Source organism: Moschus berezovskii, chromosome 5, assembly GCF_049115385.1.
Source record: "Moschus berezovskii isolate FMDL1 chromosome 5, NW_MosBer_1.0, whole genome shotgun sequence".
Lineage (NCBI taxonomy): Eukaryota > Metazoa > Chordata > Mammalia > Artiodactyla > Moschidae > Moschus > Moschus berezovskii.
Window position 1 is genome coordinate 58,283,035 of NC_142464.1, and position 1,153,433 is coordinate 59,436,467.

The following is a 1,153,433-nucleotide window of genomic DNA, read 5'->3' on the forward strand; positions in this document are numbered from 1 at the left end:
TTCAATAAACTTAATCAACTTTGGGGCTCAAATTACAGTTATATCTGGGGATCCCACTGAATTTAAACAAGGCATCCTATACAGTCTTAAGGGAGTTACTGAACTTAAAACAAATGTGCTTCACTTTATCCAGAACTACACCTTGCCTAAATTCCCAATGGTCATAAACTTATTGCCCTAAAATATCCCATAAGGGTGACAGAACACTGATCTAATGAATAATGAATTAAAATTAAATCAAGAATTTAGTACTTAAAAGTTTATTTGACCAAATATAAACTTGATGGATCTGTCCCCTTCCCAACCTTGAAAATTTAAAATAGTTAAGTTGGGATGAAACTAAAGCCTATTATAGAGAGTGAAGTAAGCCAGAAAGAAAAACATCAATACAATATACTAACACATATATATGGAATTTAGAAAGATGCAAATGATAACCCTGTATACGAGACAGCAAAAGAGACACAGATGTATAAAACAGTCTTTGGGACTCTGTGGGAGAGGGTGAGGGTGAGATGGTTTGGGAGAATGGCACTGAAACATGTATATTATCATATGTGAAATGAATCACCAGTTCAGGGTCGATGCATGTTACAGGATGCTCAGGGCTGGTATGCGGGGATGACCCAGAGGGAGGATAAGGGGAGGAGGGAGGTGGAACGGGGCTTTGGGAGGGGGAACTCATGTACACCCGGGGCGGATTCATGTCAATGTATGGCAAAACCAACCAATATAATATTGTAAAATAATTAGCCTCCAATAAAAATTAAAAAAAAATAAAAATACATTGAAGCCTTTCAAAAAAAAAAAGAAATCAGTGGATGGAAAATTACTAGGAGGCAACATCAAGGGTAGGAAGAATCTAAATAAACTGACTTAAAACTCAAGAAAGTCCACATCACTCCTACAACACGTCGAAAGTGCCTCAGAATTCACACAATACCAACTTTCTCATGGTTCTGGTTAAATTACATATACCAGTTTATAACAAATGGCAAAATCTGTAACTCTGTTCAAAGTTTTAAAAGATTACTTAATAGTTTCTTGTATTTCTATGCCACCTTTATAGTTCTGGTTTCTCAATTCTTAATTAGTAAATCAAGTGAATGGTCTGTATCTCGTGCCTTTGTTGGTTTTCTGTGAGCTGTAGTTTCTGGGAAATGAGCAGCTCTCATTCCTGTAACTCTTGTAACTCAGTCATTCGTGTGCCTCCTTCATAAGGATTCAGTGAGACTGTGGTGCTGTTATCCCTCTGATAGGAACTCTAACTCAGTGTAAAGCCCTAAAGATCTGTTACTTATTTTTATTTTATATTGTACCATATTTTATTTACAGTGTTGTGTTTGTTTCAGGTGTATAGCAAAATGATACAGTTATATATATATATGAATTAACAAAAGCAGTTCCTGTCTTTTGATGGGGAGCTCGTGGTTTATAATATAAATGGCATTATTTTGAGAAAGGGATAACTTAGGTATGGCATTGGGTTTTTTTCTTTTTGCAGCCTGAGGCAGTTGTAAAATAATTAATGTAGATTTTTGCAACTGTGTATTCTATAGTATTTTTTTCATTTGGTGAAATTTTAACTGTTAATATTTATGGCATTGTGATTTGTACCATTTATTAAATAAAAATTACAAAAATAAATAAATAAAATAGTTAAGATGGCCCAATGGAATTTAAAACAGAGACTTTAAAAATTGAAACACATTATAAAAGACTTATTCAGAAAATGGGTTATTACCCCCATTGCTTCTCCATTTAACAGTGCAACTTAAAGTGTTCTTAAACTTGGAAAGCATGACATGCTGAAGTCAAGCCTCATGCTAAATTACTGCTACCTTAATGCCCCCATCTATTAAGGCCCCATGCTCAATTATTGAAATCACTGACTCCATCCAATCATGACCTGATAAATACTTCACTACTATAGACTTGGCTAATATGTTTTGTTCATCACCTACTTCAATAGTCTCTCAACTGTAGTTTGCCTTCACTTCTGAATGGAGATAATACACCTTTACCAGGCTGCCCATGGAACAACTCAAGAGAAAGGCATTGTACACAGTCTTTGCTGGCAAAACTTTAACCACATCTAACTTACCCCAAGAGTACAGGTATAACATTAATTTAGTGATATCTGCTCCAACAAAATTGATTTGACACACACAGAAGCAGAAGATACTAAGAAGAGGTGGCAAGAATACACAGAAAAACTGTACAAAAAAGATCTTCATGACGAAGATAATCACGATGGTATGATCACTCACCTGGAGCCAGACATCTTAGAATGTGAAGTCAAGTGGGCCTTAGAGAGTATCACTATGAACAAAACTAGTGGAGGGGATGGAATTCCAATTCAGCTATTTCAAATGCTGAGTATGATGCTGTGAAAGTGCTGCACTCAATATGCCAGCAATTTGGAAAACTCAGCAGTGGCCACAGGACTGGAAAAGGTCAGTCTTATTTCCAATCCCAAAGAAAGGCAATGCCAAAGAATGCTCAAACTACCGCACAATTGCACTCATCTCACACGATAGTAAAGTCATGCTCAAAATTCTCCAAGCCAGGCTTCAGCAATATGTGAACCATGAACTTCCAGATGTTCAATCAGGTTTTAGAAAACGCAGAGGCACCAGAGATCAAATTGCCAACATTTGCTGGATCATGGAGAAAGCAAGAGAGTTCCAGAAAAACATCTATTTCTATTTATTGACTATTTCAAAGCCTTTGACTGTGTAGATCACAATAAACTATGGAAAATTCTGAAAGAGATGGGAATACCAGACCACCTGACCTGCCTCTTGAGAAACCTGTATGCAGGTCAGGAAGCAACAGGTAGAACTGGACATGGAACAACAGACTGGTTCCAAATTGGAAAAGCAGTACGTCAAGGCTGTATATTGTCACCTTGCTTATTTAACTTATATGCAGAGTACATCATGAGGAACGCTGGGCTGGAAGAAGCACAAGCTGGAATCAAGATTGCTGGGAGAAATATCAATAACCTCAGATATGTAGTTGACACCACCCTTATGGCAGAAAGTGAAGAGGAACTAAAAAGCCTCTTGATGAAAGTGAAAGAGGAGAGTGAAAAAGTTGGCTTGAAGCTCAACATTCAGAGAACAAAGATCATGGCATCTGGTCCCATCACTTCATGGGAAATAGATGGGGAAACAGTGGAAACAGTGTCAGATTTTATTTTGGGGGGCTCCAAAACCACTGCGGATGCTGCTTGCAGCTATGAAATTAAAAGACGCTTGCTCCTTGGAAGGAAGGTTATGACCAATCTAGATAGCGTATTAATAAGCAGAGACATTACTTTGCCAACAAAGGTCCGTCTAGTCAAGGCTATGGTTTTTCCCATGGTCATGTATGGATGTGAGAGTTGCACTGTGAAGAAAGCTGATCACCAAAGAATTGATGCTTTTGAACTGTGGTGTTGGAGAAGACACTTGAGAGTCCCTTGGACTGCAAGGAGTTCTAACCAGTCCATTCTAAAGGAGATCTATCCTGGGTGTTCATTGGAAGGACTGATGCTAAAGCTGAAACTCCAATACTTGGGCCACCTCATGCAATGATTTGACTCACTGGAAAAGACTCTGATGCTGGGAGGGATTGGGGGCAAGTGGAGACAGGGACGACAGAGAATGAGATGGCTGGATGGCATCACCGACTCGATGGACATGAGTTTGAGTGAACTCCGGGAGTTGGTGATGGATAGGGAGGCCTGGTGTACTGTGATTCATGGGGTCGCAAAGAGTCGTAATATACAGTGCCACTCACTCATCTCAGCTTAAATCTCTCCTCCCCACTAACCTCTTATGTATTGACAAATCATGGGATACAAATTAGAATTTCTCTCTATCTCACCTGTACCTATCCTTTTGCTATTCATCTCAAAATAGTCCTATTCCTGTATAAGATCAAGGTCTTCCTTTAAAGTTGAAAATCTTGCTGGTTCCTAAAGTGTGGTCCAAGAATCAATAGCAATAATGTTACATGAGTTATAATTCCATTTTGGAAAGTTGGTTCATATCAGTCTCATATTAACATAATTAGTTTATTTTAAGCTACTACAAACCACCACGGGAATTTTGCAGAATAAAAATACAAGACCACTGTCTTTGAAGTTGCCAGGCTTATCCAAAAGTCTAAATGCAATAAATAAATAGAGGGTGTGGAGAAAAGGGAACCCTCTTACACTGTTGGTGGGAATGCAAACTAGTACAGCCACTATGGAGAACAGTGTGGAGATTCCTCAAAAAACTGGAAATAGAACTGCCATATGATCTAGCAATCACACTCCTGGGCATACACACCGAGGAAACCAGAATTGAAAGAGACACATGTACTCCAATGTTCATTGCAGCACTGTTTATAATAGCCAGGACATGGAAGCAACCTAGATATCCATCTGCAGATGAATGGATAAGAAAGCTTTGGTAAATATACACAATGGAGTATTTTTCAGCCATCAAAAAGAATGCATTTGAATCAGTTCTAATGAATGCAGAGTTCCAAAGAATAGCAAGGAGAGATAAGAAAGCCTTCCTCAATGATCAATGCAAAGAAATAGAGGAAAACAGAACAGGAAAAACAAGAGATCTCTTCAAGAAAATTAGAGATTCCAGGGGAACATTTCATGCAAAGATGGGCTCGATAAAGGACAGAAATGGTATGGACCTAACAGAAGCAGAAGATATTAAAAAGAGGTGGCAAGAATACACAGAAGAACTGTACAAAAAAGATCTTCACGAGCAGGATAGTCACGATAATGTGATCACTGACCTAGAGCCAGACATCTTGGAATGTGAAGTCAAGTGGGCCTTAGAAAGCATCACTACGAACAAAGCTAGTGGAGGTGATGGAATTCCAGTTGAGCTATTTCAAATCCTGAAAGATGATGCTGTGAAAGTGCTGCACTCAATATGCCAGCAAATTTGGAAAACTCAGCAGAGGCCACAGGACTGGAAAAGGTCAGTCTTCATTCCAATCCCAAAGAAAGGCAATGCCAAAGAATGCTCAAACTACTGCACAATTGCACTAATCTCACACACTAGTAAAGTCATGCTCAAAATTCTCCAAGCCAGGCTTCAGCAATATGTGAACCGAGAACTGCCAGATGCTCAAGCAGGTTTTAGAAAAGGCAGAGGCACCAGAGATCAAATTGCCAACATCCGCTGGATCATGGAGAAAGCAAGAGAGTTCCAGAAAAACATCTATTTCAGCTTCATTGACTATTTCAAAGCCTTTGACTGTGTGGATCTCAATAAACTGTGGAAAATTCTGAAAGAGATGGAAATACCAGACCACCTGACCTGCCTCTTGAGAAACCTGTATGCAGGTCAGGAAGCAACAGTCAGAACTGTACATGGAACTACAGACTAGTTCCAAATAGGAAAAGGAGTACATCAAGGCTGTATATTGTCACCCTGCTTATTTAACTTTTATGCAGAGTACATCATGAGGAATACTGGGCTGGAAGAAGCACAAGCTGGAATCAAGATTGCTGGGAGAAATATCAATAACCTCAGATATGCAGATGACACCACCCTTATGGCAGGAAGTGAAGAGGAACTCAAAAGCCTCTTGATGAAAGTGAAAGAGGAGAGTGAAAAGGTTGACTCGAAGCTCAACATTCAGAAAACAAAGATCATGGCATCTGGTCCCATCACTTCATGGGAAATAGATGGGGGAAACAGTGGAAACAGTGTCAGACTTTATTTTTTGGGCTCCAAAATCACAGCAGATGCTGATTGCAGCCATGAAATTAAAAGACGCTTGCTCCTTGGAAGGAAAGTTATGACCAACCTAGATATTAAAAAGCAGAGACATTACTTTGCCAACCAAGGTCCGTCTAGTCAAGGCTACGGTTTTTCCCGTGGTCATGTATGGATGTGAGAGTTGGACTGTGAAGAAAGCTGATTGCCGACAAATTGATGCTTTTGAATTGTGTTGTTGGAGAAGACTCTTGAGAGTCCCTTAGACTGCAAGGAGATCCAACCAGTCCATTCTAAAGGAGATACGTCTGGGTGTTCATTGAAAGGACTGATGCTAAAGCTGAAACTCCAATACTTTGGCCACCTCATGTGACGAGTTGACTCACTGGAAAAGATGCTGATGCTGGGAAGGATTGGGGGCGGGAAAAAAGGGGACAACAGAGAATGAGATGGCTGGATGGCATCACCAACTCGATGGACATGCGTTTGAGTGAACTCCGGGAGTTGGTGATGGACAGGGAGGCCTGGTGTGCTGTGATTCATGGGGTCGCAGAGAGTCAGACACGACTGAGCGAATGTACTGAACTGATACAGAGTGAAGTAAGCCAGAAAGAAAAACATCAATACAGTATACTAATGCATATATATGGAATTTAGAAAGATGGTAACCTTAACCCTGTATATGAGACTGCAAAAGAGACATAGGTATATAGAACAGTCTTTGGGACTCTGTGGGAGAGGTTGAAGGTGGGATGATTTGGGAGAATGGCAATGTAGCATGTATATTATCATATGTGAAATGAATCACCTGTCCAGGTTTGACACATGATACAGGATGCTTGGGGTTGGTGTACGGGGATGACCTGGAGGGAGGATATTGGGAAGAGGGAGGTGGGAGAGGGGTTCAAGAAAGGAACACATGTATACCCGTGGTGATTCGTGTCAATGTATGACAAAACCAACCAATATATTAATGTAAGGTAATTTGCCTCCAATAAAATAAAAATAAATAAATAAAACAAAAAAAGAATAAATAAAAATTAAAAACAAATTAAAAGAAAGCTTGCAACTAGTGATTTATGGCCTAGTTTCTTTGTATTTTAAACTACAAGATTTTATAGAATCATTTCTGATAGCATGGTCCTTTAGACTTTCCTGATCTGAAGTCCTGGAATGCTGAAAGACTAGAAATGTGGTACACAAAAGTTACTGATTTATGATGTAAGCTCCAGGAAGACAGGTACTTTTCTGTTTCATCTCTTGCTGTATTTACACCACCTAGAACACTGTCTTGTGCATTATTAGCATTATGCAGTTTCAAATGAAACTCTCTGAGAGATAGTTTCAATTAAAAAAAATGAAAAAAGTACCATTTTCTGTTGTATCTTTAGGTTAAGAAATAGGGTGTTGAGGGAGATCCCTTCTATTTATCCCCTTGTGTCTCTCCCTTAGTAAAGAGAGAATGAAAAATTTTCCAACATTTTGACCCACCTATATATTGCTAGGACACCAGTGGAGAAGTAATGATTTTTTTTTTCTAATTATTGTAAAACTAACATGGTCTTGACCCTCTTTCTCTACTCAGTTGGGTTTTGAGTAGAAGGTCAATAGTTGTGCACTGACAAGATGTATTGACTTCAGCTTTCTACTAATTCGTTTCTTGTTTTCACTGAACCTGCACAAGCCCAAAGGCTGTGAGTTCTTACAGTTCCTGCTTTCCAGTAAAAGGCATACTAGATAGGATTTCTTTCCACAGGCTAACCTTTTTCTGCTTCACATGGGTGGGTAAAATCAGGTTGACTCATATTCCTGAATGTATTCACTGTAGTGAAAGTAGGCTATGCAGTATTACTTCATCCAGAATATTTCAGAGAGCTCTGCATATTGACTGTTTACTCGATGCTATTAATTTTACACAAAGAGTTGGACACTACTGAATGACTAAACTTTCAAACTTTCATTAATTTTACAGATATTTCAATTTTTATTTGGCTTTGTATTTGAATCTCCCAAAAGTTAGAATCCAGAAGTGAAGAATTAGTGATGAATTACCGAAGCTTACAACAAGTTTTATTATATCTGAGGTCTCCTTTTAGGGTCATAGCCATGAGACAGATTCACTATATTTTTATGTATTAGTATACTGGCAATATTCAAGTTGCTATATGGATTTTCTTTCTAACTTAAAAAAGTAGAGATTTCTTCTCTTTAGATTGAGGAAGAGGACCATCACAAACACATTGCTCTTAAGGATGTTTTTTCCCTCACAAAGATTCCTATATTATGCCCTTCTCTGAAGTCATAGATCAAACAAAACTCTATGATCAATTATAGCATTAACTGGAGAGATGAAGTTATGTAACTGATTTCTGTTCTCAGCTACATTGCAATATTCTAATTTCATTGGCTTCACTGATAATGGTCATTGTAGGTTTTTACATTTAATAGGATTTTAAAATGAAGCAGAAAGAAATTAAGTGCTGGAAATAAAAAAAAACCGTGAAAGAAGCAAGTTAAAATCCAAGGCTAGTCTTTGTATTCTACAACATGAGTTCTAATAATCAGGAAATAATGTTTAAATAACATCCAGGAAATATTTACAGGCAGATGGAGAGTAGCTAGTTTTAGGTGGAATTAACAAATATAGACTATCCTTTCTATGTTAAGATTACAACAAACAAATCCTTCTTTAGATAAGAATCGCTAGTATCCTTTGCAATGGGTATATAAGAAAAAAAGGAATACCCTTAGGTTGTCTGTTAGTTTGAAGTGACAGAGTTGACAATACACAGTCTAGTGTTTCCCATATAGCTGTGTCATCAAGTAAGGACGAATTATTAGTCATGAATTTCCTGCAGCAGAGAGGAAAAATGCATAAATCAGAGACTGAATCAACCAAGTAAATCAAAGTAATGTTTCCTTTATATTATAAAGGTGTGTTGGACAATCCTAGAAACTTACACTTAAAAGTATGTATATATGAAGAGCTCCAACAAAATGAATAATGAAAATGGCCAGAAACAGGCTTAGTGATTAACAACAACTCAGTGACTTTAATAAACAAACCATGTAATTTCAAGTTTGTGACAATCAGTGAAGGTCTTGTGGTCCAACAAGCATATGCCCTGTGCAGGTTGACAGGATTTAAGATAGGCAAGGGAATAACTATAATAAAGCCTCATCACTTGGCATATAATCAAAGTAAACATGAAGCAACTTCATTAAAAATTCTCTACTCCCAATCTATACATAACAGAGAGCAAATGCCTGATCTAGAAATAGACAACTTGTTCTTACTGTGGATCAAAATAGGAAACTTAAACAAGCAATAATGAAGACACCAACAAAGGCTATAGCAAAGAAAAAAATGTGACAAGTGACATAAAAATAAGCATTAATAAAAAATCCATGATAGTAATAATAAGCATGGGCTTTGAGTTTTGAAATGGTAGCTGCCATCAAGTGAGGAAAAAGAGTTTCAGGGAGAAATAAATCACTTCAATAAAACATTACTCAGCTGATGAAACTTACTTTCCAAGTTGAAGAAGCATTAGTTATTTTGTGCAAAGCATCCATTCTTGCCTTTTCTCATTTTTCTTTTTTTAACCTTGGCTACATTTCTCAGCTTTATTGGGGGAACTATCTCTCTGTCAGTGTATATGATGTCGCTAAGACTGTGAATCAAAATACTCTTATACCTTAATCAAGGACTGGAAACCTGATGAAAGCTTGTTAGATATGCAGAATCTTAGGCCCCACTCTACCTTCATTGAATTAAAATCTACATTTTAACAAGATTCCTAGGTGATTCACATGTACATTAGAATTGAGAAACACTATTCTAAAATAGGTCAATAATACACCCTATTTCCTAAATTTTAAAACAAATTCTTCCCTCGTAGCTCAGTCAGTAAAGAATCTACCTGTAATACAGGAGACCCAGGTTTAATCCCTGAGTCAGGAAGATTCGCTGGAGAAGGAAATGGCTATCTGTTTCAGTATTCTTGCCTGGAGAATTCCATGGACAGAGGTGCCCAGCAGGCCACAGTCCATGTGGTCGTAAGAGTCAGACATAACTTAGTGACTAAACCACTACCACCAAAACAAATGCTAGGAAGTTCAGGCTGAGATTCACTCTTTATATTTAGAGCTGTGTGAGTTTGCTTCAACTTTAGTCTTTATCTGTCATCTATTTTTCTACCTACCTATCTGTTGTGACTATTGTCCAGAAGTGCTTCACCCAAAATTTTGCTCAGATTTTGAAATTCTTGATGCCACACATACATGCCAAGAGGATATGGAAAGATTATTAGTCACATGATAAAACTTTCCTGGAAGAGCAGGTCAGCTCCAAACCAAGTTTAAACATGGCTTGAGATCTTAGGGGAAAAAATAGTGGTTTGGGGATTTTATTGTGGTCAGTGGGTGGGATCAGAATGAGGGTTCCCATGCAAGCAAAGGGATTATTGTGGCTTGAACCTCTCATAAGGTCTAAAGAAGAGAGCATCAATGATTTTTTAAAATCAGATTTCTTATCATTGTTTTTCTTATCAGATGTGGAATGCAAGGGGAAATGTTAAGGTTGAGGCTTAAAAGCTCCATCAAAAAATGGAGTCAAGGATACTGCTGATTTTTAGTGACTGAAATTTTCCACTTTTCATTTAATCGAATTTGAAGTTCTTTAAGTAAAATTTGAGTGGTATGTATGAGGGCAGCCGCCTAAAGCTGGTAAGAGAGGTGAACATTCTGTCGACTATGTGGTACATCCCAGCATTGTGCAGTCTCATTCTGAGAAATGAAGTGGTTGCTTTGGTCACTGTCAATGATATCTAGGACTCTGGAATGGAGAAAGAGTGTCATGAGGAGGCCTTGTATTGTAGCTTTTGTGAATATAGAGTCATGTATAACCTTGATTTTATACTTTGGGTCCTGGTGAGGTTAGAGATTCCTAGAGTTTTTTTTTTTTTTTTTTAATCACAAAACACAACCTTAGAAAGGCAACGATCATTGCTGCTATTGGGTTGATCAAGCAGTCAGACCAATTGTAGTGGCTCAAGAGTTTGTAAAAAGGTACAAATGTGAAGATTGTGTGTGGGCCAGCGCTTCCAGAACTAAGGTGGCTGCCTTAAGTTCAGTCAGTTGTGCTGAACTTTGATTCCTGTCCTTCATCAGGGCATCCTAGATAAGGGATGGAAAGAAAAAACATTCCACTGAGCTCCAATACATCTGATGGTGGCCATTTTGTAAAGGGAGGGTTTTCAGAAGCCAAGGTGTCTGGGAGAGGAATAGTCTCCTCCAGTGCTGTGACATCTGACAAGTGACGGAGACAAGCCCTCTTGGAGGTGCGATATGCCAGAGTGTCTAAGTCTGGCTCTATCCTGTAGACATTCTTGGGTGTCTGTGGGTGTCAGGGTGTCAGGTGTTGGGTATCAAGCTTACAGGGTGCTGCTTCCATGACCCAAGGCATAATGAGCAACTGGGCATGGAGGGTCACAGGCTAGGACGTGTGAGAACTTCTGTTTCCTAGAGACCCAGCCAGCAATGTTTACTCTAATGGCACAGAATGCAGAGCTGAGGGGAGCCGTTTCATGTGTCAGAAACTTAAGAACCACTTATGGGCATCACAGATAGTCTGAAATTTCAGGAAGTATAAAAGGAGTTTGCTAAGACCTTTACAGTGAAACAGTCTCTTGGGGACACCTGTGGGAATGCTTGTTGGACAGCTTAGAGTATTTTATTAAAAAGAATAAATGAGCCAGAATGAGCCAGTTTGCAAAAACATTGTAAATGGACTAAAGTAAAATGTGTTAATGAGAAACAAATTGCATCTCGAAACTTAAAAGACTCTGTGGGAGCTGAGAGGATCAATAGCTATTTTGATAGTGTCAGGATTGTGGTGGCCCTCGGTTTACCAATAATTTTCAGAAAGTTAAGTGAGAGGGCATATAGCCTTGCACTATGGGTGGCAGTGGGAGAGTGTAATGGGTAACCTTTTTTGTGAATTCTTCTGTAAATATTTTATATCCTGGACAGTTCAGTTCAGTTCAGTCGCTCAGTCGTGTCCGACTCTTTGCGACCCCAAGAATCACAGCACACCAGGCCTCCCTGTCCATCACCAACTCCCGGAGTTCACTCAAAGTGAACTCAAAGTCCATCGAGTCGGTGATGCCATCCAGCCATCACATTCTCTGTCATCCCCTTCTCCTCCAGCCCCCAATCCCTCCCAGCAACAGAGTCTTTTCCAGTGAGTCAAATCATTGCATAAGGTGGCCAAGTATTGGAGTTTCAGCTTTAGTATCAGTCCTTCCAATGAATACCCAGGATTGATCTCCTTTAGGATGGACTGGTTGGATCCCTTGCAGTCCAAGGGATTCTCAAGAGTCTTTTCCAACACCACAGTTCAAAAGCATCAATTCTTCGGTGATCAGCCTTCTTCACAGTCCAACTCTCACATCCATACATGACCACGGGAAAAACCATAGCCTTAACTAGACGGACATTTGTTGGCAAAGTAATGTTTGCTTTTTAATATGCTATCTAGGTTGGTCATAACTTTCTTTCCAAGGAGTAAGTGTCTTTTAATTTCATGGCTGCAATCGGCATCCACAGTGATTTTGGAGCCCAAAAAAATAAAGTCTGACACTGTTTCCCCATCTATTTCCCATGAAGTGATGGGACCAGATGCCATGATCTTCGTTTTCTGAATGTTGAGCTTCAAGCCAACTTTTTCACTCTCTTCTTTCACTTTTATCAAGAGGCTTTTGAGTTCCTCTTCACTTTCTGCCATAAGGTTGGTGTCATCTGCATATCTGAGGTTATTGATATTTCTCCCAGCAATCTTGATTGCAGCTTGTGCTTCTTCCAGCCCAGCATTCCTCATCATACACTCTTCATATGAGTTAAATAAGCAGGGTGACAATATACAGCCTTGACGTACTCCTTTTCCTATTTGGAACCAGTCTGTTGTTCCATGTCTAGTACTAACTGTTGCTTCTTGACCTGCGTATAGGTTTTTCAAGAGGCAGGTCTGGTGGTCTGGTATTCCCATCTCTTTCAGAATTTTCCACACTTTATTGTGATCCACACAGTCAAAGGCTTAGGCATAGTCAACCCACCCGTCTTGGGTGGCCCCACATGGCATGGCTTAGTTTCATTGAGTTAGACAAGGTGTGGTCCATGCGATCAGATCGACCAGTTTTCTGTGATTATGATTTCAGTGTGTCTGCCCTCTGATGCCCTCTCGCAATAACTACCGTCTTACTTGGGTTTTCCTTTCCTTGGCTGTGGGGTGTCTCTTCATGGCTGCTCCAGCAAAGTGCAGCCGCTGCTCCTGACCTTGGATGAGGGCTATCTCCTCACGGCCGCCCCTCTTGACCTTGAACATGGAGTAGCTCCTCTCGTCCCTCTTTTGCCCATGCAGCTGCTGCCACTTGGACGTGGGTTTGCCCTCTCCTCTAGGTGTTTACTGATAAACAAATATTTGCTGAGCATTTAATCTTTGCCAGATACAATCCTTGTACCAGCATCATTCAGTTCTGTTCAGTCACTCAGTCATGTCTGAATTTTTGTGACCCCATGGACTCCAGCACGCCAGGTTTCCCTGTCCATCACCACCTCCCAGAGCTTGATCAAACCCATGTCCATCGAGTGAGTGATGTCATCCAACCATTTCATCCTCTGTCATCCCCTTCTCCTCCTTCTTCAGGGTATTTTCCAATGAGTCAGTTCTTCGCATCAGGTGGCCAAAGTATTGGAGTCTCAGCTTCATTATCAGTCCTTCCAAAGAATATTCAGGACTGATTTCCTTTAGGATTGACTAGTTTGATCTCTGTGAAGTCCAAGGGACTCTCAAGAGTCTCCTCCAACAGCACAGTTCAAAAGCATCAATTCTTCAGCACTCAGCTTTCTTTATAGTCCAACCCTCCTTACCTCCTTATATTTTCATGTGAAACAAAAACCCAGAGAATTTTAAATTTTGACTCAGTGTTCACATTTTATGTGGTTTTTATTATGTCATGCTATAGCCACTTAAGGACTACAACTATTTCTCTGGATATTAAAAGGATTTCTATAGCATGTAGTTCACATTTTATGCATTTTATGGCAATATTCTTTAAATATACATTATTTGAGAATTTGCATGTATGCGTTATTTTTCTGTGACAGAATGAAAGCAATAATATTAAAAAACTGTAAGCAAAGTGATAAAGTGGTCTTCTTCCTTCTTAATAACCCTTTAGCAATGTGCAACTTTCTCCATGTAGTCCTATTTGTCTTGTTCATACTCTTATTACAGTGCTCTCCTTCAGAGACTCTGCGGAGGGGAGGGAGTAAGAGCCAAGACAGTTTATTTGTATTTCAAAATTGCTAAGGGAGTAAACTCTGGGGAAAATAAAAAGGTCCAAAAGGGCCTCAGCAAAAATACTATTATTTCTTGAAAATGATATTTGTACCAGGACTCTGTTATCATATTATTCACAATGACAAAGAAAGGGAGAAAAAAATAAACAGCTACCAGAGTGTTCATTAACAAAGGATTGTTTGAATAAAAAGTATTATGTCCAAATAGGAAATATCATTTTAATTTTAAAATAATTAAGTAGGATTCTACATACTGCTATCATAATGCTATGGAATAACACCTCTGATGTGCCATTCTTTGGGGAAAAATGCATAAAACAATATGTATGATATGATCAAATATGTACACTGGCACAAGTATTAATAATATGTTGGGCAAAAAGTAAAAGAGAAAGCATTCTTAGGTTAGTCACTCTATTACTCAAGCAATAAACATTACTTTCTAATTGTCTGACACCCCTTTTGAAAATGCATACATTGTTATCAGTGAACAATTTAGACTAAAAATCAAAAAACAAATATATAAAAATACCTTCCCAACCTGTTCCTGTGAAACATATTAGGAATTTTATTTTATACATGATTGCATTATTTACAAATATTACTTATATGAATCACGTGACTGAAATGGTCTATATGATTTAAATGTGTCACACTGACCAGCCCTACTCACAGACACAGCTATATGCTTAAGTTGACAAAGGTGACAAAAGATAACTCATGCAAAGAATAAAGTTACTGAACTTCTCTTCATTTACTTGGATTGGAGTCTTAACTAATTCACAGAATAATTCCAGTATCACTTCAGACAATAATGTGTTTTTTCAAAGTGAAAAGTGAAAGTTGCTTAGTTGTGTCCGACTCTTTGTGACCCATGGACTGAATTCTTCAGGCCAGAATACTGGAGTGGGTAACCTTTCCCTTCTCCAGGGGATCTTCCCAACCCAGGGATCCAACGCAGGTCTCCCACATTGTAGGAGGATTATTTACCAGCTAAGCCACAAGGGAAGTCCAAGAATACTGAAGCGGGTAGCCATTCCCTTCTCCAGAGGATCTTCCCAACTCAACGCAGGGATCAAACCTGGATCTCCCGCATCGCAGGTAGATTCTTTACCAATCGAGCTCTCAAGGGAAGCCCCCATTTTTCTTTTCTTTTTTTTTTTTGAACAGAGGAAAATTTATGCGTCGAACCTGGACTGGTCACTTATGATAATATAGATGCTACAATTCCATTCTCTCCAATCATTCCACCTTCACCCTCTCCCACAGAGTCCCAAAGACTGTTCTAAATACCTATGTCTCTTTTGCAGTCTCTTATACAGGGTTCAGGTTACCATTTTTCTAAATTCCATATATATGCGTTAATATACAGTATTGATGTTCTTCTTTCTGGCTTACTTCACTCTGTATAATTGGCTCCAATTTCATCCACCTCATTAAAACTGATTCAAATCCATTCTTTTTGATGGCTGAGAAATACTCCATTGTGTATATGTACCAAAGCTTTCTTACCCATTTTTCTTTTAAAGCAACTTCATATTCATATTTTTAAACAACTTCATCCTAGCTGTCAAAGTGGCATGATTTGCACATTATAGAGACAGTAAGTTTTATTTATTTTTGGCTATACTGGGTTTTCATAGCTACATGGGCTTTTCTCTAATTGTGGCAAATGAGGGCTACTCCTTTACTGTGTCGCATGGGCTTCTAGTTGTGGTGACTTCTCTTGTTGCGGAGCACAGACTTTAGAGAATATGGACTCAATAGTTGTAGTATGTGCGCTCAGTAGTTGCAGCTCCTGGGTTCTAGAGCACAGGCTTAATAGTAGTGGCCCACAGGGTTAGCTGCTCCGAGGCATGTGGGATCTTCCCTGATCAGGGATCCAACCTGTTTCTCTGGCATTGGCAGGTGGATTCTTTACCACTGAGCCGCCAAGGAAGCCCTGTTTTATCATTAAGTCACATTTAGTTGATCTCAGAGAAATTTTAGTTTATAGACTTTGTTTCCTCAGATGAACACAAACATCCTGCACCTTGCAGTAAAAAAGGAATTTAAATAAAAAGGCCCACTGAAATATTTGCACTTTATCTCTTTCCCTCTTAAAAATATCTGCAGAAAAAGAAACACTTTCTTCAGTTATCAAGTCAAAACTGCTTAGTAAAATTTAATTAATATGCCATGCTTGGTGATTTAACTTTGATCTGCTACACTTCACTGATAACACAGCAGATACAGACATGTCAAAAGTTTAACTTGGTCAACTATTCAAGAAATTGGATATCAATTTTATTGTGATCAAATGGCAATTGATTTTCTAGGATATATGTGGGAGTGAGTTAAGTGTGTTTCATAGGGAAACAGATGGAATCATTTCAGAAGGTAGCATTTATTTTAAAATGTTTTTCTAGAATCTCTAACAAAATTTAATGCTTATCAAGTAAAACCTTATTTTGTAGATGTGGAAGAATTTGATATTTACAGGGAGTTTCACCCAGTAATAATTTCATGCTTCTCTTTGAGTGATTCAGAGCTCTGCATTTCAGTCAAGACATTATTTTACATCAGTGTAATGAAAAAAATCCTTTATTCTATTGATCAGAAAATGCTTACTTTAAAAGGGTGAAGGTTTATGATTAAAAAAGCACATTGACAAAATATAAAATGTTCATGTTTGAAATAAGGCTAAAATTTAAATGCAGACTCTATTCTAATGGTTATGTGACTTTAGTCATGCCATTTAATTAGTGTCAGCTTCAATTCCCTCATATGTAATTAAGACTAAAGTACATGAGACTAAATATATAACATATTTAGGAGGAAACCTAAAATAGAGTAATAAAATCATTAACAAGTATAGAATACTGACCTGTCTCAGAAAATGCTCCAAGGACTCTATATGTATTACCTCTGCTGCTGCTGCTGCTGCTGCTAAGTCGCTTCAGTCGTGTCCGACTCTGTGCGACCCCACAGACGGAAGCCCACCAGGCTCCCCCGTCCCTGGGATTCTCCAGGCAAGAACAGTGGAGTGGGTTGCCATTTCCTTCTCTTTATAATTATGACTCTAACTTTACATATGAGCAAACTCAGGAACAGAGAGGGTAAATAATAATTAGGCCAAGATGGGACACAGATAGGAAGTGAGAGAAACATATTTGACTTCTTAGAGCCAAGAATACTAAATCGTCTCTCTCTTTAGGAACTCAGTGATCACTAATGAGTTAATCATTGTCTTTATTAAACTATAAGATATCTTCTTATAAACTGATCACAGAGTTGTAATATTAGAGAAGCATTTCTGATTTATTTTATTGAATGACAGAGTTCTGAGTATATAGTTGCTAAATAAGGACTGTTTTCTTTCCCTAACACAGAAACCAAGACTTGGAAGTAATTTGTGAAATCTGTGCAACACAAGATGAGGGCAAAGAAAAAAAAAAAGGTAGATATTACTTCTTGAATACATCTTTGAATTTCTTTGTTTTATAAATCCTTCAAGTTCACCACCATCTTTTATTGATGGAACACTAACAACTAACATATTCATATCGTTCAAAATGTCATTTTAATTAACATAACTCACATAATTTTCTAATGAACACAAAGGACTGTTTTCCTAATTTGTGCTTAAACCCATAAAAGTCATTAATTAACAACCATGCAACCTTCTCTCTTTCAAAGTCTATAATTCCTCTTCTCTCCTTTTTTTCAATTTCTATTAAAAATGAATTTAATTAATTTCATACCATCTCTTTGATTTCTTTCCAGGTATTTTCCAGCTATCTTTATTGGTTGTGTCCCAGTCTAGACACTGAACAATGAAAAAGAATGCTCTTGACATAGCATCAAGAAGCAAATTTGACTGAATTATTAAAATGTAAAAGTCAAGATTGCTGGGAGAAATATCAATAACGTCAGATATGCAGATGACACCACCGTAATGGCAGAAAGTGAAGAGGAACTAAAAACCTCTTGATGAAAGTGAAAGAGGAGAGTGAAAAAGTTGGCTTGAAGCTCAACATTCAGAAAATGAAGATCATGGCATGCAGTCCCATCACTTCATGGCAAATAGATGGGGAAACAGTGGCTGACTTTATTTTTCTGGGCTCTAAAATCACTACAGATGGTGACTGCAGCCATGAAATTAAGACACTTTCTCCTTGAAAAGAAAGTTATGACCAACCTAGATAGCGTATTAAAAAGCAGACATTACTTTGCCAACAAAGGTCCATCTAGTCAAGGCTATGGTTTTTCCAGTGGTCATGTATGGATGTGAGAGTTGGACTATAAAGAAAGTTGAGCACTGAAGAATTGACGCTTTTGAACTGCGGTGTTGGAGAAGACTCTTGAGAGTCTCTTGGACTGCAAGGAGATACTACCAGTCCATCCTAAAGGAAGGACTGATGTTGAAGCTGAAACTCCAATACTTTGGCCACCTGATGCGAAGAGCTGACTCATTTGAAAAGACTCTCATGCTGGGAAAGATTGAGGGCAGGAGGAGAAGTGGGGGTCGACAGAGGATGAGAGGTTGGATGGCATCACCGACTCAATGGACATGGGTTTGGGTGGACTCTGGGAGTTGGTGATGGACAGGGAGGCCTGGCGTGCTGCGGTTCATAGGGTCGCAAAGAGTCGGACACGGCTGAACTGAACTGAAAAGGCTTTTATCAACTACAAACAACCTCATCTCCATCTGCCATCTCCACCTCTCCACCATAGTGTTTCTTGCTTCACAGTTTTGATATCCAAAGGATTTTTGCTCATACATTTATTTATTCACTTACACACTACTCAGAGCAGATAGAGAATATTTACCATGTATATAGCACTGTCTTGGATCTTAGGTGAAAAAGAAATAGCTAAAGTAGTTCTTGACCGTGAGAAACATAGAATACAGTGGAAGAAAAGATGGGTAAGAGACCATGTTGCTTGATTACATATACACCTCCATGCTCCCCATCTCTATCCCCCATGGAAATAAATATTACGTGTTCTCTAGTTGCAAATGCCCAATGCTAAATAAATTTAAAAAGTAGGTGATAAGCATCAACAACAAAAAAGGAAATAACATTGTCAAAGAAGTTAAGATAGAATTCATAAAGGTTCTTTCTGACACTCTCTTATTGAGTAGCTTTTAGTACTATTATTATTCTCTTCATAGAATGTGTATTATCTTGTTAAATTGAATTGGAAGGCTATTTTTTTTTTTACTATTTTACCCCTTTAATAGATTCTAGTTAACCAAATGAAATATTTATTTTCTATTACATGCTTTAGTACTTATAATAAATGGGTTCATGATATAAACTTTGAAATTCTGATAATATATGGAAAGCGTAGTAATTATTGTTTTGTTTTGGAATTATGAACTTGGTGAAAAAAGCATTTTGATTTATATAAATTTGCCAAATAAAAGTTTTAGAAATTAAAATTCCTGGACATGTAACAAAAAGAAATAGTTTTTTAGTTTGATTATAAGATTTTCTTATTTAAAATAGAGAAACCTAAATATAATATAAATTTAACCACATAAACTTATAAACATGGTATATAATCATACATTTTCATTAATAATTAAATGTTAGTAATAATATCAGTAAATAAAAATTTTGTTTTATGGTATTCTATTATATGGGAGTATATAATTTATTTAACCAATCTTTAATTGAGAGGCAATTACTCTGTTTTTGGAGATTTCCTATACATAAATAATATTGTGAGGAACATTTTCTTAAGGGGCAATAATATTGAAATATTATTCATATGGTTAAACTGTTTCTTAAACAGTTGTACCAATTTTTACTCCCGACTGCAAGTTTTCTATTATTCTTGTGTTTGACTGTGTGTGTGTGTTTGTGGCTTAGTAATGTCCAGCCCTTTGTGACCCTATGGACTGTAGCCTGCCAGACTCCTCTGTCCATGGGATTCTCCAGGAGAGAATACTGGAGTGAGTAGCCATTCCCTTCTCCAGAGGACCCTCCAAACTTAACCCAGGGATCAAACTCTGATCTCCCGCATCATAGGCAGACTCTTTACCATCTGAACCACCAGGGTAGCCCTGGTGGATATAGATTTAAAACTGCCACTTTTTTCTCTTTGATTCCAGGTCCTGCCTGCCTAATTGGCATTAGTCTCAGGTCCTTGTGGCCTGTATTCTCATTCTGTTTTTTTAGACCTTTGTAACACAAAGACAGTTGTTTCAATTTCCACAAACAGTTCTGTCACCTAAAGTTACTAAAATCAGTGACAAGATTTTTCATCAAACTGAAATTTATTTTACAAAGTCCTGTGTTCTATAACTTATCGCGTCTTTAAAGGATTGTATAAAGCATTTAGGAAAGGCCTTTCTGAGTTCATGAATTAGTAAGTATCAATATATATTTGTACATACACACACTTATTCAGTGACCCCTTATGCACATGTTATGAATTGTTAAACCTTCTAGCACAATAGTTAAAGGGTAAGATTTACTTTCTTTCTTGACTGGTAGTATAAAGATGCATTAGACAATAGGATCAAATGTACCAGGTACATGAAGTTATAAAAGCAAAATTGCACACTTCTTTTAGAAACCTTTTCTTTAATCGCTCAGTTGTGTCTGACTCTTTGCATCCCATAGATTGTAGCCCACCAGGCTCCTTTGTCCATGGGATTTACAAGGCAAGAATCCAGAAATGGATTGCCACTTCCTTCTCAAGGTGATCTTCCCAACTCAGGGATCAAACTCATGTCTCCTGCGTTGAAAGATGGATTCTTTCCCACTGAGCCATCAGGGAAGCCCTTAGAAACCATACTATCAACCTGAAATTTAAGAATAAATGTAAGTAAAATCTAACCCAATAGTCATTTTCTTTTTCTATCAAATAACATACAATAACTCTCTCTGTCTTTCGTCAGCTCCGATTTTAAAAAGTCTACTTGTTTTCCTTCAAGGGAAATGGAGATAAGTGTATCCATCATACATTTGTTTCTATTTACTCTAAAATATAGACTCTATTTCAAATCCCTCTTAATCCATATACTTCATGTTATCTATTCATGGCTGCAAGAACATGTACAAAGAGTGAGAAGGCCCTTGTAAACAAAAACAAATTCATTAAACTTACTGTTTCAGTGTAAGTGAGTACCATTGTTAGGACAACTAAACTTCTAAAAAATTCATGAAAGAAAAGGATATCACCTTAAGAAATGTTTTAAGTAGTCACAGCAACTACTATTTTAAAACCAAGTGTTAGCGCCCAATGTTTTCTTTCTTCCTCCTGACTTAAGATCTGTAAAACACAGTTGCCCTCTTTCCACAAGTTTTAAATATTTTTATATCATAAAAAATACAAATTTAGATGTGCCAGGCTGTCTCCAGTAGTTTTATTGGTAGCAGATAGATATCACCATCATGAGGATGGTGTTAATGGTATTATTTCCTTACAGATTTTACAAACATTAGGTTTCATATTTATTTGAAATTGAAAACATGCTTTGGAAACATTTGCTACAATAATAGAACTAGTAAATTATCTTAGAGAAGCTTAAGATTTTTAGTATATTTTGCTGTTTTTTGTAAAGCCAGGTTTATCTCTAATAATAATTTCAGCATTTGCTTTCCTGAAATTTAATTTTTAAAAATTTTTCCTTCATTTTTTTAGTTTGCCTGAAGTAAAATATTTTAGACCTTCTCTTAGGTTTATATTCTTAATCTTAAAACTATAACAATCTTCTGTTAGTTGTTACACACTGTATTCTGTCAAGGTGCAGCTCAATCCCCTTCAACATTCCTCACTCATTAAAACCCTTTGATAAATGAAGCTGAGGCCTAAAGATAGAGTTTCAATGCTCCAAAGTGAAAATTTTCTTGGGAGAGGCTAAAAGAACATTTAGAATTTTGTGATTTTTCTTTCTTTCTTCACTTCTGGTATCTTCTTTAGATTGCATTTCACTGACCTTATCTCTGGGCTTCCCACATAGCTCAGTCGGTAAAGCATCTGCCTGCAATGTGAGAGACTTGGGTTCAGTTCCTGGTTTGCGAAGTTCCCCTGGTGAAGGAAATGGCAACCCAATCCAGTATTCTTGCCTGGAGAATCCCATGGATAGAGGAACCTGATGGGCTACAGTTCATGGTGTCTTTAGGACCCTATTTCTTAAAATCCTGTTTCTTGAGTCTCAATCATTCTCAATAGGACTGTAAGGAACAAGGGGAGCTCTAGGGGAAAGAAGAAATAAACTGGATAAATTAGTGTAACTACCCTAGATTTTAAGGAGAACAACTTATCCATGCTTCTCTTTCCCAAGATTTGTCTCTCCACACTCCACTGTATGTGTCACAGGGTAAGTAACACCCAGTTGCTGATTCCTTTTCTTTCACAATTCCTTTTTTTGGCATGATGATGAAAGTATTGAAAAAGGAAGTGCAAGCCTAGGTATCTTAACGAATGTCAACAAAGTTTTAGGATATAAATTAGGCATTGCTTTTGTTAGAAAATCCCTGGAGGATGATGATGCCAGAGGAGGACAGTGTTGTGCAGTGCCCACTCGTGTGGTTACAGATGGTCTGAAACACTGGCTCAGGTCCTTTCCTGAGTGTTTCCTGAGGCGGGGGTGGGGCAGGAGGTGGGGGGTTGCTGCACTGACAGTCAAGACACTATATGGTCCTGTCTCCAACTCTTCAGTGTGGTGGCTGAGGTCTAAATACTTCATGTGGAGTCCAATCTATGATGGCATTTCAGGTTCTAGAAACTACCTCATTTCAGGTTCTGGAAAAATATTCTTTTTCCTCTATCTTTCCCAGGAAGCTGGTCTATCTAGTTTTCTCTAGGATTGGGGTAGTCTGAATCTTTATCTACAGTACTTTTAATTTCATTCTGTACCTCTGTTTTATTTGGGGCTTTGCTTTTATTCTTTTGGGGGTTTGCTTTGATTGTTTATTTTGAGTTTTTTATTTATTTGCTTTATAGCGTTTTCTTATTTTCACTGCAGAATTTGGTTTTCAAAATTTCTGTGTCTGGGGAGAATTTTAAGAGCATATTGTGGATGTCGTAAAGTATCCTTGTTTTTCAAGAAATAACACAGATCCTCATTCTGAATGGGGAAATGGTCACTAATGGAGAAATGAGCAAAGAATAAAAGAAGAAATTTAATCATTTAAAGAGCTTCTCAGGTGGCACTAGTGGTAAAGAACCTGCCTGCCTATGCAGGAGACAGAGAAGAGATATAGGTTCTTCCCTGGGTCAGGAAGATCCCGAAGAGGAGGGCATGGCAACCATCCCAGTATTCTTGCCTGGAGAATCACTATGGACAGAGGAGCCTGGAAGGCTACAGTCCAGAGATTCACAAAGAGTCGAAAACGACCGAAGTGACTTAGCATGCACAGAATCATTTAAAATATTATCTGCAAATTAGTTCCTGATGGGAAAGTAATCAAGAAGACTTTTGACTACAGGGGTAAATGAAATCCTTACAACTGACTTAATATAGCTCAATTCACTGAGATAGGAAACCACTAAGATCAAAGTCTTGGATTAATATTTTCTTAACCATTTGTGCCTTAGGACATTGCTGCTGTTTTCAAGTAAAAGAAAATAAAAAGGGAGAATGTTGTTCTGTGAAGCAACATCGTGGGGTCGGTAAGGGTCAGACACGACTGAGCAACTTCACTTTCACTCATTGGAGAATCCCAGGGACGGGGGAGCCTGGTGGGCTTCTGTCTATGGGGTCACACAGAGTCGGACATGACTGAAGTGACTTAGCAGCAGCAGCAGCAAACCAGGTTTAACAGATTCAAGTATCTAAAGGGAATTAAGCCTTTAAGTTACTTCAGTTCAGTTCAGTCCCTGAGTCATGTCAGACTCTTTGTGACCCCTTGAACCATAGCACACCAGGCCTCCCTGTCCATCACCAACTCTCAGAGTCCACCCAAACCCATGTCCATTGAGTCAGTGATGCCATCCAGCCATCTCATCCTCTGTCGTCCCCTTCTCCTCCTGCCCCCAATCCCTCCCAGCATCAGAGTCTTTTCCAGTGAGTCAACTCTTCGCATGAGGTGGCCAAAGTATTGGAGTTTCAGCTTCAACATCAATGCTTTCAATGAATACCTAGGACTGATCTCCTTTAGGATTGACTGGTTGGATCTGCTTGCAGTCCAAGGGACTCTCAAGAGTCTTCTCCAACACCACAGTTGAAAAGCATCAATTCTTCGGTGATCAGCTTTCTTTATAGTCCAACTCTCACATCCATACATGACCAATGGGAAAATCACAGCCTTGACTAGACAGAACTTGTTGGCAAAGTAATGTCTCTGCTTTTTAATATGCTGTCTAGGTTGGTCATAACTTTCCTTCCAAGGAGTGTCTTTTAATTTTATGGCTACAGTCACCATCTGCAGTGATTTTGGAGCCCCCAAAAATAAAGTCAGCCACTGTTTCCACTGTTTAACCATGTATTTGACATGAAGTGATGGAACCAGATGCCACGATCTTAGTTTTTCTGAATGTTGAGCTTTAAGCCAACTTTTTTCACTTTCATCAAGAGGCTCTTTAGTTCTTCTTCACTTTCTGCCATAAGGGTGTCATCTGCATATCTGAGGTTATTGATATTTCTCCCGGCAATCTTGATTCCAGCTTGTGCTTCCTCCAGCCCAGCGTTTCTCATGATGTACTCTGCATATAAGTTAAATAAGTAGGGTGATAATATACAGCCTTGATGTACTCTTTTTCCAATTTGGAGCCAGTCTGTTGTTCCATGTCCAGTTCTAACTGTTGCTTCCTGACCTGCATACAGGTTTCTCAAGAGGCAGGTCAGGTGGTCTGGTATTCCCATCTCTTTCAGAATGTTCCACAGTTTATTGTGATCCACATAGTCAAAGACTTTGGCAAAGTCAATGAAGCAGAAATTGATGTTTCTCTGGAACTCTTGCTTTTTCAATGACCCAGCAGATTTTGGCAATTTGAACTCTGTTTCCTCTGCCTTTTCTGAAACGAGCTTGAATATCTGGAAGTTCACCGTTCACGTATTGCTGAAGCTTGGTTTGGAGAATTTTGAGCATGACTTTACTAGCATGTGAGATGAGTGCAATTGTGATGTAAATTTCCATTTATGTTGTGGATTTAATGAATAAGGTTTCACAAAAGCGTTTCCCCAAAGAACTCTATGTTCAGGGTTTGTGCCTCTATCCCAGTCACCATTTACATCATGCTTACTTATGTGGAAGAAAGATTAAGATATTAAATAGATATAAAGTAGCAGTTGTCACATTGCAACACATTGTTATGAACTGAAAAACTATGGACAGTTTCCAGAACACCTTCCTCTGCAGGTCTTCCTCAGTAATTTGTATTCAAGATCTCTTGGTTAAAGGTACAGATGTGGAATTCTTGCTTCTCTTAATTATTCTTTGTACTCTACCATCATTTACTTAATGCTTATGTGGAAATAAAACATTAAATATTAAATAGATATGAAATTGCAACATTAATTTTAGTTGTTATATAATCTGAAAATCACATGAAAATTATATAAGATGTATGATTTTAGATTCTATCTTGATAAACTAAACCAAAATCTGTAAGATCTTATATAAAAACTACAAACTAAACTAAACAATATTTCATTCTATTATTAACCCTTTCAAGAAAAATGATCTTACTGTGTTTAGTAAGTAAATACCCTTCATTTTTAAGCATCCGTGTAAAATAGGTTTGCATTATAATTAATTATGGTATAAGTATTATGTCTATGGGCTTCCTAGGTAGTGCAGATGGAGACGGCAATGGCAAGCCACTCCAGTACTATTGCCTAGAAAATCCCATGGATGGAGGAGCCTGGTAGGCTGCAGTCCGTGGGGTCGCTAAGGGTCGGACATGACTGAGCGACTTCACTTTCACTTTTCACTTTCACAACTTGGAGAAGAAAATGGCAACCCACTCCAGTGTTCTTGCCTGGAGAATCCCAGGGATGGGGGAGCCTGGTGGGCTTCCGTCTATGGGGTCACACAGAGTCGGACACGACTGAAGTGACTTAGCAGCAGCAGCAGCAGGTAGTGCAGAGGTAAAGAATTTGACTGACAATTCAGGAGATGCATGTTTGATCCCTGGGTCAGGAAAATTCGCTGGAGAAGGAAGTGACACCCCATTCCAGTATTCTTGCCTGGGAAATCTCATGGACCAAGGAGCCTGGCAGGCTGTAGCCCATTGGATCGCAAAGAGTTTGATGACTTGGTGACTAAACAATAGCAGTTATGTCTATAAAATAATCTTAACAATGTATTAAAATGTTATTAAGAAATGCTGAATTGTTTTCCCACATGCACAGCATTGTTATATCACTTTATCCCTTATGAACCTTTCTAATTTTGCTAATAAATACTAGAAATCCAAAATAATATTGTTTTCTTTAATTCCATTGCTTTGATACTATCTGGATCATCTCAACACGCTTTTTAGCTTTTATATTTCCATCTTTGTAAATTGTCTGTTCATAACTTTTTCTATCTGTCCACTTGAAACTGATGTCTTTCTGACTTTTATTTGTAGAAATTGATTTCAGATAATTCTTCCTTGTTGCAAATACTGCAAGTATTTTTACCATTCTGTAATCTACCTATTATCTTTGTCTGCAGTATTTCTTATTTAGCAAAACTGATTAATCATATGAAATAGAATTTAACCATTTTTTGTCTGTGATTTTTGAATAGAAAATTTTAAAATACTTTCCACCCATAGGTCAAAGAAACATTTCTTCTATTAATTATACATTTTATTTTCCACAATTCTGTGTTTAATTCATCCCAGTTTCTATCTTTGTGTGAGATATTATGCAAGGATTAAAATGCATTTTTTTTTCATTTAACTGGCACTGAGATTCTTTTAGAAAGTGATATTTTCTAAGCACATTTTTCAATTCATTTACAGCCTTGAAACAGTGTACATAGAGCTATTGACACTCAGAAAAGAAATTTTAAAAGTCTTCTTCTCCAATTTGACAAAATTATTTTCATTAATTAATACATTAAACAAAAACAATAACTATTTCCTTGATTCATTCAATGAACAATTAACAACTTCCAAGGAGTAAATGTTTCAAAGTATTATTCATATTTAGTGAAATATTGCTTGCATGAACTACAGTTTGACTTATAAATGAAAATGCCACACCATCCATTTTGTACTGTTTCTCTAAGTTAAAATTTAAACACAAATAAAAAGTTCAAGTGCTCACACAGAAAGAACTGAAGTAACTAAAGTTCTGCTTCTTCATCATTATTTTGCTTGTGCTATTAGTATTTATCTTGAATTTACTGTTTAAACACAAAGATGTGAAGGAACACAGAGAGTACAGACAAGAATGATTCCAAAATGTTACTGAGTCTCAAAATACATGGGTGCACCTGAGTCCAAGGCTGTCATGATCCAACTATATAAATGGAGGTTCTTTGTATTAACGGACACGAATCATCCAATGTTAATTAAAGAGCAATAAAAAATAGACTAATTTGATATTTACATAAATATTAAAATTCACAATAACCACAGAACTTGTTAACAACTCAGCCTAGGAAAAATATTTTTAGGAGACATACTTTATCATTAATATTATTGAAGATCACTGGTGCATAGCGATGGAATGAAGCAGGACAACATTCAGAGAGTTCGACCGGAGTGTTTGAATTCTTCCAAACAATGCACCTATGCACTGGGAGCACTTGTAGATCATACCTTCTGCCATGCCTTTGGCAAGGCAGTGCTTGAGATTAGAATATGAGCTTCCAGTTCCAGGCCAAAGCATTATCCTATGTATGTTTGTATGATACCCAAGGCTTCTTCTGGTGGCTCAACAGTAAAGAATCCATCTGCAATGCAGGAGACCTAGGAGAAGCAGGCTCAATACCTGGGTTTGGAAGATCCGCTGGAGGAGGAAATGGCAACACACTCCAGTAGTCTTGCCTGGGAAATCTCATGGACAGAGGATCCCAGTCGGCTACAGTCCATGGGATCACAAAAGAGTTGAAAATGACTTAGTGACTAAGCAAAAACAACAAGTTTAACGACAAGTCGATTGTAGTTTTTGATCAGCAATGATTTCTATCTGTGATTCCAGTAGGATGACTTCCCCACCAAAAAGGAACTGTGACATCAGATGGGCTGTGTAGTTGGGAAGAGCCACGGAAATTAAGTATTTTCACTCACTTTCATCTGGAAAGTTGCACTGTGCACCACAACACAGGAGTGTCCTTTCGTTTATAATGATGTTACAGTCTATCCTGTGTGTATGTAAGTCACTCAGTCGTGTCTGATCCTTTGCAACCCATAGACTGTAGCCCACTCAGGCTACAGTAGCCTGTAGTAGCTACTGTAGCCCACGAGGCTCCTCTGTCCATGGGATTTTCCAGTCAAGAATACTGGAGTGGGTTGTCATTTCCTCATCCGGGCAGTCTGTCCATGCTGCCCAATAAACTAAAGCACCATGGACTCTATGGTAGAACTTCACAAATTAAAAAGCCACAGCACATCTGGGCCGGCTTGAGCATGAACAAGCAAAGGATCCCTGTCTAATGGAATGATTAAAAGTTTAAAAATGCTGTTTTAATCCAATCAATTAAAAGCATAAACAGCATGGGTTTGATTGAATCAATTTAAAGAATTACACAGCAGTCAATGTGCTCATCAGCAGGAGTGAAAAATTCACGTAACACCTACAAACAGCTTGAAATCAGTATCCTTCAATTAGATGTAACAAACAATCTTTTAGCACATTCCAGAAAGGTGACTCTTTTCCCAGAAGGAAAGAGTGGTGCTACACCAGAGGGATATGCTATTAGTTGTAACTAGTGCAGCTGTCATCCAGTTTGATATATTTAACAAAAATCATATCTTCATTATTAATAACTTTGTGTCTTCTGTACTCAAAATTTGATCCTAAACATGAAAATGTACTTCTCCTTTTATTTAAAATTTTTGAATTATCAAGATGCAGTCTTAAATACAGTAATGTGAAATAATACATTTACAGAGGCAGTGGTGGTTTAAGATAATCATGAACTAACAAGTAATTATTGTGTGTCTGCTTACTCTAACAAGAAGCTGCAAATATATATATATATATATATACATATTAATATTTACAGCTACAGCCAAATAAGGTTAATAGAGACAGATAAGCCTGACATCCCTAAAAAAGATAATAATACTCCAAATTTCTAATTCACTCTCCTTTTAATAATCCTGGAGTCTGACTATGATTAATAGAATTGTTTTGAGGGGAAGAGAATTTTAATACAATTTTCACCACTAAAACTGAGTCAAGACAATCATAGATTCAGTGGGAAAAACAGGGTAAATCAGTATGCATGAATTTTCAAGTAAAAAATAAAATAAATCACAATAATCTGAGCATTTCTATTTCACCAGCACAAAGCTTTATGCATTTTGATTTCTAGACTTGTAAAGGATATGCTCCCTTAATCATATCTGGTTTAAAAAGCTATAGAATTTAGATGCAAATAAAGAAATGTTAGATTCTTCTTTCCCAATGTCATCTAAACTGAGTCTATTCCAGTCTTTATCCTCATATATACTCAGTTTGTATGGAAACCATGATGCCATGAGCTGGATTGCCATGAGAAAACTCTGTCCTAGAGTAAGTGTTCAGTTAATGTTAGAATTAATATCTTTCAGATTTCATATCAAATTAATTTAGGATCATTAATTTCGTTATTGGTGTTGTTTAGTCACTAAGTTGTGTTCAACTCTCTCGTGACCCTATGGATAAAACCTATATCTCCTGAATTAGCAGGTGGATTCTTTACTAAGGTACCTGGGAAGCCCTATTTCATTATTACAAGCCTATAATAACTTATTCCAAACTCCTAGGGGCCATATATTCGTTATTTATTCCAAATAACAGGGAGTTGGATTACAGGAAATTTGGATTTCAGAAAGCCACTATAGTTTGTATGTGTATGTATGTATAAACATATATATTATAAATTATAGCACCTGCTTCATGTAGAGGTAGGAAGTAACATAATCAAATTTATTGACGCTTCTGGAAAAAGAACATATTAATAGTCACCCTACTCAGAATAAATAAATTAGTTTTTGTCACAAAATGAGTTAAAGTTTGTCTTTTATTTAAAAAATTTGAGAGCTCTTTGCATTCTCTCTATGTGAATCTATACTCATGGCAAAGTATAGATTGCCATGTTGGAGTGATTTTATACTTATGGGAAAAATGCGGAGACAGGCCTAGAGAGGTAAAGTAAAATCACATAGCTAAGTAGTAGTGGAGCCAGGATTCGAAACAAAGTCAACTGGTTCCAAAGCCCACATCTTTATGCCTTCTTTCTCCCTCCATTTCTGGTTGTGTACCACAATCATTTCACACTCTATAGTCACCAAAGAGCAGGTTTTCTAACTTTAAGGTAAGTAGGAAAGTAACAATCAACAGTTTACTGGTCATGTGTCCCGGGACAGAGCTTATCCTGATGGTGTTCCTGATGCATGTGTTCTAACAGGGTGTTAATTGATCTGTAGCCCTGATGTCCCAAATACTCTGCACCAAAACTTTGATTAGTTATCAATTAACAGATTAAATGTACTGTTTGTGCCAGAAATGAGTGTCATATTTGAAAAACCAGATGGCAGGTTAGCGTGTTCATGTCTCATTTACGTCAGTAACACTTGGCCTGCACTGACCTCAATGAGAAAACGCAGTCAAGTGCCACTGTGAGTGTCTGTCAACAGTCAGAGGCAGGTAGGCAAGCTCTGTAAGTGCAATGTCATTAAGATATGACTCTCCCAATCTGTAGGACCTGTGCACCAAAGCAGAGTAGTAGGAGCTGCGGCAAAAGATTATGACTGTAGATGATAAGAAACCAATTTGAATGTATACCAATGCTGAATCCTATTCTTTACTAAGTAGAAATTTTTAAAAAAAATGCATGTAAATTTTCAAGGAAATAGTGTCAGGTATAGGGGACTGGAATGCAAAAGTATGAAGTCAAGAAACACCTGGAGTAACAAGCAAATTTGGCCTGGGAGTATGGAATTAAGCAGGGAAAAGGCTAATAGAGTTTTGCAAAGAGAACGCACTGGTCTTAGCAAACACCCTCTTCCAACAACACAAGAGAAGACTCTACACATGTACATCACCAGATGGTCAACACCAAATTCAGATGGATTATATTCTTTGCAGCCAAAGATGGAGGAGCTCTATAAGTCTGCAAAAACAAGACCTGGAGCTGACTGTGGCTCAGATCAGGAACTCCTTATTGCAAAATTCAGACTTAAATTGAAGAAAGTAGGGAAAACCACTAGACCATTCAGATATGACCTAAATCAAATCCCTTATGATTATACAGTGGAAGTAAGAAATAGATTTAAGGGACTAGATCTGATAGATAGAGTGCCTGATGAACTATGGACCGAGGTTCATGACATTGTACAGGAGACAGGGACCAAGACCATCCCCATGGAAAAGAAATGCAAAAAAGCAAAATGGTTGTCTGAGGAGGCCTTACAAATAGCTGTGAAAAGAAGAGAAGTGAAAAGCAAAGGAGAAAAGGAAAGATAAGCATCTGAATGCAGAGTTCCAAAGAATAGCAAGGAGAGATAAGAAGGCCTTCCTCAGAGATCAATGCAAAGAAATAGAGGAAAACAACAGAATAGGAAAAACAAGAGATATCTTCAAGAAAATTAGAGATACAAAGGGAACATTTCATGCAAAGATGGGCTAAATAAAGGACAGGAATGGTATGGACCTAACAGAAGCAGAAGATATTAAGAAGAGGTGGCAAGAATACACAGAAGAACTGTACAAAAAAGATATTCACGTCCAAGATAATCACGATGGCGTGATCACTCACCTAGAGACAGACATCTTGGAATGTGAAGTCAAGTGGGCCTTAGAGAGCATCACTACGAACAAAGCTAGTAGAGGTGATGGAATTCCAATTGAGCTATTTCAAATCCTGAAAGATGAGGCTGTGAAAGTGCTGCACACAATATGACAGCAAATTTGGAAAACTCAGCAGTGGCCACAGGACTGGAAAAGGTCAGTCTTCATTCCAATCCCAAAGAAAGGCAATGCCAAAGAATGCTCAAACTACCACACAATTGCACTCATCTCACACGATAGTAAAGTCATGCTCAAAATTCTCCAAGCCAGGCTTCAGCAATATGTGAACCATGAACTTCCAGATGTTCAAGCAGGTTTTAGAAAAGGCAGAGGCACCAGAGATCAAATTGCCAACATCCGCTGGATCATGGAGAAAGCAAGAGAGTTCCAGAAAAACATCTATTTCTGCTTCAATGACTATGCCAAAGCTTTTGACTGTGTGGATCACAATAAACTGTGGAACATTCTGAAAGAGATGGGAATACCAGACCACCTGACCTGCCTCTTGAGGAACCTATATTCAGGTCAGGAAGCAACAGTTAGAACTGGACATGGAACAACAGACTGGTTCCAAGTAGGAAAAGGAGAGCGTCAAGTTTGTATATTGTCACCCTGCTTATTTAACTTATATGCAGAGTACATCATGAAAAATGCTGGGCTGGAGGAAGCACAAGCTGGAATCAAGATTTCCGGGAGAAATATCAATAAACTCAGATATGCAGATGACACCATCCTTATGGCAGAAAGTGAAGAGGAACTCAAAAGCCTCTTGATGAAAGTGAAAGAGGAGAGTGAAAAGGTTGGCTTGAAGCTCAACATTCAGAAAACAAAGATCATGGCATCTGGTCCCATCACTTCATGGGAAATAGATGGGGAAACAGTGGAAGCAGTGTCAGACTTTATTTTTGGGGGCTCTAAAATCACTGCAGATGCTGATTGCAGCCATGAAATTAAAAGACTCTTACTCCTTGGAAGGAAAGTTATGACCAACCTAGATGGCATATTAAAAAGCAGAGACATTACTTTGCCAACCAAGGTCCATCTAGTCAAGGCTATGGTTTTTCCAGTGGTCATGTATGGATGTGAGAGTTGGACTGTGAAGAAAGCTGATCACCGAAGAATCGATGCTTTTGAACTGTGGTGTTGGAGAAGACTCTTGAGAGTCCCTTGGACTGCAAGAGATCCAACCACTCCATTCTAAAGGAGATCAATCCTGGGTATTCATTGGAAGGACTGATGCTGAAGCTGAAACTCCAATACTTTGGTCACCTCATGCGATGAGTTGACTCACTGAAAAAGACTCTGATGCTGGGAGGGATTGGTGGCGGGAGGAGAAGGGGACGACAGAGAATGAGATGGCTGGATGGCATCACCGACTCAATGGACATGAGTTTGAGTGAACTCCGGGAGTTGGTGATGGACAGGGAGGCCTGGCGTGCTGTGATTCATGGGGTTGCAAAGAGTCAGATACGACTGAGCGACTTAACTGAACTGAACTGAACTTAGAAGTACTTCTCATTTTGTCACTCAGGATATGTTTTGAATTATAATATTACTCATTATAATTCCATATTATGAAGCCAGTGAAAACTTCTGTTTAAGCTAAATATCACTACACAAGCAAGTTATATAGGATACACATCATCACTGGAAAAAAATGTAAGTGTAAGTAATATTTTAAAAATAAAATGCAATCATTAATGAACACAACATAAATTTCTAGCAACACACTCCACCATAAACAGGCTATGAAACTGAATTTTGTGAGAAAGGAGCTACAAACAACATTAAAGATCTTGCTTCAAACATTTTGAAAACATGCTTCTCAAAAGCACTCTGACTTAGACTTTTGCCATTTTTATGTTCTAAACCTTTTCAACTTAAGAAGTATTCCTAATGTAAACTTGTCTTCTAGTTGTCAGAGAAGAATCTGCATATGTTTCAGTGAGAAACATGATCTCACATTGTGAAAAAAGATGTGATGGAAGATGATATCTTCAGTGTGTGAATACATGCTGTAAACAGTAACTTTTAATACCCTATCTTAAATGCTTTGCTCTAATTTCTGTGCACAAATATCTTTGTCTTTGCCAACTCAACAGTCATCATCATGAATAAATACCATCATTTTAGGAAACTCCTCACTTAGGCTTTAAGTGGCAATTTATTTGGTATTTCAAGATTCTTTCCACAAAATAACTTTATATTATCTGATGCCTATTAAAAGAGTATTAAAATGTGACAGACATAATGGATAAGAGCAAATTAAGAGTGAAACATTTAATTATTACCAGTAAATGGTTGTTTGAGTCCTTGACATTTTTTCTTATCAGAATCAACAAGGATTGTTTATACCTCATAAGACAGCATATATACATAAGAAGGATAAACCCAAATCAGGCTCTTAACATATCAGTTAAATTCATAAGAGTTATGAATTTATGAGTTATGGATAAAGCCATTGGTAAGGCAACTGGAGAATTAACAGAAGTGCCTAATCTATGTTACAAATTAAACAATAATATAGTAACATAGTTTCTAACAAAAAAGTAATTTCTAATAAAAATGGTTAGTCATTGGTTTCTTTCTAATTTGCTAAACTTGTTTTTTTTTTATTTCAATATTATTTAAAATTTCAAAATGGCCACAATATCATATGCACAATAAATTGTATATATTAAAGTACAGAATAAATTCAATTGCATAGTAAACTATGCATGAGATACCTAATCAGTAAAATAGAGATGCCAAGTCATAATTATATTTTTCCAAGAGACTTAAGATAATTTTATCCTCTGAGAGTATATCAACAAAAATAAATGTATAAATAGCATTAATTTATTTTTAAAATGCCTTTAATGATACTAAAATCTAGTAAGCTTTGGTCTTACACAGAGGTCAGACTTATCTTCATTTTATAAAATAAAATGTATTTCTATGATGTGATGAACAATTTTTCTAGAATAAATGTCTTCCAAAAGTAATGTATATTAATCTGTTATTTTTTCTCTGTTTAAAAATTTTACCAATCTATTTCAAAATTATAATTACCAGCTCTTACTTTGTGGCTTCTGAAGTTTTCCCAATTTGGGTTGTCTTTTTAAGAAAAAAAAAATAAAACTATTAATGCAATTACTTAAGAAAATATTCATGTAAGATAAAAAATAACACATTATGAGTTTTAAAACCTGGCTTTGTATTTTCAACTCGTGACATTACATAGCTTTTTTATTTCACTTTATATAGAGATACTGAAAGGTAATTCCATTTACCTTCTACATGGTTGGTAGAAATATTTCTGTTATTTTTCATATTAGTTTAGGAAATTTCAGATTTGTAAATGATTATTAAACATGAGGAATTTGAGGAAAAGTCTTTCAATTTTCATATATGGGCTGAAACTTTTGAAAGATTTTTTTGAAAGATGAACTTTTGGCTTCCCTGGTGGCTCAGAGGTTAAAGCATCTGCCTCCAATGCGGGAGACCCGGGTTTAATCCCTGGGTCGGGAAGATCCCCTGAAGAAGGAAATGGTAACCCACTCCAGTATTCTTGCCTGGTAGGCTACAGTCCACGGGGTCGCAAAGAGTCGGACACGACTAAGCGGTGGAACGAAACGGAGCTTTTGGCTCCATGGATTTCCAAACTTGATTCTCTTCTCTCACTCATGTATTTCCAGTTCAAAGAGCACTATGAGTTCAGACTATGCATCTCCATGTCCAGATACCAACTAACCTGACATAATGAGCTGCAGGACATTCCTGTGTGCCATTCTTTCACTCAAATGGGTAATAATAATTTAACAATATGCATGGTGTGAGTATGGAACTACATAAATATATAACTCACTAAGCCCAAATTAAATGTATGCATAACTTTTCATCACATGGTCTCAAAAATGCTGGGGTTGAAGAAGAAAAGCTGGTATGAAAACAGATTAGTTCAGTTCAGCTGCACAGTCGTGTCCGACTCTTTGCAACCCCATGAACCACAGCACACCGGACCTCCCCGTCCATCACCAACTCCCGGAGTCTACCCAAACCCACGTCCATTGAGTCAGTGATGCCATCCAACCATCTCATCTTCTGTCATCCCCTTCTCCTCCTGCCCTCAATCTTTCCCAGCATCAGGGTCTTTTCAAGTGAGTCAGCACTTCGCATCAGGTGGCCAAAGTATTGGCGCTTCAGCATCAGTGCTTCCGATGAACATCCAGGACTGATCTTCAGGATGGACTGGTTGGAGCTCCTTGCAGTCCAAGGGACTCTCAAGAGTCTTCTCCAGAACCACAGTTCAAAAGCATCAACTCTTCGGGGCTCACGCTTCTTTATAGTCCAACACTCACATCCATACATGACCACTGGAAAAACCATAGCCTTGACTAGACGGACCTTTGTTGACAAAGTAACGTCTCTGCTTTTTAATATGCTATCTAAGTTGGTCATAACTTTCCTTCCAAGGAGTGAGCATCTTTTAATTTCATGACTGCAATTACTATCTGCAGTGATTTTGGAGCCCCCCCAAAATAAAGTCACCCACTGTTTCCACTGTCTCCCCATCTTTTGCCATGAAACAGGACCAGATGGCATGATCCTAGTTTTCTGAATGTTGAGCTTTAAGCCAGCTTTTTCACTCTCCTCTTTCACTTTCATCAAGAGGCTCTTTAGTTCTTCTTCACTTGCTGCCATAAAGGTGGTGTCACCTGCATATCTGAGGTTACTGATATTTCTCCTGCCAGATCATAGTCATTCACATTGTAGTTAAAAATATCTTACTCTTCCAATTTGCACAAAAACATATGATCCTGTGAACACATTGCAAGTCTTCCTTCCAGGACCTTGGAAGAGGTGTAAAATTGAACATTTCACTTTAGGCTTCATAAGCTTCATCTCTTAGCTCATCATATTGATAAGACCTTTAAGGTTATAAAACAGTTCTTCATTAAAAAAAAATTAAGCTACCACTGTGCCTTTAAAACTCTGATGGGTTTAATCTGAATTTCAGCAAAAGTTGGAAATTTTACTATAAGGTAATATTGTTCCATGATAAGTTCATCCTCCCACATTGACTCATAGTGACTCTATGCTATTTTTCTTAAGAGAGTAACAATAAATTCCCTCAAACACTAAAATAGTACATAATGAAGCATTTGATGCCAAAATTTTCCAAAGAACACTGGTTACAATTATAAAAATGTGGTCACAATCCAAGTCTGTGAGCCAGAAAAAAATCAATAGGGATCAGTAGCACTTTCTGATCAAGCCCACTTGAATACTTTCCTAGGTTTGCTGTAAACCACTCACTATTGCTAAGATAATTTCTGAATAAAACTGCATGAGGCAAAAGAAGGGACACACATTAATAATTTACCACCACAATGCGTGTAATTAATACTCATCATTTAATTATTGAAGAATTATTAATTGAACACATACAATGCACCATGGTGCTCTTTCAGAAACTGGGGATATGATAATGAAATCCAATAAAACCTTTCGCTATGTTCAGTGAAGGATTATGTTATAAAAAATATAAGCATATATTTATATAGAATTTACCATATATATTATATTCTTCCTACTTTGTTTTGTTTTTTTTTTCTCTTTATATTATATTCTTCCTACTTTGAACTGTTACTGATAGCTTATAAAACTAACTTCTACAAAAACTTACGCCTCTTGAATACAAGTTTCTTTGTACAGGATGCTGCATACATTCAATAACTATCTGATGATTATAGAGATGACATATATCAGTTTTATATTTCAAACTATTCTATAAGCTTTTTATTGTACCATATATTTGGCATTTAATATACTTACTGGTTAACTGATTATTGAATGAGATTTTATGCTCAGTACAGGTGATCTTTCTATCAATAATCCCTCATAGCATTAAAGAATAGAAAGCTGGGCCATTCAAAGATAATCACTTCATATAAATTGAATACAATAGATATAATTACACATGGCACTATAAAATTTTTACACTATAGTGCAGACTGATTGATTGTGCTGAAGTGTTTTTCTACATAAGACATACTACAAAGGAGTCTTATTATCCATTTGGAAAATTATTCATTTTATCTTATAATCCAAGGAGATTGTCTCATACCATGATACTTTTGAGAGTCCAGAAGGTATACTTATTGACTATATTAATTAATTCATTATTCTAATTTTCTATTGTTACAAACTGATCTAATTCTATTTAGTTATGATAGCTCTTAAGTTTTCAGAGATAACTAATCATCAAAGATTTAGATGGTAAGAGTCACCTACCTATTTTCAATACCATATACAATAAAAGTACAATCAATATTTTTAAAACAATTAGCAAATCAGGTACAGAAAAGAGCACACAATTTGTTCTATGAAGTTTTAGTTCTCTGAACTTTTAAGTTCCAACTAGAAATACTGGGCAAAAATGACAAAATGCTGACAGAAATGTTCACACAAGGCAAACTGTCTAACATCCAAGAAGGAGTCTTCATTTCCTAGTCTGTATCACAGCAATTGAATTCTTCTAAATCAATAGCTGGACATGCATAGGGTTAAGTAATAAATTCTGGGTGACATCCCTAAGATTGAAGGCTTTTAGCCTTTTTTCATCCTTCTCATGAAAGATGAAGGAGGATTACTGAAGTAACTTTAGGCAATAAGAATCTACATTTGACATTTTTTTTTACTTAAAAAGTCATTAAGTAGAAAATGATAGGGCCCTTCTTGATATGACATCTACTGACAACTTCTTCACTGTTCTTTCTTAATGATGACACAGTTATAACTTAGTCTATGAAACACATGTAATTGTTTTACTGCATACATTGAAGTCACGCAAGGTAAACAATAGACATTGTAACTCCCATATGATATTCTCTTTAATGAAGCTTATAATGCACTTAAATGAGGAAGTACTTCAGAAATGAACGTGAATCTGCTGTGAATCTGTGAATCTGCTGTGAATCTCTGTGAATCTGCTGCCCAGCATATCAACCATAATTTGTGAAAAGTATAAAAATAACCATAGAAATATCTGGCAACTTTCCTAAGGGCATATAGCAGAGAAATGTTTATGCAAGAAATTTACTATATCTCTGTAAGAACAGAGACTTGACGGCTTTTGAGCCATGACCTACTCCCTACACCAGCCCCCACAACTCAGTGTGGTCAAAGTTTTACCGTGGGTAATGGAAGCTAGAAGATGGGGATCTTTTTCTCCCATTTCCATTGGACGGTGATAGTTTCTCCTAGAAAGGGCAAGCAACAGCATTCCCACTGCCCTCCAGCTTTATGCTGTAGAATCCCTTCCAGGCAAAGCATAGAGAGAGATCTGGGGCTTCTTCCTGCTACACAGTACCCACCTGTAGAGTGGAATCTCTCATCCAACCATGGCAGGGCAAGAATCCTGGGCCTTTGTATTCCTTACTCCAATTGTTCATAGCATGGATATTCTGTACTGGGAGACACCAGCCATGAAGACAAGAGGCTACCACCTCCACCAACCACCCTTTGTTAAAAGGAGAGTTGTCACTCCAAGAAAAGCAGGTCTTAGTCTAGGCCTATAACTCAGATGCACTGCCATAGAGATTCGGCCCAGGAAAAGATGCGAGTTGTAAGAACAGTGACTTCTCTATTTCTTCCCATGATAACTGATTTTTTTGGGGGGAGAACAAATTGTAGGAAGTTTCAGCATAACAGTTATTTCAAAAACAATGAAGATTTTCATGGTCAACAATTAAGAGGAGACATGTTCCATGTTAGCAAGAAATGAAACAGTCAACCAAATATATGTTTAATAAAGAAAATCAGGAAAGGAAACAATTAAAAAGGACAAGTCTGTAGTCAGAGAAAGCTTAAAGACTGGTTACAAAAACTATCCCTGTGAAGAATTTGGACTTTAATTGGTTTAGATTGTGGGGCATTTTATACTACAGGTCATTATTAGAAACAACAAAGCAATCGACTGCCACTTAGTGTATGCTAACAGCTTGGAGAGATATCAATAAAGGCTGGCCAGCCAGAGGCTTACCAGAGAAAGAGATAAAGAGAGCCCAGTTGAACTCTATCATCCACTGGGGTGAGAATTGGAAGGAAGAAGTGATTAGGATTATTGTGTTTATACCCAAAGCAGTGTCCTTTGAGAAATGATATCAGAGATTACACACTGAAGAGGAAACAGACTGCACCAAAATATTTAATGCAACACAAGCCAACACAAGCAAGCAAATGTATAACAAACTTAAGCCTCAAAGGGGAATTACCATCCAGAATTGAATAATACATGATCTCAAATGTCCAATATTAAACAAAAATCACAAGGCATATAGAAAAATAGGAAAGTGTGATGCATACACAAGAAAAAATTGGTTAAAGTTAATTTGTCTTGAGAGAGCCCTTTGACTTAAAGGACAAAGACTTCTAAACAGTCATTATAAATGCATTCAATTAAATAAAGAAAATAATGTTTTGAAAATTAAATAAAAATATAATAACGAGGTCTCATCAAGTACAGACTACCAATAAAAAGAAATACTATTTTGAAACGAAAAGTATAATAAACAGACTAAAAATTTCACTGGAGGGGCTCAATAGTATACTAAACTGGCAGATGGAAACATCAGCAAGTTTGAAAGTAAATGGATAGAAGTTATGCAATCTAGAGAACAAAGAGAAAGAAAGGGAGAAAAATGACCAAGCCTCAGAGGAATGTAAGGCACCATTAATTGGAAAAACATATATACACATATATATCTATATACTTGAAGAGTAGAATAAGAGAGAGAGGAAAGGACAGAAAATGTATTTTAAGAAATAATTGCAAAAATTTCCCAAATGTAATGAAAGATACTGGTTTACACATCCAAGCAGCATAATGAAAATAGATCCATACCCAATACATTATAGTCAAAATGTTGAAAGACAAAAAAGAAAATCTTTAAGGCAGGAAGAAGAAGTAGCTTGTCAACTACAGAGGAACTCAAGCAAAGTTAACAGCTGTCTTTTCATCAGAAACAGCTAAGATCAAAGGTAGAGAGATAATATATTCACAATGGTGAAAACAATTGTTAACAAAGAACCTCATGTCCAGAACCTTATGTCTTCATCTTTGAATATTGAAGGTGAAGTTAAGATTCCCACATAAACAATGAGAGAATTCATTACTAACAGACTGACTTTATAAGAAAAGCTTTTCTTAAAGGAAGTTTTTCAGGCTGAAAGCAAATGACACTATACAATAATCTAAAGTACAAACACACAAAAGAGAATTCACAAAAGTGATTATGAAGGTAATGGTAAAACTATACCACTATATATTTCTTATTCTTAACTGATTTAAAAGTGAGTATCATGAAACTATATGTATATAATTATATTGCTGGGCCTATAACAAACACATACAATACCTATGATAATTACAAGACAAAGGAGTCAGACAGAGCAAAACTGTATGGGATTAAGAAAATGACACCAGATGGTAACAGATGATAACTCAAATCTACAAGAACAAGTGAAGAAAATAAGAAATTGAAGTAATGAAGCAATATATATATGTAACACACATATATAGATATATGTATATGTATTTGGTCTCCTTTCTCAGTTTCTTTTGAGAATATATGTATATATTAATTATAAAAGTACATCTGGGGGGTTGTAACATACGTACAGGTAAAAGGTATTAAAATAGCACAAACACAAGAGGAGGTCATAGAGTACATAGGAGTTACATTTCTAAATCTCACTTAAAATTAAGCTAGGAAAAATCCTCATGGCTCAGATGGTAAAGAATCTGCCTGCAATGCAGGAGACCCAAGTTTGATTACTAGGTTGGGATGAATCTCTGGAGAGTGGAATGGCAACCCACTACAGCATTCTTGCCTGGAAAATTCCATGGACAGAGGACTCCTGTGGGCTAGAGCCCATGGGGTTGCAAAGAGTCAGACACAACTGAGCAACTAACATGCACAGATATTTGAAATAATTTCTGATATATTAACATGAACACTAAATCCTAGAGCAATCAATAAGAAAATCATTCAAAAAAGGTAGTGAAAAATATCGAAGGAATTAAAGTATTACATGAGAAAATTTACTTTTCTCTGGCAAAACACAGCAATTTAAAAAATGACAAATGGCAGGGAAAATTCAACCATATTAATAATAACATTACATCTGAATGAATTAAACAATATCATCAATAGGCAGAGATTGTTAGACTGGATGAGTAAACAATATATAATTATATGCTGCATGCAGGTGACACAATTTATCATTAAAGATTAAAATAACTGTTATTTAAAAGAAAGGTACATTCTATATAATACAAACAGTAACTATCAAGCTGGAATAAATATTCGGTTCAGTTCAGTTGCCCAGTCGTGTTCGACTCTGCGACCCCATGAATCACAGCACGCCAGGCCTCCCTGTCCATCACCAACTCCCAGAGTTCACTCAAACTCATGTCCATTGAGTCAGTGATGCCATCCAGCCATCTCATTCTCTGTCGTCCCCGTCTCCTCCTGCCCCCAATCCCTCCCAGCATCAGAGTCTTTTCCAATGAGTCAACTCTTTGCATGAGGTGGCCAAAGTATATTACACCAAAATAAAATTTAAAATAAACCATATTACTATAAAGGTGAAAGTGAAAGTCCCTCAGTTGTTTCTGACTCTTTGTGACCCCATGGATTATACAGGGAATTCCATCGAGTTCTCTAGGCCAGAATACTGAAGTGGGTAGCCTTTCCCTTCTCCAGGGGATCTTACCAATCCAGGGATCGAACACTAGTCTCCCACATTGTGCATGGATTATTTACCAGTTGAGCTATCAGGGAAGCCCAGGTAAACATTTATAATGATCATTTGCAATGATCATTAACTATCATTGATCTTAATGACATTAAGAATAGAAAAATAGGGAAATCAATAAATCAATAAATATAAAATATGTTACTTTGAAAACACCAACAAATTTTTTAAAAATAGCTAAGAAAAAAAAGCATTTCAAAGAAGGAAATGAAAGAGAGAACATCGTTAATGGTCACACAAGAATTACAAAATAATTTAAAATATTATAAGGGAACTATATAAGTATATGGATATCAATGAAGTATATAACTCAGATGAAATGGACACATTTCTAGAAAGACAAATTACTGAAACTGACTCAAGAAGAAAAAGAAAATCTGAAAGATTTATAAAAAGTAAAGTAGTTGAATTAGCAATTAAAAAAAACTACCTAAATAAATAAATAGCCCAGACTGCTGTTCCACCAGTGAATTGTACCAAATATTCATTAAATAATCAATACCATTCCTTCAGAATTTTTTCCAAAATATGTGATAGGAAGGAATACATTGCATCTAATTCTATGAGGTCAGTTTTACACTGACAACAAAACTATACAAAGATATCATAATAAAAGAAAAATTCAGGCCAATTTCCCTTAGAAATATAAATTTTAAAATCTTAAATAAAACGCTACCACACTTAATCCAGCACCATATAAAAAGTATTGTCACGAAGAAGAACAAACCTGACTCCATATTAGATCTATTTTTCTAGCACTAACCTTTGTGCCCTGTTGCCTGGGCTTACACATGAGGGCTCTGCACTTTTGTCTCCCCAGTCAGGAAAAGAATGTTGCCTATAGCCTGAAATATATTGCACATGAGAGTCCTTTCTCAAGGTTCTGCCTCCCAGGCTGGACATTTAAAGCCATATCACTTTTTGTTCACATAGAGATAAAAAAGTGTAGAACAGAAAATAACATTTGTCTTCTTGAAAGTTTATTGGAACGTCATGACCAGACCTATGTGGACAGCTGCAAGATCAAATGCTTATCACACCCTTTTCAGGGTCCGGCCAATAACAAGAAGTGTGTAACAACCAGACTCCCACCACTTCTTTTAGTATAAAAGAAGTCTGAATTCTTAAACTCTCGATTTATTGACCTGTCATGTAGCAAATAGTATGAGCTTGAATTCAGTAACATTATTATACACAATGATCTAATGGGATTTATCCCAACAGTACAAGTTTGGTTTAATATCTGAAAATGGATTAATATGTCATATAAATGAAATAATGATAAAAATTCAATGATAATCCCAAAGTACACAAAAAAGACATTTTACAAAATCCAACACATTTTAATGACAAAAAAAAAACTAAGTAGGAATAAACTATAATTTATCAAACTGATAAAGGACATGTATGTAAAACCCACAGCTAATACATTAGAGTATGTCATCACTTCTTGAGCTGCAGAAATAGTACTAGCTTATTATCCATCACAAGCAAATGAGGGTAGAAAAGCCAACCTTTATATCATACAGAGGTATTATTATTTTGCTTAATTTTTAATATCATGTTTAAAACTCTAGTATGGAAATGTTTAACCACACATAATACTATAAAATATTATATTATTTAACAGACTTCTTGAGCAGTTTTAAGCTTATGAAAAAAACTAAGTAGAAAATAAAAGATTTCCCATATACTACATTTCTTCCAGCAACCAGTTACTCCTATTACTAATATCATACATTATGATGATACATATGTTACCATTAATGAGCCAATATTGATATGTTATCAACTAGAGATCATAGTTTATATTAGGGCTTACTCTTTATGTTGTACATTCTATGGGTTTTGACAAACATACAATGACATGTATACACCATTCCAGTATCATACAAAATAGTTTTAATACCTTAAAAATCCCTTATTTTCCACCTACTCATCCCTCTAGTTCTTTTCATGACTGAAAATTCATTTTTTATGTCTGAATGATATTTCATTATATGGATATATGACAGTTTCTTTATCCATTTTTTCACTGAAGGACATCTTGATTGCTTCCAACTTTTGGCAATTATGAATAAATTGCCTATAAAGATTTGAGAATGAGTTTTTACATGGACATAAGTTTTCAGTTCATTTGGACATATACCAAAGAATGCAAAGGCTGAGGCATAAAGTAAAACTGTTTTTAGTTTTGAAAGGAACATCTCAACTGATGTTCAGACTGTCTGGACTATTGTGCATCCCCACTAGCAATGAGAGTTAGTGTTGCTTGCCTGTATTGTTAGTGTTTTAGACTTTGGACAGTCTAAGATGTCTGTCCACATTTTATCATTATTTGGTCTTTATATCTTATTTGGCAGACAATGCTAAAACCCTAGTGGGATTTTAGTAGGTACTAGTATTTTTTTATAAAAGTATTCTTCTCAGGTTCTGGCATAGACATTGAATAAATTTAAAAAAAGACTTTCAAGAACTTATCTAAAATTTCCCTGGTATTTCATTCTGGTCTTTAATAACTTTCATTATGAGAAAAAATATGTATATATAATAACCTTTAAAATTATCGTTTAAACCAATGTTTTCCTCTCATTGTTTTCTATATATTTTCTATTTTTAGGCCCATTGAATAGGGCTCATAATCTAACATTTGGATATACTCTATTCTTCTATGTTTGGGGGGTAGATTAATAAATGTAAATAACTCCATCTCTTCCATTAATATTTATATTTTTAGATATCTCTAGGACAAATTGCATGCCTTTCCAAAGGACTTTTCACAAAGTATGCAGATGTTAAGGGAAACCAGTCTACAACTGTAACTTGCCACTGATATACATGTAAGAAACACTGAGGATACATTATAGACACCTTCAAGCAAAACTTTCCTAAGTGTAGGGAATCTTAAAGTTTGAAACACTGAATCTTATTTCATATATTCCAAGATTTTCACCAAAAAATCATGGAACTCAAAGCAACCCATGGCCCATTTTGATATAATTCATTGTTCTACCCTACTTGTGAGCAAAAAATAATAATAATAATCTACATATATGTATATTATTCCATGAATTTTGTCAAAAGTTGCCCTTGACAACTATAAATTTCCATTAATATGGCATTTTTTAGTTTATGCTCAAGATAAAAGAAAATTGTAATTTATTATCTTGCTATTTGAACATCAATTTTGTGTTTTTCAAAGATTTTTTTCTTTTTTGATGTAGACAATTTTTTAAGTCTTTATTAAATTTATTCCAGTGTTGCTTCTGCTTTATGATTTGTTCTTTTTGGCTCCAAGGCATGTGAGATATTAGCTCCCCCAACAAGGGATTGATCCCACACCCCCACATGTTGCAGGTGCTGGAAGGCAACGTCTCAACCCACTGGACCACTAGGGAAGTCCCTTGATTTTGTACTTTTTTCTAATCAGTGATCACCACATAGCTATTTTCTAAATATGACAGGCTATTTCTTAGACTTGTACATTGAAGTGAGACTTTTTCTGGTATGCTTTTTAAGGCAAGCAGCTAGATACCAGATATTATGAATAATGCAAATATATTTTACTTTAAACTGGAGGTTATTTTTCATATATAGAATTTTATAAAAATTACATATATGCATATATACATCCATCCCTAATACATAAAGAAATGTATATAAGTACACATATAGACATTTATCAAAAACACTGTACATGTCAATATATAGATATTCTCTGATTTTTCAATTCTATGAAAACTTGATTATCTGTTTTTGTGAGTGGTTTTGTGCTTGAAGTGTCCACTTGACCTGTACAAATTTATAATGAGTTTATAGATCTTGCCCTGAAAACTGAGAAGTTTGAGTACAAATGAAGAAAAGATGGTCTCAAACTGACAAATTTAGTAAATTACTGAATTTTTAATACTCTATAGTAGAATGAAAACAAGTATGAGATACGTTTAAATCTTATAATCAAAGTGTTTAAGTTTTCAGTTAGACTTTAAAATAATAAACCAAACAACTTCATGCAGTACAGCCTATGGTGAGAAAATTGACTCCATTAGACAGTGGGAGCCACTTAAGATACCCAATTAGATATGGACAGGTGTGAGTATGTCATTCACCCAGATGGAGAAATTCAGACACAGGAGGATTAAGGAATTCATTTAGGAATCCACAGCTGTTCAAGTTAGTGCAGACATGATGGGAACCCAACGTGAATGGAACCTAATCCTGGGGTTTGTTTGCCTGATTGATCTGCCTTTTATTTAGTTGCTTTAGATTCATATTTTTGATTTCCTGTTAGTAGAGTGCTATTTATGTATCAAACAATTGGGCATAAAAACAAGTAGTATTCCAAATTAATGTCAAGTATCTGTAAAGTCAAGAACTCTGCCTATATTCAACTTTGTATTCATAAGAAACTAATTCATAATTAACTAAGGTACCAGATCAATGTGTTAATTAAGTTATAAATAGGGAGAATGCTTTTCTTCTTTATAAATAAATTTCCATTCCATTTCTCTAACCATATAACCAGTCTTGAAGTTGCTGTTTCCCTCCTCCTGTCAACCAGCTTCCAGGTGAGCACTGAGTGTTTCAGAAACAGGAGAAGCACATTTTTCTAATCCTGGCCCAGACCTCGGTCGATTATGGTTTAAAATGTACCACTACTTTCTGTTTCTCCTCCTCCTTCACCTCAGGTTATTGTAATTATAATTAATATAGTATAATTTGTTTAACATCTCTACTCTGTGCTAACAGATGGACAGGATTTGGGTCTGCAACTGGCACAATAGTGTTAGTTTGTATTAGTTGCTCAGTTGTATCCGACACTTTGAGACCCCACAGACTGTAGCCCAACAGGCTCCTCTGTCCATGGGATTCTCCATGCAAGAATACTGGAGTGAATTGCCATGTCCTTCTCCAGGGAATCTTCCTGAACCAGGTATGGAATCCAGGTCTCCTGCATTGCAGGCAGATTCTTTACCATCTGAGCCACCTCAGTTCAGTTCAGTTGCTCAGTCATGTCTGACTCTTTGCGACTACATGGACTGCAGTATGCCAGGCTTCCCTGTCCATCACAAACTCCTGGAGCTTACTCAAACTCATGTCCATTGCATTGGTGATGCCATCCAGCCACCTCATCCTCTGTCGTCCCTTTCTCCTCCCACTTCAATCTTTCCCAGCATCAGGATCTTTTCCAATTAGTTCATCACATCAGGTGGCAAAAGTATTGGAGTTTCATCTTCAGCATCAGTCCTTCCAATGAATATTCAGGACTGATTTCCTTTAGGATTGACTGGTTCAATCTCCTTTCAGGCCAAGGAATTCTCAAGAGTCTTCTCCAACACCACAGTTCAAAAGTATCAGTTCTTCAGTGCTCAGCTTTCTTTATAGTCCAACTCTAATACAGATACATGACTACAGGAAAAACCATAGCTTTGACTAGATGGACCTTTGTTGGTAAAATAATGTCTCTGTAGTATGAAAAGGCAAAATAGTATGACACTGAGCCACCTACTTGCCATTAAATAAATGAAACTTTATTAGCTAAGGTGACTGGAATTTTCTTAAATCACCATTTTCTGGTGTTCTTTTCCTTCCATTTAACCTCTTTTCAAGCTCAACTAGCATGGCTTACATTTTATTTTACTGCAGTGAGAGGGTAGTGTAATTAAGCTATGCTACGGGGGATTTATTCTGATAAACACAGGGTTATTTACCCACTAATCATGTTAGTCTAGCCAGATGCTTTCTGAGGAAAACATATATCTAGACAAAGCTCAATAGAATACTTTCTTTAAAAAACCTGAACATTCAAGGATGGCCTCTGATTACATTTTGAAACTAAACAAAGATGATTTTACTGTTTTTTCATTGTATAATGTACATTCCACTCACCTCTAGAAACAGTGCAGTGTTGACAGTTCCTTCCTTTGGACTTGAGAAAAGGCATTCAGAGGATTCGCTCCAAACTAATTTTGGCACTGATTAACTTCACTAGCATTTCTCTCCACCTGATTCAGGATACACATCATGTTGAGCTTAATCAAATAATGGTTTACAATTCCTCTGTGAATATGCCACAATGACTTTTGTAACCTTTATGTCACTGTGAAAATAAATTTACTGTTTTCATCATTGTTATTCTAAGAGTCCATTGAATCTCTTCCCTTAAAACTTGGTATCACTTTGAAAATACTCATGGACATCACTTAAATCTTTTTTTTTAATTTATTTATTTTAATTGGAGGCTAATTACTTTACATCATTGTATTGGTTTTGCCATACATTGACATGAATCTGTCCCGGGTGTACATGTGTTCCCCATCATGAGCCCCCCTCCCACCTCCCAACCCATCCCATCCCTCTGGTTCATCCCAGTACACCAGCCCCGAGCATCCTGTATTGAACCTGGACTGGCAATTTGTTTCACATATGATACTATACATGTTTCAATGCCATTCTCCCAAATCATCCCACCCTCGTCTACTCCCACAGAGTCCAAAAGACTGTTCTATACATCTGTATCTCTTTTGCTGTCTCGTATACAGGGTTATCACTATCATCTTTCTAAATTCCATATATATTTGTTAGTATACTGTGTTGCTATTTTTCATTCTGGCTTACTTCACTCTATAATAGGCTCCAGTATCAAAACAGAAAACATACAAAAGCATACCTGAGAAATAGCTAAGAAAATATATGAAAGACGTAAGCTTGATTATTGACTGTGGGTTTGGAAACAAACTGAGGACTGTGAGGAAGAGAGGTTTACATGTTGATGCTATTCATTGATATATAACATCCTTCAGTTCAGTTCAGTTCAGTCGCTCAGTCGTGTCCGACTCTTTGCAACCCCATGAATCTCAGCACGTCAGGCCTACCTGTCCATCACCAACTCCCGGAGTTCACTCAAACTCATGTCCATCGAGTCAGTGATGCTATCCAGCCATCTAATTCTCTGTCGTTCCCTTCTCCTCCTGCCCCAATCCCTCCCAGCATCAGAGTCTTTTCCAGTGAGTCAACTCGTCGCATGAGATGGCCAAAGTATTGGAGTTTCAGCTTTAGCATCAGTCCTTCCAATGAATACCCAGGATTGATCTCCTTTAGAATGGACTGGTTGGATCTCCTTGCAGTCCAAGGGACTCTCAAGAGTCTTCTCCAGCACCACAGTTCAAAAGCATCAATTCTTCAGCAATCAGCTTTCTTCACAGTCCAACTCTCACATCCATACATGACCACTGGAAAAACCATAGCCTTGACTAAATGGACCTTTGTTGGTAAAGGACTGTCTCTGATTTTTAATATGTTATCTAGGTTGGTCATAACTTTGCTTCCAAGGAGTAAGCATCTTTTAATTTCATGGCTGCAATCAGCATCCGCAGTGATTTTGGAACCCAGAAAAATAAAGTCTGACACTGTTTCCACTGTTTCCCCATCTATTTCCCATGAAGTGATGGGACCAGATGCCATGATCTTCGTTTTCTGAATGTTGACCTTCAAGCCAACCTTTTCACTCTCCTCTTTCACTTTCATCAAGAGGCTTTTGAGTTCCTCTTCACTTTCTGCCATAAGGGTGGTGTTATATCTGAGGTTACTGATATTTCTCCCGGCAATCTTGATTCTAGCTTGTGCTTCTTCCAGCCCAGAGTTCCTCAAAATGTACTCTGCATATAAGTTAAATAAGCAGGGTGACAATATACAGCCTTGACGTACTCCTTTTCCTATTTGGAACCAGTCTGTTTTTCCATGACCAGTTCAAACTGTTGCTTCCTGACCTGCATACAGGTTTCTCAATAGGCAGGTCGGTGGTCTGGTTAGAGAAATGCAAATCAGAAGTTAAATGAGATATCTCATTCCTGTTAGGATACAAACAAAACAAAACAAATGATAACAAGTGTTTACAAGCATTTAGATAAAAGGAAACCCTTGTGAACACATTGCAAATGTAAATTTTTAGCCACTGCATAAAACAGCAAGAAGGTGTCTCTAAAAAATAAAGTCGAACTAATTTATGATCCAACAATCTCGCTTTTAGGTATACAACAAAAAGGATTAAAATTCTGATGCCAAAGAGATATTTACAATTAGTTTGATTACACTATTGTTTACAATAGCTAAGTTGTGTACAGATGAATGGATAAAGAGAAGGTGGTATATACATAAAATAGAATATTACTTGCTCTTAAAAGAGAGAAATCCTACCCTTTTTAACAACATGGATGAACCTGGAAGCCATTATACTAGATAAAACAAGCCAGTGGCAGAAGAATATTACATGATTCCATTTATATGATGCATCTAAACTAGTAAAATTCATAGAAGTGGAGAATACAATAGAACTTGCCAGGGGATAAGGAATACAGAATATGAGGAATCGGGGATCAATGACTATAAAGTTGAAGTTATATAAAGATGATTAAATTTTAGAGATCTGCTCTACTATAGTTAACAAAATGGTATTGTACACTTCAAATTTTGTTAAGTTAAATCTCATCTACAGTGATCATACCACACACACACACACAAAATAAACCAAAAACAAGCAAAACTAAGAGAGTCACAGAAATGCAGAATGCTACCTATGCCTATTATTTTGATTCTCGTAATGGTATCACAGATATTGGCATATGGCTAAATTCATCAAATTGTACATGTTAAATAGGTGTAATTCTTTGTATATTAATTATAACTACATAAGGCAATGCCCTAGATTGCACAAACTACCGCACAATTGCACTCATTTCACACGCTAGTAAAGTCATGCTCAAAATTCTTCAAGCCAGGCTTCAGCAATATGTGAAACGTGAACTTCCAGATGTTCAAGCTTGTTGTAGAAAAGGCAGAGGAACCAGAGATTAAATTGCCAACATCCACTGGATCAACGAAAAAGCAAGAGAGTTCCAGAAACATCTGTTTCTGCTTCATTACTATGCCAAAGCCTTTGACTGTGAGGATCACAATAAACTATGGAAAATTCTGAAAAAGACGGGAATACCAGACCACCTGACCTGCCTCTTGAGAAACCTGTATGCAGGTCAGGAAGCAACAGTTAGAACTGGACATGGAACAACAGACTGGTTCCAAATAAGAAAAGGAGTCCATCAAGGCTGTATATTTTCACCCTGTTTATTTAACTTATGTGCAGAGTACATCATGAGAAACGCTGGGCTGGAAGAAGCACAAGCTGGAATCAAGATTACTGGGAGAAATATCAATAACCTCAGATATGCAGATGACACCACCCTTATGGCAGAAAGTAAAGAGGAACTCAAAAGCCTCTTGATGAAAGTGAAAGAGGAGAGTGAAAAGGTTGGTTTGAAGGTCAACATTCAGAAAACGAAGATCATGGCATCTGGTCCCATCACTTCATGGGAAATAGATGGGGAAACAATGGAAACAGTGTCAGACTTTATTTTTCTGGGTTCCAAAATCACTGCGGATGCTGATTGCAGCCATGAAATTAAAAGATGCTTACTCCTTGGAAGCAAAGTTATGACCAGCCTAGATAACATATTAAAAATCAGAGACATTCCTTTACCAACCAAGGTCCATCTAGTCATGGTTTTTCCAGTGGTCATGTATAGATGTGAGAGTTGGACTGTGAAGAAAGCTGATCACCGAAGAATTGATGCTTTTGAACAGTAGTGTTGGAGAAGACTCTTGAGAGTCCCTTGGACTGCAAGAAGATCCAACCAGTCCATCCTAAAGGAGATCAGTCCTGGGTGTTCTCTGGAAGGTCTAACGCTAAAGCTGAAACTCCAATACTTTGGCCACCTCATGCGAAGAGTTGTCTCATTGGAAAAGACTCTGATGCTGGGAGGGATTGGTGACAAGAGGAGAAGGGGATGACAGGAGGGTGAGATGGCTGGATGGCATCACCAACTCGATGGACATGAGTTTGAATAAACTCTGGGAGTTGGTGATGGACAGCGAGGCCTTACATGCTGCTATACATGGGGTTGCAAAGAGTTGGACATGACTGAGCGACTGAACTTAACTGAACTGAAAAGCTATTAAATAAAACTCTCAAAAAATCCTAGATATGCAGAGGCTGATTGCCGAAGAATTGATGCTTTTGAACTGTGGTGCTGGAGAAGACTCTTGCGAGTCCCTTGGACTGCAAGGAGATCCAATCAGTCCATTCTAAAGGAGATCAATCCTGGGTGTTCATTGGAAGGACTGATGCTAAAGCTGAAACTCCAATACTTTGGCCACCTCATGCGATGAGTTGACTCACTGGAAAAGAGTCTGATGCTGGGAAAGGTTGGGGGCGGGAGGAGAAGGGGACGACAGAGAATGAGATCGCTGGATGGCATTACCGACTCTGTGGACATGAGTTTGAGTGAACTCCGGGAATTGGTGATGGACAGGGAGGCCTGGCGTGCTATGATTCATGGGGTCGCGGAGAGTCAGACACGACTGAGTTACTGAACTGAACTGAACTGAATATATGCATCATACCCTCTCCCACCATGATTTTTACATTTGTACCTGACTACAGAACAAAAAACTTCACATCCTATTCCCCAACTTTGTGATTTGCATAATCATCATTTCTTATATTAACAGCCTTCAGTAATGTGACTTTTCCAAAGTTACATATTAGTAACTGAAGAATTATAGACTTCCAGATTCAAGTCTCTTTTTCTTACTGCTAGTATCTTTGTACACCTCCATAGCCAGAGTAGTTATAAGCTAAAAATGTTTAAAGAAATAAAGTTTTAAAATAGCAAATATAAAATAAGACTGGTATTTACAAAAACAGAGAATCAAAACACCCTATAGGCAGAGAGGAGGATGATGCCTCTTTTCATCAATGAGAAGGGACAATATTACACATGTGTCTTGGTGGTCTATGAGAACCACCCAGGAGTACTAAGGTGACAATTGTATCTTTATTCTTAGGCTGACAGATGATATTCTAGAGTAACCAGTACTTTAAGAGCTCGGGTCCTAACTTTTTTAATTCCTTTACCTATCAAAATTCCTACCACAGAGTCATTTCTAAAAGATGAAGAAGAAAGGACATTCATTTTGAAAACAAATCAGTCATCTCTAAAGGAAATCAACCTGGATGATTCATTGGAAGGACTGAAGCCGAAGTCCAATACTTTGGCCACCAGATGCAAAGAGCCAGCTCACTGAAAAAGACCCTGATGCTGGGAAAGAATGAAGGCAAAAGGAGAAAGGGGTGACAGAGTTCTCAATGATCAGATAGCATCACCTATTCAACAGACATGAATTTGACCAAACTCCAGGAGATAGTGAAGGACATGGGAGCTTGTTGTGGGCTCCAAAATTACTGTGGATGGTGACTGCAGTCATGAAATTAAAAGACACTTGCTGCTTGGAAGGAAAGCTATGACAAACCTAGACAGCATATTAAAAAGCAGAGACATTACTTTACCAACAAAGGTCCATCTAGTCAAGGCTATGGTTTTTCCAGTAGTCATGTATGGATGTGTGAGTTGAATGATAAAGAAAGCTGAGTGCGAAGTATTGATGTTTTTGAAGTGTGGTGTTGGAGAAGACTCTTAAGAGTCCCAAGGAGATCAAACCAGTCAATCCTAAAGTAAATCAGTCTTGAATATTTATTGGAAGGACTAATGTTGAAGCTGAAGCTCCAATACTTTGGCCACCTGATGTGAATAGTTGACTTATTGGAAAAGCCCCTGATGCTGGAAAAGACAGAAGGCAGGAGGAGAAGGGAAGACAGAGGATGAGATGATTGGATGGCATCACTAACTTGATGGATACGAGTTTGAGCTAGCTCCAAGAGATGGTGAGGGACACGGACACCTGTCGTGCTGCATTCCATAGGGTCTAAAAGGTCAGACATGACTTAGGGACTGAACAACAACAATACTAACTACCCAAGGATATACAGCTAATAAAAATCTAACTAATGCTGGACTTCAGAACCTTCAGTTTAAACTACCTCCATTCATTGAAGAATGCCCAAAGAGAGGCAGGCTATTCCTTTGAAGAAGATAATCAGCAGTCAGTGGCTTCAGGGATCCCTCTTGAAGCCCTGGCTCCTTCCCTCATGTTCCATTTGCACTTTCCCTCCATGTTAACCAACAATGAACCATATCTTTCCCACCCCCCATATTTCTTAAGGAAAAAGAAGTTAGAATGATAATCACCATTCTCAATAGTGCAAGGTTTGCTTTTTTTTTCCTCTGTTTTTCATTTTTCTTTTTTTTAATTTGCCCTCCAAACCAGGCCAGTTAAAGTGAATGATAAACTTTAAAGTTTATCCCTGAAATAGAGGAAAATCTCATCCAGATAAAATTATGAGTGCCAGAAGCAAACAAAATGCTGAAACTGCAAGATAGAAATCATTTTGCCTGATAAGAAATTGTTCAAAGTAAAGGTAAACATTATTTAGAGACGTCCTATACACATTTTAACAAGATATGTTTCTGACTGTGACTTAAGCAAACATTTTAGAAGACAATGGCAGTTTCCTCCTTGATACTGAACTCAAATAGTGTCAGATACACATCTAAGATTTTTTTTAATATTCTATTATCTTTTAACCTGCCCATATACATCTTATATGTTAGCATATTTTTAACAAAACCAGTAGGAGTTGAAAACACATTCAATTTAATTTCAAGTACATGAAGAAACATGAATTTACATAACAGAAGGCAGTGGCTGTTTTTGTAGGTAACCAGCAACAGCTCAAATCATGTGACTTTTACTACTGCTCAGGTTTTACTAATTGAATGAGACAGAGCTAATAGCATACATTTTCTTTTCTTTCTTTTACGTAGTCATAATTTTGCCAATCTATTTCATAAGTTTGTTCATCCAATAAGACATTTATGAAAATATTACAATAATTAGGATGTTTGTAAAGTATCATTTTTAAAATGGCAAGTAACTCTTCAATCACTGAAATAGCCTCTAGAGGAATTCACCTTGAACTTCATTCTGGGCAATTATTTGACAACATACATTACAAAATAGAATCTAAGCCTTGTTAAAAGAAAGTTAAATCATTTGTATGCTTGTCTTTTTCATACTTTAAGACACCTTGAACTCTTCAAGTATGAATCAGAACTTTGGGCTTGGTAAAAATATAATCAATTTACTGTTGAAAGGCAATATTTTTTACTCCATCTCTGATTTCCATGAGAAGAGATTCTACCCTCCCCCCACCCCCCTTAGCCTTTCTCTACCTACTTAATAGCTCTGCCTTTCTTCCTCTTGTTTCCTATAGAGAACACACATCCCCCTACCACCACTCATGCTGTGAGGAGCTGTCCCAGTTCAGCCTTACTTAGAATTGACTAAGCAAATTTACCTAGATCAGGCACTCACATAGTAGGTCAATCTACCTTTTCCCCTGATATAGACATCTTACCTAGCTTTGCCAGTAGTAAAGGTGATATTGAGGACTCCGATGACTCTCCTTACTCCTTGGAAGGAAAGTTATGACCAACCTAGATAGCATATTAAAAAGCAGAGACATTACTTTGCCAACCAAGGTCCATCTAGTCAAGGCTATGGTTTTACCCGTGGTCATGTATGGATGTGAGATTTGGACTGTGAAGAAAGCTGATCACTGAAGAATTGATGCTTTTAAACTGTGGTGTTGGAGAAGACTCTTGAGAGTCCCTTGGACTGCAAGGAGATCCAACCAGTCCATTCTAAAGGAGATCAATCCTGGGTGTTCATTGGAAGGACTGATGCTGAAGCTCAAACTCCAATACTTTGGCCACCTCATGCGACGAGTTGACTCACTGGAAAAAACTCTGATTCTGTGAGGGATTGGGGGCTGGAGGAGAAGGGGATGACAGAGAATGAGATGGCTCAATGGCATCACCAACTCGATGGACATGAGTTTGAGTGAACTCCAGGAGTTGCTGATGGACAGGGAACCTGGCGTCCTGTGATTCATGGGGTCGCAAAGAGTCAGACACGACTGAGCAACTGAACTGAACTGAACTGATAACTCTCCTTTGTTTATGTTATTTTTATTTTAAAAACAAAGTTTTGAAGACTGTTTAATAATATAACAAATTCTTAAGTTAATATCAATTATTAAAATTTAAATCAAAATATAAATGTAGCATAATCTTATTTTAAATATAAATATACTCATTAAAATAAGCATAGTAAATAATGGGAAAGAAATATATATAAATTTTACAAAAGATCATATTCCACAGAAAACTTATAGTGAATTTATTTTTTTTCTACATTTTAAAATATTTTCCAAAGCTTTGACGATAAGCATGTATTTGAAGAATAAATTCAAGTGAAAAAAAATAGAATGAAAAATTAGTATACTATGTGATCATAACTATATAGCAAAATACTGGAAATGTTAATAAAAATATTAATAATGATATTTTTTTTACTTTTCTGTAGTTAAATAAATAGGTCAACTTTATTTTCTTTAACTGATTGATCTATTATTTCTCCTAACATAGAAATACATTTATAATACATTGTTTTTCTTGTGGTATATTTGATTCACAATACTGTATTAGTTTCACTTGTATAATACAGTTATTTGAAATATTATAGATTTAAAACTTATAGTTATTGTAAAATATTGGCTATATTCCCTGTACTGTACATTATATCATCACAGCTTATTTTATACATAGTAGAATGTGTCCTTTAATCCCCTATCTCTTTGTTGCTCCTGCCCCTACCTCTCCCCACTGGTACCACTGGTTGGTTTTCTATCTATGAGACTGTTTCTGTTTTGTTGTATTCATTAATGTGCTTTATGTGTTAGATTCCCCACATAAGTAATAGCATATAGTTTTCATCTTTCTCTGATTTGTCTTCAGTTCACTTCAGTTCAGTTCAGTCGCTCAGTCATGTCCGACTCTTTGCGACCCCATGAACCACAGCACACCAGGCCTCCCTGTCCATCACCAACTCCAGGAGTTCACTCAAACTCATGTCCATCGAGTCCGTGATGCCATCCAGCCTTCTCATTCTCTGTCTTCCCCGAATCCTCCTACCCCCAATCCCTCCTAGCATCAGAGTCTTTTCCAGTGAGTCAACTCGTCGCATAAGGTGGCCAAAGTATTGCAGTTTCAGCTTTAGCATAAGTCCTTCCAATGAACACACAGCATTGATCTCCTTTAGAATGGACTGGTTGGATCTCCTTGCAGTCCAAGGGACTCTCAAGAGTCTTCTCCAGCACCACAGTTCAAAAGCATCAATTCTTCAGCAATCAGCTTTCTTCACAGTCCTACTCTCACATCCATACATGACCACGGGAAAAAACATAGCCTTGACTAGATGGACCTTGGTTGGCAAAGTAATGTCTCTGCTTTTTAATATGCTGTCTAGGCTGGTCATAACTTTCCTTCCAAGGAGTAAGTGTCTTTTAATTTCATGGCTGCAATCAGCATCTGCTGTGATTTTGGAGCCCAAAAAAAATAAAGTCTGACACTGTTTCCACTGTTTCCCCATCTATTTCCCATGAATTGATGAGACCAGATGCCATGATCTTCGTTTTCTGAATGTTGAGCTTTAAACCAACCTTTTCACTCTCCTCTTTTACTTTCATCAAGAGGCCTTTGAGTTCCTCTTCACTTTCTGCCATAAGGGTGGTGTCATCTGCATATCTGAGGTTATTGATATTTCTCCCGGCAATCTTGATTCCAGCTTGTGCTTCTTCCAGACCAGTGTTCCTCATGATGTACTCTGCATATAAGTTAAATAAGCAGGGTGACAATATGCAACCTTGACGTACTCCTTTTCCTATTTGGAACCAGTCTGTTGTTCCATGTCCACTTCTAACTGTTGCTTCCTGACCTGCATACAGGTTTCTCAAGAGGCAGGTCAGGTGGTCTGGGATTCCCATCTCTTTCAGAATGTTCCACAGTTTATTGTGATCCACACAGTCAAAGGCTTTGGCATAGTCAATGAAGCAGAAATAAATGTTTTTCTGGAACTCTCTTGCTTTCTCCATGATCCAGAGGATGTTGGCAATTTGATCTCTGGTGCCTCTGCCTTTTCTAAAACCTGCTTGAACATCTGGAAGTACACGATTCACATACTGCTGAAGCCTAGCTTGGAGAATTTTGAGCATGACTTTACTAGCATGTGAGATGAGTGCAATTGTGCGGTAGTTTGAGCATTCTTTGGCATTGCCTTTCTTTGGGATTGGAATGAAGACTGACCTTTTCCAGTCCTGTGGCCATTGCTGACTTTTCCAAATTTGCTGGCATATTGAGTGCAGCAGTTTCACAGCATCATCTTTCAGGATTTGAAATAGCTCAATTGGAATTCTGATTTGTCTTACTAAGCATAATGTCCTCCATCTACATTGTTGCAAATGGCAAAATTTCATTCTTTTTTATGTCTGAGTAACATTCCATTCTACATATGCGCTATGTCTTCTTTTTCCATTTATCTGTTGATGGGCACAGGCTATTTCCATATCTTCATAACTGTAAATAACATTGCTATAAACACTAGAGTATATGTATCTTTCAAATTAGTGTTGTTTTATTTTTCCCCCCAGGAAGACTGTCCTTTGATTTTGTTTGTTCTCATATTCCTCAGAACTGTATTGAAAAGAGATGCTATTTATTAGAGAGGCCCTGAGAAACTTAACTAATACCTTCAGTTCAGATAAGTTCAGTCACTCAGTTGTGTCCAACTCTCCGCGACCCCATGAATCACAGCACGCCAGGCCTCCCTGTCCATCAACAACTCCAGGAGTTCACTCAAACTCATGTCCACAGAGTCAGTGATGCCATCCAGCCATCTCCTTCTCTGTCGTCCCCTTCTCCTCCCACCCCCAACCTTTCCCAGCATCAGAATCTTTTCCAGTGAGTCAACTCGTCGCATGAGGTGGCTAAAGTATTGGAGTTTCAGCTTTAGCATCAGTCCTTCCAATGAACACCCAGGATTGATCTCCTTTAGAATGGACTGGTTGGATCTCCTTGCAGTATGAGGGACTTTCAAGAGTCTTCTCCTTAAGAGCAGGCAAAAGATTTTCTGATTTGTTTAAAGATTCAATTCCCCTTGCCAAATCTACTCAAATCTGATGGGCTGTAGTTAGAAGACTCCATAGACTTAGGGTTGCTTCTGAAGCAGAGGGTGAAGATGACTCTTACTATATGCTTCTAAGGTGAGTATGGCTGGCAGCTGATTCTTTGTGGATAATTCCACAGTGAACTCATAGGAAAATCTATTATGCATTATTTATCAGGAATTGCAATTTTAATACTTCTAGACAACATGTCCTGAGAAAATGACAAAATTAAAGGAACTCCACTTTTTGAGTTCTTAGAATATGATGGTTTCCCCAGTGGCTTAGAAAATAAAAGAGCCTGCCTGCAATGCAGAAGATCTGGGTTTGATCCCTGGATTAGGAAGACCCCCTGGAGAAGGGAATGGCAATGCACTCCAGTATTTTTGCTTGGAGAATTCCATGAACAGAGAAGCCTGGTGGAAAACAGTCCATGGGGTTGCAAAGAGCCAGAAATGACTGAGCAATTTTCACTTTCAGAACATGACAAGTCCTTTGCAAGAAAAATATCATTTGAGAGATGAGAAACTGAGCCTCAGGGGAGTTAAGTAAACTATGGAGAGAAACTATCAGGTAATTAATGGAATGAAGATTATAACTTAAAAATTTTGCTCCAAAATCTGTTCTCTTTTAATAGTACAAAATAACAATTGCATTCTGTAAAAAATTTACCCTAGTTGGAAAGATAAGATTTACATCTCTTTTAATTGTACAAAATAACATTTGCATTCTGTAAAAAATTTACCCTAGTTGGAAAGATAAGATTTACATCTCTTTTAATAGTACAAAATAATATTTGCATTCTGTAAAAAAATTTACCCTAGTTGGAAAGATAAGATTTACATTACCACAATAAACTGTGGAAAATTCTGAAAGAGATGGGAACACCAGACCACCTGACCTGCCTCTTGAGAAACCTGTATGCAGGTAAGGAAGCAACAGTTAGAACTGGACATGGAACAACACACTGGTTCCAAATAGGAAAAGGAGTACGTCAAGGCTGTATATTGTCACCCTGCTTTTTTAACTTATATACAGAGTACATTATGAGGAACTCTGGGCTGGAAGAAGCACAAGCTGGAATCAAGATTGCCGGGAGAAATATCAAAAACCTCAGATATGCAGATGACACCACCCTTATGGCAGAAAGTGAAGAGGAACTCAAAAGCCTCTTGGTGAAAGTGAAAGAGGAGAGTGAAAAGGTTGGCTTGAAGCTCAACATTCAGAAAACAAAGATCATGGCATCTGGTCCCATCACTTCATGGGAAATAGATGGGGAAACAGTGTCAGACTTTATTTTTCTGGGCTCCAAAATCACTGTGGATGCTGATTGCAGCCATGAAATTAAAAGATGCTTACTCCTTGGAAGGAAAGTTATGACCAACCTGGAAAGTGTATTAAAGAGCAGAGACATTACTTTGACAACAAAGGTCCATCTAGTCAAGGCTATGGTTCTTCCAGTGGTCATGTATGGATGTGAGAGTAGGACTGTGAAGAAGGCTGATCGCGGAAGAATTGATGCTTTTGAACTGTGGTGCTGGAGAAGACTCTTGAGAGTCCCTTGGACTGCAAGGAGATCCAACCAGTCCATTCTAAAGAGATCAATCCTGGGTGTTCATTGGAAGGACTGATGCTAAAGCTGAAACTCCAATACTCTGGCCACCTCATGAGATGAGTTGATTCACCGGAAAAGACTCTGATTCTGGGAAGGATTGGGGGTGGGAGGAGAAGTGCACAACTGAGAATGAGATGGCTGGATGGCATCACTGACTTGATGGACATGAGTTTGAGTGAACTCCTGGAGTTGGTGATGGACAGGGAGGCCTGGCGTGCTGTGATTCATGGGGTCGCAAAGAGTCAGACATGACTGAGCGACTGTACTGAACTGAATGTATAATATATATATACAATCTTTCCCACTAGCCAAGAAGATTTTTTTAATATTACTAATATATATATCACAATAGTGATAGTGTAAAGTTAATTGAACTGAACTGAAAGTTCATACTCAAAGGAATTCAGTTTCAGATAAAAAAATGAATAAGGCTAACCAGGAGTGAAAAAATGAAGAAAAATCATATACACCCATATATGTGAGTGTACATTTACATAACACAGTCCCTCCTCAATAGACAGACCTTCCATTAACTTCAGCAGGTAAATGCTTGAACTTCACCCATTATCTGCATAAATATATAATATCCCAAGTGTGCAATTATGTTATCCACAGTGAAGAATGACTTGGTTTCACAATCCATGTGCTGGGAACCTGACTGATTCTGAAATATTTGCATTTGAAAGCATAGAGACTATTCACATAAACTGTCAGTAGCTCAGTGCATCCTATTAGTGTGCATTTTATACTAGAGAAAGAATAGTTGGGCTGGGAATTCTCTCTTTCTTCCCAGACAGAGTGACATACTTTCCCTATCACAGTCTGTTGTGTCTGGGGTTAGTTGGCTCATTGCCTATTCCTTCAATGTAGAATATTCTCTCCATGCATACTTGGGCTTGTAACAGAAGATCCTATCTGAAACATAATATGGGCAGTCCATTTATTATTCAATCAATAATATCATGCACAGAACTAAATATACATGTTTACTATTTCATCACGACTGCATTATCATCATTAAAATATTCCACAATCTTCCTAAGTGCTTGACTAGACACAGTATGATCATATATCGCCTTAAGAAGTTAAAAATCTGAATAAAATTGCAGACCTTGTAGGAGTGGAGTATTACTCCATACAGAAGACAAATCTGCTTAATTTTAAATTTGATTAACATGTGTTTTTATATAATATTACCATTAATATTTCATTGCAAAATATATTTTTAATAAAAAGATAACTTATTAATGAAAGAATTACTACATTTAAATACGTACTGAATTCTGGTAAGCAAAATAAGTAATTTATTCAAGATACTACTGTAGCTATTATGCCCTAAATCAAATTCTTTTTTTAATTTATTTTTTAATTGAATGATCATTGTTTACAGAATTTTGTTGTTTTCTGTCAAACATCAAAAAGAATCAGCCATAGGTACACCGTCAACAAGAATCAACAAGAATCAGCCATAGGTACACTATTGTAGCTATTATGCCCTGAAACAAATTCTTATAATGTTGGAAACATAAGACACCTTTATATGTGAAAATTAACTAATAATATAAGACACTGCATAATAAACATTTTTTAAAGTGGCAGTTTGAACTAAAGGAATTCTAAGAAATAACTGATCATAGTAGATTGAATTAAACATGGAATATTACAAACCATCGGAGAAGGCAATGGCAACCCACTCCAGTACTCTGCCTGGAAATTGGAAGTTAAAGTAGTCCTTGAAGGCTAGATAATTCAAAATAAGATTTATTATTACTCCCATTTCTCCCTCCATATACTGCTCCTCCCCACCTTTCCACTGGTAACCACAGTTTGTTACAAGTTCTGAAGATGAAAATAACACGTGAAATCCCCAGACCCTAGAGGGAATAACTTATGAAGCAAAATAGACTTGAGGATATTACCAAATTGGCATCAAGAAGTAAAGACTTTGAAGTCACGTTGCACTGTGGTCTTTAGCATTCGCTGTGCTATGTCATACATCTCCTTGGGGCTAAAAAAACAATGTGTTAAGAGTGGATTGACTCTCAGATGTCAGGAGGGCATTTTACTAAACATAGCCAATTAGCTACAAGAGAAGGGAGCTTAGAATGCATTTGAATCAGTTTTAATGAGGTGGATGAAATTGGAGCCAATTATACAGAGTGAAGTAAGCCAGAAAGAAGAACATCAATACCGTATATTAACGCATATATATGGAATTTAGAAAAATGGTAACCTGAACCCTGTATAAGAGACTGCAAAAGAGACATAGGCATTTAGAACAGTCTTTGGGACTCTGTGGGAGAGGGTGAAGGTGGAATGATTGGAGAGAATGGAATTGTAGCATGTATATTATCATAAGTGACCAGTCTAGGTTCGGCGCATAAATTTTCCTCTGTTCATTTCTTTGCATTTGTGCTTTCTTAATAAAATTCTTTTTTAGATATAAAAATAAAAAAATAAAAAAAAAAAAAAAGAGAAGGGAGCTTAAGGAAATGGAAGCTAGGCAAAGGTACTGCTGCCACTGTGGACTTTCCATCAGATAAAGGTTTCAAGGAATATTTTTTAGGGTGAAATAAATTGGGGTTCCATAAAATTGTTATTCTACTTAGTTTGTGGGAACATTAGGCATTCACCAAAGATTCGTGAACAATCTACCATGCTTCATAGTCTGCAAGATACTGAGGAAATAAAGATAAGTGAAATCTAGTATTACTTTTTAGAATCTTCAAATTCTAACAGGAGATGATGGATGGATAGACAGACAGGAGAAATAGCAGCCTAATGGGTGATTTAATACGATAGAGGAAAGAAGGAGTAGGTGCATTATTCTGCCAGAGACATATAGAAATTGAATAAATTCAAAGTATTTGAAGTGCAAATCTCTAGGATCAATTCATATTCCAGCTAGTTGTTTTTCAGTTGATAAGTCATGTTAGAATTTTTCTGGACTCGTGGACTGCAGCACGTCAGGCTTCCCTGTCCTTTCACCATCTCCTGGAGGTTACTCAAACTCACGTCCTTTGAGTCGGTGATGCCATCCAACCATCTCATCCTCTGTCACCCCCATCTCCTCTTGCCCTAAATTTTCCCAGTTTCAGGGTCTTTTCCAGTGAGTCAGCTCTTTGCATCAGTTGGCCAAAGTATTGGAGCTTCAGCATCAGTCCTTCCAAAGATTATTCAGGGTTGATATCTTTCAGGATACTGGTTTGATCTCCTTGCAGTCCAAGGGATTCTCAAGAGTCTTTTCCAGCACCAGAGTTCGAATGGTCAATACCAAAATCAGATTGATTATATTCTTTGCAGCTGAAAATGGAGAAGCTCTATACAGTCAGCAAAAGCAAGACTGGGAGTGGACCGTGGTTCAGATGATGTGCTCCTTATTGAAAAATTCAAGCTAGGTTGTCTCCTATTATCTGTGCTTTGGGACTGCTGCTGCACAGACATCTGACCACCTTGGCCATCTTATACTTTGCCATCAGTTGTCAAGCTCTCCTTAGTTTTTGACACTCCAAAGTGTAGATACAAACTCTTTCCTTTCATTTTCTTGCTGTTGCTGCTGCTGTTTAGTCACTAAGTCATGTTCAACTCTTTGCAACGCCATGAACTGTACCTGCCAGGCTCCTCTGTTCATGGAATTCTCCAGGCAAGAATTCTGGAGTGGGTTTTCCATTTCCTTCTCCAAGGGATCTTCCAACCCTGGGATCAAACCCACATCTCCTGCTTGGCAGAATTCTTCACCACTGAGACAAAGAGTTAATACAAGACCATACTCATTTTCACTCTTTTTTAAAAGGCTTGAAAGTAGTAGAGGGAACTATAACACCAACAAAAACAAAAACACATGGAGCTGATGATTATCAGATTTCTTGTTTTTAGATCCCAGTGAATATGCCTCCTATTGGGCATATTTCTCTTTAGGTCCAACAGACATGCATTTTGCAGAAATGTACTTTTCCAGACAGAAATTAACTTATTTTTCTCTCGCTTTACTGCTACCAACCTATTTGTCTATATTACTAACCAGCAAGAGTGAAAGTTCATGACAATATGTCACTCTCTTCAAACTATAATCTGTGTTCACATGCTAATACCATATTTCCTAGATTTCCATCCTATTATTGTCATTTACCAGCTGTGTGATATTTACGAAATTACTTAACCTGTCTGTGCCTCAGTTTTATGAGTGTAATGGGGTTAATAATAATATTTTTCTCATTGGGTGGTTGTGAGAATAAATTATTATAATATTAATTATAAATTGCCTAGCAAATAATGTTCAGTAGGCATTAAAAATATCATTACTATTATTCAAAATAGATAAATGTATTCAACATCCTCATCTGATCTATATTTACTCAGATACCTTTCCCAAGTCAAGTCTTCAAAAACAATTGTTTAAAACCTATTTACATTTTCTTCCCTGTGGCTCAAATGGTAAGAATCTGCTTGCAATGCTGGAGACCCGGATTCCACCCCTGGGTTAGGAAGATCCCCTGGAGAAGGGAATGGCAACCTGCTCCAGTATTTGTGCCTGGGGAATTCCAGTGACAGAGGAGTCTGGCAGGCTACAGTCAATGGGGTTGCAAAGAGTTGGATGAGACTGAGCAACTAAAACACACACATTTGTTTAATTAAAAGATCTATCCTAGAATAATGGGTTTCTGCCTCAAATATATGTAACACCTTAACTCTTAACTTCAGTAACTGAAAAGGTTGGTAAATTACAACCAGACATTTACAATTTTGTTTTTATTTTTATTTTATATGGTCTCCATCAGGCTTTCCATACATTAGAAAAGTGGAGCAAGGCTATAATCTGAGAACATGCAGAAGACCATAATGTTGTAGTTTACATTAAGAACATAAGGACCCTTTTATTAAAGTAAAAATGTTCTCAGAACCTCATAAGGTAATCTTTCTCAGAATTTATTGACTGAAAAATGCATAATGACAACACACTACTTTGCAAAGCTTTTAAAGACTTTGTGTTTTATTCATTATAACTATGAATCTAAATTGGTTCAAAATTGGGAAAGCAGTATGTCAAGGCTGTATACTGTCACCCGGATTATTTACTTATATGCAGAGTACATCATAAAAAATTCTGGGCTGGATAAAGCACAAGCTGGAATCAAGATTGCCGGGAGAAATATCAATAACCTGAGATATGCAGATAACACCACCCTAATGGCAGAAAGTGAAGAGGAATTAAAGAACCTCTTGATGAAGGTGAAAGAGGAGAGTGAAAAAACTGGCTTAACACTCAACATTCAAGAAACGAAGATCATGGCATCTGGTCCCATCACTTCATGGCAAATAGATGGGGAAACAATGGAAACAGTGACAGACTTTATTTTCTTTGGCTCCAAAAATCACTGCAGATAGTGACTGCAGCAATGAAATTAAAAGACCCTCGCTCCTTGGAAGAAAAGCTATGACAAACCTAGAAAGCATATTAAAAAGCTGACACATTACTTTATTGACAAAGGTCCGTCTAGTTAAAGTTATGGTTTTTCCAGTAGTCATGTATAGATGTGAGAGTTGGACCATAAAGAAGGCTGAATGCCAAAGAATTGATGCTTTTGAGCTGTGGTGTTGGAGAAGACTCTTGAGAGTCCCTTGGACTGCAAGGATATCCAACCAGTCCATCCTAAAGGAGATCAGTCCTGAATATTCATTGGAAGGACTGATGCTGAAGCTGAAGCTCAATACTTTGGCGACCTGATGCGAAAAGCCGACACATTAGAAAAGACCCAATGCTGAGAAAGATTGAAGGCAGGAGCAGAAGGGGATGACAAAGGATGAGATGGTTGGATGGCATCACTGACTCAATGGACATGAGTTTGAATAAGCTACAGAAAATTGTGAAGGACAGGGGAGCCTGCTGTGCTGCAGTCAATGGGGTTGCAAAGAGTCAGAGATGACTGAGCACTGAACAACAGCAACAATGTATCTGAGGTCTGATTTTCTCTGCCTCTGGGACCAAGATGTCAAGGATGCCCAACCAGAATGGAATAAAGCAAGGCAGGCAGATTCACTGTTGACCATTGTCACCAGCTTCAAAGGTACACTCAACTCTAACCAGAACTGTATTTTCAATCTGAGAATATCTTAGTCTGCCATCTGTCTCACAAGTGTTTAAACTCTCTAAATCTGCCTCTCTACAGCTTCTTCTTCCACACACCCTTTCTGGCCTCAAATTCTTATTTCTGGAAGAAGCAGAAGCCATCAAACAGAAAATACTTCCTTTACTAATATGAAAAATATTTAATCCTACCTAGATTGACACCCATTTATCTTCAACACATATTATCTCTACTCACAATGTTGCACATTACCTCCCCAGGACTTATTTATGTTATATTTGGGCATTTGTAATCCTTCACCCATTTCATCCACCCCTTATTCCCTCACCTCTGGCAACCACCTATGTGTTCCCTATAAATTCACTTATGTTGCTTTTTGTTTGTTTCACATTCCACATGTGAGAATTTAAGTATTTGTCTGTCTGTGTCTGACTAATTCACTTAGCATGATGCCCTCAAGGTCCATCCATATTGTCATAATTGACAAGAGAGCCTTCTTTTTTATAGCTAAATAATATTCTCCCATGGCTTTTCAATATGCTCGTCTCTCCTAACATGAAAATCCTCTTTCAAACCTACTTCAAACTATTTCCTTCTCTCTCTTTCCTTTCTCAGGTAGTTTTGAAAAGTTTTTACTAGTATTTAATCTACTGATTTCCACCTTCTCCATTCAATCTTCCAGTCACATTAATATGGCTTATTTCTTACCATTTAAAATACAACCTTGCTAACACTTACTATATTTATTTTTCTTAAAGAGTTTGAATAGAAATGGAATTATCCATGACTTAATATTTTGTATAATTTCCTCCTAAAATCACTTGGAATTAATGATATTTACTGAACAGAATCAAAATTTTTAAATGATTCAGTTCAGTTCAGTTCAGTTTTTCAGTCGTGTCCGACTCTTGGCCACCCCATGAATCGCAGCATGCCAGGCCTCCCTGTCCATCACCAACTCCTGGAGTTCACTGCTGCTGCTGCTGCTGAGTCACTTCAGTCATGTCTGACTCTGTGTGACCCCATAGACAGAAGCCCACCAGGCTCCCCCGTCCCTGGGATTCTCCAGGCAAGAACACTGGAGTGGGTTGCCATTTCCTTCTCCAATGTGTGAAAGTGAAAAGTGAAAGTGAAGTCGCTCAGTCGTGTCCGACCCCTAGCGACCCCACGGACTGCAGCCTACCAGGCTCCTCCATCCATGAGATTTTCTAGGCAAGAGTACTGGAGTGGCTTGCCATTGCCTTCTCCGGCCGGAGTTCACTACAGGACTATTAATTTTTATTGTTTAATGACTCTTGGTAGTCTATATATATTTATCTTTTTTGCTTTCTTTGGGTTTATTTTCCTATTTTTCCTTAAGTTTTTAAGATGGATGCTTATCTCATTGATTTTCAGTCTTCCTTTTTTTCAGAAATAAGTATTTAACTCAGTTTTAAAATGGAGTCCTTGCACTATATTTTTTTATTCATGTTTAAATATTTTTTATCTTCTTTGGCCAATTAGCTATTTGGAAATGTAATATCTAATTTACAAATACATTTGGTATTTTTAAATTATCTTTTCATTATACTTCATTCTAATTCAATAACACTATAGTAATTTTATATAATTTCCTCGGTATTATCTGGAGTTTCATTAAATTTGCATTCCAGTTTATTTCATTGTCAGTTTTATGTGTATCTTATGTATTCTTGAAAATAATGATATGCTCTTTAATTTTGAGACTCAGGGTTCAATATATGGTATTGAGAATAAGACTATCAAAAGTGTTGTTTGTTCAAATCTTCTGTATCTTTACTAAGTTTGGGTTTTGGATCTCATAGTAGCAAGTTGAATGAAATCTCTCTGTATGATAGTAGATTTATTGCATTATGCCTGCCATCTGTTACTTCTTTTTATTTATAGCACATCTTTGACTATCTTATTCTGTGCAAAAAATGTAAAATTGCTCTATATTCCTCATATGAAATGAAAGCTTTTATCCCACATAATGATTTTTTGCCTTAGGGTCTATTTTGTCTGATATTAAAATAACTGTAACAGCTTTATCTTAGTAGGTGACTCTATGCTTTTTCTTTCAACCTCCTCGGGTCTTTAAACTTTTACATTAATCTCTTGTGAATTACATATAGATAAAATTTTAAAAATAAAATCTGATGATCTTTATAGCTGTTTCTCTCAATCCATTCTACTTTCCATTACTGCTCATTTACATTTTTCTCATTAATAAAACATGCCTTCTTTTATAGTGATATTTAATACTGATATTTTAATTGACAGACATTTCTCAATTTACCTCACATGCATTTTGATATTTAATAATTTAATTGTATATTTTAATGGTTGCATTTAAGTTTAAACACACTAAGTAAATTCTAAAGGAAGACAATATATGTTTCTCCTCCAAACAAACAATTTTCATATCTTAACTATGATTATAAAGTATTCAACACTGCTAACTTTCATGCTTTCTTCATCAAATATTTCAGTTCTATGTTACTGATATGTCCCTTTATTCTTTTCTTACTTATTTAACAAACAATTATAAAATTCTGCCCATGTTCACAGTACTACTTGAAACACTTAAATCTTTTTAATTCTCAAAATAATCTTATGATATTGTTCTTCAATTCAACATTTTTGTTTTCTCATTTCTGCATATGTTTATGCAGAACATTTTATGTTGTCATATATGTCTAGAGTAAGTCTTTTTCTCTATATTCAATTTATCTGTTCCTGAAATGTACTATTTAGAAGTTCTGCTACTGAGAATGCACTGTTGGTAAACTTTCTACAACTTATCTATAACATGATTTTATTTTGTGATTGTTCATAAATCACGGTTTACCTACATTAAAAAATCATGCATTATAATTATTTAAATTAATTAAATTTTCTGAATGATTTTCTAAATTCAGTTGGTACTCAAGATAACCCTCCTGTTGGTATCATAGCTTTTACTTTATGTGTAATTTTTGTTTCACGTTAGATATTTTTAAGATCTTCTCTTTATCTTTGAAATTTAAAACTTTACCAAAATTCTCTTAAATGTGGACTGCATTTGTTTAACGCATTTGTGTTTTATTGCACTTCCTAAATCTGAGCATTTCTGTCTTTCACCTATCCTAGAAAAGTGTAAAAAATTATCTCTTAAGATATTGCCTATCCAAAACCATCTGGATTTCTCCCTCTGGAATTCCCATTAAATATATCAAACTTTCTCTTATCTATCATATCTATAACTACTGCTCTTTAATTCTTTTTCTTCATATGTTTCATTATATATCTATTTCAGACTATTAAGCCATTCTCTTGAGTTATTAGCAATATAATTTTAATACTCCCACTGACTATGAAACTGAAATATATCTATTTTGCATTTCTGTAAGATATATTCCGTTCTTTTCTAAAGTTATCTGTATAATCTTGCTTTTCTATTATTATTTCTATTTTACACTTCTCACAAAATATTATATGAGAAGTGTGAGAGCCTTTTCAAAATCTGTTTCTCTTCAAAAAGCATTGGCATCGATTCTGTGGGGTCTCCCAAGGTGCTGCTAAGTCACTTCAGTTGTGTCCGACTTTGTGCAACCCCATAGACGGCAGCCCACCAGGCTCCCCCGTCTCTGGGATTCTCCAGGCAAGAACACTGGAGTGGGTTGCCATTTCCTTCTCCAATGCATGAAAGTGAAAAGTGAAAGGGAAGTCGCTCAGTCATATCCAACCCTTAGTGACCCCATGGACTGCAGCCTATGAGGCCCCTCTATCCATGGGATTTTCCAGGCAAGAGTACTGGAGTGGGGTGCCATTGCCTTCTCCGCCCAAGTTGCTTATGATCATATTAAACAAAATTTTTTGATTGGGGGTTTTCTAGACTCTAAAGTAAGTATTCAAACACCTTATATGGATGAGAGCTGAACTCTGGTTGTTGATTCTCAGCATAGAATACTTTCCAAACAAGATCAGAGCATAACGAGTATAAAATACCGTATTATCTCTCTTTTCTTGGGAGTAGGATTTTTATGTTTTTGTTTATTCTGTTTGCACTGGTAGTCATTTGAAGGTCTAGCCTTTATTATGGTATCTCAGTTCTAAGGCCTCATTTTGCATATACACAAAGCCCTATCTCCTACGCTTATCTTAACTGTTAAAATCCACAATTTTAAGTTCAAAGAAAAGATGTTCTCTCAAAAACTCCATCATTAATTTAGGTTTACCACTCAGGTTTTAAGCTTTTCACATTCTTGTGAAATGTGGCTACAGGCAGCAATTTTACTTCCTTCTGGACTCAGTTATATATTATTCTTTTTATCCAACAGCATTAGGATTTATTTTGGTGTGTGGTGTATGTGCATGTGTATGTGTGGTTTGTATAACAGATAATCATTTAACTTCCTCATGCTCAAATCAACAATGATCTCCATGTCTTTATGCCTAGGGCATAGTTGATAAATTCTTATAAAGTTCAATGAACCTCTTAGTAGCATTGAACACTGTAGACTCCCCTTTTAAGGTACTTCCTTCGTTGGTCTTCTACTATGTTACCACATTCCTATTTGTTCCCTGTCTCACTGTTTTTTCTTTCTGACTGGCTTAATATCTCATGCTCCTTTCAGTTCAGTTCAGTTGCTATGTCCGACTCTTTGTGACCCCATGAACCACAGCACACCAGGCCTCCCTGTCCATCACCAACTCCCAGAGTTTACTCAAACCCATGTCCATTGAGTTGGTAATGCCATCCAGCCATCTCATTCTCTGTCATCCCCTTCTCCTCCTGCCCTCAATCTTTCCCAGCATCAGGGACTTTTCAAATGAGTCAGCTCTTCTCAAAAGTACTGGAGTTTCAGCTTCACCATTAGTCCTTCCAATGATCACCCAGGACTGATCACATTTAGGATGGACTGGTTGGCTCTCCTTGCAGTCCAAGGGACTCTCAACAGTCTTCTCCAAAACCACAGTTCAAAAGCATCAGTTCTTCAGCACTCAGCTTTCTTTATAGTCCAACTCTCACATCCAATAACCACTGGAAAAACCATAGCCTTGACTAGACGGACATTTGTTGGCAAAGTAATGTCTCTACTTTTAATTATGCTGTCTAGGTTGGTCATAACTTTCCTTCTAAGGAGTAAATGTATTTTAATTTCATGACTGCAATCACCATCTGCAGTGATTTTGGAGCCCCCAGCCATTGTTTCCACTGTTTCCCCATCTATTTGCCATGAAGTGATGGGACCAGATGCCATGATTTTAGTTTTCAGAATGTTGAGCTTTAAGCCAACTTTTTCACTCTCCTCTTTCACTTTCATCAAGAGGCTCTTTGGTTCTTCTTCACTTTCTGCCATAAGGGTGGTGTAATCTTCATATCTGAGGTTATTGATATTTCTCCCAGCAATCTTTTTTTTTTCCTCCCAGCAATCTTTTTTTTTTTTTTCTCCCAGCAATCCTGATTCCAGCTTGTGCTTCTTCCAGCCCTACATTTCTCATGACGTACTCATGCTCCTTTCTGCTACTGCTAAGTTGCTTCAGTCGTGTCCGACTCTGTGCGACCCCATAGATGGCAGCCGACCAGGCTCCGCCATCCCTGGGATTCTCCAGGCAAGAACACTGGAGTGGGCTGCCATTTCCTTCTCCAATGTGTGAAAGTGAAAAGTGAAAGTGAAGTCGCTCAGTCATGTCCGACTAGTAGCAATCCCATGGACTGCAGCCCACCAGGCTCCTCTGTCCATGTGATTTTCTAGGCAAGAGTACTGGAGTGGCTTGCCATTGCCTTCTCTGCATTCTCCTTTAATAGACATTAAATAATAAAACTAAGCTTTATCCAACGTCCTCTCTTCTTCAACCATACTCTATGAGTGTTCCTGCCACATTCATTATAAATAATTACCAACAAAGATTGTTTTAAAACACAAATCTGATTATTTCACTACACTTCTTATATTTATTCAGTGATTTTCAATATTCTAAGAATAAGATGATGTTTATTAGCATGATCTACAAAGGTTTTAAGGAAGATCTCTCCCCACCTACATGCATCCCCAGGGCCATGCTTTCTCTCCTTCTCCCTTCATGTTGCCCCTCACCTTCTTTAGTTCTTCATATTCACTATTCTTATTCCTAATGCAGGGCTTTTATATAATATTTCCCTAGGCCTGACATATTCTTACATCTTCTTTCATCTAAATATTGCCTACACATTCTTTAGAACACAGAATTCAGCTATGTTAGAGTTGTCTTTATGAGTTGCTTTGAACATCTCAAATTTATCTTTAATTTACTCTCAGTTATTCATGGAATAAATAATTATTATGAACCTGCTGTGTGCCCAAAACTGCCCTATATGTTGGGCTATATTTAGCACTAAGTAAAATACATCAAATCTCCATCGAGATTGAGAGAGGCGATAGGGAAAAATGATATGGAAACATACATAGTATGCATAAAAATACATAGTATTCAGAAAGTATTTGCTAATTGAGAAACAGAGTCCGTAGACTTTCCCACAGATGCTATTTTATATTTATTTTATGATTATTTAAATTAATAATATATGTCTATGCTAATTTCTACTCATTACTTGACCCCCAATATTTTTCCATAATGCATGCTGTGCTCAGTTGCTGAGTTGTGTCTAACTCTTTGCGACCCCATGGACTGTAGCCTGCCAGTCTCCTCTGTCAATGGAATTTCATAATTCCTATCACACTGTAAATGTTCACTAAAAATTTATATTTGTAACATATTTATGTGCAACGAGACATTTTATGTCACATCCGCAGACATCTTGATACAATATCATTTTTTTTGTTCAGTTCAGTTCAGTTCAGTTGGCCACCTCATGTGACGAGTTGACTCACTGGAAAAGACTCTGATGCTGGGAAAGGTTGGGGGCGGGAGGAGAAGGGGACGACCGAGAATGAGATGGCTGGATGGCATCACCGACTCTGTGGACATGAGTTTGAGTGAACTCCAGGGGTTGGTGATGGACAGGGAGGCCTGGCGTGCTGTGATTCATGGGGTCACAGAGAGTCGGACACGACTTTTTGTTCAGTTCAGTTCAGTCGCTCAGTCGTGTCCGACTCTCCGCGACCCCATGAATCACAGCACGCCAGGCCTCCCTGTCCATCACCAACTCCCGGAGTACACTCAAACTCATGTCCACAGAGTCGGTGATGCCATCCAGCCATCTCATTCTCCGTCGTCCCCTTCTCCTCCCGCCCCCAACCTTTCCCAGCATCAGAGTCTTTTCCAGTGAGTCAACTCGTCTCATGAGGTGGCCAAAGTAGTTCGAGTATAATCTGTGTCCTGAACTATATACCATCTTGAGGTTAGTATTCTCTTGGGTACTGAAATGAAATAATAAACAGTTTAGTAAAAATAAAATGAATTCTTAAATCCATCATAATAATCTTATACCTTTTAATAAGGAGCCAACAATCATCAGCTGGAGAATATAAGTACTGTAATTTTAAACTCTCTCAAATTTATATCACCTCTATTATTCTCTGCATTAAAATTGAGTAGTCCACAGCCAAAGCTAGCACAGTATCTTTCCTACCATTTAAACAAGGTCATTTTGTACTACAGTATGTTATGCATAGCATAATGTATCTAAGGATAATCATATTTAAACAAAAAATATTATTCTAGGACTAAAATTCAGTTGCATAAGCAAAGTACCTAGCTCAGTGCATGATGCAAAGTATGTTTTCAAGCAATATTATTTTCCTCAGCCCAAGTACAAGAATATCTGAACAGATCCAACTTATCTCTATTTTTTTGTTGTTGTTCTTTGACAGGCTGTCAGGGATGGGGGGCATCAACTTAGAACATATTCCAATGCTTGTACAACTGAACATAGGAAGAGATAAGAATGATAAAATGAAACTTGGTAGCTGGGTACTAAAATAAAATTGAGTTAATTTCTAAAACTTTCCCATCTTCTGTTTTTTAGGATTGTTACTGTCCTCGTATTGATCCCTCTTGCCCAGGGGTTTCCAGTGGATATTTCATATGAGTTATCTGTGGAAGCTGGAATAAAAAGATATTTATTCTACTCCACAAATGAGAGCAATATAAATAAATACACAAAAAACTGTCAAACCAAGGAGATATACAGTGTATTAATGCAAAGTAATAAAAATATACTCTGAAATACAAGTGATGAAAAGATATTTTAGAATTCAACCAAGTGGTACCTTATGATCCTATATGCCTTTCCACAATGGAAAAGAGAGTCATTTGGAAAGACTTATCAACAACTCTTAAAGATAAAAAGGAGGAGTGGGAATGGAGGAGCAAAAGAAGGGAATGAAGAAGATAGGGGAGCAGAAACCAAGAAAAAGTGAACAGCCAACTGTTGTGGATCATGTCCACAAACATTGCAAGAGGATATAAAAATATGTGCATTTTATTTTTTCTCAACCACTTCCTAACTGTTGAGAGAAAAAAAGAAGGTAATTGAGTTAGAGCCAAGGCAGGAATCATTAATCTGGGAACATGACTTAGGGCAGCTGGCCAAAAGTAAGGCAAGAGAAATAAAAAGATGATCCATCAAAAAAGATCCCTTGATCCAAGACTCTTTACAGCTACCTAGACTCCTGTTGGGTGATATATATTACTCAACCTAAGCAAGGAAAATATATATCCATAAGACCCCTTTAACCTCCTTTCCTCTTGGGAAAAGGCTGGGATTCAACAGAGTGTCGGAGAAGGCAATGGCAAGCTACTCCAGTACTCTTGCCTAGAAAATCCCATGGATGGAGGAGCCTGGTAGGCTGCAGTCCGTGGGGTCGCTAAGGGTTGGACACGACTGAGCGACTTCACTTTTCACTTTCACACATTGGAGAAGGAAATGGCAACCCACTCCAGTGTTCTTGCCTGGAGAATCCCAGGGACGGGGGAGCCTGGTGGGCTTCCATCTATGGGGTCACACAGAGTCGGACACCACTGACGTGACTTAGCAGTAGCAGCAACAGAGTGTAGGGCAACTGCTGTCTGATTTACCCCTCTGGTTCTTCTGAAACACAGGATTAACTGTTAGTTCATAAATGAGAAACATGCAGCTTCCCAGCCTAAATGCTAAAACAATGATTTAAACATTGCCCAGATAAGCAGTTACAGTAGAATGGAGAGAGAAAAGAGAAAGCAGGAAAAAAATAAACTGACCTAATTCACTGTACGCTTCTATAATGAGAATCATTAAGGGGAGCAAGAAACAGAGAAGTGAAAACCACCTAACATGGGGACAATTTTCCTCCTGTATACTTTAAATAATCCCCAGATTATTTCCAATACCTAATGCAATCCATACGTTATATAAATAGTTGCAAATACAATATATTATGTAAATAGTTGTAGGCACAGGCAAACTCAAGTTTTGGTTTGGGGAAATTTTTGGAATTTGTCTTTTAATATTTTCAACCTGCAGTTGATTGAATCCGCAGGGTTAGAATCTGAAGATATGGAGGGCTAACTGTATATGTATTAATATGCATATATCCATATATAATAAGATTACATAATGAAAATATGCTATGATTCTAAATTAAAAAGGAGTAAGACACAATCTGGGTGATAAACATAAATTACATGCAGTCTTTAAGGTTGTGGGACAGGTTCATCATTCTAAGGCATAAATGTTTAGTGGGATACAAAGAGATTCCTGATTCAGAAAATGACCTTGTTAGAACAAAGGAACCTATGGAGCACAGAAGTCTTTCCTGGTGGCTCAGCTGGTAAAGAATCCACCTGCAATGTGGGAGACCTGGGTTCAATCCCTGGGTTCGAAGATCCCCTGGAGAATGGAAAAGCTACACACTCCAGTGTAGCCTGGAGAATTCCATGGACTGTACATTCCATGGGATCACAAAGAGTCAGACACACTGAGCAAATTTCACTTTCTTAGAGCACAGCAACCAGCATCAGACTGTACCTACATTAAATTCACTCAGAACGGCTACTGATAAACTATAAAAGGAGACAAAAGAGGGATGCAAGGGAAAGAGAGTGAGCTTCCCCAGTCATTGGAATTAGCCTCCCCTATGCCAAAGCCTTTGACTGTGTGGATCATAATCAACTGTGGAAAATTCTGAAAGAGATGGGAATACCAGACCACCTGACCTGCCTCTTGAGAAACCTGTATGCAGGTCAGGAAGCAACAGTTAGAACTGGACATGGAACAACAGACTGGTTCCAAATAGGAAAAGGAGTACGTCAAGGCTGTATATTGTCACCCTGCTTATTTAACTTATATGCAGAGTATATCATGAGGAACGCTGGGCTGGAAGAAGCACAAGCTGGAATCAAGATTGCCGGAGGAAATATCAATAAACTCAGATATGCAGATGACACCACCCTTATGGCAGAAAGTGAAGAGGAACTCAAAAGCCTCTTGATGAAAGTGAAAGAGGAGAGTGAAAAAGTTGGTTTGAAGCTCGACATTCAGAAAACGAAGATCATGGCATCTGGTCCCATCACTTCATGGCAAATTGGTGGGGAAACAGTGAAAACCGTGTCAGACTTTATTTTTCTGGGCTCCAAAATCACTGCAGATGCTGATTGAAGCCATGAAATTAAAAGACGCTTACTCCTTGGAAGGAGAAGGAAATGGCAACCCACTCCAGTGTTCTTGCCTGGAGAATCCCAGGGATGGGGGAGCCTGGTGGGCTTCCGTCTATGGGGTCACACAGAGTCGGACACGACTGAAGTGACTTAGCAGCAGCAGCAGCACTCCTTGGAAGGAAGCTATGACCAATGTAGATAGCATATTAAAAAGCAGAGACATTCCTTTGCCAACAAAGGTCCATCTAGTCAAGGCTATGGTTTTTCCAGTGGTCATGTATGGATGTGAGAGTTGGACTGTGAAAAAAGCTGATCGCCGAAGAATTGATGCCTTTGAACTGTGGTTCTGGAGAACACTCTTGAGAGTCCCTTGGACTGCAAGGAGATCCAACCAGTCCATTCTGAAGGAGATCAGTCCTGGGTGTTCATTGGAAGGACTGAAGCTAAAGCTGAAACTCCAATACTTTGGCCACCTCATGCGACGAGTTGACTCATTGGAAAAGACTCTGATGCTGGGAGGGAATTGGGGGCCGTAGGAGAAGGGAACAACAGAGAATGAGATGGCTGGATGGCATCACCGACTCAATGGACATGAGTTTGAGTGAACTCTGGGAGTTGGTGATGGACAGGGAGGCCTGACGTGCTGTGATTCATGGGGTTGCAAAGAGTCGGACATGACTGAGCAACTGAAATTAATTGAAGTTTAAATAAAATTATGATATATTTTTGTAACGAATCATTTAGTATTAAAACAGTCATGCCAAACTTCAATAAATGCAAGCAGAAAATTTATATAACATAATCAAAGACTTTATATTCTGTGAATCTAGAAGAAATTATCTAAACTCTTTAATTAATAAATTTGAGCATATTTATATCTATATCCATTATACACAACAGGAAAATGAGAATAAAACTTCTTTAAAATGAACTCATATATTAGTACATGAAAATCAACTGGATCCCAACAAAATTTGGTAAATGAGAAGAGAATCTTGAAATAGGATGTCCTGATCATTAATCCTGCTTTTTTTAAAACTGATTTTTTTGGAGTAATTTTAAGTGTACATTAAAACTGAGTGAAAACTATAGCAATTCCCCTATACTCCCTCAGGCCTATTTCCCAGTTTCTGCTATTATTAGCATCTTGAATTAGTGTAGTGCATTTGTTACAGTCGGTGAGCCAATATTGCTATATTATTATTACCTAAAGTTCATAATTTATACTAGGGTTCATTCTGTATTGTACATTTTATGGGTTTTGATGAATATCTGTCATTATAGTATCATACAGAATAGTGCCACCGATGTAAAATCTCTGCTGTGTTCTTTTTTTTTAAAATATAACTTTATTTATTTTAATTTGAGGCTAATTAACTTTACAATATTGTATTGGTTTTGCCATACATTGACATGAATCCACCACGGGTGTACCTGTGTTCCCCTTCCTGAACCTCCCTCTCACCTCCCTCCCCATCCCATCCCTCTGGGTCATCCCAGTGCACCAGCCCCAAGCATCCTGTATCATGCATCAAACTTGGACTGACGATTCATTTCACATATGATAATATACATGTTTCAATGCCATTCCCCTAAATCATCCCACTCTCAACTTTTCCCTCAGAGTCCAAAAGACTGTGCTATACATCGGTGTCTCTTTTGCTGTTTCACATACAGGGTTATCATTACCATTTTTCTAAATTTCATATATATGCATTAGTATACTGTATTGGGGTTTTTCTTTTTGGCTTACTTCACTCTGTATAATAGGCTCCAGTTCATCCACCTCATTAAAACTGATTCAAATGTATTCTTTTTAATGGCTGAGTAATTTTGTGTATAGGTACCAAAGCTTTCTTATCCATTCATCTGCACATGGACATCTAGGTTGCTTCCATGTCCTCGCTATTATAAACAGTGCTGCAATGAACATTGGAGTACATGTGTCTCTTTAAATTCTGCTTTCCTCTGTGTGTATGCCCCAAAGTGGGATTGCTGGGTGAAAGTTGGACTGTGAAGAAGGCTGATCGCCGAAGAATTGATGCTTTTGAACTGTGGTGTTGGAGAAGACTCTTGAGAGTCCCTTGGACTGCAAGGAGATCCAACCAGTCCATTCTAAAGGAGATCAATCCTGGGTGTTCATTGGAAGGACTGATGCTAAAGCTGAAACTCCAATACTTTGGCCACCTCACGCGACGAGTTGACTCACTGGAAAAGACTCTGATGCTAGGAAAGGTTATGGGTAGGAGGAGAAGGGGACAACAGAGAATGAGATGGCTGGATGGAATCACCGACTCTGTGGACATGAGTTTGGGTGAACTCTGGGAGTTGGTGATGGACAGGGAGGCCTGGCGTGCTGTGATTCATGGGGTCGCAGAGAGTCGGACACGACTGAGCGACTGAACTGAACTGAACTGATGGCAGTTTTTTTTTTTTTTCTACAGTTCATAACTTTTATAAATAAAATAAATTAAATGTACAGTGAATAAGTTCTCTGAAATATTTCAATATTTCTGCAGGTTTAGTAACATCGTAAAATACATTTCAACTAAAATTCACAAATCTAAAAACCTGTTAGGCATTTTTAGGCGTTTTAAGATGGAAATGAAGACCAATGTTACATCGTAACATGCCAATTACAAATAGTACTTCAAATAGCAAATACTACAGTTTGTCCCAAACTTTAAAAACTATTCATGAACTCAACACTGAACTATTGATGGCTATGAGAATTGTTTCCTAGCCTTTTTGAAAATTTCAACCCATTTACGTTTAAGGTAATTATTGATAAGTACGATCCCGTAGCCATTTTCTTTATTGCTTTGGGTTCGAGTTTATACACCCTTTCTGTGTATCCTGTCTATAGAAGATCCTTTAGCATTTGTTGGAGAGCTGGTTTGGTGATGCTGAATTCCCTCAGCTTTTGCTTGTCTGTAAAGCTTTTGATTTCTCCTTCATATTTGAATGAGATCCTTGCTGGGTATAGTAATCTGGGCTGTAGGGTATTTTCTTTCATCACTTTAAGTATGTCTTGCCACTCCCTTCTGGCCTGAAGAGTTTCTGTTGAAAGATCAGCTGTTATCCTTATGGGAATCCCCTTATGTGTTATTTGCTGCTTTTCCCTTGCTGCTTTTAATATTTGTTCTTTTTGTTTGATCTTTGTTAATTTGATTAATATGTGTCTTGGAGTATTTCGCCTTGGGTTTATCCTGTTGGGGACTCTCTGGGTTTCTTGGACTTGGGTGATTATTTCTTTCCCCATTTTAGGGAAGTTGTCAACTATTATCTCCTCAAGTATTCTCTCATGGTCTTTCTTTTTGTCTTCTTCTTCTGGGACTCCTATGATTCGAATGTTGGAGCGTTTAACATTGTCCCAGAGGTCTCTAATATTGTCCTCATTTCTTTTAATTCGTTTTTCTTTTTTCCTCTCTGTTTCATTTATTTCTACAATTCTATCTTCTAGTTCGCTTATCCTGTCTTCTGCCTCTGTTATTCTACTGTTTGTTCCCTCCAGAGCGTTTCTGATCTCATCTATTGCATTATTCATTGTATATTGACTCTTTTTTATTTCTTCTAAGTCCTTATTAAATCTTTCTTCCATCTTCTCAATCCTTTTCTCCAGGTTATTTATCTGTAACTCCATTTTGCTTTCAAGATTTTGAATCATTTTCACCATCAAAATTTGAAATTCTTTATCAGTTAAATTCCCTATATCTTCTTTTGTTTGTGTTGGTGGGCAATTATCTTGTTCCTTTACTTGCTGGGTATTTCTCTGCCTCTTCATCTTGCTTATATTGCTTTGCTTGGGGTGGCCTTTCCCTCTTCTTGCAGTTTGTGGAGTTCTCTTTATTATGTAGTTTCTTCGCTGTGTGTGGGGTTGGACGGGTGACTTGTCCGGGTTCCCTGGTTAGGGAAGCATGTGTCAGTGTTCTGGTGGGTGGAGCTGGATTTCTTCTCTCTCCTTTAGAAGACAATGGGCTGCTTTTCTGGGAGCCTGATGTCCTCTGCCAGTATTCAGAAGTTGTTTTGTGGACTTTACTCCGCGTTCAAATGTTCTTTTGATGAATTTGTGGGGGAGAAAGTGGTCTCGTCATCTTATCCCTCCGCCATCTTGTTCCTTCCTCCCCAGAACACTGGATTCTTATATTCCACTTGGTCGTGGAGTATCTCTTCCCAGCTGCTCCAGCAAGGCGCAGCCGCTGTACCTTACCTTGGACGAGGGGTATCTCCTCAAGGCCGCGCCTCCTGCTTTGAATGTAGATCAGCTCCTCTCGGCCCTCCGGTGCCCAAGCAGCCACCGCCTCCTGAACGTGGTACAGCTCCTCTCGGCCACCGCCCTAACCCTGGGCACAGGGTAGCTCATCTCAGCCACGAATCTGCACGTGGTCGGTTGCGCCAGAGCCGGGCGTCTCCCATGCCTGCGCCGCTGGAGCCGGGCGTCTCCCACGTCTATTTGCAGTTTTTAAAGGAATCTCCACACTGTTCTCCATAGTGGCTCTACTAGTTTGCATTCCCACCAACAGGGTAAGAGGGTTCCCTTTTCTCTACACCGTCTCCAGCATTTATTGCTTGTAGACTTTTGGATAGCAGTCATTCTGACTGGCATGAAATAGTACCTCATTGTGGTTTTGATTTGCATTTCTCTGATTATGAGTGACGTTGAGCATCTTTTCATGTGTTTGTTAGCCATTTGTATGTCTTCTTTGGAGAAATGTCTGTTTAGTTCTTTGGCCCATTTTTTGATTGGGTCATTTATTTTTCTGGAATTGAGCTGCAGGAGTTGCTTGTATATTTTTGAGATTAATTATTGTCAGTTGCTTCATTTGCTATTATTTTCTCCCATTCTGAAGGCTGTCTTTTCACCTTGCTTATAGTTTCCTTTGTTGTGCAAAAGATTTTTAAGTTTAATTAGGTCCCATTTGTTAATTTTTGCTTTTATTTCCAATATTCTGGGAGGGGGGTCATGGAGGATCCTGCTGTGATTTATGTCAGAGTGTTTGCCTATGTTTTCCTCTAGGAGTTTTATAGTTTTTGGTCTTACATTTAGGTCTTTAATCCATTTTGAGTTTATTTTTGTGTATGGTGTTAGAAAATGTTCTAGTTTCATTCTTTTACAAGTGGTTGACCAGTTTTCCAGCACTACTTGTTGAAGAGATTGTCTTTTCTCCATTGTATATTTTTGCTTCCTTGTCAAAGATAAGGTGTCCATAGGTGTGTGGATTTATCTCTGGGCTTTCTGTCTTGTTCCATTGATCTATATTTCTGTCTTTATGCCAGTACCATACTGTCTTGATGACTGTGGCTTTGTAGTACAGCCTGAAGTCAGACAGGTTGATTCCTCCTCCCCTGTGCTCAAGTCATCTTTTCCTCCCTCCCTCCCTACAAGCCCCTGGTAACTACTAATCTCTTTTACGGTCTCTAGAGTGTTGCTTCTTCCAGAATGTTATATAGTTGGAATCATAGTCTGTAGCCATTTAAGATGGGATTCTTTTATTCATTTACGTTCTCTCCATGTCTTTCATGGCTTGATAGCTCCTTTGTTTTTAACACTGAATAATATCCCATTGTCTGGTTGTACCAAAGTTTGTTTACTCATCCATCCACTGAAGGACACCTTGATTGCTCCCAAGTTTAGAAACTGAAGAATAAGAAAACAGTATAAACATAAATGTGTAAGTTTTTGGCTAGCTGCAAGCTTTCAATATATTTGGGTAAGTATCAAGGAATGCAACTGCTGAGTCATATATAAGAGTATATTTAATGTTATAGGAAACTGCCAAACCATCTTCCAAACATTCTGCAATCATTTTGCTTTCCCACTTGCAATGAATAAGAGTTTGTATTCCTCTGTCCTCAACAGCATTTGGTGTGGTCAATGCTGTGGATTTTGGCCATGCTAACAGTATGTAGTGATATCTCATGGCCATTCTCATTTTTAATTCCTTAATGACATATCTTTTCTTATGCTTATTTATATTTTATATATCTTCTTTGGTGAGGTATCTGTTCAGATATTTTGCCCATTTTTTAATTAGGCATTTGTTTTCTTATATACTGGACTTCTGTGCTATCTAACCAATTACCACACACTTGGCAACTTATTACAACTCACAATTTTTATCTCACAGGTTTCCTGGCTCAGAAGTTTGGATACAGCACAATGAGGCACCCTCCGCACAGAGCCTCAAATCTGGGAGGGGCTGTGATCTCATTTGGGGTTCTGGTTCCCAAGATGAACAGTGCCCAGGCTCACTGGTGGTGGGCTGGATTCAGTTCCTTGCAATTGCAGGAGTGAGGCCCTCAGCTACTGGAAGTTTCCCAGGGCTCCTTGCCATTTGGCCTTCAGAGTATAAAAGGAGTATTTGCTCCTACAATGTCAATAGGCTAGCTTCTGCTGCTTCTTCAAGTCTCTCTTAAAGGGTTTTGTCTGACAAGGTCAGGCCCCCCCCAGGATGATCTTTCTTTTAATTAAAGTCAATTGATGCAGACTTTCATAATATTTCCAAACCCTGACCTTTACTATCCCTGACCCCACTACCCAGATCCTTTGGCTATCTTAGTGTACAAAGTTCCTGGTGGACATGCTTTTATTCACCAATAGCCTGTGCTTGTGGGTATTCATCACTGGGCTTCCCTCAGGCTGACACAGGGAGCCCACACTACCTGCACACACAAGGATTCCTATTTCCCCATCCCAGTCCTTATGATTGACAGCTGAGCTCAGGACTCCAGCTCTCTTGCCTCTACATGGGACAACTATAGGGGTAAGTTTTGAGGCAGTATTGTATCTGTGCAATTTGACCTGATTGAGCACCCTTGCTTGGTCTCCTTCCCTTCTTCTTCTTACTCCCCTAATCATTTCCCCGGGAAAAAATTCTAATAAACATTGTTTATTCTCATTCATGTGAATCTCATTATTAGTTCTGCTTCTGGAAAACTGAGCACAAATCACCACATTCATTTCCGTTCAGTTCAGATCAGTCACTCAGTTTTGTCCGACTCTTTGCGACCCCATGAACCACAGCACGCCAGGCCTTTCTGTCTATCACCAACTCCCGTTGTCTACCCAAGCCCAAGTCCACTGAGTCAATGATGCCATCTAGCCATCTCATAATCTGTGGTCCCCTTCTCCTCCTGTCCTCAATCTTTCCCAGCATCAGGGCCTTTTCCAATGAGTCAGCTCTTCGCATCAGGTGGCCAAAGTATTGGAGCTTCAACTTAAGCATCAGTCCTTCCAATGAACACCCAGGACTGATCTCCTTCAGGGTGGACTGGTTGGATCCCCCTGCAGTCCAAGGCACCCTCAAGAGTCTTCTCCAACACCACAGTGCAAAGCATCAATTCTTCAGCAATCAGCTTCCTTTATAGTCCAACTCTCACATCCATACATGACCACTGGAAAAAACATAGCTTGAATAGACGGGCCTTTGTTGACAAAGTAATATCTCTGCTTTTTAATATGCTGTCTAATTTGGTCATAACTTTCCTTCCAAGGAGTAAGTATCTTTTAATTTCATGGCTAAAATCAGCATCTGCAGTCATTTTGGAGCCCAGAAAAATAAAGTCTGACACTGTTTCCACTGTTTCCCCATCTATTTCCCATGAAGTGATGGGACCAGATGCCATGATCTTTGTTTTCTGAATGTTGAGCTTCAAGCCAAGTTTTTCACTCTCCTCTTTCACTTTCATCAAGAGGCTCTTTAGTTCTTCTTCACTTTCTGCCATAAGGGTGGTGTCATCTGCATATCTGAGGTTATTGATATTTCTCCCGGCAATCTTGATTTCAGCTTGTGCTTCTTCCAGCCCAGCGTTCCTCATGATGTACTCTGCATATAAGTTAAATCAGCAGGGTGGCAATATACAGCCTTGACGTACTCCTTTTCCTATTTGGAACCAGTCTGTTGTTCCATGTCCAGTCCTAACTGTTGCTTCCTGACCTGCATACAAGTTTCTCAAGAGGCAGGTCAGGTGGTCTGGTATTCTCATCTCTTTCAGAATTTTCCACAGTTTACTGTGATCCACATAGTCAAAGGCTTTGGCATAGTCAATGAAACGGAAATAGATGTTTTTCTGGAACTCTCTTGCTTTTTCCATGATTCATCGGATGTTGGCAATTTGATCTCTGGTGCCTCTGCCTTTTCTAAAGCCAGCTTGAACATCTGGAAGTTCACGGTTCACGTATTGCTGAAGCCTGGCTTGGAGAATTTTAAGCATCACTTTACTAGCGTGATGTATTAAATATATTAAAGACATATTTAACTTTAAATTTAGTCATCTTTATACACTAAGTTCCCTACATACAAAAACCTTCAAGTTATAGACTTTCAAAGATGTGAATCTGTAGTTCATCAACATCAGGAGTGAATGAAACTGCACAGGTTGCCCTCTGTCCTGGTGATAATCCTACAGCTCTACATCTCCCATCTCCTCTCCCTTTTCCAGTCAGTAACTCTTCTTGCCAGTTCACTAGATGTCTCTCCTTCTATCCCTCTGTAGACTGTACTACTATACTTTTCAGGGTACTGTACTGTAAAATTTAAAAATGTTTTATTTTTTATATTTGTTTTTTATGTATTATTTGTGTGAAAAGTATTATAAACCTATTATAGTACAGTACTATATAGCTGGTTGTGTTAGTTGGGTACCTAGGCTAACTTTGTTGGGCTTATAAACAAACTGGAAAAGAAAGCAGAAATAGGAAAAAGAAAAAAAAAAACACATGAAGATTGGTTTTTAAGAGTCTTACAGGACAGAGCTGTCTTTACTCTTCTAATTATTTGGCCCTAATTCACATTAAGAGCCCTCTGACTGCCACTGCTTCAGGGCATTGCTGTTTCTATTTCATTAAAATCAATATCAGCTGAATTCTAAAGACCCTCTGCACTTTGGAGTTGCAAGTATGAAGACTATGGAAAAAAAACAGGAGAATCCTATTTCTGTTCCTTAGTGTAGTACCTAGCCTAGATAAGAATATCACTATAGATCAAAGATATATCTCCATAATTTCTCTTCATATTTTCTCATTATTAGTGTATAGGAATGCAAGGAATTTCTGGGTGTTGACTTTATATCCTGCAACTTTACTGTATTCATTGATTAGCTCTAGTAGTTTTCTGGTGGAGTCTTTAGGGTTTTCTGAGTAGAGGATCATGTCATCAGCGAACAGTGAAAGTTTTACTTCTTCTTTTCCAATTTGGATTTCCTTTATGTCTTTTTCTGCTCTGACTGCTGCGGTCAAAACATCCAGAACTATGTTGAATAGTAGTGGTGAGAGTGGGCACCCAAGGGGACACTAATAGGTGGAGAAATATACCATGTTCATGGATTGGAGGAATAAATATTGTGAAAATAAGTATACTACCCAAAGTAATTTATACATTCAATGCAATCCCTATCAAGCTACCAATGATATTTAATCTCACAATTTGTATGGAAATACAAAAAACCTCGAATAGCCAAAGCAATCTTGAGGAAGAAGAATGGAACTGGGGGAATCAACTTGCCGGACTTCAGGCTGTACTACAAAGCCACAGTCATCAAGACAGTATGGTACTGGCATAAAGACAGAAATATAGATCAATGGAACAAAATAGAAAGCCCAGAGATAAATCCATGCACCTATGGACACCTTATCTTTGACAAGGAAGCAAGAATATAAAATGGAGAAAAGATGGTCTCTTTAACAAGTGGTGCTGGGAAAACTGGTCAACCACTTGTAAAAGAATGAAACTAGAACACTTCCTAACACCATACACCAAAATAAACTCAAAATGGATTAAAGATCTAAATGTAAGACCAGAAACTATAAAACTCCTAGAGGGGAACATAGGAAAAACACTCTCTGACATAAATCACAGCAGGATCCTCTATGACCCACCTCCCAGAATATTGGAAATAAAAGCAAAAATAAACAAATGGGACCTAATTAAAAGCTTCTGCACAACAAAGGAAACTATAAGCAAGGTGAAAAGACAGCCTTCAGAATGGGAGAAAATAATAGCAAATGAAGCAACTGACAAAGAATTAATCTCCAAAATATACAAGCAGCTCCTGCAGCTCAATTCCAAAAAATAAACAACCCAATCAAAAAATGGGCCAAAGAACTAAACAGACATTTCTCCAAAGAAGACATACAGATGGCTAACAAACACATGAAAAGATGCTCAATATCCCTTATAATCAGAGAAATGCAAATCAAAACCACAATGAGATACCATTTCACACCAGTCAGAATGGCTGCTATCCAAAAATCTACATGCAATAAATGCTGGAGAGGGTGTGGAGAAAAGGGAACCCTCTTACACTGTTGGTGGGAATGCAAACTAGTGCAGCCACTATGGAGAACAGTGTGGAGATTCCTTAAAAAACTGGAAGTAGAACTGCCATATGATCCAGCAATCACACTCCTGGGCATACACACCGAGGAAACCAGAACTGAAAGAGACACATGTCCTCCAATGTTCATTGCAACACTGTTTATAATAGCCAGGACAGGGAAGCAACCTAGATGTCCATCTGCAGATGAACAGATAAGAAAGCTTTGGTACATATACACAATGGAGCATTACTCAGCCATTAAAAGGAATGCATCTGAATCCGTTCTAATGAGGTGGATGAAACTAGAGCCTATTACACAGAGTGAAGTAAGCCAGAAAGTAAAACATCGATACAGTATACTAACACATATATATGGAATTTAGAAAGAGGGTAAACTTAACCCTGTATACGAGACAGCAAAAGAGACATAGGCGTATAGAAGAGTCTTTGGGACTCTGTGGGAGAGGGTGAGGGTGGGATGATTTGGGAGAATGGCATTGAAACATGTATATTATCATATGTGAAACAAATCACCAGTCCAGGTTCAACGCATGATACATGATGCTTGGGGCTGGTGCACGGGGATGACCCAGAGGGAGGATATGGGGAGGAAGGAGGAGGGAGGGGGTTTCAAGAAGGGGAACACATGTACACCCATGGTGGATTCATGTCAATGTATGGCAAAACCAACCAATATAATATTGTAAAGTAATTAGCCTCCAATAAAAAAAAAGAATAAAAAATAAATTAAAAAAAAGATACATCTCCAAACAACCCAGATTTCTCCATCTGTACTGCTACCCCCACTCCCCCAAAGCAATACAGCAGCAATTTGAAATAGGCTCCTAACTGATCTTCCTGCTTTCTCTCTGGAAATATAGCACACCATTTTCTGTATATCAGTCAAGGTATGTTTCAGTCATAAATTACATCATATATTTTGCTGCTTAAAATCCCACTTTTTATTGCAATAAGAAAGTCCATTTTTTTAAACAATGGTCTGTAGGGCTCCATTCCAAGTCCTCTGCCCTCCAGTGCTAACCAGCTCAAGGAGTAATACTCCAGCCATACAGACCTCATTTCAGTCCCCTCATTTGTAACCCAGAGAGACTCTGCCTAGTGTTCAGTCACCCGTTCTCTACCTACCAGACTACTTCATATTCATTCTACTCTCATTTTAAATAAAGTGTACGCCACACCACCCTGTTTTATCATCTTTCAGTACATTTCACTATATGAAATCATCTCATTCAATTAGATGTTTGTTTGCTTATTGCCTGAGACCCTCCTATACACACACATGCATATACAAACACACACAGAGGATTATAAGAATAAAAACAGTGACCTTGATAGTCTTGTTCACTGCTACATCTCCTGCCTCTTGACAGTAACAAGGAATCTGCAAAGACTAAAAATTAAATTAATGAATGAAGGCACAAATGAAAAAATCAATGGATGGAATTTTTCATCTCTTCTCTTCTGTTAGTGGGAATTATACAATCTACATCCAAGTTCCTGTTATGGACTTTCTGACATTTTGACTTACAAGCAGCTTGTGTCATGATTTGATCAGGCTAAATCATGTTCAGATATAATTTTGTTCCAATGAATTGGCAAAGATAAAACAAACTCACATTACTAAGATGCAGGATGGGTCAAGAAAATAAGTGCTTTAAATACAACTAGTGAATAATAATTTGATTATGCATTTTAAAGTAATTTTTAAAAATATAATGGCAGAGCAATTCTATGTTTAGATATTTAGTCTAAGAAAATGATGTAAGTATTTGACAATACAAATTTCCACATTAAACCTTTGAGCTAAGAAGTACAGAGATGTACAAAGGGACAATATGGCAATACTTGTCTGGTAAATATATTGAAAGCAAATACTTATTAAAATGAAAGATACTCCAAATAGTATTGTTATATCAAAAACAGTATTATAGTAACTATGTAATACTTCTTTCCATCTATATAAGATATATGTGTGGGCAGGTATATACTCAACAAATAATCGGAAAAGACATATCAGATTCATCAATGGTGATTATCTCTAGATGGTAAAATTAGAGGTTATTTTTTAATTTCCCTCATTATTGAATTATATCTATACTTCATTGGTTTTATTTAAAAGTAAATATTTTGTATTTTTAAAAATGTAGTCACAGATACTATAATATTGAACTCTCTGCATGCAGACAGAATATACTCAGTTGTGTCTGACTTTTTGTGACCCCATGGACTGCAACCCATCAGGCTCCTCTGTTCACGGAATTATGCAGGCAGGAACACTGGAGTGGGCTGCCATTTCCTTCTCCAGGGTATCTTCCCAACCCAGGGATGGAAACCATGTGTCCTGCATTAGCAGGCAGATTCTCTACCACTGAGCAACCTGGGACTACTCTAGACAAAATAATGCCTCCCCCTCAAATATGTTCATATCCTGATCTCTAGAACCTGTGAAGATGTTACATTACAAGTCCAAGAGGACACGCAGATGTGATTAAGTTAAAAACTTTCAGATGAGAAGATTATTCTGGATTATCTTATTGGGGCCAATGTAATTGTTATTAGTAAGTGTCCTTATAAGAGGGAGCAATATGGGTCATAATAAAAGAAGGAAACGTGTCTCTTTCAATTCTGGTTTCCTCAGTGTGTATGCCCAGGAGTGGGATTGCTGGGTTGTATGGCAGTTCTATTTCCAGTTTTTTAAGGATGACCCAGAGGGATGATATGGGGAGGGAGGAAGAAGGGGGGTTCAAGATGGGGAACACATGTATACCCAGGGTGGATTCATGTCAATGTATGGCAAAACCAATACAATATTGCAAAGTAATTAGCCTCCAATTAAAATAAATGAATTTTAAAAAATTTTAAAAAAAGAAAGAAATGTGACTAAAAAAAAAAGAAAGCAGAGCTTGGGATACAAGCTAAGGAATGTGGGCAGTTCCGAGAAGCTGGAAAAGACAAGAAAACTGATTCTCCCCTAGAGCTGCCAGACAGAACATAGAGCCCTGATAATACAATCTAGACTTCCTACCTCCAGAAATGGAGTGAGATTTTTTTAAGTCACTAAGCTTGTGGTTATTAATTAGTACACCAGTAGGAAACTAATACCACCACACACCCCCTCCCTCTGCCACCCCTCTGCCATATAAAAATTAACACAAAGTAAGAGGATATTTGGGGCTTTCCCAGTGGCTCAGTGGTCAAAAAAAAACCACAAAAAACTCCCTGCAATACAGAAACAGCAGGAGATGTTGTTTTGATCCCTGGATTGGAAAGATTCTCTGGAGGAAGGCATGGCAACCCACTTTCTTGCCTGGAGAATCCAATGAACAGAGAAGCCTGGTGGGCTATAGTCCATAGGATCTCAAAACTCTTCAGACATGACTGAAGCTACTTAGCACGCACACACAAGAGGATATTTACAGAATAACAATATTCATAGTGACCTACATGGACAAGGGTATTAAAATCACATTTTTCTTAGATGAAGTGTTTTTTTTTTTAAATTTTTAGACCAACTGAACCTATCTAATATAAAATCCTTTAATATACAAACTGTGATCACAACAGCATCCACATAGCAGAGAGAGGATGGGGGTGTGGGAAGGAGCATGGCTGATGGAGGAGGGAGATTTCAGGTTATTGCTTCCCTGATCTGCACTGTGGCCTCTGGGAGCATGAGGTCTTAGCAAATGTCAAATCAAGGCAGCCAGAAGCAGAGGGTCCCTGATACCAATATTGAGACAGATCAAGGACAGAAGCCCCCTCCAACATGCCATCTTCTCACAGGGGCAGCCTACAGGGAAAGCCAGATGCAGTTGAGAGGAAAGAGTTTGAGATGTGCAAATACAAATTTTTGAGCCTGTTTGTTCAGGCATTCAATAATCATACCAAAATTTATACAAAGATATTCTGGAAGTAGTATTACAGCACCCAATGACAGTAACAAAAATTTTTATGCCACTTATACATATGGACACTCCAGAACATGCTCCATCACATCAGCAAAGTCGTCACCTTCCAATCTTTTCCTTTAAGTTTGCTTTACTAGCTGATTTTAATCATTATTTCTAGTTTGAATAAAAATGATAAGGGGAACAAATGAGTGTAATTTACTTCCAGACCTACCAAGTAGAAAATGCGGTCATTACCTGCTTTTTAAAAAACACAAAGGCATGAGTTTGTGATTTGGTAATATTTGTCTCTACCAAGATATGTAAATTCAACAGTAAGTGGAAATATTTTTAGCCTACTTCAGAAATGGTTGTTTTGAAGCATTCTTCTCCAAAACCTATGATCATGGAAAGCTTAGAGATTTTTTTTTTCTTTCTACTGCCAGCGTGCAGAAACAGCATGCCAACTTGTTGAAGTAGAAGAAAGTACATATTTTTCATATATTTTTTAAATCATTCAACTGATTACTCTGATAGTATAAAAGAAATTCTACTTTTGGGCTGAAGTCAAACATTTTAAATTTAACAGTATTAATTTTTGAGTCACTAAAAAGGTTTTGTATAAAGCGCTGTTTACTAATTAGCTAGTCTTTGGTGGCTGTTATTGCTTGCTTTTATTATATAATCTGCGCTGTCATTCTGGATTCAAAGTCGTGGCAGCTGATGGGGATGTGGTCCAAATATCTGAGTAATGCAAAGTGCCTTGAATGACTAAAAGGCAGCCTTGGACTAAATTATGAAATTGACAAATGTGTTTTGTTTTCTTCTTATGTCCCACCCCTTGATCTGGCTACCTCCAAGGAACCTAGCAACTGTAGCCCTCACACTGCCTTTGTGACTCTCCCAGGAACCACACTCTTGTGCCACAAGTGGTTTGTGTGCTTTTATCCACAGAAGAGAATGTGCCTTCTTCCTTTTCTACTTTGGATTTTGTCATGTAATTTGTCTAAAAATATTGCTGAAACTTCTAGTTAAGAAGGCTTTGTGAGCTCATACTTTGCTGTTCCCCTTCTACTTCAAACACTAAGGTACCTGAAGATTCAGCACTGTATAAATCAAAATAGTGTCTCTAGGGGTATACATATGAAGAGACATAGACACTAAGAGGAGCAAGCCAGAATGAAGGTTGTGGGACTACTGGATCTGGGTCCAGATTCGGGCAGAGACAGATGACAGTTTATTTCTGTCAAGTTTCCCCATTTGAGGTAAATAGTTCACCTGTACACATTTCATAAAAATAGCTGACATGGATTCAGTTCAGTTCAGTCACTCTGTCGTGTCCGACTCTTTGCAATCCCATGACATGGATTCAGTTCAGTTCAGTTCAGTTGCTCAGTCGTGTCCGACTCTCTGCGATCCCATGAATCACAGCACGCCAGGCCTCCCTGTCCATCACCAACTCCCGGAGTTCACTCAAATTCATGTCCATGGAGTCGGTGATGCCATCCAGCCATCTCATTCTCTGTCGTCCCCTTCTCCTCTTGCCCCCAACCTTTCCCAGCATTAGAGTCTTTTCCAGTGAGTCAGCTCGTCGCATGAGGTGGCCAAAGTATTGCAGTTTCAGCTTTAGCATCAGTCCTTCCAACGAACACCCAGGATTGATCTCCTTTAGAATGGACTGGTTGGATCTCCTTGCAGTACAAGGGACTCTCAAGAGTCTTCTCCAGCACCACAGTTCAAAAGCATCAATTCTTCAGCGATCAGCTTTCTTCACAGTCCAACTCTCACATCCATACATTACCACGGGAAAGACCATAGCCTTGACTAGACTGACCTTGGTTGGCAAAGTAATGTCTCTGCTTTTTAATATGCTATCAAGGTTGGTCATAACTTTCCTTCCAAGGAGTAAGTATCTTTTAATTTCCTGGCTGCAATAAGTATCTGCAGTGATTTTGGAGCCCCCAAAATAAAGTCTGACACTGTTTCCACTATTTTTCCATCTATTTCCCATGAAGTGATGGGACCAGATGCCATGATCTTTGTTTTCTGAATGTTGAGCTTCGAGCCAACCTTTTCACTCTCCTCTTTCACTTTCATCAAGAGGCTTTTGAGTTCCTCTTCACTTTCTGCCATAAGGGTGGTGTCATCTGCATATCTGAGGTTATTGATATTTCTCCCAGCAATTCAGTTGATTTTTGACAAAGCTTTTCAAGAAATTATACTACAACAATTGGATAAACACATGAAACAAGATTAACTTCATGCCTTAACTCACACCAAACACAAAAATTAATTTCCATGGGGTCATAGACCTGCATATGAAAACTAAAACTTTAAAATTTATGGATAAACATAATGAAATGATTTTCATTTTTACTGTTAAGTTAGTGATTTTGGTTTGGTTTTTTGTACTAAGGAATCTTACTTTATCCCATGATTATAAGGATTTTCTTTTATGTTTATCCATAAATTTTAAAGTTTTAGTTTTCATATGCAGGTCTATGATCCCAAGGAAATTAATTTTTGTGTTTGGTGTGAGTTAAGGCATGAAGTTAATCTTGTTTCATGTGTTTATCCAGTTTTTGTATCATAATTTCTTGAAAAGCTTTGTCAAAAATCAACTGAATTGCATACATGTGGCTCTATTTCTGGACTGTCCACTCAGATTTTATGACTTGTCTATCTTTACATAAATCCCACAATGTCTTGAAAAGTGGCTTTGTAAGTCTTAAAAGCAAATAGTATAAATCCTCAAATTTTATTCTTTTCATCAAAATGTTTAGGTTGTTCTAGATTTTGCATTTCCATATATATGTCAGAATTATTCATTTTATTAAAAATGTTTTTGGGATTTTTATTGCATTTTTAGAATTTATAGAGCAATTTGAGGAGAACTGATAACAATATTGAGACTTCCAATCCATGAGATGTATATATGCATTTACTTAGGTCCTTAACTTCAACAATAGCTTTTATTTTTGTAGTGAGGAAACTTTTTATGCTATTATAAATCATTTAGTTTATTTATATTTCTTCCAACTGTTGCTATCATAAAAATACAATTGAATTTTGTATACTGACTTTGTTTCTTACAGTCTTACCAAATTTACTTAATACTTCTAGCAATTTAGTCCTAGTACTGTAGATGATTACTTAAAATATTAACGCATCCACTATCTAAAAAAAAAAATCCTTAATTCTGTTTTGTTTGTTTTTTTCCTTTCCCTATTTTACTGGCTGGGTCTTTCGATCTCATGTTGAATCGAAATGATAAGAATTAACATCCTTGCCTCTGTTTTTAATTTTAGAGGGAAAATAACCATTATATCACCGTTTAGTATGAGCTTATTGTAGACTCTTATTAGATGCTGTATTAGTTGATTTGGGCTGCCATTACAAAGTACCACAGACTGGGTCGCTTAAACAGCAGATACTTATTTACTCACAGTTGTAGAGGCAGGCAGTCTATGATCAAGATGCAGCAGGCTTTGTTCCTGATGAAGACTTTTTCTTGGCTTAAACCTGGTACATTCTGTGTCCTCATATTGTCTTTCCTCTGTGTGTACACACACAAACAGACACACACACACAGAGGTCCCTCTATGTTGTAACAAGGACATCAATCCTATCTGATTAGGGCCCCACTTCAAGATCTCATTTAACTTAAATTATAATCTACAAGACTATCTTGAAATATAGCCACATTTGGGATGAAGACCTCAATATATGTATTTAGAGGGAAATATAATTCAATCCAAAATGTCTTTAATACATTCAGAAACATGTCATCAGTTTCTGGTTATCTAATTTATTTGATCATGAAATGGTATAGAATTTTATCAAGTAATATGTCTGCATATATTGAGATACAAATTAAGTTGGGATAGTAAATTACATTGTTTGATTTATTAATATAGAAAGAACTTTGCATTTCTGTAATAAGTCTTACTTGCTCATGAGATATATATATATATATATATGTTACTGAGTATTTTTGTAACTATGTGACTGAGCAACATTGGTTTGTAATTTTATTGTAATGTGCAGAAAAATCTTGTTGTTGTACAATATTAGGAATGGGTATCTTCACTGGGCTTTATAAAATAAATTAGAAAAAGTTTCTCCTTCTAAACTTTCTGAAAGACTTTTTATAAGGTTGATATTACTTATTCTAAACTTTTGATAGAATTTATCTGTGAAATTATCATGGCCTGGAGTTTTTCTTATAAGAAAGTTTTGTTAACAATTTCAATTAGATATGGGGCTTCAGATTTGGATACTAGGTATATTCATATTTTTAATTTCTTTTTGAATCAGCTTTAATAGAGAAAGACACTGCTAATAAAAACCTCAGAAAAAGTACACTCACAGAACCATAAAAAACGAATAAAACCGTATTCCAGGCAAAGGTTAAAAAAAGAACTAGTGTAACTATATTTGTACCAGGCAATAAGCTAGAATTAAAACAAATTAATAAAACTGAAAGTTTTAAATTAAGTAGAAAATATAATAAGTTTATAATTTTATGAACCTAGTAAGTCATTAAAATTTATAAAGCAAATAAATATTAATAGAACTTGCACAGTGAAACTGGCACATTTATCATCAGTTGATTTTTGGTACATCTCTTTAAGAAGCTGATTTATCAATTAAATAAGCAAGTAGAAAGAAGGTGAAGAGCAAACAAGCTTAACCTAATAAATCCATATGGTATTTGTTTCTAAATATATTACAGTAGAAAATGAGTTTCATCATATATTCCTCAAAGTCTTGCTTTAATACGCAGATCCTAAATAATGAAATACAGTTCTACAGTACCTTCGCCATAATACGCAACTTTTCAGTAGTCACTATTTTGTTTTCTCGGAGAAGGCAATGGTACCCCACTCCAGTACTCTTGCCTGGAAAATCCCATGGATGGAGGAACCTGGTAGGCTGCAGTCCATGGGGTCTCTAAGAGCTTGACACAACTGAGTGACTTCATTTTCAATTTTCACTTTCATGCATTGCAGAAGGAAATGGCAACCCACTCCAGTGTTCTTGCCTGGAGAATCCCAGAGACTGGGGAGCCTGGTAGGCTGCCATCTATGGGGTCACACAGAGTCAGACATAACTGAAGCTACTTAGCAGCAGCAGCATTTTGTTTTCTACTTCTTATAAAGCAATAAAAACACCATTGCTGAAAACTGTATGTAAATTTAACAGCATATTTATAAATGGAACATTAATGTAGAGAAAGAGTCCTCAGACATTAAATTTTCATATTTCATCTAGATTTTGATGAAGTTATTATCATCAAAATATATCTTCCTAAAAACCGAATAAAACTCTAATGCAGCTTAACAGCAGCATGTAAAAATGAAACTGGAATAGAGTATATGTCATTGCACTAGAGTTATTCAAATTTGCTTAAGAAAAAATCAATTTTTATTCTGTGATAATACTGACTTTGTTTGGAGAGAAAACAATTTAAAAAGCACCATAAGGAAGTACATTCCAGAATAAGATAGTGTATTTTTTTTAAAAACAATATGCAAAAATGTTAGAGAGCTACTGCTTTATACTGATGAATTATCTTGCTATTTTATAAATAGAAAATGCTTCCAGCAATGTCCTAAATGATGCACAAGACAGCATATTTATTGGTTGTAAAAGTATGTTCATGGTATTAACTTTATGACCTTAATGGAGCAATAATTTAGAGGCTGCTGAAACCTGAAAAATAACTCATGGTTTAAGCCAGATTAAAGCAACAATTGATATTGAGAACTTCTGGCAAATTTCCCAATCCATTACTGTTTGCATATATTGAATTGTTGTTGCCAATATTTGTTGTAAAGGAGATGCAAAAATATATGCAGCAGTATTAGCTTCATTTTTTGATGTTTGTTCATTGAACAAATGTTTGGAATAGGCGATTAATGTTCTTAACTAAGAAAAGTACATTAGCTTAGAGCTTGAGATTCAAGTAAGATTTAATTAAACAAAAATCATACTAACAAAGCCCTCATAATTTCTAATCATTACTCATTAACACTAGTTCCCATCATATAAGTAGTATAGAGTCCGTAGAGTTTATGTCTGTGAGTTACTGCTTTCCTTACCCATCAGGTTTATTCAAATTTCTAAGCTTTGTAGTGGGAAAATGATTAAACTTTAAAACAAAAAGCTGGCACTGCTTTACACACTGCCTCTACTTTATTTCCTCCAGGGCCTGAAGGATAAAATCTCTTTTCCACTTATTTCTGATTGGGAAAGACTGTGTCATATAACTAGCTCTAATGGGAAGAAAGGTAGGGAAATGTTTCTTTTTTTTTTTTAAAGCTCTGCACATAGCCATCCCAAACAATTTCTGTCAATGTAAAAACAAAACAAAAAAAAGAGCAAATGGATATTAATTAGGTATCTAGCAGTGTCTGCATTAATAATCATTACTCCTAGGCATATAGTTGAAGAAAACCATAATTCAAAAAGGTACATGCACCTCAATCTTTACTGCAGCACTATTTACAACCAAGACATGGGAAGCAGCCTTAATGCCCATCAATGAATGAATGTTTATCTATGATACAGATAAACAAAGGACTATTACTCAGCCATGAAAAAGAACAAAGCCATTTTCAGCAACATGAATGGACCTAGAGATTGTCATGCTGAGTGAAGTATATCAGAAAGACAAATAACATGATGCTGTTTATATGTGGAATCTAACAATGGTACAAGTGAACTTATTTACAAAACAGAAGTAGAGTCTCAGATCTAGAAAACACATGTTACCAAGGGGAACATAGGGAGGGAAGAATTGGGAGATTGGATTGACATAAACACACTACTATATATAGAGAGAGATAACTAATGAGAACAGGAACACTACTCAATACTTTGTAATGATCTGTATGGGAAAAGAATAAAAAAGAGTAGATTAGCTGTATATGTATAACTGATTCACACTGATGTACAGTAGAAACTAACACAACATTATAAATCAACTACACTCCAATAAAAATTAATTTTTATTAAAATCATTATCTAACAGTTAATGTTTGATTTATTACCTTCATGTTTCATAATAAAAATTCCCCCCAAAGACATCTACTCTTAAAAACCTGAAAAAAATTTTTTTTGAAAAGCCAAAGAGAGTTGTCAGCCAGAGGAAGAGAAGAATTTACCTTAAAATTCTCAAGAGCATCAATCCCAAATGCCTCCTTCTTTTCATGGATCCAAACAATTGGCAAGAGTAGTTTTATAATTTATATGTACATGACATGTCAATTATTTGAAGAACACTGTGAAATAGTTTGTGGTTTTCTCTGAATTTTTACAAAAATACAAAATAGAAACTAGTTTTATTATTAAGTCATTGTATTATAAAATTCAAACTCATAGCTTTACATTAGAACTTGATTCCTTATTAACAGGCAGGGGTTTACTGTTTATACATGATTTTCTGTTTGTTCTGTTGCTTTTAGACATTCTTTAAAAAAAAAAAAAAAGATTATAGCTAATATATTGCATTCTTTGTACTCTTTCCTGATTTCTCCTTTCCTGTCTATACATAGACACAAGCACAAATTTGGAACAATTCTAACAGTGAACTGTTTTTATTATTCAATCCCCAGGTTTGAAAAAATTTTCATGCTTGTGGAGTATCACGTTATATGTGCATGACTTATACAAATGTAGAAGTTTAAACTCACACAGTCTTCCTTGTCTCCTGGTTCTGTAGTCAGAAGCAATCCTGTTCGACTCGGGTTTGAAAGCATGATGAAACAGGTGTTGCAAGAAATCCATTCTGGAAAGGGTACTTAGCAAGATTCATCTTTCAGTGGCTACAGCAGAAGAGGCTCTAGCAAGAACATCTAATTTTCAGCTCCAGCAAGACAGAAACTTTTTCCCAGTGGTAGGGGCAGTGTGATTTTCAGAGCACCGTCCTATGTCCTAGTTGGAAATATAAGCTCTAGTACCAGCAGTCAAGTCTGGGCATTTTGACCTTTCAAATATTCATAAGTTTCCTAATCATCCAGATCAGGGTGCTTTTTGTTTTTGGGGGTTTCTTTTTTTGGTGAAACAGGCAAACACAGGTCTTATTCCAGGCAAATTGACATGAGGTCACCCTATACAGAAAGCAGTCATAAATAAAGTGAAGTAGAAAAGAAAGGTCAAAACAGAGAGATTTTAGAGGGTGGTTATAGTAATGTAATTAAATATTAGGGGTAGCTTTAAAAATTAAGAAAAATCACCAGTGACTAAGAATAAAAGAAAATATCAGGCTTTTCATTGTTAACTCTAGGTTTACAGACTCCCTTCTAGCCTGAAGTTTGAGGCTTAAAGAAGAAATTAAACATAAGTTAGGTTGAGAAAATTTTTCTACAAATAACACTGGGTTTGAGTACAAAGTTAACACCACCTCACACATGCCCTCATTTTCACTAGAGGCTAACCAAGGAAAAATGGATTTATCTTCTAAATAAACACATGATCTTGGAAAGGAATGATTGTAAATGACCCTTTGAAAAACATACAAACAAGATTATTATCCAAAAGTGCCAGTGAAACGATGACTACATACTTTACTGAGGGTGAAATCATAACCAGAGCTCAATTTATGTAGCAGCTTTTGTCTGCATTTTTCCCCCCCAGGAGAACAAGAAGTCTGGTCACTGTTCATCTGGACTGAATTCAATCCATCAGTCTACAAGCCAAGATTCAATTTAGTAGGTTGGTCCATCACTAACTAAAATATTAATTCCTTTGAAATATTAAATGACTTGGAACTACAGGCTTTGTGTGTTAGAAGAGGAAGAGCCAAGGGGTCTGAGGAATGAACTGAAGATAAAAAGCACAAGATAACGTCTGTTTAAGGTTTGTCACCTCACCCTCCCCATGTGACTCAAATACTCAAGTAGGGTAAGTAGGGGCCACCATTTCTCATAGCTTTAAAAGAGCTGACAAACACTTCTCACTGTCATTCTCCTTTCAAATAATAGATGTTTCACCTGTGAACCAGGATGAGTGTTTGGGGAATCAGATGTCCTGAAAAAAAACATCAGTATGACAAAGTGACATTTTCGTTAGTGGCCATTTCAGGGTTATTGAACAGAACCCTTCAAATTAAGCATTGCTGTAGGATTTTTATTTTCTTTTCAATTTCAAATGAGGGTATAGGGAAAAGAAGTTCATAATCTAACAAGGGAAGTAACAGCCAGGCTGTCAGGAGGAAGAATGGAAGATTGAGCTACTACTTGAAAACCAATAATAGGCACATAAAACAGGCTTGGATTTGATAATCTCCAAGTAACTTGAGACTGCCACTAACCTTTCGTAATAGCCAAAGTCTTGGAACATTGCCAAAGTTCAAGGTTATTTTCATCTATGCTAAAGCAAGAATGGGATATTCAATGCATTTCTTTCTCATGTGTTGACTGTGGCAGAGACCTCATTTCTTAAGGGTCCTATGATCAATGTCTGATCTAGAATCAGATGGCCCCTGAAACACTTGGTACATATTTGGAACTTCAAGTTTGTGCTCTAACAGATTGTGGAATAACTCAATCTAATCCTTGTACAGTACAAGTGGGTGAATTTTATTCACATCTTTTTTTCTACCCATGTCCAAGCATAAAATTTGTGAAAGGACATTGCCCTTAACTATGTATGTTCTATTATTTTGTCATAAATTTTCCTTTATTTATTACACCTAAGACATTTTGGTTGTTTCTTGAAATCTCTGCTTCCCGTCACATTTTAGGGCTTTAATGTTTCCATGGCCTAAAATAGTCTTCCCTTCTCTCACCCACCATCCCCTAAATCTCATGAGCCCCAAATCTCATTCACATGGTTGATATATAATCAACATTAAGGTTCTGACATAAAATTAGCCTAGTCTCTTTATTACAATTTCTCATAACATCCTGTATTTCTCCTCCAAATTACCTGCAATAATTATAGCTAGTAGTAAAAATACAGAATATTTTTGTTCAAAGACTGACTTCAGTAACATTTAAGATCTCTGAATATAGACAGTTGTTTATCATTATCTTCTGCACCTAAAGTGTACCAGACTAATACTAGGTATGCAGCAAAAATTCCTTGGGAGGATAAATGATATAAGAAATGCTTTCTTACAAAGCTAAATATTTGGTCTTCATTTTGTTGAGGTATACCCCCCATGTCCATTTTCTGGAAAGTGTTCTTATCATAAACAGATATTTAATTTTATTAAGAGCTTTTTCTGCATTTACTGAGATGATCGTATGGTTTTTATTCTTAACTTTGTTAATGTGGTGTATCACATTGATTGATTTGCAGATATTTAAAAAACACGTGCTTCCCTGGAATAAATCCCACTTGATCACAATGGACGATCCCTTGACTATATTATTGGAGTTGATTTGCTAGCATTTTACTGATGATTTTTATATCTATGTTTATCATGATATTGGCCTGTAATTTTCTTTTTTGTAATGTATTTGTCTGATTTTTGTATCAGGGTCATGCTAGCTTCATAGACTGAGATGCTAGCTTCATAGACTGAGTTCAGAAGTGTTCCTTCCTCTACAAATTTTTGGAATAGTTGCATAAGGATAGGTGTTAACTCTTCACTACATTTTTGGCAGAATTGACTTGTGACATCTCTAGTCCCGAATTTTTGTTTCTTGGGAGTTTTTTAACTACTTATTCAGTTTCAGTACCTGTGATTGGTCTGCTCACTTTTCCTATTTCTTCCTGGTTTAGTCTTGGCAGATTGTACCTTTCTAAGAATTTGTCCATTTCTTCCAGTTTGTCCATTTTATTTACCTCTAGGTGCCTATAGTATTCTGTTAGTATCATTTACATATTCTCATATCATTGTGGTTGCAAAAGATGCTTGCTTGCTATGATTTCAATTTTCTTAAATTTACCAAGGCTTAATTTGTGACCCAGCATGTGATCTATCCTGGAAAATGTTCCATGTGCACATGAAAATAATGTGTATTTTGCTGATTTAGGATAGAATGCTCTATAAATGTCAATTGAATTCATCCAGTGCTGGGAAGGGTTGGGGGCGGGAGGAGAAGGAGACGACCGAGAACGAGATGGCTGGATGGCATCACCGACTCTGTGGACATGGGTTTGAGTGTACTCCGGGAGTTGGTGATGGACAGGGAGGCCTGGCGTGCTGTGATTCATGGGGTCGCGGAGAGTCGGACACGACTGAGCGACTGAACTGAACTGAACTGAATGTGTCATTTAAGGCTTGTGTTTCCTTAATGATTTTTTGCCCATTGATGAAAGTGGGGGGTGTTAAATTCCCCCAAAATTATTATGCTACTGTCAAATTCTTCTTTTATGACTGTTAACATTTACCTTTCATATTGAGGTGCTTTTATGTTGGGTTAGTATATATTTGCAATTGTTACATTTTTTTTGGATTGAACCTTTAATCACTGTGTAGAGTCTTTCTTTGCCTCTTGTGACAGTCTTTATTTTATAGGCTATTTTTGTCTGATATAAATATAGATACTCTGCATTTGTTTTCATGGAATACCTTTACTCATCCCTCACTTTCAGTCTGTATGTATCTCTAGATCTCCAGGTAGCGCATTCAAACAACAATGGGAACAAAGGGAGAGAAATTAGACCACTTTGCAGTTCAGTAAGTAGGTCTGCTAAGTTTCTTGCTATCAAGTTCAGTTCAGTTCAGTCGCTCAGTCGTGTCCGACTCTTTGCGACCCCATGAACCACAGCACGCCAGGCCTCCCTGTCCAACACCAACTCCCGGAGTTCACTCAAACTCATGTCCATCGAGTCGGTGATGCCATCCAGCCATCTCATTCTCTGTCGTCACGGCTCCTCCCACACCCAATCCCTCCCAGCATCAGAGTCATTTCCAGTGAGTCAACTCGTTGCATGAGGTGGCCAAAGTATTGGAGTTTCAGCTTTAGCATAAGTCCTTCCGATGAACACCCAGGATTGATCGCCTTTAGAATGGACTGGTTAGATTTCCTTGCAGTCCAAGGGACTCTCAAGAGTCTTCTCCAACACCACAGTTCAAAAGCATCAATTCTTCGGCGATCAGCTTTCTTCACAGTCCAACTCTCACATCCATACATGACCACGGGAAAAACCATAGCCTTGACTAGACGGACCTTGGTTGGCATAGTAATGTCTCTGCTTTTTAATATGCTATCTAGGCTGGTCATAACTTTCCTTCCAAGGAGTAAGCGTCTTTTAATTTCCTGGCTGCAATCAGCATCCGCAGTGATTCTGGAGCCCCAAAAAAATAAAGTCTGACACTGTTTCCACTGTTTCCCCATCTACTTCCCATGAAGTGATGGGACCAGATGCCATGATCTTCATTTTCTGAATATTGAGCTTCAAGCCAATCTTTTCACTCTCCTCTTTCACTTTCATCAAGAGGCCTTTGAGTTCCTCTTCACTTTCTACCATAAGGGTGGTGTCATCTGCATATGTGAGGTTATTGATATTTCTCCCAGCAATCTTGATTCCAGCTGGTGCTTCTTCCAGCCCAGCGATCCTCATGATGTACTCTGCATATAAGTTAAATAAGCAGGGTAACAATATACAACCTTGACGTACTCCTTTTCCTATTTGGAACCAGTCTGTTGTTCCATGTCCACTTCTAACTGTTGCTTCCTGACCTGCATACAGGTTTCTCAAGAGGCAGGTCAGGTGGTCTGGTATTCCCATCTCTTTCAGAATTTTCAAAGCTTATTGTGATCCACACAGTCAAAGGCTTTGGCATAGTCAATGAAGGAGAAATAGATGTTTTTCTGGAACTCTCTTGCTTTCTCCATGATCCAGCAGATGTTGGCAATTTGATCTCTGGTTGCTCTGCCTTTTCTAAAACCTGCTTGAACATCTGGAAGTTCACAATTCACATATTGCTGAAGCCTAGCTTGGAGAATTTTGAGCATGAATTAACTAGCGTGTGAGATTAATGCTATTGTGTAGTAGTTTGAGCATTCTTTGGCATTGCCTTTCTTTGGGATTGGAATGAAGACTGACCTTTTCCAGTCCTGTGGCCATTGCTGACTTTTCCAAATTTGCTGGCATATTGAGTGCAGCACTTTCACAGCATCATCTTTCAGGATTTGAAAGAGCTCAATTGGAATTTTATCACCTCCACTAGCTTTGTTCGTCGTGATGCTCTCTAAGGCCCACTTGACTTCATATTCCAAGATGTCTGGTTCCAGGTGAGTGATCACACCATCGTGAATATCTGTGTCGTGAAGATCTTTATTGTACAGTTCTTCTGTGTATTCTTGCCACCTCTTCTTAATATCTTCTGCTTCTGTTAGGTCCATACCATTTCTGTCCTTTATCGAGCCCATCTTTGCATGAAATGTTCCCTTGATATCTCTAATTTTCTAGAAGAGATCTCTTATTTTTCCTATTCTGTTGTTTTCCTCTATTTCTTTGCATTGATCACTGAGGAAGGCTTTCTTATCTCTCCTTGCTATTCTTTGGAACTCTGCATTCAGATGCTTATATCTTTCATTTTCTCCTTTGCTTTTCGCTTCTCTTCTTTTCACAGCTATTTGTAAGGCCTCCTTAGACAGCCATTTTGCTTTTTTGCATTTCTTTTCCATGGGGATGGTCTTGGTCCCTGTCTCCTGTACAATGTCATGAACCTCCATCCAGAGTTCATCAGGCACTCTATCAGATCTAGTCCCTTAAATCTATTTCTTACTTCCACTGTATAAAGGATTTGATTTAGGTCAAATCTGAATGGTCTAATGGTTTTCCCTACTTTCTTCAATTTCAGTCTGAATTTTGCAATAAGGAGTTCATGATCTGAGCCACAGTCAGCTCCTGGTCTTGTTTTTGCTACCTGTATAGAGCTTCTCCATCTTTGGCTGCAAAGAATATAATCAATCTGATTTCGCTGTTGACCATCTGGTGATGTCCATGCGTAGAGTCTTCTCTTGTGTTGCTGGAAGAGGGTATTTGCTATGACCAGTGCGTTCTCTTGGTTAAACTCTATTAGCCTTTGCCCTGCTTCATTTCGTGCTCCAAGGCCAAATTTGCCTGTTACTCCAGGTGTTTCTTGACTTCCTACTTTTGCATTCCAGTCCCCTATAATGAAAAGGACATCTTTTTGGAGTGTTAGTTCTAAAAGGTCTTATAGGTCTTCATAGAACTATTCATCTTCGGCTTCTTCAGCATTACTGGTTGGGGCATAGGCCTGGATTACTGTAATACTGAATAGTTTGCCTTGGAAACAAACAGAAATCATTCTGTCGTTTTTAAGATTGCATCCAACTACTGCATTTCGGACTCTTTTGTTGACCATGATGGCTACTCCATTTCTTATAAGGGATTCCTGCCCACAGTAGTAGACATAATGGTCATCTGAGTTAAATTCACCCTTTCCAGTCCATTTTAGTTCACTGATTCCTAGAATGTCTATGTTCACTCTTGCCATCTCCTGTTTGACCTCTTCCAATTTGCCTTGATTCATGGACCTAACATTCCAGGTTCCTATGCAATATTGCTCTTTACAGCATCGGACCTTGCTTCTATCACCAGTCACATCCACAACTGGGTATTTGTTTCGCTTTGACTCCATCCCTTCATTCTTTCTGGAGTTATTTCTCCACTGATCTCCAGTAGCATACTGGGCAACTACCAACCTAAGGAATTCCTCATTCAGTATCCTACCATTTTGCCTTTTGATACTGTTCATGGGGTTCTCAAGGCAAGTATACTGAAGTGGTTTGCCATTCCCTTCTCCAATGGACCACATTCTGTTAGACCTCTCCACCATGACCCGTCTGTCTTGGGTGGCCCCACACGGCATGGCTTAGTTTCATTGAGTTAGACAGGGTTGTGGTCCATATGATCAGATCAACTAGTTTTCTGTGATTATGATTTCAGTGTGTCTGCCCTCTAATGCCCCCTCCCAATACCTACCATTTTATTGGGGTTTCACTTACCTTGGTCGTGGAATATCTCTTCACAGCTGCTCCAGCAAAGCACAGCTGCTGTACCTCACCTTGGACGAGGGGTATCTCCTCAAGGCCGCCCCTCCTGACCTTGAATGTGGAGTAGCTCCTCTCGGCCCTCCTGTGCCCGCGCAGCCACCGCCTCTTGGATGTGGGACAGCTCCTCTCGGCCACCGCCCTGACCTTGGGCATGGGGTAGCTCCTCTCGGCCGCGCTTCTGTGCGTGGTCGGTTGTGCCGAGCCAGCGTCTCTCGCGTCTGCACCGCCAGGGCCGGGGTCTCTGGCGTCTCTCGCGTCTGCGCCGCCAGGGGCGGCGTCTTAAATAAAACCTTTTATTTGAAATTGGTCAACAAATTAGTTTCAAACACTAAACTAAGAATAAGGAGACTTGAGTTTTAGCTCTTTTACCCAGGACTTTTATGATTTAGAACTTCTGCTAACCCCAACATTTTCCTCTGATATTTAGAGAAATCCTCAGTTAATACAATCACAGTTAACTCTAGAGGTTAATCACTGGGAAGGTCACTAATGTAAAACATACTACAAATGTGAAGAACTATTATTATGTCTGGTTTAATGCTAATAAATACATAATTAGAAGAAAGATATATGTACTTCTGACCTTTTGTAGTTTGATATGTACACAGAAACATATATGTTACATGCAGTATATACATACTATAGATTACAATATAGAGAAATTTTTATACTTATGTTTCATGTAAACTCATATACTTGTTCACAAACTACAAAGGAATTAAAATATTAATATCACGTCTGAAAAGAGGCCAGAGCCAGATTTATACCTGTCTCTCTGACAGTGTTTATAATAACTAGCTGTATCAATTTTACATATATTTAAAGTTTTCAAGCACAGTAATATATATGTAAAAATGATTCAGATATACTGCTTTAATCAAGTCAATTAAGGATAAAGTAAGGTTGTGCTGACTGAGACAGATACTCCTGTCAAAGGCCTTACTAGTACCTTCTGAAAATTTTTACAATTTATTATATCCACAAAAAAATGTGTTTTCAGGTGAAAATATTGCTGGATGAAAAAATATGCCAATTGCATTTTCTTGGTTCACTAGCTTTGAGGAGAAGATACTGGGAATATCTTATATAAGGGTACAGAAAGAAATATATATTTTGCTGAGTTAAATAAATCAAAATTAACATGTATTTTATATTTTATTTAATATGCCTTACATTGATAATTTTGAGTCTTATTACAGAAATTTAATGAAAATACACAAAATTATACTGCAAGTTCATAGGTGTGGGGCATTTTATTTATAAACAGAAAATAACATTTCTTTCTATGAATATTTTGCATGTGCTTGAATCATTATTCTATTGGAGTTATGGTGCATTTCTCACTGAATCACAAACACATTCCATTTATGAAAATATTAATTCTATATATGGTTTATTTAGGTAGATCTTTTTTCTGACCTTAGTTTTTGCATTTTATTTATTATGCATATTAACAAAATATTTCGGAGAAGGCAATGGCAAGCCATTCCAGTACTATTGCCTAGAAAATCCCATGGATGGAGGAGCCTGGTAGGCTGCAGTCCGTGGGGTCGCTAAGGGTCGGACACGACTGAGCGACTTCACTTTCACTTTTCACTTTCCACTTTCACACATTGGAGAAGGAAATGGCAACCCACTCCAGTGTTCTTGCCTGGAGAATCCCAGGGACGGGGGAGCCTGGTGGGCTTCCGTCTATGGGGTCACACAGAGTTGGACACGACTGAAGTGACTTAGCAGCAGCAGCAACAAAATATTTTTTAATTTTTAAATCAGATTCACTTCTTTTCTTGTGGGTTGTTTGTTGTTTTGGGTGTTTTCCTTCATTGCTGTTATGTATGGAAAGGACTCTCATATTGCAAGATGACAAGAGTCATCAGTTTTTAACTTAGAGTTTCTATATATCCAAATTTTATATTTAAATGTTAATGCCTCTGGAATTAAATCTACATGTATGAGGACATATAGAAATGACTTGATTTTTTTCCAAGTATTTATTATAATTCCAAGTATCAATTACTAACTAATCCCTTTTTCTCCACTGATTTTTTGACTAATTTCATTATATAATCAATGAAATATATATATATATATAAGGCTATGCTTATAAATTTTGTGTGTTTGAGAGGGATTTCATTAGTTCTTATTCTTTAAAGTTATTGTAACTTTCTGAATATATTTTAATGTTACTAACATGTGTCTAAACTAACATGTGTCTAAAACTAGTTACATTTCCAGAATAACCTTCCGTTCCCGTTCCGTTCTGTCGCTCAGTCGTGTCCGACTCTTTGCGACCCCGTGGACTGTAGCCTACCAGGCCTCTCCGCCCATGGGATTCTCCAGGCAAGAATACTGGAGTGGGTTACCATTTCCTTCTCCAGGGGATCTTCCCGACCCAGGGATCAAACCCGGTCTCCCGCATTGGAGGCAGATGCTTTAACCTCTGAGCCACCAGGGAATAACCTTAGTATGACTTAATGAAGTCACCACAAAATCATAAGGGGCCTGGAACTGGAAAATTCAGTTCTGTTCAGTTCAGTTCAGTCGCTCAGTCGTGTCCGACTCTTTGCGACCCCAAAATTATTAGATTATAAATGAATTCAAAAAGATTAGAAATCTTTATAGCAACAATATTTCCATCTAGGAGCTTTTAGTTCCTTAATAAGTTTTTAGATACATCTTTGAAAAAAATTATTTTTTCTTCTTATAAATCTCATAATATGTATTATTGCTAAATGATTGCATATAATTTTATATTTTGGAGCAATTGATAATTATATTTTCACTCTATAACTGTTCATGTAGTTTCTTAGTAAATCTATGAATGTTTATCTATTTGCTTAGTACCTGATCATCTTGTTGATATTTATTAAACTTTTATACTTATTCTTCTATGTTCCTTAAGTAAAGTTAATTTATGTTTCTTCTGATTTTAGTCCCCTACACAAGTCTAAGATTTCATTAAAATTCTCATATTAAATACTTCTTCCAGAAATTCTTCTACTAACTATAATACAAGTCAAGTGAGTTATATATTTTTGTTACATTAGCCAGGAGCTAATATATATCTAACAGCAGTATCTGTTAGCATAACTACAAGCTGATACATATCAGTCATCAAAGAATTTATATTAAAAGCTACCCAGTAAGCTCTCTAGCAATTACATATCTCTTGAGTTTTTCCAAAATAATGTCTTATTCTCATAGAAGAATTATACTTTTGGGTCTAAATTCTCAAGCCCTAGACATTGGATTTCATTAAACTTCTCTGATCAACAGAATTCAGTAGATAAATTTAGTGTGACAGGGATCTGACTCATCAGAACCAGACATAAGAGCAATCTTCCTTAATGCCCTTTTTCAACTTCTATTTCTCATTTTCTACTCTACATGAAATTTCCTCCCCACTAATTTCACTATTCATATATACAGCTTTTAGTTAAATGTCTCTTCTATGTTTGGGTGGGAAATGAATTCACATTCTGGGGTTTTCTTTCTGATCATTGGGTTGTATACTTCTCTAGGATTTGAAAGAGAACTGAAAGATTCTCTTTATTTCTCATATAGATATCTCATATACTTCTGGTTAGACTAGGCTACAACAAATAAATAGAAATAAACAGATATTTGAAAGAGAATATACGAAAATACTTTTATGCTTTTGAAGTGAAAGCTTGGGAGTTTCAATCTTTTACATGCTTTGAGAAGATAAGATTATGCAGATTAAAAATGCAGTTGAAAGTTACCAATAATAAGCTAAAATTTTCTATTAAAAAGAAACAAGTATTTCAGATCTTTAGCTTATTCAAATAACTATAATGTTATTAATATTATATGATCAATAGAATAATGATCTAATTGTGTGTGGGTTGAAACCCATTCTAAAGTATCTAATTCCTACCCAAGAAACATTTGGGCAGGGGATTAATTTCTGAAGCACTGGCTATCTATATATTTGGTGGAAAAAGTGTCCTAGGTCTATTAAAGAGCTATTAAATGATTCACTAAATTATTATCTACTGGCACTATTCAAAGTTAATTTTTTATTTAAAAAATACCACATATCTGCTATAGAAGATATGAACTAGTAATCAATGGAGAAGTGAATGTTGAGGATTCTTAGCTAACATTAATGGATCATACTGAATAAAATCAGATTCACACAAATCAGAAACCTTACTAAAGTAGCAAGCATTACCAGTAACTTCAAAGATACAAGCAATCAAGGAGTATAAGTAAATGAGAGACAGTGAAAATTTTGTATGACTATGTCCTTTCTGTAAACACAAGGCATTCACTCCCTGGCTCAGAGTTTTATAAGAAGTGTCCCATGAAGTTTATGGGATACCTTAAATTTGGAAAACTCAGCAGTGACCACAGGACTGGAAAAGGTCAGTCTTCATTCCAATCCCAAAGAAAGGCAATGCCAAAGAATGCTCAAACTACTGCACAACTGCATTCATTTCACACACTAGTAAAGTCATGCGCAAAATTCTCCAAGCCAGGTTTCAGCAATATGTGAACCGTGAACTTCCAGATGTTCAAGCAGGTTTTAGAAAAGGCAGAGGAACCAGAGATCAAATTGCTAACATCCGCTGGATCTTCGAAACAGCAAGAGAGTTCCAGAAAAACATCTATTTCTGCTTCATTGACTATGCCAACACCTTTGACTGTGTGGATCACAATAAACTGTGGAAAATTCTGAAAGAGTTGGGAATACCAGACCACCTGAACTGCCTCTTGAGAAACCTGAATGCAGGTCAGGAGCAACAGTTAGAAGTGGACATGGAACAACAGACTGGTTCCAAATAGGAAAAGGAGTACGTCAAGGTTGTATATTGTTACCCTGCTTATTTAACTTATAGGCAGAGTACATCATGAGGAACGCTAGCCTGAAAGAAGCACAAGCTGGAATCAAGATTGCTGGGAGAAATATCAATAACCTCAGATATGCAGATGACACCTCCCTTATGGCAGAAAGTGAAGAGGAACTCAAAAGCCTCTTGATGAAAGTGAAAGAGGAGAGTGAAAAGTTGGCTTGAAGCTCACCATTCAGAAAACTAAGATCATGGCATCTGGTCCCATCACTTCATGGGAAATAGATGGGGAAACAGTGGAAACAGTGTCAGACTTTATTTTTCTGGGCTCCAAAATGACTGCAGATGCTGATTGCAGCCATGAAATTAAAAGACGCTTACTCCTTTGAAGGAAAGTTATGACCAATCTAGATAACATATTAAAAAGCAGAGACATTACTTTGCCAACAAAGGTCCATCTAGTCAAGGCTATGGTTTTTCCAGTGGTCATGTATGGATGTGAGTTGGACTGTGAAGACAGCTGATCACCAAAGAATTCATGCTTTTGAACTGTGGTGTTGGAGAAGACTCTTGAGAGTCCCTTGGACTGCAAGGAGATTCAACCAGTCCATTCTAAAGGAGATCAGTCCTGGGTGTTCATTGGAGGGACTGATGCTAAAGCTGAAGCTCCAATACTTTGGCCACCTCATGCGAAGAGTTGACTCACTGAGAAAGACTCTGATTCTGGGAGGGATTGGGGGCAGGAAGAGAAGGGGACAGCAGAGAATGAGATGGCTTGATGGCATCACCGGTTCAATGGAGGTGAGTTTGAATGAACTCCGGGAATTGGTGATGGACAGGGAGGCCTGCGTGCTGTGATTAATGGGGTATCAAAGAGTCGGACACGACAGAGCGACTCAACTAAACTGAACTGAAAGAGTAAGACGAGTTTATATTATGAAACATATCCATTTTATACCCTCAGTTATGTGGCTTACATGACATTTTCTGGAAGCCATGTCTCATTACTTCCTACAATACTTTTGCTTATTGTAAACAACCCTAAAGTAGAAACATACTGCTAAAAGCATTTCATAGGTAAGTACTAGCCTCCTGGCAAGCACCATTTGTATCTTTTCTAGGAGGTCCACTTACCAAGATGTTTACAAGAAGATTATACCAAGTTACCTGCTTTCTTTCTTTCCCTAGTGGTGATCACAAGCCAACTTTTTAAACTGATTTTCTTTCAATTAATAACTTTGCATGTACCTAATAAAATGCCTATTGAAAATCACTACTAGTTTTGACATTGACTTCTGGATTTAAATATTTCAGAAATATCCCCTTAATTCTTTTTGATTTCAGAAAAACTAAATGTCAGAGGTAAGAAGAATTCACTGGAGACTTTTTGGAATATAGGTGTGTGAAGGTTGAAAAAGTCAAAGTGTTATCTTTTCAGTTGTGTCCAAATCTGTGACCCCATGAACTGTAATCTGCCAAGCTCCTTTGTCCTTGGAATTCACCAGGCAAGCATACTGGAGTGGGTAGCCAGCATCTTCATAACAAAAGGATTGAACCTGAGTCTCCTGCACTGCAAGCAGATTCTTTACTCTCTGAGCCAGTAGGGAAGCCCATGAAGGTTATATATAAAGCAATCAAGTATTTCTAAACTCAGTAATACCTGTTTATTGGTATGAAATATGTTTGGAAACCCTAGATAATAAAATACAAAATTAACTGAAGGCTGCCCATTTATATAGGCAAATTTTTCTGAGTAAAGAAACAAATACATAGGAATCTACATTTCTGAAATTGTTCTTCAAATATGCATAATATTAATGTCTGACTTTTGTGTTATGACTATATGTTCCCAGGATATGGGTTAATAGATATTCAACACATGACTTACCTAACACACAAATTTATTGTGCAGGGTATTCAACAAATGACTACCCACCACCACACTAATTTATTATGAAAAACAGAATCTTTAACTAAAGAACACAGTCTGTATAGATAAAATAATTACATTTCCAATGGTCCCAAGTTGCACAGCCCAAACACTAAAGATACATGGAATCAAAATTTCCCAGGAAGTTTGTAAACTTTTACTGTTTTTAAGTAATAATACTGCATTTATAAAGAGTCACAGCTCTTGATATATAAGACTCAAGTTAATCAAAACAGTTTAACAACTATTCTAAAGTTTTGGCTTTCTTGAGAAAAATGTCATTTTTGCATTCCCAAAGAGTCTGATGCTGGGAGGGATTGGGGGTAGGAGGAGACGGGGACAGCAGAGAATGAGATGGCTGGATGGCATCACCGACTCGATGGACGTGAGTTTGAGTGAACTCCGGGAGTTGGTGATGGACAAAGAGGCCTGGCGTGCTGTGGTACATGGGGTCGCAAGGAGTTGGACACGACTGAGCGACTGAACTGAACTGAACTGAACTGAACCTCAGTTCTCCCCTTTCATCCCACAAAGGCATATAGGTTTACACTGAGTTGTGTAATTAATGTATAATTGAGAAATGTAAGAATTTTTCAATCATCCTGTCATAAGGCATCACTAGTAAACAATTCTGCTACAGAAGTTGTATATTTATCCGACCTGCATTTCTTAAGCAAATATTCTCCAAATTTACAACTGTCAGTCAGTATACTCCCTGAGCTAACATTTCCTCTTTATTTTTGAAAGCTATAATTAGCAAGTGTTATCTTATAAAAAGTGATTTTTTTAAAAATCTGAGTGCTTCAGAATGTGAACATTTGAAATTGAATTGTGGTGAAAATGCAGTTTCCTCAATCTTTTCTATTGCTTCTGGTCTCTCTGCCGGGAAGCTCTACATGGCTTTCATTGAATTTAGATATATGATATTCCATCAGATTAAAGGCTAGGTTTTTCTTCTCTATCCAAGAATTTGAAGTCTCACTAGACACAAACTAAAAAAGTTTTTTTTTCCCCCATGGGAACTGAATTGGAGCTCAAATTCATAAGAAATATGAGTAAAAACATGTACAGGAAAGAAAATTCTTTGTTTCAGAAAGTCATCTTCAAGTAACATCAGCACATGCATTTTAAAAAAGTGACCAAATAAGTAAGGCAGAGTTAGTGAATCCTCTTTAAGGCAAATGTCACAATGATTTCTGGGCCATCGATATAAAGACTATTGTGAAGAAAGCTCAAGACCTATTACAGAGCAGCACATTGTCATTTCTGTGAGTCCAAACAAAGCCCTAAGGAAATTGGCGCATCCAGTACATTCCTCTCTGAAATATTAAATTACTTAGTTCTGAAGTGCTATTGTTGAGTCGCAAAGCTATTTCCCAGAAGCATTTCTCAATGTGTCACAGATTGCTTTAAAAAGAAGATGATGACAACAGGAAAAAAAACACACAATAACAATATCAGTGATAGTTTTAACAAATCCAGACTAAGAAATTCAGGGCTGGACGAAGAGCAGCTGTCTCACATAAATAAATGGCACTCAGCTACATATAAGAGCACATATGCATACAAGGAAATAAAAGATACTTTCTGCCTTCTCTTTGACTGGTTATAAAAGTGGTAATATTGTAGAATGGTTAAAGTGGAATCTCAATTCATACAGACCTGGTGTTGACTCTGAGTCTACAACTGTACAAGTTATTTAAGCCTCATCCAGTTACTTAATCTTGCAAATTCCAGTGATTTTATTTATAGATACTTAGCAAACACCCTTTTCCAACAACACAAGAGAAGACTCTACACATGGACATCACCAGATGGTCAACACCGAAATCAGATTGATTATATTCTTTGCAGTCAAAGATGGAGAAGCTCTATACAGTCAGCAAAAACAAGACCAGGAGCTGACTGTGGCTCAGATCATGAACTCCTTATTGCCAAAATCAGACTTAAAACGAAGAAAGTAGGGAAAACCACTAGACCATTCAGGTATGACCTAGATCAAATCCCTTATGATTACACAGTGGAAGTGAGAAATAGATTTAAGGGACAAGATCTGATAGACTGCCTGATGAACTATGGACCGAGGTTCATGACATTGTACAGGAGACAGTGACCAAGACTATCCCCATGGAAAAGAAATGCAAAAAAGCAAAATGGCTGTCTGAGGAGGCCTTACAAATAGCTGTGAAAAGAAGAGAAGCGAAAAGCAAAGGAGAAAAGGAAACATATAAGAATCTGAATGCAGAGTTCCAAAGAATAGCAAGGAGAGATAAGAAAGCCTTCCTCAGTGATCAATGCAAAGAAATAGAGGAAAACAACAGAATAGGAAAAACAAGAGATCTCTTCAGGAAAATTAGAGATATCAAGGGAACATTTCATGCAAAGATGGGCTCGATAAAGGACAGAAATGGCATGGACCTAACAGAAGTAGAAGATATTAAGAAGAGATGGCAAGTATACACAGAAGAACTGTACAAAAACGATAATCACGATGGAGTGATCACTCATCTGGAGCCAGACATCTTGGAATGTGAAGTCAAGTGGACCTTAGAGAGCATCACTATAAACAAAGCTAGTGGAGGGGATGGAATTCCAATTCAGCTATTTCAAATCCTGAAAGATAAGGCTGTGAAAGTGCTGCACTCAATATGCCAGCAAATTTGGAAAACTCAACAGTGGCCACAGGACTGGAAAAGGTCAGTCTTCATTCCAATCCCAAAGAAAGGCAATGCTAAAGAATGCTCAAACTACTGCACAATTGCACTCATCTCACACGCTAGTAAAGTCATGCTCAAAATTCTCCAAGACAGGCTGCAGCAATATGTGAACTGTGAACTTCCAGATGTTCAAGCAGGTTTTATAAAAGGCAGAGGCACCAGAGATCAAATTGCCAACATCTGCTGGATCATGGAGAAAGCAAGAGAGTTTAAGAAAAACATCTATTTCTGCTTCATTGACTATGCCAAAGCCTTTGACTGTGTGGATCACAATAAACTGTGGAAAATTCTGAAAGAGATGGGAATACCAGACCACCTGACCTGCCTCTTGAGAAACCTGTATGCAGGTCAGGAAGCAACGGTTAGAATTGGACATGGAACAACAGACTGGTTCCAAATAGGAAAAGGAGTGCGTCAAGGCTGTATATTGTTACCGTAATTATTTAACTTCTATGCAGAGTACATCATGAGAAATGCTGGGCTGGATGAAGCACAAGCTGGAATCAAAATTGCCAGGAGAAATATCAATAACCTCAGATATGAAGATGATACCACCCTTATGGCAGAAAGTGAAGAAGAACTAAAGAGCCTCTTGATGAAAGTGAAAGAGGAGAGTGAGAAAGCTGGCTTAAAGCTCAACATTCTGAAAACTAAGATCATGTCATCCAGTCCCATCATTTCATGGGAAATAGATGGGGAAACAGTGGAAACAGTGGCTTACTTTATTTTGGGGGGCTCCAAAATCAGTGCAGATGGTTATTGCAGCCATGTAATTAAAAGATGCTTACTCCTTGGAAGGAAAGTTATGACCAACGTAGACAGCATATTAAAAAGCAGAGACATTACTTTGCCAACAAATATCCATCTAGTCAAGGTTATGGTTTTTCCAGTGGTCATGTATGGATGTGAGAGTTGGACTATAAATAAAGCTGAGCACTGAAGAATTGATGCGTTTGAACTGTGGTGTTGGAAAAGACTCTTGAGAATCCCTTGGACTGCAAAGAGATCCAACCAGTCCATCCTAAAGGAGATCAACCCTAGGTGTTCATTGGAAGGACTGATGCTAAAGCTGAAACTCCAATACTTTGGCCACCTCATGCGACGAGTTGACTCACTGGAAAAGAGTCTGATGCTGGGAGGGTTTGGGGGTGGGAGGAGACGGGGACAACAGAGAATGAGATGGCTGGATGGCATCACCGACTCTATGGACATGAGTTTGAGTGAACTCCGGGAGTTGGTGATGGACAGGGAGGCCTGGCTTTATGTGATTCATGGGGTCGCAGAGAGTCGGACATGACTGAGCGGCTGAACTGAACTGAACTGAAAGGAGATCCGTCCTGGGTGTTCATTGGAAGGACTGATGTTGAAACTGAAACTCCAATACTTTGGCCACCTGCTGTGAAGAGTTGACTCATTGGAAAAGATCCTGATGCTGGGGAAGATTGAGGGCAGGAGGAGGAGGGGATGACAGAGGATGAGATGTTTGGATGGCATCACCAGCTCAATGGGCATAGGTTTGTGTGGACTCCGGGTGTTGATGATGGACATGGAGGCCCTGTGTGCAGCGGTTTTTGGGTTCGCAAAGATTCGGAAATAACTAAGCAACTGAACATCATAGCAGGAGGGAAAAGACATCTGACTGAAGTGGTTTTAGAGAGGATGGGAACAGTGAGTATAAATCGTTACTTATTTTGAGACATCAGTTTTCAAGTTTTGGCATGCAAGGAAACTGGGAATTATGAAAGAGTAAGAACCTGGTTTGGAAGCTGGCCAAAGTATAAGAGGATAAGGAGGGATTGCTCAAAGAGAAAGGGGCCTCTTTGTTTTGCATAGGTAATATCATGAGTGGATAAACGGAGAAGTTAGATGAGAAATGAGTCAAAGAACATTGCAGAGTAAAAGAAACATATTGGTTCAGACCCACTGTCCTCCAAGATAAGTATTCATTCCATTTTCAAAGTGAATCTTACAGACTGATAGAGTAAGTGGTAGTGTATATGGTGGGTGTGATTTGAATTGCATCCAAAAAAGAAGAAAGAGGGGTTCAAGCGCTAACCCCTCTTGTTGCCTGTGAATGTGAACTTATTTGGAAATAGGGTTACTGCAGATGTAATCGAGTTAACATAAAGTCATATTGGATTAGGGTGACTCTAAATCCAATAACTGGGATCCTTACCAAAAAAAAAAGTCATGTAAAGACTTTTTAAGTTCAGACAGAGAAGAGAAGGCTATGTGATGACGGGTAGAAAATAAAGTTCCACAGTTGCAAGCCATATTATGACAAGGATTGCCAGCAACCACCAGAAGCTAGGACAGGACAAGGAGGTTTGCTCCCTTAGAAACTGGACTTGTTGAGTTCCTTGGAATTCTGACTTTCAAACTGAGAGAATAAATTTTTCTTTTTTTAAGTTAGTCTGTTTATGGTACATTGTTACAACATCCCTAGGAATTTTATATGGTGGAATTATCCAAAGAATGCTCTAATTTTTTTGTTTGTTTTGAAAACTTCTGCTTCACAGGATTTCTAATGTTTAATAATCCAGAAGATGTGTTCAGTCAATAAGAGGACTGACAGGTAATTAGCATTTTCAAATAAATTCAAGATTATTGATTACATTTACCTTAGTTGAGCTGCATTTCAGGTTATTTCTTCTTAGTAGGATCTGATGGTACGAACGTCAAAAGTAACCTGAAATAGTAATGAAAACAACTCTGAAGTCACTAAAGATAAATCAGTATAATTCATAATAACCCCATGAAAGTCTGATGCATGAAGCAGGACACTCAAAGCCAGTGCTCTTGGACAACCCAGAGGGATGGGGTAGGGAGGGATGTGGGAGAGGGTTCAGAATGGGGGGAGGCACATATGCGCCTGTGGCTGATTTATGTTGATATGTGGCAGGGGCCACCACAGTGTTGTGAAATGATTATCTTCCAAATAAAATAAATAAACTAATTAAAAGAGAAAAAATCTCAGGCTGATTCTTCAACCACTTTAATTGCTCTAAGTTAGATGTATGCTTTGTACCAGCTCTACTGGGCCATACTAGGACCAAAGTGTGTCGTTGGTTTTACCAACTGTGTCCTGCAATACTCTCTGCAGTCTCTCAGAGGAGCTAGGGAATAGGGACTGAAATTTACCTCATCCTTTGCTCACCAATCTATACCCCTAGGTCATTGGGAATTGCTGGGTTTAATTCTCTAGTAATGTGTCATGCCTGCAATTGCTAATACAGAGATAAGAACAAGGTTCTGGAACTCTTCTTAGGAGATACCAAGAGAGATAGATAGTCTAGGTTCCTAGAGGAGTTACTCTTTAAATCAAAGCTCAAAACTGAGTAAGAATTAGTCACGTGAAGAAATGGAATAAAAGAAATATCACTTGGAGCAAAAAATCCTATGCAGAGTCCAAGTAGCCAGAAAGGGTATGCTTGTTCATAAGACTGAAAAATACTCGGTTTAACAAGACCATACAGTAAGTAGAGAAGACAGAGGATAAAACAGCTATAAGCAGAGACCAAACCATGAAAGTTCTTGAATGCATGTTAGAGAAAATAAATAGAGCCAAGCACACAATTACAAGCAAGAAAATTAATCAGATTAAATACTAGAATGATTACTAATAAATACTGGGAGAAATAGGATGGAAGGCAAGGCTGGAATTTATTGAAGTGAATATAAAATCCAGGATTAAATATGAGGGCTGAAGCATGAATTTAGAAGGAAAGAAGTGGATAAATGCAAGAAATAACAATGAATGCACATGACTGATTGCATCTGGAGGCAGAAAATAAAGAAATCAAGAAAGACTCTCAGGATTTTGGAAGACAAGATAGAGAATAAGGGAGGAAAATGAGGTGAAGTATAAGGAGTAGTTAGGTTTGGTTTTGGATGTTGGGTTTGATGTCCTCAAGGTGAGTTTTCGGTGGAAATATTTAACAGTACATTGTATTAATTGTAATTGTGTTACATTGTACTAATATATAAAAGCTCAGGAGTGAGAGTGAGCATCAAAATTTGTGTCATCATCTGCACATACCTGTTAGCCGAAGAAAAGCAGTGAGAGTAGCTGAGATCCACAGAGAAAATACATAGGAAAATAACAGAATAGGGCTTATAACAGCACCTCCAAGAACAACTAAATTGTATGGCACAGATGGAAAAGAGGAGGCCGTGAATGGAGTTTAGGTGTAGGCCAAAAATGTGTGCTGGCGTGTGGAAACTCATGGAGTGTTCCAAATAGAATGAGGTCACCTGTTTCAAACATTCAGAGGATTATGGTAGATGAAGACTGAAAATTATGATTTGGCCACAAAGAGAGAACTGTTTAGTGCAATTACTGGTCTAAAGAGTGACTAAATCTCTGAGCTGGTTCACATTTTAATGTTAAAATGTTTTAGTTAAGGATATAAGGTCACATAATATTAGTAAGTACTAATAAATAGTAGTTGATTGATCAATTAATCTTTCATTATCATAACCAATTAGGATTCTGTACATAAAATCTGTCCATTGGATATAAATCTAGAAACCCTGTCAACAATTGAAAGGGGCATTTTTACAATGCTGTAAATTGTCTCTTAATTAATTTTCTAGATATAACTGATACCACCCTTAGATTATATCCAGGGACCTGATTCTAAATAATTCATATTAATTTATTTTGTAAATATACCAGAAAACTGAGTATGGTTTAATGTTCTGAATAAATAATAATTCTGTACCCTGGAGAATTTTTTGGCAGCATACAGAGTTGAGATTCATCCTAGAAAAAAACTGTTTCCCATGGATGACTGCCCACAGAAAAATCATGAAATGAATGAATGAATATGTGGGTGAATGAAAAAAAGTACGTATGTGTAATGGGAAACAGATTGTGCTAGGCTAATGGGATTAACCCAGATTATCCCAAAAAGAGATTTTAGACCATGATTCATGAAGAAACAAACTTTCATGAAACACAGAAAAACTATAACATGCAGTTATCTTCTATAGGTGACATTTGTTTTATTTGCTCCTCCTCTGCTTTCAGCAACTTCCTTGCTAACAAATTTTTCACTAACAAATATCTCTTACTGTCATAATTCTGAAATTTACTCTATAACTGTACCCATGAATCAGTACCATTTTCTTCCATCTCTTAGCAGTCCAAGGGAATCTGTCCCTTGTTCTTGTCTAGTAGGCCAGATACTCAGAACTACTTAGAACTATGGGGAAAATATCCCAGCTCCCCTCAGAATATACATGTACTTAATAGGCAATTAATAGAACATTTTGCAGATGCTTTAAGTTTCCCCTTACACTTTAATCATGGAGATTTATTGTTAAACTTGTGCCAAGTAGAAATATTCCACTTTTTAAAATACTAATCATAAGCGAGTCCTTTATAATTTGATTTCACCACATTGTTCCGTTGATTCAAAACAAGGCTAAAGAGGAAAACAGTTAGCTGTCCATCAGCTTTTAAAGAACTATACTTACAATGTAGTCATACTGCTACTCAAAACATTTGTTTGTACTGCTGTAAAAGTTGAGTATACACACACAGACACACGCACACACACAGTGTCCTCAAATAAATAAGACACTACAAAATATCATGAACTCATTGGTGACATAGGTCCTACTTTATTTGAAAAGTAAAAGTCACCATATAATTATGGAATATTCAGATTCAGTAAGATATATTCTGCTAATTCCACTCACATACTTTGGTTCAGATCTTTAAAGAAAAAAAAAAAAAGGTAGGGGGAGATAAGTTAAAGAAAAATTATCTTTGTCTCTCTCTGTCTCTCTCAATCCATTTTTATGGTGACTATCCTATCAAAGGACATAAAAATCCTCAGGGATGATATTCTTCTTTCCTCCTAAATAGCCCTTCACAGTATTGCTTTATGCTAACTTTTCCAGGGCTTTTAACTTTCAAATATAACATTCTGAAGAGTTACTCTTGACAGCACAGCTACAAAAGTAGTCTTCTCACATTTAACAATTCTTTACATAAGTGCATTTCTCTTTTTGAGATACCTAGCACAGAATTTAAACACTATATACGTGTGTGTGTGTGTGTGTGTGTGTGTGTATAGTCTTGTAGTTGCTTTAGTCTTGTCTGACTCTCTGCTATGCTATGGATGGTAGCTTGCCAGCCTTCTCTGTCCATGGGATTCTCCAAGCAAGAATAATTGAGTGGGCTGATACTCTCTCCTCCAGGGGATCTTCTGAATCCAGGAATTGAACCCACATCTTTTATGTGTCCTGCATTGGCAGGCAGATTCTTTACCACCAGCACCACCTGGGAAGCTAGTAGTGCTATATATAGTTCAGTTCAGTTCAGTCACTCAGTCGTGTCTGACTCTTTACAACCCCATGAATCACAGCATGCCAGGCCTCCCTGTCCATCACCAACTCCTGGAGTTCACCCAAACCCATGTCCATCGAGTCAGTGATGCCATCCAACCATCTCATCCTCTGTCATCCCCTTCTCCTCCTGCTCTTGATCTTTCCCAGCATCAGGGTCTTTTCAAATGAGTCAGCTCTTTGCATCAGGTGGCCAAAGTATTGGAATTTCAGCTTCAGCATCAGTCCTTCCAATGAACACCCAGGACTGATCTCCTTTAGGAAGGACTGGTTGGATCTCCTTGCAGTCCAAGGGATTCTCAAGAGTCTTCTCCAACACCACAGTTCAAAAGCATCAATTCTTCAGCGCTCAGCTTTCTTCACAGTCCAACTCTCACATCCATACATGACCACTGGAAAAACCATAGCCTCAACTAGACGGACCTTTGTTGGCAAAGTAATGTCTCTGCTTTTTAATATGCTGTCTACGTTGGTCATAACTTTCCTTCCAAGGAGTAAGCGTCTTTTAATTTCATGGCTGCAATCACCATCTAGTGCTATTTATAAACGGTATATATATATATATATGCTGTTGCTGCAAAGTCACTTCAGTCGTGTCCAACTCTGTGTGACCCCATAGACGGCAGCCCACCAGGCTCCCCTGTCCCTGGGATTCTCCAGGCAAGAACACTGGAGTGGGTTGCCATTTCCTTCTCCAATGCGTGAAATTGAAAAGTGAAAGTGAAGTCGCTCAGTCGTGTCCGACTCTTCAAGACCCCATGGACTGCAGCCTACCAGGCTTCTCCATCCATGGGATTTCCCAGGCAAGAGTACTGGAATGGGGTGCTATTGCCTTCTCCATATATATATATGGCATTTAAATTGACTTTGAATCTGAAAATACATATAACATATGTATCTTTGAAACAAATATAATTTTGCTATGCTATATTTGAAATTTGACTTCATAACTCCTTTGTGAGCTTTTAAGTTTCCCCTTTACTTCTGGTAGGAAATGGCAACCCACTCCATTATTCTTGCCTGGAGAATCACATAGACAGAGGAGCCTGGCAGGTTACAGTCCATGGGGTCACAAGAGTCGGACAGACTTCGCAACTAAAGAGAGACAGAGAAAGAGAGATTATTTCTGGTGTTTTGCTTTCAATTGACACGACCCATTACATGTTATGAGCTTTCCTGATGGCTCAGATGGTAGAGAATCTGTTTGCAATGTGGGAGACCTGGGTTCAGTCCCTGGGTTGGGAAGATCCCCTGGAGGAAAGCATGGCAACCCACTCCAGTATTCTTACCTGGAGAATCACCATGGACAGACGAGCCTGGTAGGCTACAGCCCATGGGGTTGCAAAGAGTCAGACACCACTGAGTTTAGTCACAGCACAACACATTACGTGTTATATGCCGATGGTGTCCTATAGTATTGGTGATCCTAATGTAATGAATTTTTCTACATGTGTAAAATACTTCAATTAAATCTTCAAAAGGACTAAGTATTTGGGTAATACCCAAAATAAGTATCTGGGTTTCCACAGAACTCCAATAAAGGATATTTTAAGCTTTGTAAGTTTTCTAGCCCCTGAATCAAACTAGATAATAATAGACTACTCCATCCTTACCTAAGGTGAGCCCTAACTTCTAGACTGATCATCAATGCAACAAACTATTTGAAATATTAACTGAATTTAATTCAATCAGAATCTCAGTCCTGTCCAATTCTTTGTGACCCCAAGCACTGTAGCCTACCAGGCTCCTCTGTCCATGAGGATTCTCCAGGCAAGAATACTGAAGTGGGTAGCCACATAGCCATTCCCTACTCCAGGGATCTTCTTGAATCTTCTTGACCCAGGGATCAAACTCAGGTCTCCTGCATCACAGGAATATTTATATATATATAATTTGATCTGAAATGTCCAGGTAATTTTTTAATATTTATAGCAACATCACTCCTCCCAATCTACAAAGACCTAATCTTAGAAAGCCTTCAAAGTTAAAAAAAAAAAAGAACACTATAACTCTTTTGAAGTTTTATCTAATCTTCACTTAATATTTATATATAAAATCATATATTGTAAATATTTTAAATGGTAAAAATAAATAAAATAAACAAGAATAAGATCATACTGAAAACCTATCTAATCGCTATAACTACTTTAAAAAACAAAGACAGAAATATAGATCAATGGAACAAAATAGAAAGCCCAGAGATAAATCCACGCACCTATGGACACCTCATCTTTGACAAAGGAGGCAAGAATATAAAATGGACAAAAGTATATAAATTTTTAAAAAATCAATTAAACATTTAATTGAAGTATTTTAATAAAAATTCTTAACAGCTGCCCTTTGATCACAGAATCGAATCCAAAGCCAATTAAATGTCATACAGTGCTCTGTGAAAATTGATTCTTAATAAACTTCTAAATTTCATTCTTCACATTTACCTCTTTGCTCTCATTTGCCTTTGGGCCTTTTCACAGTTTTTTTCCCTAAATTTGGAACACTTTTCCCCCCAAGTTTCATGTATCACTCTTTACAACTCATTTGAGGCATAACTCCATGAAGCATTCTACCCCCAATCCCATTCTATTCCCTGATCTCCACACACATAGATCATTCTTACTGGGGTCCTCTCATGTGAAGTCACAGCATATGGGACTTCCTCCATCACAATCCTAATCACGTTATACTCTGGTTTCCTGTTTGAATTATTATCTTGGCGGGTAGGCACCATGTCTGTTATATTCAACATTTTAATCTCTAGTGCTTAGTCTAGTGATGAGTATATGATAGATAATACTATTACATATAGATTGATGAATTATTGAAGTTAGTGTAAGAATTAATGAAAATACACAGCATCAAAAATTTTAAAAACACATTTGTTTAAATAAGGGTGCTAAAACAAAAAGGCTTTCCTGAAAAGAAAGAAGAACACACAGCTGAAAAAGATATTTGTCCTGAAAGTTTGAATTAAGACTATTTTCTCCTGTTTCTGAAAAAATATTACAACAAAATAATTTTTTCTTGAAATAAATTACTTTAAAGGTACATGCATTTGACCATTCCAAAATTGTAACTTTCCCATTTGTTCTGCATTTAATTCCTTTTTATGTGGAGTAATGTGTGTTTTGGTCACTCTGCACATTACTGTTACAACTTATTCTATATTTATAAAATAAACCTATCTTTAACCAAGCTGTTCAAGTCACCAGGTTAAAAAGAAAAAAAATAAATTTACATTTGTAAAAAAGAGGTTCAAGACAGACTTGACCCTTTAGAATGTCATGAGTCCTTTTCCATTTCTCAATACCTTTAAAAATTCTTTTGATTTAAAAACGGATATTTTTCTACCAATTTTACAGTTTTAACAGAAACTCTATTCTACCTGTTAACATGAAAGTTTTTCTGAAAATTTTAAAAAATAGAACTCCATTTAAACTCCAGATATGTTTCCACCCATAATATTTATTTATATGCCTATGCATTTATTACTTATTATTATAAGATCACATGAAACCTCACAATATAAGAAATTAATCATTAATGTAGGGCTTCCCTGGTGTCTCAGCCCATAAAGAATCTGCCTACAATGCAGGAGACCCAGGTTCAATCTCTGAGTGAGGAAGATCCCCCGGAAAAGCAAATAGCTACCCATGTCAATATTCTTGCCTTGATATTTCCACTAACAGAGGAACCTGGCGGGCTACAGTCCATGTGGTTGCAAAGGGTTGAACATAACTGAGAGACTAAAAACACTACAATAATAATATTATAATCATTAATGTAAAATTCAGTTATTTATTGCTAAGCGTTTTATATGCAAGGTTTATTTTAATCACCACCAGCAATGGATATTATAAAAAATGTAAGTGTGCTTGAATGTGAATGTGAAAACCGCTCAGTCATGTCCACTATTTGTGACGCTATGGACTGTAGCTCACCAGGCTCTTCTGTCCATGGAATTCTCCAGGCCAGAATACTGGAGTGGGTTGCCATTTCCTTCTCCTGGCGATCTTCCCAACCCAGGGATCAAACCCAGGTCTCCCACATTGCAGGCAGACTTCTTTACCATCTGAGCTACCAGGGAAGCAAACATGTGCTTACTTAGGGCACAAGCAATTCTTGAATAACCCCCTTCCAAAAGAAGGGAAATTATTTAATATGTCATATTTTTTAAATGGTGTAAAATTTTACCATAGGGAAAATAAAAACTTTGTTGAACTCTCTTCATAAATCATAATTAATGGTTTAGAAATATTTTCATTTTTGAATTGCATATGAGGAAATTTAATAAACAAGTCAGTGTCTGAGGCCTCTAAACTTCTTAATTTGCCTGTTTCTTACAACAGTCCTGTGAGATAATTAATAGTCTCTAAAGTACTAATAAAGAAATGGAGATTTATACTACCAAAAGCCATTTATAAATTCAACATAATTCCTATCAAGATTTCAATGCCACCTTTTACAGCACTAGAAAAACACACTGTTAAAATTTATATGTAGCCACAAAAGACCTTGACTAGCCAAAGATACCCTGAGAAAGAACAACAAAGCAGAAGGCATCATACTTCCTGATTTCATACTGAACTATGAAGCTATGGTAATCAAATAAGGATGGTGCATGAAAACAGACAAATATACCAATGGAACAGAATTAACAGCCCAGAAAAAGCTCAAACACACACAATCAACTAATATTTGACAAAGAAACCAAGAATACTAAATGGAGGAAAAAAATATTCATTTCAATGAATAGTCTGGAATACATGGATATTTACATATAAAAGAATGGACTTGTATCTTACATCACTCACAAAATTGACTGTAAATAAATGCTTAAATGTAAGACCTCTTAGAAGAAGGAAACCACAAACCTCCTAAAAGAAAACATAGAAATAAAGCTCCTTGAGACTGGTCTTAGTAAGGATCTTTTGTATGTAATGCCTAAAAAACAAGTAACAAAATAAAAAATAAACAAGTGAAACTACATCAAATAAAAACCTTCTGAACAACAAAAGAAACCAGCAATAAGTAAAGAGACAATCTATGGAATATTAAGAAAATTTGCAAACCATACATCTGATAAACAGTTAAAATTCAAAATATATCAATATTTGAAACAACTCAATACCAAAAACAAAAAAAAAAGCCAAATAACTCAATTTAAAAAACGGGCAAAGGACCTGAATAGACAATAGAAATTTCTCCAGAGAAGATTTATAAAAGGTCAACAGGCCCACGAAAAGATACTCCTTAGGAAAATGCAAATTAAAATGACAACATATCACCCCATGCCTGTCGGAATGACCATCATGAAAAAGACAAGAAATCACAAATAGTGGCATGGATATGGAGAAAAGGGAACCCTTGTGCACTGTTGGTGGGATGGGAAACTGGTATGACAACTAGGGGAAATAGGAAGGGGTGTTCTCGAATAATAAAAACAGAACTATAATATGATCCAGAAATTTTACTATTGGGTATTTATCCAAAGGAAATAAAACCACTAAACTGAAGAAAAATCTGCAACCACATGTTCAAAGCATCATTAATTAACAATAGCTAAGATACAGAAACAAGAATCCATTGATGGATGATGAAAAAGTCAAGCTGTAGATAAAACAAGGAAATCCTACCATATATGACAACAAGGATAAACCTTGAAGGTATAATACCTATACTAAGTGAAGTAAGTCAGACAGACTAATGTGGAATCTAAAATTAAACCAAAAACAAGACACAGAAAGAGAGATTAGACTGTGTGCTTACTAGAGATTAAGAGTGGAAGTAGGAGAAACTGGAGGAAGGTGGTCAAAGGTACAAACCTCTAGTCACAAGATAAATAAATACTAGGGATGTAATGTAACATATAATACCTATAAATAGCACTTATGTATAAGTAATAGGAAAGTCATTGAGAGTAAATCCTAAGAGTTCTCATCACAAACGGAAATAATTTTTTCTTTATTCTTTAAAGAATAAAGAAATGTCCTCTTTGTTTCTTTTTTTATTATCGGTTATAAAATTTAGGCTTCCTTGATGGCTCAGCAGATAAAGAATCCACCTGCAATGCCAGAAACCCAGGAGACATGGGTTCAATCCCTGGATTGGGAAGATCCACTGCAGAAGAAAAATAGCAACACACTCTAGTATTCTCGCCTGAAAGTCACTATGCAGAGAGGAGCCTAGCATGGCTATAGTCCATGGGATCACAAATAGTGAGACATGACTGAGCAAGACTGAGAATATACAATTTAAGAGGATAGAATATACAATTTAAGGTAATATAGAAATTATTTCATAGATAAATTACAGTATGAATGAGATCACTTTTTGGACTAGTAAAGAGCAAAATGAGTATTTCAGGTGGAGAACAATATGAAAGAATTATTCAGGACCATGTTTGGTTTTGCTGTTAAAATAAGGAAACCAACACCTTGTGCAAAAAATGATGCATAAATAAATTTAAATAGCTTAAATATACTCTATTAAATATCAATATATTTAGATTCTTGGACACAAACTAAGAAATTGACTCAAGAGACAATAAAGAATAATTATTTCTCTTAAGCACAAAAGTGACCAAAGACAATTTAAGAAAAATAAAATTAGTAGTGAATGTATTTGAGATAGGTATTATTAGATTTAAGGAGATCACTTAATGGGCTTCCCTATTAGCTCAGTTGGTAAAGAATCCACCTGCAATGCAGGAGACCCTGGTACGATTCCTGGGTCAGGAAGATCTGCTGGAGGAGGGATAGGCTAATCCCTCCAGTATTCTTGGGTTTCCCTTGTGGCTAGCTGGTAAAGAGTCTACCTGCAATGCAGGAGACCTAGGTTCAATCCCTGGGTTGGGAAGATCCCCTGAAGAAGGGAAAAGCTACACACTCCAGTATTCTGGCCTGGAGAATTCCATGGACTATACAGTCCATGGGGTTGCAAAGAGTTGGACACGACTGAGCGACTTTCACTAAGCAATACCAAAGTAATACATGTAGGCCAAATCATGTATTTTGTAAGTTCAGTTCAGTTCAGTTCAGTCGCTCAGTTGTGTCCGACTCTCCGCGACTCCATGAATCACAGCACGCCAGGCCTCCCTGTCCATCACCAACTCCCAGAGTTCACTCAAACTCATGTCCACAGAGTCGGTGATGCCATCCAGCCATCTCATTCTCTGTCGTCCCCTTCTCCTCCCGCCCCCAACCTTTCCCATCATCAGAGTCTTTTCCAGTGAGTCAACTCGTCGCATGAGGTGGCCAAAGTATTGGAGTTTCAGCTTTAGCATCAGTCCTTCCAATGAACACCCAGGATTGATCTCCTTTAGAATGGACTGGTTGGATCTCCTTGCAGTACAAGGGACTCTCAAGAGTCTTCTCCAACACTGCAGTTCAAAAGTAGTGCTTCTTAAATAGCTCCAAGTTTTCAAGGCTGGTTATCTTAGATTGAAATGTTGGGAAAGATAACCAAAAGACATCTAGTATGTTGTAACAGCAGTTCAAAGAGGTAGTCCTAACTCACGTTGTGCTTATTTATTACCATAAGTTTCTTGGTTCTTCATATTTTCTCCTTCTATCTCTATATCTCTTTTCTTGCCCAAATTCTAGCTATTTTTACATTGAAGGACTATGAAAATCTTTCATGATCATTCAAGTCAATGATATTGTGATATTAGTCCTATTCACCAAATATCTACCAATCCAGAGTCCTTCCAGGCAAATAGCAGACATAAAAAAGGAAAACATATTCACTTCTCCCTGAAGTTAGTTATGGCTACATAGTTCGATTTGGACAATAAATTCTGTGTCACAAGAGGGTGGAGATTTTTAAGAGATAAAATTCAGTGCTGCATAACTTTCACTCTGACATTTTAGATTGGAATTTTCAATAGGCTGTGTTCCTAAAAAGGAGTACAATATATTTAAGAAACTAAATAAATAACCTGACCGGCCTCATGAGAAATCTGTATGCAGGTCAGGAAGCAACAGTTAGAACTGGACATGGAACAACAGATTGGATCCAAATTGGGAAAGGAGTATGTCAAGTCTGTATATTGCCACCCTGCTTATTTAACTTGTATGCTGAGTACAGCATGTGAAATGCTGGGCTGGATGAATCACAGGCTGGAATCAAGATTGCTGGGAGAAATATCAATAACCACTGATATGCAGATGATACCACCCTTATGGCAGTAAGCAAAGAAGAACTAAAGAGCCTCAGAAAACTAAATCATGGCATCTGATCCCATCACTTCATGGAAAACAGATGGGGAAACAATAAAAACAGTGGCTGACTTTAATTTGGGGGACTCCAAAATCACTGCAGATGGTGACTGCAGCCATGAAATTAAAAGACGCTTACTCCTTAGGAGGAAAGTTATGACCAACCTAGATAGCATTAAGCAGAGACATTACTTTGCCAACAAAGGTCCGTCTAGTCAAAACTATGGCTTTTCCAGTAGTCATGTATGGATGTGAGAGCTGGACTATAAAGAAAGCTGAGCACTGAAGAATTGATGCTTTGAACTGTGGTGTTGGAGAAGACTCTTGAAAATCCCTTGGACTGCATGGAGATCCAACCAGTGTATCCTAAAGGAAATCAGTCCTGAATATTCATTGGAAGGAATGATGCTGAAGCCGAAACTCCAATACTTTAACCACTTGATGCGAAGAACTGACTCATTTGAAAACACCCTGATGGTGGGAAAGATTGAGGGCAGGAGGAGAAGAGGACAACATGAGATGGTTGGATGGCATCACTGACTCAATGGACATGAGTTTGAGTAAACTCCAGGAGTTGGTGATGGACAAGGAGACCTGGCATGTTGCAGTCCATGGAGTCGCAAAGAGTCAGACACGAGTGAGTGACTGAGCTCGACTGAACTGAACTGAACTTTCTAAAAGAGAAAGCCCAAACCTTGGTGGGTTCACTGATTAATTCTACCAAACTCTTAAAGAAGAAATAAAATCAGTGGTGTGTATAAATCCCTCTTCTCCTTCCTCCAGTCCAACTTGCATGGCCATTTGCAACGACTCTCTTATCCCTTGAATTGTAACAGTATACAGCATCAGTTCAGTTGAGTTCAGTCACTCAGTCGTGTCTGACTCTTTGTGACCCCATGCGACAGCATGCCAGGCCTCCCTGTCCATCACCAACTCCCGGAGTTCACTCAAACTCATGTCCATCGAATCGGTGATGCCATCCAGCAATCTCATTCTCTGTCATCCCCTTCTCTTCCCACCCCCAATCCCTCCCAGCATCAGAGTCTTTTCCAGTGAGTCAACTCGTTGCATGAGGTAGCCAAAGTATTGGAGTTTCAGCTTTAGCATCAGTCTTTCCAATGAACACCCAGGACTGATCTCCTTTAGAATGGACTGGTTGGACCTCCTTGCAGTCCAAGGAACTCTCAAGAGTCTTCTCCAGTACCAACCCACACAAATAGTAAATGTTTAACAAAACTTTGTTTGTTTGTTTTCTTTTCTTGAGTGGCTAGGATATCCCATTAGCAGTTAAGAAATTGGAACCTGAGCTTGACAGGTGATTGGTACTAAGAATTTCTATTGTGATGTCACAAATATTAACTCTTATTTCACTATGTATTGAATTTTCTGGCATTATGCTAACCACAGCCCATAATTACAAACTACTTACCAAATGAATCAGTAAAAGTAATTTTTAATATTTTCATTAGGTAAAGGCTTGTTTCATTTTGAATCATTACCCTCAGGAACTAAGATAATGCTAGCCATGGGTTTATTTTTATTATTTATTTCAATGATGCCATTCATTTGGTTGAATTCATCAAGCATTTCTGTGCTCGTAGTATCAAGTGTGGGGAGAGACCACAAAGAGTAAGATATGAAGCAGTTATAGGTTTTCCATCCAAGGGGATTGAACGGTGTGACATAAGGGTAAAAGAAGGTCATATTAAATTGATAATGCTTGGAATTATATAATGAAGGTACTTGGGAAGTGTAGAGAACTGGGAATAGAATTTAACTAATAGGAAATGTTCAGCTTTTCAATAGACATCTTATAGAAATCTCTAAAAAGAATAAGACTTTACAGTAATCCAGATACCGACACTCAATTACAACCCAAAATGTACATGGCATTATCAAGGAAAGATGAGCACATATATTGTCTCTTTACATAATTCCCATTTCAGGCAAGCTGATCATCTCCATATGCCTGCAATTATCCAGAATAATTTCACATTTCATCTGATTATTTCTTCTGCCTCTCTACATACAAACACATAATGATATGGACCTCTCTTTCCTTGCACATTATTGTAATTATTGTTTCATTTTATATCATAATGTAATGAAAATGGAGCATTCAATCAAGGGATTATTGCTCCTACTTTGAAGAGAATATTATTAATTATGTAGTATCAAGACTGCTACTTCAGGGCCATGCAGAAGGTTGCCTAATTACCCAGTGATTTCAGGACAATTTACACTGTCAATCTGAGTAAAAAAATAAATAAGGCTGGGCTTTCTCTCCTCCCTCCCCCTCCCTCCCCCACGCTTTTTCCTCTACCTTCCTCATTGATATACTTGGTTTACAGATGCAAATAAATTCATTTGGTAATTCTATAAATTTGGCAGATCAGGCCTGGGTTTCATTCTACATTTTACAAAGTGTTTATTTTACACACTACCCTACCTCACTGTCTCCATAAAAGGTAATCCTATTCACTGGCCTCATTTCTCGAAAGACTAACCTGGAATAATGTTAAATGCTTTAATTTTCCAAAACTCTCCAAACACAATCTGTTACTTAAAATCTTTTATTTGCTAAAGCTAAAAGTTAAGGAAATAAAAAAAGTGCATTAATGCATTCTGAAAAAATGATAGGATGTAAAGCATATTGGAAACTTTGCTAATATGGGGCATCAAGGACCAGTTTCAGAGATTAGCACCATGTTTCCAATTCTAATTCCTATAAACTACTATGCAGTAAACAACCAGAGCTAAAATTCCCACACCTATGTAATCATTCTCACTCTTTATGGAATTAAAATTTTGCCAAAAGCAGCTGAGATAACCACTAGGGTAACAAATGTGTAGCTGACTAAAGGATTAAATTTGATGACAATTCAAAAATAACTGACATCAAGCTATATATATTAAACACAGTACCAGCATCGTCAGTTTCCAGTGTGAGTTTTAGTACTGGAAAATATTGGTGTGGATCAGCAAAGGATAAGAAAAGGAGAGTGTATTGTGGTGAAATTTATGAACCAGTTCTCCAGAAAAATGCGAATATATGCATACAAATAAAAGCTTTAGTAAACTTTACTTAAAACTTCAGTAAGCTTTAAGCTTTTCTTAAAACCTTTAAGTAAGGTTGGTGTATAATATTTTTCATTTACATGTTACTGTGGAATTAAATACAATGATACAATACTTGCTTTCTAAAAATTATTTATTTTTCCTCTTATCAACTCTGAAACTGTTTAAGTTGTTGTTCAGTCACTCAATCGCGTCCGACTCTTTGTGACCACATGGACTGCAGCACACCAGGCTTGTTTAAGTGCAAACAGGATTTTATATATCTGAAAGATCTGAGGGGGTTGACATGGAGGCACAGAGCTCTAATTTTCCTCCAGAATACTTGGTCAGTTTACTATTCCAGTATTTTTGGAGTTCACTCTTGCAATTATATTTGTTATAAAATATCTTATTTTCTCTAATTTTTCAGAGTTTAGAGCTTGGTTTGTTTTTTCATATATATCTTAATACCACCCTATTTTTTTTGTTTTTTTTTTTAACCCTGTAGAGTTTCTTTTCATTTTAATTTTTTAATTTCAAAATAATCACAATGTTACAGAAAAGTTGGAGGCATATTTTTCCTGATCCATTTGAGAGTAAATCACTGACTCATTGTTCTATCACTTCTGAATGCTACAGTGTACATTTCCTACAAAACAGGGATATTCTACTATACAACCATAATAAATGCATCAGTACAATAGATAAGGTATTCTGCTTAATGGATCTCATTTTTTCCCTCTTTCTTCCATTCCTTTGTTGTTTTGTTGGATAAACAGAAAGTAAGTCTTCCAAAGAGAATGACCGGATTTTTCTGAGTCTTGCATATCTAAAAATGTCCTTATTTTATTGGAACTCTTAATTGATAGTTTGGCTGAGCATTTACTTCTAAATTACAAATCACAGTTTTCTCAGATCTCAGCCTTCGAGTACGTGATGTCTCTGATGAGGAGCTGGTTCCCATTTATTAGAGGCAGTAAGTGGAGGGTTTGAGGATCTTCTCTTTACCTGAATCTCTGTCTAGATGTATTTTTTGTTCTTCATTCATGTCCTCTTCATTCTGTGTGCCATTTCAAGCTGAGGATGCATGTTTTTATATCTCAAAATATTTTTTCCCATTATCCCTCTGATATATTCCTTAAGATACTTTTTCTGAAAAGAGAGAAAATCCTTTTTCTTGAAGGACTGTAGTTCTCCTAGATAGATCCTCAAAGATTTTAAAGTCTTTTTCTATACAATCTTACAATCCTAATTTTTAGCCTAATTTCTAGATTTCCTCAGATTTTTATTTCAGCACTTCTTTTTAATTTTTCTTAATTTCAGATACTGTATTTTTATTTTTTTAATATTTCAATGTAATGTTTTTTTTTATTTTTTTAATTTTAATTGGAAGCTAATTACTTTATAATATTGTATTGGTCTTGTCATACATTGACATGAATCCACCCCGGGTGTACATGTGTTCCCCATCTTGAATCCCTCTCCCACCTCCGTCTCCATATCATCCCTCTGGGTCATCCCAGTGCACCAGCCCTGAGCATCCTGTATCATGCATCAAACCTGGACTAGCGATTCATTTCACATATAATAATATACATGTTTCAATGCCATTCCCCCAAATAATCCCAACCTCACCCTCTCCCACAGAGTCCCAAAGACTATTCTATACATCTGTGTCTCTTTTGCTGTCTCGTACACAGGGTTATCATTATCATCTTTCTAAATTCCATATATATGTGTTAGTATACTGTATTGGTGTTTTTCTTTCTGGCTTACTTCACTCTGTATAATAGGCTCCAGTTTCATCCACCTCATTAGAAATGATTCAAATGTATTCTTTTTAATGGCTTAGTAATACTCCGTTGTGTATATGTTTTTTCTTGATAGACTTAACTGTCTTTCATTTTCAAAGAAACAATGATATTTAAAATGTGATTGCTGTTTTTCAGTTCACTAACATTTGTTTTTATCTTCACTGTGCTCTTTCTTCAGGTTCCTTTGGTTTGTTTTGTTGATCATTTTTCTAACCATTTAAGATAATTAGATAATGTAATTAATTTTTTTTACTAATATAAATATTTCAGCTATAAAAATATCTCTCTGAAGCCTGTTTTACGCAATTTTCAAAGTGTTAATTATGACATGTCTATTATTATTTATAAAGTATATGCAATTTAGGATTGATTTTTCTTTCTTGCCACAAAATAATCATTAAGGACAGTTTGTGTTTTTTAATACTTATTTTTCTGATGTTCTTGTTTCCTAGGTTTCTATTAAAGATTCAGTTATTAACTTTTCGAATCCATTGCATGTTGGTCACTCAGTCATGTCCAACTCTTTGCAATCCCATGGACTGTAACCCACTAGGCTCCTCTGTCCATAGAATTTTCCAGGTAAGAATACTGGAGCAGATTGCCATTTCCTTCTCCAGGGGATGTTCCCAACCCAGGGATGGAACCTGGATCTCCTGCAATGTAGGCAGATTCTTTACCATCTGAGCCACCATTAAAGTTTTATAAGGTTCCATTAGCCCTTGAAAAGTAAGTTCACTTCTATTTTCAGGATATGAATTCAATTTATGTCTTTTGGAAATATTCTATCATTTATGTATTTTACAGTGCTTTTGTCTACTTTAACTCGGTTTCTGTCTCTATAAAACATTTTCACTATCATAATAAATAATTACCATGTAAATTACCATGAAAATAGAACCTTGTTAAGAATTACACCCTTATTATGAGAAACTTAAAACTAGTGATACTTTCTTTATCTTTCCTTCAGATTCATTTTACTTGTCCTTGGCTAGTACCGGGCATCCCCAGTTCCTTAGTTTACAGTCTTGTTCTGAATATTTTTTTCTGTGTTCAATCTTAGGGAATTTCCTCTTTTAAAATATAATGTTGAAAAATAAGGTAGAATTTCATATTATCTGACCACTGTGGGTTATCATAGAATGTTGTCTCTCCTTCAGTCACCAAGCTTTTACCAAGCCAGGCTAAGGCTATAGATAGGCAGCCCAATCTCCTAGGTGTTTCCCACTGAACATGAATTCAACAGGGATTCTGTCAGGAAAGGCAATCTCCTACATGTAGTTTTTGGATTTTTACTTGGCCACGTAAGAATGGGCCCTGGGACAGGAACACTTCTTTACCAAGGGACAAAGAGACCTCACAGCTTGTGTTAAATTTATCACATTATGTGGGAATAGCTTTCACAGTTCAGACTCAATGTGTACTTCTTTGTTGTTTAAGCATATGCCTCATATGGCACCTGCCCAACCCCACTACTATGTCCATTCTAAGCCAGGGGGAGACAGGATCCTTTTGCTGCAGGACAAGAAGGATTCCTCCAGGTTAACTGCCCTGTGTCCACTGCTGGGAGGGACCTGCTGGCCATGGTGGACCAATACCCACTAATGAAGCTAATCTTGCTCTGTCTCTTACCTGTGTGAGTAAATCATTGTTCCATCCCGTGCTTAACTGCCTTGTATTTTCTCTGGCACCTTCAATATCAAATGCAGTGGACAGAAGTGTTTAGACTTCTACTCCCAATAAGCCACAAATGCCACTTGCTTGACAAGTTCATGAACACTCATTACCTTAAAGTGCTGGTTCTGTTGACTTTCAGTCAACAGTCCCTTAACATGTACTAGATAAGCTAAAGTATTCACTGAACAGAAGAATATGTAAAGGAACACAGGAGGTAGAGATTTAAAAATGTACATGATTGAGGTTTTCTGCAAAGGGCAGTATTTATTAATTTTATGCTTGAAGAAAAATGTTTCATTAAAAATTTACTACAATTAAGTTAATAAATGTCATTCTTGAAAGTTATGTATTTATAATTGCAGTCACTTACTATAATTATGCACCACTTGCTTTGAGAAAGGACAAGAAGTTTTGAACTATGTGGCAAATGATACCTGATATAAGCAATTCAGAACTGGGCAACTCTTTAATAGTCTAAGAGCTATAATAAATACCTCAAGTAATATTTTATAAGTATGGAAATAATTGTCCAATTAGTAATGCAATACTACAAAATGACAAGTGTTTATAAAAAAGAATGTGCTTCACAATTTGTGGGATAAACTCTGGAGGTTAGAGGAAGGGAAAAGTGGTAATATTAATAAATAACCTCTACTAAATAATCCATTAAAATTGTTTCAAATACACTTTAAAGCCCTAAAATATGTGGTACTATTATTTTAAAATATTGATGAAAAATACATAGACTTGATTTTTAATTTAGTTGTAAAGATTACCACAAAATATGTATATAATCTCCTTTCATTACTTTTTCGGATGCACATACTTTCAAGCCAAAAGTGAGTAAATCAGAAAAAAGAGGAGCCAGCAATACAAAGATATGAATTAACAGAATTCCAAGCAAAAAAAAGAAAAAGCACTAACTTTGTAATTAACTCGGTGTGTACTATTTTTCCAGCATTTGTATTTGCCAAAGACAAATACAAAATTAACTGTATAACATGGTTCCCAAAAAAAAGGAAATTACATACAGCTTTATAAGGATATGGAGTACTATGTGAATAAAACAGTTCTTTTTTTAATTCACAGATATATGTGATATAATCTGAAGACTTTTATAATTATCATCTTAATAAAGTTCCCAACAGTTTCCTCTACTCCAAGTTTCCAACAGTTGCTTATGAATGAGTATTGAATTATATCAAACTATTTCTCTGAACATTTTGAAAGAATTATATCATATCATTATATTAATACATTGTACTGCATTGATAGATTTTCAAATAGTAAGCCATCAGCAATTCCTAAAATACTGCTTCCTTGATTCTTGATGTAACAGCCTCTTTAAATCATTGTTTTATTGGCAGATATTTGATTAGGATTTTTGCTTCTAAGTTTGTTAATGAGACTGTATTTTTATTATCATAGACTTGTCAAGTTCTGACATCAAAGCAATGCTGATTTCATAAAGAGTTGAGAAATATCATACTTTCAAGAATATTTGACCTTTTAATGATAGCTTCTCTGTTGAATAACCATGTGTTTGTCCTGGTCTGACCAATTTTTCAAAATTTATACCTATAGACATCAATTAATATTTATTAACTGAGTGACTATTTTTACTATCAAAACTTCCAGTATAAAAATAAATCATATTACCATCATTCCATATATCCATTTAACCTTTTATGGTTTTTATCTTTGTGTTTCTTTAAATCTCAGTCTTGATATTTTCTTTTGACCCATATCCCAGTTCCCAGACTTTCTCTCTTTACCTAAGTGGAACCTGCGGTTTAACTCAATGATTTAGTTCTTAAATTCAGTTACAGTATTTTTATTACATATTCATTAACAACTTATATTTATTTCTTAAAATATTTTATACTTATCAATCTCAATAACCTTTCTTATTATTTACTCTGAATATCTACATTTCTTGGATTATCTATAGGTCTCTTCTGTTGTCTGTTGTCTCCTTGCTTTTCAGTGATATGTCACTGTCTCCTGAAATTATGTTTAATAATTATTTTTAATTGCACACTAGAAAATTTGCATAAAATATTACAAAGCTAAATTAATATAGACTGATTTCTTTCAGAGAGAACTTATATCTGCCTCTGATAAGTGACTAAGCTAGGAAAACTGGCATGCTCAAAACACCTTAATTCCATCAGCCTGAGACAATTTGCATCTGAGTCAGTCTCATTGAAGTCCATCTATTTCTATTTATTCTCACTTCAAAAGGTTTAGTATTGTAGTATTTTGAACCAATGGCTGTTTACCAAAGCTATCCTCTCCTTGGAAAACTCTCAATACCAAATTTGTATTTCATGAAGATCCTTGAGTTTGCCTAGTTAATTGAGGAAAAAATTGGGGGAGGGGGATGTCTCAAGCTTGAAAATTTAACATGAAACTGTTTAAGAGGAATTTTCTTTTTCTTTCATAAAAAGTCCTAAATTCTCTACAATATACCTATTTTCACATTCTTATATTTCTACATGTAAAGTAGGTTAAAAATACATGTTTGGATATAAAGTGAATATTAATGACATTAGTTTGCACATATCATTTTAAAAGGTAAATTTACCTATTCTGTATAGTTGACCAAAGGCACTATAATGGTAATTAGGTCTAGTTGTAGGAAAATGATACTTTTAGAATTAATTTCTATCATGTCCTTCATAAGACTGCCAGCAACAAAATAACTTTAAGTATGTAATAACTTCCATAAAATAAAAATAAGCACACAAACATAAAAACCCCAAGCAGGGATTCTTATTTATTCTAGTTTCTTAAAAATAAAACCTTAAGGGCAAAAATACTATGTTAAGAAGCATAAATATTCAGTGATTTAAGACTTTTGTAGACTTGATTATTTTAATATTACCCACACAATCTCTTTTCATATCACTTACATATTCTGTGTGACCCATAAAATTATTACATATTCTCATGTGTTCTATAAGCAACCCTATCAGTGTAATTTGAAAGTAGATCTATGCTCACCAATAAGATATTCAGGCATTTCTTGGGTGATATATACACAATAATCACATATAGCTGATTTTGATTTCCCAATACACTGTTGTCAACGTATAGCTAGGGAAAAGCAAAACTGGTTATCAGGTCCAAATGAAGACACCTCAACTCCTCTGGTACATTTCATTATTTACACATTTCACTGGGCAGTTGCCACCCTTGACCAACCATGGAAGCTTCTTTCCATCAGAGGAAACTTTACAATTCTGCTAATATTGTGGAAAATCTGCTGCTGCTAGCTACTCAGATATCACAAGCAAGAGGAGCTTCAGTGGGACTTTCATGGCTATATATGAATTACTACAAGATTTACCAAAGCCTATATTCTTTGCCATTAATATTATCAAGTTGTAGTGGAGAAAGTCATTATCTTCTATACTATAGCTTAGATGATGGTGTTGATCTTTCAAGCCTAGAAAAATAGTACTTTTATAAATCAAGTATAGTCTAGAAATGACACCAACTATTGAATTATAGATGTTCAGTGCAGTTCAGCAGTCGCTCAGTCATGTTCAACTCTTTGTTAGCCCATGGACTGCAGCATGCCAGGCTTCCCTGTCCACCACCAACTCTTAGAGCCTATTCAAACGCATGTCCATTGAGTCGGTGATGCCATCCAACCATCTCATCCTCTGCCATCCCCTTCTCCTCTTGCCTTCAATCTTTCCCAGCATCAGGGTCTTTTCCAGTGAGACAGTTTTTCACATCAGGTGACCAAAATATTGGAGTTTCAGCTTTAGCATCAGTCCTTCCAATGAACACCCAGGACTGATCTCCTTTAGAATGGACTGGTTGGATCTCTTTGCAGTCCAAGGGACTCTCAAGAGTCTTCTCCAGCACCACAGTTCAAAAGCATCAATTCTTCAGTGATCAGCTTTCTTTATAGTCCAATACATCCATACATGACTACTGGAAAAACCATAGCTTTGACTAGATGGACCTTTGTTGGTAAAGTAATGTCTCTGCTTTTTAATAAACTGTCTAGGTTGGTCAAAGCTTTTCTTCCAAGGAGCAAGTGTCTTTTAATTTCATGGCTTCAATCACCATCTGCAGTGATTTTGGAGCCCCCAAAATAAAGTCTCTCTCTGTTTCCATTGTTTCACCATCTATTTTCCATGAAGTGATGGGACCTGATGCCATGATCTTAGTCTTCTGAACATTGAGTTTTAAGCCAACTCTCACTAGGATCAGAGAATAAAGTAAAGAGACCAGGAACCAATATGTTTGCACAGAGAATGGATATACCAGGCACCTTAATGAATTCTTATAACAACTGTGTAAAGTAGACATACTACCCATTTTATATATGAATATCCTGAGGCTTACAAGAGTTAAATGACATTACAGAAATTACAGGTAATTAGTGGCAAACCCAATATTTTAACTTAGGTTTGAATGACTCAAATCTGTGAAGGATTATGTTTCAAAGAGCTCTTTCACTGAATGATCTGTTTCAGCACTGATATAAATAATCCATGTATCACACATTTTCAAATTATTAGCATTCAGTAGAATATGAATATACTGATTACTCCAAATGCATACTGATAATTCAATAGGCAATTTAGGGTTTTAGGGAACCTCAGGTTCATCTTTTTAAACAGAAGTAATTAAGGCTTATACATACATGTAGGACAGTTGTGACAAAGCTTTGTAATTGGGCAGATTCTATTTAATAGGATTCTGCTTTACCTAGAAATGAATATCACTACAACCCTAATTTTGAACATTACAAAAGCTCCATGGTTATTGGTACAAAGCTTTGAGACAGTGACCTGTAGTCCAAAGAAGAAATGCCATTGAAACAATACAACTGATTGACCAGAAAATATTTGAAATTCCCTGTTATTTCCACAAGGGCCCAATCACACTGAAAACCAGTGGATGTGGAAAACTTTCTGGGCTTACAGCTTTGCACATGGGAATTATAGTCACACGTGTGGTTATTATTAAAACTCGCTGCAAATCAGCACTGATTCTAAAAATCTACACATTTTGTTCAATTTAAATTTAGACTGTTTTTTAATATTATTAATATTCCTAATTCTGTAATAATATATTATATATATGAATGAGAAAGAAAGAAAGATTTTAAAATATTTTCCTTTAAGTAACTTGACAAACTTGTATCTATTAAGCAACACAGTGGTCTTTTAGTGAGCCTGAAAAGCAGATCCTATATTCAGTTTACAATAGAGGAATACTGGTGTCTCTATTGGAGAAGGCAATGGCAACCCACTCCAGTACTCTTGCCTGAAAAATCCCATGGATGCAGGAGCCTGGTGGGCTGCAGACCATGGAGTCGCGAAGAGTGGGAAACGACTGAGTGACTTCACTTTCACTTTTCACTTTCATGCATTGGAGAAGAAAATGGCAACACACTCCAGTGTTCTTGCCTGGAGAATCCCAGGGATGGGGGATCCTGGTGGGCTGCCATCTATGGGGTCACACAGAGTCGGACACGACTGAACCGACTTAGTAGCAGCAGCAGTGTTTCTATGGATTGACCATGACTTTGGCCCATTTATATCAGCTCCTGCCTGACTAATATTGTCATTACCTCTTACAATGCTGGCTCTGTCCCTGATGTAATATTTAAGGGTGAAACTTCCAGCTTTTCTTCTACGGGTGTTTATATCTACTCATTCAATACTAAGAGTTCATTATATAGCATTCTGTGATGTGAGAACTGGAGGAAAATAAAATTAACAATCAGGACAAATTCCAAGTTAAATGACAGAAAAAAATTCACCCTGCCTTTTAAAAATTCAGTTAGTCCTATGGCTTATCTTCTTAGAAGCACACTTATATCCATTTACCTAGCACAAGTTTAGTCAGATATGCTTAGGCCACTGAACACATTTTACAAAAGAAAGAAATAGGGAAGGAAGGAAGGAGGAAGAGAGGGAAGGAGGAAAGAAAGGAGAGAGAGAAAGAGAGAAAAGGAGGGAGGGGAAGGAGGGAGGGAAAGAAGGAAGGAAATTTTATTGTAAACATAGTGAGTTCTGTAATAAAGCTTCATATATATGTTCACATAAATCATTGGCCTATGCAAAAATAAAGCCATAAAAGTCAACCATGGAGCTTATGAGGAAAGTGTGATTATGCCACAGCATTCAAAAATGTCATCAGTGATATATTAAAAAGAAAATAGAAACCAAAAAGCAATGGTGAAAATTTTACATGTTAAAGGATTAAGAAGTACATAAATACCACAATACAATTGATATGGCATTTTCTTTATAAAAAAGTCTGCATATCATGAATCATGGTAGAAGAAGGTGTAAGAAAGGTTACCTGAGATCAGATGGAGTTGTAAAGCAGATGTGGTTGAGTGTGACTCATGGAACACACACTGAGAACAGTATCTGATAGATCTTTGAGGTGTGCGCATATATGTGATTTGTATATCCTAAAAGGTTCGCTGCATACAGGGACAGTTTCTTATATCACTTAGTGTTTATCAGTGACAAAATTTCCATAAGTAAATGTGAAATTAATGGTGAAGTGACAAGTATGTGTAAATTTATTTTCATCTATACCCAATTGATAGTTACTAATCTAAAGATTTTCAGTAAGAAAGAGCTGTTCAAGAACAACTGCTTTTCATTTGAAATCAGTTCAGTTCAGTTCAGTCGCTTAGTCGTGTCCGACTCTTTGCAACCCCATGAACCACAGCACGCCAGCCCTCCCTGTCCATCACCAACTCCCGGAGTTCACTCAAACTCATGTCCATCGAGTCGGTGATGCCATCCAGCCACCTCATTCTCTGCCGTCCCTATCTCCTCATACCCCCAATCCCTCCTAGCATCAGACTCTTTTCCAGTGAGTCAACTCGTCGCGTGAGGTGGCCAAAGTATTGGAGTTTCAGCTTTAGCATAAGTCCTTCCAATGAACACCCAGGATTGATCTCCTCTAGAATGGACTGGTTAGATTTCCTTGCAGTCCAAGGGACTCTCAAGAGTCTTCTCCAGCACCACAGTTCAAAGGCATCAATTCTTCGGCGATCAGCTTTCTTCACAGTCCAACTTTCACATCCATACATGACCACGGGAAAAATCATAGCCTTGACTAGACGGACCTTTGTTGGCAAAGTAATGTCTCTGCTTTTTAATATGCTATCTAGGCTGGTCATAACTTTCCTTCCAAGGAGTAAGTGTCTTTTAATTTCCTGGCTGCAATCAGCATCCGAAGTGATTTTGGAGCCCAAAAAAAATAAAGTCTGACACTGTTTCCACTGTTTCCCCATCTATTTGCCATGAAGTGATGGGACCAGATGCCATGATCTTCGTTTTCTGAATGTTGAGCTTCAAGCCAACCTCTTCACTCTCCTCTTTCACTTTCATCAAAAGGCCTTTGAGTTCCTCTTCACTTTCTGCCATAAGGGTGGTGTCATCTGCATATCTGAGGTTATTGATATTTCTCCCAGCAATCTTGATTCCAGCTGGTGCTTCTTCCAGCCCAGCGTTCCTCATGAACGCTGCATATAAGTTAAATAAGCAGGGTGACAATATACAATCTTGATGTACTCCTTTTCCTATTTGGAACCAGTCTGTTGTTCCTTGTCCAGTTCTAACTGTTGCTTCCTGACCTGCATACAGGCTTCTCAAGAGGCAGGTCAGGTGGTCTGGGATTCCCATGTCTTTCAGAATGTTCCACAGTTTATTGTGATCGACACAGTCAAAGGCTTTGGCATAGTCAATGAAGCAGAAATAGATGTTTTTCTGGAACTCTCTTGCTTTCTCCATGATCCAGCGGATGTTGGCACCATACTTACATCCTAAACCAATATTTGGAGATGAACAATACCTTTATCACTGAACAAGCTCCCTATAGAAACTTTGCTGATTGACATAATAGGTATTAGAGATAGTGTTCTTTGGTAGAATGTGTGAAATAGCAAGAAGTATATAGAAACTTCCTTATGTGCATAAAGAAGGTAGAAGAAACAAACATGTTAAGTAGGCTGTTGCTGCTGCTGCTGCTAAGTCGCTTCAGTCGTGTCCAACTATGTGCGACCCCATAGACGGCAGCCCACCAGGCTCCGCCGTCCCTGGGATTCTTCAGGCAAGAACACTGGAGTGTGTTGCCATTTCCTTCTCCAAAGCATGAAAGTGAAAAGTGAAAGTAATGTCGCTCAGTCGTTTCCCACTCTTCATGACTCCATGGTCTGCAGCCCACCAGGCTCCTGCATCCATGGGATTTTCCAGGCAAGAGTACTGGAGTGGGGTGTCATTGCCTTCTCCCTGTTAAGTAGGCTAGACTGAAAGAAGTTTGCTAAGTTTAGTAGTCTGATAGATCCTGTGTCCAGAAATTTATAGGCAGATTTTATCACCTTTCTCATACACAAAATTTAGCTAGAATACTGTTGCATGTGTCTTGATGAGGCTTTAAAGAAACTGTCAAAAAGGACTAAAATAGTAGAAACCCAAGGCATCATATATATGTGTTTTCTAGCTATTTGTTGTATGAGGAAGGATGAATCTGAGACTTGCCTTCATCTTTATTTTGTAATAAGTTTGTTGAAGAGCAATCTAAAATTCCCACAATTTGTAACTATGGAAGATTTATTTATATCTATCAAAAATCATGCAATAATTGCAAATGACTGATGCTGAAACTGAAACTCCAATACTTTGGCCACCTTATGCGACGAGTTGACTCACTGGAAAAGACTCTGATGCTGGCAGGGATTGGGGGCGGGAGGAGACAGGGACAACAGAGAATGAGATGGCTGGATGGCGTCACCGACTGGATGGACATGAGTTTGAGTGAACTCTGGGAGTTGGTGATGGACAGGGAGGCCTGGCGTGCTGTGATTCATGGGGTCGCAAAGAGTCGGACATGACTGAGCGACTGAACGGAACTGAAACAGACCTGGTTAAGCTTGCGGCAATTATCATGATTCACTTGTTTTCTAACTACAGTACTTTTATTCTATACTCATTCACAGACATTTATCTATCTTATTTTTTTCATAATTGCTTAATAAATAAATCAGATAATATAAAATTCATATATACCATATATTTATCTGATATATATATGGATATATAGGTCAGTATAGATCGATTTTTCTACATATATTTATCTATACACAACCTGTATCTTCATAAACAGAAAATTTTATTCATAAGTGTTTTTGCAAAGGCTGTCATAGCCTTTCTAAACCTTTTTGTATCCATAATATAATTTTATCATTTTAGATACGCTTTGAGAGAGGAATCATTTTCTCCATTTTACACATGAGGAAATCAGGGAAGCATTGGAAGGTCAAAGGTCTTTCTTAACGTAACTTAATTAGCCTAAGCCAGAAGCAGCGCTATTCATTGCTCATAGTCTCCTGCCCCATCCACTTAGGACTCAGCCATAAATAACACTCATATGTCTCATGCAGTCTTAGAATTTGGGCTCACCCAGTAAATACTTTATTTCTAGATAGTGAGTTAGGGTTTGTGGGGTTTCAATTTTTGTTTTGGTATTATGTTGTGATTTTTTTTTGGTGGAGATCATGATCCATTATAATTACTTAAATGACCAAGAAGAATTAAGACCCATCCCCAAATGACCAACTCAGATCTGAAATACAAGGCAGATGATCCTATCATATAACCACATGATTCATTTTCTAAATCCTCTGGGGACTGTCTTAATGGAACCCTTCTTTTCATATTCTTACCACAATCCTTAGTCATTTAGCTGTGCTGTAGTAAAATGGACAACCGAATTTTCAGCCCTGATTGTGTCTCTCTTACACAGTCACACATTTATTCCCAGGGAATAATCTACCCCCTGAAAGGCTCCAGCTGCTTGTAAAGTGATTTTTCTCACACTGAGTTTTCTGTAAATCCAATACAAATCCTTAAGTTTATGTTAGTGTAAGAATACAAACAACACCTGTAGAACCACATTCCCTTCTTGAAATGTGTAGAAATTAACTGTTGTTAGTAAATTCAAAGTTATAACTGTCCAGGGCAGGTAAAAGATGAGAATGGGTAAAATGATATTTTTGCAACAGTGCCTTAAGGCTGAGTTGAAGACCCAATTGGGGATAAAGTTCTCACTCATTCATGCTCATACACAGTAAATCACCCTAGAAGTAAATTACAGCAAAGTGTTATACAATGGTAAAATTATTGATTTACTTTAGCTTTTATCCTGAGTTAGATGTGGAAGATCAATTGTTAATATTGTCTTGATCATTTCTAACTGTGCCCAGAGGCACATGAGCAATGACATGGTGTATAGACAGAAACATAAATAAAGGAAAACAAATACAGGAAGATGCTTCTCTTCCTAAATTTATTTTTTCTTTAGAATTTACCCTTTCTCCTCATGGAAGTGCTATGGACTTTCATTTGAACAGCAAAGACATTGTGCTAAATGAGAGCTCTCTTTCAAGAAATACTAAGTATTTTACAACTGTTTTTTTTTTTTTTTAAATATAACATTCTGAAAAGTCATCTTTTCCTACACCGTGATTTGAATAAAAACAAGACAGCCTACTAAAAGAGTTTCCCAAATGCTATACATTGCATACAAAAATTAGAATTAAATGTACCCAGAACCACCTCACTCATGCTCCTTTATCTGTTCCTCTCATTTCTTGTAATTAACTATTTGTGAAAACATTAGTGGGTGTACAATAAAGATTTATTTTTAGTTTTATCCATTTTACTATTTATCAATCCATTTTGATGGCAAATAGACTAATGTGAGAAAAAAATGGAAAAGTTAGAGATCACAAAACAAATATAAAAACAGACCCCTGAGAAAATGAGGGGGTCTGTTATTCTATTCTAGAATATTCCATATTCTATTCATGCAGTTGATTTGCCCATTCCCTACTTTGGAATCTTTTAAAAATCAACTGAAGACTTTTTGATGATGGCTAAACTGAGTGGTGTGAGATGGTATCTCATTGTAGTTCTGATTTGCATTTCTCTAATAATGAGCAATGTTGATATCTTTTCATGTGTTTGTAAGCCGTCGGTATGTCTTCTTTGGAGAAACGTCTGTTTAGGTCTTTTTCCCACTTTTTGATTGGATTGTTTGTTTTTCTGGCATTGACTAGTATGAGTTGCTTGTATATTTTGAAATTAATCCTTTGTCAGTTGTTTCATTTGCTATTATTTTCTCCCATTCTGAGGGTTGTCTTTTCACTTTGATTATAGTTTCCTTTATTTGCAAGGCAGCAATGGAGAAACAGACATAGAGAACAGACTCATGGACATGGGGAGGGGAGTGTGAGATGTATGAAGAGAGTAACATGGAAACTTATATTACCATATGTAAAATAGATAGCCAATGGGAACTTGCTGTATGACTCAGGGAACTGAAACAGGGGCTCTGTATCAATCTAGATGGGTAGGAGGGGGAGAAAGATGGGAGACAGGTGACATATGTATAACTATAGTTGATTCATGTTGATGTTTGACAAAACAACAAAATTCTGTAAAGCAATTGTCCTTGAATTAAAAATAAATTAATTAAAAGATTAAAAAAATCAACTATGATCACTCTACCTACGTCTCAGTGCGATATAAAATATGGAAGCTGCATACTTTGCTAAAGGGCAATGCCCATGGTAATTAATATATTCATTTATATATTCAAGAAAACATATTTATTGAGCATTTACTATTTATCAGATATCGCTTTCAGATGCTAGGTCAGCAATGAGTAAATAGACAAGGCCTCTGCCCTCATGGAAATTATATGCTAGCAGGTATATTAAAATACTGAAACTACGTTACAGACTTTTTTAAAAACAAAGGATATACAATCCTAAGGAGTAACTCGTGCTATGAAGATGAAATGGTTCAGGAGCCAAGGGTTAAGAATTGCTGTTTTACTTAGAGTCTTCAGGAGAGGCTCTCTTTGGATGGGATGTTTTAGCAGATAGCTAAATGAAATGATGAAGCAAGTCAAAATGATAGATCTATAAAGAGTTATTTAAAGATCTCTTCATTACTCCAAAAATAACATATGGGAAATTGGTCTACTATCCAAGAGCTAGCATTTGATTAGCTCACTAGGATTTGTACTACTCTGATGCTGAGAATGGGTCTTTCTTTTTGAAGCCAAAATATATAATTTTAATAAATTCCTGAAATTAAGCAGAACAATGGGCTGTTCCCACTCTTTGTCACTGGAACCAGCTCAATATCTTCCAAATAATTAAAATACAGACAAATCACACTCATCACAGTCACTTACATCCTTCAGGCATTTGTTAGAAGCTAAATGAATCCACATTAAATGAATTAGAGGTATCTGAAAAGTCACTGGTTTGATACAATCAAGAATATGGATTTTATAAGGTAGCAAGTGGCTTTATACTTAATGAACCTAATTGATTCCATTTATAATGATAGTAAACCAAACCTCTTCTCAATGAAGGAATACTTCTTTAGCTTAATTGGTAATAAAATGACAACTACATACATTTAAAGGTTATTAAATTATATTATTCCTTCTAATGAATATATTCATAACAGAAAAAGAGAACCCTGGAAATGTTCATTGCAAGATAAATCTGTTAACCTTTGAGTGTTTAACATTTTATTCCTTGTTATCTTATTACTAAATGGTTTAAATTTTGAACAACTGTAATCCACAAGCATCTTAATATTATTTCAAAATCAGAATGCAAAATTTCTGGTAGCACAATGATTTCCATGGTTACATTGAAATTTGTCATAAACACTGAAAGAAATAACAGTTTTAAAAGACAGTTGGATCCAAATGTAAAATTCTTCAGAAATTAGAAATAACAATCAAGAAAACTAAAGGAAACTGTGGAAAAAGCAAAAAGCCTTCTGTGGAAGCAAACCTATCTTTTATAATTTTATTTTGGCTTTATTTTGGTTTAAATACTTTATAGAAAATAAATTTGTATTAGTTCATGGCATCACAATCCTTAGGCAATGTTTCTTTAATACAGACTATCTTAAGAATAGGGAGTCTGAAGAACAGTGAATAAACAGACAACACCAATGGGAGCTGGATAAAACAAGATCACTTGCAAGTAGAATGCTTGTCCACAAGAGATAAGTAAATTATTCTTTAAAGAGATAAGAGAATTGAATATTTCAAAATTAATTATACTTGGGATTCTACTGCTAAGGAACATTTAATTCAATTCTATGGAATATTTTGATACTTTTATATTTTTCAATTAAATATAAACTTTGATTAGAAAATTCATTATTCCACAAAATATTTGCCTTAAAGTATGTTACCAATTTGCTCTTTCCTAATTATTGCTATTGATTTTAAGTTTCAGAGATTTTTCTTGGGTCCAGATATTTCTCAGACAACATTTTGCCTTTATTTTTTTATTTTTTTTTAATTTTTTTATTTATTTTTTTTTTTGGTAATTAATTTATTTTTTATTGGAGGCAAATTATTTTACAATATTATATTGGTTGGTTTTGCCATACATTGACATGAATTCGCCCTGGGTTTACATAAGTTCCCCCTCCTGAACCCCCCTCCCACCTCCCTCCTCCCTTTATCCTCCCTCTGGGTCATCCCCGCATGCCAGCCCCAAGCATCCTATAACATGCATTGACCCTGAACAAGTGATTCGTTTCACATATGACAACATACATGTTTCAATGCCATTCTCCCAAATCATCCCACCCTCACCCTCTCCCATGCCTTTATTTTTTTAGATGACATGTATATGAACCAGTCCATTCTAAAGGAGATCAATCCTAGGTGTTCATTGGAAGTACTGATGCTAAAGCTGAAACTCCAATACTTTGGCCACCTCATGCGACGAGTTGACTCACTGGAAAAGAGTCTGATGCTGGGAGGGGTTGGGGGCAGGAGGAGACGGGGACGACAGAGAATGAGATGGCTGGATGGCATCACCGACTCGATGGACATGAGTTTGAGTGAACTCTGGGAGTTGGTGATGGACAGGGAGGCCTGGCGTGCTATGATTCATGCGGTCGCAAAGAGTCGGATACGACTGAGCAACTGAACAGAACTGAATATGAACCTATTACTATCTATGGCAATAGTTCTGTTGATTACAACGGTTTTGTGGAGGGTGGAGGTAAGACATAACTTTTGGGTATTTTACAGGTAATGTAATTAGTTTAATAATTTTAGAATGATCCAGTTTTCACCTCATGTTTATGTTATGACCTTAAGAAAATCAGAAGTTTGCCAATTTTATCTTTACTTCCTAATGGATATTAGGTAGCCTAGTTTTAAAGCAGAATATATCACACAAGTGAAACGACTAATGGGATAAAATTGACATTAAGAGAAACATGACATCTAAGAGGCATACCTTACGGATGCAATTTATAACCAACCTCAAAACCACAAAGTATGTTCCTCTCAAATATGTAAGGGATGTACCTGATGTACAACTGTAGATGTCAAAATGACTAAAGATCTTCAAAATTAGCCTGTCATTGTTCTAATCCTCCACATCTTACAACCTTGCTATTCACAGTGTAGTTCAAGAACCAGCAGCAAAGAAAGACACATTGCCTGGGAACTGGCTCTTCTTGAAGAAGCTCAGCTCCCACTCAAGACTTTGATGTGGAATCCACATATTCACAGATCTTGAGGTGATTTTCAGGTATATTAAATTTTGAAAAGCACTAGACTTTCTTAGAATCTTTATTAGAAATAAGCAACATATATTGCTTACAGAGCCTATTCCCATGATCGCTTTCTCTATATTAAATGGGTCAAATAACAGAAACCAATGTTTCAAAGTCTATAAGTCGTCTGACTCTTAACTACTAGTACTTGAGGGCACTGAGTATGCAAAAGCATTTCTGTAACAGTCACTAGGTCTGATGCCTCTGATGATGGCATCAATAGATAGAATTATATGGGTAAGACATCTAGGCATTCTAACGAGAAAAGAACCAAAAATTTAGTAAATATATTGGATTATTTAAGCTTTTACAAAGCAACTACATTAAAGATAAATGTGTTTTATAATAAAAGCATAGTTAATACCAATATATTTGCATAATTTTGAAATATTGATAATTATAAATTTATTTAATACTTATCATGCACAGACAGTTGTAAGCACTTTTACATATATTAGTCAATTAATTTTTATAGGTATCTGATGATGAAGATATCATAATTGTTTCTTTATAATAAAAGAACGAAAGCTAAGAAAAATTAAGTGGCTTTTCGAAAGTGACACATGGACAAGGATTCAAACCAGTAACTTACCTCTAAGTCAGCATAATGTGAAATTTAAAGAATTTTAAAATTTTAGAAAAGTCATGTAACATGAAATTTCAATTTTACCTCATTCTGTAAATTAACTTTTGTGTGAGTTGCTCATTTGTATTCAGGAAGGTTTTAAAGGACAGGAGAAGTCCCTGTTCCAGACATAGAAAAGAAGCTATCAAGACCAACTTGTGTGGAGTGATACAGGTAAACTGAAGATAAAAAGCATTGGCTCAGTCACAACTGGATGGACTTGAGGGCAGAGGATGGGAGGAAGAAGACTACTAACCAGTGAGTATAAACATCCCTTCCCTCTTCCTGACCATTTTTTAAGAGGAGTTGATATCCAGCTTCCAGAATTCTTCCATTGCCTAATACTATACTTTATTAGAAGACATTAAGAATCAAGAAATTAACATTTATTAAATCCTTGCTATTAATATATGCCCAGTGCCAGATTAAGTCCTTTACATTCATGATTTGCAGCAATCATAGAACGTTATCCCTGTCTTACAGATGGCAAAATCAACTCTTAGATTAGTTAATGTCTTGGTGGTGGTGGTTTAGTCATTAAGTAAGACTATTTCAACCCCATGGACTATAGCCTGCCAGTCTCCTCTGTCTATGGGATTCTCCAGGAAAGAATACTGGAATGGGTTGCCATTTCCTTCTCCAGTGGATCTTCCCGACAAAGGAATCAAATCTGGGTCTCTTGCAGTGAAAGCAGAAGTAAGGTTAATGTCTTACCTCACTTCAAAGAAGAAAGGAGTAAAATCAAGAAATAAACTGAAGTCTGACTCCAAAGCTCTTTGCTGTTTCACCATACTATTCTACTTCCATACAATAGTATGAAATTCTCTCTTTTTCTTTTAGATGAAGACACCATCTTATGCCAGTCACTTTCCTTACCATCAATCCATTAACCACATAACATTATACACTTCAGAATACTAAATTTTTTCCCTCAAAAAAGCAACTCCACATACAGATCTTCAAGGAATTGCTTTTGTTTAATCCCTGAAAATTACAAAACATTTTTGGATTTCCACTTTCAAATAAAGTAGCAGGGAACCAATTTACCCTCCAAGCTGGAACAGCCAAACGCAAACAAACACAATATATAAAATAATAGTATTTAAGGCAGTGAACATCACTAATCAAAAGACAATGATCCTCAAAAGATGTAAGATGTGTTAGCTTCCTTTTGTAATAAATTACTGAAAATTTAATGCCTTAAAAGATTTAAAAGTTCTCTTGCAATTCTGGAGGTCAGTTTCACTGAACTGAAGTAAAGGTACCAGCAGGGCTAATTCTCCCTGGAAGTTCTGAGTGAAGAATCCATTTTCTCACCTTTTTGAGGTTCTAGGTTCCCCTGAGCTCATCTGCCTGTGCCCTCAACTGCACCTTCAAAGTGCAACACTCCCTTCTCTACTTCCAGTATCGCATAACCTCCTCCTCTGGCTTTGAAGTTTCTTTCATTCCTCCTCTAAAGAGCATAGTGATTACATTGGGCCCACCTGGATAGCAGGTCAAGTGCCCCACTACAAAACTAACTCTTAAATTAATTATACCTGCAAAGTTTCTTTTCCTATATAAGGTAACAGTCACATGTTCTGGAGGTCAGGAGGTAGACATCTTGGGGTGTGTTGGGGGGCTTTTATTCAGCCTACCACAGGAAACTAATAAGGTAAGCTCTATGATTGTCCAAGGCATTTATTTAAAGTCTAAAAGGGGGAGGACAAGATGTTGGCTTACAGTCTTCTTGAATTAAAAAATAGAGCTTTAAGTTCACAAAGACCAAGGAGCTAGAATTACAAAACAAACTCAGAAGTCAAGGTTTTATTTTGCTGTGGATTTTTGTTTGTTTTAGGGGGGAGGGTGAGTTGGAAAGAGATAGACATAGAACTATACTGTCTTCAGACTTATGTGCTAGTTGAGAAGTAGCATATCACTTGACAGTAGACTATGATGTTAAAAATATATACTAGAAATCCTGAAACAATCACTTAAATAAGTACAACAGTTATGCTAACATTTGATTTTTTTAAAAAATAACATTTCCACTAGTACCAAAAAACAACAAAATATGTGGGTCTAAAACTGACTAAAGATGTGCAAAAGTGATAAAATGAAAATGAGAAAGTGCTGTAGAGATAAAGACTCAAATGAAAGGCGAAATTTATTTCAGAAGATTTAATATTGTTAATATATCAATTTTCCCCAATGATCTGATATAGTCCAATCAAAACCACTGCTAGTTTTTATTTTTAATATATACTGACAAGCTAATTCTAATATCCACATCAAAATAGAGCCAAGAATAGCTAAAAGAACTAAGAGAAAAACCTGAAGAATTTTATGTGATTTCAATACTTAATTTAACTACAGTATTTAAGAAGCTGAGGTCTGAGTATTAAGATAGATTTAAAAAAAAAGAATAGAGCTGAAAAATAGACCCATATGTGTATGGACAATCGATTTTTTACAAAGTTGCAAAAGGCAATTTAGTGGAAAACAATAGTTTGTCTACATATTGGTTCTAGAACAATTTTAAATTGGATATCCACATACAAATCAAATCAAATCAGAGCTTTGATTCATATCTCATACTACATATAGAACTTAATTCACAATGGATCAAATGGATCATAGACCTAAATGTAAAACCTCAAACAGAGTTTCTACAAAACATAAGAAAATCTTTGTGAACTGGAATGAGGCGGAAATGTTTAGATATGATGCATAAAATTATTGAGGACAATAAAAATATTTACCTACTACCTTACAATTCTGTAAACATCAGGAGAAACGTCAAGGGTGGGCCAAAAACCTCAGTATAAGCTGTGAGTGCAATTTGGTAATATTTTCAAAACAAACAGGCGAAAAGTAGCCTCTTATAAGTAAAACCCATCCAATGTTGTCCAATGTGATCTTATGCCCTTTGACTCAAATCAATATCTCCTATTTATACTGATTGATTTATAGGACTAGATATGGAATCAAAAATGTTCTGATTGTGTTGGGAATGATAATTTATACAGCTTTAAACTAGAAAATCGGACTAACTCTTCAAGGAAATATATGAGTTGTGTAGAATACACACACACACACACACAAACATGGTTAAAAGAGAATACGTAAGCCTTCAAGTACCTGAGTATAATTCTCCATAATTCAAATTTCTCACTATGAGGAAAAAAAACAAAAACATTTCAAATAACAGATAAGGTTCTGCAGAGCTGCAATGGTCTCAATGGATATGTAAAGCTGGAAACAATTCTCTAATCTTTTAATCCACTGAGAATCTGGCTGTTTGTTACTACAGCATAACCTAGCTCATCCTGACTGATGGTGGTGAGGAACAAATAAAGACAACTCTGAATGCAGTCTTAGCCTTAGTACAAAGCGGCTAACAGGAGTGGGTAAAAATGTTCTTTTTGATCTGAGACCTTGTTACATGAGTCTGTTCATTTTTTTAAAATGTACTGATCTGTATTCTTATAATTTAATATATCTGTGTGTACAGATAAATACATACATATATACATAAAATCTACAATACTAAAAGGATTTTGTTTTGTCGTTGTTGTTTAGTGGGAGGTAGAAAGTTTGAACTCATTTACAATTTTGTGGAAGTTGGATAAATTCACAAAAGAAATACGCCTGATGGGATTAGAAGGCATTCCACATTATGTGAAAGACAAAACTATTTGGAGACAGAACAAATGGACACTAAGAAGCTAGTGAGAATGCTGCTACTGCTAAGTCACTTAAGTTGTGTCCGACACTGTGCGACCCCATAGACGGCAGCCCACCAGGCTCCGCCATCCCTAGGGTTCTCCAGACAAAAACACTGGAGTGGGTTGCCATTTCCTTCCCCAATGCATGAAAGTGAAAAGGGAAAGTGAAGTCGCTCAGTCATGTCCAACTCTTTGAGACCCCATGGACTGCAGCCTACCAGGCTTCTCTGGCCATGGGATTTTCCAGGCAAGAGTACTGGAGTGGCTTGACATTGCCTTCTCCGTAGTGAGAATGGGATTATGGCAAATGGTTTTGTTCTAATCAAAAGGGAGACTTTTTAGCTGGAAAAGAAGAGGATTTTGTGAATCCTAGAGAGCATGCTGACAATACAAGCCATTAAATGTAACATGAGAGAGGGGAATGAATGCATTTTGGTCCAAGATGATAGACCTTAAACAGTATTTAGATAGTCCTGAAGCACACAGTGAAGGAAAAGTGAGTCACAGAGTTCAGTTCAGTTCAGTTGCTCAGTCGTGTCCAACTCTTTGCGACCCCATGAATCACAGCACGCCAGGCCTCCCTGTCCATCACCAACTCCCGGAGTTCACTCAAACTCATGTCCATCGAGTCGGTGATGCCATCCAGCCATCTCATTCTCTGTCGTCCCCGGCTCCTCCCACCCTCAATCCCTCCCAGCATCAGAGTCTTTTCCAGTGAGTCAACTCGTCGCATGAGGTGGCCAAAGTATTGGAGTTTCAGCTTTAGCATCAGTCCTTCCAATGAACACCCAGGATTGATCTCCTCTAGAATGGACTGGTTGGATCTCCTTGCAGTACAAGGGACTCTCAAGAGTCTTCTCCAGCACCACAGTTCAAAAGCATCAATTCTTCGGCAATCAGCTTTCTTCACAGTCCAACTCTCACATCCACACATGACCACTGGATAAACCATTGCCTTGACTAGACGGACCTTTGTTGGCAAAGTAATGTCTCTGCTCTTTAATATGCTATCTAGGCTGGTCATAACTTTCCTTCCAAGGAGTAAGCGTCTTTTAATTTCCTGGCTGCAATCAGCATCTGCAGTGATTTTGGAGCCCAAAAAAAGTAAAGTCTAACACTGTTTCCACTGCTTTCCCATATATTTCCCATGAAGTGATGGGACCAGATGCCATGATCTTTGTTTTCTGAATGTTGAGCTTCAAGCCAAACTTTTCACTCTCCTCTTTCACTTTCATCAAGAGGCCTTTGAGTTCCTCTTCACTTTCTGCCATAAGGGTAGTGTCATCTGCATATCTGAGGTTATTGATATTTCTCCCGGCAATCTTGATTCCAGCTGGTGCTTCTTCCAGCCCAGCGTTCCTCATGATGTACTCTGCATATAAGTTAAATAAGCAGGGTAACAATATACAACCTTGACGTACTCCTTTTCCTATTTGGAACCAGTCTGTTCCATGTCCAGTTCTAACTGTTGCTTCCTGACCTGCATACAGGTTTCTCAAGAGGCAGGTCAGGTGGTCTGCAATTCCCATCTCTTTCAGAATGTTCCACAGTTTATTGTGATCGACACAGTCAAAGGCTTTGGCATAGTCAATGAAGCAGAAATAGATGTTTTTCTGAAATTCTCTTGCTTTCTCCATGATCCAGCGGATGTTGGCAATTTGATCTCTGGTGCCTCTGCCTTTTCTAAAACCTGCCTGAAAATCTGGAAATTTATGGTTCACATATTGCTGAAGCCTGGCTTGGAGAATTTTGAGCATGACTTTACTAGCATGCAAGATGAGTGCAATTGTGCAGTAGTTTAAGTTTTCTTTGACATTCCCATTCTATGGGATTGGAAAGAAGACTGACCTTTTCAAGTCCTGTGGCCACTGCTGAGTTTTTCAAATTTGCTGGCATATTGAGTCCAGCACTTTCACAGCATCATCTTTCAGGAATTGAAATAGCTCAATTGGAATTCCATCACCTCCACTAGCTTTGTTCATCGTGATGCTTTCTAAGGCCCACTTGACTTCACATTTCAAGATGTCTGGCTCCAGGTGAGTGATGACTCTATCGTGATTATCTTCATCGTGAAGATCTTATCTGTACAGTTCTTCTGTGTATTCTTGCCACCTCTTCTTAATATTTTCTGCTTCTGTTATGTCCATACCATTTCTGTCCTTTATTGAGCCCATCTTTGCATGAAATATTCCCTTGGTATCTCTAATTTTCTTGAAGAGATCTCTTGTCTTTCCCATTCTGTTGTTTTCCTCTATTTCTTTGCGTTGATCACTGAGGAAGGCTTTCTTTTCTCTCCTTGTTGTTCTTTGGAACTCTGCATTCAGATGCTTATATCTTCCCTTTTCTTCTCTGATTTCACTTCTCTTCTGTTCACAGCTATTTTTAAGGCCTCCTCAGACAGCCATTTTCCTTTTTTGCATTTCTTCTCCATGAGGATGGTCTTGATCTCTGTCTTCTGTACAATGTCATGAACCTCCGTCCATAGTTCATCAGGCACTCTGTCTATCAGATCTAGTGCCTTAAATCTATTTCTCACTTTCACTGTATAATCATAAGGGATTTGATCTAGGTCATACCTGAATGGTCCACTGATTTTCCCTACTTTCTTCAATTTAAGTCTGAATTTGGCAATAAGGAGTTCATGATCTGAGCCACAGTCAGCTCCTGGTCTTGTTTTTCCTACCTGCATAGAGCTTCTCCATCTTTGGCTGCAAAGAATATAATCAATCTGATTTCTGTGTTGACCATCTGGTGATGTCCATGTGTAGAGTCTTCTCTTGTGTTGTTGGAAGAGGGTGTTTGCTATGACCAGTGCGTTCTCTTGGCAAAACTCTATTAGCCTTTGCCCTGCTTCATTCCATGCTCCAAGGCCAAATGTGCCTGTTACTCCAGGTGTTTCTTGACTTCTTACTTTTGCATTCCAGTCCCCTATAATGAAAAGGACATTTTTTGTGGGTGTTAGTTCTAAAAGGTCGAGTCACAGAGTCGATTTCTACAAATAGGGCTCTCTCTTCATTGCAGACAGTTGGGCTATGCACATACATCCAAAACCAGAATCCTGAAGATAGGCATAATCCTGGGCCAGGAAAAGGACCAGGTAGCATAGACTTAAGGTTCATTTTATTTCTTTCACTTTCAAATAAAAGTCCTAACACCAAGTCTTTACTCTTTAAGTGCAGTTTTCTGAAGAACCTTAATTATATGTTTTCTAAAGTTCTGTGGATTTTGCTTTTGTCAAAACTTCCATTTCATATAATGAATTAATAATATCTGCTGCTCTTAATGGATTCTGAATAAAATGTCTAAAGGACCTGAAGTTACCACATTTTTTTAAGTTCAGTAATTTTGAAAATCAAACTCTTAATCATAAAAAACTAACCAAATATATTTGTAGGGGAGTAAGATACACAAGCCTTGCAAGTTCCTAATTAATCTGCACATTAAAAATTATACCCAAAATAATTGATTTTTTTATTATGAGTTGATCTATATTTATTCTGTCCTGGACAAAGTAAAAGATGAAACTAGTGCCTGCATGGCTTACCAGAATTGGACAATGAAGCCAAATCATAAAATGTCTGAGCAGGCAGAAACCACCAGAAAATCTCAGAGACAAACAATAAGTAGGCCATAGCTCAACAGGTACTGGGCACCATAAAGAAGAAAAGGAAGTACAAATCTTCAGAGACAGAGACTAATAACATGAGACATTATTGGCCTGAAGATAAGAGGAGCAGTGAACAAGAGAGAAGCCAAGTTACACAGAGGAAAGGAACCAGAAAAGCACTTGGGAATTACTTGAAATCCAACTACAGATTATAAATTTGGAGTTGTTAAACCATTCTCTACATAGAAAGAGGTGACTCCAAAACAGGAGGTAACACAGGAAGTCCTACAGATGGAAATCAAGTGATATAAACTGTTAGAGAAATAACTGCCGTAGCTGAGAATCACAATAGGACTGATAGCTGATTGATGATTTATGAAATCACTTCTGTCCCCATTTGAACACATAGGCAATATCAAAATAGAGTTGTTGATCCTTGAAAGACTACAAGACTTGCATCTACTCTCTTGTTCCCAGGGCTATTTAAAAGCATTCTGATGGCCTGCAAGGGCAGTGAGCCTCTAACTTTAATGTGCCTATGAATCACCTGAGAATCTTGGTAAAAGCCAGGTGCTGATTCAGTAGGTTTGGATGTAATCTCAGGTCTCTGTTTCTAAGACACTCCCATATATTTCCCTTGGTGCTGGTGCTTGACCTACCTTAGATAACAAGGTGCTAGGAAACCTTGAGGACTTTATGACAAAACTGAACAAAACAAAGCAAATAAACCTGAAAATTGAAGTATAGATATGGGGAAAACAAAATCTAACAATAAATTCTTGATTTTTTTCCTCTGATTTTTCAAGCTATCAGCTTTAAATTGAAATAAGAGGTACCTAACACAATAGATTTTAACCCTCTCTTGTGGTTGTGCTATTAAGAACTTTGTCAACCAGAGGTATCACCCAATGAGTCAGCAAAAGGGAATATGAGGATGTAGTCTAAGAAGCATCTATCTGTTAGACAAGTATCAGTTAAGTTCAGTTCAGTCGCTCAGTCATGTCCGACTCTTTGCAACCCCATGAATCACAGCACACCAGGCCTCCCTGTCCATCACCAATTCCCGGAGTTCACTCAAACTCATGTCCATAAAGTTGGTGATGCCATCCAGCCATCTCATTCTCTGTCATCCCCTTCACTTCCAGCCCCCAATCCTTCCCAGCATCAGAGTCTTTTCCAGTGAGTCAACTCGTCGCATGAGGTGGCCAAAGTATTGGAGTTTCAGCTTTAGCATCAGTCCTTCCAATGAACACCCAGGATTGATCTCCTTTAGAATGGACTGGTTGGATCTCCTTGCAGTACAAGGGACTCTCAAGAGTCTTCTCCAGCACCACAGTTCAAAAGCATCGATTCTTCGGCGATCAGCTTTCTTCACAGTCCAACTCTCACATCCATACATGACCACTGGAAAAACCATAGCTTTGACTAGACGGACCTTGGTTGGCAAAGTAATGTCTCTGCTTTTTAATATGCTATCTAGGTAGGTCAGCATCAGTTGTTCCAATGAACACCCAGGACTGATCTCCTTTAGAATGGACTGGTTGGACCTCCTTGCAGTCCAAGGGACTCTCAAGAGTCTTCTCCAACACCACAGTTCAAAAGCATCAATTCTTTGGTGATCAGCTTTCTTCACAGTCCAACTCTCACATCCATACATGACGACTGGAAAAATCATAGCCTTGACTAGACGGACCTTTGTTGGCAAAGTAATGTCTCTGCTTTTTAATATACTATCTAGATTGGTCATAACTTTCCTTCCAAGGAGTAAGCGTCTTTGAATTTCATGGCTGCAATCAGCATCCGCAGTGATTTTGGAGCTCAAAAAAGTATAGTACCATGGTTAATGAGTACAGTCTTGGACTATGCAATCCTTGCTCCAGTGCTCAATTTACCTCCCATCAACAGTGTGACTCTGGGAAAACTATTTACTTTCTGAGACTTGTGACTCTCATGGACAAAGGCAGATATTTCTTTCAAAACAGATTGTAAATTAGATAATATCAGGTATGTAAAATTGCTGCCATAACAAATGACAGCAATTTTGTTTTTCATATCCGCTGGCAATTGCTGAGCTTATCTTTATACACAGGAAAAACATGTTTTCACCTTGAAGGAAAGCCACATTTTTGACTAAGGTCTTCAATTTTATGTGAATACTTTCATCCCAAGAAGTCAGTTTCTCCATGACTTGGAAAGATAAAATATAATGAGAAAATTCAGAGTGACCTCCACAACCACACAAAATCCATGCAGTGCCAAGAAAATCAGAGGGGTTCTTTTCATTCAGGTATTTTAGTGTTTATCTCCACATTGATCAACTACTTATGGAAACAAATTCTGTTTACACCATCAGATTAAACTCTTAACCACAGCTATTGTCTTATCAATGTCAAATATTAATTATTACATCTATTTCTTGGGAACTAACTATGATAGTGGTATTATATTTAACCCTAAGACTTCCAAGACATTTCAGAGTCTCAAAATGTCTGTCATCCTGAGAAAATTCCATTGGATTTAGTGAATAAAATGAATGCAAATATATTTGATGGCATCTTATCCCATCACTTCATGGGAAATAGATGGGGAAACAGTGTCAGACTTTATTTTTTGGGCTCCAAAATCACTGCGGATGCTGATTACAGCCATGAAATTAAAAGACACTTATTCCTTGGAAGGAAAGTTATGACCAACTTAGATAGCATATTAAAAAGCAGAGACATTACTTTGCCAACAAATGTCCATCTAGTCAAGGCTATGGTTTTTCCAGTGGTCATGTATGGATGTGAGAGTTGGACTGTGAAGAAAGCTGAGCGCTGAAGAATTGATGCTTTTGAACTGTGGTGTTGGAGAAGACTCTTGAGAGTCCCTTGGACTGCAAGGAGATCCAACCAGTCCATCCTAAAGGAGATCAGTCCTGGGTGTTCATTGGAAGGACTGATGCTAAAGCTGAAACTCCAATACTTTGGCCACCTCATTCAAAGAGTTGACTCACTGGAAAAGACTCTGATGCTGGGAGGGATTGGGGGCAGGAAGAGACGGGGACGACAGAGAATGAGATGGCTGGATGGCTTCACCGACTCAATGGACATGAGTTTGAGTGAACTCCGGGAGTTGGTGATAGACAGGGAGGCCTGGCGTGCTATGATTCATGGGGTCGAAAAGAGTCGGACACAACTGAGCAACTGAACTGAACTGAATAGATTTAATTCCTGACAAATGTATAAAACTAATATATAATATCTAGCTCAAAACAATGCTAAATATTCAAAGACATTTCAGAAACATCTAGAAAGATGGATAATAGCTTATTCATTTCATAATTAGCTCTGAGGCTGCTATGAAAGTCTTTAGTCATTAAATATGTGAAATCTATTTAACATAATTGATATACGTGCATATGTAATACTTCTGATTGTAATCGATTCTATAAATAATGCATGCCACTTACAGCACACATCATTTTGATTTGTTTTCAATATTTATCTTAATATATATATATGGTTTTTATTTCTGTATCTGATTTCTGAAAGCCATAGATTAAATATTCAAAGAATTTGTTTGCTATTTAAACACTACTTGATTCCTATTTAAATATCAGTCCTCAAAGTATTCAAACTAGAGTTATCATTAATCATCAAAAATACATTAAAACTAACTTTAACTAAGCCTCCTTGTTTTTAGCATTATTTCAGTCCTAAGAAGCAGATGAATCTATCTTGCAAAAATGTAAGCAGCTTGACTGCTCATTCTAAAGGCCCACACAATGTAGATTCTCATTTTCCATTTTTATTTTATTTTAGAGTTGTCCTTTGTTTCTGTCTTTCTGTTCATCCAATTTCCTTACTATTACCTTTAAATCACTCTTACTAGTATGGTTTTGGCAGTGCTTTTTAAATGGACTTGAAAATCCCTCAGTAAATAAAGGGAAAAATAAAACATTGACTAGGGACATTTTAAAGTCAATATCCTTAGAATTAACTGTCTAAAGCTCTGAGATATATTTATCTATATTTTCTTCAACTTATCCAGGATTTTCACAAAAACAACAAATTGTTCATTAGTAACTCCGAAAATTCTTGCCAAGCTATACTCATTCCTTTCCGTTTCTGTGTTGTGTTTTATAACCCAGAAATTATTAGGAAAGTAATCCAAATTGAATTAGAAATATAATGAACCTAATTATTCATTGTTTCACCAAACTGGCTATGCCCTCTGCCCTGGCACTTTACTATATAATATAAACAAGATGGAGTCCCTATCATCAAAGTGTGCTATGCGGGCTTCCCAGGTGGCCCAATGGTAAAGAATCTGCCAGTTTGTGCAGGAGACTCAAGAGTCTGATCCTGAAGTGGGGAAGATCCTCTGGAGGAAGGCATGACAACCTGCTCCTGTATTCTTGCCTGGAAAATTCCATGGACAGAGAAGCCTGGCAGGCTACAGTCTGTGAGGTCCCAAAGGGTCGGACATGACTTTGTGGCTGAGTAAACACAGTTCCTAGTATCAAAGAACATAACATACACCAGAAGCTTTCCCAAACTGGTAAGGGCTATAATGGGGTAAAATATCCACCACCTAAGGCCTGATAGCCTACAGTGAACAACGTTAGATTTGTGATCTCTGAAGAAGATTTAGCTTCAGGGTCAGGGACCAGGCTTGATCACTCAGAATTGGTGTGGCAGAAATTTTATTGCATTAAAAATGGACACAGGAAGCTTCTGACATATACATCAGAAGAGTGCCCACTTGCTTGTCTTATCAAGGCCTGATCTACTTTTACCAGATCCACTCCCAAAACAAACATCATAATTAAAAGATTAGAACCAACAATAGAAAAGTCTTACCAGACCCACTCAAACAACTTAAGTCTTAAGATAACAAGATTAGTCAGAAGGTTCTTGTAAAAGAGAAAAATGCCATCAAGCAAAACACACTGTTGTTATATAATCATTAGAAAAGAGCTTAAGGAAAAACATCAGAGAAGGCAATGGCAAGCCACTCCAGTAATCTTGCCTGGAAAATCCCATGGATGGAGGAGCCTGGTAGGCTGCAGTCCGTGGGGTAGCTAAGGGTCGGACACGACTGAACGACTTCACTTTCACTTTTCACTTTCACACATTGGAGAAGGAAATGGCAACCCACTCCAATGTTCTTGCCTGGAGAATACCAGGGATGGGGGAGCCTGGTGGCCTTCCGTCTATGGGGTCACACAGAGTCAGATACGACTGAAGTGACATAACAGCAGCAGAGCAAGATGAGTTGTTCTGTTATGTAATCATTCAGTTCAGTTTAGTCACTCAATCATGCCCCACCCTGTGACCCCATGAGTCGCAGCAAGCCAGGCCTCCATGTCCATCACCAACTCCCGGAGTTAACGCAAACTCATGTCCATTGAGTCGGTGATGCCATCCAGTCATCTCATTCTCTGTCGTCCCCTTTCCTCCTGCCTCAATCCCTCCCAGCATCAGGGTCTTTTCAATGAGTCAACTCTCCATATGAGGTAGCCAAAGTATTGGAGTTTCAGCTTTAGCATCAGTCCTTCCAATGAACTCCCAGGACTGAGCTCCTTTGGAATGGACTGGTTGGATCTTCTTGCAGTATAAGGGACTCTCAAGAGTCTTCTCCAACACCACAGTTCAAAAGCATCAATTCTTCGGCGCTCAGCTTTCTTCACAGTCCAACTCTCACATCCATACATGACCACGGGAAAAACCATAGTCTTGACTAGACGGATCTTTGTTGGCAAAGGAATGTCTCTGCTTTTTAATATACTATCAAGGTTGATCATAACTTTCCTTCCAAGGAGTAAGCGTCTTTTAATTTCCTGGCTGCAATCAGCATCTGCAGTGATTCTGGAGCCCCCCAAAATAAAGTCTGACACTGTTTCCACTGTTTTCCCATCTATTTCCCATGAAGTGATGGGACCAGATGCCATGATCTTCGTTTTCTGAATGCTGAGCTTCAAGCCAACTTTTTCACTCTCCTCTTTCACTTTCATCAAGAGGCTTTTGAGTTCCTCTTCACTTCCTGCCATAAGGGTGGTGTCATCTGCATATCTGAGGTTATTGATATTTCTCCCAGCTATCTTGATTCCAGCTGGTGCTTCTTCCAGCCCAGCGTTCCTCATGATGTACTCTGCATATAAGTTAAATAAGCAGGGTGACAATATGCAGCCTTGATGTACTCCTTTTCCTATTTGGAACCAGTCTATTGTTCCATGTCCAGTTCTAACTATTGCTTCCTGACCTGCATACAGGTTTCTCAAGAGGCAGGTCAGGTGGTCTGGTATTCCCATCTCTTTCAGAATTTTCCACAGTTTATTGTGATCCACACAGTCAAAGGCTTTGGCATAGTCAATGAAGCAGAAATAGATGTTTTTTCTGGAACTCTCTTGCTGTTTCGAAGATTCAGTGGATGTTAGAAATTTGATCTCTGCCTTTTCTAAAAGGTTCCTCTGCCTTTTCTAAATCTAGCTTGAACATCTGGAAGTTCACATTTCACGTTTTGCTGAAGCTTGACTTAGAGTATTTTCAGCATGACTTAACTAGTGTGTGAGATGAGTGAAATTGTCCAGTAGTTTAAGCGTTCTTTGGCATTGGATTGAAGACTGACCTTTTCCAGTCCTGTAGCCAATGCTGAGTTTTCCAAATTTGCTGACATATTGAGGGCAGCACTTTTCAGAGCATCACTTCAGGATTTGAAATAGCTCAACTGGAATTCCATCATTTCCACTAGTTTTGTTCTTAGTGATACTTTCTAAGGCCCACTTGACTTCACATTCCAAGATGTCTGTCTCTAGGTGAGTGATCACACCATTGTGATTATCTGGGTCTTAAAGATCTTTTTTGTACAGTTCTTCTGTGTATTCTTGCTGTCGGGGAGTGTTTAACAGGAGGATTCCTACATTCTGTTTCTAAGAAATCCTTTCTTTCTTTTCAAGTGGAGTAGCACACTACTCTGGAACTGAGGTCATTGCGTGAGACAGGCTTGAATCTCCTTTAGTAAACATTCTCTTTAGGACAAAACTGCTTAGTCTCTACCCCCTTTCTTGAGATATGGATTGTCTTTTGACATTGTGACCATTATTATCCCTTGTTCCCTTGGTAACGTTTATTGTAAATTTGGTTTTCTGATCTTTATCATTGACGAAAGAAATTTCTTGTACTACAGCCTATATTTACTCACAGAAAGATCATTAAAGCAACTTTGCTCCACCAGAGCTTGGGTCCCCATGTCTTTCTTTCTTTCCTTCTTTCTTCTCTCTCTCTCCCTCCCTCTGGCTCTCTCTTTCACTTTCTTATCATTGCTTCTGGACAACCAGGTCCCAGTCATTAAAGGACTCCAACACTTGCCACCTCTTCTTAATATCTTCTGCTTCTGTTATGTCCATACCATTTCTGTCCTTTATCGAGCCCATCTTTGCATGAAATGTTCCCTTGGTATCTCTAATTTTCTTGAAGAGATCTCTAGTCTTTCCCATTCTGTTGTTTTCCTCTATTTCTTTGCGTTGATCACTGAGGAAGGCTTTCTTTTCTCTCCTTGTTGTTCTTTGGAACTCTGCATTCAGACGCTTATATCTTCCCTTTTCTTCTCTGATTTCACTTCTCTTCTTTTCACAGCTATTTGTAAGGCCTCCTCAGACAGCCATTTTGCTCTTTTGCATTTCTTCTCCATGGGGATGGTCTTGATCTCTGTCTCCTGTACAATGTCCATAGTTCATCAGGCACTCTGTCTATCAGATCTAGTCCCTTAAATCTTTTTCTCACTTTCACTGTATAATCATAAGGGATTTGATCTAGGTCATACCTGAATGGTCCACTGATTTTCCCTGCTTTCTTCAATTTAAGTCTGAATTTGGCAATAAGGAGTTCATGATCTGAGCCACAGTCAGTTCCCAGTCTTGTTTTTTCAGACTTATAGAGCTTCTCCCAGAGAAGGCAATGGCAAACCACTCCAGTACTCTTGCCTAGAAAATCCCATGGACAGAGGATCCTGGTAGGCTGCAGTCCATGGGGTCTCTACGAGTCAAACATGATTGAGCCACTTCACTTTTACTTTTCACTTTCACACATTGGAGAAGGAAATGGCAACCCACTCCAGTGTTCTTGCCTGGAGAATCCCAGGGATGGGGGAGTCTGGTGGGCTGCCGTCTATGGGGTCACACAGAGTCGGACACGACTGAAGTGACTTAGCAGCAGCAGCAGCAGCAGAGCTTCTCCATCTTTGGCTGCAAAGAATATAATCCATCTGAATTTGGTGTTGACCATCTGGTGATGTCCATGTGTAGAGTCTCCTCTTGCGTTGTTGGAAGAGGGTGTTTGCTATGACCAGTGTGTTCTCTTGGCAAAACTCTATTAGCCTTTGCCTTGCTTCATTCCATACTCCAAGGCCAAACTTGCCTGTTACTCCAGGTGTTTCTTGACTTCATACTTTTGCATTCCAGTCCCCTATAATGAAAAGGACATCTTTTTGGGTGTTAGTTCTAAAGGTCTTTTAGGTCTTCATAGAACCGTTCAACTTCAGCTTCTTCAGCGTTACGGGTTTGGGCATAGGCTTGGATTACTGTAACATTGAATGGGTTTGCCTTGGAAACGAACAGAGATCATTCTTTCATTTTTGAGATTGCATCCAAGTACTGCATTTCTGACTCTTTTGTTGACCATGATGGCTACTCCATTTCTTCTAAGGGATTCCTGCCCACAGTAGTAGATATAATGATCATCTGAGTTAAATTCACCCTTTCCAGTCCATTTTAGTTTACTGATTCCTAGAATGTCGACGTTCACTCTTGCCATCTCCTGTTTGACCACTTCCAATTTGCTTTGATTCATGGACCTAACATTCCAGGTTCCTATGCAATATTGCTCTTTACAACATCAGACCTTGCTTCTATCACCAGTCACATCCACAACCGGGTATTTGTTTCGCTTTGGCTTCCTCACTTCATTCTTTCTGGAGTTATTTCTCCACTGATATCCAGTAGCATGTTGGGCACCTACCGACCTGGGGAGTTGCTCTTTCAGTATCCTATCATTTTGCTTTTTCCTACTGTTTATGGGGTTCTCAATGCAAGAATACTGAAGTGTTTTCCCATTCCCTTATCCAGTGGACCACATTCTGTCAGACTTCTCCACCATGACCCGCCCGTCATGGGTGGCCCCACATGGCATGGTTTAGTTTCATTGAGTTAGACAAGGCTGTGGTCCGTGTGATCAGATTGGCTAGTTTTCTGTGATTATGGTTTCAATATGTCTGCCCTCTGATGCCCTCTCACAACACCTACCGTCTCACTTGGGTTTCTCTTACCTTGGACGTGGGGTATCTCTTCACGTCTACTCCAGCAAAGCGCAGCCTCTGCTCCTTACCTTGGATGAGGGGTATCTCCTCATGGTCACCCCTCCTGACCTTGAACGTGGAGTAGCTCTTCTTGGCCCTTCTGCACTTGTACAGCGGCCACTCCTTGGACGTGGGTTAAGTCCTCTCAGCAGCCTCCCCTGACTTCAGGCCTGTAGTAGGTCCTCCTTGCTTCTTTAGACTTTCCTTTTTAAAGGGGGAATGAGCTCTGGGCTTAAAGAAAGATAGTCTTAAAGACTGTTATCATAACAACTCCAGAGTTCAAGAAAAAAAACCTCTTATGTTACTAAGACAAAGCAATGTAGGAAAAGCATTTGTCCATTTTCTCCAACTTAAGAGCCCTGGACCTCTTTCTCCTCCTAAAGGACCCTTGACTCCTTATTAAACTACCAATTGGTGATGTACAGGGAGACCTGGCATGCTGTGATTCATGGGGTTGCATAGAGTCGAACATGACTGAATGATTGAACTGAACTGAACTGAAGAATTAACTCTCTCAAGTCCAAAGATGGGGTTCCCTTTCTAGTCACTGTGGGTTAAGGAGGTCTATCTAAAAAAAATATGATATGCAAAACCAGTTCTAAAAGATGATTGGAACCAAAGTGGAAGAAATTTAAAAAAGCATTATAGGCAAAGAGTAAAACGTAGGCCAAGGTTCAGAGGTGGAAAAGAACATAGTAGTCTCAGGGAATGCTGGGTCATTCTTGGTAGCCAGGTGATCTCCTCTTTCACTTTCATCAAGAGGCTTTTGAGTTCCTCTTCACTTTCTGCCATAAGGATGGTGTCATCTGCATATCTGAGGTTATGGATATTTCTCCCGGCAACCTTGATTCCAGCTTGTGCTTCTTCCAGCCCAGTGTTCCTCATGATGTACTCTGCATATAAGTTAAATAAGCAGGGTGACAGTATACAACCTTGACGTACTCCTTTTCCTATTTGGAACCAGTCTGTTGTTTCATGTCCAGTTCTAACTGTTGCTTCCTGACATGCATACAGGTTTCTCAAGGGTAGGTTTAGAGAGTGAGAATTCCTATAATCTTGGATAGGTAAGCACTAGGAAATGAAGTGAAAGTCTCTCAGTCATGTCCGACTCTTTGAAACCCCAGGGACTATAGCCTGCCAGACTCCTCTGTCCAGGGAATTGTTCAGGCAAGAATACTGGAGTGGGTAGTGATTCCCTTCTCCAGGGGAAACATTCAGTTCTGTTCAGTTTAGTTGCTCAGTCATGTCCAACTCTTTGCAACCCCATGGACTGCAGCATGCCAGGGCTCCCTATCCATCACCAACCCCTGGAGTTTACCCAAACTCCTCTCCATTGAGTTGGTGATGCCTTCCAACCATCTCATCCTCTGTCGTCCCCTTCTCCTCCTGCCTTCAATCTTTCCCAGAATCAGGGTCTTCTCAAATGAGTCAATTCTTTGCATCAGATGGCCAAAATATTGGAGCCTCAGCTTCAACATCAGTCCTTCCAATGAACACCCAGGACTGATCTTTAGGAAAAACTGGTTGGATCTCCATGCAGTCCAAGGGACTCTCGAGAGTGTTCTCCAACACCACTTCTCAAAAGCATCAATTCTTCAGCACTCAGCTTTCCTTATAGTCCAACTGTCACATCCAAACGTGACTACTGGAAAAATCATAGCCTTGACTAGACAGACCTTTGTTGGCAAAGTAATGTCTCTGTTTTTTAATATGCTATCTAGGTTGGTCACAACTTTTCTTCCAAGGAGTAAGTATTCTTTTAATTTCATGAGTTAATGTATATAAAACTCCTAGGTTGGTAAATCTGATTTAAAGAAAATATTTAGTAGATGTTGGCTATCATTATGCATGAGAAGATCCACTGGAAGAGGGCATGGCAACCCACTCCAGTATTCCTGCCTGGAGAATCCCCAATAATAGAGGAGACTTGTGGGCTACATTCCATGAGGTAGCACAGAATTGGACACAAATGAACAACTAAGCACAGCACATATCATTATGCATAGTAGTACTGCCTTATAAAATTGTAATTTTGATCACCTACTGTTATGTGCTAAGTGGTTATGTCTTCCACTCCCTAAATTCCTATATTGAAATCGTAAGCCCTCCACCCCCATGTGATAGTGTTAAGAGGTAGGGCCTTTGGAAGTGATTAAGTCATGAACTGAATTCAGTTCAGCTGCTCAGTCGTGTCTGACTCTTTGAGTCCCCATGGACTGCAGCATGCCAGTCTTTCCTGTCCATCACCAATTCCCAGAGTTTACTCAAACTCATGTCCATCGAGTAGGTGATGCCATCCAACCATCCCATCTTCTGTCGTCCCCTTCTCCTCCCACCTTTAATCTTTCCCGGCATCAGGGTCTTTTAAAATGAGTCAGCTCTTCACATCAGGTAGCCAAAGTATTGGAGTTTCAGCTTCAACATCAGTCCTTCCAATGAATATTCAAGACTGATTTCCTTTAGGATGGACTGGTTGGATCTCCTTGCAGTCCAAGGGACTCTCAAGAGTCTTCTCCAACACCACAGTTCAAAAGCATCAATTCGTCGGTGCTCAGCTTTCTTTATAGTCCAACTCGCACATCCATATGTGACTACTGGAAAAACCATAGTCTTGACTAGATGGACCTTTGTTGACAAAGTAATGTCTCTGCTTTTTAATATGCTGTCTAGGTTGGTCATATCTTTTCTTCCAAGGAGTATGCGTCTTTTCATTTCATGGTTGCAGTCACCATCTGGAGTGATTTTGGAGCCCCCAAAAATAAAGTCTGCCACCATTTCCCCTCTATTTTCCATGAAGTGAATTAGTGCCCTTATAAAAAACACCCCAAGAGCTCCCTAGCCCCTTCTGCCATGTGAGGACACAGAGTGAAGATTCCTGTCTATGAACCACGATGCAGGCCCACACCAGACACTAAATCTGCTGACACCTTCATTTTGGACTTCTCAGCCTGCAGAACTATGAGAAATACCAGCTACCTGGTATATGGTATTTTGTCATAGCAGCTCAGACATACTAAGACATCTACCTATTAAAAGAAACTAAGTAGAAGGAGGGATGAGGGTAACCTACACTTGGAGATACGTTAGTAAAGGCAGACATTATGCAATCATTTATCAAAATTTATGGAGATGAATAAATGCAAAGTTAGAATGTGGCCTTATTAATTAGGAACAGAGATAATGTGGCCTTTTTGAAGCCAACTTCCTATTACCTTAGGACCAGTTTATTACAATTATTGTTGATGAGTTTATTTTCTCTGCTCGTTTTAAAAAAAAAAACATGACTACAGTTATTTCATGAGTGAAATTGAGTTCAAAAGAGGTGATTTAATTTGATATTGCAACCACCAGGTGTTTAATTCAGTCATACCTCATTATAAAATGTTTCCCTATCACGAGAATCCAGCTTTACTGCAGGTTGAATCATGTTTTCCCATAGGTATTTTTGTTCTGTGCTTCTTTCTCACTGTTGTTGTATCAGAAGTAGAAAACATGATGGGGCAAAACTAATTTTTGTTTAAATGTTAATGTGTTTTGTTTATCTTCTAAGTATCACTTGTGTGATAGATGGCTCTAGCTCAATATAAAACACATGTGCACTTTTCCAGTAATTACATTTTTTAAGAGTATAAAAAGAGACAAAATATATATATGGGCCTTTAAAAATAAGTGGGAACTTGAAATCTTCCTCAGTTTGATGGAAAACAAAGCACTCAGATTCTATGAACAAAATCAGAGAGAAAATACCTCTGGCTGGATAAAATAAATATAAACATTCTTGTCACCTTTCAGAACATATGCTTCCTGTTGAAACGAAGCATCCCTGAACCTTGCCAGATAGCAGCAAATATTTCTTAAACAAAACTGGGTATATATGGCCAACTTTATCCAGAAGAAACCATAAAGCTCTTCAGAAAGAAAGTTCGTTCCCCAGAATTACTTTCAGTTCTGTGTATCTATAGTGATAGCTGATTTGATAAACTCTTACTTTTTAGCTTCTTAATAACAGATTTTTAAGAAACACAATTCATTGAGTAATTACTATATACATGTATCATGCCAAGTATCAGATGTATACTTTGTAAGGACTTCCTCATAACCCTACCCCTCCTGGGGCAATAATTCCCTAAGTTTTGAGTATCCAGTGCAAGAGTTTCTTTACTTTCTATCTACCTTGAGTCCAAAATTATTCCACTGTTGCTATACAGTTAAAATGATGCCACAGTCTTCACAGAATACATAACCCTTAAGCAAGCAGGGCAGTTGAGTGAAAGTATTATTTGCAAAAATAATTGATAAAAATAATTAATAACAAAGTGGCTGCTGGGAGTAAGCTGTGCACATGTTTCTTGTGGACCAGGATTTGTAGACGACCATGAAATAATGCCATGAAGTTATGTATGGTACGATAATATTTCATAATCTGTAATGTCATTAAAATGGGGCCAGTCTCCTGGTGTCACTTGTTAATTTAACTCGGTTATATCCCAGCTCATTCAAAGGTCCTAACTTATCCACTTCTAGGTTCTAGGTGTGTGTGTGTGTGTGTTTGTTTGTGTATATAATATATATATGGCTCTGTTAGAGAATTTTAAAAGATGGAGAAGTAGGAAAAAAGAAGCATTTCTTAATTCCTAGTATATGTCACACCTTATACTAGGTTCTTTCACATACAGTATTAATCCTGTTTTACAGTAGAGAAGAAAACATCTTAATAAATTTGCCTCAGGTCCTCGTGTCATATAAGCAGCAATGATAAGGATTAAAAGCAATTCTTCCAACTCTAAATTCAGAATCCTAAATTCATCATGGTCTTGAAGTGTGGTGTCTTTTTCTCTGTACAACAGAGTGGTGATTAAAAAAAACAACAACAACCAAACTCTGGAATCTCCAAGTCTTTTATTCAACAAAACATGGATGGGAGGGATGGGTGTTGTCTTTCTCTGCCAACAATGGAGTTTTAAGGAGGTACCACCTGTATTGGCTATCTAGTGTTGGAACAGACAAAAAATTATAAACTTCAAAGTGATACACTTTAGAAGTGCCTTGAGCACATTTATTATGTCACAGTTTCTGTATTCAGGGATCTGCTCATGGCCTAGTTGGGTTCTCCTCAAGGTTGCAATCAGTGTGTTGGCCAGGGCTGGGTTTTCATCTGGGGCTCCCGCAAGGAAGGATCTGCTTTCAAACTGTAGATGTTGGCAGCTTTCTATTTCTCAAGGTTGCCAAAATGAGATACCTCAGCTTCTCGCTTACTGCCAGGCTGAAGCTACATTCAGCTTCTTGTCACCCCCACCCCCAATATGGGTGCTCAAGACATGATAACTCACTTCTTTAAAGCTAGTAGAAGAAAGTTCCCTAATAAGATAGATGTTACCATCTTATGTAACAAAATTCAGTGCAGATCATCAATCATGTATGTCCCATCATTTTTGTCATAATGGATTGGTTAGGAGCAAATCATAGGTCCTACACACATTTAAGGGGTAGGGATCACAGGAGACTGAACATGGGGAGGTGGGGATCATGGGGCTACCCGAGAGACCATCCACTATACCACCTGTTAATGAGTTTTTAAATGAGTTTAATAATGAGTTATAAATGAGTTTAATACAATTTTCTCATTTATAAAACAGGAATATTAACTGTAATAGTTCCCCGAGCTGTATTAAGTACCACAAATAGAGTGGCTTAAATAATAGAAATTGACTTTTCTCAGGCCTCGAGGCTAAAAGTCCAAGATCAAGGTGAACAGGGCTATTTTTTTCTGGGGATGGGGAAGGAGATTCTGTTTCATGAATCTCCCGTAGCTGCAAATGGGTTGCTGGTATCTTTGGTGTCTTTTGGCTTATAGAAGCATCACCTTAATAGCTGCCTACATATTTACACACCTTCTCCCGGTGTTCCTGTCTGTTCAAATTCCACCTTTGCATAAGGAGCCTAATTATACTGGGGTTGTTATTGTTGTTCATGCTCTAAGTCCTGTCTGACTTTTTGTGACCCCACGGACTGCAGCATGCCAGGCTCCTCTGTCCTCTTCTATCTCCCAGAGTGTGCTGAAACTCATGTCCATTGAGTTGGGGATGCCATCCAACCATCTCAGCCTCTGTTGCCCCCTTCTCTATTGCCCTCAATCTGTCCCAACATCAGGGTCTTTTCCAATGAGTTGGCTCTTCATATCAGGTGGCCAAAGTGTTGGAGCTTCAACTGCAGCATCAGTCCTTCCGATGAATATTCAAGGTTGATTTCCTTTAGAATTAACTGGTTTGATATCCTTGCTGTCCAAGGGACTCTCAAGAGTCTTCCCCAGCACCAAAATAAAAAATCGTCAATTCTCCGGGGCTCAGCCTTCTTTATGGACCAACTCTCACATCTATACATGACTACTGGAAAAACCATAGCTCTGACTATATGAACCTTTGTTGGCAAAGTGATGTCTCTGTTCTTTAATGTGCTATCTAGGTTTGCAATAGCTTTTCTTCCAAGGAGTATGTGTCTTAATTTCATGACTGCAATCACCATCTGTATTGATTTGGGGGCCCAAGAAAAAATCTTTCATTGTTTCCACTTTTTCCCCTTCTATTTGCCATGAAGTGATGGAACTGGAGACCATTATCATAGTTTTTTGAGTTGAGTTTCAAGTCAGCTTTTTCACTCTCCTCTTTCACTCTCATCAAGAGGCTCTTTAGTTCCTCTGCACTTCTGCATTAGAGTGGTATCATCTGCATATCTGAGATTGTTGATATTTCTCCCAGCAATCTTGTTTCTAGCTTGTGATTCCTCCAGCCTGGTATTTCCTGTGATGTACACTGCATAGAAGTTAAATAAGCAGGGTGAAAATATTTACAGACTTGTCGTACTCTTTTCCCAGTTTTGAACCAGTCAGTTGTTCCATGTCCGATTCTAACTGTTGCTCCTTGACCCTGATACAGGTTTCTCAGGAGACAGGTAAGACAGTCTGATACTCTCATCTCTTCAGTAATTTTCTACAGTTTGTTGTGATCCACACAGTCAAAGATTTTAGCGCAGTCAATGAAGCAGAAATAGATGTTTTCCTGGAATTCCTTTGCTTTCTTCTTGATCCAGCAAATGTTGACAATTTGATCTCTGGTTCCTCTGCCTCTTCAAAACCCAGTTTGTACATCTGGAAGTTCTAGTTTCACATACTGCTAAAGCCTAAATCACTGGATTAAGACCCACCTTAGTAATCTTATTTTAATTTGATTTCCTAAGTAAATGTGCTATTGTCAGATAAGTCACATTCTGAGGTACTGTTATGGGTTAGGACTTAAACATATGAATTTTGGGAAGACACAATTCACCTAATATTACTGATACCCATCATCAGGCTGGTTGGGAAGATTAGTGATTTAAGTCTTAGTACATTGTGTTTCACATGATAACTTCTTAGTAAATATGCAGTTATGATTATAATTAATTTTGGGTCTCATATTTTAAGACTCATTTTTCAAAGAGATATAAGATGCCTTTACAGTATCAACTTCTAATCATGAGTCAAAGCTGCTGAGCTAAGAATAAAAGGTCATTATATCCCTCAATAAATTGAAAAAGCTTCCAGTCATCTCCCTACAAGGCTAGCTGAGAAATGCCCTTCCCACAAACACATCCTCACCATCCTCTGACCAAGAGAAGCCCCACTAGGATCCAGAGGGGTAAAAGAGTTTGCCTTTGAAAGAATGCAGTGTTTCTGAATATTGGAGAGGGATGTCTTTTTTCCCCAAAGCCAAAAGCATCTTTATGAATAAGGAACAAATATCATTTAATGTCTTAATCTGCTCAAGCTGGCAAAAAAAAATTACATAGGTAATTTAGGGTAGCTTAACAGAATTTTACTTGGGGAAGTTTAAGTTAATAGAATACAAGTTAAATTATCTGACTTTAGTTTGTGACTTTAATCCAGTCAAAGTATTGTTGTAGTTCTTCAGTTTTAAATGTAAGTTGTTTGAATAAGCGGAATTTATTTTCTCATAGTTCTGGAGGTGAGAAGTCTGAGATCAGGGTGCCATTATGGCTGGGTTCAGGTGAAGGCACTCTTGCTGGTTTTTAGAGGACTGCCTTCTCACTCCAGTGTTCTTGCCTGGAGAATCCCAGGGACGGGGGAGCCTGGTGGGCTGCCGTCTATGGGGTCACACAGAGTCGGACACGACTGAAGTGACTTAGCAGCAGCAGCAGCAGCCTTCTCACTGTGTGCTCATGTGGCCTTTCCAGAATGTCCTCAGTGCCTGCACTGGAGAGAATGTAAGAGCAAGCTCTCTGGTGTCTCTTTTTATGAGGGCATTAATCCCACCATGAGAACCACACGCTCATGACCTCATGTATTTCCCAAAGTCTCTGTCTCCAAATACCAACACTTTGGGGGTTATAAGTTCAACATATGAATTTTGCAGGGACACAAACATTCAGTTCCTAAGAGTTAGTTTTGCAGAGTGGGAGCCTTCAGCGGGCAAGGATTGAATTTCCCCTGATGACTTTGGCCCTTTCTTCTCCTCCTCATCTTCCAGTGCCAGTTGTCCACCATATTAATGAATGAGCCTCTTGTGAAAGAGTGTTCTAGACAAATGCTACTGAGGTGTGAATGAAAGGGACAGAATGAATCAAGTCTAAGCATTTTCTAAGGTGTTCATACCATCTGTGGAAGACTCCTGGAACTTTTCTTCAAAGCTTGGTAAAGCAGTAGCATTTTCCATGGGCTCCTCTAGCATTCTGCTGATTGCAATTATCAGTTGACATCAATCAACATCAACATCAATCCTACTACTGGTGGAGGAGTGACAGTTTTGAAAATGGTAACTATTAGTCAGTCCCTTGAAGTTCCCACCTTTAGCTTTGAAGTTAATCTCCTCAACACCCATGAGGTGAAGAAGGAAGGCAAAATCTTCCCTTGGGAACACTATACTTTTGCAACAGATGACCTTCCTCCCACACAGGCCACTACCTACAGTAACAGAAAAATAATTTAGTAGCATAGCATTTCTCCTGTTTGGTGCCTCTCACCAAGCTTAACAGTGACACGACACCAACAGCTGGTGTTTTATCTGACAATGTGTGGGATACTAAACAGATTTTGTTCCCAGATGTGGGCTTTACTCATCAAACCATACACTGGGCAATTAACACTACTCTGTAGTATGAATTAGTGACAAGAATAGAACAATGGCCTTAGCAAGCATCAAAACCACCTGGAGGGTCTTTTTATTCTATAGATCTCTGGGTCCTGCCCTCACGTTTCTGATTTAGTAAGTTTGAAAGGGGCCTGAGAGTTTGCCTTTTAAACAGATTCCTATGTAATGCTGTTGCTGCTGGTCCTGGGACCACTCTTTAAGAACCACCAGCATATTCTAACCCCAGTGCCTCATACATTCTCCCGTAATATGATAAATTTTCCTTCATGTTGGTTTATTAATATCCAACAAAATATTAAATCTTCACAAAAGTTAATATTTCAAGTCTAATTTACACTCGATTTTTAATGTCTTATACTTTTTTCTATTCTTCTATGCAGTGTTGTTTAAAATACATGTAGAGTTATTGACATAGCACTAGATTTAAGTGTAATAACCACACTTAATGTGTGCATTTCACAATTGCTTGCTGTTAGGTATACCAATGAAACAGATTGACATCTATTTTTATTTATAAGATTAAAATGCATTTAAATTATGTAAGATAACATTTCTGTTATCCATACCCAATATTATGTTTTACTTTTAATCTTAGTTTTATTGAATTGGTAGCGATTTTTTTTTTCTTTTAAATACTGCAGGTAAATCCTGAACTTAGAGGAAAGGCTATCAGAACTTTAGTTACAGCAGCAGGGGCAACAGAGCTCTATAATCTAGTGTGTTAATTATTTATTCACACCTGGTTCACCACTGATTAACAAAACCTATTAAGGCCTTCCCTTGAAGACCTTGCTGTTGACATGTATTTGCAGCTGTTGTTGATTTTTTTCCAAATTAGCACATTATATGTTTGGAAAACAGACAAAAAACAGCTGCAGTGTCTGAATGCATTTATTATGTACTTTTCTCAAAATGCTATTTAGGTTTACTATTAAATGATGAAGTCAGAGTGAAATGAACCATTAACTCTGTACTTCTAGTACTTATGGGTCTAGCAGAAACAGAATAGGAGGGAGTCACGTTAAAACTTCAGCCTTCAGTTTTGAAATGGATTCTACAAACTTCAGAAGCCAACTACTCAATAATATGAATTAAAAACAAGTGTCACTCCATAGCAGTTTCCCTTTCAGGTCAGCAAAGAGGTAATAATTTAAAATACAGATGGCTTTCAGTTCAGTTCAGTTCAGTCACGTCTGACTCTTTGCGACTCCATGAATCACAGCACGCCAGGCCTCCCTGTCCATCACCAACTCCTGGAGTTCACTCAAACTCATGTCCATCAAGTCGGTGATGCCATCCAGCCATCTCATCCTCTGTCGTCCCCGTCTCCTCCTGCCCCCAATTCCTCCCAGCATCAGAGTCTTTTCCAGTGAGTCAATTCTTCGCATGAGGTGGCCAAAGTGTTGGAGTTTCAGCTTTAGCATCAGTCCTTCCAATGAACACCCAGGACTGATCTCCTTTAGGATGGACTGGTTGGATCTCCTTGCAGTCCGAGGGACTCTCGAGTCTTCTCCAACACCACAGTTCAAAAGCATCAATTCTTCAGTGATCAGATGGCTTTAACTGGACTTTAATGTTTATTAAAATAGAATTACCTTGACTTTCATATTATGCTATGCTGAATGCTTTATTGGTTTTATGTTCTGTTCTGTTCTGTTCCATTGCTCAATCGTGTCTGACTCTTTGTGACCCAGTGGACTGTAGCCTACCAGGCTTCTCCGTCCATGGGATTCTCCAGGCAAGAATACTGGAGTGGGTTGCTGTTTCCTTCTCCAGGGGATCTTCCTGACCCAGGGATCGAACCCGGGTGTCCCGCATTGGAGGCAGACGCTTTAACCTCTGAGCCACCATTGGTCTTATAGTCCCTCCTAAAGCCATCTAGTTTCAAGCTGTAGTAATAAGATATAATTTTTAAAGGCTGAGTTAATAGCTGAAAAATGTTTTTTATATATAAGATCTTTATTGTTGATGCAATAAAGCAGCAACAAGCAAAGTATCTTTCTGAAGTAAACTATCTGGCATTAGCAGAGTTCAGAATCATTCCATCTCCAAAGAGGCAAATACACATAGGCAGAAGACAACTTTCTAAAAATCAAATGATTATTCTCTTTCATCCCCAGGTATTGTGCAGACTCATTCTTCTCACAGGGAAAGTAAACAGGACAAGGAGAGAAGTGAAGGAGTCTTGAATTAAATTTGATTGAATCCACTTTTGCTCCCTTATCCTATACTCCAAAATCATGAATAACTGATTATTCTTGCTGATCTTTCCTCTATTACAAGTTCCACTTTCCAGTAGAGAAGCTATGGCATGGAGGACAGATGGTGTAACAGGTGGGCCTTCTTCCATTATCATTGCAAGTCCTGACAATACCACTTTCTTCCAGTTCCTAATTCCATGAAGATGTACAAAGCTTTTTCAAATTGTAAGACTAAAAATATGCACATTCATCTTTATCAGAGACAGGTGTTGTCTAATTAGCATCCTCTGTTTACTTCATGGCTCTTGTCACAGATATGTTTACTAGATCAGACATAAACATCTGTTCATGTTATTAATTACACTGAAAAATACAAAATAATTTTAAAGTACCATAATACAGTGTAAGGATATAGCCCTCTGTTCATGGTGACTCCTTAACCTGAGACAAACTTCAAGTGGTTCTGTGCCTACATGATATTTGGTGTAGCGGTGGCTGTGTGGACACAGGAGGCAGGGAGTAGCTACTCCATGGTCAAGGTCAGGAGGGGCGGCCATGTGGAGATACCCCTCATCCAAGGTAAGGAGCAGCACCTGCACTTTGCTGGAACAGCCGTGAAGAGAAACGCCACATCCAAATAAAACGGTAGGTATTGCGAGAGGGCATCACAGGGCAGACACACGGAAACCATAATCACAGAAAACAAGTCAATCAGATTACATGGACCACAGCCTTGTCTAACTCAATGAAACTAAGCCATGCTGTGTGGGGCCATCCAAGACGGACGAGTCAAGGTGGAGAAGTCTGACAGAATGTGGTCCACTGGAGAAAGGAATGGCAAACCACTTCAGTATTCTTGCCTTGAGAAACCCATGAAGCATGAAAAGGCAAAATGATAGGATACTGAGAGAGGAACTCCCCAGGAAGGTAGGTGCCCAATATGCTACTGGAGATCAGTGGAGAAATAAATCCAGAAAGAATGAAGGAATGGAGCCAAAGTAAAAACGTGGAAGTGACTGGTTAGAAGCAAGGTCCAATGCTAAAAGAGCAGTATTTTGTAGGAACGTGTAATGTTAGGTCCATGAATCAAGGCAAATTGGAAGTGGTCAAACAGGAAATGGCAAGAGTGAATGTCGACACTCTAGGAATCAGCAAGCTAAACTGGACTGGAATGAGTGAATTTAACTCAGATGACCCTTATATCTACTACTGTGGGCAGGAATCCCTAAAAAGAAATGGAGTAGCCATCATGGTCAACAAGAGTCCAAAATGCAGTACTTGTATGCACTCTCAAAAACAACAGAAAGATCTCTGTTCATTTCCAAGGCAAACAATTCAATATTACAGTAATTCAAGCCTATACCCCAACCAGTAATGCTGAAGAAGCCAAAGTTGAACTGTTCTATGAAGACCTACAAGACCTTTAGAACTAACACCCAAAAAAGATGTCCTATTCATTATAGGGGACTGGAATGCAAAAGTAGGAAGTCAAGAAACACCTGAAGTAACAGGCAAATTTGGCCTTGGAGCACGAATGAAGCAGGGCAAAGGCTAATAGAGTTTTGCCAAAAGAATGCACTGGTCATAGCAAACACCCTCTTTCAACAACACAAGAGAAGACTCTACACATGGACATCACCAGGTGGTCAACATTGAAATCAGATTGATTTTATTCTTTGCAGCCAAAGATGGAGAAGCTGTATACAGTTAGCTAAAAAAAAGACTGGGAACAGACTGTGGATCAGATAATGAACCCCTTATTGCCAAATTTAGACTTAAATTGAAGAAAGTAGGGAAAACCACTAGACCATTCAGATATGACCGAAATCAAATCCCTTATGATTATACAGTGGACGTAAGAAATAGATTTAAGGGACTAGATCTGATAGATTGATTGATGAACTATGGACGGATGTTCGTGACATTGTACAGGAGACAAGGATCAATACCATCCCCATGGAAAAGAAATGAAATAAAGCAAAACGGCTGTCTGGGGAGGCCTTACAAATAGCTGTGAAAAAAAGAGAAGCAAAAAGCAAAGGAGAAAAGGGAAGATATAAGCATCTGAATGCAGAGTTCCAAATAATATCAAGGAGAGATAAGAGAGCCTTCCTCAGCAATCAATGCAAAGAAATAGAGGAAAACAATAGAATACGAAAGACTAGAGCTCTCTTCAAGAAAATTAGAGGTACCAAGGGAATATTTCATGCAAAGATGGGCTCGATAAAGGACAGAAATGCTATGGACCAAACAGAAGCAGAAGATATTAAGAAGAGGTGGCAAGAATACAAAGAACTGTACAAAAAAAAGATCTTCATGACCAAGATAATCACGATGGTGTGATCACTCACCTAGAGCCAGATATCTTGGAATGTGAATTCAAGTGGGCCTTAGAAAGCATCACCGTGAATAGAGCTAGTGGAGGTGATGGAATTCCAGTTGCGTTATTTCAAATCCTGAAAGATGATGCTGTGAAACTGCTGCACTCAATATGCCAATAAATTTGGAAAACTCAGCAGGGGCCACATGACTGGAAAAGGTCAGTCTTCATTCCAATCCCAAAGAAAGGCAATGCCAAAGAATGCTCAAACTACCGCACAATTGCACTCATCTCACACGCTAGTAAAGTCATGCTCAAAATTCTCCAAGCTAGGCTTCAGCAATACGTGAACCGTGAACTTCCAAATGTTCAAGCTGGTTTTAGAAAAGCAGAGGAACAAGAGATCAAATTGCCAACATGCACTGGATCCTGGAAAAAGCAAGAGATTTCCAGAAAAACATCTATTTCTGCTTCATTGACTATGCCAAAGCCTTTGACTGTGTGGATCACAATAAAGTGTGGAAAATTCTTAAAGAGATGGGAATACCAGACCACCTGACCTGCCTACCTGCCTCTTGAGAAAGCTATATGCAGGTCAGGAAACAACAGAACTGAACATGGAACAACAGACTGGTTCCAAATAGGAAAAGCTGTATGTCAAGGCTGCATATTGTCTCCCAGCTTATTTAACTTATATGCAGAGTACATCATGAGGAACGCTGGGCTGAAAGAAGTACAAGCTGGAATCAAGATTGCCGGGAGAAATATAAATAACCTCAGATATCAGATGACACCACCATTATGGCAGAAAGTGAAGAGGAACTCAAAATCCTCTTGATGAAAGTGAAAGAGGAGAGTGAAAAGGTTGGCTTGAAGCTCAACATTCAGAAAACAAAGATCTTGGCATCTGGTCCCATCACTTCATGGGAAATAGATGGGGAAACAGTGGAAACAGTGTCAGACTTTATTTTTCTGGGCTCCAAAATCACTGCAGATGCTGATTGCAGCCAGGAAATTAAAAGACGCTTACACCTTGGAAGGAAAGTTATGACCAACCTAGATAGCATATTAAAAAGCAGAGATATTACTTTGCCAACAAAGGTCTGTCTAGTCAAGGCTATGGTTTTTCCCATGATCATGTATGGATGTGAGAGTTGGACTGTGAAGAAAGCTGATCGCCGAAGAATTGATGCTTTTGAACTGTGGTGCTGGAGAAGACTCTTGAGAATCCCTTGGACTGCAAGGAGATCCAACCAGTCCATTCTAGAGGAGATCAATCCTGGGTGTTCATTGGAAGGACTGATGCTAAAACTGAAACTCCAATACTTTGGCCACCTCATGCAAGGAGTTTACTCACTGGAAAAGACTCTGATGCTGGGAGGGATTGGGGGTGGGAGGAGACGGGGACGACAGAGGATGAGATGGCTGGATGGCATCACCAACTCAATGGACATGAGTTTGAGTGAACTCTGGGAGTTGGTGATGGACAGGAAAGCCTGGCGTGCTATGATTCATGGGGTCGCAAAGAGTCAGACACGACTGAGTGACTGAAATGAACTGAACTGAACTGAAAGCTCAACATCCAGAAAACTAAGATCATGGCATCTGGTCCCATCACTCCATGGGAAATAGATGGGGAAACAGTGGAAACAGTGTCAGACTTTACTTTTTGGGCTCCAAAATCACTGTGGATGCTGATTGCAGCCATGAAATTAAAAGATGCTTACTCCTTGGAAGGAAAGTTATGACCAACCTAGATAGTATATTAAAACGCAGAGACATTACTTTGCCAACCAAGGTCCGTCTAATCAAGGCTATGGTTCTTCCAGTGGTCATGTATGGATGTGAAAGTTGGACTGTGAAGAAAGCTGATTGCCGAAGTAGTGATGCTTTTGAACTGTGGTGTTGGAGAAGACTCTTGAGAGTCCGTTGGAATGCTAGGAGATCCAACTAGTCCATCTTAAAGGAGATCGGTCCTAAATGTTCATTGGAATGACTGATGCTATAGCTGAAACTTCAATACTTTGGCCACCTCATGCGACGAGTTGACTCACTGGAAAAGACTCTGATGCTGGGAGGGACTGGGGGCAGTAGCAGAAGGGGACGACAGAGAATGAGATGGCTGGATGGCATCACCTATCTTATGGACATGAGTTTGAGTGAACTCTGGGAGCTGGTGATGGACAGTGAGGCCTGGCATGCTGTGATTCATGGGGTCACAAAGAGTCAGACACTACTGAGCGACTGAACTTAACTGAACTCCACTGAACTGAACCAAGTTGTTGAATGGAAGCTAAATGATAAACAGATGTTATCTATCTTAAGCAAAAAAAAAAATGTATTATTAGCCCACAGAGTTACTAGGAGAGTGGAAAACTAGAAACCAAGAAAAGCAAAGCAGATCTGGAGGGTCAAACAGCAAAGAATACATTGCCATATACCACCAGTGCAAAGAAATACATCTTTGCCCAATTTTCTCCATATGAAAAATTCTAAGTAGAAACTTTTGATAGACAAAATCATTCACTAGTGCACATCAGGCCAGTTGTCATGGAAACATATACCTTGGGAAGTAGGACATTTCTTCTTGCCAAAATATACACAATTGAGAATTCCCTAAATATTAAGCAGAAGGGTTACATATTCGTAGGGAAAAGAACAAGTACACTCCCCATTTTCAAAGCTCAGTTAAAGCCTCATGAAAAAGATGCTTCAGATTTCTAAGATAAATTTTCTTTGAGTGAAATGTTCACTCATAAAAGGGAAAATAAGAAAAGATGAGTGCTTATATTTAGGGATTCATGCTAGAAATGTACTAATCAAACTTAAACTTGTCTATCTTTTTCCCCTATGTCTTCCACTGGTCAAAACAGATAGATAGCATTACTTCCACTTCTTGTACATGTCATACTTCTTGTACTTCATAATAGCAGGTAAACAAATCTGACAACCTCCATCACCCAGAAAACAATTATCGCTAAGGAATTTGCAGAGTCAGACTTGACTTAGCCACTAAAAAAACAATGTTTCCTTTGGATGATTGGTAAGATCTTGTGGGCATATGGGATAAGAGAAAGAGCTAAAAAAAATTTTCAGATACTCATATAAAGTAGGCTGTGAACTGAAAATTTTAAGAAGTACTAGTCAAAAAATATGAAGGATATACCAGTTATTCTTTCTAGTTTTATTGAGATACTACTGACATATAATATTAGTTTAAGGTGTACATGATGACTTGATATGTGTATATATTGCAAAGTGATTTACCATAATAAGTTTAGTTAACTTCTATCACCTCACATAGTTATTTTCCTCTTATGAGAGAAATTTTAATATCTACTCTCTTGGCAACTTTCAAATATAGAATACATACTTGTAAGTTAAAGTCACAATGTTGTACATTACATCCCCAAAACTTATCTATCTTATAACTGAAAGTTTCACATCCTTTCACCACCATCACTCATTTCCCCCATGTCTACTCCCATCTCTGACAATCACCAACCATTTATCTCTTCTTTGTTCCTATGATTTTTTATTATTATTATTTGGATTTCAAACTATAATGAAATCATTTGGCTTTCTCTGTATGACTTATCTCATTTAGCATAATGTCTTCAAGATCCACCTGTTTCTTCAATGGTGAACTTCCTTCTTTTTATTGCTGAATAACATTTCATTAAATATATATATATATATATGTTATCATTCATTCATGAATGGACACAGCTTGTTTCCATGTCTTGGCTATAATAAATAATATGGCTATTAACATGAATGTGCAGATATTTCTTCATGATTTCTTTTTTTAGATTTTTTTCAGATATATACATAGAAGTAGAACCACTGGATCATATGGCAGGTCTATTTTACACTTGATCTTAGCCAAAAGGCCAAGAAGCGATGGCAGGTCTATTTTAAATTTTGGGCTGAACCTTCATACTGTTTTCCACAGTGGCTGTGCTGATATACACTTCTACTAACTAAGGATTCACTTTCACCACATCCTCAACAAAAATTGTTATCTCTTGTCTTTTTGATGGTGATCATACTAACAAGCATAAGATGATATCTTATTTTGCTTTGCACTTACTGATGATTAAATAATTAGTGATGTTGAGCACCTTATCATGTACTGATTGGCCATTTGAATGTCTTCTATGTAAAAAGGTCTATTCAAGTCCTTGGCCTATTTTTAATTAAATTATTTGTTTTTGTTCAATTGTTTTGGTATTAAGTTATGAGCTCCTTAAATATTGTGGATATTAACCCTTCTCATAGTTTTTTTTGAAATATTTTCCTCCATTATGCAAGTTGCCATTTTGTTGAACATTTCTTTTGCTCTGCAGAAGCTTTTCAGTTTGATATTGTCTCACTTGTTTGTTTTTGTTTTTGTTGCATGTACTGTTGGTGTCATATCCAAAAGGACACTGCCAAGACCAATATCCATATGTTCAAGTTGGATTTAGAAAAGGCAGAGGAACCAGAGATCAAATTGCCAACATCTGTTGGATCATCAAAAAAGCAAGAGTTCAACAACAACAAAAGAAAACATCTTTTTTGCTTTATTGACTATGCCAAAGCCTTTGACCATGTGGATCACAACAAACTGGAAATTCCTCAAGAGATGGGAACACCAGACCACCTTCCCTGCCTCCTGAGAAATATGTATGCAGGTCAAAAAGCAACAATTAGAACTGGACATGGAACAACAGACTGGTTCCAAATCGGGAAGGGAGTACATCCAGGCCACATATTGTCACTCTGCTTATTTAACTTTTATGCAGAGTACATCATGTGAACTGCCAGGCTGGATGAAGCACAAGCTGGAATCAAGATTGCTGGGAGAAATATTAGTAACCTCAGATATGCAGACAACACCACCCTTATGATAGAAAGCGAAGAAGAACTAAACAGCCTCTTGATGAAAATGAAAGAGGAGAGTGAAAAAGTTGGCTTGAAGCTCAACATTCAGAAAACAAAGATCATGGCATCTGGTCCCATCACTTCATGGCAAATAGACGAGAAAACAAAGGAAACAGTGACAGACTTTATTTTTGGGGGCCCCAAAATCACTGCAGATGGTGACTGCAGCCATGAAATTAAAAGACACTTGCTCCTAGGAAGAAAAGTTATGATCAAGATAGACAACATATTAAAAAGCAGAGGCATTACTTTGCCAACAAAGGTCCATCTAGTCAAAGTTATGGTTTTCCCAGTAGTCATGTAAGGATGTGAGAGCTGGACTATAAAGAAAGCTTAGCACCGAAGAATTGATGCTTTTGAACTGTGGTGTTGGAAAAGATTCTTGAAAGTCCCTTGGACTGCAAGGAGATCCAACCAGCCCATCCTAAAGGAAATCAGTCCTGAATATTCATTGGAAGGACTGGTGATGAATCTGAAACTCCAGTGCTTTGGCCACCTGATGCAAAGAACTGACTTCTTGGAAAAGACCCTGATGCTGGGAAAGATTGAAGGTGGGAGGAGAATGGCATAACAGCAAATGAGATGGTTGGATAGCATCACTGACTCTATGGAAATGAGTTTGAGTAAGCTCTGGGAGTTGGTGATGGACAGGGAAGCCTGGCCTGCTGTGGTCTATGGGGTCGCAATGAGTTGGACATTACTGAGCTACTGAACTGACTGACTGAAGACCAACGTCAAGAAGGTTTCTGTTTCTTCTAGGATTTTTATAGTTTCAGTTCTCACATTTGAGTCTTTAATCCACTTCAAGCTAATTTTTGTGAATGGTGTAAGGCAGGTGTCTAGTTTCAGTTTTTAAATGTGATATCCAATTTTCTCAGCACTGCTTATTAAAGAGACTCCACGACTATTCTTGGCTCCCTTGTTAAACATTAGTTGACTGTATAGGCATTGATTTGTTTTTAGGCTTTCAACTCTGTTCTAGATGCTTCTGCATATATTTTTATACCAATATCATACTATTTTGATTACCAAGGCTTTGTAAAATAGTTTGAAATTAGGAAGTGTGATGCCTCCATCTTTCTTTTTCTTGCTCAAAATTGTTCAGGTTATTTGGGGACTTTTGTGGCTCCAAAACAATTTTAAGATTATATTTTTCATTTCTGCAAAAAATGTCATTGGAATCTTGACAGAGATTACAACAAATCAATAGATGGCTTTGGGTAGTGTGATATTTTATCAGTATTATTTTTTTCAAGTCATGAATATGGGATAGCTTTCCATTTATTTGCATCTTCTTCCATTTCACAAATGTCATAATTTTAGTGTACAAATCTTTCACTTCCTTGGATAAATTTATTTCTAAGTATTTTATTGGTTTTGAGGTTATTATAAATGAGATTATTTACTTTTCAGATAACATTTTCAGTGAATAGAAATACAACTAACTGATACTTATACTTTGATTTTGTACCCTGAAACTTTACTGAATTTGTTGATTAGAGCAAACAGATTTTCAGTGATATTTAGGATTTTCTATACATAAAACCATGTTATCTTCAAGCAAATACAATTTTATTTCTTACTTTCCATGCCTGTTATTTATTTATTTATTTATTGTCCTTGCCTGATTCGTATGCAATTACTTCCAGTAATGTGCTGAATAGGATGGTAGTTCAATCGGTAAAGAAAATGCCTGCAGTGCAGGAGACCCAGGTTCAATCCCTGGGTTGGGAATATCCCCTGGAGAAGGAAATGGCAACCCACTCCAGTATTTTCACCTGGAAAATCCCATAGACAGAGGAACTTGGTGGGCTACAGTCCATGGGGTCCCAAGAGTAGAACATGACTTAGTGACTAAACCACCATAGAAGGCATCCTTGTCTTGTTCCTGATCTTAGAGGAAAAGCTTTCAATCTTTCACCACTGAATATAATATTAGCTGTGTGCTTGTCATAAATGGCCTTCATTATGTTGAAATATAATCATTCCAAATTCAAGTTGTTGCGAGCTTTTATCATAAATGGATGTTGAACTTTATAAATACTTGTTCTGCATCTATTGAGATGATCACATGATTTTCGTCTTTCATTCTATTAATGTGGTGTTTCACATTTATTGAGATGCAGATGGTAAGCCATTTTTTTCTATCGCAGGGATGAATTTAACTCGATCATGCTATGTGAAGAGCCAAATAAATAAAATTATAAATGAAGGGAGAGACATCACACCTGATACCACAGAAATACAAATGATCTCAAACTACAGTGAACAACTATATGCCAACATATTGTACAGCCTATAAAAAATGGATGCATTTCTATTTATATGCAACCCATCATGACTGAAAGTGCTTCCCTGATAGCTCAGTTGGTAAAGAATATGCCTGCAATGCAGGAGACCCCAGTTCATTTATTTGGTCAGGAAGATCTGCTGGAGAAGGGATAGGCTACCCACTCCAGGATTCTGGCCTGGAGAATTCCATGGACTGTACAGTCCATGAAGTCTCAAAGAGTTGGATACAACTAAGCAACTTTCACTACCATGACTGAATCATAAGGAATAGAAAATTAGAACAGATTAATAATAAGATTGACTCAGTAATCAAAGATTTCCCAACATAGAAAAGCATAAGCCAGATGGTTTCACTGAGTTTTACCAAATATTTAAAGAGGATTGAGTGGAAATCCTTATCAAACTCTTCAAAAATATTGATGAGGAAAGAATACTCTCAAACTCATTTTAGAAGGCCAGTAATACCCTCACACCAAGGTCAGATAAGGAAACTACAAGAAAATAAAACTACAAAACTACAGGCCAATATCCATAATGAATATAGGTGCAAAGATTCTTAAGAAAATACTGGTAAAGCAAACTCAACAGCACATTAAGAGGATCACACACCATGAGCAGCTAATTTTTATTCTGTATACAACTTTTGGTTTCCGCATTCTTACCTCTTATAATACAAGATTTTTTTTTTCCTGTAACTCATTTCATTATGGTTCAGTTCAGTTCAGTTCAGTTCAGTCGCTCAGTCGTGTCCAACTCTCCGCAACCCCATGAATCACAGCACGCCAGGCCTCCCTGTCCATCACCAACCCCCGGAGTTCACTCAAACTCATGTCCACAGAGTCGATGATGCCATCCAGGCATCTCATTCTGTGTCGTCCCCTTCTCCTCCCGCCCCCAACCTTTCCTAGCATCAGAGTCTTTTCCAGTGAGTCAACCATTCATTATGGTAGACATAAGTTAAAGACACCTTCTCAATATAAGCATATATGACATAATACAATGGATGTTTTTCTTCTAAATGATGTATAGAATGTTCTAGACTGAGTTCCATAAAAAAAAAAAAGTGAGCATAAAAATTAGTGAAATAGGGAAAGATGAGAAGCACTTTACTGGTCTCTTGATGAGCCATGAAACAATACAAGCAGTGACAGGCAGATGTGTCCATTCAGCCAAATGGTACATATCCAGGTACCCCAAATGGAGAGACTATATCTCAGATACACAGTCTTTGAGAGGGACAGAAGAGAGGCTACATTTACCCTGGTGCTTATTTCCATTAATCAAATTACTTCTGACAGTAGACTAATTCCATTGTATTTCCGATTGCTTCTGGCTAAGTGATCTCTCAAAATCTGGCTGCACGTTCCTGCTGATTATGGCATGTCATTCAAGTCTTGGAGGAGGACACAAAACCTCTGGATATGGGGCTGCCTATTGTAGGTGGAGGAGCCCCACAGATTAGAGCTGAGCTGCTTACTCAGCAAGCCAGAGTTTGAAGGTGCTAGAGGCAAATGCCATTGGAATCCAAGGCAATGTACAGAATGTACTGTAAGCTATCTCTAAATTAGGGTTACTTGAAATAAAGCAACACATTTTTTGGTTTCTACATGTATCAGCATCATCTATGGATTTTGGTTAAATGCCACATAAATGAACTAGATGATTCTGACTCTCCAGGGAGGGGAAATCACAATTTTAAAAATATTCAAGGTGGTCTTGAGATGTAATTTGTTATCTCCTAATGTACTCGTTTGAAAGGAAAATACATTAATTCTATTTTTTTAAAGGGAAAAACATCTTCATGTAAAACATCTAACGTCTTTACAAATATTTATGTGATTTTGTTTAGATCTTCAAAAAAAAGAATAATTCAAATGAAAACTGAATTTAAGTGAGTAGTATATACTCATCTATTTTGTACTCAAAACACAGACATACATAAATCTATACTATGTTAAACATGCACATATATATAGTTATTATTCTGAAAGTACTAGAAATATTTTTTGGATCAGAACTATTTTAATTTTAACCTCATCTAGCCACTGAAATCTAATTCAATTTCAAAAAAACTGAAATATCTGACAAATTTTCAAGTATATCCATTCTACATAAAAAAGTGTACCTGTGTATCATATATTTCAAAGTTTATTGGAAACTGATCCACTATTTTTTACTGACTCTCAAAGCAATCAGAGTGATTATTTGAATTCTAACCTATTGCTCAACATACCAATTAAAATTAGAACAACCATTTTATTTCTTTTGTTTCATAGAATGTAAACTGAATACTTTTTTTTAAAAAAAAGCAAATTTTCTCTTTTCAAAAGAACAAATATGTCACTGAATTTAATTGTACACTTAGATTTATAAAGATTATCATTTTTACTTCAAGTCTTTATTTCAAATCTCAACACTTTTGTGGGAAAATGTACTTTTTGTCTAAAACTCATAAATATATCCACAGCAAAACAATAAAGAAAAAGGCACTTTGATTTTTTAAAGTATGAATGTCAACTCTATATATAGGGAAACTTAATTGGTTCCAAATATTATTAGAGTCTCCAACGTTCAGTAGATAATTTAAAATCTATGTTAATTCTTTCATATAGGATTTATATATATATAAACTATTTTGAAAATTCAAAAATAACAAATTTAAACATTACACTTCTGATTATTGGAAACTGTTAAGCATTGATCAATAAATAAGCAGCTGTTCTAATGTCTCTAGAAATATAGAGTGCTCTTTTTTTAGCTTTTTTTCAATTTTAAAAATATTTTTATGGATTTACAGCATTTGATTCAGAATCATGAACCCAGTATCTATATATAAAAAAGCAACTGATGAAAATGATGATGATAATGATAATAATGATGATGTGTTCATGCTTTTAGTAGCTCTCATGTTCACATTTTTTTTGAGAAATTCTTAGTGTATAATATGTTGCTTTTTCTTTTAGTAAGAACCTTTTGCTATTTCCAAGATCCACATAGGCTATGAATCATTTACATATCCCACTCTGTATTTGTACTCTCGAATTTGGTTTCTAAATCTACACAGGAGAGTTATGCATTATTATCTTTTGATTTTAAAACATTATCTTTCAATTTTCATTGTAAAATAAGAAGTATTTGACTATTTTGGATCTACAAATGCATGGGATTCTTCTAAGCAACTGTGAATTATTTTTGTACTCTTCATTAGGCAAAAGCCAGTTGCTTATTTTTGAAAGAGAAAAAAAAATCACCCTTTACAAATATAAAATAACATCATATAGAATTTAACAACATTACAATGAGTTTTTTGAAACTTTGTAAAGTCATAGTAGGAACATCTCAGTTTCAAAGACAGATGTCAGGAGTATGGACTGCTTCAAATAAATACTACTTCTGCTGCATACACATTTTATACACATGTCTGACATCGAGCAGGTTATCTAGCTATCCTGCATTTCATTTTCTTCATGTATAAAGCAAAGATAATAGGGTTATTTTGAAAATAAAATTAATCAGTATGTGGAAAGCTGTTAGAAAAATATCTGGCAAATATCCAGTGATGTGTAAATGTAGGCTTATGTATTAGTTTATATTACATTTCACTGTCATTTTGTCTGAACATTTCTCATATTGACTCACATGAGTATTTGTTAGGAACATATGCCACACTATTAAGTAACAGAGAAGAAGAATGTCATACTATACATTTTATATTATACACACACACACATACACACACACACATATATTCCAGTTCTGCCTTTAAAATTTAATAAGACCAAGTTGAACCTGAAAAATTCAGCCAATGTTACTATTTATTTATTTAATGTTGCTTATCCACATGTTCTGAAGTTTAGATAAATGAATAAAAAAACAATCTTCTTTAATTGATACATTAATTATATTTAGAAAATAAAGTCATGTACTCAACCAACAGTACTAAACACTGGTTGTGTCAAGCATTGTGTTACGCTCAAGTAGTACATGGAAATTATCTAAAAGATATCTACCCATCTAAATATACATGGAAGGAAACAAATCATAATACAAATTAGGAAAGATCCTCTCTGTGAACACTAAGTGCTGGGAAGAATGGTTTTTGAGTAGGGGAATAGAAAGAAATCTTCACAGAAGGATATATATTAAAGGATATTTAGTAACAGAAATATATCTCATTCCCAATACTAGGTCAACAAAACTGATTTAGCTATTCTTCCAACTATGTCTTAAATTTTTCCTCTTCTAATCTTTTCTATCCCCCCCAACTCCACCCCGCCACTATTTACAAACTCATACTAACACTTACAATTAGTTTAAAAATCCTTAGCTGGCCTTTCCAATTTTTGTCCCAACCATGTCCAATTAATCATCCTATAAAACATTAACATCAATCTAAACTTCAAATGCTACACATATCACCTCCCTCCTCAAAGTCAAAACCCTTGTGTTTAGTAAATCAAATCTCAACTTTTCAGCTTCATTTCTAAAAAATCAATTACAATCTAATCCTACGTGGCTTTTGAATATATAATGCTCCTTATTGGCCAACATAGACCCTCCATTAAAGCTGGAATCAAAATTCCTCATGACCATGAAGGCAATTAGTGACAAATCTGGAAGAATCTTCCTTACTGTTGTTTTCCTGTGAATAATCCTCTTGTACCCATTCCTGTCCCTATGCAGTCACTCAACTGGAAATCCAACTTAAGTGCCAATTTCTGCCTAAAACGTCTTAATGACATCTTCTTTCACTTGCTTTCCCTATCTCTAAGTATTTTTAAACCATTGTACAGAATTTAGCATGTTTCTATGTGTCTGCTTCCTTGCTGTTTTTTTTAATAAGATTCACAATAAACAGATAGTACAAATACAAGATAGTAAATTCTCTGTTATCCCAGGTCTATGAATACCAAATTGGAATACAGTCTCCTATCATTCATGTCAAAGATGCACCAGAAATGAAAAATATATTTTTGTAGTGATTCTCAAATATGTTGGTCTCAGAACGCCTTTGCTTTCTTAATAACTGAAATTGAAAAAATATTTGTTTATATTTATTTCACTTCAGTTCAGTCACTCAGTCCTGTCTGACTATTTGGGACCCCACGAATCACAGCACACCAGGCCTCCCTGTCCATCACCAACTCCTGGAGTTTACTCAAACTCATGTCCATCGAGTCGGTGATGCCATCCAGCCATCTCATCCTCTGTTGTCCCCTTCTCCCCCTGTCCCCAATCCCTCCCAGGATCAGGGTCTTTTCCAATGAGTCAGCACTTCACAAGAGGTGGCCAAAGTATTGGAGTTTCAGCTTCAGCATCAGCCCTTCCAATGAACACCCAGGACTGATCTCCTTTAGAATGGACTGGTTGGACCTCCTTGCAGTCCAAGGGACTCTCAAGAGTCTTCTCCAACACCACAGTTCAAAAGCATCAATTCTTTGGTGATCAGCTTTCTTCACAGTCCAACTCTCACATCCATACATGACCACGGGAAAAACCATAGCCTTGACTAGACGGACCTTTGTTGGCAAAGTAATGTCTCTGCTATCTAGGTTGGTCATAACTTTCCTTCCAAGGGATAAGCGTCTTTGAATTTCATGGCTGCAGTCAGCATCTGCAGTGATTTTGGAGCCCAGAAAAATAAAGTCAGACACTGTTTCCACTGTTTCCCCATCTATTTGCCACGAAGTGATGGGACTGGATGCCATGATCTTAGTTTTCTGAATGTTGACATTTAAAATAGCATATTTTATATAAAATATATATTCCAAAAAATTAATTTGGTGAGAAAAGTTGCATCCAGTAATAGTAAATTTCTTTAATTTCACCTTAGTAAAATAAAATTGAATTTTCTTATCTGGTTCTAGATTTAATAACTTGAAACATTTTAATAGAAACACATGAAGGAAATCTGGCTTTGCACACATATGTAGTTGAAAATGAGAGGAGTGTTTGAAGGCTTTTCAGATAATTATGGATCTTACTCTTCAGTATAACACAAAAATACTCAACAAATCACAGTTTCTTAAGAGTTAATTTCAATAAGAATCTAAAATCATACCAATTAACTTTTTATAATTTGTTATCATTAAAACATTTCATCTATCCTGCATTTTAAATAGATATTTTTACTGAGGCATAATTACATAGTATCATGTATTGGTCATCTGGAAAACTGGTTTACTGAGTTATTCAGATTTTCCAGCTTTTGATATATTTTTTTTTTTTATTCAATGTTTTAAAATAACAACTGTTGACATCACAAGTCTTATCTGCAAAATCTCTAGGTATGGGGAGCTGTCAAGTTCACTATGGAAGATATTTATGAGTTTCAAAATTATTTTTACTTGAAACCATAATACAAATCATTGGTCATAAAAGTTGTGAAGCAACAGAATTTCTTCATTCATTTATTTTAAAAAATGTATGCTAAATACTCAATTTTAAATAAGCATAGATTTTCAGTAATTCATTCAAGTAAAAATGATATTTCTTTAAAAAGTGCTAATTCAGCCTGCAACTCTATTGCACAAGTACTTTTCCTGTATAACAATCATCATGCTTTTATATGTAGTGGAAGTGCATACTTCCCATTGTGTCACATAGAATATTGAAAAGATATGTACTCAAGGATCAAAGTTTAATAAAATTGATCATTTTTATACTTCATCAAGGACACTTTTAAGTGAAATTATCCTTTTTTTCCCCATTCTGGCCAAAAATATAATGAAAAATAGGATATCTAATAGTAGGTCAGTTTGAAACCACAGTGTTATCCATAACATTGCATTATCAGTGCAATTGTCAACAAGGTTAAAGGGCAATACCATTTCAATATTATTTTGAAAGTAGGTTTGCCCTCACCAATACTCTGAAAGAGATCTTAGGTATTCCTATATATCCAAGGATCATACTTCGAGCATCATTGTTTAATTGTGTTAAACTCTGAATTTTGGGCTTGCATGCTATTGCAGCATAATCTGTATATCTTTATCAATATAAATACACAGGAATTTTACAGACAAGAGAAGTAGTTTTAGTTAAAAGGATGCATTTGCAAAGGCACAGTTCAAGAAATATTTCCACCCAACACTAGAGTACCTAAATAAATAAAACAAATCATCAACAGATATGAAGGGAGAAATAGCAATACAAATAGGAGATTTCAATACCCTACTTTTAATAATGTATAGATCATCCAGAAAGAAATTCAATAGAGAAACAGGAAATTTGAACACTGATAAATACAAGTTAACTTAAAATATATAGACTGTTCCACCCAAAGCAGCAGAATACACATTTTTCTCAAGTACACGTGGTTCATTCTCCAGGATAGCTCATATGCTAGTTTACAAAAATGTCTTAAAAATTAAGAAGATTGAAATCATTCCAAGTATCCTTTCTAACCACATGGATTAAAGGTAGAAATCAATAATAAAGAAGCATAGAAAACTTCACATATATGTGGAAATTAAACAACACACTTTTGGACAACAATTGGGTCAAAAAAAATCAAAAGGAAAATTAGAAAATATCTTAAAGTAAGTGAAAATACAAACATAACACACCAAAACCTATTAGTACTAAGAAGTTTATAGCTACAAACATCTACATTTAAAAAGAAGAAATATCAAATATACAATATAACTTTATAACTCAAATAACTATAGAGAAAAAACTAAGCCCAAATTTAGCAGAAGGAAGGAAATAAGATTAGAGAAGAAATAAGTGAAATTGAGAATAGAAAGACATTTGAAAAAATTGACTATGAGATTTAAAAAAATAAGAAACAAAACAAACTTTAACTAGACTAACCAAGAAAAAGAGGGCGAGAGAGAAGACTAAAAAAAAAAAAAAAGTAGAAATGAAAGAAGATTTATTACAATGGATGTCACAGGAATTTAAGAGATCATTTAAAAAGTTACAAATACTTATATACCAAAAAATTGAACAATCTAAGACATGGATAAATTTCTATAAACATACAGCATGCCAAAACTGAATCAAGAAGTAAAAGAATGCCTGAACAGACCAAAAATAAATAAGGAGATTGAATCAGTAGTTAAAAACTTTCCAGCAAAGAAAAGCCCAGGACCGTGTGACTCATAGGTGAATTTTACCAAATATTTAAAGAAGAATTAATAGCAACTTTTCTTAAACCTTTCAAAAAACTTGAAGAGGGAACATTGTCAAGCCAATTACATGAGGCCAGTATTACCCTGATACCAAAACTAGACAAAGACAACACAGGAAAACTACAGGCAAATATCCTTGATGAACATGGATGCAAAAATCCTAAACAAAATTTTAGCAAACAAAATTCAACACCACATTAAAAAGATCATACACCATGACCAAATGAAATTTATCCCTAAGATGATACATTGTTTAGCAAAAGCAAAGCAATAAATGTGATAAACCACATTAACAGACTAAAGCATAAAATGTTATGATTGTCTCAATAGTTGTAGAAAAAATATTTGAAAAGTTTAACATCCTTTCATGATAAAAGTTCTCAACAAATTAGGCATAAAAGGAATGTACCTTAATAAGGACCATATTTTAAAAGTCCATAACTAATGTCATATTCAGTGGTGAAAAACTGAAAGTTCTTCCTCTAGGATCGTGAAGGAGGCAAAGATACATAGTCTCATCACTTTTGTTCAACATAGTACTTACTGGAATAATTATCCAGATCAGTTAGGCAAGAAAAAGAAACAAAATTTGACATCCAAATTTAAAAGGAAGAACCCAAATTATCTCTACAGAAGTCATGACAGAAAACCGTAAAGACCACACACACATGCACACACAAAGAACCAAAAATAAATTTAGTAAAGCTGCTGCTGCTGCTGCTAAGTCACTTCAGCCGTGTCTGACTCTGTGTGATCCCATAGACGGAAGCCCACCAGGCTCCCCCGTCCCTGGGATTCTCCAGGCAAGAACACTGGAGTGGGTTGCCGTTTCCTTCTCCAATGTGTGAAAGTGAAAAGTGAAAGTGAAGTCGCTCAGTCGTGTCCGACCCTTAGCGACCCCACCAACTGCAGCCTACCAGGCTCCTCCATCCATGGGATTTTCTAGGCAAGAGTACTGGAGTGGCTACAGGATACAAAAATCAACATACAAAAACCTATTGTATTTTTTACACCAACAAAAAACTATCCAATGAGGAAATTTAAAAAATTCCATTCACAATATCATAAAAATAATAAAATATTTAGGAATAAACTAAACCAAGTAGATAAATGACTTGAAAAACTGAAAATTAAAAATCAATTTTGAAAGAATTAAACCCAACACAAATAAGTGAAGATACACACTGTTCATGGATTGAAGAGAAAATATTTTTATTAAAATGTCCCTGCAACTCAAAACCATCAATGGATCTAATGCAATCCCTATTAAAATCCAAATGGAACTTTTTTACATGCATGGTAAACATAATCCTAAAATTTATTATAAAGCCACAAAAGATCCTAAATAGAGAAAGCAATTTTGAGCAAGATGAACAAAGCTCAAGTCATCACATTTCCTGATTTCAAAATACATCACAAAGCTATAGTAATCAAACAAGTATGTACTTGCAGAAAAACAGATAAATAAACCAACTGAACAAAATAGAGAACTCAGAAATAAAACAAGTATGATAAACTAATTTTTGACAAGATTGCCAATAATATATATATATATATATATAAGATAGTTTCTTCAATAAATAGTGTAAAAACTATTTATCCACACTCAAAAGAAATGAAAATCAGGGAAATACAAAGCAAAATCACAAAGAAATATCACTTATCACCTGTTAGAATGGCAATCATCACAAAAACAAAAGATAAGCAATGGCAAAGATGTGAAGAACAGAAATATATGGGAACTCTCTGTGGGAATGCAAACCGCTTCAGTCACTTTGGAAAACAGCATGGAGGGACCTCAAAATATTCAAAAATAGAGCTACTATTAAATCCAGCAATCCTCCTCCTCCTGGGAATATATTCAAAAGAGATAAAAACAGAATTTAAAAGAGATATCTTCATTCCTGTGTTCACTGAAGCACTACCCACAATAGCCAAGATATTGAAATAACCTAAATGTCCATCAACAGATGAATGGACAAAGATATGTCCAGGATATAGATATGATGGGATATTATTCAGCCTTAAAAAAAAGAAAAAGAAAATACTCTATTTGTGACAACACAGATGAACCCGAAGGACATTATACTATGTAAAACAGTCACAGACAAGCATTACATGCTATGACTTACATGAAGATTCAAAAATAGTCCAACTCAAAGAAACATATAGAGTAGAATTATGGTTGGCAGGGGCTAGAAGGAGGGAGAAATGGTATAAAAGTTGACTATGCAAATTGAGTAAAGCCTAGAGATCTACCATACTATATATTGCTTATGATTAATACCACTGTATCATATACTTTAAAATTTGTTATGAGGATACAATAATAAAAAATAAGAATAAGAGGAGAAAAAGAAGATAAGAGGGCAGGAAGAAACTTCTGGAGGTGATGGATATGTTGATGGCATAGATTGTGTTAATGACATGAAGAATTCACAGTTGTATACATATCTCCAAACTCATCAAACTGTATATATTAAATATGTATACCTTTTTGTGTGATGATCATACATCATTATAATACTTTAAATAAAAGAGGGAGAAAGAGAAGATGGTTAGAGTGCCTTTCTTACAAAGATGACACTTAAGCAAAGAGCTAGTTATCAAAGAGGAAGAAAATGGTCTTATCAATATCTGCAGGTAAAGCATTTCAGAGAGAGGGAATAGCCAGTGCAAAATACTGCATTACAATAACACAAGGCATGTGAGAAAAAAACAAGGAAGCTGGTGTGGTAACAGGGCACACTGAGGTGAGAAAATTCTAGGAGATGGAGTCAGAGAAGTAAATAGAGTATGCTTTCTGTAGGACATTTTGGATGCCTCTGTAAGAATTTTGCCTTTTCCCCTGAGTAAAAAGTTTGGGACTTTACACAGTTTTGAGAGATGCCTTAAAACAATTACTCTGGTTGACACCAAAGCTCTGTTCATAAGAAGAATAGGGAAAAAGGGATATAGAGTAAGCAACAATTTTTGTCACATCTAGTACTGGAAGAGGTCAGTCTTCATTCCAATCCCAAAGAAAGGCAATGCCAAAGAATGCTCAAACTACTGCACAATTGCACTCATCTCACATGCTAGTAAAGTCATGCTCAAAATTCTCCAAGCCAGGCTTCAGCAGTATGTAAACCGTGAACTCCCAGATGTTCAAGCAGGTTTTAGAAAAGGCAGAGGAACCAGAGATCAAATCGCCAACATCCGCTGGATCATGGAGAAAGCAAGAGAGTTTCAGAAAAACATCTATTTCTGCTTCATTGACTATGCCTTTGACTGTGTGGATCACAATAAACTATGGAACATTCTGAAAGAGATGGGAATCCCAGACCATCTGACCTGCCTCTTGAGAAACCTGTATGCAGGTCAGGAAGCAACAGTTAGAACTGGACATGGAACAACAGACTGGTTCCAAATAGGAAAAGGTGTACGTCAAGGTTGTATATTGTCACCTTGCTTATTTAACTTCTATGCAGAGTACATCATGAGGAACGCTGGGCTGGAAGAAGCACAAGCTGGAATCAAGATTGCCAGAAGAAATATCAATAACCTCAGATATGCAGATGACACTACCCTTATGGCAGAAAGTGAAGAGGAACTCAAAAGTCTCTTGATGAAAGTGAAAGAGGAGAGTGAAAAGGTTGGCTTGAAGCTCAACATTCAGAAAATGAAGATCATGGCATCTGGTCCCATCACTTCATGGGAAATAGATGGAAAAACAGTGGAAACAGTGTTAGACTTTACTTTTTTTGGGCTCCAAAATCACTGCAGATGCTGATTGCAGCCATGAAATTAAAAGACGCTTATCCCTTGGAAGGAAAGTTATGACCAACCTTGATAGTATATTAAAAAGCAGAGACATTACTTTGCCAACCAAGGTCCGTCTAGTCAAGGCAATGGTTTTTCCCGTGGTCATGTATGGATGTGAGAGTTGGACTGTGAAGAAGGCTGATCGCCGAAGAATCGATGCTTTTGAACTGTGGTGTTGGAGAAGACTCTTGAGAGTCCCTTATACTGCAAGGAGATCCAACCAGTCCATTCTAAGGGAGATCAATCCTGGATGTTCATTGGAGGGACTGATGCTAAAGCTGAAACTGCAATACTTTGGCCACCTCATGCGACGAGTTGACTCACTGGAAAAGACTCTGATGCTGGGAAAGGTTGGGGGCGGGAGGAGAAGGGGACGACGGAGAATGAGATGGCTGGATGGCATCACTGACTCTGTGGACATGAGTTTGGGTGAACTCCGGGAGTTGGTGATGGACAGGGAGGCCTGGCGTGCTGTGATTCATGGGGTCGCGGAGAGTCGGACACGACTGAGTGACTGAACAGTACCTATGGGGCAGAGAAGGCAATGGCAACCCACTCCGGTACTCTCGCCTGGAGAATCCCATGTACGGAGGAGCCTGGTAGGCTACAGTCCATGGGGTCGCTAAGAGTCGGACACGACTGAGCAACTTCACTTTCACTTTTCACTTTCATGCATTGGAGAAGGAAATGGCAACCCACTCCAGTGTTCTTGCCTGGAGAATCCCAGGGACAGAGGAGCCTGTTGGGCTGCCGTCTATGGGGTCGCACAAAGTTGGACACAACTGATGCGACTTAGCAGCAGCAGCAGCAGTACCTATTGGAAGCATATTATGGATACTCAGTATTGCCGGGAGCCAGCGAGGGAAATCCTACCCATGGCAAAGGTCAATTGGGGAAGAGGCCTGACGGGCAAAGGCTAATCAGGGCTCAAGGAACCCCCTGGACTTACCTGAGCAGCTACCCCAAAGAAAACTGGAGTCTGACTGCTTTACTATCTTACGCCTCTTACCAAGTCCTCTAATACTTACAGGGGCTTCCCCCCAACCACCTTTCTCTGAAAACATTAATTCAGAGCTGTAGTTTAAAAGTTCCCCTCGGCGTAATAGGAGTGTTAGGAGTGTTCCAATCCAAGCCCCTCTGATAGCTTTCTAACTTGCATGACAAGTTTGTCCGGGCTCTTACAACTGTGAGTGTGACTGTTTATAGCCTCCCAGCCATGCAAGGACAGAAAGCCTAATATTCTAAAATACAGGAATCTGTTGAAGAAGTTAAAATCATTAGAGTAGTACTAGAAAAGATTTCATTGTTGAATCAATGCTTGCTGCAGTTTCCTCTATCTATTGTATCCTTGGAAATATATTAATCCTTTGACTTAACCACATCAGATCTTAAGTTAATAAATTCCTTTCTTGCAGCTCACTACACCGGTGCCTTATAGGAATGTAACTTTGTTATGTGTCTAGCACCTGACTTGAGGAAAGTCACCTTAAAAGAATATAAGCCTTTTACTTGCTAACTAACCTATTGTCAGGAGAGAGGGCCATAAAACTGTTAGCAGGCCCCCTGGCCAGAAGATGATGTAAATCACCTAAAACTTTTATCACACAAAAATAAGCCCTGATCCTGATAAGGGTCAAGACTGCTGACCCCACGTGATTTTGGTGTGAATCTATACCTCCCTTTCTCTGTTTCTTATGCGCATAACTTAGGGTATAAAAGCAGCACTGGAAAATAAAGTTTTGGGCCTTGCTCACTGAAGCTTGGTCTCCCCGTGTCGTTCTTTCTCTTTTTCCATCCTTTTCTCTATTCTCCTTTTTCTGGTTGAGATCCTTGGAGCACTGGGCCCTCTGAGTTTACTTATCTGCCTGGGCTTCTAAGACTCACTCGAGGGGGTGCCCTGGTGGGGTGCCTGCAGTGATTCGAGAGGGCGCCTGCGGCCTACGTAAACAGAGCAAGCCCCGTGCTGGGGTTTTATTGGTTTCCAGCGTAAACCAAGGAATCATCAGCCCCTGTCTCTCTCTCTTTCTCTCTTTCTCTCTCTCTCTCTCTGACGCCGACGCCGTTCATCCCGAGGATACCCTGGGTCATATCGAGGCTGGACCCCGATACAGTATATTCTTATTGAGTGTGTAGTTACTGTCATTTTTCCATGCAAAAGTGTTTTTTTTCAATTATAAAGCAATCTCTAATCAAAATGTTCAACTAAATATATGTGAAGTATTATTTTAAAGCTTCTTATAGTATGGCAAAGGTGGGTTAATGTTTTTGTACTGAAATTTTAGTTACTTCAGATATGCTTCTAATACTGATCACTAACTTCCTGAACCCTCTCAAAGTTATTCAAAACACATTTATATAAGCTTTATGCAACTAAACAACAATTTGCTTATAATACGAGTTGTGATGGGAGAAGACATGAATATTTTAAAGAGTCTTGTTCAAAGACCCATATTTGCTTTTATATGCTATGAACTAAATATAGAAAAAACAAACTCATTGCAATGAGAAAATTTTCTGCAACAAAATGCACTTAAAAGAGAGTTTTCTGTTCAGCAGCATCTCCCTTGCACATGTACGATACTTTATAAATTTTGCATGACTTGACTTATCCGCCTCCATGTTGCTCTAGTGGTGAAAAAAGTTGCATCTATCTTGAAGGAGGAATCTTTGTGAATGAGATTGTATTTCTGCAGACTTGTAAATCCATTCAGTTCTTTCATATCACTTACCATTTGCATTAACACCACCATTCACATAATTCACTCATCAATTCCTCTCCTTCGTTCACAATTTCCAAGTCTACTGATTCTTTGAAAAAGCTAAGTACTTGTCTCTTTCTCTTTATCCTTGATATAATTACCACTGTATAGCTGTAAAAGTTACTTTGAATATTTCTCCAGTTGCAATCTATCTCCTATACAACTTTTTACCAGTACTTCTGAATTAGGATTCTCCAGAGAAAGAAAATCAATAGGATACGTATATAAATGTAAGATAGAAGAGGAGATTCTCTACAGTTGGTTCACACAGTTAAGAGAGCAAGAAGTCCCCCAAGTTGCTCCAAGTTCCTGCAAGTCTTTGCAAGCAGAAGAAGCAGAAAAGCTGGTAGTATAATTCAGTATGAGTCTAAAGGACTGAAAATCTTGGCTCTGACAAAATAGATAGTCTGAATCCAAAAGCCTGATGTTCACGGGCATCATGATGGATGCCTCAGCTTAAGCAGAGAGAGTTAATTTGCCTTTCTTTTTTTATTTTTATTTATTTATTTTTAAAATTTGCCTTTCTTTGACATTGTTCTATGTAAGCTCTCAACAGATTAGATGATGCCCACCCACATTTGTGAGTGTGATCTTTACTTGGTCTACAAAATCAAATGCTGATCTCTTTCAGAGACACCGTTACAAGTCACAGGCACACCCAGAAATAATATCTTCCCAGCCGAGCATCCCTTAACCCAGTCAAGCTGACACATAAAATTGATCATTATCGTCTTAAAGGAGAATCTAGCAAGCCATATAGATACAAGAAGGAAGATCCACTTATGGCTGATGGTAACTTGACTACCTCCCAAAAGGGAAGAGCAGTTAGTGCCATGATAACTTACCTCTCCTAGAGATATCTAAGAGGTTTCACTGATGTGTGAACTAAAAATTTTCCTTTGACTCCTCCAATTATTGATCAAGTTTCCCTCATTATATTATTGTTTATTCCTCTTTTATCTGCCAAGATTTTATATCCCTGGCCTTTTCTGTCTTGTTCCTCCCTGGCTATTCACCCATACTTAACACTCATCATCTTCTCTTTACCTAAATTTTCTTGTTTCAACGGCTGTTTGACAAAATGTCTGATAAGACTATCTAGGAATAATTCACCTTAGCACAAGTGACTTCCGCTCTCAACATTACCACTTGAATCTGAAACATCTAAAGCTATATTACACCAAGTCCTGTCTCTTCACAAACTCTCAGGAACATGGTTACTTTATTACAATTATGAAATAAAACTGGAAAAATCCTTTGATATTGTACAAAAGAGAAATATGAATACTTTCTATTGACTGTTAAATTGATTCTGTGAAGAAAAACTTGGGTTTCAAACCAATATCTTACATTAGGTATTTTTCCCATAAATTTTTATTATAATTAATATTTATCAAAGACATCATGAATCAAGCTTTAGATATGTTAATTCAATAAATCATCACAATAACCTTACAAATCAAAGTGTATAGTAGTCCTATTTTATAGAACAGACAACTGTTCCAAGTCATATATAAAGTTAATGTTGTGATTGACAGCTTAATCCCTAAACCAAGTGTATAGAAAATGATTCTCAGCCACAGTAATACTTAAAGATGAGCTCACTGACTGTTGTAGTCATTTCTCTAAGTAGATGTTTATGTTCTTCAGAGCTCGAGATACAGCTGACACAGTATTGACAATACCAACCATAGCCACTAGGATGAGCCTGGCCACCACCACCACACAATTCCTCACCCACATGTTCCTCAACTCAAGAAAGAACAACACTTTTCCCCTTACAGTGTAACCTATTCTTTCACAAGTTGACTCAAACCCAATTTCCATTTCTTTGGGTAATTCTTCAGCCTCCTTTTTTTTTTTTTCTCGTTTCATGGATAATCATTTAAAAGTTGAATCTGTGAAAACAGGTCTTAGACTTCAAAGTTCTATCCTAGTGAAGACTTAAAGGACATCTAAAGAATCTGGTGAAAAGTCAGATAGAGGACTGTCAGCAAATGTTCCCAGTTGAGTCAAATTGCTAGATTATCTTTTGTAGCAAAAGTGAGGGAGGTGATCAGAAAAGATTCAAGTAATAGAATAATAAAAAAAGGACCAGAAAAAGCAAGAAGCTTCACCCAGCAGAAGCTATTGATAGCAAATCCCAGTCACTGGGAAGTAAAGTGGCCAGAAGAATTCTATTACTGAAGAGACTTCATAGGGAGTCAGGTCACAGGAAGGGCAAAGAAAACAAGAAAGGATTACAGATACTAGGAGTGATGGATCCATAGAGGTTACCCATAGCTAATCAACTGAATTACCTCACAGAAAGACATATCATATGGAAAAGGACCCAAATCACCAAACGATTGGGAGAGTGGCATTCAAACTTCAAGCCAGGATACAAAAACATTTACTCAGTTCTCCTCTAGGAATCACTAACCAAGGGCAATATAGGTATAGGCCTGGGCATAGCATTAGTATCAAACCCTGGAGTAATATTAAAGCATTTATAGATACTGAGAAACATGAAACAGAGTTGTGAATTGACATCAGCATTCACCTTTCCAAAAGTTCTTAAACACCCCTCTGCATCTTGTTCAAAGAATAAGTGATGCTTAAGGCAGGAAATCCTTTTGTCCAGACAATCAAGAGAGTGGTTTTCTGATGTCACTTCCACTACCGACTACAACCTTAGGTAGGTCAGAAACTTTCCAAGTCAGGGCAGTTAGGCTAGCCACTACACAAGGCTCATTCAGTACAAACTCTCTGAAATTCTGAAACTAAGTAGAAATCTGTACCACAAGTATGATTTTTAGAATGTTTGGATCAATTTGAATGTTGGAATATTCTATGTAAATAGGTTATTTTATTCATTCCGCTGCTAAAAAGCAGCTCCTCTTTCTCTGATAGGGGCTTCATTTCACTTTTCTCTAAAAATAATTGTTATTATATTTCAAAATAAATGGATTTAAACTACAGCTAATCAGAAAGACAGAAAGGAGTAACTGTCTTGGTACTAAATTTTAAAATTAAATCAGATGACCCAACAATGAAAAATCTTGAACTTGAGATTTAATTGAATGAGAATAAAATGTATTGCCAGAAGACAAAACTACAATTATGTGTTTTAAACAATGACTGAATTGTACTATCCAGCTATTAAGTAGAAATTCTTAATTAAAAGATTCCTATGATATTACTACAGGCCCTTAAATTTATGAAGTACCCAATAAGTGCAGTTTGAATTTAATGAGACTTTGACTATTAAGTCAGTGAGCATTTACTATGTCCCTGGCACTGTAGGGCTTAAATACATAAATTCACTTAATCCTTATAGCAACCCTATGAAATAGATACATTTTACAAATGAAAAACAAAACAAACAAGCAAATAAATGATGGTACAGAGAAGTCAAGTAACTTGCCTAATTTCATACAGTTACCAAGTCCAGGCACTACTGGTATATTAGCTTTACACACCCTTGCTCTGCCTGTGTCCTCTGACCTATGTGTGCCAGACTAGACTGTAAAATTATATGCTCATACTTCATAAATAACTATTTGTAAGGCTGAATCAAATATAAATTAAATTTGCCATAATACTGTTATTAATGTTAATTAATATTTTTAAAGCATTTATATATGTGATGTTTTATGTGTGTGTGTGTGCTCAGTCATGTCTGACTCTTTGTGACCTCATGAACTATAGATTACCAGGCTTCTCTGACCATGGAATTTTCCAGGCAAGAATACTGGAATGGGTTGCCATTTCCTACTCAAAGGGATCTTCCCGACCCAGGGATCAAACTGCATCTCTTGCATCTCCTGAACTGCCAGGCAGATTCTTTACTGCTGTGCCACTTCGGAAGCTTTACAACTCAGGGTAATGTTGAAGAATATAATATTTATGCACCTGTTTCAAGAAAACAGACAAACAAAAAGGTCCTAGAGATTCAGCCGTTTACTCATTGTGATATTAACGTTGATCTTGTCTAGTGTTTAATGCTCTTAGCATCCTGGGGTCACAAGTGCTAAACTCACCAGAGCTTCTTTTTAACATTTATAGTATGAAATCTCTCGATAGATTTGCATAAGAAGCAAAGTGGTAAAAAGAAGAAGATGTTTGGCAAATACAAAGTAAGCAAAAGGATTGGAAAGGGAAAACAGGGGAAAGTAAGTGAAAGTAGCTCAGTGTGTCCAACTGTTTGCAAGCCCATGGACTATACAGTTCAAGGAATTCTCCCAGCTAGAATACTAAAGTGGGTAGCCTTTCCCTTCTCCAGGGAATCTTCCCAACCCAGGGATCGAACCCAGGTCTCCCACATTGAAGGCAGATTGTTTACCAGCTGAGCCACCAGGGAAGCCCAAGAATACTGGAGTGGGTAGCCAATCCCTTCTCCAGTGGATCTTTCTGAGCCAGGGATCAAACCAGGGTCTCCTGCATTGCAGGCAGATTCTTTACCAGCTGAGCTACCAGGGAAGGCCTATGGGCAGGTAAGATGATACTAAAAACTGTAGCAAGGTTTTTTGTGTCTGGTCAACATATCATAAAACCCTTTAATAATGCATCTTCATTTCCAAGTCACTCCTCTGGGTCTTTCATATACAATTATATAAAAACAAAACTCATATAATTTTGAGGAATTAGGAATGTTGCCAACATTTTACAAATACCTTGGACAAAGAACAATTCTAATAATACTTCCTATACCCATCAACAAATTTCTCCCTAGACCAATCTTGACTATATTTTTCTAGTTATATTCAATTACAGCTCAGAGAAATTGGGTAACTTGAGCAATGAGTAAAATCCAAAGTCTTTAGCTGAGTTCTGGCTATAAGGGTTGGATAAGGAAACAGCAACCACTCCAGTATTCTTGCCTGGAAAATTCCATGAACAGAGGACCTGGCAGGCTATACTCCATGGAGTCTCAAAGAGTTGGACACAACTGAGCAACTATGTACTGCTTGTAACGGTGGTGAGCAGAAGAAGCAGACATTATTTTTTTCAACTAGAGTCCTTGAGAAACCCAACAGGCAGTAATATCTTGGTATATAAGGTAAACAAGGAGTAGGAAAAACATGTAGGGCAAATCTCATTCCCACTCAAATATTTTTATATTGGGAAGAACTGGTTAAATATAGGAGGATTTGGTTAAACGTGATCATCAAGTTTATCACTGAAAAGAAAGCAAAAAACCTCCTAAATACTCAAGATACATATTATCATCACTGGAGAACTTCTCCCTTTTGACAAAACCCCTCAGAACTCCATGCTTTTCAAACCAACTATTCAGTGAACAAAGTAGTGACAAAGTGAATGGACCAAGACAATCAATCAGATTTGATTCCCTAGGGATGTCTTTATCCACAGTATGAAATGATTACATGGCAACAAACATAGCACGGGATGGGAATTTCCAGTTCTCATCAATTGTGCTGCTGCTGCTGCTTAGTCACTTCAGTCATGTCTGACTGTGCATCCCTATGGACTATAGCCCAGCAAGTTCCTTTCTCCCTGGAATTCTCCAGGCAAGAGTATTGGAGTGGGTTGCCATGTCCTCCTTCAGAGGATGGTCCCAACCCAGGGATCAAACCCAGGTCTCCTGCACTGGAAGGTGAGTTCTTTACCACTGATCCACGAGAGAAGCCCCACTACTCCTCCCACCCCGCCCTGCTTGATACTACAAGCATATTTGTTTTTGTTGTTCAGTTGCTAAGTCATGTCCGACTCTTTGTGACCCCATGTGCTGCAATACACCAGGTTCCTCTGTCATCCACTGTCTCCTGGAGTTTGCTCAAATTCATATCCACTGAGTCGGTGATGCTATCTAACTATCTCATCCTCTGCCACCCTCATCTCCTTTTGCCTTCAGTCTTTCCCAGCATCAGGGTCTTTTCCAATGAGAGGGTTCTTCCCATCAGGCAGCCAAAGTAATGGAGCTTCAGTTTCAGAACAGTCCTTCCAATGAATATTAGTGTTATAAAGATTAAAAAAAAAAAAACTGTGATCCAAATGTACTTTGCAAATATATATTTTGGGGGAATGAAAAATTGTATTTATCTTCAGGATGGTCCTACATTACCTCAAGCCTTTTCGTAGATGCTCAGGTACCTTTATGTCCATATATAAAACATTCTCTTTTTTAAGCTCCCAAATAAAATAATAAATAGCTCTTATTAAAACAGTTTTTTTCCTTGCAAACTATTCAATCATATTGCTCTTCTTAATGTATGCCTCATCTTCTCCAATTATAAAATAATACAATTTTAATTTTTTAAAAATGTCAGAAATGTATGTTTAAAAACAAACATAATATTACAAAACAGCAAAAAACATAACATTCCTGATCATCTCTTTTTCCAGCTGCTGCCTAAATAATTGTCAACCTAAATAAATGTCTGAAGCACCTGAAGTTTAGAGCCACCTGCTTAAGTGTATTTTACACTGCATATTTAATATGTTTTGTATCATTTTTCAGAAGGATTATAAAGCATAAAGACCATTTAATGTTTTTGAAAGTTAGATATTGTAAGTATAGCAAAAAGCTATACAGTGCATTCACATATAACATTTGTACAATCAAGGTCAGGTCTATTTGTTTATCCTCCTCCCGCCCCCGCAAATAAAAGGGCAAATCTATGCATGATTCATTGTATTGGGCTCTTTAATGCCCAATTCTGATCCCTGCCAAGGTCTGATTGATTGTTCTATTAATACATCCAAGGCAAAAATTGAAGAATAAATCAAGCAATCCAGGATCAACTTAGTCATGCTACAGAGACATGGTCTAAAAGCCAAAAAGCAAAATCCTTTGCAAAGCTTGGCTGAGTACCTATTGACTGCCTACTAAATCACTACTGTCTTCATGAATTAGGCTGGTTTGGGGGAGGAGAGGGAGGACCAGAAAGGGCAAAGTGTTGTTATGTATTAACGGTACCTGATGTATTATTTGTAGGTATTATACTACATGTTCCCAGTTGGCACTAGAGGTAAAGAATTCACCTGCCAATGCAGGAGACTAAAGAGATGTAGGTTCAGTCCCTGGGTTGGGAAGATCCCCTGGAGGAGGAAATAACAACCCACTCCAATATTATTGCCTGGAAAATTCCATGCATAGAGAAGCCCAGGGGCTACAGTCCATGGACTTGCAAAGGGTCAGACATGACTGAAGTGACTTAGCATGCATACTACATGTGACCTCTATTTTCTATCATGAGATGCTTCGCCTTTCAAGCTAAGTTATCGTCCTTCCATAAACGTCCTTTTTTAAAATCAAACTATATCAGAGAAAGGTGATATGTTAGCAAAAAGAATTTGTCAGTGACAAGCAAACCAGGAAACAGACAAAGATGAGCTCTTCTCCTTTGAACAGTGCATGTGCTTATCCTCAACCTCCTCACTTCCCATTAATTCCTGAGCCTTCTGGAATTTGGCTTTGGTTCCTAACACTCCAGCAGAGATACTTTTATGATCACCATTTACTTCCTAAATGCCAAATTAAACAAGCATATTTTATTGCTTACCTTGCTAAAACTCATAGCCACTTTTTAAATTTGTGAGTCATTTCACTGTTCTTGAAATCTGCTTTCCATTTTTCTTTGTCCACACTATCTCTTGATGGACCTTACACCTTGCATTTCCTCATTCCTAGGTAGCCTCCTCACACTCCATCCATTCCAGGATTTTGTTCTCAGAACTGTTCTCTTTCTACTCTATATGCTCAGGTTTTCAGCATGAAACACAATGTTAATTGTTCCTGAATCTATACCTCCAGCACAAAATTTGTTATGGTTCTAAAAGTCATATATCCAACAGTCTATTAAACTGAGTAATGTAGTCAACTGTTAACCATCCTTCTCTCATCCTCAGACCTCACCCATCACCAAGTAAGTCCTACTGGTTTTATTACTTTAAAAAGTGGCCTGCCCTTACCTCCTCTCTGCCTGTTCCCCACTCTTCTCTTTCCCAATTACAGCCATCTCTATAATTGATTCTTGCTTCTCTCAAAGGATGATAGAGCCTCCTGATTTGTTTCTAGGTTTGAGCTCTTCAAATTTATCTTCTTGAAATTTACTGTCTAGAGGAGGCAGACAATAACCACAATAAGTAAATATGCTAAAAGTGAAGTGAAAGTCACACAGTCATGTCCGACTCTTTGTGACCCTATGGACTGTCCATGGAATTCTCTAGGCCAGAATACTGGAGTGGGTAGCCTTTCCCTTCTCCAGGGGATCTTCCCAACCCAGGGATCAAACCCAGGTCTCCTGCATTGCAGACAGATTCTTTACCAGCTAAGCCACAAGGGAAGCCCAAATATGCTAAAAGGTGAGGGATAAATAGTATAATAGTAAAATATATTATATAATATATAATAGTATAAAAAATTCAGGATTGGAAACAAATGGTGGGTTAGAGCTTTGCTCACAAAATGCCCCATAGGCTGACTCCTCCCTGCCTCCCTGCCATTTTAACTTCACCCCCCGCCACAGTTTTAAAGTTTTACACCAAACTACCTGCTTTTTTTCCCTAGAATACACTATACTGTTTGCGACTCCTATGTCTCTGTTTATGACAGCCTTTCTGCCAGCAATATTCTTTTCCTCTTCACTGAAAAATTCATACTCATTTAAGTATTATTGGACATACACTAGGCAGGCACGATGTTTGGACTTTCTATTCCTGTATACCCTGTGTTTACATAACTATGCAGTTAAAGCTGTAGATTATTATTTTCAGCTTATTTTCTGTCTCTCACTAGGAGACAGAATAAGACAGGGATCAGATCTTGCTCACATTATATTCCCAACACATTCATTCAAATGAGCATTGCTTTATTTGCCCTGTGACTATTTTTCTATAATTTCATGATCATCCAACATCCACTTCTTTTCATACAGATGCAAGCTTTAGATACACTGTTTTTTTTTTTCTCTATAATTCAGGATACAATGCAGTGCTAAATCACTTCAGTTATGTCTGACTATGCAACCCTGTGGACTATAACCCGCAGGACTCCTCTGTCCATGGGATTCTTCAGGCAAGAATACTGGAATGGGTTGCCGTGCCCTCCTTTAGGGGATCCTTCCAGCCCAGGGATTGAACTCACGTCTGTCTCCCGCATTGGCAAGTTGGTTCTTTACCACTACTGCCACTTGGGAAGTCTATATAATCCAGGATAGTTTATTTTAAAGATCTTCTATATCTGTGATTTTCCTTTCTATGTATTGTAGTTAAATATTCAGAGTCTAATCTATCTAAAGACTGAAAAATCAATCTTGCAACCATTTCCAAATTGCTGGGTTAGGATGAGTTTGTGGGGGAGGTCATACAACTGCAGTCCCTAAATCCAAAGTGTGCAAAAAATTTGTGTGATTTTTAATAGAGAGAAATAAACTCTCTGGAAAATGGGAAATAGGCAGGGAAAAAAGGTATAGAGAAAAACACATGATATCTTTACTAATCATAGTCCCTATATTACAAGAAAACTGGACTATAAAAGTGGGTGGCCAAGGACACTGAAATTTGAATTTTTTTCTCCAGATTATTTAAATGGGTCTCCTCACCACAATTTTAAAGCAGTGCTCTGTTTATATTATTTTTAACTTAGGTTGTCTGATTTATTGCATCTTTTTCCACTTCATATATTTACATATTTATCACCTGCTTAAAAAGTACATATATATATGTACATACGTACGTTATTTTTATAAATGCTAAATATATATTTTAATATGTATGAATAATATACCTTGAGTTATAAAAATAATTTTGATAAAGGTAAACCTTTATTTTTAAAAATATTGTAAACTATATATATTCTCAACAAACATAGAGCAAAAACTTCCAGTAAGTAATTTATGTAAACCAACAGAAATTTTAGTTCATTGCTGGTTATTAAAATTAGTAATTAGAAAAGAAACAGCCAAAAGGTAAATGTGAACTAATTTACAGTATCTCATTAAAAATGCATTATCAAAAACAAGTCTCTTTCAAGTTAAAAGTAATTGGACCAATGAATTAGTCTACTTTTTAATTAAAACTTGAAAATTCAGTATAACTGTTACCTAATTTTATCAGCTAGAAAAATAAAGCACAATGTAAACTGATTTAATATTTATATTTATTAATGAAGAGATATCTGGAACATTATGTTTGATCTACATTTTGCAAATTAATTACAATTGAGGTACCTAAGAAGATGGATATTTGAAAAGAAATGTACATATCATGCACCATGTAATTTTGCTTCCCTGGTGGCTCAGAGGTTAAAGCGTCTGCCTCCAACGTGGGAGGCCCGGGTTCGATCCCTGGGTCGGGAAGATCCCCTGGAGAAGGAAACGGTAACCCACTCCAGTATTCTTGCCTGGAGAATCCCATGGACGGAGAAGCCTGGTAGGCTACAGTCCACGGGGTCACAAAGAATCGGACACGACTGAGCGACGGAACAGAACAGAACAGAATATTTTTTCAAATATCTGACCAAACTAAAATGGCTTGTAAAATGTTGACTTTTAATAGTCTGCACTACCCTGATACAAAATATACAATAAGCACAAATTCTAAAATGAACATTAATGCTTCAGCTCAGTCGCTCAGTCTTGTCTGACTCTTTGCAACCCTATGAATCACAGCATGCCAGGCCTCCCTGTCCATCACCAACTCCCGGAGTTCACCAAACTCATATGCATCGAGTCAGTGATGCCATCCGGCCATCTCATCCTCTGTCGTTCCCTTCTCCTCCTGCCCCCAATCCCTCCCAGCATCAGAGTCTTTTCCAATGAGTTAACTCTTCGCATGAGGTGGGCAAAGTATTGGAGTTTCAGCTTTAGCATTAATGCTTCAGTTCAGTTCAGTTGCTCAGTCATGTCCGACTCTTTGCGACTCCATGAATCACAGCGCGCCAGGCCTCCCTGTCCATCACCAACTACCGGAGTTCACTAAGACTCATGTCCATCGAGTTGGTGATGCCATCCAACCATCTCATTCTCTGTCGTCCCCTTCTCCTCCCTCCCCCAATACTTCCCAGCATCAGAGTCTTTTCCAGTGAGTCAACTCGTCGCATGAGGTGGCCAAAGTATTGGAGTTTCAGCTTTAGCACCAGTCCTTCCAATGAACACCCAGGACTGATCTCCTCTAGAATGGACTGGTTGGATCTCCTTGCAGTCCAAGGGACTCTCAAGAGTCTTCTCCAGCACCACAGTTCAAAAGCATCAATTCTTCGGCTATCAGTTTTCTTCACAGTCCAACTCTCACATCCATACATGACCACGGGGAAAACCATAGCCTTGACTAGCCACAGACTAAGGTTTAGCCATGGACTAGTTTAATACATAAGTGAGTAGATATATTTAAATAATCAAATAGCCTTCTATTTTCTAATATTTAATCTCATGTTAGAAACCAAGAATATTTGCTTTTGTAATTTTCTTATTTTCACACTGGCTTCTTGATATTTTTTGTATCCTTCCATATTTTCAAATTCATCATCACCTTTCTACCCTCAATTCTCTCTTACATTCCTCATTACTTTTATAAATGAAATTTGATGCTTCTAGAGTCTACATATTTTTCCTTAGCCAATGCTTGGTTATTGTTATTTCTGTATGTGACATCCTTCAGTGACTAACCATTGTCTACCAAAGGAATCCTGATTTCCTTTGAATGCCATTTGCATCATTTATGACTTAGTCTCAAACTGTTGTTCTGCATTCAGCTCTCACTATAACAAAACCCTGCAGTTAATCACGTTATTGCACAAATGTATACTTCTTCTTTTAAATTCTGAGTTCAGCCTGTACTGTTTCTTTACTGAATAAGCATTTAACCTCATCTCTCACTACCTTTTTGTCAGATCTCCCTATTTAAACTCTTACCCATCCTTCAAGCCCTGTTTCAAATTTCAACTCATCCATGAATCTTCCCCATATCACCTAAGAAGTAATTTTTTGTTCAACTCAATTCCTATTACAAGGCTGTATATGAATTACATTCCGGTGGACATTTGTATTTTAACACACCAAGACAGTTAGTACAAGGGATACTACAGTAAAGAAGAATACTGCAATAGAGATACTAGACGAGTATACAAATGATTGCAAATCAAAAAAGTGAGGACGTTTTACTAAGAAAAATACATAAAAATTCCGGGAGGATGTTGAAATCTACTATTGAGGAAAATTTCATTTGTGATGACAACCGAGATACATCTTGAACAAAACGCAGTAATTTTGGAAATCAGAGATAAGGTGCAGAATATTCCCAGTGAAATACGAATCAAGGTATGAAGATAAAAATATTCAGAGTATGCTCACAGTGTTACAGGCTGAACTCCTTTCCTTCAAAATTTATGTGTTGAAGACCTAACCTTCAGTATCTCAAAATATAGCTATATTTGGATAGGGCCTTTAAAAGAGGTGACTAAATTAAAATGAAGCTGATAGGGTGGTCCTAACTCAATCTGATTGGTGTCCTTACAAGAAGAGGAAGTTTGGACACACAGAGAGATACCAGCGATGCATGCACATAGAGAAAAGGTGACGAAAGGGCACAGTAAGAAGGGGGATATCTGCAAGCCAGGGAGAGAAACCAACCATGCTGACAGCCTGCCTCCCAAACTGTGAAAAAATAAATTTCTGTTGTTGAAGCCACCCAGTATACCTTTATGGCAGCCCTAACCAACTAATACAGATACCTCATTCAATTATGGAACATAAATATCAAGCAATGGAGATAAAGCTATGTATGTGGGTGTTATGGAGAAGGCAATGGCAACCCACTCCAGTACTCTTGCCCTGAAAATCCCATGGATGGAGGAGCCTGGAAGGCTGCAGTCCATGGGGTCACTAAGAGTCGGACATGGCTGAGTGACTTCACTTTCATTTTTTATTTTCATGCATTGGAGAAGGATATGGCAGCCCACTCCAGTGTTCTTGCCTAGAGAATCCCAGGGATGGGAGAGCCTGGGGGGCTGCCATCTTGGGGTCGCACAGAGTTGGACACAACTGAAGCAACTTAGCACACTTAGCAGCAGCAGCAGCATGTGGATGTTAACAATATAAATTAGTTAAGTGAACTGATAGATACAGTACATAAAAAAACACTTAGGACAGTATCTTGACTACTCAACCTACATTCTACTTCAGATAATGTATCTTAACCAATCATGGTAATTTGATGCCCCTTGCTTGCCAATGATCAACTCATGGACAGGCTGTCTTAAGTCATTTTTGACCAAGGAAACATGAGGAACTAGGGATCCTTTGGGGGACTATTTTATTACCAATAAGAGAACAAAGGCAGATTCTTCCTTCTTGTCTCTAAGTATTGGACCATAGCCTGAGAATGAAGAGATTCCTGACACAGAAGAGCAAGATGATGAGGATGTCACTGACCTACTACTTCAACCTATGCTGTCACTGTTCCACCTCTGACTCCCTATTAATTAAGATAGCAAGTTTTCCATTGATTTGTACAAACTGAGTTAAGTATAGTGTTCCTTGTAGCCAAAAGCAACTTAAACAAATACTAGGCTGAGTGGAGTAATATGCCCTATATTCAAAGGTTAGTCACTAAAGAACTGTATTTAGTACTAATATAGATAGTGACTATATAGTAACCATACTTTGAAGTAATATAGATGGGATTAGAGTGAAGATAGTCATGAAGTGGGAAGACCCAGTTAAAAGGCTAAATATCCTAGTGATGTTAGAGGTTTAAGCCTAGGAACATGACAGGCCTCTAGAGACGGTGGCAGTGGTAGTGGGAAAGGGTTCAGTTCAGTTCAGTTCAGTCGCTCAGTCGTGTCCAATTCTCCGCGACCCCATGAATCACAGCACGCCAAAGGGTTATGGGATTCTATTTCCAACTTCAGTGTCATTATTCAAATTCAAGCGCTCGTCCTTTCTTTCCCGAATTACCGTAGTAGTCCTCACTAACTTGTGTTCCTGTCTTTGGGTTTACTCCCTTACTCTCACCCTCTTTATCTGCCCTTCTAAAATTCATTTACCATATAGCGACTAGGGTTATTTTTATGAAAATATTAATTCCACTCGTGTAACTTAAAATCTTTTCATTGTCTTTCCATAACATTTTAGAATAAAACCCAAACTACTTAGCATTCTAGACAAGACTTCTCACAATCTGTCTGTGTAGGTCTCATCCTAACACACTGTTACAGTTGAATTTTGCTCTCTCCCTGCAAAATAAAGACATGCTTTATGTCCTAAGCCCCAAGGCCTCAGAACATGACTTTATATGGAAATAGGACTGTTGCATATAAAATTTGCAAGTCTCCTACAGTCTCCTGAGCTCTTCCTAATTCTCTGGCAACTCCTTCTTTTTTTTGTTCCTCTTCTTAAATGTAATATTATCCCAGTCTTCAGTCCTCACCATTATTCTCTTATTTGCCTGGATACCCTTGTCCATTGCCAAGGCTTTAAACATGTACTCTGATCTGTGACTCTGAAATGTATACCTATAGTCACCAGCCTCACTAAATTTGTATATCTATCTTTCTACCCAATATCTCCAAATTACTAATAAAGAGAAAAACCCTAAAACATTCAATGAGGCTCTAGACTGTCTCCCACCCAACTCATCCCCACAAATAATATTTCCTATCTCAGAACTTGTGAAAACTTTTGTGCTAGTTGTTTAGCTGTCACCTCTGCTTCTTATCTTATAATTTACATTTAATTCACTCAGTCCTCTCAGGTTTTCTGTCATAATCTATGTTAAATTTGATCACTTTTAATCTCTTCAAATATTAAACAACAAGAGCTCCTCTGACTTTAGAATGGACTTCCATGCTCTGTAGCCTCCTAAATGCCTTGTTTCCTATCTGGTTTCCTATGGTCTGTTTTCTACAAGTAACAAAGAGTGAGCACTGTTAAATATGAATAATTAATGAGTTGGACTGTGAAGAAAGCTGATTGCCGAAGAATTGATGCTTTTGAACTATAGTGTTGAAGAAGACTCTTGAGAGTCCCTTGGACTGCTTGGCATGCTGTGATTCATGGGGTCGCAAAGAGTCGGACACAACTGAGCGACTGAACTGAACACATTACATATATTAGGTCATTTGTTTTCACAATAGCCCCTTATTAAAAAAAGGTTGATATTTACTTTTCCGTTTCATAGATAAGAAAAACAAGTAACTTGCTCAAGATCATATCTGATAGTGACAAACTGGGTTTGAAACTGAGGCAGCCTGCTTTCTTAAACTCACAGTTATACACTCACACCTGTGCTTAAAACCATCTAATGGTCTTTCACTATCCATAGTGTTAAAGTAAAACACAAAGTAGAGACCAGACTTGAAAATTCTTTGAGCAGACAAAACCAATTAAGCCAGTGAGCAAAACTAAATCTAACTCTCTCATGAACCTAAGTGAAACTTAAGCTATTTCTTATAAATGCCTCTAATAATCAAAAGAAACTTAAGTCCTCTTCCTAAAAAATGATTTAAGATAACCACTTTTAACCAATCCCTGCCCCCTGGGGGAAGCTCCACTTTAATAATCAATCATTGTAAAGATTAAACAACTTCCTCATTTTCACTCTGTAAGATATCCTATAATATCAGGTCTCTGAGCTTCTTATGAGTCTTGAATTTTAAAGCTCTCAGTTCATGAACTGCTCTTATACGCATAATAAACTCTTACTAAATACTATTTTACTGATCTGGTAGGTTTTATTTTGCTATATCTGATTTTTTGATAATCAAACAAAATGTCCCATTCTTACCATGACTTAGGTCTACGTTAGTGTTCATGTGTTTGCCTCTGCCTACATCTCTGACTCATTGCAACCATTTCCCTCAGTCTTTATTGTTCCTCACGCACCATCAAGCTGTATCAATCTCGGAGCTTCTACACCTTGTGACACTGTGGTTTCCTCCTACCCTTCTCCCAGATCTTTGTATGACTCACTCTCTCAGTTATTTAAGTATCAACAGTCCCCAGGAAACATATCTGAAACAACCTTCTCTCCCAGGGTTTTCTCTCTCCCCACACTTCACTCTCCATCCCTTTAGATGGCTGCATTACCCTTATCACTGCCTGGAATTATTAAAATATATTTGCTTAGTGTTTAACTGCGTGATAGTGATACGTTTAGCATAATATTATTTTCTTTACAATTTTGAGATCTATGTTTTAAAATAAATTTACACATTAGAGTGTGTTTATATTTACTAATACAATCTTCAAAGAGGTGAGCCTACAAGAAAAAATCTATTTATCCATTCAAAGTGCCTACACAGTGTCATTCCTATTATATATTTGAAAAAGATATACTTAGAAAGTGAACACATGAACATTTAAAAATACATTTCAAAATGTCATTAACCTAAATAATGATTTTCATTTGGGATAAATGTTCTATGACAAATTTAAATTACCTACCTATGATTGAAAGCAATAAAAGATATTTCAGTAAAAATAAGAAATAATATAAATATCCCTAATTCTGTGTCCTTAACTTCTCTTGCCTCCAATTCAAATCCAACCATGGGACTACTAACAAAAGTGCCACTGCACTAGTATATCCATTCTTATTAGTCAGCACCACTTTTAAAAACAAGATAAATGTTTTACTTTAATGTGTTGGTACATCTCTTCAAGAGTTTTGAATTCCTTCATTTCTTGGAATAATAGATGAGAGCACAGTACTTATAAAGACAGAAAGTAACATGCAGAAGTTTGGAATAGCAGCAGGTATGTGAGGCATGCAAAAATAATGAGGCATATATATATCTGCTGATATGGACTTCAATAGCAGGCTGTTCTCCTGGGAAAGTGTTTTTACAGACACTTCAATCATTTATGCTACTAGCCTTTGCTTTACTGGTGGGTGTTGTTTTGTTTTTGTTTTCCTTAAGTGGGTCAAGAGCACATATGTTTTAAGCACAGAAAAAAATATGTTACAGTACTAAATAATAAGGCCTTGATTTAAAAAGTATAGCATTCACAAGGATGTAGTTTAAGACTTTAGTTATTCCCAGTGTGACCTCCTGGGCTTACTTGACTCTCAGCAGAAAACCATCTGCATTCTCTACGATGTATGCAAATACTACCAACTGTTATTGGAGAAACACATGTTAAGCACATGATGTGTCAGGTAAGGGAAAAAGGGGAGTTTTTCCTCTTAAATTTTAATGTCCATCCCTTTCTCATTTCTTGTTCTCTCTGCAGGAGTAAATCTGTGTAGTGTGGTGAGAAGGGTCAAGTCATTCAGGCCACTGGAGTCCCATCTAATGCCCCTATGTCCTTATGCTTCCAAAGACTCTCTCAACATCTCTCTCACTCCAGATTCCTGAACAAATTTATTACCTTCCTCTGTACGTGCTTACAAAATGGCCATTTCTTAGCATTCCAGAGAGACCCAGAATGAAAAATAAAATCACCATCCAAGGCTGAGATTTTTATGAGTTTACAAATTTGAAGAAATGACGAAAGTAAACATTAGAAGTCCTGACCAATGAAAATAGAAGACAAGGCAGAGTGAGAGAAAAGGCTAAGCTTGAGTCATGGATTTGTTGACAAATTGATCTTTTTGTCTAGGTATACAGGCCTTGCAATTCTCAAATATTTGGGCTTTAGAATTTCCTTTTTGGAAAAGTTGGTCTTTTCTTAATAGAACCCAAAGGCAAATGAATTGTCAGCTTGGTTATCTGGTATATGAATGATTGTTCAGAAAATTTTCAAATTTAGAAAAATATTTTCATGGAGTAGATTTGGCCCTACTTATATATCTGAATAGTTTTTCTTTTTTTTTTTTAATTCTAGAAAGCTATGATATGCTTCTATTCTTTCATTAACTGTCTAAAAAGTAAAAGCTACACTTACTGATGAAATAAATGTAAACCCTACATACCAGTTTGTTCACTTTTTTACAGTATTAAACTATCGATTTTCTTTAAAACTAAAAACATTCTTGTCATTCATGCTCAGCAGATGTTGTTAGGTTGGAGAATACACATTAAGTGTTTAAAAATATATTCGCTCTATGATAAATTTATTTGTTCATAAATGTCAGCTAGGCTTTTAATCCTGGAGGAAGCAATGCTTGTAAAACTTTAAATTTTTATAAACTTTTAACTTTAAATGTAGTCTGGAGGAATACAAATTAAGGCTGTTTTCTGTAAAAATGTACATTTTTTTTTTTCTTTCCTCCCTTAGAGGTACTTCACTGCAAACGTACTGTAAGTAACTCAAGTCATACAACCAGGCTATGTTTTACTACTTAGTTATGTGACAAGAGACTTAATCAGCCTGAAAAATGTTGACACCTCAAGATTGGTGTTAGAAAAAAAAACATAATGCCTGATCGTTGGAACCTGGGACTAAAAGCTCGCACTTTTCATTTAATAGAAAATCAGATAACTATACACAAGTAGGAATAGATGGTGCAGAAAAATTCAAATTAAATATGAAAGATGCAAATTGTCAAGCATTAGATTGTACGATTGCTGCTGCTGCTGCTGCTAAGTCACTTCAGTAGTGTCCGACTCTGTGTGACCCCATAGATGGAAGTCCACCAGGCTCCCCCGTCCCTGGGATTCTCCAGGCAAGAACACTGGAGTGGGTTGCCATTTCCTTCTCCAATGTGTGAAAGTGAAAAGTGAAAGTGAAGTCGCTCAGTCGTGTCTCACCCTTAGCGACCCCACGGACTGCAGCCTACCAGGCTCCTCCATCCATAGGATTTTCTAGGCAATAGTACTGGAGTGGCTTGCCATTAATGAACCCCAATGTCTAGAGAAAAACCTCTAACTTGTCAGGTTTTTCTCCATAAAATGAACATTTTTGCGGTACCACGTTGCTCTTTGCAAAGGTTTATTTCTAACATAGCCCAATTTCTACAAGGAAGCTATTGCGGAACATTTAACTGACAACAAGTTGAAGGGCATATGTAATAAGTATTTTGAATTCAATTATTTCTTAAGATACTTATTAAGGTATTAAAAGTGTTAAATTCTGCTGTTCTCAGACTAATGCAACTGGTTCAGAATCCCATTCATTTACTTCTTTGTTTACTAAATGGCAACCCACTCCAGTACTCTTGCCTGGAAAATCCCACAGACAGAGGAGCCTGGTAGGCTACAGTCCATGGGGTCGCAAAGAGTCAGACACAACTGAGTGACTTCACTTTCACTTTTCACTTTACTAAATAATAATTAAGTGGCTAGCACATGCTAGGCTCTTCTTGGATTTTCAAGGGTATTTGTTTCAATCTCTTATGGAAGGCCTTAGAGATGCTAGTAACTCTGGAGGTCAAATGAGCTTCTAAGACAATATTTTAATATCTTATATCTCCAGCGAGAAGATAAGGACAAATCATAACAGCATCTTACAGCATGAGTTCAAATTCTAACACAGTGGCTTAGTGGTTGTATGAACTAGGTTATTTGAATATCCTAACTCAGTTTTTTTCATCTGTGCAATGAAGACTATGATGGTACCTTCCCCATCATGTTGTGAGGGTTAAACATATGATAGAGGTAATAAGTTTAGAACAGTGCCAGCTACATAGAAAAACGTCCAATAAATATTGGTTAGTCCTGATAGTATTTGCAGTAGTATTCAAAAGCAACAGCAGTAGAGCTTGTACTTAGGCTATTGCATTTCAACATACTCTGTATATAGTTCACAGATATATATTTATTATACATAAATAGCTTATGTGAAAAATATTTTGTGAATTATTTTAATTCGGTTGGATTACAACCTTCCAAATAAATTTCTACATACACACATATATGCATATGTGTGTACATATATATGGACGTTCCTGGTAGCTCAGCTGGTAGAGAATCTGCCTGCAATGCAGGAGACCCCAGTTCGATTCCTGGGTTGGGAAGTTCCTCTGAAGAAGGGATAGGATAGACTATCAACTCCAGTATTCTTGGGCTTCCCTAGTGGCTCAGACAGTAAAGAATCCACCTGCAATACAGGAGACCTGGGTTCGATCCCTGGCTTGGGAAGATCCTCTGGAGGAGGGCATGGGAACCCACTCCAGTATTCTTGTGTGGAGAATCCTCATGAACAGAGGAGTCTGGCGCGCTGGGCTACAGTCCATAAGGTTGCAGAGTTGGACATAACTGAGTGACTAAGCACAGCATATATGCGTGTGTGTGTGTGCTTTGTGTAATATGTACGTGTGTGCATATATACAGGGAGAGAGAGGAGGAGAGAAATTCATAAGGAGAGCATCCAATGTCTGCCTCATTCTAAGATTTCATTCAAAGAAATGCATTATAGTTACATTATCTCACTAATTTTGACTGATGCTGATTAACCTAAATTAACAAATCTGAATTATAATACTCCTTTTAAAAATGTAACTTTGCTGCCTTCATTAAAATTAAAAGCAAGCTACCTATGTATTATTCAGTAATTATAAATTAAATATTAACTATTTTAATGTTTACAAATATTAAATCTTCAGCATAGACACCACTATCAAGCAATAAACTATTTTTTTGTTCACACTATGGGTAGATGAATTCTTACTGTCATCATCATCATTATAAAGGAATGTTCAACAACTTCTTTTTGTTTTAAAGATTCTCTATAAATAGGGATTCTATCCAAAATAGGGGGTATTAATATTATACAAATCTATAGAAAATGAAAGACTTATATATGCAACAGCAAACTAAGTTACAACTTATAATATTGTTACAGACACCATGGTGATGCAATCTGCATTAATGAAGTTTGGTTATGACAAGAGTGGCATGATATATTCTGCTTCCTCAAGAAAAACTAAAAAATGCAAATAAATTTTGTCCTGTCAATTTACTTAAATAGGCAATTTTAGTTAATAACCTCTATTACATTATCATGCAACACCATACAAGAGTCACACAAGGAATGTCAGATTTCTTTCCTTATTAATAACAAATAGTTGTTGGCATAAATATATTGCTTTTACTCATTTAATAATATTTAACTGCCTTTGACTGTGTGGATCACAATAAACTGTGGAAAATTCTGAAAGAGATGGGAATATCAGACCATCTGACCTGCCTCTTGAGAAACCTGTAGGAAGGTCAGGAAGCAACAGTTAGAACTGGACATGGAACAACAGACTGGTTCCAAACAGGAAAAGGAGTACGTCAAGACTGCATATTGTCACCCTGCTTATTTAACTTATATGCAGAGTGCATCATGAGAAATGCTGGGCTGGAAGAAGCACAAGCTGGAATCAAGATTGCTGGGAGAAATATCAATAACCTCAGATATGCAGATGACACCACCCTTATGGCAGAAAGTGAAGAGAAACTAAAAAGCCTATTGATGAAAGTGAAAGAGGAGAATAAAAAGTTGGCTTAAAGCTCAACATTCAGAAAACTAAGATCATGGCATCTGGTCCCATCACTTCATGGGAAATAGATGGGGAAACAGTGGAAACAGTGTCAGACTTTATTTTTTTGGTCTCCAAAATCACTGCAGATGGTGACTGTAGCCATGAAATTAAAAGATGCTTACTCCTTGGAAGGAAAGTTATGACCAACCTAGACAGCATATTAAAAAGCAGAGACATTACTTTGCCAACCAAGGTCCATCTAGTCAAGGCTATGGTTTTACCAGTGGTCATGTATGGATGTGAGAGTTGAACTGTGAAGAAAGCTGATCACCGAAGAATTGATGCTTTTGAACTGTGGTGTTGGAGAAGACTCTTGAGAGTCCCTTGGACCGCAAGGAGATCCAACCAGTTCATCCTAAAGGAGATCAGTCCTGGGTGTTCATTGGAGGGACTGATGTTGAAGCTGAAACTCCAATACTACCTCATGTGAAGAGTTGACTCCTTGGAAAAGACCCTGATGCTGGGAGGGATTGGGGGCAGGAGGAGAAGGGGACAAGAGAAGATGAGATGACTGGATGGTATCACCGACTCGATGGACATGAGTTTGGGTAAACTCTGGGAGTTGGTGATGGACAGAGAGGCCTGGCGTGCTGTGATTCATGGGGTTGCAAAGAGTTGGACATGACTGAATGACTGAAGTGAACTGAACTGAATCTATTTAATTCAATCAGCATATAGTGAGCTGTTATATATTCCATCATCACTTGAGGAAAATAAAAGTGAAAAGGTCTCAGCCTTCCTAAGTCTTGCAAACCAGCAAAAATAATGGCACTGTGATACAAAATAAAACAAATCATAAAAACAAATACAACATTGAAATAAAATAATCCTGACATTATCAAGAGATTATATAGTAAAGAAAGAGACAAATAACCAATTAAATTCTGAATGAGGGAAAGAATGGGGCGATCACATCTGTGTGAATTATCAAAACAGTTTCCCTCAGTTGAGTAGAAACTGAAAGGGGAGAAAATGCTGGAAAAGACAAAGCATATAGGACCTCTGAAATTGATAGGGGAAAATCCTCCCTTGCATCTTCTTAGCTTCTGCTAGTTTGCCAGCAATCCTTGGCTTATCTTGGTTTATAGTTTCATAATTCTGATCTCTGCCTTTGTCATCACATGATATTTTCCACACCTGTGTGTGTGTTTGTATGTCTTCACATGGCTGTCTTCTTATAAGAACATCGACCACATTGGATTAGGGTCCATTCTACTTCAGTATGATCTCATTTTGACTAATTATTCAATATTTTGCGTCAATTCTATTTCCAAATAATGTCCCATTCTGAGGTCCTGGAAATTAGGAATTCAAGATAGTATTCTTCAGTTCAGTTCAGTTCAGTTCAGTCGCTCAGTCGTGTCCGACACTCCGCGACCCCATGAATCACAGCACGCCAGGCCTCCCTGTCCATCACCAACTCCCGGAGTTTACTCAAACTCAAGTCCACAGAGTTGGTGATGCCATCCAGCCATCTCATCCTCGGTCGTCCCCTTCTCCTCCCGCCCCCAACCCTTCCCAGCATCAGAGTCTTTTCCAGTGTGTCCACTCTACGCATGAGGTGGCCAAAGTATTGCAGTTTCAGCTTTAGCATCAGTCCTTCCAATGAACACCCAGGATCGATCTCCCTTAGAATGGACTGGTTGGATCTCCTTGCGGTACAAGGGACTCTCAAGAGTCTTCTCCAACACCACAGTTCAAAAGCATCAATTCTTCGGTGATCAGCTTTCTTCACAGTCCAACTCTCACATCCATACATGACCACGGGAAAAACCATAGCCTTGACTAGATGGACCTTTGTTGGCAAAGTAATGTCTCTGCTTTTTAATGTATTATCAAGGTTGGTCATAACTTTCCTTCCAAGGAGTAAGCGTCTTTGAATTTCATGGCTGCAGTCAGCATCTGCAGTGATTTTGGAGCCCAAAAAAATAAAGTCTGACACTGTTTCCACTGTTTCCCCATCTATTTCCCATGAAGTGATGGGACCAGATGCCATGATCTTCATTTTCTGAATGTTGAGCTTCAAGCCAATCTTTTCACTCTCCTCTTTCACTTTCATCAAGAGGCTTTTGAGTTCCTCTTCACTTTCTGCCATAAGGGTAGTGTCATCAGCATATCTGAGATTATTGATATTTCTCCCAGCAATCTTGATTCCAGCTTGTGCTTCTTCCAGCCCAGCGTTCCTCATGATGTACTCTGCATATAAGTTAAATAAGCAAGGTGACAATATACAGCCTTGATGCACTCCTTTTCCTATTTGGAACCAGTCTGTTGTTCCATGTACAGTTCTTAGGGGGGATATAATTAATCCATGACTCTTAATATAAAAATTATCTACTCAGGCCAAAGGAAATTTAAAGAGAATTATGAAATTCCAATTGTTTGATTGATATATATTTTTTGTGGCATGGTGAACTGCACAATACCTTTGGAAAGTTATCAGACAGACTGCATTCAAAGTGACTGTAAGATGTTCATACATTTAGACCAAAGAAATAACCCTAAATATGGAAAAAGCATTTTATGCAGAGGCTTAGTGAAACTGCAAAATAAATAAATAAATAAAAGTTAAATACGTATAGAGAAATTAAATTTTAGTTATCCAAATCACAGAAAAATTAGACAAGAGATTAGATTTAGAAAAGTTCATTACATGGGAAATATTTCTATCAATTGAAATAGGCTATACACACACACACATACACACACATGTGTATGTGTATAACCAAAAATAGCTATCTAGGCTCCTCTACCCATGGAATTCTCCGGGCAAGAATGCTGGAGTGGGTAGCCATTCTGTTCTCCAGGGGATTTTCCCAACCCAAGGATCAAACCCACATCTCTTGCATCTCCAGCATTAGCAGATGTATTCTTTATCAGTGCATCACCTGGGAAGCCCTTAGCTATGTTATCCACCCCCAAGTTATCACAGTTTAGGAAAACTAGTGTGTATTCTCCAGGTTCATGTGATGACCTTTCTGGATTAGCTGTGGCACTGCTTCAAGTTGTTTCAAATCCCAACAGAGAGCCAGGCTTCATCTGGAGCATGCCATTCCCGTGTCAGAGAAAGAGAAAACAAACGAAGGAACAACAAAATGCCCTTAAATGTCATTCTTTTTGCAATGACCTTTCACCCGTATTCACTTTTAATTGTCCAAATCCACACCATTTGGTCAAACCTGATAGCTATGGATTAGGAATATTCAACTCACAGGAGTGTCAGGAATAATTATAAGCAATAATACCATCTTGTTCCCCTCTCCTCACATAAAATACACTCATCTCACCCACACAAAAGGGAACAACCTAACCATGCCATCGTATTCAAAGTCCATGATATGGTAGTCTTTAGATCAGGGCCAAATATGGCTTTTTATTGATCCAAACATACAAGAACTGAATAGTCAAGTTATCTGTCCAACAACACACACCACACACAGTGGTGGAATACAGACTGACCTAACGGAATATTTCCACTGAAATAGAATAAGAATGGAAAACAAACATCATTACTAACATGTAGCAACACTGAAACCTCATCAGGGAGAAACTGCAAAGGGCCCCCACCCTGAAGGAAGAGAATGTTCCTTAAATTAGGCCCTGCTTCCCTTCCCCTGAAGTAAATCCTAGTCCATTGTTCTTTTGGTAAGTGTTTCTCCCTCTGGGAGATCTTTCCTTTTCCATTAAGTCTCCTAAATTCTCATCTGAAGAGAATGCTGAAGAGAATATTTTGAACTCTACACAGCTTACTCATCTTTCTGTCTGTGGAAGGTAGGGGTCCAAGTCTCAGGGAGTAACAGTGTATTTTAAATCTAGACTAATGATTCCTTTGGCAGTAAAACTTTCAAAAGCAGAGTTTGCTTTCCAATTCATACATTAGTAGCTTACCCACAGATTATCCTTTATTGCACACTTAATTGCAGATACTGAAAAAGACAAGCCTTTATTCCTTTTTCCTTGAGCAATTTGTCTAACAAGGTTTTCACCAGGCTCCCCAGGTGGCGGTAGTGGTAAAGAATCCATGTGCCAATGCAGGAGCCACAGGAGATGGGGGTTCGATTCCTGGGTCTGGAAGATCTCCTGGAGGAGCAAATGGCAAACTACTCTAGCTTGCCTGGAAAACTCCATGGAGAAAAGAGCCTGGTGGACTATAGCCACAAAGAGTTGGACGTGACTGAGCACACAGTCAAGGTAGGCACTACCTTAATCAATTCGGAGATTTTAACAAAGGGTTTCATGACCATGATTCTAGTTTAATACTTTCAGAAGAGACTGAGCTTAAATTAGCCTTTGTTTTCAGAGACTACCTCAGTTTTATATTTTATCTGTCGGGAATGAGAAGCAGTGCCAGTTTCCATACCTGGAGACTGTGGGAAATTCTGAGCTTTATATATTCCCATTTATTTTTGCTTATGTGGTAGACAAATATTTACTAATTTAATGTCTTTCTTGTAGTGCCTGGCCAAGGCAGTCAATACCAACCAAGGCAGACTAGCAATATTCTCCTTCTTATTCACCCCTGTACAGCATTGTAATCATTTGTTGAGACTCCAATAACAGTTCCCTGGGTGCCATCAAAAGGAAAGTTAATGTGAAGGGTTATTGTGTTTGTTTAATCAAAACTCCAATGTTGGGTAATGATTGTTATGTTCACTTACATTAAGTATGATACAGTAACAAAATTCCCAATTTTCAGAAATCTCCAAAAACAAATATTTATTTCGCTCGTGTTACAAGCATCTCATGAATCAGCTATGTTTCTGCTCTCCATTGATTTGTAGCAGGGTCTATGCTGAAGGAGCAGCAGCCCCTATCTGGATCATGCAGATCTCATAGCAGAGAGAAGAGAGCCTACAACAGCTCTTACAGCTTCTGTTTTTTGGGAGAGGCATATATCACTCTGTTCATTTCATTAGCTAGATCAATCATACATCCCAATGGGGCAACAAAAACCTTCTTTTTAAAGCAGGGAATGTTTGGCAACCATAACAATCTGACATAGGGAGAGAGCAATGCAGACATCTGCAGAGAAATTTCAGGCATAATGAACAGCCTGTACAAAAAGTGGAAATATGTCTGGCATGTCCATGAAATTGCATGGAGGCCAGGTTGAATGGAGAGAAGTGTGCAAGCTAGAAACTTGTCCAGTGCAGAGATGGAGAAGGAATCCAATTTTGTAGGGCTTTGTAGGCTATTGTAATGACTTTGGCTTTTAGAGTAAAGCGAGAATTTTGAGCACAAAGTAATTGACCTAACTTTTATTTTATAAGAATCACAGTAGTTCCTGTGACTAGATGAAATAAACAAATGGTGTTAGCAGGGAGATAAGTTCGGATATTGCTATCAAAATGAGAAAGTGATGCTTCAGACCAGGGTAACAGAGATGGAGGTACCAAGACATGGTCAGAAGGATATTGGAGATAAGCTACAAGTTGTTTGAGAGCGTTTGATATGGGATGTGAGAGAAACAAAAGTCAAAGTTAGATTTAAGATCTAACTTCTAACTTGCAACTGGAAGTTGTCATCAACTGAAATGGGGAAGCCTGTGGATACAACAGGCTTAGGGAGAAGATTAGGAGTCCACTTAGTACACAAGTTTGAGATGGCAATTAGATATCCACGTGTAGATGTCAAGTTTGGGGGAAAGAAAGAAGAATTAAAAAAAATAATAGTTTGAGTCTATAATTTTATTTAAAACCATTAGACTGAATGAAATCACTGAAGGTGTGAGTTTAATTAGAAAAGATGACAAGGTAACTCTAATTTTAAGAGATCCAGGAGAAGTAAATGAAGGAAGCAAGATCTAGTTTACAGGAAGAAAACTAATAGTGTGTGATATGCTGAAAGCTAAGAAATTGATGTGTTCAAGGAGGCAGATGTGATCAAATGGATCAAATGATGCTGCTAGATTACTTAAAAAGAAACTGAGACTTTCCCACTGGCTTAGCAATGTAGAAGTTATTGTGACCTTGAAAAGAACAGTTATGTGAAGTGATGGGGGCAAAAATCTAACAAGAGTAATTTTAACAGTGAACAAAAGACATGAATGGGAACACTGAGTACAGATAATACCTAGGAGAGAATGGACTGGGCCAGGAATAACTTTCACAGTGGATTTCAACTTCATATAAAATGGTTTATTTTCGTATAAAATTGACAGTAACAATATTCTAACATTTGTTAATTTCTAGGAAAATGACACGCAGGTGTTTTCCAGGGTACTTTGTACTTTTTATTTAAAAGAGGCAAAAAAAGGTAGAACAAAAATGAGTCCTTTAGAAGAGATTTAAGAAATTAAAACTTTAGGAATTTGATAATCGCTGAGAAAATCACGTGAAGAGAGGAAATACAAGCTAATTTAGTGAAGAGTAATTTATTACGACTATCTCTTTTATTGTCAAAAAAATCTATAGGGGCTAATTATAGTTATGGTGAAAACTAAAGTACTGGGTTAACTTGAAAGATGGGTTCTGATTTGCAAAGGTGAGAGGCAGAAAAAAATCAAGCAAGACGGATGACACGCATATCCTTTATGAAGTCTGGGATCAAAGACCTATGGCAAAGTAAGTCAAATTATCTGTGAGTGTCAAGGAGATGAGATGCAAGATTAGAAACCAGAGTCAAACACAGGAACAGAGTCAAAAGCTGAAGGTAGTTCCAAACTGTGTGGGAGATGGAAAGGGGAATCGTAGGTAGAGAACACGTAGATGTGAATTTGGATAGATGAACAGTCCTAGACTGCTAAACTGCCCCTGAAGAAATGAACTCTCTACCCGTACTTCATAAAGAAAACCAAACTACCTCTGGAAAACACTGTGACCTTAAATTTTTCTCTGAGTTTTGTCAGACTGCTTCTTACCCCTTTCAAATACAGAGATAGAAAGAGAGAGAGAGAGAGATGTGCAAGGGTGCTCAGAGGCTTCAGTCTGATCTGACTCTTTGCAGCCCTGTGGTATGTAGCCTTGCCAGGCTCCTCTGTCCATGGGATTCTCCAGGCAAGAATACTGGGATGAGTTGCCATGCTCTCCTCCAGGGGATGTTCCCAGCCCAGGGACTGAGCCTGCCTCTCCTGCACTGCAGGAAGATTCATTACCCATTGAGCCACCTGGGAAGCCTTATATATGTATATATGCATGGCATTTATCGGGTATGTATGTATCATACCTGATATACTGAAAATAAATGTGTGTCTGATATATATATATATGTTACAGTTATGAACTTACAATAAGATATTTTATGGCAGTTACTTTGTTCTCTTATATGTATCCATCCCTCAATCTATGCTCAGAAAGTAGAAAGGATATATTATACACTATTCAGTGAACATTGATTCTTATAGTTAATGGATAAACTCTGAAAATAACTTCAGATATATATATGTATATATATACACACATATATACAAACACACATATGTATATGACATGTTAGTGAACTAAATCACATTTAAAGACAATCAAAGAAATTGCTTTTCCAAAGAGTATGCTGGATTTCTTTTTAAGAAGACTATCACCGACTCGATGGACATGAGTTTGAGTGAACTCCGGGAGATGGTGATGGACAGGGAGGCCTGGCGTGCTGTGATTCATGGGGTCGCAAAGAGTCGGTCATGACTGAGCGACTGAACTGAACTGATTTATGAAATAAAATTTTATCTATTAAGCTAAATTGTATGTGGACATTATTTGGATTACAGATTTCATTTAGTGTTTCAAAATTCAAATTATTAAATATTTGTCTGAAAAGAAGTGAAAAATACATGACAAAAGTGCCTTTGGGGTTCTCTAAAAGTTAAATGTAATCAGGAACAGAATGTAACAAAAATTACCACTCTATTGATAGATACTTTAATCACACAAATAAAACTGCTTAATACAATTGATTTTTCATTCCAATGCATCAGCTTAGATTTAATTCCAGTATATTAAATCAAGAGTTAATTGGAAAATGTTGTTAAAGGTAAATATAATAGGTTTTTCTGAGATTGAAGCAACTTTCTTTTAATAAACCCAAAGGTTACATTATATTTGAACAGGTTCCCCTTGAATATTTTGGAGTATTACTATGCAAAGATCAGCCTTTTAAGAGTTTTAAACTGCCACCAAGTATGATCTCATTTTATCTGATATTTCTGAAGAACTCTTAAAAGTAAATAAGATGAGCAAACCTTTAATTTGACATTTCTTGAATTTAAATATTCATAAGGTGATTGATATTTAAATATCATCTACTGAAGAGCTCAATTTCAATGAACCAATCAATGTATCAAATTCAGACATATTACTTTGGGATAATGAGGGAACAGTAAAAGAGAAAACCTTGTTTGTTTTTATTAGAAAATGGATTATATGGATATCTCTATATATGTATATATATCTACGTTCATCTCTGAAACCTGATTTTTAAAGACAAATCATATTTTCTATAACTAAAATTACTATTGTCCTCTGTACTGCAATATTTGCTATATATTATTTTATTACATTTTAATCGAAATATATTTTCCTGTAAAAATTAAATAGATATTTTAAAAGTGAATATTATAGGAAACAAAAAAATTATTGACCTTGCACATGAACTTTACATAATTTGTCCTTCATAAAAGTGTATATCTGGACACTGCGAAGATTGTACATTTGTTTTAAGACAACAAAAATTCAAGTAAGGACAGGAGTTAGAATATAAAATATAACTCAGGAAGTTAGATTTTTATAACCAATGGCAAAATGATCGTGTATTCAAGATCCTGTTGAATTTTCAAAATGATGGAGAAACTGTTACTAATATGTCAGAGATCTTTCATAATATTTTGTAGAAATTAAGAAATTTCAACTTCTGCCCTTTAATTAAAAACAAAGTATTTCACATATTTTTTATTGAATTAGAGAAAATATTTCAAATTCAGTGTTTTATTTCATTTAAGATAGAGAATTTTTAAATCAATAGGGAAAGGATGAACTTTCAAACAGAAAAGATGCCTAGATAACTGGTTTTGAAGGGTAATAATATCACTCTTTGTATACAATGTGAAATGGTAAAAAGTAAAATTACTTCATCACTGAAAGAATAGATTTTACATTTGTTTGCTTGGAAGAAAAGGAAAGTGTACCTAACCATTAATGCAAAGGGAGAAGCTATAATGTAAGATGGATTTTAATATCTAGGAAATGTGAAATATTTTAAGTCAAATATTCTCAGAAACAAACAAACAAAAAAAAATCGTTCGTGAAAAAAACGCTTGCTCTTATAGGACATAGACCTAATGTCATTACTATAAACTCTCACAAATCAACAAGAAAAAGCAGATAACGTAAAGAGGAAAATATCCTCACACAAAATATAGCACATGATTTAATTAGTGGTATAAGGGGCTAGGTAGGTAGTAGTAGTAGTAGGGAAAACAAATAACCTTACCAATAGTAAATACAGGAAAAAAGAAAATCATAATCGGGGGCCTGCCTGATGACTTGCAGCCTAGCGCTGCCCTACCAGAAATGGATTTTGCTCAAACTCTTTAACGTTTCTAATATGCATCAGTTTACCTTGAACAGTTCTGGTATCAAAAGAGGGAAACTAGGGGGACCCCTTACAGCCCCCAAGGAACAATGATTGAGCAGGTGATTGAGCCTGGAACCTCTGGAGCGGTGGGATCCTGGATCCTTTTAGTTCGGAGATTTCAGAATTTTTTCGACTCATTTCTTTTCCCGGGTTCGGTCCGGAAACCAGACAGAGTCAGAGGGGGTACACGATCTGACCGGATCCGACTGAGAAACCATACTAGATCCACTGTGAAGCCCAGGTGAGGAAAATTTTGTTTTAAGCCTGAATAGGCGTCAGAAGTCAAACACTGCACTGCCTAAAGCATGCAAAAACCATGAGTTCATTTCAAAGGTTCTGAGCTGCAAGCCGTCAAACTTAAGGGTAGGAAAGCAACGTGTTCTTGGTCGCTCATAGACCCGTGGCCTTTTATTGGGTAACTGCGAGGGTTATCTGCTTTTTTCAGTGGATAGGAGGCCTGGTGGTCTTTTTCCCTGTTTTAAGGATAGCTGAGTCAAGGCTCAAAGCAGTCTGCTGCTGCTGCTGCTGCTAAATCGCTTCAGTGTGTCCGACTCTGTGCGACCCCATAAACGGCAGCCCACCAGGCTCCCCCGTCCCTGGGATTCTCTCCAGGCAAGAACACTGGACTGGGTTGCCATTTCCTTCTCCAATGCATGAAAGTTAAAAGTGAAAGTGAAGTCGCTCAGTCGTGTCTGACCCTCAGCGACCCCATGGACTGCAGCCTACCAGGCTCCTCCATCCATGGGATTTTCCAGGCAAGAGTACTGGAGTGGGGTGCCATTGCCTTCGGAAAGCAGTCCAGAGACGGCTTAAACTGAATTGGCGTTTGGGGATTTGCTGGCGTCCTCTGCTGATTTCTAAGAAGAACTACAAATTTCTGCTACTTCTGGTAGGAAAGTTTTATTTTCTTAACTGCGCCTGTGTTGGCCACCTCCACTTTGTCCTCAGTGTAAGTGACTCCATTTTATTTTTGGTTCTACAGAGGTTAACCTTACCAAAGATAAAAGTAACTTACAGTAGCCACAGTACAGAACTTTTAACCTCTGAAATTGTTGGAGAGGAAGTTAGGCATGAGCAACTGAGGGGTGGACTAGTGAAAAAGATGTCAGCTTCTCTAAATCCCACCTCAGACACATCCCAGTGCAGCCCAGGAGAGCTCACAGATATGCTATTAATACAAAATTAATCACAGAGACTTTTCCACCTCTGGTATATGCACCCTTGATGCACATCTGTGTCCTCCAGTGACCTTAGGCAGCCGGGAGGGAGTCCCGTATGGGTTCATAAACATTCTGTACATACGTACATACATTTGATTATAACAGACTGAATTATCAGAAAGACATGTGCAGTAGAGGCTGTTGTTATGTAACTTGCAACTGTCAATCAAAACTATCAGTCCATGCCTGCCTAGATGAATATGTAAAAGCACTGTCTTAAAAACCTCATATCTCATCGTTCTGGTGCCAGTGCCTCTCTTGGCTTGGCCCAGCACTCCCTTGAGGTGTTCTTTCTGTTCTTTCATCAATAAACTTGTTTTTTGCCAGGGGTAAGACTTCAGATTCTTCCTTGTGTCCTTACCAAGAACCAAGGCTCAAGAGGAAGGGTCCTCTGCAACTCTCCTATCCAGTAACAAGATAAGCTTATCCATTTATGAAATGCCCTAGGAATAAAGAGGTCTCAGTCAGGCACTCACTCTAGAAGGTAAAAGGAAAATTATTTTTCTTACTCTGCAGCTTCTGGTGGCCAGAATGAGACTCACTGAGACATCCCACTGACTCTAGAGCCTGCAGATGGCATCCTGTCAAAACTGGCAGAGGGTAAGAATTCTTACCAAAGTTAGTGTTCCCAAACCTCTTATCTGTAGTGTCTGATCAAGTGAGAAAGGTAGAATTTCACACTTGCTCTTTCTTTCCAAGTTCAAATTGGCAGGAAGAAAACATGGTTACCGATCATTCCTTTCCCAGGGATAGCTATTGCCTTCTTGTTTGTCTGACAATTTGGCTTGGCTGCTGTTAGTGTGAAAGGCCCTCAAAACTATGGCTGGACAAAAATGTGGGTTGTCCACCATTTTGCAGGTAGGGGCCTACTGACTGTTGTAAGCTTCAGAAATAGTATCTAAGTCTTTTTTTCTCTCTCTTGGTTGTCTTTGGGAGTGGCTCTGAATCCTGGGACAATAATATCTTTTGCAACCTGTTGGGGACCCTTCTTTTGTGCATGGGGTTGTTCAGTACTACCAAGAATATTTGTTGTTTGTCCTGACTGAAACTTGACAAGGTAATTTAAAAGGATTTTTTAATGTCTCTATGATCAGAAGTTGGCCAAATTGGAAGCTGATACTCAAAACCTGACTCACTCCAATAAGCTTAAGTGAAACTGTGCACCCAAAGGGAAAGGAATATATTCTAAAGCCACTGTAGGATTTACTAAAACATTGCACAGACATGCAGCTCTAAATCTAAAACATAGGGATCTTTTAATTTCCATCTTAGTTGAAGATCTCCTTAAAAGAGGAGTTTGTACCATAACAAATATCTCCTGTACCTAGATCATCAGCACCTCTGGTATTTTGCTGCTGTTTAGTCACTAAGTCATGTCTGAGTCTTTGTGAACCCATGACTATAATCCACCAGGCTCCTCTGTCCATGGGATTTCCCAGGCAAGAACACTGGAGTCTGTTGCCATTCACTTCAACAGGGAATCTTCTCAACCCAGGGAAGAATCCTCATTTCCTATATACTGGACGTAATTCTTTACCACTGAGTCACCTGGGAAGCCCTCTGGTATTTTAGCAATTCCAAAACTTAACAAATAAGCCATTTGGCTAAAACAGTTCGATGACCCTTCACATATATTTCTTGACTTATTTAATATCTTGTTTGATTCACTAAAAAAAGTAAAATTGCAATGATGAGGTAATTATATTCAAATTGATATCCTTTTGGACATAACCCTATATCCAGTGTCAGTGAAATGAATGTGTAATACCAGGTTTGTAACACATATCAGAATATTAATATTTTGATTCAGAAATGAATGCTACAATGGAAACTTTAAGTTAGAAACTTATCCAAGATAAAAATAAAATAAATATACACATAATATGTATACACAAGAGTAGCTACTGAGGAATTATATGGGCAAAATTGGAAACAAATTCAATATATAAACAATGCAACTAATTAAATCTTCACATATTTATGAACTAGAATATTCTGCTAACATTGGAAACAATGTTTTATAAAAATACTTGATTCAAGGAATGTCATACTAACAATGAATTTTTAAATTTAAAAAGTATACTATAATAAGATAACTATGAGACTATTAAGAAAATGATAAATATGTAAAATATGTCTTATATATGTAAATAGATGTTTATATTTACTCCATGGTGGGAGGGATTTACTAACAAACCCTTCCTGATTATTGTATTATTTTCTGTATCTTTGATCTGATTTAGATAATTTGGGGAGATTACTTGGCTTGGAACATGCTTTTTAAAGTGGGATTTTTCAAACTTGCTTCATTTTTAAAACTCAGGAAAAGCTTTCCTACTTCCTTCTCGATGTCAAGTCTCAAACCTTTGTACTCACAGAATAATCAGACCAAGGGCATTAGAACAATTTGAGAGCTTCTCAGAAAACTCTTAGGTTCCACTCTAGATGAACTGCACTAGGTTCTATGTTGTAACATGCTCCAGGGATAATTTGTATGCATACTGAAGATTGAGAAGCACTTTTCTAAAACATTAAGAGGAAGTGAAAATACATACTAATCTCATAACAACTTTTCTGTTTTTTCCATTAACAGAATCACTTCAGAAAAAAATCAAAGTTTAAGATAACTTATGTGGTTGAAGTACTAATTAGTACAATTGTTTTGACAATTTGGAAATAGTATCAGAAATCTTAGAACGAATATACTTTCAGATCTGATAATATACTAATGGAAATGTATCCTAGTGAAAGAATCCAATGAAATGGTAAAAGCTTTTTATACAAAAATGTCCATTGTAGCCTTATCTAAAATAGCAAAAAATAATTAGAAGCAAACTTATTTATTCAACAATAGAAAAAAAATCTGGTAATCTACTAGGTAGAGTTTTATTCAACAATAAAAATTTTGTTTTAAAAAGTTTATATTTCAAATACTTCTTTATCCATTTTAATAATATTACTATTCATTTCAGTTCAGTTCAGTCGCTCAGTCGTGTCTGACTCTTTGCAACCCCATGAATCACAGCAGGCCAGGCCTCCCTGTCCATCACCAACTTCCAGAGTTCACTCAAACTCATGTCCATCGAGTCGGTGATGCCATCCAGCCATCTCGTTCTCTGTCATTCCCTTCTCCTCCTGCCCCCAATCCCTCCCAGCATCAGTCTTTTCCAGTGAGTCAGCTCTTCGCATGAGATGGCCAAAGTATTGGAGTTTCAGTTTTAGCATCAGTCCTTCCAATGAACACCCAGGACTGACCTCCTTTAGAATGGACTGGCTGGATCTCCTTGCAGTCCAAGGGACTCTCAAGAGTCTTCTCCAGAACCACAGTTCAAAAGCATCAATTCTTCAGCGATCAGCTTTCTTCACAGTCCAACTCTCACATCCATACATGACCACTGGAAAAACCAGAGCCTTGACTAGACGGACCTTTGTTCCTATTAGTTATCTTTTATATCTAATGTCATTGCTTCAGTAACTTGCTTTTTTAGATATCTCTGGTTATTTTTTCCCATCCTTTATTTTCAGCAATTCTGTGTCATTTTGTTATATATGTGTTTTTTGTAAGCAGTTAAATTTTTATTTATCCAATCTGAAATGGCTTTCAATAGGTAAACTTAACCTATGGGTCTGAAAACATCTTTTAAAAACAAACAAACAAAAGAAACCTGTTAACTCTCTGCCCATACAAAACAGGTTATGAACTTGCCAACACATGGGTCAAAGTTTAACCCTTTCAAATTAAGTAACTCTAGTTAACATTTACACAGAAGTTTCCACATGCTAGTCACTATCCTAAAAACCTTACATATAATAATTTAATAATCCTTAGTAAGAACTATTATCCCCATTATACAGATGAGGAAAGTGAGAGACAGAGACTTGTCCAAGTAGTGATGGAACTAGAATTTTATCCCAGGCCATCTAACTCCAGAATCTACAGCCTTGATCACCACAGTATAATATTTCAACTTATAGATTAAAGAGTAAAGCATGTATTTTATCATCTCCCTACCATCTTATTTCACATTTTCTTTTACAATTTATTAGTTCTGTATCAAGAAAGTTCAGTGTCACATCAATTATATGACTTGACAGTGTCAGCTTCCTGAAGATCTGGGAAGCTTGTGTTATGTACCCTGGATGAGAACTCTTCATTATATCACTTTCGTTGCTTGATACAATTAGACCCAAATAAGTGGTCTGGCTTTCCTCAAATCAGATCACTTCGGGGCACTTGTTGTTCAGTCTGTCAGTCATGTCCGACTCTCTGTGACCCCATGGACTGCAGTACACCAGGTTCCTCTGTCCTCCACTGTCTCCCAGAATGCACTCCAATTCATGTTCATTGAGTCAGTGATGCTGTCTAACCATCTCATCCTCTGCTGCCCTCTTCTCCTTTTACCTTCAATTTTTCCCTGTACCAGGGTTTTTTCCCAATGAGTCAGCTCTTCATCAAGTGCCCACTTGAAGGCAATTAATGAAAATATCTTGGTCAAAAGAATTGTAGGAACCTTTTATTAAAGTCACAGCTCTATTTCAGGGAGTTTGTGCTATAAAATCAGTTGCCACTATAAGCTTATTTATTTTCCTCATTCCCACTGAATTACTATATTCTCTTTCCTTAAAAAGTTCCTTTTTAAAATTATATGTTCAGTTTATGCTTATGATTTGGAAAAGAAAAGAATATTTTAAGCAGAAAGCATTTGTTTACTTTCAGTAAGTGATACTTTCTAGAATACTGAGAGCAATAAATATTCATGGGATGCACTAAAGCTTGGACAGGGGTTAGAGAAACATTGGGCTTCCCTGGTAGTTCAGCTGGTAAAGAATCCGTCTGCAATGCACGAGACCCTGGTTCCATTTCTGGGTCAGGAAGATCCCCTAGAGAAGGAATAGACTACCCACTCCAGTAGTACATTGGGCTACCCTGGTGGTTCAGATAGTAGAGATCCACCTGCATTGAGAGAGACCTGGATTAGATTTTTGGGTTGGGAAGATCTCTTGGAGGAGGGCATGGCAACCCACTTCAGTATTCTTGCTTGGAGAATCCCCACGGACAGAGAAGCCTGCGGGGCTATAGTCCACAGGGCTGAAGAGTCAGACATGACTGAGCGACTAAGCACAGCACAGTTCTATATCGCTACTATAACCAACTGCCATAAACTTCATGACTTAAAACAACACAAATTTATTATCTCACAGTTGCTTAGTGCAGAAATCCATTGGATACAGTTGTACCGTCTTCTTCAGGTTTTACAGGACTGACGTCAAGACTGGGTTGCATGTCTTTCTGAAGCTCCAAGGATAAACCCACTTCCACATTTACTCAGATTGTTGTCAGAATTGTTTCATGTAGTTATAGGACTAAGGTTTTTCTTTACCTTCTGGCCAGTAGTTGTGCTTAGCTTCTGGACGGTCCCTATGTTCCCTGGTCATGCCTCCTATCCCCTCCATCTTCAAAGTAATCAAGAATTGAGTCTTTTTCATGCTTCAGATCTCTCTTCCACTTCCTTTTCTGAAACCTCCACCCCTCTCTCTTCTGGCCTTCTCTTTAGCTTTTAAGGGCTCAAGTGATTACCTTAGATCCACCTTGATAATTTAGAGTAATCTTTCTATTTTAAGGTTAGTTGATTAGTGACCTTAGTTTAATCTGAAAACTCCCTTCACATCAGTACCTGGATTAGTGTTTGATTAGATAACCAGAGAACGGAAAGGGTATATCTTTGATTTCTGTTTCCTAGACTTACCTTTTCATTTTTCTTTACTTTCCCTCTCTGAATTTCCAGTTTGGAAATACAGTCTTTTAAAATATTTATTCTGCCTTTGATATTAAGTTAATTTTCCTGGCAAGAGAGTAACAGAAAACTCACTTCATCTCATTTGTGTTGCTTATCTTAATAAGTCCTTTTCCATCAGATCTTTAACTGCATTTTGAATGCACGTATTTTCATTTCCCATAGGTTTTTAAAATTTGCGGAAATATATTTTTAGTTTTATTCTGCTTACTTAGTCAGACCATTATATTAACTTTCCTTTTATTTGAACACACTGTATAATAACATTTTAAATAGGCAACACTATTTACTTATATTCATACTTCTGTCATATAACCGTTTTTGCATATTACTTAGCAATCCTGCATGTTTATATATTACATGACTACAATCACAAGTATATAATGCTTTCTCTTTTTTCCAGTTTTGAAACTGTAAATATAACTGATTATTTCATTCTTCTGTGAACTTTTCATTGCTTATGGAAGGTACATGAGAAAGTAATGTACAACCTTCAAAGTGTAGTTTAAAAAGTTACCGAGACCTGGATCCTGTCAACTTATCCTCCCCAAACATCACTTCTACTCGTTTGACCCTCATATATTACATTTCAGCATAATGTAAAATTTGCATTTCTCACCTTTGTCCACATGTCGTCTATCTGACTTCATTTTCTTCTGCTAACTCCTATTTGCCTTTCAAGACTAAACTGATGTGTCACCTGCCTTCAGAAAATTTTCCTCATCCAGTTTAAGTGACTCTTTTATGTGTACCCACAAAATCCTTTGCATATTTTTGTCAGAGAATTTTCCATATTCAATTATAACCATTTAATTATTTCTACAGCTCTCACGAGGACTTTAAAGTCCTTGTAAGCAAAGCCCATGCACTACCATTCTTTTTACTTGGAATGAGTTAGGTTTGGCTTCAGTTAACAAACAACTGTCAAATATCAGTGGATTAAGTCAACATAGGTTTTTGGTTTTTTGTTTGTTTGTTTTTAATTTTTACAATTAAAATTGTGTTGGTTTCTGCCATACAACACCAACACGTTTATTTCATCTTCACACCACACATGCTCAATGGAGCAGCTAGAGGCTCTCCTCCGTGCACTTTTGACTAATAAAGCAGCAGCATCTCTAGGATTACCAGCTGCCTAGGCAGAGGAAAAGAGAAAGCATGATGAAGTATATGATGCCTCCTAAAACATCTCCCTAAAATGACATGTTATGTCTGCTCACCTTTCTTTGCCAAAGAAAGCACATGACCATCCCTATCATCAAGAGGAAAGAAGGTGACTCTTGTAAATGCCAGAGGTAGAGAGAGAAATATTTGGTAAATAGCACTGCTGCTGCTGCTGCTAAGTCACTTCAGTCGTGTCCTACTCTGTGTGACCCCGTAGACAGCAGCCCACCAGGCTCTGCCCTCCCTGGGATTCTTCAGGCAAGAATACTGGAGTGGGTTGCCATTTCCTTCTCCAATGTATGAAAGTGAAAAGTGAAAGTGAAGTCCCTCAGTCATGTCCACTCTTCGAGACCCCATGGACTGCAGCCTACCAGGCTCTTCCGTCCATGGGATTTTCCAGGCAAGAGTACCGGAGTGGGTTGCCATTGCCTTCTCTGGTGAATAGCACTAATAGCAGTCAATAGCCACAATCAGTCTCTCTAACTATGTGGACTAGATTCCTAGCACGGTCATAGCAAACTACCACAGAGTTAGTGACTTAGACAGAAATTTATTGTCTTACAACTCTGTAGCCTAAAAGTCCAAAATAAAGGTGTCATTAGGGTTGGTTCCCTTCTGAGGGATATTAGGGGAGAATCTCTTCCAGGTCTCTTTCCTTGACTTGAGGATGATCATCTCCCTGTGTCTCTTTACATAATCTTCTCTTCATATCATATTGGATTATATGCTATAAGGACACCAGCCATATTGAATGAGGACCTACACTAATTATGAACTTATTTTAACTTGGCTACCTCTGTAAATCTGCAAATACCATCACATTCTGATGTACTAAAGGGTTAGACTTCAACATATGAATTTAGGAGGGACACAGTTCAATCCATAACAGCATACAACAATATCACTGACATGTGATAATATCTTAATTGCATCAGTGACTAATTCATGCTTGTTCTCATGTCCATGTAACCTTTATAACTATGATGATAATGGATATGATTTAATGGATATTTACTTTTCTAGGCAGAGTAAAATAATAGTTATCACTGTTTTCTGTCACAGGAAAACCACAATTAACACTTTCTTCTTAGAGTTTTTCTCCCAGTTGATATTTTGTTTGGATAAGGTTCCTACAATGGAATAACTGGTTATATATGGATTTATAAATTCAAATTGTAATACACATTCCAAAATACTCACTGGAGAAAAAAGTCTGCTGATTAAGAATGTCATTGGCAGTGATTAACACGGTAATTGTGGCCAAAATTTTATTGCCATCATTAACTATGCTGCTGCTGCTGCTAAGTCGCTTCAGTTGTGTCCGACTCTGTGCGACCCCATAGACAGCAGCCCACCAGGCTCCGCCGTCCCTGGGATTCTCCAGGCAAGAACATGAGTGGGTTACCATTTCCTTCTCCAATGCATGAAAGTGAAAAGTGAAAGTGAAGTCACTCAGTCGTGTCCAATTCTTCAGGACCCCATGGACTGCAGCCTACCAGGCTCCTCCGTCCATGGGATTCTCCAGGCAAGAGTACTGCAGTGCAGTGCCATTGCCTTCTCCATTAACTGTAATTCCATATTTACAAAATAATATCTTAAATTTACTTTTGAATGGATTTTATTACTACCTAGATGACATTTCCCTATGTATGTATGTATGTGTGTGTGTGTATATATATATATATTCACTCTTCAATTAATTTCTGACTCCACCATACTGTTCTACTCAATATTTTATGCCCAGTCCCTATTAAGATAGACAGTGTAGGCACTCATACAGTGGTTAGGAGAACAGACACATTGTGTAGGAATAAATGCTGACTCCACCACTTAAAAGTCAGTGAAATCTGAGTAGTTTTCTGTGCTTCCTTCCTATGCTTAGTTTCCTCATTTACAGAATAGGAATCATAATATTCTGTACCTCATTGGTTTCCTTTAAAGATTGAGTTAGTGAATATCCAGTATTTAAAGCAAAGCTTATAATAGTAAGCATCAGTAAATGTAGATTTTTATTAAAACTCTTGTCATTCTGTACAATTTAGATATTTGTGGGCTTTTCTATATTTGCATTACATATTTTCAGAGTCTAAAATGAAATACTTTCTGAAGGAGTCTTTTGGGCCTAGAAAAGAAAACAACAGTCTCAAAGGCCCTTGCTGAATCACCTAAGTTCCGAGAAAACAAAACAGAACTTTAGGTCCCGCCCTGATGCTCCAGGCCGGTTGCAACTATCTGGGACTTATCACCCCCTGTCCAGAAACCTTCCACTCCCTCAGTTCAGTTCAGTTGCTCAGTCGTGTCCGACTCTTTGCGACCCAATGAATCACAGCACGCCAGGCCTCCCTGTCCATCACCAACTCCTAGAGTTCACTCAAACTCATGTCCATCGAGTCGGTGATGCCATCCAGCCATCTCATTCTCTGTCGTCCCTGTCTCCTCCCACCCCCAATCCCTCCGAGCATCAGACTCTTTTCCAGTGAGTCAACTCGTCGCATGAGGTGGCCAAAGTATTGGTGTTTCAGCTTTAGCATCAGTCCTTTCAATGAATACCCAGGATTGATCTCCTTTAGAATGGACTGGTTGGATCTCCTTGCAGTCAAAGGGACTCTCAACAGTCTTCTCCAACACCACAGTTCAAAAGCATCAATTCTTCAGCGATCAGCTTTCTTTATAGTCCAACTCTCACATCCATACATGACCACAGGAAAAACCATAGCCTTGACTAGACGGACACCTCCTGCCCAACTACAAATGCCATCTCAACTAAAGAATACCCAAAACATCCCACCTGATAAACGTTCCCTTATCGCTTCCACAAACCTCCCTATAAATATGGAGCCTCCTGATCCCTCTCAGTGCTCAACCTGGTCGTTAGGCCAACTGTTGCCCCTCCTTGCCTGAATAAAGGTAACCTACTTCTGTTCAGATTGTCTTTCCTTTTTCTGCCTTGGCCCGAACTATACCTTACACTTTCATCTTCCAATTGTTGCTTGCCACTTCTGAGTGCTTTTAAAAATCAAATTTATCATGGTATGATATATAGACAAAAAACTGCATCAATTTTAATTGTATATTTTGATGGGTTTTGAAATTGTATATACCTATGTATGCTCAGTTGCTCAGTTGTGAATGACCCTTAGCAATCCCATGGACTGTAGCCCACCAGGCTCCTTTATCCATCGGATTTTTCAAACAAGAATGCTGAAGTGGGTTGCCATTTCCTTTTCTAGGGTATATTCCTGAACCAGGGATCGAACCTGCATCTCCTGTGTCTCCTACATTGTAGGTGAATTCTTAGCCACTGCGTAAGCCCATATACCCATGTAATCACCATCAAGCTAGAATCAAGATAGCCAGGAGAAATATCAACAATCTCTGATATGCAGTACCACTCCAATAGCAGAGAGCGAAAAGGCACTAAAGTGCCTCTTGATGAGGGTGAAAGAGGAGAGTGAAAAATCTGGCTTAAAACTCAACATTCAAAAACTAAGATCATGACATCTGGTCCCATCTCTCTGTGGCAAATAGATGGAGAGAAAGTGGAAATAGTGACAGATTTTATTTTCTGTGGCAAATAGATGGAGAGAAAGTGGAAATAGTGACAGATTTTATTTTCTTGGGCTCCAAGATCACTGCAGATGGTGACTGCAGCCATGAAATTAAAAGATCCTCGGAAAGAAAACTATGGCAAATCTAGGCAGCATATCAAAAAGCAGAGATATCACTTTGCCTATAAAGCTCCATATAGTCAAAGCTATAGTTTTTCCAGTAGTGATGTGATGTACAGAGGTGAGAGTTGGACCATAAAGAAGGCTGAGCATGAAAGAATTGATGCTTTTGAACTGTAGTGTTGAAGAAGACTCTTGAGAGTCCCTTGGACAGCAAGGAAATCAAACCAGTCAATACTGAAGGAAATCAATCCTGAATATTCACTGGAAGGACTAATGCTGAAGCTCTAAATACTTTGGCTACCTGATGCAAAGAGGTGACTCATTGGTAAAGACCCTGATGCCAGGAAAGATTGAAGGCAGGAAGAGAAGGGGGTGACAGGATGAGATGGTTGGATGGCATCACTAACTCAATGAACATGAGTTTGAGCAAACTCCAGGAGACAGGGAAGGACAGGGAAAATTGTCATGTTGTAGTCAATGGGGTCACAAAGAGTTGGACATGACTAGCAACTGAACAACAACAGCAATCATCATCAATATATTGAAATACACCATTGTTCAGGAATCGTTCTCTTGTGCTCCTTAGCAAACAATCAACATCCCATGCCTGGCCCCAGGCAACAACCAATGTGCTTTGTGGCTCCCTTCTTTCTAGAAATCTGCCCTGCAACTTGCAATGGCCTCAACTTCCCTGTACTTTGATCACCATCTACTCAATTCCATGAATCCACTGAAGTTTGGGATTCCTCCCCCTCATATTGTATTTGAAAAAGTACAATTAAGCAGAGATGAGCATATAATAGAACACCTCATTTTTTTCCCTTCTTTCAAGAACAACCCTGAAAATAGCAGTTACACGGATTTTGTCCTATTTCTCTAGTTACGATCAAGAGGTTAAGTCTAGTCCTTTAAACCACCATGGTCATAAATAGAGGTATATAATACTTATTTTAAAAGAATTCGTATTGTAGTTTATGATGTGCTTAAAAAACTAAAATACTGAGGTACATCCACAAGTACAAGAAAATTCAAAAGCACATCTCTAAACAACCAAACCACGTCACACCCTCACTCTGGAAACAGTTTCCTTAGTAATGTAAAAATACTCATTTCCCATGAAAACTGAATGAATTAAAATATTCTGTTCCCAGTCATTTCCCTTAATGAACATATTATGCCATCACTGGGTGCAGGGGGAGGGCTTGGACTTTTTTTGTAGCACGGGGCATTACTCTGGGCTGAGGACTGGGTGGGGCTAGGTGAGGGTGGGGGTTGGTGGTAAGGGGGTTGGAGGGGCTTGGCGGGGGAGGGTGGGTAGGCCAGTGAGGAGACACAGAGAGGAATGACTGGGTCAGGGAAGTAGGGGGCAGTGGTTGAATCCTGGGCTCATGGGAAGCACAAGATGGCAGAGTAGAAGGACATGCGCTCATCTTCTATGAGAACTCCAAAATTACAGCTCACTGCTGAACAACCATCGACAGGAGATTGTTGGATCTATTTCTGCCTTATTGACTACACCAAAGTCTCTGACTGTAGATCACAGCAAACTGTAGACAATTCTTCAAGTGATGGGAATACCAGACCACCTTACCTGCCACCTGAGAAATCTGTATGCAGGTCAAGAAGCAACAGTTAGAACTGGACATGGAACAACAGACTGGTTCCAAATTGGGAAAGGAGTATGTCAAGGCTGTATATTGTCACCCTGCTTATTTATATGCAGAGTACATCATGCAAAATGAGTCGGTGACGCCATAACCACCTCATCTTCTATCATCCCCTTCCCCTCCTGCCCTCTTATCTTTTCCAGCACCAGCATCTTTTCCAGTGAGTCTGCTCTTCACATCAGGTGGCCAAAGTATTGCAGTTTCAGCTTCAGCATCAGTCCTTCCAATGAACATTCAGTACTGATTTCCTTTAGGATTGACTGGTTGGATCTCCTTGCAGTCCAAGGGACTCTCAAGCATCTTCTCCAACACTGCAGTTCAAAAGCATCAATTCTTTGACGCTCAGCTTTCTTTATGATCCAACTCTCACATCCATACATGACTCCTGGAAAAAACGTAGCTTTGACTAGACAGAACTTTGTTGGCAAAGAAACCGTATCCCACCCAAAAACTTGCGATGTTTAAATACAAACACATTCAATTCAATTCCCTCAAAATCTACTCAAAACACATATACATTTGGTATACACTTTCCTATGTTTAGGTGTACTGGTAAAAGTATGCACTAAATACTTCTCAGTAAATTACTACTACAAGAAAGAGAAGATAGAAAGTAAAAATAGAAATATGCAAACTTACAAAATATATATACAGCAGTGTACTCCCATTATTATATAAGTGGAATAAAAATGTTTTGTTTTGTTCACAGTTTGGTTAACTGATTAGCAGCAATGATTCAAAAGCAAAAAAAAATGGCTAAAGTGCTGTCTTTTTAAATTGCGGTATTCATTTTGAAATAAAGAGTTTACAAATGCAGTTAATTCTATCCTTATTCCTTTGGTCCTTGAACAAATTTGATGGGCCCAATAACATATTTCCTTTGTTTTAATTATGCACAGTATGTATTTTTGATGTTGCCATTTTTCCTAAAGAAAGCAAATGTTGAATTTTATTCAATACCTTTGATTTTGTGCATTACATGCTAAATGTTTTATTCTTCCTATAGCAAGTATTAAACATGTTGACATCCACAATGTCCCAGCATGGCCATGCATCCCTTAGGATGTCATCACTAAGAAAAACTTAATTTTTGTGTTCACACTTTAAAAGTAAAATATAACTTGTCTTAAATATTAAAATGATGGTGGAAATCTATCTATGGCTGACATAAAAGTGTCTGTGCCTCTTTAAATCCTGTATTCTTTCTTCTCTCTCATTGTTTATTCAAATATGCATGTACGTGTGTATATGAGTGTCAGTGTGTCTGTGTTCATGTGTTGCTGTGTGTATATGTGTGTCACAAAGACATGCTGTTTATAATGACTCTAGGTATTCAAGACACCATTCTTACAGATGCACTATTCTGCCAAAGGCATGATGATATTGATATTTGTTCAAATAAATGAGCTGATATACTTATTCAATATATTGGTTTATACTCCTTCACACACACACACAAATGTAAAAGAAAACATTCTTCTTCCTCTCTATTCCTTTCTGTCTCACATATTCATTCTCAGACAAACTAGTGAATGTACACATAAAGCTAAACTATTCCATACTTTTATATACTTTTTCATGGTGTCTTCTGAATGATCATTTGTTACCTTTGCTTTCTGAATAATGGGAGCATTATATGAGCTACATGAAACCCACACAAAGTAGGTATATTTCAAACTAACTATGGTGACCCCTTTTTTTCAAGTAACATTAGGCATTGCTGAAAAACTCTAGACAAAGTTTTAAGTTCTCTCTTTAACTGAAACACTTCAACAGTCCTTCTAAAACACTATCTGTAAATGTCAGGGTCAGTTGGGTGAAAATATTTACAGATGGCTTTGTTTCATGGGGAAAGGAGTTAGGAGGAGGAAAAGGTAAGACCTTTACCCACGTTCTCAAAATGCATGCCAAGTTCAGGCAGAATCATAACTAAGTGCAAGCTGGCAGTGTGATTCAAACATAAAGTCAAATTAACAAGAAGGGAGGGTTGCACATAGAAGGATTTGGGCTATACAATGTGCCGTTAACATGTGATGGTAGATTGGATATACACACACACGGGCACACACACATACACATATACATAAACAAACTCAGAATTATACCCGTAGATAGATATGTAAATTTAATTACGTGTTCAGGGTTCAGGGAAGGCGGTACACTATTTTAACTAGTTTCCAGTTCCTGTTCCTAAGGCTGGTTGAGATGTAGAAGAAGCCTCACTAAGTGACTAATGGTTCACATACAACTAATAATAATTCAGTGGGTATATATATTTGCAAATGCTGAACTATTTATATTTTTTCTTTAATTGTTGCAATATTATAGTGAGGGATATACAACTTTTATCCTGATTGTGCAGATGATGTAACCCAAGTTGGAGAAGAAAAACTATCTTGCTCAACGTTTATAGCTACAAAGTCAATGACAAAGTCAGGATTTGAACTCAGGCCTCTCTAACTCTAGCCTCTGATGTCTCAACCACTAGACTTCTACTGTCAAATATGGTCCTCAGTAGTCACCTATGGCTATTTAAGTTTAGATTAATTAAAAGTCAGTAAAAATACTTTGCCAACAAAGGTCCATCTAGTCAAGGCTGTGGTTTTACCTGTGGTAATGTATGGATGTGAGAGCTGGACTGTGAAGAAAGCTGATCACCGAAGAATTGATGCTTTTGAACTGTGGTGTTGGAGAAGACTCTTGAGAGTCCCTTGGACTGCAAGGATATCCAACCAGTCCATTCTAAAGGAGATCAGTTCTGGGTGTTCCTTGGAAGGACTGATGCTAAAGCTGAAACTCCAATACTTTGGCCACCTCCTGCGAAGAGTTGACTCACTGGAAAAGACTCTGATGCTTGGGAGTGATTGGGGGAGGGAGGAGACGGGGATGACAGAGAATGAGATGGCTGGATGGCATCACCGACTCAATGGACATGGGTTTGAGTGAACTCTGGGAGTTGGTGATGGACAGTGAGGCCTGGCGTGCTGTGATTCATGGGGTCGCAAAGAGTCGGACACAACTGAGCGACTGAACTGAACTGAACTGAACTGAAAAATTAAAATTCAGTTCCTCAGCCTCACTAGTTACATTTCAAATGCTCAGTAGCAACATGGATTTAGAGACGACCACATTGGCCAAGACAGATATAGATTTCTGTTACAGCAGAAAGTCCCCTGAGACAGTGTTGCAATAGACTGCACTGTTTTAGCAGAAATTATTATTCTCTTACCTGATGCAACAGGCCTTATTTCAAAATCAAATAATTACCAGCCTTCTTCAAAGAGATCACAGTTCAGGCTGACAAATCCTCTTTCCCTATGCAAGGCTTCTCTGCTTCAGCACTATTGACATTTTGGCTTGAATGTTATGAGTGGCTGTCTTGTGCATCTTAAGGCATTTAGTAGCCACACTGGTGGCCTCTACTCATTGGATGCTAATAGCATCCTCTCCCAGTTGTAACAGTCAAACGTAGACATTGCCAGATGTCCTCTGGGGAACAGAATTATTCCACTTCATGATGTCACTCATAATCATATGTGAGGAAGGAAGCAAGTCAGTGAAGTCTGAGAAGACCTTTATTTTAAAAAATAACTTTTTATAAAATCTTTGCACTTCCTGCACCTGTAGCAGCAGGTAGCCAGAGCCAGTGAGGCCACCAGAAATCTTCCTTTCTTGCCAACCTTTGTATTAATAACATTCAGGGCTCCTCTTCTCTCAGCCAGCCTTGTGGGCTGTTGCTGGAGACCCTGAAGATCTCTGAAGTAATAACACACTGACCAACTAACTTCTGAAAATGAATCAGTGAATGAAATAACAAAGAAATGTACAAACGTTCCACATGCCAGGACCTGACATTCTATGACGTTTTCACAATGTTACATTCTCTCGGCCTTCATCTTAGTCTGATTTTACCCCCAAAGCAGACCTTGAAGCAAGCAGGATTTGGATACAAGCAGTTTATTCAGAAGGTTGTCCTAAGGAAAAACCAGAAGTAGAGTGAGTTGGTAAAATAGACAAGGGAACATGAGGAGAAAAGTGTGTAAGTGTGTATTCTCAATTCAGTTAGCCCAGTGGGTAACTGGAACTTAATTCCACTGAGAAATTCTGAGACTCAGTAAGGATGGTGTGTCTCAGAGTTAACCCACACAACAGAACTAGGATGTTCATAGACCAGCATGAACGAGTCATGGAATAAAGACTCGTAGGAGGTGGCAGGTGGTTTTTTCATTCCTCATCACTCTAGCCTGCTCTGGACAAACAGAACAATATTAAGCCAAAGAAAGCTCACTGACCATTGCGAGGCCCAATGTAACAGCTCTAGGAGATGGGGCAGGACTTAGTCTGCCAGAGCAACCAATAGTAAATACAATACATGGACATTAATAAGCCTACTTCTAAACCTCTATTTATATAGCTACCTTTGTACTTAGGTAATTAACCTAGAAGTCAGTATCTGTAATCATCAAACTATTAATAGATGCAAGTTTTTATTCCAGTGCACTCTCCTTGGTGCCTGGCATATGTCAAGTCCTCTCTAAGTCCTCATGTATCTCCCTTTCTAACTGTGAAGGGAGATATTCTCAAATAGGAAGGAATCAGCACAGATCATTATCTTCTGATCCTTCTACCTCATTCTCCTTCTACTCTGGCCAAGTTAGGTTCCATTTTTATTGTAAATGGCATTTAATTGTCACAATGTCTTGGATGCACATTCTTGAGGTAGTAATTTTACAGATGAGGAAGTTAAGGCAAAGGATGACATGTTAGAGATTATACCAGTTTTAAAAAGTGAAAAAATCCTGACCCCAGGAACCATGCTTTTAATGATTATGCTGTTTGACATATGACAGAAGAACAGATGGATACATATAGTGAATTGTGCTATTTCTATTAAGAAAATGACATTGGGCAAACCTGAAGTACAAAATAACCTGGACAAAAGAGGCAACACTGACAGAGAATGTTCATAATCGTCCCAGAAAAGAAAGATCTGGTTTCCATCTTTGGACAGAGAAACATATAGATGTATAATGGCTCTCAACATCTGGAAAATAGGAATGATTAAACTTAAGACGGAAGCTAAAAGTTAAGCAAAATTGCTTCACAAATATTTTAAAGCAAGTGACAAGAGGCAATCTTAAAAGCTTGCCTGAAGAGTCGGGAAGCTCTAGAACCCTCAAGATATGGAGGAAGAGTGTCTTGCACTCACAGATTTAGGGTACAGAGATTCAGGATATAAGAGTGGACAGTAGACCATCAGTTGAGAATTAAAGAGCCAGGAAATCAAGGGGACAATAGAGAGCCTGACCAGGAGAAACTATCACATTGGGACTGGAAGTGCTCATCCAAAACAATATAAGAATTCTAGGATTCAGCCCCATTTTATCCCCAGGAGCTGCTCTTTAATTCGTCCTCTTATGGAAAAGCACAGACTTTTCAACCTGGAAAGCACAGCAACCCCAGATTATATATATTTATATGCCCTGTCCTCTGATGTAGAACAGGCATGCCTGAAGCTCCAGAAACAGTTCCAGAATCCATGGTTATCCAAAGTATGCATGTAAATTAATGCTTAATAATGGCCCTTCACTGAATATTTAAATAACATTTGAATAGATGTAAATGGCTTTCAAAAATATGAACTGTTGGCTAAGAAACAGGAAGATCTTTAAGGATTTCTCAGAAATAATCAGTGTGTCCTTTTGAGCCACAATATTTTGGCAAAATGTCCAAAAAAAAGTCAAATTATACTTAAATATCCCCAGCCTCCTCACCCTTGGCCCCACAGGTGTCCACTTAACCACCTTTGCTTTTCCTGCTGGCGTATTGCCAGGGTTTTTGATTCTAGTTTTGTGAAACTCAGAGTCTCCAGGTAACTTAAGGACTATCAGATTCTCATAATGAGATTAATTTTAGTTCACTTCAATTTAAAAAGCAAATATATGTCAGACTGTACTTTTAGGAAGAGAAAATGACACCCTGAAATTAAAGGTCTTTGCCTCCTGGCAGGCTGACAGTTCTGACCTTGAGCAGAAGTAGATAATACTTTCTCTGGGGCATCTTTCCCACCTCATGCTAGAAAGGAGTCCACCTCTCAGGTGTCTTCTGCTATCTGTTAGCTTGCTCCTACTTGCAATGAAAAGGAACACAAACTGCATGCTAGTTCCTGTCCTGGGAAACTGGTAAATCACTGATCTACGTAGAAACCCTGCAAGTTAGCTATTGAACTCCTGCCTTACAGATTGGGAAAATCTTTCAGAGAAGTTAACTGTCTGGCTGAAATATCTTGAGTAATAAATGAATTGGCTTGGAATCAAAGATTTCTCTGGCTCCAAATCCCTTCTTACATGCTAATGAGGAGAGAAAAATTCCTTTTGTTGTTGTTTTTCTTTTCTCTTTAACCTTTGCCCCAAAGATGTTTAATTATATATTAGAATCCACCTCTAAAGCACTGCAAGGCAGTCTTTCTGGAAACACCAAACCAAGGCGATGATATAAAGATGTCAGGAACAATACAAACTGATTGGGTGAGGGTGGGGTTCCTTTATGGAAACTCCCATAAAGAGACACAGGGCAAATGCAGACCATGGAATTGAATAATCAATAACCTAAAGAGCTATTATCCAAATGGTCTTAATAAAAAATTTCATGATAGAATAGAAACAACAAAGTGGAAGAGCTCTAACTAGCAGAGTGAGAGGCAAGCCTGCTCAGAGAAAGTATCATTAGAAAGAAGAAAAATCAGGGGAAGCAAGCAAGCGTAACACCAGCTCTCAATTACTGACTCCTTATAATGAACCAAGCTCTAGGAACCACATTTCACATTCATCATTTCATATAACTATCAGTGAGTGAGCGAGAGTCACTCAGTTGTGTCCGACTCTTTGCAACCCCAGGGACTGTACAGGCCATGGAATTCTCCAGGCCAGAATACTGGAGTCAGTAGCTGGTTCCTTTTCCAGAAGATCTTCCCAACCCAGGGATCGAACCTAGGTTTCCCACATTGCAGGCAGATTCTTTACCAATTGAGCCACCAGGGTTATTAAAACACCCAAAGTTCTCCTGATAGAAGTTGAACCTAGATATATCTGATTCCAGGATATTTCATACCCCCTTGATTATTAGAAATGGAAGAATGTCCCCTAAATCAGATTTATGACTGGTAACATCAGGATTCAAATAACAATAGTAGTCAGTTCCCTCATCCTATGTAATCATGTTCACAATATTGGGGTCTATATTAAAAATTGTGTGTCATCAAGCAAAGTTTACACTTTGTTTAGCCATCTTCTCTTTGAAAAGCCAGGGGTTCATTTACTGTGTCTGTGAAGGTTTTCCATTTTGATTATTGTTTACTTAATATTGACACTTCTAAGAATAATCTTCAGTCTAGAGGATAAATTCAACATCAACATTTCTAATCTCACCTGTAGAGGATGCCCTTCATTGTGGCTGAGCAACATCACTCACAACCTACCTTCTTACTCTTGGTCCATTTTCTCACATTACAAATCCTCCAATTCTTTCCAAAGTACAAATCAGAAAATTCACATTTCAGCCTCTTCTGCAGCTAGATGCACACACATGACCTACTTCTGACAATTAGAAGAACCCATAGTGATGTGGATTTTCAAGTGAACAACACAAGAAAGGTGCCACACATGCCGCACAGACTCCTTCTCCCACAAAGACAGTGCCCCATATAACCAGTACTTAATCGCAGATATGTAGCAGCAGTAGCAGCAGACTTTTGCCTAATGAATCCCCCCACCTCTACTTGTCTTAATTCTCCAAACCCTTTTCCTTCTGTGGAAGAGTAACCTCCTAGCTTGGCTCCAGTCCTCCAGGAAATTCTAACCTGATGATCTCATGCTCAGTCATCTCAGTCATGTCCGGCTCTTTGCACCCCATGGACTGTAGCCCACCAGTCTCTTCTGTCCATGGGATTCTGCAGGCAAGAATGCTGGAGTGGGTTAACATTTCCTTCTCCAGGGGATCTTCCCAGTCTAGGGATTGAACCTGCATCTCCTGTGTCTCCTGTATTGCAGGCAGATTCTTTACCTGGGGAAGCCCTATAACCTGATATGTGCTGTGTGCTTAGTGCTGTGTGTTCAGTTGTGTCCAACTGTTTGCAACCCCATGCACTGTAGCCCACCAGGCTCCACTGTCCATGGGGATTCTCCAGGCAAAAATACTGGAGTTGGTTGCCATGCCCTCCTCCAGGGGATCTTCCCAACCCAGGGATTGAACCCAGGTCTCCCTCATGGCAGGCGGATTCTTTGCCATCTGAGCCACCAGAAGAAGCACAAGAATAACTGAATTGGGTAGCCTATCGCTTCTCCAGGGGAACTTCCCAACCCCCGAATTGAACCGGGGTCTCCTGCATTGCAGGTGGATTCTTTACCAGCTGAGTTCCCAGGGAAGCTCCTAACCTGATATAAACAAATGCAAGTTGTCAGGTCCCAACCCAGACCTACTTAATCAGTAACTCTGTGGTTATTACCCAGAAGAGAGAGAGAGAGAGCCTTATTGAAGTGTAACTGACAATAATAATAATAAAAATCAGCCATTCACTTTAACAAACAAACAACAAATATACTTGTGTGCTTGATCTAGCCAGAGTAGAGTCTGTGGTTTACAGAAAACAAAAACAATAACAAAATATCCTGACGACAACCAAAACCTAACACCTCCTCATAAGAGAGATGCTATAGAACTAGCTTTTGAAGCACTGCAATGTTAAAGGGTACAGGTTTAGTGAAAATATAAAATATTTCTGAATATATACATATTGAAGGAAAGTTTGACCTCAAGAGCTTAAACTCAGAAAGTTCGAGTTTCGGTGGAGTCAAATGATGGTCCTGGTTTGCTTGGTCGTATTCCAGTAAGGACCTTACAGAGTTGCAACATTAGCAAGCTGAACCCTTCTCTTTCAGTTGTTTCTATATTCATTATAAAAAAAGAGATGAGGAGAACATTTAGGTTAGATACAAGTTCTATTTATAGAGAGCTGCTCATTGTTTTCATGTATCAGTAGGTCATTACAACCCCAGGGATATGATGGCACCACCTCTTACCTTGATTGATAGGGAGAATTCTATTCTGTATCAAAGAGACCACATTGCATTGTGCTTAACAAATGGCTCAGGACCTCTATCAATAATTGATTATTTCCCCTTGAGCGTGCTATTACTTAGTCTTTTGTAAGACTTGGTATCTTTCCTTGTATTTTGGGACTAAAATATCACTTATAAGGATATTTATGAGTAGCAATTCATGTATAAAGTGCATATGCAGTAAGCACTTTACAAATGCCAGATATGCTATGCAAATATATAAATACATTTATAACAATCATTTACCTTCTTAAGTAGTTCTGATCTCACATTTCTTTCAGAACTTCTGGTTTCTGTGAGCTGCTGCCACAGCATCCAGTCCAATTCAAGCTAGATACAGTGAAAAGGCGGTCTCTAGCTTAGAATATATCCAGAATATTATGTCTTCAGCTGCCTTATTCCCAAGCAGAGGCTGAACTGCTAACTCTGTATCAGTTTAGTTCAGTTCAGTCACTCAGTTGTGTCCAACTCTGCGACCCCATGAATCACAGCACTCCAGGCCTCCCTGTCCATCACCAACTTCCAGAGTTCACTCAAACTCATAGTCCATCGAGTCAGTGATGCCATCCAGCCATCTCATTCTCTGTCGTCCCCTTCTCCTCCTGCCCCCAATCCTTCCCAGCATCAGAGTCTTTTCCAGTGAGTCAACTCTTCTCATGAGGTGGCCAAAGTATTGAAGTTTCAGCTTTAGCATCAGTCCTTCCAGTGAACACCCAGTACTGGTCTCCTTTAGGATGGACTGGTTGGATCTCCTTGCAGTCCAAGGGACTCTCAAGAGTCTTCTCCAGCACCACAGTTCAAAAGCATCAATTCTTCGGCGATCAGCCTTCTTTACAGTCCAACTCTCACATCCATACATGACCACAGGAAAAGCCATAGCCTTGACTAGACGGACCTTGGTTGGCAAAGTAATGTCTCTGCTTTTTAATATGGTATCTAGGTTGGTCATAACTTTCCTTTCAAGGAGCAAGCGTCTTTTAATTTCATGGCTGCAATCAGCATCTGTATAAGAAACTGCATATTTAGGGGTGAGAATGGAAGGGGTGTTTATGGAGGGGAAAGCAATGGCGATTTTAAAATATTACTCATAAAAATTAAAGATGTCAAAGCATTTAGACCCATTATATGGAAGACACCACATTGGAAATAAATCTTTAATGTGGCAACAAAAGTAAGTATCACAATACACAGCTTTTTAGCTCTACACAGCCAAAATTATCTAACTTTTGATATGGTTTCCCTGCATATCACACGTTGTTGTTCAGTTGCTCAGTCATGTCCAACTCTTTGTGACCCCATGGACTGCAGCACTCCAGGCTTCCCTGTCCTTCACTGTCTCCTGGAGTTTGCTCAAACTCAAGTCCATTGAGTCAATGATGCCAATCCAACCATCTCATCCTCTCTTGCCCCCTTCTCTACCTCCCTCAATCTTTTCCAGCATCAGGGACTTTTCCAATGAGTCGGCTCTTTTCATCAGGTGGCCAAAGTGTTGGAGCTTCAACTTCAGCATCAGTCCTTCCAATGAATATTCAGGGCTGATTTCCTTTAGGATTGACTGGTTTGACTCTATATAATCTTAAATGTTCTCTAATGTTTTCTCCCAGTCTATAGACTTCAACGTGAAGCCATGTTGACTCTGCCTTCTTATTCCAGTGCTTGCTTTATACCTTGCTGACTAAAGTATAGAAAAGAGTAGGTCAGCAAATTTACCAAAGGCAGGCCAATATTCTTCCCTTTACCTGTTTGTAAACTACCCTATTACTACAGAGAAATTGCACCAAACCTTTCACAGGTTATGCTGGACTATTCAAATTAGATGGACAATATCTTTTTCTGTCTAAGTTCATAGAGAATAAGATAATGCAGCTTCTCTTAATAAGATACTATGCTTAACAATTTGTATCACTAGCAAGTGGCTAGTATAAATCCCACAGGCAATTTATTAGCAACACTAATGAACTGAACTAGATGTCTAAAAGTTAGTTTGAATATATTTTAGTATTGGCAAAGTTCATTGTGTATATGTTTGTTATTCTTGTTGCCCACAACTCTAACCTGTGTATAAATTACAATTCTACTTGCTTGTGATTCGTTCTGAGATTTTTCTGGCATCATCGCTTACACTAATGAAATAATAATTTGGTTTGGAAAGGTCTTCCAAAGGCTGAACTTAGGACTGAATTTACAATCAACTTTTTTGACCCATGCCATGTGTCTTCGTTATATTTTAGAATGTGAGCTCTCCAATATTATAGTCACATGTAGATATTTACATTTACATTAATTAAAAATTAAATACCTTAGTTGTGCTGGCCACATTCATGTGCTCAACAGCTAGTGGTTAACAATTGAACAATATAGAGAGCATTCCTATCTGCAGGAGAAATTCTGTTTGCCACTGTTCTAAAAGAGATGTTAACAATTATGTTAACAATAAAGCAAAGTGATGGTAATAAATTAATTAAAAATACTAATTATTTGCTAGGCAGTTAAGAAGGGATTGGATACTACTATTATTCTTATTTTAGAATTTGAAGAGGCATGACTGGTGGGATATAATTACAAACAACTTAAATTGTGCCTCCCACTGTCTTTCAAACACACTCAATAGGACAAGTTTTCTTTTGACTCCCATGTGAAAATTTAGAGAGTGTGACACTTTTCTTCAGTCCAAATTTCTTCAATAACCTTTAGTCACAAAACATAATTTCAATTTGATAATTAGAATTCCTGATCCCATGTAATTATTAAAGTTGTGAAGCTGATTTAAAATTGAGACTTCTCTCCTCCTACAGTCTGGACCCATTGCTGGCAGAAAGATGTCATGTGACAAGGGAAGTTTAGTTGGCTTCTTTCATGTTTTTGTGCCTAGTACGTGTTTTCTTCCTCCATCAGCTTGAATATAACAGCTGGTTCTAGATAACATTTCTACTATGTTCTGATTATTCACAGAATGATCTCTGTTCGTTTCCAGGGCAAACCATTTAATGTTACAATAATGCAAGTGTATGTCCAACCACTAATGCTGAAGAAGCTGAAGTTGAACTATTCTATGAAGACCAAGCTGGCATCAAGATTGCCAGGAGAGATATCAATAACCCAGAATTCATATATTAAATCTTCATGTTCAATATGATTACAATAGGAGGCAGGACCTTTGGAAGGTGATTAGATCATGAAGATGGAACCCTCATGAATGAAATTTTGTTGTTGTTCAGTTGCTCAGCCCTGTCTGACTCTTTGCAACCCCATGGACTGCAGCACACCAGACTTCCCTGTCCTTCACCAACTCCCAGAGCTTGATTTAGCTCAGCATCAGTCCTTCCAATGAATATTCAGGACTGATTTCCTTTAAGATTGACTGGTTTGATCTCCTTTTTGTCCAAGGGACTCAAGTGTCTTCTCCAATACCACAGCTCAAAAGCATCAATTCTTCGGTGCTCAGCCTGCTTTATGGTCCAGCTCTCACATACATACATGACTATTGGAAAAACCATAGCTTTGACTAGACAGACCTTTGTTGGCAAAGTAATGTCTCTGCTTTTTAGTATGTTCTCTAGGTTTGTCATAGCTTTTCGTCCAAGGATCAGGCATCTTTTAATTTCATGGCTGCAGTCACCATCCGCAGTGATTTTGGAGCCAAAGAAAATAAAGTATCTCACTGTTTCCATTGTTTCCCAATCTGTTTGCCATAAAGTGATGGGACCGGATGCCATGATCTTAGTTTTTTGAATGTTGTGTTTTAAGCCAGCTTTTTCACTCTCTTCTTTCACCTTCATCAAGAGGCTCTTTAGTTCCTATTTGCTTTCTTGCCATAAGGATGGTGTCATCTGCATAGTCGAGGTTTTTGATATTTCTCCAGGTAATCTTGATTCCAGCTTGTGCTTCATCCAACCTGGCATTTCTCATGATGGTCTCTGCATATAAGTGGAATAAGCAGGGTGACAATAGACAGCCTTGACATACTCCTTTCCCAATTTGGAACCAGTCCATTGTTTCAAGTCTGGTTCTAACTGTTGTTTCTTGACCTGCATACAGGCTTCTCAGTACTTAGATGCAATCTCAAAAATGACAGAATGATCTCTGCTTGTTTCCAAGGCAAACCATTCAGTATTACAGTAATCCAAGTATATGCCCCAACCACTAATGCCAAAGAAGCTGAATGGTTCTATGAAGACCAAGCTGGAATCAAGATTGCCAAGAGAAATATCAATAACCTCAGACATGCAGACGACACCACCCTTATGGCAGAAAGTGAAGAGGAACTAAAGAGTCTCTGGTTTTGGTATCAATATAATGCATGATCTCATAGAATGATATTATAAGTATTTTCTCCTATGCTTTTTTTTAAAGTTTATAAAGGAGTTGCATTAATTGTTCTTTAAATTTTGATAGAGTTTACTAATGACAATTTTATGTGGGCCTGGATTTTTTGTGGGAAGTTTTTCAAATTACTAATTTAATCTCCTTGCTTTTTATAAATATATTCATATTTTTTATTTATTCATGAATTGATTTGGATAGTTTATGTATGTCTAGGAATTTGTTCATTTCATTAAAGCTATCTCATTTGTTGGCTTACGGATTTTATAATGTTCACTGATGTTGCTCTATGTTACTGAAAGATTGGCAGTGATATCCTCTATAATTCCTGATTTTAGTAATTTGAATCTTTTTTCTTCTTAGTCTGTGTTATAGTTTGTCAATTTGTTGATCTTTTCAAAGAAATAACTTTTCATTTATTTTCTCTGTTGTTTTTCTATTCTCTATTTTCATTTTCACTCTAGTCTTTATTATTTTTTTCCTTCATATTTAATTTTCTTTTTCCAATGCCATATGGTGGAAGCTTAGGTTATAATTTGAGATGCTTTTTTCACATAATTACTTATGGGTATAAATTTCTCTCAAGAGCACTGCCTTCATTGCATTTCTTAAATTTCATTAGATTGTGTTTTCATTTATCTCAGTACTTTCTGGTTTTTCTCGTGTTTTTTTTCATTGGTGTATTGGTCATTTAAAATTGTATTGTATAATTTTTACACATTTGTGATTTCCCTTTTTTTCTCTTATTGATTTCTAACATACTTATCTGATTTTATTCCATTTAAATTTATCTTGGCCATTTTTTTTCTTTTTTTGCATAGTGACTTTGAAAGATAATATTCTGCTGTTTCTAGGGAAGTAACATTTTATAGATACTCTATAGATGCCACTTGGGATTTCCCTGTAGCTCAGCTGGTAAAGAATCTGCCTGCAGTGCAGGAGACCCTGATTCAATTCCTGGATTGTGAAAATCCCCTGGAGAAGGGGTAGGCTACCCATTCCAGTATTCTTGGGCTTCCCTTGTGGCTTTGATGGTAGAGAATCTGCCTGCAATGCCAGAGACCTGGGTTTGATCCCTGGGTCACTTTACCCACAAAGGTCTGTATAGTCAATGCTATCTATATAGTGATGCTTTACATCACTTCATGCAAATAGATGGGAAAACAATGGAATCAGTGACAGACTTTATTTTGGGGGGCTCCAAAATAACTGCTGGAGAAGGCAATGGCAAGCCACTCCAGTGTTCTTGCGTGGAGAATCCCAGGGACGGCGGAGTCTGGTGGGCTGCCGTCTATGGGTCACACAGAGTCAGACATGACTGAAGCGACTTAGCAGCAGCAGCAGCAAAATAACTGCAGATGGTGACTTCAGTCATGAAATCAAAAGATGCTTGCTTCTTGGAAGAAAAGCTGTGAAAAACCTAGACTGCATATTAAATACAGAGACATTACTTTGCTAATAAAGGTCCATATAGTCAAAGCTGTGGTTTTTCCAGTAGTCATGTATGAATGTGAGAGTTGAACCATAAAGGCTAAGTGTCAAAGAATTGATGTTTTCGAATTGTGGTGCTGGAGAAGACTCTTGAGAGTCCTTTGGACTGCAAGGAGATCAAACCAGTCAGTCCTAAAGAAAATCAGTCCTGAATATTCATTGGAAGGACTGAAGCTGAAGGCCTTCTGAAGCTGAAACTCCAATAATTTGACCACCTGATGCAAAATGCTGACTCATTGGAAAAGACCCTGATGCTGGGAAAGATTGAAAGCAAAAGGAGAAAAGGGGTGGCAAAGACTGAGATGGTTAGATAGTATCATCGACTCCATGGACATGAATCTGATCTAACTCTGGGAGATAGTGAAAGACAGGGGAGCCTGGCATGCTGCTGTCCATGGGGTCACTAAGAGTCAGACATGACTTAACAACTGAACATTAACAACAAATATGTGTATGTGTGTGTATACATATATACAAACACAAGTTGTATGTTTGTATGAAATTAAGTAAAATGAGCAAAGCTATATCAGCAATGTTTTAAAATATGTTACCTAAAGGTGACACCTTTCAGGAAGGGAATATCATTACTTTTCACTTTGTACATTTGTATTGTTTGACTTATTGCAAGGAGCAAGTATTACATTTCTGATTTTTAAAATCCAGTATATATTTCAGAGATGTGCAAGAGAAACAGAATATGAGGGCAAAAGAAAAGAGAACAGCAAAAGAAGATGATAGAAGTATCAGAAGTAAGTCTGAAATAGAAGTAAAATCAGAACTTTGGGTCCATGAGGACCCTTGGATGAGGAAAAGGGAACACCTGGCAGTCTCATTTCTCCACTGTGGGAAGATTTCCTGACCATATTGGAAATCTTTCATTTTTAGTCTGCTCGTACTTGTCAAATAATACTTCTGCTTTCTGTGGCAAGTGCCATTCTGCATTTTCACTGCCCTTGAAGAGAGACACTCATAGTGTCAGAGACATCCAATTCCAATCAAGCTTCCTTCTGGAAATGAAACATGAGCATTTGGTTTTAAAATCAGTCTGGACGATTCCATCAGAGTGGACCATCACTGAAGCTAATTTGGTAGCTGGTCATAAAACCCAATCCCATTAGATAAGTTCATTGCATAGGTAGTATTTAATAATCATGCAATATTCTGTCTTTTTACATAAAAATGACAGTGGCAGTAAAGGAAAGAAACAGGGATAGCCTTAGAAAGCGTTCATTGTCTGTTAAACATCCCTATACCACCCACCAGTTGGCTTATTATTTATGAAAGCAACACACACACATAATGTCCACAAGGAGCAATCTAGAAAATATGCTTTTGCAGATTTGGAGTATAAACCATACTGTGTAATTATAATGTTAAGATTTAGAACCATCTTTATCTGGAAAGTGAGTTTAGATACTATACACAGCAAAGAAGACTTTTTCTTTATTATAAATATAAATGCCATCTTTTACAAATATCAACATCTTTAAATTTGTTAAAGATAATTTTTATTTTCTGCTTTTCCAAGAAAAAGTCCCCAGGAGTTTTTCCTTTAATATATTAAAAAAAATGTTGTTCTTACAGATTTTAAAATGCACAGATTGATTTGGACTCAAGAGGTCTGATGCAGGCTAGAAGATGCTGAAAAGCAATTCTAGCAAATTCTATTTGTTTATTGTATTACAATTCTCTGTATTTTAATTTACATATTTACCAAAGAGTCTTTATTAAATTCATTTTTTTAATTATTTTATTTTATTTTATTTTATTGGAGGCAAATTACTTTTACATTAATATATTGGTTGGTTTTGCCATACATTGACACGAATCCGCCCTGGGTGTACATGTGTTCCCCCTCTTGAACCCCCCTCCCCCCTCCGTCTTCCCCATATCCTCCCTCCAGGTCATCCCCGTGCACCAGCCCCAAGCATCCTGTATCATGCGTAGAACCTGGACTGGTGATTCATTTCACATATGATAATATACATGCTACCATGCCATTCTCCCAAATCATCCCACCTTCACCCTCTCCCACAGAGTCCCAAAGGCTGTTCTATACACCTATGTCTCTTTTGCTGTCTAATATCCAGGGTTAAGGTTGCCATCTTTCTAGATTCCATATATATGTGTTAGTATACTGTATTGATGTTTTTCCTTCAGGCTGACTTCACTCTGTAAAATAGGCTCCAATTTCATCCACCTCATTAGAACTGACTCAAATGCATTCTTCTTGATGGCTGAAAAATACTCCATTGTGTATATGTACCAAAGCTTTCTTATCCATTCATCTGCAGATGGACATCTAGGTTGCTTCCATGTCCTCACTATTATAAACAGTGCTGCAATGAACATTGGAGTACATTTGTTTCTTTCAATTCTGGTTTCCTCAGTGTGTACACCCAGGAGTGTGATTGCTGGATCATATGGCAGTTCTATTTCCAGTTTTTTGAGAAATCTCCACACTGTTCTCCATAGTGGCTGTACTAGTTTGCATTCCCACCAACAGTGTAAGAGGGTTCCCTTTTCTCCACACCCTCTCCAGCATTTATTGCATGTAGATTTTTGGATAGCAGCCATTCTGACTGGTGTGAAATGGTATCTCATTGTGGTTTTGATTTGCATTTCTCTGATTTGGGGGGATGTTGAACATTTTTTCATGTGTTTGTTAGCCATCTTTATGTCTTCTTTGGAGAAATATCTGTTTAGTTCTTTGGCCCATATTTTGATTGGGTCATTTATTTTTCTGGAATTGAGCTGCAGGAGCTGCTTGTATATTTTGCAGATTAATTCTTTGTCAGTTGTTTCATTTGCTATTAATTTCTCCCATTTTGAAGGCTGCCTTTTCACCTTGCTTATAGTTTCCTTTGCTGTGCAAAAGCTTTTGATTTTAATTAGGTCCCATTTGTTTATTTTTGCTTTTATTTCCAATATTCTGGGAGGTGGGTCTTGGAGGATCCTGCTGTGATTTATGTCGGAAAGTGTTTTGCCTACGTTCTCCTCTAGGAGTTATAGTTTCTGGTCTTACATTTAGCCCTCTAATCCATTTCGAGCTTATTTTGGTGTATGGTGTTAGGTAGTGTTCCAGTTTCATTCTTTTACAAGTGGCTGACCAGTTTCCCCAGCATCACTTTTTGTAGAGACTGTCTTTTCTCCATTTTATATTCTTGCCTCCTTTGTCAAAGATAAGGTGTCCATAGGTGCGTGGATTTATCTCTGGGCTTTCTATTTTGTTCCATTGATCTATATTTCTGTCTTTATGCCAGTACCATACTGTCTTGATGACTGTGGCTTTGTAGTAGAGCCTGAAGTCCGGCAGGTTAATTCCCCCAGTTCCATTCTTCTTCCTCAAGATTGCTTTGGCTATTTGAGGTTTTTTATATTTCCATACAAATTGTGAGATTATTTGTTCTAGTTCTGTGAAAAATATCGTTGGTAGCTTGATAGGGATTGCATTGAATGTATAAATTACTTTGGGTAGTATACTCATTTTTACAATATTTATTCTTCCAATCCACGAACACGGTATATTTCTCCATCTATTAGTGTCCTCTTTGATTACTTTCAGTAGTGTTTTATAGTTTTCTATGTACAAGTCTTTTGTTTCCTTAGGTAGATATATTCCTAAGTATTTAATTCTTTTCGTTGCAACAGTGAATGGAATAGTTTCCTTAATTTCTCTATTTTCTCATTATTAGTGTATAGGAATGCAAGGGATTTCTGTGTGTTGATTTTATATCCTGCAAGTTTACTGTATTCATTGATTAGCTCTAGTAGTTTTCTGGTAGAGTCTTTAGGGTTTTCTGTATAGAGGATCATGTCATCAGCGAACAGTGAAAGTTTTACTTCTTCTTTTCCAATTTGTATTCCTTTTATGTCTTTTTCTGCTCTGATTGCTGTAGCCAAAACTTCCAGAACTATGTTGAATAGTAGTGGTGAGAGTGGGCACCCTTGTCTTGTTCCTGACTTTAGGGGAAATGCTTTCAGTTTTTCACCATGTTTGCTGTGGGTTTGTCATATATAGCTTTTATTATGTTGAGGTATGTCCCTTCTATTCCCACTTTCTGGAGGGTTTTTATCGTAAGTGGATGTTGAATTTTGTCAAAGGCTTTCTCTGCATCTATTGAGATAATCATATGATTTTTATTTTTCAGTTTGTTAATGTGGTGTATTATATTGATTGATTTGCAGATATTGAAGAATCCTTGCATTCCTGGGATAAAACCCACTTGGTCATGATGTATGAAAGCAGCAATGGGAGTGTTTAGTGTTCCTCTAATTTTTTTATGTGTGCTTTAGTTTCTGAATCCAGTCATCATTATATATTTTAAGGTCTATCTTGTGTCTGTCTTTTACTCCAGGCACTCCTTGTCTGTCCTTCTCAGAGTATTGGTACTGTGATTAAGAGCCATTTCTGTTTGTGGTGGTATCTCTCAGATGATGCCCAAGAGCAACATTGACTGTTTCCACTCCATTCCTTATTCAAGATAGCATAAATCTGGATGTAATTTCCTCTAAATATATGCTATTTAATATTTTGACACTTCTCCATTTTTACTTAGATATAGTCACAAGTAAACATGTACATGTGTCTCTAAGTATAGCAAATTTAACAAAAGAGCTTTATTAAAATATTGATATTTATATAATTAGATGATGGACTTCCCTAGTGGCTCAGACAGTAAAGAATCTGCCTCCCAGTGCAAGAAACCTGGATTCAACCCGCGGGTCAGAAAGATCCCCTGGAGGAAGGAATGGTAACCCACTCCAGTATTCTTGCCTGAAGAATCCCATGGACAGAGGAGCAGGCTACAGTCCACAGGGTCACAAAGAGTTGGATACAACTGAGAAACTAATAGACAACAACAACATAATTAGGTGACAGATTACCTGTAAACTTCCATGCAAGAAGATTTCTAAATTAAGACAGCTGGCAAGTAATACAATTATATAGAAAAATATGATCTTCTCAAAGAGAAATCAGCACAAATCAAAATAAGTCAGAACCTCCTTGGCTATAACTTCTAGTTCATGATTGGTCCTTTTCTTTGCCCCATTATCCTGTGCATTTGTCTTCTGCTGGTGTATGTTATTATACATCATTAATACCACTGGTTCATATTTGTTTCATATGTTCAACTAAACACTTGAATGCTTGCTTAGTTCTCTGTCTTTTATTATTTGTGATATTAGTTGTGCTGCTTACTGTAATGAAAAGAGCCCTGGTGGCTCAGACAGTAAAGAATACACCTTCAATGCAGGAGACCCAGGTTCGATCCCTGGGTCAGAAGAATCCCCTGGAGAAGGCAAAGACAACACACTCCAGTATTCTTGCCTGGAGAATTCCATGGACAGAGGAGCCTGGGGGCTATAGTCCATTGGGTCTCAAAGAGTCAGACACAACATGGGCGACTAACACACACCACACACACTCTAATAAAGGAATGATAATAATAACATGTGTTGGGGACTATCCCTGGGCCAGCACACTTCTAAGCACTACATAGATTTTACTTTATCTTCTTTCCATAAGTAGCTTCTACTTTTAACATTTTCATCTTATAGAAAAGAAATCTGAGTTACATAGAGTTTGTACAGCTTGACCAAAGTCACAAAGTTAAGCAGCAGAAGACTTTAACTCCAAAGTGTCAATGGTTAATTAGTAACTGAGATCTACTAAATAGAGTAGACCTACTATATAGAGTTTGAAATGCAGAGAGTTGAAAATCACACGTATTAGATACCTATAACAAGACACCCTAAACCTAGTGGCCTAAATCAATGAAACGTATTATGTCACAGTTTCTCTGAGTCAGGAAATATGGTGTGGCTTAGTTGGTCCCTCTGAAAGTGAAAGTGCTAGTTGCTCAGTCATGTCTGACTTTTTATGACTCCATGGACTGTAGCCTGCCAGGTTCCTCTGTCCATGGGATTCTCCAGGCAAGAATACTGGAATGAGTAGCCAATTCCTTCTCCAGGGGATCCTCCCAACCCAGGGATCGAACCCATGGCTCCTGCACTGCAGGCAGATACTTTACTATCTGAGCCACCTGGGAAGCCTTAATACCAAGTTGTAAATCTAATGATAAAATTTGGGGAGTTCATGACTGCCAAGCAGATACACAAAACAGCACCACTTCCATCCAAATTGCTTCAGTACAGAGTATAGACAGAGTTAACAAAATAGAACACAATCTCAGTCAGTATCTCTATTATGTATATTTCCCTTCATATCTTCAAGTGAATCATGAAAAAATCACAGGATTGGCAGGAGAAACCTAAGAAGTATATTCAAGTAAAACGTGTTTTCATTAGTTCTGCTTCTGTGATTGGAATTTGTTTGATATTATTAATTAAAACATTGCCACTTACATCTGAGAAATCTGATCATTAACTTAGAATCCACATAGCTCCTTTAGCCAGCACATGCTCAGTCCTGTCCAAGTCTTCTGAGATGCCATCGACTGTAGCCTGCCAGACTCCTCTTTCTATCGAATTTTTAGGCAAGAATACTGGAGTGGGTTGCCATTTCCTACTCCAAGCCAGTCCCTCTGGTTCAGATCTAACACAACAGTGCCATCAAGTTGTCTGCTTGGTCTCAATTGAGAATATAGCTGGGAAGAATCCTCCTCTAAGCTCTCTCACATGGTGGTTGGCAGGTTTCAGAAGGTTCAAGCCCATCCAAGTGACTATTGGTGAGCTTAAAGTTCTTGATGAATGTTGGCCAGTAGTAATAGTTCCTGTCCATTTGGGTCTCTCACAACTAGCAGTAGGTTTCCTCAGAGACAGCAAAGAAGAGAACAAGAGACAGTCCAGGTGGAAGATACAGTCTCTCTTCAACCTAACATTGGAAATGAAGCTTTCACTTTCACCATAATCTGTTTATTAGGAGCGAGTCACTAGATGCAGCTCACCCAAGAGGAGAAGATTACATGAATACCAAAAAGCAAGGATAATTGGGTGCCATCTTAGATGTAGTCTTCCAATCGTGGGACCTTTATTTTGAATCTGGTATGAAACAGTTATGCTTTCAGAAAGTCACAGCCACTAATTTTCTCTTCAAGCTCATGATGTTAATAACCAGTCTGACCAAAGTTGTGGGGCTATTCAAGGAATAAAAGAAAAATTATAGATATGAAAAATTAAGAACTTGATATAAATATGACTATACTATATTATTTTTCAAAGACAAGGGATTATCACTATCTCATTTTGATTAGATCATATCTCTTCTCCATTTATTTTCTCATTACACTGCACATCAGTGCTAAATTTCATTTTCTTCTTATATCCACAGATAAGCAAGTAATCAGCAAAAGCTGTGAAATGACCAACAGAAAGCAAACTAATATTTGCGAAGCATGACTCATATGTTAATCTCTGTGCTGGGCACTTAATATGAATGATCTCATTTAAATCCTCACAATCGCTTTCTTAGGAGGTAGCCCATTTATTCCTTCTGCAGGATACTGATACTGACTCTTGAGGAAATACAGCTAATGATCAGATAGAGTGGCTCTGTTTTTCCTTTCACTTGTCCTCAAAGGTAAGTCCATAATAATATCTTTCATTTGGGCCCTTTCAGAGAGTTTTAGAGATGTAGAAATAGCTTTATTAATTTTGCTCATTATATTTTTACTTCCAGGAGATACCACAGCCCCCAAAATTCCATAAACACCCATCTATCATTTTATTTAAAATCTCCAGAGAGGGAAATCTCCTTGTTTAACATGTCACATCACATTGGTTCAGTGCCTGCAGTACAGTGGCTCAGGTTCCTTTATATGTTGCTTCACATATATACATATGTGTGTGTGTGTGTGAGTATGTCCTCAAGTTACATCAGAATTCTTTAAAAATAGAGATAACACTTTGTATAAAGCATAAAAGAATTAATCTCTCACTCTCAGAAATACACACATACTTGCACACAATATATGTAATGTGTATACTCATGCATTCACAAACAAATCAATCATTGGATGATTGGCCTCAGCATAGTCTATTTGAAAGCTACATGGATCAGTGAAATCTAACTTTGATTTTGACGTTTCTAAGGGACCCCTTTTTTATAATTGCCTTAGAGGCTACTTTTACACACCACAAAAGACACAAAATAAGAAATTCAACTTGCTATTTGAATAAATATAATATTGTCCAGATCTATCATGTATGTAGTTCACATGCAAAAGCTTTTAATGACCATTTCTAATAATCAATAGCACATTCAATGGACAAAATGGTCACAAAAATGCCTCAAGTACCCTGAAAAGGAAATCCAAGAATGTTCAGGGCACCTGCTGTATCTCGGGGTGTAGTCACACAATTTCTCAATGTGACAGATTTGAAGGTAGTTGCACTCATTAGATGCTAGACTCTGATTTGCTAGCTTTCTGAAATGCCTTTCATAATTTCACATTACATCATAGTCCTACCCTAGAGGACTGTTGTTCTCCACAAGAAATCAAGGCATGAATAGTTTCATACTAAACAAATTAAATGTGTCATTTATGTGTGATTATATTCTATGCTGTTTAAGATAAAATTAATGAAATTACTTGGATCACATCATATACTTCTGCATTTCCCATACTCCCTTGCTAATGGCTAGGTACAAAGTTGGTAAATAACATGAGTTTAGGTTTAATTTTTTGCATGAAACTGAGTACTGATGAGCTACTCTGGTATTTTCAAATGGTACAGTCCAAAAGGTGCCATAATGATCAATTAATTCCTAGATAAAAATCATTCCCAAATAAGGTATATATTTTAATGCTTTCTTTAAACAATTGCTGAGTTTAGGAGAGCATGAGACAATGTAATGGAAACAGATTACTGGGTAGATAATTTGAAAACCACAATTCTGGCCGCAGAATTTCATTTAATGCACTGAGTGCTTTGGTATAGTTGTTTTGCTTTCATATGATTGAGTTTTCCTATTTGAAATCGGGAAACCTAAAATCATAGAATTTAAGTTCTGTAAGTGACTTTAAAGATACCTAGTTAAAACCCCATGTTTTACAGATTGAGACTACATTCAAAATGGGCTACATTTTGCCACTGAAACAAATATTCCCTAAATCTCAGGAACATAAAATAGCAAGAGTTTCTGTCTCACTTTTGCAAAGATTACTCAAGCTTTGAGTGACTATCCTGGGAAACTGTATTAACTAATTTAATAAGGCTACAATTAATCAGGTACTACTAAAATGCCTCACTCCCATAACCAATTATTAGCTAGAACATTTATTACAGTAGACCTTACCAAGGATGACTAGGGGATGTTTGTATAGTCTGCATGTTGGCTAAACACTCCAGGCAGCTTTAATTTTATGATGCACATATATTAACATGCTGTAATGGTTAATTGTATGTGTCGATTTAATCAGACCGTACAGTGTCCAGATATTTAGTCAAACCTACTGGTGGGTTCATCAGGATGTTTTTAGATGAGGTTAACATTTGAATCAATAGACTGAGTGAAGAAGATTTCCCCTCTTAATGTGGGTGGCCCTCATCTAAACAATTGAAGACCGGAATACCTGCACAGAACAAAAAGACTGAGTAACAGGGTTCTCCTATCTTACCACTTGAGTTGGAACATTGATTTTTTTTTCCCCAGTCTTTGGACTCAGGCTGGAATGGTGGCTTTTCTTGAGTCCTGAATCTGTCAAGCACAGATCTTGGGCCTTTTTGGCTTCCAATATTACTTGATTCAGTTATTTAAAATCTTTCACTCTTTCTCTCTCTTTCACTAATATGTGAGATGTATGTACACATGTATATGCATGTATCCTATATCTCATGGTTTCTGGAGACTAATGTAATACAGATTTTGGTACCAAGAGTGCTACTAGAGGAACAGAAATTTAAGGGTGGGTTTTATGAATTGCTTCTGAGGTCTCTGGAATTGGCTTTCTAACCTGATTAGATGTAAAGAGAAAGTACTGATAGTCCATGGAGAGATCTGGCTCTAGAGGTCTGCCGAACCTCTGGATACTCCTAATCAGCCACAAAGGAGAAGCAAGGATCTTGATGATTCTCTATTAGATACTCTAACTAAGCTCTATTATGAGATTGACTAGTTACTCCTGGTTTTGCTGGAAGTTTTACTTTTGTTTCAGGTTTGAAGGATTCATTAAGAAAAGAAACCACTCATTACAAATAAAAAAAATTGTTAATATTTAATAGAGGATTATTTAACTTAATTTCAATATACAATTTTTAAAACAATAGAGAAGAGTAACAGCACATACATCACCAAACTGGGCTGACCAACACTTAAACAGATTTAAACAGTGTGCTGAAAGTGCCCAGTGGAAAAAGTCCCAGTTGGGAAAAGGTCCTGGGAAGTGTGTCTGCTCCATGGGTGAGACTTCAAGTTGCAGTTTCAGGGGTTCTTGCTTATAATCCCAGGCCACAGACTGATATTATCCATTTGCATGCAAAAATGCAGGTCTGGTTTTACTTTAACATTATTTACGATGCTGTTGTTTTATCTTGAGAGTCATAGGATTTCATTAAACCCTAGCCCTGTTCTCCAGGCTTCCAGGGGCTCAAGAATTCAAAGATGCACTCTCTTTATCTGAAGTGCTGCCTGAATAGTTGTGCTTGTGGGTAGGCATGGAATCCAGGCAGTGTCCAGGCAGGTCAGAAGTAAGATCCGAGCCCTGCTCTCCTGCTTCTGAATCCTGAACAAGACTTCCTCCATTTTAATTTCCCTAACACTCTTATTTTAGTTGGATAAAGTGGGAGAAATAAGGATGAGCTCAGAGATTTCAATTCCCAACTCAAGTATCATACTCATGGCCTGAAAGTTTCTATATATGTGACCTCAAGCAGATCCTTATCTTCTATAGTTACAGTGCTGAGATTGCTGGAAATTGAACCAAAAAATATCCTGTAGTTTGGTTAAATTACAATTAAAATTGAATTCCCAGCTTTTCACGGTATCTACTGTTAAAGTAAAGGCATTAACTGGGAAGAAATGATATGCTAATGTGACCTGAGCTGCCCATCATGAGCTGGGTTTCATTAAGTTGGACGTGCACAGCAGTGCTCCATTATCAAATGGATGTGGTTTATGCATATGATTAAACCCAAGCAGGCCCAGAAGGCACAAGTAAGTTACATTAGATGCTCGGGGCTGGTGTACTGGGATGAACCAGAGGGATGGGATGGGGAGGGAGGTGGGAGGGGGGTTCAAGATGGGGAACACACGTACACCCGGGGCAGATTCATGTCAATGTGTGGCAAAACCAATACAATAATGTAAAGTAAAAAATAAATAAATAAAAATTAAATTAAAAAAAAAAAAGAAGTGGTCCAAATGTTCACAGTCCCCACTCCTCCTACACTGCCTTTTCCATCCATCTGCATCTCTGACATCATAGGGAGTTTCCTGCAAGCGGTTGACAGAGGAAGAAAACAGTGTTTGTTTTACAAATGATTCTGCACAATATGCAGGCACTACCTTACATTCCTCTTTACGGTACATTGCTGAATGTCAATAGTGACAAGAAATCTTACTAGTGATCAGAACTTCAAGCAGTACAGCTGTCTTTCACTTGGCATAGAAGGAGAAATTGCCAGAGGCTTCGTTATAATGATTAATGGGCTATGACCAATGGGTTGGCTGGATGGATACAGACCTGGAAGGAAAATGACTTGAAATTGGTGATGAGAAAATTTGGGAAAGAGATAGGCCTCTCTGAAAAGGCAAAAAAATGGAAGTATGTCTGTCCTTGTTGTTTAGTCACTGAGTATTGGCTGACACTTCTGCAACCCATGGACTGTAGCCCACAGACTCCTCTGTCCATGAGATTTCCCAAGCAAAAATACTGGAGTGCATTGCCAGTTCCTTCTCCAGGAGATCTTCCTGACCCAGGGATCAAACCCACATCTCCTGCTTTGCAGGTGGATTATTTACTGATGAGCCATCCAGGAAGCCTGAGTGTCCTGTGTGAATTTTCACCAAAGGGTGACCTCAGCAGAAATGAAATGAAATGAAATGTTAGTTGCTTAGTCATGTCCGATTCTTTGTGACCTCATGGGCTACAGCATGACACGCTCCTCTTTCCATGGAATTCTCCAGGCAAGAAGACTGGAGTGGGTTGTCATTCCCTTCTCCAGGAGATCTTCCCCACCCAGAGATTGAACCTGGGTCTCCTGCATTGCAGGTAGATTCTTTACCATTTGAGCCACCAGGGAAGCCTAAACTCAACAGAGCCTAAATTCTCAACAGAGGAGAATTTTAATCATCAAGTTGTTAATGTTACCCATTCTGTAACGCCAGTCAATGTATTTCTTCAGCCACTCCTGTTATTGCTCAATGGACTCAAGAACAAAGTGTCTATGGTAAGAGGGATGAAGTTTATACATGGGCTCAGCAATGTGGATTTCCACTCACCAGGGCCACCTTGGCTTTAGTCATGGCTGAATGCCCAATCTGCCATCAGCAAGACCCGACACCATTCCTGAATGCGATCAACAAGCCACCTGGTGGCAGGTTGATTACACTGGACCACTTCCATCATGGAAAGGACAGTAGATAGATACTTAGTATGGATGGAGATTTACCTTTCCTGCAGTGCTTCTGCTAAAACTTTCATCCATCAACTTACAATACTTTATCCATCATCATGGTATTCCACTCAGCATTGCTTCTGATCAAGGGGTTTACTTCATGACAGAAATGTAGCAATGGGTTCATGGTCATTGAATTCACTGTTCTTATTGTGGCGCCTTTTGGAAAGGCAGCCTCATGTGTGCAGTCTTTCCAACCTTACTCTGTCATCTGAGAATGGGCCTTGGGCCTGGAACACTTCCTTACCAAGAGATAAAGTGCCCACACAGCCTATACTAGACTTATCAACTTGTGTGGGAATATTTTTCTCTGTTTCTATCTCATTAAGAGTAACTTTGTTCCGCTTGGGCATGTACATCAATTTGCCCTCAGGAAGAATCCCATCTTTTAGTTTTCCAGGTTCCATGGAGGAGGGGTCAAAGTCCTTCTAATGTGGCATGAGAGATATGCACCCAGACAAGTGACCCTTCTTTAGCTGCTTGTAGAAGCAGGATGAGGGAATGAGATGTAGCTTGCTAATCATCATGGATGGACCAATGCACACTCCTGAAGCTGATTTTGCTCCATCTCTTCTGTATGTAAGTAAAGCCCCATCCCATCCATGGCTTGACTGTATTTTTTTTACTTTCACAATTTTGATATCAAGATACAGGTATTTGGTCTTCTGGCAATGTGTGATGATCTTTGTTATTCCCCCTCATAATTTGAGTCCTTCTTTGGCACTGATTAAGCGTACAAGATGTTTTGCTGTACATTGTCCACCATCCTGAAGCAGCTGACGTGATAAAAGTGTGAAATAGCATTTTGAAGACTCAGTTACAGTGCCAGTTAGGTAGCTGTGTATTGAAGGGCTGGGGAAAGGTTCATTAGAAGACAGTATTTGCTATGAATCAATATTCAACATATGGTGCTCTTTCCATGATAACCAGAATCCACAGAAATCGAGACATCAGGAATCAAGGAATGGAAATTCAACTGGCAGTGCAATTACTCCTCAGTTCAGTTCAGTTCAGTTCAGTCACTCAGTCGTGTCCGACTCTGCGACTCTATGAATCACAGCACGCGAGGCCTACCTGTCCATCACCAACTCCCGGAGTTCACTCAAACTCATGTCCATCGAGTCGGTGATGCCATCCAGCCATCTCATTCTCTGTCATTCCCTTCTCCTCCTGCCCCCAACCTTTCCCAGCATCAGAGTCTTTTCCAGTGAGTCAACTCTTTGCATGAGGTGGCCAAAGTATTGCAGTTTCAGCTTCAGCATCAGTCCTGCCAATGAACACCCAGGACTGAACTCCTTTAGAATGGACTGGTTGGATTTCCTTGCAGTCCAAGGGACTCTCAAGAGTCTTCTCCAACACCACAGTTCAAAAGCATCAATTCTTCAGTGATCAGCATTCTTCACAGTCCAACTCTCACATCCATACATGGCCACGGGAAAAACCATAGCCTTGACTAGACGGATCTTTGTTGGCAAAGTAATGTCTCTGCTTTTTAATATGCTATTTAGGTTGGTCATAACTTTTCTTCCAAGGAGTAAGTGTCTTGTAATTTCATGGCTGCAATCAGCATCCGCAGTGATTTTGGAGCCCAAAAAATAAAGTCTGACACTGTTTCCACTGTTTTTCCATCTATTTCCCATGAAGTGATGGGACCGGATGCCATGATCTTTGTTTTCTGAATGTTGAGCTTCAAGCCAAGCTTTTCACTCTCCTCTTTCACTTTCATCAAGAGGCTTTTGAGTTCCTCTTCACTTTCTGCCATAAGGGTGGTGTCATCTGCATATCTGAGGTTATTGATATTTCTCCCAGCAATCTTGATTCCAGCTTGTGCTTCTTCCAGCCCAGCGTTCCTCATGATGTACTCTGCATATAAGTTAAATAAGCAAGGTGACAATATACAGCCTTGATATACTCCTTTTCCTAGTCTGTTGTTCCATGTCCAGTTCTAACTGTTGCTTCCTGACCTGCATACAGGTTTCTAAAGAAGTAGGTCAGGTGGTCTGGTATTCCCATCTCTTTCAGAATTTTTCACAGTTTATTGGCTATCACTCCTAGTGACACATAAAAACACATTTTCTTCTTGTTCCCGTAACCATTATTTTGGATTTCTCTATGAGGATGCTTTTGGTTGGGATTAATTGAGTGACTGAACTGAACTGAATATTTTAATCAGTTGACCGAGTGAAACAGATTGGCCTCCTTAATGTGAGTGATTCTCATCCAATCAGTTGATGGACCGAATAGAACAAAAAGACTGAGTATGAGGAAACTTCTCCTGACTGCTTGAGCTGTGACATTTTTTTTTTTCCTCTAGCCTTGGGACTCAGACTGAAACATCAGCTCTTTTTGGGTAGAGTGTGCTATTTTTTAGACTAGAATTTATGCCATGGCCTCTACTGGTTCTCTCTCACACGTATGTGCATGCAAGAGAGAACAGATGTCAGTTATATATATTCTGTTTCTCTGGAAAACCCTAATATAATGTTAAAGAATAAAAAATGACACAGTGTGTGCTGGCTCTTAAATGCATCCACCAGGAAGACACATATCATTTCTACTTATATGTCATTGACCAAAGCAATTCTTGTGGCCACCTTGACTTCTAGATATATGGAAGTATAGCCTTTCCTTTTCATACTGTTCATGGGGTTGGATGAGATGGTTGGATGGTATCACCAACTTGATGGGCATGAGTTTAAGCAAGCTTCAGGAGTTGGTGATGGACAGGGAATCCTGGCATGCTGCGGTTCATGGGGTCATAAAGAGTCGGACATGACTAAACTGAGCAATTGAACTGAACTGAACTGAAGTGACAGCCCTTCCTATACTTGAATGTAGTCAGGAATGCACTTTGGTGATTAATGAATAATTATTAGCACAGTAATTCAATCCATTTATGAAGAAACTCTTAATTTGTAGTAAAGTTCTTGTCACATTACTTGTCTATCCTTCAGGCATGTAATGAAGGTCAAAGCCATAATAGAAGATGGAGAATTAAGATAAGTTACCAAAAGCAGAAACATACATACAAATCTGAGGGATTTATGAATATTAATTCATTGGACTATTTATTAAATAATTTAACATATATGAAGAGCCTAGAATTGCCCCTAGTATACTGTAAGTTCTCAATTAATATTACCAAGCACTCTTATTATTGCTACAAAATAGTGCTCTACTGACAAAGTTAGATTATCAGTAACCCTCTTAAAGAGAGCCTCTTTTTGCAAATATCAAGATAATGATAATTCCTACCATACTGTGACTTATTGCCCTATAATACTCTTTTGTGGCGTGGATCACAAAGGTAACAAAAACATTACAGTGAAGCAGAAATGAAATCATGGAATTTTTTCCATAAATATTGATTGTGTGTCATCTTTGGAAATAAAACCCCTTGGACCAAGTATTTCCTTTAAAACATTCTGAATTCAATGAAGGGCCCTTGTAAGCTAGGAACAAATGACATACTTGCTTTGATCTGACATAAAGGAGATAGGTACATTTAAATACAGCCCTATTCTAAGTTTCAGTCCAGGAAACTCTGAGCAAACCGTCAGTTAAAATCAGCTACGCTGAAGACAGATTTTTACAAGAGAAAACCACATAAGATTAATTAAATGGAGTATACAAACAAGAAAGATGTTTGGAGCCTCTGCTTATGGGCTGCATAAACTAATTAAATCAGCCCTCCATTGTAATGTAAAGTATTATTTATAGTATATCAGAGCAAAGGTTTTCAAATATGAATGAACTAAATAAATCCCCCAGTCTCAGTCACTTAATAGCTGTGACATCTCTTCATTACTTAACCTCCTTAACCTTCTTAAGTTTCGGTGTCCTCATCTTACTATGGATAAAATAATCCTCATAATCTGATAACTTCATAAGGTTATTAGGAAACTTCCTTAAGTCTCAGTATCCTCTTCTGTGCTACACAGAAAATAATCTCTGTAATGTAGTAACTTTTTAGGAATATTATATTAAGCAATAATCTTTAGAGATTAAATGATAACCTTATTAAATGTGTTGAGAATGGTGTCTGGCAAACAGATGAGCACCGTATGATAACAATTATCATTATTAAATCTAGTACTGACATTCAGCATCTGTTAAATTTGCGAACAGAATACTCATGCTCCAACCACCTATTGCTGGGTAACAAACATCCTGAAACAAAGTGGTTTAAAATAATAAACTTTTATTACTATCTCACCCAAATTTTTTAAGTCAAGAATGTGTACCAGGCTCAGGTGGGTGATTCATTGGCTCCATATGGTGTCAACTGTGTTGTCAACCACTCAGTGGTATTCAGTTGTCAGATGAACTGTTCAAAAGGGTCTCAGATGGCTTGACTCCAGTGTCTCAGAGGATATGACTGAAAGTCAGGGCCTGGCTAAGACTGTCACCTACCATGCCTACATGCCATGAGGCCTCTCTAGCATGGTAGTCACAGGATAACGGGACTTCTTAAGCAGCAGTTTACAGTTTCCATGAAAATACTCCAAGAGACAGGAACTGGCATGATGCTACTCCCACTGTGTCCTACTGATAAAATCAGTCACAAAGTCTGTCCATATTCAAGGAGAGGAAACAAAGACTCACCCTCTCAGGAAGAGCAGTGACCATCTTTATAAGGTCACTATAATAACCATCATTACAAGGTAGAGTATGAGTTCTTTGTGTTGTAATGAAAGCAGCACATCACTATGCATATGGATTATGTAATGTGACATGGGTGTACTTGAGTTAGAGCTTTATGGATATGGAGTTTTACATATGGAGCTTAGCAACTAATGTTCCATCTGGGCACTTACATATTGCAGTAGCTCCTTTCTCACATGGAACGTGAAATACTCTATTTTTCAGTATCGTCACTATACTCATGAAATTGATATTCCAAAATAGACATTAGAAAGTGTTTTCTGTTAAGGGTCAGAGAGTAAATAGTTTAGGCTTTCCAGGCCATATGCTGTTTGCCTCTTCTTTTTCTTTTGTTTTTAACAACTCTTTCCTGCTGCTGCTGCTGCTAAGTCGCTTCAGTCGTGTCCAACTCTGTGCGACCCCATAGACGGCAGCTGACCAGGCTCCACTGTCCCTGGGATTCTCCAGGTAAGAACACTGGAGTGGGTCGCCATTTCCTTCTCCAATGAGTGAAAGTGAAAAGTGAAAGTGAAGTCGCTCAGTCATGTCTGACTAGCAGCGACCCCATGGACTGCAGCTCACCAGGCTCCTCTGTCCATGGGATTCTCCAGACAAGAGTATTGGAGTGGCTTGCCATTGCCTTCTCCAAACAACTCTAAACGGTGTAAAAAAGCAAAACAAAATATCCATGTCACAGAAGGCCACACAAAAACAAGCCAAGGGCCAGATTTGGTCTGAAGGCTATAGTCTGTTGACCCGGGAACAAATGAAGATCAATATAAGTATCAGTTCAGTTCAGTTCAGTTCAGTCGCTCAGTCGTGTCCGACTCTTTGCAACCCCATGAATCACAGCACGCCAGGCCTCCCTGTCCATCACCAACTCCCGGAGTTCACTCAAACTCATATCCATCGAGTCGGTGATGCCATACAGCCATCTCATTCACTGTCGTCCCCTTCTCCTCCTGCCCCCAATCCCTCCCAGCATCAGACTCTTTTCCAGTGAGTCAACTCTTCTGATGAGGTGGCCAAAGTATTGGAGTTTCAGCTTTAGCATCAGTCCTTCCAATGAACATCCAGGACTGAACTCCTCTAGAATGGACTGGTTCAATCTCCTTGCAGTCCAAGGGACTCTCAAGAGTCTTCTCAAACACCACAGTTCAAAAGCATCAATTCTTCGACGATCAGCTTTCTTCACAGTCCAACTCTCACATCCATACATGACCACGGGAAAAACCATAGCCTTGACTAGACGGACCTTTGTTGGCAAAGTAATGTCTCTGCTTTTTAATATACTATGTAGGTTGGTCATAACTTTCCTTCCAAGGAGTAAGTGTCCTTTAATTTCATGGCTGCAATCAGCATCCGCAGTGATTTTGGAGCCCCAAAAAATAAAGTCTGACACTGTTTCCCCTGTTTCCCCATCTATTTCCCATGAAGTGATGGGTCCAGATGCCATGATCTTTGTTTTCTGAATGTTGAGCTTCAAGCCAAGCTTTTCACTCTCCTCTTTCACTTTCATCAAGAGGCTTTTGAGTTCCTCTTCACTTTCTGCCATAAGGGTAGTGTCATCTGCATATCTGAGGTTATTGACATTTCTTCTGGCAATCTTGATTCCAGCTTGTGCTTCATCCAGCCCAGCGATCCTCATGATGTACTCTGCATATAAGTTAGATAAGCAGGGTGACAATATACAACCTTGATGTACTCCTTTTCCTATTTGGAACCAGTCTGTTGTTCCATGTCCAGTTCTAACTGTTGCTTCCTGACCTGCATACCGGTTTCTCAAGAAGCAGGTCAAGTGGTCTGGTATTCCCATCTCTTTTAGCATTTTCCACAGTTTGTTGTGATTCACACGGTCAAAGGCTTTGGCATAGTCAATAAAGCAGAAATAGATGTTTTTCTGGAACTCTATTGCTTTTTCAATGATCCAGCGGATGCTGGCAATTTGATCTCTGGTTCTTCTGCCTTTTCTAAATCCAACGTGAACATCTGAAAGTTCACAGTTCATGGAATGTTGAAACCTGGCTTGGAGAATTTTGAGCATGACTTTACCAGCATGTGAGATGAGTGCAATTGTGCAGTAGTTTGAGCATTCTTTGGCATTGCCTTTCTTTGGGATTGGAATGAAGACTGACATTTTCCAGTCCTGTGGCCACTGCTGAATTTCCAAATTTGCTGGCTACTGAGTGCAGCACTTTCACAGCATCATCTTTTAGAATTTGAAATAGCTCAACTGGAATTCCATCACCTGCACTAGCTTTGTTTATAATGATTCCTCCTCAGGCCCACTTGACTTCACATTCCAGGATGTCTGGCTCTAAGTGAGTGATCACACCATCATGATTATCTGGATTGTGAAGGTCTTTTTTTTGTTTAGTTCTGTGTATTCTTGCCTCCTCTTCTTAATATCTTTTGTTTCTGTTTGGTCCATACCATTTCTGTCCTTTATTGTGTTCCCTTTGCATGAAATTTTCCCTTGGTATCTCTGATTTTCTTGAAGAGATCTCTAGTCTTTCCCATTCTATTGTTTTCTCTATTTCTTTGCATTGATCACTGAGGAAGGCATTCTTGTCTCTCCTTGCTATTCTTTGGACATCTGCATTCAAATAGGTATATCTTTCCTTTTCTCCTTTGCCTTTTGCCTCTCTTCTTTTCAAAGCAATTGTAAGGCCACCTCAGACAACTCTTGTGCCTTTTCCCATTTCTTTTTCTTGGGGATGCTCTTGACCCCTGCCGCCTGTAAAATGTCATGAACCTCTGTCCATAGTTCTTCAGGCATTCTTTGTGTATCAGATTTAATCCCTCGAAACTATTTGTCACTTCCACTGTATAATTGTACGGGATTTGATTTAGGTAAAAACTGAATGGTCTAGTTGTTTTCCCTACTTTCTTCAATTTGTCTGAATTTGGCAATAAGGAATTCATGATCTGAGCCACAGTCAGTTCCCGGTCTTGTTTTTCCTGACTGTATACAGCTTCTCCATCTTTTCTGCATAGAATATAATCAATCTGATTCTGTGCTGACCATCTGGTGATGTCCATGTGTAGAGTCTTCTCTTGTGTTTTGGAAGAGGGTGTTTGCTATGACCAATGTGTTGGCAAAACCCTGTTAGCCTTTCCCCTGCTTCATTCTGTACTCCAAGGCCAAATTTGCCTGTTACTCCAGGTATTTCTTGATTTCCTACTTTTGTAGTCCAGTCTCCTGTAATGAAAAGGACATCTTTTTTGGGGGCGTTAGTTAAAAAGGTCTTGTAGGTCTTCACAGAACCGTTAACTTCAGCTTCCTCAGCATTACTGGTTAGGGCATAGATTTGGATTACCCTTTCCTCAGTCAGTCTCTCCCAACAGGAAGCTTCCATAAGTCTCTTATCCTTTCCATCAGAGGGCAGACAGACTGAAAACCACAATCACAGAAAACTAACCAATCTGATCACATGGACCACAGCCTTGTCTAACTCAATGAAACTATGAGCCATGCCGTGTAGGGCCACCCAAGATGGACGGGACATGGTGGAGAGTTCTGACAAAACGAGAAGGGAATGGCAAACCACTTCAGTATTCCTGCCTTGAGAACCCCATGAACAGTATGAAAAGGCAAAAAGATAGGACACTGAAAGATGATCTCTGCAGGTCGGTAAGTCCCCAATATGCTACTGGAGATCAGCAGAGAAATAACTCCAGAAAGAGTGAAGATACTGAGCCAAAGCAAAAATAGCACCCAGTTGTGGATGTGACTGCTGATGGAAGTAAAGTCCAATGCTGTAAAGAGCAATATTGCATAGGAAACTGGAATGCTAAATCCATCAATCAAGACAAATTGGAAATGGCCAAACAGGAGATGGCAAGACTGAACATCAACATTTTAGGAATCAGCTAACTAAAATGGACTGGAATGGTCCATTTGACCATTATAATGGTCCAGATGACCATTATATCCACTACTATGGACAAGAATTCCTTAGAAGAAATGGAGTAGCCATCATAGTCATTGGTTTATAGACCTTTGCAAAGCATGATTCTCTAGGGCAAGATAAAACAGAAACTGAGATGCTACCTTTGTTTCAGGTGCACCTTTTTTAATTGTATTTTTCTCTCATCCTCTCTCATATGTTTTAATTCTGTTTTACAAGAAAGAAGCAAACCTTCCAATTTGTTAGATGAAAAAGATAAGCTTTATATTAAATTTCATTGAAAAGACAAGGACAGGTATAATTTCTTTCCTCCAAATAGACAGACATGATCAGAAACAGAGAGATATAGTAAACCTCTCAGTGCTGAATTCAGATATATACTGTTGATGATATATACTCTTACTAACCCCAGCTGTTAGTTTAATAATTCATCAAAACACTTGATATTTTATTCATAGATTAGCCAAATCAAAAGCTTCTAATTACATCCATATAGTTTTTTTTTTTAATCTAGTCTTTTGGAGACACAATTTAAAATCAGTTACATAGTCAAAACAAGAATTAAAAAGAATAACCATAAATACAAAAATCTATGTTATCTTTCCATCTCATGGAATGTCAACAATACTTTATCACAGTCCTTATTTCACTTATTTCAAAGTGTTAAAATGCCACACTAGTCATTAGGAAAAAATAAACTACAGTGAAATCTGTCTGCTAATGTTGAAAATCACCAGGTACAAATTTATGTTGCTTTATGTATATAGCAAGTACTTGCCTTGCCATTGGAACTTGTATTTCCACCTGTGACTAAATAGAACAACTGCTGTTTTACAGGGATTATAGTTGAAATCCATATCATATATTTGGTAGGGCTTTTAACCCAGCTTCACTTCTATAATTCATTAAATAAGTTCTGAAATAGCCACTTAGAACATATTACTGCTTTCAAAGTCAATGTGGGTCTAAAATGTATTGACAGTTTCCAGGTATTGGTCCTAGGTCAGGTTAATAATCAGTATAACTGACAGAGCTGAATAGTGATTTCATTTTAGCCATCCCTGTTCCTTTTGGAGGTGAACTTTCACTTCCACTCATGGTTACCCAGACCTAGTCAATGGCATCATCTAGCCACAAGGGGGCTGAGAAGAGTAATCCTATCCTAGGTCCACAAGTTAGCAAGCAATATTGTATTTGGGGAAAGGTCCCAAGGATTACCATATAAGGATGAGCATATATCACTGAAAAATTCATTGCTGGTAAAGTAGTTAATCAAATTTACTATATTATCCATCCTAGAAACATTCTACATTTTGTATTTTCTAAATTTTAATGGGTTAAATTTGATTAATGTTTTATATTACCTGGTATTGGTAATTAACATAAGTGATCTAGTTAGCATAGGTCAACATAGGGAATAAAATTTATAAAGCTAATTCATAATTTTCAACAATACTTAGTACAAACAAGGTCATTTATTTGAGTATTATATTAATATAATCTATTATAATGAGATATTTTTTCCCCAAATCCTTAATATATTATCTAGGCTTAGAGGTCGTTAGTCACAGTAGCATTCGACATATCCTGCCATGGTAGTAAAGAAATGCCAAATGTCTCAGGTTCCTGGAAAGGGCATTGGAATGTTCAATTTTACCACAGATAAAGACAGGGGACAGCCTCAGATCATCAAAAATAATAGGATATACTGTTTTGACCTATCAAGGGTCTTTCTCCCAAAAACTCACCCAGATATTGCAAAATACTGTTTTCCTCTCAAGCTTAGATATTTGCAAATGTATAAAAATTACCATCAAGTTGGAAAAAAATCCATAAATTATCTTGTAAATAAAAAATGCGTTTGTCAGTTACAGTATCTGATTTAGATATATTTCACATAAATTTTAAATCTATGTTATATTGAATATATTTTGACATTTAAAACTCTAGAAAAACAATCCCACAATTTGTTCTGTGCTTAAAGTGAAATATTTCTATCAAGTGTCATTTTTAAACAGAAACACTACATTTAAATCAGCAAATCACACAGACTATAAACTAATATTTAAGTAAAATCTTAAAATTGTTTTCATGAATTTCTTTTTCTCTTAAGTTTTTGTACTAGACTTATGGAAATATTTAATAGTTATTCAAATAGGCAGTATGAATCAACTTAGTTTAGTTCTTAGCTTGTGTTCTTCTACTACTGATATATTGCATTATATGGCTTTGCATTACATGATCTCATGATTTAAACGGTACAACTTGTTCTATTTCTTGGCTGGAGACCAATTAAATAACCACTGATGCAAGCAGTTATTACCTGCTTAAAAGGAAATCTGTGGTTTCCTTATTTAAACTGCTGAGTTTTCATGTCCATCAAAAAGCCTGTTATTTCAATGAATAATTTAGCCATTTACGTATACTACACATTTTAGTACTACAAGCATGAATTTAAGACTGCAAAAGATTCCTGTAGTTTCTCGCAGTCCCAGGAATCAGAATCATATTTGTTGTAAGTTGAGTTATACTTACTACTTAAAATGACAGAGGTTTAAAGGACAGTCATTTTTTATTATTTAGAGAAAGAAAACTAAAGTATCAAGTTTACCAGAAGTAGCTGGAGAAATGATTGATCGTAAAGACCTCAAAAACGTGTTTGCACATACGTAAGTGGATACAGATGACCGGTTCGAAAAAGATAAAAGGTCAACAGATTTGAAGATGTAGGGGTGTCATTTCCTCAGTTTGTCCCTTGGTGGCGTTCTTGAGTCACTTTCTCCCTTCCCGTCAAACTGCTTTATATTTCTTTCCAGAACTGGCTATCATGTTTACTGTATTTAACCTTTTTTCTTGTATTATCGTAAATACGTCGTCTATAATGAATGAAAGCCCCCCAGAGATCACATCTCTGGCACCTACTTCTTTGTATTCATTCTAACCCATAAACTTTTGTTGTTTTTCCTCTTCCTGTCTTTTCTTAAGGCTTAAACTACAACACCGACCCTGGATGCTATTTTTCAGCTCAGTCATTGAATTTTTTTCTTTTTTTTTTTTAACTGCAAAGCAGTTTTAAGTAAGCAAGGTTAGTCGATAAATTTAAAAAGAAAAACCAAAAACTACCGTGCATTGTAAGATATTGGCATAGAAAAGAAATCGTTGGCCGAGCTTTTATTAAGTGTCTATTAGAATGGAGTGATATTTCTATAATAAAATTTCCTTTTTAACCTTCGTTTCAAAGCGACATTTCTTTTTATTGTCCTTAAAAAAAAAAAACAATATTTCAACATTCTCTCAGATACTTTGGTACAAGGGATGACGTTGTATCTGATCAAGGCGGGTTTTAGGACACTGATCTCGTTTCTCTAATTCTGGACGCCAAAGCAACAGCAGTGGCAGCGGGCTCTTTAATTTATTGCAGCCGGTTACACTTTCGATTCCATTTCCTTCTGAACCCTTTCCTCTCAGGTTGAGAAGATAAATGCAGCCTCGGATTTGAAGGGCCGGGCGGGGTTTGTGGGTGGGAGCGAACCCGGATATCATATTCCCTTGGTGAGGTCTCGTACCGCGGGGGATTTAGCCCCCCGGTTGCATTTAATGAAATTGCTGAGCACTTGTGACACTGGCTCTGAGACTGCGGAAATGGGGCGGGGGTGGGGGAATCGGCTTCTCGCCTCCATTCATCCTTCGCGCCGGCTGGAGGCTGGAGTTGGTGTCAGTCCCTAGACAGGGGGCGGAAGAGGACTGGAGCTCCGTCCGCGGCAAGGGCGCTCGGAGAGCTCTGCTCACCTCGCCCACAACCCTACCCCGCCCATCGCGTTCCTTTCCCCAGGAACCCAACGAACGACCAGGCAAATCTGCCAACACTCCTGGGCTGCTCTGGCGGAAAGGTCGGAGCCGGGGAACGTGGGGGAAGGGAGAAGCCAGACGGCTTCAAGGCCTCGGCAGTCTGGCCGCGCTATTCTCCATGCCCGGCACGTCGGACCCATTTCCCACGCCGGTTTGGCTGCGCGGCGGAGTTGGTAGGGACGAGAGTGGGGAGGGCGGGCTGGTGACTCGCAATGAGGAAACCACTCCACTGTGAAGGACGCCACCCCTCCTCCCCACTCCACTCCACCTCCTGGTCATCTGGAAGGAAATTTCAACGCTCTAGGGAAAAGCCGCCTACTCTTTTCGCCCCCCCACCCCGCCCCACTGGTGTGCGCCTAAAGATTGCGCGTCGGAGCGGTGGGCGCACGGGCTTGTTCAAGTTTACAGTCTGGCGAGGCAAAAGGGAATGTACAGTGTCTCTGCCTACGCGGCTGCCCGAAGTTTGCAAAATCTTAGGAAAGGCGGCGAGAGGACTGAGTGTACTGCACCATATTGCCGCGTATTGGAATGCGCGGGCTTCGGTCTTGGACCCTGGAAAAAACGGGACTGGGTGTCTCAGGGAGGCAGCGTTCTGATAAACCAGAGTTTGCTCAATATAAGGGGAATTTGGCTTTATTGACACTTAGCCTGCCGCTTCTGCGCTGCGGCGCCCGCCCCCGCCCCCCGGCTCTAGACTGCGGCGGTGCGCACTGAGTCTGCGCGCCGAGCAGTTCTCGCTGATGCTGCAGATATAGAGCAGAGAGGCTCCGGTGCCTGCGAGGGGTAGGAGGTGGAGGGACAGGGGGTGGGGAGGCGGGTGGAAAGGCCGGATTCCCGGCCTGGCCTCAGAGGAGGAGCCACTACCCCCAGAGTGCTGCTGTTTTAGCAGACTGGAAAATACTCGCCAGCTCCCTAGCACAAACCACGATTGCTCCATCCTCCGCACCTCTACGATCCCCCATAGGGAATGCTTGGAAATCTCTGCCGCCTCCCCCCCTCCCCATTCCTGCTGGCTGCGCCTGCCTAAATAACCGCGCTCTATGTCTGCTCAAAGACTTTATTGGTGTTTGTCTTTAAATCATTCCGCCGCCTCACATAGGTATCGTAAAGGCAGAGTACTCACTCTGAACGTATTTCTCTTTTCTTCTTTTCGCTTTAAATTTTCCTTTAAGTGGAGGACTTTTAATGCCTTTAAATTGACCAAACCGGCTGAGGACTAAGCAAAACCTAGTGGCAGCCCCCGTTCTTTTTTTGAGATGGTAAGAATTCCCTCCAAGTATTTCCTACCCACCTCAAACCAACCCCCAATCCTGGCTGGGCCCCCTTGTTTAACTGCCGCTGAAATAAATGAAGAGTAAATGTCTATAGTTCGGAAAACGCGACCAGAATTGAAATCCGATGAGGCGAGCTGCGGTGGCCGTGTCTGAAAAACTGGGGAAGCCTCGCGTGGGGGAACACCATCTACGTTCTAGTGGCACAAAGTCAAAAGGAGAGAAAAGGAGCTAGGGACAGTTTGGTACACAAAGTTGACATTAAAGTTTATTTCCCTTTTATCCAGATAGGTGACGCTACACTTTGCCAGTTACTAAAAGCTGCGGGTTTCTGCTCAGAAAATAATATCGAGGCTTCCAACATGTGTTTATTCCCCAGGCGCGCGCACACACGGTCTACCCCATAAGCAAGCACGGCGACAGGAATGCCAAGCATTTAAACAAAGACAGATCACCCTCCCCCTCCCCAAACCCCAGCCCTCCTAACTCTGCGCTCCCAAAACGGATCGCTTTCCCACTCTCAGGAGTTCGCTGTTGTCTCTTAACGACTGCAGCCCATCATGGTTTCTCAGAACACCAGCGTAGCTCCCTGGCCACACGCTGGGTCCCCGAAGCCACAGCTGACCAACCCTTAACCAAGAAGCTAATTCGCGAACCAGAGACGGTGGGGGGGGCAGATGAAGAACACACTTTGAGAAGGGGAAGGAAAACGTTTGCTGACACATGTTCGGCGCTCTCACACACGCTCTCAGCATTAGCCGGAGCGAGAAGGAAATTTACCAGCCCCAGGGAGGGAAAGCAAGTTCCCACAGAAGGCAGCGGCTGCACTCGCTGGGGAGGGAGAGGTACAAGCTTTGGCTTAAGGGGGACTTGTTAGGATTGCGCACACTCGGAGTGGCCCCCGGAGCTGAAACTGGGCTTTCCGGAGCGGGGCGGCTGGCTAGTGCTCCCTCCTGTCTCCCTCCCCCCACCCCGGTCCTCCTCCCTCCTTCTCTGAGTGTGTAGTTTCCACGGCTCCACTGCTACCGCCGCCGCAGTAGCGTCAGGGACAAGCTTGAGCCGCAAGCAAGGCAGAGAGCTCCCAGCAGCAACCATCACTTTGGGCAAACTTGCGGGTTTCCGGCTCGCGGCTGGCGAGCTGGAGCTTCCCGCTTGCCATTCAGTGTCTTAGAGCCGCGGCAGCCAAAGGGGCGGCGGGAGCGCAAGCACTAGACTCTCCCAGACACCAGAGGGGACGAGACAACTGCGGAATTCACCCGCCGTGCCAGGGCACTTCCGAGGCAACAACCGACTGGCACTTTTTCTCCCCTTGGCAAACTGTGTTCTTTTTTTTTTTTTTTTTTAAAGCTACTTGGCAGCTGTCTCTGACTCCACCTCCCCCCACCCCATGCCTTGTGCTTTTCTTCGGAAATCCGGACAGAATTGGGCATCTTTGTTAATTGCCGTTGGGGAGCCCGGCTGGGGTCTTTCGCCAGGACAGCGTCGCCTGCGCACCGAGCCTGGTGTGCTCACCTTTGAACTGCAAAGGGATCAAGTTCAGCTCTAGTTGCCTGTATTGGGACTGGGAGATAGAAGAGGGAGCGTGAGGGAGAGAGGAGTGGGAGAAGGGGAAAGGGGAAACGGGAGGAGGGAGGAGAGAGGAGGAGGAGAGAGGGAGGGGAGGGATCGAGAGAGAGAGAGAGCGGGGAGAGAGAGAGGCTGCAATCTCCTCCCTGAATCGCGCACAGCGCTGCAGATCCCAGTGCTCTGACATGCGGGCCGAATGCAGGTGAGGAAAGGCACGGACTCTGCGGCTGCGAACCCAAACTTGGGCACCGCGCGGTGCACACGGCTCAGCCCTCACCCCCGCGGGCGAACGGCTGCTGCGGTTTCAGGCGGCGGCTTCGAGACTAATGACCTTGCGCAGAGTTGTTAAGAAAAAAGAGAAACCCGAGCTCTCTGGGTGAGACGGGACCGACACTCAGGGCGTCTCTGAAGATGGCTCGGGCTGCTTTTCCGCTCACGGGGGGAACCCGGACGCGGACCGCTGTGTGACTCGAGTCGTCTCCACTGCACGTTGCCCGAAGCGACCTGCCGGGATTTTTCATTCTCGATCTGTTGACTGGCTCCCCCGCTGCCTGATCGGAGTCGGAGTTGAGACTGGCTTGTTGCTGGCCGTAGCACCTCTTGCATGAAGCGACTCACGTTTGCCTGGGCAGCCGGAGCAGAAGCTGGGTCTGGAGTGAGCGGCTGGAACGTGAATTGGACTCAACTCGAGTAGCAGCGAAGACAAGCGGGGTTGGCAGGCGGGGGAGGCAGCAGGCTCGCTCCCGGCCGCTTCCCGGCTCCACCGCCCGCCTGCCGGAGCGGTTCCAGCCCCATCTGACTGAGCGGTGACGGGAGCCCGGGTTCCTCTGCCGGTTGCGGGTATGACTCTGGGGGCGCGTCGAGCCCGCGGCGCGCAGTGTCCCGTGAACTGTGAGTACTGCGACTGAACGGCGGCTGGCTAGCGGGCGATTAGCACCCATTGCATAAATTATGAAATAATAACTTTCAGAAGAAGCAAGAGGAGGAAAAAAAAAAAAAGAAGGATCTATCGCTGGTTCCCCCTGGCTGACTCTGGACGCTGCTCTTGCCCCCTCCCTGCGTTCCCTCTTGCTTCTTCCCTTCTCGGAGAGGGGAGAGGACTGGGAGGAGGGCAGGCCACGGGCCCCAGAGGAGGGGGGCGCCAAGGGGCCGTAATTAGAAGGAGCAGTAGCAGCAGCAGCAGGAGAAGATGCTGAGGATGCGGACCATGGGATGGGCGCGCGCCTGGTGTCTGGGCTGCTGCCTCCTCTTGCCGCTCTCGCTCAGCCTAGCGGCCGCCAAGCAACTCCTCCGATACCGACTGGCCGAGGAGGGCCCAGCAGACGTCCGCATCGGCAACGTCGCCTCGGACTTGGGCATCGTGACCGGCTCCGGTGAGGTGACTTTCAGCCTCGAGTCGGGCTCAGAGTACCTGAAGATCGACAACCTCACCGGCGAGCTGAGTACGAGCGAGCGGCGCATCGACCGCGAGAAACTGCCCCAGTGTCAGATGATCTTCGACGAGAACGAGTGCTTCTTGGACTTCGAGGTGTCGGTGATCGGGCCCTCGCAGAGCTGGGTGGACCTGTTCGAGGGTCGGGTCATTGTGCTCGACATCAACGACAACACGCCCACCTTCCCGTCACCCGTGCTTACGCTCACGGTGGAGGAGAACCGGCCGGTGGGCACTCTCTACCTGCTGCCCACCGCCACCGACCGCGACTTCGGCCGCAACGGCATTGAGCGCTACGAGCTGCTACAGGAGCCCGGGGGCGGCGGCGGCGGCGGCGGCGAGGGCCGGCGCGCCGGGCCTGCCGACAGCGCCCCCTACCCCGGGGGCGGCGGGAACGGCGGGAGCGGCGGCGGCCCCGGGGGCTCCAAGAGGCGGCTGGACGCGCCAGAAGGCGGCGGCGGCGGGACCAGCCCCGGCGGACGCAGCAGCGTGTTCGAACTGCAGGTGGCCGACACCCCGGATGGCGAAAAGCAGCCGCAACTGATCGTGAAGGGGGCGCTGGACCGCGAACAGCGCGACTCCTACGAGCTGACCCTGAGGGTGCGCGACGGTGGCGACCCGCCTCGCTCCTCTCAGGCCATCCTGCGGGTGCTCATCACCGACGTGAACGACAACAGCCCCCGCTTCGAGAAGAGCGTGTACGAGGCTGACCTGGCCGAGAACAGTGCCCCGGGTACCCCCATCCTGCAGCTGCGTGCCGCCGACCTGGACGTGGGGGTCAACGGGCAGATCGAGTACGTGTTCGGGGCGGCTACCGAGTCCGTGCGGCGGCTGCTGCGCCTGGACGAGACGTCCGGCTGGCTCAGTGTCCTGCACCGTATCGACCGCGAGGAAGTGAACCAGCTGCGCTTTACGGTCATGGCCCGCGATCGCGGGCAGCCCCCCAAGACAGACAAAGCCACGGTGGTCCTTAATATCAAGGACGAGAACGACAATGTGCCGTCCATTGAAATCCGCAAGATCGGGCGCATCCCACTCAAGGACGGGGTGGCCAACGTGGCCGAGGACGTTCTGGTGGACACCCCCATCGCCCTGGTACAGGTGTCTGACCGAGATCAAGGCGAGAATGGAGTGGTCACCTGCACCGTGGTGGGCGACGTGCCCTTCCAGCTCAAGCCGGCCAGTGACACAGAGGGCGACCAGAACAAGAAAAAGTACTTCCTGCACACCTCGGCCCCTTTGGACTATGAGACCACCAGGGAGTTCAACGTGGTTATAGTAGCTGTGGACTCGGGCAGCCCCAGTCTCTCCAGCAACAACTCCCTGATTGTCAAGGTGGGAGACACCAACGACAACCCGCCTGTCTTTGGCCAGTCGGTGGTGGAGGTGTACTTTCCTGAGAACAACATCCCCGGAGAAAGGGTAGCCACGGTGCTGGCTACAGACGCAGACAGTGGGAAAAACGCTGAAATCGCCTACTCGCTGGACTCTTCCGTGATGGGGATCTTTGCCATAGATCCTGATTCTGGGGACATCCTTGTCAATACCGTGCTGGACCGCGAGCAGACTGACAGGTACGAGTTTAAAGTTAACGCCAGAGACAAAGGCGTCCCCGTCCTACAGGGCAGCACCACAGTGATTGTTCAGGTGGCTGACAAGAATGACAATGACCCTAAGTTCATGCAGGACGTCTTTACCTTTTATGTGAAAGAAAATTTACAGCCCAACAGCCCCGTGGGAATGGTCACAGTGATGGATGCTGACAAGGGGCGCAATGCAGAGATGAGCCTATACATAGAGGAGAACAGTAACATTTTTTCCATCGAAAATGACACAGGGACTATTTACTCCACGAGGTCTTTTGACAGAGAATATCAGACCACATACACTTTCAGAGTCAAAGCTGTGGACGGGGGAGATCCTCCCAGATCTGCAACAGCCACGGTCTCTCTCTTTGTGATGGATGAGAATGACAATGCTCCCACTATCACCCTTCCCAGAAATATTTCCTACACTTTACTGCCACCTTCAAGTAACGTCAGGACAGTAGTAGCTACAGTGTTGGCAACAGACAGTGATGATGGCATCAATGCAGACCTTAACTACAGCATTGTGGGAGGGAATCCCTTCAAGCTGTTTGAGATTGATTCCACCAGTGGTGTGGTTTCCTTAGTGGGAAAACTCACCCAAAAGCATTATGGCTTGCACAGATTGGTGGTGCAAGTGAATGACAGTGGGCAGCCTTCCCAGTCTACCACGACTCTGGTGCATGTGTTTGTCAATGAAAGTGTTTCTAATGCAACTGTGATTGACTCCCAGATAGCCAGAAGCTTGCACACCCCACTCACCCAGGATATAGCTGGTGACCCAAGCTATGAAATTAGCAAACAGAGACTCAGTATTGTCATTGGGGTGGTTGCTGGAATTATGACTGTGATACTAATCATCTTAATTGTAGTGATGGCAAGATATTGCCGTTCCAAAAATAAAAATGGCTATGAAGCCGGCAAAAAAGATCATGAAGACTTTTTTACACCCCAACAGCATGACAAATCTAAAAAGCCTAAAAAGGACAAGAAAAATAAAAAATCTAAGCAGCCACTCTACAGCAGCATTGTCACTGTAGAAGCTTCTAAACCAAATGGACAGAGGTATGATAGTGTCAATGAGAAGCTGTCAGACAGCCCAAGCATGGGCCGATACCGATCAGTTAATGGTGGGCCTGGCAGTCCTGACCTGGCCAGGCATTACAAATCTAGTTCCCCCTTGCCTACTGTCCAGCTTCACCCCCAATCACCAACTGCAGGAAAAAAACACCAGGCCGTACAAGATCTACCACCAGCTAATACATTTGTGGGAGCAGGAGACAACATTTCAATTGGATCAGATCACTGCTCTGAGTACAGCTGTCAAACCAATAACAAATACAGCAAACAGGTAAGATGCATCCCACATCTATTTAAATATCTAAGACAGCGCATCTTCTGCAAAGTCTTGTCTTCACTCTTAATATTAGATAAAATTTTAATAGCAGGAAATTAATGTTTGTGTAATTCTTATACCACTTATTTAGTAGAGGTCATTTACGAAAGGTACACCACTATAGTTTGCACCTTATACCAGAGTTTACTAAGCTACAGAAGAAAACACTGTAAGTGGCGTTTTACGCTTCTCTTAGTATTTGACAATTCTAATTCATGCTTCGTTTTTTGTTTCCAGATAAATTTGTGTGAATTCTTTGGATGGCTAGTTTTAACCTAAAATTATTTTCTTTTGTGCTGCTAAGTGGATAATTTTATCCAAAGACAAAATTTCTAAAGTTACTATTGCTGTCTATGCAAATTGGACACTAAAAAAGTTTTAGCTACATTATACATTATGCAGAATTTTACAGATAAGCAGATGCTGATTCATGCAAATGAAGTACCAAGTCTGAGATATTGAAATGCTGACTGACAAAAATGCTGACTTGAAAATATTTAATCTTATGTAAATGCCATGAAAAACTACATTTTAATATTTCAGTATCTATACAATTAGGCTTTTAAGAGGATATGCAGTTGGCATTTGTAGTATATGTATTTGGTATGAAAAGTTCATAAGCAAAAGTAAATTGCATGAATCATGCATTATTTAAACCAAGTAACAAAAATGTTCATGTTTGGTGTAGTTTGTGTGAGAATATTTTGGTATGCATTGTGATATATTAAGACTATAAAGGTTTTATGGAATATTTGACACAGTTGTTTCTCAGTGAAATGTGGAAACTAAAAAAAAGCAAAGTATATTCTGAGGTGCACTTCAGAAAATATATAATTTATTTTTGAAAGTTTTGTTTTGTGTAATGTGTATGTGAGTGTATAACTCACAAAGTTTACTTTTCTCACCCATCAACATTTGACACACAACAAATGAAAACCGTTTGGAAACTTCTGTATCTAAAGCTGTTGCAACTCTGCTAATAAAACGTCACATATTTCTTACTGCCAGAACATTTCAGGAAACATACTGATGTCTGTCAAGCAATATCCAATAGTGTTCTGTTAAATATGTTTTACATGTGGAATGTGTGATCTTAAAATAATTAAGGCAATGTAAAAAGTTTATTTTATAGCCTCACTGAAGATGTTATTGATGGGCTCATTAAAGGTATAGAAAAGAGATAAATATTAATTTCTTATTGTTTTCTATAGTTTTAAAAATAAGCTTTATAAAGAAATGTTTTTGATGTATAGTCCTTTATTGTAGCTATTTGGATAAGGAGAAATAGACACTATGCTTTTATATCCAGTTACCAAAGCAATCCAAGAAAACACAGGTTTGAACTACATTGAATTAAATGACTTTTAAAAAAGATGTCTTTTCAAGTATGTGAGTCTTATTTCCTTTACACTGAAATATGCCAGGTGGAAAGTATGTTTCTTACCGCTGTACCTAGAATTAGAGGCAGATTTCTATTTTGCTTTTGGTGCTTTTATCTGTTTTATAAACAAGGAAGATTCCAGTTAAAAGTAACAGCACTTTTATAACGTTAGGTATAGAACCCACAAATAGAGATTTGTAGAGATTTCTTTAGAAAATGATAATTTGTTAAGAGAAAGCATGTGAAAAAACTTTATGCAGAATGCGTACTTCACTGTCATCTTAAAAGAACGTTGTATCCTAACATTTGCATTCTAAATTGTGTAATCTTAAACTTTTGAGTGGACATATCAAGTGGCAGATTTATAGATATTTTATACAACTACCTCCTATGTTCTGTTCTGTCACTTAAGCTTTATTTGACTCATCAAATAGGGTTAGCTCTATATTCTTGAATATTTAAAACAGCCAATATCAAGAGTGTGGTGGCATCCTGTCTAAAAGGCAAAGTGATATGCTTATAAATAAACTAATGTACGGTGTTAGTCTCTTAACTGAATAAGGAAGTCCATATATCAGAAAAGAAAACCTACAGAGCCATTCAAATAAACCATGCAGTTTGCCAAAAGTAACTTTGGGAAACGTGTATATTGTTAAGCACTTGAAAGATGTATAAAGTTTTAACCACAATAAACAGCTGATCTAAATTGAAATAAAGGCAAATGAAATACATTCCCCCTTAATGTAATTAGTGATAGTAATTGATATGCTTCATCTAGTCAGTATTGCTGTCAGGAGACAAGAGATCCATTTACAAATTTACATTCTGTTTTGACATCTGGAATAATGAGATCTTGTTTGTTCTCATTTTTGTTTGTGCTGTAGATAGATGATTTTCTATTTTTATTAAAAAAAAATTTTTGCCTTTATAAACATAACCAAAATGTATTTTCTTTGATTAAACCTGAATTTTTTTAAATTCAGAGTTTTCTTATAATTTCTCCCCTTTAATGCTGAATTTATGTAAAGAAAATCTTGAGAGTTGCCGTTTTTAAATTTCATATGGTGGGGATTAATTAAAAAATAGAAGATTTTATCTGACATAAAGCCTTTTTTAATTTATAATTTTCCTGAATTGCCTTATTATAGTTCCTTATTTGTGATACAATGAAAATGATGTCTATTCCAGTGTTATTATCTTCATGAGAATAAGTGGTGCTACTAAGTTCTCTTAATGGTTAGGTTGTAATGAGTTAAACAGCTTTGTAGAAATGAAAGTCTGTAAAAACTGCCCCCTCCTCTTTTTTGTTTGTTCTAGAGACAGTCAAATCAATCTTCTATAGTTATTCTTGGGCAGAATCTGGGAGATAATGTGTTGCAGAGGTACTGGAATTATTTCAGAAATGTGCACATTTGATGATGTGGCCCAGGTTTTCATAGTTCAGGCCTTTGCAATTCAAACAAGAGCCCTTGTTTTCAACTAAATAAGGTGTCTAACTGAGAAAATGGGGATCATTGACAGCATTAAGTATCCACCTTTTCATTTCATTCTTCCTTTACTTGGTAAATCTGACCTCGGTGGTTGTTAAAGTTTTGTGACCTGGAAGTTCAACTGTGCTTTTGATTTGTAAACTGAAAGCAGAAGCATTCTGTTTTCTATTCATTTTACTATGTGTTAAGTATTTTTCAATTGTCTTAAAAATAATATAATTTCAAAAGATTAATAGACAATATAAAACTATAGTTCCTGCTTTGCATATTGTTTTCAACTCCTGTTGAACTTATCTTTGTCATGATGTTATTTAGATAATGCACTGGCAAGTAAAAATTTTATTTTATTTAGTAAATGGTAAGTAATATACTTTATTTTTGGCAAGCAGATAGAGGATACAGCTTGAATAAACATTAATTTAAAACTCTATTTGTAGCTGATCCTGAAATACTCAAGAAAATTTCATATTAACTGCAGTGACAGTTTTCTTTGCCCAAAAGAACTGCTGAATGTTGTCAGAATAATGTTTCCTTTAATTGATCAATTTGTGTTCAATATATCCATTGTATACTTTGTAAAGATATGGCAGAAATTATTTGTTTAATTACTTAGATTTTGGAAGCAAGAAATGACTTTCCATCATCTATTACAGTTCTAAGCACTAAGAAAACAGTATCGATTTATTTGTGAATGCATATTATACCATATGTATTATAGTGGAAATGCATTTGCATGGTGATGCCAACCACAGCTTTCTGCTTTAATTCCATAAGCATTAATTCTACAGTATGGTTCTGCTATCTATGACCAAGGACACTTTGAAGAGGCAGAATGAATCTGCATATGGTGGGATTTCTGTTACGTATGGCCTGAAATCATAGACAAGAGGCTAGTGACTGATGAAAGTTAGATAGTGTCTTTAGTCAAGAGCTATCAGCCAGACAGTTCTTGGCTTTCTGGATGTCTCTGAATCAAGGAAAGGGTCATTCACTGATTTGATCTGCAATGAACATACAGTTTTTTTGAAGTCCAGGTATGACCATTTGAACCTTATCTCAAACTTCTCCTAAGTCAGTTAATGACTTTGACCTAAGACCACAAAGACAATTTAATAATTGTAAGTAAATCATGCAGCTGGACAACTGTAACAAAAATATTCTTTCTTGTTATCTTTTATCTTTGAGTAAGTACATATCTCGTGTGGAAAAGCATGTTCCCATGATAAATACATATCATAATCCATCTCTCTCTCTCTCTTGCTCTCTCACACACACCCATACAGACACACACACAGATGTATTCATGTAAACTAATTATGGTGCCATTAGGCTTTTATTTACTGTGATATTCATACATTGATATGTAGAAAAGACTTAAAATTTAAACATGCACAAAACTGATATAAAATATATCATAATCAAATGTTTAACGTCAAAATTTCTAAAGATATCACCTTTTACAATTAAAAGATATTAACCAAACCAATCTCCTCACTTTGTAGAAGAAACTGGGGCTTAGTTTGAAAGTTAGTTTGACTGAGATCGTAAGATTATCAGGGATATAATGTAGACTAGAGTCCAACTCATGGAATGCAGAGTACAGTGTTCTTTTTTTTTAATCATTCTACCAGTAGGAAAAAAAATTAAATTTCTGTAATTTTTTCTGTACGTATTTCAATAGTGACAGAAATCTCTTGAGGTTTTCTTATGTAGGTATAACTATATATTTGGCTATCAAAACTGATGTTCTTTTACAGTAGTATATAATTCTTCTTTGGGTTCTAGTTTTTATCTGTAAAATTATTGGGGAAATTGTATTCCAAATTTTATAGATTTTTAACAAATTCAGTTTTCCCCCCTTATATAAATAGATAGCAATTGATGGCATTCATTAAAGTAACTTAACATGGTTTAGAATGTATATTCGACAAGTTGAGAGGATTTTTCATTTTAGCAGAACAATGACAGTAAACATAAGCTCCTATATAGCATTTAGTATATCCTCAATAAAAACGTATTTGTAATGGAAATGAATAAAGCTTTCTATACATTGTTTATGAAAAAAACTTTCCATGCATTCTAATTGGGATGATCTTTTACTTTTTCCATCAATAGTGATGATTCCTTTGGCTTCTACACTGTTTTTCATTTTGCCAAATTTGCAGATGCACTTTACTTGAATAGCCTCCTTAACACACAATTGTGAACTATTTTTTTCCTCTAATTTTTTAAAGAAAGTGCCCTTTTATTGTTTTTCAATTGAATTGCTTCCTTGGTAGGCAGTTTACCAATCTAGCTTTTTCCATTCTAAATTTAACCTATTGGTAAAATACAAATTGGTGAATTTGTTAATATCAAAAGTAAAACCCATACTGGTTTTAAAGCTAAATAAAATGTAATAAAACCATTGCTTTATTATAGCCACCAATGCTTTCAGATATTTTAACATTCCTTTTCCTAGAAGAGGATGGTAGTAGAGGTTATATATAGAAAATTTATTATGATAATTGTTTAAAGTTTTATGTTTAACTTGTATATAACCAAATTCTAGGCTATAGCAAAGCTCATCATCCATTTCTTTACATTTATGACTCTATAGAAATAGTAGAATCTTTGTGCATATATATATATACATATATGTGTGTGTGTGTGTATATATATATATATATATATACACACATACATAGAGAGTCAGCTTTGCTTTTCTATCTTATTTTAAAAGCCCTTAGAATCTTTTCTAAAGCAGCGACTCTGTTTCAGAACATTACACAGTGCTTTATTTAGCATTAGTGTTGTAGGAGAAATCACATTCCAAGAAGAATTGAGCTGAAACCACTAAAACTAATCTTAATTATCACTTCTGGTGAATTAATGTTCTAAAGGCAGATAAAGGGTTATTTTCAGGAATTTAGTGATGTTTGTATTGAACTCTAATGCTGTTTATAAACAACAACTTAAAACTATTACAGCTTCCAAGTAGGATTCATCCAAGTTGACTTTTTCCCACCTGAATGTATTTATTATTTACAAACACATAGTTTGCAAATAAAAATTCTCTGCTCCAAAACCTCCACCACAACATTCCAATTTTGGGCATAAGCCATCAGGGAAATTTCTTCATAGAGTGTTTTTTTTTTTTTTTTACCTGCATAAATCTTTATTTTCCTTCTTTCAGATGCATCTACATCCATATATTACTGTGTTTGGCTGAATTCCACTCAAATATGATGCTCCATTATGCACCATACTCTGATGACCTTGCTACTTCGAAACCTGCTGGAGCCTGCCCTTGGCCGTGGGGTGTCAGCCAATCACTGCTTGTTCCATTTGTTGTGCATTTGATTTTCAATTTTTTTTTCTCATTTAAAGAAAAATAGTATTGAAATAAATAAACTTATAAAAGAAACAGTATTAATAAAGAAATGTGCTATTAGTGGGTGTCAGTTACCAGGAACTACATTCTCAGAGAGGTAGTTAGCAGAATTCAATAATGAAGTCTTTAAAAAAAAATCTAAAAGTGTATTTCAACAATGATTCTAAGACTCTGGCTTTGTGTAAACCAAGGAAAATTAAGTCTATGAAGTCTCTGTCTATAGTATATTAAATAATGACAGTGAATAAAATCCTAAATTACTCAATAGTTTTAAGGTGTTACATATTCAAAGCCTTTTCCAGACCAGGGAGAAAGTTCTGTTAGAGTGAAGGATAGTGTCTCTTGTGCATTCTGTGTGTATATTTCTAAATGCCACTGTGTGTGTTTGTGTGTGCTCCCATAGGTTATATGAAAAGACTTTGAGCAACATTTATAAAAGGTATTTTTTCTAAGACAAATTTGAGAGATTTATTTTGTGCTTACCACAGGCACTGCCAGTGGATTGTTTTTTCCCCTAATCTTGAAATATTGACCAGAATATCTGTAGAATTTTCACGACTTTGTTGTTGTTGTTAAATTTCTTAAGAAAATTTAGAACCTTTGAGTTAGATTCACAGAAGTCACCGTGGTCACATTTAGGAGGAAGATGTAGCTCCCTATTTTTTTTTAGTTTTCGTTTATCGGAAGACTATTCTATTTGATGTCAGGTAACATAAGTTCAAGCAACTTCTGAGAATTCAGCATGTTATATATTTTTGAGAAAGCAAGTAGCTGAATTTTAGCTATACAAATGGTAATTTTCTAGGTAAGTCAAGAATTCTCTGTATGTTTCCTCTAACTCTGTTTGTATATTTATGTCTCTATTTGTTATGTTGTATGTATTTGTGTGCCTAAAATAAGTGTTCCATATATAAACTTTGATAATTTTGTAATATATTTATCATACCATCTGCCTTATTAAAGTTTTCTCCAAGTTTTGAGATACTGACCAAGAATTCCAGATTCTTGAGAATTTTTTGGTGAAATATTGTCAATATAAAATTGCCTTTTAAGAAAAAAAAATATTGGGACAACATAAATATACAGAGTGATAGGAAATGCTCACTAGCACTTGTAAATCACTAAAGTATGTATTTCAAGTTGTTTATTAGCTGTTTATTTAATTTTGCAAAAAGGAAATTTTCAGAAATATCACGGAGACTATAGTGAAATTCTTCAATAAAGCCTAATTATCATTAATCTCTCATTTTGTTTTTAGCACAGGACCAGTGTAAGAAACTGGTAAAAAACAAAAACTTCTTACCACTCTTGGCTTCTTGGAAATTTCTCATCCTAAAGTAGTAAACTTCCTTAGACGTATACTTAAACAGAATCCTGAACTGAATCACATCAACTCAAAGACAAGTTACAGACAAAAAAAGCAAACAGAAAAATATGTCCAGAATTTTGGGGTAAGCTAATGTGTAGCCACATTGAGGGGATATTTATGAATACCTTCACAAAGAACATTCTATGGCACAATTTTGCAAACTTGGATATATGAATCAATTTGTGAATTTCTACCACAATCTGAAAGAGGAAAGTGAAGCAGAAAAATTTCAAGTAGGCCATTCATACAGTGAGGCTAAATATTTTCTTGTGCAATCCTTATTTCAGTTGTGTTTGTATGCCTCCATTACTCCCTGCTTTTGGTTGCTATGTAAAACATTTGTCTTATTGTGGAAATAGCCCAAAAGGAATGAGAACCACCCCTTTAGATTGTTCCAAATGGGAAACAATGGCTATTTACTGTTATGATTAGAAAACATAATAAATCAAAACAGAAAAGTACTAACAATCCCATGGATTTTAGTGTGCTTAAAAGCTGAATCAGAATAATCAACAGCAGCAAGCTATGAGATGTCTATTATCATCCCTCTGGTGTTTTCTTGTTTTTCTTCTTTTTTCATCTTTGAACGTTTTGCAGTTGGTTTCTGTTCCTGTACAGACTTCCCCTCTGCCCTAATCCCCTGCTCCCAAATGTTCTCCACCTCAGATCTCCTGACCACTCTCCTTTTCAGTTACTGGAATTTACCATTTAGGGAGGTACCTATGGACAAGTGGAAATACACTCAGAGCAATCCACCACCTTATATCTTTTAGCATTTGGACATTTTCTTTTCAACGACAATGAAATACTTCATTCTCCATTATAAAAACTAAAGAGGAATATGAGGATGTTAGAGACTGATTTAAGTAAAGTTTATTTACTTTAACATCCAATATCAGCTGATAGCGAGTATGCAAAGAAAAATAAGATAAGTCTTTGTCTTCATGGAATTGATGTATTATAAAGATTACAGAGCAGAAAAATGATAGATTGTGTTTGCCTTATGCTTCTAAAGTTTCAAATCATTGAATGCATGTTTGCTCCTCAGAACAATCTTTGAGGAAAAGCACTATTATTATTTCTGAGGTAAGGAAACTGGAGTAACAAATAGCTTTTTCAGGACCCTGATGGAACTAGCAAAGAACTTCGTCAAGTCTTGGAGGAAATAACCAGTCAGAATTCAAAAGTACTGAAAGTATTTGGTGGAAGTGGTGAAGTTTGTGCTTTTGAATATAGTATATTTTTAGACTTACCTGGGTAAACTCTTCCCAAAAGAATTAGAACAAGCCCAGTTTTTCAAACTTTTTCTAGTCACAACCTACACTTTATACTATCAAAAAAAGTGTTGTGGGTATAATTTGAAGATCTAATCCATTACCCTGTTTTGTAAACAACAGCCCCATATGAGATTAAAAACAGACAAACCTCAAGAATTAGGTAAGCAACCAAGATTATCATTTATTTTTTAGGCTATCTCTAGAAAGACTGCCGATATCCTCCAGAAGTAATTCCACAGTTTGAAATGTCTCTGGGAATAATTTCTATCTGTAATTTTGCAAAACACTTATCTTGGTTGTGTATAACTTTTGTAATCCATTTATTTTGTAGAGAATAGGTTGATTTGCTTTCTCTTTTATACACTATTCAAGGCTTTGTCATTAAAATGATGGCTAAAACAAGATTCTTTAGTCCAAAAATAATATACTACTACTTAAGGCAAGGGATAGGTGAAGCTCAGAGAGACTACCCCCAAGTTTGTCTTGTTCATCAAGATATTCCCAGTGCCTGCTAGAGTGCTCAGCATACAGGAGATACCCCTAAATATTTGTGAAACAAAGGATCAAAGGGCCTGGGCTTTAGTGCTAAGCAGCCTGAAAATCCATCCACATCAGATCACTGAACTTTGGTATGGCCTCTTTTATTTCAAACTCTGAGAACATCCTAGTTGTTATTTTCTTTCCCTGCTGGGTGATGTCTCCAGGATAAAGGACTACCTGCCGGGTTGGCTAGAGTCCCTGCCTTCTCTGCAGGATGTGTGTCTCTTGTTTCTGTAGCAAATGAGCAATTTTCTGATTTCCCTCTCCTAGCTTCTTCTTAGTGGTGTTATAAACACCAAACCCTTCAAAAAGATTAAACTAAAGCAAATGTGGGAGGGAGGCACTGGTCACACGGTAGACTTCTGGTGTATTTTGAGGGGCTGTGAAGAGGTGGGTAGACATATGGGTTTTCAGGATTTTTTGGGAGATCCTCATCTGTGAGGAAATATAGATACATGCACACCCATGCACATGCATGGGTCTCTGTATTCATCAATTTATGTATCCCTGCAAGTATTATTCATTCACTGTGCCAACCTATGCTCACTGATAATGTATTATTTTTTTTCCATTTTCATTCTGACTCTCCCTGGGGAACAGTTGTTTTTAAAGATGAGAGTCTAGCATATCTGTAAAGAGAAACATGTACTTGATGTACTCAGGAAAGAAGTCTAGGAGAGGGGATATGTCCTTCCTGTGGACTGATGGGCAGTGAAGCTGAGAAATGCCTTACAACTCAAAAGCACTCCTTAGAAATCCCGAGATTCTAAGAAGTGCCTCTTTAAATTGCAAATAACCTCTGAAGGAGTTGATTCTGTCTTTGGCACACCTGGGTGTAAATTACTCTAAGCAGATAATGAGGTCAGCACCTCCCAAAGATCAATAGTTCTTAAGAAATGGGGATTTTGATGAGGACCCTGAGGAAGGGTGAACAGCCTTCCCTAGAAGGCTCAATTTAGAAGACTGAGAACTCTGTTAAGGCACCATGTGTCTCGGACTCCAGCTGGGAGTCAGGAGGTAAGGTAAGATTATGGCAGCAAAGGGTATTCAGTCCTGATAAAAGCAAATGTTTGTGTCCTTGATTTTGTGACCAGAGGGATGACACTAGATGTCTAGGCTTTATATGACTGCAAGACTGGTGTTAAAAAGTAGTCAGTGTTTACTTTCTCCCATTTCTACTAGCTGTTTGGTTTGGTTTCGGTTTTGGTTTTCAGCCTGCAGTATCAGTGCTCTCTATCTTCATTCATTTTCTACCCCTGTACTTTCGTGAGAAAAAGGAACAAAGAAGGAGAACAGAAGGGGGGGGAAATGCAACCACTGCATGACCATACACTCACCCTCTCCCTATTATTATTATTAGACTACTATAATCAAAATAGTTGCCATATCATTGCCATGTAGCTGTTTCTTATCCTAATTTAATTAAATTCTCAGAAATTGAGTGCTATTAGGTCTTTCCTGGGGTTTTTGCCTGGAGAATCCCCTGGACAGAGGAGCCTGGCAGGCTACAGTCCTTAGGGTGGCAAGGAGTTGGACACAACTGAGCAACTAACACTTTGACTTTCACTTCAGGTCTTTACTAAGGGCTTCTCAGGTGGCTCAGTGACAGAGAATCTGCCAGCCAAGCAGGAGACACAGGTTTGATCCCTGGGGAAGATCCCCTGGAGAAGGAAATGGCAACCCATTCCAGTATTCTTGTCTGGAGAATCCCATGGACAGAGGAGGAGTCTGGTGGGCTACAGTCCATGGGGTCTCAAAGAGTCGGACAGGACTTAAAAACTAAACAACAGTAACAAAGGTCTTTACTATAGATATCCCAGAAACCTGAATTTTTAACAATTCCCCCTTCTCAATTCTGACTGCTGAGGGTAGGTCAGGTTACAAAAGACTTGAAGTTTAGAGCCCCTGAAATTCCTAACTTCTGCTTACTGGTTTGGTTTTGGACAACCTCTGACAAAATAGAAAACTGAAGCCTGATAAGGTGATAGGAAAATCTGCCTTTTGCCCTGACTGTGTCACTGACTGGTCAGTGCACCCTTGTATAAGTCCTTTCAAGTCCTGAAGCCTCTCAAACTCATCTTCTGTCATTTTACATAATAACCCTTGCTCTGATTATATGACAGGGTTTATGAGGGTCGCATGAACTGTTTGGGACTTATAAAACACCACTGTAACTTGAGATAGTATTTGTCCATATCTACGAATTTCTCTAAGCCCTACTTAAAGTGCATTTGCACTTTTGGAGTATTTTCACTATCTGTAATATTATATGAAAAAATTTTTTGTTTGTTTCAGCTTCTTGGTGCTTTTTGTTTGTTTTGTCATGATCACTTTTTTGAAGCCTCTGATGTTCTCTTATCCTGGTTGATTTCTTTGAAGTAATGTTGATCAAGGTGTAACTAGGGTGTTTACCTTTCCATAGACCAGGAGACACGGGGTTTTGTCCAAAGTCATTACAGAGCCTATGACATCCAAATGGGAAAAGGGAAAAGAAATAGTTTATTGCTGCAAAGCAAGTAGCTCAGGAAAGACTCACAATAGTTTGTATCCATTTTGATACTTTTAAAATAAATTTACTACTTTTTAACAGTCCTTTCCTCTTCCATTTGGTATTTCCTGGAAATTTTTCTTCCATTTCCCATGTCCAGTCTCTAATATTGAATGATCGTTTATCGAGCTTTAGTTCTGTGTCAGTCACTCTGCAACGGTGTCTATACCACATTATAACACTGACTCCTCCTAACAGCTCCAGGCAGAGAAGGCAATGGCACCCCACTCCAGTACTCTTGATTGAAAATCCCATGGATGGAGGAGCCTGGTGGGCTGCAGTCCATGGGGTCGCTAAGAGTCAGACACGACTGATCGAATTCACTTTCACTCATTGGAGAAGGAAATAGCAACCCACTCCAGTGTTCTTGCCTGGAGAATCCCAGGGATGGGGGGGCCTAGTGGGCTGCCATCTATGGGGTCACACAGAGTCAGACACGACTGAAGCGACTTAGCAGCAGCAGCAGCAACAGCTCCAGGAGACAGGTTCCATTATTTGCTCCTTGCGACACATGTAACTGGGGAAAAGAAAACAGAACCTCATAGGTCCCATCCTCTCTATATAAATCAGGTGCATTCAGAGTTACTTGCAGTCAACTCTCCTCCAAAATAATTCTCTCTCCAAACCTGAGAGTTATCATTAGCACAGTATTCCTGATAGATTTTAATTTATGTGCTTCTGTATTTAGGCTTATGTGTGGGTTTTGTTCTAGTCCACAATACCTGCTGTGTATCCCCAGCAGTCTTACAAGACAGAGTCTGTGTTAGTCCACAAGGGCTGCCATAACAAAATTCCATACACTATTGCTTTAAACCACAGTAATTTGTTTTTTCACAGTTCCAGAGGCTAGAAGTCCCAGATCAAGGTGCCAGCAGATTCACAGAGAGAGTGCTCTAGTGTTCCTTTTTCTTCTTCTAAGGAAACCAGTTCTATCAGATTAGAGCCTTAACCCTTCTGATATCATTTAACCATAAATTAGCCTCAAAAAGATTCTAATTTGGGTAAATCACATTGGAGGTCAGGTCCTCAACATATGAATTTCAGGGGCACACAATTCACTCCGAAACACAGTGTATTCTTAAAGGCCGTGCACTTATCTTGTCCTTCTAGAACACCAGAATGTATTCTTGACTGGAGCAGAACACGTTGGACTGGACCATTGTTTCTTCGTGAGCTTGTCATTCACCACATATATTCTGTACTTTCATAGTAAAGAAGTTAAAAGAACCTTCCATTTAAAACCTTACCATTTTACAGGAACCTTTTTTTCCTATCAATTTCCAAAAGCAGCCCTATAGATATGTTCTTGGCATTGATGAAAAATTACTATAGCTTTTGTGAAAAAATATGAACGTGTAATGGGTGTGCATGTTCATAAAATTTGAAGTTCATTTTTTAGCTCATTATGTCTATCTAACTTTTTATGCACATCATTGAATGCTTTTTGCAGTTTTCAGTTTTACAGGGATTTGTAATATTAAATGGGGTGTTCCTGGTGACTCAGATGGTGATATTAAATACCATGTTAGTTATTTTAATTTTGCCAACTGATATAAGTTCATGCAGGTATAGTAATTATGTAAAATCAATATTTGTATAAAATAGTCCAAAAATTGTCCCACAAATGTAACAGAATTTTTTAAAATGATGATGTTAATATTTAGTCTAAAATATCTACTATATTATTAGCATTAAAGTTCAAATAAAAAATAATAGGCGTTAAGGGGTGGAGGGAGTCGGTTGAAACAGCAATAATATAGGCTTAATAATCCTTTTCAAGGACAGTCTCAGTGGATTTTCATGCATAGTGGCATAATTGATCTGACAAAGATCCAATGAGTCTGATTCCCCCTAGCATTTGGAAATTGCCAAACATGAAACCGAGGCTGATCCCACGCTCTGAGTGACTCTTCACAAACAATTATTATGTATGCATGCAACATGGTACATCAATACAAATCCATGGACACATCAAGTTCCCCGCCCCGCACTGTGCCTTTTCATTTTCTTAATAAAATTAAAAATTCATGTGATAAAATACATAATGAGTAGCCTGGGAACTATATATATATGTATATCCATTGGGCTGTAGGAAATGGTGATATTTTAGGTATAACACAGGATAAACCCATTAACATCAGAAAAAGGAAGCTCTTTTCTGTCCTTCAGTCAGAATTTCTAGGCAATGGAGCGTAACAGCTGAATAGATCTTTCCTAAGAAGTACAAACTTTCTCAGCTAACTTTACATTTGACCCCCAATATTAAAAATGGCAGGTTAAATAGCTGTTTCGTTCAGGGAAATGGCAATAAGTGTAGCCTAAATCTGAATTTATTTTAATCATGTCTAAATCTGCTTTTCAATGTATTTAACTGTTGAACACACGGGCCAGTTTTATATAGACAGATAGCATTTCTATAGGGCATTAGGGACAAAAAATGGTAATGCCTATTTTTTCCAAACCAGTGCCAATGCTATTACTTCATTACAAAAAAGTCTTATTTTTTTTTTTTTAGTATTTTACCTTTCATAAGAAACTACTGTGTGTATGTATGTATGTATGATATATATATGCATGAAAATGTACGTGCTAAGTCACTTCAGTCATGTCCTACTCTTTGTGACCCCATGGACTGCAGCCTGCCAGTCTCCTCTGTCCACGGGATTCTCCTGGCAAGAATACTGGGGTGGGTTGCCCTGCCCTCCTCCAGGGCATCTTCCCAACCTAGGGATCGAACCTGTGTCTCTTACATCTACTTGCATTGGCAGGCGAGTTCTTTACCCCTAGTGCCACCTGGGAAGTCCATTATATGCATATATACATATAAATATATCCTACACATAGAAAAGTAGTACAGTTAACATTGCAGAGAGAAAATACTTATCTTATGCCAATTAGGTGATTGTATACAAGTACTGTTTTAGGCACTGGAAAAACGGCACTAATAAACATAGACAAACATCCCTTCCCCCACGGAGATTCAATTACAGTGGGAAAATAAAAAAATAATAGCTAAACTTATTCAACATGCTGTGTTCTACACACTGGTCAACATATTTTACATATATTATCTCATTAAATAGGTGCAACAGCCCTACAAAGAACACCTGTAATTGTCTTCATTCTGTAGATGAGGAAAGTGATACACAGAGGGAGCTGAGTAACTTGCTCACTATCCCACAGTTCGCAAAGTATCCAAGCTGAGATTCAAGTGCAGACAGTCTGGCTGCAGAGGCCATACTGTCCACCGCTATGCATATGCCCAAGTGTAGGGAACACATCTATTTTATAGCCAACTAGTTCTGTGAGAATGAAATTGAATTCACCAACTTCTCTTAAAGGCTTCAATAATATTTCAACCTTCCTATTTCAACACCTTTTACTATGTTCTTGAAATTGGGTCACTCAGTCCAATTTTTTTTTTTAATAGTACTACCTTAAGCCTTAAAGTTCAAATCAAAAAATGGGAAGATAGATATTAGACTAGTCCACACTTCCCACTTTCTCCCTACCCATTCTGTTTGTTGGGGAACATCTCATAAATATATTTTCCCCTTTTTGTTATTTTGTTTTAATGTTCTTCATTTCATTAAGTAGTCACACATAGTCTGTTCTGTAAGCTATTAATACAACTAGAAAAAACAAATTTATTAATTTTTTGTGAATTGCCATTTGATTAGGATGGGAAATGCCTTTATATGAGAATAAAATTTTATTTAGAAAGAATTAAAAACCTACTTTGTGTTTGTTATTGTTGTTTAGACCCTTAGTCATGTCTGCCTCTTTTTGATCTTCGTTGACTGTAGCCCGCCAGGCTTCTCTGTACATGGGATTTTCCAGGCAAGAATACTGGAGTGGATTGCCATTTCCTTCTCCAAGGAATCTTCCTGACCCAGGGATGGAACTTATGTCTCCTGCTTGGCTGTCAAATTCTTTATCCCTGAGTCACCAGAGGAAGCCCTTTCTTTAAACTAGTGCTGATTGTTAACCATTCAATTAAAATATGACCTATGTCATTTTCAGTTTTTTCTCTTAAAATATTTTATCAGTCTATTTCCTTATTTAAACTTCATATATTTTTCTTTATGAGACACATTTTTTCTTTTAAATTTATTTTTTAATTGAAGGATAATTTCCTTACAGAATTGGAGACATTTTTAATCACCTAAAATTCAGAGGGGTATCATTGAAGCCCATCTGAAATTGCTTCTTTATGACAATAATGATATACCCTTTTCTGCTATGACAGTGTCTTCCTAATGTATTGATGATACTTTATTATAGGTTGCTTATTCAACAGGTAGATGTCTCAAAATATAAATCTTTGTAATATAACTCTGGATTCAGCTATATGTCTCTATACACTTGTGATCTGGATAGATCTTAGTATATGTTTTATATGATTTAAAGTTTTTAAGTTTCAGAAGTAGTGAATCAAATTTTTGAGGCTGTCATTTTCACACTCCACCTAATAATTCATAGAATTTTGTTTATTTAACAATAAGTATTACAGGTATTGCCATCCTTGCTGTTATTTCCTACTAATAAGAAGAAAATATGATTAACTGGTAAAGAACCTAATTAATAAGCCCAGCCAGACCTCACATGAATTCTTACAGAGCCCAGCAGATCACTTCTTTACCATGTGGTTAAAAGTTGAACTCCCACTTGGAAACAACTGATTTAAAGCCAAAGAACTTTGGAAATTAATCAGTGTTAGTCATTGGCCTGGGCTTCCCTGGTAGCTCAGCTGGTAAAGAATTCGCCTGCAATGCAGGAGACTTGGGTTCAACCCCTGGGTTGGGAAGATCCCCAGGAAGAGCGTATGCAACCCACTCCAGTATTCTTGTCTGGAGAATTCCCATGGACAGAGGAGCATGGCAGAATAGAGGAGTTCATGGGGTCAAAAAGATTCAGACACAACTGAGCAACTAAGCACAGCACAGCACAGACATTAGCCTTATAAGTGTGAGCATCATACATACATTTTAACATGAGTGTATCGTAAGAGTGTAAGCAAAGTAGAGGATGGAACGATTTGGTTTGAGTTGGAAAGGTCATTCAGATTTAGTGTATGAAGATGGATAATTAGTGATGAATCTGTAAACTTCAATGTAGATATTGGTGCACTTTCAGAAAAAGGAAAAGAGAAGAAAAGACAAAGAATGCCATGTGTTTGGCATTACCAAATTGTAAGGACCTGATGAAATCCACAATTCAGTCTGTATGTATTGTTGTCAATTTAGCAAAATGTTTCCTGAATACACCTTGTAGTTTGTGTCTTTTATTTTTTAATCCACTTAGGGAAGGGAATTGTTTTCAGTCCCCAGAAATAATAGTATGAATACCTACCTTTGACAGTAAGCAAGTAATAAAAATGCATGCTTATGTGTTCTTGAGAATTCATCTCTACTATTTTTGAACTTTTTGATTGTTCTTTTGTGAAACAGGAACAATTTTTTTCAGAGCACAGGGCAGAAACACATAATGGCAAGTAAGTTACAATTGTGTAACTGCTCTGTTTCACCCAAGAAGTGCTTCAGTGAAGAATTTACTGTGTGCTTATGTTTTCAAATATCTATCATATTGTTTACCCATCATTAGATAATGTGAACCTTGAGGGACTTAAAATGCTTGTTATCCCCACTATGTCACATTATAGTTAATGGGATGGCATATTCCTATTGTGAAGGAAGGACAGACATGGATTGTGAATATAAAATCAATTCATACACGGTACTTCTGTAATCTTTGTATGTCTGTGTACATTTCTCTACATCAGAAATGCTCATTTCTACATTTCAGGCTACAGAGGTGCCATGCGAAGAAAATGAGAGTGATTTGCATGAAGCCTAAACAAAGGAAATACAGCCATGCTTCTAGCCTTTAATTAACTGTGTCATACACTCTTGTGTAACTTATCTCATGTTCAGAGATGACCTGCATGCTGCTCTTTTGATCTCTAGTGTCAGTAAGGACTAAAAGAGGACTGCCACTTGAGCTGTGAATTTTGTTTTGATATTTAATAGTATCAGAAAGAAATTATTCATCACAATCTATTTCATATAAAAAGATGTTGAAATGCAGACAGATGCTCACATCTAAAAGCATGACTTTCCCATATAATATGCCTGCGCATTAGTGAGTACAATCCTGGCTGAGAGGCAGATGCAGCTTTTATAAGGTTTATTTTGGTCTTGATCTCTGAAGTTGAACAGATCACTCAGTTTTTCTTTATCTCATTTTCCCAAGGTATTCAAAACTCCATGGGAAATAAGAAACTATAAAAATCAAACAGTGAAACATTGGATATTGATGAATGTCATTTCTATGATAGTAAACAAGCTATCTTCAAGGAGGATGGAGGGAGATTAGGCAAGAATGAAGCAATGATGCCAAAGCTGAAGCTAAATATTTTCCTAGAAGAGTCAGTTTTGAAAAATAAAGAATTCCTTGTTACCAAAAATAGGTGTTGTCATTTTATTCCTAGCACTCATCTGTGGAGGAGAACTGAAGACGTATTATTTTGTCACTCTTAGTAAAAACAGAAATGTCTTATTGAAGAAAGCAGAAAAAAATATGCTTCAGAACCAGAGAGGAAAGTCTCAATTTACAAAAAACAAAAAAAAAAAAGCAGGATTTTGTTCAGAGGCCCCAAATTTGTTTGGCTTATTTCTTTTTTTTTTTTTTTTTTATAATTTAAGCTGGTTTCTTGCTGGGCCTTTTTACTGAATAATTGGAAAAGAAGAAAAACAAAGGATGGGGGAGGAACTTTTTCAGCAAAGGCAAAAGATAGTAAAAATAAAAGAACTAAGGGAATACAGATAGGAAGTTTTATCTTTCTGTACTTTCATGATTACCTACATTTTCCCGAGAACTTATAGTTGAAAAGGTCTGAAAAAATTATCAAGTCCCGAGCAAAGTGTTGGAGAATAAAACATAACATCCTATGCACCTTCTGCTTCCCATGTTCATGCTCATTTCTACACATACACTCTCTCTCTCACACACACACACACATACACATGTCGACACTCCCACAAACTCAAATGACATTAAGTTTTAACACAGTCATACATTTATCTTTGCAACCCCCCTCCCAAACAAATCAGTTTAGGGAGCATTGAAATTTGGGGGCATGCTGGCAATTTTGAATGCTGCTTTCAGAAAAATGATCATTAATCCTCTCAGTAGATTTCAAGTTCTGGAGGAAGATTGCTGGTATAATGGCTTCAGCAAAGTGGACATTCTGCACTTGGTAGTCTTCTGCAGGACATCAGACTGTAGGCAATCTGCGTTTCTCTGACTTGCAGCATTCTCTGCAGCAGAGTCAGTTTGTGATAGTCTGAGGTGCTGCTCTTTTTCTTCCCCTGTGGCATTCTGTAAGCTTTTACACTTGCTCTACCTTCATTTTTCCCACCAAGCAAGCTGAGTTTTCTCACTGTCTCAGAGGAAGTCAGATGTCAGTAAGTACCAAGCAGCCAAGTGATAAGAATATTTTAAACACCGAATGTTTTTGAAGTTTTCAGGATCCCAGCTGCACTGAGAAAGCTATGAAGGACTATCAAATTTGTGGTTTTCTCTTTTATCAGCAAGTTTCCAATATTCCTCAATCATATAACTAAAAAATAGTATAAAAATAAAGGTAGATCTTGAAGTTTGCCTAAGATGTTTCTCCATCAACCTAATTGAGGAGGGATGTTAAGTAAGATTGCCAGAAGTTACCTGTCCAAATGAGTGTTGTTTATTCATCTATCTAACCCCCAATTATTGATGTCTCATGGTAGTAGGCGTATAAAACAGGAGGTCACAGTCTCATGAAAGACAGTCTTGTAAAGATATCATTTTAATATAGTATGGTAAGCCTGGCATGCTCTGATCATGGGGTCGCAAAGAGTCGGACACGACTGAGCGACTGAACTGAACTGAACTGAACTGAATGAATGGCTATCATGGGAGTTACAGGTATTTTAGGAAGGACTTAGCTGATTCCTAGGAAGGTTGATACTAGTTCATGACTTCACACAAGTTATAATATGGCTTTAATTTCTTTCTTCTGCATCAATCTTGCATTGTTGTACATAGGCATTAACTGTTCTCATGAGAGCTGAATTGGAGCCTCATCCTCCTTTACATTTCAACAGGTGTTTGCTATTAATGCATTTCTAATGGGTTTTTTCTTTGATTGTTAACATTAGAACCAGTTCATGAGCAATTCAGTTAGCCTCATTGCTTTGTTATTATCTGTCACGTTGACAAAAAACTAAACTTGCTCACTGTAACTGTTTGCTCTGAATTCTCATATCAAACTTTAAGTGGGAACTATTACTCTCATTGAAGAGACTGAAAAAAAAGACACATGCTGAAAAGCGATTTCCAAGAGAGGAGTCCTATAGATGCTTTTAATCAACATTACTGGAATGTTTACACCCTCTTGAGGCAACTTCTCTGAAAAATAGAACAATTCATCTGAATCATAAATTGTGTTTTTTTAAAAACAGCCATGTAATCTTGTATTTTCATACCTTGTATTTATTTATGCTTTGATTATCAAAAGCGTTATAGCCTGGGAGACCTTAATAAAAACCTTAATGATTTTTTTTCTTAAATTTCTAATTATTATAGATGCTTTTCATTTCTTCTAGTGTTCTCTTTTTTAGCCAAGCACCTTTCATGTGTTCTATTAACACTGGTACTTGTTATCAACTGGCTTCCAGATAATCCTACTTAAGTGACTGGTTGATGACAGCTTTTAAAATATTGCCTCTCCAAGTTATATTTCTATTCATGGAGGATTCTGGAAGAACAAAAAGCCCTGATGTGAAGCTTTCTAACAAAGGGATTTATATAAGGCATTATCCAGTAAAGAGAGGAAAACATTTGGAGATTAAACGATCCTAGTTGATTTTTCTCCTATCATACTTGGTCCCTTGATCTCTTAATGGGGTCACTGCACAGTAGATCTTTAGTTTTTTATCCAGGTGGTTTTAGTCAGTAAGTCAGGTCTGATTCTTGCGACCCCATGGACTGTAGCCTGCCAGGCTTCTTTATCCATTGGATTCTCCAGGCAAGGATACTGGAGTGGGTTGCCATTTCCTTTTCCAGGGGATCTTCCTGACCCAGGAATCAAACCCAGGTCTCTTGCATTGCAGGCAGTTGATTTACTGACTATGAGGGAAGACCTATATTAGTATATATTTATGTATATATATATATGTATGTATGTATACGTAGGAGACATGGGTTTTATCCGTGTTCTTGCCTGGGAAATCCCATGGACAGAGGAGCGTGGCAGGCTACAGACCAAGTGGTCGCAAAGAGTTGAACACGACTTAGCGACTAAGCATATGTATATACAGTCAGTCAGTTCAGTTGCTCAGTCATGGCCAACTCTTTGCAACCCCATGGACTGCAGCATGCCAGGCTTCCTTGTCCATCACCAATTCCTGGAGCCTACTCAAATTCATGTCCATCGCATCTGTGATGCCATCCAACCATCTCACCCTCTGTCATCCCCTGTTCCTCCTGCCTTAATCTTTCCCAGCATCAGGGTCGTTTCCAATGAGTCAGTTCTTCACATCAGGAGGCCAAAATATTGGAGTTTCAGCATCAGCATCAGTGCTGAATATTCAGGACTGATTTCCTTTAGGATAGACAGGTTGGATTTCCTCACTGTCCAAGGGACTCTCAAGAGTCTCCTCTAACACCACAGCTCAAAAGCATCAATTCTTCAGCTATCAGCTTTCTTTATAGTCCAACTCTCACATCCCTACATGACTACCGGAAAAACCATAGATTCGACTAGATGGGCCTTTGTTGGCAAAGTAATGTCTCTGCATTTTAATATGCTATCTAGTTTGGTCATAGCTTTTCTTCCAAGGAACAAGCAACTTTTCATTTCATGGCTGCAGTCACCATCTACAGTGATTTTGGAGCCCCCCAAAATAAAGTCTCTCACTGTTTACATTGTTTCCCCATCTATTTGCCATGAAATGATGGGACCACATGCCATGATCTTAGTTTTCTGAATGTTGAGTTTTAAGCCAACGCTTTCACTATCTTCTTTCACTTTCATCAAGAGGACCTTTAGTTCTTCGCTTTCTGCCATAAGGGTGATGTCATGTGTGTACCTGAGGTTATTGACATTTCTCCTGGCAATCTTGATTCCAGCTTATACTTCATCCAGCCCGGCATTTCACATGATGTGCTCTGCATATAAGTTAAATAAGCAGGGTGACAATATACAGCCTTGACGTACTCCTTTCCCAATTTGAAATCAGACTGTTGTTCCATGTCCAGTTCTAATTGTTACTTTTTGACCTGCATACAGATTTCTGAGGAGGCAGGTCAGGTGGTTTTGTATTCCCATCTCTTTAAGAATTTTCTACAGATCGTGACCTCCTTATTGCCAAATTCAGACTTAAATTGAAGAAAGTAGGGAAAACCATAGACCATTCAGTTATGACCCAAATCAAATCCCTTACAATTATACAGTGGAAGTGACAAATAGATTCACGGGACTAGATCTGATAGACAGAATGCCTGAAGAACTATGCATAGATGGAGGTCTGTGACATTGTACAATAACATTGGACAGAGGCAGGAATCAAGACCATCCCCAAGAAAAAGAAATACAAAAAGGCAAAATGGTTGTCTGAGGAGGCCTTACAAATAGCTGAGAAAAGAAGACAAGTGAAAAGCAAAGGAGAAAAGGAAAGGTATACCCATTTGAAGGCAGAGTTCCAAAGAATAGCAAGGAGAGATAAGAAAGCCTTCCTTAGCGATCAATGCAATGAAATAGAAGAAAACAATAGAATGGGAAAGACTAGAGATCTCTTCAAGAAAATTAGAAATACCAAGGGAACATTTCATGCAAAGATGGGCTTAATAAAGGACAGAAATGGTGTGAACCTAACAGAAGCAAACTATATTAAGAAGAGGTGGCAAGAATACACAGAAGAACTGTACAAAAAGATCTCATGACCCAGATAACCACAATGGTGTGATCACTCACCTAGTATCAGACATACTGGAATGCGAAGTCCAGTGGGCCTTAGAAAGCATCACTACGAGCAAAACTAGTTCCAAAGGTGATGGAATTCCAGATGAGGTATTTCAAATCCTAAAAGATGATGCTGTGAAAGTGCTGTACTTGATATGCCAGCAAAAAAGATGATGCTGTGAAAGTGCTGTACTCAATATGCCAGCAAATCTGGAAAACTCAGCAGTGGCCACAGGATGAAAAAGGTCAGTTTTCATTCCAATCCCAAAGAAAGGCAATGCCAGAGAATGTTCAAACTACAGCACAATTGCACTCATCTCACACGCTAGCAAAGTAATGTAGATATAAAATACCATTATATTTTAAATTATAGGGTAAATTTTGGTCTGGAACTCTCTGATCCCCCAGAGATAACAGAAGCTTCAGTTCAGTTCGAAGCTAATAACTCTAATTTAGATGATAATTTTTTAAATTAGTAATTCTATTGGTACTTTTTTTGAAAAATATTAAAAAGAAGCAGCATGCAGAAAGGTCACGTATTTTAAATGCTCTTGTCAAGCCTTATGGTGTAAAAAAAAAGACTTGGAAAATGTTACTTTTTGGAAAAACAACTGAATTGATTTTCTGGAAACTGTTGTTCAGTCGCTCAGTTGTTTCTGATTCTTTGCAACCTCATGTACTGCACCATGCCAGGTATAAGGCCTGCAACATGAAGAGAGCAGAGGGCTAAATGTTCTGCAATGGGCTTCACTGTATTATTAGCCTTGGCTGCAATCTTCCTCTTCATATTTTGGCATCTCTGTTTCCTTGTTTTTGTGCTACCAACTTTTCCAGTCTCCTGAGGCCTTATTTTCAGGAACTATTCCTGAAATCCACCCCATTCACTTTCTACAGAATTTGCTGAATCTCTGTATGATTCTCTCAGGGCAACAGTTTAAGCCTATCCTTAGGTTGGGATATTCTATTGAAAGTATATTTACACTGGTGAATGTTAGTGGTTTGAAATGTTAATATCACTAGCACCTGTATGTAGGAATTAGAAATTAACTTAATGCTATAATATTCCAGCTAGCAATGGTTATTTCAACTATTTAAGTCTGGCTAATGTAAGAGAATTTACTTTATTTTTCTTTCATTCTTTTTTCTTTTCCTTTTGTTTTTCTTTTTCAATTTTTTTAAATTGAGTAGAGTCTAGTAAACCATAGATAGGTTTTTGTTGCAGTGGGCTTTTGAGCATTTAGTAAAAAAGTTTGCTTTTATCACTAGGTCTTTTATATCATTGGTATCATGGTGAATTATTTTGTGAATCAGAATAGAGCAGTATAATTAATCATTTGAACAAGATGTATGATGTGTCTTAACACTTTAAGCATTTTAATGCATTTTTGAATTATTCTCCATCATGACAGTTTATATCATGGTTTTTAAAAAGGTGTTGGCTAAAACCATTTGTATATGATAAAATGTTTTAATACACTTTATATAGTTAATGTTGAATCATATCTAAGAAAATGAAGGCATTGCCTACTATACAACCAGGAGACTTTAATTTATGTCCTATGGGATGTTGGTTAATGCAACTAATCACCATTTTCCCGGTATCTTCCAGGCCTTACTTTAGTCTTGAATTAGTTTTCTATTGCCTTTGTAACCAATTATCAATAACATAATAATTTAAACAACAATTATTTATTTCTTATATATCTGATGATCAGAAGTCAAAACTGGGTCTCCCTAGGCTATTATCAATGTATTGGCTGCTGTGTGTTTCTTTTTGAGAGATCAAGGGGGGAATCTATTTTCTTGCCTTTTCCAGTTTCTGAAAGCTGCCTGCATCTTTGTCTCTTGACTCTTGCCCATCTTCAAAGCCAGCAATGGCTGGTAAAGAGTCTTTTTCATATATCACCCTGGCTGTCTTCTGTTTCTCTCTTAATCATTTAAGGACATTATGATTACATTATACCCACTTGGGTGATACAGAAAAATATTCTTATTTTATGATCAATTGATCAGAAGCTAATTCCATCTGCATTTTTAATTCCTTGTGCTATGTAGGGTAACATATTCATAAATTCCTGGGATTAGGATGTGGATATCTTGGGGGTGAATCATTCTGTTCACTGTAGGTCTGATAGGCAAACATTCTAAAAACTTGATAAACACAGTTTATAAACCACAAAATATTATTTGGACAGTCTCCAGTCTGCCTTTTCCCCATGAAATCACCAAATAATTATTTCATTATTACTTCTGTATCTTACTTTTCCCTCAAAATAATTTTTTTTTGTATTTGAAAAAGCTTAAGGATAGAAAAGGCTGCAATGATTTTTTCTGTAAGATAAATTTTATGTATAAACTGTCAAATGTTTTGAGATGTAACATGACTTAGTGATTCACTCTTAGCTTTAATAACTGTTTCTGACTGCAGCAACTTTTCACACTGTTTATGTATTGAACTTACTTATTAAGTACTAAGTAAAATACTATGATCTTTGTTAGATAGGGTCTGACTGACTTGATCAACAAGAGGCAGTAGAGGTGAGATTAGCTTTGAAAAAGGGTAAATTTGATTTCTCTTTGAGTCTTCAATATCCTCATCTGTAGTTTGAGAATAACATTGTATGCCAAGTAGGGGTATTATGAGGGTTAATGGGATAATGCGGCACAGATCCTGGGACATAACAGAAACTCAACAAAAGATAGTGTCTTTATTCTCTAGGACTTGGCCTAACAGTGATGCAGCTAGAGGAATAACATGATGTCAGGGCTATCTTGAGGGCAGTAAAAGGTAATTATATCTGGCACTAGACATAATTCCTCTCTTTCTAACTGCTGTGGCTTATGATTTGTTTGATTGCAGGAGCCCATACTATGATTGGACTAGTAGTGATCAAAAGAGGAAAAGTTATGCTTTGGTTTAGAAAAGGCCATTCATTCATAGCTTACTGATATGCATTTGGTTTAGTCTCACATGTATTTCCACTGGAGACTATGGAATCAAAATAATGTCCCCCTGGGAAAGAAAAAATAAATGTAGACCCTGGAGAAAAGATGCAGTTTCATCAATTCTCATCAATTAATGTTCCCTGAGATCCTAGTGGAGACATTACCTGCGGCCTCTTTGATTTCTGAACTTTGCAGGACACATATATGCTGACATCTCTTGGTTCCTTAAAATCTGATATCAGTTTGTATCTCTTTGGCTGAATGAGCAAGTTTCAATAGGACTGGGTTTTCTATAAGAGGAGTGGAATGATAGAAGTAGTCCCTAGAAATCTGAAATGCATTAAACATCTTTCTTGCTTTAATGTAAAATGATCAAATACATAAGCATGCCTGGAATTACTCTATTTTTCTATTGTAATTCTGGTGGGCATTTTTGTAGAAGGGGTTCAGAATATAATATCTTTGAAGAGGATTTCAATTGTCAATACAACATACTTGCAACATTTTTCTTCTACGGGTAAGAAATATATATAATAGATGACTAACTATATCACTCACATTTAATATAACATCCAGAGAATTCCATCATGACTTTTTGCATTTCATAGAAACTCAATGGCCCTGGTGATGAAACTCTGTAATTTAGGCAAATGACAATATAAGGAAATCTAGTCAATATATGTTTACAGTATGAAATGAAATTATGACTTTGATATAAAAACATTTTGTACCTATTATTACACTCTGTAGGATTTTTCTCAGTACATGTTTTTTAGTTACTATGAATTTCATTTCCTCATCTGTAAAGGTAAGTGTTCTAATAATGTCTATTTGTAGACATATGTGGCTCAAGTGAGATTAAATAGGTGAAAGTAATCTATAAATTGTAGATTGCTCTAAAAAGATTATTTGTATCTATTGGATAGAGGCCAGGAATGTTGCTAAACATCATATAGGGCACAGGGAAGCTACTCATGACATGGAAATATGATGCTTAAAATGTCAGCAGTGACAAGGTAGAGAGACCCTGCCCACTGAGTCCCACCTCTACGCTGCAGTGGAAAAGGAGAGAGAGAAGTTAATAGAATATGGTAAATATTTAGACAGGGCTGCCCAAAGTGGCCTTGGAGACTAGAAGTCAGGGAATAAATACTCTGACCTTTATCTTCTCTCTCTTTTTAGTCTGAGTCAAGAATTTCCACTGACTAAACCTGGCTGTCGGAGAAGGCAATGGCAAGCCACTCCAGTACTCTTGCCTAGAAAATCCCATGGACAGAGGAGCCTGGTGGGCTACAGTCCATGGGTTCGCTACTAGTCGGACAAGACTGAGCGACTTCACTTTCACTTTTCACTTTCACACATTGGAGAAGGAAATGGCAACCCACTCCAGTGTTCTTGCCTGGAGAATCCCAGGGATGGCGGAGCCTGGTGGGCTGCCGTCTATGGGGTCGCACAGAGTTGGACACGACTAAAGCGACTTATCAGCAGCAGCAGCAGCAAACCTGGCTGTAAGCCAGAAAGAAAGGGATTCTGGGCATGTAATCTATACTGGGGTTTCAATCCCTGGGCTGGGAAGATCCTGTGGAAAAGGGAATGGCAGCCCACTCTAGTATTCTTGCCTGAAAATTCCATGGACAGAGGAGCCTGGAAGACTATAGTCCATGGGGTGACAAAGAGTCACAACTGAGTGACACAACTGAGTGACTAACACACAGTCTACACTGGTCAACATCTTGGGTGTAGAGTCTGATCATATGGATAAGGAAAATTCAGAAATGCATCTGTAAATTAATTCTTCCCCAGATAATTTGTGTTTGTTCATCATATTAAAACACATTAAAACATTTTCATGTGTGTTGTTCAATAATGTTGTCTATTTGTGCTCACTCAATGATTTAATTTACTAAGTTATTGAAATTATGTTGAGGGCTAGGTACTGATCCAAGTGCAGAAGACACAAAAAATGAACATAAAATGGTGCCCACTCTGGAAGCATCTTTGGATGTAGTAGGAGAGACAGCTATATAAACAAAGTACTAAAGCACTTGGCCTTAGGAAGCATCACTAAGAATAAAGCTAGTGGAAGTGATGGAATTCCAGTTGAGCTATTTCAAATCCTGAAAGATGATGCTGTGAAAGTGCTGCACTCAATATGCCAGCAAATCTGGAAAATGCAGCAGTGGCCACAGTATTGGAAAAGGTGAGTTTTCATTCCAATTCCAAAGAAAGGCAATGCCAAAGAATGCTCAAACTACTGCACAATTGCACTCAGCTCACATGCTAGCAAAGTAATGCTCAAAATTCTCCAAGCCAGGCTTCAACAGTATATGAACTGTGAAATTCCAGATGTTCAAGCTGGATTTAGAAAAGGCAGAGGAACCAGAGATCAAATTGCCAACATCCACTGGATCATCAAAAACGGAAAAGAATACAAAAAAAAAAAAAATCGACTTCTGCTTTATTGATTAGGCCAAAGTCTTTGACTGTGTAGATCACAACAAACTAGAAAATTCTTCAAGAGATGGGAATTACAGACCACCTGACCTCCTTCCTCAGAAATCTGTATGCAGATCAAGAAGCAAAAGTTAGAACAGGACGTGGAACAATAGAGTGATTCAAAATTGTGAAAGGAGTATATCAAGGCTGTATATTGTCACCCTGCTTATTTAACTTATACCCAGAATACATCATACGAAATGCCCGGCTGGATGAAGCACAAACTGGAATCAAAATTGCTGGGAGAAATACCAATAACCTCAGATACACAGATGACACCACACTTATGGCAAAAACGAAGAAGAATTAAAGAGCCTCTTAATGAAAGTGAAAGAGGAGAATGAAAAAGTTGGCTTAAAACTCAACATTCAAAAAACAAAGATCATGACATCTGGTCCCATCACCTCATGGCAAATAGATGGGTAAACAATGGAAACAGTGACAGAGTTTATTTTTGGGGACTCCATAATCACTGCAGGTGGTGACTGCAGCTATGAAATTAAGACACTTGCTCCTTGGAAAAAAAGCCATGCCCAACCTAGGCAGCATATTAAAAAGCAGACACATTACTTTGCCAACAAAGGTCCATCTAGTCAAGGCTATGGTTTTTCCAGTGGTCATGTATGGATGTGAGAGTTGGACTATAAAGAAAGCTGAGTGCTGAAGAATCGATGCTTTTAAACTGTGGAGTTGGAGAAAACTCTTGAGATTCCCTTGACTGCAAGGACATCCAACCAGTCAATCCTAAAGAAAGTCAACCCTAGATATTCATTGCAAAGACTTATGCTGAAGCTGAAACTCCAATATTTTGGCCACCTGATGTGAAGAACTGGCTGTTTGGAAAAGACCTGGATGCTGGAAAAGATTGAAGGTGGGAGGAGAAGGGTGATGAGATGCTTGGATGGCATTACCGATGCAATGGACATGAGTTTGAGCAAGCGCCAGGAGTTGGTGATGGACAGGGCAGCCTGCCATGCTGCAATCCTTGGGGTCACAAATAGTTGGACACAACTGAGCGACTGAACTGAACTGAAAGCACTTGAACTGCATATGTATGAAGTAGTATGGAAGAGAAGAAAGAAGCTAACTTTTCCTGGAACGTGGATAGTGACCTTCACAGAACCTTCAAGGTCAAGTAGTTGTTTTCTGGACAGGGAAATAGAAATACTTAGGGCAAGATGTAGAGGTATCCTTTGTCACAGAGTGGAAATGGTGAGTGATAAAATAAGTGGAGTTCCTAAGTATTTTGTGTGCCATACTAAGATATTGGAATCGGAACTACAAAGTAGTTGAGAATCACTAGCTGTATGGGTAATGCTAGTGCAAACTGACTTAATTTTTAAAAATTTTCTAACCTCTATGCCTTTGTATAGTATGAGCCAATCAGAATTTTGTCTTTAAAATCTTTTAAGATATATTAAACGTGATGTTGTACCAATTCAATTATTTCTGAGTGAGCTTAATATAGTGAAGATTTTACAGAGGCATTTGGATGTTCAAAAGTGGTAGTACTTAATAAATGTCCTTTGCTGAGTTATTCTGATTAAAGTGTTAGAGGATCAAAGATCTCAGAAACATTTTGAGAATAAGAGTCCCTCTTCTGCTTCTTAACTAAAAAATGTTTCTTAAATCCTCACATGCACACTACGAAGTATTTCTTATATCATTATCTTTTAGAAAGTTGTGAAATAATCATAGTTAGGGGATAGTTTTTTTTGCAAGTTTGTCAGCTACATAATTGAAACTCAAGTTTTATATTATGTAAAAGTGAGCGTGTCAGTTGCTCAGTTGTGTCCAACTTTCTGTGATCCTGTAGACTGTAGCCTGTGAGGTTCCTCTATCCATGGAATTCTCAGGCAAGAGTACTGAAGTGGGTTGCCATTTCCTCCTCCAGGGAGTCTTCCCAACTCAAGGGTTGAATCTGGGTCTCCTGTATTGCAGGTGGATTCTTTACCATCTGAGCCACCAGGGAACTCAGCCCTTACATTATGTGGATGCACTTAAATTTGATACTCTTTGATACTCTTTAAATGGGTTGGCAAAGACGACTAAGCACAGCAGAGCACAAATATAAATATATATTTTTTTCTTATCCTCTATAAAATTTATTACTCCTTTTCTTCTCACAACACATTTCCAAACCAAGAGAATAAATGCCAGGAGTAGTAGGATATCAGCAGCTACCTGCTGTCTCTTCTCTTTAGTTTTGAACCTGCAGTTTGAAGGAAAATTTCACTATAGTTGAGTACTTAGCCTCAATATTTCCACTTCTTAAAATAATGAATGTCCAAAGCTATCTTTTGGTCTGAATGTGAGCAATGTTAACAATTCAAGTAAATATTAGAAGATGCAAGCTCTTCTTCTGCTGACACTTTTTCAAACCTTCCTAAGTCCTTGTCTTTAGGTGAATCTTGGTGATTACTGGTGGCCACAGAAGCTGGTGATGGAACTTTGACCCGGATTCTTCTGCACACAGTCTCTTGTCTTTCTCTTCCCTTTAGCACTCTTGTTTTGGGGTGAAAATGCCTGAAAATAAATTGGACAACATTTGTGAATAAAGGTGTTTGACCCTGTTCATACACTGTTACTATTTAAATAAATGAAAATTCAATTTGCAATGGTGCTGGTAAATGACATGTTACTGTAACCCAGTTAAAAATACTAGGCTTCAAAATGGGAGCATTTGAACTTGGTGTCATGGATTTTGGGAAGTTCTGAAAGAAATAAGTGCTTAGATTCCAGGAATCTCTGATGAAATTATATTAACGAAAGCAGAAGAGTTCTTAGTGGGTTGGTATGGAAGATAAAATACTATAAATGTCAGCATCATGCCTGGGCAACTCTTTAAGTCACTATAAACAATCATGGGCACTATAAAAGACAATGTCAAAGCCTTTCTCTTAACTTTTTCACACCAAATCTTTTTGTTTCTGGTACGTATCTCATTTCCCTTCATGTATCTTTAACTGCAAAGAGAGATAACCTTTAGAACTCTTTTATTGATAAGAAACAGAATGAAAGTCTCTCAGTTTATGTGCAGTTGCTGTAATCTGTGAACAGCATATTTTCTGAGTGGTAATGTTGTTAAGTTAGCAGAAATCTCATAAGAAGTATATTTTCATATAAATTATAAATTTTTCTCAGTTGATGTATGAAGATATATTTTCAACAAACTTGAGACATTTCTTGAAGCAGGCCCTAAGGGAAGACTACCAAGAACTCACCATGTAAGGTGGCATTCCATGTGCCATGTAATCTATGGATTTTTGGCACAGGGCTCAGACTGAGTTTGAGCCTGGTTTCCATGGCAAGGACCTTTTTTAGGTTCTGTTAGAGAACAGATTGATTCTGTTATCATTCAGCAAATATTTATTAAACACCTACATTCTGTTGGGCTCTGTTGTTCTCATGTTGCTTACATTCTCATTTAAAATGAAGATATAAAAATTGTTATATATGTGATGAGTTTTTAAAAATTGCAAAGTAGCCCCTTCCAAGTATTCTTCTCAAAGGAGTAGTTACCAGTATCTTGTAACTTCATTGCACACAAAAATAAAGAAAATAAATAATTATAAATAAAATTTAAAATAAGGTTTGAATTATATTTGACTACTATGAAATTTACTGAATAAATCTTCATTTTATTCAAAGTGTTACTGACAATAGAAACCACTAAACATAATGGCACAACATTAAAAGACAATCCTTGGAAGAAAAGCTATGACAAAACTCTACAGCATATTAAAAAACAGAGACATCACTTTGTGGACAAAGGTCTGTCTAGTCAAAGATATGATTTTTCCAGTAGTCATATATACAGATGTGAGAGTTGGACCATAAAAGAAGGCTGAGTGCTGAAGAATTGATGCTTTCAAATTGTGGTGCTGGAGAAGACTTTTTAGAGTCTTTTGGATAGCAGTCAATCCTAAAGGAAATCAACCCCGAATATTCATTGTAAGGACAGATGCTGAAACTGAAGCTCCAATACTTTGGCAACCTGATGTGAAGAGCTGATTGATTGAAAAAGACTCTGATGCTGGGAAAGATAGAGGGCAGGAGGAGAAGAGGGTGGCAGAGGATGAGATGATTGGATTGCATCACTGACTCAATGGACATGCATTTGAGTATACTCTAGGAGGTAGTGAAGGACAGGGAAGCCTGGCATGCTTCATTTCATGGGGTTGCAAAGAGTCAGACATGACTTAGCAACTGAACAACAAAATATATTTGAGTGTGTTTCTGAAGCAGGTCCAACCTCTGGATCAGAAAGATCTCTTGGATAAGGGAATGGCAACCCACTCCTGTATTCTTGCCTGGTGAATCCTCATGGACAGAGGAGATATCCATAGGGTCACAAAGAGTCGAACATGACTGAAGCAACTTAGCATGCATGCATGTGCTTCTGAAATACATTTTTATAAGATACACTGAATTGCTATACACCCCCTTGTCAAATTGGGATTCCCTTGTGGCTCAACTGACAAAGAATCCACCTGCAATGCAGGAGACCTGGGTTTGATCCCTGGGTTGGGAAGATCCCCTGGAGAAGGGAAAAGCTACCTATTCCAGTATTCTGGCCTGGAGAATTTCATGGACTTTAGTACATGGGGTCACAAAGAGTTGGATACAACTGAGCAACTTTCACTCTACTTGTCAAATTGGGGTCAAGTTGGACTGTCAATAATAACTGAAGCCTCCTTTATCAGCACTGCCATTGTCTTATCTCCTCATCCATCAAGATATGCTGCAAACCCAGAGGGATGGGGTGGGGAGGGAGTTGGGGACACGTGTACACCTGTGGTTGACTCATGTCGATGCATGGTGAAAACCACCACGATATTGTAAAGTAATTAACCTCCAATTAAAATAAAGAAATTAATTTAACAACAACAACAAAAAGATATGCTGAAAACACTCTCTAGGTTTTTCTGGAAGGACCGGGCAGTAGTAGAATGGTTTACTCTTAGCCTCTCCCACGACTCATTAGAGAATGTCCTGAAATAAGTTCAGTTCCATATCAGGCAAGCAGCAAAGCATTCCAAGTCATTTATCAAGTGAAAAAGAAGGAGGTTGTCATATTCAAGCAGACCTAGTGATATGAGCAAAACTGTATCACTTTATTATTTTTCCTTTCTTCTTTAGAAAACATTATATATTGATTTATTTTAGATTGTTTGGGGTCTGAGGTGTTTCAGGTTTGCAAAGGTTATGAATTAAAGGTCTTAAGTTGTAGTGTTAATGGGAATGAAATTCACACCCAGTGCAGGAGGTATTAGTTAGAAACAATAAATCTTGTCAGGCTAAAGGTACTTTTACTGCTGTACAAAAATGAAGGTCACAAGATAATACTATTCAAGGAAGTATGTAAGACATTTAAAGAGATTCATCATTTATCATATGACATACAGATACCCTTTTAAAAGATTTCAGTATTTTATCTTCAATTTGATTTTGTATTTAAATATTTTAAGTGAACCCTTGAGAAGCCCATATATATTTTTTTGACATTATCTAATTGCATAGTTTAACAAGTGAATGGGTGGTCAAGACTTCTGATGAGTTTCTATAACTATTTGGTGGTGTTCAGATGGCTTCAACAATTATATTTATAAGGAGGCTTAAGGACATTCACGTTTCAGAGGATCTATTATATATCAGACACTGTGCAAGGTGTTTTAGGCTGATTAGTTCATTTCATTCTTACAGTGCTGAAGGATATTGTTTTTGTGTTGGTTTTCTCAGGTAAAGAAATTGAGGTTCAAGCTTGAACAACTTGCCCAAGATTGTATAAGGGATAGAGCTAGACTGAAACCCGAGGCTCTATGACTTCACAGATTCAACTCTCTAAGAGGTTGATTTAATAACACCAGGCTCACTTAACATCTCATATTTGTGCATTTCTGTAATACTAACCGGGGCAAAAACTCAAATGTGCTTTACCCTAGAAAGTAAAGAGAAGACTGATGAGCAGAGGAAAAAGTGTCTTAGCAAGTGAATTAATTAATCTGTACTTCTTGATTTATTCCCCAAGTACGCTTTGCTCTAGCCACACTAAACTATTTGCTCGTCGCTCGGTGGAACATTTGCTTCATCAGCTCCATGCTTTTTCTACACTCTTTTTCTTCAAAATTGTATGTGCATCTCTGTTTTAAAATAAATAAACTGCATGTAAAAATTCATTTTCTAAAATGGTAAAGCTACTGCTTTCTTCATCTCTTGCTGGTGGTTGTAAGTGATGCACAGTTCTGGTTCTCGTAACTGTTTATATCTAGAGAAGTTTACATGAAAGAAAGTGAAGTCTCCCAGTCATGTGTGACTCTTTGTAAACCTGTGGATTGTAGCCCGCCAGGCTCCTTCGTCCATGGGATTTTCCAGGCGAGAGTACTGGAGTGGGTTGCCATTTCCTTCTCCTGGGGATCATCCCAACCCAGAGATCAAACCTAGGTCTCCCGCATTGCAGACAGCCTCCTTACTGGCTGAGCCACCAGTGAAGTTTACAAACGAGTTTCTTGTTGGGCTCTGAAAACTACTTCTACCTCCATGTACTCCTTCCTCACTTCCTCACTCAAAACATCTTTGTCCTCCTGAGTTATTTTCTCAGCAAGTGAAGTCTTCAGTAGCTTCCCATAGGATAAAGAGAAGACTGATGAGCAGAGGAAAAAGTGTCTTAGCAAGTGAATTAATTAATCTGTACTTCTTGATTTATTTCCCAAATACGCGCTGCTCTAGCCACACTAAACTATTTGCTCGTTGCTCTGTGGAACATTTGCTTCATCAGCCCCATGCTTTCTGTACATTCTTTTTCTTTTGTCTGAAATGTCCTTTGATCCTTCTCCATTACTCAGCAACAGACATATATTTCATGACTTAGTGTCTCAGCTTAGCGTCACTTCCTATCCAGTGTTTTCTCTGCTGCTGCTGCTGATGCTAAGTCACTTCAGTCGTGTCCGACTCTGTGTGACCCCATAGACGGAAGCCCACCAGGCTCCCCCGTCCCTGGGATTCTCCAGGCAAGAACACTGGAGTGGGTTGCCATTTCCTTCTCCAGTGTGTGAAAGTGAAAAGTGAAAGTGAAGTCGCTCAGTCGTGTCCGACCCTTAGCGACCCCATGGACTGCAGCCTACCAGGCTCCTCCATCCATGGGATTTTCCAGGCAAGAGTACTGGAGTGGCTTGCCATTGCCTTCTCCGAGTGTTTTCTCTAGCTCCCATGTAAATGAGTTGTTCTCCTGCTTTTGGTCTTTATTCAACATACAGTAACCACGCTGTGTTCTAATTAACTTTTATATGCTTATTCCAACAAGATCATGGCATCTGGTCCCATCACTTCATGGGAAATAGATGGGGAAACAGTGGAAACAGTAGCTGACTTTATTTTTCTGGGCTCCAAAATCACTGCAGATGGTGATTTCAGCCATGAAATTAAAAGATGCTTACTCCTTGAGTTATGACCAAACTAGACAGCATATTAAAAAGCAGAGACATTACTTTGCCAACAAAGTTCCGTCTAGTCAAGGCTATGATTTTCCAGTGGTCATGTATGGATGTGAGAATTGGACTATAAAGCTGATCACCGAAAAATTGATGCTTTTGAACTGTGGTTTTGGAGAAGATTCTTGAGAGTCCCTTGGTCTGCAAGGAGATCCAACCCATCCATCCTAAAGCAGATTAGTCCTGGGTGTTCATTGGAAGGACTGATGTTGAAGTTGAAACTCCAATACTTTGGCCACCTGATGCGAAGAGCTGACTCATTGGAAAAGACCCTGATGCTGGGAAAGATTGAGGGCAGGAGGAGAAGGGGACAACAGAGGATGAGATAGTTGGATGCCATTACCAACTCAATGAACATGGGTTTGGGTGGACTCCGGGAGTTGGTGATGGACAGGGAGGCCTGGCGTGTTGCGGTTCATGGGGTTGCAAAGAGTCTGACATGACTGAGTGACTGAACTGAATTGAACTGAATTCCAACAACACAAGAGAAGACTCTACACATGGACATCACCAGATGGTCAATACTGAAATCAAACTGATTATATTCTTTGCAGCCAAGAAGCTCTATACAGTCAGCAAAAATAGGACCAGGAGCTGACTGTGGCTCAGATCATGAACTCCTTATTGCCAAATTCAAACCTGAATTCTAAGGAATTCTAGGTAAAACCACTAGATCATTCAGGTATGACCTAATTCAAATTCCTTATGACTATACAGTGGAAGTGACAAATAGATTCAAAGGATCAGATCTGATAGACAGAGTGCCTGAAGAACTATAGATGGAAGTTCATGACATTGTATAGGAGACAGGGATAAAGACCATTCCCAAGAAAAAGAAATGCAAAAAGGCAAAATGGTTATCTGAGGAGGCCTTACAAATAGCTATGAAAAGAAGAGAGGCAAAAGGCAAAGGAGAAAAGGAAAGGTAAATCCATTTGAATGCAGAGTTATAAAGAATAGCAAGGAGAGATAAGAAAGCCTTCTTCAGTTATCAATGCAAAGAATTAGAGGAAAGCAATAGAATGGGAAAGACTAGAGATCTCTTCAAGAAAATCAGAGATACCAAGGGAAATTTTCATGCAAAGACGAGCACAAGTGAGGACAGAAATGGTATGGACCTAATAGAAGCAGAAGATATTAAGAAAAGGTGTCAAGAATACACAGAAGAACTATACAAAAAGATCATGACCCAGATAATCACGATGGTGTGATCACTTACCTTGAGCCAGACATCCTGGAATGTGAAGTCAAGTGGGCCTTAGGAAGCACCACTACGAACAAAGATGCTGGAAGTGATGGAATTCCAGTTGAGCTATTTCAAATCCTGAAAGATGATGCTGTGAAAGTGCTGCACTCAATATGCCAGCAAATCAGGAAAATGCAGCAGTGGCCACAGGACTGGAAAAGGTCAGCTTTCATTTCAGTCCCAAAGAAAGGCAATGCCAAAGAATGGTCAAACTACTGCACAATTGCACTCATCTCACATGCTAGTAAAGTCATGCTCAAAATTCTCCAAGCCAGGCTTCAGCAATACATGAACTGTGAACTCCCAGATGTTCAAGCTGGTTTTACAAAAGGCAGAGGGACCAGAAGTCAAATTGCCAACATCCACTGGATTATTGAAAAAGGGAGAGTTCCAGAAAAACATCTACTCTGCTTTTTTGACCATGCCAAAGCCTTTGACTGTGTTGATCACAGTAAGCTGTGGAAAATTCTGAAAGAAATGGGAATACCAGACCACCTGACCTGCCTCCTGAGAAATCTGTATGCAGGTCAAGAAGCCACAGTTAGAACTGGACATGGAACAACAGACTGGTTCCAAATAGGAAAAGGAAATACGTCAAGGCTGTATATTGCCACTCTGCTTATTTAACTTATATGCAGAGTACATCGTGAAAAACACTGGGCTGATGAACTGCAAACTGGAATAAAGATTTCCAGGAGAAATATCTATGTGCAGATATGCAGATGACACCACCCTTATGGCAGAAAGCGAAGAAGAACTAAAGAGCCTCTTGATGAAAGTGAAAGAGGAGAGTGAAAAAGTTGGCTTAAAACTCAACGTTCAAAAAAACTAAGATCATGGCATCTGGTCCCATCACTTCATGGCAAATAGCTGTGGAAACAGTGACAGACTTTATTTTGGGGGGCTCCATAATCACTCTGAATGGTGACTGCAGCCATGAAATTAAAAGATGCTTGCTCTTTGGAAGAAAAGTTATGACCAACCTAAACAGCATATTAAAAGCAGACACATTACTTTGCCAACAAAAGCCTATCTAGTCAAAACTATGGCTTTTCCTGTAGTCATGTACAGATGTGAGAGCTGGACTATAAACAAAGCTAAATGCTGAAGAATTGATGCTTTTGAACTGTGGTGTTGGAGAAGACTATTGAGAGTCCCTTTGCCAGCAAGGAGATCCATTCAGTCCATCCTAAAGGAAATCAGTCCTGAATATTCATTGGAAGGACTTATGCTAAAGCTGAAACTCCAATATTTTGGTCACCTAATGTGAAGAACTGACTCATTGGAAAAGACCATGATGCTGGGAAAGATTGAAGGCAGGCGGAGAAGGGGATGACAGAGGATGAGGTGGTTTTATGGCTTCATCGACTCAATGGATATGAGTTTGAGTAAGCTCCAGGATTTGGTGATGGACAGGGAGGCCTGGTGTGCAGCAGTCCATGAGGTCGCAAAGTGACGAACACGACTGAGCTCCTGAACTGAACTGATTCCCACAATGATAGGACTTGCTCAGGAAATAGGATTATATCTGATTAATCACTGAATATCTGGTATCCTATACATAGTGGGCTCTGAATAAAAGCTTATAGAACAATTTCAGTGGTCAAATTAATGAATGTAAGCAACCAAATTTTATTTAGTACATATTTAATATGTTGTATGCCAGGCAGTGCTCCAGACATTGGGATATGGCAAAGAATAGTGTTGACAAAAATCACTGCTATCTCTGCTATCATATCTGCTGGAGGAATCAAACGGTAATTAATGATATAAATATGTAAAGTATTATGATTAGATGGTGGTAAGTGCTACAAAAATTATGCTGGGACAAGAGGTGTCAAGGATGCCATCCTTCTTCTTGGACTGATACAGCAATCACTCTATTTTCTATCCTGATTCCTTGTTGTTTTTATACTTTTTATGGTAAAACAGAGGAATTTGAGTTTCCTAGAATTAGTTGATCAGCTTTTAGAACATTCTGAAAGTAAAGGTTCTTTGATAGGCAAAAGAAACCTTATCAAAGGGCCAAGTTTTATGTTTAGCTGTGTTGTATAAAGAAAGAAAAAATTTCTATTTTCTAAAAAGAGTGAAAAAATGGAGATTGAATACTAAATTATTGGATGCCACAGGTTTATCATTATACAAAAATAAAATAAATTGTAGAAATATTTCATCTTAATTACAATTTTATTGAAATACAAATAAGTAGAATATATACATATATACTGTGTATATTTATATATATATGTGGCTTCCCTGGTGGCTCAGACAGTAAAGCATCTGCCTGCAATGAGAGAGACCTGGGTTTGATCCCTGGGTTAGGAAGATCCCCTGGAGGAGGTCATGGCAACCCACTCCATTATTCCTGCATGGAGAATCCCCATGGACTGAATAGCCTGACAGGCTACAGTCCATGGGCTCGCAGAGTCAGACAAAACTGAGCAACTAAGCACTCACTATGCTGCTGCTGCTGCTAAGTCACTTCAGTCGTGTCTGACTCTGTGTGACCCCATAAATGGAAGCCCACCAGGCTCCCCCGTCCCTGGGATTCTCCAGGCAAGAACACTGGAGTGGGTTGCCATTTCCTTCTCCAATGTGTGAAAGTGAAGTCGCTCAGTTGTGTCCGACCCCTAGCGACCCCATGGACTGCAGCCTACCAGGCTCCTCCATCCATGGGATTTTCCAGGCAAGAGTACTGGAGTGGCTTGCCATTGCCTTCTCCGAGCACTCACTATAAATATATATATATAGAATCAAAGGATTTTTCTACAATATTATGACCTAATTTAATTGAAATATTTTAAAATAAATTAAGAAATAAATGCTACTTTACATCAGAAAATACCATCATTTAATTTTCACACACAAATCGGCATTCTAAGTACAGATCTATCCTACATATTATTTAGTTAAAAGCAAATGTGGCTCAAAAGCTAGGGTTATATTTCTCTCATTTCTTTTCACTTGATTTCTACACTTTAGCCGCCTTCATCCCCAGTAATGAAACTTAGGCGTATCTTTTCATCAGACTGTTCCTTTAAAATATTGGCATTACCTCTGTAGATTGGAAATAGAGTGTTCATGTACACATGCATACAATTTTTATTACTGAAAAGAAAAATCAGATTTTAAAGTTCCCAGAAGAAGTATGAGAGTTAAGCTTCAAGTTCCATTATTTTTTCTCAAGGATGATATTCCCAGTGTTTCTGCTTGTTTGTGGGTATTCCCTTGTCAAAATTCCTCCCATGATACCTGTTTCCTAACTGTTACTGAAGATGTTAAAAGGGAAGAAGAGAGAAATGGGAGAAGAGGGTCTTCTATTGCTCCAAACACTCCTCAATTTTGGCTTCCTGCCAGCTCTCCTCCTCCCTCCTTTCTCCTCGCAGCCTCCTTGGAGTTATGAACTTGCTTTTTCCCCAAAATTCTTATTTCCATGTTCCAATTCTTCTCTCCCTTTCCAGGGCTCTGAGAAGTGTTTGCTACCATTAAGCTATATCACAGACAATCTACTGGTTTCGTCTCCTGATCAATGATTGTCTCTTCTTGTTGATGACTGATAGTTCTGTGATAGTATTTGGAAATTAGACTGAAATGTTCTATTTCTAAAGTGAATTATTATTATTTTTTAGTTATAGGAAAAAAAATCATGTATTTTTTTCTGTTTGGATTTTTTTGTATACATTTTGCTTCTATTTCTGCTGCCTGTTATCACTTCTTTGATAGTTCTGTCACATGACATAATAAAAATGTTCAAATTGAATAAACAACCAGAAAACATTTAGTATAACATTATCAGAAAAAAATGGGCCACTTTTTTGGGTACAGTTATGCTTGTTATATGATTTTATATTAAGCAAGTTTCATGTATTAATTTTTCTCAATATGAGCTGTCTTTATTCTAAATTTGATTGAATTTATTAAATTCTTCACTTTACCATGATATTCCTCAAAGTATAACTGACACTGATGAGCCCTCCTCAAAGTACATGTGAGAAGCACAACTCAGTAAGGCATCCCTTCGTTTTGACTCTTTCTCCGTCCTTCTCAGGCATCTCAACTTTGTGTCTTAGGGAGAGGTGTCCAAAAATGAATTACAGAAGAGGTCCTTCTTCCTCTTCATCTTCTATGTAACTCTGTCTGCACCCTACGTTAAGAAAGACCCACTTGCTTCAGCTCCACTTCTACTTCTAAAATCAGGTGTCTGCGAATTCCCCTTAATCCTGAGGTTGGCCATTTGGTTGAGTCAGCCTTCCTAAGGGAAACTGTTAATTACTCAGTCGTGTCCAACTCTTACAACCCCATGGACTGTAGCCCGCCAGGCTCCTCTGTCCATGGAATTCTCTAGGCAACGATACTGGAGTGGGTAGCCATTCCTTCTCCAGAGTATCTTCCTGATCCAGGGATCAAACCTGGGTCTCCTGCATTGCAGGCAGATTCTTTAGCATCTGAGCCACCAGGGAAGCCTTCCTAAAGTAACTGCTGGCTTGTTAATTGGCGTCTCTTACTTATGTCAAACTGTATTCTCACCAGACACTAAGTAGCAATAGTCAAATCTTTCAGGACTTTTAGATAGGACAGGATGAGGCTGGATGCTTGGCAGCACCTAATGTATGTAACCTAGGGAAATGGTTTTAAAATCTTTGCCTACAAAAGTTTCACCAGAGGAGCTTTTAGGAAGTACAGTTCTGCTTCTCTTCAACTCAGGCATGGGCAAGATACCTACATTTTTAAAAAGCACCCTGGGTTATTCTTGTGGAAAATACTCTATCACAGCAGTATCTAATAAACTATCAATAGAAGCCATGCATGTAATTCTACATTTTCTAGTCGGCAAAATAGCACAGTAAAAAAGAATCCTATAAAATTAATTTTAATTATATATTTTACTTAACTCCCTGTATCCAAAACATTTTAATTCAATAATCACTGTGTGTGTTCAGTCACATCAGTTGCTCAGTTGTGTCCAACTCTTTGCAGCCCCATGGACTACAGCCTGCTAGGCTCCTCTTCCCATGGGATATTCCAGGCAAGAATACTAGAATGGGTTGCCATTTCCTCCTCTAGGGGATTTAATCAATATATAATTATTAATGAGATATTTGCCATTCCTTTCATAAAAATTGTCTGCAGAATGTGGTGTATGTTTTACAATGACAGCACATCAACTCATTTTGGACTAACCTCACTGCAAGTACCCAATAACCATATAGAGCTAGTGACTACCATATCGGACAATACTGCTTTAGAGAACTGCTTTCAAATTGGTATATAAACTCTTGATGCTGAGTAAAAACATGCTTTCTGGTGTGCTTATCATGTGATTTGCACCAAGCTAAGTTCTTAAAATGCATCATATTAAATCCAAGCAATAATAATAGGAAGCAGGTATGCTATTTTGCCTACTTGCTAAGAAAAATTCCATGCTTATTTCTCAAACAATTAAATGAGACATGGCCTTTTTTCTAGTTTAAAGTCTTATACATGTTGAGGAATTGTGTCATATAAATATATCATAAAAGAGAATGCAGAGGTAACTTATTATATTTATATATCAATCCCTCATGCCACTTAACCTTCCAGAACTGGCATGAGATGCTTGGGAAGACTGGACATAAAAACTGTTTATTATAAAAATGCCAAAATATTATGGGTCACTTTTTAAAAACAATTTTATGCTTCCCTTTTGACTCAGAGAGTAAAGTGTCTGCCTGCAATTCGGGAGACCTGGGTTCGATCCCTGAGTTGGGAAGATCCCCTGGAGAAGGAAATGGCAACCCACTCCGGTACTCTTGCCTGGAAAATCCCATGAAAGGAGAAGCCTGGTAGGCTACAGTCCATAGTGTAGCAAAGAGTCTGACACAACTGAGCGGCTTCACTTTCACTTTCATATTTTCTTAAGATTAGTTTTTTCCTCCTCTGAGGCAATAGGAAACATTATAAACAATAACATAAAGATGCCATTTACTGATGACTATTAATTATCTTAAATATGAATGAATAAATAAATGCTGAAGCTGAAGCTCCAGTACTTTGGCCACCTGATGCAAAGAGTTGACTTATTGGAAAAAACTCTGATGCTGGGAAAGATTGAGGGCAAGGGGATAAGCGAGCAACAGAGGGTGAAATGGTTAGATACCATCACCAGTCAATGGATGTGAGTTTGAATAAACTCCAGCAGATATCCATGGGATCACAAAGAGTTGGACATGACTTAGTGACTGAACAGCAGCAAATAAAGAAAAGTGGGCCAATGTATAATAAAACTATAAAAGCTAGTTTTTCAAGGGTGAGACTCTCACCATGTCATCATTTGTTCAAAGAAGGTTATTTGTCAAAAGTTATTTACTCTTCTTTCCCCTTGCTTCCTGAGCACATGCTATGAACATCTTCATTTATTTTAGTTTTAAGTTGGTTGATTAAAGAAAAAGGACTCCCTTTGCTTTTAATATTGCTGAATATTTGAAGATCAATTGCAGCTATTAAATTAAAATAGTTTACCCCTCGAGGACTTTCAAAGACCAAGGAAAATATTATTTTAAATGGAAAACATTAATCTTCTATTGTTACTATCTCGGACTAGATTGCATTAGATCTTCACATTAAGGCACCAAGTGCTTTGAAGATGTAAAGCCAGTAGTACTGCGTAGAATGAAGCATAAAATCAAACAAGCATGTTATTTATCTTGGTCTTTGTAAGCAGAATCAACTTATTGGATTTGTTTTTATCTATCAATAGAATGAATCTACACACAGTCATAATGTTCTCAACTTGATTACTCAGTCGAATGAGAAGGGCATAGATAAATGGCAAATAGCAAGTTTATGTTATGTTTGGCCTAAAATGGGTATATAATTTTTAAATCTTTATTTTTCTGATCCTAAGTGTAAAGTGATATGTCAATGAGTAAGATTTTTTTAAAACATCCTGATATAAAGTTAAATTAGAGTTAAAAGTTTTGTGTAGATAGGTCACCATGGAGATCTCTCATGTGTAGACAATTCAGTGTAAATTATTTGAATATCAGCGGCTCTCTTGGAGACTTCCTGACGATACTTGATTTTGGGGGTGGGGGGGTCTTGTGTGCGCCTCCTCTCTCTCCAGCCAGGTTTCCCCGCGTGTCTTCCCACTAACTGCTCGCTCCTTTGGCAGGCTTTCTGGGCTCCGTTTTTTTCCTCCTCAGGAGGTATTGGTACTTATCCTCCCATTCCTTTGAGTGGGAGCGTAGGTCCCACCTTGCATCAATAAGTCACACCCAGCGGCCACCAGGGGTCAGTGACTTCTGGAGGTGTCCGTGCCGGAGGGCTGGCCCTCCAGCGGCACATGAGCACATACCTGCCCCGCTGCCTTCCGCATCGTGGCCCCCTCTTACAAAGGGAGGAGTAAAGATGGAGCCCCTCTTGCCTCCAACACAAGCCCGGATCATCCGTCCTTTTGCATTTTGCTTCTAGAACTTGTATTCCATCCAACACATGTTGCCTTATGGTGCAGGCAAACCCACTGGTCTCAGCTCTCTGCCCAGGAAGTCAGGTATAGCTAGAGAGAATGTGGAATGCAGGGAAATGTCACTTGAGAGCTTTCTTTACTCATTGTATCACCTCCTAAACACTGAAAATAGCCTTATTTTAGTAAGATTTGCACACAATGAACTCTGCCTATGCAAGCTGTTACTTTGGTCAACCCAATGACTCTGATCAACCCAAAGAACAAAGCATGGTATCTGATGCTTATGTAAGAAGACAAGCATTGTTATTTTTTTTAAGTGTTTTATGAAAAACTGATTCATTTGTGAAACTATCTCATGGTGGGTATTTTTGGGGAGTATGGAGTGGGGGAAAGGATAAACTAAATACAATCTTTCCAAAAAATATAGTTTTGTGTAGATGGGTCACCATGGAGATCTCTCATGTGTAGACAATTCAGTGTAAATTATTTGAATATCAATGGCTCTCTTGTTTATGTAAAATTATCAACCCATGTATAAGATAAACATGGAAGCATAGAAACTTCTCTTGATGTAGAGGCTACATTCATTACCAAGTGGGTAAATCACAGTGTTACATCAAGTACAGCTGTTACCTCATGGGTATAGCTGTCTAGTTACAAGTAGGAGATATAATCCCAGGGTGCTCTGTTAGCCTGGGATTTCAGGATCAGTTTTGTTTTTGATCCCACTATTTCTCAAATCCCTTTTCATTAATGATGAAATAGGGTCTCAATATCCTCAGCTGCCACTTGGAAGGAAAAAAGGAAGATTATGCTGCTCATATCCTAGTCATTTGGTATCTAAGTTTCTTTTTTGCTTTACTATAAATACTTACATACTTACTTGCATTTTGATAAATTTACACATTTTAAGCATAATTCTCTGAATAACCTTTTCTATTTGGAATAAAAATGAAACTTAGAAACAGTGAAAAAGAGCACCAAATAACTAAAAAAAGATGCTACCAAATGTACTTGGGAAACCTCACATAAGTCACTTCTAAGTCCCTACTCAGAACCTGCTGCTTCTCATTTATCCATGATTGTACCAATGTGCTTATTTGCCACTCCTAATTTAGTTAAAACAGCTAACTAGAATCTAAATGAAGAGTTATTAACACTACATATGTATTCTGATATCAGAGGTATCAAGAAATATTTCTCAAATGTGAAGGAAACATATGTATCTAAGAGAAAATCTTTTTCTGGATCCTTAAAGTTACACATACTTCACTGACTTCAGATGACACTACCTTAGGCAGCCTGATTAGTATTTATAATGATCTCAGTTTAACAATTCAGGTCACTATGGAGCATATTTTGAAAATTTTTCACCCCAAATGATTGAATGTGTATTTAATGGGTACACTATTATATAGATTTAATTTTCATGACCATAAGTAAACCATCTTTGTATCTAATTTTAAGTAATGACTCAAGAATTTAATATCATAAATTGATTATAGTTTATAATTGACCCTAACATGTTTATCTATGCAACAATGCCCAATCAATTCATAACTGCAGATTTTTTTAAAGACATCAAAGTAAATATTACTGTTAACTTTTTATATGACATTGAAAGAAATCAAGTATGCCAATGAAATGTGTTAAAATACTGGTCTTCAATTTCACCAAATTTTGTTGTTTTGTGAGAAGAAGATTGCAGTCCTAATTCTACTAAAATGCACACAGTTGACCTGATTAACTGTTTGGTCTCTTATCTGTATACTTACATACATGATCTGCTTGGGGAATTTCTTTAAATTAAGAGGCCAGTTAAGGGAAGGTGGAGTAGGTCTTCAGACACTTAGAATGGATTCAGGTACCTGAGTCTAAGTAAGATGGACAGTTAAGTGACAATTATGTATTCAGGTGTCTCATTTCCTGTACATTGTTCCTGAAAACTACCTGAATTATAAAGCCATGATATTAGATAGCCAACTTGAAAACCCTCCTACTTTGATATACAAATCCCATTTTGCAACCTTAAATCGAAGAGCAAGAAAGGTCTCTTTTCCATGATATCTGGTGGCTTCATATCTAATGATCATAACCTTCTAGCCTGGAATAGAGGCTATAAGTTATCCTCACAGAGATTTTTCTTTATCATTTTTAACACACTAATTTTTTTCTATGTTTTTACATTCTGGAATGTATCTTTAGGAATACATTGGTAGCTTTAGGTACCTTTAGAATTTCTTGTCCAAGGTTCCGCTTTTTCTGATTTTGCACTTTCATGAGCTTCTCGTTTACCTCTAATGGAAACATTGGCATGAACAGATGCTCTGTGGACCAAGGGGATAAGGTTTTCTTTATTTTCACTATTGTATTTTCTAGACTTTACAATTATTTAAGTTTTAGGATCTGATTGGTAAAACTAGGATGCCAAAAAAAGGAACTTAAATATGCATATGTGCACATACATATATATATATTTTTTTTTTTTTTGAAAATTCTATTTATTTTTAAATGCTTTGCTGTTTAAGGAGAATATGAAGTGTGCAGGTGCCATAGAGGGTGGGAGAGTTTAAAAGTTGGGAGAGTTAAAGAAGGTATCAAAGGATTTGAGTCAATAATGACTTCAGATATTCAAGTTGATTAATTAGTACTTCCTCTCCTACCTGTTGTTAGTGGTTTAGTAGGAGGCAGTCAGTTTTTTAGACAATGCGGCAGTCAAAAGGGTGGGTCAATTATCTAGCCTGCATATTTATAATTGGGAGGGAGTTGGGAGGAGCCAAACTCCCTTGAGACTGGAAGGGAACCCAGTGACGCCTGTTTAGAGACACTAGTGGGCTTAGAAAAGACGTCATAGGAAAGAGTGACTGGGGACTCCATACCAGTGGGATCTTTTCCTTTACGTGCAGGAAAAAAAAGAAAAGAAACTGAAAAGCCCCTCCTTAATTATTAAATGCTGTGTGTATTCTAAGTTTTGCAACTATCAGAAATTTTAGAGAATTTTATATGCACTTTTTAAAAGGGCAACTAAAATTCAAATTTTGGTTGCTGTTTTATTCTTTTGTAATATTTCACTTGCAAAGTGATTTGATCTGACAAGATTTGTGATGTGCTAAGTGATAACATTATGTGATTTGGAATTTAAGTTTTATGATAACTGCTTCATTGTGTCAAGGGAAAACACATGTTTTTAAATTTACTTAGCTGAGAAATGGCTGTTTTTATGGATATTATATACTAATGTGTTATTTGTTGAAATATTTATTATATAAAATCTCAAATATAGAGGGTCAATTATATATAAAATAGTAAAACAATGGCTCATTTAGGGGGAAAAAAACCCTCTCTTTTGTATTTTATTAATATTTTGTGGTAAAAAGTTACCAAAAAATGATTTTCTAGAATATTATATCTGATTCATTTTTATTATATTATTGCCATTTTCATTACATTCTCTTCAAATTGCAGTAGTTTGGAACTATTCAATCCTATTTTACTTCAGCTATAAACAGATGCATAAATATATATTAAGAAGCAATGGTGCACCAGGGGAAAAGAAATATGTATAAAAATATTTAATAATCTCAAATATTTCATTAAATTATTTTTCAATGTTTGTGGGTGAGTTTGATCTATAACACATTGTTATTGACATTAGCCTGCATCTGATACATTTTCATAATGTCATTTCAAGTTTTAAAATTAGTGACAGTGAAAGTCACTCAGCCCTCTCTGACTGTTTGTGACCCCATGGACTGTACAGTCCATGGAATTCTTCAGGCCAGAATACTGGCATGGGTAGCCTTTCCCTTCTCCAGGGGATCTTCCCAACCCAGGCATCGAACCCAGGTCTCCTGATTTGGAGGTGGATTCCTTACCAGCTGAGCCACCAGGGAAGCCCAAGAGTACTAGAGAGAGTAGCCTGTCCCTTCTCCAGCAGATCTTCCCAACCTAGGAACTGAACCGGGGTCTCCTGCATTGCAGGCAGGTTCTTTACCAACTGAGCTACTGCTGCTGCTGCTACTGCTAAGTCGCTTCAGTCATGTCCAACTCTATGCGACCCCATAGAGGGACGCCCACCAGGATCCCCCGTCCCTGGGATTCTCCAGGCAAGAACACTGGAGTGGGTCACCATTTCCTTCTCCAATGCATGAAAGTAAAAAGTAAAAGTGAAGTCACTCAGTCGTGTCCAACTCTTGGCGACCCCATGGACTGCAGCCTACCAGGCTTCTCCATCCGTGGGATTTTCCAGGCAAGAGTACTGGAGTGGTGTGCCATTGCCTTCTCTGAACTGAGCTACTAGGGAAGCCAAAATATAATTGATTGTAAATAACTTAGTCAGTACAAATCCCCACAATACTGGGAATAACATGTGGCTACTGAAATCTTATCAGTATCTCTTTCCGCAGCCAAACTTAGCATGATTTTACATTTAATGATACAATAGTCAGGTATGGATTTGTTAAAATGAAAAATAAGACATGTTTCCTGAATATGCTGTGTTTGTTCACTGTGTTGTCAGGTAAGAATTAGCAGTCTGCAGTCATCCACTTTATAAACTATGATCTAATCGGAACTCAAGAGCTAAATAAGAACATGGATGATTAGCCTTTAGTTAGTAGGAACCCCTAGGGAAGACTTCAGTGGGACAGGAGGTGGTTGCTGATGATTTATCAAGTGGTAATCTTGACTCTGAGAAAATACTGACCGGTTAACTTCACAGAACAGGGTAGTATCTGTTGGATATTCCAGCCAATTGGAGACCTTTTGCTAGCAGAAGTCTAAGGTACATTTATAGAGAGCACTAACCTATCCAGTTACCAGTGGTCAGCTCAAGGTGAAGGGATAAGAGCTGACTCTTTTATTTCTTTTATATGCTGTAGTTTCTTTTCCAAAATTTCTACAGTTTAACATTTGTAATGAGAAAAATAAAGATTCTTTTCAAAAAAAATAAAATAAAAGAGAAAGAGATCACAGTAAGAACTGTGAAAGTTTGATAGTAAAATAATCTTGGACTCATGAAAATCTTCCTTTCACTGGGTCTGTGAATCTTCAGGGCTTCCCAGGTGGTGCTAATGGTAAGGAATCAACCCACCATTTCAGAAGGCACAAGAAACACAGTTTCGATCCCTGGGTCAGGAAGATCCCCTGGAGTAGGGAATGGGAACCCACTCCAGTATTCTTGCCTGGAAAATTCCATGGATAGAGTAGCCTGGTAGGCTACAGTCCATGGGGCTGCAAAGAGTTGGACACAGCTGTATGCGCACACACACACACATGAATATTTAGTAGCTCAGCTAACAATCAGGAGTTCACGGTTCACATACGAGTTGACTCACTGGAAAAGACTCTGATGCTAGGAAGGATTGGGGGCGGGAAGAGAAGGGGAAGACAGAGAATGAGATGGCTGGATGGCATCACCGACTGGATGGACATGAGTTTGAGTGAACTCCGCGAGTTGGTGATGGACAGGGAGGCCTGGCGTGCTGTGATTCATGGGGTCGCAAGGAGTCGGACACGACTGAGCGACTGAACTGAACTGAACAATCAGGAAACCCATCATCTCCAAGAGGTACTGAGTAAAGAACAGTTTTAGAATTTAAAACAGCCGTGTCAAATCTTACTGGTAAGGTCGAATTTGGTATTTATCTTGCAACTTTGAACTGGAACCTTGAGAGAATTAAAGTTCTCAGAAAAACCTTTCTATTGCCCATTAATCCTTATTTCTTCTCACACTGAAATAAACAACAGCAGAAGGGAAAATTCAAGCCCTAGTACACTAAAACCATTAAAGTAGCTGGCAAAATTATAATCTAGGTAACTTACCTTCCATCCTGCTGCGGCTGCTGCATTGTTGTAATTTTATCAGTTGAAAATGATATCCACTTCATTGGAGAAGATTGTTTAACAAGCTTTTAATCATCATTGTACATTAACAATATGATACTGAGAATAATTTCTTAAAAATATTTTTTGTGCTATTTTTGGATAAAAGATTCTTAGTAGATATAAATATGTGTCTGCCATTGCAATAAATCTAATGGAACTTTTAAAGGTCTAGCAATTGTAACTTATTCAGTCTCTGAATTTATTAATTCCACAGTTGAATATATTTTTACTAGATACAGGATATTCTAAGTTGTATGTTTACATCTTCATCTTTCATTAGCTTAATGCTGGAAATCTCAGAACTTTAAAAAATAAATTATGTCATAAAGAGAAAGTCAGGTGAAGAGCTTCAGCTGTGAAACATTTGGTTCCTTTTCAGCTTCCCCAGGAAGCTCCACTTACAAAGGAGATGTGAACAGGAAGACCTCAGCCTGAATCGAGATTAACTCCCTGCAATTCAGTCATCCTAAAGCAGGAAATTGCACTCAATAAATATCATAATGGAGTGGAAGTTTTAGAGTAGGAAGTTTTCATGTAAGAGAAAAGTTCTTTGTGCAAACGATTTTGCTGTTTATGATGTCAGTAAATTTATTTAACCAAATGCCGATGGGTATATCATACATTTTCCATCGTACTTCTGACTTGATTTCCAATTTCTCTTATTCTGCTCTTTCCCATGTGTTTTTAAAATTAACTAGAAACCTCTCTTAGAAGGACTTGTGTTTAGCAACACAACTACGGGCAAACAGGTGATGATATTTGCTGTAAAAACAAATAGAAATAATGCATTATTTAAAAATAAATTTCTTAAATTAAGTTTATTTAAATCAGATTCTTAAATCAGATTTAGGAGATAACGATAGTTTCAGGTAACTTTCAAAAATGTAAATTTTTTACAACAAAATCAATCTAATATTGATTAGCAATGATTTTGTTTCCACTTTCATACATTATTTAAAATAATTGAATCTGGTGAGCAACATGGATCAGGGTCAGATAAATGTTTTCATAGCAATTATTGGCAGACTTTTCCCTTCTAATGTTTCCCCTGAATAGAAGTATAATTTGCATCTATGGGGTCGCACAGAGTCGGACACGACTGAAGCGACTTAGCAGCAGCACCAGCAAGTATTGATGAGTCCCCTAGTGAGTTTTGATTTTTACATATTTTTTGAGACCACATTCGCGGAGTTGCAGGCTTGTAGGGTCAGGACTTTGTGCACACTGCTCCCAGTGCCAAGCCACATCTGCCTAAGGCCCCTGCGGACTTGGCTAAGGCACAGCCCCCACAGGCCCTGCTGCCAGCTCAGGTGTGGAGATACTGCTGAGCTGTCACTCCGCATGGTTTCCTGCAAGTCAGCTATCTCGTTCCCATCTGTGTTGATATTCTTTCCTGGGTTTTTTTCACTGCTTGCCTGGCATGCATATATTTGTCTGATAAGCCTCAATTTGGCTTTAAGAGTTGCCTTCTCAGGTCGTGGCTCAAATGAAGTTTTTCCCTGGGTATGTTTTCCCTTTAGTTGCACTTCTTACTGTTACATAATTCTTAACTTTGAGATGTTTCTGTTTTAAGGTACACTTTGTTAAGCTTATTAGCGTCCTTTTACATGTTGCCCTCCCATTTTGAACGTCTTAATCCGTGAAGATCTCCAATAGTGTGAGTTTTGTTTGCTTTCAAGTTTAAATAACAGCAAAATGAGATTATTTAAATAATAATGGCATTTTTTTCCCTCTTCATTTTTATCTTACATAATTCTTCTTAGCCGAGAGGTTGGTTTTCAGCAGGAATTTATTTGGATAGCTTTGATTGTTAGTATTCAGGTAAGCCTCCCTGCAAAGTCAGGGATAGATTGCATAGTGGATATATTTAGTCCATAAAGGGCTTTTCTATATCCAAAGTTTGATTATTTGTGCTTTGCACCATTAATTGGCAATTTCGGCCATATTCTTGATTATGCAGCTAAAATTTACTCTGAAGTATTCAATCCTGTAGGCTTTGTATTTGTAAAACTCCAATGAATTTACTGAGAGTGGAGTACTCCTAATGGCCACTGGTGCAGACTTGGTGGGTATTCTAAATTGAAAATGGAAGGGCAGATAATTCGAGTACACCATGCTCTGATTAAAGGGCTATGAACAGCTTCCTCCACTTACAGATTAACATCATTTTATGCTTTGTTTTCAAACAAGGAATATCTGTTCTAAAAGTAGATCCCACAGATAACTGCTAATGCACCAAGTTCCAGTTGCCCTTGCTTGAAATAGCCCATCAGGTTTTCTTTCCCTTCAAGAAATAAATCATTATGGCTTTCATGTCTTTTGGCAGATTTCCTTCCTTATGGGACTGTGGTTTGAAATTGGTTTATGACTTCCTGCTTCTTAACAATAAAAAAATAGTGTTGAGTGTTTTAGCCCTGTTACCCAATGCGTTTGTTATGGAAACTGTTTCAGGTAAGGTAAATGGAAAGAGAAATATGAAACTCAGGTGGGAATAGAGTGCTTAGTTATAGCATATACTCTTCTTTTTTTATAGATTCATTCACCCTGTAAGTACTAATTGAGTGTCTACATCACGCTAACTTCTCTTACAGTGTAGAAGTTATAATTAAAGTTATAAACTGTGTTCCAGATAATTATAAATTAGAAGCCTGTCAAAATTCCGATTTAAAAAAGTAGGAATAAAATGCAGCTTCCTCACTGAAAAACTGGAAAACTGAATGAAAGCTTCATTTAATAATTATTAAAAAAAATCATTGTTTATTGTTGAAATTATACAATGAACAACATTGTGAGGGGGAAATATAAATTGTCTTTAATGTGTCTTTAAAAAATCAGTATATACTTCAATGTTTATTATTAAAGAAACTATGTATGCTATAAGCTTATAGACTTACTCTATATCACTATTATTTTTGCCACTGAATCCTACTAGTGAGCAGGTGGTTTGGATCTGAGCTGTGACAATTTAAAGTATCAGCACTCTAAATATGGGTCTTCTCTGTTCTGGAAAGGGTATGTCATTAAACTTCTCTCCATTGAAAGCTAAGATTTCACTGACAAAACCAGGTACCTGAGTATCTTAAACAGGACACATTTGATCTATTTATTACTACCAGATGGAAATATTTTCCTGTATTTCTCATAGCTAATCTATTCTTACTTTGAATAAATTCAAAATGTTATCCTAACTATATGGAGCTGACCATATTTGAACAGCCCTACATCTGAAAAATGACTATTGTTAAACCAGGATTATAGTGAAACCCAAGAGTTTTTCTTTATTGTCAACAAAACAAAACAAACTGTACACATAAGCTCTTGCATTCTGGGATTTCATCCAAAAGCATTTAGCAATTTGGTTGTACCCACCTTCAGAAAACCCATTCCAGGTTCTGGATCCCTGATATACTCAGAGGATCCCAGCATTCTCTGAACTGTTAGGGAGGGTTTAGAAGTTGTCAGTTCTATTTTTCTGGCACCTAAAATCTGCATTTTCTTATTCTGGCTGTTTGCTGCTCACAGGAGAGAGAAGTGGAAAGCTTCTTGTATACATAAATGTGATTTTTCTTTTGACTTTATTTTGCAAGAAGACACCCAGATTAAAAATTTCAAGAACATATTGTATAACCTTGAAACTTTAACTAGTTTCATATTTTCTTTAATGATTGCAGCTGTCAGGAATCATAAATAAATAGAAACTGTGTTTTAATTGTATAAAATTTCACTTTATAAAATTCTTCATGAAATTTTATCATAGAATCATAGAGCTAACATTAAATCATAGAAACAGAAGGGGATTATGTGTGACCTTTTCTTATACAGCTTTTATAGATTCATATTTTCTACAACTAACTTGGTAATATGTTTCAATGCTAAAACTAAAACAAATATATTTATTTAGTTAACACTCTTTGGTTGCCAGGGCTTCCCTTGTGGCTCAGACAGTAAAGAGTGTCTGCAATGCAGGAGACCTGGGTTCAATCCCTGGGTCTAGACAATCCCCCAGAGAAGGATGGCTACCCACTTCAGTATTCTTGGCTGGAGAATTCCATGGACAGAAGTGCCTGGTGGGCTACAGTCCCTGGACTGAACAACTGACACTGTCACTTTATTTGATTGTCAGTAAGAGAAACCAGCTTAAAATATATCATGTTAAAATAGAAGCACATGGATCTCAATCTTCATAAATGTATTCGAAGTTCAATACCACCAGCATCTGTGCTCACACTCTATCTCTCACCCTCTTCCTCTCTTCCCCTCTCTTCCTCCCTCCCTCTTTTCTTCCTTCCCTCTCTCCTTTTCTCTCTTTCTCCATCTGTCTTTTCTGTGCATCCACATGTCTCTTCTTACATTGGAGATGATCCTTTTATCTTTTTCTACTCTAGATGGTAAACCATGGCTGACAGTTCCATAGTTCTTTAATTTGCATGCTGTATGCCCACCTGCCACAAGACTAGTAACTTTTCTGGGTACCAATTTCAAATGTCTGCTAGAGAAACTCTGGCTGTGCCTAGCTTAAGATCTGACTTTTTCAGTCAGCCATGCCTGAGGGAGAAGATCATGAGCAAGATATTCCGGAGAAGATATGAATAGATTATATTAAATAATAACAATGATCATAATAAATAAGCACTTACTCTATGCCAGATCCTGTGTCTGTTTCACTTGTATCATCCCATGAAAATAGTTATTAGTAAAACTGTGCATTTAAAGTGTCTTTGCATGCATTATATTAATCCTAATGATCACTTCATCAATGAAATATTGTGATTTCCATTTTATACTAAAACACTATCACCAAAACTTGAATTATTATATGACAGAGTCAGAGTTCAAGCCCATCTCTTCTGATTCCTGCTCTAGAGGCTTTTAAACATAAAAGTTGCCTCCTTTTTACAGGGTGTCAGTGATATAAAATTTTGTGAAACATGGCAGTTGATCAGATGGAGTTGCAGACTCTTATAGCCTGTATTTGGTGTATAATCATAGGAGCCCTTATAGTCATAGCTTCTTTTTTATTTTTTCTTATCTCCCCACCCCTGCGTTTTTTTGGATAATCCTTCTCTCTGATTTTCCCTTTAGCAAATACATCACTTAAGAATGCATTTAGCTGCAAGTAATAAATTAATCATGGTTAAGTGAAGGGCTTATTTTCCTCTATAACAAGTTTCAGAAAGCCGAGGGTCAGCAAGTTTTACTGAGGAATCATGGTACGGCTGTTCACTTGCACCATCATCTCTTAGTTTTTATTTTACTTTTCATATTCCCCAGTTGATGGCTGTGTTTCCTGGCACTCTATCCCTGTTTCAGATTAGGAGAAGAAAGAGGGACAAAAAGAAAAAGGATAAAAGGATAACTTCCCTTGATTCCATTTCCTTTCTCTCCTAAGAATGAGTTCCTCCCCAAGGACTTTGTTCTGTATTTTACTGGCCAACATTTTGTCACATGGCTTCCCCTAGAAGAAAGCGAGATGGGAGTGAATATTTTTCTTTCTAGTTTTGATGGTGCAGGAAGACAAGAGAGTGAGCCAAACTACACCCTATGCTTTAAGGGACCAGAAAGCAGTAACTCAGTTCTGGGTGCCACATGCCTGTGAGTCCTCTCGTATTGGTCTACTTCAGTTGGGCATTTTCAGCATTTTCTTTGAGCAACTGAATGACTCCAGTTTCTTTTAACTTTCTTAATAGGATCACTTTCCTGCTTTGCTCTGACCTGTAGAGCCCCTTTCATTGATTTTTTTTTTTTTTTAAATCCATAGCTCTACAAATACCCACGAGTTTACATTCCTGCATATTCCCAGGAGGTCACCTGAGAATCATCCTGTTCTCCCTCTGTCCCTCTTTTACATTTTATAGATGAGACTCAGAAGCCTGGGAAGGCAAAGTTGCCTGGCAAGTGGGTGAACCTAAAATGCACTCCATGTCCCTGACTCTCAGGCCTGGCTTTTTCTAAGCATTTCTAAATAATATCTTTGTGTTTTATATGTTCAAATTTAGGGGACAAATAAAAATGCTGACATATAAAGTGTTTGTTACAGGAAAATGAAAATGATCCTGAAATGACGACTCTAAAATTTCAGTTAAAGTGCTAGAAATTGACCAGTAAAACAGGAGGCATTCTCTAGTCTTTCAAATCAGCAGATGTTTATTCAGTGCCTGTTAGGCCCTAAGCTGGAGAAGGCAATGGCACCCCACTCCAGTGCTCTTGTCTGGAAAATCCCATGGACGGAGGAGCCTGGTGGGCTGCAGACCATACGGTCGCTAAGAGTTGGACACGACTGAGCGACTTCACTTTCACTTTTCACTTCCATGCATTGGAGAAGGAAATGGCAACCCACTCCAGTGTTCTTGCCTGGAGAATCCTAAGGAGGGAGGAGCCTGGTGGGCTGCCATCTATGGGGTCGCACAGAGTCGGACACGACTGAAGCGAGTTAGCAGCAGCAGCAGCAGGCCCTAAGCACTACAGAGGCCAGGGATATGGCAGTGAACAAGAGAGAGGAAGTTTTGCCCTCAGTTAAGTTTATGTATCAGATTATATTTAATGTATGCATAGATTTTCATATTCTAATCAAATATTTACTAAGGGTTTACTCTGTGTCTTGGACTGTTCTCAATACGGGGTATAGAGTTTCTAACAAGAAAGACAAGTATTCTTACTGAGCCACTGAAGCCAAAAATTACCCTGTTTTCTAGGTAAACTCAAACCCCATCCATTCCCTCCTGCTTATTAACTAATGCAGTAAAAGAAACACATGTATACACACACACATTTAATTGATAGCATTTCTTAATGTAGGGAATGCAGTAAATTCTAAGCTTCTTTTAATTTCTGATACATATCTTTTGGCTGAGTATGCAATTTAGTTGGATTTAAAATGGATCTAAATTTAAGTGAAAATTTATTGGACTGAATTCTAACAACACTGACTCTCTCTACCTTTATTCCTTTGTTTTATTGAATTTAACTTGAATGAAATCTTTTTTATTTGTCTAAGTCTATTTCTGTCTAGTAAGGAAGTTGAAATTGATCATGCCTTGACTTTGTGGGCCATCAGAGAACCATGACATTCTAGGGTATTGATTTTGTGGTGTTAAAGGGTGACAGATCTAGTGTTAAAGTGCCGAGAGAGAATTGGGTTTCAGATTGTACACCATAAGCAGTCCTGGCTTTTGCTGAGGACTGGCTTTTTAAAGCAATGGAAAGAATTGTAAGTCTTATGTAATTTTTACTGTATAAACTTGGAAAGATTAATTAAGCCAGAAGTGTGTGATCACTCATCCAGGAGACAAAGGTCCACGTGTGATAAACATATACTCTGCATATCTATATATAGACAATTTAAAGTATGTATATATGTGTAAATAAAGGAAGTATACTCTGTGCTAAGAATATTGAGTAATATTCAAGTCAGTATGACTGAACCTTTTCGAAACGTTTCATCTCACATTTTGGAAGTCCCTTGCTGATAACAAAAGTTTTATTGTCTTTCACATCATTCTGATCATCATTATTTTGCATATTGTTACATTGTGCTTTCACATATTCAGATACTAGAGGAGGTGAGTTATGATGCTCACAATTCAGAGAGGCCAGAGATCTAACAAGTATAATGCTTGACAATTTTTTGTTAACTTCTGGGACGTGGAAGGTTGACAAGAACATTATAATAGCTTGATATAGACATGATCTGAGGAAGAGTAGCATCATCTTTCAATGTCCCATTTTCATCTGTATTTGTTCTTTTTCAGTTTAATGGCCTTTTGTGTACGCATTGAAAATTACATTTTCATTATATGGTTATTGTGTGGAAAAACTCTACTGAGTCCAGGTGTATCTCTAGAAACTAATCAGAGGTGCACCAGATTCATTGACTTTCACTAATCTATCATAGTCATCTTTTAATTTATTTTCACATTTTCTTCTAAGTTTGCATTCTTAAAGAAGACTTTGACCTGCAAAGAAGAATAGAATGTATTTTATAATGTATGTTTGTTCTGTTTTCTAACAGCATAAGTATTTTGCTTAAGCAGATTTTCTAGAAAGTGACAGCTTTGAAAAATTGGACACAGGAGCCGCTTGGAAGCATTTCAGTTCCAGACAATCTAAATAGTGCAGAAGGGGAAAATGAAATATCACTGTGTTTTAAAGATGACAGTTTTGTCAAAGATTCCCTTTCACTCTTTGGCTTAAAACAAATGGAGTAAATCAGGTATATCTGTTCAAAATATGCATGTACACTCTCTGAGGAAGCACTCCTTCCTAGCAATGTTCCTTTCGAGACAACCAATTAGAAAATTACTTTAAAAACATGTATCACATGGTGGGTAGACTATCATTTTCTTTGCTTCTTTCTTAGGCACATTTTGAGGTCATGGGATTTCACAAGTACATAGTGTGGCTTTATGAAGAAAGGAAAAAAGAAATATCCTGGCTTAACACCATCTGAGTATAACATTATGTACACCTATTGTATGTTCTTCAGAAATGTAATAGTAATTATTATTGTGTGTTTGTTTGCATGTCTGTGTGTGAGAGAGAGAGAGAGAGTTTTGATAAACCTAAAATCATATGCTAAACATTTTTTGGCTCTATTAAAAATGCAATAATACTCTACCTAAAAAAATGTTGTTGAGTATATTTGAAAAGGTATAGCAAATTTGATAAAACCTGCTTTTCAGAACAATTGTATCACTAGAGAGTCAGTAGAGAGTAGTCAGTTAAAAGCAGAGACACAAAGATGAGACTTCTTGGGTTTTAAATTCGAACACTGCCATTTTTAGAACTGTGTTTTAAGCAAGTTAATTTCTCTGTTTGAGTCCCTTATTTGTCAAGTGGGGTTAATAATATTATCTACTTCCTAGGGACTACATGCATTAGCCTGAGATCTCGTAAACACTCAATAGAGTGTTAGTTATTATTAACAATTGAAAACACTTACCATATTATGAAGCCAGGGATAGAAGCATATTTTTTTAAAAAAAGTAATTCAGAGGACAAATTAGAAACTCAAAATTTTTCAGGAAGTCCAAAATATATAGATTATGTTTCTTTAAAGACAATGGTAAATGAATAGTGATCACATTTTTTTTTCTAACAAAAGAAGCACTGCTGATTATCCTTTATATTTAACACATATTCTTTAACATACTTTAAGAATTATACTATAAGAAAGTCACTGGTAATTTCCATCTTTCAGATTTCATAAAATAGTTAACTGATTTCATGTTTATAGGTTATTCTGTTTTTTGTTTTGCTACTGTTACAGATAGTAGTCTTGTAAATGACTGTATATTTTAACTACAATTTGTTCCCACTCAACTATAGCAAGAGTGGTTATGTTAGTATGGTTACTCTCTGAAACAACTTTAATTTAATATGCCACATTTGTTAATTCTCTGTTCACGTACATGCTTAAATTGTCTCTTATCAAATAGGTACCTGATAATATGCTTTATCTGGATTATCACCTAAATCTGTCCCATGAAAAAGATTGATTCATTATAGCTTCCATAAAAAAATCTTATAACATGATCTATTTATACATTTTACTTCATTTTAGGGCCTATCAGCTTTTCATATTAATAGGATTGTCATTTTTATGTATGGAAGGATTCTTGGTACAGTTTGGCCCTGAGCCATAATATTACCTATCCTCTTAACTCGTTGAAAACATTGACTTATGTTCATTGCATTAGTGTAGGCTTAATTTTATTTCATGTCCAAGATGACAGAGGTCACTTCATTAGGCACCTCATTTAACTTTTCCTCCCTGTAATTTTCTGGTATCTTATACTAAGTATCATTTAAAAAAAAAAAAAAAAGAATGTTCTGCTCCCATTAAGAAAAAGTGAGATGAGAACAAAGCCAATTATTTGCAGCACATAAAATCCTTATGATAATTTGGTAGACTTTAATTAAACTAATACATCACACTGCACGTATAAGACAAAGGAGAGAAAAAGAAGCAAATAATCTTTTCTATGTTAAAAACACCATATTGCTTTTTGATTAAGTTCCTTAAGACTTGTGACCTATTTTAAAGTGTAAGATTTGCAGTCCTTTTCATACAAAGCATATTAAAAAATTCTATGCAATATTGATTGGAACCATCCCCAAAAAATTTGAAATGAAGCTATAAAGAAGCTTGACTTAAAGTAATTTTTATTAATTTCTTAAGTTTTTCAAATGTTTCAAAATAAAAAAAGATTCTTTAACTTAGCCCACACAGAAACATTTTTGTTACAAAGAATTTCATTTTTGTACTTATCATATAATTGCCATTGGTTGTTTTGATGAACCCACTGACATTATTAGTGCAAAGTCCACTGTAAATTAAAATTAAGTCTATCTAACTTGTATGTCTTCCCTGCATTTCACAACTGAACTGTCCTGAAATTAGAGCTACTTGGTCTTTAAATAATCTCATCTCCCAGTTTTATGTTTCTTTGAAATGTAATTCTCATAAATTAAGTGGAAATAAACTACTGATTTGGGAGCAAGAGCATTCAGTTTTAATCCTAAATTTGCAGTGTTATACTAAATGTCTTGTCATCCCCCTGGGACTCAGTGTTATCACTGGTAAAGTGAATAATTTGACAGAGGGTGGTTTCAGGTGAGTTCCTTATCTCTGAAATTGTATTTCTGTATTAGTTGCTGATATAATATCTTTTTATGTCCTAAAAGTCATTATGTTAATATACTCATGTCAGTCCTTAAATCAGCACCACTTAGTATTTCTGAAAGTATTTGTAAAAAACATTCCTAGAAATTTCTAATGATCAGAAAGCATAGATTTTTTAAAAGCTGATCCACCACAGATCACATTAAAAGAGAATTATGTTCAACTTAGAAAGCTCCAGGAGTTGGTGATGGACAGGAAAGCCTAGCATGCTGCAATCAATGGGGTCTCAAAGAGTCAGACCTGACTGAGCGACTGACTGAACTGAACTGAACTACAAACATATTCATGGTGCCAGTTCTTACACTTTTAACATTACCTTTCATGAGCAAGAAACTGGTTGGTTAGATTTTGTAATTTTGTCCTATCGCACATTTACTTTTTCAAGACAGTTAAAACTCATTGGACATTACCTTCACTTCCCTGGTAGTATATCAGACTCTTAGCAAGTTTATCAATCATCTAGAAACACTTTGGCTGCTTTCTACTCCCCTGTGTGAGTGTTTAAGGCTCGGAAAGTAGATCTCAATATTTGGGGCACACAGTTGCAATGTCAGTGGCATTTAAGAACAGCTGAGATTGCTATTTACTTCACCTTCTCGTTAACATCTAGGCTCTCTTTCTCCAGCAACTTATTGCTTTGGTACATGAATACTAGCCAGTTCTGCTTTTGTTTCCAAAGGTGGCCAGTACCATGGTCTGAGGAGGATAATGGTGACACCTTAAGTTAACATCATTTTACATTTTATTCTGAGCTTTAAGAATGGAGATGCATGAATGGTCAACTTTGACCACATGTAATTGGCACTGTAAAGCTGAGGTTCAGTCAGTTCAGTTCAGTTGCTCAGTCGTGTCTGACTGTTTGAAACCCCATGGCCTGCAGCACTCCAGGCCTCCCTATAGATCACCAACTCCTGGAGTTTACTCAAACTCATGTTCATTGAGTTGGTGATGCCATCCAACCATTTCAACTCTGTTCCCCTTTTCCTCCAGCCTTCAATCTTTCCCAGCATCAGGATCTTTTCCAGTGAGTCAGTTCTTCGCATCAGGTGGCCAAAGTATTGGAGTTTCAGCTTCAGCATCAGTCCTTCCAATGAATATGCAGGACTGGTTTCCTTCAGGATGGACTGGTAGGATCTCCTTGCTGTCCAAGGGACTCTCAAGAGTCTTCTCCAATACCACAGTTCAAAACCATCAATTCTTCAGCCCTCAGCTTTCTTTATAGTCCAACTCTCACATCCATACATGACTACAGGAAAACCAGAGCTTTGACTAAGCAGACCTTTGTTGGCAAAGCAGTGACTCTGCTTTTTAAGAAGCTGTCTAGATTTGTCATAACTTTTCTTCCAAGGAGCAAGCATCTTTTAATTTCATGGATGAAGTCACCATCTGCAGTGATTTTGGATCCTCAAAAAATAAAGTCTCTCACTATTCCCATTGTTTCCCCATTTATTTGCCATGAAGTGATGGGACTGTATGCCATGATCTTAGTTTTCTGAATGTTGAATTTTAAGCCAACTTTTTCACTCTCCTCTTTGACTTTCATCAAGAAGCTCTTTAGTTCTTCTTCACTTTCTGCCATAAGGGTGGTGTCATCTACTTATCTGAGGTTATTGATATTTCTCCCGGCAATGTTGATTCCAGCCTGTGCTTCATCCAGCCCAGCATTTCACATGATGTACTCTGCATATAAATTAAATAAGCAGGGTGACAATACGCAGCCTTGATGTACTCCTTTCCCAATTTGGAACCAGTCTTTTGTTCCATGTCCAGTTCTGTTACTTCCTGACCTACATACAGATTTCTCAAGAAGCAGGTCAGGTGGTCTGGTATTCCCATCTCTTGAAGAATTTTCCACAGTTTGTTGTGGTCCACACAGTCAAAGGCTTTGACATGGTCAATAAAGCAGAAGTAGATGTTTTTCTGGAACTCTCTTGCTTCTTTGATGATCCAACAGATGTTGGCAATTTGATCTCTGGTTCATCTACCATCTCTAAATACAGCTTGAACATCTGGAAGTTCACAGTTCATGTACTGTTGAAACCTGACTTGGAAAAATTTGAGCATTACTTTCCTAGCATGTGAGATAAGTGCAATTGTGCAATAGTTTGAACATTCATTGGCATTGCCTTTCTTTGGGATCAAAATGAAAACTGGTCTTTTCCAGTCCTGTGGCCACTGCTGAGTTTTCCAAATTTGCTGGCATATTGAGTGCAGCACTTTCACAGCTTCATCTTTCAGGATTTGAAATAGCTCAACTGGAATTCCATCACTTCCAGCAGCTTTGTTCGTAGTGGTGCTTCCTAAGGCCCACTTGACTTCACATTCCAGGATGTCTGGCTCTAGGTGAGTGATCACACCATCGTGATTATCTGGGTCATGAAGATCTTTTTTGTATAGTTCTTCTGTGTATTCTTGCTACCTCTTCTTAATACCTTCTGCTTTTGTTAGGTCCATAATATTCTGTCCGTTATTTGGCCCTTCTCTGCATGAACTGTTCCCTTGGTATCTCTAATTTTCTTGAAGAGATCTCTAGTCTTTCCCATTCTATTTCTTTCCTCTATTCCTTTGCATTGATCACTGAGGAAGGCTGTCTCATCGCTCCTTACTGTTCTTTGGAACTCTGCATTCAAATGGGTATATCTTTCCTTTTCTCTTTTGCCTTTCTCTTCTATTCTTTTCACAGCTATTTGTAAGCCCTCCTCAAACAACTATTTTGCCTTTTTGCATTTCTTTTTCTTGGGAATGGTCTTCATTCCTATCTCCTGTACAATGTCATGAACCTCCGTCCATAGTTCTTCAGGCACTCTATCAGATCTAAGTCCTTAAATCTATTTCTCACTTCCACTGTATGATTGTAAGGGATTTGATTTAGGTCATACCTGAATGATCTAGTGGTTTTCCCTGCTTTCTTCAATTTAAGTCTGAATTTGGCAATAAGGGGTTCACGTTCTGAGTCACAGTCAGCTCCTGGTCTTGTTTTTGCTGACTGTATAGAGCTTTTCCATCTTCAGCTGCAAAGAATATAACCAGTCTGATTTTGGTATTGACCATCTGGTGATGTCCATGTGTAGTCTTCTCTTGTTTTATTGGAAGAGGGTGTTTGCTATGACCAGTGCATTCTCTTGGCAAAACTCTATTAGCCTTTGCCCTGCTTCATTCTGTACTCCAAGGCCACATTTGCCTGTTACTCCATGTATTTCTTGACTTCCTACTTTTGTGTTCCAGTCCCCTGTAATGAAAAGGACATCTTTTTGGATGTTAGTTCTAGAGGATCTTGTAGGTCTTCATAGGACCATTCAACTTCAGCATTATTGGTCAGGGCATAGACTTGGATCACCTTGGTATTGAATGTTTTGCTTTGGAAACAAAAAGATCATTCTGTCATTTTTGAGATTGCATCCAAGTACTGCATTTCGGATTCTTTTGTTGAGTATGATGGCTACTCCATTTCTTCTAAAGGATTCTTGACCTCAGTAGTAGATTTAATGATCATCTGATTTAAATTCACTCATTTCAGTCCATTTTAATTCACTGATTCCTATAACTTCGATGTTCACTCTTGCCATCTCCTGTTTAACCATTTCCAATTTGTCTTGATTCATGGACCTAACATTCCAGGTTCCTATGCAATATTGCTCTTTACAGCATCAGACTTTACTTCCCTTACCCGTCACATCCACAACTGGGTGTTGCTTTTGCTTTGGCCCCGTCTCTTCATTCTTTCTGGAGTTATTTCTCCACTTATCTCCAGTAGCATATTGGGCACCTCCCAATGCATGGAGTTCATCTTTCAGTGTCCTATCTTTTTGCGTTTTCATACTGTTCATGATGTTCTCAAGGCAAGAATACTGAAGTGGTTTACCATTCCCTTCTGTGGTGGAGCACATTTTGTCAGTAGTCTGAAGCTGAGGTTCAGTCTAGTGTTTTTGCTTCCTTAATGCCTAACAGTCTGTTTGAGAGCTTCCCTGATAGCTCAGTTGGTAAAGAATCTGCCTGCAATGCAGGAGACACTGGTAAAATTCCTGGGTCAGGAAGATCAGCTGGAGAATGGATAGGCTACCCACTCCAGTATTCTTTGGCTTCCCTTGTGGCTCAGCTGTAAAGAATATGCCCACAGTGTGGGAGACCTGGGTTTGATCCCTGTGTTGGGAAGATCCCCTGAAGAAGGGAAGGCTACCTATTGCAGTGTTCTGTCCTGGAGAATCCTGGACTATACAGTCCATGGAGTCCCAAAGTGTTGAACAAGACTGAGCTACTTTTACTTTCAGTCTATTTGAATTGATCCCTGTCCCTCCCTTGTTTAGAAAAGGTGTTCCTTTCAAATGTCATTTAGAAGTAAAACAAGAAAAAATAAAATTGTAATTAAGATGTACACAATTTAACCTTTAGGAATAGGCGGTTCTAGAGCAGGAATCCTCAAATACTTGACTATGTTAGTTTTAACAAACAGTCAATTTTTGCTTTGACTTTTGACAGTTACTTTGTCTGTACTTCTAATTTAGGGTATTCAGGACAGCTTTGTTGTCATTGCTTTTAATTATTACATCACATCCTTTTATAAGTAGACTTGATCTAAGTAGAGAAAACAGCTTGGGGTGAGGTTGAATGGAATTACAGAAATCTCTGATGTAGGCAGGGAAATCCACTCACTGCCTCCTGACTTCACCACCCATCTTCCTCGCAGGTTTCTTCTTGGAATGCCATTTTCCCTCATTTCCGTAGATGTCAAGCTTATCTGGCTTTTAAGACCCAACTCAGGTTCAGTTAGTCCAGGAACCCTCTTTCTCCTCCCCTCACCACAGTCTCTTCTCACTCTTCAGAGCTCTCATAGTTTTACTTCCTGGGTTCTTGTCTTTTCCTCCTCAAGATTAATCATCTGTTTATATGTATATATTTGTACACATAAAAGTTTCCTCAGAGGTAGGGCTTTTGTTTCTTTGTATTTCCCCAATGCCTTCCACAATGTCTTTCACATGATTCGACTCTGTAACCTTTGGCATTCTTTCTAACACTGAGATTCCATGATTCTAACAGCCAGCCAGTCAATAAATATTGATTGCTTGGCTATCCAACCCAGGACATTCTTTTGTTAGGGCCCACATCATTCGTATTCTGTAGTGAGAGCAAATTACCTATGATGTGGAAGTGGTATGATGTTATCCAATCCCTTTCCTTCCATGGCCAATTCAGAGGTTGACTCATCATCTAAAAGCCCTCTTTTCCAAAGAATGTAGATTAAACAGTGCTAATGAATGGCCTTTGTGTGTGTGTGTGTGAGTGTGCACTCTTACACATGTAAATGGTTATAAATATCCCTTTCTTTGATTGGGTGGAATTTGTCTTATTTATTCCTTTCCTTTCTATGTTTTGTGTTTTTTTTGGTCAGTTTAGACAACCTCCAGATATGCTGAAGTTGCTTCTTATGTATTCAGAAATTTAAGTAATTATGATAGAATCCTGACTCCAATAAATACACAGGCTTCTAGAACTGAATTTCATAACACATTCATTTATAATAATATAGAAAGCTTGCATAGTTTTGCTTATTCCTGAAACAATGGCAAAAATAGAGACATTTTCGGTTATAACTTAGATGTATATTTTTAAAAGATTCAAAGTCAAATTTAAAAAACAGTTATCCAGAAACATAATGCTGAGGAAAAACAATCTTTGATTAATAACCAAAGTCTTGGTTTGAGGCCCTGATTCTCCCATTATCTATGTGATTTTTATATAAGAAGATTAAGCTCTCTGATCTTTAATTCCCTCATATGTAAAACGAGCAAACTTATAATTGCTGCTTCACAAGGACTTTGTGGGGAAAGTTAAATAATTAAGTTCAATCTTGTAATAAACATCTATGCAGATGATATAGTAATGAATAATTATAATTTATGAGTTTTGGTACCTCATTTATATGTCAAAATGGAGTAAAACATGATCATATCATTCAGAGTTATCCTCATATTCCTCCATTCACTAAATCCCATGTTAACCTTCTGTCCCACTTTATATTTCAAATGATTTTCCATTATTTTTTTAAATAATAAACTTTCAGTCTTGATGATGGCTGTCCCTTGACTTAGCTCTGATATTATGCATTTGCTCCAAAATATGAAAATCTACTTTCTGTTCCTAGATTGCAGAAACTACCATCAATTTCATTTTCTGTGACATGGAATAGACTCTACTTTTTATATGATGCTTTTTACTTTCACCTAGATCTTAACATTAGAGGAAAAGATAATGAATATTCATAGAATCCTTTTACATATTGCCAATTATATGCAAACACATTCAACAGACACTTGTACTTAATCTACACCAATTATGTAGGTGTGTGACTTAGTTTTGAAGCATGCCTAATAAAAATAAGTACAAAGTAGATACATGTTCCTTTCAAAATATATACATTTCCTTGTTTATGATTGGAATTTTTTCAGAATTATTAAGAGAGTATTTATTCCTTTGTATGAGTGTTCATTGTATTCTTGTACTTAAATCTGAATCTTATTCCTATTCTCCGCATAATTCAGCTTTCTTTTCCAAGCACTAGTCAGGGAGGAGGCCAGAGAAACCAGGAAAAGAAGAACAGAGCTTTTATCATTTAACTTTTTATTGATATTTTTTCAATTAATTTATTTATTTTAATTGGAGGATAATTGCTTTACAATTTTGTGATGTTTTTGATAATTAATTCCAAGTTTATTTCAGTCTCTTTGATTAGGAAATAAAAACTGAGTGAGATATAGAGGTGGCCTGGTAAAACATGCTCCAGGGATGGCTTGGTTTCATCTGTGTGTGTGTGTGTGTGTGTGTGGTTTGTTGCCTGGGTGATAGAAAAAATTGAAGAGAATGGCTGGAAGGGGAAGACAAAAGCTGCGTCTATACAACTTCAGCAGAATTGGACCTGACTGAAAGATTGGTTTGGTCTGATTTACTGGAGCCTATCTCCTCAGTGGCAGTGATCTGAAAATTGCTTCCAGGGCCATTTTAATTAGCTGATTCAAATCAAAACAAACCAATCCTGGTAACATCCATTTCTACCCTGACCCTCATCAATGACTGTTTGCAGAATGGTGATTCCTAAGTAGTTCTCCATGAGCTCAATAAGTGATTTGAGGTATGCATTTTTGTTTTTAAACATGAATCTTTAATGGTGAGGAAAGAATCCACTTTCTTGGCTTTAGTGACAGGTGAATATTAGTGCACAGCTGCATTTGTTCAGTGCATCAAAGCTTGAAACCATAAATGTGAAACCTGCTCTTCCATAGTTAATTTATGACATGAGAGAGCTCTATTCCTCAGTAATATTTTAATAAGAGGATTTCATTATGTTTCATGGCAATGTGGTAAATGCATTCTGTTTCTTGGGTGTGCTTTTAAAAGTATGTCAAATCTTGAAAATAGAAGATGAAACACTTTGATGCCTCTGATTTCCTATGTTTTTATTGTTTTACTTATTCACTTATTGAAAACCTTGCAGAACATTTTAAATAGAAATTCCCTTTAAGGAAAGAAAATAATGACTGTTATATGGAAAAGGTTAAAAAGAGAAAATTAATGATATTTTAAATGGACAGGCTAAGTTGAAAAAAATAGAAAAAGTGGGTAAAATAAAATAATAATAAAATGAAGAATGTTTACTACAGCTCAAAAATGTCTATTTCATAATCTATCATATGACAAATAATAGAAAGCCAAAAACATGATTTCAAAATATTAAAATTAGACAAAAGTAGTACTATGATGTGACCAGTATTGTGATTTGTTTCGATAGCTATTTCCAACAGGTATTCATTCATTAGAGCAGTTTTATTGAGAGACAACCATGTAACAAAACTGAGAATAAAGTAGTAAACAATGGAAATGAGGTTTGTTCTCCTAGACTACATTGTAGCCTTGACAGGATGAGACAGTTAAGTGAATAACTTCACAAAGATAATTATATATGTGTGTGTGTATGTATATATATATAGTGTTCCTGCTCAGTCGCTAAGTCGTGTTCGTCTCTTTGTGACCCCATGGACTATAGCCCGCCAGGCTCCACTGTCCACGGGATTCTCCAGGCAAAGATATGGACTTCCCAGGTTGCTCAGTGGTAAAGAAGCTGCCTGCCAATACAGGAGTCTCAGAGGATGTGGGTTTGATTTCTGGGTCTGGAAGATCCCCTGGAGGAGGAAATGGCAACCCACTTCAGGATTCTTGCCTGAAGAATCCCATGGACAGAGGAACCTGGTGGGCTACAGTCCATAGGATCGCAAAGAGTCAGACACGACTGAGCAACTTAGCACGACCATGATAGGTAGTACCTAACAGGATGTTCTAATGTAGTCTAGTTGTGCATTATGGCTACATCATTCTCATTGGTTTGGAAATAAAAAACAGTATCTGAAGCTTTTAAATATATAGTTTTCATTTTTGTATAAAGCAATTTTTAACTGACAAGTGTAGTGTATGGTTTGTGTTCTGATTAGATAATCTATGTTCATCTTAGGGCTTCCCAGACGGCACTAGTGGTAAAGAACCTGCCTGCCAATGTAGGAGACATAAGAGATGCAGGTTCAATGTCTGGGTGGGGAAGATCCTCTGGAGAAGGAAATGGCAACCCACTCCAGTATTCTTGCCTGGAAAATCCCATGGACAGAGGAGCCTGGTGAGTTACAGTCCATGGGGTTGCAAAGAGTGGGACATGACTGAAGCGACTTAGCACATGTTCATCTTAAACCTACAATTTAAATCATGAAAACTCACTTAGCATAGATTCCATGGTAAACTTGTCTTCCATGTGTTATTGGCCAGAATATCTTAAATTAAGTTTTACAACTTGCTACAGAAAGAAAATATACTCTTTTTATTTCTAGAAAAGATAAAATTTAACTTAATAAATTAAGGCATTTTAAAGCTGCTTAAATTTATACAGCTAATATGAATAATCTGCTGTCAGAACAATTTTTAAGCATCTTATGCTTTTGAATATAAGCAATTTTTAAATTAGACATTACTTTTTTGTTCCATTTACTTTCCAGTGTGAGTTAGTTGATTATTCAGTGAAAGAATTCATTTACTTCTTTTCTAACCTTGATTCTCATGTGCTGATGCATTGTGACATTGGAAATTAGGTGTAGTACTAATTTTTTTTTTAATTCTTAAAACATTCTAACTTTTGGTAGTGAACTGTAGCATTTTTATTTTATAGAAGTGATTAATTATGCTTTTTGAGAATGTTCGAACTCACTAAAGCTTTTACTGACATGATTAAACTGGAAACAATATTCTGTGCATTTTTTTGTCAGAGCAGAAATCAGACTATTGGTCAGGCTCAAATTCAAAGCAATAAATATTCAATACTATTTAAAACTCATATTGGCACCAAACATCTTAAAGGAATATTATCATTACTTTCATTTATAAAAAACAATACCTTTTTATGGTCATATTTTTGAAGGGGATAGTTTTCGTAATTCATCCTTAACTATAAATCAGTGAACCATTTGTTGATGATGTGTAAAATGCTCAGATTTCCATGATTGCATTTAGAGACTAGAGAGCTACTTTGAAGGGTGTGAAAGTTCAGATCAAGCTCACCTCCCAGAGATTTTAGGGACAGTAAATTGTAAAAGAACTGATAAGAAAATTACCATTTCATTCTTATTTGTATTTATAATATAAATAAAGCCAACAACACCTCCTTCCCTGACAGCCCCTCTCCTTTAAATACTCAAAGCCTGAAAAACAATAATTCAATGTTTCTTTTACCATGCAAATATCTCTTGTCAAAGATGGAATCCAAGAGATTAGCCAACAGCATTGATCTAGATGCCCTAGGGCTGTTCATTGTAGCTGGAACAGTTAAGTCTCTATGACTTCTAAAAGAGGTTATGGCCACTGCAAATACATCTTAAAGAAGGAAAGAATACTATCAGCCAAAATATGCATCCAAGTTTTGGATCTAGGCTAGCAAAACCCTACTCACATCCCTGTAAAGCAGACATATATTTTTGTATTTTTTATAGGTGGATACAGTGCAGACCACGAAACCCCCTGGCCACATTGAGGAATCGTGTAAAATGAATGTATGTGCTCGTAAGTGAAATCCATGGAACGTTCCAACTAAAGGTGTTGGATCCTAATAAACCTGGATTAGTCCTGTGTAAAAAGAAATCGATTCCCAAAAGGCAGGACCACTAGCTGAGTAAAATGAAGCTCTGATTTGGAAGAAAACAAAATGGCTTTAAAATAAATTCTCGGCAAAAAAGGAATCAAATTATAATTTGCAAACAGCTGAAAAAGAAAATTAAGCTCTCAGTATAGAATAAAGAAGGGATGTGAGAGAGGTTTTACAATCTTATCAATTACAATGGAGAAACTGAATCAAATATCATGACATTCAAGAGTATGAAAAGAACAGGAAATCCTTTTCCTCTGGTTTGCACTTGAAAGGACTCAAGCAAAGAGTGGAGAAACATATCCTCTTACTTACTGTTTATAGTTAATAAGATGGAAATTATTATAGATGTGATTTCATTTGCCTTGCTTGAACTAATTGGATGCATTATGGAGAATCACCTGAGCCTGTGCTAGATCAACAAAGAAAATGGAAACGTATACCTCAGGACTGAATTCTGAGAAAATTAGCTTGTTCCATACTATTTCACAAGGCTAAGAAGAAATACTACTGCCAATCAGGGAAAATGAGAAACTAATGGACATAAGAGAAAATAAAATTTAGGTCAATCTGATACTTGTTGAAACAGAGTTTATTATGGTATAAAAGCAGAAGATCACCATATATCTCACAGACATTTGATACAATTTCTGATTGAATTTAGGGTAAACCCTGTTAAGTGTTATAGGAATGTATGGCCATTATTTAATAGGAAACTGGCCTTTTACATTTGTGGTCCTATGCATTTAGGTATGCAGATGAGGACTTTTAAGATTTTATTAAAGGTGAAATTGCATGTGGGAAGTAACTCTTTGCATTATAGTTACTTACTCAACTGAAGATACTGTACAAAGTCTGATTTGTGAATGGGCGTGAGTGTATATGTACGCATTTGTGCGTGTGCCTGTATGTATCAGTGGGAGAAGGTAAAACTTAACGATTGACATTTGCACTTTGGTTTGTTACCTAGAATGTAAAGAGGTAGAGTGAACCGTCTTAAGCCATTTCCTATGTGTCATGATCATATTAAAGATTATTATTCACAAAAGAAGCAGTTTTGAAGATAGAATGACTACTGAAAAGGCTCTCCAATTAAGTATAATATTTAATGCAATTGAGCCATTTAAATTAAGATAGTACTGATGTCTGAAAATAATGAGAGTAGGCTCCTGTGAAATCAGTTTGAAGACAGTTGGAAAGTCCTACTATATTCCTTAAGATTTCTTTACTCAGTGACAGAGAATGTGAATCATGGATGCTCTTACAGATGAGACTGGGGAAATATTTGTGTTTTAAGTTTTAAATATGTCAATAAGTTACATGTGTTTTTTCCCCACTTTTTTTCAATCTGAATTATATAAGTGACCATGTATTAACATAGATAAGATAGTATTTCAAACAGATTGACGTATTTTTTGAGGTCACTATGTGCCATAATAATTTTGAAACTATTGTACTCTGGTATTTATGTTCATTTCTCTTTATATTACCGATTAACTTTAGAGTTGAAATTTTTACCTCTTCTTTCTATGTGACAATCAACTGAAGCTGGTACCCTATCTATACTATTACAGGGATTTTGGTTTTTATGCTATTATAATAAATTATAAGTCTACAAGCTGTATAATTCTATTGTATTGAATATTTTTCTGTGGCCAAAGTAATAAAGAAGTCTACTTTATAAAATGTCTGTATTTTTAATAGTCTCTTAAAACAAAATGAGATGTAAAGTGTATTCATGTTGCTGGTTTTAAACTATATTTTCTGCATCTTTACAATTTGAAAGTGAAGAGCTTAGCCACTTATGATAAAGAGAAAAGGTTTGACAGAGATATATTTGAGAATGTTTGGAGAATATTACCCTGAACAGGGTCAGGAGTCTTGATGCCAAATTTTACTCTGCTGCTAAATAGACAGACTTGAGGATACGTTTTTTGCATTACCCGGTGCTAAGCTCTCTCACCCATAAAGGATGGGTTTGGACTGAACTATCAACTTTAAAATCATTTGTATTCTTAACTCCTGATAAATTAACTTAATTTTTAGGTTTTGATATCTTAGAAATATTAACACCATGCAATAGAATAATAATCACTATTATTGATTATTATTATCATCACAATAATATTGATTATTATTATATCAATAATCAATAGTGATAATCCTTATTAAGAGAATCATATGCTGTTTTCCACTTAAATTGACCCAAATCTCAACCTATGCCTTAGAAGAAAGAAAAAATATGAATTTACAGTTGTTGCTGTTCCAGCCTTAGCTTGACTTAATAGAGATATGCACTGACATACAAATAATCACGTCTGGAATCAATAGCTCCCTCTACGTTAACTGAATCAAGCGGCGCCCAAGTACAAAATCACTCAATTTGTAATAGAGGAAACGTTTTTGTACTTCATTGAGTTGAATGCTTTCCCCGGCAGAATGTATTAAAGATCTAGAACCAGCTTTTCTTGCTCTTTACCGCTCAAGGATTGATCAACACATGAAGGTCTCTATAACTTCAAAGGCATTTCTGGACTTGGATCAGCCTGATTGGTTTCAGAAGAGAAAGAAACACTAGCCCCTGATGTTTATTGCCGTAGGCTCTTTCGTCTAATAGTAATTCTCTGCTTAGGAGAAGCAACAGGCAGAGAAGTCTTACAACTGTTCTGATTTCATGATTGTTTATTCACAAAGTGCTTCACACAGAAAAACAGTACTTTTATTTTAGTTTCCTGCTACTACTCCAACTGAGAAAGGTCAGAGAAACAGTGGGAAGCAAAATGAAAGCATATATATCTTGTGGATTTTTTTTTCATTGCAGCATACTGACTTGCAAAATAGTGTCACTTTCAATATCACAAAGTTGGAATGGATAATCTTCAGGAATCCTTATGCAGAGACTGGTCACTCTGAATTTTTTTTTTTTTCTTTTAGGTGAACTTCTGGCCATTTATGGAACTGATATTGATAATAAAATTTAATTTTGTCAATTTAGTCTTTATTTTGAAAGATTAAAAATTTAAATGGGACCTATCAAGCCTCTCCTAAGTCCTAGTATCTCTGCTTAAAACTTCTACACTTGTCCTTTGCCTCTATCCATTGGGAAAAAAAGAGAGGAGGGAGAGGAGACTAGACTTGGCTTGAGGGAAATGGCTGCACAGAGCAGTATAATTGTGAATGGGAATTCCATTTGAAAAATTATGTCCAGAATCCATCAAATTGAATACACATGGATAAAAAAAAATCATTGGGAATGAGAATTTGTTTTTAGTTATTCCTGTTTTGGGGGGCTGCTATTATTTTAGTTCACTGTTTTGGTATATATAGTCAAACAGATTTTCATATTTCTCTGATAATATTTTAAACTTAAGTTCCCAAGACCCTGCTCTGTGCAGATGATATAGTAATTGCTCTGTTTAATATTTATATCAACCTCATGAGGTTAGATACTATTATTGCATGAGACCCATTTTACAGATGAGGAAAATGAGGAACAGAGAGTTTTGGTAAATTTGCAAAGCTACAGAATTAGCAGGAGGTAGTGCTGAGCATTGAGCGCTGCCAGTTTAGTTTCAGAGGCCACGTTCAGTAGGTGGGCCAAAGCTTTCATGACAAACTATTATAGTTAGGAGTTCAAGATAGGTTCTGAAACTATTTGGGAGTACAGAGATAAATTTTGTGGTTCCCTCAATCACGCATCTATTAACCTGTGTGAGGCAGATTCAGAATGCATGACTTAGATGTGAAAGGTATTCAGATGTTCTAGTTCACTGAAATATTGGATAAAGATGGAATCTGTGATGAAAGGTCTGCTCTAAATACTGTATAAAGGGAAGAAGAGAAAAGCTTTTCTCTAACTTACTTGTTTTGCATGCTTAAAGTGTATTGATATAAATATGTGCTATTTGCTGCAGTTCAGTTCAGTTCAGTTCAGTTCAGTCGCTCAGTCGTGTCCGACTCTCCGCGACCCCATGAATCACAGCACGCCAGGCCTCCCTGTCCATCACCAACTCCCGGAGTTCACTCAAACTCATGTCCACAGAGTCGGTGATGCCATCCAGCCATCTCATTCTCCGTCGTCCCCTTCTCCTCCCGCCCTCAACCTTTCCCAGCATCAGAGTCTTTTCCAGTGAGTCAACTCGTCGCATGAGGTGGCCAACTTCTTTTTAAATAAAGACTTTGCTACTGGAATCTGAGTGGACTGAGGAATATGTCAGCTGCATTCTTTGAATAGGGAGAGCACTCATTCTAATGGGAATTCCAGCTGTGCAGGCTGAATGTTACAATGCCATGTGCTAAATGATGGGATATCACAGTGGTTAAGAGTTCAGGGTCTGGAATCCAGGCTGCCTGAGTTTGAAACATGGTTCATGCACAAAACTTGAGTGACTTTTGAACAAATTACCTCTCTCTGCCTCCATTGCTTTGTATGTAATACGGAGTTAAAACAGTATCTACTTCATGAATTAGTTGTGATGATTAAATGAGATTCGTCCAGGCAAAGTGAGTGTGACATAACAAGAACTCAATAAACAATGGTATTATTAATTTTCTTATTGTTTTTATAATTTGCATGAATAGAATGAGGTGATTGTTGGCTGAGATGTTCATGGGCCAAAATAAACTCAGTATCACTGGCAAAAGTGAAACAAAAGGCGCCTCACTGAAAAGTGTAATGCCAAGCCCTCACTAGTTTCTGTATGGTATGGTGTGAAACTCAGAAAAATTGTGCAAGTCCAAGTTCTCCAGGGGAATTCATCAGTTTCTGATTCACTACAGTTCAAATCTGGGAGTTCTGTGAGCTGTAATTTCTTCAGTCATAGACAAGTGAAAGGAAACTGTGAAAGCTGAAATCAAACCTGTGTTACATGATTAAAGTTTCCAAAAGGTTAAGAAACAATTTTTGGAGATCATTTTATCCACAATCTTAAGGGAATACAGTTCTCTCACATTATTAATAGTTTAAAAACTGTGAAACTTAAGAATGGGAAATATATCAGCTTATCATAAAAACTAAGGGTAATGCTGATTATGACAGCCAATCCATAAACAGGCAGTTGTTATTCTTTGAAAATATTTAGTATCTATTAAATATGATGAGGACTTTATTTTCAAAGTCCTTCATTAAGCAGAAAACATTTTTGGCTGATAAGATTGAATGTATGAAATATAAACTAAATACGTGCTGAATTGAATCGGATCATATTTAGTGTCGGTGAAGTCAGTGGCTTTCATTTTAAACATAGTAGTTTGTTAAGAAAGCATATTGGAGAGAAGAAAACAAATAAGCATTGAAAATGCTCAGTTTTGCCTATTTTAAACTCCTTTCTAGATGAAATATATTGAATAATTGTGACTTTGGAAAATGTAGGCCTCACAAGTGGCTCTGTGTTCTCGTAAACTCATAGAATTGCTAGTGAAAACAAGAGAAAGTTATATTTTAAGTTTATATCACAGTTTAGCAACTGAAAAGAAAAAAGTCAACTACAGATTTTTATTAGACTATGCATTATAATAATTTCTACAGTTTTTTATGAAAAAGCTGGCTAGTGTATATTTTTGTGGATGTTAATTCCCCTATAATAACCTATCTCATGCTGCTTTTTGTGAATTTCTAATGAGGAGTTGAGATTAATGTGATTAAAAATGAATATCTTTCTAGACTCAATCCTTAGATGTTGGAGGGAAAGTGAACGTTTCCTGTTTTAAGAGATTGGTGTTCTGAGATCAGGTACAGCTCAACCTTTTTTCTTAATTGCTACTTCCCAGTTGTGTCAGTGAAAATCTGTCTCAGTAGCAACTGAGGGGGACCTGGGTCTCTAATCTTTCTTCTTCTCTCTGTGTCTAGCAGTTAAAAGGTAGGTCAGCAAGGACTTTTTCTCCCCTATGTGTCAGGCTTATGAAAGCAGCAGACATTTGGTATATGCATTTCAGAAAGATCAGAAACCGGCTGCCTCTTGATAGTAGATTTCAAGTGGGTTTAGCGTAATCTAACTATTCTGCTGGTTGACTTTTTAAAACCCTTAATATTTATTAGTTACAAATCTGCCATTTATTTGAACCTCAAATTGAAACTTGGTTGATAAAGTCATATAATCTAAAAAAAAATTTGTTAAGGAAAATACTGATGATATTGATGAAGCAATTGATTATATGAGCCTTTTTAATAAAAATCCTGTGATAACTTATCAAACAGATGTCTCACTATTTAGATGAAGATGTTTGAGCAAATGTTTTTGAGGATATCGTTATTAGTACTGCATTAAAAGAGATTATATTCAAGTGAATACCAAGGATCTGTAAACAAAGCATCTTTTCATCTTTCAATAAACCATTTTTAGTACTGGGAAGAAATGCAGTACATGTCTTACATGGGAGCTCCTCAGCAATCATGTGTTACTGCCATCTGAGATTAACATTTGGATTAAAGAGCATGATTAGATGATTCTAAATTAGTGGTTACACAAAAGTTGAAACAAAGTAATACAGCAATCTGCTTCATGCAATATATTTCTTATACCAGTTAATTAGCAGATTAATTAGCATGATGTTTCATGTTGTGACCTAAGCCATTGTACTCCCAATGGGTCTAATGGAGACAAAGAAAAAAAAAGAAAGAGAGCTTTAGAATTGTTGATGGTTTTATAACATACATGGGGTCACAAAGAATCAGACATGACTGAGCAACTCACACTTTCACTTTTTTTTTCACTTTTCATATCACATGCTACCAGAATTAAAAATAATACTTCATTTTAAAAGAAGAGAACATACATACACTTTTTTATCTGAATCTAGAACAGATTTTTGAAGCACTTTTTTGGTATGAATCCTTCCACGAATTAAAAGTCTATCAAATAACTATATGTACAATAGTGTTAAATGAAGTACATTTTAAATTTCAAATGACCACAAGTGAATGCCTAAAGGATACACTTCAGTAAAAGAGAAGTTCTGCTTATGATTTCAAGAGAAAAAACATGAAAGATATTTATTAGGGCTATCATATTTTTGAATGTATAATTTCATTCATAAAATTCTATTAAGGGCCATTGAAATCACTTACAAAGGACTGCATTTTGGAAAGGCACAATGGAACTCTGCCTTTGGACAGCCTGAGGAAAAAAAAATGCATCTTAGAAATAATTTATAAAGTAAATGACATGAAAGGAGTCTCCCACCCCTCCATCCCTCCCCAGTGAGAATGTATTCAGATTGTGTATGTTTGTCTTTATTACACGAAATGGAAGTTTCTGCTGAGCCAAAGACAGTCACCTGCCAGATGATTGGTTCTGCCTTTTTACAACAGTATGAAGAATGGCTACAGTAGTTATGAATATAGAGGTATAAAATATAGAATCCTTCTGGAAGTACTTTTTACACTGCTGACAATTCAGAACTTGCAGAGAAATAAAATATTTTAAGGAACTGACTAATATGCCTAGATTTTGTCAAGCTTTCTTTCCCAGTCACTGAACTCTGCTGGCCACCTCCTCGTGGCTGTATCATTAGACTATCCATTTCCTTTGACTTTGCATACTATAGAAGGTCCAGAGGACTTTTTTTTCACTTTCAAAAATTATTATGCAGCTTTCTTTGGCACTTAATGTATGGATGCCATTTGGAACATAACTTTTATCATGTTGCTCACAGATACTTTATTGTATGCAGAACTGAGTATTTATGGAAATCTAAAGACAGTGTTAAGCAAAACATTATAAAGAGAAAAAAAAAACAATTTTTTTTCCCTTTGACGTTTATCTAACACATCAATTCGGATTGCTTCCCTATAATTTTTGGCAAATGGAATAGAAATATATAAAAATTATCAATTTTTAATTATAGTGCATAATCAATTGGAAGTTTTAGTTTCTAAGTAGGCAGCAGAGGATGAGATGTTTAGATAGCCTCACTTACCCAGCAGACGCGAATCTGAGCAAACTCCAGGAGATAATGAAGGACAGGGAAGCCTAGCATGCTGCAGCCCATGGGGTCATAAAGCGTCAGACACGACTTAGTGACTGAACAAAAACAGCAGTTTTCTAAAATAAGCATTAATTTGACCTTGTGGTAAAAAAAAATAATTCAGTAAACATTTTTGCTAGGATGAACATAAAGATAAGTTATTCTTAAGCTGCTTTCTTTTTCATGGTGTTATTATATCTTTAGATAATCAGAAAGTTGCAATTTAATTTATAATCTGTTACCTGATAATGATCTGATCTGTGAGTGATCTTTCAGTTTAAATACATTCACTAAACATTTGAATTGCTATATTTTGTCCTCCCTTGGAGTTCCTGTGAAAATATGACTTAAAGACATATATAATTCATGAATTAAAAATGTAGTGTTTAGAGCATTGATTATGGACCAGTCTTTGAGATTTGGAGCAAGTTATTTAACCTGTCATGTATTTAAATGAAGATAATAGTAGTCTTATGGTAGCATTAGCAAATGTGCATGCATTAATATGCTATATAAGTTGTATGTCATATAATGAGTAAGTATAAGTTGATATATAACACTTATGGCCATGACTGGCATAAAGTAAGAATGTATAAATAACAGCTATTATTAAAGAAAGGCTCAGAAATGTGACGCCAGTCATGTAGCCATTCACTAGGTGAGCTAAGATTCCAGAAGCAGTCTGAATGCAATTCACAATAGTGTCCACCATAACTATATGTGTGTCTGAGTACTATTAAAAACAAACATTTGTTTTACACCAAAACACTGGTCATGAGTTAGTTTGAGATTCAAACTTCAGATGTGCCTGACTTTAAACCGTGATTTCCTCAAACCCTTACATGAATTTAAACTTGATTTTGGAAGTATTTTTTGGTGTAGACTTCATAAACTTTATAAATAAGCTTGATATTCAGTATGTCTCAGAAAGGCATTTGGGGGATTGTTTAGATTATTTCTATGTTTAGCATATAAACATGCTTATAAAACATAGTTATATTTATAAAGGAGATTATAGTAAAACATGATCAATTATTAACACATAATTTTGAACTGTTTCCAGGAATATCTCATAGCATTTATAAACTACTTATTAAAACAAACACTGGTGAAATATCTAACAGATTTATTTATTTATTTCATGTTTACTTCAGGAGGGTAATTTGGTGAGCTCATATTCTTACCTCCACTTTCTTTGAATATTTGGAATTATATTAATCAAAATAAAGTGATTAGTTATGTTAATCACTGTCATGATTGTAGGGGGCACGTTTCACACTGTGGTATTTTCTTTTTGGCTATTGCTACATCATTTCTGTTGCCATTCAGTTTTGTTTAACTGTGAGGAATGCTTTATTCAGTTTTCTTGAAATAGTTTGCTGTAATTTTTCCAGTTAACTTGTTCTAAAATATATGTTACAGTTAGATCTTTAGATTGATTGCTTTTCACATAGATGTCTCTAGCATCATCCTTCAGTAGCCACCATTACTTTGTGTTTAGTTGAATTAGAAATTATATGCCCTGATAACTGTTATTGGAAGTTACTTCACTTACTGTGCCATCTAGCAATACAGGATCATAAAAATATGTGTTAAATAAGAAATGCTTTCTCCGTTTGCTACTGACAGCTGATCAAGACTGTAAGATAAAATAGATCATGGCTAGGTATGGAAAGCATGCTTGAACTGCTATTAAAGTTGTATACAAAATATGCATGATGTATTCAGATATTACACTGAAGGCTGAACTATCCCATACATTGCAAGGACAGAACAACTTGCTTCTTCTTGCCATGCTCAGGAACATTTAGCACCTGCTTGTTTCTAATCAATTTCCAGTTTCTTAATTTAGAATCTTCTTTCTCTGACTAATCTCCCTTTCACATTTTTACTTTTCATTCTTCTTTTAATGAACTCTGTGTTCCAGTTAAGCCTGGTAACTTTTGAGTGATTTTGCCTGCTTCACACTTTCTTACCAGTTACCTTAACCTTTACTTTCATCTCCTCCAGCAAATCTCTGTCTTCTAATTTTACATGAGTGAATCCTTCCTTCCTTGATTCTTCTTTTGTTAAGCTGTTTCTGATTACCAGATCGTGAGTGCTAATTTTAAGTCACTTTATCTGCATGGTTTTATGTTAGCTGGGGCTTCCTACCTTTAATGATGGAAACGTTTTTGTACATGTAGGTGAATATATTAAATTTTATTTTATTGTTCCATCATAATCTCTTCACAAGAATGACCCAAGTCTGATACATATTTGCCATCTCCCCTCAGTTGTGAGCAAAGTGCTTTGCTTATAGTAGGTTGAAGTGTGTGTGCTCAGTCATGTCCTACCATTTAAGACCCCATAGACTGTATTCCCCCAGGCTCCTCTGTCCATGGAATCCTCCAGGCAAAAATACTGCAGTAGGTTGCCATTTCCTTCTCCAAGGGATTTTCCCAACCCAGGGATCAACCTGTGTCTTTTGTGTCTCCTGAATTGGTAGGCAGCTTCTTAACCATTGTGCCACCTGGGAAGCCTGCCTATAGAAAGTTAATAAATTATAAGTTAGTAAATGCTTATTAAACAGTGATTTAATTCATTTGATGATATAGATGGGAATTTTATGTGATTCTAGGTCATTCATTGAAATGTTTCAGTAGTTCCTCAATAAATATTTGTTGCATTTCTACAATAGATTAGGTGTGAAGGATATAACATTCCTGTAAGGAATTAAATGTCATGGGGTCGCAGAGAGTCGGACACGACTGAGCGACTGAACTGAACTGAACTGAACAACATTCAGAAAACAAAGATCATGGCATCTGGTCCCATCACTTCATGGGAAATGGAAAAACAGTGGAAACAGTGTCAGACTTTATTTTTTTGGGCTCCAAAATCACTGCAGATGCTGATTGCAGCCATGAAATTAAAAGATGCTTACTCCTTGGAAGGAAAGTTATGACCAACCTTGATAGTATATTAAAAAGCAGAGACATTACTTTGCCAACAAAGGTCCGTCTAGTCAAGGCTATGGTTTTTCCCGTGGTCATGTATGGATGTGAGAGTTGGACTATGAAGAAAGCTGATTGCCGAAGAATTGATGCTTTTGAACTGTGGTTCTGGAGAAGACTCTTGAGAGTCCCTTGGACTGCAAGGAGATCCAACCAGTCCATTCTAAAGGAGATCAATCCTGGTGTTCATTGGAAGGACTGATGCTAAAGCTGAAACTGCAATACTTTGGCCACCTCATGTGACGAGTTGACTCACTGGAAAAGACTCTGGTGCTGGGAAAGGTTGGGGGCAGGAGTAGAAGGGGACGACAGAGAATGAGATGGCTGGATGGCATCACCGACTCTGTGGACATGAGTTTGAGTGTACTCCGGGAGTTGGTGATGGACAGGGAGGCCTGGCGTGCTGTGTGATTCATGGGGTTGCGGAGAGTCGGACACGACTGAGCGACTGAACTGAACTGAACAGTTAAGGTAATATGCACCTATTTAGATACATATCTATCATAAATCATATAAACTTTGTTAGAGCTTGTGTTCTGTATTACTCAGGATCTACTCTAGTGCAGAAATCCTATTATTACAAAGATAACTATGTTAACCAGATGTGATAACTACATGGTGCCAAAAGTAAGGGGTCTGGTGGAGTACAAGTAGATGCCAAAGCAGAACGGTCTAAAGGGAAACCAGGATATAGATCAAGATATAAACAACATTAGATTTCATGTTAAGGAGATTCAGCATGATTCTAAGAGAAATGGGAGTCAGATGGCAGAAGTCTTTAAGTATAGGGGAGTGAAGGCCTTGATTTGTTAGGGGAATAACTTTCAAAGCTTTATGAAGAAACAGAAGAAACAAATATCCTGAAAGGGATCTGGATTGTTCTTTAACAGAGGTATTTCTCTTAGACTTGGAATGCTGTGCTATTTTAGTGGCCACACTTTATGTGGAATAAGTAGTAGAGACAGTCTCTCTCTTTGGTCATTTCTTGGTACCAATACACTGCTCCTCTTTAGAGACTTATTTCCTTAGTAGAGGACTTAGTACAATAACAAAAGAAATGTTTCTAAAATCAATAGACTGGAAACTATTCTTTGAACATGGAGTTCAGTTCAACTTAAAATGTTTACGTGTGGTGCTATGGCAAATCTATATGATGTTTGCATATAGATAGAAAGCCTCATTTAAATATAAAAATTTTCTCGCTGAAATAATGACTGTCACAAAAGACTTCCCTTGATGTTAAGCTATGATCTCAGGTAAGTCATGCCTCAGAGGCTATCTTGATGCCCAAGGCTGAAGAATTGTCACTCATCAAATCGATGCCATCTCATTTCTACCCCTATCATTGTCTGAGCTCACTGTTCAAGCTATAAGCTGATTAGTATTTCACACTTACCCAAAAGTATTTTATTTTGACCTTGTAGCATATCATTAAAGTATTTTCAGTGATTTTTGCTTACTTTCTGTGTTTCATGGTTTAGAAAAAAAGAATTTATGCCACAGATAATGTGGATATGATTTTCACAGTCCTGACCCTTTTAAGACTTACTGTTTTCTTTTGGAAAAAAAAAAAAAACAATTCATAGGATTTCATTTGTAGTGAGACTGTTCTGACAGTTCTGTAGCAGTGGAATTTTTAAGGATCATCAATATTGAAGGCACAGCCTGCAAAGTTACTATTTTTTTCTCTTTCTTTTTTCATCTTTAATTCCAATTAAAAGATACATATTCTATTAGACTAGATGCCTTCTGCCTGGATGTTTTCTGTGTGATCTTTGACTTGCAACCAAGGAAATTCAGCTTCAATCTGTTAGAGCTGAAAGGGCCCACAGCATGCCACGGGCTATCCAGTGTTTCAAGAATTTAGAATCCCTGGTTTGTGAATAATGATTAATATGTGTTACTCATATTGTTAAATTTTCTAACAGAGATGGCCTATAAAGTCATTCTGTGTTGCTGATTGTTCTTAATATTCCATATAATGCAGATATTGCACATATCCTATGTATGCAAAATATTTAACTTGTTCTATAGACAAACACCCACATTCTCAATGGACAATTTTCAAAATGCCTGTTTTATATTTTAGCATAATATTTATGCAAAATCTTGTATAAATCATATTTTATATGCTTTTTAATGTAATTTTAAATCAAATGATTGTATTATTTGAAATTTATATTGAGTTTGATAGGTTTCAGAAGGAATACCATCTTTTCTTTAATGTTACTGTTATTCATGGAGTGACAATTTACCATATCTTCTCTAATTGAAAGAATTAAATTTTTACTTTTAAAAATTACTTAGACATAGAATTGTTTTACTAATATTATTATGAAAAGATACAATCTCTGATGTATCATATTTTTAGAATATCTTACCATTGGATATAATTTATAATTTTCTCAATCCTTGATTTGCCAATTCCAAATATAACTTTCCTTGATATCATAAGTTAAGTGTATCAGGAATACTAATGTCAGTGTTGAATCATATATTGACTGCTGAAGCATTAACCAATGGAGCATAAAAGTATAGAAATTCTGAATTTTTTTGGATGCACATACATGTTTCAATCTATAATAAATACTTTAAATATATATTTTCTCCTCATGTATGTATGTTTCACATATTCATATATATGTCCATATATATTATTAATTTATATTCATATATAAATTTAAGATTGTATATTTCTATTCTGAAGATCACTAGAGGGAAATAATTACTCAAAAATAATTATTGAATACCTGCTTTATCCCAGAAACTGCTTGAGTCTGGGAATATAAATATTATATTTATAAATAAAAGATATTATCTGTGCTTTCAAGGAACTCATTACCAAGAGTGTCAGATGTTTTACAAGTTCTATAGGACAACAGAGATAAAGAGAGAAAGACTTTTGGGAATAATACAGCTTTTGCCTTGAGCCTTATATTAAATGTACTTACACTAAGGAGGGAAGAAAAAGGCATTTTAACTGGAGAAGAAATCATAAGGAAAATAATGAAAGCATCAAAGTTTGTCATTTATTTGATAAAAGGCACATCATCCAGTGTGGTTAGAGTAGAGGGAACATGGGAAGAACGACCACATAGAATTTTAAGAAATGTAGAACTTAAAGTAAAATTATGTGTTTGAAAGCTGGAAAAAAATGGAAATCATTTCTGTCCATAGACATTCTAATAATAACAATACAAAAAAATAATAATAGCAAAAATTGACTTAACTTTTACTAGGAACTAGACTTTGCAATAAAAATATTATACAGAAGAGCTCATTTAATCCTAATCATAAAATTTATTCTCAAGCAGTAAAAACCAAGTTTGCACTTTAGTATTTTAAACTGAAGGTGGCTTTGGGAACCAAGAGGTGGAGATCAGCTCTTATGGAAGGTGAACATGCTCAGGAAGGAGAAAAATCCATTCCAGCTCCAGAGGGTGGAAGTCAATTCAGAGTTCAGTAGTGACTGGTAAACTATTCCTTTCAAGTTCATTGTTCAGACTCCAGAGAGGGAATGTTGAAATATCCTTTTGGGGTTGCCTGTCAGCTTTCTGGTTGACAAGAAGGGGACCACACTTTGAATAACAGTTTTGCCACACTAAATTCAGTGGGTGAAAGTAATTTGCTCAAAGAAACCTGTAGTAGTAATAGTAGTGTAAGTTGCTTCAGTCATGTCTGACTCATTGCAACCCTGGTGGACTATAGCCCACCAGACTACTCCGTCAGAATTCTCCAGGCAAGAATATTGGAGTAGGTTGACATTCCCCTCTCTATGGGATCTTCTTGACCCAGCGATAGAACACAGGTCTCCTGCATTGCAGGCAGAATCTTTACCGTCTGAACCACCAGGAAAACCCAAAAGAACCCAGAGTATCCTTAAAATTGACCCACGCATCTGCAACTGAAATATGAGGGAACTGGGGCTTCCCTGGTGGCTCAGAGGTTAAAGTGTTTGCCTCCAATGCGGGAGACCCAGGTTCGATCCCTGGGTCGGGAAGATCCCCTGGAGAAGGAAACGGTAACCCACTCCAGTATTCTTGCCTGGAGAATCCCATGGCCGGAGAAGCCTGGTAGGCTACAGTCCACGGGGTCGCAAAGAGTCGGACATGACTGAGCGACTGAACAGAACAGAACAGATCCTAGGTAATTTAAATGCCTTTCAAAAATGGGGGGAAAAAGTAAATAAATACATTTGTATTAAAGCCAAACTCTCAGCATTCAGGTCAAGAAAACTGAAGAGCAAGAAGAGCCTCTTTTCTATAGCATTTCTAATATTTTCATCAGCATGATGGCCAAGTAAGATTTCATCAGGTTGTATGGAATCAGTCTTAAGTAAAAAGACCTACTGGAACCAAGGTCCTTTGCCAAGAATTTTTGCAGGGAAGAAGAGAAAACAGTAATTTGATGGTGGAAAAGAGGAAAAAAGATCTTTTTTATTTTTTCCAAAATAGGGAACTTCAGGTAGGTTTGTGTGTTGAAAGAAGTTTAGGGACTGAACAGAAAATAGAAACCCCATTGATGAAACAAGGTCTTGGCAGAGTCAACTAGGAATGGAATGAAAAGGTCAGATGAACAAGAGAATAAGGATTCTTCTTCTCAGATGCAAAATAAAGTCCTTATGAGTAAAGATACTGATAAATTTGGAGACACAGAGGAGGGAAGCAGAGGGGAGTCACGCCTGATAGCCTCAGTGTTCTCAGCAGTAGGAGGTGAGATCATGTTTTGGGGTTTAGGTGAGGGTGGGAGTGGGAGATCTGAGGAGGGTGTGGTGGGAACAGCTGCTGTGCGGAATGGGAAGACCAGCCAAGTAGGAATGAGTAATAGAGCTGCTAAGCAGCTCTGAGAGTTCAGCTGACATCGGAAATCATAAATTTGTAGCAGAGTCAATCAGCGTGGTTATTCAATTTTCTCAGTAACTCTTGGCAGCCCAGGATGAGGAGGAGAGTGAACAGATGGTAGGATTGATTTGGTAGTGGGATTGGCAAGGCAGCTGTGAGAGAAGGTCAAAGAATGGAAGAATCAATTGCACCCATGAAAATGTGTTATCAGGGGGATCAAAATTAAGCAGAAATGACAGTCAAGCCAGAAGGATTGGAGACTGCTAAAATGTGAAGGACAAAGCAGTGGAAAGCATTAGCCTTTGATGCTGAAGAGGAATTTTGTGGGCATGAGTCGGATAGAGGATGAGAAAAGAGAATTTCATAATTCTAGATAGTATGGTAGAGTGCTTTTGTTTAGAAACAATCCATTTTGTGTCTATGGATGTGGATTGCCAAAGCTGTGTGGGAGTGAGTGTAGGTCACTGAATATAGGGGCAAAAGAATTTTGAAGCTAAATAGATGAATGAGTCATACAAACCATCTAAGATAGCAAAAAGCAACAGAAGAAAAAAACAAACAGGATAAAACAAGCTAACCGCCAAATTAGTCGAGTGAATTGATGAAGTACTTGTAGATGATAAGGTTTATAAAACAGTTTGATTGATTGGGCTTTGTAGACATCAGTTCACTTCAATTCAGTCGCTCAGTCGTGTCCAACTCTTTACGACCCCATGAATTACAGGGAGGCACGCCAGGCCTCCCTGTCCATCACCAACTCCCGGAGTTCACTCAAACTCATGTCCATCGAGTCGGTGATGCCATCCAGCCATCTCATTCTCTGTCGTCCCCTTCTCCTCCCACCCCCAATCTTTCCCAGCATCAGAGTCTTTTCCAGTGAGTCAACTCGACGCGTGAGATGGCCAAAGTATTGGAGCTTCAGCTTTAGCATCAGTCCTTCCAATGAACACCCAGGATTGATCTCCCTTAGAATAAACTGGTTAGATCTCCTTGCAGTCCAAGGGGCTTTCAAGAGTCTTCTCCAGCACCACAGTTCAAAAGCGTCAATTCTTCGGCGATCAGCTTTCTTCACAGTCCAACTCTCACATCCATACATGACCATGGGGAAAATCATAGCCTTGACTAGACGGACCTTTGTTGGCAAAGTAATGTCTCTGCTTTTTAATATGCTATCTAGGTTGGTCATAACTTTCCTTCCAAGGAGTAAGCGTCTTTTAATTTCCTGGTGACAATCATCATCTGCAGTGATTTTTGGAGCCCCCAAAAATAAAGTCTGACACTGTTTCCACTGTTTCCCCATCTATTTCCCATGAAGTGATGGGACCAGAAGCCATGATCTTTGTTTTCTGAATGTTGAGCTTCAAGCCAACCTTTTCACTCTCCTCTTTCACTTTCATCAAGAGGCTTTTGAGTTCCTCTTCACTTTCTGCCATAAGGGTGGTGTCATCTGCATATCTGAGGTTATTGATATTTCTTCTGGGAATCTTGATTCCAGCTTATGCTTCTTCTTGCCCAGCGTTCCTCATGATGTACTCTGCATAGAAGTTAAATAATTACGGTGACAAGATACAGCCTTGATGCACTCCTTCTCCTATTTGGAACCAGTCTGTTGTTCCATGTCCAGTTCTAACTGTTGCTTCCTGACCTGCATACAGGTTTCTCAAGAAGCAGGTCAGGTGGTCTGGGATTCCCATCTCTTTCAGAATGTTCCACAGTTTATTGTGATCCACACAGTCAAAGGCTTTGGCATAGTCAATGAAGCAGAAATAGATGTTTTTCTGGAACTCTCTTGCTTTCTCCATGATCCAGCGGATGTTGGCAATTTGATCTCTGGTTCCTCTGCCTTTTCTAAAACCTGCTTGAACATCTGGAAGTTCACAGTTCACATATTGCTGAAGCCTGGCTTGGAGAATTTTGAGCATGACTTTACTAGTGTGTGAGATGAGTGCAATTATGTGGTAGTTTGAGCATTCTTTGGCATTCCCTTTCTTTGGGATTGGAATGAAGACTGACCTTTTCCAGTCCTGTGGCCACTGCTGAGTTTTCCCAATTTGCTGGCATATTGACATAGGGCTTATTAAACTAAGAAGATAGAACAATGTCTCAGAATTGGGAGGGGAAGTTCAAGAGAATGTCCCTCTTCCTCTTTAACTTGAGATAGGAAGATGATTACTGTTTTTTACAGTGTTCTAGCATGTAGTGAAACCTATGTGAATAAAACTCATTGCAAGTAGTTCCCGTGCATGCATCTGTGCTCAGACATGTCTGACTCTTTGCGACCCCATGGACTATAGCCTGCCAGGCTCCTCTGTCCATGCGATTTTCTAGGTAAGAATACTGGAATAGGTTGCCATTTCCTCCTCCAGGAGATATTCCTGACCCTGGGATTAAACCCAAGTCTCCTTGTCTCCTGCATTGGCAGGCAGATTCTTTACCCACTAAGGCATCAGGGAAGCCCCCAGATCCTATGCATGGTAACTTAGTTTGTTTTTATTCTCAGATATGTTCTAGTGGGTGAATTTCTTTTTCTGTACTGCTGCTACTGCTAAGTCGCTTCAATCGTGTCCGACTCTGTGCGACCTCATAGATGGCAGCCCACCAGGCTTCCCCGTCCCTGGGATTCTCCAGGCAAGAACACTGGAGTGGGTTGCCATTTCCTTCTCCATTTTCTGTACTAGGTCATGCTAATTTTATAACATGTGGTGATATAACCTAACTTAAAGTTCCTAACTAACTACTAAAAAAAAAAAGAGAAAGTTCTGTCTTAGCTACCACCTCTAGTGATAGCACCAAGTTTCTGATCTTTACCAAAACCTGTCAATGTCCATATTGTCATTCACCACTTGGTTTCACCTTAAGCCCTTTTAATCCACTCCTATGGGTCTTTTGTCCTTTCCATTCCACTGATATGTCTCTATCAAAGTCACTAGAATTCCTTTTGCTGAATTCAGTGATCAATTCTGTCTCCTGGTCTGAATCTTGGCTGGTTGTTCACTCCCTCTCCCTGGAGCACTTCTGATCACTATATTTACTTGGTTTTCCTCCTCCGCTAATCACTACATCTTCTTAGTCACCTCTGTTGCTTCTACTAGATGTCTAAGGCATGTGGTGCACCAGAATTTTGTTTTTATGTATCACCATTCAGGCTTCTCACCTGGGCTCCATACTCAATACAATGACCCATTCAGCTTTTCCACAAGTAAAGGCAGTATTCCACAGTGGTCAATATTCCAACAAGTGGATAGTATTCCAATCTGGTCTGGTACCAGATTCTCCTTGACCCTAGTAGCTGGCTGACTAGGGCAAATCTCTCTGTACTTTAGTTTTCTTATTTCTAAAAGGAGGATGATAATAAGAACTACTTCATGGAATTCTTCGGAGGATTAAGTAAAAGATATAAATAAATAAAAATATGTAAGTGTTTAGAGGTATACTTGACACAGAGTAAGTGCTCAGTAATTTCTCCTTATTAATATTATCACAAACATAACAGAGCAAAAGTAGAACCATTGATTTTTTTTCCCTCATATACCTCAGTTGTCCTTCTTTGTAAACCTTGCTCATGTGAGTGAATAGTTCGGATGTCTACCCACTTTTTTTCAGAGGAAAAGCCCTGAGATCACCTTTTACTCTTTTGCTTTATAAGCCACCTTAATCAATCAGCAGTTTCTATTAGCTGTGCATCACAAATGTATACCAAATTTGACCATTTTTCATCACCTTCTCTTCTAAGTCTTAATCCAAGTCACCAACATCTGCTGTGTCTCTGATTCTCCTGTGCTCCCTACAATTTCCATGTAGTGATGTTTCTAAAGTGCAAGTGCAAACATGTCCTTTCCCTGTTTAAAATCTTCCAGTGTCCTTCCATTACAATGAGAATAATATCCAATTTTCTGAAATGGTCTACAAGCATGACCTGATTGGGTACCAGTTTGCCTCTGGGACCTCAATTCCTTTCAATCTCAGCATGATTCACTAAACCAAAGCCACTCTGATTCTTTTTTTCTATCATTGAAATATGCCAAAAGATTTCCTCCTTCAGAGCCTTTGAACTTATTATGCTTGGAACACCCTTTGTCCCCTCCAGTCTTTGTATACATGCCTCCTCTTCATCATTTAAATCTCACTTCAGATATCAAGTCCCCACTGTTTTCGTCATACTGTTTTATAATTTTTTGTAGCACTCATTGGAACTTCAATTTCTGCCCAAATCTTAGTTTGCCCAAATTGATCGCACTTAATCTGAAAAAATAAAAGAATCTATCATAGAGTTTTATTTGATTTACTTGATTGTTTACATTTTGATCACCAGAGTTATTAAGTTTTATTTTTTATATACTTGGTTATTTAAGTAAAGTGATTTTTAGACGGTACACTGGTATCTGCTGTGACTTAGGCATTTGGAATGTTGTAAGCATTTCTAGTTTTTCTTGTCACATTTGTAAAAGTTGATATGAATAGAATAGTATTTGTTTGGATCTGGAGTTCTCTTGGAGAATTACTATTTTTGGAAAATATGCTGTGATCCTTTTGATTTTTATGCAAAAGGTATAAATATATATATATAAAAGTTATAAATATATATATATAAACATATATATATATATATATATATGTTCTCAGGTGGCAGTAATGGTAAAGAACCTGCCTGCCTACCAATGCAGGAGAGTTAAGAGATAAAGGTTCGATCCTTGAGTCAGAAGGTCCCCTGGAGGAGGACATGGGAACCCACTCTAGTATTTAAGCCTTTGCTTGAAATTTAAATACTTTGCTTGAATCATTAGTTATTTTATTAATAGGGTTAACAGATCAGAAGTTTCTAATTGTTATATCAGTCTTTCTCCAAAGTGTAAACAAAGAAATACAAACAAAAGCAAGACATTGTCTTCCTTACATTCAGTTTCCTATTGAGGTAAGCAATGCAAAACATGCTTCTTATTATTTCGAGGCAAGAATACATATTTACTTGGGTATCCATGTGTTGTGATTATAAATATCACTTGGGACTGAGACATGCCCAGGAAGGCATGTTCGTGGATTACTGTTTTAAGGTAGCTCTATGAGGATGTCAGGCATGCATGAGCTGCAATCATGGGCTTTCCACTACAAAAATAGAACAGATTCTTATTCATCAAACATAATGCTATGTTTTGCAGTCCCAACTAACTCTTTATAATCACTTAAGATTTGAATATAAAATTAGGCTTTCTACAAGTAGTCTGAAACCACAAATATTATATTTCTGGATTCTGGTTGCATTTTTAAAGATAGATGCAGCAAGTGTTCTGAGTTAGTAACTAACTATTATTGCATTTCTAGGCCTAACCCAGCATGTATAGCAACAGTCATCATTTATTTGTAACAAAGAAAATATGGTGGTTACTGGCACACTTTGAAAATTCCAATTGATGAATGATGAGAGAGGCTTTCTGATGTTAAATATTTTGTAAATCTCAAAGCAAATGTTTAATTAGAGCATACATTTTTGTAGGCTCTCAAGAAAGAGAAGTTTCAATCCAGGTTCCTTTTTCCTGGAAGAGCCAAAGCATGTGCAGCCACTGTGGGTTCTCTGGGGGGTGCCTACAGTAACACAGGTGGCTTCTTTTCTTAGCTGGTGTAGGAGAGAGGTGGGCATGTAGGCATATCTCTGGTTGGTGTTTGCAGAGGATGAGATATTCAGACATGTACAAAGACTGTGGGATGATTAGAAGAGATGCCAGGAGTGGTTAAATGAATAAACATACTGAAAAGGGATTAAAAGCCATTACCAAGCATTTACTTTAGAGAGAGAATACAGCCAATAAACTTCAAATATCATAGAAAAGCTACTAAAAATTGCATTTCCTATGATAAAATACTTGGTAGTCTTTCTTATAGATTGATTAAGATGTTTGAATAATAATAATTGTTTTCTGCTTCTTTATTGGCAAGTAAAGCCAGAAAACTTTTTCAGGGCATCTTGTTGAAAATTCTCTCTCTTTTCTTATTCCCCCATCAGAATAACTTCAGTGCAATTCCTAAAAGAACACCATTTGGCCAATTTCCATCTGGCATGCTTCCCTTCTTATTTTCACTGAAAAGTGTAGAGTCTAGTTTTTAGTACTATCTCTGAATAAATTCAGCTTTCAACTCAACACCCATCCTCCCTCCTTGTTTTTTACATAAGCAGTTACCTCGTTTTGTGGGAAAAATAAATATAACTCTGAGCTCTGACTGGATAGAATCAGATAAAAACAAATCGTAGAAATATGGATTCACCAATTTCTAGTAATCTTTTGTAGGCTTTAGAGTACAAATGTGTCATGTGAAAAGTTCCGTCTCTGCAGGAGAATTGAGTATTTTACACTCAGATAATTAGAAAATTGTCAAGACATATGTTGCCTTTTACAAACGATTTTGTATTTATTGTTTTGCAGATGAAATACAAAATTATCATGGTGCTGAATTATGAAAAACCTCTCAACTTAGAGGTCTTCATCAGTGACTAATTGCTACTATTCGTAACCCACTTTAAAGCAAAGAAAGCACCCATCTGGTAATTCTATTAATGGTTTTTATATTAAAACAGCTATTGGTCCTCCAAAATAAAATATGTAATTATGAAATATTCATATTGGTGTAACTATTGAAAAGCTTACAAATGTATCTAGAAAAAATAGAGTTTATCATTCTTTTACTTGTTTTCTATTAAGCCTATAACCTCTTAAAAAAACCAAATTGGACTAATGATGTAGCAGCATATACTCAACAAAATGGAAAATTAAGCAGTTATCTAAATAAATAGAGGCAAAAAAGAAGCATTCATAATTAATAATTTACACAGCAGTATCAACTCTCCCTTGCCCCCAACCCTCTATGCTGTCCACTGGAGAATTTAGAGGACTTGAATAGCTTGGTCTCTCTGTTCAAAAGAGAGAAAGGGAAACACTAGTCCTTGTCTTGTTTTGAAAACCTTTGACCTGGAACAAAACTTTGAATGTCTCTGAGACTCCATTTCTGTGGTGGTTAAATGTGAGAAATGTCTCTGATACTCTTTAGTATTGTTATGGAGAATTAATGAAATAAAGGACGTGCAAATTTTTTGTTAAAGTATGTCCCTGTCAGGAGATGATAGAGCTATCATCATCTAAGCTCCTGAAATAGGGCAATCTTTGTTTATCGCTGAGGAAAAATGGTGCATAGAATTGCTCCAACACTGCTCCATTCTGATCTTCAACCTCTGAGAGTGTCGTGAATATTCACTCACCTTGCATCTCCTGCTGAATGGGGGCCATATACAGACCTAGAGGGAGACAACCATTTTCCTGCCTGTTTTCTGCCTTTGATGACTCCAGTGTCCCTCTCTAGTCTGGTTTACATTACATATATAACACAGATTGTGTCCCTGATCCCAGTGCTCTAGCACCTTTTCTGATTTCGTGATGCCATCTCACTCCTGTTTGCATTTGTTCATGCCTGAAATGCCAATTCTCTTTTCCTTCTGATTGCCTTTTCCTTGTTCTTCAATGTGTAGCTTAATTCTGTGTGGTATGATTATAGATGGGCTTCCCTGGTAGCTCAACTGGTAAAGAATCCGCCTGCAAGGCAGAAGACCCTGGTTCAATTCCTGGGTCTGGAAGATCCCCTGGAGAAGGGTTAGGCTACCCACTCCAATATTCTTGGGCTTCCCTGGTGGCTCAGCTGGAAAATAATCTGCCTGCAAAAATAGTTTGTTCTTTATAATTTATGTTTTTAGTTCTCTTTCATGACTTTTGCAATTGAAAATGCCATTTGAGGATTTCATGAACAAAAACCTGAAGCACCTCCATTGCAAACCGAATCAGAGTCAGTCACTCTGCTTACCTTTCGCTAGTACAAACGTTCACCTCTCCTGATAATTATATGAGTGGATAATATTTATAATGGACTGCTTATCTATCTTACTTGACTGAGATCTTCTGTCAACATATTTATATCTACTACATTAAAAGATGCTTGCTCCTTGGAAGGAAAGTTATGACCAACCTTGATAGCATATTAAAAAGCAAAGACATTACTTTGCCAACCAAGGTCCATCTAGTCAAGGCTATGGTTTTTCCCATGGTCATGTATGGATGTGAGAGTTGGACTGTGAAGAAAGCTGATCGCCGAAGAATCGATGCTTTTGAACTGTGGTGTTGGAGAAGACTCTTGAGAGTCCCTTATACTGCAAGGAGATCCAACCAGTCCATTCTAAAGGAGATCAATCCTGGATGTTCATTGGAGGGACTGATGCTAAAGCTGAAACTGCACTACTTTGGCCACCTCATGCAACGAGTTGACTCACTGGAAAAGACTCTGATGCTGGGAAAGGTTGGGGGCGGGAGGAGAAGGGGACGACGGAGAATGAGATGGCTGGATGGCATCACCGACTCTGTGGACATAAGTTTAAGTGAACTCCGGGAGTTGGTGATGGACAGGGAGGCCTGGCGTGCTGTGATTCATGGGGTTGCGGAGAGTTGGACACGATTGAGCTGAACTGAACTGAACAATGTCTATAATAGGCATTTATCACATATCAGTTGAATGGATGAACAAATAGTTTATGTATATACATTTTAATTTAGTAAATAGATGTTGAATGATATTAAACAGCTAATAATTAGATTTGCAGTTAATATGCTCCAAGTTCTTAGTTTTATTTTGTGCTTTTATACTCACTGGAAGTCAGTGTTGAAAGATAAGTTTTATTACAATAACAAATAAATCATAATAAGTAAATGAGGTACACTCTTGTAAACTATCATTTTTAAGGTTACTTCACATTCTTTCATTTCTTTTTTGTACTGCATAAAGTATTTTCATCTTGAGGTCTATGGCTAAACCTTAACAGTCAAAGAGAGGCATTATGCCAATATGAGATCACAGCTCATTACCATTATAAATGATTTCTAGCTATTTGTGTATTTCAGGTCAGAACTGAGGATCAGACAACTAGATACTTTTCAATGACAATCTAAGCTTCAAACATTCCTCTCATGTGGAAAGTTAGTCCTCTCTCTTGGAAGAATATTTTCTCCCAAGTGGCAGTCAGTGGCATCTGATGTGAGTTGGCACAGATAAGCACAATTTCATTCAATTTGATAGATATTTGCTGCTGCTGCTGCTAAGTCACTTCAGTCGTGTCCGACTCTGTGTGACCCCATAGACGGAAGCCCACCAGGCTCCCCCGTCCCTGGGATTCTCCAAGCAAGAACACTGGAGTGGGTTGCCATTTCCTTCTCCAATGTGTGAAAGTGAAAAGTGAAAGTGAAGTCGCTCAGTCGTGTCCAACCCTTAGCGACCCCACGGACTGCAGCCTACCAGGCTCCTCCATCCATGGGATTTTCTAGGCAAGAGTACTGGAGTGGCTTGCCATTGCCTTCTCTGCAATAGATATTTACTATATACCAAATAATTTATGATTCTCTGATATATAAAAGTGCATAAGGCTTTGGCCCTTTCTTTGAGGAACTCACAATAATTTTTAGGAAAGTAAAATGTAATCAGTAACTGATAAAGAAATGGTGAAATGTTAACTAGCAACATTAAACAAAATTTCTTAGTGGCTACTCTTTGCTTGGCACTGTGCTGGGTGTTAATAAATGCTATAGGAACAAGGTCATATAGAATCTTTAACTCTAGCATTGGAGAAGGATCCTGGAATAGAACTGACTGTTCATTGGGCACGATAGTTACAATGCTTTGGATCCACAGTACATTTTAATGTGGGGCCCATGACAATGTTTCAGTTTCCTTTAAAATCAGAAGAAAAACAAAGACCTTTTCAGTCAAATGAAATGTTTTAATGTATAATATTACTACATCCATCTTTATACCAACACATTCATTACATATAATGGGTAAGATTTTTTTTTTTTTTTCATGATGGACGTGTCTGTTAAGGCAGAGGAGACTAGGGTCCATGGAAGGTGTAAGGTGACCCTGACTGAGGGCAGATGGAAGCTAGAAAGCATCAGGAAAAGATTCAGAGCACTGAAATACTGTGCTGTGCTGTGTTCAGTCATGTCTGATTCCCGTATGGACTGTAGCCTGCCAGGCTCCTCTGTCCATGGGATTTTCCCAGAAAGAATACTGGAGTGGGTTGCCATTTTCTCCCCCAGGGAGTCTTTGCTACCCAGGGATCAAACTGTGTCTCAGATTCTCTTACTGCTGAGCCACAGGGAAGCCTTTTGTAATACTAGTACCATTTTACTAGGTAGAGAACAGAAAGGCCTTGTAGGGAGAAAGGTTAGTCAAAAGCAAGGCCCAGATTTGTGAAAGTATAGGGTGGAATGATTCAGAAGTACACAAGACGTGGTCTCTAAATTAAAGTTCAGTGAACGGAAACAAATGTATGCAGAATACAATTCCATAACAGAAAATATGTGCCTATTCCAAGACTGAGGGATAAGATACCTGCTTCTAAATCTTTAAAATTCCTAAAAAGTAAAGATTTACAACCAGACAGCTTAAATAAATAAAATTGATTAAATAAGTCTACCACTGTAGCATTCTCAATTTTCTGAGATGTGTAATATATTTGGGTGGTACTATGGTTTTGAGACTATCATTAAGCCCTAAGATCTTGACATATCAATAATTATGAATTTGTCACTATTTGTTTTATTATTCTCCATGTACATTTTAGAAATATTACTAGCAAGATAACATCTCCAAATTACATTAAAATTGACAGTCATTTTCTCCCTCAGAAATTCAGTTAGGGTTGAGTACACTAGTCAAATATGAATCCTTAAGTACATTTTGTACAAATGTTCACTGACAAAGCAGTAAACTTTCTTTCTAGGACAAATTCAAAATCCAGATTTGAGAAGTGAGTCATATTATAATCCATATTGATGAACTCTGTTAAACTACTTTTAAAATTTTAGAGGGTAAAGTAAAGCTTCATTTTAGTGTATACTATTTCTTTCATTCCACTCTACCTTCAATCAATTTCTTAAAGTATATGTTTTCTCCCTATTTTCTAAACACTATTCTCAGTACTATCTTCTTTTCATCCTCCCTCACACAATGAAAGGAAAACATTATTTATCTAATTTATTTTGAAAAAATAACATTAAGGCTACTTACATTTTTCTTGTTAGTATAATAGCTGTAGTGAAAAGTAGGTGAGCTGATGAATTTAATTTTTCAACTAACTAAACATGCACATATTAAATTCTCTAACTGTCATAAATATAATCAGGCCTTTAATTAGAAAATGAAGGAAACATAATTCTAAACATTATGAAGATATATTGAGCTTCTGGTGGTTAACGTGTTTAGGGAGATGAGGTAGCTCAATCAGAATGCTGTACTCTGGCTCTATTCTGAATTGAGCTTTTGCAAAATCTGTTACACTGAGCATACAGGAGAGCCACTGAAAATAAAAGGGTGTGCCTTTTTAAGGTAGGTCATAGCATCATCTTCAAACATAAGGGATACCAGCACCTCCTATAAATAAGTTGTTGCATTGTTGGATATCATAATCTATATTGTTCAATATAGAGGAAAACCTGGCCTTTAAAAGACATGTTTTCATTGTTGCCTATATATTTGCATCTCTGAAAATATTAAAGGGGAAGCAGACAAAGGCATTAGTAAACACTGAACTGTTCAATTTGGAGTGTGATACACTAGATGATTTTTGCAAGGATTCCATCAATGCCTGGATCCCTTCAAATAAATGCCATTTATTCATTCAAGAAACCATTGAGCTAGCAAAACATCATGCTAATAACAGGACTGTAGGACTGAAAGACACAGTCCCTGCATTCAAGAAGTTTATAGTCTAGTGGATGCAACAGAAACACGATGGAAGCACAGTACAGTCTTGCTAATACTGTACCCTGAAGTGTAGAGGAAGGGCAGGGAACTCAGCTCAGGGATCTGGGAAGCTGGCTTCACAAAGTAATTCAAAGTGATATACATAGATTTATCTGTATCTGAAATTATCACAAAATTTTAACCTCTTCTATATATTAATTTTAAATTTTGAATAAACAAATATATTTTTATGTCCCAATTTCATATTACCTGTTTCTACATATTTATATTACATATAAATAATTTATATATGGATATGAAAATATGTACTTTTTAGAAAATCCGTATATATATGAAAAAAGTGAATATCATTGTAAACATATTTTGGAAGTTTTTTTTATCATGCCTTTCTCAATTCTTTAGCTTTAATGTGGCTTTACAGAGCCATAGTAAAAATTTCATTCATCATATGAATATCTATTGTCGGCTACCTTACATGTGATTTTATTTTACTTTTTAACGAGTTATCTGAACTATGTGTAATGCTGCATCAACTCTATTTTATTTATTCTTTCCCCTCTAAACATTATTGTTGTTTATATTTTTCTTCTTGTCCTGGCCTAAAAACACATTTCCTTTAGCTACCTAATTTTGTTTTTATCTGAGGAAGCCCCTTAGTATTAGCAATCTCTGTTGACTTCTGTTTACCATTCATTTTACTGATGCTTAAGAGCTGGTTCAAAGATACATGGAAACAAATCACACAGTTTCCTTCCCCTTGTGGAAGATGGCTAAGGGTTGAAATATTGATATATATTTTACATAATTTGTTAAATAAATATATTCTTTAGCTTTGGGAATAAGTTAGTAGCTCTTTACATTTAATTCATAATAAAAGGATGTAAGAGTGGATTAGAGTCCATTTTTCCTATAAATTTATATTAAAGCAAATGTGTTAACTAAGAGTCATGAATTGAGCATCTGCTTCTTTATATTATGTTTGATGTGATGGAAATGTAAAAAGTATTATAAGATTCTATTCCTGTGCTGGGTGGGTTTAGAGAGTAAAGAGATAAACTGCACAAGCTTTGAGACAGATTAACAAGCAAAGTTAAATAGCATTGTATTAATAAAAAAGAAAATAAAACTAAAATGTAAGTTGTATGATGAAGACCATAAATGTATATGTTCATTTTTATTTGTGAGTATGGATTATGTATAAGTGTGGGTGTGTGTGTTCGCTCAGTGGTTCAGTTGGGTCTGATTCTGCAACCCCATGGACTGTATGTAGCCCACTAGACTCTTCTGTCCGTAGGATTCTCCAGGCAAGAGTACTGGAGTGGGTTGCCGTTTCCTATTCCAGGGGATCTTCCCCCACCCAGATATTGAACCTGTGCCTCTTGTGTCTACTGCATTGGCAGGCAAATTCTTTACAACTGTGCCACTTGGAGAGCCATGTACATATAAAATATGATTAAAAAATCAAAAGGAAGTATACCCAGTATCTCACTGCGATAGAAATTTGAGGAAAGGTATTTGAAACAGTGCAAGTGGATTCATTCAATAAATTGCTATATGGATCTAAAAATTATATAGGGATACTTATCTTGTGAGACTCTTGATCAATTATTAATTTAAAATATTTTGTAGATGAATCAGTGATTTTATTTATCATATTAAAATATAATTTTATCTTTTTGGTAAATTTGGAAAAATACATCTAGTTAAATTTGAACAAATTGGCTTTAAATGTATTTTAAAATATACTGCACACATTTAAAGAAATTAAATTGATGTCAGGTTTTCTCGAGTTTTTGTATAAAGCTGCTAGTAGAGTATTTTGATTTAAGATGTATTTTCAGTTCTAAAATCCCTGAAGTACTTCTCTCCTACAGTGATTGACTTTGTAGAGAAATGTTTAAAGAGGAATTTAAATTTAAAAGGTGCAATTTGAAACACATTTTCTTGTGTCAAGTTTTGACACTGACCTTTTAAAACATGTAAGCAGGGACTTTCCTCTTTAATTATGTTGCTTCTTTTAAATTAAATCTGTATTGTAATTCTTTACAAAATAAGGTAAAATTTTGGAAAAAGCTTTATTTTACTTCTCCTAGATTTCGGAAGTTGAAAGTACATTTTTTTTTTTTTTTTACCATAGGGATTCAGAATGATTTTTGAAACATCTTTCTATCTCTTCATTTAGGCATTGAAAAGCAAAACCTGTTCTCCACAAAGTGATTGTATATGATACAAAAACATATACTGGCATTTCAAAATAAGTTTTGTTAAGTGGATTTCAATCAAGGTTTCACTGTAAAGAGTTAGTGGAGGAAAAAGGTACTGATGGGCGGGGCAGTTATCAGGAAGAACTAGGGGAAAAGGACATTTTAGGAATCTTTTTATTAAAGACATTTTGCTTTCATTCAAATAAAGAAGGACATCAGAAGGATTTATCATGAGTTAGCATTGCACTCTATTCCTACATCACTTTGCAGAAATTCAGTGAACAACAAATAAAACACAGATCAGTCATATCAAGGCAAGTTATTGACAATATTGACCATTCTTTGATACTGACCACTATTTGATTATTTGTGTTCAATCTCTATTTGGAGGAATTGAGATAAAAGAAAATAGCATCTTGAATTAGACACCTGGATCCAAATTGATGCCTGCTATTTATTTGCTATGGACCTGGGATAGGTCATCTAACATCTTGAAGCCTCAGTTTTTTTTCATCTTCCTCTGTTTTATAGGATGTCTTGAGCTCAATGAAATATGGTTTCTGAGATTTTTACTCATCAGTTCAGTTCAGTTTAGTTGCTCAGTCATGTCTGACTCTTTGGTACCCCATGGACTGCAGTACGCCAGGCCTCCCTGTCCATCACCAACTCTCGGAGTTTACTCAAACTCATATTCATAGAGTCAGTGGTGCCATCCAACCATCTCATCCTCTGTCATCCCCTTCTCCTCTCTCCTTCAATCTTTCCCACCATCAGGGTCTTTTCTAGTGAGTCAGTTCTTCGCATCAGGTGACCAAAGTATTGGAGCTTCAGCATCAATCCTTCCAATGAATATTCAGGACTGATTTCTTTTAGGATAGACTGGTGGGATCTCCTTGCAGTCCAAGGGACTCTCAAGTCTTCTCCAACACCACAGTTCAAAGAAATCAATTCTTCGGCACTCAGCTTTCTTTATAGTCCAACTCTCACATCCATACATGACTACTGGAAAAACCATAGCTTTGATTAGATGGACCTTTGTTGGCAAAGTAATGTCTCTGCTTTTTAATATGCTATCTAAGGTGATCATAGCTTTTCTTCCAAGGAGCAAGAGTCTTTTCATTTCATGGCTGCAGTCACCATCTGCAGTGATTTTGGAGCCGCCCAAAACAAAGTCTTTCACTGTTTTCATTTTTTCCCCATCTATTTGCCATGGAGTGATTGTACCAGATGCCATGATCTTGGTTTTCTGAATGCTGAGTTTTAAAACAACTTTTTCACTCTCCTCATAGTGCTCAAAAGTTTTACATTTCTTTCTCTTGGTTTCAGTGTATTGAATTGTTATATTATCTTAATATTTTAAAATTTAGTTTTTAGGCCTAGTTTAATTACTAGTGTGTTGTAACATAAAAGAGGCTGCATTATATATTAAGTATTTGGATTTCAGTTTTTCCTTTTGTTTGCATATATCTGTTCCATAAATTTCATTAAGTAAGTAGGTATAGAAAAATGTCTGTAGGGATGATATAAAGCAAATGAAATATTAGGGATTTATGTAAATTGTTGAAGAACATGCATTTTTTTCATCCTCCTTGGCTTTTCCTGTCCAATATTTATATTCATATCTTGGAAAAATTAACTGGTCAGCAATTGCATTTTTTCAGGACATTGTGGACTTCTGTTTAAGGGCTTTTCTTTTATTGTTTTGTTTTGTTTTGCTTTTATACAGGGGCATGCATGCCTCAGTATTGTTTTGTTTAATTTTCTGCTATCTCTTCTGCATGGCAAAGTGTGTCTAAAAGACTCTTAATTAGTCTCTCTGCTTCTAACCCTGGCCCCTGCAGCAGTCTATTTTTAAAACTACAATCAGAGTAATTCTTGTAAAATATAATTCAAATTACTCCTCTGTTCAGAAGCCTCCAGTGTCTTCCCATCTCACAGAAAGTTAAAGCCAAAATCTTCAAGACGCTGCATAGTCTGATTTCCTCAGATCTCCAAAGACCTTTCTAACCATAATCCCTTCACTCCAGCCACACTCATCTCTTCTGTTCAAAGCGAGGTCCACTTCCAGCTCAGAATCTTTAAATCTGCCCTGCCTTCTGGAGCATTTCTTTCAGTCTCCACATAGCTCACATTTTTCCTCCTTCTGGTCATCTTAGCAATGAGAACTTCCTGACAATTCTATTTCAAATAGCATCTTCTTCTGAAAGCACTCCATGCTTTTTTCCCTTTGCCTCAATCCCGTTGAGATATGTATATAAATATGTATGCATGTATGTATGTATTGTGTGTGTATAACATTTACAGATTTATTTGGTTTATTTCTTTTTCACCAGTTAGAATGTAGTTTCGGTAATTTGGGGAATTTGTGTCTGTATGTTTTTCTACTGATGTATCCACTATATGTATTAGAGTGCCTAACCAAGAGAAGATACTCATTAATAAGCATTGTGTTGAATGGGGAAATTATTGTATTTAATGTTTCTGAGTCTCCATATATATTGTTGTTGCTAAATCACTTCAGTCATGTCCGACTCTGTGCGACCCCATAGACAGCAAGCAGCCCACCAGGCTCCCCTGTCCCTGCGATTCTCCATATACATACAGTCAGTAAAAAGAAGACTGAGAGCTGACTGTGGCACAGACCATGAACTCCTTATTGCCAAATTCAGACTTAAATTGGAGAAAGTAGGGAAAACCACTATACCATTCAGGTATGATATAAATCAAATCCCTTATGATTATACAGTGGAAGTGACAAATAGATTCAAAGGATTAGATCTGATAGAGTGTCTGAAGAACTATGGACAGAGATTTGTGATATTGTATAGGAAGCAGAGATCGAGATCAAGTTCATCCCCAAAAAAGAAATACAAAAAGGCAGAATGGTTGTGTGAGGAGGCCTTACAGATAGCTATGAAAAGAAGACAAGTGAAAGGCAAAGCAGACTAGGAAAGATATACCTATTTGAATGCAGAGTTCCAAAGAATAGCAAGGAGAGATGAGAAAGCCTTCCTCTGTGATCAATGCAAAGAAATAGAGGAAAGCAAAAGAATTGGAAAGACTAGAGATCTCTTCAAGACAATTAGAGATTCCAAAGGAACATTTCATGCAAAGATGGGCACAATACAGGGCAGAAATGGTATGGACCTAACAGAAGCAGAAGATATTAAGAAGAGGTGGCAAGAAACACAGAACTGTACAAAAAAGATCTTCAAGACCCAGATAATCATGATGGTGTGATCACTCACCTAGGGCCAGACATTCTGGAATGTGAAGTCAAGTGGGCCTTAGGAAGCATCACTACGAACAAAGCTAATGAAGGTGATGGAATTCCAGTTGAGCTATTTCAAATCCTAAAAGATGATGCTGTGAAAGTTCTGCACTCAATATGTCAGCAAGTTTAGAAAACTAAGCAGTGGCCACAGGACTGGAAAGGATCTGCTTTTATTCAAATCCCAAAGACAGGCAATGCCAAAGAATGGTCCAACTACTGCACAATTGCACTCATCTCACACACTAGCAAAGTAATACCCAAAATTCTACAAACCAGGCTTCAACAGTATGTGAACAATGAAGTTCCAGATGTTCAAGCTGGATTTAGAAAAGACAGAGGAATCAGAGATCAAATTGCCAACATCCATTAGATCATCAAAAAAGCAAGAGAGTTCTAGAAAAACATCTACTTCTGCTTTATTGACTATGCCAAAGCCTTTGATTGTGTGGACCACAACAAACTGTGGAAAATTCTTCAAGAGATGGGAATGCCAGACCACCTGACCTGCCTCTTGAGTAATCTGTGTGCAAGTCAGGAAGTAACAGAACTGGACATGGAACAACAGACTGGTTCCAAACAGGGAAAGGAGAATGTCAAGCCTGTATATTGTCACCCTGCTTATTTAACTTCTATGCAGAGTACATCACGAGAAACACTGGTCTGGAAGAAGCACAAGCTGAAATAAAGATTGCCAGGAGAAATATCAATAACCTCAGATATGCAGATGACACGACGCTTATGGCAGAAAACAAGGAAGAACTAAAGAGCCTCTTGATGAAATTGAAAGAGGGGAGTGAAAAAGTTGGCTTAAAACTCAACATTCAGAAAACTAAGATCATGGCATCTGGTCCCATCACTTCATGGCAAATAGTTGGGGAAACAGTGACAGACTTTTTTCACAGGGCTCCAAAATCACTGCAGATGGTGACTGTAGCCATGAAATGAAAAGACACTTGCTTCTTGGAAGAAAAGTTATGACCAACCTTGGCAGCATATTAAAAAGCAGAAATATTACTTTGCCAACAATGGTCTATCTAGTCAAAGCTGTGGTTTTTCCAGTAGTCATGTATGGATGTGAGAGTTGTACTAAAGCTGAGACCTGAAGAATTGATGCTTTTGAACTGTGGTGTTGGAGAAGACTCTTGAGATGCCCTTGGACTGCAAGGAGGTCCAACCAGTCCATCCTAAGGGAAATCAGTCCTGAGTATTCATTGAAGGGATTGATCCTGAAGCTGAAACTCCAATAATTTGGTCACCTGATGCGAAGAACTGACTCATTTGTAAAGACCTGATGCTGGGAAAGATTGAAGGCAGGAGGAGAAGGGGACAACACAGGATGAGATTGTTGGATGGCATCACTAACTCGATGGATATGAGTTTGAGCAAGCACCAGGAGTTGGTGGACAGTGAGACCTGGAGTGCTGCAGTCCATTGGGTCGCAAAGAGTTGGACACAACTGAGTGACTGAACAGAACTGAACTGAGTTTCCATATCTTCACTTTCCACATCACCTCAAAGGAAGCTTTGGGATCCACAAATAAGACTAATTTTTTCCCATAATATGGGCCTAGCTGTTGTTAACACCTAAATACCAGGTTATTTCTTTTTGCAATGGAAGAGCAGTCCTTTCCCTTTGCTTAGAGCCCAAGGATTCTAATCATTGTAATAATGTCCGTATGTATGTATATGTAACCAGATAACCATAGTAACCGAGAATTGCTCCACAGAACTGTAAAATCAGGACTTCTTTATTGATAAAGGCTTGAGGAAGCGTCTCTCTAATGCTCCTGTTTCAGACATACCCATTCTTCCTGGAAGAGTTTGAATTAAAATCTTTAACCCCAGGTTCCCAGGGCAATTTTCTTTTCAAAATATTCAGCGTAATGATCCTAGGAAACCAACCCTGAAGGAATAACATGCGTAACAAATAATCATGACAAGACCGGAAAATAAAGGATTATTTGCAGAAAAGATTTCAAAATAAAGCCCAACATTAAGATTCATAATCTTTTCTCTTTCTTCTATACCTGCAGTTCTAAAACTTAATTTTATTGATTTCACTGTAATTATTCCTATTTCTAACCATTTCTTGTTTCCATCTCCTATTGGGAAGGGTAGAGTAAGTCTTCCTGTGTCACAGGATGAGACAGAGGTGTCTTGAACTGTGGTCTACAGAACAGAACACTGATGAGTGTTTTTTCTTAAGGTAATGTTGTTCCTTGTCCTCTATTGAGGCTATAGGAGCCATGCCTATATGAGTCATGCCTATATGAGCTCGTTTAAAAATTTCCAATCTCTGTACTAAGACCAGCAATGTAAACTGTGTCTTCTAGGGGAGAAAATCAGTATCAACAGGATAAAAAGTTTCGATGGGAACTTATGCCTGGTTGTGCGCCACTCTTGAAATAAGAGATTTCACTAGTTGGGCAGAACAATGCTACTTTATCTAGAGCATTTAGATGTGCCCTGATTTAAATGTATTATGTGAAGACTCTATTTAATTCTACATATTTTAAAGTATATATATATATATTTACTCTTGGGATTTGATAATTTTTGGGTGGATTGTGTGATTAATTAACTGCAAATGGCTGTACGCTTGTACTGGAATTTACCTTGTTGGGGGAAATTGAATAAAGTAAAAATAGACTCTGTTGCCATTTTGCTAAGGACAAGTTAAATGATTCATCTTCAGATTGTCTATCCCTGCCATTAATTTGTTGAGGGTGTTATATTATGATAGTTTCTTGAATAATTAAGTTCAAGTTGGTTATGAAATCATTTGTTTGGAACATTTTGCTCTGATAATTTTCAATATGTAGAACTTTTCTCCAGCAAGCTATGATGAATAAATTCCTATAATCAGACTTGACCAAAGAGCTCATCTAATTTTTGGAAAGTAAATTCCCTAGAAAATTATTTTAAAAATTTCTGGAAGGGGTTGGGGTCGAATATAAGTAAAGGGGTGTCTTCTCTCTTGAAGAGAGCCTAGTGGTGATAGCTCCTCATAAACAAGTTCTGAATAAAGCCTGAATGAAGTCACATAGAGTAAATATGAAACATGCTCTGTCTTCTAAATGTGCTCCAAAAATGTTAATAGCATCTTTAATTTTCAAAACCAATGATCAGAATGATTAAGAGAGTAAAAGAGTTCTAATATAGATCAAGATTTAACATTTCAGTTAAAACCCTTGGACTTTCTTCAGTTAAACATTTTAGACAGCTGGATGATATGAAAATAGTTTTGCTTTTAAAAAAAAAATCACAGAATGCAGAAAAAGGGAGAAACTGATCTGAACACTTTTATAACAGGTCCAAAGTTGCAAAAGATATAATAAATTAAAGTTTTGTTTGTTTGTGAAGATGTCTCTGTGTACAAAAAGTCCCAGAAGAGTTGTGAGTCCCTAGTTTATCTTTGTTTTCACACCTTTGATACAGGAATTTAAAAAAATGAAAATAGTCCTTTTTGTACTCCCTAGGAATATGTAAAAAGTTTCATATTAATCTAAAGGGGTAGTATATTTGATCAGTATTTGCCTGAGAAAAACCATAGGGGCAGCAATGTGTAAAAGATGATAAATAATATTCAAATGGATTTAAAAATAGTAATATATTTTTCTGATAAGAAACTGAGCATATTATTGTACGGAGGAAAAAAACATACATTAATTAAACAACGCTAGCTGTTTTTTAAGGAATAAAGAAGTTCTGAGAATATGTAGGTTACAGCCAACACACCAAAACATCTTATATAAAAATGACTCTCAGAATATGAAATGCAGAGTTCATCTAGGAGTGAATGGGGTTGAGGGTAGTGACAGATTTTAATATGAACGTACCACGTTTCTTAAGCCCTTATCATAAGCCAAGCCATTGGTCTAAGGGCTTTGAATTACCACAATGACTTTGTGAGATAAGTGCTGTTGTTTAACCCATTTTACAGATGAAGAGGGCTTCTCAGATGGCGCTGGTGGTAAAGAACCCTCCTGCCAATGCAGGAGACATAAGAGATGCCAGTTCAATCCCTGGACCCAGAAGATCCCAGGAGGAGGGCATGGCAACCCACTCCAGTATTCTTACCTAGAGAATCCCATGAACAGAGGAGCCTGGAGGACCTCAGTCCATGGGGTCATGAAGAGGCGGATACACCTGAAGTGACTTAGCATACACATATGCACAAATGGAGAAACTGAGGCTTACAAAGAATAAATGACCCGCTGTGTGGTCTTGCAGCTAGTAAATGGTAGTGATGGATTCAAAGTTAGGTCAGTCTTTACTAACCTGTTTGTGTCACTTCTGCAGATGTATTCTTTGCCAAGTACTGGTGCAAAAAATGAGTTCCATTCATTTCTTGCATTTGAGGGCTTCCAGAAGAACTGATATCAAGCAGAGGAAAGAGGTCAGCCCCTTTCAGATATGGAGGAAAAGGGGATGTGAAGTTCCAGTGTCGACTTAAGTATATGTAGTGTGTCTCTAGCTTGGCACCATGTCCAGAAAATAAACATTTTCTGTCTAAACTAGTTCTGGGACAAAACAAGGGACTGTGGCCTTCTCAGGGTCTCAGATGCTGGGCCGAGATCGCCCTGTCCACTCAAGTTTTCCCACGACTTGGGCCAACCTGAAGTAGACATAAGGGATGTTCCTTTGCTGCAAATGCTCTTGTCTTCTTAAACTGAAACAGCGATACCTTTGTTCCTTCCTGGATTTCCTTCATAATCCCCAGTGACAAATGGCCCGTGTTCACAGAGGCCCAGGATCTCCCTGCATGGGTTCTGTCTGCATGTAGGAACTTCCAGCATTTGAAACTTTTAATTTAAACCCAGACCCATCCTTCTGCATACAATTGTATTGTGTCTAGGAATATTCAGCTGAAATGGCTTCTGCATACTGATGTAACCAGAATAGAAACAGTGGGAAGGATAAAATGTGTATCCCAGAGGCACTATTCAGAACCTTCTGAGCTATGTTCCCTGATGCTCAGTTTTTATTAACGGTTAAATTAAGAGGTAGATAAATTGAGTTAAGCCCCATCACAGAGCAGCACAGTAACCGGTGAGAGCAAAGGATCAGTATCTCAGATACTGGGTGATAATACAGATAAAGTTCTTACAGGACAGGCAGGAAACCCTAACATTCATTCCATCTCACAGCCCTGATTAATTAAACTCCTTGGTAGTGAGGTCATGGATGCACCCCCAGCCCACCTCCAAACTAAGCAAATAATTTCAAAGTGCACCTATTTTTATTTTCAAGAATCTTCTATTATTTCATTTCATTTTTACTCAAAATAATGAATGAACTTGAAGCCATACCTAATGGAGGGCTGGATGCTGTAAATGTTTTGCAGTTCAGGCCAGTGCGGGCTAGGTTTGGAATGTCACATGCCACATCCAAAAATGTTCTCTCATTGTTGCGTTGCGTTAAACAGCCATGACCTGGCCCAGACTAAGAGTGGGCTGTGTAAATGGTTAGGTGTTCTGTTTTCATCTTTTGTTTGTGTTATTTTCCTGGCTGATAAATGGTGCTATAAACCTTAAATAGCTACTTTGCATTCCTATGGGGATATTGTGTGCATCTTTATGCATCCATTTTGGTTTACTTATATTGTGATTCCACCTCTTTATATTAAAAATTTATATTTTTCTGTTAGATGGTTCAAGTATGTGGCTTTTAAGCATCAGTACCTCTTGTGGCCATTGTGCAAGGAGTGTCCTTCATTACAGAATGCAACTATGGGGAATGTTGGTGAGCAAAGGACAAGCTTCCTCAGGTTTTAGGACCCTGGCATTATTCCTGGTCTAGCTCCCAGTTTTCAAGAGAACCCATTTGACCTTCAGTCTTCCGGAGGTAACAGAAGCCTTTAGAAATCATGTGAAGAATTCATCCCCTTTAAAAAACAACAGGATCCTTTCCATGCATTATCTTTCCCTTCATTTGCAGAGTTCCGCATTTTATATTTGAGTAAGAAGAAAAGAGAACAGTGAGCATTAAATAGCAAAGATAAAAGCCTTAGAGCTTGGATGCAGTAGCAGATGACAATATAGGCATTGCTAAAGATAAAATGAGCTTTGGGCTGTTATTAATATAGTGATGAGTTTGGTTACAGTGTGTGATACTTATCATAAATTAAAACATGGAGATTGTCCGAGGCAAGCTTTTTGGCACACTTTTATTTCCTAGATTTGATAACATGGTTCACCTAACTTTCAGCTGATAAAATGTGGAGGCACAATCAGATATTCTGATTTATCTCTTTGTGTTGTTGTTGCTCCCTTCTTATCCCTTCCACTCCGGTGCTCCTGTCCTTTGGTATATTTCATAGCCTGACATGCAGCTGTAATGGTTCTATTAGCTGCCACAGATGTGCTGAGCTTGCTTTTTGAAGCAAGCATGTCGTCACCAGCACTTTTTTGCAGTTCCTTATTAGTATGTGCCCTTTACTGACTCTGCAGGAGCCATCACCTAGAATTAAACATTTTCTGCTAGACCTGTCCTTACTCTGTGCAGAATGATTATAGTCCGTTATGCCACCTTCTTGCTGACAACCAGACACTGCTGAGATTACAATGAAGTCCCTGCAAATTTAAAATAAGATGCTTCCTGGGTGTACGGGGCTTTGATAACAAGAACCATTTGACGAAATGCCTTCCAGAGAACAGAATGTGATAGAGGCTCCTTGAAATCATATTATGGAAACTCCTGGTTCTTATTAGACTGATAACATCAGGAGCTAGCATCTTGGTGTTTAGAGTAGTTGAAAATCTACCATCCTTAAATGATCTCAGAATGGGACAGGTTAACTCAGAGCAGGTCTGGGAGTGCTGCCTCTGCAGAATGAAAAACACCCAACCCAAAATGAGAATTTCCAGTTTCTCTAATTTTAGGGTTACAATTTACATCTCACTCTAAAAGTGCATTTTTCTCATTCTGCTCAGCAAAAGCAGTTTCCTTTTATTCTTCAGCAAATTTGAAGTCAGGAACCCAGAATCTCAAAAGAGGCCAGTAAGTCAGGAGGATTTAGAAAACTATCAGTCATAGAAAAGGCAGCACCTCTCCTGATGGCTATCTGTCTGATAGTGTGTAATTAAAACAAGATTTCTCTTTTATTTTTTCTTTTTTATACATGCTTCCTCCTCCACCATCTGAGAAATATTTGTCATTTATCTGTTCTTCATGATAGCTTTAGAAGTTTTCATTATCTTCTCTTTAAGTCATTGCCCATCAGGTATGACCCTTATGTACTGTACTCCATCCTAAAGAGTAGAAAAGATGACACTCCATGCTCTGAAATCTGATTTGGCAAACTTCAGATTTGTGATTGTGGTATTTTTCTGAGAGGACAGTGAAGACAATTTAAAGACATTTTCCTTAAAAAAATGAATAAACTAATATTGAACACCTTCCACATATGGATGGTATACCTTGACTTTGCAATTCAAAGATGAAGCTCCTACAATCTGTCATAGCCAGTTGATAGAGATATATGCCAGAAATTACTGAAGGACAGAGAAGTGAGATACTGCCTTGCCTTGCCTGGCATGAAGGGTCTGCTTCAGAGAAGAGTGGGTATTTGACCATGACTACGAGTAAAATTGTATTAGGCAGAGAAGGAAGAAACAACATAAGCAGAGTTTAAGAGCATGGAAATGGTTTTGAACTGTGAATATTCTGTTGTGGTTGAGGAAGCAGAAGCACAGGACTGAATATTACTACACAGGGAAAGATAACGAGGATGTGACAGGTAGACTGGAGCTAGCTGAGTACCATGAAAAGGTGTTCCAAATTTATCCTTTAGGAAATAGGAAGTCATCAGTAGTTTATAAAGAGTAATTATTTGATATTTGTATTATAGGAAAACAATTCTGGGAGCAGATAGATTGGGAAGACGAGTCTGTGGCAGAGTGACTAAAGAAGGGTCTAGGAGACAGATGATTAATAACTGAGCAAGTCAAGTGACATGGTAAAGGAAGGACAGGGAGAGGCACACAAGGCATATGTGAAGATGAATGGATACAGCTTGCTGAATAGGTGTGGATAGGCTGTGTTCATGAAGACGAGGCATAAAGATTATTTTGTGGTTCCTGTCTTATACAGTGGAGCAGATGGTGATGCCAATAAATGAGGGACCACGTAGAAAACTAGGTAATGTCATCAGTGTTACTGGTGACACCAAATATTATAGTGGTGACACATACTTTCCCCCTCTACAGCTTCAGCCTTGTTGATCCATGTCTTGGTTTATGGACAAAGTATGTTATGTCAATATTTCTCATAGTCAACCTTGAGAATCTGTGACAGGAATCAAAAGATTATCACTGATATTATGTTTGGGTGTAACACAGTACCATTTCTAATCTGCACTTTACAGAATGCGTTTATATAACTAAACTTTCATTTTCTTTTCCGTTGTTAGCTGTCTTTCCTTATTGTACTGCCCATGAACCTTTAAGAATCCTGAGATAGATCAATGCCACATTAAAATTTAAGGAACTACTTCATGAAAACCACATGCTTCATTTCCTGAGGATTGTCAGCAAGCCAAGGAATAGAAAACATGTCATCTCTGCATTGTTTTCGGTGCTTCTTGCTTAAATGCCGCTTTGCCATTATAGTGGTCCTTAGAAGCTGCTTCTTTGTAAAGGCACAAAGAATGCATGTGGCCAAGACAAGGAAAGTCTAAATTTCATTAGGGAGTTTTGAGAAAGAGCTGCCAAGGTTTAGGTGCTTAAGCCCTTGAATCGTTTTGAATATATCAGAAGATATTAATATGCTTTTGTATGGCTATTTTTCCCTTTTTAAAAATTCTAAAATGGAAGGTCAGACTAGGCCAAGCATTGACTGGCTTTTTAGATTAATGTTTAAAAAGATGGAGTGACTGCCAGTACCTTAAAAGAGTCAGGAACATGAGTTGGCTAGATGTAGAATTTTCTTGCAAATTTGGCTTTTGGTTTGCATCTGACTAGAAAAGTTATTATTTTTTTTCTTTCATCTTCCATCCTTTATTCTTTATACCCTCTCTCCCTCCCTTCTCCCTTTCTTCTTTCCTTCTTTTCCTTCAAGTATTAGTGTCTTCTTATTATTCATGCCTCAAAGAAGGTCTCTTAGCTGACCATTCTTTAAAACCTAATGGCAAATCTTAAGCTCTTCTCCATTTGAGAACCTCATTAAAGCCAGGGAAGCACTATAATGTATGTCTTTATTTATTTCGAAGACCTGTACTGAGTTTAGAATCATCAATATTCATTGCAGATTTTGTGGAAGGGAAGAATGACTGAAAGAATCAGTGTATTGTGTCTTATTGTGGTTAGGATTCTCTGGAACAAAGATGATATACATAAATAAAACAAATTCACTGAACATTGAGACAAACTTAGAACAGACCCTTGTAAGAGCAAACATATGCTTTTGAAAAATGAATAACAGAAATACAGTTTGTCAATAATCCATCATTATTGCAACAGCGCCTCTAGGGTATCTGGTATATTAAAAGCCATTCTGGGGCTTTTTCCCAGCATGCTCTACTTTAGGGAATGTTGACTTATAGTGTCACACTAGGAAATATGAACCAGGAAGTTTTGATTTTTGGACCTGTACCCAGAAAAGGATACACCTCACCCAAGAACATCTGGAGATTTCTAAATCACCAAATGTTGCAGACCATGACGCTTAGAAGAAGCTGTCATCTGAGAATTCTTAGAGATACTATTATTTGACTATTGATTATTTTCAGGAAACTTTAATTTTCAACTTAACTTCCCAGTGCTATTCTAGATTTTACTTTTACGTGCCCCACTTCTGATTGTCAATTTGTACACAAATTATATAAATACACTTCTACTTCAGGATTAGAAAGATAAAAATGCAAAAGAATATCCATGTATGGAACCCAAATAAAGTCAGGGCTAAACTTCATTTATATGCTTATCGGTCTTTAATTTTTACCTCACTTCCTTGGAGAAAGTCTGAAAAACAATTTTTACACTCACTATACTGTGCTTACTTTGTGCCCACTATTTTTTTTTTTTTAATGTAGTCCCATTTGAAAGCTAAGGCAACTGAGGCACATGGAGGTTAACTAACTTTTTCTAGACCTCATAGGTAGTACTATCCACAGTTGCAGAATTGGGGCACAAACCCAAAGCTGTAAAGACTAAATTTCTCATTTTTTTCAAGAGGTAAAAAATTATGTATTCAGGACTGTCAGGGCATTTTTTAAAGAATAGTTTTGGGAATGATAAGCACAGAAAGAGAGGTCATTGGACGTGTATCTGGGTGTCATCTACTCAGAAATAAAAAATGAAAGGATAATTAAACTGGATGGGTATTTGTGTCTTGAAGCATAAAATATTCAATGCATATCTGTTAAATTTTTAAAGTTAAAACGTTATCACTTACATTATCCTCACAAGGCCATTAATCTGTGTAGGCATCCACGCAGCTACTGCACATTTGCTGTGTGCACATCAGTGCAGAAGTGGCCTGCAAGAGAAGACTGGGAGACAGAATGTAGTGTGTATTTTCGAGAAGCCTGCAGTCTGGTGTGTGTAGAGATACAAATTCTGGAAAGTTCTTGGAGGAGTGTTAAGGATCAAGTTGTTGAAGGAACAATCTATGCACATTTTCTGTGAAGTGGCAGAGCCCTGCTATTAAGAACACAGGCTTTTGGATAGGTGGGAAGTTTGAAGGAGAATGGTCACATGAACAAGGCTGAGTCTCTTGACTGTTCACCAGAAACTGCCACAACATTGGTAGTCAGCTATACCCTAATACAAAATAAAAAATTTTTAAAAAGCGTAAATAAATAAATACAAGGGAAAAAAGAATGCAGGCTTTGATGTTAAACTGCTGGTATTTAAAGTCCAGCTCTGTCACTTATTAGCTCTTGATCTCTGGGAGCTCCTTAATCAACCTCTGCTTCTATTGCTTCATATGTAAAATGAGAATAACAAATACAACCTATTTCATGTGACTGTTTGGTAAAACACTAATGTAGCACTTTCTGTGTGCTGGGCACGGACCTAAACATTTTGGAAGTAGTAAATTATTGAATTCTCAGCAGAATTAGTTAGGTACTATTATTGCTGGTATTGAGAGAATAAAAGGATTTGGTACATACAAAGTATTTGGAGCAATGACTGGCACATAGTAAATATGTACGCAGCAAATGTAGCTTAATAAATATCCTGAGCAAAGAAGCAGGGAAATATATTGGAAGCAGGAAAATATGTGCATAATCTTTGGATGTAAGAGCAAATACATAATATATACTTGCTGAAGTCACAATCCTAAATTTGGTTCTGGTGATCAATAAACAGACATTCTCCAGTGGAAGGTGGCTCTACAAACTTCTTAATTTCCATTGTCAACTTATGAGATATGCCCAGTTATTCACATTTTAGTGGCTTAAAAGTAGCTCCAATTATTTCATTAATATTTTTCTCATTAGTTGAGTAGGCAGTCTGCATAGTAAGAATACATATATTTATCACAGTTTTATTACAGTGATATGATAAAACATAATGAAAAAAGTATGGTTCATAAAAAAGCATACCTTATTTGGTTTTTTTTTGTAATTGCCTCTTGTGAGGAAAAAAACAAAAACACAAAACTGGTGATCACAGCCCAGGACATGTTTCTCCGGTTACAGTGATTCACCTTTAAAGTCGTGGTTTGCTTTTATCTTCTCAATATGAACATTCATTATGGTGTGTGTGTAAAACTGTGGCTGCCCAGATGTTTTCTGGTTTGCCATTCTGTGGACTTTGTTAGCAGTGTACCTTTTCTTTGGACGTGAGTTTTGTTGCTGTTTTTTAAATGTAGATATTACTAATAACATTTAATCAGTACATTTCTTACTCATTCATAACAGTCATTTGACTGTTTTGTAAGTGCTTCTGATGGTCTCTAAGCCTGTGAGAGCACTTTCTGAATGTTGCTGCTGTGACTTGTTTTTCTTTAAGTAAATTAACCTGGACATGAAGGTAGATGCTTGGGTTTAATCTGGATTCTAGCTCATGTGCAGCTGCCATGTGTCTGTACTTTGTCACTTTTTTTTTGAGCTGGAGCGGTCCATCCAGATGTCATTGTGTTCTGTGTTTGGTCCCAGAGGGGAAGGAGATATTGAGGAACTGATATGGGGGTTTGTTTGTGATAAAACAGAGAGGGGTCTCTACCCAGGAATCCTGTGATAAGCAGGAAGAATGAATGGTTCTAGTTATATTATCCAGCACTTCATTCCACACACATAAATGTTATATGTAAATTGCATACATACAAATACAGAAAGATAGATAATTGTCCCTTTATTTTTCTAGTTACCTAACAGGAAAATCCATATGTGAACAATAATAAATTGAGAAAGCAAATTATATGGATTAACAGACAGGAAGTTGAGGGGCAGTTTTAGAAATTTCCCAAATTAGAATCAAACCTGGAGAGTAAAATCTCTATTAATAAATCAGATTTTGTGCTTCAGAAGCAAAATGGTTGGTGGATAGGATATCAATAAATCATTATTTAGAAGCAACAGCCTAAGTCCACCACTATAGTTCTATTTCTTGAAGCAATTGTCAGCAGTAACTAATTGATGTCCATAAAGTACTTCTGCAAATGCCAACTGTTAAAAAATATGCTCAGAACTCTCTTAACAGCAATAAAGGGAAATTCTTCTCCCACCAGGTGTCTAGATAGAAACCTTATCACATGTTACTGTTTTAAATACATAAGAATTTTGCAATGTAACCTATTCTGGATTTCAATAAACTGGTCCAGTGGGGAGAACCAAATAATTTGCATGGTGCATAATTTTTAGAAATATGGCTACTAAAATGTAGGAAGCTTCATCATCTTATTGCACACAGTTTGCTCTAAAATAGAAGGAAAATGGAAACACAGTGATGATATATTGTCATGTGGACCACTTTATGGCCTGCATTCTTTATGATACAACAGTTCCTCCATTGACACCAAGTTATTTATTGAATAGTAGGGCAAATAGATCAGTAAATCATGGTTTCATTTCTAGCCAATCAGAATCGCCCTAGTTTTGTGGAGTGCTAATTTTTTAAGCTTATTTATTCTGCTTACTTTCATTTTTCTCTTTATCAGTCTCTATTTTATAACAATCTTTTCTTTAATAGACTTTAATCTGGAGACATTTTAAAATGTACCACATGTCAAATCCAATTCAACTAAGATACTTAAAGGCTTACTACTTAAATTAAATATGAATGCTTTCAAAAACTTATACTTGGATCATAATTGCTTAAAACTGCATTTCCACATTGTATATGTTATAGATTTAAATCTTTTCAAGTATGCAAGAACCAAAGTTAGGTTAAAAAGAAACAGAAAATAAATTATTCACATCACATACATCTATACATCTGATAGTGTAATTAGCAATCAAAAGTACTCGGTATAGTGATGTAATAGAAACATTATAATTTTGTACATCCTGCTGTTGATGGATTTAGGTACCACATTTTGCACATTTTCTATTTCATTATTTTTGACTAAAAAAAGATAAAAATAAAATAACATGCTTTCTTTATTTTAGTCTAACCTTTTAAAATCATCCTTCACGCTTCTTTTGCTTTCCTTCCGTGTCTGGCCCTCACTTCCCCAGTTTAGATAGGACTTGTTTTTCTTCATTTATCTTTAGTCTTTCCTGCTCTGTAGTGCTAACACTAATAATAACAATAGAAATCTTGCATCTAAATCTGGGGGATTTTAGAGGTCATTGAGATTACTTCTCTGCTTTTAGTTAGCTTTCTAGCCATTCCAAAATAAAAATTATCTGTGCTCTTCTCAGTATCACCATAATAAATTTCTTGCATTTCTCAAATTACCTTTGGCATTATTTTTCTAAAAGTTTTATGTATCCTAACGTTGATAGTTATAGTTAAAATATTACCTCTCCTTATTTCCCCATAAGGGCTACACATTTTCACTACGTTCTTCTGTGAAGTTGCTCAGTCGTGTTGGAGTCTGTGACCCTGTGGACTGTAGCTTGCCGGTTCCTCTGTCTATGGGATTTTCCAGGCAAGAATACTGAAGTGGGTTGCCATTTCCTTCTCCAGGGGATCTTCTTCACCCAGGGATTGAACCTGGGTCTCCCACATTGCAGGCGGACTCCTTACCATCTATCTCAACATATTTCACTCTTTTTTTTTCTCTTTACTAACCTGTTCGACTGATCTCTGTTAGATATATCAAAAGTTTAATCACTCTTAGTAGAGTGAGAGTACTTTATCAAAATATTTTTCTGAGAGTGTGTATACTCAGGCATCTCACTATTTAGACATTTCTCACCAGTGACTTTATGTTAGTGTTTATACTTTTCTACATCCTCCTATGCACTTTAGCTAGCTCTCTCTTGCATTTGTCCTATTATCTGTGATATTTCAGCTTCCTCTCTAACTGACTAGATTGTATCCCTCATAATCTTCATTCATTTATGCCTGGGCAATTAAAAAGACAAAGACAATCATAATTGAATTTTATTCATATGAGGTATTTCTATTGTTTGTTAACATCTTGAGAACTACTCTAAAAAAGACAAAAGGTACGGATTTGATTAACTATGGAACTGGGCTCACACCTTGATACTGGCTTTGAGTAGGAATGGAACAGAAATCTCATTTGTAAAATGAGTATAAGAACTGTCCATAGATTAATACAAGTTTTAACCTGAATGAGACAACATTTGTAAAGTTCTTGGCACAATTTGCTAGTACCAATGATGAGGTCATGCATATGAGTATGCTAACAGATTAAATAAACACATTTTTTCTTCTATTATTTAAATATTTGATGAAATTTTTCTTAATTGATTGACTAAAACAGAAACAGAACTAAAAACAAATATAAAAGGAAGAAGGAACCCCTACTCATTTTGTGTGCTCTCCCCTCCCCCATCAACTGCTGCTGCTGCTGCTAAGTCACTTCAGTCGTGTCTGACTCTGTGTGACCCCATAGACGGAAGCCCACCAGGCTCCCCCGTCCCTGGGATTCTCCAGGCAAGAACACTGGAGTGGGTTGCCATTTCCTTCTCCAATGTGTGAAAGTGAAAAGTGAAAGTGAAGTCGCTCAGTCGTGTCTGACCCTTAGCGACCCCACAGACTGCAGCCCACCAGGCTCCTCCATCCATGGGATTTTCCAGGCAATAGTACTGGAGTGGCTTGCCATTGCCTTCTCCGCCCCCATCAACTACTGGTTCCAAACCAAGAAAAGATACATTGAAGGTGAACTTAGCTATAGTTCAACCAGTTGTGGAAGGCTTGTTTTTCTTCTTAGCCTTGGAAACAAAGTTACATCTGTAAAATGGACATTAACTACATTCTCATAAAGTTATTATTATTTCTGTGGATATAATCATCAATAGAACTTCCTTTCATGCTCTTCTAGGCAAGTGTTCTTTCTGCTAATAAATTCTGTTCCTAAAATTAAAATTATTATAGACGGTTCATATTTCAGATGTCTTATAATTTTCATGAATCTATATTTTTTAGTGCTTGCCCCTTCATTGAGATCTAGACACATATGAATCTCTCCTTCAGTGATTTGTCAGTTTTTAGTTTAAGGGTTTTTAGTAAACCCCTAAAAGTGGCAATTTAAAATAGCACAGTAACTCACACATGACTAAATGGGATTTGTTACATTTCTTTTGAAAAATGTACAGGTTTATTCACATCTAGACGTGAACTCCACATCACAAGCTGAAACAGAATGGTGAGCTTTTTCTTGCTGTGAGTGAATAAAACTGGGTTTCAGCTAGAAAAGATACAACCTATGATAACATAAAAATAGATTCTGTGACTCCACTATTGAAGAATTTTATCTCACCTATCCATCACATGTACAGGAATGGTGTCTTTTACGCTCGTGAAGAGTTTTTTAACTATCTTTTATGCTACTGGATATATTCTGTGAACTCTGAAATTACTTGTTAGTAATTCTTGGTTAATGTGGTTTTACAGTAACTGATGGGCCTCCCTGGTGACTCAGAGGTTAAAAGCGTCTGCCTCCAATGAGGAAGACCCGGGTTCGATCCCTGGGGAGGGAAGATCCCCTGGAGAAGGAAATGGTAACCCACTCCAGTATTCTTGCCTGGAGAATCCCATGGACGGAGAAGCCTGGTAGGCTACAGTCCACGGGGTCACAAAGAGTCGGACACGACTGAGCGACTGAACGGAACGGACAGTAACTGATAGCAATGAAACCTGTTGCTCTTTCATTGGTCAGCGTTTAAACTGGGATTAGAAAGCTGTAAGGATTCATAGTCACAAGTCTGGATTTCTGAAGCAGACCTTACTATCCATTTCTAACTATATCACTAAGTAATACAGTGCTTATCTCATAACATTGTTGCTAGAGTGAATAAAATAGAAGTATAAATTTACCCCAGTGTGTGTGTGTGTTTGTGTGTGTGCACATGTGCATGCTTAAAGAATTTTCTCATTCATTAATTTAAATCTTTGGTACATATACACAATGGAGTATTATTCAGCCATTAAAAAGAATACATTTGAATCAGTTCTAATGAGGTGGATGAAACTGGAGCCTATTATACAGAGTGAAGTAAGTCAGAAAGAAAAACACCAATACAGTATACTAACACATATATATGGAATTTAGAAAGATGGAAATGATAACCCTGTATACGAGACAGCAAAAGAGACACAGATGTATAGAACAGTCTTTGGGACTCTGTGGGAGAGGGTGAGGGTGGGATGATTTGGGAGAATGGCATTGAAACACGTATGTTGTCATATGTGAAATGAATCACTAGTTCAGGGTCGATGCATGTTATAGGATGCTCGGGGCTGGCATGCAGGGATGACTCAGAGGGAGGATAAAGGGAGGAGGGATGTGGGAGGGGGGTTCAGGAGGGGGAACTTATGTAAACCTGGGACGAATTCATGTCAATGTATGGCAAAACCAACCAATATAATATTGTAAAATAATTTGCCTCCAATAAAAAATAAATTAATTACCAAAAAAAAAAGAAAAATCAAGAAATATTGATGGATCTGCCATATGTCATGCACTGTCATGTCATGGATATGGAGATATGAATAAGGACACAGTCCCTGTCCTGCAGGCTGTCCCTGTCTAGTGAATAAGACTGGTAAGTATATTAACTATCAGCTAATGTAATCAACACAATAATAGAGGCGTAGATTCAGTGCAATGAAACACTGTGAAGGGCTGAAATTCTCAGTCTAAGTCAAAGAGGGCAGGCTCTTTGCATTTCTACCGAAATGTCTTTTTAGCCGAAGGTGGGAACTCCATTGTGTAGTGACATCAAGCAAGAATAGCCTGCCTTTGTGAGGGTTATTTACTCGACATTAAGAACAGCAATGTTCAAATGCTCAAAAGTATATCTGGAGTGAGTGTGTTTGAATGTGTGTGTGTATTCACACACACCGCCACACACACCACACATCTATATATAAATGTTTATTCTCCTATTGCTGCTGTAACAACCAAATTGAGTGTCTTAAATCATCACAAATTTGTTATCTTACAATTCTGGAGTTCAGAAGTCTGCAATGAGTCTCAGTGGGCTAAATCAAGGTGCCAACAAGGTTGTATACTGTTCTGGAGGCTCTTGGGGAGGATCTGTTTTTGCCTTTCCCAGCAGTAAGAGCCTGGTTAGATTTCTTGGCTCATAGTGCCATCTTCCATGTTCAAAGTCAGCAGTGACCAGTAGAGGAATTCACAAATGTGATTACATAGACCTACTTGGTTCATCTAGAATAATCTATTTTATCATCAGCTGATTGGCAAACATAATTCCATCTCCAACCTTAGTGTCACCCCCCCACCACTGCCAAGTGACGTGACACATTCATGGATTCCAGGGATTAGGATGGGAACATCTTTGAGGGGGGCCTTTGTTTTGGCACCACAGAAGTGTATATTTTTTCCAGTTAAGAATTGGATATTAGAGAGAAAATGTAAAAAGAAACAATAAACTAAAAGTCTTGTCTCATCTGCACATTGAAGAGAAGATCAGGACTTGAATCTTTTGTTAAAGAACTTTCCTGTTTCATATACTGTGTACCATATTGAGACAAAAACTATAGAGGTAAAGAAATGGAAATTACCATATGAATGCTATATATATATATATATATATAAAGGGTAGAACTCACATTTTGCATATTTTCTGTGAAAGAAAGGTGGAAGAATATGATCTCTGTAAAATGAAGAAGATGTGGTGCATTTTGATGTTTTTTAGTTATGAAGTCATGTCTGATTCTTTGCAACTCCAAAGACTGTAGCGCACCAGGCTTCTCTATCCATGGAATTCTCCAGGCAAGAATACAGGAGAGGGTTGCCATGACCTCCTCCAGGGGATCTTCCCAACCCAGGTACCAAACCTTTGTCTCTTGCAGTCTACCTGCATTGCAGGCAGATTCTACCCACTGAGCCACCAGGGAAGCCTGCATTTTGGTAATGGGACCCCAAATCCAGGGCAGATGAAAAGAACATTGTTACAAACTTGAGACTTCATTCAAAATTGAGATCTAGACAGCATCTAAAGAAACTGCCATTTTCCTTTATATTTCTTCCACATTAAATGAAACTGTAAACTCTATAATAATAATCAGTTCAGTTCAGTCGCTCAGTCATGTCTGACTTTGTGACCTCATGGACTGCAGCAAGCCAGCCTTCCCTGCCCATCACCAATTCCCAGAGCTTGCTCAAACTCATGTCCATTGATGCCATCCAACCATCTCATCCGCTGTCGTCCACTTCTCCTCCCTCCTTCAATCTTTCCCAGCATCAGGGTCTTTTCCAATGAGTCAGTTCTTCACATCAGGTGGCCAAAGTATTGGAGTTTCAGCTTCAGCATCACTCTTTTCCAGTGAATATTAAACTGATTTCCTTCAGGATGGACTGGTTGGATCTCCTTGCAGTACAAGGGACTCTCAAGAGTCTTCTCACCACAGGTCAAAAGCATCAATTCTTCAGCGCTCAGCTTCCTTTATAGTCCAACTTTCACATGTATACATGACTACTGGAAAAACCATAGCTTTGACTAGATGGGCCTTTGTTGGCAAAGTAATGTCTCTGCTTTTTAATACGCTGTCTAGGTTGGTCATAGCTTTTCTTTCAAGGAACAAGTGTCTTAATTTCATGGCTGCAGTCACCATCTGCAATGATTTTGGAGCCCAAGAAAATAAAGTCTGTCACTGTTTCCATTGTTTCCCCATCTATTTACCATGAAATGATGGGGCCAGATGCCATGATCTTCGTTTTTTGAATGTTGAGTTTTAAGCCAGCTTTTTCACTCTCCTCTTTCATTTTCATCAAGAGGCTCTTTAGTTCTTCTTTGCTTTCTGCCATAAGGGTGGTGTCATCTGCATATCTGAGGTTATTGATATTTCTCCCAGCAATCTTGATTCCAGCTTGTACTATAATAATAATAATAATAAACTAGCACTATTAATACATGACACCACTTACTATGTAATTACTTTATATATATTAATCATTTATTTATCACCAGGGCTGTCTTCTTGAGCATCAGTCAATCCACTTACACAGTCCCTAGTCTAACAAGTCCCTCCTGCACCCTCACCCCCACACCTGGTTTAATGCTGTGTAGTCGGTCTCTTGAAGTTTTTGACTGTTTTAAAATGAGTGGGGCCTACATTTGATGGTAGGCCCTGTAAACCTGTGGTTGGTTGTGCTCATCACACCAAAGCTATACACTAAATAAAATTATTACCAGCATTTTGTAGAAGAAAAACTGAGATAGAGAAGGGTTAACTTGCCAAGATCACCCTGATGACCTGAAGGAGAGCCAGGACTTGAACCTGAGGAGAATGAGCCCTGAGCCGTACCTGCCTCCAACTTCTTGGAAGGCAGAGATAATGTCTTCTTCCCAACTATGCTCCACTCTGCTACATGGTTAACTTTGCTAAGTTCTTGGTGAGCTAAATCATATGTGATGGTCTTAGGCAAAAATATTCACTTCATTTTTCAACAAAGAGAGATGAAATTAAAAAAAAATTCTGAATCTTTTCCAAGGCATTTGTTCAAACAGACCGAAATTGGCTTTTTCCCTTCACTAAGTCATATGCCTAAGGATATTTAGTTGAGTTGCTCAGTCATGCCCAACTCTTTGTGACCTTAGGGACTACAGCACACCAGGCTTCCCTGTCCTTCACTCTCTCCCAGAGTTTGCTCAGATTCATATCCACTGAGTTGGTGATGCTATGTAATCATCTCATCCTCTGCTGGCCTCTTCTTTTGCCTTCAGTTCTTCTCGGCATCAGAGTCTCTTCCAGTGAGTCAGTTCTTCACATCAGGTGGCCAAAGTATTGAAGCTTCAGCTTAAGCCTAGAGAGATTACCTTATTTAAAAGTCCATTATTTAGTATTTATTAGTTAGATGGATATTAGTTATTAGTTAATAACTAGTTCAGTTCAGTCGCTCAGTCGTGTCCGACTCTCCGCGACCCCATGAATCACAGCACACCAGGCCTCCCTGTCCATCACCAACTCCCGGAGTACACTCAAACTCATGTCAACAGAGTCGGTGATGCCATCCAGCCATCTCATTCTCCGTCGTCCCCTTCTCCTCCCGCCCCCAACCTTTCCCAGCATCAGAGTCTTTTCCAGTGAGTCAACTCGCCGCATGAGGTGGCCAAAGTATTGCAGTTTCAGCTTAAGCATCAGTCCCTCCAATGAACATCCAGGATTGATCTCCTTTAGAATGGACTGATTGGATCTCCTTGCAGTATAAGGGACTCTCAAGAGTCTTCTCCAAAACCACAGTTCAAAAGCATCGATTCTTCAGCGATCAGCCTTCTTCACAGTCCAACTCTCACATCCATACATGACCACGGGAAAAACCATTGCCTTGACTAGACAGACCTTGGTTGGCAAAGTAATGTCTCTGCTTTTTAATATACTATCAAGGTTGGTCATAACTTTCCTTCCAAGGAGTAAGCGTCTTTTAATTTCATGGCTGCAGTCACCATCTGCAGTGATTTTGGAGCCCAAAAAAACAAAGTCTGACACTGTTTCCACTGTTTTTCCATCTATTTCCCATGAAGTGATGGGACCAGATGCCATCATCTTTGTTTTCTGAATGTTGAGCTTCAAACCAACCTTTTCACTCTCCTCTTTCACTTTCATCAAGAGGCTTTTGAGTTCCTCTTCACTTTCTGCCATAAGGGTAGTGTCATCTGCATATCTGAGGTTATTGATATTTCTCCCAGCAATCTTGATTCCAGCTTGTGCTTCTTCCAGCCCAGCGTTCCTCATGATGTACTCTGCAAAGAAGTTAAATAAGCAAGGTGACAATATACAACCTTGACGTACACCTTTTCCTATTTGGAACCAGTCTGTTGTTCCATGTCCAGTTCTAACTGTTGCTTCCTGACCTGCATACAGGTTTCTCAAGAGGCAGGTCAGGTGGTCTGGGATTCTCATCTCTTTCAGAATGTTCCACAGTTTATTGTGATCATTAGGTTCATATTAGCAAAATATTCTGGAGAGATCTGATAAAACTATACAAAGCAATCTTATACCTTCACCCTAAATTATTCTTAAAAAACTTAAATTTTAGAAACAATGGTTTTATATATTTCCATTGATAAAATTACTCTAAGAAGTATAATTTCATGTAGAATGAGAATAGAAAAGCATGTATAATAATAAACCATTAGGGTGGGAAGAGCAGTTGAGAGGGCTTGTTGGCTATTAGGCTTCAAATTAATTTAATATGCATTTTCCTGGGTTTGCTATGTGCTAATGCTAGGCTGTATGAGGGAAATTTTAGTAATAATTATATTAATTAACAATAAAAAGTCATCCTCAGGGAGCCCAGAGTCCCACGGGCTGAGAGATCCAATTATTTGAGAGTCTTATTAGAAAAACTCTATGGCAAGTACTGGAAACGATGTATAGTAAGACCCTGAGGCCAGCATTTGGACATTTTAAAGTTTATTTTACCAACTGATATCTTGTGTAACTTTGGGCAGCTCACAGCGCAAATACATTCAGTATCTCCATTTCACCCTCTGAGGACTGGCACTAATATTATCTTTTCTACCTATTTCATGATGTGATGTAAGTACTAAGTGGATCCATGAATGTGAATACATCTTAATGTCTTTTTTTTAAAGGGAGGAGGAGGAGGAGGGAGGTATTGAACTAGGTGTTTTTCTTGCACTAAACAGTTTCAAATAAGACGTAGGCCATAAATCACAAATTATATAAAAAGAAACCTTATTTCATATTAAGTACAGCTATGTTACTTTAATCTCTATTTTACTACCTTACATTATCCATGTTCAGTTGACTTAGATGGTTATTGGACCAAAACAAAAAGATTGAAGATGTTAGCAGTGCTAATTTACTCTAATCCTTAATTTACAATCCTATATTTATAATTCATATTTGGTTGACTCAGTTAATAGAGAAGCCAAAACATGAAACTAACTTGTTTTATTCATTTAATCATGTTATTGGGCATTTATTATTTATAGGGTATTGTACACAATATAGTGGAGAAGGAAAGGGCAACCCACTCCAGTATTCTGGCCTGGAGAATCCCAGTGACAGAGGAGCCTGGTGGGCTGCCGTCTGTGGGGTCACACAGAGTCAGACATAACTGAAGCAACTTAGCAGCAGCAGCAGGAGCACATAATATAAAGATAAAGGAGCTAAATAAGATATAATCTGTACTTTCATGGAAAGCATGGTTTACTAGTGATAATAGGGATAAAATGCATGCATACAGGGCCAGATGCACGAGTGCTATGGGATGGCTGTGAAGATTCTCAGAAGGAAATGAGCTTATGAAATAGAAAACTATATAACTAACCACCTGGATTTATATGTATATATATTTTGTGTGTGTGTGTCTAAGAAAAAAACAGTTAAAATCAAGCAGTGTGTGAGAAGTAGGAAGTGTAGGGGAAGGTATTATTATTTGATTGAAAACCCCTGTTATTTTATAAGGACGAACCGAAGCTGCATGGGGGATTGTATGTGTCGGTGAAGTTTTTCATAGCAACTTTTATTGTGGCTTATGAAAATTTAAATTTCTGTCCTGAAAGGTTTATTGTGAGGGGTAATAGTTTTTCAAACATGATCAGTAGATCAGGGATAAATTAATATTATGATAAAACCTATAACCTGGAGGTTATGAAAATGGGGAGAAAAAATGTCTGGCTTTAACTGGTTAAGATCATTTCAAATGATGTTATTACAGTATCTGCAGGTTTCAAATACTAGAGGTAAAATCTCCTGAAGAATACACCCATTTTATGTGTATAATAATTTCCATTATTGTGACTTTGAATGGTTGTCACATTCACTCACTGTTGAACTTCACTGAGATAAGTGTCATAGAGTTCATTACAGCTACTCACTTTAAGCCAAACAGGCTAGCGCAGTAGGGCATTCCAGGCCCCTCCTTGAAACACAAGCAAAACATTTTACAACATGAAGCTAGCTTTTGGCTGTCACTGTTTTCAAAAATAAAGTAGCAAGTGACAGACGCACCAAGTCTAAAGTGGCTTGGAATATAAGAACTACTTTTTTTTAATGCTAGATCAGCAATTGTATGGTAAGTAGTCTAACAGGAATTTCAGGAACAAACATGCCCCAAAGCACTGGATTAGACCTGAGCAAAAATTATTAAGCTTACTCAGGGTCAAAGACTTTGTTCCTGCTGGACACCTGCAGTGTGTAGTAATGCCCTTTTAACGTTCTATCCAGGTCCCTGCCTGGACTGTCTGACTTGACATTGGACACTACTAAGAGGAGACAAGCATGCGGAGAGAGTGATTAATGTAAGCCCTTCTGCAACTAGCCAGAGGCCTAAGGAATTCTTTTCTGCAACATTCCAGAGATAATTGCCCACCATTTTATCTCGGAGAGTGTTAAGTCATTAAAAGAATATGGCATACTGTGACATGCAAGGGGGCGGTGTTACTCAAAAAATGAAATAAACAGCAAAATGGAAAATTGAGGCTAAAAAAGAAAAATGTGAGTGTGCAGAGTCTTTAAGGGAGGGTAGGGTTCATTTTACCAATGTATATCAGTTCTTTACATTGATAAACTCAAGAGGTTTTACAGTTTCTCCTTTGCAGTCTGATAAGCTTCATGACTTCCCTGAAAAGGTACTATTTTTATGTAGAATCAAATATACTTGCCAATTGAAAACTTACTTTCTCCAATTTCTATAAATTAATTCTCTATTGTTAATGACTCTATAGATGAAACTAAACAAAGTACATACTTTAAAAATAATTGATTAGAAATATGTATAACATTATTATGTTTGAATCCATTACTGTCTTATATGAGATCAATTCTGTTCCAATTTGGCATCCACAATCCACAAGGATATCTTCGGTTCCAAAATATTTTAGCCAAATATCCTCTTTATCATGCTGGGGCTAGGGGCTAGGGGAGATAATGGACTTCAGTTGTGTTCAGAACGCCCGTGCGCGCCATATGGCCTATTTTCCTTTGGCAAGTTAGTCCTTAAAATCTTCAGGGATTCCACAACATATGCATAAGTATTATAAATTAATGTTCTAATGTGCTTTGAGGCCCTTGCTGAATGAATGACAGGCTGAATAAAAAGAAAAAACATATTTTTTGAAAAAAGCATAGGTGCGTGGTTCTCCCCAGGCACTGGAATTAGGAGTTTGAAGAGAGTCAAGGATTTGATCCTTCCTTTTCTTGAATTAACTCCTGGAAGATATACAGAAATGAGGCAGTTTTTTGATACTTCAGCTTTCAGAGACGGCTGTAATCATTCCAGTCAAACTCCTTACATCATCTTAGCTTATTGCCATTTTTTAAACATATTTTAAAGGTCTCCTTTTCTTTGCAGTTTTAAATAAAACAGAAAGTGCATTTAGCCACATGGAAGTGATCAATCAGTACGTTCATTTGGAAAAAAGCCCTCATTTAATAAATGAGTCCCTGGCTTTGGTAAAGCAGTGCACAAATTCTCTCTTTTCTCTTTCCTTCCTTCCTGCATTCCTGTCTTCCCACCTTCCTTCCTTTTTTCTTTTAATGAAAATTCAAATTCCTTCTCTCTATATGCTTCCTGGAACTGTAAAGCACTGTGGACCTTATTTTCTGTTGCAGAACAGTGATTTACAGGAAAAATAATTCCACCAAGGATCACCAAATAAACAAAGTGTAGCACTCAGAATTTTACTTTCAAAGCAGGGACCAAACTTCTTGCAAATCAATTCACCACTCACACATTCAGAAATCTGATAGTAAGTTATGGACTGTGGGAACAGGGCATCACTGCCTTCTCTCTTTCGTTCCATTTTTCATCCTTCCTTTCTTTATGGTGTTTGTTTTCGATTAATAGGCTGATGGCTTCCCTGGTGGTTCAGATGGTAATGAGTCCGCTTGCAATGCAGAAGACCTGGGTTTGAGCCACACTGATAGACATAGACTGAATAAAATCAAGTAACAATGGAATGCTAGTGCTGAATGGCATCGAATTCACAATAATATATAACCAGTTAATAACTTTTATGTACATTTTATGTATATGTGTAATAACTACTGTGTATTATATAGTATGGGCTTCCCTGGTAGCTCAGTGGTAAAGAACCCACCTGCCATTGCAGGAGAGGCAGGTTCAACCCCTGGGTTAGGAAGATTCCCTGGGGAAGGAAATGGCAACCCACTCCAGTATTCTTGCCCAGGAAATTCAATCGACAGAGGATACTGGCAGGCTATAGTCCATAAGGTTGCAAAAGAGTCAGAGACAACTCAGTGACTGAACAATACCACCACCAAAATTATATAGTATTATAATTGCTATATATACAATATGACAAATTAATTGCTAAATATTTTAATTTTAATTATCATTGTTCATTAGCGGAGATCAGGTCATGTAAAGGAAAGAAAAGGGAAATTTTGGTCAAGTTGATGTAAGTTCAAGTCCTCTCACTTCTTGGGCCTCAATTCTTCTGTAAAGTGAAACTATTCATAGTTTATATGGCTATTGTATATATATATATATATATATACACATGGCTATTGTGTATATTAAAAGCCACAAAATATGCTATGTACCTAAAATAGTGTTTGGCACATGTACTTGCTTAATAAACGGCTGGCAATATTGTTTCATATTATGCAAGTTGAGTAATAATTTCTAGTCTCCTTGGACCATCCTTGGTGGGTGGAGAGGCAGCAGAGTAATTTTTATTTTCTGCCATAGAAACTACAATCAGGGAAATGTAACACTTACTCAAGGTCACCCAATAAGTCACTCTCTGTCATTAGGACTTAAGGGTTTTCAGCTTCGCTGTCTGATTTTAGTCCATTAGGCCACAAAGTCATCAAAACAAACCAGAAAAGAGCACCATCAAAAAGCAAAAGTAATAAAATCAAAGGATCCTGGAGGAGTATTGTACTAAAAGCCATCTGCTATCTAAGTCTACATTCTCAACCCTCTTGAAATGTTATTTGTAATGCTTTAAAAGGCTTGACTGGAAACCTTCATGTCTTTTTAAAGATACAGTATATCTATTGCTGACTCATGCATGCTGAATTGAGTTGTAATATAGATTTTTGAATATACATCAGAGAAATGCCAATACTTTTTACATTGCCAAAGCCCTTAGGCTTTGCTGTTGAGAAAGATTTGTGATTAGCTAAGCAAATGATTCTTGCTATAGCAGTAATGGTGAGACGAATTTATGTGTGTGTGTGTGTATTTGTGTATATATTATAAGCGTGTTTGGAGAATGGAGATAGTTTCAACATTTAAATGATAAATACTAGTATGCATGGCTCAGTGGCTAAGGAATCCACCTGCACTGTAGGAGACATGGGTTCAATCCCTGGGTCAGGAAGATCCCCTGGAGGAGGGCATGGTAACGCACTCCAGTATTCTTGCCTGGAGAATCTCATGGACAGAGGAGCCTGGTGGGCTACAGTCCATAGGGTCACAAAGATATGGACATGACTAAAGTGACTGAGCATGCACAATGCACTGTATGCATATTTTTTTAGTTATTTTTTTAATATCCAATATTCTCACCAGCCTACTAGAATTTCTGTGCCATAATCAGGTGGAAAGAAAAAAAATCTGTAACTGCTGTCTTAGTGTTTCCACTTGACTTTGGTGCCTTTTCTCCCTGCCTTGCTCTGTCAAATGCCCTTATTCTTCCCACTCCTTTTCTCATTTGGGCTTGGCAGGCACGCTTTCGCTCAGTGCCAGTGTGGTAACCTTAAACTTGCTTCCTTAAGTGGCTGATCTCATATCTTCCTTTATGTGGTTTGTGGGATTTTTCCCCACTCTTTGGCTTATTACTTCCTTCTACCATCTTGTAGATTCGCCTCTCTCATTGTACTTCTGTTACTGTGTTATCTTTTACAAATAAAACAATGAATATTTAAAACATAAAGCCTTTTTAATGTCAGTTGTAGAGGCAAATAATTTTATGTGAACAATAATGAGGAGGAAAAATGGATTTCTCCAAGCTTTATAAAGCCCCAACAAGGCAGAGAGCAAATTCTCAAGTTTCAGGATTTTACTTGTCCTATTTCTAAGGAGCAGAGCAAAAAAATTTTTTGCAGATATTTTAAGAGATGGCAAAACAAGGAATCAAACCAAAGTCATCACAAAAGGCTCCCAGTGTAGACCCAGCCATCTGCATATAGTTCACAGAACTCTTCTGTTTATTTATGAGTCGTGGAATGTGTAAAGCCAACTTCTAGCTGTAAAAGGACATACAGTTGCTCTCATATAATTTCTTTGGGCCTTTTTTTCTGCAAAATCAAGAGTTTGCTTTCTCATATACAGAGAAACACTGCCATGCATAAGGATCCAGTTTTTGGAAATTCAAATTCCTTTGCTAAAGCACTTAAAATGACAGCTAAAAAGTATATTTAAAACATAAGTGTATAATATTTAAATAAATGCAACTGATCTTGATATGTATACACTGAAGTTCTGTACCTGTCAAGAATACTTTAGAATACCTCTAATATACTCCAAAAAGGATAAAATTAAATTGGAGACAGAAACATTAATTTTCTGGATAAAATTTGGTTCTTTGCAAGATAATAATCTTCAATTGATAGGCACAAATGAAGACAATGAAAGAAGTCATATATTTTACCTTAAGACTTCACAAATTTCTTCATAGCAAGATTTTTTTTCCAGAGGCTTTATGTATGGAAAAATTATTTCTCAAATTTCATCATGATATAATGAGTTCAGAGAGCTAAATTGTTTATACATGAAAAAATTAAATGTCTCTGCCATTCTTGTTCTGCTGCTCTGGGCTCTATCTTCCTAGTTAAAAAGAACATTATGTTTTGCAGGCCAGCAACTTTCTTGATATGATGTTTTAGTTTAATTTATCCAAAACATTACCCTCCAGCCATTCTAACAAAGTTGCTTTCCTGACATGATGTGATTTTATGATCTTATTGAAACATCTTTAGCCTTAAGCATTAAATACAAATAAATGGAAATGGGTGAGAGCTTGAATGTTTGACCTCTAAATGTGTGTTTGGAGTTACCTCCTGAATAGGTGAAAATGTAAAATGATACATATACCCAGAAATATAAAAATATAAAACAAATTCCACACTAGACCAGGTCAGAGTTATCTAACTCTGGCTTCAGTGGATCTTGCCTAACATCTGGGGATAAATAGAGCACATACAATGAGATGTTACTACCCACAAAAAAGGATGCAACAAGTGTAAAATTCTCTAGAGTTTTCTATTGCCAGACAGAAAATCTTCCTATCTGTACATTTAAGACCTTTACCATAGAGGAGGTGTCAGCAAGTAAATGTCTTTTTTTTTTTAAGTATGCAAAGAAATACTTAAATACTTAAATTCTGAGAGCAGAATTTCATAAGCTTGGAGGGAAAAAGACAAAGGCCATTGGTCATATGAATTGGAGTGAGGATGAGTGGAGAGTTTGATGTGAAAAATAAACGACAACAATAAAAACTGAGGGTTTCTTTTTTTTTTTTGCCTCTGCTTTTGCAATAATCTCAGTTATCTAAAATAGGTTAGGAGGAGATATAGACCCATTGAAAATAATTCTTGTATCATTTGTAATTTTGTATGCATTTATGTTAAGTCCTTTTAATCATGTCCAACTCTGCAACCCTGTGGGCTGTGGCCCTCCAGGCTTCTCTGTCCATGGGATTCTCCAGACAAGAATCCCAGAGTGGGTTGCCATGCTCCCCTCCAGGGAATTTTCCTGACCCAGGATTCGAACCCATGTTTCTTATGTCTCCTGCATTGGCATGCAGGTGTTTTACAACTAGCGCCACTTGGAAAGCCAATATAGAGTGGAAACCCAGAAATAACCTGTCCTTGAGGAGTGAAGAAATTTATTGAACACATAAAAACACCTAATTAAAACATATAAAGATACATGCCAATAAATGCCCAATTGTCATTTCTTCTGAGGATTATATCCCTTTTTATTAATTCTGATGATATCACATTCTTCTCTTTTGAAACACTTTTCACATTTGCAATTGGTAGTTTCTTTGTGGGCTCTCTTTTCCATACCACAGTTTAGAGCTTATAAGGAAGGGGCCATGAATATTTATTTGTATCAACAGCACATACAGGCGTCCCAGTGATTATCTTCTTGAATGGGTGGATGTATGAATGGATAAGTGAAAGTGATGTACAATGTGACATGGTACACTTTGCACAGAATGTGAGGTTGGAAGCGGAACAGGTGAGGAAGACAGGTTTTGAGGATCTGAAATACCACAGATATTAGACTATGTCCTATAGGAAGCAATTAAAGAATTTTAGCAGGAATGTGACACAATAAAATTGATGATTTAGCAGATGATTGTGAAGGTTATGTGGAGGATGAATGATGAGAGAGAGGTCAGCATGGAGACATTGGAAGTATACCTGTAGTAATTACCATAGTACTTCATTTTTTTATTTTCACAGTACTCACTTCTCCCTGATAATTTGCTTACTTATACATTTATTATCTATCACATCCTGCTTACCCTTTTGTGAGAGAAGAGATGATGTCTGTCTCATTCAGTGGTATAGACCCGGCCATGTTAAATACTGGCATAAGTTAGGGATTCAATTAATGTTTACTGAATAAATAAGTGACAACATTTCATTATAAATATTATAAATGAATAGTTTTTTGTTTGTCTTTTAAGAACTTGAACATAGTTAGCAAACAGTTTGTAAATGTCTGCTTAGCTACATACTATATCTTATTTCTACCTACCCTTTTAAAAGTGAAAGTCTCTCAGTTGTTTTCAATGCTTTGCGAGTCTCCAGGCCAGAATACTGGAGTGGGTAGCCATTCCTTTCTCCAGGGGATCTTCCCAACCCAGGGACTGAATCCAGGTCTCCCATATTGCAGGCAGATTCTTTACTAACTGAGGCACGAGGGAACCCAAACCCACCATCCATTATGAGAGGGCTTGAGACTTTAAATAAACTAGACATACTTCTTCCAATTGAGGATGTAGCAGTTATTTTCAAAGACTGTCAGGCTTTCTGATTTGTATCTTCACTTTCTTCATCCTGTGTTCTGTTAGACATGAGGCAAACAAACAAAGGAAAACCTACTCAAGCTAATTTTAAAATATGATCTAAAGAGGCTTGCTTCTGCAGCCCCTTAGATTTTCTTCTTTAGAGATTTGTGGTTTATTTGGGCTGAAATTGCAATTTACCTTTTCATCAAGATTAGAATAGCCTCTTATCAGCACAAGAATCTATTTAAATAAGTTTACCACTGCACTTTCTTTTAGTGGAAAGAAAAAAAAAACTTCTCTGTGCCTAAGCATTTGAAATTCTTTCAAAACCTCAGGCAGAAATTCACAGTGACAATTTTCTTGCAGGTGTCTGTTATAAAAGAAATCATGGTGTCCACAAGCAAATAAATAACCTTGAAAACCAAATTCTATTTTCCACTAAAATATGGTTCTCTTGTCTTCAATGTCCAGGAATTTTCTCAGCTGGAAAGTTGGGAAAATCAGTTTATTTACATATGTGTTTCATTTTGAGTCTACGTTGTGGATGGTTCCCAAGCACTGGAGTTTTATACGTAGGATGTGAGCATGTTTATTCACTCTTACTAAATAAAAACATATCAATTAAGCATGAACAATATGTTCTGAAAAATTAACAATTTTTATAGAGTTTTCCAAAGTCTTCTAGTATTACCAAAAACTGAAAAACTCACCTTATCATTGCTAAATTGTTGCTGTGGGACTAAATAAAAAATATGATCAGCAGTTTAATTCTTTTCATATATCAGTTCAGTTCAATTCAGTCATTCAGTTATGTCCAGCTCTTTGTGACCCCATGAATCACAGCACGCCAGGCCTCCCTGTCCATCACCAACTCCCGGAGTTCACTCAAACTCACCTCCATCGAGTCGGTGATGCCATCCAGCCATCTCATTCTCTGTCGTCCCCTTCTCCTCCTGCCCCCAATCCCTCCCAGCATCAGAGTCTTTTCCAGTGAGTCAACTCTTCGAATGAGGTGGCCAAAGTATTGGAGTTTTATCTTTAGCATCAGTCCTTCCAATGAACACCCAGGACTGATCTCCTTTAGAATGGACTGGATGGGTCTCCTTGCAGTCCAAGGGACTCTCAAGAGTCTTCTCCAACACCAGCGTTCAAAAGCATCAATTCTTCAGCGATCAGCTTTCTTCACAGTCCAACTCTCACATCCATACATGACCATGGGAAAAACCATAGCCTTGACTAGACGGACTTTTGTTGGCAAAGTAATGTCTCTGCTTTCTAATATGCTATCTAGGTTGGTCATAACTTTCCTTCCAAGGAGTAAGCATCTTTTAATTTCATGGCTGCAATCAGCATCCACAGTGATTTTGGAGCCCCCCAAAATAAAGTCTGACACTGTTTCCACTGTTTCTCCATCTATTTCCCATGACGTGATGGGACCAGATGCCATGATCTTCGTTTTCTGAATGTTGAGCTTTAAGCCAACCTTTTCACTCTCCTCTTTCACTTTCATCAAGAGGTTTTTGAGTTCCTCTTCACTTTCTGCCATAAGGGTCATGTCATCTGCATATGTGAGTTATTGATATTTCTCCCGGCAATCTTGATTCCAGCTTGTGCTTATTCCAGCCCAGTGTTCCTCATGATGTACTCTGCATATAAGTTAAATAAGCAGGGTGACAATACACAGCCTTGACGTACTCCTTTTCCTATTTGGACCAATCTGCTGTTCCATGTCCAGTTCTAACTGTTGCTTCCTGACCTGCATATAGGTTTCTCAAGAGGCAGGTCAGGTGGTCTGGTATTCCCATCTCTTTCAGAATTTTCCAAAATGTATTGTGATCCACACAGTCAAAGGCTTTGGCATAGTCAAGAAAGCAGAAATAGATGTTTTTCTGGAACTCTCTTGCTTTTTCCATGATCCAGAGGATGTTGGCAATTTGATCTCTGGTTCCTCTGCCTTTTCTAAAACCAGCTTGAACATCTGGAAGTTCACGGTTCACGTATTGCTGAAGCCTGACTTGGAAAATTTTGAGCATGACTTTACTAGCGTGTGAGATGAGTGCAATTGTGTGGTAGTATGAGCATTCTTTGGCATTGCCTTTCTTTGGGATTGGAATGAAAACTGACCTTTTCCAGTTCTGTGGCCACTGCTGAGTTTTCCAAATTTGCTGGCATATTGAGTGTAGCACTTTTACAGCATCATCTTTCAGGATTTGAAATAGCTCAACTGGAATTCCATCACCTCCACTAACTTTGTTCGTAGTAATGCTTTCTAAGGCCCATTTGACTTCACATTCCAAGATGTCTGGCTTTATATGCTGCTGCTGCTGCTAAGTCACTTCAGTTGTGTCCGACTCTGTGTGACCCCATAGACGGAAGCCCACCAGGCTCCCCCGTCCCTGGGATTCTCCAGGCAAGAACACTGGAGTGGGTTGCCATTTCCTTCTCCAATGTGTGAAAGTGAAAGTGAAGTCGCTCAGTCGTGTCCGACCCTTAGCGACCCCACGGACTGCAGCCCACCAGGCTCCTCCATCCATGGGATTTTCTAGGCAATAGTACTGGAGTGGCTTGCCATTGCCTTCTCCGCTGGCTTTATATACTTAGCTATAAATATCAGAGTAATAAGCTTTTCAAATAGTTACATTCTAATCAACCATCTATGAACTCTTTAGGTTCAGATACGTAAGTGTCGACTTTAATGCCTCTTTTCTATTTCGTACTTGGCCTTTTCTAATATTTTTAGAGCCTTTCATAGTTGTTCTAAATAGATGTTGAATTAAAGTATTTGGAAAGAAAATCAAGTATTCACAGAAATCATATAATCTATAATATGTGTGTAAATATTGTTTCAAAACGAATTTGGGCACATGTCAATTTACATATTAACATAACAAGCAAACGTTCTGGGATGGTGGTGGGGAATATTGAAAGAAAAGTGTAAATTAATATAGTCATTCAAATTGTGTTGCATATAATTAAAGTCAGGTGGGACTAGTCAAGGCACCCTTTTTCCACACTTTGAGGGGAAAAACAGCAGATATCCTAAAATACATCTTAGGATGTGTAATATCCATGCCATACCCGCAACCATCTTTTCACCTACCATGGGCCTCAGTACGACTAATCTTCAGGGGAGTTTTGTAGATAGTCATTACTTTATCAGTGAAGTCCTTCTAAAGAGCTTAAATACTTAAGTGATTTCCCTTGGAACAGTAATAAAATTATGTGGTGCTCTAATTGTGCTATTAGTTTATCTAAGCTGAAATGCAATCTACTTAATTTGAGGGTTTTATTACACATTGGTCTCAAAAGGTGAAACACATTAAAAGCATATTGATTCTTTTAACAGGAGGTTAAGCCTTTTCAGATGGATAGAAATATTGTGTCTTACATTTACTTTGAATGTTAGTGTAAGATGTTTATTTTGATGCAGAAATGTAACTTCAAAAATTTGTAGGATGCTTGTTTAACGTTCATTAATTTGTTATCATTTGTGAAGTTGAAGTTACAGTTCTTTCAGTAAACCCTATTCTAGTCTCACAATGCATTGAATCAATATACAAATTCATTATGAAACTCTACCACTTTGTGATATGTTTAAAAGTTAAAAACACAGGAAATAATTACAAATAGGTAGAGCACAGAAGATTTTTAGTGCGAAACTAGTCTTTGTGATATTTTAATGATGAGTATGCTATTATACATTTGTACAAACGCATGGAATATATAACATCAAGAGTAAACACTAAGGTAACCTATTGATTCTAGGTAATGATGATGTGTTAATGTATGGTCATTGATTGTAACCACAGTACCACTTTGGTGGGGGATGTTGATAGTGGGGAGGTGTGTGTGAGTGTGTGTACACATGCATGTATGTACGTGTGTGTTTGTGTGTGGGACTCGAGGTACATGGAAAATCTCTGTAATTTATGTTGTTTTTTTTTCAATTTTTCTGTTCAGTGAACATAATACTGCTCTAAAAATCTATTTTTTAAAGGGAAAAACCAGTTCTGCATAAAGTTAAAGTGGACTGGGATGATTTACCATCTATTCTTATTTGAATACCATAAAATGGGCAATTGACTCAATGCTAAAAAAGTGCTTTAGAAATGCTGTATTTTTTAAAATGAATTTTCATCTTAGAATTATCTTTAATTAGCAGATATAACATTTATCAACAGTAAATTTTGACTTAAATAGTGATAGCTACATGTCTGTATGTATAGCTACATACATGGATGTGAGAGTTGGACTATAAGGGAAGCTGAGCGCCAAAGAATTGATGCTTTTGAACTTTGGTGTTGGAGAAGACTCTTGAGAGTCTCTTGGACTGAAAGGAGATCCAACCAGTCAATCCTGAAGGAAATCAGTCCTGAATATTCATTGGAAGGACTGATGCTTAAGCTGAAACTTCAATACTTTGGCCACCTGATGTGAAGAACTGACTCATTGGAAAAGACCCTGATGCTAGGAAAGATTGAAGGTGGGAGGAAAAGGGGATGTCAGAGGATGAGGTGGTTGGATGGCATCACCGACATGATGGACCTGAGTTAGAGTAGGCTCCAAGAGTTGATGATGGACTCCTGGAAGCCTGGCGTGCTGCAATCCATGGGGTCTCAAAGAGTCAGACACGACTGAGCAACTGACCTGAACTGAACTGAACTTGTCTGACTATATCTAGAACAGGGTTTTTTAGCCTCAGCACTGTTGGCATTTTGAACCAGATAATTCTTTTGTTTGCAGGTGACTGTCTTGTGCATTTAAGGATGTTTAGTAGCATCCTTGGTACACATCCATTAGATACCAATAGTACCACTCAAGTTGTGAAAATTAAAAATACTTCCAGATTTTGCCAAACATCACCTGACGGGAAATTGCCTTTCATCAAGAACTATTTTTTTTTTGGTAAGAAAATATGCACAAATCTATTTTATTGCTCAAAATATGTGGGATGAGTGTGTGTGCTTTTAACCTCCCAGTTCTATGTGTAATGATCAGTTTTTAAAAAGACAAGAATGCAGAAGAAAAATGAAAATTATTTAAGCTTGTTGATAATTTACACTGCTACTATCAGACTGTGCTTTTGCCTCCCTTTTCCAAGGGATAATTGGTAGATTGGAAAATGATATATATAGCATTTTACCCTCTTGCTCAAAGAACGAGCAGGAGTGAGATCCTGTTATCAGTACACTGAGCTCTCCTTTCTGCATTAGGGGCTGCTTCCAACTAGCTGTGCTGCAGGCCTCCCTGTGCTTCACACCAGAAGGCTTTAGAATAAACATTTGGCTGAAACGTCTTTATGGGATCCATCCAGCTGTCCTGTGAAGGAACTATTGCCCACACTCACGTGCATTAATGTATGACTTTCCAAAATGTTTGTTTGTCTGCACATAGACAAAGGCACAATGCAAATGTGAACAGTATGCTGTTAAATGATCACTTTTTTAGCCAACTCAGTGAACTTGGAATGTGTCCATATACATCGTAGATGGTTTCAGTTCAGTTCAATTCAGTTGAGTCGCTCAGTCATGTCTGAATCTTTGCGACCCCATGAATCACAGCACGCCAGGCCTCCCTGTCCATCACCAACTCCCGGAATTCACTCAAACCCACCTCCATCGAGTCGGTGATGCCATCCAGCCATCTCATTCTCTGTCGTCCCCTCCTCCTCCTGCCCCCAACCCCTCCCAGCATCAGAGTCTTTTCCAGTGAGTCAACTCCTCGCATGAGGTGGTCAAAGTATTGGAGCTTGATTGCCAGGAGAAATATCAATAACCTCATAGACAGTTTAGTGAACATTTTTTTAAAGTATGATGGAAATTATTTAGCTAAAATTTTAGATGAAAATAATTTAGAATTAGTATTTCTAATCATAATAATTAATATATTTTATTGTATATTATAATATATTCATTATATTGGAGTTCCAAGGTGGCGCAGGGATAAAGAATCCACTTGCCAATGCAGGAGACATAAGAGACATCGGTTCGATCCCTGGGTTGGCAAGATCTCCCAGAGCAAAAAATGGCAACCTGCTCCAGTTTTCTTCCCTGGAAAATCTCATGGACAGAAGACCCTAGTGGGCTACAGTCCGTGGAGTCGCAAAGAGTCAGACACGACTGAGCAACTGGGCACACATTCTCACAAACATTCATTATATTTATTATTTCATATAGCAATAGAAGAAATTATAATAATTATATAATACATAATAATAATATTAGAACTTACTAGATGGAAATAATTATTGCTGTGAATCATGATTCTAAGTTCCTTTTATTGTAGATTTTAATGCTACAGAGGAGTTTTGCAATTATGTATAGTACAATTTTTATTTCATTTTTGAGAATGACATTATACATTTTACAGTTTTTCCATTTTAACCCTGTCTCCTTCTTCAAATTTCTCTTCCACCTTTCCTGTATTACTTTGTTCATATTTTCTACTACTAAATTTTCTACTCTAAATTGAGTAATGTGTCAATGGGAGCATGAGATTCAGAGTCGACACCAATGAAAGTACCACATTAAAACAATTTTCAAGATAAAAATGCAACCCTCTTTCCATTTTGCTACCATTAATATGTATTTAATAAAGTACCTTGCCATATGCCTGCTCTGTCTTTAATGAGCAATATTATCTTCACTGCCATAAAATGTGCATCTAGTTAATTGTATAAAAATGGATTATATACATACACTGTAAACATGAACTTGTGCAATTGTGCCATCATATTACCTTCTCACATCAACTGCTTTCTAAAATAGTTTTAGTGAGAGTAGCAGCGGCAGTCTGAAATTTTACTTAAACATAAAACTTTGCAGGTAGCAGCTCTTAATATACTTTAAAATTTGAAGTGTTTTGTATAAACAACCATGTGATCCAAAAATACAGTATAGTACAAATACTATATCATCAGTAATTCTCTGCTTAATTATGTTTTTAATGTGCATTTATCATAGTTCTGGCATATTTAATGATGATTTTTAGGCATTTTGTAAGATTTCTGTAGCAAAATTCCTTCTTTTTTCATTTTGTTTTTCTTCTTTTCAGATGAGGATGGATGCAATGAGAACTGTATGCTTAAATGAATACTTGTATTCTTGACTAAATTAGTTTGGCATAAACACAGCACTGCTAGCTCTCAGTACAATTGAAAATAAGAGCTGTGGTTCAGAGGTCTTTCTTTTCAGAGTTATGCTAAATCATGCTTAAAGTTCAGTTTGTGTTCCAATAGTAGCATTTAAGACAGCATAGTTAAGAATCTCTTAACATTTCCATTTACAACTTCTCTCCATTCTAACATTTTCTTTATTGATTTTAGGATATTTCATGGTAACAGCTTATCAGTGGTTATACCCAATGACCTAAACATGCAATTAAAATTGTCCTATTTTAGCTAGGTGATAAACTGGCCCTCACTATGTTGTTTTGGGAATACTACTTTCTTTCCTCACGATTTCTTCTTATTACTAATTATAAAGTGGAAAAGCACATTGTTGAAATCAAACCCTTTGGAGAAATCATGTTAGGTTCTGTATAGATTCAAAAATGAAGCTGCTTAAACATCATTTTGCCTTGTCAATAATACTTACTGGGCTTTAGCATTAAAGTCCAACTGAAACCATTCATTTATTTATAGTTTGTGAATGCAGAAAAATAGCATGGGGATTCCTATGTTTTTATAATTAAGTGGTCACATGGAAAACTGCCATCCAAAAGAACATAGTGTTACATGAAACTTGGCCTTTTGGCAGTCATGTGTGTGTGTGTGTGTGCCCCTCTCTTCCCAACCAAGGGAAAAATCATAGGTTATTATAATGAAAACTCATTGTAGTTCAACTTGCTTATTTTAAAGATGAGACAATTTTCTTCAAATCACCTGGATAATGACATACCAGTCACAAAATGGGTTTCCTGACTCTCAGTATAGGTAGATGCAAATAATTTAGGGCTTTTGTCCATTTCATGTTACTTCCAGACTTCTTTTCTCTGATGACTCAAGGTATCATAAGCCAAATTCTTAGCAGTTTAGAGGGCTCTGTTTTACTAATGGTAATGACACACTTATTCTATAATGTGTGTGTGTGTGTATGTGTGTGCATGTGTGTTTTTGGATGGAGATCCAACCAGTCCATTCTAAAAGAGATCAGTCCTGGGTGTTCATTGGAAGGACTGATGCTAAAGCTGAAACTCCAATACTTTGGTTACCTCATGTGAAGAGTTGACTCACTGGAAAAGACTCTGTTGCTGAGAGGGATTGGGGGCAGGAGGAGAAGGGGATGACAGAGAATGAGATGGCTGGATGGCATCACCGACTCGATGAAGGTGAGTCTGAATGAACTCCGGGAGTTGGTGATGGACAGGGAGGCCTGGCGTGCTGTGATTCATGGGGTTGCAGAGTCAGACACGACTGAGTGACTGAGCTGAGCTGAACTGAACTGAGATACAGATAAGATTCAACTTCTGCTCATTCAAATGAACTAGCTACGTCATTTTCTTAACTTATTTTGCCTTTTAGGATTTCATTTTCTTTGTCTGTAAAATACTAATATACCCCTGCTGATGGTTTTGAGAGAGTTAATTCACTAAATTAAAAGCATTTATTGTTTTCTTTCACTCACCACCCTCTTCCACATTGGCCCCCTCTTCTTCAAGCTCCACATTCTTGGGGTCCCTGTTTTCCCTTTCTAGTTCTTCTTTAACCTCTGTTCCTTGAATCCCAAGCAGAAAAGTTTCTCCTTTTTCTGTGAACACCCATGTGTCTGTGTTAGTCTGAAACCTGGGTCTATACTTTGTTGTTTCATGTTAAATTTGTTCTATGGAAAGTTAAAATTCTATGAGGTGCCTAGACTTTGTAACACTACTCTTCTTGTAGCATAATCTCCTTTATTCTGCAAAAGAACCAGTCTCCTCTGCTTCCTTTGGCCTTCATCTGCCTTCCTAGATCCTTTATACTTTTCTTACCTTTGTCTTCATACAACTCCACAGTGTCTTTCTCCACAGACACAAGTTATTTTCTCTTCTACTGTCATCCTATGCTATTACAAATGCAATTAAATTACAATTTTTTGTGAAGACTTCAACTGAGAAGTTATTCTTGATAGATACATACACATATTATCTGTGGTTGGAGGGCCTGATTTTTCCGGATCTCCATGTATGTGCTCAGGCTTCATTGAAGAAATGGAAAGGGCTTTTAAACTACAATCTGATGGCTAAATATTGAGTCTACTTTGCTATTGATTTTCCCTTCACTCAATTGTCAATTTTCAGAACTACTCTTTTTATTCCTTTGACCAAGACATAGACTATTTGTGCTGGAAATAGCTTTGAGGTAATTTAGTCTCATCCCATAGTATATGTGAGAAAACTGAGATTCAAAGACCTGAATGATTTGTGCTGAATCCACCCAGTCAGGCCTAGAAACCAGGTTTCTGTGGTTTTGTTGCCAGACTATCTAGCTCTGCATCCTTGCTTTGTAACTAGTTGTTTAACCAAGTTGCTACCTTTGGTATCTAGGCTTCAGGCATGACTTTTCTCTTTCTAAGCTTCTGAGGGACTGAGAACCCATGTCATGGCCCTACCCCATGGCTAGGGCCCTACACCACCACTAGACACCAGACTAGCTTCATGCTTACTGTCTTCTTATCCCAAGTACCCAGCCTTTGCCTCCTTGATTGACTCATCGCTTGGTAATTCTGTTTGGGTTCCATGAGGCCATCTTGGTTTTCTTCTGATATCACCTGCCAACGTTCAAGTGCTTGTTTTCCTTAATTTTCTGCATTTTCTTCAGGTGTCTGCCTAACAGCAGCATTATGTTTGGTTGCTATTTTTGACTTATCATTAGTTCTGACTGATGGAGATATTGAAGGAAGCCAGTTTCCCTGTAAATTTTTATAAAGTGACCCAAAGATTACTTTTTGAAGTGTGAAGCCTTGTTTAGGGTGAGGAACATATTCTTCATGACTTTGCAGCTTTCCTTCAGTTGTTATGAAACAGAAAATAAATGTATATGTGCTTCTATTGAAGAACCACACAAGTGATAAAAAAACATGATGTGATTGGAGGGATTCCTTTGAAGAGATTGTTGCAATGGGTTAAGTTTGGTCCTGGGAATGAGATTCACCTCATTGAAGAACCCAGTTCTTCCAATTACTTGGAAAACAATTATATGTTAAGTGCCAGAGTTGGAATTCAAACACAGCTTTCAGTTCAGTTCAGTTCAGTTCAGTCGCTCAGTTGTGTCCGAATCTTTGTGACCCCATGAATCACAGCACGTCAGGCCTCCCTGTCCATCACCAACTCCCGAAGTTCACTCAAACTCACCTTCATCAAGTCGGTGATGCCATCCAGCCATCTCATTCTCTGTTATCCCCTTCTCCTTCCCCCAATCCCTCCCAGCAACAGAGTCTTTTCCAATGAGTCAACTCTTCGAATGAGGTGGCCAAAGTATTGGAGCTTCAGCTTTAGCATCAGTCCTTCCAATGAACACCCAGGACTGATCTCCTTTAGGATGGACTGGTTGGATCTCCTTGCAGTCCAAGGGACTCTCAAGAGTCTTCTCCAGCACCACAGTTCAAAAGCATCAATTCTTCGGCGATCAGCTTTCTTCACAGTCCAACTCTCACATCCATACATGACCACTGGAAAAACCATAGCCTTGACTAGATGGACCTTTGTTGGCAAAGTAATGTCTCTGCTTTCTAATATGCTATCTAGGTTGGTCATAACTTTCCTTCCAAGGAATAAGTGTCTTTTAATTTCACGGCTGCCCCCAAAATTTTTGGAGCCCAAAAAAATAAAGTCTGACACTGTTCCCACTGTTTCTCCATCTATTTCCCATGAAGTGATGGGACCAGATGCCATGATCTTAGTTTTCTGAATGTTGACTTCAAGCCAACTTTTTCACTCTCCCCATTTCACTTTCATCAAGAGGCTTTTTAGTTCCTCTTCACTTTCTGCCATAAGGATGGTGTCATCTGCATATCTGAGGTTATTGATATTTTTCCTGGCAATCTTGATTCCAGCCTGTGCTTCTTCCAGCCCGTGCTTCTTCCAGCCCAGCATTCCTCATGATGTACTCTGCATATAAGTTAAATAAGCAGGGTGACAATATATAACCTTGACGTACTCCTTTTCCTATTTGGAACCAGTCTGTTGTTCCATGTCCAGTTCTAACTGTTGCTTCCTGACTTGCATACAGGTTTCTCAAGAGGCAGGTCAGGTGGTCTGGTATTCCCACCTCTCAGAATTTTCCACAGTTTGTTGTGATACCAAGCTCTAAATACATATGTATTTCACACACCATGATATAAGACATACTCTGCTTAGGAACATTCATTTAACATAACTGAAGAAAAGACTACTCATGATTTTTTGCCTTTGTCATGAAGGGCAAATGGACTTCGACATGCTTAGTTGCTTCAGTTGTGTCCAATTGTTTGTGATACTATGGACTGTAGCCTGCTAGACTCCTCTGTCCATGGGATTCTCCAGGCAAGAATACTGGAGTGAATTGTCATTTCCTTTTCCAGGGGATATGCGCTATCCAGGGGTTAAACTGGCATCTCTTGTATCTCCTGCATTGGCGGGTGGGTTCTTTGCCAGTAGCACCATCTGAACAATTGGCCAAATTATTGAACATCTCTGAACCTCAGTTGCTTCAGTTTATTCAATTATTATTCTGCCTTCTCTCCATTCTAAGAAATTGAGTAGGGTACAGCTTTTCTTTTAAGTAATGATTATGACTTAGTCTGTTTGGGCTACTGTAACAAAATACCACAGACTAGATAACTTATAAACAGCAGAAATTTACTGATCACTGTTCTGGAAGCTGAAAGTCTGAGAACATGGTGTGAGCACAGTTCCATGAAGTCCCTCTTTCTGGGTCACAGACTTCTCATTGATCCTCACGTGGCACAAGGGGAAGGAAGCTCTCTGGGGTTTTATACACAAGAGCACTAATCCCATTCATGATGGTGCTACCCCTTGACTTAATCACTTTCCAAAGGCCCTGTCTCCTAATACCGTTATCTTGTGTGTTAGCATTCGAACAGGTGAATTTGGGGGGATGGGACACAAATATTCAGGCCATAGGAAACAATCATTAATTTGACTTTCAAGTGTATTGTTTAGACAGTAAATTTGATAGCCACTGTTGTCAAATACTTCACTACTGAGATAAATAGGAATGATAATTTCTGATAATTTACTCCTGAAAACTAATGCACACATCCACAAGAAAATCAGCTTGTATGTAATGGCTACATGAAAATGGTGAAATTTAGTGTTTTTCCCTAAGAGAAAACCTAAAATATAACCTAGGAGAAGAGATTTGTTGATGGAAAGTAATAGAAAAAATATACAAAAGTTGTCATTTGATACTCTGCTATTCTATGATGTTTACTTCAACAAAGCACCTAAGAATAGTGTTTTCCTATTTTAAAAAAAGTTGTGATGTAAGCATTTCTGTTTCTGGCTAGGGAGTTGAGTCGCTTTGTGCCATCTTAATATTTTATATCTAAGAGGCTATGTCAAAATATATAATACCATGTTAAGGCACTGGATTCCAAGTTACAAAGTCACATCAGATTCAATAAAGGCCATTTGTTTGTCTTCCCAGGTGGCTCAGTGGTAAAGAATCTGCCTACCAATGCAAGAGATGGAGGAGATGCATGTTCAGTCCCTGAGTTGGGATGATCCCCTGGAGGAGGAAATGGCAACCTACTCCAGTGCTCTTGCTTAGAAAATCCCAAGGACACAGGAGCCTGGTAGTCTATAGTTCATAGGGTCACAAAGAGTCAGATGCAATTCATGTAGCATACAATTTAGTAATTGCATCAGAGTCAGGTAAGCAGAGGAGAAGGCATGGATACAGGGGTGAAGGAGAATAGAGAATAGGGGACATAATTATTCTAGACCTAGGCGGTAGCCCAAGCTACTGAGGGTTTCAGATGTGTCAGAGAAGAATTTGTCCTTTAGCACTACTACTTCATCTAATCAGCCAGAATCCTAAACTATCTCTTGAGACTCCTTGAAGTAATCTCAAGTTATTAATATGTTAACCAAAATGATGGTAGAGTAGAAAACCTCTTGCTGATCAAATCAAATAGCACTACTTGACGATTTTTATTGAATCATAATAGTCCTTCTGAAAAATCCTTGAAGGAGGATAGACTTTAAAACTTTGCCCATGAAACTTAATAATATTGAGCCCTCCAAATTTCAATACTTTCATCCCAGAATTCAGGTGCTCTGGCCTAAGGTAGTGGGGGTAAGGTGGAGAAATTAATAGAAATTGATGTGAAACTATGAGAATCAGAATTTAAACTCAGGTGCACCAATATCGTATCTTTCCAGGTGGCTCAGAGTAAAGAATCTGCCTGCCAATGCCGGAGACACAGGAGAGGTAGGTTTGCTCCCTGGGTCAGGAAGATCCCCTGAAGGAAATAACAACTTATTCCAGCATTCTAGCCTCAAAAGCACCTTGCACGGAGGAGCCTGGCAGGCTACAGTCCCTGGGGTAGCAAAGAGTAGGACAGGACTGAGCGTCTGAGCATGCACACACGCATGCACCACCAATCTTAAGGGAAAATTTTCTGTTCAAAAATGTTGACTAACCTCACTGAACAGCAGCATTCTTCACTTGTGCTTTTAGTGTTTATCAAGGATGGCAAATGGGTTTCATTCAACCTGTTGCTTTATAAGAATTAATTGATAATGGCTTGCTGGAGTGCTACATTTAGAAGGACTTTATGGAAAATGAAAAGTGTTAGTTGCTCAGCTGTGTCCGACTCTTTGCTATCCCATGGACTGTAGCCTGCTAGGCTCCTCTGTCCATAGAATTCTTCAGGCAAGAATACTGGAGTGGCTTGCCATTCTTTTCTCAGGGAAACTTCCTAACCCAGGGATCGAACCCGGGACTTCTGCACTGCAGGCAGATTCTTTACCATCTGAGCCACCAGGGAAAGTGACATTATGGATCATAGAGATTTGCCTTGGAATGGGATGGAGAGGATTGTTGCCAATACTTACCATTTCTAGGCTGAAATAAAATGTCTAGGAGAGTGCTTAGTGAGAATTAAGTATTTAAGCAATGTTATTTATCTTCCATTTCTTATTAACCTTTTCTTCTAGGTGTAGCCAGAAAGAACTTTACAATGGGCTTAGTAATGCCCATCTGGAGAGTCCTAGAAGGCAGGGTGGCAAGATGAGCTGGGTATAGAAAGTAATTCTATGTAAGGCACCATGTTGGCTCCTAAGAAGAATCATTCAAGTTTTATATATTTATGTGTATTTAATGAAATACATTAGGGTACTCATAAAAGGTATGTAGCATATTTTCTGAGTAGGGGAAATAAGCTGAAGCTATATTTTCTCTTCTGTTTATCACCATTTTACAGTATGCCTAAGACATTCAAGAAGACAACCAGAGTAAATGAGGGTATATTTTACTCTTCTCTTAGCACCCCTTATTTTTTATATTTAAAGTTAAATGTGACTTTAATATAAGAGTATAACTATCACATCAGCCAGGAATTTTTTATACCATTGTGTACTCAAAAGCCTATTTTCTCTCCAAGTAACTATGGAAGAATGGGCTCCTGAGAGACTAGATTAATCAAATTTAAAAGCAAATGTAAATTTAAATCAACCATGGAACCCTGCTGTACAGCAATTAACATTTCAAGGTAAAATGAAATGTGATGATAGTAAATATCACTTGTATGCAGAATTGGAAGCATATTCTATTTCATGGTGTATTTGGGCAGAGAATGGAATTTGAAAGGAAAACCTTATTAATACCCTAGATTTGATATTTCAAGATATAATTTAGACTTGATTACAATTTCTATTAAAATTTTTTTCAATTTTCCTACCTCATAGTTCTAGATACGTTTCTCAGTCTTGGCATTTTAGACATTTTGGCCTGTATAATTCTTTCTTTAGGGACTGTGTTTTGTGTTGTAGGACATTAGCAGAACCCCTAGCTTCTGCATACTAGATGCCAGTGGCAACTTGCCCCTCCCATCCTTAGCAGTTGTGATACAAAAAATGTCTCAAGATGCTCAGCATCAGTTCAGTTCAGTTCAGTTCAGTCGCTCAGTCGTGTCCGACTCTCCGCGACCCCATGAATCACAGCACGCCAGGCCTCCCTGTCCATCACCAACTCCCGGAGTACACTCAAACTCATGTCCACAGAGTCGGTGATGCCATCCAGCCATCTCATTCTCCGTCGTCCCCTTCTCCTCCCGCCCCCAACCTTTCCCAGCATCAGAGTCTTTTCCAGTGAGTCAACTCGTCTCATGAGGTGGCCAAAGTATTGGAGTTTCAGCTTTAGCATCAGTCCCTCCAATGAACATCCAGGATTGATCTCCTTTAGAATGGACTGGTTGGATCTCCTTGCAGTATAAGGGACTCTCAAGAGTCTTCTCCAACACCACAGTTCAAAAGCATCGATTCTTCGGCATAGATTGGGGAATTAAGAGAACTGGGTTACCACTGACTAGCTCTCATACTCACTAACAATGTAACTTTGTGGTTCCGTATTCTCCCTAGACCAGATTTCATTTAAATAAATGAGGTTTTTGCATAGTCTTATTCAGTTCTAAAATACTTTAGTTTGTTCTTTCTATTATCTTCTTCAAGAAAAAAAAAAAAACAATGTTCCAGAGACAGAAAGTCCTTGAGGATGATCCTTGGGAATTAAGCTGAAAGGAATGTTAAGCATGGGTTAAATTTGGCACAGCAAAAGCAAAATTACTGAAGTCATGCATATGCTTTATGAATGTCACCCAGGAGTCTGAATTTTCATAGTTGTTCTTGGTTACCATGGAAATCTATGTGAAGGAATTGGGAGCCGTGGAAGGGAAGGCTGGAAGGCTGTTGGGGATAGGTGAGGGGCCATACATTTTAGAGGCATTTAAGAAGTAAACGATTATCTTTGACGTAATGTTTATAACTTTAAAAGCTATTTTCTGATAAAATGTATTATTATTTATATATTTCTGATTAATATCTCTGTGGTTCTAAGTGAGTCAACTAAAATCATGATCTAGTCATTACCCTGGTTCAAGAATCTTCTTTTATTTTGCTCAAGGAGTGGAGGTCAAGCATTCACCTTCTGAAGCCAGAAGGTTCATTGCTAATTTTTAATGTCCACAAAATCTGCTGTTGTGATATTTCAGGGTCTGCTGACAAGGACAGGAAGCTCCACATTGGTGACGTGCCTATGTATGGGCAGCACTACGGATGGAGAATGGAGATTCTAATTTAATCAGCCTGAGTAAACGAGAGCAACGTAAATTAAAGCTTTCTGAAGATATTTGGCTTGACATGCTTAAAACAAAACATCAAGGCACACCTGCTTCTTCCTTATTTATGGCTGTGCTTTGTTATATTTCTTAGCCCTTGTCCTTTCCTAAGACATTAGTGGGCTAACCTTGCCACCATAACTGCAGCGTGCACAGTTGGTGTGTGACTCTTTGGCTGGCCAGTAGGTATTGTTTCTCTTTGCATCAAATGTATCTTCCCCCTCTCCCTGCCCTCCCAATGAGAAATCACTTTTACTGGAAGTTATCCTTAATCACCAGTCAAATGAGCCTCTCTTGAAATCTGGCTTCACGTTAACCTGCTGCTACCACCTTACCGTACTGGCATCAAACAGAGTCATATATCAATGCAAGTTAATTTCTTAAAATCTGTTAGATAGGGTGATCTTTTGCTCTGTTGCATGAAGATTATGTTGGTAAACTTGGTAATACATGGGAGTTAACCTAGAAATTGTACAGTTCTTCTTTTTCTTGTTGCAGAGCCAGGGGACAGGCAATTTATTATACTCTTATTCACCCTGAATAGGTCAGAACCGTGAAATTTGAGAATCCTTCATTTGAGGCTATCAAGTCATTGGGGAGATTAAATCTACATTGTGCTTTAATCTGCAGGATGGCCACTGCCATCCGTAAAATGTCGAATCTGTCCACATTGTTAATGTAGGGGCACTGTCTGGGTGATCATCAGCTGAATGTGGTGACAAGTAATTTTATTGAAGGATCAAGTGAGAACTTAACCCTCTTGATTTTTTTCCCTTGAACCCATTTTCTTACTTTTTGATGGAATAAGGACATTTTTAGAAAATACTGTGACTTCTACAGTGGTTTTACACAAAATGTTTCTCACCATTACATCTAAATTTAGTTTATCTGAGAGGTTATGCCAAAAGGAATTAACATATTATCAAAAAATAAAGATAAAGAAAAATATAATTTTATATGAATTAAAGCACTCTATTTTTCTAGCTTGTGCTGTAACTATTTTATAGTAATCTTTTGGAGTATTTACTTTTCATTTTTTAATGGACAAGGTTTCTTCTCCCTCTCTGGATGTACAGGAATTGTATTAATGCTTAATATTGCTTGAACCTACTTTTCATATTAAAACATGTTCTCTTTCTCTTTTAGACTTAGAATTTAGGCAGGCAAAAGAAGACATATAGATTAACCTTGAAAGTGAAAGTGAAGTCATTCAGTCATGTCCGACTCTTTGCGACCCTGCTGACTGTAGGCTATCAGGCTCCTCCGTCCGTGGGATTCTCCAGGCAAGAGTACTGGAGTGGGTTGCCATTTCCTTCTCCAGGGATCTTCCCAACCCAGGGAGTTTCTTAAATAATTCAAGATTATAAGATGTTACTAAAGCTTAGAAGTCAGATAGTAAAAATAGAATCCATATTCTGCAGTTGTCATATACCAATATAAGCTTGATCACAGAGTTTTATATTTATAAAATAAGAAATAACAATTTTACACACATGTGTGTATATATCTTATTAATGCTTAGTGGAGTATATGTGCATGAGTGGCTTCAGTCATGTCCGATTCTTTGCCACCCAATGGACTGAAGCCTGCCAAGCTCCTCTGTCCATGGGATTTACATTGATTTATAATTTTATCACATATAAAATTAAAAAGAGGTGTATATATGTTACTTATTGAAAATATGAGTTCAATGACTTTCGAAATCCACATTTTACTGCAAAAAGGGTAAATGATTAGATTTACTTTCTGAAAACCAAATTCTGTAATATTTGACTGTGAAATTGTACATCTAACTCTTAGAATAATTTGGAAAGCTTTTTTTTTTTCTTTTTAATCTTCAAATGATTCCACTTTGTCAGATATTTCAGTTAAGGAACAGCGGTGGTGGTGGTGAGTCAACGTGAAGGTTGAAATAGAGAGGTAATAAAATACATCTGAAATTAGAAAACAAGGTTAATGGTGATGTTTGATGAAACCTTTTCAAACCCACTGTCAAAACACAACTTCTTTTCCCTCTTGTTTGACTCTCATGGCAACCTTGCTACCTTTTACAGCGACTTCCCTTCTGGGGTGTGTTTTCTGAATGCCTTTCATTTAATAGGCATATTTTAGAAATCTAATTTCACTGTCTGCTTCAGATCAGCGATGCTGTAGAAACCTAACCATTTTAGACTGTCTGGATGCTGTTTTCATCAAGTCATTAACATTATTATTGAGGGTGACAAGGAAGTTATCTCCCCTCACTCAGAGCATCTTATTTGTTAAAGAACACAACCCCTTAACCTTTTTAAAGGATGTGGTTTCACCAAGCTAACTTTTTATATAGAGCTGTTTTCCATTTTAATTTCAGTTTATATCTGTCTGCAGTGCTTCCTGCAAAACGTACAAGGCTTTTTCTTGTCAGTAAAGCGTGGCTGGGTTATGTATAGGTGTTCTCAGGATCTTAGTTTCTTAGCACATTAGAGTTGAGCCCAGACTCCTCATTTTCAAGATGAAGGAGCTGAAAACTCAGGTTGTCCTGCCGAGCAGCATCAACGTGATGAGCTCTATTATGATATTCTGACAATTCATCAAATGTGTTTTCCCTCTTCTACATCCTGCCCTTTTGCACCAGTCTTACATTTGTTAGAATATTTTGAGATCCTGAAAACCAAGTAATTTATATTAGCCTTTTTGTTCTGGATCATTTCTCCTTCATTTTTGTTAAACCACAGCGCAGATTTGAGTCTTTTGCTTAATGCCGTAATTTATTTGGGCCAAACTCTAACATGAACTGAAATGCAGTTTGTTATAAAAGGAGTATAATTTCTTTTATAAAAATACATACTTGTGCACAAATTTAAAATAATACTGGTGTAAATAAATAACATACTAAAAATAAACAGAAATTACAGGAGCCACTCAAACCCATGTTTAATATTTTGGCAAACATACTGACAATCATATATCTGTGCAAATATTTATTATTCATATATGTATGAAAATTTGCCTGCATTGATTCATACCATAATTCAGCACCAATAATGCCTGAGGCTGCCATTTCCTTTAACATGGCTAAGACAGATCATTGCCAATTTTTAAAATGTTTACCATTCTGAACACATGAAAAAAATTCTTTTATTTTTCTAGCTCAGATGAAGCCTTTAAATCACCTTTTCATGTATTTTGTTTTTATTTGTATGTATACAACCACATCCTTTTAGTTTAACTGATTTGTTAAATTTCTCTATTTGGCCATTTACTTTTTATATATGATATTTTGCAAATAGTTTTCTCAGTTTAAAAAAATGTTCCAACTTGTTATGTCTCTTTTGTTGTTTTTGTTTGTTTGTTGCTTTCTGATGTTTGCTACCATAAGTTTTCCTTCATAGTAAGGATACGTTTATTATTCTAAACCATGCAAGCAATTAATTACAAGAATCATAATCAGAGGTAGGCCTATAGATAAGCATGTTAATAGTTACTAACACCACAAATTATTTTATAACATCTTATGTGTAAGTAATGCTGATAACATCTCTGTGGCAAGGAGAGGGTCTTTTATTAGGCAAGAGTAACAAATGTCCAAGTATATGTAACGAAGCTAATTAGCTGTTTACTGATTTCCTACCATTGGGTTTGTATCCCTTGGGCCTTTAGTTCTTCATCTTGTTAGCGTCTTGACACTCCACATGAAACATGATATATGTATGTATTTACCTTTTGTATCTTGTGTGAGTAGTTTATAGTTGAATATATTAAATTTCTGCCTTGAATTTTTCCATATGCTATTTTCCCATTGACTATAGGAAATATATCATTTACTTGGAGGAATTCTGCGTTGTCTAAAGACTTGTTGCCACAGATCTATTTGGTCAACAGAGTTAATGATCTCTGTCTCTCATATTGGGCCTCACAGTTTATGATCTGACACTTGCTTTCTACAGATACTTATCTTCCTTCTATCCTTTTATTTTTATTCTTTCCTGTCGCTGCTTTTGCTGTCGTGAAGTTGCTCATTTTGTTTTTAATACAGTGCCTTCTCTTTTTTAGGATTTTCCATTTGCTTCTTCAAAGCTCTGTTGTTTTCTTCCTGGGCGCTTTCAGGCAAATGAAATCAAGTTGACTGCTAGGTAACAAAGACATGGTCCATGTGTAAGGACAAGTCAGTGTTTAACGATTTTAACTTTTGAGTTACAATTAGGAGATCACATTGACATCAAATAAAGCCTATCAGTCTCCCCTAATGCTTGTATACTGCCCTCTTTTCTGGAGAAGGAAATGGCAACCCACTCCAGTGTTCTTGCCTGGAGAATCCCAGGGACGGGGGAGCCTGGTGGGCTTCCGTCTATGGGGTCACACAGAGTCGGACACGACTGAAGTGACTTAGCAGCAGCAGCAGCAGCCCTCTTTTCATGCCATGTTTTTTTAAAACAAAAACTTAATTTTGTTCCCTTGTATATGCAGTGGCGAGGACTCTGTTATTTTTGCAGAGCAAAATCATTCCAGGTTAGAAAAGGAGAGAATTGAGGTATTAATAGCCACAAAGATTTTGCTTTTAGCAGTTATAGGAAAGTATAGACTGGGTAAATCTCACTGAGAAGTACAAGAAGTCTCTTAATGAGTTGATACTTGGAACAACTAGTTCAGAGGGAAAACAGTAAAAAGTAAACTTTTTAACTAGAATGTGACTGAATCTGGGAATCTCTTACATTTTGGGGGAGGGTAAATACTATAATTCAAGGCAAATTGGCAGTGGTCAAACAAGAGATGGTAAGAGTGAACGAAGACATTCTAAGAATCAGAGAACTAAGATGGACTGGAATGGGTGAATTTAACTCAGATGACCATTATATCTACTACTGTGGGCAGGAATCCCTTAGAAGAAATGGAGTAGCCATCATAGTCATCAAAACAGTGTGAAATGCAGTACTTGGATGCATTCTCAAAAACAACAGAATGATCTTTGTTCGTTTCCAAGGCAATCCATTTGATATCACGGTAATTCAAGTCTATGCCCTGAGCAGTAACGCTGAAGAAGCTGAAGTTGAACAGTTCTATGAAGACCTAGAGGACCTTTTAGAACTAATACCCCAAAAAGATGTCCTTTTCATTATGGGGGACTGCAATGCAAAGGTAGGAAGTCAAGAAACACCTGAACTAACAGGCAAATTTGGCCTTGGAGTACAGAATGAAGCAGGGCAAAGGATAATAGAGTTTTGCCAAGAAAACACACTGGTTATAGCAAACACAAGAGAAGACTCTACACATGGACATCACCAGATGGTCAACACTGAAATCAGATTGATTATATCCTTTGCAGCCAAAGATGGAGAGGCTCTATACAGTTAGCCAAACAAGACAGGGAGCTGACTGTGGCACAGATCATGAACTCCTTATTGCCAAATTCAGACTTAAATTGAAGAAAGTGGGGAAAACCACTAGACCATTCAGATATGAACTAAATCAAATCCCTTATGATTATACAGTGGAAGTGAGAAATAGATTTAAGGGACTAGATCTGATAGACAGAGTGCCTGATGAACTATGGACAGAGGTTTGTGACATTGTCAAGAGACAGGGATCAAGACCATCCCCAAGAAAAAGAAATGCAAAAAAGCAAAATGCCTGTCTAAGGAGGCCTTACAAATAGCTGTGAGAAGAAGAGAAGTGAAAAGCAATGGAAAAAAGGAAAGATATAAGCATCTGAATTCAGAGTTCCAAAGAATAGCAAGGAAAGATAAGAAAGCCTTCCTCAGCAATCAATGCAAAGAAATAGAGGAAAGCAATAGAATGGGAAAGACTAGAAATCTCTTCAAGACAATTAGAGATACCAAGGGAACATTTCACAGAAAGATGGGCTCAATAAAGGAGAAAGGGTATGGATCTAACGGAAGGAGAAGATATTAAGAAGAGGTGGCAAAAATACACGGAAGAACTGCATTAAAAAGATCTTAACGACCCAGATAATCACAGTAGTGTGATCACTCACCTAGAGCCAGACATCCTGGAATGAGAAGTCAAGTGGACCTTGGGAAGCATCAATAAGAACAAAGCTAGTGGAGGTGATGGAATTCCAGTTGAGCTATTTCAAATCCTGAAAGATGATGCTGTGAAAGTGCTACACTCAATATGCCAGCAAATTTGGAAAACTCAGCAGTGGCCACAGAACTGGAAAAGGTCAGTTTTTATTCCAATTCCAAAGAAAGGCAATGCCAAAGAATGCTCAAACTACCACACAATAGCACTCACCTCAATGCTCATAAAGTCATGCTCAAAATTCTCCAAGCCAGGCTTCAGCAATACGTGAACCGTGAACTTCCAGATGTTCAAGCTGGTTTTAGAAAAGACAAAGGAATGAGATTTCAAATTGACAACATCAGCTGGATCATGAAAGAAGCAAGAGAGTTCCAGAGAAACATGTATTTCTTCTTTATTGACTATGCCAAAGCCTTTGACTTTGTGGATCACAATACACTGTGGAACATTCTGAAAGAGATGGGAATCGCAGACCACCTGACCTGCCTCTTGAGAAACCTATATGCAGGTCAGGAAGCAACAGTTAAAACTGGACATTGAACAACAGACTGGTTCCAAATAGGGAAAGGAGGACATCAAGGTTGTATATTATCACCCTGCTTATTTAACTTATATGCAGAGTACATCATGAAAAACACTGGGCTGGATGAAGCACAAGCTGGAATCAAGATTGCTGGGAGAAATATCAATAACCTCAGATATGCAGATGACACCACCCTTATGGCAGAAAGTGAAGAAGAACTAAAGAGCCTCCTGATAAAAGTGAAAGAGGAGAGTGAAAATGTTGGCTTAAAGCTCAACATTCAGAAAATTAAGATCATGGCATCCGGTCCCATCACTTCATGGCAAATAGATGGGGAAACAGTTGAAATAGTGTCAGACTTTATTTTTGGGGGCTCCAAAATCACTGCAGATGGTGATTGAAGCCATGAAATTAAAAGACACTTACTCCTTAGGAGGAAAGTTATGACCAACTTAGCATACTAAAAAGCAGAGACATTACTTTACCAACAAAGGTCTGTCTAGTCAATGCTATGGTTTTTCCAGTAGTCATGTATGGATGTGAGAGTTGGACTGTAAGAAAGCTGATCACCGAAGAATTGATGCTTTTGAACTGTGGTGTTGGAGAAGACTCTTGAGCATCCCTTGGGCTCCAAGGAGATCCAATCCATCCATCCTAAAGGAGTTCATTCCTGGGTGTTCATTGAATGGACTGATATTGAAGCTGAAACTCCAATACTTTGGCTACCTGATATGAAGAACTGACTCATTTGAAAAGACCCTAATACTGGGAAAGATTGAGGGCAGAAGGAGAAGGGTATGACAGAGGATGAAATGGTTGTATGGCATCACCTACTCGATGGACATGAGTTTGGGTCTACTCTGGGAGTTGGAGATGGACAGGGAGACCTGGTGCGCTGTGGTTCATGGGGTCTCAAAGAGTCAGACATGACTGAGTGACTGAACAGAACTGATATACTAAAATTAGTGATCAAAATGAGAATTAGCATTTGTGCTTCACCTACTAACAGAGATCATTAAGGCATTGAATTCTCAGAGCTATAAAAGATGGCTCTCGATTATCTCATTTTACAGGTGGGAAAGCTGAAGTCAATACCCAGGTCAAAGAGGTCAAACAATGTGCCGTGTTTTTAGTTAATAGTTGAGCCCCCCCAAGCCTTTTTGGTTTCAATGGCATGATATTTCTGTCTCCACTGAGGGTCTTAGAAGAGAAATCTCCATGGAAACCATCTCTGGTTTGGTGAGAGTTTGGTGAACTCATATTGTCAAAAAACACACTATTGAGCAGGAAAAAAAATAATCTCTTTGTGCTACCCTGAAAAAGCATATTGGTAGGTATTAGAGGTATAAATGAATGGCTACCCAGTATTTTCTTGTTCATGTCTTTGTTTTAGTATCATCTATATTTTCAAGTTGGAAGATTTTAGGTTATATTCTCCTAATATGGCTTGTCTCAAATTGAGTCACTTAGTTGTGTCTGACTCTTTGTGACCCCATCGACTATACAGTCCATTGAATTCTCCAGGCCAGAATACTGGAGTGGGTAGCCTTTTCCCTCTCCAGAGGAATCTTCCGAACCTAGGGATTGAACCCAGGTCTTGCACATTGCAGGCAGATTACCAGCTGAGCCACAAGGGAAGCCCAAGAATACTGGAGTGGGTAGCCTATTCATTCTCCAACAGATCTTCCCAACCCAGGAATTGAATTGGGGTCTCCTGCATTGCATGCAGAATCTTTACCAACTGAGCTATCCGGGATTCCATGACTTGTCTATTTATTGTAATTTTCAGGTCATGCATCATTCCTTATACATGTTGGGAGTCTATGTGAACAAGCATGTACTGTTCTCAGCTGTTCTGTTTATCTGCTCAGAATCTTCTCAAGTGATTACCTTCCCACTCAATCTGCCGCAGGCCTCAACTAGTATTGTTTGTTCTTTTATAGTGTTCAAATTTTGAAGTTATTAAAACTATTTAAAATTTTATGCAAAAGTAAATATGAATATATGAAGATCCTTTTTTAATCTTTCAAAATATAACATGTGACTCTTTCACTGTACAAATGCAGGCTAATTTCAGTTTTGCTCATTAGAATCTAGGCTCATGAAGGAAATAAAACATTTCTTCACTTGTCTGAATCTAGCATCTAGTATGCATGTACCTGCTTTTGAATTCAATTGTTTTAATGTTGTTTAGCTAGAGCATTTTTCTGTATCAAAATCATTAAAAGGAAACATTGTGATCTACATATTTTCAGTTAGTTCAGTTCAGTCGCTCAGTCCTGTCTCTTTGTGACCCCATGGACTGTAGCACGCCAGGCTGCCCTGTCCATCACCAACTTCCGGAGCCTATTCAAACTCATGTCCATTGCATCATTATTGCATTCCAATGATCTCATCCTCTGTCGTCCCCTTCTCTTCCTGCCTTCAATCTTTCTCAGCATCAGGGTCTTTTCCAGTGAGTCGGATCTTTGAATCAAGTGGCCAAAGTATTGGAGTTTCAGCTTCAACATCACTCCTTCCAATGAATATTCAGAACTGATTTCCTTTAGGAAATCCTTTAGGTTGGATCTCTTTGCTGTCTAAGGGACTCTCAAGAGTCTTCTCCAACACCATAGTTCAAAAGCATCAATTCTTCAGTGCTCAGTTTTCTTTATGGTCCAACTCTCACATCCATACATGACTACTGGAAAAACCATAGCTTTGACTAGATGGACATTTGTTGGTAAAGTAATGTCTCCGCTTTTTAATATGCTGTCTAGGTTGGTCATAGCATTGCTTCCAAGGAGCAAGCATCTTTTAATTTCATGGATGCAGTCACTATCTGCAGTGATTTTGAGCCCCCCAAGATAAAGTCTGTCACTTTTTCCACTGTTTCCCCATCTATTCCCCATGGCAATGAAGTAATGGGACCAGATGCCATGATCTTAGTTTTCTGAATGTTGAGTTTTAAGCCAACTTTTTCACTCTCCTTCACTTTCATCAAGAGGCTGTATGGTTCTTCTTTGCTTTCTGCCTTAAGGGTGGTGTCATCTGTGTTTCTTAGGTTATTGATATTTTTTCTGGCAATCTTGATTTCAGCTTGTGCTTCATCCAGCCTGGAATTTTGCATGATGTTCTCTACATATAAGTTAAATAAGCAGGGTGACAATATACAGCCTTGACATACTCCTTTTCTGATTTGTAACCAGTCTGTTGTTCCATGTCCAGTTCTAACTGTTGCTTCTTGACCTGCATACAGATTTCTCAGGAGGAAAGTATGGTGGTCTGTTAGTCCCTTCTCTTTAAGAATTTTCCAGGTTTTTGTGATCCACACAGTCAAAGGCTTTGGCGTAGTCAATAAAGCAGAAGCAGATGTTTTTCTGGAACTCTCTTTCTTATGATGATCCAGTGCATGTTGGCAATTTGATCTCTGGTTCCTCTGCCTTTTCTAAATGCAGCGTGAACATCTAGAAGTTCATGATTCAGGTACTGTTGAAGCCTGGTTTGGAGAATTTTGAGTCTTACTTTGTAAGAGTGTGAGATGAATGCAATTGTGCGGTAGTTTGAATATTCTTTGGCATTCCCTTTCTTTGGGATTGGAGTGAAAATAGACCTTTTCCAGTTCTGTGGTCACTGCTGAATTTTCCAGGTTTTCTGGCATATTGAGTGCAGAAAGTGAATGTAGCACTTTCACAGCATCATCTTTTAGGATTTGAAATAGTTTAACTGGAATTCCATCACCTCCACTAGCTTTGTTTGTAGTGATGTTTCCAAAGGCCCACTTGACTTTCCATACCTGCATGTCTGTCTCGAGGTGAGTGATCACACCATCATGGTTATCTGGGTCATGAAGATCTTTTTTGTATAGTTCTTTTGTGTATTCTTGCCACCTCTTCTTAATATCTTCTGTTTCTTCTAGATCCATACCATGTCTGTCCTTTATTGTGTTCCTCTTTGCATTAAATGTACCCTTGGTATCTCTAATTTTCTTGAATGAGATCACTAGTTTTTCCCATTCTATTGTTTTCCTCTATTTCTTTGCTTTGATCACTGAGGAAGGCTTTCCTATCTTTCCTTGCTATTCTTTGGAACTCTGCATTCAGATGGGTATATCTTTTCCTTTCGCTTGTCTTCTTTTCTCAGCTATTTATAAGGCCTCCTCAGACAACCATTTTGCCTTTTTGCCTCTCTTTTTCTTGGGGATGGTCTTGATCACTGCCTCCTGTACAATGTCATGAACTTCCATCCATAGTTCTTCAGGCACTCTGTCTATCAAATATAATCCCTTGAATCTATTTCTCACTTCCATTGTATGATCATTAGGTATTTGATTTAGGTCATACCTGAATGGTCTAGTGGTTTTCCCCACTTTCTTCAATTTAAGTCTGAACTTGGCAATAAGGAGTTCATGATCTGAGCCACAGTCAGCTTCCGGTCTTCTTTTTGCTGACTCTATAGAGGTTCTCCATTTTTGGCTGCAATGAACATAATGAATGTGATTTTGGTATTGACCATCTGGTGATGTCCATGTGTAGAGTCTTCTCTTGTGTTGTTGGAAGAGGGTGTTTGCTATTACCATTGTGTTCTCTTGACTATCTTAAACATATTGGCTTTGGATAGACCTTTGGAGTTTGTGACTAGACCTTATTTCCTGATTGTCAAGTAAATGTGGTTGCAAAGCAGCAAAAGAGAGACAGAGAGAGATTCATGAGTTTTCTATGGAATCAGTTGTATTACAGCCCCATCTTATCCATTTAAAGTTCTGTTCTTTGAATATGAGGATGACGCCTCTAATGAGTCAACATCAGCATTACACGATCTTGAGTTGTTTTTCTGGTGGAGGTAATTACTGTTCTCTGATTCACCCCCACTCTCTTGATTCTGATTCCCTAGTGATAGACTGCTTGTACGTATAACATGACTGGCTAGGTGATTGTTAAATTATCTTAACAATGGTGTGAGCAATTGTGCATGTATTTTTTTGTGTCCACATGATGTTATAATAACCACTTGAGCAAAATAGCTATATATACACATTATGTTCATAAAGCAACAAAATGACAAAGTAGACAATGAAAAATATTTCTATTTTCTGCTGTGTAATCCTTATTTCATTTCCTGTCCACTGGAAGGATTTAGGTTAGATGATTTTTTGGCTATTCTGCAGTTCTGAAGACTTATGGTTCATAAATTCAATATAGTTAAACAAAACATCTTCATGCATTAATTCCTCACATGGTGCTATATTATTTAATCGTTTTAGGAACATTGTTTTCATTGCTTATATTTAGAAAATAAGCGAAGTGTTATTATTATCTTCAGATAGTGTACATGTCAAAATAACATTATGCAGATTATTTATATTTGGTATATCTTTACTGTATCAAGATAATAATCATTTTTTAGTCTGCTATGTGTTATGTCTAAGGAACATAGAAGTAGAGTATTTTGTGCAAATCAAAACCACAATGAGATACCATTTCACACCAGTCAGAATGGCTGCTATCCAAAAGTCTACATGCAATAAATGCTGGAGAGGGTGTGGAAAGAAGGGAACCCTCTTACACTGTTGGTGGGAATGCAAACTAGTACAGCCACTATGGGGAACAGTGTGGAGATTCCTCAAAAAACTGGAAATAGAATTGCCATATGATCCAGCAATCGCACTCTTGGGCATACACACCGAGGAAACCAGAATTGAAAGAGACACATGTACTCCAGTGTTCACTGCAGCACTGTTTATAATAGCCAGGGCATGGAAGCAACCTAGATGTTCATCTGCAGACGAATGGATAAGAAAGCTTTGGTACATATACACAATGGAGTATTATTCAGCCATTAAAAAGAATGCATTTGAATCAGTTCTAATGAGGTGGATGAAATTGGAGCTTATTATATAGAGTGAAGTAAGCCAGAAAGAAAAACATCAATACAGTATACTAATGCGTATATATGGAATTTAGAAAGATGGTAACCTTAACCCTGTATACGAGACTGCAAAAGAGACATAGGTATATAGAACAGTCTTTGGGACTCTGTGGGAGAGGGTGAAAGTGGGATGATTGGGGAGAATGGCATTGTAGCATGTATATTATCATATGTGAAATAAATCACCAGTACAGATTCGACGCATGATACAGGATGCTTGGGGCTGGTGCACGGGGATGACCTGGAGGGAGGATATGGGAAGAGGGAGGTGGGAGGGGGGTTCAAGAAAGGGAACACATGTACACCCGGGGCAGATTCGTGTCAATGTATGGAAAACCAACCAATATATTAATGTAAAGTAATTTGCCTCCAATAAAATAAATTAAAAAAAAAAAGAAGTAGAGTATTTTGGCTTTTTACATTTGACTTTTTTTTTCATAGTTAAACTTCTGATTCTCTTTAGTCCTATTAGTTTCAAATTATAAGCTATGTATAAATTCTAAGCATAGAAAAATATAATCCTATTAAGGGAACATAAAGGAGACTGGTGTATCTTGTAGGAAAACTGAAAATGTCCATAGAAATGACAGCTGGTAAGACCTTACTTTATGGTTGAAGAAACAGGTCAAAACAATGTTGTGCCTCTATTTAGCTTCCAGGGTTCCCTGAGTTTCTAATCCTTAGTTTTCCAGCTTATCCATGGTACATTCTTTAAACTGGAAAATATTTAGGAATAAGGTGATGGTGATTAGTGTATAAACCCAGTGGAAATTCCTAGAGGCGATTCAGACCAAAATTGGTCTGTGTTCTCCAGGAATTTCAGCGAGAATTGCCAGTGGTGTGAAATTCTCTGTAGCTTGGCATATTTCCTTTATAGGACCCAGAATTGTGAGACTCATGTTATTCTCTTCACAGAAAACTTTCTTGTCATTAGTAATCTGTACCTCACAATATATAAAATGCTGAGGAATTGGGTAACCCTTATTCATATGAGAATAGAAGAGATTTGCATCCTAATGCTTTGGCCGTTGTGAAACATAGAAATTAGTCAATGAAATAGTCCTTTTTGAAGTATACATATGGTGAGATGTCACAGAATTATGTTTCAGAATTGATAGTGTATTTTGCACAGTGTTTTTACCAAGATAATATCATATGCCAATTATAAATATCCTTCCAGTGTTTGATGTCTTTGCTGAGTCTTTAGTTAATGCAGGTTTAAAATAGATATACTGAGAAAAATCTTGCTTTTTATTCTTTTCTCAGTAGCTTTTCTCACCTAAATAGCAAAAGGGTCAGAAGTCAGATCAGGTGGTGATCACTTGATTTTAGTCTTTCTACTTGAAATGAAAATATTTGTTCTCATACATTCTGATGTCTGCACCACTACATTTTTAAAGTACCATGAGGTTGATTTAGTATAGTTCCAAAGTCCATGACTTTGAAAGCATAATTCTGATCATAAAAAATTATTGCCCAAAGTGAGTTAAAGAAATAAAAAAGTAAGTAAATAAATTATTTCTGTTCATATACAAGAGAGATACACCAAAGAAAATAAATTATTTCATGTTTATTAAGACCAGTTAAGGGAGATGTTTTGACTTGAAAGCTTTAACATTACCAATAAATATCTCCTTTTGCAATTTTTAAAGCTTTCTTCAGGTTCATTTGTGTTCTGGCATTCAATGCAACAGAGGGAAATTGGACTTTTGCCCCATGGTTCTGGAATAACTTTCCCCTGCTCCAAAATTTAATGGGACGAAGAAGATACTGCATTGATTTCTTTCCCAGAAAATGGTTCTTCATTCTGTGATTAAGCAGTTAGCTATTCTCCATTTTTGGTAACCCTGAACTTCCAGATATGTCTCTAATATGGTGGTTCTCAACCAGGGGTTATTTTGCCCCCAAAAGAACGTCTGGCATTGTCTGGAGACATTTTGGGTTGTCACAGCCCGGGTGGTACTCTTAGTATCAAGTGAGTAGAAGGCATGGACACTGCTAAACGGTCTGTAGCGCACAAGCCAGTTTCTTGCAGTAAAGAATGTCCCAGCTCCAAATGTCAGAAGGGCCCAAGCAGAGAACCCTGCTTAATGTTTATCACATTGTATCATCATCATTTGTTTACTTGTGTCTCACCTTTACTGGCTTATATGATTTTTGCTGGTCAAGGACTAGTCTTCTGCCTCCTAAAGTATTCTCAACATGAATGAGAATATTGAATGTTGAAAGACTCTCAAATATAAGTCTAATGGTGATTTCTAGCTATTAATAATTATACTTTCCCCATATATGCAATTGATGAGGTTCAGAAATCATTGCTTTTATTTTGCATTGACGTTTGGTACAAAAAAAATGTACAAACTTTAAATGCACTGGTCAGTAAGGCATCAGAAAATGAGCACATTAATATAACTACCTCATAGATTATCAAATAAATTTGGCCAGCCTGCAATAAACTGTGTGTTTCCCAAACATCATTTCCTACCACCATTTCAATATAACTGCCATCTTGACTTCCAATGTTTTCTTGTTTTAAAATTGTTTTCTGGTTCAAAATCACAGGACATTCAAGAGATTCATCCAAGTTGTGTATAGCTTTAAGTTGTCCATTTTTATTGTTTAATAGTATTTCATTGGACTAATATAGTATATTTTTATTCATTTAATTATTGTTGGATATTTTGATCATTTCCAGTGTCAAGCTATTATTGTTGATGTGACTATAAATGTTCTTATGCATGGATGTTGGTGTGTGTATACACATAGTTTTGTTTAGTATATACTAAAAATGAAATTAATGGATCATAGGGGAGTGTGTACGTTCAACTAGAAATATAAAAGACACAATCATAGGAAAGATAGGCAAAATAATTATTTTTCCTACTGCTGCATAGGTACAGTTTACAAGGAATTTGTTGATAGTTGTATTAAAAATAACCCTTAACATCAGTGGCTGAGACAGGAATTTAATTGCATGAGAGCCTTGAGTTTTTGTTTTATTATCTTCATTGTCTCCTACCATTTTAAGCATTTCTGATTCTACTATAATATAGGCTTAGTCACTGTGACTTGATTTTACAACAACGAGGCCTTTGACTGTGTGGATCACAATAAACTGTGGAAAATTCTGAAAGAGATGGGAATACCAGACCATGTGACCTGCCTCTTGAGAAACCTGTATGCAGGTCAGGAAGCAACAGTCAGAACTGTACATGGAACAGACTGGTTCCAAATAGGAAAAGGAGTATGTCAAGGTTGTATATTGTCACCTTGCTTATTTAACTTATATGCAGAGTACATTATGAGGAACGCTGGGCTGGAAGAAGCACAAGCTGGAATCAAGATTGCTGGGAGAAATATCAATAACCTCAGATATGCAGATGACACTACCCTTATGGCAGAAAGTGAAGAGGAACTCAAAAGCCTCTTGATGAAAGTGAAAGAGGAGAGTGAAAAGCTTGGCTTGAAGCTCAACATTCAGAAAACAAAGATCATGGCATCTGGTCCCATCACTTCATGGGAAATAGATGGAAAAACAGTGGAAATAGTGTCAGACTTTAATTTTTTGGGCTCCAAAATCACTTCAGATACTGATTGCAGCCATGAAATTAAAAGACGCTTACTCCTTGGAAGGAAAGTTATGACCAACCTTGATAGTATATTAAAAAGCAAAGACATTACTTTGCCAACCAAGGTCCGTCTAGTCAAGGCTATGGTTTTTCCCGTGGTCATGTATGGATGTGAGAGTTGGACTGTGAAGAAAGCTGATCAATGAAGAATTGATGCTTTTGAACTGTGGTGTTGGAGAAGACTCTTGAGAGTCCCTTGTACTGCAAGGAGATCCAACCAGTCCATTCTAGAGGAGATCAGTCCTGGGTGTTCATTGGAAGGACTGATGCTAAAGCTGAAACTGCAATACTTTGGCTACCTCTTGCGACGAGTTGACTCACTGGAAAAGACTCTGATGCTGGGAAAGATTGAGGGCGGGAGGAGAAGGGGACGACAGAGAATAAGATGGCTGGAAGGCATCACCGACTCGATGGACATGAGTTTGAGTGAACTCCGGGAGTTGGTGATGGACAGGGAGGCCTGGCGTGCTGTGATTCATGGGGTCGCAAAGAGTCGGACACGACTGAGCGACTGAACTGAACTGAAGTGTTAAATAAGGTATATTTATTATTTGACTTATGTCAACCACCGTCCCTACAATACACACATCTCCACTACGTTCCACTTACCTATTGACCCTTTATTTTGAACGTTTTGTCCACATGTGTATCTGCTGCATTTTTCCTCTTTTATTTTCCTTATCGTAGCATCTTTATTCCATTTCATAATGATAAATTTTCCTCCAATTGAACTCCATGCTTTTACAGCCATATATTAATCACATGTGATATCTATTTGGGCACTTTGAGAGGAATCATATTTAACATGCTGTGTGTAATTTCATAGTGATTACTTAAAAGATTAAAATCGTATAATGTGTTAAGCTTATAGTATTTTGAGCCTTTAAAAAACTTATGAATTATTTAGTACAAGACTCTAATTTTACTTTTGAAACTCATGGGAAAATTTAAACTGACTTGTTGAAAAAAAAATAGCTACTTGGTAGTAGGACTGGGGCTGCTCTGGGACTCTGGGATTTAGATTCATTGTCATAGGCTCCTTCCAGTAAAGAATTATGTGCTCAGTAAAAAGAGATGGAGATGGCATAAGGGAATTACTCAATTTTTTTTAGAGGACACTATAGATGACTACAATCTTTAGTAGGCAGAAAAAACTTGTAGGAAATTTGCCTTTTTCATACAGAAACATATAAATAGACATTCTTAACTGCTTTGAGCAACTATTGGTGCAAAATATATTCAAGTTTAAAGAACACTTGCACAATTTATTGGTACCAAAGAAATTCTAACAGAGAAATAGAAGTGATTTTTCTACTTTGGAAAGTGTTTGTGTGTGTGTGTGTGTGTGTGTGTGTGTGTGTGTGTGTGTGTGTGTGTGTGTGTAGGGGAATGGTAGTGGAGATGGTAAAGTATACTAGGATGATATAGTGAGAGATTTTTTTTTTTCAAATGAATGATGTTGACACATATCTATTCAAACAAATTAGAACCCCATTGTGATGAAGTCTCTCATGGAAACCATTAAAATCAAATTCAAATAGAAAAGTGGGAGGAAGCACAAAAAGGAGAGAAGTAGAAAACGCATTTACAAATTTCCCGTACTGTGAGTACTAGCATTTTTTTTTTTAAATAGCAGTTCCGCTAACAATTTAATGTTTGCTGCTTCTTATAGTCTAGAACAGAGTTAGAAAATAAGTTTATTCACCAATGCCAGCTTCCTTCACTTCATGGTTGCTACAGGGAACACTATTTTGGGAAGATTTCTGAGGCCAACTGCAGATTTATTAAGGAGCGAGAGCAAACATGCCAAGTATGTGCCATCTTGCTGGAGACTAAAAAGCTAGTGTTCCAGTTTCGTTCTTACCATCTCTGTGTGGATTTCTCATAGGCATCTCAAACTGAGCAGATTCATAAAGGAACCCCTGATCTTTTTTCCTAGGCTGCTTTGCCAAAATATTTTTCATTTCAGTATATGGAACCATTGTTAATACCAGTGACTGGGAGTCATCGCTGCCAGCTCTTCTTTTCTCATCTCACCTCTAAATAATCAAGTCCTATAGAGCCTACCTCTCAAAAGGATCCTGAAATCATCTCTTTCTCTACATGTTTTTCAGCACCAGCCTTCATTACTTCCAAGCTGCACTGCTATAGTGTCCAGCACAATTTTCTGTGGTTATATTTTCTTTCCCAATTCAATTCTTAATCCAAAAAATGAGCCTAAGTGATCTTAAAATACAAATCTGATTATATGTCTCTCTTGTGTAAAGCCCTCAGAAAGTTCCATTGTCCATAGGATAAAGGTGAAAATCTGTATTATGGTCTATAAAACTGTGCATAGCCTGATCTCCAGCTATTTTCCTAGCATTGCCTTAGGCCTATTCTTCATAAAATTGCTTTGCATCATCTACAGTGGCTGTTCAGGTTTTAAGCAATACCAGCTTTCCTCTCTCCTCAGATCATTCATACGTGCTATTTTCTGTTCCTACAAATCTCTTCCATTTTCATTTCACTTCATTTGAAATCTCTTCCTTCTCCGAAATCTCAGCTTAAATTTCAGGGAAACTGTTCCTGACACCCCAATTTAGGTAAGTTTTCACAAGTACATATGCATAACATTTTCTAAAAATCCTTATTCTATGTTATACAATTGCAATTAAAATCTAATCTGATTGGTTAATTTCTGAAGGTCTGTCTTAGTCTCCTATTGCTGCTATTAAAAAAAACTACTGCAAACATAATGACTCAGAGCAACACAGATTTATATTTTACACTTTCTAGAGCAGATATTCTACACATGTCTCATGGGGTTGAAATCAAGGTGCCAGGAAGGTCTACATTTCTTTCTGGAGACTCTAGGAGATAATCCACTTTATGCCTTTCCTACTTCTATAGGCTGCCTCCATTTTTTGTTTTGGCCCCCTCTTTCATCTCCAGAGCCAACGATGGCCAATCAATTCTTCCTCCTGATGCCATCTTTCTGGTTCTGATTCTTCTGCCACCTTCTTTCCCACATAACGACCCATATGATTACACTGGACTCACCTAGATAATCCAGGATCATCCGCCTCTATTGTCAGCTGATTAGTAATGTTACTTTCATATGAAACCTCAGTTCTTTTTTGACATGTGACATAACATAGTTACAGGTGTAATTAGGGTGTGGACATCTTTGTAGGGCATTCTTGCCTAATACAAGTTCTCTCTCAATAAATAAATTTTAATTTTCTTAAGGGCAGGAACCATATTAATGCTTGCCTGAAGCTTGATCTCCAAGGCCAGCTACATTGCCTAGTTCACTGTAGCATTTCATAAATATTTGTTAGATGAAAGAATGAATTCATAAAGCACAATTATTATCAGTTATCAATGGTAATAGAGGCAGGTAGCTAGTCTCAGGGAGGGGAATAGACTGCATACTAATTATGGCTCATCAAGCTATTGTGGAAAGATACAGGTCAATTATTTGAACCTCTTTATCTAAATCATCTCATCTACTTTGGGACTTAGAAAACAAACTTAACATTTTGTTTTGGAATGCTTGTTGGTTTTCTCCAACCCTCACCAGAATGAATTTCATAATTATGTATTCTGTACAAAAATATCAACATAAATGTTCTTTCCTGAAGCGTGCAGCTGCTATCACTGAAGCTGACTGTTACTCAGACATATGCTGGGTGGCAGCAGATAAGTTCAGAATTAGTTGTGATAGGTAATCCACAAAATAGCTAGACTGCATGCCAGTAATCAAGAATTCACTGTAATTACTTTAATCTGTAATCGGCTCAGCACAGTGCACAAAAGACTGGCAGACAAATTCTGCAACCAGGGAGAAAGTTTGGTTAATTATTCCAAGACCATCTCTTTGTTACCATATTGATTTTGAATTGTATGACCTTTTCATTCATTCATTAATATATTTATTCATTCAGTCGAATGTGTTAATTACATCAGGAGCATATTAATGACATTTGAAACAAAAACCAATAAAAATATGCCCCTCACTTCACAGGACATCCAGACTTATCGTGAGAGACAGACATGTAAATAAACTCATAAGTGCAATATTAACTCTTTTACTTCCTTATAAAAATAGGAAATTGTAGACTCAAAATTAGCAAGAAATTACTATGAGAAAGTCCTTTAAATTTTCTATTACAAAGATAAGTTATTGGAAAACATACACATACATAAGCATACATCATGTTATTTTCAAGGGAGCCAGTTTAGTTTACCAAGGGAAAAAAAATTTTTTTTTCATTCCTGAATCTGCAGGCTATAGATTCTATGTTATACTTAAATGGATGACAGATTGTTTATTGTACAATAAAGTAAGTCCATAAAAATTAGGTTCTTTTGTAGTCTCTTCATAACAGTCATCTTATACGGTGAATGAAAAAGTGTGTATGTTCAAAGTTCAGCTGAGGAAACTCCTGATGCTGTCTTACATTCCTGGTTACCAGGATACCGAGGCTCAGTCCAATGTGTAAACATCTCAAAGTGAACAAGTGCAGAAGGTTCCTACAGGCTGGATCATTCAGATAATACAAACTTTTTAAAAAGGTAATGTCAAATAAAGAATGAGGGGGATACACTTTGAGAGTAACATGTGTGAAAAAATCTTCAGGAAATGCATGTGATTGTAAGTTTAACATAAGATAGCACTGAGTGTAGCTCTTGCAACAAAATAAGCCCATGTGATTTTAGAGTGCTTGATTAAGATTATAGCATATGCGAAATAGGAGTGGAGAGGGTCCCACACTGAAAAAACCCTGCTAATTTTATTGTGGTTGGAGAAGGTCACGGAGAGGATAAGACTTCTGATTGCCCTGAAAGCTGGACCCAGCCAATCACAGGCTCCTCAGCCCCACCTTCATCCTTGAAATCTACTTTCTATCCACCATTTCCACAGCAGGCTTTATTTTCAAGAATGAAGTCTTGAGAGAGCAAGGTGTTGTTGAGACCATCTGGACAGCATATGTGCCTAAATCCAGTAAAGGTCTCTATACAGACTTCTAAGATTCTGGCAAGTGGCCATGGAGATGTACTCATAGGTAGAAACCTCATAGGTAAGTTCCCTTGCTTCTTAAACTTATCTCCTTCTAATCTAAGGTGAAATGATTTACCTCTTTATTCAGTCTCTCCTTGCCCTCTGTGTACGGAGTCCAGTTTCAGATTTTACCTGGAAAGCTCTGAAAATTTCAAACCAACAATTGTGCTTCTTTTAGGCATCTCAGGTGGGGACAAAAAGCACTAATAAAAAAACCTGGAATCATTTTTAAGAGGTAGGAAGTCAGGATGGTGAGAAGGTCATGCAAAGAAAGGTTGACAATAACATTTGACTTGGATGTTTATACAGCTTCATTTCAAAACTTAAAATATTTGCAGATTTGTCATGTTCAGGAGTAATTAAGATGTAGTAAAGTAAAGGACAGTAAAGAAAAGTTATAGACATAGTAGTTTCTGAACAGGATTAGAACATTCAAGTGGACGTGTCCAGAAATAAAATGAAAACCTGAAAAGCAGTGAGTGCCCCACCTTCTAGGACCCTAAACAGGGACATCATTTGGTAGATGCTTCTATGTGTTACAGGAGGGATCTGAGCAATGATTACTTTAACCATCTTAAACATCAACTTGTCATCTTGTAGCTGTGACAGTTAGGTCATGAGGCAATCACTGAAAGTAAACGATCATTTATACATATTCTTAGTGATTTATAGTGGCATATTTTGAGTTGAATGACCTTAGAAAACCTCATACAAAAGAATAGATAAAAGATGTACATACCTTGTATCTTTCCAGCACAGCCATTATTTTCTCTGGTGATGACTAATTGACTCTTCAGTTAGGTACCAGCCAAAGCAATTGGCCTACTAGTAGAATATGTTGTAGGAAAACTATGTGTTATTTGACCCTTGAATCACACTTGGCAGAGAAAGATCCTTACATGCTGAGATCCATTCCTATCATCTCACATCTGGGGGCATATGTTCATGGAGTGGAAAATTGGACACAATTTTGTACACAGTCTGGTCTCCCTCTGTTTTTTTTTCCCCTGGAGCTGAATAGTTAAATTCTCATTTGTTAAGGGAACATGATATGAGTCTATGCTTGCTTTTTTAAAGCTCTGCTATTCACTGATAATCTTGAGCTGTTTCTGCTCAGTGTCACACTGCTCCTTCCAGTTCCTTTTTTACCCTCATTGTTTTACTTCATAACATAAATGAAGCTGATATTTTCACACTAAAGTACTGTGTCAGGATGTTTAACTTAGTTATACACAGGTATTACAGGTGGCTAGAGAAGTTAACCTTCACTTATTACCTAACGAGTTCACTTTTGTACAACAAATCTACACAATTTCATTAAATTCTCTAAACTTCTCCAAGAAAGTATTATTATTGTTATTATCATTATACTATTACTGTTATTATTAACATTGTAATTGTAAAGGTCATAGACTGAAACTGAGAAAAAACTTGAGATCAGGTTGACCCCAAAATCCACTTGCTTTTCTGTCATACATTGCTGCCTTACTTATTTGACTCAGACATTTTAAATAGAGGCATTTTTAGGCCAGCAAACTATAATGTTAGATCAGATTTACTCCAATTTTTAACTTTTCTGTTCAATTTTTCAGGTTGCATTTCTGTGAAATGAAGCGAATGAATATTTTGTTTAAACAACTTTGCTGAGTAATCATTTGCTTTCTAGCTATGACCATAAATGGAAAATGCTTTCCACAAATAGTATCTTGGGCCAAAAAAAGTGTTGTTCTTTTTGATGAGTTTTTAACTCCTCTGAAATCCTTAGATGGTAAACTGGAATAAGACAATAGTTTATAGAGAAATAGGGCTTTAAAAGGAAAGAGGAAACCCTCCAACAGCTAATAAAGAAGTTTCTGTATGTGGCTCTCATTTGATAGGGCAGCAAACCTGCAATACTGTGTGTGTGTTTTTTCCCCACTCCAGAACATGGAGTAAGATAGAAAGGGGACCAGGAAATATAGCACTATCTTTAAGTGTTAAGTTAAAACTAAGATTCATGGGCTAGAAAGGGCAAATGTCTTTCTAACATCCTCACTTGCTGCTATCTTAGAGATTCTGTTTGCTTCGGGTGATGAGATCAAATAAATATGTCAGCCCAGGTTTTCTGTAAGGGTCCACAGATCAGAGCTCTCTGTGGCTTTTCAGAAACATGAACCACAGATTGAGAATTATTGCTTGTTTGAACTTTCAGTTATGATTTGATTTGGTTATTCCATGTAGAATTAGCTTCTGTGTGTAAAGGTAAGAGAAAGGTGGGGCTGGAGGTGAGGGGTTAATTTAGTAATTTCCCAAAGGCCCTCCCTCCAGGAAATTGTTTGATTTTTAAAGGATGTACTTCAAGCAGGGAGAAAATACATATGGTTTGTGATGTGCGTTGTTATAAGCTAGAACATTTGTCATGCACTTCAGGGCACTTAATAATAAAATAATTGATGAGCAAAAAGACAATGAAAATAACCTCTTTTGAGATGGGACATGACACACCCAATAACTTTTACATTCATATTTTCATGTTTTTCTCCTGTGCCTCGTCATCAAAGTCGTCAGCTTCTTGGAGAAAAGAAAAGGAAGGTTTTATACATCCAAGGATCCATCTGAGAGCCTGGCACAGTGCCTTTTACTTGGTAGCAGCCCACAGAAGTTTTGGTAATTCACTGACTTTGCCATTTTCCTTGTGAGAAAGGGGGAGACAGACTGCACGGGGTGATGTGGAATATGCCTGTTTTGCCCTGTCGCCCATATGGATCAACTGAGGGGAAAACAGCATTCATTATTCAGTCTGATGGTAGAGCTATTCAAAAGAACTGTTTGAATATTATCAGTAATGAAATTCTTTTTTGCGAAACTAACATACAGTGTCAGATTAAGATGCCCTCTAAAAATCTCATGGTATTTTTAATATATGTTAACACTTAGGTCTGTCAATCATGTTGGTATTTCTATAAGAGAATGCCACAAAACCTTTTCCTAAAAAAGGCCTAAATTTGAAGCCACATTAGTTATTATTAATAGTTATTATCCATCATTACATGTCTTGTATAATCCATCATTTTCACTACTTTACAGTAGTGCTGTCAGAAATGTATTCTGACAGAAATAAAAATTCATGCATGACAAACTAGGACTTCAGTTAATGATACCAACTGTTATGAATACTCACTTTTTCAAGATACCATTTCTGGCGAAATTCCTATATGCCAGGCATGGTGCTAAGTGTTTTACATACATCACCTCGTTTAATCCCTATTATAATGCTATTTTAAAGAGGAAGAAATGGTGATTTAGGTTCATTTGCATGCTAGGATCATATAAAATGGTACAGCTTGCAGAACTCCAATTTTAAGCATTGCACTGTTGACTTCAGTTCCTTGCTGAATTGTCTCTGCCTTTTTCTGAGCACTTGGGAACAGGCATTATATATTTTCTGATGTAGCTACTTTGTCAAGAAATCTTCAGTGCTTTCCATTTTATGATGTTTATCTAAAGACTTCTGTTTGTGTAACAGCAATTCCAAGTGCTTAATTTTTTTTTCTATTTTTTGTTCCCTGGGTGCCTTTATACCATATAACTAAATGATAAAGCCCCGATGGAGGAAAGAAAGATCTATGTTTATGTAAGTGTGACTGATGAAAGCCAGGATCTAGTATCGAAAATTCTTGATCCCTAGCATAGGCCTATTGTTTGAGAACCCAAGGAAACAAAAACAATTTGTTCTTTTACTCAAGAGCACACCCAATGCGAAGCTGTCAAACCCAAAAGTATTACGATGCATCTGCATCACCATATGTTGACAGATGTTTCTGTCTGTAACTCTAGCTTTCTGATGTACAGTGTGACTTGCACTCAAAGAGTTTTTACTTTACTTCATGAATTTTCATCTGCAGAAGTAGTTCACCCCTATGAAAAAGAATTAGTAAAATGAAAAAGAGTGAATTACAATATATAAAATCAAAAGGAAGCCAAAGATGTTACCAACCTTTATTTTTACCCCAGCTAGTGATAGAGAACAACAAGATAATTTTGAATTCCTTCTGTCAGATAGCACAGAAATATTACACAGGGGAGTATCAGTTCCAAGATGGTGGCATCGCCACCAATGGCACAGCAGTGTGCTGTTCCAGGAGGATAAACCTGCCCTCTCTTTAGGACTTATTGTAAAAAAGAGGTTTGCAATCACATGCAAGGGAGCTATTAATAAAAATCAATTAGCAAATCAAAGTTTAGCTTATGCAAATTCAGAAAAATAATCAAGTAAACAAAAAAAGAAAGGAGAAGTTAAAAAAAAGAAAGGAAAATCATATAGTGTATCATTTGGAAACTTTTGCATTTAATGGCTCATCTTCATTTACTCGGCAGATAAATGTTCTTTTGAGTCATAGACAGCCTCTATGGAGTTCATGTTTCAAGACCCATCTCTGACAAACACTGTTCTGTACATATGTTACCCCATTCAGAAAGTGCAAAAATAGCACAAATTGATTTGCTACTGTACCCACAGAAAGATCACATTGTGGCATCACTTGGAAACCATCGTTCACAGAAAGGAGAGTTTGTGGCTCATGTATTCTCACCTCTTGTCTCTTGTTTTGCTTCAAGCTTAGTCTTGGTATGTATCATACTGATTTTTGGGCTGTATTTCTTTCCTGGATATCCCCAACTAGGTCTTATTGCTAGCTTGTATACTTCATGGTACCCATAAACATCTTCTATGGCCAAAATTTTGAGAGTTTACTCCTTCTTTGTTCACCACGGAGCTGTAGTCTGGATGTTCTTTTGCTAAATATTTTATATGGCTCTCTGTGGGCTTTATTTTGATGCCAAGTGTTGCTTGAATTTGGGCTGATACGTCTTTGAACTTCACATTGGTGATGTCCTTCTCCATGTGGTTTTCAAATATTTATAGGGCCCTCATAATATAACACCTCTGAGGAGTTAAAATTCTTCAAGCCAGGCTTCAGCAATACGTGAACCGTGAACTTCCAGATGTTCAAGTTGGTTTTAGAAAAGGCAGAGGAACCAGAGATCAAATTGCCAACATCCACTGGATCATGGAAAAAGCAAGAGAGTTCCAGAAAACCATCTATTTCTGCTTCATTGACTATGCCAAAGCCTTTGACTGTGTGGATCACAATAAACTGTGGAAAATTCTGAAAGAGATGGGAATGCCAGACCACCTGACCTGCCTCTTGAGAAACCTGTATGCAGGTCAGGAAGCAACAGTGAGAACTGGACATGGAACAACGGACTGGTTCCAAATAGGAAAAGGAGTACGTCAAGGCTGTATATTGTCATCCTGCTTATTTAACTTATATGCAGAGTACATCATGAGGAACGCTGGGCTGGAAGAAGCACAGGCTAGAATCAAGATTGCTGGGAGAAATGTCAATAACCTCAGATATGCAGATGTCACCACCCTTATGGCAGAAAGTGAAGAGGAACTAAAAGCCTCTTGATGAAAATGAAAGAGGAGAGTGAAAAAGTTGGTTTGAAGCTCAACATTCAGAAAATGAAGATCATGGCATCTGGTCCCATCACTTCATCGATGGGGAAACAGTGGAAACAGTATCAGACTTCATTTTTTTGAGCTCCAAAATCACTGCAGATGCTGATTGCAGCCATGAAATTGAAAGACGCTTGCTCCTTGGAAGGAAAGTTATGACCAACCTAGATAGCAAATTAAAAAGCAGAGAATTACTTTGCCAACCAAGGTCCGTCTATTCAAGGCTATGGTTTTCCCCGTGGTCATGTATGGATGTGAGAGTTGGACTGTGAAGAAAGCTGATCAATGAAGAATTGATGCTTTTGAACTGTGGTGTTGGAGAAAACTCTTGAGAGTCCCTTGTACTGCAAGGAGATCCAACCAGTCCATTCTAAAGGAGATCAGTCCTGGGTGTTCATTGGAGGGACTGATGCTAAAGCTGAAACTCCAATTCTTTGGCCACCTCATTTGAAGAGTTGACTCACTGGAAAAGACTCTGATGCTGGGAGGGATTGGGGGCAGAAGGAGAAGGGAACAACAGAGAATTAAATGGCTGGATGGCATCACCGACTCTGTGGACATGAGTTTGAGTGAACTCCGGAGGTTGGTGATAGACAGGGAGGCCTGGCGTGCTGTGATTCATGGGGTCGCGGAGAGTCGGACACGACTGAGCGACTGAACTGAACTGAACTGAACTGAGGAGTTAAAATTCTAGATAAGTGAGAAACTTGATTTTGTGTTTAATAGTTCATGAAAGTCATGTAATATTAGCTGATATAACATATAAAAACATTCCAAGATTTCACCTAATACAGTTTTACATTTTGCTGACATAGGCATCAGTTGGGAGGGTTTTATTACATGCATATTTCCAGAGCCTGGGCCCCTTCCATCTTGGGGTTCCTCCACCCCTCAAGCTTTTGAGTCTCTGCATCCAGCTTTAAGAATGCAGACTGCTTCCTTAGTCACTTTGGTTATTACACTTCTGGTGACATTCTATTGATGAGTACAAGTTTCATGACCCTGACTAAAGTCAGTGAGGGCAGGGAAATATTTCCCTGACTGAATGGATACCTCCCAGTTATAAGTCTACTAAAGAAAGGAAATTGTTAATGGTCAGCTGATAACCTGTGATACACTATTCAAAGTCAGTAATTTCCTGCTACCGTGTGTCTCTGCATATCCTGAAGGGCACTATATTCATTTCCCATGGCTGCCATAAGGAAGTGCCACAAAAATGGCTGTACAAAGCAACAGAAATTTATTCCCTTATAGTTCAGGAGGCTGAAAGTCTGGAATCAATGTGTCAGCAGAGCCATGATCCCTTTCTGAGACTTTGCTTGCAATCTTGACCTGCCTTCCCCCTGGCTTCTGGTGGTAGCCACCGATCTTTGCCATCCTTTGGCTTGCATTTCTCTAGTCTCTCCCTTCATTGTCACGTGATGTTCTCTTTCCATGTCTCAGTCTTCCCTGGTGCTTTCCTCTTCTTATGAGGACATATGTCACATTGGATTGTGGTACATACTAACAACCTCATTTCAACTTGATTTCATCTGCACAGACCCTATCCTCCAGTGTCACATTCATGGTACCAGAGATCAAGACTTCCGTACATCTTCTTGGGAGAAACAGTTCAACCCATAACAGGAATTTGGGGTTCCTTTGTTTTTTTAAATGTCTTTAGCAATTTTTGCTTATTAGTAAGGTGGCAACTGTAACCATAACAAAGTTCTTTTAATTCTGCTAGGAATCTCAGCTAGGGACATCCTAGACCAGAGGTCAGCAAAACATTTTTTGTAAAGGCCCAGACAATGAATCATTTCTGCTTTGTGGGCCATATGGTCTCTGTCACGATTTCTCTGTTCTGCCCTATAGCAGAAAAGCAGCCCCAGTCAATAGCAAATGAATGATCAAGGCTCATATAAGCTCAAATAAAACTTTATTTACAAAAATTGGTAGCAGGCTGGATTTGGCCTGCAGACAGTAGTTTTCAAATGGTTGTGAAAGACTATGGCCCATTATAACCTGGATGTGAACACTGGAAAATGGACCCCAGCTGTGGATTCAGACACGCATAAATTCAAATTCCAGCCATGGATGAGTAGCAGTGACCTTGAACAGCTTAACCTTGCTAAGTGCTAGTCCCTCATCAACAGAATGATTTACATTTCACGTAAATCATCCACATAGTGCTTAGCTCATTGAAAGCATTCAAATGAGGCTTTCTATATATGTCTCTTTTGCAGAGGCAGTGTAGCAAAATGGGTCTAAGCAAAAATTATGAAGCCAAAATACCCCTTGCTAGTTTTTGATCTTGGGTAGGTTTTTTTGTTGATCAGTGTGCTTCACGTTTCTCGTCATTAAAATAGATACAATGATAGTCTGGCTTTTAGTTCGCTTATGAAGATTGAACGAATTAATACGTGTAAAGGAATTAGACAGTGCCTGGCACTTTTTAAGCACTCAGTAAGTGTATCCTTATTTGTATTGGTCATTATCGGGGACCAGCCTCGATATGGCCCAGGGTATCCTCAGGATGAACGGCGTCGGTGTCAGAGAGAGAGAGAGAGAAAGAGAGAGACAGGGGCTGATGATTCCTTGGTTTACGCTGGAAACCAATAAAACCCCAGCACGGGGTTTGCTCTGTTTACGTAGGCCACAGGCGCCCTCTCGAATCACTGGAGGCACCCCACCAGGGCACCCCCTCGAGTGGGTCTTAGAAGCCCAGGCAGATAAGTAAACTCAGAGGGCCCAGTGCTCCAAGGATCCCAACCAGAAAAAGGAGAATAGAGAAAAGGATGGAAAAAGAGAAAGAACGACACGGGGAGACCAAGCTTCAGTGAGCAAGGCCCAAAGCTTTATTTTCCAGTGCTGCTTTTATACCCTAAGTTGTGCACATAAAAAATAGAGAAAGAGAGGTACAGAGTCACGCCAAAATCACGCGGGGTCAGCAGTCTTGACCCTTATCAGGATCAGGGCTCATTTTTGTATGTCTCATGATATACAAAAGTTTTGGGTGGTTTACATCATCTTCTGGCCAGGTGGCCTGCTAACAGTTTATGGCCCTCTCTCCTAACAAAGGTTGCTGCTGCTAAGTCACTTCAGTCGTGTCCGACTCTGTGTGACCCCATAGACGGAAGCCCACCAGGCTCCCCCGTCCCTGGGATTCTCCAGGCAAGAACACTGGAGTGGGTTGCCATTTCCTTCTCCAATGTGTGAAAGTGAAAAGTGAAAGTGAAGTCGCTCAGTCGTGTCCGACCCTTAGCGACCCCATGGACAAGCAGCCTACCAGGCTCCTCCATCCATGGTATTTTCTAGGCAATAGTACTGGAGTGGCTTGCCATTGCCTTCTCCGTAACAAAGGTTAGTTAGCTAGAAAAAGTCTTATATTCTTTTAAGATGATTTTCCTAAAGTCAGGTGCTATACACATGACAAGGTTACATTCCTATAAGGCACAGGTGTAGTGAGCTACAAGAAAGGAATTTATTAACTTAAGATCTGATGTGGTTAAATCAAAGGCTACTACTTATATTCTCTATATGTGATTAATATATTTCCAAGGATACAATAGATAGAGGAAACTTTGCAGCAAGCATTGATTCAACAATGAAATCTTTTTTAGTACTATTCTATTGATTTTAACTTCTTCAACAGATTTCTGTATTTTAGAATATTAGGCTTTCTGTCCTTGCATGGCTGGGAGGCTATAAGCAGTCACACTCATAGTTGTAAGAGCCTGGACAAACTTGTCATGCAAGTTAGAAAGCTATCAGAGGGGCTTGGATTGGAACACTCCTATTAAGCCAAGGAGAACTTTTTAACTACAGCTCTGAATTAATGTTTTCAGAGAAAGGTGGTTGGGGGGAAGCCCCCGCAGGTATTAGAGGACTTGATAAGAGGTGTAAGATAGTAAAGCAGTCAGACTCCGGTTTTCTTTGGGGTAGATGCTCAGGTAAGTCCAGGGGGTTCCTCGAGCCCTGATTAGCCTTTGCCCGTCAGGCCTCTTCCCTAGTTGACCTTTGCCACGGGTAGGATTTCCCTCGCTGGCTCCCGGCAGGTCATCATTTTGTTACTCAACACAATAACATGCCTTATTGAATTTTATTTTTGCTGAATTTATGTCAACGAGAGAACTAAACAAATACCTGGTGATTATCCAGCTCTAAGTAATTTCTACTTTGAATTTATTGGTTATATTATATTAGGATGAAGGATGGTTTTTCTTTTACTCTCTATATTATTTCTGCTCAAGAAGGAATGACAAAACTACCACAGTGTTCAGACAACCACTCTGTCCTACAGTCTCACTACTCTTGAAGTTTTTCACACATGTTGCAATATGAATTTAAAGGAAATTGAAGTATAATAATTGGAATATTTCTTTAAAGCCAACTTCGGTATCAAATATTTTCTTATTACATCTGAGGATTAGAATCTTATTTAAAAATTCTTTCAACTGAGGAATATATAAAATTAGATGTTTTGCTAATGTAAAGTTGAGTTTTCTTAGATCCACAGCAGAGGAAAACTACACGGCTGATATATATTTTCTTGGTTATATTAACTTAATAGTTTTTCAGAAACTTGCCTTGTTCTATTGAAAACAAATAAGGATGATGATTTTTCAGAAGAAATATTGTATCAATATACAATTAGAATCAGAGTAGTGAAATAGAAAATTACAAACCAAAATACTTTTATTGCCATGCCTACTGGCTCATGGGAACTTAGTTCCCTGATGAGGGATTGAACAAATGTCCCCTGTAGTGGTAGCACAGATTCTTAACCACTGGACCACCAGGGAAGGCCCACAAATTAAAATACTTAAATTTTGTTAGTAGCTTAAACATGTAAATTTAATTCAGAAATGTGTATATCTAAATGAGAACTCCTTGTGGGGAACGTATAATGATGATCGTTTAGCTAGTTTCTCACTTTGCATAAGAAATATGGGTCATATTGTTCAATTCGTTGTTTAGCAGTATATTCATGGGGTCATGTGCTTCAGGTTAAAAATGCTATTTCTATTTCTAAATGTTCACATACTGTTGAAGCCTGGCTTAGAGAATTTTGAGCATTACTTTGCTAGCATGTGAGATGAATGCAATTGTGCAGTAGTTTGAACAATCTTTGGCATTACCTTTCTCTGGGATTCGAATGAAAACTGACCTTTTCCAGGCCCATGTCCACTGCTGAGTTTTCCAAATTTGCTGGCATGTTGAGTGCAACACTTTCACAGCATCATCTTTTAGGATTTTAGAAATAGCTTAACTGGAATTCCATCATCTCCACTAGCTCTGTTCGTAGTGATGCTTCCTAAGGCCCACTTGACTTCCCATTCCAGGATGTCTGGTTCTAGGTGAGTGATCACACCATAGTGGTTATCTGGATCATGAAGATCTTTTTTGTATAGCTCTTCTGTGTATTCTTGCCATCTCTTCTTAGTATCTTCTGTTAGGTAAGGTATCTGTTAGATATCTTAGTATCTTTCTGTTGCTGCTGCTGCTGCTAAGTCGTTTCAGTCGTGTCCAACTCTGTGCGACCCCATAGACAGCAGACCACCAGGCTTCCCTGTCCCTGGGATTCTCCGGGCAAGAACACTGGAGTGGGTTGCCATTTCCTTCTCCAAATCTTTCTGTTAGGTCTATATAATTTCTTTTATTGTGCCCATCTTTGCATGAAATGTTCCCTTGGTATCTCTAATTTTCTTGAAGAGATCTCTAGTCTTTCCCATTCTATTGTTTTCCTCTATTTCTTTTGATTGATCACTGAAGAAAGCTTCCTTATCTCGCCTTGCTAATCTTTGGAACTCTGCATTCAGATGGGTTTATCTTCCCTTTTCTCCTTTGTCTTTCACTTGTCTTCTTTTCTCAGCTATTTATAAGGCCTACTCAGACAACCATTTTGCCTTTTTGCCTCTCTTTTTCTTGGGGATGGTCTTGATCACTGCCTCCTGTACAATGTCACGAACCTCCGTCCATAGATCTTCAGGCACTCTGTCTATCAGATCTAGCCCATTTAATCTATTTCTTACTTCCACTGTATAATTCTAAGGAATTTGATTTGTCATACCTGAATGGTCTAGTGGTTTTCCCTACTTTCTTTAAGTCTGAATTTTGCAATACTCAAAATTCTCCAAACCAGGCTTCAAAAGTACATGAACCGTGAACTTCCAGATGTTCAAGCTGGATTTAGAAAAGGCAGAGAAACCAAAAATCAAATTGCCAGCATCTGTTGGATCATCAAAAAAGAAAGAGAGTTCCAGAAAACATCTGCTTTAATAAATACTCCAAAGCCTTTGACTATGTGGATCACAATAAACTGTAGAAAATTCTTAAAAAGATGGGAATACCAGACCACCTTACCTGCCTCCTGAAAAATCTATATGCAGGTCAAGAAACAAGAGTTAGAATTGGACATGGAAAAACAGACTGGTTCCAAAACGGGAAAAGAGTATGTTAAGGCTATATATTTTCACCCTGCTTATTTAACTTATATGCAGAGTGAAGTGAAGTTGCTCAGTCGTGTCTGACATCATGCAAAATGCTAGGCTGGATGAAGCACAAATTGGAATCAAGATTGCCGGGAGAAATATCAATAATCACAGATACACAGATGACACCACCCTTAAAAGAAAACAAAGAACTAAAGAGCCTCTTGATGAAATTGAAAGAGAAATGTGAAAAGTTTGGCTTAAAACTCAACATTCAGAAAACTAAGAACATGGCATCCTGTCCCATCACTTCATGGGAAATAGATGAGGAAACAATGGAAACAGTGACAGACTTTAATTTTTTGGACTCCAAAATCACTGCAGATGGTGACTGCAGTCATGAAATTAAAAGACGGTTGCTCCTTGGAAGAAAAGCCATGACCAACCTAGACAGCATGCTAAAAAGCAAAGACTTACTTTGCCAGCAAAAGTCTGTCCAGTCAAGGCTATGGTTTTTCCAGTAGTCATGTATGGATGTGAGATTTGTACTATAAAGAAAGCTGTGGGCTGAAGAATTGATGCTTTTGAACTATGGTGTTAGAGAAGATTCTTGAGAGTCCTTTGGACTGCAAGGAGATCAAACCAGTCAATCCTAAAGGAAATCAGTCCTGAATATTCATTGGAAGTACTGATGCTGAAGCTGAAACTCCAATACTTTGGCCAACTGATGCAAAAAACTAACTCGTTTGGAAAGACCCTGATGCTGGGAGAGATTAAAGGCAGGAGGAGAAGGGGACGACAGAGGATGAGATGATGGTTGGATGGCATCACTGACTCAATGGGCAAGAGTTTGAGCAAGCTCCAGGAATTCATGATGGACAGGAAAGCCTGGTGTGCTGCAATCCATGAGGTCACACAGAGTCAGACATGACTGAGGGACAACTGAACTAATTTCTGTATGTTGAATATGACATGTGATATGCTTCTATGTTCATACTGTAAATATCACATTACATTGATTTGGATAAATTCAAATCTATGGAAATATAGTTTTGTGTTTTTGTTATTTATATTTGGAGACTTTCTAAATTTTTAAGAATACAAATGGGAATCATTTTACTAGTATTTTGAAGCTTTTTAATTTAGTGGTTCAGAAAATTCTTATTTGTTTCAGTTGGACTGTATTAAACAGTGAACTTGTAAAAAAGATGCCATTGTTGTTTATGTTGTGTTAAGACATTGTGAATCTTTAGTCATATTCTCATATTGATTCTTCTGTGTCTCCCTTTCCATTTTCTACCATGTGCAAGTTGTTCAGTTTTGTCTGGCTCTTTACAGCCCCATGAACCATAGCCCACCAGGCTCCTTTGTCCATGGAATACTCTAGGCAAGAATATTGGAGTGGGTAGCCATTCCCTTCTCTAAGGAATTTTCCCAACCCAGGGATCCAGCCTGGGTCTCCAGAGCAGGCAGATCTTTTACCATCTGAGCCACCAGGGAAACCCTAGTTTCTACCAAAGCAGAGCCCATTTCTTGGCTACTTTGGCTTCATTAAAAGCATTTAGCATTTCCTATCGAGCTGTAGCCTTCAAAGATTTTTATAAATAATTATACTTTCTTCTTCTTTTTTAACCATATTTCCTGAATATATACTACTGCATTTGCTTGTTCTTAGACTTAGTATGGGCTTCCCTGGTGGCTTAGATGTGGAATCTGCCCACAATGCAGAAGACCCAGGTTGGATCATTATACAACCTAAACTACAGAAATGTATTCTGTCAAAGTTTAGGAGGCTAGAAGTCCACATTCAAGAGTTAGTTCCTTCTGAGGGCCATGAGTGGAGGACCTGTTCCAGGTCTTTCTCCTTGACTTGTACAGTCTTCTTCCTGTTCACATGGTAGTTTCCCTGCATGTATATATCTCTGTGTTCAAATTTCCCTTTTTTATATAAGGACACTATTCATACTGAATTAGGGTCTACCCTTACGTACTTCCTTTAACTTGATTACCCCTGTAAAGATCTTATCTCCAAATGCAGTCACTGGGGATTAGGACTTCAATATACAGATTTTAGGGAGAATTCAATTCATAACACAGGCTTTTAAGAGAAAGATTGGAGAAGCTAAGTGACTAGTCTAAGATTATCCAGTCTCTTTGTGGCAGAATCTCAATAATGATTCTAATTTCTCTTCTACTTTCCAGAGTGATCAGTTGCCCTTCTGTCTACACTGATGCATAACTCTCTTCTATGCAAATAGACTGAAAGTTTTTCAGCACTGGACTCGCTCAAGTTTTCTTTGAATTTATGTGGAAGTGATGGAGATTCACCTGAATCTATACATGTTTTGTTGGTTCTTTTATTAAGGTTTTTACTTAAAGATGAATTTGCTCATTAAATTTTCTATATATCTGGTACACATAGTTCTCATTTATTCATTCAGCAAATATTTATTAAGGAGACTTATAGTCCTGCAGCTGGCTAGACCTGAGACTTAATTTCAACAGGACCTGCGAATGTTCTCTTCTGTCCTGTGAGGGAGTGTGAAAATTAGTTTCCCTGCTTTTTAGAAGTATGCTGTCTAACAGTTATATAAGTAGTTTCTGAGGTTTATTGTTCTCCCAGGAGAATTTGTGACTTCTAACCAAGTATGTCTATAACATTCATGAGTACTGATGGTGCTCCCATGATGCCATTGAAGAGTATCAGTCCTAGAAAATTTCAATTACCTTCCTTCCACTTCACCTTGGTCCTCTCACACATGTACCAGCCAGTGAAGGTAATAGATTGCAGTATGCATTAACATCATCCTATAGTGTTAAGCGGAGAAGGCAATGGCAAGCCACTCCAGTACTCTTGCCTAGAAAATCCCATGGACAGCGGAGCCTGGTGGGCTGCAGTCCATGGGGTTGCTACGAGTCAGACATGACTGAGCGACTTCACTTTCACTTTTCACTTTCACACATTGGAGGAGGTAATGGCAACCCACTCCAGTGTTCTTGCCTGGAGAATCTCAGGGACGGGGGAGCCTGGTGGGCTGCCGTCTATGGGGTCGCACAGAGTCGGACACGACTGAAGTGACTTAGCAGCAGCAACATAGTGTTAAGAGTCTTATCTTTTTTTCATCCATGGAATAAGAAAGTACATCAGAGTGAAACATTTATAAGCAAAGTTGCAGTAAGCATATACCAAGTATGTGATATATTAAATTTATATTTATTTTGAGCTTATTGTGCATAGGATCTGAGAAGTTAAAACAACTGTTCTTATTATTACCTTTTTGTATTTAAGATCCAAAATGTTCTAAAGTAAAGCTTGTGTAGATCGGATTGTATATACACCCATTATGCTTAACACATTCTGTTATACTTTATTACAATACTGTATATTTGTATTGTCATATTCCAAATTTTGAGGTACATATGTTAAGAATTTTAGTTTAAAATTAAATTTTAGTTTAGACCCCACAAAGCATATATTTGCTTGAAAAACAAGTTATAAGTCTTTTACCTCTTACATATATTTTATAATACGTTGTACCCTTGCCCTGGCAGATATTAGCATTCCTTGTTTTCATCTTTTTTTTTTCTCCATCAAGTTTCCTAAGTAACAATTGAGGGGCATTATTAAAGTTTTAAGAAATGTTTTGTGAGGATAACAATGAATATTAGATTTAAAAAAAAAAGCCTACTTAGAATGAAAGCACAAAGTTAGACTAGGGAATGTTGTCTTTTGGGGAGGGTGATAGGAATAAAGCCCACCACAAAAGCTTGACAGGCCAGGGCTGAGCAAAAGAAGTTGGACCAAGGTGTAGAGAGCAAATGCCTGTTAGTGAGAACTAGAATGCTCTCTCTCTGGTGTCAAAATCAGAAAATAATTAGGGAAGAAATGTGAAAAGTGTCAGGAAGTGGTAAGAGTCTTATAAAAAGGAAATTACTCTGGCACCTCATTGTGTATTGATTAGTGAGAGATGAGTGGTAGGAAGAGGAAGTTGTAGCTATCAAAGAAGAACATGCCTAAGGCAAGACTGCTTGTGCTTAATAAAAATAAAATAAAATAAAAAAAAGATTGACCTGAAAGAAACTAGGCAGCAAGCCAATGATAAAGGCAAATCAGCCATCCCTCTGCCTTCTTCGGAGATTCGTCTCTCCCCCCATTCTAGCTCCCACACACAAATTACATCTCCAACATGTTGCTTTCAACTCTACCCTATTATCTTTTACATAATCTATTTTTCCTAATATTTCATTCTTATTTTTATTCTGCTTGCTACATGGTATTCAGTGGAAATTTTAGTACATCCAGTTTTAAGCATATTTCCGTTCTCAGACAATTTATGTTGGAATCAATAGATAGAAATGGAAAGATGTCACAGTCTATTCTTTCCTAGTTATGGAAATTTGGTTAGTTAGATTAATAAAAGTTTTGGAGACAATTATTTGTGATTTTTTTTTTTTTTGTAATGGGAACTCTAAATGTCTATGGTCCCTTCATTTATTTTGCTGTAACAAATAACCCAATATGAAAAGAACGTGGATGAAAGGAACTTACGTTTTATTGGAAGAAAAGTGGGAGGAAGAGCAGCAGGTATTGTATTAATGCAACAATTAGGATATAGGCTCAATTGCCATGACATAAATTTGTTTACATATCATTTACTTAAACCAAAGTAGAATGCTATTTCTCACATAAACCCGTTTACTGGTACAATGGCTCTCTGGTGTTAGGTATTTGCTCATGTGCCCAGTCTGTCCAACTCTTTGGGATCCGATAGACTGTAGCCTGCCAAGCTCCCCGGCCGTGGAATTTTCCAGACGAGAATAATGGAGTGAGTTGCCATTTCCTATTCCAGGGGATCTTCTCAACCCAGAGATTGAACCCACATCTCTTTTGTCTATTACATTGGCTGCTGCTGCTGCTAAGTCACCTCAGTCGTGTCCGACTCTGTGCGACCCCATAGACGGCAGCCCACCAGGCTCCCCCGTCCCTGGGATTCTCCAGGCAAGAACACTGGAGTGGGTTGCCATTTCCTTCTCCAATGCATGAAAATGAAAAGTGCAAGTGAAGTCGCTCAGTCGTGTCCGACTTTCAGCGACCCCATGGACTGTAGCCTACCAGGCTCCTCCGTCCATGGGATTTTCCAGGCAAGAGTACTGGAGTGGGGTGCCACTGCCTTCTTCTTTACCAGTGTGCTACCTGGGACACGTGGTATTAGGTATAGGCTTCTGTGTTTTCATCCTTCACCACCCTCATTGGATTGCTATGGCTCTCCAAGATATCTGGAAGAAAGTAAAAGACAAGGGAAGTCACTTCTGGTCCTTTAAAAGCATAATCCAAGTTTTGTATATCACTTTCGTGCACATGCCATTGCCCATAAATTAATCAAATAATCTTACCTACCTGCAAGATAGCTTGGGAAATGCGGTCTTTCTGACATTCCATGAGGTTCATGTAATGGGAAATAGAAGGCTAGAATGGATATTGAGGGGTAGCCAGAGGTCCAGAGCAAAACAGCTTTTGGATAGTGTGGCAAAACAAGAGGGAAGAAACTGGGCATCCCAGTAACCATCTGAAGAAGAGATACACTGCCAGCTTGGATCCCTTGCCTTTGGACTTTGATTTAAAAGAAACAGATTTCTGACATTTTAAGGTGCCCTGCTTTTTTGTTTTGCTTTTGATCTCTTTCAGCTGCCTATCTACCAGTCTCCTAACTAATGTAGCTAGTTGAGGGAAAATATCAAAATTAGATCCTTTAACAGTAATTGGTAAAATATATTTGAATATTATAAGATAATAAAGAAATGGAGTACAATTAAAGAAACTGAACTTAAAGGGAGATGCGAATTTCTCTGCAAATAAGCAGTTAGCGTAAAAAATACTCTTTCATCGTTATTTCCACCCTTCTCCCCTCCTTCCTTCTGTCTTGGTTGCTTTCTTCTTCAGTACATGACTTGAAACTGTGATCCGACCCTAATTTCTAGATATAAAAGCACCAAGAGTGATTATTTTCAAGGATTAACATAACTGAATGTCCATTAAGAGGAAAATCTTTATATAAAATAAATTTCAGAACTGTGATCACATAAGTCATTCTAGTGTATTTTTTCAACATTTTATACTTGAGCACTGAATTCTTACCATTTATTTGATGGTATTCTTGAAAGCTTATTAATTTACCTTTAATGTTCAGGTCTGTCTATACTGAGCTTAATTGTGATGTCATGGACATTGTTTCTTGCATTTAATTCTCATTTGGGTTATGCTTTCTGGCAGGAACTCTGACCACTGAACAATAAAACAATTATTACTGTGATATGCAATATTGAACAGATTATGTCATGGTTAACTTTGCATATTCATAACTGCCAACTACAGATGCTAACATTGCACTAAAGCTGGTTTTCAACAAAATAAATAGAAAATGGAAATTCTATGAACATTTACCCTCGATTTTGCCTTTAAAGATCAAAATCCCTCTGCTTACTCCTGCTTAATAATTTTTTTTTTTTTTTTTGCGTTGTAGATCTTTCCAAAAATATAGAAAAGGCTGGGATCTTTTCCCTGAGAAAAAATATGCTCAGATGTGTTTTTCTGAAATATTTTTCATACAACTTCAGTGGTCAACAGTTTTCCAAAAGCCTGTTTATAGTTTCTATTTCAGAACCTAATGTCTTGAACCCACACTCTTACTATATTAGATTGACTCATAAAATATTGAATGGAATATCCTTAAGCATATTATAGTTTAGGATAACTTTTAACTTCTTAGCAAGATGTAATACCTAGGAATAGTTGAAGAAATTTAAGAATTTTAACTAACTTCAGCAAAATAGCCAGTAAAGAAGAGATGGTATGTATTGTTTCCTGGGATGGTTTGTACTGTGGAAGTTGTCATCAACCACAGTTGTACAGAAAAACAACTACACAAGAAAGGGGAAGAGAATAAACTTTTAAGTTTTCTATAAAACGTTTACATTGGCAAAGGACTTTTCATATAAAGAGCTTAATTAAAATAGTCTCAATAACCAGATCTTCATGCAGTTTTAAAGCAATATGTAGAATATATGTAACTGTTACAGGACACAGGGGTATCATAGTTATGATTCATTGAAAAACAGTGAAATCACTATTAGAATAACTCAATAGAAACATCTCTGCATAGAATTTCTAACAAAGTTCTTTATCCACTGAGGTAGCATCTGCTTTGTGCCATACAAAAGAACAAAAAAACACAGGAACAGGAGTTTTATCTCCTTAAAAGTTTCTTTTTTCTTATTCATTTGAATATTTGTTTAATATATATTTTTAAATATTTTTAGGAAAAATAAATACTTCCCATTTATTTGAATTACCTAAAGCCTACCTCTTTCTCTCCTTTTTTTATTTTCTTAGCAAAGATGCAAGCAAATAGTTTCCTCTTTGAATAACAAAAAAAAATTGTATGAAATACCAATGATCAGAAGAGGGAAAAGTGAATTTGTGAAAAACAGAGAGTGCAAAATTGAAATGATTGACAAACTCAGCTGAAAGTCCAGAGGCATTGCCTTGCCAACAGTTATGACTGGGTCTGGGGATGCACATAATAACATCAAGATTTGGTTGCTTCTTTATATCTTTGCTCTCTTTTATGCTGACATCACTGTCCCTCTTCCATGGAGGTCTCCATAAACTCAGATTTACACCTTCTCAACTGCAAGACTGAGCTTACTAGGAGGCACTAGTGGTAAAAAGAACCCACCCACCAATGCAGCAGACATAGAGACACGGGTTCCATCCATAGGTTGAGAAGATCCCCTGGAGGAGGGCATGGCAACCCACTCCAGTATTCTTGACTGGAGAATCCTATGGACAGAGAAGCCTGGTGGGCTACAGGCCCTAGGGTCACAAAGAGTTGAACATCACTGAAGCAACTTAGTATGCACGCACAACCTCAAGACCATCAGATTAGCTCTCTGTGAACCAATTCAGATCACATAACTCTTCTGAATCAGTTTCTTTGAGCAGGATCAGTATAGATTAACCAGATATTCTTTCAAAGTGGACCAATCACTATGGTAAGATAGATGGAAGAAAAAGCTTGACCAGGTTCTACTACCCATCCTGGAGTATTTGGTGGGATCAGTAAAGCATGACCATTAATCCATGGATTAGGTAAAGAGTGAGTGCCCTCAGAAATGATAGTTCTTATCCCAGAAGAAGAAAGATAGATGTGTGCAAGTCAAAGGAACAACTACCCAACTATCCACATGTGCTCAAAAACAAGCATATGTGTTTACTACATCCAAAAATCATTGAAGGACTTAGCTTTCATACAACTTAGGAGACAATTTTGCTGAGTTCTAGTGTCTCCCACCACCATTTCTAGCTTGGTGACTAACGTAGGTCTCTGAACAGCTTTGGAAGGAGAGTTTTGTGTGCCTAGATGAGTCCTTTCATTTAAGAAATTACTTTGCCTAGAAAATTGAAAAGTGCTTTCAATAAGTCATACCATCTGCTGCTGTCATATTAACTTAAAACTGGCCAAAATTGAATCTTCATTAATGTGACTTGTAGGTTTCACCCTCACTTTTTTTTTTAAGCAGTGTTATTTGAAACTAACCCTTCAAAATAGTACTTACATGAATGGTATTAGGGTTTTGTGCATTATTTTGCCTATTTATCTATTATATTTTGGTACAAATATGGGTTATACATAAAGTAACAAATGCAAAACTTTTTAAACATTAGTAATATAACTGGCCAGAAAGCAGAGGGGCTTAGAAGCCACCACATGGGGACACACATATTATTCTGGATGCCACATTTTGAGCAACTCCGAGAATGCTTATTTTCTACTGCTTCAGAGGATGTTTGCTAGAAACCTTTTTTTTTCTTTGTAACAGTTGGTAAAATAAATAAAATATACAGTCAGTAAATCTACCATCTCTGAGCTTTGGTCATGCGGGGAAATAAATCTTTCATTGCGTGTCTTGCTCTTTGAAGAGCTGAAAGAAGATAAAAACAAAGTATAACTTTTGCTTATGGAAGTCACTGCCTTAGCAATAGTAGCAATTACTGAGGATTGAACCCATGCCAGAGGTTAGTAGGCAATGCTTCTTAGCTGGCACACCAAATATCTCTCTGTATCTGCAGAAACTACCTCATTGCTCAAACACTTCATACTTTCTATTTTATCACCCATTTTACTGTCCACAAACCCAGCGACGTGATAGGAAGAGCCTGTGATCTCAGAAGCCATGATTTCTTTTTCGTTGTGTCACATACTTGGCCTTGTTATCTCACACTTCGCCATTCTTTTTGTTAGCATGGGTTTCTTCCTATTAAGCAAACACACACATGCACACACATACTGTCACACAGAAGCACACCTTTCCCTCATCTAGTCTCTAAATCACTGCACTGAATTCTGCCTAAATATCTCAGAGTCCCACAGAGGTAATTCGAGAGAAGGAATTGTTATCTTCTTTTTTATAGAGCAAAAACCCAAGGAACATAAAATTTAATTGATGTATTAACCCACTCACTTGTTAGTGATGATATAACCATAAGCCAAATTCTCCTAGTACTCTCTGGAAATGTGAGACAGGGCAGAAACTGTACACTACTCTATCTATACGCATCTATGTGTGTGTGTATGTGTGTGTGTGGTATGTTTACATATTTTGATATTTTTTTCTTTTTCTTGAGATACTCTAAGAATATGTGTAGATCCAAGCAGTTATTGGAATAAGACTCTAGTAGTTTCAGTTCAGTTCAGTTCAGTCGCTCAGTCGTGTCCGACTCTCCGCGACCCCATGAATCACAGCACGCCAGGCCTCCCTGTCCATCACCAACTCCCGGAGTTCACTCAAACTCATGTCCACAGAGTCGGTGATGCCATCCAGCCATCTCATTCTCTGTCGTCCCCTTCTCCTCCCGCCCCCAACCTTTCCCAGCATCAGAGTCTTTTCCAGTGAGTCAACTCGTCGCATGAGGTGGCCAAAGTATTGCAGTTTCAGCTTTAGCATCAGTCCCTCCAATGAACATCCAGGATTGATCTCCTTTAGAATGGACTAGTAGTTTAAGTATCAATAAATATTAGGTTGGCCAGAAAGTTCCTTTGGATTTTTCCATACCATCTTACAGAAAATACAAAGGAACTTTTTGGCCAACCCAGTATTTGTTTGGCTATTACGCTAATATGAGGAATATTTCATGCTTCTGTGCATTTCTAAATTTTTTGACCATTCCAGGCATTAAGAAATATATTTCTACATCAACTCAGTAGACCTGTGGATATACACAGGCACATATAACTATAATACTTTCACCAAATAGTATTGGCTTTCACTCCATATGATGTACATTAATATTGCCTGGTCACAATCTACTAAAAATGTGTCACGACTCTTTAAACTCTATCATGACCTACAGTGAAAAGTACTGGTATAGTGGGAAAATGACATCAAGGAGTTATGGTTTCATATCTTCCTGATTTTGCTATAACAATAACACATTTATTGTGTTATTTTGAATAATCATGAAGACTCAGCTTTCATGACTGTAATATGGGAATAAGGACACTTTTCTTTTGATTTGAAGTGAATATTAGGTAAGGTAACTATGAGAGTAACAGATGCTCTTTAATCTTCCTTGACAAATTGATTTATTTTATCATTTTGTAGATTTTCATTTCTGTGGGAGACACAAGGAAAAATAGTTTCCTCTGATCATTTCATTATCTACTAATGGTAATATTATATTATTAGATATGGTGTATCCCCTTGTTCAGAACACAATCATTGCCTGTGTTTTGGGCATATAATGATAAAATAATAGCTAACATTTTGAGCATGTTACTACTTGCCAAACATTGTACATACCCATTTTCATGAATCCCTTTAGAATTCACATGAGGTGGGTACTATGAATCTTCACCTTTTACAGAGGAGGCATAAAGTATGTTGCACAGGGTCATGAACCAGAACCCAACCCAAGCAACTTGACTGCAGTCCGGGTAACACATTTAGCTGCTTCTCCCTTTTTCTCATCTACTTGTTTTCATTAAGAGGCAGTCGCCATACAGGTGACTACTGTGTAGTCACACAGCCCAGTGGGATTCTTGACGCTTATTAGTGTGACATCAGATGAGTTGCTGAAACTGTTTTCTCGGATATAGTCATTTGTATTATGAATTGTGTTGAGTCAGTTAAATGAGTTAATAGGTGCAAATAGCACATACCACATAAGAAGAAATATGCAAGTGTTAGTATTATTTCCTCAGTCCCTTTCAAAAATCCCTACCCTCTTTTAAGATAGCTTTCTGTGAATGTGTGTCTGTGTGTGTGTGTGATTTAAGATCTGTGAATAGGGTCAAAGTCTTAATCTTGGCAAATAAAGCAGTGTGATGCTAAGGCACCTATGTGTAAATAATTCTCTATTGATAGTAAAGATATCAGATTTCTTGAAATTATCCTTTTTTTCAACTTGAATTTTTAAAGCTGAGGTTGATATAAACATGCTTATATCATAATAAGATTATAGCATAAGCCATCTATGTGTATGTATCTCTCTTCCATATCATGCTGAATGATACCGAATACTTCTCAAGTCACCTTTCTATCCCTGGAGTCCAGAACACTAGAATACAGGGAATACTCAGTAAATGATTGTTCTGTTTTTAATACAGTGAACCACATTGTTAAGTGCCAAATGCATTTTAGGGCTATAGCAAAAGGTAAACTGCATCCACTATCTAAACACACATTCATTATCTAAAGTACACAAAGTTTAGGTATGTTTCAAATGAAACATGAAATTCAATCTTACTTGTGAAGGATTGTATGCTAGAACGTGTAGACGAATTAACTTGCAGTCAGTGAAATGTATAAGTTTGTATCCAAGATTTTCATAATAGAAGCAAGTGAGCCTTTTTTTTTTTTAATAAATGGATTCGTATAATGGATCCATCATAATTTTAAAATGCAAACATTGAAAATACTGTGGGGACCTTCTGTGAAGTAGTCTTATAAAACACAAACAGGATATGATAAGCCTATATATAACCATAGGATAGAAGTGACATGTTGAACTTGACCATGGGAATGGAGTCAGTAAAATCCAAACTGAGATAATGCAGTAGCCAATAAATAAATAAATATTCTCCTTGTCAACCAGTAAGTGGTAAGACAAAAACAGTGATACAGAATACCTATAGATTAAGAGAGGCATGGCTTCCTATGCGGTGCAGTGGTAAAGAATCCACCTGCCATTGCAAGAAATGCAAGAGACCCAGATTCAGTCCATGGGTCAGGAAAATCCTCTAGAGTAGGAAATAGCAACTAGCGCCAATATTCTTGCCAGGAAAATTCCACAGACAGAAGAACCTGGTGGACTACAGTCCATAGAGTTGCAAACTGTTGAACACGTCTGAGCACACACACACGTGCACACCCACACACACATGAAAGACAGCAATTTAATTACCATGCTATCATATATAGAAATTATTTCGATTCTACTTTAAAAACATAAAAATTTCAATTAGGCATGTAAACTCTCACTGGATATTTCATAGTATTAAGGTATTAATATTAATTATTTAAAGGTGATAATGGAGTAGTAACTTGGTTAAGATAGTCCATATTTTATAGATATAAGTACTAAAATATGGATGAGGAATTGTATCTGAAATTTTCTTACTAGCATTTGGAGAGGGAAGAAAGAAAACAGAAGAGTGGTTTGGGCAGTTGTGCTCTTGGAATGACAGTTGTAAGGACTGGTTGATTATATATGGCAACTTATATTATTTTGTTGAATTTTGTGTATGTTTGAAAGTATCCATAGTAAAACATGTTTGAGACTATTATAGATTTGCCTTAGTTCTATCCATTAAATTGGATTGAATTAATACATTTAAAAGAGGAGGTATTAATCAAACATTTATAAGGTATTTTAAACATAACCAAGTATTTGATAATATTAGAAATGATTTGCCATATATAAAAGCAATATATTTCACTACTGGCTTCTTTGCAAATCTACAGCAAATTGACCTTAGGCTATATAGCATAATATTTAGAGTCTAAAACACTGAGTGCTTTTGTAGTGATGTTCCATAGCATGAGATTGAAGATAATATTGTAATAAATTTCACAATGCTACAAAAGAAATGTTCTGTGCTCAACAACAGAGACATTTAGCCCTCACTAAATGAAAATTCTTAGTAGGCAGATAAATACATAAATATAGAATTGCAAAACAACAGAATAAATAGAGTACTAAAGGTGTGTATTGAACATGGAAAGATGGTGTTCAGTTCAGCTTGAGCATTAGCACGTGCATGCATGCGTGCTAAGTCGCTTCAGTTGTGTTGGGCATCAGTACTGACGTCAAAGAAAATGTAATTGTAGGTTTTTGTTATGTGATACGTGCTGCATTCCCTTGTGGTGATTTAAATTATAGACCAAGAAGATATTGTTTTCAGACTTTCAGGAATAAAACCTTTGGAGTAAAATTTGCCATTGACCAGTGTATTTAGGGATCTCTTTTAAAATAGAGAAAATGAAAATCACTGTCAGAGGATTATAATTTATATGCCAAGTGTGTCTGATTTTCATTTAATGCAATTCATATTTGTTTAAATTGAAGGATTCTGATGATAGTAAAAAATGTCTTACACACTTAGTATAGTTTCATTTTAATTGCATGTTTAATGTAAATACCTTAGACTAATACATTCACTTTGTTCAATGTGTCTGCTAAAAGATGGAATTGTATTACATTTCACTTATTTTTTGATCATTGTGTAGTCAATATCAACTGTTGAGTATTAAATTTTTTGAAAACTAGCATATCTAAATGTGTGTTCAACTTCTTTTTTATGCAGTTTGAGAATTTTTCCAAAGAGTTCTTCTATTTTGATGCATTATTAATGGGAGATCAAGCCACTAGTTTATCTTAATAGTTTTCAAGGTCAGAGGGAAAAATCAATGATCTGATAGATCTCTTGGGATAAAAGCATGCACTGTATACCTATGTAGAGGTGCACTGTACCAGTATTCTTTTGAAAAGAAATTATGTAATTTCTAATAGTATCTTATATGTACCTAGTGTAATAAATGATACCACTGATGTTTTAATAATATCCAAAGTGAACTAACATTACTCAAAAAGGCAATATTTTCTTTACAAGTAGTGTAGCAACTCAATTAAGTGGACTCTGTTATTAGTTATAGGGAAGCTACATGGACAGAAAGTTCCCCAAGGTTAGGCACAAGCTCACAGTAGGTGCTGCATAAATGCTTGATGAAACCTCAAAACTCTCATTATGGTCATGCAAGGTTTTGTTTCATACATTCTCTACCTGCATTTAAAAAAATCACATTCTCCAGGGACTTCCCTGGTGGTCCAGTGGTTAAGACTCCACCCTGTCAATGCAGGGGACATAAGTTCCACCCCTGGTCAGGAACCTGAGATCCCGTTATGCCATGAGGCATGGACAAAAAAAAAAAAAAATCATCTTTAACTCTGTTTAAATGAGGGAAAAGGTCTATAATTACCAACTGTCATTTTGAATCATCTGTTAACCCCTTTCCAGTCATTAAAATAGTTAATTGGGTTTCCAAGTTCATTTAGTCTCATGATACAGTGAACAATTATATCTGTCTTACACGCACACACACACACACACACACACACACACCCGTAAAGAATTCCTCTTCTTGCTGAGGAAATGATTACTCCCTGTGAGTGACTGTATTATTGTGTCTGATCCAAATCCATTCTTTTAAAACTTTAACCAAATACAATAGCAGCAGCAACAAATTCCATTAGAGAAGGAGGAAAGATGACCAAAAATCACTTATTGACTAATATAAAGCTCTTAATTGCGTGTTGCAACCAGCTAGTTTATTGTGTGTGTATATTTTTGTCTGTTTGGTTTTCTTCAGTTTTCAGTTGGCTATTTTATTCTATTCAGAGTTAAATTGCACTGCCCAGAGTTTGCAGTATATAAAGTACTTCAGAAAGCACTACAGTGACATCATTTTTCACTTATGTGACCCATCAGACATTCCACTGATTTTAAAGGGGAAGAATTTCCCAAGAATTTACACAAACATATTAATTTAACATAGGATAGTTAGGAAAAGAGGGATATTCTGTCAAAAATGTATGATTGAATGAAAGTAAGTGAATAGGTTTTTTTTATGGTATCACCCTAAATCTTTATTAGGTAAGATATGGAAGAAAATTGATACATATTATTATCTGTTAGTTATAAAGTATACTATGTGGAGAGATAGACTTTCTAAACAGCATATACCATATGCATATGAAAAGGGAAGAAAATTAACAAGAATGATTCCATATTCAGCTATTCCCAAATTAATTGAGAAGGTTTTAAAGCTCACTGGAATATTTCACAGTGAATTAAAAACTGAATCAAATAATACTAGCAGAGAAAAATGGTTATTCTAAACAGAATTCTAAATTGGAGGCTTTTAATATAATATATTGTGCTGCATAGATATGTGAGAATCATGTATGTTAAGTACATCAGGTGCTTTTTCTCTCATGGATTTAAATAGTGAATCATTGGTAAATGAAGATTCTTTTTTGTGAGATGAATAATCACATCCTAATACGTTATTCATATGACTTTTCTCTTTCTATATTGAATATAATGTATGTACATTATAAAATAACAAAGTAAGTGTGTGTATGTATGTATGTATTATTGTGTTCCATTTCCCAAAATGAAAATATATCTGATGAGCCTTTTTATGGACAATTGTCCATAAAGTACGATCTTGGACAATTGTCAAATAAGTAGTATTACTGACTTCTCCCACAAATTAATATTCCTGTTTACTTAGATCACTTTTCCTTGTCACAATTAAAAAGGCCATAATTCTTTCTACAGTGAATCCCTCTAAGCCATATGGTGGCTGCATCCTTATCATGTCTGACAAGTATATTGAAGTGTGATTACTATTTTTCAAAAATTTATGAGTATTGTAGAGCCATTTTTCTCAATAAATGTTTGTGTTCTTCATAAGAAATTACTGTCATACTCTGCATATTTTGTGTCACATACTGTATAATCTTAAAAATGGAAATTCCATAGATTGTTTTCCATGACAAAAGAAACAGAATAAGTTGTCTAAGTATTAACATGAAACTATTTTCAATAATTAAAATACCATTGTGATTATTTTTCATAGTCAGTGGTAACTTAATAAGAGTAGATTTAATTTTACTTTTTGAAACATATCTAGCCTAAATTAAATATCTATGAATTAGCGTTCCTCTTGAATTACTATTACATTTTAGAATACCATAAATGTAAGTATTCAGTGGACTGCAATGAAGGTAGCGAGTCTGTCTTCCTATTTCTGGACATACTTATGGTTATTTCTACTTTTGGATTTAAAGTCAGCAATTTAGCACATATTCAGGTTTGCAGAGATGTGAGCTAATAACTATGCAGAAGTGTGACTGTGATATATTTAATCTGGAAGGTTCATCTCCTGGTGATAAGGTTCACTTAGTTGAACATGAGTATCTGGCCAAAAACATTATCATGTTTTCAGAAACTACCATCCTACTTGTGAATTAAACCAGAGGTGAATTTCATTTGCAACAAAATTTACTGTTTATTCCACTAATTGCTCCTTAATACATTATTTCTCACTGAAGGACCAAATGCTTTTCATATGAAAAATGGTCTCCGCTGCTTACATACACATGCATGCATGTATCACCATGGTTGAGTATACCAGATTAAGTGTCTAGGGAGTGGTAAATTTCAGGTCATCACCACTAAGCAGCTGTGTAATAAATATGGTAGAAGGAGGCCACTAAAGATTGAAGTCAGTCATACTCTTCCAGGTGACAGTGAAGAGTACCAGACAGACACCTGTATACTTTCTGGGAAAATTGGATATAGAATCTTTCAATCTTGATAATGACCTATTCACTGCCTGGGCTATTTTATTTTGATTTTAAGAAATTATCCCTATAGGTAAATGAGCCTAACATTCTAGAGAATCAGCTTCAGAGAAAATTATGGGATCTCAGATGCTTAAGATTTGCTTTACACCCAGGCTTTCATTGCCATCAAACCAAACAGCACCCTAAAGTGAACCCTTGAACTTTTCCCCAAGAGCAAGTGTGCTGGATTAATGTCCTGTCAGGTGAGTTGTAAGGAGAACAAGCTTTTAGTGTCTGTGGCAAAGTATGCACTAGTGAATGAATGATGTTTTTCAGTCTCACTGGATATTTAGCTTCCCTTCCCTGACAAGCCCAGTTGATGAACATGTGGTATGGATGAGGCCAAAGCCATGATCTGGAGACCAGCTACCCTTGGGAAAAGAAGGATCTATGGTATACACAGACACATGGACACATATTATTGAAGTACAGTTGACTTGCAATATTATCCTTGCAGCTTATTTATTTTATACATAGTAGTTTGTGCCTGTGCATCTTAACCCCCTACCTCTATCATCCCGTTCTTTCCTCCCCTCAAGTTGTTTTCTGTATCTCGAGTCTTCTGTTGATTTTTATTCCTTCTTTTTCTATTATTTTTAGATTCCACATACAGTCATAACACACAGTATTTATCTTTCTCTGACTTATTTCACTAAGCATAATATCCTCCAGGTCCATTAATATTGTTGCAGATGGCAAAATTTCATTCCTCTTACTGCTGAATAATATTCCATTGTATATATATACCACATCTTCTTTATCTGTTCACCTGTTGATGGATACTTACATTGTTTCCATATCTTGTCTACTGTAAATAATGCTGCTATGAACCTTGGGTGCATGTATCTTTTCAAATTATTGCTTTGGGTTTTCTTTAGATATATACAGGAGTGAAACTGCTAGATCATATGGTATTCCTATTTTAGTATTTCAGGGAACGTCCATTCTGTTTTCCATAGTGTCTTCACCAGGTTGCATCCCCATCTATAGTGTACCAGGGCCCCTTTTCTCCACATTCCTGCCAACATTTGATATTTGTAGACATTTGATTACAAACTTTCTGACAGGTGTGAGGTGATATCTCACTGTGGTGTTGATTTACACTGATCTGCTGATTAGCTATATTGAGCATCTTTTCTTGTGCAGTCAGCCATCTGTATATTTTTTTGAAAAATGTCTATTCAGGTGTTCCACTCATTTTTAAACTGGGTTACGTGTTTTTTTTTTATATTGAGTTGTATGAGCTGTTCATATATATATATATATAGGATATTAACCCCTTATCAGTAATAGAATTAGTAAATATTTTCTCCCATTCTATAGGCTGTCTTTTTTATTTTATTGATGGTTTCCTTTGCTGTGCAAAAGCCTTTAAGGTTAATTGAGTCCCATTTGTTTATTTTTGCTTCTCTTTCCTTTGCCTTAGGAGGTAGATCCAAAAAAATATTGCTAGGATTTATGTCAAAAAGTGTTTTGCCAATGCTTTCTTCTAGAAGTTGTCTGGTTTTTCATCTTATATTTAGATCTTTGATCCATTTGAACCTATTTTTTATATGGTATGAAGATTCTGTGTTTTGAGGTCATAAATTTATTATTTTATCCAGTATATGATCTTGACAGTATAAGCATTGGTCGCAAGCAGTATCTAATGAAAAAATACAGATGTTGTATTATGGATCCTGCACAGCTATTAAAAAGCAACTTTATAAGCAGAGTTATCCCGACCCTGGCATTGCATTTTGGCTCTACCCCTTTGTGTTTGAGTGTTGGAAGGTTACTCAACCTCACTGAAACTCAGCTTCATTCTCTGTAAAATGGAAGTAATAATTCATATGCCATATGGTTTTTGTGAGAAATAAATGAAGCAACATATGTAAAACCTCTCGCGTTATACTTAGCAAGTTGGTAGGTGCTAAATAAATTATGCTTATTTTTATTACATTGTTATTTTATTTTTATTACAGTATTATGTCATGCATCAGTTTCATCTTTTTATACCAAGGATATATATAACCTTCCTCTTTACAGAGAATGTTAAATCAATATATAGTTTTATTTTTAAACAGTTACATTTTCAATATGAACATGACAATTTCAGCAAAAATAACAAGTACCCACTTTATACCATAGCTGTGAAAATGCAAAGAAAGATAAAATCTAGTGTCCTGGACAATCTTTCAGTCTATTTAGAAAGATGCAGTGCATAATTGAAATAGGAAAGGGCAGCCCATTCCAGTATTCTTGCCTGGAAAATCCCATGAAGAGAGGAGACTAACTGGCTACGGTCCATGGGATCGCAAAGAGTTGGACACCATTGAGCACCTGAATGTGTGAGCATGTGCACTGCATAATCCATACAGGTTTTAGTGTGTTTTACCATACCTTCATGCGTATAGTATTCTGCAGTATTCATCTACAGTGTTCATGACATCAGATATGTTGAGCAATAGGAAAACTTATGTATCCTATGTAAAATAACAAAATGCAAGTGATGTTTAAAAACTGAACACCTTACAAACATTTTGAGAACAGGAACATATATTTCTAATGTGAAGTAGCATATAGCTGTCTTACAATAGTGTCTATCTCACTCTTTTCCCCTGCTCTCCTACTATGAAAGTTATTTTCCTCTACTTATCTTACTCCCAAAAGGAGACAGAACAATAGTTCTCTTTTCAGATAACCAGTGGTAAAAGTTTGAGGAAGTCATTTCCTACTTTGCTACTAGCGGAGTATCCACGGTTATGGAAAATGCATCTCACTTCCAAAAAAAAAAAAATGTAAGAACACTGATGCCAGTTGCCCTGGAGGACTTGACTTTGTCCTGGTCTAGTGCCTGACAGACTTTTCATTTAATGTCATCTTACTCATCCTGAATTTATATGACAAATAAATCCAAATGACAGTAAACCCATACAAAGTGAAGCTCAGCACATGGAGAGATGGGCCATGGAGATATCTGCCTGGTGCAATAAACGTATCAATAATTCAAAACTCTTTATCGATGCCTGATTTTTTCCATTTCATCTAGTACACCAGACAGAGAACTCTGGTTCAATGTCAAGAGTATTCAAAGTGTTCCATGCACTCTTACAAACAAGAATGCTTTTCATTTACCTAAGTGATGATGTGTTGCAGAGGTTTTTGTTTCTTTCTGAACTTTGCAACATAACTAAATATTACACTGACATTTTTCTCCCCTACTTTTCTTTACGTCGTAAACAACTTCTGGCTCAGTCCAGTTATATTTGCATTTTGGACTGCAAATTTGATCTGTCTAAAGTGCATTTAATTTACAATTTAGTTATATGGATTTAAACAGGCACTAAATTCTTGCTGTGAAGTTGGCAATTAAACAAAATATAAAATGTTATGTGTTGAAATTTGTATTTATTCCAATGCAGCTTAATTGCTTTTGTGGATTTGGACAGTTATTCTGATTCTGAACTGATTCTCAATTGTTTGTTTCTATAAATGTTGCCCCTGACCCGGACTCTAACTCACCAAGATGATTAAAAACAATAAAACTCTGTTGTCATAAATGTTATGAACTATCTAATACTTTGAATATATAGCACAAACCTCATCACTGGATCAAGGAATTACTTTTTTTCCTTTTTAGTCTTACAGATGATCAGTGATTTAGACAGTAATTTAATGAATTAGGTACAGTAAAACTGCACTAATTCAGACTGTGTGGAAAATTTAATGAAGAAGTGAAAAATTTGATAAAGAAGTTTTAAATACAGGTTTATTTCTTCAAAATATTTACTATATCTTACACTAATAACTAATGTTACCATGACAGTGGCTTCATATACCACTTTTTGAAGTAGAAACATGTAAACTTTTTGCAGTTTATCCTTATCTTTGAACACACATCAGCATGCTTTTGAAACATTAGCCAAGCACTTCCCCGTTTTCCTCTGCCTTCTGTCAGTCTTTTTGTTTTTAACTCTAAATTGCCTTGTGCTAAGCTGTTTCAGTCATGTCCAACTCTCTGCAACCCTATGGATGGTGGTCCATTAGGTCCTCTGTCCATGGGATTTTCCAAGCAAGACTGGACTGGGTTGCCTTTTCCTTCTCCAGGAATTCCTTCTTAAGAGATAATGCAGATATCTAGAGGACTTGGAGATACACAATTTTAAAATAATTTCTTCCATTCATAACAATATTTCATAAATGTTATAGTCCATTAAATCATAACAGCAGTTCAATAACTTGAGATATTTTCTGTGTCCTGGCCAAAGTATTTGTGAAAATTTTTAAGGTTATTAGAAGGGAATTCCCAATGTAAAATATTTCTTAAGCTACATGGTTATCTCCTTTAATTATTAACATAAAATAAGTGATTAATATACATGTTTTAGTAAGATCATACAAAGTTATTTAATATGGATATTAGTTGGATGTATTTCAATTGATTACAGACTTTTAAAAGAGGGGTAGACTTCTGTTATTCTTAAATTCCATGACAGAAGCTATGTGAATTATTCATTTTGTTCTTGATGATAGAGAATAAATATAATGAGACATTGTAGACAGTTTCTTTACCATGTGAGTCACCAGGGAAGCCCATAATCAGGCTGACTAAGCTAATTAAAACACATATAGTTATTTATCTTCCTGAAATAAATCACATACTGTACACAAACAGAATGTGTTGTATTTACATAGTAATGATACCATATGACTGATAGCAAAATTGATTTTCATTTTATTGAGAAATCGTTTCAAATTTTATCCAATTAGTACAATATATAAGCTTCTTCCCAGGTGGCGCTAGTGATAAGGAACTTGTGTGCCATTGCAGGAGACCTAAGAGTTACAGGTTCGATCCCTGTATCAGCAAGATCCCCTGGAGGAGGGTATGACAACCCCTTTCAGTATTCTTACCTGGATAAATGCATGGACAGAAGAGTCTGGCAGACTACAGTCCATACATAGGGTCGCACAGAGTCAAATGTGACTGAAGTGACTTAGCACACACACATCACATTCTTAGGTAATAATAGAAAATATTTTTACAACTTGGTACAATCTGCTCTCAACCCTATAATGGTCTTTACTCATGTAATTCCGGAGTATATTATAAATGCTCTCTCTTCCTCCCAAAGGTGCATAAGTAGTTTAACACTAATAAGAAAATTGAAAAACTAAGTTTTCCAATTTGCAGTAAGATATTTATGCATTAAAAGTAGAGTTCAGTCAAATTGGTTTAATGTGTTCCTATTTTCTAACCACAAAAGTAGCCTCAAGGGGGAAAAACTCTGCATGACATAAACTGTAAATTGCATTTAAGTTTTTTGTTGTTTTGTTTTTTTGGTTCTTCTTGAGTTGAACTGTGAGAGCTATACAAAACATGAAAGGATTTAAAAGCCAGGAAGATCTGAAGATGGTTGTGAATTTATGTCTGGCATTTACCTTCTAGGGCCTCAGTTTATTCATCTTTTCTGTTTGGTTCTAGGCATGTAGTTGAGTCAGGTTTAATGTCAGCTTCAGTTCTGGAGTTTAGTAGAGGAGAAGCAGTCAGGAGCAGGAAGGTAGAAGGCATCAGGGAAGGTGAGATCAGCTATATCTGAAGGCAGTTTTAACTCTATAGATCACTATTTTGAGAGATTCCGTTCCGTTCCATCGCTCAGTCGTGTTCGACTCTTTGCGACCCCGTGGACTGTAGCCTACCAGGCTTCTCCATCCATGGGATTCTCCAGGCAAGAATACTGGAGTGGGTTACCGTTTCCTTCTCCAGGGGATCTTCCCGACCCATTTTGAGAGATTAGAATCACCCAAATTCCTGATGCCCACCCCTAGAACTATTAAATGCACATTTTGAGGTAAAGGTAGAACTATAATTTTCATTTTTAACAAATGCTTTTTTTTCTCATACTGTAATTAAAACCCAGTAGTGAGGCATAAAATTCACTGAGTGGATCTTAATGAACAGTTTTAAATTAAAGAAGAGAATGGAATGAGATGGAATATATATATATATATGTACATTTAAACTATATAAAATATGTATAATATATATCAAAATATGTTGCACACAGTGAAGAAAAGTGTTTTTTTATCATGTTTCCCTTTGTGTGTGTATATGTGTGTGTATGTTTACACATACATATGGAACAGGAATGCAAAATTATTTCTTACTATTGCTAGTAACTTAAGAAAAACAACTTTGAAGGTGACTACCCCGAAAACATCTTACTTGAAGGATATTAGTTGATAGATTGGAAATGACCAATAACCCTAACCCTATCTTACTTGATAGATTTGGAAAATGACTGTCTAGAACAATGCAAATTCTAAGATATTTCTATCCCATCCGATCTGTATATAGATAAACTCACTTTGTTAAGGAGAAGTCCTTGGAGTATAGTAGTATTTCAGATTCTAAAGGATAAAAATTGCCCCTACTTTGAATTTCCTAGTGTCAAATTTTGTTGCTTCTGTTTAAATAATCTCCCCTTGCCTAATTTTCCATGGCTTTCTTATCTCCAGTCCCTTAGGATCTCTCATCTGCTCTGCTCTCAGTTAGGTCTTCCAGCCAGTGGGGGAAGTAGTAGCATAACCGTCAGGACAGAACAGTCATCTGGTAGTTTCCAAGATGTTCTTTTTTTGGATTTCCCTCTTCTATTGCTTGCATCTTACAAAATGTCTCTTTAACCCTCCCTGGAATCTTTCTAGAATAGAACCTAATTGATTATGACTCTACCCTGCCATCTTTCAACAGTTCTTCACCACATGCACTGGCTTGTATATGAGGTTGGGGAAAGCAATGAATGACTGAAATTCTTGGTATTGATTCTTGTGGTTGTTCAGTCGCTAAGTATCTGACTCTTTGCAACCGCATGGACTACAGCTAGCCAGGCTCCTCTGTCTTCCACTATCTCCTGGAGTTTGCTCAAATTCACATCCATTGAGTTGGTGATGCTATCTAACCATCTCTGCCACCCTGCTTCTCCTTTTGCCTTCAATCTTTCTCAGCATCAGGCTCTTTTCCAATGAACTGGCTTTTCACATCAGGTGGCCAAAGTATTGGAGTTTAAGCTTCAGCATCAGTCCTTCCGATGAAAATTCAAGGTTGATTTCTAAATCTGATAACTGGTGGGTCTGACTGCTGCTTTATTGCCTGCTATAAGGAACATCACCATGTTAGCTGTTAAAATGATGAAAGTGGCAACAGTTGTAATATTAATAAAGGAAATAATGTGCCCAGGGTTTTACATGGTTTATACCAGCAATTCTCAAAATTTAGTGTGCATCACAATATTTTTTTTTTTTTTTTTTTGCTCAGCAAACATTTTCTGAATGTGGGGCTAGAGGGCTTTTGAGTACTGAGCAATTTTTCAGATAATTTCCATGCACTCTGAAGATTAGGATTCATGGATTGTGTAACCTAAATCCTAGTTATACTATATTGTAAAGCACTCACAGTTTCCCCCATATTAGAGATTAGGAAATTGAAGCTTATGGGAATTAACTGTTTTGCCTTAGTTCATAGAGTCTGTGAGTAGTAAAGCTCACGCGAGCAAAGTTAAGGATCCAAGAAATGTTTTTGAAGTGCTCTGATATGAGAAATCTTAGGTATCAACTTCAAGCCCCGTGTTTTTTCTAGCTGAAGGAAGAATGGGTAAAATACTTATGACTTTAGGAGTTTAATCTACTTCCTCAAATTTCTCTTAATCCTTTTGGTATGAAATTCTTAAAATTTACATCACTCATGGAAGATTTTCTTAAGACACCAAGTATTTTAATCAGTGTTACTATGTTATCTGAGGGAGCAACACATTGTCTAGAAGGCAAAACATAAAAACTCTGGCTATCGTTACCATGAATATCCATAAATCAATGCACAGAAGTCACAGGACAGAGCAAGATTATTTGTCATGGAAGGTTGATGCAATATTGTTAAGAGAATGACATATTTAGAAGAAAAAGAAAGTGAAAAAATACGGTGCAACAAATGTTAAAAGGAGGAAGTGATACTAAAGATGATTTTTTTAAAGGTGCCTGATAATGCTGTCATTAATGGCATTATATCTGAGAATTTCCTAATCTTGAAAAACTAGCAAACTATTGTATAGAAATAAAGTCATGAATAGCAGTACACATCTGTAACAATAAAAAATAGAGTAATCAGCAGTTATATAAAACTAATCATTAATTGAGGAGCAAAATAGGTCATACATGTCTTATGATGGGCATTAGATAACTTCATGGAGATGAATGTTCTAGTGTTTTTAATGACATGTTGATCATTCCCATGCCTATGCGGGCTAGGGGTGTGCTCAGTCACGTTCATCTCTTTGTGACCCCATGGACTGTAGCTTGCCAGGCTCCTCTATCCATGGAATTTTCTGGGCAAGAATACTGGAGTGGGTAGCCATTTCCTACCCCAGAGAATTGATCATTCCCATACTAATTAATAAATAAAACTCTCTTAGTCTTCTTTTTTATGAACAAAACCCCAAGTATGGCTGATTTTAATTACAAATTACTTTCTCTAGAATGTATTACAGCTTTTAGAAAAATAACACCCAAGTCATTTGTTTTCCCAAAGTAAAGTGAATGATAAGAAATGCTCATTTTAAGTTTTTCTGTAATCATCTTCAAAATGTAGGCCATCTGTTCCCAAAAGGATTTGGGATATTTTATGATAAAACAAATTTATAATCAGATATTAAAATAGAAATAATACCTCAAAAACCACATAAAAGAATAAGGAAATGCATCTACCCTGCTTGGGCTTATAAATAGATGATGATTGAGTGTTGAGATTCCTGGCAGCCAAAGCACATAGAAATTTAGAATGATTTTTCCATCTTATTTCGGATTAGAGTGTATTTTCAACCTTGCTGACATAGATGCTGAACTCTATCCCAAAATAATTTTAGGATATAGTCCAAGTATCAATACTCTTTAGGTGGGTGTAATTCAAATGTAAGCAGAGCAGAGAACAGCTGACTTGCATAAAACAAAGCTGAAAGGTTTGTTAGACTTTAAGAAAATTACTTAAGTACCACATGATAGAAAGTGAAGTATGTGCCTTTTCTTTTATACTTGGCTTAAGTGTAACAACAAACTACACATAATCTCCAGTAGAATTCAAATCTGAATGTCTGATTTTCAGCCTAAGGAACCCCCATCAGAAGTGGCTGAGATAATCAACTTTTTTCTCCTGAGCACTTGTTTTCTTGTGTAGTCCAGGTTCAATCATCCTTTTAAGTAGGCTGATCTGTCCTAGAATATGATTTCACTAAGCCAGTACTCTTGTGACTATATGAGCAAGCCTAAGTGTCTGTTTATCAATTTCTCAGGGTTTAATCAAGGCAAAGCTATTGCTTGGTGAGCAAGAGTCAAACTATGGATCATTTAGCCACTATGTGACTACAGGCAAGTTACTTCCATGGGTACTGGCTTCTGCATTTACCTCATAGTGCTATTGTGAAAATTAAATTAGCGTTGAATGGACACATGGTAAGCAATCAATGAGTGTTAGGGAATATCACTATGCATTTTAAATGCAGACATGTTATCAGCTATATCATTAAGGAGGCTTTGCCTTCTTCCAATGTGTTCTGGGAATGTCTGCTGCCAATTACTGATTGCCCCCTAGAAAGATTTCTCTTTGCATTGTACAGTTGCAATATGTAAGTTTCTTGCTCAGTAAAGTATCTCTGACTTACGTCAGGGCTCTCTGTCAAAATAGGTGAAGATAATACATGTTATCTCTAGTTAATTCACAATCTGCCAGTACGAGCAGTTGTTACAAAAACTGAGCTTAAATATTAAAAAAAAAAAAGTTTCCCTTAGAATACAAGAGGTAACTTAATTATGTGGTTTATTATTAGTTTTATTTTTTAATACACAGGATGTAATGAACTTCCCAAACTATGGGTGCCAGAGGGTTATAATTTTAGCACCTTTAAAGTGAAAATTAAGATATCAGGGAAGCAACGTGTACAAAATGTCAATGTATATGAAGTGTGAAAAAATAAAAATATCAGAGACTTGGTAAAGGTCATGAAGTAAAAGAAGAAAGGAATAAAATATTTATCTTTAGATATGGTACCCCATGTATCTTCTAAATATGAAATGTAAACAGACTTAGTCAAATAAGAATACTAGTTATAAAATATGATGGTCCTATGATGTTATGGCCTTGTGGACTTGTTTTTCCCTCATGCTTAAAAATGTGCATTTGCTAGAAGCTTAAGAATTTGACCATTTTTCTCAAGGAGGTGGTAATGGAAATAAATTGTTCTTGTGGCATTTAATATTGAAATAATATATGACAGATATTGGATAATATTAATTATATTTTCAAAATACGGCTGAAAATTAAACTCAAGTCAGTATTTCAGACTATCTGCCCTTCTGTATAATTATCACATTTTTTAAATATATTTTTTTAATTAAAGAAAAATTGCTTTACAATGTTGTGCTGGTTTCTGCCATGCAACAAGGCAAATCAGCCATAATTATACATATATCACAGTCTTCTTGAGTCTCTCCCCCTCAATCCTACACCTCTAGATCATCATAGAATGCCAGGCTGGGGCCCCTGTATTATACAGCAACTTGTCACCAGCTATCTGTTTTACACATGGTAGTGGAGAAGGAAATGGCAACCCACTCCAGTGTTTTTGCCTGGAGAATCCCAGGGACAGGGGAGCCTGGTGGGCTTCTGTCTATAGGGTCACACAGAGTTGGACACGACTGAAGTGACTTAGCAGCAGCAGCAGCAGTGCATATATGTCTATGCTACTTCTCCATTCATTCCACTCTCTCCTTCCCCCACTGTGTCTTTGAGTCCCCATGTTAGAGTCAAGTTACAAGTATCCTCTTTTCCCTAAGGAACCATGAAATACCAACATGCTTACTTATTATTTATTTTTTGAATTTATTTTCCGCTTTCCTTATGAAAAGTTAAAGATTTAATAGAAAAAATTCATCTTCCTAGAAAGTTTTTTCAATACACAAGTGTAAAACAAAGAAGAAAGTAGTAGACAACAGACAATATCTACAAATATGGTAACTCCAATTAGACACCATCAGTATTTATTATTAAATCTCTCCAGTGTAGATGAAGCTATTTTCAAAAATCAAGACATTCACTTTCTTTATGTTAGCATCAGTTCAGTTCAGTTCAGTCGCTCAGTCTTGTCCGACTCTTTGCGACCCCATGAATCACAGCACACCAGGCCTCCCTGTCCATCACCAACTCCCGGAGTTCACTCAAACTCATGTCCATCGAGTCGATGATGCCATCCAGCCATCTCACTCTCTGTCGTCCCCTTCTCCTCCTGCCCCCAATCTTTCCCAGCATCAGAGACTTTTCCAGTGAGTCAACTCGTCACATGAGGTGGCCAAAGAATTGGAGTTTCAGCTTTAGCATCAGTCCCTCCAATGAACACCCAGGATTGATCTCCTTTAAAATGAACTGGTTGGATCTCCTTGCAATCCAAGGGGCTCTCAAAGGTCTTCTCCAGCACCACAGTTCAAAAGCATCAATTCTTCAGCGCTAAGCTTTCTTCACAGTCCAACTCTCACATCCATACATGACCACAGGAAAAACCATTGCCTTGACTAGACGGACCTTTGTTGGCAAACTAATGTCTCTGCTTTTTAATATACTATCTAGGTTGGTCATAACTTTCCTTCCAAGGAGTAAGTGTCTTTTAATTTCATGGCTGCAATCAGCATCCACAGTGATTTTGGAGCCCCCCAAAATAAAGTCTGACACTGTTTCCACTGTTTCCCCATCTATTTCCCATGAAGTGATGGGACCAGATGCCAAAGTCTCTTTCTGACTTACTTCACTCTATAATAGGCTCCAGGTTCATCCACCTCGTTAGAACTGACTGAAATGCTTTCCTTTCTATGGCTGAGTAATGTTCCACTATGTGTATATGTATATATATATATATATATATATATATTACAACTTCTTTATCAGTGCTACAATGAACACTGGAGTACATGTGTATTTTTCAACTATGGTTCTCTCAGGATATATGCCCAGTAGTGAGATTAATGGGTCATACTATAGTTTTATTCCTAGTTTTTCAAGGAATCTCCATACTTTCATCCATAGTAGCTATATCAATTTACATTCCCAACAACAATGCAAGTAGGCTCCCTTTTTTTCACACCCTCTCCACCATTTGTTGTTTGTAAATTTGTAGGGCAGCAATGGAGAAACAAACGTACAGAACAGACTTATGGACACAGTGAGGGAAGGAGAGGGTGGGACAAATTGAGGGAGTAGCATGAAAACATTTATACTACCATATGTACATAGACAGTCAAAGGGAATTTGCTGTATGACTCAAGGAGCTCAAACCAGTACTCTGTGGCTACCTAGAGGGGTGGGGTGAGATGGGGTGGGAGGTGGGATGGAGGTTCAAGAGGGAGGGGGCATATGTATACCTATGGCTGATTTATGTTGATGTATGGTGGAAACCAATACAACATTATAAAATAATTACCCTTCAATTAAAAATGTGAAAGTGAAAGTTGCTCAGTTGTGTCCGACTCTTTTCGGCCCCATGAACTATACAGTCCATGGAATTCTCCAGGCCAGAATACTGGAGCGGGTAGCCTTTCTTTTCTCTAGGGGATCTTCCCAACCCAGGGATTGAACCCAGGTCTCTTGCATTGAAGGCAGATTCTTAACAACTAAGCCACAAGGTAAGCCCTCAATTAAAAATAAATAAATTTTTAAAAAAGAAATCTATGATTACATTGGGTCCACCTAGATAATCCAACATAATATCCCTATTTTAATATCGGTTGATTAGTGAACTTAATCTGTCTGCAATCTAAAATTCCCCTTTTGCGTGTAAGTTTACCAATTCACAGGTTCCAAGGATTAGGATGTATGTATCATCAGAGTCCACTTTTCTGCCTTCTAAGTCTACTTTTACTCATTTTTCTGGAGTTATTTGACTTCTATTAAGGAATGAAAACAAGCATATCTGGGCATTGAATACATTTTTCCTTAGGGACCCTTGTAACTTTTCTTTTAAACAAAGTACAGAGAAAATAAAACCGGTAAACCAGCAGAGATGGCAGAGGTATGGGTTCATGTGGGTAGCATGAGTTTCATGTGGGTAGCAAAAGATTCGGCTTGAGTTAGGTTTCAACTCAGTTCACTAATTAAATGCTTAAGTAAAACTTCAGAGCTTTATTCCATTTGTCTACCTTGATTTCTGTCAGACACTTTAATCCATTCCGACCGGGAAAAGCTACTTAAGGACACAGACCTTCATTCTGTAGAATATGAAAACATAATGTTTTTAAAATCTATGTAGCTTCCCAAACAAGTTTTACCAGGTGCAGTTTTGATGTAATGTCTAAGATAGAAAAGGAAAAAAAAGAGAAAAAAAATCTGGAGCATCTGTTTGAGTGGATCCTAAAATGCAAGTTTCATTTCATTCATTTCAGGATGAGAGAATTGATTCAGGTGTTTATGAGGCAGGCTCCTGTCTGTGCTTCTAAACTTCTATTTATTTTGTGTGCGTGACTGTTAAATCACTTCAGTTGTGTCCAGCTCTTTGTGACCTTATGAACTGTAACCCGCCAGTCTTCTCTGTCCATGGAATTCTCCAGGCAAAAATACTGGATTGGGTTGCCATGCCATCCTCCAGGGGAACTTCTCCACCCAGGGATTAAACCCACATCTCCTGCATCTCCTGAATTGCAGGTGGATTCTTTACCACTAGCGCCACCTGGAAAGTCCCTCTGTATTTTAGGAGGTAGCTTTTAAAAAAGGTTGTTTTTTTTTTCCTTGTTGCTGTTGTTTATTTGTTCAATGTTAGTATTTTAGTAGTCGGAAACCTGGACAGTTCTTTCGGAGTTCCAGTTGGTTCTTTAGCATTGCTCCCTTGAACTGCTGCAGTCTAACTCCAACTGTGTAGTTTAAGACACAGGTTTTTATCAACTGCATTCAGCACTTGTGGAACTCCATGGGTATGTAGAATAGTCATGCAAAGCAACTGAGAGGTTTGTGAACTGAGCTTTTGATGATTATCACAATAGCAAAAAGGAAAAAAGAAACCTTTGCTTGTATTCTGTGAGTGCTTCTGTATGATTATTCTACACTTGCCCAGCTGAGCTTAATGCCTAAATTTGCAGCATGTAGATTTTTCAGCGCAGTGGCAGGCACAAAGCAAGTGCTTAATAAGCTTTTGTTGAATTGAGTATCATTGCAAAGATAGTCTTTTTCTCATTAGCTGCCTGTCAATATTCTCTTTTCCTAAATAGGACTCCCTCTGCCTTCCAGTTTTTCTGTGCATGTAAACATAGAAACTTACAAGGAACTGTGTAGGGTCTCAAAGAAACTGGGAGGTGAAATCCAATCAACAGCCCAGCATGCTTTCACCACTCAATTTCATACCAACCTTGCTAACCTCTGCTATTCAAAGCATACTTTTAAGAGATAAATGTGATCTCACAGTCTCCAGCACACAGTAGGAACTCGAATGTATATATTTTTTCACTTGAACATTTTTTGGGGGGTGAATCAAAGAACTCACAGAAGAGGTGGTTTCAGAGGATAGGAAACATTTAGACAAGCTTATTTCATGGCACTGACATTCCAGAGAATGTCTTTACTTTTTAAAAACACCTTTCACAAAGATGTTGTCATTTTTGTAGCTTTTCATTAAGATAATTGACTAAAATGTTTTGTTATTATACATATGTTTGTTCACGATTCTCGCTTCATGAGTAAACACATTCCAAGCTGCTTTAATGTTTTGAAGACCATGCAGTGTACTAAGGAGTTTCTTAAAGGGTGAAAAAGAGTAGTTTAAAATCACGCATTTCATCAATTTATTGACTTTTTGAACGAACCTATCTTCTTATAGTTTCAGAGAATTAAGGAACTGGAAAAAATGTTAAATATCACTTGCTGAAACTCTTTCCTTTTAAAGTTGAAGATGCTAAAACGGAAAGATTAATCTTTCCAACAGATTTTTACACTTAGTATCAGAGGAAGTACTGGACTCCATGTCTGCTGATTCTCTACTTCAGAATTATATGCGAAAAAGATAATAAATATTTAAACAAGCTAACAAATGACAATTTAATATAAACTATTTTCAAGGCACTGTCATTGAAACAGATATAATTGATACACACTGTTTATGAGGACTTTACACACTGGTTGAAAAATAGAGAGTAATTTTTTAAATGTTAATACAGCAGAAAAGTTGTATTTTTTACATTTTAATATGATTAAAAATTTAAAACAGCATTTTATGAATCAGGAAAATTATATGAAATTCAATTTCCTGTTTTAATCAATCAAGTATTATTGGAACCTTATTCATTTATGTATCTTCAAAGGTTGTTTTTTCAGGACAATGTTAGAATAAGTAGTTGTGACAAAGACCCATGACCTACAAAGCCTAAAATTTTTATTTTCTGTCTCTTCATTGAAAGAGTTTGCCAAATTCTCAACCAGGCTTAATGGAAGCCAGCAAAAAGAGAGAAAAAAAAAAAAAATCAAACAATGTGTCCACAATACAAAGGACCCACAATTTGTGTTTTAGAGCACAGTGTCTTATTTAGAAGTTTTCAGAAAATAATATTTGCCTACATTACTAAAACTTTCAGGCTTTTGTCTCTTCTGTTTTCTGATATTTTTCACTAAAAATATGAGATAAACTTGTATTTTTATGAGACTGACGCGCTACCTACTGCGCTAACAAGGCACCTTAAACTTGTATTTTTAGATTAGAATAGTTCTTGCAGAGTTTGAATATTAAGTTCATTATTTTTTCATTTTCAAAATCAGAATATCCGTATGACCCATGCATGAGGAAAAGTGACAAGTGAAATGAATAGCTACTATTTTAATATTATCATTATTATTCTTTTGCATTATTGTGGAGAAGGAAATGGCAACCCACTCCAGTATTCTTCCCTGGAGAATCACATGGACAGAAGAACCTGGCAAGCCCCAGTCCATGATTTCGCAGAGTTGGACATGACTGAGCAAAAAACACTTTACACTTGTGATCTAGTGGACTAAGAACTATTAAGTATAACCTATATTCTTAGTTTCTGCAGAACAAATATATACAACAATGTCAAATATGTAACTGCATGCAAGTCAGAAGAAATACAATTATTTAACTTCTCCTTCCCCAAATGAGTGTTTTAATTAACCAATCCAAATGTCTCAACATGTTTCTTTTTACTACCCTTTCATCTGCTATTGACTTGAAAGAAAGGCGATTTGAAGTACAGAAGAAGCTTAAGATGTTAGCAAAGAAAGATGCCCCTAAAAAGTTAAAAGACCTCATTAAAGTTTGTTTGAAGATTCTGCCAGACATATTTCAACTAATGCACTATGGAATCTTAGATATGTTTGTTCAGTAGCCACTGACACTGGTTGAAAATGTTTGCAGATTAATCACGGACCTGTTCATTTGCAAGGAAAGATCTCACAGTTTTAGTTCCTTTTTAAAATAAAAAGCAAAAGCAGCACTCCTTTTAATTTAGCAATGTTCTGCTCCATGACTGTTTCAGTGCTTAATGACTGACAAAGAGAGTCATTAGAAGTCTGTTTGATGGACATAACTAAGTGAATTGGAAAAAATAGAAAAGCTTTTTCAGCCCATTCAGAAATAATTGATGTGATTGAGGCAGTTGTATGTGAGTTCCAGATAAGAAGACGATTTATGGAGAAACTATTGAAACTAAAAAGGAAGGTACAGATTTAAAGTTCCCAAGAAAGTTGTCTGTATTCAACAGGGAAAGAGATTTAACCTGTAGTTCTTTCTAGCGTCATTTTTTGGGTTCTATCCTCTTGCAAATAAAATCCCCAAAAAGGTCGTATCACTAGGTTGATGGACTCCAAGGGGCAAATTTCTCCATTGTTAACCTGATGCTGTGTTTTCTCTTTTACTGTAAGCAATATGTATAATAGGATATTCCTAAAGTTCAACTCTTTTCTTTCCCTTTTCAAAAATTAGCCACTGCCCTATTAGAGAATACAATCCATTATTATTGTGCAGATTGTATCTTAGAGGGTTTTGTTAATGCAAGTGTAAGGTCAATATTTTTAACTGTGTCTGATTATGAGACAATATTTATTTATGGTGTGATGGTTATGTTTTAAATAATTTAACAATTAAGAATGGATAAAAATAAAATTTTATTATTTTTATATTTTTGTGAATACGCATCTGGTCTTTATTGCTTTTCTTAGAAACTATAAATGAACTTTGTGACAAAGACTTTTTTTTTTAAATAGGTAGCACCTGGAGATGTAATGCCAATGACTGAATTCTGAAAACAGAATAACATATTGCTGTTAATTTCAGAATAAATTTCCTCAAAAGTGCATATTATTTATAGTGCATGCTATTATGTCAGTACTTTAAAAAAAGTAGGGCAGTTATATGGTTCTCTAAAATGAAAAAAAATAAAATGAATCTGCAAGATACAAAAATAAGACAGTTGGACAATTTGACATCAACTTTCTAGGCTTCCTTGGTGACTCAGATGGTAGAGAATCCACCTGTAGTGCATGAGACCCTGGTTCAATTTCTGGGTCTGGAAGATCTGCTAGAGAAGGGAATGGCTACCCTCTCCAGTATTCTTGCCTAGAGAATGCCATGGACAGAGGAGTCTTGTGGGCTACATTCTGTGGGGTCCCAAAGAGTTGGACACAACTGAGCGACTAACACTTTCACTTTCTAGATATTAAAAAAAAAAAAAAGCTTTTTAGAAAATTGTCCCAGTCCTCTAATGAATTTGAAATGTATGAACTTAACTTTCTGTGAACTCTCTGAATAAAGCACGATGAGATCTGGCTTCTACTTCATATGTGAAGTAAAGTGGGGACTGTGATAACTTCTTATGTGATCTCCAGAAACCTGCTGGATTGCCTAGGTTTACATTTGCTGTTTGCAATTTTGGAGATGAAATTTTACCAAAAGAAGAATGAATCAAATGTTCATTACCTTTTCCTGTCATGAATGCCTCACACCTTGCAATACTCTCATTAGAATGCAAGCCTTATTTCTGTCATCCACCCATATCCTAAATCCTCTCCTCATCTAAGCAAGGTGTCTTTTTTTGGATACCAAGTTTACCTATGTACCATTTTAACTACTGTTCATGTTTTCCAAATTTAAAAACATCCAAAATATTAATAGGCAAATGTATGTACTAAATATGTTACAATGTGTGTCCCCCCAGCACCCAACTTTATCCTTATTTGCTATTTTTGTCCCTTCAAGTTTATTTGTTGTTGTTCAGTCACTCAGTCCTGTTTGACTCTTTGCGATCCCGTGGACTGCAGCAAGCCAGGCTTCCCTGTCCATTAGCAACAGCAAGAGGTTGCTCAAACTCATGCCCATTGAGTCAGTGATGCCCCAACCATCTCGATCTCTGTTGTCCCCTTCTTCTCCTGCCTTCTATCTTTCCTAGCATCAGGGGCTTTTCTAGTGAGTTGGCTTTTCACATCAGATGGCCAATGTATTGGAGCTTCAGCTAGGTTAATTTTATTTGTGGAAATGATCATGGTAGTCACATGTCCCTCATCTTAGGTGTATCAGAATTCCCGCTGAGGAGAGGAGGGTAAGAAGAGACAGCCATACTTGCATACTCCACAGCATGAGGGCAAGGATAGAAGGGAAAGGACCTCTCCATTCATGCCTGTGTCCACTTGCCATGTGACCTAGAGATTTTGAAATAGCAAGTGAATAAAATTATATAAAGAATGGATAAGGATAATATGAAAAATAGACTGATTCCCAGTCTATAGTAGTTTAAAGCAAATTCAATTTTAATCCATTTCCATCAGTTGGGGCCTGGCATGAGTATCAAAGTACATCCCCTGCCCCAGGGATTGGATATTACCCAAAGTAACCTTTAAAAAAAAAGTTTATTTATTTATTTTTGGCTATGCTTGGTCTTTATTGCAGCTCAGGCTTTTTCTTTAGTTGTGACAAACAGGTACTACTCTCTAGTTTCCATGGGTGGGCTTCTCATCGGGGTGGCTTCTCTTGATGCAGAGCATGGGCCCTGGGACGTGCAAGCTTCAGGAGTTGTGGCTCTGTCCTCTAGAGTGTGGGCTCTATAGTTGTGGTGCCTCGGCTTAGCTGCTTTATGGCATGTGGCATCATCCTGTATCAGGGGCGAACCCATGTTTCTGCATTGGCAGTCAGATTCTTTACTACTAAGCCATCAGGGAAGCCCCAGTGTTACCTTTGAATATATATGTGTCTTCAAGTGAAAGTCTCCAGTGTGTCATAATGGAAACAAAAATTAATTCATGAATGTGACTCTTAAATAATTAAACTTATAGATATTCATGCTCAGTAAATGATTGGATTCATATATTATTTGAAAAATTTGGGTGTTATTTGTGTACCTATTTGTTTCACAGATAACCTGCATTTAGAAAAACGAAAATCAGTGCATGAATAGGAGACTTAGGTTTGAGATTTCACATGGATTTTTAAAATTATATTTAGAAACTTTGTAAATTATTGGACCAACTCTTTATTTTCTGGGGGAAAAAAAGAAAAACTTAAAACATAACAGGAGATAGTTCTCATTATATAGCTGTGGCCTGAGGTATAATACCTTTTATAGTATATGTCTTTGAGGGAGCTTAAGGCTCTTTGTAGAAGCTATCTCATTATTTCTCAGAGAATTTAAGTCAGTAAGAGATAGGTATTATTTTCTGCATTGTACAGACCCTGAGCCTAAGGCACAAGAGCCAGAGGTCAGCTAACTTTTCTGAGGTCAATAGGGAATCCATAAGGTTGCTTGGAATAGAATCTTTTTTAATTTTTCTGTTGTTTCTTATATATATATATATACATTTTTTTTTCTCATTAAACACACACACATGGACCATGCATGCAATTCCCCAACAAGTTTTACTCCTTGCCTTGCTTTTGTGATTTTAATTTTATTTCTCTATTAATTCTAGTTAGTTTACTTCTAGTCTCTGATTTCTTTCGTTTTGGACAACTTTATATTATTAGGCATATTTTTTGGTTGCCATTTTTACTGGCATCTTCAACTTCTTACCCTAAAGCATTTTTTTTTCAATAACAAGAAAGACAAAAAAATAGTTTTACATAAATCTTATTCCTTTTAACTGCCACCCAACATCTCTTTTATACCATACCATTTTAAAAATTAGAAGCCTACACCCACTTTCCCCATGTCTCCTTACATTTACAAGTGGGTCTTTTACTTCCTCTGGCTTAATCTCCTAGAATTGTTCCCCAGAGTATAGCGATTTTATAACAAAAATGACCTCCTAATGGATGAATCCAATGGACTTATAGTAGTCAATATTCTCACCATCTCTGATGCCTTTGATCACATAAGATTTTATTTGCTTTCCAGAAATTACCAGCTTCCTTGGTTTCTGAGTCTCAAAAGTGATTTGGTTTTCTTATTAGTCCTATATTTTCTTCTTTGCCCTTGTTTACAAATATGAAGTCTATAATCAGCCCTCAAATATATATTATCTATTAAAATTATTTTAGAGATCTCAACCCAGAAACCCCTTCTTTGCAATGTCTGCCTGAATTCATAAGCAAGTTTCATGGAATTTTGGGGTGGGGGGGAGTGCCTTTACGTTGTTGGAAACTTAATCATGTTATATTTTTGGTTGTTTTTGTATACCTATAAGATTTTGAGTTTCTTAAATCTATAGAATTATAGAACATCCTTGAAACCCTGAGCTACAATGGGACATAACAAATGTAGGTATAATGACTAGACCCAGTCAGCCACACAGGTTTGCTCTGTAATGGCCTTGCTGAGCATTCTTATTGCTGTTTTCCCATTCTTTCTTTCCTTCTTTTTAAAAATTTTTATTGGAGTATAGTTGCTTTACAATGTTTTGTTAGTTTCTGCTGTACATCAAAGTGAATCAGCTACACATGTACATATACCCCCTCTATTTTGGACTTCCTTTCCAATTAGGTCACCACAGAGGGACTTAATTAAACTTAAAAGCTTTCCCATAGCAAAAGAAATCGTAACCAAGACAAAAAGACAATCCCCTCTCTTTTTTAGCATAATCCTCTGCCTTCAACATTTCTTCCTCCTACTCTTTTGTAGGGAATGGTCAGACCATGTCTTTAATCTCACCCCTTTAATTAGGTCATTTATTTGCTAATAAAAATCTTTGATTTCCACCCCCTCTTGTTTATAATTCTCACACATATACCACTCACAATTTTTGGAAAAACTTTCTTGGAGACTTCATCTTTTATGATTTTTTTTTTTTTTAATGTGGACCATTTTTAAAGTCTTTATTGAATTTGTTACAATATTGCTTTTGTTTTATGTTCTGTTTTTTTGGCCATGAGGCATGTGGGATCTTAGCACCCTGACCAGGGATCAAACCCGCAGCCCCCGAGTTGGAAGGCAAAGTCTTAACCCCTGGTTAAGTCTCTTGGAGACTTCTTTCTTGCATTACATACTTAGTTTTCAAGCACATCTTCATTGTTTCAAAAAGCTGGGAAACTGACATGCTTCCTCAAGCTCTTCTGCTTTTTCCTGTTTTGCATAGAAAATGAGTTTGCCTTTGCAAGACATGTCATTTGTCACCCTAGCAGAAAAGTCGAAAGCTCAAACACCTCAGGTCACTAGATATCTTCATACCATACTTTTGCATCTCAAGATGTAACCATGCTTCTGTGACTTTCCAGGGAAATTCTATGAATACTTAAAGGGCCATCTGGCTTCCTGAAGCAGTTTGACTTTCTGACTAAATATTCAATTGTAGGATTTCACCTTCCTCTCTGTGTCTCTCACCACCCTGAGAAATATTAGAAATTACTGATACCCAGTTCAACACTGAATGTTGATTCATTGGGTTTAAGTTGAGGCCAGATATTGGCACTGTATTTTCTCACAAGTATCCTGGATGTTTCTAAGACACATCTAAGTTTCAGTTCAGTTCAGTTCAGTCGCTCAGTTGTGTCCGACTCTCCGCGACCCCATGAATCACAGCACGCCAGGCCTCCCTGTCCATCACCAACTCCCGGAGTTCATTCAAACTCATGTCCACAGAGTCGGTGATGCCATCCAACCATCTCATTCTCGGTCGTCCCCTTCTCCTCCCGCCCCCGGAGTCACCATTTAAGCCACTCTACTTCAGAGTATTAGTCATTACCAAATTCATTCTCTCTGTCACAGTTAACACAATCCTTACATTTCTGGTTTAGTCAATCTATCTCTGGTATGTAAATAATATGTATTCTGTGTCATAACTTCTACCATAAAGCCTATCTTCTCAATAGACCCAACTCATGGTGAAGGATGGTGTGTAAATACTTGTCTGTCTCCCTAACTGTCTGCCTATTTGTCTACTTTGTTATCTAAATCTGTAATACATGTCTGACTTATTGCTGGAATTAGAACTTAGTTCTTGCATTAAGTTCTCTTTCAGAATTCAGAATTCTGTACTAATTTGGTTCACATTACCAACTTAAACAGTTTGCTACAGATTTTTATTTATTCAAAATTATCAAAGTAGAATTTAAGAGATAGTAATGTAGTGTTTATATTGTATGTAGAACTCTATTGGAATTTTTTAAAATGCAGATAAAAATGATAGATAGGGCATTTTATGATCCATTGGGTAATATTTTTTATTTCAGATTTTATTATAAGTCATTTTTCCATTCATTTAGATATGATTTTAAATGAAAAAGCTTTTTATGCACAAAGGAAGTATTAATGGAGCTGAGCATTTTCTAGTGTATATATTGATCTTAGTATTTAAAAATTACATTTTCATTCTATCATTAACTTAATGTTTAACCTTCAGTAATTCATGGGGATTAAAATATTCACAATTAAAATACAGTACAGAATTTAGAAAATAAAATGCACAGATTCATAGCAGTTATTATATAATGCATGATAGAAAAAAGTTTTTTGACTTTTTTATTGTAAACATAGCATATCTCCTGTCTGTAATATTCTAGTATTACTTTTGGTAGAACCAGCATTTAAGGACAGATTATGAGATTAACACCTTCATTCAAACATCACTTTATTTCTTATATCAAAATGAAATGTTTTCTCTCATAATTTCTTATTGCTCTTTGTCAATCTATTAGCATATTTTACGTATTTCTGTATTCATTTTGAACTTTCTCCTTGCATTAGTGGACTGATTCTAAAAGATTTGAGAATCATTAAAATAGAATTAAAAAGCTTTTGACCCTCTTTTATTTTTAACATGATTTTCTTAATCCATTGCTGTGTCTTGAAGTGATATGTTTTCATGACCCATAGCATTATTTCCTAAATTCAACATTGTCATTAAAATTTTATTATTCAGTAATATTTGCTAAGTGGCTTCTATGTGCAAAGCAATGTGATTTTAGGGGACTGTCATTGATTCCATTTCTGAGGTGATACTGAACATAATTCACAGAGGGTTTGCAGTCAATTGGGAGTGATAAATGGGAAACTTTGGCCACCTGATGCAAAGAGCTGACTCATTTGAAAAGACCCTGATGCTGGGAAAGATTGAGGGCGGGATGAGAAGGGGATGACAGAGGATAAGATGGCTGGATGGCATCACCGACTCAGTGGACAGGGGTTTGGGTGGACTCCGGGAGTTGGTGATGGACAGGGAGGCCTGACGTGCTGCAGTTCATGGGGTCACAAAGAGTTGGACATGACTGAGCGACTGAACTGAACTGAAATAGGAAAAAAAGAAAGAAAAATATGCACACATAAGATAAAGCCTGGTAAATACAAATTGATTTCATATTTATTAAGAAATAAGGTAAAATATCACAATTATACTACTCTAAAGCAATGTGAGAATTAATAGTGAAATAAGGAAAATGTTTCTAGAGATTTTGTTGCTAGTAAATTTTGGCCCATGGTGTGTATGATGTTTATACTAGTAATATTTTGCAATTGTTTTAAAATACTGCAGTCCCGATTCAGGGAAACATTATAAAGAAGAGAACATGCTTTAAATGTTTCCAACAGAATTCAGAATTTCTTAAAGTTTGACTTTGAATTAAATGGAAAGGTAGATATTTTAAAGACTATACACTCTAATAAGTACATTGAAGGAAAGATATTTGTTTAGAAATATGAACAATAGACAATATTCCTGGCCAGTCTTCTATCTGAGACAAAATAAAGGGAAGTTCTGTGGAAGCATGTGTTTGTCTCTGGTAAGACCAATTTATAAATTTTGGGGTAAATGTCCCAGTTTTTCTTAGCTTTCCCATTAATAGCCTATGGTATGTAGATTAGACTTAACGTTTTAAAAATTCTACTGGTTCTAGTTGTGATGGGTGATTTGTACCACTAGTATGCAAATGTAAAAGTACAGTAAAGGTTCTTTACCTTTCTCACTATTCTGGCAATATTAACTTTATCTTTATATTAGAAAAAAACAATATGAATTATAGGTTCAAAAATCTGTACATTTATGCCACTTTTAAGTCATATAAGAAGTTAATGAATACAATGTTGCCAAGAATAATCTGAAAGAGATATTATAGAATCTTCTGTATTGGTTTTACCCCAAAATATTATGTGTACATATATCCCTGACAATGTATGGCATTAATTTGTTCCCTTAATGAACCTAAAATGTTTCTGTTTTATTATGTAGTTATGATAACCTTTAAATTCCATATATAGTAAGTATTCTGTTCAGCCAACATTAGTAGCATATTATATTTGATGTCCAATGGGTAATATTTGCGGTACCTTAAATACTACTTAAAGACGGTATATGATGTTACTTTTTTGAGCAAATTGTGAAGTAGTAAAAACACATAGAATTAAACTTTTTTAGTTTATTTTCAATTCCCTGGTTAATGAAACTCTTCTCTATTATTTCAATACTACCTTTACACTTTTAGGGTCAAGAGGTAATATTTTTAATATGAATGAAGTAAGAAATATATTCTAATCTGTTAGCACTTCATCTGAATTCTTATTTATCAGCTGTACCTTTAATAGTTGAAGTCAACTCCCAGAACACTTGATTATAAACCATCTGCTCTAAGGACAAAGTATTTAAAAATGGTCTACTTGCGATGGATTAGTTCTATATTTATTGCTTTCCAAAATCACTGACCCTTGTTTTTGTAAGGAATCTGTTTGTGAAAAATATGTTTGAAGTGAAGACTTCAGAATAGAAAAGTGGTGACTGTGTGGAAGTACCATATCAAATTTAAATGTTTGTTTCAGTAACATTGCTGTTTTCTTATCTCTGTTACAGAAAGGAATATTCAGTTTTTCCATAATAAAATCTAAGCTCTATGTATTGCCTCAGAAAACAGAGTTAAGCAAATAAATTTCAACATATCATATTGACTATTCTGTATTGAATTAGTTGTCAGTCGACCTTAATGTATGTAATTTATGTATTTTTTAAATAAGATCATTTGCAATCTTATACCTTAGTGACATTCAGAATCTTTTCTCTTACAGCCATTTCGTAGAGTGACGTTTTCTGTTGTGAGTCAGCCTCAGGACCCACATCAGGGGTCACTGCAGAGTTGCTATGACAGCGGGCTGGAGGAGTCAGAAACACCAAGCAGTAAGAGTTCATCAGGGCCAAGACTGGGTGCCCTTCCACTCCCAGAGGACAACTATGAAAGGACCACGCCGGATGGCAGTGTTGGTGAGGCAGAGCATATGGAAAATGGTAGGGGCAAACACAACATCCACACACATAATCACGCTAGTGAGCCGTAATAAGTAGACTCTTGAAGGTCAGTCTAAAATCAAAATAAAATAGCTGACACCAAACCTGTTTTCTTTGAAATAATCAATATTTGCTAAAGTATAGAAATGCCAAATAAAAGAACATAATTCTCTAGATTAAATTCACTGAACTTGCTCCATCATTTTAAACCAACCTGTCAGAAATAAACACCTTTACAAATAAATCAGAGTAGTACCTGTTATGGGAAAAACGAAACTAGTATAATACCTAAACTATAGCCACTGAGAAAGGTCTTGTGTCACTGTTTTCTTCTATTCATTTTTGTCATGCAACTATTTCTTCAATTGCAATTGTCCAGTCTTGGTAAAAGGAAATGACAATAAACATACCTGGCTCTGTTCTTTCGTCTCCTAGGTATTTAGAAAAGCATTTTCAAACCTCTCCTTTTCAAGCAATAACAGAAATGGAGTCAAAGGAGGAGAACAGTATCATATTATTCTCCAAAATATACTGTAAATGCTATTAGAACTCCCCTCTCATTTAATTATAAGGTTTTTTTTTTTCTCTCTCTCTCTTTTCTTTTTTTTTTTTTTTGCGAGGGAAAAGGAGGAAGGAAGATTATAGCACCCTATATTCTTATCCTGTTGTGAGATGGTTCTCATAATTACCACAATTGGCCTGTGTACACTTGCAAGTTACAGTGTTAGATTGCAAGTAGTGCTTATGAGACTTTTCACATTTGTTTCTGTTCCCAAAGGTTGTAAGTAAATGCCTGAAGAATAGATTTATGTCAAATAATGGAGTGGTGAAGTTCTTGCTAACTTTATTATTTCATATATAAGAAGAGATTTGGTTATTTGCAGAGAGAGGAAGAGGAATCACACACATTTTTATCTCTAGTGAAACCTTGAAGTGAATTTATGTCTTTCACCATTGCATCCCCCAAGTGAAATAAGAAATTTTAACTTTTTGTTATATACCAGTTTCTTGAGTGACAATATGTAAATAGAACCTATTACTGTGGGAGAAAGTCTTTTTTTCTGGAAGCTTAAGTATGAATATTAAAATCCAGCATTAGAGAGTAATGTATCATACATAACTCCAAATCAAATTATTGCTAAACTAAATCATGTAAAATAGTTATTTTTCCACATTGTTATCTGGCTAAGTAGATATGATATCAGGGTCTGCTGACTGAAATCCTTCTTGATTAATTATCCAGATATTTAATGGCATTTTGCCTTATGGCTATAAAGGCATGCTTATCTGTGTGTTTGGCAGTGTGTGCTTATGTGGATGGGAGTTTGATATGGTTTTTAAGAATTCATCTTTTTTTTTTTTTGATTTTTTAAAATGCAATTTTAAATACAATTTTGATATATATGAATTGCAATGCTGATGAATGTATATTTAAGGCAAATATGTTTGAAATCTTTGTACAAAGTAAAAATTAAAGTAAAAATGCCACAAAATGTTTTATATATACACACGCACATACAAACACACACTCTCTAGGAAGGCAGGATTCATTTACTTTAAGAGCTTTACTATATCTGTATTACCTTTTGATGATATCGTATAATTTATATGTATTTTAAAAAGTACTTTTCTCACAACATACAGTATAATTAAGTATTTTGGGGGTGTCAACTCTCATTGGCATTGCAATCATATTTTAATGTCATTTTCTCTTTTCTCAGTTTAAGGAATTCAGTGCCATTAAAATAAGAAAGAAATAATGAATAATAAACATATTATATATGACAAATACACAATGGTTACTTTTTGGGAAACATACATATCTTGGAAAACTTAAAAGATGAGCTTGTTAAGAGGCTAGCAAGTTGACTGAGAAACATTTCTCAAAGACTTTTAGTTATTATTTATAACTATGTTTTCAGTCTTGTCAACAGCCAAGAAACATAATCATGTAACTGATTTTTCCTGATTTTATGTGACTGACACTTGAAATTTGGAGTTTATATAACCATTTGTCATCTGCTCAGTGTGATTCATGTTAGCCCTGATCTATAGGTAATGACAGAGGAGATGTGATTCACTTTGGGTGATCCAAATGTAGCAGTTGACATTTAAGAGTTCCGTTGTGTTCGCTTTCAGACTATTATCTAGTCGTAAAGTGTAGTGCATTGCTTGAATTCTGGTAGTTTCATCTTCAATAATAATGGATCATTCTGACATAAATAGAATTGGAATTGAAACCTGTCAAATATTCATTTGTCACATTTAATTGGAATCCAGGTAATCTGCAGTGTTTTGCTTGGTTAGCTTTTAATCAGGATTTGTATTGGATTTTACATGAAAATACCATTTTGGATGCTGTCCTAGTTCCTGACTATTATTACCTCAAACATTTTGAATTTTGAATTTTACCCTATTAGAAGCAATGCTGTTATAACTAACTCCTTGGATTAACTTTCATTGTAAAGTTTAGGAGATAATTTCCAGTGCAGTAACTTTATAATAATCCAGTGTGATGATGGAAACTGGGTATAAGTTGGTATAGCTAATGATAAAAATAGTCACAGATGCTGTAGTAAGGAAATAACCAAAATACAGGAAAATTTCAGTACATGGATAGTGAAATGCACTCATGTTTTACAAAAGCTTTTATCTCTGCCTTCTATAACAAAACTTCATTAAGGGCTTATGGGTGAGTTCTCTTTTTAACAAGCTTTACACTATATTCCAAACCACATTAGTGCCAAATGATGATGAAGCTTTATTTTCTTATCAGTTTAGAAAATAATACAGTGTAAAAATAAACATAATTTCTTGAAACCAGAATTTATTCATTAAAATAAAACCCACCATTTTGATGATTTCAAACCTGGGGTACTTATATCTCATGAGTTTCTGGGAAGGAATAATGAAAGTTATACATAAAAATACTTTTAAGAAAACCATCATGAATTATACATTCATTAATGAAAAATATCACTAACATATTTTTCTTTAACTTAGTTAATATTATTATGATTATTTCATGCTGATCCTTTGATAAGATTGGAGAAATTGGTTGCTATTTCTTTAAAATACACTTAGTGGAATTACATATTTTAAAATATGGAATCCATGGTAGGAAGTTAAGTAACGATGAAGAACTTTGATAAAATAATTTAATAAGTTAAGTGAAAACCATATATTAGGCCTAAAAGCACGATCACATTCAAGGCAACCATTGATTATGCAAAGGTTTGCTGTTCTCTTAATTAGTAGTAGTCTTCAGACTTTCTCTTAGAATGGGGCTTATGAGTTTAAGTCTGCTATAAGTATTTATTTTGACCCCTGCCTTTGTGCCATGGTCTACTTATTCTTTCAAAAGTCCTCCTGAAACATATTTTCAAGGCAAGTTTGTTTTAACTATGTATCATGTGATCTCTTGATGAGTTTAACAACTCAAATATGGAAAACACTCAACTTAACCTCTAGTCATAATTTCCGTTAGGATTGGGTAGGTCATTTACTTCTTTAGGGTCTGTTTCTATCATCTATATGGCAAATAGCTAAATTAACTGTAAAACCATACACAGATACGATAAACTGCAATTATTTTCTTACATCTAATTTTTCTTAAGCATTTTATTCTCCTGAACAGAAAGAGAACTTTGGATCTCTTAGTGTGATGGTGAGTGAATTTGATAATATGTAGTATAATATGAGCCAATCAGAATTCTAGGGCCTTCCTCACAACCCATATAACACATGTGTATTGTAGTAGTAGATAATAAATGCATTACATAAATCAAATAAATGAAAAGGGTCAAATGGCATTATTTCTGGTCAGGTAGATGAAAAAGTTGGTCCAACAGTATGTCAATATGGGAGACAATTTTGGAGTCTCCCCAAATTGCACTATCCAAGAGGCATTTATAGGTCTGATCTGGCTCTGGGTACAGTGCCTTCAAAACCATTAATTATTACTAAGTGATCTCATAACAGAATAAACACATTTACTTTCTTACCTGACAGTGTAAACTTCAGCCCGAGTAAGAGTGAACAAAAGGTACAAAATAGTATGTGTTTTCCTCTAGCTAAACTTTCAGGTAGTATAACATAGAAATAAATCAAAGTAAGAAAATAGCTGTTGATCCATAAGGCAGATTTTTAAAAGTTAAATGGTCAGAAATTTGTCCATTCTAACTGCTTAATTAATTTTATGCCTCTTGATTTTCTCAAATATTTAAAAGTAATTTTGGTTTTTAATATATTAATTTTTTAAATTTCCCACTTCCATACTTTTTATAATCTATGCATAAGTTAGGCATACTTGTTTTATTCATTCTCCTCACTCCACATGCTTTAGTGTTTAGAGCACATTGTTCTTGAGGTTTGAAGCATTTCACTGTGAACCCTTCCTGTATCTGCCATGGACTTTCCACATTGATTTCAGAACTAAATAACAGTATATTTGAAATGTCATTTGGGAATGAAGCACCTTTTTTTTTTTTTTTAATGACCAAGGGCAATGAGAATAGACATTAAACTCATACCCTTGTGTGAGATAAAGGACCCTTTACTTTCTACTTTTCTTTTAGCTACCCAATTTTCAGAACTCATCTGTAAGATACTGTCCTCTAGAAATTGTTGATTTTTGCTGTTTTCATTTAGATTGAATTAACGACGCTGTCTCTTCCAGTCTCCCAAAAATGTTCATATTCTTGTTAATAACATATTCTTAATACCACAAAGCAAATGCCCTGCAATTTTTGTGTGTGTTTGGGAAAGAGACTAATATACCTTGGAAAGGATTCATTTTCTTGGTTTAGCATTTCACTCTGTCTAGTTACCAACGTCTATTTTTTACATTTCTAGCCATCAGCAAAATTCTGTACCTCCCAAGTATCCCCAAGTCCACACACCTTTCACTTCTCGACGGTCCTATTTACTCCTCCTTCTTCATAGTGATTAGGGAAAATGATAATAGAGATTATCTCTATGCAGTCTCAGCCAATCAAGATGTATGTTGCAGGAGCTTTCTAGCATTCCAGTAATGAACAACATAATCTAAAAGAATCTAAAGAAGACATTGTCCTATAGACAATGTCCTACGTTACATATGTAATGTAGTAGACAGAATGTACTGTCTTAAAAAACAGGCTTGAAATCTAGGGAAAATTAACAGTAACAATGTGAATTAAATGACATTGGTCTATTTGTTGTTGTTCAATCATTCAGTTGTGCCTGATTCTTTGCAGCCTGCCAGACTTCCCTGTCCTTCACTGTCTCTGGGGGTTTGCTGAAACTCCTGTTCATTGAGTTGATGATGCCATCTAACCATCTCATCCTCTGTCACCTCCTTTTCCTCCTGACCTCAATCTTTCCTAGCATCAGGGTCTTTTTCAATGAGTCAGATCTTTGCATCAGATGGCCAAAGTATTAGTCTAATTAACATTGGTTTAAATCCTGATTTCCCCTTTTACTAACAGTGTAGTTTTCTGACATCTCATAGCCCCACTTTCTCCAATAATAAATCATAGGGTAGTGGAAGACACTAAATGAGATAGTTGCACTGAATAATGTATAAATAAATAATGAGTACCATTAATTTTACTATATTAGTGACAGGACTGTTTAGTACTAGTATTTAAATAGTAATAATAAAATAATTATGATTATTATTAACTTTAGGTAGATTTGACATAACGCAAAGTTTTAATCATGAAGCATCAAAAATACTTAGTCTCACAAAGATAGCATTCTTAAATGACTGGTAAGAATGATATTCTCACCTTTAATAATTCCCAGTTAATTTCTAATTTTTGTGGGATACCAAGGGATGACATCCAGGAGCAGTAACATTTAAACATATCAAGGATCTTAAAAGAGGGGAGAGAAAAAGTCTATCCTTTGGTATCAAATCAATCCAATTTTTTTGTACTCTCTGTCAATCAAGGTGAGAAGCCATTATCTCCCTGTATTCTCTGATCTCTTTTTTAATGATTTTACATTTTGAATGTAAAACAGCCAGTTTTCCAGTTGAAGGCATTATTCTTCAGGTATATACTTCCTTTTTAACTGCTTCAAAATATTCAAATCGACAGAGAAAACGAACTGAAAAGTGTCGAATTAGTATGCTTACTGAACTTCAGCCCTTTCTTTTTAATCTCAGTATTAATAATTAACACTGATAAAATGTGTGACTATATTACCCTTTTTATTCTAATTTTGTCTTTTAAAACTAGATCACTCTGCTGAACCTTTATGACATTTGAGGAGGGAATGAGCTCTCATCAAATTTCAAAGTGACTTTGGAGGTCAGTTAGTGGGCTTGTTGCCTCCAGGCTCTCAAAGCATTTGCTTATCTGAATTTCAGCACACTTGTTAATAATGAATTCTGTGTTAAGTTCCTTATTAAGTTAAGCTATAACCCCATATTTCTTGTATTTGTCTTTGCTTATACATTGTATATATTTCTGTTTTTCTTATGAATTTTTCCCCTTGAATTATGTATAAAATACTTGATGTTGCTGAAATGTGATGACACTTTAGGCATCCTGCTGCTGCTGCTAAGTCGCTTCAGTCGTGTCCGACTCTGTGCGACCCCATAGACGGCGGCCCACCAGGCTTCCCCGTCCCTGGGATTCTCCAGGCAAGAACACTGGAGTGGGTTGCCATTTCCTTCTCCAATGTGTAAAAGTGAAAAGTGAAAGTGAAGTCGCTCAGTTATGTCTGACTAGTAGCGACCCCATGGACTGTAGCCCACCAGGCTCCTCTGTCCATGGGATTTTCTAGGCAAGAGTACTGGAGTGGCTTCCATTGCTATGTGTGATTAAAGGTACTCTGGAATCTGGCTCTTAAAGAGTAGCTAGTTCTCAACCTCGGAGGTCAGTCCACTTATTGAGACTTTGTTTCATCTCATATTCCTCTTTTAGGTTAAAGAAGTCACTATTGTTACTTCTATTTCAGGGTTTTTTTTTTTTTTTTTTTTTTTGTAAGAAAAGCATTCTCTTCTTAAGTAAAGCAAAACAGAGTAATATCCTCCTTGTCTCTTATTTAATGGATTAACTATATAGCAACCGAGAAGGCAATGGCAAGCCACTCCAGTACTCTTGCCTAGAAAATCCCATGGGTGGAGGAGCCTGGTAGGCTGCAGTCCGTGCGGTCGCTAAGGGTTGGACACGACTGAGCGACTTCACTTTCACTTTTCACTTTCACAATTGGAGAAGGAAATGGCAACCCCCTCCAGTGTTCTTGCCTGGAGAATCCCAGGGACGGGGAAGCCTGGTGGGCTTCCGTCTATGGGGTCACACAGAGTCGGACATGACTGAAGTGACTTAGCAGCAGCAGCATATAGTGACAAAGCTGTGGTTATTCATTCTGAGCCAACAGATATGTATAAAAAATAAAACATGGCCAAGACTTTCTGAGGCAGTAGAAGTGAATGAGAAAGAATTTTTGCTTTCCTGGCAGGCATCTTTAGGTTGGGGATATCCAGTACTCTTGCCTAGAAAATCCCATGGATGGAGGAGCATGGTAGGCTGCAGTCCATGGGGTCGCTAAGAGTCGGACACGACTGAGCGACTTCACTTTCACACATTGGAGAAGGAAATGGCAACCCACTCCAGTGTTCTTGCCTGGAGAATCCCAGGGACGGGGAAGCCTGGTGGGCTTCTGTCTATGGGGTCACACAGAGTCGGACACGACTGAAGTGACTTAGCAGCAGCAGCAGGATACAACCCTGATTTCAGTAGCTTCACTATGATGTGAAAAGGAGAAAGCTCAGAGAAGCTCAGAGTGGTATGAAGTACAGAGAATGAAGCAGAAAATTATTCAGATGAAACAGTTATAAATGCACTTACTGAAATTTTTACATTTTATAAATAATATCTTGGACTGGAAGAAGCCCAAAAGTTATTTGCATTGTATCCTCTCTTTTTACCTTCCTGTCTTCTACATAATTTAAAAATAAATTAAAAATAAATAAATAAATAAATAAATTGGCCTGGAAGCTTCATGTCAAACTACATGAAATTGAATTCTTCATAATTAGTTCTAAAACTCCAGAATTTATCATTGATAGAAATTATCAGCATATGGTAAATCTAGATTTCATCTACAGAACAAATTACTCTTATGTCTCTTTTCTTTCCCCACTCATAAATGTGGACAGTTACTAAAAATATGTGTGCTTTAAATAAGGCTTTTCAAACTTAATAAGATCCTGTAAATAATCTTTTGAAATTCTTGTGATTTTTTTTCAGAAAACAAATTGTATTACTCAAATCAAATGATTAGATTAGAGTAGACTGATTAGATTAGGCTTATTTTATTGAAAACCCAATTCATTCCTTGAGTTGTGGTTGCTATTTTTTGTGTAATTGCTATCTCAAGGTTCCAGTTAAGTTTTTGGTTATTTGTCTTTATGTCACATTCGCTTTCTATCTCAAATATAGATAACAGGCTGCCTTGTTTTAAAATCTTGCTTCTGATTTAATTTTACTTAATTTATGCAGATGTATATTTTTTGACATCAGTCTCATTATTTTGTATGCCTTCTGATCACTGATCCAGAAAGAAAAAGTTCACTACAAAGTGAAAAGAAAATGAAATACATGCACATTTAAATTTAAATCCTTTAAAATAGATAGCTGCTAAAATGTGATAATCACAACAGAAACTAAGTTTTGATATACTATATTTGAAACAAATATGCAAGGAATACAAAAAAATGTTTTGGTAATAAAAGAATAGAGCAGTATCCTATTGCTTGAAAATCATCTACTCATTCATTTTCATTGAGAAATATATCTTCTATGACTTTATTTCTGCTCTGAAATTCTCAGCATTTCCATTGACGAGGTCATTGACAGACCCACATATAATCTGACTGGTGTGCTTCTCCGAGGTAGCATTCCTGAGAGTCATAGCACCCTATACTGAATTATGCACATTGTTTCTATTCAGTATGAAGTTGCATTTCACCAACCCAGCCTTTGCAGTAAAAGATCATCATAGCCATAGCCGAAATTTTATACAATGAACAGGGGATTTGGAATATTATGAGAATTCAAGTTCAATAATTATTTCTATTCAAATTCCCATGAAGGATCCAAAGGTGAATGATACATTCTCTTTGCCTTCTACATGTCAAATATTGTGATGGAGAATGTATGTACAGAATTAGATTTTTAAAAGTAAAGTCATGAGAAGCTCTAGGTGAAAGGACTAAATGTTACCAGAATTAGAGGAGGATATGAAAAACTTTAGCCAAGCTTTAAAGGATGGGTGAGTAGGAATTTAATAAATGGAAATATGAGTAATGTTATAGGGAATAGTAAGTGACACCAAGGATATATCCTGAGATTGTGGGAAAACAGGGGTTCTATTTCCCAAGTTGGAAAAGTGGAAGGAATAGCACCTTTCCAGGAGGACAAGCTTAATTAATTAAGGTACCTTTGAAAAATTCAAATGATATCTATCAGCCTATTGAAAATGTACACCAGAAACTTGGGAGTAGAAATCAATACCTGAAATACAATTTTAAGAGTCATTGGTACCCTGATAATTATGAAACTTGGGGAATAGATGTGACCATCAAGTAATTGACACCAGAAAAGAGAGATCATACCCAACACAGAATCTGAAAAAATACTGAAATGTAAGAGAATAATAGAGAAATAAGTTTCAGTAAAGGTGACTGAGGATATTTTAAAATAAAAAAAGTAAACCAAACAAAGCATGGCAAGCTAAGGAGAAATTTAGAATTAGGGTAGTACATCTAGAATCCTAAACATAGATGTTTAAAAACTTTGTTGAATTTTGTTATATGGACTTGGAGCCCAGTGTTGCTGATAGAGATTCAACAGAAGTGAGACAACTGAGAAAGCCAAAGACCAGGAGATGCCATGTAAGAGCACATTTGACGGTTATTTCCCCCAGGTCAGTAAGCCCATTATAAAGTCTTTGTCAGAGACAGGGGCATGGTTGCATCCTTCTATATCAATCTTAATAAATTTCTAACGAACTTATAATTTACGCTATGTTCATTATTTTTGTTGATGTTTCTACAAAGTTTTCCGAAAGTACAACAGAGTCTGAAATGTCTGTAATAAAAGCTTTTGTTATCTTTCCTTGAGATATAATAATTACTCTTTTAAGTGAATTTTGGCCTCACATATAACTTCTATGCTTTATTTTATACTAGGTCACCATTTGTCCATCTCACTGGCTTGAAATTAAAATAATATCTAATTGCATTTTTGGTGAGATCCAATAATTGATATCAAACATTTTTAATCATCATCAAACATTTTTATTTTGTGATTATAGAATTCCTGACACTGTAATAGTGCTATCAATTGTTAGTGGCCTTACACAAATAGATAAGCTTCAAAACAGAAAATAATGAAATAGAATTTGCACAAGAAATAAATTCAAATTGTATAGTAAAGGATTGTTCAGTTCCAGTCACAGAAATTCCATGTCAAAAATGCTTACCGCAGCTAGTACACCATGCAAGGGAAGAACTGCCTTCAAATGTATTACTTGTGAAGACTTACTAACAGTGATTTGCTAGGCAGATGTCACTTTTGATGTTGTTTTTTGTCTAAGAAAGGACAACTATCAATGTCACATAAATGTATTCTCCCTTCTCTGTGTTCATCATTGCTTAGTAGGAATTATACATAGGGACTACATTAATAAAACTAGTCTTCCATCCCAAGATAATCTAAGTAATTGCTGCATAATAATTTCCCAATAAAAATTCAGCATCTATTTAATCATGCATACATTTATTTAGCTCATCAAAAACCTCTAGAAGTGTGCATTTGGGGGCCTGGGATATGTGCTCCCCATTGTCCTGGAGCATTGAATAGAATGTATGAAAGTGCAGTGTGCGTCAAGAGAAGACTACCTGTCTGGAGACTGAGTGGTCTCTACGTGGTACCTGGAAGATTTTTTCTAGATCCAAGTTTCAGTTTTATCAGTGTGCAGAACTGAACAGAGCCGAGGCAAATTCCAAACTTTATTACAATATCTTAATGTCAAACTGGCATATTAGTTTATTAAATTTTGAACAGGAAACTATCCCATTGAAGAAATTGGAAAGGCCCCACTTCGTCTCCAAGACAATATTCTTTATCTCTAAGGTGACCCAAGGAAAATCAGTGTACCTCTTAAAAGATTGCCTGGCGAGGATGGAATCAGAAGAGGAACTTTTTCATCCAGACCCAGTGAGGTGGATAAGGTGTGTTGTAACATGTCTGTGGTTGACTGAGATCTTCTCCTGAGAAAAAAATTGCTTTGGTGCCCTAGATTCAGGGGCTCTTTTATTTTTTATTTATTTTTAAATTTTTTTTCTATTCTTTTTCAAATTCGTTTCCTATTTAAGTTAGTACAGAATATTTAGCAGAATTCCCTGAGCTGTACAGTAAGTCCTTGTTGGTTATCTATATTGTAAAATAATTAGCCTCCAATAAAAATTTAAAAAAAAAGAATGATATAAACTATCCTATTCTCAGAAACAAACTCATAAACTTAAAGAATGTACTTAAGGTTACTCAGGGGCTCTTTTAGAATACAAGGCACTAACTACAATTCCGTGTCTCTCACTTGTAGTTGTTTTTGTTGTTTTTTTTTTTGTGTTTTCTCTTCTCTTTAGGGTCATTTCTTAGGGAAAAATTCTATTTAAAATATGCAAATGATTTTCTCAATATCAGCTATAGGCATGATTAAATGGCCAGACTTTGCTTCCCTCCTTGCTTCTGGCCCATTCTGTAAGATATCTTTGCATTATCTAAGCATTCAATTAATTATCCATCAATTTCATTGATGGATACTGGACAGAGTTACCTGCTGTTCTCTTTAAGTAATACCTGACTCAACGAACTGTGTCAGAAACATCTCACAGACTGATATGTAATTTTTGAAATCATTACTTATATAGTCACAATTTCTCAGATAATTCTCACCTAAAATAAACCCAATTTTCAATTATATGAGTATTTGAGAAAATTGAATTTAGGGCTCAATCTTTATTTTTTCCCTGCACTTTGGTCAAGGCAATGTTAATCATGCAGTATCTTTGAGCAAGTGATTAGAAAGCAACATGTTCACATAGAACCATGTATTATCAGAGTTTTTTTCTTTTCCTCTTAAGCTTACTACCCTTTATTCAGTGTGATCAGTTGTACTCAGCCTTTAAGAATTCAGTTTTAAGAGGCACTTCTAGTTTCCTGGACAACATTGGTTCATCTCTTTCCTAGAATAATGAAGATCTAAAATCTAATTCTTGCCTATCTCAGCCCCAGTCTGTTTTTATCCTCTTTTGTGAAATCAAACCCATATGTTTTTCCTTTGCAGCCCATGTCTGAGTATTATCTATGTCCCCAGAATCAAGTAGCTATTAAATTATCAATTGTCTATGGGTTTAGAGGTTCCCATGTGCGTTTTTCTCAAGTAACCACATTTTATTTCAGGGCACAAAGTACAAGACTTCTGACTTGATTACTTAGCCTCTGGTCTTTATGTTTTAAGTTTTTGAAAATAGCAGGGAAAATGCATTACTCTTCTTTACCCTAATGAAAAGTTCTGAGCTCCTCTGACAGTCATTTCATTTCTGAAGGAGGATTAGAGGACTGTCCCACAGACTGATTCTGAGATTTTAATATTTTTCTTTATTTTATCCTTCTAATAACCTTGCTCCTTTGCCTCTCCCAACCACATCATTCCACGCACACGTTCTCCCTCCTAATATCTTACCTGTGATATTTTTGAGGATCAAGTAATTAATTTTCTCTACCAAATGGCATCATTTGAGTCATTTCAGACTATCAAGTTTCTGTATTCTTTGGGGGATGCATTTTGGAAGCATCTGCTCTATAAATTTTCAGTTTTAAAATGTCCTTTTCAAACTTAATTCTGCTGTGTTGTGGTATGCAGTACAATAGGTACATTTGCAAGGAATTGTTGCCAGAAGTCTAGGTCCTAGTTCAGCCTCCATCACATTTTCAAGAAGGGAATCGAGATCAATTTACATAATATCTCCCTCCCTTATAAAATGGAAACAACAATTATAATAATTATGGCCCGATCTTAAAGAGTTATTGTACAGATATACATGAACATCTGTTTAGGCAGTTAGCATTTAATAAAATTTTATCAGATTACTGCTTCACTATGTTGATTTTTTAAAAAATACCTTAAATTTATTTCTAGTCCTATAGTTCTTTTTTTCCCCAAAATTAAATCAGATCCACAGTGTTTATATTTATTAAATACATGATTGTTTTCTTGTTTACAAAAGTGTTCACTGGCCTCACCGGTATTTTTCCATTAAGGCAAGTGGTTTCCTGGCCCCTCTTGAATTCCTTTTTCATTTCCAAGGCTAGGAACACATGTCTCTCTAGCCACTCTGAACAAATACCAGTGTTTATAACAAATAAAATTCTGTAAAAGTCATAGACAGAGAAAGCATATTAATAGTTTCACATTTATTTTCTGTGGCTACATGGCTTCTGTCTTTAAGAGACCTGCATATATTTTCCTGGATTTACTGTTAAGAAGAAGTAAATAACAGAAACCAGTAACTCACAGAAAAGTCATCAAATAATTATTAACGATCATTCAGTGCCCAGTAGCAAAGTGGGCTAGCAAAGACTGAGATTAGTCAATTCTCAAAAATTCATGGCAGTAAGAAAAGCCTTGTAAAAATGATTGCCAGTCACAGAATGTAGATAGACTGCCAATTAGGTAGCAATTCATAACACTCATTCACATATAATTTTAAGCTGCTAATTAAACCAAATACATTTATAAATGTTGAAATCAACTTTTATGGGTTTTTGGAGATAATTTTCAGATCACAGTATGAAACACCCCAGTTACAGTACAACTCAACATTAAGGGCTGAAGGGATTTTAAAGGGGCCAAGTCATCACAAAATATGTCTAATGTCAGAGACAAATGAATTATAGATTCATTCACTCCCTGTCACACTTACACACACAAAGAGAGAAGCACCAGAAAAGAGCAAATATAATGTAAAGAGGACAATCTATCCATCAAAAAGAATGATGGAATCATATCTTTATTAAGTATCTAAAAATAAATGATAATAAGGATGAAGAAAAATTGAAATAATAAATGAATGCTTTTGCAGTATATTAGTGATAACCTGAGGGTTCTCTATATTCATTTGCTTCATAGAGTTATCCTGAGGAAGGTAATATATGCATTTTATAAATGATGTAACTGAGATGTAAAATTACAGTTAATACCTGATAATACTAGGTGTTCAATATATAGTAACTGTTCTTATTTATTATTCTTGCTTTGTTACTATTATCCCCAAAGACTATATTTGTATTACTACATTCAAAGCTCAGGAAAACCTTTTGTAGCCATTATAATTATTTCTATTTTAAAACATATTTAAGAAAAATTTAGCTTTCATTTTATACATATATAAGCACTACTGTATTATGCATTTTTGACCAAATCACTGATCTTGTCTCATCTGAAGCAACCAATATTTCATGCACTACCTACTTTTCAGGGACATTAAGGGGATTCCCTTTTGTATTTACATGCATTATAAAAAACTGTACTTTTGTAATTATGTAAACACATTGCATAAAAGTAGTATTATATGCCATCTTCAAGAAATACTCTACATTATGGCTTGACATAAATGTTGATATCTAGGATCATAAGTGAAATAGTTGTGTTCATATCACAAAAATTAAGATGTTAATACATTTTTCCCTTCAAAATACTATGATAATAGATTCAATATAATGAGTTACTTAAATACAGTCTGCCCGAAATAGGGTGAGAATTAATACCAAGTGCTTTACTCACCGGGTAAACTAGATAGTTATATTCTTTATGCCTATAATTCGTTGGTAGTTCATTCTACACACACACACACACACACACACACTTGTCTTCATTGGATCCTTCTGCCTATTTAGAGAAGGTAAATTCACTGAGTAGAATAATGCATGTGTATAAGAAAATAGAGCAGTAAAAGTCTGCTTCTGGAGTTGGTCCCTTGACTCCCAAAGATTGTGGGAACCGAACAATTAACTTTTTAATTATGCACACCATTCAATAAAGTAAGCATTAAAAAGATACTTAAAGTTTATTTAATACTTTAATGTTGTCTCAGTAATGTTGGAATTTTCAAAATAAGCAAAAAGCAAGTTAAATTTGTAAATTCTTAAATTTTCTTTCAAACATTCTTCTTTGTAGGGTAAATGCAGGATAAACACTTATATGCCTATCTCACTACTTTCAGAACTACTAGACTGTGTTAATGGAGAAGGCAATGGCACCGCACTCCAGTACTCTTGCCTGGAAAATCCCATGGATGGAGGAGCCTGGTAGTCTACGATCCATGGGGTCTCGAAGAGTGGTACATGACTGAGTGACTTCACTTTCACTTTTCACTTTCACGTATTGGAGAAGGAAATGGCAACCCACTCCAGTATTCTTGCCTGGAGAATCCCAGGGACAGAGGAACCTGGTGGGCTGCCGTCTATGGGGTCGCACAGAGTCGGACATGACTGAAGCGACTTAGCAGGAGCAGCAGACTCTGTTAAATAATATAATTTTTATAGTACATAATTGAATTAGAAAATAGCTATTTCAGGACTGGGGCACACATATTTTTAACTGCAACTTAAACCCCTGCCTCTTTAGGGATATTTATTTTGATTATGCCATCAGCTGATCTAAATGATTGAATTTGCTCAAAGGTACTTAGGAATAAGAAGCTTCCTTAGATACAGTAGCAAATTAAAATAAATTGAAAAATAATTTCAAAACCACTGTCATAAATAAGTAAAAGGACATATATATCATCTGTAGAAAAGATTTTTCAAGTCCTTTATTCTCCAGTAGTATAGTTTATTAATTTTTTTTTAGTAGTCAGGAGAAGACATGCCTTACAAACATAGATTGATAACTCAATTGGTGCTAGCATTTAAGCTGTTGTAATTTGATTTTCATATTGAAAAAGAATATTGCTTTTTTATTTGACATATAGAATCACTTCATGTATTTAGGAAAATGCAGAAAAGATAATGCATATTTCAGTGTGGGATTAAGTGAAAATAATCTGTTTTCACTGAGAATCTGGCATGTTTAGTTTGCTAATAATTGACCTAGTCATAAAATAACTGAAAGCCCCCATCTGCCCCTGCTGCTCATTTGTATCTATTATATATATTTTAGCATCAGTGCTAGAGGCCTTCATTTCCTTTCCTGGGATGAAGGTAGGGCATTTCTGAAGTGGTTAAGGCAGTTCTCCTGCCTAAATAGGGAAGAAAAGAACAGAAAATGTAATATAGCTAAATGGAGAGATGCCTGCCTCTGAGCTCTTTTCCTTTTAGCGGCTTGAGAGATATTGGTACATGTTATTGCTCAGACACACATTCTTTCTAAACAAAGGTTACTGCCATTGATTCCAAAGAGCAAAAGAATCCATTATAATATTTTTTGCACTTCATTTAGCTAGTGTCCTTATTGATTGGACTTTATGAACTATCTACTTGTATACCTGATATGCCTTCCTAAACAATTTTGAGGACAGACATTTTATTTGGTGGCACAACATGTGGAGAATTTGACTTAGTTACTGTAACTTTTGGAAACTCATTCTGAAATTTATGAGCAAATTTTAAGAAGACTCAGCATTGCTCACCAAGGAAACAGACGTGCACACATACACACATGCATGACACACCATCCTTGATGGGCTGGGCTAAGAAGCCTAAAGCACTTCTTGGAAATAATTTGAGTAATAAACTATGCCTCCAGAAAGACTCTATTTTGGAACCGTTCTATTAAAGTCAATAGTTTCATCATTTGCAAATTTGACAGCCTCCTACAATATACAACTTTTATTATAAAAATAAGCAATACTCCTGTATTAAAGTAAGTTTATTAAATTGCAAATAGAAAATATGTAGATCAAATGCCTTTACAATTTGGAACATTTTCTCTCATTATTTAACATGAGAATTTGGAATTCAATATAATCCTTTAGGTACAAACCAACAAAAGACTATAAGGTTAATTTAAGGCTATAGATTTCTAATGCCTTCTACTGCCTCCCCCACCCCAATTACCCCCTTCCCCCCACCAAGAATAAGATGTATACTTGCTGCTGCTGCTGCTGCTAAGTTGCTTCAGTCGTGTCCAACTCTGTGCGACCACATAGACGGCAGGCCACCAGGGTCCCCCGTCCCTGGGATTCTCCAGGCAAGAATACTGGAGTGGGTTGCCATTTCCTTCTCCTATGCATGAAAGTGAAAGGTGAAAGTGAAGTCGCTCAGTCGTGTCCAACTCCTAGCGACCCGATGGACTGCAGCCTACCAGGCTCCTCCATCCATGGGATTTTCCAGGCAAGAGTACTGGAGTGGGGTGCCATTGCCTTCTCCAGATATATACTTGCGTTTTTATAATATACGCTTAGGGAATTGTGCTAAGTTAAAAGAGCTGTATTAAAAGTATTTTAAAGTTAGAGTGCTTTAGAGTTAGAGTATTTTAAAATATCACTTTAAAGTAATTTCGTTGGACCAGTCAAATATTTCATCATTTCAAAATATTCTTTACACCTTAAAGTCTAATTTTCCTTACAAGGAATTTTGTTTTGTAATATAAACATAAAAACCCTTTGGGAGCACTTAGGCCTGGCTCTGCTAGTGCACAACAGGTCTCAACAAGAAGCTCTGCACCCAGAGACTGATACTGACAGAGTTGGCATTTGACATTTCTGTTGAAAATGTATGATAATCCGATGTAAATGTACCAGTTATTTATAATAACAATTTCAGTATTGTGGTATATTAGACTTTTCAAACTCTTTCTCTCTTCACTGGAAACCAGACATAACTTTGTCCTTGGTTTCTGCAATGCTTGCTATAATAAAGTCCTTCTGATACTACTCATAATAAACCTTCATAGAGGCAATCCAAGATAGATCCTACTGATAACTGAATTCTCTTTAATAGTGAATTGTATTCTTGTGAGATTCCATTCCTTTAGAGTTAAGGATTTTTGTTGAAATAGTATTTATTTATTTATATCACTGAACAGTCTTACTGCTATGACTAAGAAAATTGCTCCATAAAATACTTGGTAATGTAAATGTGAGAATGAAAGTTATATATCTGGTGATTTATTAAATTTATGGCTTGTAGGAACATGACTGTGTCTATAAAGGAATCTAATATACACATTGCGGAATATTCTAGTAATGCCTTGTAAAAAAGGGATGGTGTTATAATTTGAAGTCTCAAAAGAATGAACCACTATAAAGGTTTGCCTTCAGCATTTGTAATCATACATGGCCTGGCTTTGCAAATCTAAATTTGACGTAGGAAAATTTAGAATACATAGTATCTTATTGATCTTACACATAATATAACTTTCCATGTACCTATCTACTCTCGATGTATTTCCTTACCTGTTTCTTTTACTGGCAAGAAACGGAAAGGTCCTTTAAGAGTAGGAAGTTTAAGTTCGTGTTAGAGGAAAATCAGATCAGGGTTGATAAGCACATACCTAGAGTTTGAGGCCAGTGTTTACCTCAGAATGAAGAATTCTGGTGTGCAGGCAAGAGGGACTCAGGATTATAACCAGTTCTCTGAATCTGCATTTAGCATATTAAAATATGTTCAAACTCTTTCTTCATCTCCCAGAAATTAAACTTAGTAGTTTTGGTCCATATTTTAAAAAGTAGATATTTCTTTTGTCTTGAACTTTCAGAAAACTTTTATCATTGTTTTTTCTGAACTGCTTTTGACTGAAACTCTATTGAGAAATTCAGTGTATTTTCTCAGTAAAACTTTAACTTAAAAATGGTGATTTCATTTTCTTCTTATAATGAACTTCTATTAATTGACTGAATATTTTAAAGACTTGAGAAATTTAAGCACACAATATAAAAATTTTAAAGATTTTATTTCTATAAATGGAAAAGTATGTGACATATTTTGTGCATTATGTACATCTAGAGAAGTTATACTAAGACAAAGATTTGAAAGATTTAGTTCTTTTTTTACACAATACTCTTAAAATAAACTTAGCCAGGAAATGTATCACTTAATTGAAAGATAAAAGAGCATATATGTGGCAGGGGAGAGAGAGAACAGGTTCTTCTCACACATTATCAGGTCCATATGCTGTTTATTAAATTTAATGCTGTGCAACTAATTCAGACAGCTGACTCAAATAAGAAGAAATCAGCAACTTTGTGGAAATGTGAAAACATGTGCACATGCACCATTCTAATGCAATTTTATCAGCTGTCAGATTTCTCAAGAAGATACCATATTTTATAGGCCTGAAATAAAACATTGTGAATTAATACATCCATAATGAAATAATATATATGCTTCGAGGGAATAGCATTGCCCAAAGTTGGCATTTCAGTTCATGTAATTTAAATGACAGTATTCACGGAATTCCAGCTTAGAGCATGCTGCCTGCCTCTCAGGTTGTACACAAGTATGCTGAGAAGAAAATAATACACACCAAAAAAAGTTTTACTAAGCATCTGAGATGTTTTATAGTCAAAGAACAACTTGTTTTTAAAAAATAAATTAAAATACATTAACTGCACAGTGGCAAAGTATTCCAAATGAAGGATAGGGTGAACAGACTGTTTTACTTTCCTTGTATTCCACAGATCTATGAATAATCATTCCTTGAGGTTTAAAATTATAAATAACAGTGCAGAATGGAGTTATTTCAACTTTAAAGAGGAAATCATCCCTTATGTTTTCATTTTCATTTAGGTAAACTCAAAATGCCTTAGCGTAGCTTCTGCTAAACTTATTCAAGACTGAATCATTCTTGATCAAGATAAAAAAGTTTCTCAATTGTGAGTAGGTAACTACATTTATATGGCTAAATTCACACAGAATTGACAACTGTTGTTTGACTTGACAAACTTAGAATATAGTAGTTGATACCAAGAGAGGGGAGGTAGTGAAAACAAAATGTAAAGAAAAGAGAAATTTCAATAAGAAACTATATGCAAACAGTGCTATAGGGGAGAATGGTTGAATAGGGATATTTTATAAGGGATATTTTATCCCAAAGTTATCACCATAAGTTAATTATGCTTATGTCCTGCCTTCACATACAGGCACATGAGGCCTGAAAATGAAGGTAAAAGTTTATCATGTATATTTAATTTCAGGCATTAGTACAGTCATTTGTAAGTCCTGAATGATGAGCAGTACATGGAGTTAGACACCTATCTTTTTGGACATAGAGCTTTACTATCCATATTTAAAAAGTCAGAATGTGAAAAGTTATGAAGTGAAGAGCTTGGTCTCATTTTTACAGTATATGTTTTTTACAACAAAATTCTGAAAATAATTTTTAAAATTATTTGTGTGTGCCTTGAGTGGAATAAAATGTACTCACTTATTTATAAAATATACTACCTACTTGTGCTTCCAGAGGATTGAGATCATGTTTTTATGTTCTTTTTATCTCAGGCTACTAAGGCAGTGCCTGACATAGACTCAGTAATTATTTAGTAATTCAGTAAATATTTGCTGAATTAATTAAAGAATAAATTAATATTGTCTGGGTCCAAGGTCTAACCATAATTACCATTATTACCTTGGTTTAATGCTTTATTTTCTTTGCTTTATCTTCTGATAAGTTAGGCTGGGTTTAATTGTGGTAGTGAAGAAATCAGACAAAATGATGGTTTGATGTAAAACATACTTTGTAAAAAAAAGAGTAGTCTAGTCCTAAACTCTTTATAGATTATTGCAAACATTCTCATCTAAAATTCACATTGTTCTTACCTGTCATTGGTGTATTACTACAGCCAGTGCCTGTACAATGAGCCAGGATATTTATTGTGTTTTATAAAATTCTAAACCTGGACCTTGATGAAGAGTTTATTCTACATTTTAAAACTGTGCTTCTCTATTAAGTATATTTTTTTCTTCTGTGCCATAATTGTCAGAACTAAGGTGCATCAGCAGAAAATATTTTGCTGTTGGGAAATAGTTTTTAACATTCTATCAAAGAAGTCTTGAAGATCAAAGATCGCATCTGGATGGTACAAACCAGCATGGGGAAAAGTCATAACGTTATCTATGTACCACACTCTTAATAAAAGTGTTTTCTAGATAAGTTGAAATCAATTCGTAGATTTTATGTCTCCTAATTTTCAGTTCCAAGTTGAGAACATCACAATTGTGAGTTCAGATTCTTAATACATTATTCATATGGCTTGAAATACACTTTTATATATATATTCACTCATTCATTCATTGCTAAGATTAATTAAAATCTAATTTCATAGAGACATGGAAGATTCAGGTCAACTAAACCACTGTAAGCGGCAAAGTGGTTGGTTAAATTTGTCTTAAGTTTTTTATCATCCATTTTATTTTTTACATATTCATTCTATATTTATGATGATACTGGAGTACTTAATTTTTCTAAAACCTGAGTTTGCTCATTTGTACGTAATCCTGAGAAAGGATAAGAGGGTACCAAGTGGAAATCGAGAGTTTCTATGAGTTTGCTAAGGCCTGAATGAGAAGTGATTCTCATGGGAGATTCCAAGGTAGTTCATTCATATACTGTGTTTCTGTCTTTTTTTAAGTCACTCATAACCACCTTTAACCTCCACACCAGCTCTTCTTTTCTGCTGTCCTTTTCACTCTTGTTTATAACTTCCATTCTCCCTGCTGCATTTCATGGTATTTTATGCTCTCAGCATGATAACCAATTCGTTGTCCTTAAATATGCAACAAAACACATTATATTACTGAGTTCCAATTAACTGCCCCACTGAAAATATTTTACACTTTTCATCTCAATTCTCGTGATGTTCTTAATCTGTAGGTTCACAAGAGAGCAAAAAGAGGCTCACAGACCGTAGGTGAATCACTCAAAGCCATACAACCAAAATAGCTGAGATGGAGTTTGAGGAAACTTTGTCAAACAAACAAACAAAAAAAATCTATGTTCTTTCTATTACAACATGCTTTGTTTAGCCATGCCCAGCTTTCACTAGAATGGTCTTAACCTCTTTCACCAATGTTTCCATCCAGCCAGTCAAGTCTTTCTTTAACGTTTACTTCAAGTATCACCTGTTCTGTGGAGCCCATACTGACCCTATCCAGCTTTGCTCTTTTCCTATCACAGTCTATATTAGAACATATCATAATGTCACTCTTCTAGCTTATTTTTGATTTTATAAAATATGGTAATCATTTTTCATATAAAATATTTTATTTTGAAAAGAAATGACTTTATTATGACTATTTTCAAATGCATTTACAATTAAGTTTTAAAATATCAATTTTATTTTTGAATATACTGACTACCAATGATGTATCTCACATAAAAACAAAAGCACTTTTGGGTCATTTACAGTTTTTAAGAGGCTAGTTCAGTACAGTTCAGTTCAGTCGCTCAGTCGTGTCTGACTCTTTGCGACCCCATGAATCACAGCACGCCAAGCCTCCCTGTCCAAGAGGCTAGAGGAGTCCTGAAATCTAAATGTTTAAGTACTACTGATTAAAGCGGTGTTCTAGCACAGATTGAACACTCTTTAAATATTTGATGAACAAACATAAATAATCAAATTGATATGACAACTTTTAGTTGCAGAGACTAAAAATGTTGTATGTGAGAATTTAAGATTTCTGTAATTTTATAAATTTACTCAAACAATTCTATGTCAAAAAAAAGAGCAAAATCCTCATTAAAACATATTTTGTAGGGAAAACTAAATTTAGAATATTAATTATATTGAGTGAATCATACATTAATTAAAATTCTAAGTGAACATTATTGATATCTTAGATACTAGGGTAGCTGATTTGTTAGTTTGTATGAAGGACACAATGGGTTATGCTATTATAGCTATAAACCAAGAACTTCTTAGCATGATTGATAAAACACTAGGAATTTGAAAATAATAAAATGGAATATTATCGATTTGCTAGAAGATTTATAAAATATTTTCTGTGCAACAAAATCTTGAATTTTAGTGAAATTGTCAGAAAAGTGGATTACAGGTACAGATTTGTATGGCAATACTCTAATTGTCATCATGAAAATTTATTGTTAGGATGTAGTGTGTAGTGTTTATTTCATTAAATAAAAATAATGAACATTTTCAGTTAAAGAGAAAAAAAGACAAAAAAAATTATGTTTTTATTGAGTTAAGAAATTTTAAAAATATGCTAGGTTACCAGCTGATTTCACCCTGCAGGAGCTAGCAGCAACAACCAAGCTGACCTCTTCATACTCCAGCCCTGCCTAGAAACACCATTGTTGTCAGTTGCTAAGTCATGTCCTACTCTTTTACAACTCCATGGATTGGAGCCTGCCAGGCTCCTCTGTCCATGGGATTCCTCAGGAAAGAATACTGGAGTGGGTTGCCATTTCCTTCTTCAGGGGATCTTCTGGATCTAGCGATCAAACCCACATCTCCTGCATTACTGACACATTCTTTACTACTGAGACTCGGGGGAAGCCCAGACACACCCAGCATTAAGATGAATAAAATTTCCTTTTGATAACTATCCAGCCACTCTTAGCAAGAAGGAGAATAAGAGAAATTTGAGCTCTTCATTGGAATATGGTAGACTGTTCCTGTTCAGGCTGCAGTTCATGGGGTCTCAAAGAATCGGACAGGATAGAAGTGACTTAGCACACATGAATATGAGACTCAGGGAAAATTTTAGGGTCAGAACCAGAGCTAAAATATCAATTTTCTAACTCTAAGAGAAGATGTATTTTTAAGATAGACCTCACAAATAGGGTGAGGATAACAATACTGTTACCAGGAATGTTTATGCCTTATGGTAATGGCCTTTTCTCATATATCCTTGTACCAGACAAGTGATTTTTTGATGAAGGTTTAAGGTCATCAGGCAGAAAACAGCAGTCTCATTGCCTAATTAAGCTCTCACTTTATATGTTGTTTGATGTGTCTCTTCTACTTATCAAGGTGTGTTGGTTCCCAACCCTATTATTTGGTCCCACCATATAATCTGTCTGGTTTGACTGACTTCTGACTTGCCAACAATAACCAACCTTCTTCTCACCACCTTGCATTAGACTGTGTCAGTTTCCTTTCCTACAAGCTGTTTCTTTCTTTTATCCTTTTTCCATATCCGACACAGTCTTGAAGAAGTAGCTCTGTGTCTCATTTCTCAAAGTTTATCCCTTTATTTCTTTGCTTTTAACTTCCAAACACTAAGAAATTTGACCTTATTTTTGTTCCCCATGAATTATTATATTTTTTGAGGATATGAAGCAAGTCTTGTGCCTTATTCTTGGGCCCTACAGCTTGACATTGTGTTCTGTGTGTCAATATGTTAGTATCCATATTTCTACTTTTATTATACATTTTTCTAAGAACAGAATCACAGAGGACTGACCATAGCGTTCTCTATGATATTCTCATTTTATCTACATGACCAAATTCTTGTCCTTTTGGAAAATCAATCTCTTTACAAATTCTTGATTGCCAATTCTACTCAGTAAGATCACAAATCATTTTTATATCTACTTTTTATTTTCATGTATCATATTGTACATTTTCCCTTTTCTAGCCAGGTAAAAATCTAGCTCATAAGATTGCCTATAAGCATATTTCTAACAAATACCCCATTAGTACCAGGGATGATTTTATTATCCTGGCTTCTACCTCTTAAACAGGAAAAAAATAGCTTTCATTTTTATTTTCCTTAATCCATGAAGCTCCCTTTTCCACTCTATGAATTTATGACTCAAAAAATTCTGTTTAATCTTTTTGATTACCATTCTAAGTTGTTTTAGTTATTTATAAACTCAGATATTTATAAAATCATTTTATATTACTTGTTACATCTTGATAAGTTGTACTGTGAGCATTCATCTGTGTTTTGTGTGTGTGTATATTTATTTTCCAAAGTTTCTCATAAATACACCTTTGGTTATTTTTGTATCTTTCACAGTGTGGTGCAAATTTCCAAATATATTGTCTCATGATGAACTACCCTTCCTAAGATCAAAGGAAGAATTTACTGTATATAAAATCCTTATGGTATTAAGGATTCATGTACAAAAACTGCTGTGTTTCATGCTAGACTCAAGTTTTCATGCTAGACTCAAGTTCTTTAAATTAAGAACATGTGAGCACCTTTTATTTTCTGGCTTGGAAGATTCACACACTTGATTCTTCCAGAAATAAAATTCTGATCCCCAAATAATCAATCAGGAATATTTAAATGTAGGTATAATTAATTATAACTTTGTTACTTTTATATTATTGGAATATGTGGCTTTTAATTTTGGAGAGGAGCTTAAATTTTAAAATATATGTGATGGCAATTAATATTTTTAAAATTAAATACAAAATTAAAATTTATAAGAAGAAAAGCGAAGCTATAAAAATTATGTTCAATCATATCAAATAAAATTTGTTTGCTACTTTGAGTTTATTTATTTTAATTCAACAGGCTTAGATAGTGCATGTCCCTTCAGAATTCTTTGATGCTAATCTATCTGATAACCAATTAGTTTCCAAATTTCTCAGTTCAAGGGCTGACTAATACTATTACCTAAGTATTAGATGGATATGTTATTTTAAACAGAGATGATGCCTAATAGTAAGCAGTGTGTCAGAGACCAAAAGAGTTGAGAAATGGAAAGTTTTGAGACATCCTGTTTAAATAGTATTAAGGCAAGACCAAAAGGATTATCATGCTCCAAACCTCAAAGATTTCTCTGATAGCTGCTTTCCTAAACATTTAGATTAATGGTCAGAATCGCATTCAGAAGCAAGAATGCAAACAGGTATTCACATAAATCCCTGTCTTTAGAGAAAAACTCAAGAATGTGCTTAAGGCTTTTTTTAGAACAGTTTTGGTTCACAAAAACACTGAGAGGATGGTACAGAAATTTCCCATATACTCCCTGCCTCTACACATGCATAAACATCTCCATTACTAATAACCCCAAGTGGATGACCTCTTCTTTTCTTAAAAAATGTACATTTTTTTAATAAGCTTATCTCCAGGGTGTATAAAAGCTTCCCTGAATCATGTAAAATGTCATTTTCACATGAAGTTTGTATTTCAATATAAACATGTAAAGGCAAAGATTTCTCTGAAAACAAATATCAAGAGCAAAATATGTAGCAGTATGTTTTTCAGGTGGTATTATCTTTTATATTGATTCACTAAACCAGTTGATCACTACTAAAATTCAAGGAGTTTAGTATTATCACCAATATTTTATTAAATTTTTCACTTATTTTCATATAAATCTATTTACTTTAAAAAATTACATATAGTTCAGATTAAACCATGTCTACAAAAATATAATTAAAACATGAATCGTTTTACAACTTTTATTAGTTTGGTCTCTTGCAGTGTATAGGGATTCTACTAAATTTAATTCTTTTTTGTTAAAATAACAAGTTGAAGTTGTTTTGATATCAAAACTACACACCCTTAGGAGAATGTAATACGGAAGATGTGTTGTGAGCATTTAGATGTATGGCAATTAGATGGAGGCAGAACAAGTAAATGGTAATAATCCTACTGTGTGTTGGGGAAAAATATACATACCCATTTGGTACTATTTATCCTGCAGCTTTTTTTTTTTTTTTCATAAATCTGCTGTAAAAAAGAAAAACAAAAAAAACAAAACACGGTACCCACATGTCAAAGTCCTACCTGGTCCTGCCTTAAGCTATCCTGTCTAGTCAAAAAGTGAGAATAAGATGGTAGTTCATGTGGGCTTCCCAAGTGGCTCAGATGGTAAAGTGTCTGCCTGCAATGTGGTAGATGCAGGTTCGATCCCTGGATTGAGAAGGTTCCCTGGAGAAGGAAATGGAAACCCACTCCAGTACTCTTGCCTGGAAAATTCCATGGATGAAGGAGCCTGGTAGGCTATAGTCCATGGGGTCGCAAAGAGTCAGACATGACTGAGCAACTTCACTTTCAACTTCACTTTCACTTTCATTACGTGTAGCAGCCCCCGTGTCCCAGACTCAGAAGAGGATAGTTGATAGTTGGAGAGTGATGAGATTAACGGCATTCAAAATACCTAATTTGTTTAAATTATCTTTGAAATTTATCTAGATTTTTTAAAAAGAAAGAAAACGAGTTCAGGGTTTTCGGAAATTATTTCATTGGCAAGACTATGGATGGACACCATGGTGTAGGGGCTGCTGATTTTCCCTTTACATATTTCCCCATCTCCCTTCCCCAGGTGTTGCTGCCATCACTACCTTTCCCTTCCTCCCCTTTCCTCATGGCAAGACGCATGGAAGAAGAGTGCTGTTAAGGCCTCTCCATTAATCAACAGGTATGGTGGTCCTCATGAAGCAGTACAGCTGTCCCTCTTCTGCATTCTCCGTTAATGGTCTATCTCTTTTATATCCAGAAAACTCATGCATTCACTACATAGAGTCTACTGATAGAGGGGAATTACACAACTTGAGTAAATCTCAATTTCAGCATGCTGTTTCAAAATTCCCTGCACAGTAGCAGATGATTTTTTAAATGTAAAGGATTACATAAGAACAACCTGTATCATTTTCAGAGAAAGGTGCTATGCAGTTTTCTCAACTGATTGTATAGAAAAAAAAAAGGACCTTGTATATATATATATATATATATATATATATATATACATACATGTCACTTTCAATGTTTTACAATGACTTTTTATATGACATATCTTTGGAAATTGTAAAATGAGAATATTTTGTGGGCTTTAACTCAAAATTCAATTATTTTAGTATTTGATCTTTCAAAGGCATCACACAAAACTGTACGTACTTTAATTATAATGCTTATTCATCTGGTTATAGAAAATTAGGTATGAGCCATTTCAATTAAATCTAAATACTCCACAAATCAAGGTCATCCAGATGTGGGAGCTGAGTGTACGCTAATGGCTTTTTTGCAAAGCTTTCTTTTGTCAGCTCAGCTGGTGGCATTTGAGGGAGGTGGGGAGGGCTTTGGTCCTCCAGCCAGCTCAAGTTTACCTCTTTCAGGTTGATAATTTTGAAAGGAGCTAAGCCCTCAGGGCTCAAACTCCAGCAGAGTCTTAACCTATAAAAACACAAACTGTAAGTCATTATGGGAAACGCCCACCTTCTTGATTTCCTTTTCCACCAGGAGAACTGGTTCTCCTTGCTCCTGCAGGGGCTTGTTTTGAGGGCGTGTTGGGCTTTGCACTACATCTTTGTGACTCTATTAGGATCTTTGAGGCAAGGAACTAGAATACTGCCTTTGGGCTGGGAAGATTATTGGTAAATGTCTTTAAAGAAAAACAGTGAGTGTGTCTATAGGTGTGCCTTTGTGTGGCAACATTATTTATGGTATTCCTTAGACTAGTAGCCAAAGTAAGACTTGTTTGTGTATATAAATGAAGCAAATTCTTTACAGGAATTTTCACTGATGTGACCATTGACAGTTAAAGACTGGACCTTAAATCTTCATTCACGAATTCAGAGTCTCTTATCCTTAAAAGCTCTGAAATCATTGGTTGGCCTTCGTGATCTCATTTCTACCTACATTTCTAGTCCTTACTTTATGCACTTACCCTGGATGTACACTGTTCTGGCCTGCCCCGTCTTTCCCAATGGCTATAATCTTCCTTGCCCACAGACCTTTGCATTGTTGGGTCCTTCCATCTGGAGAGCCTTTTCCCCAGGTCTGCTTGGAAAATTCACACCAAAAGCAGTAACAGAAAGTGTGCAGAGGGTTTTCTGTGTGTCCAGAACAGTGTAAGTAAGTTTAATAATCCCTATTTTCTTAAATCATTCCACATAAAGGAACACAGTTAAAAATTGTTAATATTCATATTTAAATGATAAACAGTGAGGCTTGGAGAAACCTAAAGTGACCAAGATTACTCAGAATTGACTAAAGTGCACTGTGTCTTTTGCAGAGTCTCCTGTTTCCTCCCCAGCATAGTTGGGATTCTCATTTATGTTCAACTCTTAAGTTTCTATGATTCCATCTTATCCTTTATGAACTCTTCTATGTCCACAGTGTTTGCTACTCACTGAATGTTGAACAGATGAATGAGTTTTTAGAACACAGTCATTCTTCTTTTCCCTCTTGTAGGGACCCTTCTCATCCACACTTCCCTCTACTCTCTTTATTTCCCTTCATTTGTAGCTCTTGACTGTTATTAGTTTCACAGATGACTTAATACATTTTATTATAAAAAATGTCATTTTTCTCCCTAATTAGGACTTGCAATTAAAAACCAAGTAAGTATGATTGAAAACATGGGGAAAAAATCATTTAAACTTTATAAAATTTATCAAATCTAGTAGTAAGAAAAGAAGCATAGATATCCTTATATCTCACATGGAAAGGAGATAATTCAGCCAGAATGTTTTGAAGTTTTGAGGAAAGGTTGTCAGAAAAACTTTTTTTGTTGTTGTTATTTTATAGATAAACAAAAGAAATACGCACCATACAGCTAGAGTCTTAACAGGTTACATACAAGAAAAGAAAGAAATGGGGGAGTAAAATTAGATGAAAAAAAGAAGGTAAACTGAAAAAGAAAAGAAAAAATCTTTGAGAATATGGAAACAAAAAGATATGGGGAAAGTGAATACATTGAAAAACAATAAAAAATTGAAGGAAACAGATCACTGAAAACCACAGACACTGAGAGGACTTTAAAAAAATATGAAAGAAAACTTGCAGGGAAAAAAAAGAATCAGTGCAAGTAGAGAAAAAGGACTTTATTTATGAGTTCATGTTTCCTTTATTCTTAGAAAAGCCTTTGAGGTAAAAATGGCTGAAAAGAGAAAGAAGAGTTATACATTGCTTTGTGTACACTGTATTTTTCTAGGATTTTTTCTGTGGAAATAGTGCTTTTGATAGCAAGATAAGGGCTTAAGCATTAACTTGGAGCTATGTACTTAGAACTAAAAACGTTATGCCTAGAGGGCACAATTGAGGCAGAAATTGATGGAAAATTAGGGTACAAGTCAAAATACCCTCTTTCCTAGACTTTCAATCAATAAGATCTTAGAATTATCCAATTCATTAGCTCTGTGAATATAAGGATCAGTTTATTTCTATTTTTATATGGAGTGCCTGGAGCATGGAATGAATGTTTGCTGAATTAATCATGGAATTTTAAGAGTTGGTAAAGAGATTATCATCAGCCAATCTGGTTTTAGACTATTCATGCATCCCTCAACACCATCATAAGAATAACTAATCTCTGCTTGAATGATCCTGGTGACAAAATACTAGAGGTAGCTCACTCTATTTGGGGACATCTTTAACTTAACTTTTCAGCTTTTTCTTATATTGAGCCAAAATTTGCCTTCCCAGAACTTGAATCCATTTATCCTGAATTTTTCCTTTGGGAAAACACAAAATTTAAGTACTATTCCTTCTTCAAATGTACTCCAAAAGTACTTCCAACAACTGAAATTCAGGTAGACACTTCATCATAATGACTAGCGATATAATGTCTCTAGTTCTCTTTTTTCTAGCTTATAGACCCAGTCTTTCAAATTGTTCTATTAGTTGGTTGTAAATCGTTTTAGCATTCTGGTTATTCTCATTTAGTGCAAAATATTTTGTAAAAAAAAAAAAAATGGAATTCAGGATGGGCTCCTTCAGTTTCAGTTCAGTTCAGTCGCTCAGTCGTGTCCGACTCTCTGCGACTCCATGAATCACAGCATGCCAGGCCTCCCTGTCCATCACCAACTCCCGGAGTTCACTCAAACTCATGTCCACAGAGTCGGTGATGCCATCCAGCCATCTCATTCTCTGTCGTCCCCTTCTCCTCCTGCCCCCAACCTTTCCCAGCATCAGAGTCTTTTCCAGTGAGTCAACTCATCTCATGAGGTGGCCAAAGTATTACATGTCTATATTTGTGCAGTATGAAGAACCCAAAAAATCTGTTTAAATAATTTCATGAAACAAAAGGAGTTACGGTTTAAAGCTGCATATATTAATACATTTTATCTGAAATAAATAGAATAAATGTATGATTTGGCTAGTAATATAATATAATATATAGATAAAATTAATACAAGCATGCATAAAATGAATGAAAAAATATAGAAAAAACGAAATAAAAAATAATATTTGATGAAACTAAAAGAATTTAAGTGTCTCCATGATAAAGAACCCCCCTGCCAATTCAGGAGATTTAGGAGATGTGTGTTCAATCCCTGAGCTGGGAAGATCCGCTGGAGAGGGCATGGCAGCATTCTTGTCTGGAGAATCCTGTGGACAGAGGAACCTGGCAGACTACAGTCCCTGAGGTCTCAAAGAGTCAGACATGACTGAAGCAACTAAGCACACATGCAGAAGTCTCTACTTTTTATTTCTTAATTGATTAAATATTTTGGTTTGAGTTGGTGCCTGAGATGAGTTTTCCCTTAAGATGCTCATTCATCATTCTAACATTTTTGACACTAAAAAATACATAGCTTTATATGGATAATATCAGTGGAAATAAAAGACAAACAGAAAAGCAGAAGAGAGCAAAAACTATTTTCTTAATGCAAATGATTTATTTTAATGACTAAATATGTGCTCACACATGGACATCAAACTAGAGCAAAATAAGTTTGAAAGATGTGTAAAGATGCCCTGTCAGATATGGATTTTCCTCTGTGAAAGCTAATGCAAAGTAAATTCTCCATGCATGTGAACTCTTTTAATGCCAAATTGCTGTCAGTGTCCTTTAGTGAGTCCTATTTATGAGTAGATTACAGCACTATCTCAGAAGCACTGTACATCTGCATTTCTATGAGTGTCTACACAGAATATATAGCCTTTTCAAGAACTGGGAGATTTAATTAATTTGCTGGCAGAGAATACTTTTCATGCTACATGACTTTTCCCTGACCCTACCCAAGATTTCAATTTCCAGTGTGGTTCATATATTATAAACCTATATATTCTTAATGAATGTCTTCCACATGGTAACTATAGTGCTTGACTTTATATTTTCAAAAACTCTAGTGCCTACAAAAATTCTTACTCTATCATGCTCAGTGTTGCTTTGTATGACCAAAGGAAGTTCTCAGAAAAGTTCTTCTTTTCTTAGATTCAATTCCCGAAATAATACCCTTTTGGTATTTGGTTATCTTAGGCAAAATTCTTAAAACAACCTTTGTTTTAAGGTTGCTCTGTCTGTCACTGCTATTGAAGATGTATGCTATGTGCATATATGTATTTTAATATTTTAAAATTTATTTTAATATTTTAGAAAGAGAGTAGTGAAACATAGCCTTTCAAGACCTCACTTATTTTACCAAAATAAGGAATTTAGCTAACTGATCTTTAAAGTATCTTTCAAATTTTTACAGAATATGGAAGACTAGGAATTTTAGAAATTGGTATTGGTATTGGTTTGACAGTTAACGATATTTAACCTCCCTGGGAGCATGGGTTTCCTCATCTGTAAAATATGAAAACCAAGGTAGTTGAGGGATGTAATCTTTAGTAACAGCATGTGTTGACATATTTTTCTTTCTGGAGCTTTCTCTTGAGAAGGATTCTGAGAATTTGCATTGACTCTGTGGCATGGTTGCTATTAAAATTAAAACTCATGTTACAGGCTTCTTAATTTCTAAGAAGGCTTTTAATTTTAAAATATTGTGATGATTGTTATCATTTAAGTTTTTATATTTTTTCCCTTTTGCATGTATATACAGGTACTTTTTATGCTTTTAAAAATATGTGAATCCAAGGATATGTTTGATGTGCTGAGGAAGACAAGTTGAGGAGAGGACAGTCGTTTAAAAGATATCTGAAGCACTTTAATGCAGAAGAGAGACAAAGGATTTAACTTATTCTTGGTGTTTCCTGAAGGCAAGAACAAATGCTAGTAGGTATAAATGGTAGAAAATTACTTCCTTCTAAGGGAGAAAATGTATTATCTTAAGAAATGTTCAACAAACTCTGTTTCATAGAATAGTCAGTATTCTGAAACCTTTGTCATTGAATGTATTAGAGCTAAGATTCCATGATCATTTCCCAAAATCATTATTAAAGGATTTCATTCATAAGATTACAAATTAGACAACACAGATTCCAACACTCATGCTCTATGATTCTATGATAATCATGAGATGTAATAACAATAATTCTGTGCTAGAATCTGGTAACATAATTCTCAAACATTTCATTGGATTAAGAATTTTTAACATAAGTCATCTAATTTTTAGCCAGGGCTACAGTGTTCATGCGACGAGTTGACTCACTGGAAAAGAGTCTGATGCTAGGAGGGATTGGGGGTGGGAAGAGACGGGAACGACAGAGAATGAGATGGCTGGATGGCATCACCGACTCGATGGGCATGAGTTTGAGTGAATTCTGGGAGTTGGTGATGGACAGGGAGGTCTGGCGTGCTGTGATTCATGGGGTCACCAAGAGTCGGACATGACTGAGCGACTGAACTGAACTGAATTGAACTGAACAGTGTTCTAGTGACACTCTTTTATCTTGTTAAAGCTACCCTTTTGAAGACAAAGTTACTAATTTTCATTTTGGAACCATCACTTCTTTTGCTTCTGGAGACATATGTCTGTCCTCATTTTGAATGCTGTTTATTATAGTGAAACTTACTATAATGGAGTTGTAATAACTTGCAAAAATAATTTAATGTTTGATAGTCTTCAACTTATTAAGGTGTGGAATATAAAGCATTCACATGAATCATAAATTATTTTCTCTAGAAGAAATTATTTTATCTGAAAATTCCTTGTTTTGAAATCTAGTTAATGAAGAAAAAAGTAATTTTTCAAGGTCATTAAGTTAGTGAGAGAGCTGTAATCCAGATTTTTTGAATCCCAGTTGGGGGTTACCAAATTTATTGAAGTATCTTGCTTAAAAGTAGAGATCTGGGTGAGTTGAAGTTGACACTTTCTTTTATGTCCTTGGATGCACTGTTTATCTGGAATCAGCAGGATGAAATAGGAAAGCAAACAATTTTATTCATAAGAAACAGAAAAACACTCGGTAGTGTAGCCTGCTGTGCTCTTGGAGAGGCACGGAAGTTGGCATCCTTTTGCAAAGCTTGACATTACAAACATTCTTTGTATTCAACTAATAGTTTTTGCCAGAAGTGAAACCAGTCAAAGATACACTCCAACTTAAAGCCAGGAGCTGCCTAATAGGAACCATTCACCACCATTTGTGGCTGGGGACACCACACTGTTCAACAGCCCTAGAGTTTGCAGCAAATAAAACAGAGCAAGTTACCGTAGATTCCAATCATAAGCCTTAACCAGACTTAAACATCATTATTTAAGCTTGCCTGTCCACTCTAATCAGGACAACAGGCATCAATTAAATAAATAGAATATCCTATTATAAAAATTGTTAACACAGGCACATTAACTGCTTGTAATAGGATATTAGCTAATTGACAGGGGGGAAACTGTCCTTAGACACCATAGTGCAAATTGCTCAGGATTTTAATTCTTTGTGATCTTTCTTGAGTATAATACCATGTTAAGCCAATGTGTTTAAGTAATGAAGAAAATGCAGGAAAATATTTTTAAAACAAAGAAATGTAGATTTAATTTAGAAGTTGTGCCACTTTTGTGAGGCTATTGGAAAACTTGGCCATAATGCTAAAGGTTTACTGATTTCTGAATTTATAATTCAGAATTAAAAAATGAGATTGGGAAGACTGGTAGTTTTCCAAAGGTGTGTTGAATCACCTATTTAAAAATTTTTTTTTTCTGATAAGCACCATACTATCAATGACATTTTTCTTATTTCTGAACTGCTTATCAATAAGACATTGTATATTATATGTCTTTAAATATGCGAATTAGATAGGTTTTGCATAGTAAGTATCTTTTAGTATATATCCTTAACACCTTATCTTTCAGGGAGCTAAATTTCTAATCTTATCATGAAAATCCATGGAAAGGTAACTTTCAGCTTATCCATTAATTTGCTTTACTGAAAACTCTGCTGGATCACATTAGGTTACGGGAAAACATCCAAATAGTTTACACTTCAATAGGAATGAGGAATCAAATCATTTGGTGATGTTTTGTCATGCTTGAACTTAAGAATTAAGTGTGGTTTTGACTCAGAGACTGAGAATATATGCTGAACCGTGATGAGTAGACAGTTGTTCTATGAGAAAGTAAACACAGGGAAGACAAAACTAGGCAGAGCAAAGTACATGTGCGTGGAAAGAATAAGTGAAGTAGGGGTTTATAGTTTTTTAAATATGTTTATCTTTCAGTTTGTTGTGTGACAAGACAAGCAGGTAGACTGGGAATGCAGGAAAGTAAGTGAGGGAGGAAGGAAATTCATAATATCCTGCCAGGTCTGCGCAAGAGGTTCCCTTCTTAGGTGTCTCATATGGTTAACTAGGGGCTTCGCTGGTGGCTCAGAGGTTAAGGCGTCTGCCTCCAATGCGGGAGACCCAGGTTTGATCCCTGGGTCGGGAAGATCCCCTGGAGAAGGAAACGGTTAACCCACTCCAGTATTCTTGTCTGGAGAATCCCATGGACGGAGAAGCCTGGTAGGCTACAGTCCACCGGGTCGCAAAGAGTCGGACACGACTGAGCGACGGAACGGAACGGATGGTTAACTGGGTCTATAATCTCTTCTTATATTTCCGGAATGTATGTCAGGGATATATAAGTGTTATGTAAGTAAAGCAACATATCAAAAAAAATATCAAAGAATACAGAATCTGTTTATGACCAATCAGGTTGCCTTAATAGTGCTATCAGGCTATTATATATCACAGAAGAATTACATCCTTGAATGAGTAAATTTGCAATTCATTGCTTTTGGATTTAAAGAATAATTTTAGAAAATGAAATAATTTTATGTAATAAGATTCTCCTTTTGACAAGCCTCTTTTAGTTTTAAAGAGTTTTGTGTAAGCTATGAGGAGAAAAATCTTTATGTATTTTTGTCCAAGCACTTTAAGTTAAAATTATAAATATTTATAATTTTAATGAGAGGTTCTTTAAATTCCTTAGTGCTTTGCAAGTTTCCAAAGTTCCACACACATGATTTCATATAATCCCATAATAACACTTTATTATTCTCCTACTCCTATATTTTTCCTTGTATTTTCTCCTGTAATTTGAGAGAATTTTAATATTTACCTAATTTAATCAATAAAAGTAGACCAATAATTTCATATAATAAAGCATTGGTATAATTAAAATAATGACTGGCAAAAGCCAAATTTCAGATCATCTCCTTACCAATTTTAAGAATAATTCTTTTAAGGAAAGAAAAAGTACATTGAACAGATAAACATAAAAGTATTTTACTAAGTATGTAATAATATATTTTTCCAAATGTGTATATTTGTTAGCTATTCTATTTTAATGTAACCAATAAATAAATCTACAGTAGTTAAAGAATATATCAATTGTTTAAATGTTTGCTGCACTTTATAATGGGAGCATGCTGCTTATTGTCTCAATAGTGTGAGACTCAAAGCACTAGATTAGCAAAATTAGATGGTTGAGAAAATTTAAGAAAGTAATGAATCATTTATGACTTTATATAAGCAACACTATCACTTTCCAAACATGTCATTTATTAGACATTGCAGTGATACTGTAGTATATGTTTAGCTTTTACCTCCAATTGTAGTTTATTTATGAGATTCAACAATGAGAATGACAGTGTTTTAAAATTTTGCTCATAAATTGAGAGACACTAAAAGCAGCATTTTAGCAATATAAAGGTTTTTTTTAAGCCAAGGATTTATTATAAATAACTGTGAGATTTCAGAGTAGTTTACTCTAAGGAAATTTGTTGTATAAAACACCATTACTAATTAAAATGATTAACTATTTTCAGGACTCTCATAAAGTCCAAATGTCAAAGATATAAATTATGGTCTTATTAGACAAGTCATATATTTTTAGGAAAAAATAGTATTAAACATCAAGTTGCTCCTTGCTGAAGATTTGGGGGGAAAGAAAAGCATAAATAATATTTATTAAATGTTGTGGACTATACTTTGGCCTGCTTATAGTTTATATGAAAGAATGTTTTTTGCAGTTGCATGAAAATTATATTTATAGTAAAATGCATATATTACATATTCTTCCAGAAGTCTTAAGACATTAAATCTGTTTTCAAGTGTTTGTAGGTTACTTGCCATGCCTAGTACCCTGGCAAATAAGGACTTTGTTGACAATGAAACTTTTAGATACTTAAAATGCAAATGCAAGATCCTTTTTTCTGAGATAGATTGCAGTGCAAAAAAAATGTATGCCTTCATCTACTTTAGTAAGTGGTACAGTGCAAAAGAGTATGTCTTCATCTATTTTCAGTTCAGTTCAGTTCAGTTGCTCAGTTATGTCCGACTCTTTGTGACCCCATGAATCACAGCACACCAGGCCTCCCTGTCCATCACCAACCCCCGGAGTTCACTCAAACTCATGTCCAGCGAGTCAGTGACGCCATCCAGCCATCTCATTCTCTGTCGTCCCCTTCTCCTCCCACCGTCAATCTTTCCCAGCATCAGAGACTTTTCCAGTGAGTCAACTCTTCGCATGAGGTGGCCAAAGTATTGGAGTTTCAGCTTTAGCATCAGTCTCTCCAGTGAACACCCAGGATTGATCTCCTTTGGAATGAACTGGTTGGATCTCCTTGCAGTCCAAGGGACTCTCAAGAGTCTTCTCCAACACCACAGTTCAAAAGCATCAATTCTTTGGCGATCAGCTTTCTTCACAGTCCAACTCTCACATCCATACATGACCACGGGAAAAACCATAGCCTTGACTAGAAGGACCTTTGTTGGCAAAATACTGTCTCTGCTTTTTAATATGCTATCTAGGCTGGTCATAACTTTCCTTCCAAGGAGTAAGTGTCTTTTAATTTCATGGCTGCAATCAGCATCCGCAGTGATTTTGGAGCCCCCCAAAATAAAGTCTGACACTGTTTCCTTTGTTTCCCCATCTATTTCCCATTCAGTTCAGTTCAGTTCCGTTCAGTCGCTCAGTCGTGTCCGACTCTTTGCAACCCCATGAATCACAGCACGCCAGGCCTCCCCGTCCATCACCAACTCCCAGAGTTCACTCAAACTCATGCCCATTGAGTCGGTGATGCCATCCAGCCATCTCATTCTTTGTCGTCCCCTTCTTCTCCCACCCCCAATCCTTCCCAGCATCAGAGTCTTTTCCAGTGAGTCAACTCGAACCATTAGTGAGTAGTGAGTTGTTAATATTTCTCACTTTTACTTTGAATCTATTTTAGTGAGTTGTTATTTACTTATTTCTCCCTTTTACTTTGAATCAGGAATTGAGAGCTTCCATTTTATTTAGCACAGTCCTAATTGACAGGGAACAGGGACTTAATGAGTGATTGACTAGTAGAGCAAAGTACTTACACTGAATTGTCATCTATTAAATTTTGATATTCAGTCTAACCGTTCTTTGTTCTATTTTCTCACCTGTAAGATAATAACATAGTAACATACATCAAGCTCTTAATAACTCAGTTCAGTTCAGTTCAGTCTCTCAGTTGTGTCCGACTCTTTGCAACCCCATGAACTGCAGTACACCAGGCCTCCCTGTCCATCACCAACTCCCAGAGTCCACCCAAACCCATGTCCATTGAGTTGGTGATGCCATCCAACCATCTCATCCTCTGTCGTCCCCTTCTCCTCCTGCTTTCAAACTCTCCCAGCATCAGGGTCTTTCAAATGAGACAGTTCTTTGTATCAGGTGGCCAAAATATTGGAGTTTCAACTTCAGCATCAGTCCTTCCAATGAATATTCAAGACTGATTTCTTTTAGAATGGACTTGTTGGATCTCCTTGCAGTCCAAGGGACTCTCAAGAGTCTTGTCCAATTCAAAAGCATCAGTTCTTTGGCACTCAGCTTTCTTTATAGTCCAAGTCTCACATTCACATGTGACCATTGGAAAAACCATAGCCTTGACTAGATGGACCTTTGTTGACAAAGTAATATCTCTGCTTTTTAATACGCTGTTTAGGTTGGTCATAACTTTCCTTCCAAGGAGTAAGCGTCTTTTAATTTCATGGCTGCAGAAACCATCTGCAGTGATTTTGGAGCCCAGAAAAATAAAGTCAGCCATTGTTGCCACAATAGCTCATGTAGGCATTATATCTACTGATGGTTTCAAACAGAAAGGGAGGTGTAAAGGAGGAAGGAAAGAAACATTTTCTACTGTCTTATAAAAGGGTCAGTAGCCCACTGCATGTGGAGATGCTGCATCCAAGCAGAGAGGGTATTAACATTGTTGTTGTTTAGTTGCTAAGTCGTGTCTGATTCTTTACAACCCCGTGGACTGTAGCCCACCAGGCTCTTCTGTTCATGGAATTTCCCAGGCAAGGATAGCGGAGTTAGTTGCCATTTCCTTCTCTAGGGATCTTCCCAAACCTGGGACTGAACCCTCATCTCCTGCTTGCCAGCAGATTCCTTACCACTGAGTCATCTGGGAAGCCCCAGAGAGACCATAGACTATGGATATAATATAGCACTTCACAGTAAAAAATGAATTTAAATGTCAGTAGACTTAAAGAAATGCTCTTAGGAATGAATTGGAAAATGAGAATTGGCTGCAGCTAAGAGATGAAGGACAGAAATGGTATGGACCTAACAGAAGCAGAAGATATTAAGAAGAGGTGGCAAGAATACACAGAAGAACTGTACAAAAAAGATCACTCACCTGGAACCAGACATCTTGGAATGTGAAGTCAAGTGGGCCTTAGAAAGCATCACTATGAACAAAGCTAGTGGAGGTGATGGAATTCCAATTGAGCTATTTCAAATCCTGAAAGATGATGCTGTGAAAGTGCTGCACTCAATATGCCAGCAGATTTGGAAAACTCAGCGCTGGCCACAGGACTGGAAAAGGTCAGTCTTCATTCTAATCCCAAAGAAAGGGAATGCCAAAGAATGCTCAAACTACCGCACAATTGCACTCATCTCCCACGCTAGTAAAGTCATGCTCAAAATTCTCCAAGCTAGGCTTCAGCAATATGTGAACTATGAACTTCCAGATGTTCAAGCAGGTTTTAGAAAAGGCAGAGGCACCAGAGATCAAATTGCCAACATCCGCTGGATCATGGAGAAAGAGAGAGAGTTCCAGAAAAACATCTATTTCTGCTTCATTGACTATGCCAAAGCCTTTGACTGTGTGGATCACAATAAACTGTGATAAATAAAATGTGGAACATTCGAAAGAGATGGGAATCCCAGACCACCTGACCTGCCTCTTGAGAAGCCTGTATGCAGGTCAGGAAGCAACAGTTAGAACTGGACATGGAACAACAGACTGGTTCCAAATGGGAATAGGAGTACGTCAAGGTTGTATATTGTCACCCTGCTTATTTAACTTCTATGCAGAGTACATCATGAGGAACGCTGGGCTAGAAGAAACACAAGCTGGAATCAAGATTGCCGGGAGAAATATCAATAACCTCAGATATGCAGATGACACCACCCTTATGGCAGAAAGTGAAGAGGAACTCAAAGGCCTTTTGATGAAAGTGAAAGAGGAGAGTGAAAAGGTTGGCTTGAAGCTCAACATTCAGAAAACGAAGATCATGGCATCTGGTCCCATCACTTCATGGGAAATAGATGGGGAAACAGTGGAAACAGTGTCAGACTTTATTTTGGGGGGCTCCAAAATCACTTCGGATGCTGATTGCAGCCATGAAATTAAAAGACGCTTGCTCCTTGGAAGGAAAGTTATGACCAGCCTAGATAGCCTATTAAAAAGCAGAGACATTATTTTGCCAACCAAGGTCCGTCTAGTCAAGGCTATGTTTTTTCCCGTGGTCATGTATGGATGTGAGAGTTGGACTGTGAAGAAAGCTGAGCACCGAAGAATTGATGCTTTTGAACTGTGGTGCTGGAGAAGACTCTTGAGAGTCCCTTGGACTGCAAGGAAATCCAACCAGTCCATTCTAGAGGAGATCAATCCTGGGTGTTCATTGGAAGGACTTATGCTAAAGCTGAAACTCCAATACTTTGGCCACCTCATGCAACGAGTTGACTCACTGGAAAAGAGTCTGATGCTGGGAGGGATTGGGGGTAGGAGGAGACGGGGACGGCAGAGAATGAGATGGCTGGATGGCATCACCGACTCGCTGGACATGAGTTTGAGTGAACTCTGGGAGTTGGTGATGGACAGGGAGGCCTGGCGTGCTGTGGTTCATGGGGTCTCCGAGAGTCGGACACGACTATGCGACTGAACTGAACTGAACTGAAGAGATGAAACAGGGAACTATGCAGACACTAGGAAGCCAGGCAGTTTATTAATGAGCAGAATGCTCCCTGTAGCACTATTTCCTACTGCTAACTGTAGGCAGATCTCCTTAGACATAGCCCTTTGTGCCATAATCTAGAAAATTCTTACATGGGTGGTCACAGTAAAAATATGGTGAAGAAATTTTAAGTTTCATGCCAAATGTTAGAGGAACAATCCTGGTACATATGATTGTTTATTGAAGGATAAAAGAAGATGAATCAAGTGTAGAAAAGGTTGGGCTACAAAAAATTTGCAAATAGAGATGAACAGACAAAATATAAACATGAGACTGAAAATTAGGTGAGAAGACTTCGTTCTGGTATAAGAGTTAATTAAAGTATCATTTATCTTTCTGTGCATTTTATTTTCTGTCCCAGAATTTTCTGGTTGTTGTTGTTGAAAATCAGTTTGGGATGTTAATGGGGCCTCCTTCATTTTTCATGTGAATTTCAGCTATAGTCACATGATTTTTACACAATGTAAAATGAGAAAATAGTAAGGGACCATATATGAGACCAAAAGTATCTCTACTGATTTGTAAAGGGAAAGAAAATTTATTTTTAAATGTTTTAATCTGAGTAAACTGAGTTAGATCTCATTTTGAATATGGAAAATTTTAATTAGAGTTGATTCCGTTAAAGAGTCTGCTGCTGCTGCTGCTGCTAAGTCACTTCAGTCATGTCCGACTCTGTGTGACCCCATAGACGGAAGCCCACCAGGCTCCCCCGTCCCTGGGATTCTCCAGGCAAGAACCATGGAGTGGGTTGCCATTTCCTTCTCCAATGTGTGAAAGTGAAAAGTGAAAGTGAAGTCGCTCAGTCGTGTCCGACCCATAGCGACCCCCAGACTGCAGCCTACCAGGCTCCTCCATCCATGGGATTTTCCAGGCAAGAGTACTGGAGTGGCTTGCCATTGCCTTCTCCGGTTAAAGAGTCTAGATGACTAAAATATATGAATTAAGAAAAGAAGAAGCCAGAATTGTTCTTTTACATTGAAATGAAAATATATAGGTTTATAGATGTTGTAGGTGGACTATTTTCTCTCAAAGGTCTTTGCTTACCATATGAATATAGTCATTTATCATTTCTTAGGAACATTTATAAAATATTTACTACGTTCTTAATAACACTTTTAAATTAATGCATTTGTAGTCATATTTTATCTTTCAAAAATGATTTAAAGTGGCTTGTAAAATGCATTATAAAGCCTTGACAACTTGTCATAGTTTTATTATGATCTTATTATGATTGAAACATATCTAAGTCTATCAAAACCACAGCTCCCTCCACCTCCTCCACTTATTGTTCTTGTTATTTGAAAATGTCATCTTGGTGACTGCTCATCTCACATGAGTGTTGTCAACTGGCCTGAACCATGCTGGCATAAAACTTATCTGTTGGTCTTTTGACCTGGTACCATCTCATTGTTTTTACTGCCATCCTCCTTCCACAAAGAGAACCAAACCAACTCATCTGTCTTGCAGATATGAAGAAGCTGTCTGCTGCTGCTTTTCTCAAACAGAACACGCCCATAGAGTGTTGTTATTTTGCTTTTCATTTTAATAACTTCAGAGCATTTCCTGTGACCTAACTAATCTCTCTCACTCACCTCTCTACCCACAGAGTAACAGTGGCAATCTACGTTTCCATTTTCTTAATCAATACTCCACATTTATTCAGTGCCCCTCTTCTGAACTTTATATTGAAAATGAAAGTGTCAGTTGCTCTATCGTGTCTGCCTCTATGACCTCATGGACTATAGCCTGCCAAGCTCCTCTTTCCATGTGATTTTTCCAGGCAAAAATTTTGGAGTGGGTTGCCATTCCCTTCTCCAGGGGATCTTCCTGACCCATGGATCAAACCTGGGTCTCCCACATTACAGGCAGATTCTTTACCATCTGGGCCACTCCTCTTCTGAGCTTTATATAATAGTTCAGTTGCTCAGTCATGCACACCAGACTTCCCTGTCCATCACCAATTTCCAGAGTTTACTCAAACTCATATCCATTGAGTCGGTGATGCCATCCAACCATCTCATCCTCTGTCATCCCATTCTCCTCCCACCTTCAAGCTTTCCTAGCATCAGGGTCTTTTCTAATGAGTCAGTTCTTCTCATCAGGTGGCCAAAGTATTGGAGTTTCAGTATCGGTCTTTCCAATGAATATTCAGGATTGATTTGTTTTGGGATTGACTGGTTGGATATCCTTGCAGTCCAAGGGACTCTCAAGAGTTTTCTACAACACCATAGTTCAAAACCATCAATTTTTTGTCACTCAGCCTTCTTTATGGTCCAGCTCTCACATCCATACATGACCAAACCATAGTTTGAACTATACAGACCTTTATCAGGAAAAGAATGACATAGTAATTTAGTAAATGATCAGTTCAGCTCAGTTCAGTCGCTCAGTCATGTCTGACTCTGCAAGCCCATGGACTTCAGCATGCCGGGCCTACCTGTCCATCAGCAACTCCTGGAGCTTACTCAAACTCATGTCCATTGAGTCAGTGATGCCATCCAACCATCTCATCCTCTTTTGTCCCCTTCTTCTCCTGTCTTCAATCTTTCCTAGCATCAGGGTCTTTTCCAGTGAGTTAGTTCTTCACATCAGGTGGCCAAAGTATTGGAGCTTCAGCTTCAGCATCAGTCCCTCCAATGAATATTCATGACTAATTTCCTTTAGCATTGATCGGTTTGAGCTTTATATTAAGAACAACAAAATACCATTGAACAAATGCACACTGTTTATGAACAAATGGAGTTGGTCTTGGAGGAAACAGACTATTTGAGGTAAATTCATTCTTATATATGAAAGATTATTAAGAAAACAGGATATTTGCATCTTTAAAAACATTTAATAAGCAGATGGATCTGTAATTGACTGAAATTCAGGATGTATGAAAAAACGTTGGGGAAATTTTCTGACATTGTAATAACAGAGTTATACAGCACCAAAGATATCAGCTACTCTTATTCATTATGTTCTTAAAATATTAACCCCCCCCAAATGTTAAAAAGCTGTAAGATGTGTGTACGTGTGTGTGTTTGTGTGTGTACATGTGTTTGTGTACTTATACATGTATGTTTCCAAATTAGGTAGAAAAGTGGTCAGTTAAGTGTAGTCATTATATGTAAGTCATTCATTCAAGAGCTGTGAGATTGCTGTAAGAATCTTGGCTTAATATTAGCATCTATCTCTGTAACTGACTTGTTCATTATTTCTGCTGAAGTGCTAACAGCTCAGCTGGGCTTCCACCATGAAAGTAATAAGCCTGCAGACCAAGCTGTATTATCATCTGTGTTCTAATCATCAAGGTACTCTCACCACTAACATTTCATGTGTTTCCTATTATAGGAAGCATTACAGCTATTGTCAGGGTGAGAAATGAAGAAGAGATATGCTTTGCTCCACTGTTGAAACTGTCATATGAAAAACAAACCTTGGCTAATGGTAGCTGTAATCAGGAAGATCTGATAAGGACTGACTCACTGATTTCTTTGGCTTTTGGCCTAAATCTAGTCAATCAAAAATAAGGTTTCCAAGTATAAAATAGCATGCCATATGTTGACTAAGCATATGTTTTGAGGTTTAAAAGTCATGGGAGATTTCATATTCTTTTCTAACTTTGTTAAGTTGCTTTTTCTGGATAATATTATTTTCTTGGTTTTTGTATATATGCTTCCTCGTTATTGGGGATCTCTAAACAATGAAATTTTCCCATTTCTTGGTGATTGCTTAAAGCCAAATAATACATTTGCACTCTTACAGTATAACAATATGTGCCTTTACAAAAATAGTGGCAATTATTTTCATCTAAGAAGAATAATATAGAATACCTTCTCTGTGCCCAATCCTGTTCTAGGTACTGTATTGAATTTATAGAATTTAATCTGTTACTTATTTTGTTTTACTCCCTTTTTTCTATTTCATTTTAAATAGAGTACTTAGGTATTTCTGCATTTTTCACACTTCACAGACAGTAAAGTGATGTATAAATATGCAGTGCTTTCTAGAATTTATGATACCTGGCAAATCTGAGTAGACTATCAGAAAGGAGAAAGACACCCAGTACAACCAAACAAGCCACTCCTTTTTCTCATCTCCAAAATAAATTTTTCAGATCTAGGGGAATTTTGACATGAGTTACAATGTTTCTCAACTTTGTGAACCAGGCTTCATCCAGATCACCCTGAGTCTTATGGATCATGATAGTATCAGAGGAGCCGTATATTTACATGGATAAATCATTCCAAGATAAATTCTATAGCATATTAGGTGCAAACATATTATCTTTCAATTTCAAACACTTATGTTTTATCTTGCTCCCTTGATGTATCTTTAATAAATGCATGCATTTTGGCTTTATAAGAAATACTCTATTTTGAACTAACGTTAAATTAACTGCACATTATCTTATCCCAATAATGTTATAAAACAGAGTCTACATTGTGCCTCGGAGGTCACTTTCTTTGGAGAACATCTCATTCACAGCTTTAGTTTGCCATAGGGGAAATGATAGGCTGTATTAAGCTCTTTTGGTGGCAATAGTTATATTTATTTGAGAACTTACTGCATTTCACTTTTTATATCTTTGCATATGAGAATCTCAAATATACTTCTTTTCCTAACTCCCTGGGTAGGCAGAAATAGCAGCAGAACACATGGACTTTCAGAGCTTTGGGCAACGCAGGGGCAGTACTGAGAGACCCAGCACATAGGAGACTAAAGTGAAATTGTTCTACATGCATTTTCTCTCAGGCAATTCATGCACAAACTAGAAAGTCTTTCCACTTTCCCACATTTTTGGATGAACTGCTTAGTTTTTATTTGTTTTTTAATGCTATTCCCAATTGTGAAGAGTAAAGGGATATCTTCCATCCTTTGCCTAAAATTCCCTTTCAAGGAACACGAGAGATATTTAGAGTTATTGCTATAAGTTTTGCTTGAGTGCTTATTTTTTAATTCATAATTATATGCTTTCACACAAAGGATTACAGACATTCCTTGGAGTTCATGAGAAATAATTTATGTTTCCTGAGCTTCCCAGGTGGTGTTAGTGGTAAAGATCCCACATGCCAATGCAGGAGACATAAGAGATGCAGGTTCAAATCCCTGGGTCAGGAAGATCCCGTGGAGGAGGGCATGGCAACCTACTCCAGTATTCTTGCCTGGAGAATCCCAAGAACTAAGGAGCCTGGTGGGCTACAGTCCATAGAGTTGCAAAGAGTTGGTCACAACTGAAGTGACTTAGCACACACACATATTAGCTTACATCCAGTTATTTTAAATTCAATAACTCTTAGTTTCAATAGGTTTGTATTGTAATGTGATTTGCAATAATTGTGTGGTATATATAGTAGATGGTCTTTAAGATGTAGTCATTTATAAATTTTAATTATATGTGAGTCTATGTAGAATAATAAAATATGATAGGTATTTTCTGCAATGTAAACTTACGTTTGATGATCCTGACTCACAACTGGGAAATGAAGCAATTTGGATCAGCCAATGCATTAAGATACATAAATTGTTAAATAGTCCATATTTCAATAATCTAATTTATAGAATGACATGTTTAAAATTATTGGCTAAGTTTGTTTGGAAAACATTAAATTTTTCAGCCTTTTAGTGTGCATTGAATCACTGTTATCAAAATAATTTTGCTTTAAATATATTTTACTAAAATATTTTACCAAACTTCTGTTTTTTTCTGAAACCATTCCCTCTATAGATCACATGATAATATATTAAATCACCTTTCACCAATCATGTAAAGCAGATCTTCAAAATTCTAGGCATTTATCCCTCATGAGAGATTTTACATCATGCTATTGAATCTTTCCATACAAATTAGGTTTATTCCTAGTTATACGTCAGCATTGAAAGAAATTAAAGAAAGTAAAAATCTTGCCAGCTGGAAATAGTTGTGTTAAATATTTTGCCCTTTTGTGTTCTTGTATCTGTATCCTTCCATCAAAAACAAAATAATCTTTTTGTGAAACTTCAACAAGAAAAAATTTTAAAGAAGAAAAAAAAGTTATGTTTCCCTAAATTTAGAAGCAGCTACAGCCAGATTATTATGGATAATTTTCATGCACTATCTAGACAGGATGACCATTTTCATCCAAAAGTATTTCTGTGCAGTGAAAGAACATTTTTTTCTTGAAATTTTTCAGGGTAATTAATTTTCAGTTCACACAGGTGATTTAGGTGGATAACCTGGCCCTGTTAAACATGTATGCTGTTTCTGACCATCAACATTATAACTCATCAGACTTTCTAAAGCAAGAGCTGTTTAAATCAAAGGATTTTCATTGCAGATCCCTGACTGCTGCTGGCTAGATGTCAGAGCTTGGAAGATATGCTCTAAGTAATTGTTAAGTACTGTTCTCCAATCAGCATACATTATTGCAGAGCAAGAACTACATCGTCAGAATTTCTACTGAAATTTTAACTCAGTCATTTGAACTTTGCGTCATATATACTTAAATATCTCTACTGGATTAAAGGCATGTTACCTTCTTCCCTTTACATAATGATGCTCAGGACAAAAATACACTCTTTTGAGTTCTCGAATTTTACACTGAGGATAACTGTCATGTTTTTGCAACAGGATTTAATATCCATAATGTGTTTCATGTTAGCTGAGTATATAACTCATGGGACACTGGAAATTGCGAAACTTTGGGTCTGAGCATAAAGGAAGAGGAATACATTTAGTAGTTTGGTTTGGTTTAGTCTTTTGTTTTTTATTATTTTTTTAGAAGAATGGGAGATAAATTAAGGGAGGTATGTATTAATACGTATACATTTTTGCCTCCAACTTTTAAGAGTAGATGTAGGAAATCACTTATAAAATCTATAACTTTTAGATAAAGTTTATGTAGGATTTGTAGCTATAAAAGAAGAAAAGGCTCTTGTGTTGAGATTTGGCTATGTTACAAATAGGGAGTAAAAGGTCTTCCAAGACTATGCATCATATTACTGTTAAGCTGAAATGAAAGTTGAGGTTATCAAAATTGCTTTTAAGGACAAAATTGTATTATTCTTGTGAGGGAACATATTTCAGTTTGAAAAGCATGAAGACCAAGAACTTTCATTTAAACACTCCTTGGGAAATAAACCAGACAATCTATTATCCTCTTTATCCCTTAATTTCCATTTTGTGCAATTATGGAATTGGGCTAAAGATTTTTAAAATTTCATCTGGTTTTGAATTTAAATTTTTCTATGTGCTGGATATTTTAAAATTAATAAAATATCAACACAAAATAAAATATAAATAACATATTTCAAGTAAAAACAGTTTATCATAATTATAACAATATTAAAATTTTGAAATTCATATAAAGTTTGTGTCTAAAGAAGAATGTTGAATTCAAGATGGGAAAGCTATGACTGACATTATTGAAAGAAAGCAATCTAAGTCATGAGGACAATTCATTTTTATCCTGTTGCTTTTTTGGTTTTTATTTGAATTGTACTTTTAAAATGCATCATAAAAGAGCCTAAAGATTAGCAATAGATATTTTCTAAAACTGGGCCAAATATAATATCCTGCACATTTGTAATCAAGCAATTTTTATAGATCACATTGTTCTCTTCAGTGGACAGTCTGCAGTATGATGTCTTTCTGACTTTTCTCTGTTAAAAATTAGAGTTTATGATTTTGCAAGAACACTACACAGTCTTTGATTGACAGAAAATATAGACAGTCATACAAACCAAGGTACACTAATGGGATCACTGACTCAATTGAGTTGAATGTTTGAGCAGATTCTGGGAGATAGTGAAGGACAGGGAAGCCTGCTGTGCTGCAGTTTATGGGGTTCCAAGGAGTCGGACATGACTGATCAACTGAACAACAGCAACACTTTAAACAGTAGAAACACCAAGTCGTATAGAAACTCCTAAGATCCGAGAGGTATTCTTATATATATATTTTTTCTCTCATGTGTATACATATATATGCAAATATATATGTGAGAGAGAAGAAAATATATAAGTATGTATTTATATAACATAGGCACTGATTGATTATACTTTTTCAAACTGAGCGATTTTACAATGACACTAAAAATAAATACATTAATAAATATTAGTTTTCAGAACCAAGTGCTTTGAATAGCATTTCCCAAAACACAAGAATCAAAGAATTTTAGAAATGAAGCATCCATGCCCTCTGAATCCAGAACTTTAGTTTCCATTCTATAGTCCTTTCCCCAGTGAAAGCCCGCAATTGAGACTTTTGTCCTGGAATCCAGTAAAGTGAACTGGCACAGCTGCATTTTACACAACTTCTGGCACAGCCCATATCACAGCACAGAGGAGCCTTAGGCTGGGCATCTGACTCTTGCACTAGACTGAACCCTATGGCAGTCCTGTGAGTAAAGGACAGTCACTGTGTTTGCTTCACTCACAACTTGGTGTCTCATAATTAGAAGGTCCAAATATATATTCGTAGAATAGAGGTAGTTCCTTGATTTTATCAAAATTTTCCCTTAGAAGCCAAATAACAGACGCAAGCACTCTATTCTCTCTAAATCTCCATTGTTCCTCTTTATTTATTTTGCAAGTATTTGTTGAGTGGACACTGTATTCCAAGTATCATTTAGCTTTCAGGAAGGAAGAAAGATTAGCCATTTGGAATCCTTGTCCTGTACAAATTCAGGATTCAGTGGAAAGAACATAAACATTGATAACAGAAAAAATGTGATCAAAAATGTGTAGGAAGAACTATGGCAGGGTGAAAAAAGGACAGGGCAACCTATTTTCCGGTCAGGGTTAGAGACTTTGATGGAGGAAACACATAAGCAGGATTTTTTTGCTTCTTTTCTGCTTTAGTCTCCTAAAACAACCCATAAACCCATGCTGCTCACACTTTACCTTCTGCTCACGTAATTGTGCAGGTGTTTTTTCACAACAATTTTTTTTTAAATGAGGGATTTTGAAAAGATAGTTGATTTTACTTGACAGTTACTTTGAATCCAACTTTAATAAAGAACTGCCTAACAAAGATTAGTTTTCATGCATGAACATGTATGTTACCTGAACATTAAAATAATTCTTATTAAATGTTGTAAAACTGAAAATGGCTCATAGTAGTTTATAGTGACACCAGACAATTCCAAGTTTCTCAAGCATGCTTGTGCCTGTATACTAGGTTTCCATTGCCTTATTACAGTTTTTCTCTCTTTTCTTCCTGGACAACTCTGATCCATGCATTAATGTTCACACAGATTACTTCTTTCCATGAATTTATGTCACAGCTTTAGGATCCTGCATGAAATGATCATCTCTCCTTCGCTTTATAACATTTGGTATGTATCTCGGTCAGAGAATATTTACTGAGAGCCTGTTTTGTTTAAAGCACTGTGCCGGGAACAAAGAGTCATTTCAGCTTCACAGACAGAGCTGTTTTAGGCCAGAATGCAGAGCATAGACTCACTGGTTATTTACGGCCACTGTCCATTCTGTAAGACTCAAGCCCTTGCTTTAGCAGTGGTTAAATATTTTGAATGTTGCTCCTATACAACACATAAAGAACCCCTGGGCATTTAAGATGTGCCATTTGTGTTTCTTTCCTGAGGCTCTACTGTTGTACCTATGTGGCAAATTCCTCAATAAGAAAGAAGTTTGGTTTTGTTTCACATTTTTCTCAGAGGTTCCCCAGGGGAGCGTTAATTCCTTTTCTATGAATCCTTCAGGAACTGAAGGACAACATCAGAAAAACAATTTAGGAAACATGTTGACAAACCCAAATGAAGCAGAGAGTTTTGTTCTTATACCTACAAGACCAAGAAAGTTAAAAAAAAAGAAATGATGGAGGAGGTTGTGCACATTTGCAAGCTATTTCTTAAACCTCATCTTTGAACATCTAAACACATGTGATTTTTGAGTCTCATAGATCCAAGACTGCTTGGGAAGAAAGAAAGGAAATTAGACTAAGAGAGGAGAAGAAATAAAAAGAGAGTGCCTGCAACTGAAAACTCAGATTGAAATACATGATTTTAAGGTATCTTATCTCTCATCAAAATGTGTAGAACGTTTGAAGCTTTATTCTCTGGTTTTCAGTAACAATAGTGATTAAAATTATGAATGTCAATGTCAAAATGGACTCATGTTCAGATCTCATCTTTACTTAGAAGTTGAGTATTGCAGACACTTTCATGACTTCACTGAAGATCTGCAGATCATTTTTGCATGAATTAAAGAGATAACCATTTTGGTTATCAATCACTTCTTGTGCACTAGACTTTTCTCTCTGAGTTGTGTTAATAGATTAAAAAATAACAACAATTCTATTGTTCTCATTTTACATATGAGGAAACTGAGGCATAGAGTTCGTTACTCATTTTTCCTCATTCACCCAGCAGATATGTTCACCCCAGTGATCAGACCTAAGGTCTGAACACCGTGAACTGTGCATACCTCTGTGTCTCTCCTGCTTCCTGCATGCCATGCCTGGCATGTAGTAAGTGCTATATAAATAGTGTTTTATTAATAACAATTTTGAAATAGACCTGTTATGCTCCCAGTATTTTACTATAAATTACTACAGCATAGAAGTGTGACAAAGTGGTAGTTTCTTTCTTTCTAGCACAAATAATATTTCATATGAGTTGAATGATACCTTTTAAATATCAGACTCCTTTTTTTCCCTCCTATTCATTTCTGGAAGACAGAAAAGGAAAACATTGTTTTCTTTACTTCATCTGTGTGACTCAGGCAATCAATACTGGTTTACAGAAGATATTGCTAACTATTAACTAGATTTGTCAGATGGAAGAGGGATTTCTTATATTTTCTGCAGCTGCAGAGCAATATGTAAAATGGTGTTATTGTAGTATAAAGTATTTAAGAGCCCAGGTTTTCAGAATCTGTTCTATGACTTGAAAGTCTCTTCATCTGCCTAAGCTTCAGGCTCCTCATATGTAAAGTGTAGTGTAAGTTCAGATACAAATGACACATAGCTCTAAGATCAATGATACTGTAATTTTGTAGCTAAAGTTCTAGGAAGGAATATTATATACACTTCAGTAGGATAATTCAGGTTATCCAAATATGGAATCATTTACCTTTTAAAGTAATCAGGTCCACATCATTAGAAATAGCAAAAGGATTCCCTGCCAGAGGTGATTTAGAAGTTACAAAACTGTTAGGTTCAGTTCAGTTCAGTTCAGTCGCTCAGTCGTGTCCTACTCCGCGACCCCATGAATCACAGCACGCCAGGCCTCCCTGTCCATCACCAACCCCTGGAGTTCACTCAAACTCATGTCCATCAAGTCGGTGATGCCACCCAGCCATCTCATTGTCTGTCGTCCCCTTCTCCTCCTGCCCCCAATCCCTCCCACCATCAGAGTCTTTTCCAGTGAGTCAACTCATTGCATGAGGTGGCCAAAGTATTGGAGTTTCAGCTTTAGCATCAGTCCTTCCAATGAACACCCAGGACTGATATCCTTTAGAATGGACTGGTTGGAATTTGTTTCTGACCCCAAGTTTCTTAACTTGATTGTATAAACTAAACATATGTATAGTTAGAGAAACCTTATGAAAGGGCTAACAGAGTTTATAATCAGGTTTTTTAATCTCCAGGAAAAACAGAACAGAACAAAACAACATCTCTAAGTAGACTGAAACCAGGGCTTCAATTACTCTCTGAATTCTGGCAGCAAAGCAATAAGAAAATAAACCCAAACACCTGCTGTGTGTTTATGTAAATCAAGTTTAGGCAGGATTATTTCTCTAAAATGTCCCAGGTAATTGTGGCTCAGTAATTCCAGCTTTATTGATAACTACTGTAAATTTGATCAGCATTTCTTAAAATGTAGTTTTCAACCCATCTGTATAAGAATCGCCCTATTAAAACTGCAGATCCCCAGGCCTCCCAAAATTTTGAATCAGGATTAGAATCTGTCTCTGTTTGTAAACAAGCTTTCTTGTCAGTGATTTTCAAACATTTTTGACCAAAGTGCATAATGAATGATATATTTTAAGTCACTGTTTCCTTCTAACAAAGTGCTTGTGTTAGTAGCTACACTAACCATAAAAGGTCATATGTGATTAAAGCAAAAGCTACAAAGATTATATGAACAACAACAACAACAAAATTTAAGATGATTCTATTTATAATTTACTTAACATTTATAGAAAATCTAAGAAGTTCCAGTCTTTGTGATAATGAATGTTAGTCATATCACTTTTTTAAGATGAAAAGGAAAATCTTTTTATAACTAAAATAATTCTCTCTTTAATTGTCAGAATTATTATTATGGAAATGAAAAGTGTTCCAATTTTCCTTAATCTGAACACCAATATTTCATTTGCAGTTGCTAAAATTTGTAGGCTATTATAGTAAATTAACACAATGTTTCTTTTGATATGAGTCAGTCAGCTGACTTGTTACATTACTTTGTGTGTGTGTGTGTGTAGATTATTTTTTTTCCCAGAGGTTATTTCAATTCCAAGTGGCCCTATATTAAGATGGAGATTATGAAAGGTAAATAGGGGAGGTTACTACCATATAGGAAATAAAGAACTTTAGTAACATGACCCACCAAAGTCCCTTCCAACTTGAAAATTCAGTCATTTTCTGAAGTAGGTGCATTCAACAGGTCTCACAATGAGTGCACCACTCTCACCAAGTGAGGTAATCAGGACCATTAAAATGCCCAACCTATTTTTTATGTAATTGTCCTCTACAGCACAAACAAATTATCTCCAAAACTCAATTACACTTCACAGATCTTATTTTGCTCTTGAAATCACTGGCCTCACCCATATCATCCCACATTCTAGGCGAAGATCATTCCACCTAAGATGACATAAAATTACTTATGTAAAATCAGGCCTGGTCCACCTGATCTCACCCCATAGAGACAGACTCACTTGACAACATAAACTTACATTCATCCTCAAATGAAAAATTTCTGAAAGATATTCCTCACCATCTTTTGTGTTATTATGTTTGTTTTCTTCTAGTTTAGACAGTTTAATTCTTACAAATATTTCTAGAAAACTTGCTAAATGAGAAATAAGTATTATTAAGGGATATGAAGAAATGATAGATTACTTTGCTGACCTCTGAAAAGATGACATGATTGTGAAATTAAGATATCCAGAAACAAATTCCCTAAAATATATGGGAGTGTGGTGTTGGGCACAGATTGAACTCATAATAAATTTGCTCTTAGGTTAAGGTACCCAGAAAAAGTGAGGATGCAGCATGAACAGGGATTGAGAAATGCCATGATATGTTTGGGGACAAGAGGGAAGATTGGTTTGGAGAAAATGAATTTGGGAAGATGAATTTGGGTAGACCAGTTAGACTTAAATTATGAAATCATGTTTACCAGATCAAGTGGTTTAATTTTGAGCGTGATAGTGTTAGTCGCTTCAGTCATATCCAAGCCTTTACAACCCCATGGAAAGTAACCCACCAGGCTCATCTGTCCATGAAATTTTTCAGGCAAGAATACTGGAGTGAGTGGCCATTCCCTTCTCCAGGGGATCTTCTCCATCCAGGGATTGAACCTGGTCTCACAGAATACAGGCAGATTCTTTACCACCTGAGCCACCAGGGATGCCCTTGAGTGTGATAAGGGACTCCCTATAGGTCTTGAACAACAAACTACATTACTGGAATTTAGGAAAGATGTTCTAGTAACATTTCAAAAGAAAAAGTGATAACTGAGGTCTTCCTGAGAAGGGGACTAAAGTCAAGCATTTCTGCCTGGTTGAAGGCATTAAATATTGGTGGAAATAGCAGAAGGATAGTGGGTGAAATGAGATGAATATGGAGGTAAAACTGCACTGGGCAAGATATGCCAGGATTGCTGTGCTGCTGCTGCTGCTGCTGCTAAGTCACTTCAGTCTGCTGCTGCTGCTAAGTCACTTCAGTCGTGTCCGACTCTGTGTGACCCCATAGACGGAAGCCCACCAGGCTCCCCCGTCCCTGGGATTCTCCAGGCAAGAACACTGGAGTGGGTTGCCATTTCCTTCTCCAATGTGTGAAAATGAAAGTGAAGTCACTCAGTCTTGTTCGACCCTTAGCGACCCCACGGACTGCAGCCCACCAGGCTCCTCCATCCATGGGATTTTCCAGGCAAGAGTACTGGGTTCAAATCACCAAAATTTTTATAGTTTAGTTCGGATTCCATTGTATCCAATTTGTCATTAAGGGCGGAAATTTTATTACTTTCTGTTGTAATAGCTCTCAAATTTCCCTTAACAAATTACTCAAATGGATTGAGTTAATTTACTTCTTAAAAAAGTATAACCTGAAATTTGCTAGAAAATGTTGTTTGTTGAATTCATGCAAATTTATTTTCTGTCACTGAGGAAAAGCAAGTCTTATTTAATTGCTAGCAAAACAGTAAAGGCAAGAAGGAAGATCTGCAAGAGTTGGAGCGTAGATTTGGGGCAGACACCCCTACATCTAGCCCAAGTGTCTTCTAGAATTCCACCAAAGAACAAATACTGCTAGAAACCTTCCTGTTTCTCAAGACAAGCCCTAAGTTCTGGTGTCAGTAGATTAATTCCAATCAGAGCAATTTTTTCCTCCCTTCCTTCCTTCTTCCCTTTGTTCCTTCCTTCCTTTCATTCTTAAATGTAATTTTCTGTCTTTGATTACTAGTTAAAATGGCTTGGGTGACCTATGGAGGAAAATAAAACAGAAATTCTTCACAAAGACTTAATGATTTCCTACTAAATATAAAAGTTCTTTTTTTTTTTTAATTCAAGCATCCTTCATTTCATAACCAAAAGTCAGATACTTAATGAACTAAATTGGCTAATAGAGACTTTCGCCGTGTAAGCCTCCCATTTTTCTTGATAATGATAATGATAAGAAATAGTGGAAGCTGTCTTGAGAGTTGACTAACTGGAAATTACCAGTTGTGTGTTGGCTACTTAAAAAGATTAATCTTTCCCTCAAGCTAATTTCTGATAATTAACCAAAATATCCAGGAGTGCCAAGATATATTAAGCATGTAAGGTAGTATTTTATAATCTCATTTGGAAAGGATAGCCCAGCTTAGGAGTACCTATTGTGTAGCCATATTTAATGGCCATGGTAGCCATTTAAAAAATGCTGGCATATCACTCTACTGTTTTTGTTGTTGACTCGCTAAGTCATGTCTGACTTTTTGTGACCTCATGGACTGTAGCTCTCCAGGCTTCCCTGTCCTGCACTATTTCCGGGAGTTTCCTCAAATTCAGGTCCATTGAGTCAGTGATGCTGTGTAACCATCACATCCTCAGCCACCCTCTTCTTTTGCCTTCTATTCACTCTATTTAAAGTATATTTTATGAGGTCTATTGTGAAGAAAAGAAAGTCGGATGGGGGATGGGAATTAGTAAAACTATAGAAGAAAGACACTCTTTAGTTGGCTTGTATTTCTCTTATTCTTTCTCACTCGTATTAGCCTAAGTTAAGCACACAGGTTATATCTCTTTGGAACTACCGTATGTAGTTCTCTGGCCGGTGACTGACTGATTTTGGAGCTGGCAGCAGACTGACTGCCAGCAGAGAGAGTCCAGGGAGCAGATAACCCCTTAGAAAAATAGAGCTAAAGCAGTACTTTACAGATCTACTCTGTTTCCCTTTCATTTCTCGTGTGTGTGTGTGTGTGTGTGTGTGTGTCTGCGTGTGCACATGTATGCTCGCGCATGTTGTGTTCTCCTACCAGGAACTGGGGAAAGTTGAAGTTTCACTGAACTTTGATTGACTCAAAATGCTCACAGGTTGGCTTATAAAACAGCCATGAAACAGATTTCCAAGGAAGACGTATCACTCTGGCATGTTCTAAAAATGTGTAATATCATATCTCCAAAATCGTTACAATTCTTTTTTTCTCCCTCGTTATTTATATAATACAGGATGTCCCTCACTCACACAGGGAAAATAATTATATAAGAATAGTTTCACTTACATAAAAACCCTGACATTCTTAGTGTTTTTTTTTAATATCCGAGGAAGACTACTAAATGTTCAAGCAACGGGCATTTTCCAGAGATAATATTACCTGTGCCCGTTTTATATTTTTAAAGTACTTCTACTTTTTAAAGCAAAATGATGTCAGTTTACCCAGCTTTACTTGTCACATTTATTTGTTTATTCATTCGTCTATTCATTTTTAGCTCCTGAACACTTTTCATACTCGGAAAGCATCATAGAATTGATTCACTTTTCATGTTGCTGCTGCTGCTAAGTCGCTTCAGTCGTGTCCGACTCTGTGCGACCCCATAGACGGCAGCCCACCAGGCTCCCCCGTCCCTGGGATTCTCCAGGCAAGAACACTGGAGTGGTTTTCCATTTCCTTCTCCAATGCATGAAAGTGAAAAGTGAAAGTGAAGTCGCTCAGTCGTGTCTGACTCTTCGCAACCCCCTGGACAGCAGCCTACCAGGCTCCTCCATCCATGGGATTTTCCAGGCAAGAGTACTGGAGTGGGTTGCCATTGCCTTCTCCTTTCATGTTACACTATTGAAAAATGCTCTTTGACCTGAAGTTATGATTATTTTAAAATTTATCAATGCCTATTATCTCTGAATGTTGAAGCTGGCCTCCCTCCCACAAAACTTTGCAAGTATTTAAACCAAACAGGAACTTGAGTGCTCCCCACGCAGTCCATCACCAAATCTGGGAGCTTGCTCAAACTCATGTCCATCGAGCTGGTGATGCCATCCAACCATCATATCCTCTGTTGTCCCCTTCTCCTCCTGTCTTCAATCTTTCCCAGCATCAGGGTCTTTTCCAGTGAGTCAGTTCTTTGAATCAGGTGGTCAAAGTATTGGAGCTTCAACTTCAGCATCAGTCCTTCCAATGAATATTCAGGACTGATTTCCTTTAGGATTGACTGATTGGATCTCCTTGCAGTCAACTCTCAAGAGTCTTCTCCAACACCACAGTTCAAAAGCAGCAATTCTTCCAGCACTCAGCTTTCTTTATGGTCCAACTCTCATATCAGTACTTGACTACTGGAAAAACCACAACTTTGACTAGATGGACCTTTGTCAACAAAGTAGTGTCTCTGCTTTTTAATATGCTTTCTAGGTTAGTCATAGCTTTTCTTCCAAGAACAAGTGTCTTTTCATTTCATGGCTTTCATTATTTGTGAATAGTTGCCGCCAATGAAAATATGTGGTTATTTTTTTAATCTGAATAACTTAATTTTAAAGACTTCAATCCATTTTAAACATGTAAAACTGATAAATAGACATTTAGATTATTATCCTTCAAAAGTTTTCTATGTACAGCAGATATGAAAAAAATAGTAATATTTAGATTAGTTTTCTTATTAGGAAGAGTTAGAACTATTATCTCGGTAGGTAGCACTGTGTTCTTTTCTCTGTGGCACCTTTCTATTTGTCCTCAATCTTCTCAGCCGTGTCATTTTTTTCTGTCCCTAACATTTTCCAGATAATTTGTCCCATTTCTGTTTATGAGGGCTCAATAAGGTGTTTTGTAGTGAAAGCAAGACCTGCTTTTTCCAATACTTTCTCTTGGAGTCAATATACGATTTTTCTTCTGCTCCCTCTTCTCTTTACCTTCTTTCTCTGGAGGACTTGTATGGAAGCAAAGTTTGCAATGTGGTAGAATGTTAAGAGATATCACCAAATGCAAATCTGCAAGCATGATTTTGTCCTCAGAAATTATCTGAATTGTGTTGCAGGATGCATATTACTTTTCCCACCTTTCCCTCATTACAGTCAGAGGCACGGAAATTTCACGTGGCTCATTATTGTGAGTGAAAATGTGAAAGTGTTAGTCATTTCACTCGTGTCCGATTCTTTGCCATCCCATAGACTGTAGCCTGCCAGGCTGCTCTGTCCATGGGGATTCTCCAGGCAAGAATACTGGAGTGAGTTGCCATGCTCTCCTCCAGGGGATCTTCCCAACCAGGTCTCCTGCTGTGCAGGCAGATTCTTTGCCATTCTGAGTCACGTATTACGAAGCCTAAATCTCAGGCTTCTTCTCTCCCCAGTCCTCTTCTCCTCTGGCCAGTCATGCCGTCTGAGCTACCAGGAAAGCCTAGTCATCTCTGATCTGGTGCTTTTAAATGTGTTAAGGACTCTGACAATTATCTTTTCCCTCTCAAACACCATTTTGAAATAAAAATTGTTTTGTACTTTAATAGCATAGTGGAGACTGTTGCACTTTTGTTGATGCATATATACTGATGTAAAGATGTACATGCCCTGTCTTCAAGTAAATCTAAAACTTTCCCACTGATTATTTTTTTCTTGCATACTCTGAATTTTCTTTGTTGTTTGGCCATGTTTCATGAATATAGTTCAAAAAGTCATTACAGTATTGCAATGAACCAGATATTATACATATATGTGGCCCAATCTAAGTTCATAGGGGACTGACTCTCTTATCCTATAGTTATTGATGCATAAGAAAATATTTTATACATTAATCAAGACTTATCAATATCCAAGAGAACTGGTTTTCAATCCTGACTCTGCCTCCAGCATGCTGTGTGACCTTGATTACCTTCTATCCCTAAGGTACAAAGCCTTGTACCTTTCTGATCCTTAATTTTCTTATCTGTAAAATAGAATGATTATATGTCACTAATTGTTTTTTAAGTGCTTTTTCCATGGTAAGAATTGCATTTAATGGTAAGAATTATTTCTGAGTCTCACCATTGGACTAGATTTTTCAATAGTGAATATATAGTCCTCATATATTACTTCCTATGTTACATTCAAGCAAGTTTTTATTCACAGAGGTCAGTTTGATGGTATTTATTTTCTTATACGCTGCTATGGCATCATGGCCTCCACTCTGAGAATACCTTAGAACATTGCTATTATAGAGAATTTCTGTCATAGTTATATTAAAGTCTCAACAACTGTACTTCTTGTTTCTTTTCCATTCTTTAAACTATTAGAACAACAATGTTGATAGTTTTGGGAAATAAAGGGCCTTTTGCTTTCTTTTCTTTTTTCTACTGTATAGAAGCTAAAGATGCTTCTGCTTTAAGATAATTAAAGAAAAAAAAAGTTAAAGGTAAAGGTGTGTGCATGCTCAGTTGTGTCTGACTCTTGATGACCCCACGGACTGTAACCCACCAGCCTCTTCTTTCCATGGAATTCTCCAGGCAATAGTGCTAGAGTGAGTTGCCGTTTCCTACTCCATGGGATCTTCCTGACCCTAGGATCAAATCTTCGCCTCTTGAGTCTCCTGCATTGGCAGGCAGATTCTTTACTACTAAGCCACCTGGGAAGCCTGTGGGGTATCAATATTCACTCTATATCTTACCAGTCTCACATAAAATAACATTGGGCTTAGAAGAAATCAAGAGAACTGTTTACATTATAGCTTTCTGGTAACAAAAACACACTTTTCCGTAAGTATCAGATTATTAATTCAGAGTCATAATAATCTGCAACTCACAAGATCATTATCTAACACTAAGATGTTACAACTATTTTTTTCCTCTGAAGAGCATATTTAACTACTAGCACAAGCATAGGACTTCCTTTTATACCTAGCAGAATTTAATCTTGCCCACAAAGTACTGACAGACAGAGTGAAGCCAAACATGAACATTAAGAACTTCACAATTCATATTTTTTTTCTCTAATGGGTTCTGAAGAGAAGAAAGCACAGGGCTTATAAAGAAATAAATGAATGGGATATCATGATCACTCAGAAACAGGTGATTCATTCATTATTGAACAAGGGGGAAAAACACTTCTCGTTAATTATAATTAAATCGCTTATTTTTAATTCTTAGAAGTTTCAAATTTTTCAATAATTCTTAAATTCTTAAAAATGGAATCAGGTTTGATTAATTTTGTGTAAACAAAATATAAAATTTATTAGGATATTTATTTACCTTTGGTTCTGTTTGCGTATTTACTTATGATCATGAAAGATTAAAAGAAAAGTATAGTTCCAATGATTGGGACACAGTAATCCCTCCCATACCTCATTTTCCTATTTGTATATTCTATTAATATCATTATCTAAAACCAAGATCAATAATTTATTTGTGAAGAATTTAAAAACCACCAGAAAGTGTTGTAGCATTTGAAGTCTTATTAAGTTAATATTGACAGTAGATTATTGTTGAGAAACACATTTCATTTTAGGATGCCTAGATTTATGACAGATTTAGTTACAAGGGACATGAATTTGATGTATAACACTGGAGTCTTTGAACTGCATGGGAAAATATCACAATTTTTCATTATATTAATGTCTTACATTGAGCTATCTGCTGCCTTGCTGCCCAAGGTTGAAGCAAATATTTTATTAGAAATCAAATCAATTTCAGACAATAAAAAGCCCATATTCCATCACTGAGTAAAGTACAAGCTCTTCAAAGTTGTTCTTTTAAATTAATAGAGTGTATCAGTTCATGCATTAGTATACAGCATCCAAGAATAATAAAGGATTAAGTTTTCACCCTTCTTCTTAACCTTGTTCTTTTATGTGGAGTCTTCTGATGCCAGTGTTGGCTGATATGAAAATGCTTTGAGCTCTATGTCACTGAGTTTTTTTCTTTTTTAATGTTGCTCTTATTCTTTCTTTCTTTTTTTTTTCCTCAATATATTTTCAGAATTCATATTTTTTACAGTTTAGAGTACTATTCACTCCCCTTTGTGGCCAGGTTCTGTTGTGTTTCTATTGCTGGTACATGGACTATTAGAATGGAGAATTGCAGTGGCAGAGCAGGGGAGGGCAGGAAGAAAGAGGGAACATTGGATACACATGTCATTCTCTAGTTCTTTCCCTTTTCACATGCCACTCTTCTTAGGAGTATTCATAAATCTTTCCAGTAAACTCTCCCATATCTGACTTCTTTCCCAGTTTTTATTACGTTTCTTCTACATCCCTGGGCTTCCCTAGTGGCTCAAATGGTAAAGAATCTGCCTGTAGTGTGGGAGATCCGGGTTCGAACCCTGTGATAGGAAGAGAATGGTTACTCAGTCCAGTGTTCTTGCCTGGAGAATTCCATGGACAGAGGAGCCTGACAGGCTATATTCCATGGGATCCCAAAGAGTCAGACGCAACTGAGCGATTAACACTTTCACTTTCTTTCTCCTCCACCCACTTTTCCTTGTGGATCTATCTATGCTCTGGCTTTTTCTTTCAAGATAATCTCCACTATTTTATCACCCACAGGAGATAAAATCATGGTGCCTTTCAAGCCTGACACCCACGTTTGATTTGATCTGCAGAACAAAGCTAGCCTCTCTACCCAAATTCCTAATTTTGGAATCCCTTTTCAAATATCCTCCTTTTAAAATTAATTAATAAAATAACCCTTAACCCTTTTCATATTATGTATGGACTACTACATTATGTGTTAAATGCCATTGAGGGTTCTTTTACTTTTCAGCTACTTCACTGATCTCCTTCATATTTAACAGTAACTTCTCTGTCCACCCTGTTTTTGAGTGTCATTTATTGTACTGTCCTTCATATCTACAAGATAGGAGGGGCACTTGAGTCTAGGTCTGATAGCACCTAGAACATTCCTGCAGAATTAAAGAGGAATTTAGAGATTTTCTGAATTATTGATTTTTGAGGAGTTAAAGATTAGAAGACAATTATTTCAGTGGTTTAAACATTAAACATTAATTTCAGTTGGGATCTGAAGACATACAACCTGTTCTCACAAAGCTCAATTTATCATTTATAGGAAAGCAATTAGCAACACGTCTCTACATTTGTCCAGACATCTCTTGCCTCTTCCTGAGATCAAGGAAGTAGTGCAGGGGGTCCCTTGTGTAGTTTTACTTTGCTCTCTGACTACATCTATACAAGAAATCAAGCTGGTATTACATTGGCCAAATAATTTGGAAAATATTGTTGTTATTATTCTAAAGGAGATCAGTCCTGGGTGTTCATTGGAAGGACTGATGCTAAAGCTGAAGCTCCAATACTTTGGCCACCTGATTCAAAGAACTGACTCATTGGAAAAGACCCTGATGCTGGGAGGGATTGGGGGCAGGAGGAGAAGGGGACGACAGAGAATGAGATGGCTGGATGGCATCACCGACTTGATGGATATGAGTTTGCGTGAACTCCAGGAGTTGGTGATGGACAGGGAGGCCTGGCGTGCTGTGATTCATGGGGTCGCAAAGAGTCGGACATGACTGAGCGACTGAACTGAACTGAACTGAACACATGCATCTATATTTATATGTATACATGTATCTTCATCTTTCTAATCTATACTGTAATTTTCTTTTTAATAGAAAACGGAAAATATATCAACTTTGTTTTAAGCCATTCTTAGTATGAATCAAAGGATTTCTGGTATTTATTGGACAAAGATGAAAATCAATCTCCCATAATTTAAGACAGAATGGTAATTTGTTTTAAAGTCAATACATGGGTTGCTGCTACTGCTGCTGCTGCTGCTGCTAAGTCACTTCAGCCGTGTCTGACTCTGTGCGACCCCATAGATGGCAGCTGACCAGGCTTCCCCGTCCCTGGGGTTCTCCAGGCAAGAACACTGGAGTGGGTTGCCATTTCCTTCTCCAATGTGTGAAAGTGAAAAGTGAAAGTGAAGTCGCTCAGTCGTGTCCAACCGTTAGCGACCCCACGGACTGCAGCCTACCAGGCTCCTCCATCCATGGGGTTTTCTAGGCAAAAGCACTGGAGTGGCTTGCCATTGTTACTAACTTTCAAATCAATGATGCTGTTTGTTTAACAGAGAGCTAACTTGAGAAGTCCAAAAAGCTGTCTGCTTTCTCTGATTATCCCAAAATTCTCACTGAATTTACATTTTCCAAAATAAAAACAAAGCAAACTTACTAGGATTGGATCATTTATATGCAACCGGAAATATTTCATACTCAGAAAAATACTATCATTATACATTTGCATCAGCATTGATAGTTTTGTTTTTCATCAGATTTTATTGCAAGCAGTGTAGGAGAGATTTCTTAACCCTAAAATGTTAACACATTTTGTTTCTAAATGTATGTGTCTTAGTATAAATCAAGTGGCCATAATCAGTATTCATTTCTTGTAGGATGGAAACATAAGTGACATTTTGAAATATTTTAATTGCATGTTCAGAAGTGCTAGTGGATATGCCAGAGTGAGAATACTATCCTGAAACTAATTAATGTGGCTTCATTTATCAAGAGCACTAGAGCTCTTATAAATACTAATAATAGCATTGTAACAGTGTATTTCCGTTTGTCTGTTGATACTCTGTGCTGTCACAGTGCCCCACACCATTGAGTCGAAGAAAGTCTTTGTGTGGATTTAACGAAAAGCATTCCACGTTGTTTCGTAGTAAATTCGTAAGACTGCCTACACTTCTAAGACTTCTTACACCAGGTAATGATCTTACACTAGTGTCTATAGTACTGAGATGATGGACTTGAAAAAAACAACTATTTCATTGTTTACAGAGCTGGAGAAATAAAGGAATCGGTAAAATACAATCTACATTCAAGTACATTAATTTTTAAAAATATATGAAATACAAAAAACAATCACATGGCTCATCTGTGCAGGAAGTAAAGGTGAGCTAGGGGAGGGATCAATATGGAGGGGTTAGTTTTAATATAAGATTTTGCTTCATAAATAGCACTACATTGAAACAGAAAATCTTTTTAAAATGGCACTCTTGGATAATGGTCAGCCTTCATTTCTCGTCATTAAACATCTAGGAATCTTTGCTAGGGGAGTGTTTGTCTATCACCGCTGTTGTGTTTGAATGGAAAGAGTACTGGATTAGGAATTCTAGATTTATTTTTTTTTAATCATAAGATTTTTTTTTTTAGTTGGAAGATTATTGTTTCAAAATGTGTTAAGTCTCTGCTGTACAATGTGAATCATTTGTAACTGTACATGTATCTCCTCCCTCTTGAGCCTCCCTTCCAACTCCTCCCATCACACCCCTCTAGGTCATAATAGAGCACCATGCTGAGCTTGTTACCTTATACAGCAGCTTCCCACTGTCTATCTGTTTTATACATGGTAGTGTATATATGTCAACAGTACTCTCTCAATTTGTCCCACCTTCTCCTTATGCCACTGTGTCCGTAAATCCTTTCTCTACATCTGCGTCACTATTCCTCACTTGCAAATAGGTTCATCAGTACTAGATGTGGTCTTGGATCTTCTCTCACTTGGAAACTTTTTTTCATCCAACTTCATTTCTCAGGTCTTCATTTTCTTCATACACAAACATAAGGAAGCTGAAGTCACAAATGTTTAAGGCCTTTTCAACAAATTCTAAAAGACTGTGATTTTGGAATCATTAATATAGGCTTCCCAAATAAAGAATACAGTGAAAGCAAAGTTAATAGAATTATATCCAAGAGAAAAATGCCTGCCAATGTATAATTCTAAAAAATTATTTGTGGGTCCTTTATAGTCACCTAGAGGCATCTGAAGGCAACCAGTTTACTCCTTTCTGTGGCAATGAAATTTACAAGTTAAGTACAGAGATTTCCATGGGCAATAAAATAATCCAAGTAAAATGTGGCAAAGGCATGTTAAATCCAAACAAAACTCTCATATTGTAAAAGAAAAAAAAAAAACAGCCATTAGGAAGCTAAATATGTATGAAAAGAAATTCCGCTCTAACTTGAACTACATTAGTCATTTGGGGCAAAGGCTAGGTTAGTAACAGCATTCAAGGAAAGTAAGGCCACATTTCTGCATTGTTTTGTATGTCCTCTTGCTAAAAAGTTTCATTTGTCTTTGTTTTGAGCCTCAAGTGCAGCTAAGTATTTATTGAATTTGTATTTGATTCCTCTTCAGGAAGCTTATAAATCATCACCCTCATTATTTCAACAAATATTATTCTACATTAGTTTGGTTATAGAACTGGCCTTCAGTTTTAGTTATTTTAATGTGCAAACTGGGATAGGAAAGAGGAACACTTTGGATTTTAGTGGTAACTATGCAATCAACTTACAAGCTCTGTGACCTTGGATAATTTACTTAGTCTCTCGGATATTCAGAATTCTCATTAAAAAAATTAATAAAATCCATAACCTTCTGAATTAGGGTGAGATGAAAAAAACGTATACGAAGCATGTATCATAGTGCCTATAACAGAGCAGGTCTTCATCAATTCTCTGTTGATCTTCCTTCGAATTACTCATTCTCATATTGAAATAAGCGCACTTCTTAATTTTTGAAATTTGTAAATCAGTGATTTGCTCCTGGCTTTGCTGCCAGTTGTGGGACCTTGCACAAACACGCAAGTGCGTGCAAGTGTCCTTTTGCACTCGTGTTCTTATCTGTAAAAGAAGATCTGAAATATATAATTTTAAATACTTCGCTACTCTTTCATTTAATTTTATTTCTTTTGGTTTTTGTAGTTTTAAATGAATGACAACAAAAAATAGATGAAATACCATTTCCTGATTATGCAATAAAGTATAATAGTTTCCTATGCAACATGTCATAATCCAAGAGTATATTATACTAATTACTGTAACTTGCTTAAATTATTCCTACCAGAAATAGCTAAGAGATTTGAAATAGGTATTTTTGATCTTTCTTAAAAACAACGAAAATTTAATCCACATGTTTCTTAAGTTGAAATTTTCCTCCTATTTAATAATTTCTATTGAGTCATAGATATCTAGGTTTAGGTTTCTTTAGGTCTGCAGATGATTTTGCCTTGTCTTCTAGATGACAGCTACTGATTACATTAATATTCAGATCTTTGTCCTGTCTTCCGAAAAGGTCACTTTTTTATCTTTTTAAAAAATTAAGTTCTTGTATTCCTGAGAAGAGAATTATTGTTTCCCATGAAAATAGATTTTAGTTAGAAGGGCCTTTCTAAACGCATGCAAACGAACAAAATACTGTATCCACATTAGATTATCAAATGATTCACTTTTATGTAGATGTTATATCAAATCTGCAAAGCAAAATCTGTGAGAAATGCATAGACAATCCCTATTTCACATGATCCCTGCCCCTCCCCCCCAAATGACTATAGTATCATTATGAAGAAATGGTTGAACAATGACAAAGGTGATCTTTGTACAACTCAATTTTTTTTTTACCTAAAATTTAAAAGTACTCTAATATATTCAGAATGTGTTTGACGATATCTTTGGACATAATATCCCATAGCATATTGTGATATGTCACACATACATGGAAATTATAATTTCATAGGTTATACATTACAAAGAATGACTTTTTCATCAGTCTATTCCTTTATGATGGGGAAGCTAGTTAATGTTACTCTCGTTCCATACTCCAAAATCTTCTGCTTTTCCAACTCACAGGGTAAAGCAAACAAAAAACAGTAGCAGCAAAACTTAATCCAAGTGCAAGGATTCTTTAATTAATAAGTAAATGCAAAACTTGTCATTTTGCCTTCTCAACTTTACCTGAATATCATGTAACTAACCACTTGAAATTTAGAAGTTAGGTGAAAGTAATAAACTATATCTATTTTGTCCCAAGTTTTCACTTTAAAATACTTTCTTTTTCTTGTTTACCTGTTCCTGATATGTCTTTTCTGTAAGGGCACCTGGCTAATAACTTAAAAGTTTCCAAGTATAGCTAGCTATCAGATTAGCTCCATGAAGCCCATTTAGTACTTGTAAAATGTTGTGGATACTACTTATAATATCTCTCGGAAATTTTGTCACTAGTATTTCTCAAATTATATCACATTGTTTAAAATCATGAGAATGGCTCATAAAACAGCATATAAGATAAAATAGTCTGAATACATTAAATTTTTCTATATTTTGGAAATATATGAAAGCATGGTAGTACCATAGAAACATGTTTTAGTTTAAACATTAGTTGGAATAGGAAACAAAAAATAAAATATCAGTGCAGAGTTACATACTAATGACCTAGGAAGCAGTTCTTATAACAGGCAGGTTGGGAGTTTGTTGCCAGGGAGGAAGGAACATAATACCCCAGGTACATTAGGGAATATTTAATGTTCAGGGAGTCCATTATATTGCAAACAGTGGTCATTCACTAGGTCTCTGTTAAGAGGAGACTGAGCTAAAGCAGAAATGTAAATTATTTTAAAGGCTTGACTTACTGCTTTGAAAACGTTATCGACCCCCACCCTTCCCTGAGAAGCATATACTTGTGGTTACATGAAAATACCCACTCATAAAAAAGTGTGTTTCTCCCAATTTGGCCATATGAATCACCACATGAGAAAGGACTATTAAAACATTAATCATTGTGATAAGCAGATGAAAACTTCATGATAATAACAGGTGATTAAAAAAAGGAATGTATTTCTTAGAAGTCACAGTATTTTGTCATGTTTATGCCCACAAGTGTATAAAAGCCACTACATTTTTTTACATGGTAAAATATTGGTAATAATTAGATTTAGAATGTTGTATTATGCTAGATGGATAGATAATAGATAGAATTTTCACCTACATACTCTGAATTGTAAACAGTTGTAAACACTACAGTCTGAATGAAATTTAAAAAGAATTCTCAGAATATGAGAAACCCAACATTTTCCATATGCACTGTCATATTCCATTCTTTTTCTAATATTCATATTTCATTAGCATTTAGTACACAGGCCTTGGGATTTTTAAAAAGAAATATAAATATATTCTAGTTTGGTATTTGTGAACTATTTATCATTTAATTTACCATCAAGGCCTACTTAATTTTGTTTAAGACACTAAATTAATTTAAATCCCACCTCTTTTACTTTTGATATGCAAATATTTTTACTTTGATGTTGTAGCAGTACAAATTGAATTTTGCAACATGAACTGCTAATGCTAATTTGATTACTTCTGTATTAGTGTTGAGTGCTGCTAAAATAGCAAGAGATTGTTTAAAAAATGAAACTGGGAATGGAAGAACTCTTTCTCTGCAGGCCCTCTGCAATGATGGTAGTATTAATGCATGTACATTAATGCTTGATGATTCTCATACGGCCATAAATATTAATTTTAAAGACAAACAATTTAGGATTTTTAAAAAAACCTGACAGCTTGATTTTTTAAAAAATTGAGTTCATCAAAAAGTCCTGACTGAACTTTTTAATAGCTCGGAGAGTTTGAATCCATTTAAGATATTTATTGCAGATGATTTAGACCATGATTTCTTTTTAGCAGTAAAGATGTTTATCAAATATAGTGAAGACAAGGTGACTAAATTATGAATTCAATACTTTTTGGATGGAAGTGAATCAGGCTTTTTTAAAAAAGAAAGAATGAACCTTTGTAAAAATATATATTTAATTGATTTGACAAAGTTGAGGAGATTTCTAATGACCTGTAACAAAAAGGATGACATAAACATCTGATTACAACTCAAGACAAGAATACCTGACAACTGTTGAAAAATGATTTTTTCTTTTTTTTAAATAGTACTTGAAAATAGTATCTCACACGAAAAAAAAAACAAAAACGCCTTTATACACATGATCTACAAGATCATCCAATGGTGGAGCTGCAGTAATATCTGCCACCTGTAGTGTGCCTGCAGCGTGCATGTTGCTTGTCTGTTTATCAATGAAATGTCTGTGTATGTCTGTCTGTAATTTGCATTATGCCTGAAAGTCTCTATGCTCATTAACCTTTTACAGGTGCCGCACCATTCCAAGGAACTGCAGGTACTAAAACAATGGGCAGTATTCTTGAAGGCACAGCACACTTTGAGCTCCACCTTCTCCTCCTGCCTACCCTCAGGCAATGTTTTGGAGGCCATTCAATGAGTTAGATATTTGTGGCCAAGCTAACAAAGTAAAAAAGGAGTAGCTAGTGACTGAATGAGGGCACTGTTTATTTTCCACATATTACCCATCATCTGACTATAAAAAGAAAGGTTTGATGTTAAAAAGAGATGGAGAGAGATTGAGAGAGATGGAACAATCATTACTTTATCAAATTATCAAGAGTTTTTCTTCAGGATGTGACTAGAAAAAATATTTTAGAATGTATTCATATACTGTCAGTTTTCTTAAAAGTTTCTCAATAGTGTATGTGGTATGTGAACATATAATACAGTGGTTAACTAGGTCAGAATGTTGATAAATAGAGATTACTAGGCTGATGATTATAAAATTAGTTATACTGAGGATGAATACTAAACACTAGTTGGTTGATTCTTTTTAAACCTAGCATTTTTTATGTAATGTAGTTTTAAATAAGATCAAGCATTCTGCTGTTCCATACCTTTGGACATTCACAACTTGTATACTTAGGGAGGAAAAAATATGGTTTTGCATAAATATTCTTAACCTCCACGTATGAAAGAAAAAGATTCTGATTCTTTCCAATCAATGCCTCTGAAAAATCAATTTTCTTTTCTCAAATTAGTCACAAATTTTTGTGAATGCGTTCTTTATATGCAATGCAAAGTTTCAAAAGAATTTAAGTCCATCTACCATGGGCAAAGCCTTATCAAATAGACATTAAATAGACAAGCAAACCACTAATAAATTCCAACAGTCTTATAAAAGTTGCTGAATGCTACTGTGATTGTGAAGATTATTAGTGCTATTAAAAATGATGATGCCATTGATACTAGTCTTTATCATTGAAACTATTTTCAAGGGCTAAAAATGGGGGAAAACATAAATTGAGCTCACTTCTTAATGAGTTCACAATTGAAATTACCATCTTGTTCAACCTCCCATTTTGAAAATGCAAACTCATTTATAAGTCACTTATGGAAACTGTTAAACATAATAGCCCATCTCCTTGTTTTCATAATGATTATAGAAAACTATCTAAAATTCTTTATATATATTTCTTTATATAATGAAAATAATCAGGTTTGACTATAGTAAGGACAGATGACAATTTACTTTCCTTACTTTAAAATGAGATTTTATTGATATAAATGTTCATTGCTTGTTCATCACTTCATCTCTTTCTCACTCACACTATTTCTTTCTGTTTAAATGTCATGCTTTTAAAACAAACAAACAAAAAAAAAAACCACAACTGTCTTTTAGAATACTTCCTCTTCCTGGTAGCACTCAAGTCATCAATGAAATGTGTCTTAAATTGTATCTCCTATATTATACCATTGGCTCATGCTAAAAGAAAACTGAGCTCTATTCCTCACCCTCAGGTCTTAATGTCAGTTCTTATTTTGCCAGTCTTCATTTTCATTTAAGCAGACAACTTGTCCAGTGGATCCTGTTAAAGATAATGTGAAAATCACAAACAGTTTGTCTCATTCAGAGTTCAGGGTTGTGAGAGGGAGAAAGAGAACAGTGACTACAAGAAGGGAAAGAATTAGTGTAGAACATCCTTGATAAAAGCATTGCTTAGTTCATCCTTAGTTCCATTTAGATTGGTACTCATGTGACAGGAACTAATTTTTTAAAATTGTATTCAATCTTTATTTAAATTTCAGTAGAGCCATTTGGCTAGTGGTTACCAGATTGCACAGTGCAGATTTAGATACTCATGTTCTCATTTCATTTTAAAAGGCAAAGACTAAATGCTTTCAATTTAGCCTTTGAAATATAGTCCAAAGAATACAAGTAGTCATCATTCTTTTGAAGATTCATTGCTCCTTTTGTTAATATCAGATGACTTATCTTAGTTTCTGTGTATTTAATCTCCTCCCTCATTGAATATAATTAAAATGTATCTTCCAAATTAGGATTACACAATGTATACATATGCATAAGCATGTATGTGTGTATATATATTATAAAATTTCAATAAACACATATAAAATTTTATGGATATTAGCCATAGAGTTGTCCTTAAAACTTCTCTACTGTGATTGTTAAGGTCTTGGCTTTGGAGTCAAATAGACATGGGATCAAATTCTAGTTCTGTGACTACCTGAGTGACCTTGAGAAATGACTAATCTTCTTAAGTCCTTATTTGCTTCTGTGGGAAGAAATAATAAAACTTCATATTGTACATTGTAGAATTCTAGTAAAGATTAAATGAGCCAGTACTACAAAGCATAGAGCATTGTACATCTCTCTAGTGTTCTGTAAATGTTAGCATGTCAGCCAGTCTCATTCTAAATGCTATGTAAGGGATCATTTGAGTACAGTGTATCCTCAGAAGGATTTGTATCCTCAAAAGGGTGGTTTTTTTTTTTTTTCTTTTCTTTTTCTGCTGCATGGCTAACAATGGATAATTCCCAACCCACATGAATATAGACAGGGTCCGTGGGTTTTAGCATTTTCTCCTCCACTAGCCACATAAAGGTATATGGTGATCTTACAGAGGGCCTCAGCATAGCAGCAATCTTACACAGTTTGGAGAAAATGATACTGTTTTCAAGTGCTTAAAGAATTGTCCCAAGGAAGGAGGAATAAATTCTATTCTTAAACTTCTAATTTTTGCTTTAGTAGTAAAACTGTGGAACAATGTACCTGGTGGCTGAGGGCCAATTCAGCTGGGGCCAATTTCCTTATTTCAGCCAAACTTAGGGAATAGTCTTTGTCATTTGAGAAGCTTTCAATCTGTGATCTTATAAATAACAACATCAGCTGAAAGAGAAAGAGCTGACATTACAAACTGGAATGGAAAAAATTGACTAGCATTAAAATACACATATCAATAGTAAGTTCTCTCAGTCCCCCAACTGCATCATTAATGTCAATATGCAATGAAGGCTATCTCCTACTCTTTTTGGCAAACAATTTCCAGGAATTGTCTGCCACTCAGACCTTCCTAAGATGTTCACTTCTTGTCTCTTCCGCAGTATGTAAAGATGGAGGAGCTGAGATGTGTGCCACCCTATGTTTCTTCTGAGTCTAGTTTCCACATTTTCCATTAGGAGGTCCTCCATGGGTAGCTACTGTGGTTGACAAGTTTTCTGGAGTAAATCTAAGAAGCAGGGTGTTCATATACTTTGAAATCAGGTTGTTGTGTTTTCCTTTTCCAAAGTGAGTCATGGTGCCTGTGGGGCTAATGCATCTACAACCTAGACTGAATTAAAATAGAAAGTGAAGGGACAGTTGGAGTGGGAAGATACTATGGAGACCGATAATGATGAATAACTTCATTCATAAAGTGTAAGGCTTTGCTAATTCCTAATATAAATATTAGACAATTGTCAAAAACAGCATACCCATATCTGGGCATCAGCTAGACTATATTAGGTTTTGTTACAGCCTTAGAGAAAAGGTAAATTAAAGCCAGGGAAGGTGGGGTAACAAGTGGGAGTTTTATTTTATAACATACAATAAAGAAAATATTTTAAGAGCTTTGAAGAACACCATCAATTTTTTTTTTTTTTGCCAAGTAGTGATGATTCTTTAAAAAAAATTCTCAAGTTGGAAGATTTAGCTCATTATAAATTAAACAGAAGATTGGGATAAAGTTAAAGTAAAACAACAACAACAACAACAAAAACCAAAACAACACAGCTACAATGCCCACCAAATATTCAGAAGAGGGTGTTTCTGCATGGACATATGTTCAGTTTATAACATCCCCTAAAGATATAAGTTAGGAAACTAGAAAGGGAAAAAAAAATATGCTAGGCTGATAGCTATTTAGATAGAATGTATATGAGGACAGTGAAAAGGACTGCATTGCCTTGTTGAGATTTTCAAATATCAGTATAGTTACTTAAAATGCTGGTTGAAGTACCAGCTCTATTTAGGAAAACAAGAATAATGGGGAAAAATCCTGCTACCTGCTTAAGTTGAAATAAAAACCTTCAGGATTATTGATTCCCATAATCTACAATTGCTTATCTTTCTGTGAAATGTCTATTTAAAATGCTTATTTAAATCATATTAAGAATAAACTATGAAGTTTATCTTTATATAGATTATCCCAAATTATAAGCAATTGGAATCCTGTAGAATTTAACAGGCGCTGGAAAAAGATCTTCTGATATACCTGTGTTTTCACCTGCAATACTTGGGCTATTTTAGCTTCCTATTTCTAAGCAGACACTATGACCCATGATAGCTTTGTGGCAGCTGTGCTGTGATATGAATAAGCAGCTATTCAGAGTAGATGTAAAGAAGCAAACTCATTTTATTTTAGTTTGTTTTGCACTAAACATTTGATGCCTTGCCTGTAAGAATAAAAATAGAATAGGTAGAAAGAAATTCAAATTGGAAAAATAGATGATAAAACCCAAATATATATGTGACTCAAAGATTAGCTTTCCAACATGCCCATCTAAATTTGTGAATGGCATTTAAATATTCTACTTACTTATTTTAAAAGAATTCATAGATTGAGATGGTTCTGTCAGCATCTACATTCTGTGTTTATGTTTAGTGTCTTGATCAAGTCAGTTTTTTTGCCCTGTAAAATGTATAAAGAAATCACTATTCTTTATTAAAAACAGATACAAATTCATATTATAGTTTTTTAACCACATAAATATATTCAAAGCTATCACCAAAATTGACTTTAGAATACTAAAATGTCTTAATATTTAGATTTGTATTGTCCAATACAGCAGCTACTAGCACTGTGATAATTGAGCAATTATTCTGTGATTAGTCCAAAGTGAGATGTGCTATAACACACACATCAGATTTAGAAGACTTGATGCCAATAAAAAGAATGTAAAATATCTCAATAATTGCGTGTTGATTACATATAGATATGATACATTCTTGTATATTTGAGGTTGAATAAAACATATTATTAGAATTAATGCCAGTTGTTTCTTTTTATTTTTTAAACAGAGACACAAGGAATCTTCACATTATGTTTATGATTCTTATGTGTGATTTGAATTATATTTGTGCATTTACGTGGATAGTGTTCTTTAAACACAAAAAAGAAATTCTCTAATTTAAAGATAAACAATGAGGCAAGTGTATGTACATGTATTTTTATTTCCTATTGTTGCTTGAACTAATTTTACCACAAACTTAGTGGTGTAAATCAACACAAATTTAGTATCTTACAGTTCTAGAGGTCAGAAGTCAATAGTGGATCTCACTGGACTAAAATCAAAGTATTAATATTAGGAAGACTGCATTCCTTTCATAGGTTCTAGGGTAGAATCCTTTTTCTTGCCTTTTTCAGCTTCTAGAGGCTACCATTTCACATTTTGCTAGTGACCCCTTTCTTCTGTCTTTAAAGCCTCACAGGGAAAGTACTTCTAAGGCTGTCATCCCTCCAATTCTCTCTCTGCCTCCCTCATTCTTCTACTTGTAAGGACCCTATGATTAGGTCCATCTGGATAATTCAGGATAGTCTCCCCATCTCAAAGTCAAATGATCTGCCACTTTAAGCCTTCCTTTGCCATTAATCTGAAAGGATCACAGGTTCCTGGGATTTGGACATAGACACCTTTGGGCTGCCATTCTGCCAACCACAATGTATATACATATATTTATATTTAACCTAGCAGATAAATATGGGGTTTCCCAGGTGGTGCCAGTGGTAAGGATCGACCTGCCAATGCAGGAGATGCCAGAGAGACAGGTTTGTTCCCTGGGTTGGGAAGACGCCCTGGAGGAGGAAATGGCAACCCGCCCCAATGTTGTTGAATGGGAAACCCCGTGGACAGAGGAGCCTGGCCAGCTACAGTTCATGGTGTTGCAATGAATCAGACATGACTGAACACAATAGATAACTATATAAAATCTTCCTTCTTTCCTCTTTCCCTTTCCCTCTCCTCTCCATTTCACACCATAAAAGGCTATATTTTCCTCAGATTTTTTTCCAGTGTTTTCCTTTTGGCACTACTTCTTATCATTTTAAGTCTCGGAAAAGCTTAGGATAATTTTTGTGTCACCCAAATACTCACAGCTAAAGACTAAGACATAAGGAACAACTGCGTTATTCCTTTTGGTGGTGCTAATTAGGGAGGAAGCTGGCAGAATGTGGAATTGTTTGCTACGCTCCTCAGGTAGAGTAGTAATTGACACAGCAGCCCTATGAGAAGGAAGGGAACGTGAATTCCAGCGGACAAGCCTATTTTTCAGCACGGAGAGATTGAGTAAAACTTTCATGAAAAAGAAAAGGCTTTGAAACAAAGCCAAATAAAGTAAAGAGACAAAGCACTTCTCTGTCTCTCTCAGAGACTTTGTTAGTTTAGCACACCTGCTCAGACCTTTTGAGCTTATCTTGGGACATGCTTCTGTGTATTGGCAAGTGGGTTCCTCAAGAAATTGTAGAAACATGGCAACGACTTAGTAACATCTCTTCACCTAGTCAGATAACTGGAAAAATTCAATCTTAAATTTTTAAGTATAATTGATTATAGACAGTTTTATCATGGCTTGTATAATATTGGGGGATAACAAAACTTACTTATAATTGATGAGAATATAGTCCTTAGAAGTCCTAATTTAGCCCCTGCCTTTTTTTTTTTACAAAATGATTCAAAGGCTTTCCAGTGGTGATAATCCATGGTTTTAAATGAAACCCACCTTTCAAGATATTATACTCCCTATTGCAATATTCAAATCGCTTTCTTATCAGTAATGAAAATGATTTAACTAGACTTAGAAAACTCTCAATTTATCCTGTCTATTCAACAAAGCTAAATTGGCCACTAATTGCCACAGAGTATAACAGTAAAATCAGTGAACTTTAAACATGATAATTTAAGCACATGCTGGACATTTTTATTGTTTTTGTTCATACCAGAGCAATTAAAATCAGTCAATCAATCAATCTGAAAGCTTTACATTATTTCCATGTAGGTAATTTTATGGGGAAATGTACCAGCTAAAGATAAACATGGTAAAATTAAGTGCTTGAGAACAAAATACATTTATTTTGGAATTCTGAAATTTATAACTTTGTCTTTTCCATTATATAACAAGTTATTTTTAAATTATATAATAATATTAATAATACGTTGTGTCATGGAAGGAAAGGATTTTGGCTGTATATTTAGTCCTTAATAATTTCAGTTAGTTTGGATGGAGCTTTTGTTGGGTTTTAAAATGCATTTAGTATAAGCAATAATGCTTTGATAGATTTAGAATTTAGACAATGTCTATATTTAGAAAGCATTAATGTGGAAGGTAGTAAATTTCAAATATTCATGACAGGTAAGATCCTTAAAACTGATGACGAAGACAGGCCAAATCCTCAGGCATTTATTAAGATAAAGTCTGTGTATATTTGAAGACAAAGACTTAAATCACACAAAAATAACTATTGATTTAGACATTTGTGTCTCAGAGACACATGCCTACACAAGTTGTTTTTCTCAATTCATGCAGATAATGTTGAACTCTTTCCTCAGTACGGCTCTGCATTAACATAGCATGTTGGAGGTGATAATATATGCTGAATGATATATTTGTAATCAAGTCATTTTAAAATAATACTTAATGAAGGAAAGTCAGCAGGCGAAACAAGTTGTCTGTTTCTCCTAATTTGTAATGGGGGATGGGAAACATTGAAGATATTTATTTATTTTTTTTAGTGGAGAATTTGTCTCATAAAAATAAACCTCCAAAAGGGATCAAAAGTGATAATTAAATACAATATAGTGAAAAATTAAATTGAGTTAGTACTAGGCACAATGTGAAATCACCATAGGATATTATGAACTTTGCTAGGAGGCATTTGGCTATATTTCACACAAAAAATCTGATCTTTGAAATAAACTTTGAAAGTTTAATCAAAGTTGGACAGATTGAGGTTAAGATGAGCATTTTGTGCAAGGGAGATATCCCGGAAAAACAGAAGAGTGTGGTAGGTGAAAACTGTAAGGTGAAAGTGATTACCTTGCTTTCTGGCCAGTGGAATACCATTGGAGAGATTCAAAAAATATTAGTTGGGTGATTTTTATCAGATTTGTGTTTTCAGTTATTAAAATTGTCCATGATAGACAGAGGATGGGGATGAGAAAGGCAATGGTTGATAATTTTTTTGTGGTTGTCTGGTCAAGATCTGAGGAGAACGTGGCACAAGGAGTTGACAAGAATGAAAGGATGCAGTAGACTAACGCCTTTCAAAATGTGGTCCTCTGATCAGATGCATTGACATCACCTGGAAATTTGCAAAGAATGCCAATTGTCTGGGGCTCCATCCAAGACCTATTGGATGAAAACCTCTGATGCAGGGTCCAGCAACCATTTTTGCTTTAATTAAGATACAATTCATATATCAAAAACTGCACGTTTAATGTATAGATCTTGCTAAGTTTGGACATACAGCATCACCACAACCAAGGTGGTAAGCATTTATGACTTCCAGCTACCTATGTTTTAACAAGTTCACCAGAGAATCTGAAGCACACTAATATTTGAAGACAACTTCCCTAAAGATAGATTTCTAGAGTTGAAATAGAATTGAGGAATTCTTTAGATTTGGGGTAAAGGAAGATGGAAGAATCAGGAAGAGCTAAAATTTATACTGTATGAACTAAGTAATAAGTGATGTCATTAAATGAGATAGGATATATGAGAGGAGAGTTAGGTTAGTTCAACAGGTACTTTCAGAAATATTTAATTGTTCATGAAGCTATCAAAACAAAAAAGCATAGCTCTATGGTCAAATATAAGGAATTGATTTTGATGAGATCAATCTTGGTCTTCATTGAACCAGAGAATGTTATTAATTTTGTTTACAGTTTCACTTTAGAGAGAAAAAGCCTGGCTAGGGGCAAGAACACCATTAGAATCTGTGGTATAGAGGAAAACATTTTGGACTTGGAACCAGAGGACCTGAAATATGGCCATGACCTGGAACATCTGTAACACTACCTGGCTGTGTTAACTTTACCTATGGAAAGTCACTTAACTTCTCAGAACTCTAGGTTTTTATTTGTTCGCTTGCTTCTATTTTTCATTTTTTCCCACCAGGAAATATTGCCTATATTTCATAAATACTGTGAAAAATAACGTGTGCAAGAAAGTGTTGTTAGTTGTTTAGTCGCTGTTGTGTTCCACTCTTTGTGTCCCCATGAACTGCAGCACACCAGGCTTCCCTGTCCTTCACCGTCTTCCAGACATCAAACTCATGTTCATCGAGTTGATGATGCCACACAACCATCTCATCCTTGGTCACCCCCTTCTCCTCCCATACTCACTTTTTCCCAGCACCAGGGTCTTTTCCAATGAGTTGGCTCTTCACATCAGGTGGCCAAAGTATTGGAGCTTCAGCTTCAGCATCAGTCCTTCTAATGAATTTCAGGGTTGATTTCTGTTAGGATTGGCAGGTTTGACCTCTTGCTGTCCAAGGGAATCTCAAGAGTCTTCTCCAGCACCACAGTTTGAAAACATCAATTCTTTGGCACTCAGCCTTCTTTATGGTCCAATTACCATATCCATACATGACTATTAAAAACTCATAGCTTTGACTCTACGAACTTCTTTTGGCAAGACATGACATAGAATAAATGGTAGATTCCTTATTTCCTTCTCAGCTTCTTACTGATTACATACTTTTTTTCTTTACAATACTCAAAAATATGACTGAGAATTAGTGAATTATGAGAAAGAAGATGGAAGAGAGAGAAAAATATTTCTCGGAGTATTCTGGAACATAAAGGAGACCAAATAGTCACCTGGAAATTTACTGCATCCCATATACAGTCTTGTATAGTTTCCTAGAGAAAATTCTTGAGCAATACATCTGAAAATATTTACTAAGGCATTGCAGAAAAATGGCTAAGTTTCCTTCAGAGAGACATGGGACTAAAAGACATATTACATTTTAAATATAAAATAGCAGTGCATTGTAATGTTTTGCTATCAGCTACACCAATTAATGCAGATGATGCTAATTAAAAGCAAATTTAGAGAGTGATTAGGTTCTTTCACCATTGTTAGGGAGAATTGATTCTTCTATAGATCTAATATGTTAAAGTAAGAAGTTAATGATATATTGATGTATTTTAAATCACCTAATTTAGATTATAATTCTGAGGAAAACATTTGTGTTAATACTGAATATTAAATGACAAACTCTTTCCCTTGGAAAAGAAATGGCACCATTTGTGTAACCCTAGAGCAAGGCACATGTTGATGTTTCAAATAAATTATTGTGTATGGCCATATAATCTCAATTTTAGTCTTATAAAACTTATAGTACAAGAATTCTGTTGCACATGTGCTCATTTATATGGCAGTATACAGCTGTGTGTGGCATAATAACTTTATTGAACAAAATTATGTGCTGTAGAACTTGCTGCAAAAATTTCATGGTCCCATCTGGACTAGCTTTGCAACAGAGTAGGCTGAAGTGGGCAAAGATTTTTACAGAATTACAGAAAACACTAGTAGCTTTCTGCTGTCAATTTTAACATTTAGAAAATAATGTCAGTAGGTGTTCAAACTAGGAGGGTATTTTTTTCAGACTCAAAAAGGGTTTTCAATTTGGAACAAAGGCACTCTCACTATCTGAAGGCCCTTATATAAAGATAGACATCTGGCTCATACCTAAATGTATTGGCCTTCACTTACAGTATTCTTAAAGTCTTATATCTTAAATGCAACAAACCTGTTGATTCTTGCCTGTCTTCCTTCCTTCATTGCAAACAAAACATGTGACAAAAAGAATCAAAGAGAAATAAAAGAAAAGAAGAAGTAGCAGCGCAAGGTTCATCTATATAAAACCTAGTAAAACTAAGTTTGGAACAAAAAAATGGTGTAGTCCAAAAAATTAGCTCTTATATCTAATAAAATGGTAACAAAATGGAGGTGCTATTATCATTGTATTCAGTGTTAACTAATGATAGTATATCTTATGTATTTTGGAGTCTATGTATGCACCATATACACACTTTTATAAAGATGGGGAAACTTCAGGAAATGCATTAATTAGATGGTGAAACTAGGACTGTGAGTGGAAGTACTGTAGATGAAAGCTAGTTGATGATAAAAATGCCCAATATAAGTTAAACCCAACATAAGTTTTTACTTTCAAAAATTATAGAGAAGACAAGAGGACTGGCTACTAAACCACCCTTAACACAAGACTGTGGGTAAATAAAAAGTCCATGAAATATCACACAGACTGTCTCCTATGTTCTCATTAAAACTAGGCAAAACCAGATAATATATTTTGTTTCTAAAAACAGAAAAAAATAAGACAAATATTGTCTATTTGTATATATGAGTTCAAAATTTTCTTTAGAATATATTTTAAAATTCATTTAAATGTTAGTTTCATAATACAATATTGATCACATGCTTTTACATATGTAGTAAATAAGATTAACAGAACATATTTTATGTTTGAGGGTATAGGAAGAGGGCACTGCAACGCACTCCACTATTCTTGCCTGGAGAATCCCATGGACAGAAGAACCTGGTGGGCTACAGTCCATGGAGTCGCAGAGCGACTAAGAATAGAACAGTGTATTATTTATAATCAATGAACAAATTACAGTCATATGAGGAGTACTTTCACTTAGTCAGATGTAAAATTTTGTTAATAATGTAATTGTTTTTATGTCTATAGTTATATATCTGATGTGTTTGATGATCATATACATATATATATATATTTCAAATATGTATGGACACACAAACTTCTATTCAATGAAACACAGTTTACACACACATTTACCAGAATGGATTTACATTTTAAAAGGAAATTAAAAAGTACACCTACTAACACAGCCATTAAATCATGAGGTGAAGGGTGAGCCGAAATCTGATTTTAGAGAAGCTGTTTGGACCAGTACCTTTCAGTGTTACTTTTTACTGTTGGGAGTAGTTACATAAATGAAAGGAAAAATCCAGTAATATGTTCATATTTGATGTTGAAAACAAAAACATTTACCCTTTCTTCTACAATTAGTACAATATTTTCTTAACAAGTATAATATTGAAGTCCAATTAAAGAATTGTATACAACAACCAAACAACAAAAGCATCATTTGGACTGTACTACTTTAATTACAAACTCTTGAGAAAAAAAAATCAGGGCTGCTGAGCCAATATTATAGAACATAGCTTCTTCTAATATGTAGAGAAAGCTGCTTTGCTTTTATAAACAACTGTAGCAAATAATACCTTCTCCACCCTTACAAATTCTGTTCATCTAGCTTTTTTCACTTTAATGGAGAATCACCAGCATGCTTATAAAGGCACATACTTGAAAAATATTAACTGAAAAATAGAGATTCTTTATTTAACTTATAGGGGCAAAGGAGGACAGGCATGATTAGAGTCAAGATTTAACTCTAGGGATATATTAGTGTCTCAGGGGAATAAAATGATAAGCATTCTGGCACCATGAGCATTTACCCCAGTACATGTTCACACAGTTCCAAATCAGACTATTGCTCTTTGAAGCAACATGCACTATTTAATACTATTAATAGCCCAGCAGTTTCACCACACCATTGAAAGTGCTCTGATATTTAATGTAGACTGTCTTGTTTAAAGTAAATTGGCATAAAAATAAACAAACAAACAAAAAATTTTCTAGAATTTTTAGGCTCTACTTAGATGGGTCTAGAGACTAGAGGCCAGGATTTTTGCAATGAGTCTAATAGAATTAGTTTCTGATCCATGATTTAAATAGGAATAGAGATATAATCTGAGAAAACTAAAAAATGCACTAGAAGTCAATAACAAAATGTCACTAAAGTAGAATGTTTCTTTAAATAAAACTGCTTTACTGATTAATGCAAATTTTACTGCAATTTTGACATGAAATAATTATTCTTTGAGGTATTCTCAGTTCAACTTAATAGAAAAATCAAAGAGGAGAATGATGCTTGTGTCTGTTATATTGATTCTGTCTATAGTTATAGCCCCAAATATTTTGACATGTGCATTCCTGTAATATCTGAAGCTCTGTTCCATTTATAATAATAATTCTCCTGCTGAGAGCATGGCTTGTGCTGATGCCAGCCTGTGCCTCTCTCCTTGAGGTCAGAAGAAACGTAATTTATATATTTTAATTAGTCTAAACTTTAGCTCTGAGTCGATGACTTTATCTTAAATTATAACACATCCATAGATAAATGCATCCCTTTGAGAAAAAATGCTGCTTCCATGTTATTATTCATTCACATGCAGCTTTTTGAAAAGGCACAGTTGGTTTGGAAAAAAATAAATCATGCTTGTTTAAAATTTCTTTTAAAATACTTACCAAGTGTTTATATGTTTAAGCCTCCTGATCACCTCACAACCTTCCTGCCAGAAGCAAACTTTCATTTAAACGTGTTTATTTTCGGTACTTTCTTCTTTACTGACTTTTCAACTGAAAGATTTTACATAAAGGACAATGAATATAAAAAAATGAATCTTAAGTAGTAGTAGAGGTAACTTACCAATATATATACATATATATATATATATATATATTTTTTTTTTCTGTCAGAAGCTTCCACACTATAAACATTTTACAGGGGAAAAAAAAAATGTTAAAGAAAATTTTCTTTAGAAATTGCAGCTGTCCTCAATGGGTTCCAACCTCCCCACCACCCCCCTGCTTTTTTTTTTCCCATTGCTCATGAAATATATTGAACAGGTTTCTTCACTTTGCTGCTGCTGCTAAGTCACTTCAGTCGTGTCCGATTCTGTGTGACCCCATAGATGGCAGCCCACCAGGCTCCTCCGCCCATGGGCTTTTCCAGGCAGGAGTACTGGAGTGGGTTGCCATTTCCTTCTCCAATGCATGAAAGTGAAAAGTGAAGTCGCCCAGTCGTGTCCAACTCTCAGTGACCCCATGGACTGCAGCCCACCAGACCCCTCCGTCCATGGGATTTTCCAGGCAAGAGTACTGGAGTCAGTTGCCATTTCCTTCTCCAAGCCTATATGCCACATTACACTAAGTTATGTAGGGGAGGGAGAGAGAGAGATAAATATGGGATAGAGAACTGGCCTGAAAAAAGATTGAAGGAAGAAGCCATACATGCATTCTATAACTAATTCCCAATGCAAGGGAGAATAGCCTTTGTTTACTAGACTATGAAGTATAGGCAATACTAAAATAAGGAGTAAGACTAATTCATAAAAATAATAAAGTAATGATAGTATACAATATTTATTGAACATTTACTATATATCAAGCACTGTTTGATATACTTTCCGTTATCTAAATCTTTTAAATAATTTCAAGAAGTCAGATCTATATCATTCCCATTTTAAAGATGGAAAAAAGTGATTAATTTTGCTAACATCACACAGTTAAGTGGCCAGAACCATACTAAAAACAGATATATGTCTTCAGAGCACATAGCATGACTTATTGTAAGGAGAGGGCAAAATGAGATTCCAAAAAGCAAAATAAAACAAACATCCCCCAAATCTTCATTGGTGACTTCACTATATGAAATAATTCTGTGAAAACTGGGCAAGTCAAATTTCTGAGTTTAGCCTTTTCTTTCAAAAGTGTGTGATTAATTGCATTTGGCCAAAGCTTGTAGGGTTTCTTGAATTTCAAATGGTTTATCTTGTAAAAGTACTTGGTAAAATTGCTCTGCAGATGTTAGTGTTTTTATCTGTTATTGAAGTTTCCTTTTCCTTTTTTTATCTTTTTTCCCAATGAGGAACTAAGTGCTGCTTGAAATATTTCTAATAGCAAATTTGGGGAAGCTGGGAGGCACCCTTCTTTGCATTTATTTTCTATGAGTCTGTTCTAATCACAGGGTTTAATACTGGAAGTGATATGAAAGAAGGAAATGCACATGAATGGAGGTGCTATGATCAGAGCCATTTCTGTAAGGAAGTCATAGCTGTCTACCCTGCCCTTATGAAGAAGCTTCCTTCATGACTGAATTGAATTGAATACAAATTCAGTATCACTGGCTTTTCTTCACAAAGGCATCAGCTTTGAAAGGGAAAAAACAAGTTAAATTAGGGAAGCAATGATTTACAAGGACTTTCTTCCTAGTAACATATTCTGTTAGGTTATCAGCGTAATATGATTTCAAAGATATAAGATTTTAAAAGAAAATATAAGATTTTCCTCACTGTGCTTATTAACATAATTTTGTTGAAAATATGATGAGAGACTCTAACCATTTTACATGTAGAAGCAGAAACATGCTCAATATATATATAAATATACATATATATAATTTCTATAAATATATATATATATTGAGCTTTTTATTTTGTATTGGGATATAGCTGACTAACCATGTTGTAATAGTTTCAGGTGAACGGTGAAGGGACTCAGCCATACATATACGTATACATAAAGGCCCAACATATATATTTTCACAAAATAAAACATTGCCAAGTATCAGGCAGTATAGCTGTCCTGTTCAACATGGTAACCACTAGCTCATATATGGCTATTATTTTAAATTACTTAAAATTAAAAATTCACTTCCTCAGTCACACTGCTGCTAAGTCACTTCAGTCGTATCCGACTCTGTGTGACCCCACAGACAGAAGCCCACCAGGCTCCCCCATCCCTGGGATTCTCCAGGCAAGAACACTGGAGTGGGTTGCCATTTCCTTCTCCAATGTGTGAAAGTGAAAAGTGAAAGTGAAGTCGCTCAGTCGTGTCTGACCCTTAGCGACACCATGGACTGCAGCCTACCAGGCTCCTCCATCCATGGGATTTTCTAGGCAAGAGTAGCCACTATTTTATAGCATACTTTATTACTAGAGAATGTTCTATTGATAATGCTAGTGTGCAGTTGTGGCTAACAGATCAAGCTGGACTGTAAATTCCTGTGTTTTAGTCTGGCTTCATTTGTTAGAAGCGTGAGCTTGGTCAAGTTTATGTTGAGCTTCATTCTTTATCTGCAAAATGAGAATGGTACAGTTGTCATGAGTACTAAGTGAGATAATATATGTAAAATATTTAGATCATTATTTTGTGCAAACAGAGGACTTAATAAATGCTGGCTATTATTATTAGGGGTTAGCCATTAAATTAAGTATCATTCATTGGTTAGAAAACAATTGATTGCACATTTCAAGATTAAAATCAATATGCTAATAGGCTCCTATCAAGTTTAAAAGTAACATTTTTCACTTCCATATATTCATATATTTTCAGAATGGATTTGAGGCTATTAACTAAATTTTTAAAGGACAAATACAATAGAACTGAAAATGACTAACCTAATTTTAGAAAGACAAATCCAAATTGATGATGAGCGTGGGATTTTGTAGAAGACCATGGAAACAGCTCCAAAATCACTGCGGATGCTGATTGCAGCCATGAAATTAAAAGACGCTTACTCCTTGGAAAGAAGGTTATGACCAACCTAGATAGTATATTAAAAAGCAGAGACATTACTTTGCCAACCAAGATCCGTCTAGTCAAGGTTATGGTTTTTCCAGTGGTCATGTATGGATGTGAGAGTTGGACTGTGAAGAAAGCTGATCGCCGAAGAACTGATGCTTCTGAACTGGGGTGTTGGAGAAGACTCTGGAGAGTCCCTTGGACTGCAAGGAGATCCAACCAGTCCATCCTAAAGGAGATCAATCCTGGGTGTTCATTGGAAGGACTGATGCTAAAGCTGAAACTGCAATACTTTGGTCACCTCATGAGAAGAGTTGACTCACCGAAAAAGACTCTGATGCTGGGAGGGATTGGGGGCAGGAGGAGAAGGCAATGGCAGAGAATGAGATGGCTGGATGGCATCACCGACTCGATGGACATGAGTCTGAGTGAACTCCAGGAGTTGGTGATGGACAAGGAGGCCTGGCGTACTGTGATTCATGGGGTCTCAAAGAGTCGGACACGACTGAGCGACTGAACTAACTAACTGAACTGTGGTTAAAGGAAGCTATTGCAATTGAACGATAGCAAATATTAGCTGAGTCACAGGCTTAGAATTTTTTTCTTAATTTAGATTAAATCCAAATAGGTATAAGAAATGTTTCAAAGTTGCATTCAGATACAATGTGAATCTAACTCAACCTCATAGAATTGGTAGAAAATGTCCTGTTGCATATATTTATTTTAATAGCCAACTATTGTTTGTAGATTTTTTTAAAAGATATAATCAATAGGCCCTGCTAATTATCTAGGAGAAAACTACCAGAAATTAGCTAAGCACATGTGAAATACCAGTTTAAAAGTAGAATACTGGTATAGCATAGTGGTTACAGCAAAGAAAGTAAAGTCTGACTGCTTGGACCTAGTCTCTCTCCTACATTACCAGCTGAATAACTTGGAAAACTACTTAATCCCCCTGTGTCTCATTTCCCATCTGTAAAATGGAGATGATAATTGTAACACTCTCATGGGTTTTTTTAAGACAATAAAATTGCTGGTGCTTATCAAGTAGACTGCCTGACACTTAGCGCATATACAATACAAGCAGTACTGAATGTTAGTCAGCAACATGGAATGGCTAACTGTGATTTTGGAGAATTCTCCTAATTCCCCTCTTCCTTCATTTGCCTCCTGAAAATCTGATACAGAAGCAGACTTGTCAATTGTATTGCAAAGATGATCTCAGTATAAAATAATGCATTATAAAATTTTAGTATAAAATATAATAAATTTAATTTTCATACTTTCCTAAAAAATGCTATTCAGTATTTTCATGTATTCTGATGCTTCTAGAGGGTATAGTTTTATGTCCTTTTTTGTTGTTATTATCGTCTTGTTTCTTTTTAAAAATATCTGGGCACTCTCTGGGGTAATTGTCTAAAGAGATTTTCAACTTTAGGGGAAAAATAAGAGCAAGAATATATGCTAATGGAAATTACTTAGAGAAACCTGAGTAAATCTAGTAATTGTGTGCCATCTGTGGTAAGGAAATTAAATAGTGCACTTAACATGATTCAATAATTAAATATGTATTTATCAAATCATTTGTAATAGCTTTAGTATATGACCTCAGGTCTCAAAGGCAACCACAGAGTGATTACCCTTGAAGCTTCACTGAAAAGTGAATTACAGAATCAGCTTTCTTTTCTTTTGCTGCCTGAACATGCTTTACCTTGAAATCTTATTGTAAAAAACTACTGGTTACTCACAACTTTTGTATAGGACCTCATCACTGCAGGACAATATGGAGTGGGAGTTGCAGGGGGAGAGGAGCAGAATGTCATGAAAAGTTGACAATATACAGAAACAGTCAGAAAATTACCTGTGGGAGATGGCAGATGATCAGAGATACTGAGACAGAAGGCAAGCACTCTGCACAGCAGCTGGAGGGGAGAAAAGGTGCATTAGTCAAATGGATTAGGAAAAAATGAAATCAAATTCAAGAGGTGCTGCCATTTTCTTAATCTTGTTAGGTTTTTTCAGACTTTGAGATATATTCTTTAGTTGTCCCTCTCCTTTTTCACCAATGCATTACTTAGGGAGAAATTTTTTAATTTTAGCATTTGGAGAATATAGAACTTAAATCATCAACTTAGGAAATGCCATGTTTCATGAAACATAAATGATTTGAACTTGGTGAACTTGATTGATTTACTTTTAAAAATCACATTTTCATAGATCATTTTCAAATTTGTTTTATAAATCCGTGAATTAAAACATTCAGAATGCATTTTCTTGCTTCTTAAACTAGATTTCCTGGGCAACATGGTGAAAATAAAAGTACTACAAAATTTTAAAATGCATGTTAATGTTCCTCTTCCTGATTTTCTCTTGCTAATTTACAAGATTTCCTGTTAAGGAATAACAGCTGTAAAATATCCTTTGAAACTCCAATTTAACCTCTTTGTCCTATTTCCTGAAACCATGTGAATGTTTTATGATTCTAACTCCTGCCCTCACAGATTGCCGTGCTATTTTATGCATCTTTATTTTTTACAGTTCAGTAAAGTTTGTATTAAGAGAAATCCTTTCAAAAAGTAATTTTGAGGAAAAAGTTTCCCTTAAGCTAACATAGTTCTTATTTCTTCTATTTCCAGCTTCAGCTCTTAACTCCGTTCCATGGTATTCTCAAATTTGCAGAGTTATGTAATTTTAGATAAGTCCTATGCCCATTACCTACTGTTGCCACACTTTACATTCCATCAAATAATGTACCAAATCACTTTGCACCTATGACACAGTTCAATCTGGGTGCTTTGATAATCAAAATAAAGAGAGATTTTGGAAAATCAGTGACATATAAGTGAGAGGCATTGAAAACAAATCCAATTTTTATAATACTCTGTGTAATTAAAATAGAAAATAATATTAACATTGAAATAGTGTGTCATTTCTAATAGCTTATAAATTTAAAATGACAGATTAGCTTTACTCAGGTAATCAATCGTGAAACTTCACTTTAACAGGATAACGCTTCTTTTAATACATTTCTCAACCTACTTCATGTTTTGGCACTGGAAAACCTCTGCATTTAATGGAAATAGTGAAGTAGCTGTTTGCACTGTCAGTAGAGAAGTATTTTTATTTTTTGTTGAAAGCAACTAACTGACTCATATGCAGATTGAAAGTGCACACACATGCATACACACACAGACACACTGTATACTTTTGTTGGTATCAAAACCCCACAGTTTCGGCAGAAAACCTGCTAAAGAGTCACAGGTGAAACCACTTTCAACGTGGGAGAAAGTTCTGGCATCTTTTAATTGAGCAAAATTGCAATCACTGAATTGGATATATTCTGAGAATTAGGGATTTGTCATTAATTTTCAGTTAATTATATGGTTATCAGAAAGTATATTCCTATTTCTGCATATAGTCACCATCCCTACCCCCACTCTGAACAGCAGTTTTGTACTGGGATATTTTCAGAAAATTAATTTGGGCCAATTTCCCTGTTAACTAGTCATAAAGATTTTCCCTATGTTGAAACAAACTTCATCTTTGGTTTTGCCTAAAGTATATTGCTGCAGGTGATAAAGACGGAATTGAATAGTTGATATTCATTGACTGCTGAGGTAAAGATGAATTTTCTGTTAAAAACTCCAGAGAGCCATTCTTTGGAGTTAAAACTTTTTTTTTTTTAACTGACATAGGGCCAAAGGTGAATGTTTGGGGGAGTTTAGATAAAACGAGCTTTGCCACTTTTGAATTATATGCTAGAAAGGAGGGAGAAAATGTGTTCCCTACTGGACCATAAGACTCCAACAGTTTCTTTTGCCTACAAAATTCAAAAATGCCTTGTGGTATAAACCTCAAACTCAGAATATTGTCCTCCTCATTGTATTGAGAAAAATGCATTGAGAGCAAAAGCAATCCACATTCACATTTATAAAGCTGAGAGAGTTTTGAAATCCATGCCTGGATAAGCATCATATAAGCATTTTTCTGGCTTCTCAAACTGACCTTTCCTTTCTACTGTTAGACTGTACTAAAAATTAGAAACTTAAGGGAAATCAAAGGCTTAAATGTAAAGAACATATTTGCTCAAACCCTCTTTTGTTTAGGCTTAACAGAGTTTTTAATTTGTTTGTTTGTTTTGTGCTTTTTGTAAACCTTTACCTTTTTCGTCTTTATTTTTTAAAGTTAAAATAGATCATTTAAAGCAACATTTTACTTAATGATTAGAGCAGGCCTAAATAAAATGGAAAATGTGAGATTAGTTGAGGAACATATAAGAAATCAATTTATCTTGATCTGATTCTCTACTGCTGGACACTGTGAATTAGAAGTCAAAATTACATTTTTAGAAGCGCTCTAACTCAGAGATTGTGCTTTTATATTAAAAACATATTTGCATTTCACCTAAAGTAAAAGCAAGAACATTTGGCCATATAATAACTTTCTATGTTTAATTCTTGTCACATAATTTAAATAGATATAGTAGTTTCCTAGAAAAGGCATCTAGATGAATGTTTAATCAGTCATGCATGTATAGGCTTCTCAGGTGGTGATAGTGGTAAAAAACCTGCCTGCCAACGTAGATGTAAGAGACTTGAGTTCGAACCCTGGAGGGCATGGAAACCCACTCCAGTATTCTTGCCTGTGGAACCCCATGGACAGAGGAGCCTGATGTGTTACATTCCATGGGGTTACAAAGAGTTGGACATGACTAAAGCAACTTAGGACACATACACACAAATACAGGAAGAAATAAGAAAAACTGTGGCAAAAGGAATTTGATAATTTTTGAGCCTTATTTTTCTCACCTGTATTTAAATAAGTAAAACAATTAGGATGATAATTCCAACCTTTAGAGCAGTTTGGACACAAACATATTACAGTATGGATATGATAGATAATAAATGTCAATCTCTTTCTCTTCTCCTGATAAATATGTTAATATATATATATTTTTCTCATCCAAATAGCTGGCCTCTACTTCTGGATCTACACAGAAAATCAAGCCCATTATCACTTTATGGGTTCTTATATCTCTCTTTTAATAATTGTGGTCAAAATAAGTCAAGGTAAATATCAGACAATAGGTTTCATTGACAAGGGCAACCATAAAGTCACAGTTTCGTAGAAGATGTGGAATGTATTGATAGATTATTCATCAAAGGAATCAAATAGGAAGATAAAAATGCATTAAGCCATTTTATAAGAAGGTATTAAAGAACTATGCTGCTATAAGAAAGTGGATCAAATTGCTTTTTTATTCAGTATGCCAATTGAAATATGGACGCTATTCTTGGAAATTGGTCTGTTTGTAAAATTCAACAGGAATCTTTATTTTTGATATTTGGCTCCTTTCCAAGCCTGTTAAGTGCCTGGGGAAGTATCTTAAATTACAAGCTAATAAATGATACTTTTAATACAGTTCTAGGCTTTGGGACCATCTCTTTTCCTCCTTCTCTTCTTTCCTTCTTTTCTCCCTTCCACATTTAATACACTTTATAATATTTGTATATATTTTATTTTGTTATTGAAATATAGTTGACATACAATATCATGTTAGTTTCAAGTGTGTAACTTAATGATCCTCCAATCAAATACATTATGAAAAGATCACATGTCCAGTAAACATCTGTCACCACACAAAGTTATTACAGTATTATTGACTATTTTCCTTATGCTGTGTATTACATTCCTGCATTATTGTATAGCTAGTATTTTGCACCTCTTATTTCCCTTCCCCCATTTCACTCTACTCTTTGCATCTATAAATTTGTCTCTGTTTTGGATTGTTGGTTTTGTATTTTAGATTCCACATATAACTGAAGTCAGTATTCATTTTTTATCAGAAACTAACTGAGGTGGGAATTATGATGTGATAACCACAAAGAGAACGGGGGTATAAATGGGTTATTTGATTTTTTTTAATACAATAATTAGTTACAATTTAGTCAACACCCAGTTTTATAATAGCTAGCTATCAAATAACTACCATGTTTCAAAATTTTAAACATAATATATTTACTTATAATGCTTGAGAGTACAGTAGTCAAAAAATTTACAAATCCATTGCAAAAATGGAATTAAAAAGATTTTGAAAACAGTAACCTTAGTATATAATGATTTCTTAAAATATTTTTCTCCAGACAATGTGATTTAAATTAATGCAAGCAAATATTATGTTTATTTTAACATTCTTGCTTTTCAGTCAAGTATTTTAATTATATACAAATTTATTAAAAATAACCTGTTATTTATTCATTCATGCATCAAGTGAATAAGCAAAATTTCAGTTATCACCAGACCATCTTCTTAGAAACAAATCAGTTCAGTTCAGTCGCTCAGTCGTGTCCGACTCTTTGCAAACCCATGAATCACAGCACGCCAGACCTCCCTGTCCATAACCAACTCCTGGAGTTCACTCAAACTCATGTCCATCAGGTCGGTGATGCCATCCAGCCATCTCATTCTCTGTCATCCCCTTCTCCTCCCACCCTCAATCTTTCCGAACATCAGAGTCTTTTCCAGTGAATCAACTCTTCGCATGAGGTGGCCAAAGTATTGGAGTTTCAGCTTTAGCATCAGTCCTTCCAATGAACACCCAGGATTGATCTCCTTTAGGATGGACTGGTTGGATCTCCTTGCAGTCCAAGGGACTCTCAAGAGTCTTCTCCAGCACCACAGTTCAAAAGCATCAATTCTTCAGCAATCAGCTTTCTTCACAGTCCAACTCTCACATCCATACATGACCACGGGAAAACCATAGCCTTGAATAGACGGACCTTGCTTGGCAAAGTAATGTCTCTGCTTTTTAATATGCTATCAAGGTTGGTCATAACTTTCCTTCCAAGGAGTGAGCATCTTTTAATTTCCTGGCTGCAATAGGCATCTGCAGTGATTTTGGAGCCCCCAAAAATAAAGTCTGACACTGTTTCCTTTGTTTCCCCATCTATTTCCCATGAAGTGATGGGACCAGATGCCATGATCTTAGTTTTCTGAATGTTGAGCTTCAAGCCAAACTTTTCACTCTCCTCTTTCACTTTCATCAAGAGGCCTTTGAGTTCCTCTTCATTTTCTGCCATAAGGGTGGTGTCATCTGCATATCTGAGGTTATTGATATTTCTCCCAGTAATCTTGATTCCAGCTTGTGCTTCTTCCAGCCCAGAGTACCTCAAGATGTACTCTGCATATAAGTTAAATAAGCAGGGTGACAATATACAACCTTGACGCATTCCTTTTCCTATTTGGAAACAGTCTGCTCCATGTTCAGTTCTAACTGTTGCTTCCTGACCTGCATACAGGTTTCTCAAGAGGCAGGTCAGGTGGTCTGGGATTCCCATCTCTTTCAGAATGTTCCACAGTTTATTGTGATCCACACAGTCAAAGGCTTTGGCATAGTCAATGAAGCAGAAATAGATGTTTTTCTGAAACTCTCTTGCTTTCTCCATGATCCAGCGGATGTTGGCAATTTGATCTCCGCTTCTACTGCCTTTTCTAAAACCCGCTTGAACATCTGGAAGTTCACGGTTCACATATTGCTGAATCCTAGCTTGCAGAATTTTGAGCATGACTTTACTAGCGTGTGAGATGAGTGCAATTGTGTGGTAGTGAGCATTCTTTGGCATTCCCTTTCTTTGGGATTGGGATGAAGACTGACCTTTTCCAGTCCTGTGGCCACTGCTGAGTTTTCGAAATTTGCTGGCATATTGAGTGCAGCACTTTCACAGCATCATCTTTCAGGATTTGAAATAGCTCAATTGGAATTCCATCACCTCCACTAGCTTTGTTCGTAGTGATGCTGTCTAAATCCCACTTGACTTCACATTCCAAGATGTCTGGCTCCAGGTGAGTGATCACACCATTGTGATTATCTTCGTCGTGAAGATCTTTTTTGTACAGTTCTTCTGTGTATTCTTGCCACCTCTTCTTAATATCTTCTGCTTCTGTTAGGGCCATACCATTTCTGTCCTTTATCGAGCCCATCTTTGCATGAAATGTTCCCTTGATATCTCTAATTTTCTTGAAAAGATCTCTTGTTTTACCTATTCTGTTGTTTCCCTCTATTTCTTTGCATTGATTGCTGAGGAAGGCTTTCTTATCTCTCCTTGCTATTCTTTGGAACTCTGCATTCAGATGCTTATTTCTTTCCTTTTCTCCTTTGCTTTTTGCCTCTCTTCTTTTCACAGCTCTTTGTAAGGCCTCCTCAGACAGCCATTTTGCTTTTTTGCATTTCTTTTCCATGGGGATGGTCTTGATCCCTGTCTCCTGTATAATGTCACGAACCTCCAGATACTGTTTAAATCTCAAAGTTTTCATTTAATGTTCTGGTAAATGGATTAAAAGATGAAAAACATAGTCTCAGGTCAGAGAGAATTTTTCTTTGTGATATATGTATATTGTTGTTGCTGTTTAGTTGCTACCTTGTGTCCAACTCTTGCAATCCTATGGACTGTAACTTTCCAGTCTCCTCTGTCCTTTGGATTTCCCAGGCAAGCATAGTGGAGTGGGTTGCCATTTCCTTCTCCAGGGGATCTTCCTGACACAGGGATCAAACCCACATCTCCTACATTGACAGGCAAATTATTTATCACTGAGCCACTTGGGAAGTCCCAAGTGGTCCCAAGTATATATATGTGTATATATATATGTATACAGTCATGCCATGCTCTTTCTCTGGAAAAAGAGACTGGCCCTAATATACATAGAGAGCTATTATGATTTATTTGTTATTTGTGACATAAATTCTATATGTTTACTGGGCTTCCTTGGTGGCTCAGATGGTAAAGAATCTGCCTGCAATGCAGGAGACCTGGGTTTGGTCCCTGGAGTGGGAAGATCCCCTGGAGGAGGGCATAGCAACGCACTCAAGGATTCTTGCTTGGAGAATCACATGGACAAAGGAGCCTGATGGGCTATAGTTCATGAAGCCACAAAGAGTCAAACACGACTGAGCTACTAAGCACACAGCACTCCTTAGTTCACATTTACATTCACCAGTGGTATACAATGGGCTTCCCTGTGGCTCAGCTGGTAAAGAATCCACCTGCAATGTGGGAGACCTGGGTTGGGAAGATCCCTGGAGATGGGAAAGGCCCTTAGATAATAAAGAAGGCCCTGTCTTGGAGAAAATGATTAAATAATTCTGGAATTTAATGATTTACATGGACAATAAGTAAGATGTCTTGCAATTTTGCTGTCACATAGAATTCCATTCTATACATTGACATTCATGTTATTTATCATCCCTTGTAAGTGGAATTTTTTTTTTTTTTCTGGCAGTTTCCAGTTAGGCTGCAATTTGCAAGTAATTATCTCAGGAGTTTGGGCTAATTTTCGTAAAGGGGTAACATAGCAAATAAAAATTTATAAAGACTTTCGAAAAAAGTATTTTTAATTATGATTTGGGTTATGGTAAGTTTGTTTTTAGTGTTTAAGCACGTAATGTAGTGTAAACTCATTTAAAATCTTGATTTACAAGAAGTGTACATTGCTATAGAAGAGAGGAAGTGGCCTATTTAAATTTTATAGCAAAATCTAGCCAGAGGTGAAGATAGAGGAAAATAAAACATAATTATAAAAATCTTTGAAGTGGTGCTATTATGGTGTAAAATATGTATAAATATACTTAACTTTAGAAATATAAAAATTGAGACATTTCATAATGTTATCTGCTGTATTCTTTTTCAGAAAGTTACCTAAAATCATCCCTGTACCACTTCCCAAAAAAGGCTTATATCAGTGCATTTTGGAATTATTTGTTTCTATAGCTAATGTATTACAAGTAGCTTGTATTACACATAGTGAGATTTCAGATAGAAAAATAAAAGAAATAGAAAAAATACACAAAAAATACAAAAGAGAGAAATAAAGAGAAAGGGGAAAAGGAGGAGTTGAAATGACTGACAAGAAAAGAAGGGATCAGAAATGGAAAGGTAATAGCACGTAAGCTAGTTGGAGACTCACACAATTCTTTTGCAATTCTACATTAATTTTATCTTAACAAGAAATGTTATGGCCAAAATATTAAATAAGAATACATTTATTTCACTTCCCAAAGATGCACAGAACATAAAACTTGAGACATATAATGAATTTCTTTCAGTTCAGTTCAGTCACTCAGTCATGTCCAACTCTTTGTGACCCCATGAACCACAGCATGCCAGGCCTCACTGTCCTTCACCAACTCCTGGAGTCCACCCAAACCCATGTCTATCGATTTGTTGATGCCATCCAACCATCTCATCCTCTGTCGTCCCCTTCTCCTCCTGCCCTCAATCTCCCAGCATCAGGGTTTTTTCAAATGAGAAAGGTCTTTTCTGCTCTTTGCATTAGGTGGCCAAAGTATTGGAGTTTCAGCTTCAACATCAGTACTTCCATTGAACACCCAGGACTGATCTCCTTTACGATGGACTGGTTGGGTCTCCTTGCAGTCCAAGGGACTCTCAAGAGTCTTCTCCTACATGACAGTTCAAAAACATCAACTCTTCAGCACTCAGTTTTCTTTATAGTTCAACTCTCACATCCATACATGACCACGGGAAAAACCACATCCTTGACTAGACGGACCTTTGTTGGCAAAGTAATGTCTCTGCTTTTTAATATACTATCTAGGTTGGTCATAACTTTCCTTCCAATGAGTAGGCATCTTTTAATTTCATGGCTGCAGTCACCATCTGCAGTGATTTTGAAGCCCAGAAAAATAAAGTCAGCCACTGTTTCCCCATCTATTTGCCATGAAGTGATGGGACCAGATGCCATGATCTTTTTTTTCTGAATGTTGAGCTTCAAGCCAACTTTTTCATTCTCCTCTTTCACTTTCATCAGGAAGCTCTTTAGTTCTTCTTCACTTTCTGCCGTAAGGGTGGTGTCATCTGCATATCTGAGGTTATTGATATTTCTCCCAGCAGTCTTGACTCCAGCTTGTGCTTCCTTCAGCCCAGCGTTCCTCCTGATGTACTCTGCATATAAGTTAAATAAGCAGGGTGACAATATACAGCCTTGACGTCCTCCTTTTCCTATTTGGAATCAGTCTGTTGTTCCATGTCCAGTTCTAACTGTTGCTTCCTGACCTGCATATAGGTTTCTCAAGAGGCAGGTCAGGTGGTCTGGTATTCCCATCTCTTTCAGAATTTTCCACAGTTTATTGTGATCCACACAGTCAGAGGCTTTGGCATGGTCAATGAAGCAGAAATAGATGTTTTTTCTGGAACTCTCTTGCTTTTTCGATGATCCAGTGGATGTTGGCAATTTGATATCTGGTTCCCCTGCCTTTTCTAAAACCAGCTTGAACATCTGGAAGTTCACGGTTCATGTACTGCTGAAGCCTGACTTAGAGAATTTTAAGCATTACTTTACTAGTGTGTGAGATGAGTGCAATTGTGTGGTAGTTTCAGCATTCTTTGGCATTGCCTTTCTTTGGGATTGGAATGCAAACTGACCTTTTCCAGTTCTGTGGCCACTGCTGACTTTTCCAAATTTGTTGGCATATTGTGGCGGCTGCGATGGTGCAGGAGCGCAGCCTAGAGGAGCTACCTCAGGCCGAGGGCAGAGGCGGTGGCCAAGAGGTGCTACCCTGCATCTGAGGTAAGGAGTAGCTGCTGCGCTTTGCTGGAGCAGCCGTGAAGAGACCCCACGTCCAAGGTAAGAGAAACCCACGTAAGACGGTAGGCACTGAGGGAGAGGATCAGAGGGCAGACAGACTGAAATTACAGTCACAGACAACTAGCCAATCTGATCACACGGGTCATGGCCTTGTCTAACTCAATGAATTTATTTAAAACTAGTAATATATTTTCCTTAAATGATATGACAGAAAAATTACCTGTTAGACCAGACTGGAATATCATTTAGTTTGCAGGTAAATGTCACTTTAAAGAAGACTCTTTGACCCCCTGTTCATTTTGTGTCTTGTCACACTAGTTTAATTTCCTGCACTGGATTTATCAGTACTTGATAAGTACTTGTTTGTTTATTTGTTTCTTTTGAGTGTCCTACTATTGCATGTAAACTAATGAGAATGGAGATTGTCTTGCCTGGACTATGGAAGACAATCAACATTTACTGAATGAATGAACAAAATAAATCAATGTATATTTTAAAATTTGACCAAGTCCTTTGTCAGTGAAAGTGTAATTTGCCATGGCACCCTATCTGTACTTGAATATGCATTGATGGCTGAACTTTCCAGAAGTGCAATAAGAAATTTCTTTTAGGTTTCATTATTCTTTGTCATAATGGCACCAGCTCCATTTCATGCCCTTTTTCTATCAGAAGATCAGAATGCATAAATTCAGCAAACTACCAATTTCTTTAGAGCACACAATTACAATTGGATATTATTGTTTCAAATCAGCACTTTATGGTGAAATGCCAAGTTCTTGACAATTGTATAATGCACCTTTACAAAGATGTACTGTGAATACTCAGGTAGTATTTTACAGATTGTTGACATAAGTGATATGTCTATCAAATGGAAAAAAGTAACACAAACCATACAATACTTTGTCACTATCAGTCAAGAATTGCCTTCCCAATATGTATTCAATAACATATTTTTCAAACATAACGTGGAAAATCCTTGTGCATTCATTAATTCTACATCTGCTATTAATTCTTCTTAAATCTTTCACTACCCAGAATCTAACTCTCAACTCACACACGTCTTTATTCATGTCTGCATTCTTTCACTTAACACATTCTTTTCTAATAGAGTAAAACTATTAGTGTGTGAGGATTCAATAAAGCTAGTCCTCTTTCCTACATTACAAATATTTAAAGGTAATGGCAGCATTTGTTTTATCTTTACCTTTCTCAAACTGCCCAGTATAATGCCTCATCCATAGGAAGATCTTTAGAAATAATTAATTGAATTATAGACGCATGTGTAAGAACAGACTTTAGTTAATACATAAAATGTCAAAATCTTACTTAAATTTATTTTAGAATCAAATATATCAATTACACTCATACATGCATTCATTCATTTTCACAGATTAATTTTGTGATGTGGTTACAGTTACCAAGATACATAGCTTCTGGCAACAAAGAGGATGGGCCTGGAATGGTGGGTGTAATACAATCCATTATATTTTATGCAATTAAACTACTCAAGACCAGCATTCCACCTGTCAAATGCAATGAACTGGTTTCTAAATGTCCAAGAATATTAAAGTATCATCTATTAAAGGCTGATGTTCAGTTTTTTTTTATTTTTTATAGTTTCTAGTTAATGTGCAAAACATGTTTAAATTCTCAAATGACCCAATGAAAATATATGCTTTGTGTAGCTGTAATTGGCAGTGAAATACTACACATTCACTGATATTAGATTACATGGTAATATGAGTATATAAAACCACTTTAAAGAGAGAATGCTTTGAGTAAGAAACAGGTCTGAAATAGTCTTTGAGGTTTTTTTTTTTTATATTATTATTTTTTTCTGAAAGTTGACTCTTGGTATTTTTGCAAACACATGATTTACTATAGAAGATTGCAAAGCAAGTAACTGGAAAGACAGATTTTGCTGACAAAAAAGCACTATTGGTTTTATTAGTCAGGAGAGGAGAAAAAGTAATCATTTAAACCTATGGCTCTGCTATGGCTTGTGCATTGAATAAACCCAAGGGTGCCATTCACATGAACTACAATGGACGTAGTGCCATTGGATCCATGCAATGTAAAGGCTTCGGTAGGGGGCAGCTATCATGAGTACTGTCATTGTAAGATGTGGAGGATTTGTTGAGGAAATTAGTATTTTGTGGTCTGTTTGTATAAAACTACCTTTTTAAAAATTGAAGTTTACATAGGATAATTTAGTTGATGAAACTCACATGAACTATCCTAATACAATATCTCATGGTGAATAGTTAATATAAGGGTTGTTTTGTAGTGTGTGGAGAGAGGTGTGTGTGTATTTGTCTGTGTTTAAGTTTTGTATTCCTTTTGTTTACAATCTTGTGGACCATGTATGCTTAATAATTTTATTTAGTTAATGTGAGAGTTCATTTAGAGAAATGTGGACATGTAGTGTGGAAGAGCAGGCCTAGTTGCTGAACAGACTGTAAAAGCTATCCAAGAAGGAGTTCTTCTATACCTGCTCCTTCTAGGTGTAGTCCGGATCCTGCCATCTTCCAAAATTCTACTTTTAATTCTGTCTTTTGGATTAAATTTGACATGAGAGATAATTTTTATGACTAATGAAAAATTGAATTAGCTGATAGTTATTATTTTTAAATGATTTAAATGCATTCTGATCACAGACTTGTAAGGGCTAAAATTTAAGCTCAGGGGTGGCAAGGACTTTGTTAGCTGTGTTCATTCCTATAGAGCAGGTAGCATATATATATGAAAACATATAAAAGGTTCCAAGCACATACTACATAATGGGCACTCACTTTCAATTATTAACTGAATGAAGATACAAGAGAATAAACGGGTAATCTTTACTTTCCTGAAACCTATGGTAAAAAGATTCATTTAGCATATATATATATTTATAATATACACACATGTACACATATATGTACCTGTGTATATATGTATATGTATGTCCATATAGATGGATACATGAATAGATAGGTAGGTAGATAGACTGATGGATAGACTCAGCCGTGGTGAAGTATGTCTATGTAAATGCATCTCAGCAGATACCCTAGTGTGAACTCATGCATACATACACACACATAAAGTTTATATAAATGTATTCATTAAAATTCAATATGATACACATGCACATCATCACCATCAACACCACCAAACAACAATAGGTGATGGTGATGTCGCTCAGTCGTGTCCGACTCTTTGCGACCCCGTGGACTGTAGCCTACCAGGCTTCTCCGTCCATGGGATTCTCCAGGCAAGAATACTGGAGTGGGTTACCGTTTCCTTCTCCAGGGGATCTTCCCGACCCAGGGATCGAACCCAGGTCTCCTGCATTGGAGGTAGACACTTTAACCTCTGAGCCACCAGGGAAGCCCCAAACAACAATAGCTATACAGTTATTCAAGGTTTCCCAGGTAGCTCAGTGGAAAAGAATCAGCCTGTCAATGCAGGAGATGCGGGTATGATCTCTGGGTTGGGTAGATCCCCTGGAGTAGGAAATGGCACCCCACTCCAGTATTCTTGCCTAGAAAATTCCATGGATAGAGGAGTGTGGCCAGCTATAATCCACGGGATGGCAAAGAGTAGGATATGACTGAGCAATTGAGCAAACACACACAATCAGTTAAAGCAGTGTGGTCTTTTTGATTAGTTGCTGTAGTTCAAGCAATATGGAGAAGAGAAAATTAAAATAGTGCTTAGTTGAAACTGGGAACAAATAAGGAACTCTTACAGAGTTGAGAATACTTTGATTTCATCCCTGAGTTTTGAAGAATGTATGACTTGCAATGATGACAGTACAAAGTGTAATTACTAACACAAGACACTTTTTATTTCTTACCTCAGATAAATACAATAACCCTTTTACCCAATAATATTACAGCAATACAACTTTCCATTTAACTTAGTAACTTAAAGTCAATTCCAACCTTCTTTTAATTAGAAATTAGACAGTTTTAATAATTCCCTGACTTATAACATCAAAGCATGGAAGTTTATTTTTTTTAAACCTTTGGCATTTATGAATATTTGGAAATCTTAATTAACTTGGTGAAAAGGCTGGATAAGAAGATTATCAGCATGTGATGACTGACAGGATAATGAAAATTTTCTTCTGCAAAATTCTGATATATTTAGCCTGACTTGAATTTCTTCTTATACCATCAGTTATCTCAGTTTTATTTTTAGTTTAGTTGAATGAATAAAAGTAAAATATTCATCAATGTAATTAAAAAAAAACTTTGGTAAGAAAACAAAGGTCACTGAACCTAGAAAGAATCACAAGTGTTAAGCAACTATGTTTGTCAAAGAAAACTGTGACAAACTCATGATTCTGTTCAACATTTTTTTCTCTCCTATACCAATGTTTTCTTCACTATCCATCAACTGCAGCTTCACTGTCATTCACCTTTCTCCATATAATGACACCATTGCAATTTTAAATTTAAAACCTAAATATGATATCTAGCCTTGCCTTTCCTTGTTTTCGTCCTTTACAGCTTCACAAATACAAGCAAAGCCTTGAGGTTGTGACACATTGTATTCTGCATTCCTATGAGATCTACTTAGAAGGAAAATTTGACCGACCTAGGCAGCATATTAAAAAGCAGAGACATTACTTTGCCAACAAAGGTCCGTCTAGTCAAGGCTATGGTTTTCCAATAGTCATAAATGGATGTGAGAGTTGGACTATAAAGAAAGCTGAGCACCAAAGAATTGATGCTTTTGAACTATGGTGTTGGAGAAGATGCTTGAGAGTCCCTTGTACTGCAAGGAGATCCAACCAGTCCATCATAAGGAGATCAGTCCTGAGTGTTCAGTGGAAAGACTGATGTTGAAGCTGAAACTCCAATATTTTGCCCATCTGATGCGAAGAACTGACTCATTGGAAAAGACCATGATGCTGGGAAAGATTGAAGGTGGGAGGAGAAGGGATGGTTGCATGGCATCACTTACTCTGTGGCCATGAGTTTGAGTAAGCTCCAGGAATTGGTGATGGACAGGGAATGTGTCATGCTGCAGTCCATGGGGTTGCAAAGATTCTTACACGACTGAACGACTGAACTGATTATATACAACCTTTAAAGTGATAGTTCAAAAATAAGTAACAGAGGTATTTATGACTAATGTCCCAATGTTCCAACTTGGGTTATTTATCCAAAGAAGGAGCTAAGTGCTCAAATGTATAGGTGCTTATTCATTTCAGTCGTGGCTAACTCCTTGGGACCCTATGGACTCTAGCCCACCATGCCTCTCTGTCCATGGGATTATCCAGGCAAGAATACTGGTGTGGGTTTCCATGCCCTCCTCCAGGGGATCTTCCCAACCCAGCCATCAAACCCTCCTCTCCTGCATCTTCTGCATTGCAGGTTGATTTTTTACCTCTGAGCCAACAGGGAAACCCCAAATATATATAGTACACTAGTATCCATTACACTTCTATGAGAAGCTGAAAAAAAGAGAGAAAAATGCCTGCATGGGAGCATTGTTAAAGAAATTGTACCCATAACATTAAATACATAATCTTAAATTTGGCTAGAGTTGTATTTATTGACAGAAGGTTTAAACAATTTTAAAAAACCATGATCACCTTTCATTTATGTAATCTATAAAAAATACTTATTGAATTATAATTTGTATGAAGCCATATGTTCCAAGCTAGAGGATAAATAGAGAATTCCTGCCTTCATGGAGTGCACAGTAAATGGAGGAAACATTTATTAAGCACACACACACATACACACTTACATAAGAGCAAAACTCTGGGGAGACCCTGGAAGAATAGTTCATAATGTGTGGTATGCTCTGCTGGGCGCCAAGAGCTAGAGGTCCCCATGAGAGAAGGAAAGAAGATGTGAATAGCAGGAGGAATTTTGGAAGGACATTCATCTAGATTTTAATAGTAACTCTCTCTGGGCAGTAGGATTTCTGGTAATTATCTCTCTTGAAAATATGTTCAGTAGTTTTAGGAATTTCTATCGTGAGTGCATATCATGTTTATTCAGTTTTTGCATATTATAGACATTTTGGCAAACAAAATGAAGTCACTTATTAATAAAGTCAGAAATAGCTGCAGCTGTGTGTTAATTTTTTTTAAAGAAAGAACCATTTTTACGTGTTCAGTTCAGTTGCTCAGTCGTGTCCGACTCTTTGCGACCCCATGAATAATAGCACGCCAGGCCTCCCTGTCCATCACCAACTCCCGGAGTTCATTCAACCTCATGTCCATCGAGTTAGTGATGCCATCCAGCCATCTCATACTCTGTCATCCCCTTCTCCTCCTGCCCCCATCCCTCTCAGCATGAGTCTTTTCCAGTCAGTCAGCTCTTCACATGAGGTGGCCAAAGTTTTGGAGTTTCAGCTTTAGCATCAGTCCTTCCAATGAATACCCAGGACTGATCTCCTTTAGAATGGACTGGTTGGATCTCCTTGCAGTCCAAGGGACTCTCAAGAGTCTTCTCCAGCACCACAGTTCAAAAGCATCAATTCTTCGGCAATCAGCTTTCTTCACAGTCCAACTCTCACATCCATACATGACCACGGGAAAAACCATAACCTTGACTAGACGGACCTTTGTTGGCAAAGTAATGTCTCTGCTTTTTAATATGCTATCTATGTTGGTCATAACTTTCCTTCCAAGGAGCAAGCATCTTTAAAACTATTTAGATTGTGCAAGCCCCATTGATTCAAGCAAAAATAACCTTATTTCTAATCTACATTTCCATTTCAACACTGTGAAAACTGACCAGAGATCATTGTGAACAATGTACAATCCTCAGAAGATCCAAACACAAGTTGAAATGAATGGAATCTCGTACTGAGGATTCTATCATGCAGTGACTGCAAATTTTTAAAAAATGGGGCATTTTTTTTTTTGCATTCCAAGATGGTTTTTTATAGAATGTCACAATAATAAATATTATCTTTGGGAAAATGTAGAAGGTTAATTCCAGAAAATCTTCCTAAAATAGGACATTTTTATTATTTGAATTCTGGTTCAACATGTGTGATTCTGTGTGTTTGTCTGATATGAATAGTTTAGAGACAGTAGATATTGAAGCAGCTTTCAACATACAATGGACAAATCAAGCTCCACTTTAGCAGTAAACCTGGAAATCACTGCAGTTTTTTAATAAGACCTCTTAAGCTCTTTCCAACATCCAGTGCTGTCTCTCAGAACAAGAGAAACAATGAAAAGACAGGAAAATACTCCACCATGGGTTGACAAAAAAGTTGTGGATTCAGAAGCTAAATTATTGACTCTAAAGTGGCATAAATTGTAACACCCAGCAGTTTTGGTTTAGTAAATTATCAGTAGGATACCGTCTGCTTCAATATAAACTCAGTCCAGGCCTCATTACAATTGTTCACAATAATACTAACCATTTGTTTGAGTAGTGTATTCCTGCTGTGAAATCTAGGTTTGACTAGGATTCACATTGATTTCTACCCACTGATTGTGTGCTGATTCTCATCCAAATTGATTGTTTTCCCCCCTCCTCTCTTTTTTATTTTGTGTTCTGGATGGTAGAACTCGAAGATATTTGCATTCTTTAGAAAACATTATTTTTCTAGACCATATTTCAAAGTAAAAGACCTGTTCAGAAAGTATTGTGAGGAGTGTTGGGAACAACAGATATTTCATCCATATTTAATCAGGCTATATGATAAAATAATGCATGATAAAAGAAAAAAATCTCTATGTAAATTGGCTAGTTTTGTTTGGCAAGTAATGGGTATGACTAAGGGACCTTCAATGGCAAAAGCCTAGGGAATTAGATGTATGACCTCTAATTCATTAAGACACTTTCAATTGTTTTCCTAAGTGAGCTCATGCAGCCCCTAGGGGCTGGCATAACTAACATGCCCTAGACCCATCACAACTCAGACAAAGACTTAATTTCCTTCTTTCAGATGGTCTTTGAGGGATCTCATCAAAATGGCTGTAAGAAAAACCTTAATCAAATTAAAAGAACTATATACTTGTAAAAGGGGTTTCCATGTGGGGGAGTGGTGAAGAATCCGCCTGCCAGTGCAGGAGATGCAAGAGACACGGCTTTGATCCCTGGGTTGGAAAGATCTCCTGGAGAAGGAAATGGCTACCTACTCCAGGATTCTTGCCCGGAAAATTCCATAGACAGAGGAGCCTGGTGAGCTATAGTCCATAAGATCATGAAGAGTTAGACATGACTGAGCACACACATATACTTTTGAAAAGGTATTTCTGAAGTTGTATTGGTTGGCATAGGCTAACTGTTGTAATAAACAATCCCAGAATTTTAATGATTTAACTCAATAGACCTTGATGTTTTGCTTATATAATAATTGATTGGCGATTTTCTGGTGGTGACTTTCCATTGGATTAAGAGACGCAGTTTCTTTCCATCTTGCAGTTCCAGTTTCCCCTAAGACCTTGGCATGCTTTCAATTCCTCAAGGAGGTAAGGAAAGGAAAATAAACAGCACTATTAAAAAATATGAATTAGTTCTGGAAATGGCAGGTATCTCTAGGCCTCACATCACATAAGCCAGATGGTCACATGCCTATGTTTAATTTCAAGGGAGGTGGGGAAGTGTGGTGTAGTCTGGAGACTTGGAAGAGGAAAAAAATGGTTGGATGAACATAATCAGCTTCTATCACTAAGAAACTTCATTGAGAAAGTTATCCATTTTCTTAACAAGCACAGAACAAAAACAAAACAGCACCTTTCATCTTTGTCAAATATATCCTCAGTTGTTTTGAAATGATAAAAATGCACGTGCCTTGGATTAGAAACTTACACATCTTATTTTGCATAATTGATGTTTAGGGGAGACTTATTTTCTTATAAAGATATAAATTACCTCTTTTGAAGTGAGTGTTTAAACTGCAAAGACTCCTTATTAGTTAATAGAAATGAGCCTTTTGATTTTCTGTAGTGACAGACTCTGCTTTCAGCTGATTGTGTGCTGGTGCCCTTTGTGTATTAATAATAATTTTTAAAAATCTCATGTGTTCCACATGGAAAACAATTCCTAGGTTTACTGATAAAGGTATTCTTGGCACTACAGAGATTTTTGTGATTTTGCATAGTTGATGTCTGATTATTTCTAATGGCAGAGTAGGTAATGTCTTTAAAAATTCACATTATAAGCTCTGAAATTCCTAGTGTTTAGTTTTATTGTACGTAATTTTGCTTACTCTATCATTAAATCTACTTAGGTAATGAGGCAAAACATTTTCTGAAGCATGGTGGGGAAGTAGAAGAATATATTAAGAATAATGCAAGATTGAATATTCTGTATGTTTCTTATTTATCTATTTAATAAAAAATATACTCTTGGATCTGGAGAAGACTCTTGACAGTCCCTTGTACTGCAAGGAGATCCAACCAGTCCATTCTAAAGGAGATCAATCCTGGGTGTTCATTGGAAGGACTGATGCTAAAGCTGAAACTCCAATACTTTGGCCACCTCGTGCAAGAAAAGACTCTGATGCTGGGAAGGATTGGGGGCATGAGGAGAAGGGGACGACAGAGTACGAGATGGCTGGATGGCATCACTAACTCGATGGACATGAGTTTGAGTGAACTCCGGGAGTTGGTGATGGACAGGGAGTCCTGGTGTGCTGTGATTCATAGGGTCGCAAAGAGTCGGACACGACTAAGCGACTGAACTGAACTGAACTGATACTTTTGGATCAAAGATATACTACTTAGATGTTTAAAGTGATTTCAACCTAGATATTTAAACTGTAAATTTTATTTATCATCTTTAGTGATAAGTGTAAATTAAAATTTTCTCTCATTCCTGGGAGTAGTTTTTCCGTGGAATGTAACATGTAAATACTTGATGTATCTCTATTTTGATGAGTACTGCTTACAAACTTATGTAAAAGCCATCGCTTTAGGCCCTGAGATAATGTGTAAAATCAAAATTGGACCATGCTTTTCAAAACTCTTACATGTAGCTATTGACATAATACTAATAAATGAGCACCATGTATATCATAGTACAGTTCAATGTAGATATGATCATAAGGAGAATGCTAAAAGTTCAGGAATTAAGATTAAGGAAAAGAATGGGGAAGATACAGGACAAGCATTCAAGAGTAAATGTTAGTTTGAGATGACAGAAATGGAAGTAAAGTCATCAGGAAAATGATATCAATTATCTTTGCTTAGAACAAGAGGCTTGAGTTAGTAAGGTAAAGCAAATGAGAAAAGGAAACTGGAAAACATTTTCAAAGATGTTGGAATGAGACTTAGGGAAATGTTAGCATGTCAGTTCTGACTTTAAGGAGGTGATGGGCTGGCAGGTGAGATCAAGGTCCAACAGCAGAGAATGAATTCACAAGGATGATATAGTTGGAAATAGTAGAGTCTTTGACTCCCACATTCAGAGTTGATTGTTGCCAAGACCAGAGCTGCTATTTGCCTGGAAGCAAACCACAGCCTGAAATGCGCTGAAGGCTGTAAAAGCAGACCCTGGAACTCCGATGAGGCTATGCACGTATTTTCTGTTTCATTTTCCCTATTCTTATTGTGACATCTAAGCCTCCCTCTTCTAGGAGAATTGGCAGGAGGAACAAGAGTTTTAGAGTCAGACCAGGATCAAATTCCAGCTCCATCACAAACTAGCAGTATAATTTCAACATTTCTTTGTTCTCAACCTGAAATTACTCTTAAATAAAACTGAGGATTCCTAATTTGCAAACCTATTGTTAGGAGTAAGTGAAATAATATATGTGTGTGCTGGTAAGAACCAAAAACAATATAAGCACAAAGGAGGTCCGGCATAATGACTCATTCCCTTGTTCTCTACTTTCATGGAAAGATCAATTTTTTCCTTCTTTTCTTTCTTCCTTCCTTTTATTTGAAATTACGGAAAAAGAGTTATGTATAAAATACATGCCACAGAATTCCTCTGCCTTACATTACAGTATAGCAAGAAAGACTGTAACAAAGCACCCAGGAATAGTATTTAGGATTTAGGAGGAGTTGTGCACAAAAGAATGCTCAGAGATAACAAAGAGAGAAATTTCTTAACCCAAGAAGGACAATGTCATAGAAATCAAGGTCAGGGAATTCAGTGAGGCATGGCTTAGGAGAACCATGGACAGAAGCTTTGCGACTTTGATATCCATTTGGGTGGAAGCATGAATTGATGCTTGTCAGGAAAAAGGGCATTAATACTTTGAAATCTTAATTTCTGCAGTGTAGATTGATGGCCATTTGATTGAAGAGTTCTGTGTTTCAGGAAAGATAATCTCCTGAAAAATGAGGTGAGGTGGAGAACTATGGAAAATGATATTTGAAGAGTATGCACTTTTTTTTTTCCAGAGCACTGTTCTTGTCATTGAATAAAACATGGTTTTCTTTAATATTTGAAAACACTTGCAAGGTAGATATTATTTATACTTTCATTTCCTTTTTACCCCTGAGCCTCAGTTTCTACATCTGTTAAAAACTAGGATAATGATACCTATGTAACAGGATTATTGGTGGAAAAAAAGGGAGTTGATGATACAGAACACCTATTCAGTGCCTGAAATATATTAGGTTCTCTTCCACAAAGGTAACTCTTACCATTATTCTTGCTATTGCTATTTAAGAAATACAAAAATCTGAGGATCAGGAGGATTTCTTAATCTAAGATCACGGCATAAATAAATATCAATCAGTATCAGAATTTAAATCTGTTTGAGTATATCTGTACACTTGCCATTTATTTTTCACTTTTCTCAAAGCATTTATTCCTTGAAACTATACACTATAGCTTTCCTGGTGGCTCAGAGAGTAAAGTGTCTGCCTGCAATGTGGGAGACCTGGATTTGTTCCCCGGGTCAGGAAGATCCCCTGGCAAAGGAAATGGCAACCCACTCCAGTACTCTTGCCTTGATAATTCCATGGATGGAGGAGCCTGGTAGGCTACAGTCAATGGGATTGTAGAGTCACCCATGACTGAGCAATTTCACTTCTCTCATACACTATAGCAATAATACTCAGAAAGAGAATTTTTACTTAATTCATAGTTATTTTAAGAAAATCTAATAATACATTAACTTTCTGTAATTTTATAACTCAGTTACATAATAAATAATTTTACTAAGAAATGTTAATTCTATTCATCACTGATAATTGTTCTTTTGGGGGCAGTTATTGAAATGCACAATTTTGTGTCATTTTTCTCCCAAGAGATGGCCAAGAAAGGAAAAGGTTAACAAAATTTCACAGATTTTCAGAGAAATTGCCTCACATATAGGACACATTGCATTTAACATCTTGCATAGCATCTGCCCTTAATTTTCAGCTATGAAAAGCTAAATGAAATGGCTATTAGTGTACAAACAGCATTAGGAGAGTGACTTGTTTCTTAATGCAGTTCTAATAAGAGTTGGAAGAAATCCCAACTCTGGCATAGAGTATAAGGATTTGGAAGAATTTTTGTTTGCTTGTCATTTGACTGAAATGTTTTGAACCCACTTAGCTAGGATTCACAGTGTTGTATTGTTCTTTAAGTACCAAGCAAATCTATGAGATTTGTTTTGAAGTGGATAATTTATTTCCTAATTATCGTAGGTAGTTGCAGATGAATGAAAGTAGAAATGTTTCTATTTGCCTATTATTTAATAGAAAATTTCTCTAAAATGCCTATTCATACAATATACAGCCCAACTATGTTTTAAGTTGTTCTTTCTCAAATGTGTCAAGGTCCAGTTTCTCCATTATTTCATAGATTCTAAGTCTAGTGAATTTTAATTAAGGTTGTTTTTGGAAGTTCAGTCTTTGCAAAGTTTTGTAAAGCTTAACAGAATATGCTTTATCACACCCATTGAAAATATCAGTATTACAAACACCTGTACTAACATCTTTGTGGAAAATGTTGGAAGTTTTCCAGACATACAGACTGAAAAAGTAATGATGTTTAGCAGGTGAGATACTAATATTTGTAGGACCCACTTATGAGGTAAACATGTTTGGAATTTCTTACAATGATCATTCCTATTACATATCAAGTGATTTATCAAGAACTGTTTTGTGGCATGTCTTCACTGCCATTAACTGAAATTACAAGCAGCACTGAAGATTCATTGACGTTGGAGTAACCACAATGCTTTTTAGGATTAGACTTGTATTAATGACTCATTAATCCCCTTGGACTTTCCCCCTTTGTGCCCAGTTATCTATGGGATTTTTCCTGAGTTCCCTCCAATTCTAGAAATATTTGAATTGTGTAAGTATAGTTTTATTTCCCTCTCCTTTTGTACCACACATTGTACCTTTGATATTTATGTTTAAACTTCTCGTTTTGATGTGGAAGTGAAGGAACACGAATTCCTGAGGCTATGATCTGAAAGACAACAGCCAGGCTAGCAGCAAAAGAAGGTGAGATAACAACAGTGGGCATACCAAAATGAGCATGCTGTGAAGACACGTGTTCCTAGTTTTATGAACATATTATGGAGCTCACAGATGCTATGATAAATTTGTATAAAGACATTGTCTGCAGCATAATTTTTATGTATTCCCTTTAAAGCTGTACTTGTGTGTGTCTGTGAGCAAATATGTATTAGCATACATGCCGTTCTGCCTGCCTCGTTTACTTTCTTTAGGATACAACATTCTGCCACCTTGGCATCCCACAGAATTAAAAGTTTCTACACATCACTGATATTTGTAACACCTCTTATTTTTGCCATAGAAAAAATATGTTGCATTGTTTGGCTTTCCTTTGGAGGAAAAATGTAAAACACACAAACATGCACACACACCTGTGTTTTTAGATCTTGGCCTAATGTTGAATGTCTACAACATTAAAATAAATATATTCGGTGATATCACAGAGTCGAATGGCTTAGTTGGTTTGTAATTTGATTAACTAATAAAAGTAATTTGTTTGATAGTCTTCTCAAAAGGGTTTCCAATGACTGCGTTTTAAATAAACATTAGAGTAAGCAGCTAACGACTATTTCTAAGCTTTCTTACAAAGCTAATCTAATGCAATTATTGCACGAGAATCTTCTGCCCAAGTCCCACAGAATGTTCGTGATTTGCCATAAGGAAACCCAGCCCAAGCTTTGCTGACTGTTAAGATAAATTTATCTTTACCATACTCCACTCAGTGCTTCTCTGCTAAGTCTTGATGAAGAAGCTAAATTAATCTCCCCAAAGACTCTTTAAATTGCCAGCTAAGCTTCCTTGGAACCTTCTCACAAACAGGCATTATGTTCTGTGTGAAGAAAATTGTTTTGCATTTGATCAAACACCTTAGTTGTTTGAGTGTTAATATATTACCCTACACTATTCTTTACTGTATTCTATTAGTATGCTATTCTTTTCAAAATTCTGAAAAAACCCTGGATTTACATTTATATATTTGTATGTGTATGTATTCATTTATATATGAATAATATTCACATATATGTATGTACGTAAGTATATATTTATTGAATTGTGTTACTAAGGGAAATATGGCTCGTGAACTCATTGAAATTGTAGTATGTAATCTTTTACAATGTAAGCAAACCTGCTTTGTATCATTCCTGCTTATTTTTTACTAGTATTTTATCAACTTGATTCAATTTAACTGCAGAAATGCTTGGATTTCCTGTGGAAATTAAATTAGCCAATTGAATTTTAGATTTAGCAACTTTTTATATATTAATAGCTATGATCATGCAATGCTTTTTATGACTTTTAGCTATAATTTAAATTTTTTTCTTTTAAAATATTAGAGAAGTTATCTAGGAAGTTTTCTTGGTAGAGAGAAATTATTTATTTAATATGATACTGACTTTGAGCAGCTAAATATTATCCCCCTAACATGGTTTTGAGATGAGTGCAATTGTGTGGTAGTTTGAGCATTCTTTGGCATTGCCTTTCTTTGGGATTGGGATGAAGACTGACCTTTTCCAGTCCTGTGGCCACTGCTGAGTTTTCCAAATTTGCTGGCATATTGAGTGCAGCAAAAAGTCGGTCACGACTGAGCAACTGAACTGAACTGAACTGAACAAGGTTTTAGTACACTAGGATATATTAAAAATTGATATGATATTAGTTTTATAAATGCAGGGATATTCTTAGAATAAAACTATTTAAATTTTATCTTTAATAACATCATTTGTTTCCTGTTTTGATGCTTATGCAATATACCTAACTCAAATTTGATTATTTTAATATGATAATCTTCTTTAAGACAGAAGAGAACAAGATAAACATGTCACTCTAAAGTTATCCAAAAATCAAGATTAATATTACAGTTATTTAACTAGGTGTTTTAATTTTAGCTTTACTTAAACTACAGTTATGATGGATAACATAGGAGATTAAAAGCATTGAACAATGTACTAATCTTGTAAAAAAAAAGTAAACATATTGTAGAATAATCTGAAGATTTGGGAAATGTAACAGGTATGGAAAAAGTTAAACAAATTCTTATGTTATGAACATAACTACGCCAGTAGTCATAAGCAACCCCAACTGACTGTGTGGTTTTGATTTATATTGATAGGTAACTATGCCCAGAACAGCTAATAAAGCAGGTCTAGAAATGTTGTCAATTGGTTCAAGTGGCAGTATTTTTTATAGATGATTACAAAATTTTATTTTCTATCCCCTGGAGGATAGCAAATATTAAGCATATCTTTGACTTTGGAGGGCTGGTTAATTCATCTTGCTGTAATCACTGGTGTGGTTATGTAACCAGAAAGGAAAAAAAAAACATACTAGAGCATATTAATGCATTATCAGAAAATTTATCCACATTTGAAGCATATAAATCTATTTTCTTGTGTGTGTAGAGATGTTATGCCTATTTTAATTAACGCAAGACTAACTATTCACCGAAGAATTGATGATTTTGAACTGTGGTGTTGAAGACTCTTGAGAGTCCCTTGTACCACAAGGAGATCCAACCAGTCCATTCTAAGGGAGATTGATCCTGGGTGTTCATTGGAAGGACTGATGCTAAAGCTGAAACTGCAATACTTTGGCCACCTCATGCGACGAGTTGACTCACTGGAAAAGACTCTGATGCTGGGAGGGATTGGGGGCTGGAGGAGAAGGGGACGACCGAGAATGAGATGGCTGGATGGCATCACCGACTCCGTGGACATGAGTTTGAGTGAACTCTGGGAGTTGGTGATGGACAGGGAGGCCTGGCGTGCTGTGATTCATGGGGTCGCAGAGAGTCGGACACGACTGAGCGACTGAACTGAACTGAACTGAACTATTCATGATGTGAAAATGGTAGCTGTCTTCTGAAGTTTGTGTGTCTTGAATATGAAAACAGAATCAGAAATGTCCTAGATATCCAGACATCTTGAGTAGGTCTCCACAGATGGTGACAATGGAATCTAGAACAATGTTTTTTGGGGTAGATCCTGAGTAAAGCATGAAGACATGATATCTGCAAGCATTGCTGAGAGCCTTAAGGGAATGTTCTCTAGCATTATTGGGGAAACCTGGGTGCAGCAAGCCTGGTCTCCTGGTTCTAGAATGGAAATTTATGGAGAATTTTGAATTCAGACATATGTGAGTTTGCAAGGTAGATCTGCCACTGTTAATTTTTACTATATCCCAGATGATGTGGTTCAGAAATCTAACAAGTGACTAGAATGCTGGGATGAGGAACCTGAGTAAAATGTGGAAACTCCAAGCAGGCAGATAGGCCTTGTCATGAAGGTCAGATATCAAATAATAGAACCCTAAGCTCTAGGGTGGTGTTCCAGTTTAAGAATTTAGTCCTTAAAGGTCATATATTAGTAGAGGCAGACCTTGGTGTCCAGGTAGTTTATGAGAATAAAGAAAGAGAAACAAACACTAATGCAAAAGTAGTTTTAAAATGAAACATACCAAAAACTTATTACACAGGGGGCTAGGTTCTACTGTCTTGAAAGAATGTCTGGTTGTCTAATGATGAATGAATCAGCTCCCTGAAGAACCCAATGCTGAGCTGCCACCTGTGAAGTCAACACCTCTGACTATGATTGAGAGGATAAGCTGTCTGGGTTGTGTGTGTGTCATGGGTGTTCAATGTTGCTGGTGTTATTTGATTGTCCTGTAGGTCCCAGTCTTGTCACATCATCACAGCCATCCTTCATGTATCCTCAGATTGCTCTGCCTTCCTTAAGGCCTCACCCTGGAGCTAGAGACCTGGGAGCACTCATCCTTCACTTGTGTCAATTTTAAGAGAAAGGGGCTAAAAGTATCTCTCTTCCAGTCCCACTTCACTTTTTTCAAAGACTTTCCTTACCATTGATTTTCCTCTTGATTCAAAATTTCATTCATTCTGTTTGTCTTCCCTTTTAGACTTTAATTAACAATCTAGTTCTGGGATGTAATGCTTCCTCACAAATAATAGAACAAGATGTGTAGTTATTTGCTCTCCTACGTATAATACGAACTTTTATAGTTAGGAATCCTATCCAAACACTAACCAGGCTTGACACAGACTTGGAAAGATAAAAGAGAGAAATAGAGAAAAAAAAAAAAGAAAAACATTGGAAGTTTGTTATTTTAATTATCTGTCTTCAAGCTGAGAAGCAAGTTACATTTTTAATTCATATATTTAAAAAAATCATAAGCAGCGTAATTTCATCTTATTTTAAATTGTTGATGCTTAGAAAAGAACAACTAGGAAAAAGTGACTGTGAAAGTTTCAGTGAATTTCAATTACTTAGGGCTTAGCAGCAGTAATTGAAAAGCTAATTTGTTTAGTAATGAACTTTATCTGCAGAGAGAAAAAACAAGACCGTTACTGAATTCAACAGCAAAGACTTACTCTCAAATTTTAAGCAATAAAAGGGAATGGAACATACCTGTATCATCCTTCAGATTTATTAATATTAATCATGTTTTGCTTTTTCAAAATATATAGTACATATAGAACAGTGATGTGGAGGCTAAGAACATGGTGATGATGGTAATAGTGACTGTTATATAACAAATTTTAGATACTATCTGAGCAAATAAAAGGTATATCTTGCGATAAAGCTCTCTTGGAGACACCAGGGAAGAAAATGCATGATCCCAGTGTTAAACTAGATTTCATAATGATGCAGGCAAGCATTGAGCACAAATACTTATAATAAGAAAGAGTGGGTTGTTTGAATATGATACAAATAACTATTAGTTATAGTAGTAGTATAAGGAGGCTACAAAGATTATATTTGATCTGTATCTGAAAGGTGAATGATGGTTAAGATTTAATCAAGTATGTGTGAAGAGATTAAACTGATTTTTAACATGAGGCAGTTTTAACTTACATCCCCTTCTCCCCACCCCCTGGAGATGTGCAGCAATGTCTGGAGACATTTTTGTTTATCGCAATTTGAAGAATAAAACTGGCACTTGGTGAGTAGAGTCAAGGATGCTGCTAAACATCCTATAATCCATAAAACCCATAAAAGAGGTACACTAAAAGGCTTCTGGAAGAGTGTAGTAGAAAGAACATATTCATTTTGCTATTTATTCATCAGCTATTTTCCCTGGATGAATAAAATTATGTTTTTGATAAATTGACGTTGTTTTCTAAAGTTGTTAATTTTTGTGGGAAGATGTTACCCCAATCTAAGCATGTGTGTTGTGTGTCCTTAGTCACTCAGTCATGTCTAACTCTTTGTTACCCTATGGGCTATATCCCGCCAGGCTCCTTTGTCCATGGGGATTCTCCAGACAAGACTACTGAAGTGAGTTGCCATGCCCTCTGGCAGGGAATCTTCCCAACCCAGGGATTGAACCCAGGTCTCCCACACTGCAGGCAGGATCTTTACCATCTGAACCACCAGGGAAGCCCAATCTAAGTATAAATAAGAAAAACTAAAGATATCTCTTTTAAATTAGAACTCTCAAGAATAAACTTTGCTAACGGAAAATGAAAAACAAAAAACTGACCATGATTCCAAAAACTAAGGGATAAAGAATTAAGAGAGAAAAAATCTGGATGAGTTAAGAGGGCAGACACAAGAAATTCAAAGGTTATGAGCTTGGGAGTGATAAGGTTATTTCTGCTGCCTTGTCTAAATGGATATAATTCTGAGTCACCCAGCCTTTCTGAATAGTTAGCAGCATTCTTGGATGACTCGAGAGAACCTAGAGAAGATGGACAAATTGCAGCCATTTTAGGACCTTAGAACAGGGAGAATTTATTACTTGCATTATTTTATTTTTAATAAATTGGTTTCTTGTATGCTTTTATGAATAAATGCTACACACACACACACACACATACACTGTTGTGTAATGCTGAATCCATACATGCTTTGTGTCAGAAACCTAATTACACATCCTGAAGCTGTTCCCAGAATCACTGGTGGCAATTCATGCCTGTTCAGTCAAATGGGATGAGCATAATCTAATAAGTATTTGAGGACTGGCCACAATCCTTAGAAAGTGATGGCCATATGGAATTCAGTTTCTTCTGGGGGGATCATTTTCTCTTTCTGCTTTTCCAGATATTAGAGTGGCTGCCACAGAGCTGAATTATTGTGTAATCCCCAGATGTGGCCCCTCATTGCCTGCTTAGTTCTCTATTTATTTTTCTCTCTGAGAAAATATGTGTGTATAGCTCATATTCTGCAATTAATACTTTATAGTTTTTTAGATTTCAAACTAAAAATACAGCTGAAGTGCGTTTAAAAATTTATACAAAAGAAATCTATTATAAGTACAATTATGAAAATAGAAATTGTTGTAGGAATAAAGAGGGGGGGAAAAAGACAGCCACAAAAATGATCCAGCCCAAACTGTCAATACTACCCAAGTTGAAAAACCTTGGAATAAAGAATATTCCAAGTAGAAGGATGAATACTCACAAAAGCAAGTCTTGGGACCTTTGATAAATTCTAATGGACTCGATTGCTTAAGGTATCATATAGATTGCATGAAGGAGTGTAAAACAAGTGAAGGCTGGAGAAAGTTTATGACAAACTCAATGCTGGTTAAAGCATTTCAATTTCTTAATTGGGTTTCCTGATATCTCCTAATAAAATATTTCACATCTGTTATCATAGAATGTAAGAATATCTTTGATTATTTAAATAATATTATTTCAAATATTCAATAGGCTTCATTCTTCTCAAAATATTTCTCCCTTCCTTAGTGTAAGGGCATTTGGAAGCAGTCAAATAACTCCTTGGAAAAATGTTCTTATTATGTGCCAGGTTCCTTCAAACTTATTTACAAAGAATAAAGGATAGTTTCCTGAGTTAAGTTCTAGAATTCTAATTTAAGCCTCATGATTCTGGCATTGCTTTCATCCATTACATATTTAATTATTTTCATGATTATTTTAATTACACATAAGTAGAGTATAATATCGGTACAGGGCTAACTAGTTTTGTTGCTCAACCTCAAGAATCAAGATAAAATGTGTAGTCACTTATTTCATTTTCAATTAACTTTTTAAAAAGCTTTACTATATCTGCTTCAGTAAAATTATTTGTTTATAATTACTTGTATATATCAAGTTATGTTAAAATACTTCTTAAGATTAGAGAAGTTTTTTATCAGATGATACACCCTTCTTAAAAGGTTTAGCCTCTAATTATAGAAATACGTACAAGTATATTATATTAACATCATATTTATATAAAGAACTCTCATATAACCTATTCCCTTTCAAAAACCAAGATAACCTTTCTAAAGATACAAATATGATTTGGTTTAGGAAAAATACACATAATTTTGAACATTTGATATTTACACATAATGTAAATCCAAAATAAATTATTTTAAAACTGAATTTCAAAATAATCCACTTTCATAAGAGGTTAAAATATCTGAATTTTGCCATAAAATGATGTTTTACTGTAATATCTGGTTAACGGATAGTAGCAAATCTCTAATAGATTTTATGAGATAGCTGTTTCTGTATCTGGTTTTTTTTTTTTTTTTAGTGGCATAATAGTTCTTGTCGCTTTCTTTTGTAATTCCTCTCTCCTGTCTTCCATTGAAGGTTACTTAGGAGTAGGTAGCCTGGTTAACTCAATGCCCAGTGAGGCATTCAGAAAATGTTTATAGAATGAGTAATTTTAAAGTAATCTGATATTTTTTCTCAAGAGACAGCTTCCCCAAAATACAAAGCATAAACATAAAATGCAAAATAGAAATATTTAAGTTTCATTAGTCCACTCTGTTATTTTTTTAATACCGTGTAAAGCCAATAGAAATGTGTTTCTATGAGTCCATTAGTGGTGGGCCTAACTGATGATAACTTGCAAAAACATACACCACTTAGATCCATCAGACTACCGGCAGGACTTGAGAAAACTAGAAAATACTTGGAATTATGTCCTTTCCAGTGTTGCTGAGGAAGAGATACTAAGACTGAGAATTCTTTACTCATTTAATAAAAGTAGTGTTTCAGCATATTTTGTGAAAACAAACAAACAAACGGAAATGTATCAAAAACGAATACGGATAAGGAGAGGCATCAGAGAGGATAATTTTTATTGTAGAATTTGCCTCTAGATTCTTCAATACCATCATGTTATACAGCTGGATTCTACATTGGCTTTAAAAATTCAAGAATTCAAATAAATTTTCTACATTTAAAAAAATTTAGACATAATCCCTTACTCATATTGCCAATTTAATACACACAGGAAATAATTTTCACTAGTTTTATATGTTTTCTACCCAATTGTTCCCACTTCCTCGGCTTCCCAAGATCCTGCCCACTTTTTAATATTCAATCTTCAGTTGTTAGCTTTTCTGTAGCTTTATATGTTGAAACTTTCTACATTAATCCAATAAGGTAAAAGCCCACCTGAACACTATCTTGCCCTCATTGTCCTCACCCTGATCAATTTCTCCTTCTCCAGACACTGACTGTTAAATCTGTTCTACATGTCAGTTGGGTTTTCAAGGCTCCTGCCTAGAATTTTGTGAATGTTCTTTCCTTTTTGGTAAGTGACACCTTCACAGTTTAAGGGAATACTTCTTTCTTTTTCATCAATTGTTCATTTACTATGACGATCTATCACCTTCCTTTTCTCCTATCTCTTCCCCTGAGACACACCAACTTGAACCTGGGCTCCAAAGGCATTACATTAAAACACTTCTGTTCACATAAAATTGCCTTGTCTCATTTAATTAAAAAAGAAAATAATTGTTCATTATTCAGAATACATGTGAACCATCATTATCATGTTAACAGCAATTGTATGAATTAAAATATTTAGGTATTTGATTTTCACATTTCATTGTACATATTAGCGTGAGTGATGCTGCCTATTTTAAAAATACATGTTAGAATGAAAACAACTGAAGCCTAGCTGCCCAGTGCCTTTTCAAAAATTTGTATAAACATCTAAATTTAGAAATTGCCGTTATCTGTCATTTACCTACAGGTAATGCAATTTCAGAACTTTTAGAGTTGTAAAAATCTATCATCATTTCCCTACCCACTGCTTCCACATTCATTCTATAATCTTGCCATCTGCTTCACTGAAATGGCAGACCCAGAGGGCAGGGATCATATCTTATCTGTGCAATGCTATATGTAAGTGTGGATTCTCTGTCAGCATTTAAGAAATAATAGAACTTCAAATAGGGTTGATTTAAGCCTCCCTAGTCAGCAGTTAGTTTTGGTGACATGAATCACTCTTTCAAATGGTAATTTGCACCTGTTACCTTCATCCACAGGTTGGAAAATGCTTACACCTTAATTAATTACACCTTTGCCATGTGGGAGATTGTATCCTAAACTCTGAGACAAGGGGACTGGGGCATAGAGAATCAACAGCTTTTCTGAAATTTCAAAGTAGATTTTGGAGAAGCAAATTAGAATTCAGGTCACTTTTCACTGAGTGACAGATGAAATTCTTTAGGAATCTGTGTCTCTTGTGGCATATAACATGGCGATGGCATGTAGTTGTTCTTAGCTTATTCTGCAGCATCCTTTCAGTATGACCTCAGAGAAGATCTGTGCTTCTTAATAGCACATTCCCTCTCTGCATTTGCAGTGGCTGATGTCATCCATGGAACCAACCAAGCAGGTGGCATGTAAATTACTTTTAGGAGAACATGGCATTAAAATATAATTCCCTAAATGGTGGTGCCACCATGTAATTAAACTATAGCTAAGAGAGGAATATCTGACATCAGATAATCATTTAATAGAGGAAAATGGGAGGCAGTTCATTATTTTAAAATGTGCTTTCTTTAAAGTTCCTTAAGGATGTGGAAGGATTTTCACGGCATTCAAGTGATCTTAAAATGTTTGTGTATAATTTTTGGCACATTTAGTAAAATATTTATGATAGTGATAAATGTTTTCCTGATATGTATCGTTCAATGTTCAAAAGAGTTGTAAGTTGACTTTCATCTTTGATTTCTCACTGTCAGCAAATATGATGTCTGGATTTATATGCTTTTTATTCCTTGAAATAATTAGGAAATACTAAGATAGACACTTGATAAGGTATCACAGATGCTTTTGGATAAATATGTGTGTGTGTTTTTATTACTTTAATTAATATAATTGTTTGTGTGTGTTAGTCACTCAGTCGTGCCCGACTCTTTGTGACCCCATGGACTGTAGCCCACCAGACTCCTCCGTCCATGTGATTTTCCTGGCAAGGATACTGGAGTGGGTTGCCATTTCCTTCTCCAGGGATCTTCCCAACCCAGGGATCGAACCCTGGTCTCCTGTACTGCAGGCAGACTCTTTACCGAGTGAGCTACTCAGTATTTAACCCAATATTATTTGATCTTTTTCACTGAAGATAGAAGCTAAGAATTTATAGTTTTGGATATGTAGCAATAATAGATTCCATCTCCAAAAAACTCTGAAACCAACGTTTTAACATATAGATGGCTCAATACTGTGAAATTGTGGACAAAATTAAGTTAGAGAGTAAACCATGTGGTAATTGTTCTCTCATAGAAAATCTTTCTTTATAATCTATTTATTACATGCAAGGCACTCTACAGAACTTCTGTTGCTGCTGCTGCTAAGTCACTTCGGTCGTGTCCGACTCTGTGTGCACTACTAACTCCAAATAAGTAAAACTAAAATTACAATACCTCATTACTACCTTTACCTCTCCATCATGCCCTTCATTTTTGAATTAACTTCATGTAATCCTTAATTTTATAACTTAATTTTCTTCATCATCACAACTCCATCTCTGCCTCATTCCAAGACCTATTCTCCATCATTGAAGACTCTTACCAGATCTGAATTTTGGTTCCTTCAGCTGGGTGTGGGACTAACAATGTAATCTAGCAATTGTTTGAGAATTAAATTGTACTTGGAAATAATTTCATTTAATTATTGGCAAATATGAGTTAAACAGTAATGATGTGTTAACTTTATTGCTAATGATTAATTTTATTCAATATTTAGCTTAGATATCACAAGCTCTCCTAGAATGGAGTTCCTCTGGTCCTGCTGTGCTGTGCTTATACTTCTGTTGCTATTTGAGGCAAGTTCTATACTTTTTCTCCTACAATAGTGAGCACATTGATGATATTGGCCATGTGTTCTTAATTTCTATATTTTTAATTGTTAAAACATTAAAGTGTCTCAAAACATCTGTCAACTAAATGATTGAAAAAATGTTCTGAAAAAATATACCTATAGAAGACATTGCTGCTTCTGCTGCTGCGTCACTTCAGTCATGTCCAACTCTGTGTGACCCCATAGACAGAAGCCCACCAGGGTCCCTCGTCCCTGGGATTCTCCAGGCAAGAACACTGGAGTGGGTTGCCATTTCCTTCTCCAATGTGTGAAAGTGAAAAGTGAAAGTGAAGTCAGTCAGTTGTGTCCGACCCTTAGGGACCCCACGGACTGCAGCCTACCAGGCTCCTCCATCCATGGGATTTTCTAGGCAAGAGTACTGGAGTGGCTTGCCATTGCCTTCTCTGAATATTTCACCTTCTCATGATGAATGCAATCATTTTTCCTACCTATTGCTTCTTTTATAGAAGACTGAAGGGTGCACTACAGAGAGTATTTAAGTGACTCTTATTTCATCCATCACTTTCCTGCTATGGGCCAGCATTTGCAGTATGGATTTTGCTTTAAATGGTGAAAACCAAATTATAATATCATGAAAGTGTGTTGATAGAAGAAGACAATGGCTCAATCAGACAACAGGTAGATGACAGGTGACATGTGTATTTCCTGGCAGCTGGTTAGAGTTCATCGACAAAGGAAGATGGCAACAAGCAATTTTCAGATTTAGGCAGGCAAGTAAATGGATTCAATAATGTCTGGCAGCAGATGGTTGGGGCTGAGGCCAAGACTTCTGAGAGCAAGGTTGACCTGCAATTATAGATGTATGGTCACAGCAGAGATCCACATGTAGAAAATAAATTTATATGGAAGAGTATTCTCAATGATATTCCCAACCTACTTGAGCCTGGGAAAAGTTTAAAGTAAACTGATATCTAGTTCAGTTTAGTTGCTGTCGTGTCCGACTCTTTGCGACCCCATGAATCACAGCATGCCAGGCCTCCATGTCCGTCACCAACTCCCAGAGTTCACCCAGAATCATATTCATTGAGTCAGTGATGCCATCCAGCCATCTCATCCTCTGTCGTCCCCTTCTCCTCCTGCCCCCAATCCCTCCCAGCATCAGGGTCTTTTCCAATGAGTCAACTCTTTGCATGAGGTGGCCAAAGTACTGGAGTTTCAGCTTCAGCATCAGTCCTTCCAATGAACACCCAGGACTGATCTCCTTTAGGATGGACTGGTTGGGTCTCCTTGCAGTCCAAGGGACTCTCAAGAGTCTTCTCAGTACCACAGTTCAAAAGCATCAATTCTTCGACGCTCGGCTTTCTTCACAGTCCAACTCTCACATCCATACATGACCACGGGAAAAACCATAGCCTTGACTAGATGGACCTTGGTTGGCAAAGTAGTGTCTCTGCTTTTTAATATGCTGTCTAGGTCGGTCATAACTTTCCTTCCAAGGAGTAAGTGTCTTTTAATTTCATGGCTGCAATCACCATCTGCAGTGATTTTGGAGCCCAAAAAAATAAAGTCTGACACTGTTTCCACTGTTTCCCTATCTATTTCCCATGAAGTGATAGGACCAGATGCCATGATCTTAGTTTTCTGAATGTTGAGCTTTAAGCCAACTTTTTCACTCTTCTCTTTCACTTTCGTCAATAGGCTTTTTAGTTCCTCTTCACTTTCTGCCATAAGGGTGGTGTCATCTGCATATCTGAGGTTATTGATACGTCTATCATATCCAAATCTGGCTTTGAATGACATTTATCAGTAGCAAAGAAACTTAGTACACATACTTTAAAACATTGTTCTATATGCTTAGGCCTAAACATTTTTAAAAGTATACTGTTATCATTTGCATCTTTCTTTGGGACTCTGTGGGAGTGGGTGAGGGTGGGATGGTTTGGGAGAATGGCCTTGAAACATGTATATTATCATATGTGAAACAAATCGCCAGTTCAAGGTCGATGCATGTTACAGGATGCTCGGGGCTGGTACGCGGGGATGACCCAGAGGGAGGATAAGGGGAGGAGGGAGGTGGGAGGGGGGTTCAGGAGGGGAAACTCATGTACACCCGGGGCGGATTCATGTCAATGTATGGCAAAACCAACCAATATAATATTGTAAAATAATTAGCCTCCAATAAAAATAAATAAAATAAAATATACTGTTAGAATAATAAGGTAGGAGATGAAAACAAATGTAATTTCTTCCTTAGTGGTAAAAAGCTTAAATATAAGCAAGTTATAAAAAGTAAAAGTAACTGGAGAACAATTTGAGAGAGAATAAGAAATTATAGAAAAGGAATGTTTTATTAATATTTATTTTCTTTATGATTTTAACAAACTGGTATGTATGCCCTCCCAAAACATGTTGCTTTATGTTTTCCATTTATGAGTTGTATATAAATATTGTGTGCATTTGCATGCATGTGTGTGTGTGCGCTCAATCATTCATTCATGTTTGACTTTTTGTGACCCCATGGACTGTAGCCTGCTAGGCTCCTTTGTCCATAGGATTCTCCAGGCAAGAATACTGGAATGGGTTGCCACACCCTCCTCCAGGGGATCTTCCTGACTCTGGGATTAAAACCATGTCTCATGTTTCCTGCATTGGCCAGCCGGTTCTTTACTAGTGCCACCTAGGAAGCCCATTCTATGGCATATGTATTTTAAAATCCAAGTGCCACTACAAATCTTCTGTTAAACTTGAGAAAGTTAGCTAATTTCTTGAGTTAGATATTCCTTATAAGCAATGTAGGAATGATCATACTAACTTACTATACAGAGTGTTTACAAAGAGAAAATATTAGATGATACATACCGTGTGTTTAGAAAAGCACCTGCCCATAAGTGCAAAGCAAATATGAACTATCATTATTAGTATCATCCCAAACCAGTGAAATCATTTCCATGTTGATTGTTGACCCTAAAGATCAGAAGATCCGAGCTTTCTTACTCCATAAAGTAAGAAGATCCACACTTTCTTCTAAAGTGTGGTTTGGAACATCAAAATCGTAGATTCAATTTGATATTTATCTGTAGTATTTTAGAATTCACTACATTTTTGTGAAGGTATGAGGATATTTACATGAGTCATATATTATATAGAATACAATATGTTGTATATAAATTTCCAGTAATAATGTTCATCACAACTTGCTCCACCATCATTTGTGAACATTGGAGCCACTAAGGCTGAAAGCCAACTGAAGGCACCTTCTCAAGAGGAGGGGGCATGTTTTGAAGTAGGATAGTCTGCTGTCTACAGTTTATGGTTTTGGAGTGTCTTTTTTATAGACCAAAATTTTCCTCCTAATGTTCTCTGTTTCTTGCCCTTTATTCTTATCTCTGGAATAACGTAAAAGCATCCCTTGAGTCTGTACATTTTAAATTTGTTAGAAGAGCAATTGAAAGGTTTGTTTTGTCCAAACGTATTTTTTGGTGTGTGTTTGTGTAAGCACACTTCGTAATTGAAAAAATTCAGCCACAGTTCCTTGTAAGCAAAGAGAATAAATTAGAATCAACAGCCTGACGATTATATACTCAAAGCAAGATAGACAGATTTCATTAAAGCCAAGCCAACAGACAGAACTGCTAGGGATTGCAGAATAAGGTCATGCTTCCCTAACCTAGAGTCTGCACTCAGTTAAAAAAAATCAGAAGCTAGATATAAGCAGAGCTTCTGAAAGGGATTCTAGATAATTTAGTGTTGTCTTCTTATATCAGAGGAGTAAATGACCAGGGCTGAATGTTCTTTTTTTAAATAAATTAGCTTTACTGAGATATACTTTGAATAATTAACATACAATGAAATGTCAGATTTTTTTTCAATGTATATTTCAGTGAGTTTTGACACTTATATACATGGGCAAATCATTCACCCCCTCAATAAAGATATGAAATATTCTTATCACCTCCAGAAATTTCTTTGTGCTTCTTTTCAGTCTCCTCTCTACTCCTCCCACAGCCTCTTGATCCATCTTAACAATCATTGTTGTGATTTGTATTACTGTCTATTTGTTGTACCTGTTCTAGAACTCCATGTAAATGGACACATACTGATGTAAACTTTTGTATCTGGTTATTTTTTTCCTCAACAATTTGGGTATGACAGTCATAAGAGGAAAGAATGCTTTTAATTTGGTTTTGCTATAAAATTATATTCACTTAAAATGTGTACATGTGTTGTGATTTAAATCACTTTAGTTCAGATCACTTTAGTATATTGAATTAGTTGCAATAAATGATGAAGGCATTCATTTGAGTTCATAGAGCATATCTATCATGAATCAGGAACTAGAAACTTTTCTTGCTTTTAGGTTATGTTAGCCAAACCAAGATGGGGAAAATTTTAGTCTTTGAGCAATTGGTTAGGTAGGTTTTTACTCATTGTATGCTCAACTGTCCTCAAAATTTAGTAATATTCTCATAATTTAAATCATTTGAGCTAAAACTGATGACATTCTTTACTGTCATTAAAGATTCAAATTGACCAGATAAATGGCCTCTTTTTTTTTTTTTTTTCTTCTTTTTGGTTTGGAAATTGAAAGGCAGGCTAAGAAAAACTAAGTCATGTGCCACTTGGTGATGAAGTGTTTTCTTCCCAAGTGTCTATTTACCTGACATGAGTGATGACAAAATATGTGGACTGGAAAAGCATTTGGGGGTATAGAGTTGGGAAGAGAGATTGAAACAATTTTCTCAACTTTCTGAGAAAGAGCGTGTTCAAGTGATTTTGATAGTACTGACTTCCATTTGACAAGGTTTGCATTGTAATACTCATTATTAATCTTAGAAAATTCTATAATGTTAAACAAATTTTGAACAACAACTCTTCAGAGATTCACACCTAGGATGAAATTCTACAACTGAGTAAGAAAAAAAGAGAGCAATATGCATTTTCTTCTGGAAAATGTTTCTTCACAAGGGAATTACCTAGTGTTTGGTTTCTACCTACTATTAACATTGTTTGTTAGCTTATTCTTCCAGGCATGCTTTATGAGATACAGAAATGGTTTAGTGGAGCACTGACTTACTGTTCAGATGCTGGTACTTTATTTTCTACCTCTCTTCCACTCGGTACATTTTAAAGAGCAAGCTCCTTGTTTAACACGTTGAAATCTGGTCACTGCTAATTATTACGCCTGCAGTTTCCAACTTCACAAGTGAAAATCAAATCATGGATCCTTGCATGCTAGATGCTATGCAATTCTGGGAAAAATCCCTGAAGGAGCACAGCATAGCATGCAAGTTAAAGTCCAGCCAGCACCGGCATTGAACAGTTCCAGAGATGGGAATTTCCCCCCAGCAGAGCAAGCTTCAGTTGGCATTGCTCTGCTAGTTATTTGCATTTTCATTAGGGTAGGGCAATTTCCCCTCAAACAAATTTTTCCCATTTGCTTATGTGCTTTTTTAGCCCAATCAATGTGCTTCTTCCTATTGAAGAAGATGTAGAAATGCCACTGATTTATTTTTTCAAAAGGTGATTTTGGTTTAAAAAGCACATTTTCATATTTCAAGGAAGAAATAAATGCTAAGGGACATAAAATAAACCAAGAATTTTAAAAAAGATTTCTGTTTATGGAACTGAGAATCTTTTTTTTCAAAAGAGTTGTGTGCAACAGGGGACAAGTAATAGAAATGGGAGTAGGAAAGTTAATCAAAAAGGTAATCATGTGAATCGAGGCAGCATTCCCTCTGAGACTAGACACCAGTGTTCCTGACTGACAGATTGCTCAGTGACTCAGGGCACTAAGGTTTCTATCAACTGAGTGTGCAGCCTCTCTCAGTGATGGGAAATGCAGAGCACTCAGTCATTCATATCATGTGAAAATGTGCAAATGTTTCAGGCTTGATTTCTATTCATATGTTTGTTTGAATGATTGTCATTTTCTTTCTACCTTTTTTTTTTAAAATAGGTAAGAATTTAATTTTGTAAATTTAAAATTTTATAAATTTAATTTTATAGGTAAGAATATAAATGAAAGTGAAAGCCACTTAATTGTCTCCGACTCTGCGAGACCCCGTGGACTATACAGTCCATGGAATTCTCCTGGCCAGGATACTGGAGTGGGTAGCTTTTCCCTTCTCCAGGGGATCCCAACCCAGGAATCAAACCCAGGTCTCCCATATTGCTGGCAGATTCTTTACCAGCTGAGCCACAAGAGAAACGCGGGAATACTGGAGTGGGTAGCCTAGCCCTTCTCCAGGGGATCTTCCTGATCCAGGAATCAAACCAGGGTCTCCTGCATTGCAGGCAAATTCTTTACCAACTGAGCTATCAGGGAAGCCACATAGGTAAGAAGAGAGAATAGCAAAGCCTAGCAATGCTTTCCTTGGTAATCAAGTCACTAAAAGCAATGTCATCTATTTTCTTCACAAAGACTCTTCTCTACAGGAGTTTCTCATCTCTTTCTGATCTTTGTATGTTGCATTGATGATTGTTAATTACAATGACATGGAAAATATTTGACTTTTTTGACAAATAGTAGGCTCAGAATCAGGAGAAGGCAATGGCAATCCACTCCAGTACTCTTGCCTTTAAAATCCCATGAACAGAGAAGCCTGGTAGGCTGCAATCCATGGGGTTGTGAAGAATCTGACATGACTGAGCGACTTCACTTTCACTTTCATGCATTGGAGAAGGAAATGGCAACCCACTCGTGTTCTTGCCTGGAGAATCCCAGGGATAGTGGAGTCTATTGGGCTGCCATCTATGGGGTTGCACAGAGTCAGACATGACTGAAGCGACTTAGCAGCAGCAGCAGGCTCAGAATCTGCCTACAATGCAGGAAACCCGGGTTTGATTCCCTGGAGGAGGGAATGACAACCCACTTCAATTTTCTTTACTGGAGAATTCCTTGGACAGAGGAGCCTTGTGGGCTACAGTCCGTGGGGTCACAAAGAGTCAGACACGACTGAGCGACTAACCCTTTCCACTTTGTTTCCATTGTAGTAATTCAGTAAAACCACCTTACGTATGTGTGTACGATGTTTATGAATAGTTTATGCAGGTTGTTTTAAGTAAACAGATTTATAAACTGACTCCTAGATTAGTTTCTTTGAAGCATTGTGACAAGCCCTGAGAAAGGAGTGTGTATGGATGTTGATTTTAAAGATTGTACTCTTTTGGGGGAGAAAACTACACAAGAATACATATAATGTTCAAAAAAGTGTAATAACTGCCATAAGAAAAATACAGTTAATATTCAGTGATTGATAAAAAAAAAGAGATTGCTTTCAGCAAAATAATACACACAAAGAACTTAGTGTAAATGTTTGACTTAAAGCAGTGTTAGTTCCTTGTATTGTCTTTATGGCAGAGGATTAAGCAGACATTTAGAGAGTAAGTGACATTCAGAGGGGAAAAAAGAAAGAATTTGGGTATGTGAACATTGAGAAAAGGCATCCCAATAAGCAAGAATAGCTTCAAAAGATGAACAAAAGTGAAAACACTAAACTTGTATCAATTAATATTACAATTGCATGATCATAGGGCACACAAAATATTTGAAAAGCAAAATGGGGCCAGATTATATAAGGATTTATATGCCAGTTTAAAAAAAAAAACAGATTTTAACTTATGTGCCAAGGCAGGTTATTGTACATTTTTCAGCTTTAGAAAGACTAATCTGACAGCAACAGACATTCTGTCTATTGTGAAGAAAGACAGGAAGAGGTAGGCTATTGAGAGGACTATTACAATATTTCCGTTAGAAATGCACAGAGTATGAAACAAGGTGGTAGTAGCAGAAGGTATATATCATAAACATAATAAAGAAAATGTATAAAACATGATAACAAGTTTGATGAGAAGACAAAACAAAGGGAGGTTTATAAGAAAATTCTTGGAGATTTGAAAGCCATTTAAAACATTTAAGGAGTAGAAAATAGAGAATAAAGAATTAGAATCTAAGACAAAGTTAGTGATATACAAACCATCTTTATGGTGGTAATGTTTTAAATCTATAGCATTGCTGAAACAGCTTTTATAGAGAGGAACAGAAAAATGTTACGGAGAACAATTAAGCTTAAGGAATACGTGGGGGTGGGCAGAGGTTAAAGTCTGACACAACAGGAGAATTCATAGAAGGGAAATCAAAGAAGTATGAAGTTACATAGGCCAAGGAGTGTTCACCTGGCTCAGTATTTTCAGATGATTAAGAGGCCTGTGCAGGCTATTGAGTTTGTAAAGTAGATCCTTGTAAACCTTTAAGAGAATAGCTTTGATGGGGTAAAGGCATAGGTCAAAGTGTGAGAAGCTTAAAATTGAATGGGAGATGAGAAAATGGAGATTGTTGGATGTAGTTTAGCTTTCTCTAAGGATATCTAATCATAAGAGAAAACTGAGAGGATGGAAGCTTCAAATGGAATGGAAGCTTCAAATGCTACTTTGCTGAAAGTAGCAACCTTCTCAACAGAATTTCTGTCAGTTTAAAGAAATAATTAGATAAGTTAATTAATAATAGTAGCACCTTCCATTAAGACAAAATAATGAGACGGTTAATGGAATATAACAGATTCCACATTTTAGCAAGTGGGAAGAAATCTGCAGTTTGTACAGAAGGCCAAGTGTTCTCAGCATTAACCAAGTGGATTCCAGAACTTTTGTTCAAGGTTGTACAGAGAAGAGCCAGACAGTATAATACTATTGGAACACATTTTAAAGCCATACCTTTTTTCTGCATCAATATATTGTAATTTTACATCCCATATTTTTATGATAATAGTGATTCTGACAAAAAATATATTAGGCTTCCTTTGCTCTTCTTCTTTTCTTTCTTAATTACCAAAGTATGTACACATAAAACAGACCAGCAAGACATGTCTTTGTATTTTGTTAATTGATAATTCTGTTTATTCATGCTTAAGGGCCAAAGATTCTGAAATTTATATATATTATATGAATTTTTAAAAGATAATGATCAATTACTATAGGATAATAAATTGCTACCATATTTGTAAACTACTAATTACTACTATTTATACTAAAGGGTGAAACAACAAAAATATATTAGTTATCTTAGTAATTAGGTTTTACCAAACAATTACAAAAAAATCTCCAAGTTAATTAATTGGTCATTTTCAATAAGCTTAGAGTAGTTTCTTGGGAAAATAAATATAAATTCCACTGTAGTTTCCTTTCTTTTTGTAAGATTAACTTCTTACATACATTTTTCAATTTTCCAGAGCTGAAACACAAATGAAGAAAGTAATTGCAATGGCATTTTTAACCCTCACTTCCTTGCCTCAGTGTTAATAATATCTAGCTACCAAGGTTTGGAAGTGTATCACCCTTGCGCATATAATTTTATTTTTTATTTTACTTCTTATCTTTCTTATGGCCTACATCAAATCTGAATAACCAGCTATATTTTTCAGAAAGTAAGGTAGTCTGTAAATGAATTACTTGTAATTTCCAAGTATTTTATGAATTTGTTCTAACACAGGTGACACATTAGAATTACTGTGATTTTAAGAAAGAAAATCCATTAATGCATTTGACTTTCTTCTCGCTTTCTTATTTTTCAATTAAGATTTTCAAATGGAATCCCTGAATACTGTCTTTCTGATTAAACTCAGACTGCTTTTCTTTTGGTTTTCTGTTTGGCGGTTTTTTAAGATTATGCTGAAGTTGTTTCATGAGTATTTGTATTTTGATGGCAAACCCTCTATGATGTTAAACTTAAGGAAGGAATGTATGTTGCATGTATGTGTGTGTGGGGGGCAGTGTATTGGTGTATCTGTGTGTATGCGTGTACAGGGGACAACATATAGAGTTGGAGGGCACTCTGCTTTCTAGGAGCATAAAGGTTCTAGATCAAAGAACTAAACCAAGATTACCATGAAACATTCGGACTATTGCATTCTTTCTGTTAGAAGTCATGGCATTATTATTTATTTATTTATTTATTTTAATTGGAGGCTAATTACTTTACAATATTGTGGTGGTTTTTGCCATACATTCACATGAATCAGCCATGGGTGTACATGTGTCCCCCATCCTGAACCTCCCTCCCACCTCCCTACCCTTCCCATCCCTCAGGGTCATCCCAGTGCACCAGCCCTGAGCGGTCATGGCATTATAAGCAGAATGGTAAGCTAACACAAATTTAGCGTACTTAGAATCTTCTGTTGAATACAATTCTAGATTTATTATAGTTTAGTATGGATACATATTCATAAAGCATTTTTTAGTTTAAATCCTCAGTACCAAACCATAAAGCTCTCCCTATATTCAACTATTGACATAGCTCTTTCCTATAGTTATGGAAACCTAAACTCTGCTAGTTCTGTATCATTGCATTCATTTTGATACTATTACAAAGGCTACCTTTTGAGGAAAAGTTTGAGGAATCAATGTGAACAGTTCTTTCATTGCATTGCATTTTCTTAAAATTATAAAAATAAAAGGCATTGACTCCAGGATATGGAAAAGATCAATTTACCTATAAAGTTCTTAGGTAACTGGTGTCAAATTTTAATAGCATCCTCAAGAGGGCACTGTCACCTGTTTTATATTTGTATAGTTTATAATTTGTGTCTTTTACTGATAAGAGTCCTTGCAATACTTGAAGGGTGATTTTGATCTATATTTATCTGAAATGCAATGTTACGTCCTTTATATCATACACAATCCTGCTGTTTATAGCAACCTCCAGCTGTCTATTGTTACATAGCTTGGGTTAACTCATGTGTCAATAAGTTAGCAACTTTTGACTGGCTTTACACCACTAAGTATGTTTACCATACCATGCATATGTCAGTAACATTTTATAGATTGTTCCACTTACCAAGATAATTAAGGCTATTTAAATCCTAGCTATCAATTAATAAAAAGTGATTTTTGAGTACCTCCTTGTGCTTGTTATTTGTGCAGTTGATACGTGTTGGTAAACTTTGGCTGAAATGAAATGTGAGGCTTGGCTGAGGTAATAATCCAGTCTAGACCTGCTTAATAAAGCACTTTGGAACATCTCCATTTAACATTGAGTCTTTCTACTTTTCTATTAAGTTATAGCTTATAAATGATTTTACTTTCTATAATATGTATACATACACCAAGCTTGAAACTGGAATTGGACTTGTTGAGTTTAAATAGCAGCTCTATTACTTAGAGAATGTGAATCTGGACAAATGACTTCTTCTTGGGTTGTTATGAAGGTAATATATCTATATAGGTAAATAGATAATATTAAGTTAATTTTATTAATATTGCCTATTTCCAAAGTTCTTCATTGCACTTGCCATGACTCAAATAATCTAATCTATAGCTTATGTAATGTGTTGGTCTCTGATGTTTCAAAATGTTTAATTAATTATTTGAAAGTGTATATAATGCTTTTAATTACTTAGGCAAAGAGTTAAAATATTTTCAAGTTTTAAGGACATTTTATACATAAACACATAGTTTTGTGGAAATTCTATTCTAAAGTAACTTAGATTGAATTATTCAAAGAGGTATGAATTAAGTATTCATACCTTAATTCAAATTCAAGAATTTTGAATTAAGTATTCCAAAAATGAATTAGTCATTTGAAATAAATTATTTTTGTTTGAATGGTACTTATGTCTATCATATTAAAGTATTTCCTTTTCAAATGTTGTATAAAAAGAAAAAATCTGACATGATTTTTAATTTTGCACAGAAATAGTTGTAAATTTATGTTATAAATCCAACACAAGAATTTGTAAGCACAGATATGAATTGTTTATTTCATAATTTACTTAAAGGGATGAAAGAGAATGAAAAGGCCACAGTTGCTACTATAACTTTCTATACACAATGGTGCTTATTTATGTTGAGTTTGACAGGATGTGGGTAGTTACATTTTGTTTCAAGTTAAATAAAATATAATTTTTTTAAAAAATAGACTTAATTTTGAAACTTTCTTTATCCTCTGGATATGCAAATACTTTATAACAGCAGTTTAAAAAACAGATAAGATGGACTCAGAATGTTCTTGAAGATTAAACTAATGAGTAACTTCATATGGATTTCTTCTCTATTCTTGAGGGCAAATATTTAAGAATAAATCCCCCTCCATTTGTACACCATTCTATAACATAACCTTCAAATTGCAAACCAATGCTCTCAAACTTTGTCATCCTTTTCATTTAAATTTTTTTTATTTTATATTAGAATATACTTTATTAGCAATATTGTTAGTTTCAAATATACAGCAAAGTGATTCCATTATGCATATACATGTATCTATTCTTTTTCAACTTATTTTCCCCTGTAAGTTATTACAGAATACTGAGAAGAGTTTATAGTGCTATACAATAGGTCCTTGTTGATTATCTATTTTAATATAACTATGTTAACACTTTTTTAATTACAAGATTGTAAGCAGTGGAGCATGTACAGCTGCATCTTTTGGACAAATGCTCACTGTAATAGAAGTCACTGCCTCTGCCTTTCCCTGATTATCTAATAACTATTACTCAATAAAAGTCAAACAATTGTCATGTCTCCCTTCTCAAAAAGTACTCCTCAAAATGTTTTGTATTGAGAAATATATCTGTATTGAAAGAGAAATACAGTAGGGGTGAAGAAAGAGACTGTTCAGTTAATTTATTGATTGATTGGATGGCTGATTGATTTCAGAGCTTCTTTTATGAGTTCATCATTTCTACATTTCAAAACCAATGATGCTCTATCAAGTTCTAATGACCTTACTTAATTAGATGTCTCTCATAATTGCAAAGGCAAATATGTCAGATGTCTTTACATATACTTCATTCATTTTGATCATTTCCTTCCTTGAGGCTAGTTTTAATTTCTGTTCTGAGAGCTAACTGGAGATATAGAAAAGTGGTTAAGTTCCTATCTATCTGATGGCAAATCTGTTTGATTTAATCTGTGTAGTGACTCAACACATTTTTTAAACTCTAATTTTTTAAAAAATACTTCACAGTTTTAATTCTGGTCCATATTTTTCGTTTCAACAATCAGTTACATGTTAGAAGAATATTATAAAGAAGGAGTGACATTACAATTGCATGTTTATTTTGCATTTTCTTCCAGGTGTTCTAAAATCTTAGGGCTACACAACACCTTGAAGGAAAGGAAAATAGACTTTGTCTTCTTCTGCTTCTAGACATTCTCCTTTGCTTATTTGAGTTTCTTACTGCTTATCTGATTAAAACTACTCCATCATACCTGATGTGATAGGAAACACCACTTATTTTTATCTCATTAAAAAGCATTCAGATGACCTCAATTCCCCTCCCAGGTCTATTGGGGTAAAATTGACAAAGTTGCATGACTTTTAAGCTATTTCAATTATCATTTTTAAAGGTCCACAGGCATACATAACTTGTGCCTTGGAATATATTTTAACAACAATTAATATATATTATAGTTGCATAGTATTTGCACTGCTCTCCCTGGTGGCTCAGAGGTTAAAGCGTCTGCGTCCAATGCGGGAGACCCGGGTTCGATCCCTGGGTCGGGAAGATCCCCTGGAGAAGGAAATGGTAACCCACTCCAGTATTCTTGCCTGGAGAATCCCATGGACAGAGAAGCCTGGTCGGCTACAGTCCACGGGGTCGCAAAGAGTCGGACACGACTGAGCGACTGAATGGAACGGAAACTTTAAGCAATTATTGTGCAAGTATTAGTAGAACATGAATTCCATAAGGAGAGGGATCTATTCTTCCTCTTTCACATAATTATGTTTCTACTATTCAGCTCAGGTTTAATGCAGTGATAGATACTCAAGAAACACTTTCTTGAATAAATCTATAACATAAAGCTACCACTAATACTAAAAATATTAAGTGACATGTACAGGATAAGAGGGCTTCTCTTCTAGCTCAGTCGGTTAAGGACCTGCCTGCAGTGCAGGACACCCGGGTTCGATCCCTGGGCTGGGAAGATCCCCTGGAGAAGGAAACGGCAACCCACTCCAGTATCCTTGCCTGGAAAATCTCTTGGACAGAGGAACCTGGTGGGCTGCAGTCGATGGTGTTGCAAATAGTCGGGCACGACTGAGCAACTAACACTAACACACAGGATAAGAACATCTCAAAAGTTTTGAAAACTGATGATTAATGGGAGATATTTCTTATGACTACGACTATAGTGTCTCCAGACAAGAAAGTGTATATATATATTTATATACATATATATCAAGTCCAAAATCATGTTAATAGTCAGAGTATCAAATTATTAGGTAAGTCATAGATATTTGATTTTGAATAAAGATTACATTTTACAAAGGAATATAAATGTTGACCCTTTCTGATCCATGGTAATATAATTATTGCTAGTCCTTAGGCTCAATGCCAGTTAGAATCTTTCCATGTCAGTAGAATCCAAGACTAATTTGCTCTGATTAGCAGAGAATTACTTTGCAGACTTTCTGTTCATTTATGCAAGGACAGTCCTATTAATTCCATCCCAGTGAATTTATATGGGATGCCCACAGAAGTCCTCAGAAGCCTCAAGCTTTTACTACAAATAGTTGATTTTTCCATATGCCAGATACTCAGTTTTTCAGAAGAAAGCATCCAAATGGTGCTATTAAAAAGAGAAGAAAGGGAAAGCTTAATTCCTTAAGTGAGGTTGCTGTTTTGACTCAACAAAGGAAATGCACTTAACCCAGTGCAGTGTAAGTTCTTTCTTCCAAAGGATCCAGTAAGAACATCACATCAGAATGTTATCCTAACAGGGCTCCACAATGTAAAAGGACAAATACCCTTGGAGAATAAAAGTACAAGTGAGGAAAAAGACAGCTATGATGATATGGTGTAATTGAACTATAACCCAGAAACAGGAAAGCATGCTGTGGGTATAATTTTTAAAAAGTATATTTTTATTTCCCACTTGAAAGGGGCTTAATAGTAGATAAAAGCTAAAATGAGAATAGAGTAACTATAAGCTTCAGGTCATAAAAGAGACTACTTAGTATGGATAAGCATAATACATCCCTTACAAAGTAAATCTCTGACAGTATGTGACTTAGAGATGAAGGGTATATAGGTTGGCACAAGCCAAGTATAGACATGTCAGAGAAATTCAGACCAGGAAGGGTAGCCAGGAAAGCAGTAAGCAGAAAATAAGATACACTTTTTTTCTTGCTAGTAGCAGGGAGAGGGCATAAATCGTTAATATTGATTGTATTTGTTAATTACATTGCAAGTGACAGGAAACTTGACCCAAATTAGCCTTAATCACAGAGAAGTTCATCAGCTTAGGGATCTGAAAATTTTGGACTCTGACCTGACATGACTATATACAAGGTCAAACATAGTCACTAAGGCCCTGTTTGACTTTCTCTACTTCTTGACCCACTTTCCCATCCTCAGATAAGTGTTCCCTCTTTGACTAGAATTTAGTCTGTTGGCCATTTCAATGTAGTCTCAGGTCTCCAAGGGCATCACATGGACATATCAAAACCAACCATGTGGATAGGACAAAGTGGTATTCTGATTGGTTTAGGTCTGTATCATGTGTCTACCTTAATACTAGAGATAGAACTAGCTTTACAGAAACAGCATGAGCCAAAAGGTGAAAGGGAATAGTTTTCAAAAGGAAATAGTGTATTTGCACTAACAATAGGGAAGTTGCATGCTGGTGTCAAAAACACAGCAAATGTCTACTACATTGGCCATTAAATCAGTAGTTTCAGAGGGATCCGTCTCTGACTGTGACAGCAGGTGCTCAACACTTCCTTGTGAAGTTTTCTGCCTTCAGTCTAGAATTTGACTTCAAATATGCTTCAGAAAGATGTAGGCTGAGAAGAATCCCCTCAAGCAGATGCTGCTGCTGCTACTAAGTTGCTTCAGTCGTGTCTGACTCTATGAGATCCCATAGATGGCAGCCCACCAGGCTTCTCTGTCCCTGGGATTCTCCATTCAAGAATACTGGAGTGGGTTGCCATTTCCTTCTCCAATGCATGCATGCATGCTAAGTCGCTTCAGTCGTGTTCGACTCTGTGCGACCCCAGACGGCAGACCACCAGGTTCCTCTGTCCACAGGATTCTCTAGGCAAGAATACTGGAGTGGTTTGCCATTTCCTTCTCCCCCTCAAGCAAATTCTTGCCAAATAATGGGTTTGTGTCAGATTCATTGCACGTCAGTTTTTAGAAATAGCTTATGCTGCTGCTAAGTCGCTTCAGCTGTGTCCAACTCTGTGTGACCCCATAGATGGAAGCCAAGCAGGCTCCCCCATCCCAGGGATTCTTCAGGCAAGAACACTGGAGTGGGTTGCCATTTCCTTCTCCAATGCGTGAAAGTGAAGTCGCTCAACGGTGTCTCTTAGAGACCCCGTGAGCTGCAGCCTACCAGGCCTCGCCATCCATGGGATTTTCCAGGCAAGAGTACTGGAGTGGGGAGCCATTGCCTTCTACGAAATTGCTTATGAGTGTATTCTTATTTTGGATTGGAAGTGCATTCTGTTGGATAGACTATGACACTATTATTTGTTATGCTGACTATATGTGGCTGTAGGTAAATATGAAAAATATATCCGCATCACATAATAATTGTACTTGCAATTGCATGAGCTCAGAAATAAAATAAAATTGGGGAGAAATTAATACATATATACTCTGAAATTGGAGGGACAATTGTTCAGGTGCTATTTGGTTGTAAATGACATCTCTTAAATATGATCTGTGCTTTATCATGGATGCCCTTGTTCAAGAGTTAATACGCTTCATAGGAATTAAAAACAATATATATTATGAAGAGACCTTACTGTATGTTCCTCATATTTTACTGAAATACAGTTTATATTAAAGAGAAATGTGAAGTTTGCTTCTTGGCCTTGCCATTTCTAAGAAGTATGTTTTTATAATTAAGTGACCTCTACTTCTACACTTACTGGACAACAGGTAAACAACATTTGTAAGATGCTTTAGAACATACAGAGCAGATTTATATAATTTCATAAACAATCCTTTGAATCTATTTAAAAAATCTATACTTTGAAGATTGAAATGGGGCTACATAAATTTTCCAGGGTTGCTTCACTGTCTTGCATTTAGGCCAGGCCCTCTGCTTCACATCATCTGTTCTCTGTTCCACTGATGTCTTTCCAGCTGAGGGTTATTTTTGAGTAGTACCTGAATCTTGTCACTTAGCTCATATAACTATTTATCATTTCCTTTCGTTGATTTCTACCAAACCTGCTTTGGAAACTCCAATTATTTCTTTAAAATATTGTTCACAAGCCATTTTCTGTTTAAGACCTTGAATCCCCAAGCAAATATGCCTTGTCTATCATCACAGTCCCATTGTACAGGCATCTGTTAGCACATCTCACTCAATTATAATGATCTGTTTACACAACTGTCTCTCCAACTGAACAGTGAGTTTTTTGAAGATGGAGATTATGTCTCATAGATCTGTGTGTCCCCAGTTATTAATGCTCCAAAAGCTTGGCATCTGAGTTAAGCAATCAATGTTTGATGAATGAATGAATGAACCATACATTCTGAAAACACAGCAGCTGCAGAGTTGTATGGATAGAATGCCTTGCTAGAACATGTTGAAGTTAGAGAGAAGTAATTTACTGCCATGGTGTAATATATCTGAATTTTATGTAGGCTTTTTTTTTCTTTTTTTTATCATGTAGTTAAGTTGCAATCTTAGAATTACAATAGAGTTTGATTCAACTTCTTAATCTATATATTAAAATACTTCAATAATGCCCTTTGTTTTAATAGTAGTTCTTAACAAGTACAATAAAACAGCACTAATTCACATGATTTTCATGGGTTGCAGCAGAACTTAAACCTTCCCAGAATAAAAATAGCAATCTTGAGTTGACACTTCACAGGTATGCAGTCTTCTGAAGAGAAATCTTACACTTTGTCTTAAATAGGAGCAGACTTGATCTTTTTAAATTTAGCTTATTTGTGTGCGTGTGTGTGTGTGTGTAGAGGGGGCAAGTGGTTCATGATATCTCAATCATTTCATATAGCTTCATCAGGAAATAGATGACCATTAGTTCTGTGATGTTGATATTTGAATTTTATGGCACTAATTTGCTATTCAGTGGCATTCTAATAAATTATTTTTTCTATTATTTCAGAAGAAAAAAATATTTAATTTGGCAATTATCTGAACTAAGTATTAAGATTATTTCTTTGTATACTAATAGAAGTTTATTGGAATTTTTTTGTGTCTTGGTACTGAATATAGCGGCTGGCTTTGTGTGTAAGATAGGTGTAGGGATGTGTTCAGGTGATGAGAAATGTGATCTTATGCCAACTGCCTATCAACCTTGGTTTAACCTGGAATGTCCTCTCTATATAATGATCTCAGGACCAATGTTTTGAGTTTTTATTGACCTAACATGGAATTTTATAAGTACTGTCTAAGTGGTAATATCCTCACCATTAAGCATTTTAAAACCACAGAAAAGATTTTATCATTGTTAACCTGAACATCAAGAACTTATAGACTCTTGGAGTTTACAATATGTTTGAAGATTTTTTTTTCTTTTTTTTTTTTTAATTTATTTTATTGGAGGCAAATTACCTGACATTAATATATTGGTTGGTTTTGCCATACATTGACATGAATCCGCCCCAGGTGTACATGTGTTCTCTTTCTTGAACCCCCCTCCCACCTCCCTCTTCCCCGTATCCTCCCTCCATGTCATTCCTGTGCACCAGCCCCAAGCATCCTGTATCATGCGTCGAACCTGGACTGGTCACTTATGATAATATACATGCTACAATGCCGTTCTCCCCAATCATCCCACCTTCACCCTCTCCCACAGAGTCCCAAAGACTGTTCTATATGCCTCTGTTTCTTTTGCAGTCTCGTATACAGGGTTCAGGTTACCATTTTTCTAAATTCCATATATATGCGTTAGTATACTGTATTGATGTTTTTCTTTCTGGCTTACTTCACTCTGTATAATTGGCTCCAATTTCATCCACCTCATTAAAACTGATTCAAATGCATTCTTTTTGATGGCTGAAAAATACTCCATTGTGTATATGTACCAAAGCTTTCTTATCCATTCATCTGCAGATGGACATCTAGGTTGCTTCCATGTCCTGACTATTATAAACAGTGCTGCAATGAACATTGGAGTACATGTGTCTCTTTCATTTCTGGTTTCCTTGGTGTGTATGCCCAGGAGTGTGATTGCTGGATTATATGGCAGTTCTATTTCCAGTTTTTTGAGGAATCTCCACACTGTTCTCCATAGTGACTGTACTAGTTTGCATTCCCACCAACAGTGTAAGAGGGTTCCCTTCTCTCCACACCCTCTCCAGCGTTTATTGCATGTAGACTTTTGGATAGCAGCCATTCTGACTGGTGTGAAATGGTATCTCATTGTGGTTTTGATTTGCATCTCTCTGATTATGAGGGATGTTGAACATTTTTTCATGTGTTTGTTAGCCATCTGTATGTCTTCTTTGGAGAAATGTCTGTTTAGTTCTTTGGCCCATTTTTTGATTGGGTCACTTAGTTTTCTGGAATTGAGCTGCAGGAGCTGCTTGTATATTTTGGAGATTAATCCTTTATCAGATGCTTCATTTGCTATTATTTTCTCCCATTCTGCAGGCTGTCTTTTCACCTTGCTTAGAGTTTCCTTTGCTGTGCAGAAGCTTTTGATTTCTGTTTGAAGATTTTTTATTCAATTTTATTGAGAGGTAGTAAGCAATAATGCAATGATTTCAATCCAAAGATCATTTTGTGAAGAAAAGATTTAAAATATATCTTTTCTCAAGGGACATTAGAGTTCCAGTTATCTCGAATTTGCCTTCAGGTCACTCTTTAGTAAGTAAAAATGTAGTAAGTGACCAGGAATCAACAAATTCTAACAAGCACGAGTGATTCTATTAAGTTTATCTGCATATGCAATTATGAAAGGACCTTTGTTTCTGACACACTGTAAACGTTGTTGAATATGATGCTGATGCTGCCAGCATCTAATCACATGGCTTATTTTAGTAATCGCTTATGTTAGATTGAATTTCAGATTCATCTAAGGAAAAGAACAAATGAAAATAATATAATCGAATCATATCCCTTCAGAATAAAGACAGATTTCGTAATTTTTTTTTTTACTTAGTGATTTTTCTCCTCCTCCCCCTCAACATTTTTTGCTTTTAAGTAGTTAAATGTTATATTGTGACTGCTATCTCTCCTTCAGGAACTGAATTACTTTTTTAGCAGAGCTTTGATGGCTTTTTTTGAGAAACCATTTTCCAGATCGCTCTCTTTACAACAGTTAGGATACCTTTTCTGTTGGCAGTTTATGTGTTTCTTATAGATGCTAAAAAGCAGATATGACTTATAAAAGCAAAAAGTGAGGCTATATACTCCCCTTTATTTTCATTCCCCTCATTGTTGACATGAACTCTGTCACTCTTCCCAGCTGTTCTCTCTGCTTCCCTGTCTTCTCATTTCCATAATTCAGCATACCTATCACCAGACTAAGCCTGTGAAAACACCGTTTCCATAATGTCACCACCCTCATTCAAAGTTCTTCACCCCCAGCACTACCCAAAATTCTAATCTCATTCAGACTTTTTTCAACCTATCTTTCCAAGCTTTACATCATGTCCCCCAAACAGAACAAATTTCTCTTGCTTCCATGCATTTGTCCTTGCTGTTTCCTCCGTCTACATCATCCTTCTCACAAGGCCACTAACTTGCTTCCTTTTCACATGTCACATGTCACCTTTTGATTTCTTAATCATTTGGTGAGTCTTCCCAGCTCTTCTCATGTTACTGTATTCTCTTTTTTGTTGTAACTTTATGACACTTGATACTTAACATTCTTCAAGAAAATTAGAGATTCCAAGGGAACTTTTCATGCAAAGATGGGCTCGATAAAGGACAGAAATGGTATGGACCTAACAGAAGCAGAAGATATTAAGAAGAGGTGGCAGGAATACACAGAAGAACTGTACAAAAAAGATCTTCACGACCAAGATAGTCACGATAATGTGATCACTGACCTAGAGCCAGACATCTTGGAATGTGAAGTCAAGTGGGCCTTAGAAAGCATCACTACGAACAAAGCTAGTGGTGGTGATGGAATTCCAGTTGAGCTATTTCAAGTCTTGAAAGATGATGCTGTGAAAGTGCTGCACTCAATATGCCAGCAGATTTGGAAAACTCAGCAGTGGCCACAGGACTGGAAGAGGTCAGTCTTCATTCCAATCCCAAAGAAAGGCAATGCCAAAGAATGCTCAAACTACCGCACAATTGCACTCATCTCACACGCTAGTAAAGTCATGCTCAAAATTCTCCAAGCCAGGCTTCAGCAGTATGTAAACCGTGAACTCCCAGATGTTCAAGCAGGTTTTAGAAAAGGCAGAGGCACCAGAGATCAAATTGCCAACATCCGCTGGATCATGGAGAAAGCAAGAGAGTTTCAGAAAAACATCTATTTCTGCTTCATTGACTATGCCAAAGCCTTTGACTGTGTGGATCACAATAAACTGTGGAACATTCTGAAAGAGATGGGAATCCCAGACCACCTGACCTGCCTCTTGAGAAACCTGTATGCAGGTCAGGAAGCAACAGTTAGAACCGGTCATGGAACAACAGACTGGTTCCAAATAGGAAAAGGAGTGCGTCAAGGTTGTATATTGTCACCTTGCTTATTTAACTTATATGCAGAGTACATCATGAGGAACGCTGGGCTGGAAGAAGCACAAGCTGGAATCAAGATTGCTGGGAGAAATATCAATAACCTCAGATATGCAGATGACACTACCCTTATGGCAGAAAGTGAAGAGGCACTCAAAAGCCTCTTGATGAAAGTGAAAGAGGAGAGTGAAAAGGTTGGTTTGAAGCTCAACATTCAGAAAACAAAGATCATGGCCTCTGGTCCCATCACTTCATGGGAAATAGATGGAAAAACAGTGGAAACAGTGTCAGACTTTGTTTTTTTGGGCTCCAAAATCACTGCAGATGCTGATTGCAGCCATGAAATTAAAAGGCGCTTGCTCCTTGGAAGGAAAGTTATGACCAACCTTGATAGTATATTAAAAAGCAGAGACATTACTTTGCCGACCAAGGTCCGTCTAGTCAAGGCAATGGTTTTTCCCGTGGTCATGTATGGATGTGAGAGTTGGACTGTGAAGAAAGCTGATCGCCGAAGAATCGATGCTTTTGAACTGTGGTGTTGGAGAAGACTCTTGAGAGTCCCTTATACTGCAAGGAGATCCAACCAGTCCATTCTAAAGGAGATCAATCCTGGATGTTCATTGGAGGGACTGATGCTAAAGCTGAAACTCCAATACTTTGGCCACCTCATGAGACGAGTTGACTCACTGGAAAAGACTCTGATGCTGGGAAAGGTTGAGGGCGGGAGGAGAAGGGGACGACAGAGAATGAGATGGCTGGATGGCATCACCGACTCTGTGGACATGAGTTTGAGTGTACTCCGGGAGTTGGTGATGGACAGGGAGGCCTGGCGTGCTGTGATTCATGGGGTCGCGGAGAGTCGGACACGACTGAGCGACTGAACTGAACTGAACTGAACTTAACATTCAATTGCTGTTTGTCACCGAAAACTGTTCCTATCAAGGATGCGCACTCTGTAAGGTCAGCTACATTTTACTTTGTAGGAGTTAGAGATATATTTTATAATTCTTTTGATTTTCCCATGCCATTAAACAAAATATATTTAAAAAACTGATCACTGAGGAAGGCTTTCTTAACTTTCCTTGCTATTATTTGGAACTCTGTATTCAAATGGGTATATCTTTCCTTTTCTTCTTTGCCTTTTGCGTCTTGTCTTTTCTCAGCTTTTTGTAAATCCTCCTCAGACAACCATTTTGCCTTTTTGCCTCTCTTTTTCTTGGGGATGGTCTTGATCCCTGCCTCTTGTACAATGTCAAAAACCTCCACCCATAGTTCTTCAGGCACTCTGTCTCAGATCTTATCCCATGAATCTACTTGTCACTTCCACCGTATAATAGTAAGGGTTTTCCTTTAGTTCATACTTGAATGGTCCAGTGGTATTCCCTACTTTCTTCAATTTAAGTCTGAATTTGGCAATAAGGAATTCATGATCTGAGCCACAGTCAGCCCCTAGTCTTGTTTATGCTGACTGTATAGAGCTTCTCCATCTTTGGCTGCAAAGAATATAATCAATCTGATTTCAGTATTGACCACCATGGTATCGACATTCCATGATGATATCCATGTGTAGAGTCTTCTCTTGTGTTGTTGGAAGAGGGTATTTGCTATGACCAGTGTGATTGCTTGGCAAAACTCTGTTAATATTTGACCTGCTTTATTTTGTAATCCAATGCCAAATTTGCCTATTATTCCAGGTATCTCTTGATTTCCATCATTTGTATTCCAGTCCCCTATAATGAAAAAGATATAGAATGGGAAAGACTAGAGATCTCTTCAAGAAAATTAGAGATACCAAGGGAATATTTCATGCAAAGATGGACACATTAAAGGACAGAAATGGTATGGACCTAACAGAAGCAGAAGATATTAAGAAGAGATGGTAAGAATACACAGAAGAACTATACAAAAAAGATCCTCATGACCCAGATAAGCACAATGGTGTGATCACTCAACTAGAGCCAGACATCCTGGGATGCAAAGTCAAGTGGGCCTCAGGAAGCATCCTTACAAACAAAGCTAATGGAGGTGATGGAATTCCAGTTGAGCTATTTCAAATCCTAAAAGATGATGCTGTGAATGTGCTGCACTCAATATGCCAGCAAATTTGGAAAACTCAGCAGTGGCCTCAGGACTGGAAAGGGTATGTTTTCATTCATTCCAAATAAAGGCAGTGCCAAAAAATGCTCAAACTACTGCACAGTTGCACTTATCTCACACACTAGCAAAGTAATGCTCAAAATTCTCCAAGTCAGGCTTCAACAGTACATAAAATGTGAACTTCTAGATGTTCAACCTAGATTTAGTAAAGGCAGAGGAATCAGATATCAAATTGCCAACATCTGCTGGATCATCAAAAAAGCATGAGAGCTTCAGAAAAGCATCTACTTCTGCTTTATTGACTATGCAAAAACCTTTGACTGTGTGGATCACAACAAACTGTGGAAAATTCTTTAAGAGATGGGAATACCAGACCACCTGACCTGCCTCCTAAGAAATCTGTATTCAGGTCAAGAAGCAACAGTTAGAACTGTACATGGAACAACAGACTGGTTCCAAATAGGGAAAGGAGTAAGTCAAGGCTGTATATTGTCACCCTGCTTATGTAACTTATATGCAGAGTACATCATGAGAAATGCTGGGCTGGATGAAGCACAAGCTGGAATCAAGATTGCTGGGAGAAATATCAATAACCTCAGATATGCAGATGATACCACACTTATTGCAGAAAGTGAAGAACTGAAAAGCCTCTTGATGAAAGAGGAGAGTGAAAAGTTGGCTTAAAACTCAACATTTAGAAAAGTAAGATCGTGGCATCTAGTCCCATCACTTCATGGCAAGTAGATGGGGAAACAATGGAAACAGTGAGAGACTTTATTTTTTTAGGCTCCAAAATCACTGCAGATGGTGACTTAAGCCATGAAATTAAAAGACGCTTGTTCCTTGGCATAAAAGTTATGACCTACCTAGACAGCATATTAGAAAGCAGAGACATTACTTTGCCAACAAACGTCCATCTAGTCAAGGCTATGGTTTTTCCAGTAGTCATGTATGGATGTGAGAGTTGGACTGTGAAGAAAGCTGATCACTGAAGAATTGATGCTTTTGAACTGTGGTGCTGGAGAAGATTCTTGAGAGTCCCTTGGACTGCAAGGAGATCCAACCAGTCCGTCCTAAAGGAGACCAGTCCTGGGTGTTCATTAGAAGGAGTGATGCTGAAGCTGAAACTCCAATACTTTGGGCAGCTGATGTGAAGAACTGACTCATTTGAAAAGACCCTGATGCTGGGAAAGATTAAAGGCAGGAGGAAAATGGGATGACAGAGGATGTGATTGTTGGATGGCATCACCGACTGGAGGGACATGAGTTTTAGTTAAATCTGGTAGTTGGTGATGGACAGAGAATCCTTGCATGCTACATTCCGTGTGATAGCAGTTTTGGACACGTTTGAGTGACTGAACTGAAGTGATTTGAAAAATTAATAGGTTACTCAATTAAAACTTCCTGTTTTTAAAAAATTATTTTCAGCAGTAATGATAATAAAATACTCACATCAAACAGGTACAAAGCTTGGACTCCGGCACAACTTTTGATCCAACCATCAAAGTAGAATTTCTTGAGAACAACATGTAAAATCAGAATAGCTATAGCATATTTCACATCAGTAAGAAATATTGAAGATTAATAACATGTCCAAGTGAAAGTGTCCATAAAGAGTTGATGATTATTAATCTTACAAATGGAGTTACAACAAGCAAGGAGATACAGACTGAGCTTTACAATAGTTAGGAATTTGAGTGAGTGATGTCTTGAGTTTAAACCACGCCAACTGTATAAGGAGCTGTCTTGAGTTATGTAGGACCTAATATATTTTAAAATTCTTTCAAAACCGACATTCTCTATAAGGAGATAAGGAATTGAATAGTTTAGCTTGACTCACTTAATGGAAGTAATCTGATTGCCATTAGATTAGCAAGACTAAGGAGTCTCGTTCCTCCTCATAGTGTGTGTGTGTGTGTGTGTGTGTGTGTGTGTGTGTGATTAGTCGTGCAGTTGTGTCTGGCCCAGTGAGAGACTTTGAACTGTGGCCCTCGAGGCTCCTCTGTTCATTGGATTATACAGGCAAGAAAATCACAGTAGGTTGCCATTTCCTTCTCCAGGGGATCTTCCTGACCCAGGATGGAAACCTTGTCTCCTGTGTTTCTTGCATCACAGGCAGATTTTGTACCTGCTGAACCATGGTAATCTGAATGCTGTTAGATCAGGGAGAATAAAGAATTTGGTTCCTCCACTTGGTGCTATTATGTGGGAAAGGCAAAATGGTTAAAAGTATCAGATAGGTGCATCTGGTCTGATATGTCCTTAGTGCCCTTTTGTTGATTCTAGTTAGGCTAATATAATCACAGATTTCTCTTTAGAAATGTTGATTATTTGAATTTTTCCTGATAATGATTTGTTAATTAATGTTTTGCTGTTTTTTAAGATGAAGTGTAGGATATTCATTAAATGTTTTGATGAACCTGCCATAATTTTAGTTTCATCCCATTTCGTGTTACTTTCTAACTGCTGTCAATGTCTTGTTTTTGCTTTCTTTTTTAATATTACTATGTGTTTTGTCCCTAGACATTATGGGAAGTATATGAAAAACAAAGCATTTATGTTTCATGATAGCAAGTATGGATTTGACATGGAAATCCACTTGTTTTAACTTTGCAGTTAATTACCTTTGCTCCTTTTCTCCTTAACTGATATTTTCATTTCTTTTATATGATTCATCTTCAAGTGAAATATTATGTTTTAATAATTTCCTCCCACCAAAATAAAAAAGGTTTAGTTATGTTTTGAGATTATATTTTTAAGTTTATAAAGCATTTTCTTTGTTAAAGTTTTTAAATTTCAGAGGAATTTAGTAGATCCTAACTTGCATAATACTTTAAGATTTATAAATGCTTGTTTTCGAGATTTCTCATGTAGTAGGTAAATATATCGGGGTCTACAAAAGCTTTGGATGATAATAGGCCTTTAAAAATCTAAAACTAGGCTTTAATGACTTTGGGTAGTAGCAGACTTTGAAAACTTCAAATGGAAACTATTTTATTCACGTCAGTAAGCATCTGGCATCATGTTAAGTTATTGAGTTGAGCCTTATAACATAATATAAACATAATCTCCTTAAAATATATTTACAGGATATGCCCCTCATCTTTGTCAAAGAAGAAGCACTAGATCAATGATTGGCACAGCATTACAATTAATTCTTAAATTTTATAACTAAATTATTTGTAGTTAGTAATGTTTTTCCTTGAGGCTAAGAATGTTTCCTAGCAGTGGACTAAAAAATAATGAGAGAGTCAAAAGAATGTGTTTAATCCGTTACAAATTTCACATTATACTGAAGGTATCTGAATCCAAGATAAAGAGAACATTAAATTCTTGCTTTGAATCTTGTTTATAAAGGAATGTTAGATGTTCACCTAATTGTTAATGTCATTAAACACTAGGACTCTAGTTGGAGATACTCACCCACCTGGAACATAGCTGTGTTCTAGTGTGAAAAGGAGATATCGTTTTTATGCACAGATTCTAGATGTCACTTTCATCTTTATAAACACTGGATATTTGTATTTTCTCTCTATGACATTGTCTTAAGTTTTCATACATTAATCAAACATCCAAATAAGTCAAATTTTATACATATGTATGATTGTTGATGAATATTTCAATTACATCATGTACATATTAATAATTTATTTTTAGAAAATTTCAATATTTTGAAAAAATGTTTTTATTTATTAACAAATTTGGTATTTGATTAACTCCATTCATAAAAGCACACCTAGATGTGCTTTATTTAAAATAAACATGTGAGACTTTTCCCATCTTACTCTCTGGTTTTGCCAACAAAAACATTTTGCTTTTCATAAGTAGAAGAGCTTACTCACATTATCTTGTTCTTCTGAACCTACCAGAAAAAATTGGTATTATTTTTCTGATTCTACTTAAATATTCATCTTGTCCCTGATTTTCTTTAAAGTAAAATCATTATGGAAAAAAAAAAATGAGAACTTGTTCCTAAAATACAATATTAGATAAACATTGTCACTTTTTACAGTTGTGATTCAGGTAGAAAACCCAGGCATTCAATAGTTAATTGTGTGAATTTCTACACATAAACATACATTTGCTTGCCTGTTCCAGTGATTAGAGAATAAACGAAATGTTGCTGTTTGTGCCTGTGAGTGAGCTGAACTCTAATGATACACCTGATAATGAAGATCACATGCTAATTGGCACATAGGAATCTGATGCTGTTACTGAATTCAACTGCCAAAGTAGCAGTATATGTGCTATGAAAGAGGACAAGGGCAATCGTTTAAAAAATACATCATTTGAAAATCTTACTTGATTAAAACAATTTTCTTTTTTTGTTAAAAATGTTCTTATCTGTAAAAGTCACATTTGTAACTCTAAATGCCTTAAGAAAGCATAATAGGAGTTGAAAAAAAAACTTCTACTAGGTATTCACAGAAGATTGTTAGGATTTAAATATCTAATTAGGTAAAAATGAACTTTGACAACTGAAAGCAGTGACATTCTGAACAAGAACCTGTTATGAAATAACAATTTACACACTGAAATATTTGTATTAGAAGCACTGGGGAAAATTTTGGCTTTCTATAACACAGTCAAAACACACACAGAGAAAATAAAAACATAAGTAGGAAATAATCCCAACCAGACATATATCTGTGCAAAGAATCAAGTGTCCCACATTTTCACTTAAAGAGTTACTACTGTATTCTTTCTTTCAATTTAGTTTGATTGGGTATTCTCAATGGTCAATTCCTTTGGAATCTGTCTAAATATTGTTGATGGTGTGTAAGCAATATTAACTGATTTCTTAAATATTCATTTACTTATGCCAGTCTGTCAAAGTTGATTTTAATCAAAAACCTGTAAAGCTAACTAATAGTAATCATCTAGTTATTCAGAGTGCATTTAGCTGAAATGTAAATGATATATATAACCTTTAGTTATAAAGATAGTTTTCTACATTTTTATTGCTTTTATTTTAATGAGCTTCCTGAGGACAATAAATATAATTTGACAAGTGATTTATTAAAGAGGTAAAAGACCTTCTTACAATCTAGGTAATATTTTTGGAAATTATTGAGTGAAAAAGTTAATTGCCTGGCAGTCTTTCACACAAACTGTGCTGGCAATCTAGTGGCAAACCTAATAAATAGTCTCTCATAGACAAATATGCTTCGGATAATAATAGAGTCTTTGAGTAGGGGATTCTAGATACTCATTCAAATGGGGAACAATAGAATAAGCAGAGCCAAGTTGAAGAATCAACAGAGGCAGTGATGCACAGAATTGTGAGGCTATTTACAGCTGACACTCACTGCCACATGTAACTGACTGTAGATCTAAAACCTATTGTTTCATTCTCATGTGGCAAAGACACAGGCCCTCATACAAGACTCAACAGAAATTGAAGCAAATTTCCCCTTTATTCAGAGAAACCCAATGATTCATAAACATTTCCAGTGTGTTTCTTAGAATTTACATTTGAAAATGGTGATAGTTATCTTGATTTTATTTATCATCATTATTCCTTTAGATCATGTTCACATTTGCTTGCTTTAAATTTTGCTTTAGAAGTTATGGCTATTTATATTTGAATTAACTTGAAATAACAACCAATTATGAAGCAAATCTCTGTCTGAAAAGAAACATTCTATGAGTCCTTCATGACAACTAGTATCTATATGACTTTCATAACTTCTTAAACAGGTATTTTAAGTATTCAAATAAAAATTGTTTTTACTTAATAACATTTCTAACTACATTGTGCAATTATTAATTTTTTAGTATAAATTTATTTAATTTTAATTGGAGGCTAATTACTTTACAATACTGTATTGGTTTTGCCATACATTGACTTCAGTCTGCCATGGGTGTACATCATTTCAGGTGTGGTCCTTCAGCTTTATTTTGACACTCGTTAAGAACATGATGGTATAAATGGTCATACTTATTCATAATATTCATTATAATTTACATAAGTATTTTTTCTAATTATTAAGCTCTATGTCATTTCAGTGTTATTTTATTTGCCCACCCAAATCATGCAAATTAGTTTTGACTATATAGCAAAGCAATATACTCCTTAAATTGAGTTAGGGAGCCATACATTGTCATTTTTACAATATTTTAAGGGTCTTCCTATAGCTCACTCAATAAAGAATCTGCCTGCAATGCAGGAGACCTGGGTTCAATTCCTGGGTCAGGAAGATCCTCTGGAGAAGGGAATGGCAACCCACTCCAGTATTCTTGCCCGGAGAATCCCACGGACAGAGGAGCCTGGTGGGTTACAGACCATGGGATTGCAAAGAGTTGTACAGGACTGTGCTACTAACTAAGGCAAACAGTAATTTATACTTAGGACAAGGAAGTTGAATTAAATATCTAAATTCAAATTTATGCTCTTAGTTCTTGCCTGGAGAATCCCGTGAATGGGGGAGCCTGGTGGGCTGCCATCTATGAGGTCGCACAGAGTCAGACACGACTGAAGTGACTTAGCAGCAGCAGCAGCAGCAGCAACCCAAAAGAATCATAATCAGAAACAGTATTTTCTTATTAATCTTTTATTATCTCATCTCCAATGATTTATATAGCTGAAATATTCTATATATATTTACCATAGAAGTATTTTTTTCTTGCATGTGTAAAATTGAGTTGAAAGTAACCTTAGAAATAATTTACTCTAGATTCCTTCTACAGGCTAAAGAGATTAAGCTGCTGCTGCTGCTGCTGCTAAGTCACTTCAGTCGTGTCCGACTCTGTGTGACCCCATAGACAGCAGCCCACCAGACTCCGCCGTCCATGGGATTCTCCAGGCAAGAACACTGGAGTGGGTTGCCACTTCCTTCTGCAATGTGTAATCGTGAAAAGTGAAAGTGAAGTCGCTCAGTCGTGTCCGACTAGTAGCGACCCCATGGACTGCAGCCCACCAGGCTCTGTCCATGCGATTTTCTAGGCAAGAGTACTGGAGAGGCTTGCCATTGCCTTCTCCGAAAGAGATTAAGCTACAGAGAGGCAAAAACGCTTGGAAAACTCCACAATTATTTGGGCATAATGAAAGCTGAAATCAGCCTGCCTTTTCGTGGTTGTAACAGCACATATACTTGGTCAGGCATATCAGACCAAAAAATGTAGAGATTGTGTTGTTTTCTATTAAAAGTTACCTTTATCTTTACATACAATTTTATACTAGTCTGGCTAAATTCTATGAAGAATAAATCAGTTGCATCTGGTAGTTAGTTCATTTTCCTTTGCTTATGTATACAGATAAAATACAGATGCTTTGTGGATACAAGGCACCCCGTCTTGGTTAAGGGGCTAAATACCTATCTATGGTAACAGATTACTTCCCAGAATGTTTAAATAGCTAAAAGCCCACCCAGTAAGAGTTAATTTATTTAAGGTTACTTAATTGCAATTTTCTAGAATTTAATTTCACAAAAAAGAGAGAGAGAGACTCCTAATTCTTATATCTCCAAAGAGCTTCCAGTACCATTAGATTCTTAAATGCTTTTGTCATGTGTATTGCCGTATTGTTTGGATGGCCCTTAGTGGCCAAACATTTCATTAAAGCCCCTTAAGGGGATAGTTTTTATTATTTGTTATTGGACATCCGCCAAAGCTCATTTTATCAAGCCTTTGCTGTCTTCTTGGGCTACTTCTGAGTATATTTTTAATACTGCCCATATGCCTTAAGTTTTAAATACTTCCCAAGAACAATAATTTCCTACCACCTCCAAAATCTAAAAATATTCAACTTCAGTGTATTTGAATGATAGTGTGCAATTTATTCTTGTAATTTGATTATAAATTTATAAATTGGTGATTTTTCATTATATTTTCCTTAGAAGAACAAGGAACCACCAGCCTATGGATGAAACTGTTGATTTAGCTAACTTACTTAACAGACAATACTGATATACTGATAATAGCTGTTTATTAAATGCTAATTTTCAATATTCTCTGTAGGAAGCACCTGGCACACATTATTTGGGTTAAATATCGTTACAAATTTAGGGAAATTTTTTCATTATTGTCAATAAAACAAGATTCAGGCTGTTAAGTAACTTGTGCAAGTTTATTTCACTTCTAAGAAGGAATCTTGGTTTCTATCCAGACCTCTCTGAATCCAGGTTGTAACCATTTCACAGTACAGTCTTCTCTTTGAAAGAACATGCCTGGGTTCTTCATGGACTTCTCTTTATTGTCATGTTGGTTTCTATGGACTATAAAATACTAGACCATGCATAGGTTTTAAGAAAGCTTTGAATTACAGTCTGTACTTTTTTTTTTTACCACTTTGTGTTTTGCACATTTTTGGTATCCCATGGACTGAATACTTGTAATTTTATTGTAAACTCTATTTCAGCAGAAGTTATCAGGTGATAATTGGTATGCTAGATTTTCTCCCAACACTGCATGGTTCATGAAACTTTTGTTTCTTTAATTTGCCTTTTTTTTTTTTTTTTGGTCATGTAATGTATAAGGTGTTCAGATAGTGATATGATGATGATGCAAAATCCAAAGATTATAATTTAATTGTTTTCTAGAGAGTGAATCTTTATTTTTCCTAGTCGTATCCAACTCTTTGGGACCCCATGGGCTGTAGCCAACCAGGCTCCTCTGTCCATGGAATTTTCCAGGCAAGAATACTGGAGTGGGTTGTGATTTCCTGCTCAAATGGATTGTCCCAACCCAGGGGTTGAACCTACGTCTCTTGTGTCTTCTGCATTAGCAGGCGGATCCTTTACCACTAGCATCACCTAAGAAGCCCTATTTTCTCTGCTGCTGCTGCTGCTAAGTTGCTTCAGTTGTGCCCGACTCTGTGCGACCCCATAGACGGCAGCCCACCAGGCTCGGCCGTCCCTGGGATTCTCCAGGCAAAAACACTGGAGTGGGTTGCCATTTCCTTCTCAGATCCTAATTTGTTCAGTCTCTGAGATTATAACTGTCAGAAAATATAAAATCATATTTGTTTTCCTTCATTATAAAATGTATCTACATTTTCTCAAAGAAAAACATGTCTACTTGAACTTAATTTCTTTCTTTTGTACTTAAAAGAATATCCTGAGGCAAGAAGGAGTAAAAAGAATATTAAAAAAAAAAAAAACCTAAATCTCAATAATTCTAAACTCAGTATTATATAGTTTTTTTTTCTGCAATAATTGCATCACCTATAATATTCAAAACATGCACATTGAAAGTGAATAGTCTACTGTGTGCTTTTTTTTTTTTTAATTGATTGCTAGTTTGGCTGAGCTGACCTTTGTTTTAAATCAGAATTTATTGACCAATTGAGTCAACATGGTTAAATTGGTTGTGCATATACACAGAGACTTTGTTTATTGAATTTAGGATATTCTGAGTAACATAATTTCCCTCTGCTTCTCTTCTGCTCCAGGAAACACTCTGCTTTTTGATTGCGTTTAATAATGTGTCAGAAAGCAAATGGAAATAGAACCGTACACAAGGGAGAGGAACAGTGGATTCAGTAACTGTTTAACATCCAAAGAAAGGATCCTTACAGATTCTTTCAGATTCACATAGTTTGTATATTACACATACTTGCTATTTTAAAGATGGTCTATGAAATTTGGCTTCTATAAAGACCAAAAGCCATTGACAGTATGATAACCATCTATTATAAATGTATAGTTTCCAACATTTAAAACAATTCAGAGAGCCTCCTGGAACAATGGGGTAACTCTGAATGCACTAAGGTTCTTGCATTCTGTCTGTTTCTAAGCTAAATTTTTACTGTTGTAACAGGTTAAACTTGTGTGCAAAAGAAATTAAATAATACATAGAAGCACCGATATAGAGTCTAAGATCTTGTTGGGGGATGTTCCTAAAAATAGTTTTCTTGTTCTTTTAAAATATCTGATTTCCTTTATTTTGTCCTGGTTTTTATCATTTGAACATCAGAAAAAGGTATGAAACTCAGAAATTAATAATCAGAAGGATATGAGAGGCAGCCTTCTGAAAGCTAAAGGTAGCCTGCCTCTCAGAGCCAAAATTACAACTGATTTCATAAATTTAGTTCCTGTGTTATGAACTGTAGTGCCAATGAAAATCAATAAAAACAATTTCCTTCTACATTCATGATCCACTTCTCATACTCTTTCTTCATATTCTTTTCAGGGCCATTTTGTCAAAATGCCACAGGGCCATACAAAATGTAATTTTGTGTTTCTGTGTGTATGTCCCATGAAACCTGATTTTTCATGTGTGCTTTTGATTGGTATGAAGTGCAACAGGGACTTTAGGCAAAGTAAAGTTGTTTCATGTTTTCATAGTTTGAAAAATATTGCAGGAAACATTAAGTTTGGTTGTTTTTGGCATACAATTTGACCCTGCATACAATTTATTAATATATACTATATATAGTATATTCATATAGAGAGCATATGTGTTTATGCAATTATATGTATGTATAATGTAATATATCCTGAGTTAATCCTTATTGGATGTCTGAAAAGATACTGAGAGAACTAAGATTAAAATGCAATTTTAAAAGGATTGTGCTGAACCCACACACAAATCTTTAAGATAGCTGAAAACTCAAATACCTCCAGACAGGTTACTATTGATTCATTAATCCCCTCACTCATTCATGTATTCATTTATTCAAAGCATTTATCAAAGCTGTGGGCCATGTGGATTGCCATAATGGCAGGGAGAATATACATGTATCTTTTCCTTCAAAAACTTATTTAAATAACCAGACGATTCTATAACTTTAATACAAAGTAACCAACACATCATTTCTAATTATTCTATTAGATGTATGTGGTCCACCTACATTTAATTCGTACAGCTTGATTCCTCAAAATAATTCATGGAGATTTTGCAAGGATTGCATATACTACTATGCACACGGTGTTTAATCCAGGGTCTGAACATCATAAGATTCAATAAATGATAATAGTTTTTATTATTATTATTATTTTTCTAAAACTATAGAAATGAAATATGTATTACTTTTTCCATTTCAAATTTGAACAAACTGATTTTTAGGTTAAGTAACTTTTAAAAGAGACTGCACAAATAAAGGGTTTCCCTGGTATCTCAGTTGGTTAAGAATCTGCCTGCAGTGCTGGAGACCTGGGTTCGATCCCCGTGTCAGGAAGATCCCCTGGAGAAGGAAATGTCAAATCACTCCAGTATTCTTGCCTGCAAAATCCCATGGCAGAGGATCCTGGCAGGCTACAGTCCATGGGTTGCAAGAGTCAGACATGACTTACCAACTAAACCACAAACAAGCACACAAAAAATGGTTGTGCTTACATTCAAAGCAATAGATATTTATTTTAAAGAATGTTATCTGCTTTATTCAAGGGGATAGATACTCACAGTAGTTCCTTCTTTAAATTGTCACAGAATGTAGGGTATAATATTGTTAAAAGTGAAAGTTGCTCAGTCATGTCCTACTCTTTGCAACCCTATGGATTATACACTCCATGGAATTCTCTAGGCCAGAATATTGGAGTGGGTAGCCTTTCCCTTCTCCAGGGGATCTTCCCAACCCAATGGATTGAATCCAGGTCTCCTACATTGCAGGCGGATTCTTTACGAACTGAGCTATCAGGGAAGCCCATAGTGTTATTAATACTATCTAATATTTAATGAGCATGCGTGTGCTAGACCTTGAGCTAAGCAATTCTCATATGTTAGCTCTTCAATATATTATGACATCTCAGGGAATGTAAATTTTTTATAAATATTGCCATTTTGTAGATGAAGAATCTGAGATTAAGAGAGATTTAGTAATCCGCCCCAAATTGTATAGCCAGTAATCTTTGGAGAAGAGATTTAATCCAGTTCCGACACGACCGAGTGACTTCACTTTCACTTTTCACTTTCATGCATTGGAGGAGGAAATGGCAACCCACTCCAGTGTTCTTGCCTGGAGAATCCCAGGGATGGGGCAGCCTGGTGGGCTGCCATCTATGGGGTCGCACAGAGTCGGACACAACTGAAGCGATTTAGCAGCAGCAGCAGCAACTGAAAAGTATGTACTAGTTATAAGTTTGATGTTGTACTGATGCAAAGTCTGTAAAAATGTGTTGAATGCTTAAGATGATTTGAACGTTCAGGACTTTTGTACATGTCTTTTAAAATGTTAAAGCAGGTCTTTTATGTATCAAAAAGCAGGTAACGGGACCCAGTATTATGTTTTGGGCCATATTTAACTCTCAGTACTGCTTTCAAAATAAAAGAATGTTGCTGCTGCTGCTGCTGCTGCTAAGTCACTTCAGTCGTGTCTGACTCTGTGTGACCCCACAGAGGGCAGCCCATCAGGCTCCCCCGTCCCTGGGATTCTCCAGGCAAGAACACTGGAGTGGGTTGCCATTTCCTTCTCCAATGTGTGAAAGTGAAAAGGGAAAGTGAAGTCGCTCAGTCATGTCTGACTCGTAGCGACCCCATGGACTGCAGCCTACCAGGCTCCTCCGTCCATGGGATTTTCTAGGCAAGAGTACTGGAGTGGCTTGCCATTGCCTTCTCCAAAAGAATATTAGGTACAAAAAAATTTAGATTACGAATAGAATAAAATCAGATAAAATTTTTGCTTCTGTCCACTTAGCCATGCTAGAGACAGGCCCTTGTGTGTTTATTACATACAACAGAATGACATATTTAATCTAGAAAGTTTGGAAACAACATGTACTTAGAGTCACATTCTCTCCTATCATCCAGAAATAACAACTTTTAAACACGTCCAGATATCCATGTAGTATTCTTATTTTGGTATATGTATGGGTGGAGAATGTTGGTAGGGTCGGGGGGTGGTGGCTTAAAACAGCAGAAATTTATTCTTTTGCAGATCTGGAGGATAAAAGCCCAGAATCAAGGTTTAACAGGGCCACAATTCCTCCATTGTCTCTACAGACTCGTTCCTTGCCTCTTTTTAACTTCTGGTGGTGGCAGCAATCCTTGACTTTCCCTTGGTTTACAGCTGCATTGCTCCAGCTCTATCTCTGTCACCATGTGACCGCTCATCATGTGTGTCTGTCTTCACATTGTCTTCCCTGTTCTTATAAGGATACCAGGCCTATTGAATTAAGGGTCCAGTGTGAGAACATCTTAACATAATTACATCCGCAAAGACTGGATTTCTGAATAAGTTCACATCCTATAATGGGAGGGGATAGTTTGAACTTCAGCATATCTTTTGGAGATACAATCAATTCCATAAGAAACATGATACTTATAAAATTAGAATTTTGTTTACGTATTATTTCAGAGTCTTTTAACTCACATGGTCATTAGTGAAGATAGTTACCTTTTGATGATTATAATTCTCAAGTTGACTTACTTTGATTTTGGATGTGGTTAAAGATCTTTAATTTAGAATTCCATTTCTCAGATAGTATAGTAATGTGTTTTATCACCTCTTAGGGCTTTTATGAGGAATTAAGACACTCCTTTGAGGGATGCTGTGTAAACCTGGCACATTATTATTTTCCTCTGGCAACACAGGGACACTAGACATTTTACTTGTTCTCATCCTTTTCCCTGCATATTGGCAATAAATATAAGATCCATGTGGCAGCTTCAGTCTAGTGTACTTGGCAATGAGTCATCTTAACAACCAGGAGAGCAATTCTTGGTGAGGTGGAATGAGCAGTGCTTTAATAGCAGTGCTTAGTTGGAAGGCTGTCTGAGAGGCAGAAAAGAGATTTTAAATTAAATGGACTTTACAGAAAATTGTCTTCATTTTGCAGTCTGGAGTCAGAGTTGCAATTTTCAACTTTCTTTTCCCTCACTTACCTGTTGCTAAGAGATCACATTCAAGATAAAATTAATGCTTCTCCAATTACAGAGCATATAGTCAGCAGTGGAGGAAGAAAGATAACATGTGGTTCGTGTATGGGTTAGGACTTTAGAAAAATACATGACCTTAGAGAAGGAGTCATGTGTACAGTAGACATTTAACAAATGATTATTAAATGAATCAGCAGACACTGAATTGCAAGTATTAAGGACCTGTCATTGTGACTGGATGGTTTTTGTCTTATCTTCTCTGATATTTTCTTTCTTCAGCTTTTTAACTCTTAAAAAAATTGAAAAGAGTTCTATCAAAGTAGAGTTGACAGCTGTTATTATCCATTAGAGTTCATTGTAATATTAACAGAATTGCCTATGGCTCTAGAATCTGTCAGAATCAGTGAAAAATTACTTTATATCAGGACACTTTTCATTGTATAATACAATTTCAGGGTTAAAAATTGAGTTCCATTTGTAATAGAGGTGAAACTGGAAGATACATGCTATAGTGTGATTAAGTCATAGACCTAGTTAGTGCTACCATATTTTCCATTAAGTATTCTTCAAAGCTCAAATCTCGTATGTATTCCTTGTAATACCCTCAGAAGCATCATGTGACCAGGATCACCCTCCAGTTCCACATCAGCCACATTGTTCTTTCAACAGATATTCACAACTAACTCAAGTAAAGCTTCTTTTGAGTTTATGTGACACTACAATGCAGTGCAAGATAAGACTTTTTTTTTTAAGATTCACTATCTAATTTAGGGGGTAATACCTGCAAATAATTAAAAGGAAATGCTCCATTTCTCCCATGTTAAATGAAGGGCTTAGGGTTAGTTCAACTTGAATATTGTTTTAATATAATGAGTTTTATAGTACTAATGGTCTATAACATAAGAATAAATGTACTCATAAACCAATCCCCCTTAAAAAGACATAGTCTGCTTTTCTCTGCCCAAACACTGAGAAGCTTTCAGAAAAATTATATACCTTTAATTTTTGTCTTCATATTTAATATAAGATTTTAAAAAGTGAGAATTCAAGTGGCAAGTTAGTTTAAGCGGCATTATTAGGCATTCTCACTCACCAAAGTCACATCTTCAACATGTAACAGTGTTTCAAACACCTTCTAATGGGTTTTATTAATCTGTTCTGTGCACCTTCCCCCTTTCACTATGGGATTTCTCTTTCAAAGGTGCTTTGACATGAAATTTGATTTTAAATGGAGTTTAATGTGCTCTGGTCAGGCCAGAGGCACAATACTTAACAACCCAAATATGCTTTCCCATATGGAGGGTACTATCATGGTATTAAATATTTTTTTTATAAAGATTCCATTGCTCCCTCTGTTTCCTTTAACCAAAATGATAATAGCATAGTGTTTCATGAGCATTTTTAGCAAATTTCTCTCAATAAATGCATTCATTACACTCAAAATTTTATAAAGAAAAATAACTAGAGATGTTACAGAATGCAAATTTTTGTGCCTGATGCATAATGAGGCCAAACAATACTGAAACGCCAATGTTTGGGTAGAGAAAGGTTTATGCAGGGCCATGCAACAGAAATGGCTGGCTTGTGCTCAAAAAGCCCCTGAACTTCCCCATGGATTTCAGAAAAGTATTTATAAAGACCAGGTGAGGAAGGATGTCCCAGTGTGTGTGATCGGCTAATGTGCAATTCTCTATTGGTTGATGGTGAGGTAACAGGCAGCTGACATTATCAATTCTTCAGTTCAGTTCAGTCGTTCAGTCTCATCCGATTCTTTGCGACCCCATGGACTGCAGCACGCCAGGCTTTCATGTCCATCCCCAGCTCCTGGCGCCTACTCAAATTCATGTCCACCGAGTTGGTGATGCCATCCAACCAACTGATCCTCTGTCGTCCCCTTTTCCTCCCACCTTCAATATTTCCAAGCATCAGGGTCTTTTCAAATGAGTTATTTCTTGGCATCAGGTGGCCAAAGTATTGGAGTTTCAACTTCAACATCAGTCCTTCCAATGAATATTCAAGACTGATTTCCTTTAGGATGCACTGGTTGGATCTCCTGCAGTCCAAGGGACTCTCAAGAGTCTTCTCAAACACCACAGTTCAAAAGGATCAATTCTTCGGCGCTCAGCTTTCTTTATAGGTGCCAGTAATTCTGGGGGCTATTTGCTCATGATCATCAAGTAGTTTATTTCTTCCATTTAGTGGTGGTTTTAGCATGTGAAAAACTCAGGAAACAGGCATAAGATACTATTATCCAGGTACTTCGAGAGGAGTTACAGGGAGTCTGTCCCCAGGAGGCACCATGGGTCCTGCTTAGTTACAGATAAAATAAAGACATAAAACAATAGTTATGCAGTCCTCATAAGAACTAGTTGCTGATCGTGGTAGGGTACAAAAAAGGATTGATGAAAGGAGAAGAAGCCTGGGCTTTATTCCTCTCATCACAAACTCAAGTCTCAGCTGTCTTCGTTTCTAAAATAAGAGATCTGGAAATGTTCCATGATTTCCAAACCCACTGCACAACATTCAGCTGTGAAGCGTGTTCAAAATACAAATACCTTAGCTCCACCCTAGTCCAGAAGAATCTAAATTTAGGACCAGTGCCCAGGAATCTGTGTTCTTTGCTCCACAGTTATTCTGAATCACAATGAGGTTTGGGAACCACTATTCCAGTAATCCCTAAGATCTATTTCCATTCATCTTGCATATGACCCTTGAAGACTAATTCAGAGAAATTTCACCCAAGAGCTATAATATGCTTAATTGGAATTAGAAAGGCCAGGATTAGACTCTGAGCTCTGCTGTTTATTTACCTCATAAGGCAAGACTTTAAATTGTTAAGACTCAATTTCTTTCTCTAAAAAATGAGAATTGTATTAGCTGCATTGCCCTGGACTATTACATGCATTACAGTACTTAGTATAGCGTCAGTAAATCTTGGCTGAAAGGTTAGAGGGAGTCAGAGAGAAAAGTGACCAGGTCACAAAATGAAACATTATCAAGCACCAGAAAGAAATATAAGTATATATGAAATGAGTGTGAAGTAAAATAATATTGATAAAGCTTCCATTTTGTCACCAACTAAATTCGTTTGTTAATGAGTTGACAACACATTTTAAAGTTTTTTCAGTGAATCAAATAGGCATCTTTATTTTAAGATCTGTGGGGAATATTGATAAGTTCATTAAAAGATATTGTAGAAGATTGTCCAGGGAAAGAAATATTATACATACAATGGAATAACAAGAACAGCAAAAATTCTTTCTCCCCCATTCTTGAAGAAAGTATATTTTAACCCTCACAATCTCTCTCATAGAGAAAGATACTTTTTCACTCTACCTATTCCTTAAGGATCAAATTGTTCTTGACTGTTTTTTTGTGTGTGCTTTTATTTTTTTAAATTAATTAATTTTAATTTGAGGATGCTTACTTTACAATATTGTGATGGTTTTTGCCATACATTGACATGAATCAGCCACAGGTGTACATGTGACTCCCATCCTGAAAACCCTCCCACCCCATCCCCACCCCATCCCTCTGGGTTGTCGCAGAGCACCGGCTTTGAATGCCCTGCTTCATGCGTTGAACTTGCATTGGTCAACTATTTTACATATGGTAATATACATGTTTCAGTGCTATTATCTCAAATTACCCCACACTCACTTTCTCCCACATAGCCCAAAGGCTGTTCTTTACATCTGGGTCTCTTGCATATACTGTCCTTGCATATACGGACTTTGCATATACGGTCATCATTACCATCTTTCTAAATTCTATATATATGTGTTAATATACTGCATTGGTGTTTCTCTTTCTGACTTACTTCACTATGTAAAATAGGCTCTAGTTTCATCCACTTCATAACTGTTTATAAATACATAGCTTCCTTCACCCATGGGCTTAATGCTTGATTTGATACAATACACACACACTTTTAGAGAAGATTGTACATGGAGACAAGACATTTCAAATGTACTGATAGTTTTGTGTCTTGTGGGAAAACGGGAGTTTAATATTTTTTTCTACTTTTTGAAAACATTCCAGTATATTTTATTAATGTAGTCTGCCTTTAGCTTCTTTTTATAAATTAATTTTTATTAGAGTGTAGTTGCTTTACAATGTTGTGTTAGTTTCTACTGTACAGCAAAGTTAATCAGCTATATGTATATGTACACCCCTCTTTTATTGGATCTTCCCCATTTAGGTCACCATACAGTGCTGAGTAGAGTTCTCTGTGCTATGCAATATGTTTTCATTAGTTATCTATTTTATACATAGCAGTGTATATACGTCAGTATCAATCTCCCAATTTATCCCACCCTCCCCTTCCCCTCTTGGTATTCATATGCTTGTTCGCTACATCTTTGTCTCTATTTCTGCTTTGCAAATAAGTCAATCCATATCATTTTTTCTACTTTTGAAATTGCAGTTCTCATAATTTTGGTCTTCTTTTTCTCATTTGATTTTGTTAACTCAAGAAAAAAATAGAAAAAATATCAATGGCATTTAACTAACACATTGTTGCTCTATAAAAATTTCCACACAGCAAGATGACTTGTAAGCTGAAGCTGGGTAGAATGTATAGGAACTGCATTTGGCTTGTAGGGTCCAGCATATACACTCTGGCACAAAGAGCATTTCAGCACAAAGAATTTAATAATCCGACACTTCTCTTGTGAAGTGCATTATTCTGCTGTAGAGAAAATTGCTATGGCCAAATTTGTCAGTAGGATTCAATTCTTTGTAATAGCCCAGCAAGGTCAGACCTCAAACAAAGCTGTGACCTTCCTTGCATGTCCCCTCATAACTACGGAGGACTTCCAGGGAGGTAGGAGGTCTCCCTAACCTGTCTGCTGTAATCCTTAAGTTTAGTTCAAGTTATAAGAAAGGAAGCTGTGGCCACTGAACTTCTCCTGACATCATTCTTTGTCATTGTATCCTTAACTTCTGAATATTTGTTCCAGGGCTAGAGTATAAATAGGATGAACAGTGCCTAGAGCAGCTTCTGTGACTCATATAAGCCATAATTACACTGGCCATGCAACTATTTCCAGAACAGACATAAGACCTATAATTCAGAGAATAACGTTTGTTTTAAAATATGATTCCAAATACTCCCCTTGACTTTGTCCTAGAAATGTTGGTTTAACGGAAAAGATGACCTCTTTGTTGGTACATGTAATTTCTTAATATGTGTGTATTTACACATTGAAATAGATGTTACGTCTGAGCTCAGTACTAAACTGATAGACAATATAAATGCTTTTAAAAAACTCTATGATTTCCTCCTCTGTGTCTTTATTTTTAGGGATAAAAGGAAGTTTTTAAAAGGGAGTTTACTTCCACCATAACGCAGCCTTCTGCCAACTGTTGCAAAAGAGGCCTTTCGACTTTCAGAAACATTAATCCATGGAGGACTTGCTTTATTCTGTTCAATCAGAACATCAAAAACGTCATCCAATTCATTCACTTTCCTGAAATAATGAAGTCTTCATGGTCCCTCCTGCCTCAAGTTTCCTTAGAAAATTTCTTTTCTTCTCAAGGAATTTAGGGCATTCTCTGTGATCATTTGAAGAATTTTATAACAACAACAAAAATATATCAGATAAATCCCATGGAGAAGAAATAGATTTCACTTTATATATTAAAAATAATGCTAAGGAAGGCAAAACTGAGATTGTAATACATTTTCTTCAAAATGGTACTTTAATGACTTGGATTCCTTTAGAATAAGCATTAGATTTTGTTTAAAGTTTGCAGAGCAATTGATAATACAAGTTGGATGTAATTATACCAAAGTTTTCTTAAAAATTGAAATCTTTCTACAAATAAAATGTGAGAAATTTTTCTTATTAGATCACCTGTCCACAGTATTCGGGATGTTATAAAGAATTCACTTCACCTGTAGTATGATATATCAATTGACCAACACACATGCTCATTCAGTGTTATAATTATTTAACATATTTCATTTAAACAAAATGACCGTAAATATTTAGATGGACATCTAATAATGAATACTTTTCAGACTGGTTGTGTAATGTTTTTAGCATCATTGATCCATCAAGATACAGTAATAAGATTGACTTTTTAATAGAATTCTTTCTCTCTCTAATGTTCCACTCCATTAGTAAAAAGAGAATTGTTCAAGTTCCATAGATGTGTTCTCAAGATTAATAAAATACAAACATCTGTGCCTGTATGTTGAATGTTTACAGGTAGACATTTGCTTAAACAAATCACTTTGTTGTATTAATTGAATGACCATTGTATTAAGCTTGTGTAGATGTAATCATATTTTTTAAATCAATGTAGGCTATAGAAAATGTTTCTCAAGGAATATAAAATCATTTTATCTTTAGGTTTCTATACAAAGACTATAAGAACATATGTAAAAATATCAAAATACATAATCAAAAGCTACTTTTACAGAGGAGATTTTTTTATTTTTTTCTCCTCCTGAACATCTGCACTTTAAAACTAAGTACATTAGACTCCTAGAGGTAAACAAATACTACTGTTTGTTAATGCACTGTTACAAGGTAGGGACTTAGACACAGCTTATATAGGGTCCTCCAAAAAAAGACATTATGTAGTATTTCGCTGAGTTTGTGTAAAATATTGCACCTGTCTCTAGGATGTCTTTCCCTTGTGGGAAAGAAGCTTAATTCTGCCAAGGGAAGAGTGCAGAACCCCTTCCTGCTCTTATTTGCTTTTAGAGACTCACACTGTCAGAATGATAAATGGACTTTGACAGAAGCGAGGGTAATTCAAGGCTCATTCACAGGTAGAATAGTCGTCAATAGATTTCTTAAGTATCTAGAAGAGAAAAAATATACATAGAAAATACATAGTATTAATTCACTGTGAGGCTGTTATTTTCCCAAATACCAAAAACACATCATCTCTCTGAAGCTGTTTGGCTTAAATTCATCTTAACACACTTATGTGTACATGTGTGCCTATTTATTTATAAACAAAGGCTGTTTATTTGTTATCCATATGAAAGAAAATCAGTTATTCACAAAGGAAAAAACTTGGTAGAAAATGAGTGCTTTGGAAGGTGATCTTTTATATGCTGAGTACTGTTAAATACATCTTTCACTAGATCACTCTAACAGAATGGTATTTTGGAATTACAGAAAAAGTTAAAGGTTTAGCAAATGTAGGCAAATTTTAGTTCTATTCTTTCTGCTTTTGATGTTTGACAAACGAATTCATTAGAGATGAAATAATGGGGTATGTCTGCAGAGAGAGCTCAATTCATTGCATTTATGCCACCCACCTTAGCTCATCTGCAGAGCTGGTGCTCTGGTTTTGTGAGACAATATTCCCATCATCCTCCCTGGTATAAACCTTCACCTTTCCTTTAGATTTGCGATATTAAGTAAGCCATTCCCTTTTTCTTTTTCTCTTTCAGCAATGCAGAAATATAGCATGTAGGTTCAGCATTTAGAAAGAACCTTTCCTGCAGTGTTAAGTGGATGCTGTAATTAATAGTAGATACCAACAATAGAATATCTGCATTCCTGTGTATTCTGAAGAGTGAGAACACTTTCTTAGTTGTTATTACTTTTAGATTAGCTCATATAAATAACTACTTTTAGTACTAAACTGGTGTCAGAGTTATGACTCATTTTTACTATCTTTGTTTTTCTAAGTATGGAAATGTAACAAAGCTAATTTTCTTTGGAAGACAGTATTGGAGCACCCTAAAACACACAACAGAAGCACATTAGCACATTTCTAAATAAAAACAAAGCTGGTATAAAACTCTAAAGAAATCCTTTGGATAAATGACAATGCCCAATTCAATGAAAGGTTCTGTTGGGTCTTATCATGTTTGGCAGAAATAATATATGATATCTATTTTAAAAAATGCAAGCAGGATAACACTTATAACTACCTCAGTTATTCTCCTGAGCATGGCAGTTACCTCGCACTAAAATATGTGCTCCTGTGCACAGCTGTAGTACCAAGAGTAGTACCAAGAAAACCATATATGATCAAATCTGAAGAGCTTGTAATTTGCATGCAAGCATAAAGGTTTGAGCACCAATAATTGTGATTTAATAGAAACAGACACAGTGTAGGGAAATGAGAAAAAGAGAACACTGACAATGTGTGAAAGAGTACAGAGGCAAGAGGGATGGCTATCGGACTCAGTTCAGTTCAGTTGCTCAGTCGTGTCCGACTCTTTGCTACCTCATGGACTGCAGCACGCCAGGCTTCCCTGTCCATCACCAACTCCCGCAGCTTGCTCAGACTCGTGTCGATTGAGTCGGTGATGCCATCCAACCATCTCATCCTCTCTTGTCCTAGGCTCTTGGATTAGGAGCAAGGAAAACTTTGTGGAGGAGTGACTATTTTAGATGGGTTTTGGAAGCTGTATAGGATCTCACAGTAGTGTCATTAGTGGACAGAGGCAGTTGTAAGACCAGGGAGCAGTGTGAGTGGAGACACAAAGTCCAGAAATCTGAAGGCATTTCCAAGAATCATGTTATCTCAATCACAATACACAGAGCATATCAGGGGAATGAATCAAGTATAAGGCGAGAATGACTGCTGTGCACAATAATTCACTCACTCATGCAGTCCTTGAGTTCCTGAAATGTTAGTCCCTGATATAAACTAGTGATAAATTCAGAAAAAAATGAATAAAATATAACACTAGTCCAGGAGGAAATAATTTTTTATTGTGGAGTGTGGAAGTAAAAACAGGTCTTATGAAAGGAAAAAGAGGGTAAATCCTAATTCCTTTAAACATAGATATTCAATTTTTGTTTAAAAATCCTCCAATCCATCTCTCTGAGAAAAATCTAAATTCCTTGCTGTGCCTTATAAATATATTCCAGTACTCTGAACCCTGCATAATCTTGACCTCATCTTCTGTCATCCTGTTCTGGGTCCTGGTTCAATAAACTGCTTTTCTGGAAATAAAACACAGGCATAAGTTAAATCTACATGGGAAATCAGGAAAAACTTAATGAAGAAATTGACATTTGAGCTGGATGCTGAAGTATGTGCAAATATGTGAGTGGATAGGGAAAGTATAAGATGAATTGTGAACACTACGAACAAAGCTAGTGGAGGTGATAGAATTCCAGTTGAGCTATTTCAAATCATAAAAGATGATGCTGTTAACAAGTTGCACTCAATATGCCAGCAAATTTGGAAAACTCCACAGTGGCCACAGGACTGGAAAAAGTCAATTTTCATTCCAGTCCCAAAGAAAGGCAATGTCAAAGAATGCTCAAACTAATTCACAGTTGCACTCATCTCACACACTAGCAAAAATGAAGTCCCTCAGTCAGTCCCTCTTTGTAACCCCATGGACTGTAGCCTACCAGGCTCCTCTATGTATGGGATTTTCTAGGCAAGAGTACTGGAGAGGGTTGCCATTTCCCTCTTCAAGGTATCTTCCTTATCCAGGGATCAAACACAGGTCTCTGACATTGCAGGCAGACGTTTTACCATCTGAGCCACCAGAGGAGCCCCAAAGTAATGCTCAAAATTCTCCAAGTCAGGCATCAACAGTATGTGAACTGTGAACTTTCAGATGTTCAAGCTGGATTTAGAAAACGCAGAGGAAGCGGAGATCAAATTGCCAACATCCACCGGATCACTGGCAAAGCAAGAAAGTTCCCCCAAAGCATCTATTTCTGCTTTATTGACTATGCCAAAGCCTTCAACTGTGTGGATCACAACGAACTGTGGAAAATCCTTAAACAGATGGGAATACCAAACCACCTGACCTGCCTCCTGAGAAACCTGTATGCAGGTCAGGCAGCAAAAGTTAGAACTGGACACGGGACAACAGACTGGTTCCAAATTGGGAAAGGAATATATCAAGGCTGTATATTGTGACCCTGCTTATTTAACTTATATGCAGAGTACATCAGGAGAAATGCTGGACTGGATGAAGCACAAACTGGAATCAAGATTGCCAGGAGAAATATAAATAACTTCAGATATGCAGATAACACCACACTTATGGCAGGAAGCAAAGGCGAACCAAAGAGTCTCTTAATGAAAGTGAAGAGGATAGTGAAAAACTTGGCTAAAAACTCAACATTCAGAAAACTAAGGTCACTGCATCTGGTCCCATCACTTCATGGCAAATAGGTGGGGAAACAGTGGAAACAGTGAGAGATTGTATTATCTTGGGCTTCAAAATAACTGCAGATGGTGACCTCAGTCATGAAATTAATAGATGCTGGCTCCTTGGAAGAAAAGTTATGACCAACCTAGAAAGCATATTAAAAAGCAGAGACATTACTTTGCCAACAAAGGTCCATCTAGTCAAGGCTGTGGTTTTTCCAGTAGTCATGTATGGGTGTGAGAGTTGGACTATAAAGAAAGCTGAGCACTGAAGAATTGATGCTTTTGAACTGTGTTGTTGGAGAAGACTCTTGAGAGTCCCTTGGACTGCAAGGAGATCCAACCAGTCCATCCTAAAGGAAATCAGTCCCAGATATTCACTAGAGGGATTGATGCTGAAGCTGAAACTCCAATAATTTGGCCACCTGATGCCAAGAACTGACTCGTTTGAAAAAATCCTGATGCTGGGAAAGATTAAAGGCTGGAGGAGAAGGGGACGGCAGAGGATGAGATGGTTGGATGGCATCACCGACTCAGTGGGCATGAGTTTGAGTAAACTCTTGAAATTGGTGATGGACAGGGAAGCCTGGCATGATGCATTTCATGGGGTCACAAAGAGTAGGACATGACTGAGCAACTGAAATGAATTGAACCGAAGATGAATTGTCACAACAGATGAAATAAATACTTGTAAATGAAGGCAGGTCGTTGTTGCTGTTGTTTAGTTGCTAAGTCCTGTCTAACTCTTTTACTACTCCATGGACTGTAGCCCTCCAGGCTCCTCTGTCCATGGGATTTTCCAGGCAAGAATACTGGAATGAACTGCCATTTCCTTCTCCAGGGTATCTTCCTGACTCAGCGATCGAACCTGCATCTCCTAAATTTTCAGGCAGATTTGTTTCCACTGAACACCTGGGAAGCCCAAAAGCAGGTATCAGTTCAGTTCAGTTCAGTCGCTCAGTCGTGTCTGACTCTTTGCGACCCCATGAATCACAGCACGCCAGGCCTCCCTGTCCATCACCAACTCCCGGAGTTCAAGCAGACTCATGCCCATCGAGTCGATGATGCCATCCAGCCATCTCATTCTCTGTCGTCCCCTTCTCCTCCTGCCCCCTATCCCTCCCAGCATCAGAGTCTTTTCTAGTGAGTCAACTCTTTGCATGAGGTGGCCAAAGTATTGGAGTTTCAGCTTTAACATCAGTTCTTCCAATGAACACCCAGGACTGATCTCCTTTAGAATGGACTGATATAGAAAGTCATAATTTTTCAGGAGCAATTGATTGAGTGCTCTGCTTAGGAGATAGGGTTTTATTCTTTCATCCTAGGGACTTTGCAATTATGTGAGTAAAGAAGTGAAAGAGCTGAATGTTAACACAAATCTTTGGGCCTTAATTTATATCCTGCTCAGACAAACAAAATGGGTAACAACACATTCAGCTCACTGATATCCAGTACCTTATAAATTACATTCAGATCTTGGACCAAGTAGAGTTTATACTTGGTCAATCATTAAGAATGAAAAGAAAAATCAATTTGATAAATGATTGCTTCATCCCAGTTTACTAATATTAATTTCTACATTTCAAGAAGAGCAGAGCAAATGAAGGGAAAATAACTCATTAAGTGTCATAACAAACTCAATGGCCAAATGAAAGATTTTAGAACAAGGCTATGGCTGTTTCTACATAAGACAAACAAATAGAATAAGTCTGAAAATAAACACATCTTCTATATGCCATATTAGTAAATTAGTTTCTCTGACCTCTGCCCTGCTTCATATGAAGACTCAATACGTCTTGGTGATATGTGATGGTTATATGGAAGGAGTGTCTCACTATGTTCATATATAATTATAGAACAAAATATCTTATTTAGGTAGGTAAATCATAATCCTTTTCAACATAGATATTCAATTTTTTGTTTAAAAATCCTCCAACTCATCTCTCTGAGAAAAATCTAAATTCCTTGGCATGCCTTATAAATATTCTAGTACTCTGAATCCTGCATAATCCTGACCTCATCTCTTGTCATCCTGTTCTGGGCTCATAGTCCAACAAGCTGCTTTTCTGTCTATTCCTCCAACACACCAAGCTTAATACTCCAGGGGCTTCGCACTTGCTCTTCGTACTCCACACATTCTTTTTTCCCAAGATGCAAACAGCTATTTTGTCTTTCAGATACTAGCTCAAATGTCACCACCCTGTCTGTTCTAAATTAGATAGACACATTCTCCAATCCCTAAGCCCCAATCCCACTCAAGCATAATACCCCTCTTATCTGAAATCATTCAATTTATCTCTTGGCTTACGTATTTGTTCTGATTCTCCCTCCCACCATTGTTCCCTAACACACACACACACACACACGATTGCAAAATATAATTAATTGCCCATTAAGGTCATGACTGTTTTCATGTGAGGCTAGGACAGTAGGTGTTCAGTTGAATGAACGAAAAAATGGTGCTCTCATATACTTATATTGTTATTTCCCAAGATAGTTCTTAACAATGAGTACAAATTATTTCTGGGTGTACTGAAAAGAACAATGTATAACACTTAGTCCTTTGTACACTAGGCAAAAAGGTTCTTGTTGCAGTTGAAAGTTTCATCTATTTGAGCAGCCTAGGCTGCCACTTTACATATAAGATTCATTCCTGCTGATACATTGCTCATCATTTGTACCAGGAAAATTAATAGGAATTAGGAGGAAATGTTAGTGGCCTTTCTTCTTCTCCTTCTACTCTAGCATATAATCAAGCATGTCCTTCTCATCTGCAGAGTACTTATTAAGGCTTTACTGAAAAAGGCTTTGAAAAGGAGCCTGCATAAATGAAATTACATGACTGTCTGGACCTCACCCTTTCTTACAAACAGAGACAGATGTGGATAAAAGTGAGGGTATCGTATTCGTTATGTGCATCCTTTGTAACAATATGTTACCTTACTCTCAACATTTTTTTTAATGTTGTTCTTGTTGTCTTATTTTGATTTATTCATCCCTGTTCTGTAATCATGCATATGACCTTTGAATTTGCCTGAAAGTGTTTCTTTTACATGATATGATACTAATCATAGTGATGATAGAGTGCTGTTTGTAGATTAGCAATGTACTCAGCCAGAGACTAAATAAAAATAAATAACAGGTCACAGGGCTAGTTCTGCTACCTGCCTAGCTCAGACCTCTGGCATGTATGTTTCTTAGTCTCCAGAGTCTACGTTTCTGCCCATAGGTATCTTCCCTCACAAGAAAAAGATCTGTAACCTAAAGATTCTGATTCTTTATGCCTGAGATATGTAGGCTTTTCTGAAGACTCACAGACAATTTACCTGTGGATCAGGTTTGAGAAATGGAAACCCACTCCAGTATTCTTGCCTGGAGAATCTCATGGACAGAGGAGCCTATGGGACTACAGTCTATGGGGTCACAAAGAATCAGACACAGCTAAGCAACTGAGTACATAGGGTTGAGAACCAGATGTCTGGATTATGATTTGAGAACCTCAAGGCAACTGTCCAACTTTCTTCCTGGCTAGTAATACTAGCTTTGTCACAATGGAAAGCAAAGGTCAATGTCTATCTGGATATGGGCCTTATTATGTCTCGTGGGTGGTGACATCTGTGACTACATTAAATTCAATGAGAAATATGAATTATTCATAGATTTTAAAACCAAAATTTCCTTCTTTCCTTCCTTCCATTATTCTTTGAATCAGCTTCATGATTTCACTTTCTCTACTAGAATTTTCTTCATTTTACCTCAGAAGGAAAGTTCAAGCAGTTTTAAATTCAAAGGTGTGCACACTACACAAGCAAGCCCTAACATAGCTCATGTAAGCATAAACAGGCATGTGTGTTCCAATGTGCATTTTGATCTCAGGATACTTGTATCTCTTTAATCTTCTTAAGGTTAAGTACCATGCAAATACTATTTGGCACATATATTTTATTCTAGTGAGACAGTTATTTTGCTTCCCCTGTGTTGTGTGAAGCCTGAAAGCATGCTGTTTTTAAAGCTCTTAGAATAGAATGAATGTTGACTGTTATGACACAGTATGTCCGAGGGACCAGCTCTGGCTTATTCATCATCAGGTTTATGTTACCAGCACTCTTAGTGTGTGTTAAATTATGTCAATCAAACATACATCCAGAATATAACATGTTCACCTTTTGTGGTAGCATATTTTATTTAAAAAAGGATCATTTTAATTCATACTTTAACTATCTTTTGAAGCCTGTTAGTATTTAAAAAAAACATTTAAAAATACATTTCTTTCATGTACAAATGTTCCAAAGGAAAATCTTAAAGATAGAAGCATTTCTTTCTACTTTCCTGAAACATAAATAAGACTTTGATTTAAAGTAGCTACTAAAATATACTGCCAATGTTGATGTTTTCTCATCTAAATTGCTTTTAAATCTTTATATTTATAAAGTTCTCTACATGGTATTCAAACAAATATTAAATAAGCTACATTTTACTCTTATTTTCTCAAATTATTCATATGCCAAAGGAAAAAGCCAAGATTGCACTTTTTCAGCATTTCAGCAAAGTTAATATGATTTATAGCTATTACTTTTAGGAAGATCTCAACAGAAAGTTATATCATATATGGAACATTATTGCACAGATGTAATTCACCACATTGAAAGATTAAACAAGGAAAAACTAATGGTCATTTGAACAAATGAATACCTTAGCAATCTTAGAATAAAAGGAATTTCCTCAAACCTCATGAACTGTGATAATTAGTGATGGAACACTGGAAGAATTCCTTTAAAAGTTGAAGCTAGTCAAAAATGCTTATTATTACTGTTTCAATATATCTTACTAGAAATCTTTAGTACAAAAGGCAGAAAAAGAAGAGAAGAAAATGTAATGACTGGAAATGCTGTCTATCTATAGCTATATACACATTAATATGATGATATGATATATATGTAAAAGTCTAATGAAGCATATGAAAAGCTTTTGCAAAAAGATGTTAAACTGGAAGTTTACAATGAATTGCAGAGACAACAGATATCAGATACCAAAGAGAATGATAGATACACAAATTGCAAATTTTCAAAGGAAACATTCAAAATAATTTATATCCAGTCTCAATATTCCTCATCATGACATGCTTATGAGAAAGATTTAAAAGGGGATTGCAGATAATTAAAGACCATGTAAGAGCCTGTTTTCATTAGACCTGAAAGTCTATGTGCTTCTAACCTACCCTCTAAAGTGGAACTGATAAAGACAGCACCTTCTATACATCAATATGCCCCAAAAGAAAGCCTTAAAGGACCCCACCTGGAAAAGTTGATATATGACCCTGATATGCAGAAAGGACATGGTCCACTGACTGAATCCTCAACAGAAATCTAGAGAATGACAGAGGAGAGGGGATAAACTACTTTGATGAAAGAATTAAAGTGAGCGGCAATGGCAAGCCACTCCAGTACTCTTGCCTAGAAAATTGCATGGACAGAGGAGCCTGGTAGGCTGCAGTCCATGGGGTCGCTACTAGTCGGACACGACTGAGCGACTTCACTTTCACTTTTCACTTTCGCATGGAAAGTGGAGAAGGAAATGGCAACCCACTCCAGTGTTCTTGCCTGGAGAATCCCAGGGATGGCGGAGCCTGGTTGGCTGCCGTCTATGGGGTCGCACAGAGTCGGACACAACTGAAGCGACTTAGCAGCAACAGCAGCAGCTTATTTAGGATCATCCTTATCCCCAAATTTATTAGGTTAAGAGCATAAATATTTCCCAAGAATTTTTACTTCCATCTACTAAGAGTCATTTGTGAAATTTAACAGTAAGAATCTGCAGCATCCTGGAAAACTAGGGGGACAAGGCCAGATGTAGAAGCTGGAAAAAATGGTGTGCCAGCCATATCATGGTAGTTGTAGAAGGACAGAAACCGGCAAAGGAGCTTTTGTGGAACTTATGAAAGATCCCACAATGAAGTCAACTTTGAACATCTACCATACTTAAATGTATTTTTCAGACAATTTTACAAGCTGATCTTGTAAAAAAAAAATTGATTCCCAAATTACTTTGGAATTAAAAGGTGCAAAAGTTAGCAAGATAAGTTTTAAGAACAAAACTGATGATAGAAACTTTCTGTACCTGACATTAAACCTTATTTTAAAGCCAGAGTAGTTAAGAGTATGGTCTTAGCATGGTGTTAAACAAAATAAACAAATGGAACAGAATTAGAAATTATAAAATAGATCCACATATATGTGGGTAATTAATTTACAAAAACTCTATTGGGAATCAGGGGAAAACAATGTTTTACAAACAAATGATCTTGGGATAATTTGAGGTTTGGAATGGATAGAATTCTACATCACAGAATACAAAAAAATAAATTATCTGCAAACATTAATTATGTGAATATTGGAGACCTAAAATTTAAGGATAGAAATGGAAAACTTATAGATTAAATATGAAAACTTTGTGGTTTCTGAGTGAGGACAGCTTTGGTTTATTTTTTCCCCAAACAAGAGACTAAAAATGCAAACTCCAAATAAAATATTTAATAAACTTGACTTTATTAACATTTGAAAGTTCAGTACAACAGAAGACCCTATAAATGAAAGTGAGAAAAAGAATGCCACATAGTGCAAAAAGACATTTAAATTCATTTTTAAAAATAGACAAAATAGCAGTTGATGTGAGAAGATATCCAAATGGCCAGTAAATATGAAAAGACGCTCAGTCTCACTAGTAATCAAGTAAAAGTTGGTTGAAATTACACTTAAATACAATTTCACAACTATCAGATTCCAAACAAGGCTAACATCTGGCAAAACCAAGAGCATTGTGAGAAGGCGAAGTGGAAATTCTCATATACTGTTTGACAAAACTTTGGAGTAAAGTTTTGTGGAATCACTTTAGGGCTAAATTTAATAATAACTAGTAAAGTTAAAGATTTCCACACCCTACAGCACATTAATTCTTCTTCTAGAACCTTGGAAAAGCCACGGTACAGGAACGCATTGTGATGTGCCCAGGAATGTGAAGTGCAGCTTTGGAAAGAGCACAGATGTCCATTATCAGACTTCTGGATTGACACAGTCGGGTGGATTCATGCAATGTAATATTCTACTGCAGTTAAAAGGAGTGAACCTAGAAATAGAGGAGAAAAAGGCGTATTTATAAAGGAAGATAAAGTGATGAGGGCAAAGAGACATAATACAAACCAAATGTCAGTAATAAGAGTAAACACTCAGTAAGAAGTGCCATGTCCTTTCTTAAGCTTCACATAATTTACCCCCTGATCTGTTACCACCTAAGTCCTTGTTTCAGACAGCATGAAAGTAAGGTCCTAGAATGTATATTTTAATTTAGCTACTAAATCCTTCAGAGTGCCCTCCATAAATCCTATAATTAGAAACATTTAAATATCAATGGTAAAGACTCCTCTACTCCTTGAAAAACACTAATAAAATATTTGGGTTATAAAATGTCACCTGACTGATTTTTCCTAAAAGTCTATAGATATTATTAACCTTACTTTGAAAGGTGTGTTTAAATAGGATACACATTCTTTGACTCAGACTTGATTGAATCATTTAACTTTTTAAAATAATATGTGCAATGAATATAATAAAAATGTCAAAATTTCTGGATTACTTAAAAATGACCTCATTTATATTTTTTGGCTGTCATGTATAGAAATTGATGTGGAAAAGTATTAGTGAGTTAACAAAGTGTTATTAAAACTGTAATATTTAACCATTTGATTTATTATAAACTACTGGGACTCACTATTAAGTAAATATCTAGTTAATGATAACTGGCATAAGATTGTTCTCAAGAAGAAAAGTAAAATTCTCTTCTTTGCACTTATCCCTGTTTTTAAAAGTCATCCACTGATAGCAAATTTTTCTTTGAAGAGGCAAAGCCACAAAAACCTATGTATTGTGTAAACTTACCCCCAGCCTTAGTAACAGTTCCAAGCTGAACTGTAATACATATATAACTTGTAGTATTTTGGAATAATAAAGAAAAACCTTAAAAGGATTTCTGGTGTTAAAATAGTTATTCATACTGTAGATTTCCAGAGTATAGAGCTGCTTTCAAATTCTATTACTAAATAATAAGCAACCTTTCTTATATTTAAGATTCTGAATAAAATTATTAAACTCTAATCAAGGAGATATCAAGCTACCTTTCATATTAAGCATGTATTTCTTAAACTGACCACATTGTATATTTCTTAGATATTTACCCAGTTAATTATGAATAACCATATGCATATTTTGATATTTTATATGCAATTTTATAGTGGAAATATGATTGATTTAGAAGCATTGTATAATATTTTCTCTTTATGGTACTTTGGTTACTTTTCCTTAGAACTTCACCAAAAGTCCCAGTGATATACACCTAGAATAACTCATATTTCTGTCTCTTTCAATATTGAAACATTGTTATTTTAGGTTCCTTTGTATGATTTTTGACCAAGATAGCTGAGATTACAGGAATTTATCTCAGGAATGTTACCAAAGTTCATTTATGTCATTCCACAACTTCTTGTTTAAAAATAAAAATGTCAAAACTATCAGATAGCCTTTTAAACCTCTTAAATATAAAGCAAACTTGTTTAAGAACTTTTCTTTTACTTTATTCTTATTTCTAATTGAAAATTAATTTATGAGAACTTGAAACAGACACAGAATAGTACATTAAACTAACTACCTTCGAAAGTCTTAAGACTATAGATAGAAATCTTAAATGACTCCATATAGCTTATAGGCTAAACTATCCAATTTCACAGCAGAATTCCTAAGCTAACAAACACAGACAAAATTGCAACAACTATAAAACTAGTGTAAATGGAGAACCATACATTAAATATGCATACAAAGCACTTTATATTTATTTTCCAACAACTATGAAACATAGGAACATTCGTGGTGCCTCAGATGGTAAAGAATCTGCCCACAATGTTGGAGACCTGAGATCCCTGGGTCAGGAAGATCCTCTGGTGAAGGGAATGGCAACCCATTCCAGTATTCTACAGTTCAGTCTCTCAGTTGTGCCCAACTCTTTGCAACCCCATGGACTGCAGCATGCCCGGCTTCCCTGTCCATCACCAATTCCAAGAGCTTACTCAAACTCATGTCCACTGAGTTGGTGATGCCATCCAACCATCTCATCCTCTGTTGTCTCCTTCTCCTCCTGCCTTTAATCTTTTCCAGCATCAGGGTCTTTTCAAATGAGTCAGTTCTTGGCATCAGGTGGCCAATATTGGAGTTTCAGCTTCAGCATCAGTCCTTCCAATGAATATTCAGGACTGATTTCCTTTAGGATGAACTGGTTGGATCTCCTTGTGGTCCAAGGGACTCTAAGTGTCTTCTCCAACACCACAGTTCAAAAGCATCATTTCTTCTGTGCTCAGCTTTTTTCATAGTCCAATCCTCACATCCATACATGACTACTGGAAAAACCATAGCCTTGACTAGGTGGACCTTTGTTGACAAAGTAATGTCTCTGCTTTATAATATGCTGTCTAGGCTGGTCATAACTTTTCTTCCAAGGAGTAAGTGTCTTTTAATTTCATGGCTGAGGTCACCATCAGCAGTGATTTTGGAGACAAAAAAATAAGAGTCTCTCACTGTTTCCACTGTTTCCCCATCTATTTGCTATGAAGGGATGGGACCGGATGCCATGATCTTAGTTTTCTGAATGTTGAGCTTTAAGTCAACTTTTTTACTCTCCTCTTTCACTTTCATAAAGAGGCTCTTTAGTTCTTCACTTTCTGTTATATGGGTGGTATCATATGCGTATATGAGGTTATTGATATTTCTCTCGGCAGTCTTGATACCAGCTTATGCTTCATTCAGCCCAGTGTTTCTCATGATGTACTCTGCATATAAGTTAAACAATAAGGGTGACAATATACAACCTTGACGTACTCCTTTTTCTATTTGGAACCAGTCTGTTGTTCCATGTCCAGTTTTAACTGTTGCTTCCTGGCCTGCATACAGATTTCTCAAGAGGCAGGTCAGGTGGTCTGGTATTCCCATCTCTTGAAAAATTTCACATAGTTTGTTGTGATCCACACAGTTGAAGGCTTTGGCATAGTCAATAAAGCAGAAGTAGATGTTTTTCTGGAACTCTTTTGCTTTTTCGATGATCCAACAGATATTGACAATTTGATCTCTGGTTTCTCTGCCTTTTCTAAAATCAGTTTGAACATCTGGAACTTCACAGTTCATGTATTCTTGAAGCCTGGCTTGGAGAATTTTGAGTATTACTTTACTAGTGTGTGAGATGAATGCAATTGTACAGTAGTTTGAATAATCTTTGGCATTGCCTTTCTTTGGGATTGGAATGAAAACTGACCTTTTCCATTCCTGTGGCCACTGCTGAGTTTCCCAAATTTTCTGGCATATTGAGTGTAGCACTTTCACAGCATCATCTTTTAGGATTTGAAATAGCTCAACTGAAATTTCATCACCTGCACTAGCTTTGTTCGTAGTGATGCTTCCTAAGCCCCACTTGACTTCACATTCCAGAATGTCTGGCTCTAGGTGAGTGATCTTGCCATGGGAATTTCATGGCCAGAGAAGCCTGGTGTGCTACAATCCATGGGTTCACAAAGAGTCAGACCTGCCTGATCAACTAACATGAAACCCATTTTATTCTGAATTGCATAAAATAAAGTATGATAAAATAAGGATTTATCCATCCACATAACACAATTCAGATATTTTCAAGTTTTTAAATGTAACTGCACTGAACTGAGAGTTTCAGTGTCTGAATGGTTAGTAGATATTGATGAGAAAGACCTTTTTAAAAAGTATGAAGGGGAAATTCCCTGGCAGTCCAGTGGTTAAGACTCCATGCTTCTACTGAGGAGGGCATGGGTTCCATCTCTGGTTGGAGAATTAAGATCCAGAAAGCCATGTGGTGGAGTGAAAAATAAAATAAATAATAATAAAGCTAAGCACTTCAATCACAAGGCGTAACAAATAGAAAGCAGCAAGTTTAAAATGAATCTTGAAATCAGAATTTTATTTTATTTTAATTTTCAGTAGTAATCAGAATATATTATTGGTGTTTAGAAATTATTCTCAATCTTGTGATATCTTTTGCACAATATAGATATAAGCTATAACTTGTCACAGTCAGTTTTAAGAAAGGATTTTAAAAGTCATTTCCTTTTTATCTTTATGACCCACTTGCTGAGTTGTTTTGTTTTCAAAATCATATTTTCCTGAAACTTACCTATAGAATATCTTTCTGCCATCCTTTTTAAAAGTGAAAAACCTAACTTCACTTTTGTGTATGTGTGAGACAAATTTTAAAGGATTACGTTCTTATTCTTAACATTCAAAGGAGACATCCCGTGATGTTGTAAATGTTCCAGCAGGATTAAGGAGAGAGACTGCAGTGTCTCTGAGAGCACTCCAATATGCTCATTTCTCAGTGGTGGGGCAGGGCGGAACAGAACTTCTAAGTCCTTGACCTCCTCAAAGAAGTCAGCTGTGTCAAAGTGTGACTACCTTTATTATGTAATGCCGAAGGAATTAATGCAGTAATTAATTTTTCCTTGTAACACTTTCCTCCCCAGCCCTATTCAGTGATGTTGAAATAATAAATAAAAAATGCCTAGCATCATAAATATTTTTAAGTGTAAATGAAAATTAAATTAAAAAACCTTTAATCATATATTATGTATAGGGTACTCTGGTCAATACTTGTTTTCCAAAGATTTATTTATTTGTATATTCTATTTTATTTTTGGCTGTGCTGGATCCTCATTGCTGTGCTTGCTCTTTCTTTAGCTGCAGTGAACAGGGGTTCCTTTTCGTTGCAGTGCCCAGCACCTTCTTGTTGCAGTGACTTCTCTTCTGGTGGAACACAGGCTTGAGGGCACAAAGGCTTCAATAGTTCAGCTTGTGGGCTCTGGGGCACTGGCTCAGTTGTTGTGGCACACGGGGTTAGTTGCTCTGTAGCATGTGGGATTATCCTAGAACAAGGATCTAACCCATGTCCCCTGAATTGCCAGGCAGATTCTTAGCCACTTGGACCACCAGGGAAACCCGTGGCCAATACTTTTGACATTTACTCTATTCATTATACTTATTATATTCAAAGAATAAATATTACCCAGGAATTCCATGCAGAGATTTGATATACAATTTTGATTCAGGTGATTAAGAAATGCCTGACAAAAATATATTAAGACTGAAACTAAGCGGTATAAATTATTGGTATTTAAATACTAACTGAAAAGTAAGGCTGCATTTGATTTCCAGTAAGGTGGCTGGATGGCATCATCGACTCGATGGACATGAGTTTGCGTGAACTCCGGGAGTTGGTGATGGACAGGGAGGCCTGGTGTGCTGTGATTCATGGGGTCACAAAGAGTCGGACACGACTGAGCGACTGAATTCTGAACTGAACTGAAGGTGGCTCAAGTGGTTTAAAAAATCTGCCTGCCAGTGCAGGAGTCACAGGAAAAAAGAGTTTGATCTCTGGGTTGGGAAGATCCCCTGGAGGAGGAAATGGCCACCCACTCCAGTATTCTTGCTTGGAAAATCCCATGGGCAGAGGAGCCTGATAAGCTACAGTCCATAAGGTCAAAAAGATTGGGACACGACTGAGCATTAGTGGGTAAATGGGGTTGGATGGGGAGGATGTATTATATAGACAGATTGCAGGGAAATATTTAAAGGTTGAGAAATATATGATAAGTTCATTTATAAGTATGGAAATTTAATTTCCTCGCATCAATAACCTGAGATGTGAACTTAGTTAAATGTATGCCTGTTGAGTCCTGTTATAGAGAAGTTAGCATTGTGGTTGAATTCAATCACATGTTTCATCTAAACAAGTGTAGGGTGTTTTTGTCAACTTTACTAATTCAGCAATTGATGGATAGAAGTGTTAAACAAGTATCTTGACTTGGAAACTTCTAAAATTGATCATAAAGTCCAAAACATTTTGTGACATCCTCCTTATCTATTCTTTTGTTAATCTTTTCCTCTTTACTCGATATAACAGGCTTATTTTTCTACAAATGATGTTGTAAAATCTGTTGATGGTAGATTTAATGCCTCAAGAAGACTCTCTTTAAAGAATATCAGAAAGTAAAAAAGTAAGTTGAAAAAGACAAAGAGTGATTTTTTTGCCAGCTAGGGAGGCATCAGGAAACTGAAGATTTTGAATCATTTAATCTAGTTCACTCTTGGTTTTGCTTTGTTTGGAAACATAGAGTCTTTTTCTTGTAGCCTTATAGAGGCTTGTTAGATGAGGCAGAAAAATGAATGAAAGTTATGTTCCTGTTCTCTGTGAAGCCTGTGAAATCCCTATTACTCTTTCCTGCCATTTGTCTTTTTGATGTCCTGACCTATGTAAAAAGAAAGTAGAGGAGAGTTGCTTTTATTAAGTAAATAAATTAAAATTGCTATAAAAAGCTTAATCCTTGATCTACAGTGTTCAAAAGACTTTTCAGATGATGGTCTCCTGCATGTATTTTTAGTCTGTTTTTGCATGCAATTTGAACATCTGCATCATGATCCCATCTCATTCCTATACAGATATATTATCTAAATACATGGGTATTTATATTCTAAAAAAGATTCTTAATTTTATATACCTTACCTTGAATAATAAACATCTTCTTTTGGTTTACAAAATTTGAAGACAGGTGTATATGTATACGATACACACAGAGAAATATAATATAGAGAAAATTACACTTTCTGAAAACAATCAGACCTTGTAGGAATAATCATATGTATATGTTTCTCTCTCTATTATTAAGAGGGTTATTTTATATTTATCTGTGCATATAAACATACAGTCTTCGGCATCTCTTTTAAGACAGAATCATACAATAACAAGCATGATATCTTTGTAGCTCATGCTAGATAGAGGTCAGAATTCCAAAAAGGTCAGAGCCAAAGCAAAAAGAATAATACATATTTGATCAAAATTCACTTGTAGGCTAGGAGATGATTGGTAGAGAACAAGCAATATTAAGCACCTAGCTCTTCTCAGAGAAACCACAGTGAATACATAGCCAAGAATACCATCTGTTGAATATGAAAATCTTGGATCAAGACATTATAGATACATTTCCCCAAACAGCAGGGACAGAGTCTTTCTGGAAACAAAATCACAATAGGGTTGCAGAGATGCCAAGTGAGATAGTGGCAAATAACTGTTCATTGCGTTATGCGGAGCAGACTTCATTGCTAGTGCAGGGTGTGATTAATTACATGGCATGGTGCATGATGCCAGTAGTAAATAAACGTAGTCACCCTGTTTGAATAATTTCTTAATCAGTATGTCAACTACCAGCTGTAGGTAGATCAAAATCATTTTATAATGTGTGGTGTCTGTTTATTCACTCTCAGAATTCATTGTACTCTCTGTCACTTACTACGTTTTATAAAGACAGTAGAATGATGGCTGTGTGATATTCAATGGGAGATTTAAAAAAAAATTAATGAATGATAATTGTCCCTAAAGTAAAACTTAGATGCAATTCTACACTTTATACTTGGATCTGGTGTTCTTACAAAAGGCGTGTTTTTCTATATAATAAAAATAATTGCCTTTACTAGAATGTGCCTCAGTTTGACTCTGCGTCCTTTTTAGGGAAGCAGTCTGATATCTAGGTAGACAACTCTTAATGTAAAAATGACCTCTGCTAATGAGAAAGGCATAGAACAGAAAGTAGGAAGAGCAATGAGCATGGTAATAGAAGTAATAATAGATGTACAATTTTTAATAAAACTATTCTGATTCCCTTAACTGAACTCATTGAAAAGAGTTGGAACCAATGTGAAGGGGACTAAAACGTTGATTGATTCAACGTCTGGTGATCTTTTTATTCATTCAAACTAACTATATGCAAATGTTTTATTTGGGTTTACCTTGGAAATCTGGAAATCTCTGTATTTTTATTCATTTTACTGGAACATCATACTTTGTTATTAGGACACGACTATTATTTTAACAAATAGTAGGTGTTCAATAATTAGTTAATGAAGGGATTAGAGTGATGACATAATAACATTTTTTAAGCAGTTTATATGTATTAATTTATTTAATCCTTAAAACAATTCTGAGTAGATGCAATTACGATCCCCAATTGTTTCCGTAAGAACACTTGAGGTAGAGATTTGAAGTGAAAGGCCAAATGTCACTCAGTAAACTGATTTAAATCCAACCCTCTTTTTCCACATGCTGTGCTTCTAACCACCTTGAAATATTATACATGAAAATAGTCAAGGTACCATTTGGATATAGATGTCTTTAGGCCCAGTGTATAGTATAAATACTGCTATGTATTTTTTTAATTAATTTATTTTAATTGGAGGCTACTTACTTTACAATATTGTATAGGTTTTGCCATACATTGACATGAATCCGCCCCGGGTGAACATGTGTTCCCCATCTTGAACCCCCCTCCCACCTCCCTCCCCATATCATCCCTCTAGGTCATCCCAGTGCACCAGTCCCAAGCATCCTGCATCATGCATCAAACCTGGACTGGCGATTCGTTTCACATATGATAATATACATGTTTCAGTGCCATTCTCCCAAATCGTCCCACCCTCGCCCTCTCCCACAGAGTCCAAAAGACTGCTATGTATTCATAATGAAGATGTTTGTCTCTTATACTTCAACAGATCATCCATTGGGACAGGGCTCTGATATTGTCCATGCAGAGGGACATAATAGAAAGGCTCATTTTCTTCTGATAATTTTGAGAAGTGCATGTGACTTAGGGAATTTCTATTAATACTTCTATAAACAGATTGCAAGTAAGGCAAACAGCAGCATGGTTATTTAGGTGAATGAAGACTTGTAAAATAAACACCTAAAGAAAGTTTAGTGACTTTCACTTGATTTTATCTGAGCCTGTCCTTATAACTTATACATGTCATACCTTTTGTGTTATAGGTGTATATGTCTCTTTCTAGTCTCCTTGAAGGCAAGAGTCATTATGTAATGGTGTTTATTACTGCAAATATTGCTAGTGAAAAAATACATGAGTCAAGGATATCTGTGATAATTCCCCAAGTTAGCAATGTAAAGAAATTTTTACATTGTAATTTGACTTAAAACATTACTGCTGAATCCTTTAAAGTGCATAAAAGATAGAGATATAAAAGTGCATCTGCTGTCTTAGAATCTTTGTACCAGGTCTGCAATTTTTTCAGTGTGATCAACTTATTACAAGAGTCAGCTTTTAGAAATAGGCTTTCATAATTATTTACACCTACCTGGTAGAGGGAACAATGGTATTACTAAAGTCTGGTTTTATGCTCCAAGGCTTATTTTAGTTCCATGATGTAGCATGTGTAACACCCAAAATATTTTACACTTTTAGGTATCCCGTTTTTACTTCCTAATATGGTGCACTTGCACTACATTTTTGAACTATTTCAGACACGTTATCTTGTAGTTCTGACTCAGTCAGAAAACAGCTAAGAGCACTACTTGTTTGCTTTAGATAAATGAGTTCCTGGTCATTCATCACCTCTCATGCTGAAAATGGCCACACTGCAGTGACATTGTGTTGTTGGCAAAGTTGGCAAAATTATACCTGTAAAAATAACTGGCCAATGTCTTCAAAACATTATTTCTGTAGTTTAAACTGTAAAATGTTATGGTTTCTAAGGCATATAAGATGATGTATCTCAGGAACTGAAAAAGAATTTGTAATAAATACAAAAAAAAATGCCTCTTAAAGGCCACCCTGCTATTTTAACAACTTAAGGATTTTTGGCTACTTCACCAAAACATAAAATGCCAAGAAAAATCTTTCTTATTTTTTTCATTTTCTTGGCATCCCTTATGTATGAAGTTGAGTAAGATTGTAAATACAGCTCTAGGCTGATAGGTGCTGTATTAAATACAGTGTGTAAAATATAAGGAATGGCTTGAATCATAATTGTGTTTTTACACTTTTCAACTCCCAGTTTAGAAATATTAAGGTTAAATTTAGAATAGTGACATATTTAGAGATGTTTTCTGACTTGAGAATCTCTTTAAAGCAATTTATAAAAGCTTCCTATAAAAGTTTTCATTTTCCCCCATAATTCTACTTAATGATGCTCTTTGAATAGCAATTTTAGCTAATGGAGAAGTAACATTATACTCAGAGAACCATCAACTATCAAAATCTTACAATAAGGAAAGATCCTACAAAATGGCCATGTTAATGAGCTCCACATTTTAGCTTTCATACATTTCTGTTGAGTAAAGTGAGCTAATTTTCCTTTTCAGATAACTTAGAAGGATTTTAGAGCTGATTGTCAAACAGTAATTTGACCTAATAATTACCCCTCAAGATGTGATTAAGAAACACCTGACTCAGATGTCCAGTACATATGCAAACCATGAGTCATCACTCCTTCCTCTCCTTTGATTTCAGTGGCTAATAGCCAAGTCAGCAGGCTGAGAAGTGGCCTTAGGAGTAACCTGTCAGTTTAGAGTTTATTCAGGTCATTGCACTTATACCAGACATACCTAACGAGAAGAGAATCCTCGATGTGCGCAAACATGAAATGTATGCATTGTTCTGAAAGACTTCATGGGGGAGAAAAGGAATTCCGCAATCTGTCTTTCATATAAATGCTAACAATTACTAAAACTGTAATTCAAACAGTAAGAATATTTGCAGTTACAGTAAACTAGATGTATACTACTGTAAGGGTGCCAAAAAAGATTTTTTCCTCTAGAACTGGACACCTACTTTACACATGAGAAGACTGTTTTTCAGTCTTTGAGATCTACAAATTGATGAGAAGTATGCTATTTTTATACTCATTCTTTACTATTTTCTGTTCTGAATTCACTGATCAGTGTTTAAAAAAAATGTCACCCCTGTTTCCTTACAGAATATCTATGGAAGGTGCTATCTAGATCCTTTGTCTTTTTTGCTTCCCCAAAACATTCCTTTAAATAAATATCAGAATGTTCATGAATACAAAACTTGTTCAGACAGAAAACTTTTGTAAAACAAACCTGACATGTAGCATTATTACAGATTATCTCTTAATATAATGAATATTTTTAATGATATTCTGATTAGTAATTTTCAACTTTCATTTCTAGTTTAATTTTTTTTAAACTCTTATTCTCCAGAAAAAAATTTCTAGACAGTCTATGTTATTACATTTTGTTACCAAAATTTGAAGGTAGTCTCCTGAGCTTACTGATATTTTAAAATCTGCTTTATATATGTTTATGGATTTCAATTATTTGTGGATTGCTACAACAAAATGTAAAAATGATTAAGGAAAATATTTTTAAATTTAGAAAGGGACTTGAATTATGAAATTAAGGATATGAAAATAGATGATTTTTTAAAAGTTATTCACTTTTTCTTATCCTATTTAACATGTGGATTCACACTGATTTTTCAAACTTTATTAGTCAGTAATTAACTTCTGTTCTATATTTTGAATAAAATCATAGTAGTAAATATTATCAAAGTGAAAAAGATAAAGTAAAAATGAGTCAGATAAAAAAGATAACTTCATTTCCTAGTTTAACATTCATTGGTTTTCACAATTATTGTAAGGAAGGTTTGCTCGACCAAAATATAATTATATGTAAAATATAATTCTGATTCCACGTACAAATTTGTGTATAAAGTTTTCACTCAACTCATGAGGAATTTCACAACTTTGAAACACAGAAAGTGAGATTCTTGATGTATATAATTAAAGAGTGGAGCTAAATGCTTGTGTGATTAAAGGAAATGAAAAATTACAAGCATTTATAATGGTTGAATTGTGAAATTATAATCAGGCTCAATTTGAAGTACTATGATTTCCATTCCGGTGGTCGCTTAGTAATCTCTCGCCTGATGGAGTTACTATTCTTTCCCCATGCACGTGTTCAAATTTCTGCATACTTAACACTATAAGAAACTGCCTAATTCCATGTTCTGAGAAGTGTTTGGTACAATGTTGATATGAAATAAGGTTTCTCTTTAAATAAGGAAAGTAATGTACAAATATTTTTTATAGATACATACTGTAAAATATACATATTTCTTTATCTCTAAGAAATGAGATTATCCTTTTCCAAATAAATATAAAAAGCAAATGCCAAATCTTTATCTGTGTTAGATATAAGGATTATATAATAAATGAAATTCAAAGAGTTTTATAGGGATAGACATTAAAGAAAGAAAAAGATGAATTAGAAAAAGCTACAAAAATGGTATGCTTTGGATCATACCTAATGATCCAAATAGGATCCAACCTAATAGGTTCTATCATCAGTGGTAACATTTCTGTTCACAAAAGAAGTTGGTTGCTTTCTACTGAATATTTGTTGTATTAAAATAATAACACATTATTATTGAAAGGGCCTTTGCACGTCAACTAGCCCAGTGGCTTTTAAATAACTTGTGTTTTAAGGTGCTTTGTAAATACAGTGATGGTTTAAGACCCTTTCAATGGAAGATTACACACTTGCCAGAAACAGTTTTGCACTCAATTCTGTGTAAATTTCCTAATCCAGGCAACCCTTAGACAAGATTTAAGAGCCTCTGATTATTCAAAGTTCACTACAGATCCAGAAAGAGAGGAAAAAAAAAAAAAACCAACACTCTTTAATTCTAATTCTACTGACCTTTTAATATCTCTCAAGTTGTCTAGCCATCTGCAGTGATAATGTTCCAAACAGACTCCCACTTAATGCTCATTTTTTCTATTTCTGTGACCAAAAGAAATGAAAATATGTGAAAGCAACTTCCACTTTCCATTAGAGACTAATCTAGCTTCACCACCTAATTTTTTCTTTATAGGTGGAAAAGGTGTTCTGTTCTTTCTCTTTTGTACGTGTGTGTGTGTGTATTTATGCATGTCCATCACCATTTCAATGCCTAAATTAGGTTGTCCCATCTTTCTTTCAAGTGTTTACTTCTTCATCTGTCCTCCAAAGAATAATGTAGGAAAGGGAATTTGTCATACAGTGGCAGGCACTTGGATGCAGTATTCTTATTTTTCACAGATATTACCTGATTTTCAAACAGGACAGGATGTTCTTCCGAGAAGGCAATGGCAAGCCACTCCAGTACTGTTGCCTAGAAAATCCCATGGATGGAGGAGCCTGGTAGGCTGCAGTCCATGGGGTTGCTAAGGGTCGGACACGACTGAAAGACTTCACTTTCACGCATTGGAGAAGGAAATGGCAGCCTGCTCTGGTGTTCTTGCCTGGAGAACCCCAGGGACGGGAGAGCCTGGTGGGCTTCCGTCTATGGGGTCACACAGAGTCGGACACGACTGAAGTAACTTAGCAGCAACAGCAGCAGGATGTTCTTTTGTTATAAACAATAAGGACTTATCTTGAACCTCATAGAGTAAGAGCTTTGCGATAACTAAAAAAATAGCAGCAGTCACTTTTACCATTTTCATTTAATTATAATTTAAGGGAATGTCAATGTCATCATCACTTGCTTTGAGTAATAATCAAAAGGTAAGTTCTATTTTTTGTATAACTCTTGTTACAAAGGATGTTTGGTGAAATTTGGTAAGCAGAAAATGACTTTTAGGTTTATTTCCACTCCTTAAAAATAGATATCTCTGAGCTTATCTCTTGAGATAGTTGAATATTGTTTGGAGCTGAGATTCTCTTGAGCAATGTGGGAAGTGTATTTTTCTTCTACCACTTCCTTTGGAAGTTATAGAAATGAAATCACAAAGTAGAGATACATTTCTGTCTATACATCAGTTGGAAGACAAATTGATAAAACTCAAGCATAAGTTTTTTTTCTTAAAGCATCACTGCAGATGCATCCACTACATTGTGACTCATCTTTGTTTACTCCTGTAAACAAGTTCCTCCTATAACTGTGGTCTTCTGAGACACTGAAAGGCAGCAACATGAGCCAGAGTTCCTTCTTTCCTTTATGGTTATTGTGAATATTAAATGAGATAATATATGGAAAATCTATTATAAACAAAATATTACAAGATTGTACAGAAACTATTGAGAAATCTTTATGTGTCATTTGAGTCTATCATCAATGAATAGCTAGAAGCTAAAATGATCTTCACATTCCAATTCTTCCTTTCCAGTTTACCGGGGGCACTTTGTTGGAAGATGTGAATTCAAGGTACTGGTCACTGTCTTTGGGGATATTCTGTAACTTCCTTTTGAACAATTTTCACATTCTCCAAATATTGATTATAATACCTACCTGTTGAGAGTCCTAAGAACTGAGTGAAATAATATAGGTGAAAACCATTTGCCAATTACCATTGCTAAAGAGAAAATGAGGTGACAGTTCCACCGTCTAGGAAATCTTTCAGTAACGTCATCAAAACTAATTCAATCTGCAGAACCAAATATTTGAATCTGTGCAATAATCTCTAGAACAGAAATATCCCTGGCTTCCTGATACAAAGCTGAACCAATCCATTTAGATTTTGTATTAAAAATAGAGATAGCTGCAGGACCGTTGCTTCACCCGCTATTATACAAGTACATGTTAAATCAATGAAAAGCTACAAAATGGGCAAAACGTGTCTTCAAGACTGAAAAACCTTCACAATGGATTGTAAGGAGAAACATGTATTTTCTTGGTAAGAAATGTTTTAGTTTATTCTGCAGAATCCCACATAGGTCATACTGAGATAAGAGAAGGTATTTCTGATAAACAGAAGTAAAGCAGCAAGCCACATCCAGCAGAGGTACTGGGAGCAGTTTCACAGCATCTGTTAGAGGCAAATGGAACTGGGGAGAGCATTAGAGAAAATCCTGCCCTGGGTCCAAACACCACTGATAGGGAACACATCAACAGCAACAATGAAACCTGGATGGTTCAGCCGAGGGCTGCTTCTCCAAACATTGCCTGTGGCCAATGCACATTTTCCTTTAAATCTTTAATACTTTCAAGTTCATTTTTATGATCAATATTACCAAAAAGTGTTGTGCCTTGGGGGCAGTTCTTCAGAGTTAGCATCAAATGTCAATTTGCCATATGATTCTTTTGTTATATGAAAAGACAAGTTCCTTGGCCTTAAATATTGATAGCCAAACTAGCCATCAAACTAGTAAAGGTGTAGCTATAGGTGAAAAATCAAATACAGTAGTGGAGTGTATAGTTTCAGAAACAAACAAATGAACAGAAATCTTTACCTGTATAAAAGCCAAAGATGTAATGGAGAGATGACTTGTAGATCTACTAGGCAGGGTATTTTTATGGTTGATACCTTAGCTTTAAATATCGCTGGTGCCATTTTCTTTCCTTTTATTTCAGGCTATTAATTGTGGTTGTAAGGATTGGTCCCCTGGTAGATTTTGTACCTAGTTTAAATTACATTTCTTTGGTCTAGTGAGTCCCTCTCTGCTACCCTCACCTTTACCCTGGAGTATTGAATCTGAGGATGATTAAGGATAGGGAACCATAGGCAGTGGAGCCGTTCAACGGGGGCACATGCAGGGGATTTTATAACTTTTCTATTCCTACTGAGAATCGACTAACTAAACCTAGAGCAGTTCTTTGTGTGCCCTACAAGGAAGCTTTGTTTCTTATCAGACACCTGTACTTGTTCTGTCTTCCAAAATAACTTCTGTTGGTATCTTTTGTCTGGGTCTCTGTTTGCAATGAAGGATTTTGAAAAATTATTCATATTTATTTTTCAAAAAATGATTTCAGTATTTCTTTTTTAATAAAAGAAAAGCTCCTTGTCCCAACAGAGCACCAAGTACTGGTAGACTGAGGCTTGGAAGTAAAGCAATCAATTGAAGTTTTCTGCATGGGAGATAATATGTTTTTGAAAAAAGATTTAAGAATCCCTGTGGACATGAGTTTGAGTGTACTTCGGGAGTTGGTGATGGACAGGGAGGCCTGGCGTGCTGTGATTCATGGGGTCGTGGAGAGTCGGACACGACTGAGCGACTGAACTGAACTGAACTGATACACTATTAATTTAGGAAATTTTCTGTTCATTTGTAACCTAGCTCCAGTGCTCAATTTAGCAGCACGTATACTAAAATTGTAACTTAGCTCTGTTTCTTCTGATAATTATTACAGAATAGTTGTTTCACTCTATAATATATAGATCTTTTATCAATGTATTGTTCCTTTATTAACATTAAGCAGGACATTATAAATTCTTACCTAATTAAAGCCTGAGGTAGTCTTGCCTTGGTGGTTGGCCCATCAGATGATTCATTTTCCTTAGAGCTACTGACCTAAGGTGGGTTTCCCAGATAGCTCAGCCTTAAAGAATCTGCCTGCCAACACAGCCGATGCAGGAAACACAGGTTCAATCCCTGGATTGGGAAGAGTCCCTGGAGAAGGAAATGGCAACCTACTCCAGTATTCTTGCCTGGGAAATCCCATGGACAGAGGAGCCAGGCAGGCTACAGTCCATGGGGTGGCAAAGAGTCAGTCACCACTGAGCAACTGAGCAGAGCACACTGTGATCTGGGGTAAATAGAAAATTGTTGTCTTGAAATAAATTGCCTAACATTTCAGGCACTTAATAAGTGCTGAAATATTATATAACATCACAATGAAAGCATATGATAGTCTAAAACATACCAAACCATGTGTGCAAAAGATATCCTCTAGGCCCCAAAGTATTCTCAGTTACTTGCATTATATAAAATTATTTGCTTGTTGTGAGAAATTTGGCAGAATTATTTCTAGTCTTTAGAATGTAAGAAAATCTATTTTATATTTTTTTTACAAAATTTGAGTTACCTTTCCAATATAAAAAGTATACAATTAAGCTTACATGAAAATAGAAAGTTGGATCACTGGATCTGGAAGGGGAAAAACTGGGAAGTATTTGAAGCATATAAAAAGCACTCAATGGACATGAGTTTGAGTTAGCTCCAGGAGTTGATGATGGACAGGGAAGGCTGGTGTGCTGCAGTCCATGGAGATGCAAAGAGTCAAACACGGCTGAGTGACTGAACTGAACTGATATAAAGGACCTAGAAAAGAACCTCCTTTTCACCTTGCTCCAAAATGCTGGGTAAAAGCAGACATTCTCAATTAAATTAAAGGGTAGCAAATTTAGAATTTCCTTTTGTAGCATATAATCAACCTGTGGGATATACAGCCTCAGGATGTTATGTTAAATTGATGTCTAGAGTTTAAAAACAAATAGATAATTTCATGGCTGTAAAAGTGATGGTGTAGGAATAATCAAATCTCATGCCCACAGGCACAAAGTGATATATGGACAAGGAAAACCTTTTCCCAAAGTAAAATATAACTGAGGACACGTTCAAACCTTGGACATTTATCAGTGTGAGGTAAAGAGCAATCCAGGTGGGTAGTGGATTCTGTCATCCTTGCTCTCTCGCTTACAAAATTTGTTATTGAGTTTGTGTCCTAGGAGAGATGAATAAACAAAAAAGAAAAATCCCAAAAGTATATTTTCTCTAAAATCTATAATTGATCACCTTGAGAATGATGATAAAAAATACATTCTTTTGAGTTTTTATGTGTTTACTGCCAATGGATTTTTCTTTCTATGTGTATATATGTGCTTTTCCATTAGGCTGTGTGTGTGGAGAAAAAGATAATTGTTCACCACTCTTATGTAACTTCTCTTTCAAATGAAATAAATTTTCCCGAGGTTGTCTCATCTAGACATCCACTAAACTATGACAAATGGATGGCATGTGCCTGTTATTTATTTAGAATATGGTGTGATAATATATTTCTATTTTTTTAAAAAAACCTTGTTTTCTCAAGTAACACACATGAACTGACTATTTACATGGGGCTATAGTTTTCCTCCAAAATAGGTAATGGATTTTTTTTTTTTTTCTGTAATTTCCCTAGGGAGACTTAATGACTTTATATTCAATTTGTTATTTAGCTGATAAATCCAACAAGTATCGTGAAAGTATAATGCAAAAAAGAGCTGGCCTACTTTAAAGGCAGGCTAGGCCTTTATATGTATATGTACATTTTTCCTTAGTCAGATGTTAATTATTAAGTACTTGTTTAGTCACTAGGTCCTGTCTGACTCTTTTGCAACTCCATGGACTGTAACCGGCCAGGCTCCTCTGTCCGTGGGATTTTCCAGGCAAGAATACTGAAGTAGGTTGCCATTTCCTTCTCCAGGGGATCTTCCTGACCCACAGTTTGAACCCGTGTCTCCTGCATTGCAGGTGGATTCTTTACTGCGAAGCCACTAGGGAAGTCCCATTAAGAACTTGCTCTTGTCTAAAAATACTTCTTTTAAATGAAAGCAAAGTTATCAAAGATGCTGAAATGTAGGCTGCTGCTATTTTATCCTCATGAGGAAATTTATATGTTTTAAGATGATTCTTAAATTAAATATGTAATTTTCTAGGAAAGATCTTTCAGGCCATGGATTATCCTAAATCAATATATTTGGGAGTATAATGGAATCAAAAATTCTTCATGTACTTCTATTTAGACAAATGTAGGCTTGTTTTTTCACCCAGAAAGAAGAAAAATGGACCAGAATCTTGGATTTATGTCCCACAGCTGCCAATTCCCCTACAAAGTGATGTCACTGCCCACATAGGCAGGCCAGGGACACCAGTTAGCTTTCCTGTTCCCATATTTAAACTGTATTATAATCTCTGAGGGCATTTTGGTTTCTAGTTCTTACAGCTGACCACTGGAATGACACAGGCTTAATCAAGGCTATTTTTATGAAAGCTATTTCTAGTACAATTTGAATTAGTGTTTAGCAAATACTATATGATAATAATTATCATATATTGAGCACCTGTGTTTACCAGTTTATATACAGCACTTCTGGTCTTCCTTATAACTTTGCAACGTAAATATTATTAAACTCCATTTGCAAGGACTCCAAGAGTCTGGCTAATTGTCACAGAGTCCCAAAATTAACCACTGCTGGAAACATAGGAAGAACAGTATTGAGGTTATAGCACAGGGTCTGCTACCAGACCATGTGGGTTCATGACAATTTGGTCATTTTAAGATCATTTCAAAGTCATTTAACTGGTAAATAGTGTGTGCATGCATGTTATGTTGCTTTAGTCGTGTACGGCTCTTTGAGACCCTATGGACTGTAGCCTGCCAAGTTCCTCTGTCCATGGGAATCCCCAGGCAAGAATACTAGAGTGGGCTGCATGCCCTCCTCCAGGGGATCATCCCGACCCAGGGATAGAACCCATGTCTCTTATGTCCCCTACTTTGGCAGGTGGGTTCTTTACCACTAGTACCACCTGGGAAGCTGGTAGATAGTAATAGCAAAGAGTACTGGGTGTTCATTGGAAGGACTGATGCTAAAGCTGAAACTGCAATACTTTGGCCACCTCATGTGATGAGTTGACTCACTGGAAAAGACTCTGATGCTGGGAAAGGTTGAGGGCAGGAGGAGAAGGGAACAACAGAGAATGAGATGGCTGGATGGCATCACCGACTCTGTGGACATGAGTTTGAGTGAACTCCGGGAGTTGATGATGGACAGGGAGGCCTGGCGTACTGTGATTCATGGGGTCGCGGAGAGTCGGACACGACTGAGCGACTGAACTGAACTGAAATATGAATATTGATTGTCTTCCTTGCTTCATTTATAAGAAAGTTAACTTTGTTTCTACTAGTTCCTGCTGCCTCTAGAACAGAATGCACTCTCTGGATTTACACTTGACCAGTATAGTAATGAGGGGTGTATTTGTTTGCTGGGACTGCTATAACAAAAACCTGTGAGTCTTAAACAATAAGCATTGGTTTCTCACAGTTCAGGAGACTGGAGGTCCAAGACCAAGAGGTTGAAATGTTTGGTTTTCCATGATACCTTCTCCTCTGGCTTGTGGATATCCTCCTTCTGACTGAGCTCTTGTATGGCCATTTCTCTTTGCATGCACACTCCTCATCTCTCTCTTCTTATAAGGATAACAGCCCTGTTGACTCATCTAACTTTAATTACCTCTTTAAAGGGCACGTTTCCAAATGTTGGGGCTTAGGGCTTCAACATCAGAATTAGAGGGTAATACAATTTGATCCATAACACAAGAGGAGAGAACATAATTTCATTTGTTATTGACAGAGCCTGGGAAACACTGGTGTACTTAACTACAGGCTGTGGATGTTGCATTAGTTCTGCAGCCCAAAAGGGAGCAAAGGTGGAGTGACTATTACCCTGTATTGTGGGTCTGAGTGTGGTTTAATCTGCTGTCTAAGTAATGTGGATTTCCTTTAAACAAGCAGCATGTGTCTGCAGAAGGAATCTGCCTAAAATTGTTTTGCTCTGATGGACAAATCATACACTCAGAAAAATGTTATGGAAACCTGGGCAGACGTATATTTCTTATAGTGTGTTTGAATTTACAAATGTTATCTGCTACATGCAAGATACACATTCAGTTCAGTTCAGTTCAGTTCAGTCGCTCAGTCGTGTCCGACTCTCCGCGACCCCATGAATCACAGCACGCCAGGCCTCCCTGTCCATCACCAATTCCCAGAGTTCACTCAAACTCATGTCCACAGAGTCGGTGATGCCATCCAGCCATCTCATTCTCCGTTGTCCCCTTCTTCTCCCGCCCCCAACCTTTCCCAGCATCAGAGTCTTTTCCAGTGAGTCAACTCGTCTCATGAGGTGGCCAAAGTATTGGAGTTTCAGCTTTAGCATCAGTCCTTCCAATGAACACCCAGGATTGATCTACTTTAGAATGGACTGGTTGGATCTCCTTGCAGTCCAAGGGACTCTCAAGAGTCTTCTCCAGCACCACAGTTCAAAAGCATCAATTCTTTGGCGATCAGCTTTCTTCACAGTCCAACTCTCACATCCATACATGACCACTGGAAAAACCATAGCCTTGACTAGACGAACCTTTGTTGGCAAAGTAATGAAGATACACATTAGGGAATGCTTTTGATAATGGATGAGAGGCTTTGTCTCAAGATACATACAATTGTGTTATATGCATACTGATATCTTTAAAAATAGATCATGTGCAGTTGCTTATTGCTATGTCAGGGACTGGGTTATGTATCTGCTTAATTCTTATTAAAAGAAGAAGAAGAAAATATTATTTTCCTCATTTCACACAAGGGAAAGTTAAGCCCCTGAGAAGATAAGAAATTTCTTGAAGACCAAACAGCTGGCAGGTGGAGTAGGTACGTCCCTTCCATTTCTCAGTCCATGCCTCTAAACCATACTGACCAACAAACCAAAATATGAAAAGATTACTTGACATGTGTTTCTATTAGCTTTTGTAGTAATGTCTTGTCTTTCATATCTACATGTTCCTGTCCCTTTTTGCAAGAAGGGGATTTGATTGTATCTTCCTTACATTGACAGTGTTTAGAACCATCCTGATGCCATGGTAAAGCCAATGTAAAGAGTGGACCAGGAAGGAAGGTGTGAAGGATGGAAGGGAGGTCTGAACACATACCTGAGTATGGTTCTCATTCTTGCTTCTCTGTCTTGGATGTGCCATAAAACTCCAACAAGCATAGTACACAAATGCATACAAATTCTTACAAACTGTAGCTTGACGCTTATTCAATTAATAGCTCCAGTTTCTTTAGTTCAGGAAAGATACCAAGAAGATAAAAATTGCAACTGAGGGTTCAAGGAGTGGTGGATATTGATAAGTAGATTAGTTAGAGAAGAGTTGATTAGCATGAAATGTTGTAAGGAGATTAATGGGGCTGAAAGGGGCTTGAAGAAAAATAATGGGGGTGATTGAAATCAGTGCCAAACAAAAGTGTAAATAAAAAGCTAAGTATTTCTGTAGGCAAAGACCTTTAGTAAGACTGAGTTGAGATAATCAGTCCCAGAAGAAATGTACTATCACATGATTTTTATTACATGAGGGTATGGTATGCTTGCTGTCGGTATCTGAAGTATAACAACTGGAGAAATTTTGATAGAAAACAGGTTAGGGAAGATACCTGTCCTTTTTCACATGGCTAGCATTGGAAGCCAGAAGCAGAACTTTTGAGTTTCTGGCTATTTTAGGGATCATCTAGTTTTATCCTTTCTTTTTAGAGAAGACTGATTTATAGAGAAATTAACCAGAACTAATTCAATCTGATGGAGCAGAAACAGAACTGGATTCCAGAACACCTGGTTCCCTCTTCAGTGCTTTTTTGACTCCAGTCCAATTTTCTTGGCCAGTTATCAGTGGATGAGTCGGGAAAATAGAACTGTGGTCTGATAGAAATTGTCCTTAAGGTTATAGAAAAATGCTCTTTTATCTAGATAGCTCTGCACATGCATTTACTAATATCTTTGGCATGTGGAAAATTGGTTTCATAATCTCCAGAGAAAAATTGTTAATTTTTGCCTGGAGCTTTCTCTCTGCTGATTTCTATCAGAACATTTGCGACTCAAAAATTAATTTTACCCTATTTACTATGTTGGTTGTAATGAATCATATTCAAAATCACCAAAAACTTATACAAAAGACTGCACAAGAGAAAAAAAAATACATTTGGTTTTCCCAAGCTGCTTCTCTGTTGATTATTACTAGGTAGCATTTTTTTTTCTCATTTCTTATTCTCATTTATATGAAAATCCAAATAGAAATGAAAGTAATGTATTAGCTGTTTTGAAAAAAAAGGTCGATTATACTCTTGCAAGATTTATAAAAACTAAAGTGAGTTTAAATTTAAATTGTCAAAGGAAATTTTATATGCATTAAGCACTCAGTAAGATCCATCATATGTATTTAATTATGTACTGGGTTTTGAACGGCTATTATCTAAAGTGGAATTTTTATTTTATTTTTATTTTTTTAAAGATGTTTTTAGAGAACTTTTTCTAGGCATCACTTGAAATTACACATGTAAATAATTCAGGTATTCATGCATTTAGGTGAGAAGATTTGGAGGTGGGGGAGACGGTGCATATAGGCGTGTATGTGTGATGTAACCAAACACAGATTTTTTTCTTCTTTACAGTAAGCATACTTTGGGAAAAAGCAATTAACAATTGTCAAGTCTGTCAAAGTTCAAGTGCTTTAAACCTTATATATATTCAAGTGCCCTGAAAAATCTATTCTTTGTTATCCTTTAGGTTCCTAACAATATATGTGTTGAAAGTCCTGCATGGTGGGGTGATATTTCTAACTATGAAATGTCTTATCTTAGCAGAGTAAGCATTGACCTTTAAATCTCCCCTTCAACTGAAATGTTAAAAAACTGAGCATATTACATAAATGCATTGAGCATACTTTTTATAAATGCAAGGCACCACAAAGCATATTGAATGATTCAAAGATATATGAGATGGTCCCTGTGTGTGTATGTTGCAATCTGTACAGTCTCACAGTAAAATATGGACGAACCAAGCATAATTCTATATTACAAATGAAAAGACATGGTAGGAATACTTTGCCATAACGAACTCATCTCTTTATGCATGAAAAACTTCACATAGCTCTGACCCTAATGACTTAAATATTACCCCTGTGGAGCATTTTTCAAGCCCTATTAATGTTTTCATATCTGCCAGTAGCAGAGAATTATTTAAAATGAAATAAGATATTGAGAATTCCAGCAGTAGGCAATCATTCTTAGAGTTGTTACTTTAAATGAAAACTGGTAGATAAGGTAGCCCCAAAATGTAGCCACTTTTGAAATGATAATTTTATCTTTTATTTTACTCTCTTCTTCCCCAAACAACATCCACAACCTGACGTATAATGTCACCTGGTATAAGTCTAAGCCAAGTCAAGTGAAAATGTAGAAATGAAATGTCTTATTTTGCTAGCCTCTCTAGGGCTATTGAGATTAACAGAAAGAGGCAGCGTTTCTGGGAGCATCAGTGTTTATAATGTTGAAGATTTCCTCTGAAAGTGGGACAATGAGGAAAAGTATTTGAAACAAAAGTGAAAAAGATCATGAAAGGGATGTCAAGATGACAGTCAAGGATCATGCTAGGGGATCCCTGTAAGTGTATCTGATAAGTAATAAAAACAATTGATTTTCACCTTTCCTGTGCCTTCATTGGATTGTATATATTATAAGTGGTAATAATAATCTACTTTTGGAGACCATAATTTAGAGTCACCATAAGATCTAGATTATTTACATTGGATAATTACTACCTTTTCCATGCTATCTTTCATAAAAATATATAAAGAAATATGATTTAATTGGTATAATGCATAATCACTGAAGGGTTATAAATGTTTGGATATAAGTTTTTTTAAATTAATGCTTTCATTACTATTCTCATGTGGCAGAGAGAAAGCAATAATGTCCATAATACTATCTTCATGCTTTAATATTTAGTATTAGCTATAATAAATTTCTCTTTAGAAACCATATTGTTAATTTTCAGACCAGAGTCCTTTAACACTTGAGGATTATATTGCTTGAGAGATATCAAATTATTTTATACATCTGTTTTCTTGTATTTCCTGGCAATGTTTCTATAATTAGAAATTTTAGATGATGTTGAAAGATATTTTACTAATTTATTTAATTTAGAGATAACTTTGTATAGTCCTTTCAACTCTGTATCAAATAAGCAGCAATAATATTTTACTATTCACTTACTTTTAAAAGCATATTTGATTTAGTTGTCTTTGATTCTTTATTCTACATTACTCCCTATGTTTCAAATTGCTGTCTTTAAAATGTTTCTCCAGTTTCTCTGCTCTTACCCAACTGTGTTGCTGGTGCTAGTTCACTGGGATTACCAGAATATCTTATCTTTCCAGTCCAATCTCTACAACGTAATAATCCTCCTCTCAAAATATATCTCATTAGTGTTGTTATTGTTCTGTTGCTAAGTCATGTCTGACTCATTTGCCATCCCATTGCCTGTCGCTCAACAGGATTGTACATAGGATTTCCCATGCAAGAATACTGGAGTGGGATGCCATATTCTTTTCCAGGGGATCTCCCTAACCCAGGGATCAAACCCATGTCTCCTGCATTGGCAGGTGGATTCTTTACCCGTGAGCCACCAGGGAAGCCATGTCTCATCATACCACATATTATTTAGAAACAAGTATTTGAGATAGGATTGGCATAGCACTAAATAATCTTTCAAACCTCCTTTTCTAACCTTATCCCCTCATATAATCTGGACTATCCATTCTGAATCAGTTTAGGAACCCGCAGTACGTGTTATCATGTCATGCCTCCAAGCATTCACTTTTGCTGTCCTGTCAATGGAGTGCTCTACTAACCCCTACACTATTCCTTGGTAGGCAAAAGTCAATCATTTCCCAATCTAGATTAAATGTCAATGTCTCAGGCAAATTTCTTCCCTCAGGTATAGGCTTCTATAGTACAAGACTTTGTGCATTTACAGTTTCTCAGTATTGTGTTATCTCATAAACTGTAAGTTCTTACACTGCAGACACCAAATTCTATTTATTTTTCTACCATTATAGCACCAAGAGTCTGTTCAAAGGGTTTCTACAAAACAAATTTGTGTGGTCCTAAGTAGATTCATTCATCTCTAATATTAACAAGTTATACTTCCCACCAAATACATCTATAACAAGTGAAAAAAAAAATCTACTTGTCTCATACTTACCCCTTCTGTCCTCCCCACCTCTGTGATTTAAATTGGGAAAAAATCAGTTTGCTTTTATAGGTGAATAATATGGTACTTTATTGAATCAATGCTCAGTGTTTCTTGCCAGAATGTTATCATTTGCTCTAGCAGTGGCCTTGTCCAAGAAAATGTTAGGTTTTGTGTATAAAAATACATAACCATGCACTCTGTCTTCCTAAACTATTTTGAACAACTTGTAATGATTTAATTTGCAGGACTGTGAGCCTAATAAGCTTTCTGTTTAAAATCCTAGCACTGAGCGTTCTTAGCTACGTGGTCTACATGTAAACTCTTTGCAAACAGCATCTGAATTGCAGGCAGAGACACACATTAGGAGCTGCCAGGATTGTGTTTGTTGTGGCTGCCTGGTTAGCTGCTGCTTGAACAGCTGAAGTATGAGCGTATTGATCGATTAGTGCCAGCTCAAACAAGGAGTACGCCAACCTAAAGGAAAGTCAGAGTTGTGTGTGAAGCTATGTTGGTGAAATTTGGAGGGAGGTTGGGACAAACTATTTAATATGAAAGCACAAGTATACCTTAAGAAATGCATGACAATTTGTATATGATATTTCAAAGATAGCAGTTTATTTTCAGTAAGTGGAAAAAAGATTCATTTTGACCCAGAGCATGGTACTTGCTTTCATACATAATAAAGGATGGGGAATGAAGTTGCTTGTGGAAAGAGTCCAGTCTAAAACTTAGTTTTGAATGGAACTATTTTTGCTCTAATTGCTGTAATTCACTTATTTCTTTGTGGCTCAGTTGATAAATAATCTGCCTGCAATGCGGGAGAACTGGGTTCTATCCCTGGGTTGGGAAGATCCCCTGGAGAAGGGAAAGGCTACCCACACCACTATTCTGGCCTGGAGAATTCCATGGACTGTATAGTGCATGGGGTTGCAAAGAGTCAGGCGTAACTGAGCGTCTTTCACTTTCTTTCACTTTTCATAAACAAAGGATGTTTTAAATATAAAGCTATTAACCCAGTTTCATACAATTACTTCATGAGTTTTACAACAAGAAAGTTAAATGTTAAATCTGGCTCATGAGAAACTATAATAATAGTATTATTTTAAACATAATGTATGTGGAGGATTCACAAAATCAAGGTTGTGTGTTAGGGACTCCCCTGGCAGTCCAGTGGTTAAGACTTCACCTTCCAATGCAGGGGATGAGGGTTCAATCCCTGGTCAGGGAGCTAAGATCTCACATGGCTCATGGCCAAAAAAACAGAATTTAAACAACAAAAGCAATATTGTAACAAAAAGACTTTAGAAATGGTCCACATGAACAAAAAGGTTTCTTGTCTGTGTTAGAGCTTCCCTAGTAGCTAAGCTGGTAAAGAATCTGTCTGTAATACAGGAGACCCTGGTTCAATTCCTGGGTCGAGAAGATCCACTGGAGAAGGGATAAGCTACCCACTCCAGTATTCTTGGGCTTCCCTGGTGGCCCAGCTGGGAAAGAATCTGCCTGCAATGCAGGAGATCTGGGTTTGATACCTAGGTTGGGAAAATCCCCTGGAGAGAGAAACTGGCTTATCACTCTAGTAGTCTGACCCGGAAAATTCCAAGGACTGTATAGTCCATGGGGTCGCAAAGAATCAGACATGACTTAAATTCTGCCTGGATATAAGTCAGTTCAGTTCACTTCAGTTCAGACGCTCAGTCATGACTGACTCTTTGCGACCCCATTAATCACAGCACGCCAGGCCTCCCTATCCGTCACCAGCTCCTGGAGTTCACTAAAACTCATGTCCATCGAGTCGGTGATGCCATCCAGCCATCTCATTCTCTGTCGTCCCCTTCTCCTCCTGCCCCCAATCCTTCCCAACATCAGAGTCTTTTCCAGTTAGTCAGCTTGTCGCATGAGGTGGCCAAAGTATTGGAGTTTCAGCTTTAGCATCAATCCTTCCAATGAACACCCAGGATTGATCTCCTTTAGGATGGACTGGTTGGATCTCCTTGCAGTCCAAGGGACTCTCAAGAGTCTTCTCCAGCACCACAGTTCAAAAGCATCAATTCTTCGGTGATCAGCTTTCTTCACAGTCCAACTCTCACATCCATACATGACCACTGGAAAAACCATAGCCTTGACTAGACGGACCATTGTTGGCAAAGTAACGTCTCTGATTTTTAATATACTATCTAGGTTGGTCATAACTTTCCTTCCAAGGAGTCAGCATCTTTTAATTTCATGGCTGCAATCACCATCTGCAGTGATTTTGGAGCCCCCAAAAATAAAGTCTGACACTGTTTCCACTGTTTCCTCATCTATTTCCTATGAAGTGATGGGACCAGATGCCATGATCTTTGTTTTCTGAATGTTGAGCTTCAAGCAAACCTTTTCACTCTCCTCCTTCACGTTCATCAAGAGGCTTTTGAGTTCCTCTTCACTTTCTGCCATAAGGATAGTGTCATCTGCATATCTGAGGTTATTGATATTTCTCCCAGCAATCTTGATTCCAGCTTGTGCTTCTTCCAGCCCAGCGTTCCTCATGATGTACTCTGCATATAAGTTAAATAAGCAGGGTGACAATATACAACCTTGACGTACTCCTTTTCCTATTTGGAACCAGCCTGTTGTTTCATGTCCAATTCTAACTGTTGCTTCCTGACCTACATACAGGTTTCTCAAGAGGCAGGTCAGGTGGTCTGGGATTCCCATCTCTTTCAGAATTGTCCACAGTTTATTGTGATCCACACAGTCAAAGCCTTTGGCATAGTCAATGGAGCAGAAATAGATGTTTTTCTGGAACTCTCTTGCTTTCTCCATGATCCAGCAGATGTTGGCAATTTGATCTCTGGTGCCTCTGCCTTTTCTAAAACCTGCTTTAACATCTGGAAGTTCACGGTTCACATATTGCTGAAGCCTGGTTTGGAGAATTTTGAGCATGACTTTACTAGTGTGTGAGATGAGTACAATTGTGCAGTAGTTTGAGCAATCTTTGGCATTACCTTTCTTTGGGACTGGAATGAAGACTGACCTTTTCTAGTCCTGTGGCCACTGCTGAGTTTTCCAAATTCGCTGGCATACTGAATGCAGCACTTTCACAGCATCACCTTTCAGGATTTGAAACAGCTCCACTGGAATTCCATCACCTCCACTAGCTTTGTTCGTAGTCATGCTCTCTAAGGCCCATTAGACTTCACATTCCAAGATGTCTGGCTCTAGGTCAGTGATCATGCCATCGTGATTATCTTGGTCATGAAGATCTTTTTTGTACAGTTCTTCTGTGTATTCTTGCCACCTCTTCTTAATATCTTCTGCTTCTGTTAGGTCCACACCATTTCTGTCCTTTATCGAGCCCATCTTTACATGAAATATTCCCTTAGTATCTCTAATTTTCTTGAAGAGATCTCTTGTCTTTCCTCATCTGTTGTTTTCATCTATTTCTTTGCATTGATCGCTAAGGAAGGCTTTCTTATTTCTCCTTGCTATTCTTTGGAACTCTGCATATATAAGTCAGGGAAACATCAAAAGAACATTTAGAAACCCATCAACTGTGTATTAAAATTTAAGTAAAGAGTGAGAAAACCCCTGACTGGAATATTCCTACTGGGGCTATATTCTCTGGTAATGCCTGTTCTAGAAACTTGTGCTGGTTACTCTGAGGAATAGGAACTTTACTGCAATGAAGAAGTAAGATTCACTAGTCCAGAATATTTTTGATAACACTGCCTGTAGGGTGTGTGTGTGTTTGTGTGACTGTGAGTGTGAGTGTGAGTGTGTGTGTTAAACTTGGAGCTGTCATATTACAAAAAATTGTAGAGCTCATTCTATGAATTTGAGCACAAACATGGAATGCATAATTTTTAAATTTTTAAATGTTATGTAGTAGGAGCATTATGTTAATTTTATGTTCTTTAAGATTGAAACTAGTTAAAACAAAAACTTAGCAGGGTATGTTTAAGGTAATCGTGTATGTTTCAGTGAAAATTTTATTCCCTTTTCTTTCTGAGGTTCTTCCAATTTCTTTTCTTTTTCCATCTTCCCTGACCTTGTGTCTATGCTGGGAAGTGGCTTTCTTGAGTTGATTCCTTAATGTTATTTGCAGAAATGTTCAAACTTTATACTGGTATTTGTACCAAAAAAAAAAATTAGAAGAAAGGAAAAAAAAAACCTCTGAATATACAGAATCTTTATATGTGCTTCTATGAAGAATTTGCTTTCCTTCCTTTGGTCTTTGCAGTGTGCTGGCCACCAGATACATGTCACGCATAGAACAGAGCTTCTCTTGCTATGTGCATGGCTTTCTCTGAGTTTGATGAAGTGAGATTTCCCTGTGTCCTCTGGAAATGAAAAGGAGGTTTAATACTCTGCTCTTTTAGATGGTCGAACCACTTCCTGATTGGATTCTGTGCTAAAAGTGGATCTGCCTTTGGGCTGAAACACAAATGCCATGATAGTTTCTATTTAACATTATTAACCATACTTCCTGGCCCCAGAAACCCAGTATTTGACCATTTATTTCACATCAGTTAGCATAAAATTATTTGCAATAGAAAAAAGATCATGGGTAAAATGGCCACACTTATTTTGAAAGGATCTTATGTAGACTTGTCCTTTCAAGTCAGAAATATGAGTCATTTAGAATAGTGTTAACTTTCTGGAAGTGGCATCCAGTGTGATTTATTAAAGAGCATGGTTTTCACCCTTGATATTAGTCAGTACATTAAAAAGTTTAATAAGGACGCCATTCTAGCTTCTCTTAGTAATCCAATATGGTTTTCTAAACACTAACCTTTTAACTTCTTCATCCAATTGATATTTGTAATCTCTACTAACTTTTGGGTAATTATTTGATTAAGATAATTATTCGTAGTATGAAAACCTAATATCCTTTACTTATTTTCTACATTTTCTTTTGTCATTTTTAGTTTCCAAATTGTTTTTCCATAATACCCCTTGTTGTAAAACTTAACCTTATCTGCAGTGTTCACACATTCCCAAAGCAGTGTGCATATATCCGATAAAATTACCCAGACAATTTTTGTTATAACTGAGCACTAAAGTATACAAGTAATGATGTGAATACATGGGTGATAGAATGTAAATTGAAGGCTAAATGGTAATAGAAATGCGTTTCACATTTGCATTTTTTTTATTTTCACAATGAAAAGGGGAAGGGTGATACAAATGTATGTGATAGAAGACCCATTAACTGGCATACAAAATCACTGAAGCACCACAGTTCAGTGGCGAGACCAGAGATGTGGAATGAGAGTGAGAAAGTAGTTTTGATAATTAGAATGAGTCAAAAGCAATCTCCTGCCTGCTTTAGTTTGACCGGGAAGGAAAATGTTCTTTTCTTCTGAGATAGAAGCAGGACATCAGTCAAAATGATAAGAGATGTCAGTATAATATTCCTTTGAGTCAGGTACCACTGAGCTAGGCGTCTGAGACTAGAGTTTCTAATCTTTTTCTTTACTTCAGTTTTATTTTGGGCTTTTTGGGAATAGATTCCATATCAATATATATCTAAAAATGTTAGCAGTTCTTAGTTGGGAGAAATAAGAGGAGTTTATAATCTAGTGGGGAAATACTGTTTGAAGTCTGAAAGTAAGGACTTCTAAATTTTTTTCCTATGTCAACTTGAATAAGGAATTTATGATCCTTATAATAGGTCCAAAATGACCTTTCTCACTGTAATTTTATAGACATTGATAATTAAATGTATGTAAAATGCCTTTGAATGAAAGAATATGATTAGCAGATATTTTTTTGTTTGTAGCTGTGATTAAATTCACTTACGAAATAAGCAAAAAGTAAGTAATTTTATGCCAGCAAAATGAACCAGAATGAGATGGCTGGATGGCATCACCGACTCGATGGACATGAGTTTGAGTGAACTCCGGGAGTTGGTGATGGACAGGGAAGCCTGGCGTGCTGTGATTCATGGGGTCGCAAAGAGTCGGACACGACTGAGCAACTGAATTGAACTGAATATACTTGCTTCTATTTAACTTGCTATATTTATAAAAAATTACAGAGTAAGACATGTGTATCACTGATGACAGCCTGAGCAAAAGCTTATCTTGAAATTACCTTAATCTCCAAAGCTAAAATAGACCGAGGCCATGTTGGCAATGGCAACCCACTCCGGTAGTCTTGCCTGGAAAATCCCATGGACAGAGGGGCCTGCTGCAGTCCATGGGGTCACGAAGAGTCAGACATGACTGGGCGACTTCACTTTCACTTTTCACTTTCATGCATTGGAGAAGGAAATGGCAACCCACTCCAGTGTTCTTGCCTGGAGAATCCCAGGGACGGTGGAGCCTGGTGGCTGCCGTCTATGGGATCGCACAGAGTTGGACACGACTGAAAGTGACTTAGCAGCATGTTTATAGTATGGAATTAATAAATGTTCACTCTATTTCTATGCTTCCCACTATTAAAACCTGAACTTTTCTCTTTTAAATATGAAATTTATGGCAGTAGAGACATCTGGGCTTCTCTGGTGGCTCAGGCAATAAAGAATCTGCCTGCAATGTGGGAGACATGGGTTCGATCCCTGGGTTGGGAAGATTCCCCTGGAGGAGGGCATGACAACCCACTCCAGTATTCTTGCCTGGAGAATCCCCATTGACAGAGGAACCTGGAGGGCTATAGTCCATGGAGTCACAAAGAGTCAGACATGACTGAGAGACTAAGCAAAACACAGCACAGAGACATCTGAAAAAGTTCCTAATCAGAAATTTGCAGAATTCAGCCACTATATACCAACAATCTAAAAATAGATCTAAGATTATTGTAAACTGTAACGTAAGGCATCCAGCAAAAAATGCATTAATTATATGAGAAAGAGAGGGGAAAAGGATTCAAATCAATTTAATTATCTTTTTAATTAAGTTAGCCACTAATTCAGTGATTCAGTATTTGTGACACATGGAAACCTGGACACCAATTCTCAGTGAGAATTCCACAAGAAGAGACAAAATCTGTTTTTGTGATTCTATAGGCACCTAGCTCACAACCAGAAAGTAAGGCTCACCACTGCTATTTTTATTGGTGAGGAAAAGAAGAGACAATTTATGTAAAATATTTGGAATACTCCTGGCACAAAGTAACTTGGAGATAAATTATAGATGTAATGTATTAGCAAATATTGATTGATTCATTCACTTTTCTCCCAATGAGAATTATATGCATTAGTCATATAATGAGAAAGAAAAAACTGTTCAGAGGAGACTCCAAGACTTAGTGATTTAAGACAATATACATTTATCAGTGGTTGGGTGCTTCTTCTCATCTGGACCATGGTGAATTCTTCTTGGTGGGGCTCTCTCTGCCCCTCCGGTCCACTGTGGGTTGTCTGGGTGTTGCTTTGCTTAGCTAGACTCTCTCACTTGTCTTATGCTAGAGCAACAGCATGATTCTACCTCAAAAGTTTATATTTTCTTGTGGCTAGGTCAAAAAAAAACAAAAGCCAGGAGTACCCAAACACAGGAAGTGTTGCAGTGTTGCTTCCACCTCATTCCACTGTCCAAAACAAGTCCCAAGGCCAGGCCTGATTTAGTCTGAGAAGGTACACTCTTCCACATGATGGGAGAAGCTGCAAAGTTAAATGGCAAAATAGGCAGGGAATGGGAAAGGGGAGAAAATTGTGAGCATTTAGGAAATTTCTATGAAAATCACACTAAAGAATCATTGATAACTCTAATTTTGGAGTATCTATAACAATTTTTACTACTGTGAAGCTTACATCCTGTCTTTTTCCATATAAAACATAGCACAAACAAACAAAAAGAAACCAAAACAATTGAGCCAAAAAACAAACTGATAGATATAATAGGACCAAATTTGTTGTTAAGTTGCTCCATGAGGGAGATTAATTTATTCAGAAGTTAAAATACCATAATGAACTTAGGCTGACTCTTATCTTCACATTTCAGTTCTGTTCAGTCGCTCAGTTGTGTCTAATTCTTTGTGACCCCATGGATTGCAGCATGCCAGGCCTCCCTGTCCATCACCAAATCCTGGAGTTTACTCAAACTCATGTTCATTGAATCAGTGATGCCATCCAACCATCTCATCCTCTGTCGTCCTCTTCTCCTGTCGCCCTCAATCTTTCCCAGCATCAGGGTCTTTTCTAATGAGTCAGTTCTTCGCATTAGGTGGCCAAAATATTGGACTTTGAACTTCAGCATCAGTCCTTCCAATGAATATTCAGGACTGATCTCCTTTAGGATGGACTGGTTTGATCTCCTTGCAGACCAAGAGACTCTCAAGAGTCTTCTCCAACACCACAGTTCAAAAGCATCAATTCTTCAGTGCTCAGCTTTCTTTATAGTCCAACTCTCACATCCATACATGACTATTGGAAAACCCGTAGCTTTGGCTAGACGGACTTTTGTTGGCAAAGCAATGTCTCTGCCTTTTAACATGCTGTCTAGGCTGGTCACAACTTTTCTTCTAAGGAGCAAGCATCTTTTAATTTCATGGCTGAGGTCACCATCTGCTGTGATTTTGGAGCCTAAAAAAATAAAATTTGACACTGTTTCTAGTGTTTCCATATCTATTTGCAATGAAGTGATGGGACCAGATGCTGTAATCTTAGTTTTCTGAAAGTTGAGTTTTAAGCCAAATTTTTTACTCTCCTCTCTCTCTTTCATCAGAGGCTCTTTAGTTCTTCTTCGCTTTCTGCCATAAGGGTGGTGTCACCTGCATATCTGAAGTTATTGATATCTCTCCCAGCAATCTTGATTCCAGCTTGTGCTTCATCCAGCCCAGCGTTTCTCCTGATGTACTCTGCATATAAGTTAATAAGCAGAGGGACAATATACAGCTTTGATGGACTCCTTTTCCTATTTGGAACCAGTCTGTTGTTCCATGTCCAGTTCTAACTGTTGCTTCCTGACCTGCATATAGGTTTCTCAAGAGGCAGGTCAGGTGGTCTGGGATTCCCATTGCTTTAAAAATTTTCCACAGTTTGTTGTGATCCTCACAAAGGCTTTGACATAGTCAATAAAGCAGAAATAGATTTTTTTCTGGAACTCTCTTGCTTTTTCCATGATCCAGCAGATGTTGGCAATTTGATCTCTGGTTCCTTTGCCTTTTTTAAAACCAGTTTGAACATCTGGAAGTTCATGTTTCACATACTGTTCATCTTCACGTTTATTTAAATTTTAATATACAGAGGATAGGACAAAAATATGCTCCTTGCCATGGGCTTCTCACAAGTATAACTGTTTCAAGGACTTATTTGAAATTTTAACCACACAGATAGTCTCCTGTTTGAAACTATAAAAGACATGGTTTGCTTTCCCAAAATTGTGTTACTGAATACCCAGTATGAGCACTCTGCCTTAGTTTGCCATCGATACAGGCCGTGTTTCACCTGATACTGATAATCTAAGTGATAGGTTCATAAATTATTCTTTCATTTTTCTATAAATTAGGCAGATTTCATAATCTTACCTTAGACTTATGACAGCTATCAGATATTTTTAGCTTTAGTGTGAACTGACTGGTGCAAAAAGGAGTACGTGGTGTAGCTGAAGGCTTAATGTTGTTCACCAGGAAATATAGATAGAACAATCACCATCAGAGCATTTACTGAATACTCAAAACATGCTTGCTTGCATGAGTCCCCTCTAAGTTTGCTTTGCGTATTATTCATTGCATTAAATATTCACAGCAACAATGCAAAATATGGGCTAAACTATTTTTAGCCTAGTTTGCAGCTAAGGAAACTCCGGCAAAGAGTATTAAAATTTTCCCAAGTTCATATATTTTATTGCTGGAGCTATGATTCCAATACAGACACTGGCTGCAAAGTTACAGCACTCACCATTCTTGATAATGGATGTGCCGCCTCATGCAAATAACCACCATGAAACCAATGATTTGTTATTGATTATATCGTATTTTCCTGCCAAGAAAATTGATTCCACATACTTAACATGTGGCCAAGATTAAGTTCAATTAGTGACTCTCTACTGACATTGAAGTTTACCATGCCTGAAAAATTGAATAAGAAATATAGACTGTTGTTCAGTCACTAAGTCAAGCCTGACTCTTTGCAACCTCATGTGCTGTAACACACCAGACTCTTCTGTCCTCCACTATCTCCTGTGGAGTTTGCTCAAATTTGTCCACTGAGTTGGTGATACTATCTAACCATCTCACCCTCTACCACCCCCTTCTCCTTTTGCCTTCGATCTTTCTCAGCATCAGGGTCTGTTCCAATGAGGTATAGAATATGTTTATTTGACTAAGTTGTTTAGTGAAAAGAGAAAAAAAACTAATCAAATGTCTGATACTTTCTTAAAATTTTGTATTATCTTAATGACTTGCTGGCAACCCTTATGTTTCGTTATTTTTTCCTGAAAATTATCTGGAAATATTTTATTTGTTCACTATGGAAACTTAAAGATGTGAAGTTCCATTAGACATAAAATGAGTTGTGCTGATTAAGCTGAAAGATTGAAAATGAGTCTGTCATCTCAGTTCAGATCAGTTCAGTTCAGTCGCTCAGTCATGTCCGACTCTTTGCTACCCCATGAATCACAGCACGCCGGCCTCCCTGTCCATCACCAACTCCCAGAGTTCACTCATACTCATGTCCATTGAGTCGGTGATGCTATCCAGGAATCTCATTCTCTGTTGTCCCCGTCTCCTCCCGCCCCCAATCCCTCCCAGCATCAGAGTCTTTTCCAGTGAGTCAACTCGTTGCATGAGGTGGCCAGAGTATTGGAGTTTCAGCTTTAGCATCAGTCCTTCCAATGAACGCCCAGGACTGATCTCCTTTAGAATGGACTGGTTGGATCTCCTTGCAGTCCAAGGGACTCTCAAGAGTCTTCTCCAGCACCACAGTTCAAAAGCATCAATTCTTTGGCGATCAGCTTTCTTCACAGTCCAACTCTCACATCCATACATGACCACTGGTAAAACCATAGCCTTGACTAGACGGACCTTGGTTGGCAAAGTAATGTCTCTGCTTTTTAATATACGATATTTCTGAGGGAAATCTGTTGTTTTCACCAAGTAGTTCATCACTTTGGATATCAGAGAACAAATCTTAAGACTTAGAACACCAAAAGCAATCTATATCATCTAAGGGTCAAGTTAATATTCATGTAGGAAATGTTGTCATGACCTGTTTAAAATTATTTAAGTCTGTTTTTATAAACAGAAATTCATATTGAGATTCACATTACAGATAGAATCTCTTTGAGCTGTACTCTATTTGAGATCAGGATATTTGTGATTTCATAAAGGTTTAATTCTAAAATATATGGTTCATACTTATTCTTGAAAACGGAATTATTCTCACAAGTTACAAATTTCTCCATGTCCCTTGTTGTTGTTCAGTCACTGTCATGTCTGACTCTTTGCCACCCCATGGACTGTAGCATGCCGGGCTTCCGTGTCCTTCACCATCTCCTGGAGTTTGCTCAAACTCATGTCCATAGAGTCAGTGATGCCATCCAACCATCTCATCCTCTGTTGTCCCCTTCTTGTATGTCCCTTATGTGTGGCCTAAAGCATATTTTGTCATTTGTAATAGAGAATAATATTTAAGAAGAAGTTAAATATTTTTAGTAATTTGCTACCTTAAATATAAATAATATGTACATTTATTCCCAACTTTCATATGTGGATGTCTCCATTCATGATAAAATAAACAAGAATAGCAGCAACTCCACTCAGAGGCACAGAAGTTCAGGTATCATATATTCTGATGGCAATAAGTGATTTTGTGTTGTGGACATCCTAAGAACAAGTAGTGGAAAATGAGGTATCTCCCAACCATAATGTGCCTTATAGTAATTAATTCAGAGTTTCCCCTGTGTTGAATCATTCCCATAAAGGGTTATAGTTTTTATATATTTTTCTTTTATACTCTAGCTTTTGGCTTCAACTTTACCCTTAGGATGCCATGGACTCGAGATATACTGAGTTCAAATTCAAATGAGGGCACTGACATGCACAGAGATGTGGATAAGTGACTTAACCTTTATGGGACTCATCAAAATTAGTATCAAAAAGTGAGGGAAAAAATTAAATGGGTTAATAAATAAGCATTTAGAGCCATGGCTGGCATATAATAGTGAAAGTGAAAGTTACTCAGTCACATCAGACTCTCTGCGTCCCCAAGGACTGTAGCTGCCAAGCTCCTCTGTCCATGGGATTCTCCAGGTATATAAGCATTTTATAAGCATTCTATAAATGTTATAAATTCTGGGAGTTTAGTGTGGGGACAGACGTTAGGTAACTGAGATGTCTATTTTTCTTGAAGTTTCTTTGAATCCCATTTGTCTGCCTTTATATTTACTAACCTGAAAAAGCAATGGAAACATTTTCTCAATTGACTAAACTGATCAGGTTCAGTGATTTTGTGTGTCATTCTTTAGGCAGATAAGGTTTAATTGCTAGAATGTGATACCAGAACCCTATAGACATGACATTATTCTAAAAATTAGATATATATAGCTTTGAAGTCTTGTGTCCAGAGAGGTCTTATCTAAATGTTTTTCTTGGACTTTATGTAGAACTGGTGTATTTGATTTGTACAATGATTTTCATCTACATAAATGTTATTACTAGGACAGCAAAGAAAATATAATATTTAGAATTACTATAAAGAATCAAAGCCACTTGAATCTCTACTTAACGCCTTTCATGAGGCAAAACATTTTGGAATGGGAATCTATCTTTATCAATAGTGTATGTTCAGTTGGCGTAACATGCTGTGAGTTCTCAGGATGAAGAGGAATCACAAATCCATGAAGCAAAGCCTCTTTGTTGTTTACAGTATTTAAAATAAATTGTTTCAGTTCTCTGTGGGGTTGTTTCCTGTTGAGAAGAACCTCATAATTAAAAACAGCAACTGGAATGGAATTATAATGCAGGTATTTTGACAATGAAGGCACCTGGTATATTGTCTTGAAATAAACTGACCTATGGTTATTATCGATAGTGTTCTTTCTAGGCAGGATTTGCATAACTACAGAGAATTAGTCCCTCTGCCCATCCTTTTGAAAAGAGCACAGAGTATTTAGTAGAGAGTAGATAATTATGCTATTTGGTATAATAGTTAGATTTACTGTCTAGGACTGCTATTCTTTACACTACATGAATTTCAGGATAATTATTCAGATCCTGTTTAGATGAAAGCTGATTCATTTTTTCAGGTTTTCCTTTACACTCCCTTTTTATCCTTATTGTTATTTTTTAAGCAAACAAGTCTAGCATTGCAAGCAAAAGTGCTATTTAATATTAAAATTGACCTTCTTTTGTCTGTACTTAGAATTCACCTATTGAAAATTTTGAATTGTCATAGATCAAATCTGTACAAATTATAACTGCTTTTTTTTGTTCAGTATTTTGCTAGAATATCTCTTGCCTAGCATTTATGAACTTCCTAAGGGCTTCCCAGGTGGTACTAGTGGTGAAGAACCCACCTGCTAATGCAAGAGACACAGGTTCAACCCCTGGGTACGGAAGACCCCCTGGAGGAGGGCAGGGCAACCCACTCCAGTATTCTTGCCTGGAGAATCTCTTGGGCAGAGAAGCCTGGTGAGCTACAGTCCATGGGGTCACAAAAAATCAGACATGACTGAAGTAGCTTAGCACAGCACAGCACATGGTAACTACCTATGCATGTATGTGTGTGTATATATATGTATGTAAAATCCTTCTTCAAATGGAATGAAATGTATATCAGCAAGGCCAAATGACAAGTTGAAGGAATCATTCATTTGACTTTCTATTGAGAGACATATGTGGAATAATTATATTATTAAATTTAAATATATTTTTTGTGTTTTAATATAATAAGCTATTTATAAAAACTTAACCAGAATAAATCCTATCTACAAGAACATATTGCATATTATTTCCTCCTCTTCTACACTGGTAAATTAACTCTGACTTTTGTGACATAGGAGAGCTAAAATTAAGCAATTTTATGGCTTGTTCTGTAAATTATCCATTTATAGTATCATACTTCATAAGCCAACCCAAGAGTTTACTTAAATACGATCATACAGTTACTTTATTCTGTGTAGTTTCAAGAATTATGTTTAACATGTTCCCAGAAATAAAACAGGATATTTTACAAATTGAATTTTGACCATGGGGTTATGAGAAATTTTGCAAATCACGAAATAACTCAGTGATAATTTGCCATACCATTTAAGCATTGTCAATTTATAGACAGTTCTATAAATTTAAAAGTTAAGCATTGTAAGTACATAAGCCTATCTTTAAATGGTTTTCATATCATTCTGTCTTTATTTTTAAGTTAAAAACTTGTCTAATGAAAGAAATCACCTCGTAATTACAGCTATACTACTACTTCTGACATTTAATTGATGGGTTATTACATATTTGTGTGGCATCTGTGGCTACATAATAAATGGATGAATTGATATTATTTGAAACATCCAGAATCCTTGAGATACTGCCTCCCAGGTAAAATGATCATAATCCTATTAGTCTTTCAAATCTGTATTCAAAATACTTTCCTTTTGTGAGAGAGGGAGAGATAGGGGGATAAAAGGGAGGGAGGGAGTGGGGAGAGAGAGACCTGGGCATGTACAACTGTTACAACAAGCAGAACTCCTGTTATTAAATCAGATCCTTTAAATAAAATATGTGAGAGCTGTCTTTCAAAGACTTCTCTTAAAGCATGATATTGTTATATGGCATCCTAATTTAGCCAGTCCACAAAGCTATCTGTGATGGCAGAAAAAGGTTCTTTCTTAAAATGGATGCTTCAGTCTTTTCCTCCCAGTAGCTATTCAACGTCCTTTGTCTATTTATATTCATTATTGCCACTGTAGGAACAGTGCGGGTTTTCATTACTTCATTGGCATGGGATGCACTGATTCAGTTTTGCTGTCAGTTCTGACCTCTTTCTTTCCCTCCCCCACTTTCACTTACTGAAAATCTACAAATAAAAGAAACAACTTACACAGTATAATATAGTACAAAGTAAATAGCACATCACAAATTAAGCTGTCATGTTTAGCTTGAATTTAACAGAATTGCATCTGTTGAACAAAGAACACAGAGAAGCTTATGAACAAACAGTATAATTTGATGATTTTTTGTATGCGATAATTTTTTGAAGGGTGCTCAGTATTATTATCATTCCTCTGAATTTTTGTTGTGTTATTACTGTGGATATTTTTTATTCCACTTAATATATTCAATTGGGAAAGAAAAATCAGTTTGGTAAGATGATTGATATGATAACTTCACAGTTTCCTTGTGAATTATTTGCAGCAATTTAGTATGAATTCTTTATTTTCAGCTCATTCGTTAATTTTCTGTGACTAGCATGATCATCTAACAAATTTTATTTTTAAAAGCTTATCATATGTGTATATTGTATATGCTATATTCATTCATTATACAGAAAGCTGTAGGACTCTGTTTTCCTTAAATTTTACTGTAATACTATCAATACAAGGTAATGAATTCTTTATCATAACTCACAAAACTGGAAAAGTATTCTTTAAAAATGCATATTCTACGCTTTCCTTCCTTCTAATAATCATGGACAGGAGAAAGTGATATTGAATTTTAAAGTAGTTTAAAAAAAGTAATTGGATCTCACACAACAGAAAATCACTTTAAAATATACATTTTGCCAGCTCAGAGAATTCAGTCTGTTATTGCTATTGAATTCACATATATTCTTTTCTTGCACAATGGATAAGAAAAACCTCCATTGTATCCAGATGCCTGAGGTATGGTTTAATGCTTCTCTCTTTTTCTCTCCCCCCAAATAATATTATTTACAAAGAACCTAGAAAAAAAGATAATGATGTGACAACTCTTCATTCTCTTATTCCTGGGAGCTATAAAATATATTTAAAAAATTCCTTCTCTGAATGTAGTTTTAAAAGATACCTACAAGATCAGGCCTGGTCAGAGAAGGGGAAAACAATTATCTTAAGAGGACTGAGCCTTCCTCCCTAAGAAAACACCTCTGACCCTGGAAAAGTCTGTCTTGTACTCAAAATATCTTGAAATGTCTTTTCATCTTTGTTGAGTCTCTACAAGCACCATAACATCTGATACCCTTAGAATAATAATTCTCTGGAAAAGCATGAGACATCTTTGGTTTAAAGTGAATTTGATTATGAAAAGGTCCATAAACACTGTTTACACACTTTTCTGACGGTTATAGACAGTAACCAAATGCTTTTTTTTAATGAGCATTTTGAGTTTAATACAAACTTGTAACCTCATGAAAGCCTACCAGCATTTGTCCAGGGCTTTACCTCCCTGTGCTGACATCAGGCTTGTCAGGTAGTGCTAGTGATAAAGAACCTGCCTGCCAATGCAAGAGATGCAAGAGACATAGGTTCGATCTCTGGTCGGGAAGAAACCCTGGAGGAGAGCATGGCAACCCACTCCAGTATTCTTGCCTGGAGGATCCCATGGTCAGAAGAGCCTGGAGAACTACAGTCCATAGGGTCACAGAGAGGCAGACACGACTGAAGTGACTCAGCACACAAGCACTGATACTATCAGTTCTCATCTGGGAGAACTGAGGTGGATAGAATTTGTGTCTTGACCTCTTATGAATAATAAAATATTCATTTTCAACAGTATTGACACTATGATTTGCACAAGTGGTTTATGGGGCTGCTTGAAAAACTCCATTTGGGTCATGATGACTTTGTCATCTGTAGAAAATTCTTGCCCCTTACTTTTTTCTGTCCATATAGTTTAAAATGCTAAATGAATAAAGGAGGCTATGTAGGATAAAAAAATAAAAGCAAAACAAAACAATTGTAGTGAGCCTTACTACAATTGCAAAATATGTAAATCAAGCTAAGTGTGAGCTCCAACGTTAACTGAATTAGAACATTCTCACTGAAAATCTGTGAATATTATTATCATGTTTTCTGGATTATGTTTTGCAATTTTAAGCAACAAAGGAAAAGTTAAGGCACTTTGGAACCTGTCTTGAGTAAGAGGTTAGTTAACCGATTTACCTAGGCTATCCTCTTCTTCCTACTACCATAGGTTCCAGCTCAAACCAGCGATGGGTGATGTATGTTAGAGTTGTTTATTTCCTTTAGTTCTGTTAAAGGCATTGAGCTTTTCAACAGGTAATACTCAAAACTCCTGTATATATTTGATGCATTCAACTGAGCAATAAGTATCATAATGCTGAGATGTAGTTAATATTTTATTATTCATTAATTCATTTATTCCACAATTATTCATCACGTATCTAAATGTGCCAAGTTATATTCTAGGAAGGATATTTCACAAACCAATATTTTTTCTTACTAGTATAGTAGCATCATTATGATACTGCTAAAAATGCAAGATTTCCAACTTGGATGAGGCTCTGTTTCCCTATAGAATAAAATGACAGATGGAGATAATTGGCTGAAATTTACATGAAAAAATATCTCTTTCACCATATTCAAGGGTGAAAAAATGGTTTTGTCTTTCATCCAATACTGAGTAATGATGTTTGGAAGGACTTGGAAGTAGAGGTTGGCCTTAGTGTTGGGTAGGCTGAGTGGAGATGCTATTAATAATGTGTGTTTTGAATGAGGGTGGGGACTATTGTGGACCCACCTAGACATTTTTAATGACAAGGTCAGTGAAAAAACTAAAATTTATTTATTAAAAAGAGGATTCCTTCAACTAGCCATTTGAATTTTCTGATATGCAATTGATTCACTCTGAAGAAGAAATTGATATCTATATACCCAGTGATTACCAAGCATTCTGTATAAAAGGGAATATATAGTTTATTTAGTTCCTAAATATTTAAGACAAGGCCAGACATGTTAGTGAAATACTAGACCCAAAACAGACAGTCATAATTGTAACAAATTTTGATCTATGATGATTCAAAAATTCCCAATAGATAGTTTCTAAATACAAAAAAGATCAACAGTTCACATAGTTTACTTCTCTTATGAAAGTCATTGCTTTCTAACTGGATTAACTTTCTTTATACACTGTCTTCCTTTCCTAGATTCTCTGGATCTTAAGACAGAATCCATGTTTAAATTAGTAGTATAATTCCCACAATGATTTGATAGGAGGAGGCAAGTAACTATTTCTGGAGTAAATCACTGAGTGTAAAGTTCTATACTTAAGTGAGACTACCTCTCCAAAGTCTTATAAAAAATTACCATTCCCTTTTAAATCCACATCCACCATGATAAGATAGTAGCAAAACTTGTGGAAATGTATGAAATTTCTGCCATCATTATAATGCTCAGATTTACTTTGAAAGGGAACTGAAATTAGCCACTGGGAACAGTCTAAAACCTCTACTAATTTTAGGTCATTAGCTGTTCTTCTTTAGGAACGTTAAACCATTCTCAAATAACACTTTTTTAAATGTTATTCTAAAATATATACCTCTGCCTAGCCAAGTTATTTGGAAGTTCTTCCTTTCTGAGAAGCTAATTCATCATATTTTCAGTTAAAAAAAAATTTAGTCCAAAACATGCTTAGTGTTTAGAAACTCCTAAAAAAAAAGAGAATGTTAACCTGACTAGTATCTAATTTAAAACCTGTTTTTGGATGTTCTGCCCTCAACGGAAAGCTGTAATTCAGGTACTGACCGTACAAATGAACAAAAGCTAAAAAGGGGCCACAGGAAGACCTTCTGACCAATAGTGATATTTTTTATTTAAAACACTTAAAACACTAAAGTTAGAAGAAGTTTAAAGTGCTTATGTTCTAACACAATAAAGAGACTAGTTAAGACATGCTGCAAATACTAGATGAGATTTGATACTTGAAAATCAAACTGAAAGAAATAAAAAGGAAAAATTGTAAATTTCATTATGTATTTAACAGCTCCTCTTGTCTTATCCCCTTTTTTAATCACTGGAGCACAGCTAAAAACCTTTTGAAATGATAGATAGATGCTGTAAAATGTGCAAGTTTTCTGTATCATGGATCTGTACTTTTTTTTCCTAATGCAGCTTTTTGTTTCTTACTTTGCCCATGGTATTTCATTAACTTGTCTACTATGTGCTGATTTTAGATTCATTTCAAATGCTTTTTAGATATTTTCTTTCTTTATGATAGGAAATGATTGATCAACTCACTCATTCTCTGTTATTTTTCATGCTGATGGGCTAATATCCTGTAGAGTCATTTTTTAAATTATGTTTTAGGCTTACATTACTGCCTTCCCATACACATAACAAAGAAGGGGACTACTAGCTACAACACAACTAGCTAATGGATTTAGCCTAGATTAAAGTCAAGGCTATGGTTTTTCCCGTGGTCATGTATGGATGTGAGAGTTGGACTGTGAAGAAAGCCGATCGCCGAAGAATTGATGCTTTTGAACTGTGGTGTTGGAGAAGACTCGTGAGAGTCCCTTGGACTGCAAGGAGATCCAACCAGTCCATTCTAAAGGAGATCGATCCTGGGTGTTCATTGGAAGGACTGATGCTAAAGCTGAAACTGCAATACTTTGGCCACCTCATGTGACGAGTTGACTCACTGGAAAAGTCTCTGATGCTGGGAAAGGTTGGGGGCGGGAGGAGAAGGGGACGACAGAGAATGAGATGGCTGGATGGCATCGCCGACTCTGTGGATGTGAGTTTGAGTGAACTCCGGGAGTTGGTGACGGACACGGAGGCCTGGCGTGCTGTGATTCATGGGGTTGCGGAGAGTCGGACACGACTGAGCGACTGAACTGAACTGAATCTATCATAAATCTGTAACCCTTGAGAGTCAATGTTTGTAATTAATATACACACTATATCTTAAAGCAAAGCTGAGAATCTATATAAAGTTAGTGATAAATATAAATTCTTCCACAGGTCACACAAGTTGAGAGACTCATTATCTTTCTCTATTTTGTTTTCCCTTTTTTTTTTTTTTTTGCTTTGTTTTAATTTCTTTCTTCCTTAATTTCCTCCTAATCTTTTCTCCTTTCCCTTTTTCTTTGTTGCCATCCTCTTTCCCCTGCCTTTTACTGTTTTTTCCTCCCTACTTTTCTCCTTCCCCCTATGTATTCTTTCATTTTTTTTCTTTTAATTCATCTTTCCTGACTTTCCCATTATTTTTTTAGCTAAATTTTCTTCTATTACTTTTCTTTCTTTGCATATTTTTCAATCTCTATATTATATTTACCACGTGTTCACTGACGACTAGGTAGGCATAATGGAAAAAAATAGATGATAAAATGAAGATCCTGGCCTGCTTCCTTATTCCCTTCATTTTGTTCTTTCTTAAACATGTTTATTAAAAACATGTTATGTGTACCTGTCTAGTAATGTGAGGTACAGAATTGTGTTTTTCTTCACAACATTCCTAGAAATGTTTAGGGAAGCAGTGGTTAAACAAAGTTAATTAGCTTGCAACAAGTTTATACAATGAGTGGTTGGATTAGAACAAGACCATCTACTACAGAATCCCCAGCTTAGCCAAATTCTTTATATCTTTTTCACTTTCTAGATTTCTTTTTTTAGGCAAATCACTTGGCAACTGTTTCATAATTTTAGCCCTCTGGGAAATGGGCACAACACTTGCCTCTTTATCTTCTCAGTAGAAAAGATGACCTAGTCTCTAGATGGTGATTATGATGATGATGCTTGCTTGCCCTTATATAGCTTTGTGTGTACCCAAAGCTCTCCTTATCACTTTATATTAATAAATTCAATCCATTCAGAGTCACAGTTTAGCTATTTATCTTAATGAACATTGCTGTGCTGAGTATAATTAGCACATGGTCACTATTCACAGGGCTTCCCAGGTGGCACAGTGGTAAATAATCCCCTTGCAATGCAGGAGATGCAGGTTCCATACCTGGGTCAGCAAGATCCTCTGGAGGAGGAAATGGCAACCCACTCCAGTATTCTTGCCTGGAAATTCTGTGGACAAAGGAGCCTATCAGGCTACAATCCATGGGGCTGCAAAGAGTCAGAAACACCTGAGCAACTGAGCATGTGCACTATTCCATGTTTAGACAAAAAGATGTCTCTGGGCTATTACAACTTGTGCAAATTGTGTCCGTATTTCCACGTCCAGGTGTTGCAAGGAAAAAAAAAAAGGACATTTTCAACCAAACTCAATTTAAGTTGAAAAGAATGTTGATTTAAGCCAAATTTGAGAAGAGGAAGCAATATATATGCATTTGCAGGCTATTTTTTTTTTTTTAATGTAACAGAAAAGCACAAGAAAGGAAGGAAAAGTTTTCTTTAGTGTAAAGGAACAAACCAGAAGGACTATCATGTAAATGATAACTTAAAAATTCAGGAATAATTAATTAAAGAGTAACTTATTTATTTAGTGCTGATATGCTAGGTTTGTACTAAACAGCATTGTAATATTCTGTGGATGCTTAGCTATTTAAGATATTTTATTTCTACAGACTTCTTATGTCCCTATATCTCTTGAGGTACAGTCAGGAAAACATGATTACTAGTTGAGAAATTGTAGTTGTTGTTAGTTTTCCGTATTGAGAAAAACATTTCCAAACTCCAAATAGGAACCACACCGAACATTTTAGAACAATTACCAGGTGAGGAGGTAAGACATAACACACACCAAAAATTATTTATTTTCAGTTACTTAAAACTTTTTATCATATGAAATAGTCAAATCTAGCATGATGATAGTGGCTTGGTGATCTTCTGTAGTTCCAATCAGTAGCAAAAGAAATGTGGATCTCTTCATTTATCCACAAGATAGCTGGTTTAATCATCTTTCCCAACAGGAATCATTTTATAGTGCTTCTTGGTTGGTAGAGTGTGTGTGTGTGTGTGTGTGTGTGTGTGTGTGTGTGTGTGTGTGTGTGTACTCAGTTGCTGAGTCATGTCCGACTCTTTGCAACACCATGAAGTATATAGCCCTTCAGGAATTTTCTGTCCATAGAATTTTCCGGGCAAGAATACTGGAGCAGATTGCCATTTCTTCTTCAGGTGATTGAACCGGTGTCTCTTGCATTGGCAGGCAGATTCAGTGGCAACCCGCTCCAGTATTCTTGCCTGGAGAATTCCACAGATAGAGGAACCTGGCAAACTACAGTCCATGGGGTCACAAAGGGTCGGACACGACTGAGCGACTAACACACACAGGGTTAAATATTCAACATCATCATTATTACATCTGAATCACTATTTACCCAGAAGTTTTTTAATGCAAAGAAGGAGAAGCAGGTCTGATGCTGACTATTTTGGAATATTTAGCCCTAACTATCTGGACACACCATAAGCACAAGCATGTTTTATTTTACTAGTTTCCCATATTCATGAATAATGTATAACTAGTCATACTTCTCAGATCATCTTAATTCTGAATCCTCAACCTGACTGCAATTCTTAAATGCATTTAATCATGCCAAATCCCCATGTGTTCTTTGGAAGCCATATAGGCATATCATGAGCAGATAATTAGTCCTTATTTTGACTGGACAACATTTTAAATAGTTAAACGACATTTCTTAATACAGCCTAAAGGAGAAATGAATCCCGTAAGTCACTGCTAGCTTTTATTCAGAGGCAAGTTCTCCTTGACAGTTACTTTAAAAGACAAGTCGTCTCAAGATATTTGTTTTCCCTTTTAAATTCTCTTGCTTTTGCACTTAAGCTCTGCATTATTTAGGCTAGTTAACATGCAGAACAGAAAGAGGTTTCTTAACTTTTTTCCCCTCTTTTGAAGATAATTTAATTCACATTAACTAAGATTCTGTACCTTTTATACTTTCTGATCTGTTTAAAGATTCTTTAAACTCTTCTTTTTTTCTTTTAAATGCTGATATACTTGTAAAGCCCACCCAAGTAATAATTTAAAGATTATACTGTGTTGAAGGCACATAATCGCTTTAACTTTCTCAATTTTGCCATCTTTTCATGGCCTCACATTTTTTTAAAGTAGCAAATTAGAATTTAGGCAGTAAAAAATGTGATTTTTAAAGTGAGAAAAATAATAATTATGTAAAAATTGTTTCTTTGGGAGAAATGAGAGATTATACCTAGTTAAGTAGATGACAGAGTACTAATTATTATTTACAACCTTTAATATTGTATTCTTGCAAGCAACAATAGACTGTTTCAATTAACATTGAAAAGCTGGTAATTATAAAATATAATGCTACTTGTCATAAAAATCGCTAACTTATGTACACGTAATCTTTGAAATTAAATTACTCTGTATTTTTTCTTCTCAGTTTCCTGTAATATGCATTTTTGACATTTATTGATTTAAATAATTTAAAAAGAAACTTAAAAGATGTCTTTTCACAAACTATTTTGGGGCTTTATTTAAAAGATATTTTATGGCAGTCTAACTGATAATACAAAAACATGAATTTGTAATCTTTCGTATGTGAAAGAGGGCTTCCTAGGTGGCGATATTGGTAAAGAACCTGCTTGCCAATGCAGAAGACATAAGAGATTAGGGTTTGGTCCCTTGGTCAGGAAGATCCTCTGGAGGTGGGCACAGCAAATCACTCCAGTATTCTTGCCTGGAGAATCACATGGACAGAGGATCCTGGCAGGCTCCAGTCTATAGGGTTATACAGAGTTGGACACGGCTGAAGCAACTTAACACACATATGTGAAATATTTTATATATTTCTGTATAATTAATTGGCAGATATTCTAAAAATGTAACCTTTTGACATCTTTAATTATACCAAGAAAAGAGGACATTATTAAAAATATATATTTTTGTTAATTTAGAGTCAGTATTCTCCCAATAATATATGTGTGGAAAAGACACATAGAAGTTAGAACAACAGTAATGATAGCAGTAGAAAAATATACAGTGTTTCTACATGTAGATCCTATGCAAAGAACTCAGCATGCTTGTCTCATTTAATCCTTAGAACAACCCATGAGATAGATGCCATTAAGAAACTTGCACGAGGTTCAGTTCAGTCCAGTCACTCAGTCGTGTCTGACTCTTTGTGACCCCATGAATGGCAGGCGCCAGGCCTCCATGTCCATCACCAACTCCCGGAGTTCACCCAAACTCATATGCATCGAATCGGTGATATCATCCAGCCATCTCATCCTCTGTCGTCCCCTTCTCCACCTGCCCTCAATCCCTCCAAGCATGAGTCCTTTCCAATGAGTCAACTCTTCTCATGATGTGGCAAAGTATTGGAGTTTCAGCTTTAGCATCAGTCTTTCCAATGAACACCCCGGACTGATCTCCTTTAGGATGGACTGGTTGGATTTCCTTGCAGTCCAAGGGACTCTCAAGAGTCTTCTCCAGCACCACAGTTCAAAAGCATCAATTCTTCGGCGATCAGCTTTCTTCACAGTCCAACTCTCACATCCATACATGACTACTGGAAAAACCATAGCTTTGACTAGATGGACCTTGTTGGCAAAGTAATGTCTCCGCTTTTTAATATGCTATCTAGGTTGGTCATAACTTTCCTTCCGAGGAGTAAGCATCTTTTAATTTCATGGCTGCACTCAGCATCTGCAGTGATTTTGGAACCCCCCAAAATAAAGTCTGACACTGTTTCCACTGTATCCCCGTCTATTTCCCATGAAGTGATGGGACCAGATGCCATGATCTTAGTTTTCTGAATGTTGAGCTTTAAGCCAATTATTCACTCTCCTCTTTCACTTTCATCAAGAGGCTTTTTAGTCCCTCTTCACTTTCTGCCATAAGGGTGGTGTCATCTGCATATCTGAGGTTACTGGTATTTCTCCCAGCAATCTTGATTCCAGCTTGTGCTTCTTCCAACCCAGCATTTCTCATGATGTATTCTGCCTATAAGTTAAATAAGCAGGGTGACAATATACAACCTTGACGTACTCCTTTTCCTATTTTTAACCAGTCTGTTGTTCCATGTCCAGTTCTAACTGTTGCTTCCTGACCTGCACACAGGTTTCTCAAGAGGCAGGTCAGGTGGTCTGGTATTCCCATCTCTTTCAGAATTTTCCACAGTTTATTGTGATCCACACAGTCAAAGACTTTGGCATAGTCAATAAAACAGAAATAGATGTTTTTCTGGAACTCTCTTTCTTTTTTGATGATGCAGCAGATGTTGGCAATTTGATCTCTGGTTCCTCTGCCTTTTCTAAATCCAACTTGAACATCTGGAAGTTCATGATTCACGCACTGTTGAAGCCTGGCTTGGTGAATTTTGAGCATGACTTTACTAGTGTGTGAGATGAGTGCCATTATGCGGTAGTTTGAGCATTCTTTGGCATTGCCTTTCTTTGGGATTGGAATGAAAACTGACCTTTTCCAGTCCAGTGGCCACTGATGAGTTTTCCAAATTTGCTGGCATATTGAGTGCAGCACTTTCACAGCATCAACTTTCAGGATTTGAAATAGCTCTACCGGAATTCCATCACCTCCACTAGCTTTGTTCGTAGTGATGCTTTCTAAGGCCCACTTGACTTCACATTCCAGGATGTCTGGCTCTAGGTGAGTGATCACACCATTGTGATTATCTGGGTCATGAAGATCTTTTTGTACAGTTCTTCTGTGTATTCTTGCCACCTCTTCTTAATATCTTCTGCTTCTGTTAGGTCCATACCATTTCTGCCCTTTATTGTGCCCATCTTTGCATGAAATATTCCCTTGGTATCTCTGATTTTCTTGAAGAGATTTCTAGTCTTTCCCATTCTGTTGTTTTCCACTGTTTCTTTGCATTGATCACTGAGGAAGGCTTTCTTATCTCTCCTTGCTATTCTTTGGAACTCTGCCTTCAGATGCTCATATCTTTCCTTTTTCCTTTGCTTTTCACTTCTCTTATTTTCACAGCCATTTGGAAGGCCTCCTCAGACAGCCATTTTGCTTTTTTGCATTTCTTTTCCATGGGGATGGTCTTGATCCTTGTCTCCTATACAATGTCAAGAATCTCTGTCCATAGTTCGTCAAGCACTCTATCAGATCTAGTCCCTTAAATCTATTTCTCACTTCCACTGTATAATCATAAGGGATTTGATTTCCTCAGTCAGCTCCCAGTCTTGTTTTTGCTGACTCTATAGAGCTTTTCCATCTTTGGCTGCAAAGAATATAATCAATCTGATTTCAGTGTTGACCATCTGGTGATGTCCATGTGTAGAGTCTTCTCTTGTGTTGTTGGAAGAGGGTGTTTTTTATGACCAGTGCGTTCTTTTGGCAGAACTCTATTAGCTTTTGCCCTGCTTCATTCTGTTCTCCAAGGCCAAATTTGCCTTAGTTCAGGTTTTTCTTGACTTCCTGCTTTTGCATCCCAGTCCCCTGTAATGAAAAGGACATCTTTTGGGGGTATTAATTCTGAAAGGTCTTGTAGGTCTTCATAGAACCATTCAACTTCAGCTTCTTCAGCATTACTGGTTGGGGCATAGGCTTGGATTACTGTAATATTGAATGGTTTGCCTTGGAAACGAACAGAATCATTCTGTCATTTTTGAGATTACATCCAAGTACTCTTTTCTTGATCATGATGGGTACTCCATTTCTTCTAAGGGATTCCTGCCCACAGTAGTAGATATAATGGTCATCTGAGTTAAATTCACTCATTCCAGTCCTTTTTAGTTCACTGATTCCTAGAATGTCAAAGTTCACTCTTGCCACCTCCTGTTTGACTACTTCCAATTTGCCTTGATTCATGGACCTAACATTCCAGGTTCCTATGCAATATTGCTCTTTGCAGCATCGGACCTTGCTTCTATCACCAGTCACATCCACAACTGGGTATTGGTTTTGCTTTGGCTCCATCCCTTCATTCTTTCTGGAGTTATTTCTCCACTGATCTCCAGTAGCATATTGGGCACCTACCGACCTGTGGAGTTCCTCTTTCAGTATCCTATCATTTTGCCTTTTCATACTGTTCATGGGGTTCTCAAGGCAAGAATACTGAAGTGGTTTGCCATTCCCTTCTCCAGTGGACCACATTCTGTCAGACCTCTCCACCATGATCCGTTGGTCTTGGGTGGCCCCACATGGCATGGCTTAGTTTCATTGGGATAAGCAAGGCTGTGGTCCGTGTGATCAGATTGGCCAGTTTTCTGTGATTATGGTGTCAGTGTGTCTGCCTTTGATGCCCTCTCGCAACGCCTACCATCTTACTAGTGTTTCTCTTACCTTGGCTGTGGCGTATCTCTTCACGGCTGCTCCAGCAAATCGCAGCCGCTGCTCCTTACCTTGGATGAGGAGTCTCTCTTCACGGCCTCCCCTCCTGACCTTGAACGTGGAGTAGCTCCTCTCGGCCCTCCTGCGCCCACCCAGCCACCAATCCTTGGAGTGGGGTAGCTCCTCTCAGCTGCCGCCCCTCACCTTGGGTGAGGGGTAGCTCCTCTCAGCCGTGCTTCTGCCTGAGGTTACTTTGCTGGTAAGTGGCAGAGTGTAGACTCAATCAGACTTCCTTTGCTTAGATCTCAGGATGTTAATCACACTGATTCATTGATTCCCACTAGTGTAGGAATGAAAGTAAAGATTTTCACACAGTGAAAATAAAAGTTTGCACTGTGCATGGTTCCTTGGTTTGGGCTCCAAGATACTGTTATGAAAATGTGTGACATGTATTAAGTATACTTGAAGGCACCACTTTTTCCTCATTCTTTTTTAATATACATACACTTTCCTCATCCCTGCAGGTTAAATCTCAGCCTCATGGATTGTACCTATATATTCTCAAGTCATATGTATGTCAATTACCTGATTAATACAGGGTTAAATAAGTGTGGCTCAAATATCTCTTTGTGTTTATTTTCTCTTCAGAAATCAGTCCAGTCAGGTTTTCTTTCCCAATTTAACCAACCCAATTGTGATTAGTATGTCCTACATAATCTCTTTGATGCTTTGTTTGCTAGAAATAACCATCATACTTCTTTCTTCTATTCTTAAAGCATTTATTTCCATTTCTCACATTCACCTCACCAAGGAGTGGCTTGGCATCTCCCATTCTAAGAAGTTCAGCCCAGCACACTATGGTTTCCAAACTTGGCTTTTCTGTCTCTGGGATGACAGTGATCCCAAACCTCATAATTGAGGTGTCTTTTTACCATGTAGAATTAAAAATAGACCAATATTGTGAAGATGCAACCTTTTCTTAGCTGAATATGGCTTTAATAATAGGAGAAGTTTGAGGCTTTTTACCAACATAGTAATTTAGACTCCTTATTTTGACTTAGATACAAAATTCTTCATCCATCCAGAGACCAACTGAGGGATAGCTGTGAGAGAAAGAGCCAAGAAAAACAGTCATTTCCCAATATCATTTTGGTCCTGGAACCTCTACGCACATGCTTCTTGAGTTTTCACCTTTTTGTCTGTCCAAACTAAAAATGTTCCCCTTATTTCAAGCTAAGTCTATTGAGATTCTTAGTATACCTGAAGATACTGTTTTTCCAGCTTTCTTCTCCTATGGATAGGAAAATGCTTTTCTGCTTTAATTCAGCTTAGAGACAGATAATTCTTTTCAAGCTTATGACACAAGTTTACAGTATATTCATGTGTTATTAATTGAAAGGGAGTATGTATAGCAGTAAACAGCACAACATTAAAGTCAGAATGTCTGTGTTTCCAACCTCATTATTTCATTCTCTAGATGCAAACTTGTGAAAAACTCATTTGACTTCTTTATTCATACTTTCCTCATCTGTAAAATGGGGTCAGTATACAACCTGTCTCACAAGATTGCTGTGAGAAATGAGTGAACTATGTTTTAGAATAGTGCTGATATATCAATATTTCCTGAATGAATGAATATACTTTTTCAGGTTCAGTTCAGTTCAGTCGCTCAGTCGTGTCCGACTCTTTGCGACCCCGGTTACCATAATAGTGCTATCTACCTTCCCTGAACCTGAAACCTTCATGCCAACTTTGTGAAGGAAAGTTTATCTCTTATTTTCTCTACATAGTGGAAATTCCTCTGAGTTCTCCTGTTCTGCCATTGCAAGTCCTGATTCCTCTAGTCCTTGGCTTATTTGCAGACAGTGAATATTGACAAATTAGCAACATTCTCACCAAATAATTCACTGAAGTACTCATGGGGTACAATCCAATGATTAATATAGTACACAAAAATTTTATGTCATGTAAAGGAAATTCCCAAAGCATATGCGTTAGTGATGATTTTCATTGCAATATTTGTAGTTTTATCCTTTTTTTGGTATAGGATCGACACATTTAAATTGTAGAAGACTCAGGGCAAAATACAAAGCTTGCTAAAGTTGATTCCATCCAACCAGTCTTCTTTGCCTAAGAGCCAGTGAAGCTAATTCATTGAACACATGGAAAAATTTGTTTATACCATGAAACCTCTTTTCCTATGCGATGCCTAGTACTGGCAAATTCTAAACTGAAAACATTGGCAGAAAATTAAAAAAAAAAAAAAACAAATAAAAAGCATGCATGGCAGATGGTAGAGATAAATAGTTGATCATCACTGTCTGCTAATCTCACTGTACTCTGCATTGTTGCATTACCATAATTTTGCAACGATTATCTGTGAAATTATGTTGACTGTTAAGCTCTGATTCATGCATTTCTCATGTCATCTGCAGAAGAGATGACATTCTAATTGCAGTCCTGAATTTTTTTTCACTCTGAGTTTGTTAAGCACAGACACATTTTACTTAAAAAAAAAAGAAGAAACCTAAATGTATGTAATTTGACATTGTGACAGATTAATACTTAGGCATTAGACTAGTGGTACAATTAGACAGCTTAAATGTGTCCTACATCTTAATGTCTACATGACTTTTAAGAAGTCACATTAAGTACTTCTTTTTTAAAGGGTCTGTTGCCATTTTGCTGATTGAAATAAAGTCTATCAGAGGATTTAACTGGATTATGAGAAGGCTCATCACAATTATATATAATTCTAGGAAATTGGAATCTAGGGAATTAACTGTAAATTCAGAATGTCTCAAAATAAGAGACTGTATTTACAGTAGACTTCCTGAAGTGATTATTGCGGATGTGACTAACTCATTCTTTAAGTTATCTGAATTCCTTTTTATAAGGATAGCACTGTAGTCTCTAAAGTACAATTCGAAATGACAGCTAAAAGTACAATTTAAAATTAACCTGACATTGTGTGCATATTAAAGTTATGTTTTGTGTTAAATATCACAGAATATATAACTTCCTCAGAAATCGCCAAAAATATACTGATTTCCATGTGGTATTATTTAAGTTATAGAATCAATGTAACCCAGAAAAAAAATTTCCACTTTATATGGGGACCAAGTACATATATATAAATATACATACCATTATTGAAAAATCTACAATAAAATATTTGCAAAATAATGTGAGCCAGTTTTAACCTCATAAGTAACTTCAGCCACCAACCAGGTGATCTTGATTCTCTGTTTGAAAAGCACTGATCTAAACTGCCCATGATCCTACTCACCTAAAATGTACCCATAAGGTTGCTATGAAAGGGCAAATAAAGTTTGTTGAACTGAAATAGGTTGGCACATTGCCTACAATAGTTCCTATTAAAATACACCCACATTATAAGAATGAGAGCAGAGAGCTTTCTTCTTTTCATTTTCCATTACATAGAATACCTTTCCTTCATGCTTTGAAATTTCTCTTCTATGATACAAGCTGTGTATAAGCCAAAAATAAATTTCATTTCCCAAGTTTATTATTGAAAGATTCATATAACTGCCACCAGAGGTCCCGAAAACATTAAAGTAACTAGAAAATAGTTACTTGTGAGCAAAGAAGCTTAACAAATTAGTTCCTATGTGTAGTCTTGTGACTACTAAGTATAAACTTTTCTCATTAGACTTTACTTTGCACCCACTACTGCTTCTAGTGACCCCACTAGCCTGCCCCAGGCTGAGGACTGCATTTTGTTCTGTAAAATATATCCATGGGCTATTTCGATCAATTGCATTGTTCTACTAGAAAATAAATCTCAGCTAGAGAAATTATAGGACAGTCTGTGAAAGGGGGTAAGGAGAGTGAGTGGGTAGAGAAGTTTATTCAGATCTGTATATAGCAAACAAACAAATAGAATCTACTTCACCTTCTGTGCTTGGCCAATTGCATTGTGTTTGTGATTGGCATATGTCCTTATCCTCCTTTTACCTCCTTTTACCTGTGGCCATTGTGGAGTTAGACCGAATCATCAGAGATGACATGCAATCTGTTTCTCCACCATGTTTTTCATCCATCATTCAAAAAGCACATATTGAGTATATTACCAGCTTGGTGCTAGCATCCCAAGTACACAGTAACTTGTGAAGTGAATTATAGCCACAGGGAGTAACATTTTACAGAAAAAGTCACATGAATGGGTAGCAGATTTCAGTGCAATATATTAAATGCTGTGGTAGAGAGAGACATGGGCTTCCCTGGTGGCTCAGCAATAAAGAATCTGTCTGCCAATGCAGGAGTCTTGGTTTTGATTCCTGGGTTGGGAGTTCCCCTGGAAAAGGAAACAACAACCCACTCCAGTATTTTTGCCTGGGAAATCCCATGGACAGAGAGAGAGGAACCTGACAGGCTACAGGGCATGAGGTCACAAAAGAGTGGGACACAACTTAACAACTACAAGGGAGAGACATATGATGAAGGCTAGAGAGGTAAAGAGAAGTCAGAATTAGACAGTCTGGTTAGGCGAAATCTCAAAGTTGACATGTTGAAACTAGATTTCAAAGGATTTGTGGGAGACAGATAGCCAAGGAATAGCAGAAGAGACAGCACATTAGTGCCATGAAGACATGGGACAGCAAGGGACTTTCTAGAAATGACAATTACAGTAGGTCTGTTGAAGTGGTAAAAGGGAACATGTGAGAGTTGGACTGTGAAGAAAGCTGATCGCCGAAGAATTGATGCTTTTGAACTGTGGTGCTGGAGAAGACTCTTGAGAGTCCCCTGGACTGCAAGGAGATCCAACCAGTCCATTCTAAAGGAGATCAGTCCTGGGTGTTCATTGGAAGGACTGATGCTAAAGCTGAAACTCCAATACTTTGACCACCTCACGCAAAGAGTTGACTCACTGGAAAAGACTCTGATGCTGGGAAGGATTGGGGCTGGGAGGAGAAGGGGATGACAGAAAATGAGATTCCTGGATGGCATCACCGACTCGATGGACATGAGTCTGAGTGAACTCCAGGAGTTGGTGATGGACAGGGAGGCCTGGTGTGCTGTGATTCATGGGGTCGCAAAGAGTTGGACACGACTGAGCGACTGAACTGAACTGAACTGAACTGAACTGAAGAATAGAAAGAGATCAGGGTTAAGAGTAGGCAGGATTCAGATCTTGAAGGAATTTCTATGTAGAAATACAAAGTTTGAAACTGATACTGAAATGTTTAGAAGAGAGTTTCAAGCTAGGGAGAGATTTTTTCTACTTACTGTGCTTAAAATAATCATAAAGGTGCTTTTTTATTAGTAGCTCTCCTGATAATTACTAAGAGGGAACAGGCTTAACAAAGAGACAACTATGACTCAAGTAATAAATATCAGGAAATCATAAAAGCATCATAATAATTTGACAGAGACCTCATTAAGATTGTACCCTGGTACCTGGTTCTCCTTCCTGTATTTTATTCCAAATTCTTTTTCTTTTCTCTTCTTGGGAATCCCACTACCCAAAGAGAGATAGCCTTAATAATCCCTGAGACAGCTCTCACTGAGGAACTAGGAAGAAAATGGTATCACTCAGAAACGTGAGCTGTTAGTACTTTGCTGGACTTTGCTGATTGGTCAGATACAAATTATTTGGACAATTAGATACTAAGGTATAGCAAAATTTTTAGAAGTATAAAAAAATTCCTGAACAGAGTAAATATGACTCAAAAATCAAAGTTTTTCTACTCCATTCCCTCCAATGGATAAGTATGGGTTCAGTTCAGTTCAGTTCAGTTGTCGCTCAGTCGTGGCCCACTCTTTGCGACCCCATGAATCACAGCACGCCAGGCCTCCCTGTCCATCACCAACTCCTGGAGTTCACTCAAACTCATGTCCATTGAGTCGGTGATGCCATCCAGCCATCTCATTCTCTGTCGTCCCCATCTCCTCCTGCCCCCAACCCCTCCCAGCATCAGAGTATGGGTAGAAAGGACCAAATGCTTCAAGTCTACCCTGATCTTCCCCTGATCTTCCTCTGAGAAGTGGTGGGAGTATGTATCTGTTGCCTATTGCAATTGTAATAAATTACCAAAAACATAGTGCCTTGAAACAACAAAAATGTATCCTCTTACAGTTCTGTACCTGAGAAGTCTGACCTGGGTCTCTGGGGGCTAAAATCAAAGTCTCTGCAGTGCTGCCTCCCCTTTCTGGAAGCTCAAAGAGACAGTCTGTTTCCTTACCTTTTTCAATTATTAGTGTGTGTTCACATCATTTGTTTTATAACTGGCCACCTTGTAATATCCCTATTTTAAGGACAGTTTATTAGGAAACTTAATACCTCCTGCCACCTTAATTCTCCTTTGTCCTGTCATCTAACAGACTCACAAATTCTGGGGACTCGGATGTAGATATTTTGGGAGGGAACCATCTTTCTGCCTACCATAGTAAGGTTGTGGGCGCATGATGGCATTTGCAGCATCACAGGGGGCGTTAGAAGTGCTTCTGAATTCATGTGGCATGGAAAGGTATAATGCAAGCATGAGAGGATCTCCAAAGCTTGCTCATCCTCCCATCACAGGCTCCAAGGGAGGATCAGCAGTGAGGCTTCGCCACTTTCTGAAGAAATCGGAAGTAAATAAAGGAAAACATTTCGATGAGCAGCAAAAATCAATGAAGCAAACTGATCCAGTGTTGCTTCATTGATTTCCCCCACTTGAGCTGCTCACTGAGTACTGTTTGCTAGTCATCAGAAATCATTACCTTTTTTTCCCTTTGATTTACCTGCTCTAAGTTCCCAAGCTCGTCAACACTCATTTCGTTCTAACTGTGATGGCCAATTTTGGTTTTAACTGATAAACTTATTGATGAGAGTAAGGAGCCAGCATTCCAATAGTTTTACTTTATTTTTTAATTTTCATTTTGGCCTTTAATTTTTTTTAAATTTATTTGTTTTAATTGGAGGCTAATTACTTTACATTATTGTATTGGTTTTGCCATACAAAACTGTCCTCATAAATGGTGTTTCAGCTCCTATTAAAAGCTTTCAAAACCTCACCTCTCAATAAGTACTTCTGAACTCAAGACTTTTGTGAAGCCTTCCTCAGTAAAGAGCACAAAGGAGGAACTCTTTGTCTTTCTCCTCAATTACAATAACTAATGGAATTCTGTTACTACTCAACTTGTTGTTACAGGAGTGTTTTCAATAGATAAGCCACTGTATGAGTATGATACATTTCAATAGGTAATTCCATGCAAATAACTTGAGAATGTATTTTTAAAATGGTCATATTGTTACAATAATTGTATAGTTCCGTAGGATCACTACATTAAAGGAGAAAATGAACAGGTATTGTGACTTTTGCCGCATATATACAATGGAGTATTACTCAGCTGTAAAAATTGAAATATTGATATCATATGTTATATGGAGAAGCAAAGATAAAATGGGCACTGCCTTTAAGACTACCATCCAAATATAATATTCTTACAGTTAATAGAAACTTTATATATTATTTTTAGAATAAATATACATTCCAAAATTAACATTTATTGTAGGATATATATTTTATAATTTTATAATCAATATTGAAGACATTAAAGATTTAAGGTCATTACTGGAAAGTGATTCTAGATAGATACTTTCAATTCTTTTAGAAGTACCCACTTTTCACTTTACCATAGAACTAATGTGCAGTGGCTAACACATTTTATTAATTAAAAAACTCATCTGGATCATTATTGTTTTGTATATAATTCCTGCATGACAAGAATTCATTAATTCATCGCCCTTCTCACGGTGAGTGAAGATCCAGCTGCTTACGATTCAAGACACTGGTGCAAATCTTGATGTAGGTTCTAGGAAAGAAAATACATTTCAAGTTGATCAGCAACCAGTAAAATCTCCCCACAAGTATTAATCTGCTATCAACACAAAGCTTTATAAATTATTGGGGGGTTTTAGATAGAGGCATTTAAATGACTTACCTGCAATATTAACATAACCAAACCTTAATTGTTTTCCTCACTTCTATACATGTGTTGCAGAATGTTTTTGTTTGTTTTAAATATTTCTGTCACTGAAGGCCAATTTATTTACCACATGTAAATTTCTAAATTTCAAGGATAGGTTATGATTTGTTAAATATTTCTTAATCATTTATTTAAACTCAAAGGAAAGCAGTATAAATGTAATAATTCCATCTATAAAGATGCTACAGCCCTAACTGGTATCTTGAACTCCACTCAAATTTTTATGCAAATTTTATGAGCATATATCTGAGTTTATGGAGGGAGGCAATGCTTCTACTTTTCATTAGATTGCTAGTCTATGACACCCAAAGAAAATAATTTCTAACTTAAAGAAACCCAAGAGACTAGAAAAAAAAGTCATGAAAACTTGGATTGTTGCAGTGGAAAAGCAAACATGAATGGCCTGAACGACCAGAATTCCATCTATTTTCAGTGGGATAATCAATTGTTAACTTGTGTAATAAATATCCTCAATCCTTTTTGGGTTTTATAAACTCTTCTGATCAATATTAGAGCATCTCCGAATTTTTTCAGCACTTCCTTCCTTTCCTTCACTCTCTTTGCTTAATAGTCCCTTCACCTCTACTGCTGCTGCTGCTGCTGTTAAGTCGCTTCAGTCGTGTCTGACTCTGTGCGACCCCATAGACGGCAGCCCACCAGGCTTCCCCATCCCTGGGATTCTCCAGGCAAGAACGCTGGAGTGGGTTGCCACTTCCTTCTCCAATGCATGAAAGTGAAAAGGGAAAGTTTATTCGCTCAGTCGTGTCTGACTCTTCGCGACCCCATGGACTGCAGCCCACCAGGCTCCTCCGTCCCTGGGATTCTCCAGGCAAGAACACCTCCACTATCTCACCTCAAATTTTGCATTTATAAAGAGTGAAATCAAAGTGAAGCCCCATCTTTGAAGTGCATAAATAGATCACTCTCCAGCAGTCACCATACATTTTTCTGCTGTAATGCAGTTTTCATGTGCCAACCAGCAGAATCATGTTTGAGTTGATTCAGCAGGACTGCTTGAAATCTGGCCTGCAGTCTCCACTGTATATGATAATACCACATTCAGAATGACATTGGTCTAAGCCGCAGGGCAGTAAATGCTTCTTGAGACACATTCAATTGCTATTTAACTGAGTTTAGCCTAAGGTCCAGAGAAAAGTTGCTGATGCTTTCAAACATGTTTAAACATTTTAATATTGTCTTGGCATGCCAGCCCAAACTAGAGCACTCTTAGGTGAAAAATCCAGTAATCACAGGACCAAAATTTCCAGATTTCTATGGGAGTCCTCTGCTTGAACTTCAAATTAAATGTGCTTACATCCTTGTAACTGTTTATTCTTTCCATAATATTGGTCAGTTTGTTGCCCATGATCAGAAGACATAAAAGTAGAATATATTGTTTCTATATCTCAAGCTGTTCTTTTTGTTTGTTTATCACAGATAATACAGTATGTCCATGATCATGACCTCAGAGATCTGTTGCTGCATCTAGGAATTCTCCTCACCCTCTAAACAAACAAAAACCAACATAAATTAGGAGCTTCAAATAACAAAGAATGATTACTTTCCATGTTTCTGTGGATTGACTATTGATTCTTCTGCAAGTTTTGTCTGGATCACTCATGGGGCTGCCATCATCCGGGGGGTTGACTTGGGGTAGGCTCTGCTGGGCCAACTGAAATAGCTGAGTCTCTCGCTCTCTCAAAGAGTCTTTCATCTTCAAAAAGGCTAGATCATGCTTTCTGTCAGGATGGAGATGACAGTCTTTCAAGGTCAAAAGCAGAAGCTGCGAGGACTCGTGAGACCTATCTTGAAAATTGTGCAGTGTCTCTCTAGTAGTCAAAGCTAGCCCAGCTTCAAGGGCTGCAGAAACAGAATCTTGACAGTAGTAGTGATAGCACATGCCAAAGGGCTGTGTATAGGAAGATGAGAGGAATTTCTGGCCTTATTTTGTGACTTAAAACAAGCATATACATACATCATAAAATCCACAAAACTTGAATGCTTTTGTTTCATAAATTTTGATCTCTGAAGGGTGCATTGAAGGTGAGGTATTTTCCCTGCTTTTTGTTGTCTTTTCTAGATTTTCAAGCTCTTAGTCTGAGGTTAGCTTATTACTAATTTTTAACATGTTAAAATGTTAAAATGAAACTCACTCTCTCTTTTTTATGTTGTGGTCCATGCAGGCAAAGCAAAATAGCAACCCAGTATCTCAGAGGCAAGTCTCTTTCAAATGAAAATGAGCAATTGTGGGGTTGATCTGTTTATGTTGTAAGGATAACTGCAACTAACATAACAGAGAATTTGCTGTTCAGTTTTGAACTACTATGACATACCCTGAATAAATTTTCTCCGGCCAAGTCTTAACAAAGAAGTGTTAAGGGGAATATCTGATACGGAGTAACACATGACCACTGTACTTTCCTCAGTAGGTGGCAGCTCTGGTATATTGCAGATACTATCAGCATAAATCCATGAGTCCTACTGAAAAAATAACTCCAAATACATGTCCTTTTGACTGATGATTGCTACTAGATCCATAGTAAGTTATCTGAAACCCTTGAGAACAAACATATCTTGAAAATAGGAATCATTTATACACTAGAAAAGGTAATATCATGCATCTATATTATTTGGGGGGCTTCCCTGGTAACACAGCTGGTAAAGAATCCACCTGCAATGCAGGAGACCCTGGTTCAGTCCCTAGGTTGGGAAGATCCCCTGGAGGAGGGCATGGCAACCCACTCCAGTATTCTTGCCTGGAGAATTCCATGGACACAGGAGCCTGGAAGGCTACAATCCATGGGGTCACAAAAAGTTGGACATAAAGGAACTTTCACTTTCCTATCATTTTGAAGATCTAAGAGTCTGAGATAGTGCCTTTAATTAAACACTATTTTTCCTTCAAAACATATATCACACTATGTGAGATAAAGATGAAAAATAACATTGTATTAAAAGTCAGGTTTATTGTAAATATATGGGGAATGAAAGTTTTTGGTTTTCAAAGCTATTTTGAGAACTGAATTGTGAATAAGGGATTGTGCACTTGAAATATCTAATATTTATTGAGGGCCCATTGTGTGTCAAGAATTCTTACTATTAACTTTACCTGTGTTAATACATTTAATCTTCATAATTTTCTTAAGAAGTTAATTCATTCTTATGTCTTTTATAAAGTTTAGGATATTTACATGAACCAAGTAACTTGTTTAAAGTTACATATGTACTAAGTGACAAAGTCAGGATTTGAATTCAAGGATCCTTGTTGTGGTGCCTATTCCCTTAACACCCATTTCATTCAGGAAAGACTGCAGAGAGAAAAAAAAAAGTCTATGTTTTTACATCTCTCCAGGGGCTGTGACCTACTATTTACCTAAAATATATATAGCATCAGACACCATATTATAAACTTAATATGCATTCACTCATTTATCCCCATAAAAATGGTGGAATAGGTATTATTACTTCACAAATGAGGAACCTGAGGCTCAGGGAAATTATATCCAAAGTCATACAGCTTACACATGATGGACCCAGAATGACACTCAAAACAGCCTCCTGTTTGTTTCATGAGTTCCATTGTCCCTTGAAGGAGGTACTCAGGAAAAGTATAGATGAGACTGAAGTAAGGGCTGGTTGGATTGACGACACTTATCTCTTCTTATAAGTCAATAGAATGAAGTGATTTCATGATAAATTAGAACAAAGTGTAGAAATTTTAACCACCTCGTAATAGATCTGGGTGACACTGCATAACAACAAATTTCCCCTTCTTACAGAAACTTCTGGAATATTCATAAGATCATCTACTGCTTGTCTGAGGCAACGGTTTCTACCTTCTCCATGATCTCTTAATGTGCTTCACCTTTCTAACCTTCCTAAATGCCCCAAACAGACAAAAGGCAAGGATCTTTAGTTGAGTGTACATGCTAAGTTGCTTCAGTCGTGGCTGACTATTTGTGATGCTATGGACTATAGCCCGCCAGACTCTTACATCCATGGGATTCTCCAGGCAAGAATACTGGAGTGGGTTGCCATGCCCTCCTGAAGGGGAATCTTCCTGATCCAAGGATAGAACCCTCATCTCTTATGTCACCTGCAATGGCAGAAGGGTTCTTTACCACTAACGCCACTTGGGAAGCCCTAATCTTTAGATCATTTATATAAAAAGCCAAGTCTAACTCAGTATGCACTTTTTTGATCTCATATCCTTATTCCTAAACTTCACTGACTATAATAATAATGTTCCAGTGAAAGGTTTATGTAGTTATTTGTTCCCAGATCTATTATATAAGGCAAGAGTAAATCATTTTCTGACAGCTATTTTAAAATAAAGTACTTAATTGAATCATTGGAATAAAAATGATACTTTCATTTGAATTAAAGAAAATAAAGTTAATATTAAAATATTAGTTGGAAAAGCAACAGAATTTATCTGCCTTTTTTGCTGTTGTTCATCTTTTTGTAAAACCTGTGCATGGTCCACCTAATTCCACCAGAATCAGGTATGTCTCTAGAAAAGGAAGTCTTCAGATAACAGGAGGTCAAGACATGGAACAGAACAATAAATCCTTAAAAAAGGAAAAAGGAAAATGTGCCTGTGTGTGCATTTTTTCTCCCCCAAAGAAAAGAATAGCGCAATCTTTTATTTGCAAAATTTTGTCAAGTAATGTTAAGAATGGACTAAGTGAATTGGAAGGTTGTGACTGTTTGAGACGTCTACATGTCCATTAACAATCCATTTATTTCATGCAGTCAAAGCATTAAGTGATTTGTATTTTTAACAAATAAGTGATGATGCATATAGCTTTAGGTATCTGGGTGTAAAACAAGACAAAGAAAAAACTCATTGGAAATGTTTAAAAACTAAATGCAACATTTTCATGACTCTTTTAGGAAATGGAAATATCTTTATATGTTCAGCCCTAAGACAAGGGCTTGGAACAGGAGTGGGTGACCAGGATTCTGGCAAAATGCATAATTGAGTCTATCCAAATCTTTACTGGTACAAAGTTGTCTTTAAAAACCTTAACAATTCCACTGCTCTCCTGTAATACTGATTCCTCTAAAAGTTTCTGAATTGCATAGGACAGCTTTTGGAAACATTAAATGCCTCCTTAAACTTGGACTTTCCTTTGTATTTCTGATGATGCTATATATTATCTGTCACTTCTTGCTGAGGTCATTGTGTAGCAATATTTTCTCACCACCTACTCATCTGCCCTGCCTAGTAAGATGAAGTACATTTCTTTGTAGAGAAGGAACTTGATTTCTTAAATAAGTTATAATTTCCTTCACATTAGGAAATGTATAGTCTTTAAAAAGGTTGAATTATTTTTAAAGTATTTTTAAATTTTTTGTCTTTGTGACATCTCTTTCCTGTGCTGTTCAGATTTTTTTTTTTTCTCTTTTTTAGGAGACTGTAACTTTTTCTCATGGCTATGGGTAGCAGTAATTGACCTCTAAATAACTCTGCTGTTACATTTTAAGAAGGAGCAATATGGTGTTATGGGAAACACTAAAGTGAAAGTCAAAACACTTGCTCTTTGGCTTCATCTCTCCCATAGTCTGAACCCTTCACTATCTCCATCCTCCTTGCTGTTGGGTTGAAGTGATAAGTAAGAGGGAAGAAGTTCAGGGAATTTTTGTGTGTGTTATACATTGTTTGATATTATGATAGCTGAAAACTCTGTACTTTTGAGGGGATAATTAACTTTATGTCTAAGAACAGATTTTAACCTTCCAAAGTTATTATATGTCATGTTTCTAGTAAACAGCATAGCTAGTTGAAAGTGGAAAACTCTGCAAATGATGCTAAAGCAACAAGACCTAATGAATACCAGTTCGACTTTCAGTCATCTCAAGATTTAATATGATTAAGTGCATGTGAAGGGGGGACCTCTAAGGAACTCACTTACTTATGGAAAATGCTGATAGAGAATACCATGTTTCAATACAGAATATTTTGCTTTTTTAATTAATTTACTCAGTACCATGTAAAAAGAGTCATGATTAACTATTTTCCATCTTCACTCAGGTCAAAATGAAAGAGAAGAGTGCTAAATTGAAGTGTGCAATAATGTTCTTAAATATAAGAAAACACCTCCTTCAGTGAAAGACTAAAGAGGATTACTATTTGTGGAAGATCTGCCTCTACAATCCCACAAAAAGAGGACAGTTTAGGAGTATATCTTTTAAGAAAATGGAAAAAAGTGTGTTTAATAATTCTGTAAAACCCTATATAACTCCTGTCTTTTAAATATATATATAATATCTACTTGCATAAATAAAATAAGGAAATACAGAAAAAATACTATTCTATTCATGCTTTCCCTTAATAAATTGCATCATAATATAAATTGCATTTGTTAATCATTGGCATTTCTTTTGAGGATTTGAGTCATCAAGATTAGAAGTTTTGATTGCTTGTGATGAATCTCTTATAGCCTTTCTTGATTATTTTCTAAATTTGATGACAAACACTGCAACATGTCTCAGCCAATTAGGCTTGTCAAACTTCCACTGTGGTCCTCAGTCAAGTGTTTGACTTTGGAAATGACAGGAGATCCTTATTAAAAGTCATCCTTCTGGGATAGAGATGTGGCAGCCCACATGTGGCTTATGGCAGAGAAGATAAGCTGCCCTTCCTTAAAAGCAAAAAGAGGAAATCAATTTTAGCAGGAAATAACCTGGACTATGAAGTAAAGACTGATGGGAATGAACTGAAGAGCATCTCAATTCTAGGTGACTGGAAATTGAGTCAATTTAAATGAATATAATTTTTTATGAGCTACAGGGAGTTCACGGTACACAAATTAAGTATAACAGGTAGGAAGAGGTGTTAGAGTGTTAAGATAATTTTGTGAGCTATCTCTAAGTGCATCACCAATAAAGGATACACAAGGTGCTATGAATTTCAGCCTGGAAACAAAAATTAATCCCCAAAAGCAGTGACCTATGTAAGTCATCGTCTAAGTAAATTGTCATCCTTAAGTAAACGCAGAGATGTTTAGAGACAATTCTGTATCATCTCTTCAGGGAATGACAAACACATTTATAAAGACCTTTTCCAACTTCTGTAGCTAAATTTCTGATTACTGTCTTGTGTCCTTGGCAGGCACTCTCATAAGAGATAAAGAAAAACTTGGACTTATTAAGGCAGTGAAGAAGAAAAGGAATGTTTAGAGTAAAAAGTAAATCTGATCTCACACTTTGCATTTTTATAAGATTTTTTTCCTGTTCAAAGCATTTAGGTCAGCTTCAAATAAAGTATCCCAAGATAGGAACTATTCCAAATAACTCAGTTTGCTCATTTAAACTAACCAGATTACAAAAACCACTCAAAAATTTTGTCAATACTTTTTTTTTAAATGCATCTAAAATTTGTATTTGAGAAACACAGAGGGAGTTTAGCACATGCACAAAAATAGGAATGTGCTTTCTCTTTTGATGATAAAATTAATAGGATCTGTCCACTTAAAATCAAAGAGCAGCATTTGCAACTGCAATAAATAGTTATCTTTGCATTTTGCCTTTGGAAAAGAGAAAAGTAATTCCGGATCCCATGAAGAACAATGGCATTTTCTTGCTGAACTCTGAGCACATAGCATAAAAATCTCAGGTCACAGTGGTTCAAAAATCATTAAGCTGACAAATATCAATATTTAAGTTAGCCACCCATTACTAAAGTGAAAAAAATGACATGCAATATTGGACTGACGTGATTTAGGAGTTTCAATGATGTGAAACTTCTAAAATAACCTAATACAAATGATAACCTAATACAGATGATAACCAAATGAGAATATCATTTTATACTACAGGAATTGATGTATGGAGACAAAAGCAGTAGGTTTAAATATATTGGGAATAAGTTAAATAACCCACTCTTTTATTTTAAACCAGTCTACCCAGGGTGCATATGCAAATATCACAGATTTCCTTTGTTGTGAATATATTTGCAGAGGTTAAAATTTGTCAGTCTTTTAAGTCCCAAGCCTTGTAATAAAATGATACCGAACGATATACATTGGAGCACAGTCATATTATGTTCTTTTGTTTGGCAGTAAAAGAAACTATCAAATATATTAAATAAAACCCTAGAGGTTGTTTTCTTAGAATCTGTTGAGGTGAAGCAGGTTTTTCTCTCTCTCACTCTCTTTCTCAAGCAAAAACAAATCTGTTAAAAAATCTTTGTAATAGTAAGAAAATATATAACTATTCTCCAAAGACAGACACATACAATGATATAACAGCTTTATAGAAATGGAAGATATTTCTTATGGCATTAGGCAACAATCTTTAATTAGGAATACGTGTCATTTCATCAAAACTTATAGGAGTTTGATTCAATTTACCCAGTACATTGCATTTCACATAGTATTTCCATTCAGCAAACACACTGACAGGTATATTTCTATGTGAACACTCACGGGACTATCCTACAGCACATTAACAAGGTCATTAACAAGGTGGGAGGCCGGGTAGGGTGTGGGCTCGGGTTGGGTAAGTGCTGATTCTACTAGTATGCTCATACTTGAACCCATGGGTACTTTGCTTTTTTTAACTTTTTAACCACACAGTGTGCTGTCAATTTAGGTTCTACTTCTGAGTCACCTTGATGTTTTATAATATATTTTAAATATAAGGTTTTGCATATTTGCATTCTATGAATAATGTACAAACAGGAAGCAAAGCAATTCAATTGGCAAAAGTACATGATTTCTGGGATAATTTATAAATACAGAAAATTATATTTTTGGATTTAATAACTTATAACTATGGAAAAATTTACTCCCATACAAACATACTTGCATACTTTATTTCAATGTGAGAATATGCACACGTACCTGTCCTGTAACAAATTCATATACCTGTTGTCTGTTCAACACACACTTAAATTTATCCATTTGTCCTCTACTCTCTTTCTATAATATTTGAAGTTTTTGCGAAACCTTATTTTTAATGGATATGAAATAAAAACAGTTCTTTGGAATAATGAACTGCAGAGTGTTGTAAAAGGTAATATGATAAAGGAAATTTATATGTAATATTATATATAACTAGCCCCCCCTCTCCCCCCCGCCGCCCCAGTTTCATACAGGTCGGAAAAGGCTATTGAGAAATGGCCTGCTTTAAAGCCTCCTTCTCCTTAAATTTCAGATTCAAGACCTCTTCCAGATGTAGCCCTGACTGGGAAATGTACCCGTGAGTGTGATGAGTACGGCCATTCCGACTCCTGCTGGATGCCTGTCCGCACTTCTCCAGAGAGGAAGAAGAGCCAGCCCAAACTCTCCACTTTCATGCCTGTTGATGAACGAGGAAGCCAGGAAAAGCTGGCTAATGGTGAGGCCGCCATCATGGGCGACCGCAACAGAAACCTCCTGAACAAAAAGTTGACCTCATCCTATGACACCTTCAGTGCGGCTAGTTTCAGCAAAAATGAGGATGCCAACACTGAGGATATTCCCCTAACAAAAACAGGGGAATACAAGCCATCTCCTGTCAATACTCTCACTAGAAGAGAAGTTTACCTGTAGGCTATACAGAAGCAACAGCAAAGTTCTTTTCATGTATGAGAAGGAGAATAAGGGGTGAAAAACCTTACAAAATGAAACCTTGTAATCAAAAAGAGGGGGCTACCAAAGAGACAAAGCTTTGCCTGCCACTTCTGCCTCCAGATCAGGCCTTTAGTGAGTGACACTGTTCAGCCTGATTGAAATGTACAATGTAGAAACCATCCTTGTTACTTGCATGTCTAACCCCCTCACTGATTCCCCAAACCCTCTTTCTCTCTTCCCCGCCCCACTCCAAAAACCAGAAAAACAAACAAACAAAAAAAGATGGTTGCAAGTTTCTTTCATGGTAACAAGCCTGATTAGCAGAACATACATACTCTCATTATCCCTAAGCTGAAACATGATTTTAGTCACTTTGATTCAGTTTGAATGTCATCCGGTTGATCAGAAAAAAGCAGATCAGGTGAAATGTATTTCAGACATATGATCAGAATATGATGAATAACCATGGAAGTCAATCCCGCAAACATGATAGAGTCCCTCTAATGGTACAGTCCTTATGGAGGGAAACTCCAGAAGAAGCATCTGGGGGAAGATAACAGCTTTAACATTCTAACAAAGCCTGAAAAAATAAATAATACCCAGTCAGAGACAGCAGTCCCAAATTGGCATAGGTTGTTTTTCTCAAGTCGGGAGCATTGTCAGTTCCATACATTTACTGAATATTCTTAGGATACATGCTACTTTGATCACATGAATTACACTAGTTATAACTTTTAAAAACTATATATGTTTTTGGAACGGCACCACTATTATCAACTAATGGGAACAATTGTATCATTAAAAGGCCAAAGATCATAAGGCAGATCAGGGAAATCATGGAGTAGATTTGGTCTTGATGTGGAAATCCATTAAGCAACAGAAGTCACTGAACCCAGGCACACAGAGGAAACCCTCAAAAGCCAGTTTATCTTACATTTTCTCTATACTCAGAAAGCATGAATTTTCTTTGAAAGTCCAGAAACTGAAAAGCCAGTGAGACATATGTTTAGTACTATAATAGGCAATTAGTTGAGGTTAAAGTTTAGTTTCGAAAATATTATCAGGGAAGATTCTACTTTTTAATATCATATCTATGGGTAGATAGGAAGAGAAAGATACATTGGCATAACAGTCTTAGTTAAGTTTACTATCATCATTTGAAAATCAGGTTGTACTTACTGGTCTCATCCACATTTGAAATAACCAAGTGCATTTTTTTTACATGTTCAGTGTACACTTCCAAGTAACAAAAGTGCATTAATTTTGCATTCTGTGCAATATAGCACTATCTCGAGACTCACAACTTTGAAACAAGGTGACACCCCTAATTGACTTTGTCACTAACGTGATTTTGAGCATTGTTTAACATATCTCTTTAACTAATCCAGACTGAACATGAAAGAAAGGAGTTCTGGGCAGTGACATGTCTCGTGGTATGCACATCTCAAAGTTCAAAAATATGCAGTCTTTTTTTTTTTTTTTCAGTGTAATATAAAGAAACAGAATATGCAGATTTTAGGGTCACTTCCTCTCCAGAGGAGAATTTAATACAATGGGAAACTAAACTGGGGCATTCAGATAAAGTGACAATCCAGGGACAGGCTAGGGGATAACAGGTGAAGAGAGCAAACATTCCCATTACTGAATGTTTGTAACCTAGTTAAGGCATAGCCTTGATGGCTCTTTAGCAAACTGTAGAAACAATGTAGCTCTGGGTAGTTTCATGCTTTGCAGTATTTCTTAGACTACAAAGTGAAGCAACCTGGTATACAGGTTGCTAATTCACTATAGGTCATCAAAATGCTTATCTTTGAAAATCACTTCTCTGTTTGGTGGGGTACTCTTTGGGGTCATTTCCTTATACTCTTTCTTAAATGGAGTTTTCATTTTGATGTTAGTTTATGTATAATAGGATGAAAGAAGATATGTAATTGAAGAAAAATCATTGGACTAAAATATCAATAATTGAAAATGTTTATGGTTGATTATTATTTACATTATGGAAAGATGCAATTCTAGTACCTTGTTAGGAAACTGCATTAAAGCAGTTCTACCTTGTATAATCTGTAAGTACCTATTAAGACAAAATACTTCTAAAGATACTTATGAAATGTATACATATTTTTTCTTGCACGTTACAAAGGAAATATTCAATTGCATAACACAGGTGTGCAACAGACTTATTTTAAAGCATTTTTTTCTTTCATGATACACTTGAAACATTAGATAGCTCATTTCACTCTATCTTAAAACCCTTCTGTTGTCTATAAAGCTAATACGGGTCATATGGGACCTTTGGATTAATTGGATCCACATTCCCCAATGACATTTGCACCACATACAAGATAGCCATGTCATCATCATTTAACTCGTGAGCCTCTTTAGAACTAAAATGGGTGTGAAAGAATAAAATTCAGTGTACTGTAAGTATTCGCAGTAATTCTAGTAGAATTAGCTCTCATAACATGTTTATTATTATAATGAGCTGGCATGACACAGAAATCTATTTTGTGTTTGTATGACTTTTATTTTGAATAGGTTAAATCTGGTGCCACTCCATATATAGAGTGCTTTTGAAAAAAATCTATAAAAAGAAACAAAAAAATAATAAATGAGTGAATGCAAAATAAGCAACTGTGCCTTTTATACCTGTTGTTATGGTAAAAAAACGGTTGTTGGGTTTGGACAATGAGGGGAAATGGGCTATTCCCAACTTTTTTGATCCTGTATATTTATCCATGCTTATTTTCTGAAAATAATAAATAATATATTAAAAATTTGCCTTCTGACAAACTCAGATAGTGGACCAGTCTTAAATATCATTCATTCATAAAGCAAAATTTATATGGGCTACTTAATTTGGTCTAGAAGGCTAATGCATTTATTGTAACAGTAATACAGAAAGAGATTATCAGGGATGAAATCAGTCCATTTTGCAAGGTAAAATACTAATTTACCATTTCTATTCTTTCTTCTTTTGTTGTTATTTTTCTTTTAGCTGCTGTTTCATTTTGGTTGTGCACTATATAAACCATATTTGTTTTCTGTACCCAAGAAGCTCAAGTGAACTTTGCATGCAATATACATTAGGACACATTTATAAATTGAGTAACTATATCAATTTATGTGTATTAAAACATCTTTAGCTTCAGTCTAAAATCTGAACCTCTGAGGTTCATTCTGAACCTCCAGATATCATTATGGTTTCTGACTGGCCTGCTGCCTGTGTTTCAGAAAACAAAAGAGGCACTATTTTTATGGGAAGAAAAACTAAGATGGTACTGAAGATGTCTGACTGAAAGGTTACCCTAGGAAGCTGTCTTATAGGAAAATAAAACAGAGAGACCAGAAGAAACTGCCAGAATCAAACAGCTATCCTAAAACAGACATGAGAAATCTGAAGACCTCAACAGTTTTAGGTATATCGTATCAGCAGTAAATATAAGATGAGTTCTTAAGGGGAAAAACAAAACAAAACAATGAAGATGATCATGAATATTGTAAAGTTGTTAGTTGTGACCTGGCAGAGGTATATATAACATCTGGAGGAAGGCATCATTTTTTCAGCTACCTAGGGTTTACTTTCAGACAATTTTTCCTACATTTTAAAGCACTTGCATTCAGTGTGGTACGATCCGTTTGTAATGTTGATCATTGACTATTGTTCTGCTACTTGGATGTTGATAGTGAAGCAGAGAACAATTTATCATCGTTTCTTATGAGTCACTATGCACGTAACTATGCTAAACATGGCGAAATGTATTAAACACTCGTCCAACTATTTATGAAATACTTTACATAATTTAATTTGCTTTTGTACAGTTTTATGTAAATAAATTGCTTGTCTTTTTTGTCTCTGCAAATTAAAATATAACATGGTCAAATGGTTTCACACTTGTAAGTGTGCATCTCTGTTGACAGGCCCATTCAGTTTTGATTGGAGGAGAAGTGAATGGATGCATATACCAGTTGGATTTTAAATGGTTTGATTTCTGCTAAATTAAGATTGAGTGAGGAAGATAATGCTGCAGTTATTGTTGATCTGGAGGGCACTGGGTATAACTGTTTATTATTTTGCCTTGTAATAAAATAGAACTTGGATTTTTAAGTTTCCTCAAAGTAATTCCTGAGACAGTTACCTAGATGTCTTTGAAACCTTATGTCTACAGTGGAAGAATTTCTCATCAGTAATGTAAAAATTGACTTTTTTCAGGTGCTATCTAGAGAAATTACATATTTCAGATAAACTAAATTCTATGTCAAAATATATCTATGGTAAGGAATTTTTTTTTAATCTACAGTAAAGATGTATACAAAAAGAGACTTAAAAAAGCCTTTAATCATGTGAGATAAAGAGAAACATGAAGCAAACAATAGAATTTTTACCTTATTTTTCTGTAGGTGAATTTTTCTACTTTTATATTTTTTTCGATCATTTACTATCTTATTTTAAACTGTTGCACTTACTCTCTGTTGTCAGATTGTAACTCTAACTATAGTGTTTATCTTGTTCATTGCTGCTGCTGCTGCTAAGTCACTTCAGTCGTGTCCGACTCTGTGCGACCGCATAGAAGGAAGCCCACCAGGCTCCCCCTTCCCTGGGATTCTCCAGGCAAGAACACTGGAGTGGGTTGCCATTTCCTTCTCCAATGTGTGAAAGTGAAAAGTGAAAGTGAAGTCGCTCAATCGTGTCCGACCCTTAGCGACCCCACGGACTGCAGCCTACCAGGCTCCTCCATCCATGGGATTTTCTAGGCAATAGTACTGGAGTGGCTTGCCATTGCCTTCTCCATCTTGTTCATTAAATTGGTATTTATTCAAACAAGCAGCTTTCTCCAATCTAACTCAGAGAATTAAAAAGAGAAAAAAATGACTTCCCTGGTGGTCCAGTGGTTAAGAATCTGCATTGCAAGGCAGGGAACACAGGTTTGATTCCTGGTCAGGAAATTTAAGATCCTATGTTCCATGGGGAAACTAAGACCATGTGCTAAAACCAAGACAGGATGCAGCTAAATAAATACATATTTTTAAAAAGAGAAAGAAAATACTTTCTAAATAAACTAATAGATTGAAAGGAATGTTTGCCACATCTGCCAACTCCTAAAACTTACAGATGTGAAAAAAAAAAAAATTCTGAAGATGCTTGCCTTCAAGTTTCTCTACCAGTTTTTTCCTCTTTTGGTTGAAAATTCAAAGTACTTTATGTGGAATGACATATTCATTCTTAAACCAAAGATATCTTAGTAAACTGATTTTGCCTGGCAGCCTTCCTTCTCTAAAGAAGGAATTAAGGATGAACTATGGTTAGCAAGTCTGATGTAGGTTGTAATAAGGTGAACAAATAATAAATGTGTTAATTTGTTTTGTGATCACCAAATGGTGAGCCCCAAATATCAGTACATAAATTAATAGAACATAAAACCACTATTTTTCTTTTAAATTCTCAATTTAGATTTGACAAATATATATTACTCTTTACCTTGAGATGGCATTCATGGGTTAATGCTTTTTAAAAAATCATGAACATGTAAAAATACAGTGATACATTTTAGAAAGAAGATAAGACATAAAGCAGACCAACAAAAGTTGTGTATATTGCTTCTGACTTAAGCGTGATTATTCCATCACCTCTGATTCCTTAAAGAGTTCCATCTGGTTACTTAGATACTTGACAGTGCAACAATATGTCACATATATAACACACATTATGGTTTATAAACATTTTAATAAGTTTATTTGCATAATACCTGTGACATAACCCAAATGATCTATTAGAAGAGTCATGTATGAAAGATTTTACTTGTATTAAATTATTTTTAGATTAAAAGCAAATTGAACACAAAATTCTGCCAGAGTTAACATTTTCCCTCCACTAGATTATTTACTAATGAAAATATATTCCATAATTTAGCAAATGACAAAGAAAAGGAACTCACCGAGTTTACCTGAAAAAATAGGCATTTGGTAAAGTGGGAATAGGAGTAGAAAAGTGAAAGTGATAGTCGCTCAGTTGTGTTTGACTCTTTGAGACCCGTGGACTGTAGCTTGTCAAGCTCCTCTGTCCAGGGAATTCCCAGGCAAGAATACTGGAATGGGTTGCCATTCCCTTCTCAAGAGAATCTTCACGACTGACCCAGGGATCAAACCTGGATATCCTGCATTGTAGGCAGATTCTTTACTATCTGGGGTCGGGGAGGGCACCAATTACTCTGACTGGCAAGTAGTTTTCATCACTTGACATCAGACAACCTACCCTGGCAGTAATGTAACTTGTATGAAATTTCTGGCAGCAGACTATAAATCTTGAAAACATCATAGCCTAAAGGAGATCAGTCCTGGGTGTTCTTTGGAAGGACTGATGCTAAAGCTGAAACTGCAATACTTTGGCCACCTCATGCGATGAGTTGACTCACTGGAAAAGACTCTGATGCTGGGAGGGATTGGGGGCAGGAGGAGAAGGGGACAACAGAGAATGAGATGACTGGATGGCATCACCAACTCAATGGACATGAGTTTGAGTGATGATGGTTGGTGTTGGACAGGGAGGCCTGGCGTGCTGTGATTCATGGGGTCGCAAAGAGTCGGACACGACTGAGAGACTGAACTGAACTGAAATTTTATGTTGAATACCCCTAGCCTAATCTATGAGGCAATGAGGTTTCAGTGCACTTTGGATGGATAGTCATTCTAGGTCTGAGAAATAGATGATCACAACCAACAATTAGCACTATCAAAATCCATCAGATAATCATAGAATTCCCAAATTTACTTTTGCTTCAATAAGCTGACTTCACAAAGAAATCTGTTCATTGAATTTTTGTTTTGTACTTTTCTTTTCTACATTTCTCTTTTCTGTGTCCTCATCTCAAAGCCCTTTGCCATATTCTCAGAAGCTTATTTATTCTGTGGTTTTCCTCTTTCAAAAACAAACCTAGTTTTCCCTGGAGGTGGAGGAATGTTAGGTAACTAACCAAGAACTAGAGGATTTGCAACGCAATCAGCTTTATTTTTAATAGAAATTTACAATGTCACTATTTGAGTTCTTAGGAGGCAGAGTGAATAGGGACTGAATTTACATTTGTTTATTTTCTTTCATCTTTATCCCTACTTTAATACTTGTTTATAAACTATGTGTGGAAAAGTGATTAACCAAGATACATAAATTTCCTAAACTGCAGGGAGTGAGGAAAGGATATGAATGTAAATGTGAAAAGCTAAAAATTTATGCTCTCTTTTAGCCCTAACTTCATTTTTTCCTGTCTTGCTGCTGTTAGATATAAATTTTACGCATTGGTTGAATTCGATGTGTGACAAAGAAATAATTTTATCTTTTTTACTGGACCTCCTGTGGGAAGATATAGAAGATTCTCAATTGGTCATAAATGTAAAATTTACCCCAAACATCCTCAGATGATGCTAGATAAGAATTATAGTTCACCTGTGATACTCAGTTTTATTTTTTCTATTAAGTTATGACTCAAACGATGTCTCACCAAAAAGGCCATGTGATAGATGCATGAGGTTGACAGAGAAATGCAGATATAATCTTGGAAAATGCTAATCAAGGTGCTTAATTAAAAAAAAATAGCGCATTGAAATGAACGTCTGAATGATCATTGAAATGAACGTCTGAATGATCAGTCTAAAGAGAAACAAGATGTTTTATTTAGACAATTTAATTGAAAGTACACTACAACTACCCAGACTTAGTAAAATAAGTACTAAGTTGATAGGACAATGAAGTTTTTTCTAAGTGTGTTTTATGCAGTAGTACATAGAATATTTTTATTAGTTTTATGGCTTGTTATAAAAATTTGACCATGTATTTAAACCATTTTATAATACATTTATGAAAAGGAAGTAATGGCAAAAAATACTAGAAAAATACTAGAAATGAAGTTTGTAGATGACTAGGAAATTTACTTACAGTTATAAAACCTGCCTTTAAGAGAGAAACACTTACTTGAATGCTTTTCCAGACCCTGCAGTACAGCTGGAATATACTAAAATGATATTTCTTAAGCTGAAATTTTTGGCTCACTGAGATTTAGAGATCCAGGTATCCCATGAGAATTTTTATTTAAAGTTTTGAGTTTTATTAATATGATGATCAAAGTAATCTTTCAGCAGTTTTCAGTGATAATTTTCAGTTGAAGCTAAATTTAATGAAATAAAACATTTACTTTGCAAATCAGTATTTAGCTATCTATTGTGTGAACAATTATATCTAGAGTCCAAAGGGAATTTTTTTCCTCTTTACAGAGGTCCATATTTTGGTTCAGATGTGAGAAAAACCAAAATCAGAAGATTTGGATAAGAAGCAAAGTCTTAAACAATGTGAATGATTGGCCTAGAAGATACCGGCATACACAAACTTTCTATAAAGAGCAAGAGAACAAATGTTTTAGACTCTGTAATTCAAGAATCAAAATCAAAGATACTGTGTAGGTATTTATATGAGAAGAGAGAAAAAAAGCCTAGATGTTTTTCAGCCATTTAAATGCATAAATACCATTCTTAGGTGAGGAGACATACAAAAAAAGTGGGCTGGATTTGATCAAGAAATTACTTTGTTCATCCTGGAAAAGGAAATGGCAACCCTCTCCAGTATTCTTGCCTGGAAAATTCCATGGACAGAGGAACCAGGTGGGCTACATACAGTCCATGGGGTTTCAAAGAGTCGGCCCAGACTGAACACACACACACAAACACACCCTGATATACTCCAAACTGCTGCAATTGAGATTAACTTTAGAATTCATTACTAAAATTTCTCTTCTTCACCTTACTTCAGGATTCCTCTGTTTGACCTGGACTGTGCTAGTATATCGGAGAAGGCAATGGCAAGCCACTCCAGTACTCTTGCCTAAAAAATCCCATGGATGGAGGAGCCTGTAGGCTGCAGTCCGTGGGGTCGCTATGGGTCGGACACGACTGAGCAACTTCACTTTCACTTTTCACTTTCACACATTGGAGAAGGAAATGGCAACCCACTCCAGTGTTCTTGCCTGGAGAATCCCAGGGACGGGGGAGCCTGGTGGGCTTCCGTCTTTGGGGTCACACAGAGTCGGACACGACTGAAGTGACTTAGCAGCAGCAGCAGCAGTGCTAGTATATGGCTTTATCCTGAAAACTCACTAATAATCACCCTCAGGTGTTAGACTGTGTGATTTACCCTGGTTATCAGGTTTATTGCTACTCATTGCCCAGCTACATAAAAGTTTCATTCTTAGATCTCAATAGGTAGACTCCTTAAGAGACACAGGTTAATGTGTGAGACATCCTCAAGCATCAGGAAAATATCCCATTAATCTCAATGAAGGGATCATCATTGTCCACTTCAGAAAAAAACAAAAAAACGAAGAGTCCTGGAAGTTACCAGTTTGGTTTAAATGTGGGAGATTTGCTTTGGATTTCCTCAGATCAAAAGCTTTAAACATATTGCCTTTTAAATACCATGGACAGGGCTGATTATTTTGTTTATGCAGTTTATTTGTATGGGGTAACAAATAATATGAAGTTTTATATTTAGAACATGATAGATACAACATAAAAATAAGAAATACTATAATGAATGTACAGGCATTTTTGGAGTGAGGTGCTGGTTTTAGTTCTTTTTTATGTTTTCCAAATTGTATACATGAATATATTTTATATGAACAATATAAAAAACTGAACATTTCAAAGTTCAACATCCTAAAGTTATGTGCAGTTGAATGAAAAGAATAATAAGAGAAACAATTTAATTTTAAAACATTAAATACTTTTCATCTCTTAATACCTCCAAAGAAAGCTGCTTTTAAAAAAATCTTAGATTATCATTGTTGTGAGACATTTAACATTAGCTATTTCCTGTTTTGACAAGGTAAATATGATATGCTAAATAACTTCAGCAATTGTTGTTACTGAGATATTGCAAAGGAAATAATCTTATATAAATCCTAAATATGAACTAATTTACTGCTAAACCTGTAAATTAAATATGAAGTTTACATTTTGAGGAAATGAACATATAACCACAAAGAAAAAAAAATCAGCATCTACAATGAACCTATTGTCTAAGGTTGGATCAACATACAGAGTACAGAGTGCTTCAACTTGTAAACTGTATTATATCAATATATATTTTCTAATATGACTATCCCTGAAGCTTCAATCTGGGAATTATTGTAGAAAATCTTTTACTGTGTAGTCGTCAGCACTAGTTGATTTTGTTAACCTCCAGAAACGAAGCTATTGAAAAAACTACTATAAAAATCTATGCCTGGTTTAGAAACAATAGAGGTTCTTATTGATTCAAGTAATCTGTGAATGTAACTGAAGAAAAGAAAAGATAAATTTTAAGTCATAACAATGAGTAGTGCCAGTCTACAGATGGTTTAAGAAATAAAAAGGGCAAATGAGAATGCTAGCATACTGGGAAATGCTTCAAAACTATAGGTGCTATTGACAAGAGAAGGTGAACAGGACAAGCAATATAGCCCTAATCCAAAGAAATTCATCCTTTAGTAAACTGTCTTTTTTGTAATACTTGCACTTTGCTCCTGCTATGTCAAATACTGGGATGCATAGTGAGATGTTTAGTGTACTGCCTATTGACTTCTCGCCTTAAATTGCTTGGAATACTCCAGGCTCATTTTTTTATTAGATGAAAACAAACAATATAACAGGTGATTTGATTTTTCTCTCTGTTTAAGATTTATATGTGTTTCACAGCCAGTGTTTTGTTATCCTCAGGTTTAAAGCCTCTAAGTCATCAGAGAAACACTCCCACTTGACTATAAATGTAAGTCAGACGATTATAATGACAGTGTCACAGGGGGAAAAATAATCTTCACCCTATTGTAATCAGACCCAACACTGAGAAGAATCATGCATTGCTCTAGTGCATCAGTGGAGATGAAGGCACCAATTTCTACTTTAACTCTACAAGAAGGAGAGAAAGGTATGTAAATAGAAGGATATACCCTGGTTGAATTTCAACCTGAATTACAAATATAAAATAATTTTTCAGGATAGTGGATTAGAACTGTTTACCAGAAATTGACTTGGAAATATCAGTTGCATTTCTTGCCTTAATTGGACTCATGAAAAAAGGCCCTGATGTCTGTACTACTCGTTACCCCACAACACCATGGAAAAGAGTTCCCAGAGGTGTCACTCCTTCCACACAGGCTTAAAATAACCAGCATAGAGGAGTTAGATGGAGCATATTTATTTTACTTACACTGTGGTCAAATTCTACAGGAAAGTCTATATGTTCCTTTTAGTCCTGAACTTAATTTTTAGCTGTAAATTGATGTAATTTTAATCAGTGGTAAAGTCTTGGCTATGACTATGTGGAGCCTAGCATAATTTCCAGGCTAAGATATTAATCAGACAGTGTATTCCAATAACCTCTTCTCAAAGATGTGATGCCACTTTTCAGCCTTCTCTAGCTGTGCAAGGAAACATTTGCAAAAAGTTAACTATTAAAATGATCATTGTCATTGTGATTTTTAAAGATATTTCTGTTCATTTTCCAATATAGAAGTTAGGTAACTTAACTCAAATAACATTTCTAAAATGAACCATATCCTTGCAGAAAAATTGCTAATAAATCTTTTTCCCCCTGAAGTGTTTAACACTGTGCAGTTCCTCCAGAAAATGTTGGTATAATTTATGAACTTAAAATAATGTGAGGTATATAAAACACGGTAATGGAATTTTGAGGTACAAGAAACAAAGGTGTCTTTTCTCTTTTAACGTTCAGTCGCTCAGTCGTGTCCTAAACTTTGTGACCACATGGACTGCAGCATGCCAGGCTTCCCTGTCCATCATCAACTCCCGGAGCTTACTCAAACAAATGTCCATCCAGTTGGTGATGCCATCCAATCAGCTCAACCTCTGTCGTCCCCTTCTTCTCCTGCCTTCAATCTTTCCCAGCATGAGGGTCTTTTCAAGTGAGTCAGTTCCTTGCGTCAGGTGGCCAGTTTATTGGAGTTTCAGCTTTAGCATCAGTCATTCCAATAAGTATTCAGGGCTGATTTCCTTTAGGATGGACTGATTGGATCTCCTTGCAGTCCATGGGACTCTCAAGAGTCTTTTCCAACATCACAGTTCAAAAACATCAATACTTTGGCACTTAACTTCCTTTATAGTCTAAATCTCACATCCATACATGACTACTGGAAAAACTATAGCATTGACTAGACAGACCTTTGTTGGCAAAGCGATATCTCTGCTTTTTCATATGCTGTCCAGGTTGGTCATAACTTTTCTTCCAAGGAGCAAGCGTCTGTTAATTTCATGATTGAGGTCACCATCTGCAGTGATTTTCAGTTCAGTTCAGTCGCTCAGTCGTGTCCGACTCTTTGCGACCCCATGAATCACAGCACGCCAGGCCTCCCTGTCCATCACCAACTCCCCCCAAAATAAAGTCTCTAACTCTTTCCATTATTTCCCCATCTATTTGCCATGAAGTGATGGGACCAGATGCCACAATCTTAGTTTTCTGAATGTTGAGCTTTAAGCCAACTTTTTCACTCTCCTTTTTCACTTTTATTAAGAGGCTCTTTAGTTCTTCTTCCATAAGTGTGGTGTCATCTGCATATCTGAGGTTACTTTTTCCAGGCAATCTTGATTCCAGCTTGTGCTTCATCCAGCCCAGAGTTTCTCACGATGTACTCTGCATATAAGTTAAATAAGCAGGGTGACACTATACAGCCTTGATGGACTCCATTTCCTATTTGGAACCAGTCTGTTGTTCCATGTCCAGTTCTAACTGTTGCTTCCTGACCTGCTACAGATTTCTCAAGAGGCAGGTCAGGTGGTCTGGTATTCCCATCTCTTTCAGAATTTTCCTCAGTTTGTTGTGACCCACATAGTCAAAGGCTTTGGGGTAGTCAGTAAAGCAGAAGTAGATGTTTTTCTGAATCTCTCTCGCTTTTTCTACGATCCAACAGATGTCAGCAATTTGATCTCTGGTTCCTCTACCTCTTCTAAAGCCAGCTTGAACATCTGGAAGTTCATAGTTCACATACTGCTGAAGCCTGGCTTGGAGAATTTTGAGCATTACTTTGCTAGCGTGTGAGATGAGGGCAATTATGTGGTAGTTTGAGGGTTCTTTGGCATTGCCTTTCTTTGGCATTGGAATGAAGACTGACCTTTTCCAGTCCTGTGGCCACTGCTGAGTTTTCCAAATTTGCTGGCATATTGAGTGCAGCACTTTCACAGTATCGTCTTTCAGGATTTTAAATAGCTCAACTGGAATTCCATCACCTCCACTAGCTTTGTTCGCAGTGATGCTTCCTAAGGCCCACTTGACTTCGCATTCTAGGATGACTGGTAGGTGAGTGATCACACCATTGTGGTTATCTGGTCATGAAGATCTTTTTTGTATAGTTCTTATGTATATTCTTGCCACCTCTTCTGCTTCTGTTAGGTCCATACCACTTCTGTCCTAGATTGTGCCCATCTTTGCATGAAATGTTCCCTTGATATCTCTAATTTTCTTGAAGAAATCTATAGTCTTTCCCATTCTATTGTTTTCTTCTATTTCTTTGCATTGATCACAGAGGAAGGCTGTCTTATCTCTCCTTTCTATTCTTTGGAATTCCGCATTCAAATGAGTATATCTTTTCTTTTCTCCTTTGCTTTTCATGTCTTTTCTTTTCTCAGCTATTTGTAAGGTCTCCTCAGACTACCATTTTGCCTTTTTGCATTTCTTTTTCTTGGGGATGCTCTTGATCACTGCCTCCTGTACAATGTCATGACCCTCCATCCATAGTTCTTCAGGCCATCTGTCTATCAGATGTAATCCATTGAATCTATTTCTCACTTCCACTGTATAATTGTTATGGGTTTGCTTTAGGTCATACCTGAATGGTTTAGTGGTTGTCCCTATTTTCTTCAATTTAAGTCTGAATTTGGCAATAAGGAGTTCATGATCTGAGCCACAGTCAACTCCCAGTCTTGTTTTTGTTGGATCTTTAGAGCTTCTCCTTCTTTGGCTGCAAAGAATATAATCAATCTGATTATGGTATTGACTATCTCATAATGTCCAAGTGTAGAGTCTTTACTTGTGTTGTTGGAAGAGGGTTTTTATGTCTCTTGTAGTGTTATGAAATAGCTGGAGATATCCAGAGGAAAACAAATATTGAAACTGATAAGAACTTGGCTTGGTCAATGATGAGAAAATGAAAGTTCCTTGGGATAACTTGTGCAGCATCTATCCTTAGAATTTTGCAGTAGAAATAACCACTCAGAGATTTCTAAGATCAGAAATGAAGGTGGATACAATGAGAGATGAAGAGATTTTACAGGCAAAAATAATTGTGCATAAAGAACAGGGCTCAGAGAGACCAGGGAAGTTTGAAGAACTTGAAGAGGTTCAAGATGGTAAAATGACAAAGGAGGAAGGGTATGCACGATTTGGCGGTGGAGCATGGAAGGACAAGGAGTAAGTGTAATGGGGATAGTGGTAAGAAAAGGATGAACCACACAGAGGTTGCTCTCATCTCCTTTTCTGGAAAAAAAAAAAAATCTAAATATTGTGATTGAATTATTTAGAGTCCAATTTCAGAGAACTGAGACATTCTCAGATTGTCCCTGTTGTGACAAGTAAGAACACGCAGAATCCATCTTAGCAGCTGAATCTCTGTCTCTCAGGGAATTGGATGTTTATTCATTAAACCATCCAGTTTAAACACTTTCATTTACCTGACTGCCATGGATCACCTTATCTATTCTTAGTCACAGCTATGACTTGACTCATCTCTTCTTCTGCTGTCATTTTTGCTGTTGTGGCCAATAGTTGTGCTTTTTAGATATACTCTGCTCAATATGGTAGCCACTAGCCACACATGGCTATTTAAAAATGAATTTAATTCAATTAACACTCCTCAGTCTCAGTTCTGTTATAGTCTGACTTAGGCAGAATGATTGAGCTCATAGGCTGCTGCAATGAGCAGTGACTTTGCTGCAGTGACCTTTCAGGTCATTCTGCTGCAATTGATTGGTGGGGGGGTGAGGTGAAGGGAAAAATGATAACCAAACCAGAAGGAAATCCTTGAATCTGATGCTATTAGTGGCAGGAGGAGGCTACAGGCATCATATCATACATATTTCAGCAAATATTTGCTATGATTAATGCCAAAGATACAACACTGAAGAAGACATGCTCTGTGAATTTAAAGAGTGTGTTGGTTGGAACATTGGTAATACTAAATGCAAATACAGATACCACAGTAAGGAAATACACATATAAGATTGTTAGGACATAAAAAGACTGATCTGGCTGGGGAGGCTAACAAAGGAGGCTCATTAAAGATTAACCTGGAACGATTAAGAGGAATTAGAACATAAGAAGACAATAGATATTCCAAGCACAGTGAACAGCAATGCTAAAGGTTAAAGGTAAGAAAACAGAGAAATCAGATGTACCTTCAAGTGTCTAGCATTCCAGGAGAACAGTGTGGAAGAGAGGCAGGTGTCCTTATATCCCAACATCCAGCTCTATGTTTTAGTTCCATTTTTTATACTCACACTGTATAGCATTTAATTTTTCTTCCACAATATTTTGATACATCACTAATGGCTGTTTTCATCAACAAAGCAGTCTTTCTAACTTCTTTTGTTAAAATCACCTCAGTTTTTCTTTACCAATTGTTTGCATTAAAAGGTTTCCATTTTCTCTGGTCACATATTGGGTAACTTATGTTGGGCCAATTTGACCCTCTCTCCAATGCAGAGGAGAACCAAAATCAGAAAACGATTTAGCTTGTTGATTCTGATTGTGTCATACTGAAGATTATTCCTTAGTGTCTGCTGCTTAGAGCCCCAGGGCTGTTTCCAAAAAGCCCTGTTAGAGTTTGCCTACTACTTACCTTATATCAAATATTTTAATCTTAATGCCTGCAATGTGTGCTTATCAATATTCATTGAGGAAAAAAATCAATACTGGAAAAGGATGCATATTATCAGTGTTTTATTCGTTCAGTTTTATCTTTCTACATTTTCAGTTGAATCTTCCTTAATCTCTTCATGACCACTCAGTGCCCTAGCTAAGCATCTTCACTGTTTCTGAATTTGCCTGGGAGATTTCAGGCTCTAGGTTACTCTCCCGCATCCCCAAATGTGTACCTCCAAATCCTGCCCACTGTACAAGGCCTGGCTCAGCCTTAGATTCCTCATCACTTTCTCTGATTGTTTCAGCTCAAAAATAATCTAATTCCTCGAAACTAATTCGGTAGATAAATATCATTTCTTCATTTCTCTTTTCCTACAGGAGAGAACTTCACAAAATCCTCAACTTCTTGCTGCACATCTCATGCCTTCTCACAGCAGAAAAGTAAATTGATTTGTGGATAAAACACAGATATTTGCTCATTTTCTTTTTTGAATCCAAAGAAGTTTGCTTTTCTTTTTTAATTAAAATAACCCACAGGGGATTATTTGATCACAGGGGATTTTTTTTTTTCTTTCCTTTCCTTGGTAGAACATTTGCTTCTTGCATTTATTTACATCCTCATCCCATAGATTTTGTTACAAACTAAGGCTGTTAGATAAAAACGGGGTTGGAGATGGAGACAGAGATAACCTATAGATTTCAAAGCATCTTCTGCAGATTTCTTGTTATATGAATGCTAGTGAGAACAATGTCTCCCCAAGACTCCCAAGACTGATAAAAATTTCAAGCTCCCCAAATTGGTAAAATACTTACTATAATATCATCTTTGCTTTTGGGGCCTTTTTTTTAGTAAGGAAAATCATGTCCTGATTCTGAAGAATTTCAAGAGTGGCATTACATGTAGTTATGGAACAATATTCTTGGAAGTAATTGAGCACATTTTTCTGCTAAATCATTCAGCATATTTCAACAGTCTCAATATTCACTAATGCACTAATTTTGAGTGACTGATTGCTGATTATAGGTATCTTTATTCATTGTTCATGAAAAGGGACTGTGATTTATAATAAGTCAAAGAGCCAAAAAAGTGGGTCATAATGCTTTTCTTTGAGATTAGCTTCACTGTTTATGATAAACTTTGGCAAAACTTTGAACATGTGTTTTAAAATCTGGAATATACAAGAAATAGCATTCATCCCTAGTGTTGCTTTGAGAATAATGTAAATTAATATATATCAAAATGTTCTTTGTTTTAAGCTCCCTTAGACCTATTACTGATTAACATGTTCTGAGTTTTATATGTAATAATCTGTTAGTACAATACATACACACACATCCTCTGCCTGCTCTTTTTTAATTTTTTTATGCAGCATCTCAATTTCTATATATATATATATATATATATACAAATATGCACATATAGTATACATTAATATTGTCAATTTTTCAACTGAAGACAAATAACTATCTGCATGCGTAGCTTTAACACATATTTTTAAACCTAGGGAATGACTAAGAAGTTCATAATACAAAAGAGCATGTCTTGGTGAAATAGTGGGATAGAGATCGATAAAGAACAAGAAAGAAGTGAGATAATGGGAGATCCTGTGCTTATAAAGAAAAATACATTTTTAATTTACATTTAAATTTCATAGACTCTATCACGGAGAAGGCAATGGCAAGCCACTCCAGTACTATTGCCTAGAAAATCCCATGGATGGAGGAGCCTGGTAGGCTGCAGTCCATGGGGTCGCTAAGGGTCGGACACGACTGAGCGACTTCACTTTCACTTTTCACTTTCACACATTGGAGAAGGAAATGGCAACCCACTCCAGTGTTCTTGCCTGGAGAATCCCAGGGACGGGGGAGCCTGGTGGGCTTCCGTCTATGGGGTCACACAGAGTCGGACACGACTGAAGCGACTTAGCAGCAGCAGCAGCAGACTCTATCATGCCTGCATACATGCTCAGCTGTGTCTTACTCTTTGCAATCCCTGGACTGTAGCTCACCAGGTTTCTCTGTCCATGGAATTTTCCAGGTAAGAATGCTGGAATGGGTTACCATTTCCTACTCCAAGAGATTTTCTTGACCCAGGGATCAAACACATGTCTCTTATATCTGCAGCATTGACAGGCTGGTTCTTTACCACTAGCACCACCTGGGAAGCCCAAACGGTATTATAACTGAGGTTAATTTCAGTTAATTTGTAGAGATAGGAGGAAAATTACTGAAGGCTTAGAAGTTTCTTAATGTGAGTTTAATATTATGCTTTTAGAATAACAATAAAAATAACAATATTAAAAGCCACCATTATTTGTCAACTACCCATGTTCCAGGTTCTGAATTTAATGTCATCCCTTCATCATATCTTAGTACATAAGTGAGTTTTTACTATCTCCATTTTCAGATGGAGAAATTGAATCTCAATCAAGTTAAAATACACTGCTTGGCTATTAACTGAAAGAAGTGGGAATCCCACACCCTATCAGAATTACTTCAAGGTCCATATTTCCATGTGCTTAATATCATCCCCCATCATCTTCCAATGCAGACTTTCTAAACTGCATTAATAGTTGTGCTTTGTGCATAGAATTCCCCTAATTAGCACAACACACACTGTGAGGACAGGACGAGAGTTTCTTTCTAGAGCAGAACTTCTCAGCAGTGACACTGTGAACATTGTAGCTCAGATAAATCACACACTAGGGTGTTTAGGAACATCCCTGACTTCTACCTGCTAGATGCCAGTAGTACCTGCTCCTCAGTGATTACAATTTTAAAATGTCTCCAGTCATTACCAAATATGTCTTCTTCCCAGAATGAGAGAGTTACCCTTAGTTGAAAACCACTCTTCTAGAGGTCATTTTCTCTTTAATCAGGCCAAATTCCAGGACAGTATTGAGATACTGCTCTGCAGTATCTTACATGGTGCACATAATGTAGAATTTTAAAATACATATTTTCCTAAACCATTTAAGAGAAAATGAACACAGTAGATTATTAATGTTCTGAACTGGAGTCAATTTTATACACATACATTAAAGAAATTGTTAGAAAAGTATCTCTATTTCTGTCTCTGTTTCCTTTTCTGTATCTCCCTACTCATCCTAAGTCTCTATACTATTCCTTTTTCTTCCCTTCTTTCTTTCCTCCTTCTCTTGATTCCTCTCTTTATCTTCCTCTCTCCTTCTCTTCCTTCCTTTTTTCCTTCTTTCCCCCTTCTATTTCTTCCTTTTCCCTTCGTTTCTCCTTTCATTGCTGAAACAGGTTAAAAAGAAACACAACAACACAGCATGCATTTCAGCAGTACATGCATATCTTAATCTTGAATGTTCTAGTCACTTTAGCTATTAAAAAAAAAAAAGCTAAAAAGCTAAATAATTGAGAGATTGTGAATTTGCACAAGAATTTAGACTCCAGAATGACTCAGATCACATTTTCTACAAATAGTTTTGAAAAAGGCTTTTGTTTTAATGGGAAATTACATAGCGCCATTGGAATTAAATCAATTGCTACAAATGATGCTTGAATTAAAACATCTATCTGTACTGGTCTTAATTTTCTGTAGATAAGTTTCCTGATATATTTCCTTTTCTTTTTTCACCAAGATAAAATGCAGTAGAGAGTGCTGGGTCCAGCAATTTAAATGGTACTTACTAAACACGGTAAGCCAAGTATATTTGGAGTCATTTACTACCTATTTAAAAAGCCATTTCTTCTTTCTGGACGCAACTCCTTTGAGTCAACTGGAGCTACAAGATAGTTATATTGAGAGTAAATGTTTCTTTCTTAAATATTTGCTGTCTTTTCTTATTTGATGAAGTTACTAAGAGTTTTTAAGTGAGAAGAAGACTCCATATGCTAAGTTGTGTCTGACTCTACAACCCCACGTACTGCAACATGACAGGCTTCCCTGTCCTTCAACATCTCCTGGAGCTTGCTCAAACTCATGTCCATTGTGTCAATGATACCACCCAACCATCTCATCCTCTGGCACCTGCTTCTCCTCCTGCTCTCAGTCTTTCCCAGCATTAGGGTCTTTTCCAGTGAATTGGTTCTTCCCATCAGGGGGCCAAAGTATTGGATCTTCAACTTCAGCATCAGTCCTTCCAATGAACACTCACAGTTGATCTCCTTTCGGATTGACTGGTTTGATCTCCTTGCTGTCCAAGGGACTCTCAAGAGTCTTCTCCAGCATGACAATTTGAAAGCATCTTCTTCAGTGCTCATCCTTCTTTATGCAGTGAACTGAAATAAATAAAAGGCAGCAGACCTTAAACTGTTTAGGCAACAAACATGACATATAAAGTCAGACGAATATTTTGCTCACTTTGGATTACCTTAGCTACTTACCATTGTTTTAAAAAAATAAGACAATATAGATATGACTCTCTAGTATTGAAATCCATAAATAACTTGTAGGAAAATATGCTATTCTCTGAAAATAATTTGAAATCTTAGCAAGTTATTGAGGGGGAAAAAAACATGCTTCTTACAGACATGTAAAAAAAAAAGCACATATGTCTGTTCTCTTGGAGTCTGAATACTTCTTACATCTTTAGTGAATTTAGGTTTAAAAGTAATGTTACTCACATCTCTAAGCTCGGTAGAGAATGGTGCCATCTTCTCTACTAAAATAACCAACGAAGTCCTTCTTGAAATTCTTTGTAAATTTTGCTTAACTGCTTTCATGTCTTAAGCCTGGTCAGTAAGAATATTACATCTGGAAAGATTTCCTCTACATAGAGTTAACTGCCCTGGAGAAGGAAATGGCAACCCACGCCAATACTCTTGTCTGGAGAATTCCATGGACAGAGGAGATGGGCAGGCTACAGTCTATGGGATTGTGAAGAGTTGGACACAACTGTGAGACTAACTTTCACTTTCAGAGCTAACTAGGGTGACTAGGTGACAGAATAATGCCTTTGATCTGTATTTGGGAAAAAACAAACAAAAAAACAGAAGCAATTATTACCCTCACGATGTGTTTTTCAGGGAGAGATGCATTGTGAGCACTGTCTTCCACAGCTAGTACAAGAAATAATCTGAGAGAGAGTTTTAAAGGACATTTCCAATGTAATTTCTGTATGACTTCTTTCTTGTTCTGGGCTTCCCTGATTGTTCAGATGGTAAAGAATCTGCCTGCAGTGCAGGAAACCTGGGTTCGATCTCTGGGTTGAGAAGATCCCCTGGAGAAGGGAATGGCTACCCACTCCAGTATTCTTGCCTGGAGAATTCCAAAGCCTGGTGGGCTACAGTTCATGGGGTTGCAGAGTTGGATGTGACTGAGCAAGTAACACTTTCACTTGTTCCAGGTTATTTGATCTAGCACTACATACTTTTGTTTCCAGCTTGCTTTTCTTGATGTTTCCATTCATCCAGGAGGGATCCCTGTCTGTAATAAGAGAAAAGGAAGTTTCAGACCTGTGATTATTTATTTCTGGGTTTCTTTGTTCATGTCAGTGACAGCTCATTTTCAAATTAGCATAAAGTAATCTAGTATGTACATACATACACACACAAACGCATACACATGGCTTACTATATATCTGATACTATTCCAAGAGCTTTATTAATATTAACTTATTTAACCTTTGAAAAAACCCTATGAGAAAGTTGCTTGTAATTATGCCACTGTCAGGTGAGAAATCTGAGATACAGAAAGTTTCAGCAAGTTGACCAAGGTCACCCAATAGTGAATTGCCAATTCAAACCCAGGCCATTGGTCTCTAGAGTCTGCCTTTCACCACTGTGTGCTACCACCTCACTGACAAGCAAAGTCACATTCACTCCAGCCCTTCAGACACAGGATAGTTTGACTATTTGTACATGCTTCTCAGCAGTAAGAGAGACTTTCTGTGCTCTGGATGAATATCTCCTTAAAAAAATATTTCCTATAAATCAGAGGCATCTCACTCTCTTGAGTAATCTAGTGGGCTTCAGATGCCAGGGAAAAGCTGACTTCAGAGGTGGTCCCAAGTGGACAGAGTACACAGTTTTATGGTACAGCATCTTTGCAAGGGAACTTAAATAATTTTAGATGTGCTATGAGCACAGTTTTTGGCCTACATAAGACTGCTGAATTTCTGTGAATTATAACTTCTATGTATGTTTGATTATAATTCATAGAACTCAGACTTCAAAAGTGAGATTAATAAAAATTCAAGATATAGGATTTACAAGACATAAATCTAAGTCAATCAATATGATTATTCAAATCTTAGAAATATGTCTCAGATGGTCAACTTTAGCCTTATATGGACCTCACTTCAACATAAGTAACTACAACAGATTCTAAGTTCCCAGAGGTCAGGTAGAATATCTGTATGACTCAGCATTTAATTAACCCAGTTCATGGCACATAGTTGATGCCCAATATCAGGTGATAAAGAAAGGTAGAAGAGAGTGTGAAAAGAAAGGCGGAAGCAGAGAGGGAGGGAAGGAGAAAATGGGAGGAAAGAAGACAATCTTTTAAATAGTTTACCCTGCTCTCTAATGGAAAATTCCTCAGATGAACGGTCTTCTAATTTTCACTATGAACATGTTCACATGCTTTAGCCTGCTTTAGAGAGGATGAATTCGCCAAAATTACCTCTCCATTCTAAAGTTGTTCAAATTATCTTGCAGAAAAAGAAATTCTCTCACTAAAATCTGTTGTTGTTCAGTCACTAAGTCATGTCTGACTATTAGCAACCCATGAACTGCAGCATTCCAGGCTTCCCTGTCCACACTATTTCCCAGAGTTTGCTCAAATTCATGTCCACCGAGTCAGTGATGCCATCCAACCATCTAATCCTCTGTCGCCACCTTCTTCTCCTCCCTTCAGTCTTTCCCAGCATCAGTTTCAATGAGTCACCTCTTCACATCAGGTGGCCAAAGTATTGGAGCTTCAGCTTTAGCATCAGCCCTTCCAATGAATATTCAGGGTTGATTTCCTTTAGGATTGACTGGTTTGATCTTGCTTTCCAAGGGACTCTCAAGTGTATTCTCCAGCACCAAACTTGTTCAAATTATGTTGTAGAAAGAGCACTTCTCTCACAAAAATCTACAGACATCTATAATTTCCATGTAGGACATACAAAATTATTACAATTAAACACACCATTCTCTTTCTCTTTTGGTTGGCTCTCAAATTGTAGCTCTTAATATTTAAAACTTGAAGGTATATCATGGATCATATCTAAGAGTTTATAAAGGCAACAAAGACAGCAGATCGATTGCAACAGAATGAATTTTGATCCAGGTTCTGGGAGTGTTCTTGTGTAGAGTCTTAAAACCAAGTATGAGTCTTCCCTATTCCAGGCAAAATTCCATTTCATATTTTATTCATTCAAACATTTAGGAATATTACAGCATGCCCCACATCCTCATCCAAGATTTGTCTAGGATTTTTACAAATAGTTTCTGTCTTCTAAGATAGAAGCCCTTTCTGTGATTAAGGACATTTAAGCTAATGGAGAATAAACACACTCTTTGGATTCATTTTGCATTCATGAGATCATTCAAGTTCTTTAAAAAGTCATCTTCTAATCCGAGCATGACTAATGCATTTCTAGGTTGTGGTCATAACACTTGAGGCTGAAAAAAAAATTAAACCCTTAGTTTTAGATATTTTGCCTTTATGTTTAACACCATTGGAAGGTTTTTAAAAGTTTGATCAGAACAGGGCTTGTTTTACAGGAGGTTTTCCTGTGAAAAGGAAGTGGGTGGAGGGAAATGAAAGTTAATGCATGAGCAGAGTTCAGTTACTCTGCTTCTTTTAGAATCTATGCATTTCTTCTGAGTTATTTTTAAATAGATACATTAGATGCCCTGTTATTTTGAATAAGTGTTTCATTTTAATTAGGCAAGGTACATAAGTGTTTTAATTAGATATCCAAATACATCATCTGAGATTTTTCCCCCCAGAAAATAAAAGTAATTTGATTTCTTCTTCATTAAATATAAGGGCAGTAAAATCTTTTGAATATATTTTCAACTCAAGAGATTGAGATCTTTTCCATTGGACTATAATATATGCATAGATTATTTCATCTTAAATTTCTCTAAGCTAATGAAGTGCATGAAAATAATGAAGTTAAACCACAGCTTGTTAAGTGTGATGCAATTTTCCAACATGACCAAAAAAAAAAGTTACTAAGTTAATGCCAGTACCCTGAATTACAGTCTACTTTGTTCACTTGCTTTATAAACTCAGTACAAAAAAATTATAAGTGTGTTTGCATGCTTTCTATGAGATGAAATGAGGAATAGCATCCTGTCATTCCACTGGAATATATCTGTCACTCTTTTTCATGTCATTATGTATTATTTAACTTGAAAATTAGAGCATGACAATAGGAGAAAAGATTTTTAACCATAAAAATTGGACACTGTATACCATGTATTTTTCAGAATGTCTGTAAATATACAAATCACACTGTTTACCACATGGTTTTCACTGCAGTCCACCAACTAATATTTGCTGTAACACTGCTCGCCATTCTGTTTCTCACATAGAACTTAAAGCCTGAATGACAGTGCAGGTACAGCAAACACTAGCTTCTAAATGGGGCTGTGATGATTGTGAAATCCAGCTGTTCTACTCATTGGTGGGGCCCCGATATCCATTATTTAATCTACTAGAAACTCATTTTTCTCATCCACACATTGGAGACTCTACATTTTGGTTGTTGGAAGAGTCACACAGAATGTAAAAAGACACCCGTTGTCAAATGAGTCCTCATTAAATGCTATTCTCAGTTTATCATCTTTGCTCCACAACCATTTCTTTCTCTTTCTTTTTTGTTTGTTTTCTTTCATTTCCCTTGTCTCAGCCTCAGCTCTCTCAGTGATTGGCTATTGCTCACACTTAATATACAAAAGCATCTTTTTGTTCTTTTTAACAGTAGTCAAGGGGAGTCATTTTGAATCATCTGAGACTGTCTCCATCATTCCTTTTTGTGTGACTAGTCTGAAATGCATAACATGGAGCTAAGGTTAAAGTACCATCTTTAATAGCTTTTACCATGCATTTAAACACATGCTTAAACTCCAGATTTACATATGTTTTTGGAGGGACTCACTTAAATTATCTATATTTCTATTCATTTTTTTCAGAATTGTTATTGAATGCATCTTGAAAATCAACTTTTTTTTTTTTTTTTGAGTGAGAGTATTTTTCATATTGGGCTTCCCTGGTGGCTCAATTGTAAAGAATTCACCTGCCTTTGCCGGAAACACAGGTTCAATCCCTAGGGAAGAAGATCCCCTGGAGAAGGAAATGGCAACCCACTCCAGTATTCTTGCCTGGGAAATTCCATGGACAGAGAAGCCTGGCAGGCTACAATCCATGGGGGTCACAAAACTGTTAGACACGGCTTAGCAATGACAACAGTTTTTCATACTATCTTTTTGTGACTATGTGTCTTTAGACAATTCTATTTTATCTTTTTGAGATTAGTGTCTTTAGACAATTCTACTATTGGGCAAAGTGTGTTTCTGAATGACTGAGTGCTTTCAAATAAAAGCAAATGTGGCCCTAAAGCCATGTAAAACCTAAGTAAATTAGGATAGATTTCAGACTCTTGACATCTCCTCTTTGATGCATGGCTAAAGTTCTCCTCCATGGTGGCAGTCATATTGCAATGCATAAATGAGTCACATCAACACATTATACACTTTAAACATAAACAGTGTTATATGGCAATCATATATCAATTTTAAAATGGTTATCTTTTTAAGTTCCCATGTATATCAGGAATGAAGAAGGGTATGATTTGGAGAGACAAAAAAAATCCCTAGATATCCTCTAGGGGTAAACATTATGTTTTTTATACCCGTTTTAGAAAGCACCTTTCTTCTCTTTATGCCTGGTTCAACGGACAGCTCTGTGAGACTGTCCTTGATGGTACAGAATTAATTGCTCTTTCATCCAAGTCCCTATAGTACAGTCTACATATTTTGATTAAAATATATTGCATAACTCTTTTTAGTGATTGTATGCAAGTATCTGTTTTGCTAAATTTAGTCTCCTATAAGTGATTGTTCTTTTCTTTTCTTGTCTCAGGAATGCACTTGGGCAGAATAACACCTCTGTGGATATTTATCGGACTTGCAGATGTTATAGAATTTGATGTCTTGTTACTCTTAAACATTGGTATGCAACCTGTCCTTAGAGGGCAATTCTACAAAGTAGTCTTTGTGGAAAATTATGCAATAAGTTAAGAATTGATCCAGAAATTCATAAATTAACATGGTTCCCAACTGGTGCTAGTGGTAAAGAAAAGGAAAGTGTTAGTTGCTCAGTTGTGTCCAACCCTTTGCGACTCCAAGGACTGTGGCTCACCAGGCTCCTCTGTCCATGGGTTTCTCCAGGAAAGAATACTGACGTGGGGTGCCATTCCCTTCTTCTCCAGGGTATCTTCCTGACCCAGGGATAAAACCTGGGTATCCCATATTGCAGGCAGATTCTTTACTGTCTGTGCCACCAGGGAATTCCACCTGCCAATGCAGGAGACTTAAGAGATACAGGTTTCATCCCTAGGTTGGGAAGATTCCCTGGAGGAGGGCATGACAACCTGCTCCACTATTCTTGCCTGGGAAATCCCATGGACAGAGTAGCCTGGTGGACTATAGTACACAGTGTTGCAAAGAGGTAATCACAACTGAAACCACTTAGCAGGCTTGCACACGGGGATTTAAGAATTATTTTGCTAGGATGAAATGATAAATTCAGTGTATTCATCAATACATATATCTTCATGTCCCCAAATAATTTGCCACCTTAAATGGTCCAATATATTAATATTTTATACATGCAAATAGAGGTATTTAGTTCAAATCCCTAAATTAAATGTGTTGTTTTCATCTCTCTTGTAGTTGTAAAATATGTATTTACTGAAAAAAAAAATAAAAGGGTAAAAGTTCCCCAATGTTCTCTGGACACTTTTCTGAGCTCCTTGCTCAGGTAAAACCACAGTTTGCTGCATTTTTCTGGTAGTCCTTTGAGTTGTAAATAAACTAAACATATGTGCTTTTAGGGACTTGTTTATGTTCTGTAGTATTATTTTTAAGAGTACACAAGCCCACATTAATAACTGAGGCAACTGGATTTAATTATAGGAGTCTGACTACATGAAATCAGTACAAGATCAAATTAAACCATTTTGCTTTACATAAAGTCTTTACTACATCCTCTCTCAATGCCAATACCCTCAAAATTGAGTTGCCAAACCCTATTTTCTCATAGAACTAATGATATTCTGCAAAGCAAAATGACTGATTTTTAATGGCCAAAAAGATCTTAAATATATTAATACATTTATCCAAAGTATTTAATAAAAATTTTATTTGTATTTTTTAGGTTCTGCAAGGATAAATCAGTTCTACCAGCATTGGGTAAATTTCCATATGATCCTCTGACTGGGTCCCTCTGTTCAAGAACAGAATATCTATGATCAAATTTACTTTTGTGCTCCATGTTAGGAAAGATCTGTGTGTGTCTGATTCCTCCCTTTATCCTCCCATGTCTACACATTTATGGGTGTGCATGCCATGTGTGAAACATGAGAACATTCTTATCTCCACAGCTCAGCTAATTTTGTTAGAGATACCAGCAGCCATAATAACATAAGGAGGTATTTTTGGATTCAGACACTGAACCAAGCCAAATATTTCATGTAGTGCAGTAAGTCCATATGGAGCTGAAAAACATAGCTTTCGTGTTTCATGGAGGCCCTTAAATTGAAACAAATTTTAACTAGGCTGCAAAGTCAGCAGAGAATATGTCCTTTTTCTTTTTTCTTCCGTGAATGTGGATATCTAATTCACATAAAGAATTATCCTGTGTGCCTGTAATAGTTTTCTTATATTAAGTAATTTAAAGCTTCCCTGGTAGCTCAGTGGTAAAGAATCAATGCAGGAGACAAAGGTTCAATCCTTGGGTCAGGAAGATCCTCTGGAAAAGAAAATGGCAACCCCATTCCAGTATTCTTTCCTGGGATATCCCATGGACAGAGGAGTCTGGTTAGCTATAGTCTGGTTAGCTATACACATGCACACACACAAAAACCACACACTGGTATTCTTTACTATGTGTAGATCCTTCTGGTCATCATTGTTGCTTCTTTTTTCCAGCAAGTTGCAGAAATAACTTGTAGGGATTCACTCGGCTCTTCCCTCCTCCCACCTTTGATAGTTGCTTCCATGTACACTACGTTCTTTGACTTTTCAATTCACTTCCCTTGTTGTGGGACACAGCCTCCCTCATTCTTTATTAACCCACACAGCTATGAAGACCTTTTTCTTTGAAGAGGTGTCTGATATTCTTCCCATGAGAAAAATATAGGTAATAACAAAATTAACAGACAGGTTTAAAAGTTCATAAAATAATAATTCTTTACCTACTGCTCCCAGGTCCTTCACAGAAAGTAAGCTGAAGACAACTGGACTTTGAAATCCAAACCTCTTCCCCTTCAAGACTTGGTGAAATCACATTGTTCTTCCCTCCCTTGATTATGCCACTCTTGAGATGATGTCACCACAAAGTACAGTTGATTGATCCCCTGTTTCAAACCAATAGCTAGAATCTCTGAGTGTTCCAGGTGAGCCAGAACTTAATTCACCAGACCTTTGCCCTGATAAGAAATTATTTCCTTAAACATTTCCTCATCATTCTCCTTTTGATAAAGGCTTATGAGTTGTTACATTTATAATCGCCCTATGTATTAAAAATTCTCACCCTTTCTTTTCCCAATTTTGAACCACTCAGTTGTTCCACGTCGTTACTAACTGTTGTTCCTTGACTTGCATACAGGTTTCTCAGAAGACAGATAAGGGGTCTGGTAATCCCAGATTAAGAATTAAGAATTTTCCACAGTTTGTCATAATCAATACAGTCAAAAGCTTTTACGTATTCAATGAAAGATAAGTAGATGTTTTTCTGGAATTTCTCTTTTTTTCTGTGATCCAATGGATGTTGGTAGTTTGGTCTCTGATTTTTCTACCTTTTCTAAATCCAACTTGTACATCTGGAAGTTCGTAGTTCATGGACTGCTGAAGCTCTTGTTGCTATCCAGTTATTCAGTCATGTCTGACTCTTTGTGGCCCCATGGACTTCAGCATGCCAAGCTTCCCTGTCCTTCACCATCTCCTGGAGCTTGCTCAAACTTATGTCCTTTAAGTGAGTGATATCACCCAACCATCTTGTCCTCTGTCGTCCTCCTCCTGCCTTCAATCTTTCCCAGCATCAGGGTCTTTTTTAATGAGTTGGCTCTTTGCAACAGGTGGCCAAAGTATTGGCACTTCAGCTTCAACATCAGTCCTTCAAATGAATATCCACTGTTGATTTCCTTTAGGGTTGATTGGTTTGATCTCCTGGCAGTCCAAGGGACTCTCAAGAGTCTTCTCCAACATCACAGTTTGAAAGCATCAATTCTTCAGCACTCAGCTTTCTTTATGGTCCAACTCTTACATCCATACATGACTACTGGAAAAACCATAGCTTTGACTATACAGATCTTTGTCGTCCCCATCTCTTCCCACCCCCAATCCTTCCCAGCATCAGACTCTTTTCCAGTGAGTCAACTCATCGCATGAGGTGGCCAAAGTATTGGAGTTTTAGTTTTAGTATCAGTCCATCCAATGAACACCCAGGATTGATCTCCTTTAGAATGGACTGGTTGGATCTCCCTGCAGTCCAAGGGAATATCAAGAGTCTTCTCTAGCACCACAGTTCAAAAGCATCAATTCTTCGGTGATCAGCTTTCTTCACAGTCCAACTCTGACATCCATACATGACCACTGGAAAAACCATAACCTTGACTAGACGGACCTTTGTTGGCAAAGTAATGTCCCTGCTTTTTAATATGCTATCTAGGTTGGTCATAACTTTCCTTCCAAGGAGCAAGCATCTTTTAATTTCCTGGCTGCAATTAGCATCTGCAGTGATTTTGGAGCCCAAAAAAATAAAGTCTGACACTGTTTCCCCACCTATTTCGCATGAAGTGATGGGACCAGATGCCATGATCTTAATTTTCTGAATGTTGAGCTTCAAGCCAAACTTTTCACTCTCCTCTTTCACTTTCATCAAGAGGCTTTTGAGTTCCTCTTCACTTTCTGCCATAAGTGTGGTGTCATCTGCATATCTGAGGTTGCTGCTGCTGCTGCTGCTGAGTCACTTCAGTCTTGTCCAACTCTGCGTGACCCCATAGATGGAAGCCCACCAGGCTCCCCCGTCCCTGGGATTCTCCAGGCAAGAACACTGGAGTGGGAATAAACACTAAATCAATGCCTATCTGTCCCTTCTCCCACCCTTCCCTCCTGGTAACTGAAAGTTCATTCTTTAAGTCTCTGAGTCTATTTGTGTTTTGTAGATAAGTTCATTTGTACTATCATTATTATAAGGTACATCATACATCTGTCTTTCTCTGGCTTACTTCACTTAGTATGACAATTGGGAGCTTGGGATTCACATGTACACACTGTTGTATTTAAAATAGATAATCAATAAGGACCTATTATAAAATTAAATAAATAAAATAAAACTTTTAACTTTGACAAGAATAAAAAAGATGAATATATGTCTATGTATAACTGAATCACTGCTACTAACAACTTTATAAATCAACTGTACTCCAATAAAAACAAATAATAAACATAATTATTTACATAAATTAGAAAGTATTGTTCCAAGTAGTAAAAACAAATTTGAGCTAAGTTGTCACAAAGGAGGATGTATTCTAAGGACATCAGTTCAGTTCACTCAGGCATGTCCGACTCTTTTTGACCCAAAGAACCGCAGACACCAGGACTCCCTGTCCATCACCAGCTCCCAGAGTTCACCCAAACCCATGTCTATTGAGTTGATGATGCCATCCAACCATCTCATCCTCTGTCGTCTTCTTCTGCTCATGCCCTCATCTTTCCCAGCATCAGGGTCTTTTCAAGAGTCAGCTCTTCACATCAGGTGGCCAAAGTATTGGAGTTTCAGCCTCAACGTAAGTCCCTCCAATAAACACCCAGGATTGATCTCCTTTAGAATGGACTGGTTGGATCTCCTTGCAGTCCAAGGGACTCTCAAAAATCTTCTCAAACACCACAGTTCAAAAAGCATCAATTCTTCAGCACTCAGCTTTCTTTATAGTCCAACTCTCACATCCATATATGACCACTGGAAAATCATAGCCTTGACTAGACGGACCTTTGTTGGCAAAGTAATGTCTCTGCTTTTTAATATGCTGTCTCAGTTCAGTTCAACAGCTCAGTCATGTCTGACTCTTTGCGATTAGATGAATCATAGCACGCCAGGCCTCCCCGTCAATCACCAACTCCTGGAGTTCACTCAAACTCACATCCATCGAGTCGCTGATGCCATCCAGCCATCTCATTCTCTGTCGTCCCCTTCTCCTCCCGCCCCCAACCTTTCCCAGCATCAGAGTCTTTTCCAGTGAGTCAACTCTTCGCATGAGGTGGCCAAAGTAATGGAGTTTCAGCTTTAGCATCAGTCCTTCCAATGAACACCCAGGACTGATCTCCTTTAGAATGGACTGGTTGGATCTCTGATTTCAGTGTCGACCATCTGGTGATGTCCATGTGTAGAATCTTCTCTTGTATTGTTGGAAGAGGGTTTTTGCTATGACCAGTAGGTGTGTTTTTTTGGAACTCACAAGAAGCAGTGCAAGTACCATAACAGGAAATTAAGAGCCTTCTAGAGTTCAAAATTTCTCTTTCAAACACCAGCTGGTGTCTCCTGTTACCTTTTCTAAATGCCAAAGAAAGAAACTCTGATTGACTCAGTTTGACTCGTCTGCCTGGTGCATTGGTCAAAGCCTTGGATACAGACTTGGCCTGTACTGATGAAACTGATGAGTCTGAGCTTGGCTGCTCGTAGAAGACATTCTAGACATTTAGAAGCAAAAGCATTTACAGGTGGGGCTTCCCAGGTGGCTGAGTGGTAAAGAATCTGCCTGCCAATGCAGGAGACATGGGTTTGATCCCTGGGGGGGAAGATCCCTTGCAGAAGGAACTGGCGACCACTTCAATATTCTTACTGATTAAATCCCATAGACAGAGGAGCCCAGCCCAGTGCTTAATTGACTGAAAAGTTGGCAGTGTGCCTCAACCTTGAATATTGTTAAACATCACTGGTAAACAATGTCACAATTGCCAGAGTCGTTCGAACTGGAACTTTTTTTTAATATGTTATAATATAATCTATATATTTTATTTTTTAAATTTTTTATTTATTTTTTACTTTCAGCTCCTTTTTTTCCAGGAAATTTTCTTTTTCTTTCTTTTTTTTTTTTAATTGGAGGCTAATTATTTTACAATATTATATTGGTTGGTTTTGCCATACATTGACATGAATCCGCCCTGGGTGTACATGAGTTCCCCTTCCTGAACCCCCCTCCCACCTCCCTCCTCCCCTTATCCTCCTCTGGGTCATCCCCGTGCACCAGCCCCGATCACCCTGTATCATGCGTGGAACCTGGACTGGTGATTCGTTTCACATATGATAATATACACGTTTCAATGCCATTCTCCCAAATCACAGTTCATTGTGTACTGTTGTTTCTTTTTTTTTTTTTCTTGAAGTGAATTATATATGACTTTATTTTATCACTCATCCAAACATTGACAGCCCAAGAAATGCTCAATCATAATCATATTGTTACCTTTAATTGGATATATTTAAAGTGTGGAGCTTGATAAGTTTTGCCCATTGGCAACCTCATGTGATGAGTTGACTCACTGGAAAACACTCTGATGCTGGGAGGGATTGGGGGTGGGAGGAGATGGGGACGACAGAGAATGAGAGGGCTGGATGGCATCACCGACTCAATGGACACGAATTTGAGTGAACTCCTTGGTGATGGACAGGGAGGCTTGGCGTGCTGTGATTCATGAGGTCGCAAAGAGTCGGACACGACTGAGCGACTGAACTGAACTGATCATCATAATCGGGGATTTTCAGGGGCTCGGTGGTAAGAATCTGCCTGCAATGCAGGAGACACAGGAGATGAGAATTCAACCCCAGGATTGGGAAGATCCCTTGAGGAAATGACAACCCACTCCAGTATTCTTGCCTGGACAATACCATGGACAGAGGACCCTACAGTCTGTGAGGTCACAAAAAGTTTGACATGACTGAGAGACTAACAAACTGACACTGAAATCACCATCATCAAGATAACAAACATCGTCAGCATCTCCAAGTTCTTCATGGCTTAAAAAAAAAAAAAAACAAAAATCTTTGTATTTTGTAGAGTGGTACATTTGTTACAATTGATGAACCTACACTGACACATCATAATCATCTGAAGTTCATGGTTTACCTTGGGTTTCACTCTTGCTGTTGCACATTCCATGTATTTGAATAAATGTATAATGTTATGTGGTATCACACAGAATATTTTCACTGTCCTAAAAATTCCTCTTTGCTTTGCCCACCATAATCCCTTGAAACCATGGATTTTTTTTTTTTACTTTCTGTATAGCTTTGCCTTTTCCAGAATGTCATATAGATGGATACATACAGTAAAAAGATGGACATGCATACAGTGTGCAACTTTTTCAAATTGGCTTCTTTCACTTAGTAATATGCACATAAGTTTCCTCCATGTCTTATCACGGTTTGATAGCTCATTTCTTTGCAACAGTGAAGAATATTCCATTCTCTAGTTGTACTAAAGTTCGTTGTTCACCTACTAAAGGATAACTTGGTTGATTCCAAGTTTTGGCATTTATGGATAAAGTAACTGTAAACATGTAGGTGCAGGTTTTATTGTGTATATAGGTTTTCAACTCCTTTGGGTAAATTCTATGCAGTATGATTTCTGGGTTGTATGGTAAGAGTATATTTAGTTGTGTAAAAAACTGCCAAATTTTCTTCCAGTGAGGCTGTACCACTTTGCCTTGTCATCAGCAATGAATGAGAATTCCTGTTGTCCCAAGTCCTCACCAGCATTTGGTGTTATTATTGTTCCAGTTTGTAGCCATTCTAATAGATATGTAATGACATCTTGATATTTTAATTTGCCTTTCTCTGATGATATTATAAAATGTTGAGCATCTTTTCAAATGCTTATTTGCCATGTGGGTATCTTCCTTGGTGAGGTATCTGTTAAGGTTTTCAGTTCATTTATTTTTAATCAAGTTGTTTGTTTTCTTGCTGTTGAATTTTGAGCACTTCATATATTTTGGATGAGTCCTTTATCAAATGTATCTTTTGCAAATATTTTTCTCCCAGTATGTAGCTCACCTACTTCTCTTGACATTGTCTTTTCCAGATAGATGTTTTTAATTTTAATGGGGTCTAGCTCATCCATTATAAAGCAAATTCAAAAAAAAAAGTCTTCAATTAAAGACGGTGAAGATGCATCACAGCTGCATTTTACTGGCAAAAATTAATTCATATATCATGTACAAAATAGAGAAAAATATCCTTTAAAATGGTGTAGGCTATTTTACCCAATATTCTACTCAAGAAACGAATGTTCCAGAATTACCATGAAAAACTAGAATGTAAAGATGTTTTTCCATTACTTGGCCTTGGTTCCCATATATGTTACATAGTGTGAACTGATCACCATACTGAGTGGGTTTCTAGTATTTAGAGATATGCATTCTTGGCAGCATGCTCCTAAATACAATCCAACTACTTCACCCAGTGCTCAACTTAAAGAAGTCACAATTTACTCCAAGGATGAGTGTTATACCTTCAACTGCCTGCTAACTTGAACTTAATGAGAACAAAATGTCTGGGAATCTTCAAGGGTATTTTATTGAATGTATATGACTATATGCATGTATTTTCCTTGGTTGATGTTTTTTAACTCTATGGTTTACTGTAGAAAACCAGAATAACTAACAATGTGTAGACTATTGAAGGACATTAGATGCCAATAACATAACATCTAAGATATGACGATATGCTAGTCAACTTAATTTTTTGCAAACCTATTTGGGCATTGATAGACAAGTGTGAACTAGTTTCTTAAAAGCTGGCACCCATTCTCTTATTTCAGAATTCATTTATATTCATATATTTTCTAATTTCTTCTTTTGGAATATTCTTTGAAGCTTGTTCAAATCATTTAAATTCAATTAATCTTGGCATATGGCCATTCTTAACGAGTAGACTTGGTTTCTAGTAGTAGTCAACATTCATCTCATGCAAGTGTTAGGCACTTAAATTGGCAAAATTATTTTAAGACAAAATGTGCTGTGCCTCTGGATTTACAAAACTGCTTCATTCCTGAGGCTCCCAATCTAGCTCTGAGAGCAAGACATGGGAATGAATTTCAAATTGCTGATGGGAATGTCACTGGAACTAATAAATAAATATGATGACCATTTTGCAAAAAACAACACAAGTTTGGAGCTAATAGTTCTAATACATTTCCTTAAATTTTTACCCTCTAGTGGCCAAATCTTTACTTAAAAACAAGACTTCAGTTCAGTTCAGTCACTCAGTCGTGTCTGACTCTTTGAGACCCCATGAATCACAGCACGCCAGGCCACCCTGTCCATAACCAACTCCCAGAGTCACTCAAACTCATGTCCATTGAGTTGGTGATGTCATCCAGCCATCTCATTCTCTGTCATCCCCTTCTCATTCCGCAGGTCCATCTAGTCAATGCTATGGTTTTTCCAGTGGTCATGTATGGATGTGAGAGTTGGACTGTGAAGAAAGCTGATTGCCGAAGAATTGATGCTTTTGAACTGTGGTGCTGGAGAAGACTCTTGAGAGTCCCTTGGACTGCAAGGAGATCCAACCAGTCCATTCTAAAGGAGATCAGTCCTGGGTGTTCATTGGAAGGACTGATGCTAAAGCTGAAACTCCAATACTTTGGCCACCTCATGCGACAAGTTGACTCACTGGAAAAAAAACAAGACTTAGCTTCTCACACATTGGAGAAGGAAATGCAACCCACTCCAGTGTTCTTGCCTGGAGAATCTCAGGGACGGGGGAGCCTGGTGGGCTTCCGTCTATGGGGTCACACAGAGTCGGACACGACTGAAGTGACTTAGCAGCAGCAGCTTCTTACAAAAGACGACTGTAAAATACGTCTACTCCTTTACCTGCATGTTGTTTCCAAGGGCATTAACATAGGATAATTATCTTCCCCTCTTAGTCCTATTCCATTTTTAAAGAAAAACTTCAGTTCAGGTTATTGCTTTTCATTATTTCTTTATCTGCAACTCTCCAAAAGACATATGGCAAGGTGTCCTTGAGAATCAGATTTGCAGAGAATGTTCATTGGGCGTGCCTGGACTTTTCTATGAATCTGATCATATAAAATTAGAATAGATTCATACAGCATAGGCCTGGGATTAGTTGAGGTGAGTGAGGCATTTACTGCAGGCACAAAGTGTAAGATGCCTAAAATACTTAATCATCAACATAAATAATATTATAAAGCAAGTTATTAAGCAAATCAAAATCAATGCAAAAGTTCATCCTGTATATAATATTAACTTTTAAAAATAAAATGGCATTTGTTTATTCTCTACCATGCATAATTTTGGGAAAAAAAAAACACAACAGTATCAGTTTGAAATTCCTATGCTGGGTAGATGTCATGTTCCCATTGGGTTGATTTTGAGACCTGACAACAGTGTGGGAACAGATTGGATAATATAGACTGTAATGTATCATCATGTGTTTTGATTGTATCCATTACATTTTTCCAACTCATTCTAAATTAAATAATGTCATGTAAGAATATTATCTAAGTGTATGTAAGAGAGAATATTTTCTACAGGCTCCAATTTTTTTCACAACTGCCTTTGCCTTTTGCTCCCGAGAACAGATATTTTTCAGTCACTAAATCATGTCTGATTCTTTGCAACCCTATAGACTTCAGCATGCCAGGCTCCTCTGTCCTTCACTATCTCCTGGAGTTTGTTCAAGTTTATGTCCATTGACCAAGCACTAATAGTCACATTTTTAGCTCCCCAAAGGTTGTGTACATGCAATTCACCATCATCCTGTGTTATATTACATAATAGAGAAAAAGTACTGTTGGTAGAAATCAACTTGAATATTTATTTAGACAAAACTGTTGTTATATTTTAGATTGATAATATTGTTTCACAATAATATAAAGGTACATAAAGGGCAGAAATAATGTGAACATATAAACATCAAAAGATAAATACTATGATGTACCATTATAAAGAGAAATTTCTGCTTGCTCTTCAATATTTAAAATGTTTGCTATTTATTCAGCATATGACCTGATTCCAATTATTTACAATTCAAGTATTTGTTTCTACTGTGGAGCTTGTTTTGGTTGTTTAGTCTAAAATGGTTCTCCTTGTTATTTCTTGTATACTGTATCAACCTAGATTAGCATAATCACTGTGATTAACATTAATTGAAGAGCAGAAATGAAAATGGTGGCTGAAAACAGTTTGGCTGATATGTACAATAGTAAAAATTTGTATTACATGAATACTCAAATTATAACATTTGACTTTAGTTCTAAAATATCTGAAGCCTTAGTGGGAAAATAGAATTTTGGGCATAGATGAATATACAAATGTATGCTAAACAAAAATGCAGATGTGATCTGTATAGGAATACTCATTGTTGTCCTAGTGTATTACTGGAATGCATAATAATATGGCTGTTAGGAGTATAGACTTTACAATTACACTAAGACACGAGTCAATCTTTGCTTTAATTGTTAGCTGTGTAACTGAGTCAATTAGTGAATCTCTCCAGCGCTCAGTTTTCTTACTTGTAAAAGGGGGATAATTAATAAACTTAGTAGGGTGGTTGCAAGTCTTAAATAAAACTCTGTATGCAAGCTTCTTGGCATCATGTTAGGCAAATGATAAATGCTTTCTAAATACTAACTATGATCCATGATGTATTTGTTTTTTTCTTCTGTTTCATTGTTTAATGTCACATTCTTGTTCACAGTTCTGCACTTTATTTCATACCCTTTCCACTGATAGCTTTCACTGTTTGTAATGTTACCGACTTCCATGAATTTACTTTCTTTTTCATTTCTGTGGAGAGGTTCTGAAATCTTCTATATGTTTTCTTTTACTTATGTCTATGTCTATGCTTTTTGTCCCATTGCTAATCAAAAGTATTGTGATAAGGACCAGGCTTTCCATTGGAAAACACACTAAACTCTCCTTGGAAAACACATTTAGAATGTGTTCAATGAAAAATGGCCTCCCACTGTTTATTCCAAATCAATTTAAACTGGATAAATCTATCTCAAAAATACAAAAGACACCTGCATTGAAAATATCTGTTTTGGAAGGATAACCAGTGGGATTCATTATTAACTGCTAAAAATTACAAATATAAACATATTTACATATATATATATACACACATGTATATATGTAACATTTAAAAATTTGAAAATATCTTTTGATTTGATTTCCTTGACAGTCATATTTTTTTTGTAATGGATACCAATAAAAGCAGAGAAAGTTGTGAGACTACTCATCATATAAGAAAAGATAATAAACTTCAGTATTCTAATTCTAGGAGAGAGAATTCTTCTTTCTCTTATCAATCACTAAGAAAAATTTGCTAGACTTTATAACTTTTGTAAGACTGTATCATAAGGAACACATCCGATTGATAGTAACATTAAAAATTATAAATATCATAAATATTTTTTTATTCTACATAACAGTTTAGACATGAAAAGTTGGTAGTGTGAGTTCAGCTACTTAGTGTATCACAAAGATCCCAGGATTTTTCCATATTTCTTCTCTATGATCCTCAGAATTTTGGCTGTTTAGTTTCAGGTTTGCTGACTAATGGCCACAATAAGACTACTATAACTCCAGATATCAAGATCTCATTCTAAAACAGGTATATAAGCCAGAGCAGTAAGACAATTTCTCATGTTGCTTTCATGCTTATAAAATTATTTTGCCCAAAAACCTTTGGCAGAATTCTCTCTTTCATGAGAAATGGAAAATGACCATTCTCTAAACAAGTATTTTAGGCCCACTTTATCTGAGATCAAGGGATCTCTTCTTGAGGCCTTGAGAAAATCATGGCTCTGTTAACAAGGCAGTGGTGTGTGAGCAACCTTTATTCCTGTCACATAGGTGTACACATACATAAACACTACACACACACAGTAGTACTCTACAGGAGGAAGCGTGAGGTTCACAAAGCAGCTGTCATCTCTCTTCTCACTAATTTCCTATTTTTCCTTTTGGCTCTAAAAATGTTAAACAATGTTTACAGTGCTAATAATCAGTTAATTCTTGTTTGATCAAACGTTCAGATCCTGAACCTGAAGTTCTATTAGAGAATATAACTGATTTTTGAGGTAGCTGGTATATCATTCCATATCTCATAAATCTGGAACATGAGGATTAAAGAGAAAATACATGCAAGGAAACAAGATGGAGAATACATAAAATGCTTGTCAAACATGCTAATGTGTTCTTAAAAGTTGGTCATAATGTTAGTTTTAAATTTCTTGGCAGCCAATAAGAAGAAAATCAATCACCTCAAAATATTCATAGTATCCATAAGACATAAATAAACTCCAGACTCACAGGAAACCCAACTAATCTGGAAGAATCCAGAGGCATTTTCCCCAGGGTTCTGATAAAAAAAGAACAATGTATAACCCAGTGAATCTGGTTCCACTAACTTCTTTATAGAAAACATATTGCAGCATTTCTCAGGGGCAATTTCTTATGAGCTCCTTCAATTTGAACAATAGCAAACTACCTAAGTATGATTCAGAAAGCACAATTTTTGGTCGAAGGCCATAGACCTGGCAAATCCCCAAACAGGAAGGATAACAGAAGAACATGTAATAAATCTATCTTCCCTTCTGTCTTTTTGCAAATTTATCTTCATAAAAGAGTAACAGACACAGGAAATGTACAAATAAATCTGTCTGGCCTCACAGTTGACAATGCATTTGGTCAGTTTTGGTTTTTTTATTACCTTTAGGTTGTCAAGATCTCAAAAGCTAATGCTTCTTAGGTTTATGCTAATGGAATTTCAGCAATTACTAACAACATTTTAAAAAAAATGCAGTAGAATAGAGACCATTGGATTCAAGTAATTCTAAGAATAAGCTCGAGTTTCCATTTGACTTATTATTTTAAATTATTTACTTATAACTATTTCCTAAAAATAAATTAAAGATTTAGTCATAAAAGACCCTGCTGAGCAATAAAGTGTCAAAAGATTGCCTTCGATTTTGACCACAGACTTTTATATCTGTAAGTAATTAAATATTTAGGGAGTTAATTCATTTCCAACCATTAATTTTCATCTCAGGTTAAGTGGTTTGTCTATTTGACTTCATTTCAAATTATCAGGACTTGAACTTAGACATCATTTGGCAAAAGATAAAAATCTCGAGGGTCCAGGAGCCCCTATTATTAATCCCTCTTATGGAGGTGACCATTTAGGCTGCATAAAGGACATGTATTCAATGTAAACTTTTAACTTTCCATGACACACATAAAGACAAAAATAGACATAATTTATAAGATGTTTATAAGATTTAGGAGATAGCTTATTGTTCTTAAAATAGTATTTTTTAATGTATAAAAATTGTATGTAACCCTTTTAAAATGATCTCTAAGTTTGTTGTATTTGTAAGGACTGCCCTTTTGGAAAATGTCATCATTATTTTACAATAAAAGAACTCAACTTTTTCACTAAGTCAATTTCACCTCACCTATTGTTTGCCTCCAGATTCACCTTGGAAGCACATGAAAAATTTTTTAACGACCTTAGACAGGAAAAAAAAAAAAAAGAAAAACTTTTATCTGGAAAGCCTAGCAAGTTAGAAATATGAATAAAGACATACATATTAATTGCAAAAGTTCACCATAATTGCATGTGCAAAAACACAGGTATAAATAATTAACCTCTTGAGCAGGAAATTGGTTGATTCCAGGTGCAATTATTGAAACAGAATAAAGAAGGAATGGTGGAGTTCTGTTGAAAATGTAATCCCAAATTGTATGGGTTTTCAAACTACATTGCAATCAAGTTACAAAGTATTGTTAATCGTGTTGATGGATGGCAGAAATCAAACCAATATTGTAAAGCAACTCTCCTTTGATTAAAAATAAAGTAAAAAAAATGTAGTGTCAAAAGTTTAGAAATAATAGGAACAAAAAACACTGACTCAATTGTTAATCTAAAGGAAATAGACTGCCAAATATCTCCCCAACAAAGATGGGTTTGTTTGCGATCAGCAAACAATTTCAGTTTATATAACCATGGTGAGTCACATGCAAGTACCTACATGGCAAGGGAAGAATGCTTTTATACAGAGGAAAATGAAGTTGGAGGGCTACAATTTCATTGGCTGCTTCCTTCCCAAGAAGAGGGGTATTTCCTGTTGGACTCTGCTGTTATCTCCAGGTGCAAAAGCTCCCCCTTCTGTTCTCCTGACACAATTTAACTGAGGTTTCTGTTTATTAGTGTTTTACACACTGAAGAAGTAATTAGTAAAAGTGCACATATCAAAATAAAACCAGTTTATAACCTAGGAGCACTCAAACAAAAATATGAATGAGGCTCAGAAATGTTAACATATTTGCTATAAAGCAGTTTATATGGTGAGAAGGAATTGACTGTTTATTCTTTTCAGAGATTGATCATAATATTAAATTTTACTTAAAAGATAAAAAATTGGTCAGTGGTTACCCCATATCAACCTTGGGAAACAGTAAAACTTTGCTCACAATTTCCAGAGATGTAGATGAGAAATGACCCAGATCAAGTCAGTCTTGCAAAATAGGCTAAACTAAATTTTGCTTGTATGACTAAATTGGTTTTGTCTGCTCAGGGAACTTTCAAGATTGCTCTCCATTTTTTAAAAATTTTATTTTATCAGCTGTTGTTCAGTTGGTAATTCTCTAAGTTGTGTCTGAATCTTTGTGAACCCATGAACCACAGCACACCAAGCTTCCCTGTCTTTCACTGTCTTCCAAGGATTACTCAAACTCATGTCCAAAGAGTCAATGATACCATCCAACAATCTTATCTTGTGTTTCCCTTTTCTCCTCCTGCCCTCAACCTTACCTAGCATCAGGGTTTTTTCCAGTGAGTTTGCTATTCACATCATCTGGCCAAAGTGTTGCAGCTTCAGCTTTAACATCAGTCCTTCCAATGAATATTCAGAGTTGATTTCTTTTAGGACTGACTGGTTTGATGTCCTTGATGTCCAAGAGATTCTCGAGTTTTCTCCAGTATCAAAAATTAAACTTGCTAATATATGGCTTTCATAGCATCTGTTTATCATGTAGTAGTAAAGAAAACTATTGCTGTTAAAAACCATAGGCTTTTCATACTCTTTGTCTTTCAAGTAAGTTTTAATTCCTCAAGAATAATGTTTTTCTATATCTGATCATAACAAAAATTAATACAATAATAGTTTGATATCTGGGTTATTGCTTACTACCATTTTGAAGAAATGAGACCCAAAAGATAAAATCCATTTCTCTCCCATTCCAATCATCCCTCAGTTCAGTTCAGTTCAGTTCAGTCTCTCAGTCGTGTCCGACTATTTGTGACCCCATGAATCACAGCACCCCAGGCCTCCCTGTCCATCACCAACTCCCGGAGTTCACTCAAACTCATGTCCATCGAGTTGGTGATGCCATCCAGCCATCTCATTCTCTGTAGTCCCCTTCTCCTCCCGCCCCCAATCCCTCCCAGCATCAGAGTCTTTTCCAGTGAGTTAATTCGTCGCATGAGGTGGCCAAAGTATTGGAGCTTCAGCTTTAGCATCAGTCCTTCCAATGAACACCCAGAACTGATCTCCTTTAGAATGGACTGGTTGGATCTCCTTGCAGTCCAAGGGACTCTCAAGAGTCTTCTCCAGCACCACAGTTCAAAAGCATCAATTCTTCGGCGATCAGCTTTCTTCACAGTCCAACTCTCACATCCATGCATGACCACTGGAAAAACCATAGCTTTGACTAGACGGACGTTTGTTGGCAAAGTAATGTCTCTGCTTTTTAATATGCTATCTAGGTTGGTCATAACATTCCTTCCGAGGAGTAAGTGTCTTTTATTTCATGGCTGCAATCAGCATCCTCAGTGATTATGGAGCCCAAAAAAATAAAGTCTGACACTGTTTCCACTGTTTCCCCATCTATTTCCCATGAAGTGATGGGACCAGATGCCATGATCTTTGTTTTCTGAATGTTGAGCTTCAAGCCAACTTTTTTACTCTCCTCTTTCACTTTCATCAAGAGGCTTTTTAGTTCCTCTTCAATTTCTGCCTTAAGGTTGGTGTCATCTGCATATCTGAGATTATTGATATTTCTCCCGTCAATCTTGGTTCCAGCTTGTGCTGCTTCCAGCCCAGCATTCTTCATGATGTACTCTGCATAGAAGTTAAATAAGCAGCATGACAATATACAACCTTGATGTACTCCTTTTCCTATTTGGAACCAGTCTGTTGATCCATGTCCAGTTCTAACTGTTGCTTCCTGACCTGCATACAGGTTCCTCAAGAGGCAGGTCAGGTGGTCTGGTACTCCCATCTCTTTCAGAATTGTCCACAGTTTATTGTGATCCACACAGTAAAAGGCTTTGACATAGTCAATGAAGCAGAAATAGATGTTTTTCTGGAACTCTCTTGCTTTCTCCATGATCCAGCGGATGTTGGCAATTTGATCTCTGGTGTCTCTGCCTTTTCTAAAACCTGCTTGAACATCTGGAAGTTCACGGTTCACATATTGCTGAAGCCTGGCTTGGAGAATTTTGAGCATAAATTTACTAGCGTGTGAGATGAGTGCAATTGTGTGGTAGTTTGAGCATTCTTTGGCATTGCCTTTCTTTGGATTGGAATGAAGACTGATCTTTTCAAGTCCTGTGGCCACTGCTGAGTTTTCCAAATTTGCTGGCATATTTAGTGCAGCACTTTTACAGCATCATCTTTCAAGATTTGAAATAACTCCACTGGAATTCCATCACCTCCACTAGCTTTGTTCGTAGTGATGCTTTCTAAGGCCCACTTTGCCGGGAGCCAGCGAGGGAAATCCTACCCGTGGCAAAGGTCAACTGGGGAAGAGGCCTGACGGGCAAAGGCTAATCAGGACTTGAGGAACCCCCTGGACTTACCTGAGCATCTACCCCAAAGAAAACCGGAGTCTGACTGCTTTACTATCTTACGCCTCTTACCAAGTCCTCTAATACTTACGGGGGCTTCCCCCCAACCACCTTTCTCTGAAAACATTAATTCAGAGCTGTAGTTTAAAAGTTCTCCTCAGCTTAATAGGAGTGTTCCAATCCAAGCCCCTCTGATAGCTTTCTAACTTGCATGACAAGTTTGTCCAGGCTCTTACAACTATGAGTGTGACTGTTTATAGCCTCCCAGCCATGCAAGGACAGAAAGTCTAATATTCTAAAATACAGGAATCTGTTGAAGAAGTTAAAATCATTAGAATAGTACTAAAAAAGATTTCATTGTTGAATCAATGCTTGCTGCAAAGTTTCCTCTATCTATTGTATCCTTGGAAATATATTAATCACATATAGAGAATATAAGTAGTAGCCTTTGATTTAACCACATCAGATCTTAAGTTAATAAATTCCTTTCTTGCAGCTCACTACACCTGTGCCTTATAGGAATGTAACTTTGTTATGTGTCTAGCACCTGACTTTAGGAAAGTCACCTTAAAAGAATATAAGCCTTTTACTTGCTAACTAACCTATTGTTAGGAGAGAGGGCCATAAACTGTTAGCAGGCCCCCTGGCCAGAAGATGATGTAAACCACCTAAAACTTTTATCACGAGACACACAAAAATAAGCCCTGATCCTGATAAGAATCAAGACTGCTGACCCCACGTGATTTTGGTGTGACTCTATACCTCCCTTTCTCTATTTCTTATGCACATAACTTAGGGTATAAAAGCAGCACTGGAAAATAAAGTTTTGGGCCTTGCTCACTGAAGCTTGGTCTCCCCGTGTCGTTCTTTCTCTTTTTCCGTCCTTTTCTCTATTCTTTTTCTGGTTGAGATCCTTGGAGCGCTGGGCCCTCTGAGTTTACTTATCTGCCTGGGCTTCTAAGACCCACTCAAGGGGGTGCCCTGGTGGGGTGCCTGCAGTGATTCTAGAGGGTGCCTGCGGCCTACGTAAACAGAGCAAACCCCGAGCTGGGGTTTTATTGGTTTCCAGCGTAAACCAAGGAATCATCAGCCCCTGTCTCTCTCTCTCTCTCTCTCTGACGCTGACGCCGTTCATCCTGAGGATACCCTGGGCCATATCGAGGCTGGTCCCCGATACCACTTGACTTCACATTCCAAGATGCCTGGCTCTAGGTCAGTGATCAAGTTATTGTGATTATCTTGGTTATGAAGATCTTTTTTGTACAGTTCTTCTGTGTATTCTTGCCACCTCTTCTTAATATCTTCTGCTTCTGTTAGGTCCATACCATTTCTGCCCATTATCGAGCCCATCTTTGCATGAAATGTTCCCTTGGAATCTCTAATTTTTCCTATTGAAAAGAGATCTCTTGTTTTTCCTATTCTGCTGTTTTCCTCTATTTCTTTGCATTGATCTCTGAGGAAGGCTTTCTTATCTCTCCTTGCTATTCTTTGGAACTCTGCATTCAGATGCTTATATCTTTCCTTTTCTCCTTTGAATGAAGAATAGATCAAATGTTTATGAAAATATGACTATATAAACTGTAATGTTCCACAGAATTTAATACTATGTGGCTATTAAAATGAATGGGAAAGCTCTTTATGGACTAATATAGAAAGATTAGGGCTTGCTGGATGGCTCAGCAGGTAAAGAATTCACCAGAAATGCAGGAGACCTAGGGGATGTGGATTCAATCCCTGAGTTGGGAAGATAACCTGGAAGAGGAAATGGCAACCCACTCCAGTATCCTTGTCAGCAAAGTCCCATGGACAGAAACCCATCTCATCCTCTACCACCCTCTTTTTCTTTTGCCTTCAATCTTTCCCAGAATCAGGGTCTTTTCTAGTGAGTCAGTTCTTTGAATCAGGTGACCAAAGTAGTGAAGCTTCAATGTCAGCAACAATCCTTTCAATAAACACACAGTTGGTTTCCTTTAGGGTTGACTGGTTTGATTTCCTTGCAGTCCAAGAGATTTCAAAGGTCTTCTCCAAAACCAAAATGTGAAAGCACCAATTCCTTGATGTTCATCCTTCTATATGGACCAACTCTCACATCCATACGAGACTCCTGGGAAAACCACAGCTTTGACTAGACAGACCTTAATTGGCAAAGTGATGTCTCTGCTTGTCAACCTGCTCTCTATGTTTGTCATATTTTTCCTTCCATGGAGCAAACATCTTTTAAATTTATGGCTGCAGTCACCTTCCATTGTGATTCTTGAACCCAAGAAAATGAAAATTTTCACTGCTTCTACTTTTTCCCCTTCTATTTGCATGAAGTGATGGGGCCAGATGTCATGATTTTAGTTTTTTGAATGTTGAGTTTCAAGCTAGCTTTTCCACTCTCCTTTCACCTCATCAAGAGTCTCTTCAGTTCCCCTTTGATTTCTGCCATTATAGTGGTATCATCTGCGTATCTGAGGTTGTTGCTGTTTCTCCTGGCAATCTTGATTCCAGCTTGGGATTCATCCAGCCTGACATTTTGCATTATGTACTGTGCATACAAGCTAAATAAGTAGGGTGACAATATACAATCTTGATGTACTCCTTTCCCAATATTGAAACAGTCTGTTGTTCCATCTCTGGTTCTGTTACTTCTTGATCCACATACAGTTTACTCAGGAGACAGGTATGGTGGTTGGGTATTCCTATCTCTTTAAGAATTTTCCACAGTTTGTTGTGATCTACACAATCAAAGGCTTTGGCATAGTCAATGAATAAGAGGTAAATGTTTTTCTGGAATTCTCTTGCTTTATCTATGATCCAACTGATGTTGGCAATTTGATCTCTGGGTCTTCTACCTTTTCTAAATTCAGCTTGTATATCTGGAAGTTCTCAGTTCACATACTGTTGAAACCTAGGTTGAAGGATTTTAGCACTAACTTGCCAGCATGTGAAATTGTGGGGTAGTTTGAAGGTTCTTTGGCATTGCCCTTCTTTGAGACTGGAATGAAAACTGACCTTTTCCAGTCCTGTGGCCACTGCTGAGTTTTTCAAATTCTCTGGTGTCTTGAGAGCAGCACTTTAACAGCATCACCTTTTAAGATTTTGAATAACTCAGCTGGAATTCTGTCACATCTACTCACTCTGTTCATAATAATGTTTACTAAGGCCTAGTTGATTTCACACTACATGATGTCTGGCTCTAGGTGAGTGACTATACCATTGTGGTCATCCAGGTCATTAGGACCTTTTTTGTATAGTTCTTTGTATTCTTTCTACCTCTTCTTAATCTCTCTGCTTCTGTTAATTCTTGGCCATTTCTGTTGTGCCCATCTTTGCATGACATGTTCCCTTGGTATCTCCAATTTCTTTAAATCTCTAGTCTTTCCCATTCTATTATTTTCCTCTATTTCGTTGTATTGTTCATTTAAGAAGGTCTTCTTATTTCTCCGTGCTATTCTCTGGATCTTTCCATTCAGTTGGATATATCTTCCCCCTTCTCCCTTGCCTTTCACTTCTCTTCTCTCCTCAGGTATTTGTAAAGCCTCCTCAGGCAACCACTTTGTCTTCTTGAATTTATTTTCCTTTGGAATGGCTTTGGTCACTCCTTCCTGTGTAATATAATGAACTTCTGTCTATAATTCTTCAAACAGTCAATCTACCAAATCTAATCCCTTGAATGTATTTGTCATTTCCACTGTATAATCATAAGAGATTTGATTTAAGTCATACATAAATGGTCTAGTAGTTTTCCTTACTTTCTTCAACTTAAATGTGAATTTTTCAAACAGGAGCTCCTGATCTGAGCTACAGTCCAGATTTTTTTCTTTTTAACTGACTGTATAGAACTCAGTTTTTGGCTGCAAAGAATGTAATCAATCTAATTTTGGATTGACCATCTAGTGATGTCCATGTGTAGAGTTGTGTCTTGGATTATTGGAAAAGGGTGCTTGTTATGACCAGCATGTTCTCTTGACAAAACACTGCAAGCTTTTGTCCTGCTTCATTTTGCACTCCAAGGCCAAATTTGCCTATTATTCCAGGTATCTCTTGACGTCCTACTTTTGCTTTCATTCCTATGGTGAAAATGGCATTTTTTTTTTTTTTTGGTGTTAGTTCTAGAAGGTGCTGTAGGTCTTCATTGACCTGGTCAACTTCAGCTTCTTTGGCATCAGTGTTTGGGACATGGACTTGGATTACTATAATGTTGAATGGCTTGTTTTGGAAACAGACTGAGATCACTCTGTCATTTTCAAGATTGCACTGAATTACTGCATTTCAGATTTTTGTTGTTGTTGACTATGAGAGCTACTCCATTTCTTTCAAGGGTTTCTTGCTCACAGTAGTAATTGTAATGGTCATCTGAATTAAATTCCCCCATTCCCATCCATGTTTCCCAGTGGCCCTAATGGTAAAGAACCCACTTGCCAATGCAGGAGACATAAGAGATTCTGGGTTCAATCCATGAGCTGGGAAGATCCTGGAGTTGGGAAGATCCCCTGGAGGTGGACATGAAACCCACTCCAGTGTTGTTGCCTAGATAGTCCCTTGGAGAGCGGAGCCTGGCAGAGTACAGTCCATAGGGTTGCAGAGTTGGACACGACTGAGAAGGCTTAGCATGCTTGCACACATGCATTCCCATCCATTTTAGTTCACTGATTCCTAAGATGTCGGTGTTCACTCTTACCAACTCCTGCTTGACCACATCCAATTTACCTTGATTTATGGATCTAGCATTCCAGACTCCTAGTCACTATTGTTCTTTATAGTGTGGGACATTACTTTCACCATTAAACACATCCACAGCTGAGCATTATTCCATTTGGCCCAGCTGCTTCAATCTTACCAGAGCTACTAGCATTTGCCCTCCACTGTTTCTCAGTAGCATATTGGACACCTTCCAACCCAGGGGTTCATTTTCTGGTGTCATATCTGTTTGACTTTTCATACTGTCCATGGGGTTCTTCAGGCAAGAATACTGGAGTGGGTTCTCATTTCCTTCTCCAGTGGATCACATTTTGTCAGAACTCTTCACTATGACTCATCCATCTTGGGTGGCCCTGCACACATAGCTCTTAGCTTCATTGAGTTACACAAGCCCCTTTTCTAGACACGGCTGTGATCCATGAAGGAGACCCTGTGTGGCTTAAGTCTGGTTCAGTACAACCTTCAATGAGATAACATTTTGTTGGTATGTCTCAAGATGGAACTTACCTGATAGGTTGTCCTCACAACCTCATATGGCACCTGATTACCTACTTAATAACTCTTATCAAAAACTATCAAAATAAAATGTAGTCAAATTTTCTGTGTTTTTTAAAATCTAATAATGTTATGTCTACACTTTGGTCCTTAAAAGTGTAAGCCTTCCACAGTTCAGTTCAGTCGCTCAGTCATGTCTGACTCTTTGTGACCCCATGAACCACAGCACGCCAGGTCTCCCTATCCATCACCAACTCCCGGAGTTCACTCAAACTCATGTCCATTGAGGCTGTGATGCCATGCAGCCATCTCATTCTCTGTTGTCCCCTTCTCCTCCTGCCCCCAATCCCTCCCAGCATCAGAATCTTTTCCAGTGAGTCAACTCTTCACAGGAGGTGGCTGAAGTATTGGAGTTTCAGCTTTAGCATCAGTCCTTCCAATGAACACCCAGGATTGATCTCCTTTAGAATGGACTGGTTGGATCTCCTTGCAGTACAAGGGATTCTCAAGAGTCTTCTCCAGCACCACAGTTCAAAAGCATCAATTCTTCGGTGATCAGCTTTCTTTGCTGTCCAACTCTCACATCCATATATGTCCACTGGAAAAAACATAGCCTTGACTAGACAGTCCTTGGTTGGCAAAGTAATGTCCCTGCTTTTTAATATACTATCAAGGTTGGTCATAACTTTCCTTCCAAGGAGCAAGCGTCTTTTAATTTCATAGCTGCAATCAGCATCCGCAGTGATTTTGGAGCCCAAAAAAATAAAGTCTGACACTCTTTCCACTGTTTCCCCATCTATTTCCTATGAAGTGATGGGACCAGATGCCATGATCTTTGTTTTCTGAATGTTGAGCTTCAAGCCAACCTTTTCACTCTCCTCCTTCACTTTCATCAAGAGGTTTTTGAGTTCCTCTTCACTTTCTGCCATAAAGGTGGTGTCATCTGCATATCTGAGATTATTGATATTTCTCCAGGCAATCTTGATTAAAGCTTGTGCTGCTTCCAGCCCAGCATTCTTCATGATGTACTCTGCATAGAAGTTAAATAAGCAGGGTGACAATATACAACCTTGACGTACTCCTTTTCCTATTTGGAACCAGGCTGTTGTTCCATGTACAGTTCTAACTGTTGCTTCCTGACCTGCATACAGGTTTCTCAAGAGGCAGGTCAGGTGGTCTAGTATTCCCATCTCTTTCAGAATGTACCACAGTTTATTGTGATCCACACAGTCAAAGGCTTTGGCATAGTCAATGAAGCAGAAATAGATGTTTTTCTGGAACTTTCTTGCTTTCTCCATGATCCAGCGGATGTTGGCAATTTGAGCTCTGGTGCCTCTGCCTTTTCTAAAACTTGCTTGAACATCTGGGAGTTCACGGTTCACATATTGCTGAATCCTGTCTTGGAGAATTTTGAGCATGACTTTACTAGCATGTGAGATGAGTGCAATTGTGCGGTAGTTTGAGCATTCTTTGGCATTGCCTTTTTTTGGATTGGAATGAAGACTGACCTTTTCCAGTCCTGTGTCCACTGCTGAGTTTTCCAAATTTGCTGGCATATTGAGTGCAGCACTTTCACAGTATCATCTTTCATGATACAGCTCTTCAAATAATAGAAGGAAGTTTTATTGTTTTCTAATAAACTCTTTTCTTTTTTCCAACTTGTACCTTGTGTATTTTTCTCCTTATATTTGTCTTTTAATTGCAGAAAAAAGCAATTTCATTAATTTTGCAAATTTGTGAACATATATGCTCTTAAATTTGATTGGTTCTATTTTGGCTAATTTGGCTTCAGAGAAATTTTATATAGAGTCATGAAAATTGGTTTATGTGAAAAATGGTCATGCAATTATGCATGCCCTTCTAATAAAACCAATTTCTGTTTGTATGTTTTCAATATATATCCAGGAACAGAGATATAGAAATATTATCACTTTGTAGTTTATTCTTTACTTACATGCTTGAAATTTGCAGTGAATTAATAAAATAGAAAGCAAAATAACCCCATAGTGCTAAATTTGCTTTAAAATATAATCTCAGAAATAGAAAAGTACTGATGTTACCAGATATAGCTAAAAAGAAACGAAACACTAATGAAGAGGTATTTTATTACAATCAGACTTGAAATTCTCTTGAAATTTAATTTGTAAAAGACATGAAGGAAGTTATTTGATTTGGATATTTTACAGTAAAATCATCTGTTATATATTTTAATGCATCCTTAGTACTCCCACTAGATTATATGGCATGTGTTTTTAAAAATAATTTCTGTAGTTTGAAATATTTGTGTAGAATATTTTAAAGTGGTCAACAGTTTGAAAACAATAGATATAGTTCTTCTAAAAGTAGATTGTATTTGTAGGAAGCAGAGAAGCAACCATACTGCATGAAATGCCTGGGCAATGACAGTTAAACCCTATAAAGGGAAGAATTCCTGCTCCAGAGGGTGCAGTGCCAGCTAGTCAGCTGGTCTGCAGCCGAGTTGGAGGCATAAGCAAAATAATTGGTTGTGGCTCTAGGCCAGAGCTTTTCAAAGAGAAAAGTAAACAAAGAACAGTACTAGAATCAGGCCAGTGGTACTATACATCCCACTGTCTCCAGTAGTTTTTTTTTCAATTTCCACCCTAAAGCCAAGAAAGAAAATGAGAATCTCTTAAAAGAACTCCCACAACATATCATTGGGAAATCTTTGGGATAAGTTTTTATAAGCCAGGGAGACCGATGTTAGGAAGCTCATGGATTAAAAAAAACAAAACAAGAAAGAACTAGAAGATGGCTTTTAGAGATTTGAAAAAAAAAAATAGCAAATGCACTGCATTATGTTATATAAGTAGTAGCCAGAGGACAAATGTTATTGGAGTGTCAGGATATTTTGTTGATAAGTATAGAAGGACATTTATATCACTTCCTCTCTAAGGTTCTGATGTGAAAAATTGTGTGCATGTGTGCTCAGTCACTCAGTTATGTACAGCTCTTCAGCTCCACGAGATCCTCTGTCCACGGAATTTTCCAGACAAGAATACAGGCTGTCATTTCCTGCTCCAGAAGATCTTCCCAACCCAGGGGTCAAACCAGCATCTCTTACATCTCCTGTGTTGGCAGGTGCATTCTTTACTACTAGTGCCATCTGATGTGAAAAATAGGGGCATTTAACTATGTAAGCAAAAAATATCAGCCAAGCTTTGGATTTAGTATAGATTCACACATTCTGATTACCAAATTATTAATGTAAAGTCAGAGAGAATGCAAGTTGTTTTTAACAATTTAAGAGAGAAAGTCAGTAGGTAATGGAAATGGCAACCCACTCCAGTGTTCTTGCCTGGAGAATCCCAGGGACAGGGGAGCCTGGTGGGCTTCCGTCTATGGGGTCACACAGAGTCGGACACGACTGAAGTGACTTAGCAGCAGCAGCAGCAGCAGCAACCATCTCAAAGGGAGCTTATTAATTCAGCAAGCAGTTTTAAAGTATTTTAAAGTATAGATCACTATAATTATGACGCACTCAAAGTTTCTCTTGGTTAATTCACTCATTGGTTCAATCAACCACTTATTTACAAATTTATTTGAGCAACTAAATAGTTTTGAATATTAAAGGCAGTAGAATTTGTCCAGTGAGACATGTAAAGTTTCTTTGACTTTACATATTTCTACATGTACTACTTCGTACTATAAGTTAGTTTTGCAAAAATGTAGAAATTCCTTTGCCCGGTTCAAATGTCATAATACTGTAACTTGGTATGCTGTAACTTGGTATATTGATGGTTTAATACTCATGTCACTGAGTCTTTACCTCTATCTAATTTTCTTCATTAGGTCCAACATCGGACTTTTGAATATTTATTATATCTTTATTATGTTATTTACACTATGTATACATTAAATTTTTCACTTTTTCCCATATAAATAGTAGCACAAATATAGGAGGAAATACTATCGAAGGTGACCACAGAGATAATTTTCTGGTCTGAAATTTTAGTAGCATAATAAGTTTTTAATAATAAAATGTTATTCAAGTTGAAAGTCTGTTTTTCTGTAAAGACTCCTAACTTGTGATAAAGACATTAGCATTATACTATAGCAGAATAGTAGAATTCTACTATTATTTGTACCATAATAGCTGTTGGCTTTTTCATCCTTTTGATAAGGGAAATGCAGTTAATTCCATGTTGGTCTCTTTGTAACAGGAGTTTAGGTTATACTTTAACTAATGAAAAACTCTATCATTAGCAGCTTTTCTACTGCTGAAAAATTATTTGGTGTTTTAGGATTTCAGTGGATTAGACATGCTCTAAGAATTTTTCCAGCTTGAAATGTCCATGAGTCTAAAACTGTTAATGTGAATATAAAACTAATAATATGCAGAGTACATCATGAGAGCTGTTGGGCTGGATGAAGCACAAGCTGGAATCAAAGTTACCTGGAGAAATATCAATAACCAGATATGCAGATGTTTCCACCATTATGGCAGAAAGTGAAGAAGAACTGAAGTGACTCTTGATGAAAGTGAAAGAGGAGAGTGGAAAGTTGGCTTAAAATGCAACATACAAAAAACTAAGATCATGGCATCCAGTCCCATGACTTCATGGCAAGTAGATGGTGTAACATTGGAAACAGTGAGAGATTTTATTTTCTTGGACGCCAAAATCACTGCAGATGGTGACTGCAGCCATTTAATTAAAAGATGCTTGTTCCTTGGAAGAAAAGCTATAACCAACCTAGACAGCATATTAAAAAGCAGAGACATTATTTTGCCAACAAAGGTCCGTCTAGTCAAAGCTATGGTTTTTCCAGTAGTCATGTATGGATTTGAGAGCTGGACCATAAAGAAAGCTGAGTCCTGAAGAATTGATGCTTTCAAACTGTGTTGTTGGAGAAGATGCTTGAGAGTCCCTTGGACTGCAAGGAGGTGAAATCAGCCAATCCTAAATGAAATCAGTCCTGAATATTCGTTGGAAGGACTGATGCTGAAGCTGAAACACCAATACTTTGGCCAACTGATGTGAAGAACTGACTAATTGGAAAAGACCCTGATGATGGAAAAGATTGAAGGAAGGCAAGAGATGAAGGGAACAACAAAGGATGAGGTGGTTGGATGGCATCACTGACTGGATGGACATGAGTTAGAGCAAGCTCCAGGAGTTGGTGATGGACAGGAAGGCCTGGCATGCTGCAGTCCATGGGGTTTCAAACAGTCGGACACGACCGAGTGACTGAATTGAACTGAACTGAATAATTTTTCAAGCTTGAAATGTCCATGAGCCTAAAACTAAACTTTTATGTTAATATAGAAAATCTTTGGTATTTCTTACCATAACCATCCCATCTTCACATCCTGAAGGATCAAATTAATTTAGGGAGATAATTGTATTAATATTGTCTGGTAAGAAAAGTTCAATTTCAATGTCTACCTCTCTTCTCAGGCCCCATGAAGGACTGATATTACTTAAGACCCACTCTTGGAAGCTGTGTAACATCAGTGCATATTAGGATAGACCACTAATTGCTCACGTATAACATGAGTGGTTGAAATAGGGAAGGACCCAGAGAAACATGGGCATCAGAAAGGAAACTGAAGGAGAAAAACATTAGAGAAAAATAGAAGAAAGTGTAAGTAGTGAGACCTTCTTTCATTGGAAATAGGAGAAAATGAAAGAGGAAATTTAAAATAGAGATTCTTTGGTTTGACACATTTAAAGAAAGAGCATATTCACTGTGGACGGCTGAGCATATTGTTGGCTTTCAATAGAGCTGTTAGTGACTATTGAGTTCAACTGATTACTGTATGTAACTAATGAGGCCAAAGTCCAGTCCCCATGTGGGCCAGTTAACTGTGACCTGTTCTACAACCACACAGCATGCCACTAACTTTGGCCAGCTGTCTCCAGAATGCATGCTCTTTATCACAAAAGGGACCTGGTGTATGTGGATCAGTGAAAAATCTATTCTTACCAATAGGAAAACTTCTTAAGCCAGATGGTAGGTCAGGAATGTGACTTTAGCATATAAAAAATTTCATGTGTTCTGATTTTGAAAAATAAAGTGGAGATTTGTCAGTTACCCAATTGTAGTTGAATATTTGGGCTACAAATCCAGTCAAGTTTAGATGGTCAACATGGTGGTTTACGTGATATACTAAAGGCGCTGCCACTTCAGTGTCTCAAACTTAAATGACTTTGGTGATCAAAGTGGTATACTGGCCTTCTAGATGACATATGGGGTGGTGGAAATGGCAATGAATTGGGCAATTAGTGTTGCACCTAATGTGACAGAAAAATAAAGTAAGAAAATCTCATTCACCAGACACCTGATTTATTTGGGCCAGTTATACAGAGGAATTAAAAAAAAAAAATCATGCTACATATGGGTAAGTGCCTGATAATAGAAGATATGTTGATTTTATTTAAAAAGATACTCAAAATATTTACTATCTTTTTATTTAAGAATGTGTATCACCTCACCAGATCCCGAATTCCAAAAAAAGGAGCACAATGTCTTGCTTGTCTTTTCTACAGTAGAATGTAATATGAAATATAGCACCCGTCCAAAAAAATGATAACATTTTTTCTAATGCATAGCTATAGTGTAAACACAAGATTATATAATGGTCTCAATTATCTATATTAATTTCATTTTCCTAAACATACTTAAATTTTGGCATGTTAGAAATTTATTAGAACAGATAGAATTAGATATGAAAAATCATATTCCCAGTGGTAGACAACACGAAACTAAAAGTTTACTTAATCTATATAAATTACAACAATTGAACAATAAATTTAATCTTATTTTAGAATTTTTCAAGGTAATTAAGTGGACTTCAGTTTAGTGTACATCTCATTAGAAACATTAAGAAAAGTATTTGCTTAGTTGCTAGATTTCATTTTCTTAAGGTAGATGAAGATTAAACAAATAAACAGTAATTAAATCGCACAGAAATTGCTGGATGAAATAAAACAATTCTTTACAGTTTCTAGGTAATGGCTAAAGTGTTTCTGGCAAGAAAGGCATAATTAACAGCAGTGTTAAAGCTTTGCTTTACATTGTTTTGGCAATTGAGTCTACTAAGTTGAAAGCTGTTAAACAGAGTATTTGAGTTTTATATTAATTTGCATTTCACTTGACTGCTTTTTACTGTTTTGCAAGCAAGAAGCAGGGAGGTCTGGGTTCAGTGCAACAAATTACTGTACAAAATAAAAAATTGCTACCCAAGCAGATTTGTGTTTCTACTGGGTTTGTCATGCTGTGAGTAAAAAGAAAGAAAAAAAAGGAAGAAAATAAAAAAGAAGTGTTGATTCATTTAGAGGCATCTCAGCACCATATCTACACTATCAAAAATAGTCCTCGAACATAGAGTTATCTAGAAATTCAGCAGTTTGCAAACAAATGCACTTCACACTAAAATATTTTTGCTACACATCAGCAAGTCCTTGAGGAGAGCCTGCTGGCTCTAAAGAGCTGCAGTTTGCTGTTGAAATAGCAGAGCAATAATATTTAGTCAGTGCGAACAGTGAAGCCATGATGTATCTGCTCTTCATGGTGACTATTACATTTGACCCCAAATGGTTTACCCACTAGGATTAAAAATCAGGACTTCATTTTAATACTTCTTAACCTTTGACATCTTTTATTGTGACTTTTCAGAAGTGTTAAGTATACTTGCCACGCGTCCTTTCCATAGACATTGATCACAAAATACAGAATGAAAGACAATTGATTTAAAAAATAAATGCATTCTAGTGTTCGTGCTTGTGTGCTAAGTTGCTTCAGCCATGTCAGACTTTTTGTAAGCTTAGGGACTGTAGCCCACCAGGTTCCTCTGTCCCTGGGAGTCTCCAGGCAAGCATACTGGAGTAGGTTGCCATGCTCTCCTCCAGGGGACCTTCTCGACCCAGGGAACAAATCCTAGTCTCTTTTGTCTCCTGCATTCTTTACCACTAGCACCAAACATAGACTTGATAGTATGCTGGTGTATGTACTTACTATCAAGGCTGTGTTTTGGTTAATAGTGGGCAACAATAAAATTAAAAAGAGAATAAAATAAAATTAAATTAAATAAAATTAAAAAGAGAATCTTGCTGTGAAGGTATTATTACCTGAGTCTGTTAGATCTCTGCATTATTAGAAACAGAGTTAGTGCATAATAATATTCTTCAAGTCATTAGAATATTTCAGCTTCCCTTTATCTATATCAATTTCTTCCGACATATTCATCTGGGTTTCAATAATTATATATTAGTCTAATTAATTCATATGACTAGCGCATAACCAAAAATATTTTAAGGTTTTGAACTCTGAACTTTCTATATTAATGCATTCATATTTTTAAACTGAAGACCTGCAAGAAAACAGCTATGTAAAAAACACGACTCTAATAAACAAGGGGATAGAAATTCTTTATTGAAGGAGTTTATATATTGGCAGCTATCTAGATGGCTAATAAAGTTGTTTAAATATTTGCTCATTAGTAAAATAAAATCATATCAGTTTCAGTTCAGTTCAGTCTCTCAGTCGTGTCTGACTCTTTGCAACCCCATGAATCACAGCACCCCAGGCCTCCCTGTCCATCACCAACTCCTGGAGTTCACTCAAACTCATGTCCATCAAGTCGGTGATGCCATCCAGCCATCTCATTCTCTGTCATCCCCGTCTCCTTCTGCCCTCAATCCCTCCCAGCATCAGAGTCTTTTCCAGTGAGTCAACTCGTCGCATGAGGTGGCCAAAGTATTGGAGTTTCAGCTTTAGCATCAATCCTTCCAATGAACACCCAGGATTGATCTCCTCTAAAATGGACTGGTTGGATCTCCTTGCAGTCCAAGGGACTCTCAAGAGTCTTCTCCAACACCACAGTTCAAAAGCATCAATTCTTCGGTGATCAACTTTCTTCACAGTCCAACTCTCACATCCATACATGACCATGGGAAAAACCATAGCCTTGACTAGACGGACCTTGGTTGGCAAAGTAATGTCTCTGCTTTTTAATATGCTGTCTAGGTTGGTCATGACTTTCAGTTTAATTCAGTCCCATTTCACATTTTCTAAGTTTCAAAGCATCTTTTTAATATACACTGCAAAGGATTTTCTGGAACTTTTGTGCTGTAATTTGCTTTCTTTTTCTAATTAGATATATATTGATGTAGTCATACCAGATGCGGTGTTGGGCTCCTCCTAAAATCTTCCTGTTCATCTGTTTGAGTTTGACTGTTACTGAAAAATTTCAGTTACTGAAAAATCGCATCATGTGCGTAACTGGCAGGACTCAGGGCCTGAGATATGTGAATGATAGAGACCTTAGGTGTCAGATGGCTGATGCACCACAGGAGCATTTAGGGTGACCTTATTCCCAAATTCAGACTGAAATTGAAGAAAGTAGGGAAAACCACTAGACCATTCAGATATGACCTAAATCAAATCCCTTATGATTATACAGTGGAAGTAAGAAATAGATTTAAGGGACTAGATCTGATAGATAGAGTGCCTGATGAACTATGGATGGAGGTTCAAAACACTCTATAGGAGACAGGGGTCAAGACCATCCCCATGGAAAATAAAAGCAGAAAAGCAAAATGGCTGTCTGAGGAGGCCTTACAAATAGCTGTGAAAAGAAGAGAAGCGAAAAGCAAATGAGAAAAGGAAAGATATAAGCATCTGAATGCAGAGTTCCAAAGAATAGCAAGGAGAGATAAGAAAGCCTTCCTCAGAGATCAATGAAAAGAAATATAGGAAAACAACAGAATAGGAAAAACAAGAGATCTCTTTTCAATAGGAAAAATTAGAGATTCCAAGGGAACATTTCATGCAAAGATGGGCTCGATAAAGGGCAGAAATGGTATGGACCTAACAGAAGCAGAAGATATTAAGAAGAGGTGGCAAGAATACACAGAAGAACTGTACAAAGAAGATCTTCACAACCAAGATAATCACAATAACGTGATCACTGACCTAGAGCCAGACATCTTGGAATGTGAAGTCAAGTGGGCCTTAGAAAGCATCACTACAAACAAAGCTAGTGGAGTGATGGAATTCCAATTGAGCTACTTCAAATCTTGAAAGATGATGCTGTGAAAGTGCTGCACTCAATATGCCAGCAAATTTGGAAAACTCAGCAGTGGCCACAGGACTGGAAAAGGTCAGTCTTCATTCCAATCCCAAAGAAAGGCAATGCCAAAGAATGCTCAAACTACCGCACAATTGCACTAATCTCACATGCTAGTAAAGTCATGCTCAAAATTCTCCAAGCCAGGCTTCAGCAATATGTGAACCGTGATCTTCCAGATGTCTAAGCAGGTTTTAGAAAAGGCAGACACACCAGAGATCAAATTGCCAACATCCGCTGGATCATGGAGAAAGCAAGAGAGTTCCAGAAAAACATCTATTTCTGCTTCATTGACTATGCCAAAGCCTTTGACTGTGTGGATCACAATAAACTGTGGACAATTCTGAAAGAGATGGGAATCCCAGACCACCTGACCTGCCTCTTGAGAAACCTGTATGCAGGTCAGGAAGTAACAGTTAAAACTAGACATGGAACAACAGACTGGTTCCAAATAGGAAAAGGAGTGCGTCAAGGTTGTATATTGTCATGCTGCTTATTTAACTTCTATGCAGAGTACATCATGAGGAACTCCGTGCTGGAAGAAGCACAAGCTGGAATCAAGAATGCCGGGAGAAATATCAATAACCTCAGATATGCAGATGACACCACCTTTATGGCAGAAAGTGAAGAGGAACTCAAAAGCCTCTTGATGAACGTGAAGGAGGAGAGTGAAAAGGTTGGCTTGAAGCTCAACATTCAGAAAACAAAGATCATGGCATCTGGTCCCATCACTTCATAGGAAATAGATGGGGAAACAGTGGAAAGAGTGTCAGACTTTATTTTTTTGGGCTCCAAAATCACTGTGGATGCTGAGTGAAGCCATGAAATTAAAAGACGCTTACTCCTTGGAAGGAAAGTTATGACCAACCTAGATAGCATATTAAAAAGCAGAGATATTACTTTGCCAACAAAGGTCCATCTAATCAGTTCAGGTCAGTTCAGTTGCTCAGTCGTGTCTGACTCTCTGCGACCCCATGAATCACAGCACGCCAGGACTCCCTGTCCGTCACCAACTCCCGGAGTTCACTCAAACTCATGTCCACAGAGTCGGTGATGCCATCCAGCCATCCCATTCTCGGTCGTCCCCTTCTCCTCCCGCCCCCAACCTTTCCCAGCATCAGAGTCTTTTCCAGTGAGTCAACTCGTCGCATGAGGTGGCCAAAGTATTGCAGTTTCAGCTTTAGCATCAGTCCTTCCAATGAACACCCAGGATCGAGCTCCCTTAGAATGGACTGGTTGGATCTCCTTGCGGTACAAGGGACTCTCAAGAGTCTTCTCCAACACCACAGTTCAAAAGCATCAATTCTTCGGCGATCAGCTTTCTTCACAGTCCAACACTCACATCCATATATGACCACGGGAAAAACCATAGCCTTGACTAGATGGACCTTGGTTGGCAAAGTAATGTCTCTGCTTTTTAATATACTATCTAGGTTGGTCATAACTTTCCTTCCAAGGAGTAAGCGTCTTTTAATTTCCTGGCTGCAATCAGCATCTGCAGTGATTTTGGAGCCCCAAAAAATAAAGTCTGACACTGTTTCCACTGTTTTTGCATCTATTTCCCAAGAAGTGATGGGACCAGAAGCCATGATCTTTGGTTTCTGAATGTTGAGCTTCAAGCCAACCTATTCACTCTCCTCTTTCACTTTCATCAAGAGGCTTTTGAGTTCCTCTTCACTTTCTGCCATAAGGGTACTGTCATCTGCATTTCTGAGATTATTGATATTTCTCCCACCAATCTTGATTCCAGCTTGTGCTTCATCCAGCCCAGCGTTCCTCATGATGTACTCTGCATATAAGTTAAATAAGCAAGATGACAATATACAGCCTTGACGTACTCCTTTTCCTATTTGGAACCAGTCGGTTGTCCCATGTACAGTTGTGACAGTTGCTTCCTGACCTGCATACAGGTTTCTCAAGAGGCAGGTCAGGTGGTCTGGGATTCCCATCTCTTTCAGAATGTTCCACAGTTTATTGTGATCCACACAGTCAAAGGCTTTGACATAGTCAATGAAGCAGAAATAGATGTTTTTCTGGAACTCTCTTGCTTTCTCCATGATCCAGCGGATGTTGGCAATTTGAGCTCTGGTGCCTCTGCCTTTTCTAAAACCTGCTTGAACATCTGGAAGTTCACAGTTCACACATTGCTGAAGCCTGGCTTAGAGAATTTTGAGCATGACTTTACTAGCGTGTGAGATGAGTGCAATTGTGGGGTAGTTTGAGCATTCTTTGGCATTGCCTTTCTTTGGGATTGGAATGAAGACTGACCTTTTCCAGTCCTGTGGCCACTGCTGAGTTTTCCAAATTTGCTGGCATATTGAGTGCAGCACTTTCACAGCATCAGTTTTCAAGATTTGAAATAGCTCAACTGGAATTTCATCACCACCACTAGCTTTGTTCGTAGTGATGCTTTCTAAGGCCCACTTGACTTCACATTCCAAGATGTCTGGCTCTAGGTCAGTGATCACGTTATCGTGACTATCTTGCTCGTGAAGAACTTTTTTGTACAGTTCTTCTGTGTATTCTTGCCACCTGTTCTTAATATCTTCTGCTTCTGTTAGGTCCATACCATCTCTGTCCTTTACTGAGCCCATCTTTGCATGAAATGTTCCCTTGGAATCTCTAATTTTCTTGAAGAGATCTCTTGTTTTTCCTTTTCTGTTGTTTTCCTCTATTTCTTTGCATTGATCACTGAGGAAGGCTTTCTTATCTCTCCTTGCTATTCTTTGGAACTCTGCATTCAGATGCTTATATCTTTCCTTTTCTCCTTTGCTTTTCGCTTTTCTTCTTTTCACAGCTATTTGTAGGGCCTCCTCAGACAGCCATTTTGCTTTTTTGCATTTCTTTTCCATGGGGATGTTCTTGATCCCTGTCTCCTTTACAATGTCACGAACCTCCATCCATAGTTCATCAGGCACTCTATCTATCAGATCTAGTCCCTTAAATCTATTTCTTACTTCCACTGTATAATCATAAGGGATTTGATTTAGGTCATAACTGAATGGTCTAGTGGTTTTCCCTACTTTCTTCAATTTAAGTCTGAATTTGGCAATAAGGAGTTCATGATCTGAGTCACAGTCAGCTCCTGGTCTTGTTTTTGCTAACTGTATACAGCTTCTCCATCTTTGGCTGCAGAGAATATAATCAATCTGATTTCGGTGTTGACCATCTGGTCATGTCCACCTGTAGAGTCTTCTCTTGTGTTGTTGGAAGAGGGTGTTTGCTATGACCAGTGCATTCTCTTGACAAAACTCTATTAGCCTTTGCCCTGCTTCATTCCGTGCTCCAAGGCCAAATTTGCCTGTTACTCCAGGTGTTTCTTGACTTCCTACTTTTGCATTCCAGTCCCCTATAATGAAAAGGACATCTTTTTTGGGTGTTAGTTCTAAAAGGTCTTGTAGGTCTTCATAGAACCGTTCAACTTCTGCTTCTTCAGCGTTACTGGTTGGGGCATAGGCCTGGATTACTGTGATATTGAATGGTTTGCCTTGGAAACGAATAGAAATCATTCTGTCATTTTTAAGATTGCATCCAAGTACTGCATTTCGGACTCTTTTGTTGACCATGATGGTTACTCCATCTCTTCTAAGGGATTCCTGCCCACAGTAGTAGATATAATGGTCATCTGAGTTAAATTCACCCATTCCAGTCCATTTTAATTCACTGATTCCTAGAATGTCTACATTCACTCTTGCCATCTCCTGTTTTACCACTTCCAATTTGCCTTGATTCATGGACCTAACATTCCAGGTTCCTATGCAATACTGCTCTTTACAACACCGGACCTTGCTTCTATCATCCGGCACATCCACAACTGGATATTTGTTTTGCTTTGGCTCCATCTCTTTATTCCTTCTAGAGTTACTTCTCCACTGATCTCCTGTAGCCTACTGGGCACCTACCGACCTGGGGAATTCCTCATTCAGTATCCTATCACTTTGCCCTTTGTTACCGTTCATGGGGTTCTCAAGGCAAATATACTGAAGTGGTTTGCCATTCCCTTCTCCAGTGGACCACATTCGGCTGTGGTCCATGTGATCAGATCAACTAGTTTCCTGTGATTATGATTTCAGTGTGTCTGCCCTCTGATGCCCCCTCGCAATACCTACCGTCTTATTTGGATTTCTCTTAACTTGGTGGTTGAAAAATCTCTTCACAGCCGCTCCAGCAAAGTGCAGCCGCTGTACCTTACCTTGGATGAGGGGTATCTCCTCAAGGCCGCCCCTCTTGACCTTGAACGTGGAGTAGATCCTTTCTGCCCTCCTGCGCCCACGCAGCCACCCCCTGTTGGCCATGGGCAGCTCCTCTCGGCTGCGCCTCTTTGACTGGTCAGTTGCGCCGGGGCCGGCGGCTCTCGCGTGTGCGCCGCCGGGGCCGGCGGCTCTCGCGTGTGCGCCGCCGGGGCCGGCGGCTCTCGCGTGTGCGCCGCCGGGGCCGGCGGCTCTCGCGTGTGCGCCGCCGGGGCCGGCGGCTCTCGCGTGTGCGCCGCCGGGGCCGGCGGCTCTCGCGTGTGCGCCGCCGCGGCCGGCGGCGCTCGCGTCTGCGGTAAGCATCTGTTTTGTCAAATTTAGCCTAAATGTGGGCAAACGGGGAGAAATCAGTGGTGAATTATTGGAGGGGCACTGGAGTTTAGAGAAGTAAGTTAGAAGAGTAGAGGTTGGAGTCCCCCATACTCTGGAGATACATCCCAGTGCTGTCCTCTCCCACCTTTACTGATCATCTGCTTTTTGGGTAGCCCTAAATAAAGTTGATATTTTGATTCTCTTCTGACTCCTTTTTGCTCAGGCTTTCCTAAGGGGAGTCAAGAGAGCAAGAAGGTCACTAATTGATGTGGACCTTCACTCCAAAACAACAAGTGTCAGGACGCTTCACATAGTTTCTTGAGGTTAAGGATGTTGGACTGTTTAGTACCTTTCCTCTGTAATGTCCAGCCTCGTATTAGAAAAAATAAGTCCTGCATATATATTTTTTGAATGAGTATACCAAGGATTGTGATGTTTTTATCTTCTGACTAAGGCCAGAAGTTGTCTTGTTATTTTGACTTGTTCTCTAAAGGAATAATGCAAATATCAGACCATAATGCCTTTAGATTAAGCAGAGCATAGAGTTTTTATTTACTCAATCATATTCTGGTCCTCATTCTCAACCTGCTTTTACTTGATGTTTCCAAAAATGCTAAATAAACATACTTGCTGCAATATAGGAGCAACTTTAGCACTAGCCTAGGTCACTGTTAGCGCCAGCAAAAGACAAGATTTGGAACACAAGTCCAAATAATTATCCGCTAATTTTGAATACTACTTTAACAGTTTTGCTTAGAGAAAAGATTAGATGACTTCTTTTCCTTTCAGTTACAATTATTTCATGATGAAAAATTTAGAGCCAAGGGGATATTTGAAATACTGACTAAATTCCCCTTCAAACAATGCATTTTTGGAAAATGTGTTGAAATGAATCTTTAGAAGCTGTGCCTACTTTTGCAGGATTAATTCCGTAAACACCCAGTTGATAAATGCTGTATCAAGTTCTCATATACTAGATATGGAGCAAAATTTTCAGTAACTTAGATATATTTCCATGTTTATGTTTTACATATCAACAATATTCTATTTTTCATGAAGTCTTCTGAATACTTCATCTTAGTCTTCTTCTCCAAAGGCAAATATAAGAATAAGTGAGGCAATAGAACAAAATTATTTTTTAATACTGATTTCAAATCCTTTATTGATCATGAATGCTTTCCCCTCACTGCCTGTGGGGACTTGTTTCAAAGCTGAGATTCTGTCTGACACATTTCCTTATAAATACTGTACTGCTTATAGGGCAGCCCAGCCATGTCCAAGATGGTCCCCAAGAAAATTTCCATTCTGATATTCATTCCCTTGTGTCATCCCCAGAAAATTTTATTAGGATTGCTCTGTGTGACCAGTAGAATATATAGTGGTTAAATAAATTTATACTTCTACCTTATTCTCCTAGATCATTCACTTAGGAGGAAGCCAGCTACCATGTCAAGCTGCACTATTGAGATGAACTGTGGCAAGAAACCATAGCCTCCTACCAAGAGGAAGAATCCACTTGTCAGCCATGAGTAAGAAATCATGGAGGTGGATCCTCCATGCATACTCAAGTTTGCAGATGACTGCAACCCCTAACACCTTAACCATAAATTCATGAGACACCCCATACTAGAACCAGCCAGCGAAAACTATCCCCAAATTCCTAATCGACAGAAACCGTGAAATAAGAAATGTTTATTTTTGTCTAATGTAATTAAATTTTGATGTAAGTTATTAAGCAGCAATAGGTAACTAAAACATCTGCCCAATAAACTTTGTTCTCTGAGAGATTTGAAGGAGTGATATTTTAAGGATTTTCTGTAGGGAGTGGAATATCATTCCAGGATCAAGAAAATCTTAATATACAAATAATCACTGCTGTGGTCAATGGGATAATTCATTCAAGGTTGAAAAATGATTTTCCAAGCTGTAATGGAAAAAAAAACCTTCTTCTTTATTAAAAATGTGTCTCAGGTTTATAATATGGGCAATGAATATGTTTACACTACTTATAATCAAGTGAAGAAATTCTGCTAATGAAAATCATAAAGCCCAATAGAGTAGGCAGAAAAAAGTGGTCTCCAAAAGACTCCCACATCCTAATTCTTGAAATTTGTGAAAATATTGCCTTTCATGGTAAAAGGGACTTGACAGATATAAGACCACCCCAACCCACAATTTTACAGAAGTTAAGAATCTTTATGACCAATGAATTGTAGCCTGCCAGACTTCTCTGTCCATGGGATTCTCCAGGCAAGAATACTGGGGTGGATTGTCATTTCCTTCTCCAGAGGATCTTCTCTTCTCGACCCAGGGATTGAACCTGGGTCTCCTGAATTGCAGGCAGATTCTTTATTGTTTGAGCTACAGGGAAGTCCAGTTTTATAGATACTCAAATAAATGTGGATTCATGGGCCCAGAATCACAAGAGGATTATTTCCAGACCTGTGAAACAAAGTGGGATTTTCCAGGCTGGATTTTGAAATTGGTACTGGTGATTTCCCTTTTTCCCCTCTTATTTTCTTACTTTTTGAATGGGAATGTTTATAACTTTTGTCATATACCAGACAACTCCAGAATCTAGAAAAGATGCATTCTTCTCTAGCACCCTCAGAAGAAATGCTGACTTTCTACATTTTTGTTTTAGCCCAGTGAAACCCATTATGGACTCCTGACCTCCATAGTTATAATATGCTTGCTTTTCCTTGAGACAGTATGTGATAATTTTTTACAGCAATGATTGGAAACTAATTCACCCATGTTTCCAAAAAATGTAGCAAAATTTAGGAGGTCACGACTGTACCATCTTTATTTTGTTTCCTTCAACAAAATCTTAACTAATATTGAAATGCCAGACTCAAACATAATACTTACAAGAAGTCTTTTTAAGTTCTCAAAGTGCTCTTATTCTCTATCCTGAAGATAAAGGCAAGACTTCAACTTAAAGTTAACAATAGAATGTATTGTACTATCACTTATATTGGTATTTAAAATTATTATTTACCGTGTGTGTTCTCTTTCACTGTAGTTAAAATATCAGTTACTTGAGAAGAGCCTAAGAATCTTTTGTTGCTGGCATAGACTACACCTCCATCACCAGGAGACCCTGCTCTTGCTCACTCAATAAATACTTCTTGATTGGATTATATGTAATTTCACTTTTTCTTTGTTGTTGTAGTTTTCCTTTGAGATGTAATTTACATAAAATAAAATTCACAGGTTTTAAACATTCATTTGAATGAGTTTTTGAATTTTTGCAGTAACATAATCACTATGCAAAACGAGATACAAAACATTCCCATCATCCCCAAAAGTTTTCCTCTGTTCCTAACAATCAATTCTTATTCTCTGAGAAGCCAATTACTTTTGGCTTCTTTCATTCAACCAAATGTTTATTACTAGTGGTGTCTCATGATATGATTACAATGCAAAATATTTGTTTGTTCTCTGGTGCTGATTTAAAGGAGATATCTATTTAACTTTGAGAAGGCAATGGCACCCCACTCCAGTACTCTTGCCTGGAAAATCTCATGGACGGAGGAACCTGGAAGGCTGCAGTCCATGGGGTCGCTGAGGGTTGGACACGACTGAAGTGACTTAACTTAGAGAAGGAAATGGCAAGCTACTCCAATGTTCTTGCCTGGAGAATCCCAGGGACAGGGGAACCTGGTGGGCTGCCGCCTATGGGGTCGCACAGACTCAGACATGACTGAAGTGACTTAGTAGCAGCAGATGACATCACAACAATGCTCCAAAGTTTGCCATTTTACAATCCTCTGTCAGCAAGGATGAAACTTTGTGGTGTTCTACATTCTTTACACAATTCGGTACTGTCAGACTTTTAAATTTTAGCTCTTCCAATGGAAATGAAATAGTATTTCATCATTGATTTATATACATGTTGTATATTTTGGTCCTTTGAAATTTATACAGTTTTGTTCTTTGGCTTAGTGTATGCTCAATCTTGGTGAATACTCAATATGCACTTGAAAAAAATATGATTTTTGTTGTTGTTGTTGTTGAGTATATTAACCTTTCCATAACAAATAAGTTAGTGGATAATTCTACTCAAATCTTCCATGCCATGCTATTTTTTTTTCTATTAAAAAATATCAGTTTCCATTAAGAATATTCTATATCCAACCAGGATTGTGGTTTTATATTTTTTTCTCTTTAGTTGTGCTATTTTATTATTCCTATATTTTAATATTTTACTGTAATTTTCATAATGTTTATCTATAGCCACACACGAACATGTGTGTACCAACACATATGTTTATGAATGCATATATACACATATATCTATAAAAATAAGCATAACAAAAATCTGCTTATTTATACAAATGAATACCCTTGGTTATTTCTTTCTTAACATCCAGAGTTCTGTTTTTTGTAATTTTCCACCTTCCTTCAGCATGAAGAACTAGTTTTGTCATATCCTTCAGTAAAGTTCTGCTAGAAGCATGTATTTTCTGCTTCTGTCTGAAAAATGTCCTTATTTTATTTTCATTTTTGAAGGATATTTTCACTAGATATAGAATTCTTGCTTGGTATTTTCTTTACCTTAAGCACTTCAGTAATTCTGTATCATTTTCCTCTGATCTTAACTGTTTCTAATGACCTGTCTGCCTTAACTCTCAGTATTATTCTAAATGTTATGTGCTTTTTCATCTTTGCCCAGTGATGAAATTTTTGATTCATTTTTACTTTATAGCCATTTAACTTTGTGTGCCTAGGTATAGATTTTATTGTATGTATTCTTTGTGAGGTTCACTGACAATCTTGGTTCCAACATGCATAGGTTAAAATGTTGTCATTAAATTTAGAAAATTCTTAGCCCTTATCTTTTAAAGTATTGGTCTACCTTGTTCCTGTTCTCATCTCCTTCTGAGAGTTTCATTTCACTGTCTGTATCCATATTTCTCTATATATCTTTCAATATGCCCAGATCTACAATAATCCAGCAATACACACTATCTTTCATTTATTCTTCCTTCCTACTAGGAAAATGTATATTTATGTTTGTAATTTTTAGGTCTTGGAAATGCTTTCTGAGGTTAAGCAGTTATAAGGATAAGATAAATTATACCTTCAGTAGCCAAAAGTGAAAACCCAAAAAGGAAAAAATAATAACAAATAATAAATTGGAATGACTAAGTGAGCTTGATGAGTTCTTGTATTCTTGTCTGGCACCTTAGAGACTGCTCAGAGAAGCAGAAGACATATGTTCAGTTCAGTCACTCAGTTGTGTCCAACTCAGTTGAGACCCCATGGACTGCAGTGTGCCCGACTTCCCTGTCCATCATGAACTCCCAGAGCCTGCTCAAACTCATGTTAGTATAAGGTGGCTATATTTTTAAACATAAATGCATGTTTAAAAATTCAAAATTGAAACTTTAATGTGTATTCATTGTAATATGTTATGTTTTCACTTTTTTTATAAACTATTACCATTTTTGTCTGTTTCCACTGAAGGTTTTTTAGTTTATATTAATCAAAATACCTCAAAGTAAAAGATAATGTGGAGTAGGAAATAGCAACCTATTCTAGTATTCTTGCCTGGGAAATCCCATGGACAGGGGAGCCTGGTGAGCTGCAGTCCATGAGACCACAAAGAGTCAGACATGACTGAGCAACTGAGCATGACCCAGAGGGAGGATAAGGGGAGGAGGGAGGTGGGAGGGGGGTTTGGGAGGGGGAACTCATATACACCCAGGGTGGATTCATGTCAATGTATGGCAAAACCAACCAATATAATATTGTAAAATAATTAGCCTCCAATAAAAAAAAAGATAATGTACATGGAATTTAATGATTTTATAAGTTACACAAATTTTGTAATGCCTATCTCAGATGGTTAAGTGATCCTTCATCTCAGTCAAGCACAAAATGGCTAGTCAATAAAAGAATCGCTCTAAATAGAATGACAAGTCTTTAACTGAGTTTGTTATTCATTATCTTCTATTATGGGCTTCCCAGGTGGCTCAGTGGTAAACAATCCACCTGTCAATGCAGGAGATTTCGAGATGCAGGTTTGATGCCTGGGTTGGGAAGATCCCCTGAAATAGGAAATGACAACCCACTTCAGTATTCGTGCCTGGGAAATTTCATGGACAGAGAAGCCTGGCAGGTTACAGTCCATGGGGTCTCAAAGAGAGACACCTCTGAGAAACTGAGCATACAGGCACATTTTCCATTATTAAATTAACTCAAGCACATATTTTAAATAAAAACAAATATATCATAAGGGATACTCAAAATCACGACACTAAACAGTTCTGTCTGTTTTAATAAGGGTAAGAGATATAATCCTATAATGAACTAAACTTTATGAACAATATTCTTATATTTATAAAATATATGAATTATGTGAACATAATAGTCAATTAACAATTGAATATTAGAGTAGACACTAACTAAAATTTAACTAATTTTAAATTCTATTTTAAAATTTTATACAGAACATCAAAGGGGTAAAGACAGAATAGGTGTCAAGACCTACATGCCTATTTAAAACTGAAAGAATGGCATGTGTAAAATCATTAAATGTGATACTGTTGTTCAGTCTCTCAGTCCTGTCTGACTCTCTGTAACCCCATGGACTGTGACATGCCACATCTCCCTGTCCTTCACCATTTCCTGGAGCTTGCTCAAACTCATGTCCATTGAGTCCATAATGCCATCCAACCATCTCATCCTCCGTTGTCCCCTTCTCCTCCTGCCTTCAATCTTTCCCAGATCAGGATCTTTCCCAAAGAGTCGGCTATTTGTATCAGGTGGCCAAAGTATTGGAACTTCAGCTTCAGCATCAGTCCTTTCAATGAATACTCAGGGTTGATTTCCTTTAGGATTGATTGGTTTGATCTCTTTGCAGTCCAAGGGACTCTCAGAATCCACTACTTTAAAACTGCTCCTCTGTCCTTCAATATATATTTACCAGGAGAGTTACATTTTCTTTCATTCTTTTTCAAACAATGACTCCTCTTCTCCATCTCCTTATTTTCTTATTTGAGATGCAATTTAATTGAACCAGAAGTGAATAAAAGATCCAGTTTGCATAAATTTTGTTCACAAAGAAACTGGAGCTGGAACTGAGAGATATCTAGTGTGGAGAGATGAAGGAACCTAGTCTACCGGGAGAAAGAGAAAAATGAGGGGGGAAAAAGGAAAAGGCAAAACTGAGCAAGTTCTTATGCCACCTGAATTTTAAGCTACTTCTAATGACCCAACTCTGTCCTGAGCCTACCTGTACGATGTGCTTGGATTTTAAAGATATTTTTCACATATTTAAGTTGGCATTAATGGATACTAAAGATCAATTGAGACCCATTCAAACTTTCAGTTTATTCAAGTATATGTCAATTTCAGCAAGGCAGTGCCAAACTGAAAGTGGTTAGGAATGACTCCATTGACAGGAGAAGGTAGGGGAAAGGTTTATATGCAGAAACAAAGGGGAAAAAAAAGATTGGTTATAACTTAAGTAGTTGCTTTATTTGGGAAGGCTAGTTGACTGATTGTCTCTTCTCAAATTTCACTTTGTCAAATTCAAGTGCATTTACCCTGGCTTAGGTTTTATTTTGCTTATAGAGACCACCTTATTTAATTACTTAAACATTGTTTTTGTTATTTGTAACCAAGAGTCCTGAGTAATGCAATCATCTACAGCAAGTGATTTCCCCAGTAACACATATGCATATTAGCTCTATACAGCAATGCTCCAGAAGTCCTTATACAAAATATCTGGTTCTCTTGGTGTCATGTATTTCATTGTTGGTGTTCCCTTGTATCATGTATTTTTTGCTTTCCTTTTCATTGCTTAAAGACATGTACAAATAACAGAAAAACACAAGAATAATAATAGTTATAATCTTATTTCCTTTAAAACAACCCTTGCCCATGTTTCCAGACGGAAAAAAAATATCATTAGGAGGCCAGTGTATACAGTTCTAGTCTGTGTTTTACATAGATATATTTTTATTAGTAACAATTTTACTTTGGAGTGTGAGATTAAAAAAATACAGATGATAATGGGACTTGATTTTTCATTTATTTTATTTAAGTCTCTTTCACTTTCCCTGTGTATATGTACATGTGTGTGCATCTCTCTGCCTCATTATATATTTAATATATTATTGTTAATTGTTCCATTAGTATTCCACATTCTATTCATCTGTTTCTCTAATGATGGGCATTTAGTTATTTCCAACTTTCAGTGACTACAAACAATGCTGTGATTGATCACTCTCCAGAAGTTCAGCCATCTGCTGTGATTTCAACCACTGGATGATTTTCATCGTGGTTCTGATTTGCTTTCTAATTGCATGGCTGGGCATTCACCCATCATCCTACCTGGAACCCCCTCAACATGGCAAATGCTCTCAGCAACAAATTTCTGAAGAAGGGACTTTGGGAGATTATATAATTCAGTATCCTGAAGCTGAAGCTTACTTGGCTCTTTCTCAGCTCAAATAGTTTGTGCAAGATCATGAATTAAACAAAATTATTATTACCTTTTTACAGTTTCTAGTTTTTCCTGCTCAAGTAGTGGGTATCAAAGTAAAATTTTCAGTTTATGTGCCTCATTCTAAATGATTTGGCCATTAATTGATACTCATCAATTTTTCTCATGAATCTAGTTTAGAAATGAAAGATACTTTTGTTGTTTTCCCTAGTATTTGTTTTTTATATTGTAGGTGGATTCAATTAAGGAGGAAGATGCCAGCTGGGCATTGTTTGAATAACAATAGTTTCTCTCGCTGTTTAATAAAATATTGTGCATTTTTGACAAGTACTTATGGCTGATTCACTCGAAAAAGATAAATGGGGATCAGAATCACCAGGACCCTACTGATGACCATGTTTGCATTATTAGAGTCTTGTGATATTTTACCATTGAGTTTATGCCTGCTGTTTCTCTGTTGGACTCTCACCCAGGGTGCTTTAAGATTGCATATATAAAAACACGTGCCCAGGTGGCCCTGAAACATTTAAACTTGATAAAATCAATTTTACCTATGTGAGTCCCAGCTGAATGCCACTTCTGATGTACATCAGCTTCAAAAGAAATTAAAAGATAAGTAACATGATTACAATCAGATTAGCTTGTCTAGGCAGACAAACAAGACTGTAGAGTTATCTGAGTGAAGATACTTCCTAGCAAGACCAGCTTACATCACATTAAACAAAAATGAGTTTCTAATATGTGTACTATATAACAAAACAGGTAAATGCTTCCCTGGTGGCTCAGAGGTTAAAGCGTCTGCCTCCAATGCGGGAGACCCGGGTTTGATCCCTGGGTCGGGAAGATCCCCTGGAGAAGGAAACGGTAACCCACTCCAGTATTCTTGCCTGGAGAATCCCATGGACAGAGAAGCTTGGTAGGCTCAGTCCATGGGGTCGCAAAGAGTCGGACACGACTGAGCGACGGAACGGAACGGGCTGAATATGAATCAGGGAAACTGTCTGTTATTTTGTAACTTTTTGAGAATTTACTGCCTGTCAGAACACTTTATAAAGTATCATAGAAAAATACCAGAATTATTCCCTGAGATTTGTTGCTAGGATAAAAGGACTATTTCTTTGGTTAATGTAGCTCATGAAAGCCAAGAGAGGGAGACATTGAATGGGGGAAAATCTTGAATCCCAACTGATTCTATATTGTAGAATAGGGTAATGAAAAATATTTAGAGGTTAATTCATGACAAGTATCATATGTAACCAGAAAAAGAGATACATGTACTACATTAATGATTACTAATTGGACAATGTACAAGAATTGTACATTGGGGTGGGCTTAGTTATAATTAGCATAATATCTATAGTGAGGGAAAAAGCTCCTTTCTCTCTTATCTCATTCATATAATGCTTATTTACTGAGTTGCTTAAAGGGAAAAAGAAAACAAAGAACAAGGAAATTTGTATGGGGCAAGTAGAAAATAATTTGGCAATGTTTGTTCAGTCAAGTGTGAGAATGCATTTCTAACCTATTTTCTTTTTAGTTTATAATTACTTTGGTTATAAAGAAAAATATTAGAAGATTAAAATAATTTGTGTCTTAATGATTGAACAATAATATAGGTAGGTGCCTTAACTGAACACTTCCACAGTAACAATGCTTTAGCAGCAAATTTTAAGAATTAAAAAGAACAGAGCACATGACAAAACTATGGTAGTTAAAGTAAGGGGATAATAGGAAAGAAAGGAACCTTGTGAAAGTGAACCCTAAATAAGAGAAATATTTTTACACCATAATGGAATAGCCAATTTTCCTAATCATCAGTTCTGTTTTTTTTTTAAATGTCTTATGAATGCAGAATTCCTATAGTTCAAGATTTCTTCAAATTGCACAGAATCTTAGAGGAATGTGTCTCTAAACTAGTAGTGTATTTAGATTAATTTGCTAACAAAAATATTACTAAACATCTATTTAGAATTTATGGTTTTAACTAACATTTGCATAATTAACAAAAGAGAAGAAAATTCTAACGTGAAACATATGTCATTGATGTAATTTGACCTTCTTAGGGAAAGTGCAACTATATCTTTTCTTCACAAAAAAATGTTAAAGGAAAAGGAAATCTAAGGAAATGATTATCAGGGAGGAATCATGGGAAATATTTCAAGTAAATATATTTTTTTCTAAATATAAAGCAATACATTGTAGCCTTAATTTTAAAAAGTCCAGTTGTACATATAACTTAAATATCAGATTGCAACATGCCACCGTTTCAAGAAACTCTTAGATCTCTGGTTTAGAGCCTTCTTCCTTTAAATTAAGCATAAAATATATTACCAGAAAAATATGAAGTACTCAGCTAAGTGCTCATCAGGAAAAAGCAACATAAGCTTTTGACAAAACACAATGCTCCTCATGAATATGTTTTGACAAATATTGTTAATAATCATTGGTTACTCCTTTTATGATCTAGATATTTAATTTCTAGTAACTCTTTCCAGAAATAGTTCCCTTACTTTTCAGTAAATGACTTTAAATGAAAGTCTTTCAAGAACTAGTTAATTTTATTTCTATTTAGTGATAGATTTTATGAACCATTTGGTAGTGGAGCCATCATCTTGGAATTCTTGGTGGAATGTACAGCCTTGAAGAAATAGCCAAAAATTTTTATTTCAGTTTTCCTGGATCTTTGACCATAAGTCCATATCATTTTTTCTGACTTTCTTTCTTGTTTTTCTCTCCTGGTATTTTTCTCTAAGCTACAATTTTCTCATTTATTAATGGGCATAACAATATCTTCTCATGTGGTGGTTGTGATGATTAAATGAGTAAATCTATGCACGATGCCTAGTGTATTACTTAATTCATAGTAAGCGTTCAAACAGTATCTATTGCCATTATTCTTTTAATCTAACACAGACCAGGTTTATTACTTATAATGGAATGTCAACTATATTATACTATGTAAAATGTGTATGTAATAGGGAAGAACAAGTTACTCACCAAAAGTATGCTGCCTGTAAGCTTAAAGTATACATAATGGCCCATCTATCGAAATCCTGTCTCTGAAGTAATGGCCATTAACCTAAAATACATTTGTATAGCTCACAGGAAACATTCTGACCAGTCCCACCTGTGAATCTGTGAATGACTGCAGGAAGGAAATAACACATTCCCCTCTGGAGTCTGACTAAACCAGGACCTCTCCCTCCCCTTTTATAAATGAACCTCGAATTCTAACTCTGGGAAGATCGTTCTTTGTAAAACTAGTCTACCATCTTCTGGGTTTGGCGACTTTCTGAATAGTCATTACTCCTGGGGCTTCCTTGGGGGTTCAGACAGTAAAGAATCTGCCTGCAATGCAGGAGACCAGGGTTCAATCCCTGGTCCAGAGAAATCCCCTGGAGAAGGGATTTTCTACCCATTCCAGTATTCTTGCCTGGAGAATTCCATGCACAGAGGAGCCTCCAGGGTACAGTCCATGGGGTTGCAAAGAGTCAGAAACAACTGAGTGACTTTCACTTTCATTTACACACCAAGGCAAGCTTATTTGAGACGTCCTTGTGATTTAAAGTCTCCTCAAGTTACAGGTTGTCTACCATACTTAAAGTGCAAAAGTGGAGATATTACATTTTATTTACAATATTTTGTCTGTAATTTCTCCAGGGCATTGTTTTGCCCCCTTGAATAATTTTGTTCTCTCTCTCTGTCTCCTGCTCTCTCTTTTAACTTTCCTTTAAAATTGCATTTCGTCCTTTATATTTCATTTTATTCAAGATTCTATGTCTCTAAGCCACACTCTGGAGCCATAAATTCAGCTGCTGCTGATGCTGCTGCTAAGTCGTGTCCGACTCTGTGTGACCCCATAGATGACAGCCCACCAGGCTCCGCCGTCCCTGGGATTCTCCAGGCAAGAACACTGGAGTGGCTTGCCATCAGCTAGGAATTAGAAATTCATGAGATTATTCTGCTACATCTCAACCGATACAAATCTCACATCCCATTATAGGCTTCTGTTCTATTTTCCCAAGATAGGACTATTGACACACTGGTTTCATCTATCTTTTGAAATAAAAAAGCTCAGTGAATGGTTTACTTTATTGATTGGTTTCTTCTTCATGTTTTGTGTGTGGTGCTGTCTGGTGAGGGATCATGAATGACTTCAGCAGGAGATAACCATGGTCTTAGATTTCTGTCACTCACCATTCTAAATTGTAAAAAATTGTCCCTGCAATCAGATTCAGATCTACTTTCTATAAAGTATTTTGGACAATATTAAATTCAGTTATTCTCCTCGGTTATATGTCATCAGTATCCACACTTAAAACCAAAGCATTTTGTTTATCTGAATATCTGAGTCTCTAGTTTAATGCCCACACATTGAGTTACCTAAATCAATAAGCAGCTCTTCAATAAAAGGTGAATTATTATTTCTCTGTGATTCACTGATTATTGGAAAGCATAACTGTGTGATTGCTTATTTTTTTTCACATCTTCTGAGTTCATTTGTTTTTAAAATTATCGTCTTGACCCTTTCATATACTATTAGAAAATTTATTTTTTTTAGTAAACATTTTGGATTAAGCTATGTTTTCAATTATGTTATTCATTACCATCCCCCCCGCCCCCCAAAGAAAAACTTGGTTTAAGAGATGACTTGCCTTGAATTCATAAAGCAATGTAAAATTCCTTTCTTTAATTTTTTTTTTGGAATACGCATGAAACTTATTTCCCTCTGTCTGCCAGGTTATTAAACCCTTGAGACATAATTAGGGAGACTAAGGGTCCAGCTGGTAAATGAATTGCTAATACTTAGCTCACTAATAAGGAAATTTTTCAGAGAGTTTCAAGGAGAATAATTCTCTGATTCTTACTATAAAGGAAGTCCTTGAAACATCCTAATATTTTTCTTTCAGAGAATGACTCAATACACTCAATGTAGTAGCCCTTATTGTGGAAATACTGTGCAACATTAAAAAAAAAAAAAAGATGTATATCAGGATGTAGAAGCATAGTTCAGTTCAGTCGCTAAGTCCTCTCCGACTCTTTGCAACCCCATGAACTGCAGCATACCAGGCCTCCCTGTCCATCACCAACACCCGGAATCCACCCTAACCCACGTCCATTGAGTCGATGAGGCCATCCAACCATCTCATCCTCTGTTGTCCCCTTATCCACCTGCCTTCAATCTTTTCCAGCATCAGGGTCTTTTCAAAGGAGTCGCCTCTTTGCATGAGGTGGCCAAAGTATTGGAGCTTTAGCTTCAACATCAGTCCTACCAATGAACACCCAGGACTGATCTGCTATAGGATGGACTGATTGGATCTCCTTGCAGTCCAAGGGACTCTCAAGAGGCTTCTCCAACACCACAGTTCAAAAGCATCAATTCTTTGGTGCTCAGCTTTCTTTATAGTCCAACTCTCACATCCATAAATGACCACTGGAAAAACCATAGCCTTGACTAGATCGACTTTGTAGACAAAGTGATGTCTTTGCTTTTTAATATGCTGTCTAGGTTGGTCATAACTTTCCTTCCAAAGAGTAAGCATCTTTTAGATTCATGGCTGCAATCACCATCTGCTGCTATTTTGGAGCCCAGGAAAATAAAGTCAGCCACTGTTTCCACTGTTTCCCCATCTATTTGCGATGAAGTGATGGGACCGGATGCCATGATCTTAGTTTTCTGAATGTTGAGCTTAAAGCCAACTTTTTCACTCTCCTCTTTCCCTTTCATCAAGAATCTTTTTAGTTCATCACTTTCTGCCATAAGGGTGGTGTCATCTGCATATCTAAGGTTACTGATATTTCTCCCGGCAATTTTGATTCCAGCTTGTGCTTCTTCCAGCCCAGCGTTTCTCATGATGTACTCTGCATATAAGTTAAATAAGCTGGGTGACAACATATAGCCTTGACATATTCCTTTTCCTATTTGGAAACATTTCCAGTTCTAACTGTTGCTTTCTGACCTGCATACAGGTTTCTCAACAGGCAATTCAGGTGGTCTGGTATTCCCATCTCTTTCAGAATTTTCCACAGTTTATTGTGATCCACACAGTTGAAGGCTTTGGCATAGTCAATAAAGCAGAAATAGATGTTTTTCTGGAACTCTTGCTTTTCGATGATCCAGCGGATGTTGGCAATTTGATTCTTGTTTCTCTGCCTTTTCTAAAACCAGCTTGAACATCTGGAAGTTCATGGTTCACCTATTGCTGAAGCCTGGCTTGGAGAATTTTGAGCATAACTTTACTAGCGTGTGAGTTGAGTGCAATTGTGCGGTAGTTTGAGCATTCTTTGGCATTACCTTTCTTTGGGACTGGAATGAAAACTGACCTTCTTCAGTCCTGTGGCCACTGCTGAGTTTTCCAAGTTTGCTGGCATATTGTGCAGCACTTTCACAGTATCATCTTTCAGGATTTGAAATAGCTCAACTGGAATTCCATTACCTCCACTAGCTTTGTTCGAAGTGATGCTTCCTAAGGCTCACTTGACTTTACATTCCAGGATGTCTGGCTCTAGGTGAGTGATCACACCATCTTCATTATCTGGGTCGTGAAGATTTTTTTTTTTTAATATAGATCTGGTATTCTTGGCACCTCTTCTTAATATCTTCTGCTTCTATTAGGTCCCTACCATTTATGTCCTTTATTGAGTCCATCTTTGCATAAAATGTTCCCTTGGTATCTCTAAGAATCTCCGTCCATAGTTCATCAGGTATTCTGTGTATCAGATCTAGTCCCTTAAATCTATTTCTCATTTCCACTGTATAGTCGTAAGGGATTGGATTTAGGTCATACCTGAATGGTCTAGTGGTTTTCCCCACTTTCTTCAATTTGAGTCTGAATTTGGCAATAAGGTGTTCATGATCTAAGCCACAGTCAGTTCCTAGTCTTGTTTTTGCTGACTGTATAGAGCTTTGCCATCTTTGGCTGCAAAGAATATAATCAATCTGATTTCGGTGTTGACCATCTCATGATGTCCATGTGTAGAGTCTTCTCTTGTGTTGTTGGAAGAGGGTGTTTGGTATGACCAGTGTGTTCTCTTGGCAGAACTGTATTAGCCTTTGCCCTGCTTCATTCTGTACTCCAAGGCCAAATTTGCCTGTTACTCCAGGTGTTTCTTGACTTCCTACTTTTGCATTCCAGTCCCCTCTAATGAAAAGGATATATTTTTGGGGGTATTAGTTCTATAAGGTCTTGTGGTCTTCATAGAACATTTCAGCTTCAGCTTCTTCAGTGTTACTGGTTGGGGCATAGACTTGGATTACCACAATATTGAATGGTTTGCCTTGGAAACAAAGAGAGATCATTCTGTCGTTTTTGAGACTGCATCCAAGTACTGCATTTCGCACTGTTTTGTTGAGTATGATGGCTACTCCACTTCTTCTCAGGGATTCCTGCCCACAGTAGTAGATATAATAATCATTTGAGTTAAATTCACCCATTCCAGCCCATCTTAGTTCGTTGATTCCTAGAAAGTCAATGTTCACTCTTGCCATCTCCTGTTTGACCACTTTCAATTTGCCTTGATTCATGCACCTAACATTCCAGGTTCCTATGCAGTATTGCTCTTTACAGCATTGAACCTTGCTTCTATCACCAGTCCCATCCACAACTGGGTGTTGCTTTTTGCTTTGGCTCCATCCCTTCATTCTTTCTGGTGTTATTTTCCACTGATCTTCAGTAGCATATTGGGAACCTACTGAGCTGGGGAGTTCATCTTTTAGTGCCCTATCTTTTTGCCTTTTCATACTGTTCATGGGGTTTTCAAGCAAGAATACTGAAGTGGTTTGCCATTGCCTTCTCCAGTGGACCACATTCTGTCAGACCTCTCCACCATGACATGTCCGTCTTGGGTGGCCTCACACAGCATGGCTTAGTTTCATTGAGTTAGATAAGGCTGTTGTCCATGTGATCAGATTGGCTAGTTGTCTCTGATTTTGGTTTCAGTCTGCCTGCCCTCTTAGGCCTTCTCTCAATGCTTACCATCTTATTTGGGTTTCTCTTACCTTGGAAGTGGGGTATCTCTTCACAGTTGCTCCAGCAAAGCACAGCTGCTTCTCCTTACCTTGGACGTGGGGTAGAAGCATAAACTATTTCCAAAAAATAATGAGTAAAAATAAAAGTTGCAGAAAATATTTAAGTGATGTCCTTTATATTATACAAACATTATATATATAATGTCTATCAATGTATCTATCTGTCACAAACCAAGACAGGGAATATTGTTCTGTGGACAGATGGATATGTGCGTAAATGTCGAAAGATCTCAGGGAGATCTCAGGGAGAAGGACTAGAAGTAGAGGAATGGGGAGATGTGTAGTATAGTAGTGGTAGTAGTGACACAAGTGAACAGATTTATTTTTAATACCTGAATTTTTACAGAATAATATATTAATGTATTAGTATAGAACCTGAAAGAAGTTGATTTAAAAAAAAAGAAAGCATTTGTATAATAGGCACTATACTTTTAATTTTCTACCACTCCTTCCCTCTCATATTTCCAGAGATTGTTGTTGTTTAGTCACTAAGTATGTCCAATTCTTTTGAGACTGCAGGAATTGTAGCCTGCCAGATTCATCTGTTGGTGTGATTTCCTTGGCAAGAATTCTGGAGTGGGTTACCATTTCCTTCTCCAGGGGATCTTCCTAAACCAGGGATTGAAACTGCCTCTCCTATATGTGTCTCCTGCATTGCAGGCAGATTCTTTACCACTGAGCCATCAGGGAAGCCCAGAAGACTTACTGATGGGTGTTATGGTTGCTTCAAGGTATGCACTTTCACATAGAGGTTTTGTTTCTAGATTTTTGAGTCGGGATGATTATTTCAGAGAATAATCAAGACATAGTCTATTCTACCTTTTGATGCAAAATATAAAATAACAGGGAGAAAATGGGCCAGGAATGAGGAGATTTGATTACAGTTCCAGCTTGTTCACTCAGCGGTTGTTAGTGGAAGCAGGGCCCTTAATATCTTTAGACTTTGATTTCTTCCTTCGCAATTTTGGGATAACAATTCTCAGTCATATTGCAGGCATATAGTGTCAATCAACACCATATAAATGTTTAATTTACATTTTATAAACCATACAAGTTAACAAGTATGCAAATACTTGATTAATTATAAAATACTCTTAAGTGCTTTATCAATATTATTATTATTAAATTTAAACTTTGGAGATAAAAAAATAAAACAACCTAGGTTCATTGTCCTCTTACTATTCTTTGAGAAGAATAAGCAAGATCTAGTTCTTGCCTTTGCCTGGTATGCTCTTGTGACAGGATTATCTTCAGGGTTCATTCTCTTGCCTTTTATCTCTACTGAAATGTCACCTTATCACACAGGTCTCCCTTCCTTGACATCCTCTGTCAATTAGCAACACTCACCCAAGTACCACTATCTCCCTTACCATACCATATTTTATATCAACAACTGAAACATTATCAAATTATTCACATATCTAAGTTTTCTATCTAATACTGTTTTCTTAACACACACACACAAGTGTAAAATCCATTAGAATAGTGATTTTGGTTTGCTTTACTATGATCCTTAATCTCCTGAAGAGGGCTTGAACTATGGATGTCACACACTAAATGTTACTGATGTTGTTGCTATTCACCCAATCATGTCTGTCTCTTTGCAACCCCATGAACCACAGCATGCCAGGCCTACCTGTCCCTCACCTCTCCTGGAGTTTGCCCAAGTTCATGTCCATTGCATCAGTGATGTCATCCAGCCATCTCATCCTCATATTTCAGTTACTTAATGACTGAGCAAACTTACAGAATTGTCTGATTTGAATTAAAAAAAAATAAGCAAAATAAACTTTGTGACTGTTTTTATCCTACAGCAGCTCACTTAATAAGTCTTTACACTTATTTTTCAAAAAAATACTGAAAACTTATACAATGAATACATTATGTCAAAGTGCCAAAATTCCTTTCAGTTTATTAATATGATTTATTTTTACAAAAGTATAACAAAATCTCTTGCAAGGAGATGCCTTGAAACAAATATGCCATTAATATGGAACCATATCTATAAGAATCAAAGGATCCTTCACATTATAATGCCAATTATCTAAAAATAGATAAATCCTAATTATTCATGCAGCCAGTTTGGAAACTATGGGAGACAATAATAAGCGAGTGACAAACAAAGTTAATTTTATCCGCTCATGTTAAATGTCATGTTTACCTCAGTTGTGCATATATGGATATGTTAAAACCATGTTGGGTGACTTGAATTTTACATCATTTACCTTCAGGTTCTTAAAAGGAGTAAAGAAATTGATAAGGCTAGAAATAGTTTATCTAGAATAATGTGAAGCAAGAAGCAAGCCACAGAAGTAGTATGTTAACAAGATAACAATTCTAATAAATTGAAATTTTACTGCATTGAACAATTTCTCTATTCTTTTTGGTGTTCTTTTAGAAGGCAACAGCTGGGATCCGCATACCTCTGATTATGTAGTGCTCTTCAGGATAATATTTGGAAAGTCGCCTATTATATGTTGAACTTGTTATATATTGATTTAAAAACAAACTCTCTGGCAGTTTCTAACAATGCCGACCAGAAATTGATCATCTCTTCAATAAAAATAGTTTTAACATTTCCAGCTGAATCTTGCCTCTTTATATTATAAAGTTGCAACATTTCTAGAAATACTAAATGGAAAATGAGAAAGACTAAACTGATGTATGGTGTATACTGTGGCTTTATTTATCAAAATGCAGCAAATAAAATCCTTCCAATCTACATATGGGGAATTTAATAGCACAGAAAGGACTAAATTACCATTTATTTTAGCATGAATCTGTTGACGATATAAAAGACACTAAAAACACTTATAAACTAGATAAAGTTACGAACTGTGTAAAAAGTATGATCGTGTCATTCTCACAGTTAATGAAAATTTAGAAAGGTTATTATGTTAATTGATAAATGTTAAGCCACAAATTCAAGGAGTTTAAGTAAAGGAAAAGAACTTCTGGTAAAAGAAGTTCTCATGTGAAATCTGGAGAAAGATTGGATTTCATAGAGTCATCAGTGAATTTTAAATAACACCCTCAGCTTTAACTATAAATTAATTTTGATCTGTAAATGCTTTCCAAAGGTAATTGTGCGTGTGTATGTGTGTGTGTGTGTGTGTGTGCATGGATGGAGTAATAAGTGTGTGAGATTGTTTTCATTTATAGATATATCAGTTTTTGATGCTCCCAGATGGGAAGTTTTTAACTCCATTGCAAATATGTGTAGTAGCAACATTGAGTAAGAAGATGAGTAAGTTGTCAAAACAAATGTTTAAAGAAAAGTTAGGAGGATTTTAGAAATAATGAAACGCCTCCTGGTCTCATGTCACACTAATGATAACTTTTTTTTCCTCCCAATGTGTGGGGCTGATATAAATACAGCATCCTAAAAAACTTTAGAGTACATTGTTAACTATCCATAGAATAAATGAGGACAGAACTGTGTCCCCAAAACAGTATCTGAAAAAGACACAACATAGCTGTGTTGACAAACATGTATTGAAGCAGTGTGCCTCAAACTTCTCAAACCTAATAGCTGAGAGATAGGTGGACTCAAGCATTGGGAGTCTAGGGGCATAATATCTTATATGAATATTTCAAGCCAGATGGTTCTGTTTGAATTTATCCATGAAAATATATAATAGTTGTTTTATATACAATATTTTAAGTTATCAACAAATGATAGGGTTTAGTTTCCTACTTATCTTAATAGTAAACGGAAGAACATCTGTTTGTTACATTGAATATATCAATTAAAAGAAATGGCTTGGGATTATAATAGGTTACATCATTCTGACAAGTTTTTTCATTGCTATGTTTTCATAGTACTTAGATAAATTTACATGAATAAATAATTATAAGTAATAACAATCATCTTTTTAATCATTATGATCAGGTAATAACCAAGTTGTGTTGTCTAAGAAACTAACAAATAAATAAAAACAATAGTGGACATTTTATTTTAGGGAGTGGTGGGAGAATGGGAAAGGAAACACAAAGTTGTTTGCTCTGGACTGAACTGAACAAGTTTTTAATTCACTCAGTATTTGAGGGCTTCGGGTCAATAATTACCAAAATGTTTTGTCTTTTGGTGAAGAATAATAATTGACAATACTATTCTTTACCTTTCCATTGAAATTGCAATTTAAACCACATGAAAATGAATTGAGTTCCAATCAGATCACAATCCCCATAATCATTTCTCCTCATCCACTTCATACACTTTATTGTTATTGTAGTTTTGTTGCCTTATTCTTTAGTTTTGCTTTAAACCATAAACAAATTTCTAATTTTTGTCTTGAAGTTGCTCTCTAGGAGTATTTAACCTTGGAAATATATCCACAAAGCTATTGTACAGAGTGGGGTATTGCTCATTAAGGAGAAGACTGAATTCATTTCATTAACTGAACTTTAAAGTCCTTTGTGTCTTCTTATTTATGCATTTATTTTTCCTTTTCATAAGGAACAAACAAGATCAGCAACAAGAATTAAACTCTGGGTTCAAAAACTGTCAACACTTTCCATGTGCTAACAGGGTGTAGCAAAGTGCCTTTCCAAATATTATTTCTACTTTATTATATATTTGTTTCAAACACAAGAATTAAAACTACTCATTTTTCTTGCACAAAACTTCCTATTTTATCATTCCATTGACTCTCTCATGATAATTAAGAGATGATGCATTTGAGACGTCACTGGTGATTAATTCAGATAATAGTCTGGGCTTACAAAACTTTTGTTTAGCGATGCCACTCACATTCTTTGGCTCTACATAGTTTCAGCTCCATCTGGCTTTGATTCCAGCATTTATTATTATTTTTTAATTGTCAATTTTGCTTGCTATGGAAATTTAACCTTGTTAAAATATCTTCTACATCTTTTTTTTATAGAACAATTTGCAAATTAATTGTTCTGTAGAGACTACTGTAAATATAAGGAAAATGTAAATATAATAACTACTATGAACTAAGAAACTATCTTTCAATCTACAGCTCAAGTATACAATTTAAATGCATCATTAGCTTTTCAAAATAAAGTCATCTTTTTTCAGTAATACTTCTTTCTGATGCAAAACTAATTCATCTATTAAAAGTAAAAAAAAATTAACCAAACTTTCTACTGTTACATAAGCTCTTCCTAGAAGTTCATGAAACTGATAAATAAGACAATTTTAGGAGAAGGAAATGGCAACCCACTCCAGTGTTCTTGCCTGGAGAATCCCAGGGATGGGGGAGCCTGCTGGGCTGCCGTCTATGGGGTCACACAGAGTCGGACATGACTGAAGTGACTTAGCAGCAGCAGCAGCTTTTAAAAAGTTAGCTTGTTGACTTGAACTTGTAAATATTGTTTCTAGGTAAGTCTTCCCTTATTTTAATTGAATAAAATCTTTATTTCCATTCAAGTTTTCATTTTTAGTGAAAATAACTCTCAAATGTTGCAGCAAGAGCAATGATTTCATGCATGTGGTAGATTGCTTTCAAATGTCTGAAATTCCCACGTCTGATGGTGTCTCTTGAGACCCCATGGACTGTACCCTGCCAGGCTCCTCTGACCATGGGATTTCCCAGGCAAGAATACTGGAGTTTCATTTCCTTCTCCAAATTCCCATATCAAACCCTTAGCAAAGCAACTTTGTTATTCATAGCTCCCAACAGGAATTGCAGGCTGTATACTCTGGTCATGGTAACAAATTACCATAAATTTGGAGACTTAAAACAATAAAAAATTTTTCTCTCATTGCTCTAGCTGCCAGAAATCTGAAGTTAAGATGTCAGCAGGGTCACACTCTGAAGACGATAGAGGAGAATCTTTCCTTGTGTCTTCCAGCTTCTGGTGGCTATCAGAATTCATCTGTGGCTGTGTCACTCTGATCTATGCCTCTATTCTCACGTGGTCTCTTCTCTTCTCAGTCTGTCTTCTCTTCTACTGTCCTAAATATGGATCCTCATCAATGGGTTTGGGGTTTGCCTGAGGATATCTAGGATGGTCTCATCATAAGATCTTTTAATTTAATTACATCTGCAAAGACCCTTTTCCCAAACACTATCACATTCACAATCTGATTATACAGACATAGACGTATCTTTTTTTTTTTTTTCCTTTAAAAACTTAATAGCATTTATACATTGAAGGTATTTGATTTTCTTGTAACTAGCACTTCAAATGCAACAAGCATTTGAAGCAACAAGCATTTGACCCAACAAGTAAAACTTTCTACAGTTCATAACTTTTATAAATAAAATAAATGTACACTGAATAAGTTCTCTGAAATATTTCAATATTTCTGCAGGTTTAGTAACATCGTAAAATACATTTCAACTAAAATTCACAAATCTAAAAACCTGTTAGGCATTTTTAGGCGTTTTAAGATGGAAATGAAGACCAATGTTACATCGTAATATGCCAATTACAAATAGTACTTCAAATAGCAAATATTACAGTTTGTCCCAAACTTTAAAAACTATTCATGAACTCAACACTGAACTATTGATGGCTATGAGAATTGTTTCCTAGCCTTTTTGAAAATTTCAACCCATTTACGTTTAAAGTAATTATTGATAAGTACGATCCCGTAGCCATTTTTTTTATTGCTTTGGGTTCAAGTTTATACACTCTTTCTGTGTTTCCTGACTATAGAAGATCCTTTAGCATTTGTTGGAGAGCTGGTTTGGTGATGCTGAATTCCCTCAGCTTTTGCTTGTCTATAAAGCTTTTGATTTCTCCTTCATATTTGAATGAGATCCTTGCTGGGTATAGTCATCTGGGCTGTAGGGTATTTTCTTTCATCACTTTAAGTATGTCTTGCCACTCCCTTCTGGCCTGAAGAGTTTCTGTTGAAAGATCAGCTTTTATCTTTATGGGAATCCCCTTATGTGTTATTTGCTGCTTTTCCCTTGCTGCTTTTAATATTTGTTCTTTGTGTTTGATCTTTGTTAATTTGATTAATATGTGTCTTGGAGTATTTTGCCTTGGGTTTATCCTGTTGGGGACTCTCGGGGTTTCTTGGACTTGGGTGATTATTTCTTTCCCCATTTTAGGGAAGTTTTCAACTATTATCTCCTCAAGTATTCTCTCATGGTCTTTCTTTTTGTCTTCTTCTTCTGGGACTCCTATGATTCGAATGTTGGAGTGTTTAACATTGTGCCAGAGGTCTCTAATAGTGTCCTCATTTCTTTTAATTCATTTTTCTTTTTTCCTCTCTGTTTCATTTATTTCTACAATTCTATCTTCTAGTTCGCTTATCCTGTCTTCTGCCTCTGTTATTCTACTGTTTGTTCCCTCCAGAGTGTTTCTGATCTCATCTATTGCATTATTCATTGTATATTGACTCTTTTTTATTTCTTCTAAGTCCTTATTAAATCTTTCTTCCATCTTCTCAATCCTTTTCTCCAGGTTATTTATCTGTAACTCCATTTTGCTTTCAAGATTTTGAATCATTTTCACCATCAAAATTTGAAATTCTTTATCAGGTAAATTCCCTATATCTTCTTCTTTTGTTTGTGTTGGTGGGCAATTATCTTGTTCCTTTACTTGCTGGGTATTTCTCTGCCTCTTCATCTTGCTTATATTGCTTTGCTTGGGGTGGCCTTTCCCTCTTCTTGCAGTTTGTGGAGTTCTCTTTATTACGTAGTTTCTTCGCTGTGTGTGGGGTTGGACGGGTGACTTGTCCGGGTTCCCTGGTTAGGGAAGCATGTATCGGTGTTCTGGTGGGTGGAGCTGGATTTCTTCTCTCTCCTTTAGAAGACAATGGGCTGCTTTTCTGGGAGCCTGATGTCCTCTGCCAGTATTCAGAAGTTGTTTTGTGGACTTTACTCCGCGTTCAAATGTTCTTTTGATGAATTTGTGGGGGAGAAAATGGTCTTGCCATCTTATCCCTCCGCCATCTTGTTTCTTCCTCCCCAGAACACTGGATTCTTATATTCCACTTGGTCGTGGAGTATCTCTTCCCAGCTGCTCCAGCAAGGCGCAGCCGCTGTACCTTACCTTGGACAAGGGGTATCTCCTCAAGGCCGCGCCTCCTGCTTTGAATGTAGATCAACTCCTCTCGGCCCTCCGGTGCCCAAGCAGCCACCGCCTCCTGAACGTGGTACAGCTCCTCTCGGCCACCGCCCTAACCCTGGGCGCGGGGTAGCTCATCTCAGCCACGATTCTGCACGTGGTCGGTTGCGCTGGAGCCGGGCGTCTCAGACGTATCTTTTGAAAGGCTGTCATTCAACACACTATACCATCCCTTTAAACATGTTAGTCTTTTGATGAGCTTTGATTGACTGTTAATTTATGGCAGAATAAACATGGGCTTGAATGGCTTCCAGCTTCTGCTTTATCTTCCTTGAAGGCAGTCCTAAGAATATTATGTAAAAAAAGTCCAGGCTAGCCTATTAAGTCACAAAAAGCCATGTGGAATAGAGCCAGACTTTTCCTATAGAGGCTCATTGGTCTCCGCCCAGCCCAGGTTGCCAGTCATGAATGAAGATACAAGAGCACTGAGCCCAGACAATTGTCAGATAACTGTAGCTGCATGTGGGACTACAGGCAAGACAAGCAGAAGAACCATCTGTCTAGGTCGAGCCAAAATTGCTGACAGAATATTGAGAAAATTAGTTTTTTTTCATCCATCAATTTTGGGGTGGTGTTATTAAGTGTTGATAAATAACTAGTACAGATATTAGTACCTAAATGTAGGATAGTGTCATAACAAAAACCCCAAACTAGTCATTGGCTTTGAGGTAGGATGGTAAAGATAGGCTGGAAAAATGGCAAGGCTGGAGAAATGGCACATGAATTATTCCTGGACACCTGAAAAATATTGATAAAAATGCTAATTGAGGCTGAAAAACTGGTGATCCATATTCCATAGGTGTGAGAAAAACGTTAACGTGATCATCCTAGTAATATGGAAAGTAAAAAAGTATTCTAATGAACATATGGATCTAAGGAGGTTCCAGGCCAAATATTAAAGAGGTCAATTGATTTATTTTAGTGTATTCTCATTAGCTTTTGATGTTCCATGATTTTGAAGGAATGCTTAGTAATAAACATACTGTATCAGAGGTTAATTGCTGTGTAATAAAACAAGCCCCAAACTTGGAAGCAAAAATAGTAACTTTTTGGTCAAGATTCTGAAGGCTGCCTTGGCTTGGGCTCAGCAAAGCAAGGCATGGTTTTACTTAGGTTCATTCAAGCAACTGTGGATTTGGCAAATTTATTGGGGCTCAGTAATCTAAGATGGCCTTATTCATGTGTGTTGAAGTTGTTGCTTACTGTCTGATGGTTGCTTCCTGTAGCTTCTTCACCATTAGATAAGTTAGGGCTTCTATATGTGGTAATCTCAAGAAAAATTTCTAAGAGTGGTAGAATAAATGTTGTAAGATCTCTTGATGACAAAACTCAAGAAGTTGTAAAATATGTCTATTGAATTAAACCAAGATGCATCTCCTTGATAATAAAGTATATAAAGTAAACATCTAAATTATGCTATTTAGATAAACTACTGCTTCTATGAATTTACTAGCTATAGTTAAGTATAGTTAAGTGTCCAACTCTTTGAGACACCATGGACTGCAGCCCACCAGGTTTCTTTGTCCATGGGATTTCCCAGGCAAGAATACTGCCATTTTCTCTTCCAAGGGATCTTCCTGACCCAGGCATAGTACCCACATCTCTTGTGTCTCCTGCATTGGTAGTCCGATTCTTTACCAACTGTGCCACCTGGTGAGCCCAACCATAATTGGTGTAGTGCTAAGAGATTCACTGCAAACATTGATTCCTCCACTTGAAAGGTGACAGCATGTCTATTTTAAAGCTTAATAATTTAAAATGATTTCTAATTTCCCTAATTCATTTTATTAAGTTCATACTGACTGAACCAGGGCTACAATGTTAAAGCCACTGTGTCACATGAGAGCACAAAAATAGCCAATATTCCAATATCTGATTGCGTATAAACATTGTTTTATTCATAAAGGAAAAAAAATATGATTAGATTGGCTAAACCAGAAAACTAGGTCTGTAGTTTTGCTTGCCCAGTTTTAGTATAAAAAATTATTTAAGTTCTTTGAGTAAAACTGTATTTCCTGAAGACTATTTTTAGAGATTATATGGCCTCACTGATCCCCAGGCTAGTCTTTGGATATCTCTGTTTTTAGCAAACTTTGGTTTGAGAACTGCAGCTTTAGAAGATGAGCTGGGCTGTGGTCTTTGTGGAATACGTGGTCAAAGAGAAATTATAGCCTTGTGATTGGTTTTAGAGGGTAGGATGAACATAGGATCATGAATCCAAACCCAGAATTGGGTAAATGCAAATATAAATATCCAAAGTCAACCAGTGCACCAGCAGTGACAATAGTAACAGTCTCAACAGAAGCAGAAGCAAGGACTTCTTTTAGAGCTAAATCTTGAGTTAATGTTAATAAGGTAAGGTTAGCCTGTCTTTTGAGGTATGTATGTAGTTGACTTTGTTCTCCAAGTTCCAGTCTCTGGACAATCTCCATGCTCCTCCCCAAATTTCTGTGTATTCTTGTGCCCTTAACTTCATGTGGGTTCAATCCTTAACCCAGTTGATTTCAGTCTTCTGTGTCAGTTTGCTATTGCTCTCATAACAAATTGCCACAAACGTAGTGATTGCAGACAACATAAATTTATTATCTAATAGTTCTAGAGGTTAGAAGTGTCACAGAGCTAAAATCAAGGTGTCAGCAGGACCACATTCCTTTCTGGAGGGTCTATGGGAGAGACCTCTTGCACTTTCCAGTTTCTAGAAACTGGCCATATTCCTTGCATCCTAGAATCCTTTCTCTATCTTAAAGTCAGCAAGAGTGCTTTGAAATATTTATACTGTATTACTTGGATGACTTCGTTGGCCTTTCTCTTCTATTTTAAATGGCCATTCTGATTACATTGGGCTTGTACATATAATCAGGTATGTGTGTGCTCTGTCACTTCAATCATATCCAATTCAAACATGTGTCAGGAATCAAACCTGTGTCTCCTGCATTGCAGGCAGATTCTTTACCCACTGGGCCCCCATATAATCAAGATACTCTCCCTATTTTAAGGTCAGATGATTTAGCAACCTTTATCTACCACCTCTTTGTCATGGGAAGTCACATATTCACATGTTCCAGGGATTAGGATATGTACATCTTTGAAGGACTATTATTTTGCCACCACATTTTCCATGGCTGTTTTCTTTTCCTTATGCTAGATTTTGTCTTATCTTGACCTCAGTCCCTGATTTCCACAAAGCAAGTATAGGTATGAAAGACCATTATGAATGTTTAGAGTGAGAGTTTACAAGAATAAAGCCAAACTATATGATACCAAATTTCTTTATCTTAGCAAAGTAACATCATGCCAGCTGGGAAGTATTATTTTTTAAATTCATAAGGGAGCAAAGGGATATTCTTATCTTTTTAATAATTTGGAAATAGGAACTTGTAAAAAAACCATGAGAAAAAGTTTAGTCTCATATGACTATCATTTTGAACAAATAATGCTGTGAGGGGAGCCAGCGAGGGAAATCCTACCCGTGGCAAAGGTCAATTGGGGAAGAAGCCTGACGGGCAAAGGCTAATCAGGACTCGAGGAACCCCCTGGACTTACCTGAGCATCTACCCCAAAGAAAACCAGAGTCTGACTGCCTTACTATTTTATGCCTCTTACCAAGTCCTCTAATACTTACGGGGACTTCCCCCCAACCACCGTTCTCTGAAAACATTAATTCAGAGCTGTAGTTAAAAAGTTCTCCTCGGCTTAATAGGAGTGTTCCAATCCAAACCCCTCTGATAGCTTTCTAACTTGCATGACAAGTTTGTCTGGGCTCTTACAACTATGAATGTGACTGTTTACAGCCTCCCAGCCATGCAAGGACAGAAAGCCTAATATTCTAAAATACAGGAATCTGTTGAAGAAGTTAAAATCATTAGAAGAGTACTAAAAAAGATTTCATTGTTGAATCAATGCTTGCTGCAAAGTTTCCTCTATCTATTGTATCCTTGGAAATATATTAATCACATATAGAGAATATAAGTAGTAGCCTTTGATTTAACCACATCAGATCTTAAGTTAATAAATTCCTTTCTTGTAGCTCACTACACCTTTGCCTTATAGGAATGTAACTTTGTCATGTGTCTAGCACCTGACTTTAGGAAAATCACCTTGACAGAATATAAGCCTTTTTCTAGCTAACTAACCTTTGTTAGGAGAGAGGGCCATAAACTGTTAGCAGGCCCCCTGGCCAGAAGATGATGTAAACCACCTAAAACTTTTGTATATCACGAGACATACAAAAATAAGCCCTGATCCTGATAAGGGTCAAGACTGCTGACCCCGCGTGATTTTGGCGTGACTCTATACCTCTCTTTCTCTATTTTTTATGTGCACAACTTAGGGTATAAAAACAGCACTGGAAAATAAAGTTTTGGGCCTTGCTCACTGAAGCTTGGTCTCCCCGTGTCGTTCTTTCTCTTTTTCCATCCTTTTCTCTATTCTCCTTTTTCTGGTTGAGATCCTTGGAGCGCTGGGCCCTCTGAGTTTACTTATCTGCCTGGGCTTCTAAGACCCACTCGAGGGGGTGCCCTGGTGGGGTGCCTGCAGTGATGCGAGAGGGCGCCTGCGGCCTACGTAAACAGAGCAAACCCCGTGCTGGGGTTTTATTGGTTTCCAGCGTAAACCAAGGAATCATCAGCCCCTGTCTCTCTCTCTCTCGCTGACGCCGACGCCGTTCATCCCGAGGATACCCTGGGCCATATCAAGGCAGGTCCCCGATAATGCTGGAAGCTAGGGAATATATGTCTCTATCCTGAAGAGAAAATGAGGACTACAGCACCCATGACAAGTTGGCAAGTCCCTTGTCACATGAATGGGAACAGAAACTAGCCTTTTATGGAATATTCTACAGAATTTTGAAATTGCAACAATACAAGGAAAACTCCTCTTTTTTTTAACACTCCTTTAAAAATAAGTCTAAGTCATGGCTGTTGAAATGCTGATGTTATTTTGTTGACAGCCACCCCCAAAGTGGACTAGAGTTAAATGTGATACAATATTAGATTACACTTCAAATAATGATGTCCCCTAAGCCCTAATCTTGTTCTTTAGCAATAGGATATAAGTTTTAGAGATATACGTTGGGATCAAGACCCAAGGTATAAATGTTTATTAGTCAAACAGTCATGCCTCTCCCATGCATGCATGTGTGCTAAGTAGCTTCAGTCATGTCCAACTCTTTGTGACCCTATGGACTGCGGCCCACCAGGCTTCTCTGTCCAAGGGATTCTCCAAGCAAGTGGAGTGGGGTGCCATGCCCTCCTCCAGGGGATCTTCCCAACCCTGGGGTTGAACCTGGGTTTCGTAGGTCTCTTACACTGGCAGGTGGGTTCTTTACTACTAGTGCCACCCGGGAAGCCCACTGATCCCATACCCTGTTTCTAATAATTGCCTTCTTGTAGGAGAGGAAAAGACTCAGTTTGTGGCCATGGAAACCCAATTATTTTATCTATCTCTTTTCTTCCTATCTTGAGTGATATCTAATAAGGACCGGATCATAGAGATCGTCTTCCTACTTTAAGGCTGAGTGATCTTCTGAAAATTAAAAGGGGAAAGATGAGAAGGGATGAGTGCCTTCACGATATCAGTGAGCCACTGGACCAAGACTGGAACTACATTAAACTGACTCCTTGATTGACTGAGAGAATCAGTGACTTTATTGTTCCACCTACTTTTATTTCATATTCTGAAGCTGCTGCCAACATATAATAAGGGCTGGGGAGTTCTACTTAAAACAACCAAAAGCAGTATAAGAATTTGAAGTGTAGCAAACTTGAAAATCCGAAAGAAGCTCTTAGTCAGCTCACACGGCCATAATAACATACCACAGACTAGGTGACTTAAAGAAGAGAAATTTGTTTCTTACACTTCCAGAGCCTCAGGAATTCAAGATCAAGGTGCTGACAGATTTGGTTTCTGGTGAGAGCTTATTTCCTGATTTGCAGATATCAGACTTCTCACTGTGCACTGACATGGCCTTACCTCTGTGTGCAGACACCTGGAGCAAGAGTAAGCTTTCTGGTATTGCTTTTTATAAGGACAGTAAACCTATAGGATCAGGGCCCTATTCTTATGACCTCATTTAATGTTAATTATCTCCTTAAAGGCCCTATCTTTAAATACAGTCACATTGAAGATTAGGGTGTCAATGTATGAATTTGGGGAAGACACAAATCTTCAATCCATAGCAGAAGCTAAATATACAAATGTATTCAATATATTATATAAAATATATAATATTTAATTATACTATTTTGGTAAACTTATAGTCAAATATAGTAAACTATACATTATATATAATCTATGATATAAAATGTATTATGCAATATATTAAGATAATAGGAAATATATTTCACATGATGATATAATATGCATGGTATAATCATAACATAAACAACATTTTAGGTTTACCATATACTACATTTGTTGTTCAGTTGCTAGGTCATGTCTGACTCTTTGAGACTCACATGATATATAGTTATACTATGTAGGTATTACATATGTGTGTGTTAGTCGATCAGTTGTGTCCAAGTCTTTGAGACCTTGTGGACTGACTGTAGACTTCCAGGCTCTTCTGTCCATGGGATTCTCCAGGCAAGAATACTGGAGTGGTATTCTCTCAAGTCATCCCACTCACACCTTCCACAGAGCCGATTGTAGCTCAATTTAAATGAAAATGGATAGGCTGGAAATAGATTTAGTAGGCTGTGTAGAAAAACCAAAGGTATTGAACTGACCTAATGGTATTTATTTTAGGAAATATTATCTCAGACAAAAGTAATAAATATTATTTAATTCCATATAAAAATCTGTATTAATAAACATGAAACAAAAACTTGCTTAGGGTCAACAAAACAGGGGGCTATAATTCCTGCTCTCTCTGCTGAAGCTCCTAAAGAGAAAATGGAAATGAAGACAGTCCTTGGCTGGTCTGCACTTTATGAAGATTTCTGTGATTCTTCCATCAACTTTTCATCAATAAAAATTCTCACTGTGTGGGATTTCACTGTTCTTAAAAAAAAAAGAATACTGGGTTGCCATTTCCTTCTCCTGACCTGGATCTTCCTGACCCAGGGATCAAACCTGAGTCTCCCATATTGTAGGCAAATTCTTTTGCCATCTGAGCCACCAGGGAAGCTCCTAGATATTATATAGTAAAACTATATTTTATACAATTTATTCTATTTAAATATATATATTAATTAACTTGTAATAATGATCATATTTACATATTCTTACCTCCATATTAAGCTTGAAAATGCATTTTAAAATTCCATTTTAATATTTTCACTTTTAACCATGAGATTTATATATTTTTTACTATTAAAAATAATAACATATTGAAATTGTTGTATATACATCTTTATTTACACCCCTGAATATTTCCTATGATGAATTCCTAGAAGTAAATGATAATATTTTTAAAAAATTGGTTCAGGATAATAATCAATTTATGCAAGTATTAATGATTTTAAGGATTAGTTGGGTTTTTTTGAAAGGTACTGAACACATTCTTTTATTTTTTCACTGAAAGTGAAAGTGAAAGTCACTCAGTCGTGTCCTACTCTTTGAGACCCCATGGACTATACAGCCCATGGAATTCTCCAGGCCAGAATACTGGAGTGGGTAGCCTTTCCCTTCTCCAGGGGATCTTCCCAACCCAGGGATCGAATATAGGTCTCTTGCATTGAAGGTGGATTCTTTATCAGCTGAACCATAAGGGAAGCCCAAGAATACTGGAGTGGGTAGCCTATCCCTTCTCCAGGGGATCTTCCCATCTCAGGAATCGAACCGGTGTCTCCTGCATTGCAGAAGGATTTTTTACCAACTGAGCTATGCAGGAATTTTTTCACTAGCCAGCCATTTGTCTTTATTCTAAGATTTACATGAACTTCACATTTCAATGTTTCTGAAATGATGTCATAACATGAAGTTTGCAGATTTCTTTTTAAATTTTTTTTTATTTAAGAAAAGTTTAGCAATTGCTTATCTTTATGAAAGTACTAGGATTTTCATTACTTTTAAGTTTTCATTTTGATAGTAATAAAATAGCAACTCATTTTTGTTTTCATTACTTTAGTAACAGTGGTATTGAATTAAATTTCATCAGATGGAGATTTATTTTTATTTCAATTTATGTATATATATATATATATATATATTTCCTTTTAAATGAAAAATAATTTAAACTGTTAAATAGCAGGCAACTTTCTGAGATGCTTAAAGGCTGGGATGTAGCCTTGCTATTGCTGGAGAACTTGATTCAGGAAACAGCAAAGCCTGATGTTTGCAAATATTCACTTGAACAGAAGCACATTATATTGTTTGCATAATTTCAACTGACAAATGATGTAAACCTGAATATAAAACTGCAGTACATAATAAAAATTGAAGTGTGTTCTCTCCTCTGGCAGGATCAACAATCATTCCCCCAAATGGCACACTGTATGAATTAGAAACAGCCCCTCTGTAGGACACCTCACTGTCTTGCAATCTGCCAGCAAACTGCCCAATTTACAAATCTACAGTATCTACATCAACAAATTTATAGCACTATGGATGCAAATTTTGTCCCTTGGAGTGTTGTCATACAAATTTACACATATAAGGACCAATTAAAGCTTCAGCACTAGGCCAAAACATGGGTTTCAAAGTTTTTTCAGAGACTTTTGATCAAATTTATCTTCACCTGTGTGTGTATATAAATATGTATTGTATATTTACACACATGTATAAACATTCAATGTAAATGTTTGTGTATTTATATTTTGTATATAGTAACAGACTAAATGAATATTTGAGTTGCTAATCCCCCTGCCAAATTCCTAAATTGAAATCTAATCCCTAATGTGATGATATTTTGTAGGCGAGGTCTTTGAAAGGTAATTAGGTTATGAGGCTTCCCAGGTGACATTCATGGTAAAGATGTCAATGTAGGAGACATAATGGGTTTGATCCCTGGGTTGGAAAGATCCCTTGGAGGAGAGCATGGCACCTCACTCCAAAATATTCTTGCTTAGAGAATCCCCATGGACAGAGGAGCCAAAGAGTCGGACAAGACTGAAGTGACTTAGCACGCATACAGAGTTCTTGGACTGCCTGAAATTTGCAAGAAAACACTCTCCTCAGAAGCATTATTGGTAGCTCAGCTGATAAAGAATCTGCATGCAATGCTGGAGACTCTGGTTCAATTCTTGGGTTGGAAAGATCCCCTGGAGAATGGATAGGCTACCCATTCCAGTATTCTTGGGTTTCTCTGGTGGCTCCACTAGTAAAGAATCTGCCTGAAATGTGGGAGACTTGGGTTTGATCCCTGGGTTGGGAAGATCCCCTGGAGAAAGGAACAGCTACCCACTCCAGTATTCTGACCTAGAGGATTCCATGGGCTGTATCATCCATGGGGTTGCAAAGAGTCAGACACAACTGAGTAACTTCATGTCACTGGTGACTCAAACAGTAAAGAATCTGTCTGAATGCGGAAGACCTGGGTTTGATCCCTGGGTCGGGAAGATCCCCTAGAGAAATGAAATGGCAACATAGTCCAGTATTCTGGCCTGGAGAATTCCATGGACAGAGAAGCCTGGGCTATAGTGTCACAAAAAGTCAGACATGACTGAGCTACTAACACTTCAGGTTATGAGGGCGGAACTGTCATGATTGGGACTATTGTCATAAGAAGGGGCCAGACAGATAGCTCACTCTTTTTCCACCATGTGAGAAAACAGGGAGAAGTCAGTTTTGGACCACTCTGAAGAGGACTCTCTCCAGAACACAATCACACAGTTGTGCAATCATGCTGACACCATGATCATGGACTTCCAGCCTCCCAGAAATATGAAAAATAAGTAAATACTTGTTGTTTAAGCTACCTAGTCAATGGTAATTTGTTATAGCAGCCCAAATTGACCTAGATATTATATATATATATATATATATATGGTATATATATAGGCATGCATATATACCTACATATTTTTCATATACCAGATCTAGTCATCTTTTCTTGGAGTTTCCTATCTTTGTGTAGTACAAAGAAAAAATTTATATAACCCATGAATATATGTATGCAATTTACTTCTAGGTCATTTAGGCTTTTTTAGTGAAAATTGAATTTATTTTAAAAGAAAATAAAGTTAAAAATACCGTCCCCCGCTCCCTTATTTGCAGGTGCAATTTTGAAAGGAATTATAGAAAAATTCATCTTTTTCACATGGACATGAAAGTTCTAGTCTCTTTTGCTGTGTCTTTATAAATATGTTTATTTTTATCTTTTTCTCTCTGAGTATATATATATATATATATATGTATACGTACACACACAGACACATACACACACACACACACACACACACACACACACACACACATATATATATATATCCTCAGTGGCTCAGTGGTAAAGAATTTGCCTACAATACAGGAGTCGCAGGACAGGAGTTCTATCCCCAGGTTGGAAAGATTGCCTGGAGGAGGGCATGGCAACCCACTGCATTATTCTTGCCTGGAAATTCCCAAGGACAAAAGAGGCTGGAGGGCTACAGTCCATAGGGTCGCAAAGAGTTGGATGTGACTGAGCATGCAAATTAAAGTTTTACTCTCAACAAATTTCAATTCTATAATACAACATTATCAACTATAGTCACCAGGTTATACATAAAATCCTCAAGTTGTAATTACCTTATAACTGAACACATGAGGTTTTTGAGGTGACTCAGTGGTTAAGAATCTGCTTGCCAATACAGAAGATGTGGGTTTGATCCCTGGGTTGGATAGAATAACCCTGGAAAAGGAAAGGGCAACCCACTCCAGTATTCTTGCCTAGAAAGTCCAATGGACAGAGGAGTCTGCCAGGCTACAGTCCATGGGGCTGCAAATGATTCTGACATGATTTAGTGACTAGACTAGACAACAACAACAAGCTGAACATATAAAGAACTCAGCCAAGAGCTTTGAATATTGGCAAGAGGAACTGAATACCCATTTTTCCAAAGAAGATTTACAAATGGCCAACAGGTACAGTAAAAGGTGCTCAACATCATACATTTTCAGAAAAATGCAAATCAAAACTACAATTGGATATCATCTCACATGTTTTAGAATTGCTGTTGTTAAAAGACAAGAGATGACAAGTGCTATCAAAGAAGCAGGAAAAAGGTGGCTACTATGGAAAACAGCATGGAGGTTTCTCAATAAACTAAAAAGAGAACTACTGTATGGTCCAGCAATTCTACTTCCAGGTGTATATCTAAAGTAAATGAAAACAATTTAAGTATTTGTATTCCAATGTTCATTGCAACATTATTCACAAAAGTCAAGATATAATAACAATCTGTGTCTACTAATGGGTGAATGGATGAAGAAAATGCAATATATACTATGCATGCATACAGTAGAATGTTACTCAGCCATGAGAAGGAAATTCTTCTATTTTTAACAACTTGGATGGAACTTGAATGCATTATGTCAAGTGAAATTAACCAGATAGAGAAACATAAATACTGCATTATACTTTGGCCACCTCATGCGAAGAGTTGACTCACTGGAAAAGACTCTGATGCTGGGAAAGGTTGAGGGCGGGAGGAGAAGGGGACGACAGAGAATGAGATGGCTGGATGGCATCACCGACTCTGTGGACATGAGTTTGAGTGTACTCCGGGAGTTGGTGATGGACAGGGAGGCCTGGCGTGCTGTGATTCATGGGGTCGCGGAGAGTCAGACACGACTGAGCGACTGAACTGAACTGAACTGAACTGATACCCTTACATGAAGAATCTTAAAAAAATAATCATTGAACTCATAGAAACATGAAGAAAGGACTCATTTCATAAGGAGGAATATATAAGGCTAGAAAGAATAAGTCAGGTGGAGATCATCAGTCAGTTGATTGGGGAATGTTTTTCCTAACATCAGCTGATTTCTAGAGGGACTGTTGAAGAGAAATTATTTCAATGTTCAAAGGCATGCCCAGTTCCTAGGGCTTGTGGGGAGGGGTGATACCAGACTAGCTAAGTCAAGTTATTGAGTATTTTGTCCAGATTGGCCAGTAGGGACAAACAGTTCAGCTAATCATTTATGAATCAAAGAATGGGAATTAAGGTCTGCATCTGGCCTTATTGTAGGCAAACAATTGGGTCATCTGTGAGTTCTTAAGTCACATGGGGAAAGATGGTTCTGTACAGTAAGCAGTTTCCTAAAATATAAATTTTGGGAGAAATTCTTTTTTTTATTGAAGTATAGTTGATTTACAATGTTGTGTTAGTTTTAGTTGTACAATATAGTGATTCAGTTATACATATGCATATATATATTCTTTTTAAGATTCTTTTCTTTATAGGTTATTACACAATATTGAGTAGTTTCCTGTGCTATACAATAGGCCCTATTTTATATACAGCAGTGTGTATAAGTTAACACCAAATTTCCGATTTATCCCTCCCCCCCTACCCTTTCCCTTTGGCAACCGTAAATTTGTTTTCTATGTCTGTGAGTTTGTTTTCATTTTATAAATCAGTTTATTCATATCATATTTTTTTAGATTCCACATATAAGCAATATCACTGAAGCAGGGCGTGTTAACTCCATCCAGTATTCCTGCCTAAAGAATCCAATGGACAGGGAGCCCCTTGGGCAGACTATAGTCAAAAGGGTTGCAAAGAGTCAGATATGACTAAGTGACAACACATAAGCAAATATCATATGATATTTGTCTTTGGCTTACTTCACTTAGTATGATAATCTCTAGGTTCATCCATATTGCTGCAAATGATAATATTTTATTCTTTTTATGGCTGAGTAATATTCCATTGTTTATATATGCACCATATATTTATTCATTTATCCATCAATGGACAGCTAGCTTGCTTCCATGTATTGAATGAAAGTGAAAGTGTTAATCACTCAGTCATGTCCGACTCTGTGACACCATGAACAGTAGCCCACCATGCTCCTCTGTCAACGGAATATACCAGGCAAGAATATTGGAGTGGGTAGCCATTACTTCTCCAAGGGATCTTCCCAACCCAGGGATCAAACCCCAGTCTCTTGTATTGCAGGCGGATTCTTTACTATCTGAGCCACCAGGGAAGCCTTTTCTGTGTCTTAGCCATTGAAAACAATGCTACAGTAAACACTGGGGTACATGATCTTTTTGAACTGTAGTTTTCCCTGGATATATACCCAGGAGTGGGATCACCAGATTATATGATAGCTCTATTTTTAGTTTTTAAAGGAACTTTTGTACTGTTCTCTGTAGTGGTCCCACCAATTTACATTCCCAACAAGAGTGTAGAAGGGTTCCTTTTTCTTCACATGCTCTCCAGCATTTATTACTCATAGATATTTTGATGATGGCTATTTGGACCAGTGTCAGGTGATACCTCACTGTGGTTTTGGTTTTCATTTCTCTAATAATTAGCAATGATCATTGCTGTTTTCCAGGAGCACAGATTTCAGGTTAAGTACTAACTGAAAATTATGTCTTCCAGTTTCCAAAACTGTGAATTGCAAATTGTCCCCTTATCATGCAATGATGAGTTTTCTCACCTTAATTTTTTATCTGATAAATATCAATAGCTCTGCTTTCTGCTTTTCATTGAAACTATCTGATTTTTGCCTCCTGAATCTTCACTTTGAATCATTTTATTCATTTGTTTTAAGTTTTTCTGTGAATGACTTTTAGATTTTTTTCAATGGGAAATTTTAACTCATTTATACATAGTGTTGGAGACGGAAACGACAATCCACTCCAGTATTCTAGTCTTGGAAAACCCATGAGCAGAGGAACCTGGTAGGCTAAAGTCCATAGGGTCACAAGAGTCAGATGCGACTGACAGATAAAACCTACCTACCTATACATAGCATAATAAATGATCTATTTTATTAATGCCAGTATTTCACATTTATGACTATATTTTTCCATTGTTTCCCATTTTTTTTGCATAGGACCATTATTTTTCTTTCTATTAATTTATTTTTTCTAATTATTTGAAAAGCATATTTTGCATTTTAGATTCTGGTTTCAGTAGAAATACTGGCAAAATTCCATTTCTTTGTCATTTGACCTATTTTCTTTCCCCATGTAAATACCAGTTTTAAAAACTCTTTAAGGTTTTAAATCACCAGAACCTGTCTAATTGATGGTCAGTATTGATTTCTTTTGGCTTGTAATAACATCCTTCAAAACAGCTAAATGCTAGTCTTCCTTCACTTGAACTTCAAAAAAGATCTTTAAAAATATTATTTTTATTCCAATTTTTGTTCACACAATGATAATAATTACTGATATATTTTATATTTTATGTCTGTTATTAGTTTTCTGTTTTTTTAATTCTCTGATTTTGAAATTCATAGTAGTGTTGTTACATATTATGAAAATGCTATATATTATTTTTCTAAAGAAATGCAAAAAAGCAAAATGGCTGTCTGAGGAGGCCTTACAAATAGCTGTGAAAAGAAGAGAAGCGAAAAGCAAAGGAGAAAAGGAAAGATATAAGCATCTGAATGCAGAATTCCAAAGAATAGCAAGGAGAGGAAAGAAAGCCTTCCTCAGAGATCAATGAAAAGAAATAGAGGAAAACAACAGAATAGGAAAAACAAGAGATCTCTTTTCAATAGGAAAAATTAGAGATTCCAAGGGAACATTTCATGCAAAGATGGGCTCGATAAAGGACAGAAATTGTATGGACCTAACAGAAGCAGAAGATATTAAGAAGAGGTGGTAAGAATACACAGAAGAACTGTACAAAAAAGATCTTCACGACCAAGATAATCACGATGGCATGATCACTCACCTAGAACCAGATATCCTGGAATGTGAAGTCAAGTGGGCCTTAGAGAGCATCACTACGAACAAAGCTAGTGGAGGTGATGGAATTCCAATTGAGCTATTTCAAATCGTGAAAGATGATGCTGTGAAAGTGCTGCACTCAGTGTGCCAGCAAATTTGGAAAACTCAGCAGTGGCCACAGGACTGGAAAAGATCAGTCTTCATTCCAATCCAAACAAAGGAAATGCCAAAGAATGCTCAAACTACCACACAATTGCACTCATCTCACACGCTAGTAAAGTCATGCTCAAAATTCTCCAAGCCAGGCTTCAGCAATATGTGAACCGTGAACTGCCAGATGTTCAAGCTGGTTTTCGAAAAGGCAGAGGAACCAGAGATCAAATTGCCAACATGTGCTGGATCATGGAGAAAGCAAGAGAGTTCCAGAAAAACATCTATTTCTGCTTCATTGACTATGCCAAAGCCTTTGACTGTGTCAATCACAATAAACTGTAGAACATTCTGAAAGAGATGGGAATCCCAGACCACCTGACCTGCCTCTTGAGAAACCTGTATGCAGGTCAGGAAGCAACAGTTAGAACTGGACATGGAACAACAGACTGGTTCCAAATAGGAAAGGAGTACGTCAAGGTTGTATATTGTCACCCTGCTTATTTAAATTATATGCAGAGTACATCATGAGAAACGCTGGGCTGGATGAAGCACAAGCTGGAATCAAGATTGCCAGGAGAAAGTTATGACCAATCTTGATAGTATATTAAAAAGCAGAGACATTACTTTGCTAACAAAGGTCCGTCTAGTCAAGGCTATTGTTTTTCCCGTGGTCACGTATGGATGTGAGAGTTGGACTGTGAAGAAAGTTGATGGCCGAAGAATTGATACATTTGAACTGTCGTGTTGGAGAAGACTCTTGAGAGTCCCTTGGACTGCAAGGAGATCCAACCAGTCCATTCTAAAGGAGATCAATCCTGGGTGTTCATTGGAAGGACTGATGCTAAAGCTGAAACTCCAATACTTTGGCCACCTCATGCGATGAGTTGACTCACTGGAAAAGACTCTGATGTTAGGAAACGTTGGGGGCGGAAGGAGAAGGGGACGACAGAGAATGAGATGGCTGGATGGCATCACCAACTCTGTGGACATGAGTTTGAGTGAACTCCGGGAGTTGGTGATGGACAGGGAGGCCTGGGGTGCTGTGATTCATGGGGTCACAAAGAGTCGGAGACGACTGAGTGACTGAACTGAACTGAACTGAACCGAATAAATCTAATTTGATTTTTTTGCAATGTAGTTATCATTGCTGTAGTCTTGTTTTGGTGCCATTTTTGAGGAGATGATTCAGAATGGTTCAGCTCAATTCAGTTCAGTTCAGTCGCTCAGTCGTGTCCGACTCTCCGCGACCCCATGAATCACAGCACGCCAGGCCTCCCTGTCCATCACCAACTCCCGGAGTACACTCAAACTCATGTCCACAGAGTCGGTGATGCCATCCAGCCATCTCATTCTCCGTTGTCCCCTTCTCCTCCCACCCCCAACCTTTCCCAGCATCAGAGTCTTTTCCAGTGTGTCAAACGTCGCATGAGGTGGCCAAAGTATTGCAGTTTCAGCTTTTACATCAGTCCCTCCAATGAACATCCAGGATTGATCTCCTTTAGAATGGACTGGTTGGATCTCCTTGCAGCATAAGGGACTCTCAAGAGTCTTCTCCAACACCACAGTTCAAAAGAATCGATTCTTCGGCGATCAGCTTTCTTCACAGTCCAACTCTCACATCCATACATGACCACGGGAAAAACCATAGCCTTGACTAGATGGACCTTGGTTGGCATAGTAATGTCTCTGCTTTGGTCATAACTTTCCTCCCAAGGAGCAAACGTCTTTTAATTTCATGGCTGCAATCAGCATCTGCAGTGATTTTGGAGCCCAAAAAAATAAATCTGACACTGTTTCCACTGTTTTTCCATCTATTTCCCATGAAGTGATTGGACCAGATGCCATGATCTTTGTTTTATGAATGTTGAGCTTCAAGCCAACCTTTTCACTCTCCTCTTTCACTTTCATCAAGAGGCTTTTGAGTTCCTCTTCACTTTCTGCCATAAGGGTATTGTCATCTGCATATCTGAGGTTATTGGTATTTCTCCCAGCAATCTTGATTCCAGCTTGTGCTTCTTCCAGCCCAGCGTTCCTCATGATGTACTCTGCATATAAATTCAATAAGCAGGGTGACAATATACAACCTTGACGTACACCTTTTCCTATTTGGAACCAGTCTGTTGTTCCATGTCCAATTCTAACTGTTGCCTCCTGACCTGCATACAGGTTTCTCAAGAGGCAGGTCAGGTGGTCTGGGATTCCCATCTCTTTCAGAATGTTCCACAGTTTATTGTGATCGACACAGTCAAAGGCTTTGGCATAGTCAATGAAGCAGAAATAGATGTTTTTCTGAAACTCTCTTGCTTTCTCCATGATCCAGCGGATGTTGGCAATTTGATCTCTGGTGCCTCTGCCTTTTCTAAAATGGTTAGAATTACTTATTCTACTTTTATTTATTTTTGTTCTCGATACTGAAAAAATAGAAATGTTATAATCCCTACACAAAGAAAACAGTTTTCACATGTCCTTTTACTTCCCCTTAAATGCAGTGATGAAATAAAGCAGTTTACAGTGCTCTTTACTATAAGCAAGATAATTTTATCATGCACAAATACTTATATGTTTAAACAGACATATCTACATGAATGGAAAAAAATTTAATCAGCATATAAAATCTGCACAGCTGTTAGATATTATTTTTCTATTCACTTTAATCTTCTTTCATAAAAAGCTGTCATGACAAAATACATCCCTTTCAAGATTCAGTATTTAGAGGTATCCTGCAGTTTAAAACGTACGGGATGAGATTATAGTGCACTGTTTTCAGCACTCTGACTAAGAAAGTGTAATTGTTAAATCGTCTGTGACCTGAGCTGGTGATGTTCACTCTTGTTAGGGACAAAAGGAAAAGGGGCTGCCACTAGCCTTCAGTTGAATCTCAAGAGGAGCTTTTGGTCTCCCACTTTAATTAGTCCTCTCCCGTTATTGAGTTCCCTGGGTTTGAAGAGCATACAGATTGAGATGAGGTAGAATCTACTCACATCCCCTGTCACCATAATAACATTTTCTAGGTAAATTTCCATTAAGCATTGCTCAGGGGACTCCTTTCAGAGCTTAAAGAAAAATATGGGGCTGCTCCTAAGTAGATTAGGTACACATAGAAGGATAAAACAAAAAGAAACTTCAAGCTTGGAATCAGTATTCATTCTTTTTCAGTGGAAATTCATAGACACTTTTAGCAGTAGTCAGGATTCATTAGGTTTGTCAGATCAAATTGATGAAACTCAATCAGCATTATTTAAAATGAATTAGAAGAAAAGGGAAAATGCCAGACAGCATTACACAGAGTATTGCTTCAGATGACCGTCACTGTGTGTGTGTGTGTGCGCGCACACACACATGCATGCACACGTGACGGCCTAAGATCATGATGTAAAATGTCATTTTCATTCTAGATAGTGGTCATCAAAGTTTGAAGTGTTCCGCCTTGTGAGATATGGTATAGAAACTTTAAGCCCAGCTTGCTACAGAAAAATATTTATGATACTCATTTTCCCTGTCCCACAAAGGGGAAAAATCATCACATAGCTAGAGCCAGGGGAATTCATATCTACATTTGGATATTTTCTTTCAAATCTTGCTTCTCCTATCATTTACATTTTGCTAAAGCATCGTTTGTTTCCTTAAGTTTCTTCCCTAAATCTGACAGGTAACCTTCCGTTTCAGTCTGTATATCATCAGCCAACCTTTTATCTCCAGCTTCATAAAGTGTATGTTTTGTTTAACTTCATGGGAATCTCTAAGGAGATACTACAGAAAATTTCTCTTTCCCAAGCAACTATGTTCTTTTCCTCCTATTATGTTACCTCAGCTTTTTTTTTGTATTGATTTTTTCCGTTTGTTTTTTCCCCAGTAACCCAGTCTCGAGCATAATGAGGTCTATCGCGTTACTCTGTTACCTACCAAATACTGTAAGTAAATTTCCCTTGATTCCCTTAAACATTTACTTGGATGATGTTAGGTCTTTCATATAAGATAAAAAACTGGAGAGTGAATGGATGTAGGTCAGTGTAAGCATCTTAGGGATCGCAGCCTGAAGAGACCAGAAATAGAACTGTGGAAACGTCACCACTTAAGAGGAAAAGATGTTGATGTTACGCCATTATAGATCTGCTATTTAGCAGAAATTTACAAGAGATTTGTAGAGTAGATATTATGCTTTCCTAACAGTTTTTAAACCATTTTTAAATTTAAGTACAGTTAACTTGCAATGTTGTGTTAGTTTCAGGTGTATAGCAGAGTGATTCAGTTATATATATGTATATAATATAGATACAGATATTTACATATATTTTAAAAAATTATTTTCAATTATAGGTTATTATAAGATATTATAATATTGTAATGCTATACAGTAGATCCTTGTTGCCTAACAATTTTTTTTTTTCCTCATGAAAGTTTTTTTTTTTTCTGGTTTCTCTCCTGTTTTCAAGTTTTAATATCTATTTTCACCAGTTCTGAGAGGAAGGAATTATATAATGTTAAAACTAATATTTTTCTGGAAATAATTATCATCCTTTTCTTCAATGTGTGTGTACATATCTTTGAGAAATATTTATCACAGTGCTCACAGTGTCCTGTTTATAAGAAATTTTGCTATCTGTGGCAAAATTAAAATAATTTTCCATTTTGCTTCTTAGAACTTAAACCCATTAGGGCTTTGAGAGATAGCAGCAACAGCTAAACTGAATGCAATTTGTGTCAGGCAGTCTGCTAAGCATTTTATGTACATGTGACAAAAACTGCCATCTATCCACAGCCTCCTTTTTTCATTCTTAAGCACACAGATTATATCTCTTAGTATTTCCTGGAGGTGAGTACAGTCATGTGACTATGAACTTAACAGATTTAATTCACCACTGTGGGCCTTGCTTCAAAACCTGCCATGTGCAGTTCTTTTCCTTTCTCTCTCTGTTCTCTTCCTGACTTAGCTATGGTCAGTCTAGTTCTCTGATGATGGAGAGACACTCGCTAAACCTGACTATCTAAGAATTTCGTATAAATAGGAAATGATGTTCTAGTCTGTCATGCCACTGAAATGGGGCCTTATCATTTAAGTAGCATAATCTATGTTCCCTGTCTCGTTTATTTCTTATGACAATATTGATGACTAGGTATTATTATATTCATTTATAACGAGGAACCTGAATTATTTAAGAGAGAAGTGCAAACATCCCTATTTCAAACCCAGTTCGCGCACTGCAAAATTTGTGTTCAAAGCTGCCTCATTTTATAAGTGAGACAGCTGTTTATAACCAGATTATTGAGGAGTATCAATTTAGGAAAGTAGAAATATGAAATGTCTTCATTTTTTTCCCCCATGAACACCAATACTTGTGCTCTATTAAATCTATATTTCTCTGCAAGTTACTGGAAAAGTATGACAGCATCTTATCCTAATTCTATATCTTTTAAAACAGCAGCAGGTATTAAAGCAGACTTTTATTTCTAAGCATTTATTCTGCTCATTGGGAAAATTCAAAATTAATCAACTGAAAATGCTCCTCCTTTGCTCCGTTCACTGCAGTCTAGCTGTGTGGATGATTTCAAGTGAAGAGGAACATTGGCATTACCTAGCATAGTTTACCCATGTTTCAGGAGAGATACTGCCTAGGTTAGAACGCACCTCTAGCAGGTACTGGCAGTGTGACCATAGACAAGTTATGTCATTTCTTTGTGCCTCACTACTTCTATCTGTAACTAATTGGTAATGATTCAGTTTCAATAGGTGGGTTTGTCTGTCTGTCTGTGTGTGTGTACACAGATTAAATACTAAGTACTGAATGAATACAATACAAAACCTCAATAAATGTTGGAGTCTTAAAATTCATGAGTTTGCTTTGGTTAGTGGCATTGCATCACATTCCTCCATGTCACCATCATGCTGCTCCCCTGCTGTGTTCATTCAAGACAAGGTTGTGGCCACCAGTTGTGTTATTCTCCACATAAACCCCTAGACCTGTGGTGTCATGGAGGATTCAGTTTGTATGTCACTTAGGGACTGTTCACTTATAATGGAGTGATCTGGACTGTCCTGCTCTCACTGTCCCTAGCATTATTCTAGGATGTTTTCCTCTACTGCTCAGTACCAGATGGGATATAATCTCTCCTCCCCCACTAGTAGAGGGAAAATGTTTGCAGTTCTGCAAACTTAATTTTCCCTGAGTCCTTGACCCAAGACTTTGTAGAAAGAAAGAATCTTGCCTCTTCTAAAGGAAAATAAGGAAACAGGATGACCTGTCTGTGCTTACTTTGGTAAGATTTCATATTGTGTGTGCTTAGTCACTCAGTTGTGTCCAACTTCTTGAAACCCCATGGACCATTACCCACCAGGCTGCTCTGTCCATGGGATTTCCCAGGCAAGAAGACTGGAGTGGGTAGCCATTCCCTTCTCCAGGGGATCTTCCTAACCCTGCGATCGAATCCTGGTCTCCTGTATTGCAGGAGGTTTCTTTACCGTCTGAGCCACTGGAGAAGGCTGGTAAACCTTCTCTCCTCCCCAGAATCTCCTTATGTCTTCATGTGTTCCTCTTGCTTATATCAAGAGGAATGACACAATTACAGGAAATGTATAAACTCTAATAACAGTTGTTCTGTTTGCAGTTGGTATGTGGACAACTGAATGTCTTTTATTCTTCACTGTGGAGTTCAATAGTCAATTTCAGGGAAGCAAGACCCAGCTCAGGACTAGCACTACCTGGTTGCATTTTAATTAAATGGCTTGGTCAAGTCAGAGTCATGGAATTAGCTTGTGACATGTTGTTTTTGTTTAGTTGTTTGTTTAGCCATGTCCTGATGCTTTTGTAACACCATGGAGAGTAGCCCATGAGGCTCCTCTGTCTATGGGATTTTCAAGGCAAGAATACTGAAGTGGGTTGCCATTTCCTTCTCTAGGAGATCTTCCCAACCCAAGGGTTGGACACGTGTCTTCTGCATTGCAGGCAAATTCTTTATGGCTAACCCACTGAGGACACCCAGCTTATGACATAGTGAGGCATCTCTGGACTCTCACTACAGTATTTTTTTTAGAACTTTATGAGTATCTCTAGAAAGGTTTTTATAGAAACAAATAAAAAAGTCAATGTGTATATATGCTACTTATTCACTTCATTCCTGTCTGACTCTGTGTTACCCTATGTTCTGCAGCCAGCCAGGCTCCTCTGTCTGTGGGATTCTCTAGGCAACAGTACTGGACTGGGTTGCCATGCCCTCATCCCGGGGATCTTCCTGACCCAGGGATTGAACCTGGGTCTCCTGCATCACAGAAGGATTCTTTACCCACTGAGCCACCAGGGAATCCTATGTATGTGCGTACATAAATACGTTCACATATGTATATATTTTTTGAAGAAAAAAATTATCTTTACCTCCAGTTCACTTTACAGGGAGGAGAGATTCCTTCAGGTATGTGAGGACCATGAAGAAACAAGGTTTTTTCACCATGCCAGAAGAAGAAATAGAGAAGGCAAGAGAAAGCAAATGTCACTGTAGCTATGATGCTTTTCATTAGCTTGGAGCACATTTTTAATCTGGTAAATATCAAGATCAGGTCATTTTTCTATAATAGAGCTTAATACGGATTTCAGCATCACAATATTCACATACTTAGCATTTATTTATGAGAACAGTTTCAGAGGATGGTCTTTTTCAGCCTCTTAGTTGTTTCTGTTAAATGTCAACTTGGGTTTAAAGCTGCCACTGTGGGAGAGCCCTAGAGGAGCCAAATTCCTTTTCTCTAGACATCGTAATACTGGAGCTTTCACTGCGGCTCACAAAAGCAGCACCCACATATCTGAAATTTAGATCCATAAAGGGCAACCTAAACTTAGCCTGCAGAAACATGTTTTCAATTCACATTCCTTTACAATACAGCTATACATAAATACAGTGAGCTGGTGGTTTAGTGGAAGAATGTTTTTATTCTTTTGTAAATGAGAATTTGAAATCAAAGATAATATTTTTCTTGTGAAATTTGTATAAATGTCTCAGAATGAAAACAAAGTAATAAAACATGTCTATTCCAGCAGAATTATGATTGCATATAAGTGAGTTTTTGTTTTTGTCTCTATTCCCAAATCCAGTCTCCAAAAAACTGGACACTGTTTTGATGGAAGTTAAACTATATAACTGCAGTTATCTTTACAACTCTGATTTATGATTTAAGTTTTGTTTTGTGAAAAATGTGTTCCTCTAAAGTTTGGGTACCATTTAACCTTTCAATCTTTTCTCCTTTGTCTCTCCTTTTTTCTCAAAGTAACTTTCAGAGATAAGTATACTTGGTAGGTTTTAATTTTAAAATTAAAATAATTAAAATAGTCTTATTTAGTGGGTTTTCCATATTTCCATTAATTTTGGTAAAACTGGTATTTATTTATATTAGTTGAGGGTTGAAAAATTAGAAATTATTTTGTGGAGAATTTTAGGGAAATCAGTTTTGAGGAAAGGAGAAAAAATAAATGTGAGTTGGTAATGAAATGAAATTGTTTTCTTTGGTTGTGCACTTTGGTATTTAGAAATCACCTTGAGTAAGAAAAAACAAACAAAGAGAGTGATAAGGAAGACATGTTCAATATATCATCTTGTGATAATAATCAGTGAGCCAATGAGTACAAAGAAACAAACCAACTACAGTACTCTCAATTGAACACCATTTACTTTACTACAAAGTATACTATTACTGTTTATGGGAGGCATCAAATAATCTCTTTAAATGATATCATCAAATAATTTATGTGTGCATGAAGTTTCATGCATTTTTAAACTAAGAACCTATAAATATATGACTGGGCATAGCTGCCAAAAGCCAAATAATGTCTCTGCAATGAGTCACTATGAAGAAAAGATGTCAGGTTCATCTCATATTTTGCATTTGTTTCCACAAATCTAGTTATTCAAAACCCTTCAATGACTTCCCATTGCTCAGAACGAAAATCCCAAATCTTGAATATATACAAAAGGTCCTCTCCAGCCTAGTCCCTGCGTCCCTTCATCTCCAGGTGTACATTGTGTTGTTTTTCTCCTTAGTCTATTCCTGGTTCCTACCATGGCCAGTTTTGCAGCTCCTGAAATGCACCAGTTTCCACCTCAGGGTCTTCACATATATGTCACAGATATCCTTTCCTCTACCAGTTTCACCTTCCTTCTTTCTATTCCCTCCATCATCCACCTTTCTATTTGCTCTTAATACAGCCTTCAATTTCAGTCAAAGATGATGGTTTTGGTAAGAGCCTGTGTGAATTCCACTCCAAATTTAAGTTTGATCTTCTCAGAAATATTATTTTAGCCTTCTACATTTCATAAGATAGGACATAATTATATATTTATGCATAATAGTATGCACTTAAAGTATTATTGGCTACTAAGGGGTAAATACCTTGATGGCAGGAATTCTTTCTTTTGTTGATCAGTTTTTCATTAAGTGCTAAACCTAGTAATGAATACAGAAAAAGGAGTCTATGTTTGCATTAACTAAGACATAACTGAAGTACATGAGCTATTTAAATGATAATTTAGGAACACCTTGAAACCCTGGAATTTGTGAAGATCTAGATAACAAAGGGAGCAGTGGAATCTCTAGATGTGGTAGAGCTAAAGATATTTGGCCAGAAACAATTATCAGCTTGGAGGAGGAAGGCTCTCATTGTGTGTATGAGATATCTCTTTCTGAACTTTCACCTGTTGGGTTACATTTCTGGGAAAGATAATTCTTTTAAAATATTTCCTTTAGTGGAATTCCACCTGATATGTGTGAGGACACTCTCAAGGAATAAAGGGTAGACAGTTTATTTTTCCAAAATTTAGGGCAAGATGGCCTTTCTTTTTTAACAGAAGAAGGGGAAGGAGAGGGAAGAGGGTGAGGGAGAAAAGGGAAGGGGGAAGAAAAAGGGAAAACAAAATCAGGATCTTTCCTGGCACAAAGAGATTGAACCAAATCCTATGCTTCCTCTGCACTTTGTGCCACATCTGCATACATTGCTCTACACTATAATTTATATTTACATATCTTTTCTCTACTACGTTCCAAGCTCTTTTGAGGATAAAATTATATATACTTATATATGTGTGTGTATATATATATATATGTATGTATGTATAGGTATATCAATGAATTCACTAACTTAGATAAGAGCTCTACAAACTTTTCTTAAGATTCTGATGTTCAGGAAAGGGTATATTTTACTGTTCAAACAAATGTACCCCCTCCTCCCCCTACATATGTAGCTGAAACTAAATTATTAAAAGACATTATTATATTTACTCTGTGGGTAAATATTATATGTCCTCTTTGGGCTTCCCTGTGGCTTAGCTGGTAGAGAATCCTCCTGTAATGTGGGAGACCTGGGTTTGATCCTTGGGTTGGGAAGATCACCTGGAGAAGGAAAAGGCTACCCACGCCAGTATTCCGGCCTGGAGAATTCCATGGACTATATAGTCCATGGGATCACAAAGAATGGGACATGAGTAAGCAACTTTCATTCACTCACTCAGACACTCTTTTATTTTCTAATCCATTTTATTGTATTTTGATTTTTGAAATCCATTATTTTATCGTGTGCTGTGCTGTGCTTAGTTGCTCAATCGTATACAACTCTTTGCTACCCTATGGACTATAGCCCACCAGGCTCCTCTGTCCATGAATTCTCCAGGCAAGAATACTAGAGTGGGTTGCCATGCCTTCCTCCAGGAGATCTTCTCAACCTAAGGATCGAACTCAGGTCTCCTACATTGCAGGAGGATTCTGTACTCTCTGAGCCACAAGGGAAGCCCAAGAGTACTGGAGTAGGTAACTATCCCTTTTCCAAGAGATCTTCCCAACCCAGGAATCTAACTGGGGTCTCCTGCATTGCAGGTAGATTCTTTACCAGCTAAGCTACCAGGGAAGCCCCATTATATATTGTAGATTGCCCCAATCAATTTCATCATGAGCCATGCCTACATATCCTCATTAAATATAGATTGGTCCACACTAAATATGATTAAAAAAAATGAATGACTGTAGATTTAGTGCTTAGAAATACTATATGGCATTTCATACCTAGATATTGAATGAGCATCTTGAGAAAGTCTCTTAGATTTTGAAAAAGAGGCCTGGGACACTTCTGTATTTTGAGTTTTCTGGTATAATATAAATAAATAAATGTCAAATAGAGTCATAAAATTTTAGAAAGTTGAAATGTTTACATTGAATTCCTGAACATTTAACACTAAAGTTAAAATGAAATAAAATGATGCAATTTATATCATTAGAGGATTTATAAGATCATTAATGCAACCACAGACATTATGTTCCACTATGGAGACACAGCATGAGTTTAAAGCTGTTCGATGAACATCTGAATATAGTATTTTTGGCAAAAATTTCCAAGTTCAACTGTGAGATCATTCAAGAATACGAGGCACCCTTCACTTGTTTGGTTTTCTTTAATTATCATAAAACAAAATTCAGTGCCATTAACTTCTAACTTTAGGAAGAAACTTCTCATTTGAGGAATAGCTTAGAAAATGTTTTTGTTGTTAATAAAATGCAAATTGAAAGTAGTATCACTGTAAATAGTAAAAAGTGATACAAGTAAGTTGATATAATTGAAGAAAATATTTTTTAAAGGAAATAAATTATTCTCTGTTCAGAAAGACAGTTCTAGCTAGAATAAATACAATGACTACTCTTATAAGGCAATAGGAGGGTGCCAGAGATCATGAAGGTCCTGGGAGTGGTGTTGACCTTTGGAAAAATTAAGAAACCTTTAGATCCAAATATTTCTGTACACCCACTCTTTCCATCAATATCCCTTGCTGGTTCTTTCACTCATCACATTGCTCCTAATATATCTTCCTGTCTATAGCCTTGCTCTTTCTATACTGTCACCAGAGTTAGCTCTTATAAATCCAAATCTGGGAGGTCCCTGGTGGTCCAGTGGCTAAGACTCCCTGCTTTCAATGGAGAGGGCATGAATTTGATCCCTGGTCAGGGAACTAAGATCCCACATGTTGCCTAGTGTGGCCAAAAAAAAAAATAAAAAAAAATTCAATTTGATTACAGTTGACCCTTGAAGAATGAGGGGGCTCAGGGAACAAACCCTGCCAAAGTAAAAGATCCATGTAGTTCAAACCCGTGGTAGGCAATGATCAGCTGTATCAGTCTCCAGCTCAAAAAATTTTAATAATGCCCATGGCTCTGAGAAGGAAAAATCATACCACAGGATGACACATAAAGCCATACTAGGTTGGGCATGTGCTGACCTCCTCTCCTTCTCCCTCCATTTCCTCAAAAGCATCCATCAACATCATCCTCAAAACTGGGCTTTCTGTTCCCTGTGTGTCTTCTTTACTTGGGTTAATTTTGCACTGGATATTTACTTTCCCTAGCAAACTCCCCCTTCATTTGACTACATTTTTTATTTGTATTTTCAGTTCTTATTCAACTTCGTTTACTTGGAACCTTCTCTGTGAAGTACCCCCCAACCCCAGCCCCTGATCCTTGCAGCCGTAAGACTCAACCAAACAGTGGCAGGTAGAAAGACAGCAACTGCACAGATGTTCAATGGAAGCAGCCACTATTTGATTCCAACTCAGATACCATTAAAACCATGAAACTTGAGTAAGTTACTTGGTTTCCATGAATTTCAAATTTCTCCATAGAGTAGGGAATATATTGCTGCAGAGTTTTAACATTTATAGGCATGATGTGTGTACAGTTTAAATAGGTTCTTTATCATTTTTTTTTCCTTTTTGTTGTTGTTCAATCACACAGTCATGTCCAACTCTTTGCGACCCCATGGACCGCAGCACACCTGTCTTCCCTGTCCTTCACCATCTCCTGGAGTTTGCTCAAACTCATGTCCATCGAGTCACTGATGCTATCCAACCATCTCATCCTCTGTCATTCCCTTCGCCTTCCACCTTCAATCTTTCCCAGCATCAGGGTCTCTTCCAATGAGCCAGCTCTTCACATCAGGTGGCCAAAGTATTGGAGCTTCAGCTTCAGCATCATTTTTAGAAGGAGCCTTTCTGTGTATGCATGGTCAGGAAGGTCTCCTGACTTTGAGGATGAGAAATATGGTGGTCTGGCAGATTTGCCCATCCTCCTCCCTTTTTTGGCCTGCTATAGTGCTAGTGGTAGAGAACCTGCCTGCCAATGCAGAAGATGTGAGAGATGTGAGTTCCATCCCTGGGTTGGGAAGATCTCCTGGAGGAGGGCATGGCAACCCACTTCAATATACTTGCCTGGAGAATCCTATGGATGGAGCCTGGTGGACTACATTCTGTGTGTGTGTGCATACTCAGTTGCTTCAGACGTGTCCAACTGTTTGCAACTGCATGGACTGAAGCCTGCCATGCTCCTATGTCCATGGGATTCTCTAAGCAAGAATACAGGAGCAGGTTGCCATGCCCTCTTCCAAGGGATCTTCCCAACCCAGGAAGCAAACCCGCATATCCTGTGTCTCCTGTATTGCAGGTAGATTCTTTACCCATTGAGATACCTGGGAAACCTCAGGAAGAGGTGGGCATGACTGAAGTGACTTAACATACATGCATTATCCTCTTGGAGTTTCCATCCACAGGGAATGCATCCCCAATTGCTTTACTCTAGGGGTGGAGGAGGTGGGGCCATCCGCCTCCTGCCTCATTCCCTGTCTTTCAAATACTCATCACACGTTACTGAAAATACCATGCAGTATCATTCTTTTACCTTCATTCTGGATATGATCTCTGATTTGAATTCTCTCTCCTCTCTTGGATGGCTTAACAATTACTCATCCTGTAAGGAATGGAATTCCTTTACCCTTTCTGGACAGAATTAAATGCTCTCTATTATTCATGAAATTAAAAGACGCTTACTCCTCGGAAGGAAAGTTATGACCAACCTAGATAGTATATTAAAAAGCAGAGACATTACTTTGCCAATAAAGGTCCGTCTAGTCAAGGCTATGGTTCTTCCCGTGGTCATGTATGGATGTGAGAGTTGGACTGTGAAGAAAGCTGATCGCCGAAGAATTGATGCTTTTGAACTGTGGTGCTGGAGAAGACTCTTGAGAGTCCCATGGACTGCAAGGAGATCCAACCAGTCCATTCTAAAGGAGATCAATCCTGGGTGTTCATTGGAAGGACTGATGCTAAAGCTGAAACTTCAATACTTTGGCCACCTCATGCGACGAGTTGACTCACTGGAAGAGACTCTGATGCTGGGAAAGGTTGGGGGCGGGAGGAGAAGGGGATGACAGAGAATGAGATGGCTGGATGGCATCACCGACTTGATGGACATGAGTTTGAGTGAAATCCGGGAGTTGGTGATGGACAGGGAGGCCTGGCGTGCTGTGATTCATGGGGTCGCAGAGAGTCAGACACAACTGAGCGACTGAACTGAACTGAACTGATTCTGCTCCCAAGCAGGATGGCACTCTGATAGTATGTCCATTGCTTAATTAAGGTGACTTGTTTGAATTTTTTATTTTTCTTCTCTGGATAAATGATCTTCTTTGCACAATAGCCATGTCTGGGTTTCCCTGGTGGCTCAGATGGTAAAGAATCTGCCTGCAATGCAGGAGACCTGGGTTCAATCCCTGGTTCAGGAAGATCCCCTGGAGAAGAGAATAGCATTCCAGTAGTCTTGCCTAGAGAATCCCATGGACAGAGGGGCCTGGCAGGGTACAGTCCATAGAGTGAAGAGTTGGACATGACTGAGCAACTAACACTTTTACATCCATCCAAGTAAACAATATATCATCTAACATAGTGCTTGGAGCATGGCAACTATTTAAAAAGTGACAGTTTGGTGTCTGAATAGGAGCTACCCACTGTCACTCTGGGTAAGGACTAATGAAAATAATTTCTTAATGGACTTGTTTTCTCTATATTTTAATTTTACTGTCTAACTAAAATGCCTAGAATTATTTTTTCCAGTCTAAATATTTAAGTTATTTGAGGAATGCAAATGATTGCACATGAGTAAGCTGAGTGATATAAAGGTATTATTTTCCAATTTCTCTATCTGCCTCACTTCTAGAGCACTCTACCATTAACAAAGACATGCTTATATGTCTTGGCTAATTCCTTCATGAAATTAAGTGAGAATAGCAAATGCTGGCTTTGACAATGGTTGATTCTCAAAATTCAAATTTATCTCCAAATCTGTGTTGCATTTGCTGCTGCTGCTGCTAAGTCACTTCAGTTGTGTCCGACTCTGTGTGACCCCGTAGATGGCAGCCCACAAGGCTCCCCCGTCCCTGGGATTCTCCAGGCAAGAACACTGGAGTGGGTTGCCATTTCCTTCTTCAATGTGTGAAAGTGAAAAGTGAAAGTGAAGTCACTCGGTCATGTCTGACTCGTAGCGACCCCATGGACTGCAGCCTACCAGTCTCCTCCATCCATGGGATTTTCTAGGCAAGAGTACTGGAGTGGCTTGCCATTGCCTTCTCCGGTGTTGTATTTATAATCTTATAATTTTCCTAAAACTCCACACTGTTTCTTGAAATCATCAGATCTTCTATTAAAACCAACTTTAAACTTCAAAGGGACTCTCTTTCATCTCAATCAACATCTGGAAACCTTGTATATCTACCTTCCACCCCCCTGAAATGTATTATTTGTTTGTCAAGATGGAAAGAATTTAAAATACACTGCTGTGTTATAGAACAATAAATTATTTGGACAGAAAAGTAAAAAATTGCTTGAGAGAGAAGACATTATTATATGATTCGATTTTACAAAATGATAAAAGGAAATTCACACTAAAAATTACATTTAAAAGCCATCTCCAAAAGTTTTTTTTTAAGCAATTTTATTTGAGAATGAGAAATCCTGACAAGGGAATGTGTTAAAACATCGTTTATTATGGAGCAGGACACCTCAGTTTGCCAAAACTCAGGCTTCAGCTGTTTGCAGTGAGGTCTGGTTCCTGCACTATAATAATGATTTGTCTTTATTTATGCACCTACTCATTGTCTTTGTAGTCAGGTAATAGCTGCAAATCAAATGGCATATTCTCATTCCTTGTCACATATCCTGCTCCTTACACATTAGGATAAACAGATGTGGCTTCACCAGAGCTATTGTTGGCAATACACCACTTTCAGTGACCATAAATCTTTCCATTAATGATATTAAGGGACAGAATTGGTCTTTTGTACTTTCCTTTCCCTCTGCTCTATTCTAAGGTGATGCTTTTTTAAACAAATACTTAAATAGTGCAAGGTATTACATGGTATGGAATAAGCTTGATCCATTATTATGTTGTGAGGTTGGCACTGAGGAAAATAAAAGGAAAGAATGTGATTGGTATAGGAAGGAAAAAAAAAGAACTTTGTAAAACATAAGCAAGCTATCAAAAGGCGGAATGGCTTTATTTATAAAAGCCTTTACATGTTCCTACATTTATTAAAAAGTGACCCTCTTCAACTCAGTCTGAATGGTATTAAAATGCTAACAGAGAGATGAGAAAGAAGAGTCTGCCAAAACATTTTTCCATCATTGGTGATGTGTTTTGTTTATTCCCCCCTAGATGAAAAAGAATAAGGGAATCAGAGATGTGTGGCTTGTCATTTCAATAGCAAATAAACACCTACCTAATAATACCTCTGAGGATGTTGTTGGAAATTTATTTTTCATAAGTTCTCATGCCATGAGGGGGAAAGATGTTGGTTTACCTTGATAAATGGAATTGAAACCCCTTAATATCTCTTCTATGTAGGAAAATAAGAGAGAAATTTCTATTTTGTAAGGTTTGATTCCACATTAAAAAGTAACGGAAAGGGGGAATGGGATGAATTGGAAGATGGAGATAGACATATATACACGATATGTACAAAACAGAGAACTAAGGAGAACCTACCGGAGAGCAATGAGCACTACTCAGTGCTCTGCTGCTGCTACTGCTGCTGCTAAGTCACTTCAGTCGTCTCTGACTCTGTGTGACCCCATAGACGGAAGCCCACCAGGCTCCCCCGTCCCTGGGATTCTCCAGGCAAGAACACTGGAGTGGGTTGCCATTTCCTTCTCCAATGTGTGAAAGTAAAAAGTGAAAGTGAAGTCGCTCAGTCATGTCCGACCCTTAGCAACCCCATGGACTACAGCCTACCAGGCTCCTCCACCCATGGGATTTTCTAGGCAATAGTGCTGGAGTGGCTTGCCATTGCCTTCTCCGACTCAGTGCTCTGTGGTGACCTAAATGGGAAGGAGATTCAACCAAGAGGGGATATACGTATATGGAAAACTGATTCACTTTGCTGGACAATAATAATTAACAGAACATTCTAAAGTAATTATACTCCAATACAAATTAATTTAAAAAATATCCTAAGCATAATAAAAAGTAATGAAAATATATGTAAGAACTTTGATTTACTTCAGACAACATCCACGCTTTTCAAAGAAGGCATCAGGATTGGTTTTGCAATTTTTCTCCCTTCCTCCCCCATTTCTCCTCCTCGTTCATTTCCTTCCTCTTCTTTTTCTTTTTTTTTTTAGGAGAAGCTCATTTTTACAAAAGATTGAAGAACGTGTAATCCAGGGCTTTAAAAGTCTAAAATTTAACCAAAAATTTTTAAAGACGTTGAACCCATCCTCTTATATGTTGCTGTCTTTCCTTTGGTTTGCTCTACCGGAAATCCTTCCATAGTTCCTGTTCATCATTCAAGTTCAGCAGAAGAACTCTCCAAATTCTTGGGAACATGATTCTGCTCTGAGCACACAGCACCCTGGGCTCATTCCCAGCAAAACGCCTAACACATGAGAATTTTGATTCCCTGTTGTGTCAACATCTTCCCTCAGTGACAGCCTGGGAGCTGAGAACAGAACTGTGAGAAGCATATACATTTAAGATGAGGAGGAGTGTAGTAAAGAAGAAATAGAGATGACAGAGAAGGACTAGGGATGTGTACTGTGCCATGGAACCAAAGGACTAAAAAGTTGAAAGAAGGAAGGGGCTGTAGCAGCATCAAATTCTACAAAGAGTTTGAAAGCAAAGAATCACCACAGGAAACCACTGGTTCCTTGAGAACAATTTCCCTCTGATGAAGTGTGGAGAAAAATACTGCAAATTTCTAAAGGGAAGTGAAGGAAAGAGGAATTAGGTGTGAGGACATAATATTCTACAACAATATTTGGTGAAGAAAGGAACACAGGGTACTAGCTGAAGGGAGACATGTTTATAAGGAATGGCAACAACAATTTCTCTAGGGAATGGACACAATGTGCCGTGCATGAAAGATGGGGGAGGGACCGGTAAAAGGAGCTGAGGCATCTATCAAAAGGGAAGGATATCCAAGGAAAAAGGTAGAAGTGCGGGATTTGGCAAGAAAGAATGAAATTTGTTTCTCAGATTTGTGAGTTGACAGGAAGAGGGCCTACAGCAGAGATAGTATTGAATACAGAAAACGAGGATTTCCCAGAGCTGGCAATTAGCATGATTTGTGGGGTTTTGAGGTATAGTGGACACAATCTTCTGTATACTCTAGAGGCAGGGTGAGGTACCATGCTGCTTATAGCCTGAAATGGCCTGAATCTCAAACTCTCATGTCTCATACCAGGTATGAATCTAACCTGTTGTGTTTGATAAAGATTTCCCTGGCCCCATGGTAGATTTGCTAATTCAGTGAGAATGAGGTGTAACCAGGTTTCTGCATTGTAATGAATCCCCCAGGTGATTCTGGCACAGGTGCTCTGAATCGCGTATTGAAAAATAGTGCTCTAATCACACATTGAGAAATATTGGCTGGATCTTCTAGGGAGTAAGTCAAGGGGCTACATGTCATAGTGATAATAAGCAAGTTGGTGGCAACTAGAAAGAGCCTAAGTTAAAAGGAAGGAGTTTTAAAAGAGATGTTAATTTTAAAGAGTTAGCATTGAAAATGGGACTCTTTTAAATAGTTTATTAAATTTTAGAAGAGAGAGAAAGACTTTCTTTTGCCTACCCTTCTGCCTTGCCTGTGACATACAAAGAGGGAATTATTGATATTTGGAAAGAAGTCAGGACTGTAAATTAGCCACATTTAGCAGTGGTTGGAGCTATATTGCATTAAACATTCAAGCACATAGTTATGGCATTATTCTTCTTTCTCCTTCCACGTTGTTGACAAAGAAATGAGACTTCGGACCTATTAAAAGTTTTATCAAAAAGACCTATATGTGGAAAAAGGTACTATTCAGTTAATAGAGCTGCTGTGGTATTTTTCATTTATCATTACTTCTGTATGTTGTTTTACCTTGAGAAATGCATTTAAACGGAAAATTCTAAATTTGAGCTTTCCTTGATGCTCTAACAAAATTCCATTTATTAAAATACCAAACTACACCAGACACCTCTATTAGAGGTCAAAGACTTGTGACAAAAAAGATGTTTGCCACTGAGAGAGTCAATTCCTAGGCAGGTTGATAAGAAGTCTGGGGCCCCTGAGAAGGAGAGAGGGATCTGGTACTCTGGAAGTGGAGATAGGGGTCTGGAATTCTGCATATCTGAGGTTACTGATATTTCTCCTGGCAATCTTGATTCCAGTTTGTGCTTCATTGAGCCCAGTGTTTCTCATGATGTACTCGGCATATAAGTTAAATAAGCAGGGTGACAATATACAGCCTTAATATATTCCTTTTCCTATTGGGAACCAGTCTGTTGTTCCATGTCCAGTCCTAACTGCTGCTTGCTGACCTGCATACAGAATTCTCAAGAGGCAGGTCAGGTAGTCTGGTATTCCCATCTCTTAGAATTTTCCACAGTTTGTTGTCATCCACACAGTCAAAATCTTTGGCATTGTCAATAAAGCAGAGGTAGATGTTTTTCCGGAATTCTCTTGCTTTTTCGATGATCCAGAGGACATTGGCAATTTGATTTCTGATTTTTCTGCCTTTTCTAAAACCAGCTTGAACATCTGGAAGTTTACGGCTCACGTATTTTTGAAGCCTGTATTGGATAATTTTAATCATCATTTTGCTAGTGTGTGAGATGAGTGCAATTGTGTGATAGTTTGAGCATTCTTTGGCATTGCCTTTCTTTGGGATTGGAATGAACACTGACCTTTTCCTGTCCTGTGTCCACTGCTGAATTTTCCAAATTTGATGGCATATCGAGTGCAGTGCTTTCACAGCATCACCTTTTAGGATTTGATTTAACTGGAATTCCATCACCTCCACTAGCTTTGTTCATGGTGATGTTTTCTAAGGCCCACTTGACTTCACATTCCAGGATGTCTGGCTCTAGGTGAGTGATCACACCATTGTGATTATCTGGGTCCTGAAGATCTTTTTTTTTATAGTTCTTATGTGTATTCTTGACACCTCTTCTTAATATCTTCTGCTTCTGTTAGGTTCATATCATTTCTGTCCTTTATTGTGCCCATCTTTCCATGGAAATTTCTCTTAGTATCTCTAATGTTCTTGAAGAGATCTCTAGTCATTCCCATTCTATTGTTTTCCTCTATTTCTTTGCATTGATCCCTGAGGAAGGCTTTCTTGTCTCTCTTTGATATTCTTTGGAACTCTGCATTCAAATGGGAATATCTTTCCTTTTCTCCCTTGCCTTTCACTTCTCTTCTTTTCACAGCTATTTGTAAAGTCTCCTCAGACAACCATTTTGCCTTTTTGCAGTAGCTTTTCTTGGGGATGGTCTTGATCCCTGCCTCCTGTACAATGTCATGAGCTTCTGTCCATAGTTCTTTGGGCACTATTAGATCTAATTCCTTGAATCTATTTCTCACTTCCACTGTATAATCATAAGGGATTTGATTCAGCAGCCACAGTCTGCTCCCAGTCTTGTTTTTGCTGACTGTATAGAGCTTCTCCTTTTGCTGCAAAGAATGTAATCAATCTTATTTTGGTATTGACACCATTGTGATGTCCATATGCCCGGCTTCATTCTGTACTCCAAGGCCAAATTTGCTGTTACTCCACGTATTTCTTGTTTTCCTACTTTTACATTCCAGTCCCATTTAATGAAAAGGACATCTTCCTGAAAACCTTCCTGGAAAACTTCTGACTTATCTTGATATCTTAGAATGTATATTATGGGAGTGGATTTGCTAGGATCTTTCTATTGTTAAGTTCTAATCCTGTTATCCTAAAATGTAAATTGTGGAAGTTGGTCTGGTAAAATTTTTACAACATTGAGATCTTCTTTTGATTTATTGTAATAACTAATTTAAAAAGTATATAACTCCCTTGGTAACACTAGTGAAGGGGCATTTTCTGCCTCCCTTCTATGTCTATGTCAGAAGCTTTCTCTGTCCCTTTTTCACTTTAATAAAACTGTTACACAAAAGCTCTTGAGTGATCAAGTCTGGTTCCTGGTCCCAATGCTAAATCTTCTTCTTTGAAAATCATGAATCTGATACCCTTCTCTGTAAGCTATTGCCACCTTCTCTTCATCATTTTTAAAATCATTTTCTCTGAAAATAGTGCTTCAGAAAACATGAATGAGAGAAAAAGATATAAAACAATAAACAGGGTGTCTTGTTGGTAGTCAGTATCTTGTAGCTAGTCAGGCTTCCCTTGTGGTTCAGCTGGTAAAGAATCCGCCTGCTATGTGGGAGACCTGGGTTCAATCTCTGGGTTGGGAAGATCTCCTCGAAAAGGGCAATGCTGCCCACTCCAGTATTCTGGACTGGAGAATTCCATGGACTGTATAGTCCATGGCATCATAAAGAGTTGGACATGACTGAGCAACTTTCACTCATTCACTCTTGTAGTGAATGTGTGTACTGTGTGTGTGTGTGATCAATTACTCATTCATGTCCAACTCTTTGTCACCCCATGGACTGCAGCCTGCTAGGTTCATCTGTCCATGGAATTTTCCAGGTGAGACTACTGGATTGGGTTGCTATTTCCTACTCCAGGGGATCTTCCTAACCTTGGAATCAAACCTCTTGTGTCTTCTGCCTTGGCAGGTGGATTATTTACCACTGCACCACCTGAGAAGCCTCCTTATAGGAGTTCAGTTCAGTTCAATTGCTCAGTCATGTCCGACTCTTTGCGACCCCATGAATCACAGCACGCCAGGCCTCCCTGTACATCACCAACCCCTGGAGTTCACCCAAACTCATGTCAATCGAGTCAGTGATGCCATCCAACCATCTCATCTTCTGTTGTCCCCTTCTCCTCCTGCCCCCAGTCCCTCCCGGCATCAGAGTCTTTTCCAATGAGTCAACTCTTCGCATGAGGTGGCCAAAGTATTGGAGTTTCAGCTTCAGCATCAGTCTTTCCAATGAACACTCAGGACTGATCTCCTTTAGGATGGACTGGTTGGATCTCCTTGTAGTCCAAGGGACTCTCAAGAGTATTCTCCAACAAAACAGTTCAAAAGCATCAATTCTTCGGTGCTCAGCTTTCTTCACATCCATATATGGCCACTGGAAAAACCAAAGCCTTGACTAGACAGTCCTTGGTTGGCAAAGTAATTTCTCTGCTTTTTAATATGCTCTCTAGGTTGGTCATAACTTTCCTTCCAAGGAGTAAGCATCTTTTAATTTCATGGTTGCAATCAGCATCTGCAGTGACTTTGGAGCCCAAAAAAATAAAGTCTGACACTGTTTCCACTGTTTCCCCATCTATTTCCCATGAAGTGATGGGACCAGATGCCATGATCTTAGTTTTCTTAATGTTGAGCTTCAAGCCAACCTTTTCACTCTCCTCTTTCACTTTCATCAAGAGGCTTTTTAGTTCCTCTTCACTTTCTGTCTTAAGGGTGGTATCATCTGCATATCTGAGGTTATTGATATTTCTCCTGGCAATCTTGATTCCAGTTTGTGCTTCTTTTAGCTCAGCGTTCCTCATGATGTACTCTGCATTTAAGTTAAATAAGCAAGGTGACAATATACAGCCTTGACGGACTCCTTTTCCTATTTGGAACCAGTCTGTTGTTCCATGTCCAGTTCTAACTGTTGCTTCCTGACCTGCATACAGATTTCTCAAGAGGCAGGTCTGGTGGTCTGGTATCAATAAATAGTCCTGTGATGAGGCAAATTAGTGGGAACTTGTATTGGCATTTCTTGTATCAATTTCAGGAAAGAGATGCCAGGATGACTTGTAAAACCACTTAGTGTTGATGAAAAGTTACTTGTTGATTTGGGCCTCCATGACATAAAATCATTCAAATACAGTATGACAGAAGCTCTGTCATTCTTAACATGTGGCTTCTCAGACTGTCTAGTGCATTGACACTTAATAAACAGGAGGGGAGAAGCACGACTTCGCAAGGTCACATAGAGCATTTATGAACCATGACCAATAATGGCACAAATCACCTCCTTATTCCATTAGCCCAGGATTCAGGAGCAGGGCCACACCTTACTTAGGTAGTCTGGAAAATACCATGTCCAAGAGAAAAAGACAAAAATAAAAGATGTGGAACATGTAACAGTCTCTGCAAGGTAATTACCATAAAAACACCTGTTCAGATACTCCCAATAGAACATTTGAGTGACTCAAAATCAATGTTGGTAAGTTTACCATGGCTCTGGTGGAGTCAAGAGGACAGCAGAGAGGAGGAGAGTATCCAGAGGGGACAACTCTATGTGGGACCCAAGTGGGTGGTTTCTGTGGTGGAATCTTTGTCGAACCTCAATTCCCTCCAACCTGAAGGGTGGTGGTTCAGTCTTCCTCCTATTTTCTCACACTGTCTATAAGATAACTGCATATTCCCCTCTCACAAATTCCATTATCTGAGAAGGTTTTGATGTCCTTATGGCAATACCGTCCTTTCTGAAAATTCTCCTCAGATTCTTGCTGTTGTCACAGAAATATGAAGAATCTCCAAGGGCAGGGCTTTTCTTCTGGCAGTGGTTCTGCTTTGCCAGTCACATGGTGTCCTGTACTCCACTGTATTGCTCTTCATTTGTATTCCATTGCTTTTCATTGCATTCATCCACCAAATCAAAACAAAAACCCAGCTACCTCTGAAATGCATGCTTTCAGACTGTCCTATGCTTCCACCCAATGTCCTTGTGGTCAATACCCCTAATTTACCAAAGGCTTTATTAGTTAGCTCACCCTCTGTGACCTCCATATTAGTAATCACTCTTGGTGTCTACAACTTCCATAATACATCCATCATCCTGGATTCTCATTTACTTAACCTCCTCACTTTTATTTATATTTTACTCACTCCTTTCAACCATTCCCATCTATGTTTACAATCTTGATGTCACTAACAAATATTCTTTATTTCAAACATCTCATTTTCTCACCATCACCTTTTTCAACTTTCTTTTTAACTCATTACCTCTAATCTCGCTTCTTGCACTATTCTTCAATTCCTCTTCAGCACCCTCAGTATATCCCATAATTTTTTCAATGTCCATTACCCTCTCATCCAATCCCTCCTTTCCATTCATCCTAGCTTCTCTGCATCTCTTCCCCTCTGTAATTCTTTCTAGGTAAACCAATACCTTGATTAAATAGAATTATGTGTTGTATCATACTTGCTTTCAAGTAGATAAGTAATTACTGAAGAAAGTATCACAGTGATGCAAATTGTTTCATGCAGTTTGAATGTGAAAGAGAACACTCAACATTGTCAGGCAATACACTATATTTTTAACAAATTCATGTTTATTTTCCAAGGTAATAATTTTCTATTTATCCCTTCTCAGACTACAAAACACTTACTCAACATTTCTTAAATTCAGCTAACATTCTCTACCAGTTTTAAAGAAGAAAATATTAATTTATTATACTTTTAGCAAACTTACCTTGTTCAGTTCATAATGTTATATTATGTCTAATGCAAGGATGCTTTTGACTTGTGAGAAACCAAAGATCTACCTCAAAGTGGCTTAAACCATAAAAATGTATTCTCATAATTGGAATCAAGAGGTTGAGGAGTATATCATTCAGTATTCAAATGAAAATTAAAAGAAAAAACAACAACAGTCAGGCTTATGTATAAAGAAAGGGATTTAATACAAAGGATAGCTTAGAACAAATATTGAAAGGCCTGGTAAATTAAATTCTAGGCTGAAATTCCAAAAAAGTCTCCCTGACTACTGGTGTTCCAGGAATACTGCTACCTCTGCTACCATCTTAAAATTGAGGTTGACGATTCTAGTTTCTCAAACAGACATTCTAGAACAATGTCACCTCTATTATTAACCAGTCGATCCCATGAGCACTGGTTCCCAAGAGCTTTTGTAATAAGGTGTTACAAATGGAGTTGCTTAAAACAGTAAAAATGTATTATTCTCTTACAGTTTAGCAAGTCAAAATTCTGAGACTATAGTGTCAGCAGGGTTAGTTCCTTCTAGAAGCCCTAATGGAGAAACCATCCTAAGCCTCTCTCCTACTTTCTAGTGATGTTCAGTAAATTGTGATATTCCTTGGCTTTGAGACACATCAATCCAATCTCTGCTTCCATCTTCTTTATATCTCTGTGTATCCTTTACTCTATCATATTGACACTCCACTGGCTCAGCATAATCCAGAATGATTTCTGCTTTATCCTTACCTTAACTGTGTCTGCAAAGACCTGATTCCAGTATTCTGAAGTTCTGGGTGGACATAAAATTCTGCATAAAATTTTTTACATGCCAGAAGACCTGTGTTCCAGGATTGTAAATAAGGGGGGGAAAGAGTTAGACGTTAATGCTAGAGATAGTCAGATTATAAAGATGTGTAGACTAAGGAGACTGGATTTTACATGATGTGAGTTGAAGTCCTTTGGAAAATGTAGGCAGAGGAATAAAACCATCTAACTCTAAAAGATTACTCTCATTAATATATGCAAAATAGATTGATGGAGTGGGATGTAGGGGTGATGATGACAGTAATGGAAGCAGTAAAACTGATGCCATTTTCAGTTGTCTAAGTGTTGCAGAAAAAAGTACTTGAGAAACCAAGTACCACACTTGGAGAGTTGGAGAACTCAGGTTTATTATGTTGGTGGGCCCAGAGGAGTTAACACTCTAAGCTCTGAACCCTAAACAAAGGAATAACAGAGTTTTTATGCATGGGCAGACATGATTAAGCAGGTTTGCAGGGGCTGGGTGATTGCAAAGAGCAGGACAAGGGTTAGTGAGATAAGTTCCAGTTCCTAGTATTGTGGGTCCCCACTTTCTGAGCCTATGTGGCCTACATGATCCAGACTATGCAAAGGGCAAGCTGAGTTACAGAGGCAGGAGGAGCAGGAGATCATGTAAAATTTTAACTTTTATTTTTTATTCCCCCTTCTTGATGCTTGTATCACTCATTGTGGAAAGCATCATCTCATGTTCTGGTAGGACATTTAGAGCTCCTCGTCATTCAGGGGACTATATTAAACTATTACCATTTGTAACTTTATGGACTCAATTCAAGAGATTATGAACATTGAGAATACAAGGGCCAAATAAGAGTGCCACAAAGAGCATGAAGAGAGGACCTGTTAAAGGGAGAAGCCATGATGCCCAGCTCTAGATATTGTTCCAGTTACCCCAGGAACTAGCTAGTTTCTCTCTACTTTTTATTTGTTCCCTTAGCTGTTGGGCCATTTCCCTGACTATTTCTAATTGGTTTACATAAAAGCAGCATTCTTCATTCAGGCAGAGGCAGAGTTCTCCCTTTTTAGCTGTCAGTAGGTCTAGCCCTCTTCTAATCTGTAAAACCACCTCAGCCAGGGAGTCTAGTTGGTCTTGTAATGAAGAGCACAGCAATAATACCGATTAGGGATAGAGGCCAGGGTTAACAATGAAATCCGTTGATGTTTTGATAGCCAGATTCTCAAGCTTCCAACGTGCACTGACCAACCAGCTGCCAGAGTGTAGCTGGAGCAAGGCTTAAGAATCCTCAAGCTTCTGCCATGCATTGACTAGTCAACTTCTGGAGTGACTAGAGCAGAGCTTAGAGTCCTTTGTGGATGATGGCTATTGTCTTTGAAACCAGAACTTGAGGAGGTTTGTGGGGTCCCAAACTGCTTTCCAGGTGTCCTCATCACAGAAAGTCTCTGCCTTCTTGACTCTGGTGTGGTGGATCCACGGGATGACAGCTTAAGGTTTGCCAGGACAACCATGTGAGGGCCTGTCCAAACTGGCTAAAGTGTTTTTTGTGTTTTTTTTTCTTTTCCAATCTTTAACCCATACTTCATCTCCTGGCTGACAGGGATGAACCCAATTGTCCAAAGGAATGGGTGTCCTTTCTAAGGTTTCTCAGGTGATATAGTAGAAGACTTTTCCAGGGCCTGAAGGTGTCAGGACATCTCCAGACCAGCTAGTTGTTGGTGGTTTCCTTTGAACTTTTTTTTTTTTTTTAAATCACTGAGAGTGGTCTCCCATATAAGATCTCAAAGGGAGAATAGCTTGAGGACCTCGGGGTATATTTACAGAGGGAGATCAGAGTCCACAGAATGAAAATGCAGCTTGTTTTAGCATTGCCTGGGTGTTGGATGGGGGATATTCTTGTCATACTACTATTTGGAGAAACAAACTCAACAAGAAAGTTAAAGATATATGGCCCAAAGATTAGATGTAGGAAAGCTGCTGAGGGGCTAACCAGGAGAACCAGGTCCAGACATTGATTCCTTACATTAGTGTTTTTCTAGGCATGAGAAGATGCAAGAATTTGGACTCATAAAAATCTTTACCTGAAAACACCTGACTACCTGAAGGCCTGTGTTTTTTGTTTGTTTATTTGTTTTTACCCAGAGCACAGAGTGCCTTATTTTTTGTCTCCACCCTGAACTCCTTTCAAGGGGGTGTTGAAGGTCAGCATCTTGTAGTGGTCATGATTTAATCTTTGTAGAGGCAGCTGGCAAGGGCTAACATTCAGTCAGCAGGGCCCCTTCATAGCCACATATTTGACTATGTTTTGGGTGCATTTCATGGTCACTGTGTCCCTCGGTGCTAAGAAGGCTCATTCCCGGGTCTAGCAAAGATTCCATTGACAGGCCACTCAATGTGTTGTCACTAGGCCAGGCTTTGTAAGTAGCAAAGGTCTCTGGTCCATACCTACTTTATTAGCCTCTTGGTCTAGGAAAATATTTCCTTTTGTTGCTTCTTCCTATATCTAGAGCTACATTATTACAATTATTGATCTCATTTTATCACAGACTTAGTCACACATTTGTTAACGTAGGAAATAATCTTCTGAAACAAGCTACATAGAAAATAATACAGCTAGCAGTTATTTGTAAGGTCACAAGCAAGAATTTAAGTCAAGAACTTTCATTGGGTATAGCTTGATATACCCCAGGTCATTTGACTCAGTTAAATGATTATAGCCAAGTGTTAATCTCCTGGTTGTACATCATGGAGCATCTGACCTTTATCCAAAGACTGGTTACTGAGATAAGCTTTAGAAACAATCTTTAGAGTGTCCTTTTTAATAACCGAATTAAACCATTTAGCAATATAACATAACAAGAACTATTCCAGAAGTGAGTCTTACTAAGCAGAGACCCTAATTAACAAAACTAGAACTTAATATTCAGTGAAATATAAGTATTTCTTTCTTTTTTTTTTTTTTTTGAGAACTCATTGTGAGGACATTAACACTAGCCAGGAAAGGTTTTAACCCATCAAATAAAAATGAGATCTATCAGGGAGCCGGGAAAAACCAACTGGCTGTCTTGGATTTCCCATAGCTCTATCTCTTTGATTTTCAGCTGTTGTTTATCCATTTTTAATTTCTTGATCTAGGAGCAGACTACTGCCATGTTTTATGAACATCAGGGTAGCAAAAGCCTAACTGTGAGGGGTTATTATTATTATTATTTTTTTGTAGAAGCAGAATGAGCTTTGTCTACATGTACCAGAATATTAAATAATGTTTATTTACTTTACCAAAGTAACAAAAAGGTATTAAAAACCAATGTAAATTACTTAGAGGCAAAGAAATTCATAATCTGTTATCGAAAGCTGCATTCTAAGAAAACTTTGTTGTCTAAACAGAGACAAGATCAAATTCCTGTCTGGTAACAGCTTACTGTTAAAAACAAAATTTGTTTATCTGCTTAATCTTAGAATGTCTTTTCCATAAATTTTGAAGAGCTCGCAGTATTCTTCTAAAGGCATAAAAGTAAAACAACAGAAGGCATGTTAAAATCTAATTCTATTGCAATTGACAAAGAGACCTGGTCATAACACTTTAATATGATAACTAGAATTATATTTGACCATATTTTATCGGGGCATATCAGGTCTATATGAATTTCACATAATTTTAGGATATCTATATTAGTAACATCAGCCATACAGTATAATCTGAAAAAATTTATCACCCCTTCAACAGTACTTCTCATGTAATTTAGCACATCCAATGAACCCAGGTAGCTTAATAGCTCTTTAGAATGTCTCAGGGGCCTCTGAAGCATCCAAAAGTTAGCTAGAAGTCATGTTATTTAGGAATTTTTGTCAATGAATATAAAAAGGGTTTATAACACTTAGTCGGGTAGAATCATATAAGTCACTGTGAAATAATAGTTATTTACTTAGCCAAAGGTAACAAAAGATTTCAAAAGTAAATATAGAACAGATCAATTAAGAGGTAAAGAAGCTTAAATCTATAATTAAAAACAGTTCAACATCTGAAGAAAGTATATCCTCTTAGCAGAGAGAAAGGCCAAATTTAAGTTTTTGTACCAGCTAACTTTAAACTCATTTAGGTAAAATTAATTAAATTTATTTTAAACTTAGTCAGTCCTAACCAGGAAGAAAACTTTTTTTCAGGGTCCGCTTTCCACAGACTTTTAATCACTTTCTGTAACAGTCACTTGTAAGTCAGACCTAGTTTCTTTTCCTTTTATAAAGTGTAATTTTATATTTTATATTTTCTTTATTAAAAATATACATCCTACTTCCCTATCAGATTATCAAACATTAATACTAGATATTTAATATAGAATATTTCCCAGTTTACATGAATCTGAAATTTATTTAGGTTAATTTTTCTTGTATTTAGAATTGTTTGATTTGTAAGCACTTACTTTTCTTTAGGCCAATTAAATTAGAACTCATTCACAAATTCAACAATATTATCAGAAAACAAACAAAAGACATAACACTGAGGCATACATAAATCCAGACAGACAGACAGATATTTTATAGTTTTCTGTTTGAGATTTAAAGTGTCTCCTTGACCCCCCCTTTTCTTTTTCTTTTCTTGAAGTTCTAATTTGCCCATGTCTGAGGTCTTTCAAGGACATGGAAAGGGTTAACTTCAAACTTTTCCTTATGCAGGCCTTTTAACAAGCTAGTTGTTTTTAATTGCACAATCAAAAAGAAATTTTTTGCAGTTTCCAAAAAGAAAGATTTCTCTCACTCTTTCTCTCATCAATCACACACTGACAATCATTCAGAGGCTATCATAATGCCTCCCTTCTCCCAAACCCCCAGGTTTCCTTAACTGTTGCTCCCTTCCTGGGAGCTCCAAGGAGGTTATCAGTCACAATGCCTCCCTTTTCCTGAGTCCCCAGTTCTCCCTATCTGATGCCCCCTTCCTGGGAGCTCCAAGGAGGTGATCAGTCTCCTCTTCTGCCCGTTGGGGTAGGACTTGACTGGGAACTGGCCCCAGGACCTTACCTGTGGCTATTCCTAGTGAGTTGGTCCATCCTTCCAATGAGTCTGGTCAAGGCTCGACCATCCAGAAAGTCAGAACACCAGTCTGAAAAAGAACCCAGAATACCATCAGGTGGCACACCTTGTTTGTCTCGGGGTTCCTTCGCTCTAGCCCAACCGAGTCACCAATCCAGTGACTCAGGGGGCTGGTGTGGTTGGAATCTCGCTGAAGCCTCCAGAAATGTTGCAGAAACCAGTACTCGAGAAACCAAGCACTACATACACTTGGAGAGTTGGAGAAATCAGGTTTATTATGCCAGCAGGCCCAAAGGAGTTGGCATTCTAAGCTCTGAGCCCCAACAAAGGGGTTACAGAGTTTTTATGCATGGACAGGCATGATTAAGCAGGTTTGCAGGGGCTGGGTGATTGCAAAGAGCAGGACAAGGGCTAGTGAGATAAGTTCCAGTTCCTAGTATTGTGAGTCCCCATTTTCTGAGACTACGTGGCCTATGTGATTCAGACTTTGCAAGGAGCAAGCTGAATTACAGAGGCAAAAGGAGTAGGAGGTTATGTAAAATTTTAACTTTTCCTCTTCATGAGAAGGAGATAATGGTGTTAACGACTGGTTGTCAAGTAAAAAAGGTAACAACTAGTTCGATTACAGACATATTTTAAAAGTACCACCATTGGACTTTCCAAAGGATTTGAAGTAAAAGTTAAGAAAAGTGAGAAACTAAGGAAAACTTTGGATTTTTGTCTGAACAATAGGGTTAAGTTTGGTGCTGTTTCAGCCACAGGAAAATGTGAGACAATTAAATTTAGTGTTTTTCTTCTTTCAAATAACCTCAGGGTAAAGGGTGATAGCAGACTGAATTAGTTAGAGGATCTTTTAGGGAGTTTGTAAAATAGATGAGAACCTCACCTGAGGATTTGGAACTGAAAGCATTGTCCTCTGTATTTAGGCTGGCTGCAAACATCTGAGACAGCAGGGAAAGATTACTGCTCACATTTGACTACATTAACATTCATTAGTGCTATTATTATTATGTTTTAAAAGGAATTTACTGATTCCAGTAATTAGGAAGTAGGTGGAGAAATCTGGTTTCAGTTACATTTGATTCCAGGAGCTCAAATTATGCCAATAGTTATCTCTCTTTCTCTTTCATTATTGTTTCCATTCTCTTTTTTTCATTCTTTTTTTTAATGGAGATTTTTTCTTTATTGAGAAACTTAAGACTTGGGAACATCAAATAAAACCAATTTCTGGGGGAAAAAAATCAAAACCCACAATAGAAAAAAAAAAAATTAACACTGTCTGGGCCATAGCAGAACCCAGAGAATATATTCTTTAAATTGAAAAATTCTAGGTGCTTCATAATTGACCTTTTGATACAAAATGACCTATTAAATTTGCAATTGTGGTTCCTGGTTTTGAGTCCATAAGACAAGCTAGGAAGTCTTCAAAGCTTTAGCTGAATTCCATGAGGGTTTATTTGACTTTTGAATCGGTTCGTCCTTGTCTAAGAGGTAGCAGCAGCAACAGCGCCCACCTTCTGAGCAGCTTCTTTCTTGGCATGATGAGCCTGAAGGACCGCCACAACCTCATTCACCTTGGAGCGGAGAGATTCGGGGGACTCCTGCATGTGTAGCAGCTCCCAGTTGTCGATCTCCAGCAGCATCCCAGTTACCTTCCCTGCCCGGTTGGAGTGCATCGTCTGGATGAGTGAGAACAGACGTTCACTGAACATCTGCTTCTGTTCCTAGGGGGAGGGGGTGCTGTGGCCAGCATGGAGGCGGTCATCGGCTCCTGCCCCTGCACGTGGACTGCAGGTTGGGGTGCCTGCAGGGGCTGGATGGCAGGGTGAGGACTGCAGACGCTGGAGGCATGTTTGTAAGGTGGAACAGCCCGAGGGTCAGCGGCAGCAACAGCAGCAGGAGGTGCTAAGTTCTGCACAGCTGTGGGAACACCTCCAGACTGGCAGCTGTCAGTCAACCCTTGCTGGGCAGCACCAACCCCACCAAAGTCCATAGCCAAGCAGTTGGGGCACTCAGACCCAACTCTCTGAGAGGTAGTAGGGAGGCCCTGAGAGGCCGGAGCATTACCAGTTGGAGCCAGATGGCGAAGAACTGGGCCAGGCCCAGACTGGCATATAGCACTTGGCATTCCTTGGAAGACTTGAGGTCTCCCACCTTGCTGCCAGCGTGGATTAGGCCTCATCTGTGTTCACTGGTTAGGTGTGTTATACGGAGGTTTTCCCTGAGTCTGTGGAACTGCTGGCACAAAGTAGCCCCCAGCTGCAGGCTGGAACTGATATAAGATGGTGTTGGCGGGCTGTGCCCTCACCCCAGCCACGCGTTGCATAAACTGGTTGGTCAGGTGAGCCTTTCTCTCCTTTTTCTGGGCCAGAGTGACGTACAGTGGCCTGGAGTCCACGATGCGTCCATTCATCTCCGTGACTGCTTTGGTTGCCTCTTCAGGGGATAAGCAGACAAAGCCAAATCCTTCGTTTCTCCCATCCTCCAGCATCACCTTAGCACTGGTGATTGATCCAAAAGGAGAAAACTCTTTCCTTAACTTCTCATCATTGATGGTGTCATCCAAATTCTTAACGTAGAGATGGAACCCCTGAGAGCGACTAATCCTCTCCTGTTTCAGCTGTTCAAATTTTCGCTGTAACTAGGCCTGCCACTCCACTTTCTTTTGTGCATGGCCAACAAAAATGACCTTCCCAGTGATTTCTTTTCCATTCATCTCTTCCACAGTCTTATTGGCATCCTCCTGTTTTTCGTAACTCACAAAGCCAAAGCCTTTAGATTTCCCACTGGGATCTCTCATCACCTTGACGCTTAGGGTCTTACCAAACTGGCTAAATAGCTCTTTCAGATTCTCATCTTCAACCTCTTCCCCGAAGTTTTTGATGTAAACATTGGTGAATTCCTTGGCTTTGGCTCCAAGTTCAGCTCCCCGCTCTTTTCGAGACTTGAATCTGCCCACAAACATTTTGCGGTCATTGAGGAGCATGCCGTCCATCTTCTTGATGGCCTTGTTGGCAGCTTCCTGGGTCTCGAAGTGGACAATGGCATAACCCTTAGAGCTGTTCTTATCACACACCACCCTGCAGGACAGAATGTTCCCAAAAGCAGAAAAAATATCATAAAGTGCCTTGTTATTTATAGATTTGTCCAGGTTCTTGATAAACACATATCCCACACCAGATTTTCTCAGAGATGAATCCCTCTGAGATCACATTATCCAGATCTGCTTTCCCTTAATTACTTCAAAATTCATGGTGTCCAAAGCCTGCTCAGCGTCAGCCGGCTGCTGGGAAGTTGATGTAGGCATAAGCCAGGGATCGGCCGGCGATCATATCATGGCAGACCCGGATGGACAGCACAGGCCTTGCAGGACTGAATTTTCGTACAGCATGGCCTCAGTGACGTACAAGTGCAGATCACCCACGGACAGGGAGGCCATGAGGTAGCTGCTAGCCGCAGCGTTCATCTCCCCAACCCCCACCACCCCAAGCCCTGCCAGGAATACTTCTTAAGAGGGACCGCATGGGACAAAGGGGGCTCCTCTCGGAGCCGTGGCCCATGCCGTGGCTTACAGGTGGCAGTGAAGCTTGGAGAAGCTGGGCTCTCCAAGGCTTGAGTCAGCTCCAAAGGCCAGGGAGGAGTTCGGGGACGGCTCTGATGAGACTGCCAAACCACAGACAAAAGGCTCTCAAAAACAATATGGCCCTCCCTGGAAGTTTGTAATTTTTCAGCTGTCCTGGTCTGTAGCTCCCGATTCAAAAAAAAAAGGAAAAAATTAAAACGGGGACTCCCCTCTGAATGACAAAAAAATTTCCAGAGGCAACCCAGAGGTGCCCACAGGGGCCTCCGGGACACGCGTTTCTCTATAAACCTGGGCCTCGGGCTCCCGGCGGTTTAAGATGACAGCAGCCCGGGGAAGAGGGATACCAAATATTTGTCGATGCCCACTTGGCAAGCGCCAGGCGGCCAGACAGTGCAGCCACCTCCCACACCAGGCCGGCGAAGGGCAGCGCGGACATGTGGTGCCGGAAGGCCGGCACTTGGGGGGCGAGGGCAGCGGGAGCTGGCCGCCACGCGGCGCAGCCGGGAGGTGGTACGTGGACGCGGGCGCGCTGGCAGCTCACCAGCGGACTGACTGACGGGGACCAACAGACGCCCAGGTGCGTGGCGGCGGGCAGGCCAGAAGCATGCAAAAGTGACTTCGTCGTGGCTTCTCCGAAGAGGATTGGTTTTTTTCTTTTTCTTTCTCTCTTTTTTAATTTTAAAGAGTTTTCAGGCTTTTTTGTTTTTTTCTTTCTCTCTGTCTCTTTTTTTGGCTTCAGGTTACTAGGCCCGAAAGTGGTAGAGGCTGTGGCAATCCGGGAGAGAGAGCTCCTTTTTTTTATTCTTACTAGGTTCTGTTTCCTGATGAATATCGCCTCTGATTGCTGGGAGAAATATCAATAACCTCAGATATGCAGATGACACTACCCTTATGGCAGAAAGTGAAGAGGAACTCAAAAGCCTCTTGATGAAAGTGAAAGAAGAGAGTGAAAAGGTTGGCTTGAAGCTCAACATTCAGAAAACTAAGATCATGGCATCTGGTCCCATCACTTCATGGGAAATAGATGGAAAAACAGTGGAAACAGTGTCAGACTTTATTTTTGTGGGCTCCAAAATCACTGCAGATGCTGATTGCAGCCATGAAATTAAAATACGCTTGCTCCTTGGAAGGAAAGTAATGACCAACCTTGATAGTATATTAAAAAGCAGAGATATTACTTTGCCAACCAAGGTCCGTCTAGTCAAGGCAATGGTTTTTCCCGTGGTCATGTATGGATGTGAGAGTTGGACTGTGAAGAAAGCTGATTGCCGAAGAATCGATGCTTTGAAACTGTGGTGTTGGAGAAGACTCTTGAGAGTCCCTTATACTGCAAGGAGATCCAACCAGTCCATTCTAAAGGAGATCAATCCTGGATGTTCATTAGAGGGACTGATGCTAAAGCTGAAACTGCAATACTTTGGCCACCTCATGCGACCAGTTGACTCACTGGAAAAGACTCTGATGCTGGGAAAGGTTGGGGGCGGGAGGAGAAGGGGACGACGGAAAATGAGATGGCTGAATGGCATCACCGACTCTGTGGACATGAGTTTGAGTGTACTCCGGTAGTTGGTGATGGACAGGGAGGCCTGGCGTGCTGTGATTCATGGGGTCGCGGAGAGTCGGACACGACTGAGCGACTGAACTGAACTGAACTGAATAATAAAAAGTTCTTGTAGAAAATGATTGCTAATGAATTTACATTAATTATATTCCTTCTTTGTAATCATAAGTATTTTAGGAGAATACATGCTGCTGCTGCTGGTAAGTTGCTTCAGTCATCTCCGACTCTGTGCGACCCCATAGACGGCAGCCCACCAGGTTGCCCCATACCTGGGATTCTCCAGGCAAGAACACTGGAGTGTGTTGCCATTTCCTTCTCCAGTGCAGGAAAGTGAAAAATGAAAGTGAAGTCGCTCAGTCCTGTCCGACTCTGCGACTGCAACTGGAGAACACATACATACACAGAAATAAATAATCTTTGTTCTGATATTTTATTTAACCCTCCAAAAGACTTTTTTGGGTCCCTCTTGTCTTAAGTATCCCTTCTGAAACAATATCGATCAATATTTCAGGACTATTAAGATTGACCTAGAATGGGAAATGTGCCGTTTTTGTCCATGAAGAATGGAGCACCATGATTGAAAAATCCACCCTTTCTGTATAATGGCATGGAGGAAATTTTCCAGGTTTTCAAAGAAAAGGGAATTGAAAAGGACTATTGGCAGGAAAATTACTATAACTACCACGTGTATATAACATGTTTTCATAAAACTTTTTTTTTCATATTTTTCTAATTATTTACTTCTCTCTGTCAAAAGAATAATGGAAGGAAAATGATACTGTTGTCTTTTTGATAGTTAAACATTTACAATGCTAAGTGAATGAATGTAAAGTGAATGAATCAATGTATGAATCATCATGATTCTTCCATTTAGAAGAAAGATAATACCAAAGATAACTATCACAACATATTTTTTTACAGATGTATAATCTATCTTACATATTCTTTGGGAGACTATTTTTCTTATTAAAAGAGATTTAAGCACATTTCCGGAAAGGTCTAAAGGAGAATAAAAAACAACAACAACAATATTTGTAATATTAATAGAGTTTGGACAAGAAAAAATTGATGAACTATGATTTTTATTATGTGAAAGCATGACATATCACTTGATTATCAAAAATTGCCATTTGCTTAATTTCTTATTAACTAGAAGAAATTAGGCTCCTATTAAATGGATTTTCCTGGTAGCTCAGATGACAAAGAATCTGCCTGCAATGTGGGAGACCTGGGTTAGATCCCTGGGTTGGGAAGATCCCCTGGAGGAGGGCACGGCAACCCACTCCAGTAGTCTTACCTGGAGAATTCCCATGGACAAAGGAGCTGGCAGGCTATACAGTCAATGGGGTGGCAAAGAGTTGTACACAATTGAATGACTAAGCACAACACAGTTATTTCTTTAACTGCTTTTTTCAAGAAGATAATGTAAATCACTACTATGGTTTATATAGTATAGTATATTATAGGCATATTTAATAGAAGAAGCACTGGAAAACTAGTACATTTATTATTCTACATCTACATCTGTGTGCTGTTAGGTAGTTAGACTAGGGAAAAGAAGTCAAAAATGTCAATGGCTAAAAGACAAAGAAGGGAGAAGCCTGCAAAAATGGAACAAAGGGTGGTATGAAATACCGGAGTGAGAATCTCAGGTGAAACAAACAGTCCTCCTGGCTAGCCCAATATACATAGGGCAGGCTCAGGGGGAGGAGAAAAACAATATATGAAAAGAGAAGCCAAAATTGAGCCCCTCTTATCATTTCTTCTTTTCTGTTGGCCTGCCTTCATGCTTGGAGGATATATTTTCCTTTGCTTGCCAAATAAAACTCAGCTGTAATACTGGTTTGCTGTTTAAAACTGAGCTGTAACCTAGTAGTAACACTGGTCTGCCATTTCAAATTTTGCTGCAGTGAGAAAGAACTGAGGAAATTACACACGCCCCGACAGCCGCATGAACAGTAGCCCGACAGGTTCCTCTGCCTATGAAATTTTCCAGGTAAGAATACTGGAGTGTGGTGCCATTTTTTTCTCCAGGGGATCTCCTGGATTCAGGGATTGAACCCACATCTCCTATCTCTCCTGCACTGGAAGGTGGATTCTCTACCCCTAGTGCCATCTGTGAAACCTACACTTATTATTCAGTTCAGTTCAGTCGCTCAGTCGTGTCCGACTCTGTGACCCCATGAATTGCAGCACGCCAGGCCTCCCTGTCCATCACCAACTCCCGGAGTACACTCAAACTCATGTCCATCGAGTCGGTGATGCCATCCAGGAAACTCATTCTCTGTTGTCCCCGTCTCCTCCCCCCCCAACCCCTCCCATCATTAGAGTCTTTTCTAGTGAGTCAACTCGTTGCATGAGGTGGCCAAAGTATTGGAGTTTCAGCTTCAGCATCAGTCCTTCCAATGAACACCCAGGATTGATCTCCTTTAGAATGGACTGGTTGGATCTCCTTGCAGTCAAAGGGACTCTCAAGAGTCTTCTCCAACACCACAGTTCAAAAGCATCAATTCTTTGGCGATCAGCTTTCTTCACAGTCCAACTCTCACATCCATACATGACCATGGGAAAAACCATAGCTTTGACCAGACGGACCTTTGTTGGCAAAGTAATATCTCTGCTTTTCAATATGCTATCTAGGCTGGTCATAACTTTCCTTCCAAGGAGTAAGCGTCTTTTAATTTCATGGCTGCAGTCAGCATCCGCAGTGATTTTGGAGCCCAATAAAATAAAGTCTGACACTGCTTCCACTGTTTCCCCATCTATTTCCCATGAAGTGATGGGACCAGATGCCATGATCTTAGTTTTCTGAATGTTGAGCTTCAAGCCAACCTTTTCACTCTCTTCTTTCACTTTCATCAAGAGGCTTTTGAGTTCCTCTTCACTTTCTGCCATAAGGGTGGTGTCATCTTCATATCTGAGGTTATTGATATTTCTCCCAGCAATCTTGATTCCAGCTTGTGCTTCTTCTAGCCCAGCGTTCCTCATGATGTACTCTGTATATAAGTTAAATAAACAGGGTGACAATATACAACCTTGACATAATCCTTGTCTGTTGTTCCATGTCCAGTTCTAACTGTTGCTTCCTGACCTGCATACAGGTTTCTCAAGAGGCAGGTCAGGTGGTCTGGTATTCCCATCTCCGGATTTCCCACAGTTTATTGTGATCTACACAGTCAAAGGCTTTGGCATAGTCAATGAAGCAGAAATAGATGTTTTTCTGGAACTCTCTTGCTTTCTCCATGATCCAGTGCATGTTGACAATTTGATCTCTGGTTCCTCTGCCTTTTCGAAAACCAGCTTGAACATCTGGAAGTTCACGGTTCTCATATTGCTGAAGCCTGGCTTGGAGAATTTTGAGCATGACTTTACTAGCGTGTGAGATGAGTGCAATTGTGCGGTAGTATGAGCATTCTTTGGCATTGCCTTTCTTTGGGATTGGAATGAAGACTGACCTTTTCCAGTCCTCTGGCCACTGCTGAGTTTTCCAAATTTGCTGGCATATTGAGTGCAGCACTTTCACAGCATCATCTTTCACGATTTGAAATAGCTCAATTGGAATTCCATCACCTCCACTAGCTTTGTTCGTAGTGATACTCTCCAAGGCCTACTTGACTTCACATTTCAAGATGTCTGGCTCCAGGTGAGTGATGACACCATCGTGGTTATCTTGGTCGTGAAGATCTTTTTTGTACAGTTCTTCTGTGTATTCTTGCCACCTTTTCTTAATATCTTCTGCTTCTGTTAGGTCCATACCATTTCTGTCCTTTATCGAGCCCATCTTTGCATGAAATGTTCACTTGGACTCGCTAATTTTCTTGAACAGATCTCGTTTTTCCTATTCTGTTGTTTTCCTCTATTTCTTTGTATTGATCACTGAGGAAGGCTTTCTTATCTCTCCTTGCTATTCTTTGGAACTCTGCATTCAGATGCTTGTATCTTTCCTTTTCTCCTTTGTTTTTTGCTTCTCTTCTTTTCACAGCTATTTGCAACGCCTCCTCAGACAGCCGTTTTGCTTTTATGCATTTCTTTTCCATGGGGATGGTATTGGTCCCTGTCTCCTGTACAATGTCACGAACCTCCGCTTATTATTAGCAGACTACAAAAAGAGTATTAAATCTGTCCTGTTGTTCCTTATGGAGCTATCTCTACTAAGGTTCTCATATTATCATGCACATGCATTTGCCAAAATTTAAGCCAAAGAAACATGTGACATACTAAGTGATAGCTCAGTTAAAAAAGAACCTACCTGCAATGCAGGAGACCCTAGTTCAATTCCTGGGTTGGGAAGATCCCCTAGAGAAGGGAATAGGTTACTCATTCCAGCATTCTTGGGCTTCCTTTATGGCTCAGCTGGTAAAGAATCTGCCTGTAATGCAGGAGACCTTGGTTCTATTTCTGGGTTGGAAAGATCCCTTGGAGAAAGGAAAAACTACCCACTCCAGTTTTCTGGCCTGGAGAATTCCATGTCTGTACAGTCATGAGGTTGCAAAGAGTTGGATGTGACTGAATGACTTTTACTTTCAAGTATATTATAACCTAGAAGTGAGTTTTTCCACCAGTGAGGGTTCATGTAAATAATTTTTTTGTCATCATAGGGGACTTTTCTTTTGCAACATAGCTTGTGGTGAGGAAGCTTGGTGTCCATGGTCCCTGAAAGTGAAAAATGAAAGTGTTAGTTGCTCAGTCGTTTCCAACTCTTTCTAGCACCATTCTATAGCCTGCCAGGCTCATCTATCTGTCCATAGAATTCATCAGACAAGAATACTGGGTGGGTAGTCATTCTCCGGGGGACCTTCCCAACCAGGGATGAAACCCTGGTCTCCTGCATTGCAGGCAGATTCTTTACGGTCTGAGCAATCAGGGAAGCAAGGAGAGATAAAAAGCATTATGGAAGAAATGAACACCTGCAGGAGTTGTTTTGTTTTGACTAAAGAGGCACTTTGATGTTCAGCGAGAGGGAGGAATATGCAAGCAAAAGAATGTAGACAGTGATTAAAACCATGTTTCTTTGCCAGTGGGGTTTCTATACATGTTTTATCACTGTTTCTGGATGTAAAACAAGAAGGTGTGTAACCTTTGCATCCCACTGCCACAGCATTAATCTCCCCCAGAATGAAGACAGAAGGTCCCAGTGTGTGGTGCATAGAACAGATATATTTTAATAGGCCAGAGCTTGATGCCATCACAAACAGTGGCATTTGCCAAGTTTAACTTGAAATAAAAATCTAATCTTACAAATAACTGAAATAGAACAAAATGCATAAAGCATCTGTTTTAAAATTACTGTATTGTTTATAAATCAAATAAGCCACTTCCTAACTCAATCAACTTGTCCTTGTGAGTTAATGGGCTATGATATCAATCTTATACTAAAATCCATTTTAAGGTGGTTCTTATAGCTTTTAGCTCAATGCTGCTTCTCTAAAAAGGAGAGTTTATCTCCCAGAAATTTCCATGGTTCCCACTTGTTTAGAAATATTGCATGTGGTTTGGAAAGTATGAGAATACCTAGACTAGCATATTTGAGGACATGTCTGAGGGATGTATTAGAAAGCTATCATTTAGAACATAGCATACACTGCAAATTGGGTAGAAGGAAGCAGATTTTATTATCTCTTTATTTTATTTTAGTTTTGTCTGTGCTGGCTCATCATGGCTTCACTCATGCTTTCTCTAGTTTCAGTGTGCAGGCTTCTTATTGTGGTGGTTTCTCCAATGAGCTTAAGGCACATGGGTTCAGAAGTTGTTGCTCCTGGGCTTAGTTGTTTTGTGGCATGTGGAATCTTCCTTGACCAGGAATTGAACCTGTGTCTCCTGTATTGGCAGGAAGATTCTTAACCATGGGACTACCTGGGAAATCCAGGAAATAGCTTTTAAAAAGGAGCACCTTTGGGATTCTAAGTGCTTTGTTTACAAAGTCTCATTTATTCATCCTTGATATAATTTGTATACTATTTCTGTAATCGTATCTCCCTTTTTATAGAAAAAATAATAAAAATTTATAGAGAAATTTAAGTAACTTACTTAATGAAACTAAGTTGTATAAGAACTGAGACATTACCCCAAATTCCATCACATAAAATATCTATCAGATAAAATAAACATCCTAAAAGGATCAGGATACCAAAAGTCCATCAAGATGTATCTTTTCTCCAATTTGGTTGTCCCTACTGCTCAATAAAGGACAGAAATGGTACAGACCTGACAGAGCAGACGATATTAAGAAGAGGTGGCAAGAATACACAGAAGAACTGTACAAAAAGATCTTCATGACCAAGATAATCACTATGGTGTGATCACTCACCTAGAGCCAGAATTCTTGGAATGTGAAGTCAAGTGGGCCTTAGAAAGCATCACTATGAACAGAGCTAGTGGAGGTCATGGAATTCCAGCTGAGCTATTTCAAGTCCTGAAAGATGATGCTGTGAAAGTGCTGCACTCAATATGCCAGCAAATTTGGAAAACTCAGCAGTGGCCACAGGACTGGAAAAGGTCAGTTTTCATTCCAATCCCAAAGAAAGGAAATGCCAAAGAATGCTCAAACTACTGCACAGTTGCAGTCATCTCACACGCTAGTAAAGTCATGCTCAAAATTCTCCAAGCCAGGCTTCAGCAATGCATAAACCGTGAGCTTCCAGATGTTCAAGAAGGTTTTAGAAAAGGCAGAGGAACCAGAGATCAAATTGTCAACATCCACTGGATCATGGAGAAAGCAAGAGAGTTCCAGAAAAACATCTATTTCTGCTTTATTGACTATACCAAAGCCTTTGACTGTGTCGATCACAATAAACTGTGGAAAATTCTGAAAGAGATGGGAATACCAGACCACCTGATGTGCCTCTGGGGAAACCTATATGTAGGTCAGGAAACAACAGTTAGAACTGGACATGGAATGACAGACTGGTTCTAAATAGGAAAAGGAGTATGTCAAAACTGTATATCGTCACCTTGCTTATTTGAATTATATGCAGAGTACATCATGAGGAATGCTGGGCTGGAAGAAGTACAAGCTGGACTCAAGATCACTGGGAGAAATATCAATAACCTCAGGTAAGCAGATGACACCACCTTTATGGCAGAAAGTGAAGAGGAACTCAAAGCCTCTTGATGAAAGTGAAAGAGGAGAGTAAAAAAGTTGGCTTGAAGCTCAACATTCAGAAAACTAAGATCATGGCATCTGGTCCCATCACTTCATGGGAAATAGATGGAGAAACAGTGGAAACAGTGTCAGACTTTATTTCGGGGGCTCCAAAATCACTGCAGATGCTGATTGCAGCCATGAAATTAAAAGACGCTTACTCCTTGGAAGGAAAGTTATGACCAACCTAGATAGCATATTGAAAAGCAGAGACATTACTTTGCCAACAGAGGTCTGTCTAGTCAAGGCTATGGTTTTTCCAGTGGTCATGTATGGATGTGAGAGTTGGACTGTGAAGAAAGCTGATGGCTGAAGAATTGATGCTTTTGAACCATGGTGTTGGAGAAGACTCTTGAGAGTCCCTTGGACTGCAAGGAGATCCAACCAGTCCATTCTAAAGGAGATCAATCCTGGGTGTTCATTGGAAGGACTGATGCTGAAGCTGAAACTCCAATACTTTGGCCACCTCATGCGAAGAGCTGACTCATTGGAAAAGACACTGATGCTGGGAGGGATTGGGGGCAGGAGAATAAGGGGACGACAGAGAATGAGTTGGCTGGATGGCATCATGGACTCGATGGACATGAGTTTGAGTGAACTCCGGGAGTTGGTGATGTACAGGGAGGCCTGGCGTGCTGTGATTCATGGGGTCGCAAAGAGTGGGCCATGACTGAGCAACTGAACTGAAGTGAACTGAACTGCCTCATTTAATTGCTGCACTGCTGACCACCTTGAAGTCCAATAATTTTCAGTCTAGAACAGTCTTTTGGACTCTGTGGGAGAGGGCGAGGGTGGGATGATTTGGGAGAATGGCATTGAAACATATATATTATCATATATGAAACCAATCACCAGTCCAGGTTCGATGCATGATGCAGGATTCTTGGAACTGTTGTCCTGGGATGAACAGAGGGATGGCATGGGGAGGTAGGTGGGAGGGGGGTTAAAGATGGGAGACACATATACACCCGGGGCAGATTCATGTCAATGTATCACAAAACAAATACAATAATGTAAAGTAAGTAGCGTCCAATTAAAATAAATAAATTTTAAAAAATGTAATATAGCTTTTCAAGTTAAAAATCCAGCTTGTTTTAAATACTTAGTTTCAGCCATTATTTAAACTAAATCAATTCAAATTTAAACTTTATATCAAGACTGTCTTCCCATTTTAACCCTCTCCATTTTTTTCCTCATTCTTTTCTTTCTTTTACTGCTCGTGCTCTCAGGATGACTATGGATTTCGGGGAAAAATTGGTATAGCTTCAAAAGTTTGAGAGGTAGGAGGCTATTCTGTATCCTGTTACTTCTTTCTTCCTAGAGCCTGATGGGATGACTGAATACACAGTGACAGCTATTGTGTATTCACCTCTAATCCCTGTTCACCTGTTTCTAATGCAACTCTTCTTCCTTGTGTTGGCAATAAATGTCTCAGCTTCCTAACCTGACCTCTGATTATGGGATTTACTTATTTTGGATTTTTCCATGAAATTTCCCAGACAAGAATACTGGAATTGGTTGGCATTTCCTCCTCCAGGGGATCCTCCAACCTAGGTTTGAACCCATGTCTCCTATGTCTTTTGCATCGGCAGGCAGGTTCTTAACCATTGAGCCACCAGGGAAGCTCAGTCACATAGCTCTAGTCTTAGTCAATTTGCTGCTGTGCCAAGGGGATATGAATATACACAGGACACATATTTATGTGTGCCCTAGTGTGTGAGTGTAAAGTATTTGCATGTAGGATGGTTTACATAAATTTTTCCTGTTAGATATTAACTTATGTCTGAAGGGTTAGATTTGGGACACCATTCAAAGCAAATTTGGAATGAAAATTCAATTCAGTGGTGGATATTGCAAGGCAGGTTCTTGTGTCTCGAGTGTCATGGACAAATCTGCTGATTAGTAACTTTAAGCGCAGAATTCACACAAGAAGCTCTTCTGCTCTGGAATTCAGCCAGCTCCCTGGGGTTCTCTAGTCATTCCTGAAGAATGCTGGCCCAGTGAGGTCAACAAGGAAGCTCCAAACAAGTCTCATAATGGTCTTCCTCCCCATACTCCTCTTCACTTTTCATCTCTTCTCTGATTCTCTCCTTAAGGTAAGAAGTATATGTGTTCTCTTTCTTGTTAGACAGGAGAGTGTTGTTGTATGCTGCATTCTCCACTTCAGGGCTTTCAGCAAAACCTCAGTGCTCTCTCTCTAATTTCACTCTTGATCTATTAGACACAAACGGATCCAGATTTCTTCAAATATCAAATCCTTATAAATCAAAGGGTGCTTTAGTTTTAAGCTATTTCACTTTCTGTGAATTAAAAAAAAAAAACAGGCAGAGAAGATATACTGAATACTTTGTAACAATATTTAATGGGAAAGAAACTGAAAAAGAAAACATAAAGATGCTTTACCTAACAGAAGCAGAAGATAGTAAGAAGAGGTGGCAAGAATACACAGAAGAACTGTACAAAAAAGATCTTCATAGCCAAGATAATCACTATGGTGTGATCACTCACCTAGAACCAGATATCATGGAACGTGAAGTCAAGTGGGCCTTAGAAAGCATCACTACGAGCAAAGCTAGTGGAGGTGATGGAATTCCAGTTGAGCTATTTCAAATCGTGAAAGATGATGCTGGAAAAGTGCTTCACTCAGTAACCCAGCAAATTTGGAAAACACAGCAGTGGCCACAGGACTGGAAAAGGTCAGTCTTCATTCCAATCCCAAAGAAAGGCAGTGGCCAAAGAATGTTCAAACTACCGCACAATTGCACTCATCTCACATGCTAGTAAAGTCATGCTCAAAATTCTCCAAAACAGGCTTCAGCAATACATGAACTGTGAACTTCCAGATGTTCAAGCTGGTTTTAGAAAAGGCAGAGGAACCAGCGATCAAATTGCAAACATCCACTGGATCATGGAGAAAGCAAGAGAGTTCCAGAAAAACATCTATTTCTGCTTCATTGACTATGCCAAAGCCTTTGACTGTGTGGATCACAATAAACTGTGGAACATTCTGAAAGAGATGGGAATCCCAGACCACCTGACCTGCCTCTTGAGAAACCTATATGTAGGTCAGGAAACAACAGTTAGAACTGGACATGAAATGACAGACTGGTTCCAAAGAGGAAAAGGAGTACGTCAAGGCTGTATACTGTCACCCTGCTTATATGACTTCTATGCAGAGTACATCATGAGGAACGCTGGGCTGGAAGAAGCACAAGCTGGAATCAAGATTGCTGGGAGAAATATCAATAACCTCAGATATGCACATGACACCACCCTTATGGCAGAAAGTGAAGAGGAACTCAAAAGCCTCTTGAAAGTGAAAGAGGAGAGTGAAAAGGTTGACTTGAAGCTCAACATTCAGAAAACTAAGATCATGGCATCTGGTCCCATCACTTCATGGGAAATAGGTGGGGAAACAGTGGAAACAGTGGCTGACTTTATTTTTTTGTGTTCCAAAATCACTGTGGATGCTGATTGCAGCCATGAAATTAAAAGACACTTACTCCTTGGAAGGAATTTTATGACCAACCTAGATAGCAAATTAGAAAGCAGAGATATTACTTTGCCAACAGAGGTCCATCTAGTCAAGGCTATGGTTTTTCCTGTGGTCATATATGGATGTGAGAGTTGGACTGTGAAGAAAGCTGATTCCCGAAGAATTGATGGTTTTGAACTGTGGTGTTGGAGAAGACTCTTTTTTTTTTTTTTTTTGAACAGAGGAAAATTTATGCGTCAAACCTGGACTGGTCACTTATGATAAAATACCTGCTACAATTCCATTCTCCCCAATCATTCCACCTTCACCCTCTCCCACAGAGTCCCAAAGACTGTTCTAAATGCCTATGTCTCTTTTGCAGTCTCTTATACAGGGTTCCGGTTACCATTTTTCTAAATTCCATAAATATGCGTTAATATACAGTATTGATGTTCTTCTTTCTGGCTTACTTCACTCTGTATAATTGGCTCCAATTTCATCCACCTCATTAAAACTGATTCAAATGCATTCTTTTTGATGGCTGAGAAATATTCCATTGTGTATATGTACCAAAGCTTTCTTATTCATTCATCTGCCGATGGACATCTAGGTTGCTTCCATGTCCTGGCTATTATAAACAGTGCCGCAATGAACATTGGAGTACATGTGTCTCTTTCAATTCTGGTTTCCTCGGTGTGTATGCCCAGGAGTGCGATCGCTGGATCATATGGCAGTTCTATTTCCAGTTTTCTGAGGAATCTCCACACTGTTCTCCATAGTGGCTGTACTAGTTTGCATTCCCACCAACAGTGTAAGAGGGTTCCCTTCTCTCCACACCCTCTCCAGCATTTATTGCATGTAGACTTTTGGATAGCAGCCATTCTGACTGGTGTGAAATGGTATCTCATTGTGGTTTTGATTTGCATTTCTCTGATGATGAGGGATGTTGAGCATTTTCTCATATGTTTGTTAGCCATCTTTATGTCTTCTTTGGAGAAATGTCTGTTTAGTTCTTTGGCCCATTTTTTGATTGGATCACTTAGTTTTCTGGAATTAAGCTGCAGGAGCTGCTTGTATAATTTGGAGATTAATCCTTTATCAGTTGCTTCATTTGATATTATTTTCTCCCATTCTGCAGGCTGTCTTTTCACCTTGCTTATAGTTTCCTTTGCTGTGCAGAAGCTTTTGATTTTAATTAGGTCCCATTTGTTTATTTTTGCTTTTATTTCCAATATTCTGGGAGGTGGGTCTTGGAGGATCCTGCTGTGATTTATGTCGGAGAGTGTTTTGCCTACGTTCTCCTCTAGGAGTTTTATAGTTTCTGGTCTTACATTTAGATCTTTAATCCATTTTGAGTTTATTTTGGTGTATGGTGTTAGGAAGTGTTCTAGTTTCATTCTTTTAGAAGTGGCTGACCAGTTTTCCCAGCACCACTTGTTAAAGAGACTGTCTTTTCTCCATTTTATATTCTTGCCTCCTTTGTCAAAGATAAGGTGTCCATAGGAGCGTGGGTTTATCTCTGGGCTTTCTATTTTGTTCCATTGATCTATATTTCTGTCTTTATGCCAGTACCATACTGTCTTGATGACTGTGGCTTTGTAATAGAGCCTGAAGTCCGGCAGGTTAATTCCCCCAGTTCCATTCTTCTTCCTCAAAATTGCTTTGGCTATTCGAGGTTTTTTGTATTTCCATACAAATTGTGAGATTATTTGTTCTAGTTCTGTGAAAAATATTGTTGGTAGCTTGATAGGGATTGCAATCCCTATCATTCAATTCAATTCAATGGAGAAGACTCTTGAGAGTCCTTTGGACTGCAAGGAGATCCAACCAGTCCATTCTAAAGGAGATCAATCCTGGGTGTTCATTGGATGGACTGATGCTAAAGCTGAAACTCCAATTCTTTGGCCACCTCATGCAAAGAGTTGACTCATTGGAAAAGACTCTGATGCTGGCAGTGATTGGGGGCAGGAGGAGAAGGGAACAACAGAGAATGAGATGGCTGGATGGCATCACCGACTCGATGGACATGAGTTTGAGTGCACTCCGGGAGTTGGTGATGGACACGGAGGCCTGGTGTGCTGTGATTCATGGGGTCGCAAAGAGTTGGACAGAATTGAGCAACTGAACTGAACTGAACTGATAGATGCTTTTGAATTGTGGTGCTGAAGAAGACTCTTGAGAGTCCCTTGGACTTCAAGGAGATCAAACCAGTCAATCCTAAAAGAATTCAGTCCTGAATATTTATTGAAAAGATTGATGCTGAAGTTGAAGCTCCAGTACTTTGGCCACCTGATGTGAAGAGCTGACTCATTGGAAAAGACCCTGATGCTGGGAAAGATTGAGGGCAGGAGAAGGGGACGACAGAGGATTAGATGGTTGGAATGCATCACCGACTCTATGGGCATGGGTTTGGGTGAATTCCTGGAGTTGGTGGTGGACAGGGAGGCCTGGCGTGCTGCAGTTCATGGGGTTGCAAAGATTTGGATACCACTGAGTGACTGAACTGAACTGAAGGGAAGCCTAGTGTGCTGCAACGCATGGAGTCACAGAGTCAGATGTGACTTAACAACTAATCAATAACAACAACAACAAGCACACCCACTCACACCCAAATGCCTATATATATATATATATATATATATGAATGTATATGTATACATATATACATGTATATGTATATATATCCGAATCACTGTAGAATCTAACACAGTAAGAGCAAAAATTCACTTAGAATTTAATGTAACATTTTTTTTTTCCAGTCTGTGTCTGTTCTCTGCATAGAGTAATAAATGACAATTCTTTAATAGATGGTAGTCATAGGACAGTAGACATAGAAAAATAAAGCTTATGGTTTAAAATGTAAAAATAGTATTCCTTACATGTGCAAAAGATCATGTAAGTATTTGGAAAATACCTAGTGTTCCAGTAATTTTTTACCTATTTTTTCTGCTATGTTTTGACGTCCCTTTGTTTTGACTGCCACCTGTCTGCCAGACTCACTTGATTCTGTTATTTCTGCTCCTTAAGATTTGGACTTTCACTGGTGATCTGTTGCAATCTAGTTAGGTCTGTGTATTAATTGGTTTCTAGAATCTGGATGTCATCCTGTCTCATTTGAAACTTATTTCTGATAACAGTGAGGATCCCATATGCTAGAGTGAAGTATCTTTTAAATAAATACATCATTGTAAACATTACATATATAAGAGAGTTGAAAATATTTTCATGGATTCAAATATTTATTTTTATATAAATTAATTCAGTTCTTTAATAAAGTTCCTACTGTGTGTTACAGTGAGTCTGATTTTCTGGGATATAGCAGAGAAGCAGACAGAAAAATGTTTTACTCTTATTCCTTCATTCTAGCAAGGCAAACATATACCAAGGAGATTAAAACATGACAATTTCAAAAAAAAAATAAAAATAAAACATGACAATTTCAGATAGTAACCAAGAACATAAAAAATAGCCAAGATACTTAGCTAGAGAATTCATGGTATTTCTGAGACAGTGATTTTCAGAATCATGCTGCCATTAAATAATAAATTCTAGGTAATGATAATGAAGGTTATAGTGAGATTTAAATTCCTATTGATTTTAAATTATGATGAATTCGAGGAGTAATTATTTTAGGAGAATGTCTTCATAATTGTTTATAGTTATAATATTTGTAAAGTGTTCATTCAGAAACCTAGCATGGCCACCATTTATTTCTTGTTCAAGAACACAATATTATAAATTTACCTCAAATTACAAGATTATGACTCCACTAAACATTAGAAGATTATTCAACCATCAGTTTCCTTGGAGATTATTAATGAAGTCAAGCTTCTATATCAAAATACCACAGACTGCGTGGTTTATTTGTTTTCCTATGGAAATTTTTTCTCACACTTCTGGAAGCCCAAGATCCAAATGCAAGCAGAGCAGCTTCTGGTGAGACCTCTCTTCTTGACTTGTAGATGGCACTTTCTCATTGTCTTTATATGGCCTTTTCTCTGGGTGGATATGCAGAAAGATTGAGAGAGAGTGAGAGAGAGATCTTTGGTGTCCTTTTTCATGATAAGGCCACCAATCTTATTGCATTAAGACCTCACTCTTCTGTCATTACAGTTTCACTAATATAAGATACATCTTTCCATTTTTAAAGTCCATAGTAACATCCAATGTTTTCTACTTCATTAATGGTAGAAAGAAAAATTCAAACTACTTGAGACTATTGCCTTGACCCTGCAGAAAATAGCCATTAGTCTTGTTTTTATCCTTACATTTCTTTAAGATTGTCTCTACAAATAATTTCCCTTAAATTTCCTTGGCTTTCAGTTAATCAAATTCTCAGTAATTTTAATATAAAAATTATGTATACATCTGGAATGGGGCTGCTGCTGCTAAGTCTCTTCAGTCGTGTCTGACTCTGTGCGACTCCATAGACGGAAGCCCACCAGGCTCCCTCATCTCTGGGATTCTCCAGGCAAGAACACTGGAGTGGGTTGCCATTTCCTTCTCCAATTCAGGAAAGTCAAAGGTGAAAGTGAAGTTATTCAGTCATGTCCGACTCTTAGCGACCCCATGGACTGCAGCCTACCAGGCTCCTCAGTCCATGGGATTTTCCAGGTAAGAGTAGTGGAGTGGGTTGCCATTGCCTTCTCAATGATTGATGCATAAATGTGTTGCAACAAATGAAGGTATACAAATATCCTAATAGGATAGACATTTATACCAGGAGCACACTGAAAACATTTTCTTACTTTAATGTTTTCATTGATGTAACTAGATCACTTACTTGCTAGACTGTGTTTAGCAATGAAATATGCCCTTTTGTAACTGATGCAAGCAAACACTGTTGGAATCAAATAACCAGAAATTTAGTAGCTTGCCAATTGGGGAGATCAGTAGAGAGGAAAGTGCATTTGCAAATGGTAGTCACTGCATTGGTCTTCAACATTGATCCCAGGAAATGCTGCTGTTTAAACATCCAGACAGAATTTAGCCAGTAAGCAGGGGAAATTTGGCCCCAAGTGGTTGAATCACACTTAACTAGAAACCTAGTGAGACTGGGAGGGACACCAGAAAGAAAATGCTACCACATGGATCGGAATATTTTTGTCACCTAATCAGTGGGAAAGGGCCACATAATCAGTAAAAAACAATATTTTGGATTTTCTGTGTAATTCAAAAACATAGAAATAAGAAATATAAAGAATAGAGAATGAAAAAGTTAAAATTTTATGGGAATTGAAAACTACACACTGAGCAAAACCTCAAAATAAGGGGAATTGGCTGTGTTGAATGCTTAAAGGCATCAGGTTAAGCTAGCTGGCCATAGCCATCTGATGGTATTTGCTATCTTGTCAATAAGTGGGATATGATGCTTATGGGCTCCTGTGATTTATATTCAGCTCTATCCTTGTGATAAACTGGACATCAGAATGAGAAATATTCAAATTCCTATGGCTAATGCATCTAATACATCCACTCAGCCAATGGTGAAATTAAGCATTGAATTTAAGTGTCTCTGACTCTTTCTATGGTCTCCCTTTTTGATAAAATAAATCCTTCACTTATATATTAACATTTTCAACAGACTCCTACTGTCCAGGGAGTCTATTTCTTCCCTTGACTTTATGTGTGTTAAGTCGTTTCAGTCATGTCTGACTCTTTGTGACTCTATGGTTTGTAGCCCACCAGGCTCCTCTGTCCATGGGATTATCCATGCAAGAATACTGGAATAGGCTGTCATTTCCACCTCCAGGGGATCTTTCTAAACAAGGGATCAAACCCACATCTCTTATGCCCCTGCAATGGCAGACAGGCTCTTTACTACTAGTGGTACCAAAATTTAATTCCCAAAGGGAACTATCACCTTCCTCTTTTCCTAGCTCTGAGGACAACTTGCTAGACTCCTTCTCCAATGTTAATGAAACCAATTATTTGATCCGTTAAACAGTAGCAAAATGTTTCATGTAATTTTCCATCTAGTAAGTGGTGGGGCTTCCCTGGTAGCTCAGATGATAAAGAATCTGCTTACAGTGCAGGAGACTGAGGTTCGACTCCTGGATTGGGAAGTTTTCCTGGAGAAGGGAATGGCTACCACTCCAGTATACTTTCCTGGAGAATTCCAAGGACCAATGAGCCTGACGGGCTGCAGTCCATGGGGCTGCAGAATCAGATATGACTGAATGACTAACAGTGAGTGGTATAGATGAGAATCTTCAACTCATAGACCATTTATGTCACTTATTAACAGCTGCCTTGGTAGACTTAAGTAAATCATGTGGCTGTTTTTTATCTCCCTTCTTGGAACATATGCTTCTCGTCATTACTCATTTTAGTATTTCTCACAGTATCTAACATTACGTCATGCTCTGAGTACAAACTCAATAAATGGCTGCAGAACTAAACTGAAAATCATTAGCCATTGTCAAAAAGCTGAATGGAGGGAAAGATATGATCGTTTTCGTATTTTGATATTTCATAAAAACAGGTGAAATACCATGTAAAGTAGTTAGAATGATCAAAATTCAAACAATTTGGATGAAGTAATAAGGAGGGAGATGTCTATTGGGAGTTTCAGAATATGTACAACTTTAAAAATGTAATCTACAAAATGTCTTAAAAATACATGTAGCATTTCAGGAACATATCTCCATGAAAAGTCTTGTTTCAGGTTCTGCATGCTTGTATGAAATTGGTCTGCAAATATATGAAAAGGAATATAAAAGATACTGCACTAAATATGCTCTTTCATAGAGATTTCTCTTTGTGATTAGAGACAGTAACATGGCACTGAAACATTGCGAATGAAAAAGGGGGCAAAGATTTAAGTCGAAAAGCTTTCGATGCTGTTAACCCTTAGAAGATTTGCAGAGTGAGAAATATGATAAATGACTGCTCTCCAGTTGACCTTTTTTATATGATGCAATAAAATTTGGAAGATGCCAACTCCCAAAAAGTACAGCTTACTGTCAGAAAATTTGAATTTCATTTTCTGAAATGTCATTGGAATAAAACATATCTTCATTGTTAAAGGGTTTCTCATTGTAACTGGACAAATGTGCTAGTGTATGACATTCAGCAAAAATAACCTTTCATGTTTCAGATCTGGTTTCAGAAAGCACTACATACAACAATGGGATAAGGGGAATTGTATCATCTCATCTGCCATGAACAAACCCCCAGAATCTTATTCCATGGGGGAATTTTGTCACTGGCTCTATACCATGGCCACAGAAAATTTAATAAAAAGCCTTTATCCACAGCAAGAGGCTCTCAAGGTGAGGTGGTGCTCTAGTTTTATTACCTTAACTGCGCCTGCATAATAAAACCACTATGGAGCCACAGTAAATATTGTAAATCACACATTCTCACCTACAAAAGTTCATAATGAACTGAGTATAAATATTAGCAAAATATATGAATAAGAAAACTACTCAAATACGTATTGCATGTTAATGAAGACTGAAGGCAATTCTTGACTTCTCTGGGGTGCAGCTTAAAATACGATTGCCAGCTGGAAAAACCTAGTGACACAAATTACAGAAAGAAAACTGAACGCTGGAAAGCAGTGAAATCTCATTGTTGCAACCGTGTCACTAACTTGGAGCAAATTACATCAGTTATTTTTTGAATGTGGGATTTATCAAATTTCATTTTGTTATTGTAATATTACTTAAGAGTCACTGAAGTAGTTTGTTGCCAGTCCAATAGCAGCCTCTATTAGTTTTTGTTTATAGAACCCTGAATTTTTTCAATACTCTACCTTCACTGGATTATGACATTGTCCTTTAAGGGGTCAATTCTGATGAATCTATTCTAATCAAGTAATTACATTTCTCTTGCCAGTGACTGGTTTATGAGTGAATATGGAATCAAACTTAGTCAGTTCAGTGTGCATTTAGGGACTCTGCTGGATGACTTGTATAAATATGATATGAAATGTTGAGTACAGCAGACTCATGGTCCACATCAACCATTTTGATATCATGAATGGAACACATGTTTAGATTAAGCTAACATATGAGGTTGGCATAAAGACAAATAGAAAGAACCTAGTCTATAATGTTAGTAACCTGCTTAATTAACAGCTTTGAGCTTATTTTAATGTGAGATAATAAATGCAATTAATATTTAAAGAAGTTAAGTTATGGTTTTTCTATTACTTATAGCTGAAATCAGCCTGATTGATCAATGCAATCAGATTTTCAGAGGGAAATCACAATCTATTAAAAAAATGCTTATGTCAAAGACAATTATTGAAATATTTTTAATGCAATCTGTGATAAACTATATCATAAAGTAAGTAGGGAACCATTAAAGTCTATTTGGGTTACATGGTCAAAAAAGTTAGATTATATAGACCCCACAGTATTTTCTGGGCTTCCCTGGTGGCTCAGAGGTTAGAGCGTCTGCCTCCAATGCGGGAGACCTGGGTTCGATCCCTGGGTCGGGAAGATCCCCTGGAGAAGGAAATGGTAACCCACTCCAGTATTCTTGCCTGGAGAATCCCATGGACAGAGAAGCCTGGTAGGCTACAGTCCGTGGGGTCGCAAAGAGTTGGACACGACTGAGCCACTTCACTTCACTTCACAGTATTTTCTATAGAAAGTTTGTTTATAGTATACGTTATTCACATTTTCAATAATTCTTAGTAGCTTTTCAATTTGTGGAAAATCAGAAAAGTGTTATAGAATTTTGAGGAAAAAAAAACAAATACTAGATTTTTTTTTTTTTTCACCATTTGATGTTTATTTTAATGGCAGCCATCAGTTTACTATGTTAGTGTGAGAGTCAGTCTTTTCCTGATTGGCCATTTGTAAGAAAGCAGTCCTCTGGAGAAATAATTCTAAACTGTCTGACCTTTGGTATTGTTACTGACTTCCCAGGTTGTACTTCTCCAGGGTCTCTCATTCTGGGGCAGCTGAGCTTACCTTGTCTTTCAATTCTGCCTCCTTCTTGGACTCTGCCTCATATTGTGGCAATTATTTTGGCATTGATTCCATGTCTTACATGCACAGGAACAGAAAAACCAGTTTGGTTTTCTTGTTTTCTTCACCTTCTTCGACTGAGTGGCATAAATAGAATTTTGAAGAAAATAATTTTTTTTTTCATTTTATGACATATTCAGTTCAGTTCAGTCGCTCAGTCGTGTCCGACTCTCCGCGACCCTATGAATCACAGCATGCCAGGCCTCCCTGTCCATCACCGACTCCCGGAGTTCACTCAAACTCATGTCCATCGAGTCGGTGATGCCATCCAGCCATCTCATTCTCTGTCGTCCCCTTCTCCTCCCGCCCCCAACCTTTCCCAGCATCAGAGTCTTTTCCAGTGAGTCAACTCTTCGCATGAGGTGGCCAAAGTATTGGAGTTTCAGCTTCAGCATCAGTCCTTCCAATGAACACCCAGGATTGATCTCCTTTAGAATGGACTGGTTGGATCTCCTTGCAGTACAAGTGACATATTATGATTGTCATTATTCCCTAAATGTTAAATTTTAAATGGGTTAGATAAACAGATTATCTGGATTCCATAGAGCTTTTACCCAAATCATGATTTTATAGTAGTACACCATGTACTCTTGACTATGTTTTCAGAGCTACAAACTTGCACAGTTTTAACAAGTTACCAACTTGTTAAACTATACCAGTTATTTTGGGGTTCATATTTAGGAATCATGATAACAATAAGCCCCTGCATGTATTGTCTCAATATGACATTTCTCAGACTAATAACACGAAGTTGTCAGTTGAAGTCATAGCCTTTGTAACCAGGATATTACATAGGGCATGCCCTGAGATGAGTTTATTTTCTTTTAGCCTATAATTTTCTTAAATCATCTTTAGTTAAAATACTAAAAAACTGACATATATGCCAAAAAACAAAAACAACTTACTCTTCAGATGCAGTGTTTTATAGCATCAATTCAGAAGTTAATATTCAAAATTCTGATTCGATATTTTCCACTGATTGTTCAGTTCATTTCAGTCGCTCAGTCATATCCAACTCTGCAACACCATGGATTACAGCATGCCACGCTTCCCTGTTCATCCATCAACTCCAGGAGCTTGCTCAAACTCATGTCCATAGAATTGGTGATGCCACACAACCATCTCATTCTCTGTTGTCCCCTTTTCCTCCTGCCTTCAGTCTTTCTGAGCATTAGGGTCTTTTCCAAAGAGTCAGTTCTTCACATCAGGTGGCCAAAGTATTGGAGTTTCAGCTTAAGCATCAGTCAGTCCTTCCAATGAATATTCAGGGTTGATTTACTTTAGGGTGGACTGGTTGGATCTTCAACACCACAGTTCAAAAGCATCAATTCTTGAGCACTCAGCTTTCTTTCTAGTCCAACTCTCACATCCATACATGGCTATTGGAAAAACCATAGCTTTGACTAAATGAACCTTTGTTGGCAAAGTAATGTCTCTGCTTTTTAATATGCTGTCTAGGTTGGTCATAGTTTTTCTTCCAAGGAGTGAGCATCTTTTAATTTCATGGCTGCAGTCACCACCTGCAGTGATGTTGGAGCCCCCCCCAAAAAAAGTCTGTCACTCTTTCCACTGTTTCCCCATCTATTTGCCATGAAGTGATGGCATGATTTAGTTATGCCAAAAATGATACCTAGTCCACAGATCTAAAATAATTTATTTTACATTTATACAAAGAACATACTTAGTAGTCTTAATTTAACATTTCAACTTTTGGAAGCTTTATAAGGACAGACCATTAAACAGACATTATTAACTCAATAATTAATTATTATCATATTTATATGTCTATTTTATATCTTCAGCTGTGTATCCAGCTGTATATCCCAGATATCATGCTAAGTGCTGATAAATGAAACAAAATTTCAAAGCATATGATAGTATCTATGGTTATAGGTGATAAGCAAGCTAGTAAAAAATTAAAACCAAATCACTTTAAATAAACCAATGCAATGTCTAATATCACACTTTCATTAACAGGGACTGGGAGAGATTGTCTTTTGATAGGTTTTAAAGAGAAAGCCCAGATGTGGAAATGTTTATTTCTGGGACCCAAATGATATAAAGATGACCATACAGAAACAGAGGAATTGGTGTAGGATATGTGCTCAGCACATTCAAAGGCCTTGAAGCTGGAAATGGCTTGGTCCATCTGAACATAAAGGAGTCCAGTTTGGATGGATCCTAGTTCTTATACTTTTTTAGACTCTCTCTCATTACATATTTGTTATATGGTGGGGAAGTTTTGAGTAAATATGTAAAATGACTGAAGATAAAGTCAGGTTTCTCATGGAAAGGAAGAGGAGTTACACAATTGTTGGAGACAAAAACAGAGGCAAAAATAAACCATGTCTTCTTGAATTTGAATTGAAGATATCCAAAAGAAATCATGGTTTTAGATGGATCTATCAGGAGCTATACGGATGTAAATATGTAGATACATGTGTGTGTATGTGCAGAGGTATATATTTAGGATATATATTTTCTTCCTCTGTCAACTTGAAGAATTTAGAAGCAATGAAACCTCTGTAACAAATTCCTAATGTATAGCATAAAGAACTGTAGTCAATATCCTGTAATAACATAATGGAAAAGGATATGAAAAGAATATATATATGCATGTAATATATAGATGTATGTAATAAACATATATATGTGTGTATAACTGAGTCACTATGCTGTACACCAGAAATTAAGATAATATTATATACCAACCAAATGTCAATTAAAAAAAAAATAAACCCTCTATAGCAATGATCACTGTTAGCATCTAACTCTTATTTTTAAATGATGTTCTCCCATTTGGCACAGTGATAAAGAATCTGCCTGCCAGTACAGGAGACACAAGAGATGCAAGTCTGATCCCTGCAGTAGGAAATGACAACATGATCCAGTATTCTTACCTGGAAAGTTCCATAGGCAGAGGAGCCTGGTGCACTACAGTTCATGGGGTTGGACATGAATGAGCAAACACACATACACTCTACTAAAATAAACCAAGACTCTTTGGAGAACCAGCTGTACCAGAACTAGAGAGGGAGAGTAACAGAAGGTAAGGTATTGCTCTCACAAAAATTACATTGAAAAGGCATAAAAATGAGCTTGAGGAGAATGCTGCTGACCAAATTTGAGACCCTTTAAGCATCAAAATAAAGTAAGATAGTAACAAATAACACTCTGAATAAAATAAGAATCTATAAAGTCACACCAATATATATTTTAAAAGGAGTAAGTATAAAAATAAATGTTTAAAAGGAGAAGGGAAAGTTTTCCTTAATGGTGGAACACCAATGAATAAATAAAACCTAGGCAAAATTAGGGAATTGTTATTTGGAAATGATCACAGTAATAATTGCTTCAGGCAAGTAAAAGTGAGTGCTAAACCAAGGGAGTAAAATTTTTATGAAGAAAAATATGTTTTTTCCTCACAAAATAGTTCAGTTCAGTTGCTCAATCGTGTCCGACTCTTTGCGACCCCATGAATCACAGCATGCCAGGCCTCCCTGTCCATCACCAACTCCCGGAGTTCACTCAAACTCATGTCCATCGAGTCGGTGATGCCATCAAGCCATCTCATTCTCTGTTGTCCCCTTCTCCTCCCGCCCCCAATCCTTCCCAGCATCAGAGTCTTTTCCAGTGAGTCATCTCGTCGCATGAGGTTGCCAAATTATTGGAGTTTCAGCTTTAGCATCAGTCCTTCCAATGAACACCCAGGATTGATCTCCTTTAGAATGGACTGGTTGATTACTTATTAGTTATTAGGTACAAAATAATTATTAACTTTATAGTAGAGAAACTTTATAGACATTATCTATCTCTGGAGAGAAAAGTTAACATCTTCAAGTATAGGACAAATTAGTGTCATGTGTATCTTATGTGATACACTGAAAAGAACTCAGTAGCACCTCAGTGACTTTCCTGATAAAATGCATGACCTGAACATAACTCTGAGGAAATATCACATCAACCTGAATTGAGGGACATTGTACAAAGTGGTTGACCTGCACATTTTTAAAATATGAAGATAACAAATGAGAAGGAAAGAGTGGAAAAAATTGAATAAAACTAAAGAGATATCTCATCCAGGTGCAACATGTGATGTTGAATTAGCTCTTGGACCTAAGGGGGAAAAAAACCGATAAGTATGAATAAGCTCTGAATTTAATACAGTTAAGATGCTTTCCAGGTGGCACTAGTAGTAAAGAACCTGCCTGCCAATGCAGGAGACGTTAAAGGTGTGGGTTTGATCTCTGGGTCAGGAAGATCCCCTGGAATAGGGCATGGCAACCCACTCCAGTATTCTTGCCTGGAGAATCCTATGGACAGGGGAGCCTGGCAGGCTACAGTCCATAGGGTCGCCAAGAGTCAGACATGACTGAAGCAACTTAGCACATATATACCTAAATATAGATGGGAAAATAATAAGATAAAATGTGATAAAATCTTACATTTGAGAAATCTGATTAAGTGATATGTAGAAATTCTTTTCCCTATTCTAATGCTTTTTTTTTAATAGAGTTTATTTTCTGGATCAGTTTTAGGTTCACAGCAAAACTGGGCAGAAAGTACAGAGAATTTCCATATACTCCCTGCTACACAGGCAGCAGAACCTTCAATATCAACATCACTCATCAGAGGGGTCAATTTTTACAATGATGAATCTATGTAGACATATTGGTATCATTCAAGTCCAGACTTTATGTTGAATTTACCTTTTATTACATTTAATTTTGGTGTTGTTTTCCATGAGTTTGACCAATTCATGACATGTATTTGACATGACTGAGTGACTGATACACACATAGACACATGACATGTATCTACCATAATACTATCATAAAGAATAGATTCATTGATCTAAATTTTTTCTCTTCATGCCATCATTGCTCCAAGTTTCTGGCAATCATTTTTTCTGTCTTCACAGTTTTGTTTCTTTTTCCCCCACAATGTCATATAACTGGAATCATATAGTTTGTAGCCTTTTCAAATTTACACTTAGTTATATGCATTTAAGCTTCCTCCATGCTTTTTTTGTGGCATGATAGCTTATTTCCTTTTAGAATATTACTCCATTGTCTGACTATGCCATAATTTGCTCATCATTCACTTATTGAAAAACATCTTGATTTCCTCCAGGTTTTGGTGATTTTGAATAAAGCTACTATGAACATTCGTATATTGTTTTTGTACAAACACAAATTTTCAACTCCTGAGGTTGACCTTTTAATAAATTGTATTTTATTTCTAAATAAAACGTTAACACCCCAAACAAAAGGAGTTAAGTAGGCAAATAAGTTATTAAAATGTGATCAGTGTCATGAGGTAAACACACAAAAGACCACGTGACAGCGGGTATCTACTACAGAGGGATGTTAAATAAAACAGGAAGAAGTAGCAATGACGATGAGTTCTGAGATATGAGGAGTTTAGTCTTGCAAAGGGTGGAGGAGTCACAGAGAGAGAGCCTAGTGCATACCAAGAACCCAAGGCAGGAGAGAGTTTAGCATATTAGAGGAAGTGGAAGAAGATTTAGTGTAGCCAGAACCTGAACAAAACTGAAATTGGAGAAAAAAGGAAAAGTAATGAATCGAGCACAATTACTGGGGTATCTAGCAGATAGTGCAGTAGACAGTCTGGAACTTCCTTCAATGCCACCTTTGTTTGGCTTCTCCCTATTCCCTAGCTTGCTTCTTCCATTGTTGTTATCGTTATTCAGTCACTAACTCATGTCTGAACTATAGTCCCTCATGCTCCTCTGTTCAAGGGCTTTCCTAGGCAAGAATACTAGAGTGGGTTGCCATTTCTTTCTCCAGGGAAGCTTCCCGACCCAAGGACCAAACCTGGGCCTCCTGAATCACAGGCAGGTTCTTTACCACTAAGCCACTTTTTCTTCCAAATATCTCCCTAATAAACCATTTACACATGAATCCTTGGCTCAAAGTAAGATTTTGGGAGACTAACAAGTCAAACTCCGAGCCCTCTGCTTAAAAATATATGGACAACAGTGATGCAATGTTGTTTTTGAGGTATCATTATTAAGTGCCAGAAAACATTACATGGTGAGTAAATCATAGACTTCTTAATGTGAAGTCTATTGTAAGCTGGCTAAAAGACACAGTTATACAGTTTTACAACTGAGAGATGTACCTTTGAAATCATCTAATGCAAGCTTCTTATTTTACCAATAAACTGAGGCTTAAGTAACATGGGAATTCCTATCAAGAGCTTGTCAGAAAGGTCACATTTTATGACCCTCTAATCCCATTTTTTACAGAATATAGCCTAAGTAAGTAGTCGTAAACTCAATGATTTATGTATAGAGATTTCCATCTGACTATTATATATAATATTAAAAAAATTGGAAGCCATCTAAATGTCCAGAATATGAGAAAGGATAAATACATTACAGAATATGTGTTGGCATATTTATTCATATAATAAAAATGGGACTCTAAAAGAATACTTGAGAGATGTGAAAAGGCTCACAAGTTTAAGTGGAAGGAAAGGGTATAAACAGGCATGTTCATTAGAAGGAAAGAATCGAAGTAATATATCAAAATATTAATAGCAGTTATCTCTGGGTAGGTGATTTATATTTTCTTTTTATACCATTATTCATTTTAAAAATTTGCTGGAACAAGCATATATTACTTTTATCAGCATTTATTTTTTATAAAAACAGGAATATAAATTTAGTCTTAAAGAATTGAAATGACATGTTCCAAGGTCAGACATATCACTGCAGGGCTGAAGATCCAAGAATCTTGATTCTTAGTCTGGGTCTCCACTCTCTGAAAATATATTATCATCATTATTTTTTTTAATGCATCAGAGAAGTTCCAAAGTGAATTATTTGGTTCACTCATGTTTAGTAACTTTGTTTTGGAAAAGGAATAGTTCTTTTCTTCTCTAAATCATAGTTTCAAGAGCCTATGTTACTGAAGTAAGTATATACCCATTGCTTTGTAGAGATGGACAAGGAAGAAGACTGTGGTTGTCTCTGTCAAAGTGTTTTTCAGAGATATTCTCTGGGAAGAAGGTAGATATGTTAAAACACAGGTCAAGAAAGTGTCAGTTGCTCATTCGTGTCTGAATCTTTGTGATCCCATGGACTGTAGCCTGCCAGGCTCTTCTGTCCATGGACCTCTCCAGACAAGAAAACTAGAGTAGGTTGCCATGCCCTTCCCCAGGGGATCTTTCTGATCTAGGGAACGAACTAGGGCTCCTGCATTGCAGGCAGATTCTTTACCATCTGAGCCACCAGGGAAGCAGAGATCAAGAAGCTAATGGTAAGAAATTAAATATTTTTGATTTATGTATTACAATCCTTTCAACCAAATTTTCACCTAACATTTATGAATATCAAAGTACAAATGAGAGCACACTAGCATATGTCTTAATTAAAAATTATTAAATCAACACAATAAGTATCACACCTTGACATATACACCTTCATACTTGAGAAATATTTTGAAATATTGGATAGCTCTTAATTTTGTTGTATAGAGCACGCCATCTTTGTTCCATAATTGTAAAACATTTTAATTTATAGATTTATAAGTAGTATTTAAGTGACCTAACCAATGAATTATTTCATTTTAAAATTATCTTCTGATTTTCTGTTTGTAGACTCATTTAATTTCAGTGCTTGCCCACTTACAAACTTTATCAAGTAAATTTTGGGACAAATATCATAAAAGAATGGGAAAAATCATCATATTTTCATCATAAAATGTTCACCAAAGTTTCATCAAGAAGATCAAGGAGTGCTGTCCTCTTTTAACAAAATGGGATGATCCAGGCAAAATACCACAGGATGAAGTTTTTTCTGTTGAAAGACTACCTAAAAAGAATGACATATTTTCTCTCTGTTTTTATACCTATTTTCACACGTCAGTTGTTGAGTTTGAAAAAAATCATGCAGGTTATCTTCGTTGAAAGGGATGTAGTCTGAAATTTCACTTAAACAATCGATTTCACCATCCTTTTAAGAAATAAATTTAAGGGTCTAGATCTGACAGAGTGCCTGATGAACTCTGGACGGAGGTTCATGACATTGTACAGGAGACAGGGACCAAGACCATTCCCATGGAAAAGAAATGCAAAAAAGCAAAATGGCTGTCTGAGGAGGCCTTACAAGTAGCTGTGAAAAGAAGAGAAGTGAAAAGTAAGGAAGGAAAGGAAAGATATAGGCATCTGAATGCAGAGTTCCAAAGAATAGCAAGGAGAGATAAGAAAGCCTTCCTCAGTGATCAATGCAAAGAAATAGAGGAAAACAACAGAATAGGAAAAACAAGAGATTTTTTCAAGAATATTAGAGATATCAAGGGAACATTTCATGCAAAGGTGGACTCGATAAAGGACAGAAATGGTATGGCCCTAACAGAAGCAGAAGATATTAAGAAGAGGTGGCAAGAATACACAGAAGAACTGTACAAAAAAGATCTTCACGACGAAGATAATCACGATGGCGTGATCACTCACCTGGAACCAGACATCTTGGAATGTGAAGTCAAGTGGGCCTTAGCATCACTACGAACAAAACTAGTGGAGGGGATGGAATTCCAGTTGAGCTATTTCAAATCCTGAAAGATGATGCTGTGAAAGTGCTGCACTCAATATGCCAGCAAATTTGGAAAACTCAGCAGTGGCCACAGGACTGGAAAAGGTCAGTCTTCATTCCAATCCCAAAGAAAGGAAATGCCAAAGAATGCTCAAACTACCGCACAATTGCACTCATCTCACACGCTAGTAAAGTCATGCTCAAAATTCTCCAAGCTAGGCTTCAGCAATATGTGAATCGTGAACTTCCTGATGTTAAAGCAGGTTTTAGAAAAGGCAGAAGCACCAGAGATCAAATTGTCAACATCACTGGATCATGGAGAAAGCAAGAGAGTTCCAGAAAAACATCTATTTCTGCTTCATTGACTATGCCAAAGCCTTTGACTGTGTGGATCACAATAAACTGTGGAAAATTCTGAAAGAGATGGGAATACCAGACTACCTGACCTGCCTCTTGAGAAACCTGTATGCAGGTCAGGAAGCAACAGTTAGAACTGGACATGGAATATCAGACTGGTTCCAAATAGGAAAAGGAGTACGTCAAGGTTGTATATTGTCACCCTGCTTATTTAACTTATATGCAGAGTACATCATGAGGAACGCTGGGCTGGAAGAAGCACAAGCTGGAATCAAGACTGCTGGGAGAAATATCAATAACCTCAGATATGCAGATGACACCACCCTTATGGCAGAAAGTGAAGAGGAACTCAAAGGCCTCTTGATGAAAGTGAAAGAGGAGAGTGAAAGTTTGGCTTGAAGCTCAACATTCAGAAAACAAAGATCATGGCATCTGGTCCCATCACTTCATGGGAAATAGATGGGGAAACAGTGGAAACTGTGTCTGACTTTTATTTTTTTGGGCTTCAAAATCACTGCAGATGCTGATTGCAGCCAGGAAATTAAAAGACGCTTACTCCTTGGAAGGAAAGTTATGACCAGCCTAGATAGCATATTAAAAAGCAGAGACATTACTTTGCCAACCAAGGTCCGTCTAGTCAAGGCTATGGTTTTTCCAGTGGTCATGTATGGATATGAGAGTTGGACTGTGAAGAAAGCTGATCTCCGAAGTATTGATGCTTTTGAACTGTGGTGCTGGAGAGGACTCTTGAGAGTCCCTTTGACTGCAAGGAGATCCAACCAGTCCATTCTAAGGGAGATCAATCCTGGGTGTTCATTGGAAGGACTGATGCTAAAGCTGAAACTCCAATACTTTGACCACCTCACGTGACAAGTTGACTCACTGGAAAAGACTCTGATGCTGGCAGCGATTGGGGGTGGGTGGAGACGGGGACGACAGAGAATGAGGTGGCTGGATGGCATCGCCGACTCGATGGACATGAGTTTCAGTGAACTCCGGGGGTTGGTGATGGACAGGGAAGCCTGGCGTGCTGTGGTTCATGGGGTCGCTGTGGGTCGGACACGACTGAGCGACTGAACTGAACTGAACTGAACTGAAGCGTCTAGAGCCATTAAAGCGTTTTGTATTCGCTTTCAGTTCAGTTCAGTTCAGTCGCTCAGTCGTGTCCGACTCTCAGCGACCCCATGAATCACAGCACGCCAGGCCTCCCTGTCCATCACCAACTCCCGGAGTTCATTCAAACTCATGTCCATAGAGTCGGGGATGCCATCTAGCCATCTCATTCTCTGTCGTCCCCTTCTCCTCCTGCCCCCAACCTTTCCCAGCATCAGTGTATTTTCCAGTCAGTCAACTTGTCTCATGAGGTGGCCAAAGTATTGCAGTTTCAAGATTAAGCTAATTACTGTAAAATGTTTTCTACTGATAATTGTACTTTTATTTGACTTTAAGAACAGAAGATATCAAATTGTGAATTTTAATTGTGTTTAAAGAAAGCTGAGAAACAGACCATAAATATGTGAGACTTCCAATCATTTTTTATGGTTTCTTGAAATCAGTTGCAATACTTTAGCCTGTAACAACACTAAAAAATGTTGATTTGGTGATAATTTATTTCATTATTGTGTGATTCTTCTAAGAAACAGCATCATTCTATTTTCTTATTGTATTATACATCCATGTTAGCACAGCTAGGAATAATTTATGAGTAATGATTAAATAATAAAAATAATGATCAACAGTTTAAATAACAAATAATACAATAAATAGAAAAATGGTTCAACATATAGAAATAATAACACTAAGATCCCATAATGTATCAGATTTATGCAGGGCGTAATGAATCCTTATGGTAATTGCAAGGTAGATTTAATTTAATTTTATTCTATTAAAAATAAGTGATTATTATTCTTTCAAAGACCTCTAGAAAAAAATAAAGTTCATGTAATTTTTATTTTTACAAGTAGTTAGAGCTCATCAAAAAATAAAAGTAAAAATTGGGATCAATAAATCCTAATCTTATTGAGAGTTAATAGAGACATGATTTCAACTGATTTGCAGCTGCAGAATAAGACATAGAGACTGCTGGAAAACATGAAAATTGGTGTCTGTAACTAATGACTGAAAACTGAATCTGACTTACACTGATGAGTAACAACTTTTTAAAAAATTTTAAAAACTTCCTGGAGCATTTTGAACTTGTCATACATATTTTTAAATCACATGCTTAAAGAGTTTGAAATTATGCAATTTCTAGAATTTGTCAATAATGACATCTCAAATAAAATGTTACACCATTCTTAAAAATGGCACCCTAATTTGATTCCTTTTCTCTCCTATCAGAAATATGAAAAAAATTCTCCCTTAAAATTTAGAAGTGTTATCTCTTTATCTTCTTTATTAAAAGGTTTTTCCTTCCATTTTCCACACATATTTAGTCTTAAATTTTTGTTTAAAAGTCTTTTATTAATGTTCCTTTTCTGCTTCCCTGCAGTATATATATAATTAAATTTATTTTAATAGTAGTTACCCTTTTCTCCATGTGTTATTTTATTTCCTTCTGCATAGAGTAAAATCTAAAGAAGTTACTATTAGTAATAAATTGATTAAAATAACACAAATATATATTTTCACAAACAAAAAGTAAAATTAAAATTTTGTTGTGATGATTTTCATAATGATATGGATGGGTTTGGGGTTAATGTTATCTTGATTAAAATTACAGTGAAATATTTTTGGTGGGAAAATATAGTTTGAATTCAAACACTTTTCAAAATATATCCTGTAAGTATTTCTATTTATTTGGAGCAAAAGAAATAATATCACTGAGAGTGATAGTTTATATATCACTACATATCACTAAAAGAGAAGAGTGATAGTTTATAAGCAGCCTTGATGTAATTAGACCTGTGCCTTCTAAGGCTGATTTAATAAAGTGTTTGATGTTATCTCTGATACCATTCATTTTCTACAGAGAAAGTAATATTTGCTTGTGGCTCAACTTATATTTTTTATATGTGGAACTACAATAAACCAAAGTTTACAGCATGAATATTACACAGTGAATATTGGCAGATCTCTCTTAAACTTATACTGCTATGAAATTAATGGGCCAGAAAGTATTACCTGAAAAATGGACAATAAGCTGTTAACTTTACATACACCCCTATTTTTCAATGATTTGTATTTTCATATCCATTTCTACATTATAATATTCAATGATATGTTTTTTCATATGTTACTAATTCCTTTTTAAATTTTATTTAAAGGGAAACCAGTTATTCTTATTAAAAGTACAAATTTTTTAAAATGTTGATCAATATGATTATCTTTGTGATTTCTAGTGAAGAGAGAAACAGAAACTTCAGCTATCAGCTATGTCTAAAATGATTTATAAAAGCAATGTCAATTTTTTTTAATCTACTAAGATTGGTGGGAAATTAGAACTTAAAGTACTACACTTTCATTTAAAATGGAATCTTTTTAATGTGATATTAAAATTTTTGAAATAGAACACATTCTTAAATTTGATATAATATTGAATTTTATTTTTTTGAAATGTAAATATGTCTAAATCTTTCCATATTTCTTTTCATTATTGAGTATATACATTGATGTGTAATTTCAGAATACAATTTTACAGTTTTTAACATATTATTTATTAGCCAGATCTACTATTATAGCCTACTAGACAAAATAAGGACTCTATGTCTTGGAACATGCGGATATGTCCCCGACACAACAAAGAGACTTCACAGATGTGATTAAGGTTACAGATCTTAAAATGGCAAAATTACCCTGGAGTATCCTTGTGAGCCCATTTTCATTACATGAATAATTAGAAAGCAGTAAACTTTGCCTGTTGTGGTCAGACATAGACGCAACAACAGAAAATGGATTAGAGAGAGGTGATATGGGAACCAATGGACCTATACTCTTGCTGGCTTTGAAAATGAAGAAAGAAGACTGAAAACCAAGCAATGCAGGCAGATTTTAGAGGCTGCAAAGAGCACAGAAATTGAGTGTCCCCCTGAAGTCTCCAGAAAGAAATACATTCTACCTAAACCTTGATTTTTGTCCTGTTACACCATGTTACATTACTGACTCCAGAACTTTAAGACAGTATATTGGTGCTGTTTTAAGTTTGTGGTAATTTGTTACAACAATAATAGAAAAGTGACACATTCATTATAGCATTTTGACTGAATGATATAAGACATTTATTTCATCTGCTATCCATTAAAATCTGTTATCCCTCCCCCAGAAAAGTATAGAAGAGCAGCAATACTTCTTTTTTTGGACATGTCTTTCATTGACCAGGGTCACATTTCTTTGTCCTCAATAATTTCCTTATGAATTTTCTAATCTTCTTACTAATAGCAATATAGAGTCCTTTGACCAAATAAAACATTATCAATATCTTAATAGCATGTATTTGGTAGTACTACAATACCATTCACAATGATATCAGCAACAGAAATCAACAACTTAATATTTCAGTATATGAGAGAAATCAAATCAAGATATGTGTTAGAAAGTAAAATATGCTTGTTGGTTATTCTAAATTCTTTACATTTATGATGAAGCTTTGCAAATGTGTTTCTAGATCAAATCTCACTTAATAGAAGCAATTGTGAAAACACAGACTAAAACTTTAACATTTTAGAGACTTAGTCCTCTTTAATACATTTTTTACTCTCAGAATTATCATCACCTATTTTCCATAAAATCTCAAAAGTAATACAATAATCTAAATATAATGATCTCATCAAAGATGAACAATGTTTAACAATTATAGTTTTGTATTTTTATATATTTCTGTGTAAAAAATCCACCCCCAAATTTAGAAACTGAAATGCTAACCACTTATTATTTAATCTGTGGGTCAGAAATATAGATACCACTTAGTGGGGCATCTCTGTGGGGTTCAAGGTCTCCTATGGGGTTGTTGGCAGGGTATTACCCAGGGCTGCAGTGTTATCTCAGGACTTGATGAGGTGAAACATCTGCTGTCAGGCAGATGTTGCTTGCAGGGTTCAGTTCCTCCTGGATTATTAAACTAAGATCTCAGTTCTTTCCCATCATGCAGAAGCCTCTGAATAGGGTTCTTTACAACATGGTAGCTTCTCCGAGTGTGAGCAATCCAAAGAGAGAAAGCATGACAGCATCAAAAATGGAAGTCACGATTTTTGTGATCTAAACTTCAGTGCATTGTCCTACCACTTTTTCTGTATTCTCTTCTTTTGATGGAAGTCACTGAATCTAGCCTATATTCAAAGAGGAGGTTAAATAAAAACATGGATGCTATAAGGTAGGGACCATTTGGTGCTATCTTATAGGCTGCTTACCACACGAGCTGTTTAGAGTCAATGCTCTTGTTAATTATTTTTAATGAAAAAAAGATATTCCTATTCAAAGGGTATATAGTCAGTTTCCTTCATTGTTTTATGAGGAAAGAGAAAATTTAGCAGTAGATAGGGGAAGTCAATGTACATGGCAAATATAGAAATGCAGTCTTATTCAAAACCATACATGATGATGGGAATTATAGTAAAGTATTTTCAAAAGTGAAATATTCCTGAAGTAAAGTTCATGTGTCATACAGTGCACTAAACTTAGCCTGCCCTTATTAGTTTCCTGGGGCTGCCATAAGAAAATATCATAAACTGGGTGACAGAAACAATAGAAATGTATTGTCTCACAAATCTGAAAACTAGAAGTCTGAAATCTAGGTGTCAGCAGAATTGGCTTTCGAAACTGCAATACTTTGGCCACCTCATGCGACGAGTTGACTCACTGGAAAAGACTCTGATGCTGGGAAAGGTTGGGGGCGGGAGGAGAAGGGAACTGCAGAGAATGAGATGGCTGGATGGCATCACCGACTCTATGGACATGAGTTTGAGTGAACTCCGGGAGTTGGTGATGGACAGGGAGCCCTGGCGTGCTGTGATTCATGGGGTTGCAAGGAGTCGGACAAGACTGAGTGACTGAACTGAACTGAACTGAACTGAACTGAAGGGCTATGAAAGAGAGTGAGTTTCAGTTCTTTCTCCCAGCTTTTGGTGGCCTCAGACATTCCTTGCTTGTAGATGGCATTCTCTCTCTGATTGTTCCCATCATCTTCCCTCGTATGTTTGTCTCTGTTTTCCCTTTTCAGAAGGACACCAGTTATATTGGATTATAGACCATCCTATGACCCCACTTTAACTTTCTGAGGTCCTGTGGATTGGGACATCAACATACCTTTTTGGGGGAGACAAAGATAACATCCTGTGTTGTATATTTTTCTTATCATCATTCCTAAACCAGGAGATAAATATGTTTCAAGCAGGTATGTCATGCTTCACACTCTTCTATGTGGGGAACCCAGATGGTCAAACTCTGTATTCTGTGATGGCTGCAGAGGAACAAAAGCTGGGAAAAAAAATGGCAGCTTCTTGAAGAAATGCTAGAAAACCAAACTCATTGTTCAGGAATTAGCACACAAATCTGCTCATTACCTCTGACTCAAGGAATGGTTTGTGGTTACTGCAGTTTTGTTAAAATCCAGTAGATTTTGCTATAAAGGTGATAACTAATAAGGATGGCTGACTTGTAATCAAGAGAATAAAAAAGTTGTGACGGTGTTCTTTTGTATATAATGGCACCAAAACTGACTTGTCTTATAAGAAGCATGCTCAATTTGTTATTTTTTAAAAAATTATCTTGCTTTAATGTAAAATTAAAATATGAAATGCTATATGGCAGTTACCTGATGCTGCTGCTAAGTCACTTCAGTCGTGTCCGACTCTTTGTGACCCCATAGACGGAAGCCCACCAGGCTCCCCCGTCCCTGGGATTCTCCAGGCAAGAACACTGGAGTGGGTTGCCATTTCCTACCTGATAGGGGAAAGTTATTATGCTTTTTTGTGGCACATCCAGGTAAAATCTAGATTTGTCTTTTAGAAATATTATAGGACTGTTTCAGAGTTTTCTTTTGTTGTTACGGTTACTCTTTGAAGGTAGATGATTTATTTTGTTTCTACAGTGAAACTGAACTGTATATCAGTAGAATTGTTGGGTCATGCATTGGCTATATGTTTCACATTTTGAGAAACTGCCAGGTTATTTTCCAAAGTAGCAGGAAATGTATGAGGATGTCCAAATTTTCTACTTCCTCATAAACACATTTTATTTCATATCTTTTTTTTTTAATTTTAGTCATCCTAGTGGGTGTAAAATATCACTATATAATTTTGATTTGCATTCCAGTAATGACTAATAATGCTAAGCATATTTTCATGTATATATTGGCCGTCTGGATAACTTGTTTGGGGAAATATTCATTTAGATCATTTTCCCATTCATTAATGGGTTTCCCAGGTGGTTCAATGGTAAAGATTCTGCCTGTAATGCAGGAAACAAGTTCAATCCCTGGGTCAGGCAGTTCCCCTGGAGAAGGAAATGGCAACCCACTTCAATATTCTTGCCTGGAAAATCCTATGGACCTAGGAGCCTGGTGGGCTACAATCCATAGGTTTGCAGAAGAGTCAGAGGCTACTTGGAGACTTAACAACAATGATCCATTCTTTAACGGGGTCAATTGTCTTTTTATTATTGAGTTGTAATGTATTTGGGATACTAGACAGTATATGTCTTGGTACTAGATAAGCAAATGTATGATTTGCAAATATGTTATCTTCATTCATTGGGCTTCCCTGATGGCTCAGCTGGTAAAGAATTCACCTGCAATGTGGGAGACCTGGGTTCCATCCTCTGGGTTGGGAAGATCTCCTGGAGAAGGGAAAGGTTACCCACTTGAAAGTGAAAGATGCTCAGTCCTGTTCGACTTTGCGACTGCATGGACTAAACAATCCATGGAATTCTCCAGGCCAGAAAACTGTACTTCTCCAGGGATTGGAGAACTCAGGGATTGAACCCAGGTTCTCTGCATTGCAGGTGGATTCTTTACCAGCTGTACCAGAAGGCAAGCCCAAGAATACTGGAGTGAGTAGCCTATCCCTTCTCCAGTACATCTTCCCAACCTAGGAATCAAACTCGGGTCTCCTGCATTGCAGGAGGATTCTTTACCAGCTGAGCCACAAGTATTTGGCCTGGAGAATTCCATGGACTGTGTAGTCCATGAGTTGCAAAGAGTTGGGTACAACTGAGTGACTCTCACTTTTATCCTCATACACTACTACAGTGTTTTCATAATGTTAGCTCTATAGTAAGTTTTGAACTCAGGAAATTTATTTTAACTTTGTTCTTTTAAGCAATTTTTTCCAAAATTGTTTTGATTATTCTGAGTTCCTTATATTTCTACATGAATTAGAATACCAACGTCTCAATTTCTAAAAAAAAAACCAACAACAACCTGTAATTTTGATAGGGGTTAAGTCTTCCAGCTGATGACTACAGGATGTGATTTCATCTATTTAGATATTCTGTAATTCCTTTCAAAAATTTTTTGTAGTGTTTAATACACAAGTCTTGTACCTTTTTTGATGCTATTGTAAATGGAAAGGCGTGCTGTGATTCATGGGGTCCCGCAGAGTTGGACACGACTGAGCGACTGAACTGAAATGGAATTTAAAAATATTTCACTTGAGATTGTTCATTGCTAGTGTATATATAAATTAAACTGATCTTTGTGTCATCTTGCCAAATAGCTGACTGGTGACTTAGACATGGGGCTTCCCTGGTGGCTCAGAGGTTATAGCGTCTGCCTCCAATGCGGGAGACGCGGGTTCGATCCGTGGGTCGGGAAGATTCCCTGGAGAAGGAAACGGTAACCCATTCCAGTATTCTTGCCTGGAGAATCCCATGGACGGAGAAGCCTGGTAGGCTACAGTCTATGGGGTCGCATAGAGTCGGACACGACTGAGCGACGGAACCGAACCGAACCGACTTAGACATATTTTAGAAACATTGAATGCTTAAAACTAGTCTAAAACTTAATCATTCATGTTTCATAATCAACTGAAGAGAAAAGTATCCTGCATTACTATTATCCCATATAAGAGATGCATTATAAAATTTCCTCATGACATTGAAATATATATTTTTATATATCTGTGTAATTTAGACAATGACCCTAATAACTGATGTATAGCAACATTAACATAGGTATGCTTAATATATCTGTGCTGCTCCGCTGTTGTTTGAAAAACCTTTTTATCCTTGGATTTTGACAATTCACAGCAAGACCAAGTGTTGACATCCTCCTTCCTGTCTGTGTTCTAGCAATCTGTGTCACCAAACTACACTTCAAAGCATCTCTCTTTATCCTACTTGGACTCTGATATCCATACTGGCTTTCTCCTCACCTAGATGCCCTTTTCATTTAACTCAAGCTAGGCCACCCTTTGGGCTTCCCTGATGGCTCAGAGGTTAAAGCGTCTGCCTCCAATGCGGGAGACCCGGGTTCGATCCCTGGGTCGGGAATATCCCCTGGAGAAGGAAACGGTAGCCTACTGCAGTATTCTTGCCTGGAGAATCCCATGGACGGAGAAGCCTGGTAGGCTACAGTCCACGGGGTCGCAAAGAGTCGGACACGACTGAGCGACGGGACGGACGGACGGATGCCACCCTTCGGAGAAGGCAATGGCAAGCCACTCCAGTACTCTTGCCTAGAAAATCCCTAGAAAATCCCATGGATGGAGGAGCCTGGTAGGCTGCAGTCCGTGGGGTCGCTAAGGTCGGACACGACTGAGCCACTTCACTTTCACTTTTCACTTTCACACATTGGAGAAGGAAATGGCAACCCACTCCAGTGTTCTTGCCTGGAGAGGCCCAGGGAAGGGGGAGCCTGGTGGGCTGCCATCTATGGGGTCACACAGAGTCGGACAGGACTGAAGTGACTTAGCAGCAGCAGCAGCAGCATGCCACCCTTACTTGAGCACTCCCACTCTAAATACTTTACTCACAATCCTGCTCACACTCAGACTCTGGTTTCTTGTACTCGGTGTCCCTGTTGTTCAATTCTGATATCCAACATCAGGCATCTCTCCTAAATGGTTGCATTCCTCACACTGCTTGGGCTGTAACACCTAGCACTGGACCATCCTGGTTCTTCTTTCACTATCAACCCCAGTGCAGACACCTGGTGTGGTCGGTACGATTTAATAATAAATGTTAATGCATAGAATACCATCTCTTATTCTCTCTCTCTCTCTCTCTACATTGAATATTACTGAAGACAGAAAAATAGTTAACTTTATAAGAGGAGTGAGAGAATCTGGAATCAAGGAATATTATTTACTTTTCAAGTTAGAGTGATAACAACTAGATGACCAAAGAGGTCTTATGTGATCTTAAGAGTATTAACTGCCTTAACACTGTACAAAATTTCAAATAATCACAGTTAGATTTGGAAGGTATATATATCTTATCTAAACCATTACTGAGTATACAATTTCCCTGAGAATATTCCCAGAAAATAGATGTAAAGGTGTTTTATGGAACAATTCTAGGTGTGAAAATTTACTATTACAGCATTCACTTATAGAATCTAATTTAATGTTCTGTAATTTAAAATAAGCTGTAAACTTTGTAACAATTATTCATGTATTTATTCCTTCTTTGTGTCCTTCCTTCTTCAACAAAATATTTTGTGAGGAGCTATTAAGTGAAAATTATTCATCCATAATGGTTTAAAAATAGACAAAAATTCCTGTTTCACAGAGCTGACACTCTGAGGTAGAAAAACAAGATTAATAAGAAAAATATACAATATATTGGTTAGTTATAATTTCTTTGGAGGAAAATAAAGCAATGAAAAGACATATGGACTGTCAGCAAGCACTGGTGGTAATCCAGGTCAATTTTTTTTTTCTTTTAATGGTGTAGCAGGCTGAGTAATCATCCACTTGGATATTAAGTCTTAATCAATGGGATATATAAAACTTAGACTTTATAAATATGATCAAAGATCTTGAAATAGCAAGATTACTCTGGATTAGGTCTAAATGCATTTAAAATATCCAAGTAAAAGCAAGAAGAAGGGAATGTGAAGTTGAGACAGAAAAAATTTTGAAGATTGGATGTTTGTGGCCACAAACCAAAGAATGCTGGCAGCCACCAGAAGGTTGAAAAAGCAAGGCTTGCATTCTCCCTAGAGACTCCAGCAGCAATGTAACCCTGCCAAACCTTGATTTTGGTCCAGTGACACTATGGGTTTTTGGGACTCCAGAATTGTGAGAGAACACATTTTTTATTGTTTTAATCCACCTAGTTTGTGGTAATTTATTATAGCAGTTACAGGAAACTAATGCTAATAGAATCTGGGAAAGGACTCTCTGAGGAGATATTTGGGTAAAGATATGATGATATGAAGGGTTGAGGGACAGAAAGATCAGAAGTTGGAGTTAAGGGCAGGTTGTGCAAGATTTTTTCAAAGACTTTAAATTTTACTTCTTAATTTGAATTTATATTCACAGGGAAATGACATTTGAGCTGAGTCTTGAAAAAACAGTTTAAAATATTATAGGAAGAGGGAATAATATATGCAAAAAATTGAAAGCATGAAAAATTTAAGAATACTCTGGGATATTAAAAGATTTAATACCTTTCTGCATGAACCTATCAATTAGAAAGAGTTAAAACCAAAATATGTCCTTTGGTACATGATAATGTTAAGCCATAAAACATGTATACAGCAGTTCCTTTTCCAACTTGTAAGTCTACTACTTGCATGGAAGAAGAGTGATCTATAACCTGTACCCTGATGATTAAGTGCTGTTCTTAAAAAGTAAGGGCTCTTCTTGGCAGGAAAACTAGAAGTTATTTCATCTGATTAGGAATCATACTGCCGCTGACATCTTATCATATGTTCAGCTGCGTTGTGATTCATTTCCATGAGGTACCCGACCAAAAAAAAAATATATATATATATATATTAGCAGCAGTTAAGAAATGCTAAATTTAAAGTTCATAATAGTTCAATATAAAGCAAAACACACACCTGTTTATCCATCTATCTATCTGTGCATGTGTGCATGCTAAGTCACTTCAGTTGTGTCCAACTCTTTGTGACTCTATAGACCATAGCCCACCAAGCTCCTCTCATTAGAATCTCCAGGCAAGAATACTGGAGAAGGTTGCCATGCCCTCCTCCAGGGGATCTTCATAACCCAGGGATTGAACCCACATCTCCTGAGTCTCCTACATCAGCAGACAGATTCTTAAACATTACTGCCACCTTGGAAGTACCCTATCTATCTATCATCTACCTATATTTATCATCTATCTAGTCGTTATTTTATCTCACTCTCAATGAATAAATCAAAGTTGAATTTTGTTGTTATTCACTTTTTCTGTTACATATATATATATTCATTTTTTAGTTCTTTACAAATGATACATATATGAAGAATAATTTTTACAAATATTTACAAGACCTTACTATATGTCAAGCATGCTTCTGATAACATCATATGTATTATCTCATTTAATCTTTAGAGCAATAAACACTATCTCCATTTCACAGATGATGAAAGTTTATTTTGTATTCAAAATGGAAGCAGAATATTTAGTATATTTATAACATTATTTGAAATATATAAACTATTAGCTTGTAGTAACATAGAGTAAAAGATCACAGGGCTAAAATAAACTCACAAGCTAGTTCTTATGATGTAATATTAGAATGGCAAACGTTCAAAACACAAATGTAAGTCAAGAAGATGGAATCATACTGGATACTAGCATTATGTAGGCCTAGAACAAGATAAAGTGATTGTCCAATTCAAAGTTATAAGCACAAAGTAAGATCATATAGGCAGAGGCAAAAAAGCTACTAAGACATTAAGACTCAGTGACTATATATAGGCAACATAACTGATATTCCATTCAACTACAACTTGTTGGTGCAAGGTCTCCTTTCAACTGGTGGATAATACTTCTGAGACTCTAGATATTTTCCTGGCATGAGCATTGTGGGTAAGAAAGGTAAACATACAAATGGAATAAGTGTTAATTCCAGTAAGGACAAAACTCTGTCTCCTTCAAAGTGTAAAGTGTTTGATATAATCACCAAATGGCTGCCTATTTTTCTCAAGAAAAAAATGATAGAGGGCTTTGTGTTAATCTCCGTTAGAGAAATCTGTAACTTCCAGGAGTAAAAAAAAAAAAAAAAAAAAAAATCAGCCCTTGTTGTTGGGTTTACTGCATATGCACATATTCATGTTAAATCCTTTCAGTTGTGTCCAACTCTTTGTGGTCCCATGGACTGTAGCCCACCAGGCTCCTCTGTCCATGGGATTTTCCAGGCAAGAATACTGTAGTGGGTTGCCATGCCCTCCTCCAGGGGATTTTTCCCGACCCAGGGATCGAATCTGTGTTTCCTGCATTACAGGTGGATTCTTTACCACTGAGCCACTAGGGAAGCTCCTTATTTCATACACATGAATGCAAAAGCTCATTTTCATGAATCCTCTGTGCCAGCACAGAATGACTACCTCATATTACTTCTTCTCCTCTACACAATAGACAATAGGTACACAACTGAAGCAGTGACCACTGTAATGTATCACCAAAAAATTTGAAATCACCAACAAATGGGCTTGTGATACATCAGTTGTCCATTCTTGACTAGCACCAAACTTTAACCCAGGGTAGCCTGTAAACTGGGCCCAAGTTTTTTCCTCTGCCATTTGGTTGAAAGGATCCCTTACATACACTAGCTGTAGGTATGCATTGAAGAGGAGTCTTCAGGGTAGCAGGAATGGTCGACAAGTTACCTTTTCTTTCTTTCTTTTTTGTTTACTGTTTCTTTAAAGTAATTTTCCCTTCTATACCTGTTCCAGTTCAGTTCAGTTCATTTCAGTCATCCAGTCGTCTCCGACTCTGCAACCCCATGAATCACAGCACGCCAGGCCTCCCTGTCCATCACCAACTCCCGGAGTGCACTCAAACTCATGTCCATTGAGTCAGTGATGCCATCCAGCCATCTCATCCTCTGTCGTCCCCTTCTCCTCCTGCCCCTAATCCCTCCCAGCATCAGGGTCTTTTCCAATGAGTCAACACTTTGCATGAAGTGGCAAAGTTTCAGCTTTAGCATCAGTCCTTCCAATGAACACCCAGGACTGATCTCCTTTAGAATGGACTGGTTGGATCTCCTTGCAGTCCAAGGGACTCTCAAGAGCCTTCTCCAGCACCACAGTTCAAAAGCATCAATTCTTCGGCGCTCAGCTTTCTTCACAGTCCAACTCTCACATCCATACATGACCACGGGAAAAACCATAGCCTTGACTAGATGGACCTTTGTTGGCAAATAACGTCTCTGCTTTTTAATATGCTATCTAGGTTGGTCAAAACTTTCCTTCCAAGGAGTAAGCATCTTTTAGTTTCATGGCTACAATCAGAATCTGCAGTGATTTTGGAGCCCCCCAAAATAATGTCTGACACTGTTTCCACTGTTTCTCCATCTATTTCCCATGAAGTGATGGGACCAGATGCCATGATCTTAGTTTTCTGAATGTAGAGCTTCAAGCCAACTTTTTCACTCTCCTCTTTCACTTTCATCAAGAGGCTTTTTAGTTCCTCTTCACTTTCTGCCATAAGGGTGGTGTCATCTGCATATCTGAGGTTATTGATATTTCTCCCGGCAATCGTGATTCCAGCTTGTGCTTCTTCCAGCTCAGCATTCCTCATGATGTACTCTGCATATAAGTTAAATAAGCAAGGTGACAATATACAGCCTTGACGTACTCCTTTAACTATTTGGAACCAGTCTGTTGTTCCCTGTCCAGTTCTAACTGTTGGTTCCTGACCTGCATATAGGTTTCTCAAGAGGCAGGTCAGGTGGTCTGGGATTCCCATCTCTTTCAGAATTTTCCACAGTTTATTGTTATCCACACAGTCACAGGTTTTGGCATAGTCAATATCTGTTCGAACCTAATCCCAAATATATAATTTTATTGTAGTGCTGTGAATCTCCACTGTGCCCACTTAGCAATAGATTTTGTGGATTTCATAATTCTCAGATCATCATGGTCTCTTTCAATCTCATGGTCACTTGGTGTTCTAAAGGCAGTCCCTTTACAGCTCTGAGACCTTAGAGTCAGATCTTGCTATGATTTTCTTTATAACCAACATCTGAAAGTGACGATATTCTTAAAATTTGCACATCTGCAAGAGTAGTATTTCATACTTTGCCTAAGTTGACAGTATTATTACCTTTAGATCAGTTCAGTCACTCAGTCGTGTCCATCTCTTTGCAATGCCATGAACAGCAGCACATCAGGCCTCCCTGTCCATCACCAACTCCCGGAGTCCAGCCAAACCCATGTCCATTGAGTTGGTGATGCCATTCATCCATCTCATCCTCTGTCATCCCCTTCTCCTCCTGCCCTCAATCTTTCCCAACATCAGGGTCTTTTCCAATGAATCAGCTCTTCACATCAGGTGGCCAAAGTATTGGAGCTTCAGCTTCAACATCTGTCCTTCCAATGAAAACCCAGGAATGACCTCCGTTAGGATGAACTAGGTGGATCTCCTTGCAGTCCAAGGGACTCTCAAGAGTCTTCTCCAACATCACAGTTTAAAAGCATCAATTCTTCGGCAGTCAGCTTTCTTCACAGTCCAACTCTCACATCCATACATGACCACTAGAAAAACCATAGCCTTGACTTGACGGAGTCAAGTGAGCTACCCACAGCTCACTTTGTTGACAAAGTAATGTCTCTGCTTTTTAATATGCTGTCTAGGTTGGTCATAACCTTCTTTCCAAGGAGTAAGCATCTTTTAATTTTATGGCTGCAATCACCATCTGCAGTGATTTTGGAGCCCCCCAAAATAAAGTCAGCCACTGTTTCCACTGTTTATCCATCTATTTGCCATGAAGTGATGGGGCTGGATGTGACCTTAGCTCATAATTTTCCTCTTACGAGGTTTTCACTTCAGTTAAAATAAGCCAGTCCGCTTCAAACTCCTTAAAATGGCACACGATTTCAACTGATACAGTTCCATGTATCTTGATGCCTAATTTTTACCTTAATTTAATTCCAATTAACCATAGATAAAAGTTTTAAGAGTTTTGATGCCACCATATACCAAGTATTATCACTGTCCCACTAATAATAGTATAATCCAGATATAATCAAATATCTCATTCTGAGGCTGTTTTTGATGTTCACTCCCCAGAAAGTAAGACTTCTTTAATATGAAGTATAATTTTGTAGAGTAAAAGTGAAGAGCATGTGGGATGAAATCTACAAGGCTTGCAACATCTCTATTCTCTCTTGTTGCCCTTTTCAAATAATTCAAATAATTGTACAATTATTGTCCTTCTAGATGGGACTGCAATCCCCTTGAAGGCAGGAACTCTGTCAAGTTCACTGTTATATCTCAAGCACTAAACACAATGCCTTAGTTGAAGTGTTTAATGAGTCATTAAGTGAATACATACTGGGGCTTCATTCAAGGTTTCAAACAAATAGTATCATAAAGCAGAACCTCTTTGTGTGGGCGGAGACTTTGGAGAGGCTTCAGAAGGACAAAGATTCAGCCACAGAAACAAGAAAAGTGATGGAGCCCAATTCCTGTAACAAAAGAGTCAGGCAAAATTGAGCTCTGCTGCTTATTTAATGCAAAGGAGAAAGAGTCATAAATACTCCTGTCTTTTTTTTTCTCTCTCATCTCTCTATTAAAATAGAGAGTGGTGGGTGAGCTATGGGTAGCAACTTGAATGTTTGAGAGTTCCTATGGAAGGATGAAAAAATAAGGGATGGAACTCATAAATTGCTCGGCGAAGATGAGTTCTTGAGGCTGCTGAAGGCTTTTGATGCTAATAAAATTGTGCCAAAGAAAGCTTATGAGAGTTGCTGAGAATCAAATCGCTCTGCTTAACTTACCTTTCCAGGAGAAATGATGATGTTTGTAGTGACTCAGTGGAGAAATAAACCATTTTAGCCTCTTTCAAAGTTTCCATTTCTAAGAACTGTTGCCACCAACCACTCAGAAAAGCACAAGTCAACAAGGCCCCACAGCCAGAACTGTGCCATTGTTCTTGCAGACAGGTGCCATCGAAGGACTTCAGCATAGCTATCCCGTTTAAATGGGATGTTGTCCTCTCTTCCTGGAATGTACCTTATGCTTCACATGACAGCTCCCTGATGACACAGGTTTTAAAATATGTTTGCCAGTACTTATTATAAAGATATATTGCCATGGAATTTTAAATGGAAAGAGTTGTATTTATTGACTAGGCTCTGAGTTGTATATTACAGGTGAAGTGGCCTACTTTTTTCTTTTTTGGTTGGTTATGAATTAACTGGGACAGACAACCTGCTTAGATTTCTTCTAATGAAAAGTTCTAGGACCCAGTCCTCTACTCTTCCATCCTTCCCAAACTCCCACAAACTGAAATTAGTCAGTATCCTGTCCTTTCTTCCCTCTGTTTAGACCTCTCATAATACCAGACTGTATTCTTCTTCTGTGGGTTCTGAACAATTTCTGGCTTGGAGCTCAATCACATTCATCATTGCATTCCCCGTATATGTTCACTAGGGACATACTGGTGCTCAGTAAACACTTACTGACAAAATAAGAGAATATATGCCTGATAACTTTGCAAATGCATTCAATATTAATTTTTTCCCCTCACCTATAAAAGTTGCTTTTTTCAGGTCTTCTCTAAATACCCTTAACTAGTTACTTGAGTCAATGCTTCCATTTCTCTGGCTTTACGACTTTGATCCTTGGGAACTCTATTGAAATAAACATTCCATTATGAGATATAATACTTTAAGCTACTGCTTTTCAAAGCTTTTAACAGCAGAATCCTTTTGCTGATTTGGCTGAAGTGAATACTACTTGCTCAAAGGACTGAAGCTTGCAAAGTCCAGCTTACTCACACTGGTTTTTTTAACAAATTGCCTGTCCTCTAATACACATAACAATGACCAGGAATTATACCTAAAAAGGAGCATAACAAGAAGGATGGGTGAAGGGATTGTAGGCTGAGAAAGGCAAAATGGAAGGTCTGTGCTTCTGCTTTTTCTTCCTAAAATCCCACTACCAGGCAAAGCTTTCTCAAAGATGAGCAAGCCTGAGTTTCAGAGCAAATCAATAAACTTGTTATATTCATTTGGAAGTTCCAAAAACACCAATTTATAACCATAATGTTTTCCAAAAGTTTATAGATAAGTTAGGTGTTTGAAATTCAGAAATATCCTTTGCCTGTAGAAATAGTTTATCTGTCTTGAGTAGGTTCTTTTACCCATTTATCCTCTTAAATGCCAGAAGTGCAGCACTGCTTCCACAGTACTAGAGAACCTCAGTGCAAGGAAAACAGTTTAGGCACCTTCAATGAATTGAGGTCTCTCCAGCTCAGAGTCCCTGACTCTCTCCTCTCCACTCTCTCACAGTCAAGGAGAATAAAGATTCTTAGTACTGGTAGTATCACCATGGGCAGAGCTATAGGAGGCCGGGTCTAGGACAATGAAAGACTTGAATGGAAATGCTAAACAGCGAGGAGCAGACTCCCTGACATTCAGGAGCTTCAAACTGTTAAAGAATGAAACGACAATGATCTCTTTCTCTAAATCCTCCAACTCCACCAGGCCAAGTGACACTTTTTATTACTTACTTCTTATTGAAGACCTCAAGAAATGATTAATTTCATTTTTTTCTTTTTCTTTTGGTTGCTTTTGAAGTATCTCTTATTGATGGACTAGATTTCAGATTAGAAATAGAAGAGTTTTTTCTCTCTCTTTTTTCCTTTTACCTGTTTCCACTTGCTTCTCCTTCTTTTTCTTTTACATTTTATATTAGCTCTATTTTTTCCTTAAGATATGGAAAGGGGTTTATAATTCTAGAGTAAAAATGTATGGCTTAATTCGTCAGGACTTCTCTGCTAATCTAGTGGTTAAAATTCGGAGCTTCCAAAGCAAGGGGCATGGATTTGACTCATGGTCAGAGAATTAAGAGGGTTTCCCAGGTGGCTCTAGTGGTAAAGAACCCACCTGCCAATGCAGGAGACATGAGAGCCACAGGTTCAATCCCTGGGTTGGGAAGATCCCCTGGAGGAAGGCATAGCAACCCACTGTAGTATTCCTGCTTGGAGAATCCCATGGACAGAGGAGCCTGGCAGACTGCAATCCACAGGGTCGTACAGAATTGGACAGGACTGAAAGCAATGTAGCACACACTGCACACAGGGAAATAAGATGTCACATGGCATGGCCAAAAATATTAAAAAAGAAAATATATTTGTCATAGGCCTAAGAAGATGAGTATTTGTTATCAACAGGATGTACTGAGGAGCTAAAATGGTGTTCCTAAGAGGCATGAGTTCTCAGGTGGCACTGAAGGACAGCAGTAGAAAATTGATGGAGATGCAGCTTCTCTCCTGTCTTACTTTTTCTTGCCTCCAACAGCCAGCCAGGCCCATGGTCATGAATGTACCCTACAAACCCAGTGAAGAGGTCAAACTAGAAATTTCAGGAGAGAGTGCACATTGGAAGAGAGGAGGCAGGTCACTCCAGGCATTGTTTTGTGGAAAGGGTAAGAAGAAATAATGAAAAGGAGGCAGTTGGGAAGGGAAGTAGATTTTCCAGAGGCCACTGGTCATTCTTGGCTGATTATTTATGTGTAATGGACAGCTAAGCCACCTAAGTCAAGGACTGCCTGAAAACATCCTAAAGGCAGCAATGGCCTACTTCATTAAATGCAACACAGTGTTCTTAGAATGGTGTGTCAAAATAGAAAAGTAATTGCTAGTCTTATTATCTTAAGCTGCATATGCCATGACCTGAAAGTCAGTATGTAACAAGAAATGTTTCCTTAAAGAGATGAACATAATTTCCCAGAAAATTAACATAACTAAAATGAATAAATTAGCAGTCAAAGAAAAAATTAAAATGCTCTTTATTTTTAAACAATGCATATGCTACAAAGACAAAATAATTTATATTTATTTTCTTGAACTGGATTTATCTGTATTAAGATAAGCTTCTTATTTTACTCTGAATCTTTCTCCTAAGCAGAAATTGTACAGGGATAATGAATGTATAATACTTGAGAGGTCAATCTATCTAAAAATAATACGGAATTATCTGTAATTTTCTCAATTAAAAGAACATTTATTGTGCATGAAATATCCTTCTTGTTGAAAGTCATGTACCATACTTTCCAAAAAAATAAAGGAATCAGAACAGTTTATGCTTCATAGCTAAATGACAAGTATTCCTGCAAACTTGAAGCTTTTAGTAATAAATTCAAATTATTTTTATAACCAATTATTTGGCATTTTTATAAAATGCATGTTTCCTAGAACATGGTAATTTATATAGGAAAAGTTTCTTTCACAAATATTGAGTTCCATTTCTCATGAATTTTTTGCTATTAAATAAAATTGTTTGATAAATTATTAAAATAAACTCATTGGACTTTTAATATCCCAGTAGAACCAGTAGGTCAGAGGCTAGTCATTGGTTGTTAAATACAAGAAGGGGTGTTTTCAGGACATATATAATAAAGGGCCTGCCAATGTATAAATAAAAATCTTACCCGTCCTCCCTCAATAAGGTTAAAATAAAAGATGCAGGAGCAAACATATGACATAGTTTACTGTTGAGAATTTAGGCAGTGTCTTGACAATAACTCTAATTAAAGTTGCCACTGCTTTGACCTGATTAGACAGAGAACAATAGTACTGCTACTCTTTGTCTACCTTAGGATGGTAAGCAGTGGATGATATATAATATCTTTTGACAGCCATGTTAATTATAACCTAGCTGAATGCATTTCTTTAGAGTAGTTGTCTTAAACAAAAGGAAAGGAAATTGTAGTGAAAGCTGTCAGAATTTCTGAATATTGCTAATGACTGCATCTAATAGCTAAAAATGTTAATTTTCTTGAGTTTTTTCCCCTCATTTTTACAATGTATTCATCATTTTTTCCAGAGTTCCACAGGAGCATTTGCATAAGAGCATCTGAATTATCAAAGTAGGTCAAAGCAATGGTCAATCTTTCTCAATAGTAACGTTTCAAATTTGTTTCTTCTTGATTTGGCAAAGTGAGAACAAATGTCATCCCTTCATAAGTTAATGAGTTTAGAATTACTTCAGTCTGGCTTCATCATGATGTGTGCATATACTCAGTCATGTCCAACTCTTTGTAACTCTTTGGACTGTAGCCTGCCTGGATCCTCTGTCCATGGGACTGATCAGGCAAGAATATTGTAATGGGTAGTCATTTCCTCCTCCAGGGGATATTCCCGATGCAGGCATTGAATGCATGTTTCTTTCATTGGAAACAGATTCTTTACCACTGAGATACTGGGGAGTCATTTGGTAATAAATGTGTTTTATAGGCGAAAATATTGATATGGGTGAAGAGTATACAGTGTGATTTCCACTGTAATATCAAACTATGTCATTACTTGGTAATGCTGTTAAACGAATAATTTTTAGAATTACTCAGGCTCTAATTTCAACATATATTATCCACCATAGTCATGGCAAGAATTGTATTGCCTAGAATATAGAAATTTTAAGCTACTGAGTATATGCTAGACAAATTATGTGTATGGCTACATTGATCATGATTTTTCTTTCTAATCAATGTTTTTAAGTGAAGATAATTTATATGAAAATGTTGAAGCCATTGAAACTTTCAAGTTCTTAGGCCACCTCATGCGACGAGTTGACTCACTGGAAAAGACTCTGATGCTGGGAAAGATTGGGGGCGGGAGGAGAAGGGGACGACGGAGAATGAGATGGCTGGATGGCATCACCGACTCTGTGGACATGAGTTTGAGTGTACTCCGGGAGTTGGTGATGGACAGGGAGGCCTGGCGTGCTGTGATTCATGGGGTCACGGAGAGTCGGACACGACTGAGCGACTGAACTGAACTGAACTGAACTGAGTCAAGCCTTCCAGTCAAAATGAGTGCTGATAATAATTTGGCTTTTAAAGCTTTTGTTTATATGAAGTTTATCTCTAATTGTTTTTCATTGATCATCAGAATTGAGTGAGTTGAAGTAAATTATATCTTATCTGATTTTCCCTAGGTCTGATTTGACCAGATATCAGTTGAATTAATCAAAATTAAAATCAATGAATATTTATTTATTCACTAATTGCATGTATGTACCAATCTTGGTAACATGGTAAAATGGAATGAAGTGTGTTCCCAACCACAACTCATATGTTGAAGCCCTAACTTTAAATGTGACTATATTTGGAGATAGGACTTTTAGAAGGTATTCACTGTAACTGAGGTTATAAGAATGGGATTCTTTTTTTTACTTTTTTAATTTATTTCTTTTAATTGGAGGCTAATTACTTTACAATATTGTATTGGTTTTGCCATTACATTGACATGAATCCACCCTACCTGTACATGTGTTCCCCATCTTGAACTCCCCTCCCACCTCCCTCCCCATCCCATCCCTCTGGTTCATCCCAGTATACCAGCCCCGAGCATCTTATATCATGCATTGGACCTGGACTGGTGATTCGTTTCACATAAGAAAATATACATGTTTCAATGCCATTCTTCCAAATCATCCCACCCTCCCCCTCTCCCACAGAGTCCAAAAGACTGTTCTATACACCTGTGTCTCTTTTGCTGTCTTGTATACAGGGTTATCATGACCATTTTTCTAAATTCCATATATATGTGTTAGTATACTGTATTGGTGTTTTTCTTTCTGGCTTACTTCACTCTGTATAATAGGCTTCAGTTTCATCCACCTCATTAGAACTGATTCAAATGTACTATTTTTAATTGCTGAGTAATACTCCATAATTCTAAATTGATAAAACCTATGGCCTTAGAGGAGGAGGAAGAGAACTTTCTTTCTGTCTCTGCCATGTGATAACATAGCCAGAAGTTGGCTATCAGGAAACCAGGAAGAGACCTCTCAGCATAGCCCAATCACACTGGCACTCTGATCCTCAGTTTTCAGTCTATAGACTGTGAATAGTCTGTGTGAGTGACAGTCGCTCAGTCATGTCCAACTCTTTGCTACCCCATGGACTTTAGCCTGCTAAGTCCTCTGTCCATGGAATTCTCCAGGCAAGAATACTAGACTGTGAATAAGTACATTTCTATTGTTTCACAAGGAAAATGCTTCTACAACCAGCAGGAGGCAGAAAAGTCTTTCCAAGAGTTTGTTGAATCCTGAAGCATGGATTTTTACATTACAGGAATAAGCAAGCGTTTCTGGTTGGCAAAAATGTGTTGATTGTGACGGTTCCTATTTTGATTAATAAAGATGTGTTTGAGACTAGTTATAATGATTTAAAATTCACAGTCTGAAACAATAATTATGTTTGCACCAACCTAATAGTGTTTTTTCTTTTTTTCAGACATTACAGAGAAAACTGGAAGACCACACGTGAGATAACTTTGCAGGCCAGGATTGAAAGTGATATATATCAATTTTACTCACATTCCAATGGCCAGAGTTCAGTTATATGACTACATCTAGCTTCAAGGGAGGTTTGAATATGTATCCAACTCTTTGCCCAGAAAGAATAACAGAAAAAAGATATTGTAGAGCAAGGCAGTCTCAGTCATACCAGATCATTCCTTCTAATGAGCATACTCTAACAGTCTTCAAAAGTTGCTGGGAACTAAAACTCATTCCTTCTACTTGTCTTTCACAAATTTTTCTCTCCTTATTGCGAAAGGTGGAATAAAGCCTAGGTCCTAATTCCTGAAACTTGTGAACATGATATCTTACATGGCAAAAGAACTTTGCAGTTGCAAGTACATTAAAGATTTTAAAATGATGAGATTATTCTGGATTTCTGAGTGGGCTGAATGTAAACAGAAGGGTTTTTAAAATGGAAGAGGAAACTAGAATAAAATGTCAATTATGAAACGAGAGAGACTGGCCATCACTGGACTTACAAATGGAAAATAAAAGGTTCAAAACTTAAGGAATCTGAGAAAACTCTAAAAGCTGAAAGTCACAAAGAAATGTTTTTTTGTGAGCCTCATAGAGAGGACCTCACCCATTCTGACTCTGATTTGAGCTCAGTTAAACCTGGGTCAGAATTTTGACTACCAGGACTATAAGATAATAAGCTCATGTTATTTGATACAGAAGTAAAGGAAAACTAATGTAAACATGATCTTTCTTATCCATCTGAATACCTTGATGCATTATTATAACAGTCACATTTCCTTTCTCTTACTTTGTTATCCTCACTAACTTATTCTAAACCTCCATCTACTTCAAGTCTGCATCATGCTGTATCATACAGTCACCAAATGCATCTACCTTACACTATGGTCTTAGTGTTTGTTAAGGCCAGTTTTGGGGAATCTCTACATCTATCTAGCCATCCTAATACATTTTCTTAGTCTCCACACATCCTTACCATTCCACAGGACCCATTCACATCTATACAGTCTTCTCAAATGTATATAAACTTCTATCTCATCCCCAGGCTCAACCACCCAGTATTTTTTATATTATTGAGAAAAAAACCCAAAAAGGTAAACTCTACACACTCCTTCAGTCATAGTTGAACACTTAAAAGCTGCAGAGCTCATTGACTCTGTTACTATGACTGAACTCTCTGTCCTTCTAATAGAAGCCAGTTCTTCCCGTTGAACACTAGATCCCAGCCACTGTTATCACTCAAAGTCATTGCTTTTTCTTTATTGTCAATTCTCCCCTTTTTTTTGATCATCGCCATCAGGCAGAAATCTTGTTGAATTACTCATTTTAAGTAAAACCCTCTTTTGACTTCACATTTAGCTCCCACCCAGTTTCTAGGCAATATATGATAGATATGAATATAGATTTCATATACTTGATATTATTGTATGTAATTGACCTTTCTCCCATTCCTGTATCACTGTTCTCCCTGGCATTGTCTCTAAGATATCACTATCCTTTTATTCTTTTTTTATATCATTGGCAGTTTGACAGCTGCATCTCAGTCCTTTTGCTGATTCCCTTTGATCTTCCTGGTTCTAAATTTTAGCATGCCTCAGAGTAATATTTGTACAGATACTATGGAGAACAGTACAAAAGTTTCTTATAAAACTAAAAGTAAAACTACCATATGATCCAGCAATGCCACTCTTAGGCATATACCTAGAGAAAACCATAATTTGAAAGGATGCATACATCCTGATGTTCATTCCAACACTATTTACAATACCCAGGACATGGAAGCAACCTAAATGTCTATCAACAAAGAATGCATAAAGAAGATGTGGTATATATATAATGGAATATTACTCAGCCATGAAGAATGAAATAATGCCATTTACAGCAACATGGATGGGCTTAGAGATTGTCTTACTGAGTAAAGTAAGTCAGACAGAGAAAGATAAGTATCATATGCTATCACTTAAATGTAGAATCTTTAAAAATTGTAAGACTGAACTTATCTACAAAACAGAAATAAACTTAGAGATGTAAAAAACAAACTTATGGTTAGCACAGAGTAAAGTGGGGGGAACAAATTGAGACTGACATATACACACTACTATATATTGTTGCTGTTCTATTGCTCAGTTGTGTCTGACTCTTTGCAATCCCATGATAGATAACTAATAAGGACCTACCATATAGCATAGGAAACTCAACTCAATTTTCTATAATGGCTTATATGGGAAATGAATATAAAAAAGACTGGATATATGTACATGTATAACTGAGGCGGTCCTAAGATGGTGGAGGAATAGGATGGGGAGACCACTTTCTCCCCTACAAATTCATTGAAAGATCATTTAAACACTGAGAAAATTCCACAAAACTACTTCTGAACCCTGAAGGAGGACACCAACCACCCAGAAAGGCAGCACATTGTCTTCAAAAGGAGGTAGGACAAAATATAAAAGATAAAAGGAGAGGCAAAAGAGTTAGGAACTGAGACCTGTCCCTGAGAGGGAGTCACAAAGGAGAAGTTTCCAAATACCAGGAAACCCTCTCACCTGTGGGTCTGTGAAGAGTTTTGGAATCTCAGAGGGCAACATAACCAGGAGGAAAAAATAAATAAATAAAACCCACAGATTACACACCTAACCGCAACTCCCAGCAGAGAAGTAGCCCAGACGCTCATGTCTGCCACCAGCAAGTGGGGGCTGAACTGGGAGGTGCAGGCTGCATTGCTTAGGGTAAGGACCAGGCCTGAATGCCCTGAGGACAATCTGAGGAAGCTAACTTGAGATAGCAACCCAAACTGCGGGATAGCCAGAGAGGAAAAAAAAGGAGAAAGAGAACTTTCCTGCAAAAAGCTCTAACCTAAGGAACTGCTGGGTCCACTTACAGAACAAAGGACTGAGCAAATACTCAAGGAGAGTTAGCCAGCTGCAGACTGGCCCATCCCCCGCTGGAGGCAGAGAGGCAGGCGGGCGACAGCCAGAGCCAGTGAGGGACAATCTCTGCCCCAGAGACAGCATCCTCTACCAAACTGTGAGCAGGCTCCCAGTTGCTAACCAAGTCTTCCTGGGATCCTGGACAGTTGACATTAACCAGGAGGGTCACAGCCAGAGATCAGCTCCCCAGAGGAGACACACAGCACACCTGTGATGGCACTCCTGCTGCACACTGAGGAAACTGGGTGGCTGCGACTGGAGAGGTGATAAGATGCACCACCCCACCTGGGGATAGTGCGCTTGCCAAGGGCCTGGTCACCTGAGCTGCTCAGACCTGGGAAGGACACAAAACGTAGGCCCAGTGAAGTCTGTGCCTTTGTGGAGTACCTGAGAACCTGAGCCACTTAGACCTCAGAAGTGCACACAACCCAGGGCCAGCTTTAGACAGTTCCCCTGCAGAGCAACCTGGAGCTTGAGCAGTGTAGACCTGGAAAGCACACACACCTTAAGTGGGGGCAAACCCAGGGTGGCCAAGACACTGCAAGCACTCCCCATACATGCCAGTGATATTTGTTTGCAGTGTTCCTCCCTCCCCACAGCACAACTGAACAAGTGAGCCTAAATAAGTGACCACCTCTGCCCCATTGTGTCAGGGCAGAAATTAGACACTGAAGAGACTTGCAGACAGAAGCCAAAATAAACAGAGGGAACCACTTTGGAAGTGACAGATGCCAACAAATTAAAACCCTGTAGTTAGCACTGATTACATTGGAAGGAGCCTATAGACCTCAAAAAGAAGTATAAGCTGGAATAAGGAACTATCTGAAACTGAACTGACACCACACTGCCCTCAACAGCTCCAGAGAAATGCCTACATATATTTTACTATTATCATTTTTTATTTTAATTTTTAAATTTTTAAATCCTTTATTATTCCTTTTTCATTTTTATAACCTACTATTACATTGCAAAAAAAATCCCATTTTTAAAGCAAATTTCATATATATTTTTTATAATTTTTGTAATTTTGTTTTGTTTTTTTAATATTGTATTTTTGAGAATCTGACCTCTATTCTAGATTTTTAATCTTTGCTTTTTGGTATTTGTTATCAATTTTGTACCTTTAAGAATCCAATCTTCAGTACCCATTTTTACTTAGGAGCATGATTACTGGCTTGATTGCTCTCTCCCTCTTTTGACTCTCTTTTTTCTCCCACAGGTCACCTCTATCTCCTCCCTCCCCCTTCTCTTCTTTACCCAATGCTGTGAATCTCTGGGTGTTCCAGGCTGTGGAGAACACTTAGGGAACTGATTATTAGTTAGATCTGTCTCTCTCTCCTTTTTATTCCCCCTCTTCCCTCCTTGTCACCTCTATCTTCCTTTCTCCCTCTTCTCTATGTAACTCTGTGAACCTCTCTGGGTGTTCCAAGATGTGGAGAGCACATAGGGAATTGATTACTGGGTAGAGTACTCTCTCCCCTTTTGATTCCCCCTCTTCTCTTCCTGGTCATCTCTATCTCCCTCCTCCCTCTTCTCTTCTCCATGTAACTCTGTGAACCTCTCTGGGTATCCCTCACTATGGAGAATTTTTTCTCCATTAACCTAGATGTTTTATCATTGGTGCAGTATGGATGGAGAAGTCTTGAAACTACTGTAAAAATAAGACTGAAAACCAGAGGCAGGAGGCTTAAATCCAAAACTTGAGAGTACCAGAAAACTCCTGACTCCAGGGAACATTAATCAACAAGAGTTGATCCAGAACCCTCCATACCTACACTGAAACCAAGCTTCACCCAAGAGCCAACAAGTTCCAGACCAAGACATACCACACTAATTCTCCAGCAATGCAGGGACATAGTCCTGAACATTAATATACAGGCTGCCCAAAGTCACACCGAACCCACAGAAACCTCAAAACTCACTACTGGACACTTCATTGCACTCCAGAGAGAAGAGATCCAGCTCCATCCACCAGAACACCGACACAAGCTTCCCTAACCAGGAAACCTTGACAAGTCACTCGTCTAACCCCACCCATAGGGAAGAAGCTCCACAATAAAGAGGAACCACAAACTTCCAGCATACAGAATGGACAACCGAAACACAGCAATAAAAACAAGATAAAAGGCAGAGAAATATTCAACAGGTTAAGGAACATGATAAATGCCCACCAAACCAAACAAAAGAGGAGGAGAAGGGAGTCTACCTGAAAAAGAATTCAGAATAATGATAGTAAAAATGATCCAAAATCTTGAAAACAAAATGGAGTTACAGATAAATAGCCTGGAGACAAGGATTGAGAAGATGCAAGAAATGTTTAACAAGGACCTAGAAGAAATTTTAAAAAAAAGTCAGTCAATAATGAATAATGTAATAACAGATCAAAAACACTCTAGAGGGAAACAAAATTAGAATAAATGAGGCAGAAGATAGGATGAGTGAGGTGGAAGATAGAATGGTGGAAATAAATGAAGCAGAGAGAAAAAAAAATGAATTAAAAGAAATGAGGACAACCTCAGAGACCTCTGGGACAATGTCAAATGCCCCAACACTTGAATCATAGGAGTTCCAGAAGAAGAAGACAAAAAGAAAGGCCATGAGCAAATATTTGAGGAGATAATAGTTGAAAACTTCCCTAAAATGGGGAAGGAAATAGTCACCGAAGTCCAAGAAACCCAGAGAATCTCAAACAGAATAAACCCAAGATGAAACACCACAAGACACATATAAGTCAAATTAACAAAGATCAAGCACAAAGAAAAAATTTAAAAGCAGCAAGGGAAAAACAGCAAATAACACACAAGGGGATTCCCATAAGGATAACAACTGATCTTTCAATAGAAACACTTCAGGTCAGAAGGGAATGGCAGAACATACTTAAAGTGATGAAAGAGAAAAACCTGCAACCCAGATTACTATACCCAGCAAGAATCTCATTCAAATATGAAGGAGAAATCAAAAGCTTTACAGCCAAGCAAAAGCTGAGAGAATTCAGCACCACCAAACCAGCTCTTCAACAAATGCTAAAGGATTTTCTCTAGACAGGAAACAAAGAAAAGGTTTATAAACTTGAACCCAAAACAACAAATTAAATAGCAACAGGATCATACTTATCAATAATTACCTTAAATGTAAATGGGTTGAATGCCCCAACCAAAAGACAAAGACTGGCTGAATGCATACAAAAAACAAGGACCCTATATATGCTGCCTACAGGAGAAACACCTCAAAACAAGGGACACAAACAGACTGAAAGTGAAGGTCTGGAAAAAGATATTTCACCCAAATGGAGACCAAAAGAAAGCAGGAGTAGCAATACTCATATCATATAAAATAGACTTTGAAATAAAGGTCATGAAAAGAGACAAAGAAGGATACTACATAATGATCAAAGGATCAATCCAAGAAGAAGATATAACAATTAAAAATATATATGCACCCCACATAGGAGCACCACAATATGTAAGGCAAATGCTAACAATTATGAAAGGGGAAATTAACAGTAACACAATAATACTGGGAGACATTAATGCTCCACTCACCCCTATGGATAGATCAACTAAACAGAAAATTAGTAAGGAAACACAAACTTTAAATGATACAATGGACCAGTTAGACCTAATTGATATCTTAGGACATTTCACCCCAAAACAATGAATTTCACCTTTTTCTCAAGTGCACATGGAACCTTCTCCAGGATAGATCACATCCTGGGCCATAAATCTAGCCTTGGTAAATTCAAAAAAACTGAAATCATTCCAAGCATCTTTTCTGATCACAGTGCGGTAAAATTAGATGTCAACTACAGGAAAAAAATAAAAACATTAAAAATACAAACATATGGAGGTTAAACAATACACTGCTGAATAACCAAGAAATCACAGAAGAAATTAAAAAAGAGATCAAAATATGCATAGAAATGAATGAAAATGAAAACACAACCCAAAACCAACGGGATTCAGTAAAAGCAGTGCTAAGGGGAAGGTTCATAGCAATAGAAGCTTACTTAAGAAACAAAAGTCAAATAAATAACCTAACTCTACACCTAAAGTAACTAAAAAAGGAAGAAATGAAGTACCCCAGGTTTAGAAGAAAGAAAGAAATCATAAAAATTGGAACAGAAATAAATGAAAAAGAAGCAAAGGAGACCATAGCAAAGATCAACAAAGCTAAAAACTGGTTCTCTGATTATGAGGATTGTTAAACATTTTTTCATGTGTTCGTTAGCCATCTGTATGTCTTCTTTGGAGAAATGTCTGTTTAGTTCTTTGGCCCAGTTTTTGATTGGGTCATTTATTTTTCTGGAATTGAGCTGCAGGAGCTGCTTGTATATTTTGGAGATTAATTCTTGTCAGTTGTTTCATTTACTATTATTTTATCCCATTCTGAAGGCTGTCTTTTCACCTTGCTTATAGTTTCCTTTGCTGTGCAGAAGCTATTAATTTTAATTAGGTCCCATTTTTTTATTTTTGCTTTTATCACAATGAGATACCATTTCACACCAGTCAGAATGGCTGCTATCCGAAAGTCTACATGCAATAAATACTGGAGAGGGTTTGGAGAAAAGGGAAACTTCTCACACTGTTGGTGGGAATGCAAACTATTACAGCCACTATGGAAAAGAGTGTGGAGATTCCTTAAAAAACTGGAAATAGAACTTCCATATCATCCAGAAATCGCAATCCTGGACATACACACCGAGGAAACCAGAATTGAAAGAGACACATGTATTCCAATGTTCATTGCAGCACTGTTTATAATAGCCAGGACATGGAAGCAACCTAGATGTCCATCTGCAGATGAATGGATAAGAAAGTTTTGTTACATATACACAATGGAGTATTACTCAGCCATTAAAAAGAATACATTTGAATCAGTTCTAATGAGGTGGATGAAACTAGAGCCTATTATACAGAGTGAAGTAAGCCAGAAAGAAAAACATCAATACAGTATACTAACACATATATACAGAATTTAGAAAGAGGGTAACCTCAACCCTGTATACGAGACAGCAAAAGAGACACAGGTGTATAGAACAGTCTTTGGACTCTGTGTGAGAGGGCGAGGGTGGGATGATTTGGGAGAATGGCATTGAAACATGTATATTATCATATGTGAAACGAATCACCAGTCCAGGTTCGACGCATGATACAGGATGCTCGGGGCTGGTGCATGGGAATGACCCAGAGGGAGGATGTAGGGAGGAGGGAGGTGGGAAGGGGGTTCAAGAAGGGGACAACATGTACACCCGGGGCAGATTCATGTCAATGTATGTCGAAGTGAAATGATATAATATTGTAAAGTAATTAGCCTCCAATAAAAAATAAATAAATAAAAACTGGTTCTTTGAGAAGATAAATAAAATAGACAAACCATTAGCCAGACTCATCAAGAAAAAAAGGGAGAAGAATCAAATAAACAAAATTAGAAATGAAAATGGAGAAATCACACAGACAACACAGAAATATAAAGGATTATAAGAGACTACTATCAGCAACTATATGCAAAGAAAATGGACAACTTGGAAGAAATGGACAAATTCTTAGAAAAATATAACTTTCCAAAACTGAACCAGGAAGAAATGGAAAATCTTAACAGATCCATCACAAGCATGGAAATCGAAACTGTAATCAGAAATCTTCAGCAAACAAAAGCCCAGGACCAGACGGCTTCACAGCTGAATTCTACCAAAAATTTAGAGAAGAGCTAACACCTATCCTACTCAAACTCTTCCAGAAAATTGCAGAGGAAGGTAAACTGCCAAGCTCATTCTATGAGGCCACCATCACTCTAATACCAAAACCAGACAAAGATCCCACAAAAAAAGAAAACTACAAGCCAATATCACTGATGAACATAGATGCAAAAATCCTTAACAAAATCCTAGCAAACAGAATCCAGCAACATATTGAAAAGATCACACATCATGACCAAGTGGGCTTTATCCCAGGAATGCAAGGATTCTTTAATATCCACAAATCAATCAATGTGATACACCACATTAACAAATTGAAAGATAAAACCATATGATTATTTCAATAGATGCAGAGAAAGCCTTTGACAAAATTCAACATCCATTTATGAGAAAAAACCTCCAGAAAGCAGGCACAGAAGGAACAGACCTCAACATAATAAAAGCCATATATGATAAACCCACAGCAAACATTATCCTCAATGGTGAAAACTTCAAAGCATTACCCCTAAAGTCAGGAACACGACGAAGGTGTCAACTCTCACCACTACTATTCAACATAGATTTGGATGTTTTAGCCTCATCAATCAGAGAAGAAAAAGAAATAAACAGAATCCAGATTGGAAAAGAAGTAAAACTCTCACTGTTTTCAGATGACATGATCCTCTATATAGAAAACCCTAAAGACTCCACCAGAAAATTACTAGAGCTAATCAATGAACATAGTAAAGTTGCAGGATATAAAATTAACAGACAGAAATCCATTGCATTCCTATACACTAATGAGAAAACAGAAAGAGAAATTAAGGAAATAATTCCATTCACCATTGTAACGAAAAGAAGAAAATCAGTTCAGTTCAGTTCAGTGTCCAACTCTTTGTGACCCCAAGAATCGGAGCATGCCAGGCCTCCCTGTTCATCACCAACTCCCGGAGTTTACCCAAACTCATGTCCATTAAGTCGGTGATGCCATCCAACCATCTCATCCTCTGTCTTTCCCTTCTCCTCCCACCCTCAATCTTTCCCAGCATCAGAGTCTTTTCAAATGAGTCAGCTCTTTGCATCAGGTAGCCAAAGTATTAGAGTTTCAGCTTTAACATTAGTCCTTCCAATGAACACCGAGGACTGATCTTATTTAGGATGAATTGGTTGGATCTCCTTGCAGTCCAAGGCACTCTCAAGAGTCTTCTCCAACTTCGCAGTTCAAAAGCATCAATTCTTCAGTGCTCAGCTTTCTTTATAGTCCAACTCTCACATCCATGCATGACTGCTGGAAAAACCATAGCCTTGACTAGAAGCAAGCTTGGCAGAGAGCAGGACGACCTGTTGCTTTCTCTCCCTTCCCATTTGCCTCTTTGGAGTTTCTTTGGCCCATTTTTTGGGTGTTTTTTTTTTTTTAATTGATGAGTCAAAAAATTAAAAAGCAAAACAAAAATTGAAGTCAAAAGAGTAAAGTCAAGATGAAATGAATAATAATAAAAAAAAGAATAAAATACTTAGGAATAAATCTACCTAAAGAAGCAAAAGACCTATATATAGAAAACTATAAAACATTGATGAAAGAAATCAAATATGACACAAATAGATGGAAAAATATACCATGCTCATGGATTGGAAGAATCAATATAGTGAAAGTGCATATACTACTCAAAGCAATCTATAAATTCAATGTAGTCCCTATCAAGCTACCAACAGCATTTTTCACAGAACTAGGACAAATAATTCCACTATTTGTATGAAAATACAAAAAAAACACCCTGGAATATCCAAAGCAAACTTGAGAAAGAAGAAAGGAACCGGAGGAATCATCCTGCCTGATTTAAGACTATACTATAAATCTACAGTCATCAAGACAGTATCCAAAGCAAACTTGAGAAAGAAGAAAGGAACTGGAGGAATCATCCTGCCTGATTTCAGACTATACTACAAATCTACAGTCATCAAGACAGTATGGTACTGGCACAAAGACAGAAAATATATCAAGGGAACAAAACAAAAAGCCCAGAGATAAACCCAGGCAACTATGGACACCTTATCTTTGACAAAGGAGGCAAGAATATACAATGGAGAAAAGACAATCTCTTTAACAAGTGGTGCTGGGAAAACTGGTCAACCACTTGTAAAAGAACGAAACTAGAACAGTTTCTAACACCATCAGTTCAGTTCAGTTCAGTTCAGTCGCCCAGTCGTGTCCGACTCTTTGCAACCCCATGAATCACAGCACACCAGGCCTCCCTGTCCATCACCAACTCTCAGAGTTCACTCAAACTCACCTCCATCGAGTCGGTGATGCCATCCAGCCATCTTCCCCTTCTCCTCCTGCCCCCCCATACACAAAAATAAACTGCAAATGGATTAAAGATCTAAGTGTAAGACCAGAAACGATAAAAATCCTAGTGGAAAACATAGGCAAAACACTGTCTGACATAAATCACAGCAAGATTCTCTATGACCCACCTCACAGAGTAATGGAAATAAAAGCAAGAATAAACAAATGGGAACCTAATTAAACTTAAAATTTTCTGCACAATGAAGGAACCGATAAGCAAGGTGAAAAGACAGCCTTCAGAATGGGAGAAAATAATAGCAAATGAAGCAATTGACAAATAATTAATCTCAAAAATATACAAGCAGTTCCTACAGCTGAATTCCAGAAAAATACACGACCCAATAAAAAAATGGGCCAAAAAACTAAACAGATAATTCCCCAAAGAAGACATACAGATGGCTAACAAACACATGAGAAAATGTTCAACATCACTCATTATTAGAGAAATGCAAATCAAAACCGTAATAAGGTACCATCTCACACCAGTCAGAATGGCTGCTATCAAAACGTCTACAAACAATAAATGCTGGAGAGGGTGCAGAGAAAAAGGAACCCTCTTACACTGTTGGTGGGAATGCAAACTAGTGCAGCCACTATGGAGAACAGTGTGGAGATTCCTTGAAAAACTGCAAATAGAACTGCCATATGACCCAGCAATCCTACTGTTGGGCATACACACTGAGGAAGCCAGAACTGAGAGACACATGTACCCCAATGTTCACTGCAGCACTGTTTACAATACCCAGGACATGGAAATAACCTAGATGCCCATCGGCAGATGAATGGATAAGAAAGATGTGGTACATATACACAATGGAATATTACTCAGCCATTAAAAAGAATGCACTTGAATCATCTAATAAGGTGCATGAAACTGGAGCCTATTATACAGAATGAAGTAAGTCAGAAAGAAAAACACCAATACAGTATACTAACACATATATATGGAATTTAGAAAGATGGTAATGATGATCCTATATGCGAGACAGCAAAAGAGACACAGATGTAAAGAACAGTCTTTTGGACTCTAGGGGAGAAGGCAAGGGTGGGATGATTTGAGAGGGTAGCATTGAAACGTGTATATTATCATATATGAAGTGAATTGCTGGTCCAGGTTTGATGCATGAGACAGGGTGCTCAGGGCTGGTTCACTGGGATGACCCTGGGGGATGGGATGGGGAGGGAGATGGGAGGCGGGTTCAGGAGGGGGAACACATGTGCTCCCATGGCTGATTCATGTTGATATATGGCAAAAACCACTACAATATTGTAAAGTACTTAGCCTCCAATTAAAATAAATAAATTTTTAAAAATATGTACATGTATAACTGATTCCCTTTGCTGTACACCTGAAACTAAAACAGCATTGTAAATCTACTATACTCCAATAAAAAGTTTAAAAAATAAAATAAAAAAAGAAATAGGGGACATCATTATTAATTCTACAGGGATAAAGGGGATTATAAGAGCGAATTTATAAGTGAACTACTGTCCACTAATGAACATCATGACCTAGATGAAATAAACAAATTCCTAGAAGCAAAAACCCACAAAGATTAAATCATGAATATAAGTTTAAAACAAATATAAATAGATCTACAATTAGTAAAAACATTGAGTCAGCAAGAAATCTTCTCCTAAAAGAAAAACCTTTAACCAAATGGCTTGACTGGCATGGGTGAGTTTTACCAAAAAATTAAAGAATTACTTCCCAAACTCTTCCAAAAATTGAAGAGGACGGAACTCCTAGCTCATTCTGTGAAATCAGTATTATCCTGATATGGAAACCAGACAAAGGCACTATAGGAGAAACAAGAGAAAATAAAGATATAGGCCAATGTTTCCAAGGAATATTAGTGTAAAAATTATTAACAACCTCAGATATGCAGATGACACCACCCTTATGGCAGAAAGTGAAGAGGAACTCAAAAGCCTCTTGATGAAAGTGAAAGAGGAGAGTGAAGAGGTTGGCTTGAAGCTCAACATTCAGAAAACAAAGATGATGGCATCTTGTCCCAACACTTCGTGGGAAATAGATGGGGAAACAGTGGAGACAGCATCAGACTTTATTTTTTGGGCTCCAAAATCACTGCAGATTGTGATTGCAGCCATGAAATTAAAAGACGCTTACTCCTTGGAAGGAAAGTTATGACCAACCTAGATAGCATATTAAAAATCAGGGATATTACTTTGCCAACAAAGGTCCGTGTAGTCAAGGCTATGGTTTTACCAGTGGTCATGTATGGATGTGAGTGTTGGACTGTGAAGAAAGCTGATCGCCAAAGAATTGATGCTTTTGAACTGTGGTGCTGGAGAAGACTCTTGAGAGTCCCTTGGACTGCAAGGAGATCCAACCAGTCCATTCTAAAGGAGATCAATCTTGGGTGTTCATTGGAAGGACTGATGCTAAAGCTGAAGCTCCAATACTTTGACCACCTCACGTGAAGAGCTGACTCACTGGAAAAGACTCTGATGCTGGGAGGGATTGGGGGCAGGAGGAGAAGGGGACAACAGAATGAGATGGTGGCATCACCGACTCGATGGACATGAGTTTGAGTGAACTCCGGGAGTTGGTGATGGACAGGGAGGCCTGGCGTGTGTGATTCATGGGGTCATAAAGAGTCGGCCACGACTGAGGAACTGAACAGAACTGTCAAGCCAAACTCAGCAGCATGATAAAAGGATTACATTTCATAAGATAAAATTTATAATTTTCCATCTCAGAATATGGGAACTTCCTGTTCCCACTCTCTGGAATCTCCCCCTCATTTTCCTCCTTCCACTTAACCTATTTTTATTTCTCCATTGTGTTTTATATTATCTGACAAAAAATGTATTTATTTGTGAACTTAACTACTTCTGTCTTTTACCACTAGGTTATAAACTTTATTTACTGATACATATTTTAGTTTCTATAACAGCACTTGGTACAAAGAAGGTGCTCAATAATATGGGTTGACTGTATAATAGAAAAATTAATTAATAGAACTTTTACTGTGTGTAATTTCCATTCCTCCATGCATTTTAGCATCATTAAGGATTTTTTTTTTTTTCTGGCTTGCTTAAGGAAGATTGACTAAACTTTCTTTCATAGGGTTAGCAGTGTTATTACTCATATAACAGAACATGATTAAAATGCTTTGCACTTCCGATTTTTCTATGTTATTTTATTTCTCTTTGCATTATTTATTAACTTTTCATATAATTAAAAATTATAGTTATTTTGAAAATGTTTTTTATTCAAGCACTTGTGTCACTGTTTCCCTGGGGAAAAATGGCCACTATGCTGGACCAGGATACACAAAAAAGCACAGAGAGAACATTAGATTATGTATAAGGTTTTTTTCATGTTTTTTTTTTTTTTTTCTGGGACAGTAGGAAGACTGTTGCAAGAAATCAATATTTGGAATCGTTTAGATAATTTTATTTGAGTGACTGCTACCTGAAAATGCACAGAGCAATAGATCTGCCAAATATAATCATGAGAAGAAAGGAAATATTTTTACCAGCATTATTCCACAATAAAATTCAGTAGCATGACAGATTAGTAGATAGAATAAGTGCTCTGTCAATCCTGGGTATACTGTTCAAGTAACAAACAAACTGATGTATCCCAAGAAAGGCAGTTGGGGGCTTCACTGATGGCTCAATGGGTAAAGAATCTGCCTACAAGGCAGGAGACGCAGGAGACTAGGGTTTGATATTTGGGTTGGGAAGATACCCTAGAGAAGGAAATGGCAACCCACTCCAGTGTTATTACCTGAAAAATACCATGGACAGTGTAGCCTGGTGGGCTACAGTCCATGGGGTCTCAAAGAGTTGGGCGTGACTAAGCAACGGAGCACACACACAAGGCGATTGAACCTGTAGGAATATTTCTAATATTATGTTTGCTTTGCTTTTTAGATTGCTCATCAATCAAAAACCACTGTGCTTGGTTTTAACTGACATAACCAGCAACATTTTGTGTCTCTACATTTTTTAATCTTGGCAAAATGAAATGATTGATTTGTAAAAGTATTAGTTTCTTTTTCATCTTTTAATAAATATGTTGTAAGTTTTGAACAAAGTAGAACAAATGCTGAAATAGAAAATGAACAAGTTCTAGAAAATTGCCAAAAGTATTCCCTCTTAACAAGTAACTCATATTGAGCCAAATATAGGGAAAAAGCAATTAACTTGAGTAGCCATATTATTTTATCATCTTGTGGTGTGATATTCAATAAGTATCATTAATAGAGAAAAAATGATCAGAAAAAGTATGAGTTTAAAGACAGAGCACTGCTCTGTAAAGGGCTAAACAGTTTGAATTATAATCCTGTTTCTCTTTGCTCCTTGTGTCTGATTTTTATCTAATTCCTGAAGTGCAATGGTGCTTTTTTATGATTATACAGCTAGAACCATTCATTCTCACAAAGCATTTACTGCAACCCTAAGAAATACTTGGTTCTATAATCCTTGTTTGATCACTCTGATCTCATTTAGGGGAGATGATGTATAAACATTACATTACACCAAAGCCTCAAAAACCAAATTATCTCTGATACTGTGACATATTGTATTCTTTGCATCATGAATGATTCTACCAATATGAAAAGTCAGAGGACACTTGACTGATTTTTGTATGGCAGAATAATGCATTTATTTCTTATTCATCTACAAGTGAAAACTTTGTGGATCAAAAAACTTTATTCTTTGCCAAGTATGTCGATTGAATGAAGTGAAAAGTGAAAATATTAGTTACTCAGTTGTGTACAAATCTTTGTGACCACATGGACTGTAGCCAGCCTCTCCTGTTCATGGAATTCTCCAGGCAAGAATACTGGACTGGAGTAGGTAGCCATTCCCTTCTCCTGGGGATCGCCAACCCAGGGATCGAACATGAAGAAGAGTTGATTTACTATATTATATTAACTTCAGATGTCTACAATAGTGATACAGTATTTTACAAATAATACTCCATTAAAATTGTTATAAAGTAACAGCTATAATTTCATATGTTGTACAATATAATCCTTATTGCTTATCTATTTTATATAGAGTAGTGTGTATCTTCGGAGAAGGCAATGGCAAGCCACTCCAGTACTCTTGCCTAGAAAATTCCATGGGGAGGAGCCTGGTAGGCTTCAGTCCGTGGGGTCGCTAAGGGTCGGACACGACTGAGCGACTTCACTTTCCCTTTTCACTTTCACACATTGGAGAAGGAAATGGCAACCCACTCCAGTGTTCTTGCCTGGAGAATCCCAGGGACGGGGGAGCATGGTGGGCTTCCGTCTATTCACACAGAGTCGGACACGACTGGAGTGACTTAGCAGCAGCAGCAGCAGTGTGTATCTTAATCCCATATGCTTATCTTATCCCTCCCTACTTCTCTCTCCCTACTCGTAACCACTAGTGAGTTTTCTATATCTGTGAATCTGTTTTGCTGTATATATTTGGTTTAATTTTTTAGGTCACATGGAAGTGACATCAGACAATATTTGTCTTGCTATAACTGATTTCACTAAGCATAATATTTTCTATGTCCCTCCATGTTGCTGCAAATGGCAGCATTTTATTCCTTTTTTTTAATGGCTGAGCAATATTTCATCCATCCATCACTGATGGAAACTTGGCTTTCATCAATATCTGACTATTGTGTATAGTTATCCTATGAACACTGGGGGAGATATATTTTTCTTTTAATTAGAGTTTTTGTTTTTCCTGGATATATAACCAGGATTGGAACTACTAGATCATATAGTAACTCTGGAGCTTTCCAGGTGGTGCTAGTGGTTAAAAACCTGCCTGACAATGCAGATAGACATAAGAGACACACGTTAGATCCCTGCGTTGGGAAGATCCCCAGAGTAGGACATGACAACCCACTCCAGTATTCTTGCCTGGAGAATCCAATGAACAGAGAAGCCCGGTAAGCTGCAGCCCACAGGGTTGTACAAGTTGGACAAGATTGAAGTGTCTTAGCACATACATGCATGGTAGTTCTATTTTTCGTTTTTTGAGGAACTGCCATACTATTTTCCATAGTAGCTGCAAGAACTTGAATTCCTATTAGCAGTGTATAAGGGTTCATTTTTCTCCACATCCTCTTTAATATTGTTATTTATAGACTTTTCAATTAATACCATTCTGACAGGTGTAAAATGATATCTCATTGTGATTTTGATTTGCATTTCTGTAATAATTACAGATGTTGAGTGTCTTCTCATGTATCTACTGGCCATCTATAGATCTTTGGGGAAAAAAGTCTATCCCGGTCTTCAGCAAGTGATTACCTTGGTATAGGCTGGAGCTGGATATGGTGGGGCTAGAGATGATGCTGACTGTGAGGTGGTACTTACCATATGCTTAGTGGCAATAACTGCACTATCTAGGGGGAGGGAAATCCAATCCTAAGTTGCTGAAGTAGAAGCTTTGAGTGTCGAGCCTAAGTTGGTTCTGTTCCACTTAAGTGTGTCTTTTCTCCTCTTCCAGCATTGGGATCATTGGCCTAGAATAGATTAGTGCTGAAACAATGTGGGGCCCATGCAAGACCTGGCTTCATGTTAGCTGCAGACAGAGGTCCAAGCTATCTTCAATGAGCTGCCTAAGCAGGCACCCACAATTTTTTCCCTCACTCTGCTCAGGTGCATGTTCTCTTTGTCCCTCACAGCCAATCAATTCCCCAACCTACTCCTACAGTTAGTCATTTTTAAAGTGAATACTTATTATATATTGTAACATGTTATATTGAAAAAAAAGTTGATGGTTTTAGACTTTGAAACCTTGCTAAATATATTTTTAAGGCAGTTTGGTTAAATTGCTTGGATTTCCATTCGGTTATTTCCAAATGAGCATAGTAATACCTTCATAGGTTTTCTAGACTTCTCACATCAGATAATAAATTTGAAACTCTTTGGAAATTGTTAAAGGTAAAATATTACTTTTAAATTCAGAAGAGCTCCATTTGTGTCATGGCTGGCTCATCCTGAGTAAGTCACTTAGTCTCTTAGGAGCGATAAATTGGAGAGTTTAGTTGATGATTACTAAGGTCACTTTAAAAAATTATCAGCCTATGAATCTAAGATAGAGTCACTATAAAATTCAAGTAATTATGATAATGCAGAACATCTGTATTGTCAGCAACTGTCTTATTTTAAAAGTAAGTATTTTATAGTGTGGTACTCTCAGACAAAGCATAATGAATTGATCTGTTTGTGGTTGTTAAGTGATGAGTTCCAATTTTTATTCATACAGTGCCTTAGAAACTCCAGTCTTTCAAAACTCAAATCATCATGTCTTTAGTTTTAAAAAATATATTACTTATTTTTCCAAACAGCCACAAACTGGCTTTTCCCTCCCATATGATATTAATCTCTGTTTCAAAAATATACAGGATACGTGAAGAACAGAGCACAATTCAGTTTGGTGTTTTTTCTTGAAAATCGCATCTCCAGAAGGCAGTGCTTCCAGGAATGGTAGCACACTGTCAGCTCATTTGTGTTGCCAATGCCACCACCTCGTTCCCAGAAGAGCATCTGTGGATTTTTGGAGAGAATGCTATACTTCTGGGAATGGTGCCCAGAACATGTAAGCTTCTGTGTCATTTTAGAAAGTCAGAGAGGGGACAATAAAATCTTCATTTGCTGCATTCTTTTATGTGCAGTCATCAGTCTCAGGACTAACAGCTGCAATAGCCATATATTTTTATTTGTGGGTTTTAAAAAAGAAAAGAACTTATTTATTTATTTTTGGCCATGCTAGGTCTTAATTGCTGCCTGGGCTTTTTTGCTAGTTGTGGCGAGAGGGGGCTACTATCTAGTTGCAGTGTGCAGGGTTCTCATTGTGGTGGCTTCGCTTATTGTGGAGCACAATGTTGTGGTAGTTTTAGATGGATAACGAAGGGGATCAGCCATATATATACATTTATCCATTCTCCCCCAAACTGCCCTCCCATCCAGGTTGCTACACAACATTAAGCAGAGTTCCTTGTGCTATGCATTAAGACCTTGTTTTCTATCCATTTTAATATAGCAGAGTGTACTTGCCTATTGCAAGTGTTGGTTGCTCAGTCGTATCCGACTCTTTGCAAAACCATGGACTATAGCCCCCCAGGCTTCTCTGTTCATGGAATTCTCCAGGCAAGAATACTGGAGTGTGTGGACATTTCCTTCTTCAGGGGAGCTTCCTGACCCAGGCATTGAACCCAGGTCTCCTGCATTGCCGGCAGATTCTTTGCTGTCTAAGCCACCAGCTGCACTGCTGATCTCAAACTCTCTATCTCTTTCCCCCATTTCCCCCCCTGGCAAGAGTAAGCTCTGTCTCTGTTTACAAAACAAATTTAAGATTTATATAATGTTTTGCTGCTTTATGGGCTTCTCTTGTAGCTCAGCTGGTAAAGAATCCACCTGCAAAGTGGGACACCTGGGTTCGATCCCTGCATTGGAAAGATCCCCTAGAGAATGGAAAGGCTAACCATTCTAATATTCTGGCCTGGAGAATTCCGTGGACTAAGTCCAGGGGGTCTCAAAGAGTTGGACACAACTGAGTGACTTTCACATTCATTTTTTTTCACTTTGCTGCTTTAGGGATTAACAAAAGTAAAGTAGTGACACAATAAAGCAATCTACTTTATCATGACCAGGTAAGTTACAGATGCAGTGCTCAGAAAGTCTGGAAAGTCTTAAGTCTTTAAAATAGAATGTTTTATCATTATGCTTTATAAGTATGGATAATAGGATGGTATAATTTGGGGGGATGGGTTTCCATATACTGATTGACATGGATGTTATCTTTCTTTTCACTGTAATATTAACTCCATTACAAGAAGTTAATATTAAGTCTAGTGAAGTAGTGAAAGTCACTCAGTCGTGTCCAACTTTTGCGACCCCATGGACTGTAGACTGCAAGGTTCCTCTGTTCATGGGGTTCTCCAGGCAAGAATACTGGAGTGGGTTGCCATTTCCTTTTCCAAATATTAAGCCTACAAGTTATATATAGAAAAAATAAGTATGATTTGGAATTGGTTGTTTTCTGTTTTAGTTTAACTATACAGTATATAATTCTGTTGATTTCTTCTATATTAAAACACCTTGGTTTAATGCAAAAGCTTACCCCTTGGAAGGAAAGTTATGACCACCTAGACAGTATATAGAAAGCAATGACATGGCTTTGCTAACAAAGGTCTGTCTAGTCAAGGGTATGGTTTTTCCAGTTGTCATGTATGGGTGTTTAAGAGTTGGACAATAAAGAAAGCTGAGCACTGAAGAATTGATGCTTTTGAACTGTGGTGTTGGAGAAGACTCTTGAGAGTGCCTTGGACTTCAGGGAGATCCAACCATCCATCCTAAAAGAGACAGTCCTGGGTGTTCATTGGAAGGACTGATGTTGAAGCTGAAACTCCAATATTTTGGCCACCTGATGCAAAGTCCTGACTCATTTGAAAAGACACTGATGCTGGGAAACATTGAAGATGGGAGGAGAAGGGGACAAGAGAGGAGGAGATGGTTGGATGGCATCACTGACTCAATGGACATGAGTTTGAGTAAACTCGGATTTGGTGATGGACAAGGAGATCTGGTGTGCTGCAGTCCATAGGTTTGCAAAGAGTCAGACATGACTGAGCCAATGAACTGAAACCACCTTGGTTTAATGCAAAAGCAGAAAGTTAAGAGATACCAGGAGTAACAGGAAAATTTGGCCTTGGAGTACAGAATGAAGCAGGGCAAAGGCTAATAGAGTTTTGTCAAGAGAATGTACTGATCATAGCAAACACCCTCTTTCAAAAACACAAGAGAAGATTCTACGCATGGACATCACCAGATGATCAATACCAAAATCAGATTGATTATATTCTTTGCAGCCAAAGATGGAGAAGCTCTATACAGTCAGTAAAAAAAGGACTGGGAGCTGACTGTGGCTCAGATCCTGACCTCCTTATTGCCAAATTCAGATTTAAATTGAAGAAAGTAGGGAAAGCCACTAGACCATTCAGGTATGACCTAAATCAAATTCCTTGTGATTATTCAGTGGAAGTAGAACTAGATTAAAAGGATTAGATGTGATAGAGTGCCTGAAGAACAATGGATGGAGATTCATGACATTGTACAGGAGGCAGGCATTAAGATCATTAACAAGAAAAAGAAATGCAAAAAGGCAAAATGGTTGTCTAAGAAGGCCTTACAAATAGCTGTGAAAAGAAGAGAAGCTAAACACAGAGGAGAAAAGGAAAGATATACCCATTTGAATGCAGAGTTCCAAAGAATAGCAAGGAGAGATAAAAAAGCCTTCTTCAGTGATCAGTGCAAAGAAATAGAGGAAAAAATAGAATGCGAAAGACTAGAGATCTCTTCAAGAAAATTAGACATACCAAGGGAAATTTTCATGCAAAGATGGGCACAATAAAGGACAGAAATGGTATGGACCTAACAGAATCAGAAGATATTAAGAAGCTGCTGCTGCTGCTAAGTCACGTCAGTCATGTCTGACGCCGTGCGACCACATAGATGGCAGTCCACCAGGGTCCCCCATCCCTGGGATTCTCCAGGCAAGAACACTGGAGTGGGTTGCCATTTCCTTCTCCAATGCATGAAAGTGAAAAGTGAAAATGAAGTTGCTCAGTCGTGTCTGACTCTTAGCGACCCCATGGAGTGTAGTCTACCAGGCTTCTCTGTCCCTGGGATTTTCCCGGCAAGAGTACTGGAGTGGGTCTCCAGTGCCTTCTCCAATATTAAGAAGTGTTGACAAGAATACACAGAAGAACTATACAGAAACAATCTTCATGACCCAGATAACCATGATGGTGTGATCACTCACCTAGAGCCAGAAATCCTGGATTGCAAAATCAAGTGGGCCTTAGGAAGTACCACTATGAACAAATCTAGTGGAGGTGATGGAATTTCAGTTGAGCTATTTCAAATCCTTAAAGATGATACTGTGAAAGTTCTGGACTCAATATGCCAGCAAATCTGGGAAACTCAGCAGTGGCCACAGGATGGGAAAATGTCAGCTTTTATTTCAATCCCAAAAAAAGGCAATACCAAAGAATGCTCCAACTACCACACAAATGCACTCATCTCATACGCTAGCAAAATGATGCTCAAAATTCTCCAAGCCAGGCTTCAAGTGTATATAAACCATGAACTTTCAGATGCTCAAATTGGCTTTAGAAAAGGCAGAGGAACCAGAGATCAAATTGCCAACATCTTTTGGATCATCAAAAAAGCAAGAGAGATTCAGAAAAACATCTGCTTCTGCTTTATTGACTATGCCAAAGCCTTTGACTGTGTGGATCACAATAAACTGTGCAAAATTCTGAAAGAGATGGGAATACCAGACCACCTGACCTGCCTCTTGAGAAATCTCAAGATGCAGATCAGGAAGCAACAGTTAGAACTGGACATGGAACAACAGACTGGTTCCAAGTAGGAAAAGGAGTACGTCAAGGCTGTATATTGTCACCCTGCTTATTTAACTTATACATGAGTACCCCATGAGAAACACTGGGCTGGAGGAAGCACAAGCTGGAATCAAGATTGACAGGAGAAATATGAATAACCTCAGATATTCAGATGACTCCACCCTTATGACAGAAAGAGAAGAAGAACTAGAGTCTCTTGATGAAAGTGAAAGAGGAGAGTGAAATAGTTGGCTGAAAGCTCAACATTCAGAAAAGTAAGATCATGGCATCCGGTGCCATCACTTCATGGCAAATAGATGGGGAAACAATGGAAACAGTGAGAGACTTTATTTTTTTGGGCTCCAAAATCACTGTAGATAGTGACTGCAGCCATGAAATTAAAAGACGCTTATTCCTTGGAAGAAAATTTATAACCAACATAGACCGCATATTAAAAAGCAGAGACATTACTTTGCCAACAAAAGTTTGTCTAGTCAAGGATATGGTTTATCCAACAGTCATGCATGGGTGTGAGATTTGGACTATAAATAAAGCTGAGCGCTGAAGAATTGATGCTTTTGACTGTGGTATTGGAGAGTCCCTTGGACTGCAAGGAGATCCAACCAGTCCATCCTAAAGGAAATCAGTCCTGAATATTCATTGGAAGGACTGATGCTGAAGCTGAAACTCCAATACTCTGGCCACCTGAATGAAGAACTGACTCATTTGAAAGACCTTGATGCTGGGAGATATTGAAGGTGGGAGGAGAAGGGGATGACAGAGGATGAGATGGTTGGATGGCATCACCGATTCAATGAACATGAGTTTGAGTAAACTCCAGGAGTTGGTGATGGACAGGGAAGCCTGGCCTGCTGCCATCTATGGGGTCGCAAAGAGTCGGACATGACTGAGCCTTGAAATGGACTGAACTTGGCCGAAACCACTTTGGATTGGTGGTTTAAAAAGAAATGTTAATACATAGAAGTAAAAGTTATTTAAATATAATTGTTTTTCATTTGCTAAGTTTTGTCTGGCTCTTTGCAATCCCATGAGCTACATCACACCAGGCTTCTCTGTCCTTCACTGTCTCCCTAAGTTTGCTGACTCAACCTCCCTGAGTTGAGTCAGTGATACCGTTTAACCATCTCATTCCCTGCTGTCCCCTTCTCTTCTTGCCCTCAGTCTTTCCAAGCATCAGGGTCTTTTCCAATAAATTGGCTCTTTGCATCAATTGGCCAAAGTATTGCAGCTTCAAGTTTAATATCAGTCCTTCCAGTGAATATTCAAGTTTGATTTCCTTTCAGATTAACTGGTTTGATTTCCTTGCTTTCCAAGGGATTCTCAAGAGTCTTTTAGCACCACAGTTAGAAAGCATTAATTCTTTGGCACTCAGTCTTCTTTATGGCCTACCTTTCACATCCATACATGACTACTGGAAAAACCATAGTTTTGACTATGCAGAAATTTGTTGACTTAATGATACCTCTGTTTTTAAATATGCTGTGCAGGTTTGTCATAGCTTTACTTCCAAGGAGCAAGTGTGTTTTAATTTCATGGCTGCAGTCACCATCTGCATTGATTTTGGGGCCCAAGAAAATGAAATCTGACACTGTTCCCCATTTTCCCCCATCTATTCACAATAAAGTGATGGGACTGGATGCCATGATCTTCACTTTTTGAATGTAATATGGGGATTCAAGTAATTGATATGATTAAAGTGCTTAAATAGTATCAGCCACATAGTAATAATAATAAATTATAGCTATTACTGCTCTACCTCTGGTATTACAATTATATTATTAGGTTTGATTGTGATAAGATCTGTATATATCTTAAGAGACACAATCACTTATAATCTAAATTTTTTGTTTGTGTTGCAGAAGTAACAGTTCCAGTGGAAGTATTGAAAATATCATAAAAATATATGAAATTTAAACTTTCATTGAAATGTAAACAACAAACTAATTCCTTTAAAGTTTGGAGATAGTCCCAAATTCTGTGTTATTATCTGACCACAAGCAGCATTGTAAAACTTCCAAAGAATTAAACAATGTGGAAAGATGTTCAAGCATTTTAGAGACTTGTTAACAGAGTACATTATGAGGAATGCTGGGCTGGAAGAAGCACAAGCTGGAATCAAGATTGCTGGGAGAAATATCAATAACCTCAGATATGCAGATGACACCACCCTTATGGCAGAGCGTGAAGAGGAACTCAAAAGCCTCTTGATGAAATGAAAGAGGTGAGTGAAAAGGTTGGCTTGAAGCTCAACAATCAGAAAATGAAGATCATGACATCTGGTCCCATCACTTCATAGGAAATAGATGGAGAAACAGTGGAAACAGTGTCAGACTTTATTTTTTGGGGGCTCCAAAATCACTGCAGATGCTGATTGCAGCCATGAAATTAAAAGACGCTTACTCCTTGGAAGGAAAGTTATGACCAACCTAGATAGTATATTGAAAAGCAGAGACATTACTTTGCCAACAAAGGTCCGTCTAGTCAAAGCTATGGTTTTTCCTGTGGTCATGTATGGATGTGAGAGTTGGACTGTGAAGAAAGCTGAGCACTGAAGAATTGATGCTTTTGAACTGTGGTGTTGGAGAAGACTCTTGAGAGTCCCTTGGACTGCAAAGAGATCCAACCAGTCCATTCCAAAGAAGATCAATCCTGGGTGTTCATTGAAAAGACTGATGCTAAAGCTGAAACTCCAATACTTTGGCCACCTCATGCGACAAGTTGACTCACTGGAAAAGACTCTGATGTTTGGAGGGATTGGGGGCTGGAGGAGAAGGGGACGACAGAGAGTGAGATGGCTGGATGGCATCACCGACTCAATGGACATGAGTTTGAGTGAACTCCGGGAGTTGGTGATGGACAGGGAGGCCTGGCGTGCTGTGATTCATGGGGTCGCAAAGAGTCGGACACTACTGAGCGACTGAAATGAACTGAACTGAACTGAACTCTCTAATTGGATAAAAATGCAAATACTTTAGAATACTCATTTATCATGCTTTATTTACTTGTAAAGATTATACTTGCTGGAATAATCTGTAAATAAATTTATCATACCCATTGATAAAATGGCTTAAATAATAAGCAGGGACAAGCAAAGGTACTGGTTGGTTGCTTATGCCAAATTATAAAGTTCATTGCAAAATTACAGAGTTGGCTAAGAACGTAAGTCACCAAATATTATTATGACTGTAATAAAATCTGTTTTATTTCATTGTACATGGATAAATCCTCTGGTGTTGTGATTTTAGTTAACATTTGGAGCTAAACACTGAAACCATGGAGAGCTTTAGTTCTACCAGTCTTGGCCAACTAACACAACTGGGATAGAGATTTTAAAACTTATTAGTAAGTTCATGACATAGTCTGAAAGCAATTTATTGGGATAAGCAACAAGAGCACTAAAGTCACAGTTGGTATAAAATATGAACTTGTTCCATGTAATCAAACTGTGTCACGGGAACTAATGTCCCATGTTTTCCACCCTTATCCTCCACCCCACACCACCCCAGAAGTGTAGAAGACTTAAGAGGCAAACATGAAATTGTAGAAAGAAACATATCAAACATTGAAAAGAGAGGCCACTGAACTCTTGAAATGTTTTCTAATATTTGTCTAGAATCAAGTAATTACAACAAATTAAAGATTTTTTTAAACTAAAATTTGTTTTATTTTTTATGTTGAAACTGTCCCTTTTCTGTTGAGGTAAAAAGACAACATTAGTGTATTCTTTAAGGTTAAGACGTTGTATATGTGACATCATATTCACTAATGGGGACTGCTTTCACCTATTAGAATATTTTTATAGGTCTATCAGCCTAACAGGACAGTCTTATTCTTACAAAATCCATTTATGTCAGTGTTACATATGCAAGAAAGAGTGAATTAATTGATAGCAAAATTGAAGTATCAACCATCAAGTCTTGATATTGGTGTGTTAGATTATTTGATGTGTTAGTATGCATTAGTGATAAATTCACTTGAAGTACTTGTTGAAAAGTACTTTGAATATTATAATGATGCTGTAGATGGAGAACAAAAGTATATGGTCTTCATTAATAACCTCCTAAATTGACCATCACATTTGTATTGCTATGAAATGACTGAAGCAACTTAGCACGCACACAATGCAAACATTATCAGATTACCTGACACCTTCCGAAGAATAGAATTTGAAGAACACTTCAGAAGGTTTCTTGAAACAAAAATTTGTTGTTCAAAGATGTTCATCTTATTATGATTAACAATGAATTCTAAGTTTCAGAATTTATCACAAAAAATAACAAAATAATTTTTCTAGTTTCCAAATGTGTATGTTTCAATTTAGGTGCTTGAGATTGGTCAATATAAAAAGCAATGAGCTTTTCCTGTTAAATTATACTTCATTTTAATGTTTAATTTAGTTTCAAGGACCCAAAACTTGAATGCTGAACAATGATAGATATTTCCATTCAACTTTTTGAAAAATTTTTAATCACGTGATTTTTTTATTAATTAAATTGATGGCTACTTTTTGTTGACTTAAGTTTTTTAGCATTTAATAATATTTTGCTATAATAGTATTAATTATTATTATAGTGATAAAGCATATATAATAATGGTGTTGTTATTCTGTCACCCAGTCATGTCCGACTTTACCACTGCATGGACTGCAGCTCACCAGGCCTCCCTGTCCTTTACCATCTCCCAAAGTCTGCCCAAGTTCATATCCATTACAATGAGTCAGCTGTTTGCATCAGAAACCCAAAGTACTGGAGCTTCAGCTTCAGCATCAGTCCTTCCAAGGAGTATTCAGGTTTGATTTCCCTTAAGATTTACTGATTTGATCTCCTTGCTGTCCAAGGGACTTTCAGGACTCTTCTCCAGCACCACAGTTTAAAGACATCAGTTCTTTGGTGCTCTGCTTCTTTACAGTCCAACTCTCACAATAGTAGGTTAACGACTGGGAAGACCATAGCCTTGACTATAAGGACCTTTGTTAGCAGAGTAATATCTCTGCTTTTTAACACACTGTCTAGGTTTATCATAGATTTCCTACTGAGAAGCAATGTCTTCTGATTTCATAGCTGCAGTCACCATTGGCCATGATTTTAGAGCCCAAGAAGAGGAAATCTATCACTGCTTCCAACTTTTCCCTTCTATTTGCCATGAAGCAATGGGGCCAGATGCCATTATCTTAGATTTTTTGATAATATATTTTGGGGCAAAAATAATACCAAATACTAAGTAATAATAGTGAACTGGTAAACACAGTAGAAAAATAGAGATTTCATATAAATGACTTAATTTTGAGAAATACTAACTTCAACTGAAAAGTCTTAATGAGACACATAAGAGTAAATCTTTCTTGACTTTTAATCCATTGGAAGATAGGACTGAGTGTCCTTCATGAAACTCTGGTATAATATCTATCAAATAGATAAAAATTTTGGATAATTAAGTTTATATAGGTTTACTCTAAAGTTTGCCATCAGATGTACATAATTTTTTGTGAGAAAGATCAGTTTTCTGGATCAAATTGTAGGTTCATGAATTTTTGATTCTCATTTGTTAGAAACTTTATTAATCTGCAAATAAATTATCAGCATTGCAATTAGTATAGTAAATCTACAGCTATTGTTGATAAAAAAAAACATGTGCAAAGCTTTAAAACTGAATTTTCTTTGTAATTCTCATGGCATTTTGGGGGTGTTGTGTTCTTTGGAAAGAATATAAGAACCTGACAAAATTTCATTAGAAACTTAGAAATATTTCCAGTTCTTGGAAACAATTGTTTCAAGGTTTTGAGACTAAAAAACAAGTGACTATTGTTACATTTGGTTTGGTTACTGGACAGATTTCATTAGTCAAACTACACACTTAAACTTCATGCCACACTTGGCATCCAATGTCAGCACAGACTATGACAATAAAAGTGACACTCCAGAGTGCAGCCACTTCTTGGCACTGCAGCCATGATCTTGGTGTTTCAATAAAAAGACAACACTTAAATTACTCAACATTCCTTGTGTAGAGAACACTACCCAGAGAAGGAGTTAGAGCTGAAAATGAATATGAAGAAATATATTTCAATATCTGAAAGAAGAGAAATATGTACAGAATCAAGTGGTCAATCTCTCTTTGCCACAATGTCTACCATTATCTGATCCTCTGTTATGGGAAGATAGTGACCCTAGTCATTCAAGATTATTTCACTGCCTTTCCTCTAAATAAACTCTCAGGCAGTATCTCATATCTCAAGCATTTGTCTAAAAGATAGATTGGCTTTGCAGACTTCACTGGCACTCTGATTTGTAAGACATTCATAAGGACAAAAAGAAATGATTCTGGCTTTCCAGCTGAGGAAATTCAGATACCCAAGTAGCTAAGTGCTCCAAAATCTGATCACACATTAGTTTCTCTTCACTGACACTACAATCTCAAGATAATTAAGTCTCATCACATTCATTGCTTGGATATTAGTGATTTAGCTGTATCTGCTATTATTTCTTTTGGTGGGGTTTACCTGCCTATGACTCACAAAGTATAAACGTCCACAAGCCTGGACTATTAAAGCCAAAAAGGACTTCATGAATTATTTATTTCAATTTTAGGACAGTGAAATTATAACTCAAAAATATTAAGTACTTTTTCTGATATTGTGATAGTTAGTATCATGCTGCTGATGCTAAGTCACTTCAGTCATGTCCGATTCTATGAGACCCAATAGACGGCAGTCCACAAGGGCTCCCCAATCCCTGGGATTCTCCAAGCAATACTTGAGTGGGTTGCCATTTCCTTCTCCAGTGCATGAAAGTGAAAAGTGAAAGTGAAGTCACTCAGTCGTGTCCAACTCTTAGGGATCCCATGGACTGCAGCCTACCAGGCTCCTCCGTGAATGGGATTTTCCAGGCAAGAGTACAAGAGTGGGGTGTAATTGCCTTCTCTGAGTTAGTATCATCAGTTCAGTTCAGTTCAGTTCAGTCGCTCAGTCCTGTCCAACGCTTTGCGACCCCATGAATCACAACACACCAGGCCTCCCTGTCCATCACCAACTCCCAGAGTTCACTCAAACTCAAGACCACCGTGTCGGTGATGCCATCCAGCCATCTCATTCTCTGTTGTCCCCTTCTCCTCCCTCCCCTAATCTTTCCCAGCATCAGAATCTTTTCCAGTGAGTCAACTCTTCGCATGAGGTGGCCAAGGTATTGGAGTTTCAGCTTTAGCATCAGTCCTTCCAATGAACACCCAGGATTGATCTCCTCTAGAATGGACTGGTTGGATCTCCAGGCAGTCCAAGGGACTCTCAAGAGTCTTCTCCAACACCACAGTTCAAAAGCATCAATTCTTCGGCGATCAGCTTTCTTCACAGTCCAACTCTCACATCCATACATGGCCACGGGAAAAACCATAGCCTTGACTAGACGGACCTTTGTTGGCAAAGTAATGTATCTGCTTTTTAATATACTGTCTATGTTGGTCATAACTTTCCTTCCAAGGAGTAAGAATCTTTTAATTTCCTGGCTGCAATCAGCATCCACAGTGATTTTGGGGCCAAAAGAATAAGGTCTAACACTGTTTCCACTGTTTCCTCATCTATTTCCCATGAAGTGATGGAACCAGATGCCATGATCTTCGATTTCTGAATGTTGAGCTTCAAGCCAAACTTTTCACTCTCCTCTTTCACTTTCATCAAGAGGCCTTTGAGTTCCTCTTCATGCTCTGCCATAACGGTGGTGTCATCTGCATATCTGGGGTTATTGATATTTCTCCCGGCAATCTTGATTCTAGCTTGTGTTTCTTCCAGCCCAGCGTTCCTCATGATGTACTCTGCATATAAGTTAAATAAGCAGGGTGACAATATACAACATTGACGTACTCCTTTAACTATTTGGAACCAGTCTGTTGTTCCATGTCCAGTTCTAACTGTTGCTTCTTGACCTGCATACAGGTTTCCCAAGAGGCAGGTCAGGTGTTTTGGTTTTCCCATCTCTTTCAGAATTTTCCAGTTTATTGTGAGCCACACAGTCAAAGGCTTTGGCATAGTCAATGAAGCAGAAATAGATGCTCTTCTGGAACTCTCTTGCTTTCTCCATGATCCAGCACATGTTGGCAATTTGATCTCTGGTGCCTCTGCCTTTTCTAAAACCTGCTTGAACATCTGGAAGTTCACGGTTCACATATTGCTGAAGCCTGGCTTGGAGAATTTTGAGCATGACTTTACTAGCGTGTGAGGTGAGTGCAATTGTGTGGTAGTTTGAGCATTCTTTGGCATTCCCTTTCTTTGGGATTGGAATGAAGACTGACCTTTTCCAGTCCTGTGTCCACTGCTGAGTTTTCCAAATTTGCTGGCATATTGAGTGCAGCACTTTCACAGAATCATCTTTCACGATTTGAAATAGCTCAACTGGAATTCCATCACCTCCACTAGTTTTGTTAGTAGTGATGATTTCTAAGGCCCACTTGACTTCACATTCCAAGATGTCTGGCTCTAGGTCAGTGATAACATCATCGTGATTATCTTGATCATAAGATCTTATTTGTACAGTTCTTCTGTGTATTCTTGCCATCTCTTCTTAATATCTTCTGCTTCTGTTAGGTCCATACAATTTCTGTCCTTTATCGAGCCCTTCTTTGCATGAAATATTCCCTTGGAATCTCTAATTTTCTTGAAGAGATCTCTTGTTTTTCCTATTCTGTTGTTTTCCTCTATTTCTTTGCATTGATCGCTGAGTAAGGCTTTCTTATCTCTCCTTGCTATTCTTTGGAACTCTGCATTCAGATGCTTATATCTTTCTTTTTCTCCTTTGCTTTTCGCTTCTCTTCACAGCTATTTATAAGGTCTCCTCAGACAGCCATTTTGCTTTTTTGCATTTCTTTTCCATGGGGATGGTCTTGGTCCCTGTCTCCTGTACAATGTCACGAACCTTCATCCATAGTTCATCAGGCACTCTATCTATCAGATCTAGTCCCTTAAATCTATTTCTCACTTCCACTCTATAATCATAAGGGATTTGATTTAGATCATATCTGAAAGGTCTAGTGGTTTTCCCTACTTTCTTCTATCTCAGTCTGAATTTGCCAATAAGGAGTTCATGATCTGAGCCACAGTCAGCTCCTGGTCTTGTTTTTTCTAACTGTATAGAGCTTCTCCATCTTTGGCTGCAAAGAATATAATCAATCTGATTTCAGTGTTGACCATCTGGTTATGTCCATGTATAGAGTCTTCTCTTGTGTTTTTGGTAGAGGGTGTTTGCTATTACCAGTAGATTCTCTTGGAAAAACTCTATTAGCCTTTGCCCTGCTTCATTCCATGCTCCAAGGCCAAATTTGCCTGTTACTCCAGGTGTTTCTTGACTTCCTACTTTTGCATTCCAGTCCCCTATAATGAAAAGGACATCTTTTTTGGGTGTTAGTTCTAAAAGGTCTTATAGGTCTTCATAGAACCATTCAACTTCGGCTTCTTCAGCATTACTCATTGGGGCATAGGCTTGGATTACTGTAATATTGAATGGTTTGCCTTGGAAATGAACAGAGATCATTCTGTTGTTTTTAAGATGGCATCCAAGTACTGCAGTTTGGACTCTTTCGTCGACCATGATGGCTACTCCATTTCTTCTGAGGGATTCCTGCCCAAGGTAGTAGATATAATGGTCATCTGAGCTAAATTCACCCATTCCAGTCCATTTTAGTTCACTGATTCCTAGAATGTCTATGTTCACTTTTGCCATCTCCTGTTTGATCTCTTCCAATTTGCCTTGATTCATGGACCTAACATTCCAAGTTCCTAGGCAATATTGTTCTTTACAGCATCGGACCTTGCTGTATGATATCTTTGTATCATCAGTTCAGTTCAGTTCAGTCGCTCAGTCATGTCCGACTCTTTGCGACCCCATGAATCACAGCATGCCTCCCTGTCCATTTCAAACTCCCGGAGTTCACTCAAACTCATGTCCATCGAGTCGGTGATGCCATCCAGCCATCTCATTCTCTGTCATCCCCATCTCCTCCCATCTTCAATCCCTCCTAGCATCAGACTATTTTCCAGTGAGTCAACTCTTTGCATGAGGTGGTCAAAGTATTGGAGTTTCAGCTTTAGCATCTGTCCTTCCAATGAACACCCAGGATTGATCTCCTTTAGAATGGACTGGTTGGATCTCCTTGCAGTCCAAGGGACTCTCAAGAGTCTTCTCCAGCACCACAGTTCAAAAGCATCAATTCTTCGGCGATCAGCTTTCTTCACAGTCCAACTCTCACATCCATACATGACCACGGGAAAAACCATAGCCTTGACTAGACGGACCTTGGTTGGCAAAGTAATGTCTCTGCTTTTTAATATGCTATCTAGCTTGGTCATAACTTTCCTGCCAAGGAGTAAGCATCTTTTAATTTCCTGGCTGCAATCAGCTCTAAATCCCAGGTCTTATAATTACCCAATGTGTACTCATTCCCAAAGGATTTTCTATATTCACAAATTTAGTTCTATTTACGCCAGAAACCTGGCCTTATATTTTACTACATAACTAGTTAGGGGTATGACATTATGTTTATTAAAGACTGAACATCAGCAAAAGAGGCATTTAAGTGCTTGGTGTTTGAGAAAATGCAGACTGTGTATGCATTTTGAAAGCTAATTGCCAGAATTCTGGCCTTTGTGCTGTGCTAAGTTGCTACAGTTGTGTCCAACTGTGTGCGACCCTATGGATTGTAGCCCACAAGTTTCCTCGGTCCATGGGATTCTCCAGGCAAAAATTCTGGAGTGGGCTGCCATGCCATCCTTCAGGGTATTTTCCCAACCAAGGACTGAACCCAAATCTCTCTCCTGCATTGGCAAGTGAGTTCTTTACCACCAGTGCCACCTGGGAAGCCCATTCTGGTCTTTACTATGTAACAAACATGGTGATAAGTGATTGACATATGACAGCTTAAAGAGTAGCTGATGGAAGTGACACAGAGAGGAGTGTGCAATGAATAATCAGTATGTGCCAGGTGATATGTATCCCTAGAACTCATTTCATAAGGTCAACACTGCTAAAAATAAAAGCTACCTTATTTTGGAGTGAATTGTACTAAATGTTAGTTTAAAAATAAGGTCATCTAATTTCCATTAACTTCCCTGGTTTCATTCCCATAAATGCATTATATATATGAAAAATAAGACTGGGAAGTTTTAACGTTGGTCTGTTGTCCACACTCAGTTTCTCAGCAATATCCCACACACGTGCCATACACTCTCAATGTACATTTATTTTCATGGCTGTAAAGCTCATTTTCTCATTCTCTTCAAAATGTCTCAGCACATCAGTTTCCCTCTACCTGAAATGTCATTCTCGACATCTTTCCCAGTTTCCCACCTTCTCTTTCTCCCACTATACTAAGAAAACAATAAATTTGGAATTATGTTTCACATCCATGTCAATATTTAACATAGTATTAAACATAGATGAAGTACTCTCAACATTTTTCTAATAACAAATAACATTCTTTCATTTTGGGGGTTGATGAATACTCTGGTGAATAATAACAAATATCAATTAGGATACTTCTATTTACACTCAGCTGGGTCAGTTATTTAGGAAGAATTTTTTCACAGAAAATTAATATTGGTATTACCAAATCGGCCCATATATATTTTGGACCTTGTACATCAGTTAGCTTTGACCTTATTTATAGAAGTAGAATTATACTTTGGAAAAGTTCTGTATTAGTCAGCGTTCCTCAGAGAAAAAGGACCAATGAATTATGTGCATATTTACACTAATAATTGTATTTTAAGGACTTGACTCATATGATTGCCTGTTGATAAAAGACAAGAGGTGATGCTGCAGTCTTAAATTTAAAGTCTATAGCGCAATACAGAAGACTGAAAACTCAGACAAGATTTACAGTCTTGAGGGAAAATTCTGTTTCCTTTGGGAAATCTCAAGTGAAGTGAAGTGAAAGTTGCTCAGTTGTGTCTGACTCTCGGCAACCCCATGGGCTATACAGTCCATGGACTTCTCCAGGCCAGAATACTGGAGTGGGTAGTCTTTCCCTTCTCCAGGGGATCTTCTCAACACAGGGATTGAACCCAGGTCTTCCTCATTGCAAGTGGATTCTTTATGAACTGAGGTATCAGGGAAGCCTGGGAAATTGCAACTTTGCTCTTAAAGTCTTCAACTGATTAGACGAGGTTCACCCACGTTATGGAGTGTCACCCCTTTTAACTCTAAATATAGATGTTAACCACATCTACAAAATATCTTTGCAACAGTAGCTACTAGTGTTGGACCAATAACTGGACCCCATAACCTAGCCAAGTTGACACGTAAAATTTATTATTCATGAGCACTGTAAGTACTAGCCCCAAAGAGCTTGTGTCTGTGAAGGACCGTGCAGACATAAGGCTTCCAGAATATCTTTCTGTGCATTGTGTAAGCCCTCACTGACTGAGTACAGACAGTTGAAGATATCTTGAGGTATTATAAAACCCCCTACCAACTAGTAATTCAGCAGAACAGATATCTCTGTGTGAACAGGGTGCACTCTGAGCTGTAATAAACTTGGTAAATCTGACCACTAGTCTCTATCAACAATCATCTTCAGAGGGTACATAGAAGTCAAAATCATCATCAGAACCTAAGTATTTGTTTAACATATAAAATGTGATGATAAGATACTGGGTACTTTTCCATGTCAAAATAACTGACAAAACCATGTGCTTTCTTAAATTGATGTTTGAAATGAGAAAGGAAAAATCCTTTCAGAAATCTAACTACATTTAGTAAGTTTTCACCTAGAATTGCCGAGTAAGATTAATATAGTTTTCAATGTATTCTTGATCTTTATAAAAGTAGTTGCCTTTGTTGAGTTATGTCCACGAGCTAAGGGTCTGGTATATTTCTAATTCTGTTTTCAATTTTAAGCACATTTCTTAGAACACGAAGCATAGCGCTTAAAGAGTGATTTCTTGTGAATAAATTCTCGATTTTCCACACAAAAGACATTTATGATGATACATTATCTATTGTTAAGAAATTCAGTATGATTTACAAAAGAAGTCATTCTTTACAGGCAGAAAACTCAGGTTTAAATGTGCCCTGCTGCTGACCATCCTCTGCATATCTACTTTCAAAACAAGCCAAAGTGAATCATGAGTAATCACTCATGTTGATAAGCCTGTTTCATACAAGTCTATTACCCAGACTGACAATGGATAGGCTGTAAAAGCTGAAATTGGCACCAGCATAACTTATGGACTTTTATGGAAGTATCCATTGAAAATTTCCAGAGAAAAACTACATATACATTGACATACCATAAATAAGAATTAAGGATAGCATAGGATCATCCAAAAAAAAAAAAAAGATTACAAAGTGATTGGCACAGGAAGAAGTATGGTTATAAATAAGCAATTGGAAAATTTGCCCATCTTAACAAAACAATTCTGACCTGATATTAATTCTTATTTAGAAAACTCTTGCTATCTCAATTCAAACCAGTATTTTTTTCACTACAAAAACTAATGCCATAAGTCAAATACAACAGAAATATGCAAGAACAATCTCTTTTTACTGCCACATAGAAATGATGATTTAAAAGTCAATGGCTCTTTGACATTCTCAGTAGTATCTTCATTTTGGCAGATAAGAACTTACTAAATGTCTGTTTTTAGTAAGATTGCAGGCAGAAACCTCTTTTTTAAGAGTTTCTTCCATTTATTTTCAATATAGAATGAAAACAGCATATGATTTTTAACCAAAAAAGGATGGACATTTTTTTTTTTTCAAAATGCTCTATAAATTATATTTACTCACAAGGCCAATTCAAATTTTAGAAAATAAATCATTATCAGTCTTAATCAGGAGTACAGGCTCCAGATTTTGTGACACATATCTGCCCCTTTTTTGATTTTCAAGAAGGTTAGAAAGAGCTTATATGTAGTTTCATTAAAAGACACCAAAGTTGAAGAATTCTCCACTTTTTTCCACGCCACAGCTGATTTGATGGAACACTTAATCCAAAATTTTGCATGAATAAAAATTATCTTACTGAAAGGCTAATTATTGCTTAAATTTTTATTTTGTCATTACTCTTGGAAACTTTCAGTTATTCACCCTCTTTTTTTCATAAAGATCTGATTAGCAAGAAGAGTGACCCTGTCTTCCAGCTTAGAATGTATTCTTTTTCTTGCTTTTTCTTGGAAGGGAGGATAATGGAGACTTAGTGTGCATGTTTTCTTTGAATTCTGCTTATGCACATTTTTAACCTTGCAGTGAAAATGAACAGCACACAAACAACACAAACACACAAACAGCACACAAACAACACCGAGCCTGTCTTTTTTGCATTTTCACATCACCAATTTGAATTACACATGTTGAGTTTGCTAGCATTGGCCACTTGCCTCAGGGAACAATTGTTGAAAGACAATTTAAAACATTGACTCTGAAGAGTCACAGTCTCTTAGGGTAGCAAATATTTCATACAACAAAATCATATCATTTTGAAATTTAGAGAATTAAAACAACAATTCTAAGACCAAAATTTCTTAAAAACATACTGATGTTTAACTCATGAATGGCTATTTGTTGTGTGTGATCTGTATGGAGGAAACAGATTGCTTCTTTTTTTCATTTTATTGTGTACTTGTTAATCTATTTCTAAAGGTATTATGCTAATTATAACACAACTCTTCACATTCAGAATCAGAATTGCTCATTTTCTAGTTTTTCTTTTTTTCAAATTGTAATCTGTTAATTACTTGTTTAATGGAGTGTGTAATTACCTACTTTAAGTTAGGAAACTGTTTCCAATTTCAAAGATGGAAATCTACTTTAGAAATGAAAGAATATAAATGCAATCCATTCTGATACAGAATGTAACTCTTTACCTCCCTTAATGGTTCTAAGTGAAAAAAATTGGATTGAAAAACACTCCTATTTTCTCTCTGTTTTTGTGCATACCATATCAAACATAGTTGAAATTTACAATAATGGAAATAGGTTACCATTCAGCTACACTTTTCAGAGTAATTTTACTCTCCATTTGTGGCATAAGTGACACAAATGAGTAGAGTAGAAGGAAAATTACTAATCTCCAGGGCAGTAGGAAAGCCAAATTATTAATGTGATGTCTTTTTGAAAGTGTTTTCTTTTTCAAATACATGGCCAGAAGAGCACACTTACTAAAAAAATAGATTAAGTATAGAAACAAGACAGAAGAGAACTGTAATAATTTAAGAAATTTAACAATAATCTATAAGATTAATTGAGTTTGGAATTTATATATGAGTTATATGGTTTTTATGGATGATTTAATTCTATTTAAAGCAACAACAAATAGCTCAGACCATAAAGAATCCACCTGTAATGCAGGAGACCCAGGTTTGATCTCTGAATCAGGAAGATCCCCTGGAGAAGGGAATAGGTACCCACTCCAGTATTCTCGTCTGGAGAATTCCATGGATAGAAGAGCCTTGCAGGCTACAGTCCATGCGGTCACAAAGAGTTGGACTTGACTGAGCAACTAACACTTTCACTATTTTAAAAGCAACAGCAAATATAAGAAATAGAATAGTCTTGAGTCACACATGAGGAGACCCTTATAGATACTAAGTGAAATTTGCTATTGCCCCTCAAGTAGAAGTATAGGCTTCACTGCCCAAACAAATTTCTAGCTATCTTAATGGAAATAATTAGATTTATATATTCTTAGGGAATAAAGAAGAATTCACTTACTCATAATTTTTTGACGAACATTTACTCTCTTAATGGTCTTTCATGATAGGGGTTGAAAATTGATCATAAGAATTTTTGGCAGCAAAATCTCTGTGCTGAATGGGTAAAGAAGCAATACAGCAGGGCTTTTCTTTTGCTGAAAGTGTCTGCAATGTGGGTACAACTGGCTGGTACCCTAAGAAAATGCCTTAAAGAAATAAGTGGCTAGATGGACTTATGTCAACAAAAAGAAACAAATTAAGGAACTCTAAAATTTCTGTCCTCATAAAAGCAAGGATGACACTGGCAAAAAATTGTTTAAATCAACTTTTCCAGGTCAATAGAAATTAACCAAAGGTTTGCAAGAGGATTGAGGAGGGTTTATTTATTTATTTTTAAGTTAAGTCTCAGTATGAATAATGAGGTTTTGGCATTTTAACTTGAACTGTTCTTAAATTCTCTCCCATTCTAGCTTTTCAGTAGTTTGAACCACTAACCCTGTAAATGCTTAACGAATAGCTTACAATCATTTTAAAATCTAGTATCCTTGTGTCCAGTAGAAGGATAAAAGGGTTGAAGCTCCTCAAAATGTTGTTGCCAGAGAATCACTGTTGTCTAGAGGTTCCCTGGAACTACTTTCAGGGATGTCTTTATGTTAACTGAGTTGAAGCTCATATGAGAAATGGTTTCTTTAGAGGTGTATACCGAAAATGATAATTTAGAGATCATTGTTTACCCTACAAAGTTGTCTGAGACAGTGGATAATAGTTGGAGCCAACAATGAGATAGCCAAAATGCTTAAAAGGAAAAGCTAGGGAATGAGATGTCCATAGGATGCCTTGGTACTCTAGCAGGACATACATGCTTAGAAATATTTTAAGGTTTTAAGCTTTCAATTCTGGCTGACCCTGAAGCTCTGAAGAACATGAAGTAAAGACTAAATGTCAACTGCCTCTTGAAAGCATGCCCAAACATGCACAGAAAGTTTTATCAGACAGAGGAGGAGACTTATTAAGAAAATATATGTCCATTTGCTGAAAAATTAGCAGAACTCTAGGCTAACCAAAGACTTCAGTAGACACATACAATAAAGAATACAGACCTTAAATAATTAGTTCAAGAGTGTTAAGAAAGAAAGAAAGAACAAAATCAACCACAAACATCAACCACCCTGGAGATGTAAGAAAAACTAATTTTCAGAGTTGTCACATTGTATTATTTAAAATGTCCAGTTTGCAACAAAAGAATTATGAGGTATGCAAAGAAACAGTGTATGACCCATAAACAAGGGAAAAAAAAAAAAAACAAACTAATGATACAAATTATCTCTGAAGCAGCCTCCATGTTGGATTTACTAGATAGACTTCAAATTAACTTTTAAAAATATGTTATTAGAACTAAAGGAAACCATGTCCAAAGACAAAAAGAAAAGAATAAGAATGGCATCTCACCAAAAGAGAATATTGAAGTGGAATAGATACTATTGAAATAGAAATTTTAAAGTTGAAAATATAGCATAATAACTAAAATGAAAAATTCAACACAGGGTGTCAATAATAGATTTGAGAAGGCAGAAGAAAAAAATCTATAAATTTGAGATTTCAATTAGATTATTCAGTCTGAAGAATAGAGAAAAAAAAGAGGCAAATAGTGAAAAGATTCTCAGATATCTGAGCACATCATCAAATATATTAACATGTTTATAATGTGAGTCTAAAAGGAGATAAGAAAGAAAGTAGTAAAAAACTAATAAAACTTCTTAAATTTAATTAAAAATTAGCCAACAGGTCCAAGAAGCTCATCATACATCAAGTAGTTTAAACTCAAAGATCCACACATCAATACTTTGTAATCAAATTGTTGAAAGCAAAGACAGAATATGAAAATGAAGGTACAACATACTGAAATTTATGGGCTGCATGAAAGTAAGTTCTCAGTATGAAATTTATAACTACCAATGACTACATAATTTTTTTTTTCTCAAATCAATTTCACCTTAAGAAACTAGAACCTACAGACCAAACTAAACCTAGATGAAGAACATAGAGCAGAAATATATTAAATAGCAAATAGAAAACCAATAGAGAAAATTCAAAACAAATAAATTTGGATTTTGAAAAAGATCAACAAAATTGACTAATATTTAGCTATACTAATTATAAAAAAGAGAACTTAAATTATGAAAATCAGAAATGAAAGAAGAAACATTACTACTGACCTGACAAACTTTGATCATATTGAATAAACTTTAAAAAATGGACAACTTGCTAGAAAACAGAAACTATTGCAACTAATTCTATGTGAAATGGATAAACTGAAAACTTCCATAACAAATAAAGAGGTTGACTTAATCAGAAAAGTAGTCACATAGAAAGGTCAGGAGCAGATGGACTCACTGTTGAACTGTACCGAACATTTAAAGAAAAGTTAATACTTATCTTCCACAAACTCCTCCAAAATATAGAACTTGAGGAAACAATTCCCCAATCATTCTATGGGATCAGTTTGAACTTCACAGAAAAGCCATATTCAAAAATTCATAAGAAAAAACTATAAGCCAATATCCCTTTGAATACAAATGCAAAAGTTTCCAATATTCTTTAAAAATATATTAGCAAAAAAGAAAAAAAAATCCACTAACATATAAAAAGGATGACACACCATATAAGATTTATGGCATTAATTCAATGTTGGCTGAGCACATGAAAACTAATCATTATAATGTACTATAATAATACAATAAAGGACAAAATACATTCAGTCATATTATGTATATTCAGATGCTCAGTCATGTCTGACCATTTGCAACCCAAAGGGACTGTAGCCCCTCTGACTCCTCTGTCCATGGGATTTCCTAGGCAAGAATACTAGAGTGAGTTGCCATGATTTTGAACTGTGGTACTGAAGAAGACTCTTGAGAGTGCCTTGGACTGCAAGTAGATCAAACCAGTCAATCCTGAAGGAAACTCAACTCTGAATATTCATTGGAAGGACTGATGCTGAAGCTGAAGCTCCAACACTTCGGCCACCTGATGCAAAGAGCCAACTTATTAGAAAAGACCCTGATGCTGTGAAAGATTAAAGGCAGAAGGAGAAGGGGATGACAGAGGACAAGATGGTTGAGATTGCATCACAAACTCAATGGATGTTTGAGCAAGCCCCAGGAGATTGTGAAGGACAGGGAAGCCAGGTGTGCTGCAGTCCATGGGGTCACAAAGAGTCAGGCATGACTGAGTGACTGAACAACAATGACAGCCTCCAGGGGATCTTCCTAACCCAGGAACTGAACTTGCATCTCTTAGTTATCTTGCACTGGCAGGCAGATTCTTTACCACCAGCACCACCTGTCATGTTAACACATGCAAAAAAGCATTTGACAACAACTTGCATCTTTTAATGTTGAAAATACTTAAACTCAGAAGAAAAGGGAAATTCCTTAACCTGATAATGTGTATGTGCAAGAAAAAGATCAACATAAAAAAAGCAATTGCAGAGATTGGTTCAAGATGGCAGAATAGAAGGATATGCGCTCATCTCCAAGCATTTTCACACTACCAATAAACATTCTGAAAATTAAGAAAACTTCAAGTTACAATATTGTAAAAAATAACTAAATATTTAGAAACAGATTTAACAAAAGGAATGCAACACATGTACTGAAGTACTAAACATCATTTAAAGATAAGAAGATATAAATGAATGGAAATACATTCAATTTTCTTGGATTGAAGGACCTAATACTCCCTAACTGACCTGCAGATTCAATTCAATTCCTACAAAATATTCTGCTAAGCTCTTTTGGAAATTGAGAAGCTGATACTAAAATTTTATATGTAAATTGAATACACCTAAAATAGAGACAACAATCTTTAAAAAAGAATAAAGTTGAAGGACTTACACTGCCAAATCTCAAAAACATACTACAAAGCTATAGTAATCAAGAGAGTGTGGTAATGGCATAGGAGAAACATATAAATCTGTTCCCAGAAAAATCACTGACAATTGTCTGAATTGCAAGCTGAATTAGTTCTTTTTTTAAAATGAAATACCATTTGTAATTTAAAGAATGATTTATTGACTGATAGAATTTTCATAGAAATAGTAATTTAATGAGCATTTTCTCAAAATTAAATTATGTTAAACTGTCACTTCATGGAAAATGAGTGATAGCAGCTTTTGCCAATATTAATATTTGAGTGTTTAAAGTGAAAATTAGACTTTTGGAAAACTTGAATACACCTACATGAGTTTCACAGCTTCTCAATACTTAAGAATATTTCTGATGAGACTGGAGTTGTTATTTATATATGTGACTTTTTGATATTATAAAATGAGATATGTAAACATTTGTAGTATTTTAATAGTTCAGTGAACCAAAGCCTTCCACATGACCAATGCATAATGTCATAAAATCATGCAAAGTTAAAATATATTTTCATAGGTTATGGGTCCATGGGTTTATAATATAACATGGAAATTTATTAACTTAGTTTCAGGTTCTACTTTTCAACTGTCTTTAAAGTAGCCACCATTTCACAAATTTTGATGTAGTATAAAAAATAATATCAGCAATTTTCTAAAAGCAACTAAACACCAGTGTATATTTTATGAGCCTGAATTTTCTTCACAGACTTCAAGAAAAATAACATATTACAATAGATCAAATGGAGATGTAGATATGAAAATTCACTTGTTTTCTACTAAACTAGATATTAAAGAGATTTGCAAGACTGAAAAACAATATTATTTTTCTTGCTAATTTATTTTTAAAAATTGGTTATTTTTCATGAAATATTCTAGTTATGTTTCTGTAATAAATCTATCAGTATTGTTAATATTACTAAATATATATTAAAATTTTCAATGGTACCTTCTACTATAGTGGTATTGATAGTGACAACCTACGTAATCTAAAGACTTTTTGCATTTTTAAAGTAATGTTCATGAATGCAAAGAAATTTTGAGACTAAAATGTCTGATAGCTGCTGAAGTAAATATTTCCATGTGGAGATAAATTAAAGAAAACCTGATAGCCTTTTATTGTCGAAATGTCAATACTTCTACTAGCTCTAAGCAAATTCCCTTTAGAATTTATTCAGATTATAAGCAGTTATATTCTCTAATTCATTTCTCATTCAGTCAACAAATAATGCACTATACTAGAAGAAGAAGATATAGAAGAGGAAAACAAATAAACAACCAACTAATACTCTGCTTTCATTGAGACTATGCACTAGTAGGATATAGATAAAAGTATATAAATAAAAAATCTGCAAAATATAATATCCTATATTATGGATATACTTCTAGTCAATCATAAAGATCCTGAATTTGAATAATTATAACACATGCCACATAAAATTTAAACCAACAATTATGAGAGTAGATTTCATGAACTGTTTTGGCATGGGTTAGATTCTAATTTGAATCAGCTATATTGGTTCCTCTTTATATAAATATTTAAAAGCAAATTAGCCAAAATGATGCAAAAAGAAGTCTTTTGGACTCTGTAAAATCTACTCCACATGGTCCATTTGGCTACTGACTTAGCTGATTTTATTTCATAGGCATTCTAGGCTTTGCCATTATCACATATCCTGCTTTTTCCAGGTTAAGGTATTGCATAATCTATTTGGACGACAGTGTAACTATGATATCTATCAGGCTGATGGAAGAAAATAAAATTTGTCTATTGTTAGGAACTAAGTAGGACCAGTTTTCTACCATCTTATCTTCTTCTTTGTGTTTTTCCCAATTATATTCTGAGCTACAATTATCTCCTTTGGTTTGCCACAATGAAATTCATAGCATTGTATAGGAGACAGTACAAAACCAAGCCAAAGTAAAAGAAATGCAAGAAGGCAAAGAGGTAGTCTGAGGAGGCCTTACAAAATAGCTAAGAAGAGAAGTCAATGGTGAAAAACTGAAAGCATGTCCCCTAAAATCAGGAACAAAACAAGGGTGCCCACTCTCACCACTACTATTCAACATAGTTTTGGAAGTTTGGGCCACAGCAATCAGAGCAGAAAAAGAAATAAAAGGAATCCAGGTTGGAAAAGAAGAAGCAAATCTCTCACTGTTTGCAGATGACATGATCTTCTACATAGAAAACCCTAAGACTCTACCAGGAAATTACTAGAGCTAATCAATGAATATAGTAAAATTTCAGGGTATAAGATCAACACACAGAAATTCCTTGCATTCCTATATACTAACAATGAGAAAACAGAGAAATTAAGGAAGCAATTCCATTCACCATTGCAACGAAAAGAATAAAATACTAGGAATATATCGACCTAAAGAAACAAAAGACCTGTATATATATATATAACTATAAAACACTGGTGAAATAAATCAAAGAGAACACAAATAGATGGAGAAAGATACCATGCTCATGGATCGGAAGAATCAATATAGTAAAAATGAGTATACTACCCAAAGTAATCTATAGATTCAAAGCAATCCCTATCAAGCTACCAATGTTATTTTTCAGAGAACTAGAACAAATAATTTCACAATTTGTATGGAAATACAAAAAAACCTTGAATAGCCAAAGCCATCTTGAGAAAGAAGAATGGAACTGGAGAAATCAACCTGCCTGACTTCAGGCTCTACTACAAAGCCACACTCATCAAGACAGTATGGTACTGGCACAAAGACAGAAATATAGATCAATGGAACAAAATAGAAAGCCCAGAGATAAACCCATGCACCTATGGACACCTTATCTTTGAAAAGGAGGCAAGAATATACAATGGAGAAAAGACAATCTCTTTAACAAGTGGTGCTTGTAAAAGAATGAAAGTAGAACACTTTCTAACACCATACGCAAAAATAAACTCAAAATGGATTAAAGATCTAAACGTAAGACCAAAAACTATAAAACTCCTAGAAGAAAACATAGGCAAATCACTCTCTGACATAAACCACAGCAGGATCCTCAATGACCCACCTCCCAGAATACTGGAAATAAAAGCAAAAATAAACAAATGGGACCTAATTATAATTAAAAGCTTCTGCACAACAAAGGAACCTATAAGCAAGGTGAAAAGACAGCCTTCAGAATGGGAGAAAATAATAGAAAATGAAGCAATGGACAAAGAATTAATCTCCAAAATATACAAGCAACTCTTGTAGCTCAATCCCAGAAAAATAAACAACCGAAAGGAGTACGTCAAGGTTGTATATTGTCACCCTGCTCATTTAACTTATATGCAGAGTACATCATGAGGAACGCTGGGCTGGAAGAAGCACAAGCTGGAATCAAGATTGCCGAGAGAAATATCAATAACCTCAGATATGCAGATGACACCACCCTTATGGCAGAAAGTGAAGAGGAACTCAAAAGCCTCTTGATGAAAGTGAAAGAGGAGAGTGAAAAGGTTGGCTTGAAGCTTAACATTCAGAAAACAAAGATCATGGCATCTGGTTCCAACACTTCATGGGAAATAGAAGGGGAAACAATGGAAACAGTGTCAGACTTTATTTTTTTGGACTCCAAAATCACAGCAGATGCTGATTGCAGCCATGAAATTAAAAGACGCTTACTCCTTGGAAGGAAAGTTATGACCAACCTAGATAGCATATTAAAAATCAGAGATATTACTTTGCCAACCAAGGTCCATCTAGTCAAGGCTATGGTTTTTCCCGTGGTCATGTATGGATGTGAGAGTTGGACTGTGTAGAAAGCTGATTGCCGAAGAATTGATGCTTTTGAACTGTGGTGCTGGAGAAGATTCTTGAGAGTCCCTTGGACTGCAAGGAGATCCAACCGGTCCATTCTAAAGGAGATCAATCCTGGGTGTTCATTGAAAGGACTGATGCTAAAGCTGAAACTCCAATACCTTGGCCACCTCATGCGACGAGTTGACTCACTGGAAAAGGCTCTGATGCTGGGAAGGTTTGGGGGCAGGAGGAGAAGGGGATGACAGAGAATGAGATGGCTGGATGGCATCACCGACTCGATGGACATGAGTTTGAGTGAACTCCAGGTGTTGGTGATGGACAGGGAGGCTTGGCATGCTGTGATTCATGGGGTCGCAAAGAGTCAGACATGACTGAGTGACTGAACTGTACTGAACTGAATCAAAAAGTGGGCCAAAGAACTAAACAGACATTTCTCCAAAGAAGACATACAGATGGCTAACAAACATATGAAAAGTTACTCAACATCACTCATTATCAGAGAAATGCAAATCAAAATCACAATGAGGTACCATTTCACACGTCAGAATGGCTGCTAACCAAAAGTCTACAAGCAGTCAATGATGGAGAGGATGTGGAGAAAAGGGAACCCACTTACACTGCTGGTGGGAATGGAAACTAGTATAGCCACTATGGAGAACAGCATGAAGATTCCTTTAAAAAATCGAAAATAGAACTGCCATACGATCCAGAAATTGCACTCCTGGGCATACACACCGAGGAAACCAGAATTGAAAGAGACATGTGTACCCCAGTGTTCATCACACTGTTTACAATAGCCAGGACATGGAAGCAATCTAGATGTCCATCAGCAGACGAATGGATGAGAAAGCTGTGGTATGTATACACAATGGAGTATTACTCAGCCATTAAAAAGAATACATTTGAATCAGTTCTAATAAGGTTGATGAAACTGGAGCCTATTATGCAGAGTGAAGTAAGCCAGAAAGAAAAACACCAATACAGTATGAGTTCAGTTCAGTCCAGTTCAGTCGCTCAGTTGTGTCTGACTCTGCGATCCCATGAATCACAGCACGCCAGGCCTCCCTGTCCATCTCCAACTCCTGGAGTTTACCCAGACTCATGTCCATCGAGTCAGTGATGCCATCCATTGAGTCGGTGATACCATCCAGCCATCTCATCCTCCGTCGTCCCCTTCTCCTCCTGCCCCCAATCCCTCCCAGCATCAGGGTCTTTTCCAATGAGTCAACTATTCTCATGAGGTGGCCATAGTATTGGAGTTTCAGCTTTAGCATCAGTCCTTCCAATGAACACCTAGGACTGATCTCCTTTAGGATGGTCTTGCTGGATCTCCTTGCAGTCCAAAGGACGCTCAAGAGTCTTCTCCAACACCACAGTTCAAAAGTATCAATTCTTCGGCAATCAGCTTTCTTCACAGTCCAACTCTCACATCCATACATGACCACTGGAAAAACCATAGCCTTGACTAGATGGACCTTGGTTGGCAAAGTAATGTCTCTGCTTTTTAATATACTATCTAGGTTGGTCATAACTTTCCTTCCAAGGAGTAGGCATCTTTTAATTTCATGGCTGCATACTAACGCATATATATGGAATTTAGAAAATGGTACAATAACCCTGTATGTGAGACAGCAAAAGAGACACAGATGTATAGAACAGTCTTTTGAAATCTGTAGGAGAGGGCAAGGGTGGGATGATATGGGGGAATGGCATTGATACATTTAAATTAACGCATGTGAAACGAATCACTAGTCCAGGTTTGATGCATGATACAGGGTGCTCGGGGCTGGTGCACTGGGATGACTCAGAGGGATGGGATGGTGAGGGAGGTGGGAGAGGGGTTCAGGATGGGGAACACATGTATACCCATGGTGGATTCATGTCAATATATGGCAAAGCCAATACAATATTGTAAAGTAAAATAAATAAATAAAACTAAAATAAAAGTGAAAGGCAATGATATGTTCAACTGAATGAAGCGTTTTAAAGAATAGCAAGGAGAGAAAAGAAAGCCTTCTTAACTGAGCAATGCAAAGTAGTAGAAGAAAACAGTAGAATGGGAAAAACTAGAGAGCTTTTTGAGAAAATTGGAGATACCAAGGGACCATTTTGTGCAAAGATGAGCACGATAAAGGACAGAAAGGCAAGTGACTAACAGAAGCAGTAGGGATTAAGAAGAGGTGGCAAGAATACACAGAAGAACTATACAGAAAAGATCGTAATGACCCAGATAACCACGATAATGCGGTAACTCACCTAGAGCCAGACATCCTGGAGTGTGAAATCAAGTGGGCCTTAGGAAGCATTACTACAAATAAATCTAGTGGAGGTGCTGGAATTCCATTTAAGCTATTTCAAATCCTAAAAGATGATATTGTTAAAGTGCTACAGTCAATAGGCCAGCAAATTTGGAAAACTCAGCAGGACTGGAAAAGGTCAGTTTTAATGCCAATCCCAAAGAAAGGCAATATCAAAGAATGTTCAAACTACCATTCAGTTGTGCTCATTTCACATGCTGGCCAAGTAATGCTTAAAACCCTTCAAGTTAGTCTTCAGCAGTACATGAACTAAGAACTTCCAGACATACAAGCTGGATTTAGAAAAGGCAAAGGAACCAGAGATCAAATGGCCAACATTCATTGTATCATAGAAAAAGCAAGGGGCTTTCCCCCCTCTCCCCCCAAAAAAATCTACTTCTGCTTCATTGCTACAATAAAGGCAATGCGGATCACAATAAACTGGAAACTTCTTAAAGAGATGAGAATTTTAGACCACCTTATTTGCCTCCTGAGGAACCTGTATGCAGGTCAATATGCAACAATTAGAACTAGACATGGAACAATGGATTGACTCAAAATTGGGAAAGGAATATGTCAAGGCTGTATATTGTCTTGCTGCTTACTTAACTTATATGCAGAGTAAACCATGTGAAATGCTAGGCTAGAGGAATCACAAGGTAGAATCCAGATCACCAAGAGAAATATCAACAACCTCAGATATGCAGATGACACCATCCTTATGGCAGAAAGTGAAGAGGAACTAAAGAGCGTCTTGATGAGGGTGAAAGAGGAGAATGAAAAACCTGACTTAAAACTCGCATTCAAAAAAGGAAGATCATGGCATCCAGTCCTATCACTTCATGCCAAATAGGGAAAAATTGGAAACAGTGACACATTTTATTTTTTTGGGCTCCAAAATCACTGTGAATGGTGACTGCAGAAATGGAATTAAAAGATGCTTGCTCCTTGGAAGGAAAGCTTTGACAAAGCTACACAGCATATTAAAAAGCAGAGACCCCTCACACTTTGCCGACAAAGGTCCCCCTAGAAAAGTATGGTTTTTCCAGTGGTCATGTATGGATGTGAGAGTTGGACTTGAGCATTGAAGAACTGATGTTTTCAAATTGTGGCGCTGGAGAAGACTTTTCAGAGTCTCCTGGACTGCACAGAAATCAACCCTGTCAATCCTAAAGGACATTAACCCTGAATATTCATTGGAAAGACTGATGCTAAAGCTGAAGCTCCAATACTTTGGCCACCTGATATGAAGAGTCCACTAATTGGGAAAGACCCTGCTGGGAAAGATGAGGGCAAGTAAATGGGGCAAGGACAGAAGATGAGATAGTTGGATGGCCTAATAGACTCAGTTGACGTGAATTTAAGCAAATTCTGGGAGATAATGAAGGACGGGGAAACCTGGAGTGCTGCAGCCCAGGAGGTTGCAAAATGTCAGATACAACTTAGTGAGTGAAGTCTTCCTCCAATTTCTATATCAATGATTCAAATTTTATGTTTCTATATCTAGTTTTTTTTGCAGTTTGGAATACTTTAGTATCCTCACACAAAAATGGCAGGACATAGAATTATCAAGTCAACCATTTTTGCAAGTTTGAATACAGAATTGAAATATTTTAAAATCTATGTACAAGGGGTCAATTTTCACCAATTACTAGCTTAGGCTGGGTCAGGAAAATAAAATTCTGTATAGATATTTTAAAGAGAAAGATTTATAAAGAAACTAACAGATACACATACATAGAAAAATTTGGACACGTGAAGGTCAGAGCTACTTCTAAACTTTACAAAATTTACAAATCAAGAAATTCAAGAAATGTAAAAACCCACAATGGTTAATATAGGTTGTCTGCAGCACCATGGGTGATTTTTCAGATGAGACAGGAGCTACAGAAAAATCTACTGCTGAAAATCTATCTGCTGAAAATCATGAGATGCTTATGGTTGCTATAAGAACAATATTAAACTTTGATACTCTTTTGCTTATAAGTCACATATAAATTCTACTCACTAGTGGAATTTAATTCATAACTCTGCATGCAAATGTTTCTGGGAAATGTAGTTCTTGGGCTTCTACATTGTAATGGAGAGTGTAGAAGAATTTGGGGATGAGGTTAGTTATTGGAAAATAAAAATAATGATCATTACATCAAGATAGTAAATATTACAAGATAAATGCTCTTTAGTAAAAATCTGAAAATAGAAAAACAATAACCTATTCTTTATGAAGTGTCTTGTAATCAAATAACTGATCAAATAACACCTTATAAAAATCTTTGTGAGGTGGTTTAATAGGTCAAAGGTCTTAGAGAAAATACAAAATTTTTAGTAAGGGAGAGAGAATATTAAGTCACAAAAGGATAGTGTCTCATAACATATTGAAAATCATAATGGAGTAACCTATTTTTTTTGCTCAACCCTGCAAAATGGATTTGGGTGCTCATTGAGGATCTGTTCTCAGACACGTCCCTACACCACTAAGTTGAACTTTCTGTGAACTGTACTAAATTCAATCATACTATCAGCCATTTAAAAAGAAATATCAGCTAGCTGAGACCTTGGTGGTAACCTTGTAAATATGCAATAATTTTAGATTGCAACCAATCCTGGTTTAACAAGCATGTTCACCTCTGGCCAGCTCCAATTATAGTTAATGAACAACTCATGTAACTAACTTTGATCTTGAGGGTCTTGCCTTTATAAGCTCCTTCCTTTTTGAAGCTGTGTGTGTGTGTGCATGCTCGTTCACTTCAGTCGTGTCCGACTCTTCGACCCCATGGACTATATAGCCTGCCTGGCTCCTCTGTCCATTGGATTCTCCAGACAAAAATACTGGAGTGGTTGCCATGCCCTTCTCTAGGGGATCTTCCTGACACAGAGATCCAACCCATGTCTCTTGTGTCTCCTGCAGTGACAAGCAGATTTTTAACCACTAGCACCATTGGGAAGAAGGCAATGGCAAACCACTCCAGTACTCTTTTGCCTGGAAAATTCCATGGACAGAGGAGACTGGTGAGCTGCAGTCCATGGGGTTGCTAAGACTTGGACACGACTGAGCAACTTCACTTTCACCTTTCACTTTCACCTTTCACTTTCATGCATTGGAGAAGGAAATGGCAACCCACTCCAGTGTTCTTGGCTGGAGAATCCCAGGGACGGCGGAGCCTGGTGGGCTGCCGTCTGTGAGGTCGCACAGAGTAGGCCACAACTGAAGCGACTTTGCAGCAGTAGCAGCAGCACCACCTGGGAAGCCCATTTTGTAGTTGTGTGGAATACAATTCAAGTGCTTCTTGAATTTGTGTCTTTTAAGCTACAGTCCTAACAAATCCCAGATAAACACTTGTTTATTTCAATCAGGTCTCCATTTCTGAAATTTTAGTTAACATAGTTGTCATAGTTGGAAGAATTTGGACCAGCCACCCTCAGCAGTCTGGAACGCCTTTAGATTCAGTCTGTAGTACCTACAGGGCTTTCCAAGTGGTGCTTGTGGTAAAGAATCCATCCACCAATGGAGGAGACACAGGAGACCAAGTTTTATCCCTGAGTGGGAAGATCCCCTAGAGGAGGGGATGGCAACACATACCAGTATTCTTGCCTGGAGAATCCCATGGACAGAGGAGCCTGGCAGGCTATAGTCCATGGGGTCAAAGAGTCAGACATGAATGAAGTGACTTAGTATGCACACACTGACCCATTACATGAGGTTGTCTCTTCAATGGCTTGGAGGCTATGAAGTGAGGACTGCTGGATCCCACTTTGTTGAGGATTATGTCTATTTGGATGTTTCTAAGTATCAACACTAATTCTCCTCTCTTTTGGGGAGTAAGGAGGAGTCTTTCTCCAGATTTGGATTTCACAGTAAAATAAAAAAAAGTCTTTTCTGATGAGTACTCAAAATAATAGGAAGCTCTTATAGAAACAATTCAAAGATAAACCCCTCCAAGAACCATCCCCACTTTTATGCTTAACACCTGTGGACCCTTACCCTGTAACAACCTATCTAAATGGGTTCATTTACCTGGAATGATTTAAAATTGCACTGGCCAAATTGAGGAACCTTCCAAATTTCAAAATTAGTCTAATCTTTGTGCTTGACTGAAAAATGTATTGACTAGACAAAATAAATAGGAAACATTTAAACTGGCATGTAGAGGCTCTCAAAGATAACACTGAGAAAATTGCCTCCCTTCATGCTGTAAATGAAAAGATGACTCAGGGTGTCTCTAAACTTGAAAAATCAAATTAACTGTGTTACCCTTCTCCTATCCCCCTTCCAAATTCTGCACCTTCTCCTCCATCCCTTTATTTGACTTTTTTGAACTTCCCTTTTATGTAACTGACTTACTTCTCCTCCTCCTCCATCAGTTGACACCCCAGAACCCAGAGCAACTCTTGACATCCTGTTCTGACAGCTTCTTTAAAAAAACAAAAAGAAACCCAAAAACTAAGCCCACCAGATGAAGGTAAAAACTGGACTATCTACTCAGCAGTTCCCCAGGCCTTCCTATAAGTAATCACCTGAGATAAAGCCCAGATTACTCAGTCAGTAGAACCTGAAATAAACAAACAAGCAAAATGAGGGTAAGAACATACTGTTACTAAAAGGACTCTCTTGTCCAAGTAACCTCCTTAAAATTGCTTGTCAAAGGCAAATATAGATCTTAAAAATCTTCTCCACAAACAACAAAATATTTTTAGTCATCTGAGTGACTAATCTTACTTATTTAATCGTTATTCATAAAGTAGTGATCTTTGTATTGTAACTGATAAATGACTAAAATTTTGAAATGAAAACTATGAAATCTCTGATTGTGTTTGTTTATATGTCTAAGTTATAAATATATTATTTTCAACCACAAATAATATTGCCAAATAGTAATTGTTAAAAGATCTCTATTTAATTGGCTTAAGCAAATGATAAATTATATAAAGGTTCTCAAAAATACAATAAAATCTAAGCCAAGTATTTTTCAAATTCATGTGATCCTTATCTGGAGAATCCCATGGATGGAGGAGCCTGGTAGTCTATAGTTCATGGGGTCACAGAGTCAGACATGGCTAAGCAACTAAGCATGCACACATAAGATAAATTTTAGTAAATAAAAGTTAATTTTAGGCATGTTTATTTAATTAATAAGTAACTTTTTTTCTACCTGGGTTTGCTAGCCAGATAGGCTAATGTCTCTATTGCAAATTTGTCAGCAAAGGAAAAAAAAATTAAGATAATAAATAATTGCTTTAATATCTCATGAAATTTTCATGAGTAATTCAAGTATGATTGTTAAGAACAAATGAATTAAATAAATGTAAATGAGATGAGTTTTTTAGGTTAACATTTTAACAATAATTGTTTTATGATATGTCTACTTAAATTGTTTCCTAAATCTCTTTGATGATTTACACCCTTAGAATTTTGCTAAATTGATTTGAGTGATGTAAATTCATTGAATATCTTGATCATTTCCAAATAAGATAAAATACTAGACATTAATTACTAAACAAATGCTGGTTTACCTATTTTTGACCTCTTATTACAGAGATACTAAGTATGTTTGGGGTCTGTTCATAAATGTATTTTATGCTTTACCAGAAGATTATACTATGAAGTAAGATATGTTTCTAGAAATTGTAAAATGTATTTATAATTTCACCAAGCCACAAAATGTTAATACAGTTCACGATTGTTTGCTTCATCTTTTCACTAAAAAATTAAGGTTTCAAAGGATTAATAATTCTAATTAATATATATGGTTAAAACTACTATATATAATACTAGAAATAGGATGTGTTTGAGGGTAAGAAAATGTATAAGTTATGGGGAATTTTTTGTTAAAAAAAGTGATTTTGTTCTAAAGTTGGCTATTTCTAAATGAGAATGAAAACAAAGGGTAAGCTAAAATGGATATATAAAGTTGCAAAATGTTTGCAAAAGAAGGAATCTTTAGAAATAAGTTTTATTTGTGGTCAGGACTGGATAATATTAGAATGAATTTGATTAAGTAAATGAGGTTTAATATTAAAAATAATATTATTCTTAATATTAAAATATTAATTTAATATTAAAAATAACAAGTACAAAATTAAAATTTGATTTCTCTCTGTTAAAAGAACAACTCTTTTTCTTTCTTTTTTTAAAATTTATTTTATTGGAGGCAAATTACCTTACATTAATATATTGGTTGGTTTTGCCATACATTGACATGAATCCGCCCCAGGTGTGCATGTGTTCCCTTTCCTGAACCCCCCTCCCACCTCCCTCTTCCCCATATCCTCCCTCCAGGTCATCCCCGTGCACCAGCCCCCATCATCCTGTATCATGCATCAAACCTGGACTGGTCACTTATGATAAAATACATGCTACAATGCCGTTCTCCCCAATCATCCCAACTACACCCTCTCCCACAGAGTCCCAAAGACTGTTCTATATGCCTATGTCTCTTTTGCAGTCTCGTATACAGGGTTCAGGTTACCATCTTTCTAAATTCCATATATATGCATTAGTATACTGTATTGATGTTTTTCTTTCTGGCTTACTTCACTCTGTATAATTGGCTCCAATTTCATCCACCTCATTAAAACTGATTCAAATGCATTCTTTTTGATGGCTGAAAAATACTCCATTGTGTATATGTACCAAAGCTTTCTTATCCATTCATCTGCAGATGGACATCTAGGTTGCTTCCATGTCCTGGCTATTATAAACAGTGCTGCAATGAACATTGGAGTACATGTATCTCTTTCAGTTCTGGTTTCCTCGGTGTGTATGCCCAGGAGTGCGATTTCTGGATCATATGGCAGTTCTATTTCCAGTTTTCTGAGGAATCTCCACACTGTTCTCCATAGTGGCTGTACTAGTTTGCATTCCCACCAACAGTGTAAGAGGGTTCCCTTTTCTCCACATCCTCTCCAGCATTTATTGCATGTAGACTTTTGGATAGCAGCCATTCTGACTGGTGTGAAATGGTATCTCGTTGTGGTTTTGATTTGCATTTCTCTGATTATGAGGGATGTTGAGCATTTTTTCATGTGTTTGTTAACCATCTTTATGTCTTCTTTGGAGAAATGTCTGTTTAGTTCTTTGGCCCATTTTTTGATTGGGTCACTTATTTTTCTGGAATTGAGCTGCAGGAGCTACTTGTATATTTTGGAGATTAATCCTTTATCAGTTGCTTCATTTGATATTATTTTCTCCCATTCTGAAGGCTGTCTTTTCACCTTGCTTAGAGTTTCCTTTGCTGTGCAGAAGCTTTTGATTTTAATTAGGTCCCATTTGTTTATTTTTGCTTTTATTTCCAATATTCTGGGAGGTGGGTCTTGGAGGATCCTGCTGTGATTTATGTCGGAGAGTGTTTTGCCTACGTTCTCCTCTAGGAGTTTTATAGAATCTGGTCTTACATTTAGCTCTCTAATCCATTTTGAGTTTATTTTGGTGTATGGTGTTAGGAAGTGTTCTAGTTTCATTCTTTTAGAAGTGGCTGACCAGTTTTCCCAGCACCACTTGTTAAAGAGACTATTGGTCTGCTTTTGATAATAAAAGGTTATGAAAAGTTTTTATTTACATTTATTCTGCCTCAAAAATATAACAAAAACAAAGATCTTATGACTTGTCAAAATAATCACCTATAATCTATCAGGACTTTGATTACTTGCTAAGCTAAGTCGCTTCAGTCGTGTCCGACTCTGTGCGACCCCATAGACGGCAGCCCACCTGGTTCCGCCATCCCTGGGATTCTCCAGGCAAGAACACTGGAGTGGGTTGCCATTTCCTTCTCCTTCTCCACTTTGATTACTTAAGTGAACCTAATCTTCAGCATTAAGAGCTAATTTTTTCTCAAAATTATGTGTGTGTGTGTGCTTGCGCACGCTCGTAGGCACGCGCGCTCGGTCATGTCCAACTCTTTGCGACACCATGATAGCCTGCCAGACTCCTCTGTCCATGGGATTCTCCAGATAAGAATACTGGAGTAGGTTGCCATTTCTTCCTCTGGGGATCTTCCTGACCCACGGATCAAACCTGCATCTCCTACATTGGCAGGAGGATTGTTTATCAAATAGCCAACTGGGAAACCCTCAAAATTACATAAATTTCTTTATTTGCCTATGACATCTTTAATAATTATTGCCTGGAAAATCCCATGGACGGAGGAGCCTGGTATGTTACAGTCCATGGGGTCTCGGAAGAGTTGGAAACTACTGAGCAACTTCACTTTCACTTTCAGGCACTGGAGAAGGAAATGGCAACCCACTCCAGTGTTCTTGCCTGGAGAATCCCAAGAACGGGAGAGCCTGGTGGGCTGCTGTCTATGGAGTTGCATAGACTGAAGTGACTTAGCAGCAGCAGCAGGTTAAAGTAAAAGTCACTTAGTCGTTTCTGACTCTTTGAGACCCCATGGACTATACAATCCATGGAATTCTTCCGGCCAGAATACTGGAGTGGGTAGAATTTCACTTCTCCAGGGGATCTTCCTAACCCAGGGATTGAACCCAGGTCTCCACCATTGCAGTGGATTCTTTACCAGCTGAGCCACAAGGGAAGCCCAAGAACATTGCAGTGGGTAGCCTATCCCTTCTCCAGCTGATCTTCCTGACCCAGGAATTGAACTGGGGTCTCCTGCATTGCAGGTGGATTCTTTACCAACTGAGCTATCAGGGAAGTCCTATTTTGGTTAAATAGATAACTAAGCATTGTGTTACAGAGCCCTATTTGACCAAGTGTTTTAAAACCTTTCTGATATTTTTTACAAACTTACCCAAAATCAAATTCAAAAGGTTTTTTTTTGTTGTTGTTGTTGTTGTTGTTGTTCTAGAACTAATTTTGAGATATTTCCTTTTCTTATAAAAAGAGAAACAATAAATTAGGCATATTTGACATGTTAAATTACATAGGAAGCATTGTCAAGTAAGAAATAATATTATATCTTCTTCATGTTGTGTCTATATAGATATGTGTTCTGGAAATTGTATGAAACTTAGAAGTTTTATAAATCTTGGCATAAATGTTATCTCACACTAAAAAGACTGAACCTAAGTATCAGGGAAATGCCTAACTGATATTCAAACAAAGGCATGAATCTATAAGGATTATGCCATGAGAATAAACTCCATTCTATTACTGAATAAACAAAGACAAACAAAACAAGAACAAAAAACTCTGACTTCTCTTTTCCATACTTTTGTCATCCTGCTGTTCTTATAAGATGTAACAGCTTAATTTAAATCAGTTAAATTAAGATGGGTCAACATTAGCTGTAAGTTAAACAAATAGAGTTTTGGGAAACCCAGCATGGCCCCTTGGTTCTTCCCATCTGCCGGCAAAACTCATTTTCTGTTTGATGGGTTGAAGCCTTTCCTTGCTGTCAGGTTGATGCACTTACAATGGCAAAACAAAACAGAACACTTTGGAGTTTAACTTCCATGATCTCCAGTGATCAAGACACCCCACTTCGCTCAGTAAATCATATTAGCCTTAACAAAAGCCTTACAAATTTCTTGAAGTTGCCCCATCTCTAACACCCTCAGTCATCAGGCAAGGCCAATAGAACAAATGGAAAAACTGGACTCAGGCAAACAAGAATTACACGGGATTGAATTAATTGATGAAAACGATTGTATTTTTATGACTTTTTTGTTTAAAAATTTTTAAACGTTTATTTTTTCAAACACAAGGAAATCCTTTTTTTTTTTTTTTTCTAGGACTTACAGAAATTTGGTAAGTTATACTTCTGTAAGCAGAACTGAAACATTTATCTTTTTCTCACTACCTGATCCCTCTGGAATTCAGAAATTCTCAAACTAAAACTGTCTTTTTCCTAAAGACCTACCAACACACACAAGCACAAACTGAAGGTAGACGACTTAATATAAATGTCAAAGAAAAGGCCTTATCAGCTCATATTTAGATGATTCTCAGGCCTATTTCTAGTATTAGCCACTCAGAAAATTTACCTAACTCCTGAAGACATCATTGGAGACATTTCAAACTACAAAAGATGTTTTAATCCTGACATCTAGAAATTTTCTTAACTGACTGCCCTGTGGGCTGAAAAATTATTTTATTAATTAGCCTTTGTTTTCATTTTGTTTCCATAGAAGTGCCTCTTGGGCTTCCTTGATGTCTCAGCTGGTAAAGAATCTGCCTGCAATGTAGGAGATATGGGTTTGAGCCTGGGGTTGGAAGATCCCTTGGGGGAGGAAATGGCAATCCATTCCAGTATATTTGTCTGAAAAATCCAATGGACAGAGGAGCCTGGTGGGCTACAGTCCAGAGGGTCGCAAAGAGTCAGACATGACTGAGCGATTAAGTACGCCCACATGAATCTTATTAAATACCTGATTGCTTGCAGCATAGGCCAATATTCCAGAGCCCACCTGCATCACCACCTCCTGAAATGAGATACAATGGTTTAACTGAATTGACTTGTCCTCAAAACAAAGAAGGAGAAGGCAAGGGCACCCCACTCCAGTACTCTTGCCTGGAGAATCCCATGGACGGAGGAGCCTGGTGGGCTGCAGTCCATGGGGTTGCAAAGAGTCGGACACGACTGAGCGACTTCACTTTTACTTTTCACTTTCATGCATTGGAGAGGGAAATGGCAACCCACTCCAGTGTTCTTGCCTGGAGAATCCCAGGGAAGGCGGAGCCTGGTGGGCTGCCGTCTATGGGGTTGCACAGAGTAGGACACAACTGACGCTACTTAGCAGCAGCAGCAGCAGAACAAAGAAAACTGAATAGTATAGCACAGATTCACTAGTTTCTTCGAGAAATAATGATTGTGCTGGCAGTGGTGTAGACTATGGGAATATAACAATCATGATCACGACATATTTCTTTCACTAAAGAAATTTACTTCTTCAGAGGAGATAGATAACAAAACAAATAAATAAATGAGCAAACAAATCCATCTTACTTATGGGTAAATTATCAGTTATACAATAGGAACTGACAGGAAATGTGATTTAGATAGAGTGAGAAAAAGCTCTCTGAACATGTGACATTTGAGCTGTGGTTTGGAATTTGTAAAGAAAGGGGCAAAGATGGTTTCAAGCAGAAAGCATAATAAGCTGCAGGCACTGAGAGGCAAGTCTTCATATGGCGGAGAAATAGAACAGAGGTCAGAGTGGCCGGAATATACTGAGTAGGGTGGAGAACAGAATGAAATTATGTTAGAGATGTACACAAGAAGCAGGTCATGTTAGGTAGGTCCTGGCAAATGCAGTGGAGCTGAAGTAAGATAATTGTTATTGGTGAAGTTGATGAACAAAGAGAATGGCAGATTATGAAGATAACAGGAGGCAAGTTGATCTCAGAAAAACACCTGACATCCTCACACACAGTTGGATATCTTTTTAACACATATGAGAGGCCACTGAAGTATTTTAAGTATTGGTGCAGAGATGGGTATCATCTGATTAAAGATCTATTTAAAATTTGGAAAGGACAATTTTTAAAATGAAACAGAAACAAGAACTTTTAGATTTCATGGACAAAAATGTTAGAGGAAAAATTAAGCAATTATGAAGAGTTTTTTTTTTTTAAAAGCAAGAAATAAATAGAAAGTTTACTATTTTTTTGAGAATTTAACTACACTTTCATTGAAACAAATAGAAAATGAAATTTAACTAAAATCTGACTTGCCCTTTACTTAATTCAAGGTGTCACTTTTGATGAACTGCTTACCATTATATTTAGATTTCTTTTTTTGGCTTTCAACATTATATTGTGCTTGAATGTTTTTTTTTTATAATTGATTGTATTCCTTTTGTAATCATTTTTTTAAATTCAATTTTTGCTATACTACATAATTTTATTGCTCTTTTGGTTGTCAACTTTGTATAAACACTACTGCTTTTGTTCATTGTTTACATGAATTTTTTTCCATGTATATCTAAAAGAAAATAACAATTTTTAAATGTTGGAAATAGAAATTGTAAACTATAATGTTGTCTGCACAAATCCTCTGCGGAAGGAACAAAAGGATCATACTGCATATAGAAGAAAGATTTAGGTCAAAATTTTAAAGAGAAAAGTCCTTGCATATACTTAAAGAACATACCATGTACTAGAACCATGAAGTGATTAGTTTATAAGACTTTGTATTCTACAGTAAACTTACTATATTTTTCAGTCTTGTTATTGGTAGTAATCATCATCACTTTAAATTTTGACCTACTTGGGGTTGGTCAGTGTGTCGGGCACTGGAAACAAAAATGATATTTTTTCTGAAATCAGGCTTAGAAGACAACTTTCCTCTGGTGCTGTAAACTACATTTACTTTGCTGGATTTTACCATCAAGATTTTCAATCCAAAATATGAAAAGACCAATCTAAATTAAATCTGGATTGAGGACACATATAAACAGATGTTAGAGGAGGCTCAAAGTATAGATAAATTTTGAGAATATATTAGCATTTAAACATTTGTATTTGTTTATACCACATGTGGGAGGCTGAGATATTCTTTTTTTTTTTTTTAAGTAGTAATACCTTGTGTTTACATAGTGTTTTACAGATTCAAAGTATTTATACTTATAATATTTCATATGGCTATCAGAATAATTCTTGAAGTAAACAAGGCAGCCACTTTCCCAACTGTGTGAATAGGAAATGAGCCAGTAGATGAGAGACTTGCATATATCTTGTATGTGATTTGAGTGAACTCACACCTTCACCTTCTAATCTCTTTTTCAAAGATCTTTCTGCTATGCTGCTCAGTTTTGTTATTATTCTCTGTCAAGGAAAATGTAAGTTAAACTGTTTGGACTATTAGGAGAAATTAATTGTGAGCCTTATGTTTAAGTATAAAATAAAATTCACCAGTGTTTTTTGGTGCTATATTAGATATTGAGAAAAGACACAGAATTTGTTTTGTGAAAATATTTAGAATACATGATATGATAGATGTTATAATTTATTATGTGCTAACTATGAATCCGTTTTTCCAGGCATATTATTATTTCCATTTTAGTAATAAGAAATGTCTCTTCTACATCAATCGGGACAATTAGCTTTAATTCACAGAAATCACTCAGGCTAATTTAAGCACTTTAAGTATATGAGTAATTTTTCAACTCTCAGAGAAGGGCCAGGGAATCTAGCTTAGATTAGATCTAATAGCCAGGACCTATGCCTGACCTCGGGCACACTTCAGAGACCCTAGAGTAGGGGACAGAGGCAGGAGACCATGCAGATAACATGGGAGGCCACTGATGGAGTGCTGCCAACTCTGTCTCTGCTGTGCTCTACCAGCTTTCACTAGAAAATGAATTATTCATAGTGCTTTGTTTTCTTTGGGGCTTCCATTGTGGCTCATATGGTAAAGAATCTGCCTGCAATGCAGGAAACCCATGTTTGATCCCTGGGTCAGGAACATCCCCTGGAGAAAGGATTGACAATCCACTTCAGTATTCTTGCCTGGAGAATTCCATCGATGGAGGAGACTGGAGGGCTACTGCCCCTGGGGTCACAAAAAGTTGGACACGACAGAGTGACTAACACATATACTCTTTTCTTTGAGTAAAAAAATCACAGAGCTGTTTCTGATTCATTAAGTCTACATCATATAATAAAATCATGTCAGTCAGTCCCATGAATGAATTGAAAAGTTGGGAAGGCAAGTTCTCAAGTTCTGACTTTTTTTCTCTCCTAAAAGTAGAACCCTTAAAGTGATAAATTCCCCAAACAAAGGACTTGTGATTAAACTGTTAGCCACTCAATTGTGTCCCACTCTTTGTGACCCCAGAGACTATAGCCCACCAGCCTCCTCTATCTCATAGAATTCTCCAGGCAAGAATACTGGAGTGAGTAGCCATTCCCTTCTCCAGAGGATCTTCCAAAGTCAGGTGTTGATCCTGGCTCTCCTGTATTGCAGGCAGACTCTTTACCATCTGAGCCACTAGGGAAGCCCCTTGTGATTAAAAATGGTTGCCCAAAAAATGACACATGTGCACTATAAAACTGGGTAGATTTTTTAAATTGCCATAAATTAATTCATTACATAGGCTTTTCCTATATGGTTATTGTGGTTCCTTCTATCAAAAATTAGAGTGTCTTTCCTCCAAAATTGAGTCCGGGCAGGATATGGGACCTGCCTGCACAATGCAATGAGGTAGAAATGATACTGCACCTGTTCCAAGCCTGGGCCTCATGAGGACTTCTACACTCTGCTCTCTATTGACCCTGCCGCCTCAAGTGAACAATTGCAAGCTAACATCCTGAAGAATGGAGACTGCATGAAGCAGGCTTTACCATCATAGCCTTGACACCTAGACACCTGAAAGAGCCACACAAGAAATGCCAGGCAATCATCAGTTGACTACAGATGCATGCATGAATTCCACTGAACATATGATCTAAACTCTGTCAGAAGACCCACCCAGCAAACCTGCAAACTATCAGCCCATTTGCACTTGACATAGTAAGCTACTAAATCTTGGGGTGATTTGTATTCAGCAAGAGCTTATCAGATAGGCTTACAGAAAAGTCATTCCAAAAGGCATTCCTGCAAGGAATGGGCTTCACATACTAAAATTCTTTTAGAAGGTAGTTGTGGGTAAGATGAACTTTTTAGATCAAATGATCAATTTGCATGGTTCTTCAGGTACACCCATCACATTCTGCTGGAGGTGTTTGTGGTTCCACTGTGCACTTGATTATCTTAAGGGGCAGTCAAAAAGAGGTTACCTTCATATGGTTTTAAATTACTCCAATGTCGATAGAGATTTTATTACAGTCTTTTAAATATAAATTGATACATTTATTTCTTCCTTCTTGTTTAACTGCTTATACTGTGTATTGCAGTATTCTTTTCCAATCTGAATAGCCCCTCAATAGCTGTTTATTGGAGTATTTGCAACTAGGTCACCTCTCTCTGACAGCAGGGTAATAGAGCTTAATGAAATATTTGTAAAGGGCAATGAACTGCACAGAAGAAATGTGCTTTAAAATTCTAAATGATGTTTCTCACTAACACCATTAATAACAGATTTCCCCCACATCTGTGTAGCTTGGGTTTCACTCAACCAACCATGCATCTTGCAGTCACACCACCTGATGTTAGGTGTGTGAATGACTCATGGAGACAAACTGGAGACAAATTGCCAAAGGAAAATACATCATAGAAGCTGTCCTCAACCATTCTGGGAACTAAATGGTAAAACTGCAAATTGCTCAAATCTTTTCCCATAATGCTTATCTTTATGATGATCATGATGTTTTAAAATCTCTTTTTGTCTGGATTTAGATATTAGTATTTAATTGCATCACATTATTATTAGCATCCAATAACCTTAATGTATCTCTAAGCTCTCTTCCGTTAGATTCTGTCATATCTGAGGTCATGCTGAGACCAACAGATCTCACATTGTTAGAGCTGAAAGGAACTTTTAAGTTAATGTATATTAAATGCTTAATAGGATGCCTTGAAAAGAGTAATTAGACCATACACAATAGTTAGTATTATTATCGCCATTTCTATTATTATTAAACCCTTGCAATTTAAAGATGAGAAAACTGAGGCATCTACATAAATATTCCTAGTAATATGTTCCATAACTTCAGCAAACATTCTCTTATTTAAAAAATATTTTCAGTTGCCTCCTGTAGTCACATATTGGAGAAGGGAATGGCAACCCACTCAAGTATTCTTACCTTGAGAATTCTATGAACAGAGAAGCCTGGCAGGCTACAGTTCATGGGGTTGCAAAGAGTTGGACAAAACTGAGTGACTAACATGCACTCACATAGTCACATATAGAAAATATAGATGAGAAAGATAGAGTTCCTGTGTTCCATTGACTGATGATTTGTTGGAATCTGTGCCTGTTCCTATGTAAAGAAGTGTTTTAAACTCCTACTTGACATCCAGGCAGGGTCCGTCCTTGGCTGGCTCTTGTCTGAGTCCACATTCTGATAAGGGGTATATTATGTACTAGAAAAGGGAAGAAGGGGCACAACTGAATTGCTCTGTACAATGGAGTGAGGATTTTAAGGCCCCCTGTAGAAAATCTGGGAAAGAAAAAGGGGGTAAAGAGGAAGGGAAGGGAAGATGAAGAAAAAGATGAGAGATAAAGGAGGAGGGAAGAGAGGAGGAAGGAAGAAGCTAAGAAAGCTGAGTGCTTCTTGGAATACAGTGGCTAGAGACAATACAGAATACCCAACAAAATCAGAATTTTAGATCATCTATAAAATTTTTGAACAATGATATCCCAAATAGTGCAAGGGTATATATACAATCTTGTTTAGCTGAAATCCAAATTTCACTGAGTGATATGTATCTATAATTCTAAGTCTCGCCACACTACCTTGGGAGAGCAGACATAAAGGAAAAAATGTATACAAATTAGGCATAGATATTATGAGACGTGAAAGGTTAATACCTTCTCTGTCTTCTCTATAGATGTTATAGATCTCATTTTATGTGACTGCTTTTCTTTCTCCTTTACTGGATCAGTCTCATCTCTGCTTGGAAATCTCAAAGGTACCTCAAGCAGAATGTTATCTAAAACCAAACTCATGGCATTACTCTTCTGGTCTTTGCTAAGAGTCATTCTCAGAGCAATCTGTGAATTCCCTTTTTATAATAGCTTCCTTGCCTCCCCCATCACTCTCTATTTCATCAAGTTGTTTCATTTACTCTGTAAAATACATAGCTTACACTATCTTATATATTTATTTGCATGCTTCTTTGTGATCTGGCTTCTCTCACTAAAATAGGAGCTCTATGGAAGTAGGGAACTTGTAGATTTGGTTTACATTAGCAGTTTATTACCTAGAACAACAGTGTCTCACAAATCAATATTGAGTAAATGTTAAATAAATTGGTGCATAAATGAACTACTGCCTAAACCAAGTTTTCTTATACTATTTTTGGTCTCAAAGAATAGCATTACCAAGTATCTAATTTTGCAGCTGTCATGAATCTGATCTTTGAAATATTTTTTAGCCTGTGATCCAATTCAATTTTAAATGTTATCTATTATTGTTTACATATTTGAAAATAAGCTTAATTCTCAACATTTCCACAACTATTATACTATCTCCAATGTTATAAACTCTACCTTAGGCTCTTTTTACTTTCCTGAAAGGTGGGTACATATCCTCTGAAGGGTCCTTCCAAAGAATTCTCCATAGCATGTTCAGAGTGATCTTAAAGAAAAGAAAACTTGGTCATGACATACTTCCTCTCCCTCTCCCCCAAATAGAATTTAAAACAAATCTGAAAAATAAAATTAAAACAAACTTTACTTTTAAATAAATGAATAAATAATAGATTAATAAGACCCATATAACCAATTCATGATTCATGAACTGACCTCTAAGAAATGGCCAGTCTCAACTAGCACCATATTGCTTCTCTACATCTTAAATTATTCCCTTTCTCACTGTCTCTCTCTCTCCTTCCCTCTCTCTTCACCACCCCCATTATTTTTGGATATTGGATCTTAAATGAACACAATTGAACTTTTCATAGCATATATTTTTTTTATATATTATCAATTTTGACCTGCAAATGGCTCTCTCTTTTTATGTTTTTTAATCTTTAAAAAGATTAATCCATCATTCAACTCAAGATCTAGAACGCTAACACATCTTACATCTACTTATGTGCTCCTTCCCAATTCCACTGTTCTTTCAACTCTCAGCCTGAGGCAACTACTACTGTGAAACTAAGTGTATGTGTCTGTGTGCATGTGTAGATTTTGCCTGCTGTCGAAAACTCACCTGAGGCCTGTTTTTGCGCAACCAGTAAGCAAATTATAATTTTCACATTTTAAAATAATGGTAAAAAGACACAAATAAAGATATATGGAAACAATTTTTCCACAGAGTAGTATATTTTTAAAGTCCATTCATATTCCTGCGTATAGCTGTAGATCATTTGTGTTGGTTGCTATATAATATTCCATTACAAGTACGGTACACAATTATCTATTCTTGCTCTTTATAAGTCTACTTTTAGTTCTCCATTCAAATTATTTGTTTTCTTTGCATGTATATCACCTCTTTCTTAAAATTAACTCTTTTAATTGTTAATTAAAAGACTCTTTCCTTTGATCCTAGCTAAATCTTCATTTGTTGGGAATCATTCCTTGCATTTCCTGTCCACATTAACCATTCTCATTGAAAAAGTGTGTAATTCTCCATTGAAGTAATATTTTATTTATGGATTTTATTTCTTGGTTATTCTGTCTTTCTCTTCCATTATAACCTTCATCAGGGGAAAGTTTGCGATTTTTTTTTTTTGGTGATTATTTATCCCCAGAACCTAGCATAGTGCTTGGTAGAGAAAGAAAGAATAGTCATTCAGTCATGTCTGAATTTTTGCAACTCCATGTACTGTAGCCTACCAGGCTCCTCTGTCCATGGAATTCTCCAGGCAAGAATATTGGAGTGGGTAGCTATTCCATTCTCCACAGGATCTTCCAGATCTAGGGATCAAACCCGGGTCTCCCACATTGCAGGGAGATTCTTATCATCTGAGGCAACAGGGAAGCCCACAATGTTTGGTTTTTAGTACATATTTGTAAATTGAATGGATATAGTAACTATTTCTCACTAATAGTTTTGTTTGTGTGAATAAATTCACCTGGCAATACAAAGTATTGCCAAAATATATCCAGGTACAAATGGTTACAAAGACAGGTGGAACAGATGAAGGAGCATGAAGGTATGACTAACATCTGGATTATTTTGAAAATCACTATAACAAAACACTGGTAAAGACAATATAGTGACTAGTAGGAACATGAACAGAACAGTAGTTAATTCACATTAGGTTTGCAAAGCTTCATACATTTAATTTGGGTCAAATGTTGAGAACTGAGAAAGTTGTGTAGAATTTAGGTCCTTCAATTTTTCTTTAATTTGCAAAATGAGATAGCTGGATTAAATAATATCTAAAGTGTTTTCTACGGCCTTCATTTTAGGTATTTGTGTTTTGCACACACATTAAATAATTAATTTATAATCCTGCTTTCCACCTTAATAAGTACTTTCTCATGGGCAATATAGTTCTATCAGTGAACATATACTTGGTATTTATGTGCACAAGAAACCCTAATAACTGTTATCTTAAATCTGTTTTGCTAGAAGAGAGATACTAACATAAGATTGTCTCATTCTTGTAGTGTTTCCTGAAGCACTTTATCATCATCACTACTTCTTCAGATAAAGATTAAAGCTTTCTGTCTCAAAAAGAAAAAAATCCGCTCTCTTTTTTTTCTGACTGTATTCATTTAAAAATTTTTTTCTTTTAAACTTTATAGTATCAATGGCCATGTAAGTTATGCACTATCCTATGGACATCCTATTTGATCAGGTTGACTATAGATTTCTCATAAAAACTATAGAACACTGTTGACTTAGCAAAAGGCATTGATTTTGATTAACTGTTTTATAATCTAGCTCTAAGCTACAGCTTTGCCATAAGTTTGTTCTGCTTATAGCCCATCTGTGTTCTGTCACTTCACAGTCTGGCCACAGATAGAGTGAGAACACTCTCTTCATCTGCTTCTAGAGAAAGAGTTCTTCTGTGTTTAAGACTAAACAAATAAAAAGCAATTTTATAGGTACCCTTATTTCAAAAGGTGTTTGAGAATATAAATTATCAGTATTAAAGAAATTAAATATCTCCCAAAATTTTAAGAAGGTTGGTGCAAAAGTAATTGTGGTTTTGGATTGTTGAAATTTGCCATTTGATATTGGAATACATTCTTAAATAGATAGGAAAGACTAGAGATCTCTTCAAGAAAATTAGAGATACCAAGGGAATATTTCATGCAAAGATGGGCTCGATAAAGGACAGAAATGGTATGGACCTAACAGAAGCAGAAGATATTAAGAAGAGGTGGCAAGAATACACAGAAGAACTGTACAAAAAAGATCTTCATGACCAAGATAATCACGATGGTGCAATTACACACCTAGAGCCAGACATCTTGGAATGTGAAGTCAAGTGGGCCTTAGAAAGCATCACTATGAACAAAGCTAGTGGAGGGGATGGAATTCCAGTTGAGCTATTTCAAATTCTGAAAGATGATGCTGTGAAAGTGCTGCACTCAATATGCCAGCAAATTTGGAAAACTCAGCAGTGGCCACAGGACTGGAAAAGGTCAGTCTTCATCCCAATCCCAAAGAAAGGCAATGACAAAGAATGCTCTAACTACCGCACAATTTCACTCATCTCACACACTAGTAAAGTCATGCTCAAAATTCTCCAAGCCAGGCTTCAGCAATATGTGAACCATGAACTTCCACATGTTCAAGCAGGTTTTAGAAAATACAGAGGAACCAGAGATAAATTGCCAACATCTGCTGGATCATAGAGAAAGCAAGACAGTTTCAGAAAAACATCTATTTATGCTTCATTGACTATGCCAAAGCCTTTGACTGTGTGGATCACAATAAACTGTGGAACATTCTGAAAGAGATGGGAATACCAGACCACCTGACCTGCTTCTTGAGAAACCTATATGCAGGTCAGGAAACAACAGGTAGAACTGCACATGGAACAACAGACTGGTTCCAAATAGGAAAAGGAGTACGTCAAGGCTGTATATTGTCACCCTGCTTATTTAACTTATATGCAGAGTACATTGTGAGGAACGCTGGGCTGGAAGCAGCACAAGCTGGAATCAAGATTGCTGGGAGAAATATCAATAACCTCAGATAAGCAGATGACACCACCCTTATGGCAGAAAGTGAATAGGAACTCAAAGGCCTCTTGATGAAAGTGAAAGAGGCGAGTGAAAAGTTTCGCTTGAAGCTCAACATTCAGAAAACTAAGATCATGGCATCTGGTCCCATCTCTTCATGGGAAATAGATGAGGGAACAGTGGAAACAGTGTCAGACTTTATTTTTTGGGGCTCCAAAATCACTGCAGATGCTGATTGCAGCCATGAAATTAAAAGACGCTTGCTCCTTGGAAGGAAGGTTATGACCAACCTAGATAGTATATTAAAGAGCAGAGACATGACTTTGCCAACTAAGTTCCGTCTAGTCAAGGATATGGTTTTTCCCGTGGTCATGTATGGATGTGAGAGTTGGACTGTGAAGAAACCTGATTGCTGAAGAATTGATACTTTTGAACTGTGGTGTTAGAGAAGACTCTTGAGAGTCCCTTAGAATGCAAGGAGAGCCAACCAGTCCATCCTAAAGGAGATCATTCCTGGGTGTTCATTGGAAGGACTGATGCTGAAACTGAAACTCCAAAACTTTGGCCACCTCATGCGACGAGTTGACTCACTGGAAAAGACTCTGATGCTGGGAGGGACTGGGGGCAGGAGGAGAAGGGGACGACAGAGAATGAGATGACTGGATGGCATCACCAACTTGATAGGCAAAAGTTTGAGTGAACTCTGGGAGTTGGTGATGGACAGGGAAGCCTGGCGTGCTGTGATTCCTGGGGTAGCAAAGAGTCTGACACGACTGAGCGACTGAACTGAACTGATGTTATATATCATTTCAATGCATATTTCTTGCTTTTTTTTTGCTAAAGACATTACTTGCTGTTTATTTTATATTTACTTTGAACTACGGTAATGATGTTAGACAAACAGCAAATTTGAATGATTTTCTTATTTGAGTTCAAAATGCGTCATAAAACAGTGGAGACAACTTGCAACATCAACCATGCATTTGAGCCAGGAACTGCTAACAAACATAAAGTACAGTGGTGTTTCTAGAAGCTTTACAAAAGGGATAAGAGCCTTGAAAATGAGGAGCATAGTGGCCAGTCATAGGAAGTTGACAGCGACCAACTGAGAACAATCATGGAAGCTGATCCTCTAACAACTGCATGAGAATTTGGCAAAGAACTCCACATCAATTATTCTATGGTCATTTGGCATTTGACACAAACTGTAAAGGTGAACAAGCTTGATAAGAGGATGTCTCATGAGAAAACCTAAAATAAAAAAAAGTATTATCATTTTGAAGTGTGGTCTTCTCTTATTTTATGCAGCAACAATGAATAATTTCTTGATTGGATTGCGGCATGCGATGAAAAGTGGATTTTATACAACAAACAGTGATGACCAGCTTAGTGGTTGGACTTAAAAGAAGCTCCAAAGCCAAACTTTCACCCAAAAAAGATAATGGTCACTGTATGGTGGTCTGCTGTTGGTCTGATCCACTACAGCTTTCTGAATCCTAGTGAAATCATTACATCTGAGAATTATGCTCAGTACATCAATTAGATGCACCAAAAACTTCAACACCCGCAGCCATAACTGCTCAACAGAAAGGGCCCAATTCTCCACGACAATGCCTGACCACACACCACCCAACCAGAACTTCAAAAGTTGAACAAATTGGGCTACAAAATTTGCCTTATCTGCCATGTTCACCTGATCTCTTGCCAACCGACTACCACTTCTTTAAGCACCTCAACAACTTTTTGCAGGGAAAACACTTTCACAACCAGCAGGAGGCAGAAAATGCTTTCCAATAGCTTGTTGAATTGACTCATGGATTTTTACACTATAAGAATAAGCAAGCATTTCTCATTGGCAAAAACGTGTTGATTGCAATGGTTCTATTTTGATTAATAAAGATGTGTTTGAGCCTAGTAATAATGATTAAAACTTACGGTACAAAATTGCAATTACCTAATTTGCATCAACCTAATACTTTCAAACTCTTTTATAAGGTTTATTACTATGTCTGTTTTAACAATGTACTAAGATCTTGTATCAGTCATTCTGTCATGAATGGGAAGAGGAACTATGAACATTCTATTCAGAGTTTACTTGCAATCACCTGGACATCCCACTAGATGGTGGTAAAACTGGTAAGGCATTCAATGTGCTTGGATTTAGAATGAGCAAAAAGAAGTGAAATTTGGGGGTTTATTGGCTTGACATACTAAATAAATTAGGAAAATATGAGAACAGGATATTCCTGAACTCAGAATGATGATGTATTTTCTCATTTCTGTTCCTTAATTCTCAACTGAACTGCTGCTGCTGCTGCTGCTGCTAAGTCGCTTCAGTCGTGTCCGACTCTGTGCGACCCCATAGATGGCAGCCAACCAGGCTCCACCGTCCCTGGGATTCTCCAGGCAAGAACACTGGAGTGGGTTGCCATTTCCTTCTCCAATGTGTGAAAGTGAAAGTGAAGTGGTTCAGTCGTGTCCGACTAGTAGAAGCCCATGGACTGCAGCCCACCAGGCTCCTCTGTCCATGCATGCGATTTTCTAGACAAGAGTACTGGAGTGGCTTGCCACTGCCTTCTCTGAAATATTCTCCTTTTCAAACTTAATTGCCAATTGAGGTTTCAGAAAATAGACTAAAGTGATACTTAATTTTTCTCTTCTCTTTTATTTGTATAACTGAGCCATTATTTTTGAAAAACAGTTTCTAGAAGATGGGCTATGTGGGTTGCTTTTTTAACTGTTTTATTTTTGTTGTTCAGCTGCTAAGTCGTGTCCAACTCTCTGAGACTGCAGCATGACAGGCGTTCCTATCCTTCATTATCTACTGGAGTTTGCTCAAACTCACATTCACTGAGTCAATCATGCCATCCAACCATCTCATCCTTTGCTGCCCCCTTTTCCTCCCTCCCTCAATCATTCTCAGCATCAACTGTGCTTAGTCGCTCAATTGTGTCTGGCTCTTTGCAACTCCATGGACTGTAACCAGCCAGGCTCTTCAGTCCATGGTAATTCTCCAGGCAAGAATACTGGAGTAGATTGTCATGCCCTCCTCCAGGGGATTTTCCCAACCCAGGGATTGAACCCAGGTCTCCTGCACTGCAGGCAGATTCTTTACTGTCTGAGCCACATCAGGGTCTTTTCCAATGAGTTGGCACTTTGCATCAGTTGGCCAAAGTACTGAAGCTTCAGCATCAGTCCTTCCAATGAATTTTCAGGGTTGATTTCCTTTAGGATTGACTAGTTTGATCTCCTTGCAGTCCAAGAGATTCTCAAGAGTCTTCTCTAACACCACAATTTGGAAGCATTATTCTTCAGTGCTCAGTCTTCTGGGCTTCCCTGACAGCTCAATTGGTAAAGAATCCACCTGCAACGCAGGAGACCTTGGTTCAATCCCTGAGTCAAGAAGATCCCCTGGAGAAGGAACTGTCAACACCCTCCAGTATTCCTGCATGGAAAATCCCATGGATAGTGGAGCCTGGCAGATTACAATCCACGGGGTCACAAAGTGTCAGATTCAATTTGGTAACTAAACCACCTTCTTTATAGTGCAACTCTCACATCTGTACTTGACTACTGAAAAATCCACAGCTTTGACTATACTGACCTTTATTTGAAAGGTTATGTCTTGACTTTTTAATACACTGTATAGGTTTGTCATTGGTTTCCTTCCAAGGAGCAAGTGTCTTAATTTCATGGCTGTAGTCACTGTCTACACTGATTTTGCAGCCCAAGAAAACAAAATCTGTCACTACTTCCACTTTTTCCCCTTCTATTTGCCATGAAGTGATGGGACTGGATGCTATGATCTTAGTTTCCTGAATGTTGAGTTTTAAGTCAGTTTTTTTAGTCTCCTCTTTCACTCTCAACAAGAGGCTCTTTAGTTCCTCTTTACTTTCTGCCATTATGGTGGTATCATCTGCATATCTGAGGTTGTTGATATTTCTCCCAGAAATCTTGATTCCAGCTTGTACTTCATCCAGCCCATCGTTTCTCATGACGTACTTTGCATATAAATTAAATAAGCAGGGTGACAATATATAGCCTGTGCTCCTTTCTCAATTTTGAACCAGCCATTTGTTCCATGTCCAGTTCTAACTGTTGTTTCTTGACCTGCACACAGGTTTCTAAGGAGACAAGTAAGGTGGTCAAGTATTCCCATCTCTTTAAGAATTTTCCAGTTTGTTGTGATTCACACAATCAAAGGCTTTCATGTAGCTAAAGAAGTAGATGTAGATTTTTTTCTGGAATTCTCTTGCTTTCTCAATGATTCAATGAAGGTTGGCAATTTAATTTCTAGCTCCTCTTCCTTTTCTAAATCCAGCTTGTGCATCTGGAAATTCTGTTCATGTACTGCCAAAGCCTAGTTTGAAGGGTTTTAAGCATATCCACCTGCAATGCGGGAGACCCGAGTTTGATCCTTGGGAGGGGAAGATCCGCTGGAGAAGGGAAAGGCTACTCACTCCAGTATTCTGGTCTGGAGCATTCCATGGACAATACAGTCCATGGGGTCACAGAGAGTTGGACATGATTGAAAGACTTTCACTTTCACTTCCACTTTCAAGCATAACTTTATTGGCATGTGTATAATGTCAGCCATTGTGACATGTGGCTTCCCAGGTGACTCAGGTAAAGATTCCACCTGTTAAGCAGAAGCTGAGTGTTCGGTCCTTGGGTCAGGAAGAGCCCCTGGAGAGGAAAATGACAACCCTCTCCAGTGCTCTTGCTTGGGAAATCCCTTGGACAGAGGAGCCTGGGATCACAAAGAGTCATACACAACTAAATAGCAACAATATCTGTTTATCTGTCTAGTTAGCTCATCTATCTCATCTATCCATATCTTATATCCCAAGATTAAAGATTTCAGAAATTAAATTATTTCAGTTCAGTTCAGTCGCTCAGTCGTGTCCAACTCTTTGTGACCCCATGAATCACAGCATGCCAGGCCATGATCCTGGCATCACCAACTCCCTGTCCATCACCAACTCCCGGAGTTCACTCAAACTCAAGTCCACGGAGTCGGTGATGCCATCCAGCCATCTCATTCTCTGTCGTCCCCTTCTCCTCCCGCTCCCAACCTTTCCCAGCATCAGAGTCTTTTCCAGTGAGTCCACTCATCGCATAGGTGGCCAAAGTATTGGAGTTTCAGCTTTAGCATCAGTCCTTCCAATGAACACCCAGGATTGATCTCTTTAGAATGGACTGGTTGGATCTCCTTGCAGTCCAAGGAACTCTCAAGAGTCTTCTCCAACACCACAGTTCAAAAGCATCAATTCTTTGGTGATTAGCTTTCTTCACAGTCCAACTCTCACATCCATACATGACCTCGGGAAAAACCATAGCCTTGACTAGACGGACCTTTGTTGGCAAAGTAATGTCTCTGCTTTTTAATATACTATCAAGGTTGCTCATAACTTTCTCTTAAATCCCCCACAGGAATGCTCACTGAAATGTAAACATAGCCAGTTATATTAGTCAGAATTCTTCAAAGAAATGGAAGCAGTAGGATATATACAGAGGAATACAAAGTGATTTATTATGAGAGACTGACCCCCATAATTATGGAGGCTGAGAAGTCCCATGCCTAGCTGTCTGCAAGCTGGGTACCGAGGAAGCCAGTGGTATAGTGCCAGTCCAAACCCAAAGCCCCAAGAATCAGGAGGACTGATATTCAAGGGCAGGAGAAGATGGATGTACCAACTCAAGCAAGAAAAGAGCAAATTCACTCTTTTTTGTTCTGCTGAGCCCTCAAAAAACTATATATTGCTCACTAACATTGGTAAGGGCAATATTGTTTACTCAATCTACCTATTCAAATGCTCATCTTTTCTAGAAATGCTCTCTCAGACACTCCTATAAAAGATTTTTACTAGCTACGTGAGTATCATTCAGCCCAGTCATGTTAACACACAAAATAAATCATCACAACAACACTCCATAAATGCTTGTTGAAAGACATGCTACTCTGACTCCGAGTTCAAATCTTCAGCCAGTTATGTAATTTATTTTTAAAGTTCATCTGACCCTAGGGTCTTTGAACTATTGTCCCCCAGGAAGTGTACAGGCAATGGCCTCTAAGAATATTAGCAAGGTCAAATCTCAGAAGTGAAGACCTCATTATCTCCCCAACTTAGAATCTTCGGGTAAGATAGCCTATAACTCATTCAGCAGAGTTCGTCTGCTGTTCTTCCCTGTTACTGTCATCCCATTTCTAGGCTTCACTGTTGGTTGTTCAGTTTTGCAGCTTTGCTACTTTTCAATAGAGGGCTTTCCCTTTCTGTGGTGTGTGTCCTTAGCTGAGTATAATTACAGACTCTCCCACACATCCTTTCATCATGTCTTCTGATGTATATCTAACATAAGTTGTTAAAAAAAGTAGGAGGTGAGTGGGTGAGTTCTTAAAGAATATCATCTGTAGCCCCATACGTTCCAGAATAACATGCAAAAAAAGGACAGATCTTTTGAGCAGCCAAATATTTAACAAAATAGCAACCTGTACTATGATAAGCCACTCTTGACCAAGGAAGCATGAGAAAAATGTTTTGCTTGTACATTTTCTTCCTTGATCAACTCTCCCTCTTTTACAGTTCTGTAACACAGTAGCCAAAACAATGAAACACATATACATTTTTCTTCATGAGACTCTAAATTCCCAAACACAGAAACTTTAAAATTTTTATTCCTATCATCTAGATCAGGAGTCCAGAGTAAAATCCTATGTGGCTAATTTGGCCTGCTACTTGTTTTTATCAATAAAATTTTATTGGCACAAACCACAGCCTCTCATTTATGTTTGCCTGTGATTTCTTCTTGAACTGCAATGGCATAAGTGAGTAGTTGTGGCAGAGACCATGTGGCCTTTAAATCTTAATATATTAACTTTTTTGCCTTTACAGAGAAAGCTTGCAAACCTAGATTCAGTTCTTAAAAAATTTGTTGAACAAGTGAATTAATGCAGATTATCATTATATTGATGTAAATCTTGACTGTAAATAAAAATACTGTCAGTTAAAATTGCATGTTTTCTTAAAATGAGTCAAGAGATAATTAGTAATTTATCTACAGAGAATACAAGATGAAATACTTTACTGGATTTAATCAGCTTACCAAATTGACTGGCTATCATATCTTTTGTCTATTTGTGGGTTGTTTTGGAAACTAAAATTTCTGAGAATTTTAATTACCTAAACAAATTGTGATTCATTTTTGTATCATATGGACTAAGTATTATTGAAATGTGTTATTACGGCTATTAGTTCCAATGAAAAAATATTAATAATTTCTTACATACAAACCACATAATCAAGTGAGATAAAAGGGTTTTTTTAATATAGATTTTATTTTATTTTATTTTATTTACAGCAGCTTTAGGTTCACAGAAAAATTGAGTAGAGGGTACAGAGATTTGCCATGTACCTCCTACCCCCACATAGCACCACCTCTTCCACTCTCAACATCTCCCCTATTCCCTGGTGGTATATTTGTTACAACAGATGAACCTACGTTGACATATCACCCAAAGTCCCTAGGTAACATGAGGGCTCACTCTTGGTGTTGCATATTCTGTAGGTTTCAATAAATGTATAATGAGATTTGTCTACCATTATCGTTCATACAGAGTAGTGTCACTGCCCTAAAAAGTCCTCTGTGTTCTCTTTAACCCACCATCCCCCCTAACTCCACTATTTTTTTTTTAACTGTCTTAATAACTTTGTCTATGTTATATAGTTGAAATCATATAGTGTGTAGCCTTTTCATATTGGCTTTTTCCACTTAGTAATATGCTCTTTTGACTCCATATCTTTTTATGATTTGATAGCTCATTTCTTTTCAGCCCTTTGAAAAATGTTTCATTGTCTGGATGTACTGTGGTATATTTATCCATTCACCTACTGAATGATATCTTGGTTGCTTCCAAGTTTTGGCACTAATGAATAAAACTGCTATAAACATGCATGTTCAGGTTTTTTTGTGGACATAAGTTTTCAACTCATTTGGACAAATGTCAAGAAAAGTGATTGTTGGATTGTATGGTAAGACTATGTTTAGTTTTATAAGAAACTGCCAAATAGTCTTCCAAAATGACTGTACCACTTTGCATTTCCACCAGTAATGAATGATGGTTCAGCATTTTGTGAACTACCAGTTCAAATCTAGTTCAAACTATTTAGTTTGAACTATCAGTTCAAACATTCAGTGTTTGAGATATTCATCATTCTAATAGCTGTGGTTTTGTTTTTAACAATATTTTGAAATGCTTTCAAAAATTTAAAAATAAATTCTGAATATTTGGGGTGTGGTAGAACATATAGTCCTTAAAATAAATTGATCGTTAAAATGTATTGCTGTAGGATTGTTTATAAAACAATCTAGGCATCTGCTGATAGCCTTTTCGTGTGTCAGTGACTAGTATCTTGCCTGGCACATAGTAGCTATCTGTGAATATTTGTTGAACAAATGAATACCTGAATTGGAACTCAGGGATCTGGACTGGCTGATGTTTAAATGAATCCAGATATGGTGGGATAATCTTTGGCCTGCTTGCTGAAAAGGAAGCCAGTACTCACATTCAAGAAATTCCCAAGGCTTAAGCTGAAGCTGTTATACAAATGCTCTATTTAAAAAAAAAAATGCCAATGAAATGGTTAATTTTAGCATTAAAATAGAAATAGAAATATGAGATCAATTAATTGTTTTATTTTTTAGAGCTTAACAAGTTGACCAATACTTAATAATAATGCATTTTTCTTTGGCAGCCAGTAAGTTGCTGATGGCAGTTTTCTTTGTCAGAACTATTATCAAACTGTGCTATTAAGTGAGATTTATTTGGTGAGGTCTGAGTGGATCTGTAACAAATAAGCACAGTCCAAGCTGTTGTCTATAATACAGGAGTTTGGAGAGAATTTTCTTTATCCTCTTTGTGTAAGCCACATTTTATCATATTTTGAATATGATCTAGGTAAGCCTTCCCAAATGTATCTCATACAATGACATATTTAAGTTAGCATTTTATTTGAAAAGTTTTATATAACTTTGTACTTGGCTTCATATATTCATTTAATACGGGACTTTTGTTTTCTTAAGCACTTCCTCCAGTTTTTATTCTAAATAACAAATTTATGTTATTCCATTTTACAAATGGGGAGGCTAAATTCTGGAGCAGGTTTCAACGCTATTTTAACACTAAAATTATAAATAGAGTGGTATTTAAGTCTTTAAATGTTCATCTACCTTCTAAGCTAAATTTGTGTCCAATTTTATGTTTTTTAATTTTACATGTGTTTTGTTTTGTTTTTTTACTCTAGGGCAGCAAACATGTTATAATTACTTTCCTTATCAGTGTCAGTGTTCAAAAATTCTGCAGTGACTTACCTTTTAATTTTTTCTTGGTCAACTTGTTAAGAGAGCTCTGAAAATACTCACAGTTGTCCCCTGATAACTATGGGGAATTGATTCCAGGATCTCTGTGGATATCAAAATTCTTGGCTGCTCAAGTCCACCATATAAAATGATGTAGTATTAATATTTGCATATAACTTACACACATCCTCTACAAACTTTAAGTCATCTCTAGCTTACTTATAACACTTAATGCAATGTAAAGGCTATGTAAATAGTTGTAAATACAATGTAAATGCTATGTAAATAGTTTCTGGTATGTGGCAAATTCAAGTTTTCTTTTTGGAACTTTCTGGATTTTTTTTTTTTTTTTTTGATCCCTGGTCGGTTGAATCCTCAAATGTGGAATCCTCAGATATAGAAGGCCAACTATCACTACTTTGAAAAACTTTACAAGTACACCAAGCATGATAAAGAAAAGTAAACTTCTTAAATTTCACACTGCTGCTGGAATATAAATTTTGATGGATATAATTTTAATTCTCATAATTCTTTTCACGTTAATACAAAATATTAATACATAATTTTCAAAAGGTGTTTTTTTTTTGATTAGGGAAAAATTCTGATTATGTACACAGAGGCTATAAAATGTGTTAGAATTCTTAAACACAAAAATATGTAGTGATATAAATTAAAGTTTAAAAAATACTACTGCAAATACATTTTAGTAGAAGTGATTTGCAGATCACATTTTTAGAACATTTGGTCAATTTTCTCAAGGGGACAATGCTATGAGTAATTGTTCTGGATTGAACTAGTCCCAAAGGCTTATATACAACATAATAAATAGCACATTGCCAGGAGAACTCTGGGGATAAAGCTCAGGAAGAAATAAGCTTATTGGTTGGGGGGTTTTGTGTGCCATGATAAAATGTGAGAAATGGACTCTGGAAAGTGGGAATCACTAAAGACTGTCTGGAGAACTGAACTAGTTTGACTTGAGTTTTAAAAATATGTCTGTTTGGAGAGTGTGGCATGTAGGTTAAGTCTAGATTTAGAGATGACAAATTAGGAATCTATTACAAAGTTCCAGAAATTTTATGAGAACCTAAAAGCTATCATCGGAGAAGGCAATGGCCAGCCACTCCAGTACTCTTGCCTGGAAAATCCCATGGATGGAGGAGCCTGGTAGGCTGCAGTCCATGGGGTCGCTAAGGGTCAGACACGACTGAGCGACTTCACTTTCACTTTTCACTTTCACACATTGGAGAAGGAAATGGCAACCCACTCCAGTGTTCTTGCCTGGAGAATCCCAGGGACGGGGGACCCTGGTGGGCATCCGTCTATGGGGTCACACAGAGTCGGACACGACTGAAGTGACTTAGCAGCAGCAAAAGCTATCATAAATCAAGGTACAGATAATGCTGAGGGAATTTCCAAATGTTTACTGAGAAAACAAAAATAAAAAGCTATAGGAAAGGAAGAATAGTTTCAAAAGAAGAAGGTAGTGGGAGAATGTGAATAATCAAAGAACCTGAACTATAGGTAGCCAAAACAGGAAAATGGATATAGGAAGGAAAACTGAGGCAGCACACATCTGTCAGGTCCACTAAAGAATGTTGCAGGGAAGACACTGAATCAAGACATTCTCTCTTTAAAGACACATACCAGATTCTTACATAAATGAAAAGTTATCTGCAAATTTTGATGTACACTTGCTACCTCTATGATTGTAAACCAGATATTTGGGTTTCAACGAGTGGCTGTTCAAATGCCTTCCCATTAAGAAGATTTTAAGGTGATTCAGACAATTGTTGATTTAATATCCAACACATAACGTGAGCATAATTATGGGAAAAAATATCAAATTCTCTTTAGAAGTTCTTTTAGTTCTTGCTATATGACCTTTCTAAATGACTTAATTTATGCATTTCATTTATGAAAATCTTATCTATGAAAGTAATTAATATATCAAGATGACTTTAGACTCTCAGAAATGTGACTCCATGACTAATTTAGGACCTACTACGGCAACATGGCACTGTTAAGAAGATACCACATGTTGGAATTTGAATTGCCTCACATTTAGCTTTATATTGATAGTCTCATATTTGGATCTTGTCCAGTTAGTTTTTATTTAGCTGGGCTCATGTGTTAGAGAAATATGGAAAAATAATCAAAGGTAACTTATATAGCAATTCATATACTAAGTATTTTATCTGATCCAGCCAAGACCCTATTTGAAACTGTGTGTATAATATATTTTCTGATACATGAACTTAATTGAAAAATAAAATTGAGACAAACCTTGGTAATAGATTCATAGATGAATTGATTGTGTACTTTCATTGGCAACTGTTTACTCACTGGCTCAGCTAATGTTATTTTTACATTCTCAAATGTCAGGCTAACTGGGACTCTAAGCCTACTATATCTACAGCATATTTAAATATAGTTTATATGGAGCATTCTGTGGTTTTGATGCCTAGTAATGGTATAAAATTAAACAGTAATGATTATAATTAGTTGTTCAGTTGCTAAATCATATCTGACTCTTTGCTACCACATGGACTGCAGCATGCCAGGCTTCCTGGTCTTCACTATCTTTCTGAATTCTGCTCAAATTCATGTCTTTGAGTCGGTGATGATATCTAACTGTCTCATCCTCTGCCATACTTTTCTCCTTTTGCCTTCAATCATTTCCAGCATCAGGGTCTTTTCCAATGAGTCAGTTCTTCATATCAGGTGGCCTAAGTATTGTAGCTTCAGCTTCAACATCAGTCCTTCCCATGAATATTTAGGGTTGATTTCCTTTAGGACTGACTAGTTTATCTCCTTGCAGTCCAAGGGACTCTCAAGAGTCTTTTCCAGCACCACAATTTGAAAGCATCAATTCTTCTGTGCTCAGCCTTCTTTATGTTCCAACTCTCATATCCTTTCATGACAACTGGAAAAACCACAGCCTCAACTATATGAATTTTTGTAGACAAAGTAATCTCTTTGCTTTTTAAAACACTGTCTAGGTTTGTCATAGTTTTTCTTCCAAGGAGCAAGCATCTTTTAATTCCATGGATGCAGTCATGTTCCACAGTGATTTTGGAGCCCAAGAAAATAAAATCTGTCACTTTTTTGACATTTTCCTCTTCTGTTTGCCATGAAGTGATGGGACTGGATGCCATGTTCCCTTAGTAAGACAGATTTTTCACTCTCCTCTTTCACACTTATCAAGAAGCTCTTTACTTCCTCTTCACTTTCTGCCATTAGAGTGGTATCATCTACATATCTGAGACTGTTGCTATTTCTCCCAGCAATCTTTATTCCAGCTTTATTTATTTATTTATTCCAGCTTTATTTATTTATTTATTCCAGTGAGTTACCCAGCCAAACATTTTGCATGATGTGCTCTGCATATAAGTTAAATAACCAGGGTGACAATATGCAGCCTTGTCATACTGTTTTCCCAATTTTGAACAGGTCATTTGTTCCAAATAATGTTCTAACTGTTGTTTCTTGACCTGTGTACAGATTTCTCAGGAGACAGGTGAGGTGGTCTAGTATTCCCATCGCTTTAAGAACTATCCACAGCTTGTTGTAATCCACACAGTTGGAGGCTTTTGGGTAGTCAATGAAACAAAAGTTGATGTTTTACTGGAATTCTCTTTTTTTATCTATGATCCAATCAAATTTGGTAATTTGATCTCTGGTTCCTCTGCTTTTTTCTAAATCCAGGTTGTACATCTGAAAATTCTTGGTTCATGTATTGCTGAAGCTTATATTGAAGGATTTTGAGTATAACCTTATTAACATGCAATTATTTGGTAGTTTGAACATTCTTTGGAACAGTGCTTCTTTGGAATTGGAATAAAAACTCACCTTTTCCAATCCTGTGACCACTGTTGAATTTTCCAAATTTGTGAACACATTGAGTGCAATATTTTAATTGGATCATCTTTTAGGATTTTAAGTAGATCAGCTGGAATTCTATCACCTCCATTAGCTTTCTTCATCATAATGCTTCCTAAGGCCCACTTGACTTCACACTCCGGGGTGTCTGGCTCTAGATGAGTAACCACACCATCATAGTTATCCTGGTCATTAAAGTCTTTTTTGTATGTTCTTCTGCTTATCCTTGCCACCTCTTAATCTCTTCTGCTTCTGTTAGGTACTTACTGTTTCTGTCATTTATAGTGCCCATCCTTGCATTAATATTCCCTTGATACCTCTACAATTTTCTTGAATAAATCTCTAGTCTTTCCCATTCTATTGTTTTCCTCTACTTCTTTGTATTTTCACTGAAAGGCCTTCTTATCTCTCATTGCTATTCTCCGGAACTGTGAATTCTTTTGGGTATGCTTTCCCACTCTCCCTCATTTTTTCTTCTCTTCTTTCCTGAGCTATTTGTGAAGCTTCCTTAGACAACCAGATAAATTTGCCTTCTTGCATTTTTTTTTTCTTTAGGATGGTTTTAGCCACTGCCTCCTGTACAATGTTATGAAGTTCATAGCTGCTCAGGCACTCTGTCTACTAGATTTAATCCCTTGAATCTATTGGTCACCTTCACTGTATAATCATATGGGATTTGATTTAGATCATATCTGAATGGCCTAGTGGTTTTCCCTGCATTCTACAGCCTGAATTTTGCTATAAGGTACTGATGATCTCTTGATGAAAGTGAAAGAGGAGAGTGAAAAAGTTGGCTTGAAGCTCAACATACAGAAAACAAAGATCGTGGCATCTGGTCCCATCACTTCATGGGAAATAGATGGGGAAACAGTGGAAACAGTGTCAAACTTTAATTTTGTGGACTTCAAAATCACTGCAGATGCTGATTGCAGCCATAAAATTAAAAGACGCTTACTCCTTGGAAGGAAAGTTATGACCAACCTAGATAGCATATTAAAAAGCAGACATTAGTTTGTCAACCAAGGTCCATCTAGTCAAGGCTATGGTTTTTCCCGTGGTCATGTATGGATGTGAGAGTTGGACTGTGAAGAAAGCTGAGAACTGAAGAATTGATGCTTTTGAACTGTGGTGTTGGAGAAGACTCTTGAGAGTCCCTTGGTCTGCAAGGAGATCCAACCAGTCCATTCTAGAGGAGATCAATCCTGGGTGTTGAAGCTGAAACTGCAATACTTTGGCCACCTCATGCGATGAGTTGACTCACTGGAAAAGACTCTGATGCTGGGAGGGATTGGGGGTAGGAGGAGAAGGGGACAACAGAGAATGAGATGGCTGGATGGCATCACTGACTCGATGGACATGAGTTTGAGTGAACTCCGGGAGTTGGTCACGGACAGGGAGGCCTGGTGTACTGTGGTTGAAGAGTTGGACATGACTGAGCGACTGAACTGACTGACTGAGTGACTGATGATCTGAGCTACAGTCAGCGTTAGGTCTTATTTTTGCTGACTGTATAGAGCTTCTCCATCTTCGACTACAAAGAATATAAACAATCTGATTCTAGTATTGACCATCTTGTGATGTCCATGTGTAGAGTTGTCTCTTGTGGTGGTAGAAAAGGGTGCTTGTTATGACCAGTATTTTCTCTTGACAAGACTTAGCCCTTTCCCATCCTCATTTTGTACTCTTAGGCCAAACTTGCCTTTTATTCCAGGTATCTCTTGAATTCCTATTTTTTCATTCCACTTCCCAATGATGAAAGGACATCTTTTTTGGTGTTAGTTCTAGAAGGTCTTGTAGGTCTCCATAGAACTGGTCAACTTCAGCTTCTTCTGGATCAGTGATTGGGGCATAGACTTGAATTACTTTGATATTGGATTCTTGGTCTTGGAAATGAACCAAGTTCATTCTGTTGTTTTTGAGATTGCATCAAAGTACTGCTTTTCAGACTCTTTTGTTGTCTGAGCGCTACTCCATTTCTAAGGGATGCTTGTATACAGTCGTAGCTATAATGGTCATCTGAATAAAATTTTCTCATTTACATAATCTTAATTCACTAATTCTTAAAAATGTCAATGTTCACTTTTGCCATCTCCTGCTTGACCACATCCAATTTGTCCTTGATTCGTGGTCCTAACATTCCAGGTTCCTAAGCAATATTGTTCTTATAGCATCAGACTTCACTTTCACCACTAGACACATCCACAACTGAGGGTCATTTCCTGCTTTGGCCCAACCACTTCATTCTTTCTGGAGATATTAGTAATTGTTTTCCCTTTTCCCCAGTAGTATGCTGGACACCTACCCACCTAAGGGGATTTCATCTTCCAGTGTCATATTTTTTTGTCTTTTCATCCTGCTCATGTTCATGGGGTTCTCATAGCAAGAATACTGGAGAGGCTTGCCATTTCCTCCTCCCTTGGACCATGTTTTAGCAACAGGGATTAACATATCTCTTGTAGGGTACCATGCAATTTTTTTAATACTACTTCACATTTTTTCTCTGGGCTTTCCTAAATTAGTTGCATATAAAAACAGTTCCTCCTCATTTTTTTAGCCTCAAAACTCTCCAATTTCTGGATAAGATCAACTTTTTCCTTGCTTCCGTGTTTCCTTTGCAGAGAAGATGACTCCGGAATTTAGGTGGTACCTTCAAAACGCCACAAGCTCTCTGAGTGAAAAAGGCAAACCTGAGATCTCCTTGGTTTATATGACTCCAGCCTTCCATTATTCTCCAAACCTTCAATACAGATATAGAAGTCAGAAAGTGGGGAGTGGCAAAGTTCAGGGTATTAGAAGCATCATTAACCACTAACAGGAGGAGGGCAGGGAATCAGGGATTTTCATATTTCTGCCAAGACTTAGAGACCTTCTTCCTCAGACTCACTGCCTCTTGCTATAATCTGACTTGTATCCACTAGGATTAATCCAAACATGTCATTTATACCAGTGTATTTTAGTAACTCCTATAAGCCCAGGATCTGAGGTTATCTATCTCCCATGACTTGGACACTTAGGCCTTAGTAATTTTCTTAATTCCACAACACTCTCTGATATCTAAAGCTTCCCACATGTCCTTTGGTTTTCATCGTCTGTCACATACAAAATCGCCTATTGATTCAAACTCTTCTCTAAATGTTTATTTTATTATGTTCTGACATTACTCTGAATGAGTAGATAAAAGAGAGACTGAGCAGCACAGAAACTGAGACAATTTGGTGTGCAAGGTTTTCTTCTTCTTTTATTTTTTTTCCTGTATAATCTTTGTTTAAGTAAAGTGATACTCTTATCATGTACCCCTATATATGTGAAAAAGTCTAAAGTGTTGGTTGAAGCAGTGTGGCTAATCTTATATGAACACCTTGGGTTCCTTTAACATGTTTTGAAAACCAATAGTATAAACAAATTGGCCTAATAAGAAAAAATTTAAGGAAGATTCTAGCCTACAAATATTAATCTTTAGGGAATGACTTAACAGTGATACTCAACTCTTTGAAGTGGTATCTCTTTGAGGACGCTAAATTATATTTCCATATTTTCACGATGGTGATGGGGCCTAAATTTAAAATAGACAACCGTACATTTAAGCTCATTATTGAGAAATCCCCAAACCACACAGATAGCAATTGGAACCTGTAGAATACTAAAAATACAACTAGATCAATTACAATATACAAAACCTAAACAAAACTATTCTACATGACTGATAAAATTTACACTGTTAAATCCTACTCTTTGAGTACTTGGAGCCCAGAGTGTTTAGAACGTTGATTTGTAAGCATGTTGAGAAATTTGTAAAGAAAACAAAAACAAAATACTTCTCTTAAGGGAAAAGCAAAAGCCTTCCTGAAGAATTCTCCAGGCAAGCAATAATTTAAAAATCTGAAATATCTACCTGAGAGCAGAAAGTCATGATGTGTAATTGGCTATCCAACGGAATCAAAAGAATCCTTAAGCACATCATTCCTTGAAGCAATGAGGACTGCACAGTCCACAATATGATAGACAGAACACAGCAAGGGTCCACTTTTGTTCTGTAAAAGAGTCTGCCAAGGTGCACGACACGGGCAAGAAGGCTATTTTATCAGTGACATATCTTACAAAAATCATCAGTGTGCTCTCACACGAGCTGGAAGCCCTTGTAAGACATTTTGGGGAATGCAAATCTTAGCCAATTGAGAGGTTGACATTCACTCCAGCAGCATGAAGTAGAAGGTTTCGGAAAGATGAGTCAGACCAGTGCCTTCAGCAAATTTAAGCTAACTCTTCAGCTATAATTAGTACTTTGGAAACTTCATCCATGTTCGACTCTGACAAGGAGAGGTTTCAATGTTTTCTCTTTAAAAAATAAGTCTCTTCTTCTTCTTTTTTTTTTTTTTTGGCTGCAGTAGTAAAATGTGTGCAAAAATCCTGTCACTCATGAAATGTCTGCATCTGACTGTCAGAGGACCTCAGGTATTTTCAGGCTGTTAATGAATAGGCATCCAAATCCATGGCTTGCACCTGAAGTCAGATGTCACAGTTAATGTGCACTGAGGATTACAGTATGTTCCAACAGAGCATACAAGACACTCCAATAGCAGCACCCCTGGTCCCTTCAGAACCAATAAGTATCAAGGACCAGAAGTAGTTCCTATGTGATTCCACCTCAACTGACAAAGAAGAATAGAAATTGGGATATAGTGCTAAGCAACATCACTCAACCATTTTCATTTTCAATCAATTTTCTATCATTTATGCATCTGTCAGATACACGTATGTGCATGTGTGCCCAGTCACTTCAGTCATGTCCTTCTTTGCGACCCCATGGATGGCAGCCTGCCAGACTCCTCTGTGCATGGGATTCTCCAAGCAAGAATACTGGAGTAGGTTACCATCCCCTCCTCCAGGAGATCTTCCCAACCCAAGGATCAAAACCATGTCTCTTCTGTCTTCTGCATTGGCAGACGAGTTCTTTACTGCTAGTGCCACCTGGGAAGGCAATGTATGTGTGTGTGTTTATATACATGTGCATAGCCACTCAATTGTGTCCAACTGTTTGTGACCCCATGGACTGTAGCCTGCCAGACTCCACTGTCCATTGGATTTTCCAGGTAAGAATACTGGAGTGGGTTGCAATTTCCTTCTCCAGTATATATACATATATACATAATTTTCTCAGACTTAATGTTATTATTCTAATGCCAGAATCCAAAAGAAGATTTAGTTTCTGTCTTTGAGGTAAGAATATGTTATATATAAAGATGATTTCACAAGTTTATCTTTATAATCAGTAACAACTGTTATGGAACAGGGAAATAAACTCTTACACAGTACACTATTTTACCTATAGATGAAACATACTTGGCTGGGCTATGGTGCCCAGATATATGATTAAACATTATTCTGGATATTTCTACGGAAGTGTGTTTTGAATGCGATTAGCATTTATATAGTTGGACTTTGAGTAACGCAAGATACCTTCCATAATGTGTGTGAGTCTTATTGAAAGTCTCAGTAAAATGCAAACTTACCTCCCCTAAGCAAGCAGGAATTCTGCCAGCAGACCACCTTTGGACTCAAATGGCATCTATTCCTTGGGTCTTCAGGTAGTCTATGGGCCTACACTGCAGATTTTAGACCTCCTTTCACAATAATGTTAGCCAATTCCATAAAATAAATCAAATCTCTCTCTTATATGTGTACACACACACACATTATTGATTCTGTAAATTAGAATATATAGTTTTTGAGTATTTGAAAATATGGCTGTGTTTGCCAATTCTTATGCAGTGCAACTGGTATTCATACCACTATAAACTTGGTGAAGTGAAAGTGTTAGTCGCTCAGTTGTGTTTGACTCTGTGCAACCCTATAGACTGTAGACTGCAGGCTTCTCTCTCCACGAGATTCTCCAGCCAAGAATACTGAAGTGGGTTTCCATGACTTCCTCCAGTGGTATAGGCCACCAGGGAGGCACAAAATCAATGAGGTGCTTATGAGCAATGCAGATCTTGCCCTGACTTGAGTTGGAACTGAGGTGGCTATGACCACAACGCAGAGTACTATTACAGGATCACAGCAAGCCATCAGGAAACACTGTGCAATCTGAGTCACAAGAGATGCCCACCATAAACTTAGTACAGTTCAGTTCAGTCTCTCAGTCGTGTCCGACTCTGCGACCCCATGAATCACAGCATGCCAGGCATCCCTGTCCATCACCAACTCCCAGAGTTCACTCAAACTAAGGTCCATTGAGTTGGTGATGCCATCCAGCCATCTCATTCTCTGTCGTCCCCTTCTCCTCCTGCCCCCAATCCCTCCCAGCATCAGAGTCTTTTCCAGTGAGTCAAGTCTTCGCATGAGGTGGCCAAAGTATTGGAGTCTCAGCTTTAGCATAAGTCCTTCCAATGAACAACCAGGATTGATCTCCTTTAGAATGGACTGGTTGGATTTCCTTGCAGTCCAAGGCACTCTCAAGAGTCTTCTCCAGCACCATAGTTCAAAAGCATCAATTCTTCAGTGATCAGCTTTCTTCACAGTCCAAATCTCACATCCATACATGACCATGGGAAAAACCATAGCCTTGACTAGACGGACCTTGGTTGGCAAAGTAATGTCTCTGCTTTTTAATATAATATCTAGGTTGGTCATAACTCTCCTTCCAAGGAGTAAGCGTCTTTTAATTTCATGGCTGCAATCAGAATCCACAGTGATCTTGGAGCCCCCCCAAATAAAGTCTGACACTGTTTCCACTGTTTCCCCATCTATTTCCCATGAAGTGATGGGACCAGATGCCATCATCTTTGTTTTCTGAATGTTGAGCTTCAAGCCAACCTTTTCACTCTCCTCTTTCACTTTCATCAAGAGGCTTTTGAGTTCCTCTTCACTTTCTGCCATAAGGGTGGTGTCATCTGCATATCTGAGGTTATTGATATTTCTCCTGGCAATCTTGATTCCAGCTTGTGCTTCTTCCAGCCCAGCATTCCTCATGATGTACTCTGCATATAAGTTAAATAAACAGGGTGACAATATACAGCCTTGACATACTCCTTTTCCTATTTGGAACCAGCCTGTTATTCCATGTCCAGTTCTAACTGTTGCTTCCTGACCTTCATACAGGTTTCTCAAGAGGCAGGTCAGGTGGTCTGGTATTCCCATCTCTTTCAGAATGTTCCACAGTTTATTGTGATCCACACAGTCAAAGCCTTTGGCATAGTCAATGAAGCAGAAACAGATGTTTTTCTGGAACTGTCTTGCTTTCTCCATGATCCATTGGATGTTGGCTATTTGATATCTGGTTCCTCTGCCTTTTCTAAAACCAGCTTGAACATCTGGAAGTTCACGGTTCACATATTGCTGAAGCCTGGCTTGGAGAATTTTGAGCATGACTTTACTAGTGTGAGAGCTGAATGCAATTGTGTGGTAGTTTGAGCATTCTTTGGCATTGCCTTTCTTTGGCATTGGAATGAAAACTGACCTTTTCCAGTCCTGTGGCCACTGCTGAGTTTTCCAAATTTGCTGGCATATTGAGGGCAGCACTTTCACAGTATCACCTTTCAGTATTTGAAATAGCTCAACTGGAATTCCATCACTTCCACTAGCTTTGTTCGTAGTGATGTTTTCTAAGGCCCACTTGACTTCACATTTACCAGAGATGCCCACCATAAACTTAAGCTGACAATAAAATTGCATTTATAAAAAATGGCTCTACTGTTTAGATTATATGAGTGGAGGAGAAATAGAAATTGAAATAATTATAAGCTAGATGTTTATTAGGAACACAGATAAAGAGTAATAACTTTAATATTCAGTTGTTCAGTGGAAGGAGGGAAAAAAAAGAAGAAGAGAAATGAGGAAGAAAGAGAGGATTTGAACTTATCTGTTATTCAAGACTGAATTTAGAACAAGTCACAGTTTTATTTGGGGACAGTGCCCTAAGACTCAGAAATGCATATGCTATTCTTGGTATCTGAACTGAATTCAAAAACAATTTTAATAAGATAGAATAGGGACTTTCCTAGTGGTCCTGCACTTCCGGTGCAGAGGGTCGTTGTTCTATCTCTGGTGAAGGAACTAGATCCCACATGCCACAATTGAGTTCACATGCTGTAACTAGAGATCCCATATGCCACAACTAATACCTAGCACAGACAAATAAATAAATAAAAATAGATATTAAAATAGAATAATATGATTCACACATAGCTCACCAGGTAATACTCTGATCTGGAAAGAGAAAGCACTGGGACATCTTGGACTTCATATAAACTTTCTATATTGATAAATGAGTACTTGAATATAGATTAATATTTGAATAAACCACATAATATACATTTTCTTTCTTCTTTATTGATATGGATACATAACTCAGCACTAAGAAAAATAAATTCTACTTAAACAAAAACTTGCAAAATAAGCACTAAATTTTACAGAAATCAGCAAGGGCCAGATGACCCACTTATCCTTAATATTGACTCTTTTTAAAATATCAACAGTTATTCAAATCTGTACATAATTATGTTACTATATACTTAAAAAAATTCAGCTTTGTTGATGTATAATGAACATATAAAATTATGATATTTAAAGTGTATGTCATGGTGATTTGATATATCAAATGCTTTATAAAGGGATTCCCTGGTGGATCAGATGGCAAAGAATCTTCCTATGATGCAGGAGACACAAGTTTGATCCCTGGGTTGGGAAGATCCCCTGGAGGAGGAAATGGGAACCCATTCCAGTAGTCTTGCCTGGAGAATTCCATAAACAGAGGAGTCTGGTAGGCTACAGTCCATCGGGTTGCATAGAATTGGACATGACTGAGTCACTTACACACACACACACCTTATAAAAGGATTATATTCCCCTAATTGAGTTTGCCAATTGACAAGTTAGCTCAGTTGGTTAGAGCATGTCTAGTTAATTAACACATCCACCACTTTATATATTTATCTTTTAATTTTATTTTTGTAAGAACATTTAAATTCTAGTCTCTTACCAAATTTCAATAACACTATACAGTATAAACAATGATAGCACACTATACATTATTCATTTTATAGCTGATATTTTGTGCCCTTTCACCAACCTATGTGTCAGCCTATGGCAACCACATTTCTACTCTTTGTTTCTAAAATGTTTGATTCCATGTATACATGATACCATACAGTATTTGTCTTTCTCTAACTAGCTTATTTCATTTAACATAATGCTTTCAAAATCCATCTATGTTGTTATAAAAGGTAGGATTTCCTTCCTTCACATGACTGAATAAATATTCCAGTATATATGCCAGTCAGCCATGGGCTTCAAAAATCATTTTACTATTTGTCTTTGACCAATTCAGTTTCTTTTCCCATGTTTTAGCATTAATTAAAAAAAAATAAAGACAGGTTGTTTCCTGTATTTCATCTATCAATTTATTTATCTTGTATCATGACATTTTTCAACAAAACACAGCTATTCCTTGAAGAGTTTTTTTTTTGTGAAAGTGCCCTGGGTGTTAACCATGTATTTTTGAAAGACTTTATCTTATAACAGGTTTCTTTTACTATTTTCATTTGTTTATGGAATAATTAACTGTATAAGCCAAGTAAACTGCTCTTGCTAAGGCCAAGTAATCAGACTTAAAGACATAATATTATAGCATGGTTCTGGTTTTCCTAAGAAGGACTTTCTTATAATCATTTTCTCTTTGACCAATTATCTTTACTCCTTCTCCTACCTACATTGTTATCAAATTAATCAAATATTATCATTATCATTAGCAAACATAGAATTCTTATCAAAATGATTGGCTTTCTGCAAAACTAAATGGAAGACAGTTTGGTCCAGAGTTTAATGTAGTCAATCCCAGTCATTTACAAGATGGCAATCCTCACTTTTGGATTGTAGGCATGTGCTTCACAACAATTAATTTCTGTTTTGAAGCCACATCCACAGTTATAATACAAGGCTTTGATTTAACCTGCCACGGGAAGGATTGGTGCTTTCATCTTCTGAGAGGACTGGTCTGGTCGATTCTTTTTCATGTCATAATTCTATAGTATGCCAGTCATATCAGGTGAGCTAATCAAGGCATTACTCCTTTCACCATGAATTTCCTCTCAGTAGTGCAGCTCCAGTGAGTCCGGGTGTGTGCTGTTTGCCCTACTTGCTCTTATTTAAAAGACATATTTTTAAAGATTTTTTAGTTCACTGTGCTATTAATTTCTTCAGTATATCTATATTCATGGGTCAGATTTGCATAAGTTATCTTTCTAATTTTGGTCTTTTTTGGTATCTTCTGGGTCTAAATATATAGAAGATAATTTAATTCATTATGCATAATGGATGTCCTATGGATTGTGACTGGTATTCTTGTGGTCAATGGACTGGAAGAGGTACCTGAAATTTAAATTTGTTTGACATTAGTGTATATACACCAGACTTTTTGTCATTTCTTTAGTTGGTGTGATTTTTTAATTTTACTTTTAGTCTTTATTTATCTTTACATTTAACAGTTTTTCTGGTGACAAGTTTCCTATTTTGTGTCTTTTAAAATGCATTTATTTAATATTCATTTTTGAAAGATACTTTATGGATAAATTTATATGTTGGAAATTAAATTTTAAAGAAGGTGAAAACTCAGTTTTCATGATTTCTATGGAAAGATACTGTTTTTTATTTAATTGATTTCCTTTGAAAATAATATATTTTTCATCTGGCTGTTTTAAGTATTTCTTCCTTTGTGTGTGTGTGCGTGTGTGTTTTAAAATCAGCTTTATATTACAGGTTTAGTTGTGTTTTCTATCGTTTTCTTGTGTATTTGTTTTATTCTGATTGATATTTGCTGTTTCCTCAATAAATGGTTTAAATGCTAATTTTGGAATATTCACTAAATCTTTAAATATTGCTTTTGCCTGATGCTTCCTCTCCTCTCATTCTAAAATTTCAATTGTAAGTTTACTAGAACTTCTCACTATTCTTTAGATTTTTTATTCTCTCTTTTGTTTCTCTGTGTATTATCTTTCATTCTATGCTACATTGTAGGTATTTTCTTTCGACATATGTCTCAGTTCAATGATTCTGTCTTCAAAACCTATAAAATCCATTTTGAAATCCAATCATTAAGTTCTAGTTCTACAATTTCCACTTTTTCAATACTCTACTTTTCTGTTTAAATTTTTGAGCATATATTTCCTTAAAAATATTTAGTATGGTTAAAAATAAATTTCTGATAACTCCAATTTCTGACACCTTTATGGATCTGGTTTGGTTGTCATTTGTGACTCCGAGTTTTCCATAACAGTGTCTTGCCTTATTGAATGTCTGCTTCTTTTGTTTTACAAGATTATATTTGAAGAAAAATGTAAGAATACTTAGATAATCTTATATTCTTCAGAGATGTTTACAATTTGATCTTCTAGATGAGGTAGGTGTCTTTGGAAAATTCAGTTCATTTTCAGCCCCTGAAATGACCTGAAGATGGGCTTCTTTCCCTAGAAGAGCTGGCTATTGCTTGTTCACACTTATTCCTCTGGTAATCCCTTTAGAATCTTCTTCCAAACTGTGAAGGGTTTATCAGCTCCCTCCTATCCTTGGTAGATGTTAAACTTAATGTTTTATTACCCTAAACCTGTAAAAAATTCAACAATTCTTATTACCTTCTCTTCTTCTAGATTAGGAGAGGGAAGAAAATTAAGTTGTTTCTAATGTGAACCTCAATATTTTGGTATTTCTTCTCACTTACTGCCCCACAATTCTTCACTAAGTTCCCCTGTACCATAAAACTCTCTCAGTCTCTCCTTGTCTCCCACCCCCACCTCTTGTTTTCCTGGTTTTATAATTGTTGTCAGTCTTAAGATTAGATTGAATTTCCTTTTCTGAATTTACTGAAACTGATAATTCTATATTTGCTTGAAAATAATGTTCACCTTTAAGACATGGATTTATACAACATCCTGGTATTTTTAGGTTTATATTAATAAATAAATTTGCCTAAATTTAACAATTAAATAAAACTCCTAGGTAACTAAATGGATTCACAAGCAATAATAATAATAGTTAATAGCTCTTGTTCATTTACTTGTGCCAACCCTGTTTTCAGGTCTTAAGAAATAAATTCTTGAATATTCTTTGCTAACTTGTTAGTTATATTCTGTTATTATTCTCATTTTACTGATGAAAGTTGTAACCCAGAGAAGTAACACTAGCATTTGAACACAACATTTTTGCTGACAATTGTCATATATTGAGGAATACTCATAATTTCTGAAAATTATTGATACAAACATAGGTACATAGGTGCATGTTACACACACACAGCACAAACACTGCTGTAGTTAAACTCTAGTAGAGAGGCAGACTATCTGATAACTGCATAAGTCTCTTCTGATTAGACCAAAGTCAGTTCCTCTAAATTCTTTATTGGTGGGAAGGGTTGGCTGAATGAAAAAGAGTCACTAACTCCTAACTCTTATCCCCTTAAATGATACCTTATTGAGGTTCATTCACATGCAATATTTCTATCATGATCCTCTTTTGGCCCCTGGGTTGGTTACATGACTCCCTTAGAAATGTTCGAATTTGAGTCTCTTTGTGTAAACATGTTATTTTTCTTTTCTCCCTCATAAAACATCAAGGCAAGCTTGCATTTTTCAAAAGAAATTTTGCTTAATACATAGGAAGAATGAAAAGGGATGAATAATGTACAAGATGCATTAAAAACTACACAGGTTGGAATAATCCAGGTTTCTGTTTATGTAACATTTAAGTAACTTACCAGAACAAAAACCCCTGTTTTATTACCCAGGAATGTTACACTCTAGCCTCAAATGGCTGGAGCCACTTTGCAGGCAATTTACTTGGCTACAGGCTCTTCTGCCTCCCTGATTCTCTCCATTGGGTGAGAGCTATCTTTCCAGCAGGGAGTTGGTCAATTGCCCAACTTGTTCTCTCCATGATAACAGCAAAAATGAAACATTCCAAAACTGCTGCTGACCTATGATGCTCCCACTCACTTCTGCTTTCTTGGTGGTTGGCAGGCCTACAGTCTTCAGGAAGGGAGCCAGGCAGAGAAAGCAGTAAGAGGCTTGATCTCTCATGGTTTTCCAAGTGGATGGTGGAGGATGGGCAATAACCAGACAGTTGACTGAATCTCTGTCTCAGCTTCCTAGCTACAAGAGAAAAACTCAATTCACTAAGAATCACTAGGTCCTGAGGAACTGATATAATCACATTAATTTCATGAAAAACTAATTTAAAAGCCTTAATGTCAATTGTATAATTTTCACTGAGAAAAATAACTATGTTCGAAATAACCTTGCTGCCATGCTGTTCTCATCAGCAACACGTTCAAAAATCATCACCAAAAAAGTGACACCTCTTCACCATGTCCTTGGATTTTCAGAATATACAGTTTGAAGCTTCTGACCTTCCTATACGGACAAAATCAACATACCCTTATAATTCTGAGACATTCATTATATCATTCTATAGAATTAACACTTGTAATGCATGATCACATTTACACTATTTCTATTTCCTTTCTAGGTAATAAAACACATTATAGGGTCTCTAATTGATTTTCAGAAAGCCACATATACCTCTTTTTTTTCCAATTAGCAGTATGATAGACAGGGTAGCCACTGATTCAACTATTACAAATCTATTCAAGGCTTCCAGCTGGTAAAAAAGAAAAGAGGCATTTGTCCATTATCCAACTAATTATATGAATATATGACAGCCAAACAAAACAACCCTAATCCCCCAGTGGATATTCTGAACTGAATTGTCTAGATAACTATCCATGCGTAGTCACTATAAATTTAGAGGATTAATTCATTAATGCATATACATCCAAAGCGTTCATAGTGGGCTTCCAAAATAATGATCACAATAAAAAATCATAAGAGCTACCATTTATCAGCTGTTTAATATGAGCCAGATAGTGTGTGATAAGTGCTTTCTATGCATTCTCTTTCAATTTTACAAGTCTATAAAGTAGGCACTAGCATACCTAGCATAATGGATCCTGCATATCCAAATGACTGTTTAATTTTATCTATGTAAACAGCTTCACATATATATTACTCAAACAAAATTTCCTGTGTGCAATATGTGCATGGATTCTTTTGGACTCAGTGTTTTTCCTTTTTCCCAAAAGCAAATGAGTTTTCTTTTAGTCATATTTTTGGCATTCTCTTTTCTGATTCTCATATCCTTTCCTTTACTCTGATTGCTGTCTTGAGTACAATGCCTGTCCGTGATGTTGAATGATGCTGAGAATCATGAATTTATACATGTTATTCAGAATGTTATATAAAATTTTATTCCTTTATTTTTCATGGAAATTGACATTTCTATTAATATTTAGTAAATAAAACATCAAGTTATTAAAATAATATTTAGGTGTGATGGATTCTGAATATCTGGATAGATAAGGGTTTGGGGCACATTGAATGTATGTCAGGCACTAGTTACTTGTTTAATATGGTATCAACTGTTGGTGAGGAATGAACCACTGAGTAGTAAAGTTTCCCTGCAAGTTAAAAGACATTTAAGTACAGAAAATCCTAATTTATTAAAATTAATGAGCAGCAGAAGCTTGTTAAATGCCGAAACACCTTACTAGGACACGTTTAAAAATGATATACTGGAAGTTACATATGTTCTTCAGCCTGATGAAAAGTGGATATCTTTAAGGTTTTCTTTAGTTTAATGGAAGATCATAAAATACTGGAAAATACACAGAGTTTGAAGTAAGATAAACTTGAATTAAAGTCCCAGTTTTAATGATTATTGGCTCTGGAGAAAAATATTTAATTCTAACTGCAAAAGTAAGATAATCTCCTGCAATACAGGAGACCCTAATATGATCCCTGTGTTGGGAAGATCTCTTGGATAAGGGAATGGCATTCAGTTCAGTTCAGTTCAGTCTCTCAGCCGTGTCTATCTCTTTGCGACCCCATGAATCACAGCACGCCAGGCCTCCATGTCCATCACCAACTCCCGGAGTTCACTCAAACTCACCTCCATCGAGTCGGTGATGACATACAGCCACTTCATCTCGGTCGTCCCCTTCTCCTCCTGCCCCCAATCCTTCCCAGCATCAGAGTATTTGCAGTGAGTCAACTCTTTGCATGAGGTGGCCAAAGTATTGGAGCTTCAGCTTTAGCATCAGTCCTTCCAATGAACAACCATGACTGATCTCCTTTAGAATGGGCTGCTTGGATCTCCTTGCAATCCAAAGGACTCTCAAGAGTCTTCTCCAGCACCACAGTTCAAAAGCATCAATTCTTCAGTGATCAGCTTTCTTCACAGTCCAATTCTCACATCCATACATGACCACTGGAAAAACCATAGCCTTGACTAGACCGACCTTTGTTGGCAAAGTAATGTCTCTGCTTTTTAATATGCTATCTACGTTGGTCATAACTATCCTTCCAAGGAGTAAGCGTCTTTTAGTTTCATGGCTGCAATCAGAATCCACAGTGATCTTGGAGCCCCCCCCCAAATAAAGTCTGACACTGTTTCCCCACCTATTTGCCATGAAGAGATAGGACCAGATGCCATGATCTTTGTTTTCTGATTGTTGAACTTCAAGCGAAATTTTCACTCTCCTCTTTCACTTTCATCAAGAGGCTTTTGAGTTCCTCTTCACTTTCTGCCATAAGGGTGGTGTCATCTGCATATCTGAGGTTATTGATATTTCTCCCAGCAGTCTTGACTCCAGCTTGTGCTGCTTCCAGCCCAGGGTTCCTCGTGATGTACTCTGCATATAAGTTAAATAAGCATGGTGACAACATACAGCCTTGACGTACTCCTTTTCCTATTTGGAACCAGTCTGTTGTTCCATGTCCAGTTCTAACTGTTGTTTCCTGACCTGCATACAGGTTTCTCAAGAGGCAGGTCAGGTGGTCTGGTATTCCCATCTCTTTCAGAATTTTCCACAGTTTATTGTGATCCACACAGTCAAAGGCTTTGGCATAGTTAATAAAGCAGAAATAGATGTTTTTCTAGAACTCTCTTGCTTTCTCCATGATCCATTGGATGTTGGTAATTTGTTCTCTTCTTCCTCAGCCTTTTCTAAAACCAGCTTGAACATCTGGAAGTTCACAGTTCATGTATTGCTGAAGCCTGGCTTGGAGAATTTTGAGCATGACTTTACTAGCATGTGAGATGAGTGCAATTGTGCAGTAGTTTGAGCATTCTTTGGCATTGCCTTTCTTTGGGATTGGAATGAAAACTAACCTTTTCCAGTCCTGTGGCCACTGCTGAGTTTTCCAAATTTGCTGGCATATTGAGTGCAGCACTTTCACAGCATTATCTTTCAAGATTTGAAATAGCTCAACTGGAATTCCATCATCTCCACTGGCTTTGTTTGTAGTGATGCTTTCTAAGACCCACTTGACTTCACATTCCAAGATGTTTGGCTCTAGGTGAGTGATCACACCATCGTGAATGTCTTGGTCGTGAAGATCTTTTTTGTACAGTTCTTTGGTGTATTCTTGCCACCTCTTCTTAATATCTTCTGCTTCTGTTCGGTCCATACCATTTCTGTCCTTTATCGAGCCCATCTTTTGCATGAAATGTTCCCTTGGTATCTCTAATTTTCTTGAAGAGATCTCTACTCTTTCCTATTTTGTTGTTTTCCTCCTTTTCTTTGCATTGATCACTGAGGAAGGCTTTCTTATCTCTCCTAGCTATTCTTTGGAACTCTGCATTCAAATGCTTATATCTTTCGTTTTCTCCTTTGCTTTTTGATTCTCTTCTTTTCACAGCTATTTTTAAGGCCTCCTCAGACAGCCGTTTTGCTTTTCTGCATTTCTTTTCCATGGGGCTGGTCTTGGTCCTTGTCTCCTGTACAATGTCATGAACCTCTGTCCATAATTCTTCAGGTACTCTATCAGTTCTAGTCCCTTAAATCTATTTCTCACTTCCACTGTATAATCATAAGGGATTTGATTGAGGTCATATCTGAATGGTCTAGTGGTTTCCCCTCCTTTCTTCAATTTAAGTCTGAATTTGGCAATGAGGAGTTCATGATCTGAGCCACAGTCAGCTCCTGGTCTTGTTTTTGCTAACTGTATACAGCTTCTCCATCTTTGGCTGCAAAGAATATAATCAATCTGATTTCGGTGTTGACCATCTGGTAATGTCCATGTGTAGATTCTTCTCTTGTGTTGTTGAAAGACGGTGTTTGCTATGACCAGTGCCTTCTTTGGCAAAACTCTATTAGCCTTTGCCCTGCTTCATTCCGTGCTCCAAGGCCAAATTTTCCTGTTACTCCAGGTGTTTCTTGACTTCCTACTTTTGCATTCCAGTCCCCTATAATGAAAAGGACATCTTTTTTGGGTGTTAGTTCTAAAAGGTCTTGTAGGTCTTCATAGACCCGTTCAACTTCGGCTTCTTCAGCATTACTGGTTGGGGCATAGGCTTGGTTTACTGTAATATTGAATGGTCTGCCTTGGAAACGAACAGAGATCATTCTGTTGTTTTTGAGATTGCATCCAAGTACTGCATTTCGGACTCTTTTGTTGACCATGATGGCTATTCCATTTCTTCTAAGGGATTCCTGCCCACAGTAGTAGATATAATGGTCATCTGAGTTAAATTCACCCATTCCAGTCCATTTTAGTTCACTGATTCCTAGAATGTCTATGTTCACTCTTGTCATCTCCTGTTTGACCACTTTCAATTTGTCTTGATTCATGGACCTAACATTCCAGGTTCCTATACAATTTGCTCTTTACAGCATTGGACATTGCTTCTGTCACCAGTCACATCCACAACTGGGTATTGTTTCTGCTTTGGCTCCATCTCTTCATTCTTTCTGGAATTATTTCTTCACTGATTTCCAGTAGCATATTGGGCACCTACCGACCTGTGGAGTTCCTCATTCAGTATCCTATCATTTTGCCTTTTCATACTGTTCATGGGGTTCTCAGGCAAGTATACTGAAGTGGTTTGCCATTCCCTTCTTCAGTGGACCACATTCTGTCAGACATCTCCACCATGACCCACCCATCTTGGGTGGCCTCACATATCATGGCTTAATTTCATTGGGATAGACAAGGCTGTGGTCCATGAGATCAGCTCAACTCGTTTTCTGTGATTATGATTTCAGTGTGTCTGCCCTCTGATGCCCTCTCGCAATACCTACTGTCATACTTGGGTTTCTCTTACCTTGGGAAAGGCTATCTCCTCATGGCTGCCCCTCCTGCAACTCACTTCCAAATTCTTGCCTGGAGAATCCCATGTACAGAAGAAACTAGTGGGCTACAGTCCCTGGGGTTTCAGAGTTGGACACTACTGAGCAGCTAACACTTTAAGATAATAGTGCATTTAACCTCTGCTTAACATCCTTAATCTGTTTCAGAGAAACAGGGTTTTGCTGCTAGTATCTTCATGGGGAACACTTTTTTCCTCTTCCTTGGGTACTGCATTGCTTGACCTCTCTCTCTCAAAGTCCATCCTAAGTAAATTGTTTTTACAAAAGCAAGTAATAAAGTAAATTATATAACAGAATGAAAACATCTTAGATTTTCACCTTTGTTGGGGAAGTAGAAGGAAAAGGTGGCAGTCCATTAGTAGTACTATTCACTTGTTTAGGACATCACATTCTAAGGACCCTAACCTTTTGTTTCCGTTTAGTATTACCATTATTCAGGTGAATAGGTAAATGGAAAAGTGAAAGTGTTAGCCACTCAGGCATGTCCAACTCTGTGATCCCATGGACTGTAGCTTCTGTCCATGGAATTATCTAGGCAAGAATGCTGGAGTGGGTAGCCATTCCATTCTCCAGGGAATCTTCCTGACCCAGGAATCCAACCCAGGTTTCCTGCATTTCAGACACATTCTTTACCATCAGAGCTACCAGGGGAGCCCCAAATAGGCAGATGTCTTGATACAAATACTGATTCTATGAGTTCTTAACTAAACCTGTAAGAAGGATGACAAACCAAAGGATGTAGAACCTTAGAACTGGGAAATTTAAAATTGTCTAGACTATCAAAAAGTGTACTCCAAAGAGAATTATTATGAAATTCTAAGTCAAATGAGTGCAATAACTAAGACTCTGAAAATATACTCAAATGCACAGACTCACTTTCCATTTAGTGAAAGCTGAATTAATATAAATCCAAATATGTATTAGCTAGATTATTTTTAATGCCCTCAGAAGTCATTTGATTACCAGGAACTGTTAATTTACTACAGCATATCTCAATATTTGAATCTTATTCTTATGTATAACTGACTAAATAATATCTTTAAGGCTTTTGATTTGAGGTGAGAAGGAATGGGAAGGATTAAGGTATTTTTCATTTTCAGGAAATATATTCAAGAACATTGAAGAGCCTAGACTTGTTGTAGAATAAATCTTGTTTAATTAAGTATTAATTTAATGGAAAGAGTCCATTTAATAGTTACAAAAATAAACTTTTCAAGTAAAACATGGGACTGAGAGAAATAACTAAATTTTTGAATAAGATGATATTGGTTTCATAATATTTTTCTTTCTTTCTTTTTATATCTGTATCTAAACTTATCTCACTCAGATTAAAGCCAGGTGAAGACTGAGTGCAAAGATTTATCTTTATAATAAACCAAAATCTGATAAATAATTGAAAAAATAAATGCTTTTCTGCATCAGCTTCTTTCTGGAATAAATTCATTTGATATGTAACTAGACACAATCATTTTTGAACTTATAAAACCAAAAAGCTTGTAAGATACTCGGTCTCCATGTCCCCAATTTTGAGGTCATGGAAAGCCAAAAAGAAGGACAAATACTAACCATATTATTGTATTTTCTATTTATCCATTATAAAAATATTTGTCGAGGACCTAAAATACAGCAGACTCCATGTCAGGTGAACAGTAGTGACTGAGGAAATGAACAGAACAATTACTGTCACGTATTATAAATTTTTGTCTCACTAAATTATCAAGATCAAAATATAATGAGAATAAATTATGAAGTATTAAAAATGAGGAAGTAAGAATACCCAATTTATTTTAACAATGATAAAAGACAATTAAAATTCTGGGTAAAACAGAAGTAAAAGAATTTGTGTAACCTGAATATGAAGCAAACTGTGATATTGTTTGATTTCAGAACATTAGGGAATTGAGACAGAATTTGTCTTGTAGTAAGTGTTCAATAACTATTTGAGGAATGGAAGAATTAACTCATACAATAAAAATGTACATGAGTAGCATAGGAATTATAAAATTAGATCCATTAGAAATGATGTGCACCCAATTATATAGTAATTGGTCCAGCAGTAACAATATTTACAGAGTAAAAGCAATGTAATAATGAAGCATTACTATGAACAGAACTAGTGGAGGTGATGGAATTCCAACTAATCTATTTAAAATCCTAAAAGATGATGCTATCAAAGCGCTGCACTCACTATGTCAGCAAATCTGGAAAACTCAGCATTGGCCACAAGACTGAAAGAGGTCAATTTTCATTTCAATCACAAAGAAAGGCCATGCCAAAGAATGTTCAAATTACCATACAATTGTGCTCATTTTACATGCTAGCAAGTTAATGATCAAAATCCTTCAAGCTAGGTTTCAATACTATGTGACCCAAGAATTTCCAGATATACAAGCTGGATTTAGAAAAGGCAGGGGAACCACAGATCAAATTGCCAATATCTGTTGGATCATAGAAAAAGCAAGGGAATTCCAAAAAACACATCTACTTCTGCTTCATTGATTATGCTAAAGTCTTTGACTGTGTGCATCCCAACAGACTGTGAAAAATTCTTAAATAGGAATATCAGATCACCTTACCTGTCTCCTAAGAAACCTGTGTGCAGGTTAAGAAGCCACAGCTGGAACTGGACATGGAACAATGTGTGCTTAGTTGCTCAGTTGTGTCCAACTCTTTGAGACCCCATGGATTCTAGCCCACCAGGCTCCTCTGTGCATGGCATTCTCCAGGCAAGAAAACTGGAGTGGGTTGCTATACGTTCCTCCAGGGTATCTTCCCAACCCAGGGATCAAACCTAGGTCTCCCACAATACAGGCAGATTCTTTACTGTCTGAACTGTGGACTGGTTCAAAATTGGGAAAGGAGTACAGCAAGGCTGCATATTGTCACCCTACTTATTTAGCTTATATGCAGAGTTCAGTTTATCATGTGAAATGCTGGGCTGGATGAAGCACAAACTGGAATCAAGATTTTTGGGAGAAATACCAACAGCCTCAGATATGCAGATGATGCCACTCTAATGGCAGAAAGTGAAAATGAACTGAAGAGCCTCTTGATGAGGGTGAAAGAGGAGAGTGAAAAAGCTAGCTTAAAACTCAACATGATCATGGCATCCAGTATCACCACTTCAAGGCAAATAGATGGGGAAAAAGTGGAAGCAGTGACAGATTCTATTTTCTTGGGTTCCAAAATCACTGCAGATGGTGATTGCAGCCATAAAATTAAAAGACACTTGTTCCTTGGATAATAAGCTATGACAAGCCTAGACAGCAGATTAAAAAGTAAAGACATCAATTTGCCAATAAAGATCCATATAGTCAAAGCTATGGTTTTTCCAGAAGTAATGTATTAATATGAGAGTTGGACCATCAAGAAGGCTGAGTGCTGAAGAACTGATGCTTTTGAATTTGTGGTGCTGGAGAAGACTCTTGAGAGTCTTTTGGACTGCAAGAAGATCAAACCAGTCAATCCTAAAGGAAATCAACCCTGAATATTCATTAGAAGGGCTAATGCTGAAGGTGAAGCTTCAATACTTTGGCCACTTTGTGTGAATTGCTGACTCACTGGAAAGGATTCTGATGCTGGGAAAGATTGAGGGCAGGAGGTAAAGGGGGTGACAGAGGATGAGGTGGTTGGATGGCATCACCAACTCAATGAACATGAGTCTGAGCAAAGTCCAGGAGTTAGTGAAGGACAGGGAATCCTAGTGTGACGTCCATGGGTTGGAAAGGTCAGACACAACTGAACAACAACAACAACAAAAACAATGTAAATATTATTCAATGAAAAAGACTTCCATGCAAGTAGCATGGAAGAGAAATTTCAGTTCCTGGGTAGAATACACAGATGATCTGCTTTGTAAATACACTTTCTAGACAAAAACTTAATTGCTCTCCCAACTACTTGTTATGTATATGTAAATACATATTTGACAGATATTTAGAATCAGAAGTAGAAAGACAAAGAACTGTAAGAAATGAAGCAACCATAGAATACTTAATTTACAAAACTCTTAATTTACAAAATTCAAAATTCATAGACATAAGAAATGGACCAAAAAATACATTGTTAAAATTTGTAAAATTAACTTATACAACTAACTACAATTTATAGAACTAAATGTAATCTTTTAACAATTCACTTTATATTTGATGAATATTTTATCAAGATGATGTATTGATTTTAAAATATAAATTTCAGAAAATGTATATTAAAAATTTTAAAAATCACTTTGCAGTCCCATAAATCAAAGATTATTATTGCTAACCTTTGCCTTTGTTTTCTAACAGTTAAATGTATAAATAAATCTTGGTTTTCCAAACTCGTAATGAGACTGGGATATTTTTCTCAGTTTCAAAATTATATCAAATATTAACCTAAAATATTGTTCTCCTTTTTGATGTTTTGCACTTTAATGACAATTTAAAATTAGTTTATAAAAATATATTTTAGCTATTATTCTTTTGAACACTGAGGCTTTGGAACAATGATTACTTTATCATTCATTTCACAGAAGTCAGCTTTACTGGTGTCCAGGGTTGTTTTCTTTAGTTAAAATTATACAAAGTTATTTTTTACACACACTGTAATTTACAGCAGGTAAAGCCTTCTTGAGAGTCCCTTGGACTGCAAGGAGATCCAACCAGCCATTCTAAAGGAGATAAATCCTGGGTGTTCATTGGAAGGACTGATGCTAAAGCTGGAACTCCAATACTTTGGCCATCTCATGAGACGAGTTGACTCACTGGAAAAGACTCTGATGCTGGGAGGGATTGGGGGTAGGAGGAGAAGGGGACGACAGAGAATGAGATGGCTGGATGGCATCGCCGACTCTGTGGACATGAGTTTGAGTGAACTCCGGGAGTTGGTGACGGACAGGGAGGCCTTTCGTGTTGTGGTTCATGGGGTCGCGGAAAGTCGGACACGACTGAGCGACTGAACTGAACTGAACTGAACTGAACTGCAAGCCCTCTCAATGTAATGGAAGTAGCATGGCTTGAATTCTTGCCAAATTTTCTCTATCTGAAAGAATCGTTTTTCTTAAAATATATATCATTCAATACACACAAACACGAATACCCATACATTTGAGAAAAAACCTAGCAATGAAGAGTTCCACAATGACTTAGGCCCAAATAAATTAAATAGTTATTAAATAGCTACACTATTCTTTCAGACTACTAGATGGTTATGAGTAAAATTTAAATATTGCAGTATGGTGGGAATGCTCTGTCCATACGACAGAGGATACACTTCCCACATGAGAGGGGTACATTTCTACAAAAATTCAGTGTCCCCTTTGAAAACTGTGGCACATAAACTCCACTCATATTGGATTATACTGTTACAATTTATCAGCAGATATTCTTTTGTTTTGGTACATAAGTCATAGCCTTCACAGACAATATTATGGTTTATATAATTTTCTTTCTCATAGATCCCTCCCACAAGGTCTATTTTTGTCTGTCTGGGATATAAAGGAGATAATCCAAAAGCACTGGTGGATCAAACAGGAGTTTTGCCACGAGCAGGGAGCAATAGTCTCACATCTGAGACAAGGAATGCCTACTTTTTCACCCATTCCATTATTTTCTAAAGAATTTAAGTGTTTGGTTTAAAAAAACCATAAAAATGGAGTAAAACTCTTAGATATTAGAAGTATCCTGTTTTAGAGTTAATTAAAAGGTCAGGGGTACCTTTTGCTTTAAACCAGCCTCATCAGGGTAGTTCATTAATGCAATTAGACAAAACACATTCTGTTTCAACTATCTATTCATTTTAAGGCACTTTCTGCCTTGCTTAATCAAATTTAGCATGGGAGACTTTTCCTGGATACATAATCAACATGTAAATTAAAATGCACAGGGATCTCCAAAGAATAAAAAGTTAATTATTTAATCGTTTTTCTCTCTATGCAACAAGTTGAGAATGTTTAATTAAAAAGAGAGAAAAGGAAAGTAAGTATATCTTTAAGATCTGTTTATTTCTCTTGTATGAAAATGTGACTGTGATTAATGTTAAAATGACAATATGGAATAGTGAATTTTCTGCTCAATTTTAATAATAGGGATTTTGACTAATCAAAGATTGTTATTTTAATCAGAAAACTTAATTGATGGTGATATAATAATCAGAAAACTTAATTGATGGTGACATAACATGTTTTCATAAAATATGGAAGTAGTTTTAAATATTTTCTTTTTGTATAAAAGTGATCCTGCATTCATTAACTGGTTTGCCTTTGAGAAAACTGAAAATACTGCTGAAGACAAAAGAGACAACATGAGAATTCATTTGACACTTTATTTTAAAAGTTCAGAAACAGTCCATTTGAAATTTAATTTGCCATCCATTGAAGGTTATAGAAATAACAGGGAGAGAACACAGCCCCACCCATCAACAGAAAATTGGATTAAAGATTTCCTGAGCATGGCCCCGCCCATCAGAACAAGACCCAGTTTACCCCTCTGTCAGTCTGTCCCATCAAGAAGTTTTCATAAACCTTTTATCCTTCTCCATCAGAGAGCAGACAGACTGAAAACCACAATCTCAGAAAACTAATCAGTCTAATCACATGGGCCAGAGCCTTGTCAAACTCAGTGAAACTATGAGCTATGCCTTGTAGAGCCCCCCAACAGATGGTTCACGGTGGAGAGTTCTGACAAAATGTGGTCCACTGGAGAAGGGAATGGCAAACCACTTCAGTATTCTTGCCTGGAGAACCTTATGAACAGTATGAAATGGTAAAGATAGGACACTGAGAGAGGAACTCTCCAGTAAGTGCTCAATATGCTACTGGATATCAGTGGAGAAATAACTCTAGAAAGGATGAAGACAGAGCCAAAGCAAAACCAACACCCAGTTGTGGATGTGATTGGTGAGGGAAGTAAAGCCCAATGCTGTAAAGAGCAATATTCCATACGAACCTGGGATGTTAGGTCCATGAATCAAGGCAAATTGGAAGTAGTTACACAGGTGATGGCAAGAATGAACATCGATGTTTTAGGAATCAGTAAACTGAAATGGACTGGAATGGGTGAATTTAACTCAGATGACCCTTACATCTGCTATTGTGGGCAAGAATCCCTTAGAAGAAATGGAGTAGCTATCACAGTAAACAAAAGAGTCTGAAATGCAGTACTTGGATGCAATCTCAAAAATGACAGAATGATCTCTGTTCATTTCCATGGCAAACCATTCAATATCAGAGTAATCTCAGTTCAGTTCAGTTCAGTCGCTCAGTCATGTCCAACTCTTTGCGACCCCATGAATCACAGCACGCCAGGCCTCCCTGTCCATCACCAACTCCCAGAGTTCATTCAAACTCATGTCCATCGAGTCGGTGATGCCATCCAGCCATCTCATTCTCTGTCGTCCTCTTCTCCTCCTGCCCCCAATCCCTCCCAGCATCAGTGTTTTCCAGTGAGTCAACTCGTCGCATGAGATGGCCAAAGTATTGGAGTTCCAGCTTTAGCATCAGTCCTTCCAGTGAACACCCAGGATTTATCTCCTTTAGAATGGACTGGTTGGATCTCCTTGCAGTCCAAGGGACTCTCAAGAGTCTTCTCCAATACCACAGTTCAAAAGCATCAATTCTTCGGTGCTCAGCTTTCTTCACATCCGTATATGGCCACTGGAAAAACCATAGCCTTGACTAGACGGACCTTGGCTGGCAAAGTAATGTCTCTGCTTTTTAATATGATATCTATGCCCTGACCAATAATGCTGAAGAGGCTGAAGTTGAACGGTTCTATGAAGACCTATAAGACCTTCTAGAACTAACACCCAAAAGAGATATTCTTTTCATTATAGGGGACTGGAATGCAAAAGTAGGAAGTCAAGAACTATGTGGAGTAACAGGCAAATTTGACCTTGTAGTACAGAATAAAACAGGAAAACGAATAACAGAGTTTTGCCCAGAGAACACACTGGTCATAGCAAACACCCTCTTCCAACAACACAAGAGACGACTCTACACATGGACATCACCAGGTAGTCAACACCAAAATCAGATTGATTGTATTTGCAGCCAAGATGGAGAAGCGCTATACAGTCAGCAAAAACATGACTAGGAGATAACTGTGGCTCAGATCCTGAACTCCTTATTGCCAAATTCAGACTTAAATTGAAGAAAGTAAGGACAACCATTAGACCATTCAGGTATGACCTAAATCAAATTCCTTATGCCTGTAGAGTGGAAGTGACAAATAGATTCAAGGTATTAGATCTGATAGACAAAGTGCCTGAAGAATACGGTTGGAGGTTCGTGACATTGTACAGGAGGCAGGGATCAAGACCATTCCCAAGACAAAGAAATACAAAAAGGCAAAATGGTTGTCTGAGGAGGCCTTAACAGATAGCTGAGAAAAGAAAAGAAGCTAAAAGCAAAGGAGAAAAGGAAAAATATACCCATTTGAATGCAAAATTTCAAAGAATAGCAAGGAGAGATAAGAAAGTCTTCCTCAGCGATTAGTGCAAAGAAAAGGAGGAAAACAATAGAATGTGAAAGACTACAGAGCTCTTCAAGAAAATTAGAAATACCAAGGGAGCATTTCATGCAAGATGGACACAATAAAAGACAGAAATTTTGTGGATCTTTCAGAAGCAGAAGATATTAGGAAGAAGTGGCAAGAATACACAGAAGAATTATACAGAAAAGATCTTCAAAACCCAGATAATCATGATGGTGTGATCACTCACCTAGAGCCAGACATCCTGAAATGTGAAGTCATGTGGGCCTTAGGAAGCACCACTACGAACAAAGCTAGTAGAGGTGATGGAATTCCAGTTGAGCTTTTTCAGATCCTAAAATATGATTCTGAGAAAGTGCTATACTCAATATGTCAGCAAATTTGGAAAACTCAGCAATGGCCACAGGACTGGAAAAGGTCAATTTTCATTCCAATGCCAAAGAAAGGCAATGCCAAAGAATGCTCAAACTACCACACAATTGCACTCATCTCACACGCTAGTAAAGTCATGCTCAAAATTCTCCAGGTCTGAACTGTGAACTTCCAGATGTTCAAGATGGATTTAGAAAAGGCAGAGGAACCAGAGATCCAATTGTCAACATCTGTTGGATCATCAAAAAAGCAAGAAAGTTTCAGAAAAACATCTATTTATCCTTTATAGAATATGCCAAAGCCTTTGACTGTGTGGATCACAATAAACTGTGGAAAATTCTGAAAGAGATGGGAATACCAGAACACCTGACCTGCCTCTTGAGAAATCTGTATGCAGGTCAGGAAGCAACAGTTAGAACTGGACATGGAACAACAGACTGGTTCCAAATCAGGAAAGGTGTTCATCAAGGCTGTCTATTGTCACCCTTATTATTTAACTTATATGCAGAGTACATCATGAGACATGCTGGGCTCCATGAAGCATAAGCTGGAATCAAAATTGCCAGAAGAAACCTCAGATATGAAGATCACAAGTTAGGAAGATATCAACAAACTCAGATATGAGGATGACACCACCCTTATGGCAGAAAGTGAAGAAGAATTAAAGAGCCTCTTGATGAAAGTGAAAGAAGAAAGTGAAAAAGTTGGCTTAAAGCTCAACATTCAGAAAACTAAGATCATGGCATCTGGTCCCATCACTTTATGACAAATAGATAGGGAAACAGAAACAGCGACAGACTTTATTTTCTTGGACTCCAAAATCACTGCAGATGGTGACTGCAGTCATGAAATTAAAAGACGCTTGCTCATTGCAAGAAAAGTTATGACCAACCTAGACAGCATGTTAAAAAGTAGAGACATTACCTTTTCAACAAAGGTCTGCCTAGTCAAAGCTATGGTTTATCCAGTAGTCATGTATGGATGTGAGAGTTGGACTATAAAGAAAGCTGATTGCCGAAGAATTGATGCTTTTGAACTGTGGTGCTGTACAAGACTTTTGAGAGTCCCTTGGACTGCAAGAAGGTCTAACCAGTCCTTCCTAAAGGAAACAAGTCTTTAATATTCATTGGAAGGACTGATGCTGAAGCTGAAACTCCAATATTTTGGCCACCTGATACAAAGAACTGACTCATTTGAAAGACCCTAATGCTGGGAGGGTTTGAAAGCCAGGAGGAGAAGGGGACGACAGAGGATGAGATGGTTGGATGGCATCACCGACTCAGTGGACATGAGTTTGAGTAAACTCTGGGAGTCCGTGATGGACAGGGAAGCCTGGCGTGCTGCTCTCCATGGGGTCGCAAAGAGTGGAACACCAACTGAGTGACTGAACTGGCTAACTGAAGGTTATTTTGGAGAGAGTGCACAGCTTGGCTATTGATTCTCTATCCATGCAGCTTCTATCTACACAAGATTGTTGTGAATACATTCATTTTCTTTCTGATTTTTTTCATGATATTTTTTGCATCTTCTCAAAATGTTAAAATGTTGAGTTCACACAAATGCTAGTAATCTCTGGTTTCCTTTTATAGTTTACATAGTCTTGTATAATAGGAAGCTCTTAGGTCAATGATTTCCCTCTTGAGTGTGATGGCTGTGATTCAAATCCATGAAAATTAATTTAATATTGTGTTTAGTTATTCACTATGATGCAGTCAATTTCCACTTACTCTTAGAGATAAAGTTCTTAACTTCAGAAATGTCAATTGGTAAAAACTATGTATTAACGTATTTTATCCAAGTGTTTCGTAAACAAGTCTTATCCTGATGAATCACATATATTTTCAAAGATATCTAGGGTTTTGTACTATAAAAGTACCCTTTGCACTACTTCTCAGAAGATTAATATATGCATTTACACATAGAAAGTTTATTTTTCTACATACCATATATATAGATTGCCAATGGAATAGTCTAAGTTTTTTTCAATATTAAAAAATAAGGGCCCAATGCAAAATTTTTTCAATGACCACTTAAAAATTTTGTGTGACTTTCTGTTTTGGGCAAAAATGTATAAATGTAAATGAGATTGGCTCTTGCCCTTGTATAACTTATAATTAAGAGAGAGGAACAAAATCAGGCTTCCATAAGGGGATGCCTTTTGGGATAGTGGAGACTAGGAAAGCTTCAGACCTTATTGAAATTCAGCGATATTGATTACTAAAGGAAAATGTTGACATGACATGCACATTTTAGCCCATGATGTTCCTGAAGGATAAAATAACCCAACTACATACAGTTAAATGCATATATGCATTTGTATTCCCACGTCTCCTTATGTATATAAAATTATACTTTTGCTTGTGCTTAATGCAAATGATAAGGACAAATTTTTAGCTGTAGATAGTCTTAAAAGATAATGTAGTATCATTATGTAACTATATATATATATATGGAAATAAGTAAAATATTTACATATCAATACGTCCAGTCCCATCACTTTATTGCAAAAAGATGGGGAAACAGTGGAATGGCTGACTTTATTTGTCTGGGCTCTAAACTCACTGCAGATGGTGATTGCAGACATGAAATTAAAAGACGCTTACTCCTTGGAAGAAAAGCTATGACCAACCTAGATAGCATATTAAAAAACAGAGGCATTGCTTTACCAACAAATGTTCATCTAGTCAAAGCTATGGTTTTTCCGGTAGTCATGTATGGATGTGAGAGTTGGATTATAAAGAAAGTTGAGCGCTGAAGAATTGATGCTTTTGAACTGTGGTGTTGAAGACTCTTGAGCGTCCGTTGGACTGCAAGGAGAGTCAAACAGTCCATCCTAAAGGAGATCAGTCCTGGGTGTTTATTGGAAGGACTGATGTTGAAGCTGAAAATCCAATACTTTGGCTACCTGATGCGAAAAGCTGACTCATTTGAAAAGACCCTGATGTTAGAAAGATTGAGGGCAGGAGGAGAAGGGGACGACAGAGGATGAGATGGTCAGATGTCATCACCGACTCAATGGACATGAGTTTGGGTAAACTCCAGGAGTTGGTGATGGACAGGGAGGCCTGGCGTGTTGCAGTTCTTGGTGTCACAAAGAGTTGTACACAATTGAGCAACTGAACTGCACTGACTTCTGTTATTTTCTGAATAACAGCCCTAAGATCTATGTTTGATTTTCACTTCCACCATACAGAAAATAAAGCAGAAGTACAATGAGTTAATTTACTTGCACAGTCATCTAGTTAATACATAGAAGAACTGGTATTTAAGCCCCAGAAATCTGGAAACAAGTGGAAGAGTTTTATGTAACAGACTAGGAAACTTCCCAGGCGGCTCAATAGGTAAAGAATCCACCTGCAGGAGACACAGGAGATTCAGTTTCTATCCCTGGTTGGGAAGATTCCCTGGAGGAATGCATGGCAACCTGCCTTCCTGCCTACCCGCCAGTATTCTTGCCTAGAGAATCCCATGGACAGAAGATCCTGGAGGGTACAGTTCATAGGGTCACAAAGAGTCCCATACAACTGAAGCAACTGAGAAGGCTTGCACACTCATGAAGGAACTAAAACCCTATCTTGCAGTAGAGGTATGCCATTAACTGCTTCCAGGCACAGAACTTAAGGGCAACTGTGCTATAAAAAGATGGATTTACAAGGCCTCATTTAATTATTTTTACTTAGGGAGTGGTCTTTGGAGTAGGAAATCAATTTTTACTAAAAAGCATCATAAAAGCAAAGACTACAAAAGAAACAGCCTTGAAATGACTATTGGTTTTGAGACCAACCAGAGCCATTATGAATGTTTCTAAAAGAATGTAAACAGGCAAGCAAGCACCCTAGAAAATATTGTGAAATTTCAGGTTACTGTTGAAGTATTGGGGCTTTTTGTTGTTCATTTATGCTTACAAATATTCATGAATTTCTCCAGTTACACACAGAGCTAGTCAGTGCCATGGGAAAATACTTTTTACTGGTTGCTGGTGGATCAATTTGTACAGTACTAAAATAGAGAGACCAGGCATTTTTCAATGTGTTGTTTGTACAGTCCATACTATCAGATATATCTATGAAATATATTGACATACAGGAACTTACCTTTTGTTCTTTTCATTTTTAGCAGTTAGTTTTGGGGAATGGAGCCTGCAGTCTGATGGTAAGCTGGACCTTTAAAATTTCAGATCCACCCTCTGAAGAGTAAATTACTGAAACTTTCCAATTGTACAGAAATAGTAAAAAAAAAAGCCATGGTTTGGTATTATTTACCCAAATAACCAATGTTCAGAAGAAAACAGGCAGTTTTACTAATAAAAAATGTAAATTCCAGCTTCATGTGTTATTCATAAAAGCTCTGATACCACAATTGTTATTTTTAAGTGTTTAGCTACTGTGAAAAGCATCTTCCACAATGATGTTGGAGGTTGACTGCTGAATGTCAGAAATAATGATCTAGCTGCACTGTAATCTTTGCTGAATGAGGTCTATTATGCATCATATTTAGAAGAATATTTGTGTTGTTGAATGATTTTAAACTAATTATCTAGCACTGCTTGTATCCCATAAAATATAATGATAACCAAACAAAAACCTTACTATTAATAATGTTAAGTCCAATTGAGAAGTAAACTAAAATTGACATATTTATCAGAATCCAAATACATTGTTATTGGAATACGGACACACTATATAAATGTTTTCCTTACTTTCAGAAGAACTCAATCCAGATTTACTAGTAATAGCATTCATTTTTTACTGTTATAATGATTATGTTATTTTCATATGAAAAACTTCAGTGTAAACACTATGAAGTGGCAAGGGTTTCTTCAGAGCATCTTGGCTACTCCACTGCTTCTCTCTGCCAAGCCAACTGGTCTGTTTACATTGTGATCCATTTCAGACATAGGTTCAGCAAATAAGCTGTCAGCTTGATCTAAGACTTCATAAAACTTATTACATTTGCTTAGCCTTGTTTGACATGAGAGATGTATGTATCAGAATAAAGACAATTCTATCTCTAGTAAAAATAAACTCATTATATTGTCCTCATAGTTTTTTGGAGATTTCATTGGTTTTTAATATTCACTATTTTCTTTTTTCTGTGTGTGTGTTGTTGTTGTTGTTTAGTCACTAGGTCGTGTCCAACTCTGCCACCCCCTGGACTATAGCCCACCAAACTCCTCTGTTTCCCAGGTAAGACTTTTGGAGTGGGTTGCCATTTCCTTCTCCAGGGGATTTTTCAACCCAGGGATCAAACCTGCATCTCCTGCATTGGCCATGCTGATTCCTTACTACTGAGCCACTAGGGAAGCCTTTTTATTGTGATTCTTTCTTTTTTTTTTTACTTTTAAAAATGTTGAAACAATAAAGGAAAGAATTTAAGTGTTGGAACATGCTTATTTTGAAAGAGAGAACACATTTGGGTGTGATAATTTTCGTTTACTTTTATCTTCCTATAAAGCTGGCATGTAGTATTAACTGAGGAAAAAAATAGTATCAGGTAAGGGGGAAAATTGTGTCATTTTGTCCTATAAGAATTAGAGAGGTAAATATAAGAAAGATGCAAAGGTTTTGGCTTGGATTTATCCAATTTGAAATTGTACACTGATGATGATAAAAAGAAGGCTGCTGAATACAAGAAGCATTTCCTCCATTCCAGAAACTGTCTTTGCTACACAGTGGTCTTCTCTCAATGGAGTCTCTGCTGCCTCTTTGGAAAATGTCATTCAATTACCTCAGATAATCCAAAAGTTATACTGTAGGTAATCACAAATCAAACCATGGCAGGGTTACCTGATTCTTTCCTTCCACAGCTGCTAAATTCTACTCTCTCAAGTGTAACAAAACTTGAAGCAATATCAATATTGAAAGTGATAAACAAGAGAAAGGCAAAGTCCATGACAAGTGCTCCATCTCTGGACACATGAGAATGCTCCCAGTAATACTTAACTGGAAAATATGGATAATGAAAAGTATAACGTATAATACAGATTTGGAGAGAGAGATACTTGGCATTAGACATTATTGAGTGAACTGCTTATGGCAGACCCTCTTGTGTAGGAGACTCACAAATTCTCCTTTTCATGGTATTATCAGTTTTAGTTTTCTAAATTATGAATAGAGATAAGCAAATAGTGGTAAGCATGAGAGAAACAACAAGAGAGAGAAGGCAAAAAAAAAAAAAAGAGAAACAAAAAAAGAGGGTCACAGGTAGAGTAAGAAACATAGACAGATAAGCAATGATTGAAAAGGTGTGTGTTTGTGTATGTGGTGGGTAGTTAAAGGAAAGGTGGAATCCATAAAAAGTAAGGTAATGTGTTATTTATTTCAGTAATACCTTAACATAGTTCCTGAATCAATCAAAAGTTTTCACTTTCCAATAGATCGTTTTGATATCTGGGAGAGGGTATTATAAGAAGTCTATTAATAAAAGTAAAGAGAACCAGATAATGGTACATATTTAATGTACAGACAATACTGAAATTATACCCATTGCCAGATGTATAGACATTTAACAAATTGGTGAAATAGTGCACTTCTTTGGCCAAGTTATCCACTTTGCATTATTCCATGAATTATGACTATATATACTGTATATTTTATTTTGGAAAGAAACATGAATATAATCACTCCAGTAAGCCACAGATTCCTCTAACACACATACACACCAATTCCCCTCAGTACTACTTTGACAACTTTTGATTACTAACCTGCATTTAATACAAAAAAGAGTCTATTTAAGATTCAAATTATGCTTGTCTGTATATTCTATAAGGCTTCTCTGGTGGCTCAGATGGTAAAGAATCCACCTGCAATTCAAGAGGCCCAGCTTTGATCCCTGGGTCCAGAAGATCCCCTGGAGAAGGGAATGGCAATCCACTTCAGTATTCTTGCCTTGGGAATTCTATGGACAGAGGAGTCTGGTGGGTTACAGTGCATAGGATTGCAAAGAGTCGGACATGACTGAGGGACTAACACACTACTATATATTCTATAAATACAATAAATATATTTGTTGACCCCTGCATACACTCTAACACAAGCATCATAAATAAAACCTATATATTCACAGGTACTTAAAACTGTCACTCGATAATATCAATAGAAAATAGACATAGTGAAATGAATAATTCTAGAACCCTTCTTCTAAGACAGGATCTATGTAGGAGCATTCAAATAACAGTATTCTTACCAATTATTCTTTAAAAATTCATGCTAATATATGATCATCATTTAACCCTAAGACATCATCTCTCTGTCTACAAAATAACAAAGCTTTTGCTCCTAACAGTGAAGTCAGGTATTTACCTGTGTTTACATGTAGACAACAGACAGGTGATTTGACTGAAATCTTCATTTTCAATCAGATGGTTTGTGTCTTGGAAAAAGTAATGAAATCTTAAAATTAGTCTTTAGTTTATGTAACAATGTAACTTAAAGAAGTTTCTAGACACTTAATCTGTTATTTGTTATATAAGACAAATAATTTATATCTGAAGTTGATAATTATAAAAATAGTTTTCACTAAACTTTTACTGCTGAATTAGATCTCTTATGAAATATGAAAAAAATTTTTTTCAAACATTGTCACTTTATATATTTTAGAAATAGCAGAGCTTCTACCCAATAGTCTGTGATAACCTATATGAGAAAAGAGTCTAAAAAAGAATAATATTATGTATATATGCATATGTACATATATAACTTAATCACTTTGCTGTGTGCCTTAGACTAACACAATATTGTAAATCAATTATATTCCAATAAAAAAATGTTTACAATAGAAATAGCAGGGTTTGGCTGATTAAAGCAGAAATGTAGGGAAATAAAATCTTATTCTATTTTGCTCTTGTATTTCACTCCCTTAGATATTTCCCATAGATATAATAGACTGCAACTTATATATCTAAAATAAAAATTGCCACATTCAAAACTGTTCCTATTAAGTTATAATGAATAATAAACTTATTCTGCAAATATTTTATGGGTGCTATTGGCAGTCAGTTCAGTTCAGTCACTCAATCATGTCCGACTCTTTGCAACCTTATGGACTGTAGCACACAAAGCTTCCCTTCCCATCACCAACTTTCAGAGTTTACTCAAATTCAAGGCAATCAAGTCAGTGATGCCATCCAACCAACTCATCCTCTGTCGTTCCCTTCTACTCCCATCTTCAATCTTTCTCAGCATCAGGGTCTTTTCAAATGAGTCAGTTCTTTGCATTAAGTGGCCAAAGTATTGGAGTTTCCGCTTCAGCACCAGTCCTTCCAACAAATATTCAGGACTGATTTTCTTTATGGTAGACTGGTTGGATCTTCTTGCAGTCCAAGGGACTCTCAAGAGTCTTCTCCAATACCACAGTATAAAAGCATCAACTTTTCAGCACTCAGCTTTCTTTATACTCCAATTCTCACATCCAGACATGACTACTGGAAAAGCCATAGCTTTGACTAGATGGACATTTGTTGGCAAAGTAATGTCTCTACATTTTAATATGCTGTCTAGGCTGATCATAGCTTTTCTTCCAAGGAGAAGCGTCTTTTAATTTCACGGCTGCAATCACCATCTGCTATGATTTATAAGCTCAAAAAAATGAAGTCTGTCAGTGTTTTCACTGTTTCCCCATCTATTTGCCATGAAGAGATGGGATCAGATGCCATGATCTTAGTTTTCTGAATGGTGACTTTTAAGCCAACTTTTTCACTCTCCTCTTTCACTGTCATCAAGAGGCTCTTTAGTTCTTCTTTACTTTCTGCCATAAGGGTGGTGTCATTTGCATATTTGAGGTTGTTTATATTTCTTCCAGCAATCTTGATTTCAGCTTGTGCTTCATCCAGCCCAGCATTTCTCATGATGTACTCTGCATATAAGTTAAATAAGCTTGTTGACAATATACAGCCTTGACGTACTCCTTTCCCAATTTGGAACTGGTCTGTTGTTTCATGTCCAGTTCTAAAGATTGCTTCCTGACCTGCATACAGATTCCTCAAGAGGCAGTTCAGGCAGTCTGGTGTTCCTATCGCTTTCAGAATTTTCCAGAATTTGTTGTGGTCCACACAGTCTAAAGCTTTGGCATAATCAATAAAGCAGAAATAGATGTTTTTCTGGAACTCTCTTGATTTTTCGATGATACAATGGAGGTGGATTTGATATCTTGTTTCTCTGCCTTTTCTAAAACCAGCTTGAACATCTGGAAGTTCATGGTTCACGTACTGTTGAAGCCTGGCTTGGAGAATTTTGAGCATTACTTTACTAGTGTGTGAGATGAGTGCAATTGTTCGGTAGTTTGAGCATTCTTTGGCATTGCCCTTCTTTTGATTGGAATGAGAACTGGCCTTTTCCAGTCCTGTGGCTACTTCTGAGTCTTCCAAATTTGCTGGTATGTTGAGTATAGCACTTTCACAGCATCATCTGTTAGGATTTGAAATAGCTCAACTGGAATTCCATCACCTCCATTAGCTTTGTTCCTAGTGATACTTCCTAAGCCCACTTGGCTTTCCATTCTAGGATGTCTGGCTCTAAGTTGGTAATCATACCATTGTGATTATCTGGGTCGTGAAGATCTTTTTTGTATAGTTCTTCTGTGTATTATTGCCACCTCTTCTTAATTTCTTCTGCTTCTGTTAGGCCCATACCATTTCCATCCTTTATTTTGTCTATCTTTGCATGAAAGATTCCCTTATTATCTCTAAATTTCTTGAAGAGATATCTGGACTTTCCCATTCTATTGTTTTCCTCTCTTTCTTTGCACTGATTGCTGAGGAAGCCTTTCTTATCTCTCCTTGCCCACATCCAAAGACAGAGAAGCCCCAGCAGGATAGTAGGTGCTGGAGCAGAGCTGTGAGGATATACCCCCAGTCCCACCCATTCATAGACAATTGGATTAAAGATTCACTGAACATGGTTCTGCCCATCAGAACAAGACCCAAGTTCCCCCTCAGTCTGTCTGTCCCATCAGGAAGCTTTCATAACCCTCTTACCCTTCTCCATCAGAGGGCAGACACACTGAAATCATAATCACAGAAAACTAGCCAATCTAATCACACGGACCACAGCCTTGTCCAGTTCAATGAAACTAAGCCATGCCATGTGGGGCCACCCAAGACAGACAGGTCATGGTGGAGAGGTCTGACAGAATGTGGTCCACTGGAGAAGGGAATGGCAAACCACTTCAATATTCTTGCCTTGAGAACCCCACGAACAGTATGAAAAGGCAAAAAGAAAAGATAGGACACTGAAAGATGAACTCCCCAGATCAGTAGGTGCCCAATATGCTACTGGAGACCAGTGGAGAAATAATTCCAGAAAGAATGAAGAGACAGAGTCAAAGCAAAAACAACACCCAGTTGTGGATGTGACTGGTGATGTGAGTAAAGTCCAATACTGTTGACAGGGGAATATGTTAAAACAAAGGGATAAAACATACTTTTGTCTAAATGAAAGGATCAGAACTAAGAATAAGACTCTTCTTTTAAAAAATTTTTCTCAATAGAAAAGTGCATGGGCTCAGAGGATCACATATAAAATTTACAGTTAAAAAACACTTGTCTATCTATCATGCATGAGATTAATAAAAGAAGGAAAACTTTAATACAATAACCATTCAATTTTATGTAGAGAAGAATGTGAGTAAATTTGTCAGAAAGCCCAAAGTTCCAAAGTGCTTTTCATCTATCTCTATAAAGCATATGATGACTGCATCAAAGAATGAATACATTGGTCCAGATTTATAGAAAATAAATTCAACTATATTCAATAGTACACTATTAAAAGTGGAGTGTGTTCACACATGCTTACAAGCACCCACACTCATACCACAGCATTAAATATAAGAGTTTTTCTTTTACTAATTATATTCAAACACATTTTGGGCATCTACTGTATATCAGAAATTCTTCTGTGTCCAAGAAATAGATAGGACTAAGTATTTTCCCTACCCTGAAGTGACTCCCACTGGAGTCAGAAAGAAAAGCTCAGAACCAACTATCACATAATGTATTTGGATTTTGAGTAGATTTAAGTACAGACCACTATGGGAACACAGGAGCATGATCAACTAATTCTGTCTGGTCCTTGTCTTCACCCTTATGTGTATCACTTCTAGAGTTTACATTTCACAGATCACAATAGCACCATCATGTCAAAAATTTATATTTTTTTTACTCAAATAACTCTTGAAATACTTTGTCTGTGAATTCATTGACATCGTATCCCTTGACTCTTCTATTGTTCTGTTAACAACGGTTCCATCTTCACAGTGTTCTCTAAAAAGATCATTACCTCATTACTATTGATTCTTTGCGTTATTTTTGCAGAAATTACATGGGAAAAATTCTACTCTGGCTCCATCCAGCTCTTCAGTTTGTTGACTGGAGATAATGGAGTACTACCAAAGAAACAGACTCAGTTCAGTTCAGTTCAGTCACTCAGTCGTGTCCGACTCTTTGTGACCCAATGAACTGCACACCAGGCTTCCCTGTCCATCACCAGCTCCTGGAACTTGCTCAAACTTATGTCCATTGAGCTGGTGATGACATCCAACCATTTCATCCTCTGTCGTCCCCTTCTCGTCCTGCCTTCAAGTTTTCCCAACATCAGGGTTTTTTCCAATGAGTCAGTTCTTCGAATCAGGTGGCCAAATTATTGGAGTTTCAGCTTCAGCATCAATCATTCCAATGAATATTCAGGACTTGTGCAGCATAAATCCATGATCTGTAAATGTAGCCCTCAATGTTACCCTCAATATTTTATCTATAGGATTTCCCAGGTGACTCAGTGGTAAAGAATCCACCTGCCAATGCAGGAGATATGAGTCTAATCCCTGAGATGGGATGAACCCTGGGAAAGAAATGACAATCCACTCCAGTATTCTTGCATGAGAAATCACATGGACAGAGGAATCTGGCAGGGGATAGTCCAAGGGATTGCAAAAGAGTCGGACACAACTTAGCAACAAAACAGCAACAACTTTTTATCCATTCCAATACTTTAATTGTTCTTTATATGTTTATAATTCTCAAAGCTCTATTTCCAACAAGATTGACTAATTGATCATCTGACTGATGAATTTGGCCTTTGCTTACTTACCTTCATTTCTACTTTGATCTTTCATAGCCCCCCTGAATAGTAACATATTTAAGACAGCATTCTTTATTCAACTGATCAATTGTCACTTGTCAGATCAGTAAAGCCAGTAGTGACAGCATGGTTACTGACTACTTAGACTTTTCTTTACAGTAAGACTCCTATAAGACAGCACATGTGAAAATGTTAACTCTGGAGGCTCAAGTTCCAAGCCTAACATTCCAGATTGGAAAATAAATTCCATATAAAACAAAGGTAGTTTTGATTTGCAATTCATGGAATATTTACGTTAAAATTTTCAGGATTCTCTTATTTGAGTCCTGAGAAAATTCAAATTCAAATATTATTAAAGAAATATTCTTTAGGTTAAAGTTATCCCATCAATCAAATGATCACCCATCAATTAGCAGATGGGACAGGAAAAATTTCGGTTGACTTGACTGAGATATCTTGGCCTTTATGTGGTAATGATTTGAATATTACTGCTAGTAGTTAATTTTTTGATTTGACATTATTTAAAATAAAACTCTGAATTCATCTAAACCATATGTAAGAATCTGAGTAGTGTGAATGTACAGTAATTAACAAGAATCACAAACATCTGTTCCAACTGGTGAACTGATACAAGTTTGAAAAGCAACTGTGAATAAAATGTTGATGGATTGTGGTCATTATCCTCATACTGATTAATCTTATTCATCAGCCTGTCAGAATATTAGGTCATGAAAAAACACGATCTATTAATAGTGACATAAAAACATAATTGTATGTATTTTCAAAAACTTCTTTGTTTTCTTAATTTCTCTAAAACTGCACTGGGGATTAAGATGTTTAATTTCCTGCATTGGTTCAATGAATTCACTTTATATAATTTACAAGGTAATAGATAATCTGCAGATGTAACACAAGAAAGATAATCCCTATTCCAGAATAATCACACTGTTATCACCACAGGGAAAAAATTCATGTCAATATTTAGGTCTTATTTGAGTTGTCTAAACTAGAAACACCTGGAATAACAGGCAAATTTGGCCTTGGAGCACGGAATGAAGCAGGGCAAAGGCTAATAGAGTTTTGCCAAGAGAACGCACTGGTCATAGCAAACACCCTCTTCCAACAACACAAGAGAAGACTCTACACATGGACATCACCAGATGATCAACATCGAAATCAGATTGATTATATTCTTTGCAGTCAAAGATGGAGAAGCTCTATACAGTTAGCAAAAACAAGACCAGGAGCTGACTGTGGCTCAGATCATGAACTCCTTATTGCCAAATTCAGACATAAATTGAAGAAAGTAGGGAAAACCATTAGACCATTCAGATAGGACCTCAATCAAATCCCTTATGATTATACAGTGGAAGTAAGAAATAGATTAAAGGGTCTAGATCTGATAGATAGAGTGCCTGATGAACTCTGGACGGAGGTTCATGAATTGTACAGGAGACAGGGACCAAGACCATCCCCACGGAAAAGAAATGCAAAAAAGCAAAATGGCTGTCTGAGGAGGACTTACAGATAGCTGTGAAAAGAAGAGAAGCGAAAAGCAAAGGAAAAAAGGAAAGATATAAGCATCTGAATGCAGAGTTCCAAAGAATAGCAAGGAGAGATAAGAAAGCCTTACTCAGGGATCAATGCAAAGAAATAGAGGAAAACAACAGAATAGGAAAAACAAGAGATCTTTTCAAGAAAATTAAAGATATCAAGGGAACATTTCATGCAAAGATGGGCTCGATAAAGGACAGAAATGGTATGGACCTAACAGAAGCAGAAGATATTAAGAAGAGGTGGTGAGAATACACAGAAGAACTGTAAAAAAAAGATCTTCATGACGAAGATAATCACGATGGTGAGATCATTCACCTGGAACCAGACATCTTAGAATGTGAAGTCAAGTGGGCCTTAGAGAGCATCACTATGAACAAAGCTAGTGGAGGTGATGGAATTCCAGTTGAGCTATTACAAATCCTGAAAGATGATGCTGTGAAAGTGCTGCACTCATTATGCCAGCAAATTTGGAAAACTCAGCAGTGGCCACAGGACTGGAAAATGTCAGTCTTCATTCCAATCCCAAAGAAAGGGAATGCCAAAGAATGCTCAAATTACCACACAATTGCACTCATCTCACACATTAGTAAAGTCATGCTCAAAATTCTCCAAGCTAGGCTTCAGCAATATGTGAATCATGAAATTCCAGATGTTCAAGCAGGCTTTAAAAAAAGCAGAGGCACCAGAGATCAAATTGCCAACATCTGCTGGATCATAGAGGAAGCAAGAGAGTTCCAGAAAAACATCTATTTCTGCTTCATTGACTATGCCAAAGCCTTTGACTTTGTGGATCACAATAAACTTTGGAACATTCTGAAAGAGATGGGAATCCCAGACCACCTGACCTGCCTCTTGAGAAACCTGTATGCAGGTCAGGAAGCAACAGTCAGAACTGGACATGGAACAACAGACTGGTTCCAAATAGGAAAAGGAGTACGTTAAGGTTGTATATTGTCACCCTGCTTATTTAACTTATATGCAGAGTACATCATGAGGAATGCTGGGCTGGAAGAAGCACAAGCTGGAATCAAGATTGCTGGGAGAAATATCGATAACCTCAGGTATGCAGATGACACCCCTCTTATGGCAGAAAGTGAAGAGGAACTCAAAGGCCTCTTGATGAAAGTGAAAGAGGAGAGTGAAAATGTTGGCTTGAAGCTCAGCATTCAGAAAACGAAGATCATGGCATCTTGTCTCATCACTTCATGTGAAATAGATGGGGAAACAGTGGAAACAGTGTCAGACTTTATTTTTTGGGGCTCCAAGATCACTTCGGATGCTGATTGCAGCCATGAAATTAAAAGACGCTTGCTCTTTGGAAGGAAAGTTATGACCAGCCTATATAGCATATTGAAAAGCAGAGACATTACTTTGCCAACCAAGGTCCGTGTAGTCAAGGCTATGGTTTTCCCCGTAGTCATGTACGAATGTGAGAGTTGGACTGTGAAGAAAGCTGATCGCCAAAGAATTGATGCTTTTGAACTGTGGTGTTGGAGAAGACTTTTGAGAGTCCCTTGGACTGCAAGGAAATCCAACCAGTCCATTCTAAAAGAGATCAATCCTGGGTGTTCATTGGAAGGACTGATGCTGAAGCTGAAACTGCAATACTTTGGCCACCTCATGCGACGAGTTGACTCACTGGAAAAGAGTCTGATGCTGGGAGGGATTGGGTATAGGAGGAGATGGGAACAGCAGAGAATGAGATAGCTGGATGGCATCACCTACTCGATGGACATGAGTTTGAGTGAACTCTGGGAGTTGGTGATCGACTGGGAGGCTTGGTGTGCTGTGGTTCATGGGGTCGCAAAGAGTCGGACACTACTAAGCGACTGAACTGAACTGAACTGAAACTTAATAATAATATGCACAGATGATACAAGAGACATTCTGTTAATTTTGCCTTTGAAAAATATTTTGTATCATTATTTACAGAAAAACTCTATTGTTTGATATTATACCTATAGTATGGTTTTTGTCTTGGCCCTACTCAAGTTAAGTAGCAGCTTTGCCCCTCGTAATGGAGTTTATGCATAGTTTATTATGTGTATTACAATGTGACACAGTGGATACAGTGTCAGACTCTATTTTTTTGGGCTCCAAAATCACTGCAAATTCTGATTGCACCATGAAATTAAAAGACACTTACTCTGTGGAAGGAAAGTTATGACCAACCTAGATAGCCTATTAAAAAGCAGAGACATTACTTTGCCAACAAAGGTCCCTCTAGTCAAGGCTATGGTTTTTCCAGTGGTCATGTGTGGATGTGAGAGTTGGACTGTGAAGAAAGCTGATCACTGAAGAATTGATGCTTTTGAAATGGGGTGTTGGAGAAGACTCTTGAGAGTCCCTTGGACTGCAGTGAGATCCAACTAGTCCATTCTAGAGATCAGAATTGGGTGTTCATTGGAAGGACTGATGTTGAAGCTGAAACTCCAATACTTTGGCCACCTCATGCGAAGAGTTGACTCACTGGAAAAGACTCTGATGCTGGGAGGGATTGGGGGTAGGAGGAGAAGGGGATGAGAGAATGAGATGGCTGGATGACATCACGGACTCAATGGACATGAGTCTGATTGAACTCTGGGAGTTGGTGATGGACAGTGAGGCCTGGTGTGCTGTGATTCATGGGGTCGCAAGGAGTCGGACACGACTGAGTGACTGAACTGAACCATGAGAAAAAAGATGTGCTTTAGAAAAATCTAATTACATGTGTTTTAGGTTGATGGTTTTTTAAGACAAAGGCACATTCTTCAATATTTAATATGCAGTCAGGATAAATGCAGTTTGACCCACAATTCGTAGAGTATGAAGTCCTTTATGTAAGCAATGAAAATGCCTTCTAACATAGCCAAAACCAAAGCCACAAGTGAATTATAAAAGTCTTAGCTCTCAAATGAAATCAATTACAACATACCTACAAACTCACATCATGTATTTAGTTTATCCTAAAGAGACAACAAAAAGGTTTTTTGGTGTTGTTTGTTTTTTTTTTTCTCCCCCACTTCATAATGGCTAGGGAGAATTATTTATTTGAACTGGTTTCATTGCTTATCAGTTATTTGTTGTCTTTAAGTTAATCTGAAAATTGCTATGAAAAACTCTTTCTACACTACTCCCTGTATACTTTGCAAAAATATTAAAATTGAAAACAGCATAAAATTCTGTGCATTACCATTTTGCCCATCCTTGAGCTTACTTACAGATTTTAAAGGTCTAATATTCAGTGGCTTTTAGGAAATAGGTGATATATTTTAATCTTTATTCCAGTAAATAATCCATATTGCTTATATAATACTTGACTCAAAATGTGAAAATCAAACCAAACCAACTAACAAACAAAATGTAAAATAATCTCTGAAAACTAACAGTTCCAAATAAAAATATTAATTTATTTTTTAAACTCTCCAGGATATCATGAAGGTAAACCATTAAGAGACAACAATTTTTGCATATTCTACTGTAACTTGAGGGCCTAGAACAGTTCCAGGTGCATCTTAGATAAGAATAATTTAAAAAAAAATAAAAAAGAGACTGGATAAGTGTCCAAATCATGTGAATAAACTACTCTTTAAATTAATTTGTGAATTTAAAATGTATTTGATATTAACAATTAGCAAGTGGCCTAAAATCATTCCTCAAAAAGGGTAAAAATCTGAGCAGAAAAAAATAAATGATAAGAATATTATGCACAGTAGCTTGAAACTCTGTTGGTTATTAAAATAGGGAAGGAGATCAGAATTAATATATTCTCCTGGGGATTATAGAGTCCTCAAGGACTCACCAGTGTTTAAAAAAAAAATCTTCAGACTATAATATGAATAAAAAATACTTAAATCATGTTTTCAAGTTCTTTATTAAAACAGGTATTTAATGCAGGAAAAAATTCCAAGTCATAAATGTGACTAAAGGGAAACAATCATCAAAAAGTGGTGGGAGACTCTGAATCGTATTTGTGTAGATCATAAAAGTCTTAGAACTGGAGCTAAACAGGAAGTTAGAGGTCATTTATTCTAATCTTATATCTTAGGAAATGATTCTTTCTTCAATTACAATATACACAATCACAGTACATTTTCATTTATCTGAGTTCTGAGTTACTCGAAAGCTCAGCTCACTAATTTATTTTCCCACTTGACTTTTATGAGAAAGAAAGAAATTATAAATAATAGGAAAGATAATTAATACACTTAAAGATAACTCTGGGATACTCCAAGACCCTGAAGTGTCTTTTCAGCCATCAGGAAAAGGTACAATTAACTTCAGTGTTATTTTAGTGCTAACTCTTCAACTTCATACCAAGGTGTGGAAACTCTACCTTATATGGATATTGTGCACTGTAGGATTTGCCTTGGAATACATGAGTATTAGATAAGTAAGGCAAGACACAAGGCTCAAAATGATGCTAAAGAAAGAAAAGAGAGGGACCACAGAGAGGACAGTAATCAGAAACAGTGTAAATTGTGAGAAATCTAGAAAGAAACAAAAAAAGAAAGAAAAATTAAAACTTGAAGATACAGATATAGCAAGAGATAAAAGAAAGGCCTGGCAAATTCTTGATTGTGGGTTATAACATAACACATCACTCTTATATCATATTCTCTTTTCATACCCTGAAAGAACATTATGCAACAACTGAGACACTTTCTTCCTAATGCTTCTTTACAACACATGCCAAGGTAATCTCAAAAGGGTCTCTGTGGCTCACAATCAGACTCTCCTAATAAAAATATGCAAGTATAACAGAATTCTTAGAGAAAACCACTTGGTCTGATAATTACAACATTCCTAACATGTGAAATGTCTGCTTTTGCTTTAACTACTTCAGTAATAGGAATGCCTCAATGACCCCCAAATTCCTTTAAAAGTGTTCATAGTGATTTTGTTTTCTTTAAAGTATTAAGAGGTTTGGAACCTTTCTCGTCGCTCTTTTTTTCCATCCTTTGTCTGCATTTTACCTGTGCCAACCTGTCTCATACAACTCCCAACCCTTCCTGCTTATCCTCGTGTTCTTCCTGTTTATCTTTTCCTCCTTGTCCTTCTCCTTGACACTGTCTGCTCTCCTTCCCCTCTCCTGCTTTCTGAATTTATAAATTCTTTAAATACAGTGCTACAGTGTATACTAGAATAAACTGAGCCAGTGTCTTTAATGTTAGTTGTAGAAGCTCCTGGTGTGTTGCAATAATTATTCAGTACATGTAGTTAATGCATTAATGGCAACCCACTCCAGTGTTCTTGCCTGGAGAATCCCAGGGACGGGGGAGCCTGGTGGGCTTCCGTCTATGGGGTCACACAGAGTCGGACACGACTGAAGTGACTTAGCAGCAGCAGCAGCAGCAAGCAGTAATCATTACTACTTGCTAAGAACAGGTAAAGCTATTAAGAGGGTCTCAAAACAGAATAACCTTTAACTCATCTGAGCAATAAGAGAATTTTTAGTACAATTTATGAGGTCTCAAATCCCAAATCCTCACTTTGAGAAAGGAGCCTTTGGGTGGTATTTTCTACCCTCGAAGGATCAACTGTAGCTACTTCTCTATTTCACTATTATTTAAAAGCTCTGCTATAAAATGGTTTCTTCAAATGAATTGGAGTAGCACAGGCAATATGTTCTCTAAATTTTCTTGGCCTAAATCATGCTGATGAGCCAAAGCACTTCCTATAAGTCATTTCTAAACATTACGTAGTTAAAAACCATGTGAGCTTTGATTGCTACTCAAACTCTCTTTCAACACCCGATGTTGTTGCCACTTACTATCGTGTGACCTTGACTTCATCTCCTTGACTATAATTCCCTCACTTGTAAAACTGAAACAAGAAAACTGACTTTGCAGGGCTATAAGTGAGAGCAATTGAAGCATTTTGAAATGTCTCTCAAATAATTGAATATATTACTTACATATGTATTTATGTTATTTACACATATTGTATCACCTATTATATAATATTTATAGATATATTTATAAACTATATAATATATACAAAATACAGTGACTATGCATTTAAACACAAATGCAAACAGGTGTCACTGTTAACTTATTAAAATATATCTTTTCATTCTTATTGCTTAAATACATTTTAATTTAAAGTTTGTCCATATGCATCTCCCCAATTTTCTCCTTTGTCAGATTCCACCAATTTTACTAGGTCAATAAGAATAATTTTTCTTGACATCACTGATGTCTATTCATTTACCTCTCCAAATACTGGTCCAATTTGACACTGAATACCATTATATTTGTATTTGTGTATTACATTTTTGCAAGACAGATATGCTGGGATCAGGGAGGCATAAACATAAACACATAAAACGTATTGGATAGCAAGATTTCTTTATTGGTTAAGACAATTTCAGTCATTCATTTAAACAACATTTATTGGCTTGTTGTTATTATTCAGTCACTAAGTCATGTCCAACTCTTTGCAACTCCATGGGGTACAACCCACCAGGCTCCTCTGTCCATGGAATTTTCCAGGCAAGAATACTAGTGTGGGTTGCCATATGCTACTCCAGGGCATCTTCCCAATCCAGGAATTGGACCCATGCTTCTTGCACTGGCAGGGGATTCTTTACCACTGAGACACCTGGGAAGCCCCATTTATTGACTACTTATGACAAAAAAAAAGAGGGGGGTTTCCCTGGTAGTTCAGATGGTAAAGAATCTACATGCAATGTGGGAGACCTGGCTTCAATCCCTGAGTCAGGAAGATCCCCTGGAGAAGGGCCGGGCGACCCACTCCAGTAATCTTACCTAGAGAATTCCATGGATAGAGGAGCCTGGCAGGCTATAGTTCATGATTGCAAAGAGCTGGACATGACTGAGTGACTAACACTGTGATAAAAAATATATTGGGTGATACATAGAAGAGATATTTCCTACTCCCAAAGAGTTGAAATTAAATTATTTGAGTCTCTTTCACAATGGACTGACTTTAAAATGTTTCTTGAAGGACCAGTGCATACAAGGAAATACACTGAATGTCATAAAAGAAACAAAAATTAAGACAATAGAATGCTTGTTAGAGTTTGTATGATCAATATGTCATTATTATATGAAGTACATATGAGAATCAGTACATATTAATAGCACTAATAGTAATTTCTAACATTAAAGAACACTTATGTCAAAAATTATTGTGTAATTCTAATTTTACAGATGAGAAAACTGAAGTGCAAAAGTCAATTTATTCAATATCATGTGGCTACTAAGTTTAACAGCTTAGATTTGAGTGTGTGTGATTGAACTCCAGATCTGAACATAACCACTGTGAAACATTGCCTCTTTTAACTGATAAAAGCAAAAAAAAAAGAAAGAAAGAAAAGAAATCTAATATCTATGACATACTAACACAATTAGAATTAGTTGTAGGCTCCTAATAGTTAATTTTTTTTTTCTTTCCTGAGATGGCATATGGGTTGAACTTTGAATGATAATCATAATTTTGCTGGATTAGATAGAATTTGCAGTTAGCAGATGGAAAGGATTTAGTCTGAAGCAAAAGTCTGACCAGTGTTATCTAAAATGCCACAGGGGTTGATCTATAAGCAGTGAAATTTGGATAGAGACAAAGCCATGGACTCGACCCTGGAACAATTCAGGTCTGAACTGCAAGATTCCACTTACACACTGATTTTTTTCAATATTTATAGAATGTACATTTTGTTTTATGGATCTTTAAATTAATTGTGTGGGAAACTTAATGTTTTATTAGAAATCAAAATATGTAACATCAAAATAACTTTGGTATATAAATGTATGTATAATTGAATCACTTTTTTGTACACTTGAAACTAACACAATGCTGTAAATCAACTGTACATCAATAAAAATAAATTTTAAAAAAAGAAAAAAAAATTGGAGATTATAAAGCAAAAATCAAACAAGCAAACAAACAAAGCAACAACAAAAACCTATAAAAAACAACTAGTGTTTAAGTCCTGATTCTATCCAAACTACTTTCCTACCACTGGGTGAGTCATTTATCAATTACTTTGTTTTTGAGGGAGAGATACCAGTACATGGATTTTTGACAGTGTGGGGTCAGTGCCCCTACCCCCACATTGTTTGAGGGTCAACTGTATAGAGGGGAGAAGCGAACATTATGTCTGGAAGAGATGAATGAAGAAATTCTACAGCCATGAGAGCACTTTAAATCTTTTAAAAGGATAAACTGCTGAAAGTGTAGACCACCTGACAAGGTGTGACAGCCTAATATTCTTGAGGCGTTTGAAGAGGTCACCAGAGCTGTCTGAACCTGAAGAACTGTGACTCTGCTGTTCCTGAAACAATCTTGCTATGTTTCAGGCAGCCCAGGAAGGTTCTGCTTAAATGACTGCATGAAATCATCCTTAACATATGGGGCTCTAAAATAATGCTGTGTGTTGTCAGATACACCAGTTTTAGCTGTCTCCAAAGGCAAAGGTAACAGCGTTAAATACACCACATATCATGGCTTCTTTCTAGTTCTGTCACCGTCTAGATCCATCCAGAAGCTACTGAACAAAATGGTTGACTTGAACACCTTCATCCTTGGCAAGGTGAAGCAGAGGATGAAAATCTTTTCTCAAAGTGTGAGAAAAGGAGATAAATTTGGAGTTTTCAATTACACAAGACAAATTTCAGGCCCTTTTGAGAGAGCTGCAATCCACCATCATATAAAACTGACACACCTTTAGTAGTTAAAAAGGAAAATGATAATTTTTAAAAAGAAATTCCCAGGACTCCCAGGTGGCTCAGTTGTAAAATAATCCCCCTGCCAATGTGAAATAGAGGAGACATGAGCTTGATCCCTGGGTCAGAAAGATCCCCTAGAGGAGGGAAGGGCAACCCACTCTAGTAGTCTTGCCTAAAATTCCCATGGACTGAAGAGCCTGGCAGGCTACAGTCCGTGAGGTCATAAAAGTCACACACCACTGAGCAACTGAGCACTCAACAAAAAAATAAAAAAACAATGTCAAAAGTTGGGCAGAATTAGGTCCTTGGCTTTGAGAAAAACTCAGAAGCAAGGACAGGAGTCCTCTGTGTTTCCCTCTTCTTTCCTTCCTTCTGTTCTGTGTTATTACCTGCAGGTCAGGAAGCAACAGTCAGAACTGGACGTGGAACAACAGACTGGTTCCAAATAGGAAAAGGAGTACGTCAAGGTTGTATATTGTCACCCTGCTTATTTAACTTATATGCAGAGTACATCATGAGGAACGCTGCACAAGCTGGAATCAAGATTGCCTGGAGAAATATCAATAACCTCAGATATGCAGATGACACCAACCTTATGGCAGAAAGTGAAGAGGAACTAAAGAGCCTCTTGATGAAAGTGAAAGAGGAGAGTGAAAAGGTTGGCTTGAAGCTCAACATTCAGAAAACAAAGATCATGGCATCTGGTCCCATCATTTCATGGGAAATAGACGGGGAAACAGTGAAAACAGTGTCAGACTTTATTTTTGGGGGCTCCAAAATCACAGCAGATGCTGATTGCAGCCATGAAATTAAAAGACGCTTACTCCTTGGAAGGAAAGTTATGACCAACCTAGATAGCATATTAAAAGCAAAGACATTACTTTGTCAACAAAGGTCCCTCTAGTCAAGGCTATAGTTTTTCTCATGGTCATGTATGGATGTGAGAGTTGGACTGTGAAGAAAGCTGATCACCGAAGAACTGATGCTTTTGAACTGTGGTGCTGAAGAAGACTCTTGAGAGTCCCTTGGACTGCAAGGAGATCCAACCAGTCCATTCTAAAGGAGATCAATCCTGGGTGTTCATTGGAAGGACTGATGCTAAAGCTGAAACTGCAATACTTTGGCCACCTCATGAGACGAGTTGACTCACTGGAAAACACTCTGATGCTGGGAAGTAATGGGGGTAGGAGGAGAAGGGGATGACAGAGAATGAGATGGTTGGATGGCATCACCGACTCGATGGAGGTGAGTTTGAGTGAAATCCGCGAGTTGGTGATGGGCAGGGAGGCCTGGCGTCCTGTGATTCATGGGGTCGCAAAGAGTCGGACACGACTGAGCAACTGAACTGAACTGAAATCAACTGTAGCTGCTTGCCTCGGGCCAGTGCATTTAAGCCCTTTCTTAGGGTTTTGATAGTACCCTGTGAGAATTTCACCCATAACGCCTTACCAGTTCCCCTACACTGTCGACTTCTCTACCAGAAAATTATTATATTTATAACAGCATTCTGAGAATATTTTACCAAGCTGCTAACAAAACTGTTTTATACAACCAATGAATTATGCTTCAATGTCTTTTTCTCTCTGCATGATGTCCTAGTTTAATGCACTATATAATTTTTTTAAATACAACCATGTTTTTTCTTTAAAAGTCACTAAGAGGATTTTAATAAACATTGAAATGATCATTGTGTTGACTGGTTCCAGATAATGTTTACCAAATATTTAGGAAGAGAAAATAGAGTACTGTGTGGCAAATAATCCAATTCAAGGAAGTCATTATATTGGAAGAGATTTGCTTAAATAGGGATAGAATTTCAACACTAAAAGCTGTTTTAAATACAAACGGGAAAAGAGGTAAGAATTAGCTTAAGTAAAAGTTAATGCAACATTAGGTTTGCAAATTCAGTTGAACAAAGTTAGGAAATTTGTATTTTGTGTTACAAGATACATTGGAATTATGTCCTTTGGTTGTGTGTGATAGACCACATGGATTTTAATTTTATTAGATTATTTATTAACATAATGTTCTAGAATGCAAACTGATGACCCTAAATAATTATTTCTCCTGATTCTGAATATGAGGGACTGTCTGATCATTTAGGAAAAAAAGTAATACAAAACAGATCAAATTGTCTATCTAAATGTAATTCTTTGTCCCTTTTGCACTATTCAAACTGTTATTGAAAATTTAAATTTCAAGCAATAAAAAAATTAATGGATAAAAGTGTGATAACATTTCTAATGTTAATGAAAACTCTTGGGCTCCCAAGGGAGCAGCAAACTCTTCCCAGAGTCTCCACGTGCTTCAGGGCAAACAGCTAGTCAAGTTTACAAGAAAAGCTTGACTATTGGACATTCATTTCCAACTTTGCATTATTTTCTTTCTTATAGCCAAATGGAGACAAAGAATTTCCTGACTTGAAACCTAAGGTTGGTCCATTGCATTTACATTTTATCTCTGCCTATATTTTACACAGCAATTGAAAGTGAAAATGTTAGTCCCTCAGTCCTGTCCCACTCTTTGCAACTCTGTGGGCTGTTGCCCACCAGGCTTTTCTGTCTATGGAATTCTCCAGGCAAGGATACTGGAGTGGGTTGTGATTTCCTTTTCCAAGGGATCTTCCTGACCTAGGGATCAAACCCAGGGCTCCTGCCTTACAGGTGTATTGTTTACCATCTGAGCCACCAGGGAAGTCCCACAGGGCAATTAAACTGACATTAAACCATTAAACCCAACAAGGATGTTCCACAAAACTTAGAATGGGGACTTTTTTCCAGCAAGTTTATTGTCATTGGAGAATTTAGGATTAAAAGTGACATGGACAGCAGGATTTGCACTGGGAAAAAAAAAAAAAAAAACAGGAAAGTCATGATTTTTTTTTCTTTCTAAGTATGACCTTAACAGAGGAATAACATAAAGGGGAATTCTGCATTTTAAGACTTGAAGATATATGCAATTAAAAAAAAAATGTTCTGAGTGATGCAGTGAGAGAAAAATGCCAGTAAGTCAGATGTAGATATAACAAGAGTCCTATATTTTATTATAAAAATCTTTACCAAATTTTCTGTTACTTCCCTACAGTATAATAAATAGTTTGTCATATATATGTTATGAAAGAAAATATACTTGAAAATGCAATGTTTAGGTCACATAAATATGTGAGTTTCCTTTTAAATAAAAATATTATTCAAGATTATATTTAATTTTCAACATCATTGTACATTTTAATATAAAAATAATTTATGTTGCATATTAAAACTTTCAACCTAGTTTATTCTTTGAGTCATGGGCTGTTCAATGCCAAAAATATTTGAGCTGTTCTTTGTACTTACTGCTTATTTTGTACCAAAAATGCTCCTAAAAAATACTTTGCTTCTCAAATCTATTATAATTATTTATGCTGCATCATAGTGTCCACAAGATAAAGGATTTAAGAATATCTCACCTTTGTCAGAGAGGTATCTATTTGTGCAGTTATGTTATCTTTAATGCTAAAAATATGAAAGCATTACGTAGTCTTTGCATCATAAAATGAAGTGTGGTATGACATCATTCACTCCCTCAAGGAGGAAAGTCTTCTGGGCCTCTTATTTTTCAAACAGGAGAGTGAAAGAAATTAGCTGGCAAAAATTCTTTGAACTATGTCTTTATCACTATGTCACGAAAGCCAAGGCCACATTAGAAAGTTAAAAAGATGAAGGACAAGGTAAATATCTAGTTGAAGAGTGTATCAAAACAGTAATGTTAGTTGAAGAGGAGATTTGTGCCAGCTATTTAAACATTCTGAGCCTTCAGTTCCTTCATTTTGAAAGTAGGGTTGATGATACTTATTTGTAAAAATTATGAGGCAACCCCTCTAGAGGTTATTTCAGTGTCTGAAACTTAGTACATACTCAATGAACACTATATTTTGATGTTAGGATATTTCATTTAAACTGAAATAGTATGCTTTTCTCTACTATGTGGGTATACGCATCTGTATATATGTATATATATATATATGTATATTTATTTATTTGTTTATTATGCATTTTTATTTGTATTACTATATCCCAAGTGGCACTAGTGGTAAAGAACACACCTGCCAAAGCAGGAGATGTAAAAGACGTGGGTTCGATCCCTGAGTCAGAAAGATCCCCTGGAGAAGGGCATGGCAATCCACTCCAGTATTCTTGCCTGGAGAATCCCATGGACAGAGGAGCCTGGTGAGCTACAGTCCGTAGGGTTGCAAAGAGTGGGACACGAGCAAAGTGACTTAACACACACACATACACACACATACATACTTAAGATATATGTAGTATATCTTATTTAAGAGAGCACCGAAATAACTGTAGGGTTTAGCTTTGTTCTTTGTTTTCATAAGGGCCAAGAGGACAATTAGTTCAGTTCAGTTCAGTTGCTCAGTCGTGTCCGACTCTCCGCGACCCCATGAATCACAGCATGCCAGGCCTCCCTGTCCATCGCCAACTCCCGGAGTTCACTCAAACTCATGCCCACAGAGTCGGTGATACCATCCAGCCATCTCATTCTCCGTCGTCCCCTTGTCCTCCCGCCCCCAACCTTTCCCAGCATCAGAGTCTTTTCCAGCGAGTCAACTCGTCGCATGAGGTGGCCAAGGTATTGGAGTTTCAGCTTTAGCATCAGTCCTTCCAATGAACACAAGTTTGTCTAATATGTCCCTGCCTGTAAAATAATTTGCTAAAATTTAACTCATTTGTAACCAAAGAGGTTCTTTATATACAGCCTGTCATTCAAGCTTAGAATCACGATGACAACTGCAAGTCAACTTTAAATTCCACAAGAAGATAAACTTCAATATTTAGCATAGAAACTAATAGTATTTTAAAAATTGCTAAGGACATAGTACATCATGTATTCCTCACAACAGTCAATAAATAATTGGTTAAGTTCAAACAGAACTGAAATTCCAGCTGAGTTATTTTTAAACCTAAAAGATGATCCTGTTGAAGTGCTACACTCAATATGCCAACAAATTTGGAAACTCATCAATGGTCAAAGGACTGGAAAAGGTCAGTTTTCATTCCAATCCCAAAGAAGGGCAATGCCAAAGAATATTCAAACTGTTGTACAATTGCGATCATTTCACATGCTAGCAAGATAATGCTCAAATCATTCAAGCTAGGCTTCAACAGTACATGAACTGAGAACTTCCAGATGTACAAACTAGATTTAGAAAAGGCAGAGGAACCAGAGACCAAATAGCCAACGTGTTGGATCATAGAAAAAACAAAAGAATTCCAGTAAAAACATCTGCTTCTATTTCACTGACTATACTAAAGCCTTTGACTGTGTGGATGAAACTGTGGAAAATTCTTAAGGAAATGGGAATACCAGACCACCTCACCTGTCTCCTGAGAAACCTGTATGCAGGTCAAGAAGCAACAGTTAGAACTGGATATGGAACAATGGACCCATTCTAAATTGGGAAAGGAGTATGTCAAGGCTGTATATTTTCACCCTGCTTGTTTAATTTATATGCAAAGTTGGGCTGGATGACTCACAGTAGAATTAAGATTGCCAGGAGAAATATCAACAACCTCAGATATACAGATTATACCACCCTTAGGGCAGAAAGTGAAAAAGAACTAAGGAGCCTCTTGATGACCAGGAAAGAGGAGAGTGAAAAAGTTGCGTTAAAACTCAACATTCAAAAAATTAATATCATGTCATCCAGTCCCATCATCTCATGGCAAATTGATGGGGAAAAAAGTGGAAACAGTGACAGATTCTTTTCTTGACCTTAAAAATCACTGTGGATGATGATTGCAGCCATGAAATTAAAAGATGATTGTTCCTTGGAAGGAAAGCTGTGACAAACCTGGACAGTGTATTAAACAGAAAAGACATAACTTTGCTGACAAAGGTCCTTCTAGTCAAAGCCATGGCTTTCCCAGTGATCATGTACAAATGTGAGAGTTGGACCATAAAGAAGGCTGGGCACGGAAGAATTGATGCTTTTAAATTTGTGGTGCTCGAGGAGACTCTTGGGAGTCCCTTGGACTGGAAGGAGATCAGACTAGTCAATCCTAAAGGAAATCAACCTTGAATATTGATTGATGCTGAAGCTGAATCTCCAATACTATGGCCATCTGATGCGAAGAGCCAACGCATTGGAAAAGACTGATGCTGAGAAAGATTTAAAGCAGGATGAGAAGGGGGCAATAGAGGAAGAGGTGGTTGGATAGCATCACCAACTCCATGGATATGAGTTTGAGTAAACTCTGGGAGATGGTAAAGGACAGGGAGGCCTGGAGTGCTGCAGTCCATGAGATCACAAACAGTTGGATAGGACTTAGTGACTGAATAACAAAAAAAGCAGAACTGACCCAGTAAAGACTGGAACCCAAGTTTTAAGTGTCTGTTTTACTTCTAATTAATCCTCACTAACATGTATGTCTTTTGTAAAGGCAGGGACAGTGGTATGATGGTCTCTGTGATATGCCTATATATATGTAGAAACAACTGACTCACCTATTAGATAAGCAAATAACGCTGGTAACCCTTGATCTTAAAGCTGACAGATCAGAATTCAAGGTGGATTGTGGCACAGGTGATGTGTTCAGTTTTATGATTCAAGCCTACTGGCAGATGACTGTCAATTTGGAATGTATAGAATGTAACTTTGATTTCATATCCTAGAGATTTGCATGGATTTAGTGGATTATTTTTTATTAAATATATTTGTCAAGAAAAATTACTTTCTAGATTTTAAAAATTTATTTCCAATATTCTGGGAGGTGGGTCATGGAGGATCCTGCTGTGACTTATGTCGGAGAGTGTTTTACCTATGTTCTCCTCTAGGAGTTTTATAGTTTCTGGTCTTACATTTAGATCTTTAATCCATTTTGAGTTTACTTTTGTGTATGGTGTTAGGGAGTGTTCTAGTTTCATTCTTTTGCAAGTGGTTGACCAATTTTCCCAGCACCACTTGTTAAAGAGATTGTCTTTTCTCCATTGAATATTCTTGCCTCCCTTGTCAAAGATAAGGTGTCCATAGGTGCATGGATTTATCTCTGGGCTTTCTATTTTGTTCCATTGATCTATATTTCTGTCTTTATGCCAGTACCATACTGTCTTGATGACGGTGGCTTTGTAGTAGAGCCTGAAGTCCGGCAGGTTGATTCCCCCAGTTCCATTCTTCTTTCTCAAGATTGCTTTGGCTATGCGAGGCTTTTTGTATTTCCATACAAATTGTGAAATTATTTGTTCTAGCTCTGCAAAAAACACAGTTGGTGGCTTGATAGAGATTGCACTGAACTTATAAATTAGGTAATATATTCCTTTTCACAATATTTATTCTTTCAATCCATGAACATGGTATGTTTCTCCATCTATTAGTGTCCTCTCTGATTTCTTTCACCAATGTTTTATAGTTTTCTATATATAGGTCTTTTGTTTCTTTAGGTAGATATATTCCTAAGTATTTTATTCTTTTCGTTGCAGTGGTGAATGGAATTGTTTCCTTAATTTCTCTTTCTATTTTCTCATTATTAGTGTATAGGAATGCAAGGGATTTCTGTGGTTTGATTTTATATCCTACAACTTTATTATATTCATTGATGGGTACATAAATGTGGTACATTTACACAATGGAGTACTACTCAGCAATTAAAAAGAATATATATGAATTAGTTCTAATGAGGTGGACGAAACTGGAGCCTATTATACAAAGCGAAGTAAGCCAGAAACAAAAACACCAATACAGTATATTAACACACATACATGGAATATAGAAAGAGGATAACGATAACCCTGTATACGAGACAACAGCAGAGACTTGGATGCGTGGAGCAGTCTTTTGAACTCTGTGGGAGAGGGGGAGGGTGGGATAATTTGGGAGAATGGATTGAAACATGTATATTATCATATGTGAAACGAATTTGACGTGGTTGGGGGCTCCCCACCTCAACACTCTGGATTTAAGAGGCCGTTCCTTCCGGAAGTGTATAAATTAGCCTGGGATAGAACCTGCATGCTGAATTTACTAGTTAAGAAATGAGAAACCAGAACTATAAAGGTGGCATAGAAATACAAGAAATTATTCTTAAGTAATTTTTTAAAACTTTGAACAGAGTTACAAATTTTGCCATTTGTTATAAACTGGTATATGTAATTTAACCAGAACCATGAGAAAGTTGGTATTGTGTAAATTCTGAGGCACTTTCAACATGTTGTGGGAGTGATGTGGAATTTTTTGTTTTACACATTCATAAGTGAATGGTCTGTAAAAAAAATGAAAAAAAAATTTAGATGGTTTCTTATCAGGGACATCAGTACTCTCAGGGAATGAAGTCCTTATGGTTGTGTTTTTAATTTTCCACTTCCACACACAGCAGGATGCAATATGCAATTTGTTTGGTATTTGCATCATTCTTTTGGTTATTTTAAAATAACGAGCTGGATTTAGATAATTCTTTGGAAACCACTAGCTTTGTTTATAGTGATGCTTCCTAACGCCCACTTGATTTCACATTCCAGGATGTCTGGCTCTACATGAATGATCACACCATCGTGATTATCTGGGTCATGAAGATCTTTTTTTTGTACAGTTCTTTTGTGTATTCTTGCCACCTCTTCTTAATATCTTCTGCTTCTATTAGGTCCCTACCATTTCTGTCCTTTATCGAGTCCATCTTTGCATAAAATGTTCCCTTGGTGTCTCTAATTTTCTTGAAGAGATCTCTAGTCTTTCCCATTCTGTTGTTTCCGTCTATATTTTTGCATTGATCGCTGAGGAACTCTTTCTTATCTCTCCTCGATATTCTTTGGAACTCTGCCTTCAAACGGGTATATCTTTCCTTTTCCCTTTGATTTTTGCTTCCCTTCTTTTCACAGCTATTTGTAAGGCCTCCTCAGGGAACCATTTTGCTTTTTTGCATTTCTTTTTCTTGGGGATGGTCTTGATTCCTGTCTCCTCTATCCATAGTTCATCAGGCACTCTGTCTATCAGATCTAGTCCATTAAATCTATTTCTCACTTTCACTGTATAGTCATAAGGGATTTGAAATAGGTCATACCTGAATGATCTAGTGGTTTTCACTGCTGCTGCTGCTGCTGCTAAATTGCTTCAGTCACGATCGACTCTGTGCGACCCCATAGACGGTAGCTCACCAGGCTGCCCTGTCCCTGGGATTCTCCAGGCAAGAACACTGGAGTGGGTTGCCATTTCCTTCTCCAATGCATGAAAGGAAAAGTGAAAGTGAAGTCGCTCAGTCGTGTCCGACTCTTAACGACCCCATGGACTGCAGCCTACCAGGCTCTTCCGTCCATGGGATTTTCCAGGCGAGAGTACTGGAGTGGGTTGCCATTGCCTTCTCAGTGGTTTTCACTACTTTCTTCAATTTAAGTCTGAATTTGGCAATAAGGAGTTCATGATCTGAGCCACAGTCAGCTCCCGGTCTTATTTTTGCTGACTGTATAGAGCTTCTCCATCTTTGGCTGCAAAGAATATAATCAATCTGATCTCGGTGTTGACCATCTGGTGATGTCCATGTGTAGAGTCTTCTCCTGTGTTGTTAGAAGCCTATGAAAACTGTATATTTTTTCTTGTTTGAGTTTTATCAGATTATCTTTCAAGGAATTAATCCACTTCATCTAGGTTATCAAATTTGTGAGCGTAAAGTTTTTCGTAGTATATGTATATATTCTTTTAGTCTTTCGATGTCTATGGGATCTGTAATGATGTCCTCAATTTTCTTTCTGATATTAACTTGCATCATCCCCCCCCTCCTCCTCTTTTTTTTATTCCCCTTAGTTAGCCTGACTAGAAACATTTATTTTAGAAATATAAAAAGCCAGCTTTTGATTTTACTTTTAAAATTAATTTCCTAATTTTAATTTTATTAATGTCTGCTCAAATTTTTATTCCTTATTTTCTTCTGCTTACTTTGGATTTAATTTGCTCTTCTTTTACAAGTTTCTTAAGGTGGAAGCTTAGATTACTGTAGATTATTTAATAGATTTATTATGTAGATTATTTAGATTATCTTAATTATTTCGATTATTTAGTGACTTCAGTAATTTTAGTCTCTTTTCTCATTCAATGCTGTATATTTCCCTACAGGCACTCTTTTCATTTGCATCCTATGAACTTTAACAAGTTGTCTTTTATTTTCACTTAGATCAAAAGATTTTTAAATTTCCTTTGAGATTTCTTATTTGACCCATGTTTTATTTAGAATTGTCTTGTATAATTTATAAGTACTAGAGATTTTTACTAAATCTTTTTTAATAGTATATTTTAGATTTTTTTTCTTCTAGAAATTCATGGATAAAATTATGATTAATCATATTTTATTTCCATATATGTTTAATTTTATAGTTAAAATACATTATTTAATTTCTCTTTCCTGATAAAGATAGGGATAGTGTATGACTATGTATTTTGTAGTCTTGGCTAGCAAATTGTTAATGAGTTATATATCTATTTAGGAAGAAAATCGCACTACACGTTAAAATAATTATGGATCTTATAGGGAAATTTAACATTTAGTGCTACATATTCTTAATTTTTCCCCTTTGGTAGGTCTGAAAATACCCTATAAGGTAGATATTATTCACTCCATAAAGCTACTCACAGAAGTAATATTTTCAGGGTAGAACAGTTTTAGGTGAAAAAGTCAAGACTTAAACCTTCATTTTAAAACTTGCATTTTGCTTGCTACCTAAGAAAGCAAACAAGTAAACAAGCAGGTGAACAAAGCAAATGGAACAAGTCTGCTCACACACCTGTGAAAAGACACCTTCAATACTCTATAAGCTAAAATAAATTGCTAAATAGAAAATATTTGAACATTTTTGTTCCTGTTTTTAATCTTTGAATAGTACTGTAGGCTGCCCAGACATTGCCCTATGTTTTGCACTGAGTTTATCTGCTCTAGATTGGTGCTAATAGAAAGAAAAGGTGGGCTATGTATATAATTTTATATTTTATAATTCTTTTTATAAGTGAAAATCAAATTAATTCAATTTAATTAAAATACAGTATATAATCTGATATATTCTAAACATTATTTCAAAATAAATGATTATAAAACACTGACATTGTGTAGTCTTACTTTTGGACTGTCTAAAAACCACTGTATTTTATACTTAAAAATATCACAATATAAATATTTAGATTCCATGAAATTTTCAGTTGAATATACAAAGTTGGACATCCAAATTCTTTGAATTAGGTACCTATCTAATAAAAAATAGATTAAAATAATTTTCCTTTAATATTTTCATTTATGTGATAAAATTGACTTATCTTTTTATGAACAATTGATTTGAAGCAAAAATAGTCATTCAAAAGTTATACTTAAGTAATTATATAATAACTTTTTTCCCCTAGGAAACTTGTTTTATTAACATTGAATTCAAAGCAATACTGTTTAAATTAAAAAGCAACTCTGAATATATCAACAGAATACTCCTCATTTTTTCTTAAAGTTTTGCAGGCAAATTTTATAATGTTGTTGGTTAAAATAGAAATTCTTTGTCATTGATTCGTGTCAGAAAATTATGCAAAAACATTACTAGTGTATGAAAAGTTGAGATTTCATCATAAATTGTCATACTTGTCTCTCTAGGTAACACAAAGATCTTCTGCTACATGAAAATATGTGATCTCCCTTCACATTCAGCATATTTATATTCATTTGATGTTGATGAGAAAATGTAAAGCACAGTGCCATTTTTAAATTGCTTTTCATTGTTGAATATTTAACAAGACTTTTTTTTTTTTCAAGAAAATCTTGAGTTGGAGTTAACAATATGGTGAATCTTTATAAAACTTTCCCCCTAATCAGTAAGTCTTGCTAAAATACACTCCATTGTTATCTTCTTTCTTTCAACAGTTCCATAAACTGGTGATGGCTCAAAATACTTGCACATATACGTGGAATAATTTTAACCTCTACACTTGTGATGATTTTTGTAGAATCTGCTTCTTTTCAGTGAATATAAATATTTTCCATATGCATTAAAAAATAGAGGGAAGCACTAAGGAAAACTTGAGTCTGTTATATCCTTGGGGTTTCTTTTGTCATGACAGAAATGTTTTTTCCCCTGAAATTTTTCTTTGGAAAACATGAAAGTCTTAAAAATATTTATTCCATGAGTTTCTTTCATAGGCCTTATTGATATTTCTTCAATAAATTTTAAAGTCCTTTAAGATAAAACATAGCTCATCTAAAGTAAAGGAAAAGTAATCACTATTTATTACATTTTGGATCAACTAAGTTTTGAAATTATTAAGCAAAGATCTTGTTTATCGATATTTTTTTTTTTCTGTTGAGAGAAAATGCCTCAAGAAATTTACCTTTTTGGTGAAAAAATTGTTGCTATTGTATACCTTATTATTTTTAATATCGTTTCACCCAACAGATGAAAAATTTTTCAATTTATTCCGCCATAGCCAATTATAGTTGCCACTAATCATGAAATTTGCATCAACCTTCTAGGTCAATTCTAGATGGTCCTATTTTATTTCACAAACTTGATGTTTTTGTGTTTGTTCTCATTCAGGTCTGACTCTTTGCAACTGCATGGACTAAGGGCTGCCAGACTCCCCTGTTTATGGAATTTTCCAGGTAAGAATACTGGAGTGGGTTGCCATTTCCTACTTCAGGGGATCTTCTCAACCCAGGGATCAAAAAACCATCTCCAATGTCTCCTATAGTGGGAAACAAATTCTTTACCACTGAGCCACCTTGGAAGCCCTGCAAACTTGATGATGTCAGTGCAACATCAGTTCAGTTCAGACGCTCAGTTGTGTCCCACTCTTTGTGACCACATGAATCACAGCACGCCAGGCCTCCCTGTCCGTCACCAACTCCCGGAGTTCACTCAAACTCAAGTCCACAGAGTCGGTGATGCCATCCAGCCATCTCCTTCTCTGTCGTCCCCTTCTCCTCCCGCTCCCAATCTTTCCCAGCATCAGAGTCTTTTCCAGTGAGTCCACTCATCGCATAGGTGGCCAAAGTATTGGAGTTTCAGCTTTAGCATCAGTCCTTCCAATGAACACCCAGGACTGATCTCCTTTAGAATGGACTGATTGGATCTCCTTGCAGTCCAAGGGACTCTCAAGAGTCTTCTCCAGCACCACAGTTCAAAAACATCAAATCTTCGGCAATCAGCTTTCTTCACAGTCCAACTCTCACATCCATACATGACAACGGGAAAAACCATAGCCTTGACTAGACGGACCTTGGTTGGAAAAGTAATATCTCTGCTTTTTAATATGCTATCTAGGTTGGTCATAACTTTCCTTCAAAGTCTTTTAAATTTCCTGGCTGCAATCAGCATTTGCAGTGATTTTGGAGCCCAAAAAAATAAAGTCTGACACTGTTTCCACTGTTTCCCCATCTATTTCCCATGAAGTGATGGGACCAGATGCCATGATCTTTGTTTTCTGAATGTTGAGCTTCAAGCCAACCTTTTCACTCTCCTCTTTCACTTTCATCAAGAGGCTTTTGAGTTCCTCTTCACTTTCTGCCGTAAGGGTGGTGTCATCTGCATATCTGAGGTATTGATATTTCTCCCAGCAATCTTGATTCCAGCTTGTGCTTCTTCCAGCCCAGCTTTCCTCATGATGTACTTTGCATATAAGTTAAATAAGCAAGGTGACAATATACAGCCTTGACGTACTCCTTTTCCTATTTGGAACCAGTCTGTTGTTCCATGTCCAGTTCTAACTGTTGCTTCCTGACCTGCATACAGGTTTCTCGTGAGGCAGGTCAGGTGGTCTGGTATTCCCAGGGCAACATAAAAGCTGCTAAAATGTCAAAAATACTCAAATGTATTTGTTGAACATATAGGTTTAATTCAACTGTTGTTGCTACTTTCAAATTAGAAAAAACTATAGAATTCATGGTTTGCTTAAAGTCTTCAAGCAAACGAAAAAATTTAATTGCTTTTTTCCCCCTTTTTTTCTTGTGTCTTTCATTTTTATTTTATTTTTACATAGTTAATGTTAATTTTATGCCTTCTAAAATCCATCATTCTTTTTGCTTTCTCTTCTCTTTTGTAAGTTTTAATTGTGTCATTTGTGTCATTGCCCTTCCTTTTTTTTTTTTCTTTCTTTTTCTTCCTTAATTGTTTGGAAACTACAGACACTTGGGGATTAGAATGACACCTATTTAAGTGGAGCATCTTACCTAAAATGTCTTATCCACAATGATCAAAAAGTACTATGACATGATGTGCATCCACAGGAAGCTCTTAACATCCTTAGAGGACTTCTTTGTCCTTGAAATGTGAATTCTGCATAAGGACATCATAGAAGACTGCAAGGTCAGAAGTGAAATATATTCCTCTCCAGATGAAACACTGCAATGTGTGTTCTGATTATAATTAGCACCCTAAATAAGGATATTTTGGAATGCCACAAAAATATGTGCTTTTACGCTCTTTTGAAATCTTTCACTAGATTTGTGGGGTGGAAATGCTACAAGCAATTAAATCTTTTGCCTTCTTTTCTACAGATATAATGTAAATGATTCTATGTTAAAATATCTCAAAGTTGTCTTTTCATTGCACTTTAGTGTAGACATTTTTTCTATGTTCAATTTAAGCCATATCAAATAATTCTCTATGGAAAATTAAAAATAAAAATCACATCATAACTACCAATTCTTTAACATTTTTCCTTCATCTGTTATGTTAATCTGATATTCAGTTATTTCTGTTAAAAATCATAAGCTGTTTTTATCTCTAAAAGAGAAATGGCAAGGAGGCAAGGAAAAGAACAAAAATCGATAATTAAACGTATCAGCTAGGATGTGTAATTGAATGTGCAGTAATGACTGCATTTCCATATGATAGTCCAGTCAGGTAATTTTTTCATTTACAGGAATTTCATTTCTCTTTAAGAGAAGTGAATTCTCTTCTTTAAGAAGACCTGGTAATTGAGTTCTGTTCTTTTGGACTCATTATCTCAACATTAGAGTTCATTATTTTTTCCATCTCACCCACTGTATCTACTCTGTGTAGGATGTGGGCATCTTTATTTTAAGAACGCACATCAAGGGCCAGCAAATGACAGCCTTATGGCCAAATCTGGTTGTTTATTTTTTATGATCCACCTCTACCTATGAAAATTTTAAATTATTAAGGGTTTTTTAAACAAATAAAAAAGGAAACAAAATAGTATGGGCCAGAAACAAGTGGCCTGTAAAGGCTAAATTATTTACTGTCTGGCCCTCTACAGAAAAAAAAAGTGCCAATCCCCAATTTTGAGGGAAAAAATCCTCCTAAATTGACAATACTATTCTTTGATACAGAGTCTCATGCTGAGCCCCTTTTGTAAATGTACTTTTTCATCATCACTTTCTAAAAATTTTAAATGAAAAAAAAAAGGTAGGATAGAGTTTTTCCTGGTGACCTTTTGGTTAAGAATCTGTCTGCCAATATGGGGGACACAGTTTGATCTTGGTCCAGAGAGATCCCAAATGCTGCAGGGCAGCTAAGCCAGCAAGCTAAAACTACTGAAGCCCCTGTTCTAGAGCCCTGGTCCACAACAAGATAAGCCATTGGTATCAAGTAGGCCCTGCTGCCACAACTAGAGAAAGCCTGCATTAACAACAAAGACCCAGCACAGACAAAAATAAATATATAAATAAATTTTTAAATATATAAAAATCTAGTGTATTTTTTCTCTATTTATTTTCTAAAACTCACCAGTTTCTTGCATGTACATACACAGATTAGCTACTTTGTTATTGCTCAATTTTTCAGTGAGTTCATGCTCCATTAAAACTGATCTTAGCCAAAATCCCAGTAGATTTTACATTTATTAACTCTACTAAAATAATACACTCTTGCTCACACAGCATCCCTGTTTGTTCATAATTCCTCAGAATACAATTAGCAGATATATCTGTTAAAAAAAATTTCTAGGTAGCCACTTTCCTTTTAGCATTTAATGTATTGCTTTCATTGTGAATTACCACCTTAGATAGCACATTAAGCAGTTAAAAACCGCTAGGAGGTCACATATTGGTTTTTAACTGCTTAATCAAAACGAGGAAAATGTCTAATTGTTTAAAGAAGACAAATTGGTTCTTAAAGTGTTAACTTACTGTCTGAATGTACAGGATCCATTATTTTCTTATCACTGACCTGCATTACCATCTGATCTTTAAGAAAGTTACATTATATGAAATGACAGACTTGACCTCAAAACCTCTCTTCAGTTGTGCATGTCACAGTGTTCTTAAACCAAAAGGACTTTTCATGTTTAATATATTTCATTTTTAACAAATAAGACAAAAATTTGCAATAAACATTCATTTTCTACACATCACATTTTAAAACTCTGTACATACAAAAGTTCTGTTTTAATAAACTATAGAATGCAGCATAATTATTTCTTTCACATAGCAGTTCAGCTTAGTCATGTACGACTCTTTGCAACCACATGGACTGCAGCATGCCAAGCTTCCCTGTCCCTCACAATCTCCTGGAGCATCCTCAAACTCAGTCCATTAAGTCGGTGATGCCATCCAACCACCTCATCCTCTGATCTCCCCTTCTGCTCCTACCTTCAATCTTTCCCAGCATCAGGGTTTCTTGAGTGGGTTCTTCGCATCAGGTGGTTAAAGTATTGGAGTTTCAGCTTCAGCATGAGTACTTCCAATGAATATTCAGGACTGATTTCTTTTAGGATGGACAGGTTGGATATCCTTGCAGTCCCAGGGACTCTCAAGAGTCTTCTCCAACACCACAGTTCAAAAACATCAATTTTTCAGCCCTCAGCTTTCTTTGTACTCCAACTCTCACATCCATACATGACTACTAAAAAAACTAGAAAAAAACATAGTTTTGACTTGAGAGACCTTTGTCAGCAAAGTATTGTCTCTGCTTTTCAATATGCTATCTAGGTTGGTCGTAACTTTTCTTCCAAGGAGTGAGCATCTTTTAATTTCATGGCTACAATCACCATCTGCAGTGATTTTTCAGTTCAGTTCAGTTCAGTCCCTCAGTTGTGTCCGACTCTTTGTGACCCCATGAATCACAGCACGCCAGGCCTCCCTGTCCATCACCAACTCCCGGAGTTCACTCAAACTCATGTCCATCGAGTCGGTGATGCCATCCAGCCATTTCATTCTCCGTCATCCCCGTCTCCTCCCACCCCCAATCCCTCCTAGCATCAGACTCTTTTCCAGTGAGTCAACTCGTCGCATGAGGTGGCCAGAGTATTGGAGTTTCAGTTTAGCATCAGTCCTTCCAATGAACACCCAGGATTGATCTCCTTTAAAATGGACTGGTTGGCTCTCCTCGCAGTCCAAGGAACTCTCAAGAGTCTTCTTCAGCACCGCAGTGATTTTGGAGACCCAAAAAATGAACTCTGCCACTGTTTCCATTGTATCCCCATCTATTTCCCATGAAGTGATGGGACCAGATGCCATGATCTTAGTTTTCTGAATGTTGAGTTTTAAGCCAACTTTTTCACTCTCCTCTTTCACTTTCATCAAGAGGCTCTTTAGTTCTTCACTTTTTGCCATGAGTGTCATCTGCATATCTGAGGTTATTGATATTTCTTCCAGCAATCTTGATTCCAGCTTGTGCTTCATTCAGCCCAGCGTTTCTCGTGATGTACTCTGCATGTAAGTTAAATAAGCAGGGTGACAGTATACAGCCTTGATGTACTCCTTTCCTGATTTGAAGCCAGTCTGTTGTTCCATGTCCAGCTCCAACTGTTGCTTCCTGACCTGCATAGAGATTTCTCAGGAGGCAGGTCAGGTGGTCTGGTATTCCCATCTCTTTCAGAATTTTCCAGTTTGTTGTGATCCACACAGTAAAAGGCTTTGATGTAGTCAATAAAACAGAAGTAGATGTTTTTCTGGAATTCTCTTGCTTTCTCAATGATTCAGTGGATGTTGATAATTTGATCTCTGGTTCATCTGCCTTTTCTAAATCCAGCTTGAACATCTGGAAGTTCACACTTCACGTATTGTTGGAGAATTTTGAACATTACTTTGGGACTCTCCTGGTGGCTCAGATGGTAAAGCGTCTGCCTGCAATGTGGGAGACCTGGGTTTGATCCCTGGGTTGGGAAGATCCCCTGGAGAAAGAAATGGCAACACACTCCAGTACTCTTGCCTAGAAAATTCCATGGATGGAGGAACCTGGTAGGTTACAATTCATGGGGTTGCAAAGAGTAGGACACGACTGAGTGACTTCACTTTTTTGCTAGCGTGTTAGATGATTCCAATTGGGCAGTAGTTTGAGCATTCTTTGGCATTGCCTTTCTTTGGGATTGGATTGAAAACTGACCTTTTCTAGTCCTGTGGCCATGGCTGAGTTTTCCAATTTGCTGGTATATTGAGTGCAGCACTTTCACAGCATCATCTTTTAGGATTTGATATAACTCTATTGGAATTCCATCACCTCCGCTAGCTCTGTTTTAGTGATGCTTCCTAAGACCCACTTCATATTCCAGGATGCCTGGCTCTAGGTGAGTGATCACAACATTTTGGCTATATGAGTCATGAAGATCTTTTTTGTATAGTTCTTCTGTGTATTTTTGCCACCTCTTCTTAATATCTTCGGCTTCTGTTAAGTCCATACTATTTCTGTCCTTTATTGTGTTCATCTTTGCATGAAATGTTTCCTTGGTATCTCTAATTCTCTTGAAGAGATCTCTAGTCTTTCCCATTCTATTGTTTTCTCTATTTCTTTGCACTGATCACTGAGGAAGTCTGTCTTACCTCTCTGCTAATCTTTGGAACTCTGCATTCAAATGGGTTTATCTTTCCTTTCGTCTTTGCCTTTTGCTTCTCTTTTCTCATCTATTTGTAAGGCCTCTTCAGAAAACCATTTTGCCTTTTTGCATTTCTTTTTCTTGGGGATATTCTTGATCACTGCCTCTTGTACAGTGTCAGGAACCTCCATCCATAGTTTTTCAGGCACTGTCTGTTAGATCTCATCCTTTGAATCTATTTGTCACTTCCACTGTATGATCGTAAGGGATTTGGTTTAGGTCATAACTGAAAGGTCTAGAGGTTTTCCCTACTTTCATGTAGCAGAGAGTGTTACAAATCAACATCTTTCTCAAACACCTGTATTCTCTTTTGATTCTGTTTTCACTATATTTAAACATTATAAAGATTTTGAATTTCCATATGCCTATTTTCTTTCATTTTATTTGGGTTATCTGTCCTAAACCACCTTAGGACACAGCACAAATTACCTTAAATACCCTAGAATGGGGTAATTTAGAAATAGGGAGATCACTTCTATAATTCAAGTGCAAGCCACAAACATTATTCAAGTTTAAATTTCTAAATTTAAGATTCCACGGTTCTTAGGGAACCTACTGATACTTCTGCTAAGATTATCATTCTTTCCTATTAAACAGTGAGAGATGAAATCCCTGAGAGCTTGTTAGAACTTCAGCCATCCAAGGTTTTCTGTAAAATTTTAGCTTTGTAGAGGAAATTCTATGAGATCTTGTCAAGTGTCAATCTTCTCTATTCAAATTGACTTTTGCCTAGTACCAGAGAGAAATATAAAAATTCCATTTCAGCCCTCATTCCTTTAAGTATTCAAAATGAATTTCCTGAAGATTTCTGATTTTTCACTTATTACTTATAATTTTACCACTGAATAGATATTTGCTATATGTTGAATTCCTCCTCTGCACAGTAACCCCATATGAGATAACTGTTGATATTTTTTATTTTCAAAAATAGAAGATTAACACTTGAAATGGTAGTCTAAAATTACACAACTAGTACTCTACAGAATTGATATTTTATTCCAAATGTTTTCAATTTAAGTAGCCATGAAATTGTTCACTACTTTACACTAAAATTCATTTGTGAGCATGATCCTTGGAAAAGAGACTACATATTTGATATTCTGTCAGTTTGGGTCTTTTAAGAAGCAAACACCATATGGATTAAATATGGAAAAGATTGGTTGGGCAAAATACTGGGGAAGAAGCCAGGTGAGCATTCTGGTTTGAAACAAATCTGACATCTCTGAAGAAGAAAAGCAAAGAAGGCAAACTGAGTATTAAGAATTTTGGACTACCATAAAGCTCCAAGAGGCAGAGGTGAGTGTGTACTGGTGTCAATGTTGCCTCACACTGCAAGAATGGGCCCACTGGGCTGTGAAGAGCTTGAAGAAAGTAAGTCTCAGTTTGAAAGTGATGAGGATGTCAATTACACTGATGACAGGAGGAGATTTAAAGGGTGCATTTTGATGGCTGACGAAATCCTTAAAGAATGAAAGATCATATTTTTCATATAAAAATTCAGGATAATGTGATATCTATGAACATGTGAATTATATTCTATTCATTTCCTTAACTGGTGCCATGTAGATGTGTAGATGACAGAGCAGGAGGCAAAGACAAGTTCAAAAGGGGAATGCTGAAGCAGGTAATCTCAAAAGAGGGTTTGCAAGAGCTAATGTCTCATGTTCAGATCTGTAAGTACTAGTTCTGGTCAAATATAAGGATGCAGAAGTAATTTCAAAGGAGATCTTAGTTCATGAAAATAGAGTGGAGTCCAAAATACCTTTAAAATAAAAAATCACAAGAGTCCTGTTCAGTTCAGTTCAGTTCAGTTCAGTCGCTCAGTCCGACTCTTAGCGACCCCATGAACCACAGCACGCTAGGCCTCCCTGTCAAGTTTGCAAGACAGAGAGATTGAAATGGGATGATTTCAAATCCAAGAACAATGTGTCCACTGGGCGAATGGGACAACACTAGTGAGCTTGGGATGGTTGGGTATTAGAAAAATAAAAGCTTTTACAGGTCAATTGCATGTAAAAGGACAAGGACATAATGAAATGAGAAAATGAAAGATGCTATTTATATTCAGTTTTTTTTCTAGAAAAATCTGTTATGAATGGTATGTATAACATCTTCAGTGTTTGTGATAGGTTTTGAACATCTGAGGTTACTTCTAACATGTTTAATAATATTTAAATATAAGCTCATAAGTAAATATATATCTGTTTTTAGATATATATTTCAAATAGTAACTCCTCACAAATTCTCCTCACTCTGTCTTACTTTTGTGTCTTCATAAAGTCATTCATTTTTGTAAGACTTTAGATTCCTCAACCTAACTCTTTGCTAAGTATTTTGACAGGAATTTATTATGAACTAAAGTTAGAGATGATGAACAATGCTTCTTGTTGATCTTCCTCCTAGCGGTTGGGAGAAAGTCTGTTTTTGACATCGCAAAACGGTCTTTTAAGATCCAAAGGGAAGACTCTCAAATGAGCAAATGACCTGTAATTAGCATCTAGTGTGAATAATGTCAGACTGAGTTGTGACCTTGGAAACTGCTGCTTACTTGTGCTATTATCTTGCTTTAAGTATTTCAGGGTGAAAAAGTTAACTTGTGAAGCGACTTTGAACCACATATGGCTAAGCAAAAGTAAACACGCTAAAATTCAATATTAAAACTTAAACAATTCAGATAAGAAATGCTGCTGTTACAGATACACGCTTTATCTGATTTTTGACCTAGTTTCTTAGTTTGAAAGTCACTCAGTCTGCTTATTTGTCTCCACAGTGTTTTTGATGTGCCCTGCTTTACAATTGCATACGCTCATTTGCATTCCTCCAAGTCTAGAGTACAGTTCAGCTAATCTTTTACTGTCATAGTTGTTTTCTTCTCTTAAACAATTGTCTAAATGTCAGGCATCATAGGAGCACTTTTAAAAAATTAAATTCACAAGTTCCAAATCCTAGGGCAAAAATATTAAAAGGCTTCAGGATGTGATTTATCTCAATTATCTTCCAGTTTTGTTTCCATTTCTAACTGCTGGCTACAGTTTAAAGGAGTCAGTAGACATTTTAAACCATTTCTCTTTTTATAGCCTTCCCCCTCCCCAGCCCCAACTAGTCCTCAAGTTATCTGGCCAGGGCATCCCCCCAAAAAATAACGTCCCTTTTTAAATTGCAGTTTGGAAAAGAAGGGGAAAAGATCAGGCTTAAAAATACTTCTTTCTTAAAGTGACCTTTATACAGAGACAAGGGTATGTGCCATTTCTTTCACACTGTAAATCAAATTTAAATGTGAGCAAGGAGACCAAATGACATTGAAAATTAGAGTTTTTGCAGCACTTGAGCAACCTACAAAATTTCCCTGCCACTGAGTATAAAGTCAGGTATGTTTCGCCGGCTGATTGATCTAGATCTCCTTTTCATCAGTCAGATTCCTGTATAAATGATCAGCTCTCCAAATGTGTTGAGTGATTAGATATAATCATAAGATGATACATTTTAATCTTAAATATGCTTTGTTGTGTGAGCACTTCATTTAATCAATCTTAACGTTCAATTTTGTAGTTAGATCATTTTACCTTTTTAGCTCTTCATTTTTCCCAGTTACATAAAGTTTAAAATACATATATCTTTGTCAGTCAACTTAGTCCATGATGCTTTCTATCTTGATTTGTTCTCTCTCAGTTAACAATAAGTATAAGCTAAACTTAGATATCCTAGTATAATATCGAGCCATATATTATAAAAGATGTATCATGTTGTTATAAAGGAATGTCCCCTTCAAAATTTCAACACAGCCTTAGAGAGGACAGACAGGACACAGCCGCATTAACTAGTCAGTTGAGAATAAATATATCTCCCTGTATTCTACATAGTGTGCATTTTTCAGCCATGCACTCATCTACCAGAACTTATGACTCTGAATTATGTTAACAATTTTGGTTTAGGTCAGTGCACACAATTTAGACACCTACACAATAGCCTGCATTTCCCTTCCCCTATTGAAAGTCTTTCTTCAGCAAGATAGATACATTTAGAAAGCTAAGAGGAGGAGTAAGTCTGTGGGCAGTTTTCCGAAGTTATTTTCATTTGAACTCACATACTATCTAACCTTTTTTACTTATGTTGCTGAAACATTTTAGAAATCCTTTTAAATCTTGAAAGATTTAAAAAATTTGACATACACACACACACATATATAAAACAAACAAATGGCTGAAGTGTCAAGTATCATATATTTTTGGCTAGTTTCTGAAGTAGAGGCACACACACATAAAAAAAACTGTTGGCAACCCTAAAAATACATCAAGGACTCCTTAGCTATAAAAAGTAAAATATAGGGTATGGAACGCACAGAGTCGATTCATTGCTTTTCAAGGGAACATTCCTATTTAGACCCTTGAATAAATCAACTAATGTCCTTAAAGCTAAAATTGAATTCTCCTTTCCTTATCTTAAGTATAAATATAATTATTGTAGAAATGATCGGACTAAATATTCTTTAGGTGCAGGGACTTCTATAGGTTGATGCCATGTGAATAAATATATCTACATACTTTTGAAATAGACTAGATTACTTTAAAAATAAAGTATTATCCTTTTTAATGAAGTATTCAAACATTTGCTGCTTTTCTGGAGAAATCTCTGCCTTATCATTTTATGTTTATAGGAGGTATTGATATTAAATGTATAGTCCTATGTGTTATATTTCAACTTATTCAGTGGTGGGGGGGAGGGAAGCTATTTTTGCTGCCACAAATAATGCCAAGTGAATGACCCACAGAAGGTTTAATGATATTTTGCATTAAAAAGATAATTATTTTGCCATTTAAGCTCCAACACATAAAAATCTTGGAAGTTGTAATTCCTTTAATTAAAACAGCAACAAAAAAGTTGGTCAGATAATCACTGATTTTTCTTTATTCGTTAGAGAACCAAGGTTGCTGGGTAAACTGCCACCTTGAATCTGGAGCCACTGACCCATCCACTGAGACAGCCTGAATCAACTAACCTGGATCAGAAGCTACAAGAGACCTATCCCAATCAAAATTCTTAAATGATAATTATGCCTCATTGCTGCAGGTTTAGTATGGACTGGCTAGAGAATGAGAAAATGTTGGAAGATATAGTCTTACTTGTATGTGTTTTACTTCCAGGAACCACATCATATTCTTACAAGGAATATCTGAGAAAGATTCCACTATAGCTCTGGAAGAAAAAAGAAGAGTGATTATTGTGTTCAGTTCAGTTCAGTTGCTGAGTCCTGTTGGACTCTTTGTGACCCCATGGACTGCAGCATGACAGGCCTCCCTGTCCATCACAAACTCCTGGAGTTTACTCAAACTCATGTCCATCGAGTTGGTGATACCAGCGAAGCAACTAATCCTCTGCTGTCCCCTTTTCCTCCTGCCTTCAATCTTTTCCAGTATCAGGGTCTTTTCAAATGAGTCAGTTCTTCACTTCAGGTGGCCAAACTATTGGAGTTTCAGCTTCACCATCAGTCCTTCCAATGAATATTAAGGACTGATTTCTTTTAGAATTGACTGGTTGGATCTCCTTGAAGTCCAAGGGACTCTCAAGAGCCTTCTCCAACACCACAGTTCAAAAGCATTAATTCTTCGGTGCTCAGCTTTCTTTAAAATTCAACTCTCACATCCATACATGACTAGGGGCAATCCATAGCTTTGACTAGATGGACTTTTGTCTGCAAAGTAATGTCTCTACCTTTCAATATGCTGTCTAGGTTGGTCATAACTTTTCTTCCAAGGAGCGAGCATCTTTTAATTTCATGGCTGCAGTCACCATCTGCAGTGATTTTGGAACCCCCCAAAATAAAGTCTCTCATTGTTTCCCCATCTATTTGCCATGCAGTGATGGGACCAGATGCCATGATCTTAGTTTTCTGAATGTTGAGTTTCAAACCAACCTTTTCACTCTCCTCTTTCACTTTCATCAAGGGGCTCTTTAGTTCTTCTTCACTTTCTGCCATAAGAGTGGTGTCATCTGCATATCTCAGGTTATTGATATTTCTTCTGGCAATCTTGATTCCAGCTTGTGCTTCTTCCAGCCCAGTGTTCCTCATGATGTACTCTGCATATAAGTTAAATAAGCAGGCTGACAATATACAGCCTTGACGTACTCCTTTTCCTATTTGGAATTAGTCTGTTATTCCATGTCCAGTTCTAACTGTTGCTTCATGATCTGCATAGAGATTTCTCAGGAGGCAGATCAGGTGGTCTGGTATTCCCATCTCTTTCAGAATTTTACAGTTTGTTGTGATCAGCACAGTCAAATGCTTTGGCATAGTCAATGAAGCAGAAGTAGATGTTTTTCTGGAACTCTGTTGTTTTTCCAGTGATCAAATGGATGTTAGAAATTTGATCTCTGGTTCCTTTTCTAAATCCAGCTTAAACATCTGGAAGTTCACAGTTCACATACTGTTGAAGCCTGACTAGGAGAATTTTGAGCGTTACTTTACTAGCGTGTGAAATGAGTGCAATTGAGCGGTAGTTTGAGCACTCTTTGGCATTGCTTTTCTTTGGGATTGAAATGAAAACGGATGTTTTCCCATCCTGTGGCCACTGCTGAGTATTCCAAATTTGCTGGCATATTGAGTATAGCACTTTCACAGTGTAATCTTTTAGGATTTGAAATAGTTCAACTGGAATTCCATCACCTCCACTAGCTTTGTTCATAGTGTTGCTTCCTAAAGTCCCCTTGACTTCACATTCCAGGATATCTATCTCTAGCTGAGTGATCACACCATCATGATTATCTGGGTCTTGAAGATCTTTTTTGTATAGCTCTTCTGTGTATTCTTGCCACCTCTTCTTAATATCTTCTGCTTCTGTTAGGTCCTTTATTTCTGTCCTTTATTGAGCCCATTTTTGCATGAAATATTCCCTTGGTATCTCTAATTTTCTTGAAAAGATCACTACTCTTTCCCATTCTATGGTTTTCCTCTATGTCTTTGCATTGATCACTGAGGAAGTCTTTCTTATTTCTCCTTGCTAATCTTTGGAAGTCTGCATTCCTTTTCTCTTTGCTTTTCACCTCTCTTCTTTTCACAGCTATTTGTAAGGCCTCCTCAGACAACCATTTTGCTTTTTTTCATTTCTTTTTCTTGGGAATGGTCTTGATCCCTGTCTCTGGTACAATGCCAGGAAACTCTGTCCATAGTTCATCAGGCACTCTGTCTATCAGATCTAGTACCTTAAATCTTTTTCTCACTCTCACTGTATAATCATAAGGGATTTGATTTAGATCATTGTGAACTTTGTCCAAAACCTTCTCAATTACTGGAAACCCTTTCCAAGGAGATGGACTTTGCCTAGACCTTATTCCAACTGTGGGAAGCGAATTCTTCTCACTTCAATCACCTCCAGACTTCTTGTCTCATTTAAAAAGAAACCATCCCTCAAAACAAACAAACAAACAAAAAAAAACAGCAACAATAAGACATAGTCAATAGGTCAAAACTTCAAGAAAATAGATTGGGAATGCTTAGTAATCTTCACCCAGGGAAGAGAATAGGGAACAGGAGGAAAAAACTGTACTACTGGAAAAATCCTTGTAGAAGTCAGAGCCAAAGGGCACTGGGTCAGTGAAAGACTGAGATGTTATCCAGTGATAAAATGGAGCTCTCTCCACAGCCCCCATACCTTACTGCTACATCAATAATAGTTTAATAACAGCAAGTTATATTTGGTAAGGTTGTAAAGTATAGACTCCCTCTGAGTAAGAGTACTTAGGGAAACCCAAAGTAAGCAACATTCACAAAAACAGGAACATTAAAGGAATATGAATCCTCTGAACCTATAGCTACAGCAAATACCAAATACTCCTCAACTCCTAGTCAAACTGACATGAAATCTCACCAAAAAAGATCTAAATACCTCAGTTCCTATTTCCTAATCTGTGTCTGAATTTTAGCAAAATAATTTCAAGGCATGGAAAAAGCATAAACAACAAAGTATGACAAGAAAAAGGAATCATCATAACCAAACCCAAATACAGCACATGTTTGAGTTATCACATAGTGAATTTAAAATAACAATGATGAATATCATTGTAACTTTGCAATCGTTAAGGGAACGATTGCAAAAAGTAACATGCGTGCAAGAATAGATAAGTATTATAAGCAGAGGTATGGAAAATGCTAGAAATCAAAAATACAGTAAGAAAAATGAAGAATACCTTTGATGGACTCATCAGTAGGTATGGTGTTGCTGAGGAGATAATCAGTAAGTTTAATGATAGGTTAATTGTAATGGAAATAAAAAAAGAATAATAATTAAAAAAAAACAGAATAGGAACAAACGGTGAGAAAATTTCAAGACATGAAAAATGCACAAAATTGGAATAGCAAAGGCAGAAGAGAGAACAAATTGAAGTGATAATGGCAGAGAATTTCCCGAAGTGAATGACAGATACCAAAACAAAATTCTGAACGGAGCCAGAGGACAAAAGGCCTTACTTATAGAAGAAAAGGATAAGAATTATAACTGATTTCTTTTCAAATGCCACAAGCATGAGTATGTAGTGAAGTATTTAAATTTGCAGGAAAAGCACCAAACATAAATTCTATAGCCAGTAAAATTAAATCAGTTCCATAAGAGAAGGTGGGCATGCATACTAAGTCACTTCAGTCATGTCTTTGTGACCGTATGGACTGAGCCTGCCAAGTTCCTCTGTCTATGGATTTCTCCAGGCAAGAATACTAGAGTGGGTTGCCATGCCCTTCTCCAGGGGGTCTACCCAACCCAGGAATCAAACCCATGTCTCCTGCAGCTCCTGTATTGCAGATGGATTTCTAAACACCGAGCCACCAGGAAAGCCCAAGGAAAGATATAATCAGGATCAAATAAGGGCTTTCCTGATGGCTCAGCTGGTAAAAAATCTCCCTGCAATGTGGGAGACCTGATTTTGATCCCTGGGTTGGGAAGATCCCCTGGAGAAGGGAAAGGCTACCCACTCCAGTATTCTGGCCTAGAGAATTCCAAGGACTGTATAGTCTTCGGATCTCAAAGAGTCAGACAGGACTAAGTGACTTTCATTTTCACTTTCAGGATCAAATAAAGGCCATTTGACACGTAAGGGTTACTTCCTTTTCAGTAATATGGTCCCTCTTTGTCCCTCTAGACATGATTTTCTCAATGACCCAGTGTGTCTCTCCTAGTCTTACTACCCTAAAAATTTCTAAACCACTTCCAAAGTCTACTTCTTGCATTTTGAGAAACTGTTATTTTCTATCTTATATTTATGCTTTTATCTCTGGAACTAGTTTGGAGTTTAATTATTCCAATTACAAATAATTGGAGTGATTGTGAGGATGGCAGGTTGCTAAAATTACTTTAGAAAGTGTTAGTGACCAAGTCATGTCTGACTCTTTGTGACCTCATGGACTACAGCCCTCTAGGCTCCTCTGCCATGGGGATTCTTCAGGCAAGAATACTGGAGTAGGTTGCCATTTCCTTCTCCAGCAGATTTTCCCCACCCAGGGATCAAATGCAGGTCTCCTGCGTTACAAACAGATTCTTTACTGTCTGAGCCGCCAGGGAAGCCTAAAATTGCTTTAGAGTAAATATAATTGTGAAATTCCATATGTATATATTTCCCAGGAAGTAATAGTAACAGCTCACTTACTAAGTCATCCTTTATTTCCCTTCAGTTCAGTTCAGTTTAGTCATTCAGTTGTGTCCGACTCGTTGCGACCCCATGCTGACTGCAGCACACCAGGCCTCCCTGTCCATCACAAACTCCCTGAGTTTACTCAAAGTCATGTCAGTGATGCCTTCCAACCATCTTATCCTCTGTCGTCCCCTTCTCTTCCCGCCTTCAATCTTTCCCAGTATCAGTGTCTTTTCAAATGAGTCAGTTCTTCGCATCAGGTGGCCAAAGTATTGGAATTTCAGCTTCAGCATCAGTCCTTCCAATGAATATTCAGAACTGAATTCCTTTAGGATGGACCGGTTCACTCTCCCTACAGTCCAAGGGACTCTCAAGAGTCTTTTCCAATACCACAGTTCAAAAGCATCAATTCTTTGGTGCTAAGTTTTCTTTATAGTCCAACTCTCACATCCATACATGACCACTGGAAAAACCATAGCTTACCTCATGCATGCTAAATTCACTTCAGGCATGTGGGACTCTTTGATACCATATGGACTGTAAGCTCCTCTGTCTATGGGGTTCTCCAGGCAAGAATGCTGGAGTGGGTTACCATACCCTTCTCCGGGAGATCTTCCCAACCCAGGGATCAAACCCACATCTCTTATGTCTCCTGCATTGGCAACCAGGTTCTTTGCCTCTAGTGCTACCTGGGAAGCCCCGACCTCATGTGGTAAGGTATTTTTAACCAAAACACATAGATATGTCTCCAGCAATCTCTGTATATATTTAGTATGTTTTCTTTTAATTGTAATCAATTTAGAATTGATTGTGGCCCCTTCATCTCTCAAAAGTGGACTTGGAATGTACTGGGTAAAGGAAATATTTTCTTAAATGTTGTCATATTTTTGGCAATGAGTATGTCGCTTAGAACTCTGCAAACCTCTAAATGTTTGTGTATTCTACTTTTAGATGCTCCTGATGATTTTGAGGTTGAAATGTAACTGTAAAATATGATGCTATTACCAGGAAGGTCACCTTTAAATAAGAATATTCTCTGTGTATGTCTTTTTCATGTGCTATATACTTGCTTATTTCTGTTTTCATACTCTACTTAACACATTTTATTTTAGAAAAGACACTGTCTCCTCAGCTTCATTTGGTTTCATTTTCTTTTTTCTTTCTCATTTCCTTAAATTTTAGAGATGGAGAGATTGAGAAAGTTTAAAATGGAAGTGATATAAATTGCTGCTCTCCCTGAATTTTCAGATGTGTAAAATAAGGAAAAGTCAGGGAAAACTTGTACTAGGTACTCTGTAAGATGCCTTGGGGAAAGAAATGGCAACCAGCTCCAATATTCTTGGATGGAAAATTCCATGGACATAGGAGCCTGGCAGGTTATAGTACATGCACTTGCAAAGAGCTGGAAACACATGCACGCACACACACACACTCACACAATCATGCATGGCTAACATGCTTTGCTAAGTTATAAAAATTAATAATAGCAATAATCAACTTAAAATGATACCAGATACCATTCTAAGTGCTTTGTGTATATGAGACCAGAGAAAACAACCTTATGATATTAAAAAAGTTTCATAACAATCCAATGAGATAGGTAAATTCATTGCACTCATTATATGAATGAGGAAGTAGAAACACATTGAGGTTAAAAGTTTTACGTAAGGTTATACACAAGACTTACCCACTATGAAAGCACATAAACTGTAACAATGGAAAAATGTAGACAAGGAGACCAAAACAGAGGACATTGCCCCTCTTTGATTGCATTGCTATGTTTCCTCCTTGTTCCTCTGGGTCTTTAGCAAAATTATCTCTCCTTCCTATCTGAGTATAAATTCAAGCTGATCTCCATGCTCTGGCTACAGTGTCAGGCTCTTTTATCTTTTCCTTGCTCTCTGTCTTAGCTGATATTTTAAAGCAAATATGTTAAGTGAGAAAGTCTGGCTGCCTCTGTTTTGCCATTAGTTTTAAATATTCTGTTTGCCAATTCTACATTCATTTAGATTTTACTTGAGGCATATGTAAACTTACAGTATTTTAATGTAGTCCATTGATTTTCTTAGGACTCAGTTCATTTGGAAAAATAAAATTCTTCCATTTTTCTTCTATTAGTTCCATACAGTGCCCCATTTCTTCCTCTAGATATGTACTTACTGCTTATTTTTAGGCAAACTCCTACATATGACTTCTATTGGCTGAGAAAAGGAAAAGTGTGTAAATGCCTCAGGCAAATACTAGAATTAATTTGATAGGACAGGCAGGCCAATTATCAGGACTTGATGATAGATACACATACACTCCCCTCATCCCCCGCCCCAGTGGGGAAAACCAAAATAACAAATTGCAAGATGTCTGATCCTCAGGAAGTCTTTGCCTATCAAAGCAAATAGTGGAAGAAAGATGTCTTTACTGTTGAGTGGTTACATAAAACTAAATATGTAAATTGCTTTGCTAACATTTTGTCCAGTTTACATACACACCGTTTGAAGAAAGATAGTTTCCTAGTTTTATTTAAAGCTAGTAAATTAGATAAAATTAAACCATAATACTTTTTATTCTTATAAGAGTTAACACACATTCCAATAAACAGACAGTCCTGAATTGGGAAGATCCTCTGGAGAAGGAAATGGCAACCAGCTCCAGTATTCTTGCCTGAAAAATTCCATGGACAGAGGAGACTGGCAGGCTCCAGTCCATGGGGTCATCGAGAGTCTGACATAGTGGAGCATACAAGAATGAAAATATGTGTACATACTGATACTTTTTTTTGTTAGGACTCCTTTTTAAGTTACTCTAAAATCTTTTACTCTTCCTGAACTTATGCTGCAATTTGAGACATGAGTGGAGGTTTGGTGACTGTATTGTGAATGTTGTAACTATCCAATATCATTCATGCTTATTTAGCCATTAATTAATTAGAAACATTCAGTCAGTATGCATTTTTTTCAGGCATTATATTAGAACTCTATGACAAAGAACCAGTTAAACTTACATCTTCATGGTTCTTACATGAGGAAAATAAAGTAAATCTTTGATAAAGCTTCAGATTAATACATAATTTCAATGATGATTAAAGGTGCTTAGGAAGTCAGAAGGGTAACCCAAAAATAATTGAGCCAGAGGGGTTTTTACAGTCTTGAGCATGGAGGGTGAGGGCAAACACATCTGAACAATTAAGGAGCATGCTTCAGAAGATGAAGAATAGGCAGAACTTTGAATAAAAGTGGAGGAAAGCTGTCTGGGTATCTGTGAGTAGAATATTTCAGATAGAAGAGGAGACACTCCCTTTGAAGCATCCTATGGACTCAGCAGGCCCTCGTGAGTGAAAAAGGACAGTGTCGTGACAACGATTCTCTCATTGACCAAACTCTAGCCAGGCTCCTCTGAGCCATCTTTCATATAGCCCTCAACCTTGGTGAATAAAGAACTGAAAAATACTGACATAGTTTTTAACAGCTCAAAGCCACATCCCTGGGATGACCCAAACCTTCCCAAGAAAACTACCCAAGAAAAGGTTACTAAAATAATTTACTTCTTGAAAAATGGTACAGATGAAACTGTTTACAGGCCAGGAATAGAAATGAAGATGTAGAGAAGGAATGTATGGGCCCAAGTGGAGAAGGGAAGGGTGGCATGAATTGGGAGATTAGGATTGACATACAGACACTACCTTATGTAAAATGTATGGTGGGAACTGTGCTGTTTAGCACAAAGAGCTCAGTTTGGTGCTATCTGATGACCTAGATGGTGGAATGGGGTGGAGGATGGGAGGAAAGTCCAAGAGGGAGGAAATATATGTATACATATAGCTGATTCTCTTCTTTGTACATCAGAACCTAACACAACATTGTAAAGCAATTATACTGCAGCCAATCATACAAAGTAATTTACTGTTTGTTCTAGTCAACACGTGAGGATAGGTGGTGGAGTGGGAGCCTAACTTTGTTAAATGCCAGTGAGCAAGCCTAGATGTTATTGACTATGCCAAAGCCTTTGACTGTATGGATCACAATAAACTGGGGAAAATTCGGAAAGAGATGGGAATACCAGGCCACCTGACCTGCCTCTTGAGAAACCTGTATGCAGGTCAGGAAGCAACAGTTAGAACTGGACATGGAACAACAGACTGGTTCCAAATAGGAAAAGGAGTATGTCAACGCTGCATATTGTCACCCAACTTATTAACTTATGTGCAGAGTACATCATGAGAAACGCTGGACTGGAAGAAGCACAAGCTGGAATCAAGATTGTGGGGAGAAATATCAATAACTTCAGATATGCAGATGACACCACCCTTATGGAAGAAAGTGAAGAAGAACTAAAAAGCCTCTTGATGAAAGTGAAAGAGAAGAGTGAAAAAATTGGCTTAAAGCTCAACATTAAAAAATTAAGATCATGGCATCCAGCCCCATCATTTCATGGGAAATAGATGGGGAAACATTGGAAACAGTGGCTGACTATTTTTGAGGGTTCCAAAATCACTGCAGATGGTGATTGCAGCCGTGAAATTAAAATACACTTACTCCTTGGAAGGAAGTTTATGACCAACCTAGACAGCATATTAAAAACCAGAGACATTACTTTGTCAACAAAGGTTTGTCTAGTCAAGACTGTGGTTTTCCAAGTGGAAGTATGCATGTGAGAGTTGGACTATAAAGAAAGCTGATCGCCAAAGAATTGATGCTTTTGAACTGTGGTGTTGGAGAAGACTCTTCAGAGTCCCTTGGATTGCAAGGAGATCCAACCAGTCCATCCTAAAGGAGATCACTCCTCTATATTCTTTGGAAGGACTGATGTTGAAGTTGAAACTCCAATATTTTGGCCACCTGATGCAAAGAGCTGACACATTTGAAAAGACCATGATGCTGGGAAAGATTGAGGGCAGGAGGAGAAGGGGACGATGGAGGATAGGATGGTTGGACGGCATCACCGACTAGATGGACCTGGGTTTGAGTGGACTCTGGGAGTTGGTGATGGACAGAGGGGCCTGGCATGCTGTGGTTCATGGAGTTGCACAGAGTCGGACATGACTGAAGCAACTTAGCAGCAGGAACTCTACTAAGCTCCATTATTGTCCCTCTCTACTCTTTCATCATCCCTTTAAAATGTTCAGTCACCTTTGCACAAATTGGAATGACTCTTACTCAGCTCTTTATCTATTGTTAATAGTTAACTGAATAAATCTTGTTCCCACCACTTGAACTGATATCTGGCTCTGATTATCTTTGATGTAGGAGGATACTTCCTGGTGATTTTACACTCTGCTCAAATATCTGTCACATTTTTAAATGATGATGATGTCTTTCCAAAACAATTATTCTGTGGAAGAAGAGATAGCATTAGCTAGCTAGCAAAATCAGATATATGTTATACATTTCCCACTTGATTTTTTCCATATCATTCAGAAGTGATTAATGATGAAAATATACAAATTCAGTGGACTAATGGGCAGATAAAGAAAGGACAATGTTCTTTAGACTTCTCATATATAAGATGTCCTATTTTCTTCCCAAAGAAATAACTGAATGTATTTTTTCCTAGACATTAATAGAAATATGAAGAGACATTCTGTGTTTTCAGAAAATATCTTTATATGAATAACAAACTCAATAAGCCCAGTTGTATTACCCACTGGAAGTTACATTTCTAGTCTTGTAGTTACGACTGTAGAAAGTATAGCAAATAACTAGAGTGCCCGGAACTTTCACAATAGACAATTTATGTTAAAAAAAACAACAACTTTAATTATTTGTAGTGGGTGTCATAAACTTCATCTTAAATTTTATTAAATAGTACATACTTACGATTCTTTTCCAGGTACTCTGAATAATCATGTATTTTTCTTTTATCCATCCACCCATCTAATATTACCAAGAAGCTTGAAGATTTGCTTAATGTATTTTTCATCTTTGCAGTGGAAAAGTTACATATCTGAAACTCAAGTAGGAAATGGTTTGATATAGCATGCTCTATTTATATTTGAATAATTAAAAACTATTATTTTTATAATGAAGAATACAAAAAGGAAATGTCAAAGATATGTTTTAAATGCTTAGTTGACATTTTAAGAATTCATACTAACCAAGAAGTTTCTTCAGGGAGATTAATGTGTGGAAGCGTGTGATTTTTATGCTTACCCAAAAACAGAGATTTCGAAGGATTTTATCCACTTAACAGATGAACCTGAGATTAAATCCTGTTTTTATCATTTACAAGTTGATCACATTAAGCATGATATATAACTTCTCTGAAACTCAGTTTCCTCAACTCTGAAATGGGTTTAATAAATTAATTTCATGAGATTCTTGTAAGAATTTAATGTGATGACACAATAGAGTGCTTTCCAAATTTCACTGAAAGGTGTAATTCAGTAAATGTAAATATGGAAATTTTTTTACATAGGCAGTTCACTATCTAGTATGTTTAACAAGAGAATGAATGCTTTTCAAATAGATACATTACTGCAGCTACTGTCCAATTTTGCTTACTTTAAAAACAGCCCTCCATCTACATTTCATGATAGATGCAAAATTCAGTGAAATAACAACAAGAAAAAAAGTAAAACAAAACAAAAAAATAATATATTTATTCATGAAAATGAATTGCATTTTTTCCTTTGAGGTTCAGGCACTGGGCTGGTTGCTAGAGAGGTGACATAGAGATACAAACACTTTCCCCATAGCTTTCAAGAATAGTTTTGGAAGAACATTTTTAGCAGCACAGTAGTATTTCTTTTTATGACTTGTGTCCTTCTATATGTATTCATATTTTTAGTTTTATATTTCTGAAAAATCCTTATAGATGTTACAAGAAATGCAGCACATGTGTTTTGACTCTGAGACTTGTGTTCTCTCTTCTGGCCTCACTTTCCATTTAGTGCAGCTGAGCCTCAGGAAAGGGAAAATAAAAACAAACTAAAAAGAACAATTGAAGTTTGTGATTTTTCAGGTTCATTAACACTTACAAAGCTAAGGCACAGGCAGGGAAAGTTTACAACTTGGTATTTCAGCCATATCCAGCTCAGATGGGCAGTGTTTTATTTAATTAGTGATTGCCTTCCCAGAGCTGCAATGATACTCTGCTGAGCTTTTACATGAAGAGTATGAAGTCAGAGGCTACAATGCTGAACAAAGCTAAATTTTGTATCTTCATTTGTGATTTTCACAATATTCTCCATCCAGAACATGAAACATAGGGAGAATATAAAAGTTTTCTAACTCTGGGCTCTCTGGGCATGCTGTCTGTCACTTTAGCCATGTCTGGTTCTTTGCAACCCCATGGACTGTAGTCCACTAGGCTTCTCTGTCCATTGGATTTTCCAGGCAAGAATCCTGGAATGAGTTGTCATGCCCTCCTCCAGTGGATCTTCCCAATCCAGGGATCGAACCCAGGTCTCCCACATTGTAAGTGGATTCTTAATTGTTTGAGACAGCAGGGCAGCCCCACTGACCTGGTGAACTACTCCAATTCACTCAATCCTCTTAGGTTTACATTTCTTTGCATTTATTTTATAGCATTGGAAAGTTAATGTATTCTATAAAAATGAATATTAGATTTGCTGTATCATTATAGTAGCTTGCTAAAAGCATGATTTTCTTCTTGCCCATTTGTTTGTCCATTACTCTTTGTCACTTAATAGTTAATTCAATTGTGTTTGCCCTGGTTTGGAGAATGTACCATCTCTGTTTTTATCACACAGGTTCTCCACTGTTCTGGGACTGTTTAATGTTTGTTTAGAGACTGAGATGGATAAATATTGTACGCCCATGGAATAAACTACAGATCCAACACATTAATGGAGAAGAACTCTTTTTCATATTTGCTGAAAACTGAAATGACTGAAAGTGAAACATAAATAGGGAAGTTCTCTTGTAGGAAAGGAAGACTGCTTAAAATTTGTTAAATATGAAGAATATGCCGGGCACTGTGTTGGACATTTTTCATCCCTTGCTCCATTTGACTCTGATAACAACGTTGGGTAAGATTGAGTAACCCAATTTTAAAATTCCTAGCTCAAAAATTATGCTCAGTGGAACAGAGATAAACTTGCTCTTGACTTCACTTCTCTATGGTGAAGGTTCAAGGTTTGGACGCTATCAGTGAAATATACTTGGGATGGGTTGGGCCATGGATGAAGAATTTTTTGATCATGGACAATGGGATTTCACTGTACTTGGGAGTCCTCTGAGGGAGGTGGTAGACATTTTGGAGATGGCAATGTTAAATTTCAAAATTTTAGAAATAATGAATTAGCTAAAAATGGGAGTGTTCTTGAAATAATGCTAGCTTACTTGTGGGAGAAGGAAATGGCAACCCACTCCAGTGTTCTTGCCTGGAGAATCCCAGGGATGGGGGAGCCTTGTGGGCTGCCGTCTATGGGGTCGCACAGAGTCGGACACGACTGAAATGACTTAACAGCAGCAGCAGCAGCAGCTTACTTTTGAAATATGAATTTATAAAAGGAGAATGGTAGCACCTTTACTAAAGCAAAATTTATACCCATAAAATCTACCCATCGTATGTGTAGAATTCAATGATTCTTAGTAAATTCACACAGTTTTGTGTCACTCATCATAATGCAGCTTTTTAACATTCAGTTCAGTTCAGTCGCTCAGTCGTGTCCGACTCTTTGCGACCCCATGAATCACAGCACGCCAAGCCTCCCTGTCCATCACCAACTCCCAGAGTTCACTCAAACTCATGTCCATCGAGTCGGTGATGCCATCCAGCCATCTCATTCCCTATCGTCCCCTTCTCCTCCAGCCCCTAATCCTTCCCAGCATCAGAGTCTTTTCCAGTGAGTCAACTCATCACATGACGTGGCCAAAGTATTGGAGTTTCAGCTTTAGCATCAGTCCTTCCAATGAACACCCAGGATTGATCTTAACAATATTATTCAAAAAATTTCTTCATGCTCACTTTTATTCAATCTCCTCTGCCCTAAGAATCAGGCAACCCTTGATATGATTTTAGTCTCTAAAGTTTTTAATATTTCTATGAATTTATTGTAATAGTACAATCTATAGCCTTGTATGTTTGGAGTTTTTAACTACGACAATGTGTTTGAGCTTCATTTCTTGTTGCATCATGTATCAAGTTTGCTTCTTTCCCTTAATGAACAGTATTCTATTGTATGGATTTACTACATTTTGTTTGTTCACTCACCAGTTGAACTTTTTGATTGTTTTCAGTTCTGAGTTATTATGAGCAACACTGCTAAGAACATTTAGAAAATGGCTTTTTTGTGATGTTATATTTTCATCTTTCAGATACAATCCTAGTTGGAAAATTTCCATGTCACATATGAAGTTTAACTCTTTTTAAGGCACTGCTTTTCCAAGTGGCTGTACCATTGTGGTAAGCAAAATAATATCTACTCCTCAAATATTTCTGTGTTCTAATCTCTGGAACGTGTGACTATGCTGTATCACATGGGAAAAGGAAATTAAGGTAGCAAGGGAAAAATACTTGGGCTTATCCATGTGTGCCCAGTGTTAATAAGGATCCTCATGAATGGAAGGAAAGAGGCAGAAGCAGGAAGTAGAGATATGGCAACAGTACATTTCAATGCTTTTGCTAGTTTTGAGATGTAGGGTTGAGGGGAACTATGTGCAAGAATTGAAGAGACTTCTAGAAGGTAAGGATTCCCACCTAGCATCCCAGTCCCCCCCCCCAACCCCTGACTTGCCCAGCTGGCAGCCATCAGAAAACAAAGGCCTCAGTGGTACAATGGCTTGGGACTGAATTTTGCCAACATTTGAATGAGCAAGGAAATATATTCTCCCTAAGAGCCCATTAAAGAAACCCAGCCCTGCCAAAACTTTAGTCTAAGATTAGTGAAACCCGTATTGAACTTCTGACATAAAGAACTGAAAAACAATAAGTATGTGTTGTCGATCTATTTTTGGTAATTTGCTACATTTGTAATAAACCAATACAACCATTTTACATTCCCACCAGCAATGTGTGAAGGTTCGTTTCTCAACATCCTTGCCAAGACTTTTTGTCTGTCAAATTATAACTACTCTGGTGGGCTTGTAGTGGTATGTTACTGTGTATATAATTTTCATTTTCCTAATGAATAATGAGCATGACTTTACTAGCGTGTGAGATGAGTGCAATTGTGCGGTAATTTGAGCATTCTTTAGCATTCCATTTCTTTGGGATTGGAATGAAGACTGACATTTTCCAGTCCTGTGGCCACTGCTGAGTTTTCCAAATTTGCTGGCATATTGAGTGCAGCACTTTCACAGCATCATCTTTCACGATTTGAAATAGCTCAACTGGAATTTCATCACCTCCACTAGCTTTGTTTGTAGTGATGCTTTCTAAGGCCCACTTGACTTCACATTCCAAGATGTCTGGCTCTAGGTCAGTGATCACGTTATGATGACTATCTTGGTCGTGAAGATCTTTTTTTTACAGTTCTTCTGTGTATTCTTGCCACCTCTTCTTCATACCTTCTGCTTCTGTTAGGTCCATACCATTTCTGTCCTTTATCGAGCCCATCTTTGCATGAAATCTTCCCTTGGAATCTCTAATTTTCTTGAAGAGATCTCTTGTTTTTCCTATTCTGTTGTTTTCCTCTATTTCTTTGCATTGATCAGTGAGGAAGGCTTTCTTATCTCTCCTTGCTATTCTTTGGAACTCTGCATTCAGATGCTTATATCTTTCCTTTTCTCCTTTGCTTTTCGCTTCTCTTTTCACAGATATTTGTAAGGCCTCCTCAGACAGCCATTTCGCTCTTTTGCATTTCTTTTCCATGGGGATGGTCTTGGTCCCTGTCTCCTGTACAATGTCATGAACCTCCATCCAGAGTTCATCAGGCACTCTATCTATCAGATCTAGTCCCTTAAATCTATTTCCCACTTCCACTGTATAATCATAAGGGATTTGATTTAGGTCATATCTGAATGGTCTAGTGGTTTTCCCTACTTTCTTCAATTTCAGTCTGAATTTGGCAATAAGGAGTTCATGATCTGAGCCACAGTCAGCTCCTGGTCTTGTTTTTGCTCACTGTATACAGATTCTCCATCTTTGGCTGCAAAGAATATAATCAATTGGATTTCGGTGTTGACCATCTGGTGATGTCCATGTGTAGAGTCTTCTCTTGTGTTGTTGGAAGAGGGTGATTGCTATGATCAGTGCGTTCTCTTGACAAAACTCTATTAGCCTTTGCCCTGCTTCATTCCGTGCTCCAAGGCCAAATTTGCCTGTTACTCCAGGTGTTTCTTGACTTCCTACTTTTGCATTCCAGTCCCCTAGAATGAAAAGGACATCTTTTTTGGGTGTTAGTTCTAAAAGTTCTTGTAGGTCTTCATAGAACCGTTCAACTTCGGCTTCTTCAGCATTACCGGTTGGGGCATAGGCCTGAATTACTCTAATATTGAATGGTTTGCCTTGAAAACGAGCAGAAATCATTCTGTCGTTTTTAAGATAGCATCCAAGTACTGCATTTCAGACTCTTTTGTTGACCATGATGGCTACTCCATTTCTTCTAAGGGATTCCTGCCCACAGTAGTAGATATAATGGTCATCTGAGTTAAATTCACCCATTCCAGTCCATTTTAATTCACCGATTCCTAGAATGTCTATGTTCACTCTTGCCATCTCCTGTTTGACCACTTCCAATTTTCCTTGATTCATGGACCTAACATTCCAGGTTCCTGTGCAATATTGCTCTTTATCGCACTGGACCTTGCTTCTATCACCAGCCACATCCACAACTGGGTATTGGTTTTGCTTTTGCTCCCTCCCTTTATTCCTTCTAGAGTTATTTGTCTACTGATCTCCAGTAGCATAATGGGCACCTACTGACCTGGGGAATTCCTCATTCAGTGTCCTATCATTTTGCCTTTTGTTACTGTTCATGGGGTTCTCAAGGCAAGAAGACTGAAGTGGTTTGCCATTCCCTTCTCCAGTGGACCACATTCGGCTGTGGTCCATGTGATCAGATCGACTAGTTTCCTGTGATTATGACTTCAGTGTGTCTGCCCCTCTGATGCCCCCTCGCAATACCTACTGTCTTATTTGGGTTTTTCTTACCTTTGTCGTGGGATATCTCTTCACAGCTGCTCCAAGAAAGCACAGCCGCTGCACCTTACCTTGGACGAGGGATGTCTCCTCAAGGCTGCCCCCCTGACCTTGAACGTGGAGTAGCTCCTCTCGGCCCTCCTGTGCCCACACAGCCACTGCCTATTGGACATGGGGTAGCTCCTCTCGGCCGCCGTCCCTGACGTCAGGCGTGGGATAGCTCCTCTCGGTAGCACCTCTTTGAGTGGTCGGTTGCGCCGGACCGGCGTCTCTCGTGTCTGCGCCCAGATGTTCAAGCAGGTTTTAGAAAAGGCAGAGGCACCAGAGATCAAATTGCCAACATCCGCTGGATTATGGAGAAAGCAAGAGAGTTCCAGAAAACCATCTATTTCTGCTTCATTGACTATGCCAAAGCCTTTGACTGTGTGGATCACAATAAACTGTGGAACATTCTGAAAGAGATGGGAATCCCAGACCACCTGACCTGCCTCTTGAGAAACCTGTATGCAGGTCAGGAAGCAACAGTCAGAACTGTACATGGAACAACAGACTGGCTCCAAATAGGAAAAGGAGTACGTCAAGGCTGTATATTGTCACCCTATTTATTTAACATCTATGCAGAGTACATCATGAGGAACGCTGGGCTGGAAGAAGCACAAGCTGGAATCAAGATTGCTGGGAGAAATATCAATAACCTCAGATATGCAGATGACACCACCCTTATGGCAGAAAGTGAAGAGGAACTCAAAAGCCTCTTGATTAAAGTGAAAGAGGAGAGTGAAAAGTTTGGCTTGAAGCTCAACATTCAGAAAACAAAGATCATGGCATCTGGTCCCATCACTTCATGGGAAATAGATGGAAAAACAGTGGAGACAGTGTCAGATTTTATTATTGTGGGCTCCAAAATCACTGAAGATGCTGATTGCAGCCATGAAATTAAAAGATGCTTATTCCTTGGAAGGAAAGTTATGTCCAACCTAGATAGTATATTAAAAAGCAGAGACATTACTTTGCCAACCAAGGTCCATCTACTCAAGGCTATGGTTTTTCCCGTGGTCATGTATAGATGTGAGAGTTGGACTATGAAGAAGGCTGATCGCTGAAGAATTGATGCTTTTGAACTGTGGTGATGGAGAAGACTCTTGAGAGTCCCTTGTACTTCAAGGAGATCCAACCAGTCCATTCTAGAGGAGATCAATCCTGGGTGTTCTTTGGAGGGACTGATGCTAAAGCTGAAACTGCAATACTTTGGCCACCTCATGCGACGAGTTGATTCACCGGAACAGACTCTGATTCTGGGAAAGGTTGGGGGCGGAAGGAGAAGGGGACGACAGAGAATGAGATGGCTGGATGGCATCACCTTGGACATGAGTTCGGGTGAACTCTGGGAGTTGGTGATGGACAGGGAGGCCTGGCGTGCTGTGATTCATGGGGTCGCAGAGAGTTGGACACGACTGTGCGACTGAACTGAACTGATCTGAATGAATAATGACTTTAAACATTTTTTATGTGCTTATTTGCCATTTGTATAATTTCTTTGGTGGTTTCTTTTGGCAAAATATCTATTTGAATTTGTTATTAATTTTTTATGTTGTCATATTATTATTGAGATTTTAAGTGTTCTTCACATAACGTGGAAACAAGTCTATGAACTAAATAATTTAACTTATGTATATAATGTGAGGTTTTCAATTGCCCCTAATCGAAAATAATTGCCTCAGCATCTTTGTCAAAAATAAATTGAAGATGAATCCAATATAACATAAAAAGTTTTAAAAAAGTAAACTGAAGATATAAAATAGCTTCATATCTGGACTCTGAATTCTATTACATAGATTTATATAATCTATATGACAGCGCTTACACCAAGACCATGTTGTTTTTATTGTTATGCTGCTGCTCCTGCTGCTAAGTTGCCTTAGTCGTGTCCGACTGTTCACGACCCCATGGACTGCAGCCTACCAGGATCCTCATTCCATACGATTTTCCAGGCAAGAATACTGGAGTGGGTGGCCATTGCCTTCTCCTTTCATTGTTATAGACTGCTAATATTTTTTAAAGTGATTAGTACAGGGAGGCCTGGCGTGTTGTGATTCATGGAGTCGCGGAGAGTTGGACACGACTGAGCAACTGAACTGACTGACTGACTGACAGTCATATAAATTTTAGTTTTCCAAAGTTATTTTGGTTATGTCTGATCCTTTGACCTTCATATATATTTTAGGATTTGCTTGTCAATTTTAAGAAAAAAAAAAATCTAACTCTGACAGAGATATATCAGTTTAGGAAGAATTGCCATTTTGAATCTTCTTGTCCCGTGGGCTTGGTTCAATTTAGTTCAGTCGCTTAGTCATGTCTGACTCTTTGAGACACCATGGACTACAGCACACCACACTTCCCTGTCCATCCCAACTCCTGGAGTTTACTCAAACTCATGTTCATTGAGTCAATGATGCCATCCAACCATCTCACCCTGTGTCATCCCCTTCTCCTCCTACCTTCAATCTTTCCCAGCATCGGGGTCTTTTCAAATGTCAGTTCTTTGAATCAGGTGGCCACAGTATTGGAGCTTCAGCATCAGTCCTTCCAATGAATATTCAGGACTGAATTCCTTTAGGATGGACTGGTTGGATTTCCTTGCAGTCCAAGAGACTCTCAAGAGTCTTCTCTAACACCGCAGTTCAAAAGCATCAGTTCTTCAGTGCTCAGCTTTCTTTATAGTCCAACTCTCACATCCATACATTACTACTGGATAGACTAGATGGACATTTGTTGGCAAAGTAATGTCTCTGCTTTTTAATAAGCTGTCTAGGTTGGTCATAGCTTTTCTTTCAAGGAGTGAGAGTCTTTTAATTTCAAAAAATAAGATCTGCCACTGTTTCCACTGTCTCCCCATCTATTTGCCATGAAGTGATAGGACCAGATGCCATGATCTTTGTTTTCTGAATGAGCATGATATGTCTCTCAGTTTGTCTAGATCTTTATTTTTCTCAGAAATGTTTTATATAGTTGTACTGCTTTTACTAATTTTTTCTTAAATATTTTATTCTTATTTGTCCTTTATATATGGAATTGGATGTTTAATTTTAGTTTTGGATTATTTATTTCTATATTATAGATACAATTGACTTTTTAAAAAATTGATATTTTTCTTAATTTTCTTAGAGTCCTGGGATAAATAATTATAAAAATGGTGGCTTAGAACAACATAATTTAATTCACTCAATGTCTGGATGCCAGAATTTTGAAATCAAGGTGTTGGCACCTAGGAACTTGGCTGTCCCAAATTCTTTGGTATTGTTTGGTTTGTGTAATCATTCCAATCACTAACTCTGAAATTTCTCCTCTGTATTGCTTTTATTCAGTTGCTACGTCATGTTCGGCTCTTTGCAACCCCATGCACTGTAACCTGCCAGGTTGTCCATGGTATCCCAGACAAGAAGACTGGAGTGGGTTGCCAATTCCTTCCCCCAGGGGATCTTCCCCACCCAGGGATGGAACCGTTGTCTCCTGCATTGGCAGGCTGATTCTTTATCACTGAGCAACCTAGGAAGCCCTTTTCTCTGTATATAACTTTTCTTTTTTTCCAGGTAATCAGTAGATTTGTCCTCAACTTCAATAGATTTACATGAATAAATACTTATTAGTTTGCTGTATACCTTTTGTCCACTTCCAGAGCCTTGAGTTTATTTTTGAAAATTGTGTCCAGTTTCATGATTACTTTATAGAGAGGTTATTTGTCAAATTTTTAATTTCACTCTACCAGAAAAATGCCCAATATGTAAAATTTTATATTTGAGTCTCACATAAAGGTAGATAATAGGAGAAAACAATAATTTTAAGAGTCAAAACCAAATATCTCCTCATTTATCTAAATGATACTTTTCCTAATAGCATATAGTTAGAAAACCAGGAATTAATGCAAGTGAATTTCAGCATAATTACATATTAACCATGTAATTTAGAAAAGTTTACTTAAATATTCTAAGTTTCTTCCTCAATTAAAATAGAGTAGGAGAATAAAGATACTTATACACTATTTTGTTGAAGTATTTAATTACATAACATACAAATGCACTATGGGACTACTCTCTATATATTCATAAACCTGAATATTCATTGAAATGACTGATGTTGAGGCTGAAGCTTTGGCCACCTGATATGAAGAACTGACTCATTGGAAGAGACCCTCCCTGATGTGGGGAAAGATTGAGGGCAGGAGGTGAAGGGGGTGACAGAGGGTGAGGTGGTTAGATAACATCACCTAATTAATGGACCTGAGTTTGAGACAACTCCAGGAGATAGTGAAGGACAGGAAAGACTGGCATGCTGCAGTCCGCGAACTCACAAAGAGACAGATACGACTTAGTGACTGAACAACAACAACATACACACATATGTGTAAATATACAGATGTTTGAAGCATATACATATAATAATTTCTTTCTTATATATAAACTAAAATAATTATAACACCAACCATTCTCTACTCTTCATTTCCTTTTCAAAAGAAAGTTAGGTATACCAGGACCTCAGCATCTTGATTTTTATTATAAAGTTACTCTGTGTTCCTTTAAAGGAAAGGTGCATTAAAGTGAATGTTAGAAGTTGTTAGGGCTGGTTACAAATAGCCTTCTTCTCTTTCTGACACATATCAAAACTGTACTTCCCCAACCACCTTGAGATGATTAGCTATCCCCATGATTTCCTTAGGGGAAGGAAACAAGAAGGAAATGAAATGTGATATTTTGAGACTAAAACCTTAAAAGACAGATATGACTTGCTACATCCCAACTCCTCTATGTTGAAGTACAAGTCCAGCTGAAACACACTCTCCTGACAACCCACAATGAACATAAGTTATGAGTGAGAAATAAGCTTATATTTTTCAAAACCATTCTGATTTTGTGAATGCTAGTTAATGCAGCATAGCTTAGTTTGATCTGACTAATAGAGTTTTTCAAAAGGTAAGATTACAGCAGCCTTTAATATAAGTAATGCCTAGTAATGTGCTTTAAGAATTCACATACTTAGAGTAGGGTTTTAACTAAAATCTAAAAGTATGCAAATGTTTTATAAAATTTTGGGGGGAGCTCAGTTAAATAGCTTATAGTATATTGCGGGTGAATTTTATAGTTACAAAATAATGGTAAATATAAACTGGTAGCTGAAAATAACCAAGGCAAAATCATTAAACTAGAAAAAGCACTTGAAAATGAACATAGACTCAGATAAATGCATATATTTAATCAAACATTTCTGAAGGTACTTTCTCTAACTGGGAAATTCAGAAGCATGGAAATAAATGCATTAATTTTAGTGCTCTGCACTGGCATTTAAATACAAGAGAAAAAAATCTTAATAGGATAAGTACCAAAAAGGATTAAGTGATGCTAAACACCAAAGAGGATTAGTTATTATCCTGCCTTTACAGGCACCCAAATTTCATGTGGCCAAGTAGATAGGAAATAGAAAACCAATGCTACAAAATGGAACCTTTATTTTCTCTTTGCAATAAGCTTATATTAAAATCAGTTTTATTATGGCACACAACTAAACAAGTAACACGATACTTAAGCTTTCCTCTGGATAATTTAAAATATGGTATACTTTTCAGTGTATTTTAGGAAAATTTAAAATTTTCCCATCTAAAGATTACATTAAATAAGCACATGAATTTGCAATTAAACAACAGAACTTCTTCTGAAACTAATAATTCAATACTGTACACTTGTGTAGCAGGGTGATACAGTAGGTGATATCATATATATGCATATATACATGTATATATTTTATATCTTACTGCAATGAAATGTATATAGTAAAAAAAATAAAATAGTATGAATTTCTTCAGTGACTATTAGTGTGAATAATGCAGAAAATTTTACCTCGGTGTACAGTATTTTTTTAAATTTTTTTTATTTATAAAATTTAATAAATGGTACAAAGCATAATGCCATAAACATCAACAGTTAAAATATCACCAAATGAAAAAAATACTATAGAATACACAGCTGCAAAAAGCTATGGGGAGTTTGTGGTTTGTGATATAAATGGCATTATTTTGAGAGAGGGATGACTTAGGTAGGGGACTGGTTTTTTTTTTTTTTTCTTTTTGCAACTTGAGGCAGTTGTAAAATAACTTAATGTAGCTTTTTGCAACTGTGTATTCTATAGTATTTTTTTCATTTGGTGATATTTTAACTGTTGATGTTTATGGCATTATGCTTTGTACCATTTATTAAATTTTATAAATAAAAAAATTAAAAAAAATACTGTACACCGAGGTAAAACTTTCTGCATTATTCGCACTAATAGTCACTGAAGAAATTCATACTATTTTATTTTTTTTACTATATGCATTTCATTGCAGTAAGATATAAAATATATACATGTATATATGTATATATATGATATCACCTACATAAATATATATTTATGAATATAAAGGAAACACATTCATTTACATAAGCATATTTAGATATCTCTGAAACTGAGATGTATTTTACATTGGTAAAAGATTTAAAGATTGTTTGAGGAAGGAATGGGAGCCCTGGCTGTGGTATGAAAACCTTAAATTCTTCAGTAGAACCAGCATTATGCACCAGCTGGTGTAAAAATGCACCAGCATTAAAAATGTATAAAATAGGCATCTGTGATTTGGAAGTAAATTATGGAACATTCTTATGACATGCTGTATCATCAATATCTTGACAACACAGTGACCGGTGTTGTGTGTTGTGATTCAGTGATAATTATGAATCAAAAATAAATTCAGAAAAATCAGCTTTGGACACACATAAGATTTATGAACATATGAACCAACTTACTTTGCTCATATTTTCCATTGTGTATAAAAACAAGAATTATGCACAATTGAAAGAACTATCTCAGTAATTCTAAAAAAACTCTTTTGATAAGAATAAAACTGAAAAAAAAGTAGGTTATGGTTTACACATCAGCACTTTTTCTTTCTTAATGTTCATAACATATGATGCAGCTTATAGTTGACATCTGCAGTTCATGAAATATGGAACTTTATTAACTGGAGTTTCTTACATTGATATGGAAGACAAGTGCTGTTGGCATCAATTCATATTCAGATCATATCCATGTAATTTCTAACTTTATGTTATTTTTCTCCACACCACCTTGTTCACTGAGGGTGAAAAAGACAAAAGACACAAAACTTAGTTGAAACTCAGGCTATTTTCCAATTATAGTCAGGTGGCTAGAATTATTTACTTAGTTCAGTTACAGTTCACTTATCATATCAAATAGATATACACAAATACCTAAGACTGACTGAATTTTATTTGCTCAATCCATCATTGAATAATTATTTGTAGAGTTCCTAATATGTGCCAGAAATTGTTTTAAGATTGTTATTTCACAATGATATTTTGTAGAGTAGTATGTTACTATTTGAAAAAATATGACTTTGATAAAGAAAATTTCAAGACAGAAGACTATTTATTTCATAGTATTATGAATGAACCAATCCAAAGATGTACATTAGTGAATTCTCTTCAGTAAGAGTGGACACCATGATGTACTGGTCAGTGATACATACTGAGAATCTGGCCCAATCCTGACAATTACAGTGTATGTTATCAAATGATTGCTGCATAAATATAACCTTTACCCCTAATATCAATAACATAGACCATCTTAGAGAAATTCTAATTTTTAAGCACATTAAAAAAGAAGGAAAAACAAAAGTGTTTAAAAAGTTTTAAATTATATCAGGCTAGGAAACCACAGAGTGAGAGAGAGACAGCGAGCCATTCAGGTATCCAATGGTGGCCCATCATGTGGCTACAATTGGTACTTGAAGAAATACAAGCTTGTTTCTTCTCTTAATATGAAAGTTAAACTGGTAAACAGAAATCAGTAGGTAAGATTCACAAAAAAATGTACTGCAAAAATAAAATTTAAAGTGACTAATTACAGAGTTAAAATGAAAACATCATGGTACTCTACATAGAATGACAACATATCCCAATGTACATGGGTCACTTTCAGGTTATGCCTGTTGTACCAGCATAATTATTAGAAGGTATCACATTTCACTATCCAGAATTGTTCTCATTTGTCTAAAAAGTTTTATGATCGTCTGAACTGTATATGATAGTAAAATATTTGCAGAATGATTTTTCTATTATTACTCATAACAACCCTTTTATGACAACTAAATACTTGTTCTACTTTTGATCAGTAGATTTCTATCTGTTTAGAGGAAAAAGTGGCATAATTATGTTATTTGTAATATTAAATCCCATGAACCTTCTTATATTTTTATCAGATGCTTGCTGGTGTACAGAAAGTGTTCATATTGAATAGATAAATTAACTTGTAATTCTTCAGGTGAAACTCGATTATTCTTAGAGATTAACCAAGAATGTTAATTTGATGGAATGGCTTCAGTTTAAAGTTTCTTTATGACGACAAATATCTATGAGTGGAAATAAGTAACAAGTTGTGTACATAAACACATGTACAAGAAGAAAAATATGAGTAAAAATTATATAAGAATTTTCATCATACATCTATGGGCAAGTAAACACATAGTATAAAATAAAGGCATGCTATTAAGGCTAACAGAAAGAAGTTCAGACTATATACAGAGACAGTTTCCAAGCATTCACATTAATTTAGGTTTTTTACCACCACTTTAAAAGCACAGATCATATCAGATAATTTTACTTTTCCTTAAGAATATTGGAGTTATTATTAGAACTTTATATTTTAAAACATTTTCATTTTAAAACATTTAAACATTTAAAACATTTTCATTTCAATTCAATTCAGTCGCTCAGTCGTGTCCGACTCTCCGCGACCCCATGAATCACAGCACGCCAGGCCTCCCTGTCCATCACCAACTCCCGGAGTTCACTCAAACTCATGTCCACAGAGTCGGTACCCTCTCCCTAATTTGTCACAATCTCCTACCAGAACAAAAAGATGTTTTAAAAATTACCTTGTTTTGAATTTTAAATACAAATGCATAAAATTTGTTTCCACTTTAAGCTTCAACTTGTGAAGAACTTGGACGTCAGTAATCCTCTTCTCTCTCGCTCGCTCTTTTTTTTTTTTTTTTTGCTGTTCTGCATAGCTTGTGCGATCTAAGCTTCCCAACCAGGAGTTGAACCTGGTGCAGCAAAAGTGCCAAGTCCTAACCGCTGGACCACCAGGGAATTTCTTCAATTCTTTTTTTAAAACAAGAAAATTCTGAGTAAATTAAAGAGCAACACCATTTCTTGTATCCATTAAAGCACTGAATTTACAGAATAAACTGCCCTCCTGCACCACAGGCAGATTCTTTGCCTTCTGAGCCACCAGGAAAGCCACCAGAAACCTGGAGAAACAGCAAATCCAGAGAGTCATGGTCTAGATCTGCCATGATTGATAAGTTTGAGTTTATAAAAATTAGAAGTTTCTGCTTTTTGAAAGATGTTAAGAGACTAAAAAGACAAATTAAATAAAGACTGGGAGAAATTATTTGAAAAGCACCTACGTAATAAAAATATGTATCCAAAATATAAAACAGAAATTCAACAGAACAAGAATAAAACAAGTCAATTAATAAATGGGCAAAAAATATGAACAAACACCTTACCAAAGATATACAGATGTCATATAATCATATGAAAAAGGCTCAATATCATGTTATTGGATAATTGCAAATTAATAAGGCAATGAGAACTACTATACAACTATTAGAATAGTGATAATCTGAAATCTGGAAATATAAACAACCCTTGAGTAGAAGCAACAGATATTTAGTAATTGCTGGTAAAGGTGTGAAATTATACAGCCACTGTGGAAGATATTTTTGCAGTTCCTTACTAAACAAAATTTCCAGCAACTGTGATCCAAGATTTTACTCATATTTTTGAAAACTTATTTCCACACAAAAATCTGCACGTAAATTTTGAAAATAATGTTATTCAAAATCATCAAAAACTGAAACAATCCATGACATCTTTCAATAGGTGAATGATAAACCATGGTATACAAATACAGAGCTATATTCTTCAACAATAAATATAATTGAGTTATCAACCTAGAAAAAGACGTGGATGAATCTTAAGTGTGGATTATCAAGAGAAGACTAAGAGAAAGCAAACTGTCTGAAAATGCTACAGACTTTATAACTCCAAATATATAATATTGTGAAAAAGGCAAATTATAGCAATAGTATGCACATCAGAGGTGATGGAAGTTTACAGCAGAGGATGGATGGAAGAGACTGAAGAGATGAAGCACAGACTGTTTCCAAAATGTTGAAATGGTTCTGTATGATAGAATGGTATATTCAAGGTATTAAACATTTTCAAAGTCCATAGAACTTCACCATAGAAAAAGTAAACCTTAATGTATGCAAATTAAAGCAAACTTGAGAAGTCAGAGAATCCCAGTTTAAAATGCAGATGTGACAAAAGAAACCACATATATTTAAAAAGTAATAAAACCCTCTCACTGAAGGGGATGAGGCTGATGAAAGGTGCTGATAAGTAATTCTGGAAATGAGTGGAGTGTATAAGACTAAGGATTAACAGAATTATAAATAATCACTATATTTTATTTGATAAATTTGTGTCCCAAGGAGACACAGGTTAACATTTCTGATACTTTTATAATTGTAGATTGAAACTGAAAAAGCATGTAAGTGTGTAAATGGATGGTGAATAATGGGAACCAAATTTTTCTCTGTTGTAGGGGGAGGTCAAAGATAGGCAAGAAGGTGTTTCCTTCATGGTTCAGTGGTTAAGACTCTATGCTTTCACGTCAGGGAATATTGGTTTGATCCCTGGATGTGGAACTAAGATCCCACAAGCTGTGTAGCAAAAAAAAAATAAAAGGAAAGAAATAGGAAGTTAGAATAAACACATGTGGTAATATCAGGGTTAGAGTTAGAGACATGAGTAAGATTAATATAGATTTAATTTTCATATATAGAAATATATATATATATATATACATCAAGTGAGAGTGACTTAATGAGTAAACTTAGCATCCAGAACTTGGTTTATAATACTATTGTCCCACAAAAGAAACCAGGATTCCTTGGAGAATTAGCTGATTCTAGGAATGAATAAAAAACTATACAGTAGGAGACTGTAACATCTTGTAGTGGCAGAAATAAAACTCCCTCCCCCTCACAAATTTCCATAGCCACCAATGATACAATATGTCAAAGGGATACAAAAGCCAAACTAGAATGCTCCCAATAGCTAAAACTAGAACAATTTGAGCAAGAAAACAAAAAAGTACTGGATTATAACCCAAAGAATAAAAATTCTTGTATCTATACTGACATAAACACATTGCTGCTGCTGCTGCTGCTAAGTCGCTTCAGTTCTGTCCAACTCTTAGCAACCTCATGGACTGCAGCCTACCAGGCTCCTCCGTCCATGGCATTTTCCAGGCAAGAGTACCGGAGTGGGGTGCCATTGCCTACTCTGCACAAACACATTATTGAATAAATAAATGAGAATAAACCAATCTCTGATGTAAAAGAATTCCAAATAATTTCTGTACATATGCTATTCGTAAAGAATTGGAACATAATTCTCAGCTTCTTAAATACAGCCTGCAGATAGTTGTTTTCTTCCAAAGAATACAGTATGGAAAAGGAGGAAAAAAGAAAAGTTATTCCACATTGGAAAACCCTGACAAATGCTAACTCAAGACAAGAAAATCAAGGTTAACATCAAGAACACGTGCATGCCAAATCACTTCAGTCCTGTCCAACTCTACCCGACCCTATGGACTGTAGCCTGCCAGGCTCCTTTGTCTATGGGATTCTCTAGACTTACTGGAGTGGGTTGCCTGTATCCTTCTTGAAGGGATCTTCCCAATTCAGGGATCCAACCTTCATTACTTATGTCTCCTGCAATGGCTGGAGGGTATTTTCATCACTAACGCCACCTGGGAAACCCCAGCATCAACAGTGGAAAGTGAAAGTCGCATAGTCATGTCTGACTCTTTGCGACCCTATGGACTATACAGTCCATGGAATTCTCTAGGTCAGAATACTTTCCCTTCTCCAGGGGATCTTCCCAACCCAGGGATAGAATGCAGGTCTCCCTCTGCTGCTGCCGCTGCTGCTAAGTCACTTCAGTCGTGTCCGACTCTGTGCAACCCCATAGACGGCAGCCCACCAGGTTTCCCCGTCCCTGGGATTCTCCCGGCAAGAACACTGGAGTGGGTTGCCATTTCCTTCTCCAATGCGTGAAAGTGAAAAGTGAAAGTGAAGTCGCTCAGTCGTGTCCGACTCTTAGCGACCCCATGGACTGTAGCCCACCAGGCTCCTCCGTCCATGGGATTTTCCAGGCAGGAATACTGGAGTGAGGTGCCATTGCCTTCTCCACAGGTCTCCCTCATTACAGGTGAATTCTTTACTAGCTGAGCTACAAGGGAAGCCGAGCATCAACCCTGAGTCATGCTAATTGTATGTACCCTTAATACATGATGAACATGACCCCTGTGATCTTCCTCTCAAAAATCACATTATCCCAGTATAATCCTGATTAATTAAAACATGATTACACAGAAATCCCAAATGAAATACAAAAAAAAAAGAAAACAACAAAACCTAACCAGTAATCCTCAAATATATCAACGTGACCAAGAACAAGGAAAATCTGAGAAAAGCGTCCCAGTCATGAGGCATGCTTAAAGAGATATATGAGTAAATGTAATGAAATAATTTTAATGATACTGTAGGATATAAAAGAGACATTAGGGGAAAACTGATGAAAGCTGAATAAGGTATGAGGTTTTGTATATCAATAAAATATCAATCCTGATTCATTATGACAACTTTCACTCTATTATTATTTTTTTTATTTCCTTCTCTTTCCTTTCTTCCTCCCTTCCTCTTCTCTTTTCCCCTCCCATCTTTCTTTTCTTCTGTTTTCTTTCATTTCTTCCTCTCCTCCCTGTTTCCCTTCCTTCCTTCCTTTCCATTCATTTACCTTCTTGGAAAAAGTTTGATATAATTGAGAATATTTCTTGTTTAACTACATGGAAGGAAATTAATTAAAAGCTGCTGCTGCTAAGTCACTTCAGTCGTGTCCGACTCTGTGTGACCCCATAGACGGAAGCCCACCAGGATCCCCCTTCCCTGGGATTCTCCAGGCAAGAACACTGGAGTGGGTTGCCATTTCCTTCTCCAATGTATGAAAGTGAAAATTGAAAGTAAAGTCACTCAGTCTTGTCCGACCCTTAGCGACCCCACGGACTGCAGCCTACCAGGCTCCTCCATCCATGGGATTTTCTAGGCAAGAGTACTGGAGTGGCTTGCCATTGCCTTCTCCGAATTAAAAGCTACTTACACAGTATCATATAACTTGAAAACTGGTAGGCAAATTTTTGTTTCCAAATAGGGTACAATCTCAGAAATTTCATAGGTCTTGACATCCGTGTTATCTCATCATCTTTTTCTGAAGGACCCAACTTTTCCCTAAGCTTTCATCTAGCCAAACTCAGCTGAATGCAGCTGTGTAACTTCAGCTATAGCTTGGGGAACAAAAGATTCTCTAGCTTAGTCCAGTTGCCTATGTGACCCAGAGAAATCAATTGTTGTTTTCAGTTACTGAGTTTTAGAGTGGTTTATCAAAGAGCAATAGAAACTGGAACAGGAATAAAATTTAGAAAGAACTTGTAAATCAATACAAACATTAATGGCAATATGTAAATAAGAGACATGATCAAAGTATTCATATAAGAGGATACCTAGTAGAGGATAAACATGGAAATATGTCTAAATTTATGATTGCTGCTGCTGCTAAGTCACTTCAGTCGTGTCCGACTCTGTGTGACCCCATAGACGGCAGCCCACTAGGCTCCTCTGTCACTGGGATTCTCCAGGCAAGAATACTGGAGTGGGGGTGCCATTTCCTTCTCCAATGCATGAAAATGAAAAGTGAAAGTGAAGTCTCTCTGTCGTGCCCGACTCTTAGCGACCCCATGGACTGCAGTCTGCCAGGTTCCTCCGTCCATGGGATTTTCCAGGCAGGAGTACTGGAGTGTGGTGCCATGGCCTTCTCCGAAATTTTAAAAAGAGGTTAAATATAAAGAGACTTCTTACCCATGAAATTTACAAAATTCCAAGTGTTTATGAGTATGAAGCAACACATAGAGAAATATCCAATGTTTTTAATAGAAAAATTAAAAATAATCTGAATTCCTTAAACAAGGTAATATATAAAGTGATAAAAATTTGGTGAAATCAAATTAACTAGAGCTACATGTATCAGCCTCATGAAATTGTAGACATGTAATGTGAAAGCATCAAGTTATTAAAAGGATATTTACAATATAGTACCATTTACCTACAATTTTTGAATAATGCAAAAATATATATATTATTTAGTGAACAGGAATAGGGTGTAATATGGTGAAAATACACACAAAAATGATTATCCTTGGTGAAAAGGAAAAGTACATTAAAGAAGTCCTCCAAGTCCAGCTGAAATCGTACTCATAAATATCTTTTTTCCTGAGACATTATGAAGAAAATATGATAACAATGTATAATTTCATACAGTTATTCTTAAAAAAATACCAAGAATATTCATGCTTTTAGGGTAAGAAATGAAGAGTGTTATTTCTGAATCATACCATGTTTTCTCCCCTCCCAAAAAACTACTGATTTGCATGGACAAGTATTTTTTGGTATCTTCTTGGGAGTTTTGTCCTTAGCCTTAAATGCCCTTGTAATTAGATAAAGGATATATAAAGTTTAACTTCTTTCTGGACTGATTTGGGATGCCAGCTTCCTTATGGATAGTCCCAAGTTGGATAGTGGACAGTCCCTTATGGATAGTCAAATGAATCCATTTTGTTTAACTTCCCTTGCACTTGAATTAATTGTAGTGTTTGGTTGCATGTATATTTCCTCCTTAGCATTTCTTCATTAGAATGACTTCAAAATAATTGGAAGTATTTAACTTCCATCTTTCCAATCCAGGCATTTGGTGGCAAGTGTGACAGAATTAGCCTCAGAAAAATCTTCTGCTTCAGATTATGAGACCAGGTCACAATTCCATGATGTCAGTCATGAAATACTTATTCTATCAGGTCTCTGATTTTCTCAAGGGATCCCTTAATCTAAACATCAACCTATTAACTAAGACTGACTAAAATGAATAGAATAGAAGTTTCTCAGTAGCATTCTACTAACATGTGAAGCTGTAAACCATATTTCTCAAAGTTCAGGAAAAAAATTGTTTCATAGCTGCCTAATTCACATTTAACAACAGTTTCAAATGCTGAAGAAAAATGTACACTGAGTATTCCTATCTTATAGTTTGCTTCACCCAAGATAAGCCTCATTTCTTCAAAAATTGCTACCTATTCTCTGCAGATGTAATTTCATTTTGTATTCAGCTGGTTCTTTAGTCTTCACACATCCTGCAATATTATTTGTAACAACTTGGACAATTTCTATCACTAGCTCTGTGTTCTCACATTCTGCCATTAGCTTAGTCTATTCAGTAGACAGGAAAACAGCATTACTTCTTTCCTTACGAGTCAGGAAAACTGGATATTTGCTGATGTGTCCTCATTAAGCACTTTTGTGGTCCTAGCAATATCACTAAGATTTCTGGTGCCTCAGTTTCCTCACCTGAATAGTAAACAAATTCAGTGGCCCTCAAAATTCTTTCAGTTCCACATTTCTGTAGCTTGACTTCAAATATCACTGCAAAATAAAGTTTATAAATTAGAACAATTGTCATTGCTTGCTTCTTTCAAACTAAGTAGTACACTGAAAAGGAAAAGCACAATTTATTTATCTGTAATTATTTATTTTTATCTGAGGTATAAATAACAATTCCTTGTAAAAAAATCTGCAGGACTTTTTTCTTTCTGAAGCAAAGTTAAAGCACAGTTAAAGCAAAGTTATCCTTTTTGGCATTTCTAACTGAACTGAACTGAAGTTCAATTTCTGAGTAGGAAAATAAGGTCCTTATTGAAATCTATCTTAAAATTAGAATCTCCCCTCTCAATTCCCCTCTCAGACTTTTTAGTTTTTGCTTTAGCATGCTTTTTTTTTTAAGAAAAAATTGTATATATTTGCTTTACAATGTTGTGTTAGTTTCTGTTGTACAATGAAGTGAATTAGCTCTTTGTATGTTTCTGAGTATAATGATAACTTTCTCATCAGCAGTTTTGAATATCAGGTTTGAAGTCTATATATTTGTACTTGCATTTTGAATTCTAGTTTTACTTCTACCTTGTGCAAAGGAATAAGTTGATTTGACAAGACTCAGTTGCTTTATAAAACAAAGTTATTAATTCACCAGTAAGAGGCATCCGCAGATTAGAGAATTCTAGATAGTTTAAGTTTGTTTTACAAAGAAACCATAAAATACAAAAAGATACTATCACAGAGTGGGAAAGTCTAGGGAGATACGATGACTAAATGCAATGTGGTATTCTGGATTGAATAGTGGAATAGAAACTACATTAGTAGCAAAACTACTGAAGCCTAGATAAAATCTACATTCTGGTTAATGGAAATACTAGGGCAAGTTTACCATAGTTATGTAAGATGATAACCTCTGAGGAAATAATGCCGGAATATGGAGACTACCTGTGCCATCTTTAAAGCTTTTGTGAACCTAAAAACATTTCAAGATAAAAGTTTATTTTTAAATTGTTGTACCAGGAATTCATCTTTTCATGTGATTTTGGAATGGTTTTCTATATTAAGAAGTCTGTGAAGTGGTTCAACTCTCTTGGCCCATAGAATCTACTATCAATAGCATATTTTCACAAAATATTATAGTGCAATAAGGGGAGAATATTTCCAAAGACAGGCATCAACCTACAGAAATGAATTTATACCAATCTGAATAAGGAAGAGTCTAAAGTAACAAAAACCAAAATCATCCTCTATTTTTCCATTAAACAGTTGCTTTAGACAAAACTAGTCCCTTTAAATCCTAAAAATCAAAGATATAGTCTGATATAACTGATTTTTATTTACTTAAAAGATCAAATCTATTTGCATATAAATGGAATTCATCTGTGAAAAACTTATGTTTCTATCAGTTCAGTTCAGTCGCTCAGCAGTGTCCAACTCTCCGCGACCCCATGAATCACAGCACGCCAGGCCTCCCTGTCCATCACCAACTCCCGGATTTCACTCAAACTCATGTCCATAGAGTCGGTGATGCCATCCAGCCATCTCATTCTCTGCCGTTTGCTTCTCCTCCCACCCCCAACCTTTCCCAGCATCAGAGTCTTTTCCAGTGAGTCAACTCGTCGCATGAGGTGGCCAAAGTATTGCAGTTTCAGCTTTAGCATCAGTCCCTCCAATGAACACCCAGGATTGATCTCCTTTAGAATGGACTGGTTGGATCTCCTTGCAAATTAGTGATAAAAAATGGACAAACATCAAAATTGATTAAACTATATTAGAATTTTAATATTATGTAAGATGTGGACAAATCTTTTAAAATTACCTAATCTATTATTTTAAAAAATGCAACTAGAAAACCTATTGAATAAAGGGTATTAATATTCTGATATATAATTACACATATAATTTAAAAAAATATATTTTTCTCAATGGCATTTTGGTAATTTTTATAACTTGAGAAAAGCACAAACCAGCGTAGTACTGACTGGATTATCTGGGCTGTTAAAAATGCTCAACCGAATTGTGCTATCAATTGTATATGGAAAACAATCCAAATATCACTAACAAATCAATTGTCATCTTTGCAGTGGCAAAAACTAACAGTTGCATTAAAAATGCAGATGTTTTGAACATGTCTCAACTTAGGGCATTCACTAGATTCCTTTGAAGTGAAGATAAGGTTTTAAGTAAGGTCTGTTTTTGAAAAAAATAAAACAAAATAAATGTCATGGAGAAAATATTTTTGAAAACAAATATTTAGAAATATTTCTATCATTATATAATTTTCCTCCAGAAATATTATCATCTTAAAAGCTTTTCTTTGACCAGTAAAACACAAAAAGAGATTTCTAATCCGTTTAGAAACTTTTCCAATTAAGATAGTGATTGAGTTTGAATGCACTTGATAAAAATATTAAAATGTAGCAGAATCCAGTTATGGTTGATGATTGAGGAGTTGGGACTCCAACCCTCTGTGCAATAGAAAATCCCCATGTAACTTAATGGTCTGCCCTCCATATCAGTGACTCTATATTGACAGATTAAACCAACCTCAGATTATGTAGTATCACAGTACTTAGTGAATAAAATCTCTGTATAAGTGGACAAGGGCAGTTTAAACTCATGTTGTTCAAGGGTAAACTGTAGCATGAAAAACTAACAAATGGATATTAAGAATGTTAAAAAGTATTATCTGAATTTTAAGTAAAAATTTCAAATAATTGAAATGGAGAATGGAGATATTTTGTGTCAACAAAAGTAAAAATAAACTACATTAAAAGCAAAACACATGCATCAAAGGACACAGTCAACCTACAGAATGAGAGAACAAATTTTCAAACTGTATGTTTAATAAGTGGTTAATATTCAGAATACATAAAGAACTCCTACAGCTCAACAACAACCAAACAATTGATCAAAATAATGAGCAAAAGACTTGAAGTTTCTTCAAAGGAGATATGTAAATACGAACATGAAAAATTGCTAACATCTATGATCATTACCAGACCACCTGACCTGCCTCTTGAGAAACCCGTATGCAGGTCAGGAAGCAACAGTCAGAACTGTACATGGAACAACAGAATGGTTCCAAATAGGAAAAGGAGTGCGTCAAGGCTGTATATTGTCACCTTGCTTATTTAACTTATATGCAAAGTACATCATGAGGAACGCTGGGCTGGAAGAAGCACAGGCTGGAATCAAGATTGCTGGGAGAAATATCAATAATCTCAGATATGCAGATGACACTACCCTTATGGCAGAAAGTGAAGAGGAACTCAAAAGCCTCTTGATGAAAGTGAAAGAGGAGAGTGAAAAGGTTGGCTTGAAGCTCAACATTCAGAAAACAAAGATCAAGGCATCTGGTCCCATCACTTCATGGGAAATAGATGGAAAAACAGTGGAAACAGTGTCAGACTTTTTTTTTTTGGGCTCCAAAATCACTGCAGATGCTGAGTGAAGCCATGAAATTAAAAGAGGCTTACTCCTTGGAAGGAAAGTTATGATCAACCTTGATAATATATTAAAAAGCAGAGACATTAGTTTGCCAACAAAGGTCCGTCTAGTCAAGGCTATGGTTTTTCCTGCTGTCATGTTGGACTGTGAAGAAAGCTGATCGCCGAAGAATTGATGCTTTTGAACTGTGGTGTTGGAGAAGACTCTTGAGAGTCCCTTGTACCGCAAGGAGATCCAACCAGTCCATTCTAAGGGAGATCGATCCTGGGTGTTCATTGGAAGGACTGATGGTAAAGCTGAAACTGCAATACTTTGGCCACCTCATGCGACAAGTTGACTCACTGGAAAAGACTCTGATGCTGGGAAAGGTTGGGGGCGGGAGGAGAAGGGGACGACAGAGAATGAGATGGCTGGATGGCATCACCGACTCTGTGGACATGAGTTTGAGTGAAGTCCGGGAGTTGGTGATGGACAGGGAGGCCTGGCGTGCTGTGATTCATGCGGTCGCGGAGAGTCGGACACGACTGAGCGACTGAACTGAACTGAACTGATGATCATTAAGGAAATGAAAACAAAAACCACAGAGATGCCACCACACAACAATTAGAAAGATTATTTATCATTAAAAAAATCGAAAAACAGTGTTAAGAAGGATGTGGGAAACTAAGTGCCCTTGAGCACTGTTGGTTGGAACGTAAAATGGTGCAACTGTTATGCAAAATAGTATGGCAGTTCCTCAAAAAATTAAAAATAGAATTCCCATATGATCCAGTAGTTCTACTTTTGATATATACCGAAAAGAATTGAAACCAAGGTCTCAAATATTTGCATTCTCAAGGTCATAGCAGCAGTGTGTCAAAAGATTCACAATAGTCAAAAGATTGGAAGCAAACCAAGTGTCCATCAAGGAATGGATGGGTAAGCAAAGTGTGGTAAATAAATGCAATGAAATATTATTCAGCCTTAAAAAGATGAGAATTGTGACACATGCCATAACAAGAATGATTCTTGAGGACATATGCTCAGTGAAACAAACTGGTTGCAAAAAGAAAAATATTTATCTGAGGTTCTGGATCAGTCAAATCAGAGACACAAAATAAAATGATCCTTGCCAGGGGATGGGGAGGAGAAGTTGGGAGTTGCTTCATAGGTACAAAATTTCAGCTTTGCAAG

At 37.2% G+C, this 1,153,433-nt stretch overlaps 1 protein-coding gene and 1 pseudogene across 5 annotated transcripts; one reads left to right on the plus strand and one right to left on the minus strand.

Moving 5' to 3' along the window:
• The first annotated feature begins 291,275 nt into the window (after positions 1-291,275).
• PCDH7 (protocadherin 7) lies at positions 291,276-774,794 on the plus strand. 5 transcript variants are annotated; one of them, XM_055434836.2, is made up of 4 exons: positions 291,276-296,912; positions 523,689-523,905; positions 551,152-551,247; positions 770,355-770,473. In XM_055434836.2, the coding sequence occupies exons 1-3, from the start codon at positions 293,733-293,735 to the stop codon at positions 551,238-551,240; spliced, it is 3,486 nt and encodes a 1,161-aa protein (XP_055290811.1). In that variant the 5' UTR covers positions 291,276-293,732; the 3' UTR covers positions 551,241-551,247; positions 770,355-770,473. The 5 variants fall into 5 exon arrangements, with proteins under 5 accessions (XP_055290811.1, XP_055290808.1, XP_055290810.1 ...); XM_055434833.2 differs by lacking the exon at positions 551,152-551,247 and having other exon boundaries at positions 770,355-774,794; XM_055434835.2 differs by lacking the exon at positions 551,152-551,247 and having other exon boundaries at positions 523,689-523,881; positions 770,355-774,794.
• Positions 774,795-905,961: 131,167 nt separating this feature from the next.
• LOC129561689 (polyadenylate-binding protein 4 pseudogene) lies at positions 905,962-907,959 on the minus strand (annotated as a pseudogene).
• Between the last annotated feature and the right edge of the window lie 245,474 nt (positions 907,960-1,153,433).

Excerpts from the sequence above, each read along its gene's own strand:
- PCDH7 (XM_055434833.2), top strand. The coding sequence starts at position 293,733 with ATGCTGAGGATGCGGACCATGGGATGGGCGCGCGCCTGGTGTCTGGGC. Across the intron at positions 296,913-523,688 it reads ATAACAAATACAGCAAACAG|CCATTTCGTAGAGTGACGTT; the intron begins GTAAGATGCATC and ends TTTCTCTTACAG. Across the intron at positions 523,906-770,354 it reads GGCAGAGCATATGGAAAATG|ATTCAAGACCTCTTCCAGAT; the intron begins GTAGGGGCAAAC and ends CTTAAATTTCAG.